Source organism: Phaenicophaeus curvirostris, chromosome 20 (assembly GCF_032191515.1).
Source record: "Phaenicophaeus curvirostris isolate KB17595 chromosome 20, BPBGC_Pcur_1.0, whole genome shotgun sequence".
In the NCBI taxonomy this organism is placed as follows: domain Eukaryota; kingdom Metazoa; phylum Chordata; class Aves; order Cuculiformes; family Cuculidae; genus Phaenicophaeus; species Phaenicophaeus curvirostris.
This window is the reverse complement of record NC_091411.1, coordinates 2960833-4107167: the sequence shown is the minus strand read 5'-3', so window position 1 is coordinate 4107167 and position 1146335 is coordinate 2960833. Positions and strand designations below refer to the sequence as shown.

General features: G+C 48.3%; 15 protein-coding genes and 3 long non-coding RNA genes across 60 annotated transcripts; 7 read left to right on the top strand and 11 right to left on the bottom strand.

Moving 5' to 3' along the window:
• The first annotated feature begins 40917 nt into the window (after nt 1-40917).
• TNC (tenascin C) lies at nt 40918-114510 on the top strand. Of its 5 annotated transcripts, XM_069872995.1 has the most exons (27): nt 40918-41118; nt 65433-66019; nt 67075-68388; nt 70146-70409; nt 71280-71395; nt 71735-71891; nt 72513-72782; nt 73608-73793; nt 74535-74624; nt 75289-75552; nt 85345-85617; nt 87624-87896; nt 89040-89312; nt 91589-91864; nt 93653-93925; nt 95383-95655; nt 101296-101418; nt 102623-102766; nt 103894-104013; nt 105044-105187; nt 106002-106132; nt 107102-107234; nt 109496-109647; nt 110583-110679; nt 111272-111433; nt 112566-112729; nt 113213-114510. In XM_069872995.1, the coding sequence occupies exons 2-27, from the start codon at nt 65557-65559 to the stop codon at nt 113321-113323; spliced, it is 6246 nt and encodes a 2081-aa protein (XP_069729096.1). In that variant the 5' UTR covers nt 40918-41118; nt 65433-65556; the 3' UTR covers nt 113324-114510. The 5 variants fall into 5 exon arrangements, with proteins under 5 accessions (XP_069729096.1, XP_069729097.1, XP_069729098.1 ...); XM_069872996.1 differs by lacking the exons at nt 89040-89312; nt 91589-91864; nt 93653-93925 and having other exon boundaries at nt 40921-41118; XM_069872997.1 differs by lacking the exons at nt 89040-89312; nt 91589-91864; nt 93653-93925; nt 95383-95655 and having other exon boundaries at nt 40921-41118.
• A 439-nt stretch (nt 114511-114949) lies between these two features.
• LOC138729163 (uncharacterized) lies at nt 114950-120155 on the bottom strand. The gene is made up of 3 exons (XR_011338839.1): nt 119567-120155; nt 118683-118818; nt 114950-115650 (listed from the first exon to the last, which is right to left on the bottom strand). It is a non-coding gene; the product is annotated as an uncharacterized lncRNA (long non-coding RNA).
• A 17617-nt stretch (nt 120156-137772) lies between these two features.
• LOC138729164 (uncharacterized) lies at nt 137773-251665 on the bottom strand. Its single transcript, XR_011338840.1, has 3 exons — nt 251555-251665; nt 225239-225360; nt 137773-137979 (listed from the first exon to the last, which is right to left on the bottom strand). It is a non-coding gene; the product is annotated as an uncharacterized lncRNA (long non-coding RNA).
• TNFSF8 (TNF superfamily member 8) lies at nt 145556-164527 on the top strand. Its single transcript, XM_069873138.1, has 4 exons — nt 145556-146038; nt 153434-153479; nt 162395-162466; nt 163014-164527. The coding sequence occupies exons 1-4, from the start codon at nt 145844-145846 to the stop codon at nt 163403-163405; spliced, it is 705 nt and encodes a 234-aa protein (XP_069729239.1). The 5' UTR covers nt 145556-145843; the 3' UTR covers nt 163406-164527.
• On the top strand, nt 202556-219874 carry TNFSF15 (TNF superfamily member 15). Its single transcript, XM_069873136.1, has 4 exons — nt 202556-203181; nt 210795-210846; nt 211439-211486; nt 214338-219874. The coding sequence occupies exons 1-4, from the start codon at nt 202984-202986 to the stop codon at nt 214757-214759; spliced, it is 720 nt and encodes a 239-aa protein (XP_069729237.1). The 5' UTR covers nt 202556-202983; the 3' UTR covers nt 214760-219874.
• Nucleotides 251666-275369: 23704 nt separating the features above from the next.
• Nucleotides 275370-279006, top strand: LOC138729159 (uncharacterized). The gene is made up of 3 exons (XR_011338836.1): nt 275370-275508; nt 275920-276021; nt 278133-279006. It is a non-coding gene; the product is annotated as an uncharacterized lncRNA (long non-coding RNA).
• Nucleotides 279007-280235: 1229 nt separating this feature from the next.
• TMEM268 (transmembrane protein 268) lies at nt 280236-293798 on the bottom strand. Of its 6 annotated transcripts, XM_069873128.1 has the most exons (11): nt 292903-293798; nt 292365-292557; nt 290553-290716; nt 289735-290067; nt 287788-287897; nt 287165-287272; nt 285781-285930; nt 284390-284500; nt 282702-282782; nt 281639-281818; nt 280236-280788 (listed from the first exon to the last, which is right to left on the bottom strand). In XM_069873128.1, exons 4-11 carry the CDS (start codon nt 289838-289840, stop codon nt 280609-280611), a joined length of 1026 nt encoding a protein of 341 aa, XP_069729229.1. In that variant the 5' UTR covers nt 289841-290067; nt 290553-290716; nt 292365-292557; nt 292903-293798; the 3' UTR covers nt 280236-280608. The 6 variants fall into 6 exon arrangements, with proteins under 6 accessions (XP_069729229.1, XP_069729226.1, XP_069729230.1 ...); XM_069873125.1 differs by having other exon boundaries at nt 292365-293798; XM_069873129.1 differs by having other exon boundaries at nt 289127-290067; nt 292365-293797.
• A 6638-nt stretch (nt 293799-300436) lies between these two features.
• Nucleotides 300437-303878, bottom strand: ATP6V1G1 (ATPase H+ transporting V1 subunit G1). The gene is made up of 3 exons (XM_069873324.1): nt 303729-303878; nt 302284-302384; nt 300437-300923 (listed from the first exon to the last, which is right to left on the bottom strand). Exons 1-3 carry the CDS (start codon nt 303808-303810, stop codon nt 300750-300752), a joined length of 357 nt encoding a protein of 118 aa, XP_069729425.1. The 5' UTR covers nt 303811-303878; the 3' UTR covers nt 300437-300749.
• Nucleotides 303879-335744: 31866 nt separating this feature from the next.
• Nucleotides 335745-566837, top strand: WHRN (whirlin). Of its 3 annotated transcripts, XR_011338833.1 has the most exons (14): nt 335745-336411; nt 355042-355257; nt 367086-367211; nt 378554-378756; nt 379137-379173; nt 380458-380670; nt 381004-381216; nt 383014-383046; nt 388734-388805; nt 389191-389788; nt 392045-392223; nt 392837-392959; nt 393739-394156; nt 566825-566837. XR_011338833.1 is itself a non-coding variant. In XM_069873077.1 (13 exons), exons 1-13 carry the CDS (start codon nt 335836-335838, stop codon nt 393919-393921), a joined length of 2772 nt encoding a protein of 923 aa, XP_069729178.1. In that variant the 5' UTR covers nt 335745-335835; the 3' UTR covers nt 393922-394454. The 3 variants fall into 3 exon arrangements, 2 of the variants coding, with proteins under 2 accessions (XP_069729178.1, XP_069729179.1); XM_069873077.1 differs by lacking the exon at nt 566825-566837 and having other exon boundaries at nt 393739-394454; XM_069873078.1 differs by lacking the exons at nt 383014-383046; nt 566825-566837 and having other exon boundaries at nt 335746-336411; nt 393739-394454.
• AKNA (AT-hook transcription factor) lies at nt 395959-414562 on the top strand. 2 transcript variants are annotated; one of them, XM_069873272.1, is made up of 21 exons: nt 395959-396015; nt 401972-402238; nt 402367-403337; nt 404214-404288; nt 405280-405430; nt 405588-405730; nt 406043-406314; nt 406421-406583; nt 406683-406810; nt 406907-407080; nt 407690-407897; nt 407993-408099; nt 408429-408643; nt 408849-409014; nt 409370-409531; nt 409775-409878; nt 410085-410189; nt 410277-410378; nt 410930-411055; nt 411446-411617; nt 412617-414562. In XM_069873272.1, the coding sequence occupies exons 2-21, from the start codon at nt 402079-402081 to the stop codon at nt 412882-412884; spliced, it is 3972 nt and encodes a 1323-aa protein (XP_069729373.1). In that variant the 5' UTR covers nt 395959-396015; nt 401972-402078; the 3' UTR covers nt 412885-414562. The 2 variants fall into 2 exon arrangements, with proteins under 2 accessions (XP_069729373.1, XP_069729372.1); XM_069873271.1 differs by lacking the exon at nt 395959-396015 and adding an exon at nt 401113-401140.
• Nucleotides 417256-440760, bottom strand: STXBP1 (syntaxin binding protein 1). 2 transcript variants are annotated; one of them, XM_069873093.1, is made up of 20 exons: nt 440685-440760; nt 428251-428300; nt 428001-428082; nt 426765-426841; nt 426469-426547; nt 426042-426145; nt 425077-425225; nt 424610-424694; nt 424281-424411; nt 423666-423773; nt 423489-423549; nt 422701-422766; nt 422444-422524; nt 422199-422337; nt 421879-421988; nt 421613-421714; nt 420394-420479; nt 419905-420059; nt 418622-418745; nt 417256-417510 (listed from the first exon to the last, which is right to left on the bottom strand). In XM_069873093.1, the coding sequence occupies exons 1-19, from the start codon at nt 440719-440721 to the stop codon at nt 418636-418638; spliced, it is 1812 nt and encodes a 603-aa protein (XP_069729194.1). In that variant the 5' UTR covers nt 440722-440760; the 3' UTR covers nt 417256-417510; nt 418622-418635. The 2 variants fall into 2 exon arrangements, with proteins under 2 accessions (XP_069729194.1, XP_069729195.1); XM_069873094.1 differs by lacking the exon at nt 418622-418745 and having other exon boundaries at nt 440685-440759.
• On the top strand, nt 452541-486296 carry NIBAN2 (niban apoptosis regulator 2). Its single transcript, XM_069873648.1, has 14 exons — nt 452541-452760; nt 469022-469152; nt 473844-473972; nt 474091-474196; nt 474993-475160; nt 478868-478983; nt 479070-479174; nt 480233-480395; nt 480829-481016; nt 481245-481400; nt 481981-482097; nt 482967-483074; nt 483159-483270; nt 483864-486296. The coding sequence occupies exons 1-14, from the start codon at nt 452706-452708 to the stop codon at nt 485081-485083; spliced, it is 2874 nt and encodes a 957-aa protein (XP_069729749.1). The 5' UTR covers nt 452541-452705; the 3' UTR covers nt 485084-486296.
• On the bottom strand, nt 486435-492301 carry SLC31A2 (solute carrier family 31 member 2). Of its 2 annotated transcripts, none has more exons than XM_069873650.1 (4): nt 492213-492301; nt 489284-489350; nt 488222-488390; nt 486435-487193 (listed from the first exon to the last, which is right to left on the bottom strand). In XM_069873650.1, exons 1-4 carry the CDS (start codon nt 492216-492218, stop codon nt 487025-487027), a joined length of 411 nt encoding a protein of 136 aa, XP_069729751.1. In that variant the 5' UTR covers nt 492219-492301; the 3' UTR covers nt 486435-487024. The 2 variants fall into 2 exon arrangements, with proteins under 2 accessions (XP_069729751.1, XP_069729752.1); XM_069873651.1 differs by lacking the exon at nt 492213-492301 and adding an exon at nt 489898-490395 and having other exon boundaries at nt 489284-489352.
• Nucleotides 493887-588566, bottom strand: LOC138729157 (collagen alpha-1(II) chain-like). Its single transcript, XM_069873154.1, has 69 exons — nt 588438-588566; nt 551676-551823; nt 550627-550785; nt 549889-550084; nt 547898-548041; nt 546107-546148; nt 531590-531855; nt 531100-531487; nt 527753-527797; nt 526758-526877; nt 522026-522064; nt 521846-521899; nt 521389-521442; nt 520089-520196; nt 519391-519444; nt 518320-518373; nt 518145-518189; nt 517851-517904; nt 517067-517111; nt 516651-516704; nt 516523-516567; nt 516113-516166; nt 515698-515742; nt 515386-515439; nt 514719-514763; nt 514118-514171; nt 513560-513667; nt 512986-513039; nt 512620-512673; nt 512369-512413; nt 511622-511675; nt 511258-511302; nt 510342-510395; nt 509588-509641; nt 509326-509379; nt 509040-509093; nt 508499-508552; nt 508263-508307; nt 507936-507980; nt 507019-507126; nt 506655-506708; nt 506338-506391; nt 506081-506134; nt 505207-505314; nt 504821-504874; nt 504406-504516; nt 503362-503415; nt 503182-503235; nt 502877-502930; nt 502411-502464; nt 501576-501683; nt 501323-501376; nt 501152-501205; nt 500826-500879; nt 500290-500343; nt 500067-500120; nt 499736-499789; nt 498975-499028; nt 497347-497400; nt 497213-497266; nt 496994-497047; nt 496855-496872; nt 496641-496694; nt 496390-496452; nt 495929-496094; nt 495563-495669; nt 495212-495292; nt 494763-494951; nt 493887-494352 (listed from the first exon to the last, which is right to left on the bottom strand). Exons 1-69 carry the CDS (start codon nt 588532-588534, stop codon nt 494203-494205), a joined length of 5418 nt encoding a protein of 1805 aa, XP_069729255.1. The 5' UTR covers nt 588535-588566; the 3' UTR covers nt 493887-494202.
• Nucleotides 588567-594424: 5858 nt separating this feature from the next.
• On the bottom strand, nt 594425-912403 carry CACNA1B (calcium voltage-gated channel subunit alpha1 B). Of its 20 annotated transcripts, XM_069872974.1 has the most exons (50): nt 912291-912403; nt 911789-912142; nt 909449-909555; nt 902940-903079; nt 800565-800656; nt 798304-798456; nt 793484-793671; nt 769237-769340; nt 752385-752500; nt 741544-741600; nt 740757-740831; nt 738701-738790; nt 734529-734738; nt 724374-724486; nt 720885-720997; nt 715951-716082; nt 714988-715060; nt 710208-710325; nt 702074-702141; nt 696928-697034; nt 689776-689838; nt 677766-678587; nt 676342-676556; nt 673891-674011; nt 670375-670504; nt 668786-668845; nt 667246-667352; nt 659585-659681; nt 657274-657434; nt 655995-656132; nt 654914-655115; nt 653205-653369; nt 652277-652387; nt 652039-652122; nt 643184-643300; nt 639762-639827; nt 639114-639205; nt 636424-636574; nt 631626-631753; nt 624323-624419; nt 614276-614384; nt 612247-612354; nt 610471-610583; nt 609469-609596; nt 606928-607066; nt 606307-606417; nt 604474-604509; nt 601418-601625; nt 601040-601251; nt 594425-598926 (listed from the first exon to the last, which is right to left on the bottom strand). In XM_069872974.1, the coding sequence occupies exons 2-50, from the start codon at nt 912045-912047 to the stop codon at nt 598390-598392; spliced, it is 7143 nt and encodes a 2380-aa protein (XP_069729075.1). In that variant the 5' UTR covers nt 912048-912142; nt 912291-912403; the 3' UTR covers nt 594425-598389. The 20 variants fall into 20 exon arrangements, with proteins under 20 accessions (XP_069729075.1, XP_069729076.1, XP_069729078.1 ...); XM_069872975.1 differs by lacking the exons at nt 624323-624419; nt 912291-912403 and adding an exon at nt 626761-626857 and having other exon boundaries at nt 911789-912172; XM_069872977.1 differs by lacking the exons at nt 624323-624419; nt 912291-912403 and adding an exon at nt 626761-626857 and having other exon boundaries at nt 606940-607066; nt 911789-912172.
• A 23262-nt stretch (nt 912404-935665) lies between these two features.
• Nucleotides 935666-1059915, bottom strand: EHMT1 (euchromatic histone lysine methyltransferase 1). 10 transcript variants are annotated; one of them, XM_069873006.1, is made up of 29 exons: nt 1033719-1034012; nt 1033460-1033569; nt 998617-998704; nt 991853-992409; nt 989213-989254; nt 980930-981107; nt 979084-979220; nt 977471-977659; nt 976565-976645; nt 974203-974323; nt 972497-972628; nt 969292-969437; nt 966548-966691; nt 964760-964986; nt 963902-964066; nt 963319-963401; nt 961624-961730; nt 958244-958366; nt 955531-955632; nt 954671-954775; nt 951935-952089; nt 951011-951178; nt 950481-950625; nt 949462-949539; nt 948167-948282; nt 945579-945665; nt 940815-940893; nt 937460-937635; nt 935666-937218 (listed from the first exon to the last, which is right to left on the bottom strand). In XM_069873006.1, exons 3-29 carry the CDS (start codon nt 998660-998662, stop codon nt 937035-937037), a joined length of 3873 nt encoding a protein of 1290 aa, XP_069729107.1. In that variant the 5' UTR covers nt 998663-998704; nt 1033460-1033569; nt 1033719-1034012; the 3' UTR covers nt 935666-937034. The 10 variants fall into 10 exon arrangements, with proteins under 10 accessions (XP_069729107.1, XP_069729104.1, XP_069729108.1 ...); XM_069873003.1 differs by lacking the exons at nt 1033460-1033569; nt 1033719-1034012 and adding an exon at nt 1059866-1059915; XM_069873007.1 differs by lacking the exons at nt 1033460-1033569; nt 1033719-1034012 and adding an exon at nt 1052524-1052546.
• A 6168-nt stretch (nt 1059916-1066083) lies between these two features.
• Nucleotides 1066084-1113110, bottom strand: ARRDC1 (arrestin domain containing 1). Its single transcript, XM_069873116.1, has 8 exons — nt 1112951-1113110; nt 1091438-1091548; nt 1072645-1072695; nt 1071991-1072145; nt 1070979-1071161; nt 1070424-1070600; nt 1069844-1070255; nt 1066084-1068095 (listed from the first exon to the last, which is right to left on the bottom strand). The coding sequence occupies exons 1-8, from the start codon at nt 1113066-1113068 to the stop codon at nt 1068031-1068033; spliced, it is 1272 nt and encodes a 423-aa protein (XP_069729217.1). The 5' UTR covers nt 1113069-1113110; the 3' UTR covers nt 1066084-1068030.
• Nucleotides 1113111-1131541: 18431 nt separating this feature from the next.
• Nucleotides 1131542-1138731, bottom strand: LOC138729221 (glutamine synthetase). The gene is made up of 6 exons (XM_069873246.1): nt 1138380-1138731; nt 1137219-1137380; nt 1135331-1135477; nt 1134307-1134434; nt 1132537-1132736; nt 1131542-1132279 (listed from the first exon to the last, which is right to left on the bottom strand). The coding sequence occupies exons 1-6, from the start codon at nt 1138543-1138545 to the stop codon at nt 1131958-1131960; spliced, it is 1125 nt and encodes a 374-aa protein (XP_069729347.1). The 5' UTR covers nt 1138546-1138731; the 3' UTR covers nt 1131542-1131957.
• Between the last annotated feature and the right edge of the window lie 7604 nt (nt 1138732-1146335).

Sequence of the window (1146335 nt, the reverse complement as noted above, 5' to 3'; positions counted from 1 at the left end):
TGAGAGTTGCAGTGTGGTAGGGAGAAGAGGGCTAGCTGTCCTACAAACAGCTCAGAAGAAAGGAAGGTAAGCGCGAATGGAAATGCTAAAAGGTTAATGTAGATCCCAGTTTATATGGCACTGCTTTTCACTTGGAGACTTTTCCACACATGAATTACCCAAGAACAGATTTAAGAGTAAAGATTTGCTGTTGGCAAACAGTAAAGATTTGCTGTTGTCCTTACACCTGAGAATGCTTTGCCTTTACAAAGGAGTGACAGTTTGTCATAGCCTAAATAACAAAGAAATTCTCTGCAAGCAGTATGGTGTCAAGGACCAAGGTGTTTTCAATGACAGTGCAGGCAGACCTTATTTGCACATCTTATGCTCCAAGGCAGCCTGATAGTAGTCAGTTCAGATCCATATCAACAAAGAGGTAAAGTGTAGCTTGCTTTGTTTCCTGGTAGAACCATTGCTCCATGTCTGTCCCACTCAGAGTATGAGTAAGGGAGCTGGCTCAGCTCATGCAGATACAACCTTCTTCAACAATAAGGCAAGGTTTTTCAACCAGGTTTGCTGCCTATGTGGTGTAAGGTTGGTAAGACACTTGCATTTCCCATTTCTGTGGTGTACCCATGAAATCCTGGGCAAATGGTTGAGAGCAAAAAACCTAAGTGATCTGCCATCATACTTCTTTGAAAAACGGTAAAGTTGGCACATGCCAACAAGGATATATGAAAAAATACATGATGTTTACACATCTGGATGAATGAATATTCACAGAAATATGGGTTTGGATCTGTCTCTGAAGTTTAGTCTAGTTTTTAGAATCTTCTCTACCTTGTTCTGTGTAGGATTCTGTTACAGACTGTGACACTGTTATTGACATGCAGCTGCAGCTTGCTCCAAATATGTTTTCCACCACTTTCCTGCCAAAAAGTCACATAGGTAAGGAAGGGAAGTAAAATAATTGGTGTTGGTGAAGACTGGCTGTACAGAAATTGTACGTGAAAGATGCTGCTGTGATGCCATACATGGTCCCATATGTGCTTGTAGGTGTCCACTGTGGCTTACTTTGTTTCTTCTTTGGGTACCACTATTTCTCTTCCTGCTTGGAAAGAGGGAATTTCATTCTCTACTGTGCAAAACCAAGACAGCTTTCAGAATGAAATGGAGACATTAGCAGGTAATCCAGAGGAATTGGTCACAAAATGCTCCAATTTCCTAGGTAATTGCCTGAAATGAAGGAGCCCTTTATTCAAGGCTATTTTTAAAAGAAACAAGTCAGTTCCAGTGTGTTTGCATTTTCCAGCCTATGTCAAAGTGGGTGTCTCTGTGTGGTCAGTCCATGAATAGGGTACCTCACCTATATAAATAATGATCATCCCAGTTTAGGCATAGATATTGAGTTTTGCTTTTGATAGCAATGTGACCAAAAGGTACGAGGTAGGCAGTGTATGCGTGGAAGGTAATGATTTCCTCTGAGACAGTAATGGCTTTTGCAGAAAGATATTTCAGGAGGCAGCAGGATCATGGCAGGCAGTTGATAGCTTTTGCAGGGTTTGCTGTTGTTAAAGCAAACGCCTCAGATTGTTCCTTGGAAAAGTAAATTCACTGCTGAAATTGTGCATTGTGTGCGAACTAATTATGGGTGTGACAATGCTGAGCATTTCCAGAAACACCGGACTAATTTTTCCTTCAGGGCAAGAGAATTGCTTCACATCCAGGTGTGATAAAAGGTAGAAAAGTCTAAACATATTTGCAGGGAATGCAATCATAGCAAAAAGCCAGCATGGCATGGCAAAGCTGAAGAGAAACCCACTGATTCCTGAGGTTTAGGCCATTGCTCTGGAAAGCAGGTGACAATGAAACCCTGGTATCCCTGGCAGGAATTGTGAGCTCTTTTTAGATTGTTTTAACCCAAGCACAGCCGGCAGGACAAGACAAATGGGGAGCTGCTGTCTGGCAAACATGGAGCAAACTGAAAACCAGACAGCTAAAGGGTTTCACCATCAGTTACAAGGAGGTAGAAACCTCCACACTGTTAAATATGCCCTCAATTTTCTAGGAGAAAAATCTCTTATTTGACAACACTTAGATTTTTGGTTTCAGTGGGAAAGTTGTGGTTTCTTTCCTGTCTGCTCGGAGGGTAAGAGAGCTTTAGGTTCAGAGGTGTTTTCCAAAAGCTGCCCTTGTACGGCTGGGTTAGTTGCTGTTGTTCCAATTGTAAGTAATCAGTTAAAGAGGAGATTCTATGATTCTATGATGACGTTAGAGGTCTTTTCCAACCTTAACGAATCTATGCTTCTCTGCTTCTTTGCAAGTCTCCAAAAAGCAGCTGCCATGGCCTTTTGAGAAAGGTCAGTAAGGCATTTAGGAAGGCAGTGAGTTTGTGGTTTTCCCAGGGCAGGCCCTATGAGCGTGGTGTGCAACTGGCCAAGCAAAATTGTGCTTTGGATTGTCACTGCAGACTGTCTTTAGAAGAAGTAGCAGAAAACCAGCAGTATTAACGATGCCTGAGATTTGGGAAGAAATAACGCTTTACCAGCTGCCAGGGTATTTTGCAACTTAGTATGCTACAGAGGGGGATCTTAACAGGTCTTGTTGTGATAAGCATTAAAGACTAATGTGAACCTTCTCCAATAATATCTGCGCCTACAAGCGTTTGACAGAAGTATTAATGGCAGAGCTTAGTTTCGCTGAGTTCCCTTGCTCTTGTTTATCTGGTGAAGCCCGAAGGGTGAATAAGAACCTGTTTATATTTTTAGCGGTTTGTTTCATAGCAGATGACTATGAATTGAAGCATTCATTTCTTCTAATACAGCACAAACAACTATAGGCTGTTTACAAATTTTGGATAGCAGGCTTCCGTGGAGAGATGCTCAAAACCCAGGAGTGAAATACATTGTGGTTTCAAGTTACCTCTTTTAATGGAAAAGAAGAAAATGAAAGATATCTGGTCACATCCTGTGTCAAAGTTTGTGGCTGGTTTAGCCATTTGGGACAACTTTGTTCTTCAGTACAAGATGAGACTCTCGTTTCCTTCCCTGCTAGTGAAGAAAAATGGTGAACAATGTAAAATGGCCATTAAAAGCACTAAATACCCAGGGTAGGATGCTGTACAAATGCCTTTGGCTGCTTGTTGATGTCTTTATTTATTCTGGTAATGAACTGTTTCATTGAGATTTTAATTCACCTTATATATTTATTATTTGACCAAGGAGGCTTGGTTGTTTTAAAGGCACTAGAATAAATGAAGCCTGAAATCATCACAAGAGCTGCTTGGTAGTATTCAAATGTGACACTTGCAACAATTACTTTTTGACCTTTTGAAGCTAGATTTCTCCAGGTGCTGTTGTTGGGACACTGAAGACCTTCAGAGGCAAGAGCAGCTGCACTCCAGTAGCTCATTCTTGTTTCTCATAAAGGTATTTTAAAAGCCAACATACAAAATCCCCAGACAAACAAACCAAAAACCCCAAACAAAAACAGGAAAATCATTAGAAAAACAGGGCTTCTGTTCATCTGCAGATGTGAAAATGGCCACAGTTGTTCTTCAGCCTCCTGAAAGAGGATTTTCCAAGTGCTTCATGTTGTTTCACAATTTCTTCCTATTGGCAGCATCATCTTCAAAAATTCCCAGTCATCCACTGCTGACGGTTTTTGCTGTAAGGGCTAGGGCACAGTTTCTCAGAGTCAAGCTCCAAACAATATCAGGACTTCTCCTCTCAAAAGCTGCATCCGCAGCTTCATGGAGAGCCCTTTTACTAGCAAGAAAAGGCCAAGTGGATGACTGGGAATTCTTTAATAACTTTATGCCAGTAGATTTCCAAAGCTGATCTTGGAAATGGAGCAATTTTAATTAAACTAATCTGGAAGAGCTGTCTCTCCCTAACTGGAAATGGTGGTGAATGCTGGAGGAAGGGCAGTACCTCAGGCTGGCTGGAGGCTGAGTGAGTGAAGGCAGATGCAAGGCATCCTCGTTTTGCAGAGGTGTAGTCTGGTAATTCGGGCTCATTTGAGGGAGTGGCTGTTTCATCCCAGCCCGTGTGCAGTTAGTTATTTAGAAGTGGTGCAGTTCAGATGGGAAAGACTCACTGCCATGCTAGTTAAGGTGGTTTTTTGAGGTGTGATACTTTAAGAAGTAACTTAAACCTACCTTACCAGGATTCTCATGAGTGCATGGATGCTAATTTCTCAGCTATCACAAGGGGGGTTATATTTCATTTTCTGAATATAATGAAGATGTTTTCATTTAATCCTGATGTGCCATGGAACACCCCTTTGAAAACGGATTTTCTTTTTCTTTTCTATTAAATTTTTATAATGAAATGTTCTGATGCTCTTATACATTGCAGAACACACTGCAGAGACCCTGTGAGAGACTGTGAATATGGTAACTGATGCCCTGTTGATAACATATGTTGATAACATGATTTGGCATACACTGCATTGACTGCAGTGGTAGTTCTCATTAAGTTACTCTGATTTTAGGTACTGGAATGCCAGATCTCATTCTTAATTTTCATCTGTATTGGATTGCCTCATATTACTAGCTTGAAAGTGGATGGCAGATATGAGTTACCCTCCTTCTCACGTCCCACTTGCAGTCCCAGAGAAGCTGAAGCATCTTTGAGATCTGTCCTAACTGCAATAAGGAGCCTGTTGTCTTACGCAGATGCGGCACTGACTTGTTCTAACCCTGATGTTGTAATGTGTTAAGCATTTTCATGTTGGCCTGACTTTAGAGCTGAGTAGGACTCAGAAATTTGCAGTGACGTCTATTGCCACTGCAAATCATTTTAGTATGCCTCATATGGAAGAATGGGCCAAAGCCATGCTCTGTGCTAGAAATGAGCAGAACATTTCAGACAATAACCTTGAACTGATTTGTTTGAGATATTTGAAAGTTTTGAGGCATTTCGCAAAATAATTTTTGAGTTTTGCACTGGGAGTTTTTGGTTTTATCACCATTATTATGAAATAGGAAAAATTCTCAAGTATCTCACAGAAAGGAAGTCAAAATGAACTGAGATTTTCTGCTCAGAATTTTGCTTCCAGAATAAAAGCTTAAAAACCAAACAAACAAGAAAAATCAGGCTGTAGGGAGAAGAAATCTCAGGAGCAGGATTCTTCCAGAAGTCCCAAAACCATCAGTTTTGAAGCATGGCTTGGGGTGAAAGGTGCTCTTTTTGAACATATGGTTTCAAATAAAATTGAGATGGATTGTACATGCCTTGTAGGGACCTACTGACTAAATGGAAATAAGGGTGAATGATCAAGGCAAGACTTTGCTTTAGTAACCAAGAACATTCCATTTAGAAGAACAAAGTATGGTGCATGCTCATGACTGAGCATCTCTGTGCTTTCATCCTTGGATAAAGGCAAAATTTGGAGAAAGATTAGCAACCACATGGGACAATATGAGGGAAAGATGAAGCAATGTTATCTCTTCTGTTGATAAAAGTATGTGGACAAAAAGAAATCTTGTTTGAGAAAAGTTTTAGGATTCTTCCCCTCATGCTGAAACAGGCACGTTATTTGCAGTCACTGCAAGTGTAAATGGTCATGAGCTCTTCAACAGTATCAGCAATGAATGAGAAGAAAAGATGAACTCTGGTTTTCTGAGTTCAAATGGAGCCATTGTATAAACATGAACCCTCACCAGACAGACCTCAGGCTCTTCAAAAGCTGTGCTGCAAGTCATGGTAGGGGCAGCCTTTGCTTAATCTTTACAAAAGTGACTTTGATAACGAGCCCTTTGAAAGTAAAACTCTATGGGAAGTAATTTTTTCCATTTTTTGAGAACAGAAATCTGGCTTTAATGTGCATGCTGCTCTGCTGCTAGGGCTTAGAGTTTAATTTATGACTGATAAAGATCACTTTGTCTTCCTGTTTCCTGAAATGCATGTTTTCCTACTGTCTTTGCTCCATTGCCTCCAGTAGTTTGTTCTGCCTAATTACACCAAGTGGCACAGCACAAGGAGGTGGTAAGTGCTGCAAGGAGCTGTGGTCTCCATTTTCCCACTCAGAAGCTGCCTTTCATGCCACTAAGGTTCCCACAAGGCTTATTTTGCAACTTGTTCTGTTTTTCAGAGCTAACAATTTCTCCAGAATACACTGATTTTTCTTTCTGTCAGCCTTTCAGTTCAACCATAAGAAAAATTTACACGAAACTCAACTAGTTTTCACTGTCTCCTCAAGATGTTTTGTTGAGCACTTTTACACAATTTGAAGATTCTTGTGCTTTGCATAATAGATTACTCGGTACAGTGTGTCTACCTGCTAAGGGCAGCTCTATACATGTCATCATAAACATTCATGGTATATCTCATTTGCATCTTTGAGCAGTTCTCTAGTTCCACTGCAGCTCAGTCTTATCACTATGCATGTTCCTCAGGCAGCAGGGCCAAGACTGATGGAGAAAAAACAGTAGCAGGTTCTGAATAAGTCATTATTGCTACCTGAAACACGGTACTCTTTTCAGTGATATAAGGATTGCTGCCTGACTCTAGGGAAGGTGCCTGCTATGGTTGTTACTCATTTTTTGTCTAACTGCTGAAGCAAAACCTAAGTCATTGCAGCTTTCTTCTTTTGAGTAGGATTTGTGGCTGGTGGAAGTGGAACTAGTTTGATTAATGTAACTTGTTCAAAAAGAATCACTTTGTTTTAGCCGTTCTAAATGCTAATCAAATCTTTCCTGTTTATTTTTCTCAAGTACATATTGTGTGCATTTTATTTGCATGTCCTTGGCGCACTTGTCATGCCGGGGCAAACACCTCCCCAACCCTTAGACAAAACAACTTTCATCAAAATAAAAGAGGATCTCCTCTTCTTGGTTAGCTAGCCATTATTTAGTATCCTGCATTTGATGTTTGAGTGGCCTGTAAAAGGAGATTGCACAACAAGCCCTGTTCTTAATTTGCAAATGAATCAACATCTTGCGAAGAAATAAACCTTGTGAAAATCCAGCCAGCATATTGATCTACGCCAGCTTTTATTGTTGCTTTGCTCTTTCTGAGAGGGCGCTTAGACTAAAAACTTGAAGTTCACTATCCCTTTCTAGTTATGAGGAGCATAAAAGAGGAGGCTTCATGATAGAACTTTTCTGTTCTCTTTTCACCTACTCTGCCTTGGATGGCATTAAGGACACACTTTTCACACTCAGTTTCTCATGTGAAATAGGAATTAAAACTATCTACTGGATGGATACTTCTTCAAATCTTGATATGGTTAAAAGTAGGATACACATGTAGTCATGTAATCTTGAGAAAGCTGACTTTGCACATCCAAGAGAACTTGATCTTACCTTTCCAGACAGGAGAGGAAGATTGCCTACAGGACCTTGGGGACCCTGCTGTCCCTCCGAGCATATAAATCTACTGTGTGGGTACTGATGTTATTCTTTATATTCTCATTCAGATGCCAGCTTGCCCTGGTTTACCCCAGATCTCTGAATCTTCATTTTTAGTGTTAAAATCAAGTGATTAAATTTCTGCTAATTTATGTCCTTCCATGATAACACTAATGAAGCTGGCAGCTATTCCACAGCTAAACTCTAGTATTTTTCACATCCTAGATGTTGCCTTCTCTAGCTTGTGTATCTGATTCAGCAGCTGGACATAGAGAATGCTCTGACCTGCTAGGAAAAACCTTGAAGTGACAATGTTCCCTCTTCCAACCCAGTAGTTCTGTAGTAAATTCTTCCTGGCTTAAAGACTTTAATACAGTCCTCTGTAGCAGCTCATCTGGGGTGAGATTCTCTCCCATTCCAAATGTTCCACTTGATGTGGAATATGGGAACAAGTTCCTGTCCTTGCTCCAAGAAATGTTTAGTTAGTGACACAAAGCAGAGCCAGTTCATGAGGTTAAGCTGAGATATTGCCAGCTGCTAATTACAGATTGCTGTGGGAGTGTTGACTCAAGGGTTCTCATCCTTGCTCCAAATCCAACAAAGCTGAGTCTTGGTCCTATATCTCCTTCACCTTAAATAACTTTGGCTGTTGACTTTGAGTTGAAGAGGATAGCTCTGTTGGCTGCTGGGTTTTGTGTGAAATGGGATTCACCAGCATCAATGCTGTCTAGACCAGTCTGGAAGCAAGCATCTCACTTCAGGCCAGAATTGAATACTGGATTTTCTTCGGACTCCACCTCTCTCCTTATCATTTCTAATACCTCAGTGATCTGGTGCTTGATATACTGGCTTCTCCCTGCAAAACCTTCTGAGAGGCCTGCTTTGTTACTGTGATATTTAATGAATTGTTCTAATTTCTCTGTAATCACAAGTACCTGGGCATAGGGTCAAGAACCTGCCCTTATTTACCTAGTTCTTTGAAGATTTTTACTCTAAATGGGAAGGTTCTCACCTCAGCTGCAGCTAGAGAGGTGAATAGATTGGGGTAAATGAAGTGTTGACATAAATGAGACAAGTGGAATTTAGAGTGATATTTGTCAGCTTGCTCGGAAGTTTGCCTACTTTTCTTGCTCTGAAATCAAGGAACAAATCACATGAGGCTGATGTCAAAGCAGCACCTCCTAATCTTAGAAGCATTTTGCATTGGGACACCCTTGTAAGGAAGGGTTGATGTCGGAGTTTTCCAGGTGAGGAAGAGTGGCATGAAAGGACTGAGCATTACCTAAAATCACACAGGAATTCTGGTGAGGGGGAAAAACACTGAACAGACATCTTTACCCCGTACCTTAATCTCTAACCTCAATTCCGGACTGAATTCTCTATGTATGGTAGAAGAAGAATAAATGGAGGTTAAGCAAAGCTGAACCCTATGCCAGTAATGTCATTCTCAGCTAAAGTTTTCCACCATTCCTATGGTCATCTGAAGGGGGCCTACAAGAAAGCTGGGGAGGGACTGTTTAAAAAGGCTTGTAGTGATAGGACGGGGGGCAATGGGTATAAACTGGAGAGGGGCAGATTTAGACTGGACATAAGGAAGAATTTTTTCAGGTTGAAAGTGGCGAGGTGCTGGCCCAGGTTGTCCAGGGAAGTTGTGGCTGCCCCATCCCTGGAGGTGTTCAAGGCCAGATTGGATGGGGCTTGGGCAGCCTGATCTACTGGGGTATGTCCCTGCCCATGGCACCAGGGTTGGAACTACATGATCTTTAAGTTCCTTTACAACCCAAACTGTGCTATAATTTTATTTCAAATTGTTGTTGGTTTGATATTTTTGCACTATAATACTGTTAGCAATTGGGATATTACTGAAGTGATAACAAATATAAAGTGTGCTCAGCAAGAAAGATCTGACCAAGGCTGATGTTAAAATTCCATCTACCCCCACCCTTGTAAAAGAAGTATGGAAAGGTCCCCCTGTGTCTTCAAATGTGCTCCATTGTGATGAAGTGAGGTGTTCTTATCTGACCCTGAGAGAAAACCTCCATTATGTGTATCCAGGCAGTATCCGTGGGTCAGAGCTGGTATATTCACCCAGGCAGGATTACTCAGAAAGCCTGTGTGATTTATGAAGGCACAAGAGATTGTGCTATTCCAAAAACCACGTGCTGCAAAATTCTTACTTGCTGCACAGTCATATGAAAAGTATTGTTTAATTCTAAATGAAGCCTCTTAACAAGCCCCAAAGCTCCCCATTTACGGTCTGACTGCAACCCCAGCTGCGTTTTTGAGTGGTTTCTCTGACTTCATGGCCCAGAAAGTGAAGCTCCAGCTGTTTTTCCAGGGGAAAGGTGTCCTGCGTTGCCTCAGGATCCCTGTGCGGAGGTGGCAGAGGAGGAGGAAGCCACCCCAGCCTCAAGCACAGGGGACACGCAAAGGAAGCGGTTGCATATCACATTGGAGGGGATAACTTCATGGAGGAGGAGCTGGCTGAAGCCCTGTGAATATGATTTGGCCTAGGGCCACGCAGAAGCTAAGAATGACCTTAAATAGTAGTCTAGCTTGTGTTAGCGTGTGCTGCCCGAACGGCAGCTAGGGACGTCCTGGCTGCTGACTCACTGGCTGCCGGGGTGAGAGCTGGCAGTGCCATGGCTTGCTCAGTGTGGAAGATGAATGTTGCATTATTCATCACCGTTCAGGACAGGATGTTGTAAGGTGTCCCTAGCTTGCAGAAACGGACACATCCTAATCTCCTTTGCGTCAAAGCAGGGACTTCAGTGTTTCTGTGACACATGGATACAGGCTTCAACAAAAGCCAAATTCAGATGAAATCTGGATCACACTCGCAATGTGCTGCTCAATGTCTGATCTGCAGCAGGGATGGCGTCCTGTTGTTATAATACTTCCATTTCCTTTCATAGAGGATGATTGTGCTTCAGGGGCAAAGACTCTTCTTAGAAAGATCCTCTCGTGTTGAATAAAGCTTATAAAACCATGTGTTTGTTGTTGATGGTGAGGTTTTGGTAGCAGCGAGGCTGCAGGGACCTCTGTGAGGAAAGGCCAGGGCTGCTATGTGCCAAACACAGCCGGCTCCCACAGCTTCACTGCAAGGCTCTGCAAGCTACACTGGGGTTGGCTCTATGAAAAATGTATTATAAAAAGTGGCAAAAAGCCACACAGGCAGTGAGGGTGAGGAATGAAGTGTGAGAAAGCAGCCTTATGAACAGCCACTTCAGCGAAGGTGGAGAGCGAGTTGGCATTTCCCTGCAGCCTGCAGAGAGGACCATGGAGCAGAGATCCACACAGCAGGCTCTGCCGGACCCTGGGCTGGAGCAGGGGGATAGTGCCTGACAGCAGCTGTGGCCTGTGGAGGACTCTGTCTAGAAGTGATGGCAAGTGAGGAGGAAAGAGTGTCAGAGTTGTTGTTATCGACTAAGCACAACCTTCCATTCCCTGTCTCCCTGCACTGCTCTGGAGAGCGAAGGAGTCAGGAGTGAAGTTGAGCCTGTGAAGAAGGGGCTGGGGTGGGGGAAAGGTGTTTTAATTTGTTTCTCAAATTCCAAGTCTACTTTAATTGGCAAGATTTTAAATTAGTTTTCTAAAAATGTCTGTTTTGCCTATGGCTGTAGTTGGTAAATGATCTCCCTGTCATTATTTCAGCCCAGAAGTTTTCTCTCTTATTCTCTCCCCCTGCCCTGTTGAGGAGAGGGAGTTTTCTTAGCTTCTAACATTTAACCAAAATCTCTTTCAGGAATAACCGATGCCTCGGCATCAGCAGCTCCATCAGAACAGCTACCACTGCCTGCAGCCTTGGCAGTCACTGCTCCTCCCTAGTGCCTGGGAGGTCTGCGAGAAGTACAGCTGGAAGCTTGGTAAGCACAATTTACAGACACTTACTAATTCTTGATAGGAATATGACATTGCCTTGGGCTAATAATTTTAAAATAAATCATCTCAATCAGATACTCGCCTTAGGTAGTCACCATAGCAATTCCAAAACAAACAATAGTAACCTTAAAATTATCAAAGAAAATGAGGACCTAGGTTGCAGTTTCGGCGAGTATTTAAATTTATGCTGACATGGTCTTTTTGCAGGCAAACATGAGCTTGTTTACCACATGCCACATCTCTGCAGACATCAATAATTTGGGCATAACGTAGAGCCTTAGAGAAGACACCAGGGAGACTCTATAGTAGCCTTCCAGTACTTAAAGGGGGCTACAGGAAAGTTAAGGAGGGGCTCTTTAGTACAGATTGCAAGGATAGGATGAGGGGAAACAGTTTTAAGCTGAAAGAGGGGAGATCTAGATTAGACGTTAGGAGGAAAGTTTTCCCCGTGAGGGTGGGAAGGCCCTGGCCCAGGATGCCCAGAGCAGTGGTGGCTGCCCCATCCCCGAAGGTGTTCAAGGCCAGGTTAGATGAGGTTTTGATCAATCTGATCCAGTGGGAGGTGTCCCTGTCTGTGACAGGGAGTTTGAACTGGACAATCTTTAAAGTCCCTTCCAACCCAAACCATTTTATGATTGGATGGTTCTGAAAGAAGGTATCTGCAAAAGCTCTGACACATTAGGTTCCAAGGGGTTTGTGGCTGTCTGGACCTGAACATAGGTAGAACAAACTTCTGCCTGTCTGCTGGATGCTGTATCAGCATATCCAAAGTGAATCCAGAGCTGAAGAGTATGTCCCTGAGACACCCTTTTAGAGTGGATGGTCAGATCTCAGGCAACACCTTTCTCACTGTGTGTACACATATCTTTCCCTCAAAGTCATGCATGCAGCTGACTGAGCTGCTTGAAATCATCATGTGAATTAAAGAGAAAAACAATAAACATGATTAAATGGATAATTGTAAGGAGACTGCAGGAAGGAAAAGGGCACAGGCACACATGCGTCTTGCTCTGGGTTATCTGCATCAACAAAGCCAGAAAAGCAGCTGTTGGGATTATTAGCAAAGAGCTCTTAAGTGATGATGTCTTTACATGAAAATGTGCAGTTAGCATCCTGCCGTGACAGCATCAACAGCCGTTCCCTGGAGTTCAGGCTCCACATGAAACCAGCTGAACTCTGTCCACATAGAGAGGGGAATACTAGGCACTTGGACTGGTTTCCTTTCTCTAATCTGGAAGAATCAAAATGTTCACGGTTCAGGAATGCTCCTAAGAAACCACAACAAGGGAATATGAGCAACTGTGGACATGGAAAGTCTGTGCACCACAGACTCAACTTTCCTGCAGGGGAGAGTGGGAAGGAGAGGGAGATGGGGATGACCCAAAGAAGGAAAAGCTCTGGGATTTCTGTCTCATCTCCCTTAGGGGCTCTTAAAGCAGTACATTATATTGCTTCCTATGGAGAATAAGGGATTTCCTGGTGGCACCTGTAATAGCTGGGGCAAGTTTTGCCCCTCTAGCCCTTCTCTAGGTATCTGCAAGCCATCCTGAGTGTGAGACACAGCTCTGTGCAGCACTGCAAGGGCTTTTGTAGCTGTGTCTTGTGGAGCAAGGACACTGAATAAGGAAGTGGCTCCCACTGATGATCTTCCAAGACACGTGGCAAACAGGATTGTATGCCGCAGACATGCAGTTTTGCAAAAAACCCAGATTCTCTATGTGTGTTTTATTTAAAGGAAAGGGAAGAAATAGAAAAAGCCACATCATTAGAACTGTTGGCTGCCAATAGAACCTGTTTTTTAATATCTCTCCTTCCTGCTTCTTACAAAGTAGACAAGTGTTCTTTTGCATGTGAAAAGATATAAAAAGCAATTAGTAGCCAAATGTTTCTGGTTTTACATATCCTAGAATTCCGTTAACTTCTTCACTGTAAGAGTGGGGAGGCCCTGGCCCAGGTTGCCCAGGGAATTTGTGGCTACCCCAGCCCTGGAGGTGTTCAAGGCCAGGCTGGATGGGCCTTGGGCAGCCCGATCCAGTGGGAGGTGTCCCTGCCCATGGCTGGGGGTTTGGAACTAGATGATCTTTAGAGTCCCTTCCAACCCAAACTATTCTATGATTCAATGATTCTATATCATAACTTTTGACAAGGGCTGTTCCAGCATTGCCAATATTTTTTCACATCCCTTTTTCCCCAGCATACTGAACAATGATGTATGCTTCCCAGAGCAACTCTGTATCTGCAAAACTTCTTTGAGACCGATAACCCCGCTGACTTCCTGTCTACAAAAGAAGATACTCAGGAGGTTGTTGCTTCCACTAGCGAAGTCATGTTGTCTGGTTTAACAATTTCACATGCTTGTATATCTAGATATCCATTCCCTAAAAGCCTGGTTCTTCTGAAGAGATGCATACTGCACATACTTGATTATCTGACTCATAACGCTGGTGCCAGGGCTTCAGTTTTTTGTTTCTATTTTTCACCATGGGAAACCTAAAGTACAAATACATTGGATGAGAGCCTGGCTGCAGCAAAGTCAAGGAAAAAATTCTCATTGATTTCTGTGGGCAGAGAACTTCGCTTCTGTGCTTTTGGTTGTATTTTGCTGTTCCTGACTTAGGGCTGAAGTGACAGTTGAACAGGCTCTGTTACCCATAGCGATGATAAATTCTAGCCCATTTGTACAAGAAGCATCTGTTTCTATCCTGAAGAACTTGTAGCTTATGAAGTAAGACAGATTCAAAGGAGCCGCCTGTATTCAGACCTTCATTCTGTTTGAAGCTCTTTTGATGCCAGGCCTTGGCAGCGGAAAAAAGGTAAATGTGGCCTAACTTGGTGATGATTAGCTTTTAGCAGCACTCAGAAGTTTGATAACAAGAAGTCTTCAAGCAGTGAAGCTTGTGCCCCTGTCCCACAAGGAGAGGCTATGTCCAAACAGCAAACTTTGATGGTTGCTTCAGTGCTAAAAGAGCCCTATAGTGGTGTCAACTGCCCAGCATATGAGGTCCAACACAGAAAAAAAGTGACTGACCTTATAGCTTAGGAACCAAGAATGGGATGGAAGAGGCAAGTAAGTGCTTATAAAACATGTTCTAACGTGTCACGGTGAGACAAGGCTCAATTCAATCTCTTCACTTAGTAGTGGATGTACATTCAAATAGAAATATTTTCTTACCCTTGGTCAGAAAATGAAAGTGTGCAAGAGTGAACACTGAGTTCACATCATGACAATACGCCAGCCCACAACACTTTGTCTGTGAAGCAGTTTCTAGCTAATAACAACATTGCTGTGCTTGAGCACCCACCCTATTTTGCCAGACCTGGCTCCCTCTTTCCAAAGATCCAGTCAGTGCTCATAGGAACCTATTTATTGTTGGCTGATATGAAAAGAAAAATAATTGAGATCCTCAACAGCCTTTCAGGAAAATGATCTGTGGAATTGCTTTGAGAATTGGCAGCACTGTATGCAGCTGCACATCAGCTCAGAAGGGGACTGTTTTGAAGGTGATTGTAGTTGATTTTCTTAATTTGTTAAATAAAAAGAATTACAGGCACAGTCTCGTTTTTGTGTCAGATCTCATACATTGGAGCAGCACTGCTGTTACTTTAATTGGTGCTGCATTACCTTGTTTTGCTACTTCCCGACAGGAGTGAAAAGAATTATTTTTGATTATACTGTAGTTTGGGAGCTGGACTTGGTCACAGCCTTCTTATTAACACACTGCAAGGGCTCACTGTCTCTCTATGTGTTTTGTCAAATACAGATTCTGATAAAGAACGTTAAAATATAAAAAAGAAACCCCTAAACAAACCATGCACTTAGGAACATAACATTTCAAGGAAAAAACCCAAATATCTTGAAGTGCTTTACATCTGAGTTGAGAAAAGTCCATTGGTTAGAAAAATAATAGTGACAGTTCCCCAGTGCCCAATTAATCATTTGCTTTTAACAACACAGACTCACAGGCAGACACAAAAGTGGAACAGGAAAACAGGAGAAATGAAATGCTTCTTTGTCTTGTGGCTGGGTGTGTTGCCTTGCCGGGACACAAACAGTTCATCTGGGCAGAGAAACCCACTGGCCCACTTGGCATCGTGCAGCTCCTGGCATGTGTTAAACAGGTCAGTAGGTGGTCTGGCACAGACCTCTTGGACGTGCTTTCTCACAAGGTTCCTTGCTTTGCAGGGGGAGAAACAATTCCACAGACAGATCTTTTCCATAGGGTTCAGAACCTGTTTCATGGTACTTAGAGTGCTGCACTGAATATGCAGCTAAACATTAAAAATGTTATAACTGCACAGTTATTTCAACACTAATCCATATATTTTCTATGGAAATTTGGTCTCATGTTCTATGTAACCATTGTGGTAGAAAATCTGTAGATAAACAGAATATGTGCATTCAGTAATCATTAGAATTACTGGGTTAAATGATCCATCTGAAACTTTCAGCTACTCTAATTAAGAATCACAGTCCTTCTCTCTGCATTAATATCTGTCAATGTTTTGGTTCTGAAGGCTGTGACATGTTTCACTTCCTTCAAATCTACTGGGGACCTGATTATGCTGGTAGTTAAAGTGTGTTTTACTGCTTTATTGTTTTTATTATATTATTTTTGCAGACAGATAGAAACCTTTATATAGAGTGTGCCTGATTTATACTAAACTCTTGGAAGAACTTTCAGTTTCAAGTAGGGAGTCAGATGGAAAAAGGAGGAAGGATGTGGAAATTTCAGGACATATTGGCCCGATTTGACACCACTGTTTTCTATCTGTGTTACCCTTTAGTGCTTCTTCAGAGGATGTGACTATAAGGACTGACCGTTACTCAAAAGGAGCAATGTTCCTCTACCACCTTTCACTTAGCGCAGTGGTGGGGGTGCCAGGCCGTGGCTTTCTGAGGTGGAGACCGAGAGAAGTTATTGATAGTTGATAGTTACATTCTCAGCAATGTTACTGCTTATCAACTAATCAGCAAAAATGCGATTCAAGGTGGATGATTGGCTTCCACTGCAGTTTAATCTGGCAAGATTTTGTCCTTTTCTTTCCATAGCTTGAATGATGAGTTTTGCCTGTCATACAGGGGGATTACGTGTGCAGATGACCTCGTGTGGGCAACCCCTTAAGCAGATTCAATTCTTTTAAATTTGATAGAATTGTCCAATTTTTTATTTTAAATATTTGAATTTCCTTCAGTTAGTTTTTAATATAAAGTGCATAGGCCATGTACACCTTTGCTCTGTCAACTCAGTAGTGCTGATGCTTTTCTGTGAACTGGATTGTTCTCCATCAGTGGAAAAGTGGCAAAGGGGACCATGGGTAAGAAAAGTCCTTCCCAGTACATGAGCTGGATGAACTACTCAGTGAAATGAAGAAATGGGGCTTTAGATATCAGGAGAGTTTTATTGAGAGAAGTATCAAGAATAACCAAGTTAAGGGTTCATTTGAAGCTGTTTGAGAAGTCCTTATTCTCTCAACATCCCATTTCAAAATATCTAGATCTTAAGTTTTTCTGTGGCTCATCTTTAATGAAGGAAAGAAGTTGCTTGCTTTCTTAAGGAACAGTATGACTCTACACTCTTGGAAGCCATTAGGGAAGTGAATAGTAAAAGAAAGGGATTCCTAAAATATATTTGAACAATGTACATTTCATTCAGTCTGTTCTGTCTTCCAAATCAAGAGACTGAATGTGCTACACGGTAAGCTGAAAAAATTTAATCAGATACTTTTTTAAATAGAAGGGGGAGCAGAGAATCACCTTTGTGTTCCACTACCAAGCATAGTCATTTTCATGAAATCTGGATGCCCAGATGTTGCCACAGCTGTCTTTAACCCATTGAAGATTTTATGAGTTCCACCAGCAGACGTGAAGTTGAGTCAGCAGAGTATGTTTGGGAGATGTTCCCACTTAATTTCCAGCCAGATGTACCCACTTTATCGGTGTGGATATTGGTTGTGTGGATCCAGATACATAAAATGTTTACATCTGCTTCCAATTACTGCCTCCTTCTTCATCGTGAATACTGTAATGTTGGCAATGTTCTGCTTGACTGGATTTTGTACAAGTAGACAACACACTTTAGTCCTTAAGAATCTATTCCTAGGCAGAAATAAAGTCATTCTTTCCCAAACAATTTTCAAGAGCTCCTAGGCCTTCTGGAGCATCACACAAAAGCAACATAATCTTGCTCTCCACAAATGTCATGTTGCCTTGATCTCTTTTAACAGGAATTTCAGTTGCGGCTACAACATTTGCAACAATCACACCATGGGTCATTGCCACGTGCCACAAATCACATGCAGAGACCTGTCAGGAGAAACAATATCAAGGATGAAATGGCTTAAGTCCTGTGTGAAAGATACAGTGTCATAATTTGAGATTGTTCATTGGATTTTCTCTGTATGCCTCTACTGAATCCTTTGAGACTGAATTAGGTCATGGATCTGAAGTGGGGGGAGGGGAGCGAAATTTGTTGTGTCGAGGGAAAAAAAATCAATCAAATTTAGGTGTAACTGGGACTTGATTCCCTCCTAGGGATTTACTGAGAGTAGTTTTGCAGTGTGACCTAGTCTACAGCTGCAGAGTCAGTGCAGGAAAAAGGGATTTTGATCCTGCCTTGCTGTTGAGGTGGAGCAGAGACAAAATCAGCTCAAGACTTGTCTGTCAGGGGATATTTACCATCAATAAAATTCATTTTTTACTTCTTTTTTTTTTTTTGCAGTGAATCCTCCTATGGACATTCTTCTGAGCACCTTCATGCAGTTGCAGCTCATCTTCTTCCGAACCAGATTAAGGTAAGCCTTATAATGGCCCTACAGCCAGGGGTAGACAATCACATACTTGTACAGCATGAACTCTAAGCTGGCAAATGTGCATCAGCTCTGGTTAAGGTTTTATCAACTTGTGTTCAGTGCTGGGCTATCAGAGCTGTGAATTTGCTGACTTGTGACCTGCCAGCATGGGTTGCAGGTGGAGGACACACACAATTTTCTTGCACTTGCCCTTGTATATGAACTGTTGGTATGGAACAGGTATTCTTATGGGAGAGAAAAAGCAAATGAAGTCATTCACGTAAGTTTTTGTGGGCCCTTTCTTCCTCACAGCCAAAGGCCCCCTCTTTTCCTCTGCTCACAATGAAACCACTTCTCTCCGTGATGCTTGTACATTAATGTGTGACAAACATGATCATTCTTGTAGTTAACTGTGGGTTGTAGACCTACCTGAGCAGCTCTGTTTAATTAGTGGGTTTATCTGAATGTTCTTATACTGCTCAAGAGATTAAAGGTAATTTTGCCATAGTTGCACCACACCACCAAGTTATTTGCCTTCCCATGGAAGTACTAGATAATGTCTTTTTGTCATGCAAAGTTTTAAATCCCTTCGTTAGGCAGAGACTAAAATAGTGTGGCTTAATTTAACTCATGAAGGAGATCAGCTGTGCTGAAAATGAGCAAAAAGTAAAGCATTCCAAGCTGTCTCATCTTTTTTATTAACTCTATTTTTAGCACGTTTTCCTAGGGAAATGAAGGTTGTACGACTTATAAATTCATGAATTTAATCATCCAGTCTGGAATGTCTCCTCCCCCTGCGCTCCACGTGCACCTTTAGCTTGAACATAGTGTCAGATTTTGCCCAAGACACTTGAGGGATGAAAGTGTTGATGTAAGTAAATCTGTGCACATTCATGAGTCCAAGGACTCTGCAGAGCCAGAATTGTGTGCACTCTGATGGAAAGGCAAGAAGAATTTAGCCATGACATGGCTAGGTCACTGCCAGCTGGCCAGTCAGCATGTACGTACTGACTGTTCAGGCTCTGTAGGTCTTAAATAGGAACAGAACATCATGTTTTATGCTTGGCAGAAGTATTGTGGCAAGGAAGGGCAGAGGGGGAAGTTCAGGAACAAAGTACACAAATTGACAGGAATTCAGCCTGTTCTACTGCTTCTGGAACAGCCTTTTTTTTTGTAAATGGTGCCATCAAGAACTGTGTGTATGTATTTGGAAGGGTAGGTTACACATAGGCAACACTCTGAGATTCAGGTCTCCAATAACTTACTTGCTATAAAATATTTTATTCTGTCCTTCATCTGAAATCCCTGCCCATTCCTACTCTAAACATGGCTTTCCCAATGGTCTCCACACAGAAACTTGTTTTAATTAGTGAAGGGAACCCTCTGGAATAAGTTTTCCAAATTAATTCCATCTCCTTCATAATTTCCAGTAGTAAAATGAGACTTCATAACTTGCAGGGGGTGGGGAAACAGGCTCCTGAAGCAGACACCTAACCTTTGCTTAGGTTGTGAGCATCAAAATCCTTTATCAGCCCTAACCCTAGAGGCTTGGCCAAAGGTAATGAAGTGAATTAACAGGACAAAGAGCTTACCACAGTCCTCAATTGATTTTTTTGCAGATATATTCTCCTGGAGAACCCTACTGAATACATAAGCCTTGTCCTTACTGCTCTCTTTTTTATGAAAGCATTTTTCACAGGTAAATTGCATTCATTTGTCAATGGTGACTCTGTGACACCAGCAGTGTGACAAAACGCATCCTAAGGAGAGGAAAGCTGACAGTGGAAGTGCTTGGAGTTAGGTAGGCAGCAAGCTTTGTGCATGCACAGTTACAGATCATTAGCTGTCTCTCAGTGAGTTTATTTTGGTGGACTATCTTCAGTGAAAGATACACAAGGAGAACAAAAGGAGCCTTCATCTCTGTGTCCTGAGCATTCTCCATTCATGGAAGCATAACTAGTAAAGGAAACATACTTATTTTGCTGGGATCAAGCGGGAAGAGATTCAGTGCTTCCAAAAGGGCTCTGAAAATATTTGTTGAAGTGATGGCTTTCTCCACCCTGGCTGTTTAGGATCTCTGGGCTGTGCAGAGCCTCAGTCTGCTGTCACAGGGGTCTGGACTTCTGTAGAAAATTAGTACTCTTATCTGATTTCCAGATACACCTGCTAGATGCAGCATCCCACCTTCAGTGTTTCTAGAGAGGATTAAAGGAAAGCAATTTCTCCTTTCTCTTAGAAAGTAACCGCTAGTGAACCCTTTAAAGAGAGATTTGTAGAGAAGGAATTCCCCATCTGGAGCAGAGGTATTGTATGTGGGTTCAGGTTTTCTGTTATAGTAAGAAAACTATATAGACTTGTAGCTGATTTTTGCAGCTGAATCACTGAGCCAACAGTTTTGAACCTGAGCTGGGGAAGGGGAAGGCTGTTCAGTAATAGTGCATCATGTTCTTACAAAATTTTCTCAAGAACTTGCAATTAGAGATTATTGTTTCATCACAGAGAAAGGGCAGCCTAGAGGTCATATCTGGCATGGGAAACCCCAGACAGGCCTTTTAAAATAGCAAGGGCAAATCAAAATGATGAACTAATGAGCAAAGGCCAGCTTGTTACTCAGCATGACTTCACCCAAATCAGCTGTGTTGAATGTGAGTAGAGATCAGGCCTCGAATACAAATACATTTGCAGCATACTTGGACAATAAGATGTCATATCCTTATAAAGTTTAAATCCAAGCAGAGCTTTTTCTTGTAGACTTTCCATATATAAACAGTCTATAAACATGAGCTGTCAATTTGATTATTCATGTAAGTCAGGATTAAGATCTGCCCCATGATTTCATATCTCTCTGTGTAGCAGGGCTAAGAGTAAGTGCTGATGTGTTTAGAGGCTGGAGTGTCTGTGGCTGAGAGAGATGTTTCTGTGTGAATACTCACACAGTTTGGGAGAATTGTGTACCCACTTCATTTGTCTCTGTTCTGTGTACAGTATCAAATGGTGACATTAAAGAAATGAACCCATCCTTCTCCACAAGACCAGAACATGCATCAAGTCAGCAGTGCTAGATTAGCAACCTCTGGCATGTAGGGTGCGTGTTTTTTCAAGAAAAACAGGGCAAATGGACACTTTAAATCAAACAAAAGGTTGAAGCAATCTGGCTCCAGGCAGCTACAAGGAGGGCTTAGGTTCAAGATGTGTAAACACATGCTCTAACCCCAGGCTGTGTGATGTTTCACACCAGCTATGCGACATAAGAACTCTTTCACATTTTAGTGCCCCCACAGTTATGGGATGTTGCACTGGGCTAAGTGTTACCCAGCTTTGATGTTCTCCAGGCAGACCCCATATTTGTTCATGTTTATGCCTTTTGACAGGGAAGGAATAACTTTGCATAATGTCCCCTGGGTTTCCCTGGGGCAGTTTTAAACACTGTAGCAGAGTAACTAACTCGGCAGGTCTTACGACAGCTCAGTTTCCACCAGCAGTTTGTGTCTGTCGGGGCATTGGGCAAGAGTGGAGATTTCAAACCTACAGCCTTTCTTGCATGCAGATGTTTGGAAAGCTCCCATTCCCTCCAAATAGGGATAGGAAAGTGATGGAGAAGCCGTGATAGCTCCCTCCTTCTCCTTTCCTTTTTAATCCATCTCAGCATGCTTCGTAAATGCGGACATTGAGAAGCTATTACAACATACCAGTTGCAAGGATATACTGGAATCACATGTTCAGTCAGTAGTATCCTGCCTTTATTATCATAACTGAATATGTCACTAAACCCCAGGTTTGTAGAAAATTTGGGTTTATGTAGTTAATATTTTCTTTTTGATGCTGAACTTCATTCTTACTTCAGCCTTTCCATTTAATAACTGGGACAGGGCTAATGTGCTGAACACCATTGTACTGGGTTTACTTGGTGTTTGTCTTACTGGAGGCCCTGCTTTAACCTGTTGTGTTATGTGCAGAGGGCCTGGAAAGTAAGGTAGTTCCTGCCCTGGAAACCTGGAAGAAATAAAGGAGTTGTAGGTGTCACTGGATTTCTGATGAGGAAATTCAAACACAAAGAATACTGAATGATTTAACTATGTCTTGGGAGTAATTGGAGTGTTTATTGCAAGACTGAGTTTACTTATCCTTCTGAACTTTGATCATATTTAATAACATCTTTCTTAATGACTTTTCCTTTTGAGTTAATAAAGAAGAGCAACAAAGAGAGCAAAAGTAAACTTGAAATGTGTAAAATCATTATACTGAAGATATAACATGCCTTTCTCTGGAGGACATTACATCTAAACCCTAGGAAGCTGTATTATCACTTCAAGGAATGACAAGGAAATACTGTTATCTGAAAGACAAGATAAGGCAGGAAGAAAGGCAAGGGGTATATGCACACAGTGGCCCGCATTGGACTTTCCTCTTTGCAAACAGGCAGCAAACAAACATATTTGGGTCAGTGAACTCCAGCAATGGTCTTGATCTTTTTGAGAACTTGAGCATTTCTTGATTTCTCTTCTTCCCCTCCCCCGAATATTGTGAAACAGAACGTTGTGTCACACTTTAAAGTGGAATTCAACAAGATGAAACTTTATTTACATTCAAGATCAATGAGGTTAAAAGTAGTAAGCCAAAAACTTCATTAAAACGCAGTGTCAGTGTCCAATGTGCAGGAATGCAAAGAAGCAGCAACTAGAAAAAATTAACACAGTGCAGAGCTGCTGAAATTGCATCAGTCTATTTATATCTAATAGCTGTATTCAAAAGAAGGCAATCCAGTCTCACTAGTAATTAGAAATGCAGGACAAAACTGAGAAGAGTAAAACCTCATTGTATCTAAATATGTACTGTAAGATAACAAACTGGCCTGTTGTTACTGCAGTAGAATAACTGTTTGGCTCTAAGGCCTGTTTTTTTTTTCTGTGAGGAAGATGAAATGGGAGTGGGTTTGGAGTCTTCCTCTTCCCATCCCAAAGCTTCCTTCAATCTGTAAATAAACTGTGGAAAAAACCAAATCCCTAGGCCAAAAAGCCAATTCCAATGTTTGTGGTGTCCTGTACTTGAACTGTGCATTTGGAGAAGGCACCAATCTACTCAGTAAAGCATAAAGGATAAAGGCCAGTCAGACAGCTGATACTCATTATAGAACTATTGAATGGTTTGAATTGGAAGGGACCTAAAACATGTTCTCGTTCCTACTCCCCTGCCATGACAGGGACACCTTCCACTGGATCAGGTTGCTCCAAGCCTCATCCAACTTGGCCTTGGACACCTCCAGGGACAGATCATCCATGACTTTTTTGGGAAACCTGTGCCAGTGTCTTACCATCCTTACAGAAGGAAATTTCTTCCTGATATCCAACTGAATTCTCCCCTCTTTCATCTTAAAATCATTAACCCTCATCCTGGCACTACACTCCCCAACAAAGAATTCCTCCCTGTCTTTTCTGTAGGTTCTATTCATAGCTGGTGTAGAATTTGAAAAGCGCTGGGCTGGGAAAGAATGGACCAAATGGTTTACATCTATTCATACATATGAGATTAGAGAATCAGTGTTGATCCTTAACAAAACAGAGAAAGCTTTGTGAGGATAAGGTATTTCAGGGAGCAGTGTGAGGAGAGTGCGTACAACTATCTGTGTGAAGCTTCTGAAGTTCAGGAGGGGCTTCTCAACAGAACCATAAGAAACCATAGCAACTGAAGTAGTCAAAACAGGTAGTGTAGATGCTTCATCATATACCAAAGAAACAAGTGATGTCATGAGGTCCTAAATGTAAACTCTGCAGAGAACTAGATCTGCAGCTGATGTAAATTGGCTGAACTCTACTTGAGCAAAGTTGAACTGTATTTCTTTGAATTTCACAAAATTCTCTGTATTTGGCAATGTAATAGTTTAGGCTTTCTGACACTTAAATGTAGATAAGTGGATGGAACAAAGTATGATTTCATTCATTTAGTTGTTAGTATTTATGAACACAGCCATCTTGGTAGGGAATGCATTGCTACTTGACATTATAAGAATGAAAAGGGAAAATATGACTGAGGCTCATGAGGACAGGGCTAGGGCTGGTGAAATTTATATAAGGATCTATTCCTTGCCACATCTTAAATATCCTTCAGAAGCTCCAGGCAGGTAGGTAAATAGTTGTGCAAAGGTGTAGATGCCCATCTCAAGCTACATACACCCCATATTAATGTTAATATTAGAGGAAGTATTCTGGTTTTCTTGAGGACCAAAATTTGGGATCAGTGATTTTTTATTCCCTGCTGGCACTAATAACCTGTAAGCTTCATTCTCCCTCACACTTGGGATCTAGTGAGCCAGTCTGACAATACTAAAACAAATTTTGTGATGTGGGTTGCACTCAGATGAATCTGTAAATGTTGGCAAGTTCAAGATCTGGGAATTATCATGAGTCATTAGGAAAAAATATCCTTTAATTTAAAGTTTGAGAGAGGGCTGTTGAATTTTTTCCTTTTTGAAGAGCTGAAACACGTTTTTTCCCAGACATGTCTATTCCAAAGAAAGTTTTCTTCTGGTTCTGCCTTGCCCAGAATCCACATATTGTATTGCAGACTTGAAAAGTGATGAAAGATGTGGTTTGGCTGAGACACTGCCCTGGGTGCAAGGAGATCTGACTGCTTCTAGCTCTGTCACGGATATTGTATGTAACCTTACTTATGACTTTTGGTCTTTATTTTGTTTTCTATCTGTAACTTTACAAAATGTAGTGTTGGTTTCAGGTGGAGGATTTGGGAAAGGGAAAAAATAGGACTAATATACAATCATTGTTTTTCACCTTCAACTTTCAAGCTTAGCCCTGTCTTATTCCTGAAAGGATTTCATTGTAGTTTACTATACTGGGAAGAACAAGATCTGTATTACAAAATACTTATTCTTTCTCCTTTATGAGACTATCTATACAAGTATTTCCACCCCTCACTGGGCTACTCTAATACTTCGATTGTCTTACTGAGGGAAAAAACTGCCACAATAATCTGCAGTAGATAAAGCTTGAATGAAAGCTCTTCACTGGCACAATTCTAGCCTGATGCCTTAGGGATCTGTTTTGTAGGCACTGATCCATTTATCAGACTCCTCTGGCTAACACCTCTGCAAGACCAGATGTGTTTAGCTCTTTGGCTTGCTGTCTTCTGGCTTCCAAACTTGATTCTTGGAGTGAGAGTCAGGAAAGAACGTCACCCCTCCTCCACCTGCCACTGCCACCTTTTCCACAGTCATCTTCTAGCTTCCAGCCTACCTTACCGGCACCTTCCTTAGCAGCACAGGATTCCTGGCAGTCTTTACTCACTGGCTTTGTTTCCTGATGACGGGTTTGGCCAGATCCTGGCCTGTGTAACTCAGTGGTAAACAATCTCACGAAAGGCTTACTGTCTGTCACAATAATTTGTGAATCTGTTTATAGCTGGATTCTTAAGTAATTAAATCAGTCCCCCACATAGTCTTTTCATCCAAATATCTCCCTTGATCCCTTTGATGACATCACTTTTCTTGCTGCAGCTTAACTCAATGACATTGAACGAAACGCCTCCAGGATTGTTCCTACTTTGGGAGTTACAAGGTGTAAGAACAATTAAAAGGCTTTTCATGGCCCTCTTCCTTATTGCAAGGGAATCCTGAATTGAAGATGGTTCAAGATTGTTTGCTGGAAACTGGTTTGTAGTAAATGTTGGCCAGACAGTGTGAGAGGGAGCCAATGCCATGTTTATTAAGTACCTCTGAAACCCTGCTAATTTAGAGAGACCATTTAAATGCCACTTAAATGACTGCATTATTTCTGTTATCCCATGTTACAAATTTGTGCAGACTGTGTGGCTTCTAGATGTCATTTGTGACTTTGGGTCTCTTCCAGCTGCACTGAACTGATCCAGAGTCCACCCGCCCTTTCTGTCCTCACATATTGCCAGCAAAACAAGGAGCTAAATATACTATATGTGGGCATCACTTCCAGGTAAGCTTCAAACTGGGTGGTATAAAGGCCTATTAAAATACATGACAGATTTTAGGACCAGAGGGATGCCACATTACATAGCTACAGCCTCCAGCAGACTCCCAGGGCCAACTTCAATTGCAGTCCAATCCCCCACTGCCACCTCCTTATTACAGGCATTATCTGTGTCCCTAAGGTAAAAGAGGCTCAGCAAGCTGCACCTATATTTTACTGTCCATCCCAAGAATACATTAGAGTGCATGAACAGTTGCCTTTTCAGCAGAGATAATCCAGCTGCAAGGTCAAAGATCATTGTTATTCTAAGGCAGCTAGATGCCTCCATAAAAAAGATGATGTTATAGATCTTAAAAGAACTCAGCAACCATCAATACAGAAAGCTTCCTAGTCTCTGCTGTAGAAAAATTTGCAAAGATTCTTAGCTACTGTTATTTACATCCTTAACTAATACAAAGGGATGAGTTTTGCAAATAATATTTATCAGCAGTCCCCAATTCAGATGTTGTGTTCCTTTCTTTTGTGCTTAAAGTGCATTTGAAAGTGCTCTGTAACTCGTGGAAAATCACTGCAGCCAGTCAGGGATAATCATGGAAATGGAAAATCCCTAGTTTTCTTGCTGAGGAAACTCAGACAGGGCTGTGCGATCAGCACAGAGCTGTTCTGCCTACGCTGTAAAGGACCCACGCAGCACTGTAATATCTGGCTTGGGTGTAGCCCAAAACCCTGGCATAAAGGAAATGACAAATATTTGATTTTCTAGGAATTCCTGGTATTTGGAAAGTCTGATTATCTTTCATTTTCTCTTTCTGTTTGAAAAGGCCAGATGCTCATATGGAGCCTTTGGGTATTGTCTGTACTGCAGGCCAGTGTTATCACAGAATTATGGAATAGTTTGGAATGAAAAGGACCTCCAAGCCCATCCAGTTCCACCCCCCTGCCATGGGCAGGGACACCTCCCACTGGATCGGGGGGCTCAAAGCCCCGTCCAACCTGGCCTTGAATCCCTCCAGGGATGGGGCAGCCACCACTGCTCTGGGCAACCTGGGCCAGGGCCTTCCCACCCTCACAGGAGAACATTTCTCACTAATATCTAACCAAATCTCCACTCTTTTGGCTTATGTTATCAATATCATAGTAGTTTAACTTTGTCTCAACTATATTTAGCTACCTTCAGTGAGGCTTGTAGTGATAGGGCAAGGGGCAATGGGTATAAACTGGAGAGGGGCAGATTTAGACTGGACATAAGGAGGAATTTCTTCACCATGAGAGTGATGAGGCCCTGGCCCAGGTTGCCCAGGGAAACTGTGGCTGCCCCTTCCCTGGAGGTGTTCAAGGCCAGGTTGAATGGGGCCTTGGGCAGCCTGATCTAGTGGGATGTGTCCCTGCCCAAGGCAGGGGGTTGGAACTGGATGATCCTCAAGGTCCCTTCCAACCCAAACTACTCTATGATTGAATATACATGTAAACTTTCCAGTTTCGGTAGTAGGGCCACTGTGGCACTCAAAGAGGGCTTCAAAATTCTCCTGGGATTCTGAAACACACCTTCAGTGGCACTTGTGTTGTAAGGCAACCAGTTACCGAACAGTCTGTATGGAAGCCTTATTCCCCTGCACAGTCTCTGCTCTCTTCGCCATCCACTCCAGAACTGTCTGGCAGAAGCGTTTTTGTGATTTTTAAATTGCAGTTTGGCTAGATATCAAAACCATGTTGCATGTTTTGCAAGGGAGATGCTAAAGAGGCTGCAGCTGTTTGCAAGAGCTGTGTGTGATACAAGGATAGTTTATAAAGCAGGAGAAAACATCTTTACAAGCTGTTTTTGAGCCTTCCTGAATTCAGGCTGAGTAAGGAGACATCTGGCTTCACAGTGCCTGGCTGATGGAATAGAAGGTACCAAGGGCCCACTCCTCTTCCTGTCATTTCCACTGTAGGTATGAGGAATGATAGAATTTTGACTGTGTGAATGGTGTAAAATTAATGAGATAGGCCTTTTCTCCAAAAAGGTTTGGGTACTGATCTTGTATCAGTGGCATGCACTGGACAGACTTGTCCTGGGTACAAGACTCCAAGGGTTGCTGAGTATGCTGTGAGTCCTGAAGATAAGAGAAACATGGAGTTGATATTTAAGGCCTCCTTCTCTCCTCAATATCATCATTTTGAGCACAGGTCTTTGCTTCCAGTAAACATTGTTACTGTAGCTGTCTCTCTGAACAATACCTGTCATGATCTGCTGAGACAGTCAGCTGGTTAAGTCACGGTGTGACGCTTCATGATAGTCCAGGACTGGAGAGCCATGGTAAGAGCCAAGTGCCTTCCTTTCTAATGTGGTGGGGTACTTAGTCTCAAACTTGCATGGCACAGGTGGTGTCATTTCATACCCTTTGACCACAAGGGAAGTTGTTGGTTTTGCCCAGTTGTTATAATGGACTTCAGGATGGGTCTGTGATCAGGAACTTTCATCAATGAACTTCTTGGAAAACTAAATAACTTATAATTGGTTTAATTCAGTCCCCTAAGCCTCCTGTGCAGCTTGCATTTAGCAAGGAAAGGAAACCAGTCAAATTATGCCTACCAAGTCACATGATTCTCCGAGGAGAGCTGGGTCTCATGCTGTGCTCAGCCTAGTTTCCAAGCCAAATTAATACAGGGGCATTTGGAGAAAGCTTTGTAGAAGTGTCCAGATTGTTGACGTTTTCTCCCAAGAGACCTATTAACCTGTGAAGGAATTTCAGATTTACACACCCTTAGTTGTGAGGGTCCCTGAGCTGGATTTTCAATGATCACATTATCCATATTCTCGAGGTAAAAAAATATTCCACTGATGTATTATGTGTCACCTTGTGTTTCCTAATAGTGTATAGGAGGCTGCACCTATGCATTTCTGATGTCAAATCCGGCCACATTTAGAAATTCTCTTTCTCTAGGTGGGATATAGTCTATTGACACAGTTGGCTTTTTACAGCACAGTGAAACATTAACCGCTTCCTTTCCTCCAGTCTAGAACATCAAACTTCTGACCTGTCATTTAGGAGGCAAGCTCATTTACACCAATAAAAACCTGAAGTAATGTCATTATTCTCAGGGAAGCTATTTTGGATTTACACCCCTTTAAGAGCAGAATTTGTTCTGAAGTGCTCTCCTTCCTCTCAACCTTTTCCTGCCCAGTTGAAATATTAATGTTTATACAGGCTCCCACCTTAAATCCACAGCAGCCTGGACGTCAGGCAGTTCTCTGTGATTGTGGCAAATATATTGGCTTGCTCTGAAACAGATTTGCCATTCATCAGATTCTTCTCTAATGAGGTAAGAGATTTAATTTCATGGTTAAAAAAAATAAAATGAAATAAAAGATATATGATACATGAGCAACTCCATTAGACTCTGTAGAAAAGTGGGAATTACCAGACCAGGTCTAGACAGCAGTCCAGGCAGCCCAGTAAGTTGTCTCTGAAATAGTTAATTGTGGAATAAAATTTCAATGCTGCCTTGAGAGAAGGTTTGACTATCAGATAGTTCAAAGAGAGAGAAAATTACCTTTGTAATAAGTGCATCTCATACTTTCTTGCCTTGGCAAAGCATGTTGCATTTAAGCAAAACATAAATACAAGGACTAGAAATAAAAGGGTAAGGCAAGAGCAGGTGTCTCCTCTGTGCAAAATGAACCTGATGGCTCCAGGGAGACCTTATAGTGACCTCCCAGTACCTAAAGGGGCTACAAGAAAGCTGGGGAGGGACTATTTACAAAGGCTTGTAGTGACAGGACTAGGGTCAATGGCCCTATTCATTGCAGGGGAGATGGAACTAGACGATCTTTAGGGTCTCTTCCAACCCAAACTATTATCTGATTCTATGAAGGATCCCTGTCCTGTGCTAATGGGCACAGGACAGGGCAGCTTTTGGCTGGTGCTGGGACAGAGCACAGCACACTGTAACTCCTGCTGGGTACCAGGCTGCAAATTGGCCACGATGCTGGCAGCTGGATTTGACCCTAGGAACTGCTGTGCACTGAAACTCTCAGGTCTCTGCAAGTAAATCCCATAGCTTTTGATCACCTGAGTCTTTTATGCATAAGAGTTTATTTTGGGGGGATGGTTGGGATATTTATTTTTGTTTTTTTTATACACAGTACAAGAAGTATTCATTTCCTGGACTTCTTTCAGAACAGAAAACCTAAAAGGTGCCTGTATTGCCTGTTGTTCCCCCCAATATAACTCTTATACCAACTGTATCCTTTGCAGTCACCTTCTGGAAAGGATGTGAGTTATAATAAGTTGGAAAACTCAGAACATTTTCTATGTTCCTTGTCCTCCTTACTGGGTTGTTTGCTTTTGTCTGTCAGTAGATGTAAAGAATGTAAAATAACTTTTTCCTCTTTTACTGAGGGTTAATTTATTCATCTGTACCGCAGTGCTGGAACAGGCACAGGTGCCAAGGGTTGCTTCCAAGATTGTATCTTAATAACTTCCTCAAACATCCGTTAGCTTTCAGATGCCAATTGTTTCACTAAGGAATTGCTTGTAGTTCTCTCCACACATTTTTTTCTGGATCTGGGACCCCCTGAGTCCATGCCTCTGCTGTCTGAGCCAGCTACTGAAAGGATAAAACCTGTTGTGCTCTCCTTGATGAATGGTAATACATCTTTAAGCATATGCTGCTCATAGCGGAGGGCCCAACAGAATAAAAAGGACATTTCTCCCTGGTTCTTTTGCTGTCCTTGTCTTTCCACCCACTCAGGATCTTCGTACTTTATTTTTTTTTTTGTATTGGAGGACTGTGATACCTCCACTAAATAGGGCATAGGCTTGCTTATACCTCCTCAAACTCTTGACTGGTTAGAAATGCCTGCTAATCCACCAAAATGTGGCTATGGAAATGAGTCGTGTTACATTCACATTGTTAGCATGAGGCTCTGGGCCTGAAGGAGAGTCGATGCAGCAAGAGTTAATTATCCTTCTTGCTGTCCTGTCTTGAGTGCCAGATATCTGGGAGCTTGGTTGGAAAGCACCACAAACAGAAAAGATGCCTTCTGGTTCCATGAAGCTTTTTTGTGCTGCCTCACCTGAAAGAAGAGCAGTCAGTGTTTTGGTGAAGGCTCAGTGTCATTTTGTGGTAGTCTTTCAGTGGGGCTGAGCATCCTCTACCTACAGAGGACAGTTTATGATGTTCTGGCTGCTCACAAAGAACTGAGATGCACCAGCTTACTTCTTCAGCTACCTTTGATACTCTGAATGCAAAGGAAGTTATTTGGCAGGTTGTTTCAGCAAGCAGCAACGTTGTTATTGCCAAATACTTTGCTCCTGGCTTGCCTTGGGGTGGGCAGGCAGGGAACACCCGCAGCTAATTAGAAACAGGTATTTGTCTGCAGGTAACATTGCCAGACAGAAGCCCTTTTGCATCTTGCAGAGTCCACACAACATGCAACATCTGAATAAGCCCCGTGGGGAAAGAGATGAATTTTTCACACCTGTTTCTCCAAATTTAATAATAATAAAAAATTCCACGCAAGCTCAGAAAGGCAACGTTCCAGTAACATTTTGCTTTTACTGACTGAAATTTCCCGTAAGATGGGCCTCTGACTGTAGAATGGAAAATCTGTCTTCACTCACTCCCTCCTCAGTACTGGGCGGACATGTGGAGTCTGGTTGCTTTTTTATTCTTGCCAGGGCTGCTGCAGTAGCTCTTGTTGGTCCCGGGTGCCATGGAGTCAGAGCCACGAGTCTCCCTGGTGCAGTAGGTGGTGGGGGCTGGTAGTTTGTTCCAGGGAACGTTCCTAAGCCCTGTGTCACTTCATTACGCAGCAAATTGGGAACAGACACTGGTAATGTAGACAGAAGGAAAAAAAAAGAAAAGAAAAAGGGGAGTCATGATACTATCAGCAAAATATGCTTCGAGTCCATAAGTGCTCCTGCTCCTTGGCCAAATGCCAAGATGAAATCCAAGATGTTTGATGTGTTGAATTCTGAGTTTCCCACCACACTGTTCTGTTTTATATTTAATTTTTATTCAGTGACGCAGTGAGATACACTCTGCAGCAGTTACAATGTTGAGGCAGTGGAAAACTACAGTAGGAAGACATGGGCTGAATTTGGCTATGGTTGACTGGAATTCATGACAGGGAATATCTTTTGTTGGCTTTACAAAGTGGAATCACTTCCTAACAGTAATGAGCAATCTTGGACATGATCAATTTGGGATACTAAAGCACTAGCTGTTAAACAAGTGCTTTGCACATTGGTGTGTGTAAAAAGCTTTTAAAGAAGAAATAAAATATTTGGAATTTGATGCCTATATATGTTCTGCATCCTTTTCTGTTCTCCAGGAATCAATTTTAGAATTCACCCTTATGGGAGGCATTGCCTTGGCCAAAATAGTACAGTTTAGAACAACAACTTTAGAAAAAACTCTCGTAATGGAAATATTTGCCCTAAAAATTCTTTACATGAGAGAAGTCTAGCTGCACTCTAACAAAATTAGGGCTCTTCTGGAGATGACAGATTAAAGCAGAGATCTGCAGTGGGCAGTCTTTCTTTTTTTCTTTCTTGAATCTGTATTTTTGTTATGTGCTTCTGTGCATTCCTCATTATAGGCAGCGTGTGCCATTTGTTTGGGATGATCAAAAAGTAGAAATTACTGCTGTACCAAACAGCAAGACTTTTCTGCTCTGACTTGATCGTTGGGAAAACACAGGTATTATTAAATTGTTGAAGCAGATATTGAAAAAAAAAGAAATATCTGTTCTTTTGTGAATTGAACTTGTGCATTTGATAAACTTCAGTTTTGTAAATGAGGTTTAGGAGGAGTATTTGCACATTACTGTCACACAATTTGCACTCCAAAAGTATGAGGATTAAAGAATTTATTCAGAATAAAAGCAGCCTACATGATTCCTATTCTTGTGTTGTCAACATACAAATAGGTTGCAAGCAAAGTTATTTCAGCACAGAGTTACTTGTATTGTTCTGTTGTGGAAGGCTGGCCTTGTTTGCTAGCTCTGAAAGGGAGATAATCTTAAATCTGAGCTAAGAAAGATGGCTATGAGCAAGAGAGAAGATTTAAACTATATTGGGTCTTCTGTTGTTGATATTAAGAGAGCTCCAAACTTATGAGAAGATAAGAGTGCCCCTGCATTTTAGATACTGCAGGAAAGGCACTTGGTATAAGGAGTAGTAGGAGTTAAGCATTATCCTGTTTTACTCTAGTGTATATTTTCCTTCTCCTGTGTTATCTGATGGGCTTGAGTTTCAGTCTAGCGTGGACTGCACTGCTCTACTAAAGATGTGAATAACTGGGAAATAAGATAGGATTGGTCAAGGCTCAGTTACAACCTTGCATTTTTTTATTACATTCATGACTTAGATGCTTCTGAAATATTTAGTATTTAGTCTGTCTTTTTTTCTTTTTTTTTGGCTCAAAATTATTTCTAAGCCTGTATTTCTAAAGACATGGAAGCAACATCAGAAGTGAGCTAACCCGTTTGAAGAAGTCTGGGATTCCAGCTGTGTTTAATAAAATCTGAGTTAGCTATAGAAAATGTAAGTAAGCAAAATCCCATCTGCTTTGAGGTTTCCCTTCGGTCCCAGAAGCAGCCAACTGCAGGATATGAGGAGAGGCGTATGGGCTCCTTCCGGAAATGCTGGGAAAAAGGCAAGGAGTAAGGGCTCCCTTTTCCCCTTTGGTCCGCTTTTATAGTGTGACCTCACTAGTAACACAGAGCAGTGTGTTGAGCAATGCACAAGGAGAGAGCAGAAAGAGTTTGTGTTCCCCCTTGCTGCCGTACAGACAGGATCAGAGCTCTGTGAAGAGCCAGCATCCCCTCTCCCTTTTCCCATTGCTGTGCTGTGTCCATAGCCTCTCAGGTAAAATGGGCAGCATTGAAATCAGGTTGCTAGGACTGTGCTCTTGTCTCTTCGTGCCTGGGTGAAAGCTGGTGATGAACAGTAGGACAATACTAAAGACTCTCGTGAGTGATACAGGATTAATCACGCAGCTGGTGCTTGCCAGTCTTTGACAACTTGGAGATGATATCCCAGCTGGTCAAGGGGATTCTGAGAAAAAGCAGAGGGGAGGGAGACACTAATTAACACTTTTCAGTAAAAGCAGCTAGGTTGGAGCTGGGGAGTAGAGTGCAAATTCTCACAAGTTCACTTTTCCTTGACCATGTTTCTTGTTATATTATCAAGAAGTGAGACAATAATTAGGCAAATGTAGCTGAAAAAAACCCGAACCAACTGTTAGTACTTCAGGAAGCCAGAATTATGTTCCAAGGATATGTGGCTACCGTATCTACCAGCCCTACCCCACTTTGTTCTAGGATATTGCTCTTGAACCTGTGGTACAACATACATTGTTAATTCTTCCATGAAAATGAACAGATTAGTTCCAACTCTGGCGCTGAAACACTTGGCTGCTCTGTACAAGTGCTCTGTGCTCAGGTCAAACAGCTCTGTGTTTGGTTGATATCTCTCCTACTTCAGCAAACATGGCTAAGAATTATGAAGCAAATCATCGCTTCCCCATCAGCCAGATTCTTCAATTTCTCTGATGACCTTATCTGGTGTTCACCTTCAAAAGCAGGACAGGGAGGTTAAATATCCCTATCTGCTAATCTGTGACCACAATTTATTAGTTTAAAACAGTTTTAGGATATGTTTTGAAGACAAGAGATATAAGTGCATAGGGCCAGCACAAACAGGTAATGTTTAGTTGGTTTTGGATGTTTCCTGTCTTCTCAACCACAGTTTGATATTTCCAGTACTCAGATAGCTTTCCTCCAAAGATTGCTAGGGTTTTTGGGAAGATTCTTTTTTTCACTCAAAGGACAAACGTCTTTTCCTCTCTTATCAGAGTGCATTGAAAAGAAATGGGGTTTTCCCCTCTCTTATGTCAGTGGATAGGGATTGTCTTTGTAACATCCAGTTAAACTGTGCAAGACAGACACAGTGAGTCTGTTTTTCCTCAGGTGGATCTTTTTAAGGTGATATTGATAGAACAGGCATGGGAAAACCTACCATAAATACAAATCTCTCTATATACATTTTATCTTCACTCATAGGAATGCCGGGGATGATTTGCATGGTATGATGTTTGTAGATGTGGCTGAATAGCAGTGTTTATTTAATTCCCAGAGGGATTATAGGTGGAGATTCTTAGGCCACATTTTCCTACACTGTCTTCCTATGTCAGGGTTTTGCTTTAGGATTAGGACAGCCGTTGTGATCAGCTTTCTACTTTAAAGGTTTAGGCATAATTACCTTTACAGCCAGTGGGTCTTGCCTCTGCAGTTAGCAAAAACTAATCACTGCACAATGATTATGAAACCTATCACCTGCAACACCATGGATCCAAATCTTTGTAAAGTTTCTCTTTCGTTATGTTGGGGTGTGTATGCGTGTGTACATTTGCTATGGGTTTTCTGTTGAACAACTAACCAGGGAAGGTGTAGCTTTTAGACTAATTGATAGCATTGCCTGACTAGTTGGCAGCATTGCCTGAAGCATGAGTGACTGAACTGAGCTGTTATCTTTTTCATTTTTTTTCTTTAGAATATAACTTTTCACTATTTCCCTCAGAATAGAGGCTTTCATCCTAAAGCAGGAACACAACAGGGCCAGTGCTGTGTACGGGTATGGACAGCTGAAAAATGTCAAGGTTGTCATGCAGAGTTCTGACCGGGTGTTAGAAAGTCTTGAACCTCGTCTTTGATTTCTCATTATGCTGCTGATATCATATTTAATTTTTATGTAATTCTCCCTCAACAAGAAAGTGCTATACTCTTTACCAAGCTTGTTTCACTAAATTGTATTGGGTTTGGTGTAGCTTATTGTGCCCTAGGGAAAGACTATATCACCTGTAAGGCCCCATCTCATTCTTTTCCTGTGTAAGTGCTTTGATGTTTTTGGATTAAACAAGCAGTTAAGATTAAATATTGCTTAAATTCATTAAACTATTTTCTCTGTCTTTTAGTTACAGCACAGCATGACTCACACTGAGTAGAATAATTGAATGAAGCTATCAGAGGAGCTTCTTGTTAAATCTTCATTCTCCTTTTCCCTAAGAAAGCAGATTTTATATTTAGAGGCAGCAAACAAAGATATGTCTATGTGTCTGGTGTACATTTTTTCAGAGGAGTGGTCTCATGCTTATGTGGGGTGAGAGATCCATTTCTGGTGACCCACTAGCATGTCTCTTAGTGATTGAAGATGCTTTCTGGGAGCAACACCTCACCTGGGCAAATGCTTCTTCCAGGTACCTTTTACTGCAGGGCTCTCCAGGGCCATAACTCAGTCCAGGAGGACATCAAAGATTATGGAGTGCCCATGGCTTTTTTTTCTGGAGTGTGCAGGAGATGCATGTGAGATGTTAATGTGACATAAATGAGGACAGGACATTTGGGTTGCAAGCACCACCAAATTCTTACCCAAAATAAAGGCAAGTTCTTATTAAACAAATGGTACTTGACACACCAAGATACAGGCCAAGGGAACATTGCTAGCACTGTCTGTGGAGAGCTACATTTTTCAGCTACCAGTTTTTATAACTTCATTAGATACCCCCTCTTTACCTAAGGGAGTGTTTACATAGAGCAATCCTGTGGGTAATGTGTTACCTTCCTCCTAAGCCAAACCCCTTGTGATGATAGTTGGGTGCAATTGCATCATGTTTTCTAATAAAAGGATACTTAGGTGTGCTCACATCCATTTGTGCTGTACAACTATCCATGCTACCAGTATTAGGAATCTCACCACTGTAGGGTGTATACTGATAATGGCTATCATTATATCTGAACCTGTTTCGTGTAGAAGGGATAAGCACTATAAACTTCCACTTTCCTATTTTTGTTACTTAAGCTTCAGGATAGAAACTGTTCCTGCAAGACATTTAAGGATGTTTAGTGTGATTAGCTGTAATTTTGACATCAATAAGCTTAAAATCATGATTACAGTAAAGTGCACATAAGTATTTAGGGACAGATAGGAACATGAGCTTACGTATTTTTATGAACTCAAGCACTTATGGGATACAAATTGGTGTGGCACAATATAAAACCTTTACAGCAGTTGACTTACTTTCCTCGTGTCATCTATGTATTAACAACATATGAGTAATGTTAACATGCTGATAAAAGCTTTATGCCATCCCATGTATTGAGCTTTGCTTTCTCAGTTAGTGCTCAGCAATTTGATATATTCTTCCTTGTCACTGTTCTTACCCTGATACATAGTGAAAGCTGTATTTTGTCTCATAAACTTCTAATAAAGTGTATTGCAAATATAATAAAGGTTTCTATGGACATCAGAAGTCACTTTTTAATAGGAGTCTGACATTGGTAGTTTGGATGGGAAGTATTTATGTATATCTTGTGATGTAGGCTGTGGTCTTCCCAGGTCATGGAAATACCACCAAGACATACTTATCCCTTGAAAGACCAGTTAAAGAGAGGTTAAATGGGTATCTGTCACAACTGCCTTACTGTGTACAGGCTGTACATGAGCCCCATGTGTCTACTCTTAAATACCTGCTGCCTATTTCTTCATTTAGAGAATGAAGGCACCCCTTGGGAAATGTCCAGATGATGACGATGACAATGATAAATCCAAATAGTAGCTGAAGTTGACTGCAAACTTGTACCTTCGGTTTCTTCATTCACTTGTTCAGGTCAAACTTCCCATGGGTTAAGAATGAACTTCTGTGTTCTCTGACACCAAAACAGTGGACACTTTTCCTGTCTTTTAACATGGGTTGTAATTATTAGGATCAATCCAACCTCAATGCAGTGTTGTCTTCAGCATGGTCAAATATGGTCATAGCAGTGTCCATAACATATGCAAAACGATGGATGTTTTTGCATTCACTAACATTTTCCAAAAAAAATTGTTAGTCTCTTTTATGCTTTCATAAATATAAAGCTGTTCCTAGATTTGCTTATCTGTTATGATCTTCTGTACATATTTTAATTTCATCTCTAATATGAGTTTATAAGTGCATAAAACCACAGCAATAAACTCGTGTATGAAGCTCAGTGTTTATTTAATTTCTCCCTGTTCCTTTCATTTTAAAAAGTATCAATTGTTATCTATCTAATGAAAGGGGATGCCACAGGGCACAGAAATCAGTTTTAGTTCTGCTTGTTAAAGATCACAAACTAAAGATATATTTCTGATTAAAATACATTTTCCCTGTTCATTCATGCTATCATTTGCTTCTGACTCAGTGTCTCATTCGATGTTTGCAACAAAGTATGATTAAGGATGAGTGAGTCCAAACAGATAAAACAAGAACAGGCCTGAACGCTTACCTGAAACTCATCTCCTATGGCTTATTTTTTCAAGTCAGGTAAGTGGGTGGAGAATTATTGGAGAATAGATGAGTTTAAATCTTGGTTTGTGGGCATGGACAATGAAATAAAGTGGTTTACAAAAGTATGTGAAAGGACTACTGTTGCAAGAGACAATGAAGGGTCCATTGAATGGGGAACCATCTTTTCCTGAGTCTCCATCAGATTTTATTGGAAAATCAGTGTTAGGTCTAATATTCGGTTCTTAGCTTTGAGTACATATTTGGATTGAATTTCATAGAACTATGTAATTGGAGCAGGACTGAAGTAGGCAGCTACCAGGACCATCGTGAGACTATTCTGAGAAGAATTACACACAAAACCTGGAGATTTACTAGTGGCTGTATGCAGTGACCCCATTGCCTTTGAGACTGGCAGGGAGTCCAGAATAAGATTCACTTTTAAGAGACTGGTAATCAAAGAGGATCTGGTGCCTTTAGCAGGGATTAGTCAATGTTTCTGTGCTTCTGTGGTAAAGTTTCTTTTCTTCTTTTTAGTCACAACTGCTATGAAACACAACATGGCAAAAAATCAATGCAGACATTGGAAATGGGTGCTCACAAATGGCTGCTGGGGCGCATCACTGATTTTACTAAAACTTTTGATCACAGTGTTTTATGAACACTTCTGTAATTGGTTGGAGAAGTGGGATCTGGGTTTTTTTGAGAAATAACTTGTAAAACTTCTATGAGTGTTTTTTTTTCTGGGTATTTCTTCTTCAGCAGCAGCTGTTTGGAAATGGCTAAAATTTGTGCCATGTGCTGAGGAAAGAAGCTCGGCATGAGCTCAGCAATATTATTAGGCACCAGAGCATACACACATGGGGTCCATGTTATGTATGAAAGCCACAGCAAAGAAAATTCAAGACAAGAACTCTAGTATTTATGGTCTCCAAAAATAATGATTCTAAAACGGTGATTCAGAATGTCAGAGTCAGAAATTCTCATACCCTTTCCTAAATATACAGGATGGGACAAATCTCCCTGGTAGTGCTGGGCTTCTGAAGCAGCAAAAAGGAACAAATCCTGAAAGGGATGTGTGAATCCCTGGAGCATGGGAAAAGGCCAGCTGGGATGAGGTTCATTAAGAAAAAAACATGATCAGAAAGGCCCAGGTAATCAATTTTTATGCCCATGAGCAGCCTTGTTCCTGAGTGAGATCCTACTGCTTTCCTACTGGGCTATCCCATAGCTCCTTAAAATCGGTGAGTAGTGTTCCATGTTTTCATTGTCTTCAGAAGTATTTAGATAAGTCTTACTTTTTATGGCCTCAAGCTCTGCCAGGGGAGGTTTAGGCTGGACATTAGGAAAAAATTCTTCACAGAAAGGGTCATTGGGCACTGGCAGAGGCTGCCCAGGGAGGGGGTTGAGTCACCTTCCCTGGAGGTGTTTAAGGCACGGGTGGACGAGGTGCTGAGGGGAATGGTTTAGTGTTTGATAGGAAGGGTTGGACTCAATGATCCGGTGGGTCTCTTCCAACCTTGTTATTCTATGATTCTAAGATTCTGAGTCATCAAACAGAAGAGCCATTTCATGTTTATCCTAGAAAATAGACCTCAAAGTTAAAGATTAATCTTCGTCTCTCCGTCTGCGCTACTCCTTCCCCCTCAATTGGAACAAAAAGATCGCAAACCAAACCCAAACCAACAGTGGGCTGGGCTGTAGGCAAGGGAGAAGCAAACTTCTAGTATCAGGCAGGAGGGAGATCAATGTTAATGAGAATCCCCTAAGTGTGACTATCAATTGATGCCACAAGCCTGAGGTTCAGGGGCAGTCAAAGATAACAAACACCCCTGCACAGGGCCCAAATGAGCGCCCTGTGTGTTACTGATAGCTCTGGGATGGGAAGCAGTGAGAATGCAATGACTGAGAAACCATAAGCCTCACAAAAGTGGCTGGATTATCTTTACACACACAGAGCTGTAATCTCTTTTTATCAGATCTGAGAAGAAAGGAAATCCCTTCTGTGTCATTTTCTTGGGGCTTTTAGCTCTTCTTTTTTCTTGCAAAGACTCTGACTGGACTTTTCTCTTGATTTCTCCGCTTTTCTCCCTATGGTCTTGAGAGCAGAGGTGCAAAAGGATGCATAAGAGATCACACGCTTGAAAACATGGGGATTTGCCAGGTCCTCAGCTTGTGTAAATCTGAATTTTTCAGTTGATTTTTGTGAAGCAAGGTTGATTTATACTAATTGCACATTAGACTCATTATGTTCTGTAGGAGTTTTTGAAACTGAAATCCCGTTTACTATTCCTCTCATTTCATTTAAGTTTGCTACTCTTTTGCAATGTTAAAATAATGGGGATGAGGGGATTAAAGTTCTTGTTAATGTACTCTGCTGATGCTGTAAGGAAAATATTCTGCTTTCTGAGTCATTTGCCCTGAGCTGACTTTCTTCTTTTAATGGTTCAGGGGTTTCCTTCTTTAGCCATAAATTGCATGCAAATTCTTTTTTTGTGTGTATGACAGTGAGTGTATGTGAGAGTGCGTGTGTGTGTCTTTCAGAAGCTAAGCCAAAGAGAGAGGCTGTTCCTTTAAAGCAAAACTGAAAAAAATGCCTTCAGGCATCCTATTACAGTGGAATGAGCCAAGGATCAGGATTTGCAGCTCAGCTATATAAACCCAGCTGAATCTGGCTGATCTGACCAGTTTGCCTTACTGTCAAACGCTTCTGTCTTTCACATACTCACACGCAAAATTAGTCAGTGCAACTTCTCTGAGTTTTGACAGGATAGCAACAAAGTCAGAAGCCGATAGCTGACTTTAACATCATATTTATTTCATGGAGACTGCTCCCAGCGGAATCTAATCTCTGTCAGACTCTGTAAGGTAAGTCTGCTTCCTTCCTGAATTAAAGAATCAGGAGCTCTTCTACCCAAGTTTGCAGTAACACAGTATCCTGTCATGACCTTCATAGTTAGGGGCATCAGTCTGAATTGTCAGGAATCCTATTAGGGATATTTTTTAAAGGGAGCATGCCTGTCTGTAATTTGTCTTTATCATCCGGTGTAGTAATGATGTAAGAAATGTCTCAATGACATCAATCTGATCCATTGAATGAATGAAGGATGAGTTAGTTGAATGTTGGACATCTGCAGCAATATAGTCAGAAACCTAATTGACAGGAATGGTAGAAAATCAGATTTGGGATTTCCTCTTGGCTACTGAAGTAATATAAAAGATTTCCCCATCTTCACCTCCCGCAGGAGACTAAATCCACTTGTGGAGTAAGGTGGGATAACTCACCTTCCTATGCTATTGTGTGTGTCTGGAAAAGAGTCAGGCCCTTTTCCTTTTTAATTTGCTGTCTGCATACTTACTTTCACTTATTGTCACCTTTTCTCCTGCCCCGACTGGGCTCCAGCTGTTTTTAGAAGTATGATAACATTAATATGCAGCGGGGAGTAAAAGACAAAGGAAGATTCAGCTTGTATCTTATTACCAGTACTTAAACGGGTGAGCTCTCGGGAGTGGGAGGGTGAAATTCTCCATCAGCATGGAAAAATGGAGACACTTGCTTTACATTGTGTCTTAACTACTTGCTCCCTTGTGTGCTGAGATTTTCTGCATGACTGTGTCTGCAATTATGAGTTAGGCTCAGATTGGTTTAAAACAGAGAAGCCAACTAGGAGAAGGTGGTCACACTTAGATTCTTTTAGGAGTTAAGCCCATTTACTCAAAACTTTGTGTTATATCACCTTCACAGAGATTTCCCTGCCTGATTGCTCTCTAGATAGGAGGAGATAGAGTTTTGGGCAGTTATTCTAAACTTCTGAGAAGTCTGTATCATACTGATCAGGAGAAAGATATGTTCAGATAGGAATGATGATGCTAAAAAACTGACAATAAAAAAAAACGGAACCAAAAGAGGTGCATGTGATTGTATGGACCGGGTAAAAGCCTTATTGTCAAGCTATTGTGTTTGGTATTCTCTCTTGGTTTATTTTTCCAAAAACTTCCATTAAATCATGGGAATTAATTTGACATGAGTCCTCATTAACTATAAATTAGTTTTGCTTTATTATGCAGGGTTGTGAATTTGCATATTAAAGCTGTGAAATCTTAAGGATGCTATGGTCCAGGAATAAGCTGGACAGTGGAGGGTAGTGATGGTCCTTTGAAATCTAGCAAGACTTGTAGAAAGATGTTGCGATATCTTTTAGGTTTTTTTTCTAGCTGCTATTGGGAACTCAGGAGCAAATGTTTGATCGAATGAAATTGTTTAATCAGAAGAGAATGGGTCTACCTGCAGTCCGTGGCAGTGAAGTTAGTACTTGGAAGAGTTCTGAGTGCATCCCTGTTGCAGCTACCTCACCTCTGCACTATTACTTAGGAAAGGATGGCATCTGAACAGAGCAGGGTGATTAGCAGATGAAAAGGGGCAGAGTATGAGGGATGCTCTGCAGGGCACTGCTTGCCCCCATGGTTCCTGACCCTGTCACAGTCTCTATCCTCAGGAAATTGCTATCCATTTCCCATATATTTTGCTCATTAAGTTTATCCTCTGGCTCCTTCCAGCTCAGCGAGAATTCTTTGCAAGTCCCAGTGCTTAATCCTATAACAACAGTTACTTTATCATTGTTTCCAAAGCTCTAGGAGAGCCAAAGATCTGCTAAAAAAGCATTCAGCCTGCAGGTTAGAATGTCATGCCTCATTTGGAGAGGAAGCTGATGTTCTGCTGAAGAAATCTCATCCAGGTATGTTGTGGTGATAGGTGTATGAAAAGAGAGCCAACTGATCCAATTCTTCCATTGAAATAATTATGTTTAATAATGCTAGAACTACTGGGAATTCTCCTAAATTCAAGCTAAAAAGTGCCTGATTCCTATGCTTTAAGACTGACTGGTTCATTTCTCCTCGGTATTCACTTAAACTTAACCACCATGTTGCTAGAATAGAATTTCTAAAGATGCTTGAAATTCAAATTGGGTGGCTTATTTTTCATATTACTGCTTTTTATAAAGTGTCTAAAAAAAGCCAAAGACTATTCATGTAGAAGATGTTCTGACTCACTGTGAAGAGGCTGTTAAAAGTTTGTTCTTGAGCATTGTGTCACTTTTGATAAGAAAATGAGATTAGATGGCAGAGCCTGTGCTGCCTGGGACTTTTTCATCCTTTTCAGGAGTGAGGCAGAACTGAGAAGCAAGTGTGCATTTGAAACAGTGATATTGCTTTGGAGCCAGAGCTTTAACCCTTTCTGGTAAAACCATTTGAAATCCTAGACCTGCTTGTGTGGTTCTCTGACATTTTTCTCATAGGACACAACAGTGCATCTGTTGTTAAGGCTTTGTAGGGTATGTTCAGAAGTCTGAGTGGTGCTAAACACCAATGAAGTGTACTGGATTGGATAATAGCTGTCTGGTGTAAATGGATGTCCCGCATTGGGAGACCTGTAAGGCATAAAGTGTTCATTCAGTTGGCTGTATCCATTAGGGAGCCCTAGTCCCTGTCTAGGTTGAATATTACATTTGGAAGTAAGTGTATATGCAGAGAGAAGTGTTTGCTTCATTATCAGATGTTCATTTACTTCTCCTACCTTTGTCACATCTATTGAAAAATGAGAAATTCAGAGTGATTAAGAATTATTCTAATTTGAAGACAGTTACTTGATGTATTTGTCCTTGGACATGTGCCATCATAGTTTGCTAAGCTGAAGGGCCATTGGCAGTTTTAAGGTCCAGGATCTCATAAAGCTCTAGGCTTAGAAATGGATTATTTAGATCACTAGAAAGTTAGAAATCTCAGCTTTCCAGTAACAAAAAGGCATTCATTTTGAACTGTGGCAGTTTGAGACACTGGCCTTCAAAATTGCGCTGTGTTTAACCAACATGCACTTTCACAGACTTAATTTCGGGTGTGAATTTAGCACACAGCTCTCAATGACTGATCTGTGTTATCAGAACCAGTTGTTATAAAGTACAGAAATATGAAACTACTGTAAAGTGTAATAGCTACCCATAGTATTTTCAAGGAAGCCACTGATGTGATATTGCAGAAAAATCATTGTTACTGAAGCAAGAAACTAAAGTAGTAAAGAGTGAATTAAGTTAATCAGTAAATATTTTATCATCACCCAGGCTCAGAAATATGCAAAACTAGTGAAAGCAACTGTAGGGTTAGTAACTAATAAGTTCTGGACAGGAAACATCATAACTTCAGCTCAAGAGCTGATAAATGTGTACAGATCATTTATGAGTTCCTAAAATGTAGTTTAATTAATGAAACTGCTTGATATCAAAGTGGACTTGCTGTCCATGACTTCAGTTGGTTCTGTCTAGGAGTTTATTAGAAGCTGATGGTGTTGTTACTGCTGCTACAGCTTTTAGAAATGGTGAATAGACAAAATAAGTAATGTTCTCTACCACAAAGAACTTACAATTGCTATTATTAGCTGTTCAAAGAAGTACTTTGTGTAGTGAAGAGAAAAAAGAAGGAAGAAACCAGTTCTTTGAGGAATGGGACTACCAGAAAGAAGGAAAATGAACAACCCCAAGAGACAGTCTTGAGCCTTCTCAATTTCTACTGAGCTCTGGGGTTTATACAAGTGTGTAGCTTTCCCTCACTCAGTGCTTATGGTCCACTCGTGCGTTCGACCCTCTGTCTGATCTGAGCTGAAGTTAAATGCCTTCCACATGTGGGAAAAGTTAAAACCTGGGCATTCTTCCATCTAGAGAAATCTTTCAATGTATGATGTAACTGAACTGTGCGGAATGGGCAGACTGGGGAGGAGGAGTCAGGATGGGATTCTGCCTGACAAGAGATGTTTCTTGATCCAGCAGAAAGTATTTGACATTGAAAGAAGGATTATAATAGGGATCCTTCTGTTAAAAGGATGAAGTTTGAATAACTGAGTGTCTGGTTTTAACATTGACTGGAATGTTATACATGCGCTTATAACTAGACATGGCTGTAGTGAAATATTTTACTGTTTTTCTATATGTAGTATTTTTCTCTCTCTTGTGTACTGCATATCCTGTTTCTGACAAAAAAACCAATGAAAGCTTCAGTGGGTATATCTGGATGTAGATTTTAAAGAACGCTAGTTAATATTATACATTATATGTGTGTATATATATAATGTGAGATTTTCCTGCTCATGTTGTGGAGTCCATGAGAATTATTTTCTATTTTTGTTTCATTTGGCTTGTGCATGAGTCAATTACCAAAGATAAATTCATCCCAAGTTGATCTTGTTGCAAGAAATTTCTTCAAATTTACATCCTTAATTGTCTTGCCACCGTAGTTTCAGTTAAACTAGGGTGGGATGTTGCCAAGTTTTCAGAACTTCCAACTTGAGAGTCCCTGTGTATGAATAGCCTGTGGCATTTTGTATTCTTTGGGTAGCAGAGAACAACGTTGCCAAGTTTGCATTCAGTCATCCATCACATATTAGCCTACTGGAGGTCCATTCTTCCCTAGCAATAGGGGAGCTCTGCTGCCTACTTAGAAAGATTACTCACACAGAAAACTCTTTCCCCATAACCAGAACTGCACAGGAAAGAGAAAGGAAGCTTTCTTCAATTCATACAAGTGCTCAGTTTCCAAACTATTGACAAAAATGATATTGTTTCATGCTTGGAAAACATGTTCTTTTTAGTAATTGAGTAGAAAGTAACAGGGTGGCAGAACAGAAATCTTTAATTCAGATTTTAAAAACTATTCTTTGAATCATAAGCACAACAAAGGTCTGTTGTACTGGTCTGCTTCTTCCCCATGCCAGGCTGTAGCCTTGACTATAAGCGTATAGATATTGGCCAAGATACTCAGAGGAGGCTGAAATTGGGTGCCTGGGGAAATTCCACTGTAATGATTTTGCTTCAACTATAGTACTTGAGCATTTGTCTGTGCTGTATCCCAAGATGCACCTGAGCATAATAAGCTCATAGATCTAAAATTACAAACATTGGTTTTCTTATGGGATTAGGATATTAACCATAATATTGGCCTAAACTGTCTTGTTTCTTCTTTAAATTTATGCTTTTACACTATTCTGGAAGCACAAAGTAAAAAGGGGATATATATGTATATCTTCTTCTGAGTATACATGAAAATTAAACTGTGAGATCGTTTCCCTCTGTGCCCATCAGAATTGATTAAGCAGTTATTTCCATCGTTAAGGAACTCCCTCTGGAAGGGGATTTATTTCCAATACAGGAGTTCACTTACCATTCCCAACAAATCGCAATAACTGGGAACGGGCAGATTTTGTCAATCTATTCTGGGTTTGTCCCAAAGACAGGATGCAGGGCAGGCAGGTGAGAGAGCCAACTGTGAGCTGAGCACTCTTTGGTCTGATGGAAAGCCTTTATTTGGACAGGAAAGGTTCACTTTCAGTATGTGTCTTACACTTCAGTACAAGACCGTAGTGGCTATCATCCTTCTTGGCCCAGCACAATCTCATTTTGCCAGGAGTCAGTTTGTTAGACTTTCAAAAGGAGCTCAGTGTCCACTTGTCCACTTTGCCCTGGTTCTTTGTTTTTAGTGGTTCTTTTAGAAAAGCAGCCTCTTTTGGATATGCTCAATCCTCCTAAATAGTTCTCTGTGCTGTGTGAAAAAGGTCTATGCCAAGAAAGATACAAAGGTAGCTTGTCATGTGCAGGCAATCCATTTCTCTTAGTGAGACACAGGGTAATGCATATTTTCCCTTTGCTTGTGGCTTGTACTTCCCTGCTGCATTGCTTGTACTACAGTAATTCAAGTCTGACTCAGAATGAATGCTGCATGCTGTAGACTACAAATCAAATGAGAACAGGACGCATATTAAGGGAACGATCTCAGGTCATTTTTCTTATTGAAGTATTTTGGCAATGTAAATAGTTTCCAGGATAAAATGCTGGCATTTCCTATGGTGAGCACTCCTTATGAATGTCCTATCTATTTTTCCAGTTTGGTGGCCAAGCAAAGTGTTTATAGGAGGATACACCATCTACAAGCCAGGAAATTTATATTTCCATTGCCAAGCATTAATTATGATGTAGACTTATATACTTTACAGGTTAATAAGTCAATCACAGTGATCCAGCACTACAAGTGCTGCAGTTCCAATTTTGATGGAAAGAATGCAGGACCTATAGAGCGTGCTATTCTCAAATGCATTAGACATTTTTTGTAACTTATTTGTCATTCTCAGGCTGTTATTTCATATACTGTTCGTTCCCCTTAGTAGTAGGGTAGACAGGGTCACTGGCAGAAGCAAGGAAATACGCTTTATTTGCAGACAGATGTGTGTCTGTCCATGCCCTCCCCACCACTGGACATGGTGCCTAGTATCTCACATCTTTGGGAACTCAATGTCAGTGCTCTATCTGTGTTCTCAGAAGCCTCTTGCTTCTGGTATGGTAATGCCATATCAGTGTTGAGTAAAATCAGTTTGGACAGAATTCATCTGCTTTCATTTGGTTAGGATCCTTCTAGATCTGAGTGTGAGCACTTTTCCATATTACTGATGATCCCACTGGGACTATTCAAATGGAGAAAGTCTCTTCTGTAAGAAAAGGGAACCAATCCTGAATTACAATGCTTTTCAGGTTGTGGCCTGACTTTTTTGTATTATTTATGTTGCTCAGAAAAAGTACAGGAACTGTTAAACTGCATTTGTTTCTGTGTGTGTAAAGGCGGTATAATTCCTATAAATAGAAACATGCTACATGTATCTTATAATAATGTATCCTATAATCTTATATCATATTAATATGCCCTACTACAATGACAAAAAAGGGGCATTAGAGTAAATAAAAATTCAGTCTATGTGTCTAATTTCAGTGGCTTTACCTGGGAGGAAACTTTTTCTGCTAACACTAGGAGTCATTATTTCACTTTGATATGGAGTATTGAATATGTATACAGTGGCCTGCTGGACATTGGCTGAATTATAAAGTAGAGACATTTCTTTCTGAAGAGGATGCCTTGGCCAGATCTGATTGGTCTGTGTTCATTTGGTCAGGAGTGCAGCTCATGGAGCAACGTGAGGATAAAACCAGGCTGACGGAGAGGGGATAAGAATCCACTGAACATTTTCTATACATACAGTAGCTCTTCATTGTCTGCATTATTTCTTTTCTGCTTCACTTCAGACTGCATTTCTGATGGGGTAGTTTTCTCCTATGCAGACTTCAAAGGCTGCCAGCCAAATTCTCATGTGACACAATTGCATTGATTTCACTAGAGATCTGCTGCTGGATAATTGAGCTCCACATCCCTTCTTTTATTCCGCGGCTCAAATTGCTGTCAGCTAAGACTTCGGTACAGAGAGGTCTCAAGTCACTCTGGGTTAAGAGAATGAGGTCACAGCATTGTTGGTGGAGGTCTCTCAAGTCTCCCATTAGTGTAACCGTGCCCAATTTGTTGACATTTGAAACAGCAGGGCAGATTTTTGTCCGAGTTCAGTCACCGTTGTGACTAATCACTTGCTCAAGGCTGTGTATATGGCTGTATTTTCCATTACATTACATAAGTGCTTCTGCTTTGCATCAGAGCACTGAGAAACACCCTCAGACTGGAATTTTGAGAAACAGCCTCCTCTCTTTTTCCAAATGCCTCGCACTCAATTTGTTTAATATCTTGTGAATCCAATGTATATTTTATTTTGTCTTGCCAAGCCACAGTTGATTTCACTCCATCTTCACTTTTTGTTATGTATTTTGTACTACTAAGAGCTTGCTGCCCTCCCCTCAGTCACTAAAGACACGAATTCCTGATGCTACCACATCTGACAGAACTAGGCTGAGCAGATATCCAGCCTGGGGGCTATTACTGGACGTCCGATTTCAAGGAACTCCCTCTGTGGTCTCTGGAGTTAGAAAAATGTGCACATTCCCGCACGTTCCTCATCCTAGTACCAAGGACAGAGGAGCTCCAGCAGGGAGGAAAAGCTGCCCAAGTAAACTAATCATTGCTCTAAAAGCAAAAAACTATTTGGGGAAGGGTTATCATGTGTTTTCTCAGGTTCTTTCAAGACGGCGACCAAAGTCTGCCAGTGACAGGAGGCAAGTAATGATATTTCTGATGGCCAAGAATACCATAGGCTTTGATGACTGAGTTCTGAGACATTTTTAGAGATGTCGTTTTCCTTGCTTGAATAAGCACATAGTTAAATCAAGGTAAAATTACAGGCAGCATGCAAATAACCGCAATGAATTCTGAACGTATCCTGCTGTCTGCTGACCTGTCTGTAGCAATTCATACTTCTTAAACACTGTTTGTTATTCCAGGCCGATGCACATGTAAATTAGTTGTGCTCTTAGTTACAGCAAAATCATTAGACAGAAGAATTCCATATCACTTGCCTCTGTATCTGACATTCCTTTAGCTAAAATCTCTTTCAACAAGGAAAAGGGTGACGCTGGGTAAATGGAGCAAAACTTTGAGCGATTTATTCCTTCAAATCTGCATGAGAAACTTAAAAAACAGCTTCATCAGAGATATGTGTGTGCTTAGCTTATTCACTTGTACAGTATGTGAGCATTTTTTTAATATTTCAGTGGTTCAGGGTTCTTATAAACACAAAGATCCTATTTTTTTGCTGACTGCATAGTTTTCACCAATATTTTTGCTAAGTTTATTAATTTGCTTTCTGCTTTTTGTATCCGACCGTCTACTTATTCACCTTCATATTATAGTCATTGAGAGTATTGATGATTGATTTCCTACCTCTCTAGAAAAGCTGAGATTTTGACACACCAGCTGTGAATTTTAGGGACCATTGCAACTGTCTAGGCTCCTGTCTCTAGAACTGGCTGCTACTTTGTTCTCAGAAACTCTTGCTCCATGTGAAAGAAGTGGGAAGAAAATGCAAAAGTCCTGAATTTCTGCCCTTCCCACCTCATCACAAAACCATCTAGAACTTTGTGAAATGGGCTATGGAAAACCTATAGGTGGTTTTTGGAAGAAAAACTGTAGAGAAGGGTCTGGAAATGAAGCAGAGCTTTGTATATGAAATGAACGTATGTTGCTCTGATTCATGCTAAAAAGCATACAAACCTCATAGTATGAAACTGCATCAGCAAAGCCCTCAGAATAATTCAAAGTGAAGTCTCTAGTGTCAACCTAGAAAATAATGAGCTCCTGACAAAAAGTGTAACTTGGCAAAGAAACTTTCCAAAGACGAGTTTAGGAAAACGTAGATCTTTTCCAGCTCTGTGTTTTTCCTATGGAGAGGAAAAAGCCAAGAGAGCAGCAAATGCTTTTGCTATTAGGAAAGGCTTTATTAAAAGGTACAATACGTATTTAGGAGGCAAGAGCGATTTCTGCCGTGAGACTGTGTGCAAAAGTTGCTTTTGCTGTGAAAGGGTTTTTTTAATATTGCAAAAAGTACCAATCTAGGCTTCCGAGTCTGTGGCAGCTCTGCTTTGGACCCAATTCAATTCCACATCTAACAACCCAGAGTTCCACGTGTGTCTTCAGAGGCTAACAAGTAAAACTTGCTTCTGTGCTGCAAATGCACATGGGGATTTCAGTGAGAAAATAACCAAAAAATGGTGTGAAGATATCCCTTCTGATTTCCATGGAGTCCTCCTGAGGTGACCCATTTCTACAGTTCCTCTTCTGTTTTTAGTACAGTGGCAGTTTTTCTGAATCCGTTGCCTTTACTGTGTTCACATCAGTGATGTGTCCTGCTGTTTCTAATCCACAGTTTTTGTCTAGGCTAAATCTGCCAATGTCTGTTTTTATTCTAGCTCTGAAAGCTACAGTAAGAACAAGGATTGCTTTGCAGAAATTTTTTTTTCCTCTGAAGTTTGTAGCAAATTGCTCTAGTTGGCTGATTGTTGTGCACCCTGCCGGGAGTCTGAATGCAGCCCAAAGCACCCCACCGACCTGCTTGTTTTGTTTCTCTTTGCTGAGTTCCCATTTCCAGAAATGGATGCTCAAGTGTCCGAGCCCTTACAAAACAAAACAAAAAACACAAGTTCCAAGGACAGACTGAAGTCCCTGTTAACTTCTGCCTCCTCTCAGTCACTGGGAGCTGGACCAGCTGGGGTTGGTGCTAGTTCTTCCTTCTAATACTTTTTCTCTCTCTCTGTTTTTTTTTTTTTTTTTACTTTTTATGCAACACATTTGAAAAATCAGACCCATAAAATAACTGTCCTGTTTCTTGTGTCTTGTACAGAAATCCTGCTGTGGTTTGAGAGGGGTATAGTATGCTTCTGTACTTCTTGTCTGGAAGTGTGAATCACTTCAGTTGTGTAACAGCACAAGAGGTTGCTACCAAACAGTGGATACAGCTCATCCTGGGGAAAGACTATACATGGGTGTATGAACAATTCTGCTGATTTCATGAACTGTCTGGAGACAGTTGTAAATGAAAGGGTGTTCTGTAGCTATACCATAATTAGCTGGACCCATGTATTTTGTTTGAGTTGCAGTTTTTTCTCGTTTTCTGCTGTGTTTCTCTGTGGATTTTGGAAACCTTATCATTTATTTCCATGGGTTCATCTTCTTATTCTGGTAATTGGTTTGGCACATCCTATGTTTTGGCTTCAGAAGAAGTCTTCAATTTACTTTTTTTACTCTAGAATTTGAAGCCATCTTGTAGTTATTCGTGTATTTGCTACACTTCTCTGGTCAGACTTTCTTCTTCAGTGCAAAAGCCATTTCCCTTTCTATTCTTTTTCTTCCTTACATTACAGGGGATAACACTCCAGTTCTTTGCTTTTTACTTATGTGTGTTCTGGCAGCTTTACAGAACTCTTCAGGAAGATGTTTAATTATGGTAATGAGGATTTGACAGCACCTTTCCTGTGAGGTCCTTGGAATACTTAATTCATCAAGACATACATTCCCCCTGTGAGGTTTTACAAGTGGATAAGCTGAGACACACAAGATACTTTACAAAAATCACTTCAGTGCAGGATGTCTGAGTTTCAGTCCTCAGTTCTAACCACAAGACCACACTATTAATCCCAAGACCGCCCTATTAAACCCATTTTCTGGAGTCTGTTTCGAGAGCAGACAGTTCTGTGGGAAATCCATATGTCCGGTCCTAACAAGCCATCTCTATTAGCTTCATTTCTCTCATTATGGCTCAGAAGGCTCTGAGATAGTAGACCCTTACTTGGGAAGCTTTAGTTTCAGCTACTGTTGAGACATAGTTTTTCTGAGCTTGGGGAATCCATTCAGTGGGAAACTCATTCATTTCTTACTTGGCAATGATACTACAAGGTAACACTCCATGCCTCACCATTCCATTGAACTAGAACTCCCAGAAGAACATATTCTTTGGCTGCCCTAGACATCTATTCATCTCAAACTTTATTTCCGTTTTGATTTTTTCCTATCACTCAGCAGCAGACTCCCTATAAGTCCATCTGGCAGTTCGTATTCCCTGTTTTCGTAAAGGAGAGTCCATCATCATTTTCGTAAAGGAAAGATCCATCATCACATAACCACAAACCAAGGCTTTGTGGCAGAGCAGAAGTGAGCTGTGTGCTCCCTTGCATGCCATTGTTTTCCACATATCCTAGCAGATGAATCCAGAAGATACTTGGTGCTGAAGAACAGGACCCAAATCACACTAACATACAAGCCACTGTTGTAATTGTCAGCTGAAATATATATTTAAAATAATAATTACCAAATGAACATTTTTTTTCCTTTTTCAGCTCAGCAATCAGTTTATCCTCTTCACATAATAAAGGGGATAAACGTAATTTGTATAAAACCACTGTGCATTTTACAGATGGAGCATTTTCTTTTCCTGGGCTGTGCAGCAGCAGCAAAACCCGTGCGAGACATGCAGCCAACCCACTGCAGTTTGCTTTAATCCCTTGAACTTATTCAGCAACATACTTTTTACGTGATCCTGTCCTTATTTTTGCCTCAAACCAAAACAGTATTTTTAAAAAAAGTAATGAAGAGACATACTTGTAGCTCCTGTGAATAACAGCTCAGATGCACCAGCTGGGCTAGGGTGTGTTTTAGGATAAGAGAAAGTGGAGTTGGCCAATACATCACAACAGTGCAATCAAATTAGAGAAGTCCTCTGCCCTCCCTCCTCCCCCCTCTCCCCAGCTCTTCTTTCTTCTCTTTTCCCAGTCTTTCAAGCTGTTCATTTCACATCTCAAGCCAAGATGGGTTCCAGCCAAACATGCTGGGGGCCTGGGGGGGGAATGTTATTTGTCTGTAGTCACAGTACATTTTTGTACAATAAACAGAGTTTACCTCACAAACAGAAGAATCAGTGTCCTCAAAGACAGTAAGAAAGATGAAGGTAAGTGGACAATGAGTCAGCCATCAGGAAAAACCTCTTTGGCTCTTGGATTACTATTTTTGAAGTATTTTGCTACCTGAAAATTCAGTCTAATTGTGTTTTAAAATACACAGTTGAGTCTCACTTCCCCACAGGCACATTTAGAGGTGTAAATGAATATACAATTAATACTCTTTCTCCTTCTGTCCAAGGACGAAGGAGAATATGGGCACTGTAGTTTTGCTTTCTTAATGTTTTTTTTCTTAGTAATTGAAGTCCAGGCTGCTCTGACTTTTATTAGAAAAAGGAGGCTGAAGAAATGATTGAAGTTGTTATTCTTTCAAAAGGGCCATTTTGTTCAAAGAAGAAAAATTACTGGTTTCAAAGAATAATTCCTCAGAAAGATTTTGCAGGGTAGGATAGAATTCCTTCTCGAGAAAGAGAACTCCTGAGATGCTTCTAACTATATTTTACTTTTATTCTTGCTGAGTTTGCAGAATCTATGTGCTGTGAAAAAACTTTCAAGCCACTGTAACTGTTACTTTAGCATTACCGTGTCACAGTTATTTTCTAAAGCTCCCTTTATAAATCCAACCTTTATATATCTGGTTGCTCAGACATCCAATGGAGAGAACAGGGGACTAATGAAATAATCCAGAATGAGAGGAACCAAGATATTTTCTTTTCCTAAATCAGGGGATCACCGATGCCACCAAATATCTAATCTGAACTTATGTAACTCTAGTAAGTACAGATATTACACAGCAGATACTTTATAAGTATCTTTGAGTGCTTATATATAAATCAGTGCAAAACAACTCAAACTTTGCTCTTAAAATTTGTGATCTAAATTGACCTTGGGAGCGTGTCCTACAGGAGAAATTAGAAATAATTTAGTTATAACTCACTCTTTCCCAGCTCTCAGAGCTGAGCTGGTGTTCCTGCCACGTGGTCAGGGTACTACAAAGCACCAAAAATGATGCAGGACAAAATATTCTCATCCAAAGGTCTGTCTTTATTCAAGTCAAATAAAACCTGGGAGCACATTTTAGTTTATCTCCCCCGTAATGGAGCAAAAGCCAGGTGTTCTGGTATGGATTTCACTTCTGGAGAAAGTAACAGCTGGGTCACTCCAGCAGTGAGAGGCAAAGAATGACTCCTGGGAGGCTTGTGCTATTTGGGTAGTGCCTTGTGTGATCCTTCAAGGTGAAGTTTGTCGCATGGATGTGTATGATTAGTGTCTGCCCCAAGTCTGGGCTCTGTAGAAAATTTGAAAATAGATTAAGATCTTTGTCCTGTCATTTGAGAGCATTGAATCCCTCTCTTGTACCCCTTTCCCATCTTATTGCTTTCTTCTTTTCCTGTTGGATAAAAAGAAAGGGGAAAAAAGCCCCGAGTTTATTTATTCACTTCTCAGTTCTGCCTGAGACTGTTTTTTAAAGACCTCTCTTTTGTGAGTTTAATCAGATGCTTGATAACAGAAAAAGCGTTGCTAACTAACCCGGGTTACAAAGAAGCCCCTTCAGAGGAACACATGACCTCATCGGCAGGATTACTCTATCACATGAATTCAGACTCCATCGCACACCCAAAACAAATGTAAGATTTGGTTTGCAGTGAGGTGCTTTATTCACCTCCATTCGGCAGGGCATATGCTTTGCCAGTATCTCCCTTAGTCTCTGGGGTTAAACACGTATGGAACTACTGTACAAGAAGCAGATTTTTTCCTAGTCACAAACAGCCTGTCATGCACTCAAAAGCTGCTGGCTGGACCGCGCCTTTTGGCCGGTGCCCTCCTGGAAGTAGCAAGCTCTGGCACAGGTTTGCAGTCGTGGAACAAGTCTGGGTTTTGCTCACAGCTCCCATTGTATGCCTTGGTTTTGTTGAGTGCTCAGAGCCTTGGCAGGCAGGACCTGACTCTGGGAACGCTTGTAGGGTCACACGCAGCCCTCCGGAAACTCACTCTTTGCCAGAAGGTGGCACACATACCTCCTTAATATATTAGAAGTGATGCTAATGTATTGTCTCAATGCTCTCAGGGTTTCTAGAACCTAATGTTGGACAGCATGGATACCCTTAGACATCCTTTTTGTAGGCACTTCTTGGGACTTATGTGGAATTCTAGCCATGTGCTTTGAAATCTCAGTCTGGTTGTAAAGACACGGTTTGTTTTTCCCCTGTGAATGAAGAAGACAACATTGAGAGTGGTGCAGGCCACCACCTCAGCACACTTTTGCTGGACATGGTATAGCAGTAGAGACCTTATGATCTCCAAGAAAAGACAGGAAAGGCTTCTGCAGTTGTTGAAATAGAATTAACTAAACAGGCAAGATACTGCCAAGTCACAAGCTGGAACCATATTTGGTATAAGCCACCTTATCCATAGTCGGGAGCAATGAGCATGCTGGAAGGAAACAGATTTGCAGCTCAGACTGAGATGTATGTGTCTAATGATGCACATTTAACAGTATATTACATGAAAGATTAAATATCGAGTCATGAGCATGGTCTGACAAATTTCACATCTAAGTCACTCAGCCATTGTCTTCACTCATTTTGAACTGAGATAATTTCATTAATTCTGATAGTACCAAAGTTAAGAGCTTTTTATTCCTAGGTTTAGTATGGGGCTGGGTCTGGCTAGCTCTGCGTAACTATTACGTAACGCCAGGTTGGATGATTTTCATGTAAACAACTGTGTTTAAATAGCCATAAGGCTCTGACACAAGCCAAGAGAAACTGGGGTATTCTAAGATTCAGCAGATGCTATTTCCTTGGGGTCTGATCCTTTACGTGTGAATTCTGCAGAACGCTTGTGATACCTGTTGGGGGACAACAGACATTGCAAATCCCTGTTCTTGAGATTTTCCAGTTGATATTCATGTTCATTGGGACTACGTGAAGTTCAAGCTGTCATGAGAGCATCATGTTACAGTACCTGCTGTGCCTTTGCATTTCTTTGATGAACAGGAGGCTGCTTTTTAGCACGACAGCCTGAACCTACAGCTTGGAAGTCATCTGCAGGAGGCAAAGTTCAGGAGTAGTGGCCCCTCATGTGAGCCCCAGGAGTTGTGCCTGGGCTGCAAGCAGAGCAGAAGCTGCACGGGTTCTGCCACATCGTTTGCTGCCCTGAGCTGTGCAAGTAGGAGCATCCCTGCCCCAACACACTTGAAATGGAAATCTTACAGTAACACAAAGAATTTCCATATGTAATCTTCTGTTAATATTGTTAAACACAGGTTAGCTATTTAATTTCCTCCAGTGCTGGCTGACTTCTGGAATGGCTCCAAAGGAAGAACTGACATTATTCTATAAATAACAGCATAGGTATGGCCTTAACAAGAGTATCTTACGCCCAGCAGCCTTAAACAGCATGGTAGTTTTTTTCAGAGCAGCTGTGTTCTAGCCAGATTGTGTGATTTCCAAAGGCCCTTTTCACCATCAGTCTTGTCTGCAGAATGTGTGACCTATTTTGAAGGTGACTGTGATTAAATTGTATTAAGAACTGAAGCCACTTGTCTACTACTGTTTAACACACTTGGGGCTTCCTCTAGTGCAGGTGGTATATAAATGCATTAAGACACAACCTCTGGCATGAAGATCATAGAACTTAGGCAGAAAAATTGAGAGCAGGGAAAGTCTTTTCACAGAGGGTAAACCAACAAATCTCTGTAGAGGAACAATTTGAAACATGAAAAGAATTAAGTAAATTAGTTCAGTTATTCGCACTTTGTTTAAGGTGCAAATCTGCCATAGACTTACTAGAAAACAGGATGATAATCGTGTTGGCTAAACTCATGCCAGAAATGAGGAATGACCTCAGATCTCACAAGTCCCAGCACAGGGCCATTTCCATACACCTGGCTCTACTCTGAGTTCTTGCTCTAAATGGAATAACAAGAGCAGTGCTGGTACATTCAGGCAGATTTTCTCAGCATCTGCCAGGTAATTCCTGAGAAATATAAATCAAAAAAGTCTTTAGGACTATGAAACTGGAAGGCAATTCTTGGTTACTGAGTTCAATATCCTGTTATTGCAGGCACCTCATCACATAATCTGTTTTTTACTCCTGGTTTGATTATTGCATGTTTTCAGCAGTTTTTTTATCCCAGCTGTTTCTTTGCCAGCTGATTCCATTTTTCATTTAATTAATGAAATTTGCTCATTATATTTAACACTTTATTGATCAAAGGCATTACTGATAGCGGAAGAAGACCACCTCTGATCTCTGAACTTTTGTTCTGCTTTGAAATTCAGCCAAAATTATTGTTTAGTTTGGGAAGTTCCTCTCCCTGAGATCCTGAGCAAGGATAGACCCAGAGAGATTTTCCATGGCTAAGAGTACAAAACTTTTGAAACAAAGTAGTTTATAATGGAATAATCGTGCTAATTTAACTCAAAATAGTCACTGTGCAGCAGAAGATTTGGTCTCTCATGGGGCTCTTTTTATGCTTATCATTCAGAATTTACCGTAGCTCTTTCACATTTTTATGGATGTTGGCTTCAGTGGGTTATTTTCCTTCCCCTTTTGTGGCACTGTCACATTGGTGAAATATGAACCTTTGCTAAATTCTAAATTGTACACAAAGCAATTAATTAAAATTCCTTCCAAATCAGCCTTGGCAAAGCCCTGTCTATGTGCTGCGTTTCAGCCAAGGTAGAATGGGCGGAGGCTAAAATGCATCCAAATGGTATTATTTAATGATGACGTACAGTCGGATCTGAGAACCAGAAACCTTACAGCTTCCCCGATGTGGAAATGTCATCTGAGAGCAGAAACCAAAGATGAAAAATTACCTGGAGTGAAGAGTTCCTGCCTTTAGCTGAGTGATGTTTTAATGCAGGACCTCAGGGGCTGGATGGGGCAAAAATTATCTGCGTATTTGTTTTGATTGCTGTTCTTTGGCACAGTTTGAAGTATAAGTCTGATCACAATTCTAGTGATCACCAGGATCTACAGTAGGGTTCATTCATGGTAATCAATAACTAGTTTGGTTTTCATTAGTAATTCCAGTAGCACAGGTGAGGCTCTCAAAATGCACGATGGATGCATTCTGCTCATGAAAACTCTGATCTATGAGAACTCAGAAATCAATAATGAATTAACTGTGAAAATCATTTCCATCTCTGTATTCAAAGTGCCCGTATTTATGTTTGCTGCCCTGTGAAGTGTGCTTCTCTTAAATGTGTGGTGCCAGCATGAGATCAAAGGCTGGTGGCTTCAGGGTGTTTCCGGAGCTCTGAGATGTGGATGCTTACCCACATCAGACACAAACTGCCAATTTACCTTATATAAAAAGTATTTAGGTCGTAAAGGCAGGCTGATGAAAAGGAAAGTATGTTATGAGGGTCTGGTGCTGTAAGGTGCTATAAATGCCTTCTGGGAGGTGACTGTGCTTGAATTACTGCAATGGGACTCTGCAAAGCTGGGTCAGATTTGTCACTCTTGCAATGGGTAAAATTCTTGGGTCTAAATGCAGAGGCTTCTACAAGTTTAAGTGTCTCAGTGCCAGCCTCTCTGTATCTCAGTTTTCCTTATCTAAAGTAGAGGAATGATGCCTTTTTGTCTACTCTACTCTTATCACAAATTCTTTGGGAGAAAAGGAGCTCTACCACACCTATGGCATACATGGATGCCATGGGTCCTTATTCTGGGGCAGTGGACATCACTGAACCAATTCTGTATCAGAAAGCAGATTTTAGTTCCTGTACCACCTTGTTTCTTTAGATGTTATACTTCTCTAGTTAAACAAACGTGGTTTAAAACTTCCTTCCCAGTTGTTTCCTCTCTGCCTCTTTCTCTATGCAGTTTTTCCAGAGGCGGCTTTCTCCTTTTTTTTTTTTTTTTGACATCCACAGGCAGCAAGATCATTTTGGTTAATGTTTTTCTTTCCTTCTAACCTCCAGGAATAGGTTCAGTCTACAAACTGGAGCAGAATAGGGTGGCAAAGGCTTTAAAATCGGTACCTTCACATTTTACTATTTATAAAAAGGAGGGGTCACTGAGTCTGGACCCACAGTTGTTTGCAGGTTTTCCACATGGGGTTTTTCTTAGAGAGGAAACTGTAGTGTGTAAGCAGGGCATTTTTTCTTCATGATCTTGCCATGGAGGTAGAAGAGAAGTTGTTCAAATATAGATTAGAAGTAAGTCTCCACAGTGCACCTTGGAAACTGGATGGATTACAGTTCATCACGTGCCATTTTATTTATTAAAATTTTTGAGAATGAAGTTTTCTTTCTTTTTTGATAGTTATGATCTTATTTTCCTCTCTTCATGCCCTTACAATTTAAGACTTTGCAGAAAATATCTGAATTATGAGTATTTCCTTGGAGTTTTACACCCTAAGGACCTGCTCATATCCGTGGTGTCTAATTGGTGTTGAAACAATAGCAACATTTCTTTGCACACATGTTCTCTGAGAGCCTCGGGGAATACAATGCATTTGTTGAATTACTCTAGGTTTGGCTGCCTTAAAATTCTTCTCCTTAGAATGATTACAATGTAAATAAGGAAGAAAAAGAAATGCAATAATTTGATAATTTCTGCTGGACAGCTTAAGTACTGATGGTTTAAGACTGTTATTAATTTATTCTCCTGACTGCAATTTTATGTAGTTTGACCTATGCTGAGTATCCTTGCTGATTCCTTTGCTCTGGTGGAATTGAGAATAGAAAGAAAATGATTTTCTGCAGTTATGAATGTAGAGAAGCAGCAGTGAAAGATGATGAAGTCAGAAATGTTCATGTTTTGTCCTGCCATGTCAATACTTTCAGGCCACTCCCCTCCAGTCCCTTTCTTAGAGAACCATTTCAATTTATTTCAAATGTAATCCATTAGTGTTTGAGAAGATGTCTGGAGCCTCAAGAGTCACATGATCTTGGCAAAGCTACATTAGAACTTTTTCTTTAAAAGATTGCATCTTCTGAAGCCTTGCCTTGTAAAAATGAACTCTACCAGGCAGTTTCAATTTATTAAACCTGTGTAACGGCACCACTTGTATTAATTTCCTGTGTCTGCAAAGAGGGAGTGCTCCAGGTCAGATCAAATTCCTAATGTGGTTCTTTTGTCTGTAGGGCAATAGATAAAGAAAAGAACACTGTGATATCATGATGCCAGTGCCTACACACTGGATACCTCAATCTTGAGGGAACACATGACACCTTGATGGAAATACTTGAAACATTAAGTTTCTTCAGTTAATCAATCACAGAAAACTGATTTGGTTTAGCAATTAACAAACCTCTAAATGCTCTATTTTGTGTCGTCTGTAGAGGGCTATGGCTCTTCCCAGCTGAGTCTTCCTCTCTGTCAGAATCCAGTCCATTGCTACTTTTACGCAGATTTGAACAAGATGTGCTTGAATCCAATATATGCTGAGAATATTTGATCCCGTCCTGCTGTAACGTTGAAAGTATCTGTTTAGAGAGGAACTGTTTCCATTTTTCTCTCTTTTTTTCCTGTCTTCTTTAAGTCTAATTTCCAAGTCATGACATGTAGAAGGTGTCTGAGCAAATCTAATCAGCCTTCTGCCTCCGTTGAGAAGGACAGCTGAGATACTTTTTAACACCTCCATTTCTTCACTGCTGCAATCTGTTTTGATTAAAATCACACACGGTTCTCATTTGCATATTTATCGCTCCACATACCCACAAATCATCTCACAACTCTGCCACTCCTTAATTTGCAAGAGCAACTAGAGTGGTACCCTAGAACTTTAAACTATGCAAACATTAATTTAGTTTCTCACACCTGCTGGTTTCCAGCAAATATGTCTGTGGGGAAGGAAAATACTCATACATTATCTTTGCTTTGTATTCCCTGAGAGTCAAGATTCCTGGAGTTTTTTCAAGACTGAAAATTTCCTATTAAGAACTGAATTTCTAATTAAATTGAAAGGTCCTGAAAAAGCTCTGGTATCGGGGAGAGGAGATGTGCGGGAGGGAATGTCTAAACAGAAAATAACTGTAACATTTTTCACAGTCGGACTATGCTGTCCTTGCATCTCCTCTGATGAAAGGGGCTACAGTGGAAATGACTGTTATCCCTTTCCTTTGTGCTTTTGACGTTCAATGCTATTTCCACCACATATTATTAAAAGCATTACTAGCTCACAATCAGATTTTTAAGGAGTCTTTTTCTAGGAAAGGTCATTTTTTCTGATAACATAAGTTTTGCAGTCAGTATTTATACTAGACGAGGGAATCTTTTTTCCTGAAACTCTTTCTACATCAGCTGGTACTGCATAAGATGCTATGATTACCTTCTCATTTTGTAGAAGCCAAAGCAACTCTAAAGTGATTTACAACATGCTCTGAGTCAGCCAAGAGAGAAGAATAGAGAGGAGATAGCAAGTTTAACCCATGGCTGGGATGCAGAATTGTGTAGGATCTTCATAAACCTCTGACTTGAACTTGAACTGAATTCTCCGTGCAGAGATTCTGAACTTCCAATGCCACTGCTGCCCCAGTGGCTGAACCATTGCCAGTCGCCCTCTTCCAGTGTTGCATTGATACAGACAGCATATTTATCAGAGAGAGAGACTGACATCTTTGTCCTGGGCACCAAGACCAACAACTTCAGAAATATCACTTGTTAAGTTTATGTGCTCTAAAGAACTTGCACAATTTAAAAGAAAAAGCACTCTTACCATGGCAGCTGGTGCAGGGTTTACTGCTCATTCTGTACCTGCACAAACTGTACTCAGATGGGCAGGCTACCTAAGTGTTCTTGGAAGCAAAGGTGTCCACAGAAGGCTTCAACTGACTCTAAAAGATACATTCTTGCATCTATGTTTTGTCTGGTGCCAGTATGCAACTCATTAAGTGATGTGACTGCAAGATTCTGACCTGCAGGAAGTCGCTCCTGATCAAGGAAATTTAAGACACATGTGAAAGGCCACAGCACTTATTATTTATATTGTGGTTGTGTCTAAGCGAACAGGAGAGAAGTAGAAAATAACTCTTTCTCAAAGAGAGTGATGGCTGTGATCAGACTGGTTGAACAGAATCTCTACACTTTTTGTTCTGCATGGCAAGCAGAATATTTTGTAGGGCAACAACATAATTATTGCCAAGATTTTTGAAGTCATGTTGCAGTCAAGAGAACAGGAAGATATAAGGGGCTAGGATAAACAATATTCCTTTTTATACAAACATAAAAATTTGATATATTCTTGGTCTTACAAGCCTTTCAACACATCTGAGATGTGTGCCACTCGGCTCCTTCTATATGCATTGCAGCAAAGCCAAACTCATGATGGAAAGGGTCATCTTTTGCAAACCCTTGCTGCAAGACTTCTAGGTGCCTGTAAATAATCCATGAGCAAAGAAAATATAGAGAGGATGTCTCCAAGAGGCAGGTTTAAAATAAAATGTACATGAACCATTCCAAAGGGAAGACTATGGCGAAAAAATAAAAGAACAGCAGAGCCTGCCAGTTGCTGTGGCTTCCATTTCTTTGTAGAATGGCCTGCTCCTGGGTGGTACATTGCAGTCTGAACTGTTTAGATAAATTTGAGGAATGGGATTTGGAGAGAAGGATGTCATCTTTGTTTTTCCAGCCAAAAATTTTGTTAATGTATAAATAATTATATGAAGGTGTCTTGTTTTATAGATCTCAGTTCTAGGAGTGGAGCTCAAATCATCAAGCTGGGTCCTTGTTAGGTCAGACAAGAAACACCTGATCTGAACTAGCTCAGACATCAGACTAGGTGTCAAAATACAGAGGTCACAAATCATTGGAGAATGTTTCTTCTAGACCACCACAGCGCTTCTTGATAAACTTCAAAAGGATGTCTGCCTACATACATTAAATCCAGGATCACCTGTAGGGTGAGAGATTTGGCTGACTCTAATGCAATGAGTATGCAGTTAAAGTAATGGTGTTCATGTGGCTTTCATCAATAGTTGGGTAATAATGACAGTGACTCTTGTCATAAGCAGCTTTTTCATTTCCCAGTTGTATTAAAAAAAATGTATCACACTTTGTACCATTATAAAATGACATGTAAACTCGTCAGTCAGCAGAAAAACTGCAATCAATTTTCTTGCTGTGGGCAAGGCCCATGTTCTTCTAGGTTTGGATTTACAAAAGCCATAAGGAAATTGATGCTTGACTTTCAGTAAAATGCAGTGATAATTAGATGCAGAGCTGCTTCCCGATTGTTCCTTCGGTGATGCATCTCTCAAGCAGTCTAGCCCTTAAATACCTAGTTGCTCATTGGACACCAATTTTAACCATACAACTTGGTCTCAGGGCACAAAGTGTATGGCACATGAAATTTCATTGCATGGAAAGCAATTTACAGACCCCAAGTGGGAGTGCTTCAGAGTAAAATCCTCCTTCAAATGCTTTCCTAAACATGCTTCATTAACTGGCAACCTAACTTAGGGGTTGGCCTGAGTTGCAAATGAGACCTGGGCCATGTCTGTCTCTGTTATTCTTTATTAGGTACCTTGTGGTTTCTCCTGCTGCAGACAGGGGTTTCAGACATGTTTGAATAAATGGGATAAGTGTTAGAAATGGCTTAAAGCTGAGTGCTTTTCCATGACAAGAAAAAAAGTCTCCACTGCTGCTTGTTTATTTCTGATTTATTTCCCAATAAAAAGGGCTCAAGTTCGTTCTTTATGAGCTCAACATTGTATAAAAAAAATAATTAACTCCAGTAGTGTCTGATGACTTATTGTCACTCCTTCACAAAAGAAGCTGGGATAGCATGGGAAATAGTGATCTCTACATTTCAGGGGAAGCAGAAGGGTGGAAAAAACTATCCTCTCATTTGACAAATGAATTATCATCAAAACCATGATGTTTAGAGGATAAAGTACTGTTTCCTCTGTTACTGGCATTTTAGTATAACTTACAGCTATTGAAAGCACAGTCACTGATGCAACCATTCAACCAAGCTTTTCTGGGAGTAGGAAGAAAAACAGCTGCTAAGATGACATTTATTAGGTGCACTTGTTTAGTCAGTCCATTAGTGGTTTCAGGTTCTTGCTCTGCATGCTGAAGAGTTGGTTCTGCATGGAAGTCAGTAGAGGGCTTTCAGCTCCCTTGACTCGTATAATTTGAAAGGAACAGGTAGTTTCCTGCTTCCTTTCTTGGAGAAATTAGACCATCAAAGCATTTCTTTTCCGTACTCTCCCCTTTGTATGTGTGTGCGTGCACCTGTATTTCAATTGCTTTTTCTTACAGTGTGTCTCCCTTGTTGGAGTTTCATCTTCCATTGTCTCTCAGTATGTCTATGCTAAAATATTCCTAGCTCTGCCACAAGCTCTGGTACCAGAACCTTTAACCTCCAGTGGTTTCCAGAGAGCTCCATTTATCTTCATGTTGTAGACAAATCATCAGTGTAGTGAAACTTCCTATTAGGCTACAAGCCCTGGAGTTCAGATTCCTAAGCAATTGGAATAATTTAAAGCATATGCAAAAGGGCTGCAATGAGCTTAGCAGTGTTGATAGGCCTTTTGACAATATTTTGGGTTTCTTTACATGATCCAGCCTTCAAGTGGCAGACTAATGACTGAAAGAAATACAGACTTTTAACATTAGTTGAATCATAAGAGAATATAGATTTATTTAACCTATCTGACTGAAAGTAGTGCTTTCGGTTGATAGGAGACCCAGCAGGCTGCTTTGCCCAGGTCTTCAGCTTGAGACATTTAAACCTTCCATACTCCACTGTACTTGCTCTAAATTGTAAATAATAGTAGCTTCCTTCAAGATTCATGTCTTGTTACATTTTGTTCACAGCACACCAAGATCCTGAAAACAAATAAATGCATCGTTATTATATGTAAGAACAAACTCAGTAGCTTGGGTGAAGTGAGATTGTGCCCAGGGTAGCACCCCAGCTAAGCTCTTTAAGGGTGCCATCAAGCATTGAGTGTCACAGCTTTTTTTTTTTTTTTTGGGTGATGTAACTCGGTTCATCCATTACACTGTTCCTTCTTCTTTTAGGGAAGAACTGTTCCAGGAAAGGATATTCAACTTAGTTTGAACTGTCTCTCCAATTTCTGCCCCAGACTGAAAGGCCATACACATATAAGTCTCCATCAGCTTTGAAAAGGTATTGAACATCAGCATGGGACTCCCCACCTGGGTTTTGGCCTGTGTGATCTTACCTTTGCTGTACCAGCATGTCAGCGGTGGACTCATCAAGCGAATTATCCGGCAGAAGCGGGAGACTGGGTTAAACATGACCTTGCCAGAGGATAATCAACCTGTGGTTTTTAACCATGTCTACAACATTAAGTTGCCTGTTGGCTCCCTTTGCTCTGTGGACCTGGATACAGCGAGCGGTGATGCAGACCTGAAGGCGGAAATTGAGCCTGTCAAGAATTACGAGGAGCACACGGTGAATGAGGGGAACCAGATTGTCTTCACACACCGCATCAACATTCCCCGGCGGGCTTGTGGCTGTGCAGCTGCTCCAGACATTAAGGATCTGCTGAGCAGACTAGAGGAGCTGGAGGGGCTGGTATCCTCCTTACGAGAGCAGTGTGCCAGCGGGCCTGGATGCTGTCCTAATTCCCAGGCAGTAGAAGGTAAGGCAGACTGGGGAGCTGCTCTTGGGGAAATTCTTATGCTGTCTGTAGATCTTGTTTAGAGTAGATATTCAAATCTGTTTCAAGAATGAACAAAAGTTAACCTGTTGAATCTGAAACGTAATCAAAACTTGAGACGTATTTGGCCAGCCTGCAAGATGCAAGATTGTTTAAGGCACGGGTGGATGAGGTGCTGAGGGATATGGTTTAGTGTTTGATAGGAACGGTTGGACTCGATGATCCGGTGGGTCTCTTCCAACCTGGTGATTCTGTGATTCTGTGATACATCCATTCACAACTTTGCAGTTTCATGGATCTGTGGGTCAGAAGTCTGCCTGGGCCGCTTTGTAGCCTTGGGCATGGTGACAGTCTGTGTCGGAGTTAAGATTAAAACTCGTGTAATCCAAGCTCTTGGCTCCACATTTTGTCCCCTTGAGTAAGCTGCCAAAGTAACCAATTTTGTTTCCAAGTTTTCTTTCATAGACACCAATAAAAATAAAGCAGGAAATAAGGCAGTAGACAAGCACAAATAGTTAGAAAAAGGGGAAAAGTGGTACCCTTCCGGCTGTTTTTTAAACTGACGTAAGAGTATGGTCATACAAGAGAGAAAACACAGGTTTTCTCAGTGGTGATCTGTCTCTCCAAGCTCTGAGCCAGTCTCACAGCTGACGATACAGCATGTTGCCTGGCTTTTTATGTTCTGGAATGAATTGGTGAAAAATGCCTCATGGTGCATGCCCTAATGAAGCAGTCAGAAAAGCTGATCAGTCACTGGAAGAGAGATTTTGAGAAGGGCAGAGGAATCCAGCATGCTCATTTACCAAGTAGTTGGCAGGGGGTCTTCCCTGGCGTTAGTGTGAATTAAAGCATTCCTGGTAAACTAAATCTCACTAGAGAAAGAAGAAGGAATTCTCAGTCAAAAGCTTTGGTGATTCTGGAAATTGTGTCATGTGAGGAACTGGGAAAATGAGATCTGTTTTAGGTCGTGTGTACAGTGTTGACTTAACACATGCCAAACCAAGGGGAGTAATGGGTTTTCTGGATCGTTGGTACAGGTCGCCTGGACACAACACCCTATTGCAATGGACATGGCAACTACAGCATTGAGATCTGTGGCTGCATTTGCGAGCCTGGCTGGAAAGGTCCCAACTGCTCCGAACCAGACTGCCCACACAACTGCTTCAACCACGGCCTCTGCATCCAGGGCAAATGTGTCTGCAACGAAGGCTTCACTGGTGAGGACTGCAGCCAGGCCACCTGCCCGTCTGACTGTAACGACCAAGGCAAGTGCGTGGATGGGGTTTGTGTGTGCTTTGAGGGGTACACAGGCCCAGACTGCAGCGAAGAGCTCTGCTCCCAGGGGTGTAGCGTGTACGGGAGGTGCGTGAACGGGCAGTGTGTGTGCCACGAGGGCTTCACCGGTGAGGACTGCAGCGAGCCCCTCTGCCCCAACAACTGCCACAACCGTGGGCGCTGTGTGGACAACGAGTGTGTCTGTGATGAGGGTTACACTGGTGAGGACTGCAGCGAGATCATCTGCCCCAATGACTGCTTCGACCGTGGGCGCTGTGTCAACGGGACCTGCTTCTGCGAGGAGGGCTTCACCGGGGAGGACTGCGGGGAGCTGACCTGCCCAAACAACTGCAATGGCAACGGGCGCTGCGAGAATGGGCTGTGTGTCTGCTACAAGGGCTTCGTGGGGGATGACTGCAGTGAGAAGAGGTGCCCAAAGGACTGCCACAACCGTGGGCGCTGTGTGGATGGACACTGCATCTGCCATGAGGGATACCTGGGTGAGGACTGTGGGGAGCTGCGGTGTCCCAACGACTGTCACAACCGCGGGCGCTGCGTCAGCGGGCAGTGCATGTGCCACGAGGGATTCATTGGGGAGGACTGCGGGGAGCTAAGGTGCCCCAACGACTGCAACAACCGTGGGCACTGTGTTAACGGGCAGTGTGTGTGCCATGAGGGATTCATCGGGGAGGACTGTGGCGAGCTGCGGTGCCCCAATGACTGCAACAGGCGTGGGCTCTGTGTCAACGGGCAGTGTGTGTGTGATGAAGGGTACACGGGCGAGGACTGTGGGGAGCTGCGGTGCCCTGAAGACTGCCACAACCGTGGGCGCTGCGTGGAGGGGCGCTGCGAGTGCGACAATGGCTTCACAGGGGAGGACTGCAGCGAGCTGTCCTGCCCCAACAACTGTCACCAGCACGGGCGCTGCATCGATGGACACTGCGTGTGTCACGAGGGCTTCATGGGAGAGGACTGCCGTGAACGATCCTGCCCCAACAACTGCAACAATGTGGGCCGCTGCATCGATGGACACTGTGTCTGTGAGGATGGCTACATGGGGGATGACTGCTCTGATGGTAGGTTGCAATGTCCCTTTTGAACCACTTCTCCTGCATCCAACAGACTCAGAGACTCTGAACCATTTCTATATAGCTGGGCCCTGTTACCACTCTTTATCATGGTCCAAAACAGCTGAATGAGAGAAGTGACAAAGCCAGTAGCAAGCTTTTAGTCTCCCTTGCTTTTCAGGGTTGCACACTGTAGCAGTTGCTGGTAACTTTTTGTGGTGAGCAAGCCAACAGGCTGATAATGGTGATGTAGTCCATTAGTTATCTCCAAGTCTGCTACCACCACAATGTCACTGGAACTGTAGTGAACACTGATTGGGATTTGTCTTCATGACCTTATGGTGTCTTGAAGTGAGTCCTGATGCTAAGCAAAAAGGTGTCTGAAAGAAACCATTCTAACAATGGAGAAGAAGGAGAGGTATCCAGAGTCCTATGAGGTATTCAGCAGGATTAGTCAAAAGAATATGAACTGATTTTTGAGTAAAGAATAAGGCTTTGCAGGAATGAGATGGAGTAAATAATGAATGCCAGTGAATAAAGAGCCTCACAGCCAGGTTCTCATTCCCAGGCTCATGCTGGATGGATAAGAAAGGGGGTTGCATTTACAATGCCATTACTATTGTAGGAGAAGAAAATGAAACACACAGCACTAACAATATATCCTGCAAGACCCCAGGGGCTCAGTAACATTGCTTTGTAGGTAGATCTCTGAACCCAAGCCCTGGTGGAGGCAGCAGGTGTAGTGGAGGCAAGACAAAGACAGAAAATAACGTTATTCTATCTGAGGGAACAGTCTGAGACAACTGTCACGATGGAATTGCCAGATATTGCAGTGCAAGCTTTCATGGTTATTGGAGGAACCTTGGGCTACCTCTCAATTGGCCACATAGATTTTGCTTTTGAGGGTAAAAGTTCATTTTATATATTTGCATGTGTAAAAGTATATATGTGTGTGTGTGTTCGATCTGACAAAAGCTTAAAGAAAAACCATGGGATCAGCTGGAGTGGAAACTTAGCTGCAAAGCCACGTGCTTGGTTTCCCAGTGCCACTGACTCTATGGAAACTGATAGAAAACTTTGGCAGCCAGATAGTCACAGGCATAACACTATAAACGTGGTAGTTTAATTTAGTAGATCCCAGGGGAGAAATTTTGGAACTAAGATCTTTATAGAGTAATCAAAGAGTACTTTGGGGCTGGGAACACTCTAAAAGACAATGAATACCCTTGAAAAGAAATTCCCATTTTTAATCTCCTCATCTTGGAAGAACTCCCAAACCACATCTTGTGCTCTTACACGTGCAAATGTGGAGTAATCTATTGAAAGTATTTACAAAAAATAATCATGTTTTATTTTACTTTGGAAAATCTATGCAGTTCTCCGTATACAAACGCCAGGACTTCCAGCTATAAAATCATGTGTTGCTGGCAGTTAAATTAAATGTCAAATCCCTAAGGATCCAGCTGTAACAGGGTTGTGCAGTAGCCATGAGAGGAGGAGTGGGAACACAGTCAGCTATAGGTAATGTGCAAGTGTGAGAGCAGGAATTGGCTGGCAACTTTTGGAGATGTCTGTAGTCTTCATCAGCTGAACATTCCTTTCTTCAAGCAGTTCATTTTTGTGTCATGCCTTCCCTGTTCTCTGTTTGTTACATAATTCTTATAAACCGCTCCTGGGAAAATATGAAACTGGGAATGCCATTGTTTTCTGAGCCTTGAGAAATTCTTGTAAGTTTGTTTTGGGTTTCTTTTTTTCCTCCTTCCTAGTGTCTCCTCCAACTGAGCTGACTGTGACGAACGTAACCGATAAAACCGTAAATCTGGAATGGAAGCATGAAAACCTTGTCAATGAGTACCTCATCACCTATGTCCCTACGAGCAGCGGTGGCTTAGATATGCAATTCACTGTACCAGGAAACCAGACAGCTGCCACTATCCACGAGCTGGAGCCAGGCGTAGAGTACTTTATCCGTGTCTTTGCCATCCTTAAAAACAAGAAGAGTATTCCAGTCAGTGCCAGGGTAGCAACATGTGAGTACAATATTCCACATATTCTTTCTTTTGTCTATTCCATATTTATTTGCATCCAATTTTCAGGGTATTATGTCTTTTGTATTTTCTATTTCCAATTAATCTTTTCTGGATGAATTAATCTTTTCTGCACTTTCATTTTCTGTTTCTTTTCCAATACCAATCACTGTGTTAAAAGCACAGTTTTTCTGTTCTTCTCTCTGCCTTTCTGCTCTCTGCAGTGCCTACAAATATATAGCACGGAGTCTTTGTAAATCAGGACCCTTGGCTTATTTGTAAGAAGGTGCATTTTTAAAATCTGGTAATGTTTCCTGAAAAAAAAAAAAGGTAAAAAAGATATCAATGTGTAAAAAAGCAATATGAAATCACTTGGATTCAAACTGTTTTGACTAAACTGGAGATTCTATTTGGTTTGCATCTTCAGTGTGTTTTAACAGACCTTATTTTCCATCTATCTGTCCATTTGTTGTTCATCTTCCTTTTTGTACTGTGCACATCACAGCCCTATCTAAGCATCCCAGCCTCAAAGGTTGCTTTTTTACTTCAGTCACTGTGCTCAGTTTTTAGAGTTGTGGGGAAGGCTTCGTCTCACCAAAATTCAAATGTCCACACTAGGCTTCTTTTAAGAGGGGAAAAAATGGAGATTTCTAGGTTAAATTTGTTTTACTCTAAGATGACATTTAAAGCAGGTCAGAGGAAGGTCACTCCAAAGACAGAATAACTGGCTGTGAAGAGGGATTAGACCTTTCAGATGCAGATACCTACATGGCAGATATTTATAAAAGTGGAAAGACCTCCTATCGCCAGTGCCTCACTATGGGTACTTGTTGCTCATGTAATAATATCCTTTTTTTTGTTTTTCTGTCACAGATCTGCCTGCTCCAGAAGGTCTGAAATTCAAATCTGTTGGAGAAACGTCTGTCCAGGTGGAATGGGATCCCCTGAACTTTTCATTTGACGGCTGGGAGCTGGTCTTCCGTAACATGGTAAGGAAGCAGTGTTTCTTGCATAGAGGCCATATGTAGAATCATAGGATAGTTTGGGTTGGAAGGGACCTTAAAGCCCTTCCAGTTCCACCGCCTCCTGCCATGGGCAGGGACACCTCCCACTGGATCCAAGCCCCATCCAACCTGGCCTTGAACACCTCCAGGATGGGGCAGCCACAGCTTCCCTGGGCAACCTGTTCCCATGCTTCACCACTTTCACAGTGAAGAAATTCCTCCTTATGTCTAGTCTAAACTCGCCACTCTCCGGTTAATAGTCATTATATAAGTGAGACATCCTGGATTTTTTTTTATTTATATTGATTGTTCTGTGTGTTACAGAAAAAGGATGATAATGGAGATATAACCAGCAGCTTGAAAAGGCCAGAGACTTCATATATGCAACCAGGTTTGGCACCAGGGCAACAGTATAATGTGTCTCTCCATATAGTGAAAAACAAAACCAGAGGACCAGGACTGTCCCGAGTGATAACCACAAGTAAGCACAACCTGTGTTTGGTGTAGTGCCACCACTAAACAACTGCTCTTTGGTGTAGCCTAGGGAGTTTTCAGAAACAAATCCAAGCTCCATACTGTGTATTGCTAGGGCTGGGGCCAGGAGAGGATGTAGTAGTAGAGCTGCTAATGAAGAATACATAAGCAGATATTAATTCCTTTCCAAATTACCCATCTGAAAAGTTAAGGAAATGTATGTTTAACTAGAAGGTAGCGAGCAGTATGCACTTCTGTCCTTTTTCAAAATGTCCATCAACAGGAACTAGAATTTCTTTCATCCTAGTGATATTTGTATGAAGAAATTATTTAAAAGAGAATTTCTGTTGTGCAGGTTGGGAACCTCTTAGGGCTCCTGCTTGCCTTTCCTTTGGCAGCATCTGCTGTTAATGAATTTTGATGAATTTGTGTCTGGTGAATCGGCATTTGACACATTCTTCTACAACTACAGAAAATAAAGGAAGAAAGTAAATGAGGATAAGCTTCAGTTGGTAGATGCTGTTTATTTTAGTTTTGCTCTACATCAGCAATTAAAAGCACAGGAATGTGTATGAATTTTCTGGCAGTTTTTCTTTAAAAACACTACCCTTTTCTCTCTTTGTAACAGAGCTTGATGCCCCTGGCCAGATTGAGGCAAAAGATGTCACAGACACCACAGCTCTTATCACCTGGTCTAAACCCTTAGCTGAAATCGAAGGCATAGAGCTGACTTATGGCCCCAAAGATATTCCAGGGGACAGGACAACCATTGACCTCTCTGAAGATGAAAACCAATATTCTATTGGAAACCTGAGGCCTCACACTGAGTATGAAGTGACACTCATCTCTCGTCGAGGGGACATGGAAAGCGACCCCATGAAAGAAGTCTTTGTCACAGGTAAGAGGCTTGGATAACAGTCCAGACTTCTGGGAAGGTAATGTGGTCACCATCAGTCTTCCTGTGCTGTGTGTCTTGTTGCTTGAGTTGATAGTTACTGCATCAACACAGAGTCAGCACTGTTACAGAGGTACATGAAAATGGAGAATGTTTGGGGTTTTTTTTGCACCCCTCAAGTATCTAAATGTATTTTGAATGTGGGAACTATGTTATCAAGTCACTTTTTGCTCATCATACCCTAAATCTCTACTTCAGGAAACAAACTTCTCTGGATTACTTGTCTGCTTAGCTAAATATCTTCCATGGTTCCTGTTCCCTCTAAGACCTTATTTCTGTTTGTCTAAACGCATAACAGAAAAGCAGACAACTTTGCTGGTTTTCCCTCTTCAGTTCTGTCATGCATTTATAAATCTACTTTTCTCCTTAGTGATTCTGGGAATGCTTTATCAAAGTGGGAGTCCTTTTTCCTTTGGAAATCTGAGGTATTTATAAAGGAAAAGTAGTATTTTCATCCAAATATGTTTTTTTCACAAGTCTATTCTGTAATAAAAATAATTACTGAGATTGAAAATATTATTTTTGTTTCAGGAGGTAGAAGTTGAATTTCTTCTAGTGATTTTTTTTTTCCAGAGCTAGTGAACTTTCCACTTCATGCTAAAATAAATCTGCTTGTTGTAGTTAAGAACATAGTAGTATCTCTTGGGATGAAACATAACTTCAGTTTTATTGATGATTTCACCTTCTAATCAGTACTGCCATAAGAAACTTATGTCTTAAGAGAATTATTGCTATTTACTTATTTATTTGTTGGTTGGTTGATTACAGACTTGGATGCTCCAAGAAACCTGAAGCGGGTGTCACAGACAGACAATAGCATTACTTTGGAGTGGAAGAACAGCCATGCAAATATTGATAACTATCGAATTAAGTTTGCTCCCATCTCTGGTGGAGACCACGCTGAGATCACAGTGCCAAAGGGCAACCAAGCGACAACCAGAGCTACTCTCACAGGTAGGGGAATGGAGAGATTGTTGTTAATGTCATGCTACTGCTGTCACCCTAGAAGACTTATGTAATGACAAAATGTCCTTTGATTCATGTGTAAGAGTCAAGAGCAGAGGCTGCACATTTGGGGTACAAGCAATTAAATAAAAACACGTGATGCATAGATTTACGCACCTGCAGATGGATAACTCACCAACAGAAGGTGTGTAGCCATTTCACTTTCATGTGCATCTCTGAATCCCACTAGTCTGTCCCTGAGTTCTAGGTAGCTACATGCCTTTGTGGAGATGGCTTCACATCCCTGAGTTCAAGAGGCTTTTACACGTGCTGGGGATGGTGTTTACTGATGCCCGTCTGCAACATTTTTGTGTACCTGCAAGTATTTTGTGCACCTGCAAGGCATCTTGCCAGCCTGAAAAGCTTGGTCGTAGTATTTTCTCCATGTTATGCTGATGTCTACTTGTTTTCCTTTGGTCGAAGAACCTATACTGCAAGCTCTTAAAAGCAGAAACTATCTCTGATTATGCATCAGTGTTTAAAATGCGCTTCCAGTCAGGCATAATCTTTATCCTTTGGCATGTGCATGGAAAAAGATTTAGTAACATCAGGTCAGCTGAAACCTTGATTCTTTGCATATCCAGGAAAGCATACATCTTATGTTACATACATTCAGGCTTTCTTATTTAAAACATGTTCATAGGCATATTCCATGGACAGGAACTCACACTTCTGTTCCTCATCTCTTAGGTTTGAGGCCTGGAACTGAATACGGCATTGGAGTGACAGCAGTGAGAGAGGACAGGGAAAGCGCTCCTGCTACCATTAATGCTGGAACCGGTGAGTAGCTTGGTCTTCCTTTCCACTCTGGAGGAAGCATCAAGTCAGGTGGAGCCACTCTGATGTTTCTTTCCTTTCCAAGTAACCTTGTAAGAAATATTTTAGAAAGTTCTTGATTTCATTTTGATACCTATGGAACATTTCCCCAAAGATCTCGACCTTCCATCTGGCTTCCTTTTCCTGTATGAGGGTCTTAAAATGCCCTGGGAGTTTTGTCTCCAGGTGAACTCTTTAATGATAGTTATGCTTACACTGATTACTCTGCCTATCCTCTTTCTCATAGGAATGGTGGTTATGGCCAAACGGTTGATTTGACAAAGAGCGCAGCCTCAGTGGTTGCAATAGTCCTGATTGCCCTTTAAATTCAGGATTTTTCTCACAATGTTCCCCATTTCCCAGGTAAATTCTCTCCTGCCTCTCCTCCATGTAGCTCCTGCTGAAGTGAGCCTAAGTGAGAGAAATTTTTCCTAGTGTATCTTGTCTATAAAAGAGAACTTCATCATCCTCTACCTAAAACCAGCAACAGAGCTTCAAAAGCTTGAAAAGGTGGATAGGACACTAAGTTGTTGCTAGACACCCATAGATGTGTCCTGTCTACAGATGCCACAAAAACTGTCCCAGGGAATTTCAGAGACAAGTCAACTTTGGGTTTTTTAACCTGCAGATCTTGATAACCCCAAGGACTTGGAAATCAGTGACCCCACCGAAACCACCTTATCCCTTCGCTGGAGAAGACCAGTGGCCAAGTTTGACCATTATCGCCTCATTTATCTTCACCCCTCTGGAGAGAAGAATGAAATGAAGATCCCTGTGAACAGCACCTCTTTCATCCTGCGAGGGCTGGAGGCAGGGGCAGAATACACCATTAGTCTGGTGGCTGAGAAAGGCAGACACAAAAGCAAACCCACAACTGTCAAAGGTTCAACTGGTGAGTAACAGCTGTTGATGCACCCTGTGCACATGATCATTGGGCAATGACTGCTCCAAGTACTACTCTATCTGATTCTGTAAGTCATGTCTGAAGAACAGCTTAGAAACATCAGCTGCCTGCAGGGCAGACTTTGCTCTGTCTGGTATGATAGACTTAACTGAGGGGTAGCCACGTATTTCCCTACCCACTATGTTTAGCTCCGTGTTCTCAATGATTTATTGCTTACACTTTGAGAAGACTCACAACAAACACAGCTGTTTGTCCTGCAGGAAATACAGACCTCATCCTTTGTTTTAAATAAGGCTGAGGGTTTTTTGTGTATTATGTCTTATAATTTGTTTTGTTTACTACAGCCAGAAACTAAGAGGAAGAACAACCAGAAAGTATTTAACATTACTTGTTCCTGCCTAATGAATTCTTTTCACAGCATGCCTCCACCCATCATGCTTCAGCAGGGTCAGTAGGGCTCTGATGGTGCCCTTTTTCAGTTTTCTCATCCAAAAGCAAGAAAGGCTACTGCAACAAATCCAGTCATGCTTTGCATTTGATACCGTGATTGTTACATGTGTCTACAAAGAAGAGGTCCATTTCTTCCATCACCATTTGAACAAACCACTCTTCTTAACCAGTATCAGTGAACTACTTATTCAATAAGGTTTTATTCTTTATGAAACATTTTGATCCAGAGTTTGTTGCAGACAGAATTATGTCTTGGTATTGAATATGAGTCCTGGATCTTTAGGCGCATTCACGCTAAATCTTACGAGGCAGAGCCCGAGCTGTTGTAAGTAAAGTAGAAACAGTAAAATCAGAATCAGCTGAGCTACAATTGTTATCCTTAGCAGATCTCAAGGTGTTTAGGCTTTTCTCCCCAAAGACCATCTATAAGGTAGACACATGGCAGAAGCTGTGGATTTTACCAGTTAATAACTACACTGCTTAACTGATCAAAACTTGTTTCATGTTCCCTGGTAGAGTTCATGCCAGCAGAACCTCTGAATGCTTTATAGGGTCAAGTAATCCAGTAGAGCAGAGAGTTATATGGTATGGTGTAAACTGCAGAAAACCATCAGTATTCAGTTACTTCCTTGGTGCATAAGGCAGGCTCATGTCCAGTGTAGGGAAAAGTTAAGAAGCCTTAAGACACACACATATGTGGTAGGAGTGAGCCTGCTTCGTTTTTTTCAAAGTTATCTGTTTCCCCATTGGTCTGAAGACTGAGTGGTCTCAAAGGATTCATGCATCAATGGTGAAAAGGCAGAAACAACTTGCTGTGGAATTTCACAACATGCTCATCCCAGTACTGGCTTCCAAAGTCTCAGAAGGTGGCTTCTTTCTCCTGGTTTGGTAGTTGGGGTTTTTTTATGAATACATTCATTTAGCCAGTGTATTTGGTCGAAGTCTTTACTCAGAGCAGCCAGCAAACAAAGAGGCCTCTGCAGTGGGGTCCTTAGAAGCAGTAGCAGTAGTTGACATAACTTGTCACTGTGACCTTCCTCCTGCGTAGGAAGGGGCATATCAAAACACATGAGCATGGAGAGGCAGAAATGACCTGTAAGCCTGGTGTTATGAGGCAAGAGGTTTCTTCTTCAGTTTGCTTCTCGTCCACCCTCAAGTCAGTCCTCTTTATTTAGGTTCCCAGTATTTGGGAGGTCCTGAAGTCCTCAGGCTAGGCCAGAGAAACTTGTTGTTTTACCCTCTCTTACAGAGCCATGGGGGATCTGAGTTTTATTGCACTGCCGGGGAGAGTGCTTGGAGCAACCAGGGACAGAGAGGAATGATTGAAGTATAAAACACCAGTGGCATGGTTAGGACGGGGCATTCTCTTCTCAGTGGGTGGAGGAGACAGTCCTGCTGCTTAGAGGGGCTTGTGCCATCCCTGCTGAACAAGGGAGCCCGAGGCTGTGGAAGGGCAGAGAGTTTTTCTTTTCAGAGTTTCTTTTGCTTCTCCAAATCACCAATACTTCATCATACATTCTTCCCAGCTTCTTGAAGGCGCAGTGAGGCTTCTCTACCAGAAAATATTCAGGAGTTTCCCACATTTTTTCCCACATACTGAATTTTCTGTCACTGAGGGTAAAGCTTCTTTCAGCCTTAGAACTGAAGAACTTCTGTTGGTGCCTCCTCTCCCCTCTCACATTCTTCCTGTTATCTCTTTATGTATATCAACTCTCCACACAAAAACAGCTGAAACATTCAGATCTCATGAACCTGTAGCCAAGGACATGTCACAAAATCTTCTGTAGTATAGGCTGGCAGCCTTCTGTTGCTTCTGTCTCTTCATATGGATGAAGCGCAGCTCAAGTGACAAAGTGTTTTTTTAGCAGATGTCCATGACTGCTTTCAAGGGATGGTAACGATTATAAAGTGAACAGTTTGCTAAATGTTATGTTGTCTTGCTGAACAGGAAAGACTGAATATTTCACACTGCTATTTGCTTCTGTTTCTTTGTAGCTCTCTATAGTCTAACCCTAACACAGGCAATGACTCCTGACCCAAAGGAGCTTTCTGGTTCTGGGAGCTTTCTTGCTCCAGAGGACTCAGGGATGCAGGAGGATGCACTTGGGGACCTTGTGGTCTTGAAGGTAACAGGCCACAGCTTTAGTGTCTCATGGTATGCAAATACAGGAGTCTACAGTAGTTTTGTGCTGGAGTACGAGGAAGTGTCACTGGGAGCTGGGCCCCCTGCAGAAATCTTCCTGCCCAGAGAATCCCTGGGTGCTGTGATTGATGGCCTCCAAGCTAACACTACCTATAAAATCAAGGTGTATGGATTGGCGGGAGAACAGCGCTCTTCTCCTCTGGAAGCCATGGCTACAACAGGTACCTCCTTTCTGTTATTTATGAAAGTGTCACAAACTAGGCTACTTCTTGTTCATTAGAGGTCCCGCCCAGTATCTCGCTAAGGTTTTGGTTTAGAACTAGTTCAGAAACTAAAGAAAATAAGCCATTTTACTGGTTGGAGGGACCTTTCTGGCAGCATGTCTTGAGAATGTTACACCAGATTAACAACTAATCAGTAGGGTGAGCACGTAACCCAGCTCTGAGGAAGCTGAGCAGTCAGACAGCAGTTTTGTTCTTCCTTGCTCTGGTTCTGGAACCCTGCCTGCATTGCACAATGTAGGTCCTGGAGGAGGATGGATGGTAATACATCAGACATGAGAGGCCTGTGGAGATAAATGAGGGGACATTAGAGAAACCAAGCATCAACCTCAAATTCCTCTGCTGAAGGACCCAGATTGTGCAGCAACTGCTGATGAATCATGGATGTGATACTGTCTTGCCTCTGGAAATGAGTTGCATAGAGAAGCATGGCTTGGAGAAGTAACTTTTCCATTCTGTTGAATGTTTCCAAGATTTATGCTGTTTACTAAAGACCCTTGTCTGTGTTGTGCATCAGTCCCTCTTCCTTTCCTGGCTTCTATTAGTCCTAGATTGCACCACCCATTTTTATACAAACTCAAAGACACATTCAGAGGAATGGTTGGGTGAGCTAGTTCAGTGGGAAACTACAGTGCTGACCACTGGGAAAAGAAATTTACCAGTAAAGATTCTTCATTTCTTCAACTGATTCCTCTGCTTAAAATGACCTGGAACTCTACTTCAGTATGAGGGTTTTTAGTGGTAGCTACTGTAGTATTTCTGGCTTGTGATATACTGCAATGCTTTCTTTGTGAAACTGAGAGGAGCACCAGCACTGTAAGCCCAGTTTAATCAGCTGGTTGAGAGAGGGCAAAGGGTCTGAAAACAACCTGAATACCTCAGTTGTGTATCGTTTCTTACAGTGTGTTTGAGCTGATGTGGGACTCCACAGTGAAACTGGCTGGGAACCCTTCTTGGAAAATAGAAAATCCGAAAGGACAGAAGGAAGAAATAATACAGAATACTGTCTGCTCCATCCCAAGTAGCTGAGGAAATGTTCTGGCAGAACATTTACATTCTTTTTTAGTAAATTCACGAGTTGAGCATTACAATGGAATTCCTCAAAAGGCCAACACCAGCAGTATAGACATATTGAGGCCATACTCAGCCTGAAGATTTTTACTAAGAGAATTATATTGAGAAATATTCCAGTCTGAGAAAGAGCACACATTTGTTGTCCATCCAGTTTCCCTTTTACATAGCTTTCAGCTATTCTTCATCTTGCCACCATGAAGCATTCTGTCTGGCTGTCATTCACTCACCTAGGGCTTCTAGAGCTCTCTTTCTCTTCTCCCCATCTATTCATCTAGTTACTAAATCGACTTTTTGAATCTCATTGGTCTTGTAATCCTACAGTTTGATTGTTTTCCAGATCTTCCATTATCTGTTATAGTATTAAATCTTCTCAACAATGAACACTGATTTTTTTCTGTGGTATCAGGGTATTTTCCATGTATTCATACCATTTCATTTTTCCATATCTTGCATGTTTGCACACAAAGCCACATATTCCTCTGTTACATATGGGCTTAATGTGGGGCATATGTGTGTTTGTGTGTGTGTGTGTGGAGGGTAGACCACTCTTTCTCATCCACAAATGCACTTGTGGAGTCAAGTCATTAAACCCAAGGTAATATTCAGAATTAGGTCGGAATTAAAATCAGAGGTAATGTAGTTACATGTAGTTACATATGCTCCATGAGATAATCTGTACGTGGCAACCTTCCATGTAGCTGCCAAAGTTGGCACAGTAAAATTAACCCTTTTTTGGCAGCAAAATTCTGAATTAAAGTGTCAGTTACATAGTTGATCCCTCAGTTTTTGAATAATTCTGAAGAACTGTTGCTGAATTTCCCATTCAGATTGAAGAAACCGGGTCCTTATGTGGTTATACACAGGAACGTGAGAGAAATAACAGTAGGGTTGATCAGGTAAAATGAGGAAATATGAGAAGCCAATTTTGGCTAATATTACATAAGGTTTTCTCAGGGATCCTCGGTATATCAGGAGGATAATGCCAGCAGTTTCTTTTCTTCTCTTGGTATTTTTCGATGTTTGGTCCCAGGTTTCCAGCTCAGGGTGCATGGCAGTTTCCCAGAGGGACCACCCACAGCAGAGAGCTGTACATGTGTAGTGTACTGCTGCCCTTTCCTCCCCACTGGTCTGTTCACTCCATCTATGCATGTCTTCTGCACAAATACTCCCCAGTGGAGCCCAGCTACCACTACGCATGTTAAGTAGACAACCCCAAGGCTGAACACTTGCTTGATGCCATGGTTATTTGCCTGTTCCCAGAACAGGAAAGAACTGGTTGGCATCTAATTGTGTGCAAGCAGCTGAGAGTGGTAGGAGGCTACACGAGCTCAGTAGCTCTGGTGCAGTCAGATCATGGGTTTGACAGTCCAATGACTGAGAAAGAGGGAATTATGCTAGTGGTGTGATGACAACATGGCTGTTCACTGAATAATGGTTCAGATCATGTGCTGGGGTAATTTAAAGAGGGTCCTTACCTAAGTCAAAGATATCCATGGTATGTGTAAATATAAATCACAAGCTCCTCTCCTTCTAGAGGTGATCAGAAATCGATGTTTTTTAGATCTGTATTTGTCCTGAGAGTATATTTTCAAGATAGTATTTTTGCATTTGTTTGAAAACCTTTTTAATTGATCTTCTTCCTCTGAAAACTTTCTTATTTTCCTGATATGTGTATGAATTTGGAGACACATACTGAATCCTTAGTACATATTTGTACTGACCTGATTGATGGTGGTAGATGACTTGCTCTCTCTTAATTGAATGCAAGCGGAGCATGAAAGCGAGGCAGTCATTGAGATGTGAAATTATGTTGTTTTCCACTAATGAGGAGATAATTCTGCATGTCAGAAAATTCACCTGCCTGCTGCCTTGTAGCTGTGATCAGAAACACATTCCCTGTGATCTCCACAGCTCTCAGATTTTCAGCATCTTACTGTGTCACAAGGTACGTTTACAGATCATCCAGCATGTCGAAGGCTGGGCTCTTCTTCTTTTTGATTACTTTAGATGATTTAAAAGAAAGATGGCAAGTTCTTTCTTTCTTGATTTTTAGGTAAGGATGTGAGCCCCCCCACCTTTTTTATAAATGCTGCATGTATCCAGATGGATAACTCTCCAAGCCTGTTTTTGATGGGGTAGAATGAGATTTAGTATGCTTCTGCTGTGGTTGATTTCCCAGGATGCAGATATGTTTGTGATGTTTGGCATGTTACTGTTTGCATCAGAAGCAATGACTGATGTGCTGTAGTAAGATAAAAGGCATGCTTGAGAGTCTTGGGGTTCAACTCCTCACCGATGTAAATTAGCAAAATTCTTTGGGGGTAGTCAAAGTGCACTGATTTACATCAACAGAGGATATGCCCATTCTCTGCTGGAAGCACTTCCGCTTGTCTTTGTGTTTAGTGGTTTTCGCTCTGGACTGCTAGTTAGTGTGGTCATGAGTGATGCTACCTTTGCTTGTGGCCTGGATTCAGTCTCCAAAAAAGAGCTTCCTGTCTGTTTTCTCTGTTCTTAGAGCTCTAATGCAGAACACATGAACTTGTTTTGTAGCAGATGTGAGCTGTCTTTTGTATGTTTGGGGGTTTATTGTGAGGAAATTTTAACTTGTAATTTACCTCTGTTTAGCACATCTAGTCACAACAGCTGGAGAATCAAACAATGAAATGTCATTTAATCCTACCATTCCTGCGCCTACAGAGCTAAGTTATTTACCAAACCCCAGTACTTATTCTCATGCTCAGCTTTCGGTGCCCACTGACCTTCCCATCTCAGAAGCTACTGGTGCTCTTCATGACCTTAATATAACACACAGGACTTTCAGCCATTTCACCCTGTCTTGGGCAGCACAGGATGAGGTATTTGATCAGTTCTTTATCACTCTGAAAGACCTGTCCAGTTTAAACAGAACACAGGAAATCTTTTTGCCTGGAAACCATCGAGAAACAGAAATTACCAATCTCACAGCTGGCACACAATACCAGATTACCCTTCATGGAAGCACTCAAGGTCAGCTCTCTTGGTCCCTGGAAGCCCTAGCTGCTACAGGTATTTTCTATGGATTCATTAGCAGTATGTTCCTTTTCTGCTTTGAAATACAGAACTTAATTTTTACTGCTGTTCTCCTGCAGGAATGCTAGGGTTAGTGAGTGATGCCTTTCTTCTTAGTGTATTTTTTCTTTCTTATTTCTGCATGACTCTAATTTCTATGGAATGAGAGCCTTGAGTTGTGCAGCATGGACTGTGCCCCATACAGCTTTTAAAGTGATGTAGCATCAATTCTCTCTTTTCAACCTGCATGCAAGGAGAGAACATTGATGCATCTGCTATTTGCAAGACACATGAAAATAGCAAGAAGCAGCAGGTATTTATCTGGATTGTGCTTCAAAGACAAGAAGGATCGCAAGGAGGTTGAGCTTTGCAACACTGGCATGGAAGTGGTGATGTCAGAGAAAAAAAAGATTGTAACACATTGGGAGTATATCTTTCGGAAAACTTCCACCTCTTATCCCTGTTACATGAATTTCATGAGGATCAGGCCCTTAAACATAGGACTGAGATCAATAGTGATCAAAGTACCAGTGAGTGAGTTCATATCTGGGTTTGTTCAGCCTTGAGAGAAGGCTTAGAGGAGACTTTATTACCAGTACATAAAGGCTGTCTGCCAAGAGGATGGAGACTCCCTCTTTACGAGGAGTCACATGGAAAACACAAGGGGTAATGTTTATAAGTTGCTCCTGGGGAGATTCTTATTGGATTCCAGAAGGAAATTTTTCATAGTTAGAACAGTTAAACATTGGAATAATCTCCACAGGGAAGCGGTGGATTCCTCTACACCGGCCACTTTTAAGGCTCAACTTGACAGGGTGTTGGGCCACCACATTTGAACTATTTATTACTTAAAAAGTTGGACCGGATGCCCCCTGAGGTCTCTTCCAACATGGCATTCTGTGATTCTCTGATCTGAGAACGTAGCTGGAGATGAATGATTGCACCTATGCATCACCCCAAAACCAGATTCACAACATGAGATATAATAGTTACATAGGAACACAAAGATTGCTACACACCTACTACAAGGTCAGAGCCATCTTGTCTCTCAATGGTTTGTTCTTTCTTTTTTTTTTTTTAAATAAGAAACATCTTCTCTTGATTGCATTTGCCATGACATTGTCATATATGTTGGATGGTTTATGGATGAGGCTTTTGGAGATGTCCAGCAGTCCAAGTTGGTGCATGATTTTTGTATGAGACCCTCTTGGTCCCTAGGGAGCATGATGAGGCTGCGTGCGCTTCCATTTCAGACCTGCATGAGAAACAAATGGGAGGAAAAAGGATTGCATCTTGGAAGCAAATGTAACTGAGCACTCTTCAGAGAAATCTGAATTGCTTTTAAGCTGTGATGATTATGGCATTACTTATTATAATCAAGCTTTTACTTAAATGATTTCACCTTACTGTAACTTCTGGGTTATCTTTATTTAGATTTTAGTGTGTTTATTAGTTTCTTTTGCTTCCAGAAGATGATGATTTCTGCTACAATCAGTTCCTTTTCTATCCTGCTTTCTCCTTTTCAGCTAGAGTGCTGTTTTGACAGGATTCATATTTTGCCTCAACAAGTCTCATTTCTGTTCCTGATTAAAGCCAAACCAGCTATGGATTTATGCATTTCTTCATTGAACATGATTGTGTTATTTCATAAACAACCTTTTCCTTTCTAACAGGGTGGTATAAGCTCTTCAAAATGTTTTATGTTCCTGAGTAGTAATAATTTACTGTACTTTGGCAAATTTCATTGAAAATAATTGACTGTCATCTAAGAGTGCTCACCCTCTGCAAATTCAACCCCAACTACTTTTGAAGGCTGTGCAGCAGTCGTACAATAAACACTCTGCTTTTACCGGGGGGAAATTCATATGAGTAATGTTGCTGAGTCTCATTTTTTTTTTCCAGCACCCCTTTACCTTCTGCTTTAAAATATGCCTAAAGCTTGCAGTTGAAGTTAAAACTGACAAATCAGATCTCTTTCTATTCATGCATTCTCACTTACATATTCTTCGTTGTGTAGATTGGAATTATTCAGATGGACTCTGCTGAGAAAATGATTTAAATGTTCAAATCTAAGCTCTTCCTAGGCCATCGCTTTGATGGCGTATGAGCACATTGATTTCTGTGAATGCAATTTTTGACTGATATTAGTAACTCTGAAAATTCAAGTTCTTTGCCCCCAGGAAGGTTTTGTGAACAGAATAATGTAATTTAAGGAAGACAAATTCTTTTAACTAAAGATGTGCAGACACGGAGGAATTTTCCCTTTATTGTTCTGAATCAGAAATAATTTGGAAGTATAAACAACATCCTTCATATGGACAAAATTAAAAGCATAAACATCTGAGTCCCAGCTCCTCTAAACTCAGTGTTTTCCTAGCCTTACAACAGGTGATATTGCAGTATTCACAGTTACTTCATACTGGCAAATGCTGCGCTGTTAATAGTGCAGTAAAGTGGTTACATTACTACTTATCTCATAGTGTAATTAAAGTTGGCAAAATGCAGCTGTTAGATGGTCTATAAGGTGCTTTCTGTAAACAGTTTTTTTGCAGTAAGGTGATTATTATCTATCATTACAGTTCTTTTTTGTTTCTTTCTCATTTACCTTGTTTCTGAAGAGACTGCGAGTCATCTGGGGCAGCTGAGAATGTAAATGCGGGTGTGGGTGCATCTCCGTGTCACCGATTTCAAGTGAAATTCATTAACACAGAACATCATTAAGTAATACATCTTCACCACTAATCTGTAATCTGAGTAACTAATTGACTCTCTGTCCTTATTCAGAGGAGGAACCTGAGCTTGGAAACTTATCGGTATCAGAGAGTGGCTGGGATGGTTTCCAGCTCACCTGGACAGCAGCCGACGGTGCCTATGAGAACTTTATCATTCAGGTGCAGGAGCTGGACAACCCCGAAGAATCCTGGAATATCACAGTTCCAGGTGGACTGCGCTTTACGAATGTTACAGGCCTCGAGGCCAACAGAACTTATACCATCACACTTCATGGTGTGACTCAAGGCTACAGGACCAAACCTCTTTCTGTTGAAACTGTGACAGGTATCTTTTCAAGTCACATGCAGTCTCGTGGTTCACTTTCCTTGCAGACAGTGATGTCAGCCAGAGCTATCGCAACTGCTTGGCAAAGCTTGCTCACTTGCATGGGGTGCGCTGGACTCATTAAAGCTTGGCTGAACACCTCTGGTGTGGAAATGTCCCATGATCAGACTTTCCAATGGGAATCTCAGTGCCCCTATGGAGCTCTTTGCTTTTAGGAATGTTTCCCCCCACCACCACTTCAGAATGTCTTATTTTGTTCTCTTTACTTGCTTTCCTGCTGGTAGAAACTAACAGCAAACCCCAACTGGCTGTTGCACAGGCTCAAGAAAACCCAGGTTGCCTTGCAAAATTATAAAAATCTGAACTTTATAGCCCAGATAATCAAAGCCTGAGAGTCTGTTTAGTTTTCACCCTGCAGAAGCTACCTCTGAAATTATGCACCAGCTTCTGTATAAATACAAACTCGGAGGTGCAGTGTGTGCATCTGTCCTAAGGGCAAGGACAGATACTTTCTATATGGTCTCATATAGAAAAGAACACATGCGAACTCCTGTCAAGAGTTGTACCATGTATTAAGCCACATAAGGTTGTTAAATAGCCTGAGTGGTCTGGAAAAGATGTCATGCACGAAAATGAAATTCAGCAGAACTACCCTGGCATAAAACTGACCTGAAAGAAAAGAGGAAAGCCCTGAATTACCAGAAGGTTGCATGAAAATAATCAAGAGCCACAAAAGTAATTTTATGGCTGAAAGACCTAAGTTTTGAAGGAGAGGTTGTCAGCGTTATTGTGAGAGGTACAAGTATACTTATGGCTATCCTGTATGGGTCACTGATTCTTCAGGTATTGTGATCATTGGTAACGAGCAGGGTATGAATTAATTGGCAATAAAGGGGCACCACTGGCTCTTCCTTCAGACAATTTCTCGTAGACAATATCTGGTGCTTCTGGGTTTCCTTACAGACCTTTGCAACCCTTTGTGACTGTGAGATGACAAAAGCTTGCATGTATTTGATTTCCCTAAGCACGTTACCCAGCACCAATAGAGATAAAAGTACACATAAGAACTAAACAGAATTGAAACATTAAACACAGTAGTGCTTGCATATTTTAATAATGCTTTAAGCAGCCTGGCTTAGGTAGAAACACGCCTGGCACAAGGCACTTGCTCTGGGTTGTGTCCCACTGCAGGCTAGGAGTCCTGTGCTTTGAGAGTCCTGAGAGTGGGCTGGTAGCAGATTGCCCTTTGAAAACAGACAAACATGGCTTGACAAAAATGTGGCTGTAGAGGAACAAACAAGAAAACAGACATCACGGGTGTCCTGTCAAAATATGCAATGTGCTCTCTTTTTATTAAGTTAATGAAAAGAGCAGAAGATGCCCTGCTGAGGTTTTCCCGTCCCTTTCTGGGTAATTCTCAGCACCCAGCCTTTCAAACTTTTCCTTTCTGGGGACTTCCAATTGTCAGAATTCTCTGAGCCTTCCTGTAACACGTCAGAGATGTCTACAGAAAGGAAGGAACCTCAAGGCAGCTATCACTGCTTTGCATTTTGGCTGCAGCTCCAAAATTACATGCCAGCTTTCATAAGCTTAAGCTGAAAGGGGGAGTAGAAGAGCAAACAAAACACAACCTTTTCCTTTGGATAAAGCAATAGCTCTAGTTTTAGCTTCTCCTAAAACTGGAAGCCTGCTTTTCTGAATGCCCTGGGGGCACTCAAAAGAGTCCTTTTGCATCTGCTTTCATTCTCATGCCTCAAAGACGTGGCTGCTCCTCAAAGCACGAAAGCTCGTTTTTCTTTTTTTTTCCTCTTATTTAATATTTTGAGATGTTTCCATTGGATTTTTTCCCCACCGTGACTGCCTGCTTGTAGCAAGCTTTTCCTCAAACCCTTCTCTCCATCCACAGCCTGGAGTGCTGCTAGCATGAGCAGAGAGAAGCACAGCATTTCTGAGCAGGAGGAGATATAGGGCTGTCCCCTTCTGACCAATGTTGTTTTCCTCCTCAGGAGTGCACCCAGAAGTTGGTGAGCTAACAGTTTCCGACATTACTCCTGAAAGCTTCAACCTTTCCTGGACAACCACCAATGGGGATTTCGACGTCTTTACTATTGAAATTATTGATTCTAACAGGTTGCTGGAGCCCATGGAGTTCAACATCTCAGGCAATTCAAGAACTGCTCATATCTCAGGGCTTTCCCCCAGCAGTGATTTTATTGTCTACCTCTATGGGATCTCTCACGGTTTCCGCGCACAGGCAATAAGTGCTGCAGCTACAACAGGTACATAAAATCTACCTCAATGCTAATTCTCCTTTCTTCTAACTCTTCCTTACAGGTTCTACCCCTTTCCCTGCCCTCAGCAACCCCATCAGCCTACCCATTGCCAAATCCTCTACCTCAGTGTTTGACACCTTCTAAGGAAGACCCGCCGGAGACATTTGAACTGTGAATGTTCATCCACCATCCCATCCAGCAAAGCCAGTCTATCACATTGTGAAGTGATTTCATTCACACAAGTTTACTCTTGTTCATACAGTAAGGTTGGGGCAATCTCTGACACAGATGAGAAGCAAAACAAATTTCCTAAGAACCATCTGGGAGGTGATTCATTAAGTAAGCCTTGTAACATGTATTTGCATCTGTCACACAGCATAGAGGAGATGCTGTTTCTCTCAGACTGGCAGATTTCTAGATATTGTTTTTATCCTGATTCTCTAAATAGATTTCAGGCACTTTTCAGTCTGCGATAGCAGACTCCTACAAGGCCGATGTATTACTTGAATTCAGCTTCAGGATTCAGTTTACATTAGATAACAGATTGGAAGAGTCCATTTGACTTGGTGTTGGAGAAATGAAATAGGTAGGCATTTAGTTGTTGGCATATTGTGCATCTTGAGATTTTACAGTAGGCAGTGTTTCCAGAAAAGACTGGAAAGTTAAATGTTGGATGTATTCTAGCAAATTACTATGTGAAAGCGTAAGGAGAGGATTAGATTACAGAAGCAGAAGGTGCATTCTCATAGTAGGCAGATAATAGATCACATTGTGATCAACTTAATATCTCTACCAAATTTTGCCAGCAGATATGATCTTAGGAAAAGTTTTCATAGGGATTTGTCATAGATTAATATGTGTCGTAGATTAATACGGTCAAAGACACTAAACACAATATCAAATTTCAGTGATCAGATAATACAGAGTTGCAGTATCTAGCATCAGCAGATTGTGAATATCCCCACTGAATCATGGGTGACAAGGGCAGGGCGATGGCAGGGGCTGCTGTATGGAAAACATTGAGAAAGGCACGGCTACATGATTTTTGTGACCCGTGTCTCATATGAAGTCAGACTTGTGTATTATTCTCTTTTGTTTCTTCAGGTTTTAATAATTGCAATATATTTCCATTTGTTTTTCTTCCTGTAGTAGAGGAACCTCTCCTTAGCAAACTCACTGTATCAAATGCTACCTCAGACAGCCTGTCACTCACGTGGGAATTGCAGGACAATGCCTTTGACCATTTTATTCTAGAAGTCAGAAACTCTGACTTCCCTTTGGACTCCCTGGTGCACACAGTGCCAGGGGCTTCCCGGAGCTATATAGTCACCAACCTCAAAGCTGCCACTAATTACACTGTCCAGCTCCATGGTGTAATTGATGGGCAAAGTGGGCAGACCTTGACAGCACTGGCAACCACAGGTATTTCGCTATTTCACCTTTCAGATTTGCTTTTTGCTCTTCTTTCTTTTGCTGTCCACTGAACTGCTCAAAAATATGGTTCCAACTCAATCGTTCCTCTGGTGAATTATAGGGAGATCACTGTGAGGGGAGGCTGGAATGAGCTGGGCTTGACAGCACTTGGAAAAAGAGAGATCTGAGACAGCGGAAAAGGCTGAAAAAGTGTCCCCATCATTAAGGGAGCCAGTGGTAAACCTGATTGGTTTCCTTATATATACACTTACCTGCAAGTTCTGTGTATATATAATTGACTTGCTCCACATGGTTAATAGTTTTCACAGAGTATCTTTGCACTTGGTCTGGAATAAACTTCTTGTTCATCTCATCCTCACTCGCTTTGTTGTGGGTGGGAATCCTTCATGTCTTTATCAGCCTGGAGAGGCACCTGCATGCCATTTTGGTTCTTGTTCTTAAAATCAAATGTCTTCCAAGACATTTGCATCTCTTGTAGGAGTTTCATGCAGCATGCTCAATGACCAACCAAAACTGCATGGAGTGGTCTGGCTGCCTTGTGCTGGTTCTGATATTCGTCTCTGTCAAGCATTTTTATATGTTACCAGCAGAGAGCAGGACTCAAAAAGTAAGTTTGTCCTTTCTTGATGGTCGGTCCACCACACTGTCTCTTACATCACTACCGTTTAAGTTTCTAAGACCTGTCTTGTTTCACCGGATGTCAGAGCTTTTCCTATGGTGATGGTAGCTCCAGGATGGCAGGAGATCACTCAGACCTGCCTGAAGAGATAATTTCAACTTATTTTGCATGTAGTGTTCCTTGCAGCCTGGATGTCATGGTGGGAATGTGCCTGACTGGATGCAAGTGGCATGTGAAGGAATGTGGCCATTTCAGGATGAGATTGGAAAGGATCACTTTGTCTTCTCTGACCTGCATGTGGACCTGATGCCTCCTTGCTCGGTTTCACTGGATTTTCCACCCAAGCCTGTTTGCTTTGTGGATATTTTCTCATCTCCTCCCCTGTCTTCAGAAGTTCCATGCTTACATGATGACATCTTCACTGTCATCCATGAAGGCATTGACAGTCACTGGTTGAGAGCATGACAAAACCATGTGTCCTTAATTGGGGCCACTTGGATTCACCTCTTCCTGGACATTCCCAGAAAAGTAGGTGGATTATTATTTGAAAGCCTTGAACTAAGGAACGGTAGTAAAAGTTGGAACATCTTGCAGCAGCAGTTTTAGTTAAGAAAAGGATTTCATTCTTTCACTGTTCTCTTTGTCGGTGGGATACATCTTCCCTACTTTTCTCCCAGCATGAATCACTGACATTGTTGTTCTCCTCTATCTCACTGGCTGCATTTCCCAAGGTGTTCTTGGTTTGTACTCGGTTAGCAAGAAGAAAGATAGAAAATCAGCCCCAACAGCAGACACAGCATTCTGTGACCACCTGGCTGCTCTCTCTGTTCATCTTTAATGATTTTATGCTAAATGGAATAGCTTTAAACCAGGACGAGTGAGGACTTCTCCTGCTTCTATAGCATAGAGACCAAGTTTCTCCTTTGGCAAAGGGGTGATATGATTTTGAATTTCCTCTAGCAGTCAGAAAGGAGAGCGATAGTCACATTGTGAGAGCTTTTCTTGTTCAGTCTGTTATCTATTCTCTGATTGTACCTAACCAGAGGATAAGGAACACCTTCTCTGTGGAGTCCAGGGAGGTTTTGGCCTGAGATTAGTGCTGAGATAATCACTGTTAGGACTGAAACTCCCTTCAGGATCCAAAATTAAGTGTATCCACAGCTCCTGGCAACAGAAACACTAAATTGAAGCTGAAGATTTCCAGGATGTCTGGTTTGAACTCACTTAACTCCCACCTGAATCCTATCTTTTATCTGCTTTGGAACTGTATCTGCTTTTTATCTGTGGGTTTTACTCCCTTCAAATTCCCAATGCAGAGTTCCTGCAGTTTTTATGGCTTTACCACAGGGCAGCGTGCTGCTGGTGCTTCTGTAAATCAGGCCCCCATTTCATGAGAAGAATTGAAGAGTTTTAAGAAAACTGAATGAATTGAAAAGATAAAATAAGAGTCAGCACTAATTTCAGTGGCTTCTTTCCAAAACCTTACAGAACAGCTATTGAAATGTTCCTTTCTTTTTCCTTCTTCCATTGCCAAATGAGGTTGAAGCATTCATCCTTAAATTTAAGCATCTATAAACCTCCACTGCTGATTCCCCCAGCACCCCTGGTAATGCTACCTCTTCACCTGTGTTCCTTTCTTCTTCAGAGGCTGAGCCACAGCTGGGCACTCTCACACTCACAAACCTTACCCCCGACAGCTTCAACCTCTCCTGGACCACAAGAGATGGGACTTTTGCCAAGTTTGTTATACACATTAGAGAATCCTATGCAGCACATGAACCTCAGGAGCTTACGGTGTCGGGAGGTGCTCGCAGCGCTCACATCTCAGGCCTCCTAGATTACACTGGCTATGACATTAACATTAAGGGGACCACCAGTGCTGGGGTTCACACAGAGCCCCTCACTGCTTTTGTCATGACAGGTACCTGCTAAAAGGTTTGCAGTCTATTTATTGGCTTATAAAATATACATTCCAGTATGGCTTAAATGTAAAACTCTCTACAGCACTGAATATCTTACCCAGCAACAATGGTTTTATTTACAGCTTAGTGCAAGGATGGGTCAGAGCAATCATGTTGACATCAAAAATTATGGAGAAATTGAGAATTTTCCCATTTTCCCATTTTCTCCTCACTTCATTAACATGTGGTGGGAATACCAGCGCAGTAGCAGCATTCCTTAAGAAATGAGCAACTGTTTGCTTTCAAAAACTCTGCTTTTTAACTCCAGCAGAGTACAAATGCTTCCCTTTTGAAAATGCACCACAGACACAGTGTTGTGAGAGAAAGCTTCCCACAGCTAGGTAAACACGGGGCGCTTGCTGCACAGCAGAAGGATATGCCGGCAGTTGACATAAACCGGCTGGATTTAGAGTGTTGGTGTCACACATCACCTATCCCAGGAAAATTATCTCAGCATTTTGGGCTCATTATTGGTTTACCCACCTTCCTAGAGACCAAACCAAAAGTAGAATCTTTGGGATTACTCGATTAGAAGGAAGTCAGCTGCAAAAAAAGTCTCCAAACTGAGCAAATTTGAGCTGAATCTCTGACACCCCAAATGCATAGCTATCAAAACATAAGTGCTTCCAAATTATAAAACCTTAGGAGGGAACTTTTATGCCAAATTCTGACAGAACATCCATTTTAGCAGTTGTGAAATGTCAAAACCAAACCCAAAACCCTTTCCCAGAGAAAGTTCTGTGTTTAAGTAACTGGTATCTTCTTAAAAGAGTGGAATTTGAGTGACTGGAGGATCAGAAAGTCGGCTTCTAAGCCTAAAAATCAAGGCTTGACAAGTAGCTTAGAGAAATACTAGTAGTGCCTAGGATCCAGGGGCAAGGCGAGTTGATCTTATGCAACTTGTCAGATTTTGAGTGAGAAAAACATACTGAGAAACTATCTTGTGAAAATTTGGTGTGGTTCAGAGACGTGGTAGGAAAGTTTTGAGGAGTTGATCCGCAGCCTCTAAACTTTGACAAAAGTCTTGCTGATGTGGAGAAAAAGAATCCTCACTGAAATTTCTTTAAGTTGTCAACATACCACACTAGGAGCTGCCTGTGAAGCAGTTCAGACAGATTATTGCTCTGTTCGGCAGTCATAGCCCCTGACCAGAGTGCTAACTCTGGCTTCTCTCCTATCCCCAACAAAAATCAATCTTACTAGTATTTACTACTTGCACCAGCAATGACACTGACTGGACTGCTTCTGGCAGTCCTGGCATCTCTGACCCTTCTGTCACTGAAAAGATGAGCTGGAGATATTCACGTGAAGTAGAAAGGTAAAAAAGCAAAATATAGGGATTGTGGATGCCAAAGTTGAGGTTTGCCCCTAAAGCATTGATGGTGGACACAAATGGAAGGAAATAGAAGCTTTATGCTGAGCGTTTCTAAACTGGTTTTGATTATAACTGTCTTGCAGTGCATGTGTAACAGACGAAATGTCCTTACATTGTGAGCTTGGAAGGAATTTCAGTGGAGCTTGTGAGATGAGGTGTTGAGACACCTTTGATGAAAATTCAGAATTGAGCATCTGACTTATGAAGGCTCCATTGAAAATCCTAGCCTTGTGGTCCTGGCTACGCACTTCTATTAAATCCATATTTGTGGTAAAAATGTGATTTATGTTTCGCGGAATCTGTGACACTTTCTAATTTGCGTTGTTTTTTGCTTCTTTTTTTCTGTGTGTTTTTGCACCTTCCCTTCTTTTAGAGGCCATGCCCCCACTGGAAAACCTAACGGTCTCTGATATTAACCCTTACGGGTTCACAGTGTCGTGGATGGCATCGGAGAATGCCTTTGACAACTTTCTAGTAGTCGTGGTGGATTCTGGCAAGCTGCTGGACCCACAGGAGTTCCTCCTTACGGGAGCCCAGCGGCAACTGAAGCTTAAAGGCCTTATTACTGGCATTGGCTATGAGGTTATGCTTTATGGTTTTGCCAAGGGGCACCAAACAAAGCCCCTAAGCACTGTGGCTGCTACAGGTATTTCAATGTGAACAAATTGTTCTCTTCCACCCTTTCTTTCTTGCTTTTCTTCTCACATGGGAGATGGTTTGTGTAATCCATTTGCAAGGCAAACCTAGGCTTTTGAATCCTTCTCTGCATCGTGACTACACATAACTCCTCATGATTGATAGGTTCACCAATGAAATTCTGTTCCTCTTAACTTATTGTTTCCCTTTTGTCTTTATGAGGGAACCTATAGAAGTGCATGACATGGGTTGATGGGTGAAAGTCGTGAAGGTACTTCTAACTGAAGTCTTTAGTGAAAAAGGGCTGCATGCAGGAGCCTGTCTTGTTAACAGGTACTAGGCACACCAGTTTTCTCCAACTTGCCAACCATCAGGACCTTCAGGAAGAGTCATCGATTTCTTGCCCAAGGCGTCCTTTCTTTCACTCTTTGTATGAGTTCCACCCAAAGACCACTGAGTGTGATCATTGTCACCCATAAAGTTGGTATCTCTCTCCAGAAAACCTTAACTCATGTTTTCAACCTCATCACAGCTGCTGTTTTCCAGCAGAACTTGAGCTTTCTTGAAAAATTGCAGACGGATTCTCTGGCCCCATAACCATCAAATCTCATCTGCATGTTGCTGTCCATGCAGCAGTAAGGCTGGGGGTTACCTGATTGGAAGTGTGCAAGAAAATAAATGGGAATGTCTTTCTGTGGAAGAAAGAAATGCATTGGAGATGCTATAAGATAGTAACCAATCCAGCAGCATTTCTCTAGGTAACCACGCCTGACCGTACTGAGCTGAAGGTATTTTGTAGGTAGTTAATAACTTGCAGCTCCTGGCATACTTTTGAACAGGTTCTTTCACTAAAGACAGTAGGTCTTGCATTTGGATTTATGTTTGCTGTTCAAGGGGTATGAATTTTCACGATTCCCCTTTGCTGCTTCAGCATTTGTTTAATATCAAAGTAAAGGATTCTTCTCATCAGAAGCATCACAGATGCCGGAATTGCATGAAACAAGGGTTTTGCATGAAGTAAAAGACTCTTTCAAGTGGCTTCTACATTGTCCTCCTAACAGAGAGACCTGATAATAGTACAGGCATGCCCGCGGTTCCATAACTTGAGCTTGTGGTTTATCATACATAAAGGTTTCACATAAGTAACGAGGGAGAAATGCACATAAAACTTACTATTAGCATGTGTAACTTTGCATGCCAGAGGGAGATGGTGTCTGTCCGTGCAGTGGATTTCCTGTTAAAGAGTGAAACTTGGAATGGGCCTGCACACATTCACATATATCTTCTTCAGTATATGTATAATGCTAATCTTTTTTTTTCTCCCTCAATAGCTGGCAGATTGTTTCCCTTTCTTTGAGCTATGGTTGGATTCTTGCAGTGTGCTGTATCCACAGACCTCAGACGGGTCTCTGATAAACTGATTACAAAATCATTTCTTTTCCCTACCACTATCTTATCTCTTTTTAGAAGCAGAACCCGAGGTCGACAACCTTCTGGTTTCAGATGCTACTCCAGATGGCTTCCGTCTGTCCTGGACTGCAGATGATGGGGTTTTTGACAGTTTTGTTCTAAAAATCAGGGATACCAAAAGGAAATCGGATCCACTGGAGCTCATAATACCAGGCCATGAGCGCACCCAAGATATAACAGGGCTGAAAGAGGGTACTGAATATGAAATCGAGCTTTATGGAATTAGCAGTGGACGACGTTCCCAACCCGTAAATGCAGTAGCAACCACAGGTATTGTCTTTGCAACAGGAAAAGTGTAACATGTTCCTACTGATTTCTTTCAGCATCTCCTTTTTGCAGCCAGCATGAGCTGTTTCCAAGGTGTTCAAGCTGTCTCCTATGTGTCCCTTATCCAAGATATCAGTTTAATGTGGTGGTGTTATTTCTAATCAATCATCTTGGATTCTTTAGCTTTGTCATAGAACCATAGAATCATAGAATAGTTTGGGTTGGAAGGGAACTTAAAGATCATCTAGCTCCAACCCCCTTGCCATGGGCAGAGACACCTCCCACTGGATGAGGCTGCTCAAGGCCCATCCAGCCTGGCCTTGAACACCTCCAGGGATGGGGCAGCCACAGCTTCTCTGGGCAACCTGGGCCAGTGCCTCCCCACTCTCATTGTGAAGAAATTCCTCCTTATGTCTAGTCTAAATCTGCCTCTCTCTAGTTTATACCCATTGCCTCTCATCCTCTCACTCCAAGCCTTTGCAAACAGGCCCTCCACAGCTTTCTTGTAGCCCCTTCAGGTACTGGAAGGTCGCCATAAGGTCTTCTTTTCTCCAGGCTGAACAACCCCAACTCTCTATACCTGTCCTCATATGGGAGGTGCTGCAGCCCTCAGATCATCATTGTAGCCCTCTTCTGGACCTGTTCCAACAGCTCCATATCCTCCTGATGTTGAGGATTCCAGAACTGGACGCAATACTCCAGATGAGGTCTCACAATCTATTCAATATGGTTTTATTTAATTGCTTTAATGATTTGGAATTAGGCAGCAGAGTCAATTAAAGTATTGACTTTTAGGTCCAAAAAATATTGTCTCTGAATCAGCCTTTTTCAGTGATTTCCTGCAGCTAATTACATATCACTGCTGCACAACAATTTGCCTCCCGAGAAAAGAGGTATGCAAACATGGATTTACCAGAGCTATTGAGAAGTTTATTTATGTCTTGATCAGCCAAAGACTAAGAACCATTAACTTAGACTGATCCTACCAGGAACAATAGATGCTCACAAATTCAAAATAAACTTGAGTTTCTTGCAAAACCAAAGCTTTGAACTCCCTTGATAGAAGTTGTTGTACATTCTCAGCCTTGTGTGTTAAAAAAACCTGATGTAAATTAGTTTAGAGACTTCCTCAGGTAAAATCACCCAGAACAAAAGTGCAGAACAGAGCTTCGTTTTCTCAGTGCCAGAAATAAGGAGGAAGCTTTTGCTTTTTGTAACTGGAATAGTTTTTCTTCTGTTTTTTGTTTTGTTTTGTTTTTTTGCTTTTAAAATGAAAATATACAGGTACTAGTCAAGTTAGAAGTTCTTGAGGTCTAGGTTGAATTCATTAGTTTAATTTAAACAAAAAAAACCCCAAAGGTTCCTAATTTGAAGTATTTAACTTTGGTACTTTTGAATGAAGGTTTTTGATCCTTTTCCACCGAAATCATGGTTTCTTTTTGAAATATTATTAAAACTAAAGGACGCGACGCAATGTCCAGTGACCCAAATTCACCATTTGAATTACTTTTGTGCTTACTGATTTAAAAAAATAGTAATTTCAAATTGACCTGATTCCATGAGGAGGGTAGTGAGGAGGGGACAGGAAAGTTCAGTGTGTGAGAAAGCCAACAGAAATGCATAAAACAGGCATTTTCTGAGCTCTAGTAGTGTACTCCAGACAACACATGGAGAAGCGACTGCAGTAAGTCAGTACTGCACAGTTTTTCCTGAAATAGCACGGCCTCAGTATTCCCCTTGATGTCTGTGGTGCCAGTTGTTAGCATGGAAAGGCACATTTCTGACCAGCTCCCCTGACTGCCATCACTTCCTTTGAATAAACAGCAAGGGTATATATACACTCACCCAGACATTTATATGAAGCAGAATACTCATCCATCACAAGCCACCGTTCTCCAGGCTCGTGCAGATTGACTCCTAATAGAGAAGGGTGTTGAAAGTCAACTGCACTTGTTAGCAGCGTGCCCCCATTTTCACTGACTTCCAGGATATTCATGATAAACCACTAAGAGTTATTTTTTTCCTCGTGATCACATCCTTATTAATTTCTTTCAGGGAGATTTAGCATGTCACCTACTGAAGCCAGTACACCCAAAGATGATTGTCAAATGTAAATAGCTCATGGATAATTGATAATAGAGCCGGAGCCACAAAAACCCAGCCATAGGTTTTGGGCTGCAGGTTGCACCACACAGGGTAGCTGGGCCACGAAAGCATCTCATAAATTTCTTTTTTAGGAGTTGATTATTAGACAAATATATGTATATTTATAGCATTTCCAGTCTGGTTGCAAAGATGTATTTTTGTCCCTGAAGGCGGTAGCTCAGAGAGGCTTGTATCCAGCCTTACTTTATTCTGGCCTGCGTACAAGTTACAAGTGGGAAAGGAATAAATCAGCTCCTTAGCTTTAGTAGAAGAGATAGTAAAATAACAGCTAGCAAACCAACCAGTAAACCTAAACGAAATGTTACCATGGAAATGAAAGCAGGGAAATAATCTAGATTGAAAATCCATCCCTGTACTTATCACTCAGCTTCCCTCCTCCTTCCTGCCTGAGCATACACCCTTGTGTACGCAACTGGAGTCTTCAGAAGCTGGGTCCTCAACTGATGTAACTGGTGCAGTTGAGGGAGTCTGGTTTGAGCATTGCCATGCAATCCTTTCTGAGGGTCTGACCTCTTGTCTTTGTGCAGCAAACCACCCACCACGTGGAAGGAGGGGAAGGAAAATTCTTGCACTGTTCACCTTTGCTGTCTTGTCCTCCTCTGTGGTTTCCTTTCTTTCTTTCTGCTTAAGAAGAAGCAAGGCTGTTGATCTAGTGACAGTCACGGGCCTTGAATGTGGAAAGAATGAGCAGGGCAGGAATAGAATTTGCCATTTTCTCCATGTAGCTTATGTTGGTCCCGCAGCTGGGAACTTGGCCAGAGGCTGAGATGATCTCATACGTACAAGTGAACAGCAACAGTTTTCCCCCAGAGCTGCTGCTGATAATGTTGTTAAAAGGTTATTCTCTTTGGGGTGATGGTGGCACCCACTGTTCCCACCCTCTGCATTTGTCTGTCATTTTACCTTCATCAATTCCGCTGTGATAGAAAACAGTAATTATTAAATCACTGTAGTGCAAGGCAGCGTCACACAGATCTGCAGCACCTGATCAAGTTGGCACAAGGGAGTTTGTCCTCTGCAGCTCTCAGAGGGACAGTCAGTGTCTTTTGGAAATTCATCTGTATAACATCTGTAAAGGTACAATTCAGCCCTCACTGGGGCACTACAACACGACTGTGCCACTTCATACCTTTGTTCAGAAGTGCGGGTCTCATGCTGTTACTTTCCTCTTCTTCTAATGGTGTTTTGCCACACTGTGACAGCATTTTTAGTCTGAGAGGATCACAAAACACTTCACATGCTGTTTATATATGATAAATGCAAGCTAATGCTTCCTAGCGCTCAGGAGGAGAAAGCCGGTGAACGTACTCTTATAGCAATGAAAAAGCAATCTTTTTAGCAAAAGAAATACCCAAAGAATAGCAGCCACTCAGTTACTGAGGGGGCTTTAACAACTTTACAGGCAAGGTCTTTGTCTCTCATGCAGCAAATGGGGAAAGATGCTGGAAGATACTGCTAATTACCTGTATCTGCCCAGCAGATAAACTGAGGTTTTATATGAGTGACAACACAGAAGCACATTAATCACCTTTTAGGCCTGCTTAATTTTGGCTTTCAGGTAGCTCAAGAAGATGGTTTCATTTGCTCCTTTTTACGTCTCCTATGCTCAAAGGTACCACTCTCTTACATCTCTGGGACTCATTCCAGGACTGATGCTTGATCTGATGGTCCATTATACTTCCTTTGCCAGGTTTTCTCCCAGGAATGTAGCTGCAGTTGGGGTAGTTGGGGCTGTGGAACTCTCACAGAGACAAGTCTTCTCACTACTGTTTGTTACACAGTTCACCTGGTACAGAAAACAAGCACGAAGCCCATGGAAGTGTGCACAGCAGAGTCTAAGTGGGATGGACTGGGTGTTTTATTTTCTGGGAAAGGCTGGAATTCCCCAAGGGTATAAACCAGTGTTGTCTATCAGTTTGGTCTCCAGGGTCATCACCAGCACTTCTCACCAGTTGCTAAGGTCACATACAATGTGAAGCAAAATCAATGTGATTTTCACTTCTCTCTCTTTCCCAGATTTCCTTTACTTTCCTTGTTTCCTTCAGACTGTGCCTAGATCAGTAGCAACTTTGTGTGATATGTGGCTTTACTAACCCTACCTTGCTTTCTTTGTTATCTTTAATTCTTTCCTTCTTTTTGCTTTTCCATGTGAGCAAACCCCACAAAAGCAACATATTTAGTGAGCTCCAGAGAGATAATTTACATTCCTCTTGAGAGCTCAGTTGTTTTTCTTCCCTTGCCTTTCAGTTGATTTAGTACATTGCTGCTAGAGCTTTGGGGACGCATGGAACAAACAGCCCTCTGACTTCTTTCCCTCAGACACGTTCTTTCCAAGCTATTTCAAGCACAGTCCCTTTTTTTTTGCCTCCTGCCCCCCTTTCCTTGCCCTCAGCCTGTCTCCACTGTTCTTAATGTGGATGGTGGATGGTATCTCTCCTCTTTGTGCTAATGATTTGCTCTGTGTGGGCTGTTTATTCTTTTAATACATCAGAGTTGTTTTGGTAACAGTCAGAAAAGCAAATTGGAAGTGACATACTCAGTGTAAATTTTGAAGTAGATCTCTTTACCATGTCTTTCCAGAAGCCCATTCCATGCTTGTTTTGTAGTAGCTTAATTAAACCTTAAGCTGGAATGTTTCAGATACGTGTTGGTTTGCATCTTAAGACTGGGTCATTTTGGCAAAGCTTGGACTTTATTTGCCCAGCTTACTGATCTATTTATATGGACAAATGCAGGGCTCAGGTTTATGCAGGGAAAGGCTAGGTTGTATGACAAAGATCTCCAGTGGGAACACGTCTTTTTCATGAAGATTGTAGTTGGGTGTCCTCTGGATGGATGTGCTTGAACGTATGTAAGAAAAATCAAGGTTGCAAGTAGTGTTTCCAAGAAGAAAATCCTTCGCTTCTAGTTTGAAATCAACAGAAGTCATGGGCAGGCAATGCTTGAGAGTATGGACACTTGATGAACTCAGGCAACTGAGTCCAGGTCGTTTTTATGCATCCTGTAGTAGAAGCTTTCTGCTCAGGAAAAGAGATTCCTCCACTAAGTGCTGTTGCCGCTGCCTGTCACAGACAGGGCTCTGAGACATAATGCAAAGCCTAAAAATCATCCAAATGAAACTGAGGTAGAAAAAAATTGTAGAATGGCATTCCTGTAATATTTTCTCCATAGTTTTCTGTAGCATCTCTGTTACTTCTTTGTACACAATATGTCGATAAATGTCTGGGGTATTTTTAAGCAATGCACTACTGAAAAAGGAAAATTTAGACAAAATAGATGGTTCCTGTCAGTACGTAACAAAACCATTAACTGTTAGGTACTCCCTGCAGTAGTGTTGTTTGGGACAGATTATCAATAGCATCCGTTCTTGGGATAGAGGGATAAGAGAAATCAGCATTCCAGCACTAAGGACTGCTAAAACTAATATTTACCTTTTCTTTCTAAGTGGTGTGTTTGTTCTCTCTTCTCTGCTGACAGTTGTTGGATCTCCCAAGGGAATTTCTTTCTCTGACATCACGGAAAATTCGGCTACAGTTAGTTGGACACCCCCTCGCACCCGTGTGGACAGCTACCGGATCTCCTACGTCCCTGTCACGGGAGGTGAGTGACTGCAAGAGTGTCAGGGAGGGAGATGGTAAAAGGGAGAGCAAAAACATTTGTTATGCTGTGCTCCTTCTCTCAGTGCATCTCCCAGACGATGTTACACAGATCATCTCTTTTCTTCAAACTGCAGACCGGGCTGTACATACACTCTTCCAGTAGCCAACCTCTGTCTGAACATAGTGTCCCATATCCCAAGGACAAGACTTGTCAGGGAGGGCAGAGTTAGATGCTGGAAAGTTTGTGCCCCTAATAGGGCCACATTCACCAAAATCTCTGTACCAGCCGAGCCTCCTAAGTAAGGATTTATTTCCAAACCATCTCGTTATTTTATAGGCACTTTATGAACTAAGCATGTTTGAAGAGATGGCCCTTGGAAATAATAATTGTAATCCATGGTTATAATAGTTTTCCAAGGCAGTGATTTTTCTCAGAACTCTCCTCTGTTGTCTCTGTTTTAGTGTTCAGCTTAAAAAACTTCCTGTACTTAAACAGATTTTTAGCATAACTTAGGGACATGTCTGAAAGGAAACAGCTAGAGAGCAAACATTGCAGATGTCAGGACTATAAAACACACTATTGACTAAGACAAGAAAATATATAGGCCTTTAGAGAATGCAGTATGTAAGTACACCTTCAACTTTAAATATATAGCAATCCCCTAGAGAAAAAGGAACAATCCATAATCATAAAGTCACTTGTCAAAGTGTCTTCTTGGAATAAATCCAGAATTTGAGACAAGTGTGTGTCCTAAGCCCTCACTCACACATGCAGCACCTCTTAGAATAATATATACTGTATCCTTATTTGAAATGAGATGGGTGAAGGAAAAACTTCCAGCCTTCAGTGGAAACAAAGCAGATCTAAACTACAAGCCCTGTCCTCACAGGTACATGAACTCCCATGTACTGTGCTGTGTTTTCACCTTACATCTTATTTGTAGAATTATATTTTTTGGAACAGAAATGTTAATTTTTTCTTACTGTTGTCATATCACTACATACAAACCCATGTCTTAGATTTAGATGTTGTGGCAGCAGTATTTTTCCCTGCTCGTTGGCATCAGTGACTGTAACTAACCGGGGAAAAGTCACCTTCTCCTGTACAAGAATATCCATGTTGGTCATAATGTCATAACTTGAAACACATCATTCATTACTGGAGTATTGTGTCACTAATCCCTTGGTGTTTGGCTTCATCCTAGGTACTCCAAACATTGTTACAGTGGATGGAAGCAAGACAAGGACCAAGTTGATGAAGTTAGTCCCAGGCGTAGACTACAGTGTTAGTATCATCTCTGTGAAAGGCTTTGAAGAAAGTGAACCCATCTCTGGTACTCTGAAAACAGGTAATATATAAAGAGAAGTTGTCTGTGCTGTAGGAAGACTCACTGGAATCCCATTTTTGTTGTCTGCACAAACTGTAGGAAGTATTTTGCCTGCTCTTTCTTTATGTGTCTGTATTTCAGAGCAGTACAGAACTTGAACGTTTGCTCATGCTCCTATTTGCTAAGTGCTGAACCAACTTGCAGTGAGTCAGAGACAGTTGAAGTATTTACAGTTCAAAAACACCAAAAAAAAAACAACCAACCCCAGAAGTTTAATCGATACCATTTTACAGCTGAGAGAGCGAAGGGCCAGCTCAGCTGAGCCGTTTAGACAAGTTTCTGTTGTGGACTCAAACTCTACAACTCCTAGGTTCTAGACTTTGTTCTAAGCACAAAAACATTATCTCTCCTGGTCTTTCTTCATTACGTTAAATACCCCCACAGAAAATGAGGGTCCACTACGCTGCTGCAGCCACCACCTTGCAGTCTGATTCATTCTTTCTTTTTAGGTGGCTAACGAGTAGTCAGAGACTTGAAACAAGGAAAAGGATGATGAGTATTGGCTAATAACATGACATTTATAGCCTGTTCCAGCTGTACTGGAGGCAGACGTCTATCCCGATTTAGGGAGAGTGTAAAACTATGGGTGAAACAGAGTTCCCTGGGGAAGCAAGGCATGATGTTTGGGTATTTTGGATGGTTTACTGGCTGTTTGGTTTATTTTTAAACATGCAGGGCAAGCTGGTGGAAGGTCACAGTGGCTATCAGTTGCTGTCATGTTGGTTATTTTTCCCATCTCCATCTCTGGAGTTTGCTCCAAAAAGCAGTCCAGATTTGAGGGTGTTGAAAGAAATAGATCAGCTCTGACAGAGCTGTTTCGATTGATGATATCAAGACTGATCTGAGAACGTAGTTAGTTATGTCTGTTTCCAGTGTTTCATTTTTTCACATATTGACCTCCCTTTCCAGTGGACGCATTTGATGTCTCTTTATAGGCACTGACATCTTTTCTGCAGAGTTCTGCTGTCCCAAAGGGGATCATAAAAGCTTCATCAAGCAGCAGTGTTTGCACATTTTATGTCATGTATTTACAGCCGAGCTGAGAACATTTGTCAAATTCCTTTGGTTTGTTATTCTCTTCTTTTCAGCTCTGGACAGTCCATCAGGCCTAGCGGTGGTGAACATCACAGACTCTGAGGCTCTGGCAACCTGGCAGCCAGCAATTGCTGCTGTGGATAATTACATTGTCTCCTATGTTTCTGAGGATGGTAAGAAGAGTTAGTGATGGGTCACGGAGTAGGCAGTGTTACAGCTCTCGAGATATGCTCAGAAATGAGTGCAGCAACGTGACTCTGGGAGGATGGTGGGGGGGCTGTTATTTGAAGGAGATGCTTCAGTGGAAGCATTTTGAAAAGGATCATTGTTTAAAAAATCATTCAGACCTCATCTGGAATATTGTGTCCAGTTCTGGAATCCTCAACATAAGAAGGATATGGAATTGTTGGAACTGGTCCAGAGGAGGCTACAAGGATAATCCGAGGGCTGGAGCACCTCCCATACAAGGACAGGCTGAGAGAGTTGGGGTTGTTCAGCCTGGAGAAGAAAAGGCTCCAGGGAGACCTCATAGCAGCCTTCCAGTACCTGAAGGGGCTACAAGAAAGCTGGGAAGGGACTGTTTACAAAGGCTTGTGGTGATAGGATGAGGGGCAATGGGTATAAACTGGAGAGAGGCAGATTTAGTCTAGACATAAGGAAGAATTTCTCTAAGATGAGAGTGGTGAGGCCCTGGCCCAGGTTGCCCAGGGAAGTGGTGGCTGCCCCATCCCTGGAGGGGTTCAAGGCCAGGTTGGATGAGGCCTTGGGCAGCCTGACCTAGTGGGACAAGTCCCTGCACATTACAGGGGGTTTGGAATGGGATAATCTTTCAGTTTCCTTCCAACCCAAACTATTCTATGATTCTATGATTCTATGATTCTATGATTCTATGATTCTATGATTTTAGTTAAGCATTCCCAATTCGGACATGAACAGAAATAACTTGAGATTCTTGAAAAGAAAAGATGGTGTTATAATTGATATGAACACTAGAGAGTGCTAGCACCTTTAGATAAAGGCCTCTGGTGTTAATTCAGATTCAGCAGAGGTGTAAGCAGAGAGGTGAGCTCTGAGTTTTTACTGTTTCACCCTTGCTGCCAGCTAGTAAATGAAAAAGAAAAACTGAACTGAGCATGTTGTTGACTATGTCGTGACATGTCTGAGTAATGCCGGGACCTGTTCTCTTCTGTGTTTTCTTCTTAGAACCAGAAGTTACTCAAACAGTATCCGGAAACACTGTGGAGTATGACCTGAAGGGCCTTCGACCTGCAACTCAGTATACTCTGAGTGTCCATGCACTGAAGGACACGCAGAAGAGTGAGGCCCTCTCCACCCAGTTCACTACAGGTGCTATGTCCTATCTCGCTGCAGAGAGAGCTGCTATCTCATCTAGTCCCACCTGGCATACATTTCTCTAATACCATGTCAGCTGGCACACTGTGTTTTTTTTACTAGAAACCTCAATTTTGATAGTATTTGCGTGAGATTTTCTCTGTTAGAAGGCAAGCGTGACTGATCTAGAAGGTGGTTTTCTATCGCTAGTTATCCATATTCTCAAACAAAGCAGTTCTTCCTTTGGGGCTGATGTCGGGGTATCAATGCTGAATGTATCCAGCTGGTTTCATACTTACGGTTTTCCATAAACATCGATGAAATTACAGACGTTTCTCATTTTCCTGGCTGTTGCTTGACTTGTCCTAGGGTGTTAACTAGAGAGCCAAGAGCTGAGCCAAACAAACCTTGTGTTATAATTACAGTGGAGAAAGGAAGCTGTAGCCAGATCAAGTATGAAAAGTTTTCCTATTTAAAAGAGGAGTCACTAGAACCAGAGTTTTTCGTCCTAGAAATATGTCAATACCAATCTGCTTTCTTGTGTGAAATAACGGAAGGCACAATTCTATTTCAAAAACATTTCAGTGCAACTGTTTATAAAATAAAGTGCCTGGGACAAACCAATATTTTAACTTAGACATAAATACATTTAGTTTTAGAAACTTCCAATGAGAAAATTACTTTTTAATCACAAAATTTAAGTTGTTGTATTTTTTATTTTCAAATTCCTGGGGAGAAAAAGTTTGCTTTCCTGGCCTGTTTTAATATGCTGCCCATAAGATAGCCTGTGTACTAAATGTGATTGTAATTGAGCTGTTGGTTCTTTCAGGACTGGATGCTCCAAGAGATTTAAGTGCCACTGAGGTTCAGTCAGAAACAGCTGTGATAACTTGGAGGCCTCCACAGGCTCCTGTCACTGGTTATCTCCTGATCTACGAGTCCATTGATGGCAGTGTCAAGGTAACCTATAACTAAACCAGAAGGGTTATCCCTCAAAATTAGGCAGTAGAGGTGCTCGGAAGTGCCCCGCGAGGGAATGTGATCATATTCCTTACGTTAAACATGGTTAAATATGAAATACCTCTTTCACTTGAACAGAAATGCATTTAAAACCTGCTCAAGTCCTCCCCTGTATTATATCCTGAAAAAGAAGCTCAGCTGCAATCTGAATTTTGACAGCTACCTCTCCGCAATATGGTTAAAAACAGAAGCAATCATTTTCCTTCATTCCAAACTTGTATCATAGAGTAAACTCACACACCCCAAAGAATAGGATTCCCCTTTCTAAACTCAGGAGAATTCACCCCTCTGCAAGTGAAGTGCCTAAGGCAGGATAAATTGCCTCTGAAAGTGTTTCTTGCTTCCAATAACGTTATGTTCCTACATAATTAGGTTATATGAGTTGCTTAATGAGGTGAATCCCTGCAAAAGTGACAGATAAGTTTGGATGCCCAGCCTGGTACATCAGAAAGGGTTCTGGTTTTTAAGGAGGCAAATTCCCTAAGCGTACTGAAAATCAGTATTTTAAAGTTACAGAAAAGCAGCCTTTTGAAGACTGAAGTATGGTATTTTGTTGCCCTAAGAGGTGTTTCTCGTCAATTTTTTATGGTCTCACAGAGGCTTCTATAAAAAGTGTACATTCAAGGCATGTAAACATTTATGCTGCCTTGCTTTGAACCCACACCACTTATACATTATGAAGGTAAACAGCCCTTTCCAGGCAACCTTTCCCAAACTTCTAAAGAAAGTTAGCTTGATAAAAATCTTGGAGGAATAGAACTTTTGTATTAAATAACTTAGATGGTTAAAAAACCGTAAATAACTACCACAAAAAAATAGCGTGGCAAACAAAAATATGTAACATGTAACTGTTCTGGTTGCTGTGATTTTCTCACTGAGATTTCTCTGTATTAATTCTCCTTGCCATAGGAAGTGATCCTAAACCCTGAGACAACTACCTACACCCTGGGAGAGCTTAGCCCATCTACCCAGTACACAGTGAAACTCCAGGCTCTGAGTGGATCCCTGAAGAGCAAAACAATCCAGACTCTTTTCACCACAAGTAAGGACTTTAGGGCACATGCACAGCTGAAATAACATCTAAGTTACTGCTCTCTAGACAGAGCCGAGCTCTGCAATGAGCAGACACAGACCTCACGAAGAGGTTGTGAGGGTGAATGGTTTTATGCTGAAAGAGGGGAGATTTAGATTAGACAGTAGGAGGAAATGTTTTCCTGTGAGGGTGGAGAAGCCTTGGCCCACATTGCCCAGAGCAGTGGTGACTGCTCCATCCCTGGAGGTGTCCAAGACCAGGTTGGATGGGGCTTGGAGCAACCAGATCCATGTCTTTGCCCATGGCAGTGAGTGGAATTGGATGGGCTTTAAGGACTCTTCCAACCCAAACCATTCTACTATTCTGTGATTTTTAATCCCATTGTCAACACACTTCATGTCCTTGTAGGGTTAGTGCAAAAGTCCCTGTTGCCCTAGAGCTGTAGTGTCACTTGCTTTTCCTGCACTGGCAGGAAGAAATTTCTTTCTTTATATCCATGCACATCACCTTTATAGTCCTTTCTCTGATTAAATATCCTGCCTTTCTAGTGTAAAAGATCGAAGAGAACTTTACTCTTTAAAATCCAGAATGACACCCTGACTTAACTCTGTGTTGATGCATAGCAAGCTGTTAAGAACAATCAGCATTTTAAGTTGAAATGAAGCAAACCACAAACACATAAACATAAATCAGTTCAGTGACTCAAAGAGATTAATTTCTAGGCGGGATTTTTGTCTACTCTTTTAGATATTGGTTTTCTCGCAGCTACATGGCATCCCTGTTCCAGCTCTTAACAGAACAGCTCTGCATTGAGCTGAATGCAAGAACAAATTGGGTTCTCTGAAGGTCACTTCACGCTAGCATTAAAAAAAAAAAAGAAGTTGTCCAGTATTAACTGTGAATCCTTGCCTGTCATTTGTCTCACTTTTCACGGTTTCCAGCCTTTCAGACCCAGCAGGACCTTCAGCAGTTTCCATTCCCCCTTCTGCCGCTTGTTCCAACCTCAGCCCAAGGACGCACAGAAGTCACACAACCCTGTGTCTGCTCATATTCACTCCTTGTGCAAGGCAGGGTCAACTCCATCAACAGGCGAGGATCCACTACCAGAAACAGAACAATTATATCTGTGTGTATTTAAGTGATGTTTGGCAACAGCAGGCACTGAACAGTGTCCCCCTCATTCAGGTTTAAGCCTGGCCTTAACTCTAAACATACCTTTGTGTGCTCTTTAGTGTAAGCAATAGCTCCCTGCACAGAGACGCTTTTCTCCAAATCCCAAAGCTGATGTAAATTCTCTGTAGCTGAGGCACAGGCAGGGACTTGCAATACACTGAAAAGGGAGCAACAGTCACTCCGTGAGCAGCTGCAGTAAAAACTCTCCTATGGACACACCTAGAGCATCTTTTTAATTAAACAGTTGGCTGAAAATGTTAATGACCTAAGTGAATCTAAACAGAAAAAAATGAAGACCTTTTTTATCATAGAATCATAGAATAGTTTGGGTTGGAAGGGACCTTAAAGATGATCCAGTTCTGACACCCTGCCATGGGCAGGGACACCTCCCACTAGATCAGGTTGCCCAAGGCCCATCCAACCTGGCCTTGAACATCTTCAGGGATAGGACAGACACAACTTACCCAGACAGCCTGGGACAGGGCCTCACAACGCTTTTTAGGAGGTTAGAAATTGTTCTGACTGCAGCGATGCTGTTAGCTTGTTGTCAGAAAGAAATGCTTAATAACTTTTCCCTGTAGTTTGTTATTGTTTGCTTTGGCTTTTAAATGCCTAGTTTTATAACATAGTTAATATTGTACTTGCTAGCAAAATATTCGCTATTAATTTATTTTTGCTTGTGGTCTTGTCTTTGTATTTCCCCCTCCCTTTTTTGTCTTATCATTGGAGATTTGCAGATTTGGGGTTACCCAAAAGTTGCTGTAAAGACAGCTCATGCCATTTAAGTATTTAGCTGGAGGATGCACTCCCATCAGAGCAGGGAGTAGTTATCTGGCATTCACAGCACTTCCAAAAGCATAGACAGATGTGCAAAAGCATATTTAAAAGAAAAATTTGCATCGTCTGGTCTTTACTGTGGAACTTTTCTATGTAGGATAGCAATTACAAGCCCATTCCTGGGCTCTGTATCTGGCAGCACCATTGACCCACAACAGATTATCATGAGTCATCTGTGTTCAACAATGAGTTCTTTGTAACTGCTGATTTCTTAAGGGCTGCTTTCTCTTCTTTTCTTTTTTTTTTTTTCTGTTGTGCAGCTGGGCTTCTCTATCCTTACCCTAAAGACTGCTCCCAGGCTCTCCTGAACGGAGAAACCACCTCTGGACTGTACACAATTTACCTGAATGGGGACAAGACTCAGCCTCTGCAAGTCTTCTGCGACATGAGCGAGGATGGAGGTGGATGGATTGTGAGTAAGAGGGAGAGAGACTGCATCACCCTCATACACGTCTGACTGTGCTAAGAGCAGGGGGAGCAGATCCCATCCCTGCTCATCTATGGCATCCCTCACAGTGCTCTTTTATCAGAGTAGGGCTGACTAGTCCATAACTTTTGAAGACTCTCAGGTAGGGCACCTGTGTTTCTAGAACAGGGATATTGGCTCTTTCTCTAGTTGGAGGAGAGGTGTCTCGCAAGGATGGGTCATATCAGTGGTTTCAGCACCTTGGAAAAAGCACTGATCCCTCCCCACTGGCTACAGAGGGTGATGAAGTGACCATCTTAGATCAGATACATGCCTTCTAAATAGGTGCTTAGGTGAGAGGAGAGTGAACTGACACTATTTGGATAAGAGAGACAGTAAAAGAGGTTAGAACACAGGAGAGAGAAAGCATTTGTTCCGCAGCCACACAATGTGGTGGCCGGTTTGTCTTCTCAGTCCATTGCTGAAGGGGCACGTTCCACCCAGACAACAAATGTATGGTGATAAACATGCTGGCTCTCTGTACTGACATCCTCAAATCTGAGCATGCCAGAGGGTCCCAGGGCACAGAAAAGAACAAGGAGCTAGAGAAATGCCTGGCTAAGAAACATGAAGATGTACAAAGCTTGGCTGAGAAATACAGAACTGCGAAGGGTTGGTAAAAAATTTGGTAAAAAATGCAGGGAGCAGGAACTAAAAGGTCACATCCTACAGGGGTGTCTGGGAACTCAATAGAGAAACTGGAGACTTACAAAATCCAGGAGCATTCAATGGTCTTGATACAATTTAGTAACTGCAGTGAGACTGCTGCTTTGGGTGGTAAAGGCAGGGGAGCAGCAATGCTAAGCTCTGCGTTGTAGTGCCTCACATTGCTAGTGCCCTTTCTGTCTGTCGATAACACTTCTTGTATGTGGTGGTTACAGGTGTTCCTGAGGCGTCAAAACGGAAAGGAAGACTTCTACAAGCACTGGAAGTCTTATGTGGCTGGTTTTGGAGATCCTCAGGATGAATTCTGGATAGGTGAGTGGCAAGAGTTTGTCTTCCTTAAAAGGAAAACACAAATAGAGTCCAAAAGTCTAGGAGCCACTCTGAAGTCTCCATTTAGCTGTTGAGAGAATTTGAAAAGGTGAACATTGTCTTGGCAAAAGAAGATGTGTGAAGCATGCTGTAAGGAAGATGGGAATTGTCAGGTACAAGGCAGTCCCTCCAATGGCATCTTATAGATATCATGTTCTTTTGTCGTTGAATGTTCCAAAGTGCTCTGTAAGAAGTCAGAAGTTAACCTGTGAAGCAACTGCAAACTTCCCTGTACTCCTAGGACACCCTCATCAACAAAAGCACACCACACAAAGAAGTACAGTAGGGAAAATTGAAGTAAAAAGCAAATTTTCAAAGATTGTGCTACATTATATTTGGTTGTAAATGAAATACAGTGATGATCACACAACACAACTTTGATTGCTTTCCCCAAAGGGCTGCCTACTGCTGTGATTTGGAGGGAAGAAGTCTCCCAGTCAGCAGCCTGGTTTTATCTATTTTTGTTCTAACATTACCCTACAGCTGAAGTGGCTCACTATTCTCAGCAGTATGAATTGTTCACTTATGTCCACAGGTCTGGAGAACCTCCACAAAATTACTTCTCAGGGCCAGTACGAATTGCGCGTGGATCTGAGAGACAAAGGTGAGACAGCTTATGCTGTCTACGACAGGTTCAGTGTGGGAGATGCGAAGAGCAGATACCGGCTACGAGTGGATGGCTACAGTGGCACAGCAGGTGAGATGAAATGGGGTTTTTTCTTCTCATATGCAATTTCTTCCCAGTTGACTCAAGGTAACACTGTAAATGTCACAGATCAATGTCTCAGCAGTACCTTTAGTAAGTTACGAGTTTGAAAATATGAACGTATTTTGTGTTTTCATTTTAAATCCTCCAGTCATTTAGGTGCCACATTTTACAGCATGCTTATGACAGATTATAAACAAGTATATTAAACAACCATATATCTCATTGGGCCAATGCTTGATTGTAATTTATGAAGCTAATAATATCTCAGCACAGCCTTGTCCTTTGCCAGCAAAGTCCCACTATAACATGATTTATAATTTTGTTGAACAAACCCTGCTGCCTTTATTGAGTTCTCTTCGGGGTTTCAAAGGATTAACAGATAAATCCATCCCCATAGAATGTCTTAAAGGGAGAGAATTTCTTTCTGCCATGTGTATTAAGCAGACCGCAGAGATGTGTGTAAGAACTTTGCCCCGTGACCATCACATGAACTTTTTGCACATCCCATAGGGATACAGACAAAGGATATGCAGTAGTAGTAGAATTAATGTCTGTTTAAGGCAAATATAATGATTCAGAGCAGTAGTAGCTGCTACAGCCGGTAGGGTTCAATCCTGCTGCTTCTTCTTCCTAAACATTCAGGTATAAGATTAGTAGATGGAGCAATACAGATACTAAGGCATGGATGTGACCTCTGCTTCAGGTACATGCTGAAGGTTGCTCATATTGTACTTCTGTATTATGAGGGGCTGTTTACAAAGGCTTGTAGTGGTAGGACAAGGGGCAATAGGTATAAACTGGAGAGAGGCAGATTTAGTCTAGACATAAGGAAGAATTTCTTTAAGATGAGAGTGGTGAGGCCCTGGCCCAGGTTGCCCAGGGATGTTGTGGCTGCCCCATTCCTGGAGGTGTTCAAGGCCAGGTTGAATGGGCCTTGGGCAGCCTGATCCAGTGGGAGGCTATTCTATGATTCTACGAATTTTAAAAACCTTAGCCACACAGCCAGGCTTTACAGACAGTGCATGACACTGTACAAATATTTTCTACAGAATGGTCACTCACATGGAATCTAAACTTGGCAAACCACTGACCTTGCTTTTCCTTCTACCCCTTCACCCAGGTGACTCCATGACATACCATAACGGAAGGTCCTTTTCCACCTATGACAAGGATAATGATTCTGCCATCACTAACTGTGCTTTGTCATACAAGGGTGCATTCTGGTACAAGAATTGTCACCGAGTCAATCTGATGGGCAGATATGGTGACAACAGCCACAGTCAGGTGAGTTTGGTGTTTGAAGGCTTCTGTAATGCATTAAAAGATGGGGAATTGCAGTTACAGGTCTGTCTAGCCAGACATCAGAGCACCAACCAAGCCACTCTCCAGACCAAAGGGTCATAGGGAAACATGCGGGCAGTTGCTCACGAGACAAGAATTTAATGTCAGCTGGTGAAATATTGATGGTTTTGTATGATTTCCCAAGGGAATATCTTCAAGTGTGCAGGGAACAACTGTAGTTTTCAAGATGTGAAACAAAATGTTCTTCCTACCATGAAAGCCAGGCAAAGAGTGACTGCTCTGGAGGACAGCAGGTTCATTGCTCATGCCAGTGGCCAGAGCCTTGTGCTCCCTAAAGCCCCTCTACTTGGGTTTTCCTCTGTTCTGAAGACTGGAAACAGCCTGGAGTTTGAAACGGGAGGAGTAAAGGCTGACAACAGGAAGAGTGCATTTGTGACATCCCACACTTCATCTTTGTCTTTGCAGGGTGTTAACTGGTTCCACTGGAAGGGCCACGAATACTCCATCCAGTTTGCAGAGATGAAACTGAGACCCTCCAGCTTCCGAAACTTGGAAGGAAGACGAAAGCGAGCGTAAAGCCCCAGAGGTGGTGAAGGGGCTATGGGCAGGGTGACGGGGGGGAGGGATACAGAGTGGGGGTGTGGGGAGATCCTCTGGCAGCAGGGGGGTGGTGGGATGTGAGAAGCTGGTAGCCGTACCAAAGCATTGGTGACCCTTGGCCCAACAGAGGCTTCTGCAACAATCCAAACAAGCCTTAAGTGTCCCAGCGTTTTCAGCAGCGCAGCTCTGGCTGCCCACCAGTAATGTCTCCACACCAAAGACAACAATCTCAAGGGTTGTATGTTGTTTTATGAGTTTTTACTTTCTCAGAAAGCCCCTGGGATAAAATTCTTCCACAGTCTGACTATCTCTTGGATGGCCCAGGGTAGGGGAGGGAGAAGAGCTTTGTACATTGGTAGTTTGTTTTAGAATCAGCCATGTTTTACACACAGAAATGTGTATGATTAATTATCATTATTATTATTATTATTATTAGTTATAATTGAAATTCATTGGTTGTCAGAAAGCCTTTTATATATATATATCAAGCACCACAGAGAAGGAGGGGATGGGAAGGGGAAAGCAGTATGTTTTTAAACTTAAGCATAAGATTAATATTATTAATATAATGAGAAAGTAATAATAATAATGATAATAATAAGCTAAGTTTTTGTCATTTTTGAGAGAACCTTGCTTTTGGAAACACAGCAGGACAGTGTCTGATTGTAAATTTTTTTTTATAAATAAAAGCACAATTACTTTTAAATAAATTTCTACCTTTTTTCATACATGTTGAGTTTGTGCATGTCCAGAGTGTATTTACTTAGATAGGGGAGTAAAAGAAAGGCTGAGAATTATTTGGCTGCTGAGCTCATACAGAAAACCGTTCCTTTTGTCAGTGCTGGGTTGTAAGTATTCTGCTGGCTTTGTTACAGTGAAACGCCTGTGAGAATTTGGTTTCTTTTAGAACACATTTCTTTTTTATTCCTGCCCAAAAGCTTTTAAAGTGTTTTCCTAAGTGTTACTGACCAACGCTTGCTCCATCTAGGTGGGAACAACTAACAAAAGGATACCAAGAGAATATAGAGTTGTTGTTAGGTGCTATTGGCAACCTTAAACACTTGTGTAAATAAAGGGCTCCCTTTTTTTTATATGAATGAAACATATGTGTAGTTGTTCTGTTCTTCTCTTTGGTTGAAGACAATAAAAGATCTGTTGTTTTATTCCAGTCTCTCTGCTCTACTTCAAGGTTGCACTTTTTGAACAGAGCAATTGTTTCTGCCTCCTCCTTGGCAATTGCTGGAAGGTGGCTGGGAAAGAAGATGCTTTCAGGCAGGGCAAATATGATCAGCTCTGCGGATAAGACATGCTGAGAAGTGCTAGCTGTTAGATAAGGTCGGATGTTGTTGATTTGACACAGGGTGTAAAGAAGTGTGTGCACATAGGAAATATCACTAAAAAACTTCAAAATCAGAAGGAAGGAAAGGGAGAAGGGGGAGTATCACTTCCATTCAACCTTAGGTTCTGTCTTGCTAATTATTTTTAATATAGTTATTTTTAATTGCAACCCTTTGATTCTTGCATTTCTGAGCTTGAGCTGAAGACCACCGTGTTCATGGTCTTCAATGAAACTTCAGCATCACTCCAGAAGGTAGAGCCTGGTGGGGACCAAGCATGCTGAGGGGTGCACTGGGACCAGCTTTACTGCAAGAGAGCCCCAGCACAGCAGGAATTGCTGTATGGAGACACAGAAGGTGCTGTGGACAGAAGCATCAAAGCCTGTGTGCTGGGCTTTATTAACAGTCAGTCTGGGCAGCTACTTTTCAGAAATGTCCTACTTCTGTAGGTGTCTGTAACATATCTCCCAGGAACCATCCCACACATTGTGCATGGTTCCATTGTTAAGCAGAATTCAGAATCACATCCTAGGATAATGATCGGAGATGGTGCAGAGGATTTGCTAGTGGGAACAGGCAATGCCTGGCTGAGGGAGTGGGAGAAATTCCTAATCAGTAAAACATCTGAGGTCTCCTGTTCATACAGTTTGAATTCCAGCAACTCTTAGCAGCCCTGCTCACTCTCCTTGTCTGTTTTAATCCTGGCAGCCAGCAGATGGCACGCAGAGTCCGTCTGCCTTGGTCTGTGCCTGCTCTGTTTGGCAGCACTTGGAAATCCTGCAGATGTCCAACAGTGGTCTAAACACTGTCATTCTTCACAGTTGTCTTCTGGTGTGGTGATGTCCAGAATTCCAGACTTCCCAGCTGCTGTCGGTGTCCCTGCAGCAGCAGTCTTTGCTAGGAAAACTGGCTGCCTGGAGCAAAACATATCCTTATGGACACACAACAGGAACTTTGCAAGGACGCCTGTAAGAAAAAGTTTATTTTTGCCTTGCAGGAGCAGGAGCTAAGACACAGCCAAAGCACAGATCAAAGAGGAGCTTCCTTCATAGAATCATAGAAACATTAAGGTTGGAAAAGCCCTCTAAACTTATCCAGTCAAACCGTCAGCCCAACCCCACCGTGCCTACTGAACCATGTCCTGAAATGCGACACCTACACATTTTTCTGAACCCCTCCAGGGATGGAGGCTCCCCCACTGCTCAGGGCAGCTTCTGCCAGTGCTTCACCACTCTTTCAATAAATAATTTTTTTCCTAATGTCCAAACTAAGCTTTCCCTGGCACAGCTTGAGACCATTTCCTCCCGTCCTATCACTTTTTATTTTGGAGAAGAGACAAGCACCCACCTTGCTACAACCCCCTTTGATGAATATTATTCTGTGTAGTTTGGATTTCTGCCCCCCAGCCCAAGCTATACAAGTGGACATCACAGAATCACAGAATCACTTGGTTGGAAAAGACCTCCAGGATCATCGAGTCCAACCACATTGTTTGTTTTGCACATGCAACACAAGTCTCCTTTGATTTTCCAGGCCACTGGCAAGGTGCTGAGTAGAACACTCAATTAAATTCTTTCTCTGTAATTAATAGCCCTTCTTTGGTGTTTGTCAGAGCAAGTGGTTGGCACTATAAAAGAGAGCCACACCAGTAATGAAGAAATATGTTCTGCTCTCAAGATGCTTTTCAAGTTATTATGAAATGGCAGCAAATCTGTCTAACTGGGGACTTGAAAGCTCTTGCAGTCTGTTTGCAGACATTCAGAGGAAGAATTGACATTTATGATATTATTTCCTCATCTCTAGTAACATCACAAAACTGACTGTATCTGGCTGTGATGTCATTTAGCTTGGCAGATGCAAGCAGAGCTGCTGGAGATGGGCTCAGATTTGTACCTCGCTCCAGAAATGATGTGAACGCTGCACAGAAGGATGATAATTTTTCCTGCAATTACTCACTGACAGATGCCTTGCTCGGTATTTTTCATGACTGCTTCTGCAAAAGAGAAACTGGTGAATCCTTGAAGTAACACATGCCAAAACAGCCTTTAGAGCTGACACAAGCTTGATTAGCTACCAAGCAGCTCCATCACAGACTATTGTCAGTGATACTTGCTTTTTGGCTTTCATCCTCTCCTCTCCTCTCCTCTCCTCTCCTCTCCTCTCCTCTCCTCTCCTCTCCTCTCCGAATACCTTAAAGACACCTTTGGTTTTAAAATCTGTTTATAAATCTGCCAAGAGTGCACCAAATTGTTGTCTGATTGGTCTGTCAGCTTAAAAACCCATAAGGCATCTTAGTGCTGATGTTTATACTTAGCAGGTTAGAAGCCCCTTAGGCGGCTGAAGAGGAAGGGCTTCTAAAAGGACAGCGAGACTCAACATCTCAAAGGTAGTAAATGGGATTTATGGGGTTCGGACTGTATCCATAAGGGGTACTTTTGAGACAAGTAGATGGCAAAGCACCTTTCCCAGTGCTGCTGCACTTATCCTGCCTCCTTCAGCCAACGTGCATGCCCAGCGCTGCAGAGACCTGTATTCATACTGCAGTCCCATTGCAATCTTGTGCTTGGATTTCTTAATTAGGCAAAAGACAGCTGCAAAGGTAATTTCTGGCCAATGAAGTTTAAATTGATGGCAGTTCTTAGCTTATCAGATCCTCTGGCTTTCTATAGGACTCAGATTTCTAAAGAATCTGTTTTTCTTTTCTGAATCCAGGCATGAGTGCGCAGCCACAGTGACCAAGTAGTTCCAGCACTCCAGCGTGATGCAGGAGACAATAGATACTTTAAATTCCTCCATCAGCCTGCACAGTTCGACCACAGGAGAGGACCCTACTCTGCTGCACCACCTCTGGATGCAGTGCCCTTACTTCTGCTCCCAATGCTAAGTTCTGGAATCCTCAATATAAGAGCTGTTGGAACAGGACTAGAGGAGGGCTACAAGGCTGATATGAGGGCTGGAGCACCTCCTATGTGAGGACAGGCTGAGAGAGTTGGGGTTGTTCAGCCTGGAGAAGAGAAGGCTCTGAGGAGACCTTATAGTGACCTTCCAGTATCTGATGGTGACTACAAGTAAGCTAGGAAGGGACTGTTTACAAATGCTTTTAGTGATAGGATGAGGGGCACCGGCTATAAACTGGAGAGGGGCAGATTTAGGCTAGACATAAGGAACAATTTCTTCACTGTGAGAGTGGTGAGGCGCTGGACCAGGTTGCCCAGGGAAGTTGTGGAAGTGTTCAAGACCAGGTGCCCCATCCTAGGAGGTGTCCAAGGCCAGATTGGATGTGGTGTCCCTGCCCATCACGGGGGGGTGGAACTAGATGATCTTTAAGGTCCCTTCCAACCCAAACTATTCTATGATTCTATGATTTTATGCTATTCTATTTTGTTCATTATTCAAGGGAATTGATCTCACCTATTGCTGGGTTGAACCTAACCATAAAACCAGGGCATCTTGCCCAAGTCTGCATTAGTGAATAAGTAGCCCAGACTATAGCAGTGATCTGTAACAGAAGACACCTATTTTTCATCTTTCCTGTACAAGGATGCCACTTCATTCAAAATGTTTAGCTTGCTTTGCTTTAAGAGAGTCTGGGCATAACAGGGTATTAAAGAGTGTGTAAAACTAGGAACTGAGTATCGAGTGTTTCAGGGGCTGCCCTTTCTACCCACTTGGTCTCAGTCTTCACTACCTGAATCTGAAACTGCAGCCCCGAAAAACCGTCTTGCAGCTGCCACGTTAACTCTGAGGGCTGTGAAATTCTGCAGAAGCAGCAGTTTTTTTCCTAACTTTTTCTCTTTTGCTTTCCTTTTCCTTTATCCTTATTTTCCCCCTCCTTCTCCTTTTAAGCATTCTTTGTGTTTCACCTAATGAACGTTCTCCAGCAGACCTAGGTTAGTAGAAAGGGAAGCTGAACAGAAATGTTTAGGTATTATCAATAAGCAATAAGTTGATCCTCCACCCAGAAAATGGCAAGGCGGTGGCATCAGCCTCGTATGTACCTTGCCATTTCATACTCTTGCCTTTCAGCAATACGGATGAGATGACACAGACCCCTGGAATAGAGCTGGGATGGCTGAGATGGCACTTGGATGGTTGCTGGTTGTTTTCTGCACTCTCTCAGGAGCTACAGGCAGACTGGAAGTAACAGACAGATATGAGACAACTTCATAATGTTAGAAATACACGATCTTGACAAAATGATCAGGGAAAATGATAAGATTTATTTTATGGGAAGTAGGGGGAAGAAAACTCTACCTAAACTTAGCAAAAAAAGAAGATTACAGGAAAGCTTCAGCAGCTTTAAAGCTCCAGGAAGGGATATCTTCCTTTGAGGACTGCCTTATCATTTTATTTGAAAAAAGTCTGCTCCCAAACCCTCCTGACTTTAGTTCTTGTTTCAGATGCCTTTTTCTTGAGTATTTCCCCAGCAGCCTCACCAGGTGAAGAAATCTCAGCCTGCAGTCCCAGAGCAGCTTTGTGTGTGTGCGTGTGCATGTGTGTGTGTACGAATATGTTTGTCTTGATAAAGAAGGTGTGGTTTGTCGCCAAGAGACTGCAAGCAAATATTAACAAAAGCTGCACATAGGATCTTTGTTCTTGGAAGGCTGGCAGACTCACGGTGAAAAAACACATCTTAATCAGACCTTCAATCTAGAGAATAATATGACCTTTCTGTGGTGAAGAAGCAGGTTTAGGTGAGATGGAAAGGCAGTTCTCAGAAAAAAAAAAAAAAGAGAATAAAAAGATGCTGTAGGAACAGCTGTGGCTTTCTGGGTCATCATCAGCTGCTCACAAGCTGTTCCTGGCTCCAGCCTAAGAAGTAAGGAGCAGCAATACAAACCCAATGAATGTACGGTGGAGAGGTTTTCACTTTAATATCAACATCGGTAAGGAATTTCCACAGGGTTGAGAATCAATCTCCATCTGGACTTGTATCAATCCTGCAAAATGAATCAGTCCTATTTCATTTTGCAGTGGAAATGACATCCCAAGTAGAGGATGGAGTAGGAAAACATGATCACGTGCAAGCATTTAAACACCTCTGTAATTTAAAGGAAGGTTTTCTGGAGATAATAGGAGTTGGAAAAGAAAGATAGAAGATGTTATTGCATTATAGTTAGACAAAGAAGCTGGTGTTCTACTCAGGTAGACAATCTCTGTCTGCCTTTCATCCCTTCTAAACCTACATTTAGACACACTGAAAAACTCACCTCAGATTTAATCACCTTTAACGTGTGGGGAAATCACAGTCTCCACAAGACGATATCTGACTAGTTTCTCACTTGCGCCCTCTTAGGTGATATTGAGGACAAAGGGGTTTTTTTCATGGTAAAAATTCCTCTTCAGGACCCCAGAAACTGCCAAGATTTGGGCTGAGCCTTTTTGCTGGGTCTTGTAGGAGGAGACCCAAGTTGCATTCCTTATTGCTGATGTTTTACTTACCCAGCTTTGCTTCTTAGAAGACTTCAGAGAGGAACAGAGGAGGTAGACTTTAAATGGCAGCAATGGCTATGCTGTATAGGCAGGAGTTTGCAGACAACCTCTCCCTGCCCAGTATGGCTGTGTGGCTCCCGAGAGCCAGCCTCACACTTTTCGCTCTCTGGACAGAGAGAGAAGCCCACACACTGTGTGCAGCATGGCCACTAGTCACAGTGTGATCATGGAATCATAGAACTGTTTGGGCTGGAAGGGACGTCAAAGCCCATCCAGTCCCAACCCCCTGCCATGTGCAGGGACACCTCCCACTAGATCCAGTTGCTCCAAGCCCCATCCGACCTGGCCTTGAACACCTCCAGGGATGGAGCAGCCATGGCTTCCTTTGGCAATGGTTACGTGTTAATCGTTGAGTTAATGGTTAAGAGGTGTTTTGGGGGGTTATAACATGCAATGCAACTAATAGCTGCTGTTACTCACAAATTCAGTGCTTCCCGTGCCTGGATTGCCACAGGGAAAAATTCACGTCTTGTGTACCTCCCACGTGCCATGTACTGGCAAAAACCACTTCAAAGGCATCTCACAGCAAGTCAGCGTCTCTGCCTGAAACCACTGAGGATGCATGGGTAGCGATGAAGTCAAAGGACCTGATGACTTTACTCATTCACCTCTTTGTCAGGTACTTTCCTCAGAAGAAATCATTCATCTTCCTGTGTTTTTACTGTAAATTATATGTGGCAAAGAGGAAAGAGAGAAAGAGACCAAGACAGATAGATTAGGAGGGAAAAAACCAACACGTGGGTGGTTTCAGTACAGATAATCCCTTTCACTGCCACTTTTGTGGCTCCCTTCGCCTAAGGCATCTCCTGTCTCTATAGTTGTGTGGAAAGGGTTAAAACCAACAGGTAACCTGAAATTTTGTCCACTGCTTAAACTGAAACTAGTTTGGGTTCTGAAAGAGCTCATTTCCTCCCCGTCCTACCCCTGCCTCTTTACTTCTACTTTACTCAGTGCCTTGTCCTTCTATTTCTGTAACTGGCAAAGACAGGAGAAATAACGTGAAAACACTGGTTTCTTGTCCAAGTGGAAGAAAAAATATCCTGGTTAGATCACCAGAGAGCAGAGCCATTCAGATTTATTCTCAAAGATAGTGCCCACATTTTCATCCGACTGACCGCAAAACTCTCAGCTTTGGGAAGAGTTGGGACATTTTTATTAACAAGATGTTGCAGGGTGCCATGTAAACAGGATGCCGCTTGCCAAGAAAAACGGGAGATAAAAATAAGCTATCTTCTCTAAAGAAAAGTTTTGAAGGGAATTTTTGAAGTAGCTCACATTGAGTATAGATGTTTCAAGTCCATTTTGACAGACCCAAGAAATGTAACTGGCTGAGATAAACTGATAGGGGGAAAATATCCATTATATTCTGAGTATGTAACATTTCTGTAGAAAATAAATAGTGAAAATGAGCTTAGGCTCCCCTAAATGTTAATTTTCATATGTTTTAAGTACAAACCATATACATCCTCTGTCTTATAGCAGCCAGAATACCTGGAAATAACACAGCCTGGTGCAGTGCTGGCATATCAGTCAAATTGATTGTGGATCCCTTTTTAGCAAGTTAATAAGATTATGATACAAGCAGCAGCTCTATGTTTCAGCAGCTGTCCATCAGCCCAAAAGAGTCTGAAGCCCTATGTGTGGATACATATTCCAGCCATGGATACCTGTAGACTGTTCAAGTGGAAGGATACCCAGATTTCACATTTGTGATTGCATCTGACCAACTTGATCTTTGCTCTCTGAAAGGCTTTCAAGCACTCACAGCTTCAGCTGCTGCTCTGAACTCTTCTCACTGAAATGAGAGTGGCAGGAATACCTCCCACTGGAACAGGCTGCCCAAGGCCCATCCAGCCTGGCCTTGAACACCTCCAGGGATGGGACAGTCACAGCTTTTCTGGGCAACTTGGGCCAAGACCTCACCACTCTCTTCCCTTCAGATACTGGAAGGTCACTATAAAGTCTCCTTGGAACCTTCTCTTCCCCAACTCTCTCAGTCTGTCCTCATGTGGGAGGTGCTCCAGCCCTCACATCATCTTTGTAGCCTCCTCTGGACCTGTTCCAACAGCTCCGTATCCTCCTTATGTTGAGGATTCCAGAACTGGACACAGTGCTCCAGGTGAAGTCTCACAAGAGAGGAGCAGAGGGGCAGAATCCCCTCCCTTGCCCTGCTGGCATACATTTAGCCTTCTTGGCTGTGAGCGCACATCGCCAGCTCATGTCAAACTTCTCATCAATCAGCACCTCAAGTGCTTCTCCATAGGACTGCTCTCAATCACATCATCCCCCATCCATGTAGGCACCATCCATGCTTGTATAGGTATTTGCTCACCAATATGCATCTGTTCTAGGGTGTATTCACTGAGCAGCAGAGAGAGCGTGTATACACAAGAACAGTACGCACATGTGCACATACACACACACACTCATACGTGTGTGTGTATATATATGTATATATATATAATCATAGAATCATAGAATAACCAGGTTGGAAGAGACCCACCGGATCATCGAGTCCAACCATTCCTATCAAATACTAAACCATGCCCCTTAGCACCTCATCCACCTGTGCCTTAAACACCTCCAGGGAAGGTGACTCAACCACCTCCTGGGCAGCCTGTTCCAGTGTATATATATGCATAAAATACCTTTGCAAGGCTAGGAGGTGTTTAGGTGAGCATCACAGACACAGAGACCCCAAAGTGCTCCCAGCTCAGCATAAATTTAAGTATTTCTTCTTGCACCTTAGAAACCAAACAGAGGTTTTGGGTGGCAGCAGGTACCAAGATCTCAGCATTGGCCCTGGCGAGCTGATAGCAACCACCTGGGGCTTCTGAGACCCACAAGCTCCCCACTACCTGCAAGTAGAAATCACCAGTATTCCAAAACATTTTGATGGATACCCCCTTCCAGTCTTGTTTAAGTGTGAATGTCTTTCTTGTTATAGTGTGTTTACTAACAGGAGCTTTCACCATGAGAGTGGGGAGGCCCTGGCCCAGGTTGCCCAGGGAAGCGGTGGTTGTCCCATCCCTGGAGGTGTTCAAGGCCAGGTTGGATGGGGCTTGGAGCTCCTGATCCAGTGGGAGGTGTCCCTGTCCTTGGCAGGTGGTTGGAACTGGATGGGCTTTAAGGTCCCTTCCAACCCAGACCATTCCACGATTCTATGACTCTCTGATTTCTGTAGCAATCAGCTCATTCCCTTATGGTTATGCTTCAACATACACTACAGGAATAGAGAAGAAATGAAGAACCAAAGAGGTGCCTCTGTCCTGGGAGAGATTAATCCCAGATCAGAGCTTGTTTCATGTACCTAAGGCCTGAGCAGGTGGGGAACATAACCAAAGTAAAGGAACAGTGATTGTGTACTTCTAGCTTTTTTTAGAGCTCCTAGGTGGAAAGTTTTGCTTCTCCTATGGAAGGATTTTACCAGTCTGCGTGTTTAGAGCTTCTCTCCTCCTCCAGTCTGGCAATTCTTATCCAAGTTCCCAATTCAGTAACACACGGATTTGGGAGGCTTCACAACAGGCTGCATTCTGGAGAAGTCTTGTTTTCTTTTAGTTGAACACTGAATAAATACCACCTGATCTGTGGGTATGCAGGGAACTTTACAGTACAGCAAAAATGGAGACACATGGCACCTCTGAGAGAAGAGACCAACATTTCTTTTAAATGGGAGGCAGTAAAAATGTGAATGACTCCTCAGCTCTATCACAAAGGCAACAGAACTGAAGGCACCTGCAGCTGATGTTTGGAGTTAAAACACAGCAAGGAAGCAAAACATTGGCATAATCAGCTGTCTGAACAGTTAGTGTCCAAATTAAAAGTGGATTTGGAGAAGAAATTGCAGAAAGGATGCACAGCATTGTCAAGCGACTTTTATTCCAACTGCAAAGCAAAAAACACGTGATGAGAGCTTAAGTTTTCTATAGTGAAAAAACCCATCCACTTTGCATACATTACTGGCCAAAGAAACATCAGCTGCTTTACTTTCCGCTTGAAGGCTGCACGGTTAACTGCAAAAGCAGAACCTATCATTAGGGCTCTGTTCTCTCCCAGGTGGTCAGATTTCCAAAGACCTGAAGGTACAGCACATTTCTGGGAGCTGTTCTGCACTTTGCATTTCTGGAAATAAGATCACCTTGCTAAGTGGCTGTCTAGAGATTTAAAAGCCGGATCTAAGCATGTTATTTTTTTGTTAGTTTAGTCCTGAGATATTCATGCATGTGCACACTGATTAGGAATCTGATTAAGCATGTATATAACGTGAATTTCATAGAATCATTGCATAGTTTGGGTTGGAAGGGACCTCAAAGACCATCCAGTTCCAAACTTTGCCATAGGCAGGGACACCTCCCATGGATCAGGGGCTCCAAGCCCCATCCATCCTGGCCTTGAACCCCTCCAGGGATGGGGCAGCCACCACTGCTCTGGGCAGCCTGTGCCAGGGCCTCCCCACCCTCACAGCAAAACATTTCTTCGTAAGATCTCATCTCAATCTCCCCTCTTTCAGCCTAAAAGTTCCCTCTCATGCTATCCCTGCACTCTCTGATGAAGAGTTCCTCACCAGCTTTCCTGTAGGCGTATTTGTCTCATCAACACAAACGTATTGACTGTGGTGTGAGCATCTAACACCCTGCCCAGCATCTAATCCAGTTGCCCTTTTCTCAGAACAGAACCTTCAGAAAATGGAGGTGGCATATCCTTAGCACGCCAACCCTTGGCACATGTGGGCATCTCTGTTCAGATGTCTTTCCACTGACAAATCAAGTAAATGGCTAGGCTGGTGCAGCACTGCCACTTTTCTTTGAAAAACAACCTCTCCTTCCTGGGAAGACAACTTGTGTCAGGGGTCAAACACACCAAAAACCCCAGCTGGCTGAGGGTTTTTGCAGGTTCTGCAGTGGTGGCAGGGAGCAGAGCTGCCTTTTGTGGTCAACACAGCACACCCCAAGAGAAATTGGTCAAGAAGCTGGCAGGCATTGGTGGCTGTGATGGGCAAAGTGACAAAATAATAAAGGAAGGCAGGCTGTCAAAGAGGATTTTTAGCCACCAGTACTCAAGTTAATCTTCTGACCTAGTTTCTGAAAGGCCTATATAAGGAAGAATATTCTCCACTGAGCAGGCAGCTAATAAGCAGTGCCAGCATTTAAGAGTTTGGAGCACATCAGTTCTAAGATTCATCTGCCTCTTCCTGGAAAAAGCACAGAAAACAAACACTATTAAAAAAAAAAATCCACCCCCTCCGACTGTTTCTAACAAAGGCTTTGCACCTTATCAACATTGTGAGGTGGCACTGTGGCCCAAAAGAGAGGGCTGTACTTGCCTACTCGTGGGTAAGTTGCCAGATGAGCTTCACCAGAAAGGAAAATTCCTCCCCTCAGATTACCGCATCCTATTTTAATGGAGTGACTGCAAACACACATCCGTTTGAACCACAGGCACATGCAAGCAGACATTAGTGCAGTCTTGGCACCTTACACTTAAATTTCCTTTGAGGACTGTTTCCTTTTTATGGTTTAAAGCTGCTGACAGCCTTAACTCTACAAGCTGTGTAGGGAGGGCAGAAAGGCTCCTCACTTCAAGCCAGCCTCACCACTCTTTGGAAGTCACCTTTGACTTTGGGACCTTCATTCCCATTTGGCCTATGTGAGATGTTTCAAGGATTCTTTCTTCAGCCAGGCTTAGCTGAAGGACCTTCCCTTCGACTTCCAGTGGGGCTGAAAGTACTCAGCTAATCAGTACGAGGTTTATCAAGCTGGACTTAAAAAAGCAGGAAACCTAGACCTGTTGTCCAAATTTGATTATTTTTGGTGAGCTTTCACATCTAGCCACTCTTATTTCACTACTTACGTTGGTTCTACCTGTGTGTACAGCAATAAATGGCACTGTTGTTATTTATAATTTATGAAGCTGAAGGCTACACAGTTAGTCCTTACGAGAGTCATGACGTTATTTTGAATGTCATTGACTTTCCAAGAGATGCTTCATATGTTCTACTGTAAGAGAGCCTCTGTCCTTTGCTACAGAATGAAGTACAGAAACATCAGCTGGTGACAATCTACACCTCAAGGTGAGGATGTTGTCAAGGCCATTGGGAGAAAGTGAAAACTCATTGTGCGGTGCTGTGGTTGGGGAAACAGAGATGGTTTGGCTCATTTTTTCATCTAGTATCACTGATTCTATAACTTTCCTCCTTCCTTCTCAGGTGAACACTTGCAGAACAAGGGTTTGCAAAAAAGCACGACCAGAAATAGGTGTTCTCCAGGGACATATGGACATGGGGAAGAATGCAAAATAAGAGCTACTTGGTACCATTCTGTACCTTAAAGATCTTCCTAATCTTTCTGCTTTCAATTTTTCTTCTCATAGAGAAATCTGCTGGAAAGCACTTCTTATTGGAACCTCTCAAACATATCAAGAGACAGCAGTCCCACAAGAGACCTCCTTGCTCCTGAGGATTTCCATTTCACTTGTGTCAAAATCCAAGCACAGAGGCACTAAATGCCCCATTCAATACATACAGTAAAACACTGCCAGGGCCAAAATCATCACCACCTTGCACTCTTGACTGCCATCCCCGTTGCTTCAACGGCACAAGCATCTGCTCTCATCCTTGGCTCTCTCCTCCTCAAAGCACAGAGACTGGGATAGGCTCAGCATGTAGACGGGGGCTACCTGGCTCCTTCCTACAATGCTGCTGTAGTATTTTCCACTGAATGTCCCCCATGAAGTCAAAAAGAAAAAAAAAGAACTCTAAAATTTTTTTCTTTCCTGAATAAATAGTGAGCCCCAGGGGAACATATGACACAACCATCTCCCTCCTCCTGTTCCTTCTGCATCATCTTGTACAACGCACACTGCCTTGTGGGAGGACCTCTGAGAGGAATTTGCCACAGGTGCTAGTAAAACTAACCACATTTTTCTTGCAGCTTCATAACCATCTTCCTCATCAGATGTCAAAATCCCTCTATTTGGCACGCTCACTGCAGCTACAAGCAACCTCCAACCAGGTTTGATGTGAGGAGCCAGCAGACGAGCCCACCACGGCAGGGCTACAGAGTTTTGTTTCTCACTAACCTTTCACAACACCTACCTGTTTATTAGGCCTTTAAAGCACTTAGACTTGCTTGTGGGTTCCTGTAAAACTGAAAAACAAGAAATGTCCTCTGATTCTCAGAAAACTATGCAAAACCACACCAGAAATCTGCCAGCTAGTCTGAACGTGTTCTCACTGAGCCTGCCTCGATAAGGACGGGGGCATTAATGCAGATCAAAAGGAAAATGGACCCGGCATTGACTGAAATGAAAGTAAACCTAAAAACCTGCTGCAGTTCTTCTAACAAGTAAACATTGTTTCACTTCAGTTTTAATTCTTAATGTTGACTTCTTTGGGATTTCCTACTCCTGGATAAACTTTCTCAAGGCAGAGCAGAGATGCTCAGTGTTTTGTCCCCTGCTGCATCCCTCCTGGCTCTAGTCCTGCCCTGGACAGGCAGGGACCTCTGCCTGCTGCCTGTGCAGCTTCCTCCCTGCTGTGACATCTGCCCAGTCACAGTGCTCACACTGAATGCTTTTGTCTCTGAACCAAAGCATCATCACACGACTCCCTTCGCTCAGTGCCTCACGGGGTTCCATCAGCAGCTACTGAAGGCTGCTCCTGGGGTTCACAGCCCTTCATATCTGGCTGCCCTGCAGGGCTCATACTGAAGGGCATTCCTTGCTTTTGACCTGTCTTACTTTTATTCCCATGGTCTGAGACTTTAGGCAGCTTCTCCCGTGTATAGCTGGGCTCTCTGTTTGCTCTGAAATTCGAGTATCCTGGAGATGGAGCCCTCTCAGCAAAAGCCATGAATCATGCCCTCCTGAAGCAGGTACATAAAATAAGATAGACAAACCGCTTCTGAAAAGTGTATGTTTGTCTTTCTGGGTTACAAAGTAAGGCGCACAATATGCAGTCAAGTCCCATTGCAGATGTCTAAAGCTGGGTGGAAGTAACTCTTGCTTCCTCCAAAGCCATCAGCCCCCAAAATAAAGCAGCTCTCGGTACTCTCCCATCTCAGTCTGCATGCCATAAAAACCAGAGCACAGAGATAAGGGTCCATTTGGTTTAGGGAAAGCTCCTTGTAAGCACTCATGTCCTGTACCCCAAGGGCTGCAGCTGTGGTTTGGTTGTGGGACCCTCATGTGCCAAGGTCTGAGCACAGGGAAAGCCTTGCACAACAGGGCTGGTGTTCTAAGCTGTTTTTCTGCCAGCAAGTGTTTGGGCAACATTATCATGTACCGGAAAAGGCACTTTTTGTTGCTGTAGCTGCTGTCATGCCATGGGCAGCTGGAAGGTCTGGAGGGGGCGCAGACAGGATTGGAGGATGCAACAGATTCTGGACTTCATCATCAGTCCTAGGAGAGGAGGTATGAAAAAAATGCTATGGAATATTGAGCACCTGGAGGCAGTGAGCCACAAATGAAAACAGTTCTTTCTCTAACAAGGATAAGAGGCACCTCAGGAAAATATACCCTTCAAAAAATTTTGAAATAAATGAGAATAACTTCTGCTTTATACATTGCATGATTGAATTATTGATCTCGTTGCAGTGTGTAACTGGACTCAAACAGGAATTAGACATCTCAAGTGAATGCCCACTATATTTTGCCTGTTGCTTGTACTCTTCTGCAGAGCATCTTGAACTTAATTACTGTGCTTGTAGATGGCGTATCAGTCTAGATGGGTATATGGTCTGACTTGACACTGTTCTCTCATTCCTTGCAGTGGCCAAAGGCAACAATAGTGCCCTGTTTGATGTTTCATTAAGTGACTCTTAACAATCTGCATACCCTGGCTCCAGAATGGTTTTATTGTATGTTTGGAGTGCACCTTCCTACTGCCTATTGCTGCTACTGCTCCTGGAATAAAAGTAAAATTACAGCTCTCTCCTTATCCATGTAATATTGAAAGGGCTGTCGGTCATCTGCAGGATCCAGGTCATAAGTAACTGAATTCACAGACTTATTGAATATGTACTCATTCTGTAAAAGTGAGTCCCAGGGAGGGAATTTTAACTTGCAGTTTTCTGGAAATTATTATCAGGTATTTTCCTACCCTTTCATTCATTTTCTGGTTTGTGCATGCTATTTAGTAACAGCAATATCTCAAGGATAGGAGAATATTGCTCAAATCTGTGGCCTGAACTGCTCAGAGAGGGAGATCATATCTACAGTTACTATGGTGTGCATTAATATCTTAATCAAAGCAGTTAATCAATGAGGAGCAATATGTCCATCACCTAGCTCAGGTTTTGGCAAGACTCAAACCCATTGGAAGTGTAATAGCAATTAATGTTTGATCTGTCTAAACCACTGTTTCACCTTGTCTAATTCTAGTATTTCAGCTCTTCCAAAAGTTTTCAGCACCTCTGGTTTTGGCCTCAACCATTCCGCAAAATTCAGCTCAAATTCATGAACTGGCTCAACTAACCTGAAGGTGCCTTTTCCAATGAACTGATGATTCACTGAACCATTTTCTCCCAACTTTAGAGCCACAGCATTTCATGGAAGCTAGGTTCTTGCTCAGAGAGATGGCTATCACAACCAATTCCACCGTAGGAGCATTGAAAGTGCAGACTGTGGGCTGTGCAACCATCTAGGACTATCTCCTGTGCTAACTCAAACACTTGTGGCCCCTCCTGTTCTATCTTCTTTCAATTAATCTAATAGATTTACTGCCATTCAACTACTGAATTCAGCAAACTATTTACCAGGGTTAAATTTATCAGACTTTGCAATCTCCTTATGACTGGAATGTGCTTTCATTTTCAGGTCCATCGCGTGCTCTGTCATTTTGCTTTCCACCTGGATGGTTTCCCTTATTTATGCTGCACAGTCAGCTGTAGGTCAGGCCAAATGTTTAGATTTTAAAATGATAAGAAAAGAGAGGTAAAAAGTCTCAAAGGTGGCCCATAGAAAATTCCCCTTGGTGTGAAAGAACTGCTGTCCCAGCCACTGATTTGACTCAGAAAAATGGTTCCCAAACCAACAATTTTCCCTTATGAAATAAGATGCAGTTACCAGTGTCTGCTTCTCTACTGGAGCACTCACTAGAGGAACTGCCTGACCTCTGCTTGTCTCCAACCCCAGCAGCAGTTGCCCGCAAGGGTGGGCACCTGCTCCTTATGCCCGGGTCCTGTGAAGGCTGGCCAAGCTGTGCCCTCAGCTGTCTCCCCCAGCTGCTACTCATCCTTCTGCAAAGCGGACATGTGAGCAGCAGCAGCGGGGCTGAGTCTTCCCCTCTCCTCCGAGATGTGCACCACATCCTCTGTCTACATAGTGACTCATGATCAGTTGTACCATCCAGTGCCTGTGCATCACCTCAGTGTCAGCTCAGGACACACAGCCTCTGCTATGTCTGCTGCACCACCCTAATCACCTCTTATTTTCTGTTCCTCTTCAGTCCCCCAGTCATATGTGTAAATGTCCTGCCCAACTCTGGACAATATTAATGCATAACCACCCTTGGTTTGGTCCACATTCCTAGTGTGATGCTCCTCCTGGGCACCCCATTACTATCCCATCATCCTAACTCCCTCCTCCAGTCCTCTGCTACTCTCTCAAGTGTCACATCAAGAAGGGCAGAAGCTGCTCCCTCACTGGCAAGGCAGCCCAGTCTCTTGTTGCTTTAATTGAGTCACTGATAGTGCAGCAGTTCCTCTGTGATGTGTGGCTGTATTGTGAAAAAACATAACCCTTTGGTGGCCTTACACTCCTTTTCAGGAAAGCCCGGTGCATTTGATAATGTTCCAAAGTGAGATTTAATGGTGGCAGAATTAGGGAGCCTTGGCTTTAGGTCATGCCTAGGCTTGGCTTCAGGAAGGGAACCCTTTCCATTCCCATGGTCCCACAACCTTAATCTTCCAGCCACTCAGTCTTTCACCTACTGCTACAGCTCCTCGTTTCTCTTCCATTTCTTCCTAAATCCCATCTACCTTGCCTGTCTGCTAGTCCATGAACCCTGTCCCCACATCTTTGTGCGCCATCATCCAATAATTATTACACTGAGATGCCTCTTCAGAAAGCAAAGCAAATCAACCAGCTTCAAAGCATTATGAAATTCATTAGATTAGCATTAAGAGAAGGCTTCCTGAATTACAGAGGTTGCTGTCACTGGTGAACCACTGGACATGCAAATATCTCATCAGGAACTAGCATTTGTATTTGGGTTGTAATGCTGCAAGTTAAGAATAACGCCAGTTCAGAAAGAAAAAATAATCCTAGAAATGTATCACAAAGAAAAAGTCCCTTTCTCTACTGCCAAAGTGTAGCAAACAGAGATCAAAGGGCATCATTTTTCACAGTTTCAAGCTGAATTAATACAGGGAATAAACAAAATAGTATCAAGGGAATGTTCCAAAACAAAATGTCATTTTTATAGAAAAATGAAATCATTCGACTCCCAAAATACTCAACCTGCATCTTTCAAACTTATTAAAATGTAAGGGTTTTTTAAATTTTCTGAAATGTTTCATCAGTGGCCATCTTTCCAAAAAAGTGGTTTGATTCGCTTTTAATGAAAGAGCATTTTTGAGCAGAGGGGAATCTCCTGCAATATTTGCACACATTTTGGGCTCAGACTCAGAAGAGCAGAGCCCTGGCATGGGAGCTGACATAGACCTGGAGTCTGGCTTTCACAGGTCACTTCCTTCAGACTAGTGTTATCCTGATGGATAAGGTGCCCCTGAAGGTCACTTTAAAGCCTTCATTAGCTAGATATATCCACAATAAAGCCCAGATATGCCATGGCTCCCATAGAAGAAAGCATACCTCAGGTTTGGTGAACCTACTGGCAGATACCAGCTATTACTTGTTGAGGCTCTCCCTACACCTAGAGACCACCTGGGCATGCAGAAATGCCTGTGGGGTCCCCAGGACTCCTATATCCAGAGTGTATTCTCCTGCTTATCCTCCCTTTCCCTCTCCCCAAAGCCAGACCTACTCTTTGGAGGACTATCCTTCAGGCAAGCAAGGGCAGTTCATGCACTTCAGGCTGGAAGATGGAGCCTTAGAGACCAGATAAGTGCTGCTCCGTGCTTTTACTTCCTATCAGACTTTGCATCACCTGTTTAGACTGCAAATTCACAAGCCTGCCTTGTATGTTTGTACAGCAACCAATACCGCATGTTTCCATCACTAGCTGTTACCACGTCACAAGCAAGGCTTTGTCAAGGCTAAAAAGCTTCCTTAAACAAGTGCAGCAATAACCTGTATAGCTGCTTATCGATGCTTTTATGTCTCATAGCTAGTTTTTAGATTTTGCGGTCTTTGTGTCTCTACCTAAGCTGTCTTTTGGCAAGAAAAGCGTTCCTAAAGCAACAATAATCACAACACAACAATAATCAGAGCCACAGATTAGCTCCTGGGCTGTGCTGTCCCTTCTTTGCCATGGATGAGTGAATAACCTATATTTGGCTTGTGGCTAGCTCATATATTGTACATCACAGCCTCAGTCTCTGCCCTCCCATTCCTCATATTGACTAATAATAACAACAACTTGTCTGTGAGATGTTTACCACCCACATATATCTACCCCTGAAAAAACCCAAAGGGAAAAACATGAGGTAACATGCATTTTCTATTTATAAAGAGAAAAAGATGATTCCAAGTAATAAAACAGACAGATTTTTATCTGCATTGGCAGAAATGTTGAGTCGGTTTTTTTGAAATTCCAAACCTGAAGTTTCCTTTCCTTGTGTCAAAGCTGTTTCATCTTCTCTCACAACCTACATCAACACCTCCTCTTTCTCATTATCTTTATCAAACTCCTTCCCTCATTCCTTGCCTTTCCTGGCAGCATGTGAGGGGACTGCCCAGACCCAGCTGGGATGGCAGGGACAATCCGCTGTCACAAGCACTGTGCAGATTTTCCTTGGCCTGTTCATAGAATCATAGAGTGTTTTGTTTTGGAAGGGACCTCAAAGCTCATCCCCCCTGCCACAGGCAGGGACATCTCGCACTGAACCATGTTGCTCAAGGCCCCACCCAATGTGGACTTGAACACCTCCCGGGATGAGGCAGCCTCAACTTCTCTGGTCAACATGGGCCAGGGCCTCACCACCCTCATCATGAAGAATTTCTTCCAAATGTCTGATCTAAATCTTCTTCCTTCTAATTTAAAGTCATTCCCCCTTATCTTATCACTACAGGGCCTTGTAAAAAGCCCCTCCTCTGCTTTCCTGGAGACCTTTTCAGCACTGAAAGCTGCTCTAAGTTCTTCACAGAGCCTTCTCTTACCCAGGCTAAACAACCCAAACACTCTCAGCCTGTCCTCATATGGGAAGTGCTCCAGCCCTCTGATCATCCTTTTGGCCTCCTCTGGACCCATTCCAACAGTTCCATATTCTTCAGAGTAGAAATCCACTATGGCTCCATGGGTCTCACTTGTCCAATGCACCTGGCAAAGGCTTTGGAAAGCCATGGGCGTCTCTGCTCTGTTAGTTACTTCTCTATCCTCTACCTCGGATTTTCTGTCTATAAAATGGTATAGATCAGGGAGATTGAAAGATCAAAAAGGATTTGCGCTCTGGGTTGGCAAAGGCCGGAGTTAGGTATTTGCAATAGACTCAAACGCATTAGCTGGTCCTTCTGCTCAGTGCTGAGTTCAAATGTGTCTCTTCTCAAAGCATTCACAAGACAAGCAGAGAAGTTCAGCATGTGTATTGCTGGCTTTCTGTGTAGAGCAGTCATTCGTTCCCCTCCCACTCTCCTCCTTTGGGCCTGTGGCCTAAGGAACTCAAGGAAAAGACATTACCATCTTGCCCCAAATTATCCTCCTTTTTCAGGTGATGCTGAGAGATCACGAGGCTATAAGTTTGCACAGCTCCCCCTCAAGAGTGTGCTGCTGTCCTCCCCAAGCCACTGGGGGAGTGGGACACAGTGAGTGACACAGCACTGGTCCTGCAGGATGGCTGTGGCAGAGACCAGATGTGAAACCAGATTTCCTTACAGTCTGAGTTTTCCTCACAGGCCAGGCTCCTCTGGAAAGGAGCTGAACCAAACCAAACCAGCTTACCAAGAAACATTTGCCTGATTACAGTGAACAGTGGCCACAGGGAAATGAGATATTTTTGCATTTGAATGAGTGCCTCTAACTTTCAATTGTTCACTGTGCTTTTATTGTTCAAAACACTGTTTGAAGTTGCCCTTAGCAGTATCCATCCTGCATGTTCTGAGAACCATACTCTGTTACAGGTCTTCCCTGCTAAGCAGATGCAGGGGCAGGAGTCAGCAAGTGATTTGGGGTCTATAAAATGCCTTTAATGACAGAAATTTGAGCAATTTAGTCAATTTTTTAAATCAAACTGAGGAATGAAGAAAAAGTGAACCTGGGTCCCTGTGAAATTAAGGTGGGAAAAGGAAGTTTTGACCTGTGGAAACCGAGTGTTGATGACAAATGAGGTAAAAATAAAACCCATAAGGTTTTCTTTTTTTCTGTCTGACTCTCTGTCAATCCAACAGGGAAGAGAAGCAAATCCATTAGACTGAAGTCTCCTGACTCCTTGAAAGAAATGGCAAGTCCATCATGACTTGGAGTCTTTGAAATGAAAGCTAGCTGTCTTTTAAAATGAAATCTTCCAGCGTAGTCGAGTTTCCTGGTTCAGTTGCACTCAATAAGGTAATTTTTAAGGAATTCAGCAAGAGCATTAGTACTGATGTATCCTGGATGACAGAATTGGTTCAGTAAGTGAGACACCGCCTTCGGATATGCATCCAGGAAAACTTGCTTATATTTGCTTACAATGACTAAAAAATGCATTATATTTTAAAGCAAACTTTCTACAGTATAATATATTTCTAGTACTGCCCACCCTCCATCTCCTGTTTTCATTTATCTGCTATTTGCCTGTCATGAATTCAAGGGTGAAGCTATCTTTAATGTGCACATCTACACTCACATGTATGTGAGTAGCTTGAACTACCAAGTACTTCTTGAGTTCTCTGGATTGACTTAGAAATAACCCAAGTTTTATTCTCTACTCGAAGAAGTCACTGTTAATAAGAAAGAACAACACAAGAGTCTCAGTATTTTACCAGTCTCTCTAAACCTTGAGGTCTGAAAGAAGTAGACCTGTCTATGCCATGCGTGCACCATCCATAGATTTCCCACCATCACAAAGGCAATCCTTGCTTTCGAGTATTCAGGGCTGAAACTATACTAACAAGGCCAATATGAGGGTCAAAACCAAGTCCAAAGCTCAGGACCCAACGAGAGCCAATAAATCAATCTCTTTTCACTTAAAACAAACTGATGTTCATAAGATGTCTCTTTGCAACCAGGCATCTGATAGTTGAGACTTGTATTGTCAACCATTATATTCCCCAAAGCAAAAGCAATTAAAAGTGCTTAAACTTCACATTTATAGTTTTTTTCAAACTCCATGAAATTTCATAATGAAGCTCAAAAAACTAGGTGAAATTTATGGTTTGGTCTGAAAACCATGAGTAATTTTGTGGTTTTTGCTTAGATTTGTACTGAAACTAATCCAAACTAGGTAGTTTCTTCTAGCTGAATTTTACCTAAACATTTTGAATTCATTCATAACTGAAACTGAGAGTAAAATTTAGGGGGCATGAACCCATATCATCTAAAAGAAGAAAAAGGATTTGCATGAAACCACAGGTCAGGCTTGTTAACTGAGTTTAGCACCACTTCAAGTTGCCCTGTGTGGTGTTTGCTGCTGACTCACTGAACCAAGGCTTCTGGCTGGTGGACCCCATGGCTCTTCAACTATTTGTGAATTGTCCATTTGCTTCGGAAACATACAGGAACCCAAAAGCTGATGATTTCATGGTAGCACCTCTGAATGTATGGCTAAGCCACCTTGTGGCATTCTATCTATTTTGAAATCATCAGTGAGAAAGCCACATGTAGGCTGTCAGTCTTCCAGTGTGGAAAAGTCTTGGAAAAATGTACAGAGAAGCAGTATTGCCAAAAATACACTTGCTGTCTGGTACAGAGGTTTGTCTTGATGAGTTCTCTTGATTGTCATAGAATCATAGAATAGAATCATAGAATAACCAGGTTGGAAGAGACCCACCGGATCATCCAGTCCAACCATTCCTATCAAACACTAAACCATGCCCCTCAGCACCTCGTCCACCTGTGCCTTAAACACCTCCAGGGAAGGTGAATCAACCACCTCCCTAGGTGGCCTGTTCCAGTGCCCAATGACCCTTTCTGTGAAATATTTTTTCCTAATGTTCAGCCTGAACCTCCCCTGGTGGAGTTTGAAGCCATTCCCTCTCGTCCTGTCCCCTGTCACTTGGGAGAAGAGCCCAGCTCCCTCCTCTCCACAACCTCCTTTCAGGGAGTTGTAGAGAGCAATGAGGTCTCCCCTCAGCCTCCTCGTCTCCAGGCTAAACACCCCCAGCTCTCTCAGCTGTTCCTCATAAGGCCTGTTCTCCAGCCCCTTCCCCAGCTTCGTTGCTCTTCTCTGGACTCACTCCAGAGCCTCAACATCCTTCTTGTGGTGAGGGGCCCAGAACTGAACACAGGATTCGAGGAGCGGTCTCACCAGTGCCGAGTACAGAGGGAGAAGAACCTCCCTGGACCTGCTGGCCATGCCGTTTCTGATCCAAGCCAAGATGCCATTGGCCTTCTTGGCCACCTGGGCCACTGCTGGCTCCTGTTCAGTCGCTGTCAACCAACACCCCCAGGTCCCTCTCCTCCAGGCAGCTTTCTATACAGACTTCTCCTAGTCTGTAGCTGCATAGGGTTGTTGTGCCCCAAGTGCAGGACCCGGCATTTGGCCTTGTTAAACCTCATCCCGTTGGTCTCAGCCCAGCGGTCCAGCCTGTTCAGATCCCTTTGAAACCTCCCGACCCTCCCTCAGATCCACGCTTCCACCCAGCTTAGTGTCACCTGCAAACTTGCTAAGGGTGCACTCGATGCCTTCATCCAGGTCATTGATAAAGACATTGAACAGGGCTGGACCCAGCCCTGAGCCCTGAGGACACCACTTGTCACTGGCCTCCAGCTGGATTTCACACCATTTACCACCACTCTCTGGGCCCTCCAGCCAACCAGTTTTCCACCCAGGAGAGTGTGCACCTGTCCAGGCCAGAGGTGACAGTTTTCTGAGCAGAATGCTGGGAGAAACTGTGTCAAAGGCTTTACTGAAGTCCAGGAAGATACATCCACAGCCTTTCCCTCATCCAGTAGCCGAGTCACTTTGTCATAGAAGGCGATCAGGTTTGTTTGGCAAGACCTGCCTTTTGTGAACCCATGTTGACTGGGCCTGATCACCCGGTTCTCTTGCATGTGCTTCATGATAGCACTCAAGATCACCTGCTCCATGACTTTCCCTGGCACTGAGGTCAGACTGACAGGCCTGGAGTTCCCTGGATCCTCCCTGTGACCCTTCTTGTAGATGGGCACAACATCAGCCTCCAGTCCAGTGGGACTTCCCCAGTCTTCCAGGACTGTTGGAAGATGATGGAAAGGGGTTTGGCCAGCACATCCGCCAGCTCCTTCAATACCCTTGGGAGAATCCCATCCGGCCCCATAGACTTGTGGGTGTCTAGTCGGGCTAGCAAGGCTCTGACCACCTCCTCTTGGATCACGGGAGCCTCGTTTTACTCCTCTAGCTCCTGGGTTTGTACACAGAGGGAACAACTTTCTTTACAATTAAAGACTGAGGCAAAGAAGGGTCCTTTGGGTGTCCTTTGGGTGTCCTCTGGGTGTCTCAGTGTCCAGCTCTTCTGGGAAGGGTGAAAAACCTCCTTTTCCATCAGTAGAACATGCTGTGCGGTGTGCGCCTATGGAAGTAGAAAGACATTTACATAAAGACATCAAAGAACGAAACAAAGAAGTTTGCTGGGAGATTGAAGGCAGGAATTCAAGAACGGACAAGATTAGATTTTTCAGCAGAAGCCTGCATAAATTGAGACTGACATTGCTGAGGTTCCTGGGTTACATTAATTCAACATAACCTGAAGAAGAAATTATATGAATATCAATGGAAATGCACAGATCTTTTGTACACTATGATTGAGATCAAAGACAGAAACACCAAATTTAGTTCCACAGAGGGCAAACAAAACAGGACCCACAGTGGCTATGTCCTTGTGGATAAGAAATACAGCTTTGAAAAAAGCTTTTTTTAGAGTGAACTGTTCTAGTGAAGATAGTGGCAGACACAGTATTGTGCCTGACATTTAGCTTTGTAGGGATAAAGAAGGACTGTCATTCAAGGCTGAATATTTTTATTTTACTTTTTCATTCTCCTGTGACTTATATATTTTCCCCGGGTAACGTAAATGAACAGCCATTTTTTCCAGAGGTGATCATGCCCTGGTGGTCATGACTGTTGTGTGACACAGTGATGCCTCAATTTCCTCATCTCACTGTTACTGTTTCTCCTTGGATATATCCTATTATTGAGATGGTTCTCAATCCTTAGGTCATCAGGTGATTCCCAAACATGCTGCATTTTATCATTACATTGCCAAACATGGTGCATTAATTATGCTTATTTGGTGGCTGCCACTTTCAGAAGGGTGATGTCAAAAGGCGGGTGTCGTTTTTCACAAGAACTGCAATGAATAACCTCCCAGCACCACCTGCTAATGAGGCTCACACTCCTGTATCATAAGTGCCCCGAGTCATTTTCCTTGCCTTTAGCTAAAGGTATCTATCTAGACCAACAGACTTGTCTAGAGTGTTTCTATAATCCCTCTGTGATACAGGTTGGGGACACCAACATTACCAAACTGGTTCACTCAACCTAACTCAACTCTTTGAAGCAAGGATGAATCACTTGCCGAGAACGCACAATTTACCTTACAAAATGCTTGCTTTCTGTACTGGCCTAGGGAAGCAAGAAGCATTTAATCCAGCACATATAAGAAAATCTTGCTCCACGTCAATGAAAAACCAAGCAACTCTGAAAAGTCACTGAAGAAAAATGCTCATCCAGAGCTTTAAATCAGCATCAGTATAAATTAGAATAATCGTAATTGCTTAGGGCTGGGGTCTCAGCAGCTCTGCTTAGAGATGTTGATTGCAGCCAAGAGCTACTGCTGCTCCATGGGGGGAATTTGCAGCTTTTCTTAGGGTGACTTTTTTGTCTTTAACTGTAGTTATGGGAGACTAGAAAGCAGCTACTGATTGCAGGTGTCCCAGGCCCAAGCTTGTAACCGAAACCTACCAGTAGCTCCAAGCTGACCTTGCGCTAATTGCCATGAATTACAAGCCCTAGATGACTTTCATAATTTCAGGCTCTTGGAAACATCATTTGTGCCTCATTCTTAGGATTTCTAGCAATTCCACATCTGAGGACAAAACTCCTAACTCCCTGAGGAGACACAGTTTATTTCCTTCTTTTACCATTGATTTTTTGTGTAGATTTTGACATATCACTTAAGCTAAGATGCCCTTGGCTGCAGCTTTTCTGTGTGTGCTCAGGCTCCTGAGTCACGTCTGGTCAACTCTGTAGGGGCCTGGGGACCTCTTCAGGGAGACTTTGTGGGTGCCAATGCCTTGAAGAGGTTCCCTAGACTTGAGTGCATGGCTGTAATTAACCACCAAGCCCATATAGAGACACCGTTGGCTTCTGATGCTTCATTGCTTGTCTTTAACAGGGAGACAGAGGAGGAACACCAACATTGATCCACCTTAAATAGGTGCTCTGAGGATAAACCCATCTCAGACTATGAGGTACCCTAAGGTAGCTCTGATAGCTATGCCATATGCTACAGTGGAATCTTGCAAGCTCTTTCCTTCCGTGCACTGCAGGGATGGAAAAACTGAACAACTTCACAGTTTCTTCCCTTAGAAGAGGAGTGATTGAGTTTTATTATTTTGAGTAGGGTGAGCTACTGAAGCCTTTCAACTTGCCAGAATTATAAATGTACTTTCACCCTACATTCCTGCTCTTCCTGTTCTGTAAATACTGCATTTCAAGCTTGTTGCAATGTTGGCTTTTCGCTGCTTGTCATGTTATTTCCAGATATGGTTTGGTGTATGAATGCCACACTGAGCAGACTGTATTATTTCCCTCTTTATAAATCACAGAGAGATTTAGTCGCTGTCAGATGTAGAAAGCAATCTATTCATGTAGTCTTTGTTTTTAATCTGGATATGTTATACTACCAGCTAAATCCAGTCATAATGTAATTCTGCTCTTCTAGGGAAGTTTAACCAGACATGACGTGGTCCATATGAAGGTTTCATTGTTTTCCATCTGACCTCCAGATCATTCATGTCTCTTCAATCCAAAGCTTTCAATACACTTCTAACACACAAGGAGACCATATAATTGCATCTTAGATGCATCAAATAAGCTAGTTCACTTCTTACCATGGCCAATTACTAAAAGTTTCATATTCCTACACAGGAGAATTCTTATTGTTACATCCAAAAATTTCCAGAGTACTGCCTTTCGTAACATAGACCTTTACATCCACGTCTCCAAAGACATCTCTCCAAATCCCCATCCAGCCTGGCCTTGAACCCCTCCAGGGATGGAGCAGCCATGGCTTCTCTGGGCAGCCTGGGCCAGGGCCTCCCCACCCTCACAGCAAAATATTTCTTCCTGAGACCTCATCTCGATCTCCCCTCTTTCAGCTCTAAACCATTCCCCCTTGTCCTGTCCCTGCACTCCCTGATGAACAGACGCTTCCAGCTTATCTGTAGCCCCCTTTAAGTACTTTAAGGATAATACTCAGACCAGCAAGAGCAGACATCCTTCCCCGCCCTATTAACATACTTCAAAGTGATACAATCTTCTTTCTTTTGGATTTAGACCCCAGGGTAGGTACCAGAGTCTGAGTATATTTTTCTGTGGCTCAATATTTTATGACGCCGTTTGTATTACTCAGACACGCACTTTTTTCAGGAAATTATGAGAATTATGCTGGAAATAAAGACTTTTCTAGTGCTTTGTAACAGAAAACCGGAATTTCAGGTATCTGCAATTTCTAGGCATGCCAGAAAATCACATTGCAAATAAGTCTACAGTTTTTAATTTAAGCCATGTTATTACATATCACTTTTCCTTCAGCTTTGTGATTCATGCATTATCTTCACCATATCAGTCCGAAGCCATTAATCTGAATACAGAGGGGTTTAGTACCCAGAAAACAGTGTTTCCAGTGGGATTGATTCTTATCAGCAAGTGCTGCTGAATGATACCAAAGATTTTCCATGCTGCATGGGAAGAATTGTTACTGTTTGGACAGGCAATAACTCCCATTGAGCAAATACCTTCAATAACTGGAAGTTATTGCATTTTTATAACTGTTCCATTTGTACTGCTTCATTATTGCATTTTATTTTCTATCCTAATGCTTCTGGTTTCTTCTTGCACCTCAAAAAAGATGGATGGTGTACATCACCTGCGGTATAAAAACATGTTTTCTCCCCAACAGCTAATTTTCAGCTAATTTAATATACCTGTTTTTTCTATTGCCTTACCAGGCTTAGTGATTTAATTCTTTTGAATAAGGAACACAGTCACACAGCACGAATAAACAGTATGTAGTTTTCCAAGGAGATAATACTACACAACAGCAGCTCTAATCTTTCTCTTTTTTTCTCTTATTTTCCTCTTGTCTAATGTCTATTTTTACTCAGTAATTTTATTTGAGAAACAAAATGAGAAAAGAACATTGCTTTTCCTGGAAACACTCCAATATGTTTCAGGAACAGAAGGCTTAGATGAGACACAGCATCTCCCTCAAAAGACCATTTTAGGGAGACTGCCAACAATATCATCACAACAGTGTTAGAAGTGTGACAATGGAGCGACATTTACTTCATGCTGTGACCATCCTTTGGATTAGGATCACATAAATAGGCAAAGATCTTAATTAATGTGATTTAACACTTGCACACACCCCAACAAGCAACTCTGCCAACCTTGACCCAGGGACCGATGTCCCTTGGCTTGTGCTGAGATGTGGAGGACAAACGTAATGCTGAAGTGCAATACGAGAGAATGATTCACCAGAGGAAACTTAAAAACCTCTGACAACAAGGTGATTCATCCCTTGAGTGTTAATGGCATTTTGCATTAACCTCAATTTACTGATTTTGCATTTCCATATCAAGTGATTTACAAGTGCCCACATGTGTTCACAAGTTTACAGTGTGCACTTGGGTGCTGCTCAGCTGAAGTTAAAGGACTCAGTCTTTAATGGAATCTCTCTTAGTAGATAAGAAGTCCAGTAGCTTCTTTGCTATCTAAGATCCTTAATGAGGGGGGTACTAGCAATCACTCAGGATAATAAAATATACATTATAGTGCATCTTCTCTGAGCTGTCTCAGATCTTGAAAAGCTAAGGACGAGGTTCTGGTGTCAAACTACTTGGATGTAAACATGAATGATCATTGTGATGAGAAATGCGCCCAGCTCCCATTGAGGATAAAACCAGAAACTTCTAAAGGCACCTGTACACTTCACCCCCTGGATTTCAGGGACAGCTTGATGCCTATGTGTATTTGAAGAATTGACCTTTAATATCTTTCAAGAAAAGCTTATAGTTGTCATAGACTTCAATCAAGGGTGAATTCCCATTGAACACAGGGATGGGTTTTCAGTCCTCAGCAAGTTTATTTCCTTTCAGCAGAGGAGATAAATAAACATTCACAAGGAACTGAGATAATTTATGTTTTTCTGCCACAGAGAATCACTTGCAAATTCTACCAAGTTATAATTAGAACTGCTGGCTTTGTGGTTCACTTGTTTTCTCCCTCTTTGTCTTTTTATGCAAAGCTCTCTGCTGCAGAGGATGCAGCACATGCAAACACAGGGCAAGCATCTGCTATTTAGCCCCTTGAACCTGAGCTTGTGAGAATTGACGCAACATTGGTCAGAAGACATGAAAGCAGTGAGCTGGAAATCAGGCAAAATCAGACAGCGAGTGTAATAGGTTTTGTAGAGTGATGTTAGGAACTCCAGCATAACAGCATTGCATTAGAGTTATGTTTGAAGGGCAACACCACCTGCAAACCAGGTATGCAGTCACTGTACCCCAGGAACATCGATTTAATAGAGAGGTGCAGTGGTTTATTTCCTTCCTAAGACATAGCCTAAGATACGTCCTCTCATCCTGCAGTGTTACCTTGTTCAAAAATTACCAGCTGGCTTAACAATGCAACTGCCTTAGCTGAGCAGTATTTCACTGCTGCATTTCAAGGTATTTCACTCATCACTAGACAGGGATTATTCATAGATCCTGCTGTTGCCTGGAGCAACCTTAGGTGTTTACCTTTGCTCTCTTGGAACACTGTATAGTATGATATGACTGCATGAGCGGATGCTTTGTGCACCTATATATTATTATGTGATCTTCCTAGCAGATGTCAGCATTTCTAACTCACTAAACTTGGGATTTCCAATGCAGCACCACTGAGCTAACCAACTTTAGCTTAGAAATTAACAGGCCAAATTTAAGCTGGGTTCTATTTAGTGACACAGGGGATTAATTTGTCCTGTTTTCCCTCACTGGCCTTCACTGATCTCTTTTTCTTTTGTAGTTGTCATCAACTCTACAGTATCTGGTTGTCATAAGTAAGTTTAGCACAACCATTTTACAGTTTTGACCATGCACACCTACATGCAACCACAAAAGCCTACAAGCTCACAGAGAACCATGCTCTCCTCAAGACACCGACCATGATGTGGCATCCTTAAAACTACACCACCATTATCCCCTAGAAAGTCATCTTCCTTGCTGAGGAATGTATCTGCTCAGCTGTGAGCAAGAGATGTGGAAGCGTCTTTTTAAGAACAGCAGATCTTGCCAGACAATGCAAGATCTTTGTGGTCTGGGTTCTCCTGCATTTTAGAACTGTCACATTGTCAAGGATGGTTGGGAAGCAATGATGGTGTTAGGAGTCCTCCATATTCTGCTTCCCACAAGGTGGGGTTGCTGCTCTGTAGGACCGACTGCTTTAATGGGTCAAACAGTCTTTCACAGCCAAGACTGTATAAATCTGTCCCTTGCAAAAGAAAATTAATTTCCAGTACAAACCAGGGCAAGTGAGAACATTGCTGCCAGCAGCTGTGCAAAGTTTTGCACTGACCAGGCAAAACCTAGCACATGAGGATCCATCTCATCCAACCTGCCAGGACTGTGACAGATTTCCCGAGGAAGGGGGTTACACTATTGTCTTATCCTTAAGGAGAGGAGCCTATGACCTTTTCTCTCCTATTAAAGCAGATTGTGCTTGTTTCTATAGAAATAAGAGGTGCTCTGAAAAAACACTATTCCAGAAATCTATAGAAGCTTTTGTAGTGCTGTGCTGCAGTGATACTATTAAAAGATAGTAGTAATAATAGTAAGATGCCAAGGCTCTTTAATATCAGCTGTGTAAAGTATTGGGTTGAAACAGAAAAGTGTTACCTCTATTTTGGGAATCCTACAAGCCCAGATCAGAGAAATTTGGAGAACTAAACTCAATAAGTAACTCTGCCTGCTTTTTGTGTTCTCATTTTCTTCCCAAGACATCCCTTTTTGCTCTCGGCTGAAGGAAAGATGTTGAAACAGAAGGGCCATTGATAAACTCCAGTTTGGCCTTTCTGATGTCCATGTGACACCGAACTGCGAACAGCTGAGATAAATAATAATCCTAGTCATTATGATCATGTTACATGAGTTAACTGGCTTGCTGTTGATATGAAGCAAAAGATGACACACACCTAACTGTGACAGTTTTCAGAAACACCCAAGTGTCTTCAAAGCCAAACTGACCAGAAAGCAAGGAGTTGTCTTCTATGAATATGCACGGTTAGGAATGACTGCTCCTTTCATGCTGAAATGAAGTAGGGATATTTCCTGTTGAAGAAACCTCATTTAGGTTCATTGAGAAGCCCCATGGCTGTGTGATCGTCCCAAGCTAAGACAGAGGAGAGGTCTGTGGACAGGATAAAAATGAATATTAATTCACTTGCTGTAAATAAGGCAGGATACAGAGCTGAATGCAGACACCCTCTGTTAGCCCATCCTAACATCATGCTTTCAGCAACTTAGGTGTAACTGCTTTCTTCCTATGCATCTGCCTAGAATTTGCACCCTGTGGCAAAGATGTCTTATTGACACATTGTTGTGAAATACTTCGATGAAAAGCTCACCCAACATCTCCAGACCTTCACAAGCAGGAGCTACAGTCACCAACTCAAAGCCTAAGTCATTTAAACACGGAGCTCCGGAGAGCGCAGCTCTGGGATGCTTCAAGGTATAAGATGAAGTTACTCTGTGCAACAGGAAGGCAGAGCTCTGGGTCGATTTACCGTGCCAAACTGTAGCTGCACCGAGTGTAAAATGAAACAGAATTTGCGTAGCTCTCCGTTTCACAGAAAGCCAGCGACGGGAGGGGACAATGACTGATCTTGGTAACTATTCACCTTCTGACATCAGAAACCTCTGATGCAGCAGACAAGACTGCCGTCACAAAATCCCTGATCAGGAACACAAAGCTCCTTCCCCTCTTCAGAGCTGCGAACTGTTTCACGCCCCCAGGTCACTCTTTCTTTGTACTACAAGATATGAAGTTTTTTTTTTCCAGATCACATGAGCCAGGAAGAAGGGGGAAAATCCTGCCAGGAGCAGAGATGGGCTGCAACTTGAACCTGATCAAGAGGAGATACACAGCAGCACCCTCAGAGCTATATAAGAATGTGCTCAGCACAGGAGCAAGCACTTTTTCAGGTGAAGGACTCTCATGAATCAGCCATGCGTGGGAATGAAGACACTGTTTCAAGGAGGCTTGGAGCCACTAACGAAACGTGTTTGCATTTAGTCATTGCTACCCTTGTTGTGTTTCTTGTCTTTGCGTTAGCCACCATCATGGTCTTAGTCGTTCAGAGGACGGTAAGCAATTTCTTACTTTATTCATTGACTTTTTCTTTCTTCTTTTTCTTTTGTTTTAACCTACTTCTTTCAAAAAATTATTCTGTGGCTAGAAAAGCAGTCATTGCCTCCTGTTATAAATGCACACACATGAGTTAGGGAAGCAAAAGATGAAACAAAGAAGGAGAGAAAATAATTTAAAAAAAAAAGATGACCTTTTGCCATGGGCAGCCTTAATTTCTGGCATGCCATTTCTACTCTGTAAATGGAAATGGAAAGCTCATAATCCAAGATGAAAGCCATCACTTAGTTGGGAAGAGAAGTGGAGAGAAGACAGATTACTACCTCAACATCTGCAAACTAGTTTCTATATGTATCTCCTGTTGCTTCTAAACAGAATGACCACTGTCCTAGATGGTCTGGTAGTATCTACGTATCTTCCTCTAAAATACTGAGAAATTTTAGCAACAGACATAACACAAGACATCTCTATGTGTGATGCTGTGTGGTGCTCTCTGCTGAGGTACACCATGATGTGGTGGAGCAGAGCTCTCTTGAACTACCCAGAGCACTGGCTGGGTGCGAAGTAGCTCACTGCCCCTCTGGTTTTGCCAGTCCTGTTCTTGGGTGTGATTTTTTAATGCAAAAATAGCATTATAGCAAGGATAACTGAAGGATATAAGTGAGGCAAGGTCTGACAAGAACATGTGCTCTCTCTGCCTACGGACATTTTTTCCTTCTTAAAATAAGGAGGTGTGCTCTCAAGTGGATCTGGGGTTGAATGAGTGAGACAGTTACAGCCAGGGCAGAGCTACAGGTGGTGGTGAATATGAAAAGCACATCTCTAATCTTACCAGGAATGTTGCCATGAAGTTTACCGGCTTAAAATGACAGGTTAGAAATTTTATAGGCTTTGAGATTTTATTGCAAACATCTGAGTGCTGAAGTATCTTCACCACTGTTCATCGAATCAGTGCACCATCATGGGGCTGCTGGAGGAAGCTGGCTGTGCAAAGCAAAATATGGTCTTTGAGCTCAATATTTTCTCTTACTAGATTTACCCTGTGCAATTTGCAAGTCTGTGTATACACATTACCCAGAAATGAAACCATGAAGGCTTGACTGATTCCTCTTTAAGTTGCACCAGAGAGGAGTCATTTACCTGAAATCAGCTTCTTCCAAAAGAAAAGCAGTTTGAGCACAGTTAGAATGAGACATAGGGGTTTTCAAGTGATAAATAGTGGGACATTAAGGGAGATCTTTAAAATAACAGCCTAGGTAATTACAGAATTACCACAGCTTTCCTATATAATGAGGCTTTCATTTGTACTTATTATGAAAGTAAGCATTAAATTACATCTCCATCAGGACAAACACAGTTATACTAGTTGCCAGAGGAACAATATTACTGAAGGAGTCAAGGTTTTAATTTAAAAGAGTAATGACATTATTGCAGCTGCTTTGGAAACGAGCTTGGCTGAAGGAGAAAGTAGGAAGCTGAAGCGTGTGAGAAACGCAAATAAAATCAAGCAGCAGTTTTACATTGTGAGAGGAATTTGGCAGTAAAAGCATAGCTTCTGTTCTTTTCTAAGGGAACTGAAAGCTCTGAAGCAGCACAGTCATTCTCCATCCATCACTGATCTTTAATTCCCAAACCAGAGAATATGTGTTGATTCTGAGAGACAGGTTTCTCAAGGAACTCCAGGGTTTGCTCCAAAACCATGGCCAGTGTAAGGCTGGGCACAAACTCCTTTTGTAATTACAGTTGTAGTTGGGTTGAACATCTTGTAGCATTGACTTCAGCAGCTCCAGAACAGGAGGTCTAGGGGGTTCCTGTACTTGGAGCCCTGTGGCTATTGGGTCCTGTTGCTGTAAGGTGTAGAGCATCATCAGTTGGCTTAATGACTTTCATTGTAATTTCTCAAGAGAGAAATATTTTGTGTAATCAGCCTCTTGGGATGATCTGATTTTCTCTTCAACTGTTGTCAGCTGGATTATGTGAGTGGTGCTTGACCACAGGGGTAATGGTGGCAACTTCATACCCTCCGTACGCTGAGCTGAAATAGAAACTTGTATTTTCCTCTGTCCAAAGGACTGTTAGAGGGTTCTAGGGACAATGCAGACCTTGTGACTCATGTCTCAGGTACCACTGCACTAAGAGGAGGCTCCTGGTCGACAGCAGATCATACAGTCCCCTAGCCCCATTACAGGATCTTGGAAGTCTGCTTGCCTTCCTTTTGATTAATTTACACTTCCCTAGTTGGAGATGAAAAAAGACACATTGGAAAGGGAAAATCAGACTGTGTGGAAACAATGCATTTGCCTTGTTTCCCTGAAGAAGGGAAATCCAATGTGAAAGACCAAAACAAAGAAGCAACTATGACTCTAAAGCTGCTTCTCTGAATCTAACAGCATTTCTAATATATATTATCCATGCTCCTCCCACCTCTGCAGTTTCAAAAACCCCAAGAAATTGTCTTTATGCCTTGTTTTCAAGAAAGGTGGCACAGCACATTAATGTCAGACCTAGGAAGTGTCATTTCTTGGAACTAAACTATGTTTTTTTGGAACTAACTATGTGCAGTGCTGAAGCCACTTCATTTATTCAGCTTTCATCCACAGAAACCCTTGGCTTCAGGCCATTTACTTGTCCCGATCTTTCACAAGTGACTTTATTTTTCTCTGGAATAAGAATAATCACTGTACAGAGATCTGTAGCCTTCATTTGTCTTCTTAACACTTGTAATAAGGTTGCTAAAACCTCCACCTTTCTGCCTACTGCATTTCATTACTGTTGGTTATATGTATATATGCATAACTGCATGGATGTAAAATCAGTGAATGAGTATGCGACAGAAAGGACAAGACAAACATAATTTTAAGACACATATACTTTAGTAAATCTTACGCTGTACTGCAGGGTATGCTGCGTTAGACACTGCGGGCAGCTCCCTGTACAAACAAACTCTGTGTGAATGCCCGAAGTCCAAAACTCGGGATGGTCTGTCACTGCTCTGGGTTTTGAAGGCTTTTTGAATCTCCACGCTGTGTTGTCAAATCTTTTCAGCAGAGTTAAGGCACTGGTGTGGCAATAGGTAGAAGTCAGTCACTTTTATTTGCTGATTATCAAGGCTACTGAAGTAAAAAATTAAAAGTCCCTTTAGCAGTGGGACTGCCGTAACCAGGAATCACCCCTGCAGCACTTAACATGTTCCTGCACCATCTGGAGCACCTGTCATACAAGGACAGGCTGAGACAGTTGGGATTCTTCAGCCTGGAGAGAAGGCTCTGAGGAGACCTCATAGTGACATTCCAATACCTGAAGGGTCTGTGAGAAAGGTGGGGAGGGACTGTTTACAAAGGCTTGTAGTGATAGGACAAGGGACAATGGGTATAAACTGGAGAGGGGCAGATTTAGACTAGACCCAGGGAAGAATTTCTTCACTATGAGAGTGGTGAGGCATTGGAACAGGATGCTTGGGAAAGTTCTGGATGTCCCATCCCTGAAGGTGTTCAAGGCCAGGTTGGATGGGGCCTTGGGCAGCCTGATGCAGTGGGAGGTGCCCCTTCCTATCACAGGGGGGTTGGAACTGGATGGGCTTTGAGATCCCTTCCAACCCAAATTGATTCTATTTCATGACTAATACAATAATCTTATCTTGCTTGTCCCAATCAGCGCCTCTCAGCCCCCTCTGGTGGACAACTCTGACATAAAAAAAACCAAAACAAAACCCCTCCCCCCTAAAATAAACCAAACTACACACTGCAAATTGCCCCTGAAAGCAGAATCCCCATTCACTGAACACCATGGGAAAACCACTAAGGCATTTTAGAAGAAAAGTATGCTGTTCCAGCTCTCGCCTTAAATATTCTGTATAGCAACACTCACCTGCTGTCTAGAGGTGTCGCTTTAATAGGCTTTGTTGATACTGGAAAAACTGAATTTCATATAGGGCTGTTTCCTGTGTTGCTCATTATCAGATCAGCTGCGGGGACAGTGCTCTGCTTTCTACAGTGTTCACATCTAGTTTCTACCTTTGCCTCTTGGCAACTCAGGGCCACCTACCTAAAATGCCACTGCCTTACTTCCCCCTCAGTCAGAGATGGGTAAAGATGATTTGAGGCTGAGAAGAAACATAGGATAGCTTAGAGGCTTTTTTTTTCAAATTGCAAATCTTCCTTCAAGGACCAAAGAGCTCATCCCTACAGAGGTACAAGTGGCCACCTTGTGTTCTTGGATGAGCCTTGGACCTAGTTAAGCTGAGCCAGGGCCAGTTTCTGGGGGCCTGTGGGTACATAGTATGTTTTCTTGGACTTTGTAGAGGTGGATACACACTTTAGAGACCTCTGGTTAAATGAACATTCATGGTTCAAACACAGGACATGAGAATGACCCTCCAGTCTGGCTCAGCTTGGGAAAATTTCTTGTAAAGTAATTAAGGGACAGAAGAAATAAATTACTTCCACTGGCACCTGATTGTCATTTTCTCTAATGAAGCAAACAAATTATTCTCTTTGCTGAGTAAAGACTGAGATTTTTCATCATCAGCACCCAGAACACACCAGACAGGGTGAAATGCATTGTCACGAATTCTTCCTGAGCTCACACTGTAGAATTTAATCATTTTGGGCTCCTATTTTGTGCGTCTTTTCATTCCAAGTTACAGCATTACATGCAATATTTTTGCTGTTGGAAAAGAGAGAAGTAATGCCAGTAATTTTTCAAAGCAAGCTCTAAAATTATATTTTAATATCTACTCAATTACTGAAAAAAAATGCATTAGTATCTGCTGTTTTCACCCACTGGGAGACTTCCTAGGTGAGAACGCAATATATTGGTATGTCTTGATTTTGTTTCTGCTGCCCTAACTACAAAGCAAGCTGTGAGCTATCAGCCTTGTCCTGCATGCCATCTCTGAGGGCGGGCTGCCAGGTGAACACCTCACTGTCGAGAATATCTCAATCACTTTACCAAACACTTCTTTATAGGTAGCAGTGGATCTGCTGTCTGGTTTCATTGAGCATAATCTTGCTGGGGACAGAGCATCCTCTTTCTCTCATGAAAAAAATGCCTTTAATTCTCGGCAGAGGGCAGAAATGCTCGTACACCGCTTTGAAAAATAATGTTTCCTTGCATCCTGAACACACGTGAGAGGGACAGGCCAGTGTAAGGGTCCAAAACAGAAGCTGAGAGGCTCTGGTGGATGGTCCTTGGGAGTGTTTTCAGCCAAGACTGTTTTCAGTCAAGACTGTTTTCAGTCCCCAGTTTCACACTATGTGTGCATAGGATCTATGAGAGTTTGCAAGGGAGGATGTCATGCAGGGGACGAAAAAGCTTGAAGTGCCCAGATTTTCAAACTAGAGCTCTAGCTTCCCATTCTTCTAACCCAGCAGCCTTCCTTAATGGCTACAAACTGGAGAGGGGCAGATTTAAACTAGAAATAAGGAGGAATTTCTTCACCATTAGAGTGGTGAGGCACTGGAACAGGTGTCCCAGGGAAGCAGTTGCTGCCCCATCTGTGGAGAGGTTCAAGGCCAGGTTGGATGGGACCTCGGGCAGCCTGATCCAGTGGGAGGTTTCCCTGCCCATCACAAGGGGCTGGAACTGGATGGGCTTTAAGGTCCCTTCCAATCCAAACTATTTTATGATTCTATGATCCCTGTACAGCTTAGGAGAATCACTTGGATAAATACTGTCTCAACAGATAACTCTTACCCTGTGTTACGTAGGTGTGGGGAGAGAAAGGGAACAAATCATATGTTACAGACACTCAAATTATGAAGCACCTATGCTATCTCTGTCTGCAGGACACGGCATTTGGGCATTAGACCAAAGGATAACATTGCTTTGCCAGGAGCAGATGCAGCTCTACGCTTAAACCATTGTTGAAAACATGGTCACATTAGGCCAAAGTCTAATTAAAAATATTCTTTAACATGTAGGGCTAGAACATTAAGTACCACAAACAGACAAAACAGGATTTCTCTCACTGTCTGATCATCTTCCTTCTCCCCACACCACACGTCGTCCTTTCTACACTCAGAGATAAAGTACTCATATTTTAAGACCACTGTGGATGAAGTTGTCTGCCACTACATGCATGGTGTTCCTCATTTCTCTCAGGAGATATTAGATATCGAGTTAAAGCTAGTACCAGCTTCCCAACTTTCTCCTCCTTAGACATCCTAGTCTGTCACTGGAACAGAGTCCCCAGGGAAGTGGTCATGGCACCAAATTGGTCCCGGTTCAAGAAGCGTCTAGAGAATGTTCTTAGTCATATAGTTTATCTTTAGTCCTGCAAGGAGCAGGGAGTTCAACTCGATGATCCTTATGGGTCCCTTCCAACACCAGATATCTTATTCTATGATAAATTGAACCTGGCCTGCTGCGCCTGCACAATTAGCTCAGGTAATTGATATCAAGGTAAGAGGAGCCGGTTTAGGCTAGCCTGAGCAAAAACCACTCCCTGATACTGAAATTGTGGGACTGCCCAGTGTGTGAATGAAGAGATGTGGCACAGAGTTTCAGGCACTGAGGCACTCTCAGTATCATTCTTGGCTGCTGGGACAACTGATAGATGTGTATGAGCTGTCAGTGACTTCACTTGTGCGGAAGAAATATGCAAACAAACACAGGCTTCAGGGTAATATGTTTGGATGGCAGAGGTGTGATAAAATAGAAGCAAGACCACAGATGAAGCTTCCCATATTTCTCACTTGGAGCATAATTCCTGAGAAGTTCTCAGGCCATGCTGACTGAGGACAATTTCCTGTGCCATTTTGACCCTTGGCTTTACACCCCAGCAAGAAGTAAGAAGAGAGGTGAAGGACAACTTTGTCACTGTTGGACCTGTGTAGGAGCTCTACAGCTTTTACTTTCATCCATATATTGGCTTTGCAGGGATGGGCACTGGCTCTCAGGGTGTACAGTCCCACTCTGTCCTATCTGACCTACTCTCTCCATGCTTTGCAAGCCACAGAATGAAGTTTTCAAGGCCCGTGCTTCCAAAACAGCCCCCTAAAAAAACAAACACATTTTATACCACGCTGAGAGTTGCTGGCTGTCAGAATGGACTGGATGATCTTAGATGTCTTTTCCAACTTAATGATTCTATGAAATGTAGATTTTCTGTATTAGGAAAACCAAAAAACAGTGAGGAGGGATGACTGAGGATTATATTTGGATGAGAGAGCTTGCCGGAAGCATTTTCTTCCCAGCAACCCCTCACTGCCCTGCGAGGCTCTGTAAGGAGCCGTACTCTCTGTAACGCCTGGTGCTGGCTCCCTGTATGTCAGGCTCTGTATTGCCTTCACAGCACGCAATGGAAATGTCTAAGATCCACTTTTAAAACAGGGTAGTACTTGAACAAGGATATGATCCCAGAATAATTACCCCTTTTTTCACTTCTCTTTCAGGCACCTGATCCTGCCACGGAGGGCATCGCAAAAGCTATCAGGACAGGTAAGACCCCTAAACTGAATATGCATGCCATTTATTTCAAGTGTAGTGCAAATATTGCCCAGGATCCCAAATAAGCCAATTGTGCACATCTTAACATTTCACAAAAAGTCTCTGCTTGGTGAAAAGCTAAGGTAGCGGAAAAAAAGAGAAATTAAAAGAAGAAGAAGAAGAAAAAAGCTTTCAAAATAGTTGGTACTTCCGGAAACCAGTGCATGGCTGAGGAAATAACAAGTATGTCTTAATCTGCCCTGAGGTGTCTTTACAAAAGACGGTTTTTTTGCCAGAGGATGTGAACATCAGTCTGACTATTAGGTCTTATTTTTAAGGGCTGGCTCTGGCACATGTGGGTGTAGCATCCCTGTCATCACAAGGCAGGCGTACAAATGTGTTGTCACATAATTTCAAAACAGTGAAACTCTTCCTGTACCCCTTTGGTCTGGAGCAGTCATGTGTTTCCTGCTGGTTTGTGGGGAAAAGAGAGAAAGGAAGGGATAGGTCTAGAACGTGCAAGTGGATAACAGCAGCAAGAGACACCAGGCAAGGAATTAAAACACGTAGAGTATGAGCGCAGGGAGCCCCAAACAGGAAAAAAAACCTGCCCCATTAGACTGGCAGAGACAGTGTACCAAGATCCTCCTTTTCCTTAGTGTAAATCAGGAGGAGCAGTATTTATTTCATTGGCATTGCCTCCCTGGTACCACGGCCCTTAGCACCAGTTAGGAAAGAGCTAGTGAATGCTGTCACTGTGGAGTCCAGTGACTGAGAGAGGAGGAGCCACAGGGGCTGTATCTGTAGATCAGTATTGTTTCAAAGCAAAGCACAAGCAATATTGGCACTGCCGTGGCAGAGAGGAGAGGTCTTACTGATACAATAGTGCATCACTATATATATATTAATATGTATTATTATTATTATTCTTATCATCATCATAATATCAGTCAACATGTGCCAATTGCTTTTTCTCCTCACCAGTAACTGACAGGTGCCAGGCAGGAGTAACACGGTCTCTCCAGGAATGCACAAGATGCCACTGCACTAGCCAGAAACCTTTCTGTCTTTGGGTCCATATCAGTTACAGACACCCTCTTGCTCTGAATCCTGCTGCTAAATCTGAGATGATGCCATTAGTGAAAGACAAAAGAGGGCAGGACAGAGAAACCCCACCAGGGTGGAAGAGATGCTGAAAGCTGTTAGCCGTGGGTGTGAGTGCTCTATCAGCCTCCCCTCATTGCCTGTCAAGGCTCAGTTGTGTGTCTCTGGCAGGGTAATGGAGCATTAAAGTGTAAGCGAATTACAATGGCCTTTTATTTTTCTCTTAAAATGCATAAAGCAGGGCTAATTGATTAATATGTCCCAGCGGGTAATTTACTGAGCCCCTCTCAGCAGAGAGCTCTGTCACACACTGCCAGGCATCACTTGCTGACTTCTAAGTAGGAGTTGCAGCAACCCCTGCAAGGTCCCATCCAGCAGAGCAGCAAGAAACAGAAACATAAGAAATATTACAGGATGGGGACTTTGGCGATATGGAAGTTGCTGTGGGTTTGATATTTATGAGGCTGAGAGAGCTGATCTTGTCTAGCCTAGAGAAGAGAAGGCTCCGGGAGACCTTAGAGAAGCTTCCAGTACTGAAAGGGGCTCCAAGAAAGCTGGGGAGGGACACTTGATCAGGCAATGCAGGGACAGGACAAGGCAGAATGGTTTGAAGCTGAAACAGGAGAGATTTAGATTGTATATTAGGAAGAAATTTTGTACTGTGAAGGTGGTGAGGCCCTGGCCAAGGCTGCCCAGAGAAGTGGTGGCTGCCCCATCCCTGGAGGTGTTCAAAGCTAGGCTGAATGGGGCTTGGAGCAGCCTGATCCAGTGGGAGGTGTCCCTGCCCATGGCAGGGGTGGGACTGGATGGGCTTTGAGGTCCCTTCCAACCCAAACCGTTCTATGATTCTGTGTTTTAGATTTGCCTCTCAAGGCAGCCCATGGGTTGACAGTATAATTTGGATGTATTCTGTACCCATTTTGTTCACAACAGGGTTTCAAAGTCCTGCATTGTGAAAGAAAAAAAAAATAAGCCTTGCCAAGCTGGTGCTCAGCCTTGCTCCAGCCCTATGTTGATACCAACAGGAGGTTGAAAGTGTCTGATTGTGTAAAATATCTCAGAGATGCTATTGGGGGATGCAGGATTCTGCTGGTGGGAACAGTTGGGGTTCACTCAGGCAGAGACTGAATTGAAATGCAAATGGACAGCAGTCCAGACACAGCCACATCTCTGAATTAATATTGTAATGTTAAAGCAGGAAAAACATGATGATTTAATTTAGGTTTCCAATAAGATTTTGTCCTACTATTAGCTAAACATCAGTGTGCATTAAAGCAGATTTATAGAAGTGTTCCATTCCTGACTCAGCTGTGGGTCCTCAATGGATGGGTTTGCAGGAGTCGGCACACAGTAGTGGAGCGCGGTGCAATGTTGGCTTATTTAATGCTTGATATCAAACAGTATTAATCTCCTCACAACCTCTGTGCCATTGTCAGTGGAGTGCCTGAGCAACAGGGGAAAAGGATTAAATTCACCATGAAGTAAAAGTTTATGAAACAAACCGTTCTATGATTCAATTATATGTTCTTTCTGCTGGAATATTTCTCCATGGAAACTCATTTCCTAAATATAAAATCATATATTAATATAGGCCAAAGAGGTATTATTATTAGGTTTGTTTTTTAGAGAGAATACTAAGTCATAGAGAAATTTATGATCTGCCACCATACAGATACGTTCAGCACTCATCGTCTCCTTGCTGTCCTCCCTGAGCCTTGTTTCCCTGTAAACATTGTAAACCCTGGACTGATGGCTTTTCATGTTATACTGGACTACAAAGAGATGATATCAAAATCTCTTCTCATTTATAAAAGCTTATATACGTGCACACTATTTACAGATCTCTTGTCTAGCAGCAAGTTCCATTAGCAGTTGATGTACAGACCAGGAAAGGAAATCCAGCACCCTATTCACAGCTTCAGTGGGAAATAAGGCTTTGAGGCCCGTGATCCTGCCCATGGCAGAGGGTTGGAACTGGATGTTCTTTAGGTCCCTTTCAACCCAAACTGTTCCATGATTCTATGAAATAGATTGACAAGTAAAAGTCTGACTCCAAGAAATGAAGACAATACAGGTGACATTCACATCCTTGCTACCCTAGAGTAAATCAGGATGAAGGCACTGAAGCAGAGCAGCCTTTCCAGATTTGCAGCAATATTTCTGAGTGCACTTTGGCCTTCTCCAATTAAACCTGCTCCCTTCCAGTCTGGAATTGTCCCTGTGTAACACTAATGAAGTTGCTGGGCTGCTACTCACAAATCCCATGACGGTGGGCTCCTCTGAAATGCATATTTCACAATTAGGCTACATCATAGATTTTTGCCTTCTCAGCTTCAGTACCTATAGGTGTTTGTATGCATATATTTGAAGCCATATAGGGTTCTGTTTGCTCTTGGGGAGATCAGGGCAGATGAGCTGTGTTTCTCAGTTTGAAAATTTTGAGCAAGCCTGAGCTTGTAAATGCTAGAAAGAGCACTCCTAGCCCAGCATCCGGAGGAAACAGCAGCTAGGCAGATTCCAGTTAGTCATAACAGGGGCTGGTTGCTTATTTAATTATTAACGAGATAATCTATACTGCTTCAAAATGTTCAACCTTAGACCTTCCATCTCTCCAATGCTTAAAACACAAGTCGTAGTTGAATTTAGTATAGAATGTAGTTGTAATTGTAGTTGGGCTTGTTCAGCCTGGAGAAGAGAAGGCTCCAAGGAGGTCTTACAGCAACCTTCCAGTATCTGATGGGGGCTACAAGAAAGCTGGAGAGGGACTGTTCACAAAGGCTTGTAGTGATAGGATGAGAGACAATAGGTATAAACTGGAGAGGGGCAGATTTAGACTGGACATAAGGAGGAATTTCTTCACAATGAGGGTGGGGAGGCCCTGGCCCAGGTTGCCCAAGGAAGCGGTGGCTGCCCCATCCCTGGAGGGGTTCAAGGCCAGGTTCCATGAGGCCTTGGGCAGCCTGATCTAGTGGGACAAGTCCCTGTACATTACAGGGGGGTTGGAACGGGATAATCTTTCAGTTCCCTTCCAACCCAAACTATCCTATGATTCTAATATGTGTACATAGAGATTAATAACTCATTAAATTCTGTGACCTATGCGGCACTGACAAGCAGGCTAGGGACTTGAATAGATTTGGCCTTAAAGGCTCTAAGTTTTGCCATAGTCAGGTGTGCAGTGACGAGTTCATAAGAGGTTCTTCCTCAGTTTGGAGGACAGAAAGGGATACTTCTAAAGCTTATGTTTTTGGAAGGTGGTGACATTAGCAGCTGAGTTCAATCCCCTCTCAATGCACAGGACCAGAGCCAGTCCTTGGGCTGTTAAGGACCAAAGGCACTTGATATATGTGTGACAGGCACAGCCACAAGCACAGGCTCTGCCACTGAGCCCAGGAGAGGACATCACCCCACAGGTGTTTATCACAGCATCACTCAGCTGGGAGAGTCCATCAGTGCAGGCTGTGGTTGTTTGCAGGACACTTAATTGGAAGGAGAAGCTTAAAGACAGCTACAAGGACCTCAGGCAGAGGCTGCTGAGAAATGCAATTAAGCAAGTCCTGCTCTCTCTAGCATGCTGACAGAGATGTATGAAATCACCTTATCTAATTTTATAAGCACGTAAACCAGCAGAGTGTACGGAGGAATTGAAAGCTGTTTGTTGCCTGTCCGTACTTCTTCCCCTTGTAATTTAAGTTCAGGTTTTCAACCTAATCTTGTGCCTATCCACACTCAGCCTCCAGTAGCTGTAATGCCATGCATGCTTCAGGGGAATATCACTATGAGAGGTGACTGATACTCAGACAAACCTCAAAAACCCTATTTGAGGGTCTCTCCACATCTGAGTGCCAACGGTTTGCACTCTGGTATACCATTTTCAGCTCTTGGTTTCACTGCCCTTTGTCTGCGCTCCTTTTATACCCACCTCAGAGGTAGGAAAACTGAGGCAGCCAGCAGCAAGGAGAGCTGCCCAGGCAGAGTTACATCTTCTTGAACTTGGCTGGCGGCATATATGTCCACTCTGGCAGGACACAGCCTGCTTAGTTTCTGTCCTCTTTTAATAAGACTTTCTCCATTTTGTTTGTGAGGTGGAAATCACAGCAATGCCAGTGAGTCCACAGCTCCTCCGAGTCCCATGTCACAATCCTGCAGTGCACCCTCTTTGGCTCAGTGGGTAAAAGATGCTCATGGAAACAGCCTGGCCCTTTTCCTTAGGGCTGTGCTCTCTGGATGCTCGTCCTATGGTACAAGGGGTCAGGAAGACAAAGGTGAATTATCTCCTGACATCTTTGTTAGAACAAAACAACCTAAACAGCTTCCTACTGTGATCTCTCTTTTTTATAAGCAGGCTTCAATTAAGCAGCTTCATCTACAGCCTCTGTGCATCACAGTGGACAATGAAACCAGTTTGTTCTCCTTGGTCCTTAGTCCCAAATGTGGCTTTGCTTTTCCTCCTTCTCACAGCATTTTTAAGCTCACATAATCCTATTGGCTGCTGTGGGATTACTTCTAATTTACAGTGTTTCTAGCACAAAGCCAATTAGGTGTTGTGATTGAACATAGCCATCTATCAGGCTTGAAATTCGAGTAATTTCATTCCCTCCTGGCTTTCACCAAAATGTCTTAGATAAAAGAATCAAACTGAGAAATAAAATTAGAAAACAGTTATAAACCACCTCTGTGGAGCAAGAAGCGGAAACATCTCTATAAAACAATCTTTTTCCATAACTTGCCTTCTCAGAAACACAGCTGATGTCACTGAATAAAGGGTTTAAACACACACACGCACAACTTGCTGGCATTGATAATTGTAAGCACAGCTTTGGAAATGCAAGGTGCAGTCAGCGCAGTGAGGGGTGGATCTAGGGAGACACCAGGAATATCTTCAGACAGCTCATGACTGACGGGGCTCCTGGTAGCACCAGGCTGTTGGTGTGTGGGCACGGCACTTTGCTTGCTTTAGCAGATGTTGCAGGGCTGCAGCTCCCACTGTCTGCTCCAGCAGCAGGGGATTTTCTGCTTTGTAGGGTAAACCGCTGAAATGCCACTGAGTTTTTGTAAAAACACTCTTCCTTCTTGCAGGATACTTGTAACGTGTGCTCAGGGTGCTGACTATGCATTACCAGAGACTGCTGCTACCACAACAGCTCTAGTTTGAAATTAGGGCCAGAAGGGTTTTCTCCACTCCTATGCAATTTCTCATCTGTAAGCATCCGCGCACTCACTGAAACGTTTATATTGCCATGACTAACCTCAGGAAAGCAGGCTTTGCTTTTATTTTGGGGATTTCCAGCATATCCAGGGGAATTTGGTACACAACATACTCATTCCTGGGGCACAGTGAGCACCTGCTTCTCTCAAAGTGTTTAAACCACTCAAATCAGAGAAAGATTGCAATGTTTTCAAGATGTTCACAGCCTCCTCCTCCTCCAACACTGAGTGGAAAGGATTTGATGCTCCAAAGCACCAAGCAGGGGGGCCTGTGGGGGCCTTGATTTATCCATTCTCCTGACCAAGTGCCTCTCAGAAATCAGATCATGCAGATACCACAAGGGTCTGGAGTTGTGAGTAGTTTTTCTGTACTCATAGTTTCAGGAATCCTGTGAAACCTAAGATCCTTGTCTCAAACTGCATTTAGCAGGCTCCTCTGTGTTCACATCAGGAACAAGAAATATGTTACCTGATGTCCTGGAGTATCATAGAATTGTAGAATGCTTTGGGTTGGAAGGGACCTCAAAGCTCATCCAGTTCATACCCCTCCATGGGCAGGGACACCTCCCACTGGATCAGGGGGCTCCAAGCCCCATCCAACCTGGCCTTGAACACCTCCAGGGATGGGGCAGCCACCCCTGCTCTGGGCAACCAGGGCCAGGGCCTCCCCACCCTTACAGCAAAACATTTCTTCTTCAGATCTCATCTCAATCTCCCCTCTTTCAGCTTAAAACCATTCCCCCTCGTCCTATCTCTGCACTCCCTGAGGAAGAGTCCCTCTTCAGCTTTCCTGGAGCCCCTTTTAGTACCCGGAGCTGCTCTAAGGTTTCCTCAGAGCCTTCTCTTCTCCAGGCTGAACAAGGCTAGCTCTCTCAGTCTGTCCTCATAGGGAGGTGCTCCAGCCCTTGGATCATCTTCGTGGCCTCCTCTGGACTCATTCTAATAGATCCATGTCCAAGATATAGAATAGCATAGTTTTGTGTATCTACTGGAGACCCTTGTAGGGTGGGGGGACTCTTACACCAATTTTATAAACCAAGTCACAGGGAAGCTTAAGTGATTTGTGTACCTTGGGAAAGAGGAGTTAAATTTTTTAAGGCTTTACTGAAACTCCTTCATAGTTTTTTCTTGGTATTCATCCATAGAACAAAACAGGGAGATTCCCAATCTCCCATTTAAGCTCCTATGTACACCTCTACGGCTGCAGCAGGACCAGAAGATGTAAAGGAAAGCCAATGCAGTAAGGAAGAACTATTCACCTGCCCTGTGCAGCCACTGGGATATACACTATTTTCCTAAATCTCTGTCTGGTCTGGGTATCCATGTGCCTGTCTCTCTCTGATATGGGTATCCATGTGCCTGTGGCCACACAGGGCAGGGCAACCTCTGCTCCACACAGCTACAAAATAAAGAAGGAACAATCAGTGCCATTCACCAAACACGCAGTGAGGTGAGAGGAGGAAAACCTTACATGAAGAGGATGGTGAAGAGGATGGGAAGGTGAACCATGGCTGGAAAGGAGCAGGAATGCAGGGGAAGCAGTGGGGTGCATGGTACGGGATGCAGGAGATGGGACACAGGGAGGTGGTGCAGGGATTCAGGAGATGGGACAGCAGCAGGAGGAGCAGGGATGGAGAAGATGGGACAGTGGGAGGCGGTGCCGTGGCAGCCGGCAGAGCCGCTCACAGACCCGAGAGCGGCTGGGGAAGGAGCATCCCTCCCGCCGGGGGAAGGAGCGCCCGGCGCATCCCTGCCCCTCGCCAGGGTTCGGAGCATCCCCTGACACCGCTGCCTTTGGAGCAGCTCTGGGGTCTGAGCAGACAACAACCTCACCTTGGGTCCTGGGGCATCCACGTTTGAACTGCAAGAGCACAAAACAACATTTCAAAAGGACCCAAGGGGCTGCTTTCAGGACTATGTTCCAGTTAAACGTTTAAAAGCCTCTTTCCGTAGTTCCACCTTCCAGATAATTAATTGGTTAAATTAATCTTACTGGCATTGAATCTCTGTTTGTCAGAAGGCAAATCACAGAATTACAGAATGGTTTAGGTTGGAAGGGACCTCAAAGCCCATCCAGTTCCAACCTCTGCTGTGGGCAGGAACACCTCCCACTGGATCAGGTTGCTCCATCCAACCCCATCCAACCCCATCCAGCCTGGCCTTGAACCCCTCCAGGGATGGGGCAGCCACCACTGCTTCTCTTGGCAACCTGGGCCAGGGCCTCCCCACCCTCACAGGAAAACATTTCATCTTAAGATCTCATCTAAATTTACAATTTATATTCGAAAACAATTTAGATCAGATTAGAAATTCAGATTAGAAAAAACACTTTTTTTTTTTTTTTTCTTTTTTACCCGAGCTTTAGACTATTATAAATGTAGCAATCGAGTTACACAGCTGTGAATTCCCTGTGCAGATCAGATATCATCAGCCACGGAGTAAGATTCAGCTCCCCTACAGGCTGTTCTAACTGCTGCCACTTGTCACTTTGGAGCTGCTACTGTGCAGGTTGTCCAAAGCACAGTTATAGCAAATAAATAAGGTGTCAAATGCTGGGACATTTTTACAGTAAAAAAATAGTCACCAGTGCTCACTTAACCTGTTGTTTCCTTCAGGAAACACCTCTGAAGACTATTTAAGAATCCTACTGAACATTCCGACCAAGAGAGCCGCTGCGTACATGAGAGGTCAGTGGGGAGCCCAGCCAAGGGGAAAGGTTGGCAAAGGGGACCTGTGGGGCTGGCTGATGAGCAGGCTCTTCACATTATTCAGTCTGGTTTAGTGGCAAATCACTTTTTGATCAAATGGGCATTTTATAGGAAAAAAGTCTTTAGCTTTCCTGAAAAGTGAGTGTGTTTGTAAACCTCCCCCTCCCCCGAATCTGATTGCGTAAACTTTTTACCTTGGTAAGAAAAAATAAAGATACACCTTCTGCACACAAACACACGAATATACAGCTCCATCATTTCCCTTTAAGTACTGCAGGAGGCTGTTTTCACTGTACCTCCCTGTCTTGGGTTTCCCAAGAGCTACATAAGTCCTTGGAACTCTCCACTGCCATGTGTGAGCTCCCAGCCATCTGACTAGTGCCTTTTCTTGGACCTTCCTTCAAGAAAACCACTGAACAGGTATCTCTGTTTGCCAGGAAACACACTGCCACAAGTCACACAAGGCTGAGTTCAGGTCACCACAGCCCAGCAGCTCATTTTAAAACTTGTCTGCTTTTCTTCCTAGTGTCCAATCCAGTAAACAGTTCAAAACTGAGCTTGGTCAAGAAGGGTATTTGTGAAGACATTGACTGCAAGAGCGAAGAGCTGGTGATAAGGGAACAAGGCCTCTACTTGATCTTTTGCCACTTGAACTTTCGTTTCCCTGGCTGCTCAAGCAGCCCCATCGACCTCAAGATAGAGCTCCTTGTGAATGACAAAGTCAACAGGCAAACATTATCCACATGGTGCAGATCAGAAACGTGCCAAGAAAAGACTTTTAAGACCTTGTTCCAGCTCCATTTGACACACTTGAGGGCAAAGGACCGAATATCAGTAACACTTAATCATCCTAAGTTCTTGAATGATATTTCGCTTCCCAACGATAACATTCTTGGGGTCTTGAAGTACAACCATTAAGTGTGAGCAGCGCTCTGACTTCCCACTGCTGCCCAGACTTACCTTTCTCTGAACAACAGTAGCCTGCTTTTACTAGGCAACACCTTGTTTTCAATGTCCTATCTCACCTCATTGCTAGGGTCAACAAGGAACTTTGTGAGTGTCCCAGAATGAAACCTAAGCCACCATAAGACCCACACCTAAGAGATTACTCTGCTTTGGCTCCAGGTAGGGTTGTTGTTGGACTATCCAGTGTATAAACCATCTTGCCAACAGCTCCTCAAAATAGTATTGTGTAAACAGAGATTAAAAATTAACTAAATTACAGGAAGAATACACAACATCAAGGCTTTTGGCTAACGGGTGGCTGGCAAGGTGCCTGCACTCTGGAGTCTGGGAACTTTTTTTAATTTGAATTGTCTGGAGTAGCATTTTAAAGTGGTCTTTCTAAAAAACTGATAGTCGAAGTTTGCAGTTAAAACTTTCTTTACAACTGGAGCATGCAACCACAGCTAGGTAGGTCAATGGATAGACCGTAGGAAACCAAAGATGATTAAATTATTGACTCACAGGCTCGTAGCTAAAACTTTGGGACAGGACATAGGAGATCTGGGACTTGCAGGATATTTCTGTGCTGTATTCTGCTACGGACTTTATGCAATTTACTTCGAAGTGTCTTCCTTTTCCCTATTTATCCATCTTTTCTATTTAAATACTAAGCTCTTTGGGGCAAAGACTTTGTACATGAACAGTACTCGGTCTTTGCTCACCTGGGGTTTCTAGACCTTCTCATAACAAATATTAAAATAGTAATCTGGTGGCAAATCTAGCTGCACAACAAAGTTCATTACAATACACCCTGCATGACACCAGACCACACTGGTGTATAGATACACCTCTAACACCAGCACTTTCTGAAAATCCAAGATTTAGATCTGAGATTCAGACTTTCCCAAAGCCAATTTCCAACCTGGCCCTCAGCTGAGAGCCATGGTGTTTGGGAGATCCAGAGGACAGATATTATTTAAGCTTCTTTGGCTTACTGGGAAGCTTAGATAATGAAGGATAACAGAGTCACCTGAGGACCTCCATGATTTGCAGTAGCACAGGCATTTACTCGAAATGTGATTCTTACCATGTGGGGAGGGACCAAAAAATTACTAAAGCTAGTACTGCTTCACTCTTTCCTCTTTCCCCTTCATTCCTGAGATCTTACTAAGGTTTATTTTCAGTGCTATCCAACTTTTTCCCCAGGTGTACCTCTATTTACTTCTTTTATATGACTAGAGCTTGAAGAACTGTTCACATCAAAACATATGGTCAGAGATTTAGTTTCTGGCTTTGGAAACTCAGTATATGCTCTATTTTTCAAGCTTAGTCAATGTTAGCAACTGATGTAGCTTATTTTATGTTAGTACACTGAAAGTACTCCTAAGAGTAGCAACTTGCTACTTGTGTCATGTCACCAGAAACTCACGGTATGTATTGGTGATGTTCCGTCCTATTGACAGGTGACTTCAAAATACACAAGAAATTTTCACAGGGTCACGAACAGCTGATGTGATTCATTGCTAGTGATGCCTCTATTCTGTCTGGATAAATATCGATGAAAATACAAAATCTTTTTGCTATTAACAGTTAGAAAGAAAAATAAGAGAAGAAAACTAAATCTTTCCCCTTAAAGAAAATACTTCTGATTTTATAAGTCACTTTACCCTGCCCAATGACATTGTAACTTCCACTGGGATCTCCTCACCTTATAAATCTTTCATGTCTCTGAATAGGGTTTTTTAACTCTCTCTGCCTCCACCTCAATGCACACAACTAGTAACGGGAGAAATTTAAGCAGGTCTGGTAGTCAGGAACGATGGCCCCTGAATATAGAAAAGGCAGCTAATAAATGAAAATATGCATTTACTCACACATATCCACCTCCTCCCGCCTTTTCCTGAAGGCTTTGAATTGAAAGAGAAAGACCATTCTTTAAAAATAAAGAAGCTCTCTGCATAGGATGATTTTCTTCTATTATTTTTCCAGATGCAGAAAATCCTGACAAAGCAGTCTAAGCTTCTCAGCCCCGGGCTTTTTGATACCACAGGATAAAGCAATCTGGCCTCTACTCTGTTGCCTCTGAGAAATAAGAATAAATTATAGCCATAAATAGAGCCCATTAATAGTGGGAAATTTTTCTATCAGTTATAAAAATGTTAAACAGCTTTCACCGAAACAAGGCCCTGAGCCAAGCAGCAGCCTCCATGCTTTCCAGCAGCTTTCAAGTCACTTCACTCTTTCATCTCTTTTCCTTCTCTTATTTCCTAGTTTATTGGAGAAGGACATTTTGGACAACAATCCTATACTAGGCTGATCCTTCGCACAATGCCATATCTTTTCAGCAACACCAACAGCAATGCACTTTAGGAAACAACCCGTACCCACAGTCACATTTTTGCTGCTCACAGCAAATGAGTTTTTCTACGGGAAGGTCCTCACTCTTCTAAGGAGCAACTGAGACCCTGCTCTTGTTCTCCACCACAGGGCTCAGTCCGTGAGCAAGAGGGCAGTACTGAAAGCACTGAAATTACAAAGAAATTTAGAAAATTCCTCCCACTTCTCCTCAGATGTGGCAAACGTGGCTTTCTGTGCATGTGTTCTCTTACTAACTTGACCAGAAACAGGAAGCATCAGCAATCTCACAAGCAAGTCTGCGCTGTTGAGGTTTCTTGGACCTTCTCAGACAAAAAAAAGCTGCACTCTTAAACTGTTTTATGTTTGCCTAAGAAGTATCTATGAGAACTAATATATGCCATTATTCATAATCTTGATTGATAGAAAAAGATGCATATCATTAGCTTAGTTCTGTCTGATGTTAATTGCTATATACACATTTAGTTGGGACTTAACTAGAAGTCAAGGCAATGCAATACACTTCCATCCAAGCTCGCCCGGGGGCAGCAAACCAAAATCAGATCAGGTTTAATATTCAAAATTACAGAATTGGATGTGAACTCCACCAAAGCTGTGAAGACTTTGAATCTAGGATTGCAATTAGGCTTTTCACCTCCCGTGAAATTGGCCTGAACCCAAACTCCTCAAAGCTCAGATCTGAAAATTAGGTCATGGTTTATCTGACACAGATTATTTATTTAGGCTACACAAATGCTTACTGAGGGACTTGGGGGTTTTGCATTCACTTCACTTCTGGTTTTGTTTCACTTTGTTTTCTTCCAGAGGGAGGAAACATCGTAGTCTCTTAGAAATCTTTTACTGTTCCATGGGGCAACTAGGGGCTGTGTGCTACTTAAAAATCTACAGCAGTCCTATGATCTCGCTTGGATCAAAAGTGCACTGATCTTCTGCACTCCTGCACTCCCTGTGTGCACCCAAATTCCTTTTGAGAGCAAACAACATCCTGCAAAAGCCTCAGTCACTTGCTCATACTCTTAAGTTAATATTATTATTATTCTTCATAATGCCATTTGATACAAAAATTACAAGCGGCTCTCTTTGTTTTCAAGCACCCTGTCCAGCAGCTAAAGTCAGAAAGGGACCGCGCAACACAAACAACCAGATGAAAAGCAAAATAAAAAAGGAAACTTTGCTTTTTGGAACCTCTAACTGGGCCTTGCTGATAGGTTTCTAAAAAAACGGAAGTGACACAACTTGTGTTGGGTGAGAACAGCAAAGGAAAACCTCAAAGCAAAGGCAGCTTCTGTAGGAGGAATAACTGTAAAAATGCAAATTCTGATGAGCAACACTTGTGACAGCAGGGGTTGCACTCAGTAACCTCAAAACCTCTTCCAGACTTGGCTTTTTGTGGTTGTAGTAGGCTCAGTTTCAAGAAACTATGATGGACTGTGAGGATATAGAATCTTGGAAAATTGTGTTGGAACAGTACATTCTGCGCACTGTGCAAACGCACTAGGGGAGCTCAGTGGAAGCTCTTTATATTCCTGATTTCTAGTTTCACTGCTGATCCCAGGAGCTTGAAGATTTGGGCTGGAGGAGGGTGGAGACCAAAGAAGGACAGCACAGCACGTTCTGAAATTTGGGTGCTTCTGAGGAGAGTGAAAGTGGAGAGCACTCAAGTGTCCAAAATTTGCATGAGGGCCAAAGCCTGCAACCTCTCCACGCTCAGTATCCCTGCTCGCTGCAGGCAGTGACCACCCTCCTCTGTTGTAAGACGATGATGTTGTACATCAAGGGTAAAGTCACCAGGTTTTTCCAAGATACCATATCCTGCAGTATTGTCACACCATTTCCATACAGCTATGTCCTCAGCATCTAAATTTAGGATCGCTATTTCCCTCTATAGCCACTGTGAAGCAAAAGCCTCCAGGAGGTGAATCAGAGCACCCAAAATAGCTGTTTAGATAAGACTTCTCTAGCTGCCTCATGAGTCTCTGTTCAGTCTAGTCACCAGGTCTTTGGTCTCAACAGCTTCATTCAATTCAAGCTAGATAAAAGGTTGCTTAATCTTGTGGATTTAAACTTTCTGGATGCTTTCTACTGATAATTTCTGGACACTTTCTACAGCTTCCCACCAAGCGCTGCCTGTGCTTTGAGGCTGTGTGGGGCTGTAGGGGAGCCTACAGCTCTCCAGCAGAATCTGTTTGTGAGGCAAAACACAAACAACAACTAAATTATTATATTTATGGATAAAAAAGGATAAGATTTTTCCGCTTAGGCCATTTTCACTCGCACCTGCACCTATTGCTTGGACTGGACGGGAACTGCTAGAGGAAGAGCAACATTCTGGAATTAGGCACCAATTCAATATTTAGGATTCGAAGCGACTGTTTTCTCATCTAAAACTGTTTAGTAAATATTTGCTAATTTTATTTTCAGTTTACATATTTTTTATTTCCTTTCTTTTCTGTTCTTTGCTTCTTCCCCTCTTTGCTTCTATATTTCTACATAAAAGTGGTTGGGGGAAAAAAATAAAATAATGAGAGGAAGGAAGGAAACCAAAGAAGTGTAAAGAATTGGGGGAAAAAACCGGTTTGAACAGTTAAATGAGCCTACAGAAACTCAGACTCCAAGAATGTGAGTGAATATTGTCCTATGCAACAATCTGAAAAGAGGTATTTCTAAAGCTTGTGCTTTAGAGGAAGAAGGAATATAATGCTTAAAAATGAGAATTTAATGCATTTTTTTAATACTTTATATGAATGTAATTCCAGGGGCTTTAACAAAGTTCCTCAAGCTTGACAGTGGCAGAAAAGCAGAACTTCTGCCTCTGGCAAGCAGAACTGTGCACAGTATAGCAAAGCCTTTATATTTAAAGGGTATTTTTTTCATGTATAAACCCGACTGTGTTGTGAGAAAGTTTATTGGGGACTTTAGAAATAGACACATATGAAATATCAAAATAATTATGTCACATAAAAGGAAATTGTTCTATGTTAATTATTGCAGTTTAAGTATTGGGTACATGGGTGTTTTCCTAAATAAACACATATGATTCATAACAAGGTGGCAAGTGTCTTTGCTCATCCTCAGAGAGTGTGCCTCCAGGGAAAAATCAGTAACAGCCCTGATCCTGCAGCCTAGCCAAAGCCAAACCTATTCCTTATGGGTGAGTCCATCTGATGCTGGACCGCAGCCCTTTGGACTACGTGCTTGGGCAGCGGGCTGCAGCGAGCATCTGCCCTTCTCCAGCAGTGTGGACCCTCATTACAGCTGTAGTCACGTGCATCCAAGAGCCTGGTTGGCCTTTAACCAACTACAGTCCTGAGGCTAAGGAAGAGATGATGAAAATTCATAGGCTCATGGAATGGTTTGGATTGGAAGGGATCTTAAAGACCATCTGGTTCCAACCTCCCTGCAATGGGCAGGGACACCTCCCACTGGATCAGGGGGCTCAAAGCCCCATCCAACCTGTCCCTGAACACCTCCAGGGAAGGGCATGCGCTGTTTCTCTGGGCAACCCGGGCCAGGGCCTCCCCACCCTCATAGTGAAGAATTTGTTCTTAATGTCTAGTCCAAATCTTCCCCCCTCCCCACCAATTTAAATGCATTCCCCCTCGTCCCATCACTCCATGCCTTGTAAAAAGTCCCTCCCCAGCTTTCCCGTGACCCCTTTCAGTACTGGAAGTTGCTGTACGGTCTCCCTGGAGCCTTCTCTTTTCCAGGCTGAACAACTGATGCAGCCCAGGATGGGGTTGGCATTTGGGCTGGTTTAAACATATTGTGAGCCGAAATACACCTGAGAGTGAAGGGGTGCTGGTTGGCTGCTCCCCTGGGGCACGGTCAGACTGACAGCAGTGGGATGAGGTTGTGCAGCAGCTACTGAAACAAGAGGCTGAGCTGAGTAAAGAAAGACAACTGGAAATTATCACAGTGCTCTTGAAGTTATAGGGCGGTGATGAGAGGTTGATCCGGCCTTGAAAATGTAAGAGCTGCATTTCACAGAGGCAGAGAATTTAGCAGGCTTTTCCAGTGCCTGGCAAGTTTTTTATTTTCTCAGATGAGAATCAAATGTCTTTGTCAAGATTGAATGTTTTAAACATTTTTGTTAAATGCTAATTAAAGCCTTGGAATTCAATCCTGGGAGGTGCTCAACACTTTTGTTCTGAGTCAGAGGACTACTTCACTGTAGACCTCACCTCAAGCAGGTGATCGATTGCAACCAAGAGGCTCTAAAATTATGTGGCCTCTTAAATGCTTGAGTGCTTTTAAGCAGGAAAAGACACAGTGAGTGAGTTTAGGTGCTGAGGAAATTCTGGGTCATGGCATCATATCCACAATTCAGTAACATATATCTGTCTAGTGTCAATATATTTAAAGAGTCACTTTAGCTTTTCCTTAGAATTTGATCCTTCATTACCCTAAAGATCAGGGGGGTTTAAGCTGGAAATAACTTCAATGCCACTTAAAGGTAATAAAACTCAATAAGAAACAAGGACCTCAGTGTGCATTTTATTTAGGTGTTATATAAAGTCACTCAAAGGATAACAAGAATTGAAGAGCCAAAGATCAAAAAAAACCCTTAAGTTGATTTTTTAAAAGCATTTTAAATAAAACCGTTAAAGCAAACAACTATAAATTTGCTTAAGAAAACACTACAGGCATGACTCATTCTGCAAGTCCTCTATATTAAATTCTGTGCAGATAAGACAAAGTCACTTCCTTATTGTAAAAGATAAAGAAATTAGGAAATAGATTTATAAATAATCTACCCTATGAGGTACATGCCATGTACAATTCAAAAGGTAATTATTTTTGTTCTGCTGGGGCCTGAGATTTACCACCAGTAGGACTGCAATATAACAAACCCACGATTTATGGTAGCAGGTTTGCTAGGATGTTATTAATTGTTGAGGGTACACTTCATTAGTAGCACTGCCAGCTAGAAGACTGAGCTTTTCAGAAGTTGAAGTCAAGTCAGTTTATGTACTGCAAAGGAAAGCAAAGCTTGCTGGCCTGAGCCAAAACTGAGAGCCACTATCCTGGCATCCGCAGTGGCCAGCACAGCTACACCAGGTAAAAATGCAAAGCCATGTCCCCACACACCATCTCATCCCACCCCACCAGCGATCAATGGAGATCATCTGGAGTTCTGACGTGGGATTTATCAGTTATTCAGTTTGTTCAACCTGGAGAAGAGAAGGCTCTGAGGAGACCTTATAGCAACCTTCCAGTATCTGATGGGGGCTACAAGAAAGCTGGGAAGGGACTGTTCACAAAGGCTTGTAGTGATAGGACAAGGGGCAATGGGTATAAACTGGAGAGGGGTAGGTTGAGATTGTACATAAGGAGGAGTTTCTTCACTATGAGACTGGTGAGTCCCTGGCCCAGGTTGCCCTGGGAAGTTGTGGCTGCGCCACCCCTGGAGCTGTTCAAGGACAGGTTTGACGGGGCTTGGAGCAAACTGAACTAGTGGGATGTGTCCCTGACCATCACTGGGGGGTTGGAACTGGATGGGCTTTGAGGTCTTTTCCAACCCAAAATATTCTATGATTCTTAACATGTTCAACACCCCATTGCTGTGAAAGATCACATTAAAATCTTGTAACTCACCATCCTCCTGAAGTGCAATAATTATGCAGAAATGTGAGAGGGGGAAACATCAGCCTTTTTGCTGGTTTTAGCTCATGTCTTTTATATCAGAGTGACACAGCATTTCTTGGCTTTCCTTGTTGTGCTCCCAAAGCAAAAATATCTTATGTGCCCCTCAGCTGAGGCGTCACACCTGACTTTGTTTGATTTATAGTCCATTTCACATGTTTTCTGTCACGTTGCTATGAGAGCCATCCACAGCACTAAAGTGAAGAAAGTAAATATAGGGAGGAAACACCTGTAACTAGGCTATACACAAAGGAAACTAAAGAATGGAAGAGAAAACAGTGAAACTCAGTGGGAGAAAAGCCAAGACATACACTCCCCTGCTTAACTTCTGAGATAATTCAGCTAATCTGGTGTTACACATCGTAAATATTTCTTAGAAAGTTTCTATTTTTACCATATCACCTGAATTGTGTCAAATGAACAAATGAATGTGTTGAACAACAGTAACTACAATACATAATCCAGGAAATAAAATTCAAATCCCCTCCATCACAGCCATTAGCGAAAATTCTTCCTTCCAACAGTAAGGAACTTTTTCCCTTAGTGTTTGTTTTTCAGAAGTCTATATGCTACAGTTGTTTTATCCTCCAGAATACTCAAATATTCAGAGCTTACTCAGATTAAATATACATCCCTGTATTACTGAATGTGTAAATTCATATAATTTGTAATGCTACTTTTTCCAGAAAAAAAAAGGGGAAAAAAAAGATATCTCTCTCAACCCCACATTAGGAATTGCCCAACAAAGAATAAAAATGAATAGGTAATGTTAAAGGCCAAAGGGAATATCATGTAAAGAAAGTGACATCATTTTTTTGCTTCCTTTTTTCCTCAAGGTTTGCACTACTCAAGGAAAACCAGTGTCCCAGAAAGTACAAGCCATGAATTTTTCAACAAGGCCACATTAATTTCTCTCCTTTTCTGGAAAGTACCAGCTCCACTGAAACTTTTATCAACAGAAGTTCCTAAGACCATGCTGAAATTTCTGGTTGAAACCACAGAAAGACTAAGACACTAACACAAAACAGTCAGAGGACCTGGCCCTTCCCAAAGGCAGGAGGACATGGTGGTAAAGTCTTACACCAGGTCTGCTCTGACAGAGCAGTGTCCCAGCAGGTGGCCCAAATCCTCGATGCTGCACTCCCCCTTACCACCAACACCACAGCCCCACTGCTCAAATTTCTGTTAGTTAACACAAGAAACTGATCATAGAATTGTAGAATAGTTTGGGTTGGAAGGGACCTTAAAGATCATCCAGTTCCAACCCTCCTGCCAGAGGCAGGGACACCTCCCTCTAGATCAGACTACCCAAGGCCCATCCAGCCTGGCCTTGAACCCCTCCAGGGATGGCGCAGCCAAAACTTCCCTGGGCAACCTGGGCCAGTGTCTCCCCACTCTCACCATGAAGAAATTCCTCCTTATGTCCAGTCTAAATCTGCCCCTCTCCAGTTTATACCCATTGCCCCTAGTCCTATCACTACAAGCCTTTGTAAACAGTCCCTCCCCAGCTTCCTTGCAGCCCCCATCAGATATTGGAACATTGCTATAAGGTCTCCTCAGAGCCTTCTCTTCTCCAGGCTGAACAACCCCAGCTCTCACAGCCTGTCCTTACATGGGAGGTGCTCCAGCCCTCTGAGCCTTGTAGCCTTGAGCACTCAGCCTTGTAGCCTCCTCTGGACCCATTCCAACAGCTCCATATCCTTCTTATGATGAGGATTCCAGAACTGGACACAGTATTCCAGATAAGATCTTGAAAGAGAGGAATAGAGGGGCAGAATCACCTCCTTTGACCTGCTGGTGACGCTTCTTTTGATGCAGCCCAGGATATAATTGGCCTTCCGGGCTGTGATTGCACACTGCTAGCTCATTTTGAGCTCACCAACCAGAACCCCCAAGTCCTTCTCTGCAGAGCTACTAATAACACCCTTCTAGGGTGTTCTTCTCCTTGGCTACAGAGAAGATGCTTCCTTGCTAGTAACAGGTTCTTTCTGAAAATCCCCAAAGCACTAAGCAAGGAGCTAAGTGCTGAAGACCAATCCTGGGAGACACTGCTTGGGGTAGCCCAATACAACTCCTTTGCTGGAAGGGCTGCAAATGATAAATTTCACCCAAGGGAACCAGAAAGCCTTATCCCTGTATCAGAGGTCTAGTAAGTGGGTTTCAGTTATTTGGATTAGGGGTTTGAACATGATGGGAGAAGCTCTGAAGACAGTCCTGGAGAGCTGCAAATATCTGCAACATGTAGGAGCGATTTTCAACCCAGATTCATTTTTATCGGGGAGTACAGTGACAGGACAATGGGGAATTGTGATGAGATTGTGAGGGGAGATTGTGATGAGATATCAGAAATAAATGTTTTGCAGTGAAGGTGGGGAGGCCCTGACCCAGGTTGCCCAGAGAGGTGGTGGCTGCCCCACCCCGGAGGTGTTCAAGGCCAGGTTGGATGGGGCTTTGAGCAACCTGATCCAGTGGGAGGTGTTCCTGTCCATGGCAAGGGCTTGGAATTGGGTGGCCTTCAAGGTCCCTTCCAACCCAAATTATTCCATGATTTTATGAATCTATTAATTTACAGTCCATAGATGTTGGAGTCATCTGGAAAATCCATTGCTATATAACTCATAGGGACACCCATCCTTTCTGGATTTTGTGAATCATCCCCTTGGAACAGCTCCTGGAACAGCTAAGCGGCACCAACAGCACTCACCCTCACTCACATTCAGACTTGTTCACCAACTATGACTTGCTCTCCTCTAGATATCAGGCTCTCATTCCTCCTGGAAAATGCAGAAATCCCTGAAAAGTATGTTCCAGGCCTTTGCTGTTTTCTTTTGCCACACAGAAAGGTGTGCATTGGCCCGCTCTTCCTCTTCTTTTCCTCAAGTATGTTACTCTCCTATGCTGATTTGTGTTGTACCAGTTACAGTCCCTGCTACCTTCTCTTCTGGCTTCTTGGGGAGCGTCATCCAACTAAGTGGCACCCTGTCTCGAAAATGGAGCCAGACAGAAACTCCTTAGCGGAAGAGCACTGGGACACAACTGCCTGCTTCCTCTTCTTAGGAGAAACTCTTGTAGGAGTTAAAGAAAGAAGAAAAGTGTTTAGCAAGTTGAAAAGAATGATCTTTTAATTTGTCTGAGCTCAGGATGGATTTTGGTTGGGGCTTCCCAAGGAGGTTTTTTTTAAAATATCATATTCCTGATCATTCTTAGCTCTGCCACTGACTCAGTCTGAGTGTGGCACTGAACTGAGGGCAGGGTTCCTCTTGGTGCTGGTGTCAGGGAATTGCGGTGTTGGATGCTGATGGTACAGCACCCTTGAGGGTGATGGTGTGGCAAATCCCATCCTGGTGTGGAGCTGGGGCCATCCCAGGAAGGATTCTGGGACCAGTGATGATCATAGAATGCTTTGGGTTGGAAAGGACATTTAGGGGTCACCCAGTCGAGGTCCCCTGCAGGAACAGGGATATCTTTAACCAGATCAGGTTGCTCAAAGCCCCGTCCAACTTGACCTCTGATGTCTCCAGGGATGGGTTCTCCACTACCTCCCTGGGCAACCTGTGCCAGTGCATCACCACTTTCATTGTAAAAAAATTATTCCTTCTTTCCAGTCTAAACCTCCCCTTCCTTATGTAAAAACCACTACTGTGGGCATAAAGATTCCAGTATTGCGTGTATTCTGGGACAAACGGCTAATGCCTTGGTATACCGGGGAGAAAACTGCCGATGTTCTCATGCTTGCTAGCTTGTTGCAACCTTGGAATCTTTATTAAGACCTGTGGGTCAGTAGGAAAGGAATGCCCTAGGTGGAAAACATGAAGATAAGGGGCACATCTGCAGGGAAACAGGGGGTTGCACTCTGTTGCTGCACTGCGGGATTCTCACGGGTAGAAATTCACTGGAATAGCTGTTACTGGATACAGAGGGACTATATAAGGTTTGCATCCTCTCAATAAAGTTGATCTCGATTGTCACTCCCATCGACGAGGTCCCTGCCTTAATCGCTACACACTACTCCTTGTCCTGTCACAACAGGCTTTGCTAAAAAGTCTGTCCCAGCTTTCCTGTAGCCCCTTTCAGTCCTGGAAGCTGCTCTAAGGTCTTCCTGGACTCTTCTCTTCTCCAGGCTGAATAACTCCAACTGTTTCATGCTAGAAGGCAGGCAGAGTGGCTGACCAGGCTCACCTGTAGGCAGATGTTTTCCTGGCCAATATTAAGGCTTACTTTTCCTCCCCATCCCTTACCAAATCTCACACTATATTCTGCTGTTTGTTTCTGGTTTATCTCAGACCACACTTTGACGGCAGGGGACAGCAAATGGACAGCAAATCTGGGCTCAAGATCCAGTCTAAATCCACATTCAGCACATAAAAACATTCTCTGCAAGCTCTGGCAAGTCAAGGGCAACAATTTCAGGCTCTCTCCATTTTCACAAGCACTACTTGAGGAGTATCCTCACCCTCAACATCCTCCAAAAGCTCTTGCACAAAATGAGTTGCCCATTATGAAAACATTTGCTGCATCCTATCTGAGGTTTATGATTCCTGATCCACCGTAAAACACACCTAATATTACTTTAGCTCTGCAATGTCAGGTAGATGTTACAAAAATACAGCAATGGCATCAACAGAACAACTTATAACATTGACAGATAAATCCATAGAAGGCACAAAAAGCTTTAAAAGGCAAATTTAAAATATTGGATATGTATGAAACACCCTCATGGGATATATCCTCTGGGACTCAAGTGGTATAGGAAGTTCCCCCAGAATCATTGATCAAGACCCAAACAGAATCATAGAATAGTTTGGGTTGGAGGGGACCTTAAAGATCATCCAGTTCCAACCCCCTTTCCATGGGCAGGGCTATTTCCCACTTGATCAGGTTGTTCCAAGCCCCATCTAACCTGGCCTTGAACACCTCCAGGAATGTGGCACCTCCAGGCAGCCACAACTTCCCTGGGCAACCTGTTCCAGTGCCTCACCACTATCATAGAGAAGAAATTCTTCCTTATGTCTAGTCTAAATCTGCCTTTCTCCAGTTTATTCCAAAAGCAGAACTAACGCAGCATGGAAGATTAGAGTGAAGATAGATTGGAGGCATTTCAATTATACATCACATGGTGGATTACGTGCCTCAACCATGAATAAAGAGACGTCTTCCATGGAACAAATCACAATGAAAAGTTTGGTGAAGAAGTTTAGCTCTGCTAATGTCTACTGTTCTTCTTAAGCTGAAAGTTAAATCACAGTGCAATCCTCTGTTCAAAGTGTTGCTACTTTATTGTGATTTCTGATAATCAGAAGATTTCAGTCTACTCAAAATAATTTATATTTGACACGTGGAGCATCAGAAATTTTAGGAGTCAGTATAATGAGAAAGAGGGAATGGACAAAAAACCGAATCAATGGTCAAAAAGAGAATCATAGATTGGTTTGGGTTGGAAGGGAACATAAAGCCCAAACAATTCCACCCCCTGCCATGGACAGGGACACCTCCTACTGGATCCGGTTGCTCCAAGCCCCATCCAGCCTGGCCTTGAACACCTGCAGGGATGGGGCAGCCACCACTGCGCTGGGCAACCTGGGCCAGGGCCTCTCCACCCTCACAGAAAAACATTTCTTCCTAAGATCTCATCTAAATCTCCCCTCTTTCAGCTCAAAATCGTTCCCCCTCATCCTACCCCTGCGCTCCCTGATCAAGAGCCCCTCCCCACATAAACTAAACTTATGCTGAAAAATAATTATCTGCGTCAGAGAATGGAAAGTCTTTTATAGCGTCTTCTAATTATTTGCTAGAAAATATAAGGAAAAATTAATCACAGGTCTTAAGCAACCATAAGGACTGAAAAGTCTCCCACCAACTTCCCCTGGAACTGCTCAGTGCCCTAAACCTTCCAAATATTTATGCATTTATTCCTGCACTTCACTACAATGTTACTCTTATCACCCTCCTTGCCCTTTGGGTTTGTTTTTATTATGAAAAAGGAAAAGCACCCCTCCTTTCACAGTTACCAGGCATCAAACACAGTTTTCCAGCTTCAAAAGTCATTTTGACTCTTCTGCTGTCTCATACAAAGTCCACAGACTTCCTGAGCCGGTGCCCCAGCAGGAGAGCTGCCACAGCACCATGTGGGGCCATCCCAACCCAGGCTGCAGCTGAACCTAGAAGAGCAGCTTTTCTTGCTGATTCTTGGCTGCAACATAAGCTCAGCGCATTGTTGGTCTATGACTAGTCATTAATGAAGTTATACAGCTTGGTTTTCATTACACCCAGGCCTGGACATACCCAGGCCGTGGGGAGGAGGGGAAAACCCCTAAGGCTGTATATTTCCCTTCCCCTGATGAGCCAGATGCCACCACCCAGAGAAATTCTTCAGGACCACTGGCACTTCTCCTATGACCGTTGTGGCTGGTCTCCGCAGCGGGAAGGAAAGAGATTTTTCCATCCTGTCTCCTGTTCAGTGGGTCAAATGGAGCCATAAGATTAACTAGGAAAGCTTTATTATCAACTCAGGGTTCTAAAAGAGGCTCTGTAGGTTTCCAGATAAGACAAAGGAAAATCCAGGCTCTGATTCATACAGTGAATCATTTAGGTGAGGAATGGGAGGATATCACTCAAGGCAGACCACTGAGCAGTGATTTTTATAGACATTTTTTCAGGCACCAGAGTAGTTGAAGCCTATCACAACTCAACAGCAAGGCTTTAATGGCAACATACACATCATGCAGGAGAGGATCCTGCGAATATGTCCAAAATGTCCTATCATCTCAGTGATGGAAAGAGGCCTTTGACCAAGTCTTGTGCAAGCAGAAGATGTGTTTGGACGCAGGCAACGAGGAACCCTGTGGCCTCTGACATAGTAACATTTCACATAAGCAGGTGATACTTTGCTTTAAGCAAAAGGTGACTAGAGAATGAGTGTTTACAAGACATGATCCAGCAGTCGATATGCAGTCTGCTAATAGGTTGGTTAAGTGTGTTCTCAGTTTTTCAGGCTTTATTCTGTGACGGAGGAGCCAATGATAATATCTTTGCCACTTTCTACGGAAAATGAGCAAGGAGCTCCGTTACGAAGAAAGGAGGAGTGAGAAGCACCAGAGGGAAGACCATAACCCTAGGAGCTAAACTGATATGTCTTAACATTTTCCACACTCCCCTTTTACATCTGGCTTCTTGCTCAGGATTGAAAAAAACAACTTACATAATCCCCTAACAGCACAGTGACGTCCTCACGGTGCAGGTCTTGCTCATTGCTGCTTCACATATGTTTAGACATGTCTGTAAGGTACAGCATCTGACTTCTGCTGCCTTCCACCACAACCACAGCGCCCTGAAACAGCTTTTCCCTTTGCAAAGGGCTTGAAATACTAAAGAACAAAGAATCTTGACCTTAATTAAATATGCAGAAGAACAGCCAACAACCCACTTAATGCTGCTTTATGTTAATATTGTCTTTAACATCAGTACAAGACCTCAAGATTCTATTATGTTTCCCACAATAATTTCTTTCATTTGCACTTAAATCTGTGCTGTGCACTTTAAGGGGCCCTTGACATGCTTCCTGCTGGCCTCGGCCTCTTTATGCAACACACAGATTGCAGACTTTTTAATCAGAAAGATGATATTTGACCAGGCACTACCAGATATTGCAAAACAGATGGGATCTCACCAGGGATCTGAATGACTCCAGGACTGGGGCCAGTCCAGCAAGCAGCCTGACTTTGGCAGGAAGAGAAGATCAGCTTTTGGGAGAAAAACTTTAAGGAAAAAAAAAAGGCTGAACATAGTTAAATAAATTACTTCACACGGCCCTTGGGTTCAGATCCATCCTAGCCAGCAATACATAACTCCGCATGCCACCACACTGCACCTACCAAAGAGGAGGGGAGAAAAGCAGGAGGATATTTTAGCTCTGGAGACATGGTTTTGCTAACTCATCTGACCCTAGTTCCCCTGCTGAGCTGCCAGAAATGGTCAGCCTTTTCCATGCTTGCTTTTCTGATGAAGGGGCTTTGATTTCTTGGGAAACCTCAGATCGGAAGCACTGAAGGAAGGACCAGTCTTCCCCTGCCCCAGTGAACTCCCCTCTCCTACAGCTCCTCTGTGCTGCTGGTGACAACCCATCCACACGTCATTCCAGGGATCCTTCTAGGCCCTCACTGCCATGTGTCTAGGCTGCTGCTACGTAGGCTCCTGCAGCAGGGAAATCCAACTGCTATCACATAGCCCACATGTTGAGTGAAGCCTCCTGCCTCCCTGGAGGAAGGCTGCGTGTGCTCCATGTGTAGCTCAGTATCCACACAGTGAATGTCTCCCTTTCCCCAAAGGAGATCAAAAGGAGGTTGATCTCTCCACTGCCTTCTCAGCAGCCCTGCCCAATGCACACTACCAAAGGCAGAGAAACTTCACTTGGTCCCTGGGAGTCCTCTGCGTGTTCTAATAGGTCTCTGTGGGTCTGCTAGCAAGATGTGTAGGCAGAGCTCTGTGAAGCCCATGTTTCTGGTGACTCATGGCAGCTGCTGTTGCTCTTGCTTCTGCTTTCTCGATCTCTACTCATGGACATTGTTTCAGAATTAGAAAAATGAAACAATGACGTATGTAACATTGCATATTGCTGCCCACTCTGCCGACCAGCATTGTTTCAGTGTCTCCTTGCTGTCTCTTAATGGCATGTGGCCATCTCTCCTCTTACACTGAGCAATTGTTATCATTGCAGCTATATCTCAAAAGACATAAAAACATCTCCACATAAAATCTCAGATAAGGCAAGTTAACGAGTTATAAACTTTCGTGCAGTGATAACCAGACCCATTCCAAACTGATAAACAGAACTATGTGTCAGGAAAGCATTGGTCCCTTCTCACAGTTATGCTATGCAAAGCTGGAAGGAGTTAATTCAGGAAATCAGAAAACTGACCACATAACTAAGGATTTGGTTTCACTTTGCATAATATCTGAGATGTGAACAACTTGATACTAAAATGGCGATATTTAAATTATTATTAATAAAATTCCCCTCTGTTTAATTAATGAGGTCTGGCTGAACCAGATCTTTGGGCATCTCCAGCCCACCCTCCTGCTCAAAGCAAGACTATCACTGGCACTAGATCAGGTTGGCCGTGGCTTTCTCTAGTCAAGTTTTGACAGTTTTCCAGGCAAGGGATTCAGGCACCTCTCCTCTTTGCCAAATTAAACCATCCGAGCTCCCTCAGCCTCTCTTCACAGGTCAGGCTGCCTAGGACCCTGGGCACCTTAGTAATTCCCATGAAAAGTGGAGAGGGAGATGTTGATCTCTTTTTCTGGTATTCAGTGATAGGACATGTGTAAATTGTTCAAAGCCATGCTGAGGAGATTTGGACTGGGCAGTAGGAAACACTTCTTTATTGAGAAGGGTGGTCAAAAGCAGAGGCAGGCTTAGAGAGGTGGATGATGCTCCAAGTCTGTCAGTGTTCAATAGACATTTGAACAATACTCTTAATAACTTACTTGAACTTTTAGTCAGCTCTGAAATGGACAGGCAGCTGGACTAGATGACGATTGTAGGTCTATTCCAGTTGAGACAGTATTCTATTATACTCTATTCTGTCACAACTGGACATCATATTCCAGAGGCAGTCTCATCCTCACAAGCCAGGGTGGGGGTGTCTAATTCCCCTCAGTCTGATGACCACCCTCCTCTTAACTCTTAACAAAACATAAAGAAACTGCCTCGTTTTGTCCACACCTACAATCCCACGCCCTAATTTGGTGTAATGAGGCCCAAGTCTAAACTTCATCAAAAGCTGTAGGATATCTTCCATTTATTTCACTGGATTGTGCTCAGGGACTCATATTTTTCTGCCATTGCCACAAACTTGACCAAACTGCCAGCTGTCACATGAGTTTCACTTGGTCTTCCCTGGATATTGAGGTTTGCCCTTCCTTGGCCAAATAAGCAATATCACCCTGTCAGGACTGTGGAGAACATTCTCTCTTGCTGTATCCCTCTCAAGCATGGAAAGAAGTTTATCTTAAATCTCATTTTCCTTTGGCAGCTATGAAGCTCCCTGAGGCTGCAACACCCACATCATTCCTTGGTGTCTTGCTTGTCAGGGAGATGCAGAGCAGTTTCTCTGCATGGAACTGGCCTTCTTGGCTGCCTCTGGACATGGTGGAGGGGAGGAAGCACTTTGCAAAGGGTGTGTTGAGGCAAGCAGTGGGACTTTCAGCCCATGTGGTCACATGCGTGGGCTTCCAGATTTTTTTCACTCTTTTTTTCCCCCTCCTCCCCCAGCTACGTCTTTACTCAAACCATATATAGAGATGGAAGCAGGTATTTTTCACTGGAAATAGGAATAACGGTGCAAGACCATAAAGCTTTGCCATATTTCTGGAACCTTCCTCTCCTCCTTGGGAATTTTTCCCCCATGGCTGAAGACCTTTATGAATGAAACAGCCCTTCCTTTCTAGGCTCTGTTCTACTAACAAGGAAAGAAAAATCGCAATTTCTCTTACATGGTTTCTGACTTTATCAGTTCTGTGATATGTGTTAATCAGGGGCCACAACATCAGCTTTATCCCCAGAACATTCCCCAAAATGCTTATTCCCCAAAATCACAAATATGAGCTAAGATTCATAGAAAAGAACATCACAATGTAGATATGACTGCACCATAGGATTAATCTCACAAACATTCTGTTGATTGCACCATATTCATATTAATTTGCAATGGGACAGCTTAAAATTCTGCTTCTATTTTTAGCACATCCCTTTTCTAAGTAAACAAGATAAATATAATACACTGTTTGTATTACAAGGCACACTCCTTTTTCTCATGGGTATTGTCTCATGTTACCACAGTCATGGGTTTTACTCCATCACTGCTAAACTCAGGTGACGTTTGGAATTGCAGATGTTTCACTTTGTTTTCTTCCAATACAGAATGCAGAGCTGAAAACTTTTTCCTGAATAAAATTTCTTGTTTTATCTGAGATTTAACTGCAGAAGAGTCAAGGTGTTTCTTTCTAATTTTGACAAAAAAAACCCTTAATTACATTAGATTGAAATTAAGTCAAATTAAGTCAAAGCAGGACAATCAAACATTGAAATGAAACCTAAGGATGATTACTCTTGAAAAAAGCAATGTCGTTCCTCCAAGGGTTCTCAGTTCATTTAAGCAACATTTTCTTCCAGAGGAAAATATCTATCAGAAGTATTCTTGCCAGATCTGACATGGCTCCAAGTGAAGTGTCAAGGGATGGATGCATCCTGGTTGAAATTTCGCATCTCACCCTGTTTGCAGTAATCCAGTTTAGCTCTCCCAACTATGTGGCAGCAGGCTGTGCTGTGCCTTGGTCTATGGTGCTCATTTTCTCTGCCATTTCATGTTAACTGGGTGCCTGTTGAGGATATCGTTCCAGCAAGTGGCAAAGGCAGCAAGTGGCCTGTCTGGAACGAGGTAGATTTCTCTATTAACTCTAGTGAAGGGGTTTCCAATCAGACCAATAGAACAGACACATGAGCTAACTGATCTTAAGCTGCAAGAAATTGCACTTAGCTTTGCCAGCCCGAGTTTCCTTTCCTTCCTCTGTCCTGGACAGTCTTCCTTCCTTTCTAACCTGGCACATTGTTGCTTTCATGCTAAAATTGTACTGGCTGTGGTATAACCCTTCAGTGCTGGATGATTTGAGTGCAGAACATGAAACAACCTCTGTTCAATTGGTCTTGCAATGGACCTGAGAGGTGCACCTTCCAGTACTTAAAGGGGGCTCCAGGAAAGCTGTGGAGGGACTCTTGATACGGGAGAGCAGGGATAGGGTGAGGGGCAATGGTTTTACACTGAAAGAGGGGAGATTGAGATGAGATCTGAAGAAGAAATATTTTCCTGTGGGGGTGAGGAGGCCCTGGCCCAGGCTGCCCAGAGCAGTGGTGGCTGCCCCATCCCTGGAGGTGTTCAAGGCCAGGCTGGATGGGGCTTGGAGCCCCTGATCCAGTGGGAGGTGTCCCTGCCCATGGCAGCAGGTGGAACTGGATGGGCTTTGAGGATCCTTCCAACCAATGGCACTTCAGCAAGAGGTGGCTCCTGGTACGTCATTACATGCTGTGGGTGCCAGGGATTGTGCAAGCAGTGGTGGTGATTTCAAGGAGCAAGATGACTTCCCTGCCATGACAACAGCCACTTCAATAAGAGTTATTCACCCTGATTTTATTAGCTGGTTGCTAGACAGTTCAAACTCATGAATAGGAAAGGGGTGGATTAATTGGGATCCACAAAAAGCCCTCTTTGTACCACAGTGTTGAGACATGCAGTGGAGCAGAGACAGAGCAGAGGTGCTGTAGCCTCCTGAATCATGGCTGTGGCAGCACAGTTTGAGAAAGGCATGGAGGAAAATGAATTAATAAACCAGACCTAGATATGAAAGAAGCCTTTCTACCCTGACTTACAAGTTTTCCGTCTACCAAAGGTGTCGGATTTCCATTAAAGATAGTAGTTACTCACTCCTTCTAATAATACCATTTTATTCCAAATGCTCTTTCATTACTCATTCTAAAAACAAGTCCTAAATTATTCATCAGAGCAGACATTTTTCCCTTGAATCCCCAAGACTTTAGGTAGCTCCTGCAAAAGCCAGAGAGCTCAATGGTGAGACATCACACTGGTAGTTTGGGAGGACTGAACGACAGAGGAAGGACATTCAGTGGTGTAAAAAAAAGAGAACAAGGGATCAGGGAGGAAAAGGGATGGGAGAAGTTTGGGAAGACAGGGGAAATAGTGTAACTCAAAAAGCCTGGTGGAAAGCTCAGTGGGAAAATGGAATAGAGGAATCTGGTAGCCTAGGCATGGGGGCAGAAAGAGCTTTGTGATTTGAGCTCGTTCCTTTCCTCTCCTGAGGTGAGGAAGGCTGCTTTGCTAAAGGCTCAGTGGAACAGGATAAAAGAAGTACAAGGGGATCTTTCATCCACTATCTGCTCAAAATGAATACAGACAGACAATTTATTCTATCAAGGCTGTCCTGCTGAAAACTATAGAAGCCACTACAATGTCCCTCCTGTGGTTTTCTGCAGCTTCATTACAGAATCACAGAATCATTTAGGTCAGAAAAGACCTTTAAGATCATCAGTCCAACCCTTAACCTAACACTGCCAATTTCACTACTAAGCCATGTCGCTGAGCACCATATCCCCATGCCTCTTAAACACCTCCAGGGATGAGGACTTCACCACTTCCCTGGGCACCCTGTTCCAATGCTTGACAACCCTTCAAGGGAAGGAATTTTTCCTCATATCTAATCTAAACCTAGCACAACTTCAGGCCATTTCCTCTCATCCTATCCCTTGTTACGTGGCAGAAGAGACCAGCACCCACCTCACTACAACCTCCTTTCAGGGAGCTGCAGAGAGCCATGAAGTCTCCCCTCAGACTCCTGTTTTTCAAACTAAACAGCCCCAGGTCCCTCAGATGTCCAGACCCTTCCTCAGCTCTGTTGCCCTTCTCTTCCAGGCCCTCAATGTCTTTCTTGTACTGAGGGGCCCAAAACTGAACATGATCTGCTGGCCACACTATTTCTGATACAAGCCAGGATGCTCTTGGCCCTCATGGCCACCTGGGCCACTGCTGCCTCGTGTTCAGCAACTGTCAACCAACACCTCCAGGTCCTTTTCCACCAGGCAGCTTTTCAGCCACTCTTCCCCAAGCCTGGAGCATCGTATGGGGTTGTTGCAGCCCAAGTGGAGGAGCCAGTTCTTGGCCCAGATCCCTCTGTACAGCCTTCCTGCCCTCCAGCAGATCGACACTACTGCACAACTTGGTATCATTTGCAAACCTGCTGAGGGTGCACTCAATCCCTTCATTAAGACCATGGATAAAGGGATTGAACAGAACTGTCCTCAGCACTGAGGCCCTTTTCTCAGCAAATAAGACTATTTAAGATGTTTTTCCTCACTTGCTATACTTCACACTTTGAGATAACAGGGAAAGTTTCTGGGAATGGCATGGCAGCCTGCATAATATTTCTGCTAATAGAAAAGTTTTATTACATAGTACAGACAGATCTTAAAGCTTTCCATAATAACTCACCTTCCAGCAACTAAAGAGGAGAATTTAATCAATAATAATAACAAAAAATAATTGGGCATTAGTCCTTCAGCTACAGCCAATACCATGCAACGTGTACACGACAAGGAGACTAAAACACAAAGCAAAATTAATTTTCAGATTTGTGAGAAGCTGAGTTATTCTTGTTTGATCCACATACAATAGCATAAGGGAGAGGGTATAATTTGTGCCAGTTCTCTCATTCAAAGTTATTTGGTAAGTCTTACCAATCCTTTCCAAGTACATAAGACTGACCCTGCAAACCTGCATTGCTCAGATCCTCTAGCTATTTCTGCACACCCTGGTCCACATTCTTCCACATGGTAGCAATGAGACTTAAGGATAGAGAAGAAGAGGCTAAGGAAAAGAGGCTAAAATCCTTCTGCCAACATCTTCTTTAATTTGCCATGGCAGCTCTACAGCCCATTCACAGTCCATCTGAAGCTGTCCCTCCAGCTTCCCTGGACCTGTCCCCTTCCCACTTGTGGAGCTGGGCCCACCATGCAGCCGAAAGGGAAACATATGGCCTTGAGAAGCCACTGCGGTGTCTAGATGAGCAGGACACGCCTGGCTTTTGGATCCCTTAGGGAAGGCTACATCCTTACTGTCTCATAATACAGCCAGAACACGTTACAGTATTGGTATATAAGTTATCTGATAGCTGTATGTAGGAAGGTGAAATTGGGTGACGAATATAGAATCTTTCTACCATGTTTCCTCCCTCGCACTCCACAATATCATGTCTAATAAATTGTTCCCCCCACAGCCTACAGCTTCACCTTGCTTCTATTTTTAGTTTACCAAGCCCAGACCTTTACTGATCAATGTAAAACCAGAAGAGATTTGTCTTTAACAATTGAACAGGGCAGTGTATCGGGGAATAGTCTTCCTTTGCAAGAGACCTGCATGCTACTTGTGTCATATCCACCTCCCCTCTGGCATGTGTCCTGCAAGCTGACTTACTTTACACCTGCAAGACTCCAAAATTAGAATGATTCCTGTTGTCAACAGTACTGTGTGAATTTATGGGGTTAAAATCTCACCAAAGAAGCTAATAAAACATTCCAGACACTGGACATTTTGGCAAGCATTATGTCATGACACCTGCATCTACATAAGCAACAATGACTTTAGATGAAAGTATAAAACCAAGCTGATGTTTAACCTGGGAAACGAGAGGCACTTAGATAGGAGCTCTGTCACTGGGTATGATTTTGTGATAAGGCTCAAATTATGACATTTAGCTGAGGAGCTATTTCTCAGCATTTTCCCCACATCACACCTTTAACATCAACTACTGTCCTTTCGCTGTTAGTGAATATTGCTTTCAAGTAAATCTTTGATCCCAGTTTTTTAAAAAATGTAAATTTCACCGCTTGATTTCTGAATCTTCTAGCAACTATAGCTCGGAGTTCAGTTCTACAAAAGTAATGATCTTTAGTTAGATCCAATCAGTCTTATCAGGTGGTTGAAAAGACAGCATTTTGATAGTGGCATAGTCACATCCGGAGAGATAGTGATCCTTCTAAGAACCACCTTACTTTACTTCACTTTACTTTACTTTACTTTATGCTTACGTTACTTCAGTAACGCTACTATTTCATCTACAGGAGTATCAGCTCCGATGCACACTGCAGATTGTTTCCACTCTTTCCCAGAGGTCATTGACTCACTGGCTTTGCCCACACACCAGGACTGGGTGACAAAGGCTGTTGCATCACTGTTCCAGGCTCACAGACATACTGGAGCACACGATGGCTCTATCTCTCCATTTGCATGCCCACACTTGCATGTTCCTGAGTGTTCAGAGGATGGTGTGGTCCCAGTTATTGCTCTGGCCTGTGGTGCAGTCATGGACTGAGAGCACACCCACAAACCAGGAATGGTGCCTATAGCAGCGGGCACCTCATCCCACAGGTAAGATTCTGCCAAGGTCCCAGGAAAACAAGTTTCAGGAATTGACTCAGCTTCCTCAGCACTTGAGAAAGGCCCAATTATAAACCAGCAAACTTCTGACCTGAGAAAGCAGCCAGAAACAGTAGCCTTACAGAGACTCCTACCTGAAGCCTGCCCCAGAGGCTGGGCTGTTCCAACAAGTCTCATTCCTCACCCACTCGGAGGTGAGCTGACAGAGCAATAATGCCTTTCACTGAATTGCCTCATTAACCACACCCCGGCAGCCTTCACTTGTGCTGAGATGACTCCTCTCATGTTCTTCCTGCATCCTAAACAGGAAGGCTTCAGAGGTGCAACTTCATCCTAATTACACCATTACTTTTACCAAAACCTGGGCAGTATCGGAGCCTGCTTTATCTGGGCACCTTCAAGCTCGCTGTAAACCATCTCCTGCCTGTGACAGATCTGCTTTCACACCTCAGGCCACGTAAACATAGTGGCTAACCAATTACCAAACTCCACCAGGTCCTTCTGCTCAGACTGCCCATGAGACTTAGCCATTGCATCTCCCCAGGCTGTTTTCTTTTCCTTCTGCTACATCTACCCACAAAACAAGAGGTATTCATAGCAAAACCTCTCTCCTGTCCCCCTTAAGCTCTCTCCTACTGTGACGGTAACCACACTGACTGGTTCATACCAGCATCAGGTTCATGTAGCCCCTGTAGGAAGTGTCCTGAGTGTCAGGCGGTGTCCTTGAGGTGTTCTGTCTTATCACAATTCACTTTGGCAGGCTGCAGTGAGCTTCGGTGCAGACAATTCTCTCCTCCCTGGTCATTGCTTGGGCAGTCAGCCCTCCATGCTCGCCATGAGGTTGTAACAACGCATTTCAGGTTAATAGCTAGCCAGCATCAGCTGAAGGCATGCTCTTGCAGCCTGATATACTCTTCCAACCAACCACAGAAGCAACTAATTCCCAAATTATTATGATTGTGAGTCTCAAATGAAAGTTTTACATCAAATTATGAATCTCAAATAAAAAAAAACCCTCAAAGCAGTTGCATTGGAAGACATGAATGTAAACATTCAACTGTCCTGACATGAGACTTCTCTCCACACACATCACCTCAAAAAAACAGGAGGAATTTCCCAGCTTCACTCCAGTCCAAATGGTATATCTCAGGAATATACTGTTTTTTCCTTTGGGGGAGCTACAGTTTACTTAATCTTTTTCAGACATCAGTCCAGGAAAAATAGGTCTAATCTGTCCAAGAAAAGCAGATACCAGGAATTGTTCATATCATACCTGAATTTCAGAGGTGTTGTGAGGCCCAGTGAGTTAATATAAACAGAACACTTAGGAGTACTTCACAGCAAGAAACTATATAAACACTCCAGATAAATGCTGCAGAAAGCTAACCTGATTCCTCTGGAAATTCTATAAAACTCACAAGAATTTGCTCTTCTATTCAGATTTCACAGATGTATGTATTGTCCTTGAAATCTGAATCTGTTCAACATTAAATATATCAAAGTTTAAGTGAGTGAAGGCTTGAGTCAGTCCCTCCCTGTTCACATTTGTGCCATTTCTGCGTCTGAAGCCATGACAACGTATTTTGTGCAGCATGAAAATAATATCCTCCCTCCCTTTGTAATTTCCTTTCTCTAGTCCCAATTCACTTCTTATCCTAGTGTGAGGTCATGGTTTTCTTCACTCACCACAAGTAGCATTTGTCCACTGACAGTAGAGACTTATGAGACCTTACATAGCGTCTCTCATTTTGGTTTGCATGTCTTGTGTTTTGGGCTGAACCACCCTTATGAATCATAATGAACTTTATCATACATTAATTCAACAGAGCAGCTTATACGTTGCAGTTTCCAGGGACAAAAATCAAGGTCAACCTTTTATGAATAGATGGAAAACAACCTTGATGTTGGCTGACAACAAGTTGCAAATCATACACCAGCTCATACAGGCTAAATTTAAGGGTAGTTTTGCAAAAGAAAAGCATCATTTTTCATGATATCAAAAGGCTGACCATGAGAGCTCATTATGCCCCCAGCAAGAGTTGAACATCTCATCTACCAAGCTGAGCTGTGAGGTTGTCACTGAGGGGAAGGATGCCATCCAGAGGGACCTTGACAAGCTTGTGAAAATCTCAGAAGGTTCAACAAGGTGAAGTGCAAGGTCCTGTACCTGGGTCAGGGCAACCCTCAGTATTGATACAGGCTGGGGAATTAAGAGATTAAGAGTAACCCTGCAGAGTAGGACCTAAGAGTCCTGGCGGATGAGAAGCTGGATATGAGCTGGCAACGGGTACTTGCAGCCCAGAAGACCAACCATACCCTGGCCCGCATCAAAAGAACCATGGCCAGCAGGTCAAGGAATGTGATTCTGCCCCTCTGCTCCAGTCTGGTAAGACCTCATCTGGAGTACTGTGTCCAGTTCTGGAATCTTCAGCACAGGAAAGACATGGATCTGTTTGAGTGAGTCCAGAGGAGGCCACAAAAATTATCAAAGGTCTGGAACACCTCCAGTGTGAAGAGAGGCTGAGAGAGTTGGGATTGTTGAGCTTGGGGAAAAGAAGGCTCCTAGCAGATCTTACCAAAGCTTTTCAGTACTTAAAGGGGGCTTATAAAAAAGATTGGGAAAAATGTTTTAGCAGGGCCTGTAGCAACAAGACAAACGGTAATTGTTTTATACTAGAAGAGAAGTTTAGACTAAATTTTAGGAAGAAACTTTTTACGCTGAGGGTGAGTAGGCCCTGGCCCAGGTTGGATGGGGCTTTGAGCAACCGGATCCAGGAGAAGATATCCCTGCTCGCTGCAAGGGGTTGGACTGAATCACTTTTATCGTCCCTTCCAAACCAAACCATTCTACAATTCTGTGATCTCCTGTACGCCTGGCAACACTCCTAGAGTTTATTAATCCCTCTTCAGCAAAAAGAGGAAGACAGACAGAAAGCTTTGAAGCACAAAGAAATCTACTGTGCTTTCTTGTGCACCTAACAATCTAGCATTTCTCATCTTTACAAAGCAATATTTGGCCTCCACTACCATAAAAGATTTGCTTTCATTAACAAATAAGGTTTTTTTTTTCCACAGGAGGAGAATCAATAAACTGTAAGCAATTATCCCACTGCAAAGTAAGCTGTATATAGCCTGGAGAAGAGAAGGTTCCAAGGAGACCTTATAGTGACCTTACAGTACCTGAAGGGGCTACAAGAAACCTGAGAAGGGACTGTTCACAAAGCTTTGTAGTGCTAGGACAAGGGGCAATGGCAATAAACAGGAGAGGGGCAGATTTGGACTAGACATAAGGATGAATTTCTCCATGATAAGAGTGGGGAGCCACTGGCCCAGGTTGCCCAGAGCAGTGGTGGCTGCCCCATCCCTGGAGGGGTTCAAGGCCAGGCTGGATGGGCCTTGGGCAGCCTGATCCAGTGGGACATGTCCCTGCCCATCGCAGGGGATTGGAATTAGATGATCTTTAAGGTCCCTTCAAAGCCAAACTTTTCTATGATTCTCAAGCCTGGCTAATGTTAATGCCTGCATCTCATTTCAGTACCAAAATAATAAACTACGATAGCTTGTTTGTACTTCACACTGAACAAAAAAGTACCTATGGTGGTTTGTGTCAATAGAAATCAAGTGCCATTGTACTAAGGAAAACAGTATCAGATCCTGCGGACACACACAGGGCCTCCAAGGGGGGTTGGGCTGAAACTTTCGGAGCAGCCTCCAAAAAAGCCCTATACAATCTCTGTGCCTCTTTAAGCCTGAAATGTATATTTGCTTCACAGATTTAGAAATGTGAAACTGATCTGGGAGACATTTCCTGGGCTGTTTCCACCTGTGATTGTGCAATTCCTCAAACCTGCTAGGCTGCACAGGCCATATTAGGCACTGCAGCAAAACTTCTGGCTCGCCTGGAACAGAACCACCTTCCCCTCTCTCCAGGCTCCCAAGCCCACGTTGGATCAGACCCTTTGGGGAAAAGAATTCCCATTGTACAGAGGCAGCAATTCAGAATGCCAAGACATCCTCTTGCCCTAGCTGAAACTGCCGTGCTTGGGAAAAAGGCTCCCTTAGTGCCTGAAGAAGGGGACAGACAATTAGTCATTGCGCCCAGGCACACAGCAGGAGAGTGCCCTTTGTTAAGATGCAGTGATCTAGCACGCTTAGGCATCCCCTCGGTGCTCCCGCACACCTGGGAAAAGGCCCTGCTATTACCTAAGAGAGAGATTGAGCTTCAGTCACCTCATAACACCTGAAAGTACCTGGAGTGTGGCCCAAGTGGGGTGGTCATGTAACTCGTAGTAGTTACCAGAAATAAAACATTCAAGTCGAGGTCAAAATGAATATCAAAACACCCAAATGAATATAAATATGTGACAAAAGTCAATTATCTTGGATTTTATAAGGTAGCGATCTTACTGAAGGCCCCTTAACCTGTCCTGGGTTGCAGTTGGCTGGGACCAGAATCTCTCTCTGAGCTGGGATGCTGCTCAGGGGTAGCGTACAATATTGTTTGCTAACACAGCAATTGAAAAGGCCAAAGCAAAGCTTGAGATCTGACCACTGTCTGTTGAGGAATGCCAATGTATTCTTTGCATGTGAGTATTCTGACCAATCTCAAGAGAGAAACTTTCAGGCTAGCCTCTCTACTTGTCTCTATCTACCTCACTGTCTATCTGTATACTTAAATATATGTATATATCTTTGTAACTTTGATTGCTCATATTCATTTTATGGTCAAATACTGATTTCCAGGTTGGATGGGGCCTTGTGCAGCCTGATCTAGTGGGATGTGTCCCTGCCCATTGCAGCAAGGTTAGAACTGTGTGAACTTTAAGGTCCCTTCCAACCCAAACTATTCTATGACTCCATATATCTCTGTGTACACATGCATATATGCATACATACTTATTTTACCACGTATTAAATAAAAGTGAACCTTGCCATGTAATTAAGTCATGTTTTTGATTACAATACGTTCTACACAATCACCTTGCTAAGTATTGAATTGGTTTATGATTAAGTGTAGCTAAAGATCCAAACATTTGATTTACCTTAAACTATCAATTGCTACTACATCATATGTAAAGTATTTCCATCCATGACACCACCTGAAACCCTGAAATATCTCATCATCGATCATTTGAGACGCTGGTTTGAAGATCAGCTCCTGAAGACCAGACTCGTAGAACCCTTAGCAAACTGATTCTCCAGTCTCTCTTGAAGAACGTTTATTTCTTAATCCCTAATTTCATTTGAGGTAGGGTAAGAGTTTTGTGTGGGCAAGCAGGTTCTTCAGAACTGCAGCCAACAGAAAGGGTGTGTTGGAGGGAGGGGAAGAGTGATACAAAGAAGGAGTCTCCCACGCCAAGTGCACAAGACGGCTGCCAGCAACCCGCTTGGGGATACTCTTCCACAACCCACCTGGGGAAACCATAGAGGCATTACTTAAATGACCAGGTTTCTGGAAAGGACAGGTAAGCAGGTTGAAAGGCTCACATCAGGAAATGGGTAATTAATACTGATCAGAAGAAGTAGAGAGAGCGTGGCCTCCTCTAGTGTGGGCACTCATCCTGTACTGGTCATAAAGGTGTATCCACATCATTCTGCAGCTGTAGCCTGGGACCTGGCACAAGAACACCATTTATTTTCCCCCACTGGATCATTGATAATTTGCCAGTACCAGGAAGCAACACTGGAACCATTTTCAGAAGTGTCCCTGTGCTTCCTGCTGCCTGCAGCTGGAGATCTACCATGAAAGCATTTCCACAGGCATGTCCCAGACCTCCCCAGCCATGTGCAGATGTACAGGGCAAAGACATACAATATTTCCCCAAAACATTCACTCAGCTTTTAGCAATCTGAGGCCCTGGGACTTCCTGAGGTACAGAAATTCCCACAGAAAACTTCTATTTTAGGATTGTATTTAGTATGTGCTTGAATCATGCAAATTTTCAAATTTTCAGTGTCCACACTGTCCTACACAAAGGCGTTCTACAGCTTAAAGTGGGAGCAGGGGGAGAATGGGGTTCTATTTTTTATTTTTTTAATTTACTTCACTCTTGATTGTTAAGGTTTTCTGTAAGCACTAAAACACATCTCAGTATTGATTTAAATTGTCCAGGTGATGGTGACCATAAAGAAAAAATATATGCAAGTTTCAGTGAGGTTCACAGAATCCAGCATGAACCAAGATGTATATGTTAACATGAGTAATATCACTCATAAAATTCTGGTCTGCTGAAGACTGGGCATCCTTCACAAAACCAGAGAGAAGGACCTCACTGGGTTTTCTTCTTGTACGGTTATTACATACATTCTCTCCATCCAAGCAAGTGATTTCTTGGTACCATGATGCTCACTAAGATCTTTTATATGGTGTCAGACCACAGGTCAATGCATTTCAAAGCTCACAGGAGGTCAGTTACTTCTCCTGAGCAAGGTCCTGGCACTGACACACACATAGGTGGTTTTCCCCTCATCTCCTCTCCACCAACCAGACAAAGAAGCATTGTAGTCCCTGAGCCCCAGTGAGCCCATACCACCTTCCAGCTGAGTTACTACGACCTCTCTATCAGGGCCCTGAGGTGGCCAAGCTGCACTGAAGGCAAGTCCTGCCTCCAATGTCCATGCTAAGGAGTCATGGTTCCATCATGTGTCTAATGTAAGGCTCTAATTGCTTCTCTCATGTGTATCCCAGGGTAGCAGGGTCTGTCTCACTGGCACAGCTCTGAGATAAGCGTGCGTAAGGGCTACTGGCTATGTGTTTATTTATTCATCCAGTGGAAAATGGTCCATAAAGTCTCTGCCAAAGAAAGCCATAAAGCTATTAGGGAATAGGCATGGAGAGCAAAATGTTTCGTAACACAAATGTGGGAGGAGATGTGCAAAGGAGGATTAAATACATCCCCACTGTTCATTTCAAGAGTCAAATTAGTCCCAGGAAATTGCCAGCACATGAGAAAATGTTAATTACTCTCAGATGCAGAAGCTAAAGGTCATTACACATACATGGTCATTACCACATACATGAAAGACATAGGAAGCCTAAGGTCAATTTGTGCTGGCTTCTCTTTTGTGTCTCTGCCCTCAGCCAGAACCTGATGCCTGGGATGAGTTTACACGTGAACATATGCAATGTGATAAAATATTCCTTCCTTTTCACCCCAGATAATGATCTGTTTCGCAAAGCATCAGGTTTAAGAGCCTGGACTTAATCATCTCTGCACTTACCCACCTCGAGGGCTCTATCTTTGCAGAGTTATTCTCTCTGTGGCTTCACAGACATCTCGCTGCTTGCTGAACCACTGAGCCAAGTCTGACGTCAGAACTTTTTCCTTTGTAAATAGTTTTTTCAGCACTGGAGAAAGGCTGTGGCTGAATCAGAAATACAGTGGAAAAGGTCTGAATCTGACGCAAACCTTCCATCATGAATTTCCTTAGAGCACATCTAGAAGAGACCTCCCTGAATTACTGCTTCATCATGCAACTACTCTATCTCATTGTGCTTTCCTTGAAACCATCTGGGTTTTGCTTCCTAATTTTTCTCTCCTGTGAAAACGTTCCTGTGTGCGTCAGTGATGCCCCTAAGGTTTGGGGGAGCAGGAGCAAGGGTAGTGGTGGAACTGGCAGCCTGGCTCTGCTCAGCTCTGGCTCTGTTCATCTGGCTGGCATGCAGCCACGCCACTTGGCACACCAGCAGTGTCCTGCCCCACCGTTTTAGCCATGCCCGGAGCTATTTTGGGAGACACCCTGTCTATGGAAGCATTGTCTGAGGAAACTCAGGGCAACCCTGCACGGAAAAAAGACAACTCCTACCCAGCAGATTCTTATAGTATGCAATTCACGTGTCAGTAGCAACCTAAAACTTGAAGCCCTGCGTCAATACTGAAACAAGTATCACTCAAAACCATACCTTGGCAGAATGAACTTCAAGGATTTGAGGGCATATTAAGGCAAAACAGGCCATGATTTTAAGTTGAGACTATGTCACCACTGCCCTCCTTGGGAAAATCTGGAGTCTGGAGCAAATCAGCTACAAGATCCTCTGGTCTCATTGCTGACACTTCACAGTTCTGGCCTGCATTATTCCCAGAGAAGGCAACAGGAAAAGGAAAGTTCATCTGTGCCTAGCTGTGACATATGAAAGGAAGGTAATGAAAGTCATTCTTCCCCTAATCCATGCCATATAATCCTTTCCACAAAATAACCAGGAACAGCACAGTATAATCAGATTTTCATAGAATCATAGAATCACCAGATTGGAAATGACCCACTGGATCATTAAGTCCAACCATTCCCATCAGTCACTAAACCATGTCCCTCAGCACCTCATTCACCCATCCCTTAATCACCTCCAGGGAAGGTGACTCAACCAGCTTCGTTGCTTTTCTCTGGACTCGCTCCAGAGCCTCAACATCCTTCTTGTGGTGAGGAGCCCAGAACTGAACACAGGATTCGAGGCGCGGTCTCACCAGTGCCGAGTACAGAGGGAGAAGAACCTCCCTGGGCCCGCTGGTCATGCCGTTTCTGATCCAAGCCAAGATGCCATTGGCCTTCTTGGCCACCTGGGCCACTGCTGGCTCTTGTTCAGTCGCTGTCAACCAACACCTCCAGGCAGCTTTCTAGACAGACTTCTCCTAGTCTGTAGCTGCACAGGGTTGTTGTGCCCCAAATGCAGGACATGGCATTTGGCCTTGTTAAACCTCATCCCATTGGCCTCAGCCCAGTGGTCCAGCCTGTCCAGATCCCTTTGGAGCCTCCCGACCCTCCCTCAGATCCACATTTCCACCCAGCTTAGTGTCATCTGCAAACTTGCTAAGGGTGCACTCGATGCCTTCATCCAGGTCATTGATAAAGACATTGAACAGGACTGGACCCAGCACCGAGCCCCGGGGAACCCCACTTGTCACTGGCCTCCAGCTGGAGTTAACTCCATTTCCCACCACTCTCTGGGCCCGGCCATCCAACCAGTTTTCCACCCAGGACAGTGTGCGCCTGTCCAGGCCAGAGGTGACAGTTTCCGAAGCAGAATGCTGTGAGAAACTGTGTCAAAGGCTTTACTGAAGTCCAGGAAGATACATCCACAGCCTTTCCCTCATCCAGCAGCCGAGTCACTTTGTTATAGAAGGCGATCAGGTTTGTTTGGCAAGACCTGCCTTTTGTGAACCCATGTTGACTGGGCCTGATCACCCGGTTCTCTTGCATGTGCTTCATGACAGCACTCAAGATCACCTGCTCCATGACTTTCCCTGGCACTGAGGTCAGACTGACAGGCCTGTAGTTCCCTGGGTCCTCCCTGCGACCCTTCTTGTAGATGGGCACAACATCAGCCCCGAGTCCAGTGGGACTTCCCCAGTCTTCCAGGACTGTTGGAAGATGATGGAAAGGGGTTTGGCCAGCACATCCGCCAGCTCCTTCAATACCCTTGGGAGAATCCCATCCGGCCCCATAGACTTGTGGGTGTCTAGTCGGGCTAGCAAGGCTCTGACCACCTCCTCTTGGATCACGGGAGCCTCGTTTTACTCCTCTAGCTCCTGGGTTTGTACACAGAGGGAACAACTTTCTTTACAATTAAAGACTGAGGCAAAGAAGGCATTAAGTACCTCAGCCTTTTCCTCATCCCCTGTCATTGTTGTTCCTTCTGCATCCAATAGGGACTGTATATTCTCCCTAATCCTCCTTTTATTGTTAATATATTTATAGAATTTTTTTATTATTTTTATTATTTTCTTCATTTGTTTGCATTTGCCACTTTAAAATATCCATCACTCATGCGATGTCCTGTATCCTCAGCAACCCCTCAATGTTCACACAACAATAGCTACCTGTGGTTTGCTCTTGACAGACTAACAGGCACGTAGAGCAGGGAGGCTGGTGCAGATCAGAGTCAAGAGCTCTGCTTCATCAGATCGTTTGCTAGGGACATCAACAGCAAAGAGAAAAGCAAAGCCCTGGGTTATGAAGGGAATATTTTCACAGCCAGCTTCCTTCTATGCACAGAAACAGAAGGGAAAATGTCCAGCTAACCTGACCCTGACGGTACAAATGTATTCTTGCAAAACTTGACCGAGATGCCACTCCAGCAACAGGTGGAAATAAGCAATATCTCTGTAAGTACATCTTGTACTCACTTCAGGAGAAAAACCTTACTCATCTGACCTGATTATATTATTTTCCTGCTGGTACTGTCTGCCCCTGAAACATCCTCATGAATGAGAAGCAGGCTTTCCACTCTGAACTGACTTCGCAGTCGCGCACAGGTACATTGTGTACCTGAATAACACTGGAAAAGTCCCTCCTTAACTGATGGGCACTGGTTTAACTCCCTGATTTCAACTTATCTATACCAATGTGGTCAGAAGAAGAGCATCTGCCCCACAGTGTCTCTTCTAAAACCTTGTCTGGAGTTTGGCTATGAATACTGTTCTCAATTCTGTGATCAATTGGGCCTGGACTACTGCAGAAGTAAATAGTAAATAATCTTTTGGTTTGACCAAGCAATGTTTTCCACTGTTTTTATCATGAGCTTTCCTCTGTATCTCTGAGTATTTTCTGATGCCGGAAAAATCACAGGGAGAAGTATAAGGAAAAGCAGAGGGTTATGTTCAGGAAGGCATGAAACAGTGGAAGGGTCTTAGATGACCAGAAATTAATTTCCAAGAGGATAAACCACCTTGTGCTGCAGAGTTGCAACAACTCCTAAATAAGTACTGAAAGCAAAAAACCTTGGTGAAACAGAGAGAGTTCTCCTAGATAAGAACTAGGAAGCCCTGCACCTGACCTCTTCTGGCTTCAAGAGAGATTTTAAGAGAGACTAAGGTGCTTCTCCCTTCTTGGTTTGGTTCTCCCTGTGCCACACAGCAATCTTATCCCTTAGTCATCTAAAAGCTGTCCATGTAACTCACTCCTGGGCTCCAGTCTTGAGCAAACCAAGTGGTCTCATGGTGAAAAACCTATCCACAGAACAGAGGAGGAGTTTTTCCAGTGTCTACATGCGACAGGAACCATACTAGATTTCTGTGTCCTTGCTCAATATATCGCTTCAAAGATGTTCTAGGAGATGTTGTGCCCTTACACTCCTCTGCTTTGCCTGAGTGCACTCAATACAAGAAGTTTGGTACAGTAACCTGCCTATTATTTGACTTTCTCTCCTTGAAGTAAAGGCAGAGGGGTGACACAAGGCTACTTGGGTACCAGAGGAGACCAAGTATCTGGTCTGCTCGTGTCCTACATTGGGTGTTGCTGTTGGAAAAAATCCCATGGCAGCAGCAGTAGGAGGTGAAGCAGTTCAGCACAGCAACAAATGTGCTGCCTAGTGCAGCCACTTAAAATTCAACAAATTCCAGGCTGCCTGTGTCATGCTGAGAAACAAAGTGGTTTGCATACACAAGGGGCCTAGAGGGCTCTCCCAAAGTCTGGACATGGTGCAGCCTCCTATCCTGCAGCCATGGGCTGGAGCCAAGGCCACAGGAACAGCATCCCCTTGGGTCACGAAATTCCAGCAGCTTCTGACACCACGTGGGTACCACCCAGATGATCGTCTCACTTCATGTGCGGGGGAGGGAAATGTGCTTAGAGGACAGGCGGTATGGCAGAAAGACGATTACAGCAGCAGAGAGGTGGGAGGTCATGGCAGGGACACAGACGCTGGAGGTGGAGAGCCATCCTGCACCCTCCCACTCCTTTGCATCATAGGACTATCCTGGCAAGAGGCAGATCTAGGAGCTGGTCCCAACCTCCCATCTGGTGACAAACCCTGTCTATCTGAGTAACATTTCACAATAGTGACTGGTTATGTCCTACTTCTGCTTATTGATGATCAGGAGTCATGTGAGAGTAGTGACTGACCTGAGAAAGCCCTCCAGACATACCTGACTGGGCCTATGGCAAAGCCCTTCCACAACCCATGTGCACGAGGGAGGACATGATTCCTCTTCCAAGGCTCTGCTGGCCATACTAAGAAGACCTCCACATGTCTCTGCCTTCCTTCCAGCCCTGCTGTTGTCAGTAATTACAACCAGCAGTGCTTGAGTTTATTGGATGCTCACATGTCGATTTTGGTGTAGCAGAAATTTCCACATCAATAGCACTGCCCGCTTTCACCGTTCCCCTTCCCTGGCTCTGGCCATGGGCTGGCAGAAGCAGATGCCCATTGCTCCCCATACAGCCTCAATGCTACAGAGGTGAGCTGGATTGACAACCCCTGCAGATTTCTCTAATTGGTAGAGACTGGTCAAGAATCACAGGCTGGGACACGTCTGACTGAGCAGGAGAATATACCCAGCAGTCCGGGTTGAAAACTCAGCTCGGGGCAAACAGGGAACAGCAGAAGAAATGTGAAGAGCACCAAGGTAGCAGCCAAGCAGGACTGCCCCTGCCCGCACTCTGCCTGCACAGGCTCAGCTCCCTTCATTGCAAAGATGAGACCGTTGTGGTCCCTGAAGGTCACCAATTCCTTGTCCTACAGCAAGGGGATGGACAGGAAACACTCCAGGCAGGAGCACCCATGCAGGGTGGCCCAGCCAAGGGTGGCCAGGCAGCAGGAACCCAGAGCTGGCACAGGAGATCTGCAGATGTGGGTTTATTCTGGCTGGCCTAAAGCTGCCTTGGCTAAGCCGTCTTGCTCATGTCACCTCCTGGCAAATAAGAGGCACTCCATGTGCCAGATGCATTTATGCTCTGGAATTTCTCCTTCCTTTTGGGGGATTTTTAAGAACAAATTCTCAGCTTGGCTTCATGAGCCAGCTGCAGACCATGAACCTGTTCCTATTTCACCTCAGGAGCCCAGCCCTTGCTCACCAAGGCTTCAGCTATCACTCCTCTTCAAACCCAAGGTTTGCAGGTAATGCACCGTTACAAGAAGTCTCAAGTCAATAGAAATTCATACGAGCTGTTTTAACTCAGATCTGGCTCCACTGAAATTCCTTGGAAAATGAAGAAAACAAATTTCAGAAAATTAACACTCATGACATCAATATCAATCTTAGTTTTTTAGCACTTTGCCCTAGAACAAGTAACTGGGAACATAGGGAACAGGGAAAAAAAATCACATCTCTACACAGCACTTCCACAGAAATATGAGTTTTCTTTCTATTCATCTTAGCAGCACCTTCCCGCCCATTCTGTTTTTTAAATTGGTGATAAATGGAGCCACGCCTGCCCTGGAATGAGTGCTGTAAAATCAGAGAGCAGTCATTGTCCTCAAGGTTTTACAGCCTGGAGGAAAACAAACAGTGGATTAAAGAAGGAAATAAACTCAGTCACTAGCCTAAGGTCACAAAGGAGTTGTGTGGTTTGGCTCAGATTAGAGCACACATCCTCTGATGCTTTACCAACTGACTTGTCCCATCTCTCTAAACCATATTGGGTTTTACTATTTCTTGTTTTCCCTTCACGCTTAGAATCATAGAATAGTTTGGATTGGAAGTGACCTTAAATATCATCCAGTACCAACTCTCCTGCCACGTGCAGGGACATCTCCACTAGATCAGGATGCCCAAGTCGCATCCAAACTGGCCTTGAACACCTCCAGGGATGGGGCAGCTACAGCTTCCCTGGGAAGCCAGTTCCAGTGTCTCCCCACTCTCATTGTGAAGAAATTCCTCCTTATGTCTAATCTAAGTCTGCCCCTCTCCAGTTTATACCCATTGCCCCTCATCCTATCACTACAAGCCTTTGTAAACAGCCCCTTCCAGCTTTCTTGTAGCCCCTTCAGGTACTGGAAGGTTACTATAAGGTCTCTCCAGAACCTTTTCTTCTCCAGGCTGAACAACCCCAACTCTCTCAGCCTGTCCTCGTATGGGAGGTGCTCCATTCCTCAGATCATCAATCTTTGTAGCCTCCTCTGGACCCGTTCCAACAGCTCCATCTCCTCCTTATGTTGAGGATTCCAGAACTGGACAAAATACTCCAGATGAGGTGTCTCTCACAGGAGCGGAATAGAGGGTCAGTATCCACTCCCTCACCCTGCTGGCCGTGCTTCTTTTGATGCAGCTCAGGATACGGTTGGCCTTCTGGGCTGTGAATGCACATTGCCAGCTCATGTCAAGCTTCTCATCAACCAGTAATGAGTCAATCCTTTCTCTGTCCAGTCTGCTGACAAGGATACCCAGCCCCACAGCTGACAACCTGTCATTCTAGCTCAGGAAGTTATACATTCAGCTTAGAGCATGACTTTTCCTTTCTGGTCTATCAAGAGGTGAAACAGAATACTGTAATAGGAAGATTTCTAGCAGTGCTATCAACATGCAAGTCTTAAGAGCCAACTGAATTGTCATTGGGATGTGGGGGTTGCCGACAGACTAGGACATGAGAAAATACTATTCTTTCTTTGATATTCTTTTGTAATATCACAAATCTGAACTAATTTTCATGAGGAGGTGGGGGAATCCAAAGCTTGTTGCTCTCTCACTAAAAATTAAGTAACTTTCCACCCTGTTTCTCTGCCCAGGGAAGAAGAAGTTTCTGCACATCAGTGTGTGTGCGTGTATAAATGAAAGAACGTTTCAGTTTTGATGAGAACCGTGTTTTCCCAGGAAAAAAAAATCCCAATTTCAACAATCTGGATAACTCTTCATGGCAACATCTCCACTGATGGCCTTGCCCAAACCCTGTCAAGGCCAGTGGATGGAGGGTGGGCTGCTGCTGCATGGCAGGGAGAAGGGAACCTCTTCCAGCTGGACCTCAGCTACCGTCTGAGCTTGTTTCTCCTAACTGAGCAGCTCTTGGGTTGTCAATAGGCAGCAGGTCCTTTTAATCAGAGGTAGCAGCTATCAGTAATGTAAGATGACATAAATTCTTTCCAAGTGCAATAAAAAAAGTCACAGCTTTTCCAGGTAATGATAACAGGCTCCTGTGAAAGCACAGTTAAAGCAAGTTCAGAGAAGATGAACCCCGCAGCAGCTCACAACCACCCTGCTTTAGGCCTGACCCCTGTACTCTTCGGTGCAAAAGGTACACGGCAGCCCGCTGTGAATTCTGCTAAAATGTAGGACTGAAGCAACATTTTAGAGAATCAGACCCTTTCTTTGGGGTCATTTGCGATACCCTCGACTTCCCTAAAAGACTTCCCTTTTCTCTCTGGGCTCTGCTGAAACTGCTGGGCTCTGGGACACCACATGCCTCCCGCTCATCGCTCTCATTCTCCCCCTGCTTCTCACTTTCACTCCCATTGGTTTCACGTTCCCTTTGCCATGCGGAAAAGCTTTCAAGCTTATCCAGCCCAGCAGCAGGGTTTATCCTGGTTCCACCCACTGGGACTTTCCTAGCTTCCTTCTGCACAGCGAAGGGAAAAAAAAGCCAGACAGAGGCAGCACCAGGCACCCCAGGGACCTCGGGAGCTGCCGTGCTCTCTTTCTCTGAGCTAGGTTTCTATTGTAGGCGGTGCATTCCTTGGGAGGGAGGGTGTGTGTGTGTCGGTGACTTCCCACACTCGGGACAGCTCTTATTTAATGGGGGTCTCCATGCAGGACAGACACCAGAAGAGATTTTGCCCTTGCCAGTTCCCATCCAGGAACAGCAGCGGCTCACGCGCCAGGCACCGGCATGGAAGGCGTCACCCAGATAAACCTGGAGGAGACAGCTCTTGGGACCAACCAAGTTTCCAGGACGCACCTCAAGGAGGATTTGAGGAGGATACGATGCGCGGTGGTGCTGTGTCTGCTCTCCGTGTTGGTTCTGGCGTTGCTCACTGCCTACCTTCTCGCTGGAAACCTCAGAGCCCCCAGCTCCTGCGCCGGCCAGGTAAGGAACTGACAACCCATTTATGTCCTGCCACCTTGCAAGGAAGACAGTTCTGCATCCCACGTCTCCAGGGTTGTACTTGTTTGGTTCTTTCATTCTTTTTATGAGTTTCTCATGCTTAAGAGAATGCAAGAAACGTGTTACATTCTTTCTTCCTTACGCAAAGCAAATCTGCCTGGCATAAATCTTATTGCTGTTTGGTCTTTTAAAGTAATGATTTCTGTTCCCCTGATGTTAATTTCACTATGGTCACAGTCCAACACTCCTCTTTAAAACTTTTATGGATATGCTGCAGGAAATACTTAAGAAAAATTGCTTATTGATGGAAGCCCGTGTTTCTCCACTGACTTCACACAGATTTTGTTGCTGTGGCTCATATTTCTCCTTTCTTTTGGGTTAACTCTGAGATTTACCCTCCCAGTGTCCTGGTTCGGCAAACATCTGCTGACCACGTGGCTGATGTCAATGGGTCAGTATTGATCATCCATCATGGGGCAGACAGCTACAGCTCTCATATATTATTAATGCAAAATCTTGCAGAGATAGAATTTGGGATGATTATCAAGCCTGACCCTATATTTTGCATCCCATTTTTTTAATCTTCATCAAAACTTTCTCTAGATCCAGGTATCTGCTCAGCTCTTCTCCTTTGACAGACAGCTAAAATCAATTTGCGATACAAGCTTGTTGGTGTGACTGCTTCTACTGCCCTTCTATGCCATCTCACTCCTTGTACCAGACTGCAAACAAATGCCTGTTTCCACTGTGGATTATGAATTCAGCAGGACTGCCCCGTGCTAGAAGGATGCAGATATGCATATAAGTCTGAAGAATTAAAGTTTTAATTTCACCTTCAGGTCTGAAATTCCCCAACTAATGAGCCTGTTTGTTACATGCTCACTTAGAAACTGCAAAAGAAAGAAATGTTAGTAAGTTGCCTTGAAGGCAGATTGTTAACCTTGCATACATTTAGCCTACAGATGTTTGAAGTATGACAGCTGTACCCCTCTCTGTGTGCATGCGCACTCTTGGCTGCGCAGAGACATGCTCGTCCTGATTTAACTTCAAGCCAAGGTCTCATACCCAAGTGATGCTGGCCTTCTGGGTGCAGCATCTTGTGTTAGGCAGCTATACCTTCGTACATAGCTGAAAGGAGTTGTAACAGCCCTGTGCGGTATCTCAGGCAGTTAAATCTGGCAATTTCTTGCACATGCGAAAGTGCACGTTACTGTGCTGACCCTGTTAGTGCTCTTGAGGCCAGCTAGAGCAGGTGCATATGGAGTGAAGAGGCTCTTTGGACAGTCTCGGCTGCATTGTTCTTTGTTGGCATCCTGAGGGGTTGTACAGAGTGCAGTTCTCAAAACAATCTTAGAGTGAAATAATAATAAAACATTACCTTGTTTGATCAGACTAATGTCTTCCTGGCTCTTGATCCTGTTGGCAGTGTTAGCAGAGAAAAGTATTTTCATGAGTAGGCTTGGATTCTTAAGAGGAAAAGCAAAATGTAAGCCATTAGATTTGCTCTAGCACAGGCTACACTAGTGTGTGTTTCTGTGCATATGCACTGATCTATTAGCGCGTAGTATTCCCACAGTGATGTAATGAGGTGAACAGTTGACTTACAGCCTCTGTGAGTCCCAGTGAGGAAGAGAGAAATCATTGGGCTGGCCGGCTGCCTGCTGCCTCCGTGCCAAGCCGGGTGGGTGGAGCGCCCAGCTACGGTTCAGCTGGATCCTGCATTTTTTGAATACTTCATTCACTCTGCTTGTGGCTGACTGTATCACCAGCGCTGTCCTGCCACAGAGCGCAAATGGGTGGATTTGTCTGCTGGTGCAGCTTTCTGCTAGTACCCCAAGGAGCCACATCGTGGGCTGAGTTCAGGTGCTCAGTTCTGGCGTTCAGCATAGCTGTAGGCTCTTTCAATCCATTGGAACATATCTGGGCATACTCTTGGCAAAACATCTTTTTGCATTTCCTTCTGCATTTGAAGTGTTAGAACTACCTTGCTAAAGGATGCCTTTCTCATGTGCCCGTATGTTCAGCCAGTTGTTGTTCAGCCTGGAGAGGAGAAGGCTCTGAGGAGACCTTATAGCAACCTTCCAGTATCTGATGGGGGCTTCAGGAAAGCTGGGAGGGACTGTTTACAAAGGCTTGTAGTGATAGGATGAAGGAGAATGGCTATAAACTGATTTAGACTGGACATAAGGAGGAATTTCTTCATGATAAGAGTGGGAGACACTGGCCCAGGTTGCCCAGGGAAGTGGTGGCTGCCCCATCCCTGGAGGTGTTCAAGGCCAGGTTGCATGGGGCTTGGGCAGCCTGATCTAGCGGGAGGTGTCCCTGCCTGTGGCAGGGAGGTTGGTACTGGATGATATTTAAGGTCTCTTCCAACCCAAACTATTCTATGATTCTATGAAATGATAGCCTGGGTCAGGACTATGTTGCAACCAGACGCGTGTGCCAGAGCTCTCTGTGGCCCTAGTTTTGGGGTGCGGATGCCCTGGGCATACTGGGAGCAAGTGGGCAGACCTAAGTTTGCTCCAACTAGCTATTCACTTGCTGACCCTTTGGTCAGCAAGCGCATGGGAGGAGTCCTTTTGTTTACCCAGGACCAGAGCTCAGTTCACACATGCCAGATTATCAACTTCTCACACTCTGGGGACAGCCCTGGGAGGAGGAAGGGGCTTGTCAGCTGAGCAGGTGAGAAGCAGATGTAGTAAATTCCTGAGGCTGTTCTTCCCGGAGCAAAGAGGAGGAGAAGGGCAGCTGGGGAAGGTTTATGCAACAGGGGTGTGCCTCTTTGATTTGCCTACAAGGTGAGGCAGTTTGTTAATCTCTACTCCTGTGTACACGTGGTGTCACATTCTGCCTCTGAAGGGACACTAACTGACCTCTTCCTCTGGAAATGTTCCTTTCAGGAAAAAGCAGGGCAAGTTATGTCATTGGAGTGACATGCATAAACCACTGGTTCTCCTTCCTTCATGGTATAATGTGTCTTGTGTGAATAATTCAAGTCTGATGACGATTTCCCTGGACACCTTCCAGGCTCACTACTCTGCTTCCCTTTTGGAATTAGAAATCACTTTCTTTTGTGCTTCAAGGCAGAGTAAGGTGAGGAATTAGGGTTGTTTAAGCAATAACACATGGCTTGTATTATTAGCAGGACATCTATAAAGGGCTCTAGTGGAGCCCTTCCAGAGGAAAGCCAAGACTGCTGCACATCCTTCCCCAAAAGGGAGCCAAGTTTCAGTCTGAGTGTGCAAATCTACCAAGGGAACAGCACAGCAGTCAGAAGAGAATGTCTGGCTACCATAGCAAGCCACTCAGCTAGTCCAGTACAGCAGAGGATCAAGTCCTGTAGCCTGGAGATGTTGGTTCTTGGGCTTATTTTCATGGCATCCTTGGCATGGCTGGGCCATAAGCAGCATAAAGAGAGATTCCAAAACCTATCCAACGGATTGCACTTGAACCTGCGTGCCCTGTCAGCCTTGTGATGGAGATGGGAGCTGCTACAGTACAGGAGGGACTTGAAAGTCCTAGCAGCTCCACCTGGATCCTGTCGCAAAGGATGAAGCCAGGAAGCTAGCAGCAAAGCTTCAATACAGACTGCTAGAACATGCAGAGCCAGAACTCTGATGGCCTGCCCAAATGGGAAGGCAAACCTGAAATTGGTTCCTGATCTGCAGAGATGGAGAAATGCCTAGGAAAATTGCACCTAGGCCCAGGTGCATGGGATTCCCCTTCCAAAAGCCAGCAGCAGTAAAATTCCTGATTGGTCATTGCTTCTTGGTGCATGCGGTTCTCGTAGGCGAAGGAGCACAGGAGCACATGCCCTGGGTGTGTGCTTACACTGCACACTATAATCCAGCCAAAATACTCCCAACTGAGGTCAGTTTTGACAGGCACAGGGCAGACCTCTACCAAAAACGGCTAGCCCAGGCCACACAGTCTCTCTGGAGCTACCAAAATTGTGGATGTATGGACTGCACAGCCCCTGCCTATAAAAGATCCTGTGCTAAAAATGGAATAGATGGAGGTGCAGGGGTTATTTTGCTTCTTAAGTCTCTATGCCTGCAGTGCTAAGCTGCTTTTCCCATGCGGTTCTCTATCCGATATCTCTGCCCCTTCCTGGAGGTGCAAGAGGCAAAGCGCATGAACAGGGGATGTTAAGCCTTTCTTTTTTGCTCTAGTGGTATGTGGTTATGAATGCAGTGGGGCTTTTGGACATTCCTGGTATGAAAACAATATAGAAGTGTTTTGCATACCACAGTCTTCAGGGTAAGTCTTCAGCAGTCCAAGACATCATTTGTCTGCAGGTCAGCTATACGGTGGGATTTTCAACATCCCTCAGTGCTGGTTACAGGTTATCCACCATAACCAAAGGGAAAACTGAAGCCAAGCTGTGAACTTTTCAGAATAACAGCTAAGCAAGAAAGGAAAAGAGAGAAAGCCACTGATTGCATAATTGATCCCTCTGCTGCCTTATACTACTCAGCTATTGATCACCACCTCATCTGCACTACGTACATCATCTGTGCCTATTCAGGACAAATATTACTAATACCTGGCCATTAGGTAGCATTGACTAGTGCTAAAATATCTACAACAGGTTTAGATTTGCATCCTTATTAAACAGCACAATTGAAAAAAATTCTCCTACCTTTACCAAGCAAGAGAATAATTTCACACCTTGCAGACCCTGCTCCTTCTGCTGCACCACACTGCCCTTTAGCATCTATTAATGCAGGTCCTGCACCTCAGTTTCCATCTGGACTTCTCTGGAAACAAACGAGGTTGCAAAAAAAGCTTCTTTCCAGTTCTTCAACAAGGAGATGATTCTGCCCCTCTATTCCTTTCTTGTGAGACCTCAGCTGGAGTATTGTGTCCAGTTCTGGAAGCCTCAATATAAGAAGGATATGGAGCTGTTGGAACAGGTCCAGAGGAGGACTATAAAGATGATCTGAGGGCTGGAGAACCTCCAATATGAAGACAGGCTGAGAGAGTTGGGCTTGTTCAGCCTAGGGATAGAGAAGTCTCGAAGGAGTACCTGAAGGGGCTACAAGAAAGCTGGGGAAGAACTGTTCACAAGGGCATGTAGTAATAGGACGAGGGACAATGGGTACAAACTGAAGAGGGGCAGATTTAGACTAGACATAAGGAGGAATTTCTTCACTATGAGAGTAGTGAGGCACTGGAACAGGTTGCTCAGGGAAGTTGTGGCTGCCCCATCCCTGGAGGGGTTCAAGGCCAGGTTGGACGAGGCTTTGGGCGGCCTGATCTAGTGGGAGGTGTCCTTGCCCATTGCAAGGGGGTTGGAAGTAGATGATCTTTAAGGTCCCTTCCAATCCAAACTATTCTATGATTCCTAGTCACAACCATTTTGTTATATTTTATAATTCTCCTTGCTATCATTCCCACCTTCCCATCACCTCCGTTTGTATCAGAACATCTGAGTTTCTATGAAGTACTTTAGCAGAAGTTAGGCTTTAAATACATAAATAGTCCCACTGAAATTATGGGATTAAATGCAGGTTTGAGATTGATTTGTAGCTCATTGCAGTACTTAGCATCATTAGAAAATATGTCACTTGATAAATACGCAGGAAGTATTATGTAAATAATGATGTAAAATACACTTGTATGCATATACTCCTGGCCAAAAGAAAGGGGCAATGTGGGAGGGAAATCCTCCACATGAATCTGGTTCTTCCCACCAGGGGAAGGACAAAGCCACCTGGCTGTGACTCTGTGTCACATCCAAAGTATGGTCATGTTTAGACATCACACCCAGCAGATGAGGCCTTGGAGAAAGTCATTGGTGTTAATGAGGGCTCACACATCTTGCTGACAGTGTAACACCATTCCTCTCTGTCAGCCACACACTGAGCTTTCACACCACCTTCTTTTCGAGATGGCATTTTCCGCAGAGCAGCAGACTCCTGTGGCTGGGCTATGGATGTGTGTGCAGGTGGGGAAGGGAAGAAAAGAAAGAATTTTCCCTGCAGTTTTGCTTCTCCATTCTTTTTTCCCAACACTCTGGAGCCACTGTTTAGAAATGATGGTTTCCTGAATGAGCACACTGATGTTTACTGTTAGTAACACTAAAATATCATAGAATCATGTATTTGGGCTTACTGGAGTACCTAGAAGTCCCCAAACGCAGTCAGACTGAGTCCTTCCACAAACATTCTCCCTTCCCCAGCCAATATGAATTATCTATTTCCTACTTCTCCTGCAATATTTGAAGTTGTGTGAGACAAACGAGGAGAGAGCTTCAGCCTCTACGTGCTAATACTATTTCAGCCTGTTTATTAAACAATGTGCATCAAATCCTTAGCTGCAAGCCGTTCAGAGGCAGTTTACTCTGTTCAATAGATTTATTGTAGCTGTCCATAGAACACACCATAACACATCAACTTACTTCTGAAAAATCTTGCATGACAGGGCTTCCTGACAGCCCTGATAGTCAACCCTGAGCTGGCTGCATAACCCAGTTTGTCTGCTTTCTGCAACCACACTGGTGGCCTAGAGGAAAACAGAAGAGATGCTCCTCACACCCCATGGAGGTCAGGTACAGTCAGCATCCCACAGCATCCTCCAGTTAGGACCCATGGTGCTTTGCAGGTTGCTGTAGGAGGACCAGCACCCAACAAGAAGCCACTGGCCGTGCCCAAGCATCATTCAGAAGGACCAACCCTTAAATAGACGCACGTCTTGTAGGTTTGTGGCAGGCAGACAGCAGCTTCTCTTTGAACTGCTCGATCTAAATATTAGAACAGCTTGTCACTGCCCAGGGCCATGCTTAGCTGCCATGCAAATACATGTTAGCACAGGGATGCATTATAAGTGCTGGTGTTCAGCTCTAAAACAAAACATAAGAGGCAAGGAAACGTGCATCATCTTGCCTTCCCTTGGAGGAAAGTCATCGAGCCAGAACTCACCCTCCACCAGCTGCAATCTCTGACCTGCTTAGCTCCTTTCCATCTTCCAATAAGGCAACCCCACATTCAAGATGGACCCAAGCAACAGACTAACAGTCTGAAATAATACAGATGCAGAAAGAAAAGGAGGTGAAATGGTAGCTGCGTAGCTTATACATCTCAGTTTGTCTGTTCACTGACCACCTGCAAAGGCTCAGACCTGCCGAGTCTTGAAATAGGGAAGAATCGCTCATGTTGCTCTGTTTGCTCTGCACAAATTGAGGGGCGGGATCATCTCGAAGCAGCAGAGGTTCTCCAGCAGTGCTGGATGGAGGCACTGGCACAAAGGAGGGTTAGTGATGGCTAATTCACACTGGCCACTCTGCAGTCCTCCCTCAGTTATGCCAAGGACTTGTCCACCCTCTGAACAAGACTGGAGTTTAACACAACCACCACCACAGGATCCCAGGTCCTGTCCCTGGCTTCCTTCCCGAGACTCAGGCAGTTCAAACAAATGGCAGAAAACTCTTGCAATGAAGCAAAACCCTGTCAGGGCTTGTCCTTTTACATAAAAGCTCTAGCTGAGGTTGATATTATTACTGTAGCATATTCTATTTTCTGGGACAGTGGAAACCAAGCCCACTGTGAACACCCCAGAGCCCTGAGCTAACTGCTTGCAAACCTCTCCTACAGGTCACAGAAGAGAGGACCTCTCGCTTTCTGAAGCAACGGGCAGTGGCTTCTGGTAGGTTTGCCAATCTTTTCCCCCATCCCAAACCCCTTTGTTTATGGAGTAATTGCAATCGCTTCTGCAGTGCCCTGCTGCCAGACACTTCCCTGCCTGCCCTCTGCTCTGATACCCAAATCCACCCTGAAACAAAAAGCTGGGGCAGAAGCAAACCTGGGTGACAAGATGCAGGGAGCCAACCGGGGCTGTAGTATTAGCGTGAGCATTTCCAGCTCCAGAGCTGTGCAAGTTTGCTCTTTCTAGTGCATGCACAGACCTCCCCAGCAGCTCTCTGAGATCAGTATAAATCCCTGAACATGCAAAAATGTGGATTTGGGAGCCCACACACATCACACCTCCAATGACTCTGTAGCACTTTAGGACACTGTCACGACGTGCCTTGTCTGACAAGCTTGGGCATATGCAAACAGATTTTATTACCTCAACAGTGTCAATAAACAATCACAGCAAATAACTCCTGACTCAAACACATGCCAAAATGGAAAGGGGTTGCACACAATTCCTCACTGGCATCTATCACCACTCACATCTCGTTGCCTTGAACAGCAGTAAGCATCCTTACACACTTCTTTTCCTTCTTTTCCCCCAGGTACATATATGCTTTCCAGTGCAGAAAAGCCAAGAGCACACCTGACAGGTAATGCTTGTTCAAAAATGAAGTGTTTCCCATGGGTATGACAGCAGATAGAGCAGTGCAACAATCTCGGTTTATGTGGGGCTGATAGGATCGAGTGTGGCAGGAAACATGGGGAAAATAATCATCAGATTTGCCTTGTTGACCATGACAGATTTACTGCAGCTCGTGTTTGCAGAAACCCTACAAATTCAGCAATGTGCCACAAAATGTAACCACAAAGCTGCCAAGAAAGAGGAATTCTACAGGAAGGGACTAAACCAAAAGGGATTTGGGGAAAGGAGAAGTAATTTCACATGTAAGGGTTGCCAAAAATTTATAGTGGATAGGAAAGTTGAAAGAACTGTAGCAATGAATGCCTTACTAAAAGCAGATTTTATTTACTTCAAGAGTTAGCATAATAGCTATATTTTCAGGAAGTATATATATTCATGAAATAAGTAAATGACCAGTATGAAGTTTGGTTGCTGCTAGAAATACGGCTTTGTATTCAAAGGCCTGAAAATGCATTTTTCCTCCTGACTGGTATTGAAAGCATGGGAAAAATTAATTAACTTAAAAATAGAGAGCATCAATAAGTGAGCTTTACCCTAACATAGAGGTCATTGCTGTAGAACTCAGAGTTGCCTAATTCTAGAAGTTATGAAATCATGTACTTCATTTGAGATGCTTTTTAGCTCCAAAAAACATTGAAGAATTGAGTGTCATTGACATTTTAAATGTGTCATTGTACACAGAAAGGAGTATTTCCCATGCAACTTCTCTTCAATTTTCCTCTCACGTTCCCAAGATGGAAAAGAGCCCAGGACATTCTCTGAAAATACTCTAATCCTTCCCATCTCAAACAAGATTTAGTCTGCTACCAACCAAATGCTGAGAGGGTTTGTTTACTCCAAGTTCTTGCAAATCTTAGAGCAATTCAAATACTGCTTTAGTTTTTACCAGGACTCAGACCATGCCCTAGAAACCCAAGAGGTAGAGAAGGATGAAGGCAGATGATGAGTACTTTTGTTTTCTTTTATACCTCTCTCTCTGCATCAGGCAAAACTCCATTGGCTTTAAGCCTCATTGTCCTTATAATGTATCTATAATTTAGCTAGGTTTGCTATCACAATCCCTACGTATTGTTAACCCTCACAGAAATTCTCCTCATGTACTTTGCCTCCTGGGGAAAGATCAGAAAGATTTGGTACTGACAGGCAGGCAGAAAAAAAAGCCCTTGTTGTGTTGTTCTAGTCAGAGAACATGCAAGAAATTGCACTCCTAACACCTTCTTAGCTCCTTATAGATTATTTATTGCTAGAAAAGAGAGAGAAACGGATGCTGCTGGGAGCTGAGCATGTTAGTTTTTCTGAATCTCATTTCAGCCAGTATAAACCTAATAGTTACTGCCATAAGAATTACAAAGCTTTCCCTTCTCTGCATTCTGTTTGACTCCCTGCCCATGCACACATACCCCTTCCCCAAATACTGAATCAAAATCAACTTCAAACGCTAGCTCAAGCTCATTAGAAAGGTCTCATTTCCTGGAAATCAGTCGCCTCAGAAATTCTTAGCATTTAACATTAACTTTCCAGGTTCATTCTAATACCTAGCAGGATCTTAATAGTTCATATCCTCTTCCTTTTCAGTGTCTCAGCTGCTGTGATACCACAAACATTTTATGTGACAGTCAGTAAAGAGCAGAGAAAACTCTTTTTCTTCTCTGCAGAAAAATGAGTAAGTGCTAGGGTTTATTCTCCTTGCTGTTGTGTAAGAAAGATTAAGATGATGGAGGAGGGGTGAAGGGAATAGAGCAGCAGGTCCCTGATTCCTCCCCTTCAGCCTGAGGATCATCCTCAGCTTGGATCAGGTTAACCGTGGGGTATGGATTAGAGCTCTGCTTGTAACCGGCTGACCACAAGACTGGGAAAAACCTTGGAGGAAAGCTGAGGCTAACACCAAGCTTAGTGTTTTGTTCCAGCAAAGCATATTGAAAAAAACCTAGAGATAAAAATGGTGTTGAATACAACGTGTTGCTTGAATTTGGGTCTCTTGAAGCACAATAGTGTCTTCTGAGTTTTTGGTAAAATCAGTTGACCTTGGACACCAAAGGCAACTCTACTGAAAAAGATGTCATTGACAACACTGAGGAAGAAAAGCTTGGCTTTCTGAGGAAGAAATCTTTAAGGTCTCTTCCAATGCAAACTATTCTATGATTCCATCCTTCAGAGGCAACTTGGCAGGAAGAGGAGTTCAAGTGTCTCTGTGCTTGGTGAAGGTTCATGCTGATCATTGTGAAACTTTCGTACGCGCAGTAGTATCTGTCTAAGAAACATAATTTCACTACTGAAGAAAAGGATGCTTTAGTGTTACTTATTACTGCCCCAAACTATTAGGTTCAGGCATGGTACCCATGTGTACAACTGCCCCAGCACTGGTTTCACTCAAGGACAAGAATTTTACTCTAAATAAGTAAGATCACACCCTAGACCTACAGTTGGCTTTACTCTTCATGGCTCCACAGTGCCATGAGACTCAGCTAGACCTGGCCTAAAACCAGGACACCCAATCATAGCACTTTCCTTCAGGCAAGCTGCACTGGCCGAGATCTTCCACGAGCTTCCTTGGAAGCTTCACTCCCAGTTGCTCAGATCTAGACAACCTATGGATACCCTCCAAAACTATCACTGGACAGTTGGCCTGCAGCCAATTCACCTCTATTTTCAAGCTGTGAAATACGAACATTTCTGTCCTAGTGTTTTGATTGCCCCATTTAAATTGTTTGCCCTTTGGGGTGGAGATCTTGCTTTACATTCAGCAGCATTTACCTGGCCATAGGAAACCAACTTGTCATTTCTTCTTCCTCTCACAGTGAAGAGACAAGATCTCATCAACACCGTGGGAAACCATCTGCCCATTCTGCAGTGGGAAGACAAGCGAGGCTTGGCCTTCACCAAGAACAACCTGAGTTATTCCAGCAGCGCACTGGTGATACCTGTGTCTGGAGACTACTATGTCTACGCTCAGGTCACTTTCCGAGGGACCACTGAAAGTAAAACAAATTCTGTCACTGAGATCATCACCAAAGTCACTGACAGTTACCCTGAGCCCACCCAGCTGCTGACTGGCATAAAGACCCTCAATGAGAAGGGAAACAACTGGTTCCAGCCCATTTATCTGGGTGCTGTGGTCTCTTTAGAAGTTGGAGACAAGCTAATGGTCAACGTTAGTGACATCAGGCTGGTGGATTACACTACGGAGCATAAAACCTTCTTTGGTGCGTTTTTACTGTAGATCCCTGGCAGCAGCTGGTGGGGGAGTCCCTTCAGGGTCCTGATGTGATCTCACTGGATCTTGGCTTTGTGGGTGTGCACCAGGGTGCGATCTCTGTGCTATTCTCCTCCTTCTGTACTGTCACTGCCCTGCAGTTCCCTACAGCCTGAAACTAAGGGGTAGGGAAAGCTAAAACCACAGGCTGAATCAAAACAAACAAACGAACAAACAAAAAACCTAAGGGAAAAAAACCAAAAAGATGAAATTCAAATTGGAGGGAAAAATATTTTTGGAAGCAAAAACTGAGGGCTCTTCTAAACCTTATAAGCTAGGGAGGAACAGTTTATAGCTGTGGGTGGGAATATTGAACATTGCAGCTATGCTACATCACTAATTCTACCTCCAGTACATAATTTTCTCAACTCAAAAAGGTGTTTTAAACTTCTTCCAGCACTTGCAGTTTAGTTTTGCATGACCCTGCTTCAGATTCTTGGTTCTAAAAAGTAATAACTTTTCTTCATTTCCTTACAAATAGATTTGCTCAGTACTTTGCACTAACATCAAGATCAGATTAATCATTAACTGCTTAATTAAGCCCTTCCAACTTCCCTGTAAAGTACATTAAAATTATATCTTGTGTTTTGCAGAAGCTACTTGAATTTTTTTCCCCAAGGAATTGTTTACAGTTCTCTGAGTCACTGTGCAACCTTGAAAATTCATAAACAATTTCTAGGGAATGCAGACAAACACTTTCTGTTTCAACATGAAAGTGGGATCTACCAGCCAGGCCCTAGCATTAGGAAATCAGAAAAGACAAGGCAGTGAGAGAGATACAGCAAAATTTTCCACCCTTTTTAAACCAACCACTGAAATTTTGAGAGAAAACCTCTGCAATATTTTGTTTTCTATTATGTTTAATGCAAATCAAGTGCAACTAAAGAAATCTTGGTGCTTTATAGGGAAAGGTTCTCCACCCAGAGGGTGGTAGAACACTGGAACAGCTCCCCTGAGAAGCAGTCATGGCTCCAAGCCTGACAATTCCTGAAGCATTTGGCCAATGACCTCAGACACATGGTGTGAATGTTGGGGTGCCCTGTGTAGGGACAGGAATTGGACTAGATGATCTTTGTGGGTCCCTTCCACCTCAGGACATTCTGTGTTTCTATGATTCTTCAAATACATCACTAACAATGATATGTTCTTGTAGATTCGGACTTTACACTCTTAACTGCCAGGAGGTCTCACACCTCAGCACCTACCACCCAGCCATTCTCAACAATCAGGCTTCGTTCTTTGCAACTTCTTTCTCTTTCCTGCCTTGCCTCCAGTTTCTGCGTCTTGGCCAGAAGTCACAGCAAGACTCAATTGCCTGAAGCACAGTAAGTGTCAAGGGCTGTTGCACTGAGGATGAAGGATTGTAGCTGAAGAGCTCAAGTAGGCAAAGAATTTCTCTGGTGGAGACAGCCCAGCTACAAAAGACCACGATTGATATTCCAGCCCATCCAACTGTGAGACTAAGTTGCTTTGTCCACAGTGAGCCTCTTCCTAGCAGGAGACAATTTATTGCTATGTAAAGATCTACTTGATTTGACATGGTAAAGTCAGTAGCACAGCTGAAGGATAGAGCACAGAGAAAGGCCAAGGCAGATTGGGCATGAAGGGAGGAGTAGAGCAGAGCAGGAGGTGCGAGATCCAGGCAACACCAGGATCTCTGTCTCTTCAGCATGCCCTTAAATGTAGCAAGTCTTCTATGTCTTCTGTCTCAGAAAAGAAGGTTTTTTGGCCACCCTTCCCCATTCTGCAGTGCCTGGGTCCCATAGTTTCAGTCCATCCCTATTTTATCTGCACTGAAACAACATTAAACACAGAGCAAAAGATAGGAGATTGCCATCGTGCCCCACTTTCTTTCCTCAGTGGATGTCTGTCTTGCTTCCAGGTTCTCTTGAGTCTGGTCATTGGGCATTGATCCACTATACAACACTATACTTTTAGGAGACCTTGCCAATGTCCCTACATCAAAACCTCACTACCTTTTGGCTTCCCACCTTTTCTTTGACTTATCCTTCCTTTTTCCCATATCCACATCTCATCTGTCCTCTTGATACCTTTCTCTCACTGACACCTTCCTGCCTTCTTGGCCCTGTCCATTAGGTGTAAGGACACGTATTTATCCAAGTCTGATTCTCTACATGCAGCTTCTCTCTTCAATTGCCCCAGTGCACAGAGAAAACAGGCATCTGACAATAGGTTAGAAGGGCAGAAAGCAAAGGTAATGATCCTACTAGGAAGTGCAAACACTTTGGGCCAAAACATCCTCTTATGTCTCTATCAGCTAGATTTGCTTCCATCTTTGAGTCCTTACTCCTGTGTTTCCTTCACCTTTTCTTTTAAGCTGAAACTGGCTGAGGTGGGAAGATTTGTTCCCCATGCATCCATCCCTTCAGTACCTTGCATGCAACCTGGCCTCATTACTCCTCAGAAAAGGTGTCTGATCGTTCAGCTCCTTGGCAGGGCTGTTCTTACTGCTCAGAAACCCACCATGCCATGGTAAAATCTGATGAAATCTCACTCTTTTGGCAGTTCAAGACAAAGTTATTCTCTACGGAAACTCTAGGACTTTCCATATCTCAGATTTCCTAAGGTGTTGTCTCAACATCCCACACATCAAGTCCTTATGAGCTTCTGGTCCCTTTGTTGTGTGCCCAAAACAGGATATGAAATCATGAAAATATAAAATTTACAGCTGTTGCAGAGCACCATGTAAAGCACTTTAGGTGATTAGTACACAAAACAAGGTGGGAAATCTCGTAAAGGGAAGACTTAAAAGTGACCTGTCCAGGACAGGTGATTCCCAGCAACCAGGTAGGAAAGCTTCTGTGAAGTGTTATGTAGAATGAATTTAGTTGATCCTTGGAGAAAATTGGGGTGCAAATTCTAGCTGTTCCGAGACAGTTACGGAAATCCAGAAAGCTCTTTATTTCTGCAAATGCAATAATGTGGCATTTGCCTGAGGCCATAACGCGATCCTGATAGGAGGCTTCCATAAAAACTGGATCTAAATCCATCATCATTTAATGCCTGATGGTAAATTTGAAGTCTGGGGGAAAGGAGTGGTGGATGCAGTATTTGGCATACAAGAAAATAGCCTTCTATGGGATATTTACACCTATATACATAGACATATATTTGTCTATATTCCATAGAAGTTCTAGGAAACTCATTGGCAATAATGAGTCTTTCCAGCCAGAAGGCACATAATTTGTGTCCATCATATACCAATGCTAAATTTCACCAGCAAAAATTTGATGGAGCCTGCCACAGCTCCATCACAGATGTGACTCTCTCAATCCACTATCAGTGGCACAAAACTATTTATTTTAGTCCAGTTAGAGCAAGCTGTTGCACCTCATTACACACATTTAGCGCACTTGCACATTTTGTATGACATAAGGTAATATATCTGACATTACTTGTTTTAAAGTGGTGTAGGCATATTAATCCACACATCTACCCTAGTGGAAATTCTTTCTTTCTCCCTTTTTCTCCCCTTGTCCGTGCTAATAATACTTCTGTGACAGTGACCAGCAAATATAATAAGTATGCAGGGGCTGGATCTGACCCTGTTATGTATCAGATATTCATCCACAGAAGTCAACAGCGTGAAGTCAGAGCAAAGCCACTTAAGTGATGCAGAGGTCAAACTTAATCTCAAGTAGACCAAACCCAAGTTGTGGAGTCTCAGATTTTTCCAAAGCTAAATAAGTACAGAAGTGTTCTCAGAACTTTGCATTTCTTGAATTAGAAGTTTTCTCTAATGAGAATTGTCTCTGAAGAGGTGAAGATGGATACGCATCAGCATTTTCAATTGAATGAGAAGATGACTAAATCTGGCAATGTGAACAGATCATCTTTCAGCCTGTGGTCAAACTGAAAATGTGTTTTGTCTTAGATGGATGTGAAACTAAAACAGTTATTAAAAAAAACAAGCTGGAAAAAAAAGGGTGAAATAGGAACCCTGTGCCAAATAAGTTTAAAAGATATGATTTGAGGCTTTGACGCTTAAATTCCTTAGGAAAAAAAAAATTAAGTGCTTTTCAGAAGAAAACCATTGAAAGAAAGAGTAACAGACTTTTTTTTTTAATATGAAGTCTGAACAAAGTATTTCAGTTCTTGGGAATTCTCTTCTTCCCTAGTATCTTTGATCCCCAAAAACTAACACTAAGTATAACCCAAATCCACAAAAGGGTTCACTTACCTCTTCCTTTCCCTTAAAAATTAAGTATTGGTAAATAAGCATTAACTTTCTCTCCCTGTACATGCAGAAGTAAATTGAAATCAAACTGTAAAGATTACAGCTCTGATCTTACCAACATAAACTTGTGCTGTACTTAGTCCTGAGCATGCGGCTAACTGGATATCATTGTAAAAACATGTTCAGTTTTCCTGTTTGGCTTATGTGAGGAGTAAAAATCAATATTGCTCAAGCTTAAAATGGATTAAGAAGTTTTTTTCGATTACACCATTATAGGAATCTCCAAATCAAAGAGTGCTTATGTGGCCCATGTCCAGCACAAGTATGTTGGTAGGATTAGGGTCTAGAGGTGTAAAACTGAAGGTCACTTTCCTTAGCAAAACCTAACCTGAATGACAACAAGGACGGTGTTGAGACAATTTGTAATGCAAGAGTTCACTGGATATTGAGATGAGCAGGCTCTACCAGGCCAATTTGAATGGCAGCACAGACAAAATGGAATGAATTAAGGTATCCACTTGCCATTTTTGACGTGGATATCTCAAAATTTTGAGGGAATCTCATTTTTCACCTCTGCATGGTATAAACCGACCACACTGTGTTTTGTTGTTTGCTTTCCTTGAGTGGCCCATCATTTCAGATGAGAAATGGGGAGAAAATTCATTCTTTAGAAGAATCAGAAAATGTCAAGAACTTTTGCCCAGATCTGGGTGTCAGACACCAGTATAGCATTTTGCTATTGTAATGTATTTTCATATAAGTGATTGTATATTGTCTTGTGCTTCAGTACTGATACGCGCCTTTACCAGCAGAACTGACTTAGCTCCTTGTTTCCAAGTTTCGTGAAAATAAAAATGCAAGTTAACTAATGTGACAGCTTCTGATCCCGATGCCCTTCCAAAAACACTAACCAAATAGCACGCTTAATGAACATCTGATACAGCCAAAGGATGCTCATACATAAGGAACCTAGCTGGCTGTGTGTTAATGTGTGAATAATTGTTGTTTATGCACAATCATTAGGCTTTCCTCTGAGACATAGAGACTCGCATTTGAATAGGTTGCCCAGGGCAGTGGTGGCTGCCCCATCCCTGGAGGTGTTCAAGGCCAGGTTGGAAGGGCCTTGGGCAGCCTGATCCAGTGGGAGGTGTCCCTACCCATGTCAGGAGGGGTGGAACTGGATGATCTTTAAGGTCCTTTCCAACCCAAACTATTCTCTGATTCTATGATATCAAAAGGCAAAATGTAGAGGTTGAGCAGATCTCCTTTTTCAACCTCTTTTCTACGTGGGGAACAGCTGGTTCCCTCTTTTTGTTATTTCTTAAGACTTTATTTTTCAAAATGAACTATGGAAAAGCAGTGCTTTATAAAAAATGTCATCGTAGCTGTACTTCCAGCCCACTGAGTCGGGGAACAATGAATCGAGTGTTTCCAAACACTGTGCTGGCTGCCAGGCAAAACCCACATAGGGAATTTTGGCCAGTTTAGGGTCAAAGTCTTGTTTGGAGACAAAAGAGCTCTAGGCACCGTTAGCCCTACTCTATGTAGGAAGCTCAATTGAGCTTAGCTGTCCTTACACCTTCAGTATAATAGCAGCATCCACCAAATATGTATTTCTTATCTGGTGTGGTGTTATCTTCAATTCCACTGCTGCCAAGAAAACAAATTTCTTTCCTCTAGCAGAATTGAGAAATGTTCCCCCATTGGGCATATTATTTTGTGTTTCTACAATTTTTCTTGCTTTCCTGGCTTGAACTCAGAGTATCATATTTAAATTGCTTCAGAAGAGGTTTCTGGATAAGGGCTCTGTGCTCTGGATCAAGGAAGGTCCTCTGATGGAGGACATATGTTTTCACTGGTTCCCATCTATTTACAAATACCCCACATGCCTCCTTAGGATGTGGGTTACAGCCTCTGTAGATCAGCCAAGAGCTAATCAGATTGTAGGAATCAGATCCCAGGAATCAGATCCCTTATGTATAATACAGAAAAGATTTATATCTTTTTAAACCTAAGAACTACCTCAAGTTTAAAAGAATAGCAAAAGCAAATTATATTATTACTATTTCCCTTTTTAACTTGAACTAAGTTTATTGTTTTATTGCCATTTTACTCTGTGCTCTGAACATATTGGCTAACAGCTTGAATTAGCACATGCAGTCCCTCTACCCTAGCATTGTGCTTCATTTTGCCTACCTTTAATCATACAAAGTGTCTATTCTTAATAAATATCTAGACACCCTCTTTAGCAAGGCGGAGGAATAGATGCACAGTTATGAAAGGCTGTGCATTCTAGAGAAGGTGGCAATAATAGAGGTGCTTTTCTCCCAGGGCTGCAGAGGGATATAGATAGATATATATAGTATTTTTGTAACTAAATGCAAGTAAGATGATAATAGCACTACGCACACCTTCTCAGGGGTCTGAGAAAGTATAATATGTGGGCGTGTATCATGAGAGAAGGGAGAACATCACTTTCATGTGATGAAGTTGTTACTCATGAAATTCCTTCTGCACAGTAGGACAGTCACTGTGAGACATTGACACTCCCAGCTCTCATCCGTTGGCCAAGATTCCCAACCACAGCTGGATCTGCTACTTGCCAGCTTCACTCCTGCATGAAGACCCCTTTCCCAAGCTGGGGACAAGCTTAATGTCACAGTCAATGCATTCAGCTCTTGGGAAGCACTTTAAGTCCACTCTGATAAGGTACAGAGGCTTTGTCTCCTAAGGATCTCACAGGATGGAGCGCAAGCTGAGATGAAGTGGAAGAGATCTACACTCCCAGGAAAGTCCTCTGCTATAAAAATTTCAGCTCACAGAGGGGCAGCTGAGTAAGGGCCGTGCTTTCTAACATGCTCAGCATCTGTCAGACAAGTTCCCAAAGGGGAGAACTCCACTGCTCAGTTGGTTTTGGACACTTGGTGCCAAAGCCAAGTATGAATCTCTTCAATGGTGCAAAAACAGGAGACAAGTTTGTCAACTGTAACTGCTCCAAATTCATTTTGCCTTGTAAGTATTATTGCCAAAACCTTTGGAACAGCGTGAAAGACATTGCCTTAGAAGTTATAGCCTGATTTATTAAGCACCATAAGTCAGGAGTATTTGGGTGTTTTGCCGAGTTATGAATTAAACTGGCTTTCCAGATGCTCTCATTCTTGCACAAATCAAGCTATGGTCGTTCATTGATTGTAGATATTTATATGAAAATGTCAATAAAGCACTGAAAATGTTTGCTGTATATTTATTGGTTCTGTACATACAAATGTCTTAGTTTTATGTAACAGATTTGTAAAAATCACGAAGTTCAGATCTATTGTATTTAATAGCTATTTCTTTTAGAAAATAGCTTTGACACCTTCTGACAATGATGTTTATAACAAGTTCTTTAAAACACAGTTTGTGTCTTAAAGCAAAAAATAAAAGCATTTAATTTGATTCATATTTAATCCTGAGTCAGTCTTTATTTTAATAAGCAGCCACAAAGCACTCATATTTACAGTTGGGAGGGGAGGTGCTTACCCACGTCAAAGTGGCTGAAGTGGACTGTGTTTTGCATGTAGAAAACCCTACACAGACGAGAAAACATGCACCTCAGCTATTAATCACACAAAGAGTACACACACAAATCACACACACAAATCATTAGTCTTAACATCTCAAGAACAGTGAGATGCAGCTCTATTCACCCAACAACAAGATTCAAACTTTTCCATGTCCCTGTATTTTAGGGTCTGTATTCAGGAAATCTTGCTCCACAGGACGGAGTATTGGGACTGATTTTCAATTCCACATATATATATAATTTTTTTCTCTCTAGACAGAGCTAGCTGAATCTTGCCTTCATTCTTAACGATGTCTGAAAACACCCTCTCCCCCAAATAAAATAATAATAATATTAAATAATTAATAAAAAATAATAATAGAGCATCCTAAAGACAACGTAACTTGCTTTGGTATTAAAAACTCCCATTTAACTGCCTTCTGTTCAACAATAAGAAGATTACTTAGTAAAACCTTACTGCTTTTCTGAGATTCCTTTAGACTTACAGAACACTTGAGCAGAAAAACACCTATGATTCAGAAAAATAGGACTTTGGGTAGATGAACCAAATTCCCAAGTCTTACAATAGGATCCATTTGGTCAGCCCCATCAATTCCTATTTCTGTAAAAAAAAAAAAACTGAAGGGGGGAAAGTAATTCTGTTTTGTACAGCAGAGAATTTTTTTTTGATGGTGCCAGCCAAAATCACCAGGGTGGCTCTGACCTGCAGCCTGCAAGTCAAGTGTTACTCTGGCTTCTTCTAAAGTCTAACAGAGATGGAGTGACTCCCAGGGGCCATCTCCCTTTCTAAAATTCCAGAAAGCCTAGAAACATTTCAGTACAGCTGAGATTAAACAGTAGAAATCACACCCTGAACTTAATTTCTGAGCTGAATGTGTGCCTGTTGGAGGGGGCAGCTCTGTGACCCACAGAAGAGGCAGCTCAGGGTTTCCCCAAAATTAGCACCTGAAGCTGGCTGCTGAAACAGCCCTGGCTCTTCTCCTGCGGCAATCAACACACTAGCAGAGAATCCATCCATCTCTCCCCGCTTCTCTCCCTGCTTTATTTGATGAGAATGAACCCGTTAGATAAATATGAAAGCACTGCACTATGCACCAGGAGAGGAAGAGGTTCATCGCTCCCTGCTGATGGCCCAGCCAGCTGGTGACTGCAAAGGCACACCAATACTTCCCCAAGTTTCGGGTTCATCTTTGCAGACAGGATACAAAAGCACATTCCTCATTCCTGCACGCGGAGACCGAAGTGGAAGAAATCTATTAAGACGTAATCAAGCAAATAGCTGCCAGGGGGAGACCAAAGTGGAAGAAATCTATTAAGACATAATCAAGCAAATAGCTGCCAGGGCACGCTTATCTGTGAAATCACACCAAAGAGATGTTTGCTCACTGTGCTTCCCTTCTCTCATCACTGCCTGAAAGCAAAGGATGAAAAACAACATACTTTCATAGATATGGTTAGCAGCAAGGCTGCCCATGCCCTAGCCCTCTAGCAGGATGACTTCATTTTTTTGAGAAAAGGAAGTGGGACATCTGTATGTAAATCAGGGGAATCTCTGGAACAAAACCAAGAAGATCTGAAAGGACTTTTTGCTACAGCAGTTGAACCGTTCCTCTTTGCTGCTGAATTCTGTGGTGGGAAGGTAGGAAAGATATCACAGCATATGGAAAGCTCCAAAAGCTCCAAATCTGTGTACAGATCTCTAGGTCCGCTAAAACTAGGCAGTCCCCAGTGGCTGCTGCCACTGCCTTATGCATGGTGGCATCTCATTAGTTTATCTTCAGCAGTCATCCCTTTAATAGAGGAGGTGAGGCAAGGGTGATTGAAAAGGACCTTTTCTTTACCCATCAGCTGCAACTAATTCTCATGTAGGCTAAAAGCATAGGAGCAAACTCATGCATATCCCACTACTTCTGACCCTCTGCAGCCATCAACCAGGCTTTGATACTCATTCATTAAGCGTTGAGCAAATCTTATTCCTTACCCCAGCTTCTAAATTACAGCCAGAATTTCAAGGCAGCATTTATGGACCTATTCAAAGTCCAGTGCATAACCACAAACCATTTTTTTTGGCAACCATAGCTTACTACGGCAGAATTTTCTTGCCTTGGTGGGGCACTATGTGGTCACGCTTTTGGGTAGTAACCACAGCAATGAAAACACAGTTCTTTAAAGAGGTTTTAATTCATTTGCATTCTGTCCCCTTTAGCCAAGCAGTACAGACAGAGCCCACGGCTCCCAACAGGTCCGTTTGAATTGATGTAAGCTATGCTGCCAGCCAGAAACTCAGACAGAGCATTCTCCCAGTAAAGCAAAGACTGAAGACTCTTTGAAACGTACAGAACATCCTAAACTATGAGGCCAACTCTCAAACAACAGCAGCTGAAGATGATGCTTAGTGACAATACAGGTGTGTTTCATTTCCCTCCAGTCTTTTTCAAGCCATGCACCCACCACCCACTGTAATGATTTCAGAGTGTATATCCATACTTATTCCCTTCAGCATTAAGCTCATGAATAACAGGTCCCCAAATAGACTAATCACTTTCTAAAGTATTCAGGTTATTTGTTCTTTCGGTTTCCTGTGGCAGATTCCTCAAATTCTTTGCACATTGCATAACAGCATTCTTGCCTGTTTCAACCTGAAGACAGCACCAACCCTTGAGCCTGGGGCTGAAACACTCACCTGGAGGACAGGAGAAGAGGGATCAGGGTAGTCTGGGACAGGTTCTCCTTTCTGGCCAAAGCTTTGGAACATCACAGATGTGAGTCAGCAGTCATGTTTCGAGTCATTCGTTATTCAGCAACCTGTACCGCATGAAAGAAACCCCATCAGGAGCCACAATCACACTCGCTCTCCCTCACATACAGCCAGCCTGGGTGTCTTCTTGGCTACCAGACCTGTCTTGAGGCCACGGGAATGAGCATGGATGCTAATAACCCACAGACTGGGTGGCTCACTGCATGAGGCCATCCTCCAGTGAGCAGAGCACTCCCCACCCTGGGTCAAAGGGGCTACTATAACTTCTTTACTCAAACAGGTCAGGAGTATGGAACAGCATCAGCTAGTTTCCAGACTGAAAAAAAAACAAACAAACCCATGACTGAGCAAATGTTATTTCTTTTCATTCTGCCATATTCCCATCCCTATACATCTGACCTGCAAGACAGAGAAAATGAACATGAGCCAGGACATCACTGGCTTGTCACTATTTTCCCCTTTAAGGGCTTTTCCATCTGGCTCTTCAGCAAAAGATAGAATCCTAGAATAGTTTGGGTGGGAAGGGACCTCAAACCCCATCCAGTTCCACCCCCTGTCATGGGCAGGGACACCTCCCACTGGATCAGGCTGCCCAAGGCCCATCCAACCTGGCCTGGAACACCTCCAGGGATGGGGCAGCCCTTATGTCTAGTCTAAGTCTGCCCCTCTCCAGTTTATGCCCATTGCCCCTTATCCTATCACCACAAGCCTTTGTAAACAGTCCCTTCCAGCTTTCTTGTAGCCCCTTCAGGTACTGGAAGGTTGCTATGAGGTCTCCCCAGAGCCTTTTCTTCTCCAGGCTGAACAACCCCAGCTCTCACAGCCTGTCCTCGTATGGGAGGTGCTCCAGCATATCATATTTTCTTTCTCCTTGGCACAAGGCAGTCACGGAGCCAGGGACAGCTGGGAGCTCACCCTGCAGTTCTCCAAGATCCGTGCTCCAGGGATTAGGGAGGAGAGGGGCAGAAGGCACCTCAGAAATCACACCAACAGGCTCAGAAAGTAGGAGGGCATCTCCTCCCTCATATTCTAGTTATCACTATTGATTACTTAGGTGGGTAAGACCAGAGAAAGTCTTTGGCTGGTGCAGCAAAGCACTAACTCAACTCAGAGTCACATGCAACAGGAAGCATGATACAAACATTTGACTAAACTACTGCAAGTACTTGAACAAAAGAGCCAGAACTGACTAAACAACTTTAAAGCATCAAAACTAAAAAAAAAGACCATAAGTACTCAGGCTCTCTCAGCTTCAGTAACAACCACCACAAATAACAAACTATGCCTCAGTTTCCAAGACCAAGACGGTACTAATGAAGTTAATTAGCTCTTGTTAACCTCTTCTTAACCAAAGCAGCCGTTAAGCATCCTGTCATCCTGCATGTGCCCTGGGAGAACTTCCCTAACTCTTTTTGGGTTTCTCTATATTGCACCCTCCTCTTCAGGGAAGTGTAACAGTCGACAAAACCACAGCAAAATGCTTAAAGACCTGCCTTGGTGCTTTCCATCTTCTGAGATGTCCAGGATCCCTCTCCCCGACTGTGTGAGCCCAGCCTCCAAGCCATGAGCAGGTTCCCATGCCTGTAATTACTTTTCTGCCTGCATGTTTGCTCTGATTTGGATGTGGTGAAGAAGAACCTGCTGTTAAACTTCTGCACCCTCCTTGCAAATGATGCTTTTATCCACATTAACACACGTCAAAAGTCTCTCCCTTCGCAAGCAAGGTTCATACTCTCAACAAGTACATTTACAGCTTACATCAGAGAACATATTACTTATAATTTACTCTTTGTTTTCTCCGTCTTCACAGCTGTCCCTTTATGTATCCAACGATTTAAAGCAGCACCCCGTAAGGCAGCCAAATTCCTATCTCCAGTACATGACAAATTGCATTAGTTATTCAAGAACGACTTCCAAACACCACTGTGTGCTTTGATGCAGTCACGCAAAATCTTACTTGTTTTCTTAAGAGTAACTGATGTATTCCCAGAAAATCAGGATCATTCCTGGCAGTTTACCGAGAGGAGATACTGATCTAACTGAACTCAATCCGTCGACAGTCGACATCAAAAGAGCATCCAAGGCTCACAAGCATATTTACCCTCCTTTAGTTCTTATGAGGTAGGGAAAGTCCGTTTTAGCAAAGGGGGAGCCACGGAGACATTAAATGACTCATTTGGAGTCACACAGGAAATCTGTGGTGAGGAAAGAAAAGGGAATCAGATAGGTTTTCCAAGGACCCCTGCTTGTTCTCTAACCTCTTCCCTGTCCCCCAGCACCCGGTGGGGAGGTGTTGGTCAGGAGGTAGTGAGAGTCCCTGTGTGTGGCCGGTTGCACAGAACCTGTGTGGAGTTTCCCTTCCCACACAGGCTGAGTCAGTGGTGGACACTGCTGTCACCTTCTCTGCAGCACAGGCTGCACATCCAACTCCAGCCACCAAAAAGTATCGCTTGACTGAGAAGCAGAAGCAGGCAGGTGAAGGAGCCCAGGAAAACCAAGCCCAGCCTCCTCCAGGGCCAGGACAGACCCTGGACCTTCACTCAGGTTCCCTGGTAGTCAGTCATTAGCAGTGGAAACACATTTGGAGCTACGGAGTGGGAAATCTCCTGGCCAGCTCCAGTCCAGCTCCCAGACCCCTGGGACCATCTGGCTGTGCAGCATGCAGCCTTTACAATAAATACCCTTGAAATTGCCTCTTGTCATTGGAAAATACTCTCTCTGGGGGGAATACGCTGCACTCAGGAAAGTTCTCATGCATGTCCCCATGCTTCTGCCTCTTTTTTGGCCGTCTCTACAGGGAAACTGAAGACTCTGCTGGCAGTGTTCCTCTCTAGAAGAAGAAATCCATCCGCTGCTGAAACATTGCACGCGGGGTGAGGAGGAGGGAAGAAAACAAATGAGTTTACGGAAGTAATTTTTTCTAGCCACTAAATTCTCAGTCTAGAGAGTTTTACTTTGAATTAATATGGGCTGTCTTTGCTTTAGGATTAAAGTTATTGATCTGATACTTGATTACTGTTATCCGTCTTTGTTTCTGGACTTACTATAATTCACACAGGGCGAAAGTCTCTAATAAGGGACAGCAATTTACAGTCTTATACCAGAGAGTCACCAGCAAGGAAGCCACCAGAATGCTAGCTGACTGCAGTCTTCAGGCCAGCTAGTGATAACAGGGAGCACTACCCCACCGGAGCCCTCAGGCCAGGGGAACGTGGAGCCAGCAGTCACCCAAAGCCTGCAGGGAGAGTGAGCCTTTCAGACATCAAGACTTCCCTAATATAGAATCATAGAATAACCAGGTTGGAAGAGACCCACCGGATCATTGAGCCCAACCATTCCTATCAAACACTAAACCATGTCCCTCAGCACCTCATCCACCCGTCCCTTAAACACCTCCAGGGAAGGGGACTCAACCCCCTCCCTGGGCAGCCTCTGCCAGGGACTAATGACCCTTTCTGTGAAGAATTTTTTCCTAATGTCCAGCCTGAACCTCCCCTGGTGGAGCTCGAGGCCATTCCCTCTCGTCCTGTCCCCTGTCACTTGGGAGAAGAGCCCAGCTCCCTCCTCTCCACAACCTCCTTTCAGATAGTTGTAGAGAGCAATGAGGTCTCTCCTCAGCCTCCTCTTCTCCAGGCTAAACACCCCCAGCTCTCTCAGCCGTTCCTCATAAGGCCTGTTCTCCAGCCCCCTCACCAGCTTTGTTGCTCTTCTCTGGACTCGCTCCAGAGCCTCAACATCCTTCTTGTGGTGAGGGGCCCAGAACTCCCACAGGCTCCCACAAAACTCCTAGAGTCACAGGGGCAGCAATAAATCCCACTTGCAGTTTCCTAGAGTAATAAATATCTGTCCCAGTTTTGAGATTTGTTGTGATGCAAGTGAACTTTGAAGAAGCATTTATTATCTAGCAAAGGGGTTGATTTACTTTTAACAATCCACATTTCCTTCTGGTGATCCATTGCCAGTCCCTGGGGCTGAGCTGGGAGTAGCGCAGAGCCAAGGAGACATCAGACCACATCGCTGTGCCATGGCAGGGCCTCCAAGGAGAAAACTACTGGCATGACCCACCTTCGACAACTGTTGTAACAAGCAGGAGAGATGTGTGCCAGTGAATAATTACCAGGGGCTGTACAAGAAAGCCATGTGAAGTCCCTAAAATAACATTCCTATGGGTATTATAAGGAACTGCACATGAGCTATGCTTACCCGGACAGGGCAGGCAGCCAGAGTCTGCTCGGCCATCGCGCAGAGAGATCCTATCCTGAATCTCATGCAGCCCCATTGGTGTTGAGGAGGTTTTCACACTGATACAGGAGAGTTCACATCAACCCACAGCTGCCCTCACCCGACTCACTGGGAAATGCAGACTCCAAATGTTGTTGGTCTGTCCTGAGCATCCAGATACCCCATTCGAGAAAACCATGGTGGCTATTGAGACAGTGTTTATTCCTAGTTGGACTCCACCTACCTACAATCTCAAGGATGACTGGACTTTGCCCTTGGGCACATTAATTGGATACAGTTTATAGGACCAGAAATTCAGTCACATGGCAAAACCAAATAATCTCCTGTAAATATTTTGAACCAAGCAAAGACTTAGCAACTTCTGCACTCAAGGGATCTGGGAGAAGAGCTGAACTAGTACCCCGTCTTCTGCAGTCTGCCAAACCAAGCAGAAAAATCTGCATTTAACTGTGTTTGCTCATAAACACCACAGTTCCACGACTGGGAGAGCAGCCCCATGACTGGGAGAGCAGCTTCTGCAGCGGGAGCCCCTGCAGAACCTCTGCTCTTGAGACACCACAGCCAGAGAAAGCATCTGCCTTCCTCAAGTGCCATCAGAGAGAGGAGAGGGAAAATCTTTACACAGAAACCTGACTCCAAGGCTGGGTCTTGCAACAGAAGAGACTTATTTCCTGTCCCCTAGGAATTTTATGCAGACTATGCAACGAATTTTCCAAATAATAGGTTGGGTTTTATTTATAGGAAGCTTCAGGATTAAGTGTCTGATTTATTTTCCTTGATGATCTTCTTTCATTTGTCCAATGTCTCTTAAAATAGAAACTACCTGAACAATGTTTGACAGAACCATAAATCCTGCACCTATTCAGTATGATATTAAGGTTGTTATTCTTTTGGGAGTGTTGAGTGTTGCACTGAAGGTCTATTTTTGGGAAGATTTGCATTGGAACAGACTGTCCAAAGCAGTGAGTAAAGCCTTGATGACTGCTGGATGGATGGCTGCACAACTGGACTGTGCAGAAAGCCATCTGCTCTTTAGCACGTGCCCTGATCTGTGGCATGTTGCCACCGCTGGCAATTGGAGGAGTTGCCAACCAGACCAATAGCAAAGGTCCTGTCCACTGAAGGCTGGTCTGAGGAGAAAAATGCTGAGCCTTAATAGTAAAAATGACATGCAAAATGTGGCAGGCGATTGGCAGGCTCAGCAGAACGCTGACCATACTGGAAAAGCCATGAGGATGTGGGAAAGATTCCTATTTTCCATCTGGTTTTAGCCTGAACTGATCAATTGTTCACACGAAGAAGTTCCTATAAATGCTCTCTCCTTAAGCACATCCTTGCTATCAATTTTATCCTCAAGTGGGTTTTTAAAGGACAAAATCTTCCTAGGCATGCGTCCCTAGGATGTTTAAGGGTTGACCCAGAGTGACAAAATAAACAAAGAATGCTGAGTAAATGCACAAAACAAGGGCATGAGAACTTTGAGGGCCTGTCTGTCCATCTTGTATGTATATACAGACAGACAGGCAGACAGAATCTCTGCTGTTCCCCCGGCACAGTAGACATCACAAGGACATCTCATCCCAGACCGTTATGCATTCTTTCAAGATCTCTCTCTTCCCCAAACTGTCTTAAGCAAAGTTAAGGATTGTTTGTTAATATTAGAGCCAAGAAAATTATACAAAGGGATGCGTTGACCGTGGCAAAGGAGAAGGAGAGATGAGGTTAAACACAGCACAGGAATGCATGGAAATGGGTTGAGAAGAAATCATAGAAACCAAGAATCATTGAGGTTTGAAAAGCCCTCTAAGCTCATCCAGCGCAACCATCAGCCCAGCATCACCGTGCCTGCTAAACCATGTCCTGAAGTGCCACATCTATATATTTTTTAACACCTTCAGGGGTGGAAATTCCACCACTGCCCTGGGCAAAGAAGGCACCCAGTGGGCAGAAGCTGGGAGCTGAAGCACAGAGTAATTAAACTTGCTTCTGCTCTACAAAATAAACACTCAGCAAAACCAGGGGCTGAGCCTGAGTTCCTACCTATCCTTCAAGACCATTGCCCCTGAAAAAACTGGGATTTTCATTTTGGTGTGTATGTTTTGGGGTGTTTTGGAGTTTATCTTTCAGTTCTTTGAGATGGGCAACATCATTCAGCTAAAATTCAGTTAGCAATCACATCAGACTTTCAGAATGCAGCCTTTCACCATGGAACTGAACTATAGAACAGACGGAAAGACTAAATTCTACAATTTCTCATGAACCAAAAGCCAAGAGGTTCTAGAAACATGTCTGGTGGCATAGATGTCAGGGTCACTTGCTTGCCTGAGCAGAGCACTGGAAAGCTGAGAGCAGAGCTTGCTATGAACTGCTCACAGCTTGCACGGGGTAAGGACCTGCCAAGCAGCTGCAGTCAGATCCTGGTTTGCCCATCCCTGGTGAATCCTGGTGAATTCTGCAACTGGAGTTATAGAGCAGCTTGTTCTCCTGGGAAGTTACCTCTGAATCTCCCTGACATGCTCAAGGCTGGCTCTGTGCTGTTTTAGTTAAACTTGACATTTCAGAGTTTGAGGCTTGGGAAAATTTGAGGCTTGGGAAAATTTGAGGCTGAGAGAGTTGGAGTTGTTCAGCCTGGCGAAGAGAAGGCTCTGAGGAGACCTTAGAGAAGTTTCCAGTACTGAAAGGGGCTCCAGGAAAGATGGGGAGGGGCTCTTGATCAGGGAGTGCAGGGACAGGACAAGGGGAACAGTTTTATGATGAAAGAGGAGAGATAGAGATGAGATCTTAGGAAGAAATGTTTTGCTGTGAGGGTGGGGAGGCCCTGGCCCAGGTTGCCCAGAGCAGGGGTGGCTGCCCCAGCCCTGGAGGGGTTCAAGGCCAGGTTGGCTGGGGCTTGGAGCCCCTGATCCAGTGAGAGGTGCCCCTGTCCATGGCAGGCGTGGAACTGGATGGGCTTTGAGGTCCGTTCCAACCCAAACCATTCCCTGATTCTATGAAAATGCAATATTCAGTCATAGGCATTGAAAACCTCACTGTGCTGGCGTTCTGGAATCTCACACCCTTTGCCCATCTCTACAAGTAGTGTGCAATCTCCAGGCAGTCCATCTCACAGAGAGAACTTTGAAAAACACAGGTGAAAATAATCTAAAATATAAGCTTTATTCTGTATTTACTTCTTGCATAAAAGTCCTCACAGCTTTGAAACTTTTAACCTTTGAACATGCAAAACTATTAAGGAAAGAGGGAATGACAGGCAAATGACTTGTACAAAGTTAGTTTTTGCCTAAGCAAGTTTAATGATGGGGGGTTGATTTTGAGTCTACCACACTCAAAACCAGAAATTCCACCCAGGGCAATTTCTGACATTTGGTTTTTCAACATTAACATGAGATGAAAATGAAAAATACAGATGTTTAATTAATAAAAACACCGAAGACTTCCTTTCTTTGAAAAAGGTGAAAGAGAAACTTTTGTACTTTCTAAAGAAAATACCCTTTGCAATATTGATGCTTCAGAATGCCTGCCACACAAATGTCTTTCATTTAAATTCCCTTATCTTAAAATCTGAAGTTTTCTTCTAAATGTGGATACTCCCATGAAAAATACCTAATTCAATGTATCACAAGGTCTCATTAGGATTATTGTTCTACATGAGAAGATTTTTTTCAACCTAGAGTTCAACATTAGATCCTGAACCCTTGTTAATGTCTTTCTTTCAATAAATATTTTCAAACTGCTGCAGAGAAGCACCTATCATGCCACAGAGAAATACAATTCATAATTACAATGGATTTTATACCCTCAAAATGTGTTTCATTTGGTACCACATCATCCAGTTCATACTGAAGGACAACGAACAAACCTTGCAAAGCTCAAAGGAGAAGGTATTATGTCATCGAGGAGGCATTTGTTAATCTGTGCATACTTTTGCCACTGAGAAGAAGCCAGAATATGACTCACTTCATTTGTTAGAGGAAGAAGATTACAACTGAGAGCCCTGAACACATGAAAAATGAAATGAGAAAATGCGAAGGAATTGGGAAATGCATCAGCAAACAAATGAAAACCAATGACATTGAATTTTACGAGCTGGTTTCCCCCCAAAGAGCGTTTAGTTTGATCATCAAAATGGTGAAAAAGAGAACACCCCAACTTTTAGAAAGGCAAAGGCAATGATCTCCAGTGAATAGGCAGAAAGGAAAACTATCTACAGAATCATCTGGTTTTCTCTTTCTACTTGTTTTGCATTGAGCACCATACTAACTCACAACTGTAAAGATACCACAGGTTAAAACTGAGGTTAAAACAAGGAGGCAAGCATCACCTAAACCTGACAACTGGATTGATTTCCACCTTAGCAAATTAAGGATGCTGTAAAGTTGTGAGCATTTCCCCCAGCTTTTTGAATAGTGATGTTAATATCTGCTTTGACCTTTAACAAAGAACATTGCCAGCAGCCTGCTAACCTGCAGGGACCACCAAGTGTCACAACCACACTTACCTTCTTGCTTTTACTGGGTTCATTTGAAGCCTGCAAGATAGAGCTACTCCCTGCACTGAAGCCTCTATGCAGCCATAAATTATTCCCTTGTCTCATATTGCATTTACCAAACCTAATTGCCTTTGGCTTGCAAAGGACACGTCCCTCATTTCGTTATTCCTGGCTAAATTTTCTTGCTCAGTGTGCTGCTGTGAGATGTTTCTGTGGAAATACTGGAGGAGGTAGAGGGACCTTAGGGGACACCTGAGATGTTTGGGCTTTTTTGATATTTATTCTTATATCATCAATGAAATGGAGGAGGATGGTGTATTTAGAGCGCTTGAAGATAACAGAACATCTCTTGGATGGTTGTCATTAGTGGGCTTGCCTAGCAGACATGCAGGAGTGTGCAGACTCCTCCAGCCGCTGGTGGGTGTCACATGAAGTCAGAACATAGCAGGAAGCTTGGCATCAGTAGACACTCCAGCTGGGGCCGAAGGCAGGAATAGAGAAGAGGGGTGTCCCAGCCAGCCAGGGGCAGAACACCAGCCCAGCACAAAGCAGTGGAAGTACTGAGATGAACCCTCACAGCAGACAGCGTCACCACAGACTACTTCTTTAAGAAGTAGATTTTCATTTAAAAAATAAAAAAAAATTAATGAAATCACAAATTTGGCTCACAATGTTAACCAGAGATAAAACATGAAGTACTTTTGTATTTTTTACCTTTTCTTTTTTTCTCCTCTTTCAGTGAAAGCAAAGACCAAGGCACTCAGTAGGTGATCTGAGCCCTGCCTGCCTGTGGAGGATTCATATTCCCCCACTTACCCTGCTTGGCAGAGTGTAGCTGCAGTAGAGGGACTTGGAAGCACAGGGATGTAAGCAAACCCAGGCACATGCTCAGCTTGGGTTTGCTTCTATGCGTTCAGACCAAGAAGCAACACAACACCAGACAGGGTCCTCAGCAGCATGAGCAAGCCTCCCAAGGACAGTCAGAGGAAAGTTGGTGGGGGCATTTACCCAGGCAGGGCATTTCTCAGGAGGCACAGTCAGAGGAATACAGACCCTTTCTGTAAAGAATACAGACTCTGTTTCCTTGGGCAGTCTGATCTAGCAGGACATGTCCCTGCCCATCATAGAGGGGTTGGAACTAGATGATCTTTAATGTCCCTTCCAACCCAAACTATTCTATGATTACTCTTAAAACCTTGGAAAACCAGCCCATGACCTAAGACCGTGCCAGTGCTGCATGCCAAATCTGTGGCACTTCTGGAGACATCTGATTTTAAGAAGCTAAAGCCCCAATCCTTGTTTACCTTGTGCCACATTTACAGGGCATGGTGAGCTCCTTCAGTAATCGCCTGTGACTTGTTCACACTCTTAAGAAGCCATAAAGGTAAGAAACAACCAAACCAGAAGCAAAGCAGATGTTCACAGAACTCATCCATGCCAACGCGGGATTAGCAATGAGGGCTGTGACTTGCAGGTTTAGTTTCCAGGGCCACTTCCCAGTTCCTCAAACCTTTATAATATCCCTTGTGCTGCCTTTCTGCACCTGGTCCTGAACTCCATCATCTTCAGCTGTGAGCCATGCTTCCTAAAGCTGATGGCCATCATGAAAAAGCAGTGCAAAGGCCTCCCAGGATCTGAGAGAGATGAGTCAAGGCAAGCAGCTTTGACCAGTTTCGTCAAACTTTATTGCTTCAGGAATGTTGCAAAATGTTTGCGGATGACACTAAGCTGGGTGGAAATGTCGATCTGCTGGAGGGTTGGGACGCTCTGCAAAGGGATCTGAACAGGCTGGACCACTGGGCTGAGACCAACGGGATGAGGTTTAACAAAGCCAAGTGCCGGGTCCTGCATTTGGGGCACAAATTTCCCCTCTTGGTCTCACCTTTCTTCAAAAATGACCAGCTGGTGCTGCCAGCTGCTGCATGTTCTCCTGCAGATGTGATTTCAGAAACACACTTACCTGCCTCAGAAACGAAATAAAACCAGCATCGCTTATTTAAATGAGCCCATTGTAAATACTGCTGTGTAGGTAGCAGCAAGCACACCCTGCCCTGTAGGCCATCCTGTTTCCTCACCAATATAAACTGTACGCATAAAAATGAAACACTCCCCATTAAACTGTATAATATTTATAGTCTATAGAAAACATAGCCTCTCCCTTCCTGTTTGCAAATATCCCACAGAGGGATTAATCATTCCTCAGAAATAGTACAACCAGTTGCAAAGTCATTGGCACCTCTCCCACTTCCTCAAAAACAAGGAACTCTTGATATAGCTTGAGTCATCTTGCTAGTAGTTCTTTTGAAGTCTATACTCATCGACGTCCAGGTGAGTGGACTTCTGATTTTCGGCTAACATGCCTTTGACCTCTCCAGTTTTGGTCAAATCAAGAGGCTTGCAGAGGAGGAAAACATCTGGCTGTAATTTAGTGGAAGCCTTACCCCACTCCAATCAGCACAGCTGATCAGGGCACAGCAAACCCAAAGTATTTGCCTTGATTTCTTAATAGAAAATTTTATCTTGTTTAATATTCTCTGGAAGTCAGCAGTATTATTCAGCATTTAAGAGTAAGAATACCAAACCCAGCAATAGGACAAACAACAAAATCAGATTGCTTGTTAAGCTGACATTCAGTTTTTAGCACAAAATCTCCTTCCTGAGAACTCACCTATTAAATAAAATCATTTTCTGGCCCGTCTGACCATTCTGGATATGCACTTATAAGTGAGGGCAGGGGCAAAAGGCCACAATCAAGGCAACGGTACCATCTTGGTGCTTGACCAGGAGCCGCACCTCATGCTTTGCAGATGCAAAGCAGGTAAGGTCAGGTCAAAAATTGTCTCTAAAACTGCACATTTACAATGAAAAAGGCATCACTCAGTACCTAAATTCTTTTATTTTTTTCAGATGAAAAATTGTGGTTTTACTTGCTTCCTAGCAAGACTTGGCTTTGTCCAAAAGAAAGGAAATAATCAAACAAAAGGGAGCAGTAAGAGAGTGAAATAGGGTTTTGGCAGTGCATTGAGACACCTGACCTTAAACACTCACCTGAGCAGAATCAGACCAGGAGCTGAGATCTAAATCAGGTCTGAACCCAAATATCACACAGTTGTGTGTGTTCTGTTCAAAAAATAAGGATGGATGGGCAGATGGACATACTTTTGCTTAGTATCTTATAGCCCTGCCTTACCCAAGCTGGATATTCCCAACAGCCTCTTGCGGCAAGCTAGATGCCCTTACAAGTCTCCAGATCAATTGCACTGAAATGAAACACATGGGTCATGTCCATCAGGATCAAGTAAAAGCAACCACACAACTGAAATTAGATACAGAATATCTATGAAGACAAAGTTCAGGTGAGAATATAAATTTGAATACTATTCTCAATGAAGTTCTTATAATGGTTCAATCAAAAAGAGTCAAAGAAACAAAGACCAGAAATGGGGATTCAGGTCAGCGATCCTAAGGGTGCTCATATCCATAACCTAAATCAGCATCTACCATAAAGAAGGCCCTTGCTAGTGCCTTTTTTAATTTCCAAGAGAGGTGGCAATTTTAAAAACTACATTGTAGAAGCAAGAATTTCTCAAAACAAGTTTGTGTCAACTCATCCCTAATGCTCATTCACACTAAGTAAGCATTTTTCCTTGGTTGGTCTGTCTCTTGCTTTACTGCTATTATACATGAGACAACAGCTTGAATCACTTCTAGTTGCAATTACAGAAAGCTATGTGTAATGAAACTTCTACCAACACCAAAGCGAAGTGTTTAGTTTTTATTTTACTTGCACTGACTTGAAGTTCTTCACTGAAACTCAGAGAAGGGAGAGTGATGGCTAGAAGAAACTTCTGATCGACTTGAACATGTTCCTGCTCAGCATGGAAAAATGCTGGTGTCCTATTACAGAGCACACTGAATAAAGTTCACCATTCTGAAGTAAATAATAGGCTTTTCTTATAGGAGAAACTTATACTTTTCCTTCTTATAGGAGACTTTATAGCAGCATTCCAGTACCTGAAGGGGGCCTACAAGAAAGATGGGGAGGGACTTTTTACAAGGGACTGTAAAGATAGGATGAGGGGGAATGGCTTTAAATTGGGAGGCAAAAGAGGCAGATTAGACATTAGGAAGAAATTTTTCATGATGAGGGTGGGGAGGCCCTGGCCCAGGTTGCCCAGAGCGGTGGTGGCTGCCCCATCCCTGGAGGGGTTCAAGGCCAGGCTGGATGGGGCTTAGAACAGCCGGATCCAGTGGGAGGTGTCCCTGCCCATGACATCTTTAATGTCTCTTCCAACCCAAACCATTCTATGATTCTGTGAGTCTATGATAAATCTACAGCTCAACAGTGTATATGATCTCATCAGGATTTCCATTTATTCTTGCCTGCACAAGCTCCCATCACCTACTTGCCTCCACAACCTTAGCAGAGCTCTGCTTGAGTCTGCCATGGTTTAGGTGAAGACATCTCAGAAGACCAGTACATGCAGTTTTCCCATTCTAAGCGGAGAGATATTGTGGTTTCTTTAATGTTAATTATATCACAAGTAATGGGGCTGGGAGGAGGTTCACACTTATAGTAGCCAAAAAAGGACGTAAGTTTTTGGGAGTAGATGATTTCATTTCTACCCCTCAGGTCTAACATCAGTTAATCTGTGGCACAGGTTTCATTTTAAATTCAGTGCCGAGGGCACATTTTATTTCCATAAAGCTATTAATTAAAATTGCATAGATTTAAAATATCCTACAATGCTGTAATGGTGGACTACAACAAATGAGCAATTAAAATGTACAGCATTATATGTGTGCCTTAATTGTTCCAGCTTCATTAAACACCTACACTGTGCTTTTAAAGGGGTAAATATTTCCACTGGCAGAAGGAAGGCCTGAAACAATGCAATACTCTCTTATGAAGTTATCAGACTTTGAAAATCCAATGGATTAAGTGCTGATTTAGAATTGTTTTCGTTTGACTTCTGCTGGTTTTTCGTCTTGCAACTATGAATTCCATCCTGCTGGAGAATTTGAAAGAAATCTGCCTTTTGTGGAAATATGCAGGTAGCCAGGGGATTTGCTTTAACAGAAACTAGGAATATTCTGCATGCAGAATGAGAAATTCACTCAAAAGGAGTCCAACGCTCACCCCAAGATGGAGTGGATAGAGGACCACTGGCTCATGGACTCAATTCCTTGGGGGAACTGCTTCATGGCTCTTCCTCCCTGTGCTGGTTACGGGCTCGAGCTCAGTTCTGCTTTGGAATAAAGGTGGAAAATCACATTGCTTGTACTCCTTAGGGAACTTTTCGATCATTAAATGAAAAGAAGCACGAAATAACGGAGCATATGTCTTGTATCAATTCTTTTGTCATTAGGACAGCTGTTCCTGTTTCAATCCTGTAGTAAAAAGGAAGCCAAATTCCACTGAGTTGTTGTTCCTTAAATACAAGTGCAAACAAAAATCTTTACAGATCCTTCCTTGGGGTTCCCTTTGTAAATAAGCGACTGGGAGGAATTCAGACGTGGGATCAGCAGCACTGGGAAACCCCACATCAGGTGAACCCCAGTAGTAATTCCCCAGCAGAGAGGAGATGCAGGAAGGAAGGAGGAACATATGCCGTTGGGTTGATAGGAAACCAGGTCTACCTTCCCAGAAATGCTTTCCCCAGAAGGGAATAAGGTGAAGGGGCAGCGAGGAGACAGGGCAAGGGAAGAAAGAGAGATGCAAAGGGTGAACAGAGAAGCCTGCACTGGGGAAAGCACTGAAAATGTTGTAATAATAAAGCTTCCTTGTCCCTTACCTTGTTCCCTATGCAATGGCATTCAAAGGAACAGTGGCCACATTCCTTTCAAATCAAGCAGTCATTTAGATCCGCAGGACTGAGTTTGCAGGAGAAAATTCATGAGAAATCTTAGATTCTTGCCCATAAGTAAAAAAAATTCCCACAGACTTCCTTAGGGAAAGAGGGTGGGAACCACATAAGCCATGAGTGGTAAAGTGAGTATGCAGAGACAAATATTTGTAGCTTCTCAAACAGAAAAAACAGAGGAAAATCTGAAGGAAAATGATGCATTCAGAATAAGTTGGTTTTCTTGTGTGTCATTTATATTATTTTCACAATACGTAACATGCTGAAGTGGTATCCTCTGCAGTGATAAGTCAGAAATAGTTTAGTTTCTCTAAGGCAGAAGAAACAATGGACAGTGGTATTTATCAGGGTCTCAGCCTCTGTTTATTGCGTTGCGGAAACAGGGTCCTTTATCAAAGGTGATGCAGAGACAGGATAACACTGAAAGGATGCAAAATCAGTGCCTTCCAAACCAGCGTCATTAAAGACAGCGTGCACTGTGTCAGAGCCACAGCCCCTCTGTCTGGGATAACCCCTTTCACCTTGCTTGGGGCAAAGACACCAGGTTTCTGTGTGGGATGCAAAAACCTGGTTATGACTCCCCTCAGCCAGAGCCAGCCTCTCCTGCCCCCTTTCCCCTAACTACACAAGTGTCTCCACAGAACAAGCACTACATCTTCGAAGCAAAAGATGCCACAGGAAAAAAATTGGGGAGACCAAGGATATCTCTGAGTCCCTAGATGACTTGTGCAGATATCATAGAATCATTGAATCATAGAATCATAGAATAACCAGGTTGGAAGAGACCCACCGGATCATCGAGTCCAACCGTTCCCATCAAACACTAAACCATGTCCCTTAGCACCTCGTCCACCCGTGCCTTAAACCCCTCCAGGGAAGGTGACTCAACCCCCTCCCTGGGCAGCCTGTGCCAGTGCCCAATGACCCTTTCCATGAAAAATTTTTTCCTAATGCCCAGCCCAAACCTCCCCTGGCAGAGCTTGAGGCCATTCCCTCTCGTCCTGTCTCCTGTCACTTGGGAGAAGAGGCCAGCACCCTCCTCTCCACAACGTCCTTTCAGGTAGTTGTAGAGAGCAATGAGGTCTCCCCTCAGCCTCCTCTTCTCCAGGCTAAACAACCCCATCTCAATAAGACCAAGTTTTTCAGGCCCATTTAGTGCCTTAATCCTCAAAACAGGGTCCTTCTAGGTACTGATGTCTGCACTGATGTTGGATACATGGCAACAGCTTGCATCACTCCTATTGTGAAGCATCCACAGCTACAGAGAGTTTATGAAGCCAGGGTTTGCAGGCCCTGTAGCCACAAGCCTGCTGGTCACTGGATTCCCCAAGCAGCAGGACGTGAGCTGGTCCTTTGCTGAGGATTCATGCCAAAATGTCTCCAGCTAGCCAAGTCCAGGCTCCTGAGCTGTCCATCTGACCAGTGAATGAAGTACTATGTCATCCTTGAAGGAAACACCATCAAAGATCTTCCAGTAAACAGTGAATGAATAAGAACTTCCCAACAAAAATCTCCAGTTTTCCTTTCCTATCACTCAAAATAACTGCATGGTCTCTGGCCTCTTGAATTAACAGTTGGTAGCAGAAGAATGGATGCATCAGCTGTTGGTCAAAGACCCTTCAAGTTTCCAATGAACAGCCTTATAGGAAACACAATCCTGGGAGATGAGGCTGCCCCCTTGACGCAGGAAGGTCATCTGTCCATGCTAACAACAGAGCAAAGCAAAGCTGGACAGCTGAGAGTCTATGATACAGATCTAGGTCACGGCATGATCTTATCTGCTCTCCTGTTAATCTCTCCAGATATGGGCTGGGTTCAGAGCCAAGGTGGGAAGACTTTAACAGACATCCAGCTGCTGCAGTGTGTCTGAGTAATAAGATCTGCAATTTTACATGTCACAGAGCATCTGGACACAACAAAGATTTCCCTGAAGAATGTTAGGAAAGGAGAAAACATAGAATGACAGAAGTGATAATTCTTGCAATGGGGTCATTACTGTAACAAGATTGCAAAACAACCCATCTGGTTTTTAACCTTTAATCCTAGCTGAAGGAGGAAGACAGACTCTGAGGTCTGCCTGCAGTCATGCATGTTCTGCGGTTGTGCTAAGGCCCTGCCATCTGCAAAGAGACACGTCAGAAGATGCAGAGCTGGCCACGGCCCATTCTCCTTCAGTAAAAGCGTTCCCAAAGCTGGTGTCTAACTCGTAACTCAGCCTGGGGTGAGAGCAGGGCAAATTGCTACTGCCTGACACAATGCTGAATTGTCAGCAGCAGGCAGCTGACAGATTCTTCTTTATGGGGATGGAAATATGAGGAGACCAAAAAGGTCCTCAAGCTTTGATGTGATTCATTCCCAGAATGGAGACATCACCTTGCCTTGGCTTGGAAGCATCAAATCAAAAGACCCTGAAGCATCCTGAAGTCTCCAGGTGTTTTTGCATCTGCAGCAAAGCCAGGCAGCCACAGCTGTGTTAAACAGTCTCCTCAGACTGGAAAAACTCAAGTGTGTGTGTGTGTAACAGACACAGATATCAAGATTTTTAAAATAACTGGTATTGGACCTGCTCCATGGATTGACAAGGGAGTGAATTTCCCAGGCCTGCCCAGGCAGGACAGACTGAGTGCAAGCGAGGAAGTGCTCTGTCACCTCCCAGGATCTGGGGGAACACCAAGACAGTGGCACTGACCTTGTCACTGGCATCTCCGAGAGGCATTGGCAGGACATGCACTGGGAAGGTCCCAGCTGACTGGAGATTAGCAAATGTGACTCCCACCTACAAGAAGGGCTGGAAGGAGGATCTGGGGAAGTACACTCTCGTCAGCCTGACCTTGGTGCTGGGAAAGGTTATGGAGCAGATAAACTTGAGTGCCATCATGCACCTGGAGGACCAGGTGATCAGGCTAAGACAGCATGGATTTAGGAAATGAAGGCCCCACTTAACTAACCTGATCTCCTCCTGTGACAAGGTGACCTGCTCAGAAGATGAGGGAAAGGCTGTGGATGTTGTTTACATTGACTTTGGTAAACCCTTTGGCACTGTTTCCCACAGCATTCTCCTAAGGAAGCTGGCAGCTCATGGCTTAGATGGGCATACTTCTAACTCAGTAAAGAAATGGCTGGATAACTGAGCCCAGAGAGTCGTGGTGAATGGAGCTAAGTCTAGTTGGCAGCCAGTCACAAGTGGTGTCCCCAGGGCTCAGTGTTGAGGCCAGTTCTGTTTAGTCTCTCTATTCATTATCTGGACAAGGGGACCAAGTGCACCCTCAGCAAGCTTGCACATGACACCAGGTTGTGCAGGAGTGTTGATCTGCTGAAGGGAACGAAGTCTCTACAGAGGTATATGGAGAGGCTGATACCAATGGGATGGGGTTCAGCATGGCAAAAGTACCAGTTTCTGCACTTGGGCCGCAACAATTCTATGCAATGCTCTCAGCCTGGGGAAGAGTGGCCGCAAAGCTGCCTGGTGGAAAAGGACCTGGAGGCATTGCTCAACAGCATCTGAACCTGACCCAGCATTTATTCAGGTGGCCAAGAAGGCCAAGAGCATCCTGGCTTGGATCAGCTATGGTGTGGCCAGCAGGAGCAGGGAAGTGATCGCCCCCTGTGCTCAGTGCTGGTGAGGTTTCACCTCAAATCCTGCGTTCAGTTTTGAGCCACTCAGTACAAGAAAGACATTGAGGGGCTGGAGTACACCCAGAGAAGGAATCAGAGCTGGGGAAGTACCTGGAGCCCAGGGGTTCTGGGAGCAGCTGAGAGAACTGGGGATGTTCAGTCTGGAAGAGAGAAGGCTGAGGGGAGACCTCATCGTTCTCTGCAGCTCCCAGAAAGGAGGTTGTGGTGAGGTGGGTGCTGGTCTCTTCTCCTAAGTGACAGGACGAGAGGAAATTACTTCGGGGGAAGTTTATATTGGATATCAGGAAAACTTTCTTCTCTGAAAAAGAGTAATCAAACATTGGAACAGGTTGCCCAGGGAAACAGTGGAATCACTTCCCCTGGAGGGATTTAAAACATGCACAGAAGTAGTGCTTTGGAACATGGGTTAGTGGTGAACGTGGCAGTGTTAGGCTGGTTGGACTTGATCTTAAAGGTCATTTCCAATTCTGTGATTCTGAGGGGTTCAGTACCCTTCCAACATTAGCAAGGGGATGCTTTGGTTCCCCTTCTATCTGAATTTCACTGAGTTAACTTTGGTCTGGACCCTGCTAGGCACTACTCAGCTGTGTTTACATAGTCGTCCCTGAGACATCAACATCATCTCCAATATTTCCACTGATATTAGCCCTCTGCAGCTTTGGCCATTCCCACCATTTGGTCCTAAATGTCTGCAGTTTCAAGGAAGTCGAAGAATGTTAAGGCACAACTGCTGGAAACAACATTCTCCACTTAGCTGAACTCAATTGCAACATCTCCCAGGAGATCAGAATAAAACAAACAAGAGCAGCATACAATACTTTCTGCTTTTCTAATGCTGAAAACAAAGATAGAGTCTCTACTGCACAAGCTAAAGAAAAGCTGTGGCATTTTAAGGCCAGACTCCAAGACACTACAGGTGATTATAGAATGTAAAAACAATGGTGTTTTCAGAATACCATTTTAAAAACACCTAGGGAACCTGCTTAACTTCTTTCTGTCTGCCTTGAAAATCCCAAGCACAGTGTTTCTAACTTACTGTTTGCTGCAGCATCCTGCTCCCAGTAAATAGGCTGTCAGCTCGCAGCATCAGGACCACTGCTGCAACGTGAGCTGTTCTCCTAGGTGAGTCCATGCTCCAGGAACAGCTGAGTGGGTGATTTCACAGGCTGCCGAGGCATGAGTCACATATTCACACCATGTTACTCTGGCGGTGACAACAAGAACGCCACGTGAGAAGGGGTCAGCGACTGGCGACTGGAAGGGAACTCTGGGCAGGGTGCTGGAACCTGAGCAGCACACCTGGGGCAGCAGCCTAGGGTGGCATGGCAAGTAGCAGTACGTTATCACAGATGTATGGCATGGCTTACAGAGTCCCAGGTATGGCTTCCTATGTCTTCAGCTCTGGATTTATAGGACAGAGAGAGACTGGAGTTTGTTTAATCGACATTGGGATTCAGAACAGGAAAGGTGGAACACACTCAAGGTTCCCATTCCCTGACACCAAAAATGCAGCAGCTCCAAAGAGCTTCAAGATTTCATTTTTATTTTGCTATATTTTTGTACAAAGATATGGATGGAAAGAAAGGATGCCTTTTAGCAATGCCTACAACTTCTGTAACCCATTTGCTCAATGGGGCGGTCCCTCTGACTGTTGGACTTGATGATCTTAGAGGTCTTTTCCAACCTTAATGATTCTATGATTGTACACTCTGCCAGAGAAATTTCCTGTAGCCCAGGTCCAGGAATGATTTGTGGACGGAGCTATGATGTGAATAAAGGCTTACAGACAAGGATGGGTGCCAGCCACACTCATGGCCAGTGCGCTGACAGCAGCGCTACCTCTTCCCAGTCTGCAGGAAGGAAAGATGAGAGGTAACCAAAACAGCCACAAGGAGCAGCTGCAAGGAGTCAGAGTCACAAAACCTCCCAAGCAGAACTGCTTACTTCACGAATGCATCTGCCAGGCAGTTGGCACAGAAAGGGGAACCTGGCTGCAGAGCAGAGAACTACAAGAAAGCTGGGGAGGCACTGTTTACAAAGGCTTGTAGTGGTAGGACAAGGGGCAATGGCTATAAACTGGAGAGGGGCAGATTTAAACTGGACACAAGGAGGAATTTCTTCACAATGAGAGTGATGAGGCCCTGGCTCAGGTTGCCTGGGGAAGTTTTGGCTGCCCCATCCCTAGAGATGTTCAAGGCCAGGCTGGATGGGGCTTGGGCAGCCTGATCCAGTGGGATGTCCCTGCCCAGGGCAGGGGGGTTGGAACAAGATAATCTTTAAGATCCCTTCAAACCCAAACTATTCTATGATTCTTTGGCCCCTCATAGACTCAGAAAAATAGATTTTGCTGAACAATCACTTATTTCATCTTTTAGGAGAAGGGCCACGCTAGAAGAGAAGGACACACATCACCCTACCTGCCACAGCCATACTCACTGCTGCTGCAATCATCTTCACCTCCTTTGGGTCCAAGCACCATCCAGCTTCGGGAACCTGCCTGTCAGTTCCAGGCAAACACTACAGGGAGAACCACACAGAGGTACGCTGGCCTGTGTAAATCCTGGAGCCCTGAATAAAGATTTATCCTTCCCTCTTCACAGTCACTTGTGATGCTCCAGCCAACTCCACAGCTCAGCACATCCCTCTCAACTGCGATAAGAGTTTATTTCATTTCCCCACTGATTTAACATCCCAGGTGGCTAAAGAAGAGCAGAGGACTGCGGCAACTCTTCCTTCTGCTCATCAATCGGCTGCAATAATATTCTAGTTATAAAAAATGAAAATGCAGCTTTTCCATTGATCTCAGTACTGTTTTGTTGAGCAAAAAACTTGCTGCCCACCACTGAACACAAAAAGGAAAAAGCAATTATAAGAGATACTTGGAGGAATCTCCCGATCTGTCAATGCTTCTGATGATGACAGAATTGTTGGTAAAAGCAAAGTTCCAGGCCTGAGAAAAAGGAGCCCAAGACCATTAATACTGATAGAATTTGGACCACCAGAGTCATGCAAGGGAAAGCATATCCAGGAGTGGGGAGGATTGGAGGTGGAGAAGCTGGAAGAGAAGCTCTATGGGTCTGTAGAAAAAAAATCAAAAGAAAGAAGTAAGGAGGAGGAAGAAATTGTTTTCAAGAGAAGCATTTGGTAGGGCACTCCTCTAGGAGTCAGCCCCTCCCCAAGCACCCGAAAAGGGAGTGAGTTAATAAAAAGCAGCAGACAGAATTTGAAAGTCAGCTCTTCTTTGGGTCAGTAACTGGCATGCAAAGGCTTGGTCCTTCCTTAAAAGCGCTAGTGCCAAGGAACTGCCAGCTCACCACAAACCAGCAGCAGCATGAGACTGTACTGGAGCCAGACTGAGATATATTCCTACCCACTGGGAAAGACATTAAATAAACCAAGTTGTACAATCTCATTTAATTCCTAACTTCATAGAATGGTTAGTTAGTGAAGACCATCCAATCCTAAACCCCCTGCCATGGGCTCAAAGACTCATCTAACCTGCCCTTGAACCCCTCCACGGATGGGGCAGCCACCACTGCTCTGGGCAACCTGGGTCAGGGCCTCCCCACCCTCACAGGAAAACATTTCTTCCTAAGATCTCGTCTCAATCTCCCCCTTTCAGCTGAAAACCATTCCCCCTTGTCCTACCCCTGCACTCCTTGATCAAGAGCCCCTCCACAGCTTTCCTGTAGCCCCTTTCAGCACTGGAAGCTGCTCTAAGATCTCCCTGGAGCCTTCCCTTCTCCAGGCTGAACATCCCCAACTCTCTCAGCATGTCCTCATATGAGAGGTTCTCCAGCCCTCAGATCATCTCCATGGACTCCTCTGGACTTCCTCTAACAGATCCATGTCTGTCCTGAGGACTCCAGAACTGAGATGAATATATGAGATGAAGTTACTTAGATCAGGCCTGTGCCAGCCCCAAAAGTCCCTCTGTGTTTCTCCCAAGCCATTGCCAAGCCCTCCTGGGGCTGCTCAAGCCACACCAGCATAGGGAGCCCTCCAACCTTTGCATCTGCTCAGCCTCCTGCTGAGAGGGTGATCTTAGATCAAAGACTGATCCTTATTGCCAGGACATCTGGGAACGGAGAGGCAAGGAACAAGTTTGGATTTCCTTCAGGGAACAGGCTTGGGAATGAAAGCAGTGAATCTGCATGCAGCCCTGGAAATATTTAGGTTCATTCCTCAAATGCCAGAAAATGCACGAACCCCACCCGTTCACATTGCAGACTGGTGAGGAGATGCTTGCAGACATGACGAATGCGTTCAGGTGAAATATGCTTGAACTGATATCAGTTTTACTCCCTGCAAAGTTGCCAAGGGCAGCTGTTTAGCCAGGCGTGTTCTTGCACGGGGCAGTGTGCCACATGGAGGAAACCCCCAGTGCCCCTTGCCAACTAGTCACAAACCATCCGAAGTATTTTCCTGAATGGCTGCTTTAGATTTTGCATTTATTTATATTATAATTTAAATAAGTAATATCACATCATAAAGGAGGAGAATAACCTCAGCAAACAGCCATCTACTAATGTGAAAGTAAATCCTTGTCCTTGATGATTAAAACTTCCATGTTGTTATTAGCAATGGGATCTCCCTGATCTCAGCAGTCCTATCACAAACATTAGCTTTTCAGCCTGACCACAGGATGGACCAACGCCTCTCACAGGCTGACCTTAAAAAGTTGGTTTTCAAGAAAAATAATCTGTTACTTGATCAGCTGCTGAGTTCCCTGACAGAAGGAAAACCCTCTCTGCTTCTGCTTAGACAATCAAAAGCCTGGCTGATAGTCCTTTTTGAACTGTAAAAATGCAGAAGACAGACAGAAAGGGGAGTGTGAAGTCCAGCCAGCCAACACCAGACACTTCAAATGCTGACCTGAGAAAATCTACCTCACACCTCACTCTTGTTCAAGCTGACAAACCCAGACACTGAGCTTAAAAGTGAAAGAATTGGTGCTCACAGTTGTTTTTGTGGGTGAGAAAGGAAAACAAAGCAGATGACTGTACTGACCATGCAGTGGCCTTAGGCACTCATGCTCCAGCACCTGCTGCCAGGTGAGTTGTCTCCACATCCGCACCCACCCTCACCACAGAGCAAGAAATCATCATTCAAAGATCTCCCGAGCCTGACCAAGAACCTCACTGGGTTTCCTGTCATCACTTAATCCATCGCTGGCTTCGTGAGAAGGTGTCAAGATGCTCTGTGAGAAGACAGCTCTGCTCGTTTACCAGCCTAGAGGGAGAAGTGGAAATAACTTTTGAAGGATTGTCTTCAGAAAGGAAGGCAAGATGTTGAACGGTTGATTATACAACCAGAGATCCAGTCCTGAAGAGCTTCATCTGTCTACACAGCACTGGGGAAACTGTGCAAGGAGACTGCAGGGGTATTTCTGTTCTCATTTAACCCAGGGGTTTTATGGAAGCAGGACTAGCTGAACTTTTCACTGTGAAGAGCTGAGGCTGGTTTTGCACCGCTGTACCCCCAGTGGAAGAAATGTATCTGTGCAGAACAAATGTGAAACAGTGCCAAATCACAGCTTTCCATTTCCACTGGTGGGAGTGTTCTGTATTCACTTTCTGCCTGTATTATTCACAGCAGACAGGCAAAGTGCTGAAGTCAGACTTAATTTGCACTTTGGGATCAATAAATCACCCCCAAATCTGTCTGAATCTCAGCTAGCCTGTTCCCAACAGAAACCTGCTATTTACGTGGCGTGGGTTGCTGTGTGAATAAGTGTTTCTGCTTCCCGAATAAATGATTAAATCCATGTAAGGAAGCTACCCTGCAACAGATGAGCGAATAGTTACTTGTGCAAATATTTGTAAAGCATTTCCGACCTGCAGGAATCCACATGCCTTATCACAGGAAACCAGTGTTTGCATTTCTGACAAGCCAGGTAGAGTTCATGCAGTTGAAGGTATCTCCATGTTCTTTCTAAGCACGGAAAGGAGACTGGTATGGGATCCGAGATACTCACTTTGTGTTATTCTGTGTGGAAAAGTGTAGTTGAAGCAAAGGCATTAGCAAACCTTCCCTGCACCCTCCTGTTCTACAGCCTGGGCATAGCAAAGTCAGCTATTCAGTGTAACTATTTGAAGGGATTGTCTTTCCTTCAGAAGAAAATTGAAAGGTAGATTTCTATGCATTCTAGAGAGACAAAGAACCCAGTAAGTTGGAAAAAAAAAAAAAAAAAAAAAAAGAGATGTCTTTCCTTGGAGATGTCATAGAATCATGGAAAGGTTTGGTTTGGAAGGGACATTAAAGTCCATCCAGTTCTAACTGCCTGACCCTGGGAGGGACACCTCCCACTGGATCAGGATGCTCAAAGCCCCATCCATCCTGGCCTTGAACCCATCCAGGGATGGGGCAGCCACCCCTGCTCTGGGAAAAATGGGCCAGGGCCTCCCCAACTTTATGGTCAAAAATTTCTTCCTAAGATCTCACCTTAATCTCCCCAGTTTCAGCTTAAAATCATTCCCCTCATCCTATCCCTGCACTCTCTGATCAAAAGCCCCTCCACAGCTTTCCTGAAGCCCCTTTCAGTACTGGAAGCTGCTCTGAGGTCTCCCTGGAACCTTCTCTTCTCCAGGCTGAACATCCCCAACTCTCTCAGCCTGTCCTTGGATGGGAGTTGCTCCAGCCCTCAGATCATCTCCATGTACTCCTCTGGATTCACTTCAACAAATACATGTCCTTCCTGTGTGGAGGACTCCAGAACTGAACAGAGGACTCCAGGAGAGATATACAGGCATCCCAGTAAACAGAAACAATAAAAATAGGTAATCTTGTGAAAGCTGGACAATTGAGCCTAGGGCTTTATAGGTTTATACTTTGCTTACACTGCAAATTGCATTTCCAAATGCCCATTTCCAGTCAACAGCAGAGACCTCCTATGACCACCTGAGATACTTGCATCTATTAGGGTTCATCTGCAATGTCTTTCCATGTGCCAAGTGGAAAGGAGGATGAACTGTAGGATGGCAAATCCTTGACATGAAATATCACCAGAAGCATCCCAAGACAGACAGGGAAAGCTTTGTCAGTGGCACCACACCTGCTTGAAGCTACCACCCTTCATTGCATGACAAGTGCCTGCACAGAGCAGCCACACCAGGAGCTTTGTTTTCAGTTGCTAGGACTGTGGAGGGGTTACCACCAACTGTACTTCTCAGAGTGACTTTGAAGTTGTTCTTACAAAGAAAAGAAAAAACAAAGCAGTTTCACCAGGAACAAGCAGAGTGAAATGTGACAGTGTGGGAGGCCAGGCCAAACCCAGCAGAGAGGACAGCTTCGGGACCACGTGGCTCTCACTGGGACTGGGCTTGTTCAGTCGTGGTGTGACCAAGGGACATACCAGACAACAACCTCAGCCTTGTTCTGTGGGCTGGGAGAGGCTCTGGTCTTGGCACCTTCTGCCCAGGGTCTGCAGAGATTACTTACAGCAGGGCTTACAGAAGATGCGGAAGCAGAAATGATTAAAACAAGAGGAGAAAATGCAGGTAGGGCTGGTTAGATGAAGCCAGCAACATCGGGCTTTACAGCTGAAGGGGAGGGCAAGAAAGGGAACAGTCAGAAAAAGTTTAGCCAAAGTTCAGAGTAACAAAGCTGAAGGTTGGGCTAGGAGCTTTATCCCAGCACGACCCCAGTTCTCTTCCAGACAGCCACCATGGAGGTAGCACAGGAACACAACTTGTGACTTTGGAGCCGTAGAGCAAGAAAGCAGCATCTCACCCTCAGGCAGGTCCACCAATATGTGGACAAGGGCGTCCCCAGGACAGTCTAGCATAAAGAATGGAAGAAGCTGTTAGTCTTGCTGTTAACAGGCTGAAGGAGCAGGTGAGGGAAAGAAACCACACCTATGGTTTTGATTCTGCTTCTATTGGTATTGGTGTAAATCAGGGGCAGGTCCATGGTGCAAGAGTAGCAGAAGACCAACAAGCTCTGAATCATGGTGGACATCTCAAAAAAAAAAAATAATTCAAGAATTTAATAAAAAGTTTTGAGACTTACTAGGATGGGCTTTTCTCTTTGTATCCTGCTACATGGTACCACCTGGATCACAGCAAGATGCAGTGGTTGACAGGGATGCTCACTGAGGCAGGAAATGCCCAAGCTAGTCACTGTCGGATTTGGTTGCAAACCACCAGCGTCAGCAGAAGACCAAAGCAGCCTTGTTGCTGCCTACAAACAGCATCCCAAGTAGCATTTCACTGCCCGCAGACTCTGGGCATCTCAGGTCCAAAATCAAACCTTCCTTAGCGGATGTTTGCGAAGTGGGACAGGGCCACTTGGATTAAGAGAGTTCTGAGTGAAGTGCACACTGGGTATATCTTGTAATGGAAAGGATATTTCTCTAATTGAGATAATTTCCTGGCTCTGACGTAACTGGGAGAGTTATTTCTCAATGTGTCAGCTTTACTGTCAAGCCACAGCCACATGCTCAGTGTAAAGGCTTAACCTCGTCTTGCTTAAGCCGTAAACATGACAGTTACTTACAGCTGCTGTTTACACAGCTGCCACTCCCAGAGTACCTGAGACCTTCCCAATCCGAAGGTGTTCCTGCATCCTCTGCTGGGCTTGCTGCCAAGGAGTGATGTGAGGGTTCAGACCCAGCCCTTCACCCAGACAGTGACAAATTAGTTATTTCTACGACAGCCACCTAAATCCCAAATGACTGCCTTAGTCTTTCTGTTGCTGTGGCTGAAGCTAGACAGAGGTGATGGGAAACGAGGAACCCTTGGGTTTGGGTACTTTGCATGTTTACCTGCACAGCAGAATCTTCTAGATTTTGCAAAACAGGTCCGGAAATTGCTCAATTACAAAATTTCGATGGCTTTCTACTTCCAGTCAGGCTAAAAATAAAGTAAAATCTTGTGCCAAGCTCATTTCTGCCGCAACCACGCTCATCTCAGCAGAGTTAGATGGGGAAGCGCACAGGTCTTTACCGTGTTGGTTTTCTGCAATGCAACTTCCAGTTACAGCCAGAACAGGGAAATGGAAACCAGTGGGCAGCCAGCTGGCCGGCCCCAGCACCACTCCTCTGTGTTCCTCACCAGCATCCCCCAAACAATCCCCTTCTCTTCTTGCTCAGCATCAACACCAAGGTCTCTCTCACTGCTTCTAGCAATGCGTGGTTTGAAAGACCCGAGGCAACACCCCGTTCAATCCCACTCCTATAAGCTCCCGACTCTGTGGTTAGGCAGGGGCTGGATGCACCTCGAAGTGGTTTGCAGCTGTCTTGGTTTTGCAGGGCTCTGTCCCACAGCCTTGCCCTTCCCTATATGCTACAAATCTGACATCTTACTTTAGTTTTGTTTGCCTGGAGATGATTCACTTCTCCTGGAAGCCCCATGCAGCATGTGCTGCAACGGGGAAGAAATTCCATTGTTTCACCAAGGGCAAGAGGCAGTGTTCATCAACGTGCCTGACAAATTGCACATGCTTCTGCCCCCAGCAGGGTTGTAGCTGTAGCTGTGACAGAGCTTATTCTGTTCACTGTATTCTTGACCACCGTGAGCGTAGTGATAGAAATGTGAGATACCAGCCAAGGTGTCCAGCTGGAAGCTCTTTTTCCAGGTATTTCTCCATTCCAATACAACGAGTTCCCCCACAGTACTATTTTTTGTACCCGGGACACCCATCCCAGCAACCTCTCTCAGCAGACAGGGCAAAGTACAGGGCTGGTTTGCTGCAGCAGGTCCCATGGACAGTGATAGGAAGGAGCCCTTCAATTCTGGCAACCCTAACTTCTGCTGGGAACAAGACACAAGCAGCACAATGCTGGCTGTCCCACGTAGCAGCTGTGTACGTTACAGAAGCCACAGAAGGCTCTTTAGTGTTTCCTAAGAGAGTTTCTGTTGTGCTGAGAACTGGTTGCATCACTGATGTAAAGAGGAGAAGGGAACAGGTCACAGCTTAGGGGCTTTGGAAATCAGTGAGTCAAGTAACTTTGAGGAACTGCTTGGGTATGGCTATGAGCCAGGATATAGCTCTTCATCTGGAACATCTTGTGAACTTCTTCCTGCCTACCCCCATGCTGCTTCCCTACCCCCATGCTGCTACCCATTGAAGGGATTTCAGAGAGCTACCCTCAAACCCAAAACTTGCAGAGTTACTTCAAAACAGACCTTTTGGTGTCTTCATGGTCTTGCCACATGCAGGAGAAGATGGTCCCATGGAGAAGCTGCTCCACTCCATCCCTTTGCCAGCTGCTTCATATCAGCATAGCTCAGCCCAGGGCCAGCTGATGGGACAGCTCAGGCAATCACCTACAAACCTTTCTCCTGGAGGCTGCATACTCAGCTTTTTGCGGGGCCAAGGGCAATTATCTAATGTGATCTGGTACAGCAAAAGAAATCAGCTGTTGACAGCTTCTAACACAGTGGCACCTGTTGCTGTAAACCTTAAATAACCACAACCTAGATCTTACCCAGCTTGGTGGAGGTATCTGCCTTCCTTCTGCTTTCAAAATAAGGTGAAGCCACCAATACCCACCTGGACATGTTCCTATGCAACCTGCTAGAGGTGACTTTCTTTAGCACGGGGGTTGGATTGGGTGATCTCTAGAGGTCCCTTCCAATCACAACTGATCTATGATTCTTTAATACTCCGGTACTGGAGCTCAGAGCTTCAGCCAAGACATTTAATGGATTGGCTGGGCCCACAGCCACAGTCAAGCTCAGAAATGAGAATCATCCCATCAGAATGAGCATTCCTTAGTTTCTATTTTGGGTGTGGACTTCCTGCTCCAAGCACAACAAAAGTGATGCCCCTAAATAGGATTGGACTTTCACTCTCTAACAAGCGTTTTGCTGACATGCTATTGGTCTGCCCTGTGTGACAGTAGAGCAAGAACTGAATCAATTAAGTGACAATCACATTCCTAGCAAATAAATGGTAGCAAGGCTACATGGACTGAGATGCCAGCACAATAGAAGGAGCGAAGGCTCAGCTCCCACTGCAGAGATTCCAGGAGGATGGATAATTTTAAACTCTTGCAATGTCTAGCAGCAGTAATTGTATTTCACACCTCAGATGAATAAAAAAGATACTCTGATATCTTACAGTGTCTCTGACAGGGTGAATATGATGCTGCATATTCCCCTGGGACAGGACATGCAGGGTAGCAGGAGAGAAAATATCAGATAAGATTAGAATGACAGGCAGATACTGAAATTTTTATTTATTTTTCTAACCAGCTTTGAGCTGGGATGGAAAAAAATTAAAAAGAAATCAATCATTTGAAACAATGGGCTGGTATGGTTCCAAAATTAAAGAAGCGAAGCCAGGCTCCTGCCTATGTTTTACTGAGAGCGTTCTGCTGCCAGGTTGACTTGACAACCCTTTGGAAAGTACGCCCACCAGCCAGCTGGCAGTAGGACTGAGGTCTCCATCCTTCCCTCCTTGCAGAGGCTGCACTGCTGCTTTTGGCGGCAGTGCTGTTGCTGTTTTGAGACTTGCCAACACAAGCAGCAGAGAGTCTGTGCCAGGCCCAGGTCTCGTACCCACTTCCCAGTAGATGTCTTGGTGCACATACAGTGTGCAATGCTGCACAGGTGGTACCAGGGGTATCAATGCAAGGATACTTAATTTATGCATCCGAAACAATAGCATCGGGACCTTGGGAGAGTCACATAATTGGACAGTTTCCGGATCTGACGCCTCTTACTTTTTTACCGCAAATGACTTCAGCAGTCACGTATTAAATCATTTCAGAAAACGCATGGAAATATTAAGCAACTAGAAAATTCCACCCCATCTTTCCATTCAGTCAGATATACATGTATAAACATATTTTTGGCTGGGGAAAAGAAACAAACAACGAGTTAAAATGCCATGGTAAAAGTCCCCTGTCCCTTCTTCAGTTCTCGGAGTCTCAAGTTCACTGAGAACAGGTACAGGGGTGAAGGTTAATCAGGAAATAAAAGATTAGGTAGAGGGGAAGTTAAACAAACAATACATGATTGTTGCTCTGAGGTTAGGTTCATCGACGAGCCTTGGGACTGCTTCCCAGCACATTGTGCCATTGTGACCTTCAAGATAACCACACAAGAAAGGGCTTTTCAGCACTGTGAATCCTGAAATGACTGACTCTGCTTACTCAGGCAGCATCCTCCTGGGTCAGTTACTCACTTTGTCACTCGTTTTGGTTTCTTTGCTTTCTCGTTCGCTCCGTAGCATGACACTGGAAAGCGCCTCTGGGTCAGGTCCTCATATCTTCATCACCATCGTGCTGCTCTCTGCTCAAAGGACACATTAGTCACTCAAATATGGAAAGGATTAAGCCCAAGACTCTACAGGACAAGTTTGTGCATCCTGGACTGTGTTTGCTCATACAGGGGATTTCTGTTAAGATGCTGGTTTTCCCAGCTATCCTTAGCAAATCTTACTATTCACTCTTTCCCAGAAATCCACATGACCAGAGAAATACCCACAGGCCTTGCAATCATTGCTAATAAATTTGTCTTTTCCACACCTCTGCAACGTGTGAATCTCTCTGACATGTAAAAGGGGGATCAGGGTTTAGTGGCAGGGAAGTGGAATCCAAGAGCAGAAATGAGCCTTTAATCAGCCATTCCACCCAGCTCATCCTTGGCATTGACCCAAAACCACTTCATGGATCTCACTTGGGACCCACCAGAACATTGCAGGGAGGTTCCTCCACCACAACCTGAAGTGAGCTCCTAGCTGTTGGAGACATCTGGATTTTGATATGGATGTTGCTTGCATGCCACCGAGAGCCTTAGAGCTTCAGGGCATGCTTCTGCGTGCCAGGGACAAAGGAGAAATCTCCTGCCATCAAGCTCCTTCACTGCAGAAGCCTCCAGTGTCATCCTTGCTCTGGCATGCTCAGTGCTCCACTGGCCCATCCCTAGAGCCCTTGCTCTTCTCCTGACATCTCCCTTCCACACGGCCACCATTCAACCCTGGGATGCTTCCAGCGGGCATCTTCATTCCAGGAAGGTGAGCAATAGTTTGCAGTCAACGAGCCATAACGGCTTCATTGAATGATTCTTCTTTCAAAAAACGACAGGCCTGAACTTTTCCTTTGGGTTCTTGTCCCTCCTGTCACTCCTCTGCCATGACTGAGCCTCTTGCTGGAAGGGTTTCAAAACATTTAAAACCCATTCCTGAAGATGTATACAAAAAGATGTGTTCACAGGTGCCCCAGGGCAACCTCCTGGTAAGCTTAAAGGAATTGCCTGAATTCAGTGCTGAGAGATGTCCTGTTCCCCAAAAGAAGCTTCTCTGGGGAACTCATCCCCTGAAGTGTGGGAAACCTTGGCTGCTCCGAAGGATCAGAATGCGAGCTTAACATTGGCTTGAACAGGTACTCATGTATCCTTGATGAAGCTGGAAAGTGCCAAGAAGAGCTGAGTAAACAAGATTAAGAAGCTGCAAGGCCACAGGTGGAATCATCCAATTATGGAGTTACAACAGAGAGAGAGTCATCCAATTATCAACGGTTGGTCTTTGGCTAAACCAATCATATATGAACACACAGTCCCAGAAAGGGTATAAAAACTTTTGTGAAACCAATAAAGATGTCCTTTTGCCCACAACTTCTACGTGTCATGGATTGTCCCGACCACGACGCTGAAGAGCTCTACAAACCCCTCTCCATGAGCCCTCCCCACACCCTTGCCCATGAGGGCCTGCCTGGAGGAGGCTCCCACCCCACACCTAAGCAGGGAGTTGAGCTCAGCCCTCCATAGATTTCCTAACAGGTATTTCAGCTCCATCCCTACTTCATGTTATCACTACGCTGCTACTAATATCACACAAACGCCTTATCAGCTATCACCAGACAGCTTAAATCTACCTTGAACCTTGACTTTCCTCAAACATCCCTCATAGCTGAGGGTGCAGGGAGGAACCTCCACGAAATCTTCAAATTCAACAGCAGCCACAGAAGCTTTGTGCTCTTCTCCCTCTTTTACAGTAGTACACGTTTGCACGTAGAAAGGGCCAGTCAGGATGATCTGGTCACCAGCACTGGTGAATGCCAGGTTCAGGTGGGGCCCCTTACTACATGACAGACATTGAGAGGCTGGAGCACATCCAGGGAGGGAAGTCTGGAGAAGAAGTGTTGTGAGAAGAGTCTGAGGGAAGTGGGGCTGTTTATTCTGGTGAAGAGGAGGCTGAGGGAAGACCTCACTCTCTGCAGCTCCCTGAAAGGAGGTTGTAGTGATGTGGGTGCTGGTCTCTTCTCCCGAGTAAGAAGTGGTAGGATGAGAAGAAACTGCCTCTGGTTGCATCAGGGGAGGTTCGGATTAGATATTAGGAAAAAATCTCTTCACCGAAAGGGTTGTCAAGCACTGGCAGAGGCTGCCCAGGGCAGTGGTGGAGTCACCAACCCTGGAGCGGCTTAAAAGATGTGGGGATGTGGTGCTTAGGGGCGTGGTTTAGTGGTGGTTTGGTAGTGCTAGGGGTTAAGGGCTAGACTTGATGATCTTAAAAGCGTTTTCCAACCTAAACAATTCTGATTCTACCTCATCAGCCACAAGATTTTCCTAATTTGGCTGAGATTTGGAATGACTCCAAGGAAACTGATACACTTTTTGCTTGGCTCTTGGTGCTGGCTCAGATCCTGTAGTCAACCGCCTGCTTTAGCATAAGCCAGAGGTGCCTCAATGTTCATATATGAGATACCTGAGAGGATGATACACAATTACTAATCTCAACTGCGAGATATAAATCACCTCTGTGTGCTTTGTTACTTGACAGAGGTAACTCTAATCATCAGCAGATCAATTATGCTGATAGTGCTCATAAACAACTTCCCTTTTTATCATAATTAGATATTGGTGTGAATGTGACTTGCCTAACTTGCTAATGAGCAGGACCATTCATCCGGCATGAACTTGGGCAGAGCTTTTAAACTGGATTTTAACCTTTAGCCAGTATAAATCAGGGATAATTCCCTGTTAATTCCGCCCAAGAAAATGGAACCTTTTCTTCATCCATTTGCCTTTATTGTTCTGTATCTGTTGTAGGTTTACTTTTGTGTCCATTTTTGTCTTTACCCCATCCCCAAACACTGCTGTATCACGTGGGACCCGCATTAAAACCCAGGCACCACTTTTTTGCCCCCAGGAAACATGCTGTTTGAAAAGCACAGTTGGGCTAAACCACAACATCTCACTGAGGACCAGGACCGACTGAACTCCTGCTTTCATCACCAATTTCCTCTCTGAGCACAACCCAGCCACTAGCTCTTGGTACACCTCACTTTACACACAGCTGTGAGAAGGAGGTGACACATAGCTCTCACTTTGGTGATTCACATGCGATGAATCCTCTTAGGGCAGGGACCTCTTCTTCCTGACAGGGTACAGTGGGCTCATCCAACCCAGCCTGTGACCTGCCTGCCACGGGAAGCACGATTGCACATACTCCCTCCCAGCTCATAGGGAACGTCACCACCTCTGGCTGATGATGGGGTCACAGAAGACCCAACTCACCCCTCATTCTGCCCTGCACCTTTGATTTCCCTGGCAGTGCTAAGAGTTCAGGTCCATGGAAATGGGAAGGCAATTGGCCCAAAAGAAAGACCCTGTTAACAGCACAGGGTGGCTACTTGAAGTTGATGAACTTGTGCACAAACTGCACTGAGGAGCTGGCAAGCTGAGTTTCAACTTGAGTCAGCATCACCAAACCAGCTCCTGGGAGAGATGATACGCACAGTGACAAGAGAAGCCAGACCAGGACCCAGGATTGGGACACTGGGTGCTGTCAGAAGACCTGGAAACGTGGCAGTGCCTCCAGCTAAAAGCTTTTCTGTGCTTGGAGTACATCCCAGCAGCTGTACATAATAAAACGCAGAAACTGCACATCCTCCTTTTGGATTTTAAAAGCATGAGATGATCTTTTTTGGAAGTGCCCACCCCTCTCCGTACCTCTAACCTCAGTCGTGACATAAATATCACAGAATCACAGAATCACAGGACAACCAGGCTGGAAGAGACCCACCAGATCATCGAGTCCAACCATTCCTATCAACCACTAAACCATACCCCTTAGCACCTCGTCCACCTGTGCCTTAAACACCTCCAGGGAAGGTGACTCAACCACCTCCCTGGGCAGCCTCTGCCACTGCCCAATGACCCTTTCTGTGAAAAACTCTTTCCTAATGTCCAGCCTAAATCTCCCCTGGCGGAGCTTGAGGCCATTCCCTCTTGTCCTGTCCCCTGTCACTTGGGAGAAGAGCCCAGCTCCCTCCTCTCCACAACCTCCTTTCAGGGAGTTGGAGAGAGCAATGAGGTCTCCCCTCAGCCTCCTCTTCTCCAGGCTAAACACCCCCAGCTCTCTCAGCTGTTCCTCATAAGGCCTGTTCTCCAGCCCCCTCACCAGCTTTGTTGCTCTTCTCTGGACTCTCTCCAGAGCCTCAACATCCTTCTTGTGGTGAGGGGCCCAGAACTGAACACAGGATTCGAGGAGCGGTCTCACCAGTGCCGAGTACAGAGGGAGAAGAACCTCCCTGGACCTGCTGGTCACACCGTTTCTGATGCCAGCCAAGATGCCATTGGCCTTCTTGGCCACCTGGGCACACTGCCGGCTCATGTTCAGTCGGTTGTCAACCAACACCCCCAGGTCCCTCTCCTCCAGGCAGCTTTCTAGACAGACTTCTCCTAGTCTGTAGCTGCATAGGGTTGTTGTGCCCCAAGTGCAGGACCCGGCATTTGGCCTTGTTAAACCTCATGCCATTGGTCTCAGCCCAGCGGTCCAGCCTGTTCAGATCCCTTTGCAGAGCCTCCCGACCCTCCCTCAGATCCACGCTTCCACCCAGCTTAGTTTCATCCGCAAACTTGCTAAAGGTGCACTCGATGCCTTCATCCAGGTCGTTGATAAAGACATTGAACAGGGCTGGACCCAGCACTGAGCCCTGGGGAACCCCACTTGTCACTGGCTATATAATATTACGCAGTTCTCATGCTAAAACTCAAAGCTAACCCTGTGGGATGGAGGAAAGTCTCTGCTCTTGACCATACTCTTGCAGATACACATCTGGCCACTTTACTGAGTGTTTTTCAGCAGCATTCCTAAGGTTACTTGCAAAGGTTTCATAGTGTCTGCTGGCACCCTGTACCAGAGATATTTTGTGTGACTCCCTTGCAAGACCTAACAGACTGTTCTCCCACTGCACCCACACAGCACTTGGCTTTTCCCTGCACCCCTCCCGACCTCCCATCCTTTCCAAACAGGCCGAGTTTTGCATACCCAGCTCCTGGGCAAGTGCTATAGACCTATGCAGAAAAGGTTGGTTTTTTTTCTTTTCCTCCAGCCTTATCAGCACTATCTCACATTGGTCTGGACCTGTGTAATACATCTGGAGACAAATGCATCAGCAACACTCTGTACTGTAATGATAAGACTAGTAACAGATACCTCACAGGCTAAACACACAGGGATGCATTTATCACCCATTTCCTACAGATAAGCACCTGAAACACTGATAAACCTGGGGTGCGCTGGCAAGCATCACCTACCACCACATATGGAGCTTGCTACGTTTGAGGAATGACTCTGTCTGTTTCAGGAGTGACACCACACAGCAACTTTTACTTTTGTCAAAGCATCTGTATGACTCGCTGAGAGCATCCCTCAACATTATGCCCAGTGAAGCATCACTGATCCCCGGAGGCACATTTCTTTTCCAATCATCCCTCAGGGCCAACGCCTGAGGAGAAAAATATTGAAAAGGATAGATTTACCCTTGGCGTGCTGAAAGCTTTGGCGCCTCATCTCTGATGCAGGGCATGCAGCCTGCTTACACAAGCAGATCTGGAACCGACCTCTGCTCCTGCAGTGCTTAGTTTGCCTTCAGCCCTCTCCTCTGTCTGCATCACTAACCTGAGATTTCCACTAAAGCACAAGAGTGATATGAAACTCAGCTTGTTTGCTTTTCAACTTGATAAATAAACCTCATTCCTGAGATTGCTGTTTTGATTAGCCAAGTGGAAGCTGCTCGTTGAGCAGTAAAGTGCTTATCTAAAGTTGTAAAGCTGTTCCAGAGTGATGAGCTCAGATCCAGTAGCCTGGGCTTTTTTTAAGTTTCTCTTCTATTTAATGCAGCTAAATTTCCATGCTAGCCTGGGAAATTGGTGCAGAATCCAGGATATATATAGAAATTAGTCTAGCAGGCTGCCCTTGCTCTTGGCACCTGGACAAGCAGCCAGCTGGGAGGAAGGACCTGAACATCATGGTTAACATGACCATTCGCTCTGCGCTTGGCTTTGCTCACTGTAAGCAAACCGGCTATGACCCAGTCACCTGTTAATAGGGAAAAAATATCTTACCCAGACCAAAATGAGGCTTGGAAACTCATCCCTCACAGAGATTGGCATCCTCTTTGAGAAGAAAATGCCTATTCTTACATCCAAGTCTGCTTCATTTCTGCTGTGAGCTCTTTAGTTTCCCATCATCTCCATGAGAGGGACTAGGCACCTCTGGGTGCTAAAATTCCCTGCCTCCCCCAGACCAGGCATACACAGAGAAAAGGATGGTGGTAGAAAATAAAATCTAAATGCTAGAGCAAAGCATAGGGAAGAAAGTACTTAATGAACAGAGGACCAACATCTGCAGGAGAATTGCTGCATTTTATCAGCTTCCCAAAAATCCTGGCTATTTCAGGAAGCATGACTACTCAGAGGATTTGTTTCCCTTTTCGAAAAAGAGTAAATGAGGATGCTGCCAGCTGGCAACCAGGGAAAAATCTCCATGGGGATACATCCACTCAGAAGCATCCTTCAAACAAGCTGTTTTCTGGAGTGCATCATGGTAAACCATCACATCACGCGTGCTCTGGGCACGTCTGCACCAGCCCTTGCTGCACTTCCCCAGAGCTCCCACCCTGCCCCAAGAAGGCATTTGTGGGTGGGTTTATATTAACAGTGGCAGGGTGCTCCTGGGTCACCTCCTTCTGCCATGCGAGGAAGCAGAGGTCTGGGGGGACAAAAGCCACTCTGTTCCTTGCAGAATCATAGAATAGCTTGAGTCGGAAGGGACCTTAAAGATCATCCAGTTCCACCCCCCCACCATGGGCAGGGACACCTCCCACTGGATCAGCGGCTCCAAGCCCCATCCAACTTGGCCCTGAACACCACAGCTTCCCTGGGCAACCTGGGCCAGGGCCTCACCACTCTCATTGTGAAGAAATTCCTCCCTGTGTCTACTCAAAATCTGCCCCTCTCCAGTTTGTACCCATTGTGCCTTGTCCTATCACTCCAAGCCTTCGTACACAGTCCCTCCCCAGCTTTCTTGTAGACCCTTCAGGTACTGGAAGGTCTCCATAAGGTCTCCTCAGAGATTTCTCTTCTCCAGGCTGAGAGCCACATAGCTCAGTTTTATTCCTTCTGGACCAGATTATTTGCACTTCCTAAGGACCAGCCTCTCTCCTTTTCTTCTTTGGGGTGGCAACTCACAGCCCAGCCGCAATTAGCTTTCGGCAAAGGTTGCCCAGAGAAGTAGTTAAAGGGGTTCACTGCCTTAAATGTTTTGTGGGGTCGACACAGTGGGGGAGGCAGCGTGCATGCTTCCATTTCAGAAACAGCAGAGGACATCGTAGCCATGTCCCTACAATCACCACAGGCAGAAAAGCAAAGCCCCCAACTCCCACGCAGCCCAAATACACAGGGAGGATTTTCAGAGCAACTGGCTCCCAGTCAGCCTGCAGCAAAGCCTGGATGGAGCCCACACTGTTCAGAGCCTGTAGCTGCAGGACTCTGCACTCACTGACACCAGCAGCTTCAGATCTACAGAGGAAAACTACACTGAGGAGTTTTCTCTGCCTTTCAAGTGTGTAACAGTAGCTTCTCACGACAGTAATTCATAATAAAGATCTTCAATACTATCTAGCAGCCCTGTCTCTGGCTGTGACACAGCAGAGCTGCTGGAATGGATCATGTACAGAGCTTTTTACCCACAGAAATACAGATGAATGCAAATTTATAATCCCCCTCGATCTAGCAGCCTATCATAGGAAATGAATTCTAAAGCATCCTCCCAGAAACTACAGCGTTGGCAAAATTCATCAGAACAACAGTTATCTCCTTGGTACTTTGTCATTTTTGTATCCCCTTGCTCAATTAGTTTTCTTTTTTATTTTTGGGTTGAGTTCTTACAAAAAGGAGAAGAAGAACCACAATAGCTTAAGGTGAAAAAGGGAAAATATGAGCTCACTGGGGCTGTTTCTGTGAACAAGTGTAGTAATGGGCTTAAACATACAGTGAAAGAAGATGAGACCATCATTCTTAATAGGTATATATTTAATGATCCGAAGTCTGGAAGGAGATGATTAATTACCTCTGTAGGGAAATATTTATTAAGATTTATACCAAGGAGGAAATCACATTTTCCTGGCATCAATGCATCTTTCCCAGTATTTTTAAGAAAAATGCAATTAATAATTTGACAAAGCCTATCACAGCCCAAGCCACACCAGCTGCTGAACTCCCAGCTGTGCCCTCTTTCCCTCTCCCATCAGAGTCCTGCCATACCCATTGCCTTTCGCTAGCACTCGGGACCCAGGGAGGGTGTTGTAAGGATGTGCAGGAAGCGGCAGCAGCATCTCAGGGCTTAGGAGCCCCTGGTGTGATGCCTGCAGATGGGATCCTGTGCAGGCAGAGATGAAGATCCACAGCAGGGTCTGTGCCATAGACCAGGTGTTCACCAGGAGTGAACTGCTCCTTGCACAATAGCCCTGGTGAAAGCTGCAGCATGTTGTGGGGTTTTTATCCCACCAGCTTCCTCCAGCCTCTCTGATGAGGGGTGCTTTCCCCGAGCAAAATAAAGTGCGGTCCCTGCCCAGAAAAAAATGCCTTAGCTAATCAGATGAGAAGGAAATGGAGAAATGCAGCCACTTGCGTAAGAGTGCAGTGAGAGCAGAGCCAGAAGCAGGGCTGGCACCTCCTGCCCCAGCTGGGCACCTGACTGTGGTGCCCATTTAGGAAACCTCCCACACAAGTTGTCACATTCTCGGTGTCTGGCTTGTCTCATGGTAAAGAGTGAGGATTAAAAAGGAGGGTTGGCTCTGCAGGGGTGCTGAGTGACTCCGCACAGAAGACTGGAGCATGTTGGGCAGGACAGGCTTAGGTTACCTGCAGAACACTGATCCTGCACAGACTTGTGCATCACCAGAGCACAACAGAGGCCTTTTGGCAGTTCTACCCCAGGAAACATCATTTGTCCCATATCAGAGTGACCCCCAAAGATCTTTTTTTCCCTGAATTCCCTCACTTCTGTCCGGGGAAGCTGGTTCTGGTGAAATGATCTTTGAGAGGGAAATCAGGTAGCAGAGAGGAAAGACTGGATGAAAAATTTTGCTTGGGAGACTGAATGTTCAGGTAGCAAGAGGTGTTATCCCATGAGAAGAACACACAGATCTGGAGAGAGACTAAGTGCAGCTTGGCCTCAGACAAGGCAGCACAGGCACATCCATGACACAGATCTCAGCCTTTTCACTCATCTTGCTGCAACTAACATTAGTTGTGAGCTTTCAGCCGTGTCTATCAGCCTGTTCACTGGGTTGGACCTACGGAGACAGCATCTGCTGCGCAGCGTGGAAATCTGTTCGGTTTTTCTCATTACCCCTCAATAGTTATCAATCCATTTTTCTAAGGAACTTGGGGACACTGGGGCTAGATTTCGAGCTCAGGCAGAAAGCCCTGCCTCTATCACCCCAGCACAGAAACTGGTACAGAGACAGGACAGGCACCATCGACTGCTGCTACCTGCAAAGGAACCTTTCCTGCCATGCAACAGGGAGAGCAAGAGCAGACTCAAGCTGGCCCATGCACCAGCAGCTTTGAATCGGCAGCTGCTCCTCAGCGACCTGGAGCAGCAGCACTGTGTTCCCTGTACTCACCACCAAGCATGACCTTCGTGTCTCACTTAATCCCAATTTCCTGCCCTGGCTCAGATAAGCAGAGCATGACTATTGCTCAGCCCAACTTCTGTCATGAAGCAACAAGAGGTCCTGTTTTCTCAGGCATTTTGGTCAATCTCACACCGCAAGTCTTCAGCTGAGATGGGCATCACAAATCAATTTAACCACCCCTTTTGCAAGACCCATTGTCACCTCCATATGTAGCATTGCGCTCTTGGCATTTGTGAAGAGGTGAGTGACTGCATACAGCATGGAGAGAACAAGCATAAGGTCTCATCTCCATTGCCACACTCAGCATCACTGATGTTTATCCAGGGTCTAGCTGAAATCTCTGAAAAAAAAAACAAAAACAAAACCAAAAAACCCTAAGTTGTGACTATTTTAGGGACTTTTCAGCACTTCCCAACTCCAGTCTAATGAGAAGCAGCTTTCCTGCAGTTCGCCTTTTGGTTTCAGGCACAGTGGGATCCCCAGTGACAGGGACAATAGGGCTAAGGGCACTCCTGTGCCTCAGGTCCCCTCCATCCTGCCACGTGCTAAATGTGCATCCAGGTGGGAACAACTTCTGCCCCACAGCTTTGCTCATGGACCCGTCTCCTACTGCCACATCCCTGTACAAAAAGCGATGATGATTTAGCCAGCCTAATTTAGAAAGTGGTTTAATCAACTTAACCTCCCTGTGCTAAGCTTAATGAGTCACTTGAAAGCTGCTTGCCTTAAGAGAGGTTAGTCAGGCTTTTGGTTTGGATTTTCGAAACCTCACAACCCACAACGTCAGTCCCACTGGAAGTTCATTAGGTGGGTCTGAAAATTCCACTCTCTGTCTGCTCTGAGATTTCAGTATTTCAGCAGCTTTGGCTGACTTGGCTCTTTGCAAAGACACCAATTTCACCCTCTAATAGACACAGAAAACTTGATTTCAACCTCACTTACAATGCTGCAAATCCAGGCTAACCATATTAAAGTCAAGGGAGCTGATGCTGGAGACTTAAAAAGGCTATGAGAGAAAGTCACATGAGGTCCATGCAGTCAACAGCCTGGCCTACAGTCATTCCAGGCTTATTTATAAAGCAGCCTAGAAAAATTTTTCTCTAAATGTTAACAGCAAAATTCCCAGCCTGCTCTAAAAACCTCACCCCTGTTTAAGTTAGTAACAACTGTTCCTGTTTAATTGGTTCCCAAAGCTGACAGACTGCACCAGCAGCGCTTGCAAGATAGAGTTCCCAAAGTCATTCACATTTATTGCTGTTGCTGGCAGAGGTATAGTTACATATACATAGTTCTAAGGTATAGTTGGAGTTCTAGGGTATAGTTAGTACCCTGGCTAAGAATCAAGTTTTTGCACCATCCCCTTTCAAGGTATTGAACAAAATCTGATCAGAAGCCATCAAAGACGTCACTGCTAGGACTTCTCTTCCTCTATTTTTTGCCTAGAGGAAAATCCCTGATGAGTATGACTTTTGGTGAACGATTTTCTTCTTCAACAAATGAATTTGAGGCTTTCTAGTATTCTCCCACCAGAAGAAAGAGTTTGAAGTTAAACACAACCTGAACCTGATGCACCATTCCCTGTCTCATGCCAAGCACACCCAGTATGCAGGACAATATTCACCAAATAGTGCAGCTTATTAATAGAATCATAGATTAGTTTGCGTTGGAAGGGACCTTAAAGATCATCCAGTTCCAATCCCCTGCCATGGGCAGGGACACCTCCCCCTGGATCAGGCTGCCCAAGGCCCATCTAACCTGGCTTTGAACACCTCCAGGGATGGGGCAGCCACAGCTTCCCTGGGCAACCTGGGCCAGGGCCTCCTCACTGTCATTGTGAAGAAATTCCTCCTTATGTCCAGTTTAAATCTGCCCCTCTCCAGTTTATACCTGTTCCCCCTCATCCTGTCACTCTGTGCCTTTGCAAACAGTCCCTCCCCAGGTTTCTTGTAGCCCCTTCAGATACTGGAAGGTCGCTATAAGGTCTCCCTGGAGCCTTTTCTTCCCCAGGCTGAAGAACCCCAACTCTCTCAGCCTGTCCTCATATGGAAGGTGCTCCAGCCCTCGGATCATCTTTGTGGCCTCCTCTGGACCTGTTCCAACAGCTCCATGTCCTTCTTACGTTGAAGATTCCAGAACTGGACACAATACTCCAGATGAGGTCTCACAGTAGGTGGAGAGGGGTCTTCTTTTTCTGGGCTAAAAGCAGCAACTGAGCCAACAGCCAAGCACAGACATGGTCCACCCAGCATCGCATAAATCCTTTGGCACCAATATCCCCCCAGTGCCTTGTGATGGTGGAGGGAGCACAAAGAGCTCAGAGATGCTAGAGCAGGGTAAAGCAGGGCTCAGCAAGATGCAAGTCACCCAGTACTTCATCTTTCCCCTGTCCCAGGCCACAAAGTTGACTAATACCCAAAGCCATGGTTTCCCTCAGTGAGAAGGAGGAATTAAATACCATTTCATGTCAATAATAATGGGCTATTTAAACACAAGAGCCTAAACTAGTGGGACTTCCTTGTCTCAGCAAGAATGCCCCAGCATTTCCTATTTGCAGCCCAGAGGATCCTCATCTCCTGTCTCGCCTACCCTGTGCCCTAACCACTAGACCACATGGCCCTGGGTAGTAAAAAACGAAACCAGGATCTTCAGAAGTTCAAAAGAAGAGTTCAGCCATTCGTTGCTGCTATCAGTGATGGCTCCTGATGCAGCTTCCCCATTGTTTCAGCCTGAAAAAAAGCCTAAATCTGTGGTCCAACCACATCAGAACTTACAGTGTCGTCAGGCGAGACACTTCCCTTTCCGAGCTGCTGCTCTAGTCTCTCTTTTATGACTGGAAGCTCTGCCATGCGCTGTGAGCCATGGTTTACCCTTCAAAATCAACCTGGGGTCACAAAAAACCCAGAAGTCAGAGCACTCAGTCATGAGCCAAACATCCTTTGCTCCTTTGGCTGCCCTGTAGTGAGTTTTAACCACAGATGCAATTCCTTCCTAATAAAAAACTGCATCACATGAGGCCCATTACAAACATGGAGGTAATAGCCAAGGATTGTGGACAAATCCCTAAATTCAAGCAGAAAAGTATCTCAATGTCACTTTTGGCTTTAGCCAGAAAAAAAGCTCACCGTAGTGACCTGGAGCCCTCAGCACAAGGAGGACACAGACCTGTTGGAGCAGGTCGAGAGGAGGCCACAGAGATGACCTGAGAGCTGGACCACCTCCCATAGGAGGAGGGGCTGAGAGAGTTGAGGTGGTTCAGCCTGGAGAAGAGAAGGCTTCAGAGACCTTACAGCAGCTTCCAGTATTGAAAGGGGCTCCAGAAAAGATGGGGACGTACTTTTTAGCAAGGCCTGTTGTGACAGGACAAGGGGTAATGCTTTTAAACTCAGGGAGGAGAGATTTAGACTGGATATAGCAAAATTTTTTACAATGAGGGTGGTTAGGCACTAGCACAGGTTGCCCAGGGAAGTAGTGGATGCCCCATCCTTGGAAACACTTAAGGTCATGCTGGATGACGCACTCATCAACTTGATCAAGCTGAAGATGTGTCTGCTCTTGATCCTGCAGCGGGGTTGGACTGAATGACCTGTAAATGTCCCTTCCAACCCAAACCATTCTATGATTCTATGGTGTCTTGAAGTCAGGAGCTCTTGTTCTTGGTAGCAGCTGGACCCAGATGCCAGCAGGGAGGGAAGAAGAGTATCTGCATCCTATTCTGCCATGGTGTGCTCCAGGCAGCACTTCCCAACTCAGCTTATGGAGGGATGGACGGCTCCCCTGCCCTCCCACTACTCACTAAACCCAGCCTGGGGACTGGTGCATACTGGTGTGGCTGCACTAATGCCCACACTGTGTGAAAAATCACAGCTACAGGTTTTAGAGTGAAGGCAAATTTACACTTCTGAATTATTTCAGATGATATGAACTGAATTACTTTTAACTTTAGCTCATGACATGAACTGACAGAAAACCTGAAACCAGAAAGGAATCAGAGAAGAGTGGGAAGCTTGTAAAAGAAAAATAAAGGCACAATAGCAAACCTTCCCCATGCAGAAAACCAGAAAGTGTTATAAAGACCCAGCACAGTTGCAATAAGAAGTCTTTCAGAAAATCAGAATGAGCAATACAATGTCTAGAAATGAGGATATATGGGTAAATACTGTCTAAGAGGGGCACAAGTATTTAGCGATAAATGCTGAAATGCAAATCAAGAAGCAGATAGAAAGGGTTAAGAAAGACACTATAAGAAAAGATTTCCTGCATTCATCAGAACAAGGAGGAGAAAAGGAAACATGCAGAGCCACAGGGAAAGCTACAGTACCAGACACCCTTCTTGTTTCAGCCTTCAGAGGAAAAAACACAGCTTAATTGTCTCCAGCTGCCCAGCAACGAGGCAGAAATGTAGTACAAAAGAAACATTGTATGCATTAAAACAAATATGCCATCAAATAAGTGGTAGCATTGAATACTCTGGTATTTAATGGGTGAAAGACAAACACCAACAGCCATCCCAGAATCTCCTTGGAGACAGTGGTGACCTGTGGGGTGGAGGAAGGAGACAGCTGAGCCACTCAGGCAGAGTAAAGCACAGCGTTGGATGGTCATGAAGATGCAACACCAAAAGGCTGAGCGGTCCCTACCTGAGCCTTCCAAGGATACCGCAACGGCAAGAGACAATCAAATAGCATTCCTCAAGAACAAACTGGGTCACATAACAGCCTTTCTGACAGGTATCTGGCTGTGTAGATAAGAAGAAAGCAGATATATCCAGTCTCAGCAGGGCTTTGAGCAGTGTTTTACGTGTACCCGTTTTTTAATATAGGTTTTCAGGCTGCCCTAGGTGACAGCAAGCTGCTGAAAATGCACATGAGTCCTTGCAGCTCTGACTTGCATGTTCCCTCATTTATGTGCATCTGGAAAAGACGCAGGGCACGGTGATCTTTATCCTGCACCTAGTGGGCAAAGTATCTCGAAATACAGCTCCTTCAGAGGGTGTCAGTAATTGCTAGAAACTCACAGCCAAGAATAATAACCACAGCAAGGCCAGGGCAGGTGATGGCTCCCATGACATTAAAATGATTAGGCAAACAGCAGGAGATTAAACACACCCCGTGGAATCTGCTCTACTGGCTCTGCTGCTGGGATTTGCTCAGAGAGCCTGGGGATGAGCCAAGCCAGGCTGGCATTGCTGCCACCTTTGGCCCCTGCAGGACAAATCAATTCACTGTCTCTCCCTGGGGCTCTTACAAACTCCTCACCCTCCTGAAACCCTCCCCATGATGGCTGGGCACTTTCATTGTCTTAGTTATCAATTTGAGTTGTACTGGTGCCTGTTTTCCCCCTCAGCAAGGACTTTACCTTGCCAAGGGCTGGGAAGGGCACAAGTGAAAAAAATTAGGGTTTTTTTTGCCCTGAAAGGCTTGCGGTCACCTTCATCTCTCTTTAGAGTTACAGATGCCAGGACCAATTGTTCAGAAATATGCTTTTTGCAATGACGGCATCCAAGCTGGGCAGCAAAAGCTGGGCTGGGCCAGTGGCATGAGCCCACCAGCAGAAGCAAGCATCATGCCACAGCAAAGAGGTCACCAAGGTGACAAGGACCAATCCCACCTGAGGAATGCTTGATTCAACAGGAATTCCCCACCATCGAAGCCAAGAACAAAGCATTTGGAAAAATACAATGCTAATTTTGGCTCAAAAAAAAGCTTCTCCTGTCCTGCTATCCATAATCACAAATAATTACCATCACAAGAGTCTCATCAGCACTGCACACCAAGACCCCTCCATCCCTGCATGCTGGATCTCTGGAGAAAAGCCTTGTTGAGACTTGGTGACATTTTGCTTACGCCTTGACTCCTCTTGACACCAATGAGGCTCACCAGCACAGCACCTCAGTCTGCCTGTAGTTGTTTTTCAGCATTTAAGTAAACAGCAGCAGCATCCTATTTACAGATGCGTATTTTGCCTTCTTGCTGCCCAGAGCAACAGCTGCAACTTTCAACCAGTTTGCAGCCATCCAGCCCCTAGGATGCTAAATGTCACCCTGTCTTTCTTCTGAACTGGGCTAGACTGCTAAAGCCATCTCATCCAGCTTTCCTTCTAAGCAAGAAGGCATTCAAAGAAAGCTGTAAATATGGAGCTACGCTGAAGTACGGGGAGAAGAGTAGGGGTAGTAATGCTGAGGGTAAAACCAACTAAGAAACTTGAGAAAACAGCAGGCATTTAGCTGTGGCCACCTCATTCCTTGTAACATCTCTAGCATCATTCATGTTAAAGGTATCTTGGAGTCGCAGAATCATAGAATGGGATGGGTTGGAAGGGATCATGAAGATCATCCAGTCCAATCGCTCTTCAGTGAGCAGGGACATCTTTAACTCAATCAGGTTGCTCGGTGCCCCATCTCCAACCTGTCCTTGAATGCGTCCAGGGATGGAGCACCTATCACCTCTTTGGGAAACCTGGGCCAGTGTTTCACCACTCTCAGAATAAAAAATTTTTTAGTATGAAAATATTACCTCTTGTCCTATTGCTACAGGCCCCACTAAAAAGTTTTCTCTCTTCTATAAGCCCCCTTTAAGTACTGGAAGGCTGCAATAACATTGATCTCCTATTTGCAGGACCCACAGATCATGGAGGTGGCTACAGTGGAGAAGCTCTGAACCTGAGTCAGACTGATGGCTGGAGATGAGGTTACTCATTAACGTCACATGCTAATGTGGTCACAGGCAACATCAGAGCCTGTAATGGATGACAGGTTGCCTGCAGCCCATAAATGAATTTGATGACTAACTTTTTAGAAGTGCTTGCACTTCTTGAGCAGGAGAATCAAGAGGCTGAGGAGTCTTATGATCAGGAAAACTCAGGTCTCACATCCGCAATTGAACAACCGCTCTGCTTTTCCCAATATCCTGGAGCACTGCATGTTGTGCTTTACAGTGAACATGACCTCAAGTAGCCCGACATAAATCACAAAGTGTTGAGCACTTGTGGCCATAATTCACTGCTTACAAGGGAACTTAGCTGTTATGAAAGCCTAACCCAGATTATGGGTTTCAAATACTAGAAAATCTGTCCCTGAGCTCTTAATCCAGTTTATGGGCTCATCACGAATGGAGCTGAGCCATTCCTGGAAGGAAAACTTGGCAAAATCAGTCTTTCTTCACTGTTTCAGTAGAAACCACATTCAAAGCTCAGGCCAACAAATCATGTTTGGGGAGTAATTAAAGCCTGTACTAGCCTCTCTCCTTGATGGAGGGAAGCACTGATATCAGGGCAGCAGCCAGAGCTAATTGCACAGGGCTGGGACCAACAGCAAAACTCACTTCTCAGGTTGCTGCCTAGCTCACACACCTGGATAGGAGCTGAATGCTCCTCAACTCCAGTTGAGCTAAGCCTGTTTGTGCCAAAGAGCCTCCTTCCACACCCTGTGGGAACCAGCAGGTCATGCCTTGATACCATCAGTGCTTACAAACACCTTTTCTCTCTGCAGAACAAGGCACAGAGAGAAGAGCTCAATTCTCCCCCAGCAGCACTACATCCCTACAGTGCTATTGAGGTTAATAGAGTTGTTCTCTCCCTATTCCTACTTAGTGGAAAGAAAAAGAGACCCGAGTGTGGCTATTCTTTTTAAAAAGTCTCTTATAACAATAGTGCTCTTTCAATATCTTATTTACCGCCCATCTGTGACTCCAGAGTAAAACCTGTTCAGCTGTTGAGCTAAAATACTTCCCCTTTACAGGCAATTCTCAATGATCCTTGCTGTTCTCTGGCAGCCAGGCCAAATTCTCTCTTGGTTGCCCACATCAATAAATCATACATCGTCTGTGCTTGAATTTGGTTTAAGATCCTGGTTAATGATGCATGAGGTATAAAAGGACTTAGCTGATGGGGTCTTAGTTGTGCTGCTCAGTAGAACTGGTTGAAGTGGAAAACATAGCTAAGATGAATGTTTGCCACTAAAAATAAACTTTGATTTAGGGCATGGATAGGAGCAGATGCACTAATTAAAATCATCACGTGTTTGTGGAATCTCACACATCAGCAAGGGAAATACAAAGTGGAAGAAGGGTCTGAGAAGTATTGGCTGCTAATGGACACGATGAGTGCCGTAGGAGAACACTTGTACAGACACATGGGCACCTCGCAGGAAGCAAGCAGAGAGCAGAGATGTTCTCCTAGCCCAGGAGATCCCAGGCAGTGCCAGATGAGCAATGACAACAGGACAACCTCTTCTCTCCCAGGCCTCTCACCACCTGCCTTTTCTCTTTAGCTTAGCACCATCTAGAGGGATGGATCTGCAAACCCGAGGCATCTGCTCTGTAGTGCATATTTGGCACAGGATAACTCTCAGCTGTGGAGTTGGGGAAACCAAACAATTGAAAGCAAAACCTCAAAAGAGCAGTTTGCTCCTCCAACCACCTTTGCTACTTCTTGTCCTGATGGGCTTTTCTGTGAAATGGAAAAGTGTGTCCTCCAGAAAGGGTCAGAGGTTGGGGGGGGGGGTTGGAGATAGAGAGGGAAGGTCTGCAAGGGAATATTCAGAATTCATGCTTTTTTCTTGAATCCACTTTTTTTGAAACACCTGCATCTCTTGCATCACATGCTCCTGCAGGCTCCAACAACATCTGATGATGCGATGGGAAGTCCTCTACGAGTTAGTGCAGAAGTCATTCTTCATGTCCATGGAAGCCTTTCATTAACACCACACAGCAGCGGATCAGATCAGCAGCTGAACTAAAGGTTTCTGTGCTGCAGTTTTCAGCTCAGTGCATCAGAGCTAACTCAAACCTCCTGGCACAAAACACCAGAACAAAACCAAGGGTGGGGTGGAATGACATTAGCTCCTATCTCACACACTGATCTTGCACTTTCTTCTGCAGCAGCCCAGGCTGCTGACTTGCAGTGCTGTGAGGTGCAATACCGGTACTCCATCAGCTACGTCTCTGGCCAATTTGACAGAATCCCAAGGGAAAGCCATTGAAACCAAAGTTCAACCTGCCTGAACCAGCAAGTGCTTGGTTTGGAGATAGGTAGCACATTGCCCTGGTCAAAGGGCAAAGCAGAAGCTTCCAGAATTCACCTGACTTGGAGATTAAGGAGTAATCGAAACATAAACAACAGCAAGGTTTGCAAAGGATACATAAGAGTTGCATTTCCTTAGCAACTGGCTGTAGTGAGGAGAGAAACCAAGCAGTCATCTGGAGATGGTATGGGGGAAGAACCTGGAGACGAGACAAGAGGGAATGGCCTCAAGCTCTGCCGGGGAGGTTCAGGCTGGACATTAGGAAAAAATTCTTCACAGAAAGGGTCATTGGGCACTGGCAGAGGCTGCCCAGGGAGGTGGTTGAGTCACCTTCCCTGGAGGGGTTTAAGGCACGGGTGGACGAGGTGCTAAGGGGCATGGTTTAGTGTTTGATAGGAATGGCTGGACTCGATGATCCAGTGGGTCTCTTCCAACCTGGTGATTCTATGATTCTATAAATCCGGTGCTACTGCCTGCACCTTGTCTGCTAGGGGTGTCACCCTTACCTTCCCCTGCCTACAACAGGATGTGGTGTAAGAGGGTTTAAAGGTCTGGTTGGGGTAGGGAAGGCCTTCTCCCCCCTGCAATGTGCAGAAAGGAGAGGAAACATCTCTTTCTTCACCCCTGCTCCATACAAAGAACGAGCACGCTGCAGCAATGCTCTTCAGCTCAGCTTAGAGATGGCAGCGCAAGGTTTACCTCCTTACATCTCACAGGCAGGTTTTCCAAACACAGCTCCTTCAGCAAAGGCCAAGCCACTCTTCGGGCATGGTTGGCTCTAACCTCGGTGCCGCTGCCTGCAGCCAATGCCCCAAGTGCTTTCTCCTTTCTGGGAGGTGCAGAAATCCCACACCCCGCATGACACAACCTCTGGAGTCAGTGCTGGGCTGAGCCTGCCTCCCTGCGCGTCACCACGTGTTACTGGAGCGACATCCCCACAGGAGGAAAGGAAGGAAGAAGCTAGGCTGTAAAGAAATAAAAGCGAAAGGAGAGAGAGGAAGAGACAGGCTGGCTGGAAAGGACAGCTCTGCTGAGCCCGGGAGAAAATGGTTTGAGTAATTGTCAACGGTAAGGAAACCTCGCATTTGAGGCGAGAGAGCTTAGAGGTATTTCTGCATGGTAAATATTCTGCATATTTTATGGCCTCGGCCTGTGGGGGGAGAAGGGCTTGTGCTGGAGCAGTTTGAAACACAGCCAGGATGGCAGACAGAGTAACTCCCTCCTATCGTGTTCAGTCTAGTTCCCTCTATTTTCCCTGTTGCTTTTGGCCATAACCTAGAATCACCAGGTTGGAAGAGACCCACGGGATCATCGAGTCCAACAACCTACCACAGTTATGGCCAGGGGTCAAGCGCAACCCCTGGCAGATCCTCTCTTGCCAGGATCCCCAGTTCAAATCCAGCTCTGGGTTCTCTGGGGAGGGTTTTTCAGGGCAGCCGGCATCTTGCATTACTGCATGGTTCTCCCTTTTCTCAACAGCCTGCCGCTATGTGGCCAGGAAAATGAGGTCCCTGTGCAACCCGGAGCACCAGGAGCCACCGCCCTGCCCAGCACAAGCAACCCCACACAGCCACCACCAAAGTAAGTCCTGCAGCTCACTGGGGATGGGGACATCCCCACACCTCAGCCCCAACAACACTGGGGATGGAGGGGCCAGTATTTGCCTGGGCTCACAGGCTGGGGGCACCTCCTGTTGCTGTCCCCTGTCTCGAACAAGTTGCTGCCATGCCCACAAGAGAGAGTCACTGGGTCCCCATCCCACCCTGCCTGTGATCCAGCAACCATAGTCCTCCTCAGAGCTGTGTGCTTTGTCTGAGGAAGAAGCTCAACAGGAAGAAACTGCAAAAGTTTCTGTTCTTTCCTGCTTTCTCTTCCCTTGCTGGGTTTTGCCTTTAAATGTCATGGCTGCATCCCAACCCCTGACAGAGAGGATGAGTAAATAGCAGCCTTTGGCAGGGAGGACAGACTGACCCAGGGAGTAATCAGAGGGGTGAGTGCATGTAACCTGCTGAAACCCTGCTTCCCCAGAGCTACATATCCCTGGAGCAATCTTTGTTATTTCAGGCACCCTGCTAAATACAAAAATGCATCACCACACACTCCAGCCGGCAGTGAGAGATTTCTGTCCTTGCTGCCAAGCTTTTCCAGCCCTTTCGTGGCCCATTTAAAACACCTAAGTTACTATGACTTTGCAGATCACTCATGCAATGTCCCCAATAGCAGATGCTCCTCCTGGCTGCCCCCAACTCAACACAGTGGGTACGGCAAGGACCTGCCTGGCTCCTTGCCCCTTCCCCAGCCACAGGGGCTGCTCCCAGCAAAGAGGGCTTACCAGAGACCTCCTGCATCACCCAGCATTAAAGCTCGCTCTTGAAATCACGTTTGAACAGCAGACAGAAGAATCTCAGTATGGGAAAGATCTGCCCCACCAATACCAGTTTCACTGGTTCATCCGAGTCAGTCCTGGTTGCTTGTGTGCAAGCAAGCCCAGAGCTGCACCCCAGCACCAGCACATGCCCAGGCAGCTGCCACAGTGGTCAGGTCATGCCCCATGGTGTCCTACCTCTTGCCAGGAGCTTAGGGTTGTTTCAGGAGGCTTACAGGGAAGATACAGAACTGAACCGCTCTCCTTCTACTGTTTCCCCCATACTGTGTGCAAAAAGGTCCTATAAAATCTCTAGAATATCAGCTTAAAAAGAAATAGCTGGGCCCTTAATGGGGGGAGGAGGTGGGGTAAGAAGACGCCTGCCTTCAATAATGCCTTAATTAAGTGCATATGGAGGAAAAACAGAGCCTTAATCATCTGGTCCACAGTGGAAGCCAGAACTTCGCAGAGGTCCCGGATGGGAAGAGCAGGGCAGACACTTGGGCGCATTAGGGAAAGGAATCAAATGTTGAGCAAAGAAGTTAAGCTCCTTCTCTGCAGCTGATTGCTGGGTGTTAAAGGTGATTGGGGGAGCTGTGACTGGCATGGGCAGGTCTAGTCCCATGCCTCTCTGGCTTATGTGGATGTGGTGCTCTGTGCCTCTCTCTTGCACAGAGCAGGCCACAGTCACCAGCTCTGCAGTAACCCAGCAAAGTTGGCCCAGGACAGGGTGCAAGGAGTACGCAACTCAGCAGAGCACAGATCCAACTTAGAAATAAAGATGAACTGGAACCACCAGTGGTGGCCAGGTCACAAATTGGAAACTGCAGGGCGTTATCCCATCCTTGCAGCAAGCTGGGCTCTGCTGGGGAGCATTCTGTATCATAAACCTGACCTTAATCCCTTGCATTTACCTGATGTTGCTTGGATTTCCAAGCACCTTGCCAGTTCACACCCTAGCCTTGCCCTTCAACAATAGTCATAGAATCACAGAATGGTTCAGGTTGGAAAGGACCTTAAAGCCCATCCAGTTCCACTGCCCCACCACAGGCAGGGTCACCTCCCACTGGATCAGGGGCTCCAAGCCCCATCCAACCTGGCCTGGAACCCCTCCAGGGATGGGGCAGCCACAGCTCCTCTGGGCAACCTGGGCCAGGGCCTCCCTACCCTCACAGCAAAACATTTCTCCCTGAGATCTCATCTCAATTTCCCCTCTCTCAGCTTAGAACCATTTTCCCTAGGCCTGTCCCTGCACTCCCTGATCAAGAGCCCCTCCTCGGCTTTCCCCTGGGCTAATCCTGAATCCCTCTCTTCTCTTGATTTGCAGATGTAAAGGCAGAGGGATCAGCACCTCCCCAAGCAAGAGCCTCACTTCCCAGGAACAGTGACCCCATCCAAAACCAGCCCTGTAGGTCCTGAGGGTAAAAGCACTCATGGTCTTCCCTTGAAGGCCACGAGCTTGCTTCCCACCAGTTTCCCCAGGGAATCAATTTTCTGGGAATCCTTTAGCCCAGAACTAGAAAATCACAGAATCACAGAATCACAGAATAACCAGGTTGGAAGAGACCCACCGGATCATCGAGTCCAACCGTTCCCATATCAGCAAATAAATATAATCAAAAATATCAGCAAATCTCTCCTTCTTCTGCTCTCAACATAGATAGAAACTGTCTTGATCAGTCTCTCGTTACCAGAATTTTCTAGGTGGAAGATGAAAAAAGGTTGCCAGTGTGTGTCAGATGCTCCTGGCATCTTTGGGCCACGGAGCACCAGCAGAAGAGCCATTGTATCCTAGCAGCAAATTGGATTTTTATAACATGAAACCAAATTGTGCTCCTAATAATAAAGGTATACATTAAGAGTATTTCCATGAAGGCAAAATCAGCTCATGAGCTGCAGTAAGGAGTCTTAGAGATTAGTTCTGAGGATATCCCATGATGTTTTGTACCATCCCCTTCCCCAGCCCCAGTAAAGTGGTGAAGTTGTCCTTACTGGGCAGCCAGCACCTTGGTTTGATGCACAGCACCCACAGAGCGGAGGGGCTGCAGGGACCAGCATCAGATCCCTCCTCCAGCAAACCCCTCACCGTCACAGAGAGCAATGACAGCAGAATCACAAACTCCACACACGCGGGGAAGAATCTGCCCGACCCCTTCCTGTGACAGCCCAAGCTGAACCAGAAATAAAGATGGATGAGAAGAGGCTGGTTGGGAGCTTGGTGTTTTTTCTCCTTGAAGGACTCTGCTGTTATTACGGTGTTTGAACAGAATGACGCTTGGGATTGTATGTTGGCAGCACCAGGGCTCTCTGCGAGGCTTGTTCCTTGCTGCCTGCGTAGGAAGAGGTGGATCTTGTCTCACCCTCGCTTGCAAGAGAAACAACAGGGGACGGAGTAGAGTCATCCCACACCCCTGGGCAGAGCTGGCACTAAGCTCAGCTTCTTTGCTGATGGTTTGGCTTTCAGTGACGTAGATTTTTCTAGTACAATATCACATGAGGGGGAGATGCTTGGTGGCAGTGTGAGATATAACACTATTGAGGGATGTACACAAGCCAAGGACCTTGGTTTTAAAAGCGTCCTGGCTTTGTGCAGGGCAGGTGTCATTGTGTAGAGCTTTGTTCGGGTGGGAGAGATGCAAATCCTGCCTGTGAGGATGCGGGGCTCTGTGGGAAAGGAGCTGAGAGGACAGATGGGCAGGCTGGAAGGTGCAGAACAGACCTGAATCTTCCTTGCACCCTCAGCCACAGCAAGGTTGGAAAACACAGGCCCTAGTACTCTTTATTCTGACCATTGCCCCTTCCTAGGACAGCTATCACCATTAAACCAAGTGGTTGGGTGGTCAGGTAAGCATCAATGCATACAATCACCTGAATGTAATGGAAGTGCCTGGCTCTGGGGACAGGGGAGGACACCAGCAGTACCTGGACCATGGGGCAGTTCTCCATCCATGGACACTGCCTGAGCACCAACCTCTTACAGGCTTATAGCACTTCATTTCCCATTCCCTTATGGACTCCAAGCAAATGTGGTGGTCTCCTGCTCACCACTGGCTTCTCTTTCACGGTATGTTCAAACGCAACAGGGGAAAAGGAGGAAAGGAAGACTAAAGGGAATTGGCCTGTCCCAAAATGGATCAGAAAGGGGAGTCCAAAGAGCAGTGTATACGTGTGCACAGTACACAGTGCCTTCTTTAAGGCCTTCTCCCATGGATCATCAAGATGTCCATCATTCCCCTTCCAGGGGAGAGGGCAGAAGCAGCAGATACTGAGTGCCTTCCTGAGCTGTTTCTTAAACAGAAAATTTGCCAAGTCGTCAGCTGAGATGTTGTCTATGTCAGTCACAGGACAAAGCTCACTGCCACTGACAGCTACGTGACACAAACATAATCCAGAGCAAACATCACATTTAGCAAACTGCTACACACAAATATTCCTTCTCTTCCTTGTATTAAAAAACCCCAAAAACCACATTGTTCATTTTGAAGGCATGGATCTGGTACTTTCAGGTATTCCCCTCAGCTTTCCAAGGCCCCCAGGTAAGAGCAGTGGGAAATTTCCCAAGGGAGCTCCAGGCTGTTACTGGATTGATTCTGCCCCCAGAGCAGCTCCTTCACACCAAGCCAGTGAGGAGGTAGAAGGTCTCAAATATAAGCAGCTTTCTTCTGAGTGTCTTGCATGTTTTATTAGAGTCATATTTCCACTTGCCCAGGATAAGTGACTACAGCCCTCTCGTCTGTCCCACGTCTTCTTCACACCGTTGTCTATAGAAAGCTTTTATTTCAGTGTTTTCCATCCCACTCTGGTCACCTGCCCATGAACCAGCTCTGGTGTGTGTTGAGCAGGGTGGTCTTGATGAACTGGCATAGACAGGGCACGCTGCTGTGCTCCAGGTGTCCCCCTGGCACAGCTCGAGGGAGGCAGCCAGTGACCAGGAGCCGGACATAGCATCCGCTGAAGATCACCAGGAGCTGCTGGGCCATCACCTGGAATGAACATGAGAGGTGTCAGAGCAGAGCATTTACCTGCGGGAGGGGTGGATGATGCACAAAATATCATTTATAGCCTCATTCAAGGACTGTCCTCATCTGAAAGAAAGAGGACAGGAGCCAGTGACATATGTAACTGTCCCACATCCCCTTCTGGTCAGCACTGCTGGCACAATGTCCCCACAGGGGAGTGACACAAATTGACCACTTATCAGTTGGTGGCTGGAGAGCCAGGCTGCTTGGTGACCAGCCAGGCTGCTCCAAGACCTGCCTGCTCTGTGTCACTGCCTCCTGGTGCGTTTTTTGCCTGTAGATGGCCAGAGAGCTTCAATCTTGCAGGGATGTCACCTGCATCAAATCTGCTCAGTAACAGCAAGCAGAAAACAGTAAAATAAATCAAAATCATCCCTTTTGAAGCTTCTTGCTGAGCAGCAATGAGGACACATTTGTTGCTCAGCATGACACAAGTCTTTGAAGACACACTGCACGAAGGAGACAAAGGCGGAGCGTGGCCATGCCTCATCTCCAGCACAGATACAGGCACCAGGTCCCCGCACAGGCTCTAGGGAGAGGCTGGCTTCAAACAGGGACCCGGGGCCACCAGCAAATAAAAGACTAATCCATTAATTCCTCAACGATTAAGCACTAGCTGCTCAGTAAGCACTAAATATTCAGCATTGTCAGGGCTGGAGATGGTGTGTGTGGACCTTCAGGCTTCCAGGTGGTCCTACTGGTAAAAAAGGAGGAGACCGCATAGCTGATGGCTGCTGGGATGAGTTTTGGAGCTGAGGTGTCTGGGGAGGCGATTCGACACCTCTGTCCATGGGGGAGGGATATTTCTCATTACCTCTGGTGGGCCCTCAGGAACGAGGTGGAGTAGCTTGTTGCACGTCACAGGCTCTTTCTTTGAGTTTGATAAAAGAGGGGACTCTTCATGTGAAGCCTCATCCTCCTCCGTCCCTGGGTGGGACTGAACTGCCTCCTCCATAACCACACAGATCTGGTCCAGGCTGTGCCGCAAGCCTGACTGGAAGAGGAAGAGATTCTTGCATTCTCCAAAGGCAAGCAGGACTGCTATCCTGAGGACAGCCCTTAAAGAGCAGCATTTCTCCCTGCACTTTTTTTTACTCCTGGGAGTTATAGAACCATAGAATGCTTTGGGTTGGAAGCGCCTTTACAGATCACCCAGTCCAACCCCCCTGCAGGACTAGGGTCATCTTCAAGGTCAGGTTGCTCAGAGCTCCATCCAACCTGACCTTGAAAGTTTCCAGGGATGGGACATCCACCACCTTACTTGGGCAACCTGGGCCAGTGCCTCACCACCCTCATTGTAAAAAATTTCTTCCTTTTTTCCAGTCTAAATCTCTCCTCCCTGAGTTAAAAACCATTAGTCCTGTCCTGTGCCCCCTCACCTCTCATCCCACAACTGTGGTCAGCAAGGACAATTTAGTGCAGGAGAGCGTGGTGTTTGTATATTAATACACCCACACAGAGGAAAACATTTTCTGAAGGACAAGAGGACAACGTTTTTATACAGTTAACCCAGAACAGTGTTTACTTATTCCTCCATTTATTTCAGGAGGACAGCTCAAGGTGTCAACTATTTCAAGTTGCGACACATGCTTTCAAAACTTGCCCTTGATTCTTGATGACTTTCCTTTATTAAAGTTCTATGGTTAATTATCACACCTACCACAGGGCCTAAACAAATTCTGGCTGAACTGGGCACTGACAGATGCACCTTATCCACCTCCCAGTCTGTCCAGCTCCCAGTTCACAGCAGAGGATGCCCAGGAGGACACTCAAACACTCCGTTCTCCTTGCCCACCTCCATCCCAGCAAAGCCGGAGCGTAAGAGCAGACCTGCACATGTCACCACAGGAGCTGGGGCTGCATCAGCCTCCACTTACCTTTTGTGTCCTCTGCAGGTCCGTGATGCGGGCTGACAAGGACTGGAGGCAGCGCTCTGGTTTGAAGAGCACAAACCACAGCTGGGATGGGCAGGGTTAAGGAAGGGGTCTTTCTACACCTCCCCCTCCTCAGTCCCCGGTGTAGATGGTGGAATGGATCTCACAGGAAGCAGAACAAAGGCAGGTGGTGCACAAAGGATGCTCAGGACACAGGAACCAAATAACACATCACAGGGCTAATTTTAAGCCAAAAGAGGCTGGGCTAAGGCAAAACCTCAAGGTAAAGATGGGTGGCAGCGAAGGGGAACATTGCCCCAGAGGGCAGCCAGTCCTCCTCACACACCTTCTGCAGCAACAAGGACTAGAAACTGGGATAACCCAGGGTCATTGCCCATCACTTATCTCAGTGGTCTTATATCTAAAATAAACTGGTGTGGCAGCTTGACTCAGCTCCCCTAAACTCCTCCCTGCTTTCTTGCCTTTGTTTCTGGAGATTTTCCATTAATGATTTATAAAATTTACCGTACTTGGTGCCTGTCTTCAGGACAGAGGCTTGCAAAGATTCTACCAAGAGCAACGTGTTGGGGATGTGAGTCCTGCCAGCTTTGGGAGCAGCAGATCCAGCAGGCAGCCAGAGGTCTGCCCTTGTATATCACCTCAAGCTGCCATCATCAAGGGGATTCAGAAACAGTGTAAAATAGAGACAGTTAAAATGGATCTGATGTTAAAGCACACTGAGAAATCATTAATCCTTGAGTCGTTTCTCAGGTGGTTTGGGGACACAGAAGTAGAGGTGAAGGCTCCTTGCATTAGTCCTCAACTTACTGAGGTATAAAACTGTGCTAGTCTGACAAAATGTGTAATTCCAGTTCCTAAGTGTTTCCTCCTCATTCTTCGTGACTGCACCCCTGCCAGCCCTTCTGTGGTATTCCCTGTCTCCTTCTCTGCCCTTGCGTTTCAGCCTTGGTTCCATTTCACACGTCTCTTTATCTATAGGGGGAAGGTCCACCAGCAAATCTGTGAGACCTTCACTCTCATTTTTTAACACTTTCATGCTGTTTTAAAACTCTCATCTTTCCCCTAAATCTTTGCCTAGTCCAGAAAAGGTATCTCTAAAAAGCAGAAAGTGAGACTTTCCCACTATGTGATTTCTTCAGCCCACATTTTCCAAAGGCCATGAAGCTATAAGCTTGGCTATGAGCCACAAACCCCATGAAATCAAGTTCTCTAATGTACCTGAAGGAGGGATCCCAGGGCTACAATCATCCAGAGAGCAGAGGTCCTCAGATGTCGTTAGCTTAGTTCGTTTCTGCAAGGCAGAACGTGAGCTCCAGGGAACAGGGACTGATTTTCTCAGTGTTAGGGGCTTTTTTTGCCATAGGCACATTGCTGCCACTCTGCTTGTAATAAGAATCATCACTGTCATGTGAATATAATACACTTTCAGGAATAATTGCCTGCCCCAAGAACTAATCCCACTTCAATCTTTTAGACTCATTATTTCCAATTGCCTTTGGGTGCATCTCAGTCCCCACTCATAGAAGGAAAAATATCCAATCCCCCATGCCATCAAATAGGAATGAAAAAAAGAATCCCAGAAGCTCCAACCTCTGGAAATCCACATGGATCATGACATCAATAAATATCTGCACAGGAGGGGTACAAATGGATCCCTACAGAAAGGATACTTGTGGTATGTTGTGTGGCCCATCCAGGACATATGTAATCCCCAGAATTAAACTGTGTTTGATGAAGATTTCATTGACAGCCGCCAGTCTCACATCTGTATTCATATTTATCTGTTAAGGAATGCAGGAAAAATTAAGCTACTGCAAAAGTTGAGCCAGCCTACGGCTACAAACTGCAGCTGGGTGACCCCAAATACTGCGTCTCTGAAAGGAAAGCAGTGACAAGAGCAGTCTGCAGTCAGAGCAGGATTGTCACCAGTCATCAACTGGCCTAGCCACCCCTAGCAGATCTCTGTGCAGACAGAATTATCGCTAGGGATTATTTTTCTTACAGACAAGATGTCTGTAGTGGAATTGACTGCTGGTATTGTCCAGTCCCCAGCTGTCCCCAAGCAAAGGACTCATTTCCTGAAACTCTGTGCACCCTGGAAGAAGCATTGCTTGGTTGTCATTAGAGGCTTGCTCCAGAAATCAGTGCAGAGACCCCTCTGGAGTTTGCATCAAGCCTTTCCAATATTACCCTGCAGATCACCCCATAGAAATCCCCATACTCCTGTGATTCCTACAAAGTTGACAACAGGCAAGCAGGCAGGTTGTTGCAGGCTGGTTGCCTCTCACGCAAAAATCATCTCCCTGCTTCCTTTTACTGCCCAGATTACCCTGGTTTTATAATTTTATCGCAACTTCTATGGGTTAGGAGCTGCCTTTTTGTTCTCGAGCTGGTACCAGGCAGGTGCGTTGGGGCCAGGACCGTGACGCCAGAGCACTGCAGTGACACAAGTAAATGATTCTGTCAATGACAATAGGCTGCTGAGACTGCAAGGACCGTTGTCAGAAGCAGGCCAGGAGCTGGCCCTGCTGACAAGCCCCTGTGGCTTCCTACCAGCCGTGGGAGTGCAAACTGTGCTTCAGTGACAGCAGGCACTTTGAGCAGCCTGCTGGGCTCCAGCACCTACTTTTTAGGCATGACGACATCTAAGTTGGCTGCAAAACATCCCTTGCCTGAACCTGATCCCCGAGCCTGCTATAGAATATTCCTTCATAGAATCATAGAATCATAGAATAACCAGGTTGGAAGAGACCCACCGGATCATCGAGTCCAACCATTCCTATCAAACACTAAACCATGTCCCTCAGCACCTCGTCCACCCGTCCCTTAAACCCCTCCAGGGAAGGTGACTCAACTACCTCCCTGGGCAGCCTGTTCCAGTGCCCAATGACCCTTTCCATGAAAAATTTTTCCTAACGTCCAGCCTGAACCTCCCCTGGCAGAGCTTGAGGCCATTCCCTCTTGTCCTGTCCCCTGTCACTTCCTTCCCAGATAATTATGTTCTCCATCTGGGAGACGACCTGCGTCCTGGCACTTCGGTGGGAGGGAGTCCTCCTCTTACCTTCCTCTGGTGACGGTCGATAACCAGTATCACAATTACAGTGACTGCCACAGCCACCAGGGTCACCAGCACGCTGACCTCCCAGTAGCGCCCAAAGGACCACAGCTGGACTGTGGAGTAAATGTTTGTCCAGAGAGACAGGTAGAACACCTATAAAAACATGGAGAGGCTGATGATGCTCACAAACCCATGAAAGTGAGAAAAGCCAGGAAGAAGAAAACTCTCAGTCCCTTCTTCTAGGGTAATATCTTACTGTAGATGAAGTTACATGAGATTTTCAGAGGGTGAGGAAGGACAGAATTTCTTTCCAATAATAAACAGGGGAAAGAAAGGACTAGAAGGACTGAGTGAGCCATAGTTTATTATAAAAAATTACTGGTCATCAAAGATAGAGAGTGAATTATTAATGATGATTCATACCTAGAAAGATTTCAACCAGTTCTTCCATTTAGATAAGAAATGCACTCACTGAGGCATATTGAGAATAATTCTAATAGTGCCTGTATTTAGAAAGCTCCTATGTCAAAGCACTCAAGGTGGTGCAGAGACTATTCAGTTACAGGAACATTGAAATGGACAATGACACTGGGCTCAAGGACTGTGTTAAGGACTGACAAAATTTGCCTCTGCATAAAACCAGAAAAAACTGAAGTCATTTGCCCTTTATTTCACGCAGCATGCATGTGGGCAGGAGATTGCCTACAAATAAGTATGGCAGGTACATCTCAGCATGTCACAGCATCAACTTGCAATAATATAACACATTTACTCCAGAGAAGCACCAAAATCCTCAAAACACTGAACACCAATTCCTACCAGTGAAAGGAGGAGAAGATATGCATAATGGCTATCCAAAGAAATAAATGCAACTAAAATGAAGGAGTCCATTTTTATCCCACCCTCAGCACACTGTAAAGTATCAGAAGATGCTAGTGGTTGGGGTCTCTGGAGGATCTCCTCTCACCAGATGATGACAAACAAGACTAGACAATCACCTCAGTGACCAAAGTTGATTGCTCCATTGGTCTAAATTAGCATCAGGACCAGAATATGTACAAACACTTTAAATCAACTTTTAAAAAGTCTGTTGTATGTACCTCTGCCTCAGCATATGCTGATGATTCAGCCATAGACAGTCCACTTTGATGAGACTTCCAGCAAGGAGTTGGAGAAGATGTCTTGCCCTCTCATCTACAGAAATTCCATGAACTGGCATTTCCAAGAGAGTTCACTAGGATGTGTGAAAACTAGTATCTTCTTCTCCACCAGTATCTCATAGCCCACTTTTCCCTCCCTCAGCACAGGAACCTCAGGTGTAGATCTTGATGCATCTCAGCAAGCGCATGTCTATGGCAAGCATGCAAGATAACCCCACCATCCTTACCACAGCGATGACTATCTGGAACACTCTGGAGTTGTAGAACATGTACTGCCTCACTTCAGGCTTCAGGACAGCATCCTGGATTAACCTTATCCACTGATCAGCTGCCACCTGCTCAGGGAGAAAACACCAGACTGAAGCCAATCTCCAGTTTCAGGCTCCTGGCTCCATCAGAACCAGTTTGGGCAGTTGCGGGGTCACGCTGGCACTGCAATTGAAAGCTGTGTCCCAGAGCACCCTCACACAGAGTGCACCTCCAATCTCATCCATACAGATGTCACCGACCAAAAACTTGTGTGCTTGCCTCATTTACTGTGAGGAACATCTCCCTGGAAAGTGCAGGGAGAGAGAAAAAATCGCCTTTTTATGACAAAGGTCAAGATGAGGCAGATTGTCCCAGCGACACTCCGTGCCATCACAGTGACTTTCAAGCAGTTCACTCGAACTTCTGTTGGATGGGTTTCTTCGTGGAGGTTTAAGCCAAGATCATTACTGGTGACTTGCAGTCCATGGGAAACAGGCTGAAGTTGAACTGAAACAAGCCACATGTGAATGCAAATCATGCTAACCCAGTTTGCATTCACTCCTACAGGGTTCCCAGTGGAGATTATGCATGGAGAGCTTACCTGAACCCCAAAGGACTTCAGTTTCTCTGCGCAAAGCTCCATGTCAAAGGAGGTTGCCGAGCAGTTGTTGTCCATGCTGAGGACCATGAGCACCTGGCCATTGACGGGTTCTGCAAGAGCCCAAAGGAGTTATGAGCACTGCCCAGGCATGAGTTTTTCTCCCAGCAGCTAAAGAGGATGTGGGAAAGGGAAAGCTGAGGAACACAGACCACTCTGATGTGTTCTAATGGACACAGAATCCTCCCTTGGACATTCCTAAGAACATGAGAAAGAGCTTTGGAAGCAGCACAGAAGCCTGATGTTCCCTGAAAGGAAACCACCTACAAAAAGGGAGAAGAACCCAATCACATTCCAGGAGGGAGCAGCCAGAAATAACATCATGCCCTGATCTTCGGCAAGATAATGTCTTGCCTCACTGATCCCTAACTGAAAGGACAATGGGCTCAATCTACTCAGTGTTCCTAAGGCTATCTGCCTGTTGGAGGGATCACCTAATCACCTATCACCTAATCACCCCACCCACTACAAGAAAAACCTTGAGCAGTCAAATCAAGGTGCTTTCCAATAATCGTGTTGTCTGGGATGTGGCAGGGCTGCCCTGGAGCATGAGCTCCATAGGTCCTCCAGCATCTCGGGCTTCACACTCCCAGTGCTCCTGGGCAGTACTCAAGGTTCTCAAGTACTACTCAAGGTTCTCAAGCTTCCCAGTTTCAGCTAGGGCTAGGATCAGAGATGTAATCTAGAAACCCCAGTTGCAGTCAGGAGTCCAAAAAGTGTGAGGACAACCTGCCCTAGATTTGAGGAGCCTGCTGCTCAGAGCTGAGGCAGAGCAGCCTCCGTGTGGTACAGGAGAGCTGTGATCCCATCTGGCATTCCTCTAGAGTTTACACAAGCTGTGCTACATCAAGAGGAAGAGCTCAGGTCTAAGGAACTGGTGAGCTCAGATGAGATCCCGTTTCACTGAGAAGTTTCACCAAGCTGGCTTTCCCCTTTGCAGATTTAGGGGCTGCTCCTGCTGACACTGCCTGCTCAGTTCTCTCCCAGAGTGCTGTGCTGCCTGAAATACAGCCTGCACTCACCTTTCGCTGCTCTCCCACCTATGTCCTCCTCATCATCTCTTCACTGCTCAGGAACAGGAGATGCCACACGAAAGAAGGCAATTGTATTACAATAGGGCATGGCTGCATTGACTCAAAAAGGAAGGAGTAGGAGGATTTGAAATCTCCAGGATATCGAGATCCTGTTTGTTTGCTGAGGTTTATCTTCTCCTGACACAGAGCAGTGGAGGGAGGGAGCATAACATGAGAATAAAAACAAATGGCCTCAGCCTAGCGCTCACCTGTCCTGTTCTCCATGGCTTTGGCCAAGTTGCTTGGCAAAAAGTTTAGCAAGTTGGGCACCAAGCTCAGCCAACTGATGTGTACAGAGGGGCTCAGCTCCTTGAGCTCTGCTGGAATGACAAGAGCTGCTTTGCCCCCTCAGAAACTGAGTGCTAAGGAGGTGCCACGAACTGAGCAAGCAAAAAGGGTGACCTGCTGAAGGATGCATGGTGGTCTTGGTGAAGAGACATCCATAGCGCTGCTTTTGGTCTCTGCACAGCACCTCAGGCAGCGCTGCAGAGATGGAACAAATTGTTACTGGGAAAAGAGGTCACGTGGAAAGCACAGCTCAAGGTTCCCAAATGTTGCATCTCTTTTGAAGGCTGAGAGAAGACTTCCAGGGTCTTGATTTTCAATAGGTTGATGCCCATTCACCCCTGTATATCAGGCTCTCCAGAAAAGTCAAATTGTGCCCATCCCCTCCCTGAAATATTGAAACATGTCTAATGTTTAGTTGCTTTTGCAAAAGAGGCTGTTAACGAGCATCTTTGAAAAATCTGTCTCCGGTTATTTTAAGGGCTCTGTACTTAGTGCTGCCTTTCTCCTTATGACCAAGTTGCTCACTTACCTTTTGCCCACTGCAGGGAGCCTTCCTTTAAATCACTCTTACAATAAAGGATGGAGGAAAATGACCCATTTTTCTCAGTCCTACCAGCTTGGCTTTCATGGGCCATGCTGAAGGTGCCTCTCCTGGAGAGACTCCGTGTTGTATAATCAGAAATTCAGCACTTCTAGAACTGCCTTATCTCTCCCTGCTCAGATACGCCGATTCAGCCCCAGGGCAGCAAGCAGCCGGTTTGCTCTCCTTGTGTGGGACCAGATTGTGAAATCTTCATTCACACTCCCACTGATGACTTCCCTGTGATCTCACTTTCCATGAGCAAGGAGGCATTTTCAAGCCCTGAAAAAAGAAAGAGGAAAAGAAAATCCCACATCTTGCAGAGACAGCAAATAGAGACCAAGAGCCGAGACCACTTGGCCGTACTCTGCTCTTTGAACCCTGCTCCCTGTAGATCTTATTGCCAGGGAGGTGTTCACCAGCCGTGAGCACGGTACTCACCAGCTCACCTATTGCTGCAATTACTTTATAATAATAGGTTGAATAATTATCCCTAAATATTCTTTAGATTATCCTGACATCCTTAAATATTCATATTTTGTAAACAATTAGTCAAAGAATACACAGGGCTTTCTCCTTGCAAAGCCAACAGGCTTCTTGCTATTACTTCCAGCAGGCACTTTCAGAAGACAGTAAATGCCCTTCCCTGGAAGCGATGCACCCCACCCGCTAACGCAGTGGATATTTCCCCACCATAGGAAGGAAAGAGTGCAGAAAAGGAAAAAAAAAATGCATTCACGAAAGGCAGAGGCAAGCACAGCTCTCACCCAGCAGCAGCAAAGCCTTGGAGGGTCTCTGGTCTTCTTTCCCCACTCCTCTCTTGCCCAGGCGGTGCCAGAAGCCGATGGGGCTCGTCCCAGCAGCAGGCAGCGCGCCCATGGGTTTTCCAGACAAAGGCTGCTGACGTAGGTCCCTAACCTACTGCCAGGACCTGTGGGTGGTTATTAAAGCAAGTGCTCAGAAGACTCTGAAGTTTAGTTTTCAATTACCTTCCACTCACATGGTTCAGCTGCATCTGTGCTGGCTCTCTAGAACTACCATTTGCTTTTAACCTCTGGTGTATCTTACTTTTGCACCACAGACCTGTTGCTGCCTCTTGGTGCAAGGGTCCCTTGCAGACATCATCTTCTGTCCTCCCAAAGTGGATTGCTTTATGTTTGACTGATGGTTGTTGCTGCAATTACCCCCCTCCACAAAGCCCCAGAAAGGAAATTGAGACAAAAGACACACATAAAAGGTTTTTCTGACTGCAAGAAAAAACCCGCGGAGAGCTGGAAACTCACACTGGCCATGGTACAGGTTGAACAAGAGGTGTGCAGTGTGTGTGTGTACACAGCATGGGCACAGCAGCCGCTCTTCACCAGCATAGGTGAGGAGAGGTTCTGCTGTACATTGAGTGGGGCTCCCCAGTGCCATGTCCTTGCAGAGCATGTGTTACAGAGCACGTCTCCCAGCACTGCAAGGTGGATTCAAACAGTGAATTTTCTCCCTCCTTTCCCTTTTTGCCTTCAATCCCTTCAGGTTCGCACCAAGCTGAAGTGAAAGTGAAAAACAAGACAGAAAAGCCCACAAAAACCAGCAGCAAAGCAGAGAATGAAAAAATCAGAGGAAACAAAAGAAAAAACTAATTAAAACATACTACTCTCTTGCATTATGTTAGAGATGAATCAAGGCCCTCTGGCTTACATGTCAAGCATTCTGTGTCCCTGGAGGACAGTACCCAGGAGAAGATGCCAAATGGTGCAGAAGGGTCAGGGCAGCTCAGCTTTCCTCAGCCCATCCAAGGGCTGCAGGAGGGAAACAGCCTTCCCCAAACAGGATAAGCTCATGGGAAAAAGCAGCTTTGATTTCACCTCTTTATGCAGTACAGCCTCGTTTGGCTCTGTTGATTTTTACTGCAGAACAAGTGTCTGGTTTAGGACAGATCTTCCTCCACCTCCTTCTGTGCCAACACGAGTGGCATCCTCTCATCTCCTGCATTCCCCAGGCTCTGAGTCTCTCTACATCTCTTTTTATTCTTGATGCAATACCAACATCTCTTTGATGATTTTCTCCTTCAGGCTATGGACCTTCATTTTAGGACACCTCCAAGCCCTTGCTAGACAGCAGAGAAATGCTCAGCAAGTCCTTCTGCTTCATTTCCATAGCAGAGGCTTACCTGGTCCAGCTCACCTCCTGGTCCTGGAGAGCCGGCTCAAATCTCTTCTCATCCTCACTGTCCTTTATCTGCCACCCTCCCTCTCCACACTGCCCAGGCCCCACGCTGTCCCACCACCAAGCAGGGAAGTCTCTGGTCCCACAGCACAGCATGTGCTGGGGAAGGTCGTTCTCTTCCCTGCGTCTCCCAGGGACCACGGGCTAACCAGGCACAGCTCACCCAAGGCAAGAAGCCTGCTCCCCTGCACTCCCTCTCGTTACCCAGAGCCGCAAGCACCAACTTGCAAAATCTCCCTTGTGCATGTGACTTTTCCCTAGGCTGGTTTCAGAACTGTGGTTTTAACCCTCTAGAGTTCCTCTAAAGTGTTTCCTACTGAAGGTGCAGCCTTGGTAGAAGATCCCACCACAGGAGCTTGGCCTACCTTTTGCAGGGTGGGAGTCCAGAGCTCGAGCTGGACCCTAAAGGTCGTGAAGATCTGAAGAGTGGCACAAGCAAGCGGCTGCCCTCCTCCTTTTCCCGGATCAGCCGGGTAGGACTCACACAGCAGGAGTCCCAAAGTTGCATCAGATTAGCTGCTGCGAATATTAGTCAAAGCCAAACACCAATGACAGAGCCTGGAGAAATCAGAAGAGGTGAATGAAGATCTCAAGGCTGAGATACTCACTGTGTATTCAGCAAAAGGTCGTGTTAAAGGACGGAAACATAGGGACAACACACAGGGTGGAGATTGGAGCTCTCCTCAAAACAGGAGTCTGCGCTGATACAGAGGGTGGGTACAAGCTTCCTCTCCAGCTGCTGGACTCAGAAGCAAAGCAGCAGGCTCAGACACAGAGCCAGACGGATCCCCAGAGCAGCTTCACATGCTAGAGAAGTGATTTACTTTCATGCAAAGAGCTAATGCTGAGAGATACCATAGACAGGAGACTCGTAAGCCTGGGAATTGTGGCTTCACAGCTCACCAAAAAAATCCACGGACTCCGGGAGCAGAGTGAACCAAGTATCTCACTGAGTTAGTCTTAGCAAACAGTTAAAAAAAGGCAGCTTCATTGCAGTGCTTGTGTCCATTTCCTGAAGGAAATGCCGTTCCTCTCTTGGAGGCATGGATTTATGCAACCCTGCTTGCTCCAGACATTGCTGAGCAATGTGTTCAGTACATCACGTGGCTGCACAGGGAACTGGGCTGACTTCAAAACCGCTTACCCACATGGGATCTTGTTACACTGGAAACTGGCAACTCACACACTAACTTCGTCCAGGTGTTGAGAAACCAGATAAACCTTCTTGCTGTTGTCACTAGCTCAAGCCCCAGCTCAAATCCCCACCCAAACCAGGACCATGCAAACCTTTAGGTTCTTTTGCAAATGCTCCTCATCAAAAGTTTTGGCTTCATTTCCACCCCTTCTTGCCCATGCAAGGATCCTGACAGGGAGAGAATATGATAAGCAAAGTGCTTGGAAAAAGCACTGTCGGCTCACTGCATGAAAATGCCTGCGGTAAAACTCTGTGGGGGCAATAAACTTGAAAGCACCACTCAGAAATACCTGCAGCGCATACACCATACGTCTCTTGTTTAGCAAGATGTGGGAGGGTGGGCTGATCTTGGCATCAACACCTCGCCCCATCAGCACAAGCAGAAAAATCCTGTTCATCCAGGAGGGGTGTTGGGGCAAAATCAAAAAAATACAATTCCAGGTTTAAAGCAATCCCAGTTTTCCTGCTCTGAAGCAGAAAAAAGGCCACATGCTATTACATTTTTAGAAACTTTTAGACTGACAGCCTTTCCCTCTGAAAGTTTTCAAAGCATCTGCTTCATGTGTGTCTAAAGAACTGAGGAGGAATCTCCATGGCAGCTAAAACCAACCTAAAGGAATGCAAAGTTTTCCAGTTATTTTTCTGAGATCATTTTCCACCCAGCCTGAACTTGCAGACCTGGCCCAAAAGAGACAATGGACGTGCAGGTCAGGCTGTGTGGAGTCAAGGTCTCCTAGCCTGACTCTTCCTGACTTCAGTCCTCAAGCCACATGCTCAGAAACCTTTGGCAGGTCTTTGTTTTCTGATCAGCTTATTGGGTCCATAGTTTCAGTATTTTTGTCAGGCAGGCAAGATCCTGCCAGGTATCTTGCAATCCAAGCAGGTATCCTGTAGCCACAGCTCCTACAGAACAGTCTATAAAATATTCAGTGATTAATATATTCCAATAAACATCACATTTTAGATTCTAGCTGGACAATAAGTTGCTGGACAATTGTGTTTGCACACATGCCTTTATATCTGTGCTCCGGAGATGCTACGATGTGTCTGCAACATTCCTATCCCACCTACCAAAACCTGAGCCTTAAACCTGTTGGAATGGGCCCAGAGGAGGCTACAAGGATGATCCGAGGGCTGAAGCTGCTCCCATATCAGGACAGGCTGAGAGAGTTGGGGTTGCTCAACCTGGAGAAGAGAAGGCTCAGAGGAGACCTCAGAGCAACCTTCCAGTACCTGAAGGGGTTACAAGAAAGCTGAGGAGGGACTGTTTACAAAGACTTGGAGTGATAGGACTAGGGGGCAATGGGTATAAACTGGAGAGGGGCAGATTGAGATTGGACATGAGGAGGAGTTTCTTCACTATGAGACTGGTGAGGCCCTGGCCCAGGTTGCCCTGGGAAGTTGTGGCTGTGCCATCCCTGGAGCTGTTCAAGGACAGGTTTGACGGGGCTTGGAGCAACCTGAACTAGTGGGATGTGTCCCTGACCATCCCTGGGGGGTTGGAACTGGATGGGCTTTGAGGTTTCTTCCAACCCAAACCATTCTATGATTCTATGATTAGAAATTTAACCTCCTTAAAACCAGCACAGAGAACAGTAATTAACAGCGAATACAAAGCCAATCTAGTAAAGCAGAAATAAATTTGAGAGAGGCAAAGGCTTACAAGTAATAGGGAACTATTTGACTGTAAAACGTAAAGAGGACACTGGCAGGATCCCAACACAGACTGAAGGTGCTTCTGTTTGCGGAACCCAGCTGACATGCTCTCAATCCAGCCCTATTTAAAAAGGAAGCTCTTCTAAAAACTGAAATGAGAATGAATGAAGTATAAGTGAATGCAAATGCAGACCTCTCCGCTCTGGGAAGTGTTGTGTTCACTGTACATTCAGCTTGTGCCAGCAGGGGATTTGTTGTATGCAAATTGGAGTTAAGGCAGCTTGAGGATTCTCTTGAGTTTCGTTCACTAGTTTCTATGCAGAAGTAAGTTCTGACTTAACATAAACCATGGCAAAGCTATTTGTAAAGTCTCCCTGTCTTTCTTCACTTGTGCTTTGTCTGTTTTCTGCTTCCCACTGTTAACTCTCTGATGGCTAGATTTGATGATCTTAGAGGTCTTTTTCAACCTTAGCTCTATGATATTTAACTGATGAGCTCCCATTGCAGCCTTCTCATGAAGGGACGCTCTCACCCCACTGCCAAAGGAGACCTCATCCTTCCAACATGATGAAACCAGCTTCTAGAGCCAACAGTTAGGGGCCAAAATCCAACCACACAGCCCCAGGACACGGGGACAGCAGGACTTCAGCAGTGGCTATGCTGGAGCCTCCACAGCCCCTCAGCCTTCCTGGTAAAGAGCAAATAAAAACTGAATCTTTCTCATTTCAAATTAAGCTGATCACTTCTTCCAGCCTCAGTGAATCTGGTGAAAAATTAAACGTCTCTCCTCTTTCAAACAACCTCTATTTTATTTCAAGACCTCTCCAGTCTGTGACAGAGACCGCAGACTAAATAACCCCGTACCTCGCCATCATCACCACTCTGCTGGATCTGCCAGACCGCCCCATGCCCCTCAATGCTCCATTCACAGAGTGATTTGCTTTCACCTCTTTCAAAGCTCAACATCTGGACAGGACACAGAGACCTCCCCACATCCACAAACACAACAACTCTCTCTCTCTCACCTCCAGCTTCCACAGGTCCCGTGTATCAATCTGCTGTACAGTGGCAACTTCATTTCAAAACCAAACCATTTGCTGAGTCTTGAGGGGGTCATCCTCATTTTCACAGTTTGGGCAGTGCTGTACAGCCAGTTATTGATTGCTTGGAGTTTGTGTATTTGATTTCTCCCTTCTTAGTTCAGCGTTAGACTTCAGGAAGCCTCATGCTATTGGTTTCAGATCATTTCTCCCATTTATCAAGATCGTTTTGAATTGCAATTCAGTCCTCTGTACTGTTTGTATCTTCCCAGCTTGGTGCCCTGGACATGTATTATAACTGTACTCCTTATTCCATTGTACTGCTTTAATGAATATATTACAGGGAACCTGACTGCAGGAAAAAAATATCTGCATTTGCAGTGCTTTCCCAGTCTGACAATAACCACTGATATCTCCTGTCCTCTGGGATAACCTCAGCCTCTACCATGTTCTCAATACCATTTCTTAGATCACTTTTCTCGAGTCCCACTGCTTTAAATACTGAGTTATAGATTCCTTAGTCTGCATTTTCCTATTTTGAATCCCAAGAACACATTTTCTCTATGTATTTATTACTTGGTTTAATACACCTTCTGCGATATATAAAAGGCTGAGAAAGCATCGCTGCTATTCCTGCTTTATTCACAGTTGGGCTGCATGCGATTGCAGGTCCTCCCTACCTCAGCCTTGCTTGCGGCTGCGCACGCTGCAGCGGTGAGCAGCAGTCAACATGAGCACATCTCATTTGCTTTTGATGAAACTGCATTTTCAGTGTATAAATATTCCACCTTTCCCCCCCCTCCCCGCCCAGTGAGCCTTAATTAGGAGAACAAAGTTGTTGAAAACCTTGTCTTACTTCTCCCCTCTTCCTGCACAGACTCTGGGTTGGGCTTTTTTGTCAAACACCTCAGCAAAGCTGACAGATTGACAGTCATTAAATACAAAAACTTTAGCTCACGATATCCCTAAATCACCAGTTTCTAATGAAAAATGACACTTGTTTAAGGCATAAAGTGTGGTTCTTGGGTTTCTTCCCTACTTCTGCCTTTTTCCTGTGAAGACTTGAAGTATTATTCTTTTTATTATGGTAATGTAAAAATCGCTTCCTTGCATCTCAAATTAGAAGGAAAGCTTGCTATGTGCCTTGGATAATGATTCAGCTATCGATCCAGCAGGTGCTTTATTAGATTATTTTGAGACAGCCAAATGTAATTTAATACCTATTTATTTTCTAGTCCTATGCCAGTCCGAGAGACAATCTTTTCCGCATGAAATTAGTACTTTCTCCTTTCAACCTCAACAAAACATTACGCCATGCTCCTTTCTTGGATGAGTTTGGGGAACTTTTTCAGCAAATCATTGATCTTCAGTGTTCTTGATTGTACTTTCTTTTAACATTTTGAAGCCAAAACCTCAGCCAGGAACAAGCCAGGTTCTAGGCTTGTCTTTCTTATTCTGCATTAACGCATGAACTAGTGATGCCAGTTAAAAGGGAAAGAGATTCCAGATGAGGAAAAGAGAGACAAAAAGAAGAAATGATCAGAGGCAGAGAGAAGAAAGAGGAATACCATTCTTTCTACATAATTATCTGTAACCTAGAGTAAGGACTGCATGGTGGAACACAAGAACAGGCAGAGAGCACAAGAGTATTTAGGTCAGTCAAAATCAGGGTGTGTTTTTACAGAAGCATAGAATGGTATGGGTTTGAAGGGACCATAAAGACCATCTAATCCCAACTGCGATGGGCAGGGACACCTCCCACTGGATCAGGGGCTCAAAGCTCCATCCAACTTGGCCCTGAACACCTCCAGGGAGGGGGCAGCCACTACTTCCCTAGGCAACCAGGGCCACTGCCTCACCACCCTCACAATACAAAACTTCTTCTCAATATCTGATCTAACAACTCTCCTGTTTCAGCTGAAAACCATCCCCCTTGTCCTGGGTCCCTGACATCACTGCACACACATTTCATCCCTCCTGCACATCACTAGTCCCTTCTCACATGCTTTTGGATTTAACTGCAACAAATCCACAAGAGATCAAACCCACACTGGCTCTGAACTGACCAAAAAGATACCAGGCATCATTAGACAGAGCAGAGGTGGCAGACCTGAGCAGGATGAGGAGCTTTGATTCCCCCCTGCCTCCCCTCCCAGAGCGGTGCTGAGCATTTTAACTCCCTGCTTAAATTTAAGAAGACGCCAACCTTCAGGCCAAACAGCATGACCTGAGTGGGGAGCAAGCTCTGTCAACACAGACGTGCCTTAAATATTGAACTCTGGCTTTAAGCAGCACAAATGCTGTCTTAATTGTACCTCAAACTGCCCAGTGAGCCACTCGGGTGACCCTCGCATTCCGGTGTTAACAAGCCATTTGTCCGTCTGGTGCTTGTGCAGATAACACCTTGCCTACGGAATTTTAAAAGCAAAAAAGGATTAACTCTAGAACGATATAGATGCTGTCTGCAAACAAATGCCACAAAAATAAACTCCAAATCGTTGCTGATGAACATGGATGTGACTGCCCCGTGTAAATCCCAACATGCCTGCATCAATCCCAGGAAAGCGCGTAGTTGCAAGCACTTTGAACTGGGAGAGATCAGCAGCAGCAGCCACCCACAAAAGGAGTGAGACCCAAGCACTGACCATTTCTTACCTCCATACAGCACCAGGACTCTGGCTGTCTTGGCCACTGGCTGACGTTTCCAGGGATGAGAGCTCAGATTAAGGGAGTCATACAGCAGTAGATGAACTCAAAGCAGCTTCCGGACCTTTCTGAGGTACAAGAGCAACCTACAGCTCGTATACATGGGGCCACCTCAGCAAGGGATTAATGGAGGCAGATCAGCAGCAGGCAGAATTCCGAGACAGATTTGGACTAGCAGCTAGTATGGTTTTTACTCTTACTAATCAAACTTGCTGCACAAAGTCTAAGAAAATCAGATTTCAGAGGCAAGAAGTCGCACGTCCAACTCTATACCTCTGTCAGTAGAAAACTGTTTCCTGCAGAGTAGTTTTCCAGCACAGACAGCAGTAGGTCCATCTCCCATTTGCAGAGCATCACAGTGTATGGAGAGAACCTCAGTTTATAACAATATCTACACCGCAAACAAACTCAGCCTTCCTGGAGAGCAGCAACTGGAAATACTCGCTTCTGTGCAAAGCTGTAGAGTCTAGTCACTCAAAGAAGCTAAATTTCAGGGAAATATTAAAATAAATGGATATTCTTGCAACAATGTTCTAAAGAGAACACCTCCACAATGTCTTTTGCCAAGAGGAAACAATCAGAAGGGTTTTTGACTTTTCTCTTGCCTCTTACTATTCCATAGAGCAAGAGTAGAAAGTCATCAACAAAGGGAAACTTATGAACCAAGTGAGAAAGTGGGACACACACTGTTTTTTCCAGAAAAAGCAGCAGTCTTTTACTGACAAACAGGACAAAATTGCTAATTACAGCCTGGAGCGAGGAAGGTTTCTATCAGGAATATCATGCTGGAGTCTGAGCACCTGTTCTCAATAGGAAAAAATGTTTCATCTCCAAAGGACAGACTGGAATTAGCATGGCTGCAACCTTTTATGAGGCCATAGCACCTCTCCAATCATTAGACCAGACTGATTAAAACTGCTTTGATCCTGTTCTCCTTGTACTGACCTGGCTTCTTCCCCAGCCTGGCACATTTGACGTTGCAGGAGGCTTTTGTTTTAATTTTACAATCCATTTAATAGCTTTAATTCCTGAAGAGATCCTCTCAGAACTAGAGCACACTACCATAAAACATTACAACAGGAGACACAGTAATGGTCTATTCTTTCATTGCCCTGTGTGACTGCTGGTAGACATTTGCTCCTTTGTTACAACATTCATTTATCCTTCTTCCCTCCCTCCCAATCCAAGCAAACTCCATAGGTCCTCTGTCTAAGGAAGAGCACCTATAAGGTTTCTCACAGAGATCTGCATCTCTTGGGTCTGATCAGGTACATGCTCATCAAGGTCTCTTCTCTGCAAAAGGCCTTAAACCAAACGCAACAGAGCAAAGCCCTATTGCATATCCTGGTGGTGAGAGTGGAAGAAACCACCAAAACTTGAAACCTCTTGATGTATTTGTGTGTGCTTTTGATTAAAGAGCTAGAACACACTGCAGAGGCAACTCGAACACATTTATTTCACGCTGTTCCCAGTGCAGCAGGATGCAGTATGACTTAGGTATTAGCAAGCAGTGACCAGGACTTGACTAAAGGAAGGACAATTGCTGCCCAGTACCCGGCTATCCAACAATTCCAGTGAACTCACAACATCTTACTTCCCCTAACGGCCTCCAGAACATTTGCTCCTGACACTTTTCAGAAGGATTTGGCAGGTAAAGCTTCAGACTGGAGCCAAGAGGAGGAGCTCTGTAATGGGTTTTTAACTCACCTGCTGCGACCTTCAGACATTTGCTGTCTCTCTTACTCTTTCTTTGCAGAGCCCAAACTCCCACGCAACACAGTGAGACCTTTCAGCACTCTCAGAACAAGTTAGCAGGAACAAGACGACCGACTAGAGGCTCTGGAGTTAAATAAGTGGTTTTACTTTCAAGTGTCAGAGTACCAGACTTGTAACTCAAGCTAACAGCAGAATATACAGAGAATATTCAATACAGAGAAACTCAAGCACCTGAAAATTATCAGCCAGCACTGGTACAGCCAGAGGATTCTTCTTACAAGGTTAAATCCCTGTATGAAGGTTAACACCACACTGAAAAATGCATTTTGGTCAACAAGAACACAGTTACACAGGCCTAACAATTACCGGCACAGGCTCTCTGTTTAAACCTGGCCAGGTTACTACTAGCATTTCTAGTATGCTTGTTCATTCTTCTACTAGCCGTTGATGCGGTAATTCACATGGATTTCAGGTTTGATGTCACATACTAGAGACAACAGCTGGGAAAGGACCACCTCACGGTTCTTCTGGAAGTTCTGCTGGATCACACTCATCTTTTCCTGGGTCTCTTTCTCAACTTCAGTGGTGCAGCTGCCATGAGATCCGAGGGCCTACAAATACCAAAGGGAAGAGCATGCTCACATGCGAGTTGTTTGACAAAAACACCACTCCTAGACCTGTATTTCGTTATTCTGGATTGCCACACTGCATCTCAACCATTAATCTTTGCTGAGGAGAAAAAACTGCACTCAGAAAAATGAAAATACCATTGGTTGCCCTACTCCTATTTCCCACTGAGCTTACCCAAGTTTATATTTCATTCACAGCCCATGCCAGTTGGGAGCACAGGCTTCTAAAGAGTAACTGAAATAAAGGTCCTGCTGTACTGGCAACTGGAACTGGGCACTGCTGGGTGTTACTGTACTGTTAGAGAAGTAATACTCATAATTTAGTTTAAGCACACTCTTCCCATCATCCCATTGCTTCTACCCTTGGAGAATCTTTATAAAAATCTCTGCCTCCCTAACAGGACTGTGGGCCACCTGACACACACAGCAAGGAATCTTTCCCAGCTTGCAATGCCCTTCTTGTTCCATACACAAGGACAGAGAGAGCTAATTCCCATTGTAAGCAGAGGGAAAAAGCACAGAAAAAGTACACTGAAGGAGACCAACACTCTGGGACTCAAAGTGCTTCCCTCTCTGGAGAAGGATAAATAGAATAGAACTAGCTGACAGGCAGTGAAGCGCACTTTATTAGCCTGGAATTGCCTGGTGAACCAAGCTAAGTGGTTGTGAAAAATTAATCCTAACCTACTGACACGAAGCCTTTTATGCAGGAGGAGAGAGGAGGTGTTAATCAGGGGACGGACAGAGGGGAGGGTGGCCAGCTCATATTGTGAAGTTTCCAGAACTGAGAAGACACACAGGCGGTGGAAAGATCCTGATTGTGTCACGGCCCTCGGCTGCTAAAAGGCTGCAGTTCTTCACCTTTTGGGAACACTTCCTCTGCTCAGAATGGAAGGAAAACACAGCAGGCAACACTGCTAAGAAGAACACAAGCCTCAGGACTGCCTCAGCAAGATAGCAACATCAAAGAGGCAAGCGGTTTCTACCACGTTAGCATCATGGAAAACAGCTTATCACAGGAGTGAGTTTGGCCTGCTTTTGACACTGCTCTGTGCTGCAGGTTCTGGGTGATTGCTACCCATCAGGGCACTAGCCAGGACATGAGGTTATTGAGCTAATTCACTGCCAGTCAGTAGTTCCTCCTGTGGAGATGCAGTACACCATGTTCTGATTCATTTCCACTGGTTTTTCCGTGACACGTGGCTGTACGTCAAAGACAGGCCATGAGAGAAGTACTCCTCCTGCAATGCTTTCCACCCCAAGGGCTGCACTCAGAGCAAGTAACCCCGAATGCAAGGCTAAGGGGTTGAGTACATGACAGTGAATGATATAGGAAACAAACCGCTGCTTCCTTGGCTTTGAATTCCTTCTCCCTCTGCAGACGGTACTGCTCAATCTCTGCCTGGGCTTCTTCTTTTGCCTGCTTCAGCCTCCGATTCTTCCCTGTAACCAAGGAACAGATCAAATTAAATAAAGAGAAAGTACTGAAGAGTGTATTTCCCCACACATTTCCAGCTACCCAATACAAAACAATAACTACAGCATTTGCTATCGCAGCGGGTCCTTCTGTAGGAGGCAACAGCAGGACACCACAGTCCCTCCAGCCTTGCGGTCTCAGCCTGAAGTAGCCCTGTGTACCACCAAAACATTGCCAAGTCCACCATGCAATGAGTGGCCATCAGCAAGAACTGGAGAGGTTCTCTGGATACATTAGACAACCTCCAGGCCTAGCCTCGCTGATGTGAATGGAACTGAAAAATGCCAAAGAGCACATCAGAAAGGACACTAAGTCTTAGTTTCACCTCAGGCCAATTGTGCAACCAACAGAAAAAACAACTACTGCATCAAGTTCCCCTCTTGGACTTTCCACTACACCCTCTCTTCCAAGATTATCATGGAATCATAGAATGGCTTGGGTTGAAAAAGACCTCAAAGCCCATCCAGTCCCAACCCCTCTGCCATGGGCAGGGACACCTCCCACTGGATCAGGGGCTCCAAGCCCCATCCAGCCTGGCCTTGAACACCTCCAGGGATGGGGCAGCCACCACTGCTCTGGGCAACCTGGGCCAGGGCCTCCTCACCTTCACAGCAAAACATTTCTCCCTGAGATCTCATCTCCTCTCAATCTTCTCTCTTGCAGCTCAAAAGTCATTCTCCCTTGTCCTGTCCCTGCACTCCCTGATCAAGAGCTCCTCCCCAGCTTTCCTGGAGCCCCTTTCAGTACTGGAAGCTGCTCTAAGGTCTCCCTGGAGACCTCCTTTATCATTAGAGTGAGATATAATAATATATTTCTCACCACCCTGTGAGGGGACAGAACCAAAACACAGCTAAGTTCAATCAAAAGAAAAAAAAAAAGATAAAAATGCTTAAAGCAGAAAGGTTTTGTAAAAGTCGTGGTCTTTGTAGGCAGAATTGCTCTCAATAAGAAAAGCAACTCGGATCCCCAAGGGGTAGCACTCTTAGCTCAACGAAATATCTCGAGCCCAGCACAGAAACAAACCGTTTTCATTGCGAATAAAAAACAGTTAAAGCCAGGAAAGACACAGAGAGGCAGAAGCATCCCCGCTGCTGGCCCTGCTGCCGTGAGGAGGGTTTACACGGCGTTCTCCTCCCGGGGAGCGCTCCTTCCAGGGCTGAGGGAGACCGGGTTCCCACCGTACCCTCCTGTCCACGCAGGGGTCGGGGGGCCGGGCAGGCCCTGCCCTCCCGTGGTTCCAGGGCCCCGCGGCCCCCGCCGCTCACTGCCAGCGGCTCCCCCGGGCCCGCGCGGCCTGGGGCCGTACTCACGCTTGCGGGCCTCGGCCACCTTCTCGGCGGCGCGCTTCTCGGCCTGCAGCAGCTGCTGGATGCCCTGCGACTGGCTCGCCATGACCGAGGCCGCCCCGCGCCCTCAGCCCCGAAACCCGCTACCGGCAGCGCCGCCCGCGCTGCGACCGCCCCGCCCCGGCCCCGCCACTTCCGGCGGGGAGGCCACGCCCCTTCCGGCCCCATCGCCCGGGCCACACCCCCCCGTATTGACCACGCCTCATACACGCCCCTTTTTCCTTACAAGGGAGTTGACCACGCCCCTTTCCCATGGCCGCTTCCCCTGGTTCCCCCTCGACTTGGCCCCGCCCCTCCTCCCTTATAAGGGCATTGGTCCCACGCCCATGTCCCCGCCCCTGTCTCCATCCCGCCCCCCCCGCCCCTGCAGGGAGCCTCCCTCCATCTGACACCTGCCTAAAGAGGTAGGAGTTTATTTGTATTTATTCCATGGTCTTTAATCAATGGTCTTGGAGCAATCCAGGGTGCACATCACCATCAGCACCCAGCCCCACTGGGAGAAGCTCTGGTCCCTTCCTGGCAGTAGCATCTTGCCCCAGGGGTCTCATCGCCAACAGGAACACATGGGGGAATTTCTAATCATCCAGGACCATCTGTGACCCCAAGTTCATAGAATCATAGAATCAGCAGGTTGGAAGAGACCCACCGGATCATCCAGTCCAACCATTCCTATCAAACACTAAACCATGTCCCTCAGCACCTCGTCCACCCGTGCCTTAAACACCTCCAGGGAAGGTGACTCAACCCCCTCCCTGGGCAGCCTCTGCCAGTGCCCAATGACCCTTTCCATGAAAAAATTTTTCCTAATGTTCAGCCTTAACCTCCCCTGGCAGAGCTTGAGGCCATTCCCTCTCGTCCTGTCCCCTGTCACTTGGGAGAAGAGCCCAGCTCCCTCCTCTCTACAACCTCCTGTCAGGTAGTTGGAGAGAGCAATGAGGTCTCCCCTCAGCCTCCTCTTCTCCAGGCTAAACACCCCCAGCTCTCTCAGCTGTTCCTCATAAGGCCTGTTCTCCAGCCCCTTCACCAGCTTCGTTGCTCTTCTCTGGACTCGTTCCAGAGCCTCAACATCCTTCTTGTGGTGAGGGGCCCAGAACTGAACACAGGATTCGAGGAGCGGTCTCACCAGTGCTGAGTACAGAGGGAGAAGAACCTCCCTGGACCTGCTGGTCATGCCGTTTCTGATCCAAGCCAAGATGCCATTGGCCTTCTTGGCCACCTGGGCACACTGCTGGCTCCTGTTCAGTCGGCTGTCAACCAACACCCCCAGGTGTTGCAACCGGGGAGGCTTAAATTGGATATTAGGAACTATTTCTTTACTGACAGTAGTGAACCACTGGTAGAGGCTGTCCAGGGCAGTGATGGAGTTTCCATCACTGGAGGTGTTCATAAAAGAGAACAGCCCTGCGGAGAACGGCTTAGGGGTACTGGTTGATGTGAAGCTCAACATGAGCCGGCAATGTGTGCTCACAGCCCAGAAGGCCAACTGTGTCCTGGGCTGCATCAAAAGAAGTGTGGCCAGCAGGTCAAGGGAAGTGATTCTGCCCCTCTGTTTCTCTCTTGCAAGACCTCATCTGGAGTATTGTGTCCAGTTCTGGAATCCTCAACATAAGAAGGAGATGAAGCTGTTGCAACGGGTCCAGAGGAGGCTACAAAGATGATGTGAGGGCTGGAGCAGCTCCCATATGGGTACAGGCTGAGAGAGTTGGGCTTGTTCAGTCTGGGGAGGAGAAGGCTCCGAGGAGACCTTATAGCAACCTTCCAGTACCTGAAGGGGCTACAAGAGAACTGGGGAGGGACCGTTTACAAAGGCTTGTAGTGATTGGACAAGGGACAATGGCTATAAACTGGAGAAGGGCAGGTTTAGACTGAATGCAAGGAAGAGAGTGGTGAGATAATTTACAATTATCGCCGCAGATGAAGCGTCAGAGCTGTGACAGTGACTCACATCACTGCAGGGAGGAATGGCGGGCTGCTGGCATGCCTCTTCCATCCCCCGTGATGGAAGGGACAGGAGACAATGAATCAAATGCATATTTATAGTGCAGAATAGGAATTATGAGTGCTTGGCAGGGTGACCTTCATCTGGGCCCAGCGATTAACTAAATGGGCTTAGCAGGCCTGTCCACCAAGCGTTATATTTGCTTCAGTAGAAGGAAGATAAGAGGAAAGATGGAAAGAAGAGCTCTGAATATAAATCTGTGTTTTGAAGGATGCGTGAGACCCAGCATTTTGCGTGATCAGGGAGCAGGAAGAGCCACTGCGAGCAAACGGGTGGCAGAAGGGAAACCCAATAAATCCAGTGCCCAGTCATCTGTCACAAACAGGGTTTAGCCACGAGGATGCAGCTCAGGGCTGCATGGGTTATCAGTGAGCGCAGAAAGGGAAGGACAAAAAATACAGGTCCAATTGTGTCATGGCCAAAAACATAGTGGGGTTCAGCTGGGCCAGATCGAAGCTATTTTACAACAACAATACCCTAGAAATGGAAGTTTTCTCATCTGGCTCCGAATCTGAGCTGGCCCCTGCCCTCCTCTCACCTCAGACCTCTGCAAAAGCCATGAAATTATTCCACTCTTCCTCTGACTCCTGCAGCCCTCAGCTCATGCCTGTCAGTCCCAAAACTCCCTGTTCTCATCAGCTGCTGCTGTTTGTTCAGGGATGTTCATCTGCTCCCCATTCAAGCACATGAGCTGAACCCACATATTAGCAACCCCCCGGCAGGTTGCATTAAAGATATTGTAGCACATCAAACCAGGTTTGTAGCCAAGGGGCTGCAATGGGCCCAGCTCTCCCCCAGGTCAGAGTGGTCACCATCATGTTATTTTCCTCCTCAGTGATTACATTTATCAGACCTGCTCGTGCCTGTAAGGTAACAATGACAACAATGCCTTTTTCTGCCCTCAGAAATATCCTCGCTACAGTCACACCCAGTTTTAGAATCATGGAATGGTTTGGGTTGGAAGAGACCTTAAAGCCCATCCAGTTCTACCCTCTGCCATGGGCAGGGACATCTCCCACTGGATCAGGTTGCTCCAAGCCCCATCCAACCTGGCCTTGAATACCTCCAGGTGAACACCTCCAGGGCAGCCACCACAGCTCTGGGCAACCTGGACCAGGGCCTCCCCACCCTCACAGGAAAACAGTTCTTCATAAGATCTCATCTCAATTTCCCCTCTTTCAGATGAAAACCATTCTCCTGTCCCTGCACTCCCTGATCAAGGGTCCCTCCCCAGCTTTACTGGAGCCCCTTTCGCTACTGGAAGCTGCTCTAAGGTCTCCTCAGAGCCTTCTCTTCTCCCGGCTGAACAAGCCCAACTCTCTCAGCTTGTCCTCGTACGGGAGGTGCTCTAGTCTCTCTTTTCAGATGAAAGTTCCCCCTAAAGTACAACTTTGAGTCGGCCAAAAAGAATTGATGAGGTTTTGGTGATTTCATGTTGATGGTTAACAAATAAGGCAATAGAGTTTGTATTTAAAACAAGCCTTTGGTTACACCTCTGTTTTGTTTAGGTTTGCTCAAAAGCTCATGGTGTGCAGCACATGAAACATACATGAGCCTGAAACCTGTTTGATCAACTGCTCAATTCACTTAAAATCTTGAAAAATGGCTTCTCACATTTTGGAAAAAAAAGAAAAAAAAATTTCCCATTCTCACACCTGGATTTGCATGGATGAGAGAGATGCTTGGACAGCTTAAATTCTATCAGCAGTGGATTTGTAATTCATTAGCATTACAAATACTTCTGAACTTAGCTCTTGCCACCCTAGATTGATTTTACATGAGCTTGTCACTCATTACTACAGAACAAGCAGCTGTTGGTGAAACCCATCCTAGCATCTCGTTCTTTTTCTAGCACCAGTTTCTTAACACCATTAAACTGATTAACCCAAAATTTCACATATCTCACATTCAAGGCTGGAGGAATTAGACCTTTAAGCTCATCTAGTCTAACCATCAGCCCAACCCCACCATGCCTACTGAACCATGTCCCCAAGTGCCACAACCACACATTTTTTTGAAGACCTCCAGGAATGGAGAGTCTACCTCTTACCTGGGCAGCCTCCGCCAGGGCTTCACCACTCTTTCAGTAAAGAAATTTTTCCTAATATCCAACCTAAACTTTCCCTGGTGCAACTTGAGGCCATTTCCTCTCATCCCATTACTGGGGGATGAGAGATCGGCACTCACTTCGCTACAACCTCCTTTCAGGGAGATGTAGGGAGCAATGAGGTCTCCCCTCAACCTTCTCTTCTCCAAATTGAACAGTTCCAGTTCCCTCAGCTGCTTCCCGTAAGACTTGTTCTCCACACTCTTCCCCAGCTCCATCGCCCTCCTCTGGACACACTCCAGCAACTCAGTGTCCTTTTTGTAATGAGGGAACCAAAACTGAACACAGTGAGACTAGTCCTGCTCTCTAGCACGGGAAAATAAATTGCTGGAGTCTTTCTGGCTCAAAGCTCCTTCCCCTTGTGCTGCTCTACCTGGGCTAGTGGACAACGTTGCCTTCCTGCTGCCCACTGACCCCACCACCCCCAGCCTCTTCAACTGCACTTACATGATGACATTTAAGTAATGTGAAAAGTTTAGTGTTTTAGAAATATCATCTCGGTACCTGGTGACGGTCAGGATCTGAAATGTCCCATTGCCTGAGGAGCAAGGAGCAGCGCTGGGCCAGCAGGGTGGTTCACAGCTTATGAAAGGAAGGACCGTCCTGCAGAGCTTGGAGGAAATAAAAGCATTCTGTTCTTTCTTCAGCCATTTCCACAGATCACATTAATGAAAGTGAAATTAAACACAGTAATTAATGAATTTTCTCTTTTTCTAAAAGCTTTCTTATTTATCTTACAAGCACTAAATATTTTGGTGGCTTTCATCGTTGTGCTTTTGTTCTATGCTGGGTCATAACTCCAAGCATGTGTTACACTGGTTTCCGTAATATCAGAAGACATTTCTAGAATCAGAAGGGAGAAAAAAACAATCACATTTCCTTTGTCTTTGTTTTTCTTGTAGCTCCCAAGCACAGAAAACATGTGCAGTGTCTTATGATCCTGCAGTCATTAAGGGTTCCAAGACACATTTCATAAGACTGAAATTTTAAACATTGTGTCTGGCTTCTTTCCAGACCAGGTAATTATATTTTTCCTCTTTAAATTCCCCTGCACTCTCAATTGGACATGTTATTATTCTCCATTCCCCGACTTAGACTGTTATGCTGTGCAATTGTCTACCCTTCTAAAAAAGGTTTTGTGTTGAACACCTGGGAACTAAACTGGTGTCTCTTTTCTGAGGTTTAATTCATTAACACAAATCACTTCAAGGCATTGAGATGACACAGCTGCTGGCTGTTGATAAACGATTGTTGGGTGGTCATTAAAAAGACTATCAATGAATAATTATTAATTAGAATTCATAGTTTGGAGGGATAATTTAAATTTATAAACTGAGCATTAGGAATCAAAGCACAACAAAGCAGTAAAATTTATGTAGTCAACCAAGCCTTGAATTGCACAAGCCAGCACCACCTGATATATGTGACCTACACCAAGGATTTGGCACAACTATCTCAAAATAAGAATCATAGAATAGCTTGGTTTGGAAGGGACCTTAAAGATCTAGTTTCAACCCCCCTGCCATGGAAAGAATGCTTCATTTTTCATTTGGAGTTTTCAGTGTGATCAAGCACAATTTAAAGCCTGGAGAAACTTGAGTGCAGTGATAGAATTACACCAGAAGAATGAACTTCTGTTTATATTGTAATAATTGATTTATTTTAAAAGCCTTTCAAGAAGCCATCCTTCTTGTGCCAGCTCTTGATGGCTTTCTTTGGGGAAAGTGCACTGCTTTTGGGTACTGCTAGGCTTGTTTCAGTGGTTTATCAGGCAGCCTGGGGCTCCCTGAGCTTTACCCACCAAGCAGGGTGCTCTGCTGGGTTCATCTCTCCCACAGCCACATCTTCACTGCACCAAGCTGTGCTGCAGCCCCCTCTCTGCTGGGCTCTCATGTACGAACTCTGCTGATGAACATGTTCTCCCAGCTGCTTTGGGACCACAGACTGGGTCACGGTGGTACAACTGGGATGTAGCACAGTCCTGCTGCAAGTCACCTTCTCCTGCAGGACACCCATCCCTGGTTCCTATCACAAGCTCACTCTTGCCTCACCACCCATAGCAGCAAATTGAGGTCTCCATTTCATATAAACTAGGCTGGGGTTTTTTTCATAACAATAAGAGAAGCCAGCAACTCTGCTTATGTATTCTTCTGTTGCAAGGGAATGTCAGTAGACCTTATTAATTCCTTGCGTACCAAAAGAAATCTCTATTCCTATTTTCTTGACATCTACTGGTGTACATTCTTAATCAGAGGTCATGTACTTTGCAAGGGATGTGCCTGGAAAGTTGAATCCATTCTTTAATGAGTGAATGCTGTTGCCTCCAAGTTGCCAGCTGCTGGCATGTCCAAAGTCTGTGAAGTCATTTCGAGGGTCCGAACTTCACGGAGCACAACTGTGGGCCATCACAGACCCAGCCACATCCATACAGCCTAGAGGCTGCGTGGATTGGCTTTTAGATATGATAGCAAAACAAAGTTCATCCTGCCACATGCTGACAAGTAGTTTCTCCTGTAATAGCTAACACCAGAGCTTTGACTGCTGAAGGCAACTACCATCAGCTTCCACAACAAGACATCACTCCTGCTCCACTGGGAAGAGATACACGGTTCAATATTTTTCTACCTACCATAAGAGAAATCTCTTTGCTTTCTAGTTCAGCTTTCTCTGCCCCAAACCACTGAGTTATGTACTTGTGTCCCACAGCATAGCCTCTGCTTCCTGAATTTCAGTGATGGATGGAATAATCCCTGCATATGTAGATTGTTTAGTGCTTTGAGAGACGTTCAAATAAATGACGCACCACAGCATAAGACTCATTACCAATATTGCTTGGAAATATCAAAAATGTCTGAGGCTTCGGTTTCATTTAGATGCTTATCATAGACTCAAGAGAAATGAGTAAGCTTGAGAGAAATGGAAAAATGTGACACTAACAAAACACTGCAGCAGTGATGCCAGCCAGCACCACACAGTGGGGGAGAGCTGGTGTGTTTCCAGGCCATGAGGGAAGAAGTTGTGGGTCCTGGGGGATCCTTCTCAAACACTTATTCATTCAAACAAAAATGATGCTGGAAAGCATCCAAGCGACAGCATCTGAGGCTCTAGCAAATATCCCGCTTGCCTCTGGGGCTTGATGAGATGTACAACAAGAACTGCTGATGTGCAAGTTCCTCATGGGGCTGCTCACATCAGTCAGCTGCAGGACTCCTGCCTGCTAAATAAAGCACATTTTCTCCCTAAACAGTCAGTGCAGCAATAGACCCTTCACTGCAGAAGGTCAACCAAATGCTCTGACTTGCCCCAGGAAGGAGAACTTGCCCCAGTCCCAGCTCAGCAGAGTCTGGAGTCTGAAGGCAGGCAACAAAAAGCTCCTCAAGTAAGGGTTTGCAGAGGTACATAAGCACTTACGCATGCAGATACCTAGTGGAACTAATTTGTTTACAACATTCATGGATAAATCTTAATAACCCATTTCTATATTTAGTCCAAATGCCTTTGAAAGCCTGAGCTCTGCATCCCTGTGCTTACTGGCTCCATCTGCTGATGTGGGGCTATGGGGGAAGGCCAGGAATACAATGACAGTTAGATGACCCTCCCGTGGTCCTGATATTCCTGTTGAACAAGACCCAGGGAGTGCTGGTCTGCTTTGGCTATGCTGCACACCCACTTCTGACTCTTAATTATCAAAGGCATAGTTCATTGCAGAATAATATACACCCAATTTACCCAAATTACCCCCTTGTTCTCTTACTGCTCTTCCCTCCCCAGATCAAAACTATTCCCCCCCGCTTGTATCCATTGTGATTTGCCAGACAGCTCTTAGCTGCAAGGGGGAAAAAAAAAAAACACCAAACAAAATCACACAAAATCAATCTCTTTTTCCACCACCTCATCCATCAGCTTCACGCTTCTCCCAGCATCGAGCCTTCTGTTGCCAAGATGAGTTCTCCAGCAGCTGGCCACCACCACACAAGCCCAAGGCCATTTGGTTTGCCGTATTACAGAGCTGCTAGCACAGAGCCTGCAATCATCTGCCTAATTGCATTACGGGCAGGGGCATGGGAGCAGAGTTTGGGATCCGTGTAATGAAATTGCACTTCAGTAGGTTTCAGGACATTAATAGTATGATTAACCCGAAACAACCACAGTAACAGATTATCAAAACCAATAAATCATCTTACCCAGGTAAGTCTGGGGGTTGTTTTGCGTTGCAAGCTGTGAATCTGCCTGTAGGACCATAACAGCCTCCAGCACAGAGCAACACCCAGGAAAGGGCCAAAAAGCACTGCATTAAGCTATTTTGAGAATGCAGAAGACAAAGGAGGAGAAGGCTGCTGGCTTTTACTTTAACACTTGGACAAGTAATGTGACAGCTTTCATCTTCATTTCCTGTAATTCGCCACCCCCATCTACTGGCCAGTGTTTTTCAGAAGTCCTTGGGGCTGACTTTACAGGGCTTGGAGTCAGGGTTAGACGTGGCTGCACTGGACGTCAACATGGACAGGAGTCTGGCTACTCCAGCATCAAGCAATCCAGAGCCTGCAAGATGCACCAAGCTGCTGAGTGATGGGCTCAGCCCTCTCTGGATCCTGAAGCCCTGAGCTTTCTGGATTAGCTCATTCAGTTTTCCATATGCAACCCTTTGAATGCACACTCTGGGCTATTGCAAAAGGCTCAACCCAGCTAGATCCAGCTGCCTTCCCACCAGCAGTAACTGGAGTCTGAGGCTCACTATACTGCAGTGTTTGAAGAGCCTTAAAGCCTCACATCTCACTCAATGAAAGCCACATCTGGAAACAGAACTCTCATTTCATTTGAGGCACAACTGCATAACTCCTGTCCATGAACTCTAAGTTATCTGCTCCCATCTCCTTATCCAGGAAAGAAAAGGTGAGTGAGACCCAACAAGGGCCCTGCTCGCATAGAGGGTGATGAGTTATTGTCTTCCTTGGTGACTGCACCTTTTGTCCGAGGAGGTTCATTAACCATCTACTGTTGCATTTCAGTGCACGTAGCCACATCCTGGACAAGAGGGAAGGAATGGCTAAGAGGGAAGAAGTCTGTGCCTTGCCCTCAGATGCTGGCTATTTAAAACATCAAGGAATATTTCAGGTGATAATTCACAAATGTTATCCACAGGCACAGAAACAGCAGCAGAGAAATAACCATTTGGCTTGGGGTTAGCACCCAGAGCCCTCTGCTACACCCGGTCGCCATCCACATAGGGAAGCATCAGCAAGGCTTACATTACACCAGTCTCAGGGCATACTATGGCTTATTTGCTTCTAGACACCTCTTGCGTGCTCTCAGTTGTACTTCAACTGTAGCACTTCTGTAGGAGGGTGTTCAGTTGTTGCAGGAGCTCAGAACCCCCTTGTTCATGTCCATTCCATCAACTGGGAAATAGCAGATCATGGAGCCTTCACAGACCTTCTGCCCTGGTAGGCTCTCCAGTGTGTCAGGAGTTATTCAGCTGCTCTCTGCTCCTTGGACCGAGGTGAAGAGTTGAGCAGAAGTCTTCATATAGACAGATGGGACAAGAAGTGCCAACTGCTTCTATTAATAAGTCAAAGCAAGTCCAGCCATCCAACCCAAATTGCTGGGCCACAGTTCACTGCTTTCATTTGAGAATAATTTACAGCTGGAGACAAAAATTAAATCTAAGCCAAGGAAATCAGTAAGTCATCCAGGGACTGAGCCAGGGTAAGTTGGTTCCATACTGACTGTTGACCCGTATTAATATTGGCATCCCAGGACAGACAGCCTGCGACTCTTTTAGGCTTTGAGATCCACTAGGAGCCACAGCAAAGTTCCCCTGCACTCCATTCTGCCTGGAGGAGAAAGACCTGGAGGTGTTGGTTGACAGCGACTGAACAGGAGCCAGCAGTGGCCCAGGTGGCCAAGAAGGCCAATGGCATCTTGGCTTGGATCAGAAATGGCGTGTCCAGCAGGTCCAGGGATGTTCTTCTCCCTCTGTACTTGGCACTGGTGAGACCGCTCCTCAAATCCTGTGTTCAGTTCTGGGCCCCTCACCACAAGAAGGATGTTGAGGCTCTGGAACGAGTCCAGAGAAGAGCAACGAAGCTGGTGAAGGGGCTGGAGAACAGGCCTTATGAGGAACGGCTGAGAGAGCTGGGGGTGTTTAGCCTGGAGACGAGGAGGCTGAGGGGAGACCTCATTGCTCTCTCCAACTACCTGAAGGCAGGTTGTGGAGAGGAGGGAGCTGGGCTCTTCTCCCAAGTGACAGGGGACAGGACGAGAGGGAATGGCCTCAAGCTTCGCCAGGGGAGGTTTAGGCGGAACATTAGGAAAAAATTTTTCACTGAAAGGGTCATTGGGCACTGGAATGGGCTGCCCAGGGAGGTGGTTGAGTCACCTTCCCTGGAGGGGTTTAAGGGACGGTTGGCGAGGTACTGAGGGACATGGTTTAGTGTTTGATAGGAATGGTTGGACTCGATGATCCAGTGGGTCTCTTCCAACCTGGTTATTCTATGATTCTATGATTCACAACTTCCTTCCCTCCAGAAGACTTTTAGAGAAATTTCAAGAGGACTTCAGAAAGAGATAGGCAGATTAGGTATCTCAAAGGCTGTCACACACTGCAGTGGTGGTGGAGTCGGAACATGGAAAGACTGAGGAGGCAGGTGGGATAACTTATGCTCTTCCAGCCCTGGCAGCAACGTTCCAGAGTCTGGAAGAAGGACCAATCACTCCTTCCCACAGCATCTTCCAGCATATTGGCTTTCAGTTCCCTGATAATTCAGGTCTACTGCCATCCCCAGAGCTCCTGAGTCACTGCAGCACTCTGCTTCCATCGAGGAACTTGCCAGTTAGATGGACAAAATGCATTGCTGCTTCTTGGACATTTTGACAAAAAGGCCATAGACTTGGATCCAGTTTATCCAGCCCATCAAGCTCTTTCCAACAGACAGGGCTCCCTGCAGCCTCACTTTGCTGCCAGGAGCTGAGGATAAAGGTGGAGGCAAGAGTAATCTGTGTTTCAGGCTGCCAGTGATGAGACACAGGATCCCAAGAGAGACATTACAGATTCATCTTGCAGATGATAACGTGATATACGAACACAGGCAATTACTTAGAGAAGGATGCAACTTGTTAGAGCAGCTCTGGGCCACTAGCATGACAAGCAGAATCTTTGTAGCTGCCATGTAGCTTTATTTAGCCTTAACCTGATCCAAGCCCTGACAGAACGGATCAACAAAGCCTATTGATTTCAGGAGGAGGTTCATGACAATCCTAATGCCCGAGGCAGAACAATGCTCCTATAAAGACTTCTTTGCTTACTTAGGGCTTTAAAAGCATCACTTGGGTTTTGATGATATGCATTGAGCTTTCTCTTTCCCTATTTAAGGCTTTCTGTTGGATTGATTTTTTCACTCCTTTTGCAGTCAGTATGTCCAGGCTTAGAAAGAATCTACTTATGGAGTTGAGTGGCTAGATGTGACGGCAGTGCCAGGGTACAGCTCTTTGGTTTGCACCCACCTCTATTTGTGAGTGATCAGACCAAAGGTTTGCGCGAGTGGGAATTTCAATGGCTTTAAGAGGGTCTCCCTCTTAGCCAAAGGGATTCAGTAGAATCATAGAATGCTTTGGGTTGGAAGGGGCATATATGGGTCATCCAATCCAACCCTCCTGCAGGAGCAGGGACATCTTTAACTAGATCATGTTGCTCAGAATGACATCCAGCCTGACCCTGAGTGTTTCCAGGAATGGGGCCTCCACTACTCCCTGGACAACCTGTGCCAGTGGTATAGTATTAGATATATTACTATTCCAATAGTATTAGATGCCTTTGATAATTCCACATTATCTTCACAAATAGATGATGAAATACTAAAAAAATGGAAAAACAGGCTTTTCAAACCAATTGTGCATTTACAGGTGACACTGAGAATCCCACTTCTGAAACTCTTAAGTTCCTGACTCCTAATCATATGCAAAGAGGCAAGATACTAAACCCCTTAGGCCTTGCGCAGATTTAACCATGCCCAAATCCACGCTCACTGGTACAAATACATCTGAGATTGTGGCAGCAGCTAGAGCAGAGCAAGCAGAGAAGGCAACCATTAACAGCAGAGGCACCTTCATGCGAGTAAAACTGTTCAGTTAAGAATGTTCCCTCATATCACCATCACTAAACAAACAGCCAGGACAAGCCTCAAGTGATGGATGCATGAAAAGAACCCTGTGATGGAGAACTGGACCAACATACATCTCAGCAGCTGCCCACAAATAAGGATGTTGCGCCGAAGCATCCACAAGCAGACAATAGAGGAAAGTGCAGTTGTTTCATCCAGAGATAAATTTGCCATTCCTGGTGTACAGATACATCATTTTTAGACTGGTACTGCACCTGCCCACATACCTGCAGCATTTTGAAACAGTGACAACTTAGCTTGCCATGTGTTAATCCATGATCTGAGTAACATCTGCATCCAAGCAAAGACTGAAACACCTACACTTTGTTTCTTGCTAAAAATCAGCCTCTTACTCCTGTGCTTGTTAACCTTTATGTCCCAGATGCAATATTGGTGAAACACCAGCGTTACAAGATAGAGAGTCTGCGCTTGTATTACTTGTATTACCAGGCAAGGACAGATGGCAGAGTTATCCATATCTAGCTTAGTTGGAGCTTCTGGTTGATTTATGTGGCAAAACAGCACAATCAAGTGGAGGTCAAACATACATAAAATAGTTTGGGTTGGAAGGGACCTTAAAGATCATCCAGTTCCAACCCACCTGCCATGAGCAGGGGCATCTCCCACTAGATCAGGCTGCCCAAGCCCCATCCAACCTGGTCTTCAACACCTCCAGGGCTGGGGCAGCCACAACCTCCCCAAGCAACCTGTTCCAGGGCCTCACCACTCTCATAGTGAAGAAATTCCTCCTTATATCTAGTCTAAATCTGCCCCTCTCCAGTTTATAGCCATTACCCCTAGTCCTATCACTACAAGCCTTTGTAAACAGACCCTCCCCAGCTTTCTTCTAGGCCTCCTTCAGGTATTGTTAGGTCACTATAAGATCTCCTCAGAGCTTTCTTTTCTCCAGGCTGAACAACTCCAACATCCTTCTAGGCCTAGCTCTGTGCAAATCACACACATCATCTCTTCAGATTCCTGCGGTGCACTGCGTTCATTGGAGCTGCTTAGCTGCCATCCCTCAATCCTCACGCTCCCCAAAGGTCTGGGAAGCAGCAGACTTCAGACATCACAGAGCAACCCCCTGTTTCCTCAGATCACACGCTAATTCAAGCTGGGTAGTAAAACAGCTCCATGCAGCCAGTTCCTTGCTGCAGAGCCAGACCCCAGACTGAGGCCTAAGCGAGCCTTCAATTCCCTCCTAGTGATAAACAGAGGCAGAGCCCATCAATATCCTCTGCTATACAGCCTCTGCCTCTTTATATCCAAATAACATTGATTTCATGACCCACCTCCTGATGTAGCCTAAAGTAGTCCCTTTAGAGCAGTATATATACCAAGCCTACCTCACAGCTCCTGCTGTGCTGCTTGTGAGGCTGGTTGTTCTGCCCGACATAAAATACAGTAAAGTGAATTTGCAATTAAAAAAAAGAAAAAAAAAAAACATAAGAAGCTTCTCTTTGCAATCTCATTCCGCTCCTGGGTAGGAATCCAAACTCCAGCTCCATTTCAGCCAGCCCAGCAAGGGAGAATAGATCAAAGGTTGGCTTGTTCCTACCACAGACACCCTGTCCATAGCTCTAGGAAACCTGGTCTTGCTGTTCTTATAGACACCAAAAAACACATCTGCAATGGGTAAAACCACCCCTGCAGTTCTGGCCCAAGTTTATCAGTGCAGGAAGCGTAAGCCCAGGGATTTTGCTCAAGAGGAAAGTGGTTTTTCTGTCTACAAAAAAAATGCTCTAGCAAACTAGAGTCAAAATGACAGGGATGCACCTATTTGCTACATCCACACTTGGAGTCATGTTTAATAATGGACAATTTAACCTCTTGGTGGTCCTCACCTCAGGTAGAGACAATGTGTTGGCATAGATGACAAATCAGTCCCCAATTGTGTTTGTTTTCTGTGCCATTTCCACAAAAGATGCTTGTTATCAGATCCAAACATCTCATACTTAGACAATATCTGCAAACACATACATGCTTTTCCTCCTCTCCCTCTAATTTAGGGAGTGTGGGTACTTTGGGGCCAGCACTGTATGAATTGCATTTAAGTGAATACATGATGCAGTCAGCTACACATTTCATTACAAAATGCTTCGACATTCCTGTTTAAACCGCTTTCTTATGAACAATGACTGGTGTTTAAACAAGCACATAGCATTTTCTAAAGCATTTTATTCAATTTAATTAAAAACTAATATTTATAGAGCAAGGCAGATGTGCTATACACCATCACCCCCCATCTAGATTGCTGGAGACTTTCTGCAGTCGCTAGCATATAATCACTGCTAAACTCGAATAAGAACTGTTGATTGTTGTCTCTAATAGAGGATATGATTTTAAAGAACTTGCAGCACTGAACCGTTCAAGCTCATTGTATTTATTGATTGAGACTATGAAGACCGCAATCACATGGGAAAACACAAGGTTATTCATCCTACATTGGCTATGCAAAAGGAGCATCCAATCCTGCCTGAATGAAATGAAATAAGTACAACTGCTGCTAGGGAAGGACTTGGTCACCCTCCCACGACTACAGACTGGAGTGGTGAAGAGTCCACATGCTGCTCCAGGCAGTAGCCAGCGGACAGAGCCAGCTTCTGACCTCTTCTGAGAGGACAGAGGGTCAGCAAAAGGGAAACTACTCAGTGCTTGTCAGGCCACGTCTGGAGTGCTGCGTTCAGTTTTGGTCCCTGATATACAAAAAAAAGATGGGGTCAGGCTGGAGGGGCTCCAGAGAAGGGCCACTAAAGTGGTCAGAGGTCTAGGAAACCTTCCATACAAAACAAGGCTGAGAGAGCTTGGTTTATTCAGCCTTGAGAGGAGAAGGCTTAGGGGAGACCTCGTTACCATGTACCAGTACATAAAGGGTGCCTGCCAAGAGGATGGAGACTCCTTTTTTAACAGCAGTCATGCGGAAAAGACAAGGGGCAATGGGGATAAGTTGCTCCTGGAGATACTGGATTGCAGAAGAACATTATTCACCAGGAGAACAGCTAAACATCGGGATAATCTCCCCAGGGAAATGGTGGATTCCTCTACTCTGGACTCTTCTAAGGCCCAGCTTGACAGGGTGCTGGACCATCTCATTTAAACTGTCACCTAAAAGGTTGGGCCAGATGATCCTTCAGGTCCCTTCCAACGATGCCTTACAAAAATATTTCACCACTAAAAAAGAGGAGAGAGAGCATATATGTCCTGGTGACTGTACAGACACGCCACAGGGCAACAGCCTCAGCTAACAGGTGGCTGGGTAGCATTTTGCCCAACACCAAAGATTTAAGGTTTCATCTTCAACGCTTCTTTGTGGACAAACACTAACAATACAGTCTTCACATAAAGGAGGTGTATGTTCAGCAGTAGGGTGGGAAGAAGGCAACACCTCATTTTCTTTAACACATTATTTTAGCTTGTCTCTTCTTACCTAGTAACAACTACTCTGTCCAGCCTCCAGTCTCCCACGTGACATACAATTTGTTGGTAATTACTCATTACCTTTTTTACCATATCACATTGCTAACACAACTGTAGTAACCAGCCACAGCACCACAGCTCCTCAGAGAGCAAGGTTGCTGCTACAGTTCTGGTAGCAGCTTCCAGAAAACAACAAAAGGAAGCTGCTGTGTAAGGAAAGGGGAACAGGAACCAAAGGGCAGCATCCTCACCAAGGTGGAAAAAAGAGCTGTAGGGGGGTTAGCAATCCATTAATCTCCAGACAAGTCCATAGACAAATCACCAAGAAACCCAAGGCTCAAAACCACACATAGAGCACACTTTGAATTAAGGGCTGAGCTTAAATACACCTCCAACAGGTGAAAGCTGGCGTGTGGAGATCTCAGATGGGGTTGCTTAGGGCAATCAGAGCCAGGTGATCACAGGGAGGGAGAGTACCAAAGCCAGGGAGGACATCTGCACAGTCCTACCATTCATCTGTACAGTCCTACCATTCATCTGTACAGTCCTACCCTTTTACCAGAGCAATTAAGGAATTGTTAACCAAAATAAGTCCTTAAAAGAATTCCATCCCTGTGCTCCTTTCAACCAGGAATGTCAGCGACCTTTTGTGAGTGACCGTGTCCATCTCTTCTTTCACCAGATCCTCTCTCCAGTTTTCTTTTGTCTATGTTTTCTTCAACTTCACTAAAACTTTCCTGCCACAGCCTCGTTACCAATGCTTTTACCAAAGAACACCTACACGATTTAATGCCTTCCTGATGCCTATTAAAATGAGTGTACATGAAGAAGGACTAAATTAGTCTTGCATATTCCTTGTCAGATCATTAGACATGTTAACTTCTATGATATTTTCCACTGAAATCTGGGTTTTAAGTATTTTCTCTCTCAAATTTGTTCTAAAGATTTTTATGCTATATATCGAATAGAAGGGCCTCTTTGCTGTTCTTGTGCCATGGTACCATAGTGCTAGGGTTTTCCTTCTGCATTTTGCTGAAGTGACAGCTTACAGGTGAGCTCCTATCTGCTGTGAATTGCTGTTCATAGCAACAGCAAGCACTCTTCCTACTGCAATGCTGGGCCTCCTGTCCGTGCTGTCAGGAGAAAGAGGTGGTAAGAGCATGGTGGTTGGGAAAAACAAATCATCTGTGGTGCAGGAGGCTGGTAGTTGAACATGCAACACTGCAGATGATCCTGATTTTGGAGGATGTGTCCATGACCCATATGATGTAAAAAAATATTAGGAAGACATTTTTTCCTGTGAAGGTGAAGAGACCGAGGTTGCCGCCAAAGTGGTGGCTGCCCCATCCCTGGAGGTGTTTAAGGCCAGGTTGGATGGGGCTTGGAGCCTGATCCAGTGGGAGGTGCCCCTGCCCATGGCAGGGGGTGGAACTGGGTGGGCTTTAAGGTCCCTTCTGACCCAAACCATTCCGTGATTCTATAACCTGAATCAGGGAAATTATTTGGTTCTTGGAAAGCCAAAGGAGGTTCAACAGTGCCTGCAAAACAAATAGCCCTCTACAACTTGCTGCTGGCTTGGAAGAGCATAGTCATCCATGTTAGAACAAGACACAGACAACTCTGATAGTGTGAAATATTGGTTTTGCCTTTCTTTTCCTAGCCTTTCTTGTTGTAAACCTTGCAAAATTCCTGGTCTGCAGCAAAATAAATGGTTGTTCAGAACTTCCAAGGTTAACAACACTAACAGCCTCCTGGCCTAACTGTGCATCTTTATGCACATCCCCAGAGGATCTCATTTCCCACTTAAATGCTCTGGTTTGTACCAGGAAAAGAAAATGCTGCCTGGATCAAACACTAGGAAACATCACCTAGAAAATAGTGCTAAAATGCTACAGAACAGAGCCTATTCTGCAGGCACTGCAGCTCCTGGACCTACTGGGTATCAGCCTGCGTGGTGCTACCAAAGCTACAGCTGCAGCTATAGAACTGACCACACTCAGAGACAATACATAGGAACTACTCATGGCAAAACACAGCAGACTTTCTGTCCCTGGGAAGCTTGTTGTTGGAAACTAGTTCAAGGAAATGTACAGTCTCACATCCCCAGAGAAGAAAGGGCATGTCCCAAGCCATGGACACCACAAGAAGCAGTTAAGAAGGGTGGGAAGCTAAGGTGGCACTGGGAACTCTACACGTCTGTGTTCCTAAAATTCAGAGTCTTATAAGCTGCAGATGGGGACCACCCAATCCGAGGTGTCTCTACAGCTCTGGGAGCTGCTTCTGAGCTAAATCCCTGCAAAGGGAGCAGGAGCCGTTGCCATGTCTAGCATGGGCCATGCAGCAATGGGTCAGTGGTCAATCAGCTGCACCAACAGCTTATTTACATGTAATATCTTGGTCAAGGAGTCCATAGCCCTTAAGACAGCACCTTATCACAAGGAAATCCTCTGAGGGAAAGCAAGAAGGAGCTGTGGTAGTGAAAGACTAATCAATCCCTGATGAGTGCTTGTTGGTAAAAAGAGGGCAGTTGGGAAAGCCAGGCTGGAGGTTACAAGAGCAGAGAGCAGAACAGTCAACAGCTACACCTAAGAGAGCTCAGGTAGGAGAGTGGTGCCTGTAGCTGCCTTGGAGTTTGTTGGCTGGAAGAATTTTTAGGGAGCTCTGGTTTAAGAGTCACATCTTTTTGAAGCAGCAAGAAAACATAGCTAGTGAAAATGTGTTGTTATGTTCTGAACTTTGCTATTCTTTTGTCTGTGCTGGCTTCTGCACAAGTTGTTGGAGTTGGGGAAAAGCAAGTTCCTCTGTGACTGCAGAGCCTGAGGGGCTGAGCTGGCACGTGAGGCAGACATGCCAAGAGGATGCTGGAGTAAGCAGGTGCCAAGTGTTATCATGGACCCTGTTTGGGCTGTGGGAAGCTTGAGGGGGATATGACTTCAGTGCACGAGGGCTGCTGGAGCTGTGGTATGGCAATAGCTGCTTTCACAACCCTCCTGTGTGTACCTGGAGGAAAGGGGGGTGTCACGCACTGGCTGTCCATCTCCCTGGCTGGCAGTTGGCAGCTCTCCTCCTTTATCATCCTTGCAAGTTTTATCACCAAGTCTTTATGCAAAGTAGAAAAGTGCAGAGGATATGGAACCACACGACCAATACGATCTAGTGAAGCCGTTTTATTCCAAGTTCACAACACATTTATACCTCTCTTTAGCAGAGGCAAGCCATGGTGTTACAAGCTGATTCGTCAGTTCTCCTTTAGCAGTAAACAATCATTGTTCACATACATTATTATGCTTTCCCATGAGAAATGGCCTTGTGAGCACTCTGGTCTACAAAATAACAAGTCAAGGACTACCGAGGAAAGCTTCCCGTGAAAAATGAGAGGAGTACAAGACAGCAACTTTCTAATGATACAGAGAGAAACCTTAAAGACAACGTGTCCTCTACAGTGACTAATTCTTTTGCCAGGCTAGCTTTATTCAGGTGCAAAAGCTGGGTTGTGCACGTCTAAATATCTGTGCCCATTTTGATCTAAAAACTCCTCAACAGAAAAGCCTCATTAAGCAATGTTGAAAGTGCTCCTCTGTTGATGTTAAAATGTGACAACTGTGTAAGCGAGCAAAATATTCTAGTTGGGGTAACACCTGTGCAGGTACAAAATGATGCTGTAAGGTGTAGAGCAGGGGGAAATCAGGCATGGAAATGAAGGTGAATGGACTGAGGTTTTGAACTGTGTCAGTCTCTAAGTTGGGAAACAAGCCCAGGTATCCTTACTGTAAGTTTAAAATCCAGCTGCACGTGCTAAATGTCCTCTCACTTATCTTGCAGAGCTCTAGAAAGCAAATCCAGAAGGACAGTTGTGTCCCCTCTGGTATATCAGCATTTCTTGAAGGTCATGGACATGCAGAGCTGTGTTTAATGAGGCTTTTGGAGTTACACTGTTGTAATCCTTTGGAGTCTGGTCCTCTGGCCAGATCATCAGCTGGTGCCAAAGGTGCTCTTGTGATTTATACCAGGCGAGGCTGTCCTGTTCTTCCTCACTGCTCAAAGTCCTTCTTTCCATCACCTTCAAGATCATCTGACCCATAAAACATCAATTCACAGCAAATCTTTGTGGAAGAGAACTAGGTGTTCAGATAGGTTTAGGGACTACAGTAACACTACGCATGAGCTGGGTACCCAGATGGTCTGAAGAGACCAAGGCACCTCTGGGAGGGATCAAAAGGATGAGGGTGCTGAAGGGGTTTGGCTTAAAGAAAATATTAAATGGAGACCACTCCTTGTGTGCCAACTCTTCTCTGTGCAGACTTCAGATGGGATCCAGAGCAGAGGTTTTTTAAGATTAGATTGCTTTGATTTCTGCTCTGAAGAGCTCTGCTGTCACTGTGGTGGAAGCAGAGAACTAGGCAGCACACGTGGACTCCAGGGCAGCCCTCTCTAGCTGGGTGGCTACAGAAGGCAAGAGCATTTTCAACTGCTAGCAGCCTCTGTGGGGCAGAATTTGCAGTGTTGGATTGTTCAGTTTCAGTTATTAAAAAAAAGATGCACTGAGATTGGGAATTGCATATTAAAGCCACGTGAGGCTCTGATCCTTGCAGTGGTGCTTTTGGGGGACTGGGGGGTGCTGTAATACTATTCTGCACAGAGAGCTCCGGGTTCTGCTGCTAAAAGTCAGGACCCCTTCAGATGCTTTGCCTGGGAGGAGATTCTCCTGGGCTGGTGCCTGAGCGAATCCCTGACACCTCAGAGCAGCTGTTGCCTCAGAAATGGGGTTGGGCGAGGATTGCATCTCCTTTCCTTTGTAATTCCTTTGTTAAGAAGGACTCCAAAGGTTACAGAAATGGCATCTCTGCACCCGAGTCTTGCGGACTTTGATTGTTTCTCCTTTGCTTGTGCGATGTAAAAATTGTTTTCATCTGTCTGCTGATGGGCTGGGGCGGAGAGCAGAGCACAGGATGTATAACTGCAGAACTTGTCAGATAAACCAGTGCTTAAAAATATCCCTCCTCGCTGCATCCCATTACATCTCTTCTCCCCGTTGCCTCTCTCATTCAGGATACTATTAACTCAATCACTTTAGTAGTAGCTCTGCTTGCAGCACAGCATTAAGTCAAAATAGAGCAACAGCTGCTTGAAATGCAGCAAAATTCATCTCCACTTTCTATTAGCTGGAGGCTGTGGGCCCACACACCAGGAAGAAGGTAAAAAGCAATTCATATAGGAAAGCTGGAAAATTAAATCTGGTGTACTAAAGACGAAGATTTAGACCACATGAGAACCCATTTACTCCAGTAGTCTCTGCTGTCATTCCTGATTCCCAGCAAGGATGTGATGACAGGGAGATGTAGGCTTGGAGGAGGCAATCTTCGTTCAGCTGCCCAGGTGAGCAGTTATTCCAAACTTACCAGGAATTCAGTTATCTTAATATAGCTTGGGCTGAATGAAGGTATTTTTATTGCAGGCTAAATGAGACGTTTTTAATGTCAGCTACTAAATTATCTCATGTAATCTAGTTGCTGCCTCCTGCAGAAGCAATGACTATCTGCGCTTGGGAGAGTCAGAGTAATTTCCCTACAAATGTCTTCAGAGCAGCACGATTCTGACCTTACTCAGAGGCTCATGGCAAAGGTGCTGTGTAGCTACCAGAGCAGAAATCTCTCCCACAGCCCAGGGTAGACTCCCCAAGGCAGAACAGTCCAGGTGAGGGTTTGGGATGTTGGTCTGAGACCTGTTGCAGGCTCTGTCACTGAGCTGTGTAGGGATCATTTCCTTGCTTGCTCACTTAGCTTTTATTTAGCCCTTGCCTGCTTTTATTTAGATGAGAATCTCATTAGTAGTATTCAGGGAGGAAATTGGATGGGGTGGGTAGCCCTAGCTCAGGGTCAGCCTGGTCAGGAAATGGTCACAAGGCTGGTGAGACCAGCTTCCACTGTCAGTGTGCCAGTTCTTGATGACAGAGGGAGAGAGAATGCTGTATTAGCAAGCTTGAGGCTGAGCCTCCTTTTCTCCACTTGCCAGGCAGCAGCATTTATCTTTTGGAGCAAGTCACTGTCAGCTGTTGCATGTGGAGCAATGATTCCTGCAAGCTCTCCATCCACATGTGCCTCAGAGCAGTGGGCAGGTACTTGAGCTGCTTGAACAGCAGTGCTGCAAAGACTATGGATCGTTTTTTTGTGTCTTCAGCTGGTATCACAGGGTTGTCCATACCCTTGCAGGAAGCAGCTGGGACAAGGGGCTTGAATTTGAGGTTGGATTTGGTGCATCTGTGCCCCATCTTAGGCTCTGTGGTGGGGCTGGAGTGCCCTTGCACGCCTGGAAGGCTGTTGCTGTAGTGCTGTGTTCAGGGTGGAAGGTTTGCATCTTGGGCCCTTCTTCCCTCCAGGGCGTTATCCCATGGTATCCTACCAAACAGATCCCTGAAGAAGCTAAAGTTTGCTCTCCTGAAGTCCAGGGTAGTGAGTTTGCTGCATGCCCTCCTTGCAGCCCTAAGATTTTGAACTCTGTTTCATGGCCATTGCAGCCAAGGCTTCTCTTGAGCTTTGCATTCCTCACCAGCCCTTTCTTGTTGATGAGAACAAGGTCCACCATTGCTGGACCTTGCTGGCTCTTCCACCACTCGGGGAAGGAAGTTATCAACATACTCCAGGAATGCCCTGGATTGCTTGTGCCCTGCTGTGATTAACCACATTATGGCCCTGTAGCAGCTTTGCTGCCTGTTACTACCAAGTTAAATCAGTGAGAGATGGAGCCTTTCTAACTGCTTTTGCTTCCACAGAGTGAGGTTGTTCTTCAGGTTAGACAAAGTGTGGCTGGAAGTTGCTGAAAAAAGACTGGGCATGCTTTAGCTTTTGAAAGTGGCTTGGGCTGAGCTAACCTGGGTACTCCAGCATCTCAAGAGATTCAGACTGGGGTTACGCAAAGGGTGTTTAACATTCACAGCAGTGCGCTGGCTGCTGGGCTCTCTGTGCTTTGTGCATTGCTGCTGGGAGCTCATGGAGGGCCACAAAGCCAGCTCCTAATAAAAGAATAATATCATTCAGTATATAATAATCTAGAGACTTTATTCTTTGCATCTAAAATGAGATCAGGTGCCATCTAGTGTAAACGCATTCTCTTAATGCAGATGTGACTCTGTCCAGCTCTCTTTCTTCCTTTCTCTGTTTTGATATGCGAGGTCTAAAATATACAACTGCCGTAAGAAAAGAGATTCAGCCCTTCCCCTGGGAGATCCTGCAGTAAAAACCTCACCAAATGCCTGCTGGTGCTGTCTGCAGTGCTAAAGGGAGGACAGCAGACATGCAAGCCTCACACCTAGAACACAGAATCATAGAATAGTTTGAATTGGAAGGGACCTTAAACTCCATCCAGTTCCACCCCTGCCATGTGCAGGGACACGTCCCACTGGATCAGGGGCTCCAGGCCCCATCCAACCTAGCCTTGAACCCCTCCAGGGATGGGGCAGCCACCACTGCTCTGGGAAACCTGGGCCAGTGCCTCACCACTCTCATGGTGAAGAAATTCTTCCTTAAGTCCAGTCTAAATCTGCCCCTCTCCAGTTTATACCCATTGCCGCTCATCCTATCACCACAAGCCTTTGTAAACAGTCCCTCCCCAGCTCTCTTGTAGCTCCTTCAGGTACTGGAAGGTTGCTATAAGGAATCCTCGAAATCAGCTTGCATCTTCTACTCTGCAGCCGAGCTGGGGAGACAAAGCAGGAGTGGAATGGGATGGATGTGTTGAAGCTGGGTCTGGGGGTAGTGAGGGTGTTCTGGGCTGTCCCTCATGCTCCTGGCCAGGTCTCCTCCCTCCGTAGCACCAGCAGCAGTTCACTGCTGCCACGTGTGGGAGCTTTGCCTGGGGTGCATCTGCTGGGATCAGAGCTTCGAGGACAAGCCAGTCCTGCCCTGGGGGAAGAGAATAAATATTTTTACATGGAATCAGAGTCATTGGGGAATTGTGACAGGATTTAAATGATGACATAACACGCTTGTCTTTTCTCTGCTGTCTCTGCTAATGAGCATGAATTGAGAGCATTAGAGATCTATCCACAGGCATTAGTGGTGTGAGTCAGGGGATCACAGCCCTAATTAGTCTCATTCTCTACTGGCAGCCAAGCCATTTGCCTGTCCAGTGCAGTCAGAAATGCCCCCCGGTGCCCTGGAGTTATACAGGCTTCAGCAGAGCATTGTGCTGCCGTCCATCACATCTTGAGGCTGGACCCACACCTGGTTGTAGAGGGTTTTCTTTATCTTTGTCTTCCCGATAGAAATCTAAGCACTCTCCCCCTCTCTTCTGGGGACTTATAGGAATATTATGACAACTCAGACTTTTTTGTTGAACATGTTTTGCTTTAGGAGAACTTTCACTATCCAGAATGGTGGGGGTTTTTTGGTTGTAGGGTTTTTTTTTTGGTTTGTTTTTTTTTTACTAAAACATTTGTTCCATGAAGTGCTTAATTTCTGTAAGAAAATGAGATTTGGGCTGCAGGCAAACAAGTAAAAGTCTGCAAAGAAAGGAGCCAGGATTTAAGCTTGCCCTGGCTTTTATCTCATCACAGAATCATTTGGTTGGAAGATCTTTGAGAAAGAGTCAAACTGTACCTGTCCACTACTAAATCAGATCCCTGAGCACCTTTTCTTTTTGCCTTTTAAATCCCTCCAGGGATGGTGACTACACCACCTCCCTGGACAGCATCTGCCAGTGTCCAAAAACCTTTTCAGTGAAGAAATTTTTCCTGATATCCTATCTAATTTCCCCTGGTGCAACTTGAGGCCATTTTCTCTTAACACTTCTTACTTGGCAGAAGAGACCAGCACCCACATCACTACAACCTCCTTTTGGTCAGTTGGTAGGCAGTGATGAGGTTTCCCCTCAGCCTCCTTTTCTCCAGGCTGAACAAGCCCAATTCCTTGAGCTGCCCCTCATAAGGTTTGTTCTCCAGCTCCATTCCCTTTCTGTGGACGCACTCCAGCCCCTCAATGTCCTTCTTGTAGTGAGGGGTCCAAAACCAAACCGAGGATTTCAGGTGTGGCCTCACCAGCACTGAGCATAAAGGCTTCCTTGCTCCTGCTGGCCATGCTGTTTCTGATCCAAGCCAGGATGTTGTTCATCCTCTTGGCCACCTGGGCACACTGCTGGCTCGTGTCCAGCTGCTGTCAACCAGCACCCCAGGACCTTCTCTGCCAGGCAGCTTTCCAGCCACTCTTCTCCAAACCTGGAGCGCTGCATAGGGTTGTTGTGTTCCAAGTGCAGGACCCAGCACTTGGCCTTGTTGAACCTCATACTCTTTATTTCCCCATGTGGACTTTTCAGTGGAACCTCATGAAGCCTCATCAGCAAGGTCTGGCCCAGCAGTGCTGCGGTTATTGATCTGTGGTGAGTGCTGGGAGGGAATTGAGGCTGTAGCTGCTCAGCCAGCCATGCTCCTCTGACCAGAGATGGGTCCCCTGGCACCTCTCACCATCGCCCTGATGGCATGAGATTAATTCTGAAAAAAGAAAATCACATGGCAGATGTGATTGATTAGATGTCTTTGCCCTGTTACGTTTAATCGATGGCAGAGAGTATTTATTGCATTATATACTACAAATCAATAGTGATTAGTACCTTGTTAACCTTTTCTGTTCTTTTGATCATCTTCTTGTAATAACAGAGCATAGAGCATCCCTCTGCAGCCTGTCTGACATGGGGTTGAAGTTGAGAGGGCGTTGAGAAGATGAGTGCTGATGCTTTTGATGAGGAGTGTGACCCTGCAGCCCTAGCACTTCTCTGAGTAAGTGGAGTTAATGTGGTGTAAATCATTCCCCAATAGGAAAGAGATGCCAAAAAGAAGGTTTGCTTGCCTACAGGCTCCCATGGTCCAAACTGACAAACATCTCAACTCTGTGGATACAGTAGAATAGGGAGCAAAACCTCAGGTGTGGGGAATATGCCCAAGGAAGAGATGCTCTGGAATATTTTGGCATTGTCACAGCAGGAGTGAGCTGCTCCTTGCTGACTTTTTTGCACTGCATTTGCCTCTAGGGCACAGGACAATCTCTATCATGAGTGATGCACCCAAAAGGCCAGAGTCTCAGTGAGAAGCTGCCAGAACTACCCCCTCTTTCTCCCTGGGGGTGTTTGCTGCCCCACATCTGGGCAATCAGACCTCAAAGATGAATTTTCCTGCTTGCTGGGCTGAGTTGTGCTCCCAACGCAAACCTGTGGGATAGCTCATCCCTCTGCAGGCAGCTGCATTTCCACCACTGCAGAAAACATGGTTGGGAGGTTGGGCCATAAATCCTGCCAGGCTGACAGGCTTCCACAAGTCATAGGCTTAGATAAATTTATTTGAATTAGAGAAATGTCTTCAAATTAGATAAATGCCTTCACATCAAATTAGCTTGGTGTGAATTTGTCAGTTCTCGGTGTGAGTGAAGCCCCTGCATTTCCCACCTGCTGGGAGGCTGAACTTGTGCAAATGAGCTCTGCAGTGCTCAGGTCTGTGCTGAATTGCTGGATTATTAAGAGAGCTCTTCCAAAAGGGACTGTACTTCCCTCGGGTTCATTCTGTACTCTCCAGCCCCAATGACTGCTGTAAGTAAGATCACAGCTTGTGTGACTGCACTGGCTTGGGTGCCTCAACTACAGCTCCTGGAGAAGTCAGAGCTCTGGTGTGCAGACACTCAGTATAAGACAGTCCTTGCCTGAAGAGAGGAGACAAATTAGGCTGCTGGGCTGAGGATGATGCACCCAGCAGGTGGAGAATTCAGGGCTGGAGGCATAAACTTGTACTACAGCACTTGCCGTGTGCAAGGTTAGACCCCAGATGGTGCATAAAGGCAACACTGAGGATAAAAAGTCTGTGCTCACCCCTCTATTGAAGCATCCTGCAACTTCTCATGCAAATTCAGCTAGTTCTCCTCTGCTCATCTGGGTGAGAACGCTGGAATACTTGACAGTTCCCCCAGTTAATATAAACAAGCCCAGTCCTGTGGAGTGAACTCCTTGTACCCCTAAGGCTGGCTCCTTCGGTGTGCGTTGCCTACACTGCTGCTCCACAGACTTCACTCAAGGGCAGTCAGACCTCTCTGTCCTTTACAGACGGAGACTTTTAACAGCCAAGGTGCTCAAATCAGAGACCAGGCAATGATAAAGGCTGCTGTTCCTCAGCAAGTCTCTGCTTTGCCTGTCTATAACAGCCAGCCCCACATTGTGACTTACAGATGATTTGTGCTGGGTGGTTAAAAAAAAAAAAAACAAGCTGGTGACGCAAGTGGCTTTTTCTTTCGGGCATTTCAGAAAGGATTGGAGAGAGTATAAGTGAAAGAAAACGGCAGAGAGGAGGATTGCATCTCTCCAACTGCCTGGTGCTATGATGTAGGGTTGCACTCAGTGTTGTTGGCACAGTGGAGAGATCACTGCAGGTGAACCTGGGTGAAACTTCTTAGAGTTGGAAGGGTTTTTTTTACCAGAAAATGTAGCTTTATCTAAAGTAAACGCTTTCCCAAAATGGGGGTTGTTTTGAATTGAATTGCTTTGGCTTTAGGTTTTAATAAGTGCTAAAGCATTACAATGGCATTAATATGAAGTGTTTCTGGGAATATAGGTGAAGCTGTTTGATTTAATTAACTTTTAAATCCAGGCAGTATTGAAAAGACTGATAGTAGTGTCTAAAAGACTGATAAACTGTAATCCCGTGGTGCCCACCCTATGGAAACACTGTGTCTCCATGGTTTGAAGCTAAACTTTTCCTCTTTGATCTTCTCTTGCACAATGGAGAACAATGAATCCCAGCTCAATTAGACCTGTTTCAGGCTGGCTTTGCTCAGCAACTGTCTCAGCTTGGCACTGAACAATACAAGCAGAAACATTTGTGAATATGAAGATACAGGAAGATTTAGGAAGTGTCTGAGTTCTTTTCCTCCTCTGCCTGCCTGGACCTTGCCCTTAAGCGTTTCCCCCCCACCAGCTGTTGGCTGGGACGTATCAAACAACTTGGTGTGATGAAGCATGGCAGAACCCATCAATTGGAAACATTCCTGTTGCGAGTGGATTACAGTTCTGCTCATAACTCAGAGCTTAGAAAATCCCCCTTGAAATGATGATTTCTCACTGCTCCTAGGGCTTTTCTTTAAATCCAAATTCTGCCTGTTGTACCTGGAGCTGGAGGGATGGAGCATGCATCTCTGCTGTTTGTGCAGCTCCTAGCACGGCGGGGAACTCATGTCTGTGCTGCGCTGGATTTGGTTTTAGCACAAGATGAATGGTGAGGTGTGCTGGAGCCTGGCAGAGCCCAGGACCTCTGTGAGAAAACCCTCACAATGTTTTTTTTCCTCTGCATTGGCTATTTCTGTAGACCACTTAGCTGCAGCTCTCAGCCGATTTCTCACCCATGCTGAGGAAAGCACAGGTTCAAGCAGCACAAACCAGTCCAGCCGGCCGGGACAGAGGATTGGGAGCCAATCTGCTAAACAGGGATTTAGCCAAGAGGCATCCCCGAGTGCCAGCCATCTCCTAATACTCCCTTAAAGAGCCTAGCAGCACAGGCAGCTGCTGCGTCCTCGCTGGCCCTCCTCACGGTTCAGCTCAGTCCTCCAACTCGGCAGCAAGGCATTTCCAAACAGAATTATGTTTCCTTGTCTTCTTGCTACAGTGCCTTTTAATTAGGAGCGCAGCTGCTCTGGAAACATGGAGCTCACTTTTCAAAGAGCGCTCTGGAAAGCGATTACAATGGATTAAAATGGAAAGGTTAGGGAATTTATTCATCTGGCACTTAGCAAATGCAATGGATTATTTTGTGTTGTGAGGATGATTTTAAAAAAGAAAATTAATAACACCTTTTCAACTCTTGCTAGCCTTAAGGTGTGCTGCTGCGTGACCTGGGTGTTGAGTCTGGAATTCATAGAATCATAGAATAACCAGGTTGGAAGACACCCACTGGATCATCGAGTCCAACCATTCCTATCAAACACTAAATCATGCCCCTCAGTGCCTCGTCCACCTGTGCCTTAAACCCCTCCAGGGAAGGTGACTCAACCCCCTCCCTGGGCAGCCTCTGCCAGTGCCCAATGACCCTTTCTGTGATGCCCCTCTAGTTAACAAAGGTCCAGTTCAGCCAGGAGTTTTCCCAGGAATGACTGTGGACTCCGTGTTCACTAATCTCAGCTCCAAAGAACCACTCACCTGGATGTTTGCAGAGCAATGCCATTTGTATTACACCAGGCACTGACTTCTCCCCCGAGCATGTGCTGCCAACTCCCCAGCTGGCAGAGCTCCCTTTTGAAAAGGACTATTTTGATTTACAGTAGTGAGAATCAGGCCTGATGCTCCATGCAGACCCACACAAGTATTGCAAGATGCTGCGAGGAATCTGCTCAGCAGTGTTATTTGTGCTGAGAAAGCTTCGGAAGATTTTACTCAGGTGTGGAAACACTCTGGTGTACAAGAGCTGGATGAATCCCCTCTTTCCCCTCTGGCCCAAGGCTCTCTCTCAACTGTATGGCTTGAGTGCTTAAAGCACTGGAAAGAATAAAACGCCTAGAAATTAATCAGCTTCACTTCAAAGCTGAGGTTCTGTGAGAAGATCTCAATGCCATTCTTCTCTAAAGGTAAAGCAGTGGGGGTCCCTGGCTGGCCAGCTCCAACGTCTGCAATGTGTGAACAACCTGAATCTGTAAAAGATCTGGGAATTAAAACTCTGTGTATGCTCTAAGCAGAAACTAGAACAGGCATCACATCCAGCCCTGCTGCCTTGGAGTTGCCTTGTGGCAAGTAGCAGCTGGAAGGGGCACCCCAACAGCCTCTGCTGGCAGGGCTGGAGCAGGGGCGAGAAAAGAGAGTTATTCCCAAATGCAGCTATTTGTGTGGAATTTATGCTCATTTTTGCTGGGTAGCATTGGATTGAACTTGTCTTAGGCTTGGGAAGGTGGCTTTGTGACAGTTTCTGGAGTAGTAGTCAAAATCTTAGCAGCTGCCACTGCTGGGCAGCTTTGGTCATGGAATAATCCGTGGTGGCTGCGGTTTGGGCACTGCTGTGCTCTGCTGAAGTGGGGAGAAGTGGATGTGCTGCTCCAGGCTGGAGCTAGCGCAGCGCAGAGGCAGCTCCATCTCAATCTGCCTGTGTTAACACACTTGGTGTCGTCTGGTGGGATAAAAAAAAGGTTGTAGATGCTCAGTTACTGCACTTGTGGGAATAGCAGTGCTTTAAATAGAGGAGTCTTTCAGCAGGCTACTAAGCATCAAAATCATGTTTGAGTGCGATTCAAAGACATGCGATACCTTGTTTGCCCTTATTTTGTTTGGCTGATGTAGGCGTATTTTTGTTTTTACTCACTTCTCTGTCCTATATTGTCCCTTTTTTCCACTAATGTTGACTGACTGTTCCATCTGCTTATTTATCACCCGCAGTTAGAACCCGGATTTCAATTAGCAATCTGCTTTGTCGAGTTTTGTTTTAAACAAGGCATTGAAAGCTCCAACAAAGCTTTAATACATAAAACTACTTGTAATGCAGCTGTTAAAGCTCTTCCATCATATCCATGAGCAAAATGAATTCTACAGCTATCAAGATGCATCTGATAAATTAGGTTTAATCCTCTGCTGCAGAGGATAGGCAGCACTTCAGCGAAGACAAAGATTTCAGATGAATGAGATGGAAAATGGTCTTTGCTTGGTGCTCCAGAGATGTAAAAGAAACTAAAACCTTGTGGAGTGAGAAAGAATTCATTCAGTAATTGGAAAAGGAGTCCCTGGGTTTCTGCACTGACTTCTCATCCTGACGCTTCACTTTTGGATCTGAAGACACAAGTTTGGGATGCAAAAGAGGAAAGAGGGTGGCTAGGCGTGTGGCAGCACCCCAGGTGAGAACGTGCTTCCCTGAATCCCACCGATGCACCTGTTGCATGGCAATTCCAGCTGCCTGCAGCCCAGCCAGCTTCTGGATTTCTGTTACCAGGATCCCTCGTAGGAAGGGGCGGCTGTATTTGCTGAATGAGGGGGGTTCAAGGCAGCGAGCTGGGCTTTGACTCTGAACCCAACAACATAAACAGCTTCAACACCCAGTCAGTAATGCACGAGCCTAAATCCCATAGATTTGGGATTTAAGTGAAGCCTGTGATGAGGTTCTGTGCTGAATCACGGCTGAGGAGATGAATTACCTGTACTGTAACTTACCAGTGATGATCACCCAGACTGTAACTTATCACAGAAAGGGTCACTGGGCACTGGAACAGGCTGCCCAGGGAGGGGGTTGAGTCACCTTCCCTGGAGGTGTTTAAGGGACGGATGGACGAGGTGCTGAGGGATATGGTTTAGTGTTTGATAGGAATGGTTGGACTCGATGATCCGGTGGGTCACTTCCAACCTGGTTATTCTATGATTCTATGATTATCACTCTCTACAACTACCTGAAAGGATGTTGTAGAGAGGTGAGTGCTGGCCCTTTCTCCTGTGTGACACGGGACAGGACAAGGGGGAACGGCCTCAAGCTCCACCAGGGGAGGTTCAGACTTGGTATAGTGAAAACAATTTTCACACAGGGTCATTGGGCACGGGAACAAGCTGCCTGTGGAGGTGGTCGAGTTCCCATCCCGGGAGGTGTTTAAAAGAGGGGTAAATGAGGACGTGGTGTAGTGGCAGACGGCAATGGTCGGACTCGATGATCCAGTGGCTCTTTTCCAGGACCACAACTTACCAGCGACGACTGCCAGCGTCGTAACTCACTGCCAACCCACTGGGCAAGGCGCGACCAGCCTTACCGACCGGGTACCAGGTCGTGGCACGTCAGGTGTCCCGGGACGCGATGTCTCCCGGCCGTTGCGAGCCCCGGGAGCTGCGGGGCCGGGCAGGGGCGGTGCCGCGGGGCGCCCATCGCTGCGATGAGCTGCGCGCGGGTCTCAGCCCGGGCGGCGCCGCCCCCGCCGGGGGCTCCGGGGGCGCGGGGCGGGCCGGGGGCGCGGTCCCGCTCGGTATAACCCGTCTCCCGGCAACGGCGGGCACGTCACTTCCTGGGGAGCCGCCGAGAGGCGTCGGGGAGCGGGGACCCGTCCTGTCCCGCTCCTGCCGGGTCGGGGCTGGTCCCGCCGGGGCCGGTTTCGGCCCGGCCCGGCCCGTTCGGGGCCGGTCCCGCCAGCTCCGAGCCGGGTCGGGTCCGATCCGATCTGATCCGAGCCGGGTCCGAGCCCGTTCGGGTCCGAGCCGAGCCGGGTCCGAGCCCGTTCGGGTCCGAGCCGAGCCGGGTCCGAGCCCGTTCGGGTCCGAGCCGATCCGGGTCCGATCGCGTTCGGGTCCGATCCGCTCCGACCCGGGTTCGATTCCGCTCGGTCCGATCCCGTTCGGGTCCGATCCGCTGCGACCCGGGTTCGATCCCGCCCGGGCCGCTCCCGCCGGCCCCGCTGGGCTCCGTGCGGCGGCGCGATGAGCGCGGATCTGGACGGGGTGTCGGTGCGCTCCTCCTCGTCCTCGTCGGGCTCGCTGGGCTCGGCGGCGCCGCCGGCCCCCCGGCCGCTCTCCGCCAACGTGCGGCGGCTGCACCAGGCGCTGACGGCTCTGCTGAGCGAGGCGGAGCGGGAGCGCTTCATCCTCTGCCTCAACGCCTACCACGGCCGCCGCAACGTCTGCGACCTCGTCCGCTCCCTCCGCGCCCTCCTCGACGGGCCCCGGCGCCGGCAGCTCCTGCCGCTGCTCCGCCTCGTCCTGCCGCGCTCCGACCAGCTCCTCTTCGACCAGTACACGGCCGAGGGGCCCTACCTGCCGCCCCCCGCCGCCCCGGCGCCGCCCGGCGAGCTGCGGCAGGTGACCCTGCGGCGGAGCAAGGCTCACGAGGGGCTGGGCTTCAGCATCCGCGGCGGAGCCGAGCACGGGGTCGGGATCTACGTGTCCCTGGTGGAGCCGGGCTCCCTGGCCGAGCGAGAGGGGCTGCGAGTCGGGGACCAGATCCTGGGGGTCAACGGCAAGTCCTTGGATAGGGTGACGCACGCCGAAGCCGTCAAGGTAAAGCCGCTTCTCGTCCCGGGCTCCGGCTGCCGCGTTCCCGTCCCACCGACTCCGCCGCGTCCCTGTCGCGACCCGGGCTTGGGGCTGCATCCCCCATCCCGTCGCCTCCGCTCCATCCCAGGCTTGGGGCTGCATCCCCCATCCCGTCACCTCCGCTCCGTCCCGGGCTTGGGGCTGCATCCCCCATCCCGTCGCCTCCGCTCCATCCCAGGCTTGGGGCTGCATCCCCCATCCCGTCCCTCCGCTCCGTCCCGGGCTTGGGGCTGCATCCCCCATCCTGTCACCTCCGCTCCATCCCGGGCTTGGGGCTGCCTCCCCCATCCCGTCCCTCCGCTCCATCCCGGGCTTGGGGCTGCATCCCCCATCCCGTCCCTCCGCTCCGTCCCGGGCTTGGGGCTGCATCCCCCATCCCGTCACCTCCGCTCCGTCCCGGGCTTGGGGCTGCATCCCCCATCCCGTCCCTCCGCTCCGTCCCGGGCTTGGGGCTGCATCCCCATTCCGGGCTCCACCTGCCGTGTCTCCCATTCCGCCTCCTCCGCTGCATCCTCATCCCGGGCGGGCTTGGGGCTGCATCCCAGTCGTGGGCTTGGTCTGCCGTGCCCCCCGCTCTCCCAATCCCGCCACCTCCATCTGTCCCGCGTTCCCCAGCCGGAGCCGGCTGTGCCCGTGTCCTCTTGCTCCCCCGCTGCCCTCCTGGGGGTCGCGACGGTGCGCCCCGCTGCGTCCCCATCCCGGGCTTGGGCTGCCGTGTCCTCCACCCTCCAGCTCCACTCCATCCCGGGCTCGGCTGCATCCCCGTCTGGGGCTCCAGCAGCTGCGTCCCCCATCCCACCACCTCCACCCACCTCCCCATCCCGCTCGGCTCCAGCTGCATCCCCATCCTGGGCTCGCCCCGCTGCATCCCCGTCCCGCAGTGCGTGTCCCCCCGCTCTCTCCCTCCCTCCGTCCCTTCCCAGGTTTTGTGGCTCTGCGCCCTGTCCAGCTTCGCTCCCTCTGGCTTCTCTCGCAGCCGGTGGGACACGAGCCCCCAAGTCCTGCTCTCTGGGATGCGCTGGTGGAAACGCGCATCCCTTTCAGCTCCGGGTCTGCACTGTGCCGGAGAGATGGGGCTGGGCAGCAGCAGCGCCTGCAGCCGAGCCGGAGAGCTCACGGTGAGGAGAACGGTGCCCGGTGATGCACACGCGGTACCGGGCAGCCAGAGTCAACTCGGCATCATCTGCAGACGCAGCCGGTTCGTCCCCTCGGGGCCAAGCGGTGCTTTTTTATCACAGCGTCTCGTTTCTGAAACGCAGCAGTGCTGCTTGTGTCTTCTTTACAGCTTGGGAGGGCTGGGAACATTGGGACTCTGCTTGTGCTGGGTCTTAAGGCATGTGCTCCGGCCACTGTGCCATCTTTTCTCCTCCCAAAGGTGGGGAAACTGAGGCACAGAGAAGCAGACCTCCTTTCCCCCAGAACTGCACGATGCCCAAAGCAGGAGCAGATCCCCTTCTGACCACTTGGATAATTGACTTCTAGGGCAGCAGTTTGTAGGCAGTGCGTGGAGGGCAAGGTTCTGGGGTGACTTGCAGCTGTTTGTGCTTTAACTCTTCCTTAACTAGCTGAAATACTTGTGTTCCCAGCCTGTGGCGTGTTCCCCTGGCAGCGCATTCATCTTGCACAGCTCTGAACTGCATCTTCACAGCCAAGCCATGCACTCCCTGCCCTGTCTCTAAATCTGTGCCCCACAAGAGGGCATGGAGATGAGTCCCCACTGATCTTGAGACCAAAGGAAAGATGTGTAGCAATTCCTTTTGTTTTTTTTTCCTGCTGATAGAATAGCAGTGGTGATGCTTTCAGAAGTTAACCTGCAGTCCTGTGCCCTGGAGACTGCAAAAAAAGCCCGTATTTTGGCTACAGCATTGGGATGCGTAGAAACCAGGTGTTAGGAATTCTCTGGTCTTTTAAATAATGTCGAGCCGTTCTGCTGGGTAATTCACATCACTCTGGTCTCTAATATAATGTACTTAATGTCCTTTTAGACACTATTAATACAGAGTGAAACTGTTTCCTGCACAGAAATAAATCCTGTAGAACACAGTTTGCCAAGGGGCTGTTCTGTGACAGAAGCTTTATTTTGTTAATGTGATCCTGATAGGAAAGATAAGCTGAGAAATTGTCTGCTTGTGAGCTGAACTTCTTTAAACAACGGTTTCATCGCACACCTGGCTGTGCTGGCGTCTTCTAGAGCTCCTACAGTCCTGTTACATCTGGGAAGGGTTTATGACCCATGTAGTGGTGGTAGAAACACTTTCCTTGGGAAGAGTCACGGAGTGATTGACAGCACAGCTGTAATAGATCCTTTGGAGGCTTTAAAATTAAGGAAGTACTAATTTATCTTTGCTTGTTGCATTTGTGAGGGCAGGGATGAAGAGGAGATCACATTCAGCAATGCTAAAGGGCAGCCTGTGGAGCATTTCCTTGCAGTTAAGATACAAACGCCTCAGACTGATGTTTTGTCAGGGTGTTGGAACTGCAGGGGTAAGAGGTGGTGATGGACAGGGTGGCTCGACCCTGTGTTTTCTGCTTCTCCTCGTAACCTGGGATCTCAGGCTCAGTCTTGATGTAAGCATTAACAGCTGTGCAAAGGCCTTTGGCTGTGGTCAGAGCAAACCTCACTGTGTCCTGACATCCTCACTGATGTCTGCTGGTCTGCTCTGGAGTGGATCAGTGGAGAGAGAAACGCTGGATAAAGAGACTTGTACCGGCGCTAGGTATCATAGAATCACCAGGTTGGAAGAGACCCACCGGATCATCCAGTCCAACCATTCCCATTAATCACCAAACCATGTCCCTCAGCACCTCGTCCACCCGTGCCTTAAACACCTCCAGGGAAGGTGACTCAACCACCTCCCTGGGCAGCCTGTTCCAGTGCCCAGTGACCCTTTCCGTGAAAAATTTTTTCTTAATGTCCAGCCTGAACCTCCCCTGGCGGAGTTTGAGGTCATTCCCTCTCGTCCTGTCCCCTGTCACTTGGGAGAAGAGCCCAGCTCCCTCCTCTCCACAACCTCCTTTCAGGTAGCTGTAGAGAGCAATGAGGTCTCCCCTCAGCCTCCTCTTCTCCAGGCTAAACACCCCCAGCTCTCTCAGCCGCTCCTCATAAGGCCTGTTCTCCAGCCCCCTCACCAGCTTTGTTGCTCTTCTCTGGACTCGCTCCAGAGCCTCAACATCCTTCTTGTGGTGAGGTTTGGTCCTAGAATTTATGGATACGCTGTACTCGGGATCAAACGCAGACGTGGGGGCTGAAGGTGAGCAGAGAGTTGCTTTCTCAGTGCAAAGCCGCGGCTGCATAGCTCGATATCCCAAGCACTATCTGCCTGCTTTAGATGAGTAGATGTGGTGAACTCCTGGCAGAAGCTGCCTGATGGAAGCACGGCTCCTGTGCACACAGGGATGGGCTGGCTCTCCATCTGTCTCAGAAGGAGCACGTTCCCATGCTGCACTTCTATCTTAACTGTCCTCCAGCAAGAATCTGTCTGTCTAGGACAGCGTTGCTATTCATAATATGCAGAACGTGTTGTTGTCAGAGAAGTTGTCAAAGCTTGTTCTTCAGGGCATAAGACGATTGCAGAGATCAGGAAGGCTCTGGCCCGCTCCCAGGCACGTCGCTCTCTCTGGGGTGAGCTTGACAAACTTACTCACTGAACGAGAAATCAACTTTCTGTCCATCGAGGTGCTTGGAGATGCAGTATGGGCAGTGAGGCAGCTGTTCAGATGGAGCAGCGAATGAATATGTAGTCTTAAATTGTTTGTGCAGTCTTGTAAGAGCATTCACACAGTTATTACATCCATTTCACAAACGGTGACAGCTCCGTTGCCTTCTTGTCGTGCATGTCTGGCCCCTGCTGCTCCCAGTGCTCCTCTCCAGGAGGAAAGAGGAACTGTCTGTGGGGTGGGAGCAATTTCTGTCTTCTGCCTTGTGTTTTCAGGCATCGGTCGGAGGCGTAATGTACCAAAAGTAGGATCATGGCACTAAATTAAAGTGCCATGACACTGGTCAAAGAAGACGAAAGGAATCATAGAATGGTTTGTGTTGGAAGGGGCCTTAAACCCCATCCAGTTCCACCCCCTGCCGTGGGCAGGGACACCTTCCACAAGATCAGGGTGCACCAAGCCCCATCCAGCCTGGCCTTGAACCCCTCCAGGGATGGGGCAGCCACCCCTGCTCTGGGCAACCTGGGCCAGGGCCTCACCACTCACACAAGAAAACATCTCAGTCTCCCCTCTTTCAACTTAAAACTATTCCCCCTCATCTTGTCCCTGCACTCCCTGACCAAGAGTCCCTTCCCAGCTTTCCTGGAGCCCCTTTCAGCACTGGAAGCTGCTCTGAGGTCTCCCTGGAGCCTTCTCTTCTCCAGGTTAAACAACCCCAACTCTCTCAGCCTGTCCTCATACAGGAGGTGCTCCAGCCCTCAGGTCATCTTCATGGCCTCCTCTGCACTTGCACCAACAGCTCCATGCCCTCTCTGTGCTGAGGACTCCAGAACTGAATGCAGGACTCCAGATGAGGTCTCATGAGAGCAGCTGCAGGCTGTCCCAGCTGAAAACTGACTGGTGGCCTGTGCCCAGTGCAATGGGTTTTGTAGATATTTTTTTTTTAATGTGAACTAGGTAAAAAAGTAGAATTCTGACTTAAATGACAGCATTACCTAAGCACTCCAAATCAATTCACTTAATGACCACCTTCTTAACCTTTATGAGTAGTGGTGTTTTATGCCTTTTCTGCTTCGTGCTCTCTGTTTCATCCAAATCAAAATTAAATGACCCCATTACAATTATAGCTCTATCATTCCAGCACTCAAGAGTGCACTTCTGCGAAAGATCACTGTAATTTGAGTTATGGTGTAAGTGGAGATGTTTGTATTGTCTGTCATATTTTTAGAGCTTTCACCAGCTTTGCTGTGTAGTACATGATTGATATTGTAGCTGTTGTGCTGAAAGTTTCTATTGATAAGCTGTAATATTTTGTCCAGAGTAGTTAAAATTGAAGTGCTTTTGATGGTTTTAGACCATCAAAATGTTATCCAGGGAGGTATTTCTCCTCTCCTCTGGGGTCTGCATTAAGCCTGTCCTCCCTTTCTTCTCCCTTACTTTTGTTGCTTTGCAGTACGTTTTTATGCCCTTTAAAATAACTTAGGGAGGAAGGGGAGAAGAGAATGTACAAAGTATCACGATTCTGATGGATCGTCGCTGATTGAGGTTTTGACTTAATGAGCTCCACCAGCCCTGGAAGAGCCGCACCGATTCCACCATTTGCCCTGTAGTGTCTTTCTGTTCGTGCTGATGGCTGGGCAATTCCAGATGAGCTTGATCAACACTGCCAAAATTAGACTAATTTGTATGCATTGATCTCGGGGACTGTAATTCTTTCATCTTGGTGTAAATCTGTGGTCACTTTGCCAAGGTCTATGGACTCACATCGGGTTTGTTTGGAAGGAGATGGGGTTGTGCAAGTCCACTGTGTGGGTTCTTCAGTGGCTTCGAGGAGGACCTGCAGGCATGATGGGGTTGGGGAAAGGCTGTGACAAAGCAGATCTATTATGGACAAGGCAAAGGTCTCCAGGCTCTCCCAGCCCACCAGCTCTCTCCTTCTGGCTGGCAGGCTGCTCCTGGGAAAACTCACTTCCAATGGACAGGATCGCATCGCCAGCCAGTTTGCTGCTCAGGCAGAGGTTTTCCCTCCTTCCAAACCAGCTTGTCCATCTCCTGCTCTGATAGTGTGTCAAGTGGCCATTTAAAAAGAATTAAAAGGTGATTAAAATTCTTTTCATTTGGGCTTTCATAGTGGCAAATAAGGGTGATCTCTCCAGAAACTGTGATGTTTCATACGAGGTAGAAAGGGCTCGGCTGGTTGTGCTCAGGGCGCTTGTGGTATTGCTAAAAAGCTGCCGAGGAATGACAAAAGAGATGTGCAGCCCTGAGCCTTGGAAGCATATTTAGAGCAATTTTACTTTCGAGGCAGCTTACAAGAGAGCAAATCTCATTTCATTTGTTTCTTGTGATGCCCAATTAATTGATTATCATTATCTGAGACTGCTAATTTGCTGTGGTCGGTAATCACCACCGTACTAGACGATTATTGTAACAGCTGGTAGGAATGGATGCAGCTTGGTTTCTAGCTTGGTTTTGAACCCTTCCAAGTACTTGGAGTTATGGACGATCACACACAGTCATGGTTGGGATGAACAAGGGCAAAACCAATGCATCAATCTCCTGATTCTGTGAAGATACCAGACTTGTTCCTTTAAAAGCCTGCTTGCTTATCTCTGTCGCTGTATTTTTAGAAGTCACTAACTGATCCAGAGGCTAGAAGCTTCTCATCTTCCCAAGGGAACTCAGGTAGCTGGAGCATGGAGAGGAATGTGACTAGCATCTACTCCAATAGTTAGAGCGGTAACCTATTCCTTGGTCTCTGCTTAGAAACCAAAAAATCCAGGAACTGCATACAAAAAAGTACCTACAGCTTAAAACATGGGTGCTGTGCAATGCCACAGGCTTTGGCTCTGCTTTTCTGACCCACAAACAGTTTGCATTTTAATATCTGTAGCCGGCTGAGGTCAGAAGGACAGGGTGGAAAGTGGAAAGTCACCAGGATCCTCCTCTAGGAAAAAGGGGGAGGGAAGCAGTTCACTCTTGAACTTGGAGGCATTTTAAATTACTTTAAATGCTCTTTAACAGGAAGGGCTCATGGCAGTGGCAGCGAGTAGAGCTGGCAAGTGACGTTCTTGGTTTCATAGCCAGATCTGAGGACGCGTGATGAAGCTGGCTCAAAATCTTTGCCCAGGACTGTGCTCTGAGAGGTGATGCTCTGCTGTCGCTGTGAGCTGCTCGGTGCTGATCCAATCAGTGTCACATGTAACTCAGAGAGGGGTGAACCTGCACCGTCAGAGAGCATGTGGGAATGTGTGTTTAGCTGTTGAACCAGTGTTAGGAGTAGGTTCTTTTTGCTGCCCTGCCACTGATTGCCGTCGGTGGGCAAGTTACTTAGTCTTCTGTTTCCCTTCATTACACCAGCAAATCACAATGAGCCCTAATGAAATCAAACGACATTATACTGATGTGAAAGATTAGAATGAGGTCCCTAATCTCTCCTTATAGTGCTCGGCATTGGTGTTGTGTTGGCTTGTTCATCAGAGTTAATATTATTAGGGCATCTTGAGTTCTCAGAGCATAATTGTTATTTAGTGGGCTCCTTGTAAATAAACAGTTTTGCCTCAGTAGAGAAACTGATAAGACAAGCTGAAGTGTAAAAGCCTGTCTTTCTTTCCAATGCCTATTAGAAGAAAACAAAAGCGTTAGCGTGCAGCAGAACTGGTGAGTTAAAATATCTTTTTACTCTGTTCCTCTGTCCTCGGGGAAGACAATGGATTTTCCTGACTCCTTCCTCAATGCCACATCTGCTCAGAGAATTATTCAGCTCTGAATCCCCTCACCTAAACTGACAATGCGTCTACTGCAATGATTTGGCTTAGTTTCTTTTGACTGGGTGCCCTGTGAATTCTCCTGGTCATGGACCACCAAGTGCTTAATAAATACAGGTGAAACAGGGCCCTGGGCAGCCTGAAGGAATGCTGTTCCTGCTGACGTCTTCTTGCTGGAGGCAGAAAAAGCATCTGAGACTCTCAAGGTGGGATGTGCTACCAGGGAAGGCTGGAAGGGCTCTGCTTTGTGCCGGATATCTTTGGTGCTTAGTCGAGTGTCTGGCTCATCTCTGCCTGTTGGCTCTTTCCAAGTTAGTTTTTCCACCAAGTAATTAACAATATCTAGACAATTTAGGTTTGTTGATGGTTCTCATGGTATTTTTCCGCATTGTTTGGTGTGGAGAGAGAAGAGCAGACAATGAAGGGAGGAGAGTGCTTTGATTTAGATTCCCCTCCTGCACCCCCACTGCAGAAAGTACCTAAATGCCTTTCCAGACTTTCATTGAAATAAAACTTTGTGGAATCTTTTGCTTACCTAAAAATTGTCCAGGACTTGCTTGAGGGATACACTGGGCAGTAACTGGCTTTGAAGGAGTGGGAGGTGACAGGGCTGTTGTCTTGAAGACAGGACAGACACTCGGGGCAGGGGAGAGTGGGGGGGGATGTCAGTTGTTGGAGGGATTAGGGAGAATGCCCTATAGATAAGATTCCATTTGACCTTTCCAGGTGAAAGGGACATGGGCTTCCTGATGCCTTGGGGCTAAATGTGTGCAGTCACCATAATTATGCATCAATTTGCATCAATTTGCATAAATGCAGCTACTTGAAAGCCAAACTGCTCTCACCTTTGCCTTGAGAGAGGGGGGGAGAGGTTGGACTGTGCCTTCTGCAATTCCCATTTGTCCTCCTGTTGGGGGGACCATTCTGCACCCTCCATCCCCTGCGCTATTACCCACAGCTTCCCTCTCTCGTTCCTCTCACCCAGCACAACATCTGGAGCGCCTCTGCTTCCCTTTCATCCCTCCCTCCCTCTGCACCTGCCTCTGTCACCTTGTTCTTGCACCAGTTCTCTTCGTTCCTGCCTGCCCCAACCTCGCATCCTCCCCGCGCAGGGACGAGTTGTTTGCCTGCGTCAGTCCAGACGACTCTGGCGGTTCCTCTGCACCAAAGTAATTCCATTAGCATTGTCAGGCAGGGTGGGGAGGGGATATACTTGATCCAAAGCATCTTATTTATGGCTATAGGCTGTAGGCTGAGGCAGGGAACATCTCTCCCTGTGCCTTTCATAAAATCACAGAATAACCAGGTTGGAAGAGACCCACTGGATCATCAAGTCCAACCATTCCCATCAATTACTAAACCATGTCCCTCAACACCTCGTCCACCCGTGCCTTAAACACCTCCAGGGAAGGTGACTCAACCCCCTCCCTGGGCAGCCTGTTCCAGTGCCCAATGACCCTCTCTGAAAAATTTTTTCCTAATGTCCAGCGTAAACCTCCCCTGGCAGAGGAGAAGAGCCCAGCTCCCTCCTCTCCACAACCTCCTTTCAGGTAGTTGTAGAGAGCAATGAGGTCTCCCCTCAGCCTCCTCTTCTCCAGGCTAAATTTGTACAGCACTCGGCAAACTTGGCCTTAAACAAGGTGTGTAGTGCGAGCCGTAACAGCCTCACACTTGTCCTGCCTGCAGAGCATCCCTGCAGCAAGCTTGTGGATGCAGGCAGTGCTCCTGCCTGCTGTCTTCTGCTCTGTCCTTTCTGCTGGCAGAGAAACTGAGGTGATACAGCTCAGTCTCTTCGTAAAAGGTCTTGCAGCCCCCTCCCCTCCACGGCTGACATGGGAGCTCCATCCTTCCCACTGGCGCTGGGATGGTGTTGCTCTGTCTAGCTGAGCCCACAGGCTTAAAACAACCTGAATCCAGCAGGAACATCCCAGGATAGCGTAGGAAATGGAAATAGCGGTTAGACAAACTTCTGCAAATTATTGCCTCCACGGTGCTGTAAAAGCTCCCTCTGCCTCCCTCCTGTGGCATCTCTTGCATTTCTTTCCTCTTTGCAGCTTGTTTTTTTCAAAAAAAAAAGCAAGCCTTACTTTTTTGGGACTTGGAAAATTGTGTGTTTTTTCAGTGATTGATAACCTCCACACTGACCTCTGCAGCGTGTAAAAGGAGCGAGGGCTCAGATGCCCATTATCTGAGCAGCCTGAGAAGCCAAACGGCTCTGTTATTACTGGAAGAAAGCAGTTTGCATATGTAGCGAGGAGGAGGATGGCTCATAGTTAATGCTTCTTGTCTCAAACTGTGATCTGCCCACTAACAGAATGAATTGGAATAGATTGCTCATTTCATTAGCAGGGAAGGTAAGTGAGTGGGCTGTATCGTACGAGATGCATGTTTTATTCAGGCTGCCAGAAGAATGCTGGTGATTAATTGCCATTGATTTCTGACACCTGGGCTCCTACTGAGGGAATTTTTGAAGGCCTGGAAGATGATGTTACTCAGGCTTCAACCTTTCAGCGCCCTCAGAGTAGAAAGAACAAAGGGAAAATTTTGAAGACAGGAGAGGGGAATGTTCAGTAATGCAGGACGTGCTGGGCAAGCATGGGCTGGTGCACACAGGTGGGCTTTAGGAAGGGTGGCATCTTGATGTGAGTAAAGAACATGCAGCATTCATAGAATCACAGAATGGTTTGGGTTCAAAAGGACCTCAAAGCCCATGCAGTTCCACCCCTGCCACAATCAGGGACACCTTCCACTGGATCCGATTGCTCCAAGCCCCATCCAACCTGGCCTTGAACCCCTTCAGGGATGGGGCAGCCAGCACTGCTCTGGGCAAATGGGGCCAGGGCCTCCCCACCCTCACAGGAGAACGTTTCTCCCTAAGACCCAATCTCAATCTCCCCTGTTTCAGCTGAAAACTGTTCCCCCTCATCCCATTCCTGCACTCCCTGATCAAGTGCCCCTTCCCAGCTTTCTGTACTGGAAGCTGCTCTAAGGTCACCCAACAGTCTTCCCTTCTCCAGGCTGAACAGCCCCAACTCTTTCAGCCTGTGCTGACATGGGAGGTGCTCCAGCCCTGGCATCATCTCCGTGGCCTCCTCTGAACTCACTCCAACAGCTCCATGTCCTCCCTGTGCTGAGGACTCCAGAACTGGATGCAGGGCTCCAGGTGAGATCTTACCAGAGCAGAACAGAGGAGCAGAATCTTCTCCCTTGCCCTGCTGGTTACACTTCCTTTGATGCTGCATTCTGTGCTGGGTTTTGCATTTTTTGAAAGGTAATAACTGTGGGTACAGGAGATGTGTATTTCCTTTTTTTTTATTACTATTTTGAGCAACCTACTTCACTCTCAGAGGCCTTGATAGATAATTAAATAGTGGGTTGTCAGGGGATCGGTGGCCCCATGGAATCAATCTGCCCTTTTCTCTGGCTCTTTCTTGTTCTAATAACATCTCTAGGCAATCAGTGACCATTTCCCTGATAAATGCTTTGACGCTGCTCCCCAGATTCAACTAAATCATTTCTTTAAGCTTGTGTTCAGATGTCCTTTCATGCTGTGGTACGAGCATTAAACCTTTCACCATAAAATCATAGAATGGTTTGAGTTGGAAGGGACCTTAAGGATCATCTAATTACACACCCCCCTGCCATGGGCAGGGACACCTCCTACTGGATCCAGTTGCTCCAAGCCCCATCCAACCTGGCCTTGGACACCTCCAGGGATGGAGCAGCCACAGCTTCTCTGGGCATCCTGGGCCCACCCTCGTCATGATGGTCTTCAGATGCATTGTAGGTGGGGAAAGCCAAATGTTGTCTGAGTCTGGAGTGAAATGCAGTAGCACTGAACAACACGTAGCAAATCCCTGCAATGACTTGAGAGAGGAAAGGGAGCTGCAGACTGCTTGATGCTGCAGAGTGGATTAAGGAGGTGGAATTATTTTATTTAATAGTCCACTGCAAATGGGTAAGGTTCAGTGTGCCAACAAGCAGCACGCTTCCCAAAGAGCCTGCAGGATGAATTATGCTGTGGTGGTATCTCTGCAGTCATCGGTAACAAGACAACCCATGTGTCTGTGAGGAAGAAGTTCTCCCTTTTAGTTTTGCCATCCAGAGCCTTACCCTTTCTCTCCATGGGCCCCAAGCTTTTCTTGTTAGATGAAAACTCTGGCTTGAAGAGCTTTTCCTTTTGTCCCAGGGATCCAAGGTGACCTGCTTCATGGGAAGTGTATTGTTCGTGTGGGCAGGTGCTGGTGCTGCTGTTGTTTTCTAAGTAGGGCCGACAGCAAAATCGAGGTCAGTGGACTCTTGCCAGCTCAGTGGGAGCTGGGAAAGGCAAAGTGCTAAGGCTTGGAGCAGCGGTTAGGCCACCCGGCACAGGGACCAGCAGCCTGAAGGCTTACAAGGCTCAGAAACCCCCCTCCACCAGGGCCGGGGCTCAGGTGGGTGTTGGGACTGTCTGCAAACACATTCCAGGAGACCAGAGTGGATGTACAGTGTGGGAGAAGGCAATGTGATAGGGCTGGAAAATTCCTTGACGTTGAGGGAGATCTGCTGGAAAATGAATCCTGCTCTCTGCTGCAGGGATGGTCAGTGCTGGCCAAAGTGACTTGTGCAGTGGCAGGGAAAGAATTGTTGAAGAAGCTGCCTGTGGTGGTCTCTGGTCAGTAATTAGCGCCTCTGATCCCTGGATTGTCATTTAGCCCCCTCTTACCAGCCTGAGAAACTACATTAAAATGAAATAGAAAAGAGAATAATCCTGTTTGTTGGGACAGCTGGGCAAAGATGAGGAGCCTTGGGGGTGGATCTGCCCTTGGATACTGGTCTGAATCTGTCTACTCATGTCCTGGAGCTCCCAGCTCAGCAGAGCCAGCTGGTGGGAGAGGGGTGAAGCCCAATGGTCCAGGCAGTGATGAGCTCCAGCTGAACCTGGGTTCTGTCCCTCAGCACAAAGTCTGCCCAGGCTGCTGGCTGCTCCCAGGGGATGCCAGGATTCCTCTCCACGCTGAGTCGCTGGAGAACAAGGCTCTCTGCCCTTGCTGAGGAGGACCCTGAGGCAAGCAGAGCTGGTTCTGGTGAGCAGCAGGGGCTGTCTTGTTCTCTGATGCTTTGACATTGACCACCTCCTCTCCCTGTGACAAAAGGCTTTGTTGCTGCATCCTTGGCTTGAAAACCTTCCACCCTGCCCGAGATGCTGAGTAGCCTGTTTTTAATGCAGCTGTCATTGTCCCCTAGCACTGGTGTGTCCCCAAGGGCTTGCAGAGGTTCCCACTGCCTCTCCAGCTCAGCCCTTTAGCCTTGGCTCTTGCCTCCTTGGGTGGCTAGTAATGATTTCTATTTTCACAGCACCTCTATGCTCAAACCCCTTTATTTTCTTAGAGGCAAGTCTTTCACCTCAGTTCTCATTCTGAAGTTGTTTCCTGAGGTATTCTTCCCTATCTACAGCTCCATACTGCGCTGGAGGGGAGCTGGCTCAACCCTGCAGCTCTCGGCCAAGCCTGGCCTTGCTTCCATCGTAAAGCGGGTGGCAAGATCCTGGACCAGCAGGCATAAACTGCCCCATTAAATCTACTCTGTATCCCAGTGCTGTAGCAATAAAAATTATCAGGAGTATTAAACTTCTGGCAAATGTTCCACTGTGGTGGAGCTTGGCTTACTCACAGAAGCTCGTGTTGGGACTCGAGCATCCTTTAGAGGGAAGCTTCTCCCTAATCACTTTATAACAGCCTGAAGAACAGCTGGCAGGAGAGAGTCGTTATCGTGTGCTGCTGACTTCCCAGAGGTGCCGAGTAATCGTGCTCAGTGGATGAGAAAATTACCTGCCGGTTTCTCTGGGATGTCAAATCAACCTTGTTTTCTCCAGACTTGGAAAGTTGCCGAGAGCTGGATGGAAACGTGTATTAACAGAACTGATGGGATGAAGTGGGATGGAGCAGGGCAGTAGCTGCTTGAGGGTGCCTGCCTCTCATGTGCCCCCAGCTTGGTGAAAAAGCCTTCCTGGGTCTGTCTCCAATCCAGATGAACCATCTTGGAGGGGACTTGCTGTTGGGGCTGCCTCTGCGTTCTTTCCAAAAGCAGATGATTTGTCAGCCTTGATACAGGGAAACTGAGGCTCTGGAAAATGGGAAACTACTTACTATGGCAGAAGTCAGAGGCAGGATCTGTGACAGCTGGAGGTTTTTTGACTCCTGACCTAAAGGCACCTTGGATCATCCTGATCTGCCTGTCAAAGCAAAGGGTTGTTAAATAGGAAAAGCTGGTGGAGGCTGTTGGCTCTGCTGGCTTGGGAGCTGTGCTGGGGATCCCAGGGGCTGACCTGTAGGCTCCTGGGAGCTGAGTGAGAACAAGGGTTAAACCCCACATATCAGCGTGGGGGTGGGTTTGGATGTAGGATGGGTGACTCCTGAGCTGTGCAATGCAGAGGTGGCCCCTTTGCATGGGCTGCTCACAAGATCACTGCACCGCTTCCAGGACCACAACCTTCTCCCAGCAGGTTCTGTTCCAGAGAGCTCTTCTAATACCCCTGGTGCCATTGGTTTTCCTCCCTTCCCCGAGGGTAACAGACTGCATCTCTGCAGGTGCCAGAAGGGGAACTCTGACAAACCAGAACATGAACAGATGCACCAGCCTTGCTAAAGGCAGGGAGAAAACCAGAGAGGGAAGCGTAGCTTTTCTTCCCTTGCAGGGAGATGGATAGTAGCTCTGCTCACCTGGAGCTCAGCAAAGCGGCTAATAGTAGCTTCTATCTCAGTTTGGATGTGCGATGGAAGCTTCTCCCATCTGGCTCACCTGATGCCTCATCACTCCGCAGCTCTTTGTGCCAGGTTCTTTGTTAAAGTCTAGTTCAGTGTGTGGATGTACAAAGGTTTTGTAGACTGGTGCCAGATCCCATTCCAGTGCCTGCTGTGCTTTGTTAGGGAGCATGTGTGGTGCTGTTATCCAACGGAAAACACTGCTGCTCTCCTTGTCTCCTCTTGTAGCTATGTGTAGCCCTAGTTTAAAGAGCTGGTGGCTGCCTGATGAACAGAGGAATCTTGAATGCTTGAACAAAACTGGCTTTAGTGGTCACCAGGTCAGGGAAGTGGTGTCTGTCCTGTGATTTTGAAGAGGCTGTGGTGGCCAGACGGAGGACGCAGGTAGTGCTGAGCAACCCTTGTGCTCCTCAGCCTCCGGCACACATGCCAGACCTCATCCTCAGGCAGGAGCTGTGCTCTGGTTTACTGGAGTAGCTGTGCTTCTAGCGGAGGTTAAAGCTGTGTTTCCTCAGGCTGGTTGTTCTCGCAGCTAAAGAAGGATTTACCCCTGAGCTGGTACAAACCTAGGCTTATCCTAAAAGTAATAAAACCAGAATCCCTTTCAGTGGATTCAAGCTCACAACTCAAAAACCTGTTCTTTTAGGTTCAGCTTACAAATAGGCTTCAGTGGCTGAATTTCAGACCTGTGCTTAAGCATGTTCTAGGCAGAGGCTTAGATGTGTGCTCATTTCAGCACATGCCTGAAGGCTGTGTTGAATCAGGGCCATAGGGACTGTGTTCTAGAGAAAGGATCGGCTCTTCTTCTCTTAGAAACGTAGTATCATTAAGGTTGGAAAAGAATTCTAAGATCATTCAGTGCAAGCACCAGCCCAGCACCACTGTGCCTGCTAAACCATGTCCTGGAGTTCCACAGCCACCTCCAGGGATGGAGACTCCCCCACTGCCTTGGGCAGCCTCTGCCGGGGCTTCAGCACTCTGTCAGTAAAGAAATCTTTCCCAGTATCCAATCTACACCTCCCCTGGTGCAACTTAAGGCTGTTTCCTCTCGTATTGTTACTTGGCAGAAGAGATCAACACCCACTTCACCCCAGCCTCCTTTCAGGCAGTTGTAGAGAGCGATGAGGTCTCCCCTCAGCCTCCTTTTCTCCAGGCTAAAGAGCCTCGGGTCCCTCAACGGCTCTTTATAAGACTTGTGCTCTACACCCTTCAGCAGCTCTTAAATGGCTCTGTAGTGTTGGTGTGTTCTGTTAAAGAGCTGCTGTTTTTTACCTACGTGTTTGTTTCTGGTGCCTGCAACGGTGTGGTATACATCTGCTCACCAGTACACACTCGAGTGTTCTGTGTATGTTGGGGATGTCCAGCGGCCGAGGCTCTTCCACCAGCTCGTAGCTTTTCATTGTGTCATGGGTTATAACACCAACGAAGAGTGAGATTAACCAGAGAGGATGGAAGCAGCACGTGATGGAGGGACCGTTGGATGCAGGCTGTGAATCAGGTGGGGCAGGGTAGGAGCAGGCAGGGGCTTAGGTGTAGCCTGACTTGAGAAAGGCAGCGCTGGAAAGCGGGTCAGAGTTGCAGTGGGAAGCATGGGGACTCGGCTGTGTGCAGAGACAGAGTCGGTGAGTGGGTGTGACAGTGCCAAGAGAGGGGCTCTCACCAGCTTTCTCAGGAGCTTATGGGGTCACCTTGGACAAGGTGTTTCCTACCTCACTTCTCCCCTTTCTGCTTGCTCTTTCTCACTTGTTTCTTGAGGCCAGCACCATCCTTTTGAGCATGTTTAGCATCAAGCACAAGGGCAGGAAGCTGGAATCCCCACTTACTGAGGTCAATGTCTGTGGGCTACCGTCCTTGAGCTGCCTGGATGGTCCCGCTCTGCCTCACAGCGGTTAAGTAAATCCTTTATGGGTGCCACTGTCCTCCCCGACTTGCAGTCACCCGAAAGTTCTCCAAAAGGTGCAGTCTGCTTTTCATAGTGCAGGTGGCTTGGAGACCAGTAGAGCCTGAAGGGCTCCTACGTGCATGGAAGGTCCCTGCTGCAGTATCCCCATTACAGCTCTGCCCTAGCTCTTCAGTGGGCATTAGTGCTGGGGAGGAACACTGCCGATCAGGAAACCACTTCACTCGCCAAGTCCTTGAGAAGCTTTGGTAGATGTAGAAGGGACTACCCAGAGTGTCACCACCTTGCTTGCCACAGCTCTGCCTTCTACCGGGACCAGCTGTCAGGGATGGGCACCGCCAGCTTCTGTTTGCTTCCTCGTCTCATACTGAGGCTGCAAGGAGCCCTGGTGCAGCCCACTGTCTTGAGCCAGGCAGCTGCTCTCCTTGCCTCCAGGCTCTCTGCTGTCACCATCATGCATAAAACATCTCCCTGTTGGCTGAGGTCCCATCTCCTGGTGGCCTTGTCAAGGGAGCTGCAGGGGGACATAAAAACTCCCTTGTAAATCTCTGGCCTCTCATCCCTAGAAACTTTACCGTGCCTCTAGAGAGCAGCTCTGTTGCTGTCCCTGCTCTTTCAGGAGATGACATTTAGCCGAGGCAGCGCAGAAGGAGCCAGCACTCTGCCTGCTTTCAGCCTTGGGCAACAGCTGGTGCCCTGTCCTCCGGTCAGGCTTGGATGCTCCTAGGTGCAGAGCTGGGGGCCCTGCCTGCCCTTGCTCACTTCTCCTGTGCCTGATGCCTCTCCTGTGTGCTAGAAGCCCCAGAGGGTTATCTTTGAATCCCACTCCTCTGCCAGGATGGATGCTCTGAGGAACAGGGGAATGGGTTTCCTGCATCGGTCCCAGAGACCTGCACAGAACAGGTTGGCAGTAAATGCAGAGAGAAGGGGATGAGATTGTTCCTAGGGGCGCTGTGCCCCATCTCACAGGGGTCACTCTGCTCTGGTACATGAGCAGCTCCCTGCCACCCCCAACTGATTGCTGTGGAGTTTGGATCATCCTGAGCCTGTCTGCTTGGCAGTGTATGAAGGGGCTTTGGGTCAGGAAGCTGAACTGGAAGTGTGGATGCCCATTAGAGAGTGGTGCCCCCGGGTGGGCAGCGGACTCAAACAGCTCCATTGTCCCAGTGACACTTGGGCAGATATTAACAAGACTGGAGCGAGGTGAGCACCTCTGCACGTGAGCCAGCTGGGCTGGGCTCCACGTGTTCGCAGGGAGAGAGGAGGTCACAGCAGGAGATGTGTTTGAGAGACCAGAGGAGCTAATGGGACAGGGGCTGGTGTTAGTGAGCAGCCCAGGACACTGAAGTGCTCCTCGGTTGTTCTGATGGGGCTGTTGGATTTGCAGTCCTTGTTTAAGCTCTCCAGGCACGTGATGATCTTGGGAACACATGACAGCTTTGTGGCCAAATTGCTATATGCGATGGATATGCTGAACTGGGAACTGGCGAGCCGGATTCTCTCTGGCTCTGGCAGGGAGGGACAAGAGCATTGCCAGGTCAGAGCTGGGATCCAGCCAGCCCAATATTACTGATGACATTGCTCATTACCGATGAGCTGCTGGTATTAGTTCTTCCCGGACATGAGATTTGCTCAGCATCTTCTCTGCTCAGTGCGGTGGGGAGAGGAGACCTTGCAGGAGCAGCTCATCCAAAGGGTGTATATATGGAGGGGAGCAACAAAACACCTCCTTTCTGAGAGCAGATCTGGAACGCTGATTTTCCTGAGGCCTCAGGAGAGATCAGCGCTTACAGCTGTCCCCAGGGAGAGCTCCTATATGTTAACTTCAGTTTACTAGAAAACCTGTGTCAGCTTCTGACAGTGGAAGCTGGAAGAGCAGAAGAGCGATTGCAGATGGCTTTGTCTCAATCTCAAGGTCATCTCAGTGTATGCTGGTTTAAATATAGGTATTTATTTATTAAATATTGTACTCATTAATTGACTGGTTGTGCTGAGGCGGCAGCTGGCAAGAAAATGGCCACAGAGGAATAATTTCTGGGGATATTGTCGGTGTCTACTGAAGGCATCAAGAGCCTTTCCAATGGCAGAGTTTGAGGCTGAGTTGGGGATCCTGGTGATCTCCTCCAGCGCTGATGCCTGCACTGCTCTGCCTTTCTCCAAAGCTGCAGGACTGCTCAGTCTCAGGTTCAGCATGCCCTGGGGTTCCTTCTGGGCACGTCACTGCCCACCTTGCCTCCTGTACTTAACTTCACTCTGCTCTTTCCCTGGCTGGTGGGGAGAGGATATTTTCTCTATCAGCAGCAGCAGTTTTGCCTGGGCACTGTTGCTGTTCAGGAGAGAATAGAAGAATTCCACCTTTCTCACTGGCTTTTTATGTAGCTCAGTCATTCAGCTGGTGGTTGCAGAGTAGCTTGAGATCTTTGAGCCTCAAGGAAGAGCAAAGTTACATCACTCTAAAGCCCAAAGACAGATTGTTCTTCCCCCTCTGTAGGCATTAACTCCCTCCTCTCCTTGGCTTCTCTTCTAGGTACTGAAAGGCTGCAAGAAGCTCAACCTGTCTGTCCATTCGGTGGGACGCATCCCGGGGGGCTATGTCACCAACCACATCTACACCTGGGTAGACCCGCAGGGCCGGAGCGTGTCCCCACCGATGGGCCTGCCCCACCACCAGAACAGCTCCCTCCGCAAGGACAGCGAGAAGAGGAGCCACCTCCAGCTCCTGCAAGAGGGAGATGAGAAAAAGGTGAGCAAGGGGGACCAGGCACAGCCCTGGGCGCCTGTCTGTGGTTTGCTGTTAGTGTGTAGGTGCCAACGCTCTTTGTGCCCCTTATGCTTTCTATTTGTGTGATTCTGGCCTCTATCAGAATAGCCTGTCTCTGCTTTAGGATTTCCTGGATCCTGGTTTTCTCCCTTGGTCTGTAGCTTTCCCTCTGTCTTCCTGAGGAGTCTTGTAGGTTGGGAGGGATTGGCTTTGTTCCCACTTGAGTCAAGTAGAACCTGAGCTGGAGCCTAGGTGTTGTCCACATGTAGACTGTGAGGGTCCTGCCAGGAAATGCAGTCAAACCAGAAGTTGCTTTTAAGGCTTTTCCCAAACAGGTCATTGAGAGGCTGACATGGATGTTATGCTCAGGAAGGCTGGCAGATTTGGAGGGCTGGATCTCAGAGTGCTTTACTGCCCTTCCTCCTGTGTTTCAGACTTTTCCTTGGGCGTATTCATGAGGCTTCTTGAGTCTCTTGGGTGTATTGTCAAGTAATAAAAAGACCAATTCTTCTCTTCCAAAACCACTATCAAATAAAATATGTGATTTTCCTTTACCGTTTGGGGAGAGCCAGACTGAGCCAGGAAGGACCTGAGCAATGCTTGGGCAAAAAGCCCTGGCAAGTGAAAAAGGAGCAGGGAGGTGAATGGAGCGCCTTTCGTAATGGTGCCCACGGGAGCTGGCAGTGTCGGGGCAGTGCGGGCTCACTCCAGCAGGGCTTGGATGTCAGACCTTTGACAGAAAGCAAAGCACATCAGCATGTCTCCTTCCAGCCCCCTCCTCTCCCTGTGAGCCTGCCCACCTTTCAGACAGGCCTTATTGTAAGTGAAGGCAGCAGAGGATGTGTTTGAGCTGTAATATCTGATGTCGAGGATTTAGTGTTTCTTCTTCCTCATGCTTCACATCTCCATACAGACCTAGAGACCTGTAGTTGCAGAGGAGCAGTGCTCAGATGCCCGTGCAGTGAGACACAGACTGGGGAGCTCGCTCTCTTGATGCTGACATGGTGATGCCTCACTGGCATTCATGGGATATCCAAGTACTGGTGTCTGAGTTAGCAGGGTGTTTGCTTCCCAAAGGTGTAGTTGGTTGAAACCTTGGAGTATTTCCATCCTGAGATCACTCTGGCTGTCTCCAGCGCTTTGATTGTATGCCCCAAATGTCCTCAACTCCATCTGGAAAGGCTGTGGAGGGATCAGTAAGCTAGAACATCACACCCCAGCCAAAGAGGAAAAAAATCTAATAGAGGATGAGGTGCTTTGCTGTTGAAATATTCGTGTGGGCCACAGGGAAGAAGGGCCCTTTCTTGCTGCTTTAAAGAGGAAAGCAGCCACTGCTAGCTTGCTGGTGTCATGTGTCTCCCTTCCGACATCCCTCAGTGTCCCCTCAATACAGCAGGCAGCCACTCTTTGAAGCTGAAGGCAGGAGGTGTTTCTCTGACCGCTTTTCCTTTACTCCTTGCAATGTATCAATACAAAGTGCTCAGAAGCCTGCAGCTGTTTGCATCCCTGCCCAGTGCCTGAGCCTCGCCTGGCCCCAGACAGCCCCAACCATCCATCCCTGGGGAGGTGAGGTTACAGGTGCCCTGCTTGTCTCTGAGCCACTTGGCTGCTGCATGGACCGGTCAGCAGTCTCTGCTGCTCCTGCTCCTGAGCTCCTCAGGGCTGGCTCGTAGAGGGTGTACATGAAAATGAATCCAACCGAACTTTGCAAGTTTAAAGAGGTTTAATTACCATTGCTTAATCTGCTTTGGAAGGGAATGAAGCCAAGTTGAACGAAGGCCGTGCTAAACTTCAAAGCACATCCATGCTGGTCTTGGCTGCTGTTGGATACACTCCCAAGGTGCAAAGAGCCCCAGCTCCAAGTTGCCCACCATGACACAGTTCTAGCAGAGATGTAGGATGTTGGCACGCAGAAGTAGCTACCCTTCTTGTGAGCTGTGCTTCTTGGATGCCGTTGCTATGACACCTCTTTGCAGGAGTGCTCTAGTTGCAGAGCACTGGGAAGATTTGCCAGCCTTAGGTGGGATGCCCAATCTTCATGGTGCTACCAGCTTGCAGCTTCCTGGCTTCAGGACCTTTTGTCCAGGTGTGAGGAGTGGTGAAGAGCCTCATGCTCCACCTGGCTCTTCCAAAATCTGAGCTTGTTCTTCCATTCCTTGGTGCTGCTTCACACAATCAGACAGCTATTTGACTTCTTGTAGTGGAGGATTGTGCTTTTACCCCAGGACAGAGGGAAAACCCCCTCTATTAACCTGGAAAGAGTCAATGGCAGTTGTAGGAAATACTTGAAGTGCACAGAAATGGGTGTGCAAAGATCTGCTGTCACTCTGCTGTTCCCATCCTGCCGCTCTGTGCTGCGCTGGCCGTGTTCTGCACTTCTAACAGAATCACAGAATTATTAAGGTTGGAAGAGCCCTCTAAGCTCATCCAGTACAACCGTGAGTCCAACCCCACTGTGCCTACTCGGAACCATGTCCCAAAGCGCCATGTCTCCATGCTTTTTGAACCAGGGATGGAGACTCCACCACTGCCCTGGGCAGCCTCTTCCAATGCTTCACCACTCTTTCAGTAAAGGAATTTTTCTTAATATTCAATCTACACTTCCCTTGGCACAGCTTAAATCTGTTTCCTCTCATCCTATCCACCATGTGTTGTTTCAGTCCTGGGATCCCCACGCAGCTCAGGGGGTGTCTCTTGGCTCCCTCTCCTGCTCCAGACTTGATGTCATGCATCAGCCTCCAACGTGCCTCCTGCTCTGCTGTAGGCAGCTCTTGGTGCTGCCTGGAGCCCTTCTCCCTGCCCTGTTACGGGGCCTCCATCCTTGCTAACCACAAGCGTGATGCACCCTTCTCCCCACCCTGCTGGCTTGGTTGCTTTAGAAGTGCATTTGGCAGTGGCCGTTAGCACTGGTGGAACTTAAGGTTGCTCAGAACAGCACCCTAACCCCTCCACTCCTTGCGCTGTCCAGAATCTGCCTCCAAACCAGCTCCTCCTCACTGCCCTGCTCATTGGTGTCAACACGTAAGGCGTGCAGTGCACGTTGCGATAACCTCCACTACCGAATTCCCATTTCTAAGACCAGCAAAAGCAAATTATTGGATGCTACGACTTTTAAACAACACAGGGCACCCAGACACTTCTGAATCTAGAGGTACCTTGCTTTGTGAGCCAACCATGAAGGAAAACCCACTGTAATCAAAGACTGGCTGGCAGGGAGGAGAGCATGACCTGGCCGGTAGATTTGACCGCAGTTATTTGGCGTGACTGTCTGCGTCATTTGTCTGAGCACTTGTTTTGGGGCATGGATTAGCTGAGTTGCTTTGTCCTGACTTACCACATATCACTGAGAGGTAAAAACGGGTCCCAGAACAGGGGATCAGTTTGTGTCTAGTTCTTTCTCTTTTTATTTATGCATGTAGATATATATAAATATATGTACTTAACTGTTGAAAACAGTGTTACTCTGTCATAAATATCATGCAAATAAATGCAACATATCCCTGGTTAATTCAGCCCAGTCAACTGGAACTGACAGGTACCCCCAAGGGCTATTTGATTTCTGGATGGTTTTACATTCTGAGGAAAGGGATGGGGATTAGTTGGTTATTTTTTCTCTCCCTCTCTCTCCTATTTCTAATCGATCTGAATGTCCCGGAATACATATGCAAAAGCTTTCAACCAGGCACTTTGGGAAAGTACAGTAGAGCTCAGACTTCAGCCCTACAGCAGGAGACTGAATTGATGCGAACCAGCAGGTTCGTTAATGCGTTGCTACAGCTCAGTCAGCCTGCAATGCTGCTGTAGTTGAGGTGACGTTTCCAGCTTTTGCAAGGTTAAATTCAAGGTTGGTGGAAGCATCCTACGTTCATCAGGCAATAGAGGTATCCCTGTCTGGCTCCTTTCCCTCCAGCACATCTCTTCTGGGTGCCTGAAAGGATGAGGTTTGTAGCATAGTTTGAACAAGTTTCTTTATCTGTAGGCAGAAGCATTCATTAGCAAAAGGCTTGAAATGGAAACCACTGCTCTTAGCATATGTGGCAGTGTAACCGATCTGTCTGGTGGAGGAGGGATACGGCACATGGCTGCGTGTCTTCCTGGAGCAGGCACCTGGGCGGTGGGATGAGGGGTGCAGCAGACAGGCTGTGTGCAGCCAGCGGGCTTGGGCTGTGAGCTGACGGGTCAGCCTGACTGCCACAGGTTCAGTGCAGAAGTCAGCCAGCACTGCTGGCCTAGGGCTAGCATGTTCCTTGCCCTTGGCTTCCCATCAGTTTTTTTGTGTGGGCATGGTTTCCTTCACTGTCAACAGCTGAAGAAGCCATTATGGGGCTTTGGGAAGTTCCTGGTGGGTTGTCAGTTGTTCCCTGGCTTTGCTTTCACCATCCTGCTCCAGTCAGTGGTTCTGGGTCAAAATGCAGTTTGCACCAAGTTTGAGTCAGAGGGAATTCCATGTGGATGAGCAGGAGGTGAATGCTAAGGTCTGGACCAGTTATTCAGTGCAGACCTGGCCTGATTCGAATGATACCTCATGAGACCACACAGGAAGGGGTGTGAGAATGAAAGGGAGTGGAGGGCTGAAGGAGTTAATGGTGCATACGCGCTTGTGGTTGTGCAAGTTACCACAAATCCTTACACTTTCCATGTCTGTGTTTAGTGTGGCAGGATGGAGAGATGGCTGCATTTCCCAAGTTTTGCCATTACTGGTTTCTTGCAGTCAGGGCAGTCGTAATCAGTGGATCCAGTGTTTCACCAGAGCCCTGTGCCCATCTTCCCCGTAAGTGAAGTAGCCACTGATGGTGGTCGGTAACAAATGAGAAATGAAGGGCTTGCACTTGTGCTAAGCTCTGGAGAAACATTCTTGGATCTGCCTGTCTCCAGGACAGACTCAAGAGCTGATCACACTCCTCCAGCACCATCCCAACAGAGGATGGAGCCTCCCTGCTGGAAAGATGGGACCTGCTTCCAGTGCTTCAAGAGCAGTTTGATTTTTGTGCTGTGTTCAAGCTTCAGACTTCTAGATTTTTCACAACAGCAAGGGCCATTTGTGCTGGGAATTGTCATTGATGTACTTCTGAGATCAAGAGCTTATGTCGTTAAAAGCAGTTTGGAAACCATCAGCCAGCACAGACTCGTTGGTGCTCTTGAGCTGGAGGGAAGATGAACTGTGCAAAGTGCTCTGTGAGTGTTGGACTGCTAATTCTCCAAGAAACACCATTTCATCAGCTGAATCCTTGCTCTAATGTGCTTATTGCCAGGGGAGCTACTTATTCCTTTAAGCTTTTGGTGCAGCTGAAGAAAGAAAATACACATAAAGAAGAGAGTGCGAACATCTCCTTGCCTTCAGGCAGCTCTGTGTTCAAAAGTAGCTATAATTATTGTATCTTTTTTTTTTAGTATATCTGTAATAACATAGCATGGCTTGAGTGTTTGAGACGCTAATGGTGACTACTTGAGCATGAAGGTTAAGTGATGCAGGAGGGATAAGGAAGGATTTCTTTCTATTAGACTGTAATGACATTTTCAGTATGAGGTGGTCCAGCTCCCCAAGTCTCTCGCTGTTTGCTTCCTCTGACCTTGCTGGAGTTGGCTTTGCTTTACAGGTAGAAGCCTCTCCAGGCTCTGGGGGTGTGTGGTCACCTCCCCACCTGCCTGCAGGTTTCCTGTGGTGACTGGAATATGGGATGGGAACCACTGGCCCCCAATTCCCTGGAAATGAAAGGTATCCTGCCTTAGACATTCCGTACCACTATCCCAGCACACTTACCCCAAAATGTCCTTTGGGTCAGGTCTCAGGTTGCCTCGCCCCATGCTGGCAGGCAGCAGTGCCACCTCTTTGTTATTTTAGGCACTTTAAGCAGAAAGAGTGCCCCAAAGTGATAGTTGTGCCCCCAGAACACAGCTCAGAGGGAGCTCTTTGGCTTGGCAGTGGTGTGGCCAAGAGCTGGGCAGTGCTGCTGTGCTGAATCAGGCCCCGTGGCAAGCTGTCCTGCACTCCTTCTGTTGTTGTCTGCCCATCCCTCTGCTTGGAATGTCACCTTTCAGCAGTGAGAGATGCTCACAGCCCCAGCACGCACCTCCCACAAGAACCTTTTTGCACCTAGACGCCAAACCTGTGCCTGCTGCACTGTTGCTGTGCCAGTGTTAAACACCCTTGGAGGTGGCTTCCAGCATAGCTGTGACAGCAAAGTCCCCAGCAACGCCTTAAAAAGCCTTTGCTGGATGGTGGGTTGGTGTTGAAGCAGCTCGGATGGATCCAACTCCCCTGGCAGCAGTGGCTCTGCTGCTCCCAGCCCCTCAGTTAATGGCTCTGCGTTCCTTTGAGCTGGGCTCGCGTGGTTGCAGGATGCCTAGACATGAGCCGGTGGGGTTTCCTAGGCAAACAGGAGGAGGATTTGCCCTGCGAGCCTCCTTAAGTGCTGTTTCTGTTGTTGGGTAGCAGTAATGGCGTGCAAATAGCTGTTGGCACAGGTGAAACGTTCTCAGCTGCTATTGCAGCTGCGTGCTGAATCGCACTGATGCAGAGTAATTCTTGTCCAAAAGTGCTTTATCTAATGGTAAAATTGAATCTGTCAACAGGTAATTTCATAAGCCCAGAGTAAAGAAATCCCATGTGAGAATCAACTCAGAGCAAATGCCTTATGTGATGATGGCATTTTTTTCCTTCACTTACTGCTACAGGAGGTGGCAGATGGCTCGGTGTTGAAATTGAAATTAAAATTGTGACCCTGGTCTTCCAAATGCTTCTGTATTGTACATGCAGGAGTAGCCTGGGGCTGGTACAGCACAGGGGAGGAGGTGAGGGCTGCCTGGGAATGCCTGGCCCTGCTCAGCAAGGTTGGGAAGGGCAGTTACCTTGCCTGGATGTCCTCATTTTCCCCCCACAGAAGGGCTGCACTCCTGCACAGACTTGCTTGCTGCCTCTATTGTAGGACACCTGGGCATTTAGCAGCTCAGGGCAATCCCAGCTCTCCCTGGTATCAGTCTCTGAGGTGTGTTACAGCTTCTCATTCTCACTCAGCCTGGCAGCAGGACAGGGGAGAGCTGAAGAGGGAGGAAACAAAATCAAATGTACCCAAAATGCTCTCTCCTGGCACAAGACTTGCACGGAAGTGTTAATTGCACACATATAAACCTCCTTACCTGAGTGAAAAAGCCCAGGGAGAAGGGATTGGTCCAGGAAACAGCATGCTGGGGATCTGTTCCCAGTGGAACGCAGTGTCAGTGCTTTGTTGTGGCAGGAACAAAGCACAGTGGTGGGAGCCACCAGCCTGGTCACGGTGGGTGTGTGTAGCTCCCTCCTTGGCCAGCAATTTGGTTTGTGCTTCACTCTCTTCCCACAGCCTCCCTCCCACCCCACAGATGGGTCTGGAAGATGGGTGTGCGGCGTGGGAGAGGTGCCGTCTGTAGGGATGGCAGCGGGTGCGGGCAGCGCGGGGCAGCAAGCCTGGTGGTGCCAACCCCACCAAACACCATCTCTGCGGTGTGCCCATCGCTGGGGGCAGCCTCGGAGGCTGACAGCCCTCGGGAAACTGTGCAGAACAGTCTCCCATCTTATCCCTAAGCCCTTAACACCAAATGACTCAGCCTTTGCTTCATCCTGGCAATCAGCTTATCTCGCTCGCTTTGGCTCCTGAACGCTTTCTCTCCCCTCCTGTGCTCCCCAGTCTGGTCAAACTGAACCCCCTGCCTGCCAACACTTATTTTATTTCTCAGCTATTCCCTAAATCTGCAGTTTGTCAATAAGCCGAACGCTCCGAGAGCGCTTCTTTCCTCTGGCCCCTGCTGCTGCCACGCTTTTCCCGGCAGGCTGAGTGTCTGTTGTGGTTTCTGCACGGTTTATTCAAAGAGAGGTAAGTATTAGTTGATTAAGAAATGCAATTAAGCCCTTGACAACCCAGCTTTCTGGGATTGCCAGCAGCGACATCTTTTCACATAGTGCTTAGGCTTTTTCACACAGCTTGGGTTTGCAGGGAGGAAGATCTTTCAGCCCTTTATTGCTCAGGGCTGTATTCATTGCTTTCTGCTTCTTGAAGTTGAGGTTTGCCTGGTACGAGTGTACACAAAGCAGCTCAGGCAGCAGCACTCCGGGTTTATAGGGAGAGAGAGTATCTTTTACTCTATCTGATGATCCTGGGGTGGGGAGAGCAGCTTCTCAGCTTACCAACCCATCAGGATAGTGTTAAAGGGAACATAAATGTCTTGATATGGAGCTATTGGAGCTCTGGCACGTATATTGTTGTTCAGGGACTTGTAGAGAGGGAATGTTGCCATAACCACTCTGTTTTGACCCTGGTCTGTGATTGCACGTGCTTTGCTGCGTTTCTGCTACTTGTATTTTCCCCAGAGCTGGGGGATTATCAAAAGGTCTGGCCACGCTGTGGTGAAGAAGTTACAGTGGAAAGGGAACCTTGAATGTTGTTAGATAAATGGGTAGAAAAGAGGACTTTGGAAAAGTGATATTTTTGGTATTACTCAGTATTTTTCTGGTTTTAATAAAACTCAGTGAACTGTCCTATAAGTTAATCCTTTTATGTCCGGAGTGATGTAAAAAGAAAATTAAGTTGCCCTCAATTTTGACATGCAAACACTCTGCTAGGTGGATACAATGCCCAGCTCTTCTCTCCAGCCTGGAGCGTGAAGGTCTCTTCATCATTCCACTACGATGTGTCAATCCTAAAATTGTTCCTAACACTTTGTGCACTTTAAAGCAGGGGAGGGACTATCCCTGGGCCATCAGGTTTGTGTAGCCCTAGAGAAGGATGCCGATATGGGTAGTGATATGGGTAGTGATATGGGTAGTGATATTCGTAGTTAATGTCTTGCAGTTCTCGCTCCCCGACTTTCCGTGGTGCAGATGTTTCTGAGTGCAGAGAGCAGAGAGCTGTGCAGAGAACCTGCTTGTGGTGGCACTGCATTCATGGGATCGCCCCTGCTTCATCTCACAGAGCCATAAAACACATGCAGCTAATGAGACGTTAAGGGATTTGCCAGCCAGCTGTGATACCGGTACAGAATTAGGAATCGTAGAACCATTAAGGTTGGAAAAGACCTCTCAGTCCAACCATCAGCCCACCTCCACCCTGCCTATTAAACCATGTCCCCAAGTGCCACATCTAAATGCTTTCTGAACCCTTCCAGGGATGGAGACTCCACCACTGCCCTGGGCAGCCTCACCACTCAAGACAGTAAAGAAATTTTTCCTAATATCCAACCTAAACCTCTTCTAGTGCAACTTGAGGCCGTTCCCTTTCATCCTATCACTTGTTACTTGGGAGAAGAGACCAGACCCACCTCACCCTAACCTCCTTTCTAGGAGCTTCAGAGAGCGATGAGGTCTCCCTTCAGCCTCCTCTTCTGCAGACTAAACAGCCCCAGGTCCCTCAGCCGCTCCCAGAACTCCTGGGCTCCAGACCCTTCCCAAGCTCCATTCCCCTTCTTCAAACGCGCTCCAGCCCTCAATGTCTTTCTTGTAGTGAGGGGCCCAAAGCTGAACCTGGGGCTCAAGGTGTGGCCTCACCAGCACTGAGCACAGGAGCACAATCTCTGCTCCTTCTGGCCACGCTATTTTTGATCCAAGCCAGAATGTTGTTGGCCTTCTTGGCCACCTGGGCTGCTGCTGGCTTACGTTCAACCACCTGTTTTGACATCCACTTCTTAAAGTACAAAATTTTGCCGTATGTTGTCCTTAGATTTATGTCCCGCTGCTGATTTCTCTCCTGCTGCCGCACCACCAAGGCAGAAAATAGGGGTTCAATACAAGCCTCTCTAAGGCTGGACTAAATTCCCTGTGTGATGCTGTGTCCTCCAGAAAGGCAGGTTAATTAGTGACTTGAAGCTGGAAATGACTTTTCCATCCAGGTAAGCGTGCAAGCTTTTGATTTGAATGCAGTCAAGACTTTTAAGTATAAAAGCCACTCACAAACAGTCTGTTTCTATCAGTGGGAAACACATTTTGGCTTTTTTCATTTGTTTTTATTCCTGCTGTCTGCTTTTCTTCAGAATAGACTTAAAACTTGGGACAAAAGCAGAAAAACAATCCCAACCTGGAGTTATTCATTTAGAAAATGTCGTGCAGTGAGTGAACAAAGGCCGTTCTAAATGGAGAGTCCTTCAGGGAGCTGAACACAGGCTCGCTCGTTCACTCTGAACGAGTTCTCACGAGTGAACGACTTCACTCTGAACGAAGTTCTCACCTAAACTTTCATATGTCATCAGGCCCTCTGAGCAGGAGAGGCTGGAAGAAAGCAGATGGGAAGCTGGCTAACGGCTTTGGCATAGCTTGCAAAATTAGCCTTGTGACCAGCATATTTGATGGGGAAAACAGCTGTCCAGGTGCCATGTGGTCCTTCAGCCTGTCAAGAGAACGTTAAGTGTCTGTTGCAGTGTGTGCTGGCTGTTGTGGGCAGGATGGATGGAAAATCTTTCCTAGCATTATTAATTAGAGATAATAAGGCACACGGTTGTGCAGAAGAGTCTGGGTGCCTTCTGTGCCTTGGGCAGATGGGTGTCTGGCAGGGGAGAGAGTGCTGGAGTGGACGCTTGTAGTTGCTGCTGCACAGAAGGGCAGAAACATCAAGCTGGGCTGTTTCCTAGTCTGAATGGATGTAGGTGATTGCTGAGTGATCACCTGTTTGAATCATGGAATTACTTGGTTGGAAAAGACCTTTGAGACCATGAAGTCCAACCGTACCTGTCCACTACTAAACTGCATATTTGAACACCTCATCTGCCCATCTTTTAAATATTTCCAGAGATGGGGACTCCACCACCTCCTTGGGCACCCTTGAAAGGCCTGAGAACCCTTTCAGTGAAGAAATTTTTCCTGATGTCCAATCTGAACCTGCCCTGGCACAACTTGAGGCCAATCCCTCTCATCCTCTCAAGGGTAGCCACTTCTGTGTGCAGGGGACCCAAGCAGCCTTGCCCTTGGCCACAGAGCTGCACAGCAGCTCTGTCTGGACCCTGAGGGTGTTTGCCATAAACTGGAGTGAAACCCATAGCTTGCTTCTTCTGTTGATGTTTTTAGCTGCTCATACAGGAGGCTGGTTTTCTACTGAGCAGAGCTGCAGCAGCCCCATGCACGGCTGATCCCTTAGCTGGACTCCAACCCACAGAATGATCTCTTGGATCTTGCTGAAGCTGTGTCTCCTTTCCTGAAGCGCACACCCCTCCTGAAATGACATTGCTTGCTCTGCTTGAAGCATTAACCTCTCCGTGCCAGTGCTTTTCTTCTGGATTCGTCACCTGGGTCCTGGATGTCATTCCATCTTTCTTCTTCCAAGTTTTTCTTTTGGAGAGCCGGACTTCAATATTTTCTCAGCAACATTTGCCCTCTCACACCACTTGACTTTCTAAATTATTGACAAAACAAACCTAAATCATGGATGTTGCACGTTGTTCACACCTCGCTGGAAAACGCCCTCCTTGGTGGAATCACCCTGTGTGTCCCCTGTGCCTGTGGTTAGCTGTGCTGCTCTCTGGGATGCACAGGGCACAGCCCAGGTACCTCTAGAGCGTTCTTTGAGCCATTTGTCCAAGCATGGGGAGACAGAGAAGCCCAGGGAGCCACAGGAGCAGCTAAACCTGCTCTTTCCCTCCTCTGCATCGCTACAGGGGCCAGCAACAGCAAGGATGTTGCTTGCTTCGACTCTGTCTGGGGCTCTGGTTGTCTGGAGGCACCTAGGGAAGGGGCCCTGACCCAGGGTGTGTGCTGCTCACTAGGGTGGGAGAGCCAGTGGCAGCAGCAGGGATGTGGCTGTTGTCAGAAGCACGGAGCTGACACCATGTACATGACTGTTCCTCCTCCTCTGCAGGTGAATCTGGTCCTGAATGAAGGGAAATCCCTGGGCCTCATGATTCGAGGAGGGGCAGAATATTCCTTGGGCATTTATATCACTGGTGTGGATAAAGGCTCCGAAGCAGAGAGCACTGGCTTAAAGGTAAGAGTGACCCCAGAGGGGGCTGGTGGGGAGGGAGAGCTTCGCAGGCTGTGCCTGCGGGGCCACGTTGGCACGGAGCTGCTGCTGTTCCATCTGCTCTGCTCCTGACCAAGCAACAGTCTCAATGAAGAGGCGGGTGCTGCATTTCTGGAGATGGTTTTTCAGTGCAGGTTCTTTGGACGGTTTGGGTGCTAAGCCTAGAGGGAGGAAGGTGGTTGTGCAGAGAGAAGTGCAGCCTCACAGCCCCTGCAGTAGGTTGTACTTGCCTTCAGCCTTAGTGCAGAATCTAGCTGGATCCTTCCCTACGGAATAGCCTGGGCATGGCTTTGATGTAGGTATCTGAGAGCGCAGTGCAGACCTGGCCGGTGAAGAAAGTCGCTCTCACCTCCCTGAGCTCGCAGGGAAGAGTTTTCTATTAAAGCTCCTGGTCCTGTGCCCTCTTACTGCATCTTGCATCCAAACCCATTATGTTCAGAGGTAATGTTTTGCACAAGGTGTTCTTTGCGTGCCCACAGGGAATGTATTTAGCTGCGGGGATGAGAGGAGGCCAGGCTTGCTGCACGGGGAGCAGGTGCGTGCTTGTTTCCTCCTGCAGCACTGGCATTTGCAAGGAGCTTGTCTTAACAAGCAGAAACAGCAGGATCAGCCTCGGGGCTAGAGCAGAGCTGATCTATCAGCAGCCAACTTGGTGTGGCCTCCAGCTACATCAAGCTCTTCCATAGTCAAACAGGTTCCTAAAGGACACTCTGTGGGTTGGCTGGGCACTTCTGAGGCTGCGCTGGTCCAGAGCTGGCTACAGTTTTGCTGCAGACCTCTTATAAAGTGAGATCCTGCATCTCTTTCATCCCAACATGTACACACGCATACACATCACCTGAGCTCCTCCAGCCTTCCTGCTGTACCATGTCTTACAATAGGATAGGACATCCTGGGACCTCATCTGCTCCTGGAGGTGGCATTTGGGTTTATCATTTTATGTGCTCAAGGGCATTCACCAGTAAAAGAGAACTATTGTGCTTTGGATGCAGCATCTCTGTGCTGGACCAGGGTATCTCCCAGGGATATTGATGTGTTCTTGTTCCTTAGCACAAGGTGGTGGTGAGAGGCATCAGGGACAGTGCTCTGGGATGTGAGGGTTTCAAGATAGAGAAGATAAGAGGCACAGAACAGCTTGTTTCTTCCTGAAAGAGCTGGGAAAGTGGAGGGACTGGCTGGAGCTGCCCTGGGCATCAGAGGGTGGCTGATGATTCAGAGGACCAGCGGTCAGAAGCAAGCCTGTTTGCCCCCAGCACCCTTTGGCCCTCATCCAGAGTGTCAGACTCCATCTGAAACACCAGAAGCCTGAAAGATTAAAGGCAGGAAAAGAAAAAGAAGATCCATTGTTGTCCGGAGGTTCTTTCTGTTTCACGTTTGGTGCTTCATTATGGCTCCAAACCCTTCCTTTTGCTTTTTCTTGGTTCAGTCCCTGCCAGTGAGCTCAGCCCAGCTGATGTCACACTGCAACCTTGCACACTCAGGAAAAGTCACAGCAGAACACATGGCTTTGTCCCTCCACCTCTCGCTTCATGTCATGGATGTTGTATCAAGAAGTGGTGGCTGCCCCATCCCTGGAGGTGTTCAAGGCCAGGTTGGATGGGGCTTGGAGCAGCCTGGTACAGTGGGAGGTGTCCCTGCCCATGGCAGGGGGGTTGGACCTGGATGAGCTTTGAGGTCCCTTCCAACCCAAACCATTCTATGATTCTACCAGGAAGGCAAGAAAAGAATCACACGCACACTGTAGTCGAAGCACATGGAGTGGTGTCTGCTGCTTCTCTAAGTCCCTGCCAAGCAAGGTTCCCGCTCCGTGGCAATTGTTTGCACACCAAAGCCTCTGCTTATTGATCCTTTATATCTCTCGCCTTGCTGTTCTGTTTTCTAGTAACTGATTTGTGTGTGCCAGCAGTCTGATGTTTTTCTGAATGTTAGGCTTTATGTGATTTCAGATACGCACAGACACTTCCTGCTGAGATTCATGTATGCTGCAGGCTGTAAATTTAGAGCTGCTTGGAGCTTTGGAGATAAAGAAAGGTCTTTTATGTTCTGCTGTTAGACACGGTTGTGTGTAGACTGCATCCACGCTCTCTCTGTGCTGTTCTGGGTAGTGGTGGAAGGGATGTGATAGCATGAGGAGGGAAGAACTAATGGGTAAATGGGATTTTCAGGTAATTTGTTGCTCACTAAAATAGAAAATCTGTGGGTTTGCTCAGTGTGGGCTCAGCCCAGCCTGTCTGGAGTCAATAGGAAGGTTCGTGCTGACTTCTCAGGCAGCAGATACTTCTGTGGGTTTTGCTGCTTCCGCCGAGTTTGTTACCAGGGTTGTTTCTGAGTTGGTTCTGCCCGACTTCTCATTTTAGGGAAAGCCACTTGCATCCATGGCACCAAATCGGAGCTTTGGAATGTTTTAGCTATATATTACCTTTCCCTTATATTTTGATTAGGGGTGAACAGTGTGGTGTTGAGAGCAAATCAACCCCAAGAAAGTTTCTCTTAGGTCTGAGAGCTAAACTGTCTTTTGGCTGCTACAGAAACAGGGACCGTGGTGCGGAGAAGGGGATCTTGGAGGGGATCCAGCCCTGCTGCTGCCAGTTTGGGTTCTGCTGCTCTGCTCCCTCTGGCTTCATGACCACGAGGCAGCGCGCTCTGCAGGTGCCAGCAGAAACCAGGCTGGATTGCTGCAGTCGGTCAATAATTAAATATTCATGTGCTTGGCCTTGGCCTTCTTTATGTTTATTCATTCATGAAACTTTTGACAACACGTTCTTTGGGCACGTTTTAAAATATGCTGCCTCAGTGTAAGTTCTTGGACTGAAAAAGTACAGGTGAGCAGAGGACTGTGAAGGAGGAACGTCAGCAAGTCTTGTTTGCTTGCAGCTTCTGTCCTTCCTGACGTTTGCAGTGATGCTGTACAGGAGCTGAGCTCCTTCTGCTGGTATTCGTGGCTCTGCTCATCCCGATTTCTTCCTCATTCATTTTTTCTGATGGTGTGTTTTGTCAGGATTTTTTATTTTGAGCCAGGTTGTTTTTCTTCTCTCTCCATGACCTTTACATCAGAAATAGTGGAATTCAGGTAGCTTGCTGTGAACAAACAACTCAATATTGAGTTCCCAGCACAAGAGCTAGGGTAAAAAGAGGCTACCTCAATCCACATATATCCATATAGAAGAGAAAGAGAGAAGAAGAGAGGCTGTAAATAGGAAGAGGTGAATGATTTTACATCATCAGTGGCAGTCACGACGCTGCCTCTTGAGAGCTGGCTTGTATTTTGAGGTCTGCACGAAGACAAAGATAGAGACAAAGAAAAGATCAAAAAAGAGCCTCGTGGCTGCCTCGGAGCCTGGGGAATAAGCTCTACAGTGAGAAATTCAAGGAGAGGATGCGTGGCTGCAGTGCACAAGATGTAACATTTCCACTGGAGCCAGAGTGGAGTGGTTCTTCCAGCGATGGCACCTTCATGGGGACAGACAGGAAGGACATGGAGCTGTTGGAGCAGGTGCAGAAGAGGCCATGGAGATGATCCAAGGGCTGGAGCACCTCCCGTATGAGGACAGGCTGAGAGAATTTGAGGTGTTCAGGCTGAAGAAGAAAAAGCTCCAAGGAGACCTTAGAGCAGCTTCTAATACTGAAAGAAGCTCCAGGAAAGCTGGGGAGGGGCTCTTGATCAGGGAGTGCAGGGACAAGATGAGGAGGAACGCTTGTAGGATGAAACAGGGGAGTCTGCGAAGAGATCTTAGGAAGAAATGTTTTGCTGTGAGGGTGGGGAGGCCCTGGCCCAGGTTGCCCAGAGCAGTGGTGGCTGCCCCATCCCTGGAGGTGTTCAAGGCCAGGTTGGATGGGGCTTGGAGCCCCTGATCCAGTGGGAGGTGTCCCTGCCCATGGCAGGGGGTGGGACTGGATGGGTTTTGAGGTCCCTTCTGACCCAAACCATTCTGTGATTCTTTGATGATTCTGTGATTCAATTGCTCCTCTTCTGGGAGGCTACCAGCAACCTCCCGCTGCCATGCCTCTTGCCTACCCCAAGAGACAATCTTCTCGCCTCATGTGCCTTCATATCCAGTCTGTACCTGCTTTGTTCCTCATATTTGTTTTGCAAAGTGTTTGGGGATAAGAATAGCTTTTCAGACACCACTTGGCACCTGCTTTTCCCATGCCTTTATCCCAAATCTGTTTCTGATCCTTCTAACAGGACGTGTTGGCTTCCTTGGGACTGGATTATCTGCCTTGTCCCGTTTCTCTCCTGAGGAAGCTGAGTGCCTCTGTATTTTGATGTGAGTCTTAATTTGGCCATTTCCAAATCAACTCATACTTTTCCCTGCTCACATTTTTAACTTCCTAGGGTCTGCTTTGTATCCGTGCTAGAGAGAGACGCCTCCCACTTCAGTGGCATCCACGAGTGTAGTTTAACCTCTCTTTTAGCATATCAGTGACATTAAATAAGACCAGCGCTAGTGCCAAACCATTTGGCATCCTATTAGCCCTGTTATTCCCAGCTCAATTTGATGTCATTTAACATTAACTCGTGTTTAAAATCTCTTGCCGATTTTGCTGCCTGTGTGACTGAATTTCTCCCAGAGCTGATTTTGATTATTTTTAAGAGACTTTAGATGCTCAGAACCCTTGTCTTAAACCCATTAAGTTTCTCTTGACTGCATCTCCCTTTCCCAAGTTATTCACTCTATTTCCAGCCAAGGTGTGTTATTGCTGAGCTCTGCTTCTTGTCTGCAATCTGTCACCTTTCTCTTCGGCCCTTGCATTTCAGGGTAGATTTTTCCTTAGGAAATGAGAATAACGCCATTTTCAGAAGTGATCAGGCACTCAGCCTTCCCTGTTGTGTCCAACCATTGTTAGCTGAGCCCAACTGATAGTTCTTCCTGAAATATCCAGGGCAATAATTTTTCTGTATTTTATTGTGACTTTTTTTGTGTCTTAGTATTACTTTGAATCATTTGGATTGGAATGGATCTTAAAGCCCATCCAATTCCACCTCCTGCCATGGGCAGGGACACCTCCCACTGGATCAGGGGCTCCAAGCCCCATCCAACCTGGCCTTGAACCCCTCCAGGATGGGGCAGCCACCCCTGCTCTGGGCAGCCTCGGCCACGGCCTCCCCACCCGCACAGTAAAACATTTCTTCCTGAGATCTCATCTCATCTCAATCTCCCCTCTTTCAGCTGAAAACAATTCCCTCCTTGTCCCATCCCTGCGCTCCCTGATCAAGAGCCCCTCCCCAGCTTTCCTGGAGCTTCTTTCAGTATTAGAAGCTGCTCTAAGGTCTCCCTGGAGCTTTTACTTCTCCAGGCTGAACAACCCAACTCTCTAGACCTGTCCTCATAGGGGAGGTGCTCCAGCCCTTGGATCATCTACGTGGCCTTCTCTGGAGTCGCTCCAACAGCTCCATGTCCTTCGTGTGCTGAGGGCTCCAGAACTGGACACAGGGCTTCAGGTGGAGTCTCACAAGACCAAAGCAGAGGGGCAGAATCCCCTCCCTCTCCCTGCTGGTCCCACTGCTCTGGATGCCGCCCAGGATACTTCTTTTATTCTGTGCTGGTTTGAAGCTGTGCATGCAAGAAATAACTTCCCAGGGTCAACGTTTGGTTTAATAGATAGTTCTTTTGCCTCTCTGCAGTCTTTTGTTACCTTCTCAGTTGTCCTTGACTTTGGGGGAAAAAAGTACTAATTATCTATGTTAATTAGCAAAAAATCCTTTTCAGCTCTAATAAGAGTCTGTCATCAAGATAGGCTGATTCGCAGGCATTTAGGCTGTCCAATGATTCCTTTATCTGCCCTTCACCAGCAAATCTTTTTACAAGGTCTTTTTTTCTCCCTGCATGACATGCTTGAACTTTTCCAAGTGTTTTGTCGCTGGTTGTTCTCACCCAGTGTTAATATTCTGGTAGCACCAGCTAGAGATGCTCTTGTTCTGGGCACTGCACTGATGGAGCCCAAGGGACCAGAGAGACAGGAAGGACTTGGATTAAATGATGAGGCAGGGGTGGGGACAGACATGGAGAGGTGAAGCAGCTTGTCTAGGGCCCCTCGGGTCCTCCTGATGCAGGAAGCACTTTTGGTTCCTTTTGGTCCACTCTTGAAAGCAGAAATCAAAGAAAAGTTATTAAATCTGGATAACCCTCTTCTTGAACAAAAATGCATGAAAGTTTAATCCCTGATATAGAAAAGTAATAAAGATTCATAATTACAGTAAAACTGCCTAATCAAATGTGGATTTTCTTCATTTAGGTTTTGCAGTGAGCCCCGTGCTCCTATTTTAGCAGCAAAATCCACTCTAGTGGCTTACCCAGTGAGTTAGAAAGACCCGAGAGATGATGATCGTTACACCTGAATGTGTGTTTCTCTTGGCATGTGCATGGGTTTCCTTCCCTGTTGCATTGGTGGCCGGTAATTTTCTGATTGTTGGTTTAAACCTGACAGAGCCCAAAGGGAACCGGAGATATTTGTGGAGTCTGATGGTTGGGAATGTGGTTGTATGTGTCATTTGCTTTCCCTTGGGCTCCCTCCCTTCCCATTTCTTGGTCTCTGTTGATCAGCTGCGGTGGAGCTGGCTGCTGCTGGCTCTCTCTGCGGCTGGCTCGCAGCAGTGAGGTTGGCTCCAGGCTGTCTTTCTGTCAAACCAGGGAAGTCTCACATCCCTAGCACATGATTTTGGCAACCGATCCGTACTCCACAGTCTGCTGGGGTAGGTGTGAGTATCCTGCCCTGCCACAGCTCTGCTCTGTGCCTGCTCCCCACCAGCTACCCACTGCGAAGGGCCACCACCTGGTCATGACCTGCCACGTCCGACCCATGCCCAGTGTTGTTTCTTGCCTTTCAAAGGAAAAGTCAGGGAAGAAGGCCAGTCAAGAGCAGGAGGCTCTGTTTGCAGGACCTGCTGCTTTGAGCATCTACTGGAGCCAAAGACCTTTTGAGCATCGCACTAGAGCCAAAGCCAAAAATGGTGCAGCAGGACCTGTTGTGTTGCATCTGCCACCTGCTCCCTCTTCCCTTTGAGCTGCAGGCTTGCATCAAGCCAGCTTGAAGACATTGACTCCCTTCTTGGCTGGTCCTAGGGCTGTGGGTTTATCTCTTGCCTGCATCATCTCTTTTGCCCTGATAGCTGTGCAGCTGCCCCGTTCACAGTGGTTATGAAGACAGCAAGCAGCAGGCATTGGCTGAACCGTGCTAGGACAAAACTCTGTGGCTCTGACAGTGTTATTGGTAGGGACAGGGCTCTCCTGTGCTGCTGCAGCCACTGGTGTCCACCAGCCCCTCTGTTCCCAAAAGAATGAGGCAAATCTGCTCAAGAACACTGGACGGAGCTGAAGGCAGAACCAAGTTCTGCTGCATCTGAGCTGCTTCTGGACTCGATGATCTTAATGATCTTCTCCAACCTAAACAATTCTATGATTCTGTGGTGCTCTTGCTCCAAGTCCTTTTCTCCTGTCAGTGCAGCTCAGACTGTCCTTCCAGCCTCACTGAGCATCCTCTGTCCTTTCGTCAGGGGGAAGGATAAACGGGAGCACTTCTCTGGCTTCTCATTATTGCCAGTATTGTTTTGTATAGCTCCATCAAGCTCCCTACACATTATCTCTTCTCTAAATTTAACAAGCCTAATCTTTTCGATCTGCCCTTTCACAGGCACCTTCATCTGCCACTAATCATTTTTGTTTCCCTGCTCTAGAACTTTTCTCTCTGCATGTCCTTGCTGGGCAGGCAGGTGTGTAACCAGGGAAAGCACTCACAGCAAGGTCACAGATTCGTTTGGATGTTGCCATCACACTTATTTTAGAGCTTTTCTTGATATGTTTCTTACTACAGTCTTTATTGCAGGCTTACTTAATCATTCTCACAGCTGCACCCTGAACAAAAGTGCTCCATGAATTGTTGGTTATGGTCTTTTGCCTGTGTCCTCTCTGGTCATTCAGGAGGCATCGGTCACATCTTGGCCAGTGGCAACAGCCTGTCTGGTTCTTCAGAGCACCTTTACCAGCCCCTTCTGACCCCTCTAGTCTGACCTAACGCAAGCAGGTTAGAGTTTCTGGTACATCTTGACTCCTCCCTGGATTCACTCCCACACAGCTGCTGCAGGCGTCTTAGGGTTTTCTTCTCCACCTTCTGGATGTACAATGACACTCAGGCTCTCCCATTCCTTTGCACTTCTTTATTGCTTTTCAGGGAGATCCTGTACCATCTCTCCTTCTGCATCATTTTTTTTGCAAGGCCAGAGGAGCACAAAGGTCTGCACGAATAAGCCTCCGTGACCCTGTAGTGGGCAGGGAGGGAATCTGCCGTGCCTCCTTGGCACCTGGAAACTCTGCCTCTGCAACCCCTCAGACAACTTGAGCAATACCTGTTTGCACAAGTGCCGTGCAGTGCACCTGGGGGGTTTCTGCCTTCCTCTGGAAAGCAAGTGAAGTGCTGCTGGAGCTTTGTGCTTCTCTGAGGCTGTGCCACCTCTCTGCTGGCGTGGTGGCCACCCAGGCCAGCACTAGGGCTTCCCACCACTCCACAGCAGCTGCCTGTAGCCATGTGGAGAGTTGGATGAGAGAGCTGAACCAGCTGCTGCAAGAAACAGCCATGAGTTTCAGTCACATCCATTAATTACTCCAGATCCAGATCGCTACACTAGGGCAAACGACAGGAGAGGTGCTTGTGGGTGCTGAGCTGCATGAGGAGAGCCAGACCATCCCTTGGAAACAGCCTTGTGTTGATCAGCTAATGCTTTGTCAGTCTTCACCTGCAGGAAGGGAAGTCCCCAGTGCTCTGCAGCTTCTCCATGCCCTCTGTGTGGATCACAGGTCCAAGGCTCCTCCAAGCTCCCGTGTCCTGGCATGGTTTTGCAGTGGGGATGGAGTGCCAGGTGCCTGGCATTGCTCAGGGGAGCCCACCCAGGGCCACTGTAAAATGCACCTGGAATTTTCTTTAGGACTCATTTCAAAACAAACCAAAATGTAATAATAATTAAACTGCTGCAGTCTCCCTTTGAGGGCTGCTGGGAGGGGCATAATTCAAGGAAATGATGTTTTTCTTTGCTATTGAGCCAACTTTGCTCTACAGCAGTTTGTCCAGGAGGAGTCCTGGTGCCACAGGAATTTAAAAATCTGGCAGAAATGGGATGCTGAGAGCACAGTGCTGCAGAGAGCGGCCCCTGGGGCTTGACTGTGGCTTCTGCTTTGGTGGCAGCTCCCAGGCTAAAACCTCCTGAAATAATCAGTCATGCTGCTGTTGAGACTCTGGCTGATGCTCTTGGTCCCCCCGTTGGCTGGTTCCACTGCAGCTGGGCCAGCCTCTCACTGCTGGGTCACTCTCCCTGGATGTGGCTGCTGGCAGGGCCAGACCCTGCTCGCCCACAGCCCAGCAGGACTCTCAGGGCTAGGATTTGCATCGGTTTCCGACAACCTGAGGTGGGTCAGTGGTCTGGCTATAAGCACAGAGCCAGGGTCCTGCTGCCCCTGTCACCTCTGGCAGAGCCCTGCTAATTCGTGTTCACTACTGCTGCCTAGGGACTCCCCACCAGCTCACTCTCCTTCTCTCTACTTGATTTCTCGTAAAGATCACTTCTCAGGTGGTCTGAACACCACACCACAGACTTCAGGGTTGTGATCAGGGGTCTCTCTGGTCCAAGCAGCAGGATTTCTCTCTGTTCTCTTCCCCATACTTGTGCTGTCTCTGCCAAGGGTGTCCTCATGGGTGTGCCTGGAGAAGTCACAGTTGGGTTTTGTCAGCACCGTGACTGACACTGCAGCACAACCTCTGCCCTCAGTTCCCACCAGCTGTTGACTGGATGCACCAGTAGAAGGGAAACATTGTCCTAGGAAGACAAAATGAGAGCAGTGCATGCCTTGACAGGGGTCCTGTTAGCCTGGAAGCACCAATAGTTGTTGGATCATCCATTTGGATGCTACAGACTGGCAGAATTTGAGTGGGAGCATGGAAGTTGCTGTATGGGTCAGTCCTACTGGAAGAGCTCCCAGCCTCCTTCCATCTCGGCTGGCAATGCTGAGCCTGGAGAGCCACTGATGCAGGCTCTGGTCCATGCTCCTGTGAGCTTTGGCACACTTTAAGCATAAATCAGAGGCAATGTACAAATGCAGGGGCTGTACTGGAGTTTCCAGAGTTTTGGACCAGCTGCTGCCTCCTCAGACTGGCAACTGGCTTCTCTTCTTTGGTGGAGCAGTCAGCAGATGTCATGCTCTGTGCTGAACTGAGCTTTGCTGGTGGTACTCCTGATGTCTGCTTTTACCCCAGCAAAGCTGGAAGTAGCACCAGGGGGAAAACTTGGGTGACAGCAGAGTCACAACCCACCACATTGGCTTGGCTGTGGTTAATCATGGAGTCAGAATCTGGAGAATGAATCCTAGTCTTCGGAGGCTCCTTAACCTGGTGACAGAATGAGGTGAGCTGAGCTGGACGGATCATATTGACTCTCTGTGTTATTATCTTTGACTTAGAAATCCTTCCCCCTCCCTCTTTTCTCCTCTTCTCCTCCAAGGTGGAGGTGAGTTATTTAAAGGGATGTCTCATTCTGCTTGCACTGCGGCATCAAGAAAGTCAGGCTCTGTTTTGACAGAGCCAAAAAGAAGTCGATGGTTAAGCAAAGATATGGAAGAGCAGTTTCAGAGAGGTGGTTTATCAGAAACAGGGGGAATTTGATACAGGAATGAGGAGGAGTGGCACTGAATGCCCGAGAAGCAAAGAGGGCCTGGGATAAAAGGGAAAATGCCAGATGGGTGCTGTGTCCTGAACATGGCCAGGCTGTCAGGGAAGGTCCTGCTCACTGTGAAGGCCCTAGCCACAAAAAGAAAGCTCTAGGGAGCAGCTGGGGAGGAAATGGGAGGAGAGGAGAGATGGAAACCAGCTGTCACAGATCTTACAGTTTACAGAACATTGGAGACAGCGGTGAGACACTCCCGTTGAACCTTCCCTGCTGCACGCAGAGATATGAGGTCTGAGGCTTCCACAGATGGTTCCTGGCCTCCCAGATCTGCAGGGGGGGATTGAGGATGGAGGTCTTGATGTTCTTTCGGGGCTGTTTTAACCAAGCTGGTCTGTAGATCTAGTTAATGGAGAAGACTAGGCAGATTGGCCTGATTTGGGATCCTAAACCTGCTTCTCCAGGCTTCACAGCCTGGTCCTTTACTGGCTGTCAACTTCAGTACTTGGTTCTCACCCATGACCACTTGGCTCCTCTCCTTTATTTTTCTTGGTCCCTCCAATTGCTGTGTCCCTAGACTCCCTGGTGGGAGAGGAGGGCATGTTCCTTAGAGGAAACCCACTGTGCCTACCAGGCTCATCCCGTCCTGACTCCACAGGTAGGAGACCAGATCCTGGAGGTGAACGGCAGGAGCTTCCTCAGCATCCCCCACGACGAGGCAGTGAAGCTGCTCAAGTCTTCCCGCCACCTTATCATGACAGTGAAGGACATCGGGAGGCTGCCCCACGCCCGCACCACCGTGGATGAGACCAGGTGGATAGCAAGCTCCCAGATTGGAGAGACCCTTGTCAACTCAGCAGGGTATGTGCTTGGTAAAGCCCTCGTCTGCTCGGAGGTCCTGTAGGGTGCACGCGGTCATCCTGGAAGGCAGTGGAGCCCCAGCACATGAAATTATGGCAGCCTGATGGATGCAGTGTGCATGGGTAACCTGTCAATGGGAGGAGCTCCAGTGCTTGGGCATGTGGCCCCATAATCTGGTGCTTAGAAAACAGCATCTCTGGCCTATAAGGTGGATCAGATGTAGACAACACGCTGCTGCTCCTTCTCTGTTCTCTCAGGCCAGAAGCTTTTAGCTTACAGGCACAGAGAGGAGAGTGCCTAACAGATCTCATGCCAACCCTCAGGTGATGAGCGATGGGCACGTGGCGCTAGGTGCTAACTGATCTTCTCCCTCCTCACAGGGCAGTGGGCAACCATGCTGCGGAGGCAACAGCCAGGGTAAGAGATATCAGACCTTCCTGATGCCTTGTGAATGAATCACCATTGTTGTCTCTTATTTTCTATGGGAGGGAAAGCTGTGTGCTCCTGATCATAAAAGGATGCTAGTTTTATGAGGACCGGTGGGTTTTAACTGGTTCTAGCCTTCCTCTTCACGTTCCCAGCTCAGTTTCTACAACAGTGGCACGATACGTATCCCTTGTCCTGTGCCACTGGTGGGTCAGTGCTGCAGAACGTCTGGTGCCTCCTGGCCTGGGAATCATAGAATCATAGAATCGTAGAATAACCAGGTTGGAAGAGACCCACCGGATCATCGAGTCCAAGCATTCCCAGTAATGGGCAATAAGCACATACAAGCAAGGACCATGGGGGCCACCTTCACCCTGAAGATGTGACCGTGATGCCCTCCGCATGGTGGCTGTCTCTGGGCCCTGAGATCTTCCCACTCTTTCTGGCACACCAGCTGGTGGCAGGGCTGCAGCAGCCACAGGGATGTATCCAGTGCTGTACCCCAGCCTGTCTTCTCCAAACACCCCTTTGCAAAGCACATTCTTTTTTAAATGGAAATTAAGCAGTGAGGTTTCACAGGTGGCTCTCACTGATAACAGCTTTGAACTGTTTGCTGGCAAAGCATGCTCCCCAGCCTCAACTCCTCTCAGTGTCTCCAGGATAGTCAGGGTCATGCCTGACTCCGTATCCTGATGCTGGCTGTGCTGGCACTGCCTGGGAGGGGAACAGCAAGGACCTCCTCTTAGAAATTCCTCTCAAAGAAAAAGCCTTTCATCTGCAGCCAGAAATGTCTCTCCCTGGGACTCCTTTGGTTGCCAGTGGCTCTTTCTTCACCAGGCTCTGCTTCGAGCTTGAAGCAAGGGCAAATGTGCTTTTTACACAAGATGGAAGGCTTTTTTCTCTGTGGTGGCCCCAGTTCCTCCAGGAAGGAATATAGCCTGCTCTTAAATCAATAGCCAGTCAAGGGACAGCGTCCACGCTTGCAGAGAGAGTTGAGAGGCTGTTTTGTTTATTCAACTGGTGCTGCACAAACTCTTGGCTCTAGAATTACCCAGACAAATAAGTGAGTGGTCGTGCCACTAAATCCTTGGTGTACCTGCCTCCGGGCGTTCTCTGCATCCTCCTTCCAACTTTACAACCAGTGGTTGGGTGAGAGCAGCAGTAAGGGGACGGTTCATCATCCTGCCTGTGCTTCCAGAGAGATAGCTGCCCCCATTTTGGCAGCTGATTCCTCAGCATCCTGGGCCAAATCCTATCTCCTGCCTTCTTCTGCAGCCTGTGTTTTACCGGGGCCTGGCTGGCTCCCAGGTCACACTAAGCACCATGGTGAACCAGACCCGAGTGATGCTGGAGGAACAAGCGCGGCACCTGCTGAACGAACAGGAGCGGGCGACCATGGGATACTACCTCGATGAGTATAAGGAAGGCAACATCTCCGTGGATGCTCTGGTCATGGCGCTCTTCGAGCTGCTCAACACACACGCTAAGGTGAGGACCATACTAGGGCCAGGGATGGTTTCTTGTACCCAGTGGACTGAGCAGAGCCATTGTCATGGTGTGGCCCTGCCTCCAAGGTCACCTCCCCAGGGTCCAGGGTGAGGGTATGAAAGCAAAATCCAGATGTAGGACATTAGAGGGATAAAGGCTGGTGTTCTGTGGCCAAGGAGCTTCTGGTAGAGTTTAGTACCAACCGTCCTCATGCATTTCCTGCTAGTACTTCTCATTACTGCTGTTGGAACAGTGTGGGAGGATGGATCTTCACCTACCCAGGAGTATGGTCATGCTCCAACCTCTCTTTGGTTGTCTGTCTGCCTGGCCCAGTTCTCACTGCTTTCAGAGGTGCGGGGTGTGATCTCCCCGCAAGACCTCGACCGCTTCGACAACCTGGTGCTGAAGAGAGAGATTGAGTCCATGAAGGCTCGGCAGCCCTCAGGGCCCAGCATCGGCACCGACTCCTATTCCATGATGTCCTACAGTGACACCATCTCTTCCTCAAGCAGCCACTTCACTGCCACAACCGTCAGCTCTGCCCGGGTGAGTCCCTCCTGGTTGTTCCTTTTTCTTTCCCGGCAGCCCTGCGACACACCCTGGAGCGCTGTAGAGGGGGGATACCCTGTTCACTCTGCTTCCCGATGGATTCCCCCAAAGCTTGTATTTTCTCCATGCAGGCTGTGTGCAATGGCATCTTTTATGGGTGCAGTAGGGCAATGCTGCAACATGTGGCGTCTCTGTGCCCCTGAGACTGAGATGCCACTGTCCTCTGCATGGGGAACAAGCCTGATGCTGCCACTTTGTCCCTGGAGAGGGAAGAATCATAGAATCACAGAATGGGTTGGGTTGGAAGGAACCTTAAAGATCATCCAGTTCCACCTCCGCTGTCTTGGGCAGAGACACCTCTTGCCTCTATTCCTGGACTGTGCAATGTGAGCTGCATCCACGCACAAATCCCTGCAATTCATTGCTGCCACACCATGCCTGCCTCTATCCACCAGCTTGTTTTAAATCACCCCCTTAGGGGCACTGGCTTCCTGCTCCCCATCCCAGCGGGGACCACAGCGGCCGGGCCAGCTTCATCCTCTGCCAGCCCCTGCCCACTCTGCCATTAAGTGGCAGCTCTCCCACGTCTCTCTGCCAGGACTTCCTTGCACGCCCCGTCTAATTAAGTTATTGTAATCACCTCGAAGTGTGCAGGCACACAACCCTGAAATTAATTTCCTAGCCGTAAAAATGCCTTTCATATAAATGCATTAGCAACCCTGGAAATTAAAACCTTCATGAAAAGAACCGATGATGATGGGCTTTCTGCTTAGCCTGACAGCAAGCAAAGCAGCCCCCAGCCAGGACGAGTGGGATTGTGCTGCGCAGGGCCAGGGCGACAGAGCCTGCAGGGGAAAGGGCAGGGGGCTTTCCTGCCTGCACAATTTGGTCCAGCATCCCGAGAGGCCTCGGAGAATTTCAAAGCATCAGCGCTGTGCTTTTGTCCCAATGACTTCACAAACACCCAGAGGAGAGCCGTTTGCTCTGTTCAGGATGGATTACAGGGAGATCCTTTCGGGATTGGGCTAAACAAAGCGAGTTTTGTGCGGCTTTCTGAAGGCCTGGGAAAACCTTTCTGAAGGGTCGGAGGGCTAATGCAGGTCTGCCAGGACTTGTGACACCCCGTTCTTGTGTTAGCCCTTGTCACTGGGGCTGTACCACTTGCTCAGATGCACTGTGCTCTCCCTGCTGCTCCGTGACCCAGATGCATGAGCGATGGGCCAACCCCACCTGGCAGCCAAGCCCAGAGGTCGGGGAGGGTTTCTGTTATTGCATAGCGAGTGGGCACCACCGAGCTCCCTTCAACGTGTCCATATCAGGCCCACTGCAGGTCCTCCTTGGCAGCGTGGCCCCCCTTTCCCTGGGTGTGAGAACATAGACCCCTCTGAGCAATGCCTTGGGTGCTGGGAACACTGATGCTTGAGATGGTGTCACCACTGCTTGATAGCGAACTGCCAAGCGGAGAGCACCAGTTCGCTGTGGCTGAGTGCTTATCTGCTAGCTCTCAGCTAGCAGGAGAGATGGAAGAGGAGCAGAGCTCCCAGACTGTTTGCTCTGCCCTAGCCCCAGGCTGCTGTTGCCTCCCCAGCACTTCTTGCAGAAGGGACTCATTGCAGCCTCCACATTCAGCGCTGGGTGCAGCCAGATGCGGATTCTGCAGGGTGGGCTTTGGGGGAGGAGGGCTGCGTTGTGCTGGGATTTGCTTGTCTCGCTCATTTGTTCTGCATCCTCCCTGACGTTATGTTTTCGCTTTTATGCTTGTTTTAATCTGCTTTTCCCCTCGCACGTCCCCAGGAGCGACTCTTGTGGCTAATAGACCTGATGGAGGTAGGGGCTGTCAGCGAGACGGGGACCTCAAGTGCTGTGGTTGCCATAGTAAATGCGTAGAGAGTGTGTGCGGGTGTGCGTGGGGCGGGAGGTGGGTACAGCCCGTCCAGGGGTCAGCGTGCGGCTCAGCTATGTGAACAGCCACCTCGTTTCACCCCATCTCTGCCTCTTCATCTTGTGGCTCTGCCAAGCCATTCCAGAGTCCCTTTCCCCAGCATGGCTGCAGCCCCTGGTGCTGCAGTACAGATGAGATTCAGCCTTGAACCAAACCCAGCTGTACCAGTGTCCTGCATGCACCAAAGCTCCGAGTGCAACTGAGAGCTCTGGGCTGGGGTTTTAGAAGGACCAGCAGCGTCAATGCCTGACACCCTCGCCTGCCCTCCTTGCTCTGCCTGCTGCTGTGCTGGGTGGGCACCTTGGCAAGATACCAGCAGGCTGGACACGTCATAGAATGGTTTGGGTTGGAAAGGACCTCAAAGCCCATCCAGTCCCACCCTCTGCCATGGGCAGGGACACCTCCCACTGGATCAGGGGCTCCAAGCGCCATCCATCCTGACCTTGAACACCTCCAGGGATGGGGCAGCCACCCCTGCTCTGGGCAGCCTGGGCCAGGGCCTCCCTACCCTCACAGCAAAACATTTCTTCCTAAGATCTCGTCTCAATCTCCCCTCTTTCAGCCTAAAACCATACCCCTTCATCCTCTCCCTGTACTCCCTGATCAGGAGCCCCTCCTGAGCTTTCCTGGAGGCCCCATCCTGCATCCTCAGGGATGGGGGAGAATTTTCCTTATGGAACTTGGGTCTTCAAAAATCGGTGCTCCAGTGCAGGAGGGGCTGGTGTACTCACATTTTGCATATTCAGACTTGGATAAATCCTCACACGACCTTAGGGAGGCTAGACATGGATGTGGAGAGGGCCTCAGACATCATGACGGCGTTCATGTTTGGGAGGAGGCTGAGAAGAACTGCAGGCTTGTTCGCTGCAGCACAGCTCCGTGGTGCAGAGTGCATTCCCTCCCCCTCGACTGGGAGGAAATGGCAGGGTCAGTGATGGAGGAGAGCTGCTAGTACTGCTTTGGGAGAGAGGACCTCTGGTAGCTGTGAACCTGGCCCAAACCCCATGTCCTTCTGGAAATGCCACTTATCTCAAAGAGGATAGCTGTAGTGTTTTGAGTTTAGCACGGGCTAAGCGATTTCTTTGCCTTTGTGACCAAAAGCAGAGGAACTAGACCAGATCCCTGCCTCTTCAGTTTCTTCATGGGTTGGTGGGTGAGCTTACGCCAAGAATAACCAGCATGAGGCTGATCAGGACCTGCCATGTGAAAAGCAATTCCTTTATGGGATGCATGAAGGATACTCCAAGACGAGACAAAGCCATGTTTGATGGGGTCACCTGCAGATGATGTGTGCCTGCCTGATCAAGTGCCACCATCACCTCTTGTAAATGTTGGATGTCAAGATGAGTCCTGCAAAGCAAGGCAAAGGTTAATTGTGGACTGCAGTAATCAGATGCAACTTGTCAATCAGAGCAGTGTGAATTTCTAATTGCTTGCAAGCAAGCCAGTCAAGCATTTCCTTTCCTCCTGCCCCAGCCCTCATTGTTAGGATTAAGGAATTGAAATCCCTGTTGATTTCAGTTTTCTTCTCCACTGATGAAACTGAGCTGTTCCTCTCTCTGGAAAGTGAATCTCAAGCACAAGAGCCCACAGCCTCTTTGGCAGCTGGCAGATGATTTCTGTGTCCCCAGAGAGAGAGCAGAACAAGAGCAAAGGGACAGGGAACATCTTCCTCACCTACATCCTCCTTTGCGGAGCTGCTCCAGCTCCCAGCTGTCCTCTGCCCCCCATCCAGGACAGGCACAGACATCCCATTTGGAGGCTTCCCATCTGCTTGGTGCAATCATCTCCAACAAAGAGGATAGAGGCAGAGTGAAGCCACTGTGTAAGTGTCATCATGTCATCCTCAGAGCCCCTGAAGTTAGAGAGGTCTGTGCTCAGGTTAGGGCAGGACCAGAAGCTCTGAGGCTCCTCCAGCACTGCAGGTATGTTCTGGGGTGGGAGAAGGAAGGAGAGAGAAGAGGAAACTGGGCTCATTCTCAGACTGGAACAATTGTTCAAAATGTAAGCCCTGTGGGAGTCAGGCTGAGGAGATCTGCAAAGCTCTCGTTAGCAGTAACTGGGAAATAAGGGACTCATTTGGAGCTGTGAGGTTAATTAAAGGTTGGGTTGTATTCTCCAGGGAGGTGGCAGTGTCTCCACCGCTTAATCTGCAGATGGGCACTGGCTGCCTGTCTGAAAGATGCTCTCAGCTCCATTGCTCCTGCTGTGGATTCTGTGCAGGACAGGAAGGACAAAAGTTTTCCAGCTGCACCCTGCCTGGCCTTCAGTGTCTATAACTTCAAAATAGATGGAGCAAAGGAGCAGGGAATCAATAGGAGGGAGCAGCCTCCTCAATACATACTCATTTTTCAGAGCACTGGCGTGTAGCTTCGATGGGTCTTTCAAGGGAAATCCAGGAAAGCACAGTCTTAAAATAGCCAATTCCTGAAAGCGAATGTGCTCAGCTTAAAAGCCATTATATTTTATAGCCCAGAGCAATTTCTGTTTAATTGCTTTTGCCCCCAGTGTTCTAAGAGTGGGGAAAGGCAAATCTCCTGCCTGCATGCTTCAATGGAATAAATAAGTTTTAGTGTCCCCGGCTACCAGGGAGAGCAGAGCCCGGGCTGTGGGTCTCGCTGGGCTGGCAGGGGGGGCGTGGGGTGCAGCTGCCTGTGGCCACCCTCCATTTGCCAGGAGGATTCAAATCTCAGTGCCGACTGGTCCTAGCTGTGAGGCTGGGACGTGGTGCCCTCTGAGATGGGCTTGATGTCATGGCGATGGGCACAGGGTTCAGCAGCAGGGCTAGGGGAGGTGGCCCTGACAGGTTTTATGGGGAGAATGGGCAAACTCTTCTCTTTTTAGCAGTGATGTAACTGTGACTGTTGATGGCAGGCTGCTCCGGGTGTATTGCGGGGGTTTGATCCTCACACATTTGCCAACAGCTCAGTGAACTCTTGGAGACGGGTTGAGGCTGGCAGAAGAGGGGCTGGAGAGGGAAGGGTTAGAGACACAGCTGGGATCCTTTCAGCCATGGCCAGGCTGGTGCTGAAATGCCGCTTTCTCCGCCTTGGCTGCTTTCCTTATGCTCGTAGCCATTTGGCTGGATAAAGGGCTCTGGGCAGCATCTGGAGGTGGGCTGGTGCAGGGGGAGGTGAGACCTGGGCAGCTTTCTGCAGAACAGCTTTCTCGTTAGAGGGAACAACGGCAGGAGGAGGGAGCTCTGCAGCAAACACACTGCTGCGATCTGGTGCGGTTTCCCCCGTGCTGAGCATCGCTACACCTTGGTATCATGCAGGGCCATGATGGCACTTGGACTTTTTAAACTCCTTGGCGCTTCAATCAAATCTGAAGGTTTGCGTGCACAGCCAAGAGCAGTTCATGATCACTTTAATCAATATGAAGGCAGGTTGCTTTTGAAACAGCCCTACTGCCTCTTCCTCCAGCCCTAGAGCTATATCCTCGTCCTTCGTGCCAGTGCTTGGACCTGCACAGTCCTGTGGCACATCAGGTCTACCTGAAGCCTCTGCTTCCTATTGCTGATGCCAAATCAGCATCAAATCAGTCTTCTGCCTATGGTGGCCTCACAGTCAGTAACCCAAGAAAGGATAGGGATTCTCTTTCAAAAGCTCCCTGCCTTTACATTGGATTGAATAAACATAGGCTGGGCTTAGAACGGATTGAGAGAAGCCCTGAAGAGAAGGATCGGAGATGCTGGGGGATGAGAAGCTCAGTGTGAGCCAGCGATGGGTGCTTGCAGCCCAGAAAGCCAACTGCGCCCTGGGCTGCATTCGAAGAACTGGGACCAGCAGGTGAGTGAGGGGATTCTGCCCCTCTGCCCCACTCTGGTGAGACCCCGCCTGGAGCCCTGCGTCCAGTTCTGGAGTCCTCAGCGCAGGGAGGACATGGAGCTGTTGGAGCAAATCCAGAGGAGGGCATGAAAGATGATCCGAGGGCTGGAGCATCTCCCATATGAGGCCAGGCTGAGAGAGTTGGGGTTGTTCAGCCTGGAGAAGAAAAAGCCCCGGGGAGACCTTAGAGCAGCTTCCGGTGCTGAAAGAGATTTCAGGAAAGCTGGAAAAGTGCTTTTGAGGGATGGGACGAGGGAGAACAGTTTTCAGCTGAAAGAGAGGAGATTGAGATGAGATCTTAGGAAGAAATGTTTTGCTGTGAGGGTGGGGAGGCCCTGGCCCAGGTTGCCCGGAGCAGTGGTGTCTGCCCCATCCCTGGAGGGGTTCAAGGCCAGGCTGGATGGGGCTTGGAGCCCCTGATCCAGTGGGACGTGTCCCTGCCTATGGCAGAGGGGTTGGCATTGGATGGGCTTTGAGGTCCCTTTTGACCCAAAGCATTCCACGATGCCATGAAATCAGCCCTTGTCAGAGGAAGGAGTGATTTCCCAAGCTAACACTTTTCCTGTCACTCTCCAAACAAGCCATTTCTTTTAGTTCTCAATCTCCAGGGTTCCTTCTGAAGCCACAGAGATAAAAGCACTTTCCATCAATGTTTTTGCTGTTTCTCTAATGCTCTTAATTGTCTCCTGTGTCTATTTTGGGATGCTAACATCTTACAGGCACAGCAGCAGCCTCCAGCAGATGGGGGAAATGCAGATGCACCAGCATTTCAACTAATCAGTTGTTTACCCTGCAATAAATAACATGCAGTTAGACACAAACTGTACCCTGCCCACTCCAGCACAAACACACAAACATCCCCTTGAAGTGACGCAAGGGAAGCGTGCCCTTTCTAAGCAGCAGCCAGTGCCTCTCCGGATCAGGGATTACTGTGGGAGGTGGGGGCTGAGTTTGGGTTTGCAGGGCACCAGGTGGAGCTGGGGTTGTGAACCACTGCAGAGCATCCTGCAGAGCCAGCAGCAGAGCCACAGCTCTGGGCTGGACTCAGGGCTCTCCAGGGCAGAGCTCTGCACCCAACCTCCACTGCAGCTCCATCCCAGGGTGCCTGTTTTCTCTGCTTGACTGTATCCAGAATCCTGTCCTTGGGTCCATCCTGAGTGCCAGCTGCCCCAGTGCAGACAGACTGACCGGTTCCCAAAGCCCTTCTTGATTTCTGGAGCTGTGATGTGTTCAGAGCCATGTTGTGACTTTTTCTAATGATATTTTGACTCATAAAGGAGAGGCAGTGGCAGCAGCTTCTGTTTGCATTTGAGACCAACTCCTCTGGTTTGCAGGGGAGGGAAGTTTTGAACATTTTCATTGCCCTTTTCCTAGGAGAGGTCCAGGTATTGCAACTGCAGCTCTCAGAGCTGGTTCCTCCCCTCCTTCCAAGTTAAACAGGAGGCAGTGAGATTTGAGTTGAGGAGCGTGCTCCTCCACTGCAGAGGAAATTGTCCTGGTGAGTCAGGTTCACAGCATGCTTTGAGCATGCTTCTTAGCTTGGGAGAGTCAGCTTTTCAACCAGCGTGTGAGGCTCTAGGGAACCTCCCAGGAAACCAAAATGTTTGGGTGAACAAGTGGCCCTGCATGGGGGGTTTGGGCAATGCCCTGCATCACTTTGCATGTTCCCCCTCATGCTGGTGCTGTGATGGTTGCTCCTTGCTACTCTGACCTGGTTTTCTCTTCATTCTTTGCCTTACTAGAACACATCAGAGTTGGAGGGAGGTGGAGACGGCCACCAAAGTAGCATCAACACCCTGCCGGACATCTCCCTGGTAAGAGACCACACTGTGTTGCTGGGCCTTGGACAGGAGCTGGAGGCAAATTGATGATAATGAGCATCAGCTTCTGTAGTGCTCTTCTTCGTCCCCTGCCCATGGATGTCACTGCAGCCACTGAAGCAAATTAATCAGACCAGTTAGGCAGAAGGATTCTGGCTGAATAAGAGCCACAGTGAGCTAGAGCAAAAGTTGGGTAGACTGTCCTCTAATGGTCCTCATTTGTGAGTCATGTTCTTATTGCCAGTAAGGTCAGAAAGACATTTCGCTGAAACTGAGCTGGTTTTGCCGATGGTCACTGTGAGGAGGCAGATGCAGGAGCCTGTGAGTCTGGGGAAGTTCTTGCATGGTGTCCTAAAAGCTTCTGTTCTTGGTCTGGCAGGATGATCTCTCCTCCTTCCCAGATGAACCACCCAACTTCAAGCCTCCACCTCCTCCTTCAGCCCCTCAGATGCTGGACCCCTCTGCTGCCCAGCACAGGAATCCAGTAAAAGACAAGTCTAAGCGCCCTTCCTCCGAGTCCTCTCAGTCAGGCCTCTTCTTCGTGGCCCCCCGAAACCCCACGCCCCCTCCTAGACACTCCGACAAGGACACAGTCAGCATGACCTCCACCGCTACCACCTCCACCGAAGAGTCTGCCCCAAGCGCTATCTACGCTACTATTTCCCCAGCCCTGCACAGCTCCAGGAGGCAAATGGATGCCCAGCTCTCCTTGGTCAACCAGCACCCCATTGGTCCCTTCCCCAGGGTCCAGTCCCCAACAAGGTTGAAGAGCCCAGTCCCGGCGGGTCACACAGCTGGTGCGCTCCAGAGTCCCCCTTCCCCGTCCCCTCCTCCTCCCCCATCCCACCCGGCACCCCCTCCGCCAGACAAGGGCAGCCCCCAGGCCGTGGCCAACCAGCATTTCATCATGGTGGAGGTGCACCAACCCAACAGCGAGCCTGACGTCAATGAAGTGAGGCCCTTGCCCCAGGCCAGAGGTAGGTGTCACGTCATGAGACAATAAAACCCTCTCTGGGATGCTCCTCAAAGAGAGAAAGGCAGATCTCAAGGGCAGGATTGGGACGTGGTTCAGTAGGCACGGTGGTGTTGGACTAGATGAGCTTAAAGGTCTTTTCCAACTTTACCAATTCTATGAACTGAGGGAGCTGGAAAAGGAAGACCTGTGTCAAGCTTGGTTGCAGGGCTTCCACCTTTTTGGTGGGTTTAGGGGCACAAGGGCCAACACTGTAATTTTGGTCCAAACTCCCAAGTCAAGAAGGTGGCATAAAAGCCACAGAGCCTTTATCCGTGTAGCAATGGTTGGTAGCTGTGTGTTCAGTTGCTTTTTTTCTGAGATGAATTTTCCCTTGCAGAACACAGCTTGACAACATCTTGGCAAAAAAAAAAAAAAAAAAAAGCAAATCCAGGAAACACATAAAGCTCTGCACAGCGTTAGCAGCAGTGGTGTTAATCCCGGAGACAAAGCCCTCAGCCCTGGGATCTGGCAACGCTGGAAAACCTGCGAGGCTTAAGGCCAGGGCAGCCAACTCTCCATCATCCAGCGCATTCCTCAAAGCCTCCCTGCATTTCCAGTGCCATTCAGGCTGACCTTTCCTTAAAGACCAAGCTCTGTCAGGCACTTGGTTGCAGCTTCTCTCTTGTGTGGGCTTTGCTGCGTTAGTTCAGCAAAATCTGCTTCCAGTGGAGTTTTAAAAGGGAAAAAAAGAAAATAACAAGAAGCAATTCTGGGATTTTTCTCATTAAGTGCAGATTTTGGAAAAAGAAAGTCTATTTGTGCCCACACAGAGCTTGGGAGTCACATTTATCCTGAGCATAAAAGGAAGTGGAAGGACGGGAGGAATGTGCAGAGGTCCCTCGGCAATTGGCTGTGGTCCTGCAGGAGTGGGAGGGTGGTCCTGGAGCCCTGAGGGTGCCTAGGAGGGTGGGCTCTGCTTTGAGTGGTCCCCCTGGGGCTGGGGGTACCCACACAGCATCCTTGAGCCCTTCTGTACTCGGCACTGGTGAGACCGCTCCTGGAATCCTGTGTTCAGTTCTGGGCCCCTCACCACAAAGAGGATGTTGAGGCTCTGGAGCGAGTCCAGAGAAGAGCAACAAAGCTGGTGAAGGGGCTGGAGAACAGGCCTTATGAGGAGCGGCTGAGAGAGCTGGGGGTGTTTAGCCTGGAGAAGAGGAGGCTGAGGGGAGACCTCATTGCTCTCTCCAACTCCCTGAAAGGAGGTTGTGGAGAGGAGGGAGCTGGGCTCTTCTCCCAAGTGACAGGGGACAGGACAAGAGGGAATGGCCTCAAGCTCCGCCAGGGGAGGTTTAGGCTGGACATTAGGAAAAAAATTTTCACAGAAAGGGTCATTGGGCACTGGAACAGGCTGCCCAGGGAGGTGGTTGAGTCACCTTCCCTGGAGGGGTTTAAGGGACGGGTGGACGAGGTGCTGAGGGACATGGTTTAGTGATTGATGGGAATGGTTGGACTCGATGATCCGGTGGGTCTCTTCCAAGCCGGTTATTCTATGATTCTATGACTCTGACCCCCCTGGAAATGCATGCAGCTCCGCGGGGCCCATTCAAGTGGCGTTGTCGCCCTCCTGTGGCGCCGTCCCCCCACCGCAGTTAGTTCATTAGTCTCTGGTTAATGAGGAGGAGGGCTGGGGCGCCTGGCTGTGGCAGGGAAACGGAGGCCAGGTCCTGCCCGAGGTCCTGAGCCACCTTCCCAAGCCTTCAGCCCTTGTTCCTGGTTCTCATTCCCTCCCCGCGGCACAGGGGTTGGATGATCTTTAAGGTCCCTTCCAACCCAAACTATTCTGTGACTCTATGATTTGCAGATGCTCAATCTGCACTGTCTTCATCCTCAAAGGGGAGAAAGCTCCTGCTTGGCAGCTCCTCCTTACTTGCATCTGTCCCCGTCTCCTCCCAGACCCTGGTGCTGAGCATGGGCTGGCTCCATCTCCAGCCTCCAGGAGGACCTTTGAGCTCATCACCCTCTCTTTGCGTCACCGTTTGGGACCTGGGTTGGAAATTAGACGTGGGTTTGAGGCCACTTGTTCTTTGATGCTCCCTGTGCGCAGCTCTGCTCTTCAGAAAGAGTCCGCTTGGGAACCCTGCTCTGAAGTCCACGTCTACATCCCATACGGAGCTCTGGGAGAGGGCGAGAGGTCTTCCTTCCAGCTGTGGCCCTGTGGGTGTTCGGCTGGCCGCAGAGCCGCGCTGCCCAACCGCTAACAGCCCTCGTCTCTCCCCAGCCTCCACGCTCTCCCAGCTGTCGGACAGCGGGCAGACCCTCAGCGAGGACAGCGGGGTGGACATCGGGGAGGTCGAGGTGAGCGGCAAGGACAAGAGCCGGCAGCCGGTCCTTGGGAAAAGCCGAAGCCTCAAGGAGGCCACGAGGAGCGAGGAGGCAGCAGAAGGGGCCTCCAAGCCGGTGAGGGTGCTCAGGGTGCTGCCGTTCGTGGGAGGTGGGGGCTGCCCAGCCTTCTCCTCTGCTCTCTCTGCCTGCAGGCAGCAACCCCTCTTCTGTGCTTTGATGGGATATTTATCCTCTTGTTCAGTGAGCCGAGTCAGCTCTGCTGGGCTGAGCTGTGGACAAGGAAGAGGGAACTGTAGGGCTGATTCGCTCCATCCTGGGGAAATCCTATTCCTCCCAGCTCTAGCAAGCTCTAGCAGGCTGGGACATAGCAGAGTTCCTAGCTACAAGGGGGCATCACAGGGCAGTGTCCCATGAAGTCACCTGCTGCCTGGAAGGGAAGGAGGCATCAAGTATTAGAAGCAAATTTGAGGGTTTACTACATTGACACATTGAGGGAGTCAGTTGGAGAGCTGCTCTGCTCCTCCCCAAGCCCTTCCAGACCTGCACAAGGTTGGGATCATGGCCATGGATGTCAGGAGTCGGAGGGCAACAGCAGGAAGCGTGTCTGTCCTGCTACCGTGGAAGCTTGCCGTGGGTGAACCTGCCTGCCGTGGGGCCCCTGCTGAGAGAGCACGGCAGGGAGATAGTGCCTGGCCTCTCTCGGCAGCGCTGCCATCTCTCCCTGCAGCCGGGGCTCCTGGAACCCACATCGTGTCTGATCCGAGTGTCCAAGAGCGCACCAACCTTGGGAATTGCCATTGAGGGGGGAGCAAACACGCGGCAGCCACTGCCCCGCATCGTCACCATCCAGGTAGGGCAGGCTGAGAATGGGAAGAACTCAGTGCACATCCCGTCATTCTCCTCCCTGGACATCAGGAGAGCCCTTAGGCACGGCCAGAGTGCAGGGGCAGCCCTGTCCCAGGGCGAGGGGATTTTGGAGGTGTGCTTTCTCCATCGATCCCGATAATCTCAAAGGTCTTTTCCAACCTAGTGATTCTATGATCACCCTACATCTCCCTGGATATCAAAGGCATCATTGTCCCAGAGGATGGTTGCTGAGAATTGCATTCCTGGCCCATGGATGATCCCGTACCATAAAGCACATCCTGGGAGCCAAGGATTTGCTGCAGTCATTTCAGAGGGGATCTGAGCAGCCCAGAGAGATTGGCTTGGTGTCTGCAGCTGTATGGAAACTCCCCTTTTCTGCTCAGACAGAGGATTTGGGAGGGGGAACGGTGGATGATAGCTGAGGAACGGAGCCCTCAGGAGCTGTCTCCCCGCACTGTGTCCTCTGCTATTTACTTGGGGCAAAATTCAAGTTATTTACAGTGAAAGAAAAGCAGAGCTGACTGCGCCTTGGTTATTCTTGGCCGTCGCAGCTGGTGCTGTGCTCCAGGAGCAAGCAGGAGGGGAGCCAAATTCATCCCCTCTCTCTGAAATACTAAATGTTTCATTTCCATCATGTTTGCTGGGTCAGGGTGAATGTGATGGAAATGAAACATTTCCAAGTTACCCAGAACCGCCTGTATTTCATCCCTGGACTGAGCCAGGGGGTGGTAGGAGCACAAGCTGACCACCTCTCTCCTGCAGCGTGGGGGCTCGGCACACAACTGTGGGAAGCTGAAGGTGGGCCACGTCATTTTGGAAGTGAACGGCACAGGGCTGCGAGGCAAAGAGCATCGGGAAGCAGCCCGGATCATCGCGGAAGCCTTTAAGCTGAAGGAAAAGGACTACATTGATTTCTTGGTCACAGAATTCAACGTTGCCCTTTAAGAACCCGAATGGGTTTGGGGAGAGTGGCTTGGGATGGAGGGCATCCGCTCGGGGATGAAAGGCAGTGCTGAGATGTGAAAGCAGCATCCACCACGCAGAGCCCTTGCCCACTGCGCCACCCCGCACGCGCAGACACCCTCATCTGGTCCCCAAATATCCCCTTGCCCACCACAGACTCTCACTGCCTGGGGAGGGCAGGCTGAGAACGGGCAGAAATCGGTGCACATCCCTTGAAGTCTTTGTCCTCTCTGGGGTAGGGGTTGGGGCTGCCCTTCAGACTACCCCTCTCCCCCTTGGCCAGGCTGGGAGGAGGGCTGGGTGTCCCCACTGTCACTTGAGTGCCACACGCAGAGCGCGGTTGGCCCATGGCTCAGGCTGGAGGGTTTTGGGGCGGTGGGTGCTCGCCCAGGCGGGCAGCACGGGCCATGGGCGGGGATGCAGAGAGAGCAACCGGAGGCCTTGTACATTGCTGGCAACGTCGTCGTATTTATATATACAGAGCTTGTGCTTTTAATTTTTCAATAAATCTGTCAGATTAGGAAAAGGCTGGGTTTGGAAGGGGGTTCTTCAGGGCTGGGACATGGGGGATAGGAGGAAAGGGGCTGGGATGCCTACAGGGTATCCCAGCACCTGCAGGGTGAGTGGGAGCATGGAGTCAATGGGCATCACGGCAAAACTGCCACATCCCCAGGGAGGGTGTGCTCTGTCCCACGTGATGATCCTTGTGGGTCCCATCCAACTCAGGACATTCTATGGCTCTATGATTCCCATCTCCATTCAATCCCATCCCAATTCCATCCCATCCTCATCCACATTCCATCCTCCCTCCCCATTCCCTTCCCTTTCCCATTGCCATTCCCATCCATCCCCATTCTCATCACATTCTATCCCGATCCCATTTTATCCTTTCCCCGTTCACATTCCATCCCCATCCCATACTATCCTCTCCATCCGCATTCACATCCCATTTTATCCCATCCCCATCCTCTTCTCCATCTCCATTCCCTTCCCCTTCCCATCCTCACCCCTTTCCATCCCCTCCCTATCCCCATCTTCACCCCATTCTATTCCATCCCATTCTATCCCATCCTCACCCCAACCCCATTCTCTCCCCATTCCAGCTCCAGTCCCATCCCCAGCCCATACCTCCCCCTCCGCATCCCCATCCCGATCCCATTCTTTCCCTTTCCCTCCCCATTTCCATCCCTATCTTGTTCCATCCCCTCCTCATCCCCGTTCCATTCCATTCCGTTCCATCCCATCCCATCCCCAACCCTATCCTCTCCCCATGACATCCCAATCCCACTCCTTCACCCTTCTCCATTTCCATCCCTATCCCAGTCCATCTCCATCCCTATCCCATCCCCATCCCTATCCCATCCCCATCCCCATTGTCCCCATCCCATTCTATCCCTTGCCAATCCCTATACTCTTCTCCATCCCCATTCCCTCCCCATCCCATCCCATCCCATCCCGTCCTGTCCCGTCCCGTCCCATCCCATCCCATCCCATCCCATCCTATTGCCTCCCCATCCCATTCCATTTTATTCCATCCCACCCCCATCCTTGTCCTCTCCCCATCCCATTCCATCCCCATCCCCATACCCATTCCCATCCCCATCCCTATCCCCATTCCCATCCCCAACCCTATCCCCATCCCTATCCCCATCCCTATCCCTATCCCTATCCCTATCCCTATCCCTATCCCTATCCCTATCCCTATCCCTATCCCTATCCCTATCCCCATCCCTATCCCTATCCCCATCCCTATCCCTATCCCCATCCCCATCCCCATCCCCATCCCCATCCCTATCCCTATCCCTATCCCTATCCCCATCCCTATCCCCATCCCCACCCCTGCCATGCTGCAGCTCCGCCCCTCCCCGCCAGGGGGCGCGCTGCATACCCGACGCCCACGAGCGCCGCCCGTTGTCTCCGATTGGCGGGCGCCGCGGTCCCAGCGGCTCGAGGCGGGGGGGGGGGCGGGGCTGTTCGGGTTCTGCTCGGGAGGCCTCGGCCCCGCCCCCCGCCGGGGGCCGCGCTATTGTCCGGCGGCGCCGGGAGCGGAGCGGGGCGGCGGGGACCCCCCTGCAGGTGAGCGGCCGCGGGGCGGGGATGGGGGCGCTCGGGACGGGGGTGCCCGGCGCCAGCTGTGCCCCCCAGGCTGTGCCCCGGGCGCGGCTGGGGCCGGGCGAGCAGCTGGATGCGCCGCGGGGGCCGCAGGCGGCGCCCCCCGGGCTGCTCAGCTTGCGGGGCCCGGGCTGAAGGGGGGAGCCCCCGGCCCGGCCTTCGTGGCCCCGGGAAAACTTGCCATAACTCTAGTTATTGTGGTGCTTCACCCCCGTCCGGGGCCGAATCCATCGTCCGGCTGGCGAACTGTCCAGAGGGATTCGTGGGCTGGTGTGGATGGGGGTGTCCAGAGGGTTTCATCGGCTGGTGTGGATGGAGTGTCCAGAGGGATTCATCAGGTGGTGTGGATGGAGTGTCCAGAGGGATTCATCAGGTGGTGTGGACGGAGTGTCCAGAGGGATTCATCAGGTGGTGTGGATGGAGTGTCCAGAGGGTTTCATCGGCTGGCATTGGTGGAGAGTATTCATAGGGATTCATCATCTGGTGTGGATGGAGGTTGTTCACAGGAATTCATCATCTGGTGTGGATGGAGTGTCTAGAGGGTTTCATCAGCTCGTGTGGCTGGAGGGTGTCCAGAGGGTTTCGTCGGCTGGTGTGGATGAGGGTGTCCAGAGGGTTTCATCGGCTGGTGTGGATGGAGTGTCCAGAGGGTTTCATCGGCTGGCATTGGTGGAGAGTGTTCGTAGGGATTCATCATCTGGTGTGGATGGAGGTTGTTCACAGGGATTCATCTTCTGGTGTGGATGGAGTGTCTAGAGGGTTTCATCAGCTCGTGTGGCTGGAGGGTGTCCGGAGGGTTTCATCAGCTGGTGTGGATGGAGGTTGTTCATAGGGATTCATCGGCTGGCCTGGCCGGGGGGTGTCCAGAGGGATTCATCGGCTGGCACAGCCAAGGCCACCAAGCACGGGACGATGCCAACAAGCTCGAGGCTCACGCGGAGCTTGTGGGATGCGAGGCTGCGTCGCTGCCACCTCCGAGGAAGTTACGAGCGCTGCCTTCAACTTCAGTTCCTTGTTTTACTTAAAGGGCAGCAGCCAACGCTCTCGGTTCCGTAAAGCTGGGTGTCGTGGGTGCCCCTTGCTCCGCAGCACCCGTTCCAGATGCTCTGGGTTTCAGAAGAGCAGTTGATCCGGTGTTTATCCAAGCCCAGCTGGTTAACCCCACCACACTCTCCCTCCCATGTCCCCCGCCACCTCCCCACGTCCTCTGTTAATAAGGGATCTCAGTGTCGCCGTGGCAGCTCTCTCCAGACAGGGATTAAAGCTGTCCTTGGCAGGCATTGCAGCCAGCAGCTCCTGGATCCCAATCCCAGGCTGTATGCCACAGCCTCCTGGGGCAGACCCTGGGGACAACAGCCTGTGTCACACCCAGTGGGGTTTGTGAGCCGGGGGGAGCAGGAAGGTGGTAACAGGAGATGCTCCTTGTTGTAGAATCATAGAATGGTTTGGGTTGGAAGGGACCTCAAATCTCATCCAGTTCCTACCCCCTGTCCTGGGCAGGGACACCTCCCACTGGATCAGGTTCTCCAAGCCCCATCCGACCTGGCCTTGAACCCCTCCAGGGATGGGGCAGCCACCCCTGCTCTGGGCAACCTGGGCCAGGGCCTCTCCACCCTCACAGGAAAATGTTTCTCCCTAAAATCTCATCTTAATCTCCCCTCTTTCAGCTTAAAACCGTTCCCCTCGACCTCTCCCTGCACTCTCTGATCAAGAGCCCCTCTCCAGCTTTCCTGCAGCCTCTCTCAGTGGGGCTTTTGCTTCCATGCAAGTTATGGGGAGATGCTGCCTGCACAGGGTTTGGGTACCTCTCCATGGGATGGATGTGGGTGGGAGAACGAAGAGGGTTTGTCAGGCTCTTCCTCGCTGTGATGGTTCCTCCCATGTTTTAATGGGAAATAGTGCAAACTAAGAAAGCGGCGTTTCCGCTTCTCTGCTTTCTTTCATGCTCATAAAACGAGACTCTGCGGGCTTTAGTGAAAAAAAAAAAAAGGGATTTCTAACCCAGGAATTCCTCCCTCTTGGAGCGCAGTTGCCCGTTGCCAAGTTTTAGGCTGAGGCCGTCGTGGCCCCCTTCAAGCCCCCCTCAAAAGTGATGCTTCCAGTGCTCCTGCTCCGGGTTTGGACAAAAAGACTTGGACAAAAAGACGAGCTGAGGCGGGGAGGTGCGGGGAGGCTGTGAGAGACCCACATACCCCAAACCAGCCCTCCCTTGCAGCTCAGCAGGACCAGGCATCAACCCCTTCTCGCTTTTAACCTCTCTTTTTAGACCTTCAAGCACAAAAAAAATTAAACAGCGCATGCACGAGCAGTGACTCCCGGAGAGCCCAGGGCTGCACAGGGATTCAGGATAAGAGCTTTCTAGGGCAAAAAACCATATGGTTGGAGGCCCCCGGCTGCAGGCTGGGCTGCCAGCACTGTCTTCTTGCCCTCTTGGGGTGCTGGGTTGCAAATTCCTGTGGGGATTGAGTGCTCTCTGGAGCTGAGTGTGGTTTTGGAGCTGGTGGTTCAGGGACATAAAGCATCCATCCCTTGACTGGGAGGGGTGTTAATGTTTCCCCCTGCATCCCAGCTTGGGGTAAAAGGTGGGGGGTGGGAGGGTGGGGTGTCCACCTGGCTGAGTTTTGGGGCTGTACGGCTGAATTTTGGGGCTGTACAGCTGAGTTTTGGGGTTGGAGCACTCCAATCACAGTCACTTTTGGAGGGGGCAGCTGGAACTGGTCCCAGCTGGGATACAGGGTGGGCAATTTACCCCCCCTCCTGGGCAAGGGATGGATGTTTTCTTTTGGGGTACAAGGAGAGTTATTCCCCATTATTCAGAGGACCTTGCCTTTGTGCCATGGAGATGATGTGGGGGAGGGATTGGAGCTCCCCCACAACCCACCTGCTCTGCCTGGCATTGACAAAGCAGTGAAGGCACAGTGACAGCAGCCCTGTCCCTTCCTCTCCATCCTTCCCATGGAGTAGGGAATGCAGCGTCTCCTTTGCTGTCACTGCTAATAAAACCCAGGAGCAGTGATGGGGTTGCGTATTGCTTTGTGTCGGCCTTGGCTGTGCTGCTGTTCCTCTGCCTCCCCCGTGCAATGAGTTGGGCGGCCTCAGCCTCACACCTCTGTCTGTCCTGCAGGGACAGGATTGCTGTGGCAGAGGGGGAAGGGGATCCCAGATGAGGAGCTGAGGGCAGGGGCAAGCAGAGACAACCCACGAGCAGAGACCCAACACTCATCACTACCCTGAGTGCCCAAGACACGATTTGGGCCAGCCCCAGGGTGACAGGCAGAGAGTTCGAGGGGCTGAGGGTCTCAGGCAGAGCAGAATTCAAGAGTGAAAGGCTTTTCCAGCGGAGGCTTTCAAATTCCCTTTTAGCTCTTTGTCTAGTCACCCTTGTTGCAAAATCCAGGCTTTCAGAGAGCAAAGAAATAGAAAATAAAGAAATACACGCACGCACACACATGCTCAGTATTGTTTGCATTTGCTTTGTGGCTCCTGAACACGCAGCCACACAGTTTTTCAAGCTTTTCTGTGCTCCCACAGCAGCGAGCAGCTCTTAAAGGCAGGGGAAAAAAGCCAGGGTTTTTCTCTCTGAAGTTCATGACCAGCTGTGGAGGGACTTTGTGGGAAAGCGATGACTGGGGCTGGATTTGCAAGCAGATCTGCCGTGGCTGCAGGCTCTGCAGCCTGGGGGGATGCTGCTTAGAACAGGGTGACATGAAGCGTGGGCTAGGCATGATCTGGCACCAGCCTGCCGAAAGCAGGTAGGGAATGATTTAACCCTCTTTGCTCTGAGAAAATGGGATCCACTGCTGCCTTTCACCCATTGCCCATAAACTGGGTCCCCTTAGGGCTTGTGTTTGGGGCTCCTCATCTCTTGGAGATGGCTGGGTCCCCCTAGGGCTTGTGTTTGGGCCTCCTTGTCTCTTGGGATGCTGTGAGTCTTGAGGCAGGTTGGGGGGCTCCTTGAAGTGAAGCTTCTCTGGGCCGGGATGCAGCAAGGGTTCAGGGCAGCAAACATCCCAGCCCGGAGAGCAGGTAGAGCCAAAATTGTTCTTGAATTGCATTGAGCAACCACAGAGCCTGAAGTATCCCAAGGGCAGCCCCGTCCTCCCTAGCAACACTAGAAGCTGTGGAACATCTCCAGGTGTGAAGAATGGAGTTGCCGGGCTGGTGCATGGAGAAAAGCCTTGTGCAAGCCCTCCAGCAGGTTTGCAAGACCCTAAGGGGAATGTTTTGGGCTTTGCTCCCTGCCTGAAAAGCCCCAGAGATGCAGGTGGGATGCAAGGACCTTGATGTCAGGTGGCACCAAAAAATAAACCTCAGCAGAACTTAAGCTGGAGGATTTGCAGATCTGAGCCTTTGGAGTGGGTGAGAAGACTTTCCCAGAGCATGTGGGTGCTGTGGGTTTGCTGCTGTTCATCACCAACTCCAAGCCAGCACCACCTACAAGTCACTACAAACCCCCCAGGCTAAATGTCCCCACCCAAGGGACCGTGCTGTGGTTTTGTGAGCAGCCTGGAGCTTGCACAAGTTCTCCTCCACGTGTCACTAATTACACAGTAACACAGTAACGAGCTGGATTAATTGCCCGCCTGTAAATACGCCAGGACACACGAGGGGGTGCCTGGTTACAGCCACAGCGTCCCTGGAGCTACGAGCACCATGTTGGGGTGGGGACCAGGTGGACCCAGGAGGTCCAGCTGGCTGAGTTTTGGGGTTGTAGGGCTGAATTCTGGGGCTGAATTTTAGGGTTAGAGCACCCCAATCACAGTGGCTTTTGGACAGGGCAGCTGCCAGCGGTCCTAGGAACACCCCCTCCCCCACCATTTTTCTTCGATGTTTTGCTCCAAATCAGGTTCAAAAAGAAGGATTTGGACAAAAAGCAGAGTGCAAGGAGGGTTTGGTCCCCACCACGCAGGGCCTGATGGGGTTAAAAGATTTGCGGCTGCCTGCAAACTTGCAGGAAGCACTGAAGCGGGGTTTCCTTTTTCTGCAAAACCTCAGCGCAGGAAGGGTTTGGGGTGCTCGAGAGATGCTGCCTTGGGATGCGGGAACCCCCAATGGGGTGATGAGGATGTCCCAGGAATGCTGGTACAGGGTGAGTGGCACCGGTTGCTCCTCCGTGCTCTGGCACTGGGTTGGTGATGCCCCTGGTGATGCTGCCACCTCCAGCACCCTGTGGCCAAAATTAGGTTGAGCAGGGGGGGCTTAAATTCAGCCAAGGGGACGTTGCTTGGAGAACCCCATGTCCTTTCTTGCTGCCCACCCCACCATTGGGTTTTTGGCATCTGGTATCTCTCAAGCTGCCACTATGGCTCTGGGAACCCTGGCACAGTGAGGAGGGAGGCGAGGGCAAGCTCCTGCTTTTAGGGTGTCGATGGAGTGAGTGTGCTGGGTCTCTGCTGTGATCCCTCTCACTGTCAGCTCCGTAGAGCTGGGGGAACTCAAGGTGCTCTTGCCTCTCCTGCACTATGATGGTGTCACCATGCTGTGGTGACATCCAGAGGGTGCCAGAATGGGCTGGGTGTCCCTCAGTGCGTGCAGCAGGAGGGCAAAAAGCTTTTTGGGGTGGCCACAGGGACCTTTGGTTGCTTCTGCCTCCCCTCTGCTATGACGGCACTGCTGTCACCATGCTGTGGCTGCATGGTGGGGTGACATCCAGAGGGTGCTGAGTGTCCCCCAGTGCCCACACTGGGAGGAAAAAAGCATTTTAGGGTGGCCTTGGGGGGTCCTTCCCCACGGGGACCTCTGAGGAGGCCATGGGGGATGCAGCAGCTTCATGGTGGGATGCAAGGTGAGGGGCTGGCCTCCCATTATGGGGTGTTCTTCTTGTCCCCAGGGTCTGGGAGACAGAGGAAGCCCCGGTAGTGGAGGGGGGACACCTCCAACAAAGCCTGCTGAGCATCCTTCCTTCTCCCTACCCCACCAGGATGCTTCGGTGATGATGTGACCTACATTCGCAGCAAGGAGGTCCCCAGCCCGCCACTGCAGGGCCATGAAGCGGCACAAGTGACAGAGACGCTGTGCCCGCGGGCCATGGCCAGCCCAGCACCATGGCTGCGCTGGACACAAACAGAGCTGACGCGCTGGGAGGGGGAGGAGGAGGAGGAGGAGGAAGAAGAAGACAACTTCAAAAGGCGGATGGAGGACGATGGGGTCATCGGCTTGGGGGAGGATGCTGGGAGCCCACCGTGGGGTGAGTCCTTCACTCTCCCCTGCCTGCTCTGGGGAAAACCAGGGTGTCCCGGGAGCTGGGAGGGGCTGCGAGGGAGCTGGGGGACACCAGGTGGCTGGTGGCAGCCCTGTGGTGCTGGTGTTTTGCAGGCAATGGAGAGGACCTGGAGGAGGGGTCCCCAGCGGAGAAGGAGGGTCACTGGCACCCACGGCAGGACCTGGTGCAGGAGGATGAGGAACGGGGCAGCTCCGGGGGGGATGAAGGGCCCTGGGGGGCAGAGAGTGATGGGGACCCCTACCCTGAGCTCTCCTACGAGGGCCGGTGGGGCTCAGAGTCCAGCGGTAGCCCCAAGGCGCTGCGGGGTGGCCGGGCTCTCTGCCAGCCCCGCAGCTGCAGCACGGATGGTGGAGACACCTCGGGGCTCTCGGACACCAGCCCTGGCCCTGCCATCCCATCCCACCGAGGCAGGGGTGCAGCCAGGAACGATAGCGGGGGGCATGGGCAGGGCTGGACCCCCAGCCAGAGCCTCCTGCTGCACCTCTCCCCCAACAACCTCCACGATGTCACCAGCGTCGAGCCCATCACCGAGCCCCAGCCGGATGGCATGGGGCTCCCTGGCACTGCTGGCTTGGCACCCACCGGGGAACCTTGGGGTGCTGGGACCCCTTCTGCACCCCAACAGCGCGACAGGTCCCGGCTGCCCAAGAAAGCGGTGCCCACGCTGCTGCAACCCAAGCCCGGGCAGAAGTCGCCGTCCCTGAGCTCCCGGTGGCGGCACATGGGTGGCAAGGAGACGAAGGATCCCTCGAGCTCGGGCACTGGCACAGCCGAGGGCACCCAGTACGGCCGAGGGCGCCTCAACCACCCCCTGCCCGACCTCTCCAAGGTGGAGGCGCGCGTGAAGTTCGACCAGAGCTACCGGCCACCGCGGGGCCGAGAGCTGCCCGCCTGCCCCAGGGCCACGGGTGGCCCCATCGGCTTCAAGTCCCCAGCTGAAATCGTGCGGGAGGTACTGCTGAGCAGCGGCGAGGGTGTCCCACCGAAGCCCCCCACTTCCACTGGGCTGCCACAGGAGTTCAGGTCGCCCAAGCAAGCCACTGCACTGGTGCAGCAGCTCCAGGTAACACCCAGTTCCCCCAGTTCAGCCAGAGAGACTTTACTGGGAGGGTCTCTGGGGTCAGGGGGGAGCAGGGGGCGCAGGCAAAATGAAAAGGTCGGCACCCCATGAGCTAGTTCTGCGTTATGGGGGTTGCAAGAAGGGAAGCTGGGGAAGGGGCTGGAGAACAAATGTTAGGAGTAGCTGAGGGACCTGGGGTGGTTTAACGTGGAGAAAAAGAGGTTGAAGAGAGGCCTCATCACTGTCTACAGCTGGCTGAAAGGAGGTTGTGCTGGGGTGGGTGTTGATCTCTCCTCCCAAGTAGCAAGTGGTGGGATGAGAGGAAATGGCCTCAGGTTGCACCAAGGGAGGTTCAGATTTCTTCACTGAAAGGATTCTCAGGCCCTGGCAGAAGCTGCCAAGGGAGGTGGTGGGAGTCCCCATCCCTGGAGGGGTTTAAAAGCCGGGCAGGTGAAGTGCTCAGGGATGTGATTTAGTAGCAGGCAGGTATGGTTGGGCTTGATGATCTCAAAGGTCTTCTCCAACCAAATGATTCTTTGATCTATGAAGGAGCTGGCAGGGATGTGGATGGTGCTCTGGGCTGGAAGCAGGGATGCTTGTGTCCCCTCCTAGGATGCTTGTACCCCTCCCCAGTGCTTGTCACCTCCAGGACACTTGTCCCCTGGGATGCTGCTGGCGGAGAGACTCTCCCCCATGCAGGGAAATGGGACCACATCAGCTTTGGGGGGGGCAGGTTTCTGCACCCCAGGGTGCTCCCACCCAACCTCATGGATGTGCCCTCCGTGCCACCTCCCGCTTTGTCCCCTGCCCCTTGGGCACCCTCTGAGCCCCCATCCCTTTGCTGGGTGCCATCACCCTCTGTGTGTCCCCTCCCTGCAGGACGACTACCACAAGCTGCTGACCAAGTACGCCGAGGCTGAGAACACCATTGACCAGCTCCGCCTGGGCGCCAGGGTGGGTGCTGGGGCTGCGGGGGGAGAGCGATTCCTGCTCTGTTCCCCCTTCTCGCGGTTACTCGGGGCATCTTCCTTCCTTGACCCCGCTCTTCCTCCTCCCCGGGAGCTGCGGTTGAGCAAGCGCAGAGCAGGGATGGGGCGGGGGTGAGGTTTGCTGCACCCACAGCAAAGCCAGGGCCACCGTGTCCCCATTCCCCCCGACCCCCAGGCGGGTGACTGTGCCAAAAGGGCCCCGAAATGGCGGGGGCGACTGCAGAGCACGTCAACGAAATGGTAGGACCACAGACGGAAGCGTGTCACCCGTGCCACCTCCTGCCCTGCATCACTGCGCGGGCGGGGAAACTGAGGCAGGGCTGGCGCTCGAGCTGTGCACCCTCCCCAACCCCGGCCTGGGCTGTGCCCACCACTCAGGCTGTGCCCCCCAACTTGGATTGTGCCCCTCCTTGCCTGATCAGTGCCCCTCAACTTGGCCTGTGCTCCCCAGCCTGGCCTGTGTCCTCTGCATGGGCTGTGCCCCCCATGTCCAGGATGTGCCCCCCCAGCCTGGACCTGTGACCCTGCCTGCACTGTGTGCCCCCTGCCCAACTATTGCCTCCCATCTGGATTTTGCCCCCCTGCCTGGGCTGTGCCCCCCCTGACCTTGATTGAGCCCCCCCCTGCCCAGGCTGTGCCCCCCTTACCCAGGCTGTGCCCCCCACCTCTGCCCCTGCCTGCTGCCCCCCGGGAATGGAGCTGGTGTTGGGGTGCAGGATGGGGCTCCAGGGTGGGCAGTGCTGGGGTTGGGGTGCAGGATGGGGCTCCAGGGTGGGGAGAGCTGGAGTTGGGGTGCAGGATGGGGCTCCAGGGTGGGCAGTGCTGGGATTGGGGTGCAGGATGGGGCTGCAGGATGGGCAGAGCTGGGGTTGGGGTGCGGGATGGGGCTCCAGGGTGGGCAGAGCTGGGATTGGGGTGCAGGATGGGTGTCTCGAATGCCCTGTGCCTGCCCCCAGGTGAGCCTGTACGCTGACCCACCACGGCCCAGCCACAGCCTCGCCACAGGCAGGGTGCCCACCGGCTGCCGTGTGATGTCCCTCAGCATCCCACGGGCCAGCACGGCGGCGCTCAGCACAGCCACAGCCTCGCCATCCTCGTCAGGTGGAGGTGGGTGCGTTGTTCCCCATCCACCTCCTCGTCCTCCTTCTCTGCTTTTTGGGGGGGATGTCAAGCCAAGACCCCCATCCCCAGCTTCCCAAGGAGGGGTGCGAGGGGAGGGGTGTGGGTAGCATCACCTGACCCTTGTGTTTTCTTACTGCTCCAGGACCCTCAGACCTGGTGGGATCATCTTCCTCCCCGCAACCTGAGGGGGGCTGCCCCACCTGCACGGGGCGCTGCTGCTGTATGGGGACAGGGACCCAAGTGACACGGACGCTGGCGGGACAGACCCGCAAGCTGCAGGCGCAGGTGAGCCCGGGGTGGGGGAGTGAGGGGAGCGGCAGGAGGGGAATGCAGCAGGGCTGCAGTGGAGGAGATGCTTGGGGGGGGCTGCAGTGGGGGAAATTGTAGGGGGGAAATGTAGTGGGGGGGTTGCGGATGGGGGGCTGTGATACTGGGGGGTGCAGTGGGGGAGATGCATATGGGGAGCTGCGGGGGGGGGGAATGCAGTGGGGTAGTTGCAGTGGGGGGTTGCAGCGGGGGGAAGCAGTGGAGGGAGCTGCGATAGGAGTGGATGCAGTGGGAGAGATGCAGGGGCTCAGCCCTTTCTCTCCTGGCCAGGTGGAAGCCCTCGAAGGCTGGATGCGAGCAAGGATCCCTGCACCCCAGGAGCAGCTCCAGGTGTGTCTGCCCCATCGCAATCCCCCACCCCAGGGGTGCACAGCGGGGTCGGGGATGCCAGGGAGCAGCGGCCAAGCTGCAGGCTCAGTGGTCGCTGCCGCGGTGTTGCAGAGGTTCTGGAAGCTGAAGGAGGCACAGGATGCACTGGAGCAGGCGTATCTGCGAGCCCGACAGCAGCACCCGGAGACCTCTAGGGACTTCGATCCTGACCGGTGGGTATTTGACCCTCATCCTCACCAAAACCCCAAAGCCCGGTGCTGCCGGCCCTGTGCCACAGGGTTCGGTGTCTCCCTGGCACTCATTCTCGTTGCCTTGCAGTGCAGTGGAAGGGGAGATTTTCCACCTGGGGCTGCGCCTGGAGACACTCAAGGAGCAGCTGGAGCCCAGGGCTGGGCAGCAGCTCTTCCTGCAGCCCCCAGCCCAGCCCTGCTCCCCTCCAGCCCCTTCACCACTACCAGACACCCACTCCCCATGCCCTGAGGTGAGCTGGAGGGGCTGGGGGATGCAAGGGTGCTGTGGTGGGGGCACCTTGCCGTGGCTGGGGGTCACACTTCTCATCCCCCTCTGCTGTGCCCTGCAGAGCCCTGCACCGATGGAGGGTCCTCAGGGAACAGCAGAGGATAACGAGGCGGGGATGGAGGGGCTGCCCCGACCCCTCTGGCACAAGCAGCTGCAAGTGGAGGAGGATTTTGATGACCTGCTGGCACAGTGAGTGCCTTTGTGGTGGGGCCAAGGGATGCGTGGGCAGGGAGCGGCTCCCCAGACCCTCTAACTCCTGCCTGTGCCCCCACCCCCTGCCTCCAGGTACAAGCACTTCAAGTCCTTGCCGGAGTCGCTGAGCTTGGAGCAGCTGAGCCTGGCAGGGAACGGGTCCCTGGAGGAGGTGGATGGCCCTATGGCAGGAGACAGCGGCCCCAGCAAGGTTCCCTGCAGGACACGGTCACTAGAAGAGGGGGCTGACCTCAAGATATCCTCTTTGTAAGTGTTGTGGGAGTGCTAGTTGCCCAGGGAGGGCGAGCAGGAGGTTTTATGTTAGGTCTCAGGTTTTACGTTGGGTCCCAGATTTTACATCAGGTCTAAGGTTTTAGATCACTGTTGTTGATAGGCTCCAGAGTTAACAGTCTCCGTGGGATTGCTGGCTGCAACAGGGTGTTGCCCCACATTTGGGGTTGCTCTGCTCCATTGCTCATCACAGAATTGTAGAGTGGTTAAGGTTGGAAGGGACCTCAAAGCCCATCCAGTTCCACTCCTCTGCCATGGAACCTCCCACTGGATCAGGTTGCTCAGAGCCCCATCCAACCTGACCTTGAACACCTCCAGGGATGGGGCAGCCACCACTGCTCTGGGCAACCTGGGCCAGGGCCTCCCCACCCTCATCATGAAGATTTTCTTCCTAATGTCTACTCTAAATCTTTCAATTTAAAGCCATTCTCCCTCATCCTATCAGCCCATGCCCTTGAAAAAGCTCCTCCTCAGCTTTCCTGGAGCCCCTTTCAGTCCTGGAAGCTGCTCTGAGGTCTTCCTGCAGCCTTCCCTTCTCCAGGCTGAACAACCCCAACTCTCTCATGCTCCATCCTCTCCCCGCAGGCATCCCCTGGAGAGGAGAGCAGCACCACTGTCCCACAAGGAGCTGCCATGGCCAGGGGGAGCACAGGACCACCTGTTCCCAGCCACCACTGAGGAGCTGCCGGCCACAGCCCAGGCCCCTGTGGGGCTCCCTGAGCCACCTCGGGCACCCCTGTCCCACCGCAGCAGTGGGCCGGGCAGCACTGTCCCCCAGCACCGGCCCCGTAAGGTGAGTCCCCGTGACTACGGATCCCCCTTAGCTGGCACTCTCCGCCCCTGCTGGGGGTGCTCAGCACCAATCCTGCCCCTCCGATGCATCCGCAGGAGCAGCGCATCGTGTCTCCGGAGACGGATAGCGGCTTCGTGGGCTCGGAGACCAGCAGGGTGTCACCCACCGTGCACACCCCCGAGCACCGGCCCCCCGGCAATGCGTACGGATTGGGGTCCCTGCCCTCATCCAGGGATGCGGGGACACGGGCTGGCTGCTCTGTCTGGAGGCATCTGGGGCTTGGAGCAGGGATGGGAGAGGAGTGGAAACAAGGTGCTGAGCACATTGGAGACATGCAGGGTGATCCACAGATGAGAGGTTGGAGATCTGTGGGGAGACCCACAGATGGGGATTGGAGATCTGTGGGGGGACCCACAGATGGGGATTGGAGATCTGGGGGGGACCCACAGATGGGGATTGGAGATGCGTGGGGTGACCCACAGATGGGGGATAAGCCATGGGGGCTGCCTGCATGACCCCTCCCATCCCCAGGACCCCCGGCTCGCTGGGACCCTCCATCCCCATCCCTGCCACCCTCTGTCCTCCACGGAAGAAACAAGCGACCCCGCTTCCCTCCAAGCCGGCACTGATGGGCATCTACCCCACGGGCAAGCAGGATGGGGCGGGGGAGCCCTGCCAGACCCCTGGTTCCCCCCAGCGCTGGGCCGAGAGCGGTGGCAGCGAGGTGGAAGCCAACAGCGATGGCTGTGAGTAGGCAGCGTTGTGGGGAACAGCGGGGGGAGGTTCGGGGGGACCCTGTCTCTGCAGGTGGAAGAGACTCTGATTTAGGAGGACACAGGTCTCGGGGTGCTCCCCCACCTGCTGGCTCTGCTCTCCCAGGTCTCTCGGTGGGGGGACAACGCAACCTCCCATGCCACCAACCTTGGCTTACCGTGACCCCCTCCTCCCCAGCTCACACGGATTCAGAGGTTGAAGGCAGGAGCTGTGCCAGCGGCCACCCCCCGACCAGGGCCAGGGGCCCGGACAGCCCCCCACAGGCCCCCGAAACACCATCCCCCACTCCGCCGTCCCCCGACCCGGCACACTGGGACCTGCTGGGCTCCCGTCTGGAGCGCGAGTGAGTGTCTGCGTACCCCCAAAACCGGGCTGAGCCCTCCTAGGTGTCAGAGGGACCCTGCCGCGCAAAGTCCCCAAAGGCCCCAGCATCCCCTGCTGGGCAGCAGTGGGTTTTCGCTTCTTGGAAAGCCAGGACCTAAACTGGGGCCCAAGTCCTTCAAACTCGTGACACACGTGGGCTGGCTGAGATTGGACCTCAGACAAGCCTCAGGCGTCGTTCTGGGGAGCGTTGCAGCATGGTCCTGGCCAGTGGAGATGCTGGCAGGGATGGGGACCTGGTGGGACAGAGCATCCAGCTCTGTTGGGAGCCTTGTAGGCTGCAAGTGCCCCTCACCATGGCATCTGTCGTGCGGCAGCCGGGCCATCCGGGCACTGCAGGATGAAGTGTGGCAGCTGCGAAGGAGCCTGGAGGAGAGCCTGCGCCGCTCCCGCAGCTACCCCGAGGGAAAAGCCACCCCATCCAGGAGGCAGCCAGTGGCCAGTAGGCTATCGTCCCCCAGGAATGCAGCACCCTCAGGGTAGGCAGCAGGAGGGACTTCAGGGAGGGGGGGGATGCAGGGGTGGGAGCAGGAGTGTTTCCCACAGGTGTGGGGACACCCATCCCATCCCATCCCACCAACCCATTTCTGCTGTGACCCAGGAGAGATGGTGCTCAGGGAGGGGAGGACCACCAGCCTGGCTGTTGGGATGGTGGGTTGAGGAGATGCATGAGAGGACACCGAGGGGTCTGGGTGGTGATGGCAGCTCCATCCCCACCGCAGGGAGCTGAGCCCCGCAGTGCGGGGCAGGACAGCCCCAAGGATTGCAGCGGCAAGGAAGGGGAGGTCGGCATCGCTGCCGCGGGACAGGACAAAGCTGGACATGAGTAAGTGGGACCCCACTGGGGTGGGGATGAGGGGGACAGTGGGGACACTCTTCTTCCCGCTGTGGTTGGGGATGGGGGTGCTGGTGGGGGACAGGGCAGGTCCGGGTGCCCCGTGGTGCCCAGTAGTGCTGACCCAGGGTCAGATCCTGCAGAACTGGAGGGCAGAGTTGCCAGATCCCACCCCACTTCCCTCTCCTCTGATGCAGCCTCCGAGTCAGACCCCTTACCTACCAGGACCCGGGCCACATCGTCCCTGCAGAGGAGCCCTGGCAGCGCCCCAGCTGCCGTGACAGTTTGGGGACAGTACACAGGTGGGTCCCAGCCCCAGTCGGTGTGGGGACCAAGGGCAGCCACCCCGTGCTGGGATCCCCAGCCGTGCTCATGTTGGGTTTTGGCAGGGACACGGTACCAGGCGGGGATGCCACACACTGCCCCGGCACCCCGAGAAGAGCCGGGCACCCCACGGTGTCCCCAGTGTCGTGGGAGCAGGATGCCATCTGGTGAGTGACCTGGAGCTCCCCCTAGACCCTTCTGGGTATCCCTAAAGCCCACTAACAGAGCTGCTTATTATTTGAATTCATTAGAGGCTTGAGGAGGGGGGAGACATGAGCCCACTTTCCCCCAGCCTGAGGTTCTCCCTGCTGCCCCTTGGCTGGACCTTGGGGGTCTGGGGACACCTACTCTGCTCCCGCTGCTGGGATGGCACTGGGAGCAGTGGGAACCTGTCCACAGCCCTGTCCTTGAGCTCAAGGTTAACGAGCCCGTTTAGGGCAAACAGTATAGGATTGGGCTCTGCTGTGTCCTGTGGCTGCCTGGAACTGAGCTGAAAGCGTGCAGAGTGCTTTGGAGACTCCCCCCTCCTCATTTTGGAGACCCCTCTTTCCAGACCCCCTTTTCATACCCCTCTTTTGCAGCCCCCACACCCTCTTGCAGACCCCTCTGCCCCCTCCTCCTGTGCCAGGCGCTCCTCTAATCTGCTCTGCTCTTTCAAACCACCCTTGCTTGCTCTCTGCTGGGCCATCCCTGGTCTCACTCGCTCCTCTCTCCGCAGCCAGTTCCAGGCTAGGTGACACCACAAGGCAGCCCCGTCACAGCACCCCGAGAAGGACGCGCTGCCCCGCTTGCCAGGCGCCCATGGGTGCCCCTGCACCCGGCAGCAGGGATGGAGCCGCACATGGTGGGTGACACAAGTGGCATATGCTTGGCACGGCTTGTCCCCTCACAGGGGCTGGGGTGGGGGCACAGGGAATGACCCTCAGACCACTGGCACACAGCCTGGGGACAGAAGTCACAGCCTGCGGTGCCACCATCCACTCGCTGGGGACATGAGTGGTGTGACCCAGCGCAGTGTGGCATGGAGGGGGGATACCTGGGGCTGGCACTTGCAGCATCCACCCTGGGGACATTTAAAATCCCGTGGGGACATCTAAACCCCTTGAGAACACCTAACACCCCTGGGACGCCTAACATCCCATGGGGACATCTAAACCCCTCGGGAACATCTGAGCCCCTGGGGGCATCTAAAGCCCCTTGGGGGGACATCTCACTGCCTTCCTCCCCACAACAGAGCGTGCAGAGCGTGTTCCTGGTGTCACATCCCCCCCGAGCTCCCGCATCGATCCCCAGGCTGAGAAGCCGGAGCAGCCTGGATTTTGGTACTTGGCAGCCAGCACCGCTGCCACCGCCACCATCGGCTGCCTCGCACCCGTCCCCCTCGTGCCTTACGCGCCCTCCGTGCTGTAAGGATGCTCTGCGGTGATGTTGGGCTTGGGGGGTACCTCAGCTTCACCTGGGGGAGGGGGATGATCCCAGGCAGGGTTGTGACCACCCCAGGGACCTGCCACTTTGTCACAGAGCCCAGGCTGGGTGGGAGTGGGGTCACACAGCCCCCCAGCTTTTTTAGTTGGATCTGCAGAGTGGCGAGTACAGAGGGATGAGTGCTGGGGGTTGGAAGTGAATGAGGTGGTCTTTTGGCCTGTAGCAGGAGCAGGGATGGGATTGTGGCCCTGGTCTCGGCGCTTATGAGGCCACATTCAAATTCTGAGTTCAGTTTTGGTCCTCACTACAGGAGGGACCTTGAGGGGTTAGAGCGCATCCAGAGAAGGGAACGGAGCTGGGGAGGGGGCTGGAGAACAAGGGTTATGAGGAGCATTTGGGGGGCGTGGGGTTGTTTAGCCTGTAGGAAAGGAGGCTGAGGGGAGACTTTATCACTGTTTACAGCTGCCTGAAAGGAGGGTGTAGCGAGGTGGGTGCTGGTCTCTTCTCTCAAGTGATAGGGGATAGGATGAGAGGGAATGGCCTCAAGTTTCACCAGGGGAGGTTCAGACTGGACATCTTAGAATCGTAAAATAATTTGAGTTGGAAGGGACCTTAAAGATCATCGAGTTCCAATCCCCCTGTGATGGGCAGGGACACGTCCTACTAGATGAGGCTGCCCAAGGCAACAGGAAACATTCCTTTACCAAAAGGGTTCTCAAGCCCTGACAGAGGCTGCCCAGGGAGGTGGTGGAGTCCCCATCCCTGGAGATGTTTAAAAGCCAGGTAGATTTAAGTGCTTGGGGATCTGATTTAGTTGTGAACAGGTACAATTTGGCTTGGACAGGTATGTTTTTTTCCGGCCTTGTTATTCTATGAGATAGGAGAAAGGGATGAAGAACAAGATGGCATGGAGCTGCAGAGCCCCGGGAGGGGCACAGTCCATGGAGTGGAGCTAAGCATGTGTCCCCTTCTTTCCCCAGCTACTGCTCCCCAGCAGTACCTACCTCAGCCCCAGCCATGGCCGGGGTCCCCCCCCAGCACGCTGCGGGTCACCGGTGCACAGAGCGTCCCCGCCGGCCACACGCTGACAGCCACCACCACTGCCTGGCCCTGGAGGAGCTGAACCAGTCGCTGAGCTGGGCTGTGGAGGCTGCACAGAGCATGAAGGTCACCACCACCCGCATGAGCCGAGTACTGGCCACCGAGCTGAGCCGAGCGCAGGACCTTCGGGGCTCCTGCCTCTTCTGAGGGTCCCCACCGGCACTTGCCAAACCCTTCCTGCCCTCGCAGGGGGAGGAGGATGGTGTCCACGTTGGCATCCTCGCACTGGAAGCTCTCTGCCAGATCTGGGGGCACCAGGGCTGGTGATATCTCCAGGGCATCCTGCACTGGCTCCCCCCCGCATCCTGCTTGCCCTAGACCTCCTGCATCGCTTGTCCAGTTGTCTGTCCGTTTTCAGGACCACCCAAGCTGCAGGAGGGAGGCAAAACATGGACAGAGGTCTCCTAAGATCTGCACTACCCTGTGGCACAGCACCGGGACGAAGCGGGTGGCTGTGTGTCCCCCAAGGCAGCCTCCACCCCAAACTGAGCACTTCTGGGGCTACTCTGACTTTGTGCATGTCCTGCAACACAAGTCAAGCCCCCCTTGGCAGCTACGTTTACCTCCATACCTGCATGGGCAGAAATACCCGTGATTCCCACTTCACACCCCTTTCCCACCCTTTAAGCATCCTCTGGGGTCTTGGTACCCAGGGCTCAACTTGTGTGTCCCCCTCTGCTCTGCCCTTGAACTTGAACGCAGCCAGGTCTTCCCTGGGAAAGCTTCTATTTTGTGCTTTTATGCAAGCAGCTAAATCACCCTTTTAGGGCTGATGGCTGATATATAACATGTATATGTGTGTGTATATATATATATATGCATCTTTATATAGATACATATATATGTTTTAATTTCTGTCTTTATCCTTAGGGCATTATAATCCTCAGGGCATTTGAGGGTTGTTTTTTTTTTCCTGTCCGGCCCTGGCTGTGCCTGCCCACATTGTCATCTGGGCAGAAATAAAGAAGTCCCAAGTTTTCCTTGGGACTGTAGAGGTAAAAATCACCCTATGAAACTGAAGGAGGGGCAGGATCTGGCCTCCGAGGGGGTCTGCAGAGCCCCTGCATCTCCAGATAGTTTTGTGACGAGCCTATTTTTTAGCGAAATGGATGCGATCAGAGCAGCCCTGGGTGAGGGCGCAGAGTCATGGGGGTGCACAAGCTCTGGGGGACCCTCCGGCTGCACCCACTGGCACTGGGGGTCCCCATCCCCAGGGATGGATCCAGCCAAACCCCATTTCTCCATCCCTGAGCATCAGTGCCCCCACCACCCCAGCTGTGTTTATGCAGGACCTACCTGAAGTGTCCGTGTCCAAGCTATTTATTTTTCAAGGGTTTTTTTGTTTGTTTGGTTGGGTTTTTTGTACCAATCCCCACGTTTTGGGAAGGGGGGTGGGGAATTGCTAATACTCCCCATGAGTTAACTCAGGTCTAGAGCCTCCCCGAGCGCTTGCAAAGCCACTGAGCCCCTGTCCTGCACCTACTGGGAGTGGGAGGGAGTGGGGCTGCCCCAGTGCTGCCCTTTGGGGGGTGATGGATAGCTTGGGGGAAATTTTAAAGATGATTTTTGCATCTCTGGTTGCATCATAGCTGTGTCCCAAACAAGCCGAGGGGCCAGGTCACCCTCTGAACCCCACCCCAGCCCCACTGGGGTACACAGGGAGCATGCAGAGTGTGCAGCTGTATTTTAACTGTCCCAAATGCAATAACTAGGAACAAAGTTGTTTTCTTTCTGCATCTCCTATTTTGTAATGACTAGCAGAGCCATTTGGATGGTATTTTCTACTAAGATAATCGCCTATTTTTGAATGAAATAAATGCGGTTGGTTGGCTTGTTGCTTTGTCTTTGTATTCAGAACCATTTTTGGGGTTATTTTTGGCGTCATGACAGCAGGATCCCTCCCTTGGATCCCTCTCTTGCATCCATCCCTTGCAAGGCTCCATGGCAGGGCCAGTCTTGTTTAATCTTTATCAATGATCTGGATGAGGGGATCAAGGACACCCTCAGTAAGTTTGCAGATGGCAGCGTTGATCTGCTTGAGGGCAGGGAGGCTCTGCAGAGGGGTCTGGCCAGGCTGTACCCATGGGTTGAAGTCAACAGGATGGGATTCAACAAGGCTAAGTGTCCGCCAAGGCCTGTAGCATCCTGGCTTGGGTCAGCGATGGTGCAGCCAGCAGGGGTGGCGGAGAGATTGTCCCTGTGTGCTCAGCGCTGGTGAGGCCGCACCTCGAATCCTGAGTTCATTGTGGGCCCCTCACTCTGAGAAAGACATTGAGGGGCTGGAGCGCGTCCAGAGAAGGGAACAGAGCTGGAGCCCAGGGGCTCTGGAGCAAGTCCAGAGAAGAGCAATGAAGCTGGTGAGGGACTGGAGAAGAGGAGGCTGAGGGGAGACCTCGTTGCTCACTACAACTGCCTGAAAGGAGGTTGTGGAGAGGAGGGAGCTGGGCTCTTCTCCCAAGTGACAGGGGACAGGACGAGAGGGAATGGCCTCAAGCTCTGCGAGGGGAGGTTCAGGCTGGACATTAGGAAAAAAATTTCACAGAAAGGGTCATTGGGCACTGGCAGAGGCTGCCCAGGGAGGAGTTTGAGTCACCTTCCCTGGAGGTGTTTAAGGGACGGGTGGACAAGGTGCTGAGGGACATGGTTTAGTGATTGATAGGAATGGTTGGACTCGATGATCCAGTGGGTCTTTTCCAACCTGGTTATTCTATGATTCTGGGAGCAGCTGAGGGACCTGGGGCTGTTTAGTCTGCAGAAGAGGAGGCTGAGGGGAGACCTCATCGCTCTCTGCAGCTCCTGGAAAGGAGGTTGGGGTGAGGTGGGTCTGGTCTCTTCTCTCAAGTAACAAGTGATGGGATGAAAGGGAACGGCCTCAGGTTGCGCTAGGGGAGGTTTAGGTTGGGTATGAGGAAAAATTACTCCACCAAAAAGAGTGCTGAAGCCCTGGCAGAGGCTACCCAGGACAGTGGTGGACGCTCCATCCCTGGAGGGGTTCAAAAAAAGGTGTAGATGTGGCATTTCGGGACATGGTTTAGCACGGCGGGGTTGGGCTGATGGTTGGACTCAATGCACTTAGAGGGCTTTTCCAACCTGAACGATTCCATGATTCTACCTGGGGGTTGGTGAGAACATCTCCCCAAGCATTTCCCTCGCCTGCCCAGCCTCGAGCAAGCAGCACGGCACAGCCCGGGTTGCACTAGGGATGGAGATCGCTTTTATTTAGTCACTCGAGTGCTTTAGTACAGAAGAACAGATATACAGAGATGATACATGTTTGTGCTTCAACACTTTCAAACATTTAGATTCCAGTAATTTCAAGGTAAACAAGTTCCAAGACAGACTAGATTATTTTTTTAGAGTTTTCCTTTTCGATAAATTATTTTTTATATAAATAACTGTAACAGAAAAAAAAATAATAATGTCCAACATACAAGATCCTGAAGCATTTGCATTACTAAACTGAGAAGGAACTCAAACAGGGTTGGAGGACCAAGAAGGAACAAAAAAATATCAGTGCAATCATACAGCCTTTGCCCTAAAAATATATATTTAACTTTATGGGCAAGGAACAGATGGGGAGGGAACAGGGGCAAACCACCAACGAGGCAAGAAAGAGAGATTTTGGGGAAGGAAAAGGGGTCACAGCCTTTGGGGGGGGGCGAGAACAAAACGATGGACCCCAAAATATTGCAGTGCACCTAACGGCAGGGAGGGCGGGGGGCAATCCTTGGGCATCAAATAAAAAAAAACACAACTAAAATCAGAGATTTGGGGTAAATCACTATACACCAAGCTTGTAAGAACGTCACAAGACACAGTCATTAATATACACAGAGTCCAGAAAGGGGTTGGGGCAGGGGGGGTCTCAGGGCGACGGCACGCTCAGAAACGCTTCACCATGGGACAACACGAGTGGAGCTGGGTGGGGGGCTGAGCTTCCGTGGGGATGGCTGGAAATAAATATTTATATATGTATAAATTGAATTTGTATTTTTTTTATACATATATATATATTTATATGCATTTTAAGGAATACCTGGAGAGGGGGAGGCTGGACTGCAGCAGGGGAGAGCAGCCATGTGAGCGAACAGACCCCAGCTCCAGGTTTTGACCACTTTGGTCCCTTTTCACATGGAAACCGCAGCAGCGTGAAGCATTCCGGATGCAGCCCTCCACTCCCCCCCAATCCCCGTGCCAGATGTTGGTGTGCACATCTGGTGGGAGCACCCACCGCCCCCCAAAGGGAAGGAGCAGGCGATGGGGAGCCCCCAGCTGGAGTGATGATGGGGCGTCTGTCTGTCCATCCTTCTGCCTGCACAGGACCCCAGCGAGGAGCACAACTTGCAGAAAAAGGGGTTTTGCTGTTGTTTTTTGTCACCATCATTCACTAGCAATGGGCAGATGGGTTACTCAGCAGGGAGCTCCTGGCTGCTTCCAAGTGCTGCAGCTACAAATATAGAGATTTTTTTATGTTTTCCTCTTTTAAACACAATGCATCGGGCTTCAATACATTTGCGGGGGCTGTTGTCCCCTCCCTGTGGATAAAATGAGATGGGGAAGGCAGCGGGAAAGGAGAGGGACTCAACACAAGAACAAGAGAGAAAGCTGGGTCGGGTGCAGGATCGCACCCCGGGCCGGGCACCCGGTGGGGAAGGTGAATTCGGCATCGAGTCAGTGGTGGCGTTTCCTTTTAACTGCTGCTTTCTTCCTCTGTTTTATTGAGTTTCTTCAGCGTGTCCAGCAGTTTCTGTGGGGTGAGGATGTGCGTGGACCCTGCAGGGGCAGAGGAAGGGAGCAGGCATCAGTGATGGCTTTGGGATCCCTTGTTGCATCCCGGTCGCCAGCCCCGCTGTCCCCAGTCCCCCCAGCGAGGCTTTACCTGGTGGCAACGGCCCCAAGTGCCCAAATGCTTGCAAGAAAATGTCCATCCATGGGGATTGTGGGGTGAGGATAACAGGAAAGGAACAGAAAACAAGAAATGAAGATGTATGGAGCTGGGCAGGATGCGGCGGGGAGGGACAAGAAGTGCCTGTGCACTGGGATTGTGGACGGTGGGGCGGCTCCTGGACCCAGAAAGCCCACAGGGTGCACATGGTGGGCAGCAGCCTGGCAGGGAAGGACCTTCTGGAGGTCCCCCCCAGGCTCTTTGCACTGACCACCCTTTGGTCAAAGCAGCAGTTGGGAGGGAACAGGTGGGAGAAGAGGAAGAAAACACTGCAAGAGCAAACCTGAGCTTTCCCATCACTGAACGGTTTGGGTTGGAAGGAACCGCAAAGCAGTTCCAACCCCCTGACATAAGCAGGGATGCTTCCCACTGGATCTGGTTGCTCCAAGCCCCATCCAACCTGGCCTTGAACACCTCCAGGGATGGGGCAGCCACCACTGCTCTGGGAAACTTCCCAGTGACTCAGGATTTCAGCCCTGGAGCTGAAGGGCTCACGGCAGCACTCAGCCTTTCATCACTGGGGAGGAGAGAGGCTCCATCCTGCGTGCCCGCTGCTGCCCGCTCTCCCCGGGCACTGCACCCCCAGCCCTGCTCCAGCCGCCCGCCGTGGGCAGCACCTCGGGGTGCTCTGTGCCCCAGCCCCGCGCTGGGCGCCTCTGCCAGGCCAGCAGGACCCCAACCAACCGCCCCTCCGACCCCGGCGAGGGGGAACTCATGGCATGAAGGAGCCGGCCAGGTCCAGCCGAGAGACATGGCAGAGGGATGATGGAGCGGCGCTGGATGCTTTTTCACCTGGTAAGAGGAACTGCAAGCATTTTCTTATCAGAGAACCAAACGGAAACGAAACCCAAAACAATAATTAAAAAAGGAGGAATGGAAGAATCAAAGAAAACCCTTCGGGGAGGAAGAGTTTCTTTTTCGTTAGTGAGCTGCCTTTACTTGGTTTCTTTGGCTCACTCCATTGCTGGAGCCTGATCCTCAAATGATACCCTAGTAGAGTCCCTGAAGTCGGGGTGCCTCAGGTCCATGAGAAATTTGGTGGGAGTGAGAATGTGAGTAGAACCTGTGGGAGAACAGAGCGGGGCTGACGGCTGCGCCAAAACTCTCTCTCCCCCACCATTTTTCAGAGTGAGGAAGGACGCGGTTGCCACCCGGAGCATTGTAGGCGCATGCAGGGAATGGTCCCCGGAGAGACACGGGATGAGATGGGCGAGAGGCAGGATGGAGCTGGTGGTGGGTCCAGTGGAGGGGGGTCACAGCCAAGGGCTGTGGGAGATGATGGAGGGGACTGCTCCTCTCCCAGGAATACAAGGAGCACGGCATAGTCATAGAATGGTTTGGGTTGGAAGGGACCTTAAAGCCCATCCAGTCCCAGCCCTGCCATGGGCAGGGCCACCTCCCACTGGATCAGGTTGCTCCAAGCCCCATCCAACCTGGCCACGAACACCTCCAGGGATGGGGCAGCCACCACTTCCCTAGGCAATCTGGGCCAGGGCCTCCTCACCCTCGTAGTGAAGAGTTTCTTCATGTCTAATCTAAGATGAGATGCCTGCAAGATGCTTGACCAGGTGCCCCAGGCAAGAATCCAGGGACCAGATGAGATGGAAAGGGGTTTTCTGACCCTACCCTACAAGGTGTGTATCCAGCTGTGCTTCCCCAGGAGGAGTTTTAGGGGACGTAAAAGCTCCTTGCTAACATCTAGCAGGGCTTCTACATTGTCCTCCACACCTGGTGCTCCATCGAGAGGACAATCGGAGTGCTGAGACTCAGCACGCAGTGAGCGTCCTGATGTGTGTGCAACAGGACAGGCAGCACATTTGTAACAGGAAAATGGCTCTCCTGTTGCACGCACAGTGCACATCGTGGTTGGTGTGCGATGTTGCACACTTCTTCGTTTATTCTCCCTGTAACAACCCTGAGGATGACTGTGCAACACGACCAAATCAAGCTGCAAAACCCCCTTCCCTTTTACCCAGCCCTGTTTGATCAAAACCAGCCGGGGAGAGGAAAAATGGGAGCAAATCCAGGCATGGGTGGAGGGACATATTCTGTCCCTGGGGAATGAGGACACAGCGGTGACACCAGACAGCAGAAGAAGACCTTTCCACAGAGCTCCTGCTGCTGCAATCACCTGGAACTGTGACTCTGCGGGATGGCGGAGGGAGCATGGGATGAGCAGCCAGCGCGAGGGGCGCACAGTCCAGCCCCAGGCTCCCACTCACCTATTAGCACTTCCCACTTGCCACTGGCTTGCGTCACCTCGTAGGCGCAGCGCATCTCGTTCATGCTGACACCGCCCAGGATGAAGATGATGAGGCGGGGGCCACTTCGGTACTCACCAGGGGCCTTGTTCTTGTGCCAGTGGCCGTAGCGGGCACTGAAGAGAGAAGGGGAGGGATGAAAGACGGGCAGGAAGCAATGAACTACACATTGAATCCACATCTTAACTACGATCTTCACAGTAATCTTACCACATCTTAACTATTATATTATCACAAATTAATTAGCTTCCAAATCGCTGCTAAAATCCAGCTTTCCAACCATGAGCGCTGCTTGCCACGGTAGGGAAACTGAGGCAGAGGATGCCTGAGTGACAGCAGAGCAGCTCTCGGCTGCTGATGGATACGGCCCCTCCGGGCAGGTGCAGGATGGATGCTGCCAGGGATGCGTGTGCCGAGGGATAGGAGGAGGGTGGGGAAGAAGGGCCCCACCTGACGGCAGTGGTGCTGAAGGAGGCAGAGGAGCGGGTGGAGATGTACGGGTAGTGCTTGGTGTCCAGCTTGTCATCGATGGCATCCTGTGGGCAGAGAACCCCACACCAGGGTCAGTGAGGAGCCAAGGCAGAGTCCCCAGCCCAAGCACCCCCTCTGCAGGGCTGAGCCCAGGAGTGGCCCAACTGGCTCTGGATTCATTTGCATATATTTGCATAGCCTAACTTGTGCTGTGCAGGGGGGCTGCAGTAATGGGTAGGGGGTGAGGCTTGCCCTGTGCTTGGGGGTGTTTGTGGTGGGGGACAAGGCAGAGACTTCTTCTAGGAAGCTCAGGGCAGGAGCTGAACTGGAGGCTGCACAACCGTGATCCCTCCTGGGGTAAGGGACCTGCTCTTGTGTCCTCAGTGGAGGGGGTTAACACCCTCTGTGATTGGCTGGTGAGATGTCACTGGCCTGTGCAGTTCTCTCTGGTCCTGGGGCTGAGCTTTAGGGGTGCCAAAGCCACCTTGGGAGGGTTTGCATGGTAGAGGAGACAAGAGCTGGTGTCTCCTTTCAGAAATCGAGGAGCTGGGGCTCTGCTTGTCAGCAGTGCCATGGAGCACTGGTAGCACTAAGCTGCAGGGATGCCCCTCTCCCCAAAATGTGGCTCCAGGATCTATCTGTCTGTCTGAGAAGGTGGAAAATGTCCAGATCAGGGTGCCTGGGATACCTCTGGCTCTGGGCAAAACCTAGGAAGCTGCTTCAGTTCAGGGGGTGGCCTGGAAGTAGCTGGTTGGGAGGAAGGCAGTGCCTGGAGAGAATCACTTCTCAGCGCTGCTCGGTGCTACCCGAGTGTGGAGCTCACGGGGTGGCTCCCGCAGGTACCCACACAGGTGAACGGCGGGCTCACCCCCTGGCTTGGCTGGGACATGGGGAATGCTGTGATGGGGCCACTCAGCCATGCCTGTGCAGCTCAAAGAGCAACCAGTTTGCTAGTGGGTTTTGGATTGTGAGGATGCTGAGCAAGCCTGGCTGAGGCTGCACATCCCACCTGGGCTTGGCATGCACAAAGAGGCCAGAAGAACCTCCCAGAACATCTCAACCTTGTTGCAATTGCAAGCAGCAAGCACCCTGGAGGGCACACGATGGGGAGAGGTGAAAGAACTTGAGCTGGAAGCACCCATCCCAGGCAGTGCTGAGGTCCCTGCTCTGTCCCTCGTCCCTGTCCCTGCTGGCTTACCTCCATGATGTCCTTAACTACAGGGGTCCATCGGGAGAGCTGGTAGGTCTGCTCACTGATCCGCTCCTTCCGCTCCGGCTTGCTCCGGCGGCGCAGCGTGGACTGGGCAGAAAGAGCACAGGGACACCCTGAGACAGGGAAGATCCAGCGGTGGGAGTGGGGCCAGCCCGGAGGGGTGCTGGGGGCATCTCAGGGAACATGCGGTTCCCACATCTGCTATGGTCCATGGGAGCCCTGGTCCTCCTAAGGAGGAGGTGGACACTCACGTCTGTGATGATGGGCACCCCGAGGTGGGCCATGTTGGTGATGATCTCGCTGTCCTCTGCCGGGATCTGAGCGTGCTGGATCAGCTTATTCAGGTTCTCCTCGGTAATACCTGAAAATGCAATGGAGACATGGTGGCCACCTGAGAAATGCCGACCGTTGGGGACACAGCTCTTTGTCACCTCAGGACACCCAATTTGGTGGTGGCTGGGGAGACAGGGCTAAGCTTTTCCATCTGGTTTATCCTGGCCAAACCCTGAGCTGTCTGCCACCTGGAGCTGCCTGCATGTCTTGCCCACCCCTGCACAGGTGTCCTCCTCACCATTCTTCAGGAAGATGTAGAGCAAGATGATACGGATCTTGTCATAGGTGCTGACGTTCCCATCCAGTAGGATGGGGACAATGGCCCTCATGGGGTCCTTGATCTTCTCTCCTTCAGCATCAGTGCCCATGGCCAAGTCCTGCAGAGAACGCACACGCTCATCACCCCTCAACCCACGGCTTGGTGCTGCGAAGGAGCCGCCAGCCCCATGTGTGCCCTAGATGTGGGGCTGGGGAAGCCAGTACCTGCTCGACTCTGCAGAGCTTGTCCACCGTGCCCTGGTAGTGCTTCATGCAGTCCTCAGCAAGGTGCAGGTGGGTTGAGTACTGGGGAGACATGAGCGGTGCAGTCACTCTTGCAGTGCTGGCAGGAATTGAGGGTTCCCGTGCCACCACGTCCCTGCCCATGGCCAGGGACACTTCGGGAAGAGCTGCCACCACCTGCTCCCCAGTTGGGCTCAGAGCCAGCCACTCTGCACAAACCCTTTCCCCCCTTCTCGTACCTTGCTGAGCTCCTTCTGGTACTGCGGCATCTTCTTCAGCATCTGGGACAGGTCTCTCATGGTGGTCTGCGAGGGAAGAGGACATGGTCATTCACCCTTGGGGACTTTAGGCTGGGCTGGGACCATGAGGAGGGCAGGGATGATCCTGCTAAGAGCTTCTGTCTCCACATGAGTTGGGGGTTTGGTGACACCTGCATGGCATTGCCAGGTCTCCTCAGCTGTGGCTGAGGGGCACGGAGGGGGTCTGCAACTCTGCCAGGGTGAGAAATCCCCACAGGACCTTCCTCTGGGACCACTGTGCACTTGGCTGAAGCTGAGATGATGCTTTTAACTTCTTTCACATCCTGTTTCCACCAGGGTCCCCTCACTGGCACCAACTCAGGTTTTTGGGATGGGAACCAGTCAGGGACAGAGGCACTTCAGGAGGTGCTGGGAGCAAACCAACCTCCATGGCACACTGCTCTCCCAAGGTTCCGTTTCCCCACACCCAGGCACAGGGGCAGCACCCCACAGTCATCTCATACAATCCTAGAACAGTTTGGGTTGGAAGGGACCTCAAAGCCCAGTTCAGTTCCAAACCCCTGCCACGAGCAGGGACACCTCCCACTGGACCAGGCTGCTCAAGGCCACATCCAATCTGGCCTTGAAATCTGCCTCCATCAGGGACCTGGGCACCTTTGGCCCTTTGCAGAAGTCCCCATCATGTGTCCCAAGGAGACTCCCACCACGTGCCAGCCCGTGGACAAGTCCACATATGCCCATTCCCTGCTTGGATGCAGTCGGGTCACCTTATCGCCTGTGTTCATCCTCTTGCTTGAAGAAAACTCCTTCAGGGACCGGGTCACCTCCCTGGGGAGAGGAGGAGGGTGCAGCCATCAGTGGGGAGGGGCCCCTAGCAGCAGGGTGGGTGGCAATGCCGAGCTGTCATCCCACCCAGCTGGCAAACAGCCTGCAGGGACACTCACTGGGACACCTCGGCGATGTGTTTGTGGCGCAAAGTGACCCACAGATCATCATCCTCATCCAGGAGAACCTCTTTAATCCGGGCTTCGCCGATGCCACTCGTCTCATACCTGGGAAGAGAGCAGGGAATGTCACAGCAGGGATGGGGCTGGAGGCACGTGGTCCCCTTGCAACCTGGGCTCTAGGGAGGTGGGAGGAGATGGGGGGTCACAGGGGCTTTTCTTGGCTCTGCCACCAGCAGTGTGAAGTTATTTCAACTTGGTTTTATGTCTTGCCATCTGGTACCCCTTCAACGGCTAAATGCTGGGAAGGGGCAAGGGTGGAAGGTGAGAAAAGCCCTTTTTGCATCAATCCTGCCCACAGAATCATAGAATCATGGAATGGTTTGCGTTGGAAGGGACCTTAAAGATCATCAGTTCCAACCCCCTGCCATGGGCAGGGACAAATGTATCCCAGGCTGCAGGCAGGAACGATTTGTCCCAGCCATGACCTGTTATGCATGGAGGGATGCTGAGGTTCAGAATTCACAGCTGAGCTTCTACCTTCTGCTCGAGGGCTGGACTTGGGTAGCCCATGAGGACCCATGGAGGTCATGGAGATGGCAGCACTGCACTCACTTGTAGACATCGTTCTCGATGGGCAGCAGGTCATAGCTCATTGCCTGGAAGGTCAGCTCGTGCAGCACCGGGGAAGCAGGGTCAAAGCCACGGTCCAGGATGAGGAGCTGGGAACGAGCCTTGTCCGGACCCTGCAGAGCCAGAGGGAGCCATCAGCAGTGGAGCCAGGGGCTCCTCCAGCCCCACAGGCGGTCAGGGGAAGCCAGGGCTGTTTCGGGATCCCCGCTTGGGGTCTGCGACTGCCAGGTGGCAGAGCTCAAGTGGGACTTCAGGAGGGAAGCATCACTTGAGCATCCTCCCCCACGGCTGCCAGCACTGTCCCTGCTCACCTCACCCATGGTGGGGTCATCAGCCTTGTAGGCGTCCAGCTTGTCCTGGATGAGCTGCGCCAGCATGGCATTGTCCTTGTAATCCCTGGGGGAGGCAGGAGGAGAGGTCAGCTTCCCGGGGCAGCTGGTTTCCCTGTGCAATGTCCTCGGCTTATGGCCGAGGGAGGACCTGAGCAGGTTTTGTTGCCCATCGCCACCTCTCCTTGGGATGCTCTGCTTTGCCTTGGTGCCACTTGGATTTTAGGATCCCAGGCCCCACCACTATCCAAGCATCTTTAAGCCTGAGCCTGTTTTTACACCGAGCATGGATGTCAGCATGGGTGCCACACCCCACCATCTCCTTCATCCCCACGCTCTCACTAGCACCAAACACGGCATCCGTGCCCGGTGCTCAGCAGCGCTCCCGCTCTGCCGCGCTGCTAGAGGAGAGGGCAGGTCCCTGGGGGTGCCGACCACGCTGCCCTTACCCTCTGTACCGCACAGCCGGGTACTCCTTCAGCGTGGCGCACAGCGTGGCGATCTGCTCCGCCAGGCGCTCCAGGATCGGGTTCTTCATCTGGGCCTTGTGGGGGCTGTAAAAGCTTTGGAAGGAATCAGCCGAATCCAGGGAGTAAACCTGGGAGGTGCAACAGGAGGGAGGTTAGAGGCGGATGATCCCACTGTGGGGGATGTTTGGAGGACAGCAGCCATGCAGGACACCCTGGTAGGTTAGGAAACCAGCTTCAACCCCAGACAAAGGTCCCCAGCCAAGCCTGGCACCGAGCAGCCAGAGCTCAGTGATGTCAGGGCATCTCTTGGGCTTTTGGCTTCCAGCTCTGGACGCTGATGCCTTCCCCAGCTCCAGCTCTGCACTGTGGTACCTACCCAGGGTGAGCAGAGGAGGCAGGTGACCCTCTGCCCACAACAGTCACCTGCTCCCAGGCAGGGAACCAGGGACCAGGGGACAAGTGGGGACACACCATTCCCTGGCCATGCCATGAGCAAAGACCAGAAGCCAATTTGGCTGTGGGGGGGGATGCCAAGAGTACCTTTCCCACATGTTTTTCTCCCTGGGAATGCTGCGGCATGAAGGGTTAATGGCACTAAGCGGATCCGGTGCCCTCTGTCCCTCCCTGTCCCCATGTCCTGAGCAGGGGCAGACAGGGGTGGGCCAGCTCACTTGGCCCAGGGGCTGTGCTAGGGGGCACAGAGCTGGCCGATGCGGCTGCCGGCAGAGGGCCAAGGCACAGCACCCACTAAATCCCCCACGGCAGATCAGCCCTGAGACGTAATCCAACAAGACAGGGAGGAAGAGCAGAGCGGGAGGCGAGGGGCCGGCTGCAGGAGAAGGGTGTGAGGCTGTTACACAAACTCTGATGAGTTGGAGAAGGACCTAGAGCATCCCACAGCTGCCCCGGCCCCTGGACCACCCCGGCCCCCATCCCAGCCTCACCTGGGACTCGGAGGGAAGGAAGGCAATGTTGATCTCTGTCAGGGTTTTGATGACCTTGGCAGCGCGGGATTTCACCAGCTCGTTGAAGAGGGCATCAGGGCAGGCTGCAAGGGGAGGAGGAGGAAACTGCTCAGCATCCCAGCATCCCTCCATCCCTGCAGGTGCTTGCTTGCAAGTGTTTTAGTGACAGGGACTTTCCCTCCCCTCTGTTTCTTTCTTGGAGCAGGGATACAGCCACCCCTTTGGGAGCAGATTATGGAAAACACCCGTTTACACTTGCAGCCACCCAACACCATGGGCAGGATGGGGCCTGCCACCCCACGGTTTGCTCTTTCTCTTCCTCTCCTGCCTGGGAGGTGTCAACATGGAGCTGGGGGTCTGGGGTTCCTGGGCAATGGGGTGGGAATGTGGACCCCCAGGTACTCACAGTCAGTGAAGAAGACATGCGCAGCTCTGTATTTGGAGGTGGGGGGATCCTTGAAGTCATTGATAAGGGAGTGGATGGACTGCAAGAGAGAAGGGATGAGCTGGGCTGGCCAGAGTGGCACTGTGGGCATCTCAGCAGGGTCAGCCAGGGTCCGCCCTCCTCGCACGGGGGAAGCTCTGCACCCTGCTCCACCGCCCTGGTGGCATTGCTGGCCTCGTTGGAGCCAAGATGCCATCCCAGGATAGGCACCCCTCTGCCTGCCCCCCCAGACAAATGCCGTGCCCCCATGTACTCACCTTCTCGGAGGGCGTGATGAGATAGACGGCCTCCAGGCTGGGCAGCGGCTCCCGGCGCTTGTTGATGTCTTCCACGACTGGTGGGGGTAAAACAGGGATTGTGGGATGGGTGCAGGCAAGGGCACTTGGCTACGTGGGGCTGTTGGATATCCCACGGCAGCACCGGAGCAGCCCTACCAACCCTTCCTTGTCCAAAACACCCCAGCCACTCGCCCCTGCCCTGAGGGGGCTCCACACACAGTGCCTCGCGAGGTCCCAGAGGGGCAGAGGATGTGTTAGAAGAGCAATGAAGCTGGTGAAGGGGCTGGAGAACAAGTCTTATGAGGAGCAGCTGAGGAACTCGGGGTTACTTAGCCTGGAGAAAAGGAGGCTGAAGGGAGACCTTATCACTGTCTACAACTGCCTGGAAGATGCTGCAGAGACGTGGGTGTTGGCCTCTTCGCTCATATGATAGGGGATAGGACAAGAGGGAACGGCCTCAAGCTGCACCAAGGCAGGTTCAGTTTGGACATTAGGAAAAACTTCACTAAAAGAGCTCTCAGGACCAGGTGGCGGAGTCCCCATCCCTGGAAGTACTAAAAGACGCAGATGAGGTGCTTCGGGATATAATTTAGTAGTGGACAGGTACAGTTCGGCTTGACGACCTCAAAGGTCTTCTGCAACCTAGTGATTCTATGATTCTATTGTCTGTGTGCTCCTGTGCTGCTGTTGCCTGGATCCCTGCTCTGGAGACAAAGCCAAATGTGAGTAATGAAAGGAGGAGGAGGGACTCTCCCATCCCTCTGCCGGAGGGGACCACCTTGGGGTGATGCTTTGGCAGTACCCGGGCTCGGGGGGTACCCTTGCTGCCCCAAACACCTCCTGATACTCAGCTTGGGGTTCCCTTCTGTTTTCAGAGTGCTGCAGGGAACTATTTATAGGGCTGACATAAAATAACACCTGGTCTCCTCCTTGAACTGAGATACTGCCAAGACAAAAGGTATTCGGGCTCCTCTGGCCTCAGCAGCCAAGGAAGGAGGCTGTGAAACATCAGCCTGGCGCCAAGAGAGCCATCCATGAGTGATGGGAGGCAGCAGGATTCCATCCAAATTGAGATGGGGCTGGCTGGGGGCTGTAGCACCACCTCAATTGGCTCGTGCTATCCTGCAGATGCCTTTGCGGGTCCCCTGATGCAGAGGGAGGTTTTGCCCTTCCTACAATGAGGCTTGTGAGAGGTGGCTGGGACATGGTACTCACTTGTGATGCCCTCTGTCATGATGTCGGTCATCTTGCAGCAGGAGGAGAGCATGCGCATGCTGAGCTGGTCCACCACCAGCACCTGGGGAGAGGGGCTGTGAGCTGGGGCACCGCGGGCAGCCAGGGAACTGCCCTTCCCCTCCCCTTCCCCACCCCTTCCCCACCTTTGGGCTCTCTGCCCCTCCCCTTCCCTGTTTCTCCTCCCCACCCTCCTCCTCCTCTCCTGACCCCTCTAGGTTTTGGTACTCACCTTCCATTCTCCCTTCTTCTTCACTTTCCGGATCACATCGTGCATAATCTCTGCAAAAGAAGGAGTTCAAGGAAGAGTGAGCACCCCAATCCCCCATAGAGCACCCCTGTCCCTCCTAGAGCGCTCAAATTTCCCCCCCGGTGCACCCTAAGCCTCCCCTGGAGCTCCCCAAATCTCCTCTGTAGCACCCCAAGTCCTCCCTGGAGCACCCTAAACCCCCCTTGGAGTACCCAAACCTCCTCTGGAGCACCCCAAGTCCTCCCTCTCCAGGGAGCACCCCAAATCCCACTTGGAGCACTCAAGTCCCCCCTGTAGCACTCAAATTTCCCGCCTGGAGCACCCCAAGTGCCCCCTGGAGAGCCCCAAGTGCCCCCTGGAGCCCCCCAGGGCGCACTGGCAGCAGCAGCGGCTGTGCCAGGGGCACCAAAACCCCATCCATGTGTTTCTCTCCCATGTGTGGCACTAACAGATGAAGCCCACACTGGTGGGAAGCTGCGGGCTGGGAGAGGGCTGGGGGGTCCCTCTGGGAAGTCTGGGGTCCACCCCATGTGTCTCAACCCTAATCCGAAGTGCAGGAAAAACAACAGCAGCTTAAGAGCTCCTTTTAGAAACAAGAATCAAGCGGCCTGAGCCTGTTCCTTGTAATCCCCTGCAATCTCATTTCATCTCCCGCAGCCACTGCTCTTATGCAACCAGCCAGGACAGCAGCACCCAGAGGTCCCTCTAGGCCTCAGGGACCCCTCAAGGCTGGGGATACCCCCTGCCCATATTCCAGGGCACTGACACCCCACTTCTGCCCCGGGCCAGCCTGCAGGGCTGCTCACCATGGGGTTCAGGTTAAAGCCACATGAGGAGGTGACCCTGGCAGTGGGATGGGGATGTCACCTTTTGGGGATGGGTTGCAGGAAGGGGGTTTCAAGTTTTGCCAGAACATGTACTTGCCAGGTGTGTTCAACCTAAACATCTATGTTGGGAGCTCTGAGGTGCCCCCAAGCCCCTGAAGGTCCCCTTTTGGCCCTGATGTATGAACCATCACCCCTTGCAGAGCAGGGAGATGCTGGAGAACTGCCTGGCCAAGCCCAGGTGAAAGGGTCTGCGTCCGTGAGCAGCTACACCACATCCTCTCCCCCTGGAGGGTTTTCTCCAGCCCTCTGGTTCCAGGGACAGGGATGGAAATGTCCAATTAAAACCCAGTTAAGAAACGTTTCTACATTAGAAAAGGTGGAGGTGAGGGTATCACCCAGCTTTGGGATGGGTGCCAGCAGGAATAAACCAGGAGCCTGTGAGCATCACTGGGCTGTCCATGCTGCTGTAAAACTTGGAGGCAGCCATTCCTACCACCGCACATCCATCTCCTCCCCAAGGTCATCTGCCTCAGGGGAGCCCAGAGGACGCTGGCCATGAACTGCTGCTCCTGCCTGCCCTTGGTCACATCCCTGAGCCCCTCCATCAGCAAGGGAGCCGCAGGGCATCGCTGGGACGTGGAGAGGGGCTGGAGGGTACAGCTGGGGTTGTGTCTGCAACCTGTGAGCATCCGAGCCGGGTGCTGCCGGCACCTGTATCACTGGGTGCTGCCCTGGACACTCCTAGCCCTGGAGCTCTGCGGCCAGAAGAATTTTCTGCAGCTCAGCTGCAGGGGAGAATTTGTACTGTGGGTGACTGCAACTCCTTCCTGCTATTGTGGATCTTGTGAAGGACCATGGGGAGCTGGGGTTGTTCAGCTTGAAAAGACGACTCCGCAGAGGCCTTATTGTGGCCTTTCAACACTTAATAGGGGCTGATAAAGATGGGGAAAAGGTTTTTAGCAGGGGCTGTAGCAACAGGACAAGGGGTAACAGTTTTACACGAAAAGAGGAGAGGTTTAGACTGGATCTCAGGAAGAAACGGTCGAATCCAGGTCACCCACGCAGCAAAAAAGTGAACCAAGACTTGCTCTCTGTTGCAGGCAGAAGCCAGCAGCGAGGGCTGCCTGCGTGTCCCTGGGTCCTGCTCCCTGGTGCAAGAGCAGGGCTGGGAAGGAGGGACGCGCTGGCATCCTCCTCCTTTCATTACTCACGTTTGGCTTCATCCCCAGAGCAAGGATCCAGGAATTACAGCGCTGTTTACAAGGCAGCACGCACGCGCCCTCCCTCCCACACCAACAACTAACAACAACGGGGAAGCAAAGCACGGGGTCTGTGCTGGTGCATCACGTGCTGGGTGATGACACCAGCCAGAAAGGGGCAGCCAGAAAGAAATGCTGCCCCTCCGATGAAAATATCGCTTGGCTCCAGGGCTGGGAGGGCAAGGAAGGAAGGAGGGCTGGGAACCAGCATCCTGAGGCCCAGAGGAAGGTGCTGTCAGTGCTCCCACCGCTCGGCTGGCGCGGTGCTCCCAGCACCCTCTGCTTGCTGTGACAAAGGGGAAATGGGGACCCAGGGCAGGGGAGCCTGGAAAGGGCTCCCCAAAGAGCTCAGCCAGCCCTGAGCTTGTCCTGGTTCCTGCAGTGCACCTTTTGTCTTTAGCATCTGGCTTTGCAGGAACTCCTTCCCTCTCTTTGCACGTGCAGGGTTGAGCTGGATGAGTGCAATGGGGGAGCATCTGCCCAGCCGTGCACCTCCCAGTGCCAAAAGTGCTCTCACGTCACCCAGACCTGATCCTGGCACCAAGATGGGACTCCCGGAGCCGAAACTGGACACCTCTGAGGGTGACTGCTCCGAGCTTTGTGGGTTTAGGGCGTCCATCTCCTGGCCAGAAGTGGGTCCCATCAGCACCAGGGCCCAGCCCTGCTCCTAGCCTGCCCTGGACCCAGCCCTTCCCTAAGCCCATGTCCTCTCCTGCCTTCACCATGGGTCAGATCTGGCTCCAAAGGGCTCCTCTTCCACCAGCTGCCAGAGCCAGACCAGGCAGGGTCAGGAAAGAGGCCCCAGGGCTCTGACAAAGCACAGGAGGGCACAAATCACAGAATCACAGAATGGTTTGGATTGGAAGGGACCTCAAAGCCCATCCAGTTCCACCACTGCCATGGGCAGGGACACCTCCCACTGGATCCAAGCCCCATCCAACCTGGCCTTGAACACCTCCAGGGATGGGGCAGCCACCCCTGCTCTGGGCAGCCTGGGCCAGGGCCTCCTCATCCTCATAACGAAGAAATTCTTCCTAATGTCTAGTCTAAATCTTCCCCGCTCCAGTTTGAAGCCATTCCACCCCGTCCTATCACTCCAGGCCCTTGTAGAAAGTTCCTCTCCAGCTTTCCTGGAGACCCAATCACCACTGGAAGCTGCTCTGAGGTCTCCTCGGAGCCTTCTCTTCTCCAGGCTGAACAACAAACCAAACCTGAGTAAAAGCCTGAGATTACAGCGTCACATCTGGAGGTGATGTGGCCTTGACCTGCACCTCCTGGGTGTCCTTGCAGGAGCCGTTATGCCCTCAGGTTATGGAAGAGTGATCTGTTAGCTCTTGGGTGGAACAAGAGGGCAACACTCATTTCTGGGTGAGGCCAGGCCTGGCACAGAAAGGAGGAATATGAATTTTGAGGTGAAAAGGTGCAGATGTACAAGGGTACAGCTTCTCCCCAGGCTGTTTTGGCTAACGTGGTTACCGGCAACGGAGCAGGGTGTGGATGCTGTCTGTGTTGCTACGGATGGGCAGCTGGGCAGGAGGTGATCACTGCCCACACCCCACTGAGGAGCGAGGAGGTCTCCAGTTATCTCTGAACAAGTAGCTTATGTTTGCTGCTCTGGTACCAGCAGTGTGACACCTCTTGGTGGGTCATACCAGTTGTGAGTGACACCATCCGCATCTCAGCCCAATGTACCGCCTTTCCTAGCCAGCATCCCACCGGTGGAGGAGCTCCTCAGGCACTGCTCACCACGGCGTTGGGGCTGCCAGCGGGAGGTGAGCATGTGGGAATGGACAAGGCATGGGGTGCTTGGCCAAGGCCAGAGCTGAGAAGATACCTAGACCTGTCCTAAGAGCACAGCAATTTCTAAGCATCCCCTCTGGCAAGGGCACACCTAACCAGGAGTAGGGATGGCACCACACACAAGCTATCCAGGATGAGCAATGCCAGGGAGGGCATCCTAGAGCCAATTCTTCACTCAGGAGAAGTTCTAGGATCAGCAAGAGGGAGAAACAGCATCTCCTCCATTCCCCAAAGTCCTCAAGTCAATCCTGGCTGCCTCCCATTCACATGTTAGCAGGTCAGATGCTGCCAGCCATGTCCCCAAATGGTTTGGCCAGCAATGTCAGTCAGTGACGCTCAGAGTCAAGCTTTTCATCTTGGAGATAAACCAGGCTTCAGGGGAAAAACATGCATATGCATATCTCATCCAGTGCCTTCAACACTTGGCTTGGCTGGACCTACCACACTGCATCTGTCTCCTTCAGGCTGGAAGAATTTTAATTACAATTTCTACCGGGGACAGACATTACAGGCAGCTCTGGACTTATCCCCCAGCGCAGACACAACATCAGTGCCTATGGTCAAGAAAGTACATCTCATCTGAGAATGGAGGACTTCCAACGCTCTTGAGTAATATGGTCCTAGGACTACAATCATGCAGATGACATACCTGATCACAGCCACCTCCCCCAGCCCACCATCCACAGTTACGTTCATTCTTGGGGGAACACGTGGCATGAAATAACCCGCTGCACCATTTTCATACAGGGCCAGAACCCAGTGACATGGTGGCCTAGTAGGACTTGAGCCCACCTGTCACTCCCAGAGGCTTAGCCCATGTCATTTATACCAATCTGGCCAGGCAGCCTTTCTCCAGGCCTGCCTTGCCTCCCTTGCTCATGGCAACAACAACCAGCCTCACGTCTCCAACTGCTTCTAGGGAAAGAGGGATCAACCCCGTCATCACTAGTACCCACACAGCCTGTGCTGAGATGGACTCATTCTGGGATGCCCCAAGCCCACTGTCCTCTCCAAAAAAAAAGTCTGAAACCTACTGAGCAGCCCTGACATCCACTGGTTGGTGGAAGCTGTGAAATGTTGTCCTGACCACCATCCCACCCTGGAGCACCAGGCTGGGTGAGGGATGCTGCAGCCTGGGGATGTTTCTGCTCTGGCACTGACCAAGCCTGGCCTGCGCCAGCAGCAAAGGCTGGAACAGTTCAGGAGGCCAAACTCCTGCTGCTCAGGAACGCTCCTTCAGTGCCACATCCCAGGACCTCACAAACTACACACCTTGGCCTGATGTGGTATAGGAAGACGGAGTTGCCTTATAGATGGGCTACAGGCTGCAGGAACTGCTCAAAGTCCTGCAGGAGACAAGTGGTCCTAACTGTGGGCTCTTCCCCATCACAGGCAGGGTTCAGTCTTTTCACTCTCCTCATGCGTCCTCTGTTTTGGAATCTAAAATCCCAGAGCAGTTCTGTAGAGGCAGATCACAGAAATTCACAGTGAGGTTTGCTCAAGACCCACTTCTCTTAAGAAACTGTCACACCACATCTCCAAGACGAACATGTTTGGCTGTGGGTTGGCTGGGCAACTGCTTTTTTGCTGGTTCATTAACTAATTGCTTAAGACAGTGTGAATGTTACACAGATACAACCACGCTTGACTGTCGTGAAGCACATATCTACCTCCGAACATCCTCAGTCAGGGATCGCAAGGTGCCAGTGTACCATCTCCAAGCAGACCCCCAAAAAACAGGACCAAGGGGGGCAGGGAGGCCATCAACCCCACTCAGGACATCAAAAATAACTTCATTTACAGGAGGCAAAACCTAGTTGATGTCCTTCAGTGAGGCTATAGAGCCATCTCAAGGATGATTTGAGTCTGGAGACCGTTGTGTCCATGAACCAAGCAAGTCTCTAACAACACCCCTCCAGCAGTCCATGTCCTAAACACTTATTTTTCTCACTGGATTATTTCCGATGCCCACCTGGAAGACCTCAGCCTTTCTGGATGACACGTTCCTCACATAGGAACCTCCTAGTGGTGCAACCCAGGTACAGTCCAGCTGCCTTAAGTCCAGCATGGGCAGAATTGCCCACGTTCAGCTCCATCCTTTCCTCCCCAACCCTGAAAGAGGTCAGCTTTGATAGTTTCACATCCAGAAAGGCACTGCACGTCTCCCTCACGCCCGCTGGTGGAACATGCCACGTGTCAAAGCCACACCGAGCAGTATTTGTGCTACTCAGGGGAACTGCGCAGCGCTGCTTTGCTGCTGGGGCTCTGGCTTCAAGGATTAGTCACAGTAATCATAGTAACCTGTGATTAATTCCTCCTTTTCCTATTTGCACTGCTCTCACGAAGGATGTGCATATTTATACCTGCCAGCCAAAGGCACAGGAAACCTGTGTAGCCCAGAGAGGAGAGGATGGAGACCTGGAGGTCTCAACTCTTTAGAAATGGAATAAACACCCAAAAGTAAATAAAGGGAAATGAAAGGTATGATCACACCCAAGAACTGCTCTCACTAATTGCCATCTTCACAAGCATTTTCACTGCGGGATCAGTCCTGGGAGCTTCCTCAGGTCTGCATAAGGATCTGGGAGTTGAGCAGAGACGCTCTGCTCAACAGACCACGCCAGGTCCTTTTTGAAGGCATCAATGGGCCACAGACCACATCAGGTCCCTTTTGGAGGCATCATCTTTCACTAATGATTGTCCTCTTCCACCAGGTGTTTCCAGGCCCAGCAGAGATGCTGGAAGTGCTGTTGGTGCAGCCGAAGTTGGCAGTGCTTCAGTGACAGGAGAGGCCAAGTGCTTTCCTTGCAGCAGTTCAGCATGCACGGGGTGTCACAGCATCCCAGAGTGAAGGTGACACTCTCCTACATGTGCAGCTGTGACTTTCTGAGCTGGTTCTTCTTGCTTTTAACCAAGAGGGAGGCAAAACACTAAGAAACTGGGGCTCTTCGGGCTTGGCTTGGTGGGAATTCAGGCCCACATGGACACCAAGGACAGGCTGGAGGGCAGCTGATCAGTGGCTGAGCTGGTCCAACTCCAGGTGGTCTCTGCTACTCCCTTAGTGGCACCATTTCAAACCACCTGATGGGCATCATAAATGCCCCTATAGCACACGTGTGTGTTTGTGTGCGTACCTGGGCTATGGGGAAGCCCACAAACTAATGCACCTTCATCCTAATCTACTTTCATGCTCTCCAAAACACGAGTCAAGTTCCTTCCTGAGTTGGCGGGCGCAGCACCTGCTTCTCAGCATGCAACTAAAAGCCATGTGACAATGATTCTCTTTTTAAATGTGTTGATTTTGCAGGAAGAGGGAAGGAATCTCTCCTGGGACATTCTTCCCCAAGGGGTGCAGGGGAATTAGACCTCAACCTTACTTTTCTTCTTTTTTAAGAGGGAAAGTCCTCCACATTGGTGGCTTTTTCAACCTTCCTGTATATGCGGACACCGGTGGGTGGATGTGGACCTGCCAAAGCGAGGTTTGTCATTCTTGGTAACCTTCCATGGCCACGAACACACAAGTATTTCTCAGCCACTGGTGTAGACCACAGTTTGGAGACTGAAGCTGCTCTGCAACATGCGTGATGGTGAGCCTTGAACGTTGCATAAATTCCTTTCAAGCTTTTCCATCTTGGAGACAATGCTGGAGATGAGACAGATCCTGGTGACAGGATCCCAAGTGGGCAAACACTAAGGGCTCCAGCAGAAGCTTTGCCAAGCGCCTGTTCCTGGCCGTCAGGCAGGCAGCACCGCACCACCTTTGGGGCTCCCTGGAGGAAGGGAACAAGACGATGGCCTGGAACCGACTGCCTCCAGGGTCTGCTCCTACCTATGGGTGACAGGGTGCAGAGACGCTCTCCTCCTCACCCAGACACTTCACCAGCACACTGCGATCACGGCTCTGCCCCTGAGCACGGAGGAGGATGCAGCTCTGGGAAGAAATGTTTTGCTGTAAGGGTGGGGAGGTCCTGGCCCAGGTTGCCCAGAGCACTGGTGGCTGCCCCATCCCTGGAGGGGTTCAAGGCCAGGTTGGATGGGGCTGGGAGCCCCTGATCCAGTGGGAGGTGTCCCTGCCCATGGCAGGGGGGAAGGACTGGATGGGCTTTAAGTTCCTTTGCAATCCAAACCACTACATGATTCTAGAATTCCCACTGACCCTTTGCTGCTTCCTATTCCTCCTCTGCTTGGCAGGGACCTGGTCCAAGCCTCACGCCCTGGGCCCAGAGATGAGCTCTGAACATCCTCAATGGGCAGCACGTGGCCCCCAGAGTCTCCCTGTGCCCTCAGCCAAGGGGTGGTAGGAACACTGAGGTGTCCCAAGCAGCCTGGGCAAGTCACACACCAGCAACCCGGCAGCAGGTCCCTGGGGCCCCGTCTGTGCCCCGGGGCTGGCAGCTGGCCCGCAGCCCTGCCCACGCCTCCTCCCAGTCCTGGAGGTGCAGCACAGCATGTGCAGCTCACATGTCCCTTGGTCCCTGAGTCATCACATCCCGGTGTGGGCCAGGCAAGGGTGGACCCTCAAGAGGTACAGATGGGGACACGGGGTGACACGGTAGGGCGGTGAGTGCTGCACGTGGGTGCTGAGGGTCCAGCAGACCTCAGCCAAGCAGGATTGAACCATGGGGCTCCTCAGTGTGGCTCAGGCATAAGCCACTCTGTGGGAGGCTGGATGGGCAAAGATGCTCTGTGGGAGGATCAGCTGGTGTCCTGGAGGAAAGGTGTTTTCTTACTGCCTCTAGAAGAGAGTAGGATGCTCTCTTGTCCTGGGGCTGCTGTGCTTCTCCCATCTGTCCGTGACAGCAACGCAAGCGAAAGAAAGCCCTCGGAGAGGTCTCTCTCCTCTTGCGGGCTGAAGTGGCCCAGAGGTTTTCAGATCCAGCATGGGTATCACCTCCATATGCTCCAGCTACGTGTCTTGCACCAGCCCACCGTGGTGGTCACCCCTGCAGCATGGCCCACCTCGCCTTGTAAGATGGTTCAATGAAGTAAACCCAGCCTCCTCCTCCTCTCCTCTGCAGGGTGTTGCAGGACTGCTGGGCAGGGGAAGCTCAGAGCAGTCTGCCTGAGAAGATCCAAGGAGGCCCTGGGGCAAAAGAGGATGGGAGGGACGTCAACGTGGTTGTGGGGTTAGATGAAGATCTGGGGATGGGTGTCCTCAAAGGTGGGACCAGCTCCCACGCTTGGGTGAGATTTCTCTAACCAGCACCAGAGCAAAGTGACTGGTTCTCCAGTAGGGCTCCCTGGAAGGTGGCTGCAGAGGGAAGAGAAGGCACACCAAGAAGACCTGGTCCACAGGCATCACCTCCGGGGCCAAGCACACTCAGCTCCAACCCTGGTGAGATAAAAGTGAGTCCTGGTGGGACACAGCCATGGCTGCTGGATGCTTCGGGGAGCTGCGGGACAGCCCCCCCCAGTACGCACCCCACAGCTCTGGGGGGCGACAATCTGGTTTTGTCTATCTCACTCGTCCAACCTTGTCCTCCCTCCCACTCTCCAGGGGCCTCCAAAATCCACCTTGTTATGGCACCAGCTGGTCAGAAGAATAATCCGGGTCTGGAGGGAAGCCAGGGCAGAATGCAGCTCTGGAGGTGGGGGGGAAGCTGGCGGAGCGAGCCATGGCAACGCGGCAGCATCCTTCCTTCCTTCCATCCTCCTTCCCAGCAGATACACTGCCCTGAGGTCAGCCCCAGGGCTTGGCCATGGACCTCCTGCTCCTTATTAGCAAGCATCTTCTCCTCCAGTTGGATCTTCAGGGAATCCCTGCCGGAGAGCAGGCTGGCGCAGCGAGGGAGAGCGGGGGAAATGTTGTGCTCAGCCGCATTGATGCCCAGGGAGGGGGGGGGTCTGGGCTCCCTGACTCTGGGGGAGCAGCTCCGGCTGAAAACAGCACCTCAAGGCAGAAACCCATCCACCAAGACCAGGACCTTCTCGTGGGAGCCTGAGGAGCAACCTGGTGGGAGGAGAGGGCTGGACCCCGCAGGCTCCGAGGTCCCCGTCCCCCACTCCTCTGCAGCATTTTGCCTGCACAAACCCTGCTCTCTCCTTTCAGACACCCACGCTCCCGTGATAGCCCTGCACTAGCTCTCATGCCCAGCTCCCATTTTCAGTCTGAAACCGTATTTTTCAAGGAAAAACAAAGCAGTTTGGTCCTAAAGCCTGAAGGAAAGGATTGAGCCAGATTTTTATGAACCTGTGTGTCTCTGTGTGTGTGCTCTCTCCCAGCCTTTTCCAGTGCAGACAATGAATGAAAACAAGGGACACGCAAGGGTGCTGGGCTCTGTCCCCTCTTTAGCAAGGGCACTGGATGGGGCCCTGCCTGGAGTGGGGGCAGCAGGTCCAGTCCCTCTCCCCTGCCTCCTGCTCAGGCAAGGGGACCAAAAAAAAGAAACCCCAGCGAAGCACAAGCGCAAACATCCCCCCCTTCCCAAAGACAATCCTGCAGCAGAGACGTGGGGCATCTCCCTGCCTTTTCTCTTTCCTGGGCTCTAACCTCCCCAGTGCAGTCCCCCAGGGTGGTGCAGCCCCTCAGGAAAGGTGCAGCTCCCCAAGAAAGGTGCAGCACCCCTAAGCATAGTGCAGCACCCCCAGGGGCAGTGCAGCAAGCCCCAGGATGGTGCAGCTCCCCAAGAAGGTATAGCCCCCCTTAAGGATGGTGCAGCACCCTGAGAAGGTGCAGAAACCCCCAGAACGGTGCAGCCCCCCAGGACGGTGCAATCCCACCCCAGGACGGTGCAATCCCACCCCAGGACGGTGCAGACCCCCAAGAAGGTGCAATCCCCCTCCAAGGACGGTGCAGCCCCCCAAGAAGGTGCAATCCCCCTCCAGGGATGGTGCAGCTCCCCTAGAACGGTGCAATCCCCCTCCAAGGATGGCGCAGCCCCCCAAGAAGGTGCAGGTCCCCAAGAAGGTGCAATCCCCCTCCAGGACGGTGCAGACCCCCAAGAAGGTGCAATCCCCCTCCAGGGATGGTGCAGCCCCCCAAGAAGGTGCAATCCCCCTCCAAGGACGGTGCAGCTCCCCAAGAAGGTGCAATCCCACCCCAGGACGGTGCAGCCCCCCAAGAAGGTGCAGCCCCCCAAGAAGGTGCAATCCCCCTCCAAGGATGGTGCAGCCCCCCCTAATCCCCAAGGCAAGTGACAAAGCAAGGGACATCAATCCAGGGGGATCCCCCCCCCATCCCGTTCTCCATCACCACCCACCGATCACACCACCAGCCCCGGCCGCACCATCTGCAGCTGCGTGGGGAGGGTTTGGCTGCACAACCCAGCGCCTGAGGAGCCAGCCCCCCCGGGGCAACCTCACCCCCTTAACCCCCCCCCCCCCCCCCAGAATTACACACCGACGCTCCCCTAAATCCCCCAAAATAAAATAAAAATAATAAAAAAAAATACCAGCCCTAGCTGGCCACGATGCCACGGAAATAAATCATGCAAGAGGATGGGGGAGGGACGAAAAAGGCTTTTCATGGCTGCGGGGAGCCCGGGGGAAGTTTCCACCGGTTCCTGCCGCTTCTGCTCCGGATTTGGTTCTGTTTTTTTTTTTTTGTTTTTTTTTATTAATGCGGAGTTTTTCGCTTTAATTTTTGCTAAGGGGGGAAGGAGAAATAACCCCTCTACCCCCCTGTAATTTCGCTCTACAAACGGTGACAATATCAGCTCGCAGCAGCCGGGAAGGAGGAAGCAAACCCGGGGCTGCTCCCTTCCCTCCCCAACGCCCAAAATAGCGCGACCCCAAAAAAAAAGGGCGTCAAAATGACCCGGGAGGGGGGCCGGGGTGTGTAAAATAAAATTAAACATCCCCCCCAGCCCTCCAAAAGCGGCATTTCTTGCAGGCAAAGCCGAGGGAGGGGGAGCCAGACATCCCTGTGCCCCCCAAACTGCCAGACACCTCCCCCCAGCCCCAGCCCCCCCGATGGATTTGGTGGGGAGGGTGATGATGCTTTATGGGGCGAGGAGAAAGAGCCTGGGAAACGGGGTGGGGGGGGGGAGGCACTCAAATGCTTCTCCTTTCTCTCTTTAACCCCCCCCATATTGTTTTTTTCCCACCGCCCCCCTCCCCAGCACTGCAGACAAATCCCAACAGCCTCGACGTCCCCGAAAATAAATAAATGAATGGATTAATAAGACCCTCCCCAAAAGAAAGAAAAAAAGAAAGCAGAAGGAGACGGCAAACCCTGACCCCCCCGCCCCACCTCCAAGCCCCCCGGGGTCCGCATCCCCCCCCGTGCTGATGCTGCCCTGAGGATCCCTATGGCGCATCCGCAGCATCCCCCCCCCCCCCGCAGGAAAAGGGGAGCAGTTTCCTCCCCCCCCCCAAAAAAAATCAATTTTACCCCCCCGGAAACAGTTCTACTCGCCCCAAACAATCCGTTTAACCCCCCCCCCCAAATTAGCTTTCCCCCCCAATTCAGTCCTGTCCCCCCCCATCAGCTTTACCCTCGCCAATTCCGTTTTACAACCCCCCCCCATCAGTTTCAACCCCCTAATTTTTAGCCCCCTCCCCCCCCCCCAAAAACGCGGGGTGCTCTTACTCTCTCCCACCACAGCCTTGAGTCCGATGGGGGCCATGTCGCCGTGCCGGGGGGGAGGTTGGGGACACGGAATGTGGCGGGGTAGGGGAGGGGGACACCCGCACCCAGCACCGGCAGAGCCTGCGGGAGGCGGGCGGAGCGCAGGGATGCGGAGCTGGGGGTGGGGGGGGGGGCGCAGCGGCGGGGCTGGGCGGGGCTGGGGGAGGGGAGGGGGGGGGCAGAGAGGAGGGGGGGGCGGGACGAGAGTCACTGAGCACCGCCCCGCACCGCCCCGAGCCGCAGCGCAGCGCCCGCCCAGCGAGACAGCCCCCCCCGGCAGCCAGCATCACCCCCCCCCCCAAAACAGCATCGCCCCCCGGCAGCCAGCATCACCCCCCCCCAAAAAAAAAAACAGCATTGCCCCCTGGCAGCCAGCATCATCCCCCCCCCCAAAAACCAGCATCGCCCCCTGGCAGCCAGCATCACCCCCCCCCCAAAAAAAACCAGCATCGCCCCCTGGCAGCCAGCATCACCCCCCCCCAAAAAAAAAACAGCATTGCCCCCTGGCAGCCAGCATCATCCCCCCCCGCATAAACCATCGCCCCCTTGCAGCCAGCATCACCCCCCTCCCCAAAAACAGCATCACCCCCTGGCAGCCAGCATCACCCCCACCCCAAAAAAACAGCATCGCCCCCTGGCAGCCAGCATCACCCCCCTCCAAAACAGCATCACCCCCTGGCAGCCAGAATCACCCCCCCCAAAAAAAAAGAGCATCGCCCCCTGGCAGCCAGCATCACCCCCCCCCCAAAAAAAACCAGCATCGCCCCCTGGCAGCCAGCATCACCCCCACCCCAAAAAACAGCATCGCCCCCTGGCAGCCAGCATCACCCCCCACCCCAAAAACAGCATCGCCCCCTGGCAGCCAGCATCACCCCCCCAAAAAAAACCAGCATCGCCCCCCGGCAGCCAGCATCACCCCCCCCAAAAAAAAAGAGCATAGCCCCCTGGCAGCCAGCATCACCCCCCCCCAAACCAGCATCGCCCCCTGGCAGCCAGCATCACCCCCCCCCCAAAAAAAAAACAGCATTGCCCCCTGGCAGCCAGCATCATCCCCCCCCCCCGCATAAACCATCGCCCCCTTGCAGCCAGCGTCACCCCCCTCCCCAAAACCAGCATCGCCCCCTGGCAGCCAGCATCACCCCCTCTTCACACAGCATCACCCTCTTGAAGCCAGTATCACCCCCCCCTCCAAAAAACAGCATCGCCCCCTGGCAGCCAGCATCAACCCCCCCCCCGAAATAGCATCACCCCCTGGCAGCCAGCATCACCCCCTCTGCACATGGCATCACCCTCTTGAAGCCAGCATCACCCCCCCCCAAAAAACAGCATCGCCCCCTGGCAGCCAGCATCACCCCCCCCCGCATAAACCATCACCCCCTTTCAGCCAGTGTCACCCCCCCGCCCCGCACACAGCATTGTCCCCCTGGCAGCCAGCATCATCCCCCCTCCAAAAACAGCATCGACCTCTGACAGCCAGCATCACCCCCCACCTCCAAAAATAGCATCACCCCCCACCTCCAAAAATAGCATCACCCCCTTGAAGCCACCATCACACCCGCCCCCCCCGAAAACAGCATCGTCCCCTGGCAGTCAGCATCATCCCCCCTGCACACAGCATTGCCCCCTGCACACTCAGCATCACCCCCTCGCTCTCAGCAAGCCCCTGGCACCCAGCATCCCCCCTCCTTGCCCTCAGCATCCACCCCTCTGCACCCGGCATCCCCCCCCAGTACCCGCCCCATACACCCCCAGCATCACCCCCTTGCACTCAGCCTCCACCCCCCTGCACTCAGCACCCACATACACCACCAGCACCCCCCCCACACCACCAGCACCCCCCCCCCGACACCCAGCATCGCCCCAGGCCCCATCCAGCATCCCTCCCTTGCACCCAGCACCCCCCTTCCACACTCAGCATCCCCCTTCGCACCCAGCATTCTCCTTTTTGCACCCAGCTTCCTCCCCTGCACCCAGTTTGCTTCCCCCCCCCAATACCCTTTCCCCCCCCCACCCCTCAGGGCTCAGCTCTGCCCTTCCAGGTTTATTTTAACAGTGCTGTGGGAAGGAGCAGCCCCCCTGCTATGGGGCTTTAGGAAACCTGTGCCCCCCTTCCCCTTAGCACCCGCTTAGGGGGAGAACCCCTGCCTGGGGATCATGGGGAGGGGTCCCCATGGTGTGTCAGCCTTATTTTACAGAAAAATATCCCCCCCCCCCGCCCCCCTGCCACCCCCAAAATGCAGAGGATGCAGGGATGCAGGTGCCCCCTGGCCACCCACACACACTGGACTGGGAATCTGGGGGCAAAGGTTGCGTGCTGCCCCTTCCAAACCTGGGCAGGATGCAACGGGATGAAGAGGAAAACCATGTCCCGGGCTGCATCCAAAAGATATGGAACTGTTAGAACGGTTCCACAGGAGGTCATAGAGATGATCCAAGGGCTGGAGCACCTTTGCTAAGAGGACAGGCTGAGAGAGTTGGGGTTGTTCAGCCTGGAGAAGAGAAGTCTCCAAGGAGACCTCAGAGCAACTTCCAGTGCTGAAAGAGGCTCCAGGAAAGCTGGAGAGGAACTTTCTACAAGGGCCTGGAGTGATAGGACGGGGTGGAATGGCTTCAAACTGGAGCAGGGAAGATTTAGACTAGACATTAGGAAGAATTTCTTCGTTATGAGGATGAGGAGGCCCTGGCCCAGGCTGCCCAGAGCAGGGGTGGCTGCCCCATCCCTGGAGGGGTTCAAGGCCAGGCTGGATGGGGCTGGGAGCCCCTGATCCAGTGGGAGGTGGCCCTGTCCATGGCAGGGGTGGAACTGGATGAGCTTTGAGGTCCCTTCCAAACCAAACCATTCTATGATTCTATGAAAAATGGGAAAGGAGGTGGGAAGCAGCGCGATGCTAGCGCAGAGCCTGAACTTGCAGTGTGATCTGGAGAGGCCGCACCAGCAGGTGCAGTTCTATATGGGGCCCTATACATGTTTATCCCATCGGACAGAGAGTGCGTGGGGACACAGGACAGCAGAGACAGTGCAGCGACGAGGGCCCACGCAGTGACGAGGACGCACACTCCAGCCCTGCCGTGTGGGTTCCCAGCAGCCCCATCCGATCCTTTGCTTTAAAACCTCTTCAATTCTGCCTTCAAAATAAGCTAGAGTTGAGTTTGTCAGAGCCACCGGCCTCTCTGCCAACCACTGGCTATAAATACCAGCAGGCTATTTAAGAGCGAGGTATTTATACCGCTTTCCCTTCTCCCTGTCAGTCTTCCCTGGCTGGGGAGGGACTTTATACAAGGGTCTGGAGTGATAGGATGAGGGGGAATGGCTTTAAACTGGAAGGGGGAAGATTGAGATTAGACATTAGGAAGAATTTCTTCACCATTAGGGTGGGGAGGCCCTGGCCCAGGTTGCCCAGAGCAGGGGTGGCTGCCCCATCCCTTGAGGGGTTCAAGGCCAGGCTGGATGGGGCTTGGAGCCCCTGATCCAGTGGGAGGTGTCCCTGCCCATGGCAGGGGTGGAACTGGATGAGCTTTGAGGTCCCTTCCAAACCAAACCATTCTATGATTCTATGGTGTGTCCTCCACACAGACTGTTGCCTGATGCCCTTGGAGGCCACCAAGAGCTTTTCCCTCGTCTGCCAGGAGCTCCAAGACCCTCAGACCCCCAGCACAGCTGAGCTGCAGCGAGTGTGGATGTGATGCACGTGAGATGTCACACACAGATAAGAGAGGCTTCTTCCCACCCTACGGCTAGGAAGGAACATCAGGGTGGATGGGGAGAGGTGATGGCTGCTCCCTTTGCTCCCTCCTGTGCTTGTTTGGTCCTAGTGGTGTGAATTGGGGTGGCTGGTGCTGTGATCTCTGCAACTGAGCAACGACTCTTGGGATGGGATTTAACCCTGTCTAAATAACGGAGGGAGCTGGGAGGCAAGATGAGAACTGGTCTCAGGGTCAAGAAATCAGAGGGAACTGGCTGAAGCTGCTTTTCCTGAAAGACAAGTTTGAGGTTGTCTGTGGCACAGAGGGGGAATTGATGTGGTAGACACTTTCCTGAGCAGCCCTGGGGCCATATCCTGATCCCTTCTTGCAGGCTGTCTCCTGAGGTCTCTGGGCTGGGCGGCCTCGCTCTGGGTTTTTTCAACCCCAAAAGTTCAGTTGATGCCTGCCAAGATGCTATAAATATGTTTAACTGGGAGAAACAGGGATGTCCTGCAGTCCCCTGAGTCCTGGGGCTGGGTCTTGGGATCAAACACCAGCAGCTCCTGCTGACCTACTCACCTTCCCTGGAGACCAGGAAGCCTCTCGGTGCATTTAGGAGCTCAGGAGCACCCACAGGGCAGCTGTGGGAAAGCGTGAGTGTGTCCCTGCACTCTCTCTGATTCCTCCAAGGCAAGGATCTTCATGAGCCCTGGAGCTGTCCTCTCCTCTGTAGCCCTGGGGAGGGGGAAAACACCCTCCAGGCTTCATCTTGATGGGGGATGCATCCATCCTCAGAGTGGTGAAACAGGGAGGCAGCTTCCACCCCAGCTCTGGCAGAGGCAAACTATTGGTGCTGAGGCCAAATAACTCGTCCCAGGGCAGGGAACATGTCCCAAGGGAAGGTGACTACAGGAGCAGTGAGGACATGGTGTCACCCATTGCTGGTGTTTACATGAGCTGCCTGGGATGAAGCTGCTCAGGGTTAATAATTTCTAAGGGGTCAGTGAGGTGTGATGGTTGAGCAGAGATACTTGCTTGGGGTGCAAGCAGGGCCCAGGCTTTGTGTTGTGGGGTTTCCGACTGTTTCCAGCTCTTCATCATTCCCTGCAGAAGCCTGCAAGCAGCTGAAGTGGCTCGGGAAAGTTGCCTGTGCCCCATGCCCCATGCCGATGCCCATATCCTACCCCATGCCCCACATCCCATGCCTGTGTCCTGTGCCCACACCTTGTACCCACAGACATATCCCATTCCCACGCTGATGCCAGTACCCCAAACCTATGGGGCACTGGTGCCCATGCCATCACCACTGCCAGTGCCTGTTCCCACACCCCCTGCCCATGTTGGTGCTGCTGCCTAAGGTGGAGGGGCTGTCCGCTGTGCCATGCCAGTGCCCATGGCCAAGCCTGTGCCCATTCCCATGCCGTTGCCAGTGCCCATGACATGTTGGTGCCCATGCCTGAGCCGTGCTGGTGCTGGTCCCCGTGCCTGTGATCATTCCCATGTCTTACGCCTCTACCATGCCATGACAGTGTCCGTGCCCGTTCTCATGCCCCATATTGCTGCCATGCCCATGCCCGTTTCTGCACCTCATGATGCTTCCATGCCTACGCCATGCCCCATGTCGGTGCCCATGACATGCCAGCGCCCATGATGGTGCCTGTTCCCATGCCATCTGGGTACACATCTCCACACCACGCCAGTATCCATTCCCATGCCCACACCCGTTTCCATGCCATGCCAGTGCCCATGCTCATGTCCCATGTTGATGCCCATGTCCATTCCCATGCCAGTACCCATTTCCATGCCCCATGTCCATCCCCATCCCATGCCAGTACCTATCCCCATGCCATGCCAGTGACCATCCCATGTAGGAACCCATTCCCATCTCATGCCGGTGACTATCCCCATCCCATTCCCATCCCATTCCCACCCCATCCCATCCCACCCCATCCCACCCCATCCCATCCCACCCCACCCCATCCCATCCCATCCCATCCCATCCCATCCCATCCCATCCCATCCCATCCCATCCCATCCCATCCCATCCCACGCCGTTCCAGGGCTGGCCCCAGCTCCGTGCCAAAGCCTGGCTGATGCGGACCAGTTATCCCAGTCCCGACCAGCAGAGGGGAATGGTGATCCGCAGCAGCCACCCTGCTCCACCCGTGCGCCCCGCACGCCCGGGGGCTGCGCTCCCCTGGCCCCGCAGCAAGGTGCTGGCAGGCGGGAGGGGTGCTCACCCATGGGGGTGACCCTCCTGGCCATACCCCGACCCCTGTGCTGCTGCCACAGCCCTCGGGGCTGGCTTCTGGCTTTTCACAAGGTCTTGGGTTGCTCCCAACCAAGACCAGGCTTGGGTTGCTCCCAGCCAAGACCAGGCTTGGAGCTGGTCCTCTCCAAGAACTCTTTTCCATCCCTCTGTGTGGAGGTTCCTTGTCCAGGCTGCAGCTGGAGCTGGAGGTTATTGATCCTCCCCTGATTCAGCAAAAGCCGGGGTTGCAGCAGGCCTGATTCAGCAGCACTTAATCACCACGTTATCTCGGAGCGCTGCTCTCGCACAGCAAATCCCGCTGGAGTCAGTGGGATTGAGGGTGCAACAACCCACAGAGCCCGTCCCAGGAGCCACGGCTGCTGCAGCCCTGTGGAGCCAGGCAGAGCTGTCCTCAGCTTTATCAGCACAGGGAGGTTTTACTGCTGCAATTATACAGCAGTTAACTGCACAGAGACCAGTTCCCATGAAGGGGAGCAGCCCCCAGCCCACGTGCAGGATGACACGTTCACACCTTTGTTTGCTGGAGGCTTTTCCCTCTTGCCCAACCTTGACTTGCTAAGACCTACCTTCTCCTGCCCAGACCCCACACCAGAGCAGAGCCCCTTGACAAGGACAAGGCTTGTTCACCTTCAAGGCCTTAGAGGTGACCCTAGATGATTTTGCACGTGGCTGTCCCTTCATGGATAGTGACATGAGCCCAGCTGCAGCTGCAAGGGACACCCTGAAACCCCAGGCTGCACCTCCTGCCTGCAAGCAGCTCCAAGCTCTTTCCCCAAAGAGATTGGGTTTCCTGGTGACCTGGCTGCGGTGGAAACAGATCCTCAACCTTGGGTCAATGAGAGTGAAAGGAAAACTCCACTGACTGCTCCTTATGCTGGAGAAATAAATACTGGGCTGAAAGCTTTATCCTGCAATGTATTCCTGTATTTAGTAATGGCAGGAATTCAGCAGGTCCTGGAGGCTCTAAGTGAGGGGGAGCAGCCTGTTCTGGGTGCTTTGTAGGTGCATCAATGGCCTTTGAGGCCGAGAGGTCAGATTTTACACTGTTGGTAATGACCACATGGAAAATCCAAGGGCAGCAAGGCAGGGATGATCCCCCAAATCCAGGGGAACCAGCTGAAGGGGCTGGAGGGGTGTGGAGCTGAGCCTGGTGGGCTTGGTTTGGCTGCTGTAAGCATAAAAATATCACAAATAATCTTTTTTAAAAAGCCTTTTTTTAAAAAAAAATGCTCCCTCTGGGACATGGATTGGGGCATCAGGATTGCCCAGGGGATGTGATGGGTGGCTGGTAGGGTGAAGGAGAGGTCTTGAGTACTTTGCTCATCATGATGGACTTCTGTATCAGCCTCAGGCGTCACACGTGCTTTGAGGGCTTTGCTGATTCAGGGACCATCTCGGATCACTCCTGCCATCACTGCAGCCCCAGGCAGCTGCCTGAAACCATCAGAGCATTTATTCTCCTAGACTGTATTCAGAGGGAAATCCTTCATTTCGAAGCTGGGATAATTCAGTCAGCTCCAGGCAGACAAGTATTATTTCCATCTGTTTAGTGAGATGTAATTAGCTGGGATGATTAGACTTTATCATGGTGTAATTTCTTCAAACTCTGTCTCTGCAGTCTCTAACAGGAGGAACGTCTGCGCTGGGTCTGCTCGCACGTGGGGCAGACACAGGGCCAGGCTTGATAAACCCATTTGAGCATCAACTGCTGTACAGGAGCTGCTGCGTTTGGATTCCCTCTGCTCAGCGCTACCAAGGGCTCCTGAACGCAGCGAGGCTCGGCTCCAGTGCGTCGCTGGGAGCCGATGCCTTTGCAGAAGGATGTGGGGCAGGAGAGCATGGCTGATACCCAGGCTGGTGGACAGGCAGTGCTGCTTGTCTCTGGCTGAGCCTCCCTTACACCCAGGCAGTGCAAATGGGGCTGAACTTCCAGATCTTCTCAGGGAGGATGGGGCCAGAAGGGGAGGCAGGAGGGCAGTGTCTGCACCCCTTGCCTGGCCGCAGCGGGATGGGGCTCAGCTCTTGAGCAGGGCCAGGCTGGGCTTTGTCCCAGAAACTGGTGGCAGGAGAGGAAGGACAAACCGTCTTCAGCCCAGACCCCACCCTCCTTGGGCACCCAGTGGGGTGGAGGGGATGCCCTCCATTTGCAGGTGCATCAACCACCTTTGCTGCTGAAAGGTCAGATTTTACACTGCATGGAAAATCCCAGGGGAGCAAGGCAAGGATGATCCTCCCTGCAGGTACCCAATGCAGGGGAACCAGCTGAAGGGGCACCGCTGAAATGATTTTTACTTTGAAATGGCTTGCAGGGGTAACAAAACCCTGACTAGGACCACATTGGGGACAATCTCCGCACACAGCCACATGGGAACACATTGAGAAGTGCTCAACATGATGCAGCTGCTGAGCTTTGAGCCTCCAAACACCTCTTGGCATGACAAAACCCTTCAGAGAACGCCTTTACTTTCCCTCTCCCAAGCTTTAGCAGCTGAGTTGTCTCTTCCACCTGCCAGCACGCAGCAAAGGCACAGCACTGACTAATGTTGCCGGGATGTCATGCTCATCTTCAGGTGGTTTTTCAAGCCCCAGAAACAGCCTCTGTGTCTGCATTATGGCCTCCAGTCTCTGTTGACACGCTATTTCTGCATGCCACAAATATTACCTTCCTGTTTGCAAATCAACAATATCAATACTTTCTATTTTTTACCTTTTAATTAGGGTTTTTATGCTATTTAAGAAATACATCAGCAGGCAAAAGAGGCAGGTAATGGCTTAGCATGTCATGCTCCAGGGCTTATAAGGACTGATTTTTCAAAAATAAGGGGTCCACTTACATGGTCTATTTAACAGGACTTTGTGTATACTGCCTAAATCATATTCATAGGATCATAGAATGGTTTGGGTTGGAAGGGACCTTAAAGCCCACTCATTTCCACCCCCTGCCATGGGCAGCGACACCTCCCTCTGGATCAGGGGCTCCAAGCCCCATCCAACCTGGCCTTGAACCCCTCCAGGGATGGGGCAGCCACCCCTGCTCTGGGCAGCCTGGGCCAGGCCCTCCCCCCCACCATAGTGAAGAATTACTTCCTAATGTCTAATCTAAACCTTCCCCCTTTCAGTTTTAAGCCATTGCCCCTTTCCTATCCCCCCATCCTCTGATCAAGAGCCCCTCCCCAGCCTTCCTGGAGGTCCTTTCAGCGCTGGAAGCTGCTCTAAGTTCTCCCTGGAGCCTTTTCTTCTCCAGGCTGAACAACCCCAGCTCTCTTAGCTTGTCCTCTTAGCAAAGGTGCTCCAGCCCTTGGATCATCTTCATGGCCTCCTCTGGATGAATTCAACATTACCATATGCCTCTTGTGTTAGGAATTATGCATGGGGATATGCCATACGTTGCTTCTGTTAAAGGAATGAAGCTTGCTTTCTAATCATGAAGTTATTAGCATGGGTAGTTATTCACATTTTGATGTTAATTTGAGAGAGGAGGATGCATTTCCCCAACCTTTAAACACCACATCCCTACAAAAGCAGACTTTCAGATGAATTCAGAGCCAGACTCCTCCAGGATCAGCACAGTGAAAAGTATTTAAAAGCCTCCAGTTGAACAATTTTAGATTGGAAATGAGATTTCACTGTAGCTACATTTCCCACAAGAATCCCTTGACTTCAGCAGAGTTTTGGCCAGGCAAACAAACTGCAGACAAGCCCACCGCTAAGGGTAAAGCCTTCTTAAGGGGCCCTGCAAAGGCAAAAAGGTAAATATTTCAGTTTTGAAGCGATTTTCATTTTGAAATGTCTTGCAGAGGTAACAAACGCGTTAAGACAGAAAGGGCTGATGCATGAGGGAATCCTCAGAGGGTGAGCCCAGCCTGGGGGATGTCCCAGCCCCAACAGCTCCTGGCAGCAGCCCAGCCCCAGCCACCCTCGTTCCCACAGGTGCTGGAGTAGATGCTGGGTGGCATCTGGATGCCAGCTGATGTCCTATTATTCTTTGTCCCTGTGTTGTGTATTTGGCTTCAGCAGAGCCCAGCGTGGCGTGGGAGCACCTGCATCCCTCCCCGTTCTGGAGGATGCTTGGTCCCAGGGTGCCAGCATCCTGGCAGGGGGGAAGAAGGATCCCCTGGTCCCTCCCCGTGGGTGTTGATGCCAGGCAAACAGTGGGCACTGTTTGAGGAGAGAGCTGGTGGCTGCTGGCAGGGTGTGAGCAGCCTCCCGTCCCCCTCCCCAGCCTGGCAGCCTTGTGGCCAGCTGAGAAGAGCTATTTCAGGCAGGATAAACAGGATGCCTTGCTCCAGGGCTGGCCACCTCCACTCCCTCCCGCCACCGGGTAAACAGTCCAGCCCAGGAAAAGACTCAGAGCACAACCTCAGAGCCATTTCCATGCCGGCCGGCTTCCATCTAGCCAAGAAACTTGGCCATGGTTGAGCCAAGTTTTGCCTGGTCCAGCCAGGGCTCCCAGCAGCCTGTAAGCATCTAGGAAGCGAAGCGATTCCAACGCATGGATCCACCTCGGCAGGGATTTCCCAGAGCCACCCTGCAGCTGGGAACAGCCTGAAATTTCTGGCCACGCCACCACGTCCTCCCCCGTCCTCCTCCTCCTCTTCCTCCCTCGGTCACACCCAGCCGCTCGCTGTGTCCAGGACTCTGGGAACGATGCAGGCAAAGCCTTTCCTCCGGCCGGATCCTACAAGGATCCTGCAAGGGCTGTTTCCGCCTGCTGCTCTAGGGAGAGGAGCTGCTGCAACAGCAGAGGAAGGAGGAGCTTTTCCACCGCTTCCTCCAGCTCCCCAGCCCTGGCCTGGGAACTTGCCCACCGTCCAGCTGTGTCCCATGGATCCAGGAAATTTTCAGCCCCAGCGATGTGCGTGCCGAGGGGATTTTGCTGCATTGGTGGAGAACTATGGTTCCAATGGCCTCGCTTTGAGTGCGCCCCACAACTCCTCGGCGATGCTGGCTGATCTGGGAGATGCTGGTTGATTTGGGAAATGCTGGTTGGGAAGATGCCAGTTGATCTGCAAGACACCAGTCTCCTTCCTGGCTTCCCCCACCCTGAAACACTGGGCCAAACATCTCCTGGTTCAAAATCTATGACCCAGAGAGTGCTTTAAAGCACTTGAGTTTTCCCATCCCGTTGTCCCACATGATGAGAGCTGCCCAGAGGCTGGGGATGGAGAGGGGTCCCTCGCCTGCTGATCCCCAGCCGGCTCCCACATCGCTCTTCACCTTGGCATTGAGAGGAGCTCAAGGTTGAGGCTGACAAGGACCTGGGCACAGGTAGAAAGGGAGGAGCCGCGTGTTGCAATCACCTGGTGAAGCAACAGCGGGAGTGGGAGAGGCTGGTGCCAAGGTGGAGCTGCTCTACCCAGTGCCAGCACCCTCGGGTGTCCCAGTGCTGGGGGGTCCCAGTGTCAGGTTCCCAGCACCCTCAAGGGTCCCAGTGCCAGGGGGTCCCAGTGCTGGGGATCTCAGTGTCAGGGTTCCCAGCACCCTCGAGGGTCCCAGTGCCAGGGGGTCCCAGTGCCAGGGATCTCAGTGTCAGGGTTCCCAGCACCCTCTAGGGTCCCAGTGCTGGGGGTCCCAATGTCAGGGTTCCCAGCACCTTCGAGGGTCCCAGTGCCAGGGGGTCCCGGTGTCATGGTCCCAGTATCAGGGTTCCCAGCACCCTCGGGTGTCCCAGTGCCGTGGTCCCAGTGCCGGGGGATGCAGTGATGCTGTCCTGGGATAACACTGGACGTGGGAGTCGCTTCCCTGGACCCCGGGAGAGGGAACCCCCGACACAACCCCTCTCCTTCAGCCTCCCCCATCCCTCCCGCGAGGAAATTAGTGCGGCTAATTACAAGGAGGAGGGCGAGGGCGGTTGGGGGGAGTGGCCGGGGAGGCCGGCGGGGTTGGGGCTGCCGCGGGGCGCCGCGCTGCCTGACCGCCCCGGGCGCTGCCTTCCTCCTCCTTCTTCTCCTCCTCCTCCTCCTCCTCCTCCTGCTGCTGCCGCTCCTCCTGCCGCCGCCGCCCGCCCCGGCCCGGCTCCGCTCGCCATGGGAGATGTGGTCTCCACGCACCTGGACGAGGGGCGCCGCCAGCACATCGCGGGTGAGCTCCGGGAAGGCTGCCCCCTCTCCCCTTTCCCATCCCCTCATCCCTTTCTCGTCCCCCCATCCCTTTCTCGTCCCCATCCCCCCATCCCTTTCTCATCCCCATCCCCTCATCCCTTTCTCCTCCCCGTCCCCTCATCCCCTCATCCCTTTCTCATCCCTATCCCCTCATCCCTTTCTTGTTCCCATCCCCTCATGTCATCCCCTTATCCCCTCATCCCTATCCCCATCCCCTCATCCTTATCCCCATGCCCTCACCCCATCCCACTCTTCAGCCTGGGTGGGGTCACACCCACCTCCTAAGATCATGGGATCCCCTCCTCTGCCTGCTTTCCCCCTCTCTCCTGGACTTTAAACTCGTTTTATTGTCTTCTTCCCACCATGTTGCAGTTTCTTTGTGGGTTTGCCTGTCCCCTTGGCTGGGCACAGCTCAGGGCTGGGGTTCGGGGGGGCACCCGAGGTGCCTGTCTGCCTCCCAAATGAAAGGCTGTGTTGTGCCAGGGGTGTTTGTGTTGGCTCCAGCGACCAGGAAGCGTATTCATGCTCTGAGCTTCCCCGGGCTGTGGAAAGGGAAAGAGGGGGGAGCTGGGCTCTAGAGAGATGCTGGCAAGCTGGGTCCTGTGCCGGGAAACCACTGTCAACATGAGGTTTGCTGGGGCTGAGCCGGTAGATGAACTTTCTCCCCCTTAGCAGTGCTGGAGGATCACTAAGGAAGACCCCACCAAGAGCTGTGGGGTGAGGAAAGGGCTTGGCTGCACCCCTGGGGTTCCCCTGCTATGCCCCAGCATGTGCAGGACGCAGCAGCCCCCCCGCCACCGCTGTGGGATGGGGAAGGGGGACAAAGTGGTTATTGAGAGCCCAGCCATCCTGGGACGACTGCCCGGCAGCGCCTCTGCCCCCGGCACAGGATGTCTGGTCGGTGCCGCCTGGAATCGCTGGACGTGGGATTATGCCTGCTGTACAGGCACCGTTTTGTGCAAAGCAATGACCAGGAGGGTGACAGCGAGAGGGCAGGGCTGCAAATTGGTGCCTGCGGTGACTTAGTTGACCCCCATAAGTGGGGTCAACCCTCTGTCGGGGGGCTGTGCCCCCCTGAGCCGCCTTGCGTCACTTGTGATGCTGGCGCTTCACTCCCTGGGGCTCCAAGAAGGCAGGAGCTGACCTCCAAGCCCTTTCGTGCTCTGGCTTGAGTTTCAACCCCCCAGGATGAAAAACTCTCCTCTCTGCCAGCATAAGCAAACCCCCGTGGGGCCGCACCTAGTGTGATGGCACGGAGGAACGTGGCTTCGTGCTGGACCTTGTGTGCGTTGCAGGCAGCTCCAGGGCTCGGGGAGCACTGGGGATTTGGAGGTGGTTCTGTGCTGTATTTCCTTCGTCTCCACCATGGAAGCGGCTCTAAAGCCCTTTTTCCCTTAAGGGCTTTGGGAAAAAAGTTTCTGTGGGTCAGCAGCGATGGGACAACGTGGTACCAGCACATGGCCATGATGCCTCACAGCATACGATGAAGCCCAAGCGATGCCTGCCAGGCCCCGCCGTCCTGGGCCGGTTGGCAGGAATGCTTACGTGGTATGTGGCTCAGCGGAACGCCAGCAGGTTTGTGAGCTTTGAAGGAGAGCTTGTAACGCGCCGTGGGGTTTTTGTGTTGCATAGTTCAAGCTCACCACGGCTGATCCGTGAGGCTGCACCGGCTCAGGCTGCTCACCATGGCGTATTCGGGTCCCAAGCACGAATCTCACTTTAACTTGTTGCTTCTTTGTATAGAGACAGCTCCCTGCCCAAGCCCTGTGATCTTGATCCTGAAGAATAACAAGGAACAGCTTGGATGGATTTCTTATGCAGGAATCTGTCTGTGGCTGGGCCAGAAATTAAGTGTTTGAGAGCCCAGGCTGGATGGTTTTGCACCCTGGCATGGATCGAGCTGTTATGCTGCGGGGGTTCAGCCCATGCTCGGCGGGGCTGGGGGCTGCAGATGAGTTTTCATGGGGAAAATAGGGTTCCTGTGGAACAGGATTGTGGAGATGAGGTTGGTACATGTCCTGTGCCACGCTGCAGCACTGAAGGTTCGGGGTGAGAAGGAAGGACCCATACTGGGAGATCCTGGAGCCCACTGGGTTCACTGAGTACCTCTCCTTTTTCCGCTCAGGCTCCTCGCTGGGTGAAAAGCCCCAGAGCTGGGAGGGGCTGTAACCCAACAGGCAAGGCACGACTTGCTGTCAGGCATGCAAAGCAACACGGTGGGGAAAACGTCGGGTTTTCCTGCCTAGCTCGGCCTGTTCTCCTGTCAGGACCTGGGGAAGGATCCATTCCTTCTCCAAACAACTTTTCCCAGTTGTCCGCCCGACTTCGGGAAGTTTGGAGGAGCTGCCTGGGCTGATGTGACCCCTAATAGCAGCAGGGAAGGGAGGTTTCTGGGCTTGACAGTGCTTCCCGTGGCTGCAGCCCCCTTTACACCAGCAGAACCAGGCACTCAGCAAGCCCTGGGGCTGAGGGGAGATGGTGAGAGCCTGGGCCAGATCCTTCCTTCCCGCTGGGAGTGGAGCTCTGAGCACTGCAGGTGGATTAAAGGCAGGAGGGAGGTGGTGAAAAGCCTTCCCATACCATGCACAGTGTGGTCCCTGCTGGCGTCAGGATGTCTGCCATCAAAGCCGTGCTGTGAAGGTCCCATGCCCTGTCCCAGCCCACGCAGTGGTTGCTGCAGTGAGGTCGATGCCAATATCTTCCAGAGGTCATGGGCTACATATGCGTGACTTGTGTGTTGGTGGCTCAGGATCAGGGTCTTTCTGATGGGGCTGGACTACTCTCCTGCTTCTGGAGCAGGTGTGCAGGCAGCATCCTTGCCAGCACTGAGGATGCCTCGCTTTGCTGGGGTCAACAGGGCAGCCTAACGGGATGCCATTTACACCAGGGTGCTGCCTGCATCTCCTGCCTCCCTTTCTCCAGGGCCTCTACAACCACCTGTGAGCCTGGACAGCTGTGATGATGAGGCAGTTGATAAGTGCTTCCTCCTGCCACCTTGCATTGAACATGATCCTAGCTTGAGTCACCCGGCTTGTTTATCAACACCCTTCGTCTTCTCTCCTCCTCCTCTTCCTCCCAAATGTAGGTTAGGAGTTGCTCCCAAACTGCTCCGTGGGCTGGAGCAGGACCTGGCTCCCTCTCCTTTTGCAGGGATGCCCAGCATGGGCACCATTGCCTGGGGACATGAGGGTGGCCGGCACACCGTGTCCTGCCAGGACTCTGGGAAAGCCGAGAAGTCGTTGGGTGCCTTGAGTTTTTGCACAGCGTCCTCTCCTGTCCAGGGCAATTGGTGCCCTCAGCAAGGGGCTGGGTGAAGCTCTTCCATTGTGCTGGAATAGCTCCTTCCCTAGAGTGTCTCAGCCCCATGGGCCTCTTCCCCAAGGGGCGAGGAGGAGCGTGGCTGGCAGGAGCTGGGTGGCTCTGTCCCATGGGGCTGGTGGTCCCGGGCACCCAGCGGGTGGGAGAGCCCAGGGATGCTCGCAGGTGCCCCTGCTGCCAGGGGGATGGAGAAGTGGGTGGCAGGACAGGCAGAGTCCCCATCAGTTCACACCTTGTTCTGGCATCTCCAGCCTGTTAATTGCTAAACAAACTGGCTATTAATTTGAGATGGGACTTCCTACAGACACCAGCCTACACAACGGTGGCAGAGGTGATGCTGAGCCTCACCCCTGGTGCTGGACCCACAGTCTTTCTGATCCAGCAAGCATCATTGGGCATTGGTGGCTGCGTGTCCCTGGTGCCACCAGGGAGCTTTCTTCTGCTAGGAGGCTGGGGTTGGGTCTGGAGGTGCCTGGCAAACACTGAAAGGCTCCTGGTGGTGATGTGCCATGGTGAGGGGAGGTTGCCGGCAGCGGGAAGAGGTTTGCTGTGGCTTCCTTAAGCATGACACTCATTTCCTAGCTTTGGCCGCAGATCAGCTCCAGCCAGCGCGGGAGGCGGTGGCTGCTGGCGCTGGGTGCTGGGGTTGGTCTTGAGGCTGAAACCTTCACCCTGCCCTACGGGGGGAGCGATGCAGGGAGGCTCTGAGGGATCAGCACTGCAATGTGGAGTGGTTTCTCATAACAAAGTGTGTGTCTTCTTTCAATGTGAAATAAATAACTCCCCTGGCATGTTAGGGCTCCCTGCCAGCGGGGAAGGGCTGGTTCTGGCAAGCTGGGGCTTACCTGCAGCCGTCGTGTCAGGGCACGGGGCTCGCTCGGAGCCAGCGTGTTGGGGCAGGGGACATCACCAGCTGTGAAGGTCTGTTGTGCCGGTGGCCTTCACACGTGGGTCAGAGGTGGGAGACATGTGCTCAGTGCCAGGGCAGAGCCTGCCTTCTCTCCTGGGGGGGGGTTTCCCTGTCTTCCCCAGCAAGGGCTTCTCCTTGCCTCAAGCAGGCTTGGGCATGCGTGGAGGGCATCCCTGCTCTGCCTGGGAGCAGGAGGACTGGAGGTGGTAGGAGCAGAGTTGGCATCGTAGCTGAGAGCTCTCCTTGGGCACTTGGATCAGCCCAGAGAGAGAAAAGCGCCTTGTAGATCAGGATCCCCCCGCAGTATCAGACACCCCTAAACCCACTGCAAGGACCCAGCAAGGAAAGCACAGCCAAGAGCTGGGATTTCCCAAGCTTTTGCCTCCCACCTGCCCCCAAATTGCTTCAGAGGCTGGCGCTGAGCCCAGGAAGGCTTGGCGCTTCTTGATGCACCCCCATCCACTCCGTCCCACCCTTCCAGGGACTGAAAGTCTCCCATCCCTCTGCCTCAGCCCCACGGCAGGTTGCAACAAGCCAATGGTTCTCACCCATGGCTCTGCCACAGCCACGGTGTTGCCGGTCTGGCCCCACGCAGGGAACAGCAAAAGTGCCACGTGGGCATGGGGACAGTCACCGAAACAGCCACCGAAAGAGCCTCGGGTCAGGTGTGTAGACAGCCCTGGTCCGCGGAGATGCGTGCTGTGTCCCATGGACAGACGTTGTGGCCAGCCTCACAGGCAGGATCTTTGAATCAACCCATGGGGAAGGAGCAGCATCAGACCCACCCGTCCCATTTCCGTCCCTCTTACAGCATCCTGCAACCAGGCTTTATTTCACAACCCATCTGAGAGCTGCCCTGCCCTTGTTCCCAGTGAGCTGGGAGGTGTGGGGAAGCTGGAAAGATGTCTGCTTGCAGGACAGGCTCTTGCCTTCCACACCACTATGACCCCGGGCTGTGTGTCTCGGAGCTCTTCGGCAGACAGAAGGGCTGGAGGGATTCAGGGGTGCTCATCCAGTGGATCTTCCTGGGGCGAGGTTTGAAGGCAGGCGAACACCAGCTCTTCAGCACCCACTTTGCCCCTGCAACACCCAGGTCTGGTCCTACTGCTCGGTTTGCAGAAGGCATCACCGCGCCTTTGGGTCGCACGCCCTGGAATGGGGCCGGTGTCCAGCCACGAGATCCCCAAGCAGCAGCTCTGCCGAGTCCCCAGCCCCTGCCTGGCCCCTGAGCCTTGCTCCAAGCCTGGATGTTCCTGTACCAGCTCTGTGGAGAATCCGGTGCCTGAGGCCAGGAGGGGAAGAAGGGGCAGAGCAGAACTGCTCGTGGCAAGCAGATTTCCTCCCCGCCTGCATGGCCTGGAGGGGGAGGAAGGAGCAAAACTCCTCCTTTTCCCCCTTTTCAAAGGGAAAGGGCCGTGGCATTTGGCACAGGTCCTGGCTCCAGCTGATAGAGAACGGTGTCCTTCTCCGTGCCCTCCTGCCCTTCCCTGGCAGGGCTCTGTCCTTGCCTGCAGCCAGGCTCCCAGCCCCACATGGGGAGGCTCAGACCCCTCCGCTATGGAGTCCCCCAGGTGGGATGTCCCCATGCAGCGGGGATGGATGGGACGCTTTGCCCAGGAGTTGGCAGAGGACCTGGGGCAGGACCTCCCTCCCCTCCTGCTACATTGGTAACTCCTGCACACGGGACACTTGTCCTGGCTTCCTCTCTCCCTCTGCCAGCTCTGCTCAGTGCTAGGTGGGATGCCCTTTGGGGGGCTCCCTTGCACGATGTGCCCCAAAGCTGGGGTGTCCTCCGTGTCGCTGCGTGGGGAAGGAGAGCAGGGCTCCCTGCCAGCTCCCAGGCACCCAACGCAGTGGTGGCTCAGCCAAGGGAAGCATACTGAGCTCCTTCCTCTTATCCCAACGCATGCAGGGCATCACCTGAGACTAGGACAGAGCCTTGCCTTGGGAGCCAACACTGGGAACATCCCTGCCTTGCTTTGCTCTGCTGGCTGCTACACACCTTCCCGCAGCACAAGTGATGCTCTGTGCTCCCAGACACTGTCTGCCAGCCCCACAGGGCAGGTGTCCACCAGCCCAGAGTTTCCATGGTTCACTATGGTGCTGCTGGAGCATCCTCAGCTATGGGAGATGTTGAGCCCCTGGCCACCCTTGGCTGGGGCATCATCCTCCGTGGGGAGGAGGGAGCAGGCGTGGGGGACATAGTGTGGGATGGTCACTGCAGGGCAGATGCAGACCCTCTGTCCTGCCTCAGTTTTGTGGAGGAACCGCGCACAGGAACCTCTGCGGCAGCAGAGGCTGTGGCAGAGCCCAGGACAGGTTCAGGGCTGTTTTGTTCAAATACCTCTGGGGTTCATTTGTTGGGTTTTTTTTTATGTGCATAAGAGTCTTTGTTTGGTCTCATCCCGTGATGCTGGGTTGGGTTTCTCACTGGCACTGGCCACCTTGGTGGAGGGAAAGCGTGCCAGGTTCAGCTCATTTCACTGGTGCTGGGCATGGTGGGGCCATGAGAGGGCTGGCTGCTTGTCCCCTGCCGAGCATAGGAGCATCTGCTGGGACATCGCGGAGCAAGGATACCCACCCCCCCTCCCCAACCCTGCTTACTATCCCTGGCACACTGGGCATGAGAGACCTGAAGATGCCCAAATCTGATCTGACCCCCTTTGCTTTGGGGACCCTCCTGGTTCTGCAGCTCCCTGGTGGCACAGGGCTCCGTGTGGGTGCCCAAAGGGCTCTGCTGCTGGTGCAGCACCCCACGGCAGTACTGCCTGTGACCTGGTGTTGACTCAGCCACGGAGGGGTTGCGCCACGCTGGAGAGGATGCAATGCTGCTGGACTGGTGCTGGTGGATGAGCAGGGCCTTATCTGGGGTGATGCTGGGTCCCACCCTACTGTGGGGCAGCACCCGCTGTGGGGTGAGCACCAAAGGGTTCACGGCTCTTTTCCAGCTTGGCCAGGTACTGGTGGGACCCTGGGGGACAAAGGACATGTGGGGTGATGTAACTGCAGCCAGAATGAGGGTGTCCAGGTTTGGGGATGGTACCCAGCTTGAACCAAGGTGCTCCATGGGGATGTTTCACCTCCTTACAGCCACCTCCCTGCCCGTTGGTTGCATCCAACTGTCCTGCAAGTGCTGTCACCTCTCCTGGGGCTTGGACCTGATCCTTGTACCCACCAAGCAGGTGACGCTTCGGGTTGGGGTGAGTTTAGCCCAGCTGGGGTACCGGTGTGGGCACCTACATCTCGTGGCTTTGGAGCATCACCCCTGAAGGCAAGGCTGCTCAAAGGGGAAGGGGTAGGAAAAGAGGGTTTTGCCTGCATCAGGCACGGTTGGGTGGGCAGGAGGAGATCCCCATCCCTCAGAGGCTGTTTGGGCAGGGAGGTTCAGGGCAGACGTCTTGCATTGGGCTCAGTCCAGCCCCGACCAGCTTCTCCGGAGACGTTCAAAGGACCGAATGCTGTTTGTTGTTCACATGTGCATTCCTTGCACGCAGCTCCACACCAGCCTTGTTCCCAGGGAGCAGTGGGAGACCGGCATCCGCGTTGCGGGAAAACAACCGCCGGCACGTAGCTGGTTGCTAATCCCTCGCCTGTGGGGCAGGATGTGACCCTGAGCTGCAGGAGCGGGGCTGATGCAGGGACTGACTCTGGCTTTGTGGTTGGGACTGGGGACCAGGAGCAGCAGGTGAAGGGTGCCCGAAGCACAGCTGAGAGCGCCGTCAGGGATTTTTTGGCTGTTCTGAGGTTGAGGAGCTGCTGTTGAATGTTCTGCCTGATTTTGGGCCCCCGTGGATTTTGCGGGCTGCTTTAGATCCTCCGCACTGGGCACGGCTGTGCTTCGGCAGGTTTGTTTGCTCTGGGCTGGGAGGAGAGCAGCGTTGTGCAACCGCTGTGGCTGGGTGCGGTGCTGGGAGACGCGCTGGGTGCCGCCGCCGCAGGATAAGACCCCCCAGGAGCATCCCTCGGGACACCCCCAGAGACACCGGGTGCTGCCAGCAGTCAAGATGAGGGATGTTGCAGGGTGCTGGTGAAAGGGTGCACCTTGCAGGCGGCGAAGCAGAGCAGTGCGTCCCCACTGGGTGCCCCAGCCCTGAGCTGGCACCACGGGTGCTTCTGACTCATCCAAAGGCAAAGCCCTGCTTGGCAAAGGCAGGGCGAGAGAGGACAAACTGGTTCAGGCCTGGGCCCATCTGGTTTCTCCTCTGAGGCTTCGCTGCCTCATCCCTTCCTGCTGCTCAGCCCCCGTCCTGCCCATCCTTCCCTGCAAAGGTGTGAGTCAGAGGGCAGCCGGCCGAGGAGCTGCACAAGGCTGCTGCTGACAGGGTGGCAGGATGCGTCCCCTTTCAACCCAGGCTGTGCCTCTGAACTGATTTGTAGTGGAAAATATTCCCTATGGCTTTTGGATAGTGCCGGAGCCAGGCAGCAATCCCTGTCCTGCTGGGTCCCCTGGTGCTGAGCTGTGCCCTGAGCACAGAGAGCTGGGGCAGGCACTGGGAGCAGCCTCCACGCTTGGTTTGTTCCAGATAAGCTCAGTCTCAATCCCAGTAGCGCCCTGGAGCAGAAACGCCCCAGGCTGGTTTTGGGTGGGTTTGGGTGAAGGGTGCATTTGGGTGCAAGGAAGTAACACGGGAAGCTGTCCCTCGTTTTTGCTCTCCACCTCTTCAATATGTTTTTCTCCTGTTTCAGTCTTTCCTGGTTGATATGAGAGGGGAAAGTAGGAAGCAGCACTGGGGCAGCCCCTGGATTTTGCTGTTATCAAGAACAAACCTCCCTTCAGCCCCTTTTCTGGTGCTAAGGGTGAGGACCTGACTCCCCCCAGCCCCAGCATCACCCTGGGAACCCACACCCTGGGGATGCTCAGGGGGTGCTCGGCCACTCTGAGTCAGGCCCATATGAAGGAGGTTGTGTTTCTGGGTGGAAATGAACTCATTCAAATTCCCGAAACCCTAAACTGCCAGCTGGGATTTAACCCTTCAGATGCACCCGTTGATGCTGCAGGATGCAGGGAAATGGAGTAGTTCACGGTCCTTCTCGGTTCCCTGTTGGCAGTGGCACCTCTTGCACTGTCCCTTCTGCTGGCTGTCGCTTTGCTGGTGATGCTCAGTGTGCCCAGAGCCATCATGTGCTGTTCCCCCACTCCCTTTCCTGAAGTCTCGCAGGGATGAGCCTGTGCTGAGCCAGGCTCAGCACCGCAGCAGGGTGAGCTGGTGAGCAGGGTGGCACGGCAGCAGGGCACGATGCCCAGCAGGGACAGCCTGTGTCTATGGGCCATTCCCAGCTCAGCGGCTGCAGGTGGTGCTCGGGGCTCGTAGGGTGCTGCTGGTTTGAGGTCTGGCTCAGCACCTCATCCTTGGTGTGCTGGGCACCCCATCCCTGTGTGCGCCCCACCTGTGTGTGTGCACCCTGTTCTTGCCATGCTGTGGACCCCATCCCTGGTGTGCTCTGCACCCTCATCGAGGGCATCCCAGACATGCTGTCTACATAATTCTAGGATTTGGGGCACACGAGGACAGCCAAGGAGCAGCGAGTAAGCCCGCTGAGCTCATTTAGACCAGGCAGCGGTGCAGGATTGCTGGAGCAGCCCTGCTGTGAGGGATGACCCGAGCACCTTTCACCCAGCTGGTGGTGGCCTTGTCCTTGGTTTCCCTTGCTGGAAGAGCCACCCTCATTGTCCTCCCAGGATGGCAGGAAGAACCAGAGCAGCCTGAGAAAGGGATGTGATGAGCAGGGCATGGGCAGGAGGTCAGCGTGGGAAAGTTGGTGCTTGGGTGACTTTTGGTCTACCCAAAGAGCATGGGAACTGCTGACTTTCCCTGGCATGCTGGGGACAGCTGGAATGCTGTGGGGCTGTCCTGGGGAGCAGTGTCCCACTGCCTTGCACCTGCCCCGCTGCCCGCACCTAGGAGCTGGTGGCCGGGCCAGGATGGTCCCTTTTGGTTTCACTGCCTTCATCTGGGTGAAAATGGGCTTCTGTCCCTTCTGGCCTCCTTGAGGTCTGAGCTGGCTGGGCTGGTGGCACCGTGTGGATGTCCCTGTCGGTGCCACAGGTTCTGGGGCTGCTGGGAGCCTGCGCTTCCTCAGCAATCTGCCCACGCTCGCTAATCATTTACCAGCTACATCAGTGATTAACTCGTTCTCTGGCAGCCTTGGAAAGCCTGGCCAGGCCAGAACATGCTGCTCATGGGTCCCCTGCCAGTGGGATGTCCTATGGGCCCTTGTCACCACAGCACAGGCAGTCACCATCATGGCACAGAGGGACCTTCACCGGGGTAGGGACACCCAGCAAAGGGCCATGATCTGCTTCTCCGCTGCTGTGCAAACACATCCCTGTGCCATCCCCCTCTTGCTGAGCCAGCAGCAAGGGGACGCGGGATGGGGGAGCTGGGGCTTTCCTGCCACCCCGCTGAGTCAGGCTGTCCCGTGGGGGCCGGGGGAAGTGCGCCAGGCAAGCTTTCATCAGGAGTGCGGGGGCCACAGCTCAGCTGGCCCAGGGGCTCAGTTTCAATGAGCTTTTTTGTCCTAGTTTTTTCTTGTTTTCTTTCTGGACCAAAGGGAAAATTCCCTGCCTCCGGTGAGGCATCCCTGCGGCATCCCACAAGGGCTTGGGCACCCTGCTCCCAGCTGCTGCTCCTGCTCCCACTCATCTCAGCTACGTAAACCCAAGGGGCCTCCTGGGGGGCTCCTGGGGACGGTTGGGATTTCAAAGGCATCCTCACTCCCCCTCGAATGTGTTGAAGTAGCAGCAGAGGGATGACACGGGGTCTGGAGGGTGTGTCTAGCGTGAGGAACATGGGACTGTAGGCTTGCAAAACGGGATGTGGGCTGAAGGGAGGTTGTGGATGAGTGTTCCTGCTCGGATTTGTCAGACAGTGGCCTCCAGCCTCCCTGGGAGGGGTGTGTGTGTGCGCGCCTGCATGAGTGCATGGGTTTCATAGAATCACCAGCATGGAAGAGACCCACCGGATCATCGAGTCCAACCATTCCCATCAATCACTAAACCATGTCCCTCAGCACCTCATCCACCCGTGCCTTAAACCCCTCCAGGGAAGGTGACTCAACCCCCTCCCTGGGCAGCCTCTGCCGGTGCCCAATGACCCCTTTTGTGAAAAAGTTTTTCCTGATGTTCAGCCTAAACCTTCCCTGGCAGAGCTTGAGGCCACTTCGGGGGTGTGTGTGCACAAATGTGGGTGTGCATGGCTATGAGTGTGTGTTTGCGTGCATGAGTGTGAATGTTTGTGCATGGATGTGCATGTGGCTCTGTGCATGGGTACCTGTGCTGCTTTGACCATGAGCAGCTGAGCTGCAGAGCACCCCGTGCACTTCGCTTTTGCCCCATGGGATGCATTTGGATGAGACCCATCCTTTGGGTGCAGCCAGGATGCTCTCCCCTGGCCATGCATGCACACAGTGACAACCATCCTTTGCAGGGCTTGGGGATCACTCCTGCCCTTCTTGGGGCAATGAACGTGGTGGCCATAACCTGAGGACCAGCTGGGTCAGCCCAAGGGTAGCCAGGGAGCTAGGCTGCCAGGACCTTGGCCTGGCTGCTGCCAGGACACAGAGTGGTGAAGGCTGTTTTGGGTGCAGAAGTGCAATGCACCCTCCCCTACCTTTCCCTCTAAAGCTTTAACACTTTGCTGCCCACCTGAGATCCTGACACATCAGGAAAGGGGAAAGGACATCTCCAACCTCAGCCGATCAGGTACCTTCGAGGCAGCATGGGGGGATGCTCACCTGAAAAGCACCTTTGCCCAGTATCCCCAGCAGCACCTACCCAGTGATGTGCAAATCAGGCGAGTGCTGGGGGAGGCAGAGCTGGTCACCAGCCCCAGGGAGCAGCTTTGGCTGAGCCACATCCCTGTCTCTGCTGGGCTCCGTTCTGCCTGGGATGTGCTGTGATGCTGCAGCAGCCCTGATCCTGCGGATGCATGGATGCATGGTCTCCTTCTTCATCAGTGGTGAACAAGAAGGGCATCAGTGCTGGGTGGGGGCCAAGCAAACTGAGCAGCAAAACCTGTGCAGGCTCTGCCCTCCCCGCTGCCAGATCTGCTGACTCTGCTGGCCCCGGCCTGGGCTATTTAAAGCATCACTCTCATTTTCACATGATTTCGAGGGTAATGAGGAAAACTAGCTCCGGCCACACACTCATGGTGGCTGGGCTGTCTGCAAGCCAGGGGCTGCCAGGGTGGTGTTTGTGGAGCCCTGGTCTCTCTGCCGTGAACACAGGCATCAAGTACAGGCAGCTGTAGGGAAGGATACAGTCAGGCTGTCCATGCTGGTCTCTGGGTGATAAGGTCTTGGGGCTGACGTGGAGCTCATGGCTTGTTTTTCCCCCGGGTTTTGCTCTAAGAGGTGCTGGGGCTGGGCATACGGGAGGTCAGGATAAGAGCTGGCTTCTGCTTTCGGATGTGCATATGTGGGGCTGCTGATGCTGCTGCAGAGGCTTTCAAGGGCAGGACACAGCCCGTCCAGGCTGCTGGACTAGCTTGGGCAGCTTGCCACAGCTTTTGGAGTCCTTCAGAGGGCAAGATCCACCTCCTGCCCTGGTTCAAAGGGACTGACACTGGACCAGGGCTGCTCTGGCCGGGCTGTGACCTCTCCATACATGAGGGCTGCGCTTGTCTTCGGGGCTGCAACCTGCATCGCTGGCGGCAGCGGCTGCTCTGCGGCTGTTGCCTTCCTGGCCAGCCCTTGCTGCTGTGTTGGTGCTGCTTTTGGCTCGGTGGTGGCTGCGGTGGCACAACTGGTTGGAGGGGGGAGCAGGAGCAGGAGCCGCCTCTCTGGCTGCTTTGCTCAGATGAGCTTCAGGCTCCATGGTCCTCGGGCATCATCCAGGACAAGGGCAAAAGCTGTTGCGTGTTTTGTCCCCTGTGCTAGGGTGTCTGTGCCCACCGTGGTGGTGCTGGCTGGGAGGGAAGGATGTGCAGGTCGCTGGGGTCCTGGCAGGGAGGGCTGGAGTGTGGCTGCGGAGCTGATATGGCATAGCTGGACCCTACTTCTTGTTCCCAGCGTATCCCCAGCCCCATGTCCAGCCTGGCCTCGGTGGTTTACCCAGCAGCTGGGATGCCCAGAGCCCTTTCTCTGCCCTCCTCATGCAAAGCCAGCTGCTGCTGAGCCCCTTTATCTCCTCCTGCAGCCGCCACGTGCAGCTTAGTCATGGGGATGGCTGGGGAGGGAAGGAGGAGAACACGGAGGCCGAGGAACAGATGAGATCTGCGATCAGAGGTGCCGGCGCTGGGGCTCCTGCTAAGCCGTTGGCGACTCTCTGTGACCACAAAGCTGAGGACTTCCCCCTGTCCTTGCCAGGAACCAGAGAGATGTGCTGGAGCCTGCACCAAGCTGGCACCCCCGGCTGCCTGGGGACCAGTGGCTCTACATGGTGCCATTTCCAGTGTGTGGGGCTTGGTGTGACAGGGACCCGGGTGGCGGCACCCAGAGCAGTGGGAAAGCACGGTGTGTAGGTGGCTGGGGAGGCCACCCAGTTAGGTCTCTGCCTGTGCAGGCGAAGCGTTGTGCTGCGGGTGTCTGAGCCTGCACCCAGGATGGGGTGGTGGCTGGGTGGCAGCCAGCTGGGCCCCATCCCTCCCTTTCCCCATCGAGGGGCCAGGAGGAGGCAGGGACACAGCTCCCTGGAGATGCCACCTGTCCCCAGACCCTCCAGCTTTTGGCTCGATGTGTGGCAAAAGCAACTCAGAGGGATGGCCGAGTGCGGGTTGTCTCCATTGTGTAGCATGAGAGGGATGCTCTTGGTAGCCCCCTGAATTGCCAGGAGGTTTTGTTCAGCCTGGTGAAGGAGCCAGTGGTTCCCTTGTTGGACACATGAGCCTCATGCAGGATGTGGGAGGGTTGGGGCACCCACCAGCACCATCCGCATGGGCTTCCCATCCTCTGCGCTCTGTCAAATCCCAGCTGTATCTCAAGGTCCAGGTCTTGCTAAATCCGGTGTCACCACCTCCTCCTGACCCACCATGGGTCCCTGCCACCCTCCCACTTCTTCAGGGCTGAGTGTGGTGGCTGGCGGGGCAGCTAGAGGCACTAGGCTGGGAGCATCTGTGGAGCCCCAGCATCCCCTCTGCACCCTGGAGGGGCCAGATTTAGTCACCTTGGATATTTGACTGCAAGTCTTTTGTTTCAGTGCCTGCAAATAACTGACTTTTGCTTTTCCGCTTACTTAAAACCTCCTAATTGGCCCCGTTGTTAATCAGGGAAGAATGAGTGACTAAGCCGTCTCGCCTGCCTAGGGACCAAGGGCTCTTTTTTTCCCATGAACTGAAAGGAAATGAAACCTCAAAATGTCCTTTTAAATCTCAGCTGTCAGCATCGCTGCCCAGAGCCCCGGCCAAAATCCTACACTCGTGTAGATGGGAGTTACAAGAGAGGTGCGGACTCGAGTGCGACTACAAGCTCTTTCTTTTCCAGGAGAAAATGCCAAAATCGGGGGTGAGGAATTTCTCTGCTGGGATGAGCGGGCGTCTCGTTCTTTGCCGCAAAAAAAGATTGCTTCAATTGAAAGGGATTTTCAGCCCTGGCTTGGCAAGATGCTGGCTGGCTGGTGTTTGCTCCCATTGCAGTGCCAGCATCTCCTTGGGGATGGGTTTATCTGCCCCCAGCTGTGGTCCTCGGGGGACATTTTCCTCATCTCACTGGGATTTGCAGCACCCTGGAGCAAGCTGCTCCTTTGTACCAGCTTGGCTGCTCTTCTGCTGCTGCTGGAGAATTTTGGCTCCTGTCGAGCTGTGCCGGACTGGCACGAGGGTCTGTTTTGTCTGGGTTTTCGCCCCCAGCATTGAGGATGCGGATCCAGCATCGTTCCTCCCCGCGCCCATCGCCAGCACTCTGGCAGAGGCTGAGCCCTTGGAAATAGTTGGAGGCGACTCAAATTCTTTCCTTTTCAGAGGCTCTGGGGCAAAGTTGAGAGTGAAATTTGAAGTAGAGACGCGGTGTAGTAAATGCAGCTTTGGGGAAGTTGTCTCTTTGGACCTGTGATGCTTTAGGGTGTGGGGTTTGGTGTGGGAGTCCCTTGTGGGGTCTGGAGGTAGGGTGGGGAGGGGAGAGCAGGGTGTACGTGGGGGAAGGTGCTCCATGGGGCAGGGCTTGCTCCATGGGGCAGGATGCTGCCTCTGTCAGGATGCATGTGGGACAGGGTTTGCTTGCACCGGGCAGGGTGCACATGAGGCAGGGGTGCTGGCGATGGGGTGATGCCCCAACTCGCTGGCTGCAGCTGATGCCCCAGGAGAAGCGAGAGGTTCCTGTGGCTGTCATCCAGCGCTGGGAAAGCACCATCCCTGCTGCTGGGGAGTGGGTTTGCGGTGTCCCCCCATGCACCGAGAAGCATGGAGCTGCCAGGGAATGGTGCTGCCTTGGAATTGCTTGTGGGATGGAGCGGGATCTGCTCTGATGTGGGGTGCAGGGGGCACCCAGCAGCTTAGGCTCACCCCGGTCTGGAGGCAGGGGTCCTGGCGGGTGCCCTGCCTTGCAAGAGGAGGTGACATGGGGAATGTGGTGGGGCCTGGCTCTCCTTTCCCCTTTGAATCTCCCTGCTGGCCCCAAGCATCAGCAGATCCTCCCCCTCCACGGGGTGGTCCTTATGGGGTGCAGTGGGGTTGGGTGGGTGTGAGTGATGCTGGTGGAAGGTGAAGAACCCCCAGTCTCAGCCGTCCCAGGCGATCAGAGCAAGGCTGGGGAGCTGCACAAGGCACGGGAAGCCGTCAGCATTGCCGGAATCAGCTTCATGTCAGGAATTTCCTGCTGGGGAGAGGAATCCATGGCATTAACGTGGAAGGCCAAAAAAAAGATCATCCTGACCCCAAATTAGTCCCTGAGCTGGACAGGGAGGGCAGAGGGTGGTGGGCTCAGCTGTGGCCCCGCACCAAAGCCTGCGCCGGTGGGCGGGAGGGCAGGGAGGTGTTGGGGGGGTGAGGAGGGTGGAGGGAAAGTGTCCAAGACAAGGGCTGTGGCAAGGAGACCCCCAGATCCAGTCCCTGCCTAATGCATCTCTGTTCTCTCCTTGCAGAGAAGACGGGGAAGGTGCTGGGGGACTTCTGCCGGTGCTACAAGGAGCAGTACGGCGTAGCGCTCTTCAACAGTGTCCGCTATGAGATCGAAGGCAACGGAGGGCCACAGGCTCAGCTGCTCCACCGCAAGGTAAGAGCCGGTGGGGAGCTCCATCCCCATGCCCACTGAGCGCAGATCGGTGTTGTCCCCAAAGCTTGGGCATGTCCCCTCTCCCCTGCGTGCCCAGGTGGCCAAGAAGACCAATGGCATTTTGGCTTGGATCAGAAACAGCGTGACCAGCAGGTCCAGGGAGGTTCTTCTCCCTCTGTACTCGGCACTGGTGAGACCGCTCCTCAAATCCTGTGTTCAGTTCTGGGCCCCTCACCACAAGAAGGATGTTGAGGCTCTGGAGCGAGTCCAGAGAAGAGCAACGAAGCTGGTGAGGGGGCTGGAGAACAGGCCTTATGAGGAACGGCTGAGAGAGCTGGGGGTGTTTAGCCTGGAGAAGAGGAGGCTGAGGGGAGACCTCATTGCTCTCTACAACTACCTGAAAGGAGATTGTGGAGAGGAGGGAGCTGGGCTCTTCTCCCAAGTGACAGGGGACAGGACGAGAGGGAATGGCCTCAAGCTCCACCAGGGGAGGTTTAGGCTGGACATTAGGAAAAAATTTTTCACGGAAAGGGTCACTGGGCAGTGGCAGAGGCTGCCCAGGGAGGTGGTTGAGTCACATTCCCTGGAGGTGTTTAAGGGACGGGTGGACGAGGTGTTAAAGGGCATGGTTTAGTGTTTGATAGGAATGGTTGGACTGGATGATCCAGTGGGTCTCTTCCAACCTGGTTGTTCTGTGATTCCATCCTGCTGGAGCAGGATGTCACTCCCATGCTGCAGGTTCAGCCCATCCCCGTGGTGTTGTGCGTTGTCCACGCTGCACGTGGGGCTCCCTGAGAAGGTTTTCTTTCCCGTCCCATGCAACAAGCACACCCTGTGGCTGGGGTGAGGCTGGCTTTTGGCTGCAGCCCCCTTAGATGTCTGTGCTTGATGCCAGGGCTGGCAGGAACTCCTGGGAACCCCTCGTGCCCAGTGGAGCCCTGAGCAGGGCACGCCAGGATATTGCCCTCCTGGTTCTGGGTTCAAGCAATGCTCCAGCCTGGGCAAATGCCCAGGGAGGGCTAGAAAACTTCTGGCAGATGTTCCTGACCCAACAGGGGAAGAGGAGGTGGCTCTGAGCCTGATCCCCAGCAGCCACCATTCTCCTGCCTGGTGAAAGGACTCCCAGCGTACCCCCACGGGGCTTGTTACCCATGGCTCTGGCACCCAGGGATGGGTCCTGTCCTTCCCTCCTGCCTCCAAAGGCAGATGCACTCCAGCCAAGGCTTCTTGCTGGCAGACAGTGCTTGGGATTCCTCCCTGGCTGGGTTGGCAGAGCCGCCATCCTGGGTGTGCTCCTTGAAAGCAGGAGGAGATGTGATAGCGCAGGGTTCTGCTTTTGTCTGGGGCTCAGAGAGGTGGTGTTTTAGGAATCTAGAGATTGCATCCATGCGATCAGGTTCAAGCCCTGTGCACTTCCAGCAGCTGTCCTGGCCAACCCATCAAGGTAACCCTCACCCCGTCTCCTCTGAAAGCTGCTTGGGCACTGAATGTGTTGGGCAAAATAAAGGTGTGGAGGTTCCTGGGCAGGAGCTGGGCCCCTGGCGTCCTCGACAAAGTGTCTCTTGGGTTCCTTGCAATTTGGCAGATGTCATCAGCTCCCCCCCGGGGGTCCCTCCCTCCCAAGGTTGGTTGCTTCATTAAAAAGCTCCAGCAAGCAGCCCAGGAATGTCTGTGGAGCAGTGGCGAGGCAGGGAGGTCAGGGACACCATGCAAGTCTTCTAAAACGACAGTGTGTAACTAGGACATTCCTCTTGTGCAACGTCCTGGCTGCTGCCTCCAGCTGGGATGTGCCAGGGTTCCAAACATGCCAGGGTTTCAAAAACACCACAGGGACCTGTCTGTAGGGAAACTGCAAGGAGCTGGGAAGAGCATCTCCTCCAGCTGGGCTTTGCACTCCCCGAAGATACCAAAACCAGTTGTGGATCTCAGGAAGATGCACAGGCAGGTACTCAGGCAGGTCCAGCTGGAACCTGGTATTTGGGTTTTATTATTGCATTTATTTTTTACCTTATTTTTGCCATCTCTGTGGGGATGCAGTGCTCAGAGGTGATACTGGGGGCAGGTGACACCCCTGGGCAGAGAGGGACAGCGGGACTGGGGTCTGAATCGTGGTTCAGTCGCCTTAGATGCCACCAAGATGCAGCAGCGATAACAAAGAATAAATGTTTCTGCCTTTGGTCTCTCCAGCACCCCAGGCGTCCCCAGCCAGCAGCGGGGACAGTGCACATTGTGGCCTTGGTCCGACATCCTCGTATTGGTTCAGCCTGGAGAAGAGAATGCTCCGGGGAGACCTGAGAGCAGCTTCCAGTGCTGAAAGGGGCTCCAGGAAAGCTGGGGAGGGGCTCTTGATCAGGGAGTGCAGGGAGAGGTTGAGGGGCAATGACTTTAAATTGAAAGGGGGAAGATTTAGATTAGACATTAGAAAAAAAATTCTTCACAATGAGGCTGGCCCAGGTTGCCCAGAGCAGTGGTGGCTGCCCCATCCCTGGAGGTGTTCAAGGCCAGGTTGGATGGGGCTTGGAGCCCCTGATCCAGAGGGAGATGTCCCTGCCCAGGGCAGGAGCTTGGAACTGGATGGGTTTTAAGGGCCCCTCCAACCCAAACCATTCCATGATTCTACGATTCACCCCTGAAAACCAGTCCCTGAGCACCCTCTCTTCTCATAATACCCCCTCCTGCATCTCCTGACCAAGCCCCAAAGCTGAAGAGCCAGCCTCGCTCCGCATCATTCCCTGTCCCTGCAGCAAGGATGCAGCACTCCCTATCCCCTCCCTGCCCAGCCCAGCCATTTAGCTCATTCCTGCCTGTCCCAAATATTTGCTGGGGTTGGGTGGTGCTGTGCTGCCTCCCCCAGTGAGGAGGGTGTGTGAGGAAGGGACCGGCTGCACCACAGAGCTGGGGCTCGTGGACACTGGTGGCTGTGAGCAACCATTCCCCATCCAAGGGTCATAGAATCACAGAGTCACTGAGTTGTTTTGGTTGTAAGGGACCTCAAAGTGCGTCCAGATCCACCTCCTGCCATGGTCAGGGACACCTCCCACTGGATCAGGGGCTCCCAGCCCCATCCAACCTGGCCTTGAACCCCTCCAGGGATGGGGCATCTCTGGGCAACCCGGGCCAGTGCCTCACAAACCTTCTCATGAAGAATTTCTTCCTAATGTCTAACCTAAATATCCCCCATTTAAAGCCATTCCCCCCCCAACCTATCACTCCATGCCCTTGTACAAAGTCCCTCCCCAGCTTTCTTCTACACCCCCTTCAGGTGCAGGCTGCTGTAAGGTCCTCTTGACTCACATTGTAGCTCAGTCTGGGTTTGATTTCATTCGTAACCGATCTCGGTGGCTTCATCTTCCTCCAGCAGCAGTTTTGAACTGGTTTATATGGGCTGATTCTCCTTGGATGAGCCACTCTGCTGAGATGCTGATGGGGACTTCCAGAGCTGGCACCACCTGTCGGTCTCCATCCCTGCTGGTGGCCTTGGAGTTCAGGCTCTCATCCCTCCTACTGTCCCTCAGCCCTGCAGGACTTGCTTTGTGCTTTCTTCTCCCCCTTCTAAGGGCTTTGGAAAGCAGAGAGGAGCAGCAAGGTGCTGTCAGCCGTTTTGCTGAGCTTAACTGCACTCAGATCTTCCTACCTCCCAAGGGGGTGTGGGGCTGGGGAGTGATGAGGGCTTGGGGGAGGCCCCTGTGAACCAGGAGATGGACAGAGCAGGGAGAGGAGAGGGAAAGGTCCTTCTGCTGGCTGCGTGGTGCGACCCAAGCCCTGGTTGGTCCCTCCTGATGGCCACCGTGGTGGATGGTGGGTGGCCATGGCAGGAGAGGCGGCTGCCGCACGCTCCAATCCTCACAGGAGCTCTCGGCTCTTGTTTATGTTCCTGGGATCATAAAAATTCTTGGGATAGATTCTTGGCTCGCTCGACTGGCTTGTGTTTGGTATGGCGAAAAAAGCTGCCGGCCTGCAGGCCAAAAGGCGCAGAAGAGCCAGTGTGGGGCTGCTCAGCTTGGGGGGTGGTTCTCAAGGACGTGAGATGTCCTCAGACTGTTCTGTCACTGGTCCTCATGATGTCCAAGTCATTTAAGAATTGTCTCGTGCTGGGCTATACAGGGTGACTTCGTGCTTCTCTTCCATGTCCCATCTGGAGACCATGCAAAGGTTCCTGCCATCTTCAGCTTGGCCCTGGCAGGATCTTCTGGCTGATGGCCACTACTGAGCAGTACCACACATGCTTCTGCCTGCTCCAAGCTGGGGAAGTTGAGGTTGGGAAGCTCTGCTGGAGGGCTCTGCTCCAACCTGCCGCTTGGCCAAGTGGGCTCAGGTTGCTCAGCTGAGTCTTGGCTTATCTCCCAGGAAGGAGATATCATGAACTATGACCACTATGGTGAACACCACCACATATAACTTTGCTGCCATATGAGCAGCCCCTCTGAGGTTTTCTAGGGCTGTGCATGTGGTACCCCTCAAGGTTGTCACCCAGACACACCTATTCAGGCAACAAGACTTGCGACGTTGTAGGAAATAATCCAATGGGGAACTTGGGCAACCTCCACATAGCCCTAGTGCAGAAAGCCCCACCCAAACCACCATGAGCAGACCTTACTGAGCTCCCCGTGCTCAGCTCCCTGTGGCTATAGCATGTTGGGTTGCCAAGCTTCCCCCTCCCTGTCCCTCCAAGCCACATCTCCTCCTTGCAGGTCCCACTGGAAGACCATGTCATCTACTCAGGCAACCTCTTCCAGTACATCGAGGAGAATAAGAAGTGGAGGAACCGCTTCTGCGTGGTCCCACACAACTATGGCTTGGTCCTCTACGAGAACAAACTGGTGAGGAGCATCACACTTCTGCCCATCACTGGTGGGCATGGCTTCAAAGGGGGACACCCCATCACTGTGGTGGCATGGCCATGCTTCCTATCATCCATGACTATCTTTTTCTGCCCAGGCCTATGAGCGGGATCTATCACCCCGTGTACTCATCAACAGTGCTGGCTACAAGATCCTCACCTCTGTGGACCAGTATTTGGAACTGGTGAACAGCAGCCTACCTGGTGAGTGGTCCTGGTAGCTAGGGGTGAGGAAGGATACTTGGGGTTCCCTGTGCTCCCATGGTGCTGGACATGCCTTGGGGACCTCTGGAAGGGGTGGTTTTGGGGTATGGCATCCCTAAAGATCTTCTGGAAGGGGTGGTTTTGGGGTGTAACATCCCTGAGGACCTTCTGGAAGGAGTGGTTTCAGAGTGTGGGGTTGTAGGCAAGGAGAACAGCCTCATTCCTCCTATGGGGTGCAGAGTGCAGTCTGTGTCTGCTGCTTGGCTCTTGCCAGGGGTGGATGGAAAAAGTGTCTGTGGCTCTTTGAGAGCTGCCCCAAGCTGCTCCCACCTCCCTTTCCCGTGGTGCGCTGGATGAAGGCAGTAGCTCCTGTTCCTCCATCCAGATTCTCAGAAGGACCAACCACCACCCCACTGTCTGACCTCCTGCCCTGAATCTCTAAAGGTCAGGGAGCTGCTGAAAGAGCTCGTGAAGGGCAATGAGACCTTTGCCAGCTCAGGCCGTGGGCACAACAGCAGCAGGGTCAGGCCAGCAGCTCTGGGGAGTGCTTCGCCCTCGGAAGGATGATGTTTTTAAACACTTTGTAATCAATTTTCACTTCTGAGTTCCTTTCTGGAAGAATGAGGCTCTTTGCCCACTTTTTACCTCGTGTTTTTGGTAGAACTCAAAGCAAAGGCACTGGGAAGGAGCCAAGGGGTCTTGTGTGCCCCTGCTGCACCCCTAGCTCTGAGATGGACATCCCCAACCCTGTGTCCTGCCCCATCCCCTCCTCAAAACGTCCTCTCCCCCCTTGCAGGGGTGACACCTAAATCAGGGCACTCCCCCATCTTGAAGTGCCCCACGGATTTCCCCCTCATCCTCTGGCACCCCTACGCCCGGCACTATTACTTCTGTGTGATGACGGGCAAGGAGCAGGAGAAGTGGCGAGCAGTTTTCCAGGACTGTGTCCGACACTGCAACAACGGTGAGTGATGCCTGGGGGACACAGGGACTGCTGGTGGGGAGATCATCGACCTCCGGCTCCAAAGAGGCTGTTGAGGACTCTGCGGTGGTTGGGTTGGGTTTGGGGCCAAAGGGAATGATTTGGAGGTCAAGAGGAGCAGTTGGACGGGAGTTCTTGAGCATCACTGACTTTCTCATCCTCTCTCTGAGTGAGGGTGGGGAGCAGGAGGGATCCATCCCCCCGCCCCAAGCACCCCTGTACCCGGCTTCATCCCGATGCCCATAAGGAATGTGATGCCTGCACCAGGGCAGGCAGCGTTTGCAGGAGCCAGCATGGAGCCTGGCTCAAGAGGTGCTCTGATGCCTGTTTTCCACCCTGAGGTAGAAAGTATTTGGTAAATAAAGTCATCAGAACTCCAAGCCTCACTGTCTTGCTCCCCACACTACTGGCACCGCCTGGGCTCCAGGGAGCGAGGACAGAGAGGGTGCAGGGCTGCAAGGGACTGGGGTGGAGGCAGGACCTGCTTCCCATGTCAGCGATACTCTGGCAGGAAAACATGATTTTCCTGCTTGGCTGTGGCCTGTGCTCTCCTGGGCTGAGACCCAGGTCCCAGCAGTGCCTCAGATGGTGAGAAGTTTCTTGGTGAAGGAGGTGCCAGAACAGAAACCTGCTCAAAATCAGGTCTTTCAGTGGGCAAAGAGCGATGCTGCCTTTTTTTGTTGCGTTTCTTTCACTCATGGGAGCCGTGTGTAGCCCAGATGTTGCCAGAGCTACTGTTTAGGAAGCAGAATAATGGGGCTGGATCCAGAGCCTGGTTTTCAATGTGTGTCTCCATCCTCCTATCTGAGATTAAACCTGAAAACTTTGCTCCTGCCCTTCCTTTTGGTGTTCCTCGCTGCAGAGCACATCCATGCACTGGTAGTGAGCTGGGGCCATCTGAGCTCCTTGGGATGAGCGTATCCCACAGCCCAGCCGGGACTTGGGCTCCTTTGGCGGGGGCTGGTGCAGTGTGTGTGTCCCCCACAGCTGCTCTTTCCCTTGGGATGCTGCTGGAGCATCACTGCTGCGTGCAGCTCAGCCCTCTGGTACCTATGTGCTTGCTGGCTGTTTCCACAAAGCCAGGGCACTATGAGCAAAACCAGCTCCTAATGAAAGAGGAATCAACCTCTTACAGTAAGAAAAAGGCAATATATTGATTTAATTGTCTTGCATTTTCCTCTGACAGCTGCTGGGAGCTGCAGCAGGAGAAAAAGATCATAGAATCATAGAATGGTTTGGGATGGAAGGGACCTCAAAGCCCATCCAGTTCCACCCCCTACCATGGGCAGGAACACCTCCCACACACTCCCTCCTAGCCCCATCCAACCTGGTGTTGAACCCCTCCAGGGATGGGGCAGCCAGGACTTCTCTGGGCAACCTGGGCCAGGGCCTCCCCACCCTCAAGGTTGCTGAGCCCCTCCACCGTCCCTGCTTGCCAGCCAGGGCTTGTGCCATTAAATCTTCTCCTCAGCATGTGATGAAAACACTTCCCGGGGTGGGCAGTGACCCGGGGAAGGCTCAGCCCTCATGGGCTGCTTCGTTCCTGCTTTCCCTGTGAGTTAATTTTTCCCTCCTGAGCTCTGTTTCTGTCCCTCATTTCTCTTGCTTTGGGATACTGTTTCAATTCCCATGAAAGCTCTTTTGTTGTTGTCAAGCAATTTATTTTTTTTTCCCCTAAATTAGAGGCTCTGTTTCTGCCTCCGGTTGTGATTAGTGTGGGAATTTTCACCTCCCTTTTTAAGACTGTATTTTTATAACACTAGCTCTTCTGTAAGGCCCAGAGACATCATTCCTCACACTGGAGGTTTCCAGCCTGGTTTCTCCAGTGCCTGGGTGCCCTTGGCTGCTCCAAGAATGTCCCTTGCCCTTTATGGTGACAGGCGAGGCTGGAGCAGTGCCCGTCCTGCTGGTTCTTGCCCTTTAATTTGGGCAGGCTGCCCTGTTCAGCTCCATTTTGGGGGAAAAAAGGCAGTTTCAAGCTCCCATTTCTTCTTCAACATCATTCCCCTGGCAAGAGCAGATTATCCTGCACTGCGAGCAGGGTGGACTTCAAAGAGGTTGAGGTAGAGCATTGCTCGGCCAGGGAGGAGTGACCCTGCTGGGGCAGATGCAGGTGGCTTCTCAGAGGGCAAATCCCACCCTGCATGATTTGGAGGATGAGATTTGGCTGTAGTGGCTCCAGTGGGGAACTGGATCCCGTTCCAGGCTGGTGATGCTGAGCTGCAGGGAGCCCTGGATGGAGAAGAACTGGCCCCTGAAAGCTCAGCCTTGCTTTGGCTTCTTCTCACACTGAGAAAGGGTCAGACACCACTTTCTCAGTGTTTTCTTCCTCCTTCGGAAAAGCTGCTTAGGCTTGGAGTTAAATGTAGTCATCTTAGAAAAATCTGTGTGCATTGGAAAAGATCCGCTCATTAGGCTGGAACCTCCTGGGAAGGGAGAAACCACCCCTGGCTGCCTCTCTCCAGGACGATGGCTTGCTGGGAGGTCTGGGGATGTGCCGTGACTGTCTCTGCTGCAGGGATGCTGCTGGGACCCTCCGAGCAGGGTGGCTCTGCTGGGAGATCCAATTAATGGCTTTAAATTGGAGAGGGGAAGATTTAGACTAGACATTAGGAAGAAATTCTCCATTATGAGAGTGATGAGGCCCTTGCCCAGGATGCCCAAGGAAGTGGCCACTGTCCCATCCCTGGAGGTGTTCAAGGCCAGGTTGGATGGGGCTTGGAGCAGCCTAATCCAGTGGGAGGTGTCCCTGCCCATGGCAGGGGGTGGAACTGGGCTTTAAGGTCCCTTCAAACTCAAACCATTCTGTGATTCTGTGATCCTGAACCATGAGGCCACCTTGGATTTGGTTCCATCCTGCCTCCCATCCTGCCAGGATCAAGACATGGAGAAGGGTGCCAGGGGTGTCTGCTCCCAGACATGTTTCTTTCCGGCTGGCAGGCGCCTCCACAGCTGGAGCCTGGAGAGGCTGGGAGAAGGCAGAGACATGCATGGGACATGTGCCAGCTGGCTCCTGGGCTGTCCTGCCTGCCCACTGCCCCATCTCCTCCTCTCTATGGGACGTGGCTCTGAGCATCCAGCCCCCTGCTAAGGGTCCCCATGCTCCCCAGTCCTGTGGTGCTGGTGGGCTTGTGAGATCCTATACGCCATTGGGGGTCAGTGAGCCCCCAATCCTTCTGAGCCCCTGCTTTGCCATCAGCTCCTGCCGAGCCCCCAGGTCCCCATGAAGCTATGGGGGTCAGTGAACCCCCCATCCTGCCGAGCCCCTGCTCCTGCCATGCCACCAGGGCTCACCTGGTCTCTGAGTCCCCATACACCATCAGGGCTTGCTGCCCCTCCTCTTGCTGTGCCACTGGGGCTCGCTCAGCCCCTGAGTCCCCATGCACCATCCTGGGTCACTGACCCCCCCCAACCCTGAGATTGCTGAACCTCTGCTCCTGGGTCCCTGCCCTTTGTCCAGCCTGTGCACAGAGTGGGAACTGCCTCCAGCCAGGGTCTGGGGGTCTTCAGCCCCTACCCAGTCAGATACAGGGACCTTGTGTCCCGGTGACAGCCCTAGGCTCCTTGTGTGGGTCTGAGGGTGTGGGGAACACGGGGGACCCACTGTGAACGTTGTTAGAGAGGCTGCTGAGCTGCCCCTGTCTCCCCATGCGAGGCTGCTCACTCGTCCTCCTCCATCTCCTCCCCAGGAATCTCTGAGGACTCCAAAGTGGAGGCTCCAGCCTTCACAGATGCCATCCGCATGTACCGCCAGTCCAAGGAGCAGTACGGCACCTGGGACATGCTCTGCGGCACTGAAACCCAGGTGAGGACCCGTCCCCCCACCCAAACTGAGGCTGGGATTGAGGGGTGTGGGCTGAGTAGCGTCCCTAACGCCTCCTGCCTTTGCAGGTCCTGAGCAACCTGGTGATGGAGGAGCTGCTCCCCGAGCTGAGGACCACCATCGGCCCCCGGCTGAAGGGCAAGGCTCAGGAGCGCCAGCGGACCTGGATCCAGGTACGGGAGCTGCTGGAGGAGGGACAACATCATCACCTGCCTGCGCTGCCCCTGCTTTGGAGGACGCGCTGCTGTCTCCTTTCCAGCTGGTCTGGGTGCCTGCTGGCTTTCCTGCCTGTCGCTGCCAGCGCCGCCCCCGGCGTGTCCCCCTCTCCTGGCCCCTGCCAAAGAAACCGTCCTTGTTCTCCACTGCAGCTTTTTAAAGCTCCTTGTTGTGCCCCTGTGAGCAGCCCTGCCCATCCCTGTCTGCGCTTGGCGCGTCCCTGGGGCGAAGGAAGCAAACAGGAGGAAGCCCAGCCCCAGAGTGAAGCCCTGGCTATATTTAGCGAGCTGTTTTTAGAGCAGTGCAGGCTAAATCTGGCCCAAAGCCTTGCGAAAGACCAAGGGCTCTGCAAAACTGCCTTGGTAAAACATTAAAAGCTGATAGATAATTGCCACCAGACTCATTGGAGCAGGCTAAAAACATACAAACAGGGCTTTTTTCAGTAGCTGTGGTTTTAGCTGCAGAGCTGGGAAGCCTAAGGGAAGGGTGGGAGGTGGCTCTGCCTTCCATCAGACCCAAAATCTTGGTGTTTGACTGTAAAGTGAGTGTGAAGCCTCAGCAAGTGGCTCCATTCTGCTCGTGGGATTGGCTCTGGAGATCCTAGACAGGGCACGGCTTTCAAATAAGTTCAGCAGCTCTTCTGCCTGATCATCCAGCATCTCTAGACCACCAGCATCCCCGGACACCCAACATCCCTGGACCATGAGCATCCCCAGACCTGCAGCATCCCTAAACCTACCTAGTGCACACTGGCTGGAGGAGACACTACTCAGCTCTGTGCCCTTTGGGTACCACTTCAGAGCAGCTTCTGCACTCTGGGGGGCTTGATCTCACCCAGCTGAGGGCGTCCCTGCTGTGGAATGTCTACTGCCAGGCTGTGAGGAGAGGTCCAGTCAGGGCACGGGTGAAGGCTTGGCAGGTCCTGCATGTGTCTAGTACTGGAGGTGATGGTTGGCAGGGGCAGCAGGAGGTGTTGGGGGAACTAACAATGACCATCCCATCTCTACTTTGCCAGATCTCAGATGCTGTCTATAGGATGGTCTATGAGCAGACCAAAGCCCAGTATGATGCACTGACAGCCAAGTGCGAACAGGGGCGGCCCCAGATGGAGAGCACCATCCGCACGGACATGGACCAGATCATCACTTCAAAGGAGCACTTGGCCAGCAAGATCCGAGGTACAGCCCTGAGGGGAGACATGGGTGTGTGTAGCTGTGTCCATGACCACCTCCTGGCGTGGCATCACCACTGTCTCCCCAAGGTGTGGCTGGTCCTGGGGTGCAGGGTGGCTCCTGCCAGCATGACCTGGGGAGCCTTGGGGAGATGCCAGCAGCTGGATGAGCAGGGTGCACATCCTCATGGGCATTGCCCCAGGAGGTGGGACACAAGGTGGGCAGTGACCTCCCCCATCAAGGCACTGGGAGAGGAACAGATCCAATACAGACCCTTGCAAGAACCTTTTGCATTGCCCTACAAGTCTTAGAGAACTCTCCTGGAGGGGTCTGGAGAGAGGAGCAGGTTCTTCTCCCGAGGGTGGGTTTATGACCTGATTTGCAGAGCTGGAAAGGCAAAGGAGGAGCCTCACCATGCTTACTCCCACTTTGTGCCCAGCGTTTGTCCTCCCAAAAGCGGAGATCTGCGTCCGTAATCATGTCCAGCCCTATATCTCCTCCATCCTGGAGGCCCTGATGACACCCACGAGCCAGGGCTTTGCTGAGGTGCGGGAGGTGTTCTTCAAGGAGGTGACGGACATGAACATGAACATCGTCAATGAGGGTGGCCTGGAGAAGCTGGTGGAGGTGAGACCTGGTGATATTCTTTGCTGGCCATTGGGCTTGGGTGCAGTAGGGCCAGTCCTGCTGCCACGTTTCATGCAGATGGCACTGGAGGACCCTGGATTGAGAAGATATGTGGGAATGAAGCTCATGTAGTGGTGCAGACTGCTGTGCCTGGTGTGGGGTGGCATGTCCCAGCCCTGAGTGCATGGAGAGGCTGTCCTTCCCTGCTGAGCTTGGCTTTGTCCCCAGTACATGGAGAAGCTTTCCCACCTGGCCTTCCATCCGGTCAAGATGCAGTCGTGCTATGAGAAGATGGACCAACTGAAACTGGAGGGCTTGCAGCAGCGATTCGATGTCTCCAGCACATCTGTCTTCAAGCAGAGGGCCCAGATCCACATGAGACAGGTGGGGTGGGGACCAGGGTCCTCCCGTATTCCCTTGGGCTGAGAACAGTGGTCTAGGGAGCGGATGCATAGTTGGGAACCCAAGCTGATCCATCCCAGGCAGACATTTGGCTGGGTTGTTTCCTGTCTCAGGGACTTTCATGTTGTTGGCACCCAGCTAAGGGTGTGGGACGGGTCTGCCCATCCCCTTTGGTTGGGAGCCCAGGCAGGGAGGGAGCCTGCGGGTGGGAAGCAGCAGGGACCACTCTTCCAGCATGGACTCATCATCCAGGCTTGGGCATCGTGGCACAGCTGCTCCTTTGCCACTGAGCCCACTAGCACCAGCAAGGCCAGTAGCCCAGTTCTGGGGCCTGATCCAGCCAAACCTGGAGTAGAGTGGAGAAGAGGTGTGTGCAAACCACCTTTGGGCAGCTTCTTCCACCAGCACCCTTGATCCTCAGGGTGGATGCCATGCTGAGGACCTTGCCAGTTTGAAGGCTCATCTGAGTGTGGCCCTCAAAAAGCCTTCTGCCCACCCTCACGGTGGGTCCCTTTGGGTGTCCGTCCTCTGCCCCGTGCTGACTGCCTGCTTCTCCTCACAGCAAATGGATGATGCCGTGTACACATTCGAGACGCTGCTCCATCAGGAGCTGGGGAAGCTGCAGGGCAAAGACGACTTGTGCAAGTCCATCCAGCGCATCCTTGAGAGGGTGCTCAAGGTGAGTGGCGATGGGTGGAGGACCTTCAGTAGTCTTATTCCAAGGGCCAGGAGCCTGGGGAGGAGGACAGGAGTGACAACACCCATCTAAACAAAAGTCTTCTGGGGGGCTGGAGCACCTCTGCTATGAGCACGGGCTGGGACAGTTGGGGTTGTTCAGCCTGGAGAGGAGAAGGCTCCAGGGAGACCTTAGGGCAGCTTCCAGTACTGAAAGGGGCTCCAGGAAAGATGGAGAGGGACTTTTTTACAGGGATGTGGAGTGATAGGGTGAGAGGGAATGGCTTTAAACTGGAAGGGGGAAGATTTAGATCAGGCATTAGGAAGAAATTTGTTGTGATGAGTGTGGTGAGGCCCTGGCCCAGGTTGTTCAGAGCAGTGGTGGCAGCCCCATCCCTGGAGGTGTTCAGGGTGTCCTCGGATGGGGCTTTGAGCAACATGATCCAGTGGGAGGTGTCCCTGCCCATGGCAGAGGGTAGTACTGGATGGGCTTTGAAGCCCCTTCCGACCCAAACCATTCTGTGATTCAATGAGGTTCTGTGTTATATCCAACTTGCCATGCATTTTGCTGGGATGTGGGGCAGGCAAGTGGGAAATCAGCTGGAGGCGCCGGGTCCCCTCTGACCTCACGCACCTCTGTAAAAGCCACTTGGGGTTCAAACTGGCCCAAACCCCCTCTGGAAACAGCGATGGAAGAGCTGCCTCCTGCTGGGGCTCGGGCACCTCAGGAACCATCTGGAGAGAAGGCTGTGAGGGGCAGATGGACCTGCTGATGCCCCTGCAAATGGGTTGATGGGGGCAACCCACAGGGTTGAGTTGCTCCCAGCCCGCAGCCCTCGTTGACCCAGGGCTGCTGTCTCGCTCACTTTGCAGAAATATGACTACGACAGCAGCACGGTGAGGAAGAAATTCTTCAGGGAGGCCCTGCTGCAGATCACCATCCCCTTCCTGCTGAAAAAGCTGGCACCCACCTGCAAGGGGGTAAGAGGTGAAAGCTTGGGCTGGGAGGGGGAAGGACCCTGCCTCTCGTTCTCCCCTGGCTGAACAACCTCTCCCCTGTGGCAGGAGTTGGCCAGGTTTCAGGAGCTGATCTTTGAGGACTTCGCCAGCTTCATCTTGGTGGAGAACACCTATGAGGAGGTCGTGCTGCAGTCGGTGATGAAAGACATCATGCAAGGTAGAGCTCTGCAGCACTGGGGAACCTGGACCCACTCAGCTCTGAGTCCTGGGGGTGGAGAGAGAGAAGCTGAGCAGCACCTGGAGGGCCCATACTGGGTGCTGGGGACTAGAGAAGGAAAGGGTGGTTCAAGCAGGGTGCTGAGGGGTAAACAAGGAGGAGTGCCCCTGTGCTGAGTGCTGTGGAAGGAGGGGGGACTCTGTGCTGGGGTCTGGGGTCTGAAGGAGGAGGGGTTGACCCTGTGCCAGGGGCTGAAGAAGAAGGGGCTGAACCTATGCTGGGGACCATAGAAGGGAAGGGGACCATCCAAGCAGGGTGCTGGGGTCTAAATGAGGGGGAATGACCTTGTGTTGGGTGCTTGGGCCTGTGTGATGAGGGGGTGACCCCATGCAGGGTGCTGAGAGCTCTACCTAGAGCATCTTCCCCAACCTGGCTGTCCCCCTGGCAGGGCTGGGTGGTGGGTGGGATGCTGAGCCCTCTGCCCAGCTCCAGACACCTCTCCCTTCACCCCACACCCAAGGCAGGGGCTGGGAGCATTGGAGGTGCTGCCTTGTGTCCCCAACCCAATCTGACACCTCTCTTGGTGCCCCCAGCTGTGAAGGAGGCGGCCGTGCAGCGGAAACACAACCTGTACCGCGACAGCATGGTCATGCACAACAGCGATCCCAACCTGCACCTCCTGGGCGAGGGCGTCCCCATCGACTGGGGCGAGGAGTACAGCGGGCAGCCCGAGGCCGAGCCGCCCGCCGACAAGCGCCGCAGAGCCAAGCAAGTGGTGTCGGTGATCCAAGACGACGAGGGGGTCCTGCCCTACGAGGTGGGCACCGAGGCGCTGCTGCAGCCCAGCTCCCCGGAGCGACGGGAGCTGGAGGAACCGGAGCCTGGGGTGCCTCCGAGCTCCCCGGGTGGGGTGGAGGCGATCCGGGAGGCGCTGGCGAAAGAGAGCCTCGGGGATGGCATTGAGGAGGCACAGCTGACGAACGGTACCGATGCCACGCGGGAGAGCGGTGCCACCGAGGAGGAGGTGGTGTCAGCGGGGTCTGTCCCGGGTGATGTCCACCCACAGGGTCCAGCCAGCAAGGGCGATGGGGTGCAGCGTGTTGTGCCGGCATCACCCGGAGCCGAGGTACCATCAAAGGCTGGTGTGCACCACACCACACCAGCACCAACGATGCCTGGAGCTGATGTTCCACCAGCGTGTGGGAAGTCCCACCCTGCATCACCATCACCTGCTCCCAGAGCTGATGTACCCTCAGGGGCTGGGATGTCCCCCACCGCACCACCAGCACCTGCTCCCAGAGCTGATGTCCCATCAGGGGCTGGGATGTCCCCCACCGCACCACCAGCACCTGCTCCCAGAGCTGATGTCCCATCAAGGGCTGGGATGTCCCACACTGCACCACCAGCACCTGCTCCCAGAGATGATGTCCCATCAGGGGCTGGGATGTCCCCCACCGCACCACCAGCACCTGCTCCCAGAGCTGATGTTCCATCAGGGGCCAGTGTGCAACATGCCGCACCAGCATCAATTCCACCCAGAGCTGATGTCCCCTCCAGGGCTGGGATGCCTCAAGCCACACCAGCATCACCCATGCCCGAAGCTGATGTCCCATCAGAGACCAGGATGCCCTGTGCCACACCAGCATCACCCACACCCAGAGCGGAGGCCCCATCACCACCTGCCAGGGCAGCTTGCCACCAGCCCAGTGACAAGGAGACAGGTGAGGAGGTGGCCTTCCCGGGCGGCGAGTGCAGCCCCCGGCACTCCACGGGGATGACAGAGAGCGGTGAGGGGGCCCAGACCGAGTTTTAGCCCCCAGCCCTGCTGCCATGGACTGGCCCTGCTGTCACCGGGGGTTGGGGTAGGGGGAATAGGACCTGCTGGGCTGCTGGGGATGAGAGCAGCGCTGCGGAAGAGGGAGGGGATGGGATGGGAACCACCGAGACCTTATTGCCTTGCTGGGGGGGTCGCCGCTGCGCAGGGCTGGCCACAGCCAAATGGTGTTACTGGGTCAGACTGGGGGAGGCCCCCAGCCCGGCACGGGGCACCCCCTGCACTCTGCTCTGTCCTTCTGCCTTATTTTCTTCTTTTCTACTGAAGAGATGCTTTATCTGTGCCCCCTCCCAGCACAAGTGGGGTGGGGGCACTGTCCCTGCTGTGGATGGGTGTGGGATGCTCCCAGCTGTCCCCAAGTTGTCCCTTGCCCCTCCAGGGGAGTCCTGGGAGCCTTGCCCACTGCCATCCCACCCAGCCGGCTCTGGGAGTGCCAGTGGGAGTTGGGGGGGGACGATGGAAAACCTGATGGTGGCCAGGGGCAAGTATCCAGCAACAGGGTGGCTTGAGCTGCTGCTGCTGGGGCAAGTGCTGGGGCTGGCATGGGCTTGGAGCACCCACGCTGGACACACAGAACCCCCACTGGGCTCGGAGCAGCCACACTGGGCTTGCAGCACCCAGTGCCCACCCCTGGCCACCCTCACCCCAAGGTCTTCTAACAGCTATTTAAGTTCAGAGTCAAAACTTAGAGAGAAGGTAGAATTCTCACTCCTGCCTGGCAGGACTGGGCTGCCTGCAGGCTCAGGGTCGTTATGCAGGGGAGGCATCCCAGCTCTCGCCCTCTGGAGCTCCCCAGCACTATGCATGGATTCCTCCGGCTCCCGGGCTTTGCAGGTTTTGGTACCCGCAGTGATGGTCAGGCTGGTGCCTCAGGAGTGGTTTGCTGGCAGCCCTGCCCACAGAGACGTTAAAATAGCCGCAGAGCTGGTCAGAGGGGGTGGCAGAACTCAGTGTGGGAACCTGCGTGTGCGTGCCCGGAGCAGGGCCCAGCACCCTCACCTGTATTTTAGGTGCCACCGTTTCTGCCTCTGAAGGGGGGTGCCCAGCCTAACCCGCTCGGGGAGGCGCCCCCAAAGTGCCTTGCTTTGGGAACTTAAAACTTGGCTCTTCCAGGATATTTTATTAAGAAAGTTATACAAATGTTTTAAAATATGCTTATAATAATTAATAAAATGGAAAAGCTTTATTTAAAGCCAGAGGTGACTGTCCTTATTCCTGATCCTGTCCTTATTCCTGACCCACTCCCCTGGGCTGTGGTTGAAGGGCAGCGCTGGGTATGGGGCGGGTGACGTCCCGAGGTCTCGGCAACAACACTAGCCAGGAGCCCCACGGCTGAGATGATTTTTATTAAAAGGGGTGTCCCGAGGAAGCAGCAAGAGGCACCCGCAGCAGCAACGTCCCCTCGGCACAGCCACAGGGATGGCGCAGGGGCTGCTCTGAGCCCACCCCTGAAGCACTGCGTGACGGGGGTGGGCGGGGAGGGGGGCAGCAGGACCCCCCCTTATCCCCAGAAGGCACTATGTGAAGAGAGGTCGGTGCAGGAGGGCAGGGGTGCCTGTCCCCAGTGTGTCCCCTTCCCCAGCAGGTCCATGCCTGTTCCAGCCAGGATGAACTCCCTCCAAAAAGCAATGGGGAAAGGAAATATCCAGCATCCCCCCCACCATCACCCAGTCAAAGCTCCCTGAGAGCTGGGGGACAGCCACCAGCTGAGTACGGTGATAGTGGCAGCAGCACGCTGACCACCAGGCTGCCCTTCCCCTGGGTTGGGCCAACACTGAGGGTCCCTGCAGAGCAAACCCTTGCGTGCTGCATCCTGCAGAGCATGGGGACAAGGACAGACCCAGCAGAGGTGACAGCAGCTATTTCCGACAACGTAGCAGGAGGCATGGAGCACGTTGCCCACCATCCCAGGAGGGCTGCCTAGCCCCGGCCGAGCAGGGGGTACACCACGAAATAGCCCAGTGTGGAGCCCACGATGGCCCCAAGGAAGATCCAGGCGTTGTAGGACATCACGGCCAGCATCACCATGTAGCCCAGCACCACCTGCACCACGTGGAACAGCGTCTGGCCAACATGGTACCGAAACCACCTGTGGAAGAAGGAGGAAAACCCATGAGGGAGGGATGGAGGCAGCTGGCATCTCCCCTTCCCAACACCCCATAGTGGCCAGAGATGATTTGGAGAGTAGGGAGAGGGATGCGGGCTGCAAACAGCAACTTAGGGGGGAAATCCTGATGGATGGTTACGAACCAGAGGACATTTAATGAGCACCCCAAGCACTGAGCAGCTTATGCTAAATGAAATAAAGGCACCTTAGCATAAGGCCTCACAGTTTTGCACCAGAATTAAAGCTAACTTTGCAGAAGAAGCAGCTGCTGTAAATGACACACTGTCTTCAAGGTTTCTCTTTGCAACAATAGAGAGTTGTTCTGCCTTGTACTCCTCTCATTTCTCAGGGGAAGCTTTCCTCGGTAGTCCTTGACTTGTTACTTCGTAGTCTATCAGTTTGTAGACTGAAATGCTCACATAGCTGTTTCTCATGGGAAAATATAATAATGTATTGTAACTAATGATTACTTGTTGCTAATGGAGAATTGTCAAATCAGCTTGCAAAACAATGGCTTGTTTCAGCTAAGGTATAAAATGTGTTAAGAACTTTGATTAAATGGCTTCACAAGGATCATATTGATCACTGTGTGTTGTCCCATTTCTTCTGTCCTGCTCCGAAGGAACTGGGAGGATATTATTAAGGGGTTGGCAGTAAAAGCAGCCTTGGGCATGGTCTGGGATTAAATGCAAGAGGAAACACCCAGAGCTTGTGCTGGGAAGGAAATGCCTGGGCCAGCCTTCCTTGGGTGGTTTGTGCCCTTTCCTGAACCACAAGTACTGTCCAGCACCCAGAGCGGCTCCTGGGGGACTAGGAGCATTTAAGACAGCAGGAAAACACCCTGGACCCCTCCCCAGGTACCGGGGGGGAGTGGGATGACCCCCTCTTGAGGCTGCACACATACCCCTATTACTCCACAACTGCCTCTTTGCAGCCGTTCTCCCCTCCTGCCCTGGCCTGGGGTCACACACGAGTCCCCAAGCCCCGCTGGTGAGGGGACCCCACGGTACCTGCCCTGCGTGGGGTCGTTGCCCTCCTGCTCCGGCTCCGCCAGCGACTCCTGACTGAGGCTGCGGGGCACGGCCAGCAGCGCCCGCCGCAGCAGCACGGCCTTGCCCATCTTGACGGCTTCGTAAAGCACCGAGAGCAGCACGATCACCAGCACCGAGAGAGCCATCCCTGCGGAGAAACACCCTGCTGCTGCCCGGCATCGCCGCACCGCCGGGTCGGGGCGTCTGGGGACCAGGGGAGGGGTCCCAGCACAGAGCACTCGGGCACAGCCATGGGATAAGTGGGAGGGCATGGATTGCTCTGGGACACGATGAGCTCAAAGGTCTTCTCCAACCTCTCCAACCTAGTCTATGGATTGGGATTGGGCTGGAGCAACAGGCAGCAGGATAGTGAAGAAATGGGAAATGGTTTATTTAGCTCAATTCTCCCTATAATATCCCCCCTAAAAATATAAACAGAGATAGATATGAGGTAGAGATGATAGAGATAGAGATTAGAGATATAAAATCCCCCCCAAAACACCCTTAGGAAGCATTTTTTTTGAAGGGGGCTGCTCTGCTAAAAATAACCATCTTTGCACCAACTCCACAAAAATGTAGGAGTTAAAACATGATGCTGGGACAGTAATTTAGTGGAAAAATAAAGAGTGTGAAAGAAAATAGGAAGATGAGCCATCAGTGAGTGATCTGAGGGGTGTTTGCAAGCTTCAAGATGGGGGGCGGAGGGGGGGTGGCTCCTGCATCTCCCTGCTCACTGCTCTCATCTTGGGAGCATCCCCACGGCACAGCACCGCCCATGAGGGTCGGAGAGGGTCAGTCAAATCCAGGCAGTGCCCTCAGAGCTGTGGGGCATGTGGAACCCATCACAGCCCTGCTCCAACCCCCTCAGTGCAGCAATGCTGGGCGAGGGCCCTGCTCTGCTCCCCCCTCCCAGCCCCTTGGCTAACGCCGCTCCTGCCAGAAAGGCAAACCAGCACTGTTTCTCTGCTCTGAACCCTCCTCCTGGGCACAGTACTGGTGGAAGATGGACAGACAGACAGGTGTCTCAGGTTTTCAGCCTACCTGCAGGGCTGTGGACACTCCAGAAGTCAAAGAGCAGCACTGCTGTGTCCGAGAAGTAGAAGGACATCTGGAAGAGAGGCCAAGGAAAGCGCTAGGAACTAGCTTGGGGTGATGGGGCAGACTGGGATGGGGCACCCGCTTCTTCAGGATCCCTGCACCCACCACCCTGAAGGGCTGAGCCCCGATGACGACGCTCAGCCAGGGTTTTACCAAATGGAGCAATGTTTTCCCCTAATTCCTGAAACAGGAAGAGGAACTTGCACTGAAAGTCACAGTCATGGTGACCAGGCTTAACTATTCCCATGACATCTAGCAGGACAATTTTCACCTCTAGCAGCAGCTCCTGCGTCTGCTCTGGCAAGAAAAAGCCAGAGCTTAGCTCTGCCAAGTTGACAAGCCCAGGATTAACCTAGATTCGTGAAGGGAAGGTCCATGGGAGACAGTCCGAGGCTAGTGGACATGGTCCACAACCTGAAGCGTAGCCTTTTCTCTGCCTTCCAGGGGTTTCTCTTGCATCACTGGGCTCACCCAAAGCCAACAGCAGCTCCTTCAGGGATGCCTCCTGTCCACCTGACCTGGGGCTGCCAGGACCTACAAAGGCATCAGCCCCTCCCTCTTTATCACCCTGAAACAGGAGGAGCAAGTATCACTAATCTCTTCTGAAGTGATGCCATGGCCACCAACCCGTTTTGCCACAAAAAGTGGAATTCAGGCTTTTTTTCTTCCTCCCTGTCTCCACAGATCTTTCCAAGTAGAACTCGAAGGGCTTGTGCCCTCTTCTCTGCTGCACCAGCCTGGCTTTGGCCACGCGTTCCCACCGTTACTGACACCAGCAGATGCGGCTGACGGGTGGGCTTTGGCCAGAAATACCATCCAATAACCGGGTGTCCACCTAGACGAGCTCTAATTACACCCTCTGGTCGCTCCTCACCAAAGCACATTAAGATGTGTAATTGGCTCACACCTTTAAGCTTCCTTTGGCACCAGATTCACAATAATTAGCCTTTTAATGAAGCTATTTCTCCTCTGCAGGCTTCACCCACAAGTCTGCAGCACCATGTGAGGAGGAGGTAACGTTATTTTAAGGACCAAGGAACTAGCAGAAGATTCTCCTGACTGCATCAGGTTCTCCCAGTCCAGGGTGAAGCCTTTGGGTACCCAGTATGGCCATGAGGCTCATAGGATGCTTCTTGGGCCACCAGCCCCTCGCTATACTGCGACTTCCTGAGGGTCAGCATCCCTCTGGGTGAGATGCAGTTTGCAAACGTGCTAAAAATCTCTGCCTTCTTTGCAAGAGGGGAGTGATGCAAATCAACAGGCTCAGGGTTACTGGTTGGAGGGCACGGTCCTGTCCTCACCCACCCGCCCACACGGCTGTGATTCAGCAGGTGCCTGGGAGAGGCTGCGCCCAGCTCCTCCTCTGCACCTTCAAGTGTTTGAACAAACAGAGCTGCTGAAAAACATCCTGTGCTGGGTCTGCTTATGTGCACAAAACGGGTGTTTAATGGCTTAACCCCCTGCAGTTTTGGGGGGTTCTGCAGGTTTGCGTGGTGTCTGTCTGGAGCATCCCAACCTGCTGCTCTGGTCCAACTGGGACACCCAGCCCAGCATGTTGGGATAAGCTGTCTTCCTGCCACACACTGACCCCTGCTTTGCAAACCAGCGTGGCAAGCAGGACGGTGTCTCAGGTAGCCCCAGCTGCAGCCCCACACTAGCGACACGGTGGCCTGGGGAGGCTTCCCCACACCGGGATGCTCCTTGGAGCTGGTGTGAGCCACCCTCTAGATCCCGCAGGGATGCTGCGAAGCAAATGGGGACTCAGTAGCCTTAAACATCAAATCCGAGCTCAGAATACAAAGCAAATCTGCTTCAAGTGATGATTTAAGGCCTGGGCCATGCCGTGAGCTCCTGCTGGTGTGAGCTTGCACCCGTGACAGCGCATGAAGAGTCCTTGGGGTGGGGGGGGACGTGGCCACACAGGGGTGTGAGGAGCAGACAGGCAGACAGACAGCCCACCCTGTGCACAGCTCACTGGAGCCACCGCTGCTGGCTGAGGTACGGGGCGAAACAAGAACTGGGGCAAATGGGAATCGGGGCAAATGGGAATTGGGGCAAACGGCAAACTGGGAACCAGGACAAAGGGGGAATCTGGGTGACTGGGGCAAACAGGGAACTGGTATAAACAGGAATGGGGGCAAATGGCAAACGAAGGACCAAGGGAACCGGGGCAAAAGGGGCACAGGGTGAATGGGGAATAGGGGCAAACAGGGAACTGGTGCAAATGGGAACTGGGATGAACGGGGACCGGGACAAACTAAAGTGCTAAGGGGCATGGTTTAGTGTTTGATAGGAATGGTTGGACTCGATGATCTGGTGGGTCTCTTCCAACCTGGTGATTCTATGATAAAGTATTCACAAAGTTAGTAGATAACTAGAAAAGTTCTCTATGAAGCACATACGCCTCAGGATTAGGGTGAATAAAAGAAATGTAATGAAGAACTAATATTTATGGTTGGACTCGATGATCCGGTGGGTCTCTTCCAACCTGGTTTTTCTGTGATTCTGTGAAACGGCCAACTGGGGCGAATGGGAACTGGGGCAAAAGGGGCACAGAGTCAAAGAGGGAAACTGGTCCAACAGGGGCAAATAGGGAACTGGTATGAACAGGAATGGGGGTGAACAAGAAACTGGGGCAAATGGGGAACGAGGGCGAATGAGAACCCAGGGGAATGGGGAGCGGAGGCAGAAAGGGAAGCGTGGGAAATGGGAAACGGGGCGAAGCTCCGACAGGGTGAAGGGTGATGCTGCAGTCTCTCATCCTCAGGGAGCTGCGGGGGTCTCGGGGGGCGCTTTGCTGGAGCAGGGATGCTCCTACCCCCAAACCGGGGAGGCTGCGGGGTCCTGTCCCAGGACCCTCGGCTCGGCTCACCTGCATGGCGGCGGTGGGGACCCCGTCCCGGGGCGGCTGGGGGCAGCTCCGCTCCGCTCGTCCCGGAGCAGCTCAGCGAGCCCCGTCCCGGCCGGTCGCAGCCGTGACGCGCGGCGCGGGGCTCCCCGGGAGCTGTAGTCGCGGCGGGGAGGGCCGGGCTCCCCCCGCATCCTCCTCCCGCACCGCCTCCCCGGCTCCGCATCCCCGGGGAAAGAGGGACACCGACCTTTCCCGGGACGTGGTGGAGCTCCCCGGGGAAAGAAAGGGGTCCAACACGCCCCCCGAGATGTGCAGGAGCTCAGCATCCCTGAGGAAAGAGGGTGCCCCACCCCCTCGGGATGTGGAAGGGCTCAGCATCCCGGGGAAAGAGGGAGCCTGAGCCTTCTCCAGGATGCAGAAGAGCTCAGCATCCCTGGGGAAAGAGGGCTCTTGACCCCCTCGGGATGTGGTGGAGCTCCCCCGGGGAAAGAAGGGGTCCAACACACCCTCCGGGGTGCGGAGGAGCTCAGCATCCTGGGGAAAGTGGGAGCCCGACCCACCCCGGGATGCAGAGGAGCTCAGCATCCTGCAGAAAGAGGGAGCCTGAGCCCCCAGGGATGTTGAGGGGCTCAGCATCCTTAGAGAAATAGGGTCTTGACCCCCTCGGGACGTAGTGGAGGTCCCTGGGGAAAGAAGGGGTCCAACACGCTCTCCAGGGTGCGGAGGAGCTCAGCAGCCCTGAGGAAAGAGGGAGCCTGAGCCCCCAGGGATGTTGAGGGGCTCAGCATCCTTGGAGAACGCGGGACCTGACCCTTAAGGATGCGGTGGAGCTCCCCGGGGAAAGAAGGGGTCCAACACACCCTCCTGGGTGCAGAGGAGTTCAGCATCCCTGGGGAGAGAGGAAGCCTGACCCATCGGGACATGGAGGAGCTCATCATCCCTGAGGAAAAAGGGGGCCTGACCACCCCCACTCCTTACCCCCTCACTCCCCAGGGCACAGAGGGGCTCAGCATCCCTGAGGAAAAGAGGGGGCCTGAATACTCGCAGTGTTTCACTTTCACTTCTCTCCACACTTCAACCCTCCCCTCCAGCTCCTGCTCCCATCATTACAGCCGTGTTCATGGGGCTTCCTGCTGCTGTTCCCCACAGAGCAGGGACATGGGGTACCACCCTGTGTTTGCCACCCCGGCTGCAACATAGAGTCACGGAATAGTTTGGGTTGGAAGGGACCTCAAAGTCCACCCAGTCCCACCCCTGCCCTGGGCAGGGACACCTCCCACTGGATCAGGGACTTCCAGCCCCATCCAGCCTGGCCTTGAACCCCTCCAGGGATGGGGCAGCCACCCCTGCTCTGGGCAGCCTGGGCCAGGGCCTCCCCACCCTCATTGTGAAGAATTTCTTCCTAAGATCTCATCTCAATCTTTTCTCTTTCAGCTTAAAACCATTCCCTCTTGTCCTATCCCTGCACTCCCTGATCAAGAGCCCCTCCCCAGCTTTCCTGGAATCCCTTTCAGTACTGGAAGTTGCTCTAAGGTGTCCCCAGAGCCTTCTCTTCACCAGGCTGAACAACTCCAACTCTCTCAGCCTGTCCTCATTGCAGCAGAGGTGCTCCAAGCATTTGTGCACTGAGACCAAGCCAAGTCCCTTTCCTCCCCCTTCTCCCAGCTGGCAGTGGTTTTGCTTGTTGTTTTTTCTTTAGCAAAGAGTTCCCAGTGGTTATAATTAGAGAAGCCTCCCCCAGTCAGTCATTAAATTAGCACCTTCTTGTATATATACATATATAATATATATAATTTATAGAGAAATGACTTTTGTAAACAATATTCTTCTACTCCAGAAGGAAGTGTAGTCCGTGGCAGAATGCAGCTACAAACATGGATCTCAAAAAGAGGACTGGCAGCTCCAGGGAGCGAGTGGGAGCCCAGCGCCACCCCCAGCCTTCACACGTCTCCAGTGGGAAAGATCTTGGGTGGGGAGGGAACCAGCCAGCTCTGTTTGGGTGTCACCAGTTTCAGCTGAAGCAAACTGGTCCGACTGTGAAACCAAACTGGTGCGAGGTGTCGCCGTTGTGAAAGACAGCCAGGTCCCGCAGGGGCAGCAGGGAGAGTTCCTCTGTGGTGAACTGGAAGATGGTGTCGGTGATGGAGGACTCATTGTCCAGCTGAAATGAGCACCAGGGGCAGCTGAGCAGCACCAAAACCTTCAGCTGGTGGGCCTGAAGGACCCTCTCAGAGCTCCTGCTGTCCCTGTTGCTGCTCTGGTTGCTCCTTGATCCAATACTCCTGTGGTCATGACTAGGTCTCCATCCCCAACCCTTCATGGCTTCTCCAGGGATGTGGCCTCCCTTCTGTCCCACCCCATCCCACCCCCCACCCCAGCCCACTCCCCAAGACAGAGGCAGTTCCTGGGGCCCAGGGAGAGGATGCTCTTCATCCCCATCCCCATCCTGCCATGGGGAGCCACATTACCAGGTCTATCCCAAACCCCCAGGGAGCAAAGATGTGCCGAGAGGCTCTGCATTTCGAGGGCTCTTCCAGGTGGAGAAAAGGGTCTGGTCAGGGCCAGGCTTACCACGCAGCCTTGCAGGCTGGCTGCATAGCTCTGCTCCCGGGAGTCCGCCAGGAAGCGGATTTCCTTCTCTGGCTGGGGCTGGCCCTGCTCAGGGGCCGGTTTGCACGAGTAGGAGACCTTCTGGGTGGCCAAGTGGCTGTGCAAGCGGAGGAAGCGGAGCTGCACTGGGCTGGCCCCCGTGTACTCCAGCTGCAGGGGCAACAAGAGAGAAAACCAGGTACTGGGAGCTGCTCAGAGGGGTCTGTGCTCCCCCTGCCTCAAAACTGGGCAGGATTTAGCCGCCTGCTAAACCACCGGTTTGGATTTTATTGCAGAAGGTGGCATCACATCTCACTTCCCAGTGGGAACCCTGTGCCTGGGCACTGCCACTTCACAGCAGGGGAGGCACTAGGAGACCCCAAACCCCATCAGATAGGCTTTGTGTCCCCTCAGGTGTTCCAGCCACTCACCAGAAAGCCCCCAGGCAGGGTGCTGAACCACTCAAAGGTGTCCTTGGAGGTGTAGGCACTCAGCCAAGCCTTGATGGGGACCTGTGGAAAGTGAGGACCATGCCCTGCTGTCCCTGGTGGCAGCGCCAGGACAAGGACCAGTGAAACCAACCCATGTGTGTGACCTGTTCCTGCAGCCTGGTCACACATCATGACTTGCATCCTCACCCCAAACTGCTCCAACAGCTCCCTGCGATAGAAGCAGTCACCGCTTCAAGGGTCTGGTCACACTGCTCCTTCCCAGCCATACCAACCCACGTCCTCACCCACCCTAACACAGGGCTGAAGCTGCCCCACAAAAGCCCCCCATACCTGATTGTGGACAGGGGCTATGCAGGTCTCACCCCCCGCCGTAAAGTTGCAGAAGGCCAACAGTGCGTCCTGGGAGCTGCCCTGGTTGGGGTCGATGTAGTATTGCCCTAGAGGGACACAGAGGGGAGCTCCTGACACCCAGTTTTGGACAATGCCACGCAGTGCCATGCCAGCTCAGCTCCTGGACATCCCTGGCTGCAACCTCCATCCTCCTGGGATGCAGCCTGGCTGCCATCCCATTGCTCCAGGGATGCCTATGAATCCCAGCTGAGCTCATCCCCCAAATCCTCATCCCCCTCTTAATTCCTGTCCCCCCCGTCATAGTCCTGGAACAAATGTGGGGGGATCCCATGTACTCCCCAGTACCGTCAGGCAGACTGGGATGAGCCAGCATCAGCTCCTTGCAGGTGGCTGCTGGGTTGGTTTTGGTGCCGTTGGGATGCTCGATGAGGGCTTGCAGCTCGTGGCTCAGAGTACCCAGCAGAGCCCAGATCGCGGTGTAATTCAGGTGGTTGGAGGGATAAATTAGGTGCTGAAAGAAAAAGGTGGGGGGACACGACATAACCAAGCTGACATTAGCCTCCCTCTCTTATTTTGGTCAGGAGCATCACCAGGTGCTCAGAGAGCAGATGGAATGTGCAGGGGACAAGGACAAGAAGCATGGGAGGGAGATTAACCATATTTGCTTGCTCTTTGCATGAGGACCTTGTTCCTTGTGCACACAGGACCTCAGCAGCAGTGGGACATGGGACAACATCACTGTGTCTGGGACCCACCTGATGGAAACCCCTCACGCCCCCCCAGCATCGCCTTTCCAATGCACTCACCTGCAGCTCCTTCCCAGACAGCATCAGCACGGGTCCACGGGGTCCAGGTGGGCCGGTGAGACCCTGGGTGACAATGACAATGCTGGTGATGCTGGTTGCTGCCCGTGAGCCCCCCCTGCGGCACTTGCAGCTTCTCCAACAGCACCAGCAGCCAGCATCCCCGTGGCATGGCACAGTGGGACCTTGCTGCTGAATTTGAGGGAGCAAAGGACCCAAATTTCAGCAGGAGGGATGTTTGCAGCTCTGCTTACCGGCAGGCCTGGCGTGCCCCTGGGTCCTGGCAGCCCCGGGAAACCTTTCAGCCCCTGCCAAAGGACGAGACGCAGCAGGGAAGATAAGCAAGGCGGGGAGAGGCTGCTGGGCCAAGCTGCACCCCAGGGTGCCCCACAGGGCCACCCAGCACCCTGGGGAGAGGGTAGGGGCCCCCAGTGCTAAGCCCAGCTCCAGGGACTCCTCTTTACTTACTTTGGGTCCGGACAAGCCCTGGAAGAGAAGGACAAGCCCTAGCTAAGAGGGAGGCAGGCGGGATCAAAGGCCCATGCCAGCATAACCCCCGTGGGGCCAGGAGTGCATCTCAAACCTGCCAGGAGGGTGAGGGACTCACCGGTGTCCCGGGGAAGCCAGGGTGTCCCCGTGGGCCGGGGGGGCCAATGCTACCCTGCCAAGACACCGGAGGAGGTCAGGAGGCTGCAAAAGGCACTCCCCAGCCCTATGCCCTTCTACATCCCAGACCTTTCCCTGGGCGGATTTTACATGGAAATATGAGGAATTCACCCCAAATACTCATCTCAGTTCCTCCCACCTCCCTCCACCCTGCCCTTACCTGTAGTCCCTTGGGTCCTGGCCTCCCAGGGACACCATGGGGTCCTGGCTTGCCCTAGGAGAGATGGGTCAGGGTGTCACCAGGGTGACAAGGGGCCAAGGAGAGGGAAGAAAAGAGCAAACCCCTTCACGCACCTTGAAGCCATCGTCCCCTTGCGGGCCCATGTCGCCCATACTGCCCTTGTCACCCTAGGAGAGTCAGGGAGAGCTTTGGTGACAAAGAGGAGGGTGGAACCCCCACCCCGAGACACCCAGTCGGGCAGGGGCTCTACCTGGAGAACTGGCATCAAGAACCCTGCCCTAGTTCCTCTATTGGTGATATTTCATCGTGTAAGCGAGGGAGGGTTTGCCTGCTGCCTGACCCTGGTGGTTGATGCCTGCTCGGGGCACTTCCCAAAGCCAAACATCTGCTGGGCTCCAGCAAGTGGCTGGAAATGGGAAATTCCTAGTTACAGCTAGGAAAAAAACCCGTCCTTTTGATTTTACTGCACTCACACTGCTGGGGAAGGAGGTGGTGGGATGGAGCATCTGCTTCCCCTCCTCAGCCACAAAAGCACAACTGCAAGTGTTTAATCCCAGACTACAATATCATTCAAGAAAACTTTGTGAGTTCCCAGGAAACACTTTGCATAAATCATTGAATCATAGAATCGTTTCGTTGGAAAAGACCTTTGAGATCATCAAGCCCAACCGTACCTGCCCACTACTAAATCATATCCCTGAGCACTTCATCTGCCCATCTTTTAAACACCTCCAGGGATGGGGACTCCACCACCACCCTGGGCAGCCTCTGCCAGGACCCCGAGAACCCTTTTGGTAAAGGAATGTTTCCTGACATCCAACCTGAACCTGCCCTGGTGCAACTTGAGGCAATTCCCCCTTGTCCTGTCACTTGGGAGAAGAGATAAGAACACACCTTGCTCCTGCCTTTCAGGCAGCTGTAGACAGTGACGAGGTCTCCCCTCAGCCTCCTGTTCTCCAGGTTAAACAACCCTAGGTTCCTCAGCCGCCTCTCATAAGGTTTATTCTCCACCCTCTTCCCTAACTCTGTTCCCTTCCCTGGACACGCTCCAGCCCCTTGATGTAGTGAGGGGCCCAAAACTGAACCCAGGATTCGAGGTGCAGCCTCACCGATGCCAAGGACAGGGGCACAACCACAGACAATTCCTTGTATGTTGAAATCTGGTGCAGTGGGGAAGCAAACCCCAGCAGTGCAGCTGCCTGCGGCCTCCCCCCACATCTGCTCCCCCAGGTTCTGGCCTCGCTGAATGCCCTGGACTTTAGCTTCTGCCATTGCTCATTGAGCTCACAATAAATTTAAAGCTGTATTTATGACTGGGGTTTCATTTTCCTGAAGGCTGTGGGAAACTACCCGCCGCCAGGGACTGCTTGTCGCTCTTATTTACAGCCTCAGAGCTGATGGATGAGACCATGAGGATGTGCTTGGCTTCTCGGGCCAAGGTTGGATCCATCAGCTCATTAGGAACGACACAGAGGAGGTTCGTGCCCATGCTGAGTCAGCAACGATGCTGACAGCAGAGGATTACAAGATTGCATAAACTACTGCTTGCAGCTCCAGGAGGATGGAGAGGCTGGAAAAGGACCTGGTGTTGGGGAAAGTCTAAAGGTCCCATCTCCCGCACCATGGGGCATGGTGGTCAGCCCCTAGAAAAGATGCTGCAGCGAGCAGGGTTCAAGAATAGGCAATAAATGATGCCATCCAGCAAATTAAATGTCTGCTGTGCCTGGTGCCTGTCACTCACCTTGTGTCCTTTTGGTCCAGGGTCTCCTTTTAAGCCCTTCAGCCCAGGGATGCCCTAAGAAAGAAAAGATGTGGCATCACATCACCCTGCGGCTGAGCTGCTCCCATAAGCTCCCTGGCAAGGAGGCACCTCACCACAGCTAAGGTAGCCAAAAGGATACTGGGAATTTCAGGCAGTTTTAGAAACTTTGAAGCACTTCTCATTCAATCTTTGATTTTTGCTTTTGGGAGGATCTAGTTCAGGTCCCTTGGATGCTTACAAAACATCCTGCCTCTGTTTTGTGATGTTTCAACCAGGGATTTTTATTTTCAATAGAGAATAAAAAAACCAATTTCCAGTAATTAAAAGAAAGTATTTGAGCAAGTTTTTTTTGGCTAATGACAACTGCTGCAGTGCAGCCAGTCCCTCCAGCCTTGGCAGTTCTCTGGGGCCCTGGGGATTGTCCCATCAAGACAGCCCCCTGCAAGCCCTCAGCACTGCCAGGCATCAGACACTTCACTGGAAGGGAAGTACTGGGCTTCTGGAACAACATACTGGGAACGATGTGATTCACCTGACTGCACATGCACTGCTGAGATGGTAATTTGGGAGGAGAAGGCAAGGTGAGATGGATGAACAATGGATGGATGAAACACCTAGAAACTTCACTCGTTTCAAATGGGTCTCTGCTCTGGTTGTTCGCAGAGCTGGGTTACACGGTGCTACCCACGGGGGTGAAATGGGGAGCATCAGCACTCCAAAACCTTCCAGGTAATACTCACATAGAGTCCTTGGGGACCCTGGGGTCCTTCCGGTCCCTCGTCGCCTGGGTAGCCCTGAAATGCAAAAGCGAGAGCCCCTGGCAGGTGGGCACAGAAGGACAGAGCGAGAGCAAGGCAGAAGCGATGCCCCAGTGCCTCTTGCAGAGGAAGAAGCCCATGCGGGCTGGGGCGAGTGGGAGACCCTCCTTGGGCTGAAAGGGACCTTGGGGACAGAGCCCTCCAGCTACACGATGCCCTTGTCTTGACCAATCCTTTTCTAAGCCAGGGGCTTGAGCAGGAGGGATCCCCCCCAGGTTTGGAAGCACCCTCAAACTGACAGCACCCAACCTACCTTGGGTCCCTGGGGACCTCTTGGGGGCCGATGGCCTGCCTTGCCTCGCTTACCCTGGGAACAAGATTAAAGACTCACGAGCAATTCAAACCTATTAAAGGCATTGAGCCAGCATCCTTGCAAATCCCTTGCTCCCCTCCCCAGGGATGCTGAGCTCCCAGCAAACCAAGACCCCTCTGTAAGACCTTCCACCACCCTCCATGGCGACAATGGTGCCATTTACCCGTCTCCCAGCTTCTCCAGGGATCCCTTCTTCTCCTTCATGCCCTACATCACCCTGGGGGAAAAAAGAGATGGGAGATGTGGGTTCCAAACCAGGATTGGGGAAAATGAGATGCTGCCTGTGCGGTGACAGGGACAGAGCTCACCAGGTGCTGTGGGACCCCAGGGATGGCCACGGTGCAGAGCTGGCCAGCAAAGGCGAGGTCCCTTGTCTCTGTCCCGTCCCTCCCCACCAAGGGATTTTGAAGCACCTGAGCCAGGATGGAGGCAGCCCTGTGGGGCTGGGAGGGCTGAGCTGGGGAGCTCTGCCAGCCCCTCACCCAAAAACCATCTCAAGGTCACCCAAGGACCCTGTTTGCCAGACACAAATATGTGGTTGCCTTCACAGCAGGGAAACACAGATCCCCCTGGGACAACTCCTCACCCTGGTTTCTCTCCACAGACCACAACAGGGTTGACCAGCCCAGGCTCAGCCACTCCATGCCCAGAAGCTGGTCCCCCTCAAGTGCTACCTACAGAGGAGGATGTCAGAGGTACCTTTTCTCCTTTGCGACCTTTCTGCCCTTTTGGACCAGCCTGTCCGGGAGACCCCTAAAATCCCAAAGCAGAAGGAAATGACTCCATAAGGATGCTGTGCCAGGGATGTCCCCTCCTGGCATTCTCCTCACTCTCGACACAGTGTGCACAGGAGGATGCTCTAAGATGAAGTCTCCATTTGGGTTTTTTCCCCCTCTCTGGAGTTAGCTGTGCAGAGCAGGGCTCTGGGGATGTTTCAGCAGGAGCGGGAGATGATGCCCACATGGGATCTCAGCACCCCATTGCCTGCACCAGGAGCACCAGGATGGCCCCATCCCACTTCTCACCATTTGCCCCAGTTTTCCTGGCTTGCCTGGCTGCCCTTTTGGACCCACTAGACCCTAGGAAAGAAAACAGAAGTCAAACCAAGTCTGAAAAATAAACACTAGGGTTATTCCCCCAAATCTTGGTGGGATGTTAGAACTGTGCAGATGGGCACAGCAGAGGAGCCCACTCACCTCGGTACCGCTCAGCCCCATGGCTCCAACTTCACCTGGTGGCCCAAGAGGACCCTGAGGTCATTTGGGGACAAAACAGGAGGTTGCCACCAGCTCTAAGTTACTCAAAGGAAAGCAGGAGGGCAAGGACAGAGCTGGTTGCCCTGTCCTAAGGTCTGAACTGGAATGTTCCCCCCAGGGATCTCCACGGTTGAGACCGTGACAAGGAAGGCAACCCTGCAGGGATGTCCCCCCGTCTGGACAGAGGAGTTACCTGCTGGCCTGGCTCTCCCTGGGCGCCAACCACTCCTCTGGCTCCTTCGTGTCCAGTGTATCCCCGGAGCCCAGGGCTGCCCGCTGGTCCCCGGGCACCCGCTGCGCCCTGCGTGCACACAGATGGGGCGGCTGCTCACAGTTCATCCAAGGCTACAACTACACTGAGTGGTGGCTCTCACTGTCTGCTTTGCAAATTTCCCCACCCCCAAGTTTATTCTGGATCCCAACCTCTCCCAGCAAAAGCAGTCGCCGGAGCTCAGGACACGTCCTGCTTGGGCAGAGCAGCACCTCAACATGAGAAAACTGAGATGCAAATTAGATTTATCATGCAAGCTGAGTACAGAGCATCATCAAAACACCTGCTGCTTTGCCCAGATAAGGACCACAACCACAAAAAGCATCTTGGGGCAGCACAGATGCTCCTTAGCACAGCGGGGCTCCTGGGAGCCCTCTGACAGACATCCATGGATTCACTCTGTGAAAGCAGAAGAAGGCAAAAGCCTTGGACCTGCATCAGGCAGATTCTGACAGGCAAGCGTGCACTGCACAACAGCCGAGGCAGCCGAGGCACCTTGGCATGGTTTTTAACAGCTCTATTAAAATGCCTTTAAGGAGCTTTGGCTCCAGGGAAACCAAAGAAACGATGACTCAGTTACAAAGCCGTTGCAGGGCAGGAGCCGGGAGACACAGCCTGGCACTCGGGCCAGCAGAGCTCGCTTGGTGGCCATCCCAGGGTAAGACACAGCCCCAGCCCCGGGCTCTGCTGCTCCATCACAAGATACCACCAAACCTTTTTCCCAGGGAAGTTTTGCAGGGGCAGGACCAGCACTCACCGCCGGACCAGGCGTGCCACTGTCTCCCTTGACTCCATCGTCTCCAGCGCGTCCCTGTGGTGATGTTGGGGATTTAGAAGAAGCCCACTGCCACCATTCGCTTTGTGCTCAAGTCCTTTTTCTGGGTATGTTAAGTATCTCCTCCCTCAGCATGTCCAGCTGGCCATGGCACACACGCAGGCAGCACCCGGGCACCGTGTTGGAGTGGACACAATGAGATAACAGGGAGATCTTCCCCAAGGCATCCCAGACTGGAATGGCCTGATTTTTGGGGTGGGTGCAAGTACTTGCTGGGAGTCCTTGCCAAGGTACAAGGCGTTAAAACCCCCTCCCCACTCCTGAGCCCCCTGGCCTGGGCTGTTTAAGGGGCAACAAATCCTTTGGACTTTGGTTTGTATTGGAAATTGTGAAGCACTCTGAAAGTGTTTGAGAGCTCCTTGCTCTACAAGGCCCCAGGCATCAGTACCTCTAATCCTGTAGCACCAGTGGGTCCCTCCATGCCTCGTGGCCCTGGATCCCCCTGGGGAAGAAGGAGAAACAGCTCTGTCCCTGGCAAACCACTTCCTTGCCTCATTGACTCTGGATCTTGGGCAAGAAGACAGGGAGTGGCACATAGCAGGTCCACCAGCCTGCCCATGTCTGACCCAGCTCCTCTATCACAACCAGCCCCACCAGGTCCCCCTTCAGCCAGGGCAGAAAGCAGAGCTTGGAAAAGACTAGAAAAGGTGTTTCACCCAGAGATGAAGAGTTGGAGCCATCATCCTGCCATACCTTGACTCCCTCAGGACCGTCAAGCCCAGGAGGACCTCGGAGACCCGTCCCACCCTGCACAAGCAAAGATCTCCATTGATTTAACCCTGCCCAGTGCTCTCAGTCACAAACATGTCCCTCTTTCCACAACACCAGGTCCATGATCAGCTGAAATGGGAGGAGGGACATGAGTTGACTTACAAACCATCCTCTGGCTCCAGCAGGTCCTGCAGCTCCGGTGACACCAACCTGGCCCTGGGACAGAGTGAAAGAGGAGCTCAGCAGGTTCCCAGCCTGGCCAGGGGTGCAGGAAGCTGGAGTTCGGCTGGAGGAAGCGTTAACCTAGGCTTGTAGGAAACCAAGAGCCGGGAGTTGGCTGGAGGCAGCATTAACCATGCTTCTAGGAGATCAGGACAGAGCAGAGACCCTGGTGGCCCTATCAACCTTTAATCCCCCAAGACAAAGGATTGATTAAAGCAAGAGGATACTCCAGGAAGGACAATTTAGTAGCCAAAGATAAGGATAAAGGGCAAGACTTTCTTGATCTTATCTGTCTTAAAAACTCTAGGGCCTTAAAGAGCCACTCAATGACATCTTTGAGCTGGGGAAGTCTTGCAGCTAGAAAAGCAGAAGGATAGAGACCAGCAATGGGGAAACTTGAGGTGGAGCCTCCTACAGACTGAGTCCCCTGAGCTGGATCAACTTTGGAAGCAGGACTGGTGATCTCCTTTCTTTTATCCTCCCTTTTTCTCTTTTAGATTAATGCACAGCTTATTGGAATATCATGTTTGGGGCTGCATATTTTACACTCATATCACAGTATAGTGTTTGGAGCCACACATTTTCAGTATTGTGTTTGTGTTTGAGGCCACATATTGTGTCTATGTGATGAAGCAATGTGGGCACATATTAGCAATAAACTGTTTTGTGTTTACAGATCTTCAGTGTTTCCCCCCACTTCTAACCAAAGGGAATTAATGAACTTCAGCCTCCTCCCCTGCCTTATGGCATGAGACAGGGCTGCCCAGCAAGTCCAAACCGTCCCTTTGTATCAACAAAACCTAATTCTGGTGTCCTGCTCATGAGCCATCAAACTCCTGAATTTAGATTTGCCAATTCTTGGTGTTTTCTTCAGGTCCTGGAGCCTAAGGTTTCCTGCCAAGGGTGAGCTCCCCTCCACAGCACCTGCCAGCTTGCAGGGATGCTGGGAGCCCATGGGCTGAGGCAGCCCCTCTCTATACTTGCCAGCAAACCTTCTTGGCCCTTCTCTCCTTTATGGCCTTTTCCTCCAATCTTCCCTGTCGCAGCTCCCAGACCAGGTGCTCCAGGAGGGCCCGGGGGCCCAGCATCACCCTGCTCAGGGATCAAAACACAAGTGTCACCACAGAGAGGAGAAAGGAACAGCAATTAAATGGGCTTGTGCATGGATATGATGGGTTTCACCCTCTCAGTGGGTGCTGCGGACAGAAGCTCATCCTAGGGTACACAGGAGAGGTGCTGATGCTGGGTCTGAGCCCTGCATCTCCAGTGGTCCTCAGCCATGGGGACACCCCTGTCCTGCTTCTGCTCCCACCGCAGCAAACAGAGCAGTGGAGGCTGAGTAGGTTATGGGTATCCCCAAGGTGCTGTAAGGAGGGACAGGGCCAGAAGCACTCCTCACCTTCTGTCCCCGTGGTCCTGGCTCGCCTGGGTCTCCAGCATCACCAGCATCACCCTGCCCAGAGTGGAAATACCTGCATCAGATGCAGGCGTGTCACCCCATCCCAGGGGGGGTTAAACGCTGAGCTCTGGCTTCCATGAGTTGCTTTGCCTGCACCAGGAGGTCACCCCCAGCCATGACCCATAAAGACAAAATGCTGAGCACAGCCAAGCAGCACCTTGCCCAGCAAGGGGCCCCCAAAGCATCCGCCCCCTTCTTTCACAGGAGCATCTCAGCCTGTTTGTGGCAAACCCATAGCACAGGCACTTGTCCAGGGCCAGGGTGGCAAACCTTTCCCATCCCCATCCCCCGGCAAAGGGTGCCGAGGTGTCAGCCAGCACACCTACCTCCTTCCCTTGCTCTCCAGGCCTCCCTGGCAGCCCCTCTGGTCCATCATCCCCTGGCTCCCCGGGGCCCCCTCTGACTCCTGGAGCTCCACAGGTTCCTGCCTCTCCCTGCACAGGTTGGAGATGACCAGGATTATTCTTGGCTGTCTTTTCCAGCTGACCCTGGCTCAGCCCTCCATCATTTCCCACCATATAGTTTCCCTTGTACCAGGTACACAGACCCTGAGGGGACCTGGAGCCCCCTAATAATCCCCAACATAAGAAGGATATGGAACTGTTGGAATGAGTCCAGGTGAGACTACAAAGATGATCTGAGGGTTGGAGCATCTCTGTTATGAGGACAGGCTGAGAGAGATGGGGTCGCTCAGCCTGGAGAGGAGAAGACTCCAGGGAAACCTTAGAGCAGCTTCCAGTACTGAAAGGGGCTCCAGGAAAGCTGAAGAGGAACTTTTTTACAAGGAGTGATGGGACGAGAGGGAATGGCTTTAAACTGGAAGGGGGAAGACTTAGATCAGACATCAGGAAGAAATTCGTCATGATGAGGGTGGGGAGGCCCTGGCCCAGGTTGCCCAGAGCAGGGGTGGCTGCCCCATCCCTGGAGGGGTTCAAGGCCAGGTTGGATGGGGCTGGGAGCCCCTGATCCAGTGGGAGGTGTCCCAGCCCATGGAGGGGGTGGAACTGGATGGGCTTTGAGGTCCTTTCCAATGCAAACCACTCTTTGATTCTATGATTCTACAATGCCCAGTGACATAAATCCTCAGGCACAAGCATGTTTCAAACAGCCCTACATGGATTTAGGTGCACCCACCCCTACAGCAGCAGGGTCAGGCAACCCCAGTGCTACCAGATGTACCAGTACTCATTGGGAACCAACCTGCTCGCCTTTCGGTCCCAGCTGACCCTCTGCTCCTGGTGGTCCTGGTGATCCCTAGGGAGAAAACACACAGCCTGGCCCTAGCACAGCTCATTTGCCCGGCACTGTGCAAAGACTTTGGCTCAGCTAATGCAAACCCAGCTTCAACCTTCTGGTTGAGCTGAGGATCAGCAACCTCCTCCCTGCATTTCCCATCCCAGAGAAGACACGCAGCGAGAGGCAGGCTGGAACGACCCTAGAGAGGGAGGAGAGGGTACCTGCTCGCCGTCCAACCCGCTTATGCCGGCTTCCCCGGGATCTCCTGTGTCACCCTGGCAGAGGACAGACAGACATTAGGACAGGCAGCTATGATGGTCCTCCACACACCCTGCTGCCCCGGACCCCACAGCAGGGCTTCCAAAGCTCTTCTCCCACTTTGCTCCAAACTTGTATTTGCCCATCCCACTGGGCAAAGCCTGTGGCAAAACTGGGAGGTGCGCTTGCTCAGGGGACGAAACCCCTGCTTTGGGCAAGCAGAGTGACCCTGAGGCTCTGCCTGCCTGGGCAGCTCAAGCCTTACCTTCTCTGTCCTTACCTTCTCTCCTCTAATCCCTGAAGGTCCTTCAGGTCCCTTTGGACCTTCCTGTCCCTGAAAACAAACAGTTCATATCAGCAGGAAGGCACCACACTAACTCAGGTGGTCTCTGCAGCTCCTGAGCGTGGGTGGCAGGGGCTGGGAGGCCCCAGCACACCACCTCTCCACGGGCAGAGAAACGACTTGCAGCTTCTCAAGCCCCTTGCACAACATTCCTCTTTCCTTCTCTCCCTGCAGGTGCTTTTCAGAGGTCCCTGCTGGTGCACCAGCAAAACTGCTGCACTGGGTCCTACCAGTAGAGAGCAAATGGCTGAGGCTTGGGGTTGCGATGTCCATCAACTGAAGGAGCCACCTCTACACTCACCGGGTACCCAGGTGGGCCAGCAGCACCAGCCGCTCCAGGAGCCCCCGTTTCTCCTGCCAAGCCAGGCTTCCCAGGGACACCGTCCAGCCCCCGCATGCCAGGAACACCCTGCAAGGCCAAAAGGTTGTTTAGACACTCCAAAATGCAGCGTGGGGTGCAGCTCCAGGGAAGGCAACACCAGTGGGAGCCCTGTGTCTGAATCATTTGGGCCACCATGGGGTCTGCAAGGTACCACCTGTGCCTGGTTGGTTCCCAGCACCTCATCATTGCAGGTGCAGGAGGACACTGCTGTCCCCATACTTGTCACCATCCAGCTACCCATGCAGAGTTTGGGTCGATCTCTGACCCACGACCAGACCAGGGATGAAGCTGCCTCCAGAGTGGGCACCTATCCACCATCAGAAGGGCAGCAGAGCTGGTCAAGTGTCTGGAGCACAGCTCTTATGAGGAGCGGCTGAGGGACCTGGGGCTGTTTAGTCTGGGGAAGAAGAGGGGGACTGGAGACTTCATGGCTCTCTGCAGCTCCCGGAAAGGAGATTGTGGTGAGGTGGGTGCTGTTCTCTTCTCCCAAGTAACAAATAATAGCGTGAGAGGAAATGGCCTCAAGTTGTGCCATGGGTGGTTTAGACTAGCTGTTAGGAAAAAGTTCTTCATAGAAAGGGTTGTCAAGCACCGGCAGAGGCTGCCAAGGACAGTGATGGAGTCACCATCCCTGGAGTGATTTAAAAGACACATAGAAATGGCTCTTAGGGACATGGTTTAGTGGTGGGCTTGTAGTGCTAGGTTAAGGGTTGGACTTGGTGATCTTAAAGGTCTTTTGCAGTTTAAACGATTCTCTTTCTATGATTCTTTCCCATCGGACATCACCCAGTTTCAGCCTACAGAGCATCTCTGCACGCTACAGCTCTCTCACTTACAGGCAGCCCTGGAAGCCCTCGAGGACCTGGGTCGCCCACTCTGCCCTGAAACAAGAAGGATGCTCAGCAGTGTGGTCACAGCCAGGAGCCACAGGGTCCCCAAGCAGGGTGAGGCTCCACTCAGACCAATCCCCATATGCCTAGGTGACCTCAATGGTGTCCACGAAGCTGCGGGACAAAACCCAGCCAGCAATGAGCAAGATTACGATCCTGCCTGCTCCCAAAAAGGGAACTGGGACCCATGCTGTTAATGCTATAGGCAGCACATGGTATATATTGCAGAGTATGGCACAGCCGCGAGGACATGGGGAGCACAATGAGCCCTACCTGAGAGCCAGGAGCACCTCGTGGTCCAGGGAGACCTGGTAGAGCCTGGGGGAAGAGACAGCCATCAGAGCTCCACACTGCAGCCCTGACTGGTTCACTTTCCCTAATTTAGTCTCTTGATGTTGATGCTGGAGTCAAAGGCTTTCATTTTCCCATACCCAATCTGGCAATGGTGACTAGCTCAGTGCTTCTCGAGCAGGGCTGGAGCTGCTCAGGCAGCACCAAACAGCACTCACCTTGGGACCAGCTTTTCCTGGAAATCCTGGTGGTCCTCGGGCTCCCATTTCTCCCTGTTGTCAAGCAAGAAAGACTTCCTTTCTGCCCTACGTTTTAATGCATGACCTCTTAAAGAAAAAATACCCAGGAGCCCAGCATCTTATGATGCCGGTTCACCCAGCATGGGAGACAGCTCCAGGCATCCTCCTCCCACTGCTCCTGCAAGCCCTGGCATGGCTGATGACCATCACCACCCAAAACCATCCATTGGGTGAAGGCGGGAAGGCCTCAGCTCAGGTTGCCCAGAGCAGAGGCGGCTGCCCCATCCCTGGAGGTGTTCAAGGCCAGGTTGGATGGGGCTTGGAGCAACCTAGTCCAGTAGGAGATGTCCAGTGGCAGGGGGTTAGAACTCAATGGGCTTTAAGGTCCCTTCCAACCCAAACCATTCCATGATTCTATCATTCATTCTATGATCGACAGCCCAGCCCAAAAGTGCTTCCGAAGCCTCAACTCCCATCCCAGTGCATCCCCTCACTGCAGGGCTGGATTTCCCAGCCTTACCTTGTCTCCCCTGCGCCCTGGCCTCCCGCGGTCACCGGCCGGTCCTGGGTAGCCCTGGGGAGAGCAGGGTGTTAGGAGACAGCTGGGGCTGTGTGGCATCTCTGGGATTTGGGAAGAAAGGAGCTGTTGAGGCTGAGCTCTTGCCTGGGGAAGGGCAGGAGCCCTGGCAGGATAGTGAGTCCCTGGCTGGAGGCAGCACTACTCCAGCGAGCCTTCCACCAACCCAGCTGCTGCCCACCAGCAGGCAGCACCATGCCCCCCTACACAGGGCAGGTCTACCACTTACATAGGTGCCAACAGGTCCTTGTGGCCCCTCCAAGCCAGGCTTCCCAGGCAGGCCCTGCCAAGCAAGATGAAGGAATTAATGAACCTCTGCTTCCAGGATGCAGACAGGCATCTTCTTATCCTTGCTGTCCACATCTGAACCCATGGCATCCCACCAACTCTCCCCATGAGAACCAGGAACCTCTCAGGGTTGTTTACCACCATCACTCCTCCAACCAAACCCCCCTGGCACACCCATGTTCCCCTCAAGCCCCAGAACTCACCTTTGGGCCCAGGGAACCTGGGTCTCCGTCAGGTCCACGTTTCCCCAGAGTACCCTTTGGAAATATTTGAGGAGGAAACATCAGTTAAAAGGTTGAGAAGAAACAAGACGTACTGAATCACTGCTGCTGACCCAGTGCTCATGGACAGGTCCAAACCAGGTCACTGGGACAAACTGCCATGACCCATCCTGGTGGCTCCTGCACACCAGCACCCCATGGCTGGCTCTACACAGGGCTCTCACCAGGAAAGGTGATGATACTCATTCTCAGGGTTATCACCCAGCCCAGCTGAGAGTAGGTTCCCAGGGAGGAGCTTGCAGGTATTGCTCTGGGTCTCCAACCTGGAGGGTAAAGACTTGGGACCTGTCCTCCCTGAGCCCGTACCACCTGTTTCCACCTAGAATGCAGCAAACATTTCAATCCCCTCCCAGGACCCAGGACCACATCCAGGCGGGAAGGGTTTCCATGGGCTGCTGCTCCCCATGGAGACCCCTACTAGGCTTAGGAGAGCGGCAAAGTCCCTCAGGCAGGCTTATTCCCTTCAGAAATTGTTCTGCTCCTCCTTAGCCCCAGCTATTTCTACCACTGAGGCATTTTTATGCCCCAAGAAACAAGTCCAGTCCTACTAATGCCCTGACCTCCCACCAGTTCCCCAAGGGGGGACATTCCCACATGCCCCACCAGTAGGATCAGCCCTGCTGACTTCCCACCTAAGAAAATGCAGAGTTCATGCAGAAGGAAGGTTTTTCCTTACTATCGAGCCAGGAGGTCCTGTGTTCCCTTGGCCTCCCTGCAAGCCAGCAAAACCCTGGAGGAAAGGGCAGAAGATGAGAGATGGAGGGAAAGTAGCAGGGATGGAATCATAGCATGCTTTAGGTTGGAAGGGACCTCAAAGCCCATCCAGTTCCACCCCCCTGCCATGGGCAGGGACACCTCCCACTGGATCAGGGGCTCCAAGCTCCATCCAACCTGGCCTTGAACCCCTCCAGGGATGGGGCAGCCACCCCTGCTCTGGGCAACCTGGGCCAGGGCCTTCCCAATGGAGAGGCAGTTTGTGGTCAGAAAGCAACCTGAAGTAGAGCCCAGCACCCTGGGCTAGGTGCAGGTGAACGGCTCAGCCTGTCGAAGGCTTTCCACTTCAAACTGACTCTTTGGTTTCTCATTGCAGAAGCTGCCCTGAAGCTCTGTGTATCCACACCTGACACCCACATGCGCATCTAGACAGCCAACAGCAAACTCTGAGGTGCATCTCTTTGACCCAAGGCTGAACATTTCTTGTATTTTCTTTTGAGGAAAGTGCCAGATTTTATTTTTCTTTTGCATTTCAGAGCAAAAATTAACAAACATGAGAAATCCTGCAGAAAGGAAAGCCTGCCATCAGTCCAGGTTTTCATGATGGGCCTGTTTTGGACAGCAGTGTCAGGGATGAGAAATTGTTTTGCAATAACCAGTTCTTAAACGTGCTGCCCCATTCCCTCTCCTTCACCCTTCAACATGATGCTCAGCAAGTCCATGCCTACAGCCACACTCTGGCTCTTCTTGTTCCTTCAAGGCCATCCACTACCTCTGCCCTGTCCCATGGACACGCTTTTGAGGCACAACCCCAAGGGGACAGAACCAAGCAGAGGGGAGGAAGGACAGAAATCAGACAGTTGTGCAGCTCTACTTACCGGTGGTCCCCTCCTGCCTGGGCTGCCCATAGTCCCTGGGGGACCCTGCAGGACAAGGCAGGTGATGATGAGGATGGGGAAGCACAGGCAGCTTCTCCCAGTCCCACTGTGCCAGCTCATGCATGCGGGATCACCAACATGCAGAGCCAGGCTGTCCCCAGGGGTGTCTTGTGTGACTGTGACACTCCTGGGGACAGCTTGGCTCTGCAGATCGCAGCAATGTCCAACATGATGTCTAGGTGTTGACCCACGTGGCACGGGGAGGGTTGGGAAGTCTCCCACCAGTGGTCTCATCTCCCCTTCTCAATATATCCCACTGTCCCATCCCTCCCCCACAGCCAAGTACAGAGTGTAGGATGGGAACCTGTGTACCAGGCTTTCCTTCTGCGCCTTCTGCTCCTGGAATGCCCCTCAAGCCCTGGAAGGAGAGTCTCGTCTTAGGAAAGGAGAACCTGGCAGCAGGGTGCCCCCTCCAAGGGCTCATCCAGACCAACAGCCTCCCTCCTCCAGAATTAAAATGTGGCAAATCAGCAATAGTATGGTCCCCAGGGTGCCCATCTGGTCTGTTTTGAGCCCTGGGTTCATTAGCCCACAGCTCATCCCCCCAACAGCTCCTCCTTGCTCCGTCTCACCTTTGGTTGTGATGGGTGGGAAATAACAAGAGTGTGGGAGGAAACCCATTCCCCCAGGAACACCTCAACCACGTTTTTTCCCCCATCCTGCCCTAGTAACTTATTCCTGGATTCTCCACCAAACATGACTCTGAATAACGGAATTTTCTTTAAAAGGTGTTATTTTCTGAATTTTCTATGCTCAGGGTAAGAGGGAGGTTGCTGTGTTGGGCAGGTGGTTTGTCAAAACACTTCATGCAGCGAGCAAAAGCCTGAGCTGCTCATCCCCAACTTATTCATAGAATCATAGAATAACCAGGTTGGAAGAGACCCACCGGATCATCGAGTCCAACCATTTAACCATTCTTTGCAAGTCCCCAAGCAGAGCCCAACCCTATGATCCAGCTGCATCCCAGGATGCTGGTCCCTGAGAGCTGTCCCTGTCCCAGCGCTGATGGCACCACACGTCAGCACAGGGGCACGGGTCATCTGCTACTTACGGGCAGCCCAGGGACTCCAACCAGCCCACGCTGACCCACACGGCCCTGGAAAACAACAAGCATTAAGAAAAGCATCCTCTTGCCATCAATAAAGCTCCAGATCTGGAGGCAAAGATGGCACTAGATGATGCCATGGCTTGGCCCCAGCACATATCAAGCCACCAAACGGGGTATCTCCAAGGTTGTTTCAACCTCCTATGGCCAAAGGTGCTCAATGATTCAGCTGCAAGTACCAGCACCCCAGTAGTTACCCGGGCTCCCCGTGGTCCTGGGGTTCCCTTTGGGCCATCAGGTCCTCGGCCTCCCTAAAATTCACACAAAGGGCAACAGTCACTTTATATCACCCCACAGGTCCACCTGAGCTCCTCCATCCCACTGAGCACCGAGGGGACTCATCCAACCACCACCACCACCACCACATGACTGTAGCACATGCAGGGATGCCACGCACGAGTTAGGGGAACAAGAGCCTGGCAAGAGGGGACATCAGGATGCTGTTCCCTGGATGCTGGGACCCACACGCTGGAGGTCATGGGGAAAGCATCCACATCTGTGCCCTTTGCATGAGGATGAGGGCATTCCATGGGGAACGAGGGGACACAGTCACCAGCAATGACCTTGGGTCCCTCGCTGCTGTTCAGCCCCGTTGGGCCAATCTGACCTTCTTCTCCCTGCCACGAGAGAGGAGGCGAATTGGCCAGAGCAAAGGCAGCCTCTGATCCTCTTCATAGAATCACAGAATCATACAATCACTAGGTTGGAAAGGACCCACCCCTGCTCTGGGCAACCTGGGCCAGGACCTCCACATCCTTGTCATGAATAATTTCTTCCTAATGCCTAATCTAGATCTTTCCCCCTTCAATCTAAAACCATTCCCCCTCGTCCTGTCACTACAGGCCCTTGTATGGATGCTGGAGGGGAGCTGGGATCAGGCAGTGGAGACAGATCCTGCAGTGTCTGTGCCAGCAGCACGGCAGTGAGTGGTTCCTGGGCAGGTACCAAGGCACGCTGCTCATCACCTGGGCTCAGGAGAAGGCAGGAGTGCTCATCCCGAGCAGGGCTGGGGCAAGTCAGCACTGCCCACACTGCCAGCATGAGGGCTGTCCCCTCCCTATGTCACCCACCTCAAGACACGAAGCTGGGCACACATATGTCCCACCGTGCGACACCCCAACCAGCCACAGCACTTACATCTGGTCCCCGTGGCCCTGCTGCTCCTCGCGGGCCAGGAAAGCCCTGCAAGCCAACCTGGCCCCGAGTCCCTGGGGGTCCTTTTGCTCCTTGTGCTCCCTGTGGACCCTTGGAAGAAGAAGACACAGCATTTTCTAGCAGGGCTTGAAAACAGGAGGGAAAGATGGTGCCTGGGGCTCCCCAGCCCATGGGCAGGAAGCCTCCAGAGAGCCCATGGATTGCTGCCCCAGCTCTCTGCACATTCGGCCTTTGGCCAGTGGCCACTCTGGGCAAACACTCCACAACCCTCCTCCAAGAGCATCCCTGGGGCACCAACAATGGGGCAATATAATGTTTTATAAACAGCCAAAGCAACATGGGGAAGGATGAATCAAGGGCAATAATGTGATGGGATCAAGCAGAGCCTGAGCTACCAAGCTCTCACAGCCCTCAAAAGCAAATGCCCCTGGGTGCCTGGACATCCACAGAAACTCATCCCCCAGCTGGAAAATAGCACAGTTGAGCAACAAAAGAGAAAGCAACTTGAGGAATCCCTCCGCAAGCCTGGGCACGTGGTACCTTCTCTCCTTTGATTCCCAGGTTTCCCTTGGCTCCACCTGGACCCCGACAGCCCTGCAAGAGCAGCAGAGGTAGAGGGTGCACTCAGGAAACCATGTTTTGCCACTCCTTGCAACCAGAGCACACTGTGATTTGACTTTGCTACCAAAGAAAATTAGTTTTTCCCAATTTCAACCAGGGCGTTGCCCACAATGGGCCTTCTGGAGCTTGGAGCAGGTACATGCTTGATCTGTTCCCTGTGGAGGGGTAGAGGGGCTCCAGAGCTTCTGGGTTCGTTCACACCAAACTATTAGTGCCACCAGCATGCCCTGATGTCAGCATGATGATGAGCAACTTATCCTCATCATCGTGTCCCTTAACACACGCTAAAGCACTCTTACTTCCCTTGTGCCTCCCCAAAGCAGATAGTACCTAAGGACGCGCTGTCATGTCTGAGAGCTTCTCTTACTACGCCAAGGCAAGCCCAAAGGCATCTTCCCCTTCCCAAAAGTCTGCATTTGCCACCTATTCAACCATCAACTCCAAACACAGCCAAAGAACACAAAGCTGGTGCTTTGGGCTGCTCTGATGCGGTTCTCCTGCATCCCAACTCATCACTCACCCGCTCTCCGTGGGTGCCTTTTGAACCTGGCAGGCCAATAAACCCCTTCAGAGGGAGACACAAAATGCAATGTAACTAAAACCACAGATGAGAAGATCACATGCACAACAGGGACAGGGGGATGCATAAGCCCTCCCAAAGCTGCCCCCAGCCACACAGCAGCCCCCAGCCTCCAAAATGCACCACCTGCCTCCCACCCTGCATCCCTCCCTTTTGCAAGCACCACTTCTCAGCTCTGCACGTTGGGGTTTCAGCACAAGAAGCAAAGGCAGCCAGGGCTGCGCTTAGAGGGGATGGTGTGGGTCAGGCAGGGGGAAGGCCAGGCTGCCCTGGCTTCCTTACCCTTTGCAAAGGGCACCTCAGCACCCAAACCCTTGGAAAACGGGGTGCACATAATCGTGCAGCCAGGGAGGGGACAGGCAGGGCTGGGGCATCTCTGCTGATAAACCCATAGGGAAAGAAAAAAAATCAAGGTCCCTGCAAGCAGCAGAGTCAGGATTTTTGGAGTCTGGAAAAGAGGAGTGTGGCCATAGGGAGGTGGCCATCATCCCCATCAGCCCTCAGGCCACAAACACCACGGGATGCTGAGGGTGGCATGGCATTCACCCATGGTGCTTCGCAGGGATGAGAGCATCTCACACGCAGCCACCCGCTCCCATGGACTTACCCCAGGGCCCTCCTGTCCCAGCAGTCCCCTTATCCCAGGGGCACCGTCTGCACCCTGCAAGAGGAGTGGTGGCATCAGCCTAGGCTAGGCTGGGCTGGGCAGAGAGCGCCCAGCCCCACTGTGTCCCCTCCCCAGACTGTCAAGGACCTCCAGGCTTCATTTGTGAGGTCTGCGGCAAGCACCACCGCCCTGTCCCCTCCAAAAGCAGGGGCAAGGATATCTCACTCCACCTCTCAGGTCCCTCTAGGGGAAGCCCTCAGCCCCGGGCTTCACCCCCACCAAGGTCAAAGCATGCCAGCAAGAAGTTCTTACAGTGTCTCCTTTGGGACCAGCAGATCCTTCCATCCCAGCTGGACCCTAGGGAAGAGCAAAGGCAGTGGGAGGTTTGGGAGAAGGAGGGTGCTGCTCACTGTCCTGCTCTGCAGATGAGACCCCAGCCCAGAAGAACCTTGCCTGGCCCCTCAGGAGCTGCTTCTCGCACCCTGGGGACAACTGCCCCATCACCTCACCCTTCCCAACCTGCCCAGAGCAGGGACACAGACCTTCCCACCCATCCACTTGCTCCAGGGTGAGCATAAAGACCTGCAGGGTCAAGAATTTTGCACCCATTTTTGAAGCACAGGGGGACAAGGTCCCAGCAGCTTCTTCCTTGCTCAACAAGCGCATGGAGGGGGGACACACACCTCGGAGATGTGGTGTGCTGTGTGCCAGGACAGCACTCACTCACCTTCATGCCCCTGGGACCCGGGGGGCCGCGTCTCCCTTGCAAGCCCTGTGGTCCCTGCAAAGCAGCAGGGGACAAGAAGCTGCCGTTAGAACCAAATCCCTGCACACATCACACAGAGCCTGCGGTGCAAAACCTCTCCTGGGAAACACCGCTCTGCTGAGGAGCTCCAGGGCTCCAAGTCAGCCAGCATGATGGGACCCCCCTGCCAGTGCAAGGGGTACAGAAAGGATTCCCACCCCCATCTCAGCCTCTTCGGCAGATTTTGGGGTAGGCTACGATCACAGCCCAGCTGGAGGAGGCTCCTCCAGGTTGGGTGACGCTTGGAACACCCTCCCTTCCCAGCACTGCCACCAGCTGCCCCAGGACACCCCATCACTAAGGTCTGCTCATCCCTCACTGTGGTTTCGTACCTTGGGGCCCCGGGGGCCAGGCAAGCCAGGAGGGCCCATTTCTCCCTGGGGAGAGAGAAGGGAAGGGATAGGATGAGCGCAGTGGCCGCAAAATCCCACGTAGCAAAGGATGGGAACTGCAGACCCACCTGAGAACCATTGACACCTCCGCATCCGACTGATCCTGGCTGGCCCGGCTCTCCCTGTAACGCAAGAGGGTGCTCAGTGCTGTGGCCACATGCACCATACGGGAGGAGACTGGATGGGGCCCCCAAGCATCCCCCAGGGCAGCAGAGGCAGCCCCAGGCTGGGGGGGATGCTGGGGGCGCTGTAAGGGTGTGAATGAGTCATTTGCCCTTCTGCATTCCACACCACCCCCCTCACTACCAGGAGGCTGTGTTTTAAGCATCCTTTTTAGGTGGAAATCAGCTCAAAGGGTGAAACGTGGGCAGCTCACCCACACTGGTCCTGCCCCACTCTTGCTGCGACCAGACAGCAGCAGCTCCCCCAGCCCAGCCACCGCCTGCTTTTCAGCGATGGTTTGAAGCGAAAAGGTGTGACTTACCATGGGGCCAGCAGGGCCTGGGGGACCCACTGAGCCACCTTCTCCCTGGAGCAGGAGAGAAATTATGCCAGTTTTCCCTCTTTTTTAATCTTCACATCCCTAAGTCCCTTTTCCTTTCCATCATTATGTGATGATCCTTCAAAAATCATGCCCTTTGCTCACACACTTCCTTCATATTGGAAGGTGCTTCAATCCACCACACCACTTCAATTTTCCTTTTAAATCCTTTATAAACACTTCCCAGGTTGAGATGCCTCCCAAAAGACATGGCAGGAGCAAAGTTATTGGCTTGCTGAGAACAGCACGGAAAAACCCAGGTGCCGTCAGCCTGGGAATCATCTCAGCTGAAGGTGGTCACCTAAAATAAACCGCAATGCAATGTGCTCTGCAAAGCCTCATTGCTCTTCATTGCCAGCCAGGAGAATAATCTGGGATGCAAACATCCATATGGGAGATGTTGGAGGTGAGGGGAGGCTCCTGCCCCTGACATGCAAAGGATCAATGGGCCTGGTTGCTCTGGGACAAACATCCCCATTAACAAGAGCCAATTCTAGGACACAAACATTGATGAAAAAATGCAAAAGGATGGTGAAGATGTAGTTTAGGTCCAGCTTTCAGATGAAAAAGTATAAGGATTTGTTAAGAGTGAACCACAAAGTGGTGGCAGTGTCCTGCAAAGCCCAATCCCTCCCTCCTCAGACCCATCCTTCCAGTGGGGAGCAGCAGAAGGGGAAGGTTCCTCCTCGGGCAGGGCTGGTGATGCAGAGAAAGCAAAACAACTCACCTCTGGCCCCACGGGGCCCTGGAAGCCCATTGCACCCTTCAGACCCGACATCCCCTGGGAAAGCAGCCAGGAGCAGGACATCAGCTAGCTGCCCACCCTGGGGCAGCAGCTGCCTTTGTCCCATCCCTTGTAGGAGAACACAGAACCCAAGCCCTCTGCCCAAAGCCAGGAGAACATGGGCTGGAGCCAGGGACACAGTTTTGGCCGTCACAGAAACAGAAAGGGGTCAGCCCAGGAATGGCGATGGAGGGAAGGAGCAATCAGAAGACATTCTGGGCTTCCCCATTAACTCACATGAAGTCCTGCAGGACCTGGCAGGCCGTTTTCTCCCTTCAGTCCCTGGAAAAGCCAAGAGCAGCCTAAGTAATGGAGGACAGCGTGACCTGGGGCTGGGGAACCATGGCAGGGAAGGAGCAATCCTCTGCCTGACCCAGGCAGGGCTGTAAAGAGCGTGGACAGACACCCTCACCTTCATTCCCTTCTCTCCTTTCTCTCCAGCTGGTCCAGGGTCACCCAGGAAACCCTGAAATGGGAACAAGGACATGTGAGCTCCAGCTGGAGCATCAGGAGCTAAAATGTGGCTGGTGCTCCTCAAAGGACCATCAGAGGTGTGCAGGGGGATGGAGACCCTCAAGTTTGTGCTAAATGAGTCAGCCCCAGAAGGAAAGCCTGGCTGCTTGTCCCCACCAGAGTGCCACCCTAATGGGGCTACTCCACCCCCATGGCCCAAGGTTGCGTTACACCACGCTAGCAACAGCAGTGGCACGGAGGTCTGCAGGGCTGGGACAGGGCTCTCCATGGCAGCGCTGGACTGTGTGGCAATGCTATGCGCATTGCCCATGAGGACACCTGGATGCCCTGAGCTGCACACAGCACCCATGGGGAAGAAAAGGTTCACGAGTGGAGCAAAGCTTCGCGTGTCTGCTGCTGCCAAGTGCTCAAGTGCAGAGGTCAAGCCCAAGGGCAAGATATTCTCCATCTGGATGCTGGGATGATGCTCACAGGCAAGAGGGTACTAAGTATGGGCCAGAAAAGAAAAAACACATGGGATTTCTGTTTCAGAAAGAAGAAACTGGGCTTCAAATACCCTGGTCTGATCAGACCTCGGAGGAGCTCAGTGCTGAAGTCTCTTGGGTACATCTAAAGATTTTGGCTAAAAAAGACCTGGGTGGACAGAAACCACTAGTATTCATTTTTTTATAGACATTTTACATCCTGGCTGACAAAGCCCTGGAACACCCTGGAGGGGACCTGAGACTAGGGCACCTCAGAGCACCGGATGCTCACGCAGCTGGAGGCTGAGCAGGCACAGAGGTGAAGGTGGCTGCCAGCCAGGATGCCACCTGGCTGAACGGTGGCAACAGGGCATCCCACGCCCTCCTGTGACATCGGGCTGGCACACGCACACCCACAGGCTCAGAGTGGTGCGCCAGTGAAACCAGTGAGGAAAAGCTCTTCTTGCTTGGCATTAAGTCTACGTGCTGGGACAGGGTTTGACACTGAATCATGCCCGTGGCAGAGCAAGCGAGAGTCAGCTTACCTCTTCTCCCTTCTCACCAGCCAGGCCTCGGTCACCCTGGAAGCCCTGCAGTCCCTGGGGAGAGGGAGGAAGGAGCAGAGCAGGTCCTGAGTAGTCCCACTGCCTTTTGCCTATGGCCACTCCGGTGCAGACTCCCACCCCAAACCTCTCAGCATGGTCCAGTCCCTGTCACCATTCTCCAAAAGTCCCCAAGAAAGCTTCCAGCCCAGGTGTGTTGCCCGTATTCCCCAGAGACTGCTGCCAGGGGTCTGGAAAAAGGCTGGGACTGGCACACCACCAAGTGACCAGCTTCATAGCTTGACTGCTATCCAGGCAGTCCATAATTGCTCTCACTTCTTCCCTTTTCCCTGTTATTTTCTGCTGTAAAAGCAAATAGGGGATTCGGATGCAGAAGAGCAGCCCAGCCCTCGTGCTCAGGCCCCACTAGGGATCTGCAGCACTTGGGTTATCGCAGCTAAACACACACACGTGCTGTTTGACAGCCCTTTTTGTATTGAGAAACATGAACCTCGAGGCATTAATCCAGGGCTGCCTGGGTTTTTAGGCTTAGGAGGAGCATTTTAGTTAAAAAAGAGGCAAGCAGACATAAAGAGCAGCATGAGTCAGAGCCCCTTGTCTCTTGCCTGAGGCTTGGGGCTGCAGCTTCCCCACTCTGATGCTGGCCATGCCATGGCCCTGCCTGCCTGCTCCCAGCTCACCTGCTCTCCTGGCAGCCCCCACGGCCCAGGTTTGCCATCCAGGCCAGGGAAGCCATCCGAGCCGGGGTAACCTGCACGTCCTGGCAAGCCCTGGAGCCCGGGTTCACCCTGGGGAGAAAAAAGCCAAGCAAGAGTAATTAAAAAAAATCCATATCATTATGAAACCAATAAACTCAACGCTGTGCTGTGCCTGCCTCCTGCTTTTGCAGCAACGCCTGCTAAACCCTGAGTGCCTCGCAAGGAGATGGTGTGGGTGGGCAGGGGCAGAAGTTTTGTGCATCCAGGCACTGCAAATGCTGGGCACATGGACCTGCCCAAGCTCTCCAGCCGAAACTGGGAGAGGCACAGCCAGTGTCTGTACAGCAAGAAAGGAACTGGAAGGCAGGGAAGAAACAATGCATTAGAAGAAAGTCAAAGGAGAGCTCTCTGCATCATTCTTGGCTCTGAGGTTTATGCTCAAAGCCATTTCTGATGCTTTCCACATGCAAGAGCATCATCAGGTGCTTTGCACACGGACTGACCATCACCAGGTAAGCCTTAGGGGCACCTTTTTTACCCCTTAGCTCACTGGTAATAATGAATTAAGGCAGGATAAAGAATAGCTGGGAACACAGAGACAAAAGTTCCAGAGATGCTTGGAGATGGGACATCTGTTCTCCTTTCTTTTTACCCCTCGGGCACCTAAACCCCACAGGCAGCTGTGCTTGCTCAGTCCCAGGCGAGGCAGCTGGGTTCCACGAGAGCACGCTGCACGGCATGGAGCACAGGCAGAGCCCACATAGCCCTTTGGCCAGAGCCACAGGGAAGGAGGTGAGTGGCTTCCAGAAGGTGACAAAGGACAGGGTGCTTTGTGGACAACCACATCACCTTGTGTCCACCTGCCTGGGAGAGCGCTGGGTGACACATGGCAGAGTTCAGCACCCAAAGGGACTGTGCCGAGCAGTTGTTGAGCCCATGCACCTGCAAACTGGGGTGAGAGAAGCTGCAGGACAGACTTGGTTCAGGGAATGAGCCCACCATGAAGAGCCACCCCTGCCAGCTACAGCAAGTTCCCTGGAGATATGACCAAGGTATCACCTCCCAAGATCCTCCCTTCAAACCAGGTACACATTTCCTTGCACAGCTCCCAAACCAGCAGCAAACTTGGTTCTCTCTCACCCAGCACACCAGGGTTTGATCCAACAGGAGTGAGGTCTCCAAGGATCCCCAGGACAGCCCCGAGGGCACACTCAAACCTCTCCAAACTGCACTTTCCCCACAGAGTATCCCTCCAAGCATCTCTGTCAGCAACCCCACTCACCACGTAACCCCGCTGGCCTTTCTCACCCGGCTCCCCTGGATCTCCGCTGGGTCCCTGTGCAGAAACAAATATCGAGTCAAGAAACATGACCTCCCACCCCTCCCCATGCTGAGATCACAAGGCCTGCAGAGGCTGTCATGGTCCCGGTCCAAAGATGCTGGCAGGAACCCAGTGCCCTGGGGAACATAAGCCAGCACTGCTCAGCTGGCAGAGACAGAAGAGCAGAGGCTGTGCCTGCCAGTGAAGCCCAGGGAGCTGGATATCAAACATCACTTGTCTTTCAGTGGGAAGCAGGCAAGCAAACCATTGGGCTTCTTTGAAACTCAGTCCCAAGGTCCTTAATTGCAGCCTAGGACCATACAAATGGCTGGGGATTTTGACTCTACAAGCTGCCCCAGTTGAGTGGGGCCAAGCAGCACCCAGACATGAAGGAGACACCAGGGCTGGTCTCACTTACAGGTGCTCCTGTTCTTCCTGGATGTCCTGGAGGTCCTGGGGCTCCGGGTTTTCTCTGGATTAAAAAGAGAAACCTTGGTAAAACAGATCTCACTGACAAAGTGCTTGGAGACTGGAAAATCAAGCTGAGCAAGCAGAGGGAAAAATGAACCACAGAAAGTTACTCAACAGCAATACTCACCGGCCAGCCCGCGTGCAGAAGGTGGAAAAACGATGATTGCTGAAAGGAGAAAGGGGAAAAGAAAAATCAAAATATCCTAACGAAAAAGTCCCAAATTCCTTTTTGCTGGCTTTTTCTTCTTGTTTGGGAAGACACAACAATGAACTGGTCCTCTACCAAATCTATTTTACTTTTGTGTACTTAAGTCACAGGAGAAGGTTTAATTTGAGGACAATGTGCAGGAGATAAGGAACTCATGGCCGTGTTAGCAAATTATGACAGACAGCCCACTTCTTCTGAAGTCTGCTGAAACTCAGCTCCTCCATGAGTGCTCCGGCAGCTTTGGGACACCAGAAACGCTTTGCACATGGAGACATCAGAAATGTGTTGGTGGTGTGTGCAGGAATCATCATTTTTAGCCCAGGTTGGACTGAAACAAGCTTTTCTGACAATGCAGTTTGCTCCAGGTGGAAAGCTCATCCCAGCCAGCCCCATCCGAAGGCCCAGATGAGGAGATACCCAAGCAGTCACGGCCAGCAGGCCTTCTCTCTGCTCCTAGCAGCCAAATCTTTCATGCATCTCCAGTTTTCTAGAAGATCAGATGACCAGAGAGAGGAAAAAAACCACTCAGAAGATACAGGGTGGGCAAATTCCATCATCAATCGCCACAAATAATCTCATCATACTTCAAAGCCAGTGTAAAGGTCCTAAAAATTCACAGCACAGGTCTTTGACCACTTCCAAGCCAGGTTGCATAAAGCTTTGGGAGATGACTGGGAAACAAAATGATATCTATCTCCAACTACCAACTATCCTCCTGCCCTCCCAGCAGCACAGACCACAGACACTCAGGAGGCAAATGTTTCTTCCTCCTCCTTCCCACAGCGAGGCTGAACATATGGTCCAGGCTGCTCCTCCAAGCCCTGTCTGGTATCAAAGGCTGAGAAAAGCCCCTCCTTGTTCCTCACACCAAGCCAAAGCAGCTGGAGGAGCAGGATTCCCACATGCTCCCCAGCTTCAGCCTTGGGGCCACTGGGAAACCTCCTCCTGCTCCCCATTCCAAAAATTTGTCCTCTGATACCAGAGGAGAGAGAAGGGAAAAAGCCAAGGAACTCATTATGGAAAACAAACACAGACCTATCAACAGATGGGAATATTTCTAATGATGAGCAGGACTCTTGGCAGGGGGAGATGATGGATGGATGGATGGATGGATGGATGGATGGATGGATGGATGGATGGATGGATTAATGGATTCATGGATTTAACTGGCTCTAACACCACACCAGACCTCTCAGGCCCTTTCAAGCTGATCCCAAACCAATTACTGTAAGTGATTGCGTGCAGCCCTTGCCAGCCTATGGGGTCCAGGCCATGGCCCTCTCATCCACCCAGCTCTCATTTCTCTCAAAAGCTGCTCACAAAAACTTTTAGAAGCAGTTGGAGCTCAGCCAATGCCTTTGCCTTGTCTTGGGAATCAGTGAACTCAGGTTCACTCAGGACAGGATATTATTTCATTAGGCTTCAAAACAAAATTCAGCCTTTTAAAAAGAGGTGGGGGGAGGGAGGGGGGGAAATCCCACAGGAGAACCAGAAGCCAAGGAGAGGGGAGAGAAATTAATTGCCTTCTGCAATTTCAGCAGGGAACAGCCATCGCTTTGCTCACTGCAGCTCTGTGCAGCAGAGAGCAGTGTGATGGGTACAGGGATCATAACAAAGGGAAGGGATGTAGATGGAGAGTGAACACCATAGGGATCTGTCCCTCTGCTAAAACTCCAGCATGAGAGCAGGGGCAGGAAAAACCCTTCTGACAGCTCTACGGAGAACATGTCATGCCCTGAAGCATGGACTTGGCTGCCCTCCCCAGCCCACAGCACAGTTGTAAAACCACGCAGTCACGGAGCTGCATTAGCTGCTGGCCTTTCAGTAGCAGGAAAATCCTAAAGGTTGCCTACCAGCTGCGTGGAGCAGTATTTTCTTTTATATTCTCCTTCTCTAAGGTTACCAGCCCTCATTTACCTGGCCTGACCTCTTGTTTTTAAAGGCAGTGGAAGACATAAAAACAAATTACTCTAGTGCTGCAGGTTAAGCTCCCTAATAACTGCAGGAGCTCCAGTTCTTCTTTCTTCCCTGGCTTCTGGGACGCCACCACTACCAAGGTCAACACTGCCAGAAGAAGACAGCAACCACTTCTGCCCCTCGAGTCACACCGAGACAACTCCTTGCCAAACCTGATGTTTGTCTGCATGTCATGAACAGACAGACAGGGGCTTGGGGCAGCATCACAGTGGCTGGTTTTGCTCATTCCCATGAATAGCAAAGATTTGTTTCACTGGGAAGGAGCAGGAGAGGCTATTGAGCATCCCAACAGCCATAACTGCTCTGGGACAGTCACTGGTGTCCTTCGCTTTCCCGGTCTATCATACTGTGTTATATCTCCTGGCCTGAGAGGCGGTTCCTCTGCCTTGCGCTTTCAAAGGCTGAGCCCACAACAAACCCCAGCAGCTCCCAAATCACAAGCACGGCACTGTCCCAAGCCCCAGCATTTCTCCAGCCCCGCAGGAATTCGCAGGGGCTGCAGAAGCAGACAACCTCCCCCTGCCTCCACAGCAGCCAGTGCTCAGCTTTTCACCCCTGCGCTAGCTCAACAAAGATTAGCAAAACCCAGCCCATGGCTTTGCACTCCCTGTTTCCTGCTGCCAAGCAAAACCTCACTGCCGGCACCGCCGGGGTCATATGGCCACAGACACAATAGCCCAGCAAGGCTTTCGGGTGCCCCACGTCATCCTCACCAGACACTGCCTTCCCCTCGAGATCGGCGCTGTGCCAAAAGCATTGGGATCGATGCCAGCACACAACCCCTGGGTGCCTGCAGCCAAGGCCCCGACAACCCTCCTGCTTCAGCTCCCCAAAGAGAGATGAAACCATCTGCTCCCTCCAGCATTCCCAAAAATTGCCCAAGCATGGAAGGTGGTGGTACACCGAAGAAATCACGGTCTGCAGCAACACCTATAGGCATGAACACTTCTGCCTGCAGAAGAACAAAGCCTGAGGTTGCTTTTCAAGTGCAGACAGGGAAAAAAACCCCACATTTGTGTCAGAGCAAGAAGCATCAGCAGCCCTGCAAAATGCTGCAACCGTGCCCTGACAACAGGAATTGATTCCACAGATGTGTACCCCCAACACCCTGGGAGGAAGGCAAATGCCCTGGTACAGGCATGGAGAGTCTCCCTAGAACTGCAGGCTTTTTCCAGACAACCCCTCCAGCTCACTTTCTCCTACCCCTGTTTACTCTGGTCCTGCATTGCGTGCCCAGATGGGTCTCATCAGCATTAGTAACAGCACAGATCCTGCTCTAGAGCAGCAGGAGGACAGGAGAACACTGAGGTCCACCAGATCAGCCAAGTTATCTCCAAATAATCAGCTCTAGAAGGAATCTGAACTCCTCTAAGGCAGGTGTTTATCTTCTACGGCTGCTTTGATCCGATCCAACACTAAACTGCAAGGGGCAGGTCTGGCTCAAGCCGGGTTGGTCATCCTAAGCTGACAGCCAGACTGGCACAGGACCCATCCTCTCCACCTTGTACCCTTCCTTGGGATGTGCTGTGTTGGCACAACAAAGATCCTCCTCACTGAACAGTTTTGCTAGCATTAAAGGCATTTGCCCTGGAGCAGAGGGTGCCATTATACCTCCTCCCAAAGGAATTAGTTGAAGAAGTCAAATGTCCCACCCAAGTTCACTAGGGCTTTTAGAGAGCTGGAGCATTAAGCCTAGCCTCTTCTCAGCCCATCACTCTGCGCGTTGCACCACCTTGCCTTTCAAGCTGCTTTGCCTGGTGTCTGCTTCAAGCAGCTAATATTATCCAGACAGGCTGCAGTCCCATAAGCAGCAGATTACAGACACACAAAGCAGAGAGCATCACCACTCCAGGGATCTCCAGCCCCAGGTTAGTAAAGGCCCTAAGGCAGTTGGAATCCCAGTGACTTCTGCTATCGTCCTGCCTGGCTCTGGCAAAGCTTGAGAGTTTGAAATTGAGCTTGATCACAGCAGTCATTGTGCTGTCAGGAGATGGGGAACCTAGACAAGGCTGGCTGGGTTGTTGCCATGATCGTGTTTTGCACCACCTCCACCACAGCTGAAGCACTCCTGGCTCCCCACAGGTCCCAATCCTACTCTTGTGCTCCCCAAAGCAGCAAGACTTGGGTGCAAAAATATCTCGTCCTAGCAACAGGCATCAGCCCTGTGAGCTAGAGCCAAAGCCACAGCACACAGCTGGGTCATGGCAGAAAACTGGGATAGAGTGGAAAACAGGAGCAAAGCTTTGTCACCTGCAACGCAGAGCAGGAGAGGGGCTGCTTTCTGCACAGCTTGGATCTTCTTTGGCCCCTGTCCTACAGGGGCAGGGCATGAACCACCCGTGGTCATGGACGTGTGTGCACCAAGGGGACTCAAGATCTCAGTCGGTCCCAGGAGAACAGAGGGACTGGGCATGCACTGACCCCATTTCATCCAAGGCCAGCTGCCTGCAGAGATGCCTCCCGAGAGCAGCATCTCTCTCCTTGGCATCTGCTCTCAGGCCCCATCTGCCTCTACCCCACCTCTGTCCTCCCACCCAACAGATTAGGAATCTCAAACCATCACCAACTCTTCCTCCCAGCTCTCATCCCAGCAGAGCCAAACTGCCTGCATGGGAGCTGATGGGGAGGTGTATGCAGAGCTTCCCAAGTGCTCACCCACATGGCCGTAACTCACCATGAACGTCTGCCAGTCCTCCTTGGAGTTCCTCCAGAGGACGATGGTGGGGACACCAGGGATGCCCACAGGGCCTGGGTCACCCGGGCGGCCCGTCCGCCCCACAGCTCCAGGGTACCCCTAGGAAGACAAAGGCAGCTCCTTACAACCAGTGGGCTTTTTAAAGAGTTAACACAGGCTCTGACTCAAGTCAGAGCAAAGTCTGTGTCTAGGCACATGCATCATTCCTGGGTTCAAATCAGCTCTTAAGAACTAAATAAACCTGAGAACAGGAAAGCAAAAGGAATGAGCTTCATACGCAAACACTTGTGCCTAGACCTATCTAAATGCCACAGGTACTGAAGCTAGTAAACACAGAAGTGGCACGAGTCACAGGGCAATGAGTTTGTCCTTCTACTTCCTGGGAAAGATTGAAATGGTAACGCAAAAGATGTTAGCAGCACCTTTGCTGCTTTACTGAATGGAGAAACTGAGGCACCACCCTTCTTCCAGAGCATCTCCGAGCTTCTGCCAGCGTGCTAGGGCAATGCTGCACGCATCAGGAGATCCACCTGAGCTGCGCTGAGTTCGTGGAGCTGGAAGGGCAGCTGAGGGTCTGACCAATGCAGTGCTAGAGGCCAAATATCCCTCCAAGATGAACTGGTGGATACAGCACAGGACTGGGCTTTGGGACACACCAGCATCCCTCCTCCAGGTGATGTGAGCTACAGCTTTTCACCTCCCTGCTTTGCTGTCTCTGCAGAGCCATTAAATGACTCCGATGAAAGACAGCAGCTTGTCCAGACAGTCAGCTCAGTCCTGAGCCTGGGCTTAAAATATCCAGTACAAATAGTCCTTTCCTTTTCCAAATGCACATATAGAGTCCCAGACTGCAGCTTCAGAAGCTCACATTGCCTTCTTGATGAAAAGCACTCAGACCAACCCAAATAGTCTGTGGCTTTTACCCTAGACCCTATGCTCTATCCCGTATCTTTCCTGTTTTTCTGGATACTCACTTTGTCTCCTTTGGGTCCCACCAGTCCACGTTTCCCAGGACAGCCCTGAAAGGCAAAGGAGGGGAGCTGTGTCACCCGAACCATTGGACATCCCACGGTGGTTGGGTGACCACAGCCAGGGCCATCCCATCCCAGCAAAGCAGGAACCGAAACAGCTGATTTGGAGCAAACCAGCAGCAAAAGTCTCAAAGAAACACCCATTTCTTAGGGGAAGGGAGGAAGGCGCATCCCCCACTTTATGCTGCTCCCTTCCCACTCTTTTGCCCTGGCAGCAGAAAGCAGCTCTGTTCAGCCAGCTGAGCAGTGTAATCCTGCAGCATCCAGCAGAGAAACATCCCAGCCCATATGGCCAGGGAGCAGGAGCACATTTCCTGACACCTGGTGAGGAAAGGCAGTCTGTTAGGAAGAAAAACCCATAAAGCTGGGTCACGGCCACACACTCAAACAGTAGCTTGGAAGAGGATGCAAACATCTGCAGCTTTGAACTTGTGTGAGATCTGATCGAGCCCATCAGTAGTTAAAAGTGTGCATTGTGGCTAAGGAGTGACCCTGCTTTAGGGCTTACCAACTGTAGCAGCTGATGGACAGAAACAAAGTCAGATGGGAGATCCTGGCTTTTCTTGAAAGAAATCTACCTGGAAGACGTCGGCAGAGCTTGAGAACACGTCGGGCTGCAGCACAGCATCTGCCTGTGTGTCCACTGCAGAGCTGCGGCTCTAATGGCTCCAATGACAGCCACTCATTTTTGTCTGAGCTTGCAAATGGCCTTGGCTGAGCCAGGTAGTGAGCCTGGGAATCCAGGCTGAATTACACCAACACACACCAAACTACTCACCCCACACCAACCTACACCAACCACAGCAGCTGAGCCCCACGTCGCTGCCTTGTGCCTATGGGATGGGTAAAAGTGAAGCTCCATGCCCTGAAACAGCTTTGACACTGAGGGATGTTTCACCAAGGGGTCTTTTCTCACTTAAAGCACCCAGATCTGAAGCTCCCGGGGCTCAGGTCCCCTTACCCAGGGGTTGGGGCCGTGCCCCCTGCGCTCATGCCGAATGGCGCAGGCACAGCAGTGATGCTGGCAACTCTGGGGATGAAGCGACAGCTGGGAATACCCCATGAAACACCAGCTATGAAAACCAAGGAGCTTTTGCTTATGGGCAACACAATGAAACTCCTGCAAGGAGGATTAGCAGGATCATAAAAATCAGCAGCTCTTAAAGGAAGAAACACTTTCCATTTCTCATAGAATCATAGAATCATAGAATAACCAGGTTGGAAGAGACCCACCGGGTCATCGAGTCCAACCATTCCTATCATAACATGTTAGGTTTTCTCCCCACTGATCTCCAATGCTTTTACAGCAGACAATGTGATAGGAACTGAGGGCATGTGGTCTGCGAGGTCTACAGTCCATAAATGCCCTTAGGAGCATTAGGGCACGATCAGGATTTGGCAGGATGATCAATAGATCTCCACCCACACCTCTTGACTGGAACAGCCACTCAAAGTGCTTTTGCAGAGGCATAAAAACCTCTGAAGGTGGCAAACCAGGTGTACACGAACTCGCATCCAAGGAGAAGACCTTAGTGTGGTGAGGCAGGGCTGGAAGTCTGTGCCCCACTGACTTTCCTGACCCCTGCCAGAGGAAGCTGTTTGTACCCATGTTTCCACCCAGGCTGCTCAAAATCAAGAGAAAAGCCACCTCAATACTTTCTACAAGTGGAAAAGCAACTCCCTCCTGGCTGAGTCCCCTTCTCACGCTGCCTCTCCTCCTGCCGGCTGACAGCAGGGCTGTCAAATGCCGTGACGTTTCCTCCACTCCCGGGATTTTTTCATCCTTCAGCATCTGTTCCTTTTGCTATTTTCTTCTATTTTCGCTGGCAGCAAGGAGAAGGCTCGAGGGGGAAGCTAGCAGTCCTAAATTTAGCCATTATCCTACGAAGCCTGGCTCATCGATGACGAATTTAGAGCCAGGTCCCTCAAACAGAGCTGTAAAAGCAGCCATGCGTGGAGTCCTGCCCCACAGCATCCAGACCAACCCTGAAAGCAGCCCTGAGCTCCAGGCATCCCAGACAGTTTTCATGGGGGTGTCTGCCCAGGGGGAGGAGAAAGCGTCCATTGTGACTCCTGGCAGTGGTCCTGGGTAAATGAAATGCAATTTTCTAGAGGAATTGTTAAGAATATTTAACCAAATTAGGGAAATCATTTTGGCAGAGAACATAAACACGGGAAAATACATAAAAACATTTTTTCAGCTACTTTGCAATGAAGACTGATGACTTCTTCAAAGATTTATCTGTTCTAAGTTACAGAGTCATAGAATGGTTTGGGTTGGAGGGACCTTAAAGCCCATCCAGTTCCATCCCCTGCCATGGGCAGGGACACCTCCCACTGGATCAGGGGGCTCCAAGCCCCATCCAACCTGGCCTTGAACCCCTCCAGGGATGGGGCAGCCACCACTGCTCTGGGCAACCTGGGCCAGGGTCTCCCTTTCCTCTCATAGTAAAGAATTTCTTCCTAAGATCTCATCTCAATCTCCGCTCTTGAAGCTTAAAACCATACCCCCTCATCCTGTCCCTGCACTCCTTGATGAAGAGCCCCTCCTCACCTTTCCTGTGGGCTCCCTACCAAGCTTCCCAATTTCTTTAAATTTCCCTTTTTCCATCCCACTACAACGGGTGAATAATCTGATAAATAGTCAAAACATTGTATTCCAAGATAAATTCAATGCTCTGCTCTGAACCACCATGAGTTTTGGGGTGTTGCAACGGTAAAGAAGCAAAGGACAGCGATGTCAGCAGGGGCTGGGGGCTGATGTCTCGGGTTTGCTGTGGGAACGGGGTGAAGGAAACAGCTTAGCCCCAGTCTGAGCCCCTCAGCCTGCTGCTGGGTATGACCATGGTGAAATGAAGGCTGACAAGATGGTTAAACAACTTCAGACCATCTCTAGGGCAGTGGGGATAAGGGAATCATCTCTCCTGTTCATAGAACCATAGGATGGTTTGGGTTGAAAGGGATCCTAAAGCCCACCCAGTTCCACCCTCTGTCATGGGCAGGGACACCTTCCACTGGATCAGGCTGCTCAAGGCCTCATCCACCCTGGCCTTGAACACCTCCAGGGATGGGGCAGCCACCACTTCCCTGGGCAACCTGTTCCAGTTGTCAGAGAAGTTTCTTCAGGGACATCAAAAAAACTTCTTGCAGGGCCAGGTTGGTGCACAGTTTCCCACTGTAAGGTGCCAGCACTACAGCTCAGCAGCCTGTGCCCACTCCCTGTTCTGGAGGGGAAGATGTACCACCACCCATCCCTCTCCTCCAGCAGCCACATTGCCTCTGCCACTCACCGGCAGCCCTGGTGGCCCTGGCAGCCCTGGAGGTCCCATCTTCACACGACCCTGCTGCCCACGTGCCACTGGCAAGATGGGGTGTCCCAGGTAGGCAGTGCCGCCCCCGAGCCCTGGGACAGCAGGGCTGGTTTCTGCTGGAGGATGCTCTGGGGTGCCTGCTGCTGACCCCGTTCCCAGGGAACCTTCAGGCACATTTCCTTTGGGGGCAGCTGCCTGAGGTGCTGATGCGGAGACCTTGGCGAAGTTTGCAGGCATGTCCAGGTCCGTGATGGCATCAGCAGGTTTGCTGGGCAAGAGCTGCCACCGGGTGCCCACATCACCTGTCAGCTTCTCCGTGGTGACATTCTCTTCCCAGGGGTCAGAGGCACGCTCCTTCTTGGCTGCTCTGTGTGTTTTGGTGGAGGGTCCTGGATGAGTGAAAGTACCATCAGGTACCCAGGCATCATGACCGTATGCAGAAGAAACAGAGGAAAACATGACTATGGACTCAACAGACCTACCAGCAACCCGTGAGCTGCTCCTGCTGAGCTCTGGCCTGCCGGGGCTGGTGATTTTATTATAGGTGGAGTTCAACAGCTCAAAGCCTTCATCCGTGATAGAAAGGCTGCCCTCCTTCTCCTCAGCCGACAGCATGTCAGTATCAGAGAGTGAAGTCAGGGTGCTCCCATCAGGCTGGACATTGAAGGTCTCCCGGGCATCCTCCCACGTCCAAGGTGGCCTCAGGGTCAAATCTGAATCAGTGAGTCTGGAGTCCTGAAAGGGAAGAAGGAAAAGAATGAAATTTGAAGTTTTCATTTTTCCCCTTCTCCCTGCTCAACATAGTCTGTGCTGCTTAATTTCCCACAGGCGTGAGTGCTGCTGGGGGACACAGGGCAGCCCAGGGCAGGAACCCATGAGCTCCAGGGAAGCTCATCGGTGATGGGCAGGTCAGTTCAGCCCCCTGCAACACAAAACCCACCCTCTACAAGGGACACAGCCCAGTTCTCAGTGTGAATCACACTAACAAGCTCCTTCTCACAGTCATAGAACCGTAGAATGACTTGAGTTGGAAGGGATCCACAAGGATCATTGATTCCAACTCCTGTCCCTGCACAGGACAACCCCAACATTCATACTGTGGGGCTGAGGGCATTGGCCAAATGCTTCTGGCTTGGCACTGTGACTGCTTCCCCGGGGGAGCTGTTCCAGTGCTCCACCATACCCTGGGTGAAGACCCTTTTCCTAATGTCCAATCTAACTCTCCCCTGGTGCATCTTGCTGCACTCCCTTGAGTCCTGTCACCAGAGAGAAGAGCTCAGCGCCTGCTCCTCCTCCTCCCCTTGTGAGGAAGCTGCAGACCTTGATCAGGTCTCCCATCAGTTTCTTCTCCAGGCTGAACAGACCAAGTGACAAGCCATTCCTCATACAGCTTCTGCTCTAAACCCTTCACCAACTCCATGCCCTCCTCTGGATGATCTCCAGCAGCTTTAGATCCTTTCTACAGGAAAGGATCCTATTCCCCCCTTGTTCCCCCCTACAATCATCTATGCTGGAGGGGCATCAAGAGCCCACAGCTTAATGACAGAAATCCAAGCAATTACTAAACCAATTAAAGCAAACGTATAGAGTTACATGAGGGATCGATCTGCCCCTTCAGCCTTTGGTTTTGCTGCTTCTGTGTATTCCAAGGCTCCCAGTTGTCTCAGGGGATGGTATGGGAGATTGAAGACCCCCCAGCACATCTGCTTCCCAGCCAAGCAGCTGCAACAGCACTTTGATAAACCTCCAAGGGTTGGAGAGGGAAGGCAGACACAAGCCCAGGTGGAGCCTCTTGCATCCTTGGGGCAAATTAATTTCAGGTGGTGGCTTGCAAGGGATTCGCTCTGTCTTCAGCTGCCACACTTATGGTCCCTGCAGGACAGTGCAGGTTGCAATGGCTCTTCCAGCCCTACAGCCACCAGCAGAGCCCAGGTACCACCCATGGATGCAGGAAAACAGCAATGTTGATAGAAATATCTGCACTCAAGACAAAAGTGCTGAATATGAAAAAGAAATTAAACCTTAAGAGAGTTTTCTTGCATCTAAAATGCACATTGCTTTTACCTCCAGCTCCAATATAAGAGCTGGCACTGCGTTTGCACACTGAGACACACACACGGGCCCAGGGTTGGGTTGGGTGGCAGGTGTGAAGGACCTTCACCTCTCCTGGAACACCTAGCAGCATTTTCATCAGTCTCAGACAGCCACCACCACCACCACCTGCTCAGACTTTGCTCCACACTCCCACTGAGCTCCATGGGGCATGGACAACCTGGTGAACGGCACCAAGAAGAGCTGGTAGGACCACAACCCTGGCTGGTGAATTCTTGGTGCTGGTGCCATGCAGCTGATGAAGAGATAGTCTGCAAGAAGTCACTAGAGGGAGATGCAGACCCACGCTTGCCTTACAGGGCTGCAGAAGGGGAGAAGAAAGGCAACAAGGAGATATGGAGCGTCCTTCCCATCCTGTCTTCTTCTGAGTGAACCCATTACTTGGCTCTGATTCTGTGCTGCACCACGGACCTAAGACGCATGCTCACTTGGGAGCACCAAGTTGGATTTGTATGAACAGCAAGTAACAAAATTCCAGCTTCACTGCCATAACTAGTAATCCTACAGCCAAGGACCCAACGGTACGGGTGGGCCAGGGGAGCCATCTCCAACCAAGCCACACTTTTGGAGGGCTCTGGGAAGCAGAAGAGCACCAAAGGCAGCAGGAGCTGCTGAAGGCCTCACTGCTGCTGGATGCCACAGCATCAGATTGGAGATTTCCAAACTCTTCCCATTACAAGTGAAAATGTTCAATTTTCAGTTTTGAAATGTCAGGTTTGTAAAGTTTCTTTTAAAAACAGCTGAAGTGCTTTGCTCTCAACGGTGAAAACATTTTTTTGGGAGTTGTTGTGGAGCCACATAAGCTCATCAACATTGCAGCTCTGAAGAGCAGATGAAGATGGTACCCAGCATCTGGGTAAAATTCAAGGAGATTGAGGATAGAATGCAGCAAAAGCTCTACCCAAAGTCACCAGAGCAAAACACCTGAAAGGGACAGGCTGCAATGAAGCTGTTTTCATCAAGAGAAACGCTAATATGCAACAAATGAGCCTGCAGAGTTTGGAACAAATGAAAACTGCTGTCAATTAAATCACAGCGGTTTCGCTGCCTTTGAGGTGGAGGGAAATCAGGCTTAAAATTGTGAGAGCAGGGAGGCAGCCAGGACGGCTCATCTGCAGCACGGGCAGGCTGGACCTGCAGCATCCCAGCAAGCTGTCAAGTGCGGCCAGCTGCCACGTCCTGGCCAGACCATGCCCTCTGCTCAGCGACACGGGAGCCTGGGAAGATGCCGGTGGTGGGTGATCTGAGGAAGCACTTGCAAGCTGGGCAAAGTTCACCAGGTAGACAAACTCTGCTGGGAATGAGACCCTGGGGCAGGACATGCCCTTTCTCCACCACCTTAGATCTGCATCAGCTAATCAGAAACTATCTGGAGCGTAGCAACTTTCCTGCAGCCGGTCCTGTGGCTTAGCTTAAGCCATTCAGTGTTAGACAATGTTAGCAAATAACCAAGTAATAATTGTTGCCCTGCGACAGCATTCAGACAGCCCAAGGCGAAACTAGCATAATCCCTGATGGCCACTTTCTCATAGAATCATAGAATTGTTAAGGTTGGAAAAGACCTCTGAGGTCATCAAGTCCAACCATCAACACAACACCAACATGGCTCCTAGACCATGTCCCAAAGTGTCACATCTACACATTTTTTTGAACCCCCGCAGGAACGGAGTCTCCACCACTGTCCTTGGCAGCCACCACCAGTACCTCACCACTCTTTCAGTAAAGAAATATTTCCTAATATCCAATCTAAACCTGCCCCGGTACAACTTGAGACCATTTCCTCTTTCCCTATCACTCGTTACTTGGTTGAAGCAACCAGCACTTGCCTCATCACAACCTCCTTTCAGGAGCTGCAGAGAGTGATGAGGTCTCCGCTCAGCCTTCTCTTCTCCAGGCTAAACAATCCCAGGTCCCTTAGCTGTTCCTCATAAGACTTGTGGTCCAGACCCTTCCCCAGCCTCATTGCCCTTCTTCTCTAACCCTATGGTAAACTCATGAACCCTACAGCTCTTCTCATGGAGGAAAGATCCAAGTCTCAAGGAAACCAGGCATCAGCTCATCAACAACTCGGGTATTTTTTGGGGACCCCAAAGCTGCTGGAATAGGGATTGTACCCATGCAACACGTGAGAAGGTTGAGGACAGAGCTGCTAAGCATCAGCTTTACCCTCTGCAAGGTACGATGCGAGGTACCCTCTGCATCAGCAGGACCCTCTGCAGTTCCGTACAGCAGTACGAGTTCTCAGGAGGACAAGGTAGGACCCTTTGGCCCTTTCCCATCATGCACATTATCAGGTATATGCCTTCCCTCTCCTTGGGTCCAAGGCAAAATAGGACTGAGGAACTAGAGTTGAGGAAAGGTTTCTCCCTCCATCTCCATTTTGTAGCCCCTTCACACACACCATAGTAATTTCTTCTGCTTTTCCTTGTCACACAGCACGACCGAGGTCAGGGAGAGGGGGGCCAAAGGATTAATGATGGTTTGTATTAAAAGCAGACACTGTTCACCCAGGTCAGCCCCTCCACAGCCACACATCACCCAGCCAATGCAGAGACCATCCCACCCCTTCTCCTCCGATATTCATCAACGCCCAGAATTAAATTAGTCTCCTCAAACGTATCAGAATCAATGTATTCAATTACACGAGGGTAAAACCCTTTGGAGGCTCCTTCAGTGTAACACATAAGCCAGATTTTAAATCCAGTTAAGAGTCCCCCCTGTCATTATCTTTAACTAGTGTGGTTTGTGGCCCTGTTTCTATTTAAGCTGGTGGTGGTCATTAAGAGTCTGTGTGTTACAGCTCTTAAAACAGCACTTCTTTTTTTTTTTTTTTTCCCAAACTAATACCATTTAAAGAAACCCCTTAGTTTATTTTACGAAGTCCTTTTGGGCAAGAAATCAAATAGAGAGCAGCAGATAAAGCGTTCTGGCTAAAACTCGACTCCATCATTTGCACATCTTAAAAAACAGTTCAGCTGTTATTTATGAGCAACCGCATTCCCTGCAAGGTCACCTTCCCATAGAGGGTGTGTGAGGAGCCAAAGGGGAACCAAAGGGACCTCCAGGCAACTAGTTCATCCTCAGCTCAGCCCAGCCTTGCTCTGTGGGGCTAATTCTTCACCCACCACCATCAAGGAGCCCTAGAGCTGCCTGGGGAAGGGAACTGTAGGGCACAGAGCAGACCTGGAGACTCTGCAGACCCATAGATGAGGTGCCCTCAGCTCTACCCACAACCCCCTCAGGGGCTGGAAAACCAGGTTGGAAAAGACCCACAGGATCGAGTCCAACCATTCCTATCAAACACTAAACCATGTCCCTCAGCACCTCATCCACCTGTCCCTTAACCACCTCCAGGGAAGGTGACTCAACCACCTCCCTGGGCAGTCTGTTCCAGTCCACAGCCTGCATGATTTGTTAGCAAACCAAGGCAAAACTCATAGCAGCTCTGTGCCACAGGCTCCAACATCTACCTAGCAAATCTATTCAGCATCATTTGTAACCCTCCAACAGCTGGGAAGCTAGAGAGGAGCACCTGCAATATGAAAGGGGCTGAAAACCCATCACAGGGGGGAGGCAGAGGGAGCTCGTTTACCCATTCCCAGCACAAAGGAGGCTTGGAGGTGAGGAGCAGACATTAGATGCTCTTCTACAAGCCTCTTTCTGAAGCTGCACAACCACGCATGGTAATTAAACCCTCTGCAAGCCCTGCTGCATGATTCAGTTTTAGGTTTGGCACACAGTAAATCCAACCAGAAACGAGAGCTGGCGGGGGCAGAGATTTGACCTATTGGTGAGTTCTAATTAAAATAGTTTTAAAAATTGCCTCCTTCTTGGTTAGTTTTGAGTTTTGCTATTTCTAGTCCTGTTTTGTAATGGGGTTGTGAAGGACCTATTCAACCACCCCAGAAGGAAATTTCTTGGCTTTTTATTTTGTAACCAAACTTTTCATCCTGCAGCAATGCAGGACAATAAGTAAAGGGATGTTCAATTTGGCACTGTTTAATCTGAGATTAAAAAACCCCACCACTAACTCCAAGTCACTGTGACATAGGTACCAGAATCTGTTGCAAGCTCCCATCTCCTACAGCACCCAACCCACCCAAAGACGCAGGAACCTCCACAATGGGCACTTTCTCCTTTCATTTAGTTATTGGGCCCTGATATCTTTCGGGAGAAAAGAAGGGCCTTTCACTTCCAAACTCCACCCTGGAGACCAGGAAAAACATCACCTCCCAACTCAAACCTGGGTATGCAGCTCCAGCTGAGCCAAGCACATGCCTTCCAAGACTTGGGGTTGCAGAAGACCCATTAGCTTTATGCCAGCCCCAATCTCAACTGGAGTTTCCTTCTAACCGTGGCTTTTGTTAATGATTAACAGCAAGACAAGGAAATAGAATCACCCAATAAAGCCATAAAAGGGAGGATCTGAGTACTAGATCTAAGGTATGCACTGGTCCAGGGAGCTAGGGAAGGTGCAGAGGGCAGGAGCAGCTCAAAGCTTTCTCACTACAGGGATTCACTAGTTTCACAAAGGACAAGGACAGACAAGTTCAGGACACAAGCTGCTACAGCAAGAGAAAAACCTTCCGGGATGACTTCATATTCCCTGCTGAAAGAGGTCACACAGAGCCAGTTGCACTCTTACATCTCAAAAACGAGCACCGAGGCACAATATCCAGGTGTTTACTACACAAAGGGCACCTCTGGGGCAAGCAGTGGTCTATCCTGGTCCCAGGGCAGGAGGTGCTAGCAGGTTTTTTGGGACATTTTCTCATCTGCAGCACTGGTTGCTGTCATGGAGACCGTGCTCGGGTTTCCATAGGCTGCCACGTGAATGCCTGTAGCAAGAAAAATCTTAAACTCAGTGGGCTGTTACACAGGAGTCTTACCTCTGCTGTTAAAATGCTAAAAAAGAGAAGCCACCTGATGCCTACATGTACCTTGAAGTCCCAGGCAGGGAGAGGCTGCAAGGGTCCCATCAAATCCATTAAAATAAACTGATTGAGGCATTGCTCACTCCAGGAAACCAGAGGAAAGGTTTCTAAGCACCTTCCCTTCACCCCATCACCAGCAGCAGATGTCCTCACGCTGTCCCCCTAGAGATGCTTGGTATGTGCTTGTAAATGCTTACCTGACAGCATGATAAAATTGGGCCCCTGATGGACCATCCTATAAGCCAGGCCTCCACCCCAGCTTCCTCTGGCTGGAAGGAGGGTTAGCTTGACCTTTGGAGCCTTCATCCATGCAGGTGCTCGTGAGCATCACCGTGGTCATCCCTGCCCGGCCAGGGCCACAATGCTCAGCACTGCAGTGGGAGCGCTAGCAGGCAAGGTCTCCTGTGAGGTTTGAGGAGTCCCTTTGGAGGGAACCTCAACAGCCCTGTTCCTCATTGATAAGTCATAGATAAGCCACTACAACAGGCACAAATGTCAGCAGAGATACACATCCACTTGGGTGACTGTCACTGCCAGACAGCAGCTCCCTCGAGGAAAGCAAGGCAAATATCTGTTCTTTGTACAGCAGATCCCCAGAGGGGAAAATCCACAGCCAGTTCTTTATGAGTTGAAATAAGATCCTATTTTTTTTTTCCTTTCACAAATTAAATTGTGAAATAATGTGGGTTTGTTGTTACATTTTTGATGCTTTTGGGGAGTTCTCATTAAAAACAGTCTTGAAATACAGCTTTAGTTGGTGGGAAAAAAAAAATAAAATCAAAGCTTTCCAACATGACCTGTATTTCTCTCTTCAGCCAATAATTTTACCGGTTTTGACCTGAGTCCCAGTTTCCTTAAAACACATTTTGCAACCAATGAAACCACGTTATAGAAAAGTTTCAGCTAAAGCTGCTTGTAGGAGAACTTAGTGCCCCATTCTGCACATCTTAAAGAGGGAAATAAACGAATGATATCAGCACCTCTCTGCTCCATGGGGCATTGCAGTGTTGGGTGATCAAATCCACAAAGCCTGTGAGCATCATTAGCCTGAAATCATTCAAAAGACAGAGGAAAAAGGGAAGCCTGTCTTAAAAAAAAGATACTGGAGACTTTGTCTCATGAAAACAACTCTACAAAGCCCGTTCTTCAAAGGAAGGTCATCTGTGGTTAAGACATCTAGGCACGCTTAGCAGATGTTATAGCAGCCTTCCAGTGCTGGAAGAGGCTACAGGAAAGGTGAGGAGGGGCTCTTTATCAGGGAGTTCAGGGGCAGGAAGAAGTGGAATGGTTTTCAGCTGAAAGAGGGGAGACTGAGACGAAATTTTAGGAAGAAATGTTTTCCTGGGAGGGTGCGAAGGCCCTGGGCCTGGTTGCCCAGAGCAGTGGTGGCTGCCCCATCCCTGAAGGGGTTCAAGGCCAGGTTGGATGGGGCTTGGAGCCCCTGATCCAGTGGGAGTTGTCCCTGCCCATGGCTGGGGGTGGGACTGGATGGGCTTTGACGTCCCTTCGAACCCAAACTATTCTATGATTCTATGGCATCAGGTGAGGGAGGGTATGGTGAAAGCCAGGGCTTACAATCTGAGCTATGTCCCCACTTTCCTAAAACACCAGGTTTCAATCTTCTTTTTACCAGCTGCCCAGATGTTATTAACCACATGCTGTGAGGCACTGCAGGGCCAAGAGCTGAAGCATTCGAGTATTCAACAGGTGAAGCCAGTGCAGAACAAATCCACAGGACACACCAACCACGATGCAGACTCCCAGCAGCAAGCCAGGTCCAGCGCTGGCAGCCTGCACTAACAGTGCTGAATTCAAACACACTGCAGACAAGCAGCTTTTAATTCAATTTCTGTGTCTGGCATGGGAAAGGTCTATGCTGGAAGCTCTCATCTGGGGAGCTCAGGGGGAAATGGGTCTCTAAAAGCTAAAAGTTACTGGTCTCTGAGGCACAAGTAATCACATCTGAATTATATTGGTGCTGTGTAAACAGAAGAAAAAGCCAAAATCAATAGTATACATGCTTGCTCCTTTAAATAGGCCAAATATAGAGAAGAACCAGCTGAGAAAGACAAATTGGGAACTGATGGAAACAGCTCTGGAGTTGTCCAAAAGCAGGAGGGTTGAGGCAGAAGGCACGTGGGCTTAAAACCCTCAGAAATGAGATATTGGAAGTGGAGAATGAGCGCAAATTGAAAGCAGCCATTAAGGATGATGAAACAGAAGGAAAAATGAATTAGTACGTGATAAGCAATGCAGAGTCTATGGTTCCTAGCAAATTGACTTAGAGGATGAAAATAAAGACAGGAGCAATCTCTGACTCAGCCTTCCCTCATTGCAATCTGGGGTCCCCAGCGTGGCACCCACCACGTGGAAGCGGCTGAACCCCCAGCTGCAGCGAGCGAAGATGGAACCGGAGCAGCCACGTTTCCACATTTGGGCAAAGCCAGATGACAATGGAAAACTTTCCATTCCAGAAGCAATAAGGAGGAGGGTCTTTCTCAATCCCATCCTGATAATTCATACTAAAAAGCGTTAAAATCGCAGGCTCTCCTCAACATGAGCATGGAGTTTGCAGTTTGGCTCAGGAAGCTGGGGAACCTCCAGGGGACTGGGAAAAGGCTTTATGTTGTGCCAATATGCAAGGAAAAAAAAAAAGGCAAATAGGAGGCCTTGAGTAATTACAGACCTCTTCCCCGATGCTGAGCCCAAACAAAATAACGGAGCAACTGATACAGGGCTCATTAATAAAGAAACCACAGATAATGTAATTAATGCCATGGTTTTGAAAAGAGTTGCTGTGTAACTAACTTGGTATCTTGCCTGAGGAGATTAAGGGTGTTTTGTTGATGAAGATAAGTGTTGATGTAATGATCCTAGACTTCTGTAGGGCTTTCCAGTTAGTAGGGCTCGATACCATGATCCAAAACGTCAGCTGGCTTCCCAAATAGCAAACAGGTTAAAAACCAGCTCGGACTGTACCTGTCTACAGGAGCCCAAACAACCAGTGTAACATGCTGCTCTAGTTTTCAGCTAGGTCAAGCTGGGTAAAATGCATTTCAAAGCTTAGTGTCTTCTCTCAGGAAGCACATTTCTGTTAGGAGAAGCCTCTTCTATCCAACAAAGATCCAATACAATTTACAAGCTCAAGATCAGAGAAAGACTATTTTAAACAGTTCTTTCCAGCACACTCTAGCATCAAGTACCTGGAAGAGGCTCGGTCATGGGAAAGTTGAAACTCAAGGCTGGCTCCTTGCTAAGCAAGCTGCAGGGATTTAAAGGAGGAGTGAGTGCCAGGAAATCCTATGGGCTGCGTTCAGCAGTAGATCAGGTCAGACATAATTGAGCTTGGGGAAAGAGAAATCCCTTCTGGTGCTCAACACAACCTCCCTCCACTCCAGCCCTTGCTTCATAGAATCGCTGGTTGGAAAAGACCTTGAGATACTAGAGTTGAACTGTACCTGTCCAATACTAAACCCTGAGCGCAAACCATTCTATCATTCTATGAAATCTCCATTAACTGCTTGAAAAAAATTATCTTTAAGATGTGTGTGTGAACCTCATGAGATTCAACAAGGCCAAGTGCAAGGTCCTATACCCGGGTCAGGGTAATCTCTAGTTTCAGTACAGATGGGGGATGATGTGATTGAGAACAGCCCTGCAGAGAAGGACTTAAGGGTGCTGGCTGATGAGAAGCTCGATGTGAGCCGGCAATGCGCGCTCACAGCCCAGAAGGCCAATTGTGTCCTGGGCTGCATCAAAAGAAGTGTGGCCAGCAGAGCGAGGGAGGGGATTCTGACCCTCTATTCCTTTCTTGTGAGACCTCAGCTGGAGGATTCCAGTTCTGGAATCCTCAACATAAGAAGGTTATAGAGCTGCTGGAACAGGTCCAGAGGAGGCCACAAGGATGATCAGAGGACTGGAGCACCTCCCATACAAGGACAGGCTGAGACAGTTGGGCTTGTTCAGCCTGGAGAACAGGTTCCAAGGAGACTTTATAGCGACCTTCCAGTACCTGAAGGAGGCCTAGAAGAAAGCTGGGGAGGGACTTTTTACAAAAGCTTGTAGTGACAGAACAAGGGGCAATAGGTATAAACTGAAGAGGGAAAGATTTAGACTAGAGATAAGGAAGTAACTGGCCTCCAGCTGGATTTCACACCATTTCCCACCACTCTCTGGGCCCTCCAGCCAACCAGTTTTCCACCCAGGAGAGTGTGCGCCTGTCCAGGCCAGAGGTGACACTTTTCTGAGCAGAATGCTGTGAGAAACTGTGTCAAAGGCTCTACTGAAGTCCAGGAAGATACATTCACAGCCTTTCCCTCATCCAGTAGTCCAGTCACTTTGTCATAGAAGGCGATCAGGTTAGTTTGGCAAGAGCTGCCTTTTGTGAACCCGAAAACTACCAAGGAAGTCTTATAAAGTAAAATCTTCTCCTCCGTCTTGAATATTTTAAAAACCTCAACTGAAAAAAAAAATTTTAATTCAAACTCAGACCTGGTAACAGACAACCAAAAAGAAATAAGTCTTTGCCAAGTCACAGTAATGTCTCAGCTCATTTTGCTTCATATTCTCTGTTGCCACCAAGCCTGGGCTGACCCAGCAGAAATACACACATGGGTCGTGCCACACAGGAGCATCTCCTCCTGCTTCAGCATGTGCAAAATCAGGAGCAGAGATAAGCATCACTCTTCTGGTTCATTTGGCCTCCTGCTCCCTGGAAACATTCCTGAAAAATTCCTTGGGAGGAGCTCCCAGGCTGCTGGCTGACACTCGCCATAAAGCTAGAACAGGGGTACGACCATCACTCCACAATTCCCTTCTTCCAGGCTGAAGGACAATCTGCTCAGGCATTTATTCCAGCCCATCACCATGGAATCAGGCCATCTGCTAACCAGAAAGCTGCCACGCTGCAAAATAAGACGCTTGCCAAGCTCTAGAGTCCAGACTGAATGTGTTAAATCCTTGCAGAGGTGTCAATAAGAGACCTGCTTTGGGGTTTTGATTTGGGATTTTTGCATTAGGAAAAACTTTTTCACAGAAAGGGTCATTGGGCACTGACAGAGGCTGCCCAGGAAGGGGGTTGAGTCACCTTCCCTGGAGGTGTTTAAGGGACAGATGGACAAGATGCTAAGGGACATGGTTTAGTGACTGATGGGAATGGTTGGACTTGATGATCCGGTGGGTCTCTTCCAACCTGGTGATTCTATGATTCTATGATTCTACGATTTTCAGTCACGGAGACCCAAAGGCAATAGCAAGGGGGAGGAACAAGCAGTCCCCACCACTGAAATGCTGCTTGTGTTCACACAGTGACCGTGTCGGACTGCTACTGGGCTGTTACTATTGAAGGAGCTCCCAGCAGTTTTGGGATTGAATGAGACTGAGCAAGCGATTGCAACACCAATTTTGTTCAATAAATCTGAGGATGAAAGAGCAGACACGCCATGAACAGTCCGAGCACCTTCCTAGAGCTTTCACAGTGGTTTTGAATCAAGAAGAAATCCCAGAAGTAGTTTGAGTTGTCCAGATAAATACACCTGGGAAATTTTGCCTCTCTGGAAATCCATGAGATTTAAGCTTTATCTGACTTTTGGTTGAATGGCTTCAGGCTGCCTAATTCAATTTCTTTGGCTAATTAACTCTTGTGCAAAGCACTGGATCCTTTTGGGGTGCACACCAGCTGATGGGGCTGGGAGGATCAGACCCCCAGAAGTTGACCTGCAAGCAGTGGCCACCAGCAAGAGGTGGGTCTCCCCATGCTCAGGGCTGAAGTCCAGGAGCATGGCACAACCTTGGAGCCTGAGCATCGAGGCTCTGTGTTAATAATCAACTCAGTTTATTAATGGCTACAAATTGGAGAGGGTTAGATTTAGATTAGACTTAAGGAGGAAATTCTTCACAAGGAAGGTGGGCTGGCCCAGGCTGCCCAGGGGTCTTGTGGTGGCCTCATCCCTGGAGGTGTTCCAGGCCAGGCTGGATGGGCCTTGAGCAACCTAATCTCGTGAGAGGTTTCCCTACCCATGGCAGAAGGCTTGGAATTAGATGATCAAGGTCCCTTCCAACCCAAAACACTCTGATTCTATGATCACCTCTGTACTCTTGCTCACATTTAGTACAGGCAGACAAAGAGAAGCCAAAAGGGACATTTGCTCATAAATTACAGTCACCTCCTCAAAAAACAACATCACAGAGAGATTAGACTGCAATTCAGGTATATTTAGGCTGCCAGTAACGAACAACTCATCTACTGCCTTCACCCCCTTACATCTTCCTCCACCACCACCCTATCCCTGCATACTTATTTAGCTCTACTTAGCAATTAAGGAATTTGCCAACATACTAATTTAGTTCTAAATGAACAAAAGCACAGAAAGTGTAACTACAAAGTAGAGCTTTGGCTCCTCCCTGCAGCAGAGCCGATCTGCTCTTCATTATTTTCAAACTGTAATGCTTTAGCAGCATGTTTTCTTTCTTTTAATAAATCCAAACGTCAAAGATCCTGAGGCATCTCTGGTCCTGATTAAACAAACTTGTCCCAAATCCAGAATATTGTTAGTCTTCCCCTGTAGACCTACGAATTCCACCACTTCTGTCAATATGGCCACATCTCACCAAGTCACACCAGTTGCCAGGAGTCACTGCCAGTGAAGCTGGGTGGCAAACAAGCATCAGATGGGGGTGCACTTTCTAAACAGGATCCATCAGGACTTGAGGACTAATTGCAGGGAGGCAGAGAGCACCTTTCAGAGCAGTTTGGCCATCTCAGTTCATTATTACTATCACAAACCCAAGTTAAGAACCCTCCTCAGCAAACAGGAGTGTGCTCCCCATGAGCCCACCTGCTGCTGCAACATTTGGGTCAGGATTAAACCCTGGAGGAGACAGCATGAGCGTGGCCATGCAAGAAGCATAGTTTGCATGAAGGTGATAGCAAGGCATAGCCAGTTTAAGCCAGGTATGAGGACAGAGACCTTTCCCAAACAATGAATGGCTGGGGCGGGGGAGAAAGGTGAGGAGAAATCAGAAAGGACTCTGCTGCTCAGTCACACGCACACAAAAAAAAATCTTCATTTACATTTGCTGGCTGGTTTCCCCTCAGGATGTCTGTTTGCATGAAGTCAAACAACCTTGGGCTAGAAATCCCAATAAAGCAGAAACATAAAGGACTTGCAGCCTGGCTTACTTAAAGCAATCACTCATCTGCCCTGACATGTGTGTAGAGCCGGAGACAAACTCCAAGCTCCTGCTGGGTGAGAGCAGTTCTGAGGAGGAGGTGGTGACAGCCCCAACCCCATGAGCAACAGTGGGACTTCGGAGCAGCCACCTCCTCTTCCCCTGCTGGACTCTCCAGGGAGCAGTGCCAAGGAAGCGCAATGCCTTGCAACCCCTAGAATCTCAACTGCCTCCTCCTACTGCAGAGCTTCAGCCCTTCCCACGCCCTCCACAAGCTGCAGCAGCCAGTCTTCCCCAGGCAGACATCACATCCCATGTGTGAAAGAAGAAGCAGTCATCCAGCCTTTTGCTTTCTCCTGTACCATGCAGAGACCTGCCACCCTGCTAACCTGTTTCCTTCCTTCCAAGCAAATCCAGCCACAGATCCACAAATACCTCTGTGCACCCAGTTGCCTGATCCATCTCACCACCACCTTCATCCAGACACACCTCCTGGGCTCAATGCAAATGCTCAGAAAGGTGATCTAAACTCATCTTGGCCTCCACCAGCTCTGAGACACATCAAGTTACATTCAAACCATCAAAGAGAAATATGACAGTAAAATGAACCTTAACTTGGAGCCTCGCCTGGGTATTTTGGCTTTTTCCCTGATTGCTCATCAAAACAACTGATTTCCCCAGGAGACATGAAGGTGGTGAGACAAATCAGAAGGACACTGAGAGGGACATTCCCTTCACATTCCTCGTGCAGCAACACAGGAGAGCCATACCTGAGCAGATGAGTCTTGGATTTCATTGGTTTCTTTTGGCACCTAGACAGTTGGAAAGAGAAAGAGGAAGAGTATCACTGCCCAAGGACCTTCACTGACTTAACCGCGTGCTTATTGTTGGCTCCAGGACTGAGGAGCACACTGCCAACAGCGACGACACATGCATGCAGGGAATGCACACTGGGAACCAGTCATTCATAACAACATGAAAGAAGACATTTCAATTAAACCTCTTGAGTCTTTGGGTGGTTTTTGTGGTTTCTTTTGTTTTGTTTTTGCAGCTAATCAGCCTGAAGGAGGGCCATCAAGGGATGGGAACTGGCGTGATGTGGGGCAGAATTATCCTGTGGGCTCCCACTTGCAGTCAACTTACTGATGCTTAAAATAAAACCTTCTCCCAGCCCGGCAAGCCACTGGAGCCATTCAAGGGAGTGCTCCAATCCTACAGAACACAGGGTAATACAGCCCCTTCCCTGGAAGTGTTCAAGGCCAGGTTGGATGGGGTTTTCAGCAACCTGATTCAGTGGGAGGTGTCCCTGCCCACAGCAGCAGGTGTGGAACTGGTTAGGGTTCCTTCCAACCCAAACCATTCTATGATTCCATAATAGAGCAAGTTAAGAGGAGCCCATCACCTTGAAGACTCAGAAGGCACATCTTGTAGCTCTTAAATGAGAGATATGTCCTTACTTTTCAGATCTGAGGAGTGAGTGCAACTTATCTCAGAGCTACAGCCAGTACGTAAGGGCTGTCGGCACAAGAAATGCCAGGCATTGTTTCGGGAATGACTACAGGTTACATTTGCTGGGAAATCAGACACTCCAACTGCCTTTGACAGACAAGCAGACCTGCTCTTCCCTCCCCTTCATTACACACTTGGCCTTCTCTGCATTTACTCCCTGGCAAAACCAGCTCCTAATTAATCCCTTATGATAAGAGCTTTTCCTAACATCCTTCCCTTAAAATAATATATGTGGTAACTCGTGCAGCCCACCCTGGAGAATGGAGCAATCACTGCAGGGCTGCTCCAGGGCCAGCAGCACCAGCTGGGTGTCACCACTGGGTGTGACACACGGGCACTGGCCCCTTCAGCAATGCTTTGTCGAGTGCTGCAAAGCCCTTCTAGACACTTGGTCTCAAGAAATGAGGTGTCTCCCTAGGCTAACTCTAGCTCCTGAAGAAAGCCTGGGTGCTTCATGCCTTTGGGGATTTACTATGAGCAGATATTTCTTGAAAAATTACTGAATTGCAGTAATAAAAGTAAAAAATCCAAGGTAAAATCCATAGAATTTCCATTTTCCAGCAATGCTGACAAAACAAAGGAGACAACCTTTGAAAGGATGATGCATCAAAGGGTGGAATGCAGCAATCTTGCTGGCAGCGAGTAAGAATTTCAAAGCACACTTCTCAAACACAGCTTTCACCCCCTCCCAGAAGCCAAGCTCCAGCTGCAGCATTACTCAACAGCTACTCGCAACTTTCCTGTGTTAAACACATGAGCACAGGCACCATACACACACCCAGGCTGTCTTTGGCTCAGAAAGTCTCCCTCCAACTCATTCTCCCTTTGCACCAAATCCACCTGTGGCTTGAAGGGAGGGTTTGGATGATGAAAGAACCACCCCTCCATGTGTTGGCCACTATCGCCTCCTTGCATCTCAACTCCAACAGGAGACCAAATAACTTCCAGGCTGCATTAACGCCTTGGGTTCGGCCTTTCCTTTAAATTATGTTACATCAAACAGGAGCCCCAGGCCAGCAACCCCAACGTTTGTCAGCTGCGCTCAGCCACACCTCTGGCCAGGATGGTGACAGCTCCCACGGGGAACCGAAGGGGTTGAAGTTGAAGGAGCGTGTACACTTTGAGTTGTAGCTGTGGCACTGCTCGCTGGCAGCTGCTGCATCTCCCATCACGAAGGTCAGTTGCTGTAGAGCACCCTGGTGAGGAAGAGACACAGAAACCATAGTTTATCCACATGCTTCCTCCAGAGGAGAGGGAGGGGGATCTCCAGCCCCTCATATGGACTTCTTTGCAGGATGATTTGGGGAAGGGCTGCAGTGATAGGACAAGGGGCAATGGTTATAAACTGGAGAGGGGCAGATTTAAACTAGAGTTAAGGAAGAATTTCTTTACAATGAGAGTGGTGAGACACTGGCCCAGGTTGCCCAGAGCAGGGGTGGCTGCCCCATCCCTGGAGGGGTTCAAGGCCAGGCTGGATGGGGCTTGGAGCCCCTGATCCAGTGGGAGGTGTCCCTGCCCATGGCAGGGGTGGAACTGGATGATCTCTAAGTTCCCTTCCAACCCAAACTACTCTATGATTCTATGATTTAGGCAATCAGAATTCACCCCCCATCTTCAAGATCTGGACGCAAAGATTCTGGGAGCAAAGGCTAAAAACCAGCAACATGCAGGTTGTTATTCTCAAGTGAAATGACAGTGAGGATGCAAGAGGTGCTAAGCACACTGCAGGATCACGCCCTTTTATTCACCCCAAGGGAGCATCCTGCCCTGGCCTCCCTGCACACCCAGGCCCTCCAGCTCTGAGCTGGGTGCTGCACGGCAGCACAGAGCTGCTCTTGTAGTGCAAAGGCCCCATTAAGCACAAACAAATGTGAGAAACCAAAGGGAAAAATATTCTGTATAGGAGAGGACTGACAAAGAAGGAAGCGCAATATTGGACTTCCAGCACAGACTGCCAGACAGAGGAAGGAGGCAGATAAACAAAGATGATGCCCATTTGTCTGCACAAGGCAAAATGTCAACCTACAAGGTACTGCACTTGTGTAAGAATCAAAACTAGTTAAAAAAAGGGCTTTCCTGCCTTGCTAGGCTGCCCTTACGCTTCCTCCATTGAGCTCAGGGTGAGTGAAATAAATAGCAGCACGGCACCATTCATGTTTGAGCAGCTTTTTAGCATGAAATGAGACTCCAGAGGGAACATCTGAGCCAACTCTGTCCACCCAGTGTTCCTCTGCTACCTCCCTATATCAGCAAATGTTGAGGAGCATGTCTGAGCTGCCAGCTGACTTCTTCAAATCATTAACATGGGAGAAAACCTCTAAGATAATAAAGTCCAATGATGAACACAATACCAACACGCTTACTAAACCATGTCCTGAAGGGCCAGGTCCTGAAGCTGAAATCTTCCTCCCAGGCTGCAGGTGCAGCTGGGCAGCCCAGTATAAACCAGGGACAAGGGGAAAGCCACGCTATGGAAATGGAGAAGAGGTTCAGATTGATGACCCAAAATAGGGGCTGGTCTCAGAAATGCCACCTGGTTTTTTTCTGTACAAGCTAGATCTGTTGATACCATCTGCTTCTGTGTTTGAGATTGACCATCAGATGCATTTCAATAGAAAGTCTGAGAGCCTTTGATTTTATCAGGCATTTTTACAAGGGCATCTACTTTGACACACTGGGAATCCTTTGCCTGTGAAATCCTCAAAGTAGGGGCTTTATCTTCAACACAAGCATAGGAGAAGCTTCCCAACCAAATGCTTTCTATGCTGACTGCACAGACAACTTCTGTACATGGTATAAGTCATGGTCAACAAAAGAGGATGAGTTTATGCCTAACCTAGAGGTCTCTGCTGCTGACACTTGTGTTGCCCTGACCCAGAACAAGCACTTTGCACAATTCAGGGCTTTTGAAAGCTCACCCTGCCCAAGTGATGTGTTGTAGCAAGAAGAGGCAATAGGGTAGGGCCTTCAGAGGATAGTGCCACCTTGCTTTGTGCAGCTAGAGCAGACCATGCCCTCAAACACAGCCCTGCCCAGCTCTCACCTTGAAGGGTATCTCAAAGGACTCAATCAGGCCTCCGATGATGATCAGCCCTTCAGTGTTCACTCCCATCCCGAAGTAATTGGACCAGCTCACTCTGTCCACCAGTCGACAGTCCACATGCAACTCCAGCCTCTCCAAGGAGATGCTGAGAGCAACCTGGTGCCAGCGCCCATCGCTGAGAAAAGAAACTGGGAACCTGCATGCCCAGAGGGGGAAGGGAAGAGGCACAACATGAAACTTGGTTCCCACACCTTATGTAGGACTGGGCTTCACCCTTACCAGCTCCCAGGGTCCCTCACCTACCCATCCTTAGTGTAGATGCTAAGGATCGTACAAGAGAAATCAAGTCTACCTTATTGTCACTAAGTAAGCACCAACATTTAGCTTCGAGTACAGGAATGTTCTTTCTATCCAACAGATTTGGGCACTGATTCTATGATTCTATGAGCTGAGGTGTCTGATATTTGTGTCTCTCCCCACTTGCTTTATCCCCAGACTTTATTTGAACCTTTTTGTTCTTTGCTTTGTTTTCCAGATCTGCATCATTTTAACGGAGTAGAGTTTGGCAGTCACACCTCTGGCTCTGAGGGACCATCACCCAGGTGGAGGGATCAATTCAGCTGACATGAGGTCAGAGCAGCACTACTCAAAGCCCGTAGTAGGAAACCTTAACTCTGGTCTTGGGAGTAGAAAAGAAACCATGAAAAGGCAGAAATAAGCACCTGAGCTGAAACTTACTCGTAGTGTCTCCTCCTCGTGGTGACAAAGACCAAGGCGTATGGGTTAATCCTGATTTGGAAGAGCACGTGGCTCCGATGGCTAAGGATGGTCACTAGGCTGGTGTCCTCCTTCAGCGAGTACCTGAGCTTCATCAGCACACTCAGCTCATCTGCAAACCTAGCAGAAAGAAGCAGTGCATGGTGTCCTGCAGCAGCCACTGAATCACCACATACTGCCCTCTTAGGCCAAAAGACAGAAGTCACAGTAGGAACGATCTCGGTCAGGACCAAAAATAAAAAGCTAAGAGCAAACAGTCATTCAGGTTGTAAGGTCAGGTATTCAGAGGAGCAAAAATGAGCATGACCCATATAACCTCAAAGCATCCCCCTGAGGTGCAATCTCAGCGCGTGCTTATGTGGCTGTGCATGACTTTCTATAAGATTCCTGCCCTGTCCACTGCTGAAACTGAAAGAGAAACCTGTTAGGAGCAGCTCTCCAATGCTCCTTTCTCTCACCACATCCACTGTCCTTGTCCACAGTAAGCTACAGCCCCTTATAAAGAACAGCAAAGACTCTGTCTATGTCTCTACAGACCCTGGGATCAAGCAGTGCTGATGGATATGGCTGTGCTGCCTCTCTTGCTCCCTCCAGTTACGTGCTGGAGGACAGACGTCTTCCTGATGAGAACACCAAGAAAATACACTCCTGGAAATGGTCAATCATGCACTGTGTATTCCCTGCACACAGCCCAGAAAGATGGAAGAAAGGGAAGAAGCGGGAAGGATGGAAGAAAGGGAAGAAAGGGAAGAAAGGGAAGAAAGGGAAGAAAGGGAAGAAAGGGAAGAAAGGGAAGAAAGGGAAGAAAGGGAAGAAGCTCACAAGGTCTAAATCACTCTAGATCAGCAACTCCTTTACTGGGAGGGCCTGGACAAGCCCACTAGATAACTTGTCAATGGGAACCCTGCCAGTACCCACACAGAGTGTTCTCTTTGGGTTGTTGTGGAATGGGGTCTTAAAGTAACCCTTTAAACCAATAAGCCATCCCAGCCCCCTGAAGGGCAGCCCACCTGTCCCCAAACGCCTCTCTCGTAGGGATGTTGAGCGTAGCGTACTGCCCGATCTCCAGAATGCTGCAGTTGGTTTCATCATAGCTCAAGGAGATATTGCTGAGGTCCTGTGCATGGGAAGTAATTTTGTCCAGCAAGTTCACTTCATCTGCATTGGAGGAGAAGAAAGAGATGCTCAGTAGCTGAAATACCTTCACTACAGGGCTCTTTCCTCGTTCTTCCTATTAGACAACAGCCAAAATCCCTAGATAGAAGGGAATGCAAACTGAGGAGATGAAAATAAATGACAAATTCAGGAAACTCAGATCAAAACAAATGTTCAGCAACCTCAGAAGCAGCCAGGTGATATTTTTAAAACAGAATGTGCTTCAGGGCCAGTGACCCAAAGACATAAAGAGCCATTCCTATCCCAGCAGTGGTGGTACCATTATGACCATATGGTTGGGATGCTCAGGACTGTAAAGCTGTGCCTGAGATACAAACATCCTAAAACACAAGTCTTGGATCAGCTGGGTACAGAAAACACCACAGTCCTTTCCCAGGCTTCCTTGTTGAAGTATGTTCTACTTCAATAAAGACTTGGACAAGGGAGAGGGGTGAAGTTACCATGTCCCTCGGTGAGGCGGGTGTCCTGATCAGACCATAGGGTCTCCTCTGTCCAAAGCAAAGTTCATTGCTATGGCAAGGTCAGGAGCTCCACTGATCAGGCAATAACCCTTTCCCAGCAGGTGAAAGGCTCACTTTTAAAACCGTGCTGTGAACACACAAAATGCTTTGGGTGTGAGGCCCTGCCCTGGCCTGTTTGGCACCACCATTGCTTCAGTCTCACGAGGAGCTTTTAACTCCCTTGGTGAACACAGACCTTTCCCTTTCCAAGTTCCTTCTTGAACTAAAGCATCATTCAATTACACAAATACCTGAACAAAAATTTGTTTAAAACCACAAAGTTTCTTGTTCCCCTCCATTAGCAAAAACAACTTGCAGACATCTGGCTTTACCCCGACACTCTGTTTTACCTCCAAGACATCTTCAGCCAGGTCCCTCCCTTCTTGTCATCCCTTTATACTGCTGGGCAGAGTGGCAATAACCAACCTGCAAGGAGTGGGGACAAGGGACAGACCCAGGGCAGCACCCCAGGGGCTCAGTCTTGCAGAAGAGGACTGAATCACTCTGGACCCGCAGCCCCTTTACTGGGAGGGCCTGGACAATCCCATTTGATGACTTGTCAATGGGAATCCTGCCAATACCATCTGCAGCAGCATCTGCCATCACTTGGGAGACATCCAGCCTCTGTATTCACTCTAATTCCCGTTGTCAATGAGGTGTGAGATTTATGTGAGGGCAGATGAACAGCCTTGGGCATGCTGCAGCCTGACAGGAGACACTGTATAGATCCGCTGCTCTGGAAAATAACAAGTCAATTGAGCAGAAAACCACTCTGGTTCAGTTCAGATGCTCATGTAGAAGTCCTGCCACCAGGAAAGGGAAAGAGCCCTGTGCTGGGGAGGGAATGGGGTCCTTCAGGAGACACAGCTATTTGTGGTGACTTGGGATCCCACCTGGCATCTCCCCAGCTCCCCGCATGGTCACAGCATGGACACATTCCCAGGCAACTCCCAGTAACATGAGCATTTAACAACCTTCAGCAGCAGGAACATCACAAAAAATGGCACCAAGCCTGGCAGGGTGCAGGGCTGAGCCCCTCAAGAGACAAGAAGAGACATAAACCCTGGAACAGTACAGAGTTGGCAGCGTCTATCAGTGCTGCAAGTGATGTGCATGCACAGCATGGGCAATTAATCTGAGACCAAACACAGCTGACTGAGGGAAAAAAAATCAGGAATGTTTGTCTTTTCTCTTTCCCAAGCAGTTTTGGGAGGTGATTTCCCAGCTGCTGACATCAATGGGTGTGCCAAGAGCTGCACATTCCATCTCCAAGGCCGCTTTGCTGGTGATTACACGCAGTCAAGTGTGAATTCAGTGGATTCTATCAAGTGAAGGCCCTTCCTACACAAGCTGCAGCTGGAGACTTGGTACTAGAAGCAAGAAACTTACAGGGAAGCTTTACCTGGCAGGGTATGGCCTTAATGCACAACTTGAGCATGTGTTGAAAGTTAGAATCATGGTCCATGACAACGTGTGCATCTAGGGTTTAAGTTAAGCATGCATTTGGTGCTTTCCTAAATAAAGTAGCACAGAGTCCTGTACTTATGGAGCTGGAAGGCAATCACAGGGGCAGATCTATGCCAGCAGATCTCTACAGCCAGGGTTAGTGTTTGCCTCTAGACCCTTCACCAACCCCAAGCGAAGAGTTTGGCACAAAACAGAATTAGGAGTGAAATTAATAACACCTCTTAAGAGCCAGCATGGGGACAAGTAGGAAGCACAACCCATCATAGTCAAGAAGGTGGCTATCCGCAACGTGGAGCACCAACCAGCAAAGCAACAGAGAAGCTGATGCTACTGTATGCCCAGAGCAACCTCAGCTCTGACAGAGGAGCTCTGCACTGCTGCAGCCTCTCCCACAGCTCCCATTAGAGCCTGGATGTCACTGGAAGCATTTAGCCACCTTTCTGTCCCTACAAATAACTCCCTACAGGTTTGTATGCACACGGGGAGCAGCAGAGCAAGCACCGAGCGCAGCCCCTGCACGATTCAGGCAATTCAGAGGATGATGCTAAACCTCTTCTGAAGCCAAGCAAGGGCAGGTGAATGACAACAGGTCATTTTAAACCCCAAAGAGGGTCACCACACAAACCTCTAGCACAGTTATACACTGGAGAGACCAGCCACTGCACACACTACTCTCAGTCCCCCTTAAGCCACAGGAGATATACTGAAATACATGATGTGCCTCTTGGACACTACCCCTCACAAAGAGCTGGGGAAGCTGGAAAGTAGATGCTCTTCTGCTTTACCAGCTCCAGACCGCAGCTCTTCCCACACATGCTACCATCTTTCCATTCCCTGTTCTCCAGAAGCAGCTTTCATGCATTTATTTTAGCCACATCTGGCCAGTTTCCATGCCACTGGGGCCTCAGAAACGCCAACAGCAGAACTCCATGGTGCAAAGCAAAGCATCAGATGGGGCCAATCTACTGCAGACACTGAAGTGTGTTGTGCTGCGATACTCAAAGCTCATTGCACTGCACTCTCATCCTCGGGCAGAAGCTGATGCACAAAGTTGTTTACGACACTGGATTTAGTGCTCAAGCAGCCTCAACACCAAAGCTTTTGCTTGCAGCTTCTCTCCAGGATAAACCAAGGGTCAACTCTCCATCCTGACACTGATGTGTTTCTGGTTGTTACAAGAACAGCACAGATTTACATTGAATTCCAAAGCAGGTTTATTTTTCTGTCTTTGCCTTATCCTCTGGGAGCAGACGTGCAGCTTCTCAAGGACACAGATTACCTGGGGAAACAATTCTCAGCTGCAGGGTCTGAGTCACTAGCTACCAGAGATCGGGGTCACAGCCTCTCTGGGAGCAGACTAATCCCAGGCAGGCGCATTCCGAGGAAGCAGTAAGTGCAGTCTCAGTGCAGCAGCCAGAGTCAGGGACCAGACAATGTCTGATACAACAATTCTATGTTTCCTTTACAAAAACCCTATGTTTTCTCCTGAGCTTTCAGCTTTCCTCGGGCTCAGGTGCCTTATCGCCACAGGCATACATCCCACTGCCTTGCCTCACAGGCAGCCTTCCCCATCTCCTTCCAGTGGCTGTCAGTGAGCAGATGTGCTCACAAATGCTCGTTCCACCACTGCTGAGCAACCTTCACCATCAACATGCTCCTACCAGGACGCCAGAGGCAGGGCTCACATCAAGCTGTGCTCACAGTCCAGCTGCGTTTGCACTGGGTCTTAGACTTGGGTTTCTCCTCTCCCACCTTCAGAAAAATGATGCAAGACAGCCCATGGTGCACATCTGGGACACGTCCAGCATGCCGAACCTCCACCTTTGCTATTCAACTTGAAACCAGAAGTCTGCAGATGGATATTTCTATGCTGGAAAGGAAATTCCTGGAATTCAGCAGCTGCTGCCAAATTCCACTTGCCTTGGGGCTCCTAAAGCAGTGCAGCAACCTTCCCAGGCAGCCCAGGGAGAGGGGATCTTGTGCATGGGCAGCCTCTGCAGGGACACACATCAGCTCGTGAAGCCAGAGCCAAGAACACAGCAACCCAAGCTGAAGTTAACCAGCAGTCATCAGGGTGCCCAGCACGTGTTGGGATAAACGCTTCCAAGGACCGGGAACAACAGCAGTCAGTGCAAAGGGGGACACCTACAAAAAGCTATTGGAGATACAGCATGGAGCTGTTGAATCACGTCCCAGGAATCCACTGTGGAGCTCGGTGTTGTGTCAGGGCTCTGCCTCCAACAGTCCAGCAACTGTACTGAAAGGAACGGTCACACCGTCCTTGTGTTTTAGTGCAGATGTCTCAGCAACCCTCAGCTCAGGCTGGGGGAGAAAACCAGCAGAGCCTTGCAAAGCTCAGCAAGAGAAATCACATTCTCCAACAACCAGCTGCAGGCCCTGGACCATCATTCCCTCTGCTGCCTTGGTCTGAGCACAGCAGTGCACTTTAAGGGATGGATATTGAAAAAACTATGACTTGTTTGTTTCCTTTATAAAAAAAAAGAGTTAAACAGTAAATCTCAAAAGAAGTTACGCATCCCTTTTCTCAAAATAAAGTCACATAGAAAAACACAGCGCAAGAGGGATTAGAGACTTCACCTCACCACTCTGAGAAGTGATAAACAAATTCCAGCTCAAACATTAAGTACAAGCATTACCAGAAGAAAGGAAGGCAGAGGGGTCTGCAAATGCCGTGTGCTGTTTGATGTCGGGGATTTTGTCAAAGTACCTACCTAAGACCATCCGCTCCATGTTTTCAGGACAGGGATTTCCTCCCCTCACTGGTCCCACACAGGGTTAGAATTCCCAAAGAACCAGAGGAGAAACAGGAAACATGGACAATGGCCCGGTCAGGCTGGGGACTAATAGGACATCCCTAAAGGCAAATCCATCCTTCAGGGAGGGTAGGCGGATAGCAAACCTTGACGAGAAGGATTTTGGTTACTCTGCAAGGCCAATCCAGAACATATCTGGTGTACAGGTAGCCACAGCCTAGCTTGGCCAGTGGAGACAGAATGTGTCAAGGAACACTGAGGTCGAGCTGCTCCCCAGGTTCTGGTGAGCCAGGAGCTAGACGACCCCAGTGTAGGAGATGCCTTGCTATCAGGCACAGCCCCAAGGGTGGCAAACACAATAGGCAGAGCCAGCCACTGGGAACAGGGTCCATGGGCAGCTTCAGCCAAGGCAAGCCATGAACCAGGTCCAGGGTTCACCACAGAGCACAGCCAAGCACACAGGGAGATGAGACCAGAAGCTGGTCTGGAAAACAGCCTACAGTATGGATGCAAGGTGCATCCAAGAGACAGAGCCAAATATAGGGCAGAAGACACTAAAACAAAGAGTCTCACCAAGACATAAGTTACCATAGTCCATCCAGGAGGCAAAGCCAGAGGCATGATTGAAAATGAGCATCCCACACCATAGCTCACAGAAGGGGTAAAAGCACAGAGCTAAGCTTAAATAGGGCTCCTAGGCTGAGGGCGTGGGTGGAGGTCCCAGGTGAGGGACCTCAGGAGGGTTAGGGCCATTAAAGCTCCTTAGCGCTCTCAGAGCCTTTACAGAGGTCAGTACTGGTCCTTCCCCATCCCACTCCTGGGGCTGTATCCTAGGTGTCCCTTGGAGTGGTATCCCAGGTTGCAGAGAGAGAAGAGTGCTTTCCTCTGGATCGCATGCACAAGTATGAAGGTCATACTCAGGGTTATGTTCTTCTCCAAAGGAGGGAAATGAGAGAAAAGGGAATGACAAGGGAAGACGTAATTGGAGCCCTGAGAGAGCTTGTAGCAGGGTCTGTCAGACTGAGTCACTTCCCCTGGACGTGGCACCACTGCTTGGAACCTGAAATAATTGGGCTGGACAAGTCCTGATGACAGCCTTGGAGGACAGTCCTGGAACTTGTTGGCTAGGGAACGGAGTGTATGAGCTAATGGGTCTTTTCTCTCACTAATTTCTGGGTGATTTATTAAAGTGTCTGTTTAGGATCACAGGCCATGTGCTTCAGCTGTGTTTTCGAACTCAGAACCTGAGGGGCTTGTACATCACAATTCGAATTTAATACTAATGGCTCTCTCTGCATTGAGTGATGGAAAAAGAGGGTTTTATACAGGGGTAAGGGTTTCCTGGCACCTCACACTGTTGACACCACCACATTAGCAAACGCAGGGTCCATAGTCAAGCATTCAAAACCAGATGGCCCTCCCAAAACACTGATGTTCCTCTGCTTCCCTTTCAACATCTCTCTCTTCTCCAGCCTTTGCCTCTTGAAAGATGCCCTCAGGACTGGAAGTTGTGCCTGACCTTCTATGGACTAAGGAGATCCAATACGGCAGCTTCATATTTGTTTGGTCTTGCCTGATGACTCTGCACATTGAGTGGACAAAGTCAAGGACACATCCAGTAGTGCTGTGTTTGCAGAACATCAACCTTCCAGCAGATCTTCCTGCTTTTCTTTCTATCCTAGCATTGCTTGTAACATAAAAAACATCCACGGCAGCCACCCGTATCACCTCCTGTGCCACCTTCATGTCCTGCTGTGCCCATTTCCCGTACCACCTCATAATTTCCTTTTAAGGGCAACGCCACAAGGCACATGAGATGAGATTTAAGTCACAACACACACATCTCGCAGGGACAGACCCCCATTCAGAAGGTTACACAACAGGATTTCAACCTTCATCTCCCTGCTCTGAAGAGCAGAGATAATTTGGGTTTGACGCAGTGACTGGAAGTTGAGGGGGACAGAGCCAAAACAGGAAGAAAAAGAGAAAAGCACATTTCTCACAGGGAACGTTGTACCTATTAGTGGAAGACTGAATGCAACCACCCATCCACCCACAGAGAGGACAGAAAATCTCAGGGAAGGAAAACCTTTCTGGAAGAAAGACCTTGCCGTACACATTGTTTAGACAGGAAAAAATGGAGCATGGGCTTCTTTTCAAGCTCATTACGCAGATCTGCAGGCGTGCTGCTGCTCCTTTGTATGGACCCGGCATGGGGGGCTCTGCTGGGATGGGGCTTTTGGGGACAAAGCCTGGGGAGAAGGAAGGGCTGCTGGAAGTCCAAGATGACCCCAAATAAGGATACGCTTGCTCTAAGGAAAAGTAGGCCAAGTGGCAGAAAAAGAAGAGAGCCTGTGAAAGAGCTTTTGGGAGAAGAGCAAGGAGAGCAAAAGAGCGAAGAGTTTAAGAGTTGCTAAACTCAAAGTGGGGAAGACGAAACCAGAATGGGTGCAGGAGTGGGACAATGGGCTTGGTGGGCGTGTCAGTCTTCTGCTTTACAATCCTTATGGGGTCTTTTCTCTGCAAATCCCAACTGTCCAAGCCATGAAAGAGCATAAACATCTCTTCCCATTCACTGAAAGAGTGTGTTTCATGCCCTTGTAGGGACAGGGAAAGGCTCTGCAAACTTCGAGCAATTCAGTATCCTGACAGCTGAGAAATGAAGGGTCCAAAGACCCTTTCGAAGGAGGCGCTGGGAAGGGCTGGGAGGAAAACTCACAAGGCTAACTGCTTTGCAGAATTTGGTGGCCTCCCTCGGTGGTTGGAGTTGTTTGTTTTTTTAATAAGGAAACAAAAAGGAAGGGACCTTTCCAGGACACGTACTAAGGGATCCCACAGAGCTCCTCAACCATCTCCTTCCTGAGCAACCAAAAGAGTTAACCTCCACCCTAAAATCCTGATCTCTGTGAAAATGCTCAAGGGTGCTGCATTTCACCCCAACCTTGCACATCCCTCACCAACCCCCCTGTTATGGGCAGGGACACCTCCCACTGGATCTGGTTGTTCCAAGCCCCATCCAACCTGGCCTCAAACCCCTCCAGGGATGGGGCAGCCACCACTGCTCTGGGCAACCTGGGCCAGGGCCTCACAACCCTGATCGTGAAGAATTTCTTCCTGATGTCTAATCTAAATCTTCCCCCTTCCAATTTAAAGCCAATCCCCCTTGCCCTATCACTCCATGTCCTCATACAAAGTCCCTCCCCAGCTTTCCTGGAGCCCATTTCCATACTGGAAGCTGCTCTAAACTCTCCCCAGAGCCTTCTCTTCTCCAGGCTGAACAACCCCAACTCTCTCACCCTGTCCTCATATGGGAGGTGCTCCAGCCCTGGCATCATCTTTGTTCCTCCTTTTTCTGCTCTGTGGATGCACGTCCTGTCCCCTCCTGGAGCACTGACAGCAATTGCGGTTGGGTTGAGCTCCAACCCTCACTTTACTTAAGCTAAATATTGTCAAAATGACTTTTTATCTCTATGCAGGGCTTGATAAGTTTAGCTAGAGGGGTATTTTAAAATGGATTTCCTTTAAACCTGTGCAAATCCACACACAGCCACTCTTCAATCTGCTCAAGTCTGCCTTGGAGCAATTAAGCTTAATTACTGAATTGCAGTGAATCAGCATAAACCAGCTTTGAATTGGTCTACAATGCTTATACAGAAGATTCTGTGAGATTAATCTGGAAACAACTGAAAAACATACCAGTAAAACTTGTGTGACACTGAGTGGGGACAAGTCCCAACAACACGGGTCCTCACTGCTGTGAGTAAATAAACTTCTTTGTTGCTCCATTGTCAAAGCAAATTAATAGCAAATTCTACAAACCATCACCCTGCAGGGGCTTGTTTTCAGCACCAGCTTTCCAAGAGCCTCCCTCTGCGATATTTTGTTTTAGAGGATTGGAAGATACACACATAAATACAAAGCCACTGGAGAAAAGCAATGAAAGGATGATCATGAAAATCTCTTCTGGGTGGGATGGTCGGCACCAAGCAGGGCAGCTCACAGCACAGCCTGAGTTTGTACCTGTGATTTGCAGCACCCTCTCGTGCTAATGAAGAGCACACGCACACTGCTGTGTGCACACCCCTTCCAGATCCCATGGCCAAGGCTTGTCTGTATTTGAGACTTCAATGTCAGGACCACAGGGAGGTCCCTCCAGCCCCCAACCCTGTCTCCAACAGCCGATGCTTGCAGGAGAAGAGAGGAAAGGACATCAAGAGAGTCCTTCCTGCTGCTTTCCCCCAGCTCCCTGCAGTGTAAGCATTTGCTGAGCCAAATGCAGTGTCCATGTCAGCAACCACTGGCAGAGACTTGAGCTCAAGTCTCTCCTGTGCTGAGGAGCACTGGAAAATCCTTCTGTCTGAAATGACCTCAAGTTGCGCCAGGGGAGGTTCAGATTGGATATTAAAAAAAGTTTCTTTACTGAAGGAGTGGTGAAACACTGGCAGGCGCTGCCCAGGGCAGTGGTGGAGTCTCAGTCCCTGGAGGTGTTCAAAAAAACCCATGTAGACGTAGCATTTAGGGATATGGTTCAGTAGGCACAGTGGGGTTGGGCTGATGGTTGGACTGGATGAGCTTAGAGGTCTTTTCCAACCTCAGTGACTCTATGCTTCTACAATCCCTGGGCACACAACACTTTAAATTTCTCCCTTTTGAGCTTTCATGATGTTTTGTGATGTCTTAAACTCATCCTAAGGCAGAATGGGATGCATTTGTAAAATCTCAGCAACGCACTGTGGGGAAAAGAAAGCTGTAGGAGGGCAGCACACAAACACCCACTTTCCAGGCTACACTCATGGAGCAGCGATAGGTAGGGAAAAAGGTGGAAGGGTTTGGTTTACCTCCTAACTCTCCCTTCTTCATCAAATGGCAGGAAGACCAACAAAATCTACACCAGAAGCTACAGAACTGAAACAAAGAGGTAGAGGTGAGTAAGGCAGAATGATTTCTTACTAAAGGAAATGAAAGTTTTGAGGTTTTGAATGGAGCAGCAGTTTGATGGAAAATATCTACTTTTGAAGTATCTCGGTCTCCTTCTTCTCCATTACAATTTGATCATCATACATGTTTCCTCCAGCTTAACTTCCCATTGTCTTAGAAGAGTCATTTTAAAGTCTGGCAGGGGCTCAGCCTGAGCTATTATTTCAACAATGTTGAAAGTATCTTGAATAACAAGGGAAATGGTTGGGTTTGTACTATCTTCTGCTGCAGACTAACACATCTAAGAGAGATTACAGCCTGAGAAAGACAAATACGTCCAGGGAGCCCATCCTGGGAAATCGTCTCATTTCACGCAATAAGGGTTTGGTGCACCCCAAAACTAAACTTTTCCTCCAGACTCCCCACTAGCACTGAACTGGTTGGTTTCATTCAGCTTAATGGCGACTTTAAACTGTACGTCACCTGAGGCTGAAAAAATGAAGCTTAAACCTGATATCACTGATGATGTGCAAGACAAGCCAGAGCAAAGGCAGTACACCCAGATGTTAGTCACTGGTGAAAGGTAACCAGAAAGAGTCTGATCGTGTGCCAGCAGCCATCTGTCACACTGCACAAATGCTATGTTGGCCCAGGATCTCTGAGACTTCTGGTTTCCAAGTTATAATCTAAGTATCAAGAATCCATGAGAACAGTAAAGCAGTGGAAGGTTCTTAGTGTTTTCAGACCCAGATGAACCAGTGGGAGGTGTCCCTGCCCATAACAGGGGGTCAGAACTGGATGGGCTTTAAGGTCCGTTCCAAGACAAACCATTCTATGATTCATTTCAATACCTGTCTAAAAAGAAAATTGCTTTACCCGTGATTATGTGGAAATGCGAATGAAAACCTGGGCAATGTGCTGAATCATCAGGGTAAGCACTAAGGTAGTAGTGCTCCCACTGGATCAGGGGCTCCAAGCCCCATCCAGCCTGGCCTTGAACACCTCCAGGGATGGGGCAGCCACCCCTGCTCTGGGCAACCTGGGCCAGGGCCTCCCCACCCTCACAGCAAAACATTTCTTCCTAAGATCTCACCTCAATCTCCCCTCTTTCAGCTGAAAATCTTTCCCCTTCACCCTATCCCTGCACTCCCGGATCAAGAGCCCCTCCCCAGATTTCCTGTAGGTCCTAAATGAAGCAGAACTAATGTTGGGAAGCACTGTGGGAATACATGTGTTGAGAAAAGTAGGTTGTACATGTCCACATCCTAGCTAAAGGGGAGGATCAGAGCATTAGCTTGCCCTGGAAGCTCTTGCCTGTCTTACCCTGTGCCCATCCTCCCTGCTCCCTCTAGACCTTGTGTGCCAAGCAAGGATCTCTTACACAATTCAAGCACTAAATACTGCAGCTTTTAACCTCAGCAACCCCACAATTCAGGCTTTGTGCTGACCAAACTGATTACTATTTAATTAATTACAGGCAAAAAAAAAATAAAATTAAGAGTGAGTTCCCCTAACTCTGCTGCCAGCAGACCTGAGGGACAGGAGTTTTCAGCAGAGCTGGAGAGGCGTAGGCAACCTCCATACAAGCCAGAGATATCCAGAAAGCATCTTTCCAAAGCTTTCACCTTCCGTGCACTCACAGGACCTCTTCAGGGCAGCTTACTCTGCTCCCAACACCAAGTCCTGGCATTCACTACCCTGTTCGTCTGCTAGGTCTCAGTATTTGTAACAAACTGGTTTATCAGCCTCCCTGCAGCTGCCCAGGGGATTAACTGGCTGGGGGAAGGCAAGGGAGTCAGATAGCTTAATTTGCTAAGCTTGATAAGAGCCAATGACTTCACCCGGGGAGAAATCACATCATGCAACTGTAAGTGGCTGACTTAGGTCATTCCCACCTCGCTCACTTAGGAAATACCTTGTTATTGCATCCCTGCAAGAGAAGCTGGAGAATGGGCAACCATCCTACCCAGAATTTACTGTGTCCTTGGCCTCACGCCCTCCAGCCCCATCGCATCCCTACCCATGCACAGAGCTGGTAAATTCACACTCAGATCTGGTTTGACCCACATGAATTCACAAATTCAGGGGTGACAAGCGGCTGGAGAAGCAAACTGCAGGGGCTTTGCAAGAAATTCCTTTGCAGCAAGCGTAAGACTCTGGTGTTTGTGATGGTCACTTGTGCCTCAGCCAGAAACCCCTCTGGTAGGCAGGATGCTTGCTGGCATCTGCTCTCGTATTACGAAGGTGTATTCCCAGCATGCCAGTCTGCAGAGCAAACCTTAAAAACATCACCCTGGAGTAATCAATGGTCTCAAAAGCACAGGGCAAACATGACAGCTACATCCACAAACTGGATGCACACCAGCACTGCCCATCGGGTGGACCTGGCTTTGGAGAGAAGCTGGAACTCAGGGAAGAGAGCTTGAGGGCAAAAGCCGGGGGACACGCAGAGGGTCACAGGGTCAGATGCAAGGCTGCCAGGGACATGCTCCCACACCGTGCCAAGCACAGTGGGCAGAGAGCCAGGGCTCAAGCCATGTCTGGGCTCCCAGGTATGGTCTGCTGCCTGCCAGGTGGCTCCAGCAGCCTGTCTGGCAGTGATGGGACCAGGGATGCTTCATGGGAGCTTGCTGGAGACTCAAGGTCCTGAATGCTGCCAGGGAAAGGCAAGTCCTGCCTGCTTTTCTCAAAAGAATGTGGTTTGTTAGAGATGGTGAAGCATTGGAAGAGGGTGCCCAGGGAAGTGGTCGCGTCACCATCCCTGGAGATGTCAAAAAAAAAGGGCAGATGTGGTGCTTCAGGACACGTAGGCACAGTGGGGCTGGGCTGATGGTTGGACTGGATGAGCTTAGAGATCTTTTCCAACCTTAATGATTCCATGATTCTACTGCAGGAGACTCCCTATTACACAAGCATCTGGCAAACTTCTTACCTCTGTTCAAACCCACCCTAACTCAAGGAAACTCTTAGCTATGCCTTCTTTCAGCAAAGCCAATTCTACCCCTTTAAAGACTGGTTACAGGTCAGCACAGGGTTTACCTTACCTAAACTACAGCCTCTCCATGCTGCAATTAATAGCTTTGGAGATGGTGGCATTACCTGAAAAGCAGCAAGGGTCCCTTGCTGAGATGGGGGGACCAAGGGACACTGCTCCTGCCAGCCCACCCCTGCCACAGCCCCACGGTGTGAGAGCTGGACCTGTCTGAGCTGAGTTTTGCCATTGCGCCTTGCAAGCACCTCTACCAGCTCCTGTTACTCAGCATATGATTAATGTCCAAACCAAAATTACTACCAGTCCACTTAATTAAAAGGAGAGGTTTTCCACTGTAGCCAAGTGAAGTGAACAGTGCTTTGCAGGGCTCTATTCCTGCTTCCTTTGCTTTCAGATAGGCTATTGCAAGGGTCAGTGCTCAGGCTCTGACGTGGCATTAAAATTCCTTTGATCAGGAACAATATTCTGGAGGTTGTGTCTAGCTACCATGCATCATCTGCCCCAGGGGAGCTGCAGAAACTGAGCAGGAATAAGAGACAGAAAGAAGCTCGAGTGCTTCATGGACCAGCACCAGCACAGCCTGGAGCAGAGCAGGGCAGGAGCAACAATCCCAATGTTCCCCTCATGCTCCCTTCAGCACAGCTCACGGGAGCAAAGCAAAAAACTGAAAATGAGTGTTTCCCAGACTAACAAGTTGACATATCACAGCCAAAAAGCACTCTGATTTTCTCCTCGGGCAAAACATGTGCACATTTGTGATTCATTCCACACTGGCGGCTGCCAATTTTCCTGCACAAACTATTGAATTGTTGCGGTTTCAACCTTTACTCAACTCCCAAATGCTCCTCCAAGTTCTTTATTCTTAGTATTCCGCAGAGCTACCCACCTCTCCCCCACCTCCACTGGTATTTTTACACCCAAAGTATCTTTGGGTGTCTATGAGACTTCAAGCTTCATGGCAAGATGCTCAATGCCAAGAGCTGTTGCTTTGTCAGGTATCAGGACCTACTGCAGGGCCAGGGACCCTGAGACCCCCAAGCAAAGAGATCTCTTCTTTTAAAACCTTGTTTCACCAAAGCCTCATGAGTCAGGCAGGGTGCATAATGCTTGAGCCACAGCTCAGAAGGCTCCAGACAAATAAATATAAACCAAGATTTCCTTCAGGTGGAGAGAAGTTGTCAAATCCCAAAGTGTGCTAGAGGCACCACTTTACCATCTGTCAGGAGGGGCTGACCCTGTCAGAGCTCCCTTGGCAGAATTTCATTCACCAGGGCTCCTCCATGTCTCTCTACACCACATCTACACTTCTTTGAAACCCCTCCAGGCAGCCTGTTCCAATGCTTGACAACCCTTTCCATGAAGAATTTTTTCCTAATATCCAGTCTCAATATCCCCTGGTGCACCTAGAGGCCGTTTCATCTCATCCTATGATTTCTTACTCGGGAGCAGAGCCCAGCACTCACCTCACCACAACCTCCTTTCAGGATCTGAACCCAAGTTTCAAGGTGCAATTATGGCTGAGGCCCCAGGGAGGACACACTCAACACATGAGCATGGGTAGACCTCCACCATGGTCAGCCTTCATGCAAAAGCCCATTGTTGGATGTGGTCTCCACCCCTGTTTTCTCACCAGGGTTCAAAATCCTATTGCACCCTGTGAAAAGCATCCTGCCCAAAGCACCCTAGTTCACGCCCACTCCTGTTTCTTCAGCTTCTAAGGCTGCATTGGAGCATCCCACCCACTAATGATCACTCCTCAGTTCAAATTAAGTTTTTCTTTCTCCCCATTTCTTTACTAGCCTAGAGAACTTCCCAAGGAGAAAAACCAGAGCTTCTCATGCTGAAGACCCCAGAAGAAAATCCCTCTTCTCCCACCAAAAAACTAATTTTCAAGTTTTTATTATTTATCAGAAGTAAAGCTGAGGAAGGCAGAGATCACACGTGCTCCCCCATCCATGCTGCCTCTGTACAGCCCATCTCAGAAAAGAGCACAGATTTTGGGAGCGTTGTGTGAGCGTCCCAGACACAGAGCTGCCAAGTCTTGTTTTAGCAGCAGGGATGTATTTGCCTTGTGAAAAAAAAATTTTAAAAAATGTGCTTTTCATTCCTCCCGCTGCTTTGGAGTGAGGGAAAATAGATTTGTTAGAGATGCGCCTGTTCTTTGAATAGAGAGAGACTGAGAAAATGCTGGATCCGGGATGTGGGGGAGGACTCTGGGTGAAACGAAATTGCTGGAAAGAAATTGGTGTCAAACAGAAAACTTTCTCGATATTTGAGTAAAAAAAAAAAAAAAGAAGGAAAATGAGTCATTTTGATTCAGCCCAGAAATCAAGGGTTTCATCTTTGGGGATGAGTTACCTCCGTCTTATTTTCTTTTATTCAGTGCAAGTTAAATTCAGTTATACTGACAGCTCTTATATAGACAACTCTATATAGACAACTCTTTTGAAATGGAAAGAGAAATATTGTTTTTAAAAGCCCGAGGCGTCAGGACAGTCAGGATCTTTCCAAAGAAACCCCCAAAACAAACCAAAACCAACAAAAAAACCCCTTAAACCTTTCTTTGCAAAACACAGGAAAATCAGCTGTTTCAATGGGTTCATTTTTCACTCCCACTTCCCAGTGTGAAATCATTTACCTCATCAGACCCGGTTTCACAAGCCCTTCCCCATCCACCCCTCTCCTCACCACATGCACTACCTCACCAAAGGGCACCTCTCTACTATCAGCTCAGATTCAGGCTCCACCAAGGTCCCGCAAAGCAGATCCCAAGCTCACCTCCCTGAACTTCACTCCTCCTTGACCTTGAAGCAATCAAGCTGAAGAACATTTCCAAGAACATTTTTTCTCTGCGTAGTTGTATCTCCTGTTAGTGCCCCAGCACCATGACTGATAACCTTTGTAGCAAACACTTTGCTGCCTTTCTATTTCACCTCACTTGCAAACCACCTCTAGTACAACATACTCTGCAGAGGTAAAGAGGACAACCGAAGTACCATCTTCTCAGACACACAGAGGTTAGAAGAATCATTAAGGTTGGAAAGGACTCCAAAATCATCAAGTTCAACCATCAACACAATGCCAACATGCCTATTAGACCACATGCCACATCTACATGTTTCTGAAGACACCAGAACTCTTTGAATCCTTTAGCATAAGCTTCACCCATAACCCCGTCTGGTAACTCTCCAGGTTCACTGCAGTAAGCAGAGCTTTACTGCACCACCACCTCAGTGTCCTGATTGAAAAAACAGAAGAGCTAGACCCATGAGCTAACTTCCCAGGCTGAAATAGAAGGGTTTGCTAAACTAAAGCAAATATCACATACTGCTTCAAAATGGCTGGGAATTTTTTTTTTAACCATGTACTGTATCCAATATCATAATGAGAGAAATCCTACCGGTGGAAGGTTTCAAGGATTCTATTACCAAGACATGAAAACATTCCCAGTTTGTGAAAGTCAATCCTTGCCACCTGCCCTCGCATCTTACTGCCAGTGAGTACGATAGCCACAACAAATACCAGTAGAGTGGGTTTTATGTGGTTCCTAGGATCGGCCCTCCAAAGGGTCCAGGCTTTGCAAGCTACTGAAGAGATGCCCATCTTCAGCAGCCTGGAGCCAGCAGTGAAGCTCAAGCTCAGCCGATATAGACCAGCCTCTGTGGGAAAAGTGGGAGCAGGGTGAGGAAGGTAGATCGGGAGGGAAAAGGTTTATTGCTGGAACAGGTTTGGTCGGGGCAGTCTGCTGGACCCATCAACACAGGCACATCTATAAAGGGACTGTGTGGAGGACCTGCAGTAGCAGCAGACTTTCAGGCACCCACATCCCTGTGGGACAATCAAGCCCTTACGCCCTTGCACAGCTCCTGGGCCAGAAAGGGTCAGTGTCAATGCCCAGCATCCGCAGCTGACTTGGGGAAGGCAACCCCCTGCTTCCTAACTCCACTGGTTTTTTTTCAAAGGCACGTGCTGAGGAAGCCCAGGTCTCCCCAGAACAGATGTCCAGCACATGCAGCAAAACATCACGGCAGTGCCTTTGCAGAGAGCATGGTCCCAAGGGAGGGCAGGATTTTAGAAACTGGGACCCCACTGGACCTAAACCTCCTTACGCTTTCAAAAACCCTTTCCACATCTCACTTTGTGAGCTCTTTAGACATGGACAACTCCCTGCCACAGCACAGCTCTGCTCCTCTAGGCTGTCCCTAAAACATCCTGAATAAGGAACAGCTCTAGAAAGGAACAACAAATGCTTCTCGGAGGCTGGTGTGCTGCAGCACCACGGGGCGGCTGCTCTTGCTCTCCACACCTGCATTTCCTAAGGGCAGAGAACATTAGTCTCCTGTCTAACTACAGCAATACCTGCTAGATTTATTCACTGAGCGACGTGTAGATTGCTGTGAGCACAAATCTCCCAGGGCTCCTTCAAACTACCTGGTGCGAGTTTGTTTTCAAGTCATCAAATTAAATGTCCTAGAGATCACAGCAGCAGTCACTCATGCTGGGCTTGCAGCAGTGCTCCCAGCCTTTGCGGCACACTCAATGCTTTGTGAGCATCAGGACTACATGAAGAAGTGACTTTCCTTCTTCTTTTTCTAGACTGGAAGTCAAGCAAATGAAAAAATGATGTAAAAAATGGGATTGGCTTGAACCGCTGCGACTTTCCCCTAAAATCTCCAGCAAAACAAATCATTCAAGGAATCAGCTTAACCTCAGATAAATAATTATATTTATTTACTATAAAATCTGAGAAGAGGGGCCAAATCACAGACCTACAAAGTCTATGGAGCCTTTGCCTCCCTGCCATGATCCAGAGACCAGGACACTGCCTTAAACTGTGGGACTTGCTTGCCCAGCTAGACACCCACAAGTCGATGGGGCTGGATGGGATTCATCCAAGGGTACTGAAGGAGCTGGCGGATGTGCTGGCCAAACCCCTTTCCATCATCTTCCAACAGTCCTGGAAGACTGGGGAAGCCCCACTGGACTGGAGGCTGATGTTGTGCCCATCTACAAGAAGGGTCACAGGGAGGACCCAGGAAACCACAGGCCTGTCAGTCTGACCTCAGTGCCAGGGAAAGTCATGGAGCAGGTGATCTTGAGTGCTATCATGAAGCACATGCAAGAGAACCGGGTGATCAGGCCCAGTCAACATGGGTTCACAAAAGGCAGCTCTTGCCAAACTAACCTGATCGTCTTCTATGACAAAGTGACTCAGCTGCTGGACGAGGGAAAGGCTGTGGATGTATCTTCCTGGACTTCAGTAAAGCCTTTGACACAGTTTCTCCCAGCATTCTGCTCAGAAAACTGTCACCTCTGGCCTGGACAGGTGCACACTCTCCTGGGTGGAAAACTGGTTGGCTGGAGGGCCCAGAGAGTGGTGGTAAATGGAGTTAACTCCAGCTGGAGGCCAGTGACAAGTGGTGTCCCCAGGGCTCAGTGCTGGGTCCAGTCCTGTTCAATGTCTTTATCAATGATCTGGATGAAGGCATCGAGTGCACCCTTAGCAAGTTTGCAGACGACACTAAGCTGGGTGGAAGTGTCGATCTGCTGGAGGGTCGGGAGGCTCCAAAGGGATCTGAACAGGCTGGACCGCTGGGCTGAGACCAATGGCATGAGTTTTAACAAGGCCAAATGCCGGGTCCTGCACTTGGGGCACAACAACCCTGTGCAGCTACAGACTAGGAGAAGTCTGGCTGGAAACTGCCTGGAGGAGAGGGACCTGGGGGTGTTGGTTGACAGCGACTGACCATGAGCCAGCAGTGGCCCAGGTGGCCAAGAAGGCCAATGGCATCTTGGCTTGGATCAGAAACGGCGTGACCAGCAGGTCCAGGGAGGTTCTTCTCCCTCTGTACTCGGCACTGGTGAGACCGCTCCTCGAATCCTGTGTTCAGTTCTGGGCCCCTCACCACAAGAAGGATGTTGAGGCTCTGGAGCGAGTCCAGAGAAGAGCAACAAAGCTGGTGAGGGGGCTGGAGAACAGGCCTTATGAGGAGCGGCTGAGAGAGCTGGGGGTGTTTAGCCTGGAGAAGAGGAGGCTGAGGGGAGACCTCATTGCTCTCTACAACTACCTGAAAGGAGGTTGTGGAGAGGAGGGAGCTGGGCTCTTCTCCCAAGTGACAGGGGACAGGATGAGAGGGAATGGCCTCAAGCTCCACCAGGGGAGGTTTAGGCTGGACATTAGGAAAAAATATTTCACAGAAAGGGTCATTGGGCACTGGCAGAGGCTGCCCAGGGAGGTGGTTGAGTCACCTTCCCTGGAGGTGTTTAAGGCACGGGTGGACAAGGTGCTGAGGGACATGGTTTAGTGTTTGATAGGAATGGTTGGACTCGATGATCCAATGGGTCTTTTCCAACCTGGTGATTCTATGCTGTGGAAAATCTTGATATCCATCCATACCTTCTTGGCACTCAACTTTCCTATACAGGCAGAACTGTAAATCAGCAGTAATGGACCAAGATCTCATTGTGCCAACCCATGCACAACCCCAACAATCAGATTGGTTTTTGCAGTCTACTTACAAGCCAGATCTTGAGCTGCATTAACCCCTGCTCTGTGCAGCAATGTTTGTACTAAGAAAGAGAGCAAAAAAGAAAGAGGAGCAGTTTATAGGGCTCAAGCCCTCTCCAAGCAGGCAGGAAGGGGCCAGGACAGTCCCATGCTGGTTCCACACATCAGCCAGGCTCTGGCTGTTTTATCAAGCCATTTATCTGGGTTCCTTCCAGTCCTACTCTGTTTCCAATCAGCATCCCCTACCCGCTTGGCCTGAGCCCTGTGGGAATTCCAGTAAATGCCTCAAAAAAAAAATGTAAAAATGAAACAAAACCACATTGAGGGGGATTAAAGCAGGGAAAAGGCAAGTGTGTGCGTGAAAAGGAGCAAGGTTCATTTCCTTGTGTCTAGCTGGGAGGAGAGAGCCTGGAGGAGCGCTTGGGGCAGCTCAGCCTGAGGTCAGGGCTCTCCATGGGCAGCACCAGCCAGGCAGGCACCGCGATGCTACAGCTGGTTTTTGAGCAAAGGAGTTATTCTTCTGCTCAGGGAGATGTACGTGTGCTGCACGTGTACTCTACAAGCACAGAGAATACCTACAAGCCAAAGCACGTATGACACTACACTGTAAGTCATAGCCACATGTGGGAAGGAGCCCAGGGCCCTCCTTGTCATTTAAGATTCACACGCCGGGAGCAAATCTGAATGCAGATTATGATAGGTGACTTGAAAATTAGCTCTGCCATCCTCGCACTTCTTTAAAGACACAAGTGTGCAGTGAGGACCTCCACGCTTCCTATCCTCTTCGGAGAGGAAGGCTGAGAAGGACTCCCCTAGGACAACATCAGTCCATACCCTACCGAGCTGCAACCAAGAGGTGTTCACAGCACGCTTCTGCAAACTCTTTCTGAAGGGGGAAAATAAACATAGCAAATAAAAAAGCCAGCGCACAAGTTATTTTAATTCAGATCAGAAGGCATCTCAGGTGAACATCCCAACCATCCCCAGGTACTATGGTTTCACTCACACTGTAGATCAGTCTTGGATCACACAGACACTTTTTTTGGTGACACTAAGCCAGAGGAAATGCTGCAGAGGACATTTAGTGTTTTCCAACATGGAGAGCATCGCCTGGACTGAAAATCCAAGGCCAGTACAAGGTAAGACCTAAGAAGCTTATATAGAAGGGACACAGGTGCCTTGGACCTGCTGCTCTGTGGGTGTGCTTTGGTAGAGCACATCACTTGTTGACACAGACAAAGACTTAGTGCTCCGGCTGCTGGACTCCCGAACAGCTCTGAATCTCTCTTTAATTAACCTTCCTGAGCCTCCCAGCTACAGAGAAAAGCTTGGAAAACCTGACTGCCCATGGTACAAGCACAAAAAGTTGAATGCAAAGGTGATTTTTATTTATTCTTTTAGAGCCAGAAGTTTATTATCCCACCCAGAAACCCATCCAGCCCTTCTCCACTGGTAGGAGGAAGCCTCTGTCCATCCACCACATTCCAGCCCTGACGAAAGCTTCCATCTCCCCACAACACTATGACCAGATTGGTCTGACCAGCCCCACAGCAGGGCCCATGCCTGTCTCCTCTCACTCCTGCCCAGCACAAATCTCTCCTCTCCAACAGCAGCAAATGCACTCACACACCCACTTTGGCCCCACAAATGCAAGATGTGGGAACTCAAATCCACGTTGAACCATCTTAGAGAGAAACACATCACGTTCCCTGCAGACGCACATCCAGAGTGGTTCTGAGTGAGGAGCAACCCCAGGAAGAGCCCTCTTCAGCTCCCAGCAATTCGTTAAACCATGATCCAGCCTCTCCTTGCCTAAAGCACCACTGCCATGCTCCAAAGCACAGGGGTGTCTTGGCTCCCACCTGCCCCTTGTCCAGCACTGGCCATGGAGAGCATCTTAGAGACCTCGTGGCTCTGTGGACTGAAGAATTTTTGCCAACAGCCCAGAACCATGCATGGAAGAAGGGGTACATCTTTTCCCTTTCTCCCTGCACTGGCACGAGAGGACCAAGCTATGGCGAGGGGATGAGACACCCATGTATCTCTGTGGTTTTCTGATCACACAACATCATGGCTACTGGAGCCATCAGGAAGGGATTAATGAAAACTAGCCGGTTCCCTCTTTGGAACGGCCCCCAAAATGAGCAGCTGTTGAGCTTCCTGGGAGCCAGGAGTACACAGGAACCAAGAGGAGACTGTGGGTCTTCACAGATTGGAATCATTCTGGATCACTCCTTGCCTTGTGATGGTCAAATCCTTGATGACTTCCAAAGCAGCCACCACACTCTTTCACTGGAGGAAACCTCAGCAACATGAAAGGAAGAAGGATGCACGGGTTTCTCGGGGATCACTTTTAGAGGCAGGGGCTCCCCACCAACAACCACCACACCAGGAGCGGGTACTAGTCTGGAACTGCAGAGCAAACACGTCCCAAAAGGATGAGCAGGGCAATGGAGCCTGGAGCCAGGCCACAGCCTATGGAACACAGCTCCACCAGCCCCACCATGCCGCCAAACAGCACATGCCTGCCAGATGCTTCACATTTTGGGAGGAGGGGAAGAGAGCTTCAGAGGTCAAGGTCACAAGCAATGCCTGACTCTGTTCTTTGTGAAGGGGCCGTGCAGGGGGAGAGGGAGCTGGGAGGAGATACCAGCCTGTGTGTGGAAAAACCATTCAGGGTGGGATTCATGGTCACATTTGCACATTTGGCTCAGGAGAGGCAGGAAGCTGCAAGATGTGGGGGTCCCTCAGCTGAAATGAAGGGCTGGGGAGGGGCAGAGCTGAACAACATGCCATAACTGCCTGGGATGCTTCTTCCTGCATCACTTTAATGCCTCCAAGAGAGCTGCAACTGCCTGGTTTAGGAACAGACTTAAGCTATTGATGTTCCCATCACCTCCTTCCTTTCTTTGTGGGAATGAAATGCTGCTTTGGGAGTTGTAGTTCCCACATCAACAAGGCTTGGAACTCACTCCATACTCTGGGATTCCTGCCTTGTGTCAGCCCTGACTCCCCTTCCCCTGGCCAGTTCGAGTATCAGTTGGCTCCTGGTACTTGAAAAAGAGAAAGCTACAGTCTCTGACGTAACCCCAGACACTTCTTTGCAAGGCTCAAGACCAAGGTAAACTAAACCAGACTGCACATATCAGAAATAAGAGCGCAGACACAAAGGAACTGTTCTGAAAAAGCTGCTCATGCCTCCACAGAAAAAGTCACCCAGCAGCAATGATCTCCAGGTGGCCCTTTCGATGTTTGGGATCTAGCTGGACCTGCTTCAAAAAGGGGTTGCCCTTCAGGATCTCCAGAAGTATCATCCAACATGAATTATGTTATGACAGTCTCTCACTCCTGGATGTGGGTGATATACCTCCTCTACACCTCCCGCCACTGCATGTGATGTTAAACAGACTTGCAGTATCTCAACAGCCATGAAACTTGATTTCTCCCCAGCCCAGCCCTTCCACAGTGCAGTAAAAAACTACCCCAGTAACACCAGTAGTGCTTCTAGGGCACAGTCACACCCTGCCCACCCAGAACCATGACTGCCTTCTGTATTAAGACAGCAAAATATAAAATTTAAATCATTAAACCAGAAGAACTAAAGATATGATCCTCTAAGCACTGCTTTTTAAAGTGAGCAAGCCTGGGATAAACAGTGAGGCACAATTTTTGATGCTTTAATTTCATTTTGGGTCATTTTGCTTAATTATCATCCATCAAATGCGACAAGATTGGTCACTGAGCATGGGATCTGCTCTTATTAATGCATTTTCCAGACAGTAAAAAAACCCCAATGTGATCTAGTGTTGTACGAAGAATGTGCCAAAGGAGATCGCCAACAAAATTCCTATGTTGGTACCAGCTATGGCTAAATTTGGAAAAACATCCTTCCCTTTAGGAAAAGTCTCTCATCTGGATTTAAAGTCTACCCAGCAACTGAAACTCTACCACAACCCAACCTCGAGGCCAGCAGCAAATTAAATAATAAATACAATAAACATATGGGTTTTTACAGCTAACGTGGGAGGTTAGAATTAAAACCAGCAGAGCTGTGGAAGAAAATTAACAGCACTTTTACTGCAGAAGGTATAGGACTCCCAAAAGTCCACTCTATTGTAGAGGAAAACCATGAGCAAGGTATTACAAAATGAACTCGTTAATAACGATACAGAAAACTACCCACTCTCCGCAGGCGCCTGATCTCCTCCTTAGAAAGACCCACCAAAGGAAATATTTGCTCAAAGCAAGTTCAGCAGCTTAAAGGCTTACTCTGCAATGGAAGAAATCTTGTGGACCTCCCCAGTAGGTGGTTTCGCAAGACCTTCCCAGTCCAAGCAGGATGACTTTCACTTCCCCCAGGCCGCAGGTGCTCAGGGAGATGAGCACCACATTGGTTCATGCTCAGCACGCCAGGGTAAGCGGCATTTCCCAGGGGCTGGGAGTAGGAGCCAGCCTGGGACCCCCGCCTTTCATTCAGGCTTGTCGATGGCAGTGTCCAATTCACAGCCATCACAGCTGACTTCAGCCCTGAGGGATGTGATGCCAAGAGCTGGTGCAAAATGTGGAGGGACTAGAAAGCACCTGCCCATGCTTGGGAGTATGTGCTCAGCCTCATGCATCTCCCACTGGCAAGTGGGAAGGAGCACTTTCCTCCTCTGTAGCAGCCCCAGGGGCAGGGCTGGGGCAGCTTTGCTTTTGTGTCTGCGATGCATCCATCCCCACAACACCTCCATTCTCACCATGCAGCACATCAGCAGAAAGTTTGGGAGTAATTTCCAGCTGCCTTTGTTTTGCTGCCTATAGAGCCTGGGAGGACTCAGAATGGGACCCGATACCGGCCCTAGGCTGAAGTCTTGCTCAAAGACATCTGTGCGAGGAACTCGGGTCCTTCTCTCCTCCCAAATCATCACAAACACTTGCAATTATTGACATGAAACAGGGACAAGCTGCAATTTTTCATTTATGTTGTAGCAGGGAGCTCAGGCTTTGTTGCCTGCATTTGCTCTGAAGCCCCAAGGCAGAAACACGACCTTTGGAAATGAAAACAAACCTCTTCACGTGCTGCCAGGAATGAAGGTCCCTACACCAACCACCCTGCCCTAGAAGAAGGCGAGACCCTGCAATCAGCTGATTGCAGCCACTGAGCTGCTGCAAAATCCCCAGCAGCACCACCACAAACCATTTCTGCTGCGGCACTGGCTGTGTTCAAAATCTCCGATTGAGAATCCATGGGGAAAACAGATGAGAAGCACTGAGGAGCTGGCTGGACGCAAGCACAGGCAGGAGCTTTCAAGTGATGTAGGACAGCAAGACTATCCAGCTAAAAAGCTGTACTTCAAGTCACTCAGACTATGTACAGAGTGCACATCCACTCTCTCCCTCCCTCTTTCTTTGCAGCTCACTTCAAACTCTGCATCCCATGTCCTCTACTCATGGGCCAGGGCAAGAAGGACCGCGTGGCACAATGGAAACCAGGTCCTCTCTTCTCTCACCCAAATCTTTCATTAAAAATCCTCCAGTAAAGGGGGGGAGGGGGAGAAGAAAAGCACAGGAGTTGTTTAAAATCTACTCACGCAAAGCTTACTGCCAGAAAGTCAGATCCAACTTCAAACCCCCCTCTGCATCGCTAATGACCTTTTAATAGCTCTCATTACAGAACATCTCGCTCAGCCCTGGTACATCCCTGCCTGCCAAAACAAAGCCTAGCATTTCCACAGGCAAAACCCAGATGTTTAATTGATCCATTCAAGGACTTCAGGAATGTATTAATAATGCAACTCTGTCAAACTAAAGGTTTCGCTCCTGTGCGGCAGATGCCTTCATTGGATGGCAACTCATTTAACCTGTCTCTTTAATCAACCATTTCCCACTCCCAGTGGAAGCTGCCACCGAAAACGTGGCTTAGAAACAAAGGTTCAGCAGCAGGAAAGCAGAAAAATTCATAATAAAATTTACCTCTATTGCTCTGGAAAGCTATACTTAACCAGTAGCGTGTACTCATACTCAGTCTTGAGTATACACAGCCTTAATCCTTAGCAGAGAGGCATAAAAGTCCCCAAAACACATCAGGTCTGGGTCCCGTGTGGTGCTGTACACACAGAATATCCCAATAAATTCTGTTTGCCCCCCTTCCTCACCCTACAACTCTATGGTCTTCATGCTGGGGGTTGCTTTGAATAGCTCTTCTGATTGACACCTTTCAGGGGTGAGTCGTGTCATCCAGTGGGAACTGCTCCAAGCAAGCCCATCGACTCCTGCTTCTCTCTGTTACGATCCAGAGTGCTCTGCTGAAATTCCAATGGCAAAAACCTTGGCGCTGCGCTCGCAGGGGAAGGGGGAGAGGGAATGGATGTGCATAAGACAGAGCAGTCTGGCAAAATAGCAGCACTTCTTCAAAGCATCATGTCTAGCAGGTTCAAAAGAGAAGAGAGAGAAAGAGAGGCGCTAATGGAACATTATCTACTGCCTGGCTGCATTTGGTCTGGCAAAGAGATCTCAGCTCAGTGTCATTACAGAAAGAATGAAGACAGACAGCTGTCTAGTGTCATGCCCTGCTTTACAGATCACAGAACGGTTTGGCTGGAAGGGACCTCAAAGATCATTCAGTTCCAACCCCCTGCCATGGGCAGGGACCCCTCCCACTGGATCAGGTTGCTCAAAGCTCCATCTAACCCAGCCTTGAACACCTCCAGGTTGAATGCAAAGCACGGGCAGAGAGCAGCAGCTACTGCAAGGCAGGAGACTATGGAACCCCAGCCCTGCTCTGTGTCAGGGCCACCCAATTCCACTGCTTCCCGGTTTGGTCCTGACTTCAAAAGCTACTGATGCTTCATTTTCCAGCGATGATCCATCCTCAAGTTAGTTATTGTGCACAGGTGTGTGAAGCCTCTCCACCAGCGAGCTCTCTCAGGGGGTGAACACCCAGCCATCTGCTCCCAGGTGCTCTCCAAGTCAGAGCACGGGACATCTAAGTAACCAGACCTTTCCCCACTCAAAAACCAGGCAGGGTTGCTGGACTAGCTTCTCCCGTCAAAGCCATCCAGATGAGCTGAAAGATCCTGGGCTCTTCTCTAAACCATCCTTCCCTGCCCCTCTATGCTCTTCACTTCCATTGCCAGCTCTAGAGAGTTGGGACTGGCGACAGCCACCAGCCACAGCTGCCTGCAGTAGAGCAGCAGCAGCAATCATCCCTGCATCTGCCATGGATGAATTTGAGACTCTGAAGTGCTTTAAAATATTTCTGTAATATATTACCTGCCTGCTTCTCCTGTTCCTCCATGTCCCGATGGAAATACTTTGTTTTATCTAAATTTATTAACTTAGAATACTTCCATCTTCTGCAAGTGGGGAAGCACATCTCTACACAATGCTAACTGGGAGGTAGTCAGTTTTCAACAAAAAAAACTTAAATTACCTTTCTGTAGGGTTCCCCTCCCCCCAACTTCAGAAAATGAAAACTGCAATTCGAATTATTTTAAAACACTAAAACTAAGACAAAAGCTTTGACCTTTAATCGCAGTGTGGTGAAAGAAACAGAAATCAACTTTGTCCCCAGGCTAAATCCATTTGACCTGTGCCCAACCCCTCTGATTTCCCTACAGCAGTTTTAGGAGGGGATGAACTCGGCACACCTGCCATGTGGGACCATTAAACAACAAGGAACACCAGGCGCTGCGGCAGGTCCCGCGTTCGGTGTTGGGTCCCCACTGCCAAGCAGAGCTTTTACATGAGCACAAATGCAGATTATGGGGGTCCTTAGAGCAGGAAAAAAGGCCATGGGCACACACACAAATTCACACCACCCTGAGAAAAAGCACCCACATGAACTCCCCAAAGTGGTGCCCGAAGCCATGAGAGCGACATGAACAATCAAAGGCTTGGCCCTTGCTTTCCATGAGGTCATAGAATCATGGAATGGTTTGGGTTGGAAGGGAACTTAAAGCCCATCCAGTTCCGACCCCGCTGCCATGGGCAGGGACACCTCCCACTGGGTCAGGGGCTCCCAGCCCCATCCAGCCTGGCCTTGAACCCCTCCAGGGATGGGGCAGCCACCCCTGCTCTGGGCAGCCTGGGCCAGGGCCTCCCCACCCTCGCAGGAAACATGTATCTTTGCCATTGAGAAACAGATGATATTTCACTGCACTTCAACCCCAGTAAAACCACTTCCAGCTTGGAGAATTCACTGTACGGTCCAAGCGGTGTCAAATCGCACCTCCTTGAAGGCTGTCTTGCCCCACTCATCTTCTCCCTCCCCATCCTGGTGCTGTCCTGCAGAGGGCAGTTGGGCTGCTGGGAGCAAGCGGGGATTAGGAAGCAGTGGAGGCAACCCTGCTCCAAGAGAGCCAATGCATCTCCTTGGTTCTCCTCTCTTCCTCCCCTAAATGTTGTTCCTAAATGTTGATTCTGTGATTCTGTGAGAGTGTGGTGGGGTTAACCAGCCTCTTTTCCCCAGTGACAGGGAACAGGACAAGAGGGAATGGCCTCAAGCTCCGCCAGGGGAGGTTTAGGCTGGACGTTAGGAAAAAATTCTTTACAGAAGGGTCATTGGGAACTGGAACAGGCTGCCCAGGGAGGGGGTTGAGTCACCTTCCCTAGAGGTGTTTAAGGGACAGGTGGATGAGGTGCTAAGGGACATGGTTTAGTGTTTGATAGGAACGGTTGGACTCGGTGATCCGGTGGGTCTCTTCCAACCTGGTGATTCTGTGATTCTGTGATTCCCCAGCAGGCACCAAGGGCAGGGCAGAGAGGGAAAGGGAACAAGGGAAAAGAAATCCCATCTACCCAGCCCAGCACCAAAGGCTGCGCACTGGGGCACCCTCGTCCCCAGAGGCACCGCGATCAACACAATGTGACCTGAGGTGGCCTTTAACCCCACAGAAATTACACTGCGGGGAGGGATGGGGGAGTCAGGCAAAGTTCCACGTGGGTAATTTGTGCTGCACTAATTGCCATCATTGTGGGGCAGAGACGCACTGTCAAGGTTGACATGCCCCAAACAGAAGCTGATTTTTGTCACTCCATTGCTCTCTTGAGTTTTCGGAGTGGGAAAGGCAGGGGAGGAGGGTGCTTAGAGAGGTTTTTTCCCTTAATTGATGGCCACAAGAGAGCAAAGCTTTTCAGCCAACTGCTCTGTCACAGGGACTGCAGGTTGAATTAAGCCTTTGCAGAAGGAAGAGCCTACAGGGACAAGGAGTCCCTTTGCCACCAGCTAGCAGTCAGGAAGCACTTTCACCTGCCAACCTCACCGTGTGCCCCCAACAAAGCAGAGCCCACAGCAGCACCAGCTCTCAGCATGCGGCTAGACCCCAAGGTGCAGCTGGGAGAGCCAAGGATGCTCAGCCTCTTGCTGAGCTCTCCCACGCTCACTCTGCCAGGTGAAGAAGGAAGGGGACAGACCCAGCCTTGCCAGCCCGGTTTGTTTAAAAATAGGGAGCAAAGCACAAGAAAGAAATAATACTGCGATGCGATGGTTGGTCAGTGTGGACAGCTTTCTGCTCTCTCTTTTTGGCTGAAGGAAATTAGTTTCTGCACTAATATCTGACCCCTGAAACGCTGCTGGTGTGGACAGGCAGTAGCAGGGAGAGGACCTTTCCCTGCCTAGGCGAGAGCTGCAATGCCAGTGGAGATCCTCTTGGATGCAGGAGCATCCCAGCAGAGGAGGGTTTGTTCCTTGTGTCCAGCAGAGCCGAGCCCTGAGCCTCCACCCAGCTGGGGCCACAAAGACCAAGCCCCCAGCACCCAGGAGTCCCCACAAGCCACCTGATATCCATCACCTCTCCCAAGGGGCTCCTGAGCTTTCCTTCACAAACAAGCTTCCAACAAAACCAAACCCCAGAAGAATGAACGATCCCATACGCTGCAGAGATGGGGGAGTGGGCTCCTTGCTTTGGAAGCTGAGCCCTAATCATTCACAGCTACTGACAGCGGCATCACAGCCAGCATCCCATGGCCCCACAGTGACTACAAGGCTTGTGAGAGCAAAGATAAATGTTATATATACATATATATATATATATGAGGCTCTGGAGCAAGTCCAGAGAAGAGCAACGAAGCTGGTGAAGGGGCTGGAGAACAGGACTTATGAGGAACGGCTGAGAGAGCTGGGGGGGGTTTAGCCTGGAGAAGAGGAGGCTGAGGGGAGACCTCATTGCTCTCTCCAACTACCTGAAAGGAGGTTGTGGAGAGGAGGGAGCTGGGCTCTTCTCCCAAGTGACAGGGGTCAGGACGAGAGGGAATGGCCTCAAGCTCTGCCAGGGGAGGTTCAGGCTGGACATTAGGAAAAAAATTTTCACAGAAAGGGTCATTGGGCACTGGCAGAGGCTGCCCAGGGAGGGGGTTGAGTCACCTTCCCTGGAGGTGTTTAAGGGACGGGTGGATGAGGCGCTGAGGGACATGGTTTAGTGTTTGATAGGAATGGTTGGACTCGATGATCCGGTGGGTCTTTTCCAACCTGGTGATTCTATGATTCTATATATATATAGATATATAGCACATAAAGAAGATGCACAAAGCGCCCCAACTGCCTCAGCCAGGGGTGGAAGAACCTTACATCAGGCCCCATGGTGCAGCCAGAACCTCAACCAGGAGTAGATGGTGGCTGTATCTGCAAGAAATAGGAGATTTTTGGTAGCCTGCCCTGAGGAAAGAGGCGGTGACAAAAGGAGGTGGCCACCTCAAACTACTTCTCACACCAAATCCTGTGTCCCTCCACGCAGAACCCTCCACCTCACTGGAGACTACCCTAAAATAGCCTGGATTAGTTTGGTCTTAGGCACCAGGAGCTGGAGCTGCTTACCAGCACCAGGCTTTCCCTGGGAGAGTAATGAGGCTTCTGTCAATATTTCAACAAGGGCAGACACTGGTGCAGGCGTAAGAGCACACAGCCCAGTTCAAACTGTTTATTTTTCCACGGGCACAGTTCATTTATCATCTAGCTCAACTCCCTGGTAAGTTTATACAATCATAAACCTGCAGCATGCAGACTATCAATTATGCTTCTACTCTAGAAAAATCATCCCCTGAGGAACAGCACTTAATTCACCCTTGAAACCCATTCCCAGCACACTGGCATTTAAATTGTGATGGTTTCCATCTATTACATGCAAAAAATAGAGGTGCGAGCAGCACCAGCATCAATGGTTGGAGAGCAGGTAGAAGCACCGTGGTCCTTATCTCCTCTGCACGCGTGCTGGGTGCCAGAGACAGCACAGGACAGAATCCGGACCCAATAGCACAAAGAGAGTGGGCACTTGAGAAAAAAAAAACCACCAGAGAGAGAGAGTTTTTAGGAAATGAGGCTCCATATGGTGCATTGCTGGCGGAAAGGTTTAAGATTTTTATAACTTGGGCTAATCTGGAAGGATTTCTCACGGGGATGCTGCCAAACTTCAAGTCTGCACTCCAGCTTACAGGAATACAAATACACACTGAAGACAGGGATCCTGGGAACTGTGGGGCAGTCTGGGCTGAAATTTTTTAGATAATTCAACACAAGACAGACTTATAACTGCCTTTTCAGTGCAAACAGCTCAAGTTCAGCAAAGTTAAACGTCACAGAAAAGCATTAGCACGACAGCTGTTAGGATACAGCAGCTCCAGGAGCACAACCAGCTCCGTGCATGAACACACACCCCAGTGTCCCTGCAGGCCGGTGTCTCTGTCCCTTATGGCTCTGCAACTCCTGGAAAGGAGGCTGTAGAGAGGTGGGCGTTGGTCTTTTCTCCCAAGTAACAAGTGATATGATGAGAGGAAATGGCCTCAAGGGGAGGTTTAGACTGGATATTAGGAAAAATACCTTCACCAAAAGGGTTGTCAAGCAGTGGAACAGGCTGCCCGGCGAAGTGATGGAGTCACCATCCCTGGAGGGATTTAAAACACATGTAGGTGTGGTGTTTAGAGGTCTTTGCCAACCTTAATGATTCTATGATTCTATGGTTTAGTGGTGGCTTGGCAGTGTTAGGTTAAGGATTGGACTTGATGGTTTTAAAGGCCTTTTCCAATCCAAACAATTCTATGATTCTATGATGGCATTTGTGCCGTGTGCATTTGTCCAAGGGAAAGCAACAAGGGCTCCTGCCTTTACCCACATCCTCCTAATTCACAAAGGAACCAGAGCATTTTAGGGTGGAAAAAGGCTCTTTCATCCAGCAGATAACAGCTGGAAACTGGTGTTCAGCAAACTCAGACTTCAGATAACAGGGGTGTTTTTCAGCTGCGAGGGCAATCGCTCACTGCAGCTCTCATAGGAACAGGCCAGCATTGCTATAGCTCCAAGTCTTTGTGCTACAACAGGACAGCTTCCCTGTTACACAGGAAAATGGATGCACACCTTCAGGACTGGTGCAGAAAACACTGCAATAAGTTCTCCAGGTTTTGATTCTTCTTTTTGCAGGGGAGCAAAACAGTCCAACCCCTCGGCTGCCCATCTTGCACCTTCAGGAGGCAGCACAGCCCTGTGGCAACCCCACATCCATCGCTACAGCCCCTTCGAATGGACCCAAAGCACAACAAACTAGGGCTGGCTCTCCCCGCCATCGTCTGGTGCAGAAAACCTCAGCTAAGAGGAGCTCATAAAGAGCCTCTGAGATAAACGCTGCATTGTAAAAATATACTGGTGGGCTTTGTCTGGGGGTCTCATAACCCCTGCTAGCCCTGAAGTTTTAGTCATTCATTCTCTGCCTTCACAGGGGCAGGTTGCACAGATTATATCTGTGATGGGGATAGAGGCAGTGATCCCTGTATTTATGCCTCTTTAAATGCACAATTTAGGGTCTTGTGAAGGGAAAAAACAGTAATACCATAGAATTGCCTAACTGAGGACTCCATAGTAAATTGCCTGCACTGGAGGGTCAGACATGACATGAAGAGTACAAATCTGGTACTTTTGGATTTTTAAGCAATATGACTTGCAAACTAGGTAAGATTGCCATCATTTTGTAAGCTTTATATGCACATAGATGTGATCTATATCACAGAAAACATATAAAATAGAATCATAGAATCGTTAAGGTTGGAAAAGACCTCTTAAGATCATCAAGTCCTACCATCAACACAATATCAACTTGCCTTCTAGACCACATCCTGAAACACCACATCTACAAGCTTTTTGAACCCCTTCAGGGATGGAGACTCCCCCACTGCCCTGGGCAGCCTCTGCCAGGGCTTCAACAATCTTTCAGTAAAGAAATTTTTCCTAATATCCTATCTAAACCTCCCCTGGTGCAAGCTGAGGCCATTTCCTCTCATCCTATCACTTGTTACTTGAGTGAAGAGACCAACACCCACCTCACCACAACCAACTTTCAGGTAGTGGTAATAAACGATGAGGTCTCCCCTCAGGCTCCTCTTCTCCAAGCTAAATAATCCCAGGTCCCTCAGCCACTCCTCATAACTCCTGTGCTCCAACCCCTTCAGTAGCGTTGATCCCCTCCTCTGGTCACACTCCAGCCCCTCAATGTCCTTCTTGTAGTGAGGAGTCCAAAACTGAACCCAGGATTCAAGGTGCAGCCTCACCAGTGCTGAGTACGGTTACTATTCTATATGCTTCCGTACCCACACAAACAGCACTAACACATCACTATTTATGTATGCTTTTGCATATTTACATTAGGTTAAATGTTTAGTTTACAAAGTCCACGTACACATCCTAATTACAAGCACCCGATAGCGTAAGATGCCAGCACAGAGGAGCCTTGCTGCGCAATGCCATATTGGACATCTTGGAGTACCAGACCTCCAGGAGGATAATTTACTGAAAGCCTACTTTCCCCAACCCTCGAGCAAGAAATACCATCTGCAGGAGCCAAGCCTTGCATTTTCAGATGCCACTCATCCCTTAATTAAGCAGATTTTAATTGGGTGACTCCAAGCTTTAATTAAGAGCAAATTGTTCGTGCGCATTAATTTTTGGGTCACGTTCCCAGACGGGAGTTTTCTGGGTTGGTTTGGAGAGTTTTGTGGGGCTGGGTTGCAATTATTGTTATTGCACTTCATGGGGAAAAATCAGCTCTCAGGAGTCCCAGAGACCCTGGACTTCACTACATCAAGGTTTCCCATTCTTCCGTTCTTCTTAACCACAGCATCTCCTGAACAACAGGGTGGGCTCAAAGCCCTGGAGATGGTCATGTAGTGCCCACTGGTGCCAGCAGATCTGGGCACTTGGGACATGAAAGGGTGAAGCTCCGAGGCAGCTGGGGATCGTGCAACCCCACAGCACCCCAAACTCAAAGAAACACTTTCCTCCACCACCGCAGACCCACAGCACTGTGAGGCGTCTCAATCAGGAATCATTACAGTTCAAACCACCAAAAATAGGTACAAGATGAATAATTCAGCCTTGGGAAGGAGGGACCTGGGGTTTTGCCTACCCTGCACAATGTGCTGTGCACACCAGCTCACACAGCTCCACAGCAGCAGTGACCACGTGGAGATCACCCCCCATCCGTTGCCTTGTAATACTCCCTGAAAAATCAACCCTTCTACCATTTCCAGGCCATCTTGCTGCTCTGGGTGATGCACAGATTAGGGCTCAAGGGACAGATTTGATTGAGTCCAAACACCACTTCTCTAAAGGGTACGGGCGTGCTCTGAGGGGGCGATGCTCATGTGGGAGAGGACACCAAGCATCCCCAGTCCTGGTGCGGTGGATTTGATTCCCACCTAATTCTGGAACCATCATCCCTCCCAAGATCATTAGCAAGTATCGTTTCGGCAACAGCTACAAACACAAATGGTGACAGCCCAGTTTTCCTCCCAGATAGATTCACCTCTTGCTTTTAAAATCCAAAGCCCCCGCTGGGTGCTTATGAACTCAGAAACCAGCCTCTCCCAGGCATAAGCCATGTGAACCCTTCTTCCAACCAGGCACAGGAGAGGGAATAATGCCAGTCCCATCACAGGGATGCTGCAGAAATACCAACTGTTTGCTACCCCAACCCAAGTGGAAGACCAGGAGTCATCAAAAAAAAATCATCTAATCGCGGCTGAGCTGAAAGGAGAGAGGACAATGAAATGGATCCTTATTTCCTAAGGGATCCATCTAAGATTCTTTCCAACCCTAAGGTGCCACAAATGTTGCATGCTGTGCCGTCTCCTCTGATGCTGCATAGAGCAGAGGGACCGTGCAATCTCAGCAAGGTCCCATCAGCTTTGAACACCAGCTCCCGGCTCGAGTCATTAGCTGCTCTCTTCTGGCACTCGCTCCTCGCTTCAATTATTCCCCACTTGACTCGGACTTGGCGTGCAAAGAACCCGGCCGTCTGCAGGAGTGCCACGGGTCACTGCTCCAGCTTGCAAAGCCAAGCCTGGCTCCGAGGTCAGCAAGGCCAGCCAAGCTCTGGAGCTGACTGCTCTCATTCCCTGTCTCTCTCGTTGAGGATATTTCTTGTGACCGTGCTACACGGGCCTTTCTTGGAGCAGAACTGAACCATCAGTAGGGACTGGCTAAAGAACAAGAGCCTCAGCCACAGAGAACTGCCTAACTGCCTTCTTTCAAGTCAAAGCCTAAAGACAACCACAGCTTTGGGTGACTGTGCCCCGTTCCTGCCAGGATCTACAACATTTCAGAGCTTCTGGAAACCTGCCCAAGTTCCTGAGCTTTTCCAGGGCAGCAATGATCAAAGGTTAAAGCCAAACACCTGGAAGATGCTCAGTGAAATCCTCATGGCTGCCCCATGATTCAAGGGAACCATATTAACGATCAGGAAGCTTCCTAATGCTGCTACAGCCAGCTGGTGCTTCCAGCTCTTCCCTCCCCTGCCGAACCTGCTGAAATGTTGGGCTGTAGACACCCCTCTCTGCCCTCTCCCTTCCTACATACACAGCCCAATACCCTCACTGGAGTTATTAACCCTCGAGTTCTTCATTTCAACCCCAAGCCCCCCTGCACCATATCCCCACTTGGATTTTGCTCCAGTTCCAGCCCCTGGAATGCAATCCCCACCTCAGTTTTCCAGACTGCATCACTCCAGCCTCATTTCCAAGCCGAAGTTCGAATGGATTTAAGCCCAATTGAGATAAACCAGTGGTTTACCTCTCGGCACCACATTCCCGTCGATGTGGCTGTACTAAAGGCTCTGGCATAATCAGACACACATGTTTTGGGGCAGGGGTTTGTGCAGTGGCCAGGAGTGTGGGGTCACACTTCCAAATGGGACCTGTACATGTTAGCACAAGGCAAATGTAGCAACAAGTGTCTTAGAAACAGTCAGTGCTTCCTTCAAAATAAACACCTTTTATATAGTTTCTGTCAAAGCGTTCGCCATCCCATCACTTCCCACTGAACAGTCCCAGCCCCACGCACCAAACTCAGAAAAGGGCTTGCCTCGAGTTTTCATGGGACAAACCCTGTTTTATAGAGTGATGGATCTGGACTGTGCTGAGGCTCCTGCCATGGGGAGGGAGGGGAACGAGCGTTCCCAACAGTTTTGTGAACAGTTACAGGGCAGTGACTTGGTGACCAGATGCAGAGGGAAGAGAGGAGAGACATGAAGACCTGCTGCAGATAGAAGAACAGCCCCGGCTGTGGCGCACACAAGCCCATTATGTTATATTATATATCCACACACAAATCCCAGCAAGCCCAGCTCCTCTGCTCCTGCAGGGAGAGGGACACTGTGCTCTGCTCTAGCGGTGGCCCTGCAACCAAGACCCTTAGCCACAATAAGACACCCAAAGTGAGCCCTACCCTGCCAGCCCCCTATCCCCACTTGCCTGGGGGATGCGACGGGGCCCTGGGGAAGCGTGGCTGCCCCTCAGCTGGGATACAGGCGGTGTGAGGGGGACCCTGGGGATGGAGGGATGCAACAGGGACCCGAGGAAGTGTGGCTGCCCCGCAACTGGGACGCAGAGGGATGAAATGGGGACCCAGGGGAAGCGTGGCTGCCCAACAGCTCAGATGCACGGGGGTGTGATGGGGACCCCGGGGATGGGGGAATGTGATAGGGACCCTGGGGAAGAGTGGCTGCCCCACGGCTGGGATGCAGAGGGATGTGTTGGGGACCCCGGGGATGGGGGGATGCGATGGGGGCCCTGGGGAAGAGTGGCTGCCCCGCAGCTGGGATGCAGGGGGATGCAGTGGGGACCCCGGGGACCGGGGGCGGGGGGGTGTGATGGGGACCCCGGGGACGGGGTGATGTGATAGGGACCGAGGGGAAGCGCGTCTGCCCCACAGCCAGGATTCAGGGGGGATGCGACGGGGACCCTGGGGGAGCGCGGCTGCCCCACGGCCGGGATGCGGGGGCTCCGGGGACACCCCCCGACCCCGCCAGCGCCGAGGCAGCCCTGGGGCGCTGCGATGCTCGCCGCTCTCTCCTTGGCGCCGGGCTAACAGTGCATCCTAGCGGGGGCGGCCGCGCCGAGCACCCCGGGGAGGCAGCGTGAGCCCCTCGCTTCCTTCTCCCCGGGGGCCTGCCCTCCCCCTTCCCCGCCCCGCTCCGTACCTGGGTGCAGCCCCGAGCCCGGCTCGGGGGGCTCCAGCCCCTCGGGGCGCAGGGGGAGGGCGCAGAGCAGCGCCAGCGCCAGCGCCCCGCAGCGCATCCTGCATCCCGCACCCGGCGCCGCCGCATCCCGGCCCCTTCGCCGGGGCAGGCGCAGCCCCCCCGGCCCGCTCCGCCCCCGCAGCCTGGGGGGCACCCCCTGCCCCCGCCCCCGAGCTCCCGGGGGCTGGGGCTGCAGGGGTTAACGCCCCCCCCCCCCCCCCCCCCCCCAATCAGAGCTCTTCCTTGCCCCCCACCCCGAGCTGCGGGGCTGGGAGGAAGGGGCATCCCCCTCCCCCGCAGAACTTCGTGACACACAGACAGAAGGACACACAGACTTGTAGCTCATCCACCCCCCAGCACCTCAGGATTTGGAGGAAGGGGGACTCCCCCCCCTCCATGCAGAACTTCATGGGGTAACACACAGACAGAAAGACACACGGACAGAAAGACACACAGACACAAAGAGTTGTAGCTCATCCACAGGCACAAGGACTGGTAGCTTGTTCACCCTCCCAACATTTCAGGGTTTGGAGGAAGGGAGAGCCCCCCCTCTCCTCACCCCCCGCATATGCAGAACCTCATAGTGTAACACACAGACAGAAGGACGTATAGAATCATAGAATCATAGAATAACCAGGTTGGAAGAGACCCACCGGATCATCAAGTCCAACCATTCCATATAGACACACGTACTTTATCCATCCCGCAGCACTGCAAGCTTTGGAAGAAGGGGAATCCATCCATCCATCCCTTCCCCCCCGCCCCAATATGCAGAACTTCATGGGGTAACACAGAGATAGAAAGACACATATACTTATGGCTTACACAGCCTTGTACCTCATCCACCCCCCAGCACTTCAGGGTTTGGAGGAAGGGGTGTTTCTCCCCCCCCCCCCCCATAAGCAGAACTTCATGAGGTGACACACAGACACACAGACCTCTACTTCATCTGCCCCCCCCACTGCAAGGTTTGGAGAGAGGAGGATTCCCCCCAGTACGCAGAACTTATGTGAGGTGACACGCAGATAGAAAGACACACAGACACAAAGACTTGTAGCTCCTCCACCCCTTGGCACTTCAGGGTTTGGAGGAAGGGGGATTCCCCCCCTTGTCTGCATGCAGAACGTCATGGGGTAACACGCAGATGCAGACCCCCCGGCACTGCAGGGTTGTGAGGAAGGGGGAGTCCCCCCAGCCCTGCTTACGCAGAGCTTCACGGGGTAACACACAGACACAGATCTGCATGTCAGCCAGGTGGCACAGAGATTACTAAACCCTCCACGTGCTGGTTTGGCCCCCATTGATAAAGGGAACACCTCCACACACACCCCCAATAAAAGTTTCAGTCAGTGTTTTCAGGATGCTTTGACCCCAAAGCTGTGTCCCAGCCTGCTGCTCCCCCCAGTGAGGTACCTGACCTTGTTCCTGCAGGATATTAGGAATGTTGCAGCATCCCACCCTGGCATTTTGGGGTGAGTGGAGGATCCCAACTCTCCTGTGAGAGCTGTGCTGGTCCTCCGGGTCCAGCCCCCACTCTCCTTACCCAGTGCCTGGGACAGTTCACCCCTTCTTGGCATCGCCTGTGTAAAATCTCACCTCACTCTGATCCTGTCCAACCCTCACGCTATTGCTGGTTCTTCCTGAGCCACAACTCCATCAGAGCTTCATGTATTTGCAGACAGATACCCCAGAAGTGAGTCACCAGAAGTCCCTTTCCAGAGCCACCACCCCACACAGCCCCATATCTTTCAGGACCCCACGGAAGAGCCTGCTCTGTGGTACAGTCTGAGCATTCTGATCTCACCAGCTGCACAGATGCTGCCACCATGGCCACATCGTGTCCCAGGACGGCTCTACCCCGTGTGACAGACCCCAGGACACTCACAGAAACCTTTTGGTGGGGTTGGCTCAGGCCCATGGAGGAGGCAAGGCTCATTCCTCCATACAAGGACAGGCTGAAGAGAATTAATGTTGTTCAGCCTGGAGAGGGCTCCAGGGAGACCTTAGAGCAGCTTCCAGCATTGAAAGGGGCTCCAAGAAAGCTGGGGAGGGGCTCTGAGTCAGGCATTGTGGGGATAGAATGAGGGGGAATGATCTCAGGAAGAAATATCTCCCTGTGAGGGTGGGGAGGCCCTGGCCCAGGCTGCCCAGAGCAGGGGTGGCTGCCCCATCCCTGGAGGGGTTCAAGGCCAGGTTGGATGGGGCTTGGAGCCCCTGATCCAGTGGGAGGTGTCCCTGCCCATGGCAGGAGGTGGGACTGGATATCTTTAAGGTCTCTTCCAACTCAAACCATTCCATGATTCTATGATTTCCAATCTGTGCTAGTATTTTCTCTGCTGCAGGCACCCGGAGGCTTAAAGATATGAGAACCTTCAGAGAAGGGCAGCCAGACCTGCCTGTCTCCAGGTGGATGTCCCTTGCCAGGAGGTGCTCAGGCACCTGGTGCTGTCACCTGGCTGTTATTTTAATCAGACAAACACGGCACCACAGCAGCGGGAAATCAGGATCCTGTAAGCTTCTCTCTTTAGGCCCTGATTGCTGCTTGATCCTGGGGAAACGTGAGCCCAGCTGGGTGCAAAAGGTGCTCATTTGCCCCTCTCTGCGCATTTCCAGGCCCTTCCCCTGCCACGTACTGACTCAGCTCATCAAGGAAGTGAAGGTCAGAGACACCAAGGAGTCATTTGCTTTGTTGTGTAGAGGACTTTATTTGTCAAGAACATATAACACAGGTTTGGCTTTCCTTTCTCAGGTGTTGCTGAAACCCATTGATTTCCAGGGCTGTGACCTCCTCTCCCAGCAGCACACCTCCCGTCACAGCTCTTGGCTTTGTCCTGCGGCTGATCTCTGCTGTGGGACATGCAGCCACCTCACAGTGCAAAGACCTTCTGCTCCTTTCACATCCCAACATCCCACTGCAGGAGGAGTTTGTTAGGTGGATCACCTGCAAAACCAGGTCTTTTAAACCCTCTCCAATCCATGAAGAGAAAAGGAACCGATGCAGAGGGCATGCGTTTACTCTGCCACAGTCCTATCAGCTCCTCTCAGCGTCATCTTTTTAAACATTTTGAGCATCCAGTAACACAACCACATCCACTCCTCCCTGCAGCCTCCCATGAGAAAATGGGGATTTACATCCCTATGGGTAATTCAGGCTTTAGTGCCAGAGTAGCTGGGCAAGGGCTGTGCCTCCTTCTCCTCCTCTGTTTGTGCTGGGCAGAGAAAAGGCTGCCAGAACAGAGAAATAATAAAACCAGATACAGCCAAAGCCAGCACTGGGCTCTTCTGTTGCAGAGGATTGACAGAAAGAGGCAATGAGGATAAAATGAATAAACCACAGCTATTGATGCTGTTTTCTTTGAATTAACACAGCTCTGCCCCATGCTTCCTCTGCAGGCGAAGGGGCTCTGGTCTGCAGTTGGTTTGTTCAGCCCTTGCTTCTCGCACAGCTTCAACGGCTCCTTCGTGCTGACTCACCTACCTCAGGTCTTCACTCCCACAAATATTTGCACAGCCTTATCAGAGCCACCCTTCTCTATTGCTGCGCCAAGCTCCTTCCAGCTATCACCATAAATCAGTCCCCGACCTTTCAGTGGTTTTGGTTTCGCTCCTTTGCTTTCAATTCCCTCCAATGAACCAACCCATTCACTAGTGAGATGCTGAATTCCCAGTGTCACCTCACTAGCACGCTACTAGGAGCCTACGGATGTAAAAAACCTCACACACACATCAGTGATTCAAAACACTGAGACCTGAAGGAGGCTGAGAAACCTGCAGGAGCTCAGGAGACCTTGTCCTCATTTCTGCATTCACTTGGTAGGTGACCCTGGACAATTCAGTCCCCTCGAGGTGTCTCAGTTTACTTTTTTTTAATCAAGTGAAGACGCAAAACCAGCCTCTTCTGCAAAACATGCTGAGGGACCGTGTTGAGTTGAGGCTTGCTCTTATGATCAGGCACTTTCTGAAAGCAGCGCTTTCTGCAGCCCTGGAAATATCAGATCTGCTTCGGGCTGATCAAGAGGGATGAATTCCACCGGGATGAATAATTCATCACCTTGGAGGGCATGCAGGAGTCCACGGGCACTGTCTGCAGATGTGGCTGGAATGGGGAATCAGCCAGATGACGATGGGGTTTCATGCTCTGAGGAGTACGAAAGGCCGAATGACCTGCACTGCTCAAACTCAAGTGCGTTCAGGGTCTCACCCCAAGTTTTCTGCATCCTAAGACAAATATTTCAGAGAATGACTCTCAAAGAGTGGCAAAGGGAGATGAATCAGCCTTTTCCCATTTCTTGTTTCCCCTGAAAGTAGAGAAAGCCTGAAAATGCTACCCCCTAATGGCAACACAAGGCGTGGGGGTGCTGTATGTGGGAATACTGATGCCAAGCCCAGATTTTATCCATGGGGCTGGGAGTGAACATACGGGGAGTGGGATTGTAGTGGTCTCTGCTAGCCAGATGTGCCCCTGCGGGGATGAGACCCCATGCAAACCTGCTCACAGCAGCTTTGCATGAACGGCGTTACAGTGATTGTGAGAACCAGGTGGTGCTGGGGTTGGTGGTGCAAATATAGAGCTTTTTTGAGGAGTTCAGCTAAACTGAAAAGAAAAGAAAACCGGGTGTTTCAGCTCCCAGGTCTTGGAGGTGGGAGATACTTCGAGTCCAGCAGTGGGGAACCAGTTGGTTCCAGCTCCCAGGACTCGGGCAGCCCCTGAAGAAGCTGTTGGGTGCATTGCTGTCTTGGTCTCATGGACTGAAAGAATGCAACTGAAATAAGGAGAAATAAAGAACAAATAAACAAACAAAGGCAGGAAGCCTCCAAAACGTTTTTAGGATTTGAAAACACATATGGGATTGTAAACTGGTTTTGGAGATCCAAAACTGGTGAGATATTACTCGTCTGGTCCTCCGGGCAGATTCTAGCTCCCCAGATGGCTGCAGTGGAGCAAATGCTACAGCGGCCTCTACTGAAGTCAGGATGCACAGAGACTCTCAAATCTTTCTCAGACTTGCCCTTATGCATTGCCCAGACACATTCAGGAATCTCCATTCCTCCCGTTTTCTTGGGATATCTCAAAACTAAAAAAAATTCCTGCTTTATCCCCCCCGCCACTGTACTGTTATGCCGCCTAAGAAACCCAAACCCTTTACGAACTAGACTATAAGCCAAGAGAAGTTCTTCTGCTCCAAATTTCTCTAATAATGTACTGTGTGGCCTCAAGCAAGACCATTTTCTCCCCATGCTACAGCCTGACCTGGTGATCAGGAAGTTAAGGACCTTTTCCCTGCATTTCACATGGTACCCGAATCTCAGGTGGGACCTTGGGTGGTCTCATCACAGAAAGAATGCAAGAAGAGAGAAGACAATGACTTGAACATTGACTTTGTGCTCTGGACAGTACTGAAAACTGTGAAAAAGTGATTGTTCTCCCTTCAGCAACACACTCCAGCTACTAATAATTTTTCTCTGTGATCTTTTTGGAGAGTCATAGAACCACAGAATCATTCGGTTTTAAAAGACCTTTTGAGATCATCGACTCCAACTGTAACTGTCCACCACTAAATCATATCCCGGAGCATATCCTTGTCACTGACAGAATCATCACATCAGCCCCAATGATGGAGATGCGCGCAGCAGGTTTGTCCCACAAGTAGGGAATGAGGGGAGTTCTCCAGTTATCCAAAGAAATAAAAAGTTCCTTCCTCACGTGCCAACAGCCCTTGAGTTTTCCTTGGGAGTAAGAACTTCAAGATATTATTATTAATGTTCTTTCTACATGTCCTATAGCCCTGGAGATGTGGCATCTGACACCAACCCATCCCCACGATATCGATCTCCATGCCTACCTGAGGTAGCACCAAGGGGTCATCACAAGCACTTTGGCATCTCACAAGCACTTGCTGGGAGTTTACGTTTCATAAGGTTTAAAGGGAGTCACATGCCCAACATTTCTGCACCTCGACAAGAGAAACCAGAAAGGAATCGATCACAGCTAGGGTTTTCTATAAACCTCAACTTAAATGATGTGATTTTGCTGCCTGACGGACTCCAGGAACTGTCATCTCCATACCGGATCCACACCGCAAAGGCGAATTTGCAAACAGCTCCCTGCTCAGCCCGAGCATCTGTGAAGCCTGGATGGAAACAAACACAGAGGTGGCCAATTCCTTACAGAATCCCAACTGGGGCTAAACTAAACCCGGTTTCACACCGGATCTCCCGGGCGATCGCTCAGCGGGGTGGTAAAGCCCAGCTGCCTCCCGCGGCTCTCTCCTCGCTGCTCACGCGGGCACTACGCACACTGCACACACTGGCTTTGAATTGGTAAGGGTTTTTTTTTTTTTTTGCTAAGTTTTTATTTTAATTCAAGGACTTTGCTTCATACAAAATGTAATTGTAGAAACAACTGCAGAATTCAAAGTTTGGCTGATAAATATTACTCAGGCAGCAAACTAGGCAATCACAGAACCTTTTTTTTTTCTCGTTTTTTTCCCCCTTGTTTTTTTTTTTGGGTAAAGTTCCGCTTTGTGTTGCATGGTTGGAACTTCAATACTTTTTAACACTGTTTTTTTAAATATAAAGTTTTGCAACAAACCCCCAATTTATATCAAATATAATTAAAAATTAACAACTGATGAATACATCGTATCAAAAAAGTACGAAGATAAACATTTTCCATGCACATACTTTTTATATATATGTATATATGTATATATTTTACATGCAAACATTACTTATTCAAAGTACAGCCACTACGAGACTGGTTCTGGATGCAGAAAACTGATCGGTGCAATTCAAGTTTGGCAACTCACTATGAGGGTTCTTGGAAATATCATGTATGCATCGAAGAGACAGCAGAGAGGCTGTAAAAAAAGGTTGGAAAAGGGTTATGAACACTTGTGGTCAGGCTTGCCTGTCACTGTCATCGGCCCCTACGAGGCAGGTGGAGGATTAGACAACTCAAGGGTCGTCTTGCATGTTCTGCCTAAGAATTGGAGTGACCCAAGGCCATCGGTTGGCTGTGCGCTTCTGGATGGAGTGTGAGTGTGGGGCTGTGTCTTGGGGGTCTAAAGTGGTAGGGGAAGGGGAAAGGTGGAGTGGGGAAAAAGAAGGAACTACTCAATACAGAAAGACATTTCTTTTGCTTCCCAGTGTGGGTGCAATGTTTGCATGCATTGCCAGAGAGATTGCATTCTCCCTCTCCTTTGCTTCCTGGAGTAAAATAGTTCTCTTTAAAATTTCAAATAAAGTGTTTGTGCCTTCGTATAAGGAAAATCTATAAAACATTTGGTCACAATCATGCTGAAGCCTGAAACAGGAAAATCCAGCAGATAAAGCTACAGAATGGATGAAGGTCTTTCTGACTGTTGGTGGTTTGGATGTGTTCCCGAACGTGTCATCTGGTTGCATAGCCCTCCATTTGCAAATTACAGCCACTAACCCACCGCGGACCTCTGGCTACCGCACTGCCTTTATTTAACGTGCACATAAATACAGAGACAGAGATACAGACAGGAGTTCTCCTTTAGCAGAATCCAGGGATGAGATTGGCCAGAGATTATTATTTAGTAACGGAACAAAAAAAACACAGCAGGAAACGAAAACAGGTTGAATTTCCTCAATAGAAGAGCTACAGGAGATGTGAAGAACCACCCTACAGCAGCCTGCTCCCCACCTGAGGCTGAAAGACTTTTGCTGAGAGCACGAGAAGCCTTCTGAGTGCTTTGGTAGCATCCCATACCCCCCATCCACCCCAGTGACAAATCAAATCACCAGGGTGCAGCGGTTTCTCTACCCATCCTAAGCAACCACCTAGAGAAGTTTCACAGTTCTGGGGCTTGGTAAATCCTCTGAAAAAAATCATTAGTCCAACATTCCCCTCGTTTCTCCCAGCATCTTTAGTGATGTGCTCATCTAGCACCTCACACCTTTCCTCCTTTAAGCTTTTATCAGTGTGTGACATGACCGCTGGCTGCCCTGTGTCTCAAAAATAGCCCTACGATAGTTCATCCACGGACGCGAGGCCCTACCCAGGCTCTTCTTTCAGCGCTCCCTCCATACCAGGACATCATGTTTGCCCCTTTCCCAGGCTCAAAGTGCACAAAAGAAAGAAAGCATCCAACGCAAGAGTCATCGCAAGAAACACAGAAATCTCATCCCTGAGAATCAGAGTTAGAGGTTTTGCTTAGTATTATTTTTGTTTAACCTTCTCTTACCAGACAAGTAAACCAAAATGCTCTCCAACTGCACTCAACGCAGATTACGCACCGTGGAACGTGGCCAGAGCTCTCCCAGTCCAACTGTGACTTGACATGCAGTGTGAAAGATGCTGCTTCTCCTACAAGAGCACCTCTGCAGATGCTGTACTTTTCCACCTGCATCTCTCCCGCAGGACCTAACCCCTAGTCAATGAGAAAAGGCCGGCTTTGCTCGCTGCCATCACTCCCCTCCCACCAAGAAAAGGATATATAGAAAAGAAAAAGAAGGAAACTGAAAAAAAAGGCCAACAAAACCCAAACCAACCCCAAAGCATGCTTGCCTTCCCCACTGTAAGCTTCCAACCTGGGACTCGAATACACTGTCCAGTAGCACAACACGGGGCGTCGCGGGCACCGCGGAACCTCCGAAATGAGCAGCTCCTCCCAGCTTTGCCCTCCCTTCCCTCCTGCCCCTCCCCACGCTCGCCCAAGGTCTGATGCAGCGAAGCGAGAGGTTGCATCGTCGCTGTGAAAGATTTCAAAGGTTAGGCACTTAGTAGTGAACAACTGGAGCATTCGGTAGAAACGGTGGGACCTGGAATGACAATTGGACTTATTTTCTACATAAAGAGTATTTTTTCTTTTTTTTTCTTTTTTTTTTTTTTTTACTGTACAATTTACAAAAATGCACACAATGAAAAGTTAAAGTTCTATCTAATAGCTTGATATAAAACCAATAACATTTCTTCTTCTCACCCCTACATTTTTTCCTCTTTTTTTCATTTTTTTTTCTGGATTTTTTTTTCTTTAGTTGTTTTTTGCTAAATCAAGCTTATATTGTAAACAAGACAAAACAGTGAGGGCGTGTTGCGGTTGACAGGAGAGAGGGATGGAAAGAAAAGTCTCAGCAGCAAGGAAACAGTCCTTACAAAGTAGCTCTCTTGTGGCTTTATCGTGTGTCAGTGTGAAGGACCCGACGTGGTGAGTAAAATAGAAGAGATCCACACGGCAGCGGTGTCGGAGCAGAGTCCCGGTCAGCTTGCGGGGGGTGTGTGTCACCGGCTGCGCTGAAAAGGATTGCTGAGGCTGAACATCAAGTCCCAGTGGACTGTCCTTTGTTCTGGTCTGGGTTTTTCCTCTCCCAGTTTCTTGGGTAGATCTCTTCTTTCTTAGCGGTGAACGAGATAAAACGCGGATGCGCTCGTTATTTGTGTGTGTCCGTTTGCAACCCCTGACTCCCACCCTGACCAGGGGGAAGAGAAATATAATAATAAATTAATTAAGAAATAGCCCAACCAAAAACTGCCCAACCAGTTTGCTTTTTCTGCCAGGGAAGGTGAGGATTGCTCTTCTCTCAGCTTCTCGCGCATCGTGGATTTGGCATCTGGTGCGTGTCTTTAAACTAGACAAGGCAGTAGGGAGGCAGGAGAGAGGGGGAGAGAGATGCGCTCCCCCCACTGCCCTCCCCCTAAGGAGGGAGCCTTCTTCCTCGATTTGTCTAGTGTGAAAAAATAAAAAGAAAGGAAAAAATAAAGAAAAAGAGAGGAGAGAGGCTGCAGGAGTGTCTCCAGACCCAGGGCAGAGCAGTTCTTGCGGCGGGGGCTGCTCCATGGGCCCCCTCTGGCCCCGGGCACCACGTGCGTCGGAACGCACAGCCTTCCAGATGATAAAACTCATCGATTTTTAATGCATACACCTTGAAGGGCTTTGCCACGCCGCTAGCACCAGTCATCCTCATCAGCTTCGTGGTAGTAACTACGTCCTCTGGTGCCAGTCCCGGGGCCTGTGTTGAGACCCAGCGTGTAATGGTAGCCGTTGGGCACCCTGCGGATTTGGTGAGACTGGGAGGTCAAGGAGGAGACGTAAGAAGTCCTTGAGGACCGTCCGGAGTTGGTAGCCACCGCCTCCTCGAAGGTAAGGGTGTCCTCTGGCACTGCACGGTAGGGGCTGTCGGCGTCATCGCGGTGCCCCAGGTACGGGTCGGAGCCGATGCGAGACACCGCCGGCGCGGGCGGCTGTTGGTCCCCACGCAGCAGCGCGTTGTGCTCAGACAAGCCGCGACTCAGACGTCCCGGGGAGAAAGTGGGCAGGCCGGTTTGGAAACTGGTGAAGTGCACAGGCGAGGAGTTAGCGGTCTTGTAAGTGATGCTGGGGCGTGGGGTCAGTGGAGTCTGTGGGAGCTGCCTCCGACCCCGGCATGGGGTACTAGCACCAGATGTCGACAGCAAGGGGCTCCCATTAACTGAACCACTGCCCTACATAAAAATTGGAACAAAGCAAATCAAAAAATAAAAAAGGGAAACACCAGACAAACACAAAGGCAGGCAGGTATCAAACAGAAGGAGAAGCAACAGAAGGGAGAGACAAGTCACAAGAAGAAAGAAAAGCAAAAAAGAGAGAGTTTAGACAAGCACAGTTAGGGAGAGGAGGTTCTCGAAAAGTCATTCAACACGAGATGTAAAGAGCTGGAGGACTAAAGCTCTGCGAGAGGTAAATAAGAACAGAAACGATCAGAGCATTGGTAGGACGCAAACTGGCACATGGCTCCAACAGAAGGGGACAGTGTCTGGAGGGAAGGCATCCACATCATACACGGGCTCGACATGCGCCTTACCTGGCCTGGGCAGGAGCATCTCAAAACCCGACAGTGCAATTTTGCAAAGTGGCACTTTCTGCTTTGGGGCTGATTTTTGCAGAACTTCACCCAACAGTTCTGAATGCTGATGTTGGGGATAATTTCTATGGGGAGATTTAAATTGGATCTTCGGAAGAAATGTTTTGCTGTGAGGGTGGGGAGGCCCTGGCCCAGGTTGTCCAGAGGGATTGTGGCTGTCGCATCACTGGAGGTGTTCAAGGCCAGGCTGGATGGGGTTTGGAGCCCCTGAACCAGTGGGAGGTGTCCCTGCCCATGGCAGGGAGTGGAACTGGATGGGCTTTGAGGTCTCTTCCAACCCAAACCATTCTATGATTTAAAGTTCTGGTAAGCTGAGCGAGCAAGAGAGGAGAGATATGGTGCTAAAAATCAGTGCCATCTTCCTGCCTCTCAAAGCAGAAGAAAGGGAAAGAAAAAGTCATCTGAAACACCAGATGAAGGCCAGTCCGTGACTGGAGCAACCAAAAAAGAAAAGACCTGTTGGGATGCAGTCCCTTCTTGCTATGGCTGCGCCCAGTCCTGGGTGCATTGGACCTTAAACTGATGTCTCATCTGCTCCCAGCCAAGAACAACTGTGCAAAAGATACCCTAGGTGTCTCCAGAGCCGCGGGGCAGCAGCCTTTTAGCACTCGCTTCTGCACCCGGCCTCTGATGGTGCTGCCAAGGACCATGCAGGGTGAGAGAAAGGCACAGTACAGGGTAAGGAGACAGAAAGCGGCTTCATTTTGCAGCTATTGGGATGCAACAAAGTGTCTTCATTGAAATCCTTCCCCTGGGCTCTAACTCTTTCTGAACACAAGATTTCCTCCTGCTCCCCATGAGCTGATGTGACTGCAAGGGCTCACGGCTGACAGCATCAGCCCCTCCTGAGACATCTGGGGGATCACACACCACCAGCAGGCTGAAAATTCAGGGAGACTTTGTTGCACGGCCAGAGCCTCTTGGCACTGTGGCTGTGTGAGATACTCGGAGATGTTTGCAGGGATCATGCTGACGTGGAGCTCTCTCCCCTTCCACTGCCTTTTCTTAGTGTGATTTCTCCTCCCAGCTACAAAGCACAGTTGAAGATTGATTTGACAATAAGGAAAAGGATGTTTTTCTTTAATTTTCAGAAAACTAACCCATTCCACCATGCAGGACAGCTCTGAAGCCCCACAACAGCAGTTAGAAGATCCTGCTAATGTGAGCCAACCCTGCTGAGATCACAGCTGCCTGGAATCCCTGTATTCTATCACATAGGCTTCTACTGCAATGGCAAGGATTCCTCTGGCAATCACCAGCTGTTTGTGCACGGGGTGGCAGTAGGTGCTGGATTAACACAGCTGGCAGGGGAACAGGTCTGGCTCAGTTGACCAGGTCCCAACCCATGCTACCAGCCTGCCTTGGCTCAGGTAGGTGTTCTCCACAAGCATCAACGACTGTCAGTTCTCAGGTCTTCCAAACTGCTCTGCTGAAACCATGGGTAAGGGTGCCCTTGGCAGTGTGTTCTCTGTAAGATGCCCGAGTCATTCACTCTGTAGGTGGCTACTAAAGAGCCAGGAAGTGACATTTCCATCTCTGTCATGGATGTGAAGCACCAAGCAGGACCTCAAATGCTTTACCTCCTACTACCCAGCCTTTCCTACTCTGTCTCCTTCATTTTAAACAAAACATGAGAAAGGTGTGCACATCCCTAGAAGATCTTAGAGTTCTTTTCCCACCCTGCATCTCCTCACCTGTCTGTGTGGACCTTGCTCTGGCCCTCCATTGGGCGAGGTGGGCCTGCTCTGATCAGCAGACTTGGGCTGAGAACGGTCCCGGCTGCCATAGCGGTCACAGGAGTAGAAGCGCTGCTTCTCGGAGGAGGAGGAAGAGTGCTGCTTCCTCTCTTGGGACCGGCCGCGTTCCTGCTTCTTGTCCTTGGAAGAAGACTCAGCAGAGCGGGCCACTGAAAGAGAAACATTGGCTGGGAGTCATCAACACAGGAAAAACTCCGAAGTGTGGGGCAGGGAGGTCGCTCACATGCATGCAGGACACCAAATAACATCAGATGGCCACTGTGCAGCCTGAAGGGAGGAGGATATGGGACAAATCCTTGTTTGCGCAGCGCTTACCAGCTTCTCCATCGGCCAGCTGATGGGGAGACCTGTCCAAGGACTTCTGCTTCTTCTCTTTCCGCCGATGGCAGCGGTGGTGATGGTGGTGATGCCCTTGCTCTGGTGGCATGCGCTCCAAGGAGTACTCATAGAGGTGCATGGCGTGAGGGCGCTGCGGGGTCAGTGTGGAGACGGACCGCTTCATGGGGCTCGTGTCGGGGATGGGCTGCAGGACAGACAGGGACACGGAGCAGGGTGAGGGCAGGCGCTGCACCACGCTCAGATGCCTGGTTCCCAGCATGGGGAGGATTTGACAGTGAGAGACAGGGCCAAGGAGGGGAAGGAGAAAAAGGGTTAATTGGACATAACTAGAATGGGCAGGACTTGTGGAATGGCAGAGGGCTAAATTTAAGGAGCAAATGCAATCTTCATTTGCTGTGATGGGCTTCACTTTTAGCAGTGGGCCAGTCCACAGGTACCACAGGCGTGGAGCAATATGCAGCACTTCACACCAAACACAGCATCACAGGAGTCAACAGTAGATGAGCAGGGGCACAGGGCAGCACAGTAGCCAAGCGTCTCACAAGGACAGTTCTCCAAGACTAGTTTCACCCGGAGCTGCTTCAGGGCCTGTGGTCATCCCAAAGCAACTCCAAAGAGGAAAGCGTGAAAGCGTTGCTGGGCTTCACATGGAGAGGGAGAAAACTCAGGAATAACAAGTAGGCAAGGTACAGGCCAAGCCACACAGTAATTACTTCTCTCTCCCTGCAACTGAAGATGCCTCCACCAAACATTTAAACCTCTTTTCTCATCTCACCATGACTCCTTGAATCCCCTGTGACTAAGACAAACAGGATAGCATGTACTGCCTTGCAATTCTATCAGGACGTCTCCAAAATTGACTGTTTAGATCTGCTATTGCTGTTTTCAGCTAATCCTTGGCTTAAGAGCCAACTGTCTGTGCACAGCACAGCCTTCCACGGGCATTGCTGGGCCCTGTCCCCTTGCCAATGGCAGCTCCAGACTCTGCTCCCTCCCCTTTGAGTTGCAAACCTTACAGGGATGTTCTGCTGAAACCAAGACAAGTGGACTGCAGGACAGCTATTCTCATAGCCTTGCCCTTCCCTACTTCTCAGTAAAGAAAATGAGGACAAGCCCCATGTTTCCTTATCTTTCTCCCTGCTGGTCTCCAGTTGCTTTGCAGCTGGCTTTGTGGTGGAGACAAGGACTTCATCCATCCTCTGGACGCTTCCCTGGGTCTATCACTGCGTCAAAGCTGTGTGGCAGAGGAAAGACCTCAGAGCACAGTGGTCCAGCCTGATGGGGAGGGAGCTCAGGATATCTTCTGGTCCCTCAGCTCTTACACTTGCAGGAATTCACAATCCAATATATGCCTCCAACACCAGTTCTGCCAGAACATTTACTTTCTTCACTGTAACCTTTCCAAAGAGCCCTGTATTATTTTACTGTCTACGCTGTTTTGTTTGCTTATCCTAAAACTCAGATCTCTGCTTCCCTATGATATTTACACAATGCAAAGCCAGTTGTTTTGCAGCTCTGCTTGTTATTTTGAGTGGAGAGAACCACTCTCCCTCCCCGTGAGCCATCATGGGCAGCGTGTCTTGTGCGCAAAGGTACAGGCTAGGCTGAATTTTTGTTTGGTGCTCTCTCTCTTTCCTAGGCTGTTACCCAAAATTTGCTGCTTCCCAGTGAAGTGAGCACTCGCCCAGCAAGGTGAGTGCTGGAGCTAGAAGGTTTGTCAGGGGCACTAGGAAGAAACTGCTGGGCTGGGGGAGTGTAGCATTGCCTGCAGTATTGGTGCATCCCTGGGATTTGCACCAGTTCAGATAACAGGACTACGTTGTGCTGTGGTTGTTTCCTCCTGTGCCTCTTGAAATTATCCTGAAATCATTCATAGAATCATGGAATGGTTTGGGTTCGAAGGGACCTTAAAGATCATCCAGTCCCACCCCCTGCCATGGGCAGGGACACCTCCCACTGGATCACAGCAAAACATTTCTTCCTAAGATCTCATCTCAATCTCCCCTCTTTCAGCTGAAAACTCTTCCCTCTTATTCTATCCCCACACTCCCTGAGGAAGAGCTCCTCCCCAGCTTTCCCGGAGCCTTTCCTTTCAGTACTGGAAGCTGCTCTAAGGTCTCCCTGTAGCCTTCTCTTCTCCAGACTGAACAATCCCAACTCTTTCAGCCTGTCCTCATAGCAGAGGTGCTCCAGCCCTCAGATCATTTTTGTGGCCTCCTCTGGACTCATTCCAACAGCTCCATGTCCTCCCTGTGCTAAGGACTCCAGAACTGGACGCAGGACTCCAGGTGGAGTCTCACCAGAGCAGAGCAGAGGAGCAGAATCCCCTCCCTCTCCCTGCTGGTCACACTTCTAAAGCAGCCTAATATTTGCCCTCCTTGCTTACTGTAAAAACTGAGCTGGAGGAGGGCAGAGAAGTCTGTAAACTGGATGGCCTACTGGGCAAAAGAGTGAAAACGCTTCCCACTAAAACCACTGATGCAGATTTCCAAGCCTCCAGGAAGAAGACAACAGAAATTTCCAAACAAAACCATCCCAATTGATACGAAAAGAACATTTCTCATTGGACCTGATTCTGTGCTTCTTCCTGGGACAGAAGTCGCTGCTGACACTGATGGGAAGTGGCACAGCAATGAATACCCTTTCCATAAAACCCGACAATGCTCTCGTTACATTAACGGGGCATGAACAGACTCCCCACAAGCCTCGGGAGGCTGCACCATAACCCTTCAGCGAGTTACTAATTGCTTCTTCATTACCCAACTGATTGTTTGCACTTCCTAAATTCCTGTGCAACAAGGCATACAAAAACAAATAAATAAGCCAAACAAACAAACAAAAACTCCCTGCTATTACAGCGTGCGGCGTGCAATTGTGGATCGAGGGAACTGCAGCAAAGTGGAAAGAGATAGCGGCCGCGTCGGTGCAACATTGGACTCCAAATGAGAAGGGGGAGAAAGTAGAGGGTTAAGGAAGGTTAATTATTTCTTAACACGAATTTAATAAGGTACAACTTAGTGCAAGCTACATACTGCTAGGTAACTCCCAGGTGACCGTGCTTTGCTCCTCTGCAAACAATTCGGACAAGATGAGAGACATTATTTGAAGCAGCCCCACAGTACAGCCATTGTCAGACATCACGGCAGATGTGCAGCAGACACGATGACGACAAGGGAGGGGAGGGGATGGGGAGGAGGGCAGCAAAGAGGGAGGAGGTGAGGTTGAGAGCACAGGAAGATTATATTTTAAATAAAGGGAACATAAAAAAAGCCCAGAGGAATCACAGGCAAACAGAAAGGGAGACATCCAGAAACAGAAAGCATTGCAAATAAGAGTTAAAAAGAACTTAAAGTTTGGGGGGCGTGGGGGGTGGGAGAAGGGAGTAGAAGCAGCACATGAGAGGGAGAGTGGAGGGCATGGAGGGGGAAAGACACACACAGAAAGTACATTGGTTATTCAGCTGAAGCTACAAGCACCAAAACATTGTATTATTAAATGAGGTTAGATCTGCTCAGATATTACGGGCCTGATTCATAATGGGCAGCTGCATCCTGGCAAACACACACTGTGCTGCCGTGAGAGACTCACTTTGCAAATACCTGACTGCCAGGGAGAGGAGTTTCCCAAGGAAAGGCTCATGCTGCTGGCGGTGTTGCTGCCAGCTGCATCGCCTTGGAAGGAAAGATGCTACCTGGGGTCTAGAAGAAAGGACAACTTTGTTCTGGGAAGGGAGGGAGTATGGGTTAGCTTTGGAGTCTGTTTCTTTTATTAAGTATGTTGAGTAGTGTTGCTGATAACACAGAGAATCCCAGCTCTCATACAAAGACTGCAGTTTCTGAAGTCAGCTGGGAAGTTTCTAAGCTGATGAAGTGTAGCTTGCACCAGCCTGAGACCATCAGCAAGAAGATAATATCTGCTGGAGCTATTGTTGTGTATGTGTTACACAGACTTTTAGTTTTAGGGTGCAACGTATTTTTCAACTTCTGCTTCCCATGGAGAGCTTCCATGGGGGAACAGCCCACAAACAGGTGCTGCTCCCTCCTGACTGTATGAATCAGGCCCTTTGGATGAGAGAGATGCAACTATGAGTGGTGAGATGTTCTGAGACACAAGAGGCAGGACAGGGCTGGAGAGCATCTGGGGCAACAAGCTAGCAATGGACACGTGAAACGCCTAAAAATGATGTACGAAAACCATGAAATCCTAAGTGGTGCCCACAAGTTGCTGTAAAAGTCAACTCTAATGACGAGGTTTCTCTACAAGAAGTTACACAAGGGAAATCCTCAACGACATTTTGCTGACCAAAATCACAGCACAGGATATGCTAAATACTACAGGAAGAGGGGAAAAAATCAGGGAGGATGTTTAGTGTCTCAATGCAGCCTTCCAGGCATAAGTTCCTTAGTATTTTCTGTGCCTACTACGTTCCTCAAAGATAATCATAGCACATCTCCAGCTTTTTTTTTCTCATGGCTAGGGCACAGGGACACACCTCGGGTGTCTGTCTGGGTAGATGGAACCCAACTGTCAATGAGAAACATGGATTCTAGGAGTACAGGCTGGTAAATGGTATTGTTCCTGGTTAATCAGAGCAGACCCTCTTGGGTAGGTAGTCAACAGTCAGCTACCCAGAGGCATTCCTGTGGGCTGCTTTTTGACACAACCAGGGAGGAGTAAAACTGGTGGCAATGCTGTGTCTCCACACAAATGCCTGCCACCCAAGCACAACGGCTGGTTACCTTGTCTCTGGCTTCAGCAAACAACTTCCAAAACAAATATCCACAAGTAACTTCCAAGTAGAAAGAAGGTACTGAGTTCCTGATCCACTCTTAGTCTCCTGCCACCAGTAAAGCCTCCTCACTCACCTGAGTTTCAGCGGCCAGGCGCGGCATGGAAGCTGCTCGCCCCTGGCTCTCCAGGCCCGGTTGGTGCTCTCCATTGGCAATTGTGGGGCTGATTTCCCTCATTTCTACCACCTGATTGAAAGAAGAAACAGTTTCAGTAGCAAGAATGTGAACACTGGCTTGAAGCCATCTAAGCAGGCTTCTGCTAAGTTTAATTTAGTTGTGAAGAGAAGCTGGGAGGAGAAAGGGTAAACTAAGAGCTGTAGAGTGCCTAGGTTGTCTTCAACAAGGACAAGAGCGGGCCAAGCTCTTCCACCAGCCATGGTAATGAGCCCCGTGAGACCTCTTCTCTGAGTCTGCATACAGATCACAATGGGATTGGGACAGTGGGACAAGCAGGAGGAGATAACCCTACGTAACCTATTCCAGCAGACACATCATTCCAGGAAAATAATGTCCCCGTGTACAGCTGTCAGACTGTAGAAGATACCAGATTTGTTTGCTTCCATAATGTTCAGGCAAACTTTGGGTTGTAAGAGAGAGAGCAACGCTTGTCTCAAGGGACAGAGGTCCCCTACAGCTCTCAGGAAAGTGTCTAGCCTGATATCTAGTAAGATCTACTGCATTTCATCCCGTCTTCACCTTTTTGCTTACCCGTTCAACGGGAATTTCTTCTGAGTGGCCTCTTTCAAAAGCTGGTGTCCTGGTTTCATAAAACACATCCTGGGTGCGTTGGGTCCCCCAAGAACTGGACTCTTTGATCCCACCCTCTGGTGCTGGCCTGTCAGAAGGAAAAGAGGAAAAAAAATTAACTCTTTTGCAACAAGATTTTGCTGGCCTTATTGTGATGAAAGCAAAGCTCCAAGGTCTTCTGAGGTTTCACTTATGAAACCAGCTGTAGGAATAGCACAGCTCCTGGTGAAGCTGTAAAGTCCCCTGGGTTTAGCCAAGGCCACTTTCTACATAACCCAAAGGAGATCCCATGAGCAACAATGAATCCCGTGTTCAGTTTTTAGCACCTCAGTACAAGAAGGACATTGAGGTGCTGGAGTGTATCCAGAGAAGGGGAATGAAGCTGGAGAAGGGTCTGAAGAACAAGTTTTATGAGGAGCAGCTGAAGGATCCGGGATTGTTTAGTCAGGAGAAGAAGAGGCTGAGGGGAGACTCTGTGGCTCTCTACAGTTACCTGAAAGGAGGTTGTAGTGAGGTGGGTGTTGGTCTCTTCTCTCAAGTAACAAGCAACAGGACAAGAGCTTCAAGAGCAAATGGCCTCAAGTTGTGTCAGGGGAGGTTTAGATTAGATATTACGAAAAATTTATTTACAGAAAGAGTGGTGAAGCACCGAAAGAAGCTTCCCAGGGCAGCAGGGGAGTCACCAGCCCTGGAGGGGTTCAAAAAGCTTGTAGACTTGGTTCTTTGGGACATGGTTTAGTAGGCATGGTGATGTTGGGCTGACAGTTGGACTTGATGATCTTAGAGGTCTTTTCCAATCTCAATGATTCTGTGATTCTATAAGGAAATGAAACCAACTAGCACTTTTTTTTTCAGTAATTGAGGAAATAAACTTCTGCAGCTTAAGTTCTGATGAAGAATGAAGAATTTTGGAGATTGGGCAAATTATGTATGCCAGACTAGTCAGACAAATAGCCTTAAACTACATTGGCCAAACAAATGCTAAAGTACATTCACTGAACATAAAGTGGTACAGATGGCCTTGGGTTTCACTGTTGAGTCTGATGTTTAAACCTCAGATGTCTATCACTAAAAATCCATAACATTTGTGACACAAAGGAAAGTCACCTGAAGAGGAGTAGGAAATAGAGAGTTGATTAGGGATCACTGTTACTATAATCATTGGGAAAGCTCTCTCCGGGGTTATTATTTTGTCAAAGAGAAAGAGTCAGATTCTGTCCTGGACAATTTTAAGAAGCACTTGCTGCTACCAAGTGCCGTGAACTTGAGAGACTTTCTTGTTCCCAAGGACCTTTTGACTCCCAAGAACCCATTGTATTCATGGTTGGTGGGTTGGGGTTTGCTTGGTTCTTTTGCAGTGATCCCAAATTCCTATAAGAAAATCACACATAAAACTAGTCATAATGGAAAGGTCTCTAATTAGGATGCAGAGACCATTAAGAAACCAAGCAGCTCTGCAGAACCCAACGCTACAACCACATGGATAACTTCCCTGAGTGGGAAGTGAGCCGCATGCAGGCATTTTGAATCATAGAATCATAAAATCACCAGGATGGAGGAGACCCACCGGATCATCGAGTCCAACCATTCCTATCAAACACTAAACCATGTCCCTCAGCACCTCGTCCACCCGTGCCTTAAACACCTCCAGGGAAGGTGACTCAACCACCTCCCTGGGCAGCCTCTGCCAGTGCCCAATGACCCTTCCTGTGAAATATTTTTTCCTAATATCCAGCCTAAACCTCCCCTGGCGGAGCTTGAGGCCATTCCCTCTTGTCCTGTCCCCTGTCACTTAGGAGAAGAGCCCAGCTCCCTCCTCTCCACAACCTCCTTTCAGGTAGTTATAGAGCGCAATGAGGTCTCCCCTCAGCCTCCTCTTCTTCAGGCTAAACACCCCCATCTCTCTCAGCCGCTCCTAATAAGGCCTGTTCTCCAGCCCCTTCACCAGCTTCGTTGCTCTTCTCTGGACTCGCTCCAGAGCCTCAACATCCTTCTTGTGGTGAGGGGCCCAGAACTGAACACAGGATTTGAGGAGCGGTCTCACCAGTGCCGAGTCCAGAGGGAGAAGAACCTCCCTGGACCTGCTGGTCACACCGTTTCTGATCCAAGCCAAGATGCCATTGGCCTTCTTGGCCACCTGGGCACACTGCTGGCTCATGTTCAGTCGCTGTCAACCAACACCCCCAGGTCCTTCTCCTCCAGGCAGTTTCCAGCCAGACTTCTCCTAGTCTGTAGCTGCTCAGGGTTGTTGTGCCCCAAGTGCACGACCCGGCATTTGGCCTTGTTAAACCTCATCCCGTTGGTCTCAGCCCAGCCACTGGTAGGAAATTGTCCCAGCCATGGCATGAAGGGGCTGCTGGTCCTGGTGTCACCAGCTGCTCTGCCCCACTTCCAGAGCAACTAAACCAGTAGCAGTTGGGGTTGATGCATCCACCCAGGGTGCCTCTTCTCTGCATTAGTGCTTTGGTGGGGAGGTCAGGGGATACTCACAACGCGCCCCCATTGTTGAGTGAGGCTGAGCTTTTCTGGCGAAGGAATGCTTTTGTGTTGTTGAACGCTGTGGGTTGGGTTTGCTCCAAAGTGGCCTTCAGGGGGTGGAAGAGCGACACCGGTCCAGGCTGCAAAGCACAGGGAAATGTTGTCAGAGACAGAGCTGCATATAGAGAAGACAGACTGCTGTACATATTCTAGTTGACAAAACATTCACATTGTCACCCTGAAAGAGCAGCCCAGGAGAAAGCATACCCCAACCTTCCCGTAGTTTTAAGAGATTCTGAAGGGCAATTGCTGCCCTTAGGTTCTGCACAGACCAAAGTTGGGCTGTGATCCCCCTTCCCTCTAAGAGCTATCCCCCAGTCTCCAGAGTGCAGCAGGGATTTCATGCACTGATGTGGGCAAAAGGGCTGTACAGTTCAGGTGGTCCCTTGTGACACTGGGTCCACTGTAGCCTCTCCTCTGTGCGACAGACAGGTTGGCCACGCTGGAAATCAGCTGGGTGATCATCCTGTAACCAACAGTTATTCGTCCTATTCGAAACCATCAGGATCTCAATCTCAAGCAGGTTATCATAGAATCATAGAATGCTTTGGGTGGGAAGGGACTCTAAAACTCATCCTGTTCCAACGTCCCTGCCATGCGCGAGGACACCTCCCACTGGACCAGGCTGCTCAAGGCCCCAGTGTGGACGAATACGTGGAAATATTTTCAAGAAATGCAAGAAAACCTTCAAATCTATTAAAATGAACATAATTTTGTGTAATTCCCATTTTCAAAAGTAACGTTTTATAGCCCAACTATCATCAGCTTTCAATAATTCTTTGGCATTCCAAAGAAATCTCTTGATGTTCCTGGGACACTTCTGAAAATAGGACTTAGAATTCCAAATGTCACCGGACATGTTTTGCTAAAGATCTTTCCAGGCCCCCTGGATCAATGCTAGAGAAGAGGCTGCCCAAGAGGGAGGACCAAGTAGGACACCTTTTGGCAGAGTACCTGGCACAGGCCTCCGGCAGGCTGGTGGACCTGTTCCCTGCTGTTCTTATTCTGCTTGTAGAAGTCAAATATCATCAGCGCTGCATAGACCTTCCCCACAGTCATCTCATCAGCTGTCAGCAGGTGGGGAAATGCAGCAGAGATGTTCAGGTGAGGAGCAGGATAGGACCAGGAGAAGAGAAGAATAAGTCAAAAAACACGAGAAATGACAGTGAATATGTATGAAAAACAAAGAGAAAGAAGAGATGATGTTAGAATAACAAGACAAAACAGCCACAGAGAAGTACGGGAAAGAGAAAAAGACCAAGAAAAGGTTAAAAAAGACTTCTTTAGATCTTTGTCTGTTGCTGCCTTTCACATCTGAGCAGGATAGCCCCTGTCTCCAGCTCTCTGTAGCAAGCATTCACAGAAACCATGTAGAAAAAAAACCCAACAAAACAACAGGCAGGAAAACTCTGAGGCATTGTACACATTGCTGACAGAAGAACTGCTAAATTAATACCAGATCCACAGCCAGCTCTTTATCAACAAAGGAGCCTTATTCCTATTTCTTTGAATTACAGTCAACTGGGCATAATGAGCTAATACACATTTAAAGAGTATTTCATTTTTCCAGATGTCCTTTTTCACCCTCACAGCTACCAGCTCTGCCCAGCAGCTGTAGAGCAAAGAGTTAAAGCTGCAGACATAAAGGCATCAAGAGAAGAGAGGAGGAAAAGACTTAAGCAGTCACTCCCCACTGATTTGTACTTCTTCAGCTCCCTCATTTTTCTTAATTAACAATACCTTTATTGCTCTGCAGTGTTTCTCACTAATCAGGAATCCAGAGCCCTTGTCTTGGCCAATCGAGATAATGGCAAACTTTCCATTTTCTCAGCACATTCGCCCAGGACATCATCAAGTAACACAAAGGCCTTCAGCCCCAGAATACCTCACTTTTGATTCTGTAAAGATCCCAGCAAACTTAAACTGGTTTTGTGGACCCCATGTGGTAGAAATTGCTCTCCCGTCCTGTACGGCACAGGCTGGAGGCAGACAAAGTTATAAAAATCGCAGAATGGTTTGGGTTGGAGGGAACCTTAAAGCCCATCCAGATCCAATCCCTGCCCTGGGCAGGGACACCTCCCACTGGATCAGGGGCTCCAAGCCCCATCCAACCTGGCCTTGAACCCCTCCAGGGATGGGGCAGCCACCACTGCTCTGGGCAACCTGGGACAGGACTTCCCCACCCTCCCAGCAAAACATTTCTCCCTAAGATCCCTCTTTCAGCTGAAAATGGTTCCCCCTCATCCTATCTCTGCATTCCACGATCAAGAACTGCTCCCCCAGCTTTTCAATACTGGAGGCTGCTCTCAGGTCTCCCTGGAGCCTTCTCTTTTCCAGGCTGAAAAAATCCCAACTCTCTCAGTCTGTCCTTGTATGGGAGGTGCTCCAGCCCTCAGATATCTTTATCGCCCTGTATTGGTCCATTGTTGGCACTGACTTGTTTGGGGTTTATTTCCTAAGTACGGAAAATCTACTGTAGTATATGGAAATACATGCCTAGATGTAACCTCAGGTTCCCTACTCCTCCTGTGACCACGGCCTGGAGGTGTGAGCTGTGAGTCCTGTGGAGAAGATACCTAGAACTGAGCAGCACTCAGATTCTTTGCTGCATTCTCTGGGTGACTGCACACCTAGAGGGGGCTGGGGACAGAGCAGGGAAGGAGGAAGAAACCTGTGCTGGGCTTTTTTGGTGGCTGGGATAGGTTGGGTGCTCACTGACGAACCACTTACGTTTGTGAGGAGGCACCAGCAAATCCAGAGTCTTCTGGGAGAGATTGGGCCAAACGAGAGAGATTTCCTTTCTCAGCTCAGCATCACACTGGTGCTGTTTAACGCCCCCTGCAGAAAAAGAGGGAAGAGAAAGACGGGGAAGAGTGAAAATATAACATGCAAACACATACCACCACTTGCACAGTGGATGGCATCGCCCTGACTCCCATTTCTCAAGAGCACCAAGCCAGCACCACTTGCAGCAGATGCTGCAAAGGGAACGGGTGATCTCTCCTAAATGACAAAAGCGTGTGAACTCAGCATGACCATCATTGCTTCAACCTGCCATTACTTGGGGTTTAAAGTTCAGCTCAGACTCAGTCTACCTGGTGCCTGCTCACTTTGAGGTGTCAGCAGAAAGCAGCAGCACCTCCTGTGTGTGATGCAAAGGAGCTGGTCTGAGGTGCTGGACTAGGAGCGATGCCATGATTGATTATAAACCTCTCCACCAACAATCCATCCTGAAGTCTTTGGCAAGGAGACATAAGCACGCTGTTCTGTATCAGCAGCATCAAACAGCAGCTACATCACCATGTAAAACAAAGAGCCCAACACAGCGTCATTATTCAAATGGTCAAAGTGAGCTCTCGATACACAAGTGGAAAGTGATTAAAGTATATGTAAGCCAACAGGCCAGCTCCCAGATGAATGCACCGCACAGTAGGCAATTAAGTAGTTCATCTGAATGACAGAGATTAGTTTTCTAAGAGAAAAGTGATGGGAGGAGGCTCTGGGTACTCTGCTACATGGTGGTTTGAACTCCCACATGGAAACTCATTAGGGAGGGTTTATTAAGGGCCTGTTAGTCCCACTAAAGACTCAATTAAATGTAACACATGAAACCTATTCAAACGAAGCACATCACAACAAAACAGGTCAAACCCTCACAACTCAGAGTAGATAGAAACCCTAGAAAGTACCCAGCGCTATCAGCTGAGCTCTCTCTTCTGGTTCCTTTCCAGTATGTGGCCAAAGCAAAGGCTGGGGGGAGCATTTTTCAGCTGAAAAAGGCTGTTTCAATGACCATGGCTGACAGGTAACTAGAAGCCTGAAACAATACAAACTTTCAGTATCCGTATTCTAGAGGTTGTTACTAAAATAAGGTGCTGGCCCCTAAAATCACAAGCGGTCCTAAATGCATCCTTAGAAATGAATGTCTGATGTGTGGTGTCACTGCCTAGGTCAGTTCAGGTGGTCTCAAAACTTTGTCTTCTTCCAGCAGTGCCTACCCAAAGCATCAAAGACAGTTTAAGTGACATATAACAGAGATAATTAATACAGAGAGGTTGAAAGGCTGGCTTAAAACCACTTAGGAAAGGCACAACATACTAACCCAACCCTGCCCTTTGCTTGTAAGAGCATTGTTACCTCCTGTTAGCTTTTAAATTAGGTATAAAAGTGCCTTGGCCAGTCATGCCTTGATTCTGACCCCAGCCAGCTTGATTAAATAGTGTAACGACCCAGAGAAAAGGCCAGTGTATTTTATTACATTGCTATGTTTAATTGGGAAGTCAAGGGTATGCCTGATTAAACACTTAAATAATTAAATTTTATCTCAGGGTGGAATGCAGTTCACAGCATTTGGAGTCACTGCTTCGCTGCCAGCAGACAGTGATTGGAGAAGAAAGGCTGGGTTTCCCTTGTGCTGGAATAGTTAAGAAAAGAGGTATGGAAACTCTTATTTCTGTTACATAGCAACAAGCACATGCACAGGGCTTCTCCTCAGAGAGCTCCCAACTGGGATGGGCAAAACTCCTCTACTCTTCATTGACAGGGATGCACCCACTCTTAAAGGCAGAGTGATGCTCAGGACCCCTCTCTGTTGCCCACCCCTAAAGCTCCCTTACCCTCAGGTGGCGGCAGATGGCAGACAGGCAGTAGGACAAAAGGATTTCCACCTGGGGCAAAATTTTGGTGGGTTTGGGGGACACCAAGCTCCCAAAGAGTTGGGGTTTGAGCCCATGTGTGCCTTCAGACACCTCCCTCTCACCTGAGGCAAGTTTGATTTCTAGGGCGGTGCGGATCAAGGCCATCAGCGTGGATGTGAAGTGGACGGTTAAATCTTCAGGTGAGATCGGCATGTTCATCCGCACCAGACGCTGGAGAAAGAAATGCAGTGGCTGTAAGTGAGGGTCAAGATTCCACCCCCCACCCCTTCCCCATCCCCTGCAAGCCCTTATTAATAGCCACATCACAAACGTGTGTTAACTTTTTGTGCATTGAGCTAAACATCTTCTCTATAAAGGTGTCAGGTCCTTTTCAAGAGCAGATCTGAGCTGCAGTGGTGGCTGTAGTAGGTAAACAATTGATTTGCCAGCATTTGTACTGCAGTCCTTGGAAGAGAGTTCTTCCAAAAAAAGTCAGTTTGAATGTTCTCAAGCCATTTCAGAGCACAGTACCCTGCTCCTGACTGTCTCCAACTCTGTCTGCAGCCTCCAGACATGCAGCTGGTACCCATCACCCCTGCCAAATCAGTGTGTTCTGGAGACATAAACCACGAAGTCAAGTCTACCACCCTTTCCTACATCTGTCACCATGACCTTTATTCTGATTCTACAACCGGAGCAATAGCAACAAATGGGACCTTGCACCATTGAATGAGGTCAGATGATGGAGGATTTGCATCCACCATCCAAGGATGTGGCACCATCCAGAGAGCGACTGTGCCTCTTCCATCTGTGCAGGTGCCCTTGTCAGTCATCAGGATGTGAGGAAGGCAGTTTTGGTGGCAAAGACAACAGAAAGCATGTGAATACTTTGTACATGAGCTCCACAGCCTCTGGAGAGGTCCTCTGATAATGCATTTTGTACACGGCTTGAAGAACACTAGGAAATAAAGCTGGTGAGCCCTCAGTGTGGTTCAAGACCTCTGGAGCAGTTTGGGTCTGGCTGCTAATAGGTAAAGGTGTCCTTTTTACTGGAGACATGTAGGTTCTGTTTCTTATTTCTTTTCCCTGCGGGTATCCTAGGAATTCTGAATGACTCTTCCTTTCCTTCCAGAAAATGAGCTACATGGCTCCATTCAGACCTTACCTGTAGGGATTAACATAAGCAGGACTATAATTTCCCCAGCAGTGTTCTTTCAATCCAAACATGGAATAGTCCCTCAGGATCAGTATCTCCCAAGATCTTCAGACCTGGTAGCAACTCCTTCTCCATCACCAGCCAGGACCACTTTTGATGGGGAAAACTCATCATTCTTGTAAGCAATGAAGTACCTAAGATTGCTTTGGAAAACTGTGGCTTCCTTAACACTGTTACCAGCAAAGCATGTAAATGCAGGCGGGGACTCTCCAAGCCTTGCCGATAACCTTAGCAATGCATTTAAAGGATGGATTTCTTCTCCTAATGATTTCTCATCTCCTCGGCTTTCATAAGCTGTTTAGAAACTTCTTTGGCTGCAGCCATATCAGCAAGTCTCTGTGTTTCCGTTCTCCAAGGGAACATGCAACCTGAGGAAGTCTCTGGGTGTTAATCTGTTGGAGCAGAGCCTCGCAGCAGCCTGTAAAACCAAGCTTGGCCTAGGCCCTTTGCTCAGGAGGGAATTTCATCCATATCTGAAAGCCACTTAGGCTGTTATTTTGATCCCTATCTCTGTACAGAAACCTTCTCTTTGTTTAACAACAGCCCAACATGCTGCTAAGGAAATCTAAGCACAGTCAGCAGCAGGCTGGGGACTCAATGAGGCAGAAGCTGCCGTGGCAGAGAGTGCACAGAGGGGCTAGATCCCACTCAGACTCTGCACAGGGAAATACTCTGCGATGTCAAGGGATGGGAGTGTTTTTCAGAGATGCAGCTTTATTGGTGCAGTCCTCACTTCCAACGTGACCGCGGTGGCTTCACACAACACACTCCTTGCTGGTCTGGGAAACTGTGTGGTACCAGCATCACTGCTTATGGGAAGTTTTGTGCTGGTGGAGGGAAACAGGGTGTAGCTGAGAACAGGGACCTGCCTGGCATCACAGGTGAGATGAGAGGCAGAAGGGGCAGAGTGCTTGGTGTGAGCCTCATCTCCTACTTCTCTGCTCTACCCAAAACCAAGATGAGATTGGTAAACTTTCACAGAAAGGGTAATTGGGCACTGGCAGAGGCTGCCCAGGGAGGTGGTTGAGTCACCTTCCCTGCAGGTGTTTAAGGGATGGGTGGACAAGGTGCTGAGGGACAAGGTTTAGTGTTTGATAGGAATGGTTGGACTTGGTGATCTGATGGGTCTTTTCCAACCTGGTGATTCTATGATTCTCTGAACTAAACTTTGCCCTCTTTCCATCACTGGGTTAGCCTCCCTGCTTGGAGACACTACCAACACTCATTTTCCCAGAGGTATGACCTGAGCTGCCTTCGGTGATCTGGTTCCTGAGAGTGGACAGACTGCAGCCCTGGTCCCTTCTGCCAGCCAAGAAGGAAAGGTCCCCCCAAGGGGAATGTGTGCTGGTACTGATGGGGGCAAACTGAGGTCACAAGGCACGGGTCCAGCACAAAAAAAAGCCTGCTTCTGAAGCGACTGACATTTAGAGGAGCCAAGACCTCCGTATTTATCTTATTACATGTCTTCAGATCTTGTTGCATGCCACAGGGACAAGAGACTCATGTAACAACCTACCCTGTCTCCCAAAGGCTGAGACAAACCATTGTAATCTCAAAGAGCTTTCTTAGAGCAAGCCCAGAGGTTATCTTCCAGGTCTGACAAGCCTCAGAGATAGGGAAATCAAAGCCAGGACTCTCTTCTCTTTATAATTCAATGACAGTATCAAATGCTCGCAAGTGCCACCACAGTTTTTTTCTGTTCACTTGTGTCAATTGAAGTGGGATTTTGATTCAGACTTCTGTTCTCAGCACACAAAAAGTTGTATAGACAAGAGCCCACTGCTACCACTTACAGAGTCCCACTGAATCCCAGATCAGTGGGAGGGAGAATTAAGGGATGGAGAGAAAAAGAAGATGCATGGAAGTGAAGAACAAGCAGATGAGAAATAATTCCAGCCAGGAGAGCTCTATCCCCACAAAAACTAGAGCCACAAACCATTTTGAGAATGAGACCTGCCAGGTGCCCACAAGTGACTTTCTAGACCAAATTCCCCAAGGTCATGGGTGCAGAACACTGGCCACACCACAGCAGTGTACATCAATGCTGCATAAAGTCTTTCTTCCTACATTTTAACTAGGGGGAAAAGGATTTGGAGGGAGATTTTCCAAGGGGGGAAAACACTTGCAATTGCAGACTAGCAGAAAGTTTGGCTGGGTAAAACCCATGTGCAAATGCTGGGTGGGAGCGCTGCGAACAGCTGCCTGGAAGGGTATCTCCCCAAACCACATTGCTTCCCTCCTTCCCCTCTGTATTGTCTGGTCCACATTGTTTTTACCATCCCAATATGCAAACTGGTCCAACAGGTCAACCCAGACCTAGGTCCTGTAGGTCGTCAGAATTTCTATCTGATAAACCATCAGCCAACAAAGAGCAAGATGGTTGTGCAGGTTCTCCCAGCCCTTAGCTGGGGATGGCCAACTCTAGCAGTCACATCCGGAGAGGGAAGGTTTGGTCTGGCTCGAGTGGAATCTCTCCCTTTGCTCTCTCTACTAGGTTGGCAAACCAGGATGCACCTCCCTGTCCTCCCTTGGGGCAGGTTGCTGGCAGCCAGCTGAGGAACGCTTGCTCTGCAAGGTGGGCTCCAAGTTGCACCTACCAGGGCAGAGCAGCAGCCCAATTCTTAGCCAAAAAACAGCCGTAAGAGGGGATGGAAGTGCCTTATAACGTGATGCAGCTAAGCCCAAAAGTTTTTGGCTACAAGTCATCCTAGATCCATCCAGACCTCAGTGAAAAAGGCTTTCCCTGACTTGAGAAAATATGCTGCTTAGATGGATACAACACATTTCTAGGAGAGCTCCTGCTGAAGATGAAGCAGTTAGGAGAAAGGAACCGATTCATCTTTGATTCAAAATAGCTTTGCCACGACATGCATGGGGGAGGAGGCAAGGGAGAAGACAGTTTGGTGAGACATGTCACACCATGTCCCCACTCTGCTGGTGACACCCAGAAGGGACGAGGAGTCAGCCAGGAATTGGCACAGCCACCCCAAGAGGGTCTCATCCTCTGAACTTCCCTATACATCATCTGGGGTGGTTTCCTCGCACTATAAATGCAACTGAAAGACTGAAACTGCAACCAAAAAGAAAATTTCATTTTCCCTTCCACTATTCCAACCCAACTTTAATGTAAAAATATCTCCTTCCAACACGTGCAAAGCAAGGACTTTCAATCACTTCAAAGCCGCTTTCTCATTTTACCTGTATTTTGATTCATTTACGTTTTGATAGGAGCCATTTAGAAGGGAATGGAATTCAATTGAAATCACTAAAATTTCTCAATATTTCAAATGACCCAAAATTAGTCAAGAAAAAACAATAAACAACTTCTGATTCTTATCCCTCACCAAGATGTAAGAGAAAATGTCCACATTTTTCCACACTGTATGGCCAACAATATGGTTAAAAAACGGAACTATTTTAGCCTGTACACAGTTTCAAGTAAAATTAATATCTCTCCCCACTTCTGCTGCCTCTTCTGGCTGAAGCTGGGCTTCACGGCCATGTCTTAGCAGTTCCTCATGCATAGGAATGTGATGTAAATATTTGATTTTAAAAGAGAAAATCTCATTTATGTGATTTTCCATCTTTCTAGACCCCAGAAGGACAACGTACAAACCTGCTGAAGCAGACAGCAAGGGAATTGACGCTTCCCTGCACTGGTAAAAAGCTTGCATCACTTGGGGTGCTCTGAGAATCGCCAGCCACAAACGAGGGGTGTTCAGGTGAATTAGTAAGTGGAGAGCAGGAAAAAAAAAAAAAAGCTAAAAATGCCCCCCCTAGGTGCCCAGACCTGGCAGAAAAGGTCTTCCCTGCTCCTCTTCTTCCCTTCGCCTCCAGTTTCCTCCAAGAGCATTAGAGGAAAAGCAGCCGGCAGCAGATGGAGTCCCCGCTCCTATTTCCCAGCCCCGCTTGGGGAACCCTCCTCCAGCCCTTGGTTTTAATTAGGCAGTTTCAGAGGCTCCCGATGCTTCGAGGGTGAGGGGAGCTCGTTACTGTTTCTGCAGGAGAAGGTCCCAGAGGCAGGAGCTGCAATGTTGTCTCTAGAGTCTCCTAATTAACTCGATGCAGATAACAAGGTAGTAACCGGTTACAGATGGGGTTAGGGAGGCAACGCTTTCTGCTCTGGTTCCTTTTGTGGTCAGGAGGGAAGTAGACACCCCTCAGCTTTTAGCAGTGATTTAATTGCAAATAAACAAAGACATCGCTAATGAGAGACCAAACCTTTGTGTCAAGCAGAATTTGTGCCCTTTCAGCATTTGGTTTCTACAGATCTTCTGCTTGGGAAATGTCTGAACAGGCAGGGAACGTGTTATAGAAACGGGAGAAAATTCATGCCAGTGTCAAAAGCCCAAGGGCTTCCTGCTGCTTCCCAGCCTGACCCAGAAAATGAGCACTGAACAGGAATATTTGCACTGTAAATTGTGCTCACCAACACATTTGTCCAAGGAAGAGGAGCACTCTGATCTGTGAATGCCAGGAAAACTAGCTGGCATGCCAATGGATTTGAATTATTAAGAGCACCCCATCAGCAGCATCTGGGACAAGAACTGTTCTGGGAATAATCCCCAAATGTGAATAAAATCAGGACAATGGAGCACTGAAACGAGGCTGAGTTCGGTGAATAAATTATTGGTTATGAATAATTCACACCGACCTAGTTGTAATTACTCTACTCTCATTTAACTCTTCTCTTGACTTCAGAGAGGCTGGCCATAGCCTTTCTCCTTCCCACAGCCAACAGAGGAGCAAGGTCTGTGTCCTGAATCGCTGTCTCTGGTGCACAACCAGACCCATTGCATGGAGTGGTCATCTGACCTTCAGCAGGTGCAGTCCTACTCCTTGTCCAGCAAAAGAAAACCATGATACTAGCTCTGGGCAGAAGAGGCAGCAACGCTGGGCAGCTAGGGAATGGACCACTCCAACCCTTCTTTAGCATTCAGGGACCTCCAGATTCTAAAAATCCACATGTCAGTGATGGCAAGGCGGGGAGTCAGCTCAGCTCCAAGATCACCCCTATCACAAATCCAGGAACTTTGGCCATGTCAGGAGGTGCTAAAGGGAAAGCCAGGGCCCTCCTAATCTCCACGATAAATCACCCTTCAAGTGAGGTGTGCAAAGCCTCGCTTGACAGCACCCACAGAACCACAAAATAAAATCAAGACCCCCAACTCCAGCTGCCAGTATTGCCCTGCAGACCTCGTGCAGGGCTTCAACGGGAGCTACACTGGGACAGAGGTGGAGATGTGCCTGCTGGCAATGTCGTCTTCTCCTGCCCCCAGAGAGGAAGGTAAGAAGATGACTATGAAGAGCAGTGGGTTGCGTTATTAAGAGGATGAGGTGTAATGGTTTTCAGCTGAAAGAGGGAAGATTTAGACGAGATCTTAGGCAGAAATGTTTTCCCCTAGGGGTGCTGAGGCACTGGCACAGGTTACCCAGAGAAGTGGTAGCTGCCCCATCCCTGGAGGTGTTTGAGCAATCGGATCTAGTCGGAGGTGTTGCTGCCCATGGTTAATCTTTAAGGTCCCTTCTGACCCAAACCATTCCATGATTCACTTGCCTAGCACCATGCTGTTCCTAAGAATCAAGCCTTCAGGCTCTCCAATAAATCCTCCTCCAATCCTGCTTTCATAGATATCTGCAAGATATCTTGAAGGCATTGTAGTGAGAAATCTAGCAGTGTCACGGGCATTTCCTTCTCCCATTTTCTCCAAAGATGCCTCCAACGCTCTGTGGTGCAAAGGTTGGACTGTCTCCATGTGCCAGCAAAGCTGGCTGCTGCTCTGCCCTTATTGCTACTACTGAATCACACATAGAACCCCAGGACACCTCATCACAGGCAAGCTGAGTCTAAGAGGTGTCAAAGTCTCAATACTGCAAAGAGAGCGAAAAACCACCCACCCCCTCCCCACACCTGAAAATGGGCCAGCAATCAAATCTCAACACACTAGAGTAAAGTGAAAATGGTTTTCTTCCCTCTTTTCACCCGACTGGGGAGAAGATATTTTAAAATCCATTTCCTACACCCTTTTCTTGCCCCTAGTTCCCACCCAGAGCAGGATAGAGCTCTCCTGGTGCCCGAGCAATGTGGCCGGAGGAGCCCGTGCATGCAACCCCCAGGCAAGCAGCAAGCCACGCGCACGAATCTGCAGAGGCCAGTCAGGCTGACCAAGGAGAACAGTTGAGAGAAGGGAATCAGAAAACAGCAGAAAGGAAGGACAGCAGCCGAGAAGGCTGCGAAGAGGGAAAAATCCAAACAAAATGACAGTGTGCATAGATACTGCGGAGGCAACGGAGACAAAGACAAGGAGAAAACACACAGAACCTTTGCAAATGGAGAGGACTGGGAAAAAATACATGGAAAGAAAAAGGGTGGACAAGTGGGGCAAAAGAGCTTTTGCCGGATAGAAGAGTAAGGTTTTTTAAAAAAATTGTTTGGTTCAGAGGGGGAGAGCAGAAACAGCAGAGAGACAAAGCCCTGGCTGCCTCGGCACTGACTGAGCTACAGCTGCAGGAAAAGGGGTTGTTGTCCCTCTGCACGCCGGCTCTGCTTGGAGATGGGCTGCACTGTCCTCTCCAAGCCTTCCATCAACTGTGGGAGGACAGCAAGAGTGACACCAGAGGGGTGTAGGGCACGGGGACGGTGTGACCCACACGCAGCCGTCATCTGAAGGAAGATGCTCAGCACCAGTCTGTCTCCGCGGACGTGCTGTTCCTAGTGCTGTACATTGAAATGGAGGAGGGATGGCATGAAAAGGAATACTGCCTCCCTGTGAAAGCTTAATTTTATCAGCAGCCATCGCTGGAAGTAGAAACCAGCCCAACCTGCAGCCCAGGGAAAAATTTAGATTGGGTCTTGAATCCTGATTTCTGTAGTTTGAGGCTCTTTGCTAACATGCAAAAGCCTCAAACAGCAGTAAACTCAGAAAACTTTGATGTTCAGTCTAGGTTTGAGCTGTCTGATTTGAACCCTATCTCTTCTTGTGGTTTAGTCACAGGGGGACACCTTCTAGAGGTTTCTTGTAGACGGGTAAAAATTAAAGCCCACTAAAAAAATCAGGAGTTTATATTTCAGAAAGAACTGATTCGTATGCAGGTAATTTCTGTGGATTTGTACTGTAAAGGCAGACAAATTAAACTGAATACCAACTAACTCAGAGGGGAAAGAGAGGTTTATGCACGTGCAACCACCGAGCAGATCTGGCTGCCCAGCTGCAAATACCTACCACCAGGCTTTCAGCAGGGACATGGCTCCATCTCAAGTCAATAGAAACTCATAGGTGCTAAAAGGAGCCATTGATTACTTTAAAAGCATTGGGTTTCCGTGCATAGTAAGGGTTGGACTAAATGATTTTAAAGCTCTTTTCCAACCTAAATGAGTCTATAATTGGTACCTCTACATAAACGTTTATCTAGCTTCCCATCTATCTGAAAAACCTGGGAGTTGGCATTTTGAGGCAGCTGGGTTTCTCAAGCTTAGTTACAGTCTGGTGGGCATGAATTGCTCATCATAGAGATGCTCTTTCAAAGTAGCTACCATAGTGGCCAGAAACAAATCAAAAAGAACACAGAAAAGAGACCTGCCTGTCTGGCTTTAAGGTTATGTTTAATTTGCTTTTCATTTTGAATCCTAACACACTCAGGGAGGATCTTGTAGGAAGCTGTTTCTGAACCTCTTCATGCTGCTGTGCCCTACACAAAGGCAGGGACAGGTTAGGGTTTGGGTTTGGCTTGCGTCTCTTTGCAAAATCTTGCTTTTGTATGGCCCCAGTGAGAAAATAAGCACTATGAGAGGATCTGTTGTGACACCAAGCCCTGAAAATGAGGTCAACAGCAAGAAAACCCTGTTGAGTTTGATGGATGCTCAGTTACACCAATGCTAAGCGCTTACGACAATCCTCTCCCTCGAAAACCGTGAGGTTCAATGTTAAAAGTTTCCAAGGAATCGTCCCTGCAAATGCAAATTTCCAAGGGCCTTGCAAGCTGCTGGGAGAGCAGCGTGGCTTTCCCTAAAGGAATCTGGGTCTGTTCCATAATTTCTACTCTGTGTTTATCCATATTTCCACTGCATTCATCCAGGGAGTGTCGGAATGGCAGCAACAAGGAGCCTTTTGGACAGAATGTGTTGTTGTGGTTCAATTTAAAAGTTTGTCAGCATAAACAATAAGTTTAAGTGATTTTTTTCATCTTACTGTCTTAAATGTTCTCTGTTAACACAATTTCTTTCACCAGGGTATTTAAGGAGCCCTTCTGGTGTTGCCTCTGTTTAATAGCTTGCTAACTCCTACAGTACTGCCTACTCTAATTACTCCAATCTATTTAAGAAGGGGGAAATCTACTGAAGGGCTAGTGAGAATGGATAGTCAAATTGCTGCAGGAAGATAATTGGGGATCACTTGGATAATTGGTGGGGTAGTTTGCTCGTTAGCACCCTCCCTCCCCAGATTTCCCTAAATGGAAGCAGAGGTTTAGATTGGACACTAGGAAATGTTTCTTTACTGATGGAGTGATGAAGCCCTGGCAGAGGCTACCCAGGGCAGTGGGGGCATCCCCATCCCTGCAGGGGTTCAAAATAGATGTGGCTGTGGCACTTTGGGACACAGTTTAGTAGGTATGTCAGTGTAGTGTTGATGGTTGGACTTAATGATCTTACAGGTCTTTTCCAACCTTAACAACTCTATGAATGAGAGAAGAGAAAGAGAAACACTGATAGAGATAGTGGAGACATGGTTAGAAAGACAAACTGATGTTTCAAAGACCAAAAAAAGATTACAATAAGAAAAAAAAAAAATAAAAAAAGGCAGAAGATCCAAAATCCAATCTGCTTGGAAAGCAGAGAAAGCACCAGAAAATTCCAGAAGAACAACACTGATGTCACAGAAAACCAGCACCCGCTTCAGCCACAGCACAAAAAAAGCTGGTGGTTTGGCAGGAGTTTCTAAGGGGGTTGGTCTACCTTATAGGCAACACGAGCAGGGCATTTCTTTCCAAGGCCTAGAGGTGGGGACATGTGTCTCAGCATCTCATACATGTCTGTGTAACTGATGCGCCCACTTGGAGTCAAAGGGAGGGAGGCAAGAGGACATGGAAATCAAACCATACCAGGTTGGGGGGAAAAGTAAAGGAAGGGGTTGGGGAAAAAGACAACACAAGGGAGCAAATGAAAAGTAGGAGAGAGAAGGGAAAGCAGACAAGAAAACAAGAGATCCGGTTAATCAGATTTCTCAGGAAAAGAAAACCAAAATAAAGAGGTGGGTAAATTGAAAGGTTTCTCCACTTCCGTTGCTGTGTTTCAATGCCCAACGTCTCCTCCTCACTGTATGGACGTCCCGTGGCCAGAGCTGCGCCTCCGCACACAGGTCCCTGTGGGGAATGATTGATGTCTCTGCTTGGGGTAGAGGGGGTGTGGGGAGGGCTTGAGTTTGGCTGGCTCTTTCTGGGGTGGAGGGATAGTTCCCCTCCTCGCCCCCCCAGACCAGTCAATCAAGAGGCTGTAGTCACCATGCCAGGGAGAGCTGGTAGGCAGAGTTATGGGACAGGGAGAGATGGGGCTTAGAACAAACATTCGGTTTTCCTTCAGTGAGCAAAGAGGTTTTCAGGCGACAAGAGAAGCAAAAAGCTAATCCTGATATGCTTGCTTGAAGGACAGACTGGGACTGCTCCGATTCCAAGCCAAGAGTGAAACTCTGCAAAACCTCAGCCAGCCTGAATTCAGGTCCTACAAAACAAAAGCCCAGCACTCAATTTTCAGGAGCGTGCTGGAAACGGGACCTGTTTTTCCTTACATTAAGTAGGGCTCTTCTTTCATCAAGCCAATGACAATCAATTGTCTCCACCACTGAGGGCAGGCAGCTCTCCCAAGTGTTAGAAGGAACTGGGAATTGCAGAGATTTAGGAACAAGCCCTTAGCCCAGCCCATTGCTAATGGTTCTGCCTTCAGTGCATGCTGGTTGCAAGTGAAATCCTGCCCTGAAAAGCAAGGGATGCAGAAACAGCAAGGAATTCTCCTGCTTCATCTTTTTCTGATTCCTGAGACTGGGAGCATGACTATGACTATCTCATTTTGTTTTCCCAGTGAGCTGCCTGCTTATTACATTGTGCAAATCTGTGCTGTCTGTCATCTGAGGAGACTTAAATATACTACGGCATGTTATTAATTAATATTTAACCCCTGGAAAAGCAGGATTATTAGCATCTCAACTACACTAGTAGGGAAACCAAAACCTAAGCACCTATACAACATTCCTTTCTCAAGCAGGACAGCTACAGAAGCAGCATCCGCACACTGGTCCACTGCCCTGACACAGCTCTGAGATCCTTTGTAAAGCATTGATGCAGGAGCGGGTGGAAGAGAGAAACTTACCAAGCCAAAATCATCTATTCCCATCCTTGGTAACCAATGCACTTAAAATACCATCCAGGTTTTATAGCCCAGAGCTAATTTAAAGGCTGCTGAAAGACACAAATTGTAATTAATGCCAACAGCTTCCTCCTGGCCTCTCTCTTCTGCCCTGTTCCCTGGCTGGAGATACACAGTCTCACACACTCTCTGCAACGCCTGTCACCTCTTAATCCCCAGTCAGGTGTGGAGAACACCTGGGCTGGAGTGAAAGACAAAAGCAAGCCACTTCACTCTCTTTCATCTTCTGCACTCCAGGCACTGACTGCAACAAAATCCCTGCCCGTAGCTGGGACCCCACTGAAGCCCAGTGTCATCCTGTGCTGATTTCTTCGTCAGATCTGTCCTGAATTCCCCATCTCAGCTCCCAAATACACTTTTCCTGTGCCATGAGGCAGGAGATTTCACTGGATGTCCATCACAGCTTACCATCTCAGAGATGTAATTTTGCTCCCAAGACAATCTCTGGCTGCTTCACTGGGAAACACTCATCCCTTCATCTCTCCCCAGCTCAAGAAACCATCCCGGTCTGCTGCCCAGTTAACCAGTGTCTTTTCAGCCCAGGAAAGGGAAAGGTTCAAATATTGGTCATTCAACTGGAGCAGTTATGCTATGAAACCCAACCAAAGTGGGTTGGCTACTCCCTAGAACTCTCGGGATGACATTTCTCTCTGGTGGGTATATAGGGAGAGAAAGTTCTCAGATGCTGTGCTGCTTTTCCACAACACTTCCCACTTAGACCTGGAGGGATGGAAACTGGAGGGTTCACTGTCTCATAAAACTGCCTGTCTCCAGCCAGCTGGGGTGTGGGAGTAGACTGGGAAGAGATGCATTGAGGAAAAAGGAGGCAGTCAGTCAATCATTCCTTTTTCAGGCAAGGGGTTAGTTACGTTACAGCTTCTTTTCTGAACCGTTTGCATTTGCACTTGGAAAGGGGGTAAAAAGAAACATAACCAGAACTGAAAATGCTGGAGGGAGTCTCTGAAGTTCCAAACCTTGTAAGCCACCCTATGAGGGCACTTCTTTCCTAAGCCCAGGGGTGGAGCAATTACACGTAACAAATTGTACATATCCTCATAATGAATCCGGCAACTGGAAAGAAAACATTAGACGTTATGACAGCAAAAACCTGAGAAGAATCCGCTTTCCCCCAGGCAAACGGGAGAAGTCAGAAGGGCAAAACCCGCTGCAAAGCAACGTTAGTCTGACGGCAACTGGGCTGGTGATAAAGGAGAGAATTTAACACAGACCAAGAGAGAGAAAGAGAACTTCCAACAGCTCAACAAAAGCTATATCCTCAGGGTTTCTTCTGTGAAACCTTCAGTGCCGTCACAAGGCTTTCCAGCCACTGCATTTATTACCTGTATCCCTAAATGCTTTACTTCCCTCTGCCTGAGCATCTGCCTACACGCAGTCCCTACCCACCACCCAGGCACTGCAGCAGCCCCGCAAAACCAGAGCCCACAGCACACAAATAGCCTGCTTAACTGGATTATTACGGGGATTCAAATTAGCTGGTTCAAAAGAGCTTGGGGACCTCCACCTTCCACTGCTGCCACCTACATAACCCCAGCAGGGCCGTACTCTGAGCTCGGGCAAGAAGCAATTTGCTGGAAACCCAGAAACTGTCATCTTGAGAGCTGCCTCAGGGCCATCAGCCCTGAGCAAATCCAACCTTCATTACCAGTACGTGAAATCAGACGCCTCGAGGTAGCTTTATGGTCAGTGCCATTAATTTCCAACAACATTTTCAGCTAATTTAACAGCAGGATTAAGTTTCTTAGTCTTTTGTAAGTAACCAAATAATGTACAAAAAGAGCTGTACAGAACTTCAAAATGACCTCTAGAGGGAAAATGAGATGATTTGGCTTCAGTTTATTTTGGTGTGTTACATAAAGAAGGCTGGAATATTTTGGAATATTTCCTTCAATATTACAGCTTTTTTGGATGTGAAAAATTAAAGTCTATTCAAAACCTTCACAATCAACTCAACACTATTAATTTAGAAAAGGATCAAATGGAACTGTGCAAGGCTTGGCTGCAGGCCTAATTGTGGTTATAAAAAGTATATTGGTTTAAGTGAATCAAGAATTTAATCGAAAATTTATAACAGTTTTGTAAAATTAGCATCTAGAAAATACACATGAGCAGCTCCCCGAGCTCTCTAAGAGTCCGTGGAAGGCTCAAAAACCAGCAGTTGAATTGCATTGGAAGGGCACGGCAGTAAATTACAACAAATTACGACAACCAGGGATTCTTTCCTGCGTTATTTAAGTTTATTTGAGATTTGTTTATTTTCATCAGCACCCCTTTAGATAGATAGGAAAAAGCTGCCTTTGAGAGTGCCTGCCTCTCCTTGTGATCGCAGAAGGTGCTGCCAGTAGCATCTCCCTCAGTTCTTGGGAGAAACTAATGGGAGTGGGATGGCAAGACCAACATTTCCAGTATCCCCCAGTGGTGGACAGGGTATAAAAAGAGATAAAGCACTCACTTCATGTATCCTGAACAAATAAAAGTGAATATAAATTGGACCTTCTTTCCCAGTTCATCCTTAAATACAACGGCTTTGCTCATTCCCGATTAACTTGCAGCCTCGGACCAAACCACTGTGTGTGCCCCAGTTCTCTCGCTCTCTCTTTTTCTGAGTCTGAGGCTTTTGCCACCCTTCAATCCAGCAATTTCCAATACTTACCTCTACTGAGTGGGACACATCTAGAACAAGAGCTGCCAGCTGCTTTTTTTTACTTCCTTTTCAATGATTTCCCCCAGAAAAGCTTACAGAAAGTTGGACTTTGTAGCAGAAAAAAGGTGACATTGAAAATAGATATGCAAATACACACACATTAAACCTATGTTTAAAATATTATCTATATATCAAAAGTATAACCATACTTGTACTTTTTACCCATGCAGCACTTTTCATCAAGGGTATCAAGGTGCAGAAAGTGGACCAACACTGTAATTCCATTTTTTCTTGCAATAATCAAAGGAGAGACCTTGAGAGAGACCTTCAGTTAGGGAAAGATGGAAGCAGGAACCAGCACACCAGCATCTAAGCACAGGATAACTGCCTAGGAGTCTTCTTTCTAGCAAGAAAGAATTCTCTAGAAAGAATTTCTTCACGATGAGAGTGGTGAAGAACTGGCCCAGGTTGCCCAGGGAAGTTGTGGCTGCCCCAACCCTGGAAGTGTTCAAGGCCAGGTTGGATGGGCCTTGGGCAGCCATCGCAAGGGCGTTGGAACTAGATGATCTTTGAGGTCCCTTCCAACCCAAACTATTCTATGATTCTATGAAATTATGCTATGGTGACTATTTATCATTCCGGTAAACGTGCCAATACTGGAAGCTGAAATGGTACAAGGAGACGGCTGACATAGAAAAAAAATTGGATCAACATTTCCTTTCAATAAGTTTGACCAATTGGTAGCTGAATAAGAAAATGGGTCTGCTAATGCCCTGTGACTTCAGATGAAACCAGGTGTCCTGCTGGGAGCTGTACCCTAACAGAAAAGGATATCCATGGACAGCTATTGTGAAATGTCATGGCCAGAGCTTCACAGAAGTTGAGCTCAAAGGATCAAAAGCTCTATTCTGGCCTTAAACTGTGAATGGATTTCAGATTATTTTTAAACTGCAGAAATGTTAGCCCCACTTCTGCAAACAGAAGTGATTTCAGTGGACCCATTCACACATGGAAAATCCAGAACATGCACATGTTGTAGGACCAAGCCTTGAGCATCATGTCCTGGTTGTCCTTTGATTTGCACTTCTGCCCTGGGTTACTCTGCCAACATCAATAGCTTCCCAACAGAGCAAAATCGTTAGAGAAAAGCAGAATTAGACTCTTAACTATACGACATATTTTGTATTGACTGCTCTAGAAGGGAAAAGGTTTGGCCCGAGTGACTCACAAAGTGTAATTTTTGCGCTCACTGTTAGGAGGAAGAGAAAATCTTGCTGCTTGTGCCTCATATGGGTGGAAAGTTCCTGAACATACAGATATAAAAAAAGCACATTGATGCTTATTTTTGTCTTGCAGGTGTGTTATTCCTCTCATAGATTCTCATCAGAGCCAAGATCATTTTTTAAGGAGAGAATGGGCACTCCCAAGCTCTCAGTCTCATTGAGATTTTCTCATGGCAAGAGATAAGACTGGATGTGAAAAAGAAGAAAAGCTATTTATTGCCTGCCAAATACCCACAAAGGACCTGTCTGTGTTACAGAGCACGTGGTAAGAAAAATGTGCTTGGAGATTACAAGCTGAGTGCAGTGTATATGCAGGCTCATCATGTGGATGGCCTTGAGCTAGTTAAAATCACACACAGTTCAGAGAAATGCAGTCATTTTGGGATAGGTTTGCATTTAAAGTTAGCCCAAAACCAATTTAACTGAGATTAATTGCATCCTAGCAGGGAGTTTGAGATGCCGATTATATAAAGACTTTCTGCATCTGTCTCTACTGAAGGGAAACAAAAGAGAGTGGAGACACTGGAGAAGCTGGAGGCAGCTTCTTCACAAATACAGAGGAGATTCATTGCAGAGTAACTCGTGGAGAGGAAGATGGATGTAGAATTAGCATGGCTTTAAATAAAAAGCAGTCTCCCAACAGACGAATTTCCAAGCTGCGGAATATCAAGCAAATTACTGTGACCTGTATCTGAAAGCATCTAGACATAAAAATAGCACAGGCACCAGGACTGTTGGGCAGTAGCTTCCCTGGGCAATGGAGAAAAGCAATATATTAAAGCCAGTCTCACAATGCTTCAGCAGTGCCACCCTCTGCTGCCAGGGGGACTGAAACCCAGGTGTGCAGCTTTCCTCTAGAGTCTCTTTGAATAAGGGAAACGGAGACAAAACTGAACACCTTGCTGTCTAGCTGTGAGAAAAACTGCTTCCTCCTTTAATGTGCTCATATATCAGGAACATTTTATCAGAGGCTCATTGAGAACTGAAATGCTTCCAAAGTTTGGCTCATTGCATTTTCTTCTTATTATTTTCCACGCCTTATATTTCAACCGCAAGTCCAAAAGCTGAAACGTTGTTTAGAAGAACAAAATTCCCTTCTACAATTTGATGTCATTAGAAGGAGGCTACCAACGTCAAAACTTTGAATTTAAATGTCTGTTTAAAACCCCCATGTTCTCAGCAAACCAGCCTTATGTTGAGGAGCATCCTTGCACTCCCTGCTGCCCCACAGGCAGGTGAAAGCAGATGATGAATTCTGAGACTGTGGCACTTGACTCAATTCAAAGCACAGGGGTAGATTATCTCCTTTCAAGGGAGAGATAGCACCATGGAAACTTGATTTTTTTTTTGTGTGTGGCCTCAGGTCTCTGTACTGAATTTGTGAAGTCATTAAGGTGGTTCTCAGCTAGGAGAGAAATGCTACACAAATCAGGTGTAACATGGCTTAGCTTCCCAAGTTACCTAAAGCACTGCTGATGGCAAGCGATTCAGCATATTCTTATCTCCAAATTGGGATGCAGAAACCAAAGGCAATCAAAGCTTTTTTGGAAATGCTCAACAGCTTGGCCACTTAGCCAAGTTCATTTGAATTTACCCTATTAATTTTTGGCTGTGTCTAGGAGGGGGGAAGGGTGCATTTTGCTTTCTGGATTTGTTGGCTTCTATCTTGTGCCTATTTGAAGGAAACACCCTTGTAATGACATCAGGTTTGTTCACCTCCAGTGCACAGTCAACTGAAGTTGGAGCATTTACCACCAATGTTACCTCAAGTTTTGCAGCCGTTGTCCTTCTGGAGCTCTACTCACATCAACACAGGCTGTTTGTGTATATAGGTACGGTATTTATACATTGTGTATGTCCTTTCCTCCACATGTAAGTGTAACTGCATACATACCAGGCAGCTGGGTCATATTCAGCCCAGACACGAACAAACTCATCCAAGTGATGGGGCCCAAGGATAGAGGAGTCTCTCGTCAGGTATTCAAAATTGTCCATAATCACAGCTACAAACAGGTTTAACATCTGCAGAGAGGAGACAATAGCGCAGTTAGAGAAAAGGAATAAAAAGCTGGAAGGGAAGAAGGTACAATTCCCTTAGCAGGGTGTATGGTTTCATAGAATCACAGAATGGTTTGAGTTGGAAGGGACATTAAAGATCATCCAGTTCCAACCCTGCCCCCTGCCATGGGCAGGGACAACTCCCACGGCAGGGACACCTCCCACTGGATCTGGTTGCTCCGAGCCCCATCCAACCTGGCCTTGAACCCCTCCAGGGATGGGGCAGCCACCCCTGCTCTGGGCAACCTGGGCATGGGCCTCCCCACTCTCACAGCAAAACATTTCTTCCCAAGATCTCATCTCAATCTCCCCTCTTTCAGCTGAAAACCATCCCTCTCCTGTGCTCCCTGATCAAGAGCCCCTCCCCAGCTTTCCTGGAGCCCCTTTCAGTACTGGAAGCTGCTCTAAGGTCTCCCAGGAGCCTCCACTTCTCCAGGCTGAACAACCCCAACTCTTTTTGCCCGTCCTCATTAGGGAGGTGCTTCAGCCCTCAGATCTTCTTCGTGGCCTCCTCTGGAATCACTCCAACAGATCTGGGTCCCTTCTGTGCTGAGAACACCAGCACTGAATGCAGAGCTACAAGTGAGGTCTCGTGTGAACAGAGTAGAGGTGCAGAACCCCACCTCGCACCTCGCTCTGCTGGTCCCACTGCTTTGAATGCAGCCCAGAGCATGGTTGGCTTTATGGCTGCAAGAGCACACTGCCAGTTCATGCTGAGCTTCTCATCCACCAACAAGAAGCTTATAAACTTCGCCCTGGGGACCCTTCTGCCACCTCCCCGTCCCCTGCATACTACAAGCCCCTTCAAGCTCTGCAGTACACAGCAGGTTTGACAGCAGACAGGTTGGCCATATCCCCATCACTGCTGATTGCCCTACAGCATCCTCCATCCCCAAACTCAAGAGGTTCATCACCCTTGCTCCTTCTCACCCTATGCCAGTGCAGATCAGCACACAGGCTGCTTCATCAGCCGGGTGATGGGAACTCTTCCAACACTTACATATCAAGGCAAACCAGGACAAGAACAGTGAGAAGAAAAACCATTCTTCAGCCTAGATGTCCTGTTTTAGACTCATAACAATTCAAACCTTTAAAGATCCCAAGAAAGATGAGGGACAGGACATACAAAAGGCTCCTGTCCCTATCGGCTGCTAACACAGAGCCTGGCAAATGCTTCTAGTGTATAAAGATACTTGTCTTACTAAAGCCAACGGAAGAGGCATGAGGATTTCAATGGGTAAAGATCAAGCTGCAGCCAGCAGAAGAGAAGAGCAGGAGGGCGGGTGGATACGGATGCTCCTGTGCTGGATAAAGACCTGAACGGCATAAGGCACCTTTCTACCTCCATCGTGTCCTTTGTAGGGCAGGGGAGCTGCTGCCATGAGTGCTGCTCCTCTGCACCATGCTGAGAAAGGACAACTGTGGCAAGGCAGCCTGTGAGCTCTCACACAGGGATGAGCAGATTTAAACAGATTATGGACAGGCTGAGAGAGCTGGGGTTGTTCAGCCTGGAGAAGAGAGGGCTCCAGGAAGACCTTAGAGCAGCCTCACAGTACCTGAAAGGGCTACAACAAAGCTGGAGAGAGACTCTGTACAAGGGCATGTAGTGATAGGATGAGGGGGAATGGCTGGAAATAGGAGGGGTAAGGGTGGGGAGGCCCAGGTTGCCCAGAGCAGTGGTGGCTGCCCCATCCCTGGAGATGTTCAAGGCCAGGTTGGATGGGGCTTGGGCAGCCTGAGCCAGTGGGAGATTTCCCTGCTGATGGCTGGGGGTTGGAACTGGATCATCTTTAAGGTCCATCCTAACCCAAAAGATTCTATGTTTCGGTGGATGTCCCTGGCCAGTCTGCCAGTCATTAAAAGATAATGAAGCAGTGGAGTTCGGGGTTTGTGCAGTTTTAAAAAATTCTTATTCCTGTGCGGTCTGGAGGGAAGAAAGGGCCTTGGCTCTTGCTGGAACACACAATCCACTGGGACACACCATCCACCAGTACAAAGTACGGTCCATAACGAACTACTGTATCACCACCAAATGCTAATCAGGGACTTCCTACAACTTTAGTCCATCTTAGGACCCAGCTCAACAGAAAGTGGGGAGCAGAACCCAGCACATAGTGTATCACTGGGTGTCTTACATCACCCCAGGGTCTTCTTCAGGCCAAACTGTAGAGTACAGAGCTGAGAACACAGCAGCCCTGTAAGTGTCTCAGCTGCAAACAAGACTTCTGCCTCTGCAGCAGAGTGCATGAATTCACTCCTGTAACGAGAGTTAGGGCTTGTCAGCTTGAAAACAGCACTACATCAAACGTATCTGCTGGGTTTGGGGAGCCAAGTAGGCATTTCATGCCACCAGATACTGGATGGTTATAGGGTCTCTGTAACAGAGCCCTGGAATCTCGTTGCGATGCGTCTGGCAGGCCTGGACAAGGATGTTCAATAAGCCGCTCAAAGGCTGGAAGCACCATAACCACGACAGCAGGGCTCACTCGCATGCTGCAGGTACCCTACACATAACACAGCACCCCAGAGCATCAAGAGACAGCATTTTTGACAGCCTGCCCCTTGCTCCCAAGTCCCTTTCCATTGCTTCTAGCTCTAGCCACAGCTTGGCACTGTTTTCCCTTGCTTGTCTACAGCTGTTTCTAAAGTTCTTGTGTATTTTTAAATTTCAGTTTCTATTTTTCAACAGCCTAAACTATGGGAGGAAAATTATGTCAAGCTGGACATCCCCAAAGAGCCAGAAACAATGTTTAAAACCAAATACATTTTCCGACTCCCCTCGAGTCTATAGTGTAACAACATCGAGCAAACCATAAATATGTGCCCTCCTGGCAGGGCTGGGGCTCTGTAATACTTTAATTGCTTGTGGGGAACCACATGTTTCATTGCAATAAGGTACTGAATGCATTTAAAGAAATGAGTTACAGTCCTGTCCCAGACCAGCTGCTTGGCTTTCCACTGCCTATTTTTGGAGGCTTCCCTTCCTGCCTTTGCTGTTTGCTCGGGCTCTCCCCTCTCACTGCCAGCAAGCCCAGGGTGCGGTTCCACAGGGTTTTCCGGGAGCTCTGACTCAGAGATGAAGCTCATGTGAAGCTGTGTTGTGCACAGATGTGCTCCAGGCTCCAGCCCCGCTACTGCATCTCGAGTAGGATGAACAATATAAACCAGGAAGCGTGAGTCTGGAGGGAAGTTGTTTTGATTTTTGAAAACCCTTGAGGAACAAAAATGTCCTTGAAAATAACAATGAGAATGTCCAGTGCTGGGTTAGAGATTTGTACAAGGGGGAAAAATGGCTTTAGAATACAGAGTGCCGAAGGGGGCAGACCTTGTTGCTCCCCAAAACTACCTAAAAGGAGTTTGTAGCTAGGTGGAGGTTTTCTCCCCGGTAGCCAGTAACAGGACAAGGGGAAATGGCCTCAAGGTGCACCAGGGGAGATTTAGGTTGGATGTCAGGAGGAATTTCTTTACTGAAAGGGCTGTCAAGCATTGGAATAGGCTGCTTATGGAGGTGGCTGAGCTCCCGTTTCTGAAGGGGTTTAAAAGATGAGCAGATGTTGTACTTGGGGATGTTGGTGGACTTAGCAGGGCCGGATCAATGGTTGGACTCAACGACCTTAAAGGTCTTTTCCAACCAAAACTAGCCTGTGATTCTGTGAATCAGTAAATGGAGCATTAACTTTGTATTAGCTTTCAGGCCTCCACATTTTTTTTAATAGATGCAGAAGAAACAAGCCACGGGACAGCCAAGGTGGAACAGCACTTGGACAAAGGATCTCAGCAGGGGCCACTGAAGTTGGTCTGTCTATACCTAGCACCAAGCTGCCACGTGTACCTCATTTTCCTGCTTAAAGGCTTCTGATGACAGCAGGGAACAAGGAATCAAATCTTTATATTTTAAAGCAAGCCTGCGGAACTGAAAGTAGGCTTAATATGTTGCTTTTTGATACCTTTCAGAGCTGTGACTTTCATCCTTTCCTGCTTGAAGTTTAATTGTGTCCCTGTCCCTGGTTTTCCATCCCTCTGTCCCGGTGGGGCAGGAAAGTGAATCGAGGCCCAAGAGCAGACAGCTTTTTATGCACACAAGTGATCAGAAAGACACTGGCACACATTAGAGCTTAGAGCCAGCCCCAGATGATGGCCATGGGCTTGAGTGAAGTACAACATCTCTGTGTGCTTTCATGTATAAAGCTTTCCCGACACCATCAGAGAAGAAAATGATCATTGCATTTATTTAACAAATAAAACAAAACACAAGGCATCAAATAAGCGTGATGCTCCCAGCTGCAAGCCCTTCTGAATCAATGTTATCTTGGCCATTCTCACCCTGCCCTCCCCATTCCCCTTTTTCAAAGACCATGTTACAAATCAAGACAAAACAGATTAATGCTGAATTCCAAATATTAGACCCCCTGTGGGAAGAAAGATAAAACCCTTCCCTTTAATGACTAAATGTTCTCTTTGGGGATTAAAGGGATTTTATCACCAGGATGATAAATGGGTTTAGTGAAGCTGTCTTGTAGTGTTGTATAAATCATAATTAGGAAAAAGAAGGAAGCAAGGGTGTGGGCAGGGAAGCGTGTGTATGGGGAACGACACTGGCACCTCCCCTCTGGGAGAGATCAGGACCGACTTACCAGGAAGGAGCACAGGAAGATGAATGACACAAAGTAGAAATAGGCAAAATCGCTGCCACATTCATTTTTGGTAAGGCCAGAGAGTGGGTCGCAGGCTCTTTTACTCAGGCAGGACAGCATGATCTCGTGCCAGGCTTCCCCCGTGGCGCTCCTGCAAACAGGGAGAGCAGACAGTGAGCAGATCCAACCCCTTCCCCATCACAGACCCAAGGGGCAGCCACCTTGCAGCTATTACTGCACCCAATTAACTAAATTAATGAGGTGGAAGGTTATGTCCATATTTACATTAGGAATCTAAACTGCTGACATGAATAAGAAAGGAGAAAGAACATCTTCCTCTATAACAGGGGACAAAAGACACCAAGCAGGCTCAGGCAGGCGAAGTGTCATTGGTTTTAGGGAGAACGGAACCAGACTGATTTAAACAAGTGCAAATGTGGGCCAATGGAGTTTAAACTGTTCCCTTTCAAAGCAGCTGAGGGTTCTGTCCTAGTATGAGCTGCAAACCCAACAGAGATGATGGGAATCAAAGCCAGGCTTCTTCACTCCAATCCTTCATTTCTTTTATCTCATAGATACAGAAACGCCAGGATGGTCTGGTTGGTCATAAGTGACCTGGGTTCAGTTTTCATGGCAGTCTCTTGGGTTTTCTTCATCATTCGCCTTCTCTTCCTCCTCATTTTGGGTGTGAGAACTGAAGGAATGGGTAGGTGTATTCAAAACAAATCCTAACTTCTACCACTACCATAAGGAGAAAAACAAATGAAAAGCAACATTTTGTAGTCCCAGAGGGTCTATCCCCTACAAATCACCCCCCCTACAAAGAGGATTGGAAACCAGGGCACATACGTGTTTGCTTAACCGTGACTTTCTACCTGACCTCAGATTTCCCCCCTGTACTCAGAGACACTTGGCAGGGCATCGCTCCGCAGCCCATCCTCTTGCAGGGCTGTTGGCGGCCACGCCGATGGGTGAGCCAGCTCACAAGCCTGCCTTCCTTTCTTTGAGAAAACCTGGTACTCGATGTAAACTCCAGGCTGCTCTGAATGATACAGCAGAGTCCTCACCCTCCCACTGAGTCCTGAAGCCTCGTTGCCTTGTGCAGAGCTCTACCCCCTCATCGTGGTCCTACTGCCTCTGCTTGCTCTGCCACATGGGGCTGGACAAGGACCAAGACGTCTGGACACGAGACTGAAAAATTACCCGCTTTTATTAAAATTCAGAGTTTGGAGATGAGTGATTATTCTGCTCTAGAGAAGGCTAATTTCATTTCCGTCTGGCTTCACAGAAACTATGCAAGCCAAATCCCAGGAAGGATATCCAGTTACAAGCGCTGCATAATCCACGGAATTGAGCCTCCGTGCGGCTGGCAGGCGCTGCAGGGGCCAGAGCAGTAACTGACTGCTGTGTTTTAACATCATACAGCACATGTCCAGATCACGGAAACCTTCCCAAAGCTGCCCTGATTTGGAGCAGGGCCTGCACTTCATTTTTGCTTGGTCTAAAAGTGAAAATCTGTCATTTAATTGATTGTTTTATTTGAAAACGCTTCATTTCCAGGCAGAAGGAACCCAGATGGAAACATTTTCATTCTGAAGCAGAGGTGACATTGATTTATGAAGAATTAACTTGTTGTTAATGCAACAATGACCGATTAAAGGAATTTTTACTCAAAAAAAAAGAGAAAAAGTCAGCTTCACAGAATCATGGAATCATAGAATGCTTTGGGTTGGAACAGAACTTTATAGATCATCCAGAAGCAGGGGCATCTTTACCAGATCGAACTGCTCAGAGCCCCATCCAGCCTGACCTTGAATGTTTCCAGGGATGGGGCCTCCACTATCTCCCTGGGAAACTTGAGTCAGTGTTTCACCACCTTCCTTATAGCCTTACATCCTGTCTAAATCTCCTCTCCCTGAGTTTAAAACCTTTACTTCTTGCCCTCTCACACCAGGCCTTGCCAAAAAGTCTGTCCCCATCTTTCCTGTAGCCCCTTTCATTACTGAAAGGCCACAATAAGGTCTCCTCGGAGTCTTCCCTTCTCCAAGCTGAACAAGCCCAACTCTCTCAGCCTGTCCTTATCTGGGAGGTGCTCCAGCCCTTGGATCGTCTCTGTGGCCTCTTCTGGACTTGCTCCAGCAGCTCCATGTCCTTCCTGTGCTGAGGACTCCAGAATTGGACGCAGGGCTCCAGGTGAGGTCTCACCAGAGCAGAGCAGAGCAGAGCAGAATCCCCTCCCTTGCCCTGCTGGTCCCACTGCTCTGGGTGCAGACCAGGACATGGACCTTTTTTTGGGCTGCGAGTGCGTATTGCTGGCTTATGCCCAGCTTTTCATCTCCCAGCACCTCCAAGCCCTTCTCCACAGGGCTGCGGAGAACCACACCATGACAGGAACCACATTGGTCAGTTGAATTGGGGAAGCAGGGGGTGTCTGTCTTGTGTTAAACTTCTGCCTGAGTTGACATGGAATGTCACAGCGCTGGGTGTCACTTTGTGGAGATGCTGCTGTGTTGAATCAGATCTGTCTCATTCGGAGATGTGCCAGGCCAACCCTTAACACCGAGGAGGAGGAAGCAGGTACTTTACTCCAAACACCTTCCTAAACCTCAGCAGCTAAACTAGCATATGGGAAAACCAAGACTTATTTATTGCTCGCTTGCAAGCCTTATGGTATTTCCTTCTCTCTTTACCTGAAGAGGAGCATCAGGGCTTGGAGGAAGGTACGGAAGTTATTGTGCCGATTAATGGAGGTTTCATCATCTAGTGCAATGTTTCCAAACACCTGCCACAGAAAACAGAAGCAATTCAGGTCAAATGTGGGAATTTGTCAGAGAAGGCAGGTCAAGGAGAGCTGGAAAAAAGGGAGGAAAAGAATTTGTCCTGGTTTAAGGGATCTCCAAAGCTAGAATAATTCCCGTGCTGAAGAGGGAGATAAAAATGAGTTGTGGAGATCAAATGGGGAAAACAAATCAGTTAATGTGCTTGGTGTTCAAGCAGACCATTTGCAACACCATAGCTCAGCTTCATTCCAGGTAAAAAAACTGTAACGTTTCTGTTCAGAAGGGTGCGATACCTGAGCTGCTCTCTGCTCTCAGCCTCCAGACATGCCTGTACCCAGAGGAAGGGACGTGCAGGCTCAGATCCTGCAGCCAGTTTGCCTGCACATGCTCTCCCTTTGTGCACCCAGAAATATCTGCACACCCAGGGCCGTGCTTAGCACCAAAGCCTCATCCTAAGTCAGGTGTTGATCCTGCTGTGGAGGCAATAACCCATTTGCACCCTGAACCACTGGAATAAAACCAGGCTACTTACGGTCAGTATTAAAGCTGAAATATTACCTGCATGCCAATAATAGCATAGATGAAGAAGAGCATTGCAATGAGGAGACACACATAAGGCAAGGCCTGCGGAAAAGGAGAAAGCAGAATTAATGACAGCAAATGAATATTGCAAATTGCCCCATCCCTGGAGGTGTTCACGGCCAGGTCAGGTGGGGCTTGGAGCAACCTGCTCCAGTGGGAGGTGTCCCTTCCAACCCAACCCATCCATGTGTCAGCTGGTAGCATTTAATTCCTGGGCAGCACTGTGTTTTGTGGCATTTGTCCTTTAGATGAAGGAGCTGCAAAGAGAATATAAACAAGTCTGGCAGCCTTCAGAAGACAAAGCCCTGGAGACAAGTATTCATCGATCACTAAACAGTCTGGGCTTTCAGAGGGCTCTCTATACATCCTTGCAAGCAGATAAGCAGTAAGCAGGGAAACACAATAAGAAGCTCTGCAGCAAGCGCTGGAGCTACTGGCAAGCGCTGGCACTGTCTATGCATAATTGCACAAACATTAATTTTTAATGACCTTGCTGTAAATGTAGTATGAGAAAAAAATATACATCCAAGAAACAAGTTCTTGCTCTGGAACAAGCACAGACTACAATCCCAGGAGGGGAAAAAGATTCTGAGTTTTAGCAAGAAATCAGTGAAGACTACAATGTAATTATACCACTCAAGTTGGGAGTAATAGCTACTTTCCACTCAGGCTAAGTAAATGGGTAATTAATGCCTCTTAATTGGTAACAGCTGAAAAAATAAGAAGTCTTGCCCTAGAGCTAGACAGTGTGATGCTTGGGACAGGAGAGGGGCTACACAGCCCACAGGGAGTCCTTAGGAAACACAGGGCAAAGGGTTGACACCTTTGGACAAGGATTGAGAACTCAGCACTGGAAGGAAACATAGACAAGCAGCTCCTCAAGAGCCCAGGAACCCTCCCAGCTCCACTTCAGGGGCAGCACACTACATACACGCTTTGGACAGGGTTGGGATTGTACTGAAAAAGGCCTTGGCTGAGCCTCTCTCCCAGGATCCAGCCAAGATCACACAGTCCCTCCTGAGCAGGAACATCTTATACTGCAGATTCCACATCTCAGCCTCTGGTAGAGGCTCTCCTGGTTGCAGGATTCCTCAGGAGTTACAAGGTGAGAGCAGCAGCAACACCACCTCCATCTACCCTCAAGGAAAACGTGACCTAACAAATCTAAGACACTGCAAGCCCTCAGATCGCAGTCCCTCAGCTGCCTGATGGTTGAGTGAAAACAGAACACAGCTCCCTGTTTGGTGTCTCCCAGTGAGACGTACAGTGTAATACAACACTGTCCCCCATCCCTGGCCATGGGATAACAGCATGGATGTCTGCAGTTCTTCTCCAGGTTGCTTGTAGAAAGAAGCAATCACTACGTTCCTATCTCCACTCTCCAAAGAGGTTTTGCCTCTGTAGTCTGAACAATCTAATGGAAATGTCCCTCTTGACCAGCTCCAGTGCAAGGCAATAGCTACGTTCATGCTCTGCAGGAACCAGTTCTCCATCCTGGTTCTTTCCCACATTTTTATCACCTAAAATAACCTCTCCACATTGTTTTGACTCAGACACCACACTGAATTTGAAAATGCTGCTAAACCAAGAGAAACTGGCTTCTCTGCACCTCACTGTGCTGTGAGCTGTTCAATACCAATCACTACTGTAACACCTTCCAGAGCACCACACAAAATACCCAGACATTGCATCAACCTGCAGCCAAGCTCCATGGAGCCCATGGCAGCACCCAAAAGATGAGCTTTCACCCTCAGACTTCAATGCTCAGCCCATAAGAAGGCAAGAACCTGTGCAAAGCCAGAGGTCTCTAGTCTCATTGAGCCACCTGCCCCAGGCACGGGCAGTGTTCAGGAGCATGGCACCCTGCTAGCGAGTGGGGAGTGAAGTTCAGTGGCAGTTCTAGGAAGCAGATCCATCTTTTGCTGCTCCCTGATCATGTTGTGCTTTGCTTTCCTACCTCACTTCTCTTAAAGTCCTGCAAGAACTCCAGAACCAGGAAAGTCAAGTGCTGTCTGGGAGAGGGGCTGCATGTGTTGGGGCTGGGTGTTTGCACAGTCAACACATACCAGCGTGCTAGAGCTCAACAAAAAGCCTGATTTCATATTAAAATCATAGAATCATAGAATCTTTAAGACCTCCAAGATCATCAAGTCCAATCATCAAATTAAATTCTCTCCGCTCTGCACTGCAGAAGGTGAACATGCCCCATAAGCAACCAGAGTTAAAATACAACAAGCTGTGGAAATGGGCTGCAAACCAGCTGAGAGCTGTTAAAAACAGATAAGAAAATGAGCAAACTTGAAGTTAAGTGCAGGCTGAGAACCAAGCTGCTGTAAGGCAGTTGTTTCATAGACTCATAGAATGACCTGAGTTGGAAGGGACTCACAAGGATCATCGAGTCCAACTCTTGTCCCTGTATAGGACATCCTCAAAATTCACACCTTGTGTCTGAAGGTGTTGGCCAAATGCTTCTGGAATATTGTCACTCATTTCAGATGTGCCACGTCCAGCTGCTGTGGCCAGTTGCCCCTGCACCACAACACAGCAGCTGCCGTGCCGTGCTGCCACTGGCTAGGAGGGAAGGGCAGGGAAGAGGAAACCAGGCAAAGCAACCGTCTCAACTTTAGAACAGAAAGTCTTTTTTCCACATCATAAAAATGCAGCCCTGTGTTACACAGCTTCACCGTTTATATTATATATACTGTATTACCAAAATGCAATGGTTTGGGTTTAACCTCCATCACATTCTGCCAAGACGGCAAGCTGGTGAAAGCAATTTAACCCTGTGCTCACTGCACACAAATAGCAGGCATGAAGACCCTTATTAATTAGACTATCATTTCCTTATGCTAATATTCAAGCCTCAGGACTGCCACAGGGATTTTGTGGTAGTTTCAAGGGCAACCTGAGCTTTGTGCACTTGCTGCAAGTCTGCAGCAGCAGCCGTCTGGCTTTCAATCTCACCTTCCAGCAGCTTGGGGGATGTTCAATGCAAATCAGTTGGCATTACTGCAGAATTAATATTCCTGTAATTGCTTTGTAGCAGTGTGGAGTGGCCATTCCCTTGCCAAGGGGAATGTCTTTGATACTCAACGGGTGATGCTACAGCAGTGCCAAGTGTCACCATCTCCCCATGTCTAGACATTAGGAAGAAATTCTTCATGAGGGTGGGGAGGCCCTGGCTCAGGTTGCCCAGAGCAGGGGTGGCTGCCCCATCCCTGGAGGTGTTCCAGGCCGGGTTGGATGGGGCTTGGAGCAACCTGATCCAGTGGGAGGTGTCCCTGCCCATGGCAGGGTGGTTGGAACTGGATCATCTTTAAGGACCCTTCCAACCCAAACCATTCTGTGATTTTATGATTCTACGCCTCCTCCCCATCTCCCACCTGCCTAACACTCACCTTAAAAGACTGCACAAAGGTCCAGAGCAAGATGCGGATAGTGTAACCCTGGCGAAGCAGCTTGATGAGTCTTGCCGCCCTGAAGAGCCGGAGAAAGCTGAGGTTGATGAAGTTGTCCTGCGGAAAGTAAAGGTTTTGTGTCCTTCAGAAATTAACGCGATTAGAAACCACAGCCCGCAAAAAAGAAATTAAAATTACCAGCTTCACGATCTAAGCAGCAAATCGGCCACCAGAAAACCTTCCAAAAGAAACATTCGTCAGTGCAGATCACTCCACATGCAGCAAGTATGAGAAAATCCCTCTCCACAAGAGCCCTCCCCTCTGCTACTGGGTCAATGACAGAAAAGGAAAAGGCCCTTTCACGCTGTCCATGGAGGTCTTGTTTTCTTTGACTAAGGCAGATTTTCTCCCCCTAAGGACTCAGGGAGAGATAACAGTGCCATATTATCATTTTGTTAAGAATGAGGTTTTGAAGTCTTGGTCAGCTTGATTTCCAGAATGAATTGAACTTAAGCCAAGACTGAAAGGCATCGTCCAGTGAAGATTAAAACATCCTTGAAAGAATGAGGATGTTTTCTAACCTGGTGGTTTTAAATGTTTATACAATACGTGACTGGACAGGTTTGCCAAGGAGAAACGGCACCAGCAAGAGTGTTTGGAAGATGGATCAATGGTAGCAAATCAATTGCGGAGGCTGAACGTTCGACAGCAGGAGAGTGACTTAGGAACCTGCTGGTTTTTTTAAATGACTATTAAATGTGCCTTCACAGGTGGATCAAAGAACTGCTGGAGACAGATTCTGATTTCCATGTTTTATATTATTCTCACCACCCAGTACCCCATTTTTTTTCTTTCCTTCAGGTTAAAGAGGTTTCTTGTCCCAATGAGCTAATCTAGAGAGGGTTCTTTCCAAAACAAAACATGCAAAAGCCAGATCCCTCTTGCCCTCCTATTTTAAGGAGATGAAAAATATCCCCCCTTTCTGTACTGATTCCAATTCACTTCTTTGTGAATGTCGGATTACAGCCATTTATTTGACTGAGTTAGCTAAGGAGAGAAAGCTTCCCACTTTAAACTACCAAGAAGTGGAGTAGAAAATACCATCACAAGGAACTCTTGTTCGTAAAGATGAGTAAAAACAATCTTTCCCTTGTGTTATTGTTTTACCAGCAGATGCTCAGTCATATTAAACTGACCCATATTTCTTGCTCGTTTGGCTACAGAGCTCATTCTGAATTTGGGGGGCTTGTTGGATCTATTCAGTTATTTCAATGCCAGCTCAGTTTTGGGGCCATTAGCATCGCATTCCACCAATCCCATCAGAGAGTTCAAGAAATCAGTCTCAGGCATGCACTCGGTTTCTCTCATGTTAAAAATGCAAGCAGCTCAGAGTTAGGCACAGACCGTTTATCAGACTCAATCCTCAAATAAAGAGAAAAGAGAAAAGCACAGGTATGTTCAATGAAAGAGCAGACAACACTAAGCTCATTCAAGTCATCAACAGAAAGCAGCTCTGCCAGGCAAAGCACAAGCGAGGATTCCCCTGGGTTGTTCAAGGTCAGCAAAACAAGCACTAAATATTCCACACTCGTCTCTTCGCATCAGCTTCTGGTTTGTTTTGCACATGGGTTATGTTCCTTTCACGAAATACTGGCTCAACTCACCTTAGGCAGGTAGGGGCTGTATAAGAGAGCAGTTGGACGGCTGGATTACCAGGTGCCATCAGCAACCTGGTTCTTAGTGCCCGGTTCCCCCTGTGGGCTCAGCGCAGGGCAGAGGTTTAACCCAGAGCCCACTGCAGTCACACAAGTTTCCCCACTGGCAAGAACTGGATCAGATCTTACGTGTAATGTTCACAGCACTTGGGCATCAGGCCTGCAAGTCTGAGAAATCATTAGCTCCAGAGCAACACTCAAGCCAGAACTTGCTTAATGATCCTCCAAGGAGCCTGTACCCAGGCAGTGTCTGCAGGATCCACCATTCCATGTATGAATCTGCCTTACCTCCCTCTTCCTATGTTTCTGCAGCTTCCAGAACATCATTCTGCTCAGGCTTTGCTACAATCTCATAATCACAGCTGACATGATGCTTAACAACTCCTAGGCTGGCTGAGAGCCCACACCCAGCACAGGCTACCCCTGTGCTACATGAGGCTTTATACAGGAGAGGCTGCATACGTGCAATATGAAACAGGGGGCTCAAAACTGTGCATTTATGTCCAAAACCTCCTCTTCCTGGGATTTGAAGGGGCAAACATTCCACAACCTTTTGTTTTTATTCCCAGTCCCAAATATTCCCTGTTTGACTCATGCACTGCCATTTCCTAAAGCACAGGGAAAACCTCAGCTCCATGGGGAATCAATCGCAACCCAGGAAAATCCACTGTCACCAACATCTGCAGACTGTTCGAAGGACCGTTCTCTGCGCCGTTTTTACGGGGGCAAAATTACACACGCTCGTGATGGATGGAAGGGCTCCACATGTGTAACCCTCAGCGCAGGGCGTAGAAAACCCGTCCTTCGACAACCCAGTTGTCCAGGCAGGTATTAGAATTGCATGCAGTTAAAGGGGAAACTCCACATTGCGATATTTCTTGTGTATAACAGCATTTTGCATCAATTCTCTATCACTTAGCCACCTCTGTAATACGACACACATGGTCATCTTCTGGCTTATCAAAGTCTTTCTTTCCAGGTCTTTGTCTGTTTTTCTGTTGCACAGATGCCAAAACCTGATGCCACAGCTTTACGATTTTATGATCTACCTGAGAACTAGCAAATTCTATTTGAAAAATGTTTCCCCCTGCCCTGTCACTATTTTCCTAGAAGAAAGGACAACCGGAACATGACCAAAGCTCAGCCGATGCATTCCTGGAGGGAACTGCAAAGCAGGAGGGAAACAGAACAGATATCACAGATAAAGAACTGGCCTTGAGTACTGTCCCACCACAGGCAGTCTGCTCTTTCACCCTCTTTTAGGTTGCTTTCCATACTGAAAATCAGAAAAGCCATGAAGACTAGGGCATACAGCCATTGCCCAAATCTCTTTCTCCACTATCTCCAGCAGCAGAGTGGTTTGTTTCCTCCCCAGCCCAGGAGCTGTGCTCTCTGCCTGCAGCAATGCAGGATGAGCTCCATTCTGTGCACCAGTGGCAAAGCACCAGCTCAGTGGATTTACCGTTTTGGATTTTCAGGCCTGCAGTGGGAATATGTTTCTATGCCATGGCTGGATGTGCTCTGCAGGACTTAGTAAAGGAGCTTGTGTTACACTGCCCCAGAGCAATAAATTTAGCAGAAGTTGAGTGGCTCATCCCTGACGCACCCTGCAGCCCAGCTGCAGACCCAACTACCCCTCGGAGTTGAAACTTCAGATTTCTGTCCTCAGAATGAAGAGCTCACCCAAAGTTGCAAAAAGTTGTGGGAAGAAGCAGCTGACCAAGCCAAGAACAGGATCACTCAGAAAGCTTTGGCAGTTCTCCTCATCTGTTGTGTTCCCATTTAAATGTCCATGGCATTGCCACTACTGAAGAAGAGTTCCTGAATCTCCCATAGAGTCTTGGCTTCCCCTGACGCTTGGGGAAAACCTCTGCTGATTTCAAGAGGCTGAAGATTATTGCTATGCTCGTCTGCCTTGGGTGCTCTACTGTTACAGGCACATCATACCATGTCCTCTCATCCTGAGCCAGGAACATTGGAAAAACGATTTTATGTGTGATGTCTAAGTCTCCCCTCATTACCTACCACCTTTCAACTTTACTGCTTCCATTGTAGTCACTGTAGGCTCCAATCATCAGGAGTGGAAGGAAGAAGGCATCTCCAGAGGACAATTTGGTGCTCCAACGTTCTTACTTGGACGCCGAGTGATAGAAGCAGCCTGGATCTGCACAAATAACCATGGGGACTACAAATCCCACCAAATGGCCAGATGAGCATTGAAACCTTTAGCCTGCAACATGGACAACAACAAAGCCAAAACTTCTCCAAATGGAGATAAGCTGGTTGTTTTCCAGTATATTTCCATGTGCACAGCTGATGCCAGAGCACTCAGCCAGGGGTGCCAACAGCCGAGTCTCCAAAGACATCCTCACTGCTCCCACACACCTGTAACACTTCCATCCACCACAGCACGCTCAGAGGACTCCCTTCTCAGATCCACAAGGCAAATTTCTACCTTCTACATTGTCATTTTCGTCTTTGCTGCTTCCTAGCAGAAATTCCCTCCTGTGACCCTCCAGGAAGAGTGCACTGAGTTTATTTGCAGACTGCCAGGAAAATTCACTGTGATTTGTTTCTTAACAGCAACTGTGCAACAGAAAGCCCAGACATTAACACAGATCCAAGAGCTGCTGGTGGCCAAGCAGGTATTTTTGATAACATTACAGTCTCATTTGTTTAATTAACCATGGCCAAGATAATTAAGAATGGAGGAATATATCTCTTCCGATTGTGTTTGTCTTTATTCATTCTCTTTTGTTTAATTTATGATTTTCAAAGACGGAAGCCAGTATTTCCAAAGGCAACTTTGGAATCAGGCACTATATTCCCGGTGGGATATGGCTCCCAGGACTTCCCAGCCCTGTTCTTAACATGTCTTATGCATTTTACTTGAGATGTTTGCATGTGTATCCAGGGACTCCGAGTCCACTGTGGTGGCAAAATGCTTCCATATGCTGGTATCACAAAGAGTTTTCAATTTTGAGTAAAAATCACTCTTATGACTTCTTTTTTGATTTGAAGGAAGCAAATTTGTAATCACTTCATCATTCATTTGCCTTGCAATACAGTGCAAACCACAGGCTTAAAATACCTGTGAGGTGGTGCTCTTAAATGTACTGCTTCCCTTTGCGGAAAGCTCAACACGTCTCATCATAACAAGAAAACCAACTCGATTTCTGAGAACCTAATTTGGTGCCACCACTCACAAAATGCAGGGTTTCCCAGCCAGCCAATCTTCTCTACTCCAGCTTATCCAGATAGAATGATCATCCCCTCCTATTCTCATCCAGTTTTACACCAAAATAAAGCAAGTGTCAGTCTCCCCTTTATCATTGCCAGGTGTAACAAACAGCGGAGAGCAGGCTATTGGTAACTGCAGTTGCCTCATGTCACCAATTAGCCAAGGGGAGAAAGATGCAGAAACAGAAGCCAGTTTTGAGGCACGCTGCAGTGAGGCTTTTTCACCAGTGCAATCGGAAATCTCATCCAAAAAAAAAAAAACCAAACAAATTAAATTAAAAGAAAACCAAGAGAAAATAAAAGCAGAGAATTTAAAGAAGTGTTTAAATTCAATGAAACCAACCGTGTCCTATATGTGATGTTGTCATGGATGGATATTTGCAAGATTATTTACAAATTTAGGTTTTTTTGAGCAGCAGGTGCACAACATACAGACGGAGACATGGTTTTCGCATTGTATGTTGATTGGATGGCGTGATTCAGCAGGTAGATAAGGAAAATAAAGAACAAAACAGGAAACAAAAGAGAAAATGAGTAATCAGGACAAGCAAAAAAGGAAACTCTGAAAATTTCACTGGAAAAAAAAACTGTTCGGCTATTGGGGGTGTTATTTCATGGGAATTCTATAAATAAAAGATGCTTCAAACCAAAACAGGTTCTGAGATCCTAAAGGTAACACAGACAGTGCAGTAATTATTTGCATTTCATTTTGTAATGCAAATTAGGAGACAATTCACAAACACTTCTCAGTATGGCTTGTTTTTATATTTCCAGGCACAGAAAGAGATGTCAGTTTGCCATAAAACCTTTTGGCCTCCTGGGTCGGCTGTGTCCCCAAGGACACCTCCTTAATGCCACCTATTTTACTTCCATTACTGGGAGGGTAAAAAACTGACATACATGTTTTTGCCTGAGGAAATAAAAAAATACATATATTCCACTGCATTCACAAAGTAAATTACATACAACATGACTATAAAATTAAAATAAAACAATTAATCAACACATTTCTTTTCCTTTTATCTTTACTTTTCAGTGGGTTAAAAGTACCGATGCAGCATGGCTGGTGGAAGCCTGATCTCTCAAGATGAGGCCACCTAAGTGAGCAGGTTTATTTACCTTGGAGAACAGTTACAGCTGGAAAACAACAGTTGTGGAGAAAAGTGGTGCTCCTGCAACTATTGTCAACCCTGATCTGAAAGTCAGACCCAGAAGGAGTTCCCTCTCCATAAGGAGCTGGAAGGCTTCACAGGAGGCTGTTAGGGGGGCAGATGCAGACCTGGAGTCAGGTTTGCATTGTGGTTGCTACCTGGGCTTCTCCACTTGAGAAACCCTCCTGTGCGATGGGGAATAACGGGGCTGGACACGCAGGGAAAGACTTAATGGGGGCTGCCACCCAGCTATCGCTGCCCACCCGGTGGGGAGAGCCTGGAGCTGAGGAAGGCAAATGGAGAAGAACGCAAACTGAGATCCTAAAACTCCTTCAGCGAGCTGTGAGCGACGCCTTTGAACTGTCAGCCCATGGTCCCTGCCTGGGGCTGAGAGATGGATGCGTGTGGCTTAAGAAAGCCCACCCTGGTGCCTACAGGAGCCAAGCAGCACGCATGAGCGTGTGGCCACCCATGGATGCAGGCTGGAGAGTGATCAGGGAGGGGCTGTTTGAAGGAAGCTTTGAAAAACAAGTCTGTCAAGAAGATGAGGGGGACCTCTGGGAGCAGTACGTCTGCAGGAGAAAGCAGAAAGGAGATGTGATGGCTCTTCAGAAATGCTTTAGAAGGGGAGGATTTAAAGAGAGAAGAATTCAAATAGGACTGAGGCAGAGGACCAAGAGGTCAGGAACTGGGGTGATACTGGGGAACACATAGCTTTACTATAAAAGATGTGTTTGTGAGCAGTTTTGCACTGGACACATTGCCTGGAGAAGCTGTTAAAGTACATTAGAAGTCCTCTCTAAGGCTTGACCTAATGGATCTAGTTACTCATAAACCAAAAGCCTCTCACTTGCAACCTGGGAGGATTAGGGAAAGGTGTATAAGTGCTTGGGATTTTAACCCCACGGGAGTTTACTGACTGTTTTTAGGGGTAATTCATATTACCCTCCAAGGGCATCCCCAGATTGCTGTTGTCTTTGATGCCAGAAAGCAGAGAAACAGCTGCAGCGTGGAAGGGTGATGCCATCACTCCCAGCACCCTCGAGGTTACTGCATCAGCGCCTCTTTACTCACACAAGGGTATTTAGGGGCACATTTGCACTCCAGCCCAAAGACCAGGAGAGGAATGGGGAACCTCTGCCTACATGCTAACTCTCTACTTCCAACAGCTGACCAGAGATGCCAAGGGACAGCTGTGGCTTCCAGAAAGCTGGGGATGCACATACACCAACCTGACCAGTCTATAGCCAATTCCCCATGTGCCAGGTACCCTCGCTGAGGTTGGGCCATCCCGAAGGGGGCTGGAGGGAGAGGCAATGGCCCATTATCCATGCAGGGAATTGGCAACGGTGGCGGTTTCTCTCTGCCTGCAAAATAGCCGTACAAAGGAGTGTTTTAACAAGAGACGTGTGGGTTTGGCATTGCGAAGGAGACACCTTCCTGAAGGAGAAGATACCAAACTCAGAGAGACCTTAGGCTCCCTTACCACATGTGAGTTGGTTGTGCTGCTTCCTCCCAGTAAAAGTGGGTGGGAGAGAAAGGTTTGTGGCTGGCTTGCAAATGGCTTCACAGCTTTTCAAAGCCAGGCAAAGGTTTGGGTGCCCGAGTCTGGCGAGAAAGATTGTCTCAAAACAGAGGGAGCGGAGGGAAGCACCCAATACCTTCCCACAGAGCAGTAAATCTACACACTCCAAGAAGTGCTAGTCAGATCTTGTATTTAATCTGAGTGACTTTACCTTGCCTGTGCATTTTTCTGTGCTTTTTTTTGTACCAAGGAGGTTAGGCAAGAATGTATTTTGTTAGAAATGGTAATAGGTTTTTCACCACCAGCTGAATGTCCTGTAAAGAAGTCTGAGGAGCATAGTTCTTAGCACACACAAAACAGATCTACAAGCAAATCCCGTGGACTGAGATAAAAAATAATGGTAAAGTTCAAATTCATTGCATACAAATACAGCATCATCAGCTAAAACGTGCTCTGGGACTGAAGAGGAACAGTTAATAAATTGGATGATATCAGGTGGTCAAGGTTCAAGTCAGACGTTTGCTCCCCTTATGGAAAAATCCTCTAGAATTTAACGGCAAGTTTGTACCCTTCACGTAAGCTACTCAACTCATTAGCAGGGAGAGGGCACGCTTTGTAAAGGTATTTGTTTGTTTTAATAATTGCCCTGCAAAGCTTTTGTGCACATAATAGAAATGCACTGTCTTCCCCCAATCCAGGCTGATGAGTTTCTGGCTGTTTCTACGTTCCCATCACCTCTCCCCTTCTCACTCCTCTTATCGCCTTCACTCTGCCCTGTAACCACAATAGGGTAGGAGCCCCAAGGGGCAGATGTGTGTGTGTGCCCTGCAAAGCACCTCATGCTGCAAACCAGCAGTCTTCAACAGAATCTTTTAGCTCTTTTCCCTCTATTAAACTCAACAGGATTTTTCCATTAGTAGGCAAAACCGGCTAGGGGTTGGAGTCTTTTGCGGAATGAGAGAGACTGTTTCCTGGCAGAGTCACTCGTGCTGTTGTTCTCATCACAGCTTTCTGCACGAGAGTCTTTAGGGCAGAGAGCCATGCTCATCCTGGTGGAAAGAACGGAGCTAATGGAAAGGGGCTGCCAGGTCACCCAAGGACATCATCACACAATGAGTCCCTGAGGCAGCTCGAGAAAATGCAGCTGTGAGGGAGAAGGTGCAATGTCTTGACAGGGTACAGCTTTGTGGGTAAAATGAAGCAAATTGAGCAAACTGTACTTACCGCAATCTCTGTTACTAAAATATCAGTAATACTTCCCAACACTGTTACAAAATCAAAGACATTCCAGGCATCTCGGAAATAATTCTGTCAAATGAAAACACAAAGGGGCAGAAGGATCCAGGGGTTATTTTCTTTTTGCAACACAGTTTTTGTTTGTTTGTTTTTAAATGCGCATCATGAAATAAAAGCAGTGAATGTAGGGAGGAAACAGTTGAAAGTAAATGAGAAAGGCGCATACCAGTACACCAAAGGCAATGATCTTCAGCACACATTCCATTGAAAACATGGATGTAAACACAATATTCAGGGACTTCAGCATTTCTTCATATGCTTGTGGAGCATCATAGAACTAAACCAGAATGGAAGAAAGGCTGTTACTGAAAGATCACTTACAGAAGAAAACCTTCCCAGCTGACTTGCCTGACTGCAAAGCTCCTCTCAATTTTAGTACCAGGTTTGTGCTCACTTTAAGTGAGATTTGGGGTACTCATGCCACTCCAGGAGCACATCACTGCCTCCACGCTGTTCTAATGGAGCAGCTGGGGGTAACCCCAGGAGCAGGAGGCTGCTGCTGGTCTACATCTCCCTGTAAGCACAGCACAAGCCAGGAGGGATGAAGGGCATTTTCAAAACCTGAGGACAAGTGCAGAACCCTTGACTACAAAGATACTCCCAACTAAGCAGGGGTTAGGAGGAGACATCATCCACAATACCCAGCCACCTGCATCTCTTCCTCCCAGGCACCATAGGTCACATCCCAGAAGCTTGTCAAAGCTTCTCCTGGGATGGTTGTATTTTGAGCATCCCCAAGACATAAGCCTGCTCTGCAGCAGGAAGCCCAGGTTGATCCAGGAGCTTGAGACCTGCAGAACCAAGTTCTCATCCCACTGGCTGTAGGCTGAAAGGGCTACGAGCCAAACCAGTGCTGTGCAGGGGAACCCCATTCACAGTATCTCTAACACAGTATCTCTATCTATCAACTAAAACATCTGCCTTTGGGTGCTGCAGGAATCCCAGAAGGCTTCTAAAAACAACATTAGGCAGACGATAAGCGGTGGTTGCTCCTGCTGATCCCCGTGTCTCCCAAGCGGAGAGTACAAAGCCTTTCCTGCAAACACCGCACTGGCTAGCCAGGAATTGCAAAGATCCAGTAACAGCCCACTAACCTTCATCATTAGGACAATAGTATTGAGTGCAATCATGACCATGATGAAATACTCAAAGGGAGGGGACACCACGAACTTCCACATCTTGTACTGAAAAGATTGCTTGTTCTGAGGCATGTAGCGGGTCAGTGGCTTGGCACTTATGGCGAAGTCTATGCAGGCCCTCTACAAAACAAAAATGAGATGAAAAGAATACAAAAAAAAAATAATAAAGAGGTCTAGCAGCCTCTATCAGCCAGAATATTGCTGGGAGAGCGAGAAGATACTTCAGTTGAGGATGGTATTCCTAAGTGTTTCTCACACATGATGCGAGTGCTGACTACTGTAAATGGCACAGGATCCCCAAACTGAGACCACTTTTGGACACTGCTGAAATATTAAACACCCCAACAATCCTCTGGCCCCCTGCAATCCTAGGAGACAGCCTTCCAGGCTGGCTCCCAGTTGGTCCCAATCCCTTCCCGCTTAGGAAAAGGAGGTTTAAATCTACAGGCTCCCTTCAGAAAACACGCTGCCAATTCCTCACGATGTATAGTTGTAGAAACTGGAGGATTGGTAAAGATGTTATCTGTGCTTAAAAACAAAGTACTGTGAAACTCAGGGACGTTCTCACACACAGTAAAACCCATCCAGCTAATAACAACTCATAAAATGTGAACTGAACTCAACCCATAAATTATAGAAGAAACACCACTGGGTAAACTCTCAAAGGCCCCCTCAGCTGGCTATTTCTATTCTAATTATTATGAATATAAAGCAGCATTAAGAATCGGTTTCTTTCCTCGAGATGTTTTGGTTCTGGAGAGTTTTCTCATCTTGGGTTTACAAAAGAATTCGAAGTCTTAAACTTACATAAGAATTTAAAGTCTTAAAAGGTAAAGCATCTCTATATATTCTGCTTTATTTTGGACTCTGTTCCTATAGGCAAACAATGCACTTATTACTAATAGATTAAGAAGTCATCTCTTTTCATCAAAAAAACATGTTCCAGCTTCAAGATAAATGGAAAGAGATGGTTCCTCGCACAACAGGTTGCTGAGGCTGTGGGACTCCAGATGAAGGATGTTGCAGATGCTAAAAGCCTGCATGGATTCAGGAGGAAACCGGATACATCCATGAAAGAAAGATGCACAGATGCCACTGTCCGAAGAAAAGCCACATCCAGCTCAGGAGGTTCCTGAGCTGAAATAGAGGGTATTTACTACAGCACTAAAAAATAAGCCTCTTAGGTGTTTGCCCTGGTCTTAGGCTCTTCCCAAACCATCCTCTTGCAGCTGCTGCCAGGATGACAGGGTCTCAGCCAGGCACAAAACCAGCCTGGTGAGAGGAGCTTTCCCTTAGGGAGCGGCAACAGCTGTAGCTCATTTTAATTTCTGATGACTGGCTTCTAAAAGGCCAAGGATCTGGTCTTTCACACCTACATGCTTTAGCTAACATGCAAGTCTATCTTCACTTTGAAGTGGAGATGTGGTCCGCCAGCAGGTGTGACTGTGCTTACTGACATGCAGCATTTGGGGGCTCTCCCTGGGTTTGTTTCTATGCAAAAGCTGAAACAGTGTGCAATGTGTTTGGTCTCTACACCACACACCCTCGGGTAGGGCTGCTCTAAAGCCCATCATGGCATGGGAAGGACGAGGAGCAGGCTTCCATGGGTATCGAGGTGCTCTGAGCCCCCAGGTGCTAACTTCAGATTCAGAAGACGTGGGTACCTCATTTTTCTCGAGGCTGCACTCTGACATCACTTTATCTCCTTGCTCTTGGAAGGTGATGATGATTAACGCCACAAAGATGTTCACAAAGAAAAAAGGGAAGACAACAAAATACACCACGTAAAAGATAGACATTTCCATTCGGTAGCCAGGGCTGGGACCCTGTTCCTCGTAGGTAGCATCCACCGAGTGCTTCAGCACGCTGCAATCAAGGGCAAAGAGAGAAGAAAAGTCAGTGTGAAGCACCAATGACAGCCTGAGAGTCACTCTCTGGCCTTCACTCATGCAGAGGGTTTTCCATATATGCTCAGGTCAAACTCAATCCCAACTCTATGGCTTGGGAGAAGCTTCCCTCGAGCATATTTTTAGCGAAACCCTTGTTATTCTCCCCATTCTACAGAATGATGGGAGATTTGCTCTGTACAGATCCACTTATCCCCTTGGCCTAGGGGATTGGATACAGTCAGATCTGGCTTCTCTTCTCTGGTCAACAGGGATGAGTAAAGGTGGGGAAAAGAAAGGTGTTGATGATCTCCAAGTAGGGGAACACAGTGAGGAACTGGTAAAGGGACACTGATGTGGTACGGTTTACTCTTTCTTTTATGAAGTAGCTGAATGTGGAGGACAGGGAAGGCTTGCCAGGGAGAAACCTTGACTATGAATTGTACTCCACGTGTCCTAGCAGAAAAGTGTGCCAAAATAAAGTCATATGCTGAACAGTAAATACAATTTTGGGACTGTCATGCCCAGTGTACTTTCAGCATAGTTCACAGTACTTCCCCCCAATTTTCTTACATTCCCATTATCAATTTTGCACCTGAGAAAGGCATGCAAGTCCAAAAGACTGGAGAAAACAAGCTTTTAAACACTGAAAACTGCCTAAGCATCCATATGCAAGCTCAGAGGAACATCAAGAATAATGCAGAGCCCTGCCTGCTGATTCACCCAATGGGAAGTAAAGTTTAGCTGATAAAAGACTATTCTTCTTTCACAGGTCACCTGCCATTTACGTTTCCATCAGAGCTGTGGAAAGCTGTCATTATCTCCATGATCACTGACCCTGCCAGTCCCATGTACTCACGTTGGCCAACCTTCGCCTGTGGAGACAGTGAAGAGTGTGAGCAAAGCCCAGAGCACGTTGTCATAGTGGAACTCGTATTTTTTCCATTCCCTGGGCTGTGCCTCCACCTCATTTTTTTCATAATCCAAGTACTGACCCCTAAGAAAAACAAGAATTCAGACCAAATGAGGGAATGAAACCAAACCAGCCATTTCATATGACTCACCGAGGAGCATAAAACTCCACAGAAGCAGAGTCTGACTGTGCTGTGTATCAAAGACAAATAAAGAGGCAGCCCCTAGGTTTGTAACAGAAGTAAAGGGCATTTTTTGAGCTATTTTGAGCCACAGAAACTGGACCTAAATTCTAGAAATGAAAGAAATTGCAATCAGGACACTAATCCACTAGGCAAAGCTGGCAACTAACAGCATATTGGCTCCCTATTTGTCTGATCCCATGGGAAATTGTGCAGCTTGATGGAGAGAAGTCTCTGACTCCTCCTTCAGAGCTGCATCTAACTTCTATACTGAGTCCTGCTTTGAAGGGCTGAGGAACCTGGCATCAGGGAAGTTCCCCTCCAGTGTACATTCTTCTATAATTTTCTACTTCTTCCTGTAATACATCTGCTTTACAGCAAGGAATAACTGCAGTGACAGCCTCCACGACTGCTGTGTGCATGCAGGGATGTGCCCTGCACTTGCAGAGTGTGAGGGGAGGGGTAACAAGGGCAGATCTGGACAGTGCTTGGGATACTGTTTGGGTACCAAGAAAAATGGAAAGTGAGAAAGACACACATTGTGGTAAAACACCTTGCAGTCAGCTGCAAAGGACAAAGCAGGACAGGGCTTTTAAAGATATTCAAACACTGACCCCTCTTCCAGCTAATTAGGAGCTCTTTAACTTCCTACCAACTCACTTCTGATTAATTATCCATTGTGTTTTTCTAACTCATATGAGCCCAAAGAATCAAGGCAGCAGGTAGAAAAATGGAGTCCATTCCTTCACCATTCCTTGAAAACTCTGAAAATCACACCTAGCCCTCCCCTGGTAAAGGAGCTTGCTCCCCATATAATTAGGCATTTGGGTAAACATTGGCTAGATTAGAGCCAGGGAAGAAGCAGCTATTAAAGTGACAAAAGGGAAAATTCACCTCTAGGGTACCTCTGCTAAACCTCTTGCTTACAGGAGAGTTACCAAGCTCAGCAGATACCTGGTTGATGCAGCGCTGGGGCAGTCAAGAGAGCTGCTGCAGCTGGAGGGAATTGCAGCTCCCCCACCCAGCCCCTGCCCCCAGCCATACCTGCAGTCCTTCTCCAGTTCCTTTGATTCATCGGTGCAGTAGAAGAATCTGCCTTTGAAGAGCTGCACAGCAATGACGGCAAAAATGAACATGAAGAGCATGTAAACAATGAGGATATTGAGGACGTTCTTCAGGGAATTCACCACGCAGTCAAAGACAGCCTGGGGATGGAGGAGAACAAGGTTAAGGGGGCAAGAGAAAAGTGCATTGAACATCTTCATATTTAACGTCCAACTCCATTTGGACACCTAACCTACAACCCATGGATGGTTCCGTGGACTTGCACCCCAAGTGTTTGACCAAGGGTCATCCTCCAGCTGTAAGAAACAATTCCAGCTTCCTACATCTACATCTGCATCTGCTTTATCTGGCTATGCTACTGAATTTTCTGGTGCTGCCCGTAAAATTTATAAAGACAATGAGAGCTTGCCAAGATAAATATTAGTCCCAATCAAATATTGCCATGGCCAATTATGAAATGAAAAACATACCTGTGTTTGATTTATTCCCACTGGATAGGTAAAAACTCATCAAATATGTTTCTTTCTGACCATTATTTGAACTGGTTGAATAAAGAGAATATAGTGGATACAAAACAACCAAATATTTCAGAAACTCTTCACTGAAAGAGTGGTGAAGCCCTGGCAGAGGCTGCCCAGGGCAGTGGTGGCATCTCCATCCCTGGGGGGGTTCAAAAAATGTGTAGACATGGCACTTCGGGACATGGTTTAGTAGGTGCAGTGACGTTGGGCTGATGGTTGGACTGGATGAGCTTAGAGGGCTTTTCCAACCTTAATGATTCTATGAAATAATATTTTCCTGAAGAACAGTCTATCAAAATTAGAGTGTGACTAATCTACTCAGCACATGTCACTTCTGAACTCCCTGCAAAGAACTTCACAAATACATTTATTATTTGCCTATTAGTCACTGATTCATTGTTACAGGTAATTTGCAGTTTAATTTTAGCCTAAGAAGTTTGCTATAATAATAGAAATCGAGCAGTCTCGCTGCCCAGGCACAGGGTTTGTACAATACTGTTCCTGTTGCTCTTAATGGAAGTGAATAATTCACAAAATTGCACTTGTGATGCAGAGCAGAAATCCTGAGTTAAAACACTGGCAATATCTCTAATCATCCCACTAATCTTGCCGATTGTTGCATTCAAGACTGCATTCAGGAAAGAAAACTTGAAAGAATTTTGACAACAAACCAAGTGAATATGACTTCTGCTTCACATAAAGATTCCTGAATGCTTCTTTCAAAGTGGTAAAATTACCCTGTAAAATGGCTTGAAAGTAAAGAAGAAGTTCAATAAAAACCAGCATTCGGTGTCCTGCTGTAGGACTGAGCTGCTGTTGACTGGTGACCTCAGAGCTCCGCATTTCCAGCTGCTAAACAAATAAAGACGCCTGTCTACCTTGTTCAACATCACTCTTCCTTATCTTTCGAGGTAAATTTAGTATGTGTAAAAAAGCATAACACCAACATTATTTAAGCATGAATTGTGAGTAAGGACAAAAGCAAATCTACATAACAGCCAGTCTCAATTTTTACATGTCACTACATTAAAATAGCAATTGGCAGCCCTTTCACCCTTCCCCATCTCTTGCAGAAGAGAGACTGTGAGCAGTGTGGCCACATGAAGACCATTCTGCAATAGGTATTCAAGAGTTCCCCAAACTCAGAAAAGATTAAATTCTCTAACTCCTTCCATGCTCAGCTTGCAGGGGTTGGCTCTGTCTCAAAGTGTTCTTGAAATGGTGGTGAATAAGTAACTGCAGGCCATTAGGTTTATTCTACTTTGTAACTTAGTATTCTAGAGATGAAAGGGTAGTGCTATAAAACCCTGTGCTATACAGTCTTTAATAGAAAAGATGAACAGATTAAAAGTCCTCATACAGCAATGACATTTCTCTTTAGACAGAAAAACCTTGCAATATTCATCTTTAGTTCTCTAGGGAAAGTCAGCTACTCCAAAACCTATTTTCTCCTCTATCATTTCTAAGAGCATCACACTTAGGAACCGTAATTTAATTTATTTGAATTTTTTTCCTTTTTCTTTTTTTAGAAGCTTGATTTTAATGTTGATTCACAATAATTCATAATATTGTACACAATGTTTGCAAAAGAAACAAGTGTTTGACATTTGCTAAACATCTGCACAGCTATTTTTATAAATCTGGCAAAGAGATTAATTGCAACATAATAAAAAGAACAGAAATAACTTTCATTAACTTGAGTCCATCAGCCTTCACTCAGATCGGTTGCAAACCTCCAGAGTAGGAAAGATTTGTGGTTATTCTCTAACCTTTAGTTTTGGCAGCCGTTTGATGGTCTTCAGTGGTCTTAGGACCCTCAAAACTCGTAGTGACTTGATTGTGTTGATGTCCTTGCCTTTGGTTCCTCTGCAAGGGATAAAAGGCACAAGAACAATAGAGAGAATAGTTTGATCCTCAGGTCCCTCACTAGAAGATTTGTAGATAGTCAGTGTTGGTTTTTTTTTTTTTACTTTAGTGGGAGGGTTTTGTTGGTTTTTTACAGGTTTTGGGTACCATCCTTCCCAGGGATGCAGACAATACTAGTGAGAACTGTGGATGAATGCCCACTTGAGATGCCTCAATCACTGTGCAGAAGGAAGGCTGAGGGCAGGACATTGTCCTGGCAGCATTCAGCCACTCATGCTCTCCAGCCTTCGCTCACTTTCCAGCTACTCACCAAACATCTCCCAGGGACTGGTGATCTTCCTCTCCCAAATCCCCACCCAGGCAATGGTCAAATCCTGGGCAGCAGCACACTTCAGCTGCAGCCACCAGGACAGGGGGCTTAGCACATCCATCCCAGCCCCAGGTAGGGGGTGTGAGAAAGTCATACTTGGTTCTCCTCTCCCCCAGGTACTGGAGTGAGACAGAAAGGACGTGCTTCTTGCACTTCTCTGGCAAGGACGTTGACTCTAGACAAGCAGGCAGTGACCAGAAGGAACTGGAGCCTTTGCAAGGAGGGACAGAGCTCTCCTGGGGACCAGAGCTGCTCTCCTGCTCTCCATGCCTGTACCCTTATCCTTGGGTGTCTCTTGGAAGACATGCTACCAAACCCATGCGGGAACATGTAATATGACAGCATATTACATGCCTGGAACAGTGCTAGGGCAGCTTCCCACTTACACATGCAGGTGCTGTAAGTCATATTTTGGTTTTAGTTTTTGTGAAAACCATGTGCAAGACTTGTAATCATTCCTTTTATTACCATGAAGAGGATTTTTAGGGGAAGGACAGGGTTCCTTTCCTCATGCACTTCCAAAATAACTAAAAATAATGATTTCTTCCCCGCTCCAAGACACAGTTATGTCTTCTTCCAGCCCAAGAGCAAAAAAATGACACTCCCCTTCATTTTGGATGAAGTGAAAAATGGGATGAAAACCTTTAACAGAGTTTTATTCATGGCTACAGGTGTGGGTCTGAGACTCTATTGAAAGAACACAGGTGTGGATGAATAACACATTGAGCAGATGCTATTAGACCTATCCTACACTCTTCCAGTTTTCTAATCACTTCCTTTCTCCAACAGGAAAGCAACAGAAACACTAGCAACCCAAGAGATCCATGAGGTATGTGCAGGGAGGGCACTGCAAAGTTTCCCTCTTCCCTGCTAGCAGCCAGCCCTGTGCACTGTGCTAAAGAAACACAGAGAGTGGAGGAAACCACCCTGTTTCATGGCTGACTAACCTTGCCCATCCCCAGAAGATGTCTTTTTGCAACCCATCCGCTTCTAAAAGACTAATAATTCAATACTAGTACTATACTACTCAATGCTAACACTGGACTAGAATCCGCAACCTAGAAATGAACATTCCTGTGTCATCTCTAGTCTCTCTTTCCAATTAACAGTCACTGCAGTTGTCCTGAAATGCAATAAGCGGTGAGACACGGAGTTTTTAGAGGGCCATGGGCTGTATCCTGATGAGCTATACATCGAACACAAGCTGCCTTTGCACAGGATTTAATAGAAATGGAGAAGAGGGGGAATAGGATGGAGATTTACCTGTCCTCTCCCTGTCTGGTCTTTTGGAGCTGCTCTAGGGCTGTTTTAATTAGCAGCTGATGAAAATGTAATGCTGGCAGTGTTGTAAATCCAGGTGGCTGAGCTAATGCGCATGGACCAATTTAATGCCACAAAATATCTACTATATATTTAAAAGAATTACTTTCTGATTCACATTATGCACATATTCAAAATAAATACTTTTCTACTCACGTTAATCTGATCCAGACGAAGCAGACGCCGCCAGCATAGCTTTTACTGGCTTTCTCTTTAGAAAGAAGATCAAGCCCACGTTTGGCTTCGCATATTTGCTTTCAAATCACCAACTTCCCACAAGCACTGATCCCTGCCACAGCCACCTCTCTGTCATCATATTCTCCAGCTGAGCCAGACAAACCAGAGCTCATCCACTCCCCGGGCAGCTTTGTCTGATCCTTAGCAAAGCCCTGGCTGCAAAAGCATTTGTTCACCCTCTTGAGGAGGACAGTCAGTGGCAGGAGGGAGGCAGGAGGGGAAACAGGTTGCTGTGAAAGAGATGCCGCCTGGCCCAGCCAGCCTGTTCCCCATGGCTGATGGTCACCCAGTACATGCCCACCACCTTGGCTGCCCCTCCTGCTCCCTCCATCCTCTCCCCTCTGGAAGGCCAAGCACCACGGTCAGGTTGCTCCGTGCTGGGAGCCATTTAGGGTTGAGGAAGGCAGGGCAGAAGGGAATGAAGAGGTAGAAGCTGAGGAAAGGAGGGGTGAGAGGAGAAGGAAAAACAAAGGTTAAGGGACACATGGTTGGGGCAGTAGGAGAAAATCGAAAGTGGGACATAGAAGGTAGAGACACCTTGACCTAGGAATATATGCAATTCCCTACCGTTTGTAACCACATTTCTGGTTTGCAGATCAACAGGCACACAGCCCAGCCTAGCAGCACATCTGCTGGCAGCAACTGAACTAACACACCTCAACAGCCCTGGGCTCAGGTAGAGCCACAGAACAATTCTGCATGGTGCCTTCCTGTGCTCCTGACTCCAGGACAACTAAATACTTATCTGCTGTGCTGCCGTGCATTTGTGCTAATTAACAACTGTATGAATGAGGCCTCCTGGAAGGGAAGTTTGAGAGGAGAACAAAGACACTCTTGGCTCTGAAGGAGCTGGCTCAGGTCTCACAGGGCTGCCTCCAAGCCTGCAGCAACAACCTCTGTGGACTTTATATTTCTAGAAAGGCTGAACAGACCTACTGGGGACCCATCAACGGGCAGGGCAGAGCAAATCCTTCCTTCTGGGTTTATGAGATAAAAGGCTTTCATGGAGATTGGAAGTGGAAGATCTTTAAGGTCCCTTCCAAATCAAACTATTCCATGATTCCATGATAAATTGGTCTTCCCTTGCACGGGGAGGCATGCAGATGAACGCATTGAGGGCTGGGAGGTGAAAGGCAGACAGCTCCAGACAGACAAAATTCTTTCTGCCTGATTGAAGGACACTAAGAAGGTTTTTTTTTCATTTCTTTCAGGTACCCCAGGAAACAAAGAGCATGAGAAAATTAAGTGACAATGGGATTTAGGATCTAAGTCATACAGAGAATCCTGAAAAATCATACTTGCTTCTTACCGCAGTACGGTTCCTGCTATAATAGAAATCTTTTTCAATGCACTGGTACTGTGAACTCTCAAATCTTATGAGGAGCAGCTGAGAGAACTTGGATGATTTAGCCTAGAGAAGAAAATGTTGAGGGGAGACTTAATCACCCTTTACCACTACCTAAAAGGAGGCAGTAGCGAGGTGAGTGTTGGTCTCACCTTCCAGATAAGAAGCAAAAAGACAAGAGGAAATGGCCTTAAGTTGTGCCAGGTGAGTTTTAGATTGGATATTAGGAAAAATTTCTTTACTAGAACAGCTGTGAAGCACTGGCAGAGGCTGCTCAGGGCAGTGGTGGACTCTCCATCCCTAGAGGGGTTCAAAAAATATACAGACGTGGCACAGAGGTGCTATGTTGGTGGTTGGACAGGATGGTCTTGTAGGTCTTTTCCAACCTAAATGGTTCCATGATTCTAACTAGTGATGCAAAATGCATTTTAATTAAATGGATCTTCTGTAACAATTCCAGCCCATCAAACAAAAACTCTGGTTTTATTTTCAGTGTTTTTAAGAACACCCTCTGCCAATATTGGTTTTTAAACCATGCTAATACAAAACCACATGTCCCACAACATAAAAGGTCCAGATGGAACCAGGATTCAGTCAAAAGTTCTATACAAGCACACATTTGACCAGACTATTCCTCACAAAACCAATAAATTGCTATGGAAGGACAAGATCTTAGGTGACCGCAGAATAACAACTACAAAATTCAGAAGAGCTACAGAAGAGAACGCAGGATTAAGACAGACAGCAAACAGAAGCCAAATGACTTAAAAAGGAAATAAGAACACCATAGAGGAAAGAAAAAATTGCATTAGGTCAATTCTAGTTGCATTAGGCCAGTTCTGTTTATTCTGGGGCAGTTTGCTGCTCATTTATTTAAAACATTAGAAATATTTTAAAAGAGCTTTGGAAGGACTTTTTTTTCCTTTAATAAATAAAAGATTCTCTAAAAAATTAATAGTTATTTAAAATGAAAGCTTCTTGTTTCTGTTGCTCCTGCCAGCAGCTCTGATTTCATGCAACATGGGCCTCTTGGAATCATGTCATCAAATATTCAGGGCAGGGTGGAGTCAGCACCTTCTGCAATTGCCTGAAATCCCCCAGCAGAAAGTGAATTCCTCCATCAAAGAGTAAATAAGGTCATGCAACTCTTCCCAAGCACAAAGCCAGCCTCTTCCAGGATCTAAATGATCTGTTTTCCTAGACAGACCAATGAATCGAGTACCCAGTTTCCTGGATCTCATCAAAGACTCTTTTTTGCCTGCTTTTAATTGCGTCTCTCGGTTTTCTCCTCTGGAGGAGCCCACCTGAGCTGCTGCCCTGCTTGGAACTGCATATGAGTTGATGCAGCTCTGCTTCCCTCTCCATCCCCGAAGCAAAGCTGCACTGCACCGCACCGAGAACAAAACTACCTTCTTCTTGTAGATGGTTAAATACAACTTTTGCTACCTCGTTCTTTACCATAGTCCCTGCCAACTTCTCAAAAAGCTGTCTACTCTCTCTTGCCACGTCAAAGACTTTTCACCAATGTCCAAGGCTGACAGCCTGAATCCCAGCTAGGTCATGTTGCCCAGACTACACAAGCTTCCTGAAGCTTCCAGCCCTGCTAACGCAATTTAGAGGTGCAACCCTCTGAATGAGAAAAAAACTGCTTCTTTAAATCTAGTTATTAAGATTTTCATGAATCACCGCTCACATATTAAGGACACGTCCACAAAGTCATCCCCTCAAATCTTTTTGGTGCAAATATATCTGCTTGTCAAGCTGACTCTCTGGTCAAGACTCTCCAGTCTACCTGGATTTCTAGTCTGTTTCTATCCTCTGCTTAAAGAAAATTTGGATGAATGAGGATTGTTAAGGAAAAATACATTTCACTGAATAATGAGTAATAAAGGGACGAAGGAGTCGATGCAATGGGTGTAACATGATTTGTTTCCACAGTGGCAAGTGTGTGTACACACATATAACAGGCATAACAGTGCAGCAAGAGACAGGAATAACATATTACCCCATGAAACTCCTAGAGAGAGATTCCAGCAAGAAGAAGACAAAGAAAGAGCAGAGTCAATGACAAACAGAAACATAAGGCTATACAGCGCATCCCATGCACATACAGAGATGTGCTGGCACGTAACCCCATCCCCTGTCCCACACCCACCAGCTCAATGTTCATCAAAATAAACACCTAAGGAAGCAACAGCTTGGCTATACAGCACATCCCCACACATCCCCCCAGTGAATCAGCCTTTCAGCTGGCAAGCAGGCAGGGTAAGTTATACACCTTCATCCTCCTGACCCTTTGGGAGGCAATAACCTTGATCAGCTAGCAAATGCTGTTTGCTTTTTCAAAGAGGAACATCAAATTCTGAGCATTGGAGCCACCTTTCTGTTGTTGAAAATGTTAAAATGCAATCTCTTTGTTGCTATTTATCAGCTATTTCTATGGAGTAAGAACATTTTACACCTGGGGCTGATAAATTTTGATGACTTTTTTTTTTTTTGCTTGGTCTAAGCTTTTATTTCCCTAAAGACTGAAACATGTCTGTATGCTTGTGGCATGTTTATCTCTAGAAAAAGAAAGGGATTTCTCTTTGAAATACATTGCTAAAAGGAAGACATTATTTTATTATCATCACCATCAGTACTATTAATGTTCCTAGCACCTCACTGGGGACCTTGTTTTAACATTTGAACTCCTGTCAAGCACAATACAGCTTCTATGAGCTGCAGGCAGAAAGCAGACTGAGAGCTGGTTTGAAAGGCTGAGATGGATTTTATGTACCTTGAAGTTATGACTGATACCACCTTGTGTGCCTAAACAAATGTAGGCTGTTGCAATATTCAGCATGGAAGCGTTTCGGGGAGCTATATTTTTCTGAGGTTTTCAGTGACATGTCGATTCAGAAGAAGCTGATTTACATCACCTTCTCCAGACATTGATGAGGTCAAGAACACGCATGAATTAAATCATACCTGCTGAGTGGCACCTGTGTATTCTTGCAAACACAGAGTGCTAACAGCCATATTAAATACATTTTTAAAGTGATGCTGATGCTGAGTGACAGTACTGTAGGGTTTGCTAGAGAAAGTCCACTAACTAAACAAGGAAGAATACCCAGTTTATTCTCCAAAAGTTCATTTTCAGGATTATCACAATTCCACAGGATCAGTATATCCGTCTGGTTTAACCAAACAATGCAGTTGAGCTAAGGACATGATTATCTACCCCACTGTCATCTGAGCAGTCTCAGCCTTGACAGTATTCACAACAGGACTAGAGGGAATAGAGAACGAGTCATCTCCTACAAACAACTGGATTTCTCTCAGGTCAGACCAGAGACACTGCAGGTATTCTCTGAATTGGACGCCAACACTCTCTGCCTGCTGGAACACGGACACATAGGGGAGGTTACAGTCATCATAAACATCACAGAAGGAATTCAAATGTTTCCAAGTCTCAGAAACGAGTTTGACTCGCTTTCATCTGGGAGACAGTAAACAGGCTGGCAAGTTTTACGCATTCGCTTTCTGTAACTCCCTGCTCAATACTCAAAGAGCATGTAAAATAGAAGCAGCTTGGGGCACACTATTATGAAGCACAGCCAGGGGATGTACAAGTAATTTATTTAGAGGCTGATGAGGTGCTGTTAGATATTCATGGCCCAATGCAATGGAAAACCTGAGTACAAAAAGACCCAGGAAGATTAAAAAAATATTCATTTTAATCCATAGCTTGTCCAAAGGAAAATCTTGTTCAAAGAGAAGATGTTTTAAAGGCAAATCCTGATGTTTGTTCTCCCGGCTCGTGGAGTTGCTCTGTAGAGATCACAAAATGCCCTTTCTCCCAGTCTGCCTTGGAAGTTTGAATTCTTAATATAAAAGGGAAATTCTCAGTGAACCACAGTCTTGGGTAATATTGTTTTGCAAACTAATACTTGTGAGTAATATTGAGGTCCCTCTGAACCCAAACCATTCCATGATTCTATGACTGCCACAAACTGTTATAATGCAGCCTTGTATGAAGTTGGCCAGAGGGTCACAAAAATATTGATTCAGTGTTTGAACGAAGAGTGAACAGTCTCCCCCTAAATCTGGATGAATTTTCAAGAGATTCCACAACACGAATATAGGGATTTTTATGTTCTCCCTCATAGCTACAAGATGATAAAAGGCAAAAACTGAATATTTCACTGGGAAATGGAGCCACAAATACTACCCTTCAGCTAGCTCTGTGCATCTTGCCTCCTTTTCTAATTATTCCCTAGAACCTGGGATGTTAAGGAAAACATACTTACGAGAAGGCAAATGCCACCAAGGCCCCACTGACAACGATGAAGTCCAGGATATTCCACAGGTCACGGAAGTAGGAGCCAGGGTGGAGCAACAGCCCCAAGTCAATCATCTTAGGAGGAAATATAACAAAAGAAATGAATTTAATAAAATAAGTACCAAATCAACACTACCAAGGCACAGAGGAGTATCCTTGATCAAAAGACCCTTCACAATCTCTTTGTTAGGGCCTCACAGCAGCAAGGCAGCATCTAGATATTCAGTCAACCTGCATATCTCTAATAGACCCGGAGAGCTCTGTCAAAACTGAAGATAAAGTCAATAAACCATAACGAAAAGCACTCATGCCAAGAGTATTACCTGCTCCGTAGGATTCTTTGCACAGACATGCATTAAGTGATTCATTCCACACAGCAGCCTCTACGTTAAACATCCATGTAGTTCAATTTTATTCTACCCCAATCCTAATAGATTAGGAGGAATTAGCAACTGGACCAGGATATGGGCAGCCTGATCTAGTGGGACGTGTCCATGCCCATCACAGTGAGGTTAGAACTAGATGATCTTTAAGGTCCCTTGCAACCCAAACTATTGAGTGGTTCTATGATTACACAGTAAAACACAAAGTGAGGGCGGGAAGACCCACAGTGAAATGCAGCGGTCAAAGGATGATGCTTGCTCGGGAGCACTTGCTGAAAGATGCTGCTTGGCATAGCAGTTGGGCTCACTGCTGTACGAGACTGAGTTTCACCTTACAGTGCAGCTAAAGATCTGCTAGATGAGTTTTGAAGTCCATGCTAGACATTTTATCTGCTTTTCTGAGAACCTGTGCAAGGTTGCTTTCCTGATGTACCTTCAAATCCTTCTATCAAACAAACAAGGGAAAATCCGTTTTTCTGCATCCCTTTGACATCTTCCTTTGACATTAAAAACCAGCCACATCATCATCTGAACAATAAATCCTGACTTTATTAGAATCGTGCTTTCTGGACAGTTACTGCTCCACAGTCTTAGCAAAACACATTACCCTACTGAATAAAGCACAAAGGTAGATCCCTAACTTCGTGAAATGTGACAAACCAAGAATCAGTTGCTATTAATATTCCTGCCCATGGCAGGGAGGTTGGAACTGGATGATCTTTAAGGTCCCTTCCAACTGAAAGCATTCTATGATTCCTGGTCAGCATCAAAGGGAAGAATCAGATGTGTCTCAGTAAGGTCTATGAGCTCCTGTATCCTTAGACAGGCGCAGACATTTCTGCATCAGGCACCCACATTTCTTACCCTCTTAAACAGCCGCAGGTACTAAAGATACCCTTATTTGCCTCCATCAAATGAGAAGTTAAAGAAACCAGGAAAGCTGCTACAAAAGGCATCTGGCTACATCTGAGTGCTGTTCATGCATTAAAGCTTTCCACCATCACCACCTCACCAGGCACCCTGAGGAGATTTCTTGTGCCCCACCCTCCTTCTCCAGTTTCCCAGAATTAGATTAGTGTGAAACGGAAAGTGGAGGTGAACCCTTCTACTTGGAAAAATTCTTACCTTGATTACCATCTCAAAGGTAAAGACACCCGTAAAAATATAATCCAAATATTTCAGAGCCTAAATTGGAAAGAGAAATGTGTATTAGGGAAGACAACATACTGAAACAGTCTGCACATGAGCAATGAGTAAAAAGGCTGTTCTAGCAATGGTCTATTTGCTACAGTGGTGAAATATCATCTCATGGGAGGCTTTCAAATATTTCTGGCACAAAGTTGAATCATCTGATTTTAAACAGAAACATTTTTCCCAGTCCTTGCCAGACTGCAGTGTGCACGCCCATGGGTTGCTTCAGTGCACCTGCGTATGTGGCAGCTTTAATAAGGCAAAATGGATATTTCAAATTGAAATATTTTAATATCCTTTCCTAAAGAGCTTTTCTTTGCCAGCATCTGTGTAGCAGCCTGGGTTTCTTTTCTGCTGTAGCCAATGACAGTATTATTAAAGGCCTCAGGAGAGTAAGGGAGTGATAAAATCCTTTTCGTAAAACTGATTCCACATTTACTAGCGATAAGGAGGAGAGATTGCTCATAGCTACTTCAGCTCATTACTGATATAGGGAACTGTGGATTCCCTCTGGAAAAAAATGAATACTGACCGGATTCAGAAGCAGGAGGCCAGGCAATTCCTGCTCTGTCCTGGTCTGCTGCCTTGTGCTGTGAAGCAATTCAGTTCCTTAATCTGTTTAACCAGTGGATGAACACAGACGACTCAGTACACGCTGGTAAGTGCAATCCCAATCCACTCAAGTACGTATAGACCTCCTAAATTTTAACTTAATTCTGTGGATGGGATGCACCTATTCACAGTGATTCATATGATTATACCCAGGGAATAGATATTGAGTCAGTACAAATATCACACCATAACCACATACTGCAACTACCTACACCGAAGAGTCCAAAATTAGACAACTGCATCTTGCAGTTTCTGTACTTAATCTTCAGTTCTGTAGTTTCCCAGTTGCCCCTGTAACTGCAACCAGCTCTATGCCGATGTCCTCATATGAATGTGCTTGTAAAGACACCCAGGTCTCTGATGCATGAGTGCTCCCAGGCTCCATGCAGCCATGCAGAAGGTGTCACGCTCCTACTTCTGCTCATAACAGCCCCCATCTATGAAATCTCCAAGTTTGGTTTGACGTCCAAGGACAAGTAATTTTTCTACTAATTCCAGGAGCTGGCTACTGTGCCTTACCAAGATAAAAAGCCATACCTGGCTTTACTTCCTCAGCTTCTGCTCCAGCAGAAGATCTTAGAACAATATCAGCCCTGGCTTGTGACTGAAGCCTTTCCCATTGCTGAGTGCTGTGTAAGCTTTCAGGTTTCTTCCACTTAAGCTACACCAATCAAACAACCAGTGATCTCCAAGCTTTCAAACCTGGACGTGGTTGAAGCAGCAGAAAGGGACAGGAATCATTTTGATAGTGGGACAAGCTAATTTGAATATGTTACTGCAGCAATACGTTACTCCAGCTTTGCACTTGCAGTGCTCGTTGTTGTCCTTTGGAGATGGGGAGGAACGTGCCATGAGCAGAACTGCTGGGGGAAGCAGAACAACTTTATTCTGGCCTGTTGACTGTTACTCACGTCGTTCCGTGGCGACTCGGCTTGGACAGGGTCTTCTGCAGCCAGGGCAATGCTGCTGAGGGCTATAACTATGAGGATGACCATCTCAAAATAGCGCAGGTTGACAATGTAGTGGAACAGACGCCGAATCCTGCCAATGACAAAAGCACAGAGGGGAGCTGCTGCAGGAACTGTCAGCCAAGTGCCGTGGTATGAAAGATGGCACAAGGACAATCTTCATCAGGAATAACTTTACACCTTTAGGATTACAATACTGGTAAGAAAATAAAAACTCGGATCAATGGCTTTAACCTCCAGCTTGCAACAGACCTGTGGTGAGATTTGAAGTAAGACCTTTAGCACCTTTGTGTTGCTCTCTACCCTCTCCGCAAAGCAATGACATCTATCTATGTATCAAAAGGGCATTGAGAGCTTTCAAGCATTCAGACTCAACTCTACAAATTATACACCCCTGTCCTTTTTGCTTTGAACTTGCAGGCTTAAAATCCTATGAGTTCAAAACTAGGTTTTAATATCATCTAATCCCTTTAAAATTGAGATAGATGCTATGCACTTTGAGACTCTTAGCTGAATCTGACTTTGTAACCATGAGTATTACGCCTAGCAATGCCTCTCTTGCCAAGTACCCCTGCCTGCACTTTATTCTAAGATAGGCTTTGTAAGCCGCAGAAATACGTCACAGTATTATAGTTGATTACTTTAACCTGATCTTTTTCTTCACAAATGGTCCAAGAAAAGTGGCAAATGTCTCAATTTCTCAGCAATGCAAAACTATCCGTGAATTTCAGCTAATAACTCCATTTGACCATGATTCACAAATGCTGAGAAGAGAACAGGGAACTCTACATTTGCCCTGTATTTGCCAGCTGAATAAAGGACTGAAGTTCTGCCTGAAAATCAAATTACATGTAACTCATCAAAACCCTTGTTACCTTAGAATGCAATTCAGTTACTATATGGTATTTTCTCTAAGCAAATATCTTAACAGGTAGAATTAAACTTTATTTTTCACATCTAGGTATATATTCCTTTCCTCTGGAGTGCTAATGGATTCAGAAAGAAAGAGTTACAAATACCAAGAAAACAGATTTGATACAAAATAACATGAAGAAAAGCACTTTTGTGGATCCCTTAACTCTGGTCATCAATCCCTCAGAAGAGCATTTCCATCCTTGTGCTCTGTGAAAACCACAGAAGTGAAAGGCAACATTTTCCATAACATTTGTAACTGCAATTCTTGCATCAAACTCAATTCATCAAAGAAATAACAAGTCCCTATTTTTAGATCTTCACCATTCACAACAGTGGGATGTGGGAGCATTTGTAAACTGCCAGTGGTGCTTGAGAAACTAATTTAAATGCACATCTGCTTTAAGAGAGCGGATGGCACTTGGAAAGGAACACATTCCATTTCTGCTCTCAGAATTGTTTTGCTCACTAGCAGCACCCGGGTCGTGCATCCCCAGTGGGGGCTGACAGAGACAGACGTGGTAAAGCCTCCATATCCTAGAAAGGCCTCTCTTGAGAAGTCAGTACCGGCCAAAACACCTGAGGGGATGCAGCTGGGTCTGCATCTTGCCGAGAGGAAGAAAAACAAACTGCTGATATCCTAGCTTTTGGTCTTTGTCTGGTTATGTCCCTTTGGCCCTGCATTACAATACCTCTTTCCTAGTGAATTTTGTTTTTGCAATGGTCTTTCAGTGCAGCTTTTGGGGGAGATGTGTGTGCACACTGGAGCAAACAGACTGAAACAACGCACTGAATCCCAGACTATAAGGCTCAGAAGGTCATAACTGTAGAACGAGGTGAGAGAAGACAAGCATACATGTGAAACAACAAAGTCTTGCTGCTTCTCTGTCTGCCCAGTCCGCTCCTCACTCTGCCCTTTTGGGCTCGGACCATCTAGCTCCCTACTCTGCAATTCTGCCTTTAGGAACTAACACTCATTTTCAGTGATCACTCCATGGCAAAAACACTTGAGCTACCAAATGTTAAGGAAATATTGTTTCCTTATCCAGACAGACAGGGGCCAAGCTCCATAATTCAGATCTGCCCCAAAAATTTTCTGCTACGCTAGGAATGCACCTTATCTAATGTTCCCCTCTCCATTTGCTGCCTTTTGCATGAATTCAAAGGATGTTGCCTTAACTGAAATAGCAAAATGCTATCATTGCACTCTAAAACCAGAAAACTTTCTGAGCTTTTGGCTTGGTTGTATCCTGACATCTACTTGATAGGTGGCTGGAGAAGGCAAATGGGAAGTACAAGCATATTTCTCGTGGGTTTGAGACTGAAGGGACATGTACTGAGTCTTCAGCTCATTTCCTTTGGAGGTCAGATTAGCAATAGCTTGGGGTCAATCTTCCTCTCTAAGAGTTGTCATTGAGAGATAGTCTCTATCTTCTCACACTGATAAATTCCTTCTGTGTTCAGAGCCGTATGATCTTGGAGCATGCAGGGCTCTAGCCTGAAATATGCAGCTGGAACTTGCATTTAAAGAAAATATTCAGCCTGCCAACTGTCCAGGGGTGCCACACCTCAGCTTTCACCAAAGATGAATTTCTGATGTCAAAGATGAGTGCATTAAGCAGCCAGCTTTGTTCCACCAACTCCACAGGCAGGAGGATATCACAGTCCTGAGCAGCAGGTAGGGTAGGATCTCTCCTTCTTGGAGTTGCCAAAGAAAGGGTCCAAGTCTACCTTAGGTATCTGATCACGCGGAGTACAATCTTAGAGAGCAACAACTAGGGTGTGCAACAAGTTTAGGTGAGCCAGACAGAAATGATCACACCTGCTTCTAGCAGATCTCTGGGCTGGCAGAGGTTGCAAATGCCCTCCATTGCCCTCAGTTACTGTGTAAAATGACTCACAGGCCTTCATGCTACAGTTATTACAACCCCTGCTGCTCTTGTCTAGTCCTGCAGCCCTTCAGACCAACATATTCAGTATGTGCAAGCTTTGAGTACAAAGCTCCCCATGAGGCAGAAATGCCTGAAGCAGAAGCAATGCTGTAATCCCAACAGATCCCGACAGCTGTACTCTCAGCTTTGGCAAATGAAAAATATTCACGTTTTCCCAGAAGTTCCAAGTTTTCAGTGATGCAAGAATACCAGCACAGAAAGAGCACAAATCCCAGCTGAGGAACCTGCAGGAATCCAATGGCATCAAAACCAACTCCCAACCTGTTTCTCCTGATAACGTTTTCACCCAACGATGGTCCATACTCCCACACTTTAGCAATCTACAACTGAGTAAGCGACTGCCCACCTGACCGCCAGCAAGGCATTTAGGAAGGTTCTGCCTAATGCATCACCTTTTCCCTATCCTGGTAATTTATTCTCCCAGGAAAGCCCAACTGAAACATCAGCATCTAATCCAGAGCCTGCAGAAGCTTTTATTTAACTTCCCAATGTGTTTGACTGGCAGAGATGAAGACCAAGCTAACGTTATTGCTTTGAATATCCATTCTTGAAGTACCTGTAACCCATTAGTGTATTACAGACTCAGAGGACTTACGGATTTGTAGGACTTAGGATAAACATGGAACTGTAAGGCAAGATTGGTTTAGGCCCGTTTTTCGTCAAGTCATCAACATCTTTCTTCTCCTCTGTTTTACTTTCAAATTCAACGCTGTTCACTGCAATGTGAATGCAAGGAAGCAGAAATGAGAGAGTTAAAAATGTATCGGCAGTCTTCACACAGCAGGCTGCCTGCAACAGCTGGATATGCAAACAATGCAGCTGGGAGAGCAAACAGCCTTTGAATATGTTGATTAAATGCGATGAACAATCATTTGATTAGCACTGCTATTTACTACAGCATGATACACACTGCAATCACAATCCTTAACTGCTGCACTGATGAGCAATATATCAGAAATGGCCAGGAAATGAAGATGCCCAGCACAGACAAACAAAGCAACCTTACACTTATTTATACGAGAGCTGCCAAAGTGGGGACGGAAATCCCATTACGAATGCCATAAGTTATCAGGAAGAGAGGATCAGGTTGGGATCCTTGGAAATTAAAAAAGACACTAAGTCTAATGAACCACATAATTCTGTATCTCGCCCCATCCATTGGTAGCACGATTGGCTTTGGGACATGTGAAAGAGCAAATTCATAGATGAGCTTTAATAATTTGGGAGCTAAGACTGCTGGACTTCATAGAATCCTATAATAGTTTGGGTTGGAAGGGACCTTAAAAATCATCAAGTTTCAACCCCCTAGCCGTGGGCAGGGACACCTCCTACTAGATCAGGCTGCCCACTTCCCTGCATTAGGAACAGAGTCTTGGAAGGGACTTCTTGGCAGAGCCCATGGATAAAGCTGTTGAGCTCCAGCTCACATCAGGTTTTTAACTTACATGATCCCCTGCTAGAAGACTGCTCTGAACCTCATTCTCAAAGGTTAAAAATACAATCCCCAATATTAATCATAAGTTTTTTTGCAGTGGGCTTATAGGATAATTTACTTAAGATCATTTCCAATATATGAACTGGAAAATATTTTATGCCGCAAATTCTCTTCTTAGACAGCTATATACACTTGTTATTAAATCACAGGACCTAAAATCCAAAACCCCCACCCACTTATAATGTGTTAGGCACAGGTTTCTTATTACTTTTTATTTTATTTTTCAACAAAATGACATTTCATTGTCTGTGAGTGACATGTTCAATAAACAGCTTTACTGTATCTCAAGCCAGAGATACAGGAAATGGCCAAGAAAGAGAGAGGCTGATAAACTGTGATTGACAGGAACTCAGTATTGCAATATAGTAAAATTACCTTTTAAGAAAAAAGAAGTTGAAGGGGAAAAGAAAAAAGACTGTCTTGTGTGACTGCCAACACAGTGAAAAAGCACACAGAGAAATCATTAGGTTTTGGCTGTGCTTCTTGGGAGGGTCTAGGACAACTTTGCATGAGGGCAACTCTCCATGGGGACACCTCCACCCCTGACCCTAACAGCTCCAGTTGTCCATATTGGAAAGCAGAGTCCTAACAGCCTGCAACCTAACAGACCTCTTAGATTCCACACTGCAATTCTCCTTGGCATCCCCAGCTCTCAAGACTTCTCTAGGTTGTGCCTACACTGCCAAGGATGAGCCACAAGTTGGTCAGAACAGGCTAATGGCTGCAGATCAGAGCGTGGGCACAATGGTCTTAGGACTCCACAAAACAGTGTAGAGCTACACCGACAGACCCAGGGCACAGAACTCTGGAAAAGGACAACTAGGGTGGATTTTCAGAAACTGAGATATGGAGGACTGCAAGAAGCTCTGAAATTACAGACCCTGCAGGAACCCCAAGCAGCAGGGTCACTCCATGGGCACTGTGATAGCTGTGCAGCCATAAAAGACCTCCTGCTCCACAGTCAGATCAGCTAATAAGCCAAGAAGAGTAAATTTGATCTGTGGATCAAATGGAGTGCTACTGCATTTGAATGGAGTGCTACTGCCTCCCCTGAACTTTGCTGAGGGGCTTGTGGCCAGTCAGGCCCCTGGGACACCCAAGGGACCATTGCACAGCACCGTTGGAGTAGGAGCTTGCAGCATGGAAGGTGATAAAGCAGGAACTACTGCTGGGCTCACAACAAGGTCTTGAATGGTTTGCTGTGGAAGTCACTTATTTTGCTGCACAGCTCTCAGTTACTACCATTCTGTTGGTTTTCTTGTCTTTGCATCTTTCCCTTATGGGAAGATACATGGATGTACACTGGGTGAACCACCCCCAAGGAACCTTATGTGGTGTTTTCCTGAGCCACCAGTTGACTATTCCATTTCAGGTTCCTGCAGGCTGCATGAACTGCAGAGCCTGTATCAACACGATGTTCTCCTGTCAACGCACTGCGAGGATGCTGGTGGCCAGGAGAGTCCATAACCCAGCGTGTGCTACAAGCCCCCTGCAAAGTCAGCTTGTTTCTGGCAGCATCATAACAAAAAGCAGGGGCACAAAGACACTTACTAGGTATGACTGTGGTTTCCCCTGGCGGGGCGGTGATAGTGACAGGAATGTTCACAGTGGTGGTTTTGTCCAGAGGTGGCTGAATCATCCGTGTCACGTTCTTCTGGTTGTCAGCATCTTCTGGCTGCTCCGGCACTTTCTGCAGGTAGGTGCTGGGAAGGGTGTGCACGGGGACGCTCACACTTCCACTAGCCTCAATCTCACACTGGTTCTCCCTAAAGCACAAAAGCAGATTTTACTAAATATGGCCCAAGAAGGATTCAGAGAACATATGTACCCTGACACTGCTAGGTTTCGAAGACTGTTTTCTCCATAGAAATCCTTTGCAGAGAAGTCACAGACTGCCAGACAGCTTACTGATAGCACAGTGTGTGACCCTGTCCTCTGACACCTTCTGGACCAACATCCAAGAACAACATTGAGAGGAGCTGTGCCACCGAAAGACACTTTATTCAATTTAATCAGACTCAGAACTGACGTTCATAAGCAAACACCACACAGTACTCGCAAATAACAGCGACATTAGCTTTCCAGCATCAGCTGGTTTCTGAATGAAGGCTGACATTCTGCTTCTTAATGTTCTCCTGAGGCTTTATTTAAATTTGGTGATTCTCTTTTCCAGTCCTAAACCACTCTGCAACGTTGCTGTGAGCAGTTAAATAGCTTCTGCCTTCCTTTGGAGCAGTGACTATATTTCAGCGAGGAGGAAAGCGAGCTTGTGCACACAATCAAACTGAACAGTATGCAAAGTGTTTTGAAATCCATCTGAAGGGAAGATAATATAGACAGGAAAATTATTACCTCAGTGCCATTCACAGCTCTTCACGGTGACATGAACTCTATTCTAAAGAATCCCAGTGAAATTTCTTCTCCATCAGAGTAATAAAGCTGAAAAGGCAATCTATCCTTCTTTATTAACTACTCAAAATGCTCCACGAGTACTATTTTTCTCACTTGACTTACATAAGAATTAAACCAAATGGGGTATATCATTGTTCTTAATGGAAGCAGCCATGTGCTGGAAAAACTGGTGATGCAGCTGACAGGCTCACCATACAGAAAAAGAAAACCAAAGGGCTCTAAGCAAGACTGGATACCATTTAAAAACTTGTACCTTGGAAACTTCCTTCAGAGGAGTGAAATTTGCTGTTCTGCTGTGTCCTAGAGGGCCTGTTGGTATTTACATCAAGGATATTTCCTTCCTTAAACCTGAACAGGTCTATGGGCCAGCATGGACCAAAATTATCTTTGGGAGCATCTGCCATTACCAATTTAAGCCAAACAGAACTGCACGTTATGATGGTAGATGGTGTGAGTGGAGAAGGACAGCAGGGAATGCCATAGGGAGGGGAATAAGTGATTTTCTAAAAGGCATCTGGGATCTCATGCCCCCCCAGCTGTCCAGCCATACAGCGCTTACTTACTTGGGCTGATGGTTTCGGTGCTCCTTCTCACCAGCCTCCCCCTCTTTCTCCCCGTTCTCCTTCTCCACAGAATCGTATGTCGAGAGTGCCCTGTTCCTGAACCTGTGCCGTCTGTGGGGCTCTTCTGCATTCTCACCCTTGGACCCAGGCTCTCCTTCTCGGTTCCCAGACCTTGACCCTCCCCGGTGTCGGGAACGCCGCTCACTCCTGGCCCCATTGATTGTCCCGTTGCCTTCCTTGCCTTGTCGTTCGGCAGAGTGCCGGTGAGTCCGATGCCTACGGTGCTCCTTCTCAGCACCTTCTTCCACCGACCCTCGGCGATGGTGCCTCTTTCCCCCTTCCTGACCCCTGTTCCGATCACTTTTCCCTTCTTTACCCCCGCCTTCCACCTCCTTGCTGCGGCTCCTGTGCTGCCTGTGCCGCTCCTCCTTATGGTTGGCACCAGCTTCCCCATTTTCATCCTTGGTCGCATCACCCTTTTCTTGCTCTCCCAATTTATCCTTATCCCGATGCCGGTGGTGCTTTCGTGGAGCTTCTGCCCCATCAGTAGAGCTGACTTTGGTCTGCTCCACCTCCTGCACATCCACAGGGCTCAGCTTGCTGATGTTGTTCCTCCCTTCACTCCTCGGTTCTACCACCAGTGGCCGATCCAAATGAGTCTTCATGTCGGGCCGAATGTGAAGGGTAGTAGCGTAACGCACGCGCTCCTCGGGATCCAGCTCATTGTACAGTGCCTCGCAGCTGGCTCGGAAATTGTGCATCCGGATCTGGCTGGTCCTCTGCTCCCAGACAGACTTGGATTTGGAGGAGTTCTGCTGCTTGCTAAGGAAGGGAGCAAGGTGAAAAGTTAGTATCTAACTTTGCACTGATTCCCTAAAACGCAGCCAAAAAATAGAGCAAATTTTCAGCTGAGACAGGGGATTAGAGGGTTGAGCCAAAGAAATTATAGGAATGGAGAGAGAATGGCTGGTGGAGAACACGAGCAGGGAAAGCCAGCAGGATCATCAGTGTTAGTTTGCCCACACACACATTAGGCCCCTTGGAAAGGACTTATCTTGACTTCTAAAACATGGCCATCCCCCTCAGAAGTTTCACATATGATCTGAAGGGTTAAAGTCTCAGCTCAAAACAACCATATGGCACAGTCAGAGCTTTCAAACAACCTAAAAGCCTTCCCCGCAATTATCAGTACCTTTTTCCCCACCTGGAAATGTCTGGATGGGCGAATTAGCAACGAGGAAGAGAAGTTAGAGTGGGAGGAGGAGCAGAGCAAGGGAAAATGAGATCTGCCCCTGAGGATCTGAGCCTGAGTACCCTGCCACCAGACCCTTACAGCCAGCCAGAGGGATCACTTTTCAGGCTAAAAAGCCACAGCATCCTTCCAAGGTGAGGACGGGCCATCCAGCCCAAGCATCACTGGAGCCTGGAAAAGTACAGGTAAGAAAGGGAAACAGTTCTATGTACCATGAAAAGATCTCAGGGACTGGAACAGTCACATGTAAATGCTGATGTGATGAGAGGACCTTCAACCACTGGAGAGACCCACCCTTTTCTGTGTCACCTACTACAATGGGGGTATCTCCATTGACATTGCCTTAATGCGTTGGTTTTTCAGAACAGCACTTGGTTTCTTGGTTTCAGCACATGTGGATGTATCACCTGCCTGGCCAGGAAGAGAAATATTTTTTTCTTTTTCTCCTGAAGATTCTAAGTTGAATTTTGCTCTTGCATAAAATCAAAGTAAACCCACTGACTTCCAGGATGGAGTTCTGGATTTAGCCTGGTGGAGGTCAGCACCTATTTTCTTCCTTAATGAAACTTCTTGTAACGAAGAGAGGACAATCATTTCCCTTCCACCTCAGATGTCTCCACATGCCACACATTAGTCCGACCTCTGCAGCTGGAGAGGCCCCTCGGGGCTCACAGACCTCCAGCACTTAAGACACAGCCCACAAAGCTGGAGGAGTAGGGAGGTAAACACATTTTCCTTACGTACTTTGTGGGCTCCCCTGACAATAGAAGCCTGCGGCTTTTGTGTGTGTATGTGCTGATTTGGACTGTCAGGGTTTGTCGCTGTGCGTGGACCCCAAGGGAGGCAGCGTTCAGATGGACTCGTGTAGCTGTCAGGAAAGCTTTACATCTCTGAGCCCTGATGGGCAATCGGTTCTTTATGGAGGGTGCTGCTGCTTGGTTCTGCTAAAGAGGTAAAAACCTACTTAAAAGCTTAGTGTAGACACGATGAGGGCACCCAGGCAGATGTGAAGGGACCTGCTTTAATCCAGAAATCAGACTGAGCACAGCTAATCACCAAAAATAAACATCTCCATCCCATGCTCCCGAGAGGCACATTCTGGACTAATTTTCTAGCAGCTGAATGCTCCATTTACACAATAGTAGAAGAATGGGTGACAAAAATCACAGTTCCAAATGTAAATTATACCAAATGATTTGGCGGGACATAGATTAGAGCCCGGCTCGCCAAAAGCCCCACATCAAAGGGAGAACAGGCTCCTCACTAGGAGGAAGCATTCCCCAAGCTGCCCCAGTGACTCTGGCACCTGACAGAACAGCCCCATCACAGCAGGCAGTAACCTGCCTTTTCCTTATGGTTCAAAGATTCAAACCCTATCACTCATCAGCAGACTTAGTTGGGTTTAGAATGAATTCATTACATTCAGAGCCTCCCCTGACTGCCCAGATCTGTCACCCCACACAAGGATTTCCCATGCAAAGCCACATGGTCCACATTTGCAGCTCTCCACAGTCAGCAGAGAGAGGCACAGAGATGAAGCTGCCCGGGATGGGTGTCCCCAGGATGTCCTGCGTGTCCTCTGGGATGAACATGGTGCCTTGCTCTGCAGTGCTCCAGATCTAGCTCTGCTGAACTGGGCTGCAAAAATGAACGACCTCTTTAGCATGCAGGCTCAGGGAAACAAGACAGCTTAGGGATGTGCATGTGCATGTCTGAGCTCCCCAAATTCTGCCTCAGAGCAGCCTATCAAACACATTTGTTCCTAAAGGACATTTCTCACTTCATAATTAAACTCCTTGGGGTGGGCACCGGCTCCTGTTTTCTGCTTTGAACAGTCAGAGGCGAGCTGTCAACACTGAAGTAAGGACTAGCTGGATCTGGGAAACTGCCCTTATGCTGACTGAAGCCTTCAGCTGATCTACAAACCAAAGCACAACCACCTACTCCCATGCACCATCCTGTGCTGCATGTCCACGGGGCAAGCACTGCACCTGCAAAGCCCCAAACTCCCTGCAGTCTCTCCAACATAAAACACACAAGAAATCACAAGGCAACTTTCACGGACTCAGCGTCTCCAACAGTGTCAATGCTGAGCCCATCAAAGCCAAGGTATAAAGAAAACTAAATCAGACTGGATATGATGTGGAGGATACAGGGCTGGTGCTCATCACACAGCACAGAGAAGACACTTGGGACCTGTTAGCTCTGGCACAAGATACGTCACTTCAGAAGTTTGGGGTTTTTTGTTGGGTTTTCCTCATGGCAAGAACACAAATCAGGCTTTAAATTATCTCTGAGTTGCTAAAGCTTCCACTGTACTCACAGCTAACTGAAATGCGCTGTCAGGTACATACATCGCTGACAACCTGAAGAAACCAAGTAAAGCACATATTAACTAAGCCTATTCTGCTAAAATCCCCTCTTTAAAACAGACACTGAATTACAGACTCAAATTTGTCAGCATCTAGAAATGGGATGTATCCTTAACGTCGACACAAGCAGCAGAGGTGATTGTCAAAAGGCTACAGCCTCTGGCTTTGGTTACTAACAAGTCAAAGAGCAGGAGATTCAGGAGTAACGACTCCATCCTTCTTTCTAGAATGAAAAGACAATGACAACAAAACAATCAGAAAATAAAGTGCAGTGAAAACACAATCAGAAAAATGTGGAGTCTGCCTGCAAGTTCATTACTGTATTCAAAGCAGTCAAAAACATCAGAAGCAAGTGACAGTGTGCATAAAGTCTGCTGTAGGAAATGGAAGGAAAGCAACCAAGCAGGTTGGTCCCTCTGGGAACAGTGTTTAGAGTTTTTCAGAGCCAACGCGGCAGCAACTTCAGAGTATGTGTCGTCTGCTTGTCCAATTAAATTATCCAACTCCCGCTTTTGACAAGTTCCCACAGCAGCTGAACATGGACATATGTGACAGCTTCTTCTCTCCTGTTGCTCTGCTGCACTTGTCCACAGAAGAGAGGGCACAACAGGAACATCGCCTTAAACCAAACCACAGCTGCATTACAACTGCCTGCCCGTGAGGATACGGTGCCTCTGCACACAACAAAGAACTGAGAAGAGGTGGAAAACCATAGGGCAAAATCCTTCCCTCTGCTTCCTCCCGTGCTTGGTCCAGTTAAATATTAAGTGCTGCAGGAACTGGGGCAGTCACAAACCATCCACAAAGCATGATATGCTGCCGCGTATAATGACTTGTCCAAACTGATAAAAAATGAGCCTTTGTGATAACAAATATTTCTTTCCAAAAGAGAAAACTGTTTATGAAGCCAACTCCTTATCAGAAATCCTGCTCCCTGTTTGCTGCTTAAAATCATTCTGAATCCATTAAGAAAATTGCATTCATCACCTCTGATTTACAGACAAAGTCTAATGTTAATTCACTTTCTTTACAATTACTTTCCATCCCCATTTTCTGTCTACAGAATATTTCAAACTCTTTGAAGAGTACTGGCAATATAGTCAGTTTTCAGCTCCTCCAGGCTTGAAATGCTGTAGTATATATTACTGTTAATATACTTCTCTAAGTAGCTCCACTGGTTTTGCTTGGATTACGGAGCCAGCAGTCACACAACTCCTGCCTGTGGCAAGAAAGAAAACCATAAAATTCATATAGAATCAAATAAAATCCTCAGCACGGGAAGGACACGGATCTGCTGGAGGGTTCAGAGGAAGCCACAAAAATGATCCAAGGGCTGGAGCACCTTCCATATGAAGAGAGGGTGAGCAAGTTGGGGTTGATCAGCCTGGAGAAGAAAAGACTCAGGAGACCTTATTGCAGCCATTCAGTACTGAAAGGGAGCTGATAAGACAGGGGAAAACTGCTTACCAAGGCCTGTAGCAATAAGACAAGGGGTAGTGGTTTTGACCTGAAAGAGGGGAGAGTGAGATGAGATCTTAGGAAGAAGTTTTTTATGCCGAGGGTGGGGAGGCCCTGGCCCAGGTTGCCCAGAGCAGTGGTGGCTGCCCCATCCCCGGAGGGGTTCAAGGCCAGGTTGGATGGGGCTCTGAGTCGCCTGACTGGGTTAAAGATGTCCCTGCTCACTGCAGGGGGATTGGACTGGATGACCTGTAAAAGTCCCTTCCAACCCAAACAATTTTATGTTTCTATGAAAATCCATATTAATGATTCAGTGACTAATATTGGTATAAATAAAAAATGCAAATAGTCACTGTTTAGACTCTTCAAGAAAGGAAAGCTTATTTTTAGTCCTATTCTAATCTTAAGATATTCCTTATTGATTAATGGTTTTGTTACCATAACCCTTTAAAACATTGCTTGAGTTAATGGCACTTCGCTTCCCAGAACTTCTGTTGTATTCAGCTACATAAACACAATCCTTAAAATTTTGCTTTAGTAAATAATGAATGAAAGCTGACTATGAACATAATATTTTGATGTTAAAAATACTTATGTATTAGAGTGTGAGTATGAAAGAATATGTTCCAATTAGAAATGAAAGGGAATTTCTTGTTGAAATACAGTTTCAACAGAAACTGAATACAAAACCCCCTTTCTACTACAACCATATTTTCTGTTCATAAACTTGGAGAAGCTCTCTCCACGTTTCAATTTTCCTCTTGGAAAATACAATGAAGCATTTCAGTTTGGGGTAGACGTGCATAAAGCAGAATGTTTTATCGCTGTTTGGTTTGATTAAACAATTTTCTTTCAGATGAATTCACAACTAGCATTCAAATTTGCTTTGCCCATGACCCTGGGAGTTGCCGCTTGGATTCTTTAGCACCTTTTCCTCTTTATGAGCTACATCTCCCATCTGAGCTCTCTCCGGTGATGTCCTGTGCCCTCCCGAAGAGCCGATGCAATGGTGTGCATCACAAACACCATCACCAAGGACGGCCGTGGAAAATGCTGCCCAGCATATTCCAATATTACTCTTGAGTTGGGTTTTGGGTTTATATAATAGTATTTTTAATATTTCATTCTTAGGAAAAAAACCATTCGCTTTCATGATATTTCTCCTATTAGCTAGAAACTCCAGATCTTGCATGTGGTCTAAGTCTAATGTGATACTGGCCACACACAGAATCACAGAATGGACTGGATTGGAAGGGACCTCAAAGCCCATCCAGTTCCACCCCCCCCGCCATGGGCAAGGACACCTCCCACTGGATCAGGTTGCTCAATGCCTCATGGTCAGAAATTTGCTACTGCAATTTGAACTGCCTTTCAAACTATCACAGATGCCCACTTTTTGCATCAAGAAAGTTCAGTAAATGTAATATTTTTAGGGTTTTTTCTCGGTATCCTCATCCTCAGATTGAATTTCCACTGCCTTTACCTGCTTCTTTCAGACAATTTGGAGGACTATGGATACAGGATGTACTGGCCATGGGTAACTGGTCTCAGCAGGAGGAAGAAGCTGAGCTGCCCGAAGGGGACAGAGCTGAGCACTGCTTCTGGTCGGTCAGGAGTCACTGAGTGCACAGGTGGGCACAGCTCAGCAGCTGCCAGCCCTTTGGCTGCTGCCTTTGACTGACCTACAGCCAGAAAGTTTCTGAGGAGGATATCAGAAAAAAATTTAGGAAAGCTCTAGCATTTACCATGAGGTGTCCATGGCCAATTAAGGGCAACAGAATTAATTTTATGGCAAATTTAGACTAGACATAAGGAAGAATTTCTTCACAATGAGAGTGGTGTGGCACCAGAACAGGTTGCCCAGTGAAGCTGTGGCTGCCCCATCCCTGGAGGGGTTCAAGGCCAGGTTGGATGGGGCTTGGAGCCCCTGATCCAGTGGGAGGTGTCCCTCCCCATGGCAGGTGAGTGGAGATGGCTGGGCTTTGAGGTCCCTTCTGACCCAAACCATTCTACAATTCTATGATCTTATGTTGCTATATAGAGTTTGAAGACAGCTGTGTCACTTGTTTTTGTACAGCTCTGAAGTGATGCAAAGTTCATCCAAGCCAAAGCTTCCTGGTGCTAATGCAGGACAAGATTTACAGCTTTCAAGCTTGAGTTTTTTATAAGAACGCAGTGTTTTCACCCAACCATAACTCACCATCCCGCATGCTGCTCCCTATTGCTCCAATAAGAACAGTTTTTGAAATGTTTTCAGTAAAAGCACATCATGTACCAATCCCAAAAGTATAAATATGAGGCTTAACACACTCTGATCTTAAGAAAATGCCAAAAAAACCCATATTCTGTCCCAAGTTATAGTGTTATTATCAGTCACAAGATCCCTTTTCAGACCTGAAGATTTTTTTGGTATTGCAGTAATGAAATGTGATCAAGTAATCACATCCTCAGCAATAAAGTAAAGAGGAGTTAAAAGTAAAACCAAAAAATGAAAGTTAAAAGCCATATGGATATGACTTGATTTAAACCGCCCCACACTGACACTAAATATGTGGAACCATTAAATTCTCCTAAAATCCAGTCAAATTACATTGACTTTAAATTCTTTTTCCCTCCAAAGCATTCATGTCCCACTCTCCAGAAGACATTCGGGAAATCACATCGCAATGGCCCAGATGAGACTCTGTTATGGCCAAAGTCTCCAGGCTTTCGATAAAAACCAAAACAAAACACAACAGGGAATTCAGTCACAGCCCCTTTTCACACTATGAGGATGGAAATGAAGCAGATGGCCCAGACAGTGAATACACAAAAGCAAGCGATAAAGATCAAGAACAATTTGGGTTCTTGGACAGCAAATGACAAACTCCCCCTAGAAGAAGATATTTAAGCTTTTTCATTTCCCTCTGTTCACTATCACTGCAGCTGGATGGATGCAGCAGTGACATGCTGCGATGGTTGGGGTGGGAAAGAAGGAGCTGCTCATACTGAACAGGGTTTGTTCTGAAAAAAATATCCATGGCAGGTGCAGGTGTTCAGCACTTCTGGAATAAAAGTCCCCAGCTTATGAAAAAATGGCTTTCGCTTCATTTACCATGCCGGAAAATGCCTTAAGAACATGCACTTTTTCATGTCCAAGCAATGACCGACACCTCTGGATCCTACAAACAGTAAACAACAGCAATAAAATAAAAAACTCTAGTTACTAAACACACCAGTTTGGATTTCATCAGCCACAGCAATATTACAAGGATTCACATGAAAATTCAAGATCCCATAACTCTTAAATACACACTGCTGGAAAAATGCAACATTGCCCAGGGAAGTGGCGGCTGCCCCATCCCTGGAGGTGTTCAGGGCCAGGTTGGATGGGGCTGGGAGCAACTGGATCCAGTGGGAGGTGTCCCTGCCCATGGCAGGAGGTGGAACTGGGTGGACTTCAAAGTCCCTTCCAACCCAAACCGTTCCATGATTTTGTGATTACTTACTTAGCTCTGTGTTGTTGCCTACATACACAGAAATTTGTTGCCATTTGCAGTATGTATCTTAGATAAATGCAATCTACTTAAAGAAACAGAGCATGTCTGTATTTAATTACTTCTTCTCAGTGAATTAAACACGGATTTCATACTGCTTGCATTGCTTGTTTCATAAATTTGTTATAGCACAAAACCCAGGAATTACTGAAAAGAAAATTACTCACCTTTATTTTTTCCTTATTTTTTTAATTTGTTTTTAAGAAACTAGCTCCAGGATTTTGCCCTTAGCTTCTTACCAATTTAGATTCATTCATTTAAGAAAAGCAATCAAAGAAAGAATATGGGGAAAAATACCAACCCTCTGTATCTCAAAATATATACGAGTAAGTTTTATTCTTTCAGAACACACAACCATGGTCTTGCAGATCCTGGTTTTTGCTAACATTAGAAGCACCTGGTACTTTATGCTGTCTGAGCAGCCTAAGAAAGAAAAAGGAATGGGGATATTTTGCACCTTTTAAAGGCTCTTTTAGAAAGGTAAATTACTGCTCAACTTTCACCTGTGCACAAAAATGAGACCACTTATCTTTTCAGCATAATTACAACAATAGCACTCTCAGTGGGCAAAAACCCAGTGATACGAAACCCTGTACATCCCAGGTGGCTAATCAGTCACCATTCGGATTCCAAGATGCCTCATCCGCTATCACAGAAGAACTAGCTGAATTCCATGGCCATGCCCTAATAATCACACTAACAATCTCCAGCCTAGTTCTATACCACTTAGTACTCATAGTACACAGACCTAGCTTTGAATCATACATAATCCCCACATCAGAACTACTCCAAGGACACTTCCACCTGCTAGAAGTCGACCATTGAGTTGTTTGAAACAACTGAAACCCAGAAGAGAAGGCTCTGAAGAGACCTTATATCAACCTTCCAGTACCTGAAGGGGCTACAACAAAGCTGGGGAGGGACTGTTTACAAGGATTTGTAGTGATAGAACTGGGGGCAATGCCTATAAACCAGAGAGAAGCAGATTTAGGCTGGACGTAAAGAGGAATTTCTTCATGATGAGAGTGATGAGGCATTGGAACAGGTCGCTCAGGGAAGTTGTGGCTGCCCCATCCCTGGAGGTGTTCAAGGCCAGATCCTTGGGCAGCTTGATCTAGTGGGAGGTGTCCCTGTCCATGGCAGGGGGGGTTGGAACTGGATGATCTTTAAGGTCCCTTCCAACCCAAACAATTTTATGATTCCATGACATAAAGGCACCCTGAACCTATACTTATATTCATCCAGGGAATGGGAGTCCACAGCACCTGTATGTCCCTAAGAGGAGGTATTCCAGTTTATCTATCTGCATTTAAAATAAAAGATACATTTCTAATGATTACATTTATACTGAGTAAGTGAGACCTTCAAATGTCTTTTCACTTCAAAAGGGCTTTACCAATGCTCTGTGATGGCGGCTAGTTTTATATATCGCAAGCAGTTATGGGGTTCGGTCAATTATTTAATCAAAACAAGAGATTTTGCTGGGGAAATGCTCTTTAGATACCCACAGAGAAGAAAATGCCCACTCAGCTCATCTGTCAAAAACAGCCCTGGTTTGCATAGGAAATTACAAATTACTGCAGAGACAGTGCATAGAAATGTTAAAGAGAATGGAAATTCTCAGATACTGCTTTTTGCAGTAAAAATTTATTCTGTTCAGAGAACAGATGTGAGTTGTATCAGCAAAAGAAACCTCTATTATACAGTTTCTACTGCTGGTGGGGACCTAGAAACAGATTTTTCAATGAAAAACGCCTCCGAATATGGGCATATCCTCCTTTCAAGGGGTTTTTAGTACTTGCAGTTTGATTCCATCTTTCTAAAAGGCATCTCTGTCTCTGGAAGTTTGGAAAAGGGGCAAAATTCTTCATTATTTCAGGCTTTGTTCCTAGTTGTGCAAAATCGCCTCAGTCTGGTTTGGTGAAGCCTCTACTAGAGTGAATTCAAGTGCTCTTGAGAAGGCAACTCAGCAGCACTGCTCCTCCATCACCACCTTTAACCACGTCCTCTCTGCTGCCAGGGGTAAGGCAGGGCAAAAGAGACCCAAAGGGCAACAGACCTCTCTCCACACCTTTCTGCCTGTCAAGACTTCCAGCAGCCAGGAAATCCATTGGAAGAAATAAGCCAAGAGCTGCCTCATCTCGTCTACTCCCCTAATTTTCACTGTCCCAACCCTGTGAGACGTCAGACCTTGGCACAGACATGTCACACCTACTTTTGCTGGTCACAAAAGTTCAAGCTTGGTCACCAAAGCTACACTCATGCATCATATCAACATATTTTTAATACAAAAATGTCTTAAGATCCACCAGTAGACAAGGACCCCCAAAACACCCAGGAAAATAGGAAGACATCAGATGGCTGGTGGAAAACCTCCTTGACTTCACCACGCCTCTGGTATCTGCTGTGGTGCACGTAAGGAAAAACCCATGCTTGTTTGAGTTGCACTTACTTGTCTCTCCAAAAACATTAAAGAAGAAAGATAACGTCAAATGGTAAAAGTATAACCCAAAGCAAAGACTCTAAGATGGGTCGATGATGGCAAGTTCTGTTGTATTAGTCAGCAGGGAACAATGGTATTTTCTACAAACCTGCATCGGTGTCAAAGCGCACCCGTGATTCACAGCAAAGCCAGCAAGATTTGTATGTTAGGAAGCGTGTGAAGTGAATGGAAGGTCTACCACTGTGTTCACTCAACCATGGATACATAGGAGCTTGCCGAGTGCCTCGGTTTTACGTTATCTGTAGCTTTAAGCTGCAGCTTGAGAAGGTTACATAGCACAGACAGAATCACTGCTCTCATGAGTAAGTTTCCTGAGGATGTTTGTGCACGGTTTTCCAATTTGGTCTTAGTTGAGCCCCATTTCCAGAAGTTTCTTTTAAAGTCCTCCTCCAGCTTTCATCTAAAGAGCACACTCGTGGTGGGACCCCATTCTCCTATTGAACCATAAGTGCAAACACCGGTGGAACATCAAAGCCATCAGCCCAGCGCATGATAAACACAGAGAACAAAAATACAAGGGACAACAAGACAACCATCAAATGAGGGCAGAGGGGAGAAGAGGGAAAACAGTTAAGGAAGGAACAAAGGAAATAATCAAGGGGATGGGAGATAAATGAAGGAAAGTAGGGAGGGGGAAACCCACAGTCAATGTACGAAACACTACAGAGTTGCTCACGATCAAATCACAAGCATTATATGGCAATGTTGCACACCTTCCAGTCCTTCCACCGTATGTTGGTCTGGAGGCTTTCCACAATGATGGGGATGATTTTTGGAAAAAACAAGGGGGGGAGTGAAGGCATCAGGAGAAGGGGAAAGATGGAGGTTTATAAATAGAGATATATATCATAAATCCATTTACTGAATATTGTAACAGAGAGCAACTCACGGTGAATTTACGCTGGAGACTGACGAGCTGCGAGATACAGTACCTCGAGTTTGCTTTACAAAACTGCACATGCAAAAACAAAACAAACAAAGAAAACAAAAAGTGAGAAAGGAAAAAAAAATAAAGATAAGAGAAACCATAAAAGACATCGGGAGGAGACTCATACAGGCTGTGTCCTATGCAGACTGCAGCGTGCATCTTGGTAGAAGACCAGGCAAGCTTCAGAAAGTGTGGAAGCCACAGACACACCACCTTCTAGTCAACAGGGAAACGACCAAAGAATCGAAAACGGAACCAAAAGGGAAAAAAATTAAAAGGTGAGCCAAAAGCCACACGATGGTATTAGGACTTTGTGCTTCCATATGCTATACTCACACAATGAAAGTCCTCCACAGAAGTCATCTTTAGGACCTCAGGGTAGAGGTCTTTGTAGAAACAGGTGGTGATTGCTTTTACAGATGTGCTGCAAAGAATTATTTCCAAGTGGGAGCAGGATGTTAGTTCCCACTCTAGCCCTGTGACATGAGGAAGAAGCCTCAGCACAGAGGAGAGTGTGAGTTGGAGGCAGGAGCCTGGGCCACATCCAGAGAACCCAAATCCACCTGAACCAGGGTAGCTGCTGCCAGGCTCTTTCTGCTTGGTCCCTGCCCCGGATTTCCTCTTCAGAGGCACCTACCTCTCTCGTCTGCCAGGCACAGGGATATGCCTGAGCTCAGCCCATCGGAATAAAGCTTGACGTGCCTAAAACCCATAGTTCTGCTGCAGCTTAGGTAGGGATTACACATTATTGAAAGGAGCTTGTTTCAGTTTACAAGTCATTGTGTAGATTCTCCTCCATCCAGTGTTTGTATAAACAGCATTATATGTGGAGTGTGCTAAATACGGAACTTGCTGAATTATACAAAAAAAGAGTTTATTCTTCCCTCAGCAGAGAATCTATAGAAAAACAGGATTCTAAATATCTTGATAGATCTTGGCTTGAGGCGTTAGCTTTTTCATAGTTACAAACAATAATTTCTATAAAGCTACATCATCTGAAAAACCATCCCTCAAAACAGAAAATAAAATCCTTTCACCTCCTGAATTTGCCTTTTCAATTGCAGCATTTTTTTCTCCTGCTTCCATTGGAGTTCTAATCTGTTAACAACTGAGCTGACAGTTGGGCTGGATTATCTTAGAGGTCTCTTGATTCTATGATATTAGCAAACCAGAAGGTCCACTTTAAATCTGATGTTCTGTGGATGTCATATAGGTAGTTTTAAATATACATTTATTTAAAATAACTAATTATTCTGAGCAGAAATGTTGGCCCAGGTAAAGTATATATAACACAACGATCCAGAGATCACAAAACCTGGAAAGAATTTCAGAGAAACTATGAAAGGTAATATAAAAGTTTTGCCTGGAGCAAATGGTCTGCTGAACAGTCAGGTAAAGCGTCTTGCCTAAACTTCAGTATTCTACATTTGTACCACGCCAAATGAAAAGGGAGGACAAGTCAAAGTGTGCTTGACATGCCCTGCTTGCTTGCCAGGAAAGTTCTTCTTTCCAGGTTTCTCAAGCTGTGGATCCTTTTACTCTTTGGCTGGAATCTGAACCCCCAGGATGTCAACTAAAACCTGCAGGGAACAGGACTGTGCAAATGCCTCAAGAATAGGTAAGAAATTTCTTGGGCAGAACAGGTGGAAAACTCATGATGGAAGAGAATGTACTGGGCTGCCCTAATTTACCAGAGATCCAGGTTGTGCGATACCTGTGGAAACTTTGTTTTTAATTGCTGAAAGCAGATCCCAACAGCCCTCAGGAGAAGGCTTGATGGAACTTCAGCATTTATGCTTGCCTCATTTGGTGCAGTGCAGGACGGAGGCCACACCGATGCTGCCAAGTATCCTTGTAACATGGCCAGCCAATGTTATGCAAGTCCTGCAGCGCTCCAGGTTAGCTCCTCTGTTCCTGTTGCTGGAGTCTGCTTTTTTGAAACCATAAATTTGACTAAATTTGTGCTGGAACTGCAGGGTGTAAAGCCATGAAGCCAAGACAGCCTCCTTTTCCAAATCAAAATGACAGAAGTGCTTGAGCTGTGCTCGATGCTACTTACCATCCATGAGGAACAGAGTACAAGAGTGTCTTTAGGTGTAGCTGAGTCACCGTTACACCAACAGCAAGGGCAAAATGGTAAGCTAACGGGAAGAATCACAGTACCTTACACATCAACACACTTCAAGAGGAAAGAGAAAGGGAAGAAATCACAAGCCAGCAAGAGAAAAAGAACACCTCTTCTAGTCTACACATCACCCAACACAGGACGTTTTACAGGCTGGGTGTTCAGACACACTTCTTGCTGGGTCCTATTGGGTACTGACAGCCCAACAGGGATTGGAAACAGGCTACAGTATCCCCAAGACAAAAGGAAAATATGCAGCCTCTGAGATTGAAAATGTCCTGGAGAAACAGAGCAACTTCCCCCCTTCATCTCCAAACCTGTACAAAAGGGACAGACGCCTCTGAGAAGTCACTGTGAAATGATGTGTCACCTGGATTTACCCCTTTTTTGCCCACTTCTCTTACGAGTAGCCAGCTTGTTCACCTTAACAGGCAGTGTTCACCTTAACAGGCAGTATTCACCTGTGGGCATGCAATTAGAACATAAACAGCTTTGAACAACCATGTGAGAGACCAGCAAGAACCAGTCAGGGCCTGGAGAGAGGAAGAGGTTTTCAGAGGTGAGGAGGCTGTCCTGGGGAGCATGTGTAGCTTTGGAAAACAGTAGTGGGCAATTCTATAGACATTGTTTAGGTCTGGTGCCAATGTTGTAAGAGCTGTCTCTGACACGTTCTACAAAGGTTCATCCACCACATCTGGGATGTTCTCCCTTGAAGAGCTCACACCTTCTAACCTGTGCTTAGATAATCTCCTTGGGTCCTACAACTGTAACCCATTACCATGTGGAATAAAAAAACCCTAAGTAACAAAATGCAAAGTGTTTCACTCAACATGACTTCTGAGTAACTACTTTGCCGGTTCCAACAAATTTGCTTGCTGTAGTGATTGCTATTTTAAGACTTTTCCCAAGAAAAGGTGAGGAGAGGCCATTGGAAAATATATGGGCTCTGGGTGCCAGTTTGTGTTCTCTCCGGCTGGTCTGCTGGCTTAGGAGTGTGCTTATATCGCAGCCCCTTTTGTACGTGCCATTGGTGCATCTCTGGCTGGAAGACTAAAGGTGGAGGAGGAACCCAGGCCCAAGGAGTTCAGGCTTTGGGTTAAGCAAACACAGAAAATAAAACCAGTTTTATGTTGGGGTCTTTGTGCTGCCCATGGGAATGAGCCTGATGGCTCCCCCTTCCACTGGCACCTTTCCAGTGGGATCACAAAGTGCTTTGCCCATCCATCACCTGTGTAATGGTCCTCTTTCACCCCCTCCTCCATTCCCACCATCAAGGAAGCTGCACCAATGGTTTGCTTTAAAGACCTGTTGGTCTATACAGCCACTGTTCAAGAGGCTGAGGTTTACATGTTGTACGAAACAGAGGGTCTTAAAGACAACGCTGGGCGGACTGAACAAACCCAGAAACTCACCTCCAGAAACAACAAAGCAAGGAAAACGCTAAACAGAAAACAAAAAAAAATGACAAAAATAAGAATGAAACAATGGGCTCAAATCAAAACGCAGTAAGACACGTTAAACACATACTTTGTTTTAAACCAAACATTGCAACAGTGACAAAAACAAGGTACCATCCCAGCTTTTAGTCCTGAAAAATCACAAACCAAAGAGGCCCACTCAGGATAGAGTTCACCAGGTGAAAAAAAACAAAGTGCAGTTGGACAAATCTGTTCTCATTGGGTCCCTTTGGTGGAACAGAAGATTAACCATAGAAATCCTGTGAGATCAGTGAAGTAGGAGCTACAAGTCAAATGCAGGTGGAATATTGTAATAAAGGACTTTGAGTCAGTTGCAAGACAGATGATATCTCGATGCCACTGTAATAATGAGTATGTTATTAAAGCAGTTCCCCATGACACTGTAGTGCTTCACCACCGACCGACCACAAAACAATTCGTGGCTCACACAGCTTATTGCATGTGTTAGGGTAAAGGAACCTCTTCAGACCCTCCAAGCAGGCAATACTAAACAAGCAAGTATTTTTTTTAAGTCTAACAAATTACATTTTGCAATGGATGCAATCCATTGAACATTTTCTGGAGCTCAGCTATGAACAGAAACTGGAACGGCAGAGAAGAACAGAAGAACCAGTGCAGGTAAACTGTAGGCACAGGAGCATACAAACCATGAGTGCACATGGTATTCACACAGGGAAAATGCCAGAGGTGGAGGAGCAGATACAGTGCTACAGAGTATGCGACGGCCTGGAAGGAGGCTCAGGGGAAGATACACGTTCTCACAGTCCTTGATGTAGGACTGATAAAGGAAAAATGCAAAACGGCAAGCACAGAACCTTGCCAGTGAGACAGCGGAACAACTGATAATGACTTTTCACCAGAGTCAGCCCTCACATGGCTTTATCATCTCTGCAGGAGATGGACAAGCACACCGGGAACATGAATGTCATGACTAAGGAAATGCAAGTCATGGTGCCCTCTCCTAACATCTGAGAGACCTGCTTTTATTGATGCAGGCAGCGGAAACACTGATGTTTTCAGAACATCAATCTGTGCTATCAATGCCTGTTGTCACAGAAATTCATTTTCCTATGTTATGAAAATAAAATCAAATTCTAAAACTAAAAGAATTATTCCTTAGGAGAAAATAAAAATAGACACTGAGAGGGTAAATCCACTCATCAGGCCTTTGGTACTTCAGTCCCAATTTCTCCTAGCTCCTGCTCACCACCCACTTAGGACTACTCAGGCTTTACAGGCATTTAATTTTGCAGTGATATTTTCGGATGCCAAACCCCAGCATTTCCAACCATCCCCAGCAATTTCCCATAGATGGTGTGTCAAGATCTGAATTGCATCAGAAGCTTGGTCTGGCAAGTCTTGCCCTCAGCGCGGCATCTGCTCCATCTTCAGGACCAATGTGTGGCTGAAGATCATTGCAAATGAAGTAATGGGGTGCATCTGGCTGTCAAACATGGGTCCCCATCATCAGCCCTAACGTATTGGATAGAGATGTCGAATCTAAAGGCTAGGCGCTGCAAACCTGAAAACTGTAGCCACTAAGCGCCTTTGGAGTTCATAATGGGTCTATTTATTAAACTAATTGCTTTGGCAAGCATTCATTAAATAGCTTTTGCATCATCAGCCAGCAATCCATCCATAAACCCATTTCTGTCTCACAAAACATCTAACTTCTCGCTTGCCTTCTCTTCTATGTCATTATCCAGTCGGTCATTAACCTATTGACCTTGAGGCGCTGTTTTTTTTTCCAAACTGAAGCCCTCTGAACTTTGTGAGTGGTCCTGTGAGCACCTCACTGGCACTAAAGCAGAGAGAATGAGAAGTCACACGACGGTTGTTAGACGATGGTACCCACACAGCATGCACGACGTTGCCGTGGTTAGTAGATGTGAAGCCATCAACTGCACTTTCAAATCACAGATGTGCTCATTTGTAAGCCCAATTATCTGCCTGTACTAATGTGACAGGTAGGGATCTGGGCACATTCAATTTGAAGCAAAATAAGCAGAAATTCACTATTTAGTACTCACTTTCAATTGTGGTCACAAAACTGGCCCTGTGATACTAAAAAACTAGGTGAAAGCCTGGTGAAAAATCATGGAATAAGGTTATTTTGAGCAACTAATAATGTGGTGTGAAATCTTAGCTCCATTAAAGTGGGTTTTCTTCCTAATTTCTAAGAAATCATCACATGCACTATGCCTTTGATTAAAAAAGAAGAAAGTAAGCATCATTATCTTGCATGTTAAAATAACAGTACCAGGAAATCCATCAAAGAACAAGAGCAAATATCCTCATTTGACTTCTTTTTGAGACAGGACAGGAAATTATTGTAAGAAAAGGATTATATTAAAACCAGCAGACAAGGCATAAATAGGAGCTGATTAAAGCAGTAATTGCAAAATAAAATTGCAAGAATAATCAAATAGTCAAATAAACATATTCTTTTCCTTCACATATAACAAACTGGCTCTATTTGGCCTCTTGTCTTTGATGTAGTGGGTTCAAATCCCACTAACAAGGGTCTCGAGAGATTTACACTGAAAGAACAAACAGGGATCTTGCTTTATTTCAGATACTTTGGAATACACTTGTAAAGGAAATTTCTTTTCCTACACTCAAGCTTCTCCAGCCTTTGGAGGTCTCCCCTGCAAAAAGGAGCAGCTCTCAGTAAGATGCACACCCAAATATTTTGATGCTGGAAGTCCCGCTGCTAAACTTCCAGAAGAGGGAAATGAACCTTTAAGAAGAACATACTTTTCAGTAAATCCATGCAAGGCAGGCGCGTCTCAAACACAGGGCTATAATCCCATGCAGGCAGAACCCTGCACTGACCTCAGCAACATCTGGACAAGGATTTCCACCTACATCTAATTTTTCATTTCAGTCTAGATCAGTCGATATGAAAAAGTGAGCCATAAGGCAACATTTTCTAAGGATTCTGGTACTACAGAATCTGTGTGTATGTCCACACTCATACAGAAAATTTGCATCTCAAAATGCAAATTTATTTTTCTAACCAGCACTTGTTCACAAACAGGATTTTATTCAACCCAGCTCCCTTTTGAACAACAAAGAAAAAGCATTCAAGCACATTTTTCAGTCTGATATTTAGCAGAGTACCTTTAAATTCTCGATCCAGAAATCATTCAAGAAGAGTTAATACATTAAGTGTGTATATACCTCTCATCATTAAAAATCCAAAGTGAAATGATAACACTTCACCTGGTGAAATCTATCCTAGGACAGCTTAAAAAAGTCCTTCTAAAATACAGTTCTTTATAGCAAGGCAAAAGATGAGGCATTACAGAAGAAAAAAACCTAAATGAAAGACTTAATTAAATTAATGGTTAAGCAATCAGCACTGCATCAGTCAACCTAAAGCCCTGTCAATAACAGAGATAGGCTCACGGAGTACTATGGGATGCTCCACCTGAACGGACATATATGAACACTGAAAAACAGAAAAAAAAAAAAGATAAAGTTCTCCAAGAATAAAATGATGCTTACGCGGCTATGGAAATGTTGGCAGCAGACATAGGGCTGACTTCGGCCACTTCCTTGGCCTTTTGCAGGGCCAGCTTTTGATTGGTGGCTTCCTCCATCTCCTCCTCATCCTGGTGCAGAAGATCAAGAGAAATCAGAGCATTCATCATGCAAAAACAACAACAACCAGGGATCCCTGAGGCATGAGACATATGTGACTGTCACCACCGTGCTGTGAGAACAGTGGAAACTCATTAAAATAAGGCAGACTTCTTAACTTCTTGCAAGGACCCTTGGGTAGGGCATTGGTGCCAACAACAGCTGGCTGAGGTGAGATACATGAGGTTTGGTCAAGAACTCAGTGCATTTTTACAAAGAACATATCTCCTCCACAAAGGTTCCTTCCCTCTCTCAGGTTGCTTCTTAGCATTTGGGTAGGAGACCACAGCAGAGCAGGGACAGAGTTGATCCCAAGTGTGACTTCCCTGGGGTGAAGTGAGCCCCATTTATCTCAGTCCTGCGTATGTGAAAGCACTCTAAAGCCTACGGTCCTACTGAAATGTATGAGACAGACTCCTAAATCCCCCATGACTTCAGGCCAATGTGACTTTTCTCAAACAACAAGTTTTGGGATCTGACTGGTCCTGCGCACACCAGTTTTATCCCAGACATTGCCACTTATTTCAGTTGAATCACAGGGTGAAAACAGAAAGCATAGTCTGTAGACTCAAGTATAGATCGGAAAGATGGTTATTTTCGTCCTTGCTGTATATCACCAGAACATGTGGAATTTCAACATCTACTGACACTGCAAGTACCCGAAGAGATAATTGTTGATTTATGTCCTCTTACCTGGTGTAACGACAAAAGAAACACAGCTCAAATTCAGATACAAGATCTTAATGAGATGAGGGCAAAAGGCAAAGAAATAATCTGGTTCATCATAAATGGTCACCTAGGTTAAACTTCCTTTGAACTTTCTACAGTCAAAATAGAACGTAAAATCCTGGCAGAATAAGAACAGACCCTCTGATGGCACCGTCAGCATCACGCATATTCAAGGAATAACCACATGTCAAGATAAGAGCAGTCACAGGCTCTTCTGTCAAGCTCTATGAAATGCCATGGGTCTAACTCTGCTCTTCAGAAGTAATGCTGTGAGAGAGTTATGCTTCAAATGATGAAAGCAGACAGTAAGACATCCAGCTTTGAGATAAGAAGTCATATAGATTTATCCATCCTGACTACCATATGCATAAATAATTCCTCGCTCTGACTTTGGTGTTATTTACTTAAACTGAACTCATTTTGAAACTGTTCTCCCTTCCTTCTTTTGAAGAAAAAAGAAAAGATAGGAAAATAATAAAGAAGATCCACTGCCAATAAGGTACTTTTTCTTCCCTCCCCCTTTCCCCCCGACCCCGCCTTTTCAAATATCAGCAAATCTGCAACAGGTAAATTCCTACAGTGAATGACAAACCTGAGACCGGCCATGAAAAAAGCCCTGCTGAACAATTATACAAGGTCAATATTTCTCTACTAGCAACTTCCAGTACATTTAGCTGACAGTTTATTGTAAATCAAGGGTATCTGCAGACTATGAATCTTTTGAGGAATAAGGCCCCCAGTAAGAAGACTTTTAAGATTTTCTTTCGTTCTGCAAGTATCTTTAAGTTGTTTCATCTCAAGGACTCTCTAGTAGTGTTAAAATCATGTACATTCAAAGGCTCTTGATTTTTCTTTCTGTGCACCTAAAGCACCAGGTGCAGCTTTTACCATCTCTTTAAAAATTTGTATCTTCACCTCCATTCACCCCAGTGCCTCTGCAATTCTGCTGGATTCATTATCCCAAAGAAAAAGCAGAAAATCTCTATCGCCATTATAAACACAGCCCTCCCTAACTCAGAACAAGCACACTCTTTAGCAGGTGACTGCTTAGTAATATTTCTGTAACTCCTTCCACCAAGAAACTGCAGATCACTACAGAAACTAGCTATATTTCTGCCTGGTACTTATACTGCTGGGCCTCACTAGGGCATGGGTTCATCTTGCTCTGCTTAAAGAACTCAGAAGTGTGATGGTGCATGACTGAAGTCAGCTCTGAGCTGCGATGGCAACATCCATCCACCCATCCATCCATCCAGGCAATCCCCCTCCCTCCAACAGCCCAGCTCCGCAGCCTGTCACCATCATTATATAGCAATAAGCGCAGATAAAGACCCCGCCTACAAGGACATCTCTTTGATATTTCCTTTCTGGTTTCCAGAGCTCTAAAACTTCAATTAAACCACACAGTTTATCATGTGGTAAAACTCATCTTCAGTGCTACCAGCTGTGAGCATTCTTTGTTAAGTTCACCCAATTAAAGCCATCTCCATTTTGGACTTGGACTTTTGGACTCTTGGTTTTGTTGCTTACTTCAATCCATTATTTCCAGCAGCTTCTCAACTTTGTAATAGTTTCATATGAAATTAATTTATGGTGTTGCACGTTTTACTCTGCTTTCTCAAGGATTGCTGAGAGATCAGAGAATGCATTTTGTGCTTTAGGATTTTTAGGAAAGTAAAGGGTTACTTGTGGTGGCTTTACATGCCAGGTTAAGGAGGATGAAGAGGGAGCTGCTGTGTTGTGGGACGGTCAGTGGAGAGATTTTAAAAGTAAACCTGGGAAGTGATTTTAGATTCCACTCTGAATAAGGGAACAGGAAGAAAAAGCTGCCAATATATGAAAAAAAAAGGAGAGGAAAGGCAACCAAAGAGATTCAGGTCTGAGAAATCACTAGAAAATGAGTTGGAGGAGTTTAAGTCAGTGGTAAAGAGACAGCACAGGAAGAGGAGGAGAGAGACCTGGGGAGGGAGAGGCGGAGAACAGACTCGTTATGTATTAAAAGCAAAGGAGGTGATTCTTTCTTCCCCCACCCAAGTGAGTCATTCCAAAGCACTGCTGAGTTTTGTAGCTGCCATTGAATGATGAAGCTTAAGTTAAATAGAATTCCAGTTCCAATAAGTTCTATGAGAGGTCACAAGGCCCAGCAAAGGCTGCCGAGAAATGTTCAAATATCACAAGAAAAGGAGTCCAAATCACCACCCAGAAAAGGAAATGTTGGCTGAAATGTTTCTGTCCTGAAGATGAGCTGCAAAGCCTTCTGTCTTTCCAAAAGAGAGGCGGTTGCAAACTGCTTACGGTTTTCCCACATTATAAGCAGGGCTGATCTCAATAAGTGTTACAGCGTAAATGTCAAGGAAGTCTCCCGAGATCAACTGACTCCTGAGTAACTTAATTATATCTCCAGGCCATTTTGGGGGGTGCATGATCATATTTACTTAGCAATAAATCCCTCGTTCTCCAGGTATGCTATATAATTTAATTACTTCTATCTTCTCTTTTTTTTTTTTTGAAAGCCCTAGTGATTTTGGGGGGGGATCATAAATAAATTTAAAGCAAAAAAAGAGTTTCTCAAGAAGCTTTATGATTTGGCAATGCTACTGAATCCATCAATATTTAATTATACTTTATAAACAGCAGCAAAGTCAGGGTTCTAACCGTCTCAGTCAGCTGCTGAAATATTCACAAGAAAGCGCTAAAAGGATTAAGAAAGAAGGAGGATGAGCTTCATTATCCAAGAATTGTGCTGGGCCTGATCCTCTTTCTTAGCACATGGGAGGGATTCCCATAAATCTCCTGAACAGGCTGGGAGGATGCACGCCTTCAGGCTGGGGATTTCTGCAGGTTTTAGAAAGAACAGAAACAGCAGAGCTGCTGAAAGGGAAAAACTTCCCAGAAAATAAAAGCAATCACAGCCATTAAACACAGCACTGAGCTGCATTAGAAGAAAGAAGGGTTGCAGAACGTGGTCTGATAGAGGAATATTTATTATACACCTGAGAGTCACCAGCCTTTTTGTCTGGGCTGCGCCTGGATAGTGGCTGTCGGGAAACAAGGCTCCAGGCAAAGCTGGAAGCGGAAGGTAGTCACATAGCTCTACAGTGGACAAGTAGAGCTGGTAAAGACAAGCTCAGCTGCAAAAGAGAAATGGGTTTTAACCAGGAACAACTGGCTGCTTTGGTCTTCAGCAGCTGGAATGGGGTAGCAAACTCCTAGAATCCTGTGTCCCTGAACTGTGGAGTTGCATTGAGAGCCCACAAGCTTTTATATATCCTGTACTCACTTTTCTAGAATTCTAAAAGAGAAAGCATCCTTGCCAGCTGCTGCACAAGCACAAGGTTAGTGATCCTTTTACCCTATAAGGAGTATATAAGCTAAAGCTTGTAAAATCTAACTGCTAAGGTGGATACTGCACATGTCCTGCCACTAGCAGATCACTGTGACTTACGGCAACGGCAGCAGCACAGCGAAGGGGTCCGCCTGTTTGTATCCACTCAGTGAGAACAAGCTAGAAACATGTAAACAAAATCTAACGTTGCCTCATAAATACAACGACACTACAATGAGAAATCAAATGTAATAATATGAATGCAAAGTGCAGCACCTGGGATCCTTCCTGCGCAATATTGAGGCTCTAAGTTTTTCTCCATAGGGAACGCTCCAGTACCAAACCACACCAGTTACACTGGTGTTATTTCCATCTTTTGCCAGGATCTGGCTTCCTGCCTGTGCTGGGGCTGGTGCCTCAGCTTTCTCTTGCACCTGGCGGAGGCAGGAAGATCATAACATCTTCTCCAAGTATTCACAATAGCAAGTTGTTTTCCAGGGAGCTGATTGGAGAACGTTAATCCTTTGATTCATCCCGAAACTCAGCAAGGTATGAAACATTAGCGTGAGACAGCAAAAGCAACAATCCACCACCTGTGCTCCCCCATGCCTAAGCTTCAAGTCAGCCAAAACCTGGTAATAGTTTTGCCTTTGCTCTTGAAAACAGCAAACGCTACGAATGCCTGTGCCCCTCAATGCAGCAGCGAGATGAGCAACGCCCACTGCCCACTCTGTGATAAAATGGAACAAGAAACGTGAAATAGGTGACTGAAACAAGCCTAAAATGAAACAAACCCAAACAATAATAAACCTCCAGTCCCTCTGCAACTCAAACTGGTAAACAGAGATGTAAACAAGCTTGAGAGGAAATCTCGGGGTGTCTGGAAGGATTGGTAACATGCAACTTAGACCTAGTAGCTGTGAACTAAGTCGAAAGCCACAGAAATGTCGTACATACCTTGGTCAGCTCTTGGGCATTTGCCAGATTGTCAACAGCGATAGCCAAGAAGACATTCAGGAGAGTATCTTTTGGGAAGCAGCTAAGGAAAAGGTCTTCAGACAACAGACACTGTAAAATGTTCCCCTTCTGCAGCTGCTGCCTTTCTTTCCCCACCTACAGTCATCGGTATATTATGGATTGACCGCTTGCACCGCTGTTTTGTCATCTGCTGGGAGACAGCTCTGTGGGTGCTGGGCACCCATTTGCCTCTTCCCCAGCACACACCTCTGGTGGGGGGAGGCAAACGTGCTGAGCAGAGGGGCTTTACAGGCTGGAGCACCTCCTGTGTGAGGACAGGCTGAGAGAGTTGGGGTTGTTCAGCCTAGGGAAGAGAAGGCTCCGAGGAGACCTTATAGCGACCTTCCAGTACCTGAAGGAGCTACAAGAGAGCTGGGGAGGGACTGTTTACAAAGGCTTGTGGTGATAGGATAAGGGGCAATGGGTATAAACTGGAAAGGGGCAGATTTAGACTAGACAAAGGGAAGAATTTCTTTGCTATGAGAGTGGTGAGGCCCTGGCCCAAGTTGCCCAGAGCAGTGGTTGCCCCATCCCTGGAGGTGTTCAAGGCCAGGTTGGATGGGCCTTGGTCAGCCTTATGCAGTGGGAGGTGTCCCTGCCCATGGCAGGGGAGTTGGAACTGGGTGATCTTTGAGGTCCCTTCCAAACCAACCTATTCTATGATTCTAAAAGTGCAACCTGTACAGGACAGTGCAGAAACTCCACACCCATACTCCCGCTCATACACAGATTCACAGAGGATTTTACCATCATTTTTTTCCCCATGTTTCAAAGGACATCGAGTAGAGATCCAGGAAACCAGTCATTTTAAAGCCAAAATTTGCATAATATAAACATATAGCTACATAAAGACACTGGGTGTCATAAAAAAGTTACGTTTAAGTTACTGCTGCATTACATGCTGGTGGGAGGAAACTATCATGACTTATCTGACTGAAGTCCATGTGACAATTAGACCAGCACGAACATTCTCTATTTTGAACATGCAGCATCACGCAGAGCACAGCTACAGAAGAGCCTGAGCTAATGAGGTCTGTTGGGAAATGGGCTGTTAGTCCAGGCCAAATTGCACGTAGCCCAGCTAAACAACTGCAAGTGCCCACGCTAGCCTGGGTCTCTCTGCAGAGGACTGCATTATATCACTAAGACAGAACATTTCCCTGTGATTATTTATTCATATTTTATTTTCATTTTTCCACTTAATGATTCCAGCTTTTACTTGTCCCTTCATATATTTCATTGTTGTTATTCCAGTTCTGCTACCGCAAGAGAGCCCCAAAACAAGTGTAAATCAGATACCTTTGCATATGAAAGGAGAGCGAGAAAAGCAAACCCAAGTCCAAACTACTCTCCAAGAAGAAAATACATTTTGTTTTGCGCATTACCTGGTGACAGCCTGAGAGAATTGGGCTTGTTCAGCTTAGAGAAGAGAGAGCTCCAGGGAGACCTGAGCGCAGCTTCCAGTACTGAAAGGGGCTCCAGGAAAGCTGGGGAGGAGCTCTTGATCAGGGAGTGCAGGGAGAGGACGAGGGGGAACAGTTTTGAGTTGAATGGGGGGAGATGGAGATGAGATCTTAGGAAGAAAGGTTTTGCTGTGAGGGTGGGGAGGCCCTGGCCCAGGTTGCCCAGGGAAGTTGTGGCTGCCCCATCCCTGGAGGGGTTCAAGGCCAGGTTGGATGGGGCTGGGAGCAACTGGATCCAGTGGGAGGTGTCCCTGCCCATAGCAAGGGCTGGAACTAGGTGGGCTTTGAAGTCCCTTCCAAGCCAAACTGTATTATGATTCTATCACAGAAGGGTCACTCGCTCTCTAGCTGTGTAAATCTATGTTTGCTTCTCTAAATATGAATGTTCATGAGAATAAAGTTGAAATCATGAAGATTTACCCTCTGGAGATACACAAGGGCTTTAACATCAGTGTCCTGCTGCTGTGTTCGCATTGCACTATCCTCACCAGAGACAAACACGAGTCTGGGACAAGACACAGGTCCCCATAAGCTGGCTGAAATGATCACCGGAGTTTTAGGCAGCTAATTAACCCAACAGAAAATAACTTGATGCGACCCTTGTTTTGGTCTGCTTGGTGGAAACAATGCCCAAAGCACCACTGCAGCAAAGGCAGGACTGCAGGTCAAGGGCGGTGTGCTGGAAGTAATCGCTCAAGTGAGGGGAAGAGAGCAAAGGTGTGAGCTCCCAGGGTGCTGGCAAACCTGCAACGGCATTTTTGGGAATCCTTCACCTTGGTGCTCCTCTGATTGCTTTCCACTCCTCAAATGGATGCCTGGAGGAGGCATCTGAGGTTTCTCTATAAACAGAGGAGCCAGGAGCAGCACAAGGCTGATTCATCCGCTGCAGTCATCTCTGCTGAACAGGAGCCTGCCCAGAAATCCTCATGGTCCAGCAGCCTCAGGGCAGCACAGTGGCTGTGGAGTCATCTCCCCACGTTGGCATCAGGAGACTTCGCATGGCAGACAGGGACCAAAGCTGGCCCAAACAACCAGCTCAAGGCCTCTCTGCTTTCCCTCTTGAGCTTTTACCAATCCTAATCCAGACAAGACTTCAGAAGCAGGCATTCACATCTCTAATTCCCACTGAGATTAGTGTCTCCAGAGCCTTGATAGCTATCAGAACTGGAGTCACTGCTGTGAAAGTGGAAAGCAGGACTTGTATTAAACTCTTGGGATGCGTCTACATTGTGACTGCCAGAGAGGACTGGAGCTTGTCCAGGCAAAGACCAGGTGATTATCAGGTTTTCTCTGTATCATTTAACATGAGATGGAGGTTTTTATCATGTGAAGATGACTCCCCTGGGACAGATGAGGTTTGAAATGTGATGCCCATCAATTGCTCCTTCCTCTTCAACAAGCACTACAACAAGGATCATCAGGTGGGAGCACCTCAATCCCAGTGCATCCAGTACATAAAGAAGAAGAAAAAAGTGAAAGATGGTGCTGAAATCATCACCTCCATCCCAAGCTGAAGTCAGAGCTCAATCAACTTTTCATTTGCAAAGATTCTGATTTCCCCATTTCCTTTTAACCAAGGGTTGGCGAGAGGCAATTGTCACTTACGGGCTGGGGGTGCAGGTAGGAGCACGGCTGCCTACGGCACCACCAGGGTGCTGCCTGGTGCCGGCTGTTTGGGTTTCTTCCTCTGGGGTTCTTCCAACACATTGGAAATGCTTCCAAGCCTCTTGCTTTGGGAATAAATGTCTCAGTAATAAAACTGTCTTCCTACCCTTGCCTCCTACCCACATACGCCGAAAATGTCTCGTATAACATAATCAACCACTGGAAATATAATTATTTTTTTTTACAGATCAGGCTGTTTTTAGCCAACTCCAAACAGACACAGTCTGGCAGACTTGGGTTTTTCTGTCCCCCAAAAATGTCCCTCAGCCCTTCTTGCAGAGCTTGAGGGTTTCACAGAATCATAGAATGTCCTGAATTGGAAGGGACCCAAGGATCATTGACTCCAACTCCTGTCCCTGCACAGGACAACCTCAACATTCACACTGTGGGTCTGAGGGCATTGGCCAAACGCTTCAGGGATATTGTCAGGCTGCGACTGCTTCCCTGGGGAGCTGTTCCAGTGCTCTACCACCTCCTGGGTGAAGAACCTTTTTCTAACGTCCAACCTAAACCACCCCAGGCACACCTTCCTGCCATTCGCTTAGAATTTTTTTTTCCCTCAACAGATACATTAATTTATCAATTAACTGGATAACAATGAATTCAGGCATGGTGCAATTTCCTAAAAAATTAGCCAAACGCTGCCATTACCCTCATCACGGTACTTCTATTAAACCATTCCAGACATGGAGGTCGGGCTCCACACAGATTCTCTGGAGCTGGGAACATAATGCAAGAGAATTCCAACCTACAAAAAATAAAACAATCATTTCCTTGCAACAGTCCCTTGAAAACATAAATGGATTTGATGAAACAACTGAGCTGCAGAAAGAAGCAGAGGAAGCCAGCACCCACCCACCTTTCTTCTTCATGAGAAGAGCAATTGCAAGAAGAAAGGAGTCCCTCATGTTTAAAAAGAGCAGGTTTTTCAAACTGACCCAGAATTGCCAGTGCCAATTCTCTAACAAGAGTTGATCCAGTCTGTCTGTACTCTTAAGAATGGACTCACCAATTGTCAATGTTCAAAATAAACCCCTTCCCAGCAGCGGAACTGAAAAGCCTTTTGCTGGTCAACATCCCAAAGGGGCTCAGACCGATTTCAACAATAGTGATATAATAAATTAAAACCAGAAAGTCCCGTTTAAGAAACTCAGCTGCAGTTAACATCTGGGTCAGTAGGGCTGGTGACAAATCCACATCTGACAAAAAAATCCATTGCATAAAAGGAAGCACATCGTTAAAGCTTTTTGGAGAGAGATCTGTAAGGCAGAGAGGGGGGATCTTTGTGAAGTCCCAAGTTAGAGCAGAAAAGACAGCTCACATTAATCTAATCCGTAATTAAGCTAATAAACAATTTGGACTGTTCTCTATAGCGTGTCCTCTTGGTGTTTGCTGGGCTGTAGAGCTCTACTTGGGAAGGTGAACCTGCGGCTCAGCCACGTACCTCACCCTGCACCCCCACCTGTCCTTCAAAATACTGGGACACTGCAGAATCATTGATATTAATGACTGTTTCCCTTCCAGCAAAAACGTAAGGCTGTTCTTGTCTCTTGAACTAAAATTTATTTTCAGACATTCCTGGTTATGTTTTGACAGTTAACGATGACTTAAGCCCCTGGTAAGTCACACACTTCAGATTTCCCCCAGAGAAAAGTGACTGCCTGCTGCTCGCTCTTAGCATCAAACCTGTAGCTGGTTAAAAGCAGGGGTAGCTCTGACCTTACTGAAATACTGCTTGAAATATCAGTTCAAGCATTAGTGGACTCACTGCTGCAATTCCCATGGTATAATAAACAGACAAGGGAGAGATTTAACCCCTCAACCTCCATCACACATTCCAGCCTCTGTTGTCCCTTCCTGCCCATCATGCTTAAAAGGCAAACAGGTCTATGTGTGATGCAGAAGTGCCCAGTGAAAGCAGCTGATGCTCTCAGACTATGTTTCTAGAGAGACAATCTGGGTCAGGTATGTATCTCCATAGAAATTAATAGATTTGATTCAGGGGAGACCTTACAGCAGCTTCCAGGACTGAAAGGGGACCCAGGAAAGCTGCGGAGGGGCTCTTGATCGGGGAGTGCAGAGACAGGATGAGGGGAATTGGTTTTGAGCTGAAAGACGGGAGATCAAAATGAGATCTTAGGAAGAAATGTTTTCCTGTGAAACCCTGGCCTAGGCTGCCCTAGAAGTGGTGGCTGCTCCATCCCTGGAGATGTTCAAAGCCAGGTTGGATGGAGCTTGGAGCAACCTGATCCAATGGGAGGTGTCCCTGCCCATGGCAGGGGTTTGGAACTGGGTGGGCTTTAAAGTCCCTTCCAACCTGAACTGTTCTATGATTCCATGAACTCTGATCACTAGAAGGTGGTGAAAAGAGTCTTCCATGACCTTGTAAAAGGGCTTCTCTCAGTTTGTCAACCAGCTCTTCTCCCACTCTCTTTGTGCTCACAGAAAATCACCTGCAGCAAACTCATCCCTATCTGCACATCTTGTGAAGAGTAAAAGAATCGTACCTGAAATATCCTCCCTGTAAATGCATAGATAGTGCCCCAAAGAGCAGTCTGGCTGAACTAGAGGTATGCCACCAGCATGCGACTGCGGGCACAAGGGACTTGACAGCCACTGCAGATAGTCCTGGGGAAGCAGCCAGGAAAGCCACCTCCCCGCTCGCCTCAGCAGCAGGACAGAAGGGAAAGCAACACAGCTGACCTCTGCGCCAAGGTGATAATCTGGGGAGAACCTGAGCGAGGTTTTGATTCACAACTCCACCAGGCAAGTGGAGGCAAATAGCAAATTCATGGCATTGAATTCAATAGGTGAACTAGTTCCTCATTCCCTCCTCTTGAACCGCCACTGCTCTTTCTCTTTTAATAAAACAAAAGGACAATGGAGAAGCCCCCTCTTTGAATTAAAGCTGCAAGAAGGGAATTTATATGCTGTTCCTCAAAAATGCTGAATCTTAGCTGCTCTGAGGTTAAAAGTCTCCCTCTCAGCCCTGCTGTCAAGCCTGATTATAGCTTAATCTCATTTTCAAATGCCAAGCCCTGAGGATTTAGAGATCTCCCTCCCTCCTAGCTCTCCATTGACCCAGTTTTCCAAAGCCTTGTGTTTCTGGAAGGGGGCATGTTGCCTGCCACAAGGTGGATGTCTGAGCACAGCTGCTGAGCCAGCCCAGGCATCACGGCTGCTCTGGCTCTGACAGTGCACGTTAATGGGATAAATCCCACAGAGACACGCTTGTGTGACAAGCACAGCTCGCAAGCTGCCTGCTCTACTGTTCCCTGTCTCGGTTCCTTGCGCTAGCGGGGAGATTTCAGGCAAAGCAAATGGATAGAGCCCTACTGTGCAGTCCATAGGTGGTGATATTTCTTCTCTTCTCATCTCGACCCTCAGCTGAAGAGGTCTATGTCTCTAAGAGCCCTACATCGCTAGCACAAGGATTGCCCCCCACATACCCTCACTACATCCTAGCTACCTGGGCAATGCCTGGGAAAAGACAAATGCTGGGACTGTAAACATCAAGCAGGTTCACACTGCTGGGAAACCCTCCAGGGAGATCTCAAGCAGACAAGCAGTGCTCAGCCTTATTATCCTTATTTTACAGAACAAAAAAAACCCAGCAAGCCTGCCTCACATATACATCAGTTCTTAAGTTTCCATTTTTAAGGACGCTCTCTTTGACACCACACAGCTTGTCACTGCAGCCAGCCAACATCTTGCATCAACAATTTTGTCCCTAGTTAACATGAGCAAAGCCAGACGACATCAGCCCATCAGCAGCCTCCATCACCAAGGAGGGACAGAGCCCTCACAACTATAACACACTGCTGGCTCTCCTAATTGCACCCAGCCATTAGATCAGAATCTCTTTGCTCGTTTCTGTATAAAATTCAGCCTCCCTTTCCAAATCCCGGCCCTATGTGACCACCGTGTTCTTCCCTCCCGAAACCTCCCTGGGGACATAACGCGTCAGAGTGCTACTGGCTCCCCTGGGACATTTTGAGGGGACACAAATTCCCAGTTTCCTATTGTGCTCAAGAGATTTTCATGACAAAGCAGAACAAAATATCTTAAGAGACGTCACATGCTGGGTCTTAGAACATGATTGAATACCCTTAGAGTACAAACCCCAAGATCTGGACTTAAGTTTTCAGCATTATATGGAGAGAAGCCAATTTCAAGAGTTTGGATTAGCACAGCTGGTTGAATGGTTATGTAGACAAAGGCACCAAGAGATTGGAGCCTGATCTGTGCACTACACCAATCTCAACTCTTTCTTCCCTAACCTAGTGCAAACTATCTGTGAAAATATTCAAGGCACAGAGGTCCTGCTCTCATTTGACTTCAATCACTTTTTTCCAGAACATAAATTAAGTCCTAATAGGACATTCTTAAGGTAAAACATAAAAATTAAAGTGAATGAAGACCACGTCTACATTGACATCAGAAAAGCGACAGTAACATGGACAACGTAGCTACGCCTCTTACCCCGGGTGCTCTAAGAAGCAAAGTTATATAATCATAGAATCATTAAGATTGGAAAAGACCTCTAAGATCACTCAATCCAACAATGAACACATAACAACCATGCCTACTAAACCTTGTCCCAAAGTGCCACATCTACACAGTGTTTCACCACTCTTTCAGTGAAAGAATTTTTCCTAATACCCAATCTAAATCTCCCTTGGAACAACTTGAGGCCATTTCCTCTCATCCTTTTGCTTATTACTTTTCAACAAAGAGACCAGCACCCACCTCACCACAACCCCCTTTAAGGGAGCAGTAGAGGGTGATAAGATCTCCCCTCAGCTTCTTCTTCTCCAGAATAAGCAGCAATGATTGATTTTCAAAGGCATAAGTGAGGCTGAGAGAATAAAGCCAGATATTTCTAGCACCTCAGGAGGGGTGCATGGGACACTGTGCCACCAACCCCAGGCAATGTGTAAGGATACAGTTACCAAACAATGTCAGGACGATGAAGTAAATGGAGGAGAACATTCCCGAGTGGACGCCACCCTGAGACTCTATCCCATGGTACATCACTGCGTTCCAGTCTTCCCCCGTCAGGATCTGCACAACGAAATTTGAGAGAGAGAAGAAGAAAGGGTGACTCAAAGGAAATACTATGTATGTAAGGTCTGGGGAAGCTAGGCAGCTTAATGAAATCCAGGACTGGTCTTAGAGGGAAAAATGGATGAGCACACTAGCGTGGCAGGCTGCAGTGTTGGACACCAACCTTCCAGCCCTAGACAGCCTCAGCCTGGGCTGGATGCAGCTTCCTTCTCCAGCATGGACTGAGGGGGAGTAAGGACAGTTGGTGAGGGAGAACCATTGCACCAGTTCCTGCCCTCTCCTGGTTAGATGCCTGCTGTCCACCTCTGACTGTAGAGTCCTACAGAGAGGCAGGAAAAGCCACAACCCAACAGTTCACCACCAGCAAAAATTCCCCCTGCCTCCATTTTTAAGTCATGCAGAGATACCAGGTTTCAACAGCCTCACGTATGGCATTTCCCGCAGACCTAAGGAAACTCTGACCTCCAAGCCTTGTGGGACCTCTGCCAGTGCCACCTCCTCTCATTCATTTCATACAGAAAGGGTTTGTTCAGCCCCTAATTTATAACCACTACCCACACACACTGAGTAACTGCACATCAGGAGGAGAAACTCTTGCAACCCAGTTCAATTATTCCTGTCCCTCAGGGCTGCAGACCTCTGTTGCAGCTGGTGCGTGCATGAACATTACACCAAGTGCCAGGCACTGGGCGGCACAACCACCGCAGGGTTTGCCAGGAAGCTGCACCACAGGAGGTTCTTCTCCAGCTTTCCTGTTTTCCAAGGCTACAACCCACTAAAAAAACCAAAACCCTAAGCAGAAGCAATAACCAAATGTGTACGAGCAAGGGCAGATGAGGGTAGCTGCGTCCTTGGAGAGAAGCAAGCACAAGCACAAGCACAACCTCAGCCTGCAGAGCTGTCCTGGCTGCGGGCTCAGGATACTGACCTGAGACTAATTAGGAAACACATGAATAATAGGAAAACTAATCACAATAAGTGAAAACACTTAACACTTAATTAAGCTTTCTCATGTTGGATGCTAATTTGCACCAGTTTGCATTGCCTGCCGTTCCTATTCTTCACCGATGGTGGTAACACAGCAACATTTTGAGCAGATCAGCACTTTGCCTGCCTGTGATGGCAGAGTGGAACAATAGTTACTTTTAGTACATTAAAATGGGTCCACTGAGATGTAGAGCTCAAATTCCTAAATAGGAAATTGTCTTCGTCTATAGTAGAAGAAGAAAAACAACCCCAAAAGCCCAAAGCACCAAGCATGTTCTAGGAATCATGTCCCATGTGCATACAGTGTGCTCAAAATGATTGCAAATTCCAGACCTGCCGTCAGCTGCTGACAGGGAGAAAATTTCTTGCTGCAGGGTCGGTTCTGATGACAGCAATAGGCTAAGAGCAAGTATAGACTAAGGACATACAGCGTGTACACAACCTTGTTTCATAAATGAAGAAACTAGTATCAAATAATTCAGAGCCAAGAATTTGGAACCCAAAACAAACCCACACCATTGGAGTTACTCTGGATTTGTGCCACAGACTAAGAAGCAGGGCACTGGGCTTTCAACTCTGGCACTCAATTATGCAAAACCCTGCTCACAAACTTGCATTCACATCATTTCCATGAATTTACAACTGTTCTTGCTTTCTGGGAATAACCACAAAATGATTTCTGTTCACATAACCATCTGTGGAAAGGGAAACTGATGGGAACACTTCCACACCCTGCAGAAGACCAGGAGTTGCAGATCTCACAAATTATTGCCTGCACATAAACGAGTCCAGCAGGTTGGGGCCTGGGTTCCCAAATTATTTTGGAAGTGGAACCAAAACTTAAAGGAAATTATGGAACTTTTGCAGAGAGACAAATGGTCTGAACTAAGCAGTGTGCCTGGCAGAGCTGAGGCTGCTCCCTAAGACCCTGGCAAGAGGACAGACACTTGGAGCTGTTGTCCTTCCCACTGTTGGCGCTGTCACCGATCAGCTGGAGGAATTACTTAAACAATCAGGTTACAGCTCTCAAGGAGCCTAGCACATGTAGTTGATAAAAGACTTTCAGACTTTCTGCTCTATAAAGTTGCCGTTTATGGATGCTGTAAGGACTTCTTGCTACAACAGACAAAAGGACAGCATTGCAGGACTTGGGGAGGGTGCAAGCATTGACAACTTTGGAGTAAGGTGAAATCCAAACATTTTGCATTCCCCAGGCCTAAGCTGCTTTTGGCCACCCCAAATGAACATTTTGTCCAGTGCAGCTCAGCATTTAATACTTAGGCTTGGCTGAAGAGCCATCAGGTGATGGAATAAAAACAGCTTTCAAGAGCTGTTATGAAATCTTAATGGCTTAATGAGCACATTAACAGTGGGAGACACTCAGCTGCACAGGATCAGTACCACATCATTTCAAAGGGCTGTCTTGAAAGCGAGATGCTTTCCTGAAGAAGGGTCTGAGTAAATGCAGAATGAGGTCAGCTCATATCTCACAGGCAGGTTAGCAAGGGCGACCAGGGCACTTGGACACCAAACCAAAGCCAGCTCTGCTCACCAAGCCTTGGCAGAGCTGAGTTTCGGTCCCATCCTGCCACTGTGACTCCTCATCTCCTCCAGCAGTCGCCGGTGCTCTGCTTCTTGGCAGCCAGCAGCATGTAATGATTTACACAGCAGCTCTCAGTGATCAGAGCAGGTATAGTTAACACTGCTCTCTGCACTTACGGATGTTGTACTTGCTCCCAGCTCAATGACTGCTGGAATAGGGAGATGCAGATAGCTGTTTTTTCATGTGCATATAGATATATGTGACTACATATATATAAAGTTTGTGTCTGCATTTGTATATACACAGCTTGGTGTTTAGCTCACAAAGATTTTGTTAGGAGCCAGGAGCTGGAGAAAAACCCATGATGCTCTTCAAAGGGAATTTAGGGAGAGCAGGTCTCAGTTGCATCCAATGCTGAGTTCAGCCAAAATACGCCCTGGGAGTCACGTGAGGATCATGTCCCAGCCAGGTCTACTGAAATAAAGTGGGCTAAGGCAGGCTGCCTAAGACTGTGTTTAAGATTGCCTCTTAAATAAGGATTATCCAAAGGGGTTAGGGATGGACAGGGTGTAGCTGGCTTTATTATATTTGTTCAACACATCGAATGCCTTCTCTGAATGATGCTACTCTGCTCATTAGAGCAGCAACCAAACAAGCCTGCTGCCTTGCGCAAGTTTATGGAAGATGAGGTTAGAAGAGAATCCAAAGCTTATATTGAAGGAACACTGGCACGGTATTTGCAGTTCAGGGGAGGACGGGGGACAGACTGGGAGCAGAAGTTATTGAAATGCCTCTGCAAGACTGCAATGAGTTAATTCAGTGCTACTGGGTTCTGCTGGGCTTAATTCGTAGCTCTGACGTTCTGGTTAAATGTCATAAAACCAACAGTGTTTTCCTTCGTCCCACAGCCACTATGTTACAGGAATAGAAAGCAAATATTTCAGCTATGTGTTCTCAAGAGGCAGCTCTTGTCCCAGAGTGAAATAACATCAGAATTTCCAGTTGCTCATACCTGGAGTTTGACTTGGGTTCAATTCCGGTTCCACAGCAATACCTTTGTGTTTCTGTAAGCCCTTTCTTTGATGGGTACTAAAATACCATGCAAATATTAATCTATTACGATTTGCAATATCCTGCTAAGTAAGTACTGCCAAACCTGCTTCATATTTGGAGAAAGCAATACCCACATGCAGCTGTTTACACAGACGTCATGGGACATGTTTTCTTTTAGACTCTTTCTGTTTTAACCCAAAAACTGTCATCAACCATTTCCCCCCTACATCTTTTGGGACATGACATGATATGACATGATGTGACAAGCCAAGCCTTGCTGAGATCTGTGAAAGTTCAGACCCAGGGTTAAGTCTCTGCTCGAGCCCACATCAATAGTTTATGTAGGACAATGCTTTAAGTACTGGGCTCCACGGACCTGTGAGGGTTACCTGCACATGGAGCAGAGTGCAGCATCCCCTACCCTTGCTTAAACACCTGAAATAACTGTTTCTAACCAGGCATGCAGAGAGCAGCTCCAAAATCAGGCTCTTAAATCCCAGCAATCTGCCAGAAGTTTGACTGCCATCACACAAACTTGCCCAAGGCTGATGCTTCTTTCTGCGCTCCCCCACCGACAGTAATTTTTATCCAGCATTATCTTATCTTGAGCTATTACCCTGCAAAACGCTACATTATTTCCTTACAGCCTGGAGCTAGCTCGGGCCTCTCTCCTCATTAAATTATGGCAATCACAAGTGAAACAGGTCAACCACATGCTCGCTGTCTAGGATTTTAGACAGGGTGATCTACGCAGCAGAGCATGTGCCGGTGCTGCAGGGGCCTCAGAAGAAGACAGCCTGGGCACACACAGCCATTAAGCTCAGCATAGAAGTGTCTATTTTATCAATATACTTGTTCCTAGCAAAAATAATCTCTTGTTCTGGTTTTCCTTCATTCTATAGCCTTGATTTTTAATGATGCATTCATTGGTTAGTGGGGCAAAATACATGAGAAGAGTGGACATCCTCTTTCCTAACTTCTATGGTTTTAGGGGCTCCTCTGTGCTCCCCATAAGCAGGAGTAGATGTCCAGGAATTAATTTTCTAATGCTCACTTGGGACAAGGGATGGTTTTACCTGGAATACTGTGAGGATGGCAGCAGGGAAGGTGTCAAAATTCGTGGTTGGTGTTTCATCTTGGAAATTGAATCTAGAGAGAAGTAAGAAACAAAACCAGGAGCCGTAAGGGACAAGCAACTCTTCTGCAGTCTCGTTATACCCTGTAACCCAAGCCAGAGAGCAACATTTTTTCCACCTGACAACAACACCCCAGGCAACCACAGGGAGGAATAGGCATCTTAACAGAACTATAAGCAGCAACTCAATTTGATTCCAGGAGAAAATTCTGACGCTTTGAAATTCATTTTCACAGAATCACAGAATCATCTAGGTTGGAGAACACCTTTAAGCTTATTTAGTCCAAGAGTAACCCAAGTTTCCACACATCCACAATTAAAATGAACAACCAAAATCTCAAATGCTTTTTGTGGAGCAAACCATTCCAATAGTCAAAACTGAAGTTGCCCTCTTGGTAGGTAATTACATTTTATTTATTTTTTTAAGATAAAATAGTAGTAGATGTAAAAAAAACCCAGTTATTTCATTTCAAACACTCTACTGGAGTTTGAATGGTGATATTGCAATAGGTCTTTTCATCACATCTGACATTTCTTAGGGAAAAAATCAGATTTTACAAAACCTTTTTTTACAGCAGAAAAAATATTCCAAATGCAAGAAAGTCCTGTTGCTCTGTCTTTCCCTTCAGAGCAGAAAAAGAGCTGCTTTCCTCAGCTCTACTTCAGAGGTCTGGGTGTTCATGAGGACCATAAAATGATGAACTTTGAATTATAGCAGCTAGAACAAATTCAGCTCCAGCAAAAATACCAGAACAGGAGCTAGTCTTCTATAAACCAGAGATCATATCTCAGCAGCCCAGAATGTTAATATTTTGAGCCCTGCAGCCCAGCCTCTCTTCCCCTTGGGCACCGCAAGTGATGGTTTTCAGACAACCCCTGACAGGACACGGACTGATTGACTCACTGTCCTCCAAAGAGCTGCATCCCTAGCAAAGCAAACACCACAATGAACAGGAACAGGAGGAAGAGCAAACTGATGATGGACTTCATGGAGTTCAGCAAGGAGACCACCAGATTCCTCAGGGAATTCCAGTACCTGCATTGGAGATCAGAGCAGCAAAGAGATAGCATCAGTGGGAGAAGAGCCTTCAGTGAGAAAATAATATGATCTATTTTCTTATAAAAAGAAAAATAAAAAAGGAAAAGAACAGCAATGAATATTGTTATCTTTATACTCCCCTCTCTGTGATTGGAAAATACATGTCTGAGTGGCAAAACCAAGGGCAGAGATGGGTCACCTTGGTGCACGTGTACCCATACAGAGCAGCTGCCTGAAGTGAAAGGGTTTGGTTTAGTTTCTCAGTAACCCCTTTTCTGGTATAGATTTCAACCTATCTGCACATTCTCATCCGGCATGGCAGTCAGCAGGGATGTCAAAATCAGGGATGCGTCGATACTGTCAAGGTGAGACCGAATCTGGGGAGAGTGAACCCCTCCCTTCACTAGACACAAATCAGGAATAAACAGCTCATTTCCACCAGAACACCTTTGCAGAGTGTCCTTCCAACTTATCAAATGCCAGTATCTACAAGAACACTTAAAATTCCCTCATGTTTAAACATTTCTGTAGAATTTGCCTTGTTCAACCTGGAGAAGAGAAGGCTCCAGGGAGACCTTAGAGCAGCTTCCAGTACTGAAAGGGGCTCCAGGAAAGGTGGGAAGGGCTGTTGGTCAGAGAGTGCAGGGTCAGGACAAGGTGGAAGTGTTTTCAGCTGAAAGAGGGAGATGGAGATGAGATCTTAAGAAGAAATGTTTTGCTGTGAGGGTGGGGAAGCCCTGGCCCAGGTTGCCCAGGGAAGTCGTGGCTGCCCCATCCCTGGAGGGGTTCAAGGCCAGGTTAGATGGGGCTTGGAGCAACCTGATCCAGTGGGAGGTGTCCCTGCCCATGGCAGGGGTGAAACTGGGTGGTCTTTGAGGTCCCTTCCAACCCAAATTGCTCTATGCTTCTATGATTTAACACACACATTGTTGGTGTCTTCAGCATGGGGCAATTCAGCCACACAGTTTAAGGATCCAGTACCAAGCAATCACCCCAGAGGACAAAACCAAATCCACGATGTTAACACAGCAAGAGAGAATGGTTCAGCCCAAATCCTGACTGACACATCCAAGTCACATCTGGCCTGATAGTTTGCTTTTCTTTCCCTCGTTCCCCAAGACGGCTCCTGGTACACTTGAAGGCAGGCACATCGAATGACAACTTGCTGGGGAGGGTGCTCAGAAACAGCTCTCTTTCCTGGCTTTATTGCCCAGTTGAGACCAGGCAGGGAGCATTTATATTAGGAAACCTAATGAATCAGAAAATGTAGAAAGAGCTATTAAACAGAGGAGCTCTTTGACAGTTTCTGTTTGGACAGACAAGCATGTGGAACAATGGGGCTGAAGCAGGCAGTAGGAAACAAGTGATTTAAAGCCATTTCACATGTCCTTAGTTAAAAGTTTTGAATCTGAGATCATGGGTGGGAATCTTTCACTCTTTTTCTCCAATGGCCTCTCTTGCTTCCACCACCTGGCCCTGCCAGCTGCCATCCTGAGGTCACTCTCCACAGCAGCTTGCTCTGCCATCCTCCCCTTTGCACCTTGCAGCAGCAGTTTTGGGGACAGACCCATGCACCGAGCTCCTTCTTGCAGTGCACATGTCCGATCTGCTTATGGGGAGAGAAGTTTAGGGCTTGAGTCAGAAAAGCAGAAATGCCGTCCATCCTTCCTTCTCTTCATTTTTGTTTTCCTCCTTTTCTTCCCTCAGGTGCAGCTGCAAGGGCTGAAACGCTCCACATTTCTCAGTGTGGAGGATGATATAGGCACATCCATCCCAGCAGAAGCTGGATCTTGCACTCCCATTGCACCCATCCCAAGAAAAGTTATGTCCACAATGAAGTAACAGGTTTCAGGGGAAACTTTGATCTCTCAGGAGAATATCTTCAATTGAAAAAGTTGCAATCAAACCTACTCAGGGTTAGCGAAAGGGGCAAGCTGCCCTCCCTGGAGGAGGAGGAAGGGTTTGCTGATCACGCAGCTCTCTCCTGCTTGACACAATGGCTCCAGGCAAAATCTGCCACAAGCAAGGTGTTTGCACCTCGCAGTTAATGTCCCTGGACATGAAATACACATGGAGGCTCTGCCTTATCCTGGAATAGCTCAGCACCAAACCCTGCCTGGCTACAGAGCACCAGGATATAATGAGGAGATGCATTTGCAAAGATGCCAGTCCCCATTCAGTTCCATCATGACAAAGAAGAGAACACATGAAGCTGTCCTCTCCTTGTCCCCCTTGCTGAATTTTAGCCCCTCTTAGGCTGTGTCCCCTCAAAGTGCATCCTGCTGTCACCTTTCAGGCCAGCTGTAATTTAACCTTTCACGTATCACATTGCTTTGTCATCTGCAGTCACACTGATTGACGACACAGGAATTAAAATACCATTGATTATTCAAAGCTAGTGGGCTGCAACCAGCTTCTGTTAAATAAAGAGGGGAAAAAAATCAGGGCAGGAAGCTTCAGAGAAAAAAATGATATGAAAGAGATGGAAAAAGGAAAAAAAAAGTTACTGAAGGTCAGGACAGTTTCACAGTAAAGAGTGCAATGAGAGCGGGTGGGCAGCAATCTGATCCTGGTACCATCCCTTTGGGCACTCACCATGAGTTACACTGGGACTGAGCTGTGCAGTGCAGGCACTGGGAAAATATGAGGCTCAGTAGAGCTGAAATGTCCCCGTCTGAGCTGCTGGGGACTTGGGTCCTGGTAATGGAATGAAGGCAGCTCATTCATGTCAGGTGAAAACCCCACATAAGCAGGTCAAGGGAACTTCAGCATGAGTGGTGGGGAGATTTCAATCACTGTCCTGTGAAGCACGAGAGCACTTGGCCTGCTCCATGATGCACTTTGTTAAGTTAAACCTCAGGCATATTCCCTTTGTTATGCTGGCTAAAATCCTGACTAGTCCAAATTCCCAAAAAGAGCATTCTAGCTTGCAAAAATATCCAAAAATATTAAAAAGTACAACATGCAATCAGACTAAATCTCAATAGCTTGGAATAAAATTGACTGCTGACAATTAATTGCCATACATTTGCTACAAAATCTGGAGGTTTTGATGAATAAGATTAGTGCAAAGGCAGACTGTAGTGACCTCTCTGGGGCAGGTGCCCACCTGTTTTGGTTGGACATTTACCAAACGGAATGCTTCCAACCCTACACAACAAATGACACGGTACTACACACGAGTTTTGGATGTGCAGACATAAATCAGCAAACTCTACAGAGCCAACAAAATTCATGTTTGAATAGAATCACAGAATTATTAAGGTTGGAAAAGAGGTCTAAGCTCATCCAGTCCCACCATCAGCCCAGCCCCACCGTGCCTGCTAAACCATATCCCCAGGTGCCACATGTACAGGTGTTGTGAACCCCTCCAGGGATGGGGACTCCACCTTCAAAAGTACCCGATTACTTCAAATGACTGTTTTGTTTCTGCAACAACTTATGCCTTATCTAATTGGGGTGGTTGGCTTTTTTTTAGAGGGAGATGCGATTCTTCTTTTTGTTACTTCAAGCCAAGAATGAGTGAGAAAGTGATGGAAAGAGGGGAGATCTGAGGAGGTAATGGTGTTAAAAAAAATGTAAGGCGGGAAAAAACAGCAGGAGTTCCCAAATATGTTCTCATACTACAGTTTTGAATTCCTGCAGAAATGGTGTCAGATGGATTTCTAAATTGCACAGGAGCTATTTGCTAAATCCAGTACGCATTCATGCAATATATGAGCATGAAAACAACTGAAAAGCTGTGGTAACTCAACTACACAGGCTCAAAACTGAAGACCTCAGACATTCTCAGACCAGCACAGGGAGCCGCACCGCACTTCATTTTTGTGTTAACTTAGTGGTTCAGGCACCAGGATTTAGTATCCAGCGATAACCAGGGTAGCTCAGCTCATCAGTTCCTAAACAGTTAAGGATCTATCACCAGATCAGCAGCAGATAAGGAGAGCAGGCAGTTGATGGGGCTTATAAAATAAATAAGAAACTCTTACAACAAGAAATGAGGGATCCCCTCACCATTTTTTTTTCTTTGAAGCAAGCTCAAAAACAAGGAAAAGAAGGCTGTTCTCATGCAGTCTATCACTACATTGTGGAGGAGCCCTCTGCCCAAGGGCTGAAGAAGATCACAGAATCATAAAATCACAGGATCATAGAAACATTAAGGTTGGAAAAGACTTCTAAGTTCATCCAGTCCAACCATCAGCCCAACCCCGCTGTGCCCACTAAACCACGTCCCAAAGTGCCACATCTAATTCTATACACACTCTTTGAACCCCTCCAAGGATGGAGACTCCTCCACTGCCCTGGGCAGCCTCTGCCAGGGCTTCACCACTCTGTCAGTAAAGAAATGTTTCCTAATTTCCAGTCCAAGCCTTCCCTGGTGCAACTTGAGGCCATTTCCTCTCATCCTATCACTTGTTATTTGGAAGAAGAGACCACTGCCCACCCTACCACAGCCCCTTTCAGGCAGTTGTGGATGGTGATAAGTTCTCCCCTCAAAAGTCAGACAAACCTGTACATGGGGATGGGGAAAGAGCTGTTAGAAGTCCTTGTGGATGCAAATTCCAGCTCAAAAACCCAGGAAGGCCAATCCTGCATCTGAAATTTTTCTTCCACTCCCCCACTCACTAGGGTCAGTGCAGACATGGGATGTTCAGACAGACAGACCTTTCTGCCAGTTATTACGTGGCTTTTTGGGAGCTGGTTTTATTAACAGGTGTGGAAAGCACCTGTGGGGCTGGTGGTACAGATTTCACACAGTACTAAATGTCTAATGTGAGGAGAAAGGGAGTTGGACTTACTTTGTTACTTTGAAAATCCTCAGCAGTCGAAGAGCTCTCAGTACGCTGATGCCAAATGAGGTTCCTGGTTTCACTGCAGCCCAAATAACTTCAAATATGCTTCCCACAATGACCTGCAAAAATACTCCATTTTACATAAGGCTATAAAATCTGCTTAGTTCCAGGTGGTGCTCCTAGAGAGGCTGAGGACAGAAGAATCATAAGAGCCTTGGCTGTGATGGTTTTCTTATGAAGGCATCAGCACAATTTTGCAAAATCAGTACTAAATCAGCGCTAAGAAGCATGCTTCCGATTTTGTGCAGTTTAAACTAAAAAAGGCGATACCTAGAAGCAGGACAGACATATAGGGAATCACAGAGAGGAATTTGTTGCTTTCTTCTCTAGCAAGCTAACATCCTCAAAATAGCCTTTTTTTGATGGATGTCGTACTGTTTTTATTCAGTCTACACTGGCTCAACTACAAATGCCAACACTTCATTTCCCCACCCCGTGAGGCCAGTCGGTCCAGCCTGCAGAGATGCAGGGGGACACTGCTCTGTGCTCACCTTCCCATCAAAGGCAGCAAAAGCCTTCACCCACAGCACTGAAAAACAGCAAAGCACTAGCTCTGGGCAAGATCCACCAGAAACTCCTGATTAAAATAACAGTTATTAAGAGATCCTGCAAAGCCCATCCTGCATGCACATCCCATCCTCTGCTGGGCCCTCAGCTTAAGTTCTTGAAAAAATTGTCCCAAATCAGGTGTTTTTTAAGTTCTGTTTTATCTTTTTGTTTGTTTTAAGGTTGGCAGAGAATTAACTTCAAGTGATAATGAAATCTTCTCTTTGATCCTTTATTAGGAAAATTACAAAACAGTGATGGGTTAAGTGGAGCCACAAAGGGCAATTACATCAACACAAGTTACTTCACAGTTAATAAGAGAAGACAGGCATTTTGCTGCCAATTACTGCTGTTACTTGCATTAACCTAGCACTGCAGAGCTCCCATGGACTGTGGTCCCCAATTGCCTGAAGAACACCATCAACATGTTATCAGCGGACCCCAGTGAGCAGCTGGTTTGTGTTGTGAAAGGGAGTGTTAATGAGAAGTCAGGCCCATCAGAGCTGCTGAGCAGTGGTGGGAGACTCAGCAGCTTGGAAACCCCTTTCATAAGCAGAGGTCTAGTTGTCTTTTGAAAAACACAGCACTGCTTGAAGCTGCTCTGCAAGAAATGCTGTACCCTGAATTTCAAGAAAACGGAGTGGGAAAAGAAGACAACAGTCGCTAACCCAGTGGCTCCCATCACATAAAGAAGGAACTAAAATTCCTCTCCCATCATCTATCACTCTTGGGAATCCCAAATGCAACAGCAAAAACCTTTCCTTAGACCCTCCACATGTTACACTGATAATTAATTTCCTTGGCATCTCAACACATTCTCCGGGGAGTTGTTTCACATGAGACCCCACCGGACTGTTTCTCCCAAGACTGATGTTGCTCTGATTTGTTGTTTCACTTTTTGTAGTTGAGTGGTTTCATCTTGATGGTTTGTCAGACTAAACTGACTACAGATCTGCAGGATATTCCAGCGGGGGTGAAGCAGCTGAATTAATTCCATGTGCTGGAAGGTGGGTGAGGAGGAAGAAACAAAGCTAGAAGTAGGATCCCAGTGGATTTTCTAAATAAGGAAGAATTAGAAACAGATCAACAGCGTTACCTCCTGGGAAACACTAAGCAAAGCTTACTGCCAGTGCTGCACTTAGCACAACATAAACTATGGAGAGCTGGTAGATTTATCTCTTGCTTAATGCGAGCTCCTAAATCACTTGTCCATGACTATCAGGTACAAGCTTTTCTTGTTGTACAAGGAGCATCCTGGATACAAGAATCCAGGGAATCTGGCAGAGAGTGTGAGGGCAAGCTGGCTGCAGTTTACAGACTACTGAATCCACTGGCGAAGGACATTGATCACTAGACAATGCAAACAGGACAATGATACCCTTAAAATCTAAGTAGGAAACGTTGCTTGGCTGCCACGGGTTTTTGACCTAGCTTACAGAAACTGGGGTTTTTAAGGTGTGCACTGAGTTTAATGAAAGCTGGATGTCAGCCTCCTTGTATTCCGTGGGCACACTCTTCATTCCATCCTCTGCAGGACATCTTGCCAGTGCAGTTAAACTTTTCCATGATCTGGCTGCCTTCAGTTGAGGGCAGCATCCCTGCCCCTCAAATCAAGTGTCAGCTCTGAATGTGCAGACATCCAGTTATCTTACATTATCTGTGTTATTTGTGCTGTGGTTTCCTCTCATAAGAGTTTGAGTCCATGCATTTATCCTTTGGGGCTACACACCCAGAAAGAGCAGCACAATGTATTTCAATGCTCTGAGCCATCAATGGCTGCAACAGACACCCCAGAAAGGAGAGCCTCACACTTTGTGCAGCCTTATGCAACACCTCAGTCTATTGGACACAGGATTCTTGGGCTGACTGGGTTAATATCAAAGTCTATGTAGCTCTGAGCTTCCCTTCTGACACTACTGAAAAGAGGTAGTGTCAAAAGCTTTAGCTGTACTCTTGGATTTATGAGTTGTCACTTAACGAAGGTAAAAATACCTCCTCCTACTTTGTGGGAGCAGAGCTGAAACAACGACTATAACCCCACGGGAGAAAAGGAACACCTCCGACGTTTTGGAAGATAAAGACTAGAAACACAGACTAAATTTTGGAGAGAAAGGCTGGATGACTGGTACGATGAATAGAATGTTTCCCCTTGCTCATGGCTGCATCATAAGGCTCTTATCTGCTTTACAAAGAAACCTTATAGACCCATGCCCCTTCTGGGATGCAGTGCTCAGCCCACACTAAAGATAAGAGAAGATGAGTTAACCTCTGTGAGGACAGATTAAAGCCTAATGGCTTTTAATTAATAAATGAACATGTGCATGCAACATCCTTTTGTTGGATGGAGCCAAAACTGACCCCACTATTTGCACTTCAAAGCTTTAGCTTTAGCCCTGAAGGGAAAGCCTGTACTTGTGCAATGAAAGGATGTGAGCTATTGCCTGTATGTCACCTAATCATGTGTTTAGACTTCTCCTGGGCACTCATGTCTGAAAAGTGCTGCTTATGTATCTTGAGGTAAAGGCCATTAAATGGATTATAGGGGAGATAAGCAACAAGATGTGTGGGATTTTTGTCTTTCAATCACCTCATTTAAATGGAACAGAGAATCTCACAGTAATCAGAGCATTTACTGGTGCTGATGCTGCGAACACCCCCTAGCTCGTCGAGGAAATGAAATCCCCAGCTGTCACATTTCTTCAAGAAGGATGATAACTTGGGGAAGCTTAACGTGTTTCACTGCAGCTAATTTATACAATGACTGCTCCCTGCAGAAGATGCAATTACAGCACCGTTTCCCTTGGATTCCCATATTCACCCTTAAATGCCCAATCCCATCCGGTACCAAGAGAGCCACACGCTTCATACGCACAGCTCAAGCCTACTCACCCCAAAGTCAAAGCAGTTGAATGAAGAGTGGAAGTAGTTCCTTGGCCCCAGTCCATACATCTTCAAAGACATCTCAGTAAGGAACAGACCCAGAAACACAAACTCTGCAAAATCTGGAAACAGGAAAAGAGATTAAATTACTCCACAAGTCCTAGGTAGGCAGATCTCTTCACGTGAGGAACAACGGTAATTTTTAACAACACAGACTTCCTCCTGCCAAAAGAAAATCCCTTTGCAAAGCCAAACAAGACCGCAAAGACAGTTTCACATTGTTATTTCTATATACACGAGCTGTATTCAGTCTTCGAGAACTGTGAAGGTATTGCTTCATGCAGGAAGGTCGGTATGAGTGTTAAATAATATTTTCAGAGCATTAAATAACACTGCCATTGTCTTTGTACAGGAATTCGCAGAGAAAGTTCTGGATGTGATATTTCTAAAGGTCTAATTTAATTGCACAGATCGTGCATTGCCAGTGTATATTTGGGACTTCTTTTCACCTACATGAAATGGGCACTTTTGGAATTGGGGTGTAAGCTTTTGTAACATCCTCTCATGATAAAAATACCCAACAGAGTTGCTGCCTCTGAGAGCTCATATTCAGAGGTGTTGTGTCTCCTGTTAGCACAGAGCCACATTTATTTTTATTATGCCTGTATAACCATATAATTATGGAAGAGCAAGTTCAGTTTCCTTCTGCTTCATATAGCACAGGCAAACAGGCTGTGAAGATTTTGATAGGAATATTTATCACCTATGACGAAACAAAAGGCAGAAAGAACATAGCTGGAGACTACAATTCCCAAATCCAGTTTTTAGGACCTGAAGTTACAGAAAACACTGCCATTGCCACTTGAAGTCATGCAAGTTAGATCTGGAGTAACAGAAACAACAGAATATTCAAAGCAAACACGAAAAGGGCAAAACCCCTCTACACTATGAATACAAGCCAAATAGCATAAGGCAAACTTCTTCCTCTAGAGAAAAGATGAGGAAAAGAATCAAACTTCAAAGCGTGGAGATTAATCACATCACTTGGTGCGCTACAAAAGGTTCTTGGATGCTGTAGTAGCGCAGATGCTACAGAAAAGCAGTCTTCTGTAGTTTCAGTTTTACGATTCCAGGAAGGATAAAGACAAAACAGTGCCAGACTTTGAGAAAAGTCTCACAGGGACAGACATGGGGCAACAGATATAAGTTAGAACAAGGAAAATTTCAGCTAGATAACCCAGAATCCCAGACACTTTATACACCTCATAGAATCATTAAGGTTGGAAAAGACACCTAAGCTCATCCAGTCCCATCGTCAGCCCAACCCCACCGTGCCTGCTAAACCACGTCCTGAAGTGCCACATCTACAAGATCTTTGAACATCTCCAAGGATGGAGACCCCACCACTGCCCTGAGCAGCCTCTGCCAGGGCTTCACCACTCTGTCAGTAATGTTTCCTAATATCCAATTTAAATCCCGCCCGGTGCAACTTGAGGCCATTACCTCTCATCCCATCTCTTGTTACTTGGAAGAAGAGATCAATACTCGCATCACTACAACCTTCTTTCAGGCACTTGAGGGCAATGAGGTCTCCCACGAGCCTCCTCTTCTCCAGGTTAAAGAGTCTCAGGTCCCTCAGCCGCTCCCCCAGAACCCTTGCGCTCTGAATGCGCTCCAGCCCCTCAACGTCTTTCTTGTACTGAGGGGCCCAAAGCTGAACCCAGGATTCAAGATGCTAGTGCCTAATATAGCACGCAATCACTTCCCTGCTCCTGCTGGCCACACCATTTTTTGTATTGACCTCCTGCAATCAGCCAGCAAGTGTGGGGAACGAGAGAGGAGGGAACATGAGCCCTTTCAAGCCCCATTCACTGCCTTGCATGTTCCTACTGAGTGAGTGTGTCTGGCCCAGGTCCATCTCACATTGCTGCTTGTCTTTTGAAACTGCTTGGAAAATAGAGCTTCAATTATCGTAAAAATTAAAAGGGGGTTTAATTTTTAAATGAAAGACAGTCATAAAGTATCATGGGCATAATGTTAACTGAAATGCAAGCAGCATTAACTAGATGAGAAAGGTTTTATTAACACTTCAATGAGGAGCCTACAAGGACACTTGTGCCGACACTTGCAGTAGGGGAGGAAATACCAGGAGGGTATTAATTATACCACATAACCTACTCTCCTTAAAAACAGGAGCAATATCGTTAAAGAAGACTATCAAGGGCAAAGCATTCACATTTGAGGAACAAGGTGACCAAGTATGAGGCCTGTGGACTTCTCAGCCTTTTTCCTACCAAGAGGTGGACTCCATTCAGTGGATCTCACCTACAGTCTGAGAGAGTTGGGGTGGTTCAGCCTGGAGAAGAGAAGGCTGCAGAGAGACCTTACAGCAGCTTCCAGTACTGAAAGGGACTACAGAAAAGCTAGGGGCAGACTTTTTATAAAGCCTGTCATGACAGGACAAGGAGTAATGGTTTTAAACTCAGGGAGAAGAGATTTAGACTGGATATAAGGAAGATATTTTTTACAATGAGGGTAGTGAGGCACTGGCCCAGGCTGTCCAGGGAGGTAGTGGAGGTGCTGTCCCTGGAAACATTGAAGGTCAGGTTGGATGGGGCTCTGAGCAGTCTGATCTGGTTAAAGATATTGCTGCTTCTGTAGGGGGGTTGGACTGGATGAGCTGTAAAGGTCCCTTCCAACCCAAAGCATTCTATGATTCTGTGGTCTCAGTGCTCAAGGGAAGGGATGATCACATGAAGGAGCTGCAGATCTCCACCTCCCTTTGCACTTGGAACTTGCTAGGAGAAGCATGTTCATGCCCACACCATGCTAGAATTTTCCTCTCCTTTCTGACATCAGACACAACAGCTCAGTGAGCAACAGCTCAGTTGTTTGCAGCACGAGGGATTCCAGAGTACAGGGTTATCCACAATTACCCTGGCATTCCATCTGACTGCGAGTGCAAAGGATGCAAGGAAGGGATCAGCTAAACCAATGTCAAGCATAAAATGAGATGGCTGACAAGTCCAATAATACAAAAATACAGAATTTTTTAAAAAACACACATTCAGTAGTATTGAATTTCCTTGCACATAATTAAAAAGACTGCAATTATGAAGCAGCAAGGATGTCAAACCTCTCAGTTATTACCAACTGGCTCTGTAAATCAGAAAATTAACCTGGCTTCCAGGCCAGATCCTGAACTTCCATTCTGCACCCTATGCACTTTGGAAATAGCGTGAAACAGAAGGCAACATTCTCTAATGATGCAAATGTATCTTCCCTGGGCGTGGAAGAATTTGTGCTGCTGTCACCTATTTCAGTCGCTAGCCCAGAGGGCAAGGCTGCACCAGTGTTTGTGCTGACAAGGGTTGCTCCCTCACCAGGACGTTATCACTCCCATCTTTGGTTTCACACTCAGAACTCAGTGCTTTTAGGAATTACTTCAGTGTAAGTCTCCCTACCACAAGGATCAATATCTAACCAATGCTTTGGTCTTGCTTACGTGGCAGACAGAACTCAAAATCACAGGGAGGGGTTGTAGCGGAGACCTACAGAAAGCATTGCACAACATCTACCTGCTTCACATCTCACTCTGGCAGGACAATTCTTACACTCTTATCTATCCACCACTCACCTCTCAGAGTTATATTTCAGGTAAACCCCATGTTCTATCATAGAAAAACAAAAATAGCAGGCAGGTGGGGTTTAGTGCAATTTTCACCAACTTAGGAACCTCTGCCAAAACAAATTCCACCATTTCAAAAGAAGAAAAAGGAGGAAAGAAGCAAGTATTAATGTTCAGTCACCCATCCAGCAGAAGGAGGAACATAACCCAGTTATCAACAAGTGCAATGTTCTATCATCGGACTGAAATATCCTGCAAACGCACATGCAAAACCAGAACATCATAGAAGGAGCGAAACTAACAAATGCTCTCTTTAAGTAAAACAGAATCAAGAAATATTTCATTAAAATATAAAAAAAATAGGAAACATTAGAAACTCAGAACATCCAAGAAACAACTTCATTCAGCAGCTCCTGAAAGAAGAGCCCAGCTTGTCGTTTCACAGCTGATGACTTCCATCTACAGCAGAGTTCAAAACAGACAGTGATAGCTGTACTTCAGGAGATACCAGACACTACAAATCATGGAACTGTGAGGACAAATGATGGACTTAAGGAAAATATGGACATAGTGGACTCCTTGGACAGATGGAATTGACTCTGAATGAATTAGCTTCTCCAGCAGAAGGATCAGAAACATGATTTCTTCTGACATAGCCCTGCCCATATAATTGAAAAATGCAGTTTCGGTGTTTGGACCTCGTGATATTCAGACTCCACATGTAATTTAATCTGCCTTAAGCAGAAGCATTTTGTAATGTGATTTAAGGAAAAGAAGGTTGATACAAATACTCTTACTTAATTTCAAATTTGTGCTGTTGGCAAAGGCTGTGCTAGCATCTTTTTGCCCTATACATTTGAATTTGATAGGTAGTAGCTCTTTTTTTGTCAATTACCCATGGGTTAATTCCATTTCTGTCCCATCTCCAAGCCCGATGCCATTAGGGGCAGGTGCTGAGCCTCCCGCTTTGGTTTCCTCAGATCATCCTCCTCATACATTAAACCAACCAGGAGGAGAACCTCAGTGAAGCACAACTTCCTTCTCTTTGACAAAGCAGACGTGAAATGTTCAGCAGACATAAATAAATATGCTCATTTCAGAAAGCCTTTTCCTCACGCTTGCAAACACTGCATATTTATATCCGGAGGGAGCTGGCTATCTACTTCAAAGGCAAACACAACATCATCAGAAAAGGCCTAATTGCACCAAACACATGGTTCAGCACCACGCGGCATGCAGGGAAGACATTCTCAGGATATAATGGCTAAAATACTGTTTTCAAAATTGCATTTATCAAAAAGGAGACGTTTTGGATCTTGTTTTTAAACAGATATAAATTTAGGAGCAAGTTAAGGATCAGTGTTAACTGAGAAACATGGAGAGCTGCTTCATGAAGGGCAGACACATGGAAAGGGAAGCCTGATGAGAAAGCTCCCAAGTGAAACCTTACCAATCCAGTCCTGAAACCTTCTTCACCGTGCGCTGCCCAAGGGAGGCCAGAGAGCTCTCGTTCCAGCCTTCTCCCACAGCTTTAGCCAGAGGAACAGGAGATCACTACCACCACCATCACCACTTCTGCACAGGGGCATGGAAATGCATTCACCTGTCTCCACATCAGGCTTGCAGCTTCTGCTCAAGCATGTATTTTTAAAAGGCACTGTTCTGACTGAAAAACCCTTAATTCCGCACCTACTGTGTGCCCACACTACAGACTTTGTTGGTTTGTTTCCCTCATAATTGAAGCATCTTTGCTTCTACTCAATCTCAGTGATGCTTTTCCAAGCTGGATTCTTTTTGTTTCTAAGAATATCAGGAATGGTGGAAATTACCACAAAGAATTGACAATCATGGGAGGCTGCATGAAATATATATACTTCTGTAGAGAATTGTGAGTGATTTAAATGAAAGTCCATGCTTTGGTGAGTAGAACATGCCAGGTGTCCATGTGCAGTAGGAGGAAACACCTGTTGCAATGTGGCACTGGAGTCCTTTCCATGCAGAGATGGAAAATTGCTGATCTAATTTGGTGATAATTACAGGGGCATAAAGTATGCACTGGCCTTCACCACAGCCCAAGAATTCAAAGAATTTCTCATCAGCTCTTTCAATAAGAGTAAAGAAACCCCAAGCCCCTTTCTAAAGCACCTATAGCTCCTGTTTCAAAGTGGTTGCAGCAATACAGAATATCAAGCAGAGAAACCTAATCAGAACAATTCAACAGCAGAAAAGTTAAAAGAAAAGACCAAGGGAAAAATAAATCAATGCAGACCCGTAGGCTTTTACCAACCATTCTTGAAATAAAATTAATTTGTAATGTAATTAAACTTTTCCCTGGAGGGACAGGTATAATTGAATTAGAGGTGCCTGGGTAGAGTTTCAGGGGTTAGTGGATCCTCCCAGGCTTTACCACACTCCTCTCCTGCTGCTACAGTTCACAAAACTACTCATCAGCTCATTTCTATGCACCTTCCGTGAAACAACGTAATTAGAACTGGCTACTTCTCTCTTGCTATACATCAGACTAGCCAAGTCCTGCTCCTCGGCAGTGAAGTTCACTCATCATGGATTAACTTTAAAGTAGGTTTTAAAATCTGTCACTTTTGCAGTTAAGGGATTTTGCCAAGTATCTCCAGGAGCTGTCTAAAATCCCCTGGTTTCGCAATATCTTGTTCTGCTTATATCTAATGAATTCATGCATGGATCTTGGACAGAACAGGGCTTTCAAGGAGCACTCCTCAAGGGCTAAACCACATCTGGGCTAGTTCACCCCCCTCACCAGTTACAGTGTTGTTTCTAGCAGTGTTCATCTGTAGCCATTAGTATTTCTTTTAATGAATTTAAGGGATTAATTCGTGAAACACCTGCCTGGGTGTTTCCTTATTGATGAAGGACATACTCAAGTTTGCAGTAAAGAGCAATGCAATAATGCAAAGATACGTAAAGGACAGACGAGACACAGGAGAGCATCTATGGCTGGAAGGATGCTGAGGATTTAACTCTCAAGAACACATGGTTCTTCAGTGTTTTTCTGACTTTTCCATTAAAAATTCACTCAATGAGATCACTCTTTCTTAGCTTGGCAGTACACTAGCACCAAGAAATTAAAACATGCCATGTGTATGGAAACCAATTCACAATATTACCTTCCCTGTGTTTTTGTCTTCAGCTGAGGTAGGTTGGGGGCCTAATTTATGGCCTCTGCCCCAGGAATGTTTTGCACACGGAGGTGTGCCCTCAATTCTAATCAAGAGAAACTTCTCTTCCAGCTCTCATAGGAACATTAAGTAGAACTTGCTGGCTCATGGCTTTCTTAATGTTCTCTTAGAAAAGTTACTGCATAAGGTGTTCCTGAAACTGAGTTTTGAAATCCAAAGCCCTCTTTTTTGATGTGAAAAGGCTTAAAGACAGCGGGGGAGGGGGGTTGTCTAGACTATTAGTCCTGATTCAGGAGGAAATCTTAAGCCTTAAACTTCTAATAACACTGCCAATCTAGCTTATTATTTCCTTTCTTAAACTTAGGAAATGAATAAGCAAGACTGACTTGTCTGTCTCTCTTTTCACTCTAAATCTTGAGGGGAGAAAGGAAAAAAATAGAGCTGAAAGAAGTTTCTGTCCTTCTTATGCATCTCTTATTATAGCTTCAGCTACCTGGTAGCATTAAATATTTCAGCAAAGATTAATAGGGAGGTATTTGAAGTCAGAACAGCTGGTATAATTGACCTTTTAGGTCTATAAAAACAACTTCAAAAGTTTGCTTCCTTATAATAAGGGAAGATCTGAGGATCTGGGGCTAGAAATATTTAAGCATCTAATTTATATAGAAATCAAGGCAAATTAGGTAGATAAATATTGTTAATGATGCAAGTTATGAAGTTAGACTGTTTGAAATATTTTGGTGTTTTTTCCTGGTCTTATGTCCTCTTGCTTCAGAAGTTTCACTTAAATTCCGAACAAGCTATCTCTGAATATCAAGAGATATAAAACAAAATTATTTGTACCTGGCTGTTCAATAGATTCAGAAGTGGCCAATGCAACAGCTCTGTCTTCCAGAAATAACCGTCCCTTCCCTTCAGAAGGAAAAACTTTTGGTATCACCATATTCTCAGCAATTTCCACAAGGTTGCCAGCTCATAGTCTACAACCTTCATGAAAATAAATGAACAAAGCTCTGCCCCTCACATTCCACACTTGTTTAAAAGAAGCTTTGCGAGTGAGACGGTGTGGTGTGCAAAAGCTCTGATTGCAGAAAGGACGTGAAGGGCGGGGAGGTGATTAGTGGCAGCCAGCATGGCTTCACCAGGGACAAGTCCTGTATGATCAGCCTGGTGGCTTTCTGTGATGGGGTAACTACAGCAGTAGACATGGGAAAACCAATGGATATCAACTATCTGGACTTCTGTAAAGCTTTTGACACAGTCCCCCATGACATCCTTTTCTTTAAATTGGAGAGAGATGGATTTGATGGGTGGACTGTTCAGTGGATAAGAAATTGGTTGGATGGTCATATTCAGAGAGTAGTGGTCAATGGTTCAAATTCCAGATGGAGATCTGTGACAAATGGTGTCCCTCAGGGGTCCGTACTGGGACCAGTGCTGTTTAATATCTTCATCAATGATGAAGCAAGATCAAGTGCACCCTCAGCAAATCTGCAGGTGACACCAAGCTGAGTGGTGCAGTTGCCACACCAGAAGGACGGGATGTCATCCAGAAGGATCTGGACAAGCTGGAGAAGTGGGGCTGGTGAGAACCTCATGAGGTTCAAGAAAGCCAAGTGCAAGGTCCTACACCTGGGTCGGGGCAATCAGCGGTTTCAATACAGGATGGGGGATGATGTGATTGTATTTTCACAGAAGGGCATCACAACATCTACCCCTTTTAATAAACATACACCATTAAGTAGGCAGGCATAGTTATTAAAAAAAGACCTGTAAGTTGCAATCTTTCGAAGAATATAACAACAATTACTGCAACTGTAGTGAATTTGTGTATAGTTCTATAAGCACAGAAAGGCATTTTTCTCTCTTGATTAGCACTGGCTATTGCATATGCTGTTATCCCAGGGAGAGCAGAGCTGGAAGAAATTTAAATCCATAACAGAAATCACCCACGGAAGCAGAATCACAGAATCACAGAATAACCAGGTTGGAAAAGACCCACCGGATCATCGAGTCCAACCGTTCCCATCAAACACTAAACCATGTCCCTCAGCACCTCGTCCACCCGTGCCTTAAACACCTCCAGGGAAGGTGACTCAACCCCCTCCCTGGGCAGCCTCTGCCACTGCCCAATGACCCTTTCTGTAAAGAATTTTTTCCTAACGTCTAGCCTAAACCTCCCCTGGCGGAGCTTGAGGCCATTCCCTCTCGTCCTGTCCCCTGTCACTTGGAAGAAGAGGCCAGCACCCTCCTCTCTACAACCTCCTTTCAGGTAGTTGGAGAGAGCAATGAGGTCTCCCCTCAGCCTCCTCTTCTCCAGGCTAAACAACCCCAGCTCTCTCAGCCGTTCCTCATAAGGCCTGTTCTCTAGCCCCTTCACCAGCTTTGTTGCTCTTCTCTGGACTCGTTCCAGAGCCTCAACATCCTTCTTGTGGTGAGGGGCCCAGAACTGAACACAGGATTCGAGGAGCGGTCTCACCAGTGCTGAGTACAGAGGGAGGCTAACCTCCCTGGACCTGCTGGTCACGCCGTTTCTGATACAAGCCAAGATGCCATTGGCCTTCTTGGCCACCTGGGCACACTGCTGGCTCATATTCAGTCAGTTGTCAACCAACACACCCAGGTCCCTCTCCTCCAGGCAGCTTTCTAGACAGACTTCTCCTAGTCTGTAGCACTGCATAGGGTTGTTGTGCCCCGAGTGCAGGACCCGGCATTTGGCCTTGTTAAACCTCATGCCATTGGACTCTGCCCAGCGGTCCAGCCTGTCCAGATCCCTTTGCAGAGCTTCTCTACCCTCCAGCAGATCGACACTTCCACCCAGCTTAGTGTCGTCTGCAAACTTGCTAAGGGTGCACTCGATGCCTTCATCCAGGTCATTGATGAAGACATTGAACAGGGCTGGACCCAGCACTGAGCCCTGGGGAACCCCACTTGTCACTGGCAAGATCAACTTGTCACTGCAGATCAACTGCAAGTTGCAGAGAAACCTGTCTTTACCCAAATACAGAGCCATTCCCCCTCCTTTCATAAAGCCTGCTTCAGCACAAATCCTTCTGAGGTGTTACCAGACTTACGTGTGGCTGAACCTGACATTTCGGGTAAAGTTTAGGATCATATTCCCATCTCAAAGCATAAGTCAAAGTCAGAAAAACAGCAAAGAACCATGTGTTCTTGGGAGTTAAATCCTCAGCATCCTCACCATCTCCTAGAGGATTTTTTCTGAATTACATGACTCAGTCTTGAGTTACTAGATCCGCTCGTTAATGCATTTCTAACCCCTCTCAAGCCGATAAAACAGACTCCATGGGATGTGACAGCAATAACCAGAACGATCAAAATGGAAGATCTTGTTAGAGGAAACCTAGAGTCACTGGTACTCACACAGCGTAGTGGTGAGCTTCTGTGGCTGGTCGTAGTGCACCATCGCGACACAGAGAGTGTTGAGGGCAACCACACAGAGGACAATCCAGTAGAAGCTCTGAGCTTTCACCATGCGCCGAATGAAGAACCGGAACATCTTCTCTTTCCTCCGAAAGTAGGACGAGCTCTCATTCTTTCCACTCTTCAAACTGGCACGGGCAAAAGGAGACCCTGGGACAGAAAGAAGAGTCACCACACCACATCGGCAGACAAAAGGCCAGAGGAGTTCCCGGGCACACAGACCCTCTTCCAAGCACCAGAAACCTGGCTGAGCAAAAAGCTGGGCACATTGATTATATGGGCTGAGCAAGGGCATCTTGCTTGCAATGACATCATGAGGGATGAGAGTCGTGATTTTAAAACTTCATGAATGAATGCCCAGCTCCACCATCTAAAGAAACTGGTCTTCCAAGCCCTTGAAGCAATCTTGATTGTCGCAGTATAACTCACAACCTTTGGGTTCCCGGTTGACTCGAGGGACAGAAAGTACCAGGCACAGCAGTATTTCTGCCCATGGCGTGGAGCACATCCACTTGGAGTTAGGAGCTGGCAACAGGGAAGCTGGTCACTATTTCCTGCGCTCCAAAGACCAGGCAATGATCCAGCTCTTCCTACTGAATTAAGTCTCCTTGTTGTAATTTCTGACTATGTATTTCTACAGCAGAGAGCTCAATCTGCCTCCATGCATCATATTTTGGGCACAGCTACTCATTTGTATCACTTCTGCCTATATCAGCTACATTTCGAATCTGGTCTGAAAGCCTGGAAAAGAGTCAAATGTTTTAACAATAGGAAGCTGACGGAAGAAATTATTTCTAATGTAAGCTCTCCCTCTGCGGTAGCAGGCACTGTTGAAAAGAATGATGAAAAGCCAATCTCTGGCCAGTGCTGAGGCAGGAGAAATCAGCACACGTTAGTAAAAAACACATGCATCCATTGGAGTTCCTCTGCTACAGCCGCTGTTGCAAGCAGGGAGAATCATGATTGTCACACTGTCCACTACCTGTTTCCCACTGTTCTGGCACCCCTTAAACTGCTAGTGAACCTGATTTCAAGATGGTTTGTGGCAAGATCATATGCTATTGCCCTTCCCCATCATAGGACAGAGCCTGACAGTGGGTAGGTCTGACCATGACACACACCATGCTGCCTTGGACCAAGCACCGTAAGAGCAGGTGACTTGCATGGGCTGTCATTGGAGGTGGCTGAGTAACACGAAGCGTTCTGGCTGTGGGAGCCAAATTTTTGAGTGTGCTCCCTTACATTTCAACACTTGGAAGGTATGGGAATCTCACCCTGTTTCATCCTGCGATAACATCAAACACAGCACCCATAGAAAAGATAAAAGCATCCAGATGTGTCAGCAATGGGTCCTCCAAGTCCCACAGTGACACAAGCACGCTGTGCTACCTCTCCGAAAGAAAGCTCCATTTCACATTTCTGGCCATCCACCAATACGCCAAATGTAGAGAAGGCCCTGGCCAGGCTTTAAAGAAACTCCTTGTGGAAAAGCTCAGTGTGCTGGTGTTCTGTTAGTTTGATAACTCTCCCTTTGTTTAAAAAGAAATAAATCATCTGGCTTGTCTATTGCTTTCAGACAGTAAAATGAACTACAGGTTAAGATATAGGCAGCACCGTATCACAATGTTTAGCAAATAAAGAACTCTCATATATTCCTAGAATCATGGAATGGTTTAGGTTGGAAGAGACCTCAAAGCCCATCCAGTTCCAACCCCTGCCATGGGCAGGGACACCTCCCACTGGATCAGGTTGCTCAAAGCCCCATCCAACCTGGCCTTGAACACCTCCAGGGATGGGGCATCTGTACTATTGGTTTTGAAAGGGAATAGCCTACTGCCCTTTTATTCCTTCTCAACTGGCTCTAGTGATCTTCCAAATAAATAAAAAAAAAAGGGGGGGGGGGGCGGGGAGGAAAGCAGCAATATTTAAACTGATGTATTTCTCCAGACTTTGCTCTCTGGTGATCAAGACAGTGTCCTGTGCCCAGCATAGCATGGAGGGTAGAGAGCCAGAAGCAGCCAGCATCAACGACTGCACTCTTATTAGCACAGAAAGAAAGGCAGGGAGTTAGGAGGAAACAAAAGAATAAATGCTCAGAACAACTCCAGAGAACGCACTGGGAAGTGTTTTTCACTACAGAGCTTTATAATGCAATTATGAGGCTCATCAAGGTACTTGTGTTTGACTTAAAGTGCAAGATATTCAGCCAATGGCCAGCAAGAGACCTATCAAAGTCTCTCCCACTCTGGTCTGCATCTTCATGCTGCACTCACTAATTATATTGTTAGTTCTTCTACAGTCCTTATGCTCCCATCCACAAGATGCGTTAGGAAACCATCCAAAAACTCCTTTTCTCAAAAACATATTCTTTATGCATAATTGCTCATATGATATGATTGTTTATGTTAGGCAGAGTTTCAGTCTTTTCAGGAGCCTGCAGAAGTATCTACTTTATCCATTTCTTCTTCTCTGCCTTGTACCACGACTCAAAGTCAAAAACACTTTTCCCAAGTGGGTGAACCACTTGCAGAAGGTGGAAAGCACTGCTGTTATTTTCCCTGCCATATGCTCCTGAGACAGTTCCCAGCTCTGCATCAGATTATCCACGAGCCCAGATGCTCCGTCATCCGTTGCCACCTGAAATGCTGAATTCAAAGATCTGTTTGTGTGGCATGGGTGCCCCGAGCCTGGAGGGACTTGGATGTGATTGCACAGATCTCATAATTATCACAACTATGAGAAAATATTCAAAAAAAAATGACCATTCCTTGTTTTCCGTGCAGGGATCTGAGTAAACAAACCAAAAATGCACACAGTCACTGCATTTTTGCCCTCTTTCAGTGACAGTCCTCTCATAGAAGTGTCAGCTGCTTAGCCACAAACCTCCAGCCTGCTCAAGCTGGGGCACTGAGGAAGTTCACCAGTGGGTAACATGCTGAGCAACATTCATTTACTGCAACCAGGTTTTCATGTAAAGGGGGAAAAAAAAATTCCAGTAGCAGCTGTAATCTCTTAAAATGTTAATGCCAAATTTCCAAAGAGCATTTGAGGCACTCATGCTCGCAAGCATCTATGGACACATACTCTCAAATGTACTGTTCATACTGCTACTCTTCTGTATCCAGGATTTGCTGGTAACTGGGGTGCCAAGACATTTCTTTGGAAGATAATGAGAACATCTGCTGCTTCAGCAGCAAAACAAAATAGAGACTCGAACAACGCGGAGAGGAATAAGCAAAACTGCCAACTCCAAAGCAAGCAGGAAGATGTCTCACCAGCCATCAAGTAAAAGCCCATGACAGAAAGGTCTTTCTGCCGATGTCCAAACATCTCTCGTTGGACAGGGCGCTGTGTGCTCCCAGCCTGACTTCCCTTGTAAAGCCCAGACCTGCCTCCACTTGGCAACATCTCAGGAGGGAACTAGCTCTCTGACAACTGCAGAACGAGTAGTACCTATATAGCCTCACAGTGTCTTACTCTCCAGAGCTGAAGGTATCAAGTTCACACTGTCATCGTTAAACTATGACGGGGTCCATGTTCTGCATTGCAGGCATGTGGCTACCTGTGTGCACACAACAGGTGCGTATCTCCATTTCCAGCTTTAAAACTGTGGAGAATTGCTTTAAGACTCTCTTCCAAGGCAAGATTATGAGAACTAGGGCCACTGCCCAGCATTTCCCAGTACCAATTCACACAGCAAAAGCTGCAAACCTGTATACCGTGCATTAGTGACAGATGTGACAGTGTCCACTTTCTCTCCTCCCCACAACAGATGAGGCTTAGCAGTAACGTTTGATGTATTTGGGCTTCATTAGCATAAATGAGCATGTTCCAAGCAGAACCGCAGTATGGCCAATCCAGCAGAGATTCTCCAAACGTTTCGGCAGGGCTCTTTTAAAGGGTGCAGCATGCAAGAGCTGAGCAGGGCAGCGCGGGGAGGGTGAAGCCACAAAGCCATCTGTTTTGCTAAGTTGAGTGCTGCTGCAGGAACAGTGACAATTCTCCTTCTTGAAACTGCAGCTTCTGGAGCAAAGGAGCCACTCACAGGAAACATAACATGAACACGTTTAGGTGGAGATCTAAACCTCGGGGAATGCGAAGCAAGTACTCACCAACAGAGCAAATGTCTGTGAAATGGTCCTCACCTTCTTCAGCATGAATCAGGTCATTTTTGCTCTTCTTTATCGCAGCTCTTTTCAACACTGTGTGCAAATTAAAGAGAAAATGCCCCATCAGCATTCGGAGTGGATTCTCTCTCCCCCTCCCTTCACTCTCCTGGGCCAGCATTTATTTCCCAATGCCAGCTTAAAGGTCTCGCACAAGAATAACGTGGAGCAAATCAGTCAACCTACAATCTTGTAGGGCCTCTGCGTGCTTCAATGCCAGGGTCGTTTGTTTATTTGACCTTCTAGATCTTGAAGGTTTGCCAGGCACAGGTCTGAACACTTACATCACACCCCAGCAGACACAGGAGGGTGGAGGAGTCACTGCAGCTGCTGGACCTTTGAGCACAGCAGAAAGTCTGGGCAGGGTCACTGAATCATTCCAAGCCCCAGTGGGTTATGAGATGAGTGCTTCTATCCATTAAAAACATTAATGTTGTTTACAGTGCACCATTAAGAAGTTAGCATTGATGGTGCTTGGATATGGTTTACCACAGAGCAATGCCTTAAGCAGCAGAAATGCTATGTTGAAAGCAACCGCCACAAATCAGTGAATATACTCTTAATAGTACCCATTGTAAGATTCCTTCCCTCTGGGGACGTCATAACACTTTGAAAACATGCTTTGTCCAGTCGCATCTTTCATGGGGAGGGTAAGTGTCTCTACACCAGTTCACTCGACAGGGAAAGAGAACTGCACCCTAAGGCTTCAGAGAGGTCCGCACTGTTCACCCAGTGCACCAGGGGTAATGCAGGAACACTGTGAACGCTGGTCCCATGACCACCTACCTGCAAACCTTGAGAACTAGCAGAAAAAAAAACGTTGATACAGTTTTCCAACAGCTTCAAGACATACAGTAACTAAGCACCATTTGCTATCAGCAGTAAGACACTCCACGGTGTGGTGATACATACGGTTCAGTAGGCACACACAGCAAACCCACTCACTCGGCAGTGACTACCCTGGGGGTAGGTTTGTACGAGAGGATCCCCTCACCCTAAACAAATTTCCCTGCTTTGACAGAGAAATGGATGTTGCTTCTTCCTCCGCGGCTAAGGCGAGCATTAGGGCTTTTGTCACTTCAAGGAAACACTCAGAGCATCACCCAGGTTCCAAGAGGCTCAAAGAGGAGAGGATGCTCTGAACCTGTGAGCTGGATCTAATTTGTTGCAAATAGCCACTTTTCCTCTTTTCTTCCCCACCCAGCAGTAGGCTGAATCCTCAGTCCCATCAATATCGGCTTTGGGGTCCTCCAGGCTGCCTCCGTCCCAGTAAAATCCCTCATGTCCAGGGCCATTCCCAGTACTGGAACATAACCAGGCCTGTGAGTAAAGTGTTATAACATTCCTTGGCATGAATTGAGCACATTCTTCTTTATCTTCTTCCTGCATGTGTTTAGCGATTGGGTTGTGCCATCTCTACGGGCACCTTGGATGCAACGTTGCCGTGCTTTGGAGACTAAGGCAGTTTGCTAGCATAGATGTGGGCTGCTCCATACCAGCTGCTTTCAAAGCTGGCAAGATTGCTGGGCTCCTTTAGCTTCGTAGTATAGAGGAAGCCTTTGTATACCTGGTTCTTACTCCGTGGCCTGTACCCACCTCTAGTGTGCTTACGCCACTCAGCCTTTCAGACTACTCTTCCAGACACTCATTTCAGCTCGCGACTAACAGCCCTGGCTGCACCCACGTGCTGGACAAACTTCCCCAAGGCAAACACACCCACGCACTCACAAGCACACAACGAAGATTTGCCAAGCACACCTCAGCCCTGACCTTCTGCAGCCCCAGCTCTTCCATCCCCAGGTCCTCCCCGTGCACGGGTCACCAGGCTGGCCAAGGTGAACCAGCAGCCGGGCACCTGATGCTCCAAGGAGCCCCGTAACGAGGAGCCAAGGTGCGAAACCACTTGGAAAGCGTTGTTGGTGACCTGGGCACGTGGGGCTGCGGGAGAGAAGCACTGCCCCGCTGTGCCACCTAAGCCCCTGGTGATTTGCAGTCCACTCACTGTTGTAGCTGCTGCCGCTGCTAGTCTCTGCCGGTGCCGTGCCTTGTTGAATCGGCCCTTCCGAGGCGGCCCTCCCTGACAGTGAATGGGAGGAGAAAAAAAAAGAGGAGGGAAAGGGAGGGGAGGGGAAAGGAGGAGAGATGGGAGGACGAAAGATGGTCAGAAAAGGGAGAGGGAAGAATCTTTAACTGAACTTTGACTGGCTGTCGCATCCTAAGAGCTCATCAGTCTGGAGGCACCGGGAGAGCAGCCCCCGTAGCCTCGCTGCGCCTCTGTCCGAAGCTCGGTACCTCCAGCCATCCTGCAACACTAGGGTCACACGTCGGAAGATAGGATCACCACACCCTGTTATGTCTTACTGCTTACAAGTAACAGGGGTCTTAGTCTCTGTCAAATCCATTTGGAAACCTCAGTTTAGAGCCCTGCCTTCACTCGGTCAATGCATTTCTCTCCTGGCATCTGCTCTGCAGCCTATCCCCGACACAGCCACCCATGCTCAGCAGAGGGTATCCTTGTCACTCTGCGGTCCCACAAGCAGCACAGGGACCGACCTACCCCAAGGGCAGATCCCCATCCCAGAGTGGTGTGTCACATAACTGCTTATCATCCACCTGCAACCTCAAAAAGAGCTGATATGGGAAAAGGTATTCTTTAGCCCGATTTATGCAAAATGCATGCAAGAGCGTGTTCCTCACAGCCTCCTGGTTACAATGGAAAGCCATGGCAGTGTACAGCAGGTGAGCCTCTCACATACCACAGGAAGAAAACTGCACAGCAAACAACCTACCGTCTAGAGGAGATTTCTCTTCTGCATTCTTGTCTTCCTCTGCCAGCATGACCTCCTCTGTAAAAGAAGAAACAGCAAGGTTCACTCTCATATTTACCACATTCCCACTTTAGATCATCTGAGCTGGACACAGCAGGCATCTGATACAGCTGCCACCAACCTTACCCCATTGCATCACCCAGTTACAGCAAGCCTGTGGAGGAAGGGATGGCTCAGAGTGCCGTATTCCTCACTCTGTGTCCCTCTTGCACAGGGACAGGAGACCAGAGAAATCACCAGAAGACTGTAGCACTTCCTCCATGATTTCCCTACCACTATACAGAGTGACAACTACTCACTCCAGTTTCTTTACCTACCATCCACAAAGGACTTCCAGAGTCCAAGAACCTTCCTTCAGACCCAAGCAAGACCAGAGATCTCCATAGGTCACAGCATGGTCCCTCATTCCCAGCCATGTTGGAGACACCATTTGAGGGACAAAAGACGCTCTAAACCCATTGCTGCTCTTCTGTCTCCATCAATAAGGACTCAGCCCAGTGAAAATGGATCTCTGTCTCATGACACAAGGTAGCACAGGCAGGGCTGATTGCTGCATGTCAGCTGTGCCACGTCACAGGGGACACACTATCACCAAATAGCTATTAGATCAAGACTTTGTCCAAATAAAATCCACAGCAAAGTTGTCATGGGGGAATTCTGGCTAGGACTGTTTATGTTGGACAGTATGTGCAAGACCATCACTGTTGGATTCCATTGCCATATAACCCATCTCCAAAATACAAGTTTGTACTTTCTTACAGTGCAAGAATTCAGAAAACACAGAAATAAAAACCGCCAAACAATCAAAAGGGACTCATTTTTACCTGCAAGAAAGACAATCGCATTTCCTGAGGCTTCACAATGCAAACATCATCACCCAGCTCACTTTGCAGCACATACCACACTGTGTCAATACTTGAAACCTTTCAGTTCATGCAGTCTGAACCACAGATTTCTGCTTGTTCTTAATCGTAGAATGGCTTGGGTTGGAAGGGACTTTAAAGCCCACTTAGTTCTACCCCTTCCGTGGGCAGGAACACCTCCCACTGGATCCGGTTGCTCCAAGCCCCATCCAACCTGGCCTTGAACACCTCCTGGGATGGGGCAGCCACCACTGCTCTGGGCAATCTGGGCCAGGGCCTCCCCACCCTCACAGCAAAACATTTCTTCGTAAGATCTCATTTTGATATCCCCACTTCCAGTTGAAAACCATTCTCCCTTGTCCTATCCCTGCACTCCCTGATCAAGAGCCCCTCCTCAGCTTTCCCGGATCTCTTTTCAGTGCTGGAAGCTGCTCTAAGGTCTCCCTAGAGCCTTCTCTTCTCCATGCCAAACCAATCCTCTCTCAGCCTGTCCTCGTATGGGAGGTGCTCCGGCCCACAGATCATCTTTGTAGCCTCCTCTGTACTCTCTCTAACAGCAACCTTTATTTGTTGCAAGATTATGTGATGATTTCCTAAAGGATAATCTAAAACAAACAAAATATTCCATTGGCAGTTGGTAAACTGCACACTTCCTTGTATTATTACAACTGTCAAATTCTTTCACACGCTTGGTATAGATGTAATTTAGGATCTTACTAAAACATCTGACACTGTGTTCCTACAAAATTTTGCTTTAAAATCTATTTAAGCCAGTCTAGATGGAAGGCTAACTGAAAAAATAAACAACAAAAAACCCAGACCAGAGGCCAAACATCAAAGCGTGTAGCTGAGAGCTATCTGGAAGAATACTAGTGGGATCAGGACTACCACATAAGGCTTATATAATCTCTTTTTTAATCATCTGGGAGAGAGAGTAATGATACATTAATAAGACAACAAACTGAGAAGGCTGAAAAATAATATTCAGAACTGAGGAAAACTTGAAACCTAAGCAAAAGGAAACAAAACAAGAAGATGCAAACTATTACACCGGAGACATGGAAGAGAGTGAGGAAATCAGTGGCGCTTAGAAAGGGTTAAGAGCATTAAATCCTTCCAAAAATCCACAGGCCAATGCAATTCAGGTGTTCCCTAAGGCTCTTTAAAACAGGTCAGAAAACTGAAATGGGCTTTTTTGGTTGTTCAAGAGTAATCTTTCTCCAAGAGACAACCCAGAACCAAAAAGTTCTTCCAACACCTTGTCTTGGGAAAAGCTGTACTGGTGTTTTGGGGCTACAAATAGTAAAGGTGTCAAATGACAAACCTTGATCTGGTGGAAGGTGTCCCTGCTCATGGCAGGGGGTTAGAACTGGATGGGCTTTATGATCCCTTCCAACCCAAACAGTTCTATGATTCTATGTGAAATACAACGCAAACCTGTGCTGGCAGGAGCATGAGCTGAAGATGCCAATATAGTACATATTTTTCCTATAGACTTTTTTTAAGTCTATGAGCTTTTAAAAGTTTTATGTCATATCTGAAGGTGATATATTCACATTGCTGTGCAGGACTCTGTATAAAAACTGGTCTGGCTCCCAGGAACAGCAGAGTCAGTAGTGCCACACAGGTGTGCCAGCACTCTTTAAGATCCAGGGATTAAAGCACTTCAGGCTTCTCTGTTTTTATCTTCTCTGCACAATACAGATGTGGTTTTTTCTATGCTATAATTGTACCAGCACAATGCAGTGAAAAATTCAAACCCATTTCAAGTGGTGTGTTGGTATAGGTCTTGTGATAAAGAGCAAGCACAGGAAAGCAAGGACACCTCAGAGAAGGTCTTCTGCCACTCCTAGAAAGAGAAGCTGACTTTTAGACAGCATATGGTAATTAAATAGACTAATACAAGCTACTGCGGGGAGTGGACACACCACCAGGCAGGCGGTGAGCAACAAAAGTAAAGATCTAGCGAAGGCCAGAAGGACCAGGGGGTGTTCTTCACGGGCTACACCCAGTGCTTGCGATGCAAGAACTGTGCCTGCAGAAGGAAGATCTCAGCCAGACCCAGCACACCTACTGGTCAGTGCTGTAAGGGCTGGTGGCTTCAGTCACATCTTGTTTACAGGAAAAAAAAAAAAATTAAAACACTCCAAGAAAGAAAGAGTCTGTTTGCTTAGCTGGCAGCCCAAGTCTGCACTCGATTTGTACTAGTGCAGGAAAAAAAAGTCATTGTACTGGTTCCTTTCAAAGATCCCTGACTCTGAGTAGGAAAAGAAATTCTTTTTTGTCTGTCACCAAGCAGTCTTCTTGTTTTGCATGTTGCTGTAATAATTTGTCCTGACTCTTTGCTGTCCTTTGAGCAAAAAAGGAAGAACATTCATGAGTCCCCAGCTCACCTCTGGGGACTGTGAACTCTGTGAATGCATAATCACTGCAATCTGCATGATGTACTGGTGCCACCTGATGTCCCAGTGTCACCTCTGCCCCCACAGTCAGACTGAGGAGAGGCTTGGCCATACTGAGTTTTCAGAAACCAGAGTGATAAATACCAGGAGGACCTCAGAATTTGTCAGTTGTGACAATTTGGTATCAACGTATCTTCACCTACAAAGGAGGCAGCGTCTCAACAGCTCTACAAACCAGACTCAAATTCAGAGCCCAGAGCTGGTGCCCAGGCACATCTCCATCCATAGATATACCTCACCAGGTCTCAGTTTTACTGTTCCCTTAAACTAAACAAAACTCTGGTCTCACCTATGCAATTCCCTCAAGCCCAGTTCTCCTCCACCACTGCTGGCCAGTTCTCTCCTTTGATAACCGCCCTGTCAGTCACGTATCCTCTGGGAAACCAAAGGACTACATCTACCCTAGTCAGGCATTTTATGGTTTTTAAAGCCTGCTAAAAAACTAGTTCAGCAGGATACTCATCATTGCCAGGATCTTTTATTTTAACCATACAGCATCTTAAGCAGAGGATCAGGGGCTGCACTGCCTTTAGTCCCCACTGTAGCACAGAGGCTGGAAGGAGATAATTGAGATACCTGAAAATCCTCCAAAGAATAATTCCTCTACATCAGAAAAAAATCATAGAATCATAGAGTAGTTTGGGTTGGAAGGGACCTTAAAGGTCACCTAGTTCCAACCCCTGCCATGGGCAGGGACATCTCCCACTAGATCAGGCTGCCCAAGGCCCATCCAACCTGGCCTTGAACACCTCCAGGGACAGGGCAGCAGAAGCTTCCCTGGGAAACCTGTTCCAGTGCCTCACCACTCTCATGGTGAAAAGCTTCTTCATTTTGTCCAGTCTAAATCTGCCTCTCTCTGGTTTATACCTATTGCCCCTCATCCTATCACTCCAAGCCTTTGTAAACAGTCCTTTCCCAGCTTTGTTGTAGCCCCTTCAGGTACTGGAAAGTCACTATAAGCTCTCCTTGGAGCCTTCCCTTCTTCAGGCTGAACAACCCCAACTCTCTCAACCTGTCCTCATATGGGAGGTGCTCCAGCCCTCTGATCATCTTTGTAGCCTCCTCTGGACCCATTCCAACAGATATTCAAGAGACAGTATCAAACCAGCAACTTGCAATCATAGAATTGTAAAGGGTTGGAAAAGACCTCCAATGTCATCCAGTCCAGTCATTCACTTCTAGCCTCCAAAGAAAAGCACAGGGGGTTCACTAGGCTATCAGAGTCAGAAGTATGTCAGCAGTGAGAATAATTGCTGGTAATTAAGAACTGACAACACACAGGATGTTTGCAGGACTGGAAACAAAGGCAAACCTCATACTGAGGAACTGGCAAGCTGAGCAGCACAGGCAAAGCAGCAGAGAAACATGGTGCACCTTCTCTTTGGCATGGGGAAACAGGACATTGTGTGCTTGAAAGAAGGATGAATTACAGGAAATAATACAAGTTCAACAGGTGGCAGATCTTAGAAAAAATGAAGACCAACTGAATTTAACCGTTGAATCTTCAGTGTTGTTAAACAGAAAAATCAAATAAAAATGCATCCCTTGGAAGAAGCCATCACGCTCTCCCAGGGAACTCTAATTTGTCTTTCTGGCAATTATCCTTCCTTGCCACCTCACACACATTTCTGCCCTTTTTCATTGATGTAGGCGTCCTTTCAAAGCAGTAAGGTGGTTTGTTGCTCATTTTCTTCTACAGAAACCTGAAAACTGAGGTTTGTAAAGCTTTGTTGTATCTAGGAACGGCATTCAAATTACAGTGAGGTTAAACCCACTTGCAAAGCCCTACTTACTGCAGGAGAGAAACAACACTCAGAAGCAGTACTGTGTGAAAAAGATGGACTTGGACAGAATTAAAATGCAAAAGGCATGCAACTTGATTAGCTCTGAACTGAAAGACTCCCAGTCTCCAAGTAAAGGGTTTTCAAAATGATGTATGTCCTTGTAAGATAAGAGAAACATCTTCAAAAGAATATTTGTGGGCTTATAAGCGCTTTACTCTGGGCACAGAGTTTCTAGTTCTCCACTGGAAATGCTGCATGACAGCCTAATAGTTGCTACAGTTTTGAGGAGTTTAATGGAGAAAGCAGCAGTGGCAGTCATTTGCATGGATTACATTGCTGGGCTTCACCACTTTTTAATTCCTCTAAAAGGCACGATTTCAAATCGACTCACAGCTGCCTTTGCACAGAGCCCAATGAAAACATGAAACAAAAAGCAGAGCCCATCCCAGCATGCGGTGGGTGGAACACGGCAGGGTTTGCTCACCAACTACAGCACTTGATTTGATATTGGTTGAACTGAAGAAAAGGTTTTGGGGGAAGAGAACTGTTGTCTTGTGTCTAGAGGAGCAACATAGCACAAAGCATGGCTTTTTACACCTCACATGACTTCTGCTATTAGGAAGAGTCTGTCCTTTAAAGAATTTCCTCATGATTTTATTCTTCAAGATTAAAATCATAGAAGCATGGAATGGATTGGGTTGGAAGGGACCTTATAGCCCACCCAGTTCCACACCCCTGCCATTGGCAGGGACACCTCCCACTGGGATCAGGGTGCTCAAAACCCTGTATGCTGTTTGGTGGGTTGGTTTGATTTTTATAATGAAATGAACTGTTCACATGTGGAACTCCTTGCTACAAGATTCAGTGAGGTCAAAGATGCTAGAAGGATTTAAAAACAGATAACAAAGTCCTTCAAAGTTGCATTACAGCAGAATACCAAGAGCTTTTGCTTTTTCTTTTATGCAAACAGCTCACCCACAAGTCTAAGGGGCCAGATGGGATCCACCCAAGAGTATTAAAGGAGCTGACAGATGTACTTGCCAAACCCCTTTCCATCATCTTCCAACAGTCCTGGAAGACTGGGGAAGTTCCACTGGACTGGAGGCTGGCTGGTGTTGTGCCCATCTACAAGAAGGGTCGCAGGGAGGACCCAGGAAACCACAGGCCTGTCAGTCTGACTTCAGTGCCAGGGAGAGTCATGGAGCAGGTGATCTTGAGTGCTATCATGAAGCACATGCAAGAGAACCGGGTGATCAGGCCCAGTCAACATGGGTTCATGAAAAGCAGGTCTTGCCAAACTAACCTGATCGCCTTCTATGATAAAGTGAGTCAACTACTGGATGAGGGAAAGGCTGTGGATATATCTTCCTGGACTTCAGTAAAGCCTTTGACACAGTTTCTCACAGCATTCTGCTTCGGAAACTGTCACCTCTGGCCTGGACAGGCGCACACTCTCCTGGGTGGAAAACTGGTTGGATGGAGGGCCCAGAGAGTGGTGGGAAATGGAGTTAACTCCAGCTGGAGGCCAGTGACAAGTGGGGTTCCCCGGGGCTCGGTGCTGGGTCCAGCCCTGTTCAATGTCTTTATCAATGACCTGGATGAAGGCATCGAGTGCACCCTTAGCAAGTTTAGTTTGCAGATGACACTAAGCTGGGTGGAAGCATGGATCTGCTGGAGGGTCGGGAGGCTCTGCAGAGGGATCTGAAGGCTGGACCGCTGGGCTGAGACCAATGGCAGGAGGTTTAACAAGGCCAGATGCCGGGTCCTGCACTTGGGGCACAACAACCCTGTGCAGCTACAGGCTAGAAGTCTGTCTAGAAAGCTGCCCGGAGGAGAAGGACCTGGGGTTGTTGGTTGACAGCGACTGAACAGGAGCCAGCAGTGGCCCAGGTGGCCAAGAAGGCCAATGGCATCTTGGCTTGGATCAGAAACAGCGTGGCCAGCAGGTCCAGGGAGGTTCTTCTCCCTCTGGACTCGGCACTGGTGAGACCGCTGCTCGAATCCTGTGTTCAGTTCTGGGCCCCTCACCACAAGAAGGATGTTGAGGCTCTGGAGCGAGTCCAGAGAAGAGCAACGAAGCTGGTGAGGGGGCTAGAGAACAGGCCTTATGAGGAACGGCTGAGAGAGCTGGGGGTGTTTAGCCTGGAGAAGAGGAGGCTGAGGGGAGACCTCATTGCTCTCTCCAACTGCCTGACAGGAGGTTGTGGAGAGGAGGGAGCTGGGCTCTTCTCCCAAGTGACAGGGGACAGGACAGGAGGGAATGGTCTCAAGATCCACCAGGAGATGTTCAGGCTTGACACTAGGAAAAAAATTTTCACAGAAAGGGTCATTGGGCACTGGCAGAGGCTGCCTAGGGAGGTGATTGAGTCACCTTCCCTGGAGGTGTTTAAGGGACGGGTGGATGAGGTGCTCAGGGACATGGTTTAGTGATTGATGGGAATGGTTGGACGTGATGATCCAGTGGGTCCTTTCCAACCTAGTGATTCAATGATTCTATGATTACATGTCACAGTCTAGAGCTGTTACGAGAGATTTCTGGTCCAGGCTGGACTGCCAGCCACCGGCCTCCCTGTCCATTTTCCTCCACTGACCTAGGCAGGTTGCTTTGCCTTGGCTAACATCCCCAACAGAGTCCTGGACAAGGAAAGCTGATTATCTAGTTTGAAATTCATTACTATTTCCTAATGTAAATCTTAGCCCCTAAAACAGAAATGGGAAATTCCAATCAACGGCACAGTCCCAAATCTCGTGCCTGAACTCTAAACACTTAGTTCTCTCATCTGGTCAGCCTTCATACTACCTTTGTATTCATAGAATGGTTTGGTTTAGAAGCGACTCAGCCAGTTCCACCCCCTGCCCTGGGCAGGGACACCTCCCAGTGGATCAGGTTGCTCAAAGCCACATCCAACCTGGCTTTGAACACCTCCAGGGATGGGGCAGCCATCACCTCTCTGGGCAACACTAACACTGTTAAGTTGGTTTTTATTATTGCTACTATTCAACTGCACTAGGAAGCTTTCTTTTGATACTCCTATTGTATTTTCAACAATGCCTTACAGATATTTTTCTTATTCCCTGACTCAGCTAATTTGCATTCACTTGCCTGTTCTAGAAAACCTGCTGGATCTTGTGTTATTAGACAAAATGAGAAAATAGATATTTTACAGCAGTAGCATTCTGTATATGACATTTATTCAGCACTGGCAACACAGAAATAGAATAGCCAGCCATTCCCACAGGGATGCAAAGTTGGAGCAAAGATTAACTGTATGTTTTTTAACTTCTCCATCTCAACTTTCCGACCAGTTCAGCTAACGACCTCTGCATGGCTCTCCCCTGCAGAACAGTCACCAAAATGAAATAGGACAAGGAGTAACAAGGGGGAATGATTTTAAGCTGAAAGAGGGGAGACTGAGATGGGATCTCTGGAAGAAATATTTTCCTGTGAGAGTGGGGAGGCCCTGGCATAGGTTTCCCAGAGCAGTTGTTGCTGCCCCATCCCTGGAGGTGTTTGAGGCCAGGCTGGATGGAACCACTTGCTCCAAGCCCCACTGGGAGGTGTCACTGCCCATGGCAGGGTGTAGAACTGGAACCCCCTTAAACTGGGGTTTAAGGTCCCTTCCAATCCAAACCATTCCATGCTTCTATGAAATGTAGCAACCTATATCCCTGCAAGGGAAATCTCATCTTTATTTTAGTGATGAGGAGAGCATGATTTAGAGACCAGGACCCCAAGAGAGCCTTAAAAGCAAGATAGCAATAGAGTCAAGAGAGAACCACAGTGCACTCTGCACCAGCCACTGGATAAACTGATTTGAATTTGAGTTAACACAAAAGCTATAAACAAATGGGAAGACAAATTACAGATGGAATGATTCTTTTTCTGAATCCTACAGAACCACAGAATGAAGTGTGGTTCCTTAATTGAGGACAGTTGCTGTTGCGTAGTCACAGTGAATAAAAATCTGTCAATACCAGGCATTCAGTTGTCACTCTATATAGTGCTAGGGGAAATTATGGGTTCAAGCCACCTAGTAAACTGCTGCTGCTTCTTCCTGTTTTGCATTTCAATGCTTCTGTCTTTTTTCCTCTCATGTCAGGCTGTCAAGACTCCTACCCTGACTCCTGCCTTCTGTCGAGGAACCCAAACCAACATCCCCAGTGCTCCCAGAGCAGAACCCCACTCCCCTGGGCACACAGGCTGGTCGAGCGTGACAGAGGAGAGAGCAGAGGCAAAGCAGCAGAAGCCAGGTGAAAAACCTCTTTCAAATACTGGCACACCGGTTGTGTATAAAAAATGGAAGATGTAATCTATGTACAGAACAGCACCGAGATACTCTGGCCCTGGCATGTGCACAGCTTATGCATGTGCAATGCTGCAATGAGTTATCATGACAGTAGAGTTACTTGCTTGCACAAGCACATTTCAGTGCATCAGGCCTCTAGCATCAGCAGGGAATTCAAAACAAGAAACGACATTCAGGCTTTAAGCGTGGTGCAAGCCCATGGTTTAGGAGCACCAGAGTGCCAGTTCTGGCACCAGCCTATCAGCAGACATCAGGCAAGTCACTAAATTTCAGCTGAAAGAGGGGAGATTGAGATGCAATCTTAGGAAGAATGTTTTCCTGTGAGGGTGGGGAGGCCCTGGCCCAGGTTGCCTGGGAAGTGGTGGCTGCCTCATCCCTGGAGGTGTTCAAGGCCAGGTTGGATGGGGCTTGGAGCCCCTGATCCAGTGGGAGGTGTCCCTGCCCATGGTGGGGGATGGGCGGGATGGAACTGTGTGGGCTTTAAGGTCCCTTCCAACCCAAACTGTTCTATGACTCTATATAACGTTGGACCTCAGTTTCCCCATTTGCAAAAGGCCAGGATGAAGCTGACCTGCTTAAAAAGGCACCTAAAAATCTGTTTAAGAACCCGCCATTTATTTTTCTCCCTGTTACTGTTTCAAAAGGCATTTTCACATTACTTTGCTATTTCAGCTTCTCAGAACAGCAAGCAAGGAAGCAAATTAGCCCCAGAACTTTTCTTGATGCTGTGTGAATGAATTACGCTGTGGTTATGTCAATATATAATCTATAACACAGAAAGGTTATCGGTTATCTTTACTGTCCAATAAAAAGGAACAGAAAAGCATGCTGTTTTTTTGTAAAATTAGTGTCTTTGGGTCCTTGTTAAAGTTGCTCAAGGCTTGCAACAAAGCACAACGTTCAGTTGTAACAGTTATAAAGCAATGTTAATACGTGCTGGGGTGAGTTTCATGCAAGTGATCTCTATAGCTCATAAAAATGATGCTCCAGTGTATTTTACCACTGCAGCAGGAGAGGCTTATAAAACAGCTGTGGTGGAAAGTAAATAAAATATAAATGATTCGTACAAGGGAACAGTTTCCCCACTGTGGAGATTTTGGGCACTGTATCACTTTTTATATTATACTGTATTAAGACAATTGCTTTGATCTCAGCAATAAAGTTGTCCCAGCTCCTTTAGTTTTGCTTAACCAAGCTGAGATCTTTTGCCGTGACTTCAGTGTGACTGCTCAGAAACAAACTCAAGTAAAACAAGTGCTGGCTGGGCACGAGACAGCCTTGGCTACCTCGATGGCCAACACCACCACAGACTGCTTCTGGGCCCTTGTCCAGACTTTACTTGTCACAAAATACATTAAACCAAGACCAGGAGGTCTCTTGCCTTACCTGCTTTGAAGATCCACTCCAAGTACCCATTGAGTTCCCGTTCAATTTGCTGCTGCCTACGGAGCTTCAGGAAAGCTCGACGATTTTCAACCCTTTCACGTTCTTTGGCAAATTCACTACAGAGAGAGAGAAGAATGAGAAAGAACACGTCACAAGCGGTCAGGGAAAACATGCAGCCCCTCTTTCATCTTCCAGTTCATATCCACAAAGCCTGTGTAGTCAATGACAGCAGTAGTAAGTGGAAACCACAGCACGATACATGTTGTCCAACAAACTATTACTTTGATTGCAGCTCAGTTCTTTCTCTGCCTCTGTCATCCCAAAAGAGGATGGCAAACTGCCAGATGCACGCACTTTTGTTCCAGGGCATTACCATATCCATTACAATTAGATCCTGATGCACAGCCATATACACCTGTACACTCATGCAATAGAGTCACCACCCCCAGCACTAAAAACTGTCCTCCACCCCTCTGCATCACTCGCCCCCCAGCAGAATTTCCTCAAGAAGCACAATATTATGTCACAGGTACACAAGCCATCTATCCTGAAAGATAGAAATCTTAGCCTTCCTCTGAGTTCTCCAGGCTTAAACTGACTTTGAAAAACACAAGACAAATCAGAGCTACAAGACAGGATGGGGACTCTGGAGTGAAGGTGAAATAGTCCAGACGCTCTGGGTTGAGGGTAACAACAATCCCGCTATTTGCTAAAATCACACAGAAAGCAAGTATCTTGATATCAAATCGTTGAACAGGACTGTACAGGGGAGTCAGAAAGCAAGGTTCATCCAACCACGGCAAAAATCTAGTCCAAGTACATCCTACTGCCAAATTTGAAATGATGCTGAGGCAATGGCACAGCCACCACCCCAAGACACCCATGCTGGGACTTTCTCCAAGATAATTCATATCACCTCTGGAAAGTTCTTGATGACCCACGTGGGGATGTATGTGCACATCTACCATTTATGGAGCTCTGAACCAGCTCGTACAAGCCCTTGCTTTGAACACACACTGGAGTGACTCCCACGATAGCTCCATCTATATAGTTAAATGTGGGATCGGGCTTTTTGTCCCTCGTGTATACCAGCAGTTCACTCGTTCTCCCATTTGACATGTTAACTCTGCTGTGTCCTTCAAAACTTCAGTTAACTGTTAATTGTATCAAAACCACAGTTAACCACTCTTCTTGATGAAAATCTCACCTAATCTCCCATTCACTATCCACACTGACACTTTTGCTTCATTTGGCAGGACTGGCTAACCCAGGGAGAAGGGACTGCCTGGAAAACTTGGCTCAGCACTGCAACACACAACGGTACCAGCCACTGATGTGACAGCTGCTTCAGCTGAGGAGTTATCTTCATTTCAGCAGCACATTCCAGTCTCCTGACTCCCCTTTCCTGTCCCCCACTTGACAGCACAGCCCATGACCCCATCCTTGAAACAGAGAAAGCCAACACATCGCTCTGGACTAGCAGCTCCTCCTTGGCATTCAGCATGTGTCTGCCAGGTAATTCAGGATCCTGCACAAGACAGCTGGATCACCGGTTTCTTCTTCCTTTTTAATATCCTCATTTCTGGTTCAGTGCCTGCTGGTTGGGGCCACGGACCTCCTCTCAGTTTTCGTTTCTCCCTGGAGGGGGAGGAATGAGATCAGACAGCACAAGATGACAACATGCATTTAAACTGCCTGACTTGGAGGGGGGATGATTCCTCGCAGCCCAGAAGGCCAACCATACCCTGGGCTGCATCTAAAGAAGCGTGGTCAGCAGGGTGAGGGAGGGGATTCTGACCCTCTTTTCCTCTCTTGTGTGACCTCATCTAGAGTACCCTGTCCAGTTCTGGAATCCTCAACATAAGAAGGAGATGGAGCTGTTGGAACAGGTCCAGAGGAGGACTACAAAGATAATCCAAGGGCTGGAGCACCTCCCATACGGGGACAGGCTGAGAGGGTCAGGCTTGTTCAGCCTGGGGAAGAGAAGGCTCCAAGGAGTCCTTATAGCAATCTTCCAGTATCTGAAGGGCCTACAAGAGAGCTGGGGAGCGACCGTTTATAAAGGCTTGTAGCAATAGGACGAGGGCCAATGGCTAGAAACTGGAGAGGGGCAGATTTAGACCAGAGAAAAGGAGGAATTTCCTCACAATGAGAATGGTGAGGCACCAGAACAGGTGTCTCAGGGAAGCTGTGGCTGCCCCATCCCTGGAGGTGTTCAAGGCCAGGTTGGATGGGCCTTGGGCAGCCTGATCCAGTGGGAGGGGTCCCTGCCCATGGCAGGTGGGGTTGGAACTGGATGATATTTAAGGTCCCATCCAACCCAAACTATTCTATGATTCCTGTATTACAGGCTTGTATCACTGCAGATTTCCCAGAGCCGGTCTACGTCAGATTGGAAGTAGGAGGCAACACCCAGCGGGGAGTTTCGCAAAGGATGGGACCACAGAAGGCAGGAAAGACAGCAGATGAGCCATGGCACCACTCCCTTGTCCCTCAGGAGCAGGCATTGGAGAACTTCCCTTGTAAAGCCTTTCATTCTCTGCCAGCTCCTATCTGGCCTAAGGAAAGTAAAAGCTACTCAGGATTTGTCCCTTTTATCTCAACTTTAAACATGTAAGAAAATGAGGGGAAAACTGTGTTAAGTTGCAAACTTTCATTAGCTTCTTCAGAGTCAAACACACTTGCAAGACACTAGTGAGGAACGTTGCTGAGGTGAAAGTCTCTTGCACCCTCCTGTTCATTGGTGCCAGTAGGTTTGACACTGCTGTAGAAGCTGGGGAGGGAACTACCAAAAGAGCACGATACCTTGGGTCTCTGGTCATTGAATACCTTCTGAGTGCTACAGAGCTGTGGCAAAGCCATCCAGGCTGAAGACTGGAGAGTGGTGATGTATGGTCTTCCTGGTGGAAGAATCCATCACTTGCTCTTTCACCTATCTCTGCGAGATAGGAGAGAGGTTTTATGAAGCTGGAACTTGTCAAGAGACTGCAGTTTTCTTTATGAAATGTATTAATAAAAGCATGTGTGTCTCTTCCACTATACTCATCACCATCCAGGAACTGAAATATTCCTCATTTACAGAAACGAGAAAAATCCCCAAATTTGTTTGAGAGTTTTATCACAAAATTTCAGAACATATTCTAAAAAATGGGGAAAAATATAGTGAAATGCCATAATTTATCTAAAAGTATTTCTGCTGAAGTTTTTCAGCTGGTTCTAAATGAAAACACAGAAAGTCCCATGGGAATGTTTGGTCACAATAATTAAGTTTGCTGTTTTATTCGGCATCTATGCTATCTATGCCAATGACTTGCAAAAATCTCCCAAATCACCAGAAAGGAAAGTCAAGCAGGAAATACACTGCCTCCTGCCCAACTTTGCCTCCAGGACTTTCTTCATAGCCTGTCCTCCACACTTTGAATGCAGAATGAGTAATAACATTCATCCTTTCTCATCGTTTGCCCTCATTATCCAACACGTGCCCCTAAATCTCTCCAAAATATTCAACTTTCAGCACTGTCCAGATAGACATTAAGAGGAATTAAGGGAGTTTAGTGCAGTGATAGGATGAGGGAGAATGCTTTTCAGCTGAAAGAGGGGAGATTGAGATGAGATCTTATGAAGAAATATTTTCCTGTGCAGGTGGGGAGGCCCTGGCCCAGGTTGCCCAGAGCAGTGGTGGCTGCCCCATCCCTGGAGGGGTTCAAGGCCAGGTTGGATGGGGCTGGGAGCAACTGGATCCAGTGGGAGGTGTCCCTGCCCATGGCAGGGAGTAGGACTGGATGAGATGGAACTTATCTTCCAAACCAAACCATTCTATGATCCTATGAAAGCCTACACACAGCACAGAACAGGAGACACTGCTTCAGAGGAAGCTGGGCTCGCCTGGGTAGATAACTACAATGTATTCTAGTTACAACATGACAGTTGCGAGTAAGTGATTCTATAGAGACAGCAGGAACAAACAGAAATCAAAGAAAGGGCATTTATCATGCAAACCACATGCCATCCAAGCTCTGTGTGGTACATTTTTCTTCTCAAGAGTGATCGGTGCTTAAAGTCACCAGGAAAACAGATGATTGTTACTTATCACCTTGCTGGGTGGAAGACTAAAATAAATCTCAGTGTAAATATGCACTGGAATAGCCACTTCAGGGAAATTCAAGAGCACACCCCCCAGCCACAAAAGAGCCGAGGCTAACAAATGAGTAACAACCAGGGTCAGTAAAAGATTATAAACCAATGAAATTCTTACAAGCATTTTATCCATGCGGGATAAAAAATAAAAAAGTCACAACCTTCATCCCCTGAGACTCTGATAACTTTTTTTATATGACAGCAAAGAGCTGAGATGGAGCATCATGTAATAAGCCTCCTGCTCTTGGGTTTCATGGCCCACCTGTGACAGCAGGCCTGCTGCAAGACTGATCACACCATTAAACCACTGCAATTCAGGTTTTCTGCTTAGAAAGCAGACAGAGATGCTTCCCACTCACAGGGAAGTGGCAGAGAGAGACAATATAGCGTCACTGTCACTGCTACCACTAATAGTGCTGATGATTAGCAATTCATAATAACAAGAGGTAATTAGTTCCTCATTCAGAATAATACTACTGAGTTAAAGCATGATCTCATGAAACCTCAGATCTTAAAATGGGAGCACAGTCTTCATCTACTGAATCTAAAGCACGGATCAGAGCGAGCAGAAAGAAGCACAGACACAATCAGGATGGTTTGGGTTGGAAGTGACCTTAAACCCCCCCAGTCCCATCCCCAACCATGGGCAGGGACACCTCCCACTGCATCCGGTTGCTCCAAGCCCCATCCAACCTGGCCCTGAACCCCTCCAGGGATGGGGCAGCCACCACTGCTCTGGGCAACCTGGGCCAGGGCCTCCCCACCTGCACAGGAAAATATTTCTTCCTAAGATCTCATCTCAGTCTCCCCTCTTTCAACTGAAAAACGTTCCCTCTCATCCTCTCCCTGCACTCCCTGAACAAGAGCCCCTCCCCAGCTTTCCTGGAGCCCCTTTCAGTACTGGAAGCTGCTCTAAGGTCTCCCCACAGCCTTCTCTTCTCCAGACTGAACAACACAAACTCTCTCAGCCTGGACTCACAGGACAGGCTAACTTTCAGATCTCACAAGGACTGCACCAGGGACTCCTGGAAAGTAGCTGCCAAGAACTTTCAGAATTAAAAATCTAAAAGAAAAAAAAAAATCAGTTTTAGGATTGGCTTCATCTCCAGTCCAAGTGTGTTAAAGGGATAAGTTAAGTTGAGCCTGGATGGCATATGACATCTAGGGACTTAGTCCTGCTTGAAGGAACACAGCCCTGAAGGATGGAGGGGAGCCAGATAACTCAAGTGGGTGAGCTGCTGGCAAAGGAACCAGCCAGGACTGCAGATGTTTGACTGAGTTACTCACAGGCCAAAATGAATTCTCCAGGTGGAGAAACAACATTGGCCAAGACAGGAGGCTTAATTTGTAAGCTTTGTTGCTTGAACGTGGAGCAGAGCCCACAAACAGATTTGATACTTGTCAGCAGCCTGTTAAGCAGCCCACATCACTCAGGAGCAGAGAGGGACAAGCTGGAGGTAGAAGGGGGAAAACAGCAACTCCTTTGGCTGCCTGACATGCAAATCCAAGCAACATCACTGTGGAAACATACTGGAAGACTAGCAACAGTACAAAATTGTTGTGTTGTGTTACTCGAGGGCTGCCTGGATGAGGAGAGGTGATGACTTAAAAGTCTCCTCTCTGTTTCAGTGTACCACTTTTACAATCAGCAAAAAGGGAACCTCAGAAGAAACTCGGTGGCAATTATCCACCTAACTTTCAGAAAGCTTTCAGCAAGAGCAACACTGAGGTTATTTTCTACAGGAGGCTGCAAAGGGACTGCAGAGATAAGAGTGTGCACTTGTAGCACCCTGAACATCTGAACATGCTGGATGATAGGAGGGGTAAAAGGAATGCAATACTATTTCCATTTCTTAGTAAAACCAAATCTCTTGTGCTCTTGGAAGGATGCAACTGCTTGCTCAGGGGCTGTACATCACTTAAGAAATCTTCCAGAGTGCGTTAGGGTAACTTCTAAGCACAGGGATATCACACACCTCCAAGCTTCCCAGCATCCTGAGACCATCCACATGCAAGCAGAAACAATTGCGCTTTAAGGGTAGAAGTCCATTTCCTACCATTCATCTTGGTTAATCAACTGTGAGAAGGAAATAGAGAAAGAGCTTTCAGTTAATTTTTCCTTTCCCTCTCAAGTCTATTAAAGGTGCTGGGGCTTGCCACCTTGTCCTAATCCAACCAAATCCTCAATGCCTGGGTAAAGCCAGTTACATTAATGTAGCAGGCACCTGCTGAGCCAACCTTCCTTGTGCTCCTGCCATTCCCCAGGTCCTGCAATGCTTGCATGATCGAGTCTGCTACCCATGCAAGCAGTCCCACAAAGCCCCTCGTGGCTTGCTTCACCAGGGTCTGACCCAGTTAATATTCCTAACATTTCATTCATCAACCACATCAGCATCCCCACATTTGAAGTAAAGCAGATTCTTTGCTCCAGGGGAAGAATTTGTTCTGCAGGTTCATATCTCTGTCTTTCATCTTCCTGGAGAAGAGTAAATCCTTGCCAAGAGGAAACCTCTGCTGGGTGCAACAAAAAAAGGCCAACAACTCAACGACTGTATCTGTTTATACAACTACAGACACAAAGCCTTGTACGTGCTAAACATTTATTGCACCTTTGGCAAACTTGTTCTTTGAGAGACACTGAGGGAGTCCTAACATTGAGAATAAGAACCCATGGAGAGTGAGGAGGAGCAAGATGGACAGCAGCAAATGGAGAGAAAAGCAGATGATCAGTGTTCAGGATGAAGAAGCAGGAAGAGCCTGGGGACATGCTAGGCATCCTCACCCTTCATGTGGGTGTTTTGGTGACTTACAGCAGTGCAGAGGGAGGCAGGCAGGACACCAAATAGGAAAGAGGGGCATCTGAAGCAGAAGAGCAAAGCTCAGGGTCTGAGCAGGCACAGCAGACACCATCTTCCTTCGATTCTAGAAGCGCTTTGTTTCAGCAGGGTGCACCATCACCACGGAACCACCAGCAGCAGCACCAGTGACACTTTGAACTCTTTTAGAGATTAAAGGACCAAGCTAAGCCCACAAGACAGCTCCATGAGCACGAAAGGGACTGCCAGGGAGGCAGTGGCAGGAGGACAGCAGTCCTGCAGGGATGATGCCCTGCAGGCCACGCACCTCAAAGGCACCAACTTTTGGCATTTCTTACAATATCTCCTCCAGAAGAGGAGGAAGGGTAACCACTGCGGGGGCTGAATTATTCATGGCAGCATGCAGAAGGCAAGAGGTGAGGGGAAGAGACAAAGAAGATGAGAGCAGGCATCATTCGTTTTAGTGCATTAACCTGGGTGTATGCCGGCGAGTAAGAACTATAGATGGAGGGTAAAATCAGATTTGGCTTAGGAAAGAAAAATACAAAATAAATCCAGGAGTGAATAGACAAGCAGTGCAATTTCCAGCTGCCTGGACACAAGGTGCCATGGTCTGTAGCAGGGAAGACACAAACTCAAGAGGACACAGCTCAGCTGCATCCATAGCTGGCACCTTGCACCCAGAAGGGCTGCAAACAAGATGACACAACATCAGCAAGGACATCGGTTTCTTTACCACAGCATTGGATATCTTGACCACAGCAAGCCTCAGAAAGACTGCAGGACAAGCCAAGGTATGGTTATTCTCATTCACAAACAAAATCCAGAGAAACCTGCAAGCAAAACTAGAAATAATTCAATTCCTCTGATTTACTGATTTGAAAACATGAATAGAAATGCATGTGGAGTGTTGTTAAATCACTGAGTATAAATACCTCTAAAAATCAGTCCCAGGTCACCACTGAACACAGGCAAAGTGTATCAATTAGAAAGCCCACGTGGGATAAGAAGACAAAGCATGGAAATGCACCTCATTTGGGCAACAGGAAAATCTGAGGGAGATGAAAGGAAGCACATCCCAGGGGCACAAGGAGATCAAACTGGGAAGCACTGGAAGGAGACGAAGACAACAAAGCTCTGCGGGTCATCGTCTGCCCCAGGTTGTCCCATCAGGTGCACAAAATCCCAAAGGCACACAGTGTTATCTGTTTCTATCTCACTTGGAGCTACACTCAGCCAGGATCACACTGAGCAGGGTCTGAGCAGGAACATCCATCTCTCCCACACTGAGCCCACTTATAACAGACCCAGCCAGCTGAGCTGCTTAATTTGTCCTAATATCCACTGCATAGGAGTAAGGAACAGCTTAATCAATCCTGCACAGCTACAGCCGCTTCTGCTTCCTCCTCATTGGTCTAAAGAGGGGGAAAATATAGCTCTCCTCAACCACCTGATAAAAGATCACTGAGGGACTGATACCTCAGCACTGAGCCACACTTCACAGTCACTTTTATCACTGAACCTAGCAGGAAGATGCTTTAAATACAAGCCAGATGAGGGGTACATCTTATATTTCTAGAAAGAGAAGAGGAACGACACAGAGTTGAAACCTTCAATGCACCTTCCTTCATTTTGTCTTTATGTTCAGCTTGTGCCAATTTCCCTTTGATTCCACCCAATCCAATTTGAAAAGCTGTAAGTACCACAGCTGGGCAAACCTGGCTCAAAGAAGGCAACAACAAAGACAAAAAATGGAATTTAAAAGTACCATTTATCTCATAGCATCAGCCTACTGCAATTTCTGGATGAACTCCCTGCTCTGTTCATCAAATCACCACAGAGGCCCCAGGAAATTCAAATTTAGGTCTTCTATGTATCATTCCTATATTACAGGCTTTATTTTCCATTGTGGCTTAACAGAAGGGCAAATAAAGGCAGTCCATCTCTCCTGTATTAACCAAAACCACAAAAGGAGCTAAGGACCCACATTTGATAGGACATCCAGCTTGGTGAGACAAAGCTCACATGGAAAGTCATTGCTCCCTGAACCTTCCTGCAAGAAATGCAGATTCTCCTGTGTTCCTTATTTGTAACGATGGCTTTGTTAAAAAGGGCGATGGGCAAGGAACAACAGAAAAGAACACTTTTTTTTTTTTTTTACCTTTCTTTCCCCTCCTTTTTAAGCACAGGCTGGGGAAAGACTGAAAGCAATAAGAAAGCAAGCAGAATCTCCTAACTTTTCATGATGCAGCTCTTCTGCTGCATGTAATTAACACCAACCAAAGTCAGATCTCAGCAGGTAACAGTGAACTTGGAGCAAACTTGCAGTGGAAGTGAATGATTATCTCTGTAATGAGGGAGAAGGAGGACAGAAGAGCGCTTTGCCATTATGACAAATTACCAGCCCGATTCTTTCTCCAGCCTCTGCACGTCTTGCAGGCTGAAGTTTTATGACCTCAATCTGGCAAAAATCCTCAGGATGGGAAAACATGTCATGAAACTCAGAAGAGCAAGTCTCTGAGGCAGCTGGCTCGATGAGGCCTGGATGGAGGTGTGCTTCCTTCCAGGGAGCTGCTCTAACACTGCAAAAGCCTCAGTGCCCTGAGGTACAAAAGGCAGAAAGATATTCCCTAGGGAGACTGGAGCACACAAGAGAGTGTTTTTTTTTTAAAGGGTCTGTGCCCAGAGAGCACCACTCCATGTTGCAGACTGCTCAGAACATGGTGCAGAAGTGAAGAATTAAAGCACTGTTTACCCTCACCCCGTTCACCTGCAAGGTGCCAGCATGGTTTGTAGCTGTGTCCCTTGCCAGGCTCCTGCTGTCACAAAGATGCTGCATCCACTGAAAATATCTCCCTGTGGTTCTTACACCAGGTGGTCCCATATAACAAGAGGCAGGTGTAGCAAACCTCAGGACAGAGCACCTCTGCATCATGTCATGGTCGTACTTCAGCAGGGAAGATTCAAACTGGCCACTGCAGTGCCTCTCCATGCTTGGTTATTGCAGTCGGATGAGTAAACCTCAGCAAAGATCATTACTTTCTATTGGCTGGTCTGGAAATACCTCAGGCTTCACCGTAAATATTTAAGTACATGACAGGCAGCATTTTTCACACTCAAGAAAACACAGATTCTCAGTATTCAAATACATCATTCACAGTGCGCTGCCCTCTCTGGCCAGCACCCCTGCTGTCTCGCCACCCTCACCACTCCCCACCACTGCGTCAAACAGCGCCAAAAAGCACTTAGACTTTAAATAACTTAAATAATCTTCCTCACAGCATCCCATGATAACATTTATCCTCTTTGCATTGTGTAATCCAAAGCATCAAAACAGTCACAAATGTATTGTACAGAATCATCCAGCTCATTACCAGGCAAAATTAATACCCAGCTCAACGCCCAAGCAGTAGAAAACTCCATAATTCCCACCAGCCCACGGAAGAAAGCTGCTAGCTGGGCTGAGAGCTGGGAGGGGAACAGCAGCAGGATGAGAAAAACAGCATTGGAAATCACTGCTAAAGGGTGGAACACCAGGAAGCTAAGGTGGGGATGGAGGTGGGTTCCCATCTCTTGGTGGCAACAGCTGCCAGGGCTGGATGACAGAGGGCTGCAGCCTGTGAGCAAGAAAACAGTGCAGGGACAGGAAAAAGAATGAACGCTGGTCAGGACTTTTGAATACGATAGCAAGTATTTTTTCCCTTCTTCACAGTGAACTGCAGAACCAAGTGCAGAATTCAATAAAAAAAAAATTATCGGGGTCATCATAGGGCTTCTCCTGGTCAGAATTGAAGCTGAAAGTCACAGCATCCCAAGCAGCAAACAACTCTGTGTTTAGAGAAAATTGAAAGGCATCTGGGGTCAGCCTTCCTTGGTATGATTTGGAGCCAGAATACTCCCATGGTGTTGCCAGAGGCAGACAATATGTTTTTCTAGGGAAAGGTTGTATTTCCTGTGACAGTGCCTTTACAGCTACCTTAGCTACTAAGATTTTACGAATAATCTAATAAGAAAGAATAACAGCCCGCCCCAGTCAATACAAAAAGATGTTTCAAGAGAAATTACAGAATCATGGAATGGGTTAGGGTTGGAAGGGACCTCAAAGCCCATCCAGTCCCAACGCCCCTGCCAAGGGCAGAGACATCTCCCACTGGTTGCTCCAAGCCCCATCCAACCTGGCCTTGAACACCTCCAGGGGTGGGGCAGCCACCACTGCTCTGGGCAACTTGGGTCTTCACATCCCCACCCTCACAGCAAAACATTTCTTCCTCAGATCTCATCTCCATCTCCCCTCTTCCAGCTGAAAACTGTTCCCACTTGTCCTGCCCCTGCAGTTCCTGTCAAAGACAACACTCTACCCCCCGCCCCCGCCCAGCTTTCCTCCAGATATGTTATGGATACAAATTCTTACACATTTTCACTACCACTGCTGTTCCACTCTGCACCGGTAACCTTACAAAATGATATCCCAGCTTTCTGGAACAAGGTTAGCATGGCTAGAATGGTTTCTCATGGCTAAAACAGAGAAATAAAGTTAAGGGCAGCTCTCTAGCATGAGCAAAACCTGGTTCATCCTTTGGGTGGATGGATAGTTAATCAGAACTTTAACCAGGTATCTAATCTTCCCTTTTTCTCTGTGCATGTTTCTGTTTTCCCTTCTTTGTGTCTGTGACTGGGGAGGTATAAGGCTTGAGCAGTCACATGCTTCCCAGCAGCTGGATGAGTAGAAGACAACCTGCACATCTTGATCAAGTGAGCAAACCTCTACAGTTCACATGAAGAAGCAAAGGAGCCTATCAAATGTATCAATGCTATCAAAGGGGAGAGAAATCTCTTCTCCCACTTCTGCTCTCCTGGCCCCAAACAGTCCTGGCCTTCTCTTGAATCAGCTGTGGCACTCAATACAAGCTCCTCCAGAAGAAAAACTGTGGTTTTCTGCTCTTGCTTTCTCCAGGGCTGTTGAGTTCTATCAGCTCACTGAGGGATCAAGCACCACAGAGGGAAAACAGAAAGCTGGGAGGAGAGGAAAAGCCCCAACAAGGGATGCAGCCTCATGGTACCACCAGTCCACAGCAAACAAGATGCTCTGCTCCTGATGAAGAGCCCCTTATCCTCCATAAACAACCAAAGGCAGTTCCTGGGTTTCAGGAGCTGTTTCAGTTGCAGATCACTTGTATAACCATGACCACTGCAGTACTCCAGGAAACCTCTAAATCCTACCATATTCACAGCTGGAAAACAGCACAGTCTGTCTTTGCTTGTGATGGGCAGCCTGGCAAGGGGGAGCTGCTACCAACTTCCCCAAAGCCCCACTGCTAGCACTGGGGTGAGCATGTACAGCACAGTACCCACTGCAACACGTGTCTTTTGTAAGGACATAAAACAGACAAACATCACTATTGCACCATCCAAAATAAGAAATTCACAACACCACCACACTCCATGCTCTAGAACCATTGGGGAAATCTGGATATTCAGAGGCACAAGCAGAGCTGAGCTCTGCCAGCAGTCTGGACCCAGTGCTTGCATCAGGGAGGGGAAAGGAACAGAAGGCAGAACATGCCATTTAGGGAGGGTATTTAGCTATTAACCAATTATAAGAGCGCTGGCAGTGCTTTGATCAGCACGCGTGAGGACACGCTGTACAGCAGAGTCTCATTTAATCTGAATTACACAGTGAACACACTTCTAGTCACATTAGGTACTCAGAGGTTTTTGTCATATCAGCTGTGGCCCAGGATTGCGAGTGATTTTTATACTAAGTTTTTACCAACAGATTTCCACATCTCCCTATCACTCCCTTGTCTTTGCTTTTATCATAATTCTGTGAAGAATCAGCCGAAGGGAAAGGTTGTTTGCTCTTTATTTTAAACCAGGTATCGTCCCTTCTGTAGCATTTGCAACACAAATGGTTTTGCATTTTGCTAGCAGCTGAGACTCCGGATCCTAATCGGGTCAATCTATCTGCACTGCTCTAACAGATAAAGCCCACTCACATTCAGTACCTGCCCAGTGTTGATACAGGTTCAAAAATAACTATGGAAAGGCAGAAAATTCCATTAAGAGTTACGGCAAAACTCTGTATAATCTAGTGTCAGCAGGAAGCTCAATAACTTGTTGTCATTTCAAATTATTTATATTGCCATAATCTGTGATAGCTTCTGCATACCTGCTTGAGAAATTTGTAGCTTCCTTATTGCCCACCCAGGAACACAAATACATGAGAGGAAATAGCTCAGCACCAAAAGCAATAAAAACTACTTGGGTAAAAGCTTTTTCTGTGGCTTTTCAAGGTACAGACAGTGGCATGCTGAAGCTTAACCCCCTAAATGCTGATGATGTACATGGCAAAGTTCTGGAAAATAAAATATAACCTGACTAAGAGGGCTTTAGTGAAAGAGGATGAAAGAAAGATCGAACACAAGCCCAGGAAACCAGTGACCTAACAACAGCTTTGCAATTGTTTTCTTGAGGCGTTACATCTCCTCTTTCTACCCGGCTGTTTTCTCTCTGTAACATGCGGAGGAGAGCAGAGCACTGCATCACTCCCAGGATACAGCCAGAATAATACTAGAGCCTGTGAGGTGCGCTGATCATCAAAATAAGCAACAGGTGAATGGTTGCTGAGTTAACCCTGTTCATGGGCTATTTCATAGAATCATAGAATTGCCAGGTTGGAAAAGACCTCTGGGATCATTGAGTCCAACCATTCCTATCAACCACTAAACCATGTCCCTGAACACCTCATCTATGCATCTTTTAAACAACTCCAGGGAAGGTGACTCAACCACCTCCCTAGGCAGCCTCTACAAGTGCCCAATGACCCTTTTTGTGGTAATTTTTTTTCCTGATGTCCAGTCTGACGCAGCTTGAGGCCATTCCCCCTTGTCCTGTCCCCTGTCACTTGTACTACCTGTACTCTTCCTTTCAGGTAGTTGTAGAAAGCAATAAGGTCTCCCCTCAGCCTCCTCTTCTCCAGGCTAAACAACCCCAGCCTTGTTAAACCTCATGCCATTGGTCTCAGCCCAGCGGTCCAGCCTGTTCAGATCCCTTTGGAGCCTCCTTACCCTCCAGCAGATCCACGCTTCCACCCAGCTTAGTGTCGTCCGCAAACTTGCTAAGGGTGCACTTGATGCCTTCATCCAGGTCATTGATAAAGACATTGAACAGGGCTGGACCCAGCACTGAGCCCTGGGGACACCACTTGTATCTGGCCTCCAGCTGGAGTTAACTCCATTTCCCACCACTCTCTGGGCCTGGCCAGCCAACCAGTTTTCCACCCAGGAGAGTGTGCGCCTGTCCAGGCCAGAGGCTGACAGAGGCTCTGTGTAGAGCCCTTAACTCTAAATCAACTTTCTTTTATTGAAACAGGAGTATGGGATATTGCTAAGAGTCTCTGCTGCAGGAGCCACTAGCTGACCCTGTCACTGGGGCATGGATGGCATAATGTCCTTGAGTGAAACTGTACCCTATGGAAGTCAACATGCATTTGCCAGTGGCCCCTTCTCTCTGTACAGCCAGCCAGGCAAATAACCACCTTCAGCTGGTCAAGGGATGGGATTGTCTTTCTCTACTCCACATTAGTGTGGCCCCGCCTTGAGTGCTGGGTGCAGTTTTGGGCAATATAGACAGGATCTAAAGCTACAGGAGAGTGTCCAGAGGAGGACACAAAGTTGGTGAGGGGCTTAGAGGGGAAATTGTATGACGAGCAGCTGAAGTCACTTGGTGTGTTCAGCCAGGAAAAGAGGAAACTGAGGACAGACCTCACCATGGTCTACAGCTTCCTCACAGGGGGAGGAGAGAAGCAAGCATTAATCTCTTCTTTCCAGCAACCTGTCATAGGACCCAAGGGAATGGCATGAAGATGCGCTGGGAGAGGGTCAGGTTGAACATGAGGAAAAGGTTCATCCAGAGGGCGGTGGAGCACTGGAACAGCTCCCCAGGGAAGCAGTCATGGCACCTGACAGCCTGGCAGTATTCCAGAATTATTTGGCCAACGCCCTCGGACACATAGTGTGAATGTTTGGGTTGTCCTGTGCAAAGACAGGAGCTGGACTCAATGATCCTTGTGGGTCCCTTCCAACTCAGGTCATTCTGTGATTTTCTTTTTCTATAGTGATGTCTGGGGCTTTTGGTTAGAGAATACACAGGCAGCAGCCTCTGCCTTCAGAGGGCCTTCCCATCCCCAGTCCATCCGATATACCCAGTTTCCTTCATTGCTTAATAGCCAGAGCCCACTAGCAACCTGCTGAGCAGCGTGGTCAACACCTCTGCTACGATGTTTGTTTTCTTCAGTCTCTCCCCAGACAAGGACATCAAACCACTATGCAAAACAGAATTTAAAAGCTTCCCTCTGTGAAGAAGATGTTATCATCCTCACCACTAACAAAGGGAAACCTGATACACAGGGCTGCATCTTTTATAGAAGGTACACATTTATATAATATTCCTATTTTGCCCCAAGCAACAAGAGGCTTTCAGGAGAGCCAGACAGAGGTCTCCATCTTTCGGTCAGCAAACATGTTTGAATCCAGCACAAAGGAACAGGAGCCTGCAGGCTTCTGAGTTTTGTTTTAAATGACAAGTATCATTACAGCCAACGCAGGCTGAACCCACTGTGGAACGAGGGAGATGAACTACCTAATGAACCATAATCAGCCCTGGCTCTGGCGCTGGCTTTAAATCATGTGTCAGACAAGTATGGTCACGAAGCTCTCTTTTACAAAGCCTCTGATACAACAGGATGTCTGACGAATGGCTTTGATCAGTTATTGATCGTGGCCATTATTCCTGGACTGAAGGAACGGCAAAGTACATGACACGGCCTCTGTGACCCTGCCTTGTAGCAGCACATCTCCCAGTCCTCAAACAAAACTGCATTGCTGCCTCCCTGCTCCTGCGTGCTTTAAGGAAGAGGATTCTCAATAAACTTGAGCATGAGCCTGAGCCTGTCCTTTAGAAAACATTTTTCTTTCTCTAGTAATTTAAAGAGAAGGAGCAAAGGTGCAGCACTGAAGGGCTTTTACTTAACTCTTTTCTCTCTTTTTGTGTTGCCAAGACTGAGAAATAGATCTCAATCTTTATAGATCTACATAATTTAGATCGCCTAGGTGGGCTAAGGAGAAACTGTGCAAAATGAGGTGCCAAAGTCTAAGATACTGCAAACCATTTGGAGAGTCAGGTTGTTCATTCCAGATCAAATTTCCACAGCTGCTGGGGACGTTCCAGCTGGGCTTCAAACTTGGCAGCTTCACCTCTATAATGGTCCAGCCCCAAAATTCGTAACGAACAAACACCAGATCCTTGGCTGACCCCTGGGGTTTGAGCATCAAGAGACCAGTGTGTCCCCAAAACCCAGACATTGGCTTAAACTGTTACAGATTTTTTAAAAAAACAAGCAAGAAAACCCAAGCAAAAAAAAAAAAGGTCCTGAGATCTTGTAATTGCCTTCTGTTGGAGCTTCCCCTTTCTCCACGCTGCACAGTTAGATCAAGTGCATTATGAACATTTTGATGTCCAACTCCAGCACTCAAGCATTCATATTAGCATCAGTGGGTTCCTAACAGGTTTTCACGATGACACAGGAGTCAGAGCTGGCTGTGCAGACCCAAGTCAGTACAATTACAAGAAGCTCACTGAACTCTTGGGCCTGTATTCAGAATCATCTCAGATAATGTTTTCTTACCAGCCTATTCCCCCTCCTAAGGCTCTACAGTCTTATAGAAATACTCCACCACAAGGAAAGGACAGGGTAGGAAATGTGTGAAGAAGGTCAATATACGGTGTGATGTTTCATCCTATCTTCTTGTTTTGTCCTTCATCCTCTCACAGTGTTAAACCCAACATGCCTTCCCTTTTCATATCCAGGTGAGGACAAACAAGTCACTAGAGTGTCTTACCCTGATAAGACGCCCAGCACCAAGTTGAGCATGAAGAAGGAGCCAATGATGATGAGAGGGATAAAGTAAAGCCAGTTCCATGTATTTCCTGCAGCATCGTTTGTCTGGAAACAAAAAGAAAAGGAGAAAGAAAAATATTAATCAGCCTCAGAAAGAAAATCCCATTAGGAAGTGCAGGGCAGTGGGCAAGAGAGATTCCCTTTGGATTTCCACGAGGCTGTCCACCACTGGTGTACTGGTTAGTTCTGTTACATTCACCATGCATGGTTTAGTAGTGGACAGGTACAGCTGGACTCAATGATCTCACAGGTCTTTTTCTATGTCAGCAAAAGTACTGATGAACCAAGCTGGTTGTCCCACCATCCACACCACAATTTGTCATGCTCTCCAGTGAGAAAATTCATCTACCTCCACTGCTCCAGGCTGACCCTGCTGCAGGGCCAAAACACGCTTTTAACTGACCTACTTCTGCAGTCTTTCTACACCAGCCTCCTCCCTCCCCACCCCAACTCTGACTTCCCACGAGCTGAGCATCAGTGTCACATTCTGAAAGGAGACACCCAACAACAGGAGGGAACCACAGCCATCCGTTAATCTGTGCTGCAATTAAGGCAGAGCATGGCAGCCTGCCCAGAACGTGCACATACACTCAGAGCAGGAGAAGGCAAGAAGCCTGCAAGAAAATGAGGCATCTTCAGAGTGATTGCAATTCCACATCTGCTTACTCAGTATTTTGGGCTTCTATCATCAAAACCTGTCTGAGGTTCCCTGAGTAAGCAGCAGTCTAGATTAAGGGGAGGAGAGGGTGGTTCAGTTTATGACAAAGCTTCTGCATTCATCAACCACAAGGGAGCTCTTCAAGGAACTGCTGAAAAGTAAAATGCCACATGGCCATTTCCAGAAGCCAAGTGCTGAGAAAAATGCAAATTCTTCTTTTGTAAGTGAAGAATGCTGCAATTTGAGAACCTGGTGGCTGGTGGAAAGGAGGGTAAAAGGAAAGCAAAAAGAAAAGATCCAAAGACGTTCTTCTCCTCCTGCAGATGGTAAAGAATAACCCGAACACAGAGCTCACCTCCCCTCTAGCCGCAGAGGCTGGCAGAGACCACAGAGAAAAGCTCTCAAACACCAACTTGCAAAAAAAATTGCATTTATTCTAACAGATATTGGTGTCTTTAACTTATTATCTGTGGTGCTTTTTTTGGTCACTACTCCAAATCATATTTGCAAGCATAATTTTCCTTGCAGAAAGATTCATGGGAAAAAAAGTGCTTCAAATGGGCTTTATTTCAGCCACACAAGTTCAAGCTGCCACCTCAAAATGTCTCTGCATGAGTAAAACTTGCCCAGTGAACAAGTAAAGACAATGCAGATGGCATATGTCATAGCATTTCTTGCAGGTAATAATATTTATAGCAAGTAAGTACCTCCCAAGACATTTTTAATACGATGCACATCTACCTAAATTCTTTCTCAAGGAACATGCTCTGGATCAAACACATGACAAGCTTTTCTCCAAATAGCAAACATCTTCAGAAATATCTATGTCAGTTGATCAGTGACTCACCCAAGAGGAACAGCAACTAACAAACCTCGCCACAAACCACCCCTGCTAAAGGCAAAACTAGCGTGTGACAGACAAATGAATGTGAAGAGAAAACAGGCTGGGAAAACAAGCAGAAAGGTGGGGAAAACTGTGCAGCCCAATCTCTCATTATGGTTTTGCAATGTCTTTTAAAATACTTGTCATCCCATCCCAGCAGTGTCACTTCTTCATGCACTGTTTTGTCTTCCAATTCCTCTCTCCCTCTGCTTTTAGCTATTTTCTTTCCTTGTCCTCCTGCGCCACATCTCTACAGATGGGTTTGGATGAAGCAAGGCCACTTGTCCTCTGTGCTTCTTCCCTAACACATAGAAATCATTTGGTTGGAAAAAAACTTTCGGATCACTGAGTCCAATTGTACTTGTCTGCTACAAAACCAGATCCCTGAGCACCTTGTCTACCCATCTTTTAAATATCTCCGAGGACAGGAACTCAACCACCGCCCTGGGCAGCCTCTACCAGTGGTTGAGAACCCTTTCAATGAAGAAATATTTCCTGATATCTAATGTAAGCCTTTCTTGGAGCAACTCCAGGCCATTTCCTCTTGTTTGGCCATTTGTTACTTGGGAGAAGAGACCAACACCCACCTCACCACAACCTCTTTTCAGGAAGTTGTAGCCAGTGATAAGGTCTCCTGTCAGCCTCCTTTTCGCCAGGCTAAACAGCCCCAGGTCCCTCAGCTGCTCCCAGAACCCCTGGGCTTCAGACCCTTCCATGGCTCCATTCCCCTTCTCCAGATGTGCTCCAGCCCCTCAATATCTTCCTTGTAGTGAGGGGCTCAGAAACTGAACCAATGATTCAAGTTGTGGCCTCGGCAGTGCCAGGAACAGGGGAAGGAACACATCAGGGAAGTGCATGGTACCACCCCAGCCTGCTCTCCTGGGATCACCAGAGCAAAGACCATGTTTTTATATTTAGAGGCTGTTTATCATTTCTTGATTTGTGTACCAAAGTGGCAGCCCTCTTTTCTCCAGCTGGAGCAAGGACATCCCATTCAGGAAGGCTGGGGACTGCCGTCAGCCAGGCAAGGGAGGTTGGAGAGCCATCCCCCAAGGAAGAGCTGGAGGAAGGGAACAGATGGGAGAAGGGAAACCACATAAACATGCAAAGAGAGTGCAGTAGGTTCACTGCTGCCAAATGATCGTTTATCATTTATTTATTCATTTGAAGCCCAAACTTGGCGACAGATCCACAATTCCATGCCACGATCAAAGCCCTTAAAAATGAAATGTGCTGAAACATGACTAATTAACCACCCTTCTCTGAGCGTTTGCTGCCCTACCTCATGCTCAGGGCAGAGCCTCACTTCCTTTGCTCTGCCTTACACACAGGGATCCAGGACAAACTAGAGGACAAAACACCTGGTAAAAGGGTTGATGAAAAACTTCTCCGAAGCAAGCAGAGACTTCACGGTTGTGCAGAACCTTTCCCAGTGTTTCCAAGCATGCTTGAAGCCAATCACTGTTTATGGCACTGGCTCCGCCCTGGTGAGATGCTTTAATCAATCAGACCTGTTTGCTGCCAGGACAACCAAATTCCTTTCCTTCCAGAAAAGCAAACAGAGACCCACAGGCACCTCTGGTTGAGCTGAGGAGAGGAGGCAGCCTTCTGCCTCCAGAACCACCAAGGCTTGGGCTGTGGCCCAGCTCCAGGCTTGTTCATTAAGCACAATGAGCCAAGAGATCAAATCAATTTTTATGTTCCAGCTAAAACATTTCACTGGTAACGCCTGGCTGACTGTCAGTGCTACTTGATCCTAACCACAGGTCCAACCCAATAGGGAAGAAGGAGAATTAAAATACTTGTCATGATGTGCCAGAATTACATTCACAGAATCACAAAATCACTAGGTTGGAAAAGACCCACAGGATTATCGAGTCCAACCATTCCTAAGGGCTTACAGGAGGGCTCCCTCACTGCTCAGGAGCCAAGGAACCCACTGGTGAGTAACAGGGCTGCAGGTCTTTTCATGAGCACCACATCAAGTTGAAGACTTGCTTGGGATACCAGTACCAAGCCGCTCATGTCTCTTAAACTCAGCAGCACAAGACTCCCACAGGAGAGATGCTGCACAGTGTGAAACAGGCACTGGAAGCCTAAGGGATGCTTTCAGGGTCGCAGTGGAGACCCAGAGGAGGAGCCCATATGAACTCTCCAGCCCCTGATATGCCCTTCCCAACAAGCCCAGCTGCCACAAGCCCTTTGCGCAACCTCTGTTCAGCTCCAGGCTGCTTCCACCCTCTGACACGGTGCTTGCAGAAACATGTGCCCACTATGCCAATTCACAGCTGGTGCCTCCTCCTTTCATTTCCCTCCACCCCCACCCCACTGAAAGTCTGACCTAAAATCCCAACAACATCATCCTTAGTCTCTTCCATGTGACTTTCCTTCGTTATCTACCCTGCAGCCTGATGCCATTGCTCAGCAGGAGTGCCCAGGTCACAGCTGGATGCCAAAGGACAACCTTTGTACATTGGATCTCTGCACAGGTGGCTTGAAGCACCTGGGGGCTCTCTCTTCCCTTTCACGCAGCTCTGAGCACGTCGCTGGCAATGACAGCACGGCCATCTCTCTCCAGAAGTAGGTGGGTGAATACTATATGTCATCTATAACAAATGTAGAAGCTAAAAAGGCTTCTGTCATGCACAGAGATTAATGCCCTGAACTCCCAACGCAGCTGAAGAGAACAGACTGTACTCCAGCAAAGCACGAGATACTTCCCACAACCAAGCCTGTTGTGACTTGTCCAACACCAGAGAAAGGCTGGTACTGATACTTCGCCTCTCAGACACAGCGAGCTGTTAGGCCACTGCTTCATTACATTAACAAGATGGCAGCTGCAACTAATTATTAATTCATTTAAAGATATGCAGCTTAAACAATTGACTTGAAAGCAGCCTACTGGTGCTTGCAATGTGCTGCAGAGTCCAGAAATGCTTTTATATCACCTTTTATCTTCCTTTCTGCAGCCCTGGCTGTAGCCCGTGTTCCCGAGAAGGCGGGAACCTTGTGCCTGCTGCCCTGAGATGAGGTTAATCTGTGGCTGGAGCTTCTTGCTGCTGCAAGGCCAGAAACTACATCACTACAAAATTACTTTTTACTCCCAAGTAAAAAGTCATACGACAAAAGAAAATGGCCTGAAGTTGCACCAGGGCATGTTCAGATTAGATATTAGGAAAAATTTCTTCATTGAAAGGCTTCTTAGGCACTAGAAAAGGCTGCCCAGGGCAGTGGCTGAGTCCCCATCCTTGCAGGTGTTTAAAAGCTGGGCATATGAGGTGCTCAGCAACATGGTGCTCAGCAACGTGTACCTGTCATGGCTGACAGGTACAATTTGACTTTGTGATCTCGAAGGTCTTTTCCAACCAAACGATTCTATGAAAATGGTCAGCAAAGCTTTGTCTTCTCTGACATCCTTCTCCCAGCCCATCCCCACACTCGCCACACAACGCCAGCTCTCCGAGGACCTCACCTACTTTCAGCTCAGTGTTCCCCACAGCTGGGGCATCACCAGGAGAGCCTCACAGCCCATCAGCCTCCAGGCCGAATCTCACATGCTGCTGACTTCAAACAGGGCTGATCAAAGGGAGCAGGAGCTGGTTTAGTAAGGGAATGAGTGTGTAAATACTCCGGCAGCACTTCCTTGCCAGCAAGGCTTCTGTCTTTCCATCTGCAGTGGGGAGTTACTGGGAAAACTATGACAGCCCTTGCAGAAAAAGACCCAGCAGCCCCAGGAAGGGAAGCCTGGGCAGTTTCTGCCAGGGGTTCTTGATCACTGTTTGCATCAGTGATGAGATTCTGGTTCTGGAATCCCAAACTAACAAACACACAATTAAGTGAGATTTGGTTTAAATACAGCCCTGTGAACAGGCAAGTGGCTGCCTCTGTTCAACGGGTGGCAAGTCTTTGGCTGTGGAAGATTTACGGACTGAAATCTAGAGACAGTCAGATACAGAATAATCCCCCAAATCCTGTCTCTTTTCCCCTAAGCAGATAGCACAGCTGCCCACAACCTCCCACTCTCCTCTGACCTCTGCAACACAACCTAAAACCTGCATTTCTTGTGGCAAGAGGGACAGGGGATTCCCACGTACCTGGGCATGTGTCCCTCTGAGCAGCAGACAGCAAACTGACATACTAAGCCCATGCCCCACGGTGCACCTGATGGATCCGTGATCCAAAGCTGAAAGGTTCTCCTTGCTAGTGCAAAGAGAAGACTTGCCACCGCTCTGCACTGCCCACAGCCCTATTCAGCATATGACAAGGACCAAGAGAGCCAGGCATTGCTAGGATGTCTTTAAATAACTTACTCAAATAAGCTATTAAACACAGCTGAACCTGTTTAAATCCTCTTGGGTAACACAAAAGCAGCAGAACAGCAAAGACCTTTGCCATAGGACAATCCCAGGTGGTGCATGGCAGGGTCTGGCTATCCTGATTGGAGACTGCTGTGCTGCAATGAACCTAAGCAAAAAAATTTCATGTTTCAGCTCCCGATTTCCAGGTTTCTGATCAAAACACCATCATTCTCTTTGTTTTTCTCCCCAAGTCATCACTATGTCTACCTGCAGTTCCTTTATTTCTGTACTGGGAGGAAGAGAGAGCTCAGGCATGTCCACATGCAAGGCTACACCAGGTCAACTCTATCACCACAGACCCACATGTGAACACTCCATGGTAAGCCTATAATTAATACAAATTACACAGTCATCCTAATGACTTCTGACTTGCACTCAGGAAGCTGCTCCACAGGGTAAGATGTCAGTGCAGGCCAGCTGCTGGGGGAACTGACCCTCCACAGCAGATCATCTTCTCCTCCACACGTGCAAACTCCCTTCTGCAACCACTATGGTTGGCAGGCAGCTCTCAAAGAGAGAAGCTGTGTAGCAGCCTTCACCAGAGCTTCTCTGCCACCTCCTAGGCTGCCAAAATGCCTTTATAGGTGTTCTGTTGACTTTGGAGGTTTGTACAAGACCTTAAGGGCAGCATCCATAGAACTGTAAAGTCACAAACCATCCTACCATGTATCAGCACCAACCAGAGTAATAAAGCCCAGAACAAGGTCTAGGCATGTCCTGCAGGCAGATGGAGATCAAGGCTTCCCTGGCTGCGCAAAGATGCTGCTTAGGGCCCTCAAGCTGTTACAAACCCATTCAGTCTTAAGAGTTACTCCACTTTTCTACCAGTAGAGCAACAAAACAACTCTCTTTTCCTCTGAAGTCATTCTGCCACTTACAGGAGTTTTTTCTTTCAGCCACTTTTGACAGGAGTAGCAACCCTGAGGCGACTGTTCCACATCTCCAAGGAAGAAATTCTGCCACTGCTTTGCTCAGCACATTGTCCGTCAATGTGAATAACAAGTAATTAATGGGCTAACATGTAATCCTTTGGAAATGTTTCCAGAGTGGGGTTCAATAACAAAAGGATCTAATCTGACAGATACAGCCAAAGCTGAAACACCACAGACCATAGCTCTTTACTATATTTTTAATCAAAATGTGTAGTACACCTAGCATTTATTGACTTTAATCTAATCAATGGGAGAGCCTGACTTATTTGGGGCAATTAAAGTGCAATCTTCCCTTAGATAAGTGCTTTTGCATTGAGGAAAACTCTCAACTGACTTCAAGAGATGAATTCTTTTTCCCCTTCATCTTATGCTTCACAATTCACTCCTCACTACTTCCGTCAATTAGCAACGCTACTTATGGTTAATTTATTTCTATCTTTTCCTATTCTTTGGATTAGATGAACACAGAAATTACAGAGAACAAACCCAAAAACATTAAAAGCCTGTACAATGAGCATGTGGAGCCCTCCCTTACCCAGCACCCTTTCTCTAGGCACAAAGTGACAGGGGACAGGACAAGAGAGAATGGCCTCAAGCTCCACCAGGGGAGGTTTAGGCTGGACATTAGGAAAAAAATGTTCACAGAAAGGGTCATTGGGCACTGGCAGAGGCTGCCCAGGGAGGGGGTTGAGTCACCTTCCTTGGAGGTGTTTAAGGGATGGGTAGACAAGGCACTGAGGGGCATGGTTTAGTGTTTGATAGGAATGGTTGGACTCGATCCAATGGGTCTCTTCCAACCTGGTTATTCTATGATTCTATGAAAGTAACTCCTGCTAAGCTCTTCAACAGGGACAGGCAGACCTTGCACAACAAGGTATAAGGGTAGAAAACGCAAATTTGCTGAGAAAAGCCATTCCAAATCAATGGCGACCTACACTATTCACAACATAATCACAGATTCAAATGACATCTAAACCAGCCACTGCACTGAGATGCTACATAGTCCACATTATCACAATATCCCAAAGCGTCAATCTTCACTTCAACAGAGTGCTTTCACAGATGGAGGAGGAGACAGAGGTTTCATATCAGCTTAATAGATTCAAGTCCAAACCTACCTCACATCGCAAGTCACTGAATATATAGCTGTGGTCAAGCATAAGCGTTGCCTATTCTAATAGAAGACATATCCATCATTATTTGCACCATGTTTGTAAGCCAAGTCCCTGGTGGAAAGTCATAGAATCATAAAATCATTAAGGTTGGAAAAGACCTCTAGGCTCATCCTGTCCAACCACCAGCCCAGCCACACCATGCCCACTAAACCATGTCCCCAGGTGCCACATCTACATGTATTCTGAACCCCTCCAGGTATGGAGACTCAACCACTGCCCTGGGAAGCCTCTGCCCAGGCTTCACAGCTCTCAGTAAAGAAATTTTTCGTAATAATCAATCCAAACTTTCCCTGGCACAACTTGAGGCCAATTCCTATCACTTGTTTCTTGGGAGAAGAGACCAGCACCCACCTCACCACAACCTCCTTCCAGGTAGCTGTAAAGAATGATAAGGTCTCCCCTGAGCCTGAAAATACCTCTGCCCTAAAATCCAGCCTGGCAGAGCACAGCCCAATATATTTGTCAGATTAGAGCATAAGACACTTGGCTTCCCCCTTAAAAGGATAAACTCAAACCTCAAATCTAGCAGGACATTGAATAGCTTTATTGTATTTCAGTTTTGTTTTAGACCAATGTGACCACAAAAGGGGACTGGAGGGATTTGCATAAACTTCTTAAAACATTGCAACCTCCAGAAATAAGTCCAGGGGATAATGAAGAGGCCTCAGTCCTCCATCAGTAACAAATTGGGTAGAGCTGAGGAGGAGGACAGCATCTTCCTCAGATCTCCCCAAGAAAGTCATACCTTAACATCTCATTCAGTAGAGCTGTTAAGCATTTTTGCTATATTCCATTTATCCGGTTACAAAAAAGATATTAAAATTTACAACTTAAAATTTTTTTCTCCCTTCCCCCCCCTTTTTTTACCTGTTTTTATCATTTTTATCCTTTTTGTTTTCTTAATTTTTTCCCCTGCACCTCTTTGAATCAACTGAAACCAGAAGGGGGGGGAAAAAACTAAATACATCTTTTTAAAAGGCTTTCATATTAAAGTCTTACATAGACTTTTTCACCCAGAAGCATCACCAAGCCTTGCACTGAAGCCACTGTTGCTACCCCCAGCTTTACAGAAGATGAAACTGGGTCACAGCCAGGTGAAAGAAGAGCTGCGTCCGTGCTTCTCAACAGACCAGCAGAAATCCCAACTCTCAAGTCCTGACCTAATGTGATGGCTTACAAAAATTACCAGAATCTGGAATCAAAAAAAGCCCCCTTTTCCCCCTCATCCAATTTCAGTTTAAATACAAACTAGGCACAAAGTCAGTCCAATAACTTAGGCTACTGACTTTCAGATGTTTCAGTCCATTTGCAGAGAGCATCTGCTGTCCAGCTCTGCAGGGACACGACAGCCGGGGATGGGGGGAGTGCTGGCCATTGACCCTTCCAAGCAAAATTAAATTGGCAGAGAGGTGCATTTCTGATTGATGCTTAGGGGTTGGACCAGGGGAAGGAGATGACAGAGCACCTGCCTGGAGTGCTCATCCGTGTGAAGGATAAAACTACAGTGGCCTGTGTACTGAAATTAGTGGTCAGCCCAAATCACACTCCTACACATGCTATGTACAGCAAGACAGGGTTGGATTGGGATTCAAATATCTTGAGCAGATATCTGGGATGAGTGGATTCAGATCGTTTGGAACAAGTGCCCTTGTATGTAGAGGAGTTGAATTAAAATGGAAGAGTCCCAGCCCTGCAAGCTGCAGGGGAACTTGGAGTAAGGATTAAATACCTGTGGGTTTATCTGCTTATGTGTACTTAAAACTCCTTAGATGGAGGTTTCCATGTCTGGCTATGGGATGGATACAGTCTCAAGAAGCCCTAAGATCCGTAGGATGTTCAGCTAATAACTCAATACTAGAGGATCTCCTCCTGGAGCCGTGCTGATTCCATCCAGTCCCAGAGCTACCCCATTCTGCCTGCTCACCCCTGCACCCCGTGGAGCTGCCTTGACACCCAGACATCCCAAAACAACAGCTGCAGCACATTGGACAATCAAATACACAACACATACCAGAACAACGTGTTTCCTTTGTTCCAGGAAGAGAAATCCCTTCCACACAGTGGGCAATAAAAACAGAGAGGGAATAACAGCTCAAGCAACATCTTCACAACATCAAACAGGAGTGCAAGGCTCCCATCACCATATGGGGCAGAAAATCCAGGTGGAAGCCTCAAGCAGAGGAGATCATTGTTTAAAAAAGGAAAAATATATACACACTAAAGGAAAAATTAATGCATACACTTAGGTAATTAGACCTTGGGGGTTTGATGCTCTAGAATTCAGATTTTCTAGTTTTTCTTTCCAATGACAAGAGTTAGAAAGTCTCAAACAAAAGAAGGGAGCTATAATTCTCTCAAACGTATAAATCCAGGATGGGCTTTCAGAGGAAAGCATTCAAATGCGTAAAATCAACCCAAAGACCAGAAGACTCTCAGTAAAATCCTAGAAGCTGGCAGCATTTATTTTTGCTACAATACTGCCAGCCATGTATGAACATGTTTTAACTACAGTCATTGCAAGCAGGAATAATGTTAATTCAGCCAAATTGAAATAGGAGCAAATCCTTCCCTTTGTTTCTCCCCTTCTCCAGCTTTATAGAGCTGGGAAGACTGAAAAAGCAAACCCGCTGCTGTTTTATGCCTTGATCCGAAGGCTTATGGCACAATAATTCAATACGTAAATATGCTAACAGGATCTCTTGATAAAAAATTCATCCTTTCCCCAGATAGTGAGGACTCACTCAGCTGCTTTATTCATGAGCATGCCTGCCTGGCACAGTGAAAGCTCTTTCACTGTCAAAAATTACAGGCTGGCCAAGGGACTCTACCTAGTTTTTTCATCTGTTTTTGTAATGTCTCCTCCCTTTTCTTTTATATTTAAATGGCTTTGGAGTTTAATTATGGATGTAAACTTTGTCTAGGCAATTCCTGTTGGAAACAGGCAATGCATTTACAATAAGGAAGGTCGGTCCTCAGGTACTCAGGAGAAAGCATTCCCTCAACAACCACACAACCAGCCACCCCAGGAACCCCACCCCGCAAGGTAGTTACAGCACTGAAGCTGCCTGGAATGTGCATTTTAGAGACGCGAGGTCCTTCTGCAAAGTCACAGAGCAAGTTAATGGCACAATGATGAACAGAGCCCCGAAAGACCAGAGCTGTAACGAGAGGTACCCAAATGCAGTTGTGGAGAGGAGGATGCTGGCCTCTTCTCCCAGGTGACAGGACAAGAGGGAATGGCCTCAAGCTCCACCAGAGGAGGTTTAGGCTGAACATTAGGAAAAAATTTTTCACAGAAAGGGTCATTGGGCACTGACAGAGGCTGCCCAGGGAGGGGGTTGAATCACCTTCCCTGGAGGTGTTTAAGGGACGGGTGGACGAGGTGCTGAGGGGCATGGTTTAGTATTTGATAGGAATGGTTGGACTTGATGATCCGGTGGGTCTCTTCCAACCTGGTGATTCTATGATCTCATGGGCTACCTGCAGCCCAAAAACCTTTTGTTTGACTAGGAGCCTTTAGCTATGACTGCAGGCCAAGGCTTGCTGCCTTGCTGATGACCACAGCGCCCAGCCCATAGCCACCCAGCAGTGGCATGGGGGAATCCACACCAAGTCAGAACCATTCTCCTCAACACCCTCAAAACCTCAAAAGCAACGTCTAGTAGAATAAACTTTTCCTCCCATTCAGCAGCTCCTGTGGCCAGCAGCCCCTTTGTCAGCAAGACAGAGCCAGTCACATGGATCGACTCCCAGGACACTGAAACAATCCAATACTCAATCATTTCCTGATTTCAGATTAGGAAATTGTGGGTCAATGCCTAAAATAACTGTAGATAATGACAGTGCTAAGAATAACGTGCAGGCTTCCTTATCATCTTAAATACAGATCTAGATTCTTCGTGGTTTTCCCTTTAAACTTTGTCGGCAAAAGCTTCCCAAGAAATTGTCAATAGCAGAAATCTGCTTAAATTAATTAAAGTCTTGATTCCATTGTAGAAAATGATAACAATAGGCTATTACATGCATGCATTCTTCAGCAGAGGATTGGGATTGAGCAGAGCATCAATCTATTTAGGCTAGGTCGCCTCATTTTGTCTTCTAATGAGACTACCTCCAGCAGTACAGCTTCTCCTCTAGTTAATTATGAGAAGAAAATATCCTTGGAAATACATTTACAGCTCATAGAAATAGCTAGAGCTGAGAGCTCAGTCACACAACCTTCATAGCACAGTGAAGCCCCTAGGTCCAAGGGTCCTTTGTCAATGCAAACCCTGCTCCTCACGATATGAGTCAAAAGCTATTTTATCACTAACATTTTCCTATTTTAGACAAAAGACAGTAAAACAAAACAGTCAGAGTGAGTCCAGAAGAGGCCACAAAGATGATCGGGGGGCTGGAGAACCTCCTATACGAGGACAGGCTAAGACAGTCGGACTTCTTCAGCCTGGAAAAGAGAAGGCTGTGGGGAGACCTTAGAGCAGCTTCCAGTGCTGAAAGGGCAAGCTGGGGAGGGGCTCTGGATCAGGGAGTGCAGGGACAGAATGAGGGGGAAGAGTTTTCAGCTGAAAGAGGGGAGATTGAGATGAGTTCTTAGGCAGAAATGTTCTCCTGTGAGGGTGGGGAGGCCCCGGCCCAGGTTGCCCAGAGCAGTGGTGGCTGCCCCATCCCTGGAGGGGTTCAAGGCCAGGTTGGATAGGGCTTGGAGCCCCTGATCCAGTGGGAGGTGTCCCTGCCCATGGCAGGGGTTGGATCCAGATGGGCTTTGAGGTCCCTTCCAACCCAAACCATTCTATGAACTATTATTAAATCACAGTATTGAATGCTTCAAAATTACAACAGCCCTGTTTGGAAACATCTGGTCAAAAAAAATGGGAACTATCCACTTTTTTCTCTTGGCTTCCTCCCATGCCATATGGAGCTCTCAGTCTCCACCACTGGAAGGTTTCTGCAGTCTGTGTATGGAATTAATCCCTGACCCTACAAAAGACTGACCTCTGGCTGGCGAGCTTGGTGGCTGGAACAAGCACTGCTGCAGCACCACAAGCTCTGCATAGCATCATTTCTCCAAATTTACCCAGTTCTCTGTTCACAAACAAATGAGCAAATATTTTTAATCCAGCTAAATGGCAGCTGATGCTTCCACCATAACAGCCAATACAAGTTCTCCAGCTGCCTGGGCTGTACCCAGAGATTTTATGTAGCCACAAAGCCATGTAGATGAACTTTCTCAATTTTGCATGACTTCTCCATCTGTAAACTAGGCAAGGTGACTTTGAGCTAGAGTTTCCCTTGTTTCATCCTGCTTTCCACTGTTACTGGGTGATTTTCCTCCTGCCTGGGATTCACAAAGCATTTTCTGGATTTTGGCACAAAAAATGCAAGAAAGAGTAAGAAAATGTTGCTGAAAAAAAAAAATCTAGATTAAATATTTTCTATTTGGAAGTCTCTATAGCACTGAGAATTTTATTTGTTGGATGAAAACAACAAGTTGCTGAAAGGGGTGGGAGATGGCACATCCATGGAAACATTGAAGGTCTGGTTGGATGGGGCTCTGAGCAACCTGATCTGATTGAAGATGTCCTTGTCTGTGACAGGGGGCACGGACTGGATGGGTTTTAAAGGTCCCTTCCAACCATAACTATTCTATGATTCCGTGATTCTATAAAAAGACACAGGGTGACCCTGAAGATAGGTAAAGGAGAACAATGGCACCTTCTGCCAAAGAGCATCTTCAACTTGCACCTTCTTGCAGCATTCTCATGAGATTCGCCAAGAGATTGACCACAGGGGACCTCTGCTCCAGCAGATAGTTCCCTGCCTCTCTACTGCCGACACAACACAGAAACAGCCCTGACACCATCCATTTGTGGAGCTTCCAAGCCCAGCACCCCCCTGAGCTGCCTGGTACCCACACACTGAGCATCCCACTCGTTCCTCTGCCAAGTTGCCCAGACACAACGTCACACCCATACAGCAACGCCGCACCCGTTAGAGCATTCTGCCTTTGTTCCTCTCCTGTATCCCAGGGCATGTGGTCTGTAGGTTAACAAGCAAAGCCTTTCTCCTAGAGCCCATGCACAGCCAGCCTCTTCTGCAGGAGAACCGAGCCACAGGTATTTGGGGTTGCTGTAGGAACTGTAAGAGTAAATAAAGCCTTCACTTTTGGTTTTCTTCAAAGCATGCTGTTATTTTCTTCCACTCCATGAGCAGATGTAGCAGTCACGGTATAAGCAGACTGGCATCCTTGTGAAAGCACGCAGCTGCCTTTTTCATCGTGTGTAGGAAAGCAATTGTTGGGCATGTAAGAGAGCTGCTTGTACCCTCGATGCTATAATGTTGTTAAGCTGCAAATGAATTTCTTCAGCTGGAGTTTTCACTTCTTGGCAAGCACTGATGATTAAGCTGCTGTTTGGAGAGATTTTTACCTCTTTTCAGAGAGCAATTGCTCTGTTGAAGGGGCTCTTCAAGTTTGTATGATACATGTCACTCTCCTGCTGTAGATCTTAAATGTCTCAGATTAAACCTGGAGGTGGGCACCCCACAGTCATTTTGACTGTGCCTTCACTGAGACATTAAATAAAATGCAGAAGATTGAGTGAGGCACTTAAAGCCTTGCTCAGCTTTATGCGTTTTCTCAAGTGCTTTTCTGAACAGGGTGATTTGCTGTATCGGGACCAGAGTGCTCCAACCCTTCTAGCCTTGGAGAGAAAACCTGCATGGGCACAGGGTCAGACAGTCTGTGTCTTCAGACGGGTGGAGACCCAGGCATGGTCAGAAACATGCATCACACTCATCTTAGCATGTAAATATTTCAGAGCCATTTTAGCCTTAGACATGCACCACATTTTCTGTTATCATCATCTTTGGATTTCCACAAAGCCTTCCAGATGCAAAGCCTGCCAAGCAGAAACTCTGCATCCCTGAAAGATCCAGGAGTCCAGCCCTTTGGCAAACAGGCTCTAAGGCCCTAAAAATCCAGGAGGAAAGCATGAATAAATGGCTGTCAGCCAAGGCAGAATTTAGGCTGCTGTGAGACTGTAGTACCGACAGCTTATCTTCCCATATAGGATCCATCAGCTGTATAGGTTCCTCCATTTACTTCGTGTTTTATTCTCACAGGGGCCAGCAGAGCAGACAGCGAGGGAGGGGAAATTTGTGCTGCTTGCTCAGTGATCTCCAATGTATTTTTCAGCTGGACTAAAGGCCTGTTGATGAACACACCAATTTATTATACTACCACATTATATATATCTGACAAGGTCTCAGTAGTAGCAAATGCCTCACTCCAAAGGCTCGTATGAGGCTTCCTTCTAGGGAAAGAGGAGATGAGAGATCCAGTCCACCTTCTGCTAAAGACGGTTTGGGCATGGAACTCTAGGAAGAGGTTTGAGGTGTAAAGGAGTTTTGTTATTTTTATGCTGCTAGGTTTCTGCCTGGCAGCAGGGCAGGGTGGAGGTGATTCTGTTCATAAAAGAATTTTTGAAACTTGGGAAAAAGATGCTTGGGACTCGATGACTACCACACGCAAACGATAATGATAATCTAAATGAAGGAATGTTGAACTAAAAAGGCTTATTTTTCTACATAATCATAACAATCTTCCCTGCTACTCAAGCAAAAAACAAGTTGTAACACCATAATGGGATGGAACAGGCTTAAAACCAGCAGAAAACATAGGCAAAATCCATACCTCAATAACCAGCTGGAAGAAGACCTATGCACTGACCCTTTCAAGACCTCAGAAGAGGAAGGAATGGGATGTGGACAATGCCCAGGCCATGTGCAGGCTCTGTTGGGATGGGTTTCACACATGGCAAGGCTGCAGCCAGAATTTCCAGCAGGGTTTTGTACTCCGGTTATGAGTTTGGCTGATCTCTTCTGGCTTTCCTTTCTGGGGCTTGGTCATCCCAAAGTTGGTCCCTGCCTTCTGCAGACTTCCAGCAGTGTTCCTGCACAAGCACCAATCCAGTCTAGACTTTTTCCTTCTTCTTTTATCCACTATCGCACCAATCCCACACTCAAAGCTGCTGCCAGAATCTTGGCTGCCTGCTCCCATCACAATCCAACTTTCCTGTAAGTGACTGGTGAGACCAAAACACAAGAAACCAAGACTCACAGCAGCAAGAGGCTGGGAATTATCTATCACCTTTGTGTGCACATTTAAGATGGCTGATTCTTATTAGCAGATTAAAATCATCCTACTTCAATAGTGAATGCGATTTAACATTAGGAAATTTTTGCTTCTTTATCAAACTACAGGGAGAAAAAGAGCATGATTCTATCTGTGTGGTACCTTAGCACAGCACAGGAGCTCAGCTCCCATCTCCTTTATAAGCGCACGACCTCCAGTGCATTACACGGAGCACTGCTGGCTCCATAGTGCACCTGATTCCAGGTATCTCCTCAGCACCCAGTGCATTTCCAAGAGCAAACAGACAGTGACAAGAGAAGTTCAGCACTGGTGAACACCAAGTCCCAAGCATGATCTACCCCTCCGAGACAAAGCTATAGGAAATCTCTCACTATATCCATAACCCAGCTGTTAGACATATCCTGCATGCTCTTGGGTCTGAGATGCTCTAAAAAGCTGAGAAGTCAGAACAGACTCTTTGCCATGGACAAGACTGTGGTGGCACGTTCCTTCACTCCCCCTCTAAGCACCGTTTGCTCTATCATTATTAATTTATTTAATCTATTTGCTCCTCATTTCCCACAGCTCTGCTGGAAATCTAATAACGCAGCACACCATGTCCACCTCTTTGAAAATCTTGAGGCTCTGGCCACATGCTGTGCTCCCAGAGAGCTGTTCTTGTGCACCATGTGTGGCATCAGTCCCTGGTCTGTTTTGCAGGCACTGCTCTTGCCCAGCCCTGGCTGCTGGCAGCCCATGTTGGAACAAAGTTTGTCCCTCAGACACAACAGAGAATGAAATGTAAATGAAAAACCATATCAGAAACGTGTGGTGTAATTCAGAATGGCAAAACAAAACTTTTCCTTGTCCTTAATCCTCCTGTTAACACAATGTAAGGAGAACATTTCAGCCAATTTTCCTCCCTTTTTCCAGTCTGCTTGCACTTTTGCTGACTGAATAGTTTTGTACTTCAAGATGTTAATTCAGAAGAAGGAGAGCTGATAGACACACACACATGCACGAAGAGGAGACTGAACCCATCGCAAATCCCCTCGGGTCCTTATGCTGCAGGCTCCCCAGGACACATAAACATCACTGTGAACAAACCCTTGTTTCTGCTCACCCATCTCTGTAACTAGCAATCATGGATTTGTGCTTTAGTACACTGGCTTCAGGTCAGTGTTAAAAGACAGCACACATCATACATTAGGTGTGTCAGGAGAGAAGCAATTTCAAAGACACCTTCCCAGAGTCTCCCAGGCTTTGCTACTGCATTTGCACCAAAGTAGGTGGGAGAATCGCACCTTAAGACAGGCAAGAGCATAACCTCACAGGAAACCACAATCCTGAGCAAAGGGCCAGCAAAACCCCACTTAAGTCATCTTTAAGCCTTAACTGCCAGGTTTGAGTTTCCTGAAAGTGTGGAGGCTCTAGAACCCAGGAGAAACCTCACAAGCAGGAAACAAGCCAAGAGGAACATTAATCCAAGTCTCTGAGGTGTGATGATGATGCTTCATGCTATGTATTTCCCTTCTGCTTTTTGTTTCACATTCACCTGCACCTTTTCTTCACCTTCCTGGAGGGTTTTACGCAGGAAACCATCTCAGTATCCAGGCAGCAAGTGCTAGTCACAACCAAACTCCTCCGAGGAACATCACCTTTGATTCCTTCACACGCAGTTGTGAATGATGAAGACCAAGTGTCAATGGTTCGATCTTTATAGATAAACGCCCCCAGAAAGGCACATATGGCCTCTCCAAGCAGTTGGGTCAAACAGATCTCCTCTTCCCCTACAAGCCTCAACACATCCACCATCCCACCAACAAAACCATGCCCAGGTTGGGCTGGAAATGGAACAACAACTATATCCTAACCTTCCATTTCTGTATCTTTACATGAATCAAGAAATTCAAAGACACTAAGGGAAATGAAAAATACCAAGCGAATCATAAGCTATTCTGTAATTCAGTGAAGGTAAAGTTCCAGTTGGGATCCAATTTAGGGTAGACTTATATTTTGTTTGAACTGTTCATTCCTACTTGCAAGCATATTAGGTTAGGCCCAGTCCACAGTCTTTAAATACCCACTGGACACTAATATTTGACAGTAGAAAACAGAAGAAACATGAAAATCTCTTGCCATTAAAATCAAAAGAGAGTGAGTGTACACTTTGACATTTCTCCTTTCCTGCGAGGAGTCTGTGTTTTGCAAAGCAAATTCCACCATGTAGCTTTGAACTCCTGTAGAGAAAAGATAAAAGGTGAACACCCAGCTCTTTGAAAGTCAACATCAAGACTTCTGCCAACTTTAGATGAATCAGGTTTGACCCATGATTTTCTGCAGGAGAACTGGGACCACAAGTCACACTCCTCAGCACCTTGGAAGCTCATCATGTACCTTCACTGCAAAGGCAGGGCTGCACCTCACAGAGGGATACAGACCACTTAGCTCAAATGGTGCTGGTTGTTTAATAACCACAGCAAGGAGCTCAAAAGCCTTCCTAATCCACTGAGTATACAACAAAAAGCACTGAGCTCCAAGCTAACCACAACTAGAGTGCTAGGTCTACCATAACTGCCTCATTGGACTCCACACAATGTGCCTCTTCTCTGCTTACAGGCTCTGTAATGAAAGCTTCTGCTTAACATAGTAAAAGAATTGTTTAGATTGGGGAACTCAGGGGCAGGCACAAGAATTTTCAGGCTTCTCTCACTTTAGAAAGGTGAGCTTCCCATGGGGAGCAGGACTGAATAGAGGAGAGTGTTTCACGAAGGACAAGAAGGTTCTTGCATGGGAAAAAATGAAAATTATTCCTGAGGAAGAGGAAAACAGAAGTTGTACCATTGCCCCTATGAAAGTTTTATACCTCCAAACAGCCTATATTAGCAATATGCTAATCACTGCCATTCACAACCACTAAGCATGTAAACAAGATGATCTAAAATACCGTTGTTTAGTGATCAGGACTCAGATCCCAGAGCACCACAGTTTCTCTTGCTGAGCATCTGCATTATTTCCTTCCACTTCTGAATTTTTCCCCAATACAGAGGCTCAGTTTTCTCTACACGTTCACTTGCCATGAACTTGGAGCCATCGGTGGAATTGTTCTCCTCCCTCAGCAGTGCTAACATCCTCAATCTCCAGCAGCCACTGGTCATTGTCAGACATCTATCCTTAAAGCACGATAACAAGTGAAGCATGATAATACTTAGCCTATCAAAATACTTTATGGGAACTAATGAATAAATTTACATAATGGTCCCAAGAGATAATCTGATCACCAGTTACTACTTACCTCACTAACAGCTCCCTCGGGTACAAGCAAAGTGGATGCAGCAACCCTTGCTGTCTCACATCACCCCCAACCCCAGCGTGATGCCCCAAATGAACGCTACTTACAGCAGAAAGTGCCTGTCCTGAGCCACAAGGCCCAGAACATGTCAGCACCACCAAATTAGGACCCAGAATAGCCACGTCAGCCCAGTGCAGGAGCTGGTCCACATTGCTGAAAGGCACAACCCCTGTCACTGGGCCAGCCTGGGACCCAGTCCCAGAAGAAGTTGGGTTTGCTACTCTAGGTCATGTTGGACTTGAGCAGCATCGCTGCCCAGAGCAAGCTGGTGCTCTAGGTAGGTTTTCCCTAACTTTACAGTCCAGAAGATGTTCTGCTCATATTTCAGGGATCTGTGATCTGCCTGCACTGGATTAGACTGAAGAACTGTTCACAACACCGGACTAACTGTGACACTGTGTCCTCCCACACCAAGGAAAACAGTTTAGTTACTCTATTTTTAATGCATTCCCAGATCACGTTAAAGTCTTGAATTAGCAGGAGGAAAGTGCACTCCATTGCTAGAGGAAAGGTGCTTCTCTGTCCTCAGGATACAGCAGCTTTTCTAAATTGCCTGTTGCTTCCTTGGACATTTTTGAGTCAAAACAGGCCACAGCTGACAAATCTGCAGCTTCACAGAAGGGCTTGTTAGGAGCAGTTGCTCTGATGCTATCTTGTTGCTGATTCAGGAAGGAGTTTTCCCCAGCTTGTTCCTAAAGCATTTCGCCCAATTGATGATTCAGACTTTTTTTTGCTTCAAGCATAAATCACCTTCCAGATAAAGCCTTGCTAGAAAGCTTTCATTGGCCCCAATTAAAATGAAGCTCTGTGACATTATAAAGAGTGGATCAGCAAGGAAAAATTGGGCTGAGATTTGTGAATCTGTATTCTCCCTGCCCTCCTAATTCCTCAATTTATCACAGGAGGAGGAGTGAATATTCGCGAGGTAGATCACTTGCTGCAAAGCCTTTGCTGCTATTTTTCTCCAAGTCTGTAGGCAGGCTGCATCTGGACTACATATAAAGTCATCTCGGTCCTTTGGAAATGACGAAATAACCCTTCACAACCAAGCTATTACTTTGGAAAACCCTGAGTCAAACCATCAACCACAAGCACGTCTTTCTTGGACATCATTTTGCATCCAAACCTTCCATTTGCCTGATGCTGCCACTGACTGACTTTTCATTTTCAAACCTGCTTTCAGGACAGAGCCAACTCTCTCCCTTGGTTAAATCAGTGCTGAACTGTTTACTCTGAGACTCATCTCAGCCATCATCACTGCAAAGAAAAAAATCCTAACTCTTCTGAGCACCCCACAGAAAAGGCTGTAGCCGGAAAAGAGGAGCAATAACAAAGTCCTGTTGATGCAGGGCAATCAATCAATCACCATTTACCAGAAGGAAATGAATGGCCCATTAAGGAAGTGGTCCCTACTCTCAGCTTCCCCATAATGAGTCCTAGACTGCCAGGCAAGGAAGGGATTTCAGCCTTGAGAATGGACCCCAAGTGGGGCTGTCTGCTTTAACATCAAGAAGGGAAAGGGTTTGCACAAGCAAGGCAATAAATCTACCCCAAGCAAAGCCAACATTTGGCAACGGGCACAAAAAGGGAGGGATGAAGGAAGGGCTCTACTGAGCCTGAGGTACAGCAGCATTCCCTGCTTTCTAGTTAGTTGGGGGGGGAAAAAGCACCAGCCTTTTTCCTTATTAATGCACAATCACAGTTTACACAAGCCACATCTTGCCTCTTGTGGTCCCACAGCCTTTTGCAACTCTTAATTAAGCAACACACTGAAGGTTGGTTCATAGCTCAGCTGCGATCAGTGACCTGCAACAGGGGATTGATGGATTCCTTGAGGAGACATGAGGCTGGGGCTGGCAGGGAAGCTACTTCCACCACTGCAAAATTTTCCTGGCCAAAAACACTCTCCCCAGTGTGTGGGGAGAACACAAATGGAGAATCAAAGCTCCCTGAACAAGTAATAACCTCTGAAACCCGAGTGTGGTCTGAGCCTAAATATGCTGGCTACCAAGGAGTAGGACCTTAACACACGCTCACTTACCCCACCATTCAAGTTCTGAGTGTAAGAGGCAACATCCTTCACCTTCTTCCAGCAGGGCCCTAGCTGATTCAGGCAGAATTAATGGGCTGGAAGGACAGACTGGGTGTGTTGCTGTTACCTCTGCATAGTCTGGAAATTGCATCCACAAACACCCACCATGCTGGGGTTTCAGTCATTGCTGCAGCATGATTTGGGCTCTTGTTTTTTTGTTTCATTTTTAAATTTGATGAACTTCGAGTGGGCACAGAAGAAACCAAGATGAAAGCCAAGCGACCAAAAAACAGCAGATGACTGAATCTATGAAAAAGTTTAGGGCTGCACAGAGTGGATCTTCTCCACCCACCTCTTTTCTCAGCTACTAACCTGCAAAAGCACAGCCAGCTCCTCAGCGAGCAGAGCAGCACAGGGAGGGGGTGACACAACATGCAGGGCAGGACCAAGGGAGAGGGGCAGAGGTGGCTGCTGGCACTCGTTACAGGAACACTATCTGCCAAGTGGTCCCATAGCATGACACGCTCACCCTCCATCCAACAAGAAGACCTTCCAGAGACTCTTGTATCTGTCCGAAACATGAACCCACCAAGCATTAAAACCTAAGCCAGGGTCTCAGACAAGGCTTGACATTATACAATAAATCTTCAACTTCCTCTCCTCCAGGCATCTGTTTCCAATTAGATTAATGGGCATCTAGAATGATACTATAATAGATTTCAAAGCAACCCCCAGAATCAATAACCCAATAGTAAGCTCTGATTTTTTACATGTGATACAAAAGGCAGTTTGAGAGAATATGACCTAATACACCACATATTGATCAATCAATTCCAGCCAGGATGCTAATGGGCTTTTCTTACAACAGTTGGCACTAAAAGGAAGGAGCAGGATTGCTGAATGAGAATGGGAGAACCTGATTGTGTGATGAAGTTTCAGGGACAGAGGAGGGCATGCTGTGAGGAAATGGGCCCTTCTAGAGATCACTTTAAGTAGGCAGAGACTGGAAAGAAATGGAGGAACTGAGCAATGAATGGAGAAGGTAATAAATCACATATATTGGCTTTAAGACACAGCAGCATTGTAGCTTGCAATTTACTGAGGTTGATATTAATAATACTTCCCTGTTGCTACAGAAACCCTCACAGGAAGGTCTGCGAAAGAGCCCAGCATGGGCCTAGAGTTTATAATGAAGTAGACTGAACATTTTGTAATCCTACTGACCAGTGAAATCATCCAGAGGCATTATTAATGCCTACCTTTGTTATTTTTCCACACTGGCTAAGACAGCGTGGGGTAACTCAGATCATCTTCACATGGCTGTCAGATTTTCCTTCCTTCTGCAGTCAATGGAAGGAAATGGCCAACGTAGCCATACATTGCTAACCACCACCACTCACTCTCTCCTTCCTGCCCCAGTACTTGATAAAGTCCTTTACTACCATAGACGATGGAAGTGCAAAACAGCTGAATCATCCTCCAGATGCAAACCACAGCACTTTACACCCACTGTAGAAACCTGTGAAGATCAAAGCAAACCACAAAGCCGTGGAGAACAGGTCTGCAACAGATACACAGGTCCCTTACTGCTCCCAAAGAGCAACAGTCACGCTTAGCAAGGAAATACGATACAGATGCTGGGAAACAGCTGAAGGACTCTGTTCCCAGCCTGTTAGCAAGAGTTAGGTGTTTGCTTCTCAAGATAGGACACCTCAAAAGGGTAGGTATAAATTACAAATGAGAGCATTAGACTGCCTGAAAGCCAGTGGAGTCATTCAGTTGTTATTAACTGGGTGAGGATGCCCTACTCTTCGTAAAACTGGAAAAAGTAAAACTGACTTTGAGTGACTGTGATAGTCGTGGCCCTGGCTGGCAGGATGCACAGACAACAAAGGCCCTAGTGAGGACATTCAGCCTGGTGCATCTCTCTACAGCCTCAGTCATGCTAGGTGTTAAGGATGACAGAAAAGGCCTTATAAAATTATACTAGAGTTACAAAACTGGTACTGGATCTCAGTGCTAACATTCAGCTAAAGCTATTCACTGAGTTAGATTATATATCCATGCACTGGCCCAGGCTGCCCAGAGCAGTGGGGGCTGCCCCATCCCTGGAGGTGTTCAAGGCCAGGTTGGATGGGGCTTGGAGCAACCAGATCCAGTGGGAGGTGTCCCTGCCCATGGCAGGGGGGTGTTGGAACCAAATGATCCTTAAGGTCCCTTCCAACCCAAACCATTCTCTGATAAATTTGATCATGACGCGCAAGAGAGGAAATCTCCAGGTACAAAATATTGAGTCACTGGTTTTGCCATCCTGTATTGTGCAATTTGATAACTGATATTGGGACAACCATGAGAACATGCTCCTACTCACCCATGCATCCTACATGAGAACACAACAGTATCATGGAGGGACGCTTACCACACTGGCACAAGACATTATGTTGCAGCTAAGCAAGTCTGCAGCCTCAAACCACCACAGTGGTTCAAAGGCTCTCACGGGACCTGCAGAACGACCCTCAATAAAATGGAAACAATCTTCCAAAAAACCAGAGTGAGGTGATAATCAATAGGGGGAAAATGCACAAATCAAATGAATTTTCGCCAAAACAAATTCTTCCAAACTAACACAGCAACCCCGGAATCTTATAGCCCCATCAGCAGACTCACATTGTAGAGGATGTCGGTCCATCCTTCCATGGTGATGCACTGGAAGACGGTGAGCACAGCAAAGAGGATATTGTCAAAGTTGGTGATGCCGTAGTTTGGCCCTTGCCAGTACTCCCTGCAGGTTGTCCCACTCTCACACTGCCTGGCAGGAGGTTCCTCTCCACAAGGAAAATCTCCCACCTCAGCATCTGCAGAGATGAACAGCAGGGGAAAAAGTTACCAACTGAAGCCAGTCAGCAGCTGTTGCTGCATCCTCCTTGCACCACTGCACGAGCGCAACTCACGTTTCATGTTTCCTTGTGCCCCTATGGGCATGCAAAGACTTTACACCCATACAGTCATTTATATATTGCTGTGTTCCAAGAGGCAGTTTAGTAGCAGAGTGGAGCAGAGCCATCCCTGACGTGCCCATAATTTCTAGTTTGCCCCAGTGTTCATCTGTGTCATATATGAGAAACCTCACAAAAAAAAACAAACACTGAGGTAAAAGGAAGGACCTGGGAACAGTGCATACTTCAAACACTGTGAGTCAACAATACACCCTCATACAGCCCAGTTAAGTGCTAAATATTGGCACTATAACATTAAGGAATAAGGGCAGGTTCTTCACCAGTGGCTTAAGCAAAAGCTACTTGTGAATAGCCCCAGCGTCATGCAGATACAGATGTTAAACCACAGCTGCATGAAGACCCTCTGCCTTCATCACAAGGCAGTAAAACCACAGCAGCCTGCAAGGTGGAACAAGAGCTCCAGCTCCTCCATAATCTCTATGTTTCTGCTCTAAATGGCAAGGCTGTGGAGTGTAGGTTCACATGGCAGGGAAAGCAAACAGTCCAGCTGCCAAGCTCATCTGCAGCAGGAGTGGATTTTCTGGAGTCCTCAGCTCAGAAAGGACAAGCATCTGTTGGAGTGAGTCCAGAGGAGGCCACAGAGATGATCTGACAGCCAGAGAAGCTCCCATAAGAGGACAACTTGAGAGAGTTGGGGTTCTTCAGCCTGGAGAAGAGAAGGCTCCAGGGAAACCTTACAGCAGCTTCCAGTACTGAAAGAGGATCTTGATCAGCAGAGATAGGATGAGGGGGAGCAGTTTTCAACTGAAAGAGGGGAGGCTGAGATGAGATCTTAGGGAGAAATGTTTTTCCTGTGAGGGTGGGGAGGCCCTGGCCCAGGTTGCCCAGGGAAGCTATGACTGCCCTATCCCTGGAGGTGTTCAAGGCCAGGCTGGATGAGGTTTGAGCAACTTGATCAAGTGAGAGATGTCCATGGCAGGGGGTTGGAACTGGATGGGCTTTGAGGTCCCTTCCAATCCAAACCATTCCAAGATTCTATGATTCTCTGCTGAGTATCTTTTCAGATCCAGAGAAAGCAAAGTGGGATGAGTCTGCCTTGGTTAAGGGCCACAAGGGATGGCCAGAAGGTTAGCCAGCATTTTCCAAGGCCAGCTGTGAAGTTTGAAGCTTTGCAGCCCTCCAGAGACATTACAAGCACCATCAGAGAGCAGTTTGGGAAACTAAAGTGCTGGGTTTTCAAAGTAAATAAATATCTTAAGTAATATTCCTGTTTACACAGAGATGCAATTCGGCAAATATTAAAGGTTTTTTTAAAGTGACGCGTTATGGTAATGGAGCAGCAAACTGCACAAAATCAAATCCACTGGGGGAAAACAAGATCAGTACTCACAATAATTAGGAATAATCATTCCATAGAGCAAAGCCTGCAGGAGGTAAAACAGGATTGTCACTGTGACTCCAGGATATGTGCATGTGTGTGATGTGTTTTCCTGTTGACTCAACACCTTAACACTGAGCATCTCTCTCCATATGGGTCACCACAGGCTTTCACAAGGGCTTAGTGAGAGCAGCCTGCAAAAAGAAAATTCCAAATCTGGCACTCTCAGACCATTTGTTTTGTGACTGTGCCTTAAAAGAGAATCCAGTATTATCACCGTTTGTTGTCATGTGATGCTCTGAATGTGCAATGCACATCTGTTGTGAAGGGTTGGGTTTTCCTTTGAAAAAAATAGACCAGAACTGGTCCCTACTCCCCTGGCTGGGGAAGACAGCAAACAGGAAAGTCTCAGGGAAAAATAGGAGGCCAATGTGATGCCCTGTTCTTCTAGAGGAGCTTCAGGGCTGGGTCAGCTGCAGATGGTGGCTGCTAAAAAGTAATCCTGTGTCAGCAGAACAGGTCTTTATGGAGGATGCAGGGAGAGGAAAACAACTCAGGCATCACTGGAACACGAACTGCCATTAATTTTTACCTATTTCTCATTAAAACAGAGAACTGTTTCCACAAGCTCAGAGCTGTGGCAAAGGCCCTGAATCACCATTCTGCCATATTTTGGTCTCCAGCGTCCCTGTTTGTTGCAGTTTATTGCTGACCCACCCACGGCTACTGGATTAGCAGGGCTATAGCCAACACTTGCTGCTGACACCTTTACTCAGAGGATACTGAAGTAACAGCTGGTACCTCTCACATGGCTCCTGGTTCCAGGAAAAATCCCAGGAGTTCATTCACTTTGGGGATTTGGAACACAAAGAAGCATGAGCAATGCCTCCTCCCCTCTGACAGAGTCGTCTTTTTAATGAGGGGCTCACATTTCCACACAAAGCCTTTGAAGCCCGTGGTATCAGTTCTGGGCTTGTTAATGCACCTCTTTGGAGATGATGAGCACTTAGGTTTTAAAAAGCTAGGCTGATGGCTTTGCGGGATGCTCTGCTGCTCTGCTCACAAGGGACCCCAGTGCCAGGAAATCTCACCACGCTCTGTCTTTCCAGAAACACCATCGGGACATTTCCCACCGAGTAGGTGGAATCGATCCCTCTAATTCATCGATCAACCAGCCTGTTAGCCCGTAAGAAAAACAGGGGCTGGTGCCTGTAAACACAGGCACTTTTATACACTGCCCGGTGAGAGGATTCAGAAGAGGTGAGCCCAGACACGCTGCGTCCTCCCACCGAGCTGCCAGGTGCTGCAATGCAGAGAGATGCAACACACAACAGTTTTTCGGCTGCTCTCCCAATTCCTAGCTGGGAGCCACCTAGCAAGGAAGAGTCACTCACACACGACATGACACGTGACACGAGTCTGTTCTCAGTCCCCAGCTTGGCACAGAGGTCTCTCAGTCATCGCTGATGTCAGAGAACGGTCTGCAGAGAACGCAAACATGTTGGGGGCTTATTTTGCCCTTTCAGTTAACTGGTTTCTGAGGACAGGGTGAAAAAAAAAAACCACCACCTCTTCTTGTTACCCCACTGGCTAAAGCCAGCCCATTTTTGAAAGCCTCAGAGCTCAGCCTACAAATGACGGATGCAAAAAATCTCCTACCTTGGGTGCAATTTAACAGACCTGAAAATGCTGCTAGAAAATGAAAACCTGTTCCTAATTGCTTTCTCCCTGCCATCTCGCCAAGAATGCTTCTGCTCCCCACACACAGGTGTTGTCACCGTTGTTGTTCCTCCTCTATAATCACTGCAGCACCCCAGAGACAGCAGGCTGAGACCTGGTCTGCTTGGCACGAACACACGCATCCCCCCACCCCGCAAAAAGATTTTCCTCTCTACAAATCCAGCCAAAAAAATTCATTTCTTCGAGGAATTGTCCTGCCTCACTCATAAACCATCTCTAAACACCTGATAGTCTTTTACAAGTCATGTTACATCCTTCTAATGTGATGTAGGAACACAGGCAAGGAAACAATTTCCCCCTGCTTTTGTGTAAACTGAATATATTAAACTGTTGCCATGTTGTTGTTAGAAAGCGCTCTGAAGGATGCCCAAAGATTTGGCAGGGATGTTGTTATTACTATTTGAATGCATGTAAATAAATCAATATTAAGACCTATTAGTGATAATCACAGAAAATACACAACTGTGTTTTAAAGACAGTAAATTGTACCTTAAATTGCAATCTTCTGGAGACAAGAACAGTATTTTCCTCTGTGAATAGCCCAGATAAACAACATGTATCAGCACTGCTACAAAGGTCACATGGGAAAAAGTGACTTTTTTTTCTTTTATTAAATAGGGATGAGTTCTGAGCTATGGACAAGCAGTTGCCTTTGACATGACCACCAGTCCCACCAGCCAAGGGCCTCTGGTCATTAATCCTCCCCACCTCTGTCTCCTGGGGTTTATCACTCATTCACAAGCAGGCACTCTACACTGCCTGATTTCCCTTGCCTTGCTCTGTTTGAATGACACTTTTATCCTTTCAGCATCAAAGGACTTGCCTTCCATCTATTGTCCTTCTTCATTTTTTGGTTGCTCCCAGTCTTTCCAATCTTCTTATTTTTCACACTGACCTTCTCATACCCCTACAACTTGCTCCAGAAACTTTGCAATGAAATTCAGTGTTAAGCAGCTGTTCATAGAGCTAAAACCAGTGGAAACGTAAGTGGAGACCAAGGAATCAAGAAGACAATAGCAAAAATCCCATCCCTTCAAGCTGGAGCAACAGGAACGGGGTTCTGCTATTATACTATGAAAAACACTCCCTTGAAAGGCGGCCCTAAGCACCTTTGTCTCACTCTTGTGTAGACTAAGAATGACACATGAGCATCAGGGGTGTTGTAGTGGTATAAAAGTGAGAGGAGGATCTGTCCCAGCTCACATAGGGTGAGCACAAAAGCCTGTGAAGTCTTAATGTAAGGGAATAAAGAGGGAGAGAATGCAATAGACGTAGAAAAGGAAAAGGAAAAGCAATGTAAGAGCAGGACAGAAAGCATCCCAGTGAGATGAAGAAGGCTAGAAGCATCGTTACGGAGAGGACTAGAAACATTGTGTTGACACACTGGGAGGGGAGCAAAGTTTGAAGCTTACCTGTCTCGTTCGAGAAGCAGGTTTTATGGAACTTCCCCATGTAAAATTCCAGCCCGATGATGGCAAACATCACGATGGCGAAGAAAAGGAGCAGCCCAATCTGAAGCAAGGGCACCATGGCCTTCATGATGGACTTGAGGACAACCTGCAAGCCTGTGGGGACAAAGAAATACATGCAATCAGTGAGGGAAGGAAAACAAGGGCTAGGGGGGGTGGGGTGAGGTAGGAGAGAGGTGGTGCCTAAGGGGGAGTTTAGGGTTGGCAATAGGAAGCAATACTGCTTTTCCCATGGTGCTATGATAAAGGTGTTACAGCCACAAATCACTCAGAGTGTGAGAGACATAGCCAGGAGAGTTATTTTTTCATTCAAAGCTCTTTTGAGACAGAAAAAGGACTTTTCCTGAGACCGGTGGAGTCCCAAAACTCATCCCAGAACTGGACCAGGTCCTTCAGGCAGATCCTGCTGCAGCGTGGACAGAGCAGCAGAGCTGGACACTGTGGTATCCCCTGTCCTGGGGAGGGCAGGGAGCGCTAAGATGCATCCCCCTTCGCAAGGCAAAGGAAAGCCTGTCACACCTGCTTCTGGAGAAACAAAACCCAGTCTCCAAGGCTATCCATCCACAGTTTTTTCACTGACACTAGAACTCATTTTCAATTAAAGCTGGGGAGAGATAAAGTGAGAGAGGCTGGAGAGATGGAGGTGCAGATAACGTCAAGCAGACCTGCATAACAAAAAAAAACCTGCATAACTAAAAATACTCAGTGATAAGTAGCAACTGAAAGCCACCTTGATGGCCTGCCCTGAGATTTGGAGAATGAAGTATCAGCATTGTCTTGCCACCTTGTACAGCAGCACTAAGGTCGATAGGGGTGCACGCAGAAAAAAAAAGCATGAAAGGATGGGAAAAGTACTGAGAGTGTAGAAGAAAGCAGATACCAAGGTTCTGTAGGAATACACTTCAAGGTTGCACGTTTACTACAGGAAAAAAAACCCCACAGCACAAAGCTTTGACAGCATCACTAATAACATGACAGCAAATAAAGCTCTGTGGGACAATATTGTGCTGATCCGGGATGCACCACCAAGTGGGAGAGCACGTCCCCCAGGTCAAATATGCAACCCACACCGAGACAGGGACATCTCACATCTCTGGCATCCTTTGATTGTCACGGCCACAACACCGTACTGCCTTGCGCAGGCAAGATGTCCATGAAAAAAAAAAAAAGCCAGCAGCATCTGGTTGGACTCGATGATCCAGTGGGTCTCTTCCAACCTGGTTATTCTATGATTCTGTGATCTCCTTATTTGAGACCCTGTTGGTAAATGACACCTTTCCCAAGCCCAGCCAAGGACCATTCCTGCATGGGAATTCAGGTTCAAGCCCCGCCCATGAACGAACGCTGACTTCAGGAAGTTTTGGTGTTGTTATTGCAAAGCATAACCCCTTGCTGGATTTCTACAGCACCAACTTTTCAGTTCCAAAGTAGGCAGGGAAGTGGCAGAGCTGCTGCTCCAACCCACAACTCAGGAGGAGAGGACGCTGCCTGGCTCCCAAGGAGTTAATGCAGAGAAAAGTGGAGCATCCCACAGAGCAACAGTTCTCTGTCACTGGCTCTTGCTAGAGGGAAAAAATCTCTCTACTGTTCCACATTCAGAAAAAAATACATTCCTGCCAGTGATCCCCTGCTAGCAGGCAGAGCAGCTGGTGAACAGTGACAACTCAAAAAGGTGGGAAGCAACGATGTGAGAACTTTGATGATTTCAGGACATCAGGGAGGCATGATGCACCTCATTGCTGGAGCATTCAGCCCCTCCACGTTAGCATGTAAATTGTATCAATTCCTATTGAGTAGGCAAGAACAATCACTATCTGCTCTTTCCCTTCGTTTTTGCCCCTTATTAAGGAAGTAAAATCCCCAGTGCAAGATGCTCAGCTGGTAAAAACTGTCAGAAGATCCAGCCTCAGGGGCAGGGCCCAAAATCTGCAAAATTTAGGTCTCAGGTCTTCACATCCCAGAGAATTAACTCAACCCCAAAGGCAAAAAGAGTCCTAGGACAAATCATCTGCAGATTTGGAAGCACAGGTCTGAAATTGGCTTCTGTATGCAACGTGGGATGACAGAAAATCAGAACCAGGCAAAGGCAGATGCCACAGACCACAAAGAAGCAGGGGAAGAAAATGTCACTCAGAAAAACATGGAACATCCCAAAAGCTATAAAACACCTCTGGCTGCAAGGATGACATTATCAGAACACTCACTTGGGATTCCTGACACAAGCTTCAGGGGTCGTAACACTCGGACAGCTCGCAGAGTCCGCAGGTCAAAATCAGTCCCAGCAGTTGCTAGAATCCTAATTGTAAAAGGGGAGAGAGGGGAAAAACTGAGATTAAATGTGCTTTCCAAAGCATGAACAAGTGTCGTGTAAACCCAGCAAATAGTCAAGCTGCTTTAAAGTTTATACCTGTGACTGTATTGCAGATCATGTCCACTGAAACCCACCAGTTCACGTGCACATCCAGAGCTGCTGAGCCTCGCTCACGCTTACAAGAAAATCCACGATACCTGCCTGCTTATGAAGCCATTTGCACATAACGAGCAGGCCTGGCTCTGGCCGTGAGAAAGAAGCACCCTGTGCTTATAGGAAAGTCTACACCGTTTCTCAGGAGGCAGCAAGCAGGGAATAAAGCCCTCGGTTATGCTAGAAATTACCTGCCAGAGCTTTTCCCTGTAATGAATTCCGAAATCCCTCAAGCACCGATGTATTCTGTTTCCTAATATCTGAAGCAGTTTCCAGTTATACAGTTTACTCTATGCATGCAAACCTCAGTTTTGTTCAGAGCACCTTGTTTGAGAAGAATATTGAAAGAGCAGGGTGCAAGTATTTCCTCTGAGGCGCTCCAGTAACTCTGATAAGAAATAAATGATTCTGAAGCATTTAAGCGCTCCGCACAGAAAATGAAATTGCTTCACCGTTTAGGGCAAAGCAAAGGAGGAAACAATGTCACAGTGTCCACAATCATAGAATCATGAACCTTAAAGCCCGTCCACTTCCAACCCCCTGCCATGGGCAGGGATATTTCCACTGGATCCAGTCGCTCAAAGGCTCAACCAGCCTGGCAATTAAGCACCCAGGCCCAGCGAGCAGCCCACGCCAGCAAACGGAGATGCTCCAAGAGGCCCAGAGCACCCACAGCGTGCACCTGTGATTTATCTGCCCCCACCAAGGAGCCCTTTTTCTCAGTTCATGATTACAGGCTGCTCAACATTCAGCAACGTGGCCAGCTACCATAAAAAAATACAAGAAAAAGCAGAGAATTTCAAATTCGGGTGCTGCTTCTTCGGCAGCCCCCGGCAGCAGGGCGGTGAGTTCCGAGGTGGGGGGGACTTTGTGAGGCGGTGGGAGCTTCCCGGAGCCGGGAAAATCCCAGACAAGCCCAGGCGGGGCGGGGGCCCTGCCGGCCCCACAGGCCGGTCCCGCGGGGCCTGACGGGAGGGGGCGGCCCCGGCGGCCACCGCGGGGGATTTAAAGGATCCCCGGGAGCCCCGCGAAGGGGAGCGGGGCAGTTGGAGCGGGCGGGGCCCAAAGAGGACCTAGAGACTAGACAGGAGACACCGAGGACCATGGTGGCCACCCGGCAGAAGGTTAAAGCTGCTCCGGGTGCTGCAGCAGGCAGGGTGGATGCTGCCGCCCAGCCAGAGCCACAGGGGGTGCAGCAGCTCCCCAGCCCCTGGGCTGCAGGCAGGGCCCCCTCCCACACCGGCTCCTGCCTCTGGTACTGGCTCCGCTGGGGAAAGCTGCACCTGAGTGGGGGACTCCTTCACATGGTGGAGGAGGGAAAGAGGCTGAGGACCATCAGGGAGTGTGAGAGGGAGATAGACCAGTGGAGCAGGGCCCTCTCACTAACTCAGTGGCTGCTGGAGCTGGTGTGTCCAAACACCATCCACCTGCAAACTGCAAGGTTGGGGGAACAAGAGATGGGGAATGGCAGCAAGTTCCTGCCAGATGAAAGAAACCTGCTCCCCTCAACCAGACAGCAAAACCCCAGATCTCCCTGGTGAACAACTACCAGGTGCTGCAGCTGGAATCTAACCCTGAGGATGATGGTTCCCACAGCCTAGAATCCTTCCCTAGGCTGCACCATCCTCAGAAAAAGATAAAAACATCCTCCATCAAGAAGAAGAGGAAGGCGATTGTTGTAGGGGACTCCCTCCTAAAAGGAATGGAGGGACCCATCTGCAGACCGGACCCGCTCCACAGAGAGTTCTGCTGCTTACCGGGGGCATCAGGGAAGGAGGTAGCTAGAAAACTTCCTTCCCTGGTCCACAAGACAGACTACTATCCTCTGATAGTCCAAGCTGGTAACGATGGTCTAGCAAACAAAAAGACCAAGACCATCAAGAATGACTTCAGGGCCATTGGGAAAATGATGGAGGGCTCTGGGGCACAAATAGTATTCTGCTCCATCCCAAGGCTAAACAGAGAGGAGCGGGAAGCCAGGAAGAAGAATTCGATCAGTGCCTGGCTCCGAGCCTGGTGTGAGGAGAGGGGCTTTGGCTTCTTTGATCAGGGGGTGGCTCACGCACCCCCAGGCTTTCTTGCTAAGGATGGGACACGTGTGTCTCCTAGGGGGACTAAAGCCCTTGCTAGAAACCTAGCTAAGCTCATAAATCGAGCTTTAAACTAGATGTGAAGGGGGAGGGGGTTGAGCCCAGGCTAGACAGGAATGAGCCTGGACATGGGGCAATGGTGATTGGGAGAGGGTGTGCTGGTGAGGACCACCAGTACCTCACCACACAGAAAGTGGGGGAGAACACACCCTGGGGTGCTAAGGGAGATATGGGCACTCTGGAGCTAGCTACTCCAGTTACCAGGCAATTGGGAATGAACTCTGTTCCCTCTAAGAGGGCTGAAGGTTCGGCAGCTCAGCTGAAGGGCATTTACACCAATGCACACAGCATGGGGAATAAGAAGGAAGAGCTGGAAGCTGTTGTAGGGCAAGGAGCCTATGATGTCGTTGCCATCACAGAAACGTGGTGGGACGACTCATATAACTGGAGTGCAGCTATGGTGGGGTACAAGCTCTTCAGGCAGGATAGGAAGGGCAGGAGAGGAGGCGGGGTAGCCCTCTTTGTAAGGGAGGACTTGGACACCATTGAGATGGATTGTGGTGATGAGGAGATTGAGTGCCTGTGGGTTAAAATCAGAGGAGCCCACCAGAAGGTAGATTTTGTGATGGGAGTCTGTTACAGACCACCCAGCCAAGGAGAAGCAGCTGATGAGCTCTTCTATAAACAGCTGGGGTTAATCTCTAGATCAGTGCCTCTTGTTCTTGTGGGAGACTTCAATCTTCCTGATATCTGCTGGGAGTACAATAGAGCAGAAAGGAAGCAGTCTAGGAGGTTCCTGGAGTGCATGGAAGACAACTTCCTTGCACAGCTGGTGAATGAACCAACAAGGGAGGGTGCCCTCCTGGACCTGCTGTTTGTGAACAGAGAAGGCCTTGTGGGGGATGTGGAGGTAGGTGGATGCCTAGGACTAAGTGACCATGAGATGATAGGGTTTTCTGTTCTAGGTGAAGTGAAGAGGGTGGTTAGTAGGACAGTAGCATTAAATTTCCAGAGGGCAGACTTTGAACTCTTCAGAAGGCTGGTTGACAAAGTCTCATGGGATACAGTACTTAAGGGCAAGGGAGCCCATGAGGGCTGGGAGCTCTTCAAAAAGGAAATCCTAGCAGCTCAGGAGAAAGCCATCCCCATATTCTGGAAAAAAAAGCTGGCAGGGGAGAAAGCCAGCTTGGTTGAACAGAGAGATCTTGAGTGATATCAAGAAGAAGAGAAATGTTTATGGGCTCTGGAAGAGGTGACAGGCCTCTTGGGAGGACTACAGGAGGGAAGTGAGATTGTGTAGAGAAAAAATCAGAAGGGCTAAGGCTCAACTAGAAATCAGATTGGCAAAGTCTGTGAAAGATAACAAAAAATCCTTCTATATATATATAAATAATAAAAGGAGGACTAGGGAGACCATAGAGTCCCTATTGGATGCAGAAGGAACAACAGTGACAGGGGATGAGGATAAGGCTGAGGTACTTAATGCCTTCCGGCATTGACCGGTACTGTCACCTCTGGCCTGGACAGGCGCACGCTCTCCTGGGTGGAAAACTGGTTGGCTGGCCGGGCCCAGAGAGTGGTGGGAAATGGTGTTAAATCCAGCTGGAGGCCAGTGACAAGTGGGGTTCCCCAGGGCTCAGTACTGGGTCCAGCCCTGTTCAATGTCTTTATCAATGACCTGGATGAAGGAATTGAGTGCACCCTTAGCAAGTTTGCAGACGACACTAAGCTGGGTGGAAGCATGGATCTGCTGGAGGGTCGGGAGGCTCCAAAGGGATCTGAACAGGCTGGACCACTGGGCTGAGACCAATGGCAGGAGGTTTAACAAGGCCAGATGCCAGGTCCTGCACTTGGGGCACAACAACCCTGTGCAGCTACAGACTAGGAGAAGTCTGTCTAGAAAGCTGCCTGGAGGAGAGGGACCTGGGGGTGTTGGTTGACAGCGACTGAACAGGAGCCAGCAGTGGCCCAGGTGGCCAAGAAGGCCAATGGCATCTTGGCTTGGATCAGAAACGGCATGGCCAGCAGGTCCAGGGAGGTTCTTCTCCCTCTGGACTCGGCACTGGTGAGACCGCTCCTCGAATCCTGTGTTCAGTTCTGGGCCCCTCACCACAAGAAGGATGTTGAGGCTCTGGAACGAGTCCAGAGAAGAGCATCGAAGCTGGTGAAGGGGCTGGAGAACAGGCCTTATGAGGAGCGGCTGAGAGAGCTGGGGGTGTTTAGCCTGGAGAAGAGGAGGCTGAGGGGAGACCTCATTGCTCTCTCCAACTACCTGACAGGAGGTTATGGAGAGGAGGGAGCTGGCCTCTTCTCCCAAGTGACAGGGGACAGGACGAGAGGGAATGGCCTCAAGCTCCACCAGGGGAGATTTAGGCTGGACATTAGGAAAGAGTTTTTTCACAGAAAGGGTCATTGGGCACTGGCAGAGGCTGCCCAGGGAGGGGGTTGAGTCACCTTCCCTGGAGGTGTTTAAGGCACGGGTGGACAAGGTGCTGAGGGACATGGTTTAGTGTTTGATAGGAATGGTTGGACTCGATGATCCAGTGGGTCTCTTCCAACCTGGTTATTCTATGATTCTATGATAAATGAGACATGTAACTCTACTACATAAAATGTATTGTGCAGGATGTCTGGCAAACTCAGTAACAGAGGATGTGGCTGTGTAGAGAGTGCTCCCAGAACAGATACACCCAGCTAAGAACCCTGTCCTTGACTTACTGACTGACTTAACACTGCTGCCAATGGGCCAGGGAAGAGCAGGATCAGCATTGCTGTGCGGAAAGGGCCAGACTCCATCAGCAGGAGGTGCTGGAGATCCGCAAGAAAGCATGCTGAGATGTTGGACGGCAAGAGAGGCAGCAGCAAGCCAGGACCTGAGGAGGAGAGTATCTATTCTACAGAACACCTGCTCCTATATTTTCTTGACCAGAAAATTCACATTACATCACCTCTACCAATGCAGGCTGAGCATAAGCAACAGGAGACAGTTTAAACCAAGAATCATCACCTGCAGAGGCTTCTCATTTAATCTTCTGCACCCATCCCAATGATTTCATTCCTCTTCTCCCTTCCTTCCATCCCCACAACTTAATTGCTCACTTATAAACCTCTGCAGCACCTATAAAACTCTTACAGCGCACACTTCAAAGTCAGAAGATAATCTTCTACATCCACCTTGGATGTTGCCACTAGCAGCACAATTAGTCTCCAGTGAGCCAAGATGGATTTGTGCTGTCATCAGGCAGAACCCCGATTCCTGGTACAAGTTGAGAGAAGATGTAGTTGATATACTCAATGTTTTGTTTCTAAACTCAAAGAGAAACTGAGAGTGAGTGGGGGCCAGCCTCAACTAGCCCCTCCCCAGCTTTCCTGGAGCCCCTTTCAGTACTGGAAGCTGCTCCAAGCTTTCCCCCAAGCCTTCTCTTCTCCAGGCTGAACAACACCAACTCTCTCAGCTTGTCCTCCTATGGGAGGTGCTCCACCCCTCAGATCATTTTCATGACCCTTCATCAAATCTTTTTTACTCATATGCTGCTGTGGAGGATCTGGGCACACATTCTGTCAGCCCAGCAGTGCTCAGGACTGCTGCACTCTTTCCTCACTCTCATGATATCTTGGGTAAATGCTGCTTTTTGTATCACCACCTCCACTAACAAGCCCTAACTGACATCTGTTCCCAGAGACAGAGGCCAAATCTGTGATAAACACTTGATAACCTTTGTTCTAACAAAGCCTGGAATAAATTATAAAAATATCGTATTCCTTTGGGTGGAAACAAAAGCAAAAAATGAAGGTAAAGTTCCTTTCCTGAACGTCATACTAACATAAATAATTAGCAATCCATTTCTTAAAGCACCTCAGAGCTCAGGATTTCTGTGTACCAATTCAGCAAGACACATTCTCATAACAATGCTGCGCTTTTCAGAGCTACTTGATAACAAATCTCCTTAGCAAAGCCCTGGCCAAAGAAAATGTCTTGAAACTCCTTCAAGCTTAGCTCCAGATCTCTAAATCCCAAGGATCAGAGCATGAAAAAACTAACCCTGGTCCTGAGGATCATCCCCAACCTTCTTCTTCTCCTCCTACCTTAAAGGCCGTTTAGTGGCTTTATTTCAGCTTTTCCAGTTGACCTCTAGGGGAGCAGGGGACAGAGGTGCTTTGCATCTCCCCCAGGGCAGGAAGAGGACTAGAAACACAGGAGATGTCCAGAGTGAAAGCCACAAATAGATAATCAACAATACAGGGTTTCTATACCTATCTATTTTTAGAGGAGCAACCACACCTCGGGTCCAGCCTAAACAAAGAGCAGCCGGTGAGACCATGTTCAACACACAGGTCATGGAGTGCATTTTCCACCTGGTCTCCTGACATCACCATCTATAAATCACAACAGAGGTGGCATGAGATGTGCAGGAGAGAATGGGAACTGAGTGCAAGTCCAGCAGCTTCAGCGTTTCTGCTTGCAAGCAGATAACATACAGCCACGGCAAAATGCAGCAAGATTAATAACTGAGAATGATTAACACCTCCAAGGGGATCTTGCTCCTGGACAACACTGGTGTGAGGCAGGTTCTGCTAAAGGAGGAATTGCATAAATTGTGGGACGTTTTAATGTAACCTTTCCATTTCTTATAAAACGCTAGTCTTAGAAAGTAAGGGGAAACAGCTATTTCTTCACAGGCTTTATCCCAAGCACCCACTCCTAAGAACCGAACTAATCTCTTCAGAGGGATTAGAAGAGAGGCTAAATATTCACCAGACAGCTTTCCTCAATGAAAGACAAAACTAGGCAGCAGTACAGCAGCTGTTTTATGAAAAGAAACGGCAATCTTCACTTCTTGCCTACAGGTTCAACTTTACCTAACACAGACAGCATCGATCCCAAAATTTCTGACAGAAGCAGGAGCACAGAAAATCCCAGGAAGTTTTCCCATTCCCAGAACCCAACTTTGGACACAAGCTGCTGGCATTTAACAAGCCCCAGTGGCCCCTGGGAAATGGAAACCAGTGGCGGGGGGGGAATAAATAAAATAAATATCTTCATAAATACTGGCTGAGCAGTTTAAAGATGTTTCTCCCATTTATGGTGATCTGTGGGCTGTCACCTCTACCTGTGCTCCCTGCTAGCTGTGACCCTTGGCCACTTGCTCCTTCCCAATTCCTCCTCTGCTGTCCAGAGCTGGTGAAGAAGGTCCCTGATCCCAGGGGATTGTCATCACCACCACCAGGATCACTGTCCCAGTGTAGATAGCAACCCAAGGGGAGAACCTGCACAGTCCTTCTGGTCTCATGCCATTGTGGAAACACTTGGGAATTTTACAGTAGAAATTAAGTGGAAAGAAATAATTCTTAAATGAGATATTCTATGGAAAATATACCTTGCCCTCAAAAAAAGGCCAGTAAAATTAATCATAAGGAACTGATTTTTTTAACTGGAGTTTTCCCTCCAAAAGCATACGCCAGAGCATTAAAAATTTACAAAATATATATTCTCCATGTCTTTCTTTTTCCCCTGAAACCTTTTGCTGTGGGAAGCTGCTCTGCCTGCTGCTTTCCTGAATGAATGAAGCGTTTTAACCCGAAACCAGTACTCAGCGTGCTTCTGGCTGGAGCCAGCAAGACTTTCCAGAAGCAGGAATACCAGCAGCCCACCAAACAGTGCATGACAGCCAGCAGCCTCACCACGTACATCCCAGCCTTTGAATAAACATTGTCTACTTGGAAACACCAATTTCTCCAGTGTCTGTCCTCCACAACAGCCAGGGACCATCCATCTAGCCAGAAAAGCTTGGGACAAGCAGAGGTGGCCACCGAGACAGAGCTTCCTATCAGGGAAGCTGCTGCCCAAGTGAAGGTCTGCCAGGACTGGGTGGAGGAGGGCACAAGATCCACCTAAACAAGGTGAACTCCAGTAGAGTCACCCAGACAGCAGGTGGAGGACTTACAGAAGGAGAGGAGCAAAGTCATGATAGATTAGGGAGGAAGAACAAGAAATAGAGTACTATTGGAGGCACTACATGAAGAAATATCAGGTCCTCATGGCACTGGCCTCCAGGGATTACCAGAGCATCCACAGCAAACAGACAGGACCGTGGACAAGGAGATGCCATGGTTTCTGGTACTTAACCCTGTTTCCCTGTAGGTACAAACCATCAACAGATAACAAAGTCTTGGCAGCAGATCAAACCAATGAGCAAGACGGACAGCGAGAAACCACTCCGGTTGCACGCGCTATAAGCTGCAAAAAGATGTAACGAGTGTTGGTAGTGGGTGTCTGTCTGCCGAGAGGCACCTCAGCTGCAGCACGAATCAAAATGAGTATTTTTCACCTTCTTAATTCCAAAGCACACACTGAAGGCATCGATTAGCGTTGCACTGGTGACAGTCTGCCTCACTTCCTTGCTTGGCATTTGAGGGCAGGTCAGCAAAGGCAACCAGCCAAGGGGTGCCTGTGAGCCAGCCCCTCAGATGTGGGCAACCGTTTTGTTAAGCGCAGCAAGCCTGGCTTGTGTTTGGACTGCAGCAATATGCCTCGTTCTCCCAGCCACAGCACAAGTCTGCATGTAAGCAGTGACTGGAGCAGTTGGAAAGATGCCGCCTTTCACTCGGTTTGATTTCATGGTGTGTGAGCTTTATCTTGACAACCAAAGGCAGAGTCGACACCAGGTCTGAGCTGATAAGTCAGTCTGGCGTTCTAATTGCAACGTTTAATTTATGGCCTTACCGGGTTGATCTTTTGGCTCCACCACTCCACGTTGCTGACTTCCCCACCAGCTGTCTGTAGTCCCTCTCACACAAAAGGGCACGGCTTGCCAGCTCTCTGCCTCTCCTTCGGATGACCAACACCAAGCCTAAGCATTCAAGCAGATACCTGCATATTGCATCTAAGCCTGCATCTTCCCTGCAAAGCACACCCACAACACAACGTCCCAACCATTCCCCTAACACCAGCTTATTCACAGCAACTCAGGCTGATCCCCTTGCCCAGACAAACCTGTTTGTTTCAAAACTGACAGCAACCATCAAAACAACCTCACTGTGGTGAAGGATAAACCTCTCTTTAGCTGTAACATGAAGGCAACAGAGGAAAAAACAAAATACACTGAGCAAATAATGATATACAACATTAAAGTGTTGCTCTGGCTCAGAAGCCAAGCAGCAAATTCGTTCCTTGTTCTCACACCAAAGGGATGCATTTCTGAGCCTTTTGTAGCCAGTGCTATATTTACCACCAGCCTTCACTATACGAAGAGTCACCAGGTCACAAACGCAAACGCTCCTCTTTGCATGGCAGAAATGCTCCAGAGCCCTGGGAGGAGATGCAGCAAAATGAGAGCAGAATCGCCTCCCAGAACCACCTGCAACCTACTTTCCTGCCTGTAATTCCTGAGCCAGACGTCAGGGAGAAGAGCATCCATAGAGACATGGTCCTCACTACAGCGAGACACGCAGCAACCCAGCAGCATGCAACACTCCAACAAAACGAATGAGGTTTTGCAGTGTGCAGAGAGCTGAGCTTCTGCCTAGGATAAAGGAAGATATTTTGGTTATAAGGCAATTACTTAAATAAGTTCTTCTTGCTTCTAAGCCAGAAAGACATGAACATACCACATCGCAGAATAGAAAAGGCAGCTCGTTGACAATAAGCTGCCAGAAAAATACATGTGTCCAAAGCGTTTTAGTGAGCGCACACTGGGAAAGCAGAGCACACAGGAGTTAAAACCATCCTGCACTTCATTGTGGCTGGAAAGTGGGTCATACCTTGAGTCTTGCTACATTAACATTACAAAGGAGAGATGGCTGCTTTCTGACCTTGGAAGTAAGCATCCCAGTATTTTGTTCTTGGTATCAGAGAATGCAGAGGGCAGGAGCCCGGAGCCTAGAGCACTTTCCTGGAGATGTCTGGTGTCACACATCCCAACCCTTGTGTACAGGCAAGCTAGGGAGGGTTTACAGCTCAGTAGTAAACAAGGTTCTTAAAGTGGAGAGGAGAATTTCAGGGTCAGCAAAATTGTGAGTGTTTTTATTTTATGAGGGAGAAAAAAATGAGAGAACAAACAAGCATCATTTGGGGTTGTTTCATTTGTCAAATTCTAAAAAGATATATTTTGACTTTTAATGTGTTTTCCGTTATAGTGAAAGCAATTCACGTCGAGGCTGCAAATATTTTTTTCTTGATTTAAAACTGCCATTTTCCTGAAAGATCCAAACCCCCACATCCTGTGTGCATGAAAAAATGTCACCCAAACCAGACACTACATCTCCTTGCTCTGCCAGAAAGCCAGGCTGAGCATGACTCTGCTCTCTACTAGCTGGCAGTTCAACACTGGGCAAAGGGCACAGGACAGCTGGTAAGTGGATGGGGGAATGTAATTTTTCTGCCAGGTGGGCTAGCAGGGCAGCACTGACACTGCAGGTGGTACAAGATCTGAGTCACTTAAAGCACAACTCAACCCTTCATCCTTACAGTACTGACCGAATGAGAGCCTCTTTGCCAGATGCCCTGGGAGTGCTGACGGAATCTGTGTTGTTTGGAACCAGAACCACATCGCTCTCTGCAATTTTGGCTGGTCCCCAAAAGTAGTTGTTCATGAGTTGAAGAGAAAATGTCATCACTATCAAATTACACTAGTGTTTAAAAAGCCAAACAAAACAAAGTGGTTTAGAATAGAGCTCAGCCTTCCCTCCTGGGGTGCTGATCTGGTGTTGCTGGAGCTGGCAGGAGAGGGTTAGGGAGCAGCAGCTGATGAGGGGCTGATACAAACGAGAAGGAAAATCATCTGTCAGTGCTGGGTAGCACATCAGTCTGGGTGGAAAGCAGGCCTCTTGTTAGATTACTGGCTTCAGGGCCTTTCTACACCCTCTTCTTTTCCACAGAGCCACCAACTGAAACACGTATTAGCTTCTAGAGGGAGAGCTTAGACCGATGACCTTTGTCCAAGTCCATCCACTCCTCATCCTCATCTCCAGGAATGATCACCTCCCTGATCCGCTTCTGATCACAGCGTTCCAGGAAATTGCACAAGAAGTTGACCGTTCTTTAACACTCATTGCAGAAAGAGCCATCTTGCTCTTTCCTGATTTGCCATGGTGAGTTCCTACCTGTGACTGCATTCTGAAATGTTGGTGTACAAGCAAATAACAATGCACCACCTTGCCACTGCATCACTGAGTGCTGTAATAATCTAGAGAGGGGCAGGTAACAAGCAAAGATAAACAGCTCATGCAACAAAACAACAGCCAAGAAGGCAGCTGCCACATTTGCATACTTTTGGTGTCTCATCCAGCACTGAGCCAGCTAAGCCTCACTGGCATAGGATGAGAACCGGCAAGAATGGATCAACAGCATCAGCCACACCTGGATGTACTTGCACACTTGACCAACTAGAGACCTAAAACCGGTCATGAACTGAACCAAGCCATCCTATCTAGAGAGCTTTACCGGAATTTCAAGTGTTCCTGTTACTTTTTCCCCACAATACGTCAAAATACAGACAAACAAAAGGTCCCTGCTACCATCACCATATCGTTGTACCTCTCATCTTGCTTGTGCTATGACTGTGCTTATCCTCCCAGGACAAGAACATGGGAAGGCATATCCACTATCATAGAATAGAATCATAGAATAACCAGGTTGGAAGAGACCCACTGGATCATCGAGTCCAACCATTCCTATCAAACACTAAACCATGTCCCTGAGCACCTCGTCCACCCGTGCCTTAAACACCTCCAGGGAAGGTGACTCAACCACCTCCCTGGGCAGCCTCTGCCAGTGCCCAATGACCCTTGCTGTGAAAAAACTCTTTCCTAATGTCCAGCCTAACCTTTCCCTGGCAGAACTTGAGGCCATTCCCTCTCGTCCTGTCCCCTGTCACTTGGGAGAAGAGCCTAGCTCCCTCCTCTCCACAACCTCCTTTCAGGTAGTTGGAGAGAGCAATGAAGTCTCCCCTCAGCCTCCTCTTCTCCAGGCTAAACACCCCCAGCTCTCTCAGCCGCTCCTCATAAGGCCTGTTCTCCAGCCCCCTCACCAGCTTCGTTGCTCTTCTCTGGACTCGCTCCAGAGCCTCAACATCCTTCTTGTGGTGAGGGGCCCAGAACTGAACACAGGATTCGAGGAGCGGTCTCACCAGTGCCGAGTCCAGAGGGAGAATAACCTCCCTGGACCTCCTGGCCACGCCATTTCTGATCCAAGCCAAGATGCCATTGGCCACTATATCCAAGAAGTGACGCTCAGGTCATGCTGCCGCTTGCATACTGTGGAGGAAGACTGTTCAGGTGATGTAATCCCATGGGCTCCAAGCAACCACCACATTACACCACTATGTTACACCCATGGGGCACTGCTGACTCCCTCACCTACCCCTTCCACTCTGTATTTCCAGACAACACCTTGAATCAAACTGGATTATGCTGGAGCTGAGTTCAACAAGACAACAAAATTGCACTCCATCCATCTCTGGCAAATGTCGTCACAGGAGAAGGATGCCAACCTAAAAGCTATCAGGTACCTCTACAAGCAGACACAGAGACGGGTTCTCTCTCTTTGAAAGCTGGCCAGGGAGGTGGTCCCCACCCCTGTCACAAGTAATCACAAGACCCTTCATGATGGAGTTCACTGTTCTCTGAAGGAGGTTATGCGTATTGCAGAGGATGAGAGGGAATGGCCTCAAGCTCCACCAGGGGAAGTTCAGCCTTGGCATCAGAAAAAAAATTTTCACAGAAAGGGTCATTGGGCACTGGAACAGGCTGCCCAGGGAGGGGGTTGAGTCACCTTCCCTGGAGGGGTTTAAGAACGGGTGGATAAGATGCTGAGGGACATGAGTTAGTGATTGATAGGAATAGTTGGACTCGATGATCCAGTTTCCACCTAGTGATTCTGTATGAATGCTCTGAGCAAGCAGAGATGTGTATGTTCTTCATATACCTCTCCAAATCTGCTGCCCTCAAAGGACCCCATACCAAGCATTTTCACCCTGCAGAAGGCGCCCCATGCTCAGAGATGCAGATTGCCAGTGGTCACACAAGCAGTCAGCCCCAAAACTGACAAGGCTGGATTAAATTCATGAGATCATTTTAAAATATATAATATTAGGCTTCTGTGCTTGTCTTGCTATTCCTTTTGTGTGTAGCTGGGGTCATGTTTTCAAGCTTCAGTCTACAAGCTACCAAAAATACACACTTACAAATAAAAGCTGAAACTCAGCTCTTGTCACAGGAATTAACATAAGGCATCAGATAGCATAAGATTTGCATTATAATCTCGCCTTTAACACACACCTCATTGTCACTCCCAAAAGACACCATTCTCCCTCTTTCTTAGAATACTTTTTTTCTTGGCCAGAACTATCACAGCAAACATACAGTGTTGTTCTAAAGAAAACACAGTTTGCCAAGACATCTAAAATATTGTGTATTCCCTCCATCTGCTTCTGCTAAATAAACCCAGGGCCTTATCTAATATAACAAGTAGATGTTGGCAATAATTGCGTAGCCATCTGTACCATGCTTTAAACCTGTTGCAAGCTGGGTTGTGGACATGAGAAAGTTGGAATTTATTACTTCCATACTGAAAACAGAAATTGTAACTCCCCTCCTTCTGTTTTTTAGGAAAATTTAGCCATATCAGCTCCTATGCTTAGCGCTTGGAGTATGGTATTTCACAAAAGTGACAGATAAAGCCCCTCTTTTCTCTCTCGTGTAGGTAAAGCTCAAGTCCTGCAGCTGATGAGGTTCTGAGCAGTCCCAGGTGAGCGCTGTTTACAGCACAGCAGCCTCAGCGAGCTGTTCCTGCCCAGCATGGTGCAACCACAACACAATATATTTCAGGAACAACTACGCCACACCAGTGCTCTGCCTGTGCCCAAGCCCTTCTGAAGATGACAGTCCCAGAGGATACTTCCCAGAAACTTTAAGGCTTAATTAGAGGGCCTCTTCTGGCTCCACTCAGCTGCTACAACCATAGTGTGCAAGTTAGCATCACCAAAGTTGGCTCAGGAGTTACTCACCTGATCTACCCCCACAAGCTGAGCCAATGCAATTCAACAGTTCAAACAAGTCATAGAATGGCTTGGGTTGGAAGAAACTTTAAAGCCCAACCAGTTCCAACCCCCTGCCATGGGTGCTCCAAGCCCCATCCAACCTGGCCTTGAACATCTCCAGGGATGGGGCAGCCACCACTGCTCTGGGCAACCTGGGCCTGGGCCTCCCCACCTTCACAGCAAAACATTTCTTCCCAAGAGCTCATCTTAATCCCCCCTCCTTCAGCTTAAAACCGTTCCCCCTCATCCTATACCTGCAGTCTCTGATCAAGAGCCCAGCTTTCCTGTAGCCCCTTTCAATGCTGGAAGTTGCTCTAAGGTCTCTTCTCTAGGCTAAGAGTAGTTTGGGCAGTTTTTTTAAAACTTGTTCTTGCCTGCTTGAGTAAATTTGAGCTGTCACAGCAACTCCTCACTGGCAAAGCTGGGGAAATACGGATCAAGCTGCAGTGTGCAGGAACCACACAGCAGCAGGCTGGCAGATGGGCAGCAAGAGGAGGATGCTTGACTGAATCTACCCTCTGTAGGACGTGACTGAAAGCGTCTGTAAGAGAGCAGCAGTGCTTGGTAGCTTTGTTTTTTTTAAAAAAACACTATATATACTTGAATAAAAAGAACTGAAGAAACCGGTTTCCTATGAAATCTAAATTAGCCTGGGATCAAGGTGTTCAAAGAATACAGCACAGCTTTTATGTGCGCAGGCAGCAACACTTAATGACTGCAAGGATCTCCTCAACACCAATACAAAACCTACTCATGACCATACTCTCCCTTGACCATAGGTTTGCCAGTCCTGCTTTGCTCCTCCTCCATCCCGCAGTGCAGTTACTCACTCATTGCCTACTTTCCCCATCCCTTTTCACCCACCACAGCATGATAATCCCCTTCCCAAAACCAACTTGAGTGCACAAACACCTGCTACTCAGCACTGTGAGGGGGCAGCGCAGCCAGGTCCCATCGAGCAGAGCTTGCAGGACCTCAGAGGCCAGAGCAATGTCACTGGTGCAGAGAAGTGACATCTTTATAACCGGATAGGGGAATGTGCTTCAATTAATCGGCAGTTCCGATAACGGAAGCTTTCGCTCTCCACTGGGCTGTTAAGAATGCTGGAATTGCTGCAGATAAAAGGCTGGCAGCATTTTCATCAAAGCTCACCATTTCTGGGCTGTATAACCCAGCCGTTAAAAAATATGTGCTTTAGGCTGAAACCTGACATATGAGGTCCCAGCACAGCAGCAAATGTTTGTGTTTTCCCAGTTTCTGGAGCAGTCCCTTTGGGCCCATTGGGCAGTTACAAGCTGGCAGAGCAGAGCTGGAAACTGCAGTTTTTCAGGGCAGGATGCACTTGCATCAGTCGTGGCTTTTGGAGCTTCATTTCATTCCACCGACCAAGCAGACAAGTCTGTCTCTGTGCTGCAACCACCAGAAATACCAGCAGACAGCAGCAACCAGCACAGAAGACTACGTTCACTGGTGCTGCTGGTTTGCTGTGGCAAGTGAATGTGAGCCAGCAGTGGGCCCAGGTGGCCAAGACAACCAACAACATCCTGGCTTGGATCAGTCATGGCGTGGCCATCAGGAGCCGGGAAGAGATCGTCCCTCTGTGCTCAGCACTGGTGAAGCCGCACCTTGAATCCTGGGTTCAGGTTTGGGCCCCTCAGTACAAGAAAGAAATCAAGCTGCTAGAACATGTCCAGAGAATGGGAATGGAGCTTGGGAAGGTTCTGGAGCCCAGGGGTTCTGGGGAGCAGGTGAGGGACCTGGGGATGCTTAGTCTGGAGAAGAGGAAGCTGAGAGGCAACCTTATTGCTACCTACAACTACCTAAAAAGAGGGTGTAGTGAGGTGGATTCTAGTCTCCTCAACCAAGTAACAAGACGAGAAGGAACGGCCTCAAGTTGCACCGCAGGAGGTTTGGATTGGATATTAGGAAAAATTTTTTTAATGACAGAGTGATGAAGCCCTGGCAGTGGTGGAGTGTCCATCCCTGGAGTGGTTCAAAATAAATGTGGCTGTGGCACTTTGGGACATGGTTTAGTAGGCATGGTGGCACTGGGCTGATGGTTGGACTTGTTGATCTTAGAGGCCTTTTCCAACCTTAACAATTCTATGATTCTAGATTTTCTCTGTGATGTGAAGATTGACCTGAATTATGGGGCAAGAGAGAGAGACATCTGTGGGGAGTTTCTCAGACAGCTGCCAGAGAGATGTGAAGTACCCTGTGGTCCACAGCAGCTTTCTCACAAGGCAGCACATGAGACTATTGCACCAAGAACTTTGGGATGTAGGCCAACAGCATCAAATGCTTTTTGTTGATGCAGCCTATTGCTGTGAAATGGTCCAGAAATCCCTCCTAGCTTTTCAGCACTGGAGTTAAGTGTTTCATTAGGAGCTAAATTACCTCAGGCTTACCTCTACAGCCAATAGAGAAAAGCAGAAGCGGAGAAAAAGAAACAAAAAGCAATCTCTTGTGTCCAAAACATTTGAGTCAGGTTCACTAAGGAGTAGCAATAGTCGCTTTAAGATCTGCCTCAAGTTCAGTTGCTAAGCGAGAAAGACAATATACTGTTTCACCTCCTGTTGTTGTTTTCTCTTTATAATGTGATTTTTAGGAAGGAGATGCTGAGTTTAAATCTCATGGCATTCATAGTACCCAACTCTAGTCTCTGCGCACTCGGTTCCTTTCCTGGTTATGACCACCCCTCTCTATTAAATCACCCAACTCACCGAAGAAAGCCCCAGAAAGGCAGCTCTGGGGCTGCACCCACGGCCGGTGCTGAGGCAGGGAAGGACCTCTGAGCACTTTTCCAGTCTATCCGCATTATGTTAATTGAGAGTTTGCACAGAGCAGACCATTGTCTAGACAGCGTTAAGCTTCAATCAGGGAAGAACACAGCACGGTTTCCAGACTAAGCGTTTCCAACATTTGCTTAGTCATCACCTTCCTTTCGGTTTGGTACCCTGAGCGATTCCTTCCTCCGGTAGCCCTGGCAACAGTAGGAGGAGGCAGCTCCAGATGTGTACGTGGCAGCTCCAGGCATGGGCTGTTGCTGCAAGGTGGCACTGGGTGGGGATCTGGACTCCTCCTTTGTCCCTCCACTCATCCTCATCACCACCCAGTCCATCTTCCAGCAGCACACAGGTAATGACTTTGTTCGGCAATTCCTGCATCCAACCTCAAGGCTGGGTGGGACGCTGATAGAGGGCTGGGAACTAAATGCATCCATGGCACTGAGGTTTGAGGAGATGCCCAGCAGGGAGAAATGTCTTAAATAATTCGAGTCCTTCTTCTATCAGTGCCCCAGCTTGTTCTGGGGGTTTCATCAACTTGCTTTGCTTTCCTCATGTTCCAATTCTGCTTTTCACAGCTTCATTGGACCAGTCCATAGCTCAGGCTAGACACTGCCAACCACTCCGCAGCACCCCAGCACCATGGCATTACCATCGTGTTTCAGGGCTCTAAGCTCTACCTCTACTAAGAGAAACAGCAAAAGAAAGCACATCATAACACTGCATTGTGTAACTCCCGCAGTAAGACCAGCCCCAGCAAAATGCAAATAGGTGGCATCTTAGTGGCAACAACTCAAGCAAATCAAGAAGCATTGCTAGTTCTTAGAAAAACCACTCAGCAATGAAGGTTTTGTGCTGAAAAAATGCCTTTTTTTTTTTGCACGAAAAATCTTTGTTTTCAGGGAAACATCAATTTCAGTTTTCCAGTGGGAAATAACAAAACATTTTGGTTTCATCTTGACTTCATACATGACTTCAGATTTTTTTTTATTTGGTTGGTTTTAACTGCAATGGTAATGTAAAGCTGGCTGAAAGCAAGCATTTTCACTTAAAATTAGGTTGAAACTTCCCTGGGGAAACTCTACCTTTTGAAACGAGGACTTTTTCTCCACTGCTTGTCAGTGGGGAAAAATCTGGATTTCTGGGCAGTCATCCTTCAAACCTGGAGGGAAGCTGCCTTCGCCAAAGTTAGTTCCTACCTCCTACTCATCAGGATTGGGTATAAAGGTCTGAGCACTTGAGATGGAGGCAGTTGTTTGGCTGCATCTCCCCTGTGTTCAGGTCACCATGAGAGCTGGGGGTAGCAGGTCCTCCTGCAAAGCAACCTGTGTGCCAGCAATGCTCACACACGGCCACTGTTTGCAGCTTGATTTCTCAGGGACCAGGGAAACCCACTCACCTCTCCAGCTGCTGGTATCTGAGATGACTGATTGCACTTTGATATTTATACCAGCCTGCTGCTTGTCACAGGAGTCTTCAGTAGACTCTATTTTTGGCAGGCAAGGAAAGTCCTTTGGTTCCTTGCATCTCATGGAGAAGCAAAGGATTTATCGTGGTCCTTTCCTTGTAATCTTCCCCATTAGCCTATTGTGGTTTGGAGGTGAAAGCAAAAAAGTCCAAACAAATACAGGTTGCTGAGAAAGAGCAGAGGTTCAATATGGGTTTTGCACTGTTGAGTTGAGGAGGGAGTGAAGAGTGAAAGCAATACTGGGGGCAAGTAAGATCCACCTGAGAAGGAATAAGCTTGGTAAGATGCGTCCTCCCTCTGGATGACAGGTCTTGGAGGGAGGGTGACGGACACATCTCTGGCCAAGTTGCCAGCAAATGAGGACAAATCAAGTCACGGGAGAGGGAGAAAAGCAGAAGAGTAAAGAAGGAAGCTGGAAGATGCCAAGTAACATCAACTGCATGGCTTTGCCAAGAGCGCAGGATGGAGTTGGAGAGAGAAAGTTTGCATCTGGGCTTTGCAGGTGACAAAATATACAGGCTGGGGTAGGAGTAAGGATTTGGCATTTACCTCAGACTCTGCTGTTCTTCAAAAAAAAGAAGCATTTTAGCCTGGAGGTGGCCAAAATCAGCAAAAGTGGTGCTTGAATGAGATTATCAGGCAGCTTTCTTGGGGGGGACACACCCTTTCTATTTACACATCTTGCTTCTAAAGCAAGGAGACCAGGTCTCTGCGTGGGTAGATCTGCTCTCTACTGGCAATAGCTTTTTCACTTATTGATTTGAGTGTGGAGATAGAGACATACAAGTTTCATCACATCTCCTGCAGCTCTTGCAAAACCCGAATCAACCACAGTTTGGTCACCCCCTTACATTGCAATCGCTTCATGGAAGCAGGTCACACAGTCAGTGCCTGTCAGTGCTGTCCCACCGTGTCTCTCAGCCTTATTGCCCTTTTAGAAGCCACACTGATGTATGTGCATCCCAGCCATTGCTGTTCCAGTCTTCAGCATCTCACACACCTCTGCCTGAGCCAGCAGCTCATCCTCACATCACAGTATTCCAGCTTAAACCATGTCAAACTAACCTGCCAGGACTGATCTCTCCACATCCCCAACACATTTTGGATTCCGAGTGCAAGCTCTGCCAAAGACCAAGGTGGTGAAACTAAAAAGAGGATAAAGCTGAAGCTACCAAATTCCATACATGAGTAATTGTTCCTGGAGTGGGATTTGGACTCCTTGACACAGTACTAAGAGGCTGGACAGGCATGTGCAGATACACCAAACCCTAGGAAGTCACAGCTAAGTACAAGAATTAAGCTTTTGCCACTTCCATTTCCCCGACCTGATTGCAAGAGGGAAAACTCTTTTCATTTTCCTCTCGTTACAATTTTCGCCCTTGTTACACGAATGAGACAGCAGAATTTTAATGCCTTTTATGTTCTGTGAAAAATAACAGCAAACAGTACCACTGTGACCTTTTCACTGGTTTATAATTCCATCAGTTGTCTAGACTCGCTCTTCCCTTCTCCAGGCTCAACTGGGGAGAGCAGAGCTGAGGGGATGCCCAGTGAGAGCTCCGCATTGCTCAAAGCAAAACTGCAACAGGGTTTTCCTGTAGGGCACTTGTCCTGGGACCAAGAGGTGCTCTTCCCTATGGGATCAGCTCTTTGTGTGGGATCAGCTGAGGGGCAGAGGGTAGGGTGATACCAGTCCCTGCCATGCATCCCATAGCGGGTGACACCAGGCTGTGATGCCCCAGGGATAGAGATTTGTCTTTCAAAACTGAGGAATACGATGATGGAGAAACACTTCTGCGCTGCTAACAAGGAGAGGACGGTTAGCCCACAGCACGGAAAACAGATTCCCTTGGTGCCACCAGCTGGGAAATGAAGGTATGTTAAAGTCCTATGCCTTAAACAGCACCACAAAGACCAGCTAAGACCCAGACCTGTAACACTAGAGTGGGTGCTGCCACCTGCTCTAACACAGGGGCTCACCTCCTCCCCAGGCTTCTCTCCCCATCCCAGCAGGGACCTGCTGGTCCCATCCCTGCACCTCTGGCAGTCTCAGGAAGGGGCTGCCCAAAGAGCACTGACATGCAGGGACACAAAACAGACTTGACTGGGACATCACTTACGGCACACATCAATCAGACCAGACAGCCTCTGTGCTCCAGATCCAGAGCTCAATTCACATCAGACCATGGCACCTCAGCTGTGGATGGGACCATCTCCAAACAGAAGCTCACACACAGCACAATACATCTCCCTCCAAGCTGCTTAAACAGTACAAAGATTTTCTCCTCCTTCTTCTCCTCTTCCAAAGTCATCCTCTCCCCTAAATATTTAACCTGAAATCTCCCCTACCAAGCTCTTTCTCACTGCAAGCAGAAGACAGCTCTGGCTGCCATAGGTGAGTGACAACCCAGTTAATTTTTATCCCTGCCTGTTATTATATTACCACTAGAAGCACACGGATGGAGATAAAAGGCTCACCAGCCCAGCCATTATTATATTAGAAAGGTAATTATCTTCTCTTCCACCCAACTTTGTGCTTTCTTTTTGTAATGAAGTTTCCAGCTAATGTTTGCAGTGACAGGGCCAGCCACCACAAAATCACTTGGAAACATAAAAGCTAATTGTCTGTTCAGCACGTGAGAATCCACGGATAAGGCTGCAGAGAAGAAAGGAGCAGGGAACCCCTGAGACAGGAAAAAATTGGAACTTCTGGCTGGCCCTGGAGGCACCCTCAGGCTTTCAGCTACAGACACGAGCACCCCAAATCACAGCAGTGTGCTCTCAAGTACACATTTCATAGAATCATAGAATTGTTTGGTTGGAAACATTTGAGATAGAGTCCAACCATACCTGTCCACTAATAAATCAGACCCCTGAGCACCTCGTCTATCTCCACCACCTCCCTGGGCAGCCTCTGTAGGTGCCCGAGAACCCTTTTGGTGAAGAAATTTTTCCTGATGTCCACTCTAAACTTCCCCTGCTGCAACTTGAGGCCGTTTTTTCCTATCACATGTTGCTTGGGAGAAGAGATCAGCACCCACCACACCACAACCTCCTTTCAGGCAGTTGTAGACAGTGATGAGGTCTCCTCTGAGCCTCCTTTTCTCCAGGCTAAACAACCACAGGTCCCTCGGCTGCTCCTCGTAAGATTTGTGCTCCAGATCTTTCACCAGCTTTGTTGCCCAAGATCTGCTTCAAGGAACCCGCACCCTCTTTCAAGCTGTTTCTGAACCATCAGGAAAGCTAAAGACATGATAAAATAAAGAGGTATTTTCACTTTTTAGGCCAATGATTAATGCAGTAAGGAGATTGCCATCCCATCATGACCAAATCACCTCACCAAATTAGCTGACTGTAGATGGCAGGTTACAAATGAAAAGGGAAACGGAGGCATAGAGCAGGAGAGGGATTTCGGTGCATCCCATGGACCATGTGTGCCCCCCAGCCCTCACCCATTTCAAATCCACCTAGACTCGCTGTGTGAATTTGGACCAAAGCAGCTTTTGGCCCACGAGCCATCCTCACTCATGTTTCTAAGCACAGAGGCAACACGAGGACCCTTCTCCATCAGACAATAAATTATCCAGAACTGAATGAGCTAAATATAATTTTAAACAAGCACACATTGTACAGATCACAATCTGAAGATGGTGGCTTATATACGTTGGGTGCATTGTTTCATAGAGAGTAGGTTTGTGCTTTGTACTATTTCTGAGTAGAATAAAACTACCAATCAAGACATTTAATTGTAATAATTATGATCTTTTGGGGAACATTTTGAAAAATTACTGTCTTTTATCAGTGCATAACTGACCATATGACGTCCTCTAGAGTATTGCCACCAGAATTTCTTCTGTCTTTCCAAATTAATAGGCAGAACAGTGCTTTGCAAAAGCTTCCAGAAGGATCAATTCCCACCTAGCACAGCAACTTGTGCCATTTGTCTTACATCATTGCAGAAGAGGGTGGTTTTTCCCCTTAATGATAAGGGATGTTCTAATGATTTGGAAACATATCCTAAAAAGCCAAAAGTGAAAATTTGTTTCAACCGAGCTTCTGCAACATCAAAACTTGCACTGATTTTACAAGGGCTGAAATTTTGGTGTCTGGGGGCCACTGCTCCCCACTTCCAGTGTTTTCCTGTTTAAGATGGGTCTAAACTATCCCAGGACTTCAGTTCCAGCACCCAGAAACCACCCAGCACCCAACATCTCCAAACAGCACAGAAGAACCAACACAGGCCTACACCTCTGCCAGTGCTTTGCTGGCACCTGCTGATGACCTTTCACTGCTTCTTCCCACAAAACAGCACTCATGATCACCCCAGCAAGACAGGGTTTAGTTTTCTCCTTGTGCTATTACGTATCTCAGCACTTCCCACTGCGGCATCCCTGCATCTTCACAGCAATACGCAGTCCTCATGCAACATCAGAGCCTTTCTGTGCTTAGCACCAACCCTCCCAACTCTTTCAAGGACATAATGCCCACCCCAAGCAGCTTATAATGTCTTCCCTGCACACCAATGACCCTCCTGAGGTCACCTGATGCACCAAGAGGACATTTGGAGGAGTTACTGCTCCTTGATGAATGACTGTGTGAAAGCTGCAGGTTTCAAGCAGCATCACCAGGGAAGGGCAGAGGGATGGAGGATGACGATTACATGGCAGGAGGACACGATGGGAAGCAAACACCTGCTGCATCCCACACCTGCCCTTCCAGCAGCATCTCCTGACAACACAACCCCAGCAACAGCGTTTTACAGCTTTGCAGGATGCGCTTCCCAAACCCCAGCCAGCTCATTGTGGAAACTGCCTGGGAAGAAGCCTGCCTGCAGCTAAACATACAGATGGGGGAGCTGGGAGAGGGGATTTGGCTGGAGGTAGAGCTTTGTTTTGTTTACACACTGAAAGTTTTAAACTTCACTCCCCAGGTAGTTGCAGGGTACAGCTGGATGAATCTGGATGAAGCCGAGGGGAAGATGTAAAGGCAGATAAAATCAATTGTGCAATCCAAAGCAATGTTCCCTTCCACCTGCCCACACTGCTCCCCCCTGCCTTCAAATGCAGCCCTTTGGAGAGCCCTACGTGCTTACAGAAATACCTCTCTAATCCTTCATTTATCTGAGAGATCTGTGCCACTCATCATTTCTGGGGGCGTGGGCAGCAGCACAGGAATCACAGAACAAGCAGAATTTATTCTCTTCTCATCTGGGCAATGCAGAGCCCCCAGGCTCGCCTGGAGCTGCACAACAGGCAACCTGACCCTGCCAGCTTGAGGCTCCCCGCTGGAACGGCTGTTTCACAGGCACAACCTCATCAAGCTCTGCCCTGACGCCAGAGCAGGGCCAGACACTTGAAAGGCCCAGGGCTATGGAGCTGATGGATTTCATCAAGTTTAAAACGCATATATTAAATTAATTCCATGAAAATCCTTATCCCCTATCTCGAATACCTAGGAAAAAGCCGCAAGGTACTTAGTGCATCCCTAGACAATGGTTTCAGTACCTCCACCACAACCATACAAGAAGCAGTTTTGGAAGAGCAAACAAGTGGTAACCCCTCGCTGTGCCACCTCTCCTGGGACAGGTTTCCTCTCCCATCGCTAGCCCTGCAAGATACTCCCCTCCAGCCAGGTCAAGCCACAGCAGCACTCTTCCAAGCTCCCCCCCCCACCTCAATGACAGATCGTATTCCATCACAATATCCAGCCGCTCAGTAGGGTGCAAGGTCAGCAAATCCTCCTCCGCGGCTCAGCCTGCATGCGCCTGCAGCCCAGATAATTGACTCATCTGTAGGCTTTCACCTCTTCCCCGGACTGGGAAGATGAAATAAAATTGCGCCTTCAAAATTCAAGCTGCCTCGTGCCACCCTTGCCAGTCAATAAATCCCTACTACCCTCACCCTGTGGTTTTCAGTGCAGCTATGAAAAGATCAGGCCAAAGCACTTGTGGAAATCTCCCCTCTCATCTGTCACACAGCTTGCTCTGAAACATGAGCGTCCTTTAACCTGCTTTTATTTATTTAAGCAGGAAAGGAGGGAGAAAAAACATCCCAGACTAGCCTATGTCAGCAATTAGGAGCATGAAATATCTGGCAAGAGCAGCTTTATAATTAGAGCTTTACCCTGTCCTTCTCTTCTGCCCCTGCCAAAAGGAAATCATTGAAGAGCAGCCACATCGGCAAGGTTGTGCTCCTCACAGGGAGCCTCAGAGGACGAATGGGCTGAGGGACTGAACCTGCTGGCTTCATCCTCCCATCGAGAGCAAGAGCTGCGTGTACTGGGAGTGCAAGAAGTGCAGGAGCATGCGGACCAAGAGACTTGTCCCAAGGGATTTCTCTTTCAGCTGACCTTCAGCCCCTTACCCCTCCAACATGGAACAAGCGGCTGCCTCATTCTCTCAAATACAAACACCCCCTTCCCATGCACCACTAGCAGCACTCAAGTTTTTCACACCTTCCCCGCTGCCTTCAGGCCGTGCACACACACGCACCGCACATCTCCAGCCCTACACTAGGTACCACATTGTCCCGCAGCCCCTCTGAGAGCCGTCATCCCAAAAACACACCCCCCTGCATCAGCAGCCTGCCCGCACTCCACACCTACAGTCACTGCCCACAGAACTATCAGCCTTCCTTTCCACACACCCAGCTGTTTCCAGCTTGCTCCATATCAAACATCTCGGATCCATCTTTTAGTTCTGAAGTCATAAACTGTAATGTCTACAATACTCTGATATCATATACTCTCAGGATGGAATAAAGATGATCCAAATATCTATTGATTAGTGATATTGGCCCCTTACAACCAGGGTCTAGTGGGTCACTACCAGTGACAAAATATTGATAACTAAATCTCCAAATGTCCTGAAGGCAGTAGAAGGCAGCTGTGTAGCAGAGCTGTGCCATCCCTGGGCAACACGTGTTAACATCCACCAGGCCAGCATCTGCAGACTCTCCTAGCTCCTGTGTCACAGGACCAGGGCCACCTCCTTCCTACAGGGCTCTTCTACTCCATCAGGTCAGGTGAATTGATAGGCAAGCTCTGCAACTACCTACTTCAGCCCACAGGGACCTCTTTTGTCCTCTAGGATGGATCTGGAAAGGCAACAATACTTGGACTGCCAGAGATGTTAAAAGCCCCAGATACACAAGGGCTGTAAGAGCATGAAAAGGTGCCTGCCCATTGCCTGCAGTGTGAGATGGGACTTTGCTCAATGAAGTGGTGGCAGTGGGGCAGAGGGACATAACCAAGCATCCTGGGTGCTGGTGACCTGGTAAACACAGGCTGCAGAACTGCAAAGCTCCTTCCTTTCAGCCTAAGGAGCGTTCCCGCAGGCAGAGAGGGCTCACAGCGCTGTGCAGCCAATGCAGCACATCCCTAGCAAGAGGAAAAACTGAGCTCAGACACATCACTCTGCACCGAGGCATCTAAGGCAGGGACCCTCACTCCTCGTACACCGGATTCATTTCAGCCAGCCTCAAGATGCTCAAAGCTCACCAAATATAAGCTAATCCTCTAGGGTCCCTGTGCAGATGTCCCCTGAAGGCCACTGACTGAGGAGCACCCAGGATGGGTGGCATGAAGCATTGTGGAAAGCAGCTCCTCTTCCTCAGCAAGCCAAACTGACTTGGGCAATGGACTGGCAAAGTCTGAAAGCATCTCACAGCGGTGACCTCCCATCACTAACACAACATTAAGAAACAGCAATCATTTACACTGCAGAAGAGCAGTGCTAGCTGTTTCACTCAGCAGACAAAGAAGAGAGGTTCTTACACAGAAAGAGGTTACGTCCATGGCTCCTGCCAGGTATTTCCATTAGAAGCTACGTCCTGGTCTCCCAGCCCCAGGCTCTAAGTGCCAGTGCCCCTTACAAATTACATTACCCCAGTTTCAGCAGTTTCCTTCGCTCCAAAGCTTCCAGCTCCAGATATTAATGGCATTTAATGAGGAGCAGCTGATGCCTGCTCATATTTCACTTCCAAACAGCACATAGCAGAAGAGTTCTGGGCTTGGCAGGGACCTGCTAACCAGACGGAGCCAGGTCTCCTCCCTCCCCTGCCTGCCCCCCAGCAGGGGCTCTCTCCTGGCCACCACAGAGGAGGCTGTTAGCCCAGAACAGCAATCCCCGTGGCCTATGCATCAGGCACTGGAGGTTAGGAAGAGGCAGGAAGCAATCTCCAGAGAGGTAGACTGATTTTGCCATCTCATCTAGTCGATCACAAGCATTTATAAGATTGCTCTGCAAATGCCACTTCCCTGCTTCATCTGGGGGAAACCCTTAAATGCAACTACTCACTTTCGTCCCCTCCAGGGCATGCTCTCCTTCCCACTGCACATCTGATGCCTGCACCTGCCAGGGAGCTGCACCATCCCCAGACACAGCCCAGCTTCGCACAAATCCCATCGCCATCCTGAACCCCTCCGAATTCTCTTGCAAAAGCAACGTGGAACCCAGCAGAACAAAAGCTTTCAAGACATGCCCTCAAACCCTGCACATCAAGCCAGCGACAGCACACATTTCCCCTCGCTTCCTCGCGTAGCGGGTTGGCACACAGCTGCCGTGATCTAAAGGCGTGTTTCATCTTTAAAAGGCATAAAGGAGAACAAAAGGCAGATTTACGTACATAGCACACACATATATAAAAGAGCTAATCAGAGCTCCAGCTCCAAGGCTTGCAAGCCAGCACAACATTACTGAAATCACTCTGTATTTCATTATCCCTAAGCAAGCCAATGTGTTTCAGGAGCAGCTCAATTCACTTGCAGTATCTGGGTCCTGTGGCTGACCTTCAAAGAAATCCCACCAACTGAGAAAGGGACCCAGGGAATTGCACACCAGAAGGGGAAAGAGCTGCTTGCACACCCCACAGCACATCTGGCAGGACGCATCCTGCACTGGGGGAGTCCTGGTGCACTGGTTTGGGCTGGGATAGGGTTAATGTTCTCCACAGCAGCTGGTAAGGGGTTTGTGGTTTGGATTTGTGCTGAAAACTGTTGATAACACAGGGCTGTTTTCGTTACTGCTGAGCAGCACTTAGATAGAGCTGCAGCCTTTTCTCCATCTCACCTCACCCCACCAGCAAGCACTGGGGATGCACAAGGAGCTGTGAGGAGACACAGTGGGGACATCTGACCCCAACTGACCCAAGGGATGCCCCGTGCCATACAGCATCCTGCTTGGCAATAAAAGCTGGGTGAAGAAAAAGCAATGGGGTGAAGAAAAAGCAATGGGAAGGTTCAGGCTTGACATAAGGAAAAAATTCTTCACTGAAGGGGTCATTAGGCAATGGAACGGTCTGCCCAGGGAGGTGGTTGAGTCACCTTCCCTGGACGTGTTTAAGGTGCGGGTGGATGAGGTGCTGAGGGGCATGGTTTAGAGATTGGAGGAAATGGTTGGACTCGATGATCCAGTGGGTCTCTTCCAACCTGGTGATTCTATGATTCCCATTGATGGTGTTTGTCTTCCCAAGTAACCTTTACAAGTGATGGAGCCCTGCTTTCCTGGAGATGACTCTAAAAACCTGCCTGCCAATAAGAAATGGTGAATGATTCCTTATTTCACTTTGCATGCACAACGTTTGCTTTACTGTCTTTATCTCAACCCACTAGTTTTTTCATTTTTACTCAGTCCTCCAACTGATGGGGAGCAAGTGAGTGGCTCTGTGGGGCTTCATTGCTGGCTGGGGTTAAACCAGGACAACTGTCACTCTTTGGGAAGCAGAGACACCATCACCCTCCTCAACACTTTTCCGTGCTTGCAGGAACTGCTGGGCAATGCAACAGGGACCTGCAGCACCTGTGTCAGGGTGTTGGCACGCCACAAACTGCAATGAAAGAGGTTGCACTGAGAGCAACGGGGTAGATGCCAAAATGGTCTACACTTACCTCAGCCTCATGTGAGCAGTGACAAGTGGCAAATCAATCCTTTAGCAGGGCTAATTAAGGCAACACAAGAATATTTCCGCTGAATATTTAGATAGGAGAGCGGGTCTGGCTGCCTGAAGTGCAGAGACATCCCTGCCAAGGCCGAAACCCTGCCTGCCCCAGAGACAGGTGAAGGCTTAACACAGTTTTCTACCTTGCATACAAAAAAAATCATATTTCAAATCTGCACAGAGGCTTGGAACTGCTAGCATCTTTGGAGATTTGTAGCATTTGTGTGGTAAGTGGAATTCAATTAAAGTCATCCACAAAGAGAGAGGGCCTCTCTTTCTGTCTAAATCACAGCAGCACATCAGAAGGAGTGGAAAACGTATTTTTAAACACGGTACCTCAGATGGTGGAGAGCACCATCCTCTTCCACTAAGGGGAAAAACAAATTAATTGATACAGGTCAAACCAGAACAAGCCGCTCAATTATTCTACAGTAATTACTCTAATAAAAATTTAAACACACATAAGCCAGCTTGGTAAGGTTTAGCCTCAATATTAGCTAGATGAGAAACTCATCTTCTACAGCTGCCCAAGGAGTCAGCTATCGATATCCAGACTCCCAGGACAGGTGCCCTTCATAAAAAACATACTTTGCCAACCAGATCCTGGACTGCATCAGAAGTGGGAACAGAAGGATGAGGGAGGGGGGCTCTGCCACTCTGCTCCGCTCTGGTGGAACCTCACCTGGGCCCTGCATCCAGTTCTGGTGTCCTCAGCAAAAGAAGGACATGGATCTTTTGGAATGGGCCCAGAGGAGACCATGGAGATGATCTGAGGGCTGGAGCACTTCCCAAACAAGGGCAAGCTGAGACAGCTAGGGTTATTCAGGCTGGAGAAGAGAAAGCTGCAGGGAGACCTTAGAGCACCTTCCAGTGCTGAAAGGGGCTCCAGAAAGGCTGGGACGGGGCTCTTGATCAGGAATTGCAAGGATGGGACAGAGGGGAATGGTTTTGAGCTGCAAGAGGGGAGATTGAGATGAGATCTTAGGGAGAAATGTTTTGCTGCGAGGGTGGGGAGGCCCTGGCCCAGGTTGCCCAGAGCAGTGGTGGCTGCCCCATCCCTGGAGGGGTTCAAGGCCAGGTTGGATGGGGCTTGGAGCCCCTGATCCAGTGGGAGGTGTCCCTGCCCATGGCAGGGGGTAGAACTGGACGGGCTTTAAGGTCCCTCCCAATCCAAACTATGCTACGATTCTATGAAGCAGCCACCTGGGGAATGCAGGAATATATGCTGCCAGCACATGCATGTGCAAATTCCTCTCTCGTGTGCAAGCACAGCTATCATTTGAGGAACATAAACTCTGTATACAATATATTACAACATCTCCAATCCACATATAGAGTTTCCCTTACAAAAGCAGTGGTGTGCTAAATAACACGAATTTCCCATTCAAAAGCCTCTGAGGATGAGAAATATTATTTTCACTCTCATTTTAAACACGGAGAATGGAAGAGAGCTGAGCAAACTCCTTTTGGAAAATACTTTATCAAAGGAAAATGCATGTGGAGTGAAACCAAAAGTGCTGGCTAATTTGGGCTGAATACAGTAAATGGCCTCAGCCAGGAGAAATGAAGAGCTGAAGGAGTAATCAAACATTTCCTTTCAGTGCTTGCTAAATTAGGTGGTTCAGAATGGTGATTTAATTTCAGTAATTCTCCATATCTCAGCATAAAAGAGCTTTAAAATATATATATATAAGCAGTAAAATGGAGCAACACAGCTTAGTTTCCCATCTTGTGAGAAAAACGATGAGAAAAGTACCTAGGGTCCGCCAAGCATGCTGGAGCTTATTTTTCTCAGATTGTTCAACATAAATGGAAAATGATCAATCAAGCTCTAGAAATCAGGCTCAGAGAGTTGCCTTGAAGTCCCTGGCCCACTCGGCCGCCCCCATACCTGGACCTTGACAGCCAGATGAGTCGTCCTGCAGTGGCAGGAGCTCGAAGATGATGGGCTCCCTGAGGAAGGTGCCCTCACTGCCACGTGGATTAGGACCTGGTCTTAACTCAGGTGGCAGAGTTTCCCCATGGCCAAAGCGATGGGATCAGCCAGCAAAGTCAATCCCTGCTCCACTAGGTGCTCTGTAACCAGAGGTGATCATCTTTCTCTTCCACCTGTCCCCAAACGTACAGCTTTCACCATGCAGGCAGTGAGTCTGTGCTGGTGGTTCTGCTCCTCCCGGGCGGGAGCAAAGCTCAGAGAAGGGGAAAGGGGCTTAAGAGTTACTAGCCACAATTCCTCCACCCTTTTTCACTTGCTGCTCATGGTCACACTTCCTCTCACCTGTCGTGTGGCTGCAATTCATCAGGATCAAATATTTTAATAGGGAAAACTTGTGATTACCTTCGCCTAGAGGAGTGCATCCCTGATAACCTCCCAATGACATTCAGTTGTGTTTGCTGACTCTTAGGTCAGATATTTTGGTTCTAGAGGGAAAGATAGGATTGGGAAGAGAGGGGCTAAAGTCAGAACCACACCAGAGAAGGACAAAGCACTGATGCCACCCCTCTCACTGCAACATCTCAAGGGGCCACATCCCCCAGCCCCAGCAAGCAGATTTGGGCTCACTTTGGCCCAAACAGGTCCTTGGTTCCTAGCCCACGGGAAGAAGGATGAGGTTCTCAATTCTGCCTCCTGACGCTGCTTCACGCAGTGCAGATGCACCTGTGCTTGGCAGGAAGCAGAAGGTGGATGAGCAACATCAGCGTGTGCGCCCGCTGAGGGATCCTGCCCACTCCCTGCCTCAACAGCTACTCGCATTGTTTCTGTAGAGTAGAAGAACTACTCCACCAGAAGGAATTCAAAATGCCCAGCAGCGTGATGATTAGAGTACTCATTAAAAATGCAACGTTGCTTTCGATTCCTGTCCTAAAATCAAGCAGAGCTTAGCTCTCCTGAATCAAAAAACTCTGAGCACGATGCTGCAAAGAGCTCTTGGGCAAGTTGTGCCTCTTCACTTTGGAGATGTGCCACTTGATGCAAATACCCTTAAACCATCAGGGAGGCTAGCAAAGCGAGCAGTTATGGGTTCACCCCTACAACAGGACACCTATATTCCTGTTTAGCAGAAGTACCATTTGATTAAACACCAAACCAGATCAAGTCAAAAAGAGTCTTAAAACAGGCCAAGATGTTCATATTTTGTTCCCCCAAGACACAAAATCTTTAGCTGTCCGTTCTGGTTGCCCAAACCAGAAACTACTCCTAACCTCCCAGCTGGTCCCAGGCTGCTCCATCATCTCTCAGCAACAACCCTGAAAGTCATTAGAAGGTGCATCCAGGAGAGGCAGACTGCAGCACACAAGTGTATCACTCTAATTGCTGCCCAGTTCCATACTGGTGCCTGAACAACTGCACTGGGATCACTCTTACCAAGGGAAATGAGATGGGCATTAGCACAGCTCTGCTGCATCATTCCACCTTAGCGGATGGCAGGTGAGCATGTGCACATTGGGAGTGCTCCTTTTGGACTGTTGTGTCTTGGGAAAGCCACAACCCAGAGATTTCATGCCTGTTAAAAGCTCTGCTTGTGCGAGGTGAATACTGGGTCATCACACAACCAGCAGCACGCACCGCAGCACGAGGAGCTGGCTTTGGGCTCTCAAGAAAGGCACTGGCTGATGCCCTCAGGCAGCTCAGTTCCCTCTGGTACACCCACAGCTCACCAGTGAAGGTTTTATACCACCCCTCAGTGCCTGAACCAGAGTACAGGAGCCCATTAAGGACACAATTAAAATGGCAGACTTATTTTTCATGTTACAGAAAGTCTTCTGAATTCCTGACAGACAACAGGTAGGAGGGCAGGGCCAGTTGAAGAGATAATGTTTCCTATTAGGCCCTCTGGGAAGACAGAGCAGCTTTCAGGAATTCATCTGTCATTAGATGATTGCTAGGGAAAAAAAAAACCAAAACCAAACAAACAAAAAAATCCCCACAAAAAAACCCCAATTGATGTGTGTCTTCTTGCAGCTGTATCATTCAGTCAAATAGGAGACTACACCTCTCAAAACACCTCCCTTCCCCCCATGCTGCTTAAACAGCCTCCACTGCTCAGCTCCAGCCCTGGAAATTCATGCTTTTAGCTCAGGAGGCTGTCAGGCTCAGGCTTTATACTTCAGGCAAAACAACAGATGCCAAATAAAAATTACTCAAACCTCCTCCACTTTCCAGGTCACTCTGCACCCCACCACCATCTCAAAGAGATGATCCCCAGCAGCCCCAATGTACCCCATGGTGCCAGAGATCATCTAGGACTTGTTTCCCACCAACCCTTCAAGATCTCACGTATCACTCAACATCCTGAGGTGCTCAGGTGAGTTTCGTCCCTGCAGAAGCAGCTGGGGACTGACACAGCTTTCAGGTCTGCTGCTAGCAGAGATGCACAGCCTGCCTGTCCCTGCCTGTGTGCCTTGGGGCTTGAGCCAGTCATGCTCCTGGCACCATCAGCTGAGGACAGAGGCAGGCAGGCAGCCGGCGTAACCCCTCTGGCTGTGCATCGCCTCCCAGGATTTCCCAGCTTGGTTTCCAGCAGCATAAGGCAGAGGCAAGGCTGGACTCCAGATGCCTGTAACTGGGCCAGGCTGTTCACCCTGCCAGCCAGCATCAAAAGCCTTCACTGGAATTAAGGATCAAAGACAAGAAAAAAAGTTAGTGAGCACAAAAGTTCCTATTGGATCCTGCAACTACTTCCATGCGAAAAAAAACAAGCCTAGCTTCCACCCAAACCCGCTCCTCTTTAACAAATCTACAGCTCTTCAGTGCTTCCCCTTGCACAGGGGTCCTGGTGCAAAACTTGCTGGCCCACAAAAACCTTTTGCTCCCCTTTCCTCTCATTTTCAGGCACCAGAACAGGCAGCACTCAGCTTGCAAACCAGATGCAACAGGATTGCTCCAAGACCCTGTAGAGGAGCTTTGCACAGGAAACCAGGAGGGATGCATGGAAAAAAATGAGTGAAGCACTGGCAGAGACTGCCCAGGGCAGTGGTGGAGTCTCCATCCCTGGAGGGGCTCAGAAAACACGTGGCCATAGCACCTGGGTACGTGGTTTAGCAGGCGCAGTGAGGTTGGGCTGACGGATGGACTGGATGATTTTAGAGGTCTTTTCCAACCTTAATGATTCTATGAGTCCAGGCAGCGAGCAGCAGCAGAGACCAGAGAAGCACGGGAGAGCAGCAGCTCTATCCTTTGGTGGCTTCATGCAAGAGAGGCAAATTTTGCTGAGCTGAGCAGGCTGCAGAGGAGGTGGCTTAGAGGCAGGCAGGGGGTTAGAAAGCTTGTGCTTGTACACCTCCAGGTGCAATTAAGTTAAATCACATCACAAAGACTAGGAGAAACATTACAGTGAACTACCCCAGGGTCTTCATTTCCAAAGATGTCCAGGGCACAAGAAAAGAAAATATTGATTAGAACTGGCTGCTGATTTTCTGGAAGAACAGTTTTTTGGCTGAAAATGACAATTTGATTATGTCAAAATTTCCTGCTAGTCAAAGTCAGAAAAATTTCATTTAGGAAAACAGTCACAATCTGTCATATCACTGATTTGAATGTGTTTGTTCTTATTTTGAACCTACATTTACTTTCTTTGGTCTCACACCAAAAATAAATTCTAGAAACAAAATAATATTACTTCGATTTCATAGAATCATAGAATCATAGAATAACCAGGTTGGAAGAGACCCACCGGATCATCGAGTCCAACCATTCCTATCAAACACTATTTCTCTGCAAACTATTTCCATGTTACTAGACGATTCACATTTCAGCCTTCCAGATGTGACTTTGCAAAATACTTCGGCACGGTGGAAACTCCAGTTTCTGCCCTGACCTTGAACTGACACCAACACTTTTTGCCTAAGAGGGTTGATAGGATGAACTATTTCTATAGAATACTTGTAATACTTGTTCTAATTCTTAAACTAATAAACTGGAATCATACTTCTCCGTGAGAATGGATGATGATGAGGCTTAGCCTGGGTATGCTTTTACAGAAACCCTTTCTCATTTGGTAGGATTTGGGGTTGGTTAGTTGTTATTTTGGAGTTGGGGTGTTTTTTGTTGTGGTTGGTTTTGGGTTTTTTTAAGTTATTGGCTACAAATCATGGGTAGATTCTGATCCAAGACTGGAAATCTACTGGCAAAATCCCTCTGCCTCCAGCAGACTCACGCAGGGATGCAGTGTGACCTGTCCCCTGGTGGCAGCGAGTCCCCTGACTCCTCAGAGCAGGGACACACCATGGGAGCACTGGGGGTGTTGGCTCTCCAGATGTCACCAAGGCAGAGCAAAAAGACTGGGTGTTAACAGGGACAAAAACTAAGCTAAATACCCGAGGACCAGAGCCACAGCAGTATTTATGCATCTAAACCCTGCTGATTCCAAAGCAAGCCAGGAACCAAATCCTTCATGGATCTAGGCTGGGGATATTATTTCTCACACCTGCTCTATACTCTGGATTCTTTTCCCTGTTTTTCATTTTTTCCCCTCACTCCTGTCATCACATCATTTATTTCATTCACCATTGCCTTTGCCTTGTTCCCTCAGTACTCTGCAGACATTCATTTTGTTTCCATTTTTCAGACATTAAAAGCATTTATTTTGACTTCTGGTGCCTTCAGCACATGAAATCAGCCTCAGCTGTACTCAAAAAAAGCACCAGCCTGATCTCATTATGTGTCTGTTCTTCATATAGTATTAAGAGAGGGGGGAAACCTAGCTGTCTTTCCAATAATCCTGTTCATTATCCACACTCCAAGTTCAAAAACTGAACGCAGAGGAGACCTCACCAGATCCAAACCCTGCTGCTCACAATGCACCCTTTCTGCTCCCTGGGTTTTGGAAGCAGACAGGAGTGATGAAGACTGCACCGAATGTTTTATAGCACAGTATTTTAAAAGCAACCAGCAAGAAGGATGGAAACAGGAGCTTCCAGAGCAGAGGAGACAGGGTGCATCCATATCTCAACCAGGTGTCGCAGAGCCACCACTTCTTCTGCCCAGAAGAAACATGGTGTTGTGGACCTCGCTGGGATAAGGTAGGAAATTCCTGCCCCAGGTGGAGGCGACCATCCCACCTTGGGGGTGCAGCTCAATGCAGCTCAGCTCAACCCGCTATCAAGACCAAACTAAGCCAACCTGCTCTGCTTTGCCTGCAGCAAACCAGGAGCAAGCTTTGGATCTGGGTTTGGGTGACCTTATTTCAACTCCCTTCATTCCCTCTTAAAGACATGATGCATTTCCCTGATCTTCCCTAACATTACCTCCTAGGGGGGAATGGGAACCTGCAGTTGAAGGCAGCAGTTTCTCATGCCAACCTGCCCTGATCAGCAAAAGTCTGCAGCACTTTGCACAAAGCAACCTGCTGTACACATGCAGCCTCAGCAGCTCTTACAGAATAAACACATCCACCATCATCTCAACAAGCTGATGCCGGTAGAGTCAGGCTACGCAGTGAGTAAATCCCATGGAGCCATGCCTCAGGCAGAGCCAGGGGTGGATCTCAAGGGCTCGGCACCACAGGGACTCACATGCTGAGCAGCATAAGCAGTTCATGTTCTGGGCAATGTAAGCACCACCACGCTAAACCCACTCCCTGCTTTGTTCATCGGGGCTTAGAGCAAATTCCACATTAATGCGAGCAGCAGTGTGAGTAAGACCCGACTTAGCCTGGCTCCAGAGAAGCAGACGGTACCTGTGTTATACACACAATAAACCCAGCCGGTTTTTGCAGGCTTTGCCATTCAGATTGCTCAGCACTTGTATTTCCCTTTTGCATGCACTAACACACACAAGCCGCGCAGCCCCGTGGCCCCGGCTTATCCCAGCAACTTTACAGGCTTTGGGGTAGTTTTTAGCCTTTATCCTAAAGTGAAAAAGCACCCAACCAAAAAAAAAAATAATAAACCAAACCCCATAATCATTAGACTGATTACAATCAGTAGTGATTAACAACAAGAAAAACAACAGATGAACTCTCAGAACACACAAGCTGGGAACAATATAGGGTAGCTCTTTGAAAAGAAAGCTTTCTATCACTCTCAGCATGGCATCAAGCCATTCCTCTGATACATCATTTCCCTTGCCTGACACATGAAACACACTGGTATAGGGTTTATTTCCACTAACAACCAACAAATTTTACCATTAAAAATAAAGCAGGATAACCTACTGTTGATATGGTCTAGGTAGTGAGCAGTGAGCAGAGGCTGCCAGGGCCTTGGGGTCATAGCTGTGTCTCCCCCAGGTGCCAATCCAAGCACACAGTTGCCATTTCACCCACAGCTTCCACAGCACTTGGCGTCGTGTCTGGTGATCAGTGTCAGCTCCTCTCTTCCAGCCAGGCAGACAACCTGGAGAGACACTGATTGCTTTGCCCAGGATTATGTAAAAAAGCCACTGGAAACCTGGCAGTTGGAGCCCCAAGACACTTGACTCCTTTCCCTGTATCTTTCCCACTCAGAGTCCCCCCAGGCTTCTTGCTTTCTTCCCTGGTGGGGGGGACGACAACTTAGAAGAAGACCCCTGTTCTGCAAAGCTCTTAAGCACATGCTTAAAGTTGAGCTTGCGCTCAAGGCCTTAACAGGGAGGTACTAAAGGAGTTGTTCAAGTGCAAAGGCTTCCCAGAATAATGAGGAGATAAAGCCTAATGAAGTATACAAGCACTGGAAGACTGCGAGGTATCACACATCCTAAAAGCAATAAAAGTCTGTTCAGCTCCCATTTCTCTTCCCTCCCAGGGACCATGGGTGAAGTTGTCTGGGCATGGGAGAGCTCACCAGCTCCAACTGGAGCCTTCAAACAAGGCAGGATCCCCCAGCCTGGATCCTGCACCCATCTCCAAGCTCCCTCTGCTGTTCCCAAGTGCATGTTACAGTCCCCCATTCCTCTCTTACTCACTTTTCCATCTGCAGCAAGACCACAGCAGAAATTACATCCTACTGCCACCAAAAGCTACTTCCCTCTAGGTGGGTTTATCAGGGAGATTAGTGACAGCAGCATCAGGAGCAGGAAAGAGCAAGTGCCTTTGGAGGCTTTATCTGGGATGAAGGTAATGAAACGAGAAAAAGCAGAGACAACTTGGGATGAAATAAGAGGGGAGGAGGGAATCAGCCTGCTGCAAAGAGTTCAGATGTTCTGCTGAAAAGCAGGGAAAGAAACCACATGAAATAGGTGCCTGAGCTGCCGATAACTGTTCCACACAGGGTTCCTCTCCTTTCACTGCTTCCCGCAAGGCACTGCCTGGTTTTTCTCTTACAGTAATATTTCCACTCTCAAAACCATCCATTAAATGCCTGGGGCATCTCACAGGGTTAGTGTGAACTCCAGTTCTTCTCCTGAAAGTCCTTGATCTCAAACCCATCTCTGGTTCAGAGAGACAGCGGGGCAGGGTGACTGACACTGCTGCCAGCATCCCACGGGACAAGCACTGCTCCCAACCTGCCTCTGCCCTGACCTCAACACGAGGCACCACTTGGCTTTCTCCTGGCTGTGGAGGAAACACCACACAGCCCAAAAGAGCAGCAGAGTCCAGCATCACTAATGCAAAGAGGAACAACAGTTCTCTAAGGTCTGCTGCAGCCTTCAGCAAAACCTTAGCTGAAAATGAGTTGTATCAGAATATCCTGAATTCCTGTGGCTTTCCAGACTCTCTAGAGCTGATTTCATGTGAACTCAACCCAACTGACACTACTCATTCTCCCTAAGCAGTTTACTATCCACCGTGAACTTGGACCAGCCTCATTAATTCCAATCCGTTTTTAGAGCAAACGAAAAAATACAGCTAGTACAGTCTAAATACAAATAGTTGTTTACTTGGATCATTTGTCTCCTGAGTGGGTTGCAACTGCATCTTCATAAGTGGAGCGGCACAAAAGGAAGCCACAGGTTCTTATTAGTGAGGAGACTAAAGAGAGCACCCCCCTGCTGCACAGCATCCACTGGCTGCACAGGCTTCTACCAGCGCCTGCCTGAACTGGTAAATGATTCATCTCCATCTCCGGAGGATTTTTCTGGTAACTGCTGCAGATCCACCTTGGGATGACAGAGCAAAACTAGCAGCAAACCAACCTCGTCACTTCTTTTTTTACCCCACTGAAAAGACATAATTTCAGGATTGGGATATCAGATTCAAAGCTAAAAACGATCTGGCTCCTTGCACAGAGATACTTTTTTAAAACCTGTTTTCATCTGACAAAGATAAAGCTGCTGCTCGTAGATTTATTGGTGAAATTTATGAGCCAGTGAAGAAAGACACCAAAAAAGGAGGAAGCAGAATCTATTCCAAATCTCAGAACAAGAAACATGTTTCAGTGGGATTCAAAGGTATTAAAGTCAGTAAGCAAGAGAGAAAGAAACACGAAATAAATACATATACCCTCTAATCCCTAAGGTACTTTGGAGGACACCAAGTGCTGTGCTGCAGACTAAGAGGAATGACTTCTAAAGGACAACAGGCCCTGCTAGCAGACAGACAAGAAATGAGGATGAAAGCAAGAAGGAAGCATGACAAGTTAAAGAAATCCAAACCCAAGTGTCATTCCATTTATAAGGAAAAGAATATAGGAATAAGCCCTTTCCTTGAGCAGAGCTTTCTCTGCAATTGACTCAAATGAAGGACACTGCTCCTCAAGTCCCCCCAGATGATGGCTCTGCTGCCCATAGGAGTAGGGTCAGCGAGCAGAGATGCTGTGGCTGCCCCATCCCTGGAGGTGTTCAAGGCCAGGTTGGATGGAGCTCTGAGCAACCTGATCCAGCGGGAGGTGTCCTAGCTCACGGCAGGGGGGTTGGAACTGGATGGGCTTTAAGGTCCCTTCCAACCCAAACCATTCCATGGTTCTATCAACTTGCAAAGCATCCTATGTCACTTGTGAAGGAAAGGGCAGTGGTTACCACTACCTTTGCCTAGATGTGCTTCTTGTTTGTCCAGCAACTGACTGAAGAGAACATCATCCTGAAGGCTCTGACAAGGAATGCGCTCATCCCTGTCCTCCCACAGCCATCTGAGAGGCAAGCCTCTGCCTCCAAACTCACCTTGGCAGGGCCACAGCCCAGGGACAAAGAGAAAAGAGAAAAACATGACAAGACTCTAAAATTGTTTCTAAGTCCTAGATGCGTAATTCCAGTTTCTCAATTTTTTATGCGCGTGTATGTGTATATATATATATGTCTCACACACCTCATTTTCTGCATGAGTCCCTTGTCATTCAGCACCTGGGAAAAACAGGAGGTTTATTCTTTATTCCAAATCATTTCTCTCTCCAGCACGAGCAGGGAGCTCAGCAAGACCCAATCTGCTGGATATACTGAGCTACAGACAGGCAGTACTTCCTCTGCAAATGCCTCCTCCTCCTGAAAATCCATTTAGAAATTCCTAAAAATAATTACTTGCCAAATTAAAATGAAACTTGAGGTCACAGCAAGAGAGCCATGGTTATTAGAAAGGCTGTGAAGGGCTAGGGATTACATGCTGCTCTAGGTGGAGAGCACGAGGACTAACCACACGTTACCTGAGCCACTGAGCACACATCATGAAGGAAACCACACTAGCATCACTTTGATAATCCAAACCATTTACCCTAATCCATGAGAACAGAGCACTGATGGGAGAAGCTGGCAGGAGGCAGAGTTGAGGCCAAGTAAGAACCATAACACCTGGCTGCAGAAATAGTCTAAAACATCCCAAAATAATTAGCTCCTCAGTATATTTTATTTTATCCCTTGCAGCAGGAATTAAAGAAAATTAATCTGTATTTAACTAGCAACTTGGAACCTTTAATACAGAAATATTTTCAAGCTGGCAAGGTGGGGCATGGCTCCAAATGTGCACCAGTTTCTCAGGGGCTGGATCAACAGAGTAGTTAAAAATAAATAAATAAAGAATTCAACTTGGAACCTGAAATCAAGAAAACTTATGAGGAATTTTTTAAGGTTCAGCTCAGTTTTTGTTTCAGCAATGGGTGATGCAAAGGGGTGATATTTTCTGGCCAGAAGAAATGAAAATAACGGTAGCTGAGCAGGGCTGGAGACAAGGAGGGATAGCCAGTGCTGAGAAGAGACTGTGACCGAGTCACTCAGCCCCCCTCATGGGGCCAGATGTGCTATATCTCATACACAGACACCTCATATTTTTCCCTCTTCTAGGAAACTATCTGTGGAAGACCCTCCAATATCCACCACCAAAGCATCCCTCACCAGAGCATCCCCATCCTCATCTGGCTCTGTGTTCTTATAAGCAAAACCCAAACCTAGGTACAGTATGTATAAATATATCAACACTGAGCCCTTCCTTACCTCCATCAGCCCTGTCCTCAGGAACTTGCCTTGGGAGCAATCAGAGACAGGATATAACCCAAGACTGAGCCACAAGACTGAGCTGGTGCCCAGCACTGACATGGGAATGGTCTGTCTTTCCACAGCATCTGCCACCTCACCCAGCACAAGGGGCTGAATTTAAGTCATCAGAGTAAAAACACATAAATCTCAACGAGATAAACTACCAGCCAGAGTCAGCTCCAGCAGAGACAGAGGCACTTAATGCACCGAGCAGTGGTTAGAGCTGGGCTTGCTGAACACAACATGACATAATGCTTTCTAGGGATAATTCACCAAGACCCAGACGTTTTCCGGACGTCTCTCATCACCCCACTAGTGCGTCTCATTGCTTATTTATCATCCTCACTTAATATTAACCTTTGAGAAACTGGTTAATACTCCAAATCCAAATGCCACAAGAGTTCATTCTCTGATAATCATAAACTTCGGGCCAGAAGGGACAACCAAGGCACATCATTCAAGAGCTTGTTGTTAACCTTGACCTTCAGTACAAACAAAGCAAGATTTGTGGTCACATCGAGTAGCTACTGGATAGATCTGCAAGGAGTCAGCCGTCTCCAGTGTGGCTCATAACGTCTGCAGAGATGACTTAAAATTTACCTTCTAGACACCACTCTAGCTAAATTCCTCCAATATCACCACAAAGCAGCCTGTGGGATAGGATGCCAAGAAGCAAGAGGTCCTCCCCATACAACACCACACCACGCCGCAACATCCAGCATAGCTCTAGAGTCAAAAATACCAGTAGCACCCAAGCACAGCCCTTCACCTGAACCAGTCACCTTTGCTGGTAGCACAGGCACCTCAGCCAGGACAGAACACTTCCCGATGGTGACACCCAGGCTACTGTCCCCGGAGGATGTCACACTGGTGCGGTAATACCCAAGCTCACACCATGTCGGCTTGTGTTCCTCTAGCACAGTACTGCGTCCTGCAGTGTCAAATCCCCTCTCTGGCATTTCGGGTTGTGCTTCTGGACCCTGCAGCTGAGCAAATATCTACATGCCGTTAGCCTAATTAAAGGGGAAAATATGCCATGTTACTGCTCGCTACAGGCACACAAAGTGAGAAATATCAGACGGCTCCATGAGAGACCTCCTGCCATCAGCTGATCTGATGCAGCAGGAGAGAAGAAGATGCTGCAGCAAAAGGAACAACTGGATCAAACGCAAATAACCCAGGACACTGAGGAACTGACACAGACTGCAATGGAACCAGCAATTAACACATGCTCCTCATTGTTCTTCATGAAACTGATCTTCCAGATAATTACAAGAGACAGTGATACTACTTTCTAGACCTTGCTGAAGGCCAAGAAATGGTTGAAGTAGGCATCAGGCTGGCATTTTTTGCTGCCCCAGAGGAATGCGGTGGTGTGGGGTTGGCCGAACTGCCCGTGCAGCTCATCCTCACAGCAAACCCACAGGCAGGCTGGTTGCAGGAAGACACCCAGGAATTGTCCATGAACAAAAGCACACGTGCACTGCAGGAGCAAAACTGGGGCCCTGCTGGTTATGCTCTGGCCTTGGGATGGGAGATTGGGAAAAAAACCAAACCAACAAACAAAAAAAAACAAAACCAAAAGCACAAGCATCAGCTCTGGGTGTGGGAAGGGGTACAGATGGATGAGACTGACACATCAGGGAGGAACATGGGATCTCAGCAGGTTCCTGAAATATTACCTTTCTCTGTCTGACAAGAACTGGGTGACAGCTGTATGTCCCTAAACAAAAGCTCTTCATGAGAGTGGTAGGCAGAGTTAGGAAAAGCTCTAATGTACCTGGTAAAGACTCAAAAGAAATAAGCACCCAAGTCTGCAAACATCTGCACACCAAGATAAGAGTCACAGGTCAAATTTTAATATTTGACAGTTCTTTACCTCTGTTTGTGTCAGGCTCCATCACAGCAACACAACATATATGGCATCAGCCCTCACATGGGGATGACACCAAGTGACAGCCAGCCGTTATTTACCATCCCCCAGAGTGCAAAATCCACTATTGACTTCAGGGCAGAGAGAAGGAAGGAAGGAAATCTGATAGCGGCTCATCGATTTACAGCAAGGAGCTGCATGCACAGGCCCTTGGAGGCACACAGCCAGTGTGCGCCTCTATTCCCCCACAGGTACCAAAAGGGATTATCAGTAGCACATGTCCAACTACCAGGAATTCTTGCAAGGCTGCGCTAATATTCCAGTAAAGGAAGTTAAAACCATTTAGTGTTGTTCACTTTATGCTTGAATATATTTGCCATGGAGTTATAGAAGAGCTGTTCTGCAGGAAACAAAACTGTCCTTCTCCACGTCTACAGAGACGTTTCCTTCTGTTGGAAAGTGGGATGGAGCAAAGCAGCACTGTCAGCATCTGTCCTTACTCCTCCTCCTTCCTACACAAGGGCAATAGCTTTTAATGTGAAAAAAATAATAGAAGAGTGATGAATATCAAGGATAATGCCAAGTACATTGTCTATAAGATACTGGCAATGCAGCTGCCTTCTCAGCAGCACCCAAAGTTGCTCCAACAAGATTGCTACTGCACCGAAGTCTTCTTCCCACAGACCACACACACCTTAGGTAGAAGGTGACAGCACGGCCACTTCCATCTGGGAAAGCTAACTGCAGGTCAGTTAGGACCAAGGAAAGGCTCCCTCTGTCTATCCCTTTACCCCCTTCTCCCTAGGCGTGCTCAAGTGTTTCTCTGCTGAGAAGGCAGCAAGCATCCACACACAAACGCGGGCTGCACTGCCTGATCTGAGCTGTGGTAAGAGAGGCTGCCTGTCTCACAGTTACAGGGGGAACAGACTGACCAGAAAACAAGCAAAAAAAGCAAACCAAGCCATTTCTTTTTTGTTCTCAAAGGCCAACTGCTTTGGGTGAGGACAGGAAAAGTTTCCCCAAAGCTCTAATGCACTTGATTCCTTTTAGATGTTAAAAGAGAGGATTCCTTAGACACCTATCAAACCCAGTTTTTCCAGGTCAGTCAAGTGGTATCTACACACCAGCTCTCTCCTAGTGTGTCCGCTGGCAGCACATGCTTTGGTGGGGGTTGGAGGAGTGCATTTGCCAGTAAGACTGTGCCAATAATTAGGCCATTTCTCAGAGTCTCCACTGTCAGGGAGGTACCATACAAACTGATTCCTGGCCAAGACAACTCAGTTTGTGATTCTTCCCTCCTCATTTCGGGGATTTTAAACTACCTTGAATCACTTCCTGCCTGCTCTAAGGGACTTTAGTCAGAATTGTTTGCTAGGTGATGCCAATGAGCTCAGCACTGTGCATACAAGGTATCTTCCCATGCTCCTGCTATCCATACCAATTCCTCCAAGCATCACACCTACATCAGCCAGGAGCTCAGAGAAGTTTCAACTCCCAAAGCAAAGCTCTCCTCGGTCTCCACACCCCATCAAATGTTGCCCAGTAGAGAAAATAAACATATTGTCTTGCTTTTCCACCATGGGTTGCACATGCACAGAGGGTACCATGCTCATCCATCATCCAAGAGGACTCTATGTCCCCCAAAGGCCATCAGCTCCAGAACCAACATCTAAGGTTACTAAGCAGTGTCTCTTGGGAACATAGGTTAGCCACAGGGCCTGTTTCTTTCCAGAAAACCCAGTTATTCACCTAATTGGCAATTTGCTGCCATCTGGACTTTCAGATCTTGACCTGCAATAGGCCAGACGTCCCAATGAAGTCAGTATTTGGCACCAACAGGTTGCTGACACTGCCTGGCACTGCTGGAGAAGTGGATGCTGACGAGCACAATGCAAACTGAATAAGGGTCACAACTTTTCGATGGATACTCCCAGTCTGCTTAGCAAGAACTCATCCTCTGAATGCAGTTTGAGGTACAGGTGTTGGCCAAGCAGTGCTGAGGAGGGCAACCTAAATGCTTCTCCTTTCTCTCCAGAGTTAGCATCTGATCTTAAATTTTGTGGGCAAGTAATTTATGCTGCTAAATGTCATTTTCAATTCTGCAGGCTGAACAGAGCCCTAAGCTTTTGGCCCTGAGCAGTTTTCTGAGAGAGTTAGTCCTTGGCACTCACGCAGGATTTTCACCAGCAATGGAGAACCTCAAGGTTGTTCCAACAAAGATGAAGTCTACTTCAGTATCAGGTTTTAATCACTGAGAATATCAAGGAAAGGAGGTGCCTGTGAAAGCACTGTTGTCAAAAAATCCTCTTCTCCTCTGGCTGCTTGAGTCACACCTGTAAAATCTCAGTCAAGATTCACTATTAAGAATCAGGACTTTGAATCGAAACTTCCTGCCCAGGCCCAGCAACCAAAGAGAGAAGCACTGCTCTAGAACAGAGCATAAAACATGCTAGTAATTTGATTTTATTAAGTCTTGGAGAAGCACGGAGTCCCACTAACCTCCTTCCCTTTCATGACCAGTGATAATGTGCATCCATATGAAGGTGTGCCAATATAAAGACTGCAGAGAGGCACAAAAGTTATGGGGATTTGATTATCCTACTTTCTGACACTTAGGTGGAGCTGAGGACTTGGCAAAGGACGTGGGTAAGAAGCCTGCATGTGCTGGGATGACAGAGCCCAGTGCCAGTAACCATGTGGATGAGTGAGTACGTCTGAGCGAACAAGTGGGCTAGAGACGTGCGTGTTACGCCAGCAGCTCTATGCATACCTAAGTGCTCCCTGCTAATCTTTCATCCCAGATTCAACACAGGCTCATTTTTGAGTTATGAATTGCAAAGGACCCACTATCACACTTGAGCAGACAAAAAAAAAAAAAAAAAAAAAGAAATTAGACATGGGAAAAAAGGACCAGGGGACAGGAAGCCAAGCAAAACTATTTCCAGGAGGAATAACAGCCATATGGAAAAAGTTACCAAGATGATGAATTCTGCCTTCAATATGTTCAAGAAAGAAACTACATCAGACCCAGTCTGGGGGTGGCCAGATCCTTCAAGAGGGGGAAAAAAAAAGCTGCCACCCCAGCTTGAACTTGAACATTTGGTGTTTCATTTGCATCTTGGAATGAGGCAACTGTTATCATTCAAACTTTGCATTCTTCTCTTGGATCTCTGCCTTCCCAGGTCACATTTGTGGCTCTCACATAACCAGGAATCCCCCCGCTACAATATGCTTCTCCTGGCTCAGCCCTGAAACCAAATTCCAGAGCAGCTGACATGGAAATTTACCATCAAACAACGATTAAAGTTTTACCTCAGGCTGTAAAAACTGGTTTACGTGCTCTGTATAAAAATGTAAACATGCACTCGTCTCACGTGCTCTGTGGCACGCTGCCAGGCAGCTTCACACTGCAGTCTCTTCAGATTTCGGAAACCAGGCTGGAGAAGTGTAGGGATGGTAATTGAAGCTCCAGCCCTACCAGTCTGCAACTCCTTGTATGCAGTTGAAGACTTACTGGCTGCCTGGCAAATTGCAAAACCCACCTCAACAAGGCAAGGCTGTTTTCAACCATTAATTAATTTGGCTTCACAGTCTCCACCTCTCCCAGGTTTCTCCCTCTACCACCACATCCAGTTTCATTAACCCACCTGAAGGACTGGGAGAAAGCAAAGCACAGCAGGGCTGCAGGGGGTTTGGGCAAAGACAAATCAGGCAGAGTAACCCAGTAGCGCACCAGCTGCCCTTGCACTCTTGTTCCTCTCTCCCCAGTGCACAGAGAAGCCCCCTTGGGCTGCCCCATGGAGATATTTCTCTCTGATGCCTAATCTTCTAATGCAGATACCTCATTTCAAGTATTAAAGTTAACAGGGATGAATCCAAGCTTCTCTCTAATTAACAATAATTTCTTTTTCTACTTTGCATCCCAACTTCATCTTCTTTCTTCCTTTCTATGCAAATCACCACCCACTTGCCTCCAAGGGTGGACAGCCTTTGCCAATACAAGTACCCAGCAGAGGATTAAAGCTAGAAACTATTAACCATTGTTGGTTTTTTTCCATCACCATCAAGCTCAAAATCCTCTTCTATTCAAGCTACAAGTGGGCTGATGTATAACTTCTGCAGATGTCTGTGTTCACGGGAGGAAAACAACAGCAACAAAATCCTCTTTTGGTTAATAAACAACGTAATTGCTGTTTGTTTCTTTGATGCAAAAGGAACTGTGCTATTGATGGCATAGAGAGTGCCTAATTAGTATCAGCAACTTATATCATTAGCTTTACATTCTCCTGCTAAACCTTACCCACAGCGTAACCACACCTCCTCTGGTCATCTGTTTCGTTCACCTGACACCTAGATGGTGATAGAAGGGGTTGTTATTCTTTCCCATTCCTTAGTATAACACACAAGCTTCCTTTTTCTAATTCCTACTGACTACATAACACAAAATAAGCATCATTAGACAATCATCAGTGTAGCAACAGTCACAACTGTGTGCCAGACTATGAGCCCCATGGAAGGGACATTATTTTGCCTAAGACGCAGAAGTGATTCTGCAGAAATGAGAGATCCAAAGAGATTTTGCCATAAGCAAGGTTAAACAACTGCTTCTTCCTTTCTCCTCTATAAAGATCTTGCTGATTAATTTGGAAGCCAGGTAAACAATAAACAGTGCTTATGTGCACAGGGATGATGATTCAGCCAAAGAAGCAGATCAGCATTTGAGCAACAGGCTACAAACATGTGCTTTATTTTCTCAATGATGATTCTCCAGTGAGTCATGGAACAAGGTGCCTTATACAGCCACCAGGCACCAGTGTGGTCCCTGTGTCAAGAGCCAACCACACAAGCGCCAACCCAATGAACCAATGTGAAAGCTTAAAAAAACACTGATCCCCACAGGCAATCACACATTCTAGGATTATTTTTTTTATATCCAGGCAGCGGTAAACATAGGCCAGCTGGGACATTTCAACAAGCTATAGCATGGCAGTGCTTAGGAGAACATGCTGTGTCAAAAAGATCTTCTGGAAAAGTGAAAATATATCAAGACACCTGCAAAACAGCTACTTTTTGCCTGTATAACCAAGGTCTGCAAAACTTAAATGGGTAATGCAAGAAAAACCTGCTGGATAAAGTTCTCCTATAAAGCCTTAAAACCCTGAGCCACCAGGAGGAAGAAGGAAATGATGAAGGAAAGCATTTTTGCTTCTGGTTTATATCTCATATTTTCATTTTGTCTCATCACAACCACGTCTGTTACTTGATAAAGAGAAGATGGAAATGCTTTCTGTTGCATCAACAAAAACCAGCATGAAAGATAACTGCAAAGGCAGTGAGCCAGCTCCGAGATAGCTGTAGGTCAGTGCAGCACTCAAAAAAACTGCACGGACTTGCAAAGACTGAGATTTTGACCTCCTCAGATCCATGATAGGAGTGATCTGTACATAAAGCAGTTAGCTTGTGAGCCCATAATATTCCTTTCAAATGCAATTACCTGTGGATGGGAAAAGAGGAAACGGACGCATCTGCAGCTGGTCCTTTGAGACTGTTGCTGGGCAGCTGCGAGTTGTATGAAGACGTCACTAGAACTGAAAGCACGTGAGGATGAGGCTGATAAATTCATCTCCACATCCATGGCTTGTTCCCTACCCAAGCATTCCTTGGCACACTCAGCATCACAGCCCAGCAGACCCGCTTCTCCTGCTTAAATCACCTGCCACCAACACAGCAGGTGTCTTCTAATAACACCTGCAAGGTTTATCAGATTAGCAGCAACCAAGTGGTTAACTAATCTAAGAAATATAACCCCTCTACTTAAGCAAAGCAAAGCAGCAAGGGGGCTCCATGGCATTGACAACTCTAACAGCACATTAAGAAGCTAAAATAAAATGCACCATCAAGCAAGCAGCTGGAGTGATGCCAGAAATCAGAAATAGATGTAAAGAAAACTGTATCGAGAAATTGACTGCAAGCAGGCTCATTGAGCTCAATTACTAGAAATTAGAAAAGGAAATGGAAAAATTCATATTGTAAAGACACAATGTATTATGTGGCATCAGTGATGGTTGCTCTGTTTATTGTCTTTCTCCTAATCACGTTTTTCTAGCATGGGGTTTGCAATACCAGATCGGAATGATATTGATACAGGAGGGCAGCTTGCCACTTGCAGGCAGAAGTTCACAGCTTACATCAAACTAGGAGTGAAATTCAGCGGCCGGGGTCTGTGCCTGTGACCCTGCTGACATTGCCATGTGCTCGCATCTCAGCACTCAGCCCCACTCACAAGGCTGGAGACGGGCGGAGGAAGCCAGAGAGTTTTCCAAAAGAGTTCCAAAACAGGATGATTCTTCCAGATTTTGAGCCAGTCCAGTTCTGCTTTGAAACTCTACTTTACAGCCAAGAGCATTAAGAGAGAAAAGACATTTATATAAAAGGAAAGAAAACCAGACAAACAACTGGTAGGCAGCCATGCAAGTCCAAAAGAAACAACAGGAAGGGAAAACTACATAAAGTTGGAACAGCCACAGTTATACGAGCTGGCAATGGTGCAGGCAGTGAGCAGACAGATATTGAGTATCAACGCCCACGCTGAAGATATCTGGGGCCATGCTATCCAGAAGCATTCAGACCTCCAAGTAGAGTTCACAGCAGCTTCACCTGCTTGCCCGTGGCTCTCCTTTCTCTTTCCTCTCCCTAAGCCTGCCCATTTCCTCCCTCCTCCTCTGAACCCCTGGACCAGGGGAAAATCACTTGCATTCTCAGCAGTGTCACAGGAGTGACCCCTATTGATGATGACCCCTCTTAAGATCTGGAGGAGGCAACAGGGTAGACAAATTTATTTTCCTGTCCCTACCTTTCCCTTGTAACCAGACTGAGTTACAGCACCCAGACAGCTGAACCTCATAGCTAAGGCAGGGTCAGGACTGGGAACCAGTCCACATCTCGCTCTGTGCTGTCACTTACAATATGGCAAACTAAATACATACTAGGCTGAAAACCAGCCAGGATTATGTGGCGGTGAGTGCCAGATCAAACACGACCTATGAGTAGCTCAATCCGTCACTGCCTGAGTGGAAAGCACCACCAATCTGATGCTGTAACATTTTCCTTTCCTTTGAACCACAACAAATAACTCTTCAAGTCGCAGGAACAAACTATAAGCTTAACCCGAAAATATCTTAAGAGAAGAAATCCTCTTTGGCTGCAGTGGGACTCAAAAAGATGCCACGAATCAGATAGAAACCTCACATTCTCCTCTAGAAGGCCACTAGCTGCACTTTGAGGTTGGTTGATGAGACACAGAAATACGCGGACAAAGAAAGAAAAAGCCTGCATTGTCCATACATTGAACTCACTCATCTGGCTCAGCAAAGTGCTGGAGCAGTCAAACCTTGCTCAATCTGCTTTCGTGACACATGGACTTTTCATTCCACATGTCCCAGAGACAGGGAGGTTGGGATCATCATGGAATTCCAAAGGTCTTTGTTTCCAGCACAACAAAGCCCTGTCAGCAGTGTCACACCCTTCCCATGTACTGTCCCCTCACCTGCGGGGCACAGTCCATAGACCTGCCAGGATGAAAACATCTCATTTATCTCTGAAGAGGGCTACAAGAGATCATAGGATCATGGAATGGTTTGGGTTGGAAAGGACCTCAAAGCCCATTCAGTTCCAACCCCTCTGCCATGGGAAGGGACTCCTTCCACTGGATCAGGCTGCTCGAAGCCCCATCCAACCTGGCCTTGAATATCTGAAAGTCTATTATATGAGATACTGAGGAGCCTGCATCTCATGTCTGGGGAACCAGGAATAAAAGATTGAAAGCAGCTGCCTTGGCCTGGTAAATGCCGTAAGTCCACATAAAACCACTTGCTATGGCTGAAGCTCTCCCTTAGTGTCTGAGTGAATTTGTCCTTAATTCCTGAAATCCTTTGTCCAAAACCAAACATCTTGCAGAAGGGCCTTGGCTTTGTAATTGCTCATTTGCAGATTCCCTCTGACCTTCCTGCTGCAGCTCTATCCCTGTCCCTTGTGTCCATTGACCAACTCTTATCCCTTGTGCTCAGAGTCCGCAGGTAAAGAAATTCATCCACAGAAGAAGTGCTCCTCCTGGAACAGGAGCAATGATGTAACATTTCCAGAAGATGAACAGCTTAGACTTGTCACCAGATCTGAGCAATCCCTATCCCATATCCCAGTGCATGACTGTGCTCAGAAACAGACACCACCTGCACCCTGACCTGGGGAGCAGCCCTGGAAGCCACCTCAAGCAGGACACCAGCCTTGTTCTCACTTCATCTCACTATAATTTTCATTCAGCTTTCTCTTGGCAGAGATGGACTGAGGAGCTGTAGGAAGAACTCACTTTCTTCATCACGCTGTTTAAATTGACTTAATTTTTTCAAAATCATATTAATTTCTTCAAAATCAACTTAATTTCTTCAAAATGTTTTCTTTTACTAGATTCTAGGTGGGGGGGAAAATCATATGTGCAGTCACACAAGCAAAAGGAGAGAGACTGAGCCCTGGATCTGCTTATTTAGGTGGCTTATTGGTATATGCATCTAGAAGTTTACTCCTTCAAAGCAATCTGTCCACTGGGGTCACATTCTTCCAACAAATTTCATCTATTCCTCCAGACTGCACTTGGGAGCCTCCAGTGCACTCGGCAGCTGTCTAAAAAGCCTTCAAAATAACTTCATCCTCCAAGGATGTTTAGTCTCACATGAGGCATTTAAGTGAGTTTTATTATATTGATATTCCCTATCCCTAAGGAAAGGCAAGGCCAAAAATATCCCCTGGATGTTTTCCTGCTGTGCAGGTCCACATGCAGCAGCCCAGCACATGTCGACCTGCACGTCCCCGGTAGCTCAGGGACTACAGCAGCCTGGCAGGCATTTGCCCAGCCCGCAAGCTGCTGGTCCGAGTCCAGCCCGGAGCAGCAGGGATGCAGAACCACCATCTGATGGATGGTTGGTGGCTTCATGATGCGCGAGGGTTTGGTCCAGGTCCCGGTGGGCAGGTATCCATGTGTCTCAGACCCGCTACCTGCAAGCTGGAAGACTGGGCAGGTGCCAGGCACGAGCAGGATGAGGTCCTCTGAGGTCTGCTGGTGGGGAGGCGCATGGACAGACGCTGTGCTCCAAGTCTGGCACCTTGCACTGAGAAAGCCACAGCCTCGCATCTCCTTCAGGTGATGCAGTTTCTCCATTGCATTCCTTTTCCATGCTCAGTGAGCCCACGAGACACCTAAGCTGCAATGCAGAGCCCCAGAGATGCAGCTAACCCAGCTCCCTTCCCACATATGGTTCAGGAAGGTGGTGGAGGGGTCTCAAGCAAAGAAAGTAGATGAGGCTTACACAGATTCATTTTTCTTATGCAAAGGGAAGGGGTTTTTTTCCCAAAGAAGACCACAGCATGGAGGAGAAAGCAAGAAGGTGGCGTAGGCCTGAAGCACCAAGGAAGGCATCAGGGTCCACCAGAAAAAGGAGAGAAGCTGTCGCAGAGAAGGGGGCGATGAACACGCCAGCAAGGGAGACCGCAGGCAAGCAGGGGTGGGTGCTGGAGATGCTGGGGAAGCTGCTGAAGGGGCGGAGTAATGTCAAAACCGTTTGAGCAAGAAGGGATTCTGGGTGTACAACTTGGGACTCGGCAAAGCAGCCCTCATTTTCAGAAGCGACAGGGGAGGAAATGCCTTTGAACAATCAACTTGAGGCACAAAAATGCCAGTCTGCCCAGGCCAGGGTTTACGAAGAGGGTTGGGATTCATCTGGCAACTCTGGGGAGAAGGGGAGCTTCAGAGAGAGAGAATAGAGTGTCAAGCGCAGAGAAGAGCCAGTCAGGTCTGTCTAACAAAGCCAAAAGCACCTGTGCACCCAGGCTGTGCAAGAACCACAGTCCCAAGAGGCACCTCGGCAGTGTGAGGTGGTGGGATTTTGTCCGTGCCCAGCAAAAAGCCTTATCAGCTCAACCAGCTCCCTGCGGAGTGTGGGCACCTCTGCGCAGGGATTTGCGCTTTGGTGCTTGCAGCAGCGCAGGATGACAGCATCGCTCCTGAGTGGGCGGCGCAGCCTCATCCTTCATGAATGAAAATGCAAAAAAAGTAAAATACAAGAAAGAATCACACCACCCACTAGCAGGTAGGCTATAAATACCATGGCAGGGGGTGTCTGCAGAGGAACTGGAGGTATTGACTTCACTTACAGAGCCATATATGCAACTTAATTACCATCTAGAGCACTTTGCTGAAGATCTTAAGCCATGCTGCGTAGGTCTGAACTAAGAGAATCAGTCTGGCTGTTCTTCTGTGGCCATGCAGCCTCACAGTAGAGCAAAAAAAACAACATACAAGCTCAATTCCTGTTCCTAGAGAACAAGCAAATAGTTGCATTTATACTACAGTGGCACCTACAGGCATCCTAACTCTGGAGAGACTTTGCAGCTTGTAAGATCCTAAACAAAAACACAAGACCCAAAATCCTTCCACAAGTATTTGAGATGGAAGTTGAGCTGAAGAAAGTTGATGCAGCTAGATGCTGACCTTTGTTTCAGTATGGAACATGCTGAGCTTTGCAACAGCAAGAGTAGGGCAAAATTAAAATATTTGGCAAGCTTCAGTTGAGATCACCTACCTGATGTGCTCACTAGGCAAAGAGAAAAGCAGAACCCTTCCTAAAAATCAATTGAGGGCAGAAAGTCATTGCTCTGTGTCCAAATCGATGCCAGTTTATGGTCTAAATGTAGTCTGACTTGCACATAAATTGGTTCATTTTGGGATAAACGTACCCTATATAACCATGATCAGACCCTAAACCTTTCATTCTCAAAAGTCCCTCCCAAAAAACCACCTGCTATAATGCAGATTGCAGCAATTCAGTTCATTTAAAAATCACACAGACCTGAATGTTAAGGAAAAAGTTTGGATTTACTGTTGTAAAGAAAGAACATTGTTACCTGGAGAATGAGCCTAGAGGAAGAGCTGAAATAACATAAGCTGCTAGCAAAGCAAGAGGATAAGCACACTGGATGGCTCACAAGAGGCAAAACAGTCTTGGGTACAGGCAGAACCTGCCTGCAAGGGGCCCTGGGGTCATTTTTTACCAATATTCTTAAATAATAAGAGAGCCTCATGGACTCAGCCATGGTGGTGGCTGTTTGCAGCAAGTCTCCACTTTGCCCTGCAGCTGTAAAGCAGGAGTAAGGAAACATGGTCCATCTCCCAGCAGGATGCAGGGATGCTCACCAGCATCACATTTAGCCTGTGGGTGCCCCATAAAGACAGAAAAGCTTTGTTTCTTATCACAAAAGGGAAAACAACCTCAAGTTACCATGGAGAATAACAAACCGGCTCACAGCGAGTGACTGTGGCACAGCCAGAAGCAAAGGCTGACCAGGGAGCAGGAGCAGCCAAGCCCAAACCAACACCTGAAGCCACCAGAGAGATTTTCTCACTATCTGCCTCGACGGGAAGAGCTGGCACTGGGAGCCTCATGAATATTACCTCAGTGCTCTGCAAACACAGTTATTTCACAGTATTACATGACTTATAAGAACCTTACTTATGGGCTTACATGCTTCACACAGCCAAAGCTTCAGCAAGTCCCCAGACTGCTTTAAGAGGAAACAATTAAACAGTTCTAAAGCTACCTGTAGAAACGTATCTATTCTGCATTATCTTCAAGTTTTAACTTGCAGTATTAAAGTGGTCATATGCTCTACTTCAGCTTACTGTTGAGCACTAATGGGATGTAACTTGTGATTTAGTTCTTTCCAGGCACAAAGCACCTTGCAATCCCAGCTGCTCAATCCCCCAACTGCCTACAAAAGAAGGCTCCAGTTCCCATTTCCTCAGAGGATGTGTTAGAAAAGAGAAAGCAAGCACTTTACCACGGCAACAGTGGTGCCAAGTGCCAAAACACAGGTTGCTGCTGCTCCCACACAGCCCGCAGAAGAGTTGAACCAAATATACAGTTTCTCCAAATGTACTGCTCCAAGAGAGAAATTAATATGGCAAAACTTACTAAAGAGAGATGTACACAATTTCCCAGCATTAAGGACAGAGCTTATACTCTCACGGTAGTTGTATGACTGGAAATCCTTATTCCTATCACTCAAGCTCTTTTATCAAGATCATTACTTCACCAAAAACCTTTGCATACAGACAAAATAGTACCCTGAAATATTTATCCCACGTCTTTTTGGAAGAACATACATTCCAGAAGTAGGCAGAGGTTGACCATGAAGCCTGGGTGGTTCACACAGGAATGGCCAAATCCTGAGTGTCAGCCAATGGAGCCAAGATCCAAGGCCAGCTCTCCAGACAATGAAATATTTCATGTATGAAAAATAAGCCAGAGCTAGAGCTCACTAGCACCTAAGCCCTAATGCTAAATTTTGGGTTTCGCTCTGCTCTGTGGACTCAAATATTACGCTACTGGCTTTGAAAAATAGGATAATAATAATTACCAGGCTCTGAGCACCATTACATTCATTCATTATCTCCCAGTGAGACAGCACCCACAACATTTCCCCTCCTAGTGCTGTTTGTCAGGACTGGGCAGATGGATGCACAGAAACGTGGGGCAAGAGAGCGCTGCCCCTCCCAGCAAGCAGCGCTGCCTGTGCCCTGGGGCAACAGGAGGCAGGATCTGCTCTCTCCAAGCCCCTTCTTTTTGCTTTTACTACCTTTATCAAGGGCCAGTACCTAGCACCCTCCTCCTGCAAAGGGATGCCTGCCCCATCCCTCGTCCCGCTACAGGGGTTGTGGAGGCAAGAGCTTCCCTCACAGATCACCATGGGGTTTTGTGTCCATAAGGACATAAGAGGTAGGATCTGTGGTTATTGCCAGGGGCAGTGGGGAGAAGCCACTGGAGAGGATACCCATCTCATCTCCTTGGGGAGCAAAGCCCCGAACGTGTGATTGCCACGAAGACTCACTTTGCTCCAGGCTCTCAGCCCTGTGGCTCTGCCTTGTCCTCTCCTCCCCTTTCCTCTGACCAACAGTTCAAGTATGTTTCTCTCATACAATTCTAAGCAATAAAAGCACTTTTGAAGACTTTCTTACTATTCAATAATTTATCATAGTGGATTAGGACTACAACATCAGGAGATCCATGCCATAACCATGGATGGGGCCAGCCTCAGCTCCTTTGGTGCTTGTGGAGGTTGTCTTTTTCAACAGGATTAATTCCCACACGAGCTCTCCATGTGCCTCATGTCGTAGGAAAGTTCACAGCTCCATCATCCCAACAAAAAGCTTCTGATTTAAACCAGCACTGGCTGCATAAGGCAGGGATCCATGGCTGAAACACCAGCAACCAACATACCCAGGGTCTGAACTAGAGCAAAACATGAAAGCTCTGTAATTGCTCTGGTGTTCACATCTTCCATGGACTGGGCACAAAACGGGACAAATATAACTAAACACTTTATCAAAAACAATGTTTCAATGGTGCCAGATCCAAAGGACTGCATCTCAACTTCACTTTTCCAGCATAAATTATTGCTCGAAGAGCAACAAGGTAGAGAATGAGGTTCCTCTTGGAGACCAAAACAAACCAACCTTCCCCTATACCTGCAGTCTGGGCCAGCTCAAACTGCCTTTCTAGATCCTCTTTCTCTAACTGGAAAAGAAAGAAAGGGAAAAAAATTGCTTACCAAGATGATTAAATAAAATGTTAGCTATTCCAGCTACCCACTGGCTCTGGGTTTGACGTCAGTGCTGAATGCATTAACTATATTTGTCACTCTAGACCTAAAAATATCTAAGGCATTAAAAAAAAATAGGGCAGTGCTGGGAGAACTGTAGGTGCTTAAGAGGCACAAAGCCCCTCCAAGCCTTCATGGGGTTCACTGTACCTTATGTTGTTGTACAGCCTGTAGGATCAGGATGCTATAGAAAAGCTGCTGCTGATCAACAGCCAAAGGGAAGTAAATGGGATGCTGCTACACGTCTGCCGTTAAGGCTGTGCAATTGCCAAGAATGCCCAAGGTGTTTGAAGCATTTTCCCTCTTACCCAGCTTCCCAAGCTGGTGGACAATGTAGCTGCTATGTTGGAACTAGTAATCCATATTTTTAGGAGCAACCAGAGGAAAGAAAATTCTCTTCAAATGATGGAACAGAACTATGTGTTGAGTTTGGGAGCCAGCCTTGTTCTTTTCTTGTCCTTTCCAACATTTTTCTTCTTTCAGTAAGCTCAGTCTGCTCTCAAAGGATGCTACAGACACTATAGGCACCATTTCAAAAAGAAAGCAGTCAAAGCAGAACAAACACTAGAGTAGAGCCTAAAGGAGCTATTTACTTTTGTTCCTTGTCGCAGAGAGCACCTGGGGAGTCAAATATTCTTCACCCCCTCTTCATAGCTTGCCAGGACTCAAGCTGCTACTTAAACAAAGAATTCCTATCAGGGTTGTTGCAGGGTAGTAAATAACTAAACAGGGAAATCAGCTGCAGAGAGCAGCAGCGTTGCAGGTTGCTCCTACAAAAAAAGGGCCAGAAAACTTTGACTATCAGACAAAACTGAGAGGACATAAGTCTGGAATTTGTTTAAAGTTATGAAAAGCAACCTACATCAACAACTTTCATTTTGAATGTTACTATTTGTTCAGGCCCTGATCCAACACAGCCCATAAGCACACACTTAACCACAGGAATAAATCCCACAGACTAAGTTTGTTACTGATTAGGGGTGGATGAGCATTTGGTTTGGACTTGTCACAGCAACCTTGCTTGGTGCATGGTGAGTTATGGCAAAGAGGAGCTCACATTACCTAAAGTCTCTTCCTATTGCTGTTTCTGTGGCACCTGAAGAGGAAGGTTTGCTTCACTAGTCTTTACTAGTGAAGATTTACTAGGTTTACTTCTTCCTCTGCCAGAATTTGCATGGGTAGAAGAGTGTCAGGAAACAAAACACACCAACTCCTGCACTAGGAGAGACTGTTGTAAGTGTTGCTGGATAATAAAACAGAGACACACAGTGATTCTGCAGACTCTCATAGCCAAAGTCCTGGGAATAAATACAGCAAGGAACAGCAAGGAGCAGCTGACGCGTGTACATGGATGCTGTGGGAAAATATCTTCCCCCATGGGGCTGGAAAAGACACAAAAATCTGGGACACTTTCCCCCTCGTGGAACCAGTGCTGTCTCTGCCTGACTCACAGGAGATTGTACACCTACAGGCAGGAGTTCTAGACACAGGCTCCAGCAAGAAGTAAATCAGATGTGTTATTAAGCACACGCACCTGATGAATGACATGAAGCAGAGACCAGCAAGTCAAAATCAATTTCCTGGCTTTGTAAGCTGGAAAGCAGTTCATGCAATCATAAACACCACCCACCTCCAGCCCTTGTATTACAACCCTTTGGAATTTGCCCAAGGGAATAATACAAGCCCCTGTTGCTTCAAATGTGGTGTGGTACACACACAGGCAAAGCCCTGCCACGTTGTCCCTGGGAGATGAGGTACCCTCCCAAAATACAGTCTCTCCAGCATACCAGAAACAAGCCAGTTGAGGAGCAGAAACAACAGCATGGGTCCGAAGTTATTTATTTTTCTGCAGAACTAGAGAAAAAATGTAATTAGGTTGAAGTCACTGGATTCACTTCTGCCCCACCTGGACCCCCATGTACACTTCTGGAGTCCTCAGCACAGGAAGGATGTGTATCTTTTAGAGCAAGTCCAGAGAAGACCACAGAGAAGATCCAAAGTTTGGACCACCTCCTACACAAGGACAGGCTAGAAGAGTTGAAGTTGTTCAGCCTGGAGAAGAGAAGGCTCCAGGGAGACCTTAGAGCACCTTCCAGTACTGAAAAGGGCTCCAGAAAAGCTGGGAAGGGGCTCTTGATGAGGGAGTACAGGAACAGGATAAGGGGAATGGTTTTCAAATGGAAGAGGGGAGACTGAGATGAGATCTTAGGAAGAAATGTCTTGCTGTGAGGGTGGGGAGGCCCTGGCCCAGGTTGCCCAGAGCAGGGGTGGCTGCCCCATCCCTGGAGGGGTTCAAGGCCAGGCTGGATGGGGCTTGGAGCCCCTGATCCAGTGGGAGGTGTCCCTGCCCATGGCAGAGGGGTGGGACTGGATTAGCTTTGACGTCCCTTCCAACCCAAACTATTCTGTGAAATGCCAACAGCAACATGACAGAGAACAAAAACTATTTCCACAAAAGCATGGATGATTCAAGTTTGCAAACCACCTAATGTGGAAAGCTTTAATGGGAGGATAGATGGATAAAAGATATTTATATTACCATCCAGAATATTTAGTTCTATAACACAGCAGCTGGAATCCTGCAAAGTGCAGAATCCCCTAACCTGAGCCCTGGTAGAGCTGTGGTTACCGCCTCCAGCAGAACCACAGCTCCTTCACCTCCTTCTGACACTTTTTCCTCTATTGTGTGAGATTAACATATGTCCAATCTCTTATGGGTTATGGAAGGAATTTCTCACCAACAAAAGTTAATAAACAAAGAAGTCCTGCAGTAACAATACAACCACTGTGTGAAAACTTAATTGGATCAGCAATACATCAAATATGCCAACGCACAGACAAACCTGCAAAATGATTGTTTAATCTTGGCCCTAGGTCATGGTTTCAATAAGTGCCTTGCAACAGGGACTGCTTTTAACCGCACTGAGAAGTAGGTTACAATATGTTGGAAATAAAAGCTGTTGGTAGCTGTCTCTTCTTTAAAAGCAAAAAGTTATTTCTTTAGAGATATAAACAACCCAGACAACTATAAACTGTAATCTTCTTTAAAACAATGTATTTTAGGAAAAAATGGGGGTTTTTTAAATACAAAACCAATACTTGTTCAGTGCCAGTCTGTTTGTGATCAGGTTAGACTGATGAGTACAAGGATAAATCCACGAAACCAGGGGCAGCCGAGTGAAGATTTTGAGATCACCAACCTAGATTCTCCATCATCCTCCTGTGAGGTAATGGGAGGCACTCAACCCACGAGGTCCAACATTCAAACTTTGACGCTTTCAAAACAATTGTGAATTGTGCTGAAATTTCTTGGAAATGTAACAGTGAACCAACGCAGAATCACAGAATAGTTTGGGTTGGAAGGGACCTTAAAGATCATCCAGTTCCACCCCCTGCCATGGGCAGGGACACCTCCCACTGGATCAGGTTGCTCCAAGCCCCATCCAACCTGGCCTTGAACCCCTCCAGGGATGGGGCAGCCACCACTGCTCTTGACAGCCTGTTCCAGTGCCTCACTACCCTCATGATGAAGAAGTTCCTCCTTATGTCTGGTCCAAATCTTCCTCTCCCCAGGAAAACACTCAGCATTGTCCATTGAAGCTGTGCCTGTGTTTGACTTACAAGAGCTGAGGACAGAAATTCTACTCTTCCAACATGAACAGCCCCTGTGGTACCCAATTTACAGGGTCACTTACAAGAACCCAGCCACACTTTGAAGGATAATAGATTATCCTCATCAAAGCCACTAATTTCAACAAAGGGGAGAAAGCTGCTAAAAATCTTTCTGAGTGTCACAACTGTAATTAGGAAAACTTTAAAAATAAAGAGGAGCTGAAACAGACAACCTGATGACGTACCACGTCCACCATTGGTTAAAAAGATACCGCATTGTATTTACCAAAAGGGTTAAAGTCATAGAACCGTCGTAAGCGAAGGACGTTTTAAAAGTGACCACAAGAGGAAAAGACCACGGGAAATGTAATTCACCTCTTGAATGTATGGAGAAGCATAAATTTCATAGTGACTAGGAGGAAAGCTTTTTCTGGTTTTTTTGGCTATTTCTGTGGTTTACTCCGTATCTGGGAAGGAAATCCATTTTGATGCAGTATTAGCAAAATGGCAGGTTCCCCCTGGAGAAACCATTCACAGTTACAAATACCAGAGCAGTGGCATTTCTCGTCAAATCACTCCTCTGAGATTTGAGAATAGGAATAATGAGTTGCAGTAGGAAGAAGCCGGTGCAATCCTGTGCACCAAGCGTACTCAGCAGGCCAGATGCTGTTCCTAGGTACGCCCATGCAGAACAGGCACAACTCCCTGAAGACCAGGACAAATTTTTAATCACCAGGGTAGATCCTCAAGGGCCAGAAGTGTGGTGCAAGTGTGACATGGGTACATACCATGGTCTAAACGTTATCTCAAGGCATCATGAAATGCCAGCAGGAACTCCGTCCACAGCCTCATGCACCAGAGGGTCCCCCACGGTCATCAGAGCCTCTGTCAGTCCATGACTTAGGTGCTGCAGCAACATCGATTTGGCTCTCTCTCCTACCAGCCTTGCCCCATTCAGAATCAACAGATTGATATCTGCATGCTGGTGGGAAGTCAGCAGGACCCCAGTGCACAGGATTCAAGATCTAGGTTTGTTAAAGCAGCAAAAGATCAGAAGCTTGGAAACTTGAAGGTACATCTCCTTTGGGCATGGGAGCACTGAGACTGCAGGGCTACAAGCATCTGATGCTACTGTGAACAGACAGATAGATCCCATCATCCCTGATGCTTTCTGTCTGGCACACACATACTCTGTCCCAAAGGGGATGATGCTATTGTCCCACAGATTCCCTCTGTTGTGTGGCTCTTCATTATTTAACCTTCTCAAAAGGCTTGTTCCTAAGCTCACTCTTATTTGTTCACTCTACTTCAGAACAAATCCCACCTGGACATGGCACAGTCCCCTTGGAAACCCACCCCACACTTCTCCTGGCCCATCCCAACACGTATGGTCCATCAGGGATGTGGCATTCTACCTGCTAGTCCCACTGCTGCCCAAACACCACCCTGTGCTCCCTCATCTCGCCACGCCCAGCAAGCTCCTCTTTGGGGACAGACCTTTAAAGTCATTCAGGGCACAAATTCTACTGAAGCCCATCTGTGTATTAAGCAACATTGTCCAAACAAAGAAAAGAAAAGACAGAACAGGAGGCACAGGTTTGGTGCAGAAGGTGAAGTGAGGTGAGAAATGCCTGGTCTTGGCTGTGATTTAAAGCCAAGTTAGGGAAAACCAGATCCAATGAGGATTTTCTACCATGTGTGTGCCCAAACGCTGCTGAGCCCAAAGAGTCTCTTTCTGCACCACCCACCCCTTCCCCTATAGCATGTCCCCTGCACCCTCAGGCTGAAGAGAGGTGACCCAGTTCCTTCCATGGACAGCATTGCCCTCTCTTTTGTCTCCACATCGGTGGATATGCCCCCACCAACACACACATTACTGCCTGACCCCCTCCCTTCCCCAGTCCATTGCCACTGCAGGATTACTACCTCCTTCTCAGCACCTTCCTTCTCCCAGCCACAAGAGCACTCATCCTTCCTCTTCCATCTTCCAACCTGAATTATTCATCCATGTCAGCAATGGTGCAAAATACAGACGGAGAAGAAATGCAGCAGAGAGACACTTCAGGAAGCTGTCGACCCGCTCCCAGTTGCGCAGCCACTGCCAGTCCCCCAGGGCTGGGCTCCATCAGCTGTAATCAGCCCTGGAGGCCACCACAACATTCAGCCCCTAGTCCCAGGCACCAGGAGGAATGAAAACAGCACGAGAGCAGCTCCCTAATGGTGCAGCACACAGGCAGTGATCAGAAACTCCTGCTGAATATGGAGGAGAGGAGATGTATATGCTCACACATAAAACATAAATGCAGTCACACATCAATATTGATGTTTCCTTGCTCCCACAGACCCAGGCCAAGGATAATTACATGCAATTTTTATGCTGCCTCTGACATACTTCAGTCTCTGTACATCAAAGCACTGGTAGGTAATGTTACAAGTTGCCAGGAGTAGCGTGGATCAAAAGGGAGCTTGTGGAGAAAAGCCATGGGTGGCAAGGTGGGCGATGGCAACAGCCTTTCAACGCTGCAGATGTTGCCTCCAGTTACAAAGGGAATAAAGTAGGTGATCACAAGCTGGGACCAATTATTTGCTGTGTACAACCCCAGCACCCTTGTTGAAGCCTGGAAGGGCAGGGAAAACTGGCTGAGCGCCTGGCAGGGTAGCAGCAAAGCCACACGTGGCTCCAGAGCTAAGCAGAGGGAAACACCTTCAGAAAAAAACAAAGTGCCAGAGAGAAGGAGCAGGGTGCCTGACCTGGCACAGAGGGGTTGACTGTGGGATGAGCTGGAGGCCAGATCTCCTCCTAGCCTCCCATCCCCAGCCCCGGGAACAGGTTGCTGCAGTGCCTCTGGGGAGCCCTGCCGAAAGCTTTTACAGGGCTGGCGTGTTTCCACAGCACCTCCATCCTGGAGAAATGCACACCCCCATCTTCAGACCATAAATGCCTCTAAATCAGATGCTGGGAAGCATTTTCCACTGCCTTGGGAGACAAAATAGACTCTTCTTGTCGACACTGCTAATAAACAAGCCATTGCTTTCTTCAGGCCACGAGAGCATCTTCACCTGCGGCTGCATAAAAGCAGGGATCACGCACAACATCACTCGGACCCACCACGTCCTGCTAGGTGCAGCTAACCAGCACACAACAGCTTTTGGGGGAGCACAGGGGGATGGGATCAGGCACAGCTCGGACCAACTGCCCCCTCCAGCTTCTTCTGCTGGCCCCACTCTTCCTTTCCAGACAAGACAACCAGCAACATCTGGATTTGTCCATCCCGCGGACATGGATTTAAGCTGCATCCGTCGCTGCAGCACGTGGTGAAACTAAACGCGCATTTTAACGTTTTTTCTTGAATGACAGTTTTAATGAAAGACATTTCAGCACTTCAAAAAATCAGCATAAATGATCAGTTACTAATCTTGTTCTCCCAGTAACTTGGGGAAGTCAAAAATAGACCAGGCAGAATAAACTGGGGGCTGAAAATGGAGGTGGGGGTGGAAGTGGGGTATGTTTTGCTCCTCTTTCTGAGGAATCACACAGCAATTGCCACTGATTAAAATACCCACTTTTTTAAACAAAAGGCACAATTTGCTGTGCCACCAGTGTTGTGCAATAGTGAAGGCTGCCTCTGGGCTCAGCAGAAGGAACAGGATAAGCCACTTTTTGTGCATCTCCTCTCCCTAACTTTTTACACCCCCAGCAGAGCTTGCAGACCCTATAGGTCCCTGCTTGAATGCACAGCCAGGACGACACAGCTTTTATCACACCAGTGCTCAGGAGCCACAGCTCTGGAAATCCTCAGACTAGAAACTCTGCAGGACAGGAATGGGTAGGAACAGGGACAGATGACTGGATGACACAGATTTTTCTACCTCTAAGTAAGTACAAAGCCATGAGATCCCCAGTTCAACATAAATACGAAGAGGACACCTCTGGGTTCATTGTGCAAAGCTTTTGAGTACACGCGTAAGCACGGGAGTTATAGCACTAAAATGGGTTCACAAATGCTTCAGGCTAAAGACTTCTTACTGTCCTCGGTTCTTTGGCCCCACACAGCACAGGAGAGGGTGACAGGTACAGAATGAAGAGCTGTGCCCAGCCCCGGAGGGAACCAATTCACTTTTTGGGCTGTGGGGAACTGCTGTGGTCCAGGCTGATACAGCAGGTGACATCCCTCCCTTTATAAGGTTGACAAGGCATCCTTTGCTTTCATTTCATTCTTTCCATCTGTCTGTTCTACTCCAGATCTTACCCTCACCCTGTGACCATGGTATTTGAGCTCACAGTGGCAAATTATTAATTTTTACAGCATAAGAGGAGACAATTTTGACATCGATATATAGTTGGTATCTTCATAAAAGCACCTTTTTAATAGTTTTTTGTAATTTCTGTACTTTTTTATGAGGCTGTTTTCTTTATTAGTGCACTTTATAGCTTGTGCAACACTTTAAGCACCTCCAAGAAGGTACTTTAGAAATAAAATTCTTAATAAGCTTAAGAATTTAACTTCAAAAAAAAAAAATACAGGTTGTTAAGTTATTAATCCCCTGGCCACTGTTACGTGTCCTTCTTGGTCATGCAGGTCCTGCTATAGCCACCAGGTTATTAGTTTTGCCACCTGTACTTCTGGCAAAGCAATTGGAGTCTCAGCAGATCTCTGTATTTCAGATACATAACTAGCAGGGCTTTTGGAGATATTATATTTCTTGTTCTCTGTGCAATTCAGATATTGGTTCTGGAACTATAACAGGCTTTTTTTTTCTATTTTGTATCACTTTCTTAGAGACTTTTTAAAATTTTAATGGTACCTGAGTCACCAATTATCTTCAGCCAACAGGACAGAGAAGAAATAAAGCCTATCATGCCAGAAGGTCTTGGGATATATAAATGTGGTGTTCCTAAGGCTACTTCATAAGCTTTACTTTTCAAATGAATAGTCCTATCTGCAACACTACGGGAAAATAACAGGCAGTTTCAATCAAAGCAACGTTACAGCGTGGGAACAGCAGTCTGAGGTCCAAAAACCAGCCAAGTTCCAGCAGCACATCATGCAACACCAAAATAGCCCTAGCAAACTCAACTTGGCCAACACCCTACCACATCTCATATGAGCCCTGAGTTTTGCATGCGAAAGACATGTACCCAGCCCCAGGAAACCTGTGTTCTCTCAAGAGACACAGCAGACAAAGACCTAGACCAGATGTGCTATCACCTGCTTTTCACAGGGAGGAGGAATTGAAGAGCAAGCGCATCACCCCAAAGGTGATTCCAAAGCCCAGATCTCAGCTCAGCTGACAACTGTGCCTGAGCCTTGGGGAGCATCGACCTCTCTCTTTGGCAGCAGGGGAGAGATTGGTCATTCTCTGCCTTTTTAACCCTTTTCATCACTCATCTGGTCTCAGGACTACAATTAGGGTTTGAGCCACCTGGCAAAGATTAGCTCAAGGCTATTACCCACATGATAGCTGGGCTGAAGGTGGCTCAAGGCCTTCAAACAAAACCTCTCGTGCTAAAATGACATTTAATTTTCTCCATCAGTGCTCCCAATACTCTCAAATGTTTGCTTAATGAAGGGGATCTTTCACTGAGATCCCTGGGGAAATGGGTCAGGTGCTGCATCGACAAAATATATTCTTCTCTGAAAATATTTCTGCATTTGGAATCTGCTTGCAGAGCTGAGAGAATATGTTACAGAAACACGGGTGGACAAGTTTTCAAGACAAATATATCACTTGGGTTCCACAGGAGGCCAAACAGAAAGTGTGGCTGGGGCAGCAGCATCCCATGGGTGATGGCACCCTGGGAACAGCTCGGTGCCTGAACAGAGGTAGCGTGTTCCTTCACTGCAAGCACTTTTAGTTCCTCCATGCGACTCATTCAGAGCTTCAGCTGAATTCAGCTTCAGCTCTGAATTTCAAAATCTCCCAGAGCCTGAAGATACAGTTCCTTTGCTTCTCAGAATCTATCTTCCAAGCCCCATGAAACAAGCCATCAGCACCACAAGCAAAGACCTTTGGCCCATGGAGTCCATTTCCAGTGGTAGCCCTAACTCTTTGTCAGAAAAACACATCATCAGCCCACGTTGCATTAATCAGTGCTGTTCACAAAAGAAAAAAAATCATCTTCCTGATCCCTTCAGGTAATTATATTTTGCCCTGAAGCAGATTTTACTATGTTTAGTCCCATTTTATTTAAAGCCTGAAGAGAGACCGTGAAGTCTCAGATAAGAGTGATAAAAGGAGGTGATGCTCAAGCCCAGCCTTTTGCAAGTCAGCATCTGACCTAAGTTAAAATCATTCAAGCATGACAAGGGAGAAAAAAACAGTCCTTCAGATTTTAATCTATTTGAAGAGGGCAGAAATGGTGTCTGAATCATGAACTCTGGGGACCACAAATGCCTCCTGAAGGAAAGAGGGCTTTCTTGTCAACATTCTTTAAAAAGAAAAGAATGTTTCATGTGGGTGTGTGCTGGGTTTTTTTCCACTGTGGAGCAAGTGTCCCGTCTTATTTCTCAAACAGTCTTTTCTTTGTTGATGTATCATCTATTAATAATCCCTCACTGGAAGGGGAAAAGAAAAAGCAAGTTTCTGTCAGACATACAAGCTGTTAGTCTGAGATGGACAAAAATAAACCAAAGCTGCACAATTAGCTGTAACACAGGTCACTTGTCTGACGTTGCTTAGTGGCTATAATGGTACTAAACTTTCCTTACAGAACATGGAGTTGGACAGTGCTCTGGATTCATAAGTGACCTGGAGGCTTGGGAGTAAATTTAGTTTTCCTAAACTGCCCAGCCCCACTCACTACATAAACATCCTCTGTTTGGGTCCAAGAAAACATTTTATTCTTAAAAACATAGAGGAATGAGATCATACCTGTATTCCCTATGCAGCTGGGGCATTCGGGGAGCCTCCCAGTGCCAAGTGCTTCTCTGAGGCATGCAGTGGGTTTTCTATAATGTTCACTGCAAGGGGGCTCTGAACCCATCAGAAAAAGTGGTGATGTTGCCCAAATCCCTTCTCCAACGTGGGGCACGATTACCTCCTCCGTCACACAGACAGGATCCCTGGCCACCAGAGTTGGCCAAGTAGCTGAGGGTTGATCACTGATGGTGGGAGCTGAGCCCATGGTTTGATGATGCTCCACCCTCAGTCACCTCAACTGTGGGAGGTCGACGGCGTCTTCAGGAGGAGCCTGGGATGAGCTTAGGTTTGCAACTTACTAAGTGAAATCTTCGTTTGTTTTCACAGATCTTCTCTAAAATGCGGGCCTTCGCAAGGAACAGAATTTGCTGGAAACGTCAGCCCAGAGTTTTGGTGGTGGGTATGTTAAAATGCCACTGGTGAGATCAGTCATACTTCTGAGAGGTGTGAAGTGTATCAGGGAAGCAGCCAACTACCTGCGTCACATTGCAGGAGACTTGATGGTGCCACCACATTTCCTGCGAAGGCACAGATGCCGTCTGAGCCCACAACAGACCCGCTTTCTTGCCTGCTCACACAGCACTAGGAGGAAGACTCAGCATTACTGAGGCTCCAAGACACTTCTCAAAGCTGGCTTTAGCCTGGGGGCACAGAGGTGAAGAAGTGATAATGAGAAAGATGTGAGCCCTCTGCATGCATCACCAGGGCAAAGCAAGGTCACTTTCCAAGGTCTCAGCTACACTCTCAGTTCCATGGTGCCCAGCATTTAGAACTGCCTGTCCTCTTTTTCCTGCTGGGCAATATTTCTGCTCAGAGCAAAACCCTGACCGTCAACATCACTCTGCCACAAGCTCTGCTGCTATATTCCCAGTCTTCCTCTTCCCCTCAGCTTACCCACTTGTAGGAGATTATATTAAATCATTAAAATTATTGTCTGTACTTTTCAGGTCCTTTGAAAAGTCACAGTCTGGCTTGCTGGATTGGGGGTTCCATTTTCTTCACCAAATCTATTTGCTTTCTTCTGTGGAGAGGCTCCTTATCAGGGAGTGCAGGGGCAGAATGAGGGGTAACGGTTTTAAGATGAAGGAGAGGAGATTGAGATGAGATCTCAGGAAAAATTTTTCCCATGGGGATGGGGAGGCCCTGGCCCAGGTTGCCCGGAGCAGGGGTGGCTGCCCCATCCCTGGAGGGGTTCAAGGCCAGGTTGGATGGGGCTTGGAGCAACTGGATCCAGTGGGAGGTGTCCCTGCCCATGGCAGAGGGGTGGGACTGGATTAGCTTTGACGTCCCTTCCAACCCAAACCATTCCACGATTCTATAATTCTGCAGTAAACGTGCTGACATGATCTGGGAAGGTGAGGCTCAGCAAACAAGTTGTGTTTTCTGGCAGGAACAAACCACAGAAAATATTGAAAGGGAGAGAACACTCCTTTCACAGCAACAGTGGTGCAGCAAAGGCAAGTTTGGAACCATATTTTCTTTAGAGAAGGACAAAAAGAACATACCCATTCTGAAACAGAACCACAGTCAAAGCTAAGCTGCCACACAACCGTCTGCAGTATGTGGTGCACTCAGCAGTGGGACTGAGACTTCTTCTCTGGATGCAAGCCCTTGGAAATCTCAATGATTGACAGTTTCTACAGGAATGGATGAGATACAGCCCTGTCAGCCAGCAAAAGGGAAGGTGTTCAGCCAGCAACATGGACTGGGACTGCACAAGCCCCTAGAGGAGCAAGAGGTTGATTCTCATAGTCATCTTTACACGTAGAGACAGTCATCTCCTTCCCTCACCAGCACCAAAAGCACTGAGGCCACACTGGAGAAAAACGCAGATGGGCCTGTTTCCAAAGATGTTCTAGGTGGAGCGGGGATGGGAACTGCACCGGCTCCTTCATGGAGAGAAAGGGTGTGAATTACTCACCTGGAGTCCACACAGATCTAACCAGCCTGAACATCCGTAGCACAGTCCCTTTCCCACTGCTTCCAACACCCTTTCTCACACATTTTTCCTCCCACACCATGCACTGTATTTCAGCCATCACCAAGCCAGAGCTGGTGGTCCCTGAGCTTGCACCAGGGAGCAGCAAAGGGGAAGAACATGAGAATGCACATTTCCATGTGCTTCCCAGCCTTCCAGCTTAGGGTGTCAAACAGCAGCAATAAACAATCAAAATATTATTTTATGAGATAATGCCAGCTATTGCCAAAGCCAGCATGAAATACATTCTGCCTAGAGCCATTTAACTTCAGTGGCATGAACCCTCGGCTTGTTGCCAAGATATAGAGCCCAGGCTGCGGTATATTAACATCAGCTGCCTTATCTGCTGAGAAATAAACTCAGACCTGCTGAAAAGAGTTGAGTGGAATATCACCATAGAAACTAGGCAAGGAAATGGGTGAATTGTCTCTCCCCAGCTAATTTCAACATGACAGCAACCAGAGGGACCAACCACTTTGGACCGAGGTGGGGTAGGCAAGAAGGATGCCTGGAGCAACACCAGCCCAAGAGCAGATGTGTGCCGGTGGGGAGATCCCCCACCCGCCCCCCGGGCTTTATTTTTAGTCACAGGCAGGTTTCCTCCCCTGCCGCCCACCACCCCTCTGCGACACAGCATCCCCCGTGATGCTGCCGTTGTGCCTGGTGCACACCTCCGCCACGCACGTACGCACCCACCACTGTGGCGGAGCAGGCAGCAGGGATGAAGCACCCTTTTCCTTTTCACCTGCGCATTCTGATGGTAAAAGAGGGGAACGATCCAGATCACAGAGCCCCTGAACCTTCTACATACAGCACAAAGTTAAACCCATCCCAAGTCTGAAAACAATCTTCTACACAACAAGGCATTTTCTGCAGGGAGAGATGCCTCAGAGGATCTGTCTTCAACTGCAGCCTGGATCAAATGCTTTGGAGAAAAGACGGGAAAGAGTGAGTGTTTCCCAGTTGCCTCCTTCCCGACTTGCAGGTGCCATGAAAGGCAACCATGACACCATGTCTTTGATGCGGCACCAGCAATGCTGAACTGTCTTGAGATGTTGCGGATGCAGGTCCTCTGCCTTGATAATATCTAGATACGAAGCTCCCCGGCTTCTGTCCTCCATGAAAAGTACAAACATCATCCTTCCATGCATGTGTTCTTTTATTATTGTTACATACAATTTCTACTTGTGTTTCGTAACTAAGAAAAGGAGCTGCTGATTCACTGGCCTATCGTCTCTTATTTTTTACATCTCTCATGTCCCCATTTAGTCATCTCTTTACTTTAAATGATCCTAGATTTTTCATTAATATCGCTTTAGTTCTACTGTTTTTCATCTTGACAACTTCTATTTCTACCCCATATACTCCATTAGATGTGGATCAGAGAGCAGCTCAGGAAAGGGTCTCTCGCTCATATTCTGAAACACATTTTTTTATTTCACTGTGATCCTAATGTGTTTGTTACTATTTTCACTGTCGCCATACATTGAGCAGATTTTCCACTCACTTTCCACAGCATCACCCAGACCATCTCACCTCTCTACCCCACTGTTAACATTAGGGAGCAGTTACCATACCAGGAGCTCAAATTATCCCTTCCATGGTGTAAGCTGCCTTTCTGTGGCTGTCAGCACTGACTTCCACCTGCTATCATCCTGCCCATCCTGTTAGCTTGCTGCCCGCCTCCTGAAATCCTTCAGTCTTGGCTAATCTCCCTAATTACATGAGACTTTGACCCCTGCATCTTCACAACCCACTTTTCTGGACCATTAACAAATACATTATACATCAGTGCTAAAGCAGAGGCTGCTACTGTTTCCTGCTAGGGGAGATGCAACAATTACGGTCTTACTTGCAAGCTTAATTTCTTCTGAATCCCATTCCCAAAATATAGATGTGTAGCTATTGTACTGGTGAATGCAGCTGTATTATCTGGCAAACCAAAGATTAATAACTGACCTACATGTTGAAATTGAGCCTCTAATTGGTTTCAGAACCAATTCATATTTGTATAGGACCTACTATAATGCAGTCCTGGACCATCTATGAGCTCCTTGCAAATGCAGATAAATAGGTTAATAAAATGAAATGGTATGTAATAATTTCTTAAATTAAAATACTTTGGACATGATGATTAGAAGCTAAGATTATTCATGACTGAACCCTGCTTCTCTTGAAAACCTGTAACAAGAAATTTGCTTAAATTAAAAGCACTTTTCAGATGCTTTGAATTCAGGAACACTGGAAGAAAGCACTTCAGTTTTAAGACATCGGGGGGGAGGTGTTGGGGAGAGGTACTGTATGTGTACATGTAGATATATATATAAAAAACATAATTTTCCACCTTAACAGCTCTAGAAATGTCTCCTCTTTCAAACATTCAACATGAAACGACGAACACTTGGCCCCAAATGGGGTGCACAACTGACTAAACCTAGGAAAAAAAGAATTACTAGAAAGTTTTCAGCAAGATTTTAGGTTCCTCCACCAGCAGGTCAAGGGACGGGATTCTGACAATCTGCTCTCATGAGACCTCACTTGGAGCCCTGTGTTCAGTTCTGGAGTCCTCAGTACAGGAAGGACATGGAGCCATTGGAGCAAGTCCAGAAGAGGCCACAGAGATGATCCAAGGGCTGGAGCACCTCCCGTTTGAGGACAGGCTGAGACAGTTTGGCTTGTTCAGCTTGGAGAAGAGATGGCTCCAGGGAGACCTTAGAGCAGTTTCCAATACTGAAAGGGGCTCCAGGAAAGCTGGAAAGGGGCTCTTGATGAGGGTGTACAGGGACAGGACAAGGGGAATGGTTTTAGGCTGAAAGAGGGGAAATCTAAATGAGATCTTAGGAAGGAATGTTTTGCTGTGAGGGTGGTGAGACCCTGGCCCAGGTTGCCCATAGGAGCTGTGGCTGCCCCATCCCTGGAGGGGTTCAAGGCCAGGTTGGATGGGGCTTGGAGCAATCAGATCCAGTGGAAGGTGTCCCTGCCCATGGCAGGGGGTGGAACTGGATGGGCTGTAAGGGCCTTCCTGACTCAAACCTTTCTATGATTCTAAGTGAGAAGAAACCAGCCCTGGTCCTGCTTGGGCTGAGAGGTAAAAGTGCTGGGACAAGCACCAGGAGATAAGAGACTATGAGAAATAAGTATATGAATGTATGAACCCTCCCAGTTCAAAAAAAAGAAATAAAAGTGCATGTTTTTATATATATGAACACACACTTGAAGTCAGAAAAAATCCCAGGTAGAGAAGTGTTTGGAAAAGGATAAACAGCTCAACTGCTCCTCTCCTGCCTGAGGGCTTCCAGCACTGGCCTACAACTGGACTGGGGCCATCTCAGGCAAATTGCTTTATAGACAAGCATACAACAGGCTGTAAGACAATCCCATCACTGTACACAGCTCAGATCCTAAAAAAGAGCAGACAAAAGGAGACAAGCATACGGCACACTCGGGGTGGTGATTGGCAGGTGAAACGCTCGATCCAGGAATTTGTTTTGAAAACTGTGTGATCATTTTTCACTCAGCTCCAGCTTCTTTTTACCTCTGAGGGAGAGCAGAGGGGACACGTGAATCCTTGGTTTGAGAGAGGGGGTGGTTATCAAGTGTTTTCTTGCCTCAAAGCTCATTCCTCCCCTTCCTCATCAGAGCCCTGTTTTATTAGCATGCAGCTTGTCACAAAGAACATTAAACCTTCAAAGCATGTCGTGAAAAATAGAATGAAGAGAAGGCTGCTTTCTTATAACTTCACTGAAATCCAGAGTCAACTGGGGACCCCTCCATGCCACCACCCTCCCACCCCTGCCCATCAATGCAGAGGCTGAAGATGATGGGGGAAAACCAAAATGGGATTAAAACTTCAAATGTCTCTTCAGCAGTTCATCTATTCTGCAAGAAACAGGGATGTCTAACAATGTAAACTGCCCTTCTAAGCCTCTCCGACTTGAGATAATCAGCGCAGGGGCTTTTTTAACTGCTTCCCTAATGCAAACAGAGAAAATAAAAGGCTTTGGTCCTTATGGGGCAAGAGCCAACTATGCTTTCATCTCCAGGGAACTTTGCTTAGAGATGCATGTTCCTGTCTCTTGCCTGTATTGGATACATCTTCTACTTGACTGCAGCCCTTTCCAACTGCCAGTCTTTGAAGGCTGTCCAACCTTTTTTTTGTTATACAAGAGCGCCTGTAACACTCCGCGTTTTCCAGGAAAACACTGCTAGGAGATTCTTAACCTTTTGGCATTTCTTTTTTGTTTCCTTCTGAGATTTGAGCCCTTTCAGTAGACCCTTCAGATGTTTTAAACTGAATTTAACAGCCAAGACCTGCCACCAGCAATACTGAAATGCCATAGAGGAGTCTTCTCCCCCACCACATGTATTTCTTCTGGTATTACAGACTACAGAAAAGCAGAGACATGCGGCTGCTTTGTGTACCAGAATATTCTTCCTATCAACCTGCTTCCTCAGCAGGGGTTTCAAATGAGTCCAGATGAAGAGGAAAGAAAAGCTTCTTTTTCACGTCATGATAGACCATTTTTTTCTGCCAGTCTACTCTGGTCTCACGAGACCTCACCTGGAGCCTTGCATTCCGCTCTGGTGTCTGCAGCACAGGAAGGATATGGATCTGTTGGAGCTAGTCCAGAGGAGGCCACAGAGGTGATCTGAAGGCTGGAGCACCTCCTGTACAAGGACAGGCTGAGAGAGTTGAGGTTGTTCAGCCTGGAGAAGAGAAGGCTGCGAGGAGACCTTAGAGCAGCTTCCAGTGCTGAAATGGGCTACAAGAAAGCTGGGGAGGGACTCTTGATCAGGGAGTGCAGGGAAAGGATGAGGGGGAATGGTTTACAGCTGAAAGAGGGGAGATTGAGAGGAGATTTTAGGAAGAAATGTTTTGCTGTGAGGGTGGGGAGGCCCTGGCCCAGGTTGCCCAGAGCAGTGGTGGCTGCCCCATCCCTGGAGGGGTTCAAGGCCAGGTTGGATGGGGCTTGGAGCCCCTGATCCAGTGGGAGTTGTCCTTGCCCACAGCAGGGGGTTGGAATGAGATGGGCTTTAAGGTCACTTTCAACCCAAACCATTCTGTGATTTCTGTAGAACATTCCGTCACAGCTTGGTGCAAGGAAGCAAGCAGAAATATTCTCCTAATTTCCTTGTTCTCACGTATTTACTTTTTTTCTGCTCCCCCATAAGGTTTAGGTACTTCCCATGCCAGCAGGCAAGTCCCTTCTAATTCAAGAGGAATACGCTTCACAGGAGACTAGCAATGGAAAATCTTGATTACAGACATTTCCCTGGGGGAAAATCAGATTTCTGACTGTAGAAACAATAGAAAAAATATTATTGCCACCTGGAGTTGGACAAGGGAACTTTTCATTTTGATGATCCAAATTAAGAAGTAGAGAAAAAAAGTTGGCGAGTCAAACCTTCAAGTGCTTTCCTAGGGAGAAAGCATCTGAGAGAAGCCATTAGGTCAACCAAATATTTAGTTTGACCAGAAAGTAATGGATTTATGATGTCTTAGTCATTTAATTACCTTTTATTTACAGTTTAGATCAGTCTTATTTCAAAGCATAAAGTCAAAGAGTATCATCTCAAATACATAAAATCAATATAATTAGAGGCATTCAAAAAGCATCATTTTAAATTTTCTTCCTTTCCCATTTCAGGGTTGAAACTACTATCTTTTCTTTCCATAAATGTATCAACAGATGAAAACAAATCTGATGTGTTCCTCCCTTATGATATTGCCCCTTTCCCTATGTATGCTCTTAACCATTTCTTGGGCCTTCTGGAGAGCCTTTTTTTCAACACAACAGGTGAATGTTTTCTAAACCAAAGTTCAGAAAATGAGGATGTAGGAGACCTTGTGTGCCCCAGCCCCTGAAGCATGATCAAACAACAGCTAAGAAACTGCACACTGCCTTTTCTAGGTAAGTGTCCTGGTGGCCACCAGCCTTGTAACAACCTCTTGTCAAACTCACCAACTCACTCAGGTCAACATCTTCCCCTTCAACTGACCAAGCTTTTTCTGAGGGATTGTTGACACCTTGTTGATACAAAGAAGTGGAAAATACTACCTAGACTGCAAGGAAAGATGCTCACAACCTAAAGTCTGGATGAAGAAGCTTGTAGAGCTTGTTTTGAACAATCTCAGGGAGGTCTGACTCCTTTGAAGAAAAGAATTGTTAAATAGTTGGTTCAAACTATCCAAAATCACAGAATCACAGAATCACAGAATAACCAGGTTGGAAGAGACCCACCGGATCATCGAGTCCAACCATTCCTATCAAACACTAAACCATGTCCCTCAGCACCTCGTCCACCCGTGTCTTAAACACCTCCAGGGAAGGTGACTCAACCACCTCCCTGGGCAGCCTGTTCCAGTGCCCAATGACCCTTTCTGTAAAGAATTTTTTCCTATAAAAAAAATTTTTCCTATAAAAAAAATTTTTCCTATAAAAACTTTTTCCTATTTTATTCCAAATAAATTGGAATAGAAGAAAATAAAGTCCTCTGTGACTCTGCCTTCACCCAGATGGGTGACAAGGTTCTCTTGACATCAATGACTTACACCAGGGAAGAAGATCTGAATGACATCTGATATTTCTGCCTGACTAGGCATGCATTTAAGGCTCAAGAAAAGAGTAGCAGGAGGAATCAACTGATTGTGGAAGAAACAGTCACTTCCAGGAAGGCAAACAAAATCTCCACCACTGATACAAAAGAACACCATTGGTATTTGTCATTGTCATCTATCCATTTTAAGCATGCTTTTTTTTTTGCCCCTTCCCCTCCTCTTTTCTTTTTTTTCCAGCTAGAGCAGGTCAGCAAGCTCATTCAACAAATACCAGAGATGCTTTTGCTGTGTTTGAGACCCCCAGATAACACTGTTGTTAAAATACACAATGAATGTTAAGAAACTGAGTAGTTTTCCACCAGAAACCACTTTTCCACTTCTTTACTTCATCTGTCAGATTTCCAGATTTACATAACAAGTAGCTCCCAGTGACAGTGCTGAGCTTTTATAAGAGACAAAGATTTTTCATCCAGCTTGAAATGTGTCATTTTTCTCATCATTTGGATAATAATTGGTTTTATGTAAAACCAAACTGTGTAGGTAAGACACCCTGGACTTAATAAATCACGATCCTAAACATGTATAGCACCTCTCTTAGTCAATGATCCCAGGATGTTTTACAAGCCGTACCAGTCACTTCACACAGCACATGGATGCGACCACTGGGATGGATGGCCAGGAGCTATTTCACAATGGACAACAGTTCTCTCAAGATCCAGTCAGGAAGTTAAGATGAAACCATATGCAATTAAAGGTGCAAGGAAGGCTTACGGAGGCAGATGACAAGATGTATCATTGCCAGGATGATAGGACTAAAAAAAAACTTCAGCTAGAATTGCTGTGTGGGCTCGGTGACCTTGCTGGGTTGGGTCCCCACTTTTATATCTGCACAACTAAGACATGCAATGAACTTCACACCAAGCTCTCGAGGAGGAGGAATTTAGCATGCTTTGTACCAGCTCCCCTTCCTGGTCTTAAAAAAGCAGGCAGCTGCCTAAACCAAACATCAAAATGACTGCATTTTTGTTCTCTGTTGCTTGATTACTATTCCACTACCTCCCTTCTTCATTTCCTCTCCTAGAAGATGGGTGATAGTTATCTTTCTCTCTCATCTTTCATGAGATATTCGATAATTGACTGCTTGCCAGCTGCTGCAAGCTCCTTGATGAAGGATGCACAGAAGCTGGAAGCATGACTGATTCCATCAGGCCTCACGAGGACTTGTTCAGGGGAGAACTTTGTGGAGTCATTTCGACTTGGTACCTGACTCACACAAAGGATTTAAGTCTAGGGAAAAAAAATGCCTCAGTTCTTAGCCCATTAGATGTAAGATTCTACTAAAGATCATTAGTAGTGCAGAAATATTGGGGTAGGTGATCTCTGTCCTCCAGATTATGCTGGTTCGCAAGGCACTAACTTCAACCTTAACTCATGATGCAATAGATTTCCATTTTTACAGATGCAGAAATAAGAGAAAATTTGGCCCGAGGTCAGACTCTATAATGGAAGAGTTCTTGCCTTGCGGCACCCCATTCATTCCATTTCATCAGCTACTTAATCATCATTTAATCCAAAGATGCTCATTCATTCTGGTTTCTCACAGCCCTGCGGGGAGTCTTTCAAAGTGTCATCTGAGATATTTAAAGCTGGGCGGCTGGCAAGGACAGCTCAGAGGATGGCATCAATTGTCTGCATCAAGTTCCTTGGTCCTTACTTTGAAAATCTCCCTTGTACCAGTGGAAAAAATAGAGTGTTAAATGGCCCTTATGAAGATGAAATGGCCCAACAGCAGCACAGTCATTTACTTAGGTCATCAGGGCCATCTCACTTCTGATCCTAAGCATGAGAGAGAGAAGTTAAATCTTCTTTGAACACTTCTGCAAGAAAACCCAACAGAGATCTGCAGCCTCTAGAGCTTCATGCAGAGACAGATGCCGAAGAGATCATATTTAAATGTTTGAATAGCTCTGGTTGATTGGGACAGTTACTGTTTAATGACATAGACTGACAGAATCATAGCATGGTTACGGTTGGAAAAGACCTTCAAGACCATCAAGTCCCATCATTGACACAACACCGACGTGCCTACTAAACTGATGGTCATTCAGGTGGGAGTTGATTTTTTCTGAGGCTTCTGGCACCATATAGTTACTATAAAATGAGGTAATTATGGAGAAGATCCACTAGTGCATAAACATGTTTGGGTCTCTCCAATATGTTGCCCAGGCTTGCACCCCCCTAGAGGCTCTGGTGTGGGATAGAGAGAACTCATTTGCATGGCTTTCTGCTTACAATCTTTATTCCAAATGATTAAAAGGTACAAAAAGACCAATCACAGGCTACAGATTTATATAGAATAGATTGAATAATACTATCAAAATTGACAAATTGAAAACGTAACAGTGCAAACCACAAGAAGAAACAGGAGATTCTGATTGTTGGCCTGTAAGACAGAGTAATCATTCTAAAAATTGTGGAGATGTATTCCTGTTGCTAAGGCTCCTGTCAGGCACCAAAGTCAGTCCCTCCTCTATAACTAAGAGAGCAATTTTAGAATTTAGCAAGATCAATCATAAAGCACTGGTGAAGTAGAAGAAAAGACTTTCCTGGAAGAGAGTGGATTGAAATTTCCAGACACCAGTCTCACATGAAATAATTTGGGCCAGACTCTCCTTCACTGTATGGTGAGCGCTGAGAAACAGAAGCAGATCTGACACATCTGAGATACGTAAGACTATACCTAAGGCTGGAGTTTTTCCTTTCCTGTCATCAAGGAATCTTATCATGAGATCTTCCCAGAAGCATTTATTTGCAGCCATAAGAACAAAGTAGAACATATCTGCAACAAAAGATGACTGCAACGATTTGTTGTTTGCTCCAAAAGGGTCAAGAATGAGCTGCAAAATTGTTGCTCTGTTCAGAAAACCTAAAAAGCAACAGGGCTATTGCAAATCACATTGGTGCTCAGGACAAAGTCATTCAGAGATGTGCTCCAGCCACGATCCCAGCCTCAAACAGCTCAACAAAACCAATTAAAAGGGCTGAAAAATTATCAGGACCTGGAGTCCATGTATATTTTTGGTTCAAACCAGCTTGAAAGGGACAGTTTGAAGGACTTTGTGGAATGAGGAGCTGGAAAGTCTTATTCAGAGGTACAAAGGATTAGCTTATGGGACAGTAATTACTCTGCAGCAAAGGGCATTAATTTGAACTTAAGTGGGGTTCAAGATATTTCATTATTCATCCTGCACCCCATTTGCAATGATATAATTTCAAAGTGCTCAATTCAAATTTACACAAGTGATGCTGGAATAGGACAGTGAATAAACTTTCTGTGTTTTATTAGCATAAAGAAACCCATAAATTTTGAGTAAAAAAAAAGTCATTGCAAAGAGAAAAATATTTTAGCTGTCAATCTGATTGTTTCTCTTGCTGAGGGAATAGTTCAGCAGGATACAGGAGCCCTGCAGACCCAACCAGTCTTGCTGGCTGCTGCAGTTCCCCACCAATGATGTCGTGCCTTCCCATCTCCTGCTCATGGGGTGTAAGAATGGCACAGCCACACTCCGATCTGTGCGCATCAGTCTGTGACAAAGTGGAAGGACAAGGTGGGCACAATGAGCCCTAGAACAGGAGGGCCCATCTCTTCGTACTGTACCAATGCAATGCCCTTCTACCTTCACTCTTCAAACCATCTGTGGACCCATGAGAAGCCAAAGGAACCTCTACCAGCAACTGTACCAACCAAGTTAATCCCAAGCTGGAAGTTCACTACTGCAACATGGTCAAAAGATTCTGGGATTTATCTGAAACCCACTGAAGCTGGCAAGAAGAGTGTTAAGGACCTGCCACAAGCTGCTAAATCCTAAACAGAAAAGGCACAGGCAACAGGAAAGGCCCTTTTGAAAGACATGTATGACTTGCCTGGAAAAACAGCTGTGCAGCCTGTTAGAAGGGGTCTCAGCCTGAGCCCCATCACAAGAGCCTGCAGTAAGGATGGATGTGTTGAAAAGGCTCTTGAGTGCACAAGAGGAAAATTTTTGAGCTGGGAAAGAGAATCACTGGGAGCTGCCTCGCCTTCCCATCACTCTCTCATCTTTGTGCAGAACCCAACACACCAAAACTCTCAGAGCTGTAGGTGCCAGGAATGTACACACAGAAGCATAGAATCAAAGAATAGTTCGGGTTAGATGGGACCTTAGAGACCATCCAGTTCCAACCCCCCTGCCATGGGCAGGGACATCTCCCAGTGGATCAAGTTGCCCAAAGCTCCATCCAACCTGGCCTTGAACACCTCCAGGGATGGGGCATCCCTTCCCTTGCCCTGCTGGTCACACTTTGGATGCAACCCAGGGCACGAGTGGCTTTCTGGGCTGCAAGAACACATTGCCAGCTCTTGTTGAGCTCCTCAACCCTCAGCACCCCAAGTTCTTATCCTCAGGCCTGCTCCCTATACATTCTCCACCCAGCCTATAATTGTGATTGGGATTACCTTGACCCAGGTGTAAGACCACGCACTTGTTGGCCTTGTTGAACCTCATGAGGTTCGCACAAGCCCGTTTCTCGAGCCTGTCCAAGTCCCTTCTCTCCAGCGTGTCAACCACACAGCTTGGTGTCATCATCAGTAATCTTGCTGAAGGTGGACTCAATCCCACTGTCCGTGTCTCCATCCTACAGGAATGGCAGTACCACACAACTGTGGGACCCAAACCAGAAGAATATGCCTTTAGAAAGTCTGGGTAAAGGAGAGGAAGAGCAAAATCTCTGCTTGGATTTGCATCAGAACTGAATTAATCTGTCAATCACACAAATCAGCCCAAGTCAGCTGGGGTTTACGTCTCCCCTCTGGAGCAAGAAGCAGCCAAGCATTAACATAAAAACAGCAGTTTGCAGGATCACATGGCTGAGAATGTGTTGCCTTTCCAGAAAAGGTCTCAAAAACAACATTAGCCTTGCTATTAAAACAACATGGAGAACATGATCCCACCTCAGGAAGAAAAGAAAAGAGCAGCTATTTACTCCTAATGATTTCATTGCAAGAAAACTGGTTTGAATGTATGCTTAATGTTTCAGACAGCTTTTCCAATGCCTACTAAGCATTTCTGCTTGAAACAAATATAATCATAATTTAGTTTTATGTACACCAACAAAATGCAAATTACAAGAGCCATAGTCTAGAGTCTCCATCCTTTATCTCATCTGTATCTCGGTCTCCCCACTATGAATGTCTGCTCATGGATTTTCTATTTTTTGCAAGCATGCAGCTAAATAACTTCTGCCACATTGTGTTTCTTTCCTCCAATATAAATAATGTTCACTTAACAGTGAATGCATTAGAAAACTACGTTTCCATTGAGTTGCGATTTCCAGAAATATTCTTCTTTTGGGCAGAAGTTTTCCATTCTCAGTCTCAGCTGAAAGGCAGTTTTTTTACTTATTTTATTTCCATCCTCTCAGTATATCTCACACTTATTTTTAATGTTAAAGTAACAGGAATAACTCCCAGTAAGAAATGCAGTGAAAGCACAGACTTCTTCCCAACCTGTAACCATGGCTTTATTTAGAGACTATTTATATCACATCTGACAAACAGTTGAGATTTTGTGAGCAGGTCAGCAGCATTAAGGTGCATCTTTCAGTGTAAGCAGTGCCAAGTGCCAAGAATGGGGAGGGGAAAGTGCCCACAAAACTCCCAAGATTTTCACTGTGGCAGCTGGAAAGCAAGGGAGCAACTGCTGCTCAGGGAAAACAAATACCACATATTTTATCTTTGATCAATTTAGCCTTGTTTCCCCAAATAAATGAGGGGGAGAGGATGATGGCAAGCAGGGTCACCTGTATGAGTCACTCCATCCACCTCCCCTACTTTTTGTTGCAAATTGGTCAAAAGGGTGAACTTACAAGGCAACAGCTATAACTACTAATGTGCTTAACCAGCTGGGAGTGACAAGAAACCTTGCCGAGCTGTTGTCTCAAACTTGCATTGGACCACCAGGTCTGCCTAGCGTCTGGCACCAATGGCTTCAAAACAATGCGATAAAACAAATGAATTTCAGCATCTCTCGGTGCAGGTTTGCAGACAGCAGGGATGTGGCAATGCAGCCCTCCCCCCATCCGCTCTCGCAGGCACTAGCTGAGCCCCCCGTGTTATGCCGTGCAACGTATCCAGTTTTGTCCTGTTGGAACAGAAATGGCCATTGGTGGCCTTTGAGTCCCAAGGCACAATGACAACTACAAGAGCTCTGGCCCAAATGGGACTCCGGGGGATCTCCTTCCCCAGGCAGCTTAGAGCTCCTGGCCAGGGCTGCAACCCAGAGGTGGAAAGGGAGAAGTCTTCTTTTACTTAACTTACTTTTGTTTTAAGTATGTGTTGTTCACACATTTTTCCATTTGGACAAGTGAGATGAAACCAGTTTCAAAATGGGGGAAGAGATTTTATTCAGAGTTTCCGTGAGTCCTTTTGTACTTCTTCCCTCTGCAGCTAAAACAATTCAATATGAACACAGATTGGTTTTGCCAGCCTAAATAAACATGAGAGAACCTCCCCACCAGACAAAGGCACGTTCTGCTATTATTGTTTTCTCCTTTGCTCCTCCTGGAAGGATCTAGGGCAGCAGCTCCATCCACTTTCCAGTCCTAAAAATAAACAATGTTTGTTCCTTGCCCCTTTTGCTTCACAAGATCTCAGATGTTAAATATTCAAACAATCCACATATAGAAAACTGATTCATCTCAATTATTCTTGGACATTTTCCTCCCAAAGTACATATATATCAGGTAAAGAAATAATACCACTAAGGTTTTTTTCCTCCACAGCACAGCTCTATTACCAACAACTTTAAAAATCACTTTTTACAAACAGATGGCAAACAGGGCTCAATGATGGGATGAGTGGTAGAAGGTTTCAGATAAGCATTCAGTACAAGTTGCATAAACTGTCATCTTTAAGCTAAAATGTCCACTAAGACGTCCCCTACGTGATTTTATTCTTCCTCTACACATCTATGCATCATGAGATGAGACGTAGACGAAGTTACCAGCAGACTTAGAGGCAAACTCTCCCACCTCTTTTTATGGTTTATAGATTTCTACTTTTAGGTGAAGTTTTCTGGGTGTCTGAGCATTCTTCAGTAATTGATGAACTAGCAAAGCCTCTTCGTAGACCAAGGAGGGCTGTAAGAAAACTCCAGTGACTTTACCAGAAGCCCTAGAAATCTTTTGCTGTGGATTGGTGCCCTGCAACCTGACAAGGAACAATCTCATCCAGGAGAAAGGATGAGCCTATCACTGTTCCCAAAACCGTGCTTTGAAAGTATTAAGTGAAAATTAATGGTTGCTTTTGTCTTGCATATTCTTACACTTTGCTTTCTACTGTGAAATAAGAAACATCAATGTCTATATCACGGAGGTTCTGTGAAAATGAATTAGCGTTAGTACAAAGGTCTCTTACTATAGCAATGAAGTCCATAAAAGAAGGCCTAGAAGGAGATGAAGATTCCCATCTTCAACCCATGATTTGAATGGTGAGCTGTAAAAAAGACCCTGGGCTGCGCACTGAGTACTAAAGACAACAAACGAGATTAGTCACCGTCCCTTCTGCAGCCTCAAACAAAACTGGAGCCCAGCAGAGAAGCCTAGGGGTGATCAAAGACCTGCTCAGTACAGGCAGGGTTCATTCCAACATCTCCCCATTTCTGACCAAGTGTTTACTGAGCAGAAAACAGTTTGGGGGCATCAAATCTGCTTTGTGACAGGACAAGTCAGCCTGGAGACAGACCAGGTGCTTGGCAGGATGTCCCTGCTTCTAGAAGCATCCACACCAAGCATTTCTGTGCTCCCAAGGAGGCCATCTCCTCTCCTACACCAACATGGGTGCAGCCAGGAGGAGGCAGACCAAAGCCACTGTGCTCCACCCCGCGGGAGCAAAGTGCTGGGAGCAGAGTTGTAACACTGCCCATCTTTTGCGTGCTGCACACACGGGTTGTAAAAGGCTCTGGGGGCAGTTGTGCTAGAGAGATGGAAGTTAATATTTGACAGAGTAAGGAGACCATCTCCATCCCAGCAGCACAGCACATGCCATCCCACTAGGTGCCCAGGCTGACGCTCACTTGCTCCACATACTTCATTGCAAGCGTCTCATACCCCGTTTCCCCTGGGGATGGGCAGAGCAGGGTGGCTCCGCAGGAGATGGAGACCCATAATACATCAAAATGACTGCAAGGACCACAACGCTGATGTGCAACCCTAAAATTAGCCCGAGCAGGTTGAAGTTCAGTTTCTGCAGGCTGGACCATCACTCAATGTCAGCAAGCACAGAGCAACCAAGAAGACTCATTAACAGAGAAGACTTCTCAGCAAAAGGCTGCATCTTTAAGGGTCCTCTGTCTGCTGGACTTGTCTGGCCAGGAACTGAGAATTGCAGCAGCATAAGAGAAAGTTTTGCTGGATAATTTTTGTTAGATACCTCCTCCCATAGATTTAGGTCAACCACAACACTTCAGTAACTCATTTTAAGTTTACCAAAACATTTCCTTGAAGGAAGGGAACATTTTGTATGTCAGTACTGTTAGGCTGACCTTTTAGAATTTGGTCTTTTCTGCTTGTAAGGATGTTACATTTTAATGTCACAAATAAATAGAAGTTATTGAGAACACTAAATGCTCAAAAATTTGTCTTAATCCAGATTAGACAGAAATATTATTCCTCGTTTTACCCAGTTTACCCTGCTTTTCATATGAAACTTGGTTCTTTCAGTGCTGGTGCATGGCATGAAACAATTTCCTTAATTTTTCAGAGCTACAAGCAAGACAAAATAACAGTTATTTGCACAAGCAAAGCGGCTGCACCACATACATTTCCATACCTATCAGACAGCTAAATTTAACTGCTTAATTATGGAGGGGGGGAAAGAGGAACAGTAAGACAACTGCACCTGGCAGCCACCAACCATCTCTCCTTGCTTCAGGAGCAGCACTGGAGCCCTCTGAACAGTCTCTTCATCTTTTCATCCCCTGCTTGATGCTGGAACAGGATGTCACATCTCAACTTGTACATTTCATCCCCATCTTAAATCTACATTTGAAGACCTACAGTGAGTCTATAAAGGAGAAAGCTGAGAGGTTTAATCACTTCTACCTATGTTTGAGAGGTGCTCTCAAGTATATCCAGGGTTCCTGGAACTGCAGCTCCAGTGCCAGGGGAAAGAGATAACAAGAGACAAGCTAAAAAAAGCCCAGCTCCCCAGATATTTGCCTGAAACGGAGCTCTTTTCCAAGAAGCTGCACTGTTAGTCTGGCTGGGGCTAGTCTTGAGCAATGCCCTTTCCATCTCTCTGCCACAAGGTTACACTCATACTGAATTCATGAATTTAGTGATCCTACTCACTCACACACACAAACCAGACTTAGGGCCGGATGAGGTGGGAAGTGGCAAAAGGGGGTTTTGCACTGCTGGATTTTCTTTAATTAAGGCACAAGGGAAAAGAATCTGCATCCAGCACAGACTGCAGTTTAGCTTGATGCACTGCAGGAGCCTGCTACCTAACACGTAAGCTTCAACGACACTCATTTGTGTCTCAGGAAAGGCACGCTGCAGTTATCCAGCCTCAAACTGCAGAAGCAAAGCCCAAATACTTAGGTAGTCATTTCCACCTAGTCACCTTCCCCACAATCTGCAGCATCTTCAGTACATCAAGCCCCAGCTGATCCGCAGGCTGCACGAGGTGGCAGGCAGTGGTGCCAGGGGAGGGAAGGGAGCCTGAGTACTCACATGCTGTCTTAGATTTCAGCCCTGAGATATTAAGGGTGATAACACACTGACTTGAAGCCTTTGCGCAGGGTGCAGCTCTGTTGAAGGGTACCAGATCAGCAGTTTCTACCTGTCGCCCTGCGCCAATGCTTTAGCTAAGGCAAGGGATGGTTCTTTTTAGCTGCACCTTGTAAGTCCTTCAGTCATAGCACACAGAGCAATCGTGTTGGTCCTCACCCCATTTCTGCCAGTGTTTTAAAGATTTGATGGATTGCTTTAGTTTTGCTCAAGTCCCTCATTCCTAAAGAGACAAGCAGACATTAGTATGACCCATAGTCCTGGTGAAGATGAGCACTCAGTAATAGCCACAAATTTCCTACAGAGAAGAGGCTGTACTCAAGTCTTGTAGGCTTTCCCTGCCCGTCAGATAGACCCCCACACTGCCTGGTGAGTGGCTGAGTCTCTCAGACCACTTGCCTGCAGCTGAGCTGCCCACACACCATTTGGAAACGCTGGCAGGAGGCAGCTGGATGTCACAGATCTCTTCTCTTCCTACAAACGTTCCTGCACAAAGCCAAGAGTCTCAAAGTATGATGAAAAGTGCCCAGCAGAGACATACACCAAGGTCTTGTCTTTGTCCTGGTGAAGATGCTCTGTCCCTCTTCCATGTTTTCTTCAACCCAAGTCACTGCAGTGACTGCAAACTCCTTCCCAGCCCCACCTCAATCGCAAGGCTCCGGGTGAAGAACTTTCCCCAGCACACTCACTGCAATCCCAGCCTCAGTCGTGCTTTCTACACCAGCAGCAGGGCCAAAGTGATTGCACCCCTGCCAGAAGCAAGATACACGTGGGGGCAAGAAGCTCTCTGCCCCCTCCAGCACAGCCCCTGTGCGTAGGGCACCCATTAAATCACACTCCATGGAGGTGGCAGTGGAGGTTGCCCCATCAGTCTCTTCATTGTACAAGGTCTTGATCAGCCTCACAACAAGGTGTCCACGTGGCTCACCTTTCCATATCACACACTGCCTGCACCACTCAACATCAAGCCTCACTCTATCGCAGTTGGCTTCCCATGGGTAAGGATCCTTTTTCACAAACTGAACTACAGCTATTTTAACAACCTAGCCATGGATGGAGGGTTGTTTCTCTCAATCCTCTCATACATTTGGAGCAGTAGGCTAGGGAGATACCATCTCCTGGTGTCTGAAAGAGCTTGTTCACAAGCCTGTTGGAACTGTCAGGAGTTGTTTGCAGTTTTTAAACAAGAAGATCCACTGGCTAGTTAAAAAAAACAAAACAGGCTTTTTAAAAGAACTAGGCATGTAATCTGTGTTTCACATGTTTTCCATGTGGAAAATAGTAGTTCACAGCTGTGCATAAATGAGATTTGAGAGGATGGTGAATTGCAAACTAGGAATTAGAGATGCAGACATTGTTCAGTGCGGGTAGGATGGGGCAGGTCTACTTATCTGGCCATTTCAGAAATTCACACAGGCTTCCTTAGTGGAGGATGCAATTATTAAAGACGCTCCAACACATTCATCCTCTCAACACCCTCACACACTTGGGCTGTGCTGTTGTTTCAAAGATGGGTCACTACCCAGCCTGTGTCAGTCCTTAAGTGATAAAGCTGATCTCCATCTGCCCAGGCTGGTATCTAGCCCTTCTATTTGGGACCAGAGTGAGAACACAGAACATTTGTCATACGATGACATAAGCTCATGGACACACTGCAATGTCAGCAATAAGGAGTAGCAGACATCTCTAAGGTGGCAGATACCTGCTGAGCACAGTTGGATGAGCAAGTCCTGAAGGAGCTCCTGGAGATGACAGTGAAGTCAGGATAATTTTAGGCAGGAAGCCCAACCATATAGTTAGGCATCATCTATAATAGAGCAAGAGAATTACTCCCTCCTAACCACACTGGCAATGGGTTTACGCCATGGAGCATGACATTTACCAGCTGTTCCTAAACAGCCAGGTCAGCTTCTGCAGAGCTGACAAACCCAAATATCAGGGCTGGTTCATACATGTGACAGGGAAGATCAAGCAAAGAAAATATCTGCAGCACCAAGGGCCCTGTTTTGCAAAGTCACTCTTCTTGATCCTATCCATATTTCAGAATGTCTCCAACTGAGCCCCATTAGTGTAATTGATTTTTAATGGCATTCTCAAAGAAACAATGTGAAGATTTAACAGGCTATTAGACAGAAATCAAGCCTCACCCAAGCCTCCCACCCTAGGAACAAAGGTTTCCAAAAATGCAGGGGGTCTATTCTATTCCTGCTAATGGGCAAGAAGGTTCTACAGAGACCTGGGGAAAAGGGATGCTAATTCCCCATATTTCACCCCACATGGCATTGATCCCACCACTTCTAGAGACCAGAGGTTTGTAATTACAGAAACAGCTTTTCCTCATCCTTCTCACACAAGCAAGACCAGAGGGCAGCCCAAGAGGGGTCAGAAGCACAAATATTCTTTGGTGAGCCAGAGGTCTTCCAGGTTTTGGAAAGAAGAAAAATAAAATACATATCCTGCTTGGTTTTGTTCTGTATGTTCCTTCATTTCAAGCAGGCATTGGCTGATTTCTCAAATCAGGCATCTGAAACCCAAGCATCTGAACCTCACAATTGATTATAATCAATGGCTTCCACAGGGCTGCTTTCCCAGTAAGCCTTGTGCTTCAGTAAACCATTACCTCTGTCCTTCTCCTGTGGAAAGAGGCACCAGTCAAGGACTTCCAACTTCTTCCTTTTATTCATTCCCTGTATGCACCATGAGCCGTATCTTTTCAAAATCTACCAGTGGTTCAAGCAATTTAAAGCCAGGACACTATCCTGAATGCTACTTGGCCATGGATGACATTCCTTTTTCTCTGTTCAGTCACTTCTTCTACAGCAAAAGTGGAACCACTCCTTTCTTTTATTCTCTAGCAAACCAGTGGCAATACTTCTGGACAGTTTAACTCAAAGCATGTCACCTCCTCCAAAGGTCCGATCATTCCTCAGGTTAAAATCTGACAGACACCCACATTTGCAATTTCCCCTGTGTGGCACGCCATCGTTTTAACACATTCTCCATGGTACATGAACACTGAGCTCCATGCGAGATTCTCCCACTCACTCTGAGTGAGCATCTGCATTTCTAGAAGATTATGCTGTTACCATCTATTTTATTTCTGATCCAAAATCTCCTCACTTGATTTCAACATTTTTAAATACTTCTTTTTACTTCTTTTGAGACATTTTAAACTCATTTCTTTTCAATACTGTCAAATCGCCTTTGTCATTAGTACCTTATGAATTCAGGAAACATTATTATCTTTATCTTTAAAGAAGCAGATAAGTGGACACCAAGAAAAAAAAGCAATGGCCTTTATTAGCCATTGACATGGGCAGAAAGGAAAAACAGGACACCCAAAATCCCACTCCACTGCTCAGTCTGCTAGACGGTTGAACTGAAACTGTATTATCCTGGATCTGTCTCAGACACAGCATTATCTGCTGCTATAGTCTCATGTTCTTTCATACTTTCCAATTAAAGCAAGGAAATTGGATCATGCTGAGCCTTCCTTTGTCCTTGTCACCTCTTGTGAAAGTCAGGGGTTACCATAATTTTATACCTGTTATAATTAGCTTTAATGTTGTAACCTGGGAGGGGAAAAAAACCCACAGCGTTCTTTTCATAATAGACTTAGTGGATCATGGAGTGGTCTTATCTTTTCTACAACTGGTAGCCAAGTTCAATATTTCCAAATCCTTTTCCATTATACCTAATCAATAAGTATTTTATTCTTTACTATAGAAAAAGAAATTTAAACTATACTACAAGCTCAGGATTCACCCAGCCAAGTCCGAGCTAGGAGATATGTCTGACCACAGAACTTCAAGAACTCATCATCCTCCTGCCCAGGAAGCACATAAACAAGACTGGGATTTGGCATCAGAAGACAATAAAGGTAAAATTTTTCGTTTTAACACATCTCTCAGAGTAGAGATAATCTGTACAGGTCAGTGATGAGAGCATAGATGTTATCAGCTAAGTGTTTCCAGACTGATACAGTGTCACTGACTTGGAGCATGTCATTATAAGCTTTTGAAGGTAATGGAATTAAGAAAACATTCAAGGAGTTTTCTGGACTTCAGTCTTTGTCCTGTAGCCAGGATACAGTTGTTCATGTCTTTATCAAGCCAAGACTTCAGGCTTTCATCTCATCTTTTCCCCAGACCTACTTCTGATGACCATCAAGAGAAGAGCTACCCACCCACCACCAAATGCACCAGACAAAACTGCATGTTTCTTCACAGTGCAGGAACAGCTCACTGCCGCTTTACAGAGCTTTTGGCTACCACCCTGCACCCAGCACTGGAGGCCAGAAAAGCAGCAGAGATGTGTCTTCAACATTGGGTCGGAGGTTTGTTAATACCTACCCAGCATGGAACGATCTTCTGGCAGCTGGATGTGTTTGAAGGCCTAATTGAAGCCTCCTTCAGGAATGATCACCCTCAACATGATTAATTCACCTTCTAGAATCTTCTTCCATGTTCCAAATTCTGCAAAGGTTGGATACTGCAGCCAAAAAGCAAGGTCAAGGCTATGTTCCACCATGGAAAAAGAGCAGTTACATTTCTGCACCACCTGGCGTGATGATGGCCTTAAGTTGCACCAGAGGAGGTTTAGATTGGATATTAGGAAGAATTTCTCTGCTGAAAGAGTAGTGAAGCACTGGCAGAGGCTACCCAGGGCAGTGGTGGAGTCACCATTCCTGGAAGGACTCAAATAGTATGCAGATGTGGTGTTTCAGGACATAATCTAGGCATGATGGTATTGTGTTGACTGTTGGATTTATAGAATCATAGAATCACCAGGTTGGAAGAGACCCACCAGATCATCGAGTCCAACCATTCCCATCAATCACTAAACCATGTCCCTCAGCATCTCATCCACCCGTGCCTTAAACACCTCCAGGGAAGGTGACTCAATCACCTCCCTGGGCAGCCTCTGCCAGTGCCCAATGACACTTTCCATGAAAAATTTTTTCCTAATGTTCAGCCTATTTGATGATCTTAATGGTCTTTCCCAAGCTTAACAAGTCTATGATTCTGAGATTCTCACTCCTTTAAAAAAAAAAAAAACATAACATCTTTATCAAAGTGGTATCTACATTATTAGAAACCACCTTGGATTCATTTTAAATGAGTGGCAGTTTTCAAACCCAAATCTTCCCCTGAAGCTTGGGCTCGTGGGTTTTGAGGGCACACTTAACACAGCACAGGAGTATTGAAGTTTCTCTCTAAGCTGTAGCACAGCTTGCAAAAAGACATTTGATCTTTAAATCAGACATTAAGTGATGGAATACCATTACTTCTATTGATATTGTTTCATGTGTAAAAAGCCAAAGTTTAGCCTTGACATATGCTGCTGTGTTTCACAGGTCATGCTGTAACAGGCGGGATTGCTGCTCTGGAGTCATGTCTCCAGCATGATTCAGAAGAAATTACAAGATAAAGAAAAGGACAATTATGAAACAGCCTGTTCACTTTTCCACCTAACTTATTTCAGGGAGCACTAGGAAGTAAAAAGGCCTAATCATCCTCCTTCCAAAACCCATTTCCTCTTGGGTGAATCTGTAGATGATCTTCAGGCTCCTTTGGTCTCAAGACCCAAAAGAGACCATTTCAGCCAAAGCAAACTCTTGTGATGAGTTCCACAAGTTAATTACATTTCCATTAGTAAAGTTCTAAAACTTCAATTTCTTTACTGATGCTTTTTGAATCCTGCCAAAATAGATAGGGAAACATGATTTCCTCTCTTTTTTTCTTTATCTCTCTCAACCTTATGAGACTTTCCTCTTAAAATTAACTCTCTCAGCCTTTTCATTTCTCCTTAAATGGACGCTTCTTCAACCCTTTAATCATTTTCACAGCCTTCCTCCTAGAATACCATGCCCAAACTTTATTCAAGGATGCTGGTTCAGTATGTTTGAGATGGGGAACTAAGGCAAAAGACAGTTCAATCTTATTTTAGTCTTCCTTTTCTCTCTCTTTTTTTTCTTTTTTAACTGGAAAATAGGCTGAAAGTTTGAATTTGAATTCTTTTAAGTCCTCTTTGAACAAGAACCAAGCTATATGCTACAAAGTATTTCTGGTTATTGGTTTAGTTTGAGAGCTCTTTGTAGCTGAAGAAGTCTTATTGTCCTCCAAGCAACTCCTTTCTGTCTTTCACTCCTTTATCCCCACAATACCCCAGGGATCATCAACATGTTCCTAAACCCTTAGTCCAACACTCGGTGCTTCCTGTTTTGCAGACTCTCACAAGGAATTTTACATGTTTAATAACATGAAGGACCAGAGTCAGCTTTAGCTGCTCTCCAGAAACATCCATAAGCAACAACCTTCACAACATCTGCAAGTGGATTTATGGAATAAGGATGACATGCCAAGAGCAGCTTTCTCCTCCTTTGAGACCACCAGGTATAATTTCTATTCCCAGTGAAGCACAGCACCGCTCTGATCTCTGCTCTATCTTTTCCTTGCTTAAATCTTACACAGTGCAACACAAACTGATTTGAACCAAGCCAAGAGCTAAACCCATTATTGGCTAAAAGCTGGAGGATACCTCAGCAGTGACCTGAACTTCTTGATCCAGAGGGACGTTTTTAAAAGTTTACAGCTGATCTGCCTATACACACACCCTGTAGCCAGCTCTTGAGACCGAGACATCTCCTCACTGATAGAATGAGAGCATTCATTGGAAAAAAACTGACCTCTTTCCTCAATATTCCACCCTGAGACCACTGAGGCAATAAGTTTGTTTCGTGCAGTAAACAAAAAAAAATGAAAGGCGGTTTTCCTGACTATCAGCACACGGGGAAATGGAGAAGTGAGGAGACTAAGCTTTGTATTTGCTGTCAGTCATTGATTTAGCTAATGCCGACCATGGTAGGAAGGAAAGATTTCTCATTTCTAGCCGGAGAGCAGGTAGCCATAGAAGGTAGCCACACTTCTTTGTGAGGACTGGGCAGCTTTCCAAAGCCTTTAGCTCACACTGCAGGTTTGACATGTACTACACATAGGAATTAGGGCTTCTTTCTCAGCCTAAGCTGCCAGACTTCCCTATGGCAGAAAAGTGGCCTTCCCATGCAGCCAAGAGCACATTCTGCCCCATTCATCCTTCAGCCACTGGTATTAATCATCGAATCATAGAAAAAAACAGGCTGATTTTCTAAACCTGGTTATAGGTTGGAAGAGACCCATTGGATCATCGAGTCCAACCATTCCTATCAAACACTAAACCATACCCCTTAGCACCTCGTCCACCCGGGCCTTAAACACCTCCAGGGAACGTGAATCAACCACCTCGTTCAGAGAGGATCTCTTCCCTATTCCAGTTCAGTCAGATCCTTCAGCACAGAGGAGATCCAAGATAGCTCAAGTTAAGCAAAGAGCCTGGCCTTGGTGTTAAAGAGCATCTCCAGGTACCCAAAGGTCAGGCACTGACCCTAGAGCTTGGGTTACCTAGAGAGGGACCTGGAGACAGTCATCCTCCTGGTTCCAGCTTCAAGCACACAGAAGACTAGCCCTGGCCAGAACATCCCACACATGTTATTATTGATCCAGCAAGAACAAAATGGAAGATCAGTTTTCCACCTCCGCTAAGTTTCACTGATATTTTCAGAGAGCCCTGAGGGAAAAGCAACCCAGAGAGAAAGCAAACTCCAGCCTCAAGGAACCTGCTGCCCTACTGGGCAAAACCCTTGGGGTGCGTTGTGGATTCAGGGACACGTCTACAAATGTGATGCTGTTGCTCCTCGCACTCAGGATTAGATTACTGTTAAAACCAGGCTGATTTTCTAAATCCTCATTCTTTTCAACAATCACAGACTGGTTCTTACCATCTCAGTTGAACAGGCACTTTGCCATCAAAAGCTGGCCTCTTGGGAACCAGGACACAGCAGCAGAAGGAACATTTGAGAAACAAGAGCCTGAGAAATCCTGAACACTCCTCCACATCTAATCATGAGACAGCACTCAACATCACAGAGGACTTGGGTGTTGGGGGTGGGGTATTTTTTGTTTTTAAACTGAGAAGCATTAAGAAATTGAGAACACGAACATTAAGAATATTAACATTAGAGCACTTCATAGCTGTGATTTTCTTTGTTTTGGTTTCTAATTCCTAGTACTCATACCCAGCTATATCAGCACCTAGGCATGCTAAGCTTTCCACTTACAGAGAAGAGCAAGCAGACAAGCAGACGCCCACACCGCACGATTGCCAGGACAGGATCAGACATTAGGAGCAGATCACAGGGTTCAGAGTCCCCTTCCCACCTGCGGTCTCCACAATTGCCTTTGCATGGTACAGCTGGCCTACTCACAAAAGACAACATTACCGTGCCACCAGCCTCCCTTCAAGGGCCATAAAAAGCTAAAAAAAAAAAAACCAACCTCTGCTGTCTGGGCTAATGAACCTGCCTGGCTTTGATAAAGCCCTGGCTGTGGTGAGAAACCACACCCCACTTTCACGAGGGTTGGCCACTTTACAGCGGAGGTCCAGGGAGACATAAAATCCCTGAGACAGTGTCCGAAAGTCCCCTCTTTCTGGGGAAAAAGCTTCAAAGAAACATAGAATCATAGAATAACCAGGTTGGAAGAGACCCACCGGATCATCGAGTCCAACCATTCCCATCAATCACTAAACCATGTCCCTCAGCACCTCGTCCACCCGTCCCTTAAACACCTCCAGGGAAGGTGACTCAACCACCTCCCTGGGCAGCCTCTGCCACTGCCCAATGACCCTTTCTGTGAAAAATTTTTTTCCTAATGTCCAGCCTAAACCTCCCCCAGCAGAGCTTGAGGCCATTCCCTCTCATCCTGTCCCCTGTCACTTGGGAGAAGAGGCCAGCACCCTCCTCTCCACAACGTCCTTTCAGGTAGTTGGAGAGAGCAATGAGGTCTCCCCTCAGCCTCCTCTTCTCCAGGCTAAACACCCCCAGCTCTCTCAGCCGCTCCTCATAAGGCCTGTTCTCCAGCCCCCTCACCAGCTTCGTTGCTCTTCTCTGGACTCGCTCCAGAGCCTCAACATCCTTCTTGTGGTGAGGGGCCCAGAACTGAACACAGGATTCGAGGAGCGGTCTCACCAGTGCCGAGTCCAGAGGGAGAAGAACCTCCCTGGACCTGCTGGTCACGCCGTTTCTGATCCAAGCCAAGATGCCATTGGCCTTCTTGGCCACCTGGGCCACTGCTGGCTCATATTCAGTCACTGTCAACCAACACCCCCAGGTCCCTCTCCTCCAGGCAGCTTTCTAGACAGACTTCTCCCAGTCTGTAGCACTGCATAGGGTTGTTGTGCCCCAAGTGCAGGACCCGCCATTTGGCCTTGTTAAACCTCCTGCCGTTGGTCTCAGCCCAGTGGTCCAGCCTGTTCAGATCCCTTTGGAGCCTCCCGACCCTCCAGCAGATCGACACTTCCGCCCAGCTTAGTGTCATCCGCAAACTTGCTAAGGGTGCACTCGATGCCTTCATCCAGGTCATTGATAAAGACATTGAACAGGGCTGGACTGAGCACTGAGCCCTGGGGAACCCCACTTGTCACTGGCCTCCAGCTGGAGTTCACCCCATTTCCCACCACTCTCTGGGCCCTCCAGCCAACCAGTTTTCCACCCAGGAGAGTGTGCGCCTGTCCAGGCCAGAGGTGACAGTTTCCGAAGCAGAATGCTGTGAGAAACTGTGTCAAAAGCTTTAAACATAAGCATAAACATAAAGGCTTTAAACATAAACATAAACAGGCATGAAACATAGAAAGCCGCACAAGGTGGAAATCTGAAGAAATACTTTTGCTTCCTCTCTCTTTGGAGAAAAGCTATTTGTCCGTGCCTTAATTTTCTGGCTTCTCGTGCCTTACCATCATTTATCTGTTCACATACCAGATATTCAATACTTCACAGGTACTTCTAATAAAGCAAGAGAAAAGTATGCCAATCTCTATCTATTTGCCCTTGAAAAATATCCTGACCTGACATGTCTGGTTTGCTACAACCAGAGCAGAGCCATGCTTCAAGAGTGACTTCTGCCAGGGAAAGGCTGTCCCCACCTGCAGGTCCTCTGAGGGTCTGTAACCATCTGCAACCTTCCTCTAAGCACAGCCCTGAGTTCTCCTCTGCTCAGGAGAGTATCCTTCTAATTTAGCAACCAGCTGCACAATTACACACTCACCTGCTTAACTCAACCTGCCTCTACCCACCCCCACCAAAATCAATATGTAAACACCACTGTAAGTAACAAAAAAAGACAGGAGCACTAATAAACACTCCAACAGGCTCAGCATGGCCTGGGACTCCCTTTGTTAGGTGAAATGAGCCCAGAGGGAAAGCAAGCTCCAGTCTCAAGGAACCTGCTGCCCCACTAGATAGCACTGGCTGTAATAGTGCATAAAAGGAAACAGGGACATTTGCCAAGGTGGATTTAGAGTGCACAAATCCTTCCTCGCTGTCTAGCATCTTCTCCTTTGAAAGAAACTGCTTCTTCCGAGTCCAGATGGCCAAGGGACAGAAAACAGAAGAACTTCAAACTATTTCAGACTGTTCAAACTGAAACCTCACAAACCCTCTTCCCTTCCAGATACTAACCACTCATTTTCTCTGCCTCAACAAGAAAATGTGGTTGCTTACCTTCCTCTATCACTGCTCCCATTCACCAGCCAGGTCACTAATTAACACATTGCATTCAGGAAAAAAGGTAAATTCCCTTCGCCTTGTCCAATTCTTTTATTTGATTTAATTTCAGAAGATACCCTTAGATTTTCTGAGCCAGCAAGTATCCATCACTGGAGCACAAAAGAAATTGAGAATAAGGATCATCTCCATTAAAATCTGTAGAGGCTTTGCTCTTAGCATGACTCATGCACAACGTTAATAGCAATCAGCCTTGGTCCACCACCACCCGTACTTTAAAACCATGCAAAAGAGGCTTGTTCTCCTTGTGATAACTAATCAACATGAAGCTTATCCCTCTTTAAATTATCTGTTTTCCCAACTCCTGTTGCTGCTCAGCTTTGCTTTCTAGCGCAGAAGTGCCTAAAGTTCCATGTTGGAAAAGCAGAGAGAAAACAGCATTTTCCTTCTCCTGTCCCCTTTCTTCCCTACGTGTCTACACCTGAAGTTTATAAACAAAGCACCAGGCATGTTGTCTAAAGGGATGCTGGAAGGGCATCCAATGGTTTTTATTTCATTCTAAATTTCATTTTCAAATTATTATATTCTATGGCTATTTGCAGATGGGAAGACTGAGATGTTCTGGGGAGTACACAGAAGGCAGTCACATAGGACCCCAAAATTCAAGCATCCTACTCGTAGAATCATATAATTGTTTGGGTTGGAAGGGCCCTAAAGCCCATCCCATTCCAAGCCCCAGTGCCATGGGCAGGGACACCTCCCACTGGATCCAGTTGCTCCAAGCCCCATCAACCTGGCCTCGAACACCTCCAGGGATGGGGCAACCACCACAGCTCTGGGCAGCCTGGGCCAGGGCCTCCCCACCCTCACAGTGAAGTATTTGTCCCTGAGATCTCATCTCAATCTCCCCTCTTCCAGCTTAAAACATTTCCCTTCATCCTATCGCTGCACTCCCTGATCAAGAGTCCCTCCCCAGCTTTCCTGGAGCCCCTCTCAGTACTGGAAGCTGCTCTAAGGTCTCCCTGGAACCTTCTCTTCCCCATGCTAAACCCCAACATTTTCACCCTGTCTTCATATAGGAGGTGCTTCTAAGGGCTTTTGAAATAACAAAAATACACATATGGAGAAAAAGATTCTAAAGACTACAGGCATCTATATGTATTTGACAGCTTTAAGAATCCTAGCACTCAATCAGTCATTTCTCAAATACTTCCATGGTCACATCACACCCCACAACCTGCCTAGGAGGTACGACCACCTTAACGTGAAAGATCAGTGGTCCAGAGCCTGCTGTGCAGACCAGGCTCCACGGTTTTTATGCCTCCCCCTTTGACAGTCATCACTGCTACCAAGGCTGCTGCTGCTCCTCATACTCCGCACCAGGAATAGCATCTCAGACTGCCCACATGCTAAGATGATCCTGGTAACTAACAAAGCTAACATCAAAGATGAACTGGCCTTTATTATGTTACTAAATTAGTTATCTTCCAAATTATTAGCATCACCAGGAGCTGGGAGCACATTTCTCAGTCATCCAGACAATCAAGATAATTCTAGCTTTTGTAATTTGTTCCCGACAGCCTGAGACATTAGTAAGAGCACAGAGACTTTGCGCACATCATTTGGCAGCTCCAGGCCTGGCACACACTGTCTCTGCCATTCCCACCCAGAGATCCAGGCAGCTGATCCAACTGGCTCAAGAACCTACCTGGACTCTGAGAGTATTCAATCCAGGGTGACTGAAAGCCCAAAAAAAATGAACTCTGCTCATAAATGACAGAGCATGGTCCTTTCAAGCACTCCATTTATTTACAACAGCCCTTAGCTACTCCTGGTGGTGCACAAACACTGCACATGGTTCCAAAAGGATGTGATATAACTGGGAAAGGACCAGAGCAGCAACGTTAGGTCAGTGATGCACAGAAACCCTCAGGTCAAGGGAGGCTGGGCAGCATCAATCTCTGACCAGGGAAATGCATAAACATGAAGGAAAAGTAATGATTATTCTCCAGATCTTAGTATACGAAATCAAGAAGGCATCAATGGAGATCTCAGGTAATGAAAAAATGATAAACAGCACCTTTTCTTGTGGAATATGTTTAAACAATGAGACCATTATCCACAATATGATGAAGCCAAAAGTATAAACAGGCTCCAAAACACAGCCAAGGAGAACTATTCCCTTCAATCATACATTTTAAAAGCCATCAGACCTGTATTTTTCTCAAAAATGCCTAGACATCTGAATTTTGGGAATTGGGAAAATAAGGATCATTTTATTTATGCCTTGTTCTCCACTAACATGCTTAGCAGCCACCTTATTACAACAGCTAGCGAGGATGTTTGTAGTTTAACACAGCACAACAGTTTTTTGGATTATTGCATCTGAAGGCCAGAAATCTTTCCATGAACTCCAATAGGAACAAGCCTCAACACTCAAAGCCTTAAATCCAGGCTGATAGCTCCATCCACTGTCATCCGAGGGGTTTGGATGTGGGGAGGACTTTGTTCCCAAGGCAACTGTGGATTTCTGAGGTTTCCACCCCGAGAGAGGTTACAGCAATAAAGCACAGAGTACCTTTGCCCCTCCCTTGGAAAAAGTGCATTAAGGTCATATAAGTCCGAGGCCAGTAGAAAAATTGCACTTTTGTGTGATTTAGAGCTGCTGATGGGCCATGCCAGCACTGGAGCAAATGCAGCCCCACTAAAATGTGAAAATAAAACGAGCAGGAGCTGTAAAATTTATGCATATCTCTCCACACCAGCAACAGGCACATCACAGCAGGGCAGCTTTCCTCAACACTCATCTACAACTGCAGGAGTTCATAAGAAATAGCTAAAAAATAAAAAATAGAAAGGAAACACAATCTTTCAAGGAGCAACAATCTATTCTTTTCCCAGGCCTTTATTAACAGCAAATCAGCATGCTTCCTTGGAAGCAAATGAGAAAAAGGTACCACAGCATTGCTGCGGAAAGAAACCGAGGGGCAGTTTTCTGGAACAACAAACCAAGCCATTCTGGGCCACTATCTGTTAGACTCCAGTTTGGCTCAATAGGATATCGATCCTGGCTGCATATAACACAGCCCTGATTTATTTTCTGATTAACAACGTCTCCTGTCTGCTTTTGACAAACAAAACGTCCATCATTGCAGGCAAAGGAAAAAGAAAAAAATACATACTTATCACTAATGCCAGCGTGCAGTAGGAAAAATGGGGGGTGGAAAAAACAGGTGGAAAGGGTTTCCACATGATTACTTTAATATTTACATAAGGTTGAGTTCAATAAATGCAGAGCCTTCCCCCACAGCCTCCTCCAAAACACATCCAGACACTGGCTAGCCTTCTTCCTATGGAAACAGCTAACGAGAGCAAAGCTGCTCTTTGCTTTTATGGGGTTTAGCTAAAAGCTGAAAATGAGATCAGATTTTCTGACATTTGCCTTTTACCTTAATAAAAACATGCACTCTACAGGATTAGCAGGTACACAGCTCTGCGTGTGCTATCATGAAATGCATTTTCATGATCTCTCATGCTCGCGCAGAAAAAAAGAAATCAAAATCCCTCTTTAATACGGAAGATCAATGTGAAACTGAGCTTAGGAACTGAATGCTGATCACTGCCTGGGAAACACGAAGTAACATTTTCAAGCAGCAATCTTGCACATATGGCAAAGGAAAGCTTTTGATAGAGTAGCAAAGAGATATTTCAAAAACTGATGTCCTACCTATCTATATTTATAAGAACACATTAAGTACCAGTTCAGCACTGTCCTTTCCACTTATCCTCTAATAGATAACAGAACATGCTTGATCATTTTTTTGAAACACACAGATCTGAGTCCACCTTGCATAGAAATGAAAATTAAGATCACACTTTTGTCACCACCTCGCAGTCGCTCTCCAGAGAAACAGGTTTGTCAGTTGTAAATGTTCCTCCTCAGCAGCCTTTGAAGTCTGGATGCAGAAATGCCATGATGATGTCTGTCTCCAATAAACAGCTTTACTCAGACTCCCCTTGTTAGCCAAGCTAGATTCAGCAATGGGCAGATGAAAGGGTTACTGACCAGTGAAGGAAGCCCAAGGAAGAGGAGGTCCTGCTTTCTAGCACAGACCCATGGCAACACAGGAATGAGCTAAGAATATAATGACCATCTAGGAAACGCAGAACAAAACACAACAAGCTACACAGAAAACACTAAACCAATCCTCTCTGTGAAGCTGCAGCTCTTTCAGTATTATTTCTCTACTATAGGTCCCTTCATCTCATTATTTGGTTTGGTATTACAAGCCCAGATTCAGGAAAACATTTATCTAACTGAGAGTGTGAGTAACTCTGTTATTTCCAGCAGGGCCCCCCCCAGACACCAGAAACTGGGCACAAGCTCAAGCTCCTTGCTGAATGCAGCCCTCAAGTTACAGGATTAGAGGGCTGTGGATTTCCTCAGTGGAGATGATTCTTGGACTTAAATGTCGATCCGTTTACACTTCGCCTTCCCTGCATTGCCTGCCTGGTGGGAAGTCCATGTACAAGACAATTTCAATACAGCCCAGCTAGTATCACCATTGGAAACCAGCAGCTTTGACGTTAACAGGATTGTACTTCAAAAGAATATGCGTGTTTGCAGATGGCAACAGGGCTCCTTATTACTGTTGTCTAATCAAGCCGATATTCCGCAATTATGCTCAGAGATCAAACAGCGCTGCAAACAACACTCACAATAAATCTGGCACCAGTAAGACGCCAGTGTTGCACCTATAGCCTCACGCATTTGGTTGAGATTCCACAGGCACTGCATGCGCACACGGTGTTTCGGCTACTGTTGCAAAACTTTGACTGTTTTAGTGAAGGCTAGGCAGTTTTTAAAAAATATCTGGTTTGATTCTTGGCCTATTTATGAAAATAGAGATCTAAAACATGCCTAAACAAATAGCAATATGGCTGTAATTCAGGAAAGCTTTTATGTATAACCTTAACTTTAAGTACAGAACCACTGGCGTCAGCTGAATTCCAACACGTACTTGAACACTTTGCTGAAGGATAAATTAAACCACATGCCCAAGTCCTTTCCAGAAGCAGGGCCTTGATTTTATACATGTGTAAATATATATATATGTGTGTGTGTATGCATGCATATATATATATTTATATGTGGGGGTTTTTACCATGTAAGTGTGCATAGTGCTAATTAGGAATCAGAACACGCCATCAGTGCGAATAACTGTAGCATGTGTGCTAATTCTCTTTTCATACCCCCTATGCTTCCAAGTATGTAAATCTGATTGTCCTTGTGGCTCTACTGAAGTTTCTATTGATTAAATACCCAGCCCCAGCAGCAGGAGAATCAAGCCCTGCATATTTATTTTCTTCCTTTCAATACATCAAGAACTCCCTTTGGCCTCTCAATTGCTATATCACATGGTACACAATGCAAATAGAATTACAGTGATAATGTATCTAATGAATACATTTGTATATGTATGCAAGCGTTTTCCTAACAGCATTCCACACCACTAACCAGACCAAGGAATACACACATTCATCACACACAGTAGTAGAGAAGGTGTGTGAAATGAGTGCGCATTAATAACAAGAGTCAGACTGCAGTCTTCTGGAGGAAAAACTAACTGAAATCCTTCCGAGATGAAGGCTGCAAGATCAGGACCTCACAAAGAACTTTGGAACATTTCCTTCAGAGCTTTGAAGCACAATTTGTAGACTATCGGTGTTACTTAATGTTTGTGTTTTCATTATCCATTAACATTACACTACATTAATATAAATAGATATAGAAACCGTTGCAACCTATAACATAAAAATATTGTAAGCAATGCCAAGAAAGAAATGAGTGATATTTCAGACCAGAGTACAACACAAAATGCACAGGTAACATTTTCAGCTCCATCCTTTATAAGACATGCACTCTCTTTGAATTAGTTTTGGAAAAGTTATTTTATAGTGGACCAAATTCATTCCTGCAGAAACCTCACTGATTTCAGAGATGGAATAGATTAAAAATGGGATGCATTTAATTTGTTAGCTCACTCCATGTTGACTTTCAAAGTCATACTGTAATGTCAGAAGATAGAGTGATTTAAATCAGGCTCAAGTACCCAGTGGCAATTAGAACCTTAGAAGTCCAAGAAATGTCAGCATGCGTCTGGATAAGATACGTGCCAGCATATACATAAATAAATATCCTCAAAACCTCTTTTAGTTGGGTTCAAACAACACTTTGAAAGTAGCTCATTTAGCACAACAGCCATTATTTTAAAATGGTAAGGTCAGAAATGCAGGTTTTTAACACTGTTTCACTAAAATCACTCCCACACCAACCCACAGTTAAAAACCAACACAAATCAAAGCAAGAGTCCACGTTAAATCTCGGGCAAGAGTAGGTCACTTACCCTGTGAGGACCACAACAAAATCCATCACGTTCCAACCATTCCGGAGGTAAGAGCCTTTATGAAAAACAAACCCCAGAGCGATGATTTTTATACCAGCTTCAAAACAAAATATTCCAATAAAGTACGGCTCAGTGTCATCCTGTAAAAGAAGAAAAATCAGAAGGTGTAAAGGAGATATCTAGGCCTCTGCACTGATAACAAGAGTCAGATAAATAACTATGTGCACAAACTTCACGCCTTTTCTAGCTCTCTGAATGAAGTTGAAACCAAAAGGTTTAATTTTGTTGGAACTAAGCACAAAGAAGAATTTCATTATTATTTCTCCGAAGGTAGAATTTCCAATGTGAAAGAAAAAAATATTTGCCTTCATTCTCATGGTTTCACCCCACACATTTCATCTTTCCTCAAGATTCTACAGGGAATTTTAATACTAAAATTTTGCTCTAAGATTATATTTAAACTTGAGAACATGCATTTCTGTCACTACTGACATGTGAAAGAACATGTGTTCTACTATTTGTCTGGAAAACAGAAACAAGAGGGTATCTTGTGGAGTAACAGTCAGCCCAGCAAACTTGCAAATACTGGCAGGATATTATTTATTCATCATTTATTTCAGCAGGCCTTCCTTCATTATTTTTCCACCATTTTCTCAATTTCCACAGCCACAGTTTCATTTCTTTTCCTTTTGCTGTGTATCTGATTCAAGGAGGAATAGTCCCCATTCCCTTCCATTAACAGCTGAAGCAGTAAGGTTTGTGTCTCAGGCTCATGGTGCAAAATAAAGAATATCATGGGATCACAGCTTCACATCCAAGCTCACCAGAGAAAAAAAAATCAAGCGTAGCCTTACAGTTTTGTTAAACCACCTTTTTTGTCTATGGCACCAGATCTCTTAGTATTATACTTTATTGATAAAGGGTTTCAACACAAACTCAATGCCAAAGGGAAGCGTTTGTATTTGAAAGGAAGATGTGGGCAACAAATGGGAACAGAGCAAGGGGTGAAAGCAACTAGCACCAATTTCAAGAACATACTAATTAGCTTTGGCACCTGTAACTAATTCTCAAATGTGCCTTAGATCCATGATTTCAGCAGCAGTCACTGGAAGTAAGGTAGCCTGACCCAAAAGCAAGTGAACTCCCTAATCAAAGAATTAGAAACATTTGTTTCAGTGGCTTTGGTATTTCTGACCATTAAACCTGAAGAGCTGAGCTGTTTTTTGATGCACAGTTGTTTCTATTTTGCAATTCTACTAATGACAAAAGGTGATTTTACTTGTCTTATGCAGCCAAGAGCATGAATGTCAAGTCTTGTGGTCACAGAACAAAGAAAGAAGCAGTACAAGAAATTATTTTACAAGCATGGCAACTCTTGCTCAACTCTGACCTAGCATGGGTACACAGACCATGCTTTAGGCATAGTATTTGTTACAGAAAGTCAAGTTTTTCGCACCTAGAAACCAATATATTAGCAAACCCCTCCCAAACGGGCTTGTGAACTTAGGACATCTATGTATACCCAACTCAGCAAGTCAACCACAAAGCACTAATCACTAAAGCTGCCTCCAAGATGCTGTAAGTCATTGCTTCTGGACAGACTTCTCCATCAGTGGCTGCATTAAAGTTTTGTTTCCTACAGTGCAGCACCCCATAGACCCCAGCTCTTCCACTTACTTCATCTTTCAGTGTATGTCACCTCCACTCCCCTCCACCTTTCTAACTTCACAGACCCAGCACCTCTAGCTCCAATTCCTTTAACGCCAGGCAGGATGACCTGTCAGCTGCAGATCACACACTGACTGACCAGACAGTACAGCAGAACAGGCAACTGTTGAGCTCACAAGGTAGCAGTTTTACTGAAACGGAGAGGGAAAAGAAACTCACACCTAAATTTTCCTCCAGCCAAGAAGCTGTTCCCACAAAAGGCAGCACCTCCAAGCCCTCTGCCCCTTTACAGAGCCTTTCTGACACCGCTCAAAGGATACAGAAGCATCACTGTCAGGCTGAGGAACTCCAGTTAACCGTCTCAGTGCTATTTACCCAGAGAAACAGGAACAAGGCCATCAGACCTTTTATGACCTTCAACAGAAATCCTACAACAAGAGTTTTCTTCCAGCAGTTTCTCCACTGCAAGAGGCAGAGACATCCCAGGACTCCAGCCCAGTACAGAAAACAGGGAAGAAAAAATAGAGAGTCAGAAATCATCACATGTAATTTCAGAAGTTTCCTTACCTGCTTTTCCTTTTGCACGCAAGAACACACTAACACCCTAGTCTGCCTGCTCTCCAACCTCACAACACCTTCTAGTGTACACAAAAAGTACACAAAACACTTCCAAAAGCCTCCTAGCCCATCCTGTATTTCCATCCCATAAATACCAGTGTGCCTCTAAAAATAGCACTTTTAACACAAAAAAAAAAAAGAAAAAAAATAAACCAAACCAAAACCTACCTTTACTTGCAAACACTCCTCCTTCCTTTCTGGAAGTCTTACATCTACCCTGCTACTAGTTGTTTGCTCAATCTAGGTCAGGTGCCTTGCAAGTACAGCTCCCAGCTCTAAAGAGCCAGGCTTCAGGTACTCGAGGGTTTGATAGAAAATGCTCTTCCCAAAGCTGTGACTACACAGAGCTCATAGGAAGTGGGTCAAAGAAGTTCTTGTCAGCTTCTAGGGAAGCAGGAAAGCTCACACATGGGTATCTATTAAAAAGAAAAACTATCTACTACAGGGTGGGCAGTGAGTACTTGGGGAAATAGGAGGGGACAGAAAGAGGGTCTTTTCTATAACCTGTCTAAATTCACACTGATTTAGTCTAGGAATCAGGGCAGTATCAACAATAGGATGAAAAACAGAATTTATGGGCCCTGCTGCTGAAAAAAAAAAAGGATTTGCATGACTCTGTGACAGAAAGAGCTGGAGGACAAAGGCATGAGTGAGATGCCCCGTGCATCACTGAAATGGCCCTGCTGGTGGCTCAGCAATCCTGCTGCCAGGGCATCCTGCAGCCCCCTTTGGGCAGGAGGCTGTGTGGCTGGTTGGGCTCAAGAGCAGGAAAACAGGTGAAAATGAGTATCAGTGAGCATGATTGGAAGGAGGGTGGAGAGCCTGGGCAGCAGCCAGAGCTGTGCCAGCAGGTCGTTTGCTGTGGACACAGCAAAGCTTGAGACTGGGCCAAACACACATTTAATCAATATGTTTCAGATCCAAAACAGCTTCTGAGTCTGGAAAGTCATTACTATTCCTAGTCCATGTCCTGGTGTCTTTCCTTGGCCTTTGGATGTGACAGCCTTGATAGGTTTGGGTGCGTAAGGCTTTGTTCATGCAAAGGTTAATATGAAGAACTCACATAGGATGGCACAAAGTGCCTGTGAGTAGGATAAAGAATTGAATCCATTAGTAAAGTGCAAGTGCTGTCATGCTGAATATCTGAGAATATGATTATATTCTGTCCTCACATCAAAATGACCCAGGGGAGGCAAACACTCAGCCCCTAGAGTGGCATGCGGATAAACATCCTACAGACCTGCTTGTCTTTAAGCAGGGTGCGCCCCAGAGCAGGGCAGAAAATAGATCTCCTGTCCTGCAAGTTCTGATATCATCAGGCAGGGACCAACCCATGGTCTACTGAGGCTTCTCATGATAAAAAAGAGAAATTAGGAAGGAGACGGGGATAAAATGAGCACACCTCAGCCTGGGCAGCCAAGAACAAGGCATCCACCCGCAAGGCCAGTCAGGGCTCTGATGCGAAGCTCACATTCCCACATTTGGAGTTCTCACCACTAGGCTCTGCGCCACTCAGTACAATGCCCTCAGCATCTTTTCAGCTGGCATTGCTCCAGTGTGTATAAACACTGCAATATTTATTGGGACAGAGAAAGACTGGCCCTACAAGCTACTGGCTAAAGCACTCGGCTGAGATGGACAACAACAAGTTTGCAACATCTCTGTCCCAGTGGATAATTACTGATGTGAAATAAACACTTCCACCAGGCAATGCACATGAGACCACCAGCTCAGAGCAGGCAGGAGCTTGACGGGTAAATCATTCTTTGCTAGTGGAAGAATAAACTCAAGTCTCTTGTCTGAAGAACAAAGACTTGAAGCTAGTGGTCTAGTCCAGTGCTAAATCTTTTGACCATCAGACACGTTTCTTCAGAGCCCTGATTGACCATAATTTCCATCCCAGAGTCGCGTAATGCTTTTCTGTGTTATAAACTATTTCCATAATGGGCAGAGAAAGATTTCTTATAACTCAGCCATTCAAATTCTTGAAATATTGCATATACTAAGACATCAATTGGTCTTCCCATGTGCTTAATTAACCCTGTTCTACAAGTAAATGAGCACAGAAAACAGCCAAGTGAGATTGCACTGCAAGTACATATCTTGGGGAGTTCCTTGGAGGAAAATTTTTCTCAGAAAAAAAAAATCATGAAAATGTTTATATGGACTCTTCCCTCTTTCTTTCAGCTTTAACAAACAGAAAAATCTTCAGTTTTTTTGTCTTTGCATCTGTGGCCCAAAGTATCCAGGCAGCTTTGGTTTTCCTTCAACAATGCTACCTACGTCTTCCAGTCATAAAAGGCTTGTGATGTGTGCTTCATATCCTTAAGATCTGATTAACTCTTCAGTGATGAGCCCTCACTCCAATTTAGAGGCTTTAATAAACCCAGGAGAAGGAAAAGTATATCCACAAGCCATTAAATGAGAAAAGGCCAATTTAATTCCTGCCAAAGAAAGATAGCAACGAAGTACCTGCTGTCCTGCATGGACTTATAATTTTGCTCGACAAACCTGTAAATATATAGGAATGTTTAGCACAGATTTGTAACATTTTCCGTGGAACAGCTTACAGTTTGTGGAAGAGCAGGAGGAGCATTCCAAGCAGGTTCCACTTCAAAAACCAGAAGATAGGTTTGTTTCTCATTAACAATTCTTAATCTTTCCAGTTGAAATATGTTGAAAACACAAAATATTTCATGACTTGTAAAGATTGTCAGTGCAAATCCCTTTATACTTTATAGGTACTGTGCTGTAGTTAAAATGGCTTCAAAATATCTCAAACTAATCAAGGTCAATGCTGCACAACAGTGTTTGGGAAAAATCAGAGGTTAATCCTTCCTTCATCATGAAGGCAGACCCAGCAAAGTGGAAACTGCATTTAACTCATTCAGTCATTTCATACAATTAGGAGGTAATGCCAGTGCCTATCTTTGGAATTACTTGGGTGGGAACTGAAGGGGTGTGTGCAGTAATAGATGCTGTAAAATGGAATTAATGTAATGGGGAAAAGGACCAATAAGAAATCTCTAGGATACTCTTACAAATCAGTGGACATAGAGGAACATAGAAACAATATGCTAACCATACATACTGCTGCTTAAAATAAGACATCACCAAAGGATTACCAAGCCACAACACCCACAAAACTACTTTTCCCCTTCTCTAGTCCTTATGTCCCCTTTTTTTTCCTCACCTCTTCTTAAGTAGAAGTAATTGAAACAGAAAGAGACTATGCAAACACAAGGTAAGTGGGCAGCCAGCATGTGCAGATATATTTCCAAGCAGTATCAAGCTGACTCTGAAGTTCTTTCTAGATCTATCACTCATACACTTTTTCCTGTTTCTAAAGAATGAGATTGCAAGAGTTGCCTACTAGACCAACCTTTGAAACTGTAGCAAGCAGCATTCAGGTCTCTAGCTTTTAGAAGCAAGTCTAATATGATCTTTGTTTGCATAATCTAATATCTACACATAAAACACATTTGGATATATATTTATTCATACTTTGACCATGCACCAGGATTAACGCATTTAGGCATGAAAAAATGTTCCAGACCATTAACAGCAGGAGAAAAATTAAACCAAATATTACCCGTTTTTCCTACAGTGATGATAAATGGAAGCATGATTTTGAAGCTATTCTTATATTTTGTATTGAAATAAGGTAATTTGGCTCATTACCATAAAGCCTGCGAGTAAATTATTTTCCTCTGTAAGTTGGTTTCTTTTTTTGGAAGAGAAGTGTTATCATCTAAACCCAAAGTTTGCTTTGTAGGGTCCATGATATATGCTGTAGCAGGAAGAGAGCTGGAAGACACACGAACCTAACAAGTTACTCTGTTCTACCACTTCCTGGGAAAATATCACAGAAGTTCATTTGATTCTACAGATAATTCTGAGCATTTGGCAGTCCCTTCCTATCTTGGTTTATAGACAAATGAAGTTTTCTGCTCTTCTGATCATAGTGTAAGGTCCTTCTCCTCTTCTTCGATTAGGCAGGGCTGGATAGAGTGATAAAGCATTCTTGTGAAGACAGGATTGGAAGGTTAGACTTATACTTGTTGTCACTGCCTTATTTTTCCTGATTGTCACGTCAACGCCTGTTTGTTTACATGCAGATCTTCAAAATAGATACAAGCTCTCACAACACTGGGTGGCTGATTATCTCTTATGTTAGCCTCGAAACACACCAAAAAAAATGCAAATAAATGAATACAACTCACCAGTCTCTCTGACATAGGTGTCTTGTCTCCATCCGGCAAATGTTGTTCCAGAGCCAGCACAATACAATTGGCTATGATTGTAGCTAAAATCATGTATTCAAATGGAGTGGAGACCAGAAGTTAAAGAAAACATTAGACAACACAAGGAGGGAGAACATCATCCAAGTCCCATTTCTACCTAACCAGTTACATTAGTTGAGCATTCTAAGATCGCTCGTCTTTTTTGAAGGCAACTAGTCTCCTTGACTTCCTGAGTTCATTCTGGGATGTCTTTGGAAGAAAAGTAGGAAATCAGCTCTCTTTAAGAGAGTTAGTAACTTATGCATAGAATCTGAGCTGCTCAAGGAATTTGGGAGCAAGAAAGGAAAAGATTCAAAGGAAACATAAAAGCTATTAAAAATTACAGTTTTTACATAAGTTTGATAAGCTGAACTGCCTCCAAAAAAGATTATATAGCCATCTGCTGAAGTGTTCTTCAGCAATTCCCTGTCATTTGACTTGAGCACGCAGTATAAATAAGCAATGGGTAGAAGAGTTTGATTTAGAGTGTCTACACAGGTCTGAAACATAAATTACTGGTAGATTGCAATGCCTACTTCCAATGAAATGATCAGCACCCTGTCGGGATGTAGGAGGGAAGCAATCTCCGAGACAGTAAACCAAACACTAAGTATCCCATTGCCTTTCACTGTCGTTTTGAGCCTGAGTCGTGCCGAGCTCCTAGATTCCCAGGGTGGAGCCGCGCCGCGGCCCCAGGGCAGCAGGCAGCGCCGCTCAGCACCGCGGGCAGCTCGGCTCAGCACCGTGGATGGCTCTGCTCAGCACCACGGCGGGCTCGGCTCAGCACCACGGGGGGCTTCACTCAGCACCGCGGGCGGCTCGGTTCAGCACCGCGGACAGCGCCGCGGACAGCTCCGCTCAGCACCGAGGGGGCTCCGATCAGCACCGCGGACAGCGCCGCTCAGCACCGCGGACAGCGCCCTGTCCCGGGCGGCGCCGCCCGGGCCTCGCCCCGCGGCTTCGGCTCCGGGTGTCCCCCCCTCCCCAAACGAGTCGCCCAAGACCCAGGAGAGGGACTGACTGCGTCGAGCCTTGCAGGAAACGCGATGCTCTGACTTTGGAGCTTGTTTATTCAGACTTGAATGCAAGGAAGGGGAAATGGATGAGGACGTAGAGAAATGCCTACGATTTCATAATAGGAACATAAAGATCAATACGTGTGTATATGTGTGTGTGTTCAGAGGGAAGGGCATTTACTCTGCTGATGTATTTTTTTTCCTGCTAGCCCCTCAAGAAGTGAAAACTGGGGAAGGCTGAAGGGGAGCTGGCCTCTGTGGCAATTGAAAGTGTTGCTAGGAGGCTGGGAGGAGGCCTTGCTGCTGCTAGCTGAGGATTAATATGTGTGTGATATCAAATGAAAAGAAAACAGTCAGCTCCCTTGAGATAACCAGTGTAAAGCACTCCCGTATACACTCGCACGCACACCCACTACCTCTACTCCCTGAACAGTCTGCATCCCTTTTCTCATGGCTTACAACCCCACTGTGTGTATCATTACAAGCAAAGCCCCCTTCCAAGGAAGATCTCTGCAGCTCACTTGGCCTGAGAGCTGGGTCTGAGACAGAAAGCATCTGCCCCTTTCCCAACAGAGCAGATGATCCTTCTCTCCACTTGCTGCCTCCCTCTGACACAAAGCTTTTTATATTTTTCTTTCTCAAAGTAGAGCCTAAGCTTGGGCTATGTACCTGATCAAAGTGACAAGATTCATGATGATTCTAATGGATTCAGGAGGTGATATACTAACAACCTAGCTGCAATGGCTGTAGTAATGGGATTTCACAAGGTACCTTGGCTATCAATGTCCCTGCTGTCAATGCAGCTTTAATGTTAAGGTGTCACCATTTTTATCCTACGTTCCTTTTCTATTCAGAAGGAGAAAGAAGTGTTGAAAGGCTCAAAGATGGAAGTAAGAATGAGGGTTTGTTAGCATGAATCTCACAGAACTCCTTGCATTTGGCTTAAATTGTAGAACACATAATGGTATGCAATGCTCTATCTCACACCTAAACACTCTGAAAGGCATGTATATCTTACATACACCCCTGGCATAACCAAAAGCACACTCACTGCTCCCACAGAAGCAATTTCCTATGATACTCAGCTACACAGCCGTACATTATGTCTGACACAGGGATCCATGTCACACACACCCATTACACACACTGGATCAAACACGCACATCTACATTAGCACCAGACACTCATCCTTAGCTGACATGGGGAGTCTCTTTCCCCCAGCCTCCCTCCCCCCCTCCCCACACACCCTCCCTGAAAGGATATGGCCATTCTGTTATTCTCTTGGCGTATTTCCGTATAACATTATCTTCACTGAAGATGAAGAGGGATCTGTTGACTGTGAAGCAGTTCTGTTTGACAGGGATGGGGTTGTAGAGAGCCATAGTCCTGGCTCTCTGAGCCATCGACTGCTTATACATCCTTTGGCCGGCTTGGGGGCCACCTTGCCGGCTGCTCCCTCTTCCAGCCCCGGCCGGCCCTCCACCTCCATAGCGGGTTGGCAGATCATCCCCGAACCGAGCCATCCTCTCAATGCACGGAGCCGGGTGCTACAATCCAAACTGGCAGCCGAGACGAGAGGAAGACGCATCACAGCGCGCAGCACTTCTCCCTCTGGGGGCTTCGGTCGCGGGATTGATCACAGCGAAATATATAGATATATTTAAAAATATATAAATATATATATAGAGAGAGAGAGTGATTTCTCCCTTTCCTTTCCTCCACCCCGCCGCTGGGGATGCCCGGGGAGGGATGGAGGCTCCGCTCACCTCCCCGCACAGGTAGCGGCTCTCCGGCCCGACCTCATGGCCGTGGCGAGGGGCTGCCTGCTGGAGGATTCCCGGCGGGCTGGGAAGGGTCTGCGCTGCTGCCGTGTGCCCGGAGCTCTCGGTGCCCAGCCCAGCCCCGGCTCCGGCCCCGCCGCATGTGATGCCCGGAGCCAATGGGGCGCCGCGGCTCCGCCCGCTCCAGTCACCGGCACCGGGAGGCGGGCGGGGAGGGATGGAACCACCCCAATAAATACGGTGGAGCGGCGGGGAAGGGGGGAACAGAGCCTCCCTCAGCCTCCCCGCAGGGCTCCTGCCTTCTGGGGTGGGGTGGGGGGAGCAGGCAAGGCGGCCCAGATGTGCGTGGCCCAGATGTGCACTCCTGCATCCGTGGATGCCCGCAGGCACCAAAGCTCCTCTCACCCCCTCTGTGCCATCAGGAGCCCCCAGGAAGGCTGGGGGCAATGGGGAGGAGGGGGCGCTGTGAAATGGGGGCGCAAAGGCTGGTTTTGGATCCAACCCCTGACACCGCAACGGCAGGGGATAAATGTGGGTGGGGAGGGGGATGCAATTCCCACCCCAGCACACACGGATAAGGTGCTGCAGGGCTCTGGGCACACTGACTGGTTTGAAAGAGAGAGCTGCGCCCTTCTGGACAATTTACTTTGTTTCTCCTTGGTTTGAATGACTCCTGCAGAGCACTGGATACCTTTAATCCCATATTTATGGATTAAATCCTTTAATCCTGTTTATCCCAACACCCTCTTGCTTCCATCCACCAGAAGTCAGAAAGCTAACTCCTCTTCACATTAACAGTCACCGCAGTAGCTGATGAGGCTTTGCTTTTGCATTTAGGCTAAAATCTGGGATACAAACCATTGACTTTTAGGAGGGACCCTCCAGAGAAGTCAGAGCTGTCAACAGGGGGATGTTTTCACTTCCCCCACATTAAGGAAACCCTGGACTCTGCTGCTAATGTGTTTTTTGCCTTAGTCATCCAAGCTGTCTCTGTTCAAAATCAGCCCACCAACTAGGCAAGTCAGTAGCAATTACATCTGCTGGCTTCAGGAGACAGCAAGAGGGCTGGCAACATCCACAAATGGCACAAATAATGGCCAGCAATATCCTAAGGGTGACCCCCAGGAAGAAAATGGTTTCTTACCCAGGGGTTTGATATCTGAAGGGCTTTCTCACACTGCAGCCAGAAGATACCCTCGGTGGTAACACTGGCTGCTGAGGTGAGCCAGGAGCAGCACTAACTCAAGGAGCCGCAGACGGAAGCAGCAAGGGGGGAAGGTGCATCACATCACATATGGCAACAGCCACCAACCACCCTGAAATGAACATGACCACCTAGTACCTGCAAGTCCTGGGGACCAGGTCAGCAAGAAGTTCCAGTCTATTGGTCACATTCCCATGTGTGTGCTGGGAATGCTATAAAAGACCCCAATTCTGGATAATTTGCAGATTAAACCAATCATTTCAGTCTTGTGGATGAGGAAGGTGAAGTCTTTGGGAAATGAGGCCTCATACTTTGGCTGCCAACAGGTTCCTCCCACTTCTGCTGGACACCAGTTGCACTCAAACACCCTTGGTAGAGATTAAAATGAGAGTGTTTCCTCCTATGAGTCTTCACTCCCAAACTTATACACAGGGAAAGTTTCCTTATTTTATGGAGGGAGAAGGAGGGAACAGGGAGCTCACAGCTCATAGGTTAATCAGAGCAGTAGAATGCTCTTCTCTCTTTAAATTTTCCCCTAAAAACATTTTCATCTTCACTGCATTTTTTCTATAATGAATTTATCTTTTCATCTGAAAATCAAGTTTCCACCAGCTGATTTATTTAGTTGTCTATATTTTTCATGTCTCTTCTTATGGTCACTAAATCTAATAAGTTCTTTGGTCTTATTAGGCTTTTCAGTGGAAAAATCTGGCTCTTTTTATTAGCAGCCAGTAGAAGGGGAAATGCAGTTTTCAGTAATCCCCACCTCTTCTGATGGAAATCAGCATCTGGGGGAAAAAAAGGAATATGTTGCTTTCCACAAATATTCATTTCTGCATCCTCCTGTGCTTGTAATAAGATGAGGGGGAGCTGCTCTGTCTTCTGCACCAGGTGGTATCAAAAATTGGGTAAAACTCTGACCCTGCTTCCCCTTCTCTCCTCCCAGATCCACCAAATCACCCTGCCTCGCCCAGGAACAAACTGCCCACCACAGCTCTGCAGTGAAGTCAGCAGACAGGGTGGTGGGAGTATTTGTGACAGCAAGAAAATGATGTGAGCGTGTCATAAGGCTGTTCTATTAAACCGCAGCTCGCCCTTTTCTCAATCTACATCCTCAGGGCTTTTGTTTTTTTCCCCACATCATAGGGAAGATCACACAGATCTTAAGCATTGAAAGCCTTAAACACGAGAAAGAGATTGCAATTGCAAGGATTATTTAGCTTTGAGAGGGGAAGCATCAGGGTTTAGTTGGGCTTTTTAAGATTATGAAAAGAAGAGGAGAGTTAAGAGAAAGCAAAGAATTTAGAGCGCTGAAGCAGGACAGACATCTATAATCTTCCTCTACAGGAGGGCAAAGAGCATCTCATGGCCAATTCTAAAAATGGATTCGGTCATGAGTAACTCCTCCTCATAAGCCCCAGAGACAGAGGTGAGCAAATCACACCGCTCTCCAGCACTGACTATCTCCTCCTTGGGAAGATTTGCCAAGCAACCCAGCATTTCCCTGGACTTCCATCTCCATGCCAAGCACCAAGCCTGAGGCAGGTGACCAGGCTTAATGGAGCAGCACTTCCACCTGGAAAGACCAAGTCTGCCTTGCTGAGACAGGGCAGAGAAAATGGTACAATGCTGCAGGTTTGTGCGTGTCAGACTGGGATGCTTGGATCACAGTGAGCACCAGTGGCACTATTTATTTCCCTGGGCAAAGCAGCTCACAGGAGCTCTGGGGACAGACTAGATCCATCTCGGGATGGTTTCTGGTTGAATCACAAAGTGGACTTCCAGTTTGCTGTGCTCCATGAGCAAGTGTGCCCTATATGAGGGGTGGTGGCTAAAATTTAGGGACACAATCCCAATGTCACCTTGGCTGTCATCCCAGACTGAGCAGGGTAAGAGGGACATATCTGCAGAAACAACAGCAGGGAAGTAAAATATCTCTTCTTTTAAGAGACGAAGGGATGCCAACCACACCCTGAACTTCCTTAGGTCCTGACTACACCCTGAGTGGCTCAGAGGGTAGGAAGGTCATTTCCTGGCACACCTTGTGTGCTGAAGAACTTAGGGGTCAAAGAAATGGGTGTAGGCTGTTATTTGCCTTTCAGAATTTGCAAGATTGACAAGCAGAGCAGCCCATACATCCTGAAGCTCTGGACCAAAGCTATTCCCAAACAGAGTGGCTCCCAAGAGCATATGCCTCTAAAAAATAAACAACATCATAGACCGCATGTCACCTTCTAGCCCACAGGACAGGCCACAGCTCCAGGCCAAGAAGAGAAGGTTACTGAGGCGCTCCCAGCCAGCGATTTCTGCTCTCCTCACTCACATCCATGCATTTTGCACCAGCTGTGCTAGAGGAAAATCCTGCTGTGATGCAGGTAGAGAAAATTGTGAAAGATAGTGCTCGAGTTTGCCAGACAATGCAGAATGACATTATGTAAAAAAAACCAGCAAGCAAGGGCAGAAAGAAAGGTGCTCCGTTACCTTTTATCATGAATAAAAGGATAAAAGAGTGAACAATGGGAAAGAGAGGCCTCATGGAGATACAGCTCCTCTTATGGCTGTGTCATGATTGTGATATCATCGGTAACGTGAACAGTACAGGGAGCCACTGTGGCCAATTACCATTAGCTGCTGTGCAAATGCGGGTTAAGAGAGACCCTGCCTCAGAGAGCTCATTGGAGGGGCTGGGGGCATCATTGCTGAAGCCCCTGGGTTGCATCTGGCTGGCACAACAATTTCACCTCTGCACAAAGGTGCACACAAGCCTCCAAGCTATTGAAGCTAGCACCATCCAACACCACAGCCCCACACAACTCTTCCAACCCAGGAGATCAGCTCAAGCTCTTGTTTACAAGAGCTTACTCTGAAGAGTCAAAATAGAGGAAAAGGAGAAACTGAGGCACACTGCCTACAGCCAAACAGCAAGTCAGGGAGGGAAATCAGGTACCAAGATCCAGCTCAGCACCTTCTCCACATCACCTCTCCACCTTGAGTGAACCTCAGGGGATCAAGAGTGATTGCACTCATTCTTTTTCTCTTGAAATTTGTAGATGGTCTGTGACATAAAACTCAGCAGCCATTTCTTGACTGTGGAAGAAGTGAGCTGGACTAAGACTTCCAGCATCTTTGCTCTGTGTTCCAGGCTGGTAATTAACCAGGCAGACAGCTCTGAAAGAATTACACTTCTACACGCAGGACCAAAGTCTGAATAACATCACAGAGGAAAATTCACAGCAATGGATAACTATGGAATCTTAGAATCGTAGAACGGTTTAAGTTAGAAGGGAGCTTAAAGATAATTTACTTCCAACTCCCCTGCCGTGGGCAGGGACAGGACACAGTGAAGCTGCCCACGTGCTGAAAACAGACAACAAACCTTCCTTCTGGCTCCAGTGTTGCACTTATAGTGTCACTGCACCACGTTTGAACCCCAGAAATACCGTAACAGCATTTGCTCTGTGAAACAGCAACCTAATTGCTTGTGGCAGGGAAACTGCAGTAAGATGATGAATAAAAAATATTATTTTTATATCGGCCTTCATATTTTTATTCACTTTGGCATTTCCAAGATCATTTCTACACCATTGGTCTCCAAGACTGACCAACAGGCAGGGAAAGGCAGCAAGTTCACACCCTTGTCTTCCATTGCTTCGGACCTCAAGTCAAATCAGGATTTGACCACCAGAGAGGATTATATTTGGGGAGCCTCAGTCTGTCTTTCAGTATATAACTGTCTGTGGTACAACAATGATGTGACATCTGATCCTCCTTAAGATTCAGGTCTGGCCTCTGCTTAGACTCTTCTGAAAATCTCCCTAGATGCTTCTCGAAATCTAGATGTCAAAACACCATTTCAAATTCTACTTTAGACAAACTACAATTATGTATAGGCTCAGCTCTGCATGAACATCAGTCTTGAAATCCAAAAGCGAGAAGCACCACAAGAACTGATAGAGCAACAGGACTCTGTTGATCCAGACCTGGAGCTAGATGGGTAAGAAAAAGAAAGTAAGGAGTTGGGAATTTTCATCAGTCACTTACTTGCCCAAGGGTAAATGCAAGTTGAAGACAGCCTGCTCCTAGTTTCCTTTCCACATACACCCAGCAGTGTCTGTCCTTGTCCCCGCAGATATCTGCTGCATATTATCCAAAACTCCCAGCAGATCAAGTGCGTGTCAAATCACACTGCAAAAGGAAACACACTTTGCCTGGATTATTTTCAGTATTATCATTGAATACAAATTGATCAAGGTTTGTCACCTTCTCAGAAACTATTCAGAATTATGGAGAAAATAACATACACGGAAATGGCCCCGTGTTTAGAGCTTCCAAACTTTTGCTTGAGATGCCCAATGACAATGTGTAGGAAGGCCCAGATTCCCAAGGTTGTATAAGGTTTTGAAGAATTTGAGGACTGAAAAACAATATTACACAAGAAGAGTAACACACTGCAAAGCCTTCCTCAGTTGTAGGATGGCTCTTACTGTGAAAGTTTGTATTCCAAAACTAGGGAAGATGATGCTTTGCTTTTTGGAGACTTGCAACTTCCATGGGTGCTTCTGTACCCAAAATCTGCAAAAATTAGACACTTGTGTAGACATTAGTATTTGGGCACATGCGTGTGCAACATAGCTGAGAGATGGCATGTAGAGGGAACAGATAACCTCTCCAGAATTTTTGTGTGCTTAAAAAAAAAGGCGCCTTTGCTCTCAAACGGCTTTGAGGGCAAGCTTACCTCCCAGAAGGTATCACTATGGAGCAGAGAAGCACTATGGAGTAATGACAGTATCCAGAGTGCTGCAGCTGCAATAAGTGAGACTTCATTCTTCAAAACAGACATAGGAAATCCTGGCAAAGTTAGAACCAGGTTAGGGGCACTCACCTTAAACATCAACACTGCTGTAGGGAAATGTTCTTTGAAGTATTTTGAATTCTTTCACCAGCACATCCCAAGTTTTCTCACACTCAAGATGGTTTTGGTCTTTCAACCTAGGAAAAGGAATATGTTTTAGTAGCATGTAGTCTGAGGATAGAAAACTGGGACCCGTTTCCCATGTGGGGTCTTCAATTCAAATGGTACATAGTAAAAGAGATAAAGCACATGAAAAAGTGGACAGAGTTGTCTTAAAAATTGGATGTTTAACTCATTTTGACTGAATGATGTTGCAGATGTATTCAGCCACCCACCAAATATGCAGGCAGAAGCAAAGCCAGTGCAGGGCTAACTTCTCCACTCCCTAAAACCCTAGAGTTATTTTGGCCAACATGCAGAGAGCATTATCGTCTGCTGGCAAAGAGCTGAACCAGAGCCAGGCAACGTGGGGTCCACCAAGACTTTTTGAGTGCTCTCAAAGACGCTGGGCACACAGACACACCTAAGGCCTTTAAATCACTGTATTTCCCCCATCTTGAAACAGGCATCAAGATGTCCTTTGCTTACCTTTTCCCTATTTCAGTCACTACCTCTGTGATCCTGGGATGCTTTTTCCACTGCAGAGTGCTCATCTCAGCAAAGCTTCAAACCCACTCGGGACCTCCAATCCACCTCATACATAAATTTAAGAGACAGGCTGAGGTCTGACGAAGTGCTCAATTCGCTACAGCTAATGGGTGGATGTGCTGTTACTCTGTCGAGGACCAGATCAGAACCCATGCAGCAAGCATGAATAATAGGAATTAAAAAAAGCATTGCACGCTCCTCAGCCTTCCGAGATCCGAAAGGTTAATGCACACAGAAAGGGAGAAACACAATAAAAAGCTCTGGAGCTACAGATTAACTTTCACTTCTCAGAATCTATTATTGTTATTAAGTAAGATATTGAAAGGCAGAAATAGGAGCTATAGATGCCCTACTTCCACGACCTTGCACTGGGAGCTGAGGTTTTGTTTTCTTTTACGCCTTTCAGTACCTTCTGCATTTTTTCCCCAATCTGCAGTGAAATGCAAATACCGAAGACTTTGATAAGCAGCCTGAAAGCCAAATCATATTGACAGGCAGGGAATCCCCCGGGCTTAAGGCAGGTCCCCCTTACAAAACATGGATTTTCTATCTGTGGGCCAGCTGAGAGAGGCAGAGGGCAGCCCAACGCCTGCCAGGAGACAGCTCCATTTATAACTGATGCACCTATTAGGCATCTGAGCTGTTTAGCTCGGATGCTCGTTGTTTATTCAGCTAATGATGAAAGTTATGTCCACATTCTAGTGTAAATTAAGTATTCAGCTATTTTACAAGGCACAGTAAGTCAGTCAGCCTTAGCCTCAGTAATTAGGGCTTACTGTTTAATTAATCTCTTGTGGTCACACGCAGTCTACGGCAATTTCTATCTTACCGTCTCTGTTGGTTTACATGGTAGAGTGAAGACAGGAGAAAGAAAAGGAGGAGTTAATCCTTTAAGGGCATTGACCCCCATTGCACAAACATTAAATGAAAGGGGAGAGGGCTGCTCTCTCTCACTGGTGTGAGAGGATTTGGGTTAGGAGCCAACAAAACCACTTGAGACATCAGCCCAGGAGACTCATCACACCTACAGATGGGGCAGAGAGCAAACCTCCCTGGGACTCACTCCTAGGAAAGAGAGACAAGCAGGAGGAGAGGAGACACAGGAGGAAGGAGAGAGCTGCTACACCTTTGGGTTGGGAAATACTGACCTGACAGGGCTGCGCTTACCCCTTGCCACAAGCCTGCAGCCTCCAAGCTCCAGGGTCAATGCCTACAAACCACAGCAGCGGAGGGAAGCCTGGGAAGACCCACCCCTGGGAGCAGCAGCATCCAAGGCACATGCAAGGACCACTTTCCACTCGCTGCAGATGGGGGACCAGGAAGGAATCCAAGCCCCCATGAAGATCGGAGGGAGGAGGTGGCCAAAATAAAATCAGCCCCCAGGGTCACAGAACAGGGGGGAAGAAAAAAACCAGTCGTTGAACCAAGATCATTGCACTAAAGAGGTAAATAAGCAATCTGAAGATTTTTGTCAGGTGATGAGCCAGCACAGAGGGGTGAAAATTGCCCGTCACCATCCTCAAGGAGCAGATCCATCCCGCAGAAACCACCCACCCTGCAGCCCTGGCCAAACCCCCCCCGGGGCTGGGATCCGGCACCCGCTCACCGCAGCATCAGGATTTTTATCAGGCTCCAGCGCCCTCTGTTCCGGCGTGGGCAGAACTGAAACTCCTCTCACCCTGCTCCGCATCCCGGTCGGGGCGGTGGGTACCACGGGCATCTCCCTCTTCATCACCTCCGCTTCGAGTCTACCCGAACCCAGCACGACCCCTCGCGCTCAGAGCGGTCTTATAAATTAAGCAGCTTTCTGGCTTATAGGGACTAAGGGTTTGCAAGGGAAATCGTTGGGGGAGGTGTCCAACCACCTCCTGCCCTGCCCCAGGGATTATCAGCTCTCCTGGGCATCAGGAGCATCCCTGCAGACAGCGCTTTGTGGCTCCGTCGGGACCACAGGGCAACTGACAGTGCCATGCAACGCAGCTTTTCCATCCTCAGCATAAGCACACGTGGCTTATTCACATATTTATACTGATATTTGGTCGCTCCTTGCAGATGCCCACAAGCCCTGGGAGCAAGGCAGGAGCGGAGCACCCGCTATCCATCACAAGCTCTTCCTTCCATGAGGCTGATCCAGGGGAAGCCAGAGCCCTGCTGGAGCTCTCGAGGGGTCTGGCTTGCCCACCACAACCTGGAAGATCCTTCTCCTTCCCCAGGGTTAGGCCATGTGAAGAGCTGGTCCACACAACAGACGGATGCTCCCAGAGCACAGAGCTGCTCCCACAGCTCCTTTCCACACTCGTACGCCAGAATCTGTAAACAGGCCAGATTAAACATGCCAGTCTGTCTCAGCAGAGGGAAGCTGTTAGCATTCATTCAGAAAAGCTTAGAGCCAAGGTCCCCAAAGCACCAAGTCATTCCTGCTCTGCACTAGAGGTTTCCTCTCCAAAGGAAAGAACAGCAACATTGCTTTATGGTGGGTCCATTGAGTCACTTGCAGGGATGAAGGGAGAATTTTCATTCATGTGCTGGTTCCCAGCACTGGAATTTCCAACAGGAAACTGGAGAAAACATGGGCTAAATGAGACATCTCTGAAAAGTTTAAGGAAAGAGTCTAGCTCTTTTTTTTGGAGCAGCTTTTAGATTTGCACACGGGTGAACTCACTTACCTGGGGATATGTGCACTGCCCTTTGTTGCAGGGGTAAGCATCTCTCCCCAAAGCTGCACACCCCCTGCACAGATGTTCTCTAAGTTTTGGGGCACCTCAAATCTTTAAGGCTCCATAGTTCAACCAGAAGTTTTTCCTGTGTCTCTGAACTCTCACCTTTCATCATACCTGATACTATCCACACCTTAGAATCATAGAATCGTAGAATCACCAGATTGGAGTCCAACCATTCCTATGCTTCCACCTCAGTACAGATGTCAGAATTGATGCTGAATGACAGCGTTTGTCTCCATGACAGGGCTATTTCAAGGAGAAAAACAGTAAGAAATCCTGAGATGCTTCATTCCTGTTATGAAGGGGTTACATAAACCAGTTAACAGGTCGCAACCAGGTATCAGGTACACCACAGTATCACCAGACTCTTCAGGCAGTGACATTACAGGTGGCCAGTGGGCGATCGCTATACAACACATGATAAAACCCTGCTGTAATCATCCAGCACCAGGACCCAAGGAGGTGGCCTCTCAGGAACACAACTCTGATGATTTATGATGCACTCAGGACTCTCCAAAGGCATTATTTATTTGCATTACTGAGAGGACTTAATTATTCCTCCTCACATTAGAGGAGATACTGAAAGCTTCTATTACCAAGAAGATAATTTTAATCAGCAAACAGAGCACATGCCACAACGAAACATTTATCCCAAGGAAGGTCAGATGGCTGAAGAGTTCGTATTTCAAACCCTCACCATCTACAGCTGCGTGTGTCTGCACTGCCCAGGCTGACCCATAAATGAGAGCAACTGCCCAAATGGAGCAAAGCCAGCGCCAGCAATGCCAGAATGTGGGAAATTAGAGGAAAAAATCAGAATTAACAAGTTCACATTGCAAGAACTGGTGAGGAGTCAAAAATAATAAATAAAATAACACAAAGCAGAGTTAGGACCAAGAGGCCCATTTTCTTGTCTGAGTTTTGGCAGCAAGTGGAGTCCAGTGGTCAGAAAAGGGGCCTTGGAGGTATTTGGCAGCTTCTCTCAAGCACTGAGCCCATTGCCAGCTTCTGGAAAACAAGTGCACCATAAACATCTCTAAAGTGTTTCCATTTTTAAAGATTACTTTAAAGTAAAGTTTCAAAGACTGTTTACAGCCCAGTGGGATTCTCATAAGCACCTCAGAATAGGCACCCAGTTCCTGATGAAGTCAGCACTTACCTCACTGGAACATGGTTTTCATCTTTAAAAGCTCCTGCAAATGTGGTGGGACACACTGGCTGATGGTGCTGTAGCTCCCAAAGGTGACAGAGACACCAAAGACACAAGGACCAGGTCTGCTGTTTCCAGGCTGGGGCAGTCTGAAAGGTGACGTCCCATCACCAAACAACAGAGGTGGCAACAGCCCCTCCAGTGCTGCTGGTGGCTTCTTCCTTCCAAGCAGCTCCACCGTGAGACCAATGTGAAGCTCCAAGACTTTTTTCCCTTGACTGTAGTTAAAGATTTTTTGCAAGACAAAACCAAATGTCATCAAGAAAATGCATGGGAATTGAAAGGAAGGTCACACGTGTTTTAAAAACTTTGACTCAGGCCCACGGTTCACAGAATCATCAAGGTTGAAAAAGACCCCTAAAATCATCCAGTCCAACCATCGGTCCAACACCACTGTGCCTGCTGAAACATGTCCCAAAGTGCCACATCTACATGTCTTTTTAAATGCCTCCAGGGGTAATGACTCCATCACTACCCTGGGCAGCCTGGTCCAATGCTTCACCATTCTTTCAGTAAAGAATTTTTTCCTAATGCCCAATCTAAACTTCCCCTGATGCAGCTTGAGGACATTTCCTCTCCTCCTATCTCACCAGAAAACACTCCTGGGCCATTGCTTGGTTTTCTGGGATTAGGGAAATTGCCTATAGTCTTAAAACAACAGAGAACCTTTCATGATCTCAATAAAAAAATATTCAAAACCCTTAGTCTCTCTCTCCCCGTTAGAAGTTACCCTATGTCAAACTGCTGCAGGACTTGGACCTTCCAAGGAGAAATAAAACCTCAAAATTCAGGGGCAACCAATACTCAGTGCTCAGCTGAAGAAGGCAGGCTGAGTGGAGGCAAGGCCATCCAGCACGAGCAGTCCATCTTTCATGTCCAGCTGTTTGATGTTTTCTTTAACATCTAAGAATGTGTGATCATCAGATTAAAAGCTTCTTCTAAATTCTTCAGTCAACTAATCCAGGACCTTTAGATGCAACCAGGACTGCTCCTCTTCCCAGGTCAGTCTTCTTCCACAAACACAGCAACGCGATGGCCTCTTCCCCAGCCCTGCCAGGGAGGAGGCAAGTCCCCATGTTCCTGTCAAATGATGGTGTTTGCTATTCAAGTTACTCCTTGACAAAATACAGATGTACAGCCAGAATTTTAAATACTGGCATCTCTGTAAGTTAAACACAGTAATTACAGCTCACAGGGATTCAGGGGCGGGACGCGTTTCCCTGCCAGTGAATGGGGCATTCCGTATCTGTTTGACATTGTCTTCTGGAACACCAGAATTAGAGGGATTGTCACTTGAGTGGAATAGAAATGTGTATTCGTGCTGGTGAGCAGGGTGGTCAGCTCAGCTCCCAGCACTGTCACCACTCTGCATCCCCCATGGGGCAGAGCTGCAGAGCAGCCCAGGGAGGGCTGAAGGCCAAGCCCACCAGCATTCAAGAGTCAGTAGATGGCCAAAAGAGGTTAGTGTGCAGTAAACCGAACTCTTTACACTTCTGAACAATAAGAATAGAGTTAAGAGCAACAGGAGCTGCTGTGGGAGCAGGACTTGGTGGATATTTGAGCTGAGCAAGGTCAATGGCATCTGCTCTATGGACAGTAAGGTTGGCATCCCTGACAGCACCAGCAGTTGTTTTCACAGCTTGAGCTAAGTGGGAACAAAGGGGAAAGGTGCTCACGATGCTGCCTTGTGCTCACGATGCTGCCTTGTGCTCACGATGCTGCCAGGACCACCACCTGCTCTAGATCGCTTTCTAGCCATCGTGGGCAGCAGGGTTGGAAGGAACAACAGCCCAGGTGAGTCCCATTGAGCCACCTTCCTGGACACAGGAGGGACACATCCAGCAGCAGTTTCTGGGGAGGAAGAGTGGACCACAACACTTGAGCAGGTAGCCACAGCCATACAGGTTGATAATTCTGTCCAAAATAAACACATAGAGGAGCTATACACTTTGTAGAAAAGATGGTTCGCAAAAGCAAAGAGAATCTGGAGGTGCATTGCTTGGCTTTCTGCTCAGACACCAACGGCAGCAGAGGCCACGCACAGGGGAAAAGATACCAGCGAAACAATTCACATAAATCAGCAAGCCTCCCTGTGACTGATTGGTGCTACCTAGGAAGAGAACTATTGAAAGAAACAGGACTCTTGGCCACTTTGAGGTCTTCCCTCCCTGCCAGGACGGAGGAACAGGCCAGGATAGCTGCATACAGCCCTGCCCTTCTGTTTACTCCCACCTTCATCAGCCTCCCCTGCAAACCCCAGGCCCAGCACCATGTTCACACTGCCACACATGGTCTTTATCCATCCATTCTCCAACCTTTCCAAGTACCTCACTCATTTGACATGTAACCGGGACAGAAATTCAATATTTTAATCAGAAATTGGTTGCTTGCTTCAATCCTAAAACATTCAATAACACAACAACTGAGCTGCCCAGTTCACTGTTCAGAAAATTTCTCTTCACTTAGGTCTTTACAGTTTCCATTTTCGGCAGTTTAATAAAGGATCAGTTCTTGAGAACAGCTGCATTTTTCACCTCACTGAAAAATAAATACATCAGGCTTATTTTGCTTTGGAAGTTGTGTAAAACAGCTCAATACTTTCCAAGAGGAGCGGTATGTGCTCTTGGTTTTCCCTCCTCATCCCACTTTGGAGCCCTACAAGCCCTCTCCTTGGGGGCCTGCAAAACACACGTACAGGAGTTGGGGGCTTGCCCAGACTAAGCCCAAATATCTGTGCAACTCCAAGCAGCAGCTCCCAAAGCCAGAGGACCATTAGACTGAATCCTCATTTATTCCTTCATCTTCTCTCATTATCTGTTGAGGACACAATTGAAAATAACATTTAATAAGGCTGCTGGGCTGTCAGTGGCCTGCAGGACACAGCCTGTGTGAGGCTGCAATCCAGCAAGCATTTGGAATCTCTGATCTAGGGGTGGGGAGGTGTCTCCAGGGACATCAATAAAAGCAGCTTCTTAATTAAGTCCCGGGTATTGATTTCATTTTCATCCTATTAACTGCTTTGCTCTACATGTGTTTACTATACTCCGTAGGATATCCTTTACCCCCAACATGTATACACACAAATGGCAAAGATAAAACAGCTTCATTAGTCCTATCTACTTCTCAGGCACCAGTTTCATTTCTTTGCTTTAAAGTGCTCATAAAAGGGCCTCCTTGACAGCTTCCAGGGCTGATTCTCTCCAGCAGAGCGAAGACTCATGAACCAACATCAAGAGCTCTGCTATATTTGAAAGAGAAGGAGAAAAACTCTGCACAGACCATAAAGAAACCCACCTTCTGGGTAACCTCGCACAGCCAGCGTGGGGTAGGTGGTGGAAGGTTGGAGGGATCAGAAAAGCAAAATCCCTAGAGCCAATGCCACATGGCAACTCTTTCCCTCTTTTGTAAAACAGTAGAGAGAGCTTGTCCTTAAACACCAAACCCCAGCAGAGTCTGAGCAGCACAAGGTCAGGGCAACCTGTGTGGGAGCTGGTTTTCTTGCTAAGAGGAAAATCACAGCCTTCTTTGTTTCCCCTTACACAGGCAGATGTGGGAGAAAGTCTCATCAGAAAGAGGAGCAAGACAAATATCAGGGTAGAGAATGAAAATATGGAAAAATGGAAAAGAGGAGAAAGACGATAGATTGTAGAGAGCAAGCAGAAAAACAGCATTTTCCACAATGCTAGAAAAGAAAGGCTCTGAAAGATCAGAGTTTATACCGAGCAGTTTAGGGCAACAAGGGTGCTGAAGGATCTAGAGCACAAGTCTTATGAGGAATGGCTGAAGGACCTGGGGTTGTTTAGCTTGGAGAAGAGGAGGCTGAGGAGATACCTCATTGCTCTCTACAACTATCCAAAAGGAGGTTGTAGCAAGATGAGTGCTGGACTTCTCCCAAGTAAGAAGCATTAGGGTAATAGGAAACAGCCTCAAGCTGCACCAGGGGAGGTTTAGATCAGATACTAGGAAGAATTTCTTTACTCGGAGTGATGAAGCATTGGCAGAGTTGCCCAGGGCAGTGGGGGAGTCTCCATCCTGGAAGGGTTCAAAAATCTGTAGAAATGACACTTTGGGACATAGTTTAGTAGGCATAGCGGGGTTGGGCTTGATGATCTTAGAGGTCTTCTCCAACCTTAACAGTTCTATGATTCTACTGTATCCTCCAAGGTCATTTGCATCAATAACCACACAGGCCATGAACTTATACAACCACACGGCCTTTGACCCAAAGAATTCATAATCAAAACCAAGACTTCACACAAGAAAAGCAAACACAGGAAGGCAGGCATATTTAGACAAGTGAACAGGGGAGGCATGCAAATATTTTTTTAAAAAAAAACAGTTTTCAACTCTATTATTCTTTTAGGACGTCAAAGAAGGGACCGAAGGGATGAGAGTTGGATGGGAAACTCAGGAAAGATAGCAATCTTCCAGTACCCGAAGGGCCCACATGAAAGCTGGGAGGGACTGTTTACAAAGGCTTGGAGTGATAGGACGAGGGGCAATGGGTATGAACTGGAGAGGGGCAGAGTTAGACAGGACATAAGGAGGAATTTCTTCACCATGAAAATGGTGAAGCACTGGAACAGGTTGCTCGGGGAAGCTGTGGCTGCCCTGTTCCTGGAGATGTTCAAGGCCAGGCTGGATGGGCCTTGGGCAGCCTGAGCCAGTGGGAGGCGTCCCTGCCCAGGGCAGGGGGCGTTGGAACTGAGTGGAGTTTAAGGTCCCTTCCAACCCAAATTATTCTATGATTCTAAGATGCTCCCTCTAGAAAGTAGAGCTGGCAGAGGTACGGTGGATATAAAGCCCAACACAAGCCCAGACAGGCTGGTCAGGACTTTCCAGCCCTTCCCAAACTTTCAAGGGTTTGAGCTTTCTTTGATTTGGAGCTGAAACCTCAGGAAATTCCAGCACTCAACTATGTGTAAATATTTCTGTCATCCGGACCTGGGAATTGGCCAGAAATACAGCTGTGTAAGACAAACAGCTCAACATTTGTTGATTTCTTAATACCAAGGGCAACTACTTAAAAGGTCAACGAATAATCAATAATCTGAACAGGAATTTAACTTTCCCTAGCACGAGTACCTGCTAGCTTTGGAAAACATTGTTGATAGCCAAAGATCTATAGTAAAACTTCACATTTGGATCTGGGTTGTTTTTCCAAAGCAGAATCGAGTTCGGTAATTTGCCCAGTTCTAGGCAGAACTTGGATGTTTACACTGATTTAAGAATTAGCTTGAAAATTGTTACATGTGCCAAGTTAAGTAGCAGCGAGGACTGACTGCATGAGAGGTAACCAAGCTCTCTTTCACAGTCCAAATTTTTCTTTCTCTGCTTTGCTTCAAGAAATAAGGCTCAAGATCATCAAAACAGCCTGGCCTTGGGTCCAGCCATCAGCTGGAAAAAGTCATCGTAGACATCGAGGCTGTGTTTGCTGGTGCTGTGAGAGGATCTCGATTCTGCAGATCCATAGACCAGGCAACGCTTGTTTCAACTGAATTAGCAAGAAAGGTCTGGAATAGTTAATTGAAATTATTTAGCCATAATGTTTTGCCCTTCTCCTCCTCTCCCTGGCATAATGTTTTCTAAATTGAATTCCTTTAACAGAATCCAATATGCAGCAAAACTGTTGTTCCAGAGAAATGTAGCATTTCAGGTCTGGCTGATAGCCTCCTCCGCAGCTCAGGGAGGAGGCAGCAGCTCCCAGCAACCCCATTTTTGTCCCCATCTTCTGCCCAGCATCGGCAGGAACCACAGGTGGAGCTTCCTTTGGTCCATGTCCACGGGGCAATGGCCACGGGAGGAGGGCTCAGCACCTGGAGCTCCCCTTGAGCAACTGCAACTTCCTTAACCAAGCCACGCGCACCTTCTCTGACGTTTTTTCCACACACAGTTTATGAATAATTATGCAGATATTGCAAATAACTGGAAAAAAAAATATTTTCTGTAGGCCAGCAGACTTAGAGATCCAGGCACCATCCAAACCAACGTGGGTTCCTACCTGCGGGGGAGTTTTCTGCACACAACTGGGGCAAATGCATGTTTTGCATGTTCCTGCAGAGGCAGAGGGTCTGGCAAGCGCTTTTCCAAGAACCAGAGCCACAAGCAGCTTCCAGCGACAGCTCAGGGATGGTCACTGCCAGGCACAGAGAAACACAACCCTCACAGAAAGAGAGATGCATCGGAGAAACACTCCGTTTCCAGAGAAACCGTTTAAAGTACTGTTCCCCAACGCCAAGGTGCCCGCATGTGGGGAGGTTGCTCACCTGTAAGAGCAGGCACCGTGTTGCTGGGTTTCCAGGAGAGCTGGAGGGCCACACCAGAAGAGCTCCATGTCCTGGGAGGTGCCCAGCACAGCAGCATAGGGGCTGCTAATTATCACAATTACCACTGACTGCAAAGCAGACCCAGCCTGTGGGTTTAACATTATCTTCACCAGCAGGTACATCCCGTAGAGAGAGACAAGGATGGAAAGTTTGCAGGTCGTTCAGGATTCTCTTACCTTCTCTGCAATAGTAAAGGAAGTTTGCAATCATAAAATACTACTTTTTGCACAGCAAAAGAACAAGCAAAAATAGGTCTGCCCAAGCAATCAAACGTTTCCCAGACCAGTTTTATAGAAGCAGCTTAGTGCTCTCAAAAAACTATATTGTACCAGACTATCTCCCCCAATGTTACAAGTCTGTCCCAAAATCCCTGGTTTTTCATTCTCTTTGTCTTCATCCAAGAGTGGGAGGGTCTCCTCTCACAGGAGGTCCAGGACCCAGCACAGCAGCACCCACGCCGGCCAGAGCCGCTGCGCCCTCCGTAGCCGTTTGTGACTCGGAGCGAGGTTTTTTTATGTGCCTATAGGCAAGTCAGGGGCACAGAGAACAACACAATCCACCGGGAAGTTTAATTCCCATTTCACTGATGGGAAACTGAGGCAAAGAGGTCTCTTCCAGCTACTGAGAAGCTGAGTTGTGTAGGGGGTTGGGTGGGAGGATTCATGCAACTCCTTAAAGCTTCCATATGGGGTGAGCAAGAGGGGAGGCAGGGGATTGCTCATCCACCCCCAAACGCAGCCAACCCTGGGGGGGAGCAGGGCACGTTCATGTCTCACAGCTGAGCAAGTTAGCAACACTGGAGTTCAAAAGGATGATTTACACCCAAATGAAACAGAGGGATAATTTAGGCAGAAAGAGCATCAGCTCAAAGTTGCCTGAACCCATTTTTATCTCTTATTTAAAGCCGGGAGCGCGGCATTTCCCTAATCCAGTCCCTGTGCACACACCTGACTCCAAACATCACCTCCTGGTTCTTCTCCGCCCCGAGAGGTGCAGCTCCAGCATCTCAGTGTGTCCCTTACTCGACCCGCTCTCCCAAAAAGAGCTGTGGCTGCTGCAGGAGTTTTGCACAGTGGACAGAAAAGCAGCCCCTGCTGCGGCAGCTGGGAAAACACAGAGAGTCAGCAGCAAACCCTGACGCTTCTGGGCCATAAATGTTCCTGAGTTTCTTCCAACCCAAGTCCGTTGAACAAAGGTCCTCGACAAAAATGATCATACACTCTCCCATCATTTTTCACTCATTTTTACAATTGTTTCACTAACGCCACAGGCCACGTTTCTGCTCACAGATTCCCAGACAATATCTCCCAGCTATTTTCCTCCAACAGCTGCACAACCAGAAAGAAATGCTTTTCCCAGCAGAGGCAGAAAAAAAGGATCTTCGTCTTATTATGTCTGGGTAAAGCTTATCTGCTTATTTGCTGCTCAGAATTATATTTGCAGAGCACAACAGAGACAAAGCCAAGCGCACTAATTGCTGTTGCTCAGGTCAAATATTTTCTGCCCACCCTGAGTCCTACATCAGTGGGGCTTTATCGGGTACAAAGGAGCCATGCAGAAGGCTTTTATTATTTACTCATCTCCACTCTTTCATTTGCTACGATATTTTCTGAAAGAAGGAAGAAACACCTCAATGATTCCTTGCACGTTGTTCTGCCTCTCAAAGAAGGACTGCTAATTTTTTTTGAGGCTTATTACACATCACAGACAAATACATCATCATCTCAATCAACCTCGCTCTGCAAGCACGGATGGGGGCTCCTTCAGAGGACAGGGGAAGCGATGGATAATCAGGTGCTTTACATCCACCACACGGTGGGCTCCGGACACCCACCTTAATGGGCTTTCAGGGGATGAGCAGTAAGCGACTCCTCAACAGAGAGGACTTCTATCCAAAAAATAAAAATTTTTGTATTTTCTACCTTACCAACATCACAAATCCTCATCTTACCTCTGCTCCAGCTCATTTGGCTACAGAGCATCCCCCTGCCCCCGGGTTCACCCGGCAGAGCCCCAGTCAGCTCCCAGAGCTGGTGTTTTAAAGCCTCCATGGAAGGGCGGAGGCAATGTGGAATGGGAGTTAATTTGCCTCTAAAGAGGGCCAGTTGGTAACACTCTTTCCCCTCTTTCATTAAGGAAGGGAGAAACATCCCAGTGCAAAATGCAGCTGTAGATCCTTTGATGTCCTTATTTTGGTGTCTCCCCAGCCCTTCTTCCCGGCCACCTCTGTAAAATTAACTCAGCCCCAAGTGCACTCAGCTCTGCCCGGGCTTGAGGTGTTTCATGCCTCTGCAAACCCACCCTCAGTGGTTCACTGGCTCTGTAGGATCCATACGTGTCCAACGCTTTCTATTTCTGCAGCAGTATTAAAGATTTCTGCAGCCAGGAAAGCTGGCAAATGGATCCCTCTTAAAATAACCAGCCCTTTCAATAACGTAACCTCTTGTCATACTTGTTAGATCAGAGAGTTCCAAGTATTTAAACACAGCCTTGGCTTACCCTGCTGATGCCCTGCTCCTATCAGGTCAGCTGGGGAAGTTTGCTGTAATGAGGGATTTAATCCCAGACAAACATCAGGCTGCGGTGGCTTAATAAGAGCATTGGTGGCCCTGGGGTGTAAACCCCTGGGTCCAGAGGATCCAGGTCCAGAGCAAGGGCAAGGGTCTTAGGTTCCTGAAAACCCTTCAGCCCTCCAAGAGAAAGGATACTGAAGAGTTTGTGTAACAAATACCAGGTGTTTTGGGGTTGAGCACGTGCTGGTCGGGGTGGAATGTGTTCAGGACTCTCTTAGTACATGAGTCTCCCACCTCCCACATCCCCACACACCCAGAGTGACCAAGGAACCTTTATTCATTGTAAATACAAATTTCCCAGGCATGGGTGCGTTTCCTTGCTGCAAGGGCTCCTGAAGTCCCTTGGATGCTGCAGTAAAAGCAGAGGTAGCCCCAGGGTCCGTCTCTGCCTGAGCTCTCTGAGCTGGGTACGAGGCGTTGGGTTGGGTCTCAGCGAGGTGAGCCTCATCCTGCACAGGAGCAGCAGATCACACCGTGCACTCCTGGACTGGGGGCTGAGGTTTCTCTTGGCACCGTGGCGCCGTTCCCCATCCGAGCACTGCTGCCTCCCACAGCCAGCAAGACACGCTCCCTCTAGGTCTTTCACCCAGCCCCACCAGCAGAGTGGGAGCCCCAGTTGCTTAACGAAGTGGTTAAGTGCTGAGTCCTCTTCAATGACTCTTGCATCAATTAGAAATTAAAAGGCAGATTTGGGCAGGAAAGCTCAGGTGTGGGGCTGACCTTGTCGAACCAACCCCTCCCAAATCAAACAGCAGCATCGCAGCGTTAAACACCATCGGCTCGTTCTGGGCGTTCAGTCCGTTGGTGCAATTGCCTGGGGAGGGGCAGCACAGCCTCCCCCAGCCTCACCCCTTCTCCTCTTTCTTGCTTCATCACTCCCATCCCACCTCCAGGCTTCCAGCTTCAGCCTTTAAGCTGATGTGAGGCTCTTGCTCTCGTAGCCGGCAGCCAGGACATCGAGGCCTTTCCCTGCCAGCAGCGATAGCGCCCGTGGCTTTTCATCCTGCCCCGTAGCACTAGAAAGGAAATTAAAAGGGTGATAAGAGAGCTCTTTCAGCAGCCGAGGGAATATTCTGTGCTATCAGCGAGATAAACTAATATTTCTTGCAGCCCTGGCAAAGGCTCAGGAATGAGACATGGGGTGAAATCATACATTTATAGTAATTTTATAACTCTTACCTGCCAGGCTGCTGTTTAACCATCGCCCTCGCTTTCATTTCCTCAGCAAGGAGGGGTCAGCTCTGTGGGATGAAGGGAGAGGGAGAGGAGAGAAAGAGGAGAAGCCAGATCGGCTCCAGTATTTCTGGGTAATTTTATGGCTTTGCTGGGCCAGTTCAGCTGCGGAGCGATGGGCGCTGCCTTTCGGGTGCCTTTGTAACACCTTCCGTGCCCAACAGCCCCTGGAAAGATGAGCCAGTGAGAGCTCAGCATCTGCACGACCTGCTCAGTGCACAGAGTGTTTGTTTGAACGGGGAAATGCCGTGTGATCCCTTGCCGCTGGGTTTGATCTGTTCACGTTTTGTCCCTTGGCCCTGCAGCAGGTGATTGGCCATTGTAGGACAGAATCATTTGATCCCCAGGTTGGAAAAGACCTTTGAGCACCAAGTCCAACTGTACCTGTCCATCACTAAACCATATCCCTAAGAACTTCATCTGCCCGTCTTTCAAACCCCTCCAGGGAAGGTGACTCAACCCCCTCCCTGGGCAGCCTCTGCCAGTGCCCAATGACCCTTTCCATGAAATATTTTTTCCTGATGTCCAGCCTAAACCTCCCCTGGTGGAGCTTGAGGTCATTCCCTCTCATCCTGTCCCCTGCATGCTTAATAATGACTATCTAGTTACTGAGTTATTCTATCGGAATCCTTGCCCAGCCACACCTAGCCTCCCACTTTGGTGAGGATTGCTAGAAAGCAAGGGGGTTTGGAAACTCCTTTGAATCAGGGACATCCCAAAGCAACACACGGTGAGTGCCGGAATCCACAGGAGAAGACAAAAGAATGACTGAAGGTTTCTCTGCATCTTCAGCAGAGCCGAGGGGAAGCTCCCAGCCCCACGTAATCCTGCTGCCACGAGCAAATCCATCACCAGTGGCTCAAGAGCGAAGCCTGGAGCAGATGCTCTGGCTGCATTAAAAGGAAAGACAGCTCTCTCTTGAAGAAAAGCAAAAGCAGAGCCACAGACACCTCCTCAGGCAGCCCACGGCGCTCATGAGGAGCCACTGAGACGGAACAGAGCAGCTTGGCTTCAGGGCAAAAATAATAACATGAAATGAAGCCTCAGCCAGGCACTGCCCCTGGTCGAGAGGGGTTGGTGGAGCAGCCGAGGAGGCTTTGCCTGCGTTTGCCTCCACAGGGGCTACTTGGGGAGCGTGTGGGGCAACGAACGACCAGGCAGGGCCTGCTGGCCTGGAGGAATTCCTATAAAACACACAGCCCTTCTCCAGCTCCTCCTCTCCTGCGAGGATGGGGTGGGGTATGAAATCAGGTATTTAATTTGCAGCTATTTGCACAGCAAAGCAAAGGCATCGCTCATCAGTTCCCGAGCCTACGCGCGATCCGGCTGTGTCCTCCCTCTGCCCATCTCCATCGGGCACAAATCCTCTCCACACCCAGGACGAGCATCTCACAACCCCACATGATGCCAAAACCACAGAAAATAACGGCTGCAAGGAGAGACACATCCCGAGATTAGATTTCTCTGGGAGGTTTCCATGTGCCCCCTTCAATTAAAGCATATTATCTTCATTATGATGTTTAATTATACGCTATTGGAACGCGTTGTTCTTGTTAGCCTGTAGTTAAATGGTCTCGACGTGCGAGGGCACACGGGTGTCATCGAGGGTCCTTCTCGCCCTCCCTGACAGCTCTGGAGACTCTGAACGGCTTCCTCCCCAATGCCAGCAGCAAACCCCAACAAACCCAACATAAAGGCATCAAATTTTATTGCCCAACCACCTTCAAGGTGCCTGATCTGTGAGTGAGGACGATGATGGCGCCTCCAGGGCTCTGTGGGTGATGAAGGCAAGTGTGGCCAAAGCCCTCCACAGTGGCATCAGGCCGGGCTTTTCCCACCGTTTATGCCTGATTTTAGGAGCTATAGACTGGCAGGGACTCACAAGTTGCTTCTTTCCTCAGCTCAAGTGGAGGACGCGGACCTGGCACCCAAACCCAGCCCCAGCTCTGGCCAGAGCTGCCCCTCGAGCCTAAAGCCTGCGGAGCCTCGCAGCTCCTCCTCCCTTGATAAGGACCAGAGAATAGAAGAGTTTGGGTTGGAAGTGACCTTAAAGGTCATCCAGTTCCACCCTCCACCATGGGCAGGGACACCTCCCACTGGATCAGGGGCTCCCAGCCCCATCCAACCTGGCCTTGAACCCCTCCAGGGATGGGGCAGCCACCCCTGCTCTGGGCAACCTGGGCCAGGGCCTCCCCACCCTCACAGCAAAACATTTCTTCCTAAGATCTCATCTCAATCTCCCCTCCTTCAGCTCTAGCCCCCAGACAAAAAGACCAAACTCCTTTTAAAGCACTTTTTTTTTTTCTTTTTTTTTATTGATTTCATTGAAAACAGAACAAGAAAATGATCAGAGCCAAAAGGCTGCTCCGGAAACTGTCAAAAACATTAACAGAAAAAATAATAATAATAATAATAAACATGAGGGCATTATGAATGTTCTAGAAGAGATGAACAAAAAAACCTGTTACTGCACTAATTACAGTATTTAAAGATATATGCCAAAAAAAAGAAATTAAGGTAATGACCTGCGCAGCCACCACACAAAAGGCGGCGGCGAATTTATTCACACTACAATACTAACAATTTAAAAAAAGTTTTGTGGTTTTTTTCTTTTCCTGCATTTTTATACTAAAATCACTTTGTTCTTTTTATACAATTGATAGTTTATATTCACGTGGTGAGCAAAAAATCACACCAGAATCAGCACCGTTTTGTTTTGTGGTTTCTTTTTGTTGTTTTTTTTTGTTTTTTTTTTTTCTTTTTTGTGTGTTTTTTTTTTCTTTTTTAACTTCAGTCCCCAATGGTTCAGTAATGGTAAAAAATAAAATCATTTTATTGAAACCTCGTAGCGTGTGGCTGAAAAATGAGTCGAAGGTGCCCAGCGTTGAGAAAAGTGACGGGAACAGACAAGCTGGTGGCATCTGGGATCTTCTCGCCGGGTCCTGTCTGCACTTCACCCCAGCGGGCGCACGTGGGTCGAGGTTCTCCATGATAAATTATCTCCTTCGCTTTGTTTTTAAAACAAGAAAACTGGTTTTCTGGAGCAGTTCTAGTGTCTTGTACAATCCCCTTCAACCTCCCCTCTCTGAAACCGCTCATGCGACGGGGAGAGGAAGATCCTTCCACGGATGAATCAGAGACAGCAACACGGCCCCGCGGCGCAGACCAGAGCTGGTTTGGAATGGAGAAAGGCCATGAGGGAGCGGGGACAGAGGAGAAGTGTCTCTGGTGGGCTCGGAAGAGAGCCGGGGAGCGAAGGGGTTGGAAGGACTGTGGGTTTCTTCTCATCGGAAGAGAAAAAAAGGCGGTGGACGTGGCAGCAAGAAGGGCATTTGTTAGCCAAACAAGGCCCCACTGCAACGTCCTGCGAGACGTGGGAGAAATTCACGATTAAATAAAAAAACACAACCAAAAAAAGCAAACAAACTAACAAAAACCAACCGGCAGAACCTGTGCCAAGCAAAGCCCAGCGCCAGCACCACCCTCTTCCTCCCCACTCCCACCCCGGCTTCGAGAAACAAAGTCCCGTCAAGTATTCCAAGTTTATTACGAGTGAACTGGAGATGACTTGGCATGAGCGATCCATTCAATTAACAACATTCGGTGGACGGGCGGCTCTCCCTGGGCTCCGACAACACTTTTAGCACATTAAGAGACGGAGGCCAGAACAGCTCGCATGGAAAAAAGAAACGCAACAGCCACCCCTGCACACGCAACTGTGAAAACCAGCAGCTTTCCAGGACCGGGGAGCAGAGAACAACATCACGGAGGAGGGATTTGCTTTTACTTATTCCTCAAGTAACAGTCGGTGGCACAGCCCTAAGTGTCATGAACCCTTGGCTTTCCTTGAGTGAGTGTTTTTTTTTCTAAATTTCTTTTTTTTTTTCTCTCTCTTTAAATGGAAATTCAGACAGTATGTGAATCTATAGGGTTAAAACAAGTCAGTCTCTGGGGAGCGGAGCCTCAAAAGGGGCCGGCTGCCGTGGCAGAGCTGGTGTCGGGGAGCCCGTTTTCCTGCGTGTCCTGGGACGAGGTGCTCGCCTGCCGCTGGGCCAGCGCTGAGCTCGAGTGTTTGCACTTGGGTGAACCGCACTGACAGCTGAAGTATTTGCCTTTGATGTCCCAGAACCTGTCTCCATAGTCAAAGCTGCAAGACAAGAGAGAGTGAGCGTCACTGCAAAGCAAAAGGGACCCTGCATCCATCCCTACCGGGTGCAGCCGTCCTTAGCGCTGCCACGATTCAGGTTTTTGCAAAGCCTTAGAGGATGAAGCACATCAGTGGGATTCCTGGGGAGCAAAGGGATGGAGTGAACCAGCTCGGGAGCAGCAGAGCTTTCTCCCTCTCCACCTGGTCCTGGCTCCCTGTAGGAAAAGGGAACAGCACCTACCCAAGTTCTTCTCCAGCTTCTATGTGCCTCGTGCTGAAGAAGGCAATCCTGGGAAAGCGGAGGTCCTGATGCGACATGAAGACTCGCACTGGGATGAGGTTTGGCTCACAGAGGTGGTTTATAAAGCGGCTGATGTTGCCATAGAAACGGGCATCGATGCAGTAAACCTCTCCACCCTAGAAGAGAAACGTCGCACCGTTCATCAGACGAGGTCAGGTTTACTGCTATTACTGCTCCTTGTTTAAATAAAACAAGCGACCAAACCATTGGGCTAACACTCTGGAGAGTTTCAAGAGCAACAACCGGGGCAGGACACTCATTGGTTTACAAGGACTAAACCCACACACTTCTATTTTCAACAGGACCCTAAAATACTGTCTTCTGCCCCTAAAAGCCTGAAGACCTTTTCAAACACCCCCACACTGGCAGGCACCTCAGCTCTGCCCAGCCCTGCTCTCCGAAGGCCCTGGTTCAGCGTAGTAGGTTTGACGTGTGGTGCAGACACCTCGGGGGTAAAAGCCACCAGGTAGGGGAACAGGCATCCTTCTGTCCTCTAACTGAACGCGACAAGCTAGGGAACACAAAGCCAGAGCCTCCAGAAAACACAGTTTCTTCCAGACAAAAGTAAACGTGAGAACACAGAAATTCCCTTTCCAGAGAGCAGCAATATTTTGTTTTCCTTGAAAATAAAAGAACCCCCCTCAGGGTTTTTTTATTCCAGCCGAGAATGACTGTGCAAAGCAGAGACTTCAATTACAGAAGCTAATTTCAGTTGCAATGAGGCTAAAAGCAAAGGAGCCATTAGTGGTGCTGAGCTCCCTTTCGGGCTAGCACCTTGCAGCTGTTAATGGATGAGCAGTGCCAGACCCACCACCCGGCTGGGGCAGGAGCCCAGGGAGGTGTCCCAGCGATGGGGGGAGGGATCACCCCACATGGTCCAGCATCACACACAGCATTACCGGATCTGATTTCAACCTGAGGTTAATTCCCATCATCCCCTCACTCTCACCCACGGAAATGCTACCTTCTCTTGGTGAGGACATCATCTACTCCCACATCTGTTCCTGGAGAAGAGGAGGCTGAGGGGAGACCTCATTGCTCTCTACAACTCCCTGAAAGAAGGTTGTGGAGAAGAGGGAGTTGGGCTCTTCTCCCAAGTGACAGGGGACAGGACGAGAGGGAATGGCCTCAAGCTCTGCCAGGGGAGGTTTAGGCTGGACATTAGAAAAAAAATTTTTCACATTAAGGGTCCTTGGGCACTGGAACAGGCTGCCCAGGGAGGTAGCTGAGTCACCTTCCCTGGAGGGGTTTAAGGGATGGGTGGACAAGGCACTGAGGGACATGGTTTAGTGATTGATGGGAATGGTTGGACTCGATGATCCGGTGGGTCTCTTCCAACCTGGTGATTCTATGATTCTATGATCTAGTGACCATCTGGGAAGAACTGAGATCTCCACCACACAAGTGAAGATGTGTTTCTTGAGAAAGGAGCCTGTTGCCTTGGCCCAAACAGGCAGCATCTTCACTGTGAAGCTGCTGAGGAGGACAAGTCGTACAGCAAACTGCTTCCCATCTCACTTCAAGGGTATCGGGAATCTAAGAGTCATATGGTGGCAATTGGAGAGGAAGAGAATAAATCATGAACCTGCTTTGGCCTGAGAAGACTCTCCTTCTCAAGAGTGGGAAGGCACCAGGGTTTCTTAGAAAGGAAAAAGCCCTTCTTGCCTGCAGGCAGGTAGGGGTCACATGGACACAGCAGTTTGCAGCCCCAATTGTTGCCTCTCCTCGACAGAAGAGGGCCAAGTGTGTAAGCAAGGACAGCGTGTGGGAAAGGGGTGGCTTAACCTGAACAGAAAGCAACCACAGCAGCTAAAACTCAAGCTTGCCTTTCCCAGAAACTGCGTGTTTTTTCCAGCTCTCCAGTGCAGAGATGAGAAAAACATCCCCTTAACTGGTGGAAGCCCAGAGAGCATCTGTTGTGTTACTCTTTCCTCCCTTGAAACCCAGCACTGGCAGCAAGTTTTGGTGGTTTGACACTCATCTCCCTTCAAACAGGGGATGGGATGCACACTGCGCGTTCACCGTGCGCGTGGCCCTGAGTGACAACTCCAGGTACAGGGACACCAGAAATGGCACCCTCACCACTGCCTTTCACTACAACACTCGCCCATCCAGGCCACTCCTTCAGGACACTCCAGGACCCCAAATCTGGGGTTCAAACCCTTAATAATTTCCCATCGCTCAGGAGGCCACAGGACCTGTCTGGCTCTGTCCTGCCCTCCTCCACCCATCATGATGGGCTTCCACAAACACCGACTCCATAACCAGTTCCCGGCTTTCTACAGATGCACACTTTGAAGACACTGTGACCAATGGCGCCATGCTTGTGCCTGTCCTCAGGTCTCCCTCTTTGCTTCAGGGAAGGCTCGATACGAGCAAACACAGAGGTTCTGCCTCAAGGCAGCCAGCCAGGGGCCAACCTAAAGGCAAGGCTCAGGCAAGCTCTTGTTCATAAATGTACAAACCAGGCTGAAGACCCTGCTGCTTTTCAACTTCTTAACTACAGTTTGACCCCTCGGGTTTCAGACTACAAGACTCATCATTTCTCCTTTTTTCAGTTGTCTAATGTCTGTTGCTTTTAAAAAAAAAAGAAAAAAAAAAAAAGCAAAACCCCTAAAGCAAAGCTTCTTTGTCCCCAGCTGATGACAGAAACGAGACAGAGACTGCTTTACAGCTTTCCGTGGAAGCCACCCCACTTCTTGGAACCCCCAGCTGACCTTCCTCCTCTCCTCCTTTCCCAAGGGAAGTCTGAAGTGAAGGCCTTGCTTCAAAGCTTTTTTCAAAGCACGATTCCTGCTCTGACAGCCCTGCGTGGAGCAGCACAGGACAGTTACAGCAGAACAGGTCTCAAGTTCCTGCCAGTGTATCTGACGGATCCGGCTATAAGCGAACGGCGTGCTTTTCAGCCTTCCAGCTTGTCTTTTTATGAGGAACTCGGAGAGCTGCCCATCAATGCAGCTGGAAGCCTGCGTACACACACCTGAGTATCAAAAGCTGAACAACAGACTTCAGGATGCCCAAACAGTTTTGACAGAAGAGCAACCTGCCTCAAAACTGGCATGGGCAGCACATGCTGCCGTGGTTCAGCACTGCTGGGCTCAGTTTTCATTTTAACAAGCCCTAAGCCCTACATCAACCACTCTGTATCTTGACCAAAACACAGACAGGACACAATCCTCCTGTCTAAAGGCTTTCAGATCGTGCTGTACATCAAGATAGAGACAAAGACTCTCTCTGGTCATTTAGAGAAGCCAAAACTTGGGTTCGTCTCATCAGATGCCTTCAGATTCAGTACCTTGTTGTCAAGGTCGAAGAGGTAGGAGTCCTCTTCACGGACATCTGCCTCAGAATCGGATATCAGCTCACCAACGTACCTGCAGACAAACAGGAAAGGCAGGAATAAGATGCTGGCGCAACCACAAGCGTGGGGTTAAACACCTTTTTCTGGGAAGAGGAAAAGAAAGGGATACAGCCCAGCTACAGATGGCGACCCACAGCCTTAGCCCTGCAGGTCCTTCAGAGCCACCCAGGCAAACTGAGCTTTGCCAACGTAGAGCAGCTAAAATCCAGCTCCAAACTCAGCCTTTTCAGGACAACACTCTTAGTGGTGAAAGTAGAGTCTTAATTCCAACAAAATTTAGTTTTCCTGAGGACTACACTTCCTTGTGTAAATCTCTTTGTTGGTCAAGATCAATGCGTTAATCCAATCTCCTTCTGTTCATGGTGCAGACTCACCGTGCCCTGGCTCTCCTATAAACCCATGCAATGCTTGTGCTGTTTACAACCCAATGCAAAAGGCTTGTTTCTATCCTCCCCATATTTTCCAGAGTACTTTGATCGATTACATATGCTACATACCATAAAAGTTTTGCTTTAGAAGTCTTAGGTCTAGCCTAACTGCCAGGATCCCTGGAAGGATCTAGGCTCCTTCCTCAATCCTTCTTAAACCAGAATAAATCAGAACTGTGATACGAGTAACAACCACCTTGTTGTAAAACACAATGCAAGGCAGACTACAACCAGGTAGTTGTAGCACCACAAAACACGTGCTGCTTGGCCTAGGGGGCTGGGAAAGGCTAAATACGCACACCACCTTTCACACCCTGACAGATGCTGGGTTTGACACAAACCCCTTGTTGCAGGAGCCCCGCTGCTGTTCCAACATTTGCCTCCCCATCTCTATCTTAAACAGCCTTCGACTGTCAAGGTTCAGCATTTCCTGCCCTGTCCAAGAAAGAGACACAAGAGGAGAGACACTGAGCCAGAGGGAGGATACAAGCTCAGTAGATACTGGTGTGTATGTCTTCCTGGCCTTTAATGAAACGCTAATTAACTATAAAGCAAAGGATTCACGATGCAAATAAATATTCTTCAAAGCATCACCAGAGACTTCCTCTGCCGCTCTGAAGGCATCTTCCAAGTGTTAACCAACCATATCCATTTCCCTCTGCAGCTCAAGGCAGCATTTAATGCCAGGGCTGGGGAAGAGGAGAGCCACGAAACATTAACCTGGAGAGGACAAGGGATCGTTTGGCTGCAGCTCCCAAATCTGAGTGATCTGGCCAAGCGGCTCTGCCAGGGCAGGAGGCCGGTGCCGCGGGCAGCCCTCCTGTTTGTCCCCACCGCATCGCATTATTCGTTAAGCACTCCCGTAAGGCTGCGGCATGACTGGAAATCACACTCTCATTGGTGACGTAAAGCAATAAGAAGACGATGGCCAGGGAAACTGCTGTAGCATGGCAGAGTGGCCAGCAGCTGAGACAGCTGAATAACGCTGCTGCACGGACAGGCGCTCTGCTCAGGGACAGCCCCTTCAGGTTGACAGCTCATGAAACAACAACCCACAGTCAAACTAAAGCCTGTTGTTTCCATGTTCATTTAAAGACTGTTCGTTGAAATCCATTTCCTCTCCAGGGCTGCTTACCAATACAAGCAGTTCCCTAATATCCCCTAAAGTTACAAAATGATGTGAAAAAGGTACATCCTCCTACCCAAGAGAGCAGGAACATCAGTCCCTCTATTTGAAAACTCACAAAGTCAAGCCAGGGTCTTTCTTCTCAGCAAGATGCTCAGCACGCTGATAGTAAGTACGTACATCGCAGACCTTTATGCTGCCTCTCATCACCACAAGATCAGAGTGCACTCCATGCAAAAATCAGAAGCAACAAGAAGTCCCTGGCAGTGGCTCCAGCATTTTCCATGGGGTGTGGGAGACAGGACGCCTGGGGCTTCTCGAGCTGAAGGTGTGGCTAAAGTACCTGGCTCGATGCAGATGGTATCACTGTTTTGTACAGAAATGAAGTATTTGGAATCTATGTAATGGGCGGGCACGGAAAGAACAGACCAGACCCTCACGTACCTCTGGTTTACAGATCACACTAATTCACAGCCTCTCCAATAAAAGCCCTCAACCCGCTGTGCCGTTTCCAGAACGAGCTGTTACACCATCTACCAATCAAGCATGAACAGAGCAGATTCAAAACAACCCACAGCAATGTCAGCACATGGTTAGCAACAGTAGCTCCTGAGCAGTGAGGAATTTGTAAGCCAGGGCGAAATCTACCCCAAGCACTTCCCTGAGGTCTGTGAGTGGAAGAGCCTAAAAACTCCATGGGAGCCCAGCAGGGCAGGGAGGACAACGCTGCTGCATCTCCCCTTGCTAAGCTCCCAAGCAACAAGCGATAGGATGAGAGGGAATGGCCTCAAGTTGCACTACAGAAGGTTTAGATTGAATATTAGGAAAAATTACTTCCCCAACAGGGTTATCAGGCACTGGCAGAGGCTGCCCAGGGAGTGGAGTCACCATCCCTGGAGAGGTTTAAAAGATGTAGAGATGTGGTACCTAGTGACGTGGTTCAGTGGTGACCTGGCAGTGTTTGGTTTACAGTTGGACTTGGATGATCTTAAAGATCTTCTACAGCCTAAATGGTTCTGTGATTCTGTAAACTGCTGCTTCCAGGACCACACTGAAGGCACGGGAGGCCTTAAGTAGGAGGGTCTGGGAAGCCCTGGAGATGACAGCAGGCTGGCCACTGAGCTGGGAGGGCCTCACTCCCAGCTGCCAAACTGCTCTGAGCACTGCTAAACGCTCCCTGCAGAAGCTGCTGAGTGCTGCCAGAGGGACAGCCTGCAAGAAGAAATGGGAAGGGAAACCATTTTTGGAGTGATTACAGAGAAAAGTTGAAAGGTATCTGAAGTGCAGAGCAGGCTGAAAAGCAGCATGTGGGTAAGAAAGGCGTTTACACACAGAGACAGTCAGGACCAGTAGTGTTCTGCAAAATAAAAGCGTTGCGAGTCTAGATTTGGAATTCCAGATGCAGGCATATGTGAAAAATAATGGAATGAAGGTCACCCTACCACCAATATATTATCACCCGTCCAAAGCAGAGCAATAATCTGTGCAAAGCAACTGCACATTGAGAGGTCTAATTCAGACACTGAATTCAAAATGCTCTTCCACCAGAGCCAATCCTGTGAGCTGCCGTGAGCAAGCAGCCACCAAGCACCACTGGCACCAGGGCCAGAGATGAGGAAAAGAAGAAACCAAGTCTATACACTGAGATAAAGAATCACAGGAAGGATATTGGTGCAGCTGGCTATAGGAGAAGAAGACTGGAGTTGGTGAGTTGAGTAAATAACCTGCGTGTGTGTGAGAGTGATGGAGACAAGGAGGAACGTGCACAGGCAAGACATAAACTAGCTCAGCTCATTAGTATGCAGCTCATTTAGATAATGAAGAAGATAGCACCTACCACTGAAACAGTAACAGCAGCTCCTGGCAAGGGCAGAGGGAAGAGTTAAGGGTGTCTGCAGTATTTGCCCCCCATCAGCTCCGATGCCTCTACAACAGTTCTGTGTTGATTACAGCCTCGCACAGGGCTGCCCAGTTTCCTTGGGCTGCCTGCTCACGACTACTTATTCCATTCCTCTGGCATGTGAGCATTCCAGGAGGATTTGGTAAAGTCCCTTTTTGCTGTGGAAGCAGTTTACGTGCAGGCTTGGGCTCCTCTCTGGGTGGTGACCCAGGACACAGGAAGCCCTACCTGATGACAGACTTGAGACTCTCCTCACAAGCAGCAGAGTTTTAAGCTTCACCTCTAAAAAAAAACATTTTATTGTCTGGCAGCTCCTAACACAGAAGAAATACTTGGCTGATTCACTGCAGATTTTTCTCATTATTGCAAATTCTGCAATAATCTTCCTCAATCCTCCCTCCCAGTTCTGCAAAACATTAACCACTGCTCCATCCCTGGAGGTGCTCAAGGCCAGGTTGGATGGGGCTTGGAGCAACCAGTGTGAGGTGTCCCTGCCTTCCAACCCAAACCATTCTGTGATTCTATGAACCAGTTCTAAAAAATCTCATCACCTATTTCCAGGAAGGGCATGAGTCCAGCCTTTTCAAAAGGTCTTACCTCACTGTAATATTGCAATGAAGAAAACATTTAATATTTTAACATATTAACATATGTTAACATTTATTATTAACATATACCACTTTAAAGCCTAAAAACCACGGGGTTCAATAGCCGTTTTTCACTTGACATAAATCTGAATGTTTTTGTTCTTAAGTACTTCATTGAATCGGGGCCAAAATGTGTGCTTAAAGCCAAGTGTTTTACTATTTTGCTGAATCAGGCTGAAGCCAGAGCTGTGACAGTGGAAAACCTCTTGAGAAGTCAGTATCGAAACAGAAAAAGATCCAATATAAAACAGTTTTTCCAAACTGCCTCGGCCTCAGGTGTCCCATGTCCACAGTGAATGCGGGAGTTGAGAACATTTGCAGCACAAATGCATTTTCCCCTCATCGCCTGTGTTTCAGAGGGGTAAGAGAGCTGAGCACAGATCCCAGCAAGACAGAGAAGGGAGAAGAAAGCTCCGTGTAATGAGGAAATGGACAAACAGAGCAGGAAATGGAGTCAGGAAAGCTCTGACTGAGGGCAAGGAGCTTGACTCGATGCCAGTCTGATTTGCGTGAAAACCTCTCCTTAAAGAGGAGCAAACCATGCCAGCCCCCGGGAAGCGATGCATTTGCTGAGCTAATGGAAGCTGAATGACTTACTCGCACACAAAGGTTCCCGGTGGAATGTCTTGCATTGTTCGCACACCCCAGCCCATCTTTTGCGTCCGATAAAGCTGCAATCGAGTCCTGGAAAAGAGAAGCCATATTAAGGGCAGCACTCAGCAGAAAGAAAATGAGCTTTCAGAGATATGAGCAAAAAAAATCCAGCAACCTTCCCTCAGCACAAACTCAAAGATGGTTTCAATATTGAACCCACCCCAGTTCTCCAGCTGGCACCACTGTGAGCACGCTCCGCTCCCACGGCTGCTGTGGGTCTAAAGGAGATGCTGCTACTGTTTGGGGACAAGGGACAGGCACCCATGGGCTCCCTGCCCAGCAGCACCTGGGAGCTGCACACCTAGAGACAGGGTGTGTAGATGATGATGACAAGAAAGCCAGGAAGGGACTTTTTACAAGGGCATGAAGCAATAGGACAAGGGAGAATGGGTTTAAGTTGGAAGGGAGAAGATTTAGATTAGACATTAGGAAGAAATTCTTCACGATGAGAGGATGAAGCCCTGGCCCAGGTTGCCCAGAGCAGGGGTGGCTGCCCCATCCCTGGAGGGGTTCAAGGCCAGTTTGTATGGGGCTTGGAGCCCCTGATCCAGTGGGAGGTGTCCCTGCCCATGGCAGGGGTGGCACTGGATGGGCTTTGAGGTCCCTTCTGACACAAATCATTCCATGTTTCTGTGATTTACACACAGGACACTTGAATCCCAACAACAACACTTCTTCTCCCTTCCATGCACACACCTGGCACTCAGGGGCAGGCAGGGAAGGTGGAAGGGGACTTAAGGCAATGTAGCTCTTCAGGGAGAAGGCAGGGAGCTTATGGTGAATAAAGAACACCTAAGTGCTCTGATCCCTTTGCCCTCTGCTGAGGCCGGTGCATTTATATCCATCATATCCAACTCCCTGGCTGAAAGACAAGGAAGAAATGCTGCAACTTGAAACTTCTCGGGGTAACAGCTGCTCTGTGGAATATTACTGATGGAGCTCATAGGCAGAGTAACAATCCAGTAAGTCATTCTGCCTCCTGCTCAGCCAGAATTTGAGTTAAGTGCAGGATGAACGGTCTCCAGGGCTAGGGAAAGCTTGCTCTGTCCCCGAGGGAACCAAAACCCACTCTCAGCAACGCTGTTATCAGAATAAAGAGAAATCTGATGCTCACCTTAACTTCACCCTGTTTCTCTTCCCAGTACTTCACTTTCCCCCACCCATTCCCTCCTGGCACTGTCAGCTCAAACCAGGGGCTGTGCATCTTCTCATATTTATTCAAAGCTCCTGGAGCCTTCACCAGGGCAGAACTTCATGTTACACTGGTTTTAACACCGAATTTCAGGCTGGAGAAAGCTCCCCCATGTTTTGCCTTGTCCACTACAGCAGAGCAGAGAGCCAAGCTCAGGTTCAGGCTCTGTTGTCAGAGCCAGCGCGAGCAGCTGTGGGACTGCAGCTCCAGTCTCAGCATCCCAGCTGAGCTGGGCCAGATGGAAACGTGCGCGCTGATGAGCGGAGTTATTTGGAGCAAACCTGACAAGGGAAGCCCTGAAAACGGAGCAAGAGCACCCATGTGCCATGCTGCAGCCCAAAAGCAGGAGGATTCCTCCTGTGCCCCCCACAGGGCCCCCAGCACAGCTCTGCCAAGCACATGAGCTCAGTGCCAGCTTCCCAACCAAACTGTTCTTCCAGGCTCACAGCTGGGTTTCCAACCTTTCCCATCTCTCAGAAAAACACTGTAGGAAGGCAAAAATGCCAAAGCTACAGCTGTATAACTTCTAAATAAACACCAGAGCTCTGGAGCCTGGCAGGGAGAACCAGAGAAGGGTAAAGTTCTCTAGAAACACGTTGAGCCTTTTCCTTACTTATTTTTAACATTGCAAAATGTCACTGAAACAACAAAGCTTGCAAAAAAAGTCTTGTCAGTGCCACAGAAAAACTTGAAAAAGTCTTTTTTTCCCGTGGGATTCCTTTGAAGTTTGTCCTGATAAATTTAGGGCAGTGGCAAACTTGTCCACAGCAGAGGAGCAAACCAAAACATCCACATGTTCAGTATGGCACCAAGATCATAACAGCCTGATCCACAACTCTGAGGCCAGCAGGCACTCAGGTATCCAATTCAGCGAGGGTTATGCCAGTAATCTGGAAATTTTAACCAGCCAAGGGCATGCTGGCCTGTATTTCTAACACAGACTGTGAACTCATCTTCTAAATCAAAGCTTTGCAGTTCCCGTTGCCGTTTCTTCCCAGGTCTCCACATGAGAAGTCCCATCCTGGCTGCTTCTGCAAGTCCACAAGCCATTTATACGTTTTATGGTCAGGCTGATGAAAGACCCATACAACGGCAGCAGGGGCAAGGTGCAAATATTAACTGAGCTTATCAAACCCTTGCTGCTCCACTGCCACTAGCAGCACAAAGGAACCCACTTCCAGCCCACCATGCGTGGTGGCAGCTGCTCCAGCTTCTGGCTCATCTCAGGAAGCCCTGGGTTTTGTGGGTTTACGGGCAAGTTGAGAGAAAAGAGCCAGGAAGATCCTGAGTTTGGGGTTGGTTTGACCAAGATAAGCTGTGTGGGGATCCTCCTTCTCACCTGAGCCCATTCTGCACCACCCGGTTCCTACAGGTTCGCCAGCACGAGCACGCGTGATTACACTCAAAGATCAGCGGCGGCTCAGCCATGTTGAACTCAGGCAGGAGTCGGCCGTCCTGGAGAGGAGAGGCATTTGACACTGGGTTAGTCATCTGTGCTGCAAGCCCTCCAGACCAAAGGCAGGCCAAGAGCAGAATTCCCCCAGCTGTAACCCACACCATGCAACCCCACAGTGGGGCATTCCCCACCTCCCCAAAAGCAGCATCACAGCTAGTGGTTCTGCTCTACCCCAACGGTGGCACTTGCCACGGTCATCAACAGCTGCCAAACAGCAAGTGACTGTCTAGAGTTTTGCTGCCTGGCATCAACCTACACAACATCAAAAAAAATACCATAGTGCTCTGCAAACATAAAAAAAATACTGTAGTGCTGTGCAAAAAACAGTGCACATCATCATTATTATCATTTTGCAGTGCTGGAGGGGAGAAGCGGATGCTTTGTCTCTCTCTGGAGTAAAGCCTAAACTTCCAGATTACAAGGCCAGTACCTCCAAATTCTGTGAACCACATTAACTTCCCAAACAACCCTCCCAAAAACCCTGCAATTCAATTATTTATCAATCATAGAGGATTAACAAAGCGACAGACACAGTTCATCATATTTAACAAATTTGTCTTTTAAGACTTGAAAGATGGAATCACCTATTAGCGTGTATATAAAATGCTACAAAGCGAAGAAAGATGCCAATATTGCCCCTGGGATGAACTTGTAGAGACTCACAGAACTTCAGATCCTAGCAGAACCTTTCCAAATATTCACCTCAAAACCTCCCTGGAGGGTTTAAGTACATGTACCCAAACAAACCAGGCTTCTGGCAGGCTTGCAGTTATAACAGCTTTACTTTGCCTTCACCCAGAAGGATCACAATAAATAAAAGCAGTCAAAATAAATCTACTACCCTCCCCTTGTTTACATATTACAGCATCTTCTATTGCTCTGAAATGGAAGCTGATTTTACGCATGGATTATTAAATGCTGTCTATCACATGGGTATAAAATAAAGGCTTAGTTGGCATGACAGTAACAGAAATAAAAGACACTAGAAAAGCCTCCCTGAGTACATATTTTGTTACTATCACATAGATCTCAAAGCTGAGACTACACCTTTTGGTGTTTTAAAACAAAAAGTAAGAGCTCTGCAAGGAACTGTTTGTAAGGTACCACCACAAACCCTGTACTGTGCCAAGTCCCACTCGCAAACACTGCTCTGACCCAGCACGAGGGGCTGTCCTCACCTTATCATACCAGCAGCGCATGCTGAGCTGGCCACACATGCAGTTACTGGAGGAGCAGTCGTCTATACACACACAATACTGGAAGAGAAGACAAGGGGTTAACTTCATGCCACTCACACACAACTGGAAGAGCAACTTCTGTGACTGGATTGGAGAGGAAACCACAAGTTCTCATCTTCTCCTGCTGCAGGTCCTTAGCCAGAAAAATAAGCAGCCTCATCGGTTCAATGGAATTTTAACCTATTCTTTATTTGTGTGTGCCACGAACATCAAAGGATTCCGGCTTTAAGGAACGGATCCCAACCTCAGCCGTCTTCATTTCTCATGAGAGGATGTCCTCATATTCCCTCTTCCATGCCTATGAGCTGAACTCCACACTCAAGGAGAAAGAAAGCTCCAAGGAGGCATCAGAGCTGGGAATGAGCCCCCACCCACTCCCTGCTTCTTCCCACATGGGTGCTCCAGCTGGCTGCTTCCCCAGCACTCCCCAAGCCAACACGGCCCCACCACCAGCTGCCTGACAACAGCGCTTGGGCATGGGAAGGTCATTTCAACCATCTGAGAGCTGAACTCAGAGAAGGGTCACCCTCACCCTGTGCTTTCACACCTCTGCTTTCACAACCCAGCCCTTCCAGTATCACAATGTTGCCCTGGATGCTTCAGCCAGTAGGAAGTCAGCTTGAGGAAAGACTCCCAGCAACTCACTAACTCTCCAGATCCAGAACAGAGGAAAAGGATAAATGGGAATCACGTCAGCCAGCACCAGATGGCTGATGCTCCAGCACACAACTGAACACAGGTTAGCTGAAGTCTCATAAATGAAGAAAAGCAGAATCCCACCTCCTAGAGCAAGACCTGGAGTTTAGGACTACAGCCTTACTTGGAATTTGATGACAACATTAGGACTAGACACTCTCATTTTGAATGCAAAACCCATCCTGAGGTGCAGTGTGCTGCAACATCCCTGAACGCGCACACCCAGACAAGGAAGTAACATGTGGACACACACAATCCCTCACCTGTAAATGAGTGATGTTTCTATCAATGTCCATTGGGGAGGTGACGCAGTTCTGCGAAACGTATTTGTAGTTGCTAGGACAAGGCTCGCTGTCCACTGAATTGATGCAGGGAATCGGGATCCGCTCATAACCCCGGGCAATGTCTCTGTCAGTGGGAGAAAGAGAATTGTCACAGAGGAACAGCGCTCTGGAACAAGGGGCCATGCAAATGCCATCCTGGGGCAGAATTACTATCTCTGATCACTGAGCATCCAAAGCCTGAAAGCAATTCAGACTAGAACAGTTCTTTTTTTCCACCCTGCTTTACAGATTGTTCTTTGTGCTTGTGAATGTTTCCATTTGGAGGATGGATTAACAAACCACAGTCTGAATCAGCATGTGCTTAAATTCTTGCTAAACTCAAACTGACCTTCACACCGATTTAAAAAACTCAGCATGCACTTGGAGTCCTTTCTTAAACCTGGCCCCCACCCTGCCCCGTGCAAGAGCTCTATTTCATGACCCACACACAGACCCAGCTGGATTCTCACCTGCTCACGACCTTCTCTATCTGGGCGGGCTTTTCAGTAGATGATTCTCTGAGAGTCTTGTTCATCTGTAGAGCCACCCAGACCTGAGAGTTAAGGCTGGAGCACTGGAGTGGAGTCTCACCCTCCTTGTTCTTTAAAGTGACATCCGAGCCACGGGAAAGAAAGAGACTGCAAAACATCAAGAAAGGGTAAGCATCCCTCAGGAGAAACCATGCAAGGGGAAAAGGAGCTGAATCACATCCTGCAGCCAGCCCTTAAGGGATAAGGAAGGATCTGTAGTGGTGAATAATCATCTGAGTTATCTTTATTAAGCACAGTTCAGTGAACCCTTCTACATGAAGGCGCTGGCAGAAGCCACAGACACTCCAGGAACTCACAAGAAATCTGGGCAAACCTCACCTTGCTTCAGGCATGACAAGTACCTTACTGGTACCAGCTTAACTTCAGACAGACGTGAAACTCTCTGGCAGGGAAAAATAAAGAGTGGGGAGAATGGGATGGAAATGGAAAAGTCCCACGGGAAACTGGTATTGGACTTGGCCTTTGTTTATACTCGCCAGCTCTTGCTGAGTACACATGATGACTTTACTTACAGCACTGATGAAGCAAAGGAAAAGCCCTTTTACCATATTATGCCACGCTAGTTGTAAAAAAAAACAACTTTGAGCAATGATGCCCGATGCCTTCATGCTGAGAAGCCCAGGGTGAGCACAGCCTCTCACGTCCTCTGTCCAAGACTCCAGGAGCACCCCATGTTCCAGATTCATCATCCCAGAAGCAGGACAGGAGAAGAAATGAGCTCTCCATCCCTATTTTGCTTTATGCTTTTAACGCCCAACGTGTTTCAAAGGATCTCCCCAAGCTTGCCAGCCAGCGCCCAGGTAGAAAGGAGTGACCAGAGGAAGGGACAGAAGCTGTACTTACACTACACACTCGTAGCGGTTCTCTCTGGCTGCAATATGCAGGGGCGAGTCCCCATGAATGTTCACTGCGTGTAAATCACACTTAGCAGCCAGCAGGATCTCTGCTATGTCAACACAGCCAGAAAAAGCAGCCCAGTGCAAACAAATATTTTCCTCCTGGAGGGAAAGAAAACAGAGTAGAGGCTGTTGAGTGTATGAAAACCCTATCACTTTGGGACTTCATCCGTAGCTCTGCACCTGCAGCATTCAACACGTGGCTTGCAGTCTCCTTCCTTCCATTGCTCCTTCTGGCTGGGACTAACAGCGCGGGCAGGGAAATCTCCACACAGACAAGCAGGGAGTTCTCACTCCAGCTGCCTCCCTGTGCTGAAGACAGGGAGGCTGCACACAAAGCAATCCATCACCTTCCTTATCGATGCAGGCAAATCGTCTGTCTCTAAGCCACAAACCAATCTGGATCAATCCATGAGAGAGGTGACAGACAGGAACAAACATGCTGGAAAAGGCTGGAAGCTCAGCTTCCCCAGCCCAGACACAAGGTAACACCAGCAGGTCTCCAGTGCTACAGAATTAGAGAGAAAAAGAGCAGAGCACAAGCTACAGGGTACATGAAGCTGCTAAAGAGAGAACTGTGAGCCACAGGGAATGCAATCAATCCGACTTCAGGCATCTCTTAAATACTGTATGCACTCATCTCTCACTACCAGCACTGGAAATAGCTGAACACTCATCTTTTTGATAGAGATATTTTAGGCAATGATACTCTGTTTGCTGTCACAGTGGATTCCCAGCACACTTCAAACCCTTCCCTGTGATGAGCTCTAAAGACATCGTTCACAACAGCACAATGATAGTAATGATCACCTAACTGTTGGAAAGCAGAACCATAGCACATCTTACAATCATCACAACTTAACTTAGATCCTTCCTTAAACGGAGGAACTATTGACACAGACAGAGAGTGAGAAGATCTCTTCCTATTCGGCTTCTGTCTCCCCCATCTAGAAACATGGTAACATCTAGAACAAAGCCCTGCTTGGCATCACGTACCCATCTACAGAAAACATCAATCCTGCTGGTCGCACACCACACGCAGCCATGCAGACAGGTTACAGACACCGAGCCTCTCTGCTTTCCCTCGCACCAGCCACAATAAGAAGTGTTTTTCCCAGAGTACAATGTTTCCCAGCACAAGTGACATTGCTGCTTAATAACTGCAATCAGGAGACACCAAACATAATGGATATGCGATACATACCTCTGCTAAGAGGATATTTTTCTTTCAAGTAAATTGTTGACTGAGCTGATTTGATTGTCATCACTTAATGTGTGATCTTGTAACTGGCACCCAAAAGGCTTCTGTGACAAATCAGACATGTCGGGTTTGTTCAGTCTGCACTAGGGCTCTGAAGCAACAAAGCAACCCAAAAAGCCTCCTGTCTCGCCTTGCTTTTTGCTTTTAGGAACAGCGTCAGGTCTGGACCTGCCCGGGAATCATCTAGAAAACCAAGAAAATTGAGGCTCCTAGGGAGGAGCAGCTTTCAGACTGGGGATGGCCATTCCTCAGGAGCACCTGGAGCCTTTCAGAGCCCCATAAGACAAATGTGCCAATGCTTCTGCCTGCCAGCACCCAAGACACAAAATGAGGCATCCGGGGAGACAAATACAAACGAGCTGCTTATATCCCTCAGGTTCAGAAAAGCGCTGGCTGCCTTGGACAAGACAACACCATGAGGTACGTTAGAGGGTGAACTGATGGCAGGGCAGGTACTTTGATGCAACAACTGTGCAGAAAGTAGTGACGCCAGTAACCCCCATCTATCAAACTACCTCACATCTACAGGCCAAAGCACCCCATTTCACACCCAAACTGGCCTTGCAGGTACTTCTGGGGTTTCAATATCCTTGAAGATAGAAAGGAAAACATGAGAAACACCCTGTTGAGAAAAAAAAAGGAGCAGCACTGATATAATGAGTCTCTTGAACACAAGCCTAGAAACACACTCTCCCCAGTCACCTCCCTTGTATCTTCTCCGTTTACTTGAAAACCTCCATGAAACCAGCTGGCACACCCCAGCATGCGTCGCCACTGGGCCCACGGAGCTCCCAGGTCCTCCACCTGGAGTCAGAGTCCCTTAACGACAGAATACATCCCACTCGAGAAGGAGTTACAGAGCTGAGGAGCAGACCAAAAGGCAGCCTGGGCACGCTTTGTCCACACTGGTGCCCTCGGGCCTGTTAGGCCCAGGAAAATCCAGGCTTGTGATACTTGCTGGCAGAGCATCTGCCCAATCCGTCTGGAAAACATGAGTATGAGCTTGTGCCCCCCAAAAGGTGCGCAGGATGTCCCTAACTCTCACACAGCACACACTGGCCTATGACCACGAGGAGCTTGTAAGTCTGGACTCAAGGGGGATCTGCCCGGTGCAGCGTCCAAGTGGCAGCAGGGTGAACCCCAGTGGATTAGAAGCGAGGCACAGAGCTGCCTACAGCCCGTGACACGACATACAGCATCCTTACAGGCTCTGTCAGATCCTTACAGGCTACATCAGCAGAGCTGGAAGAAAAGAACTTCTTGCCAGCTTGTCAACTTCTTCCCAGAATATGGAGGAGAATTCTCACAACAGCCACTGGCCAAACCAAGGGACCACCACACCTCCCTGCACTGAACCCAGAATCTTTGTTTTTTAAAGAGTTTGTGGCTAATTTCTGAAACAGATTCTAGGAAGGACCTCACATTGTCACGAATGTTGATGTCTGACCCCTTCGCAAGCAGCAGTTTCACCAGCTCAATATGCTTATACTCGGTGGCCCAGATCATCGGCGTCCAGCCTCCATCGTCCTGGGGAAGAAAAGTAGAGGGGTGAGACATGCAGAACAGGCAAAGAAGGGTCTCCTGCTGGCTTCACAACCCCTTGGCAGCCACAGCAGAGTGCACCTTGCTGGGACCCACAGACTCCTTCCTACCCCATGTCTGTCTCATCACTCTCCTTTGGTCTGCAGAGAGAGGCCCAATGGGTCCTGCAGAGCCCAGCGTGGTTCCATCCCACACACCTCAGCAGGCTGGGCTTTATCTGCAGCTCTGCACACTGGCATTGGATCTGGGGCGTTCAAATACAGCCGGCTGTCCAAATGGCATAACGAACGCCCAGATCGTGTAAAAGCAGCCAGGGGAGTTGGGCTTCCCCCAGGACAAGAAGCCCTTAAGCAGCGCTGTGTCGCCTCATGGCAACAGATGAGCTCTGCGATGGTGAGTTCCACAGTCAACCCATCCCACAGCACGACCATGATCCCATCCCAGCAAGGAGGAGCACCAGGACACCTTGGGAACAGGCTCCACCTGGGGTGGAGGTGAAGGAGGATTCAGAGTGAAGGAGAAACCACAAATCAAGGCACATGGAAGGAAAGTCTCTATGAGGTCAGTGCCAGGGATCTCCTTCTCTGGCAGCCCAGGATGGCCATTGCGCCATCACCCTGTGTTTCTCAGGTGCCCCCCAGCAGCAGGACTGTATCTGAGTAACCACCATGCAGGCCACGCTGAGACTGGAGTCCCTGCTTGGAGATAAGCACCTTCTACCCCTCACAGGAAGGCCTCACCTGGCAGTTGACATCCATCTTCCCGTTGGAGAGGAGGTACTGAACAACGTCGTAGTGCCCCTTCTTGGCAGCCAAGTGCAGACACGTGGAGCCCTCCGCATCCTGGACACAACCACAGAACAAGCGCTCAGGAGACGCTTCCCTCCCTTCCCAGCATTTCCCATGTCTGCACAACACCAGCAGAGCTTAGGAATAGCAGAGAAGTTCACAGATGGGGCAGAGGACTCAAAAAGCACCTGTCCTGTTGCCAGGAGGGGAGAGAGCAGCAGCAACCAATGCTGGCGTGGAGCACAGGGAGCTTCACACAAGGCTCAGAAGTGCAACCTATGCAGAGTAGGAGGCTGAGAGTGCAAATGCTACAGGGAAAGCACCAGCCCCAAAGTCTAGCTGACTGGAGCTTCCCTTCCACAGCAGACCCTCTCCAACCCTTCTCTATGTGCTGGAGAGCCAAGGGGAGGCAGAACCCCTTGGAGAGGAAGTGCAGGGACAGGACAAGGGGGAATGGTTTTAATCTGAAAGAGGGGAGATTGAGATGAGATCTTAAGAAGAAATGTTTTGCTGTGAGGGTGGGGAGGCCCTGGCCCAGGTTTCCCAGTGGAGTTGTGGCTGCCCCATCCCTGGAGGGGTTCAAGGCTAGGTTGGATGGGGCTTGGAGCCCCTGATCCAGTGGGAGGTGTCCCTGCCCATGGCAGGGGGTGGAACTGGATGAGCTTAAAGGTCCCTATGAACCCAAACCATTCTATGATTCCACGAAATCCCTTACAGGGGCAGAGTTTGCGCTTCACATCAGAAAAGCAGTCTTGTCTCAACCTGAAATGCACTGATCATACAATTTTTTTGCTGTTTTTTATTAGCACAAGGCCTTATCCCAGCAGGCAGCAGGGCCAAGGGGTGTCCTGAACAGGGCTAGGAGCCTCCCAAGACACCAAGTTCCCAGCATATCCACAGCCATCTGCCGAGATAGGAGATAAAAAATGGGTTGTGAAGGTTGAAAGGAAAAACGTGTTCAGGAACTGAGAACACAGGGCCTGGTGGAGATGGACAGGCTGTGAGTCATGACACTCACACTAACACCAAAGGTCTTGTCTGATTTTTATCAGGCATTTATATCCCAAGAGCTTAGCACACAGCAAGGCCCAGAGACTAGGAAATAAGGAGGAGGAAATGAAAGACTGAAAAGCCAAAATGACTCCTTCCTTCCTGCTGAGCCCTTGGAAGCAACGCCAGAGGCGAGAGCTTTCAGATGCTGCTTAGCAGAAAGCACAGCACAGGGCGAGGGAGCAATGCTCTGACAAAGACAGGACGTCTCAGGCATCTTAGGGTAAAGAAGGGGTTTCCACTGCCTCTAAGTGCCTGTCCCATCTGAATAATGCCAGTTTTCCCCTTAGATTGGTACGAGCCAAGTGCCACTTCTCAACCGTACAGAAGGCAGGCATATTTTAAAATAAAGCCTCTACTGGTTTTGAGTGAGGCTTTTGTGTCAGGATCGAGAGCCCCAGTGTCCGAGAGGCCCCCACCCTACCCTGCCCTCAGCATCCCCTCCTGGGGGGCTCAACATGCACCCACAGCCATTAACATTCAGATTTCTCATCAAAATGGCTGGAGAGGGATTTCAAACTGCAATGCTGCTGCTTTCAAACAGATGACTAATTCAGTGCAAGAAACTAATTAACATAATAAACTAGTCTAGACTTCAGACATGATCTCAGGCTTCTAATTTGCTTTTGCAAGCTCAGGATTTTTAATTTCCCTTTAACTTTAGAAATAAAACCCCTCTTCTCCTACACACAACTAAATCAGGTGAGAGACATCCGGATTGCTCCCAGATGCTCAGGACAGTGGCCAGGATGAACCTGGCCATGCCTGTCCTGTTCTTTCCCCATTCCCAGCTCAGAACCAGGCTCCCAAGGATCCATTTGGGGCTTGAGCAGCACTTGACATCTTGTGCAATCCTGGCCCTGCTGACTCCTTCAGCAAAAGAGCATCCCAGCCCTGCCACATTCCCCAGCAACAGCAGAGGAGCGTGCCAGCAGCAGCAGGTTGTAACAATAAAAAGTCCACGTGGGGAAGGTTCCTGCACTCCAAACAGCATCTGATTTATGGGGCTAATAAATGCTCTGCGCATTTTCCAAGATTGCAAAGCAACCAGAGCACGCTAAAGGCAAACAGACAGCTGCAGTTTATTGTATTTGTTTAAATTAAGGGGGAGTTTAAAGATGGGGTCCGATTTTGCCACTACGGCGTGATGGCAAGAAACTGCACATCAGGCCTTTGGAAAGTAAAGCCTCTGCTGCTAGTTCTGCTGGCTCAGAAAGCACCTAATTACCAGCCCATTTTAAAATGTCACCCCAAAACTCACATTATTAGAGTCTATAGCGAAGGCAACTCTGAAATCACACTCCAAATTCACCGCAGTGGATTGGTGACACTAATACTTAGTGGCCCCACTGGAAATCAAATGCCCACTACATTCGGTGCCACAAATTGATGTAGCAAGTGGCAGCACTTCTCCCAGACTGCTTACAGCCAGGATACTGCATCATTAAAAAATTACTCCTGATAACCACAGCCTTGCCAAGCCTTCATGCCCAAGACAAGCAACTCCATTTCCCCTCTGCCTGTGCATTTCCACTCAAGACTTAAAACCTATCAAGAAAGAAACAATGGACAGAGGCTTCTCTGGAAAAAAAAAGGATAAGGAATGAACTGCTACCTTAGGATCTACCAGCGCTCCAGCCTTGATAAGGTATTTCACAGTTTCCAGATGGTTGTTTTCTGCTGCTTCCATCAGCGGGGTCCTCTGGTCTTCAGAGCAGGTGTCGATATTAGCACCAGCCTGGTAAGAGGCCAAGGCAAACACAAGGACAATTATAACCATTACTGCTCAGCAGAGGAAGGATGTGGGAGCAGAGACTTAATAGCAAGTGTTTTTCCTGAATTTAGCCATATTAAGTGATCGTGTGTGCTGAAATAAAATCAGGAAAGAAGACAGCCCAACTTCACCTGGTTTGGAAAGCAGCACACACTGCCTGCCCTCTCTCCTGCCTTCTACTACCAGTAGCCAAGGTGCACAGAAGCCAACAGCTGGTATTAAACAACTGTTGTTGTTAATGCATTTTTTTACTGCTATTTTCTGGGTGTTGTTTGTGTAACAACTTGGAAAAAGGAGCCATCTCTTTTTTCCAACAGTTTTGTTTTCCCCAGTATATAAATTCTATGGACACAATGAACAGAACAACCAGCCTGTCCCAACATGCCAAGCAGTGGAACAAGGTGCTGATTACGACAGAGGTAGAAGCTGTAGAAAAATGCTGGTGATTGGTTAACTATTGCTGCTGAAATCCACCGTGACGTATCCCTGAGCTTATGTTCAGCTCAACATGGAGTGCTTCAGACTAAAATGCACTTTGGACTAGCCTGGAGAAGAGGAGGCTGAGGGGAGACCTCATTGCTCTCTACAACTACCTAAAAGGAGGTTGTAGAGAGGAGGGAGCTGGGCTCTACTCCCAGGTGACAGGGGACAGGATGAGACAGGTTATGGAGCTCAGCCAAAGAGTAAAAGCAGGCAAGATAGGTGGCGCAGTAATGTTTTAGGGAAAAGTAGGATTTTAGAATCATAGAATAACCAGGTTGGAAGAGACCCACCAGATCATCGAGTCCAACCATTCCCATCAAACATTAAACCATGCCCCTTACCACCTCATCCACCCGTCCCTTAAACACCTCCAGGGAAGGTGACTCAACCCCCTCCCTGGGAAGCCCATTCCAGTGACCAATGACCCTTTCTGTGAAAAATTTTTTCCTAATGTCCAGCCTAAACCTCCCCTGGCAGAGCTTGAGGCCATTCCCTCTCCTCCTGTCCCCTGCCATTTGGGAGAAGAGGCCAGCTCCCTCCTCTCCACAACCTCCTTTCAGGTAGTCTCAGGTAGAGACCCATTGGTCTCAGCCCAGCACTCCAGCCTGTTCAGATCCCTTTGGAGCCTCCCTACCCTCCATCAGATCCATGCTTCCACCCAGCTTAGTGTCATCCGCAAACTTGCACTCGATGCCTTCATCCAGGTCATTGATAAAGACATTGAACAGGGCTGGACCCAGCCCTGAGCCCTGGGGAACCCCACTTGTCACTGGCCTCCAGCTGGAGTTAACTCCATTTCCCACCACTCTCTGGGCCCTCCAGCCAACCAGTTTTCCACCCAGGAGAGCGTGCGCCTGTCCAGGCCAGAGGTGACAGTTTCCGAAGCAGAATGCTGTGAGAAACTGTGTCAAAGGCTTTACTGAAGTCCAGGAAGATACATCCACAGCCTTTCCCTCATCCAGCAGCCAAGTCACTCCGTCATAGAAGGCGATCAGGTTAGTTTGGCAAGACCTGCCTTTCATGAACCCATGTTGACTGGGCCTGATCACCTGGTTCTCTTGCATGAGCTTCATGATAGCACTCAAGATCACCTGCTCCATGACCTTCCCTGGCACTGAGGTCAGACTGACAGGCCTGTGGTTTCCTGGGTCCTCCCTGCGACCCTTCTTGTAGATGGGCACCACATCAGCCTCCAGTCCAGTGGGACTTCCCCAGTCTTCCAGGACTGTTGGAAGATGATGGAAAGGGGTTTGGCCAGCACATCCGCCAGCTCCTTCAATACCCTTGGATGAATCCCATCCGGCCCCATCGACTTGTGGGTGTCTAGTTGGGCTAGCAAGGCTCTGACCACCTCCTCTTGGATCACGGGAGCCTCATTTTGCTCCTCTAGCTCCTGGGTTCGTACACAGAGGGAACAGCTTTCTTTACTATTATAAAGACTGAGGCAAAGAAAGCATTAAGTACCTCAGCCTTTTCCTCGCCCCCGTCACTGTTGTTCCTTCTCCGTCCAATAGGGACTGTATGGTCTCCCTAGTCCTCCTTTTATTATTTAGATATTTATAGAAAGATTTTTTGTTATCTTTCACAGACTTTGCCAATCATGCACATTGCTTCCAGGTGCCTCCCACTGGATGCATTTGTTTTGATTGTTTTTTCATAGCCAGAGCTATTTAAACCAGGCCAGAGAAGAGCCATTTCAAGTTTAACAAGCTGGGGACATTCCCAGCCAAATACCGTGGTATCTCAGCAGCCAGACATCAGGGAAGAGACAAGATGAAGGATTTTGGAAGCAAACCAACCCTACTGATACTGCGTTCAAACTGTAATGTCTTGCAAATTTTGCTCCTTTTACTCATACAAGTCACTCTGTTGTCTTCTTGTGCAGTAACTTCAGTGAGAGCAGCAGGGTAGGCCCAGAGCTGCATCTTCAAACAGCATTTTGAAAGCCTGTGACTCCAGATGCTGAAATGCAACATCCCAGCAGGCACTTGTTCAAAGACATGGCATTGCCGCTTTCTGAAAAGCCCTTTCAGGTTTCCCCATCACACAGGGCAAATAAAACACACTGCTAGTCACTCCAGGCGCTGTATGCCAGTACAAAAACCACAAACTATAACCTTTTCCATCATTCTTTTTCCTTCACATCATCTGGAGCGGGTTCAACAAGAGCACCCCTATGTCTTTAACCATCTTGCCTCCATTAGGATCCAAATATCAGACAATAAGCCAGACTTGCACCTTTCCTTCTCCCCTTTTCACATGCAGGACATTTGCACTGTAGAGGAAAATCCTGCTGGAGTTACTCAGGCTTCGACAGAAGGGAACACAGAGTCTGCTTCCAGGCTCCAGAGCCTTCCTGCCTCTGTTACAAAGAGCAACGTAGCAGCAGCTCGCAGACGGCCTGCAGCCCGCCTGCAGGGGCACATCTGGCAGTGCTAGGGGTGCTCAGGCACACGGTTCCCACGTGCTCCCCAGTGCCCTGCATCGAAGCTTCGCGTGCTCAGCACCCAGACAGTGCAGCTTTCTTGGGGAGCAGCCTAGAAACACAGTTTCAGCCATTTCCTCCAAGATCTCCTGTTACTCTACTGCTCCTCCCTTATCAAGCCCTGAGGACGAAGAGGGTTTTTTATAGAAGGGATGTTTCACTGCTGATTTCCAAATGTGCTTTAGGCATGTGGGGCAGGAGACTAAAAACCACAGAAAATTGCTCGTACAGAAGAATGTAAGTGGATACAGACCTGAATCAGCATATGGCAGATGTCCACGTGGCCAGACTCAGCAGCAGCATGGAGAGGGGTTCTCTTACTCTGAGTCTCCATTTTAAAATTAGGGTCAATTCCATCCACTGAAAAACAGAGCAGAGACGCTTTCAATCACGATTCAGAGATCAGAGAAAAGTGTAACGGGAGAACCAGGTCCCAACTAAAAGCTTTTAAAGGATGAGTCTCCAGCCCATCCTCAGCCCTTCTCACAGCTCACTACACGTTCAAGCCAGACAGCTCTCTGGGTATTCCCACATTCATTTGATACGCAACAGCCCTCAAACCAAAAGCTTCAGAAACATCATGGAATTTAATACCTTTAAGGCATTATAATTTCTCCACAGCCAATCTCCCTCAGATGCAAGATTCCCAATCTCTAAATGCAACAAAATGAAACAACATTGGCAACAAGACTTACAGTAATAGGACAAGCAGAAATAGTTTTAAACTAAAAGAGAGGAGATTCAGACTGGATAAAAGGAAGACGACTTTTACGCTGAAGGTGGTGAGACATTGGCCCAGGTTGCCCAGATTGATGGTAGACGCCCCATCCCTGGAAACATTCAAGGTTGGACAGGGCTCTGAGCAACCTTATGTGGTTGAAAATGTCCCTGCCCATGGCAGGGCGGTCGGACTGGATGGGCTTCAATGCTCCCTTCCAAACCAACCGAATTTATATCATTACAAACACCATAAAAGGACAGAAAGGAAAACAAACGCTGTTTAAAGCAACACAGAAGCTGGAAAAAACTAAGAATCAGTACTACCTGGCCTTTTTGTCTCAGTGCTATTAATGGCAATTAACATTAGCAATCCTCTTTACATCATGCAAACACAGGGCTACAAAGTGGATGAAGCTTCTCCTAACACAAGCTCAGGATCTGGCCAGCGATTCTCACAGCTGTGCAAAGACTGACAGCTGATGATGACAGCCAGACAAAGATGTCTGGGCTTGATAACATGTTGCATATGATAAGGCTGTAGTTAAATATCAATGAATAACATTTTTGTGCTACTGAGGACATTAACAATGAAGCCAACCCTTGCTAGAAGGAAAAAAGAAGAATCTGATAAATGAGAAGAACAGAAAACATCCAAAAATGTACTGTGAAGTACTGGAATGGAAACAAAATGAATGCAAGGAAACATTGTGTCCTTCAAAGGGGGAGATTCCTTGGGAATATTTGTTGGTAAAAACAAGCTCAGCAGTCAAAGTCATCTGGTGACAAAAAACTATGTACCCCCAAAACAAACCCTGGGTATGGAAGGGCTCTTCCCTTCTGCTCTTTTGCTGATGGGTCTCAGCTTAAGCTGACATCCATACTTTTTCATCTCTGCTGGATGCAAATACTATCCCACTGCATGGAGAGGTGAGGTTCTGTTGGGCTAGGAAAACCACACAGAAGCCATTCGGGGACAGAAACAGCTTTTCTGGATAAAACCGTGCCCAAATGCAGAAACAAGTTGGGAGCAGGTCCACATCTCACAGAAAGATGAAATCATTTCCAGTGATGCATCACTTGCACAAGTGGCTTTCTCCTCCAGCTCCATTCGGAAAGGGCAGTGGGGAATGTAACGTGCTGCCTCGCTGGGAACTGGGCACTGGCAGCTGCCTGGCAGGAGATGGAAGCCACTGCCAGCCACGCGATGACCTGGGAAGGAGTCACCTACCCAACATAAGCAGGACTTTCTGCAGCTCTCCTTGCCTCGCAGAGAAGTACAGCTGCTTCGGATGGAACCGTAACTTCTTGGGTCTGCAGAAGTGGGGAAAAGAGTCATAATTGGTACTCACTGAAGAACACTCCCAGAGTTTCACCCCACCCCACTGCTACCCCATGTGCATGACAAAGTCTGTTCCTATGGTTCAGCTCCAGAGTGCCAGTAAAATGTAAGTTTCCAGAAGGAGGTCTTAAAATTCCCAGCTCCAACCACAGCCAGCCTTGTCCTCATGCAGGCTGCATCTATTCAGTGCCACTCATCAACAAATTCTGGGCCTTATTACTGTGAACGACAACTTCTTGAAATTAGCGCTGTGGTTGGAGGGCCAGAGAGAAACTGAATCCTCTGGCTGAATCAGTAAGACTATTAGAGCTGCAACCGCTCTCGATTCAGTAATCTGTTGGAGGTGACAAATGACTGAAGTGAACACAAAAAGGTCAGAGTGGAGCCAAAATCCAGAGAAGCTAAATCTCAGTTTACTCCAGGTTAAGCAAGTTCATTGGGAATTGGAGAGACCCAGCGGTCTCTTTCTTACTTTTCGGAGTCCAGGGCAATCAGGGCACTTTCCAGAGTTTCTTTAACTGGTCCCTGGGTCAGGCTAGTAGTAGGCTTTGGAAAAACTGAAGACCCAGCCATGTCAAACCCCTCAGCAGCTGAACCTTCTGGCTTGTCTTCCTCTGACAACCGCGTCCCAGGGCCACTGAAGAATAAAAATGAGAGACAGCCAAAGCACAGCCATTAGAAATACACACCAGTGTGCATTTTATACCAAAGAAGGATAGAAAATGGATTTTAAGAAGATAATATGTGAAATTGAAACACAAACCAATGTATTTTACAGCCTCTTCGCTAAGAATTTGCCCCCAAAAGGGGCAGCACTGCCCTGCGATTACATTTTGATGCACTGTGTGCTACAGTAAACCCAGGACCATTGGTTAAGTCATAAAAGCCACCAGAACAAGATCAGATAAGACAAGAAGCCGGAGCATTGTTCAAGGTAGGGATCGCTTGATTTGTGTCTTCCTCTGCGTTTTGATGCTCTCTTTATACCTGTGCCCACTGATGCTAGCTGGGTACTACACAAACCTCCCTGTCACTTATTAGACACAGTTACATCAACCCATTCCACTGTTATTCCATCCCCAACAATAAGAGGAAAGAATGGGTTTAACTCTAAACCCTTCCATAGCCTGTGCCCCAGCTCACCCTGTGGCTGCTATGCTCTTCTCCAACACAGCAAGCAACACAAAACACTTCCAGACTCCTGCAGCTAAGCCTGGCTTGCCAGAGCAGGAGCAGAGAGCCCTTTGCTCCATCAGGAGCAGCACAAGTGTTCAAATGCAAAGCACGGCCTGGCGTAAGGTTTGAGACCACCACGTGCTTCCAAGCTCACCTCCCTGTCGTAGTGTCGGCCCTTCCCTCCACAGCCGCTGGTTTCTGCTGCTCGTAGGTCAGCGACACCGTTGAGGTTGTGTCTGCTTTTGCTATTGTCACCTCCTTTGCCTTGGAGGCCTCTTCGCCGCAGTGCGGGCAGTAGCTCATGTCGTTGACCTGGGAGGCACAGTTCTTGTGGAACCGGTGGGAGATGCTGCTCTCCGGCTGACACTCCATGAAAGTGCCCTAAAAAAGCCAAAGAGAGGAAATTCACACCTCGGTCACTCCGTGCTTTACCCGTTCTACATCCTTCATCCACAGATCTCTTAAACACTTCATTCACCACCACTCTTGTCCCTGGCGCTTCCAGTACAGTAAGCAAGCACTGCCATTTCTTTAGACGAGACAAACCCAAGGTAACAGGGAAAAAACTCGCTTAGTTAGAGACTGCAAAGCAAGTTCTGAGATTGTGCTTGGGAAACAGAACCAAGAAGTCCCAATTTCAAGCTCTTTCCTCTAACATTTCAAGTTCTTATGTTTCGAGAAGTGCCAGTGTACTGTAAGGACACGCCCAAAACTGCAAAAAGAGAACTTCAGACCTATGTGCTGAGCCACCATTAAAACTACCCGAGAAAGCTGCACACAAACCAGTCAAGGATATACAGGAAGATAATTAAACCAGCTGCTAACCCCAATATAACCTATAGTATGAGAACCCTCTGCATGCACCAGCCTTGTGTGCTGTTTAATCCCAATGATGCAGCCGACTGCTCATTCAACAGACCGGTGTAACTCTTCTTAAAACTACTTTCCCCCTCCAGCAAGGTCCTTCAAACTGAACTGAAGGCAGCCCAGAACTCACCGCTCTGTGGTATCAGTGCTGCCTAAAGCTCTGCTGTCCTCAGCCTTCATAAGGTCTGATGGCACAGACAAACGCTCCCAGTCTCACCTGCATGAACTGATGTGCCCCTCAGAGATGTTCAAGAATGTAACGAAAGGCTGGTTAAAAACCCATTCTTATCCTAAACTCTTATCCTCCCCAATAATCTAATCAACTCTATTTCAGCTTTGCAAAATGTATTTAAGTGGTTTGAGGGTTTTATCTATTAAATGATCTTTCACTCAGCATGGAAACCCAGAATGGCTCTGTTTATTACAGTTACAACAATGTTTGAGACGACTGTAGCACCTTTCATTGAGCCATCTTGGAGAACACGAGCATCGGACAACTGAGCCTCCCCATCACCCTGCAAGGCCCTCAACTGGTGTTTTTCAGCTTTACCAACAGGGAAATGAGGATGCCAATGACTTAAAGGACCAGATCAATGCTGTTAAAAGCCTTGGCAGCAGAGGTGGGTGTCTCAGGACAGCTCAAACACTGCCTTGTTTCAGTGCCATCCCTCAGGTTCCCTGCCTAACCCCTCATGAGCAGGAAAAGGACAGAACCACTTATGTACTCAGAGTCATTTACAAACCAAGCAAATGCAATTTCTGATGTGACTGATTTGTACAGAGAAAGAAAAAAACCTTTGTTCCAAAGAAATTCGTAAGGCAAGACTTGGACTGTGTGAAATCCCAGTGAAAATCCTTTAGGAACACCCCTTGGGGTCTCCAGGAAGATAAAAGGGGACAATAGCAGCTACCCTCACACACATTTCTGTTGAAAACACCATTTGATGTGCTGTGGAACGAGCTGGAGCCGATGCCAGGAAGTCAGTAAACCCCTTTAAGTACCATCTCCACCTTCAGCTATTCCAGCTACTGCGACAGGTACCCCCTCTTCCCTAGATCGAGAGCACGGACTTACTGCAGTGCAAAAGTATCCACAGCCAGGGCAACACTGGTGTTTCACCATCCTCCCTCTATGGTCCTCACACAGCACCAAAAGTTGGACTTTGTTAGACGGGCGCATCAGTTCATACTTAACCACACTGTTTGTGCATCGGCCCAGCTGGAACAGGAGAAATTAAAGGAAATGAAATTACTGGAGACCAAAACACTCCCTGTGCTTGTGCGGAAGAAGAGTTTGCACACTGCCTCGATGAACCCTGGCTTTTTCACAGTAATTCAGTATTGGTAGTGCAGCAGGAAGCTGTGAAAGCCGCTCTCACAGGAAGGAATGCATCATTTACTAACTTACATACATGTGGACCCCGAGTCATTTGTTTCCTGCGAGAATAAACATCTTAACAGGAACCACACACAGGCCAAGCAGCAGCAGAAGGGGCAGCCCCAGGGGCCTGACTTGTACCACACGCCTTCTCCTTTTGCCAGGAAGAGCGGGTGTCAGTGACCAAATGAACAAGACCCTACGCACTAAATCTTGTTATCGTTCAAAAGTATAAATCACAGGAAGATAAAGGGAAAAATAATTGCTCGCTGTTGCCAGCAAAGTTATCGTCTGTACTGGTTCCAGCGCTGGCCCCTGCCCAGACCACAGGGATGAACGGCCAAGCCTTCACGAGAGCTCAACCACAGCCACATTTTGAGTGTGTTTTCCAAAGGATTTCACCCACATAGAGCTCTGGGCTTAAAAAGCTGTCTTCTCCTACACCACCTGTCTGCTAAGGACAGCAGGCTCTGTACTTGGGGTTCACTTTTCCCAATCAGCACTTCTCGCCCTGCTGGGTCAACAGGATCTGCGTCTCCTTCTGCTGCCCCATTCCTACATCCACCCCATTTTTACACCCCAGTTGCCACCTGCTAGCTTGCTGTGACACTGTTTGGGTTCTGCAAGTTCCTCTGGATAAAGACCCTGCTTTCCCCAGTGCTTAGCAAAAGACATTATAAACTAGAACCAAAGGTGAGAGGTCCCCGTCCTCTCTGCAGGGCTTACGAGCAGAGGAGCCGGTCAGGAACATGGTGCTCAGCACTGAGAAACATTCCCTCTGGCCTAACTGCAGGTTGATTTGTTGCTTTTTCTCATCAAAACTAGCCTTTCTCTCTACTTTTTTTAAACTCCTCTTCTCCTGTACAATCAACACCCTTACAGAGAGCAGATTTTAAACTAGGCTTATCATTCACCCCTTGCATCTCTGAGTCGACTCACTCAAAACCCAACCACAAAGTCTGCCTGTGGTTGCGACACCTTGGCTGGATCACTCAACATCGCCACAGACCCCAGGGCCGCAGGAGAGGAGAACAGCACCGATTTTTACCGAGGAAACGTGATTAACACGTGACCAGCTGCACTGTCCATGTGAGGATGCCCCGGTGTTATTCTGTCACATTCTATCATTTGTCAAAAACTCTAAAAAGTACGAAATGATTAATCGTTATTTTCCAACCATTAGAGAGTGCAGCAGGGTGCTTGGAATTATTTATAACGCTCTCCAAGGACACGGCAGTCTGAAGAACCCACTGTTCACACATATAATAGCCTTATAACATCTATGAGTCACTTATCCCATTACAAAAAAGAATCTATCACAAAGCATAGCCTTTACCATTCCTTGCTCTGATTTATCCAGGGACAGCTCTGTCAAAGCACCATATACTCAAGTAGGAACTCTTCCCTACACTTTTTGTTTACTTAGAAACCCTGGGGTTCCCTCTCTCCTATCAGGCTCCAGTGTAATGCATCTCTCTGTAATGCATCAATTCTGCCATGCTTTGAAAATCACTTTCTCTACAGGTCCAAGTACAAACAGAAGCAGAGCTGGGCTGCAAATCTGATTATCCCTTTCTCCCTCCATCCAGCCTTCTTCTGAGATCCTGTAGAAGGACTAGGGATATTCTCAGTCCATGTCCTACTACCAACAAAACTACGAAAGTGCTGCAGTGTGACTGCAGCTCAGCTAAGGCTTAGAAGAAACCCAAGTGCCTCCTCGTAAAAGTAGGATCTACCCAGTCTGCTCCTGTCCTGCAGTCTCACATCCTAAGCTCTGGAAGGGAGTCGCTTCTGCCACTTATTTCCATCCTTCTGGAACCAGCAGAGCCAAATCAGCCCAGCTGCGATCGACTGGAAGGCATCAAGCGTGATCATTTTCAGCCAGCCAGGCCTGGAGGCTGCAGAGGGTTGCCAGGACATAGGAAGCTTTGTAACAGAAACCTCTTGGGGAGGAGGAAAGAGGAAGGCTGGGACGGACTGAGCCAGCGGAGGGCATGCCAAGTTCTCAGAACTCAAGAGCTGGCAATGGAAAGGTTTGCATCAGCTCCTTCGTAGTCAAGGGAAACCAGCTCCAAGCTTCCTCTGATTGGATTTTCTCAATGAGATGCAGGCTAACGTTTTGGCCTACTTGGCCTGAAGTGTGCCTGTTACATCAACTTGATGCAGCCGCACAAGCCAGGATGAGCAGGAGAGATCCACCCAGGGCCTCTCGAATGGCAGATCACACCACCTCCTCCCTTCCGAGTGGCTTCAATCCGACTGTGCAAGACACACAGAGTGCTGGAGCCCTCAGCAAGTAAGGTGTTTGCCCTGCCATTCCCAGTCTAGCAGGACACCGAGTCCCTGCGTGACCTGACACGTGTACCTGACACAGCTTTTTATTCTTTGTGTCTTTGCCCTCAGCAGAAAAGTCTGCAAGAAGCTGAAAGACAGTCTCCTACCTCGTTATCCACACTTTCCGTGGCCATGCACTGGTTGTTGGCTAGTGTGGTGATCTCTCTGCTTTTGGGGGTTTCCATTCGACAGCTACAGAGGGGGACTTCCTGCAGACCATCCACTTCCATTGCTTCAGGACCGTTGGAAAGACCTAGGGTAAAGAAGACCAGTAAATTGGTTGTGAAATTCTCTTCCAGGAGAAAGGATCAGCCATGTGCTGCGGCATCTGCTCATTCCATGTTCTGAAATGTTTTCAAAGCATTATCTAAACCCTGTAAAAAAGATCCGTTTCCTACATCAGCTGGAGTTGGCAAATGCATCCTGTGCTTAGATTCCAAGTCCAGCTATGGTACAGGTGACCATGCTGAAATCAGGAACAGTCAGTTAACAGCAGTTTACTCTCAGAAAACCTCAACCAGAAAAATCGATGAGGAGACACAAATTTTATCAGCCTGTCTCCTCCCCACCTGCCCCAAAATGTTGCTCTCTGGCACTGGAAAATTTGTAGGAAACCTCCTGGAGTTGGAAATCTGAACAGTTAGTGGAGCGTCAAATTAAGAAGATCAGGAAAACACCAACTTCTATTTGCAGAGTGTTATTACACAGACAGGAAACCAAATTTCCTAGGACTCAGCCAACATATACTTATTTGTTTCGGAAAGAGAACAAACCAGGTAAAAGAAAGCAGCAAGATGCTCAGATGTTCTTGTCTTCTCTTCATTTCTTTCTCTCAGCTTTTGAGCATTTTCAAACCCATTTAAAGGTGGAGAATAGCTTCTGAGAGGGTTCGCTGCCAGGCAGAGGGCCAAAACATGAATGTTCTTGTGGTTCCTCTGGATTCAACTCAATCACTAGGTTACCCATGACTGCAAAACACTGGCCTAATGACAAAGGTCTTGCTCTTAGTCCCACACTCCTATTCTAACCCTACCCAGCCCTAACATCTCTTTGCAGCGTTCTCATCACAGAAGCAAACTCTTAAACATTTGCCTTTGGACTGGTTCACCCTGAAGTGTCCCAAGCTTTCCATACCCAAGCCTGCTACAGGATTGAGTCCCAGCAAAGAAGGAAGCACGCTGCTATGTTTTAAGCATTCAAGACAAGAGCTATTTTGCTACAAAGATTCACTTCATTCCTGAGGGAGAAGGACCTGGGGGTGGATTGATAGTTGGCTGACTATGAGCCAGCAGTGGAGCAGGTGGGGCAGAAGGGCAACAGCATCCTGGCCTGCATGAGGAACATGTGGCCAGCAGGACTCAGGATGTGACCCTGCCCCTGTACTCGGTGCTGGTGAGGCTGCACCTCGAATCCTGGGTTCAGTTTGGGTCCCTTTACTACAAGAAGGATATCAAAAGATGCTGGAGCACATCCAGAGAAGAGGAACAGAGCTGGTGAAGGGTTTAGAGCACAAGCGTTACGAGAGGTGGCTGAGGGAGATGGGATTGTTTAATCTGGAGAAAAGGAGACTGAGGGAAGACCTTACCGCTGTCTACAACTACTTAAAGGAGGCTGTAGCAAGATGGGGGTTGGTCCCTGGTAGCCAGTGACAGAACAAGGGGAAATGGCCTCAAGATGCTCCAGGGGAAATTTAGTTTAGATATTAGGAATTATTTCTTTACTGAAAGGGTTGCCAAGCATTCAGAGAAGCTGCCCAGAGAGGTTGAGTCACCATTCCTGGAGGGGTTTAAAAGACGAGTAGATGTTGTACTTGGGAACATGGTCTTGCGGTGGACTTAGCAGGGCTGGATTGATGGTTGGACCCAATGATCTTAAAAGACTTCTTCCAACTGGAACCGTTCTATGATTCTGAGATTCCACTTTAGCTGCCCTGGCAGTGGAAGCACACCCCCTGCAGCATCCCACCCATGGTTATACCCCTGTCAGCCGAGCACAGGCCCCTTTCATCTTGTAAGGCGTTTCCTTTAGCCAACAAACTGCAAGACCAAGACTGGAAAAGGGACAGGATACTCCAAGACATACAAGCAGAAAGAAAGGCCTTGCGGTTTTCATGTAAAATCGTGTCATGATCTTAAAGGTTTAAGAGCTTTTCCTAGGACCATAAATCACAAAGCTCATTCATCACCTTTCGAGCTGTCACTTCCATAATCTTTTTGACATCCAGAGGTTCTGGTGAAAGCATCCCTCATTCATCCTGACCCTCCCTTGCTGGCAAACACTCCCACCTGCTCTTTGATGTGACTCTATCAAAGGGGCCAGGCAACCTTTGAAGGAGCAAGGGCAACGGACAGATCCAGGTCAGAGCAGAGGCAAGTTCAGCACTGGGCACAGTGCAAGGGTGAGCACCCAGGGACCAACGCTAGTCAAGGCTGAACAAAAAGTACACCTACCATACGAAGTGAGGCTGAGAGAGCTGGGTTTGTTCAGCCTTAAGAGAAGAAGGCTTAGGGGAGACCTCGTTACCATGTACCAGTACATCCAAGAGGATCAAGACTCCCTTTTTATGAGGAGACACATTAAAAGGCAAGGGGGAATGAGCGTAAGTTGCACCTGGGGAGATTCTGATTGGATTCCAGACAAATGTTTTGCACCATGAGAATAGTTAAACATTGGAATAATCTGCCCAGGGAGTGGTAGATTCCTCTACTCTGGACTCTTTTAAGGCTTAGCTCAACAGGGTGCTGGGCTGCCTCATTTAAACTACCTATCACCTAAAAAGGTTGGACCAGACGATTCCTGAGGTCCCTTCCAACCCAGCAATCCATGAAGACGGCTCTGGGAGGCACTGGGGAGATGCCAAACCAGCATCCTAGAGGGAATGGAGGGGGACCTCGGACCCTTTCCTCTGCACCTTCCCAGGCTGTAGCTCTCCCTATTCCCATCCCATCCCAACCCATTTCCATCCCAACCCATCCCCATCCCACCCCACTCCATTCCCAGGCAGAGGCCACCGGCTACGGCCGCCAGGGGGCAGGCAGGACCCCGGCCACACCCGGATAAACAAAGCAGGGTCCAGTTTGGTTCCCTTACCCCCGTTTTGGTTCCCTTAGGCTCGGTTTGGCTCCCTTAGGCTCCCTTGGGCTCCCTTGGGCTCCCTTAGGCTCGGTTTGGCTCCCTTAGGCTCCCTTGGGCTCCCTTGGGCTCCCTTAGGCTCGGTTTGGCTCCCTTAGGCTCCCTTAGGCTCCCTTGGGCTCCCTTAGGCTCGTTTCGGCTCTGCTCAGCCGGACTCTGCTCCAGCTCAGCCCCACTCACCTCCTGCCGGTGAGGAGAGGATCCCCTTCACCCGCAGATCCAGGGAATCCAGCGACACCTCCATGTACTCCATGCTGTTCTCCTGGCCCGGGCCCTCTCTGCCTCCCAAAGGGGGTTTGTAGGCTTCGGCACCTGGATGGGAACACGCATGTTCACACGACTAAACCCACCGTGATGGAGCAACCCAAGGAGTGCAAGGACCACAGCTCGCTCAGCCAGCCGAACGCAGGCTCCACAGCGATGGAAATGCAACATCTGGGCGTACATTGCACAACTGATCCCTCATTTCCTTCTCTGATCAGAGATTTTCCACTTAGGTAACACACAAAAAGAATAAATAGACAGGTGCTGCCTCTGAAAGGCTCATTCACCTGCTGCCGCACCACACTGGTGTTGCAAAGGCACAAGGAAGGGCTCAGTGCATCCTCGGGTCCCTGACCTGCTCCAAAGGGCTCTAGGTACACGATCCAGTTAATCGTGCACATGGAGGAGAGGAGAACACAGGTGACATCCAGATGGACGGGAGGGGAGAGACACAAAAGCCAAGTTCTGGCTCTGAGAGAACAAAGAGGCTGTTGGGAAGAGCCTGCATGGAGATCCCTTGTAGAGGGACAACCCCCACCCCGCCCCCCACCCCAAGCCTTTGTGGAGATTCTCAGTCTTTTCGCACTCCCTTGACTTCACTTTATCTGCTCGTTTGCTTCTCCCAGCCAGGCTTGGCCAAGAGACTTGCGTCAGCCAGAAGGATTGGCTGCCACCTTCAACTTTAGCGAAGCAGTAGAAAACCAGTCAGCATCTAAATTTAGGAGTTAACTCTTCGCTCTGAAAGGGAACAATGGTTCCCCCTTCTTGAGAAAGGGGCAGCCTTAGGAGGAAGAGGAGCAAGCTGGATGACTGACAAACCCCAGGCACAGCCCAGGGCCTAAAATTTGCTCTGAAGTAGCTGCAAAATCTGCTGATAAAAACAAACCTGTTTGCAAAGAATTAGCAAGCACAGAATAAACCCTTTGATGGCAATGGATGTGTGAAACCTTCATAAGGAAGCTGAAGGCACAGCTTCACTTCAGAGACTGTCCACAATTTTTTACCTTTCCTGAAGAAGAATCAGATGCAGCCTGGGCCCTCGGCTCTCCCTACCTCACAGCTTTCAGAGGACAGAGCATTGAAACCTTCTTTTGAGTGCTGGCTAACTAAGGTCAAACAAGAATGACCACCCAAAACCATGTCCACACCATGAGATGGCCAGAGTTAGCTAATTAAAAACATCGTGGTGCTTTGAGAACAGGCAGAGACAACCTGCATGTTCCATTCACCCGGACAAACATTCAAACAAAAGCAAATCGGCGTCACTCTGGGATGGTTCTTTCTTTCCCTTCTGCATCTAACCACACTCCTGGAGCTCATGGGACAGGAGTCCACACAGACATGAGTGCACAAGGCCTTTTTTGGATACTCTAAAACAGAAGGAGTTGATGAACAAAGCAATATTCCAAGGATAAAGGCACCTTCTATGTATTCTGCTGTTAAAGCGCACACACCAGCAGCTACCGTCAGTGAGATGCAAGTTCACATCGTGGGTTACCAGACAGCCCAGCCCTGGGGAGGAAGAGGAAGCTCTGCAGCCAGCCACTGCCTTACAGGCCTCGGCTCCTCACCCCTCGAAGGCCAATTTCTGTCTAGTTAAGGAACAAAATACAATTAGTTACCTAGCACACTGGCTTGTTTCTTTCTGTTCCTCCGTCTCCTCTTGCGGGTGGGTTTCAGCCATGGACTGTCCGTCTTTCCTTTCCTCTTCAGCAGCTTCTTCTTGATGCTGGACTCCGAGCTCTGAATAACCAGAGAGGCCACGGGCATATAAGGCATGTTGGCATCAGCGTCACAGCAGTCTTTTGCGCCCATGCGAAAGAGCTTTCTTGCAGCTTGAGTTATGTGAAAAGGCCTTAAGGACTGGGGGTTTGAAATCAAGTGGTGCTAAGATGTCTTTATAGCGCCAAAAAGGAAACACAAGCCCACGTGTGGGTGTATTTCCTGTCATTTCAATAGTGCATGCTTCACTTTCTCTTCCATCTCGGCTCTCACGCCACACTCATCGCAGGAGCAGCCGAGCACCTCCACACAGCAACACAAGTACGCAGGCACACGCACGTTTTGAGCTTCTCCCCAGAGTAGTTTGGTTTTTTTCAAACTGAAATATTTACATCACTCCACAGCCATGCTAGAAAATGCCAACAAAACCTGATCTGCACCTAAAGAGCCACCCGGGATGGACCTGGGGGAACCGAACTCTACAGTAGCAGACCAGTCCCCTCCCTGTGCGAGGTACAGGGTAGCACAGACTAGTTGTGCAGCAAACAGTCACACATGTATGACTCTAAAGTGGGTTTGGGGTTTGGTTTAAAAGAATACAGGTGTCTGGGGTGGGTTCTCAAAGTCAACATCATAGCAGGGAATCGGACGCCCCAATCCCACAAGGCAGTCTTCAACGCATTGATCATAAAATTCAAGTTCAAACTGAAGCTGCCAGCTCCTGATGATTATCCATCTTCCACTGAAGCCTATGAAAAATCTCCTGCTCCCAATAACTGTGACTGCATCAGGCCCTACCTTCATGGCCTACCTTGAGCGGAAGCTGATGCTGTACCATGCCCTGTTATCACAGTGAGCAAAGCTGGGCAAAGGTGGTGCTGAGCCCTCGCTCTCCAGGCCAGCTCTCCAGCGTGTCTACACTGCCCCTGACAGCCGTCCCAAGCGTGGGCTCAGTTGTGCCCTGCCACGTGGCTTACACTAATTGCATCACACTGCTCGTGGGGGAGAGGCTTGCGTTTGAGACAGTCCCTGTCTGGGGAACCGACTGACTCACCAGATATGAGCAGAGCAAAAACCACTGTCTAGGATGTGCAGATATGACTTGGGAGATGGGACCTGACTGCAAGTTCAACCCTTGGTTTAAGCTAACGCTACAGACTGGCCTTAGCCACCCAAAGAACGGAGCAGCTTCCACAGCCCCTCCGGCTTGCTCCTCTCTTGCTCCTGTAGGATCAGAGCACAAGGAATGACTCTACAGAGCATCAAAGATTCACTCAGTACAGTCACATCCACCTTCAGCTCAAAGTATGAAGAATACAAAGCCAAGAATTTTCTCAAGGTGTTGGGGTGCATTAAATGCTGGCTGCTCAGCATTTTCTGGTGCTGCAGAAAGGGAGCAAAATTCTTCACAATGAAGGTGGGGAGGCCCTGGCCCAGGCTGCCCAGAGAAGTGGTGGCTGCCCCACCCCTGGAGGTGTTCTAGGCAGGTTGGATGGAGCTCTGAGCCCCCTGATCCAGTGGGAGGTGTCCCTGCAGGGGTTTGGAACTGGATGGGCTTTAAGGTCCCTTCCAACCCAAACCATTCCATGATTATAAAGTAAAGAGGGGGGTGGGGACAGAGACAAAAAATGAACAATCACATAAATTAGAAATAATCAAGTTCTCTTCACCAGCCATGTAAAAATATAGAGTAAAACTCCCCAGCAGCTGGCGAAAATCTTGTCCTAGCACTATATAACCTCCTTGGGGAGTATCTGTCTATCTGTCCATGCATGGTTTCCATGTTTCCCTGAGGAGAGCTGCTCCTCTGGCACCTGAGGTGGCCATCAGATCAAAGTGATTTGAGGCTGTGGGCTGGGCAGATGGATTTGCAAACAACTCCACCCCAGCTCCAAAAGCCACACTGAGCTCTAGGTTGTTAGGAAAACCTTGCTGGCTCCTAGACCTTGCCAAGTCCACATCTGAGGAATTCAAGCACCCTCAAATATTTCTGCTAATGTTCAGATGATTAAGAGCAGTCAACACCTTGTTGAAAAAAAAAACCGTAAGCCCATTAATTACCATCAGAAAGCAATTAATTGTATCATAGATCAGGTTAAACACCTCATGGAAAACAATACTCTGTGTGTGGGTGGTTTCAGAGAGTGAGTTTTGTCAGAGATGAAACTCCACCGCTCCACCGGCTCTCCTGGCAGCAGTGCAAAGGGGAAATTATGATCAATAGGACGAAGGCTGAAGGACGTGTTTAGCAGCCAGGCTTACCAAGTCGGACTCATCCCCATCTTCCTCCTCCTCCCCAGACTCTCCAGACTCCTGTTCCTCCTCAGACTCACCATCATCAATCTGCAGCCACCATTTGCCCAAGAACAGAAAGAGTCAGTCAGGTCATGTCTCTTAAAGCAGAGCATCCCCCCGTCATTCTGCTCAGCCCCCCCACCCAGCAGAGCATCCCCCATCATCTTGCTCTGCCCCCACCCAGCAGAGCATCCCCATCGTCCCGCTGCACCCAGCACCCAGCCCCAACCTGTGTGTGTGCTAAGACCATTTCCTCTCCAGAACAAGCACTCCGAGGCTGTTGATGCACATCATCCCACATAGAATCATAGAATCATGGAATGGTTTTGGTTGGAAAAGACCTTTAAGACCATGAAGTCCAGCCATTCTTGTATGGATGGTTGTATGTTTGGATGTACCATCCACGAGGATGGCACAGGGGAAAAAGAAATCAACTCCAGAAGGAAGTTTTCCAACTAAATCTTAACTGCTGTGATCATCCAGAAACAGCCTTGTGTCTGCACCATTCATCAGGATTTGGGAAACAATTAACTAAACCAGTTTTGGTGCTTTACCAGCCTGTCATGAGCAAGATCAGGCAGGCGTCTCTTACTAGTTTAGTGAATCCCATAATCAAATGCAGCGAGGGTTTTGCATTTATGCTGGACCACAGACTTGTGTAGCAAGGCTGCAGCTGGGGGTGGGTGAGGGAACTCTTACGGGTGCAATAGGGAGCAGGAAGTGGCCATCAAAAAACTCCCTTCCATTGCTGTGCTTCTTGCCATCTTGCAGGCTAAGAAAACCTAGACATGACCTCTACTCATGCCACTCCTAAGCCACAGGTACCAGCAGCGTCCCATCCCACTCCAAGTCCTGCCCAAGGCATGTGAATACCTTCCTGGTGTTGTCTGCATCGGATGCGCTGTCTTTAGAGGTTCTGTTATCATCTGCAGGAAACACAGCCACCTGCTCTGCTCCATGATCATCCTCCTCTTCCAGCTCATCAGAGTCTTCCTCTTCAGAGTCTATATCAATGCTTTCCCCGTTCACGTGAGGGCTGGCATCGCCTAGGTCCTTTTCACTCTGGAAGTTGTCCAAGCACACGAGCCACAAAAACATCAATTCACAGGAAGCGCAGCTGAATCCATCCCAGACCACTTCTGCGCTAGGAGCCTTAAAGTTGTCATATAATCCACCAGAGCTCTTCAATGCCAGCAAAGCCAGCCTGGGCCTGCCATGTGTCACCTAACCATGTCGATGTGGGGATTGAGGAGCCACCAGGAGTCATTCCTGACTCACGTGGTTGTATAAGGCATCAAGGGGAGGAAGGACTGCTGGGCAGGAGCCTTCAGACAGACCCTGCAGATTAACTCAGAGATGGAAGGGCAGCTCCACCGCAGCATACAAGGGTGCAAAAAGGTTTCTATGCAAGTTAAATCAGAGAGGGATTTTCACCCCACTCCATGAAAGCCTAGCAGTGTTTTCCTTGAATTCAAAGACCAAAACTCCAGGGCATGGAGTGCAGCAAAAGCAGAATTTGATGAGGACGGACTCCCTGTCTGAGCTCTTTCAAGTACCTGCTTGTTTTCCCGTACAGCCACGAGCAGCAACACCAGACAGGAATCATAGAATAACCAGGTTGGAAGAGACCCACCAGATCATCGAGTCCAACCATTCCTATCAAACACTAAACCATGTCCCTCAGCACCTCGTCCACCCGTCCCTTAAACACCTCCAGGGAAGGTGACTCAATCACCTCCCTGGGAAGCCCATTCCAGTGACCAATAACCCTTTCTGTGAAAAATTTTTTTCCTAATGTCCAGCATAAATCTCCCCTGGCGGAGCTTGAGGACATTTCCTCTCCTCCTGTCCCCTGTCACTTGGGAGAAGAGCCCAGCTCCCTCCTCTCCACAACCTCCTTTCAGGGAGTTGGAGAGAGCAATGAGGTCTCCCCTCAGCCTCCTCTTCTCCAGGCTAAACACCCTCAGCTCTCTCAGACGTTCCTCATAAGGCCTGCTCTCCAGCCCCCTCACCAGCTTCGTTGCTCTTCTCTGGACTCGCTCCAGAGCCTCAACATCCTTCTTGTGGTGAGGGGCCCAGAACTGAACACAGGATTCAAGGAGCCATCTCACCAGTGCCGAGTACAGGTAGAATAACCTCTGTACTGGAACCTGAGGACTCTGAGACAAAAAGGTTACCACGTGGGGCACGCTTGAAACCTCTCCAGTTCCACTGGACTCATGGGACAGAAGGGGAACATCCACTGGAAAATGTTTGTTTCAGAGCTGGTATCTGAACAGCCACCCTCAAAGAGCCATTTTTAAAGCAGCGCAGCTGCTACTGGCACAGTGCAGTCATCAGGGAGAAAATATAGACTCAGAATGGAAGATTCTGATGGTAATAAACCATCACGTTCCTGCACCTCTACATGGGGTTGGTGTGCCAGCAGGACAAGGGACCTGTATGGTGACAGCAAACATGTCCAGCGGGCTCAGGGCTCCCCTCACCTTGGCACCCACAGAGGAATGAGTTATGCTCTTAAACATCTCCATCATTGTTCTCTGTTTTAACACTTTGGCCTTTTTCTTGGGAACCAGGCTATAGGTTCCCATTCTCCGTTTTTTCTTCCGAGATACGGCAGCAGCTAGAAAAGAGAAGCAAGAGAAACCCAAAGTTGGCTTGGAAATGAAAAGGAGAAGGGATGGAGAGCAGAGGCTGTACTGGGGAAAACCATAATCACAGAAAAAAGCTCCCCTCTCCAACTGATTTATTTACAAGTCAACCAGAAGATCTCACACACACGTGCACAAACACACAAGGAGTTTTCTGCCAGTGCTGCAAACCCACCCAAATTCTGAGCACCCTCTCTACAGCCCTTCTGGCCTCTGCATCACCATAAACAACATCAACTCCTTAAATCAGCCTTCATTTGGCAGTGCTGCCGATACCGTAGGAGGCTGAATAGAATCCAACTTGCTCAAATAGACACTGCAAGGCTAATAATACTGATTGCATGAAAGCAATCAGACAATAACTAAAGAACACACAGGGAAAAGTTACCTTAAATAAGGAGCCATTTACCATTTAACCTCATTTCACACCTACTATGGAAGTTTGTTTGATTCCTTTCAGCACTTTGATTGAGTCTCAATTTGTTAAGGCTCCCTCCTGGCCTTCTAATCGAATCAGTCCTCACGCCTCGCTGCCTGATGTTGTCTTTGGTGAATACACATCAGAAGGATGCTGAGTGCAAGCTCTTTCCAGAACAGACTATGCAGGGAACAGGCAGCTGTGGCACCAGCATCATCGTTTGCAGCTATACAGCCTGCTCCTTGAAAGCATTTCTTCATCTCCCACTATGCTGAAGGTTCAGCAAAAATCTATGAAGAGACCTCTCCAAAAATCCATTAAGCCAATTAAATGTATTTACAAGGATGTAATTTATGGTAACCAGTTGTCGCAGTGATATAGAAAGTCCCTCAAAATTGACAGAAACACCTTCACAATATCACATAGGAAGCCGGAATGAAAAGTGTCTCCTTCTCTAACAAGTTTTAGCAAGGGAGCAAATCTCGATGTGGCTGAGCACGCCCTCCTGCCCACGCTGCCTGGAGGGACCTGCACCTCGGGAGACAAGGCAGTGCAGGAAGGGCTGCACCACGGAGCTCCATCCCTGTGGAGCAGAAAATCTGGTGAGCTTCCCCTGGGAGGCTACTTTAACACAGAACTGCGAGAATCCACCCTGTACAACACCCAGCATTGAGCAGAAGGGAGTCCAAAGGACACACGCATCATACTTGCAGGGGAACAGCCACTTGCAGAAGATCATAGAATGGTTTGGGTTGGAAGGGATCTTAAAGCCCACCCAGTTTTAACCACCTGCCACAGGCAGGTACATCTCCCACTGGATCCAGTTGCTCAAAGTCCCATCCAGCCTGGCCTTGAACACCTCCAGGGATGGGGCAGCCACCCCCTCTCTAGGCCACCTGGGCCAGGGCCTCTCCACCCTCACAGGATAACATTTCTTCCTAAAATCTTATCTCAATCTCCCCTCTTTCAGCTGAAAAACATTCCCCCTCGTCCTATCCCTGCACTCCCTGATCAAGAGCTCCCCGCTAGCTTTCCTTTAAGCACTCTGCTTTAAGAAGTGGCTTGGTTAAATGGCACCTGTCTAAATAAGGTCTTCAGCAGCAGCCCTCCAGCAGGAAAGGAAACTCTGAAGGAGTTTCGGGGGAAAGAAGTACTAACAGAGCTTTCAGTTCTTGTTAACCTGCCTCACTTCCCACTCAACCACACACACACACACGTGTGGGAGGTGGGTGCTGTTCAGAGTTTTAACTTTGGCTTATTTACCTGTCTGCGACTTCGTGGTGGCCACATAGCTCTGGTTCTGAGGTAGTGACTGGTGAAGGCCCGGGAGAGAGGGCAACGGCAACGGCTTCCCAAACTCCAGGATGCCTTTGTTGCCTTCCTCCTTGGAGTCTTTTTGATCTCTGCTGTCTCTCCCATCTTTGGGGTCTTTACTTGCATGCTGGAAAAAAAATGCAGTTAAATTGAGCCTCCACGTTCAAAAGAAATTTAAAAAAAATAAAGCAAATAAACTCAAATCCTCTCAAGTGCAGTCACCTTCATTTGAAGCCACGCACTCTAAGCCCAAGCACACAGCCCCTCCTCTAGCCAATAACGTCACTTTGCCTAAAGGCTGCAAACCACTTAGTCCACTCTTCCTTCCCTTGTGGGAGGCTGCAGCCTTTGAAGGCACGAGGCTTCCACACCAAGGCAGAGATGCCAATCCAAAGCAACTGCAAGTAATAAAAAGGGTCGGACACTGCTTATTTGGTTAGCTCTGAAGACAAATGAACAGAGCAAATGCACCTATTCCCTAAAACGTGCCCCAGGTGTGGCTGTCACATCAAGCAAACGTGAGAACAGAGTCTGGCAGAGTCATTCCAGAAGCAAAAGGAAGGGATCCTTCCTCTCAGACAGTGTTTGGCAACATCAAGTCTTAATAAAGACCGTGCTCTCCCACCTCTCGCCTAGCGCTCAACCTAACACGAGCACACAAGGTGTTAGGTTTGCCTAGAGCGTTGCCACCGCCACAGCAAAGAGCCGTCCACATACCCCCTAACCCAGCTGGTGCAGGTAGAATCATAGAATCATAGAATAACCAGGTTGGAAGAGACCCACCAGATCATCGAGTCCAACCATTCCCATCAATCACTAAACCATATCCCTCAGCACCTCGTCCACCCATCCCTTAAACCCCTCCAGGGAAGGTGACTCAATCACCTCCCTGGGCAGCCTCTGCCAGTGCCCAATGACCCTTTCCGTGAAGAATTTTTTCCTAATGTCCAGCCTAAACCTCCCGTGGCAGAGCTTGAGGCCATTCCCTCTCGTCCTGTCCCCTGTCCCTTGGGAGAAGAGCCCAGCTCCCTCCTCTCCACAACCTCCTTTCAGGGAGTTGGAGAGAGCAATGAGGTCTCCCCTCAGCCTCCTCTTCTCCAGGCTAAACACCCCCAGCTCTCTCAGCCGTTCCTCATAAGGCCTGCTCTCCAGCACCTTCCCGAGCTTCGTTGCTCTTCTCTGGACTCGCTCCAGAGCCTCAACATCCTTCTTGTGGTGAGGGGCCCAGAACTGAACACAGAATTCGAGGAGCGGTCTCACCAGTGCCGAGTCCAGAGGCAGAAGAACCTCCCTGGACCTGCTGGCCATGCTGTTTCTGATCCAAGCCAAGATGCCATTGGCCTTCTTGGCCAGCTGGGCCACTGCTGGCTCCTGTTCAGTTGCTGTCAACCAACACCCCCAGGTCCCTCTCCTCCAGGCAGCTTTCCAGCCAGACTTCTCCTAGTCTGTAGCTGCTCAGGGTTGTTGAGCCCCAAGTGCAGGACCCAGCATTTGGCCTCGTTAAACCTCATGCCATTGGTCTCAGCCCAGCGGTCCAGCCTGTTCAGATCCCCGCTCCAGAGAGCCAGGAGCAGGGTGACCTGACCACAAGCCCTGTGGTGCCAATGCTTTAGCGCTGCTCTGCCTGCAGGAGAACACTTCTTACAGGAGTTTTGAAGCACCAGGGGAAACACCAAAACAGAACGAGAAATCCAGGCGAAAGGAAGAAATAAAAAGCAACAAGCAGTAAAAACATTCTTTATAGTCCCAGTTCAACTCCTAGATGCTGCTATCAAGCAATGTGACCTTGTGAATAAATGGGAAGCGACCAACTCCCCCAGTTGTGGCTCTTGCCACACGCGCACTGCTGGCGGGAGCGAGGGCTCGGTCACAGACTGAAAAGCTGTAATGATAATCAGAACTGACCCGCAGGAAAAGGCCATCGCATCACCAATGATCCCACATCACGCCTGTGACTTATGGCTGAATTGCCACATCCTTTCTTAAAAGGCATCCAGTCCTGGATTAACGATTTCAAAGACAACGAATCTACCGCATCCTTTGATATGCTGTTCCAATGCTTAATTGGTCTCCCTCTCACATAATTAGATACATTATGCTTTTTCAACTAAACTAAAAAGCCTGTATCATCAGCAACTCTCACTCCGAGCAGATATGTACAGGCTAGGATCAATTACTTTTCTTTTTTTAAACTTTCTCTTAAATGAGTTTAATAGAAAGAGCAAATTAATTGTCCAGAGGATCATCTGCTGGACCTTGGATCTCTCTTGAGACTGTTCCCAGTTGTTTCAGCCCTTACAAAACGCACGTCAGAAGCGCTGGGCACAGGGTACCAAGAATAGTCTCAACAATCCTATTTATACCTCTGAAAAGTTCCTAGGTTAGAGATCGAAAGGTTACCGGTAACTCTTGGCTACAGGGTTATTCTGAGCATTCCCATGTTCCCTGGAACCACTGCTTTCCATTTTTAACTTAAAACTGGATAAATGAGCTTGGGAGAGGCAGGTCTGATGCAGAGCTGCTGCAATGAGGGTACAGAAGGGCTGCATTCTTTGTCCTTTAAGTGCAGGTTCTTGCAACCGGTCTCTGATAGAACGTGCCGGTACTTGCAAACACCAAGAATTCCCGTTCAGACCCTGCCAGGCTGTCTGGAAAGACATAATCAAATTTTAAATGAAGAAGCAGTATGTTATTAGCTTGGGGTTTTTCTCTCCCCCTGTAATTATAGTATGGTAATAAATCAACATCTCCAATAGGGCTGCAGGAGAACTGTTAAATGTGACTTTTTCATGGCAATTCTGGTAAAAGCGTTTTTTAAATCAAATTAAGCCTTGCAACTTCTGGATTATTCCTTGGAGGCACATGCAGCAATGCTAAAGAACAAGAATTCCCACACAGAGGCGACCAGATCTCTCAGGAAGCCCGATGGGACGGGAAGCCGAGCAGGCCAGCAGTAAAACACATACCTCAAATATGTATGTGTGTATATATATATGTATATTTATATATATATATTTATATAAATATTAAAACTAATGATTTTACTCAGTTTTATCACCACCTCAGTTTTATCACCACCTCTCTTCACTCAGCTAGATAGAACAGTTCCATCTCTGCTGTTCTTAGGACCCCTCCAGCCAGCTGAGTGTTTAGGGAATTAAATTTCTTATTTTTCCCACTTCTAAAGTCTGGATTTTGGCAGTTCCTGAGCCCAAGCCTGTAGGTGCAACCCACCCTGGTCTCCTACACTAAGCTTTCATGTCCTGCTCTACAAGCTCCAAATTTAAACCACATCAGCAAAGAGGCTTTGCTAATCCCACTCAAGGGTCTGCTGGGAAATGTTTCCTTCCTTAAATCCCGCTGCGCTGACAGGGAGCTGGTTCAGGCAGACCCGGGCCCTTCCTCAGTTAATGCTCCCATTTTCCTCATGGATGGGTTACTCTTGCCCTCCCTGTTCCTGGCACAAGGCACAGCAGTAAGCAGGTATCCATAAAACTGCTTGCAGCCCAGCATCCATCCAAGCAAACTCCTGCTCCTGGGCTCACGGCCTCTCAGACCTCCCCGCAGCAGAGGACACGTGAGCTTGGAATGAAGACAGAGGGGCTGCGAACAGCAGGGGCCTCAAAGACCCCGAGGGTCCTGATCACAAGTCAACATCTACTCATCCACTTTGCTGTGACAAATCCTGACATGTTCCTGCTTTACCTCCTGAAGATCCGATCTCTCAGCTAAAGGTGGAAAATGCCAGACTGGCAAAGCTGGAGCAGAAGCAACCACACCAGGGAAGTGACACTCAGCTTTGGTCACCTGTGGGGCACAAACTGATCTGCTAAGATACCAGCACAGCTATGAATGCATCGAGTTGCCTGCATTTTTAACTAAGCAGACCCCTTCGCTCAGAAACTGGACAAAGATCACCCTCCTGCACATAAACCAACAACACTCAAGAGAGCAGAGGTGCTTTCATAGAACTATAGAATGGTTTGAGTTGGAAGAGGCTTCAAAGTCCATCCAGTTCCACCCCCTGCCATGGGCAGGGACACCTCCCACTGGGTCAGGGGCTCCAAGCCCCATCCAACCTGGCCTTGAACCCCTCCAGGGATGGAGCAGCCACCACTGCTCTGGGCAACCTGAGCCAGGGCCCCCCCATCCTCACAGGAAAACATTTCTTACTAAGATCTCATCTCAGTCTCCTCTTTTTCAGCTGAGAACAGTTCCCCCTCTCCCTGCACACTGATCAAGAGTCCCTCCCCAGCTTTCCTGGAGCCTCTTTCAGTACTGGAAGCTACTCAAAGGTCTCCCTGGAGCCTTAACGTGTTTTATCTAACACCTACATGGGCCCCACTGCGAAAGGCAAATCAGAGGTGAGAAGCACCATTCCTGACCCTAAATAAACTCCACTGCTGAATGCAATCCCTGTTCAAAGCAGCTGAGATTTTTCTCTTTTCTCCCCAATGACGCTGAGAATTTCAGCAGCCAAGCACAGCTCCCTTTCACCTGCAGGTTTAGAGAAGTTCAGTCAGGAGAATCCCATGCAAAGGTAACTCCAGGACGCAGCGTGCGCAACCTGTTCTCCCATGTTGTCCTAAGCACCATGTGTCTGGACCACAAAAGGCCAAGAAAGGACCAAAACTGACAGAGAAACAAAGTGCATCGCTGATGTCTTCATCTCTCACAGCTTCCCATGTGGTATCAGCTCATCCTGTGCAAAAGGTGTAAGGTCACTACTTCATGCTGCTAATTGCAACAGTGTCTGGAAGCTGAAGACAGCTATTCCAAGGCTGAGGCCAACGTTTCCAGAGATGCTTGTGCCTGGAAACAGCAAAAAAGGGAGCAGAGCTATGTCCAACGCCACAGTGAGAGAAAGAGTCAAGAAAACTGTTTGGACTGGGACAAGAACACAATATTTCATGTGTTTATAAAAATTACACTCAAGTGCTTCCTACATTTCAATGGGATTGACCTTGTTTCTATTACTGGCACAGAAGTCCCCTACAGCAACAGGGAGAAGTTCCTAAAAACAGCAAAAGACAGAATATCCTCTTTTTATTAATTCCAAAAGCAACTATACAGAACAAACAAACCTTACTAATGCAGCCCTGCACTGGTTCGACAGACCACATGTGGCATCCTTCCACAGCCCTGCAATTAAGAGGCCTTTCCGTTCCCAACGCATGCTAGCAATGACCAAAGAGAGACCAGGCCAGAACTCCATGTATACCAACAAAGGTCCTTCAGGTCCTGCTTTGGAACAGGGCATCTTTGGAGAGCATGAAGAAGGCCTGCCGTGCACTCTCAACACCTGAAACCATCGCCAGCTTAGACACACGAGCTGTCTTATTGCTCTTCTTTTAAGGACTTTCCTCTCCTCCACAGTTACAGAATGACAGAGTCATGGAATGGTTTGGGTTGGAAGGGACCTCACAGCTCATCCAGTTCCAACCCCTGCTACGGGCAGGGACACCTCCCACTGGATCAAAGCCCCATCCAGACTGGCCTTGAACACCTCCAGCCATGTGGCAGCCGTGGCTCCTTTGGGCAACCTGGGCCAGGACCTCACCACCTTCATCATGAAGAATTTTTTCCTAATATCAAATCTAAACCTTGTCCCTTCCAATTGAAAGCCATTTCCTCTCATCCTGTCCCTGCACTCCCTGATCCAGAGCCCCTCCCCAGCTTTCCTGGAGCCCCTTTCAGTACCGGAAGCTGCTCTAAGGTCTCCCTGGAGCCTTCTCTTCTCCAGGAACAACTCCAGCTCTCTAAGCCTGTTCTTTTATGGGAGGTGCTCTAGCCCTTGGATCACCTTCATGGTCCCCTCTGTACCCATTCCAACAGTTCCGTGTCCTTCTTATGTTGGGGAATTCCAGAACTGGACACAAGGCTCCAGGTGGGGTCTCAGGAGAACAGAGAAGAGGGGGAGAATTACCTCCCCTTGACCTGCTGGCCAAAGTTTTGAAAGCAAAAGCCAGCCAGCCAGAAGGACTAAACTAACTGCCACTGCCACCAGGCAGCACAGCTGCTGTCACAGAGCAACCTTCTCTCCATTCCTCAAGCAGAAGAGTAACAAGACTGGTACCTCTGAGGAGCACAAGGCAGCAGCTCCCAGAAACTTCTGTCTCTTAACGCCTGGTGAATGACAGTTAAGCAAGAAATATCAGTCTGCTATAAAACATTGATCACAAGCAGCTGACGGTGCCTCTACAATCTGCTGCTCTCCCTCTCCTCCTCTGCAGAATTACACTCCCCACTACTGAATTCCAGCACAGCCACCAGGGATCCTGACCCCGGCCTCAGCCTTAGCTTGGAGCAACAAAGAGAAACCTGCAGCGCTTTGGTCTTAATCCAGATCAGGGTTGCAAGGCTGATTCACCTATTAATGCCCTTTTATCTACAGGGTAAGAGGTACTTGTGAGAAGAGGGATTCTGGTGTGACTTGATTACAGTTGCACTGATTTGTGTTTGTAGCTGTATAAAATCATAGTGGTTTAGGCTGCCAGGCAGACTCTGCATAAGTGTAGATCCTCCTAAATCAAACTGCAAACTGCATTCAATGGCTTCTGAATTGAAAAATGTAGACTCTTCCTAGTCAAGGGCAGAGACCCTGCTCCCTGTCCCCTCCTAGACTGAGCAGCTCCCGCGGAAGGGAGGGTCATACAACAGTCAAAATGAAACAGGGTAGCTCAAACCAGTTTTGCCAGCAAATCAGACAGAAACAGGTCTGCTGGGGACCTGGGAGCAGGAGGGTTATTTCTGCGGGCTGTGGTCGGCACAGCCATGTCAGAAGCACAAGCACCACTCGTTGAACACAAAATTAAAAATGCAGCACAAGATACATTCACCTTCTGCCTTCCTCTGCAGTAAAACCTCTGCATAAGAAGTCCAGTGGCAGTCCTTGGCCTCGTCACTCCTCAAGGAGATTTCCCATAGGGGATATTTAGCTGTGGCCAAGTCCACACACACGGACTTCACCCTTTCAGTTCTCCTGGGCACACCCAGGTACCCCTCTGGAGAGAATGATGGAATTATTTGGGTTAGAAGAGACCTCCAGTTCCACCTCCTGCCATGGGCAGGGACAACTCCCACTGGATCAGGGGCTCAAAGCCCTGTCCAGCCTGGCCTTGAACACCTCCAGGGATGGGGCAGTCACCACTGCTCTGGGCAACCTGGGCCAGGACCTCCCCACCTTCAAAAGGAGAACACTTTTTCCTAAGGTCTCATCTCAATCCCCATCTTTCAGGTTAAAGGTCCCAGATGGGTGCACCTTCTGGGTTCAAACAAGCTGACAGCAGCACTTGCAAGCAGAAGCAGAGCTGTTTCACTGTGCCCTGTATTCCTCTCATTTATTTTTACCCCCCCAAGAAGACTACCTCTGTCCTCATCAGGACCTGCCTGTTTTCTGCATATTAGAGGGTCTGAGCCTGCCAAGCTATTGCAGACACTTGCAAACCACCACCAGGCATCTGCCTGGCCCCGAGAGATGAACGCAAGCCGATGTCAGGCCAGGAGCTCCTGCAGAGCCCACACCAGCACACCACTGTGCACTGAGAGAGCAAAGAACACTTCACAGCAACACCTGTGCACACAGAAAGAAAGCAGCAGTCCTAGGATCAGATATTTAGTGGTAATGATGCTTAAAGGTATCATTTGATTAGTATTGGTATAAACATCAATACAAGCAATGCGTCTCCTGCTCCAAGCTCCTCCTTCCTACCCAGGCTTTGCCTTCTCCAGTTCAGCTGGTATCTGATGTTTTGGGCTCACACGGCGCATCAGGCTGAGATACTCACTCCACATAGTTTTGCACTACTTCTTCTGGCAGCTCAGTTCCCCTGCCCCACGCAAAACAATGGCACCAGAGCCACACACCCCAGACTGCAGTCTCAGAGCCACCAAGGAATGCATGGAAAGATAACCTGGGATTCCCAACGCAGCCGTCTGCTTCTCCTAACCTGAGAACTACAGGACGCTTTCACTACCTTTATCATCTTTATCCCTTCCAGACACATACCACTGACGCTCCGCTTCAAAATTGGAGTTTCCTAGTAGGAGGGGCCTTCTCCAAGCACAGGGGACACACACACACATACACACACTTGTAAATGCATTAGGAAGGAAAGATTCTTCCAAAAGGTTGTGTAACTGCACTATTCAAAAGGGGAGCAGAAACAATGCTGTCAATAACTCTTCTGAGGTCTCTGAAAACCATGTACCAATATCAATTAAAACTGTCACCTGTTTCAGATTCAGCTTCGATCCCAACTCAGGAAGAAAATCCTAAACAGAGAAAAAGCAGGTTAAATTTGTAAGAAAAAATTTTCTTCCCTTCAAAGACCAATCCACACGTGCAGGAAAAGGCTACCCAGCTCCCCTGAGAGTATTGGATTACATCAAATGATTTTTTGGCCCCAGTGGGTTTCTGCAGGAGCCGGGGGGGAACAAATGCTTACACTTTGCAAGCAACAAAATCCCTTCCTCCCCTCCTTTGCCCAGGCAGCATGGAACAGTCTACCAAGAAAACAACAATGCTCTGAGAAATACTAGCGAAGAAAACTCCCGTGTCCTGAAACATCAACCTCTGCGTGATTTCCACAACTTATTTCCTGGGATACAGCACTTTCTGAATGGAGATGTGGACGAGGAGGCCGATGCATGGAAAGTCACTGCAGTTCCGTGCTGATGAGCCTCTTAGAAGCAGCTCAACAAAGAAATAATCAGGACAGGAAAATGACAACTAGCAAAGACTCTGCACTCAAAAGAAAATAGCATGTAAATCCGAAAGACAATAAGAAAAAATTAGGCAGTAATTATCAGGGAGGCTGAACCAAGCAGATGTTTTATTGTCTTGCAGAAATGAGATCAGATCTTGGGTTCACGTTCAGACAGAGGCTTGGGTGGAGAATATAGGGAACATCCACTTCCTACCACCCTTATTCTGCATTTGGCTTCCCTATTTCAGCCCCAGGGAAACAGCCCAAGGTGCCAAGGACAGGATACGCACTCTGGGGTGGCCCAGCTACCACAGGCTTGGGTTTTTTGAAGCTGCTGTTACTGTGTGAGCAAATAATGATCAACAGCAGCATCCCAGCACCTCGTGTATTGCAGAGCTTACACTGCACGCAGCTTTCTGGAGACAAACTTTGAAGCCCAAGGGGTTGTTTAAGACTATTCCTCTGATGTATCATAAAAGATGAATGAGGCAAACATTCTCTCCTAACCTAGCAGTCAGCTTTTGGGAGGGAATCAGCTCTTTCATTTGTCTGGCCCCAAGGGTTCTCTCTCTGTCCAATTCCAGGAGGGTCTGGGGGGGTTGCCTGGCCTAATCTCAGCACACAACAGGGTGGAGGAAAGCTGGGAGGCAGTTTCGGCCACAAAGCCTTGTTTGGGTAAGAGAGAGCCTTCTGTGTGACTTTCATCAGGCTGTACATGTTGCATCTGGGCCTCCCCCACCAGCACAGGCAGCAGGGGCACCACAGCCACAGGATTCAAACATAATCAGGGGAAGAAAGAGGGGAAATCAGTGGTTTGGAAAAAGGGTTGGGAAACCATGGCAGGTGTGGTTTCTGCCCTGCCACCAGGTTTGCAATGATGATCTGCTCTTTCGACTCCCACCCGCTTCCGGAGGCACAGGTGACGCCACAGCCGAAGGCATCTTTCCCATCTGAGGCTGCTGGGTGCTGCACAGCTTTGGTTTTCTCCCCTCCTCCCTTGCTCCAGACCACAGCAATTCACAGCGCAGAGACCTTCACATCGTATTATCGCTGTGTTGCCCCACATGGGTGACACCTGCAGATCGCTTTGTGTTTGCCGGTGTGTAATAAGCCAGTAGCAAACAGCAACCCATCACACCAGCTTTTCCAAAGCCGAAGCCACTTTCCCATTTCTGGGGGTGACTCCATGGCCAAACAGGGCTCCTCAGGCTCTCCTTAACCTAAGTGCTGGTACTGAAGGACCAGTCTTTCTCCATTGTTACACAGCACAACGAGAGGATCAAGCTTAAATATAAAGCGCCACAGGGCGCAAAATCAAGCGCTCACAGTGCCTCTCCTGGTATCAATCAACCTTTGCCAACAGAACTCAAAAAATAACCAAAGGCACCGATCTTGGTCAATGACAAATGCAGGGCCCATTTCTGTTCACCTCGCTATAGCACAAATGCACCAGATGACTTCTCATCTCATCCTACCTCTTAAAAAAATAGCAGAGCTGCTCTATTGAGCGACGGTAAATCTGCCTTTAAGGATTCTGGAGTGAAGATCTCTGAACAAGCTGCATTACTGCAGGCAACCCAGAGAGAGAGAGAAAACATCATCTGCTTTACTACTATAATGATAGGGCAATGCAATCAAGTTGCCTGACATATCAGCTTCCTGACAGCTTCCAAGCTCAGGAGAGGCCTCCAGTTAACATGCTCAGCTTAATTTCCTTTGGGTCAAACTCGTAAGAAATGTAATTTGCTTCACAAGGAGCTCTGGATTTCAGCAGATGGCTGACAAGCAACAGAGCCAAGAGAGAAAGGCCATTTCGTGTCTCGCATGGATCTACTGGAGAAGGCGATTGATTGATTGTATATTTAGAAACACATTAGGGAAGAGAGCTGATGGCCATGTGTCTCGATTTTACCACCTCTGCCTCTCTGTGGGAGGAAGTGGAAAGATGAAAAGAGGAAAAATGAAAACGAAAGCAAAAATATGTGCCATATAAACAAAAATGCCATCTAAAATATAAATACCATTAAAAAATGTTATCTGAAAAGAAAGTCAGAGGGACACCTCGGAGTTATGCGTGTTCCTGCACAGCAACGCATCCCGCTCACACATTCAAAGAAAGGCAAGAGCAATCACAGCAGCACTGACTGCTGGGCAGATACATTACCAGGCTAGGGATGGGTTTAGGCATTGTCTTCCGTGCTCTGTGGACCTTGACTTCAGCGTTAGCAGCAGTGGCTCGTTTAGCATCCATGTCCTTACTGCCCTCCCCGAGCTTGGCTGGCATCGTGGCTTGCATCTGAGAAAAGGAGCCCAGAGTTCTGCCTTTGCTTGCTCCTCCGGGCAGAGTTTTTGCAGCATGGCCAGTGAGAGAAGCAAAGGTGCTGGTAGTCCTTAGAGGCTGCTCCTGTGCCATCTGCTTGGTTAGGATATATCCATTGCTCCCCGTTACCGAAGTCTGTGTGAAGTCATTAGCTTTCATATGGTTTTGCTTCCCAGTCTCACCATCTCGTTCCGAAATGCCGTTTTCCGCTATCCTATTTAATTTAGTACTAGAGTCTTGCTGGCTCGCTTTCGTGTTATCCTGAGTGTTTTTAGCTGGGTTCGGGTGGCCACCAGCATCGCTGTGCTCACAGGAACCGTTGGTTTCGCCGTCCACTGCCATTTTTGGTTCCCCTGCTTGCTTTTCTGTAGCACTTTCATCGGCAGCCATGGCATTAAATCCTGAAGAGGGAGCAGAAGGAGGAAGAGAGGAGAAAAGGGTCAAAAGTGGTATCAAAACTCCAAAAAGAAGGTACAGCGAGTTATAGTCGCTAACAAAGAGCAAATCTCTTCCCAGAAAATTGCTTCCTATGTGCCCATTGAGGTTGCTCACTCACCCACCCGACCGGCTTTCTCAGATCATCGCCAGGTGGTGAGAAGTGGGGAGGCTCAGTTAAAGCACAGCACTCATTCTCACTTGCCTTGGCTGAGATGAGGCCATTTATTCCCAACTATGGATTTCTCAAGGTAAATATTATCTTTAGCTTTTCCAATAACTACCTTTATTGGACCATATGTCAACACCTTGCATGTCAAACAAAACGCTGCCCAATCTTGCATTCGTGTCTCTGGGAAAGCCCTTCACAGTGCCAGATGGACACAAGAAGCATCCTGGAGGGCTGTATGGGTAAGGTTCTGGGGCACAGACACAGCTCAGCAGCCAGATATCCGTATCAGGGCCCTACGACCATATGACACCACACAGCAACTCCCTGCAAACACCGCTCTCCTGGCAATGCTACCCACTGCTCAGTGGCTCTTCCATGGAATAATAGTATGGTTTGAGTTGGAAGGGACTTTAAAGCCCATCCAGTTCTACCCCCCTGCCATGGGCAGGGACACCTCCCACTGGATCCGGTTGCTCCAAGCCCCATCCAGCCTGGCCTTGACACCTCCAGGGATGGGGCAGCCACCACTGCTCTGGGCAACCTGGGCCAGGGCCTCCCCACTCTCATCATGAAGAATTTCTTCCAAATGCCTAATCTACATCTTCCCTCTCCCATTTTTAAGCCATTCCCCCTTGTCCTATCACTACAGGCGCTTGTGAAAGGCATGAGTGGCCACCAGCAACTTCCCACATACAGGCAGCTGGATGATCAGCTCAGAACTCTGTGTTACTTTGAGAACACTCTGAAAAGAATAGTCTTAAATACATTTTTTAATTCCAGATCTCACTGCTTAGCAAGACAAAAGAAAACTAGTCAAGCATTTCAAACCCTTGTACTTTAGGGCAAACTGCAATCATCACTAGGTTTGAGGAAAGGAAAAAAATGAAGAAAGAAAGGAAAAGAAACCCATCCTACAAGCAAATGCACCGTTAGCTGATCTGGAACTGGTACCCGTTACTCAGAACCTCTCAGCACTGAGCACTGGCAGCCCACGGCCCACGCCTCACACAACGTTTTCCATGTGTTCCGGGTGCCCCAGTGCAGAGCACAGGCAGCTCCCTGGCTGTAACCCAGCCACGAGGCTTCAGCTGCTGCAAGAGAAACACCAGCTCTGGAGCGAGCAGAGCCAGGGCTCAAAAGAAAAGCTCATGATTTTGAAGCTCAGTGCAAGCACTGCATACATTTATATTTATACATACACACAGTTCACAGATGTTTTACCTTAAGCGCTTTGCGGATCAGCTCTACACCACAGAGTCCACAGTCATTTATCCAATATCCAACTGTCCTGCTGGATACACTTTTAAAAGAGAGACATGCACCTCCTTATGATCCTTGTGTTACAGCAGCTTTCTCCCCCTTTTCCTCCTCAAAGTCAAAAAGAAGAAAGCTATGAAGCAGACAGAAGCCCAGCTGATGTAAAAAAGGACGTTGAAGAGATGGGGAATGAAACTATACAGAGCAGGGAGAAGTGGTGGCTGGAGATCCTGTGTTCATTGGAAAGGAAAGCACCACTTCTACCACCAAAACCAAAAAGCAGATTGCTTTGAAGCCAAGAAATGAAGAGAATTCTGTTTTCAGGGCAAAGTTCCTCTCTGGGACGAGCTATCGATGCTCCCTTCTTCCCCCCATCTCTTGTTAAATCCTCGAAGGCGAGCGGTGTCCATCCAAGAGCAAAAAACACCAAACACCAGTGGTTTCCAAACACTAGTGCCACTCCTCCCAGTGCCCTGGAGCATGCACTGTCACCCTGTGGCAGCGTCACCACTTCCCATCTCCCTTCCAACATGCCAAGAGTCAAAATAGGAAAAGAAAGCAAAAAAGAAAAGAAAAACTCAGAACAACTTCTGCTGTGAATGCTCAACACTGAGGTTACCCAGGTCAGGTAAATGGGATGCAGCATCTCGCCGTGGGCTGCCTGCACCTGCGGTGACTCAAAGCAGTTTAATGTCCTGCATGAAATGAATGCATTCCCTTGCCATGGGACTGGGCCCACAGTGTTACAGCGCTGGCCATGAGACTCTGAGCCCATCTGTGCAGGTTCCCCTGCTGCCACAACCCACCTGCCATAGGGTGCAGCCTCCCCAGAGCAAGGGTCTCCAGCACTGAGACGACCTGCGTGCACACCTGGGTGACCATCAAAAACAGAATCATAGAACCATTAAGGCTGGAAAAGACCTCTAAGCTCATCCAGTCCAACTGTCAGCCCAACACTACTGTGACTGCTAACTCATGTCCCCCCGGTGCCACGGCCACATGCTCTATCACAGAATCACAAGATTGGAAAAGACCTCCAGGATCATCGAGTCCAACCCTCCAAGTTATGAACCCCTCCAGGGCTGGAGACTCCCCCATTTGCCCTGTGCAGCCTCTGCCAGCGCTTGAGAACCCTTTCAGTAAAGAAACGTTTCCCAATATCCAACCTAAACCTACCCGGGCACAACTTGAGGCCAATTCTTCTCATTACTTGGGAAAAGATACCAGCGCACACCTCATCACAACCTCATTTCCAGGAGCTGCAAAGAGCGAAGAGGTCTCCGCTCAGCCTCCTCTTCTCCAGACTAAACAACCCCAGATCCTTCCCCAGCTCCTCCAGACACGCTCCAGCCCCTCAACATCTTTCTTGTAGTGAGGGCCTCAAAACTGAACCCACAATTCAAGGTGCAGCTTCACTAGTGCTGAGTACAGGGCAGGGTGATCCTTTCCTGGCTCCTGCTGGCCACTCCGTGGCTGATCCAGGCCTGGATACCCAGGACACCTAAGGATCCTTTGGCTCTGTCTGGTCCAGCTGCCAGTCTCAGCAGGGGATCCCACTGCTGAGCATGGTGAGGAGAGGAGATCATTCATTTTCTCCTTTAAAGCAGCCATCTCTGCACTTGGGAATGCAGAGCTTGCAGCTGCTCCGTGGAAAACAGCCCCTTCCTCACCCACAGCAGCTTCCTGTCTGCAAAAACGGGGGAAAAAGAAACAAAAAAAAGAGATTCCCTCCAGGAATTTAAATCCCTGACACTCTCTAAAAGCAGTTTTACGTTTGAGAGTGAGTGACCGCATGTGTCTTGTCCTGCACCGTGCGCCAACACTGCTGCTTTTGTCAAACGGCTGCCTGGAGCGAAGCCTCAGAAATGCCGAGGCTGATGGAGAACTTGGTTACCAACTCCCCTTCCCAGGGCAAGCGCCACTGCTTTAGCGGAACTTTCCATCTCTGGGGCTGGGGAAACAGAAAAGGTGCTGTTTGTCTTGAAAGGCCAAGCGAGATGCAGCACGGCATTAGGAGCTGCATGAGGAGGAGAACTGAAAACACTTGCAGTTCCTGCAAAGAAACCATTTCTTAATGAGTTTCTCTCTGAGTCAGAGCAACGACACTACGGCCTAATAAAACACCTGGGCAACTTTTTTCCAGTCATGCCTTCAACCTCCCTGTCTCTTCCCCCTCCCTGTCTAATGGAAAGATGGACCTAAACTCACACCCCCATGTAAAACCAAACTGGAACATAGCCCCACAGACAACAGAACAGTTGCATCCACAGATTTTTTTCATCTGTACTGAGAAATTTTACAGAGAAGGGGAATCATGGAGTGGTTTGGGTTGGAAGGGACCTCAAAGCCCATCCAGTTCCACCCCTGCCATGGGCAAGGACACCTCCCACTGGATCCAAGCCCCATCCAACCTGGTCTTGAACATCTCCAGGGATGGGGCAGTCACTTCCCAGGGCAACTTGTGGCAGGGCCTCACCACCCTCATAGTGAAGAAACTCCTCCTTATGTCCAGTCTAAATCTGCCCCAGTCTAAATCTGCCCTAAATATTCCCACTGTCCCTCATCCTATCACTACAAATCTTTGTAAACAGTCCCTCCCCAGCTTTCTTGTAGCCCTTTCAGGTACCTGAAGGTCGCTATAAGGTCTCCTCAGAGCCTTCTCTTCTCCAGGCTGAACAACCCCAACTCTCTCAGCCTGTCCTCATACAGGAGGTGCTCCAGCCCTCAGAACATCTTTGTGCCCTACTCTGGACTCGCTCCAACAGTTCCATATCCTTCTTACACTGGGGATTCCAGAACTGGACACAAGGCTCCGGGTGGAATCTCAACAGAGTGGAGCACAGGGGGAGAATCCTCACGCTGCCGGCCATGCTGCTTTTGATGCAGCCCAGTGTACAGCTGGTTTCCTGGGCTGCAACCACACGTTGTTGGTTCATGTCCAGCTTTTCATCCTCCAGCACTCCAAGCCCTTCTTGGCAGAGCTGCTCCCAGTCCCTCCATCCCCCAGCCTATTGATACTGGGAATTGCCTCAACCAGGTGAATGGTGCTGACTTCAAGGTGCTTTTCCAGTCCACGTATCCCAGCTCCATGTGTTGCCACCCACCCCTGCATCTGGAAACAGGGCTCAAAAACTATTTCACACCGTCTTACAAGTCTGCTGGAATGATTCCATGTTCACATAACACTCAAAAATGTAAACTCTTTGCCAAGGCGAAACACTGTTATTAACAGAATTTAGGGACATTAATTAATTGAACTTTTATGGTCACCACAGCTGGGTAACGAAGTTCAGCAAAGAGCAATGCTACAGCACAATGACGATGTAAACTGCTGTCTTTTACAGAGGCTTGGGAAGAGCAGGGTACAATTCAAACACTGCCACAAGAATGGAAATGTGCAGTTCACAGTTTAGGCCCCTTCTTTCCCCCATAACTGAACTGGACAATAAGCTGGAGTGGTTGTAAGTTGTGCCCTTCATGAAGTCTCAAGACAGCTCCTGCACAGGGAGGGTTCTCAGCTTCCTTCTGATGCACAGTATCTGCCATTAGTCAAGATCAGGACACATACAGGGCACAAACGTCTCTCTTCCTACCCTCACTCTGGATTTTTACTTCCACAGACCCCCAACCAACAGCTACATAAACTGGCTTACATTCTGCAGCCAAGCAAGGCAAGGAATGAAAGCCAGGGCCTCCTCCAAGACAACCGCAACCTCCCATCAGCATCTCAGACTCCATCTGTAGCTGGGGCAGAACCCAGGTGCAGGTAACTGGCACCAGCAGCAGCGCTCACATGCTCCCAGTTAACATCCCAGCACCGTGACCACATTGGACAAAGCATTCACAGTATTCCACCTGTCCTGAGCTTTGCTTTCTAACCAGAGCAGCCCGACAGAACATTGTATGTTGGACACACAGAAGAGGAAGCAGCGCTGTACTTGCACACAACCAGAATTATCCCACAACTCTGTTTCTGGCCAAGACTGTTGGTATTTTGATGGGTTCAGTTCAGTGCTTTTCTAATGCTCTGTCGTGAAGTACAAAAATACACCAAATCCCTGCAGAGGTGTGAGAAGTAACCAGTGAAGGAATAATAAAACCATGGAGAGAAACGAGGAAGGGAAAAGATAAGGGGTGGTGGGTTTTTTTTTTTCTAATCCCACTGACAGGTTTTTTAAGCCCTCAGATTTGTGCGCATGCAACTCACAGACAACCACGCAGGAAAGACTTCATCAAATTAACACGTGCAAAGCAAAACCAAGCAGAAACAAGGCAGAAGCCAAGAGGCAACCCCCAGCAGCACGAGGTGAGGAGTGTCTACTCTCACCAGCCAGCCTGCAGCCATCGGTGCCGATTCTGCAGCGAAGGAAAAACTCAGAGGAAACAGAAAGTCAACTTTGATAGCAGGAGGAAAATGCCTGGCTCATCACGTGGCAGGGAGCAGAGTTCAGTTAAAGCCAGGCATACAGAGGCTCAAAGTAACTCCCCTGCGCTTCACAGCCACACCAAAACACAAGCCAAAATGAGTTACAGCTCTTCAGGCGGGTGGAGACAGAAGGATGGAAAAGCAAATTTGCATCTTCTGGGCAAGAGCCCACAGGATGAACACAGGCGAACAGCGGCACCCGGGGGGAGCACATGAGACCCTCAGGGGTTGGGGCACATCTCCAAGCTCCCGGTCTTGCTCTTAACACATACCAACCTCATGAGCAAGGTCTGGCCCTCAACCGAGGCAGGTGCTCACCTTCCTCTTTGTTGTTGGTGATATCTTTCAGCAGCTCAGTCTTCATGCAGGCGTCTTTCCTTGTCTCTCCCTTACTCAGCACTGTTCGCTAGAAGGGGGGAGAAAGAAAAAAGAGAAATGTTACCGTTTAGCTCAACATTTATACACATTGCATTTAAAACAAGACACAGTCATGGATGCATCCTGTTTCCATTGTGGATAAACCTCATTCTGCACAATAACGCTGCCGGGAAACTGTCACCAAGGCACAGGTCAAAGAGAAAACCAGCAAGGCTTGTGCCAGCTGCCAGCCCACCTCGCCGGAGCAGCAGAGAGGCTTCAAGCTGAGACCTCATGGCTCTCTGCTTAAGATGCAGCCAGACAGGTTTTTTGACGTAACATGTTTGGGAACCCAGCTGAGTGTCTGCGTGGGCTCGGAGGAGATGATCCTTATTCCCCCAAGCTCCTCAGGTTTGGGTCTAGGAGGCAGATCCATCAAACTTCTCATTACCAGTGTTTATCGACACCTAGAGCCCAAGGATGCTCTCGGTGGTCTTGTTTTTCTTGTCACACATTCAAATGTGACTTTAGGAATGCAAACCGCCAGTGAGCTCCAGCTAACTCATCACTCATAACATCCATGTTGATTCAAGTTAATGAGCTCTATTTTTAATTTCATAGAAAGTAATTTTTCTTTTTTCCTCTCTCTTATTTTAATTTTTTTGTAAGAGGGAGCACCTGCTCGTCCCCTCTGCCTTCCGCATGCCTGGAATCACGGTGCTATATGAGCTGTGCAGCCTTAATAACTCCTCTTCCTCTTTGATTTTTGGAAAAGGCAAGACAAAAATCCAAAAAGCTACCAAAGCAAAAGGAAAAAGGTAATTAAAAACCCCAAATACGCAAGAGAAAGGGTGCTCTGACACAGCTCTGTGTTCAAGGACACACACTGGTCTGAAAGGTGAACGTGCTGGGTGGGGAGCAGCGATGCCCACAGTGGGGACAGGCTGGGTGAAGGGTTCACCCACGCTGCCTGTATCACAGGAGAATAACCCAGGTCAGGCCAGCGCGGAGAGCAGATGGTGCTCACAGCCAGGTAAATCACAAGGTCTAAAGCACGCTGGGTGATGAAGAAAGAAAACAACCTGCCCACCTCCCATAAAGCAAGCAAAAGAGAATAGACGCACAGATGAAGCCCAGCCTATCAGCTCCAAAACCATTCCCAGCAGCAGCCGGCCTTTCCCCACATCTTTTTTAATCCAATGCAGGGGAGATGAGCTCTGGTGTTGCTATTCCTGTTACAGCCACCCCGTTTCCATGTGAACTCAGACGCAATGCCAGGTGTCAGCAGGTATTGCAATGCGGGGTCATCCTTTCCCTGGATTTCAGACCAGGGAAGGCTTGGCCGGTACCAGGTCCCTGGTGGCCCCTGGGCCACCACGATGCCTGCCCTGCACCTAAATGACAATCTGCAAAGCAACCCCAGCTGATGGGGGAGGGAACTGGAGGCACATGGGCTGTGTTTGGGAAAACCTCCTCCACACCGAGCTAAGGGCACCTTCAAGGACTGCTCCAGGGAGGAGGATGGCGGCTGTGTGTGGCTGCCTGTCCCCGAGCACAAGCAAACACCAGACGCAGCCACGTCTTGATGCTCTCAGCAAGAAGGAACTCATACCCCAAGATCACCCCCTCCAGATACACACCAGAACACAAGCCATAAGCATCTGAAAGCTCAGCCCAGGCGTTCGAAAGCCTGCAATATGTCACACCTCCAGCGCACACTGGCCAACAGCTCCCATCATGGAACCATCACAGAAACACAGCCCAGAGTCTGACCACAGATCACCTCTATTTCTTTGCTAAGTCAATAATGCATATCCTTACTTCAAACACCTGCCTGCAAACCCTACCTCTCTTCTGCTGGGGCTTCCTGTAAACTGGGAGGAACTTCATTTTCTTCAAGGACTTACCCTGATGCAGGACTAATGCCAAGAGAGGCGCTGAGAGCAGGGCCTCGAGCGCAGCCCCGCGACTGCCACCAAGAGAAGGGGCACCCAGGCCTTGCCACAGCAGCAGAGAAGGAGCCTCTGTCTCACAGGGACTGGCTCGTTTCCCCAACCTTTGTTGCAACAAGGAAAGGTCTTGATATTCCTGCTATTAAAATGACTCATACTGGAAGCCCCAGATTTCCAGCAGGTCATTTCTACCCTTCCACTTCTCAGCCATTCTTTACTTCATAAGCACCAACCCCAGTCCCCAAATCAGCCAACGCTGTCCCCTCCAGAGCGGCGTTGCTGCTGCTCAGCCCTCAAGGCCTGAAGAAAAGCAACTCCGGAGCCCTGGAGTCAGTCAGACCTCAGCAGCCAAAGACCAGCTCCCTCCTCCTCGCTGGGGCAGCCAGGAGACCAGGCCCTGGCCAGAGGCAGGAGCTCCCAAAGCAGAATTTCCAACGCCAAGAGAGAAACCAGAAAACAGAAGACTGGGTGCCAAGGCAAGGCTGACCGAGGTGGCACCCATGGGCTCTCCCAGTCCCTGCCTCAGACACGACCCTCACACCACAGGCGGTGGCTTTACAACTTCCACGCCTTGCTCTGAAACAAACAAGATTCAGCATCAAGGTAGAAAAGAAAGTAACAATTTTAAAACAAGTCAACTACGAAGTCTGAAGCATTTTGAGCTACAGGAAACCCCTGCGAAGCGCTCGACGCCTCTTCCCCCCAGTCCAGCGCTCTCCCCTCCTGGCTCCATCCGCCCCCAGCACCGAGGGGCACCCACCGCCCGCCCCCGCTGCCCATTCATCCCCACCGCCCCACGGCTCCACCCAGCCAACTTGGAGCAACTTCACCGCAAGTGTGTCAATACCTCCATTTTTTTTGTGTGTGGGTGTGGGTGTGTGTTGGGGCTTTCCCCACCCCCCTCTCCCCTCCCTTCAATTCAGAGCAAACTTCCCTTTCTGCTCACTCTCCCCATGCCCCAATCCATCGGCTCCCGATTGGCAGGGAAATCCTATACCCACCCTCGGAGCGGTGTCTGCTCTTGCTGCAGTCCCAACAAAGCCAACTGCCAAGCTCCGGCTGCTTCACAATAAGAGTCTCACTCGCTCAATTCTCTATTTTTTTCCCTCCTTCCCCCCTTTCCCGCAGCCATCCGCCTCCATTCCCTCACCGACTCCACTCTGGTTATTAACCTGCCGGGGCTGGAGAGCCTCCATATCGAGAACAAACCACCAACGATGGAGAATTATCCTCCTTTCCTTTGTTTTTTTAGGTTTTAAAGAGAAGAGAAAATGACTGCATCTTAGGAAAGGCTGTTGAGGTCTTTGAAAGGGCTTTAAAAGCCATGAGGATCCAAGCAGAGGAGCTTGTGCTGGTTTACTTTTTCCTCTCCACCTCTGTTTACAACAAAACAGGCTTCTACTCCTCTGTGAGGTCTTTGGAGGGGATGGAAGACGGGCCAGACCGGCCAAGGAAGCAGATGACTAGGAACTACAGTGGTGCCTTTAAAACCAACAAACAAAAGCCCATGAAAAAAAAAAAAAAACAAAAGCTGGGAAACACAGAAAGAGCTTTCTTAGCCTCCTCCTTGTCTTTTTCATCAGCCATCTGGGTTCCCTTCCCAAAGGTTTGATAGGCACAGGAGATGCGTGCACAGCAAAACCCCAGCACGTTGCAGCTTACCCAGCCCAAGAGACCAGGGAGCTGCATCCCGGAGCAGAGCTCTCCAAGACAGGAGAGAGCAGAGGTTGGTGTGCTCCGACAGCCACCTTCACCAGGGCCATTGTTTTTGTCTTAAAAACCAGCTGTCTGGGACCCCAGGGCTCTGCAGCAGCCTTGCTCCCATAGGAGCCCTGCAGCCAAGCTGGGTCAGGCTGGAAGAGGGCTGGGGGCAGGCGGACCCCTCTGGTACTCCGCTCGCTCCCATTCGGAGCAGCCACCTCACCAAGGCACCTGCCCGCAGTCCTGCGGGATGGGCAGCACCCACCCTGCCCGGCCTGTGAAGCACACAAGGCAGAGCTCTCAACAAACGAAGCAACTCTACCAGCAGAGCCTCCTTCACTCATTCTTTCCCTCCCTTTTTCCTCCTAAACAGAAAACCCAACGTAACCCAACCAACCTGCTCGAAACAACCTTTGCCTTAAAGAGAAGACAAACATTTTGTTGTTAATTATAGAGGAAGTAATGATTAAGGAAATGCTGGTAGAAACGCTGCTTTCTTTTGGAGGCACGTGAAGGCTGCTCGTTTCAGAGCTCGGCGCTGCTCAGGTCCTGCTGTGCCCCAGCAAGATCTGGGATCACGGCTCACGGGGACGCTGACTTTAGAAGCAGCAAAGCATTTGATCTGGAGAAGGAAAGCAACACAAGCACCAGCATACCTGGCCTACAAAGCAGTCACCAGGCTCAAAGCTCCATTTTTTTTTTTTTTTTAGGTTAAGGCCACTTCCTTATAAGCCTTGTGCTATCATGTGAATATGGAATTTTATCTGCAGCTCACAAGCACTGCCCTCAGCCTGAAGTTTGTCCCCACATCAAATTCTTCGCAATTCTTTTGTCTCCTGAATGCCTTTCATCCAGACTCTGCCATAAAGAAAAGAAACATTTCCTTCTCTACCCTAATGTCCTCTCTCCTATTCCTGCCACACAAATCAACTCCTGAAACAGAGGGAAGGGTAGAAGAAACGAGGCGCGAGTCCCTGCATGCAACAACAACTGGGAACAAGGAGACAAGCGCATGAAATACAAGACTTAAAAGTGACTTCTCACACAACAACGTGGCTCACACTGGGGTGCAGGCTTCAGGCAAGGGGGGTTGCAGAGCCTGTGCCACTCCTGTACAAGGAGATTCAGCCAACAGCCAACAGCCCTAGCACGGATCGGCTACGCTTCCTCACCACTTCCATACTGGGAAGCATCGCAGCCATCTCGCTGTGCCCCAGCAGAGTTAAAGCCAGTGCAACTTGTGTGTGCAGGCAAGAGTAAATCCAGTGCAGACAAAGGCACCTCTTCCTTCCACAGGCTGAGGTTAGCAGGGAGCACAGCCGCTCCCAGCCTTCTCCCAGCACCCGTGAGGGGAGAGGGGAAGGAAACCCTAAAATGGAGACCAAGGTGCCTCACCACCTCTAGCAAAAGCAAACCAGCCACTCCAGAAACACCTTGTCCTCAGGAAGACGTAGCAAGGTTCAAACCACAGCACCAAGAGGAGCCTGGAGCTGACAAGCTGCAGCGGCCCAGGCAGGGGAGCTGGAAGGCAGCTCTCTCCCATCACCATGGCTCAGGCTCCTCTTCAGCCTCCATGCTCCTCTTCCTCCCACCCCCAAACCGCCACAGCCAGGGGAGCAGCTCCCTCTTCCCCTGCCCATCCTTCGGGAGAAGGGTTCATCAGGGCAGCCGAGGAGGGAAACCCCACGTGGGCTTCCCCTGGGACCTGGAAGGCCTCGCTCAGCTCCCACTCCACCTCCGTCGGGGTCACCTCCAGCCATCCAAGGCCAGCAGCAAGACAGCGACACCTGCGAGCCGGGAAAGCGGACAGGGAGAGGGAGGAAAAGAAGAGACAAGAAAATAATAATGATAATAATAATCAAACTAGCACCCTCGGGCCTGTCCGTCTAACAACTACAGCAAAACCTCACCAGGCCTTTACTCTCCCAGCACCCGCAGTCCTAGAGGTGGGCGACGCTCACCCCCTCTCCTCCACGGCCTACGGGCTTCGTCCCCGGCGTGGGGCCTTTATTTTCTGCTCTGTCATTAAGAGTGGAGCCTGGTCTTTTCCTTCAATCCCAAGAATTGCAGGGAATTAGATCATCTTTCCCGGCTGGCCTCCCCCTGCCGGCAGCTCCCGAGCATGCTCAGCTCGGCCTGGCGCTGCCATTTCATAACGCATTGTTTACAGCCGCACGCTGACCTGCCATCTTTCCTCGGGAGCTGAGCAGCCGGCGGCCGCCTCCCCACCCAGCCCCGCGCCACCAAAACGCACCCAGCAGCAAGGGAATGGCCCCAGCGTGGAGAGGAGCAGGCTGGGGGGTTGAGGTGGTGGGTTTGTTGTTTTGGGGTGGGTTTGTTTTTCCTTTTCCTTCCTTGATTTAGGTCAAATCCACCTGCTTTGGAGGGAGAAGTTAACCCCTTTGGGGGTTGGGAGGAGGACAGGGCTCGCAGAGCTCGATGCAAAATGCCAGCCATGATTTTTAGCTTCTTCGAATCACAACTGTGCTTCGATGTCACCTAAAAATATAACATCCAGCTTGGTCTGCCATCCTCTGTCAAGCTTTGCTTTGTGAGAGAAAGGGTTGGAGATAGGGTATTTCCTTGAATAAACATATTGGCTCAGTCCCAGCACATACAGTTTTCTCCTTTAAATGCAAACCAGAGTATTTGTGCAGGCAGACAGGAAAATGAGGAGAGGAGGAGGGGAAACGTTCCTCATTTAACACCAAGAGCTCCATGAAACGCCTTGCAAGGTTGCTCTGAGCCCCTCTCCATTCCAGTCCTCTCCCTCTCCGTGCTGATCATACTTTACCGGTGAAAGCAGCTCTGACTTATGACGGAGAGAAAATGCCAGAAGAGCTGGAGATTTCCTCATCCTTGGAACAAGGACAAGTTGTAAAAAGCTTCCTTTGCGAAAGGCTTTGGTGCTGTATGGCAGCCTTGCAGGGAAGACGCTTGCACGTCACATCTTCTTAACCCCCACCACCTCGACCCTTCTCCACCATGACCACCAGCCTTCCCCCTCCTGATGGGGACCGAAGGAAGAAGAGAAATAAATTACCTGCTTTGGGGGAAGCAAGCTGTTACATTGGATCCCAGAATGTTTTTTTTTAAAAGCTCACTCTATTTTTGCCCCTAATTTTTTAAGGACACTTCCCAATCAGCTCGTAGAGAACCCGAGCTTCGCTCCTGCTGCCTTCCTGACTACTGTAAATCCTGGCAGGCAGTGCCTGTCCTCCTCCTCTGCTCCTCCAGGACCAATGGCACCGTACAGCTAGCCAGACGTTTCCTCCTCCACCCAAGAGACCACGGAGCTCACACAGGCACAGGGAGGGAGGGATTCCACAGGAGCAAGGGAAAAACAAAGGGACATAAAGGTCTTCTTTGCAAAGAGGGGTCGGTGTCCAAACTCTAAATTGGCAGCAGTCGAAAATAACTGGCTGGAAATTGTCAGGAAAGATTGTACATTCAAGATTTGCTTCCAGATCACTGGCACTGCATGTCACGGCAGGAACATATGGTCCTTCGTGCCTGGGAGTGGGGAGCACACGCTGACACCACCCGGAGCCTTTTGGCCAAACAAAAAGCAAGGTAACTCTCCCACCACAGCAATTCCTTGACTGTTCTCAGCTCCTGGAGCAGGAAGGGGAGAAGGAAAAACTTGAAGGAAAAACACCAAAGGACAACACAAAGACGAGCAGCAGGAATCCAGCTGTCCCTCCTCTAAACCAGCTGGCCAGGAGAGCAAAGCTCCTTAAAACTCCTTGTTTATCCAAATAAAACAGCTCCTGCCATTGCATGAGATCCTCTTGCATTGAGAGACGTCAGGCAGCCTGGCTGCAGCGCTGGCAGAAGGAGCCCTTGGATGATTGCTGCAGCCCAAAGCCCCAGGTCCCGGACCTGCATCCCTGCTGTGAGGCCCAGGGCTTCTCAAACGGCAGCGTGGTCAGCAGAAAATGCGCCCTGTGCACACTGCAAAGCCCAGCTCTGTCCAGATATGCTCTTGGGAAAGAAGAACTCGTCCTGACATTTAAAAGTCAATTAAATGCATGCAGGGGGCAAAGCCCAAGATCCCAGGGCCCCAGTTTGGGGCTCTTAACCCTTGCTGAAAAGCAGCACCAAGTCCAGACCTCGGGTTTCTCTCTGCCCTCCAAAGTAGGTCAGGCTCATTCAGCATCTCTGCAGATGCTTTCAAAGGACATCAGCCAGCAGGGATGAAGCAGTGTTTTCAGCTGGCTGGCACGCTGGTGTCGTTGTGGTCACCACCACACAGGGAGTACACGATGCACACCTCCGTGGCTTCTGGTTGCTTGTTTTCTCAGCCTTCATCAAACGCCAAGCACATTTTTCCCTGGATGGGAGCTGATCAGGCAGCACGCCAAGGCCTCTGCTCTTCACTGTTGAAAAGAAATCTCATTTCTCTCCTCGTGACTTCTTCCGATGCCTTTTCCTGTAGCAAACATCTTCTAGATGACGAACAATGAGCACATTTATAGTCCAGTGGAGACACAATAGGTATTTAGATCCGGTATCACAGACTAACCCGTAAGCTCCCTAATCTTTTAAATGCCATCCTCACAGCTCACTCCTCCAGTGTAAATCCAACATTGGTTCTGCACGGTGCAGGTGGGGTCTCCCTTGAGCCCAGCAAAGTCAGGCTGGTGTTTTGCCTCTGGGCAGGGGTGCCGAGACCCTCCACACCTCCAGGATCATTGGTGTCCACCCCAAGTCCCACCACATTCCGTGGCAGCCAACTCGGCCGTCTGCATTAACACAGACAGCAAAAACCCAAGAGCATGGCAGGACCAGAGGCTGAATTCAGGCAACATTTTAAATAAGCTGCAGAGCTGGGCCTCCTCTCATGAACTCAACTAGGGAGGTTTCATTTTAAGCAGCCGCTCCCTTAGATTGCTTCTACTATTGAAAAAAAAGAAAGACAAGCAGAGAGAGGGTAGGAAGCCACTCTAAAAATGAAAAAGATTGTTTCTTCCTGCTAAAACTATGTTTCCTCTTGCTTCCGACTCCAAGAAGCAAGCTGTAGGCTTGCTTGATGCAAGCAAGATGTTGCCAAAGAGACCTAGAGAGGAGCTGGCACGAGGCCACAGGCCCTCTCCTCCCCTTGGGAAGTTCAGTCTTCGAGCATCTCAGGCACCCCAGCTTTGCTGCTCTTGCTTACAAAAGCTGTGAGCAGGGAGGGCTCCTGGGAGAACCACATTTTCCAGAAACTTCACACTTTAAATAAATAATAAAAAAAAAAAAGCACACACACAAAAATTCCACCCCCAAGCAAGCCTCCCCATCCCAGAAGACAAATAAAAGACCACCCGGATGGGAGGGAACAAAGCCCAAGCTTCCTGGGAGCCAGGCAGCGTTGGATGCTGAAGTGCCCGCAAGCCCTTGGAGCAGCACAAGGCAACAACCGCCCCAGCCCAGCCTCCTCCCGGCTGCCATCCTGCGCATGGGGCAGGGAAACGCATGTCTGGAGGAACAAATAACTAAACAACCCCCTGCCATGATTCCCCCAACTGTCCTCCTCCTCTCCAAGACTTCTCCTTCCCCGGCGGGGAGCCGCGCGTCGCGAGGCCGGAAGGTGGATCCTGCTGTACCTGCAGACATCTGGTGTCTTCTCCTGGGGAAGACTCCAAGAGTTGCATATGCCAGATCCTCATGAGCAGTGATTCAGTTTCTGCTCATGTGATAAAAGCTCCCTCTACAGAGTGAGCATGCCCAGAGGAGACCATTTCACTGCTCCCTCCAAGCTGCAGCCATTTCACAGAGAACCTGCCGGCTCCAGGGCGTCCATTGGAGCGCGATTATCCCGGGGATCCCGGGGACGCCGGGGACGCACCGGTAATGCAGATCATCTGTCAACTTTCTGACAGGGTGCCAGGCCTCAAAACTGATCACTCGCCTAGGAAGGGGGTTAAAAAAAAAGCCTTTATACCATAGAGCCAGGTGTTCTGTCTCGGTGGCCTTCAAGAGCTTTCCCCACAGGAAAAGAAGGGATGGGGAGGGATGCTGCGTGGCTTGGGGATGCTCCCATCCTGGTTTTGCCCTCGGAGAGCTGCGATGTAGGCACTTGGGTTAAAGTGGTTCAGGCTGCAGTGTCCAACTGCAAGTGCATCCAATCTGCCGAGCTGAAGGGGAGCTGGCTTTCACTCCGGGGATTAATAAGACAACCTGACCTGGTACAACCAACCTTAAAAGGGTATCACAGTCATTAAAAAGAAGGGAGGGAAAGTATCATGAGGGGAGAAAACTCTAATGAAGTGGTAGAGCTTGCGAGGTGCAGAACTCCGAGCTCATGTCAAACCATAGGATGCAGCTGGCCCAGCAGCAAGATAAAAGAAGACAGTTTAGCTTCAAAATAAAAGCAGTTTGTGTCTGTTCCACTTAACAATTAAGCATAAACTCTTGGCAACCGTTGTATCTGCTCAAGCTCCCAGTAAAACTGCCGGCGCAACTTGCAGGAACATCTGTAAGCAGAGATCGGCTGGAAGGGATTCAAGCACCAGACTGGCATTTATGGGAGGCAGGAGAGGCTGCCGGAGCTGCGCATTGGGCTGCAGAACCTCCCTCCTGAGCAGGAGGAGGGCAGCCGGCAGCCTCAGCGAAGAGTCCAGAAGGAAGAGGAAACTCAGAAATGGCATGAGGCACCACCCCACTCATCCCTGGCCAAGGGAAAACAGGCTTCCCAAAAAATAAGAGCACAGCAGATAGTTCTCTTTAAGAGGAGGAATTGAGCTGAGTGCAGTTACCGTGGGCTGGGGGGGCAGGGAGCAGCCTGCACTGTAAGGAGGAAAAAAGACATCGAAACTCATCTTGAGGTCTTGAGGAGCCCAAGGATTTTGTTTGCCTTGCAGCAAGCACACTCAGGCCTTCAGCACAAGCACGAAGCCATCGCCTGCCCTGCTCTCCCCATCCCGTCCTCTGCTGGGCATCGCCGGAGCGTGCCCTGCCACGGCGTTATTGCAGGCTGGAAACATCAAGGAGCCACATTCTCCTGCTCAAGCAGCTCCTTCACCACCATGTCCAGGCACATTTGTAAAGCAGCAACAGTTAAAGCAGCAGCAGAACCTGCAATGGATCGGCCTCGGCGACCAGGGTGCTGCTTTTCTCTCCACACACTGGAGAATTTCACTCCTAAACAGTCAAACACACCAGCTGAAGATGACTGGAATTCACAAGCAAGGAGTATTTGAGTGATGGTATAAAGCAAGAAGCACTCTTTCACCCACTAGGCTGTTGTTTGATGTAAATCTTAAGTTTTAATATACAAAAAATGAGATTTTCCTGGCCTTTCTATCAGTCGCCAAGAGGCGCAGAGGTAACTCTGAGGTAACTCATTTCAGACAAATCGAAAATCCGCAAACAAAAGCAACAAGCACCGACTACAGAGGCAGCAGTCGTCTCATCCTCCGCATCAAAGAGGACTCTACTTCAAACCAAAGATGGTTTTAACACAGTTGATACACTGCCCTTCCTTGCAGCATGAAATTACCAAGCTTTCATTAAAAACACAGAAATAGAAACAAAGATATTAGCAGAGGCAGTGTCAGTGCTCTGCCACAGTCAACATCCCCTCTCAGAGATAAAACAACGACGGTGAGCCACGTCGCAGCCTTCCCGCGCTCACCGAAGGGCAGTGCTCCCCAGCGCAGTGCAACACTGGGCATGTTTGTTCTGCCGAGGTTAAATATACACTGGGAGCAGGAGCTGCCAGAGAGGTTTTTCCCATCTCACGGCCATCCTTGAAAGCATTAAACAGTCAAAAAATAAGCAAAGCCGATCAGGGTATTGCAGATGCTTGAATGACCAACTCGAGCCAAACAGTTGAACGGCGTCATACCAGCATCTGCACAGGGGATGTGCGTGCGTTGACCTTAAAATTATAGCATTGGGAAGGAGATTTCAGCCCAGCGCCACACAGCTGAGCCTGGCACTGCCCGATCTGTCGGCTGTTGGGGAGGTGCCCCACGACCCCCTGTCTCCCCCACCTGCAGGGCTCAGGTGCTGCGGGCGCAGGTGGGTCACGGACCAGCGGAGGACAATGGAAATGGATCCAGAGGAGGACAAGATGATCCGAGGGCGGGAGCACTTCTGCTATGAGGACATGCTGAGAGATTTGGGGGTTTTCAGCCTGCACAAGAGAAGGCTGCAGGGAGACCTTAGAGCAGCTTCCAGTACTGAAAGGTGCTCCGGGAAAGCTGGGGAGGGACTTTTTACAAGGACAGGGAGTGATAGGACAAGGGGGAATGGCTTTAAATTGCAAGGGGGAAGACTGAGATTAGATGTTAGGAAGAAATTCTCCTCAATTCGGGGGGGAGGCCCTGGCCCAGGTTGCCCAGAGCAGGGGTGGCTGCCCCATCCCTGGAGGTGTTCAAGGCCAGGTTGGATGGGGCTTGGAGCCCCTGATCCAGTGGGAGGTATCCCTGCCCATGGCAGGGGTGGAACTGGATGGGCTTTGAGGTCCCAAAACCCAGACCACTCTGTGATTCTAGTGTTGTAGGATGAGCAGCAGCCCATGTCAGGTGAAGCTTTCCCCTGATTCAACCCAAGTATTCCCCAGCAGCTTCCCCCAAGCCGGTACGAGAGCACAGCATCCTTCATTCCAAACATCCTCTACCAGACACCATACAGCTACCAGGTATTTCCACTCCAGCACTCTCTGCCCTCCGTTCTCTGATTCAAGGCTCAAACACCCCTTTCAGAAATCTCATGTTTTCAGCAGGAAGGCAGCAGCACAATCACCTCCCTTCACAAAGGACACTGGGTTCCTCTGGGTTTTTGCTTAATTACACCATTACATACGGCATTTTCACAGCTCCCTGGCAGAGGAAGTACAAGTGGGAGGCAAGGGGAGAGTTTTTTCTATAGGAAGAACAATATTTAGTCTGGAAAATACAGGAGAGTTTCCTTATTTCCATCAGATTCCTCCTCTTACAAACCCTCCAGTTGCTCACATCTGAAGCTCCTTTTCAGCCTCCTCAGAAGCAATCCGAAAAGAACAATAAGCTGAAGGGGCTTTCCATATCAGACCAGTATTTCTGCTGGATTTGCTTCTGCACCACTAAATCACTCCCAGCTCCACCACAAGCTGTTAAAATGCCTCCTTCCCTCCTTAGCCATTATGTACAACATTCCTAACCAGAATGCCCATTCCCAGGACACACTGAGTGTCCTCAGCATCCTCCAAGGGAGCCCAAATGCCCACCTCCAGGCTCAGGTAGCAGCCCCAAAGAAGCACACAGTCATTAATAAATGGTTCTGGGATCACAGCTTTCTCCACTTTTCAAAACCTGGTTTTTATCCCCGAAAGTTTCCAACCCATCTCCCTCCCTCCCCCTCTTTCCTCAACAAAGCTGAAACCTGCTTTTAGTTAATAGGAAACATTAAATGTTCTCTGGGACGCTGCACTGATTGCATCACCCACCAAGGAGAAGGGGAAAAGGGAAAAAGGAAAGAAGATGCTGTTGCAACAGATGCTGAGATGTCAGCTCGCTGGGAGACGTTGCTATGTTTTGATAAGAATATGCATTGAGTATTTCATTTACAGGGCAATCCTAGGCATTTATTTAGAAGCATATTGGCCAGACAGCTGTAATTTAGAACATACTGTATTCCTAGCAGTTCCCAATTATAAACTCCTTCAGCCTTAACATAAAGGAACCACAGCTCCTTCTGTTTTGGAAATCTAAACCCACCATTCAGTCAGCTGCCGCATATCAAGAGCTTCTACTGTACAAACATATCCTTGCTCAGGAAGCGTCCAAAATACAGCAACCCTTGTGTGTCCCATTGCAGTAATGGGGAGCGCACTTACTGCTTCAACCACACACACAGTTTGCTCCACAAGCAAGGGTTTTACTGTTTTATTTCGGGGTGGGAATAGGACTTATGTAAGTGCAGAGCTGTCCTGCTCATGAGAGCTGGTTGTACAGTGGCTGCTCACCTTCCATCTCCCTTCTGCTGCAGCTCTTCACCAACACCAATGCTGGAGCTTGGGTTCAGATCCTGCCAAGGGAGCCTCACGTGTTCAACGCGTCCCTGTTCTTTGACCTCACACCTATTTTTTTTGAGGATCAGGGCATCCACGTGAAAACAAGCAATCCTTTGCTGGAGGAGAATCAGTGCTTCCCGATGCTTTTCTCTCTCCCCAGACTGTGAGCTCACCTATGAAATATTGCAGTTGTGGCTCTACAAGCAATTCCACTGCCATAAAATTTTTGCAAGGAACAGAATGAGCAGATGAACTCTCAAACACAAATCTCCTGCCTTCATGCAAATGTCACTAGTTAAGAGGAGCAGAGAAATAAAGCAAGCATGATGTGTATTGGCTCCAGTGTGGCTGCTTTTCAGCAACTGCCATAAGGTGGCAGTGGGTCTTTAAGGCTACCTTACACCTTCCACACAAGCAGAGTAGGAAATTACCACCCCAGTGGTTTTTCAGCATCTGGAACTGTTTAAATCTAATTTCCTTATCAAGGGAGTCAGACCATACATGAGAGCTTGGGGCTGAGATCACCTTTGCGCCAGAGCCCTACCAGGAGAAAAAGCCACTGGGATCGATTCTGAAAAGCTGTAAACGCAGCCCCCATGCGAGCCAAAGCAAATCAAACCCTTTTCCTTCCCATGTACAATTACAATGCCATTTATTTTACATCAACGCTCTTCTTTGTGCATTCATCCAACCATAAGCAAGGCAGTGTCCATTAAAGAGGAAGAGGAGCTCTGCATCGCCAGCAAGCTGGGGCTCCAGCATACTTTCATGTAGGGACCATAAAAGCAACACCAGTAAGCAAGCTGGTCACCACCTTAGCGCAAGGCTGACACATCAAACAGGCTCAGAAAATGCTGTGGAAGCATTGGGTATGCAAGAAATGCAGAGCCGGGGAATAAACAGGCAAGTTACTTTAGGCAATAAACTGACTCATCATGCAGACTGACCCAACTGTGTGAGACCATCACCAGGGACGGAGGAATAGGATAAAGACCTCTTTGCTCCTCAGCCCTGAACTGCGCTAGGAGAAGCAGCTGGAGTTGCCCTGAAGAAAGAGCCCATCTACCGTGTGCAGGCAGGCGGAAGACAGTACTCACAGAGGTTTCTGTTAACAGTTAAACACAGCCACTCTGCAATATCACAGCACTCACTGTGCCCCAAGCAGGGCAAACCGCCTGCCTAACCTTCGCTTAAAGCCGGGCTCCGATGGGCCGCGATGCCCAATGTCACACCTCCCACCGGGGACAGAGGCTCATGGCCGACATCTCCCCCTGCTCCACACAAAGCCAGATCTTCCCAGCACCTCACTAACACAAACATCGAGAGCCAACATAAATGTTTTATTGGCATTTTACCATGCAGCTCACTTGTACAGCAACTGGAGTCAATCGGCTCATGCAGCACAAACCTGCTGGGGCTTACACATTCCTTATAAAGAGCTGGCAACTGCAGACCAAATCCAAAAGCCCAATCTAGCACAACTCATAGAGTCCCCTTCATTCCCCCAAACGCACTCACCAACGCATTAAACCCCTGCAAGAAGCAAAGCAAATCTCCAAGCCAAAGGAATAAACACATCTCTCTTCCCTCCTCTCCTTGCCAGTGTGGAGGACCTGATGTGGCAAGGTCTGTTTGCCATCCTTGGAATGCAAAATAAGCCCCAAAGAAGGGAGTTTGAGTTTTACATTCTTTTTCCCTCCCACAAGCACAGATGGATCTAGATTTGAACTGCGGAGCAAGTCTGCGCCCTGCAAGACTCTTCATTAGTAATAATTAGTGGACCAGCCGCGCAGCCCACGACTGCGATGCAATCACATGCCCTCCAAGATGAAGGCACAACCCAGCGCGTCCCCGTGGCCCTGGCTGCCGGCCCCTGCCTGCTGTCCCCATGTCACCACCCTCGCTAACATCAACACGAGACCCTTCTTCTGAGCGCTTCGCCAGCCAGGAAAGGGCAGTATTTTAAAGCCCCTCCCGGTGGATCCGCAGGAAGCGGTGTGAAGCCATCTCCTGTCAGTGGTTAACTATGCTGCTTTTGAATCAATTCCAACAGTTTTTTACTTCATCCGGTCTCCTCACTCCCCCAGCCCGAGGGCATGGGAAGGAAAAGGCTGGATTTGCCCTACCTCCATCTGCGAGGAGCTGCTGGGTCCTTCCAGATCCTGATTCCAGGCCTACTGCTCCTCCAGCCACAAATCCATCTCACTCTATGGGTGCAGCCTCCACCCCGGAGCATGCTCAGTACCGGCTGATCTTCAGCCATTTCAGAGCTTTAATGAAATGTAAGCATAAGGAAGTGTCATTAGCAAAAAAAAAAAAAAAAAATAAAAAAGGAGAAAAAAGGTGCAGGATTCATCCTGATCTGGCCAACCTTCCTGCTTCCATCCTCTGTCAAGGAGGTGAAGCTCTCACTGCGGGGATCGCAGGCGTTTTTAGGCAGCAAGCATCTCAGTTTAGAACAAAAGCAAGGAAAATCCTGTCTCAAGCAAGCCTTGTGCAAAAAGGAGCATTTCCTACTGATGTTCCAACCAGTGAATTTTTCACTCTGGGCCTTCCACAAATTGCAAGATTTCCATGAAATACCATTAACATTATTTTTCCCCCCCAACAGGCTCCAACAGAGGCTTTTCGCTCGCATGCAAATAGTGCTTCTCATCCATCTTAAAGCTAACCCTACCCCAGTCTACCCTCTGCTACCTCGAAGATTATTTCAACTCCATCTGCCACAAAGTGAAAAAGCAGGATGAGAGAGGGGGAAACAGACTACAGAACCACACACTTCATGCTACATTTTCCTAAGGACCTGAATTTTAAGAGAGGTTTGTTTTGCACCAGTTAGTCCTGAAATCACTCCATTGCTGCCCTGTCTCCTCAATGCAGTGAGAACATTTCAATAAAGAATCCACAGAGGATTTTTACTGTTTATCCTTTCCAGTTTTTTAAACAACAAAATATGCAAAGACATCCAGCACTGATGTCCACAGGGCATTTTCACTGCTGGAGGCTGACAGCCCCTTACCCTGCGAGCAATCTCTACGTGGACCTTTACAGTTCCTTAATGTGTTTCCCTATAAATCCTTTGCCTATCCCCTATGGATCCCTACTCCAGAAGGCAGAGCTGCTGCAGGAATAAAACTTTGCAGGCCACAGCAAGAACCAGCTATTGAATCCCAACAAAAGTTTTAATGGATTCCCGATTCCTTGTGCTGGGCTCAAGCCAAAACCAGCCCCGGATGGTCCAATCCATTAATTGTGTGTGTGCTGTGTGCACGCACGGCTCCTACCGCTGCCATGTATGTAGGGTGTCTGCTTCAGTGCTGGTCTGGATTCTTCAAAGGAAGATGAAAAAGTTGAGTTACTTGATCAACACAGCATTTCAGAGGAAAACAGGCTGACGGATGAATGCCCAAACCCAGTATTTCATAGAATCACAGAGTCATAGAATCACCAGGTTGGAAAAGACCCACCGGATCATCGAGTCCAACCATTCCTATCAAATACTAAAGGAAACTACACGGTAATCACAAAAACACGAAAAGACTTTGTTTAGAACACAGTAAGCAAAGTTAAAGGCAAGGTTTTCATCAGTTCACAGCACGTTCATGTCAGATGAAGCACATCAACAACTCCTAATGTCGTTCTCTCATCTCTTCCCTGGGAAATGCAGCCCAGTACAGACCATCAGGCTGCAGCTTTGGAGCAGATTATTTGGGACAGCGTTCGCTTTTGACGTCTGAGCACAGGCAGCCCTGCACGCCAAGTGCTGGCGAGCTGCATCTTACTACAATATTTTTAGAGCATAAAACATTTGGTAAAGTGACCCAGGATAAGCTGTAGTAATTTGGCAGAGTGAGCACGTGCTCTGCTGCCCTCAGACCTCTATTTCTGCCCCAGGCTTTCCCCACAGGCCTGGAGCGCTGCCCAGCGGTGCCGCTTGGCCCCAGCTGCCCCTTCTCCAGGGACAGTAGTTGGGGATCTCCGCTCCCAGTGCGGGATGTGGCCCTCGCTGCTCCGCACCCGGCAGCTCTGAGGTACCACCCAGTGCTTTCATTAGGCACAGATTGACAAACCCAGCCGACAAATTCTATTCTCATCCTCTCCCTCGCCTTTAAATTGGAGGTAGTTTAAAAATACCCTTCAGAGCATCTCATCCTGAGGCAGGGCTGCTGGATGTAGAAGTGTTTGCATCCAGCACTGCTCGAGCACAGCAAGTTTGTTTCCTTGGAAACAAAGACCCATTTGCAAGCATCGCTTTCTTCCTTTTTTTTTCACAGAACGAAGACATACCTGCAGCTCTTGTTGGTACAAAGGAATTAAAGCCGAGTCACTTATGAATGTGGCTCATAAGAGAATTATGAATCTATTTCACTAATGAACAATGGGATTCCTGCACTATGGGAAAACTGCAGTTCACTGCTATTTAAGAAAACCCTTTTCCATCAATAGGTACAGACTCAAGGAGTGGAATTTATACTGTTTCCCTGAGGACAGGTAGGGAACGAAAGAAAAGCTGGAGTCATTTGCTTACCCTCGGCTAGGTACGGGGGGGAACAGTCTAAGAGGGAATCCTGCATTGCTCCTGCCACACCGCTCTGGCAGATACACCAGCACAGAGCAAACCGCACCAGCTTTCAACACCATCTGAGGAGGCAAGGCAAGCTGAGTAAAGAAGAAAGCAATAACATCTTCTAGATAGGTTTTGTCAGTTTTAAGGCCGACTTTTTCCCATGGAGGGCAGGCACTAGGGCTGGGGTGGGAAGGCAGCCCTTCTGTGCAGCCGTAACTCTTCTCCTAGACCCTGCTCACATCAAAGGTCCTGATGCTGACGGCAGTAAATCCTACGGTGACAACCTCTGTGCACAGGCAGGAAAGAGGAGGGAGGGCAAACAGTGTCAGAGCGGAGTTATCCAGAGCCTCATTTGCAAGGGCAGGCAGCACCTCCACCCTTCAGAGCCTTCCTTGGGAATTACAAGAGCTCAGCGCCTTTACAAAACCTGTCAGATATGGCATAAAATGGACACACGGGAGAACAGCAAATACAATTATGGCTCCTTAAACATGCCCAGCCAGAGGCTGACTCAGCACAGAGCTCATTTCTCAACATGCTTAGTCTGAGGCTGGGTTGCAATCTCTTCTTGAGAAGATTACCTTCATATCCACAGGAGAGGAGCCCAAACTTATCTGGTTCCTCTTGGCATCACCACATTAGAAAAAGCCAAAGGAGCCACACAAACAGAAGCTGACAGGAGCAAGAAAAGCTTCTTTCTTCCACATAAAGGACAAAGGCTCGTGATTCCCGGCTCCTGGAGAATCCCAGCATCATTGCTAGAACCAGCTACATCCCTGAAGCTGATGTGAACTCTGGATGCGTCACACGTTGGAAAGCCAGGCCTTGGACTCCAATGCACCAGATCCTCCAAAGAGGTTCAGAGCTTGCAAATGGGTTGAAAACAGCCCTGAGGAGAAGCACTTGGGGTTCTGATGGACGAGCAACTCAACATAAGCCAGGAATGTGCACTCACAGCCCAGAATCCAACCATATCCTGGGCTGCATCAACAGGTTACCTGGAGAAGTGGTGGCTTCCACATCCCTGGAGGTGTTCAAAGCCAGGTTCGATTGGGCTTTGAGCAACCGGATCCAGTGGAAAGTGTCCCTGGATGGGCTTTAAGGTCCCTTCCAACACAGACTGTTCTTTGATTCTATGAAATGCCACTTCCCTGACAGAGTGGCCTTGCTCTCCTCTTGACCATGCCCACAGTAGGACCAGCGCAGTCACCTGGAGGGTGAATTGTAAACCAAAAGCACCAAACTCCCCGCTAAACCCTGCAAATGCCCTGCAGCACTGCCAGAGAGGCTCACCCTGGAGCTTGAAAAATGCATCTCTGCAGTACAAACTGTTCAAATGTGGCTGAAGAGCTTTCACAAGCCTAACACAGACTTCCATTCCCGCTGCCATCAAGGAATCCTGAAAGCAAATCCCACCTCCCTACACTCTGCAACAGTGTGCGCCCTATAGAGAGTACAGCAAGTACTAGAATTACTTACTTTTATCCTAACCAATGCCACGGACTTAAGGAGTTTTGGACACTGTTCTTGGCCACCATGAATTCTGGGGGAACAGCAAGGAAAATAATCAAGTTCTTCCTGATCAGAAGCAGAAAGGATGATCTTAGGTCTTTTCCAACCTTAATGACTTTATGATTCTGTATTCCCTGTGACTAACGTGGTTTTGAAGGGGCAATTTTATCCAAACCAGCAAATTTGTAATCACTACGGAGCTTTTTATGCCAAGTTTGGAAGAAGGCAGATGCCATGCGGGTGAATCTGTGACAGCAGGACGTCGTCCAGACCCCAGACATCAGTCGCAACCGAATCATCCAAGAGCAGCAAGAGATTCAGAGAAGTTACTTACAATTTTCTCTCGGGTAACTGGGCTGTAGGTCAAAGGCCCCAGGCCACAGGCAATGAGCTTCTTTACAGTTCGTTATTTAATGCAGACACATTACACACCTGGCAAACACTAAGGTGAAAAAATTGTATCCAAACAAAAGCACATGCGGAAACAGAGTGAGATTATACCATGTATTAACAAATAAACTATTGCTTCCCTTCCCTTTCTCTCCCCTCCAGCTGTGTGTGCTGCCTGCAGGTATCCGAGGAACAAAGAGCCAACAGCTGCCGTGAGCCCCACGTCTGGCTGGAGCCTTCGTAGCACAGACTGAAGTTTGGGATGATAGCCATGGGATTTACTTTCATGCCCAATTCATTAAACTATCCTATTTGCTTGGGTTCCCAGAGCTGCAATGCTAAAGGCTTGCTGTATTAGGGAGGAAAAACACAAGGGGTACGTACAGCTCAACTCTAGGACTAACGCGCTCCTTCTGATCATTTCCCACGTGAAAGCTCCACAGAAATTAACAATCTGAAATCAGGAGTCCTACACTGATTTTGGGCTTTTCAAACCTGCTGAGAGTCTGCATCTCCTAGAGACACTACAGCAAGATGCAAGCAGCCCAGACACTTGAAAAATAAGCACCAGTTTTACATCAAAACCTAAGCCACTATTGCAAAAAGTGACTTGCTACAAATTCTCCCTCCTTTTTTCACCCTCCTGTGTATAAAACCCATTTACTCCCCTCACGAGGAGGTACAGAGCTGAATTTTGGTAACATTTTAAACAGAAGGAGTCAAAATACAGCAAGCCCCCACCTCCTAAAATGCTGCACTAACATCAGCAGCCTCAGAGAGGTGAACCAGAGCAGGGAGAAGGATGGATGTTGGAGCACACTTGCAGTTGAGCCCTGCAGCCCCTCTCCTCCTTCGCCTACTCTTGGCCACAGCAACCCCAGTCTGGTTTAGAGGCAAAGCAGGGGCAGACAGGAGTCTGCTGGGGAGAACTCTGCATACTGAAAAAAAGATCATTTGTGCTATTTTTACTTTATGAGGAACAGGAAAGGGCTTCACCCTTCCAGTGACGGAGACCAGACTCTCGCTGCCGGTGCTGGTCTCCCAAATTCCAATGTGCATCAAGAGTATGACGGATCCCTGGAAGCTCCTCCTCTGCTCTCACGTGGCCTTATGCAGCAGGAAGGCAGCAGGAGAGGTTGGTTCTGGCTTGATAATACTATAAAAAATAAAATTAAATAACAGCACACAGGGAATAGGGGAAAAAAAATCCTGAATAATTTTCTTCTGCAACAGGCAGCCAAAATGCCTTCAGCCACTCGATCGCTGTCGGGCTTCAATTAACCGAACTCCAGGAGTGCTGAAGGCAGCTGCCTTCCCTTGAGCAGTTTTCTAAGACTTGGTAGCTGAAAACTCTGGAGTTTCACGTGAAATTTATTAGCAGCTGGCTCATCCCTGTCACCAAGTGCAAAATGCAGAACCAGAGCATCGCACCGAGGCAGCTCGCTCCGCAGTTCCTTTGATTAACGACTTGTGCTGCACTTGGGGAATGGAATTTTGGCATTGTTTGCATGCACGAGCCAAGAAAAAACAGCCAGCGGGGCAGAGTACGGCCCACCAAGAAAGATTTCCAGAATTCCCTACTAGTCAACAGCTGACAATACAGAGGCAGACCCCGCCAGCGCAGGGAGGGTGACGCTCGGTGTTACCATGGCACGTTCGTTACGCTTTGCACAGTCTGCGCAATGGTCCTTCCCTGATGGGCAAGAGGCAAGCGAAGAGCTGCTGCATCATCTGGCAAACCTCACTCTGCTTTTTTATTGTCTCCTCAGTGTGTTCAGCTCTCGCGAGAGAGAGCGAGGTCAGCGTGGGAGCTGTGACTCTGGCCTGGCAAAGCTGGGGAGGGGCTATTGATCAGGGAGAATGGGGATAGGACGAGAAGGAACAGTTTTGAGCTGAAAGAGGGGAGATGGAGATGAGATCTTAGAAAGAAATGTATTCCTGTAAGGGTGGGGAGGCCCTGGCCCAGGTTGCCTAGAGAAGTAGTGGCTGCCCCATCCCTGGAGGTGTTCAAGGCCAGGTTGGATGGAGACACATGATCCAGTGGGAGGTGTCCCTGCCCATGGGCTTTGAGGTCCCTTCCAACTGAAAGCATTCCATGATTCTGTGAAAGCCCATGGGAGCTGCAGGTACAGGGTTTGCTCCTGGCATCCGTCCTCTAAAACAGTCCCTGCAGAAATGAATAGGGCTGCTTCAAAATAAGTGTGCCCTTATTTTGGCTTAGGGATTGATTGGTTCAGACACCCAAGGGGGAAGTAAAATCCTTTCACACAGATATGTACCCTGCACCATTCTTCTGCTCATATGGTACAATTACAGCCCAAACAGCACAGACCTCAAGCAAGGTCCAAGGTGAATATAAAGTAATCAAGCCCCATAATCTGAGGGATCCATTTACTTTTCCCAGGTCCTCATACCTCATTTCTAACCCCTGCAGCACTGCCCTGCACTCAGTGGTCAAGTTCACTGCTTCTCTTTCCTTTATTTAAAGTTTTTCTACATGCTTGCCTTACCTCGTCCTGCCGATCAAAGCTGCTCCATTAAACATATATTGGATTCTGTCTGAATATTCCTGTTTTAAACAGCTGCCCCTACTCCATTGGTAACGGGAACTAGTAAGCAAGTATAAATGCAGCAAAAATAGAACCCAGTCCAATAACAAAGAGAAACATCCCTTTGCGAATAAAACCAATAGGGGAAACAAGTCATGGGCCTAAAGGCTCCCCAGGGCACATGCAAGCCCATGAGAAGCCCTGCCCGCCCATCCCACCACATCGCTGCAGTTCGGCGAGTCCGTGGTCCTTGACCAAAGGCTCCGGCAACATAGAAACATAGAATTATTGGGGTTGGAAAAGACCTCTGAGCTCCTCGAGTCCAACTGTCAGCCCAGCACCACTGTGCCTGCTAAAAGATGCCCTAAAGTGCTACGGCCACAAGGTTTTTGAACCTCTCCAGGGATTGTGACTCCTCCACTGCCCTGAACAGTCTCTGCCAGTGCCTGAGAACTCTTGCAGTGAGGAAATTTTTTCCTAATATCCAACCTAAACCTCCCCTGGCACAACTTGAGGTACAAAGGAGAAGAGAAAAAGGAAAAGGAAAGCTCGGTTGACTGTTGAGTGTACCAACCTTCTACGCTGCCCTTCTTATGTCTGACAACAGAGGTGTGAATGCTACCAAGTCTCACACAGGTACTGGCAACGCGATCCTGCTCCGTACCACTTTCCAGCTGGGAGATCATCTGAATACAGCACAAGCTGCCACGTGACTGAAAAGGCCTCAGAACAAAAAGCTGTAGAAAAAAACTGCTACCACACACAGCTACCCTCATTTTTAACCTTAAACAGTGACCAAGGCACCCATAGAGAACTCCCTTTGAAATCTGTCAAGTTTAAAAACACAGTCCCCCCTACCCCACTAAAAACCTGTCCAGCAGGGATATTTTTTACATCATGAATACCTCAGTGCCTGTAGCACAGGGGGCTACGAGCTGCATTTCATGGCTTCCTTTGCCATCCACTCCAACATTCTCAACAGCAAAGCTCTTTCTCAACACAGCTGCATTTAAAGCAGAGAAAAGGGGCCCTGCCTTACCACGAGGAGAATAAAAGGTAATAATAAATCATTCCTCAGCGAGACGAAGGGCCTTCGCAGTCCCTGCTGGGAAGGGGGAGGCACGCAGGGAGCCGTCTCGGCAGCACCCTTTGCAGAGTCCAGCTGGCAAGGGCAGAGGCGCCGGGCTGGGGGTGGAAAACCAGCTGGGAGACAGCCCGGTGCTGCAGGCTGCTGAGCCGCTGAGGGCTAGAGGCATTTTGTCCAAGGCAACGCTTAGGAAACCCCAACGGAGTGAAGAATCAGCGGTAAAAACCTCATAAGGAAAGCCTGGTGTGATGTGTACCTCTGGCCGGGCTGGGTTTTAAGATTGCCATCAAGGATTTGGGAGGCCTATGCCAGCGTGCGGCGTGTCCATGCATTCCACACCATGGGAAGAGGTGAGGAGCGTGCTCAAAGGGAGCAGCATCCTCCCAGCACGCCACGGCTCCATCCCAAGACCACCAGAAGGACCTTGAGGGGCTGGAGTGCATCCAGGGAAAGGGAAGGGAGCTGGGGAAGAGGCTGCTGAACAAAGGTTATGGGGGGCAGCTGAGAGACCTGGGGGTGTTTAGCCTGGAGAAGAGGAGGCTGAGGGGAGACCTCATTGCTCTCTACAACTACCTGAAAGGAGGTTGTAGAGAGGAGGGTGCTGGCCTCTTCTCCCAAGTGACAGGGGACAGGACGAGAGGGAATGGCCTCAAGCTCCGCCAGGGGAGGGTCAGGCTGAACATTAGGAAAAAAATTTTCATGGAAAGAGTCATCGGGCACTGGCAGAGGCTGCCCAGGGAGGTGGTTGAGTCACCTTCCCTGGAGGTGTTTAAGGGACGGGTGGACGAGGCGCTGAGGGACATGGTTTAATGTTTGATAGGAATGGTTGGACTCGATGACCTGGTGGGTCTTTTCCAACCTGGTGATTCTATGATTCCATGATTTTTTCACCAAAAGGATTCTCAGGCTCTGTCACAGGTTACCCAGGGAGGTGATGGGAGTCTCCATCTCTGGGGCTGTTTAAATGCTGGGCAGATGAGGTGCTCAGGGATCTGGTTTAGTAGCAAGCAGGTACAGTTGGGAGTCGATGATCTCAAAGGTCTTTTCTAACCAAACGATTCTATGATTCTATCAAGTACAGTCCCACGCTAGAAGGGGAAGCGAGGAGCTAGGATGCTGCGCCATGCCAGATCCTGGTGGGGAGAAGGAGGCAAATGGAGCAAGCAGAGACAGTTTTTACGCATTCCAGATCATTCCTCAGAATCAAATAAAAAAAATTACCCATCAAGCAATTAAATTGTGCAAACATTTTGCTTGGTGTTCCGACTGCCACGTTTAATATTTCAAACAGCATCCAGGCCAATATTGTTGCTTAATTTAACTGAACTGGATCACAAATGCATTTCTAACAGATTAAAGCACAGAAATATCCACATGTTTTAATGAGGGTTTGGCACAACATGGAGCCAAACAGATTTTAGCAATGTTTTTGGACCAGGAATTCTTTGAGAAGAAAAGCAAACCCACTGGTGATGGATCTGCATTCCCTACACTTCAAAGGGGGTTGGATTTAAGAGTAAATTGAAAACCCTAACTATTTAGTGCCAGCATAATTCAAGCAACATCTGGACAATTTTCTTTGCCTCCTAAAAGGTTTTAGCTGATTTTGCAGTGCCTCGGTCCATGTTGCTCAGGCAGAATGGCTCCTTTTACACTCGAATGTTTTACTCCGGTTCTGCAGTTTCTATGCCAACGAGCATTTGTAACTCTTCAAAAAGCCCATTTGGAAGTGGGGGAGAAGACTGGAAATGTAATGAAGACTTTTTTTCTTTGCTGAGGGATTGGTTTTGGTGGTTGTTGTTGTTCCCCCAAATCTATATCATCTTTTCCTCATTTTTTTTTAAGCCCTGAAAACCTCAGGAAGGCCCATAAGCGTAAGCTCAACCATGCCAACTCATCCACCTGCTTCAAAATGCAGCAGTGACTCAGAGAGAGGGTATTTTGTTCGATCTGATATATGAAAATATACATACACACACGTACGGGCATCAATGCATTTATCGATTACTCCAAGTCTCTCTCCAGACAAAGAATCAATAGCAAATGCCTGTCGGTCTCTCTGCAGACAATGGCTCGGGGAGGGAAGAGCAACAAATGTGCTGTGCTGAGAAACCCTCAGCTGTGCTGAAGCCCTCCAGACATACCCTGGCCCAGACCTGAGGCTCAGAACTCCCTGCAGATCCACGTGTCCAGCTACGACTGCGGCAACAGGGCCTGCGTGAGCTCCCCAATCCCAAGGCAAAGTAAACAGAGCGGAGCAGCCACCACTGAGCTGTCGCTCAGAACCCAGCAGTTTGATTTTTAACCGGATTTTTGGAAGCAGTGCCTCCCCTTCCTCCCCAGATGGCTCCAATTTTATAGTTAGCAGTCGTGCTCAGCACTGTGACGTTATAGGGGCACGGAGACACAGAAAACCACAACCACAGAACAGCAAAATACACATTCAAAGCAAACTGTACTATCAACAGTAAGAGAAAAAGAGATATATATTTTTACACAGACACAGCCTATGAGACAGCATTGGTCACTGTGAATTCCATTCCCAGCTGGACTTCGTGTGTGGCACCTAGCGATGTCTTTGGAGCTATCAGCTCAAGAATATCAGCTCGTCATGCAGGGCCCCAACAGTAGAGCCTGACAGGCCAGGCTGCTTCACAGTAAGGACAGTGGACACAAGCTGTTCCCATCGAAAGACATGAGGACAACGTGGTGCTGCTTACCAGGAGGAGCTGAGCAGGCAGCCAAGGCAAGACAGCACTCACCACTGCCTGCTTCTGAGAGTTTTCTTGTCTGTGAGCTCCGGAGGATCATAGAATCATAGAATAACCAGGTTGGAAGAGACCCACCGGATCATCGAGTCCAACCATAATGAAAGCCCAAAACATCCAGTGATGCTGCCAGCCCTAAAAACTCATTTACAAGCTCATCATTAATGCTGGAGATCTATGAGTGCCTCAATCCCCCTCCCGTACACAGGTAATACCTAACCTGATGTGCTGGGTAGGGAGAGGAAGGAAAGGATGCTGTGTAATAATCAATCCTAACCACAAGACCAAGAGAAAATACTCTTGAGGACCAAATATGATCAACTTCTCTTACTTCAGCCAGATGGGGGACATAGAGAAAGGAAAACTGGACACCCTTAACCAGGGCAAAAGGTTCAATTCCAGGCGGGCACCGGGTCTTTCTCTCCCAGCACAACCATGGATGGTGCAGTGCATCAGACAATGGATTTCATCAGCAACCCAGGATTTGTTTTTGCAAGCAGGGATCAGGATGAGATCCAGGAAGGGCAAAAACTCCCTCGGGGAACAGGAGACAAAAGGACAAGATTATCAGTAGAGTGGTGGGGACTGAAAAAACTCTTAATTTTCAAAAGCAGCACGGTCTCACCCGTGGTCACTGCCCCCAGCTAACAAACACGCTGCCAAAAGCCATCAAAAGACCAGGAGAAAAGGCTAAGGCTTTAAAACTCTTCTCATTTGTAACAGGTCTACAGGTCCCTGCCCGGCACCTGAAATGCCTGGAGCATGAGGAAGGTGCCTTGCAAGACAGCCACTACCACCCCCTTTTCCAGTCGGAAGGGGCTGGAGTCCTCCTCCAGCCCAGCTCCTGTCCTCTCCTGTTCCTTGCCATGATTTCACGACCTTTGCCATTTCAAAAGCCTTTCTGGCAACCACAACAGCAAGCACAGAGCTATTTTACACAAGACTCTGCATGACTGATAAATTCAGGCTTCCCCCTCCACATCACGCATACATGGCTCACGCTGCCTACGGATCAGGACCAGAAATGCTGTGAATTTGAGTGTTTTCACCTACATCAGTGAACATCATGGGTTTGCACTGGCTGGAAATACAGCTCCATCTGTGGGTTAAAGGACTGAGCCTCAAATATCGAAACCAGCAGCAGCTGTTAACAGAAAGGAGGTGGCCACCTGAGTGTTCTCTGTCTGGGGTAACTTCTTCCACACTATACACGAGCCAAGCACACGGACAGCAAGAAACAGCAATCCATACCAGCTTCAGAATAAAATTGGGTGGGTTTACACTGCAGCCTACCTGCTGGGACTCCTAAACGGGGAGGGGAGAGAGATCTCTCCTATGAGGAGTGACTTGAAATCAATCTTTGGCAAAATCCAACTCTGTCAGGAGTCAACGTTAATGAGTTCCCCTGCCAGATTTACGATGTTTAACAGAAAACAAAAGACTGTTGCATACACAGCATAAAGGGTGCAACCTGAGGAAGACACTCACGCTCCTGGTTTTAAGTTCGCTAAGCAAGAGAGAGGTTCCCTCTCTCCCCATGCCAGGGGACACTGGAGCACTGAAGCCCTGTCTCACCTGGGTACGCAGTCTCCTGGAGCTGGGTGCTGTTCAGATACCTCTGTTGTTCTTCTGCTTGAGATGGAAGCACAAAACTCGGGCTGTGAATACAACAGATGATCACACATGCCCTTCAGGTATTGGAAATACCTGGAGGCCACATGTCCTTGGTGCCCAGCCTTCTCCCAGTGGGTCTCTTATGGGGTTACTGCAGCAGCCAGGTAAGACAAATTACCATTAGCTGGACTAAGTGCTACAGAAAGATCATGAAAATTAATTAACTCCCAGCCTTCTCTCTGCCATAAGGGATTACACTCTGCTGCTTTGGAGCAATTTCATATGAGGGAAGGGGGAAACACACAACAGATACGAGGAATTGATTGCTGCGTGGTTTCTTGTGTTGAAACACAGCACTGAAACTATCCCAACGCCTCCGGCCATGCTGGGAGATGAGGAACGAGCCAGGGTCATACCTGGGGCTGGTGCCAGCACCTTTTCCCTGGATATAGCAGAGAGGAGCTCCAGCTCCACCGTCCCTGCACCCAGGAGCCCACACCTGGCTGGGCAGCGCCTACAGGGATGTGAATGACCAGGCAACAAACCCCTGTTGTTACACAAGGCTGTCAAATTTAACACCCTGTGCCTTTTCTGCTTGCCACGCTCAGTGTAATCTCCACTAGAAGCCCAGCCATCCCCAGTTCTGAGGTTTTCTGTACTCCTCAGAGCTTGCTAGAGAAAATCCAGGAAGTGGAGGGCAGATTCACCAAGCCCTGGTGCTGTCTGGGTCTGGAGCTGGGCCACAGCCCCCACATCGCCTTGGCCAGCCTGCCCGGCCCTGAGCGCAGAGCCTGGTGTGAAAAACAACCATGTTAACTGATAAAATATGGCACTTCCTCAACCAATGCACCCCCAAAAGCTCTAATTTAGCTCTCAGATTCATCGCTGGATATTGCATCGCTTCTGAGCCATTTAAGAAAGCGCTCCGGCGTCTTCCCAAATTAATCAGGTAACTTCTTTTTTCAGTCAGCCCATGTTAAAAATAACCAAGATCCGGGGAGGCACTGGTGAAAAGCCCTTGCAGGGACACCTGTAAGGAACAAGGTCCTTGCCCATCTCCAAGGACTGAATTGCAACAAAGCCACCTGCCCAGAGAACAACCACGATGAAGCCCAAGGACAAGGCTCCCCAGTAATGCTGGCTGATTTCAGGGCTTCAATTGCAGACAGTCCATATTGTTAGCAAAATCCTCGCTAAGTCTCGCACTATCTGCCACTGCAGGCCTGACCCCGCTCTCACATGCAGAAATAAAATAAACCCTCATAATCCTACAGAACGCAGAGCAAATAGCGCTTGCCGGGACTCCTTGAATCCCACCCTGTTAAATACAAACATGCTCCTACAGTAGCTCAGTGACTTTAAACACTCACCAGCTTTTCATTTCGGGTTTTTAGCACTTTGCCTGGCAACCGTCTGAAGGGCAAATCATTACGGAAATAGGAAGACAATTAATTTTCCTTTATTCTGGAAGGAAGGATTATTGGAATAAATAAAATAATCAGCTTAGACAAGCACAGAATTCACAGCTTATGAAAAACAGTGGATTTTTTTCATTTTTCTTTCCAAAGAGAAGACTTTATTGGATGGACTTTGCAAGACAAGTGCAATAGTTTTGGAGTTGAATAACCTTGAAGTGCTGTCTCACCAATAACTCCCTATGCCGTCAACAAGGCGCCACTTCAGCCACTTCTTTATTTATTTAAAATAGCAACTTAGAACACCTCAAAAAAATGTTCCTTCCCAATCCCACTGCACGGAGGTAAGTCGAAAGCAGCCCCAGTCTGGATGCAGCCCTTCTGAGTGGGAAAGGTGTCAGGGGAGGAGCAGCAGCCACAGCATCAGGCTCTGACAACAGCAGCTCACCCACCACTTTTTAGGGTTCTCTCCCCATCCAAATATCTGCCCCCAGTAAATCCTCATTGAGTCTGGGGAGATTAATGAATTTATCTGGATTCCAAGCACTGTAGAAGATATCAGAACCAGTTTCAAACTCAAGTAAAGGAAGGTTATATGCTAATGGCTGCTGATGAATGCAAAGGAGAGAGCGACTGCCTCATCGTTGCTGCTACCTGATGCCCGCCTGTAGCTCCAGCTGCTCAGCACCACGATTAATATGGGTGAGTATCCGATACACAACGACATGCATCTATACCTACACACGTGAATTCAGTTAAAGGTAAGGCATTTAACTTCCAAACCCCAGCAGGAGAAATGAACATGAGGAAAAGGAGAGTCTTCACGTTCACATTAACAATGATGAAGTCACAATTTACTGAGAAAACGTGGAGGTATCCTGGGAAGAGCAACACAGTTGTTTCTGAAGGACTCCTCTAATAAGCAGCATGCGCTATAAAAATAGCATGGAGACTGTGGTTCAAGGTTGCTACAGCCTGGAAGAAGAAACAGATAACGGATGGAGGCACAGATTCCCAGGAACACTAAGGACTGTAAAAGGACTGAGAAATCAAATTGATGATCTGGAAAATAACATGAGATTAAGAATGATCAGGTTAGTGGGAGCCGAAGCGGGAGAAAGCAGTCTTGCAGTTGGCAGTGGATTATTCAGGAGGTTAGGGATGAATACCTTCTACTGTCCGTACCGTGTCCTGGTGAGCCGTGTCCCCGGCCAGGCCGGTTACGCAGTGCCCTGCACTCCTCCCAGCACAGAGCTCGCTCGTGCATCAAGGAGCCCACGTGTTTAAGCCAGCTCATAAATCTGAGCCTGGCTCCAGAATCCAGCACTGTCTCCCTCCACCGCTGCGACACCAGAGGGAAATGCATGCCTCAAAGCTGCTCCCTTTGCTTTCTCCAGCAGCGGCTTTACCGACTCCAGGTGCCCTGGCACAGCCAGGTCCCAGCAGCTGAAGGCTCCCCAAGAAAGAGCTCCTGCACGTACCAGCCCCCCTGCCCTTCCCGGGGGGAACAGCCATGTCTCCCGTTTGCTCCTCTGGCTGCAAATCACTGTGGCAGCAAGTAGGTCAGAGACTGGACGGCGCTTGGAGAATCACCTGCACTTCAGTTCCTCCTCCTTTGGTGTTCTCCTTTTAATTTTTCTTTTTAGAAGCCACCAAGTCACTTCACCAGCGCCTTCAACACCATCCTCCTCCAGCACAGCCCCATCCATCCACTCCTCCCCGTCCTCTCCTCCGCCTCCTGCGTTTCTGCTCCCTCTCTGCTCTGTTTAATTCCATCTTTCCCTGCAGCAGGATGCAGGTCTTTAAAGCAGGATTCCTCTTCCATCTTTCCTTTCCCCACAGACCAGACTTTTCCAAGCACAACGCGCTGCGCTGTAGGGCTTCTCTAAAACTCAGAAGCCCAAACGTACATCCTCCACACTGATCAATTCATTAAGCCTCATCCAGTTACTCTGTTAATTACACAGCCAGGTTTAAAACGCAGTTCCTTCCCCTGTGCCCATCACTACACTCATTAATCCTCAGAGAGAAGGGGGGCAGGGAGTCCCTTCTCACCAGACGCTGCCTTCAGGCTTGCTCCTGTCCCCTCTCCGAGCTTCCCAGGAGCACAGGGCTCCCATGGGCTCTCCTGGACCGGAGGTGCCATCAGGCCCTTCCCAGCATCGCCCAGGACATGCAGAAGACCTGGCAGCCTGGCAGAATGGCTCGGGCAGAGGGACAGTGCTTCTAAAGAGCACAAAGCAAGACAAGAAGCTCACTGGGGCTGTTAGAGAGGCCGAGGTGCAGCCATGAGCTGGATTTCAAAATGGCCAGGAAGGCAGGAGAGCAGGAGAGAAAACTCCTCCTCTAAAGTGAATCTCGGTAAAGCATGGAGGAGGGAGCTTCACAGCAGAGAGAGGATTCATCACAGCAAATAATTACTAGGCTTATATCAGAATCTCTAGTCTTGAAGTCCTTGCCAACTGACTAAAGGTTGGCTGAAGCTGTTGGAAGGAAAAGAAGCAAAGATGCCCAGTTTCAAAGTGGTCATTATTTCATTATTTAACACTGGGATATCAGCGCAAGACACTTCCCAGCAGAGAAACTTTCCCCTCCCCTGCCTGCCAGGGCTGCGTGCGGCTCCTTTAGATACACCTATAAGATTCGGTTCCATTCTGTTCTGGTTTGGATCCCTCGGCTGCCACAGCACCAGAGAGGGGAGCAAGTCCCAGGTTCAGGTTTCATTTCCCTCACTGAACAAAGCTGTGCTTGATAGGGGAACGAGACCAATCCGAACACACGGCCAGAATTATTTAGAGAAATGTAGAGAAGAGAGCCTCTAAATTCAGGCAACAAATTCTCCTGAAGAGCCCATTATCCTCCTCAGTAAGAGCATCCAGGAGTCCCCTGTGCTGCATTCCCTGCACGCCCTGCAGCCTGCACAGCCCCGTCCGCTCCATGGGAACGCGGCAGCAGGGATCTGCAGAGCCCAAGAACACAGCCACAAAGTTTAACCCAAACAAATTAAATTTGGATGGAGCTATTTTTTCCTTTCAGACTTAGTTGTTCCAAGGTAAGTTCAGCAGAGAAGAGGCGCCCTACGCAGGAGGAAAGCAGCCGTGGGCTGACGTGCTTGCAAAAGCTGCTCTGATCTGGAGGTAAAAAGTCTCCAGGCCACCAAAGAATAGGGTAAGGCTGAAGCACGGCACCCTGTGCTAGCAGCTCTCCCCAGCCACTGAAAACAGCTCATTTTCCCTATTTTACTCTAAAACAAAAAGAGCAGAAAGGCTTTACTCATTGGCTTTGAGCCAAAAGGCAGGCCCTGAGGACACAGCATCACCTCTGTCCTCTTGCTGAGCCTTGCCCCCTTTTGCTGGTGCCAGAGATGCCTGCCTGGTACTGGAGACCAAAGGTAAAAGTTTAGAGCTGCTCCAAACCATTTTAGGGATGAACTTTAAGGCTGCAATAAAGAATGAGATGATAGACCAAGGCTCCCTAAAGTCACCCACTGCAAAAGGGAAAGGCAGCGATGACATGCGCTGGGAGAAAACTCAGGACGAGACCCTCGTGGCAGTGCAGAGACCAGTCCTGTGGACCTAAGGTTTGGAACTGGCAAAGTAGCCCTATATGCACACTTAAAGATGGTGATTCCTGATCGGGAATGAATTTTAAGGTTTATTTTCACTTTGCTTTCACCTTTGCTTTTCAAAAAATAACTTCCAGCCCTTCAACCAGATGCACTTTTGGCAGAACAGGATCCTTTTCCTCTGAACTGAAACCCCTTATCATGGTGACGGACACATCGCTGGCATGAGATAAAAATCCAACGCAGAAAGCACTCGTCCACCACTGAGAAACACGCAACACTGCTGGATCCCAACCACGCCACAGCCCTCCAAGGTGACCAGTCTTTGTTCTCACCATTTCCATTACAGAAGCCTGCAAAAAACGTCCCTCCCTGTGTAGATTTGGATTGCTGTAACTCTATCATTGTCCTTACACCCATCAAAACGAAGATATAATTAACCCATCCTCAGCAGAAATTACAATGATTTTGAAATAGCAAGAAACAATCTATTTGCATTTGGGAGCTAATTATTCCCCCTACGCACGCAGCCACCAATGTTCCCTAAACCCAGACCCAGAACAGACAGTCTGTGCCAGCCAGAGCTTCTGGGAAGGAGGGGAAAAGGAGGGACTAAGAAAAAACCTCAACAGTGGGATAGCAAAATTTTCTTCAGACACACAGCATCTCAAGCTTAGCCAAGTCTGCAACAGAATTCTGAACTTACTGGGCAGCATTAGCATCCACTTGCATATCCCATGGAAGCTGACAGCTACCCCAAGAGAGATCCAGTAGAAGCCACCAACATATACAAAATTATCCAATTATTATCACCTTCTCCACACCACTCCAAGGAATTCCGAAGCCATTTCAACACACAACATCACAAACGGATCCTGCTGCTGCTGGACATACATTTAACACCCGGACTACTGTCACAGCTATACAACACAGGCATTTTCAGTGGCCCAGGCAGAGCTACATCTGTTATTATCCCCTCCGGGAAGGAGGAAGGGTGTGCCCGTCTTCCACACGCAGACCCAGGGACCTGCTGAGGAGCCACATCTTCTCTAACAACTCGAGCTTGAGGGAAGCTGCCTCTCCCAGCTCAAGCACCATGCTGACGCAGCCTGAGAGAAAACAAGCCACCCCAGTATTCCTGCTGGGAGCCCCAGCTTGGCCTCCACCACTTGGGCTGCAAATACTTGTAGCAAGCTGACAGAAAGCATCAAGGGCAGTAAATCACATCCTCTTGCAACTAGACTTTCTGGAGGTGAGGAGATACAGCACTCTTCAATCACCAGGAACTCAGAGAAGTTTTCCTTCCTCCAGGATTCACCCACAAAGCAACGACTGGGAAGGAAAGAGCTCAGTTTCACCTTGACGCAACCCGTGTGCCTGCAACACTTACCTTGCTGGCAAAGCATTCTCTCCTCAACATGCGAAAAGTGATCATCCTTGAAAGCAAAGCCAAAATATGTCAAAGGTTATATTTTTCCCCCATCTGACACAAGTTTACAGCTCCTCAGGCCTGGAGAGGAGGGGGAGCAAAATAGAAAATCAACTATTATCCTGTAGGCAATCAAAACTAATCCCTTTATGCATTTTCTTCCCAACAGAAGCATGATCCACCAAGTCCCACTGGGTTCTGCTCACAACTACACAGGATGAGGTGTTTTCAGCTCCCTTCTGCCAACACAGCTCAACGTGCAGCGGGCCTCACCCCGTACAATTATTTAACTCAACACGAAGTCGCCCTGGTGCTCTACCCCAGCTCTAGAAAGTCAGCTCATGCCTCAGTACGGCCTTGCATGGAAATAGGATTACTTTGGCCTGAAGGAGAAAAAAGAAACCACAACATGAAGGTCACCCATAAAATCATTACACAGATCCCTCTTCCCCAGCTCTTAGAGAAAAACCTGTATCAAACCCTCAACCTTAAAGTAGAAACACAAAAAGATAGGTACATTAATCCCATATACCTCCGTCAATTTTTTTCCTCGTGTCTTTAGAGCAGTTGTTTACTGCAGCCAACTGCAGAGAAATTACAGTAGCTTAACTCTCCAACTCCCTCTAAAGGATTAATCTTCCAGTGAGCATGCTCACGCGAGATCTTTTTTCAGCAGTTGCATCCATTTCATGAAATGAGGGCTGCTGCAGGCATGAGGAAATGGCATTTCAGGACTAGAGGCAAAGTTACACAGCACCCAGAAGAGGGGCTAATCCCTTGCTGGAGCTCCAGAAAGGATCCCTGCCCAACCCTCTACCTCCATCCAGGGTAAAGGATCTCACGTCAACGTCAACGTGCCCTGCAGGAAGAGGGGGGGCCGGTGGTTTCCTGCGACACCCGTTTGAAATGTCTGATCTTGGCTTTCTCTACAAGCTGGTGGACACTTCTTCCACCGTATCTTAAGCCAAAAATAGCTGCTTCTCACCAGTAGATTTTTCTGTTGTATGGCTTGTTGGCTCATCGTTGCTATGAAAAAAATCAGGAAGATCATTTGGGGTGCAGGGGGAGGGGGTACCTTCCAATAAAAAGGAACAGCTTTAAAAATCAGGTCCTCAGCTCCGCAGCACAGTAGATAACAGATCCTGAGACACTTTTAACTCCCCAGACTAAGGATTTGTGAGGAGACAAATCCAGCATCCAAACAAGGCTGTTTGAGTAATCTTGTCCATTCCCTCCTTGTCCACTGCAGATTAAACTGCTCTGTTCAAGGTGTTTCTCCCTCACCACCTTGAAGGGCTTTCAAACCTCCAAAACTAGGAACAAATATTTGTATTTTAGAAAGAGATTCTTCTATTTTCATCTTTCCATGTTCCCAGGGTGCTGTTCCCTTTCCCACTGATCTATTCCATGTCCTGTCTAATTGCTCGCTGTAGCTGATGGAGCTCCAAGTCTCCCCCTCCCCCAGGAAAGGCTCTGATTTCAAGTTCCAAGCCCTGCTGGAGCCCAGGGCAAAGAGACCACACTGCAGCCCCCGGGCACTGGGGAAAAGCTGGAGTGGGCTACAGCCCAGGTGCTTCACAAACGCCATTCCCACACCACACCCCAGCCATTCCAAAGATCTAAAAATTTAGGTTTTAAACCCAAAGAGTCTTGAATGCTTTTGATGCCACGAAGCCCCCTTTAATGTTTTTAGCCTTCCAGTGAATCCACAAAAGAGGCTCGGTGTCAGGATAGTGTTAAAGAAGTGCTATGTCTGCTTTTAAAATGAACGCTCACCATAGCGACAGCTCCAACGTATGGTGACAGTGGATATTCTGTTCTGTTGTCACCTAAATAGAATCACCCACAGAAAGGAAATCTCTGTTACCATGCATTAAAATAGACGCTTTGTTTTATTTATAAAGCATCCAAACTGGTTGGTTTGGCTGTGTCACATCGCAGGCTGCTCACCCACCCCTCCCAGCTCTGTCCTTCGGGATGGAATGAAGGATGCCTGCACTCATCCTGCCCTCACCTCCTACTGAGCTTAGCTGGTGCTGAGCCTGCTCCTTGTTCTTGGAGGACAGTTTGAAGCCAGGGTGGGATCTGTCCCTGAAAATCCCTGCAAAGAAAAATCCCAGGGTTTAAATAAAGCAAGCGGATGTGAAAGCCTTGATGCAGGAAGATCATGTCCTGCACTTCCTCCTCCGCTGCAGGATTACAGCCAGACAAGAAGGTGGGATATCAGATATGGAGTCATCCTGACCTGTCATTCCCAATTTGGAAACCAGTCATGCTCCCTGCGAGTTCAGACTTTGAAGACTGACTGCTATTGATTCTTCTTCAAGCCAGCAGCCCAAGCTGGCAATCAGTCAATAATAGGCAATTACTAGACAGCCTCTTATCTCTAGATGCCAGCCCAGACAGCTCAGTTCACAGAGGCAGCAGGTCAATAAATCAAAGCCATGCTCAAATTTTAAAATATCATCATTTAAAAACCCACCAACCTTCAACTTGGCTGGAAAAGCAGCCAGGACAGAGAGATCCCTGCAGAACAGTGGCCTATCACTAATTCACCCAACAGGAGAGTGTACGTGATTTCGTGATAGCATGGGGGGAAACAGCTTTAAATTGGAAGGGGGAAGATTCAAATTAGTCATTAGGAAGAAATTCTCCTCCATGAGGGTGAGGAGGCCCTGGCCCAGATTGCCCAGAGCAGTGGATGCTGCCCCATCCCTGGAGGTGTTCAAGGCCAGGCTGGACAGAGCTTTGAGCAACTGGATCCAGGGGGAGGTGTCCCTGCCCATGGCAGGGGGTTTGGAACGGGATGGGCTTCAAGGTCCCTTCCAACCCAAACCACTCCACGATTCCATGGTTCTCACTGTTCCTGGCTGGCTCACTCTAACCCACCTCACTCTTCACTGAGAGCCTCAGAGATGCCAGCAGAAGCGTGTAACACCAAACGGTTGGCACTTTCCTAATGTCCCTGCTGTGACCTCCATGCCCTGGGTACACTATTTATCATCCATCCTAGGAAATGTACTGCTTTGTTCCTTCCTGGACTAAGTATGTTCCGAGTATGAGCCAAAGGCTCCTTTGAGCACGTCAGTGTGACCCAGAAGCAATGCTGTTACCTCCAGCAGGACCAACGCAGTGCGACAGAGAAGAAAATTGGCCTTGCTGAAAACTCATCTGGGCATTTAAAGCTCTGGCTGCAGACTCCCTTTAAAGGATTATTTGTATGAGAAGAGCTACGAATTGCCTATGTAATTTGCAGGAGACTAGGTGGCTGCAATGCAAGACTAGCACAATGACAACTTCTATCTTGTAGTAAAACTTCTATCTAGAACCTAGAAACACTGGTACCTTCACTGTTGATCCATGGGTTCTCACGAAGGCAGCTTGAAAGTACCACAAGAACAGAGCAATACCTAGTAAACAATCCTTCAGAGAAGGTGGGATGTTCTATCTTCCACATCAGGTGTCACCAATGGCACAAAAGAAAGAAACAAGCTATCAACAAGCTGCACAGCACATGAGACCCTTGAAGCGCGTGAAGCCTTCAGTTCATGCTGCAGAAGTGTCCCAGGTTTATCGAGCTTGGGGCAGCCCCATCACCTCCCTGCAGTGACGCCATCACCCTATCTAGGTAGGCTGCCAGGGATCCAAAGACGCCAAACACGTAGGACATGTCCTACCAGCAGCTCCCAAAGAACAGGGCATGGGGGCTTCTTCCTTCATTTGACGTGACCACTGGTTCCAGGGAGGAAGGTACTTGTATAATGACAACTAAATCTTGCAGACTGAGCATCTCTGATCACGCTACCTTGAAAAATACAAGATTTTGAGCCAGATATCTAAACAGAAAAGGGTGACCCACTGGCAGAAGGCGCAGCCCCGTGGCTAGTACTTGCTCTTCACCCTCCATTTGCCACAAAATACAGGGATCTGAGGATAGAATCACAGAATCGCCAGGTTGGAAAAGATCCACTGGATCACAGAGTCCAGCCATTCCTATCAAACACTAAACCATGTCCCTCAGCACCTCGTCCACCCGTCCCTTAAACACCTCCAGGGAAGGTGATTCAACCACCTCCCTGGGCAACCTCTGCCAGTTCCCAATGACCCTTTCCATGAAATACCTTTTCCTGATGTCAAGCCTGAACCTCCCCTGGTGGAGCTTGAGGCCATTCCCTCTCATCCTGTCCCCTGTCACCTGGGAGAAGAGCCCAGCTCCCTCCTCTCCACAACCTCCTTTCAGGGAGTTGTAGAGAGCAATAAGGTCTCCCCTCAGCCTCCTCTTCTCCAGGCTAAACAACTTCAGCTCTCTCAGCTCTCTCTCTTGTTCTCCAGCCCCCTCACCAGCTTCATCGCTCTTCTCTGAACACGCTCCAGAGCCTCAACATCCTTCTTGTGATAAGGGGCCCAGAACTGACCCCAAGATTCAAGAAGCAGTCTCACCAGTGCCAAGTACAGAGGGAGGAGAACCTCCCTGGACCTGCTGGCCATCTAAACTTCCTCAGTCTTCAACACCATTCAGAGGTCCAGGAGGGAAGGTCAGGTGAAAGGGAGCAGATAATGAGCTACTTCAATTGCACTTGCCAGCTGGGCCAGACTTCTTGTGGAGGAGCCTGCTGAGGATCTCACCTCTAGCTACACACAGTGCGCTTGGTTCTTTGATTCATCAGTGGCCGATATGGCAGGAAGCTGTGGGAAAGTACATCTAAAATCTGAAAAGGATTTCTCCTCTCCTTATCCACAGAGCATCTACAGGTGGCTTTTACACTGTTATTCTAGACTGCAACATCATGGTAAGGCATGGTAGAGCACTCCAGAGGAAAAAAACAAGCATTAACACACGATACAGATTACTACCACCTTTTATAGTAAAGCCACAAAATGCCAGCCCAGCTGACAGGATCCCACAGACCGCACCGCAGAGCGACAGTGGGCACCTGAGTTTTGCAGCGTACCACAATGATTTTCACATAATACCTGCATTTCTAGACAAAATAAAGAATTTCTTAACGATGAGAGTGATGAGGCACTGCAACAGGTTGCCCAGGGAAGTTGTGGCTGCCCCATCCCTGGAGGTGTTCAGGCCTTGGGCAGCCTGGTCTAGTGGGAGGTGTCCCTGCCCGTGGCAGGGGTGTGGAACTGGATGATCTTTAAGGTCTTCCAACCCAAACTATTCTATGATTCTATGATTTTTTCCAGTATAAAACATGGTGCCCTCTTCTCTCTCCCTCCAAATGCACAAATAATGGCAGGTCAGCGCATGCCTGCAGCGCAGGCTCAAAAGAGGAGCCTGTGAAACTGCTGGACCTGCTGGCTACTGCCATGGTTCTTGGTTTCCCCACAAAGGAAGTTGTGCTGCATGCCGATGGCCTGGCTCTGACGGACACACGGCCTCAGCCTAACCCACGCTGCCATATTCCACCAAAAGGAAATCATGTGGCAACGTGACAAACTGTAAACATTCAGTAACACAAAGCTACTGCCCATCCCTTACCATGAAATGCCAGCTGCAAGACGAGATATCATGACCTGCCATTAGAAACATAGAATCATGGAATGGTTTGGGTTGGAAGGGACCTTAAAGCTCATCCAGTTCCAACCCCCTGCCATGGGCAGGGACACCTCCCACTGGATCAGGGGCTCCAAGCCCCATCCAACCTGGCCTTGAACACCTCCAGGGATGGGGCAGCCACCACTGCTCTGGGCAACCTGGGCCGGGGCCTTCACCACCCTGACTGAAAAATACTTCTCCCAAAGATCTCATCTCACTCTCCCCTCTTCCAGCTGTAAACCATTCCACCCTAGTCTTCTCCCTGCACTCCCTGATCAAGAGACCCTCCGCAGCTTTCCCGGAGCCCCTTTCAGTACTGGAAGCTGCTCTAAGGTTTCCCCGTAGCCTTCTCTTCTCCAGGCTTAACAATCCCAACTCTCTCAGCTTGTCCTCCTATGGGAGGAGCTCCCACTCTCGGTTCATCTTCATGGCCTCCTCTGGACCTGCTCTAACAGAGCCACGTCCTTCCTGTGCTGAGGTTTCCAGAACTGGACACAGTACTCCAGATGAGATCTCACAAGAGAGAAGCAGAGGGGCAGAATCACCTCCCTCACCTGCTGGCCACGCTTCTTTTGATACAGCCCAGAACACTATTGGCTTTCTGGGCTGTGAGCACGCATTGCCAGCTCATGTCAAGCTTCTCATCCACCAGCACCGCCAAGTCCTTCTCCACAGAGCTGCTCTCAATCTCTTGATCGCTCAGCCTGTATCAATACTGAGGGTTGCCTTGACCCAGGTGCAGGACCTTGCACTTCACCTTGCTGCACCTCATGAGGTTCACACAGGCCCACTTCTCTCCAGCTCCAGGCCCCTCTGGATGGCGTCTCTCTCTTCAGGGTGTCAACTGCACCACTCATCTTGGTGTCATTCACAATCTAGCGGGTCCATCGTCTCAGTAAGAAATTACATCAGCTCAGCCCAAGCCTACTCCTTACCAGGAGCCCCATGACTGCCCAAGGCACTGCTCCTCTTCTTCATCCATTATTTCGTGTCCAGCACAAACATGCCACTGCAGTCTGAGACCTCACACCTGACTGGGGTGCAGAGAGGCAGGAGTTAGGGAATGGACTTCTCCATAAAGGCAAAGGAAATCCCTGCTTGCAGGGTGCATTTGCAGAAGGAGACATAATCGGAGTACGTCTTGCTGGGCAAATCCAGTTTAGGTTCAATTCCAGAAGTTCACTGCGCAGGGCAGACAAACTTAGTCTCTTAATGGGATCTTACTGCACCTTTCAGGGCTCTTCAGTGGCCCACGTGGTTGCAATGAATATGGATGCTTTAGAAAATAATCCTCAAAGCTGTCTGATTTGGAGAGTTTTCCTTTGTCCCTTCCAGCACCTTCAGCATGGAGACAAACACCAAAGATGTGTGCACAGTGCCTGATGTGTAAACGTTTCCCACTGGCGTGTGGGGAGGGGGAGGACAGTGAACAGCAGCCTCTGTGCAATTGCATCTGCTGCCCAAATCAATCCATCGCAGTTTCTGGGCTGCATCACATGGGCTGCAGCACCAGTTTCGATACCGAAGAATTTTGGAAGTGCCCAAAAAACCCTTGTACTCCACATGCACACAGATTCATTTTGCCCACACACTGATCTCAAGGATCTAATTCTGATTTGTCTCTCAAGACAAATAAACACTGTTTGAGGGGGACTTTATTCATTTAGCAAAACTTTTCCCTCTGCGCCTGGTCTTCCCATCACCTACATCAGTGGCCTTCAACCTCTGGTGTGCTAGCTACTGCCCAAAGGCTCTGAGAGGCAGCTAAGATCAGCAAGCCACTTGCAGTAGTCATATTTGCTCCACAGGCATTTAGACTCTACTGGCAAGGGATTAAAACCCACTCAAAATGAGCAGAGGAGTCTGAGAGGAAGGAGTCTGGCTTTCAGTATGAAAAAAAAAACTAAGCTTAAGCAAATGGTTTAGTGAAGCTGACAAAGACAAAAAAAATCCCATGGTGGCTTCTGAAATGAGTCTGATGGCTAGCAAATGCAGTTCAAGCTTCAAGGCTGTAAGGCTCAAAGCCTGGCTCCAAGCTGGCCTCATCGCCTGCCTGTAACACCCACGCAGGTTACAAACTAAGCGGTGAAGAGGACAGACATTATTTACCTACCCTCTAGATTGAAATTCAGAAGTGGAGAAGGTGTGTGAACTGCTGAGGATCGTAGCAGTGAGAGGGAACAACTGGCCAAGCCCCACACACTCAAGCCTGCTGTAACCCACAGCACGAGTCAAGACGTCACAACACTGAGGATTGCTGCAACTTAATCCAAAAGCCCTGACAGCATAAGGCTGCGAGTGTGACCTTCCAAAGCAGGCAGGTACCCACGCTCAGATGCCTCCTAGTGCACCTGCTCACAGCTCTGGGAGGATCACTGCCTCCTCCACACTCTGAGCCCTCCCCAGTTTTCCTCTACAGGTTACCTTTCCCACAGCACACAAAGCGACCCAGCAGTGTGATACACCAGCCTCACCTCAGCTGGCATCTGCATTCCAGCTTTTCCTTTATTTGTTTCCAAAATAGCTTATTCTACATTCTACACATTAAAAAATGAAACCGCAAACACAGAGAAATACAAACACATGGAATGATAAACACTGAAATATAAGAAAAGGAATTCAAGGACCTAGTTACATCCACAATCTTTGCATCTTTTTAGCTACCCCTGATAGAGGTGTCCCTTACAGCGCGATGGTTCCATAAAGACCATTCAAAGCATAGTAAAAGTTACACTGACATAAATGCACTTCTGTCAACGTGACTTTGGTCCCCACCCTTCCATGACACGCAGCACAGCCACGTTTACACCAGCCTAAGCATCCTCACACTGACATGATTAAGACCTGGGTCTTCATACAAATCAGCTCTAGCCAGGCAGAAGTGCTAACTTCAACTGTCTGTTAACTGGGATTTGTAGAGGTTCAGTATTAGTGCACTAAGAGCCATATGTAAATGAGCTCTCACAGTACCATCTTAATTAATAGTCATCACTTTCAACACACAAAGGAACTGCCATGATCATCCTGTCAACAGTTATTTCTACAAATCCAATGGTTCGGCCTGCAACTGCTGTCTAAACCACCCCACCACCATCTCCTGCTTCCTGCTGTCTGCTCTGCTGAGGAGGGCCCTGACAAACACAACCCTGCAGTCGCCTGCAGCCAAGGCTTTCATGTCATGGAAGTAGCTGGCTTCTCTCAGGAGGGCTTGTATTGCCAGCAAAACTGCACTCATACTCAACCAGTACAAGACACCTGTGTAGCATAACCATGGAAGCATTCCTAGATGGAGGCATGGCTCAATGCCACCCACCCACAGAATTATAGAATGGTTTGGGTTGGAAGGGACTATCCAGTTCCGCTCCCCTGCCATAGAAGGGACACCAGCCACTGGATCCAGTTGCTCAAAGCCCCATCCAACCTGGCCTTGAACACCTCCAGGGGTGGGACAGCCACCGACCTGGTCCAGGGCCTCACCAGGACCTCACCTCATCATTAAGAATTTCTTCCTAATGTATAATCTAAATCTTCCCCCTTCCAATTTAAACACATTCCCTCTCATCCTATCCCTGCACTCCCTGAGGGAGAGCCCCTCCCCAGCTTTCCTGAAGCCCCTTTCAGTACTGGAAGCAGCTCTAAGGTCTCCCCAGAGCCTTCTCTTCTCCAGGCTGAACAACCCCAACTCTGTCAGCCTGTCCTCGTATGGGAGATGCTCCAGCCCTTGGATCATCTCCATGCCCCTTCTCTGGACCCATTCCAAAAGTTCCATAACCTTCCTATGTACATCCACGGCACAACCAGCATTGGAGCTGTTATGTCACTGACGAACCACTCTCCTGTAACACTGGGTGCCAGGGCATATTATTAATTATTGCTTAGGTGCCTAAATGTTTGCGAGATCAAAACCTACCTTTCTAAGCACATAACAGAATTACAGAGCAGAGCCCTCCACAGCACCCAGCTGTGCTCCTCTTGTCTGATCTGGATCTGCTCTGTACCGTCATGTGAGGCACCATGGGCTCAATCACACAACAAGGTGCTTTCCCATAACTGACCTGTGCCACGAGGCAGCCATCTGGCACGCTCAGGGGGCTGCAGGACAGGAAAGGGTTCTCATCTGATTTGGGGCACTGTGTCCCGTATGCTGTGACGTAAAGCAACTCATAGGATCTAGTAGTAAGATTTTAATTGCTCCTCCCATACACTGCCCAGCCCAGAAAGCAGGAATGCAACGCAGCATTCTCCTGTCAGGAGAGACAGGCGGCTGGTGAGTTATGGGGAGGAGACACATCACCGCAATAATGGCAGCACCTGCATGAAGATGAGCTCTAAACTTAACCTTCAGAAAACAGCCCCTAAATTCACATGGAGAACCACAATAATTTTGATTCAGAAATTCCTGTAGAAAGAACAGGAAGATGACTGTGTTCTTGGAAATTAACTGGCAGAGGTGGCCTGTGTCTAATGGCTCCCGGACAACAATGCTGGAAGAGGAATCTGTTCAGACACACATGGCTGAAACTCAAAGAACAGGTAATGGTAGGAGCCCCTCTCCTCCTGCTGTTACTTCTCAGGTGATGGGACATGTGAGACTATTTACAGTGAAGAGAAACCATGGCCAACATCTGCCATTTGCCAGACCCTCACAAAGCTCTGATAACACAGTGAAAATACAATTCTGGTTGATTTTCCTTCCATGCAATTTTACTTCAAGTTCTCAGTATAGCACATTCCTTCTCACTCTGAGTCCTGAGCCAAAGCAAGTGGGTCTCCTGAAGAACGAAGCTGAAGCTGGATTTAAGATACGCCTTGAACTTCTGATGGCTGCTCGTGAAGGAGCAGATCCCACCCAGGCTGAGCAAGAGATTGCAACCACACAGCTTTGTCACACACAGAATAAAAGAAAGCATTGTGAATTCGTGCCAAAATATTAAGGTTTTTTTCTCATTCTAAAAAAGAAAAGGGCTGAATCAACCAACGCAGCAGCACTTTTCCCAGTGCTTTTGCAAGGTCGGATGCAGTCCCAGCCAGACTGTGCCTGGGGGTACTGGTTCCGGCACAGCCACCGCAGGGGAGGCCGACAGGGCTCCAGACCTCTCAGTACCCTCTCTGCCTCTTTACTGGCACTGGGAAACACAGCCTGAAATTCAGCGGCAGCTGCTCTGCTCCTCCAAACCACATGAAAACACAGACATTATTCGACCCAATGTTTTGCTTTAGAAAAGTCACTGACAGGTTGTGAAAGTGGATTTGTTTACTAAAAGTGGATCTTTCCTAGCCAGGGGCATGGTGCAACAGATGCCATAACTGCACGGGTGTGCTAAGAACTGCATAGGAACAGGACACATCAGCCTGATTTAAAAATGGAAGAAGAGAAGATGGTGAAAGATTACAGATCATATTTTCAAGATGAAGTCCACTGTTGGTATCAAGTCCGAAGGAGAGGCACTGGAAGTTTGAAGTCACATTTGCTTTGATCACAATAGCTCCTATGTTAAAGTGCTTCTAGATGTTGTTTCCTGTTTCTCTTACTCAGCTTCATCCATTATCTCAAGAAATGAAGCCATAAACTAGAGCACATGAACAGTCTGATGTATGTAACTTGCCATCTCCTCCCCTGCAACGATAACCTGCATATTTAAAAACTAACATCCTGCACTTCTACACCACTTCCAGTTAAAGGCTGCTAATACAGACGGAAAAAGCATCACAGGGAACAAAACATCAACCAACCCATCCCAGGGACAAAGCCTGGAGAGCAGCAGAGGCAGTGTTGAACCGGCACGCTCATGGGTGGGAGCCTCTGCTCATCCTGGGCAATACCACAGCACAAAACTGCATGAGGGATGTGCCAGGAAAAAGAGGCCACCTCGCAGACCACACGAGAAAGCAGCCCGTCTCCACACATCCGACCTCAGCAGATTGAAGGGACTTTCAAACACATGGATCCCAATCCCAAACAGCAAATTCAGGGATGACAGTACAGCCTTTTCATCACAAGTCCAGGCTACCACCAGCAGGGCCTGGCTGCACCTTTAAGGCAAGGAGGCTGCTGACAGCAAGAGCTCTGCTTTTGCAGCAGACAGGGTGCCATGTGGCGATGCCAGGCCAATTAGCAGTATTTCAGTTCACTGGCATTTAATACAGCTATAAAGTCATCCTGGGCACAGCGGCATTCAGCGGGGACAAGTTCTGCATCTCATAATCAGGCTCCGTCAAACAGCCTTGCTTGGGCTGTTCTTTAAACCCTTATGCTTAAATTGCTGACTGTCCCATTGCTTGTGGAAGCTGCAAGCGAACCACTTGCACTGCTCAGATGGTGAAGCCTGTTTCTTGGGGGTCTGAATCAGGTCCCAAGACTCTTTTCAATGCAATGCTCTACTTCAGTCTGTGTGATCTTCTACCTTATGGAGGGTCAATGATGCAAACTCCTTGCACTTAAGCTGTATTATTAGTCTGCACTAATTCTGCAGAGAGGACGCTCACAGGTCCTGAGCAATCTGCCTGCAGAGCTTCGTGTTCACCGGCCCCACCCAGCCATGAATCATACAGTGGTTTGGTTTGGAAGGGACCTCAAGGCCCATACAGTCCCACCCCCAGCCATGGGCAGGGACACCTCCCACTGGATCAGGGGCTCCAAGCCCCATCCAACCTGGCCTTGAACCCCTCCAGGGATGGGGCAGCCACCACTGCTCTGGGGAACCAGGGCTAGGGTCTCCACATCCTCACAGCAAAACATTTCTTCCTAAAATCTCATCATCTCAATCTCCCCTCTTTCAGCACAAAACCATTCCCCTCATCCTGTCCCTGCACTGGGTGATCAAGAGCCCCTTTCCAGCTTTCGTGGAGCTCCTTCCATACTGGAAGCTGCTCTAAGGTCTGCCCGTAACCTTCTCTTCTCCAGGCTGAACAACCCCAACTCTCTCAGCCCATCCTCATAGCAGAGGTGCTCCGGCCCTCGGTTCATCTTCGTGGCCTCCTCTGGACCTGTTCCCACAGTTCCAGCTTACTTCAACATTCACTTGCAGTCCATTTTTTCCACTGCTCCCATTTTGCACATGGCACAACACAGACTGCAGAAACTCTAGGAACCAATCAGGTTGTTCTGTGCTTGCAAAGCAGCACCATCTACACTTATAGGGCAATAAAAATTAGCTTAATTAATAATACATCAGCAAGAAAACATTAATGAGCGCTCCATAGGGAAAAGGACTGTCATCTAATCACCTCATGGACTCCTTGCTTTGCCAGCAATCAGCAACTGCATGAGCATTCCCACCCCTGTGCAAGCTAAGATATCTGACTCATCAGGGAGCACACACAGGAACCACGGGCCTCGTGTCACCACTTGGATTTCTCTTTAAACACAAGACACTGTTGCATGAGGAGCAGCTCTTGGCAGCTCCACACCAACTTCCACTTGTGGAATTTTTATCATTTAAAGAAGAATTTCCCTGGGTATCCAATGTATAAATACACACAGACAGGGCCTCGTGCAACCAGCTCTCTGGCCACAGCTGCGAAATATTCAGCTGTGCCGACAGAGCCTGCATGGGCTCCAAGCTGCTGACACAACCCTGCTGCTGGATCACACGCATGTTGCAGGAGAACCATATCAAACCTCCCTGCTTCTGGGAGCTCACCAAGAATATCCGAGCTGTTTCCTTGGGGCCTGCTCTCGCTGAGCAGAGGCCCTGCAGGCTCGAAGCCGTGTGCCGTCAGATGTCTGGGCTACGTGCGTTTCAAGGCAGAGAATGGAAATCCCTTCTCCCAGCTGTTTTTCCTCTGGCTCCCCGTTGGAGGAGGCTATTTTGGCAGGAGCCAGCACCCTGCAAGCAGGAGCCCGGGGCTCGCAGCTGACGACACAGCTCTGCCACTGGAGCGCATCCACGCTGGCACTCGGCTGCAGCGCATGTTCGTCAAGGGCTTGTGCCGCACGGGGCGGTGGTTTCCAGCAGCCAATGGAGGAGCTCCTCTCTCTGCCTTTCATCGCAAGCGTGGCTAGAAACAAAGGCCCAGTGAAGAAACACAAGTTGGCTGGCAAAACTTCTGAGCAGTAGCCAAGCCTCAGACCTGACAAATCCCCTTCATCACCTCCAGACTCACTCCCCCAGAGGCAGTCTGCCTCTGGGATCACAGTAGGACCTGGGTTTGAGCTGCACATGGGCTGGGGTGGAGGAGTATCGTTGTGTCATGTGTCCGTGCTGATGGCAGCCTCCAGCCACAGCTCCAGGACAAACAGCAGCAATAAAAGGCATCTTGTAACTGCATAAAGAACCAGCATTAGGGAAAATCTCAGCCTGCTGTCACACAGGGACAGAGGATAAATTCTGTTTACAAAGCAACCTCCACGAGGATAGTCCAGAGGCATGGATCTGAGAAGATATCAACCGATCCACTTTAAATAAAAGCCTTGAGTAATGAAGACCAATGTGCCATCAGTACAGAGCTGCATGAGAAATGCTGCTGAAGGCTTAGAAACCCGCAAGCATAACCACAGCACCAGCACAAAGAGCACTTTCAGTAGGAAAGGAGACTATTAAAACTTGCAGACAAAGAAATCCCAAACCGCAGGAGTTGGACACAGAGTGTCCTGTGTGTGACAGACACCTGGTCTAAGTCTTAAACAAGATGGGAACTACAACTTGCAGTGAATGCAAAACAAAGCGGAAATCACCAAGACAGAATATAATCCCCCTTGCTGGTCTTCCCAAAGGATGCAAGCCAGAGGCTGTGCCAACCTCTCCCCCCCTGTAAATACTCAGGACCCAAAGAAGATGAACCTTCAGCAAATGCGCTCAGGAGCAGTTTGTTTGCTTACTGGTGGCATCTCCCTGGTACAGGGGGAAAGGGACGGGTGGACGAGGTGCTAAGGGGCATGGTTTAGTGTTTGATAGGAATGGTTGGACTCGATGATCCGGTGGGTCTCTTCCAACCTGGTTATTCTATGATTCTATGAAAAGACAGCCTGGCCCTTCACCTTGCCTCTCCACACATGCTTTAAAAGCTGCAAGGGCTGGCCCTACAGCAAGAGTAAATGTCAGACCCCGTCTGAAGGCCAGAGCTAAAGGAACACACAGTTTCTCCTCAAAATGTGGCAAAGAACATTCAATATTCCAGATCAGATCTCCGGGTTCTATAGGACAGCTGCTTATAAGCAATCAGCTTTGCGTATTAAGGAGGCATCAAAGCATCAATCTGAAACAAAGCATCCTTAACAGTACTACAAAACACCCTTCCTAATCCAAAGAACAAAAGGATCTCAAAAGTATGACATTCACAGATCCTCAACATTTAAAACACAGAGTTGACAAAAGCTATTACAAACAAGCTTGCAATTAAAAACTCCTAATGGCATGGTTACCAGTTCAGTGGTGCTCTTGCAAAGCCTTCTAGGTGTTGATTTAATCTATCAAGTATTAATAATGCTCCTCAATAAATGAAATATGCAGACTCATATTTTATGTCCTCATAATCTGGAGGTTTACAGGCAATAGGATACTGGATGGAATTGTATAAACCAGCTTGCAGCCTGATTGTTAATGCTTTCACCTCCTGAATACAGATACTCTCTTCTTCACACTGATAAAACCACATTTGACAGGGTGTGAATTTGCCATCTCCCCCCCAACCATCAAAAAACTGTATCAGTTTCTCAGGTTCCAAAACCACAAGTGACTCAAATGCCCATCTCTCATCTAGCGCAGGTCCTGACACCCCCCAAGCTGGAGGTGCTGCCTCTAGCCTCCAGCCCTGCCCTCCACCCTGCACTAGTGCTGAGGTGGCTGGCAATCCTGCAGAGTCGGCACGGGCTGAGCTGTGCAGCCCTGCCAGCCTCCAGCGCCTTCCCACAAGCCTCTTCCACGCATCCGAAGCAAAACTCACAGGGAACACACTTCAGCCAAGGGCAGCATAGAGACATGCCTCGGGTAACAGCCCAGGAATGGTAACTGAGAGGATAAATTGAACTACAGGGAAGAAATAATAAAAAACATACATGGCTTTGCTGCCCCGCTGCTCACCCCAGGCTCAGCGACAGCAGCACCAAAACCTGGGTCGGTTTGGAGGCAGGGCTTTGAAGTCAAAGGCCTTTGGGCATCTGCATTCACCAAACACAGCCAAGTGTCACGTTCCCATAACCACCTCCTGATGCTGCAGCATGCTTCCAATTCCCAAATCACCAGCTGGATGAAGCATGTAATTTCAAAACCCATTAATCCTTTCTAAGTCTTCTACCACGTGCGTGTTTAATTTCCCACGTCTTGAAACAACATTATGAATTTTGAGAGAACCTGACTACAGATTCTGAACGCTCTTGGTTTGCAGTATGAAACATGCCCTGTTACCACTGAGGTTGGATAAAACATTTGGGTAATTTGCCTTCTGGCTTGGAGCCTTTGGGACAAATTATCTATTAAAACTTCCCCTGCAACTGCAAGGATTGGAAATGTGTAACTGGAGAGGGAGAAGGTAGCTGAGATTCTCAAGAACCCAGAAGCTTGTGCTTAAAATCGAAAAGGAGAGGGGGAAATGTATTTGGCAGCACTCAGGGCTGTACCCAAACACATCCACAGGTCATGGGAACAGTCCTGGGGAGACCAGGGCTCTGTTTTCCCAGTTAAAATGTGAAAATTCACCTGCCACATCTACACTTGGGTTCTACAATCCATTCAAAATCTGAAGCAGCACTCTGAACAATGCAGAGGCTTCTCCTTTTAACTAACCAAGGCCAGAGCACAGTGTATGTCAGCTCAGACAACCAGACCGAGATTCTCTAGCCATGAAGGTGCCCGTGCTCATTCCTTGCAGCTCTACAGATGGCTCAGGCATTGGATTCTGATGGCTGCCCTCCATTCTCAGAAAGAATACGCCCCATGTTCCTTTTCTTTCTAGCACAGAGACAAGCACAAGCAGGCACATTTTTCTGCAGCACCACAAGCTGCCTGGACTCAGCTCACTTTGCCCCAGATCCCAGGCAATGGGCCAGCTGCACCACTGTTGTCTCCACTCACCTCAGTCTGCTCAGTTCCCCAGTTCTCTGCTGCTGGCTCTGAATGCTGTAGCCACGGCAAGCTCATGACCAGCTCCTGGGCCATGTACTGGCCTTGCTGACCCAAGAAGCAATAATCACTTCAATTATTTTCATCCTTGTTTTCATAATTGTACATTTCCCTGTAACAAATGGGACAAGTCACTCACCTGGCTTTATTTTGAGTTTATCCATGCCAGCTTGGTTATTTTGCTCCATATTTACTTCCTCTCCCATTGCACCACCTGCCAAATTCCCTCCCTCTCCCGCGTGCTGCCTCTGCAGGATGACGAGCTGTATGCAAAGAGAAGTGGACCTGGATTTTCTGCTCTACCAATCCATCCCACTCACTGTCTCCATGTTCTAAACTAACACTGCTCACCACTGCCTCCGAGAGCTCTCCTTTGAGAAGGAGATGTGACACTGAAAAGGACTGAGTTCATATTTAATAGCCCACCTCCATCTCTCTAGAACAGCTCAGCCCTACCCTGCCTCGGCTCCCCTTGCTCCGCAGCTCCCTGCAGCTTGTGTCAGGCAGAGAGTTTCACAGAAGCACGGAATGGTTTGGGTTGGAAGGGACCTCAAAGCCTATTCAGTTCCAACACCCCTGCCATGGACAGGGACACCTCCCACTGGGTCAGGGTGCTCAAAGCCTCAACCATTTGAACAGTGACTCCTCCCTGGAGCCAAAATATTATAAATGTAAACTCAGACAAAACTAGCTGGTATGGAGGTAGACAAAAGATCAGGCTGAGCATTATGGAAACAGGAATCCCCCTGGAAGAACACTTTCTGCTCAAAAAAAGGATACACTGGATGTCCTTGATACATTGCCTATGCTAGAAGATTTTAATTAAAAGCGGGAAAGCCATTCTGGTTTAGATGGGGTGATAGCAGCATCAAGCGCTTTTATAAGTACAGTTTATTCTGGGTTTATGTGCATTTCTCAGAGCTTGGCAGCCAAGCCAGCAGGCCTACAGCAATTCTTTCACTCCTGTCAGATTTACTTCAGCACTTGAGGCAGTCAGCACCCATTGCCAATAAGACAGGCCTGCCCGCGTGCTGAGGAGAAGACAGGCTCACACGACTCCTCCCCAATCCACCTGAGGTGCAGCTAGGCAAGCCTTTCAGTGGCGACCTTCGACAGTCCAGGAAGGGGAAATCTCCAGCAAAACTTCTCTTAACACACTCCAACAGACCCCTTGAATTTCTCACCATCCTGTATGAAACGTAACACCCCTTTCATGTCCTCTTTTTCTGGGACCCAGTGATTCAAACCACAGGCACAAGCTGTGGCTCAAACACTTTGCCAGGGAAAAGCAAGAGGAATATGGCCTGCTGCCACCCCTCCACAGCCATTCTGGAGCAGAGGCCACGTAGGTGGCATTGCCCAGCTTCAGGAGGGGAAGAGACAGAGCACAAAATGCCAGGCAAGATGAGAAAGAGCATGGCCCCAGACTGGCATTTCAGATCAGTGCAACATCACAGTATCAGTCCGCAATCAGTTCGATATCAGCTGCTTTTGTGCACATTTTTAAGAGCAATGCCCCAGGGTACCGGTACCTCACACTCTGCCAGTGATGATGAACCGTGAAGGGATGCTGTAAGGGATGCTGTAAGGGATGCTGTAAGGGATGCTGATGCCTCCACACAGCTCTTTGCAAGGTAAGCGCCCACCCTGCTCGCTCTGTCAGCCCAGCTCCAGTCAGTTCCCTCCACCAAAAACGTGTTTGGTTTTCTTCTTGATGTTGGGATTTTTGCTGGTAATTGCATCTCTACCAGGACTTCTGCTGACACAGCTATACGCAGAGGGAAGAGCAATTTCTTTGCATTTGTGGACAAACAATGACAAAGTGTCTTAAACGTAAACCAAGCCTCTGCTTTGGAAAGCAAAAAATACGCTACCCTGGTCTAAAATCACCTCTAAACTAACACATCCTCTCCAGCCAGCACAATTTGATTGTAAGAGCTCCTTTTACAGTACAAACCAGGCCTTTGATTCTGCCTTGACTGACAAAATGTTCTTCAAATGCTTTCTTCGGTCCCATTGGCCCAGTCACATTAGCTTATGGCTTTCTTAAAACTTCAGAAGTTACATTTGCCTATTCTGGTATTATTTAAAGTTTGCCTACAGGGCAGAAAAGGATGGGTTCCCAAACAGCCTTTGCCAGCCCATAGCTTGCTCAGCATGCAAGAATTCATGTTAGGAGGGTAAATGTTAACATCCATTAGACACATAGTACAATTCTGTCACTGGAAGAGCAGTGTGCAGTTTTAGCAAGTTAATAAAGTAACCCCGTGCAAAAGCCTCAAATTCATAGAGTTAACTCTGCCAATCAGGTGTTTCATACCAGAGAGAGGACAAAACACTTCTTTCTTCATACAAAGACACAGCTAAGATGCTGCAAACCATGTTAACACTGGTACTCCAGAAGAAATCTAACACAACAACTGGGAACACATCTATCTCCCCTGTGCTCACAATCTCATGCCACTGCAGCATCAACAGACCTCACTGCACTGAGGAGACAGGGAAACAGCTGTCCTGCAGCCCACAAAACATGCAGGCTTCCAGAGAGCTCACGAATGATGATGGGGTTTGAAATGCACCAGATTTTCCTGATGTAGCCGACTGAAACAGACTCCATATTAAAAGCAGAGGCCCTGGGAAAGAAAAGCCCTCTCCTCACTTGCACTAAATGAGAGAGGAGGAAGGGCAGGGCAGGGCAGGGCTGAAAGCAGCACTGGGTTTCGTGTCACCTGCAAAACAGAAAGTGGGAAACTGAAGAAATCATCTCCGCACTCACTGCTCAAAGACACTGCTCATTAGGTCCTGGCTTTTCCCATTATCGCTCCTGCTCTCGGTGGCCTATTACAGAAACCTCCTTCCAGGCAGGGACCCGTGAATAGGAAGCACTCTAACATGAGTGAATGTTGCCCCTTAATCCGGTAGGGAGTTCACTGAACAGGCAGAGGGCTGCCTACAGAGTTCCTGGCACCAGCTGGTGGAGGGGATGAGAGCAAGGATCAAAGCCAGGGCAAAGCCTCTGCACTGTGAGCCTGATTTGCAAAACCGCTCAGCCTTTTGAGTCCTCGCCTTTAAAATGTGGGGAGCTGCCAGGTGCTGAACTCGTCGCAGATCCAGCCTCAGCTGAGGGTGCTGAGCAGTAGGGAAATCTGTCCTCGATGTGGCTTGCACACTGTCTCTTCACTTTAAAGATCAAAGCTGCATCTCCAGAAAATAGATATTACAGATCAAAACAGATAGGAGGAAAAAAATTATGAAAAATGCAGTATGACTTCTGAAGAGAACCACTTCATTCAAAGCCACATGCACACCTTGCTTCCGGCACAGCCTTCCTGAGGTTAGCTCGAGCCCCAGGAAAAACACGCTGGCTTCAAACCTCCCTTTTCAAGCTCACACAAAACAATCACTTCGGGAAACACAAACACTAAGTCAGCTGATTCTCTTCCCCAAACTGAAGTAACAGCACCAAACTCAGCAAACCTGCATGATCACAGAACTGGCTGAGCAAGACAAACTCAATTCCTTTAACTTTAATCCTTAGCACTGCATTGCCAGTAGGGCTAAAATGAGTAAAACCAGCAAACTGGACTGGATATAAGAAGCCTGCTGAAGAAAACTAGCAGCAAAACCAGTCTTCTCTACAGTGAGGTGGTCAGCATACCAAATGACTGCAGCATGGTTACCTGGCAGCTCAACCACTTCCCAAAGCACAGAGCTTATTTGGGGCAGCCAGAAGAGAACAACCACTGAAGTTTACAGCTCAGGAGATCTGAAGATCTCAGTGCTAAAGCTTCTCCCTCACTCATCAACAGCTGTATTTGTCAAGTAGTTCCTGTATACTAGAAACTTTTGTCTTGAGTTAACTGACTGCCAAAAACTTTGTCCACACCCTGGAGACACACAGACAGCACTGTTCCAACCCACCCATTCCCACACAGCTCTCTGCTGCGAGCAAACGCCTCCTCCCAGGAGCACACCTCTGCACCTCTCCCAGCCAATGGAAAGAAACCCTCCTTTGCACATGGCAGAACACCACAGCTCAGGGATGTTAGTCTCTGCTCTCCCCTACCAGCATTGAGGAAGCAAAGAGCATCTCCTCCAGTCTCCAAATTCCAGCCTGACTTACACCAAGTTTCTCCCTTCTGGCCTCAGAGGGGTACACGTGGAGGCAAATCTGGCCTCAGATTCAACTGAGTTTAAGGGGGAGGGGAGGAATTAAAACTCCAAATGAGTCACTGCTCCCTCTCCATAATCCACAGCAACATCTGTGGATATTAAGCTAGATTTTAAGAGCAAGGTTTCTTAATGCTCTGCATACAAAGAAAGCCCAGCCAGGACTCCTGGGAAATGCATTTGTGCATCTGTGGTGTTAAGACTAACCTGTGTGCTCAGAGCTGAGTTATGAGCCAACTTCTGCCCCAGCTGCAACCACGCCATCCTCCTGAAAGCAATCACCCCAGGGCAGCTGAGGCCAGAACCGGGCCATGGAGTCACAGAGCACCTGGGGGCCGATTCCTCTGCCACAAGGCAAGATTAACACCTGGTCCTCCTCCAAAGCACAAAGGACGGGCAGCAGGATCAGACCTTGACACGCGGTTGTGATGGGACAGAAAGCACAAGGACAAAACTCAACCAAAGATGACAAGAATCTTGCCTGAATAAATTTGAGCTGTCTTTGGCAGACTTCACAAAGAACTGCTGCTGCCACCTGCATGACCATGCTACCCACATGATCCCACCTGGGGCAGCCATGCCCTGCCGCAGCACAGCCCTGTCTCAGACAGAACGCTGGGAAAGGCTGCAGCGCAGCCTCTCACACCTGAACGGGGAGCTCAGCGCAACCCAGCTGCTGGGAGATCGGTAACTGCACCTGGCACAGCCACGGGACACGTGCACCTGCATTGTTGTTTCGCTGCTCTCTGTGCGTGAGGAGGCCCAGCAGCCAGCGCTGCAATCTCGCCTTTACCTGCAGGCAAACACTTAGACTCTGACAAAGCCAGGGGAAAAGTTTCAGGGAAGGGGAACCCCAGTCCCTCCTGCTCCTACCAGTTTGCTGCCAGTAACAGATGCCCAGAGGAGGAACACAGGTCAGGAGAGCACCCACTGGATTCCAGCCACCAGCCAGTCAGTCCACTCCATCGCAGCCCAAACGCCTCTGCAAATGCATGGAGCATGGGCAACAGACTCCAGGAGTGAGAGACACACGCACGCCTGCAGGGCTGTGACCTCACTGGCATCACAGATTCCTAGTGGGATGGATCCTACAACTGAGGAGCAGAATGGAGGGATACAGGCTTTTAGGGGAGAACAGGCAGGGTAGATGAGGAGGGAGTGTTTCCCTCTATGGAGTGCATGGAGCTCCACCTGGGGATGGATGAGGAGCAGACTGAAAGCCTATGGGTCAGGATTACAGGGAAGGCAGGGACAGGTGACATTACAGTGGGGGTCTGCTACAGGCCAGCAGACCAGGAGGAGCAAGCACATGAGGCCTCTACAGGCAGATAGATGCTGTGTCTAGTTGTAAGGCATGGTCCTCACGGGGGACTTCAATCACTCTGATATCTGTTGGAGGGACAAGACAGCGGGGCACAAACAATCCAGGAGGTTCCTGGAGCGCACTGATGATAACTTCTCCAAGTGCTAGAAGAGCCAATGGGGATAGGTGCTGTGGTGGACCATGTTCTCACCAGTAAGGCTGGTGAGGAATGTGAAGCTCAAGGTCAGCCTCCGCTGCAGCGGCCATTGAATTGTAGAGCTCAAGATCCTTGGGGCAATGATGAGGGCACGCAGCAGATTCCCCACCCTGGACTTGAGGAGAGCAGACTTGGCTCTGTTGAGGGACCTGCTTGCTAAGGTACTATGGGATGGAGCTGTGCAGGGGAGAGGGACCCAAGAAAGTTGGTAACTATTCAAGGATGAACAAGGAAGTCCCGGACCAACTCAAACATGAGATGGGGGATGATGTGATTTGAGAGCAGCCCTGCAGAGAAGGGCCTAGGGGTGCTGGTGGATGAGAAGCTCAACATGAGCCGTCAATGTGCGCTCACAGAACAGAAGGCCAACCATATCGTGGGGTGAATCAGAAGAAGTGTGGCCAGCAGGGTGAGGGAGGGGATTCTGACCCTCTATTCCTCTCTTGGGAGACCTCATCTGGAGTCTTGCGTCCAGTTCTGGAATCCTCAACATAAGAAGGGTATGGATCTGTTGGAACGGGTCCAGAGGAGGACCACAAAGATGATCCGAGGGCTGGAGCACCTCCCATACAAGGACAGGCTGAGAGAGTTGGGTTTGTTCAGCCTGGGGAAGAGAAGGTTGCAAGGAGACCTTATAGCGACCTTCCAGTACCTAAAGGGGCTACAAGAAACCTGAGGAGGGAATGTTCACAAAGGCTTGGAGGGACAGGACTAGGGGCAATGGGTATAAACTGGAGAGTGGCAGATTTAGACTGGACATAAGGAGGAATTTCTTTACAGTGACAGTGAGGAGGCCCTGGCCCAGGTTGCCCAGGGAAGCTGTGGCTGCCCCTTCCCTGGAGGTGTTCAAGGCCAGGCTGGATGGGCCTTGGGCAGCCTGAGCCAGTGGGAGGCATCCCTGCCCCTCACAGGGGTTGGAATTGGATGATCTTTAAGGTCCCTTCCAACTCAAACTATTCTATGATTCTATATAACACAAAAAGGAAGCCTACGGAGAGTGGAAGCAAGGACAGGCAGCCAGGGAGGAAAACAGAGACACTGTCTGAACAGCCATGGATCAGGTTAGGAAAGCTAAAGACCTGATAGAACTAAATCTGGCCAGGGACATCAAGGGCAACAAAAACAGCTTCTCTAGGTATGTTGGTGATAAAAGAAAGATTAGGGAGAATGTGGGCCCTCTCTGGAAGGAAATGGGAGACCTGGTTGCCCAGGATATGGAGAAGGCCAAGGTACTCAATGACGTTTTTTCCTCAGTCTTCATTGCAAAGGCTCAACCCACACCACCCAAGGCAAAGGCAGGGACCGAGAGATCAAAGAAGTACCCACTGTAGGAGAGGATCAGACCATCTAAGGAACCTGAAGGGGCACAAGTCCACGGGACACGATGAGATGCATCCACGGGTCCTGAGAGGACTGGCGGATGAAGTTGCTAAGCCACTATCCATTATATTTGAGAAGTCCTGCCAGTCCGGTGAAATCCAAACTGACTGGAAAAGGGGAAATATAACCCCCATTCTTAAGAAAGGCAAAAAAAGAAGAGCCAGGGAACTCCAGGAAGGCCTGGTCTCACCTCTGTGCCCAGTGAGATCATGGAGCAGATCCTCCTGGAAACTCTGTTGAGGCACATGGAAAATGAGGCAATTGGAACCAACATGGCTCTGCTAGGGGCAAATTGTACCTGATGAATTCATGGCCTTCTGCGATGGGGCTGCAACATTGGTGGATAAGGGAAAAGTGACAAGGACTTGGGCAAAGTATTTGATACTGTCCCACGTGACATTTAGAGACATCCTTGCCTCTAAATTGCAGAGATATGGATTTGATGGAACTGGCTGGAAGGTCACACTCCAAGAGTTGTGGCCAACAGCTGTGTGTCCAAGTGGAGACCAGTGGTGTTCTGCAGGGGTCGGTACAGGACTGGCATTGTTTAACATCTTTGTTGTAGACACGGACAGTGGGATTGAGGGCATCCTCACCAAGTTTGCCAACAACTCCAAGATGTGTGGTTGACATGCTGGACGGAAGGGATGCCATCCAGAGGAGTGGGACAGACTGGAGAGGTGGGCCTAAGAGAATCTCATGGAGTCCAACTAGGCCAAGTGCACGGTCCTGCACCTGGGTCAGGGCAACCCCAAGCACAAATAAACACAGGCTGGGCAGAGGATGGATTGGGAGCAGCCCTGAGGAGAACTTGGGGAGATGGGGAATGAGAAACTCACCATGACTCGTCAATAGGAACTACCAGCCCAGACACCAACCATGTCCTGGGCTGCATCCAGAGTGGTGGGACCAGCAGGGCCACCTGCTGGGAGGAGATTCCGTCCCTCTGCTCTGCTCCGCTCTGGTGAAACCCCACCTGGAGCCCTGTGTTCAGTTGTGGGGCCCTTGGCACAGGGAAGACATGAAACTGTTGGAGCGAGTCCAGAGGAGACAATGGAGATGATCCGAGGGCTGGAGCACCTCCTGTATAAGGACAGGCTGAGAGCGGGGGTTGTTCAGCCTGGAGAACAGAAGGCCCTGAAAAGACTCCCACTACTGAGAGAGGGTCCAGAAAAGCTGGGGAGGGGCTTCTTACAAAGACATGTACTGACAGGAGAAGGAATAATGGTTTTCAGCTGAAAGAGGGGAGATTGAGAGGAGATCTTAGGAAGAAATGTTTTGCTGTGAGGTTGGGGAGGCCCTGGCCCTGGTTGCCCAGGTGGTGGCTGCCCCATCCCTGGAGGTGTTCAAGGCCAGGCTGGATGGGGCTTGGAGCAACCAGATCCAGGGGGAGGTGTCCCTGCCCATGGCAGGGGGTGGAAGTGGATGGGCTTTTAAGCCCCTTCCAACCCAAACCGTTCTGTGATTCTGTAAAGAAACAACAGAAATGCCATCTGTACTTCAGCTCCATGTGCCACTTGCATCATTTTATGGGTATGAGCTGCCTGTTGTTCTCTTTGGGGATGTTTACAGATTTGGCTAATTACAGCTAATTGCCATTACATGCCAAACTTCATTTTCTTTGGGGATTTTGGATGCAATGCCTGCTCCTGCGCCCAATTCAGCCCCCAGCACAGCAGGAGAGCTGGGGGAGGCAACCGGAATGGAGCTGCTGCCCACGGCTGCTCAGCCCCTGAGGGAACTCTGAGTTTACAGAGGAAAAGCTCAATTTTCTAATGAAAATTTTAGTCTTCTCAAGAAAAACTCAACTTTCCTGAGGGAAAGCTGGCCAAGTGCAAGGTCCCGCACCTGAGGGAAAGTTCATTATTTCTGAGCAAATAATCAGAGATTCCTGAGAAAAAGTTTAACTTCCTAAAGAAAACTCCAGTTTTCTGAGGAAAAGTTCAGTTTTCTGAGGAAAAAGTCAATTTTATGAGGGAATGCTCCATTTACTAAAGAAAAAAATCAGCTTTCTGAGGAAAAGTTCAGTTTTCCGATGAAAAGCTCAATTCTGAGCTAAATAACAGGATTTTTCTGAGGAAAAACTCCATTTTATGAGGGAATGCTCCATTTACTAAAGAAAAAATCAGAGATTCTTGAGGAAGAACTCATTTTTGTGAGGAAAAGCTCAAGAGTTTTCTGAGGAACAGCTCAATTTTATGAGGGAATGCTCTGTTTACCAAAGGAAAAATCAGAGATTCTTGAGAAGCGCAGTTTTGTGAGGAGCAGCTCCGTTCCGTGAGGAAAAGCTCAGTTCTGTGAGGAAACTATCAAGAGGTTTCAGAGGAACAATTCGATTTCACGAGGGAACGTTCCACTTACTAAAGAAAAAAAATCAGAGATTCCTAAGGAAAACCTCGGTTTTCTGAGGAAGAAACACGAGATTCTTGAGGAAGAGCTCAGTTCTCCGAGGGAGACAGCAGTTTTCTGAGGACAATCTCGCTTTTAACCGAGGAGCCGCTCGGGGTCCCTCAGGGCGCTCGGGCTCCTCCTCCTCCCCCCCCCCCGCCGGGGCCCCGCGCGCGGCGGGTCTCGCGCCGGCCCCGCCCCGGCCCCTGCACGGCTCATAGCGCCGGGCGGGGCCCCGCAGCGAGGATGGCGCGCGCGGCGCTGCCCCCGCCCCCGCGGCCGCACGCGCCGGGCTCCCATTGGGGAGGGGGGGGGGGAACCCCGGACCCTGCATGGCCCATACCACCGGCTCGCCGGGGAGGGGTGTAACTTATACAGAGTCCCGGGCACACACACACACACCCCCCCCCCCCCGGAACACAATGGCAGCGGCTCCAGCATTCTTCCCTCGCGGAGGGGCTGGGCTGAACGGCGGGAGCGGCGGCGGCGCGGCCCCCCCCTCTCCCGGCCCCCGGCAGAACCCGCCTGGCCCTGGGCGGTACCACCGCGCGCTCCCCCATCTTCCTTCCCCCCCCCCCCCCACGAGCAGATGGACGGCGCCGCTCTCACTCACCTCGGCATCCACTGTGGCCATGGCCGGAGCCCCGGAGCGTAGCCCCGCCCCCCCCGCCGGCTCCTCGCGCCTTGGCCACGCCCCCTTTCTCCCCATTCTTCTCAATGGGGACGCGCCGCCCGCCACGGCGCGTGCGCGCGGCAACATGGCGGCGCCCTCCTCGCCCCACGGCAACATGGCGGCGCCCGTCAAGCTGAGGGGGAGGCGGGGACACGGGTGGCCACACCGACACCCCCAAACCGCCGCCTCTGCTCCCCTCCGCCCCCCGCCCCAGCGGCTCTGGCCCCTCGCAGGGCGGGTTCCACCCTGGCAGCCGCTCAGCCCCCGCCCCCCCGGGGAGCGTCGCTTGTTCCTAATTAAGCAGATAATGAGTTTCCCAAACTTTCAGGCGCGCCCTGCGGTGGCGCTGCCCGGTGGCAGCGGATTTCCACAAATCTACCCGAAATCTGTGCAAAAAGATCCTGGAAAGAGTCACAGAGTCTCTCTGTGCTCCTGCCAAAAATTCTATCCTTTGAAAATGATCCTTTTTCGCAGCTCCCATCGCTTCTGCGTTATTGTAAGCCCGAAGTCTAAGCCACCTCTTTGCTAAACCAGGCTTGGCTACCCTGGGCAGGCGGGAGCCTCTCACCCTGGTCCTGCCCGCAGGCTCCAGCAGGAGGGTTGGTAAAAGCCACTTTGCTTGCTTTCTGATGCCCAGACCACGGCACCCACGATTGCAAAGCCGTTCATTCTTTCACAGCCCCTCGGCAAAGCACAAGATACCACAAGCAGGGAGACAAACACCTCCAAGGGGTCCTCGGCCCACTGCTCGCAGCCCTGGAGGGGTTCAAGGCCAGGCTGGATGGGCCTTGGGCAGCCTGAGCCAGTGGGAGGTGTCCCTGCCCAGGGCAGGGGGGTTGGAACTAGATGATCTTTAAGGTCCCTTCCAACCCAAACCATTCCATGATTCTACTGCCTCAACTACTGCCTGGGAAAATCCCACCACCACCGGGGAGATGCTGGGCTGGGCAGATGCTGCTGCACCAGCCTCCCTGGGCAGGGGAATGCCTGTTTCTCAGAGGGAAACGGGAGCTTTCCAGTGCCCTGACATCAATTTACACATTTTTTTCTCAGCTTTCCCAGGAATGTTGTTCCCTCCCTCGGTGCATGAATGAATTCCTGCTACGCTGCTCCAACACCTTGCTCCTGTCTGCAGGCAGAGGGGTGCATGGTTTGGTTTGCTTGGCCCTCTCATGCTCCAAGCTGCACAGGGTGGTGGCCACTGTCCACTTATGGAGAACCTGCAGAGCCCCAGAGCTGGTGCCAGGGTTACACTTGGGATTCCCAACACGCTCATAGAATCACAGAATGGTTGAGGTTGGAAGGGACCTCAAAGCACATCCAATTCCACTCCCTGCCATAAGCAAGGACACCTCCCACTGGATCCGGTTGCTCCAACCTGACCTTGAACACCTCCAGGGATAAGGCATCCACTACTTCCCTGGGCAACCTGTTCCAGGGACTCCCCACCCTCATAGGAAACACTTTTTCCTAAGATCTCCTCTCAATCTCTCCTCTTTCAGCTGAAAACCATTCCCTCTCATCCCATCCCTGCACTCCCTGGTCAAAAGAACCCCCTCCAGCTTTCTCGTCCCGACACCTTCACCACATGGGTGCTCCTCGCCCGGCAGCTTCGTTCAGGGCAGGAGACCCATCGCTGCACCGTGAGATGCTCTTAGTGGAACAGACCTGGATAGCTCATGATTTGCCCCAAGCCCTGACAGCAAAGCAACCCAGGTGCTGCTGCTGGGTGAGGGTTAAGCAGCCTTGACCCTGCTCCCCAGGCTCTCCATCCACCCCAGAGCCCAGGGCAGCGCCTCCTCTGCAGCGACCTACACATGTTGGGGTGACAAGGCGGATTTGGTCTCTTTGTTGGAGACCAGAGCACCTCCCAGGGGTCTCAACATTCCCTACCACACACCCTGGAGGGTGGTGGTCCATCCTCCTCCATTCTTCTTGGAATGGAGGACCTCTTCCTTGTGCTTCCCCCCCACCCCGCCCAGGGTGGAGGGATGGATGTCCTTCTCCCTGCACTCACCCTGAAATGCAGGAATGGGGGTCCTCCTCCCTATATTCCCCTCAGCTCCCCGAATGGAGGAATAGGTGGTCCTTCTCCCTGTGCTCCCCCAGGATGGAGGGATGGGTCCTTGTCCCCGTGCTCCCCCAGGATGGAGGTCCTCTTCTACTCTACCCCAGGATATAATGAAAATAAAAATCACCAGCACCTGGAGACGGTGCTGGGCTGCAGCGAGGGCCAGCATCACCCTGGAACATCAGCACCATCCTGCACCGGGGGTGGCCATGGAGGGAGGGAATCGCCCACCTCCAGCCCTTCTTCTGCAAACCCCCACACACCAAGATCCCAGCATCTTCAGGGACCCTCATGCTTTTGGGCCTTTGGAACAAGGGGGAGAGGGAAGGGCTGCTGGTGCCTCTCCCCTTGCATTTGCTGGAGCTCGAGCTCCATCTTTTTAGCTGGAGCCAGGGATGCTACAGCCACTGGGACGAACCTGCCTGGGCCGTCAGGAAAGAAAAAGGCTCCTGCAAGAAGCAGAAACCACCAGGAATGCACAGAGCCCTCACAGTCCAACACCTGCCATGGTTCGTGTCCCACCTCAAACCCTGTGGCTCCACAGGCTGAGCCTCATGTGAGAATTAACACAAGCAGGACAAGGGTGGGATTTGTTTCACAACGAGCTCCCCATGTTCCCGCAGGAGCTGCCAGAGGAGCGGTGGACGCTGGGACAGGCAGCAGCTTGGCCATAGTGGCTCCAGCTCCCGCCAGGCTGACGTCGCCCTCTCCCGCACTGAGCCGGGCGAGCAGGGATGGAGCCCACCGCATCCTGGGATTCCTGCCAGCAGGAAGAAAAAACCCAACCGCCCCAATGCTTCCTCCTGCTGGGAGCCCACATCCTTCCAGCTGGACCTTTCTCCATCATGGGAACCAGGGGCAATTTAGTTCCCCCACCAGCGCCTGCTCACCCCAACTAAGCTGGAGGAGAAGCAGCGTCACATTAGCGTTGGCTCTAAATGGGCTGTGGAGCCTCAGCTGTAGACCCAGACACCTCTGGGAGCTGGCAGCCACGTCTCCTCACTGTGCCAGACCTTCCCTGCGCTCGTTGCACGCTCACCCGGAGCAGAAGCACCCTGGTCTTAAAAAAGATTTTATTTACAGTTTTCAGTTCTTTACATTGAAAACCCAGGTCAAAAATACTCCCCAGAAGCTGTGGTAGACATGTAAAACTGCTAGTTCAGCTTTAAAAACCCAGTAACAAATCGTGCAGAAGTCTTAGGTTGTACAGAGCCATCACAAAGATTGTTGTATCCAAAAAATCCCCAAAATCTGTAAAGAGAACCAGAGGAATCGAGCATTACAGCCATTGGTATGAGAAAGGGCACGAGCTTTGAGGATTTCACAGCCCCCCAATTTCTCTTGGGGCACAGAGATGGGATATTCCTGTTGTAGAGCATTGGAAATACGTTAAAATACATAATAAAACCCAAACAGACCCCAGAGGACTTTTATGTCCTCTCTTGTGCCGGCTGAACAGGAAAACTTCCTGGCAGAAAACATTTACTTTTACAAAACAACTGAAAGTTCAGTGGAAAGCTAAGAAGGAATCACCCTAAAGGAGGAGCCTTCACCTCCCCATCTCTGCTTTCCCCGTCTCCTGCAGGCAGTGGGAGAACAGGGGCCAAAGCAGAGAAAACACTGAAAGAGCCAAAACCATGGAGGTGGCAGATGTGGAGAGCAGGATGAGAACAAAGCTGTGGAGGGCGAAAATGAAGCAGCAAAACAAAACAAAAGGACAGATGATATTTTTGGTATTTTCCATTGAATGCTGAGTTTGGAAACAATCAGCTCACAAGCTTCACTCATGCCCCATCACTTCCCAACCCCATTTCATACTAAATCAAAAACAATTGTGTAAAATTTGAGGCAAGAACTCAAATTCATTTCTGTGCGTGCAAGTTCTTTACCCAGAGTTGGGTTCAGCTTTTTTTTTCTCTTTGCTCCAGAATCACAGAATGGTTTGGGCTAGAAGGGGTCTCAAAGCCCACCGAGTCTCACCACCTGCCACAGTCAAAGACACCTCCCACTGGATCCAGTTGCTCCCAGCCCCATCCAGCCTGGCCTTGAACTCCTCCAGGGATGGGGCAGCCACCACTGCTCTGGGCAACCTGGGCCAGGGCCTCCCCACCCTCACAGCAAAACATTTCTCCCTAAGATCTCATCTCAATCTCCCCTCTTTCAGCTGAAAAACATTACTCCCCATCCTAACCCTGCACTCCCTAATCAGGAGCCCCTTCCCAGCTTTCCTGGAGCCCCTTTCAGCACTGGAAGCTGCTTTAAGTCTTCCCTGCAGCCTTCTCTTCTCCAGGCTGAACAACCCCAACTCTCTCGGTCTGTTTGTATATGGGAGGTGCTGCAACCCTCAGATCATCTTTGTGGCCTCCTCTGGACTCACTTAAACAGATCCATGTCCTTATTACGTCAGGGACTCCAGAACTGAACACAGGGCTCCAGGCGAGGTCTTATGAGAGCAGAATAGAGGTGCAGAACCCCCTCCCTTGCCCTGCTGGTCACGCTTCTTATACAGACCAGGAGACAGAGCTCAGAAAGAGGAGAACGGGATGACTAAGAGCCTACATGAGCTCCCCAGGACTTACAGGTTGAGGCTAGAAAGGCTGCAGAGAAAAGAGACAGCAGTGAGGCAGAAGGCTTGTCCACTTACCCTCTCCAGAGGGGATCATCTTCACACCCAAACACTTAGCCCTATCGAAGAACCCTCGTACCCCGAGGACCCTGCTACTGTAGCACCCTGTGGCCACAAACGCAGGTAGGTTTGAGAAGAGCTGGACTAATTAGCTGGACTAATACTGGTTTAGTATTTGATAGGAATGGTTGGACTCGATGATCTGGTGGGTCTTTTCCAACCTGCTGATTCTATGATTCTAATTCCTGAATCCTGCAGCCCTGAACCCTTTCCAAGGGGTCCATGAAACATGAACACAGCTCTTTGCATCAGGCTTCAATCCCCTGCTGCAGCGCTGCTGCTCAGGCACGGCTGGGCATAAAGACTGAAACCACAGTGCTTTGCCGGTTATTTCTGTCTGGTTGCACAACAGTGAGGCTGCTCAGAGCCAAACTTCAGGGCAAGCCCTTCTGCATCCTGGCGAGAGCCGCCTCAACAGTCCTAGAGAGGCCTCCCTCTCCTCCTGCAGGAGCTGTACGTGCCTGGCCCTCGCATCCAAAAAACACGGACTACCAAGAGGTCTAGCTCCAACTCCTTCCTGCTCCCTCCGCAGCAGCCAGTGGACCTTCCTCACCCGTGAAGAGGGTACCCACTTGCTCCTTGCTTTGGAAAGGAGCAAATGTACAGCAAGAAGTTCTGAAGGACCAGTTTGTAGCAAATATAACTTGGGTGAGGATGCTGAGGCAAACGGGAGCACCGCAGAGACACAGGGCACCACACAGGAGCTGTGTGAGGCGCTGCTGGCCTCTGCTCTCCACAGCCTGACCACGAATGGCGCATTCCCGCTGCAGACGTCGAGCCAGGAGGACAGACACTGGCTGAGGGGCTAGAAGGACATCCCAGTGGCTCTGCACAGAGTAACCAAACAGCATTCAAGTTTTCTACCCAAGGAACACAGACTGAACATGTCACCAGCAGCTCAGCTTCAGGGCTGGAGGAAAGGAACCACACCATGCTTGAGTCAGGACCTCGAAGCCGAACCCAGCATGTCCAGAATCATAGAATCACTGAGGTCACAAAAGACCTCCACGATCATCAAGTCCACCCATCAGCCCAACACCACCAGTCTTGATAGCTCATAGGAATTTCTCCTGCCTTCTCCAGCCATGGTATCACTACCTCGTGAGCACGAGGAGGAGCCTGCGTCCATTTTTGTGTTTCTTCCAAATGGCTCTTCAGGAGAGGGCAAGGCTGGTGGCCTCCAGCCTTTCCAGCCAGACCTTGGCTGTTCAATCTCCATCCTCCTAAAGGGAGAGTCCATTCTCCCCTTCCTTCCCACCTCCTCCTTTCTGTCCTGGAGTCCAAGAGCAGGGAGCACTGCTGGAGACTGAACCGTGGCTTTGGGACACACTGCAGTGCCATGGGTCTTCTTTCTGGAGCCAGACTGCCTCCAGCCACCCGGAACCACGAGCCCGGCACCACAGTCGAACTGCCCTGGCAGAAAGTGACCTTCACAGTGAGAGCCAAAAACCTCCTCAATTTGTAAGAACTCAGCAAGGTGCATTCCTGGGTTTGGCATGGAAAGGCACATGGATAAGCGTCAGAAATGGATGAGAAAGCACAGCATTTCTCTTAGAATAATTTATTAAATACAGCATTAAAATTTGTATTAATGAATTCAATCATTAAAAACAGAACTTCATCTCATATATATATATATTTTTTCAGGGACAATGACAATCATCCTATCGCCATTGGTGCACATTGTGCCAGCACTGCTCGGAACGGCACCCTCTCTACTCTACCCTTAAAGCAGTTCAACACTTAAAAAACAAATAAAAGAAAATAAAAAGCATTTGCAAAGAAAGAGTGCAAAGCAGGGCTCGTCCCCAGCTGCCTGCCAGGGGTGGGCAGAGGCCACAGTGCTCCTAACAGGTCTGTTAGTGACTGCCCGCCCAGCGTGAGGCAGCGAGACCGATTCCCAGAGGTGCCTAAGGTCTGCAGTCCATAATTTCAGCCGCGGCTGGATGCCTGCAGCACTAAGTATCTGGTTTGTGGTTTCCTTGGCTCGGGCAGTCAATAATCAAAAAGCTAAACAAGGCAGGGGGAAAGCGCAGAAGAAAAATGTTATTTTACATCCACCAGCTTCTTCCCCTGACCTGCCAAGGTCCAGCGGAGGTGGCAAACGAGGCACAGCAGTTTGGGTTCCCACTCCCTCGTTTTTGCACCCTGCTGTGGCTCAGGAGACAAGCGGTAAAGCAGCACTGGCTCGCGGAGAGAACAAAGTCCCCAGGCCAAGCGTCCTCGCGCACTGGCTTGGCAGTGTTAACCGCTCCTGCGAGACGCCAGGCTGAGCCTCGTGGGAGGGTTATCCCAGAGGGAAGGGCTTCCCTGGACAGGGTCCTTGGGCAGACTCAGAGGTAGCATCGCACAGACTTTTGTAACTTGATTGTCATGGAATTCTGGCCTGCCAAAGGCAGCTGAGATGGAGAGAGCACCCTGCAGGGGTGGGAGATGGGACACGGGTCACCTGGTTCCCCTGCTTGCAGTGACCAGCGCCGTTCATCCCGGGTGCTGCAGTCTAGCAGCGAGCAAGGATGGAGCATCGCCTATGGGGCTTTACACGGAAAAGTCACCCTTGCTGATAAAAGCCAGAAGCTGGGGGACACACCAGGTACCACCGGGCTCTCCCTCCACAACTCACCAGCACCGTTTGGGTTCTCAGCAAATGTCCCAGCGAGCTCCCAGCTGCCAGATCCTGCCTTCCTCTCACCACATGCAGCCAGCGGTGCAGCCCACTGTGAGGACACCAAAGGCTGCCGGTCACTCACCCCACACCACAGGCAGAGCAAGGGCTTGTGCTTTTGGCTTTTTAAGTCCCTGCCCTTCCGAACCTGCTTACTGCAAGAAACCTCCTGTTCCAGCTACCCCTAGGACCTATGAGGACAAGGAGGAAGGGCTGTCAAAATCATTTCTGGAGAGCACATGGCCCCTAAAAGAGAAAGGAAAATCCACACAGCCCAGCCTTCACCTACAGAGGAGACGTGCCAAGTCAGGAGCGTTTCAGATAAGGCATCGCAGGTGCTTTGATAGTAAAGCAGTTAGTGTTGACTACAGTACTTTAAACACAGGCTGCTGCAGAGGGCATCCCTGGGGCAAAACCAGTTCTCCAGCACTTGGTGCAGGAGCGGGAGAGGGTTCAGTTTCCCAGATCTCTCCTACACACAGTCAGGCTGCCCTGGCTGCCCTTTTTGGTTTTTAACCCCTCCCTAGAAAGAGACTTAAAAAGCCCAGGCTGGGATGTGCCATTTACCCCACCGAGCAGCCAGAGATACAAAGACGCCTTGTGCTGTACCAGACTTTGCAGTAGCCAGGCGAACCGTGGCGCCCGGGGGCGGGCAGCGCCAGCGGGACTCAAAGCAGGGGAGGCTAGTTGCCATTGCTGATGCTGGAGTTGGCACTGCTGCAGCTCTGCTCATAGGATGGAGGCGCCTCTGCAGGGAAGAGAAGGAATAAAAGCAGTTATGGTGTGTGGTTGGGAGGTTCCCTTCACCCCAGCCCAGGTAATTCCATGCAGAGCAAAGCAAACTGCTGATGTGTAGAGGTGCCATGCACGCAGGCTCCCTACAACTTGCCCCACTAAAATACAGGGGGTTGTGTCTGTACACACAGGGTCTGAGCCAGCCAGCCCCATCCCAGTCCCAATGCCAACAGGGGTTAAAATAGAATCATAGAATCATAGAATCACCAGGTTGGAAAAGACCCACTGGATCATCGAGTCCAACCATTCCTATCAAACACTAAACCATGTCCCTCAGCACCTCGTCCACCCGTCCCTTAAACCCCTCCAGGGAAGGTGAATCAACCCCCTCCCTGGGCAGCCTCTGCCAGTGCCCAATGACCCTTTCTGTGGAAAAAATTTTTCCTAATGTCCATCCTAAACCTCCACTGGTGGAGCTTGAGGCCATTTCCTCTCATTCTGTCCCCTGTCACTTGGGAGAAGAGCCCAGCTCCCTCCTCTCCACAACCTCCTTTCAGGTAGTTGGAGAGAGCAATGAGGTCTCCCCTCAGCCTCCTCTTCTCCAGGCTAAACACCCCCAACTCTCTCAGCCGCTCCTCATCAGGCCTGTTCTCTAGCCCCCTCATCATCACCTCCAGTTCTGTTCTGTTCCTTCCCCTCTCTCACAAGCATCCTCCTGTACTCCAGCACCTCCAGATAAGAGATGGTCCGTGATCCATGTGCCCCAAGCCAGGGCTGGAGCAACACATCGAGTGCCTCCTTACCCCAGTGCAAACAGACAGGGTTATTTGGGTACTGCTGTGCTCACAGACACTGCTGGTCCCTGCTGCCCCAAGCAGGACTCCAAGAATCCAGCACGCTGGGATTTCCCCAAGCTTTCCCACCCTGGACGGTCTCTCAGCTCCCGCCCCCACAGCCTGTCTCTCCAGACCAGCTGCAGGCCCACTCCAGGCAGACAGAAGATTTCAGTTACATCATTTTCCTGGCTCTGCTCCCACCAGCCTCACCGCAAGCCAAGAAGTTTCTCTATCAGTGGGAGGCTGAAAGCTCATTTAAGAACAGGGAGATCCTCTCACAACGAGCCCTGGGCAGGCGCGGCTGCAGACATGGGAATGGCCGCTCGGCTTTTACAGCTGTGAGACGGGACTCCTCCGCAGGCCAAAGCAGGCAGAGAGATCTCATGATCCCCTCTGACATCAGCCCCTGGCTGGCTGACATCCCTGTGTTCCCACCCAGTTCCCAGCTAGCAAAAAGGCTCTTGGAATCACAGAATGATTTGGGTTGGAAGGGATCTTAAACCCCATCCAGTCCCAACCCCCTGCCACGGGCAGGGACACCTCCCACTGCACCAGGTTGCTCCAAGCCCCATCCAAACCTGGCCTCAACACCTCCAGGCAGCCACCACTGCTCTGGGCAAAGTAGGCCAGGGCCTCCCCACCTTCACAAGAAAAACATTTCTTCCTGAGATCTCCCCTCTTTCAGCTTAAAACCATTGCCCCTCCTGCCCTCCCTGATCAAGAGCCCCTCCCCAGCTTTCCTGCAGCCCCTTTCAGTCCTGGAAGCTGCTCTAAGGTCTCCCCACAGCCTTTTCCTCTCCAGGCTGAACAACCCCAGCTCTCTCAGCCTGGTCTCGTAAGGGAGATGCTCCAGCCCTCAGATCATCTTTGTGGCCCTATCTCTTGTGTAGACGTCGGCTAGCACAGCCTGCTAGGAGCTGCTCACCGTACGGGTAGCCCCACGTGCTGTACTCCGGAGGCAAAATGAGCGAGCTGGCCGTGGGGACAGGCACCACGTTCCCCTCAGCGTAGTAAGGGACCGTGGCTCCCGTCGACAGGCAGAGCGTGGGATGGTTTGGGGAGCCCGTCTGCTCCGAGTCCACCCTTATCTCCTGGAAGCTCAGTCCTGGGGCGTAGCTAAACGGCTGCTGCTGGGAATGGCTTTTGGTGGGGATCGAGACATTGTCCATGGGGTGATAACCACTGGCAGCCTCCTCTTCCTCCGGAGGGGCACTGGGAACCACTGCAGAGGGAATGTGCTGGATGGACCGGGAGGGGCTCAGGGGCACCCTGTTCACAGCGATGTTACCGATATAGATGGGGAGAGTGACTGAAACCTCTGGAGACTTTAGGGAAACCTAGAAAAGAAGAACAAACAGTGGCCTCCTGTTCACTATACATTGTACAAGGAGGGTTTACCTGAAGTGAGAGCCACCTACACCACACAGCTAAGGAGTTTAGCAATTGAGCTCAACCCAGAAGGGAGCACAGCCCACTGGAGCTCCTAGGAGCATGGATGTACTCACTTGGATGTAGTAGTCGATATGTATGAGGCTACAACCCTGCAGAATGGACTGGGGCAGGGCCGGAACGAGGATCTGCTCCTTCCATTCGGCATGTTTCCAGGCTTTCACTCCTGAGCCTTCCACCTCTGCAATGGTCCTCAGGTCATAAATCCAGCGCTTGGATTTATAAGCCACTTTCTGCACAGACAGGAGAAAATACAGCTATCAGAAAGCCTGAAAGGTGGACTTCTGTCTCCCACAAAGCTACATCAGGACACAAAACCACCCAACCGCACATGCAAACAACCACAAGCACAAACCTAACATGCATATTACAGAGCAGAAATACCCATCGTTGTATGATAGGCTGAGTTGGCATAAGCAAGGCAAGTGCTACCACCTCTTTCCCCAGGAAGAAGGAGAGAAAGAGTCAGCCAGAGGTCTAGACTTCTCGCTGCCACCTCCCAGCCACACACAGCAGAGATGGACTCTGGTGAGAACCGCCCCGGTTTCACAGGGGCCTCAGAGGGGTGGAGTACCAGCACAAGCTGAAGAATCACCCTTTTGGATGCTTACCTGGAGCAGACTGGCTACCACAGCCCCGGTGTCCCGGCCCGATTTGTTCTCTATGTCCGTGCGGAGCTGGATCGCTTGCCCCACGATGTACCCTTTCAGATCAGAGGTGGCCGTCAAGATAATGTTGCCACTTTTCACAAGCTTGTAGTTGAACTTCTTGGTGACTGACATGGTGTTGGGCTGCTGCAGGATGGCAGAGAAACAGATGTTGGCTGAAAAGAGTCAGGGAGCCTCCAGGGAAACAGAGATACAAAACAACCAAGCAGAAATATCTAGTCTTAAAGCAGGCAAAGAACCAGCAACACAGCACTGCCCATTGCAGTGGGACTGGAATTAGATGATCTTTAAGGACCCTTCCAACTCAACCCAATTCTATGATTCTATGTTTCTAGGAGGGCTCACTTCTCCATCCCCCCAGTTTTGCTGTCAGGGAGTGCAGGGATAGGATGAGGGGAAATGGTTTGAAGCTGAAAGAGGGGAGATTGAAATGATATCTTAGAAAGAAGTATTTTGCTGTGAGGGTGGGGAGGCCCTGGCCCTGGTTGCCCAGAGCAGTGGTGGCTGCCCCACCCCTGGAGGGGTTCAAGGCCAGGTTGGATGGAGCTTGGAGCCCCTGATCCAGTGGGAGGTGTCCCTGCCCATGGCAGGGGGTGGAACTGGATGATCTTTAAGGTCCCTTCGAACCCAAACCATTCTATAATTCTATTAGTGGCTCTTCCCTCCTAAATGAGTTCCCCAAACACAGATCTCTACAAGCATCAGGTGCTATTGGCCAAAACCTCTCTCTGTGTGCTGAAAATTCACCTAAATCTTTCAAAGCAACGTGCACAAGACTGAAAAATCACATGGAGCAGGGACTGGTGGCAAGGAAGGACAGATCGAGTCTTTGTCCTGATCTAGCGCAGTCAGGGCTTGCAGTCAGCTGTCCAACCACACAATTATTCCCCAGACAGCAGGCAGGACAAGTGCTGAAACCTTGGTACCTCCCAGCCACACTCCTCCTTGTCGTTACCTCGATGTCAGGGATGTCATTCAAGTTGAGAGGGCAGAGAACATAGAAGATCTTGTTGCACTTGTAGTCCTTGGAGAAGCGAGGTGTGTCTATCACAGCTTTCACCTGATGGAGGACCTTGCCGAAAGGGCCTTCAAAGGATGTAGGAGCAGAGGCTGGAGGTGAGAGAGAGAGAAAAGGGTCACAAGGCTGAGTCAGGCCAAGCGTTTCTGAACTGGAAGTGCAGTCCCTTTAACAGCCGGCTTCCTCACCGGAGGAGTTCTGCCAGTATCCCAGAGACAGAGCACACGGAGATCACCCCAAAAAAGACGTGGGGCTGAATGCTTAGATCAGAGACCTTGCTGTCACCTCCTTGCAGAAGGGATTCTCCACAACCACAGGGGCTAGAGCAGAGATCCTCTCTGAGTACACCGTGCACAGGATGGCTGGATCGCCAGGAGCTCACAGGACGCTCACAGAGGTAGCAGCGACGGCTCAGAAAGCACCCACTGGTTTAAATTCCTCTGTGGTCTGGGGCTGCCCTAATGCTCCCCCTAGTGCCCCCGGGCCAGCCTGCCTCTGCCACCCAGCCCAAGTCCTGCTCAGCACAGCTCAAGAGGCAGCTGGAGCCAAGGCTGACATGGAATCACCTTCAGCCATTTATCCACATCATACCTGGCAGCAGGAACTGGAAGGGAAAGTTGTGCTCTCCAGCCGTCAGGACCCCTGTGGGAAACAAGAGGAACAGGTAAGTGAGACAGAGCTTGGAATGGTGTCATCTTCTGGAGAGGGTGATTTTCTGGAGACAGGGGACACCACCTGAGGAACAACAAACTATGTGTTCAGCTGCCTGCAGCCCACTGGGCAACTCCAGATGCAAGGAGCACCGCTGGAGTCACCGGGAGCATCTGCTGGCACCCACCTCTCCTTGGGACAGTTGATGCTTCCATTCCCAGTGACTGGTTAAGACACCCTGGAAATAGGGTCATTCGGGGCAGGGTTTAAAGGATCCTAGTGCCATCGTGATTGGCCCCAAATTACTGGCACAGTGCATAGAGAAAGGATTTTGTGTGTTTGTGGTTCCTCAAGTAGGCTGCAGCCAGCCAGAGGGAATGTGATAAAGCCCAGCCCCTGTCTGAGGGTAGTAAGGAGGTCTGGTGGGCATCGAGCTGCTACACCCTTAGCCACACACCAAGGCTCAGGCAGACTGCACAGTGCTCAGAAGCTGGAACCAGAGGTCCATTCCAGGCCTACATCCAACCCCAGTCCTAGGAAGGCACCTGCAATACCTCAGCCTGGCAGCTTAGACAATAGGAGCCGAGGAAAAGATTTCCACAAGGTTAAAAGCTCAACACAGGTTTTCTTCAGCCATACCCCACTCTGCAACAGCAGCCTTGAGGGCGCAGATTATGGCCAAGACTCAGCACGTGGCTAAAACAACAGCTACAGACTCAGACTTCCTGACCTCACTCGCCCTCCTGGATTCCCTCCCAGGGCAGCAGGACGGCTGAACTGGACCCACACTGGGATCCGGTAACATCAGGCAGCTCCTAAAGTTGCCTTCAGTAAGAAAAGCACTAAGGTTTATCCACAATTGTTAATAACATGTAAACACGATAGGGTTTGTTTTTAATGTGTAAGCACTAAAGAGGAGACCCGAATCCCTGTTAAATCCAGAAGTGTTTGCTCTGCTTTGTTGGATCATTGCTGGAGGTACTGAGACTCGAGCGGTGGCTGGCTCTGTTGTCGATGCACGATGGAGGTGACAGCTTGCCTGCCAGCAACCCTGGCTCCAGAGCTGACAGAATGAGTCCTGTCATCAGGGGATTAAGTGGATTATGAGATGGGGAGATGGGGAAAGAGAATCATAAAATCATAGAATAGAATCACCGAATAGTTTGGGTTCGAAGGGACCTTAAAGATCATCCAGTTCCAACACCTGTGATGGGCAGGGGACATCTCCCACTGGCTCAGGCTGCCCAAGGCCCATCCAGCCTGGCCTTGAACACCTCCAGGGAAGGGGCAGCCACAGCTTCCCTGGGCAACCTGGGCCAGGGCCTCCTCACTGTCACTGTAAAGAAATTCCTCCTTATGTCTGGTCTAAATCTGCCACTCTCCAGTTTAGACCCATTGCCCCTCGTCCTGTCACCACAAGCCTTTGTAAACAGTCCCTCCCCGGCTTTCTCGTAGCCCCTTCAGGTACTGGAAGGTCGCTCTAAGGTCTCCTTGCAGCCTTCTCTTCTCCAGGCTGAACAACCTCAACTCTCTCAGCCTGTCCTCATACAGAAGGTGCTCCAGCCCTCGGGCCATCCTTGTATTCTCCTCTGGGCCTGTTCCATCAGCTCCATAACTGCCTCCTAAATCCGCGGCCCCTCGCTGACACTGCGATCCAGGCAGGAGGCAGGGGAGCTGGTGTTTGACTCAGTGCATCCTTCTTGTGATGAAATCAGCCCCCCTACTTGCTCAGCCAACCCACGGGGGCCTGAGAGCATCCTGGTGAGTGTCCAGATCGCCTGTGGCACAAAGATAGAGGAAACATTAAGAAGAAATTGTTTCCTGCGAGGGTGGGGAGGCCCTGGCCCAGGTTGCCCAGAGCAGGGGTGGCTGCCCCATCCCTGGAGGGTTCAAGGCCAGGCTGGATGGGGCTGGGAGCCCCTGATCCAGTGGGAGGTGTCCCTGCCCATGGCAGGGGTGGGACTGGATGGGCTTTGAGGTGGCTTCCAACTAGAAGCGTTCTATGATCCTGTTAATGACACGGCCGCAGCCGAGGGCAGGAGGAGCCCCCAGGGCCGCTGCAGCTCCGGGCGCTGCCGGCAGGGGGAGCGCGGGGCCGGCCGGGACCCAGAGCGGTTCGGGCTGGAAGGGACCCCAAATCCCACCCAGCGCCACCCCTGCCCTGGGCAGGGACACCTCCCAGCGATCAGGGGCTCCCAGCCCCATCCAGCCTGGCCTTGAACCCCTCCAGGGATTCAAGCCACCACTGCTCTGGGCAACCTGAGCCAGGGCCTCCCCACCCTCAGCCTGGAGAATTTCACAGAATCACAGAATAACCAGGTTGGAAGAGACCCACCGGATCATCCTAATGTCTCATCTAAATCTTTCCCCTTCCAATTTAAAGCCATTCCCCTTCATCCTATCACTCTATGCTCTTGTATAAAGTCCCTCCCCAGCTTTCCTGGAGCCCCTTTCAGTACTGGAAGCTGCTCGAAGATCTTCTCAGCCTTCTCCTCTCCAGGCTGAACAACCCCAGTTCTCTCAGCCCATCCTTGAACCAGAGGTACTCCAGCCCTCAGATCATCTTTGTAGCCCTCAACACCCTTTGCAGCCAGGGAAGCCTGGCCTAGGGACAGGCAGCACTTGGAGACGGAGCAGGCACCTTTCCTGGTTGGTTATGGGGTAAAGCCTGCCTGATATGAACAACACAACTAACCACAGAACCACCAGGTTGGAAAAGACCCACCAGATCATCAAGTCCAACCACTCCTACCAAGCACTAACCCATGTCCCTCAGCACCTCATCCACTCGACCCTTAAACCCCTCCAGGGAAGGTGACTCAACCCCCTCCCTGGGCAGCCTCTGCCAGTGCCCAATGACCCTTTCCATGAAATATTTTTTCCTGATGTCCAGCCTAAACCTCCCCTGGCTTGTCTGCAGCCCAGGGGTCTCTGTCTTTTATTGGGCACCGTTCAACTTCATAGAATCATAGAATAACCAGGTTGGAAGAGACCCACTGGATCATCGAGTCCAACCATTCCCATCAATCACTAAACCATGTCCCTTAGCACCTCGTCCACCCGTGCCTTAAACGCCTCCAGGGAAGGTGACTCAACCACCTCCCTGAGCAGCCTCTGCCAGTGCCCAATGACCCTTTCTGTGGAAAATTTTTTCCTAATGTCCAGCCTAAACCTCCCCTGGTGGAGCTTGAGGCCATTCCCTCTCGTCCTGTCCCCTGTCACCTGGGAGAAGAGCCCAGCTCCCTCCTCTCCACAACCTCCTAAAGTCACTCGGCTGCTGGATGACGGGAAGGCTGTGGATGTATCTTCCTGGACTTCAGTAAAGCCTTTGACACAGTTTCTCACAGCGTTCTGCTTGAGAAACTGTCACCTCTGGCCTGGACAGGCGCACCCTCTCCTGGGTGGAAAACTGGTTGGATGGTCAGGCCCAGAGAGTGGTGGGAAATGGTGTGAAATCCAGCTGGAGGCCAGTGACAAGTGGGGTTCCCCAGGGCTCGGTGCTGGGTCCAGCCCTGTTCAATGTCTTTATCAATGACCTGGATGAAGGCATCGAGTGCACCCTTAGCAAGTTCGCGGACGACACTAAGCTGGGTGGAAGCATGGATCTGCTGGAGGGTCGGGAGGCTCCAAAGGGATCTGAACAGGCTGGACCGCTGGGCTGAGACCAATGGGATGAGGTTTAACAAGGCCAAATGCCGGGTTCTGCACTTGGGGCACAACAACCCTGTGCAGTGCTACAGACTAGGAGAAGTCTGTCTAGAAAGCTGCCTGGAGGAGAGGGACCTGGGGGTGTTGGTTGACAACCGACTGAACAGGAGCCAGCAGTGGCCCAGGTGGCCAAGAAGGCCAATGGCATCTTGGCTTGGATCAGAAACGGCGTGACCAGCAGGTCCAGGGAGGTTCTTCTCCCTCTGGACTCAGCACTGGTGAGACCGCTCCTCGAATCCTGTGTTCACTTCTGGGCCCCTCACCACAAGAAGGATGTTGAGGCTCTGGAGCGAGTCCAGAGAAGAGCAACAAAGCTGGTGAGGGGGCTGGAGAGCAGGTCTTACGAGAAGCAGCTGAGAGAGCTGGGGCTGTTTAGCCTGGAGAAGAGGAGGCTGAGGGGAGACCTCATTGCTCTCTCCAACTACCTGAAAGGACGTTGTAGAGAGGAGGGTGCTGGCCTCTTCTCCCAAGTGACAGGGGACAGGACAGGAGGGAATGACCTCAAGCTCCGCCAGGGGAACTTTAGGCTGGACATTAGGAAAAAATTCTTCACGGAAAGGGTCATTGGGCACTGGCAGAGGCTGCCCAGGGAGGAGGTTGAGTCACCTTCCCTGGAGGTGTTTAAGGCACGGGTGGACGAGGTGCTGAGGGACATGGTTTAGTGTTTGATAGGAATGGTTGGACTCGATGATCCGGTGGGTCTCTTCCAACCTGGTTATTCTATGATTCTATGATTCCTTTCAGGTAGTTGTAGAGAGCAATGAGGTCTCCCCTCAGCCTCCTCTTCTCCAGGCTAAACACCCCCAGCTCTCTCAGCCGCTCCTCATAAGGCCTGTTCTCCAGCCCCTTCACATGCTTCGTTGCTCTTCTCTGGATTCACTCCAGAGCCTCAACTATGATCTTAGAGTCACAGAATCATGGAATCTTTAAGGTTGGAAAAGACCCCTAAGCTCATCCAGCCCAGCTGTCAGCCCAACCCCACCGTGCCCGCTAAAGTACATCCTGCAGTGCCACATCTACAAGCCTTTTTAACCCCTCCAGGGATGGAGACTCCACCACGGCCCTGGGCAGCCTCTGCCAGGGCTTCACCACTCTGTCAGTAAAGAAAGTTTTCGTAATATCCAATCTAAATCTCTCCTGGCACAACTCGAGGTTATTTCCTCTCATTACTTGGGAGAAGAGCCCAGCACCCACCTTTCTACAACCTCCTTTCCAGGAGCTGCAGAGAGCGATGAGGTCTCCCCTCAGCCTCCTCCAGATTAAAAAGCCCCACGTCCCTCAGCTGCTCCCAGAAACCCTGGGATCCAGCCCCTTCCCTTCTCCGGACACACTGCATCCCCTCAATGTCTTTTTTGAAGTGAGGGGCCCAAAACTGAACCCAGGATTCAAGGTGCAGCCTCACCAGCACCAGATCCAGGGGCACAATCTCTTCCCTGCTCCTGCTGGCCACCCCATGGCTGATCCAAGCCAAGATGCTGTTGGTCTTCTTGGCCACCTGCACCGCTGCTGGCTCATCTTCTGATCTTACACTCTTTATCCTCACTTTTGGGAAGTGGGTTGATAAAGTGGAATACATCAACTCTATATTATGCAGCTTCTGTGCTGCAGCGTGGAGACTTGCTCCATCTGACAGGGAGAGGGAGCCAGTCCTGTCGCTGCAATGCAGAAGGAAGGGAGATGGGAGCCCCGGCGGGTAGTGGCCACTGAGTTTCCACCAAGACCTGTCTGACCCACAGAGCCCCAGACAAATGTGGAGGCAAGGATTCCAAGGTTCTTGCTAGGAGCATCAAACTTCACAGCCTCTCCAGGACCTTTAGAAGGAGCTCACACACCCCACAAGGTGACAACTCCCTCTTCTGCATTACATGTGACATGATCTAACAAGTCATTTCAGCCAAGCTACTGCCTGGCACACCTGTACCAACAGAAATCCAGGCTGGAAGCAAACCTGCAAGCACTTCATGGTCACAGCATCCAAACCCCTGCAGAAAACCAAGGTCCCAAGGCTGCTCCCAACGGCAGCACCGAGCAGGGCAAGACATTCTCCTGGCAACACGCGTGGCCAGCATCCCTTGCAGAGGATGTGGCACCATGTGCCTTGGTGGCAGTGATGCAGTTTCCATACAGGTAGCTCGGCCTCCAAGTAAGCCACCTGATAAGAAATGCCTACAGGTCAGGGCTGACCACCCTGAAAGCCCAGACCAATCCTGAGCACCCAGAGACACCTTGGCTCATAGCATACTCAGACCTGAGCAGCCTGCAAACCCCTCCTGCAGCTCCTGCCTGCCACCAGCTGCCCACGAGGGCTGGAAAAGGCCCCTCCTGCTCTCCACACACCGATGAGTTCCAAGACCAGCTACTCCAAACCAAAGTCGTGCCCTGTCACAGCTCGCATGGACCGAGGGCACTGCAGCAGCGCTTGGATGGTGACCACGACAGCCCGGACCTCGGCCCTGCGCCGGAGCCAGGGAAACGCAGTGAGCTCTGTTCTCCACTCCATTAAGCAGAGAGATGCTGCAGGCAATTAGCAGTAGCTCTTGTTTTCAGACCTGCTCCTTCCAGCTGGCAGCTCTGCTCCTCAAGGCTGAGCTTCCATTTCCAAATGCTGACTAGTCTTGACATAATGAGGAAAATCTACCATTTCCTTCGTCCCAGCCACCCCGCCAGCACGAGCAGGGCACACAGTGACCTTGTGCCAACAGGCAGATTCCTCTCACACAGAAAACAGCAGCAAAAGCCACCTCAGCACCCTGCGAGGGATGCTCGCAGTGCTCACCTGTCCCACACAGCCACCACGACGGCAGCACAGGGCAACAAGGGCCCCACTAGCCACACAGGTGCCTTGGAGACAGCCCTGGGCCACGGCAGGGGGGATGTGGCATTGTGCGCAGCGCACGGAGCCTGAACGGCTGCAGCCGCTGTACGACAGCAGCATCCAGGCAGCACGGGGGACACAAAGCCCATGGGAAGCCACTCACTGCCCCTGTCCCTCCATCCCCGGCAGCTTCAAAAGTAATGATCCAGGACATTTAATGCGCTGATTCCATCTGCAAGCTGACTTTACAACAGAGATGGTTGCGGGCAGCAGGGAGAGGTGAGAGGGTTTCCTCTGATGGCCACTGTGACACACAGATACTCGGGAGGAATGGCTGTCCCCGAAAGCTCCTTTCCAAGCTGCTCCTGAACCAGAAGCTTTGCCGAAGCAAGCTGCAGGCTGTGCACGGGTGAGAGCAGCTCACAGCAGTTTGGGATCACTGGAGGGGTCTGACAGCCCCACGGAAAAGACTGTAGTGCTCCCGAGCTGCTTGCAAGAACACTGAGAAGTGAAAGGGCTGTGCGAGCCACGGCCACCACACTGAGCCAGTATCTTCCCGTTCCCAGAATCCTGAACAAAGGCCACAGTGTGCTCAGCTGCAAAAAAAGTTTTTCCTGAAGTTTACATGCAGCTAAAAATACCTTGGGAACGTCATTAGGCAGCAGAGGCAGCTGGACTAGCAGGGTTCTGCTGTGGGGCCGTACCTGTAGCAGTCTTACCTCGAGATAGGAGCTGAGCCAGCAGAGATCGGCTGCCTCCACACAGCCTTTGGAAACATTCTCCCTAAAATTTCTTGTAGGAAGGGAGCTGCTGCCCCAGACAGCCTGGAAAAACACAAACCCGGACAAGCAGGAGAAGCAACAGCCCAGTAGCAGTGTGGAAGAGCTGTCTTAAAGTGAGTGATCTTGGAGATTCACGAGGGTGCACAGTGATAGGACGAGGGGGGATGGCTTTAAACTGAAAGGGGGAAGATTTAGATTAGACATTAGGAAGAAATTCTTCACGATGAAGGTGGGGAGGCCCTGGCCCAGGTTGCCCAGAGATGCCCCATCCCAGGAGGTGTTCAAGGCCAGGTTGGATGGGGCTTGGAGCAACCAGATCCTGTGGGAGGTGTCCCTGCCCAGGGCAGGGGGTAGGACTGGATGGGCTTTGAGGTCCCTTCCAACCCAAACCATTGTATGATTTTATGATTTCCCCAAATCCAGCAAAGATTTGTCTGGAAGCAAATGACTCTCCTGCTCCACGCTGGGACAGGGGAATGCTCACTTGTACCAGTGGATGTGAAGGAGGCCTGGGAAGACTCATCATGTGCACGAAGTAAAAGCCTTGACCCAGAGGGCTGACACTGTCTTGGGTCAGGTCCTCAGGAGGTGACCTAGTGGCACAGCCAGGCCCAGCTGGGCTCCCCTGAACAATCCGAGTCTGCAAAGCATTTGCCAGCGATAGGGAGTGCAACCCTGAGCCCTGCCCTGCACAACACACCAGCCCTCGGTGCTGCAGCACTGTCCCACAGCACCTGGGACACCTGTGGTCACACTGATGCACAGTGGAGGAACAGAAATTAATAGGTTTCCCATGCAGAGCTCGAGCTGCCCCTGCCCCCACCACACTGTTCTCTCCCACAGAGGGCTCTGCTTTAGAATCATAGAATCACCAGGTCGGAAAAGACCCACCGGATCATCGAGTCCAACCATTCCCATCAATCACTAAACCATGTCCCTCAGCACCTCATCCACCCGTCCCTTAAACACCTCCAGGGAAGGTGACTCAACCCCCTCCCTGGGCAGCCTCTGCCAGTGCCCAATGACCCTTTCTGTGAAAAATTTTTTCCTAATATCCAGCCTGAACCTCCCCTGGCGGAGCTTGAGGCCATTCCCTCTCGTCCTGTCCCCCGTCACTTGGGAGAAGAGCCCAGCTCCCTCCTCTCCACAACCTCCTTTTAGGTAGTTGTAGAGACCCATGAAGGTTTCCCCATGCTCCCTGCAAAACAGCACAAGAAAACACGACGCTGTCAGAGCTGGTGGGGGGGGAAGTGACCACACGTCTGTATTTACACTGCTGAACAGCCCAAATCGAGCTCCTACCATCACAGCTCAGGTGTTGAAAGGGTTTGGACTCTTCTGAGCAGCGCGGCTTCCGTGGCCGGTGCTGCCGGGGAAGTCACCAGCCCTTCAAAGCCGTCGTCCCTCTGAGACCAAGGAGAAGCTGCCTGCCCACACCCTGCCCTGCCAGCAGGCAGCCGAGGGCTGGGGAAGCTCCCCTGGCAGCCTCTGCCCCAGCACGAGAGAAAGGCTGGGCTGAGGTTCAGGAGGAACCAGCCACACACCAACAAGGACACTGAGCCTGGGCAGTTCAGTTTTGGACACCTCGTGACAAGAAAGACATTGAGGTCCTGGAGTGTGACCAGAGAAGGGGAACAGAGCTGGTGAAAGGCCTGGAGAACAAGCCTTATGAGAAGCAGCTGAGGGAACTGGAGAAAAGGATGCTGAGGGGACACCTTATTACTGTTTACAACTCCCCAGAAGCAGGTTGTAGAGAGGTGGGTGTTGGTCTCTTCTCCAAAGTGATAGGACGAGAGGGAATTGCTTCAAGTTGCATCAGGGTGGGTTCAGACTGGACATTAGCAACAAAGCTGGTGAAAGGGCTGGAGAACAGGCCTTATGAGGAGCGGCTGAGAGAGCTGGGGTTGTTTAGCCTGGAGAAGAGGAGGCTGAGGGGTGACCTCATTGCTCTCTACAACTACCTGAAAGGACGTTGTAGAGAGGAGGGTGCTGGCCTCTTCTCCCAAGTGACAGGGGACAGGGCAAGAGGGAATGGCTTCAAGCTCCGCCAGGGGAGGTTTAGGCTAGACGTTAGGAAAAAATTCTTTACAGAAAGGGTCATTGGGCACTGGAACAGGCTGCCCAGGGAGGTGGTTGAGTCACCTTCCCTGGAGGCGTTTAAGGCACGGGTGGACGAGGTGCTGAGGGACATGGTTTAGTGTTTGGTAGGAACGGTTGGACTCGGTGATCCGGTGGGTCTCTTCCAACCTGGTTATTCTGTGATTCTGTGATTAGGAAAAACTTCTTCACCAAAAGGGTTTTCAGGCCCTGGCAGAGGCTGCCCAAGGAGGTGACCGAGTCACCATCCCTGGAGGGATTTAAAAGCTGGGCAGATGAAGTGCTTGGAGATCTGGTTTAGTAGTGGACAGATACAGTTGGGCTTGATGATCTCAAAGGTCTTTTCTAACTCCCAGGGCTGTTGCGCAGCTTTCTCAGCCAGTGGCCCTTCAGACAGGCCAGTCTGACAGCAGTGGTGGGGCCAGATCTGCCTGGGCTGCACATTCAAACCAGTGCTGCTCCAGGGACATCTGCCAAACACCTCCTCCCAGGCTGCATCCTCCAGCCCCAGCCTCTCCATCCCTGCGGAGCTGGAAGCCACAGTCAACTACAGCCGTCTCTCCACAAGGCTGACAGCTCCCACAACAAAGCCAGGACCTCCAGGTTGCTTCCAGCAGGGAAGACATTGGAGTGAAGCCAGAAGAGGGTTGGGAAGTGCCTTGGTCGTGGATGCACAAACATGACAGACTCAGCCGAGCTGTACTGCTCACCCCTGTGAAATCTCACGCTCTGGTGCACTGGGAGAGACAGCCCCAACGTCTGAGCACACAGCAGGGCAGCACAGCACACGCCTCTGCCTCAGCAGGCTTCACATGCAGCTAGACTGGGGTGAAAAGGTGAATATTCCACGTATAACTCCCTCCACTCCCCAAAGAGGAGGATGCTATTTGTTCCGTAGCCACACTAGGAGCCTTGAAGGTGTCCGAGGCACAGGAGCTGGGGAGCGGCTGAAATGGAACTCCTGCCTCAACCTCCTGCTCTCCCCACCGGGACCTGCCAAGCAGACAGCAGTGGCTGCGATCCCTCCTGCGGCACAGGCGGATGCTACAGTGGGAACAAGCTGTGCCTTCTGAGTGCACATATTTTTTGGTTCTTCTAGCAGAGGAACAGCAGGCCAGGCCATACGGCAATTTCTCTCTGGCTGCTTAGCGAGTGATGCATTAACGGTGCTGGCCAAATCAGGTAGGTACCTGGTGCCCGCTGGTCTCCCTGTCATCACTCGCAGCAACACAATCTTCCTGCTGTCTAAAATCAGCCCTCCCACTCCCCAGGGAAGGTACTGAGATAGACCGATACCAGTGTTGTTAATGCACAGCTTGGGAACTCTCCTCTTGAGGATCTCCAGGCAGAGAGCAGGAAAGCAGCAGGTTTGTTTTCCACTTCTGAGTGGAGAAACAGGCAGCCCTGCACTACAGGACACGGATCCCCCAGCTACTGGAAGAATCATTGCTCTTGCTGTGGCCAGTGCCCTGCTCACCCCTGCCCTCCTGTCTCTCCTCAGCCACCTTTGCAGCCCAAAAATTGAATATTAAATGCAAGTGAGAAGGCCAGAGCTCCCCTAGGACTCAGCTCTCGCAGCAGGCTCTATCAGAGAAGTCAGATGGGAAGTACTAATTCTGCCAGGGCACTCCAGGCGATGCCGAGCCATCGCAGCTTTAGTGTGAGGACTCCAACTCATTCTCTGGTGGATTAGGCTAATACATGGGATTACAAACCCCAATAAATGAGGGTAAACACACATTTGCTGCTGCCATCGCTGCAGCAGACACGGGTGCCTCAGAGGGAGCAACTGAGGCAGAAGAGCGAGCTGCCAGCAAACAGCCAGACCCACCAGGGAAAGACTCGGGCATTTAGCTCATTTTAGTTTTGCTCGAATGAGAGCTCTCCTGCTACTGAGCAGCCCGTCAGTCGAGCAGAGGTACCGCACAGCAGCAAGGGAGCACAGTCCCAGCAGGCTCCAAGCTCCCATTCAAAGCAGAGACTCACTCACAGCGGATTTGCATGCACACAGGATCAACATCTAATACGGTTAATGCTGCAAGATGAACCTTTCTATGACCTACTAGGTGCAGAGAGAGAAAGAAAACACACCAGAACGCCCAGCACTGAGGGCTCCACTGCTCACAAATCCCCGTGTCAGCAGTTTTCAGTGACCTTTTCCATGAATTAGTAGGACCTGGCAGTATGGCAATGCTAAAAAAAAAAAAAAGGATTAACAGTGAGATCTGATTCTTATTGAGATAAGAAACTGGGAAGTGCTGAGGAAGCTGCCGTGAGCCAAGGCAGCTACAGCTCCTTCTGTTGTGTTTTCCTGGGCTGCACTCAAGTCACTGCTCCTGAAGCCACCAGCACAGTGTAGCCAGGAGCTGGCACCAGCGCATTCTTACCAGCTCACTGCTGCCCACAGGCACCCTCCTGCTCTCAGGGGCTGCCCAGGAGCATCACCCACTGCTTTGCTACCTCCTGCTTGCACAGCGACACCCAGGCACAGAACAAGAGCCCCAAGTCTCACAATCCCTGCTTCATCAGGTCACTCAGCTTTTTAAATTCAGCTGGAAGAGAGGATCGTCACCTTGTGCCAACCGTTGGCCGCAAAGGTGTTGTGCCAGGCCGGTAGAGAACCACCCCAGGGAAGGGGTGATGAACAGCTGCCCCTTTTTAGCTCTTTGTGGGAGAAACCTGCCAGCAGAGGAAGTCCGTGGAGCAGCCAGGAATTCCCTGCAGCGCCTTCTAGCTCGCTAACAAGCTGCCAAAAGTAAGGTCAGCTGGAAATTGCAGCCAGCTCCCTGCACGGGTTCAACTCAGGTGCAAGTAGGATTTAAGAGGAATGGGAAAAACAAAAGCCTGGCTTTACATGCGCAACCCATCCACACGGCAAGAGCTGCGTGTGCAGTCGGAGATATGGGGTGGCCAGAGAAAACAGCCCTGTGGGGGTAACGGGCACACGACGGACCTCCTCCTCTTGGGCTGAATACGGCCAGCGCTGCAGCAGGGGAGGGGGAGAGGAGCAGGACGCCTCCGCAGAGCTGAATTACTCCATTATATTGGATTGAGAGAAGCATCTCTGTGTCCTAGAGCACCGGGTACAAGCAGTGCTATGTTGTACTCGCTGCAACTGCTGTAATTGAGCTCCTGCGCTGCTGACACCTACAGAAACCCAACACCCCCACGCTCACAAGGTCCCCCCCACCCCAATCGCACTGCCAAGAGAAACCAGCAACAGGGAGCTGAATCCAAGCCAAACGCAGACTAAGTGGGAAAATAAATTCCCCCTCAGCCTCCCCTCCAGGAGGCAAATAATGAGCCTCCCTCTGAGCCACCCGCGGGCAAGCGACCTCCCAGTGCTGCTCAGTGTCTGAGGTCACGAAACCGCTGGCCCGTGTGTTACTGCCAAGGCTGCAGCACTCACCCTGCGCAATCGCCTGCTGCCTCCAGCGCCTGCTCAGCCCCATCGAGAGGCTTTCCTGGAGCACAGACACCAACTGCCCAAGCAGGGACAAGAACCATTCCGGCACAGACACCAACAGGGTCCTCTGCACCAAAAACTTCAGTCGCCAACCCATGGACGGCCAGCTGAGCACCCTGGACGCTGCTTCGAGGGAGAAGGAGAAGGGAAATTAAGGATAAGGCCAGTGCTTTAAATAAGTGTCTTACATTGCAAAGAGAGCACCTGGGTTATTTTAAGGCCTGCCTCCCTTCTCATACAATGTACGCCCTTAAAAATACACAGCGTGTAATACAAGCAAACAGCTGATGCTACCGAGGACAAGTTGCCCCCTCACTTATTTCAATGCAAAGGTGGGTGGGTGCAGAAGTGCAGGATCCCTCCTGAAGAGCAATCCAAGCCTCCATAGTTTTGCAAACCTCCTCTCCCCTTCCCCCACGTGTCCTCAAAGCGCACGGCTCACTGTTTTTAAAAGTCACTGCTCAGGATGTGGGAAGGTAGAGCTGAGCCTGCCTCCACAAACCACCCCCCGAGGTGATTGCTGTGACCCTGCTGGAGCAGGAGCCACTCGCAAGGGACAGGGTGAGACCGAGACATGTTGGCTCAGTGGCCTCGGGAACACCTGGGATGCTCCCTCAACCCAAGCCCATGTGGTCAGGCTGGATGAATCCTCTGCAAGAGCACTGGGGATGGTGCCAGCAGGGAGCCTGGCATCACCCTCTGCTCCAGGGCACAGCCTGGCTGCCAGCTCCCCGAGCAGGGACACGCTGCTGCCCCTTGCTTTGTTTTTGAATACACAGGTTCAAAAAGGAGAGGTAAAAGCATTGCTGTAAGGAAGAAAACAAAGGAAAAGAAGAGTTCTCTGAGGTAGAAGCTAATTCCTCCCCTTCTTCCATCCATTTTCCATTCATTCTGCTAGGAGGTGACATCCCCTTTTGCAGACAAGATGTTCCTGCAGCACAGCAGAAAGGCAGCCCCACCACCTGCTCCGTGGGGTGTCTTGCAATTCCTACCCTCCCTCCTGCTCTTTGCTTTTCAGGGTGTGAGAGCACAGCCTGCCCTCACCTGAGGGAACAGGCACATATTCAACCCGAGAGGTTCTGCGTGTCTTTACGCGAGACAGGACCAACCCAAACACCACCACCACACTTGGGCACAGTCCCAGCGCCCTTGGCTCGTGGTGCTCACAGCCTGCGGCTGTCCAACACCGGCCAGGGAAGGAGTCACACACCAGTGATGGAGCCTGGCCCCACGCTCCTTTGAGGGTCCTTGCTCAGAAATCATGGAATCGTTTGGTTGGAAAAGAACTTGGAGATCATCAAGCCCACCCATATCTGTATGCTACTAAACCATGTCCCTAAGCACTTAATCTATCTGCCTTTTAAACACCTCCAGGGATGGGGAGTCCACCACTGCCCTGAGCAGCCTCTGCCAGTGCTTGAGAACCCTTTGGGTGAAGAATTTTTCCTCAAGTCCAGTACGAACCACCCTTGGTGCAACTTGAGGCCATTCCCTCTTGTCCTATTACTTGTTACTTGAGAGAAGAGACCAACACCCACCTCACTACAACCTTTTAGGCAGTTGCAGACAGCAATGAGGTCTCCCCTCAGCTTCCCATTCCTTAGGCTAAACATGTTCCCACAGCAGCTCCTTGTAAGACGTATTCTCTACTTCCTTCACCAGCTTTACTGCTCTTCTCTGGACGCGCCCCAACCCCTCAATGTCTTTCTCATAGCGAGGAGCCCAGAACTGAACACAGAATTCACGGTGCAGCCTCACCAATGCCGAGTACGGGGACATGAGAGAGCTGGGGTTGTTTAGCCTGGAGGAGGCTGAGGGGAGACCTCATTGCTCTCTACAACTACCTGAAAGGAGGTTGTGGAGAGGAGGGAGCTGGGCTCTTCTCCCAAGTGACAGGGGACAGGACGAGAGGGAATGGCCTCAAGCTCCACCAGGGGAGGTTTAGGATGGACATTAGGAAAAAAATTTTCGTGGAAAGGGTCACTGGGCAGTGGCAGAGGCTGCCCAGGGATGGGGTTGAGTCACCTTCCCTGGAGGGGTTTAAGGGATGGGTGGATGAAGTGCTGAGGGACATGGGTTAGTGTTTGATAGGAATGGTTGGACTCGATGATCCGGTGGGTCTCTTCCAACCTGGTGATTCTATGATTCTATGATACAATCACTTCCCTGGTCCTGCTGGCCATGCTGTTTCTGATATGGGCCAAGATGTTTCTGACTCCTTTAACTCACCCTGAGCTCCATCAGCCACCACAGAGCACGGCCCAACTCAACACTCCATGTCCCAAGAGCACAAGCTTGCCTCAGTTTCCCCTGCCAGCCAGCTGCCGGAGCTGCAGGAGCCACCCTAGGAGCACCCACAGGGTTTGGCTCTCCAGGGGCCGCTGTGCCCCAAACCAGAGCAGCGCGTCCCTGCTGGATGCTCCTGCCCAGGAACGCAGGGAAAGAGCCACCTCTTCCTGAAGCTCCTTCACGCCCTGGTCATGGAATGCCAGAGCAGCTGAGAGCTATTCCTGGGGAGCCTAAAAACACCGCGGCTGAGTCAGCACCAAGATCCTGCCCTGGTGCTCACATCCCCAAGGCCATCGCATGATTCCCCGGTGAAGCCCAGCTGGTGCCTCACAGCAGGGCTGCGCCGTGCCAGGACGCTGCGCTGCCAGCAGCCCCCTCGGACAGACAGAGGCACGCGCGGAGGCACAGACATCGAGAAGCAGCTTGGCTTCCCTGCTGCTCCGCCAGCCCAGGCACGCATCAATGTCACAGCGAGGGCTGCGACAGCAGACAGTTATCTCGCTTCCCTGCGACGCAGGCTGGAGTGGTGCCAGTCCCAGGGCTTTTGTTTCCATATCCGCACAGGCCAGCGCAGCAACTGCAAGGGACAGTTCCAAAGCCAGCTCCGTGGGGCCAAAGGCAGCGGCAACACCAATGGCATGAGGTTTAACAAGGCCAAATGCTGGGTCCTGCACTTGGGGCACAACAACCCTGAGCAGCTACAGACTAGGAGTAGTCTGCCTGGAAACTGCCTGGAGGAGAGGGACCTGGGGGTGTTGGTTGACAGTGACTGAACAGGAGCCAGCAGTGGCCCAGGTGGCCAAGAAGGCCAATGGCATCTTGGCTTGGATCAGAAACGGCGTGACCAGCAGGTCCAGGGAGGTTATCCTCCCTCTGGACTCGGCACTGGTGAGACCGCTCCTCGAATCCTGTGTTCAGTTCTGGGCCCCTCACCACAAGAAGGATGTTGAGGCTCTGGAGCGAGTCCAGAGAAGAGTAAGGAAGCTGGTGAAGGGGCTGGAGAACAGGACTTATGAGGAACGGCTGAGAGAGCTGGGGCTGTTTAGCCTGGAGAAGAGGAGGCTGAGGGGAGACCTTATTGCTCTCTACAACTACCTAAAAGGAGGTTGTGGAGAAGAGGGAGCTGGGCTCTTCTCCCAAGTGACAGGGGACAGGACGAGAGGGAATGGCCTCAAGCTCCACCAGGGGAGGTTCAGGCTGAACATCAGGAAAAAAATTTCATGGGAAGGGTCACTGGGCACTGGAACAGGCTACCCAGGGAGGGGGCTGAGTCACCTTCCCTGGAGGTGTTTAAGGGACGGGTGGACGAGGTGCTGAGGGACATGGTTTAGTATTTGATAGGAACGGTTGGACTTGATCTGGTGGATCTCTTCCAACCTGGTGATTCTATGACACTGCTCGCTCCCCTGTGTCCTCGCAGGAGCCCAGCCATCCTGCCTGAAGAAAGGCACGGGACAAACATGGCAAGTCCAGGACAATCCCCAAGGTTGTGCCAGGCGCAGAAAGAGCAAATGCCCCACAAGCACTGCCCTTGGCTGCAATCCCACGTGCAGGGACTGCCCGCCCTCTCCATATCTGCTTCCCTGCAGCTGGGATCCAGAGGCTGAGAGCTCCCAGTTGCGTCCACTTTGACACACAAAGCAGAAGAGCACAGGTCAGACTGTAAGCGCTTGGCACGCTGCTCCAGATGGATCGCTGGTAGCTGGGACCAGACTTTCTCTGTAACTGCACTGCAGCTTTGCAAGACAGGACAGTAACAAGACTATGATACACGGCAGCATTCAAGCACAGGACTCAACAGTCCTACAGGGCTTTTCCCTTCAGTTCATTAAGTCTCTCATACGTCATGTACTACATTCCCCGCCTGGAGCTGCGGTAGCTCTGGAAGGCTTCAGCTGGCCTGTGTTATCCCAGTCACACTCCAGGCAGGCAGCTGGGCATCTGCCAGCTCCACCACAGCTCCACGGCGCAGCGAGCAGTGCGGCCCCCGGCACCTGCTCAAGGCTCAGGCCGGCAGGGCTGGCGGTGCTGACAGCAGACAGACAGCAGGGCTGCACTGAGCGAGACACGAGGGTCTGGGTCCCAGAAAATCAAGACTTTGGAATTCAGGCCTTCAAAGGGGACACTTTGGAGCCATAAAAGCATACAGCCACCGAGGCATCTTCCTGCCATCCTTCCCAGTTCACACTGGTCCTAGCTGCCAAGGGAATGGTTCCCAAGGGCAATCTCACAAGAACCGACTATTAAAATCTTCCAGGACTGGAAAAACTATTGAAGAGCACATTTGCCTCTTCCCATTCCTGTCTCCTGGCTGGCTTTTTGCCAGCTTTTGCGTGGCTTTACCAGGACAGAACAATACCACAGCTCTCCTTTGAATCATTAAATATTACAAACAAAAGTTGGACGGTGCATTTTTCAGTGCAGTTACAGGTTTAAACCTCTCTAGAAGTCCACAATCATTCACAGCCTCCAGCTCCCAACTTATCCAAGCTCAACGGCCTGCAGCACCTTTATAAAGCCTCTGGGATTTTGCTACCCCATTATTCACAGCTGGGCACTCTGGCTGCATCCAAAATCAGGCAGGAACATTTCTCATTGCCCTCCCAGGCAGGCAATTTACCTCCAACTGCAGCCCCAGGGCTATGAGTCAAGCCAAGAGGCAAGCCAGCCAGCTGCCTGCCTTTGCTGGGACCTGAGAGCAAGCAGCGCTCTTGCCAGTTGCTGCAAGGATGAGGTCAGTCTCCCCTCGACACCAAAAGCTCTGCTTGAAAGATTGTTGAGCTAGCACAAACTGCCACTTCAGTTTTACCCATTTCCTGTTATTTGATAAAACAGCACCAGGGCGCTGAGCTCCCGCCACGTTATGGTTACAGCTCCAGACACGGCCTTCAGCAGGTGAACACCGGCATGTCTTGATTTCAAGAGGAGCCAGGGCACAGCATGAATTATTCGTGGTAAGGCTGACCTATTTAACAGCAGAAAGACAGCATTCATCCAAGCCCAGATTCCCCAGAGGCTGCTGGTGTCACTTTACCCCATGGGATATTACAACCCAGTCACTAGCTCTGGGCATCTCAGCTTGTGGGGGGGATGCTGGCAACCGTCCTAGGCTGTTCCTGCCAGGCTCTCCACCTTTCTCTTGAAGAACAAGTGGCACCTCCACATCCCCTTTGATGCAAAGTACTCCTGGCCTGCTGCTGCCTTCTGTTGCTGAGCTTTGACCAGTGTTCTGTGACCGCCACAGTCAACGTGCATCGGAAGCGGCGCGGGGTGAACCCACAGGGCCTGCAAACAGCCGAGAAGTTGCTGCTGGCAGCTCTGTCTCAGGCAGAGCAGGGCCAGAGGATGCAAACAGCGTTTGCAGGGTGGCTGCCAAGTTCTGCAGCTACTCAGGATGCCTCTCTGCACAGCTCCTTCTAAGCTCTTGTAGTCTCTAACACTGGCTCCCATCCTCTGCACACAGGCCAAGGTAGGCAGGGATGAGGTATTTCACATCGAAGTGCTGAAGTTTTGGTGATACATCTTTGTAGACTGTCTCTGAACCACAGATCTCCATCGTGCCTTTGTGGCCCTTACCTTTGTCTGCCAGAGACAGCGTGCTGTTGAAGTACTGCTCCTCCACGGTCCACGCTGTGTCATTGATCTTGTTCGACACCCCGCAGGATCCAACACAGCTCACCTTGATGGCTGTCGAGGGAAAGCACACACATAAGCACTGGGAGAAAGCGAAACCTCAGGTTCAAGCACTCTATGTGGGCTTGTACAGGAACAGCACTTCATCAAAACACACATGAGGCGGAAAATGAAGACAAGGAATCAGGTCATGCTTTCATTTCAGAAGCACGTTTTCTTCTTACTCTCAGCACCACTGCACATTCCCTGCTACCCCAGTGCTAATCTCAGATGTTATCACCTTGGAAGTCCTCGTGCTGGCCTCCCTGCACTGCAAAAGCCCTTCACACCAGCGATTTCCCCAGTTTTCTCCCAAATGAGGCAATATCCCCTCCCAGTACGTGCACCAACCCCTGCACTCAGGCTGATGGCACTTTGTGGTAGTGATGCTCACCTACACGCTCGGGCATCCCCGTCCAGACAGCAGTGAGTGGCAGAGGACTCTGCTGCTTCCCACCCCATAAGGAGCCTGGAATCCCACCAACTGTCCCATCAGTTGTCCCCTGGGAGGCGAGATATGTTGCACACAAGCCTATCAACCAGCTAAACAGGGTGTACAGCCCCGTGGAGCCTCCAGTGCAGCATGAAGAAGCCCAACTAAGCCCACGCACTCTCACGGACACCCCCAGTCCCTGGGAGCCTGCCCCTCTGTCCCAGGGTCAGTCTCTCCTTCAACTGAGTTCAGAAGAAGCATTTTGCTCGTTAACGCTTGTCCTGCCTCAGGACTTCTGATAATAAACACGTTGCTTCTCAGCAGCCAGAGACCACTCCGAGTGGTTTCCTCCACCTGTTAAGAGACACAGGGATCACAGCACAGCTGCACAGTGAGGTCTGGAAGCATTTGCGATGCCACTTGACTTTCCCAAAGCAAGGAGAGGAATTTGAGACATGTTTGTGCCTTGCCTTGGGAAACTCAGCCCAGAGCTTGCCCTGCCCTGTGGCTTTCAGAAGAGTCACCCACGAGACATTTTCAGTTGGTCTTGGCCAATTCACAGCAGGTTGAAATCAAGCTCTGATGTTGACACTGGACAACAGAGACAGCCAAACGTGTCAGACCGGCCTTTTGCACAGCGGGATGTGATCTGTGCTGCTGCCCCCACACGGGAGGAGGCAGGCAGACCTATTGCTGCACAAACCGGGCCTTCAGGGCTGTCCCAACCTGAACATCTCCTATCCTGATTCTCACCAGGTTTTGCAACAGCTTTAATACATAACTCCCTCACTGAACCTGTCAGGTTCTGCTGGCAGGAGCTACCAGACAGACTCTCTTCCCATTTCACCCACCTGCTCCCCTGTACTCAAGCTGAGTCCCACAGGAAGCATCTCCCCAGGTGGACAACCTGCACTGGCACAAGAGCTCTCCCCCTCCCCACAAACCTCCTCAGCCATGCTGAGCCCACCACCCGCACCCACCTTCCCAGACACCGAGGGCTGCAATGATGCTCTTTGCAGCCACCTCAAACAGCTCTGCAGAGCACCTGCCTGCTGTCTGTGTTCTCCACGCTGACTCAAGACAGGCTGGAAAGGAAGCCCATACCCAGCCTTCTGTCCAGAGGGAACACACAGCTCTTACCCCAGCCCCTTACTTGTGCTTTGCCACATGCATTCATAGAATCATAGAATCACCAGGTTGGAAGAGAGCCACCGGATCATCGAGTCCAACCACTCCCATCAATCACTAAACCATGTGCCTCAGCACCTCGTCCACCTGTCCCTTAAAACCTTCCAGGGAAGGTGACTCAACCCCCTCCCTGGGCAGCCTCTGCCAGTGCCCAGTGACTCTTTCCATGAAAATTTTTTTCTGATGTTCAGCCTGAACCTCCCCTGGCGGAGCTGGAGGCCATTCCCTCTTGTCCTGTCCCATGTCACTTGGGAGAAGAGCCCAGCTCCCTCCTCTCCACAACCTCCTTTCAGGTAGTTGGAGAGAGCAATGAGGCCTCCCCTCAGCCTCCTCTTCTCCAGGCTAAACAGCCCCAGGTGGAATGGGCTCCTTGGGGCTTAAAATTTGTAATCCTGCAATGAGGAACAGCCTCTCGCCATCAGATCTGCTGCAATACCTTCACAGCCTGATCGTGACTTTGAACACCAGGGCCCATCCAAGCGCTGTTTTAGTCTCAAGGGCAAAGGATAAGCAGCTCCAGATGCCAACTCTCATTAAACAAACATCGATATAGCAGCAAGGCTGACACATGGGCTCGCTTGTTTGTGTCTGCGATGCATCGGCACGTCCGAGGCAGTGGATGAAGAGGAGAGCGTAGCCTGCTAGGGGAGCTGCCTGCCCCACAGCATGTCAGGTCTGAGCTGACACAGGGCCCCTCCTGGAGCAAACCACGGCATTGAATCCCTCTGTCCACCCCCAGGGGACACCAAATCCTCTCTTTTACCTGACGACAGAGCCAAAACCACATAGGGGTTTCAGCTTCAGAAGTAGCAGGGAGTGGCTACAGCAGGGGGGCATCCTGCGTACCCAGGCGTGGGTACCAGCTCTCATAGAATCATAGAATCACCAGGTTGGAAGAGACCCACCAGATCATCAAGTCCAACCATTCCTATCAAACACTAAACCATGTCCCTCAGCACCTCATCCACCCGTCCCTTAAACCCCTCCAGGGAAGGTGACTCAATCACCTCCCTGGGCAGCCTCTGCCACTGCCCAATGACCCTTTCTGTGAAAAATTTTTTCCTAATGTCCAGCCTGAACCTCCCCTGGCGGAGCTTGAGCTCATGCTCCCACCACAACACGTTGCCACGTTTCTGGGCTCACAACAAGCCTGCCCTGCTCCAAATTAGCTCAGATAACTCTGATGCATCAAGTCAAATCAAGCCCAGGCTCAAATTCTCCACTCCCACATCTTCAGACAGGAGATGATGCAGGCAAGAAAAGCCCAACCAAGAGCATTCATAGAATCATAGAGTCATTAAAGGTAGAAAAGCTCATCCCATCCCACCATCAGCCCAACACCATCATGCCTGCTAAACTATGTCCCCACGTACCACAGCCACATGTTTTCTGAACCCCTCCAGGGATGGGGACTCCTTGACTGCCCTGGGCAGCTAGTGCTTCACCACTTGTTCAGTACAGAAACTTTTCCTAATATCCAATCTAAACCTGCCCTGATAGGAGCAACAGCCCCTGAACAGGCTTCCCCTCAGCCTCCTTCGCCACAGAAATCTCTAAATCACCACCAGCTGTTGTAACCCCGTGATAAGTGGATGATGGTCTTTAAATCAAGCCTGCTTGCTACACTGCAGCACTGAGGCTTCCTGGGAAGCAGGTGGCTGGGCTTGTTCAAGCACATCCCCACTATGGCCCATCTCCTTTTCCACAGGTGCCAGACTCAGCAACCACAAGCAGTGGGTTTGCAGCCTGGTGCTCAGAGCCAACCCTTGGCTGCTGGTCCCTGCTGCAATGGCAGCTCCCTGATAACCCACCACTAGGGTTAGAGTTGGATCATGTCTGAACTTCTCCTTGCAGGCAGCCAGCCACGGGAGCCACCAGCTCCAAGGCTTCTCAATTAACTACTGACATCCCAAACTGCTGTGGTTGCAGCCAGCCTGTGCCTACAGGGAGGATCCTGGAGGGAGAGCTCTCAGAGGTCCCAGTCCTTCTCCACCAAGGGCAGCCCTCTTCATAGAATCATAGAATCACCAGGTTGGAAAAGACCCACCAGATCATCGAGTCCAGCCATTCCCATCAATCACTAAACCATGTCCCTCAGCACCTCGTCCACCCGTGCCTTAAACACCTCCAGGGAAGGTGACTCAACCTCCTCCCTGGGCAGCCTGTTCCAGTGCCTAATGACCCTTTCTGTGGAAAAATTTTTTCCTAATGTCCAGCCTAAACCTCCCCTGACGGAACTTGAGGCCATTCCCTCTCATCCTGTCCCCTGCCACTTGGGAGAAGAGCCCAGCTCCCTCCTCTCCACAACCTCCTTTCAGGGAGTTGGAGAGAGCAATGAGGTCTCCCCTCAGCCTCCTCTTCTCCAGGCTAAACACCCCCAGCTCTCTCAGCCGTTCCTCTTGTTCTCCAGCCCCGTCACCAGCTTCCTTGCTCTTCTCTGGACTCTCTCCAGAGCCTCAACATCCTTCTTGAGGTGAGGGGCCCAGAACTGAACACAGCCACATTCCTGACCATGAAACACCTTAGGGCTGCCATTCCAGGTGCGTGAGGGACCAAAAGTAACATTTCAAGCTGAAAAGCTTGAAGGCAACTTCACAGCATTGGCGAAAGGTTCCCCATCCCAACACACTCCTGAAGCTGCCAGCGTACCATTAGCAGGCACAGCAAGTCAATAGATGCAGGACAAGCCTTGGAACAGTTCAGGTGGCGGAGGATTTGTTCATCAGTATCTTCTCCAACCTACTCCAGAAACAGGAGCTCACCCACCTCACTGGGGAGAAATGGGGTGCACATCAGCTCCGGGCAGACGCATTGCCCCATAGCGGAGAGTGGGGATGTAGCTGGATTTGAGGATCACACATCCCAGCTTGGTGCCCAAGCTCCTGGAGGAGCCAACGGATCCCCAGATGCCCTCAGGGTGTGTGATGGTGGGGCAGCAGGTCCAGGGCAGCCAGAGAACCCCCGTTTCATCCCCACAGCCCCAGCAGGAAAGCCTGGCTCCCATTCCCCCCAGGTTATCCAAGAGGTTTGGGAGGCACTCAGTTCAACAGGTCAGACCATTTATCTTTTTGCTAACTAGGTTTTGGAGCAGCTAACCATGAAATCAGCCTCCCCACACACATCCCATGGGCAGACTAAGATACCAGGGATGGGCTCAGCTGTCGTGTGCCAGCTCCTGCCCACAAGCAGGAGACGGGACCAGGGAGAGCCGACAGGCACCACTCGGGCACATGGTGCTGGGGCAGCTGCCGGTGGGACAGGACTGGCAAACCAGCACCATTGGAGCTGCTGCAACTGGAGCCACCTGAGGTGCGAAGCTCACCAGCCCGGCTGTGGGGAAGCAAAATGTGCAGCCTGAGCCTCTCCAAGGTAACCCCTGTGCCAAGCTGCAGATAGAGCAAATAAGAAAAGTCCCTACATCAGAACAGGCTGGTTCCAGTCAGAAACCCATTAAAAATGCCTCTGGAATCCAGTGGTACCAGTGGCCTCAGTTACCATGCTCCTGCGCCCTGTTTACCCACACTGCTTTAAATAAATACAAGGAAAATAAACTCCCCAAAACTGTAAGGGAAGTGGAAAGAGGAGGCAAAGAGCAGCAAGCAGGGAAGGAATGAATTACGAAGCCATGCGGAAGACAAGAGCCCTTCACCCCTGCAGTCCCCCGGGGAGTCAGGGAAGCGGGTGGCTTCACATCCAGCCAGACACATCTTTAGCAACGGGCTACAGCACGCACCAAATGCTGGAAACGAAAGGAGACAGCTCAGCCATATCCATCTCGGCACAAAATAAAAATAGAGATCCCAGGAACTGGGCACGTCTGCCTTCTTCCAAGGCGATTTAAGGAGAACAGACACAAATTCAAAGGACTTTTCCTGGCAATTCAGCCAAATCCCCTCCTTGGTGGAGCTAGTGTTGCATCTTGGGCAAGAGGGAAGCAGGGGACACTCATCCTGCCAGGGGCAGGCACATCCCTGCTTCCACAATCCAGCCACCCTGTACTTCGCAGCAGCAGGGCCAGCCCAGGTCCCAGGTGAAGCCTCCAGCTTCGAGTTCCGCAGGCAGCAGTGGAGACACTGACAGCTTGGGTGGTTTGGGTTCTCTGGGGTGGGGGAGGAAGCAGCAAAACCAGCTGGTAGTGGCTTACACAGGATAAACGGACCATCCCATCACCCCGCTTCCTCTGCAAGGATGGCCGAAGAGCTGGCAGCCGAGCTCTGAAACAGCACTCGCCAACAGCCCTGGGGTCCTGCTGGCTGGAGCCCAGCGAGCCAGCACCGGGCCTTGGCCATGGCCAAGCTGTTGGACTTGGAGCCTCCAGCCATCCCCGCTGCAGGGAACAGGGTGCCCAGCCCAGAGAGCACAGGATGAGACGGATGGTAAAGCCACCCTGCATATCCACACATCACAAGGGACCGGAGCTCATCTGTAATGGGCTCAGGGGACTGAGACGCCCTTTGGAAAACTTGTGCACACCTGGATCCAGGTAATGGGGGAGCAGAGGAGGGGAAAGTGCTGTGGGAGGTGAGTGAGGCTGCATCAGAGAAGTCTTCATTTCATGGAAACAAGCCATAGGAAACCAGAGCCCACTCTCCACTCCCTCCCCATCAAAGCCTCAGCAGGCAGCTATCACCACATTTTAATTAGATTCCCTCAAGCTGCCATCTGTACACCCAGAGCTGCGGGGACTGAGAACATCCTATGAGCTGGGAAAGAACCACCTTCCCCCCTCCTTGGCCCTGCATGCCCCAGAGGCCAGAAACAGCCCCAGGAGAAGGCAGTGATGGATCACCCTGAGCCCCAGCTGACGGCAGCGGGGAGCTGCTCTTGACAGATTAATGGGCTTGTGGCAGTGGCAAGAGGCCACCTCACACACAGCTCCTCCCTTGAAAAAAATCTCTGGGTTCAACAGATAGAAATCACAACTTTTGTGTACCCTCACATCTTCTCGTCCTGTAAAGCTCCTGCCCTGGATCTGGATGAAGATGATGGGTTTGGGGTTACCCACACCACCAGCAAAGCAGGACCAGATGGTGCTGGGCAGCTGGAAAACCTGGGAGACAGCAAGAACCAAAGACACAGCAAGTTACTCTCAACCAATTGGTAGAGATTGGGTAATTCCTAGAAAAGCACCATGAAAAGCAGACAAAGAGAAGGCCGAGACCCCAAAGAAGAGCAAGTTGAGGCTCTTGTACTGATGGTTGGACTTGTGATGTTGGACTCGGTGATCCGGTGGGTCTCTTCCAACCTGGTTATTCTGTGATTCTGTGATTCTGTGGTTTTCACACAGAAACACCCCAGTACGACCTCAGACACAAAGGGCTCACAGTCTCCGCACAGGAAGGCTGGAAGCTCACAAGATACACTGCTCCCCCGGCACCCAGCCCTCAAGCACCAATCCACTGAGACACTGCTAATTAAACCAACAGCTCCTAATTAATTCTCAGCCATCCCCATCCTTCTGGGTCCGTCCTGGCAGATCTTGAGACACAAAGTCTGGAGCAATACACAAGCCAGTGAACATAAATCATAGAACATAGAATCACAGAACATAGAACAACCAGGTTGGAAGAGACCCATCGGATCATTGAGTCCAATCATTCCTATCAAACACTAAACCATGCCCCTCAGCACCTCGTCCACCCGTCCGTTAAACACCTCCAGGGAAGGTGACTCAACCACCTCCCTGGGCAGCCTCTGCCAGTGCCCAATGACCCTTTCTGTGAACAATTTTTTCCTAATGTCCAGCCTAAATCTCCCCTGGCGGAGCCCGAGGCCACTCCCTCCTGTCCTGTCCCCCGTCACTTGGCAGAAGAGGCCGGCTCCCTCCTCTCCACAACCTCCCCTCAGGTAGTTATAGAGAGCAATGAGGCAAAAGCGCAGCACTTACACGGAAAGCTGGATGCAGCGGTGGGTTTGGCACAAGGTTAACAATTGTCTGAATAGGTTTTGATCTTCTTCCTTCCTGAGAGCCCAGCACAAGGGCAAGAAGGCGATTTAGCCTCTAATGTGGAAGGAGAGGAGTTGTCTAAAAGAATAGTCCATGCTTTCCATCTCAAGTGAAACCCAAGCCCGTAGCTGGGCCCCAGGAGGCGATTCGTCCAGAGCTGACGCATGCCAAGCAGCAGCTCCCATGCCACCAGCAGCCTCCAGCACATGCAGGACTCAGCTGCTGCTTGCTGTGACCCACGGGAACATCTCAGTTCTGGGCCCCTCACCACAAGAAGGATGTTGAGGCTCTGGAGCGAGTCCAGAGAAGAGCAACGAAGCTGGTGAGGGGGCTGGCGAACAGGCCTTATGAGGAACGGCTGAGAGAGCTGGGGGTGTTTAGTCTGGAGAAGAGGAGGCTGAGGGGAGACCTCATTGCTCTCTCCAACTACCTGAAAGGAGGTTGTGGAGAGGAGGGAGCTGGGCTCTTCTCCCAAGTGACAGGGGACAGGACGAGAGGGAATGGCCTCAAGCTCCGCCAGGGGAGGTTTAGGCTGGACATTAGGAAAAAAATTTCCACAGAAAGGATCATTGGGCACTGGCAGAGGCTGCCCAGGGAGGGGGTTGAGTCACCTTCCCTGGAGGTGTTTAAGGCACGGGTGGACGAGGTGCTGAGGGACATGGTTTAGTGATTGATGGGAATGGTTGGACTCGATGATCCAGTGCGTCTCTTCCAACCTGGTTATTCTATGATTCTATGAAGTTGAACGGTGCCCAATAAAAGACAGAGACCCCTGGGCTGCAGACAAGCCAGGGGAGGTTTAGGCTGGACATCAGGAAAAAATTTTTCATGGAAAGGGTCATTGGGCACTGGCAGAGGCTGCCCAGGGAGGGGGTTGAGTCACCTTCCCTGGAGGTGTTTAAGGGTTGAGTGGACGAGGTGCTGAGGGACATGGGTTAGTGCTTGGTAGGAGTGGTTGGACTCGATGATCCGGTGGGTCTTTTCCGACCTGGTGATTCTATGATTCTATCGTTAGTTGTGTTGTTTGTATCAGGCAGGCTTTACCCCATAACCAACCAGGAAAGGTGCCTGCTCCGTCTCCAAGTGCTGCCTGTCCCTAGGCCAGGCTTCCCTGGCTGCAAAGGGTTTAAGGGACGGGTGGGTGAGGTGCTGAGGGACATGGTTTAGTGATTGATGGGAATGGTTGGACTCAATGATCTGGTGGGTCTCTTCCAACCTAGTGATTCTATGATTCCATGATCTCCCCTCCCACAGCCTGCCAGCCCATCGCACAAGTCACACCCCATGCAGCTCTCCTCTCTGAGACTACAGTCAGCCCTCAGCTCAAAACCGAGTTGCTGCTACAGTTTGACCTGGTTTTGTCCCGTGCTGCTGCCTGCAGGCAACATTCCAGCCACTCACAAGACCAGCGAGGGCTCAGGACCACCCCGCAGCCCCCTCTGCAGTGGCACGACCTGTAGTCACCAGCAGCAAGATCTGCAGCTCAGCTGCCTTTCCTCCCCAAGGCTGGTGCCTCTGGCTGTGCCCTGCAAGAGGCTGGACCAGCCAAATCACACACAGCAGCGGAACAGACAGTCCCTCCCTCCCGGCCCTGACCTTTCTTTGAGCTGATTTCATCAGAATCATGGAATGGTTTGGTTTGGAAGGGACCTCAAAGCCCATCTAGTTCCACCCCCTGCCCTGGGCAAGGACACCTCCCACTGGATCCAGTTGCTCCAAGCCCCATCCAACCTGGCCTCGAACACCTCCAGGGATGGGGCAGCCACCACTGCTCTGGGCAACCTGGGCCAGGGCCTCCTCACCCTCATTGTGGAGAATTTCATTCTGATGTCTAATCTAAATGTTCCCCCTTCTAATTTAAAGCCATTCCCCCTCATCCTATCACTACAGGCCCTTGTACAAAGTCCTCCCCAGCTTTCCTGGAGCCCCTTCAGGTACTGGAAGCTGCTCTAAAGCCTCCTCAGAGCCTTCTCGTCTCCAGGATGAACAACTCCAACTCTCTCAGCTTGTCCTTGTACAGGAGGTGCTCCAGCCCTCAGATCACCTTCACGGCCTCCTATGGACTTGCTGCAACAGATCCATGTCCTTACATCAGGACATCTCCTGAGCTCTTTCACAGGCAGGTCAATCCTTTCCCCTCTGCAAGTACTTTCTTCCATCGGGTTGACAGCAAGAGGGAAATGTAAATTTTCCAGCTCCTCCCCAAAATCAGAGGTCAACATATATCCCAGGAGAAGAAAGCAAACTCTTGGGCTCCTGTTTCAAACAAACTCCTGTTCAAACCAAAGGCTCTTCTCCCTTGCAGAGCTGACAGGCTTATTTATAGCATCACAGTGTTTTATCAGCACGCTGCCTGCCCTCAGAGGAAGGGGGTCATCTCAAACATCTGGAACAAAATCCCCGGTTAAGCACATTTAACAAGCCTGTCTTAGCACACGTGGGGCTGCGGGTGGAAAAGCCACCGGCGAACAAAGCCACAGGGGCTGTGGGAGGGGGACAGCTACATGCCACAAAGTTTACGCGCTGAACCTGCCAGTCCCGCTGCCAAAGGCAACCACAGCTCCTTAGCAACAGGCATGAAACGCTGCAGCATCTGCACGCAGCGCCCCACTGATGGGCTGCACCCCGTCCAGCCTTTCACCCCCATCCCTGCCACAACCATCCCGCTGCTCACCAAACAGCCCAGAAAGAGGATGCTGGAGGATTCCTTTCTCTGAAACTGCCTCTTGCCAAAAAAAAAAAGGACAAGGCGTTTTGGTTTGAAGCTTCAGATTGATGTAGGTCCCAGTGCTGTGTCACCCAACAGCCTGGGAAGAGAGGTGGGGAGGAATGGGGTCACTCTGCCTTGAGAGCCCACAAGGATGGAGGTGGTTGCATCGCAGAGGCCGTGCACGTGCTCTTACCACCGCCCGCACCGCGCCACCAGCCTGGCCTCCCTGCTCCAGGCCAGCACACCCACGGGCCTCCTGGGACAGGTAGTATCCCTCGATGGTGGCTACTGAAGAAGTAAGAAAGGAGAAAGTTGTCCCTTGGATCAGTCTGGGGCGCCCGAAGTCTTGCCCCATCCTAAAAACAGCCCAGCAGAACCGCTCCACACAACTCCTGCTCCAGACACAGGGTCCTTCAGGTCCTTGTGTAGGGAAAGCACCACCACAGCCTTCTGATGGACCAGCCTCTTCCTCCCAAGCCAGCATGGCAGACACAGACGCCCCTGGGTGCTGGGAACAGCCAGATGAGACAGCAGTACAGGAGGCACTGCAGGAAACTAAGGGTTTGGCAAAGAGAGGCAGATCTCACAGCTCACTGTGAATATCTCCATGCCAGCCACCCACCTCAGCCGCACTGCCAGCACTCACAGCCTCCTCTTCTAATATTCATCCCTTGGAGTATCAGAGGGGAAATGCAGAGAGGCTGCAGAGGAGCTGAAGGCTGGAGGAGATAGCAGCAGCATTTCACATGGCTCTTCAAGCACTCTGGTGTGTGAAGGCAACTTTTAGTCTCAAGAAATTCTTTCCTTTCTATTTCTGGACAGAAATTCAGAGGGTGCAACTCTGATCTGTTTGGAGAGTAGAATGCCTGCTCTTCTTTTAGAGCTATGCCTGAGACTCGATTCTGTTTGCCACATCCATGAGAGCCATGTGTGCTTTTACTAGGATGGGACTGAGGTCCAGGCAGGGATTGCAGCAGGAGTCACTCGCTGGCCAAGAACTGCTCAGCTTGCAACCCAGCAGGTCTCGACAAACAATATGACCCCTGTCACTGCCTGCAGAGCTCGGTCCTGCTCCGTAGCCCAGGCACAGCCCAGCCCCTCATCTCACCCTGCCCCACTGCCCAGAGCTGTTACACCCAGCTCCACGGTGCTGCAAGGCTGCCTGCTGGCTCTGACACCTCCGAGCAGCAGATAGAATCATAGAATAACCAGGTTGGAAGAGACCCACCGGATCATCGAGTCCAACCATTCCCATCAATCACTAAACCATGCCCCTCAGCACCTCGTCCACCCGTCCCTTAAACACCTCCAGGGAAGGTGACTCAACCCCCTCCCTGGGCAGCCTCTGCCAGTGCCCAATGACCCTTTCCGTGAAAAATTTTTTCCTAATGTTCAGCCTGAACCTCCCCTGGTGGAGCTTGAGGCCATTCCCTCCTGTCCTGTCCCCTGTCACTTGGGAGAAGAGCCCAGCTCCCTCCTCTCCACAACCTCCTTTCAGGTAGTTGGAGAGAGCAATGAGGTCTCCCCTCAGCCTCCTTTTCTCCAGGCTAAACACCCCCAGCTCTCTCAGCTGTTCCTCATAAGGCCTCAGAAGATGCTGCCAGCTCGGTACAGAAACATCTCGGTATTAGGACTTCAGTTAAGTCCAGGAGAGCTTTACTTACGATCCCCTGAACAAGACAAATCTTAATTTACTGTCATCCTTCTCTGTAAAGCCAAAGTTGCTTTTGTGAGCCCTGGACAACCTATGCTCTTCAAAGCAAAACAAGGCTGTACGTACATAAGCAGTCAGGGCATCTTAATCTTCTGTGTTTGGCCACTGGAACAGCCTCGTAGGAGGGGAATGCAAGTCCTAGATGCCCAACGCACCGCCACATGAGTGGAGCAGAGCCAGCAGCTCGCCCCGGTGCACAGGAATGCTGATGGACGCCAGGATCTTCCAGCACTCAACACTTCAGCCGGCCAGGAACCACAGCCACCCTTCCTTGGGCTGAGTAACGCTGAGACAGAAGAGAGGAGTCTCTTTTTTCTATAGCTTGCCCAAACCAAAATGAGTTTCCACCCAACACTTAGCACTACTTTAGACCAAAGCAGCCTGTACACTTGTCTTGGCTGACTAAAAAACGAAGAACCAGGCAAGAAACCCACCGCAGACTGCCACACAGCGCTGCAGGTCCCAGGAGGCAATCACTGGGTGCTTTAAGACCAGTCAGTTCCACACTGTAACAAACTGCCCCTTTATTTCATTAACAAACTTAATTGCTCCTTCCCACCAAGCCAGTCACCTTCTCCCACCTTGCCTGACACAAGGAGAGCCACGCAGACCAAGCTGGGCAGACTGAGCTCTCTGATGTCCTGGGAACACAGCTCTGTTTGCCACCACTGCTGCCCCCCCTCTGTTCTTCCCACACTCCAGAGCAGGTCTAACCGGCTCTCCCCACCCCGCCAGCCCCTCTGCTCCTGCCGCAGGAGCATCCCCCTCTGCTCTGGGTGCAAAAGCCACTGCAGGCAGATCAACAGCCGACTGATCAGGTTTCTCTGCTTACCACAAAGAGGTTGATTCACCAGAGCCTACTCCCTTTTCAGGCTCTTTCTAAATAAAGGCTTCAAAGAGTTCTGGAAATTCATGCTTAACAGGCTTACTGTAACGCTGGAGCACAAGAGCTCCAGTGGGCAAGACTCTGCTGCAGGAGAGTCACGCTCGTTTTCTTCTGAGACTTCAGGTGCACTCGTCTAAGAGTTAAGGCTGGAATAAGCCCTGCTGGCTGATGCTCACTTTGGCAGATCCTCACCGCCACCCAAAACACAGCCTGACACAGCTCTCCCAGCCTTCTTGACACCAGTCAGCCCTGCAGATGCTCAGGAGAGGAGGTGATCCCCTTCGTCCTCTCCTGCGGCTGCAGGGATGCTCCTGGGCATGAACTCCCCAGGACTCACTCCCTCACCTCAGGAGCAGTCGCAGTCAGCTCAGCACCAACTCAGTCAGAAAAAGGCCTGTTACAGGCTGGACACCCCTCGCTACACACACCAGGGGCTGAAAGGATCCAGCACATACAATATTGCCAGAACCAGGGGTCGGCGAGAGCTTCGTTCTCCAGGGCACCAAGAAGGACTAAAGCAGTAGGCTGAGGATGGCTCAGCCATTCTGGAAACAATAGTTGTGGTGTGAGGGGTTGGAGCCCACGTACAAGAGGAGAAGAGCACGGGGACAAGCAACCGTGCATAACTCATTCCAGCCCACCACTCCGCTCCAGGCGCTGAACTCGCAAGTCAGCAGCCAGAATTTGCTGAGACACCTCCAAGTGATTTAGCACCACTGCAGCACAAGCCTGGAGCCAGCTCACTCTCTCCTATCCGAGGAAATTTCAAATGCCTTTTCCTGAAAAGCCTTATTTATAAGCAGCAAAGCAACCCTGCATTTAGGGGCTCCTCAGGAAGGCGCAGGGTGGGACAGTGCAGCAGGAGATCCCAGCCGCCTCACCTCACCTGCTCCCTGCTTCACGCCACCCCGAGCTCTTGAGCACAGCTTTCACACATTTCTGCTGTCAAGAAATCCCCTTCCCCCCACCCCCAGCATCTTCAGAGGAAGCAGCCAGAATCCACTTCATTCTGCACAAGAGCTGCTCCTGTGATTTTCTTTGATACTATTCTACGTAATCAGCTGGATTCTCTATTTATAGCAAGATCATCAGTTTGGAAAAATGACTTACGTTCTTGTTATTATCAGAGCATGAGATACATCACAAACCCCCAGTACGCTCGGTGTGCTACAAGTTGGTGAGATGATCCTCAGGGTCAGGCTGGACACCTCCAGCGGTCCAAGTAGATGGAAAACGGATGATACTGGACTGAGAGCAAATCACCCAGACCTGACATTCAGTCCCAAGCAGACAGTCCCTGCCAAGAAGGAACCAACACATACCCGCACACTGAGCTTTCCTCCCTGGAGATGTTGCCTTCCGAGCCAGTTTTATTCAAGGCTTTGGGATTAAGGCATTTGGGGAAGATGGACACAAGCTGCCGCAGCACCGTTACCTCTGGCCTGAGCTGCTGGAGCCAAACAACCGAGAGTATGGTTCCATCAGCAAGAACAAAGGGTTGGAAGTTATAAGCATTAGTGCTCCAGAATGATTCATGCTTCTTGGAAACAGCCTTTTTTTTTGCTACGGATATCTGATAAACTCCGTTTTCTAATGAAGATTAAGGTGCTCAAAGGTTGGGGTGTTTTTACACTAGGTCTCTGAATAATCTCAGACTGGCTTCGCTGTTTCAAAGCCATCAAGAGGAGGCAGAAGCCTACACATCTTTTGTGGTCCCATTTCACCTCCTGTTTCAGATCCTAAACACCAGCCAGGGACTCAGAGCACACACAACTGTGCACAAGACAAAAATCCGCTGACCGGCAGCAGTCTGGTCCTTCGTTCATTTTCTCCTCTCCTAAGCACTTTGCACTTCCACATGAGGGATTTGAAGAGTGACTGATTTTAAGAGCAGCACAAAGAGGTAATTAACTTCCACAGCAATCCCTGTCTCCAGACTTCAGAGGTCACAACAGTAGCCTAAGGGCTGTACATTGGATATCTTGGCAATCAGCCCTCAGGAAAAGAGGCACCGAACCAAAATCCAGCCCCTGGTGTGCTTGCCAGGTCATTTTGGGAGCATCTGCCCTGAGCATGAGGAGGAAACACTTGCCTCAATGCCTGGCAGGGCATCTTTCTCTAAGCTTCTGCATATGTCAAGTCTGCAGCAAACTCACAGCACAACCCAACCACTCCATCTTCTCTTGGAAGAGCCCAAACATCTCCTGATGGCAGAGGATGGTCTGAATGTCCATCCCACTCTTCCTGGCCAGGACAGCCTCTAGCAAGACTTTGACAAGTCAAGTGGCCGCCACGTGGCTTCTACAGGCATAGTTCTTCCTCGAGGATTACTTTCAGCGAAAGGTATTCTACAACAGGCCACGAGCGGAGCACGCCCATCCGTGTACCCACACCTGCCTTAGCAGAGGGGCTGGACTGAGCCACCACCCTCCCCAGCTGCTCCTCCTCACCCACAGGGCTCTGAGCTGCCTCAGGAGGAGAGGGATGTAACCCCATGGATTCCTTCCTTCCAGCCAGGGAGCCTCCCTGCTGCCTACCTGACTCCAGCCCCGAAAGACAAGCTACATCTCTGCCAGCTCTGCAGCGCTCCGAGGAAGGAATAAGCACTCACACCCCGTTTGTCACACTTGGACGCAAATCAGACGGACAGAACTCCTCTCCACTTGTTCTCCCATTTTATTAAACAAGAGATGGGAGGCTGCAGCACATCTCGTCGCCAAGGAAAGCAGCAAACAGAGATTTTCAGATGAGCACAAGTGGTGCATAGGCAGGGAGAGGCACACACTGCAGCGACAAGAGACACAAAATAGTCTCGTGATTAGTTATTGACTCCGGAGGAGCTGGAGCTCCAGCAGCAAGCCAGCCAGGGAAGCAAAAATCCCTCTTTTGTTCTGCAGCCTCAGACAGACTTGGCCACACAGCTCCCTGCTGTCTCACCCCAGACAATGAGAAAAGAAAGTTAATCCACTTCCCCTAGAGCAGGAGCCATCCAGCCTGCAGAACGATACATGAGCATTCCTGCGCATCAGAGCCAGCCTCGCCTCGTCCTGGCGCCCACCGCTGCGAGCGGATGCCAGGCGGCTCAAGGACCTCACTGGGCACTGCCACTGCGGGCATTGCCAGGGACAGTGACAGCTTTGGATCCGTTCCTCACTTCTAAACCCACCAGGCTCTCGCTCAGCTCTGCCCTGCAGGCACCACGCTCCCTGTGCCGCACTGGGAGCCGTCGGGGTCCCTCCCACCCCGATGATGACCTATGCTGCCAAGCAGAGGAACTTCAAATCCCCCTTTACAGAAGACAGACTTCCATCTCAGGGACTGGGAACGAATCCATCCTTTCAACATCACTTTCCTAAGCAGACCAAAACACTGCATTTCTGGAGCAATGACATCTTCCTTCGTTTTAGAGATCAGCTGGTGCAGAGGATGGTGGTCAATGTGGTCCTCAAGCCCCCAGGAAGGGCACAGGTTACACACACATCAGAACCACCTTATACCCATTAGCCAAACCCAAACTTCTTCCCACTGCTGTCCGAGGGAAACAGAAGTCACATTTACTTTAGATGCATGACTTAGGACTCAGGTGACCTGCTTTACAACCCTCTTCTTCACCACCAGCTCTCTCGGTTCTCCACGTGAGAAGCGTGAATGTTTACTACATTAAAGTTAGAGAAGGAAATCATGATTCACAGGTTCTCTGCTCTGCTGAAATGGGAATTACACTCCTGGGTATTTCTAGAGCATGAACAGACATAGGTACTTGTGTCTGGAGCTCTATAGTTCAAGCGAGTGATTTTCAAGTCAAGTCATCACTGCATAAACGTGGACAGCTAAATAATAGAGTGCAGAATAGCAAAGTGCTGAAATCCACTCCAGAAAGCACTTGCAGTTTCTTTACTCTTGGTGACCCAGGAGAGAGGGCTGTTATTTTAACATTACACTTCTACCCATGAGACGCCTTGCTGAATGGCAGGCGGCAGGACTGAAATAATCTGCATGGCCCCTGGAAGCCGCTGGGTTGAGAGGAAAGTGCTCCAGCATCCCCGAGCAGCACAGCTTTTGTTCCAGCACGCTCCTGCCAGCAACCGGGGCTGCCTGCCCTGCTCTGAACAAACTTATTTCCCTCCTCCCAAATTACCTCCATCCCCAGCTGTCCCAGCGCCAGCTTCCTGTTAGGATTAATTGTTCTTTGTATACCCACGTTTGATGATTTACCCAGCAAGCCAGGCACAATGACTGGGAACTCTGCATTCCCATTAGCGTTCTCCCCCGAGGCTTGAAGTTCTCAGGGAAGGACCTTCAACCTGGCCCGGCCACTGGGAGAAGCTTCGCAGGAAGGTCTGCACGGGTCACCAAAGGTTGGACATCGTTTGTGACGCTGCTGCATGCTCAGATGTGCTACAGAGCAGCCTTCATTGTAAGTCAGCAGCACTGGCGAGAAAGCCAGCGTGGGTGGGAGCATTTATGATCCCTAAAGGTGTGTCTCTGGCTACGCTTCCCTCTGACCCAAGATGTCCCTGCCCAAGGCATGGGGGTTGGAATGGGATGAGCTTTAAGGTCCCTTCCAACTCAAACCATTCTATGATTTCTAGTGCATTTAGCAAGACAGAATGAGCTTTGTTTGTAAAATCCACCTTTCAGAAGGTGCAATTTCTAAGAGCCATATAAGTTATAGTGTGAAGTAGTTGTTACAGGCTTGTTTGCATTTGTGATCTCCAAAACCACAACACAAAAAGAAGTCAATGCACCGGACTGGTCTGGCTCAGGAACCAAACCGCGGTGCTGTGGGCCAGACATGCAATGGGCAAGGGCTTTAGCGTCTTCTCCTGGAAGGTGCTTATTAATCTGAAAGTCACAGCTGGTCACAGAAGGTGTAGGTGTGCATAGTATATAGACCAAGCTGATGCCACCCACCTCTTCCACACCCCAGGAGAATCCCACAGCACGTAAGAGCAGTCTGACCCCTCTGCTGCTGAGCCCGTGGAGTTCAACAGGGTGGATTAGTCCCTTAGGACCCCTTTCCAGCAGGTAGTTGCCTGCTCTCACACCAAGAAGGATGCGTCAAGCAGCTACGAGCCACCTCCTCTGAGGGCGAGGTATTTCATCAGCCAGAAGGAAGGCAAGGGTGCCCATCTGAGAGATCCCCAGCCCCACCATGGAGTGTTTAAGCACCAGAGACTGTAAGATAGAAAGCAGCAGAGACGAGGACACTCAGCCAAGAGTCACCTTGCTGTCTGCAGATGTTGGTGTCACAGCCCAGCGTAACTTATTTGGGCAAGTTCAGACAACACTGGTTATGGAAAATTTCTGCCCCAGCTGGTGAAGCCAATTTGCAGCCAAAACAGCCAGAATAGCTGCTCCAGTCACCTCTGCACAGAAACAGAGGGAACAGGGACACACACCCCACCTCAGATTCTGGCTCCATGCTTCTGCCAGCTCTCCTAGAGCCCTGCTCAGCTGCCCCAAGCTTCTTACCACAACCCTTGCATCAGCATCAAACACCAGATACAACAGCAAAACCCCTCCTGGCTCCCGGACCATTAGTTACGCCCAACCCCAAAGCTTCAGTCGGAGCAGTAAAGGAGCAGAAAGAATGTCCAGAACAAAGACACACCTTCCTCTTCTCCCACAACCACCAACTGCAGCACCCTGGGAAGCAAAGGAGATCTGGCATAGACGAGAACCCAATATTTCTCCTCCAAACTGGGAGTTGTACAGGCAACAGCGAGACACAACTAGGGCCAGCTGGCAGCGCAAGGGGCCAGCGAAACGAGCCCTCTGAGGCCAAATGCTCTCATCTCACCCAAGGAACAGGGCTGCAAGTCCATGGGATGGGCCGAGGATGGAAGTCAGCCACACTTTGTTATGAACATCTTTGCTGGAAGGAGTACAGCTGGGAGTACCCTCCAAAGAGAGAAACACTGCATGTGCAACTGCTCTGCTCTGACAGGAATTAAATAGGCTACAAGTCTGTGCTTGTCCTAGATATTTTTTTCCTGAGGAAGCTTCCAAAAAGCTATTGCAGACAACTGGGAGAGGTGCTCACAGAGACAAGACATAGGCAAGCATAGGCACCATCATTCAGGATGACGTCTCTCTTCAAAAGACTTTGTATTTTCCATTCTTTAGTCTTTTTTTTTCCCCTCCCAATAACTTGTTACAAAGGAAGAAGCGTGCACGTAGGAGAAGCAAGCAAGACAACCTCAGGGGAAACAGCAAATCGGTTCACACTACCACAGCACCGAACACGAAACTAACTCGTAAACGTGAATGACTTCTCTGAGGCAGGAGAGCAAGCTCCCAGCGTGAAGGATACGAATCCAGCAGTTTGTCTCCCCCCAGCCCATCCCCATCTCCCCACCCTGACGACTGCACCGGCCACCACAGAGCCTGGGTCTCACCTGGGGTTGCAGACACCCATGCATCCCAATTCCACCCACGCTCGTACGCGACCGGGATCACTGCTGCCTGCACCCACCCGCCACGCAAGCTGGCACACACAGGACCACGGACTCAGACTGGATGTCTCCCAAACCGCTACTTGCACAACTCAAAACGTTCACCCAAGGTGTTACAGAAGGGTTGCTTGCTGTGAACTGTGCTAACAAACAGGCAGACAGTCCCGCTGCTGCAGCAGGGGCAGCCACCAGCCGGGACAACGACTCGCCCACCTCCTCCCAGCCTCCTCCCATCGCCCTGTCACAGAAAATACACATCTTGGGGCTCCCCCAGACCCAGGAGCGCAAGGTCACGCTGTTCTGGGGCCACCGCCTCGGAGATGCCAGCAGCCCAGGGAAGATGTAGGGCTCCAGGAACGGCTGGACATGGGGCCAGGCTCCTCCAGCACCTCCTGGTGCCACCACCCTGGGCACCTGCCAGCTCCAGAGGCTCCTGTGAAACAAGCCTGCCCTGGGTTGTGATTCAGGTTATTTTTTATTTTTTTTTTTGGTTGGTGGAGGGGGCGGGGCACTGGTTTCATTTCTTTATGGGATGGAAAGCTAAAGTAAGAGGAAGCAGAGGAGCAGGTTGCTCCTATCAGACCTGCTTCCCGGCTGCCTCATGGCAGGAGGCAAGAGGCGAGGTGTAAGCGCCCGGTCCCAAAACAACAGGGGGGACCCAGCTCCTTCCCCCGCAACTCCAGCTCGGGGAGATGGATGGACCCGGCTCCTTCCACCCCAATTACAGCTCAGGGGAGGGGGACTTGGCTCCTTCTCCCCCCTCCAGCTCCAGGGGGGACTCAGCTCCTTCTACTCCTCCAGGTCCGGGGGGTTGGGACTTGGTACCTTCCCCCTCAACCAATTCCAGCTCGGGGGACCCAGTTTCTTCTCTTTCTCCAGCAAAGGGGGTTCCCTGCTCCTTCTCCCTCTACAGCTCCAGGAGGGACCCGGCTCTTTCCACCCTCCAAATCCGGAAGGTGGAAATCCAGGAGGACCCGGCTCCTTCTCCCTCATCTCCAGGGGCTTCCCGGCTCCTTCTCTTTCTCCCTCTCCAGCTCGATGGGGGAGACCCGACTTCTTCCCCCACACTCCCAGCTCTGGGGTCGGGGGACCCGGCTCCTTCTCCCCCATCTTCGAAGGGGGGGGGGGAAGGGGCAGTTCCTTCTCCGGCTCTAGGGGTATTTGACTCCTTCCCCCTACCCCTAATTCCAGCTCTAAGGGGGACCCAGCTCCTTTTCTTTCTCCCTTTCCAGCTCCAGGGGGCTCCCAGCTCCTTCTCCCAATTCCATCTCCGCGGGGGGAGGTTCCCAGCTCCTTCTCCCTCTGCAGCTCCAAGGGAGGATGGGCTCCTTCCCCTCCAGTCTTAGCTCTGGGATGGGGGGACCCAGCTCCTTCTCCCCCATCTCTGGGGGGGAAGGCAGTTCCTTCTCCTTCTCCCGCTCCAGGGCTACTTGGTTCCTCCCCTACCTCCAATTCCAGCTCCAGGGGGTTCCCAGCTCCTTCTCCCAATTCCAGCTCCAGGAGGGGACCCGGCTTCTTCTCTTTCTCGCCCTAATCCCAGCTCTAGGGGGACGCTTGGCTCCTTCCCTCCCCTAGTTCCAGCTCCAGGGGGTTCCCAGCTCCTTCTCCATCTCCCTCCCAGCTCCTTCTCCCCCCAACTCCAGCTCCAGGGGGTACTTGGTTCCTTCTCCCTCAATCCTAGCTCTGGGGTAGGGGGGCCCGCCTCCTTCTCCCCCATCTCTGGGGGGAAGACAGTTCCTTCTCCGGCTCCAGGGACACTTGGCTCCTTCCCTACCCCCAGTTCCAGCTCCAGGGGCTTCCCAGCTTTTTCCCAATTCCAGCTCCAGGGGGGGGACGCGGCTCCTTCTCTCTCTCCCAGTTCCAGCTCCAGGAGGTTCCCAGCTTCTTCTCCCAATTCCAGCTCCAGGGGGGGGACCCGGCTCCTTCCCTCTCTCTCCCTCTCCAGCTCCAGAGGCTTCCCAGCTCTCTTCCCCAATTCCAGCTCCATGGGGGACCCAGCTCCTTCTCTCTCTCCCCCCAATTCCAGCTCCAGGGGGTTCCCGACTCCTCTCCCCCCCGCTCCAGCCCCTTTCCCGGCTCACCCCGGTACTGCAGCGCTCCCGACAGCCGCACGCACACGGTGCCGGCCAGCGGCTCCCCGGGGCCGAACACGACGCGGCTCTCGCCCAGGCGGATCTCGAACAGCTGAACCTTCCCCATGGCCGCCCGCCCGCCAGCACCTGCCCCGCCGGCCCGGAGCGGGGAGGGAACGGGGCGGGAACGGGGCGGGGCGGGGGGCGGGAACGGGGGCCGTGAGGAGCGAGGGAGGGGCGGGGGGGGGGAGGTGGTTATGGGGCAGGGCGGGGGGGGGGAGGTGGTTATGGGGCAGGGCTGGGGGCCTGGAAGGGAGGGAGGCGGCTGGGGGGCTGCAAGGGGGGGGGATAGTTATGGGGCAGGGCTGTGGGGCTGCGTTGCGGGGTGCAAGGGAGGATCGGCTGTGGGGCTGCAGGGGATGGAGGAGGTTATGGGGCAGGGCTGGGGGGCTGGAAGGGAGGGAGGCGGCTGTGGGGCTGAGCTGTGGGGCTGCAAGGGGGTGATAGTTATGGGGCAGGGCTGAGGGAGGGAGGTGGCTGTGGGGCTGAGCTGTTGGGTTGTGGGGGGCTGCAAGGAGGGGGGGAGATGGTTATGGGGCTGAGCTGTCGGGCTGCAAGGGGGGGAGGCGGCTGTGGGGCTGAGCTGTGGGGTTGTGGGGGGCTGCAAGGAGGGGGGAGATGGTTATGGGGCAGGGCTGGGGGGCAGCTGTGGGGCTGGGCTGCAGGGCAGGGCTGCAGGACGGGTGCTGAGTTGTGGGGCGAGGCTGTGGGGCTGAGCTGTGGGGCTGCGGGGGGGAGATAGTTATGGGGCAGGGCTAGGGGGATGCGGGCTGTAGGGCAGGGCTGTGGGCTTGAGGGGAGCTGCGGGGCAAGGCTGCGGGACAGGGGCTGAGCTGTGGGGCAGGACTGTGGGGCTGCAGGGGAGGGAGGCAGCTGTGGGGCTGGGCTGTTGGGTTGTGGGGGGGCAGCTGTGGGGCTGCAAGGAGGGGGGGAGGTGGTTATGGGGCAGGGCTGCAGGATGGGGGCTGAGTTGTGGGGCTGGGCTATGGGGCTGCGGGGGGTGCAGCTGTGGGGCTGAAAGAGAGGGAGGTGTCTGTGGGGCTGTAAGAGGGGAGATAGTTATGGGGCAGGGCTGTGGGGCTGCAAGGGAGGGAGACGGCTGTGGGGCAGGGCTGTGGGGCAGGGCTGTGGGGCTGGGTTGCGGGGTGCAAGGGAGGGTCGGCTGTGGGGCTGCAAGGGATGGAGGCAGTTATGGGGCTGGGCTGCAGGGGATGGAGGTGGTTATGGGGCAGGGCTGCAAGGGAGAGAGGTGGTTTTGGGGCAGGGCTGCAAGGGATGGAGGCAGTTGTGGGGCCGAGGTGTGAGGGATGGAGGCACTTGTGGGGCTGGGCTGTGCGGGAGGGAGGCAGTTGTGGGGCTGGGCTGCAAGGGACGGAGCTGGTTGTGGGGCCAGAATGTGAGGGAAGGAGCCGGCTGCCCTGCCCGGCGTGGGGCCACCTTGCTTCCCACTGCTCCCTCTAATCTGATCTCTTCTTTGTAATTCTCCCAGCCCAGCTGTCACCTCTCTCTCCTCCTATTTTTATAATCTTTAAGTGTCCAGCACGAGACAAACATGGGGGTCACAGCGGGAACTGGAGTTGAGGGGTCAGCAATAGCCCTACAGTCCCCCGGGGATCAGTGGGGTGAACAGCAGGTTTCTCCCCATGACACTTGTCCTGTGTCCCCTCAGCGCTGTGCGATTACATGAAAAACATCCATAAAACCCACAGCAGAGACAGCGCCCGGGAAAGGCACCTCCCGGCGAGGCCTCCCGGCTGCTGACAACCAGGCTGCAGGCATGGGCAGAATTAATAAGTATAAAATGATCTCTTTATCCGCAGAGTGCACCCAGCCCAGACCCGGCTGGATGGACAGACGGACATCCTCCCGGGGACAGACCTGCGGGGCTGCAGGACCCTCCCTATAGTGGGTACCACAAGGTAAAACCCCACAGAAAGCGCTAAAGGAGGATTCCCAGCACACAGGGATCCTTCTGGGAAGCCCTTCCAGGCTCTGGTATTTAGAAGCTACCTCTTATTTCCAGCCTGCGCGTAGTCACAGGCAACGTGCCCCCCTCCAGTTGTGTGCCAAGGCTTTCAGCAGCTCATCTCCTCCCGCGGGGCGGATGCTGGGATGCATCCATACGCCGCTCTCCTTGCGCTGCCCTTTAGCTTTTGTTTTTGTCAAGCTACGCACTCCGATTTTCTCCAGTCTCTTTATTTTGTAAGAGGAGCCTGCAAGCCTCTTTCATCAGGCTCTGCAGCCTCTGTTCAGCTCTGCCAGCGACAAACAAACAAACTGGGGGAGGGGGGATAAAGCACACAGTGATGTCGCTGAACCCCGTTCCCCTATGGAAAGAGGGTGAAACCTCAGGGCTTTGGGGTCACCCCATCTCCTGGTGAGCACCAGCACCCTCAGCCCAGAGGGACATCACTCGGGTGACAACTCAGGGTGAAAAATACCCCTTTGCCAAAGCCGAGCCCCACGTGCCGCACGCGGTGCAGCTCTCCTGACACCAAGATTTATGCGCCTTGTTTGCAGAAAAGTTAATTTTAAGCGCAGCAAAGTTGCTCGCCCAAGGTCACAACGTGACTGAAAAGAATTCCTGCGCCAGGAGAAGAACAAAGGCGCCTGGGCTCCGGCCACGGCTCTGCTCGCTGTGGCACAGCCTCAGCACTGCAAGACACTCACCGTGTGCTTAGACACAAATACAGAAGCCCTTCTCGTGACATGGCTGGCTGAACAAGAGCCAGCAGTGGCCCAGGTGGCCAAGAAGGCCAATGGCATCTTGGCTTGGATCAGAAACAGCGTGACCAGCAGGTCCAGGGAGGTTCTTCTCCCTCTGGACTCGGCACTGGTGAGACCGCTCCTCGAATCCTGTGTTCAGTTCTGGGCCCCTCACCACAAGAAGGATGTTGAGGCTCTGGAGCGAGTCCAGAGAAGAGCAACAAAGCTGGTGAGGGGGCTGGAGAACAGGCCTTATGAGGAACGGCTGAGAGAGCTGGGGGTGTTTAGCCTGGAGAACAGGAGGCTGAAGAGAGACCTCATTGCTCTCTCCAACTCCCTGACAGGAGGTTGTGGAGAGGAGGGAGCTGGGCTCTTCTCCGAAGTGACAGGGGACAGGACGAGAGGGAATGGCCTCAAGCTCCACCAGGGGAGGTTTAGGCTGAACATTAGGAAAGAAAATTTTCACAGAAAGGGTTATTGGGCACTGGCAGAGGCTGCCCAGGGAGGTGGTTGAGTCACCTTCCCTGGAGGTGTTTAAGGGACGGGTGGATGAGGTGCTGAGGGACATGGTTTAGTGATTGGTGGGAATGGTTGGACTCGATGATCCGATGGGTCTCTTCCAACCTGGTGATTCTATGGTTCTATGATTCTATGATGTTAATCTGTCCCCCAGACTGCAGCTACACTGTTTGTACGATGGAACCAGAGGGATATAATTCAATATATTTGCTGCCTGCAGTGCCTGAGCACCTGCTGTTCAACTTACACAGCCTGGTGGTGCCAGGTTCAGGAGGGTTTTCCTCATCAAACGCGTGTTTGCATTCCTGCCTCCCTGCTCATCTGCATGTGCCCTGGAGTCACCCCTGTTATCTAATTGCATGTAGAGACACTGATGCTGATATTCAGAGTGGGTAAAAAAAAAAAAACCAGTTGAAGATGGTTGGTAAACAGCAAAAGATTTACTTTCCTGCTCTTTTGGACAATTATTTTGCTTTAAAAAAATTGTTTTGAAGGATTTGTCCTGGTGGTGGTACATTTCACTTCCTCCAGGCTCTGTCTGCTCTCCCTTCCTCCTTTTTCTCTTAGTAAAAGAAAGGGAAAAACAAATGTCAACCTCTGTTCTAAGAATAAAATTTTCCTTTCACATATCATCACATTCCCCTGCCTTCAAGGAACACAAAGTTTCTCAACAAAGAACGTAGTGATTATTAAAAAAAACCAACTTATCTCACAACAAAACGCCCACTGGCACCTGAGCCATGATTTACCAATGGCACAAACGAGCTGTGATTGACTGTGAGTGCTCTCACACGTGGGTAAAACGTGCCCACAGAGGGATGGGCTGCGATGCAGGTCTCATACCACCCCTGTCTGTGTGGTCATTTATGAGCAAAAGACTTAATGGTTGTTGTAGGCATCGCCTTGTGACTCAAATCTGTTCCTCTCTCAGCATTCATAGAATGGTTTGGGTTGGAAGGGACCTCACAGCCCATCCAGTCCCACCCCCTGCCACGGGCAGGGACACCTCCCACTGGATCAGGGGCTCCAAGCCCCATCCAACCTGGCCTTGAACCCCTCCAGGGATGCAGCAGCCACCTGGGCAACATGGGACAGGGCCTCACTGTCCTTATAATGAAGAATTTCTTCCTAATCATTCCAGATGTTGTCCTGCAGCTGCATGCAGTGACGTGGGCAAGGCACAGCCCCGCCTGACCGTGCCTCAGTTTCCCCTGTGCTGGACACAATCATCTCACCCTGTGGAGCTGAGCAAGGGACCCGGCAGCTCTCGGGGAGAGGCACCAAGGAAATGCCAGAGCCGTGACAGGTCCGGGGTTTAATGATGTGAACACTTGTGGGTGAGGCAGCAGCACGTTACCCCTGGGGCAATTTGTACTTTACAAGGTTGCTTCTACCTGCTCTGTTGCTTCAAGTCTGCGGCTGCTGCAGAGATGGGCGCTGCTGGGGGAGCTCCTGCCCCCCCAGCTCTCTAGCCCCTCTGTTAGAAGGAGTCTTTCTCTCAGTCCTCAAGATTTTTTCTTTTCCTCTTCCAACCTCTCCCCTGTACTGGTGGGGGGAGCAAGGGACTGATTGGGTGGGGGCTTTGCTGCTGGCCAGGGTGGCCCAGGGCTCCCCATAAGCTCAGGCACCAGAGCAGCTGTGATGGGGAAAAAAGCAAGCAGCCAAGTGGTACAGCCAGGGACACTGGTTTATCAAGCTTCCCTTGGACTAAACCACACATACACAGGCAGCGAGCATGTGGAGGGCTCGCCGCTATCACCGTTACACTGCGTACACCACTGGTTACTATTTCATATACTTATGTATGTATACAAAATCCATAATGCCCATATATTTATATTATACCTTTCCAAATTACTACCCTGTTTAACTCGGTGCCCCATGGCTTCTCATGTCACCTGCTAGCAGGAACAACAAGTTCTCCTTGGTTTCAGGCAAACACCTTTCACAGATAGCATTGTTCAGCTGCCTTCCTGCACACCCTTCCTCTCCGTGGTCCCCAGTTTCCAATCTGTGGCTTCACCGGCTCGGATGTGGGTCTGCGAGGCCGCTCGCAAGCAGCTTCCCCAAGTAGACATGGTGGCATTGGAGCTAAATATCTCACCAGTGGTGTATGAAGCTCTAGGAACACACCGTCCTGGGGCTCTGCAGCAGCTGCATCTCCCTGGCACATCCCACGGATGCACGGAGCCCCCCAGGAGTGAGGGCCACCAGTCCCACCACAGACCCGCTCCTGGTCAATGAGAAGAGACCTCATTGCTCTCTACAACTACCTGAAAGGAGGTTGTGGAGAGGAGGGAGCTGGGCTCTTCTCCCAAGTGACAGGGGACAGGACGAGAGGGAATGGCCTCAAGCTCCACCAGGGGAGGTTCAGGCTGAACATCAGGAAAAAATTTTCACAGAAACAGTCATTGGGCACTGGCAGAGGCTGCCCCGGGAGGTAGTTGAGTCACCTTCCCTGGAGGTGTTTAAGGGACGGGTGGACGAGGCGCTGAGGGACATGGTTTAGTGATTGATGGGAATGGTTGGACTCGATGATCTGGTGGGTCTCTTCCAACCTGGTGATTCTGTGATTCTATGAAACCCTAAGGGCCTGTAATAGCAGAATAAACATCACCCACTCATGCTCCTACTGTGCACCCGATTAAAGAATGTACCGGCTGAAGCATCTCTGCCAGAGAGATGAGACTTCCCTTAAGTGGAGGACAACCCTCCCTGCTATGTCCCTCAGCAGTTCACTCCTTCTGCTCATCCCTCTTATTGCCAACATGCACGCCTGATTTTTAGTCCGACCTTGCCAGGCTTCAGCCGCTGGTTCTTGTTCTTTCTCTGACATTAGAGCATCCTTTAGCACCAGGTAATGTCTCCTTCTGAAGGTACTTACACACCAAAATCAAGACACCTCTCAATTTCTTTGATAAACTCAGCCATTTGAGCTCTCCAAGTCACTCCTTGTAAAGCTGTTTCTCCAGCCTTCATGTTACTATGCTGGCTTGTGTCTATGAAACCCACGTACTGGCATTTGTGTTGATGGAAATCCTCCTGCAGGAGCAGCCTCCCAAGTACAGACACGTGCAGGAATTGATGCATTAGAGCGTATTTATCCCCAAATGCACAGAGGTATGTGCAAGCCCTTTGGCCCACATACCAAGAGACCAGATGAACATCCATGGATAACACAGAGGTGCTCCTGGCCAGTTCCCCCATCAAGAAGGTAACCCTCACCCCTGGGAAAAGGCAGCTGATTTAGGGCCATCCCTCCTAAACCAGATCCTTCCTTTCAATCTTCCTGCCCCCAAGCCATGGAGAAAGAGGAGGGCAGGGAGAGGAGACCCCAGCTGAGCCGCTGTGGTGCTGTGACCCCTTCACATGGATGCTATTGCTTTAATGAGTTAACACCCAGCCAGCACCCACCGAGACACAAAGGAAAATCCTTAGAGAGAGGCAAGGCATTAATTACTATTACTATAATTGTAATCACAGTGCCTCGATTTCTGATCTCCTTCACTGGAAGAGCCTCCATTGCTCAGCGTGGGACTGTGGAGGAGGATCAGATGGTGTAACGCCTGCCCTCCCTTCCCCACAGGGTTTGGCGTTTGTGCCCAGGTAGAGCGGGGACACCAGTTTGCTTGCACTCACCTACAGGCTCTGGGAACAGGAGGGTTTACTCCCTCTTGGAGATCCCAGCGGGACCTCCCTGAGAAAAGGGCCAAATGAAAACCCAGGGCTGGACTCCCATGCCCCCAGCACCATGCGGGATTCTGCATTTCTCCTGCAATGAAAAACTCCTTGTATTTGGGATTGGGTTCCTGCAATGCCATGGTAAGGCAGCAGCTGCCGTTTAACACGTATGAGCATAATGATGTCAAAGTTTATGGGGACCCCAGAGGGGCTTCTGCAGGGAAGAGCTGGGCTGTGGGAGGAGGGCAGCCCGGTTCCTGGGTGTCTGCCATCCCAAGCGGCATCCTGCACCAGAAGAGGGTCCAACAGCAGGGAGGCCACTAGCTCTGCCTGACCGACCCCTGGGGTGCAAGACATTTGGATCCTGTGTTTGACCTGGCTCTTGGGTCTCCCTTCCTTTCCCAGTTCTTTCACTTCCCTTTCCCCCCATACTGGCTTCCGCTAACAACATCACAGTGTTGCTGTTCGTGAGAGCAACCTCCTAGAACAGCAGCCAACAGCTCTTTCTCCATCCATGACCCTGGTTCAGCACCACCCTGGCCAGGATTAATTTGCTCAACCAGCCCATACGTCCCACTTCCAGTAGATAAAACCCAGTGGGATGGACCCTGCCTTTGAATGCCAAGGATAAAAATCACCAAGAACCGCCCCAACCCTTCATGCAGCCCAGCAGGAGGTGACTGGGGAGGGGAGATCCTGCACCAAGGATCACATCAGCAAGCCAGCTTGAGAGCCCTGGGATGGGGACACCCCACAGCACTCATGCTCTTCTCCCACACCTGGCTGCCTTTCCAGCACATGGAAAATCCCACTCCCTCTCTCAGCACACATCTTCCCCCTGCTGCCCACAAGAACACTTCGTTTTCCTGCACATCATCCAGAGCAAAAAAATGTCAGTCCCTGGCATGGAGAAACATCCTCCAGCAGCTGCTCCTGCAGGAATGTGGAGAACCTTCATGGCACACGTCAAAGCTGGACGTTGGAGCCAAACCATGGCTAAATGTAGATGCATCCAGAGGACTGAGGCTCATAGTGATGTGGGCATCCCCCTCCCCTGCCGCAAGTAGCTCTGGTGGCGTATCTGAGGGTTCCCTTCAAACAAACCCACATCCCCAGAGCACAAGGCAGAGCCCATTCCCCATCACCCAGCGTAAGGGACAGGACAGCACATCAGCAGAGCTGACCCCAAGGACACCCCGGGGAGGAGCAGAATGCGACCCAAACCCAGGTGTGCAGGCGAAGGAGTAGATCTCTCAGCCAAAGCTACTGCTAGAGCAGCGCCCTGCCCAAGGGCACTGAACATTTTCTTTGTGAAGTAATGCTTTCCAAAAGAGTTTTCTGGCTGGCTGCATCATGGGTGGATGCTGAGTGGAAAAGCAGGTTGGCATGGGTTTTCTCCAGCCCCACACCTTGCTGTTCCCATCCCTGCTCACCCCAGCTCGCGTCCCCTGCCCACAGCAGCGGGGCTGTTCTGGAGCCATCCTTCCTCTGTTATTTCCATTTCCCTGGTCATTGATTTGGGTTTCTGTGAGCTAATACGCAGGACTCAAAGGTTGCTGCTCTGAGGTCAGAGCTGTCACGCGACAGGTGAGTCACGTCTGACCAACCTGCCTCGGCCAGAGCAGGAGGAGTCATTAAAACATCCTCCACTCTCATGACATGAGCGATGCCTGTCCCAGCCACGTCAGCACCGTGCTGCTCACTCAAGGAGCTGATGGAGGCTCTGCCTATGCTAGAACCACATGCTGGACATCTTCTACCAGCCCAGGACACTGTCAGCTGAGCTGGTAGCAAGTGAAGCAGTCAAAGGTGGGTCTACAATCTATTTTCACCATGTGACCAGGTAAGCATGATGCTTGTGCAGCCAGTTGATTTATGGCACTTGTATTGGGCTAGCTGATGACAATCAAAGCCACCGTCCCCAGGGGAATACAAGCAGAGGACAGAGCAGCTCGTGACAGGTTCTAGGAGCAGCTCCTGGGACACTGCTCCTGCCAGCAAGCCCCAGCTCTCTGCATGGAGAATAACTGCCAGCCCACCTAGCCAGGTCCATGGGGGGTGCAGGATGGTGACAGAAAACAAACAGACATGATTTTGATGTGGCCCAGGGCTGAACCTGGGTGCAAAACTGCCCTGAGAAAGCAGCCAGCACCTGGCACCGTGAGGTAAGTGAAGGCAAAAAGCCACTGGTCCATCCTCACTGCTCTGCCTGCCTCCACGCGCTTATGTTGGTGGGAGCTGAGCTGGATGAGCTTCTGCATGTCCGCGTCCATTCCCCCCACACTGCCTCTGTCTAGGAAACCTACCAAGCTATGGTCGCCCAGTCTACCCACGGGGACAGTGTGAGCTGAAGCCCCTGTGCCACCCCAGGGTCCCAAGGGGGCTGAGGCAGCAGCAAGAGCCTCCAGCACCCAGCAGAGGTACAAGGGTGCAGCCTGGCAGGAAAGAGGCAGAGGAACATCCAGTATGTGCAACTGGGAGGGCAGAGCACGTGCCTTTGAGAGAGCCGCATACTGGGATCTAAGAGTTTCCCCCATTAAACTGAAAGCCAAGTTCAGGTCTCTGTGTTACAACAACACAACTAGTCAGAAAGCACAGAAAGGCAGCTCAGGGCAGACCAGCTGTGAGTGATGTACGAGACCTCGTAGCCTTTCCCTTCTCCAGAAGCTTGAGGAGATGGGAGAAGGACATGCTAGGCACTGAAGAGCTGGTGAAACAAGCCATGGGACCCTTGTCCTCAGACAAGGGAAGAGACATGGAAAGCCTGATGTAATACAGCCAGGATGACTGTTAACAGCATCCTTCAGCTGCCTGTGAATGTGAGGGTGAGACGGAAACACCCCAGGCACAGTGTGTGTCCATGTCCTGGATTAAGCTCCATGGAGAAGACAGAATCATCCTAGTTGTATCTTCCCAGATTGGTCTTATTTCACCATTTTCCTTGGGGCAGGAGCTCGCCTTACAGACCAGCTGCTGCCAAATACGTCAAAGCATCTTTTACTTCCCTGAACTACAATATCACAGCTGTCACCCATCCTCCCTGTATCCCATGAGCTTGAGATGGTTTAGGGTGAAACCAGTTCCTTTGCTAGCAGCTCTGTAACTCAACAGCACCCATCACTTTTGCACACTCCTCCCATTGGCAAATATTCCAAGCCCAGCCCTATCTGCAGCTATTTTTAGAGAGTTCTCCTAAACCCTGCCTTACATTGGCATTTCAGCCACTGGAAACGCCTCCCATGATGTGAATCAAGGCCAGCAAATGCATTTGGTTTGTGATATCAGTTATCAGGCTAGAGCAGCAGCAGAAGAAATCGCTTCATTTGGGTTTGAATCATCTCTTGAGCAGACACCTGCCTGGCTACAGCCCAGCTGCAGCTCGACCTGTGCCCACTTCTCTTAGCAGATATAATTTCACTGTTTGCCTCTCTTGCTGCAACCCAAGTCCCTGCAGGAGCTGCAAAGGCCTGAAACGAAGCGTGCTTGAAAAAGAGAAAGACAGCACTGCAATTGCATCTCATTGTCCTCTTTGGATATCCTCCTGCTCATGGCATCCCACCCCTTGGCATCGCTTGTCAGCCGCTGCAGGAAGTAAGGATCAAAGAAGAAATTCAATTCCCTGGACCCAGTTTGCCACTGCCCGTCCCCATGCACCCTCGGGGACTTTGCTGCTGTGCACACCCTGTGGGGTCCAAGTTTCTCATTTCCCAGCTCCTCACACGGGTGCCTGCGCACAAGGCATCACCACGGGGAGCTGGTCCTGGGGTGGAAACGCGGCCATCTCAGTGTCACAACACAGCGGGGACTGTCACTGTGACAATGCAGAGCACACGTCCTCCCACCCCAAAGGCAGCCAGAGGAAATTTAAGGCTACTGTCCCTCTCTTTAAGCCTGACAGGTGCCAAGGCCACATCCTAGCAGCCTTTAACCAAACAGGTGAGCAGTGACGTTTCAAAAGGCAGCACAACAGAGACCGATATCAGTGAGGAACCTTGGTGTACCTGCAATATTTAGCAGCAAGCAGGTTTAGTGATTGCTAGGAATGGTTGGACTCAATGATCTGGTGGGTCTTTTCCAACCTGGTGATTCTATGATTCTATGACTCTATGAAAACTGCCGATGTTCTCATGCTTGCTAGCTGTTGAGACCTTGGAATCTTTATTAAGACCCGGGAGTTAATAGGAAAGGAATGCACTAGGCGGAAAACATGAAGATAAGGGGCACATCTGTGGAAAACAGGGGGTTGCATTCTGTCGCTGTGCTGCAGGATTCTCACAAGTGGAAATTCACTGGAATAGCTGTTACTGGACACAGAGGCACTATATAAGGTTTGCGCCCTCTCAATAAAGTTGATCTCGATCGTTGCCTCATCGATGGGGTCCGTGCCTTAATCGCTACAGTCTGGGGGCTCCCAAAGGTCCAGGGAGCCAGGAGGGGCACCACAGCTGCAGGGCAGAGTCTCACCAGCAAGTGCTTCATCCTTCAGTCCAAGAGATAGTAGGAATGTTCATTTAGGAGTCCAGCCCTTCAGGAAAGTTCCCAAAAATGAGGCAGGTTTAAAACCAAACCAGAAACAACCAAACTGTGAGGATTATCATGGTGAGACATAGCCTGGTGATCTTCTGGCAGGCTTACAATGATAAAGTGGATCAAGCTGGGAAATCTATCTGTGGATTAGGGTCTGGATGACCAACACTGGAGACCAACACTCCTCAGTGCATCTAAGAGGGACGGATGGCCCTGGCATTGCTTAAGTAGACACCAGTGCCCATGGGCTGGGGCTGTAGGTGAGGCTGGTCTGGGCCACTAGAGACTGTTAGTGTCCTGACAACCTGTGCAGATCCTGCCCCTCACCCAGCTCCCACGCAGCTCCCAGCCTGCAGCTGGTAGGTAGCTTCTCTGCTCTGCTAATGCCTCACTAGGGCTGGTGCTCAGGAGGGTGCTGGGGTCAACAGGAGTGGCTGCCGCAGGTCATTAAGGACTCATTTGTGGAGGCTGCTCAAGGGACACCTGGAGGAGCTGGATTCTTTGGAGACCTTTCTTAAGCCAAACATCAAACCGTTGCTGTGGGCTTCGTGGCACCACTCTACAAAAAACTCTTGTCTGCACATAGCAGTAGCCCCCACTGCAGCAGGGAGCACCAAGGCAGACCCTGCCCCATCCCTGCCAGGGGATTGGGAACTCTACCCGTTGGGACATGGGGCTGACCTCCTCTGCATGGTTACAGCCTCTGCTGCCTTCTCTCCCAGGAGGAGGAGGGCAGACCTGTAGGCTCCTCTTACAACGTGGTGCTACAGACTAGAAGTCTGGCTAGAAAGCTTCCTGGAGGAGAAGGACCTGGGGGTGTTGGTTGACAGCAACTGAACAGGAGCCAGCAGTGGCCCAGGTGGCCAAGAAGGCCAATGGCATCTTGGCTTGGATCAGAAACGGCGTGACCAGCAGGGCCAGGGAGGTTCTTCTCCCTCTGGACTCGGCACTGGTGAGACCGCTCCTCGAATCCTGTGTTCAGTTCTGGGCCCCTCACCATAAGAAGGATGTTGAGGCTCTGGAGCGAGTCCAGAGAAGAGCAACAAAGCTGGTGAGGGGGCTGGAGAACAGGCCTTATGAGGAGCGGCTGAGGGAGCTGGGGGTGTTTAGCCTGGAGAAGAGGAGGCTGAGGGGAGACCTCATTGCTCTCTACAACTACCCGAAAGGAGGTTGTGGAGAGGAGGGTGCTGGGCTCTTCTCCCAAGTGACAGGGGACAGGACGAGAGGGAATGGCCTCAAGCTCCACCAGGGGAGGTTTAGGCTGAGTATCAGGAAAAAATTTTCACGGGAAGGGTCAATGGGCACTGGAACAGGCTGCCCAGGGAGGGGGTTGAGTCACCTTCCCTGGAGGTGTTTAAGGGACGGGTGGACGAGGTGCTAAGGGGCATGGTTTAGTGACTGGTGGGAATGGTTGGACTCGATCATCCGGTGGGTCTCTTCCAACATGGTGATTCTGTGATTCTTACACTCAAGTGCAATCCCGAACCCTCAATCCAACCGCTCACAATGAAGTCACCTGTCCTCAGTGCCCCTAGAAACTCCCCCTAGAGTGTTGGTGCTGCCACAGGGTGTCCCCTTGCTTCTGATTGCAGTATGTTACATCATCCAGATGCAAGGCAGGCAAGAGGTGTAATTGCAGCTGCTGAGGCCATCTAATGCTTCCCCCTTGTTCTGTGGGTGAGGTAAATGACCGTCTGCTCCTGGTGCCCTGCCATGGAAACAAGCCTTCCTGGAAAGTCTAATTGCTGTAAATTCCCAGCAGTGAGCAAGTGGCAGTCACTGGCAGCCAGCACGACCCTCTCCCTGCACAGCACCCGTGATTGAGCCCCACGTTCAGAAATGGAGAGGGTTTTTAGCAGTGGTGATGCCATGTGAGTTGATCATAAAATTGCTAGATTGGATCCAGATCATCAAGTCCAACCATACCTGCCCACTACTAAATCATATCCTTAAACATTTCATCTGCTTGTCTCTTAAACACCTCCAGGGATGGTGACTCAGTCACCTCCCTGGGCAGCCTCTGCCAGGGCCTAAGAACCCTTCTGGTGAGCAAATTTTTCCTAATGTCCAGTCTGAACCTCCCCAATGCAATTTAAGGCCATTCCCTCTTGTCCTGTCACTTGGGAGAAGAGACCAACACCCACCTCACTACAACCTCCTTTCAGATAGTTGTAGACAGTGATAACGTCTCCTCTTCTCCAGGCTAAACAACCCCAGTTCCCTCAACTGCTCCTTTTAAGACTTGTTCTCCAGCCCCTTCCCCCAGCTTCATCTCTCTGCTCTGGACACGCTCCAGGACCTCAATGTCTTTCTTGTCATAAGGGGCCCCAAACTGAACTCATTGTTCTGGGCTACATCCCCCTCTTAGCAACACGCTGCTGCCACCTGGGCTGCTCTTATCACCACAGCCCACCTGGGACTAAGCTGGGGCTGACAGAACTCCCTTCATCCAAAACTTTTAGGGACCAAACTGACCCCTCTGGATGCAAACCCAGCACCAGCTGGGTGGGAGCTCACCACCCACGGCCACCAGGTTCCTTGGGAGTGAGGTTTGGTCCTGGAGAGCCACACAGGGAGAGCGGGAAGCCAGGACCAAACACCCCCTGGCTAAACTTCTCCCTAACTCTTCTCCTGGCACACTGGGTGCCACTGCATGATGCTTGCCCCCCTCCAGCTGCTGTTGCATTTCAACAGCAGCGAATTGCTGGTAATGAGCTGTGTCTCTCTATTCGCTGAGAGCCTTCGAGATCAAAGATGCTCTTATACAAAACCCAAATATTATCACTGGCCCTTAAAGGCCAGACAGCTTCTAAGGGAAAAAAATTCAATTTTCTGTAGGTCTAAATTGAAACCATTTTAATGCTTATTAAGATACACTCAAGCAGTTCGTGCAGGCTGGAAGACAGGGAAGGGGAAAAAAGAGAAGTTATTATTGACATTTTAGTTTAGGTCTTTATTCTACCCAGAGCTCTCCACTTCTGGCCGGCGGCTTTGAGTAATGCTATTGTTAGCAGCAGAATTGTAATCCTAATGTCCTTTTTATAACTGGCTTGGGAATAGAACCTCCTGAAGGTCTTGACTGAATTCAAAGTAATGGAATTTATAGTGCTGAAAAGAGACCTGAAGATGGAGAAATTGCAAGCCCTGTGCTGTTGTTCCGGGATGGTCACAATGCTCGAAGACCCTGGGTGTCCGTCTCTTTCTGCAGAGCTTGGAGGTGAAGGAAGGGACCACAGTGGGTGCCTGGTGCTCAGGTGTCCCAGGTTGGCAGCCCACAGCCGGAGCCCCTCATCACAACCCCAGGGACAGTTGTCCTGAGGGGTGATGCACCGCTTGGCAGCGTCCAGCTCTGTGCCTCCAGCCGAGGGGTGGGATGGGGGCAGGAGAGAGCCCAGAGGGGTATTTACAATCCTAGAACAGTTTGGGTTGGAAGGGACCTTAAAGCCCACATAGCTCTACCCCCTGCCACGGGCAGGGACACCTCCCACTGGATCCAGTTGCTCCCAGCCCCATCCAGCCTGGCCTTGAACCCCTCCAGGGATGGGGCAGCCACCCCTGCTCTGGGCAACCTGGGCCAGGGCCTCCTCACCCTCACAGCAAAACATTTCTCCCTAAGATCTCATTTCAATCTCCCCTCTCTCAGCTGGGGCAGGTGGGCACGGTCAGAGCAGCCCTGAGGAGCTCGTGTTGAAGATCTTCCCTGTGCCTCCGACCCGCAGAGCGGCTCCCCCCGCACCCAAACCCCGCGGAGGAGAGCGAGGCCCGAGCCCCTGAGCTCTGCGAAGGCGCCTGCGGGGGGCAGCAAACAGCTGCCTGGAGGAGAGGGACCTGGGGGTGTTGGTTGACAGCGACTGAACAGGAGCCGGCAGGGGCCCAGGGGGCCAAGAAGGCCAATGGCATCTTGGCTTGGATCAGAAACGGCGTGACCAGCAGGGCCAGGGAGGTTCTTCTCCCTCTGGACTCGGCACTGGTGAGACCGCTCCTCGAATCCTGTGTTCAGTTCTGGGCCCCTCACCACAAGAAGGATGTTGAGGCTCTGGAGCGAGTCCAGAGAAGAGCAACGAAGCTGGTGAGGGGGCTGGAGAACAGGCCTTATGAGGAGCGGCTGAGAGAGCTGGGGGTGTTTAGCCTGGAGAAGAGGAGGCTGAGGGGAGACCTCATTGCTCTCTACAACTACCTGAAAGGAGGTTGTGGAGAGGAGGGAGCTGGGCTCTTCTCCCAAGTGACAGGGGACAGGGCAAGAGGGAATGGCCTCAAGCTCCACCAGGGGAGGTTTAGGCTGGACATTAGGAAAGAGTTTTTTCCCAGAAAGGGTCATTGGGCACTGGAACAGGCTGCCCAGGGAGGGGGTTGAGTCACCTTCCCTGGAGGTGTTTAAGGTGTGGGTGGACGAGGTGCTGAGGGACATGGTTTAGTGATTGGTGGGAATGGTTGGGCTCAATGATCCGATGGGTCTCTTCCAACCTGGTGATTCTATGATTCTAAACCCCAGGCAGCTCCAGCCATGGTGCCTCCTCCCTAACCCCGCCTCGGGGATGCCCTGGGGAGAGATTACCCGCAGCAGCCCAGTTCTGGGTTGAATTCCACCCTGGGGTCCCAGCACCAATTCCACCCATTGCAGAGAAGTGGGCGAAGCCTGGTGGATCTTCTCCCAGCACTGTCCAAGCCTTGGATGGGGACGGGGACGCTGAACCCTCACCCGTGGCCTCCAGGCAGTCCCATGATCTCCCAGCTCTGAGGAGCTCCTTCAGAAAGGCCCTGGATAACAATCACCCACATTCACCCTCAGCTGCCTTGTATCACGGTGGAGTCCACCCGGGGACCCAGCACCGCTTCCCCCCATCTCTGAGCACTGGGAGATGCTGGGTGCATCTCCTCCCAGCCCTGCCAAACCCCTGGGGAACACTGTCCCCTTGCCCATAGCCTCCTGACAGCCCCAGTGAGAGGTCACAAGGCATTATCCCTGCCCCCCAGCTCAGGTGTCATAACGATGACCCGTTTTGCACCCCCAGCAGCCCAGTTCTGCCATGGATTCCACCTGGTTTCCCTGCACCGGTTCCACCCAACACGCAGTACCAGCTAATGCTGGCTGCATCTCCTCCCTGCAGCCCCAGTGAGGGGCCACCGTGCATCATCCCTGACCCCCAGCTCTGGGGCATTCCATCAGGAAGGCCCTGGATAACGATTACCCACATCGAATCATAAAATCACCAAGTTGGAAAAGACCCACAGGATCATTGAGTCCAACCCTTCCTATCAAATTGCACCCTCAGCAACTCGATTCTGTGTTAAACTCCACCTGGAGTCCTAGCACTGCTTCCACCCGCTGCGGAGAACTGGCCGATGCCAGGTGTATCTCCCAGCACTGCCCAACCCTTGGATTATGGGGATGGGAACACTGTCTGCCCATGGCCTCAAGCCCCAGCCCGAGGGCCGGCTCCATCCCCAGCGTCTGCTCCACTGGTTGAACCCAACAACCCAACTTTTACAGCAACAGACACCAGAATTGTGAGAAAAGCTACTGTGGGAACTTGCTGGTGCCCTCATTTCCCTTGTGCTGCAGGCCCTGTAGTGGGAACCACTCCAGTTTTGGGTGAAAAAAAACCCCCAGACATATGATTTCTGGCCCATCTTCACCTCAGAAAGTACAAGCAAGATGTGCGTTTTGGCAGAGGACAGTGTGAAAGCGTCCAAGCGCACAGCAGTTCTGGCTGTGTGAGGACCAGTGGGCAGCATCCTTGGTGAGCAGCAGCCAGGGCTGATCCCAGGTCAGGGAAAAGCCCCGTCTGTGGCTTTGGGTCTGCTCTCGGCTGAAGAGAAGAATTGTGAGGTGAGACCAAAGGTGTGTGGTGAGGTTCAAAGTGTTTGGATGTACCACAGCACTGCATCTGGCCAGGGATGTTTGCACGTTGGCGACATGGATTGATTTAATCAAGGGCTGTACAGCACCGTGTGATGAAAACTAAAGTACTTCAAGCCACCAGTACAAGTCAGGGAAATAAACATTAGTCTTCCCACTCCAGATTTATTTCTTTATTGATTTTCCAACTTCATCCAGCAGCTGCTGTCCCAGGGCTCAAATTACTCATTGAAGACATCATAGAAATGAGAGGGGAACAAGACAGCATTGTGGGTTTGGTAAAAAACGCTAAACATCCCAAATAGCAATTTCCGGAAGGAAAAGTTTTCCCTTTTTAGGGTGGAGACCGGGTAACGTTTGTTCCGGAACAGCTCAGAGACAGCGAGGGATCCTGGCTGCTTGTGGTGCGGGACACGGCCACGTCCCTGTCTGCGGGATGGACTCAGGGTCCTCCCTTTCAGCTTTTCACTCATAGTGGATTCAAAGATAAAGGTAAAACAAGCTTCAAAATCCCCGTGACTGCACTGGAGTGAACACGATGTCTCCTGTCTGTTAATGCTACTGGTACCACCCAGCTCCAGGGACATCCCCTTGCAGCTGGGTCACATCCTGCAGGTCTGTCCCAGGGACCTGACCTGTTTCTTCAAGGTGTCCCTGGGACCAGAGAGCTGCCCCCTCTGCTTGCATCCAGCTCCTCCTCACAGCTGCAGCACAGAGGGACGCCAGGAGTCTGGCCAATAGAGATGCCATTGATGTCCCACCTACGTGGATTTGTCCCCACGTGGGGATTGAGGAAAATCTACAACCTCCCCCCTGTAAAGAGACTCCAAGCCAAGGAGTCGGCACCATGTCCCTGTCCTGGTAGCGCAGCAAGGGGAATATCCCCACAGGCTCCCCTCCTCACCCACCAGCATCCTGGGAAGGGGAGGCTGCTGCTCGCTGTGCCCAGTGAGGTCAGCTTTACTGACTCAGCAGCGCACACCCTGTGTAAACGCCCGCCAGCTGCCGCCCTGGCCACTGTTTGCTCAGGCTCCATCACTCTGTTTGCCTTTCAGGGGATCACGATGGAGAGAGATGGCATCTCGGCCACCAGTAACTAGGGCAGAGCAGCTCCAGGCACCTGCCCCAAGGATCCGCCAGCATCTCTGCTCCTCCAGTGCAGGCTGCTCAGTGTCTGTACCCCATCAACAAGACTCAACTTAAATCCTCCATGGAGCTCTAGGAGCTACAGAAAAATGCACCCGCCACAGTGTAACCCAGCTGCCATGCAGCCAGGAAGATCATTTATTTTCTTTTCCTTGCTACAGAGATATAGAAATAAAGCACCCACCCTCCCCAGGTGCAAACAGCAGCAGCTTCCACACCAGGATCTCTGTATATTAGAGTGTAAAGTCCATTGGAAAAAAAAACCACATTCAATCCAAGTTTTAAAAAACCCTCCCCATGTATGACCTAAAATCAGGAACCAGAAAAAAGTGGATAAGAAAATAGGTTGGGCCTCTCCCTCTTGCTATAAAATATATATATTTCTAAGGCGACGTTTCACAAAACCAGAAGCAAGGTTCCTAAAGAGTCTGAGCTCACAGCTGTGGACACCACACAGGCACAAATCCCACATGAGAAGCTAGTGTAGAAACGAAAACCTCCACCCACCCCCCGGGCCTCAGTGGTCAGCATAGTCCTTGGTCTCCACCCCAGTCTCGTTGAGCACCGTTGTCCTCACGATGGCCTCGGTGACTGCGTAGGGGTCACAGTTGGCTGCCGGCCGACGGTCCTCGAAGTAGCCATAGCCGTCTTGGCCAACTTGGCGTGGGATGCGGATGCTGGCTCCTCGGTTGGCCACACCGGCAGAGAACTCAAAGATGTTGGACGTCTCATGGTGGCCAGTGAGCCGCCGAGAGTTGTCCCTGCCACCCCGTGGGTCGTAGACACAGATGTGGTAGTCATGCCGCTTGCTCAGTTTCTCGATGGCAGCTTCGATGTGCCTGTGGGAGAGGAGAAGGGTGTTGGTTTTGTCACTAAGTCCACTTACGGGAGTGTTCCCATGGCCTGGAAGGCTGCTACCCCCTCCTTCTGTGCAGGGATGAGGACAGCCGAGGAGACACCGATACGCCCAGCTCCTTTTAAAATAAAATAAGCTGGGACAGCCCCAGCCCTGTCTAGTGCAACCACCCAGCTGCCACATGGCCAACAGCACCCCAGATCTCCCAGGTACCTCCCAGGGATGCCCCACCGGACTCACTTAAGGCCCCCTTCTCTCCGCATCTCCTCAGTGCTGTAGTTGGTGTGACATCCGGCACCGTTCCAGTTGCCAGTCATTGGTTTGGGGTCCAGAGTAGCCACAACCCCAAAGTCCTCACAGACACGATGGAGAATGAACCGAGCCATCCAGAGGTGATCTCCCATCTCGATGCCTTCGCATGGGCCCACCTGGAATTCCCACTGGAAGATGCAAGCACATGCACCAGTGAGGACTGGTGGGTTCCTGCCTTCTCAGCCATCACATCCCTGCCCCCACTCCCGGTAAGGGCTGCCAGCCTGGGGTACGGCTGAGCTTTACCCCTCGAGAATCAGCAATGAGGATGAGGAGCATCGCAACAGGACAGCTGTGGCAAGCAAAAAAAAAATGGGAAAAAACTGCTCATGGCTAAATAGAGCAAATCATAGAATCATTAAGGTTGGAAGAGCCCTCTAAGCTCATCCAGTCCAATCATCAGCCCAACCCCACTGTGCCCACTAAACCATGTCCTGAAGTGCCACATCTACACATATTTTGAACACCTCCAGGGACAGAGATTCCCCTCCTGACTCTAAATTATGGGATTTTGATCAAAATGGAGGTAAATAAACACTGCTTCTTCATCTGCCTTCATGGCTGATGCTGAAGCTGCCGGTGTGCAGGATCCCCCAACCCACATTGCAAACGGGTCATGGGACTAATGAGGAGCCTGTTAGTCTTTCCCAGGGCTGCTCCCACCACAGCTGGAGCTGGGGTTTCACCACCCACAGTGGCTAAGCAGGGGGTGATGCCTTTACAGCTGCTGGCATGGCTTGGCTGAGACAGAGCCCAGGAAGCAGAAAGCAGCCAAGAAAGACCCTGAAAAAAAAATCACAGCAAACAGCAGGGTGGTTAAAAGTCCTGCTTCAGCTACACTGCAGATAAACTCCCTGCTTATCACCGCCACATCAGCAGCAGGAGAGTCAGCGATTTGCAGCTGCAGGACCAGCTCGCCGTCGGTCAGTCTGGCCACTTGCCTAAAGCAATCAAGGGACTCCCTCTGGCTAACTCCTAAATAAACCCAAACCCCCACAGCTGCCTCCCAAGGCCGTGTCCCATGCAAGCTTACCAGCTCCCGAAGTAAGGGAGCAGGATGCAGAGACCCAACGCTCCACATGTTGCTCCCACAGCCCAGCTCTCGCTGTTGTGGAATCATGAAATGGTTTGAGTTGGAAGGGACCTTAAAGATATTCAGTTCCAACCCCCACTGCGATGGGCAGGGACACCTGCCCCTGGATCTGGTTGTCCAAGCTCCATCCAACCTGGCCTTGAACACCTCCAGGGACGCGGCAGCCACCACTGCTCTGGGCAACCTGGGCCAGGGCCTCCCCACCCTCACAGCAAAACATTTCTTCCCTATATCTAGTCTAAATCTAATCTGTATTCTTCATCCCTGCTCTGTGGGGAAGAAAAGCACTGGGAGCACCCCGCTCCTCGCAGGCTGCCAGAGCCCAGGCTGAGCTGTGCAAAGAGCTCACCTGCCATTTGGCTCAGCTGTGATTCCACTTGCCTGCCCCCAAAAGCAGGGATTTACACACAGGAGCGAGTTAGGAGAAAACTAAATGTGCACATTTTCATCCTAGCAGTGCAACTGCGCCTGTCTAGGCATAACAATGTGGAGAGTCACCAGATTTGGCATCCTGGAAGAGCTGGGAGTTGCTGGGTCAGTCCAACCTCACGCTAACTCGTACCCATTGCTGGAAACGGAGGCTGTGCGTGTCCATCCACACATACCTGGGAGGGCATCACCTCTGCATTGGTACCACAGATCTTCACCCCAGCATACAGACATGCCTTGTAGTGGGACTCCACGATATCCCGCCCGTACACCTTATCTGCTCCAACCCCACAGTAATATGGGCCTGGAAAGGAAAGAGGAGTCACCACCCAAGTAAAGCTTTTGGGAGTAACAAAAGCATTGCTGGGCAATCCCACCACTCCCAGGTACCAGCCATCATCTGCAGAGGATTTATGGGAATCAAATGGTGTTGCCTCCATGGGCCTCCACGGCACATTGAGCCACCGACCCCAGCTCCAGGCCCAGAAGCACGAGCAATTTGTCTGTACAACCTCAGCCTTATCTAGCCAGTTAAACAGGACTCGTCATGCACCAGCTGGGAGGCAGCCAGGAGATAAGGGGAGTTTGGCTTGGTCTGCCCCGCGGCAGCTCGCTGACCCTCAGAGCACGTCAATCGTCTCAGATTGTCCTGACAACAGTCGATGTTGTTCATGGCTAGAAAATTCAGCTCAAGGTGGTTTTATGCAGCTCTTCCTCATTTAAGCAGGTCAGACGAAGGTTTTCCTCCCGCCTGGGGGAAGGGAGATGTTGAAAGCAGCCAGTCCCCACAAAAGGCTGATTACGTCAGGCTGGGAACCCCCTGGTCCTCTCCCAGAAGGCAGCTGAGGCGCTGGGGCTCGCTCACCGCTGCAGGAGGGCATGATGTGCCGGCCTTTTTCCAAACAGCCATGGGGAGGTGGTTTTTCCAGCCGACTTCTCCAGCCCTTGCCAAACAAGTCGTGCGGCTGAGCTGTTTGTGCAACCGAGTTCTGCTGGGAGCGGTGCTGCCGACCAGCTCACGTGAGCCGCAGGGCAGCTGGTGTTCTCAGCAAACAGCTCCCAACCTCATCCCAGCTCCTGCCCGCTGTCAGCCGCGATGGGAAAACTGCACCCGAGGCTGGGGATGGGATGCCTGCCGCCAGGCAGCATCTCCCAAGCAGCAGGGGAACACTGGGGTTGGGGAAGGGAGGGAGCACTCACCCTGCGGGCCAGGGAAGCCGTTGTCGGGCCAGCCGTAGGGGTGGCCGTTGATGCCCAGCAGCGTGTACTCCTGCTCCATCCCAAACCAGGGGTGATTGTTCTTAACCAGGTCCATGACTTTCTTGCATGTGTGTCTCAGGTTGGTCTCTGGGAGCAGAGAGGTCCAGGTTAGACCTGTGCCATGGGCAGGCACCTACCATGCTCTTCTCCATTACACTCAGAGGTCAAGACTCCCCCACTGCCAAGTGCTTCCCACAAGAAGCCTTAAGGAAAGCAGTAAGCAGATTTCCCCGTTCCTACGACACCCTCTGCTCGCTGGTTTCCTCCTTGCAGAGCTACCCCGTCATCCGGCCACTTCGAGGAAGTTTAATTAGCTTGTTCCCCAAACCATGACTGATGGTCCGTGATCATCCTCCTCTTACACATTGAGAGACCAAGAGCCACACTCCAGCCCTGCCCTACAGGCATCTGGCAGATCCAGGAACAGGGTCTCTACATCTCCCATCGCTGCTTCACCCCATCCTCTTTCTACCAGCCTTAGCTGAATTATCCTCATCTTTCTCCTGCTCTGTGGGTTTTGCAAGTATCCAGGCTTGGCCCTTTGTGGTGGTTGGGGTGCTCAGGGCAATCAGGGCTCTGCCAGGGAGATACAGCTACCAGAGAACCATCCTGACATCGGACAGATGTGCCAGGCAAGGGGAGTGAGAGTCTGGAGGGGAAACAGGGCTGAAAAAATGTTGTCACAGCGACAGGCAGCAAATTCTACCTTTACCTCACACTAAAAGACCCCAGAGAAATTAAAGCTGATGCTCAGAGTGCGGGGCTGGAGAGGAGCAGTGACATCTCCCTTTCGCTGACAGAAGAAGAGTCCTCACCCCAGAACCCACACAGCCCTTAACATCCGTGGAGACCCCCCTGGGAAGAGCCTGAGGGTGCCCCCTCTCACTCACGGGGCTCACAGGGCTCTGGGCTGAGCTCTCTGCCCCAGCTCCAGCACTCAGAGCTCCAGGGCCGGGGGTTGGCTTTACAAATTGCTCTGGTGGAGGGAGCCGAGGGGCAGGAATCTCAACCAAGATGCTTTCCCCGCAGCTGAAATGGTTGGACTCAATGAGCCAGTGGGTCCTTTCCAACCTAGCGATTTTATGACTCTATGAAAGCCATGACGTTGTTTGAAGAGGAACCAGCCCAGTCTTTCACCATCGCTGCCCGCAGCCCCTCCTCTCCCAGGCAGACGTGTGCATCACCCTGCAGATGCTGCCTCTTTCCCCAACATCCAGCAAGGACATGGGCCCATGTTAGTGTCAAATAACCCACCCAGGAGCCACTTGGCGCATCACTGCAAACCAGCTCCCCCTCCTCTGTCTGGGGCTTTATCAGAGGGACAGCACAGACACCGGGACCGCAGGCTTCTGCCTGCAGTGATAAGAGCGAGCGCCGGCCGGCAGCGGGGCCGCTTGCAAAAGGTCACTCCGAGCCAGCCCATGCCACCCAGCACCTTCTCCCTCCTTCCCTGCAGGGCCCATCCATGGGGGCAGCACCCACCAACCCAGCAAATTAAAACCATCAGCTGCTTCCAGCTTCCCTGCCATAACCCAGTAGCCCCAGGGACCAGGTGCTCATGGGCTCAAAAGCTTTGGTGACGCCTTCGACACGCTCGAGTTGGTGAGCGCCGCGAGCTCCGCATCTCGCTGCTCTTCTCACCTGGCACAGCTACAACAAGTTCCTGCAAACAACTGCCCCCAGCAGCGCTTGAATTGCAGAGCCTCAAGCCACGGGCTCGGTGCTGAGCTGCTCCCTGGTGCCAGCAATCCAACCCCTCGGAAAGACGCACCCAAAATCCAAAGTGGGGGACTCTGGGGAGCCGAGGGTACACGCCGGAGGGGCTCACCTGCGGGTTTTCTGTTGTATTTCAGCACTTCGCACAGCACCAGCTTGTTGGGGTCCAAGCAAAAAGGGTCCCTGAACATGCAGACGGGCACCAGGAACATGTCACTGTTGGAGCCCTCTGCCTGAGCCGTGCTGGAGCCATCAAAATTCCACTCGGGGACATCTGCAAGGCAGGAGGGGACAGAGGGGAGAGTAGGATTGGGAAATAGTGTCTCACATGGATCATGCCAGCTGCTGGTGGCTTAGACCTCGGGAGATACCGGAGTGCGCAGAGTGCCACAAAACAATGGACACAAAGGTTTCCTCACACGTCCCCGGAGCCCAGTGGTGCTCCCTGAGCATCCACATATTCATCCCACACTCAGCACTACTAGGACACAGGAGGGATCAGATCCAGCCACTTCAACTCCTTCCACAAAACCCCATCCGGATGCCAACAGGTCTCCATGCCTGTTTGCCCAGTGGAAAGGGGCGAGGATCTAATCCTCCCCTTCCCACCCAGCACTAATGACAGAGATTAGGGATTAAGCAAACCGCACCGACGCAGGTGCCGTAACCCTGCCGTGTGCCGTAACCCCGTGAGACAACCGCAGCAGGGATCACCACGCAACCAGGGAGGGCTAGTGCCAGCTCCCACCACCCAAAGCATCCCAAAACTTTTCACTGGTGATGCTCAAGCCCTCCACTACCCTACCCTGGAGTGTGCCAAGAGAAGAGCAACAAAGCTGGTGAATAGTCTGGAGAACAAGTCTTACGAGGAGCAGCTGAGGGAGCTGGGGTGGTTTAGCCTGGAGAAGAGGAGGCTGAGGGGAGAACTTACAATTATCTACAACTGCCTGCAAGGAGAGAGGTGGGTGCTAGTCTCTTCTCCCAAGTGGCAAGTGATGGGATGAGAGGGAACGGCCTCACATTGTGCCAAGGGAAGTTCAGATTAGATGTTAGGAAAAAAATCTTTACAGAAAGGGTTCTCAGGCACTGGCAGAGGCTGCTCGGGGAGGTGGATGAGTCCCCATCTCTGGGGGTATTTAAAAGAAGCGCAGATGAAGGGTTACAGTTTAGTAGTGGAGAGGTACAGTTGGGCTCAATGATCAAAAAAGGTCTTTTCCAACCCAGAAATTCTATGATTCCACCCATCACCCAGATAGATAAGCAACAGCATTACCTTCGATGCTCTTGGGCTCCTTGTCGAGGGTCCTGCTCTTGCAGCGCACCCCCTCCCCGCTGCCGTCGATCCAGACGTAGGTGACCTGCACCAACCCATCCTGGGGCAGCCTCACGTACTGCTCCCGCACCAGCTTGTTCAGCCTGGAGCTGTGCGACACCGACATGGTGACAGCCCTGCGAGAACACGCGCCTGAGCGCCGGCGCACACCTTTTCTTTTAAAAGCAAAATCCACTCGGCCACCCACCAAAACCACAAGCCACCCCTAACCCAACCTAACTTAACCCAGTCTAACTCAACTCAACCCAACCTGCCTCCCGCGGGACTCGAACCCGCGGCCCCGCGCTCACCGGCCCCAGCGCTGCCCCCACCCGCGCCGGCTCCGCTTTATGTTCGCTGGGGGAGGCGGAGGGGGGGGGCGGCTCCGCCCCGGGGAGGGGCCGGGGGGGGTGGGGGCGGCTGCAGCGGCTTCGGTTCCTCGTTAAGAGTCTTGGTTCTGAAAACCAGGTTGTTTTGCAGCTTTAGGAAGGTCTTTATTAATAAATAACAAGTTATTTAGCAGGTTTTTGAAAGAAATAGTGAGTTATTTAAAATATAGCTGGCTCTTTCTTTAAAAAAAAGATGTGTTACTCATTGAAAATGTTACCGTTCTTAAAAAAATAACAATTCCTTTGCTAAATAACTCACTATATCTGAAAAAAATAACGATTCCTTTGCTAAATAACTCACTGTATCTGAAAAAAATGATTCCTTTGCTAAATAACTCTCTATTTCTTAAAAAAAAATTCTTTGCTAAATATTTCACTGATTCCTAAAAAAACCCAGTTTCTTTGCTAAATAACTAGCTATTTCTTAAAAAAAATAACAATTTCTTTGCTAAATAACTCGCTGTTTCTTAAAAAATAATGATTCCTTTGGTAAATAACTTGTTGTTTCCTAAAAAATCCCTAATTCCTTTGCTAAATAGCTCATTATTTTCTAAAAAAACCCTGTTCCTTTGCTAAATTACTTGTTACTTCCTAAAAATGACAATTGCTTTGCTAAATAACTGGCTCTTTCCTAAAAAAATAGCAATTTCTTTGCTAGATAACTCCTTATTTCCTAAAAAAAATAACAATTTCTTTGCTAAATAACTCGTTACTTCCTAAAAAAATCACAATTCCTTTGCTAAATAGCTCACTATTTCGTAAAAAAAATAGAAGCCTCTTCGCTAAATAACTCACTGTTTCTTAAAAATAGACTCCTTTGCTAAATAACTCAGTATTTCTTAAAACATAATGATTCCTTTGCTAAATAACTCGCTATTTCCAAAAAAACCCCCAATTTCTTCGCTAAATAACTCGCTATTTATTAAAAAATAAGAAGTGTTACTGAAAATGTTATAACTTTCTTAAAAATTAACAATTTATTTGCTAAATGACTTGCTAATTCTTAAAAAATAGTAATTTCTCTGCTAGATAACTCACTATTTCCTAAAAAAATAACAATTTCTTTGCTAAACAACTTGCTGTTTCTGAAAAAATAAGTATTCCTCATTGAAAATGTTATAACTTTCTTATTAACAATTTGTTTGCTAAATAACTCATTATTTCTCAAAAAACGTTTTTTTGCTAAATGACTCTATTTCTTAAAAAATAAATTATTTGCTGAAAGACTCATTATTTCGTTAAAAAATAACGTTTTCTTTGCTAAATAACTTGTTATTTCTTAAAAATTTGTTATTTCTTAAAAATAACAAGTATTACTCATTCAAAATTTTATAGCTTTATTAATAAAGAACAATTTATTTGCTAAATAACCTGTTGTTTCTTAAAAAAATCATATCTTTGCTATGTAACTTGTTATTTCTTAAAAAATAATAAGTATTACTCATTGAAACTGTTATGACCACCCCCCCCACCCCTCCTCAGGGAGGAGCCGTGATGAGATGCAATTCCTGGGAGCAGATCAGGTTGGCCCTGGGGTCATGGGTCACCAGATTCCTGGTGGACACAGACAACCAGATCCTTGTGGATGTAGGCCACCAGATCCTGGGGGACAGGTGCCACGAACAGCCAGATCCCGTGGGACACGGACCACCAGATCCTAGAGGATGCAGGCAACAAGATCCCATGGGACATGGGCCACCAGATCCAAGAGGATGTAGGCAACAAGATCCATGGGGACATGGGCCACCAGATCCTAGAGGATGCAGGCAACAAGATCCCTGGGGACATGGGCCACCAGATCCCAGACGATGCAGGCAACAAGACCCATGGGGACATGGGCCACCAGATCCTAGAGGATGCAGGCAACAAGATCCCTGGGGACATGGGCCACCAGATCCTAGAGGATGCAGGCAACAAGATCCCTGGGGACATGGGCCACCAGATCCTAGAGGATGCAGGCAACAAGATCCCTGGGGACATGGGCCACCAGATCCCAGGGTATGTGAGCAACAAGATCCCTGGGGACATGGGCCACCAGATCCCAAGGTATGTGAGCAACAAGATCCCTGGGGACATGGGCCACCAGATCCCATGGGATGGGGTAAATGAGATCCTTAGGGACAGAGTCCACCAGATCCCAGGGCCACCAGATGCCCGGCAGCCTTAAACCCGCCCCCGTCCCCCCTGTCCCGCCCTGAACACCTCAAAGACGACTCCTCCCCATGTGATTTTAGCCCTTGAAGCTACAAGGTGGCGTGTGCCTCCCAGGTTCCATGCTTTGAAGGAATGAAAGGTTGAGAACTGCAGAGTGAGCTCTGGGAAAACCACTCAGATCACCCCCTCCAGTTCATCCCATCTATAAAGGACAATATTTTACACTTCTAAGCACGGCAGCATAGTTAAGTACCTTTATAACCCAGCCCCATCCATGCAGAGCAGCAGCTCTGGTTTGATTTCGAGCAACGAAAACCCCTAAGCCCACAGGTTTGTGTTTGAGCACGCAAGGAGCGGCAATCCCGGCTACTGAGCTCAAAGCAAATCTCAATCAGACTAATGGAGCTGTTGGAACGGGCCCAGAGGAGGCCACGAAGATGATTTGAGAACTGGAGCACCTCTCATACGAGGTGAGGCTGAGAGAGTTGGGGTTGTTCAGCCTGGAGAAGGCTACGAGGAGACCTTATAGCGACCTTCCAGTACCTGAAGGGGCTACAGGAAAGCTGGGGAGGGACTGTTTACAAAGGCTTGTGGTGATAGGATGAGGGGCAATGGGTATAAACTGGAGAGGGGCAGATTTAGACTGGGCATAAGGAGGAATTTCCTCACAATGAGGGTGGGGAGGCCCTGGCCCAGGTTGCCCAGAGCAGGGGTGGTTGCCCCATCCCTGGAGGGGTTCAAGGCCAGGTTGGATGAGGCCTGGAGCCCCTGATCCAGTGGGAGGTGTCCCTGCCCACGGCAAGGGCTCGGAACTGGATGATCTTTAAGGTCCTTTCCAACCCAAACTATTCTATGATTCTCATTACACGGGCTGCTGCCTTCTCAGTTTTCCACAGACAGGGCGGCCCAGGGCTGCATTTGTTAGAAGGCCCAGACCCAAAACGCAGCAGCGCCCGTGCGGGCACGAGGGCGATCGCTGCGCAAACAGCCCCCGCCGGCACCTCCCTGCTCTTATCACCAACGCACTGATATTGTTTTTCTGGGAGGAGGGCAGGATTTCAAACAACCCCCAGCAAACCCAGCACGGGGGATCGTGCCACGACTCTCCAACCTCCGTTTTCAAGCATTACAAGAGGTAAAAAGGCTCAAAAGCCTGACCGGTTTGGGGTTTTGCTGATTCCTCCATCCTCAAGGCAGAGTCAGGCTTGCAGTTGCCTGACTCACCCCCAGGAATGTTTTTCTGTAAAACAGTAACACATCTGCACAGGAGCAGCTAAAAGCCCCCTTCCCGGTTGTTGACCCCTCCCCAGGACATCCCCTCACCAGGCAAGGTCCCCAGACTGCACCAATAAACCACTAACCCTTCCCTCGCCAGGCACCAACCCCAACCCCCCAGCTCGGTTTTATTCCTGACCGTGTTTTTGTCCTGCGGGCAGATAAAGAACCGGGAAGAAACCCGAAAGCATCTGTGATTGCACAAGAACCAGGAAATGAGATTGGTTGAGAGAGAAGCAAAACTTAATTAGCAATTTTGGTCCCTGGGTGGTGGCATCGGTGGCAGGCCAGCTGTCACCCACCCCACTGCCCATGGGTGCTGCCCCGCACGGAGCCCGCGCGAAGGAGGTCGGCGCCCAGGGATGTGCCCAGGGTTTCCCTGATCGCAGTGGCGGAGCCGCGTGGGTCTCCTCTGTGCCCCCATGTCCTTGATGCTGCCTGGGTGACGTGCAGGGCCTCCTGTAACTGAAACTGGGGTGCAGCTCAAACGTAGCCACTTCCCTCTCCGGGGTACTTTGGGGACACCTCCACGAGCGTGGTTGCAAAGCTCAGCATTTCCTCATTCCTATTTGGAAATCGTCCCGAGCAGGGCAGCAGCACAGGAGGAAACATACCCTGGGTGCGCGAGCCAGCAGCAGCGTTTCCCAGAGGGATTGCAACATGTGGCCGAGGCAGCAGCGCAAGCGATGGACACGCCAGCAGCTCTGCCTGGTCCCTTGGTCCTGTACACACATCCCTGTCCTGCCTGGCTTTGGGGCTGGTGGGATGATGTGATGGAGAACAGCCCTGCAGAGAAGGACTTGGGGGTGCTGGTTGATGAGAAGCTCGACATGAGCCGGCAATGTGCGCTCGCAGAACAGAAGGCCAACCGTGTCCTGGGCTGCATCAGAAGAAGCATGGCCAGCAGGGCAAGGGAGGGGATTCTGCCCCCTCTATTCCCCTGTTGTGAGATCTCATCTGGAGTACTGTGTCCAGTTCTGAGATCCTCAACATAACAAGGATATGGAGCTGTTGGAATGAGTCCAGAGGAGGCTACAAAGATGATCAGAGGTCTGGAGCATCTCCCATATGAGGAAAGGCTGAAAGTTGGGGTTATTCAGCCTGAGGAAGAGAAGGCTCTGAGGAGACCTTATTGCGACCTTCCAGTACCTGAAGGGGCTACGGGAAAGCAGGGGAGGGACTGTTTACAGAGGCTTGGAGTGATAGGATGAGAGGCAATGGGTATAAACTGGAGAGGGGCAGCTTTAGACTAGACATAAGGAGGAATTTTTTCACGATGAGAAAGCACTGGCCCAGGTTGCCCAGGGAAGCTGTGGCTGCCCCTTCCCTGGAGGTGTTCAAGGACAGATTGGATGGGGCTGGGAGCCCCTGATCCAGTGGGAGGTGTCCCTGCCCATGGCAGGCGGGTTGGAACTGGATGATCTTTAAGGTCCGTTCCAACTCAAACTATTCTATGATGCAGAGCTTTCATGATGAACCTGCATCCCTTGGGAAGTATCGCAAATCCAACATAGGGGAGAGTTGAGCCACCTATCTGGAGCCTGATGTGTCACATCCTTCGTGGAAGACAGCAGGACTGGGGCTTTCAGGTGAGGTGCCAGGGTTTGGCCAAGATCCTGCACATCCCCGAGTCAGCGGGGTATGGGAAAAACCTCACCATATGCCCTGTGAAAGCCCTGGATGTGCCCAGTTGTGCAGAAACACCCCAGAGCAGGAGTGGGCTCAAAATTATGGAGAAACCAAACATAATCCAGGCTGCGTTAATGCTCACTAGCAATCTGGTTTGGGGAGCAGAGCTCCCCATTGAACACTGGAGCTCCTGAGCACCACAATCCCTAAAGGAAGACAGAATAAACATGGATAATCCCAGGTCAGAGCCCACCTGGCCCCAGGAGGGAAAACACTATGTGTTTGTGGGTGCCTGGGGACAGCAGGGACAACACCAGGCTGGGGGTCCTGTCCCTGCCCAAACACCACAAATGAGGGAAGAGATCAGATACATGAGAGACGCCTAAGATTTCTCATCAAAAGGGATTTGAGTAAGCAGGAAGAAGTATTTCTGCCATAGGGTGTTTGGCACCTGCTTATTCAGTTTCTCTGTCAACAATGGGATCATTCCTGACCTCACCACAGTTAAATTCCAGCCATCTCCATAGCATCAACTCTACATTGCACTAACAACACCCAGCACAATTTCCATCTGCATCCTCAAGCCTCCTGAATAATATTTTACTCCCCAAGCAAGCCTCAGCCAATGCTCTCCACAATCAGTGCGTTCCTGCCTGCTCCCCACCGTGCCAGGCACAGTAAAGATTAACCACCACGAGGCTCCTGGCTCAAGGAATCAGTGACCGGCCCAAGGTCAGGCGACCGCAGGAAGGGAGCAGGGATGTCCTTGCAGCAGTGAAAGGTCACAGATTAAATCTCCAGAGGACTTTGCTGAAGACGGTTTAGAGTCGCAGCACACAGTGAGGTAAAGGATGGCAGGAAGAGAAGCTGATTCCTCATTTATTGCTGCAGTGCAGACTGGCATTGCCTCCATCGCCGCGGGTCAGATGCCGTCCTGGTACCCACAGGATTGCCCAGCAGCTTCAGGCAGCGTCACAGGACATGGGGGAGCTGTTCCCATTCCCAGCACCTCTCGCTTTGGGGTGAGGAGCATCGAGCTGCAGCCAGCGGTGTCTGGGGAGCTCTCCTGAGGGACCTGGCCAAGACCTACGTGTTCTCCCCTTTTATCTCTCTGACTTTGAGACTTTATCAGCCTGAGAATTTTCCAGCCTTGCCAAGATACACCAAAGATATTATCAAAGCCTTTGATTTAATAGTAGTAATAAAAGCCTTAGCAAATTTTCCAGGTTGAAAAACTTCAGTAATAGGATACGCTTTACCAAGAAGGGGTTAAACACAGACTGCCTTACCTCCTGGGGTGACTTTTGACACCTTCACCCCAGACATGGTTGTCTGATCCCTCCCTACACCCACCCAGGAGGGATCACCCCCAGGCAGAGGGGAAAGCAGAGAGATTTGGATGGAGAGTTTGAGTTTCACTCTAAATTATCCTCTAGGATTGAGGATGCTGCTCAGAACCGAGGCGGGTTCACTCTGGCTGTCCCTCGCCTTATGGTTGTCCCATGTCCCAGAGCCCTGGACCATAGAGTCCAAGGCAAGAGTGTTTCCTCTCCCCGGATTAGCATCAGAAACAACCCTGGTGGTTTGTCTTCTGCCCAAACTGTTTGATGGGGAGATTAGAGGGAAGGCAAAGAGCAGGGTCTGTGCAGGAGACCCGGCACAAACACCATAAAGGGATTAGAGCGGCTGCAGGGCAGAGCAGGTGGGAATTTTTCTGCATGTCCACTGGGGAAGAGTCAATTTTCTTTACCTGAGGAAATGCGAGGGGAACACTATGAAGAGAGGTTGGAGAGCAGGTGGATGCACAAGTGTAAATTTTTGGGGTTGTCCTCTGCAGGGACACGAGTTGGACTCAACAATCCTTGTGGGTCCCTTCCAGGTCATTCTGGGATTCTGTGATCCCAGCAGGACTGCAATGACTGGCTGGGGATGTGCTGGGATGCGGCAGGAGGTGGCCAAGGAGGGGGGCAGATCAGAAGGGTTTAGCAGAGCCCACCCAGCATCGTGCTAAGGGGGCTGCACTGGCATTTCCCTGTCCCCAACACCTGCTCACCTTTCCTACAAAGCAGCTGAAGTAACAGTTTCCCTTCACAGTTAAAACACATCTAAGCAACAGCAAATCTCCTTATGTGTAGATGTTTGCACCCAAACCACTTTCTCTTCATTCAGGTAGTGCTGCTATACCTTTTTCTATACATGCATACACACACGTATGCATACACGTAGACATGAAGTATACGTATCATACCAGAACAAGCCTGGGGAGCCCACAGTCCCAACTCAAACAGTACATCAGTGGCCACCAAAGCACCAGCATCAACTCGTGCCCCTACGGTAAAGCCAGGATGCTCCTGCTCAGACCAATCCCACCCCTGTTCCCAACGCAATCTGTGGGCAAAGGCAGTGGCCGGAGAGACCAGCCAGCGCGCCACTTGCTCCTATCCCAAGGGAATCCTGGAAAGCACCACGC

Excerpts from the sequence above, each read along its gene's own strand:
- TNC (XM_069872995.1), top strand. The coding sequence starts at position 65,557 with ATGGGACTCCCCACCTGGGTTTTGGCCTGTGTGATCTTACCTTTGCTG. Across the intron at positions 73,794-74,534 it reads AACCAGAGCTACTCTCACAG|GTTTGAGGCCTGGAACTGAA; the intron begins GTAGGGGAATGG and ends CTCATCTCTTAG. Across the intron at positions 85,618-87,623 it reads TTCTGTTGAAACTGTGACAG|GAGTGCACCCAGAAGTTGGT; the intron begins GTATCTTTTCAA and ends TTTCCTCCTCAG.
- TNFSF8 (XM_069873138.1), top strand. The coding sequence starts at position 145,844 with ATGTGCTCAGCACAGGAGCAAGCACTTTTTCAGGTGAAGGACTCTCAT. Across the intron at positions 146,039-153,433 it reads TCTTAGTCGTTCAGAGGACG|GCACCTGATCCTGCCACGGA; the intron begins GTAAGCAATTTC and ends CTTCTCTTTCAG. Across the intron at positions 162,467-163,013 it reads AGCCGCTGCGTACATGAGAG|TGTCCAATCCAGTAAACAGT; the intron begins GTCAGTGGGGAG and ends TTTTCTTCCTAG.
- TNFSF15 (XM_069873136.1), top strand. The coding sequence starts at position 202,984 with ATGGAAGGCGTCACCCAGATAAACCTGGAGGAGACAGCTCTTGGGACC. Across the intron at positions 203,182-210,794 it reads CCAGCTCCTGCGCCGGCCAG|GTCACAGAAGAGAGGACCTC; the intron begins GTAAGGAACTGA and ends CCTCTCCTACAG. Across the intron at positions 210,847-211,438 it reads GCAACGGGCAGTGGCTTCTG|GTACATATATGCTTTCCAGT; the intron begins GTAGGTTTGCCA and ends CTTTTCCCCCAG.
- TMEM268 (XM_069873125.1), bottom strand. The coding sequence starts at position 289,840 with ATGGCCCATGAAAGCCAAGCTGGTAGGACTGAGAAAAATGGGTCATTT. Across the intron at positions 287,898-289,734 it reads CTCCCTGCAGTGGGCAAAAG|AACCCGTCAATGGCCAGGTG; the intron begins GTAAGTGAGCAA and ends GGGCTCTTGCAG. Across the intron at positions 285,931-287,164 it reads TCCAGATAGTCATCGCTGTG|GTGTTCTACCTGTCTCTCTG; the intron begins GTAAGGATGGTG and ends ATGTTTTTATAG.
- ATP6V1G1 (XM_069873324.1), bottom strand. The coding sequence starts at position 303,810 with ATGGCGAGCCAGTCGCAGGGCATCCAGCAGCTGCTGCAGGCCGAGAAG. Across the intron at positions 302,385-303,728 it reads GGTGGCCGAGGCCCGCAAGC|GGAAGAATCGGAGGCTGAAG; the intron begins GTGAGTACGGCC and ends CCTTGGTTACAG. Across the intron at positions 300,924-302,283 it reads TCAAAGCCAAGGAAGCAGCG|GCCCTCGGATCTCATGGCAG; the intron begins GTTTGTTTCCTA and ends TGGTATTTGTAG.
- WHRN (XM_069873077.1), top strand. The coding sequence starts at position 335,836 with ATGAGCGCGGATCTGGACGGGGTGTCGGTGCGCTCCTCCTCGTCCTCG. Across the intron at positions 379,174-380,457 it reads CTGCGGAGGCAACAGCCAGG|CCTGTGTTTTACCGGGGCCT; the intron begins GTAAGAGATATC and ends CTTCTTCTGCAG. Across the intron at positions 388,806-389,190 it reads CCCTGCCGGACATCTCCCTG|GATGATCTCTCCTCCTTCCC; the intron begins GTAAGAGACCAC and ends TTGGTCTGGCAG.
- AKNA (XM_069873271.1), top strand. Across the intron at positions 408,100-408,428 it reads CACCGGCCCCCCGGCAATGC|GACCCCCGGCTCGCTGGGAC; the intron begins GTACGGATTGGG and ends TCCCATCCCCAG. Across the intron at positions 411,056-411,445 it reads CAGGGATGGAGCCGCACATG|AGCGTGCAGAGCGTGTTCCT; the intron begins GTGGGTGACACA and ends TCCCCACAACAG.
- STXBP1 (XM_069873093.1), bottom strand. The coding sequence starts at position 440,721 with ATGGCCCCCATCGGACTCAAGGCTGTGGTGGGAGAGA. Across the intron at positions 428,083-428,250 it reads AGAAGAAGGGAGAATGGAAG|GTGCTGGTGGTGGACCAGCT; the intron begins GTGAGTACCAAA and ends CCCTCTCCCCAG. Across the intron at positions 420,480-421,612 it reads TAGTTAAGGACATCATGGAG|GATGCCATCGATGACAAGCT; the intron begins GTAAGCCAGCAG and ends CTCTGCCCACAG.
- NIBAN2 (XM_069873648.1), top strand. The coding sequence starts at position 452,706 with ATGGGAGATGTGGTCTCCACGCACCTGGACGAGGGGCGCCGCCAGCAC. Across the intron at positions 478,984-479,069 it reads TCTGCGGCACTGAAACCCAG|GTCCTGAGCAACCTGGTGAT; the intron begins GTGAGGACCCGT and ends CTGCCTTTGCAG. Across the intron at positions 483,075-483,158 it reads TGGCACCCACCTGCAAGGGG|GAGTTGGCCAGGTTTCAGGA; the intron begins GTAAGAGGTGAA and ends CCCCTGTGGCAG.
- SLC31A2 (XM_069873650.1), bottom strand. Across the intron at positions 488,391-489,283 it reads GAGTGTCCACAGCCCTGCAG|GGATGGCTCTCTCGGTGCTG; the intron begins GTAGGCTGAAAA and ends GTTTCTCCGCAG. Across the intron at positions 487,194-488,221 it reads AACGACCCCACGCAGGGCAG|GTGGTTTCGGTACCATGTTG; the intron begins GTACCGTGGGGT and ends CTTCTTCCACAG.
- LOC138729157 (XM_069873154.1), bottom strand. The coding sequence starts at position 588,534 with ATGCGCTGCGGGGCGCTGGCGCTGGCGCTGCTCTGCGCCCTCCCCCTG. Across the intron at positions 527,798-531,099 it reads CAGGGCCACCAGGGCTGCCG|GGCTGTCCTGGGAAACGTGG; the intron begins GTGAGTGGCAGA and ends TTTGCCTTTCAG. Across the intron at positions 505,315-506,080 it reads TGGGACCGAAAGGCGAGCAG|GGAGAGGCAGGAACCTGTGG; the intron begins GTTGGTTCCCAA and ends CAACCTGTGCAG.
- CACNA1B (XM_069872974.1), bottom strand. The coding sequence starts at position 912,047 with ATGGCTCGGTTCGGGGATGATCTGCCAACCCGCTATGGAGGTGGAGGG. Across the intron at positions 738,791-740,756 it reads CAGCGGCAGCAGCTACAACA|TGTTGAAAAGAGCTGCGATA; the intron begins GTGAGTGGACTG and ends ATTTGCACACAG. Across the intron at positions 668,846-670,374 it reads CCGAGTCGCCACGGAACGAC|GCTCTGAAATATTTGGATTA; the intron begins GTGAGTAACAGT and ends TTTCCAATTTAG.
- EHMT1 (XM_069873002.1), bottom strand. The coding sequence starts at position 1,007,944 with ATGCAACTCTTGGAGTCTTCCCCAGGAGAAGACACCAGATGTCTGCAG. Across the intron at positions 972,629-974,202 it reads GAAACAAGCCAGTGTGCTAG|GTGCCGAAGCCTACAAACCC; the intron begins GTAACTAATTGT and ends GTTCCCATCCAG. Across the intron at positions 969,438-972,496 it reads CCTCTCCTCACCGGCAGGAG|GTCTTTCCAACGGTCCTGAA; the intron begins GTGAGTGGGGCT and ends TCTTTACCCTAG.
- ARRDC1 (XM_069873116.1), bottom strand. The coding sequence starts at position 1,113,068 with ATGGGGAAGGTTCAGCTGTTCGAGATCCGCCTGGGCGAGAGCCGCGTC. Across the intron at positions 1,072,146-1,072,644 it reads CTTCCAGTTCCTGCTGCCAG|CCTCTGCTCCTACATCCTTT; the intron begins GTATGATGTGGA and ends TCTCACCTCCAG. Across the intron at positions 1,070,256-1,070,423 it reads ATATCGACTACTACATCCAA|GTTTCCCTAAAGTCTCCAGA; the intron begins GTGAGTACATCC and ends CTTCTTTTCTAG.
- LOC138729221 (XM_069873246.1), bottom strand. The coding sequence starts at position 1,138,545 with ATGTCGGTGTCGCACAGCTCCAGGCTGAACAAGCTGGTGCGGGAGCAG. Across the intron at positions 1,134,435-1,135,330 it reads CGGCTTCCCTGGCCCGCAGG|GCCCATATTACTGTGGGGTT; the intron begins GTGAGTGCTCCC and ends TTTCCTTTCCAG. Across the intron at positions 1,132,737-1,134,306 it reads CAGAGGTGATGCCCTCCCAG|TGGGAATTCCAGGTGGGCCC; the intron begins GTATGTGTGGAT and ends TGCATCTTCCAG.